The following is a 1072145-nucleotide window of genomic DNA, read 5'->3' on the forward strand; positions in this document are numbered from 1 at the left end:
TATATGGGAGACCTTATCTACATTGCCCAGAGTTCACTGAAGGGTGGGATATAAATGTGACAAATTAAAAGGGACCATCAAATCACTGGGGGAGAATACATTTCTTCCTTTGCCCCTCCTCTCCCCACACCCCTTCCCTCACTTTGTCATGTGTCTAAGCAGCAGGTAATTGAGAAACTGCTTTCTCCATGATCTATGCTTTGCACTTCTCAGTTCAGTTGATCTCCACTATGGAGCCTAATGGGGTACATCACTTGGGCTGAGATAAGAAATGCAGGAAACCATTAGTGCAGTCTAAACCTACCAAGCTGAGCAAATATGTTTGCACACCATAGGATTTCTTCAAAGGCAGGATTCTCTGAGGAATCCTGATGTGGGGCAGTGGCAATGGGTGGCTCAATCTCACTCCCCTATTGGGTGGCATGGGGTCATTAAGTTCCCTGTTACATGAAATTATGACAAAGTACTGCAAGAGTTTGTGATAAAGCTGCTGGGATTTATAACTAAACTGGACTTGCACCTTTATGAGTTTGGATAGTGGAACTATTACTGTATGTATTTTAATTTTTTTGTACAATTTGGCAACATACTTCTCTTGCATACTTTAACTGCTGCATAAAAAAAAAGAGTTTGAAAGTTACCCCTGAAGAACATTATATTTACCTGCAATAAATAAACACATTAACAAATATATATTTTTTAGAAAAGTCAAGGTGACCAAACTAAATAGCAACCATTTTGTCAAACAGCTAGCGAGACTGCTGTTCCCACTCTTCCTTGTCGCCGGTGAGAACAGAGAAAGAGATTAAAGTGGGTCAGAAATTGTCAAATTCTCCTTCAGTGGCTCAATACTCATTCTGGAGTGAGGATGACCTCATGCTGTTGCTGGCTGTGACCCTAACCTCAGCTGGTAGAGAAAGAGGACACAGAAACATGGTACTTCAAAAGTTGAAAACAAAAAAGCATATATGAAGGGAGAGAAAGCTTTGCGCCATCAAAAGGTTTGACAGTGTTTCTTTGCTTCCTCCTCAATTTCCCTTTGCCCGGTATATGAATGGTTGGACTTTTTCTCCCCTTGGGGCAAATCTAGCATTACAGATCTTGGTCAAAATTCCAAATATCATTCCATACTTAAAACTACAGTGTTTTCCTGTTCCCCATTTTTGTGTGAATTGTAAGACATTCAAGAGAGAGCCTTTTACAGAACAGAGCACACCAGGGACTTAATACTGCCTTCTGTCATAAGATTCTTATACATTTCAAATGTAAAGGATGCTCAGACAGAAACAATGAACAAACACAACAGACATTCCAAAGCAACATCAATTCAGTGCCTGGAATATCCTAAGAGCCATTTATGTCAACAAGAAACCTCTTCACTAAATGTTATTTATTCTTCTCATCCTTCCTCCATGAGCTAAGGGGAAGTTAGCCCATTTTACCACCACAACAACCATTTTAGGTAACGGGCTAAAAACAGAGTGGAATGTGGCCCCCCATGCTTTTAAACCAGGCCCTCAGGACCCTCCCCAGGCTACACCCCTCACTGGCCTTGCTCCACGCCCCACCCAAATGCTTCTTCCTGCCTGGAATGCATCCAAGGTGTAGAGGCTGGAATGCTGAACTAGAAGTACTGGACTAAGTCCTCTAGAGGTGGATGGGAATGGCACTTTGCAGAGTTTTCTCTGATTTACATCCAGAACATTGTGATGGTTGCTGTTGTTACGTGCAGCAGCAAAAATAAAAAAGCCGTAGGGGAAACTTAAGAACTTGTGCTACTGAACCTGTGCAAATGGTGAGCTCCACCCCAAGAAATTGCTGGAGAATTTACTCTCACTGGAGAAATTTGGCAAGATGGTCTCCTCCAATTCATCTGCTCACAATTACAGTGGAGAATTTTGAAAGGCCATTTGAAATCTCAAAACACATCGCTCTGATGCAAAGCAGCGAAGTAAAATAAGCGTTACAGTAAATGTATTTTGACAGTTCTGATTTTTCCCCTCTTTTTGGTGCAGCACCTTTTCTGAATATTGGGGGGAGGGGAAATCCCATCATCACCCTGCCACCCACTCAGAAGCTATTCAGGTTACTTTGCCTCCAGTGGTATAGCATGGGTTGCCAGTGCCCAGGGCTGTGTGGAGGGCTGGATGGGAGGGAAACGGATGGAGTACGCATGCACATTCAACTGCCTAACAGCATCTGCGTCACCCAGGAGATCACAGCCACAGACAAAAGAGTCGTTCTGTTGTCTGGAGAGGTCACCTCCTGGTTTGCATGGAAAAGCTGTTTTCAATAGAGCCCAGCGAAGGAAGCACACAGCTGTATTGAGGCAGATCTGGGTATTGAAATTTTGTGCCCCTAATCATTATGTGCATAGGGCAACCACCTCTGTGGGTCCCCCCACCTTTGCCACTCTTTACCTCTTCCTTATGTATATTGTCAATACCTACCAACCTATTTGCAACCAGTTTTCTGGCGTGGCAAGAAGGCTGAACAGCTGCCACTCGGTTGACACCATCTGCTTATCTAAGTACTGCAACCACCTCTCCTTTGTCTAGGGCTGGGTCCTGCATTTTGTGGGATGGCACGTTAAAAGTTATTTAGGTTTGCTCTCAAGATAAGCCCCTATGCGTTCTATTATAAACAACCCCTTATGGCTCCGAGTGTCAGTGCCTCCTTTCCTACATTCTGCCAAAGAGAGTCATTTCCTGTTGGAGCATTTCTAAAAGCAATTAAGCTCTCCGTGTTTGCTGTTCCAGAGAGATTTCCTCTAAAAGCCTGCTCCATCTTGCTGAAGTCGGTTCGCATCTTGGGCCACTTGCTGGCACTTTCTCACAGCTGCCTTTGCTCCACCACCTGGATCATTTCCATCATCCGCTTCTTCAACCCAAGGCTGCAACAAACTATGGTGCTGTGCCAGCTTCATCACTACTGCAGCATGCCATCTGGAGCAGGGGCAGCCTTTTCATAGCCCCTGTGGTCTTCCCCTGCCTTTGCCTCTTTCAGTATGGGACTGTGGCCATGCTGCTTGTGAGAGAGAAGGAAGAATGCCTAGAGCTAGGAGAATCAGAGGTCATCAGCTGAGCGTCCCTTACTTTTAGACTGCACAACATTTTGAATTAGCAAGACTGCAATTACTGTATTTTTTGCACTATAAGACTCACTTTTTCTCTCCCAAAAAGTAAGGGGAAATGTGTGTGTGTCTTATGGAGCGAATACAGGCTGCGCAGCTATCCCAGAAGCCAGAACAGCAAGAGGGATCGCTGCGCAGAGATCCCTCTTGCTGTTCTGGCTTCTGAGATTCAGAATATTATTTTTTCTTGTTTTCCTCCTCCAAAAACTAGGTGTGTCTTATGGTCTGGTGCGCCTTATAGATAGAGCGAAAAATACGGTACATCCCCATGGCAATTATTAGAATATGCTACCTTATTCAAAATTGCACATACAATTGGCACTTCCTCTTTATTTCAAACTAGGAAGTCTCTTCACTCTTCCAATATATACCGCACATACAGGAGAACAGGAAAACTGAGGTATTCCTACACTCAATCCTAATATATCTGTGCTTACATGTGGCTCACCATATAATGCATTTTTGCTATTAACACAGCAACCTCATGCAGGTATAACTCAAAACTGAGGCATAGCATTAGGAGCTTGGGCAAACCCAACTCAATGGTGTAACGTTGGAAAGTGTCAATCATTTCTCCTACTTGGGCAGTTATCTTTCCACAAGGGCCAACACTGATGCTGAAATCCAGCAATGCCTGAGCTCTGCAAGTGCAGCTTTCTTCCAACTGAAGTGCAGAGTGTTTGAGGACCAGGACATTCACAGGGAAACCAAAATGCTTGTTTACAAAGCTATTGTACTACCAACCTTACTACTGCTTGTGAAACATGGACCACTTATAAACGCCATCCCAAACTCCTCAAAAGATTCCATCAACGGTGTTTCAAAAAATAAAAAATAAAAAAATACATTGGGAAAACAGGCAAACTAATTCCAGTGTACTGGAAGAATCTGTAATCGTATAGTAGTTAGTACTCTGCGTTGTGGAAGAAGCAAATATTACCAGTGTTGAATCAATGATTTTTCAACGTCAACTTCAATGAACTGGTCATGTTGTTCAGATGCCTGATTATTTTCTTCCAAAGGAACTTAAAATGGAAAGCATAATGCTGATGGTCAACAAAAGAGGTTTAAAGACTCCCTCAAGACAAATCTTTAAAAATGTAGTATAAACACTGACAACTGGAAAACACTGGCCTGTGAGTGCTCCAATTGGAGAACAGCTTTTAGCAAAGGTGTCCTGGACTTTGAAGATGCTCAAACTCAGGACAAAAGGGAGAAAAGTGCTAAGAGGAAGGCACGTTTGGCAAGCCCTCACCGTAATCAGCTCCCACCTGGAAACCTACTGTGGAAGGACATGTGGATCCAGAATTGACCTCCACAGTCACTTATGGACTCACAGTTAAGACCGTGTTTATGGAAGACCATCTTACTTGGCTATGAGTGATCACCAAAGAAAAAGAAAATATGGTTTTTAAACAAGTGGTTGATACATTTTTCTTTTTCTAAAAGAATAAATAAAGGCTGTAATTCAGACTTCAGTCTGTAGATTTCCTTGAAAAAAACCACACCAAGCAAAGGAGGAAGCAGGGGGATGGAAGCAAACATTTTATATGCTCTATCACATCTGAGATAAAAAATTTAAAACCCTGAAGTCAACCATGAAATTAGTGACAAACAGCAATCTATGTTTGCTCATAAACAAAAACACCTGAGCTTCTTTAAAATCTCTGCTTAAAATCTCCATCTCACAAAAATCAATATCCCTACATGAAGATTCCTCCAGCTCCTCCAAGGATAGGCTCTTTTTATTTTAACTCTACAGATGATATTCTCATTAAAAAATAATATAAATAGAATGCAGTCAACAGAAAAGGCTTAAAGGCTCATCCAATTTCTTTTGGCTACTGGGATCTGGCTCTTTGCACATAAGTAAACAGATCAACCCCCCAGCCCAGCTTAGTGGTTTTATTTCAGCAGTGTTGCCATACGCTTGCATTGTGATTGTTTCTCAGCAAAATCGGGATGCTTGCTGCAAATTTATCCCGTATACCCAGGGCCGGCCCAAGACCTTTTTGGTGTCAGAGATGAGACCAATGCTTCCCCTTTCCTGAACCAGACCCATGACCTGGTGGAGTGGGAGATTCATGCCACCCAAGGCTAATCATCTCAGGTTGCCGCACTGGCATGCCAGCCATCCTGGGGCAGAAAGCTAGCTTAGGGGCTACAGGGCAAACCACATGCCACACCTTTCTGGCCACTTTCCACCCCTCAGAATTTGCCATCCGAGGCAGCTACCGCACTCTGCCTCAAGGTAGGACTGGCCTAGCATAAACCTTCCTGACTGAAGACCAGAACCAACTGGTCAAGCTTTTCTGAGGCTGTACAGGTTCAGGTATTCCTGAGGGGATGCTCTTTCGTGAAAATTTAGATAGATGGAAAGATGGCAGGGAGAAGGTGAGACTAGCCTTCTACATTCAGATATATTTTTCCCCCATGGAGGACTGTTCAACCACTAGATCAGTCCAGTAAAAGCTTTACCAGTGTACTGAACTTTTGTTCTTCAATTACCATAAAAAGAACATGCACTAAAATCCAAAGAACATCCTTCAGCTTCATCTCATTTTTAGGTGACAGATTTAACAGATCCGTATAAATACAGCACAGGAGGCTTAACCCAGACTCAGGGCGCCAGAATCTCGGTCCAAAATTCTGGTTAAAGAAAGCTGATCAAAGATGTAGACCACACTGGCCAACTAATGGTCAAGAGGGCACACCCAACCCCCCAGAGGGTTTATTGTGTCCCCCCACAAGCCTTCCCCATGTATATTTTTGCTTGTTTGCTGTAAAATAACTTTTTAATCATTATCTTTTCCCCACTGTCATATCTAACTGCTCTGCTGGTGGTGCCCAAATGCCCTACAGTCCTTTAAACCATTTATAAGTGGAATCAGCACTGGCACGTCCTTATTTCCAAGCACTCCTGCTGCCCTTGAAAGCTGTCATTAGTTGTGCTTACAGGAGCTTTCTGCTTTGTTTTCTCTCAGGAACCATCATGTCTCTTCATCAGGGATGGGAGCCAGACCGCCAGCCCCAGCCAAGGGCAAAACTGCCAGAAATAGGGGGTAAGTGTATTAGAGGTTTGAACTGAGCCAAGGAAAAGAAGGGAGGGCTGGAAAAGAAAGTGGACTGGAGGAGGAGCAGCAGAAAACACTCCCCTAGCAGAGTTGCCAGCAGAGAGAAGCAACTCCAATAGGGAGGACAGAATCATAACCCTAAATCTAGGCAGGGCATGTTGCAGGCATGTGAACACATGTGGGGAGAGGGGTGTGGAATAAAACAGAATGATGCAACGTGGGAGGTTGGTAAAAAGCTCTCAGCTCCTCGTGGATGGCAAGAGCAGGGAGACCACCTTGCCAAATATTCTCCAGGGAAATAGTTGAAGGGGGGGGGACCACATTCAAAAATTGTCAAAAAAATTCTCTTCTGATAAATACTGGATGAAATTTTTTCCCTCTCAACTCTGTAACCTTGAGCACTTCACCAGAAAGGGATCCAGCACAAAGGAAAAAGAGATTAAAAAGAGGGAGATAAAAATAGCTCTAATGCACCACACAAGCACATACGCAAAAGTCAGCTGCAAGAAGTGGAAAGTTCCTAACGCATTCAACTCTGTCTTTATTAAGAGGGGAAATATTCAGTTCAGTCTATCATGGAACCTGCACAATGAAAAGCTACAGACTGAGGAAATCTCAAAAATATATGTTTGAAATTACAGTAGTATGTATCTCCCCCCTCCTTTATTTTTATTTTTAAAAAGGAAGGAATAACATGAATAACTACCCTTGTCAAAGATGCTGTCAAAACACACTGGGAAAATTTTCCCTCAATTTCTGAATGGAACTGACAATCCATGCCCTAAGATGCCATTGCTGCATTATTCCACTACTTCAGCACATGAGATTATACTATGCAAATTAGCTGCCACAACACATTCCAAACATAGCTTCCTTGTGACAACTTCTTCAGGACAATTGTTGATCCTAAAAAGGACCCAAATTTGACAGCCATGCAGCAATATTACTGCCACACCACTAAAAATTATGTTGTTATTAATTAATTCCATGTACGATTATTTTTGTTTCTAAACCATGTTAGTTATGACAAAGCAAGTCATAGAGAAGTCACAAAAGAGAGGCTTTAGCATGCAATATCTCCAGGCAACAGAAGAAGCAGAGATGACAACTTACCATGTGATAACTTCCTAGAGACGAGGGCTTTTTTCCCCAGCCAGAACTTGTTGGAACTCAGTTCCGTCACCTCTCAGGTGGGCACCACTGCCATTCTAAGGGAATGAAGGAGGTGTTCATGGTGAGTTCCAGCACCTCTTTTTCAAGAAAAATCGCACTGCTAGAAGTCATTGCATATGGAACACACAAGCAATATGTCTGTGGACAGCTGGTAGGGTGTGCTCAAAGTGGGATACAAATGCAGCAAATAATGCAATAATAATAATCCACATGCATGGCATTGATACGTTGATGCCTTCAGTGAGCTGATCATCAGTAATGATCCTGTTTAGTGATGAAAAAATCTTACTGCACCTCTGCTTCCTTGGATTGGGACCAGATGCAGAACCATATTGCCTCACTTAGCAGGGCAATAATGGTGACTGACTAGATAGTCTGGTAAATTATGTCTTGGTACATGGCCATACAACCATCAACCTATCTCTGTGCAATGCCATTGGTTTCCATGGAGAAGCTACTCAAAGGCCTTTCATCTTGTTTGACTGAGCCATCTGTGTACCTCTCACTTCCCCTCACATTGCCAGTGAAAGTCTATTTAGTATTGATCCAGAGCAGATTCCAATGTATAGTTAGCAGAGTAAAAACTTAAACACGTTGCAAGATTCCCAAAAAATAGACTAGAGGCAATTATATTTCATCTAGCAGAGCTTTACTGCTACTGAAGGCAAGTGAGGATAATGGTCACAATTCTAATACATTCAGGACTGGCACTGTCCATAAGAAATCCAGTTGCAGCAGACTTAACTTAAAACTTACAATAACTTATAATACGTCAAAAACTTAACACTATAGCATACAGAACACCACACCAGACGAAAAAGAGATAGAAAGAGAAAGTGAGGAACTCATGCTCCTTCTGGCCCTACTATTATACTCAGCATGACCTTGACAGAAAGAGATTAACAGAACCAGTTTAAACCAGCTGTACTCAGCTTCTCTGAAGGAATAACCCAAACATCACAAACCTTCTGCTTGCTTCTTTCACACAGAGAAGTTTCCAGGAGCTTCTTGGACCCTCTTGAATTAAGTAGAATAGGAAAGATCTCTACACATCAGATCAATACTATCTGCACTAAGAAATGCATCAATGGTTCACCTTATATCATCAAGACCATTGGTCCATCCTAGTCTAATACTGTTCTCTGACTAGCAGCCGCTAAAGAAGATAGAGGTCTTTCCAAGACTTGCTACCCAAGATGTGCTATCTGGAGATGAACTAGGGACCTTTGGCATATTAAGTTCGACCATTAAGCTTTGGTGGTTCTTCTGACAAGAAATTACAAATCCAACATTACTGGTAATCAGAGTGAATGGAAAATATATATGATACTAGAGATACAATATTAGAGATACAGTTCATAGGTAGGTGATAGAAAGATATGGATACAGTGTACCCTCCAGTACTAAATCTCCACTGGATAATTTCACTGCTGTGAAAGAAGGAAAGCAAAATATGGGGAATTCACTTTGTGCTCTGCTTGTTTTAAACTGCAGGTCTGTTATTGTACCCTGGTGGCAAAAAATTCAATAACACAGGTTGAGGTAGTTACCAGGATACTGTAATGAGGTCTTTTTTTTATTTAATATCTTCCTAATAATTTACTACATTAATGAAATTTGTAGAGGATAATAAATTAGGAGGAGTTGTGCCCATCCATTCAGTAGGCAGAAACACAAAGAGAACCAAAAAATATTAATAGGCAGAAGACAGCAACATGAGATTCAATTTAAAGAGAGAGGGTGGAAGACACAAAAAGCCATCTAGGGAAATATAATCCAGAACACAAATAATGCAATGGGGGACAGTAGGGCAGAAACAGGAGAAAGAGACCTAAATGGGCAATAGTAGCACAACATCGAGCAGACTTAACAAGCATTATGCTTAAAAGAGATCCACCCACAACAAATAGATCATTAAATGTTTATTTACCCGAATGTCTTTTTCTTTTCGTTATCTGGTTTGTGGTGCTGACACAGTAACTTTCTGGGCCCCAGTTGCATCATATTGTGGCTCTGGCCAGTGAGGAGACTGGACCCTGCTGCAATAGAACAAATAAAACATACCTCAAGAAAACCTCTCACACATATCTTGACGAATCTTTAATGTCTGTATTTGACATCCTCTGCATGATGGGTTGCATGTGACAATATTTTGTATCTGAGAGCATTTGTTAGGTAACATGCTGCCGTTTTTGACAGATTATCCCTTATGTTGTTTGGGATTTGATGCATCCCAAAATCAAGAGCAGCAAGAGAAGAAGAGTTTGGATTTGATATCCCGCTTTATCACTACCTGAAGGAGTCTCAAAGAGGCTAACATTCTCCTTTCCCTTCCTCCCCCACAACAAACACTCTGTGAGGTGAGTGAGGCTGAGAGATTTCAGAGAAGTGTGACTGGCCCAAGGTCACCCAGCAGCTGCATGTGGAGGAGCAGAGACGCGAACCCGGTTCACCAGATTACAAGTCTACTGCTCTTAACCACTACACCACACTGGCTCTCAGAGAAGTCAAAAGCACTCACTTTGAACTCAGGAAAAAATCTTTTTCTTTTTTTGTGAGCTTTCAATATTTGCTTCACCTTATTTGGTACTTAAAACGTATTGAAGGATCTGTAGGGCCAACATAGTTATGCTTTGGAAGCACGTCAGAATTAGGGATGTCCTGAAATACAACAAGATATTCCTCAAGGCCTCACTGAGATAGCATATTGTAATCTTAACATCTGTATTTATAATAGTGTTTATTAAGGCACACTCCTTCATTGTCTTCCAAGACAGAAAGATGCCGACAATTCTGGATAGACCTTATATGATCAGTCAGCAATAATTTCCAATAAATGGCAGCCCTATTCTACCAAATGTTTCTTCTGCTCCAGGCACTTACTACCTCCTAAGCTGTAGAAGGCTGGACCTTACAAGTACAGTCATACCTCGGGCTAAAGTTGCTTCAGGTTGAGCGTTTTCAGGTTGCGCTCCACGGCAACCCGGAAGTAATGGAATGTGTTACTTCCAGGTTTTGCCACTCATGTATGCGCAAACGCTCAAAATGACGTCACGTGCATGCGCAGAAGCAGCAAATAGCGACCCACACACACACAGACGCAGGTTGTGTTCTCTTCAGGATGTGAACAGGGCTCCGGAACGGATCCCGTTCACATCCAGAGGTACCACTGTATTTAGAGCTGAGCATCTGAGCGACCAAGAATCAATGCAATGCAAATGTTCCACCAATAATGGTTAAAGTCAATGTGAAGAGAGAAGAGAGAGCACATTCCTAAGCCTTGATGCTGCTTTTCAGCCTGTACTTCGCAGGGAGACAGCAGTAAGCATTGTTATAAGAAAAAACTGCTCCTTTTTCCTTATGGGGTACCCAAGAGCCTGTACGTAGGTTCTCTATTGGTAGGAGAAAATAATAGAGGCCAACCAGAGAATATTGAGAAGCAAAACAGCTAGTAAGCATGATCTTTATTAAACTGTTGCAACAGGGTGCTCTCTCTCTCTCACACACACACACACACACCCCACGCAGAAGGGAGGAGGAACCCAGAACAGTGGTGTGCAAGCCCTTATATAGACTTTTGAAATTGCCACCCTGTAGCTCAAGACCACCCCTCAATACATCATACATACATCACAGAAGGGGCGGTCTACAGCAGAGGAGGCAGTCTGGCAGGAAACCTGTTGATAGGTTTACCTGGCTGTTAATGGGTTTACCTGGAGAGCCTAGCCATTCTTTTGTGATTATAAATACGTAATTCCAGGTCACAGGCTCACCCTATTCATAGACAAATGTGCCCTTAAGGCAGAATTTGTGAGCACAGAGACATTGGGGAGGCTTTTCCCATTTCCATCCAAACTGCAGAGGAATATTTGAGGTCACTGAAAGAGCTTTAGGACTGTTTTCCTGTACTGTTTTCAGACATGTGGTTTATATATTTATGTATGAGTTTGCCTGAACATTTATTTTATATCTTAGACCTTATAATTCTCAAAACAGCATGAATTAGGCCCCAGTAATAAAAAGCACAAACTAAGTATTACAACCAACTTCCCAGCAACTCTGTTGTAAAGTTCAGCTGGATCAATTTTCAGCCAAGTTTCAGTTTTTCAGGCCAAATGGTCACTCTGAACAAATGTACATCACACACACAGAGAGAGAGAGAGAGAGACATGCAAAACAGTCAAGAATTCCAAGGCTAAACACAATGCAAGACAGTCAAGCTATTATTGGCGCTAATTAGCGCTACTGCAAACCATATCATTCTTAAAATGTGCCGGCAGAGCTCTGAAAAAGGCATGGAATTATTTCCCAGCCCTGAAAACATGAAAGAAAGAAAGAAAATCAAAGCAGCCACTTTCAATCTGCTCCACACAACTAAATGAAATCCTTCATCAGTGCAAAAGGGCAAAAATGCATCAGCGGCAATTGAAAAGCGAGCTGTAATTCACAGATCCAAACACTCATTACAAAACTGATGAATGAAAAGCGTGTGTTTGAACAATACTAAGCAAGGAAAGAGAGAGACATTAAAGGGGGAGGGGTCAAAATCATGACACATGAGACGGCACATTCTCACAGTGTGGTTATCCAAGAGAACATTTGAAGTTCCTTCAGCTAATGAGGGAAGGTCTGCACATGGCCAGAACATGGAAGACATACATGAAATAAATTTCATGCCTTCGTTCACATACACTTTGGGCCATGTATACATTTCCTTGTTAAGAACAAACCCTGTGAATAAATGCCTATGTGCACAAATTTCATTTATTCAAACCATACATATCTTTTCACAGAAGTGTCACACAAGAGAGGCCTGTTCACACTGGAATCGTTTTACCGTATTTGTGGCATTTGTGCCTTCACAATACAGTAGTACCTCAGGTTACAGATGCTTCAGGTTGCATACGCTTCAGGTTACAGACTCCGCTAACCCAGAAATAGTACCTTGGGTTAAGAACTTTGCTTCAGGATGAGAACAGAAATCACACAGCAGCGGCACGGCAGCAGTGGGAGACCCCATTAGCTAAAGTGGTGCTTCAGGTCAATAACAGTTTCGGGTTAAGAACACACCTCCAGAACGAATTAAGTTCTTAACCCGAGGTACCACTGTACTAAATTACTGATACCACATGTTGAGTGACAAAGTCCTCTTAAGGCAGGTGGGAGCTGATGGCACAAGCTCCCTGGCCTGGGTCCCCTCACTTCTGTCTTTGCTCAGGTCACAAAGGTCAGAAGCAGCCCCAGGCAAGATGGTGGAGGGGCTGCCACAGAAGTTCTCTCAGGCTGTTAATGGTTCTGTCAGGAGCCAATGGCTTGGGCTCCCTATCCTTACAGGTCATGAGTGTAGAGCCAGTTTCTATGTGCCATGAGGGAGGGTGTACAGGTTCACTTTCTTGTCACATCATGCAGAGTGCAAACTCTTCCAGAGGCTACCAAAGTTGTTCTGTTCCAACAGGTCCATTTTTGTCATGCCAAAGTTTGCCCGGAATAGCAAGGAGTCATGTCATTCATTGGACACATGTGGTTTATTTCTGCTGATGTTACCAAAATAGCACAAGATGTTACATTTCTGAAGTGATTCCCACACCACTAGGAGTGGACAATTTTTGGTTTCTCTCCATTTCCTTTTTTTTAAATCTTAAATTCAATTCTGCACATTTCCATATCAGCGCTCTCTCTCTCTCTCTCTCTCTCTCTCTCTCTCTGTGTCTGTCTGTCTGTTTGCCTGTCTCTCTCCTCCTTGTTAGGACTTTATTGTGCATTTCTCCCAATATACACATTTTTCTATGCAATTTTACCTAATATATATACAGTATTCTTGCAAGCCATTTTCCCTAATATAATTCACTTTTGTATGCTGTTTTCACTTATCTATGTATTTTTTTATGTATGCTTTCCCCTAATATGTGCATCCTTGTACACATTTTTGGGTTGGAGAACTGCACCACAAAATTCAGACACCATGCAAATTTCAAAAGACAGCTGCATTTCAGTTTGTATATTGTTTCGGGAAGTGCGAATTACATGGGTTCACATTAAAAGGTGAACTGAACTGAATTTCTTCCCTGGCAATCTATGAATCATATGAGCAATATATGAAATTGCACAGATGTGTTCACAAGTCACTTGCATTACATCCCCTCTAAGTTTTGGATTACAGTAAGCTAACATGAAACTGCTGCTTTTGAATTATGGTGCTGGAGGAGACTCTTGAGAGTCCCATGGACTGCAAGAAGATCAAACCTTAAGGAAATCAGCCGAGAGTGCTCACTGGAAGGACAGATCGTGAAGCTGAGGCTCCAATACTTTGGCCACTTCATGAGAAGAAAAGACTCCCTGGAAAAGACCCTGATGTTGGGAAAGATTGAGTGCACAAGGAGAAGGGGACGACAGAGGACAAGATGGTTGGACAGTGTTCTCGAAGCTACCAGCATGAGTTTGACCAAACTGCGGGAGGCAGTGGAAGACAGGAATGCCTGGCGTGCTCTGGTCCATGGGGTCACGAAGAGTCGGACACAACCAAACGACTAAACAGCAATAAACATGAAACAGTCACCCTACACATTTCTCCATTAAATTACCCCTCGTCATTACATAGTGTTTTTTCACCAGTCATATCTCCCCAGTTGATATATTTCTTGAAATGATTAGTGCAAAGTCATGTTTTGGTTTATGGTTACATTCTACTGGATGTTGATTTGAAAATTCAATAATTTTTTTTAAAAAAAACCTACAGAATGCCGAATACATGGAGGTTATCTTTAGGGCTTCTTGCATTTCTGTTCTTCTGTACCTGAGCTGCAATGTAAGGCAACACTATCAGTGTGAGAGGAGATTGGAATTCTGAGCAGATATTCATAAGGAATGAATCAGGTAATCTGAAAGAAAATGTCACACTAAGATTTTGAAGTAAGTTGTTAATATTTGCAAAAGATTTCCTAAAGCTCCAGGGAGACTTAAAACCAATATCAAGGAAAAAAATCAACGTGTGCTGAAAATATCATCATAGAATCTCAATTTTTGCCTGTCCTAGCTGAGTCTATTTTTAAAGCCTTCATTATTCAAGGTTATTTTAACATATTTTTCACTTGAGAACTCTAACACATACTAATGGCATTAATTAGGAAAAAACACACCAAATCCTTATGCAAGCTGCAGCTGCAATACAACATTGCAGTCTGCATGTTTTTGTGTGTGTTGGATTTGGATGACTCAACAATCAGGGCTGGCAAAACACAGCTTGTTGTCCAAAGCAGCTGTGTTGAAGAATTCAAGAGCTCATTCCAGGAGTCCCTGCAATTGTTACAACTTTGTACCCGAATTCATGTGGGAGTACTGTCTTTTATAATGACCCCAGGCCAGAGCCAGTAGTGAGTAATTTCAAAATGGCGGTGTGGAGAAACAAGAAACAGCAGAGCGGTGGCAGCGCAAGAGGCAGTGCTGAAAGCACTTACCTTTTCCCTTTCAATTAAAACTAAATGAAAAGGCAAAAAGGTTTCTCCCTCTATTTTCTCCATATTGTATCTTATGGCAATTGCTATCACCAGAGATAAACAAGTTTAAATCTTGGTACAAGTAAGACTTGAAATGAAGGTAATTAAAAGAGTTTTAGTAATGACAGTCCTGTCGGCTTCCTGCTTCATTTGTAATCTTCATCCCCAACACTGTTCCCTGATAAAAGGAAAGATTCAGTGTGTGAATTTTCTCCTTGACACGCTGGACCCAACTCTATTAACAGATAAACACAGCCTTCAACACAGCTACTAAACCATTCCTCAGAATCCTCACTTTTGCAGATTAGAATCTCTTGCTTCTTTCAAAACAACTCATTAGCCATAAACTGGTTAAGAGATAAAAACCTTTCTCCTCAAAGCAGAAACCAAAGGTTTTATCAGTACTATCCAAGGCCCTGTTAACTGCTACCAATAATTATAAAAGAAGTCACTATTCAGTAGAAGTTTCCAACATGGTGCCCACCAAATGTTGTAGACCACAGGTTCCATCAGCCCTGGTCAGCAGGGACAATGGTCAGGGATTATGGGAGTTGCAGTCTAGCAACATCTGGTTGGCACCTCCTTGGTTACTGCTGATATGCACCTTTGTGTGTATCTTGCTCTAACAAGTTTCATTGTTCTGTTAGTTGCACAATAGCATTAATCACAGACTCTAAATATGGGGTTAGTTATATAAGAGAGCAAAACTATGAAGATCAGACTCTATGGGGCAAAATAAACAGGCTGCAACTTGAGATACAACTGTGAAGGGGCTAAACCTGCCCAGTCTTTTTCCTTCTACGGTGCCCAGAATGCACCTCTGTAAGAAGTAAATAGTGAGCATTCACATAACAGAGAAAGCAAAATTTTACACTTGGTGATACTCTCACAGAAAAGGTAAAATCTACCCTTCGCCCCAGATCCTATATATATAATTTTATTTGCCTTTCTGTTACATATTTCATGTTTACACAATAACCATCCAAACAACTCAATAGTCTCGACTTCCCTTCCCCTCCATCCATGGTTTCTTCAGTTTCCCCTCTACTCCACATATTCTAAATATTCCATATCTCCCCCCCTTCTTCTTTTTACCTCAGTTTACTGTATACTGCTGAATCTACTCTAAACTTGCTAACGTATTTACCTGTTTACATTGGCTTTTAAAATAATCTACAAATATTTTCCAATCTTCCTTATAAGCCTTCACCCCAGATCCTAATGATCACTACAGTGTACTCATAAGATCAGCCATCTCTCCATCCAACAGTGGGAGCTGCAGCAAAGATCTTACCTGACCTGTTGTACTCAAAGAGGTCATATGTCAGACAACTGAAGGAGTCAAAGCAGTAGCCCACTACCCAGAAAACATTTTCTGTTGCATATTCAATACAGATGTGAATCAGTGTAACAAAGTCTCTGTGTTCTCTTGAATAATGAAGGCACTATTTAAACATGGTGCCAGAAAGAAAGTGTCATTTTGAAGACAAAGGATCAAAGCAGCATCAATGGCAAGAGAAGCAAATAGTTTGCAATGGGAACCAGACAGATTCCATTTCTTAGGTCTCTGGCATACAATAAAGGGGACAATGGGAAATTTTAAAAATTGCCACAGAATTGAATGAAAAAGAACAAAAATAAGTAAGTACTGCAACACTGCTTCTGCCTGAGATACAAGAAATGGAAGATCCCTCCTAATTATTAGAAATAAAACAAAATGCATTTTGAACCAACAAAGAATGTGATGTATGAGCAAGCATGATAGAAGCAAGAATCTACAGAGACACCAAAAATTTTGTTGCCAAATGATCCAAAATGGCTGGTACTTTTGAACATGGCATTTTGAAAGAAGAACTGAACAGAGACAGGCGGTAAAAATAATAGATTCCAGGACAGAACACATCAAAATCCTGTATTAAATGCTGCAAGGAGCCATAGATATGCACAAAGTTCTTCAATAAGTTCAATGACAAATACAAATGAAAACCCATCAGAATGTAAGAATATGCATTGCATCCACAAAAATAAATGTAAGAAATAAGACAAATACCATTGCATAAGAACAGCAAGGAGACCAGCAGAATGTGAAAGCAAAGCTGAGATAACGACCCTGGCAATGTGCAGCTTTGGCACTGTATGAAGAAGTTATGAAAGAAAAATCATTGCAGTGGTACCTTGGGTTAAGAACTTAATTTGTTCTGGAGGTCCATTCTTAACCTGAAACTGTTCTTAACCTGAAGCACCACTTTAGCTAATGGGACCTCCCGCTGCCGCTGTGCGATTTCTGTTCTCATCTTGAAGCAAAGTTCTTAACCTGAGGTACTATTTCTGGGTTAGCGGAGTCTGTAACCTGAAGCGTCTATAACCTGAAGTGTCTGCAACCCGAGGTACCACTATATGCTGAGTTTCACAAATAATCTATAGCAAAGGAAATCCATATCAGAGTGAGATAAACATCAATGGCTTATGCAGAAGTCCAGACATATTCTTTGTAGCAAGGATGAGAAACCTGTAACTCTTCAACTGTTGTTGGAGGATGATGAAGAAGAGGATTAGAATTTATATACCATGTGGAGGAGTGGAGATGTGAACCCAGTTCCCCAGATTACGAGACTACCCCTCTTAACCACTACACCACACTGGCTCCCACAGTCGGATGTTTTGTGCAACATGACCCAGACTGAAGTGCCAAAGCAAATGTGTGAGAGGAGGGTGAGGAGGGAGCATGTAGGGCTGACATTCATTCCAGGCTTAAGGCTTTAATAAGCCAGGAACGCCAGGCTGGAACTGTCTCATTGTAACAAAACACATTTTCTTGAACAGGGTACTATTATAACCAGACATAAATCACACAGAGATGCACTACACATGCATGCGTGCATAAATGAAACACACACCCAGGCCCGTTTGCAATCTCCTGCCACAGACACACTCACTTGTTAGCACTGCATTTTGCTAGTAAGGAAAAAAAGAAAAGAAAAAAAGACCACAGATACAGATGGTTGTAGAAAACGGAATGACAAATCAGAAACAATAGAACATGTAATCACCAGCTTCTCTGTCCTATCCAATACAGAACATTTTGCCAAAGGCAATCAGTCTGCAAAAATGTTTCGCTAAGAGCTGGGAAGGCTGCATCAACTAATCATTTGAGAACTGCTGCCTTTCTACAAATCAAGTCAGTCCCTACCCAGTTCTTGGGAAGAGCAATTACAGCTTATGCTTGCGATAATTCTGCTGTAAACTGATAAAAACAATATGATACAATAGACCAGATGCAATACTATGGAATTAAGAGAACAAAACCGTTGTTAAAGATACCGAAATCTCTCGCAAATCTCTCTGAAGCAACTAATAATTTAATTTTTTTAAAAAATGAATGTAGCATGGGAGTAGAACGATCATAGAAAGATAAGAAAATGATCATATCCCCTTTCAGTAATCAGCTATGGGAGTTAACCTGAAATGAAGAATGGAACCTGAGAAAGTTACCATGGAAAAAAGTCACACCAGAAACACTTGAGGAATTTGTTCTTTGCATATTCTGGTCAAGGCTGATCTGACCTGCAACTCCTGGAGCAAAGTGCAGATTGGAAGGCAGAAGTTCATTAGATGTTCTGCTTCTCTAATTTTTTATTTTTTTCCCCAAGTGAATTTTTATTGTTTTTCTTACTTCTTCTCTAATTTTTGGGTTGCAGTTCTTGGCTAAAAAACCATACCAAACTTTGTATAAAAATATGTACTTTAGGACACATACATGAGGGGAACAGTAGAAATGCACATTTGAGGGAACATAATTTTAGAAATGAATGTTTTGTGAAAAAATACATGTTTAATATGATTTTTTTAAAAAAAATGGGGGGGGAGGGAATGGCGAATTAGTGTGGAAGCAGGATGAGACATGGGCCCATGTGAAACAAATATGGGTCAGAAAAACAACACAAAACAGCTGCCTTTCTTCCAACTTGTTATATCAGAAAATCCCTAAGTTACAGGAGATTTCATACAGAAAGACCCTTGGGGTGCAAATTCTCTACCTGAATGAGCACTCGCAGAACTATGACAAATTCCTTTAAGCAGTGCTTTTTTTCTAAAAAAGAAATGTTTTGGGGTGCTCTCATTTTCCTACTCATATTGAAATACTGCCCCTCAGTGAGGCCAAACTTAGATTCACAAACTGTTTAGGGGTATGTATACCCCTGCATCCCCCCCCCCGAAAAAGCACTGCCTTTGATAATTAGCAACAGGTTAATCTTAGAACATGGTAAATCATAAGCCCCTCCAGGAAAGATTATGCCCTATCAAATGTAAGCAACATGGCTGATGGTTTTTTTTTTAAAAAGGATACTAAAAGCAGCACCTTCACAATCACACATTTGTTATCAGGGGTTAATCAGAGGTGTTGCAGCAAGCTGATCAGTCAAGCATCTCATGCCCCAGTCTCCACCATCTCAAAATAGCCCTGCCATCACTAGTGCCAAAGGTAGGAGTCAGTTAAGTCTCCTGGCTTCTAGAATACTGCTGGTCCTGTTGCTATTGGTGATGCTGTCAACAGAGAGCTAAGCAGAAAGGTAACAGAACTTAATGCAGAGTCTGTTGGAAAGAAGAACAGGGTGTCCAGACGGAATGATGTTGTGGCTTGGTAGAGAAATAAAGATTGATGGAGATGGCAGTTGAAACAGGCTTTGGAAAATGGTACCATTTATCTAGGGATGCAGGTGGCGCTGTGGTCTAAACCACAGAGCCTAGGGCTTGCCAATCAGAAGGTCAGCAGTTCGAATCCCCACGACGGGGTGAGCTCCCGTTGCTCGGTCCCAGCTCCTGCCAACCTAGCAGTTCAAAAGCATGTAAAAGTGCAAGTAGATAAATAGGTACCGCTCTGGCAGGAAGGTAAATGGCGTTTCCGTGCACTGCGCTGGTTTGCCAGAAGTGGCTTGTTCAAGCTGGCCACATGACCCGGAAGCTGTACGCTGGCTCCCTCGGCCAGTAAAGCGAGATGAGCGACGCAACCCCAGAGTCTTCCACGACTGGACCTAACGGTCAGGGGCCCCTTTACCTTTACCCGTTTATCTAGTAGCCTATAGTGGGATATGGTGCGTAGGATAGCCTGAAGGACCCAGTATTCTCCTAGTCTTCCATCGTATGAGATTACCATACCTTCCAACATTTCTCCGATGAAAATAGGGATGTCCTGTTCCACAACAACAACAACAACTTCTTTATTATTTATACCCCGCCCATCAGACTGGGTTGCCCCAGTCACTCTGGACAACTTTCAACATATATAAAAACATAACAAAACATTAAACATTTTAAAAAAACCTTCCCTATACAGGGCTGACTTCAGATGTCTTCTAAAAGTTCTATAGTTACTTATTTCCTTGGCTTGGGGGTTTCATAACTCCATACCCTCCAACATTTCTTCACTGAACATAGGGATGTCCTACCATACCCTTCAACATTTCTCTGATGTCCTAAGAAAAACCGGGATGGCTTCTGTAAATCCAGGACTGTCCCTGGAAAATAGGGACACTTGGAAGGTCTGAATTGCTCTTTGTTCAGCTTGGCCACATAGAGCAGAAAAGGATATATAAATGAGATTACAGTACAGTACATTAAATAAAAACTAAAAAAAATCCCCACAATGCATGCATGAGGGAAATGAACCAAACAAAAACAACTACCAGACCTTTAGAAGACATCTGAAGGCAGCCCTGTTTAGGGAAGCATTTAATGTTTGACAGACTATTGTATTTTAATATTTTGTTGGAAGCCGCCCAGAGTGTCTGGGGAAACCCAGCCAGATGGACAGGGTATAAATAATAAATTATTATTATTATATTATAATTAAATTGACTGGAATTACCAGTGTGAGTTTGTAGGGCAGTTTCAAAGTACGGTAGTTTGGTCATTTCCTCAAGAAAAAAAAAAGAGTTTTACAGCTTGTCTAAGTGAGGGGTGGGGGACAGACAATGCAATTCCCGAATTGCAAACCTTCAAACCAGCCTTGCCTTTCAAATTCAGTGACAGCCATTCTAATGTGTCATATTTTATTGACAGAGCTATGTCACATTGCTGAAGGGGAATTACGATAATTCTGCATTTTGAGTAAGTTGCTTGAAATGTTATTGCTTTAATATTTAGTTTTCATACCAATGTACATAATAAAATGACCAGAGGGGGTAGCTGTGCTTGCTGCAACAGATGATTACTAAAACACATTATATAAGAAACAGCAAAAAAAACAAGTATTATAGCACCTTAAAATATCAACAAATTTATTATGGCACAAGCTTTCCTGAACTACGGTCCACTTCATAACCTTTCCATGCATCTGATGAAATAGACTGTAATTCATGAAAGCTTAAGTCATAATCAATTTCTTAGTCTTTCAGGTGCAACAAGACTTTTTGTGGTTTGTAATATAGTAAATTTCAGCCATCACCTTGTCATTAAAAACTCTAACTGCCCTGATTTTTCAGGCCTGCCGTGGAAAAAGTACAATCAAGCGCTGAATACAATTACACAAATATCCCCAGAACAGGTAACCTGAGGGGGCAATAGCAAACCTGTGACTCACCAGACTCCCACAATATCATGCCTATTCCTTGGCATTGACGGCTACAAAGAAAGGATACTTCTTCACTACCATTGCATCTTTAGAAGGTCCAGCCAGCAGAGCAGGGCTTATTCCAGCTGGGGCTGGCCAAAGGGGTGGTGGTGGTATGAGAGTTCTCAGAAGTATGCGGTGACGTGTTCTCAAGACATTCAGAGAATAAAACCAGTTTCGTCCACCTTGCCTTGGATGCTGCCAATTTTCAGTCAATGAGTGTGTCTGGAGCACCATCTGGTCCTGTCTTGCAGGACAAGTTTTGGGTATCACAGCTTGAATGTGTGGACAAAGCGCCTGGAGGGGAATGACCGATGGAATGTTTGCTCAGCCCTTCATGGCTGATAGCATCTAGCTCAGTGGGGTGGACCTTCTGGGAGCAAGGGTGATTGATGCCTCTTTGCCAGCTGCCTGGAAAGAGGTAGAAATGATGAGCCTGTATCTGGAAGTCAGCAATAGGCTGGATGAAGCCCAAGCAATAGCCTGCTTCTGATTTTCTCTTTGCCCAGGCAGGCACATTATGTGACTCACGAGAGCAGCAAAATAACCGGACTGTACAATGGCAATGGGATAAAATCAGGCCAAATCTTTATTGACAGCAGTGGGCAGGGCAAGGGTTGGCATGGCACTGGGTCCCAGGATCGGTTCATCATTCTACAAGCCCCATGTTGATGGAATGGATCTGCTGGGTTTGGATCGCTCCAAACCTGTATGATGGGAGTCAGCTAGTGTTGAACCTTGCAGTGATGCAAGCCAAGCAAGCAAGGTGTCACTGGGGGACCAGGGGGCAGATTCCAACGAGGAAGATACCAAACCCATGCTTAGGTTTTGCTGTGGTCAATGCTCCCCTCAGGCCCCTTATGCCCCCCCAATACTATGTTGATCCTGACCAGTGCCATTTCCACCCTCATACAAACAATGTTCTTCCACCTAACAAAGGAAAACCATAATTTCACTGAGGGAAAGGCTGGAGGGGGGGGGGCAACCCAACCAAGTGCTAGTCACGTAGAGAGAGAGAGAGAGAGAGAGAGAGAGAGAGAGAGAGAGAATCTTTTCCTACCCTGTCAACCAGTGACCCAAAATTGCTCAGTGAAGGCTCTAACCCAAGGGTGGGCAGGTGGGAAGCTCTCAAAGCAAAATGGCTGTGAGCTCCAGGAGAAGTAGCCTTATGCAGTGGTACCTTGAGTTACAAATGCCTTAGGTTACAAATGCTTTGGGTTACAAACTTCGCTAACCTGGAAGAGTTACCTCGAGTTGAGAATTGTGCGCCAGGATGAGAACGGAAATCGTGTGCCAGCGGCGCAGCAGCAGCAAGAGGCCCCATTAGCGAAAGCACGCCTCTAGTTTCAGGTTAAGAACGGAGCTCCGGAACGAATTAAGTTTGTAACTAGAGGTACCACTGTATAGGCTTTCCTTTCCCCTCTTCAGCAAGGGCTCATGAGAAAGTTTTTTACCATGAGCCCATCACACAGAGAAGATACTGGGCAAAACCATGCCCAGTATTTTGCTACAATCTATGGGCACAGTGCCACCGGGCAAAGGTGTCCTGTGCTTATTGGGCACAGAACGGGGCTTCCCTCACCAACCCTCTTTAGTGGCAGAATGTGCTTTAACATGTTAGGCTACAAGAGGAATCTCAAATGATGCTGCCTTGTGACATTACGGTGCTTGTGAAAAAGCTTATATTATGCTAAAGTTTTTGCCGCTGTTTTATGGAGTCTGCTTTATAAGTTTTAAATGGCTTTAAGTGTAAGGTATTGTTCTTTTGGCTGGTTTTGTTATGTGTCATACTCAAAGAATTTTGTATGTCACCTGGAGACTCCTTCTGTGGCAAGCGACTAAAAATTGGAAAAATAACAACACTTTCCACCTACCACCTTGAAAGCCTTCCCAATTAATACAAAGCAGAGCAAAAACCTATGTAAAAATATTTTTACATAGTGCATCCTTGTGCGCGCGCGCACACACACACACACACTCTCTTTAAAAATTATGAAACTGATATCACGATATGGACTTGAAACCGGTTGTGGACAATTTATTGCCCATCCCCAGCACACATCATTTGCAAAATATAGCCAGGTAAAAAATTATGAAACAGATAGCACAAAATGGACTGGAAACTAGTCCCAAATTAAAGACTTAAATGAAAAATTGCTGTTTATGGATACGGCAAGATTTTCATGAATACACTCATGACTGATAATCTTAATCAACCTGTCTCTACATTTATGCTTTACAGAAAACACTGCATTAAAAATGGAGCCCCACCCCTCTCTCTTTTTTTGCTAACAATTCTAGTATTTCATCCCATTTTATTTCTCGTCTCCTACATATATGTGCTGAATGTTTACATCTTCCACAACAGTGCACAAAACAGACATCTTAGGAAATTAGGTACAAGCGCATTTGCATCTCAAAACAGGTCAAGCTAAATCAATTCCACATAAATTATGTTTGTTAGACACAGGGATGCTACGGGCCTAGGGGCACAATCTGTGAAATTAGGCACGCTTCAACACCCTTCCAAAATGGCAAGGTAACTCTGCATGATTGCAGAGAGAGAAGAAAGTGCTGGTATGCAAACTTAAATCGTGCTCCATTCTTCTTAATGAAAAAAGCGCCAAATGTACTAATGCCCCAAAATACTATGTATAATACATTAACTCCTCATGTCTGAATATGTAAGGAATTGAAAGGGATGCTTTTTTAGATGGTCAGCCCCTCAAGACCAGGACTTTACAAATACTAATAGCTGTATCCTATGAAGTCATTGAACAAGAAGAGAAACATCCACTTACACAATGGAATTTAACCCCTCTTGTTCCCCACATAGCCCCCCCCCCCAGCTGTCTGGAGGTTCCTCCAACCCCCAGGGATCTGATGTGAGGTGAAGGGGGGCGCACAGAGGGAGCAGAGGCATGGGACATTCTATCTCGTGAGCAGAAGTTGTTCCACTTGTACAATGGCTGTCAGATTCAACCCCATGTGCCTACATGGTGATGTGACAGAAAGGAAGGAGGGCGGAAAGTCTCTCTTCTATTTCCCTCACACACTTTTGCTGCTGTTCATATCACCAATTTAAGGGAAGGAATGGGAATGGATAGTGTATGGGAGGGGCTGAGACTGGGAGGGTTGGCTGTCTTTTGAGAACTGGAGCAGAACTGGAAGCAGGCTACCCTGTTGATTTAAATCTGTACATTTGGGAGAGCTGCTCTTCACCCATCCTTGTGTTTCTTGAGAAGCCGCCCATGCTACATGACAAACAGCTTTTTAAAACTAATTTTAAAAGAAGTTTCTGACATAATAAACAGGTCTGCTGGTTTAAAGAATCAAAAGAGAAAAGCACTGGGCATGCCTAGAGCGGCTCGTTGAATAACCACCACAGTGGTTGTCATTTGACTTTAGCATCTGTAATTCTGTGGCAATAGTAGGACTGGCATTACTTAAGCAGCTGCACATGGGAGACTAAATGCCTACTTTGCCACACACATCTGCTCTTGGAGAAGGGAAGTGAGGATTACCTGGCAACACCGTTTCTCTTGGCAGGTTGGAAGACAGGACTCTTAACATCCCCTTGCTATCTCTGGGTTGGGGGAAGGTTGATGCACCTGAAAGAAACCACACAAGTGAAACATGCTGAATTGGCGTGCTTAATCTACATGCTTATGGTCTAAAATCTAGACTGTTGGATCTTGTGGGATGCTCTGCAAGGGGCTTCACAGGACCCAACCGTCAGCTATTGGGCAGATGTTGCAAAGCCCACTGGAAAGCACTTTACATAGTCAGTTGGCTGGTGGTGTCTGCAAACTCCATTTGAGCTGAGCCAGGTTTTCAGGCATGTGGGCATGGCTTAGCTGAAATGGCCTTGCAGGCCAAATGGCGATGCCTGGCCAGGCCCAGTATACCCGAAGGAGCGTCTCCACCCCCATCGTTCTACCCAGACACTGAGGTCCAGCACTGAGGGCCTTCTGGCGGTTCCCTCACTGCGAGAAGTCAAGTTACAGGGAACCAGGCAGAGGGCCTTCTCGGTAGTGGCACCCGCCCTGTGGAATGCCCTCCCACCAGATGTCAAAGAGAACAATAACTACCAGACTTTTAGAAGACATTTGAAGGCAGTCCTATTTAGGGAAGCTTTTAATGTTTGATGCATTACTGTATTTTAATATTTTGTTGGAAGCCACCCAGAGTGGCTGGGGAAGCCCAGCCAATAAATATTATTATTATTATTATTATTATTATTATTATTATTATTATTATTATTATTAAGGCCAACAGCCAGAAGTTCCCAACTCCAGACCTAAAAATTCATGGAATGAATATTTTCCAAATCTCTCTCTCTTGTGGCCTGATATATACCAAACACCCCCCTCCCAAGGTTCATATAAGTGACAATTAAATTAAGTCATATTACAGACATCAGGTCAGAAGACAGCAGAAAACAGCAACACTATTTTTAAAGAATCAATCTGTTCAAATATATACATATAAACAGCTTGATGAAAAACAGTCACCATCGAGTTGCTGAATAAAAATGGATCAATAATTTTGGAATGACTGACAAATCATATTAGAAAACTTGTCTTCAGAAATGACAAAAATATTTGCAGTGCAGAAGGGTAGGAGTCTCAATTTGTTGATGAAAAACTGAAGGATCCTCCAGGAGAGGCACGATAACGACACAAGCTGATAATGAAAGGGTCACCCATGCAAGTTGCTTAATTAACTCTTTTTATGAAATGAAATGCTTGCAGTCAACTGTGAATTCTATTCCCACAGCTGCGAAAAAGCTGTCAGAGCACATGATGTTTCTATCACCAAGGCAAAAAAAAAATATTTTTAAAAAAGTGGGTGGCGTAGAACTGCTAAGTGTAAACAGATACCATGATTTCTTACAGAGAAGTGAGTTTCACTTCTGGTGGATTGTCCACTGAAAACCAATGGAGCAAATTGTACAAAATGGTTGCCAGATAAACAACAATGATCATGCCACAAGATCCCAGATTCTGGACATGTAATGTCCCTTCAGTACTACAATAGCTAGATGGCCACATCCTTGCACTATATCCTCATCTATTTGTTACCTCCCTGGAAAAGACCCTGATGTTGGGAAAGATTGAGGCCACAAGGAGAAGGGGATGACAGAGGATGAGATGGTTGAACAGTGTTCTCAAAGCTACAAACATGAGTCTGACCAAACTGCGGGAGGCAGTGGAAGACAGGAGGGCCTGGCATGCTCTGGTCCATGGGGTCATGAAGAGTCGGACACGACCAAACGACTAAACAACAACAACAGGTATTAGTTCGCTTATCCCTGCCATAAAGAGGAGAGAACGAACTTCTGACTCCCCTTGTCTCCCTGTTTCTGTCTCTGTTTGTTTGTTTGTTTGTTTGTTCCATCCCTTCTCCCAATTCCTCACTCTTGTGTATGGCTGGTGCCATTTTGGGCTGACACACAACAGCACTCACAACCTCAACACTCAAAATAGAAGGAATAATGATGGGAATTCTGAAATAGGCGACTGTGTGTCAACCATATGAATTATCAACCAGGTATGAATTATCAACTATTTACATTTATATTCCCAGTCAAATATATTTGCAGTTATATAAACAAAACAAAAAAAGCTATTGAAGTGGCTTGCAAAACAAGAGTGGGGGAAAACCCCAAGAAATTACAATCAAATGCAAGCTGAAACAAGAACATCAACACAAAAGCAACATGGACAAGGACGAGTCACGTAGATCTTTTCTGTACAATGGGCGCCCTGCAAATTAAGCTATGAGCTGATTGGGGGAAGCCCCACATGATTAGTCCCATCCATGTGGGTACCATGTTCACACATAACTACAGGGCAGCCAAGTGAGACACCAACAGAAAGCAACTCTAATGCAGCACTCTCATTCGTGTGTGTGTGTGTCTGTGTGTGTGTGTGAGTGAGAGAGAGAGAGAGAGAGAGAGAGACAGACAGACAGACAGACAGACAGAACAAATGAATGAATGAACAAACGAATGATACACACAGCGGTATAGTAGAGCAGAAAGGGGGAGACAGAAACAAGATCACATCATCTGCTGGTGCATCACCAGCAATTACATCATCTGACATACCTCTGTGGTCCAACAAGTGAATGAGGTGAAAACAAGGCTTTCAAGTTTTACAATCATTTGTGACATATTAAAAAGTAGGGAGTTGCAGAAAATGAAATCAAGCAGCAGTTGGATAGTTATTTCCTTTGATGGGGTTCGGCTTCATGCTTGCAGCTTGAATAGCGACACATGTGTGCAAGATGGTTTGCATTTCTAATTAAAACCTAAACTTTGCATTTCAACAGAGTGCTAAAGCCCAATGTGATTTTACAGTTGAACCCATGCAGTCAGAAGCAAGCATTCCATGCAGTTTACTACCAGCCAGCTATCCATAAGACTGTAGTCTAGACTGCTCTGCCTGCTTTCTTTTAGCAAATGTTTTGTGCCACTGGGGAAGTGGCAATTCTGTATTGATTTGTTTTGGATGTTTGTATGTGATGCCAATAAAAGGTTTGATGATGATGATGGTGATTGTGGTCATGCCACACAGCTCATTAGAGACATGAACCTAGGTCCCTATAGCTAAATGCCAACACGTTAACCCCTACAACATCCTTTACCTGCATACCCTAATCAGCTGGGTATGACAGCTTCATTTTTTAGCTTTCCTTGGGGCAAGGGTGGCTGTCATTGTGAACTTCTGTGCTTCAAAATTTACCACCACTCCATTATGAGAGAGAAAGAGAAAGAGGCCTTAGGAGCACAAGACATTGAACTTGTTCTAACAACCCAGTTTGCAACACAATTTAAGTTATTCTGTAATGCAGCAGTACTACTGTCAAACTGAGCCCCCCTCCCTCAAGCAAAGACATAACAAATCACTGAAGCTTTCAGAAATCCTGTAGAGTCTCATCAGCTGGTTTTCTGATTAAATACTTCTTTCTTGATATTGTCAGACTGTTGCAGAACCGTTCGACAATTCTCTCGTGAGCCACAAGAAACAAGATGTTTTGAACAAAACCTGTGGATGTTTTCTTCCTGTGGTGCTTTTGAAAGCTCGTCTTTGACAGATTTTGCTCCCAAAAGATTGATGTCATAATGGAAGTTACACAAAAAGAGATGAGGAGAAAGAATACAATGGATATGCTATCCTTTTAAAAAAAACAACAGAAAATATTGTTATTTTACCCTGGAACCTCCCTCCTCCAAACACCATCTCTAATAGATAAATGAAGTTCAGCACACACAGGATAGTCTCTTAATTTGACTGATTTTCAGAGGAGATAATGCTATATCAATACACCCACTGAAGCAGTTTTGAAACCTGACTTCAATATTTAAAGCTATAGTAGTACCTCACATTACGAACTTAATTCGTTCTGGAGGCCCGTTCTTAACCTGAAACCAGTCTTAACCTGAGGTGCGCTTTTGCTAATGGAGTCTCCCACTGCCACCGTACTGCCAGCACACGATTTCCGTTCTCATCCTGGGGCAAAGTTTGCAACCTGAGGTAACTACTTCTGGGTTAGCAGAGTTTGTAACCCGAAGCATTTGTAACTCGAGGTACCACTGTACAATTATACACCCATACAGCTTTGTAACCCATGGGAAGACTGATACTGCTACCCAACTTGCTATTTTTTATTTCAAGGCAACTCATGAAAATGCATTATACACATCTATACATTCCTAGACCTTTGCTGAAAACCAGGTGAACTCTTCTTACCTGGTCATAAATCTATATTGAGAACCTTAATGCACCTGCATTTTTCTAATAATTGTTGAATTATGTTCACAATGCAACTCTCACGCTCTGCCTCGAGTGGGAATATTTATCCTAAGGATTCTTTATTTATTTAAAATAATCATCGTTCCCTCCTTCGCCTTAGCCCCAAGAGTTAATAAACTCTGGTTTATTTTTTGTAAGAGGAAAGGGAAGCTTGTACAGTGGTACCTTGTTTCTCACACTTAATCTGTTCTGGAAGTCTGTTCCAAAACCAAAGCGTTGCAAAATGGATTAATACGTTCCAGACCTTTAAAAACAACCTCTAAAACAGCAATTTAACATGAATTTTACTATCTAATGAGACCATCGATCCATAAAATGAAAGCAATAAACTGCAGTCACACAATCAAACAATCAGTAGCTCAACTGGGTTCCACACAGACACAAAAACAAAAAAAGGGAGCCACAAAAATGCAAAATAAATAGCAAAAACAGACAGACTTCAGCGTAACACTCCAAATGGAAGCATGGAAAACCAGAGTGTGGCACTCAAATCGGAAGTGTAACACTCCAGACAGAAGTGTGGCACTCAAATCGGAAGCGTAACACTCAAAATGGAGCTTGTTCGGCTTCTGAAAAAAAGTTTGCAAACTGGAACACTTACTTCCAGGTTTTCAGTGTTTGGGTTCCAAGCTGTTTGAGTACCAAGGTGTTTGAGAACCAAGGTACCACTATATTCAAAGTAAGGGCTTGTCCCATGCCTAGAAAGCATGAGTCTGATAGCTTTACTGTTTGACCCATATTTTCTAGGCACAGGGTTCGAGAGGTTTTCCATTTCCTCTGCCACTTTCCTCGGAAATATTTGCTCTTTGCCGCCAAATCAGAGCAAACATCAATCCGCAAAGAAAACTCCATTGACATTTGTTCCGATTGAGTGGTAAACAGTGAGTTTCCCCGAGGAGAAGCAACAGGACAAACAGACGTGTGGAAGAGAGGGGAAGGGGAGCATGTGAGTCTGATTCTTGCCATGCATAGCTAACATGTCCTGTTCTTGTTGGACGCCAACTCCCAACAGGCAGAATAGTGAGGAGGGAGGATGTAACCCAACAACATCCACAGATGCTAGGGAGTTTTTGGACCATCTCTTCCCAACAGATTCCGCAACATTACAGAACAGAGACTCTGTTTTTTTCTTCTACACCATTATCACAGTCTATGTAATTCTAATTCTCATTCTAACAAAAACAATCAGGGCTTTTTTTTCCCCAGCCAGAACTCTCTGGAACTCAGGTTCTGGCACCTCTCAGGTATGACCTTTTTGCCATTCTGAGAGAACAATGCAGGTGTTCATGGTGAGTTCTGGCACCTCTTTTTAAATAATAATAATAATAATAATAATAATAATAATAATGCAGTAATACAGTTCCATATTTAAGCATTGGGTTGATTAAATTCCTTAATGCTCACACGCATATGACAAACTGGAAAGAGTGAGTGCCATAGGCTAATTGGGACCATCTTCTAATCACAGGCCATTTCACAGAGTTAATAATACAAAAAGCATTCATTAATTGGTAATTAAATATCCAGGATGCACAGGCTGTCAAAACTGGAAAGCCAAAATCATCCTTCATACACTCTAGCCCTCACTTTCAGGGCACACAACATCACTGCTGTGCCAAGCGAGACAGCGGCTTTTTCCAAGCTGAAGGAAGCTGGCAAAAAGCCAGCAACCGATTTAGCTACTAGTGTCAGCTTAGTGGCACAATGATTAGATAGATAGATAGATAGATAGATAGATAGATAGATAGATAATCTTCTTTCAGAAGGTGTAGAAGACCAAAAGCAACTTTTCCATTTATGATTCATCAAATATTTCCAGGGAACACAAATTCATTTGGGTTGGCAATCTCCCATGAAAAACCAGTCTGGAAATCAATTCAGAAATCCACATCAGGGCAATGCCTTTATTTGACTGACCAAAATGTCACAAAAGGGGCAGAGCTGTGCAGGTTTGCTTACCAAAGAATTTGAATGTAGGATCTTTCATTTAGTCCCAACATTTTAATAAAGCCCCATGCTTGCTCAGAGCAGCACTGGGTTCTTTTCTGACCAGATTCCAGGCAGGCAGGGCTTCCTGAAGAAACCATGTGATCCTGAAACACTGCTGAAACCTTGTAAACTGTGAATGAGCACAGGCCTTTTCTAACATTTTAAGAACTAAAAAAAGATGCTCTTAAAGCAAGGGATGGGCAAATCTTATGTTCTCTCAGTTTCTCACTTCTTTCACTCTTAATAATAGTAATAATAATTTTATTATTTATACCCCACTCACATTTCCACTTTAGTTTGCTTTAAAAAAAAGGTGCACATGAAAATTCATCTGCATTTTAGTGTGACTTTCTCCTAATATACACATTTGTAAATTTGCAAATTTGCAAGACTCCATACACATTTCTGCAAAGCAATTTTTCCTAACCTAACGATTTTTGTGGATTTCTAAATTTCTAAAGAAGGTGGTGATACAGTGGATTGTGTCAGAGTGCGCAAATTAAGCAGGTTCAGCTTTAAATGTTGTCAGATTTCTGCCCCATTCCTACTTCAAACATTAGAAACAGCCCTCACTCCCTCACAGAGTCAGAGGGGCTCTTTGCCTGACAGTGCTCTCTTGACTTGTAATGCCACCACACAATGTTTCTGTGGGTCTACTTGTGTAGAAAGATATGACCCTTGATAAATACTCAGAGAATATCAGATACCATGGTCCACAAATATGGCTTCACCTCTATGGCTTGGGTCCAAAGATTGGCTTGTATAAATGGAAGGCATATCCCTTTGTGCATAATGGAGTCACTAATTTCCAACAATTCCTTCACCAACTCAAGCTGCACCTCCCTCCACATTGTATCACCCTACGTTTCTGGGCAAGGGGTCAGAGAGCATGAGGGGCTGCAGAGGAAACGGATCAGGAATTGTGCCTGGTAAACACTATCTGTTATTTTGGATCCAAGCCTGTATTTGGCAGCTGCAAGAATTAATGTTAACAATGGTTGCTAATCATTAGGTGACTCACGGGTCAAGCTGAATGCAATATACCAAAAGCAAGTTTACCTGCTTTCAACCGAGCTATTCCTATTTGTATTCTGGAACTGAAGCGCAAAGCCTTAATGCACACACCGTGCTTTTGCTGGCTTCCACAAGCGAAGAAAGATTAAGAGCTGCACATAATGCGTTTAGTGTTTCATTTACTAAAGTACATTTTATAATCCCATAAGAAAAGGATTTGATGGCACCCCTGACCTGCCAGGCAAACAGTGGAGGTGCGCACATTGTCCAAAGAACTTCTGCACGCAGCCCCTGTCACACAGCCCCTCAAATGCTGCTGACCTACATTCCTCAAGGGGAGTCGAGCCTGCCAATCACTCCAAATCAGGCAACATTAGTCGTCATGCAGAAGACTTCACACAACGTGTCAGGTTGACACTAACTCCCCGTCATTTGTCTCCAAACACAAGAGAAATGTCAACACAATTTTCCAGAACTACAAGCATAAAACCATTTTCCACTACATAAACACACACACACACACACACACACACACACACACACACATTTTCCCTTCTTCCCTCCCTTTGTGCATCTTGAGACATCTGTCAAGCTGCATAGGTGCGCTGCTTTCCTAGCATGTTGTTTGAACATAAATAAAGTGCCAGAAAAGTGCGGCCAGTTCCTTCCTTCGTTCTTGAGCCTGATTAATTCTGAAAAGAAAAGAAAAAGGAGTTGGCATCTATTATGGGTAGTGAAACCCCCGTTTGAGGGGCCTCATCTGGGGCCCCCAAGCAAATGTTTCTCTCCTCTACCCCTCCAGCTAGACCCCACTATTTTTGTCAGTGGCAGCAAAATGGCGGGTGGAATAATAACGCTGGAGTGGGCAGAGGCTAATTGGAGAGCCAATAATGGCTCTCCCATTTCACGAGCAGTTTCACTTTATAAGGATCATTTCAAAAGAATAACAATGTCAGATAAACTATTTATTCATTAGATTTCTTACCTGCCCTTCACCACAAGGTCCCAGGGCAAGATACAATGATAAAATACACACATAGATAATAGATAAAAGTCATAAGCATAAAGCAAATGTAAAAAACAACAACTGCAAACAGTTCAAAATATAAAACAGTTCCATATATAAAAACAATACCATTAGTGAAAAACAATTCCACGTATGAAAACAGTTAAAAGTTGTTCCACTACAGATGCAGACTGGGATACATATCTCCGCTTAAAGGCTTCTTGAAAGGGGAAGGTCTTCAGAAGGCACCAAAATGACAACAGAGATGACACCTATGCAATATGTAATGGAAGTGCTTCCAAAGGTAAGTGCCACCACACTAGAGGCCTGATTGCTGTATCGTGTGGAACAGACAATAGGACTGTTGTTGTTTAGTAGTTTAGTCATGTCCGACTCTTCATGACCCCATGGACCAGAACACGCCAGGCACTCCTGTCTTCCACTGCCTCCCACAGTTTGGTCAAACTCATGCTGCTAGCTTTCAGAACACTGTCCAACCATCTTGTCCTCTGTCGTCCCCTTCTCCTTGTGCCCTCCATCTTTCCCAACATCAGGGTCTTCCAGGGAGTCTTCTCTTCTCATGAAGTGGCCAAAGTATTGGAGCCTCAGCTTCACGATCTGTCCTTCCAGTGAGCACTCAGGGCTGATTTCCTTCAGAATGGATACAGTTGATCTTCTTGCAGTCCATGGGACTCTCAAGAGTCTCCTCCAGCACCATAATTCAAAAGCATCAATTCTTCGGCAACCAGCCTTCTTTATGGTCCAGTTCTCACTTCTATACATCACTAGACAATAGGATAGCATGCCCAAACTCCATTTTGGCAAAGTCCATTTTAATCTGGCCCACTGATCAATTTATTCCGGCCTCCGTGGCAGTATATGTTCTGGGGTAAAACCCTTAAAAAAGCTCAACAACTTCAATCCTAAAAAAAGTTCAGCTCAGCAACTTGTGGTTGGCCCTCACACATGTTCACTTCACTTCATCAAATCTGGCCCTCTTTGAAAGAAGTTTGGGAACCCCTAGGGCCCTACGCCAAACCTATGCATCTGCAATCAATGAAGTTGTGGCCTAATTATATATAGTCCAACATCTGTCTCCTTGTCTTCATTTGCCTCATGCACCCCTTCCCTCAGCTTCACCGCACCTGGGTCTGCAAATAATATTATTTGGCTTTACTTGGTTTTAATCTGTTTTACAGGCAAAATACTGCAGTAGGAAACGTTGATGATAAAGATTGCCATTAAGACGGCCACTCCTAATAAAAATGAGTGCTTGCTTCAGGCTGCAATTGTCTACCTACTTTGCTGACACTAAGCTCCAGTGAACACAGAAAAAAAAAAATCTTATGAAGTGATACGGGTAGAATTTCACGAGAAGTTTGTAAATTTTAATTTAATGGAATCTTTAGAAACATTTTTCTCCAAAGAGAAACTGGTTCCATTTAATTAATATAAAGTGATGTAAACATGATCAATCAATTAACAGCTAGTTGGTTATTTGGATGACAGGCCTTGCAGAAATAGGCTTGTAGCATTTTGATGCTGAATGGATAATTGGCCCAATGATAGATACCACTTTATCAGTGCTGCATCTCAGGATCAACACAGGAACAATAATCTACACTAAGGTATCTGTCAATTAAAGGCAAATCATTCTCCATTAATTATTGTTGATGTGTGGGTTATTTTTTGCATTGGAGTCAGACTTCACTAGAGGCTGGTATTTTGCAAAATACCAATAAATTACCTTGATAGATTTCAGAATCAGGCCACAGTGAAGTTTTTAAGCTGCCCCTTCTTCTTGATTATAAAGACATTTTTCATTTTCAAGTTGATATATTAATGTATCATTGATGCCAACATGAGTCGGCAATGCGGTGACAGCTCTTTCAACATGAGCAGCATTGTACTACAAAATAATCTACTGAATCTGTGGTTTTCCATGCAACATGAATCTCAATTACAGTCCCCTTAATTGCTGGAAAATGAAAGCAATTGATTATGTCCCACAAGCTTCATTTTCTTCACCACCAGAAAGGATCTACTAGGTATTCAGCTTTTTTTTTTATCCTGTAAAATAGCCAGCAGTTTGCATAAATAAAGAATATGCATTGTTTAGAATACTAGGCAGAAAACTGAACAAAAGCTGCTCCACACACCCAGACCCAAATTTGTGTGACATATTACTAGCCACAAAAGGCATTTGGTAACATCAGATATTTTTCTCATGTGCCAGTTCTAGGTTAAAAACAAAAGTTGGACTCCAAAGACTTATTTTGAGGTACAGCCAAGAACTAAGGCATGGCCGGTGGGGTTTCTGGTTATTTTCCTTTGAATGGCAGACACACACACAAATATTCCAAGGCATTTTACAGCTGCTTCTGCAAAACTCCAAAAGGGATTAGCCACATGGCGTTGAGCAAGGGAGTGCTGTTTATGCAGTGAAAGACCAGAGCTCCCTTGGGCACAGGGAGGTGGTTGTGCAGTTCTTTGGTTCCTGGCCAAGTTGAGAGACACAGAGAAAAAAAACCACAACAGTTTATTTAAAACACATATGCACCTCCTTTCATCAACATTTTCAAGGCACTTTGCAAACATTTAAGTAAAACAACAATGGACACATCTAAGAAATAGGAGCTAAAATGCAGCTGGAAGTCAAGAATTAGAACACTTAAGATGGCAGATGTATTTTAAAATGCCTCCTTCATGCCCTCCAAATGTCCCTATTTTCCAAAGGCAGTCCTGGAATTGCAAAAGCCATCCCAGCTTTTGATTTGATCCCGGAATGTCCCTATTTCCTCTGCAAGTGCCACCACTGCTGAGCTCCGTGAAGAGGAGCTGGCGCTTGTGCTGAGCAATGGCAATGGCCATTGTCACAACTGCAAGCATCCCACGGCCTCTCTTTGCCATTGCTGCCAGCTTCCTCCTCTGGCAGCTCCGTCAAGGCACAGGTTCTTAGAGGCAGGCAGAGGGCAGGGCCATCCTGGGTGGGAGGAAAGGGGGAGAGGAGATGAGCATAAGGAGTTTTGATTTTTTTGAATGCTTAAATAATTATTAATTATTATTATAAATAATAATTAATTATAATTATTTCTACCCTACCCATCTGGCTGGGTTTCCCCAGCCAATCTGGGCAGCTTTCAACAGAAGATTAAAAACAGAATAAAACTTCAAACATTAAAAACTCCCCTAAACAACCATGTGTATCCATGTCTGATCTTGCCCCTTTCTAAGATTTATTGATTGGTGCGTGTTTTTCTTTTTGTGAAATAAATAAAATAAAAATCAGGATTAAGGGGTTTCATCAGGACTGTTCAGGATTTTTGTGTTCTGTTCCGTTGGTGTAGTGGCGGCAGAAATGTTCTGCGGGGGGGGGGGGACACCAAAAATGGTGGGTCGAGGAGGGTCAGTGAAGAGGAGTAGGAAATGTCCCTATTTCCATCTGAGGAATGTTGGAGGGTAGTATGCTACTTATATTTTTTAAAAGTGTTTTTTGTCTGGTGTCTAAAAGTAAGCAAAGGTGGCACCAGGTATGCCTTGCTGAAGAGGACATTCTGTAGCTAAGGTACCACTACGGGGGGGGGAGTGTTACAACTAATCTCAGCTCTGAGCAATAAATCATCGGCTTACTACCGTAGTGTACAGATAAATTGGCATGGGAAATGGCACTCTTTCAAGTTTCCAAACCTTTTATGGCCTTAGAGGTGAACACCAGCCATTTGAATTAGGTCCAGAAGCAAAAAATGGAGCCCATAAAGTTTTTCTAAGACTGATGAGATATCACTGCCAGTCAGCACTCTGGTGGATACATTTTACAGCAGCCAAAGCTTCCAAACCATTTTCAGAGGTAACCCTATGTACAGCACATTGCAGAAATCCAGACAGGTTGTTAGTAGAGTATAGATAACCACGGACAGGTTACCTCTGTTCAGGAGAGGCTCCAGCTTGGGCAAAGAAGCCCTGTACTGTTTTAGCCTGTTAAGCCATGATTAGAGTAAAGAGCATAGCGACATTTTGAACCTGTTTCATCAGGCGGAGTGCAACTCCACCCAGAATTTGTTCAATACTCTCTATTCACAGGCTCTCCATCTTGTCAGGATGAACCTTCCATTTATTACTACTGTTATATCTGATATTTTGGAACCGAACAGAAGTGCTTTGGGGCCTACCCAAAGAATAGCTAGAAAACCCAACAGTTTTTTTGTGGTCCCCTCTGCAGGGGGCCGTACATTTATCAAGCAGTGTTGAATCCTACTCAGGGCACCATACATGGAATTTCCTTATTTTTATCCTCAAACCACCCTCTGAGGTAGATGATGCTAAGCAACACTGACTTGTCTGAGGCAACCCCGCCAGTTTCCTTGGAGCTCGGGAGATTTGAATTGAAGTGGTTTGTTCTTGTGAATGCCTGAAAGCCCCTCCCATCTGTGGCAATTTCAGATACTTGTTGCAAACCTCTCCCTGTTGCTTTGATGCAGCCTGGCACCTTTTTGTCCTCCTGGCTGCTTGTGGTTTGGCAGCCTACTTTGTTCCTCTGCTCCTTTGCCCTATGGCAACCCGGAGGAGTCTGCCAGCCACATCACAATGGCGCGTACGACGTGATGTCACACAGGCACTCATAAACAAAGCCAGCAAGGTTACTTTCACCCCTTCCCCACTCAGGAATTAATTCAGCTGCAAAATATGACCATTTCAAAGAAGATATCAAAACCAGTGAATATCCGGCACACAGCTCACTTGACTCCTGGTCTCTTTGACCCAAGACTCTTTCTACAATGCCACAGTGGCGCCATGGATTCGTCAAATGAACACCCAAGCCAGTCACAACCCAGGGAAACATCCTGTATTGCACCAGCAGCAGCTAAAACATATCTCAACAAGCAAACTGTTCAGAGAAGCTGTGATCTCAAAATAGTTCTTTGGGATGGCAATGCAAGATACAGGCAATTCTGTCCCTAAAGTTCTTTAAAAGCATCAATGCCTCATTATTGAAAAGAAACTTTTAAAACCATCCAACACAAGGCGGCAGGGAGACAGAGGCAATGCCGACTCAGATGGTATATTCCTATTTCAGTCTCTTTGCTCTCGCTTTCTCCCACACCCTCCTGCTTTTCTGCTTTCTCTTGCTGCCTGCGCGTATCCACCTAACACTCCCCCTGCAGTAAGCTGCAGAATGGGACACTCTTGTTCCAAAGCCAGCCGGCAGCTGTCACATAGCGGAGGCAGCAAGCAGCCTGAGCAAAGAGTGAACCTACTCTGTCATTTAGGATGACTCACAGGGAATTGGCATTAATCCCTCTCTTTCTTGTAGTGGACGGAGCACAGCCAAAAAGCTACACTGGACCAGATCAAGGTAAGGCTGAAAGATTGCTTCTCTCTTTCTAGATATATTAAAGCAATACACCTCTGAGGCTTTGATGGATGGCTGACACTGGTACTCTACACCTGGCATGGCATGTCACTAGTAATTCCTTCCTGGTCTTAGCCTCTGGGGTGCTGTTCTAGAGCTGTAGTCCTTGATCACAACAGACAGATTGAAGCCAGCCACATAGATTGCTTTTCTTTCTCAAGTGCAACTTTTCTTAATGAGGGCATTGCTCCCAAGCTCCGGCAAGATATAAAAAGATGCTCAACATTCCTAAACTCTCCTCTCAGGAGGTACCACAGGGATCGATTTTAGGGAAGACCAGGGGTCTGTTAGAAACGCAGCCTTGCAGCTTTCCTCACTTGCAAAATTGAGCTCAGGTTTCGTAGTTCAAAGAAGCACTTTGCTCTATCCACTGCCCACCCCACCCCCCAAGATATCCCTAGCAATTCAGAGCCTCCCAGGCACAAATACATCTCCTTAATTTATGCTGAGTGTTTTGAAAGCCACGGCACTCACTCAAGCCATCTGAAAAAAGCCCACCCAGGGACTATCAACTGTTCTGTTCTGTGCTGATACTGATAAAAAGCCTGGCACTACGTTTTGATAAACGAAACCCACAAACGTGCATGTGGGAGCACCCTGACATTTGTGTGGATAGCTAGCAACTCGTTGCTTTGAGCCATAGGGAACCATTTTATGTTCCTGGGTACAGTTTTCTTCTATTAGTTGTCTGAATCTGGTGTCTAGTCCTAATGCTACTGCTTGAATTTTATCTCTGATTTCTAATTGAAATATCCATCTTGCTTGTGTGCGCTCTCTGTCGAGCTAATGTTCTAGGAACCAGCCAGTTTATCTCGGAAGTGGTTCCATTAAATAAACCTTTCCTGAAGTGCCTTTAATACATGGAAGAGAAGCTGAGCAGGGACCTCAAACAAGCTTCATGAGTTGTGCTCCTTGATGTCTGTTTTGGACCAAAAGCACCAAATAACTTTCTCTAACTGTAATAATAATGCATGCAGCGCTCTTTTCTCCGCTGGGTTTAATTTTGTGTGCTGTAAATGGGAGTGTTTTATTGTTTGCCCTTTACATCGCGCTTGGTTCACCTGGATCCACTATGGATGGGAAATACTTTGTAATGAGTTGATGGCTTTTATGCAATTAAAGGGTCAGACAAGAGGCTGCTCATGCAATAACTAATGCTGTGGGGTTGTGTATAGAGATTGGCCACAGTTTATTATGCTGATTGTTTCCACTATTTCTGCATGAACTGGTACATGAAAAGCTGTGGTGCCTAAATGTGGTTATTGGTGTAGCAAGTAAACCTGCTGAGTGCCTTTCTGATCTAAACAGTTGCATCCTTCACTAGGGGTAAAGATGGCAGTAACACATCCCTTGTGCCCGCAGGCATAGCAACACACCCACACTTCTGAGTCCTAGAGAAGACTCATAAACACTGCGACTGAAACTCATCTGTAACGCATTATATTTAATTGCTTAAACTGTGCTTATTTTTTTAATGATCCAATGCTTTGTGTGTTCTTAGAAAATGATATTGCTATTCAAGAAGTTTAATTACACCTACCTCAAAATCTTTTAAAAGCGAAGCCCACCTTATTTCATAGTCTCATAGTGGCTAATAGTAGTTAAACCATCTGCACTGAAGCATGTATTGAAAATGTGCTATAATAGATCTCATGCTCGACTCTAACTTGCCTTGCTCCATCCACCCGAGCTAGCTTTCTTTTTCTTTGTTTTTAAGTTTTCTAAAACTTTCAAGAAAGTAGGTATTCCATGCTGGGATGACACCCCAAGGGAAGAAAATTCTACAATTTACAGAACAATCAAAAAGAAAGCTTGCATGCTAGCATGTTGTGCAGACTCTATTCCCAACAGTACATTCTCTGTTGACCACTGGCATTATAATGGGTTATTGGGGATGAGACAGTCTCTTCATATTATACCCAATATTCTTAGAGCTCTAGAAACGAATACTAGGCATTGAATTGTGCCTGCTAGGCTGCAGGAAGCCAGAGGAGAAGTTTGTGGTATTTTATTTAAAAAACAATGCAACCTTGTTAAAAGAGACACCATAGAACTTCAAAGTGGAAGAAGGATCTCCTGAAGTCCTTAAGAAGAAAAAACACATGGAGTATATTACAGTAGTCTATAGTTTCAAGGTTATAATAAATTCTTATAAAAAGAGGCATAATCTCCATAACTAGATTACATCAGGGAAATACTTGCTTGTCCCCTGCAGAAACCTGGGGTTCTAGGCAGAGTAATGCGTCCAGGAGAACCCCAAGGCTGGAGACCCGAGTGAGCAGGAACAGCTGAAACCAAACCAGCAGCATGTGGCCTTCCCTCTCCATCTCCTCCCAAGCACATTGCTTCAGTCTTGTCTAGTAGATTCAGTTCTAAGACAGAAGTACATGTTGCACTCCCACCCTATGGACTGCCCAAATTCCATGAATAATTAGACATGACATCTAGTGTTTGTGTCAAGGTCCAATGACAAGACTGACAATCCAACAAAGAGATCCCAAGAGTAGCAGATCCAGCAAAGGAGTAGCTGCCAAGGCAAACCATGGGTCCTCCTTAAATGCCTGGGGAGTGGCCCACAACCACCCCCTTTGTTCCCTTGTGATTGGCCAATTGAGTGAGTGGGCTGGATCCTCTTCCCAGGCAGCAAGCTTGGCCCAGGGGCCTCCTTTGCTGCTTGGAAAGCAGCTCAAGGGGCCTCCCCCATCTGATCGCAGAGGGAACAGTGGCTCACAACAGCACCCACCAAGAAGGGTGAATGGTCTTATGAGAAACATGGGCTGCAACAGAAAGCAGCATGCCTGCATCAAGTTCTCTCTACTGCCTTTGCTATGCAGGAAGCTTCATTCCATGTTGTGTTCTCATTACATTGTGTGTTCCCTTGCTGATACCCACAGCAGTCAGTGATGTGAAGTGGATTGCCAAGAAAAAACACAAAAAACATATGCATCCTAATTACATAGGGTAAGTGATCCTACATAAGGATCCTTCATCCTTCCAGATGAGACCAGACCTTAGGCCTTAAATGAACATGCAGACCCCGAGTCACAGAGGTTTAAAAATGGGCTTGCCAAGGTTTCAATTAATCCAGCATCTTGCTGCCCACAGTATCCAACAGGATATCTCAGAGAAGTCCAGAAATGGGATTTATAGGCAATACACACTACAGAAGAAGGACTTATGTAGTAACTGTAGATGTTTTAGAGAAAAGCAACTGTTTATTTCATATGTATATATCTCCTGCTGTCAGTTTAGGAAGCTCCCAACAGTTTTGACATGGCTCCCTGCAAGTCTCCTATTCAGGCACTGACCAGAAAGAGACCCACACAGCTGTAACAGCATTGCACTCAGATCATTCTCCAAATTTGAGTTTCCTGTTCTGTATTTTCCCCTCCCACAGTGAAAGTATTGGTTCATAACTGTGTTTTGTCATTTGGAGCATTCATCTGATAAATGTCACACCTCCAATTGCCATCACTATTTTCCATATTCAACAGGATCAATAAGAAATGTGTATGCAGAGGTTTGGTTTGACAAGGAAAATTACAGTTTGATGGTGCGTTGCTCTGAAGCACCTATTAATATCTAGGCTGGTTGGTTTTGTTTTATTTTTGTCCTTAGAAAAAAAGTGGGGAGCAAATTATAGCTTGCAAGAGTTCCATCAATTGCTTCAGTTCCATTTTGATGGTTTGAACAAGTCTTCAGTGTAAATGGCAGTGTCTGATCCTGTTTGCCAGTGAATACAATATGAAACCCATTCATAAATGAGTTTGATACTTATCGGTGTGCTATCAGCTGTTCTCCCCGTGCTTCTCTTTAGTTGGAAAAACAGGGTCTATTGAAATGTATGCGATTCAATGAGATAACAGTTCATTTGTAACTTGGCAACCAAGGGAAGAAATCATGTTCCAATAAGACATCACTCGTACAATCCTATGTTAGTGTTGCCCTGTTCCCAAGGAGATGAACCCTAGAAAAAAAAAAAGCTACCATGCTAAGGCACCAATCCTATTCAATTAACCTGCAGGCAAGTCCCATTGAACTCAATGGGAGTTAGTTCTGAGTAGACATGCATAGGGTTGTACTATTACATTCTGCGAGTGATAGATCTATAACAGAAAGAGACAATGCCAGCTATTACTACTAACTACAGATAACACAGCATCTAGCCTTAAGTGCTACCGAACTGGAGGATTTGTTTTCTCTTTGTCAAGATGGATAAACTGTTGTTGTCAAACCTTATTTGATATTATGCATCGAGAAACATTTTGAGAAGGGTATGTAAAAGAAGAAATTCTCTTTGCAAGAGGCTTGTGAAGGGCTCCATTCTCCCATACAACGGTCTGGGCCACTTCCCCATTTTTCTCCTCATTCACCTTGGTAAATAATGTAAAAGTAGTGGCTGGAAAGAGAGGTACTGTAGAACTAGAAAAACAGTGCAAGAAAGTTTGAAAGATAGAACCAGAAGCAACCTGTCTCTACAATACTCATTACTCCTGACGACAGAGGGGGGCTGTCCCATTCCAGCCAATCTGAGTGCTGCATGAGATCTGAGCAATTAGCCTCTCCCAGGCCCTGACTTTAAGAACAGCAGAAGCAGGGTTTTTTAAGAATAATAATAATAATCTTATAAGTTGTGTGTCTTTGTTTCTCAAATTGATCCTTTTACATGGCTTTGCATATATTGCAGTCTTTTATGCACTGAGACTTGCAGCTATTTTTATTGATCATAGTTTAGTAATTCTTTATTGCAATTGTTAAGAGAGAATTTCTCTTTATTATTTGCTGGTGTTTTGAGAGTTAACTTTTATTGTGTACTATTATATCCTAATAGATTCTTGAATATTACTTTATCCAATATAAGTCGTTCCATTTTATGACTTTTTGTATTGGATCAGATTATTGTAAGGTGCATGTCCTTTGTTGCATATTTTGTTGCTGTCAACCAACTTGTGTATAGTAGTATAGAAAGGCAGTATACAAATTAAAAGTGAAATGAAATGGGGAACACCACCCCTAGAGCAGCAGCAGACAGCAGCAGATGACAGAGAAGGTCACAGGCAGCTGGACACCACAAGATCTGGCCCAGCCCTCAGGAGTACATAAGAGCGTAGGAAGTTGCCTTAAACAGAGTCAGACCATGGGTCCATCTAACTCAGTATTGTCTACACTGACTGGCAGCAGCACTTTAGTCTCTCCCAACCCTACATGGAGATGCTTGGGATTGAACCCGGGACCTCCTGCTTCCAAGGCAGATGCTCTACCACTGAGCTAAAGCCCTTCCCCAAGTAGCACGAAGCTGATTTGTCAAAGTATGAAGCTTAGCCAGGTACTTAAATGCAGTAGTGGCCAGCAGGGTAGTACAGGTGGGGATGCATTGTTGACTTGGCTTCCCAGCTGGTGGCCGGGGGGGGGGGAGGTCAAGGCAGCAGAGAGGCAGTTGATTGTGCATGCGTACTGTGTCCGTTTCCCTTCCTCCCACCCACTCCTCTGCGCAGCCCCGGCCACTGGCAACTTGCGCTACACCACTGCTCTGCCTACCAGAAAAAGAGGTCTTTGGGTCACGATGGAAAATTCAGTAATAATGTCAGATATGTATCCTAAAGTAAAAAGGGGGAGTGGGGCTCACCTGTAGGATATAGTAGGAGAAAGGTTGGAAATAATGGCTTAATCTCAGCAAAGAAATCCGTGACGTGGCTACATTAGGAATGCAACTGAGTTTTGGTTGGTGCAGTTTAGAAACATCTTATAGAACTACAAATACAGAAACTGACAGCTAAAATAATTTTGGACTTGGTTTTTGGAGGATGTTCCCTACTAGAAAAGCCTAAAGAAACTCAAGCTACAGTTTACTTGGGGATAAACCCATTGAACCTGAATGGGGCTTACTTCTGAGTCGGCATGTATTGGATTGCACTGTTGGCTTTTAATCCCCATCCCTGCCAAGTCATAGTTTTAGAAGTATACATAAAATGTTTGTGTGTTCCGGTAAATAGCTGCGCAATTACTAATTATGTGATGTTAATGTGGTAATTAAAGAGCAAACAGTAAATCCACACATTTGTGGTAGCCCTTGCCTTCCCCTTGCTAAGGGGAAGGCAAAACCTGCAGAGCAGGGGGAAATCCTTCCCAGCCCCGAATATGGCAACCGTCACCAGACCAAAGCAAAGCCCTTCTAGCTGAAAAGAAAAAAAATGGTTAAAGCAGCAAGAAATTAAGAAATTAAAGTAGGGAGGGAAAGGGTGGTTGACGCTCCTGGCTGACTGGATGAGGAGTACCGTGTTGGCCAGGGTATATAGCAGGCGGGCAGACCTGAGTGAAGCCTGCCTGACTCAGGTCTGCACGCCCAGCCACGCCCCCCCCCAGGCTGCCACAGATTGGCCCAATTTGAAAACAGGTTTGGCAGGAACCCATGAGCTGGCAGCTGAGGGGGATGCGTACAGACCAAGTGGGGTGTCGCGTTTGGGCTGGTGGAGGAGGAGCTGCGTTGGGCAGCAACCACTGCTCACCGCATGGGAAGTAAGCAGCCATTTCAGACCCTTCCTTCCAATTTGTTAATATCCAGAACTATCAGTTCTGTATTCAGTATGCCTCCATTCCTTCCCCAAATTGGCCAATACTATTTAATTCAGTGAAAAAGGATTGTGTAATATTGGTTGTATATCCTTTCCATTTTCTCTAGTATTTGGTGCATAACCGTGAGCTGAGAAAATGAAGCAAACAGGAATAATCCAAAATTCAGAACAGTTGAAGCACCCCTTCTTTGTGCTCCCTTGTGACAAATCTCAGAAACATCACTGCATTCTAAAACATTGCATTTGTTCCCTTCTTAGAAGTTAAGCTAAATATGTTCAGAATTCTAAACCCCAGTTCTCTACATTCAGCTATTATCCAAGAAGGCACAGCTTAAAATTTTGAATAATTTACATAGGAAGATGAATAAATTCCAAAGTGTTTATAAGCTTCCCCATCAATGTGTCCTCCACTCTGACTGAAGATGCACCAAACAGTACAATTGTAATTGAATTAAGTCTGATCTTGGACAAGTACAGAGATTATGTTCATCAAGCAAATATGCAAATAGTATCTAGCATCCATCACACATTCCTTTTAATTATTAGCAAGGGTCTTTCTCAAGGGTGCTTTATTAATCAAGCATCTGTTGGGTAGCAAATATAGCATCCATCATCCAAGAAGTATCTAGGTGAAACAGAGGACAATTTTATGATCCAGAAAGAGAAATCCAACAGTATATAGAAATCATGTGGAAACCACCAGTTATGCAGTGAAAGAAAATGATGTCACAACTCTGTGTAAATCAGCTTTGGCTATGTGATGATATTGCTAAGGATGGCTGAAGGCAATTCAGAGTAAGGGAAGTGCTTCCTGAATTGGCAAATACTGCTCAGCCTTTCGTGTCAATCACTAAAGTCATCTTTTCAATGCTACCAGAAATGTTCTTCCCCACTTTGGCTCTGAATTCTAAAGTTAACTTTGACACCTCTGTATCTCCATTTCATGCCACTTCAGCTCCATTTGTCTCAGAAGAGCAGTGGACAATAAGTCAGCAATACGGCCTTGCCAGTCATATATATAAAGTGAGCCTAATTCACTCTGAGATTGTTTAACAAATATGGCATCATCCATGTGCCATTCAAAAGCCCACAGGATCCTGGCACAGATAAGAGGGTTTGACAGCTGCATATTCCCACATTGTAAGGGGTTGGACTAGGTCAGAGTTTCCCAAGCTTGGGTCTCCAGCTGTTGCTGGACTACAACTCCCATCATCCCTAGCTACAAGACCAGTGGTCAGGGATGGTGGGAATTGTAGTTCAAAAACTGTTGGAAACTCAAGTTTGGGAAACCCTGGACTACATGATCCTCGGGACTACATGATTTCAACTCTACAATTCTGTGATTGGTTGCCCACAGACCTTAGACATCTCAACATTTCAAAGTCCTTTCCAGGTAAGTCAATGTCAAACAGAAGGACGGTGACATAGTTAAGGGGCCAATGTGACATCAGAGGAGATACTCCATCATGAAAACACAACAGACCATAGCCTGATAGGTACATAACGCAGATGACAGAGCACACAGCATGGATCTCGCTCCCTCTCTGGCCTCATGTCAAATTCAATCAGAGTTCACAGGGGCTGATGGGAAATTATGGAGAATAGTCATTTTGCACACAAAGAAAGAACTTTGCACAAACAGCCTGTCTTGGGAAGACACAGGGGAACTTGAGCACATTGCTAAAACTTTTCTGCTTAGAACTCTGACAGGTATCTTGCCTCAGGACCCAGGGCACAACAACCCGAAACCCACTCCACCAACAGGCAACACCAGGACAGAGCACCATACAGAGGTAAACAATGGACAAAGGGGCATATTCTGTAATGTAGTTTACTGCTGCAGTTGGTTTATTTCCCACCTCCTTTGTTACATGTGAAAATCATGTTTTGTCTGAACTAGGGATGGAGGAGAAATTTGATTCAGTTTGTATTCAAAGGCAAACCTATCAATTTTGCGCTTTCCTGGGGGAAAATATGAGAACTGAAACAGGCATCTTTCCAAATTTGTCCATATCTGAATTTTGCAAAGGAGTTCTCCAACCAGTGTTTACAAAAATGCATACAGTACATGAAGTATGCATGGAAATAAATACATATTGGTGGAAGTTACATGAAAAGGAAAAAAAGCATGATAGGAGGAGAAGCTGCTTGCAAAAATGTGTGCCTGAGTCATAACTGAATACAAAGCTTGTTTAGGAGAAATCCACACTAAACTTGCTGATGGTTTGTTTGTTTTGCTATTGTTGTTTAAAGCACAACTTGCTGCAGAAATGTGGATAAGTGAATTGATGATTGGAAAAATGAGAACCTGAGGGAACCAAAACTTACAGATCCTTCAACCCCTAGTCTGCACTATATTGTGAAAGCACACTTTACCACCACTCCCAACAGTGTGCAGTAGTGTATGCCATACACAGGTGACATCTCTGTGGTTCTTTGTCGATAGTTGCTAGATACCTCATTCCAACCAGTGGTTGACCTTGGGGTCTCAAATTTCAGCAGTGCCCTGGGTGACACCAAAAATCAGTACCCTCCACCTCTCGTCTTCCATTCTATATCATAGTTGTGGCACCCTCTAGGCTCCGTGCCCAGTGCGACCGAACTGGTCGCCTCTGTTCCAACCTCTGCCACTGCTCGTCAAATAGTTATGAGCATGCAGAATCACAGTCTGGATGCATGCAGCAAAACAAGCTATTACCTAATGCACAGTATTTTGCTACATTCCCCAAATGGGGAGAACGTTCACAGTCAGTTCCCCTTCCCTCCAAGGGAGGCTGAGGTCTGAGAACTGACTAAAGCACTCATATGTCACAATTTCTTCTTCTAATATTTACTACCACTCGGGGTTTAATTTATATGGAAATGCTGCGTAAACTTAAAAAAAGCAAAAACTATTCAGGGACTATGTGCTCCAGGCTGCTGCTTGTTTCATACACTCTGTCTGTCCTTGCTCTTCATAGGTCAATTTCTCATAGGTACAGGATCCACCTCATGGCCTGTTCTATTCTAGTCAGGAGAGAGCCCTCTCCTACTACCAGCAGGAGTGACCAGGATGACCCCAGCTGTTCCTCCATGTGGTTGGTAACCTACTTGGCTCCAGGCCAGCTCCACCATCCTTGCAAACTTCATGACTGCTGTGCAACGGTTGAAGAGGTTCCCACCATGGAGATGGACCCATGAGCAACACTGCAACTGTTGCCTATCAAGACACGTGTCCAAGACATGGGAGGCCTGCCAGGATGATTGGCTGGCAATCCCACCCATGTGCTTCCTTTTCAGGAGCCACTCAAATCCTGGATGTTGATCATTAAAGCACCGGTGTTGTCATGTGTTGTTGTTCCTTTGTTGACCAGAAACGCTAGAACAAAACGGGTCTCTAACGCCCAAGTATCATCTGACCTCAAGACAGAACTCTGAGAAGGGCAGGCAAGGAACTTGATGGGCTCAGAGGTCATCACTCCCTCCTTTCTCTGCTCACTCAGGTACTCCAGACTGTGAGGAGGCATGTGTCTCAGGATGTTCAAGTGGGACACTTGCTTCCGCCAGGGTGTACGAGGAAGTCGGTTAGGGTTGAACTAATGAAAGAAGGTAACTGCACAGCTGTATAATGCGACAAATGAAATCCCAGAGTCAGGATTTGTCAAAAGCATGGCAAACTTCAAGATGCCCACCTTTTATTTACAAATTTTTGACCCCACATTTCCTCCCAGCAGAGGCAGATTGAGGGGAGCACAACCCAGTTTGGTCGCACTGGTTGCAGAGTCTCGGGGGCGCCACAGGGAACACAGCTACAATGATTTAGAATGGAGTGCAAGAGGTCGGAGGGGTATCAAATTTTGGCGTTGCACAGGGTGCCATTGAAATGTGAGACCCCAAGGTTCTCCACTGCTCCCAGTGAAGCCTAGGGCAAACAGCAAAGAAATACACTAGAGAAGAAGTGGCTTTCCCGTAACATTAGTCCTCTGGCAGCAGTGCATGCATGGGCAGAGCCGATCCAACACTCCTGCCAATGTATCTGCATAACTTCAACTTCTCCAACTGATGCCTTGCCCCTCCCACTCTTGGTAAGTGGCAGTCAGGCTGCTACTGCTGGGAGGTTAGAATTGTGGCTCTGCCACAGCTGGCAGGCTGCTTCTGCATCAGAACTTTTTGAGCAGAATTTGATGCAGAACTGCCGTCTCAGTTCCAGCTTCCATTTTTTAATAATTCTGCTAGCCAGTCAAGTGATGATCCTCATTTGTACAACACTTTCCAGGGGTGCTCAAATTGTTTCGCACCTTTGTGAAAATGCGTTCGTGACCACAGGGAGGTGTGTATCAGGCACTTCCCAGCTCTCAGCCAACGTAGCCACTATGCTTCTCCAACACTCGGCACCCCACCCCTCTTTCATTTTAGCCTGGCAGCATCCAGGTTTGCGGAATTTGCCTATTTGGATTCTGTAGAAACAATGACACGGCACACATTAAACAGTATCTTTAAAAATGGAAATAAAAAAAGCTCCCCCACTAGAACGACTGCAAATGTAAAACTAGCAAATTAACCAGAAAGAAGGGAAATCAATTCATTTAAAGAAAGTTAATTAAAAGGATTCATTCTACTTTGAAACTTCATCATAAGAGCATCACTTACCTTTCTCTGAACCATCTCCCACCCACTAACGTTATCCATGCCTTTGTGGGTTTTGTTCAGGTTTTCTACATTGTCTCACATTATCTTCTCCTACTATTACAATCACACTTTGCTTTTCATTACTTAATTGTCAATTATTTGTCTTCACTACTGTTCTATCCTTTTGAAATCTTGTGAAGTGTAGAATAAATGGATTTTTAAAGCTGATTAAGTTTGATATTCAAATGAACAAAAAATACTGATTTTTTTTAAGCACGATGCAATATATATATATATATATATTTGCTTTCGTAGATTTTCACGGGTACAGGAATGCAGGTTTTGGTGTCTTCGGGTGTCTTCCCGTGTAAGAGTCGGGGTGTCTGTGCGACGTTTCGACGAGGTCTCACTCGTCATCTTCAGGCTGGTGCTTTCGGCTTCTTGTTACTGGAACAGAGCAGAGTCTGGTGTTTGAGTTCCTATAAATACTGTTGAGGGGTGTGGTGTATAGCCTCCAACGTTCTGGGCAGAGAGGAAGTTCCTAGATTAGTGTGCCTTTTCTTCTTTTGTTCCTTAATTACTTGAGGGATATCTTGGGTGATTTCATGAGTGATATTCTGAATACCACTGGGTGGGTCATTAAGTGTAGATTAGTTGCTAAAGCTTTCGTGTCTTGACCTCTTGAGCTTGTGAAGAGTTTTTCTGAGAAGATGGCTGTGCTGCATTTAGTTGTGCTCTGGCTTGGCTTCGTGTATAGGGGCGAGCTGTGATTTTGTGCCTTGTGCCAGCCAGATCTGTGTAGGGATTGCAGGGGGGTGCAGCATCCGGAGGTGCCACTATAGTTTGGCTACTGGATGGAGTCTGTAATATGTCTGTGGAGAGGGTCTGGGTTTGGGTCTGGTGTGGTTGATTGGTGACGGCGTTCTGTGTGCCTCTGGTTCTGGTGTCGGTTTTTGTGGGGAGGGCTAATTTCCAGATGTCTGGCAGGCGGGACGTGTCGTCACGCTTGTTCATGTTGTGAGGGTGTTTCTCTATCTCGATGGCTTCCATGAACATCACCACAAGATGTTCGCGGCTCTCATTCCCTGCCCCTGCCAAAGCTCATCCAGCCAAGCCGCGCTCTCCTTCCTGCCTCGCTTTGCTGCCTCCTCCCCCCCCACCCCCAAAGCTTGGAGGTTCCCCAGCGCCGGCCCGCAGGTTTGACCCCCTTCTCACACCTGTTCGCGCTCCTTGCACGGAATGGGGCCGATGGGGAGGAACGGGGCTCGTCGCTGCCTCCGCTCGCCCTCCCCCCCTCCGCCGGCGGTCCTGCGATTCTTGGCTTTTTGGCGGTTGGCACAGAAGGAAGGCAAGGGGGAGGGAAAAAAATTGAAACTTACACTTTCGTGCGTCCCTCCCAGCGTGACGCTGCGCGCTGACGTCACGGGGCTGTGCCTCGAGATTTTTTTCATGAAACAAGTGTGCCTTTGCCCAAAAAAGGTTGGGAAACACTGCCTTAAGCTACAAATGAGATTCAAGCTTCCTTGCATTCCACAAGCCAATTCCAAGCAAATTCTTCCTGGATTTCCAGTGAAACTGAGTTAGAAGTCTTGTTTTACCAAATATTTGTACCACTAATTGTTCATACTCCCCTGGGAGCCAACAGTCCAGGTGGTGAGCCAGTTATTTTAAATATAACAAGTAGACTCTGTTTTGCTTTTCTTGGTAGCTGTGCGAAAACTAGTTGAAAATCATCACAGCTGCTCTTCTAAAACCAACTGTATGTAACACATTAATGTTAAATGTTGGATGTGTGCGATGCTGAATGAAGACTTCTGCCCAGTGTGTGTGTGAGAGAGGGGGGGGGATAATATGAGCTTTCACCAAAAATAATAGAAGTTATTGGTTATGTGACAGGATGACTTTTTCTTGGAGAGTCCAAGTGGTCAGATGACTTTACTAAACTCAAGGTGATAAGTTATTTGCATCACCTAGCTGAAGTAAACAATACTGAAATGCCCACAAATAAATTAATGGTTACATGGTGGAAACTGCTATGAAACAGAAAAATGGCACCAAAAGCAGATATTATTTGAAAATCTGGAATGTCACATAATTGATTAAACTGGTCAGGCTACATGAGGGTACAGCATCTGACAGTCCTTCCCCCCTTAAAATTTGACTTCTTTTCAAACTACTGAACCAGTTAAACTGTCAATCAAGATTTTTGAGGTGTTCTTTTTCTACATTATATTTGAGGTGAATTTTTTCTGTATTATATTTTTTTGCTGTATTTATCTATCTTCTATAGTGTAGTACTTTTTTAACAGTTATTTTTTTAAAAAATAAACAGAAGCAGCTTTAGAATAGCAAGCTCCTTTCCCAGCTCTGAGTCGTAAGTTTCAAAGAGAGGCAAAATATCAGTTACTACATTTTCAAGACACAACACAAAGTTACTCACAACTACTATACTAGGGGCAGAGAATAGTTTAGACACTGGAGGCATTAAGCTTGCCAGAATTAGGTCAACAGAGATGCAAGACTGATACAAAGTTCTGCTGATCAAGCCGAAAGAGGGAGGGAGAGAAGGGGAGGGCAGGTTCTACTAATCTAGAATTCTGCACTGTACTGATGTCCTTTGCTAAAATTGCTCATATGTAGGTCACGCATCTTGCCACATGAAACAAATGTTCTCAGTTGTCCACCTTAATCGCAGCTGGACAAATTAGTCACAGACAGCAACCAGGCGATTTCTGCGAGAAGGAAACATGTGGAATACGTAGGCTCGTTTTTTACAATTAAAATGGGAATATTTGTTGCATATGTGAATCATGTTCCCAAAAGTGCACTCTCATTCTAAGAAAGCTCCGATCAGGGGCAGACTGTCCCATTTCACCACCTGAGGCAAAACAAGAAGTTGCCACCTCCCCCCACTACCGCCAAAGCCAGGGTCTTGCCACTTCCAGGGGCGGAGGAAGGGGGTGGGATGGGGGGGTTGGTCCACCCCAGGTGTCATCACTGGGGGGGGGGGTGACATTCAGCACCCGTCCGCAACTCCCAAGCCTACCCCAAGCCGTCGGGGGAAGGGGCGGAGCTGCGCCGCCTTGCTGGGGGCTTTCCCCCTTCCCTCTTCGTTTTGACAGCTATGAGGAGGCTTGGGAGTAGCAGGTGGCGTGCTATTGCCCCCCCTGCTCCCAGGCTGCTCTCTGGGGGTGGGGGAAAGCCTCCCCCAAGCTGTCAAAACGAAGAGGGAAGGGAGGAAGTCTGCTGGCAAAGTGGCGCAGCTCTCCCCCCCCCAGGAAGAGGGGCCCCATGGGTGGTTCACCCCCTGAGATGCTCGCCCTGCCCCCGGGACGCTTGCCCTGCCCCATGGCCCCGCCCCCAGGTGCTGGAGCAGCTAGCTCCGCCTCTGGTCGCCTCATTCTCTCCTCTGGTGGCGGGGGTGGGGGCAGGAGGTGCCCACTGAATTCTGGAGTCACTGCAGGCACCTCCCTCCCGCCCCCACATCACTGGAGAAGTGAGGAAAAGCAGGAGTAGCAACGAGAGCTCTGCAGAGATGGCAGTGGGTGGGCTTGGCAGCAGCAATAACAAAGGTGGGATCTGCCACTTCTGGATGTCGGTGAGAGTCCGCCGCCTGAGGCAATCGCCTCGGTGTGCCTCACGGTAGCGCCAGCTCTGGGTCTGATTCAGTGCTGTTCATCATGTTGTACATCCTTTTGTAAAAATCCAATACTTGCCTTTTTCAGAGTACTTAGAAGTATCAGCAAAAAGGCAGATTCAAACAACTGCATGTTCGCACCCATATATATTTATTTAAGATCCCCCCAAAATATACTTAATGCCACTATCTATGTAGGAAACTTATACCTTAACAGCAAGTACGCACTTTTACAATACGATTAAAAAATTATGTATATGCATGGCATCCCTATTAAGGAGTTATCTCATATTTTACATGATTTGCAATGCTAATAAGCAAGGCCTTTTGCAGGACAGTTTAGACCAACTAGTCTTCACCTCTGGGCACTCAATATGATAGAAAGCCATTTGTTATATTCAGTTGCATTTGTTGTTGTTTAGTCGTTTAGTCGTGTCCGACTCTTCGTGACCCCATGGACCAGAGCACGCCAGGCACTTCTGTCCTCCACTGCCTCCCGCAGTTTGATCAAACTCATGCTAGTAGCTTCAAGAACACCATCCAACCATCTCATTCTCTGTCGTCCCCTTCTCCTTGTGCCCTCCATCTTTCCCAACATCAGGGTCTTTTCCAGGGAGTCCTCTCTTCTCATGAGGTGGCCAAAGTATTGGAGCCTCAGCTTCACGATCTGTCCTTCCAGTGAGCACTCAGGGCTGATTTCCTTCAGAATGGAGAGGTTTGATCTTCTTGCAGTCCATGGGACTCTCAAGAGTCTCCTCCAGCACCATAATTCAAAAGCATCAATTCTTCGGCGATCAGCCTTCTTTATGGTCCAGCTCTCACTTCCATACATCACTACTGGGAAAACCATGGCTTTTACTATACGGACCTTTGTTGGCATTAAGCAGTGCCTAATTTAATTACTTTCAATAAACGTCCAAGGCAGCTGCCAAGTGGAAAAAGCTAAATCTTATAGACATCTACTTCACAGCGTTAGAAATTAGCATTTGTAGAGATCATCTCAAAATTAGGAAGGAGAGGAGGAAGCCTTGCTTAAGTAGGAATTAATCTGTAAAGCATAACCAGAAAGACTAACGTACTCCATAACAAATCATAGAGAAAAATCAAGACACTTGTTTTATCATAATGTATTAAGAGTTAATAGCATTTGGAGAAGCCAAATGCTGTTTGCTTGGAGTTTGGCAGCAGGCCTTGACACAGACATTTGAAAATACTCAAGACCTAACATCGCTTGAACCCCTGGTTCAAATATCCCCCAGTAGAGGCTCTCGTATTGGGGCACAAACCTGCCAAGGAGAATGTCAAACATGGGGAAACAGCTCCAGAAAAGCTTAAAGCCACTATTGGGGGGGGGGGAGGTTTCCCCAGTAAAGCTCAACAACGTTGCAGGTGTCAGGAATTTAAATATTCGCAAAACAACAACAACAAACCTATGGTTACGTGGAACATACTCAATAAACACACAAAACGTAACCGGCTGTACTTTTGAATAAATAAGGTATAGTATTCATTGTATCAATTTGTAGATATCAACAGAAGTCTCATAAAGTTCAACGAAAAAAGCGGAAGACCCAGTGGATCAGTTCATTCTCTAGTCAGTTCATGCATAAGGTCCATACATGTATAAGTATCTATTCCACCTGTCTTGTTCAAAGAGTCCAATAATCCACATGAAGGGCTGTTACAGACTGCAACTATGACTATGCTATAAGATCCACTATCCTGTAATATTACATATGAGACTGTTCTACTGATGAAGCCTAGGATGGCAAAACAAGGCTAATAATCCAGAAAGCCTCGTCTTCGACTCTGTGAAAGGATTCTGTGGAACTGTAACAACCCTTCATGTGGATTATTGGACTCTTTGAACAAGACAGGTGGAATAGATACTTATACATGTACGGACCTTATGCATGAACTGACTAGATGATCCACTGGGTTCTCTGCTTTTTCCGTTGAACTTTATGAGACTTCTGTTGAAATCTACAAATTGATACAATGAATAGTGTACCTTATTTATTCAAAAGTACAGCCGGTTACATTTTGTGTGTTTATTGAGGAATTTAAATATGGCAACTCTCTCTTAGAGACATTTCTGTCAATCTCCTGTTCTCTGGCCAACCAGCTCTCTCTACCACTCAGACAGTTCCATTCTAAAAGTGTTACTAGGACTGTTTGCTAATTGTGCAGGTTCTCGCTCCCTCCTGTAGTCATGAGGTCAATCGAGATATAACAGTAGGTGGTCTACTGATGTGGCAGATTCACTAGCATCTGTTCTGAACATGCTCCGAGCTGTTTCCTTGAAGGCCACACCTCCTTACAACTCTTAGGATATTTCAGTAGTCAGGAAATGTTTCAGCAGCATTGGACTTTTCGCTTAGAGTTTTCTGGCTTTGCTAGAGAGAGTGGGAGTGGGAAGCAAGCAAGCGACATTGTGACTCTTTTTCTACAATGTATGTATATTTTTTACTTAATTATTTCATGTTTGTTTGTTTGTTTGTTTGGATTAGGGAAAGAAATGGTGGGTGGCTTGAATTAACTATTTTCCTGCATTCACTCACTAAAAACTGTAGCAGCTGCTGGGTGAGACAAGGCAGACTGATCTGAATCACAGTTCCAGAGTATTTTCCAGAAAATGTGCATGGATCTGCTTCCAACAAGATCCTCCCCAAGTTTAAATTCAAAATATGATGACTGCAGATGAATGGTGGGAATTGCTGCTGCTGCTGTTTTGTGAGTTTGTCAGTGAATTAAAAAAAATTCAGAAATGAAAAGTTTATGTTCCATGCATGTCTGGATGTGCATCATCCCCCAGACCTGACAAATATTCTCCTTAGTCTCAGGCATAAGAGGATGATTATGATTACTCACATGTACTCTGCACATGAACAGAGACTATTACTTCACATTTTCAGGACTGAACCATGCACTGCAAATATTATCTGCTCTGCTCTGCTCTACTTTTATAGTTGTTGGAAGCCACGCAGAGTAGCTGGGGAACCCAGTCAGTTGGGTAGGGTATAAATAAAATAATACATTATAATAATAGTAACAACAATTATTACTACTACTACTAGTAGTAGTACTAATACTATTACCAGCAGGTGGGAGGCAGGGGAGTAGAGTGAGAGACCTATTGCTACATGCATCCCTACTGGAGATAGAACTATCTCACAATACCATACAATAAACAGCTCTTGCTCAGGCAAAACATGTACAGGAATTTTGAGAGGTGGTACAATATATGAACTTCCCTAAGACCGATGTAATTTCTCATGGGCTTTCACACCATGTTAGTTGCCTGGGTTGGAGGTCAAAATTCGAAGTTACAAGAGTTTCGGCTGCTGTCAAGAACAGCAGCTCCAACTCTCCTCTCCCCGCCTATATTTGTTGGTGAAAGTGATGTTACATCACTCCTACTGAAAGCAATTTCAGGTTGGGCTGTGCTGATAGGTTGGGAGCCAAAACAGCACCACTGAGAAGCACAGAGGAGGCTAGCAGTGTGCTCAGAGGAACCCTGAGGTTCACAGAAGCATATTAAAAACTTAAGGAAGCAAAAGCACCCCAAACAGACCAATGGGGACTGAGCATGTTCAGTGGCCACAGACGATTGTATGTCAGTTGGAGAAGAAAAAATGGCAAGCAGGAAGGAAATGGGATATCCTGGATGAGGGCCTGGCTGGCTGGCTGGCTGGCTGGAACTCTAATCAAGAACATTCATATTGCTGCACAAGTCCTACTAGGACTTTGTGTGAATTCAAAACAGCATGCAACAAGTTTTCTCTCCCCAAATACTCTCTTTTTCATTGGCTGCTGCTTGGATGTGCAAACTTATTGTGAGGTAACATCCCACCAGCCATTAGAATCTACATATAAAACCTCATTATATGCCAAATAAATAAATTAACCTCAGTCATTTTTTATTTCTTGGTGTTACCAAGGAAGACAGGAAAAGGAGAGGCAGAGCTGCAGTTGTCAGTAGCAACGAGACGCAGCATCTCCCAAGATGGCTGGTTTCAGCTAGGGATGAAGGAGAATTTTGGTTCGGTTCACATCCGAATGCGAATCTCCCCATTTTGCACTCCCCAAAACAACAAGGAAACCAAAATACAGCTACCCTTCCAAATTCATACTTTACTGAATCGTGCGATGCAGTTCACCAAACAAAAAATGTGTACAAAAATGTATACATTAGGGGAAAGTGTTCATAAATATGCAAACATACAAATATGCATTATATTAGGGGAAGCTGCGTACTAATTATCTGCACTGGGAGAAGAATATATATAGGGAGAAATGCACACCACAATGCTATCAGTATTTTTGTGATGATTTAAACAAAACACACAAACCGCAGCAGAAACGTGGTGAACTGCACTGGAACAATGAGGAACAGAGAAGCCGAAATAGACAGATTTGTTCATGTCTAGTTCCAGCCTTACATGGTATTTATATTTCACAGTAGCTGAAGGCTGGGCTTCTTTTACAATATACCTCTCTTCAAAGCAGAATGGGAAGACTTTGTTCAAGTGTTTTCACATAAAAGCTGTGCAGTCTTGCCTGTTTAATTAAGCATCTCAGCAGGCGAGATCAAGTTATCAGCATAACGCAAAGTTCCCAGCTTTCTCTTGAATCCCCAAACACATGCATGGGCGCGATAAGCCAAGTAGATGTTTCCAGGAGGTTTAGATGTACCGGTATATATATTTGTGTGGTCAGTAAACATGTGGGGAGAGGAATAACATCAGTTCCCCATATGCTCAGCTTGCATGCTTTCAAAGAACTGTCCAGGTATAGGCTCCGACCGTGACTGCTTGAGCCCAGCTGGTAGCTTGGAATGTTTGGTTGCTCAGGAAGCAAAGACATTTGCAGTCCATTTTCTGTGAGGGAAGGGAGGGTTTTCAGTTTGGCTGGGATTAAAAGCTCACATTGATGCTTTTGAATTCTGGTGCTGGAGGAGACTCTTGAGAGTCCCATGGACTGCAAGAAGATCAAACCACTCCATTCTTAAGGAAATCAGCCCTGAGTGCTCACTGGAAGGACAGATCCTAAAGCTGAGGCTACAGTACTTTGGCCACCTCATGAGAAGAGAAGACTCCCTGGAAAAGACCCTGATGTTGGGAAAGATGGAGGGCACAAGGAGAAGGGGATGACAGAGGACGAGATGGTTGGATAGTGTTGTTGAAGCTACCAGCTTGAGTTTGACCAAACTGCGGGAGGCAGTGGAAGACAGGAGTGCCTGGCGTGCTCTGGTCCATGGGGTCACGAAGAGTCGGACACAACTAAACGACTAAACAACAACAACAAAAGCTCACATAGAGACAGGTGGGAAACAAGGAGATCCCAAGAGATAAGACAGCTCAAGCATCAGAGATGCACAGAGACAGGATGGCTGATGGAGGGATGGAACAGGCAATGAGCTGGAAAAGTGAAATCTGAAGGAGAGGTATGCGGAGAATGAGGTTTAAGGAAAAGATTGCTTTAGTGTACTGCTATCATTGTGCCTGGTTTGGAAGCTGCGGCACTGCAAAACACAGCTACTAGGTTGCTCAGTGAGACACCCAGCTTTGCACACATTACAGTGGTACCTCAGGTTAAGTACTTAATTCGTTCCGGAGCTCCATTCTTAACCTGAAACTGTTCTTAACCTGAAGCACAACTTTAGCTAATGGGGCCTCCCGCTGCCGCTGCGCAGTCGGAGCACGATTTCTGTTTTCATCCTGAAGCAAAGTTCTTAACCCGAGGTACTATTTCTGGGTTAGTGGAGTCTGTAACCTGAAGCGTATGTAACCTGAAGCGTATGTAACCCGAGGTACCACTGTACACTGCTGTTGAAAGATCTGAACCGGTATCAGTTACCGCACCAAATTCAAGGTTCTCTTGACACTGAAAGCCCTCAACAACTTGGGACCAGGATACCAAACAGACTACCTCTTCCAGTGCAGACCAAGCCCAGCCTTAAAGTCTTCTGAGGAAAACCCAGTGTATTTCACTGAGGAAAACAAGGAATCAGACTCTGTTGGTGGGAGCATCCACCATTTAGAACGGTTTTCCCACCCCAGGTAGTTTAAGAGGCAGAGGCAATAACCATCATTAAACACCTCTTAAAAACACTACATGTTTACCCAAGCTTTCCTGAACTCAGATTCCTAGTACATTAACTTTCTTAAACTGTGCAATGCCCATTTATACCTATGGTGTAGAGTTTTATACTGTTTTTATTTAGCCTTTAAAAAGTTTTATGAGAGTGTTGTTGCTGTATTCTTATATGAAGTTATATCAATTTTATTTTTTATGAAAACCACTTAAGAGATTTCTTTTTATTTTTGAATGGTATATAAAAATTGAATAAATAAGGGACAGCAGGGCTGATTTTGAGGATGAAAGTTGCCATTTCAGGGAGGGTGAAGCTCCCACTGAAATGCAAGATACCCCTCGTGAAATATTGCAGAGGAGACGGGGAATTGTACAGATCAGTGACAAGGTAGGGCCTTGTGGGGATTTCAAAGCACTTATGATAGGCGAGTTTGTATGTGTGGGGTACAGTGGGAGTGGAAAGCAGAGCAACACAACAGTGGTAAATATATATTATTTTATACATTTACATTTGTCTTTCTTTCTGAAGCCAAAGCTGGTGTATATGGTCTCCCCACATTTATCCCAAAAACTGCCCTGTAGTGTAGGTCAGGCTGACAGGTAGTGGCTGGCTCCATGTCACCAAGTACGGAATAGCAGAAGGTGGTGCAGGTTTGCTGGTCTGCCTCAGGCAGCAAAATGGCATGGGATAGCAATGGGTGAAGCTGACACTTGTGGTTCTCATGATTTAGTTGCCATAGCAACTCTATTAACAAACTGCAGCTCACGTCACTGGAAATAACACTGCTTGGGTTGCTGAAATATTCTAAGAGACCTTTTATTAGCAAAGTTCAGAGCTTCTGCCGCATTAGTTTAATGCATTTGTATACAGATGCTTCCACATAGAAATATAGAAATGCAGCAATTTATTTAATTTTTACTTTTAAATTTCATAGTTAATTTTAATTATTGGCAAGTCTTCCTAGAAGATGGTTTGTTTAGGGATTACTCTCCTTCCAATGTAGTGATCAGAGTTTGCATTTCAACCTGCACAAGAGAAGATACCATTGACCTGCTTTCATTTTAAAAAATCCTTTTTGTTTGATTTTAACAATACAGAGTTATAAAAAACCAAATCTATATCCATATACAGAGATTTCTCTGAATCTCAGGACTTCACCCTACCCCCTCTGTGGGGTCCCATTTTAAACATTTAAAACTGCATCTTCTTCCGACCTCTAACTTTTATATCAGTTCATATTGTCCATGATAATTGTTACGCTGTAAGTGAAATCAAAATCCTGCCAGTGCTTCCATCTGCTTACAGTGGTCTCTCAGATTACAAAAGAATGGGGGAAATTTATAAGTTAAGTTTTGGTACATGAGTTTTCCAGTCAGCTTTGCCATTTTGGCATAGTCCATCAGCTTGGTTTGCCATTCCTGTCTTGTAGGGACCTTGTCTTCTTTCCTTCTCTGGGCTAGTAGCATCTGGGCAGCAGTTGTTCCGTACATAAAAAGTCTTTTCTGGTCCTTTGGGACATTGACTTGCTTTCAAATGGGTCCCATTTAAAAGAGTTGCTCTGATTTGGATGGTGACCAAATTAATTCATCTAATTGTGTCATCAGCGCACAGTAAGGTCCTAGAGGCCTCTTACCACAAAACTATTTTATTCCCATGCCCCTTTCTGCTTCTTGGTTGCAGCAGCCCCAAAATGGACCTTGTTTTGGCTTTAGGGGCTGCTTTAGCCATGGCACACCATTGTCCAGTTTATCTGAAACCACAAGAACTGTTCCTTTGATCCTGGACACAACTGCACATTGCATATCTTCCAAGCACCCTGGGGGGAAAATGGGACATCTCATTTTTTCGTGTGAGATCTCGGCGGCCATTTTGGGTGGGCTGTGTCAGGAGTTTGGTGGTGTGGCACCATTGCACTATCTGAGCTGCTCCTGTTTTTATGGCAAACAGCAATGAAGTCATTAGATATCGCGATATAATTTTCATGCAATTGAGGAACAGGCTGGTCACAAAGGGTATCTTGGTCAAACAGAGCATGTTCATATGGAATGGCATCCAAGTCAAGAGGGTAAATGTGACTACTCTAGAAGAAAGGTAACAGTAGCCAGGGTGATTCTTGTTTTCTTCTTCACATGATCACATACATTCTCACATTTTAGCTACTAGCAATCTTAATAATGTGCTGAGGAAACCTGAACTTTCATTCATCTCCCTCCCTGCCCCACAAAATGTGCATGTGGTACCTTACACTGCCTTCAGTCTAAACAATCACACCAAGGTGAGAAACTAAATTAAACAAACAAGTTTTCTGATGTTCAGTCCCACCACGCATTCAAAAGAGAGACTCTTCATTCTTTCCTTAGGAGCCCTTCTCTCTCTTCCTAGATATTTAGACAGTGCTCACACAGTGAGAAAGTACAAGATCATCCCCTGGGGGGTGGTTTAGCTGCAGGCAGCTCCCGCCACACTGATTATACAGAGTCAGTCTCAATGTCACTATCACACTGAGTGTCTAAAACATTTGACAAGGCAATTGTGACAAGCTATTGTATCAGTCTTCCACAGGAAAGGGGTGTACAGCTGGGTGCCCCCTACAGAAAAGGGCTGTTGGGAGTTTAGGGAAGGCCATCGCTGCCACACAGCTGCAACAAACAGCAGCAACTGTGGCATACTAATACACATGCACTCCAAAAGCAACTACAGTGTTTGCCATAAGAATTTCCTTCCTGGGTTACAGTCTGGACTCAGCTAGATTGGTAAAGAAAAAGTGTTTCATATGTGTTGTGTATGTGATGTAACACTGACATCAGATGGCATTGTGGAGTCCCGTCTTTCCCTTCCGGATTTCCCTGTATGAGTCTGCAACGTGTTTAACTGAATTGCATCTTTGACGCGTCTAGATCCAACCCAAGGTCTATTTGGGGATGAGGAACCTTTTGGGTAAGGCTTTTTTCCCCAGCCGGAACTTACAGGTGGGCGCCATTGCCATTCTAAGAGAATTCCGGCACCTCTTTCTAGAAAAATAGTGCTACTTTGGGGGCTGAGGATCACATAAACCCAGTGGAAACTTCTTGGGGGCTGGATTCCCATAGCAGGTGGGGCCTGATCAGCACACAATCACATGCCCTAGTCTTCGCACACATAAAGTCTCTTTTAAACACACAGTAATAGGTATTTCCTATGGAAATAGAAGGGTGTATTTAATTCTCCACAAGTCAAGATTCACTTTTCATTTCTCCATAGACTTTTAATTTTTTTTTACAAAGTTTGTTTTTTAAAATCCCTCTAAAACCCTTTTTCTGTCTTGACTAAATATGTGGTTCTATATACTATATCTGTTCATTCATTGTTTGTTGACACTTCATTGGAACCTTGTCCGTAACAGTTTGAAGTTCTTTTCTTTGTGAATTGCTTCATTCTGGTTCACTATCATTCTGAATACTCATATATAGTTTAAAGCAGTGTTTCCCAAACTAGGGCCTCCAGCTGTTTTTGGACTACAACTCCCACCATCCCTACCTAGCAGGACCAGTGGTCAGAGATGATAGGAACTGTAGTCCAAAAACAGCTGGAGACCCAAGTTTGGGAAACACTGGTTTCAAGTATTCATGACATTTTAACTTGGCTTGTTCTAGGTATGCTGAACACATGTTCTTATGCCAGCATGTGGTTTTACCGTATACAACAGTTGTTCCAAAATGTTGTGTGGCCTCAAGCTCAGTGGAGGGACCAATTACCCAAATGAAATGAGAAATAACACACAGATTGTTTGTTCTTCCCATAAAATCACAGCTTGCAGTACCTTGCAGCCTAATCCAAAAACCATTTACTGAAAAACAAATGCCAGCAAGTGCAGAGGCATGTACAGCTCAGTTTTGTGCATGTTTATGAAGAACTAGGTCCCACATTTCTAGAAAACCTATTGTGAGGGGATGATTAGCTGCTTGTGCTTAAAATTGTGCCCCCTCAGAGTTTGTGCGGCTCCACAAACCTCTGTGTGTGAACAGAGCTCCTCAGACATGTCTGCTCTAGTCACTAGTAGAGTCTGACAGTGGCTGCCTGCGGAAGCGCTTCCAGCAAAGAAGCTCCTTAACGGAAACGCGTCTCCTGGACTCACGACGTGGCAGCTTCCGGCGAAGCATGGGTCTCCCTATGGTTGCTTCTGACACCTCCCCGTTGTTTTCGCTGGACGTGTCTCTCACCCCTCCCTCTCCCCTGCTAGTTCCTGCCTTGGCTGCTGCGTCTCTCTCAGCATTCCTGAGATCCTCCTCCAGAGACCCCTCGCTCCCCCTGCTGGTCCCTGCTTTAGCTGATGACTCCCTCCCAGCCTCTGGGAGCCCTACCACCTCCCTTTCCTCTGATGTCAGTTCCCTGACATCCACCTCCCCTCCAGGGCCCCCTTCCCCCCCGCCCCTACTCTCTCCTCTGGGCGGTGAGGAGCTAAAACCCCGAAAAGAATCCTCTTCATCTTCAGACGTCTCGAACATTTCCCTCCATCGGTCTTCGTTCCGGCTCGCTGAATCCTCCTCCGCCTCGGAATCAGAGAACCCCTCCAACTCTTCTTCTTCGTCGGTGGTGGCAAGGTATTCCCTCCGGAACCTCGCCACTGGCTGAGGTTTACGAGGGAATCTCTGATGAAAAGTTTCTATCAAAACCTCGTCATCTACATCCTCTGCCATGACCCAGGTGTTTTCCGACTCCGGATCCCCTTCCCACATTACCAAATACTCTACTTGATCTCCCTTCCACCTGGAATCGAGAATCTCCGCTACATGGTAGCTGTGTTCCTTTTCCTCCATAGCTGGTCCCCTATTGACCCTCCCTTCTCTGTCCCCTTTATACGGTGACAGCAACGACCTGTGGAACACTGGGTGCAGCTTCATGTGGTTCGGTAACCGGAGTCTGAAAGCCACTGGGTTGACCTGCTGCGTGACTTCAAATGGGCCCAGCCTTTTGGGTCTTAACTTCTTACAACCCCCTTTGAATGGTAACCCTTGGGTAGACAGCCACACCTGGTCCCCCACCCTAATGCTTTCACCTTCCCTTCTGTTTTTGTCTGCCTGCCTCTTATATTCCTCCTTAGCCCTGTTTAAGTTAAGTTGGAGCTGGCGATGGATCGCTTCCATTTCTTCAACGAACTGTTCTGCAGCTGGAACGCTCCAGTTCTCCCCTTCCCCCCCTGGGAAGGCTCGGGGATGGCACCCGTGATTAGCCAAAAAGGGGCTCATCCCCGTGGACACGTTCTCTGCATTGTTGTAGGCAAATTCTGCCAACGCCAGCTTCTCCACCCAATCATTCTCTCTGTCATTCACATAACACCTCAAATATTGCTGGAGGACACCATTAGCTCTTTCCGCCTGCCCGTTGGTTTCTGGATGACGGGCAGTTGAGAAATTAACCTCTACATGCAGTAAGCTCATGAGCTTCCTCCAGAACCTGGAAGTAAATTGTTTCCCTCAGTCAGAAACCACCCTCAAGGGGGCGCCATGCAGCCTAAACACATTTTCTACAAACAATTTAGCGGTTTCTTCTGCTGTGACCGCATGTGAGCAGGCTATAAAGTGGGCCATCTTGGTTAACAGGTCTACCACAACCATGATGGCTGTTTTCCCTCTGGACCTTGGCAGATCAGTCATGAAATCTATTGCCACTGCTTCCCATGGTCTTTCAGGCGTGGGTAGTGGTTCTAATAAACCTGCCGGTGCCCGCCTCTCCCCCTTGGCTCGTTGGCATTGGTCACACCCTCTCACATACTCCCGCACATCTTCCCTGACCTTGGGCCACCAGAATTCCCTGGTAACCAGCCACATGGTTTTGTGTTGCCCAAAATGCCCTGCTGTAGGGCTATCGTGCAGTTGCTTGAGTACCTTTTCCCTCAATTCCCCTTCAGGTATATATAACGCTCCCTTGTAGTACAACGCCCCGTTTCTCTCCTCAAAACCCCCGGGTTTGTCTCCCTCCCTCCTGATACCCCTGAGTTTGTCCTGGGCGTATTCATCCTGCACCGTTCCCTCTACCAGTTCCCTTTGCCCCACCAATGCCGCCCCACACACCCAGCGGTCCTCTGGAATGACATGGGTCTCTTCGGGTGCTCCCTCCCCCTCCAAATATTCAGGTTTGCGTGAGAGAGCGTCCGCCCTAACGTTCTCTGGGCCTGGCACGTAACAAATCTCAAAGTTAAATTTGGAGAACTCCTGGGCCCATCTCAACTGCCGTTGGTTGAGCACTCGCGCAGTTCTCCAATACTCTAGATTCTTATGGTCCGTGCACACTTGCACCTTATGTTGTGCACCAATTAGCAGGTGCCTCCATCTCCGGAAGGCCTCATGAATAGCAAGAAGTTCCCGGTCGTACACCGTGTAGTTCCTCTCGGATTTGTTCAGCTTTCGCGAAAAGAAGGCACACGGTCGCCACTCTGACTCCTCCTTCCCCGGCTGCAGAAGAAGCACCGCCCCTATGGCTCTGTCAGATGCGTCTGTTTCGACCCTCAGCTTTTTTTGTAAATCCACATGCAGAAGTTGTTCTTCAGAGGCGAAGGCCCTTTTCAGTTCCTCAAACGCTCGCTCCGCCTCCGCCGTCCAAACAAACTTCTTTTTACTGCTGAGACAGTCCGTGATGGGCGCCGTCAGGTGGGCGAAGTTTCGGATGAACTTACGATAAAAGTTTCCAAACCCTAGGAACCTCTGCACATCCTTCTTGGTTTTGGGTGTTTTCCATTCCAGCACTGCTTGAACCTTGCCAGGGTCCATGGCCAACCCCTTGTCTGACAGGCGGTACCCCAGGAATTCCACCTCCTTGGTATGAAATTGACACTTCTCCAGTTTCACCCACAGCCTGTTGGCTTGCAGCCTGCTCAACACTTCTCTGACGTCTCTCACATGTTGCTCCTCATTCTCCGAATACACCAACACATCGTCTAGGAAGGCCACGCAATTCTTGTAGAGCAAAGGCCCCAGTACGTGGTTCATGAACGATTGAAAACACGCGGAGCCTGTTTGTAATCCAAAAGGCATCACGAGATATTCAAATGCCCCCAAAGGGGTGAACATGGTGGTTTTCCATTCATCCCCTTTCCTTATACGTATCAGGTTGTACGCCCCCCTTAGGTCCAGCTTTGTAAAAATCTTTCCCTTCCGCACCCTGGTCAAAATATCATCAATCCTGGGCATAGGAAAAGCCGCCGGCTCTGTCACTGCATTTAACCGCCTGAAATCACATACAAGTCTCGGCTTGTCCGTGTGCTTTTTATCCACAAAAAACACTGGGCTACCCCCCCGCTGCCTTGGACTCTCTGATGAAGCCTCTCTTCAGGTTCTTGTCAATGAACTCTCGCAACTCCTGCATTTCCCTGTCTGACATGGCATACAACTTGCCTACCGGAAGCTGTGCCCCAGGGAGTAAATTGATCTGGCAATCAAAGGGCCTATGTGGGGGTAGTTGGTCAGCTTCCTTCTCGCTGAACACGTCGCTGAGATCTGCATACTGTGGTGGCACCTTCACCTTCTCCATTACTTCAGTCCCTGCTAGGGTGGCTTGGGCCCCTGCTGAACCCTTTCCCCCCCTGCAGTGTTCTAAGCAATGTGCTGAACCGAAGGAAACCACTCTTTGATGCCAGCCCACCAGCGGATCATGTAGGGCTAGCCAGCTCATTCCCAAAATGGGAGCGCCTCCCAAGGTGGCCACATTAAACGCTATCAGTTCTGTGTGCCTTGCCACCCTCATTATCATTGGGACGGTCTGCAAGCTGACTCCTCCTCCCAACAGTTCCCTGCCATCGATCGTGGTCACCTGCAGGGGGTTGCTTAAAGGGATCGTCTGTATCTGGTGTTCAGCAGCAAACTCCTTGCTCATAAAATTGCAGGAACTGCCTGAGTCCAACAGCGCCTTTATTTTTAGGGGGTGTCCATTTTGCAGCTCTAGCGACACTTCAATCACTAGAGCAGGTCGAGGAGCTTCTGGCACGGGCACTTTCACTGCTCTTTGGCCTGGCTGCAGTGCCCCGACTGTGGCAACCAGGCGTTGGCTTTTACCTGCTCCGTTTCTCCCTGCTCTCCCCCCTCAACAGCTCCCACCATCCCTTGCCATTCCTTCCTCTGGGGGCAGACTCTGGCAAAGTGGCCTGGCTGTTGGCAGAGATAGCATTTCCGGGCCCCTTTTCCCTCCTTCTTAGCCCCCTCACTGGGCTTTGAAACTGCGCGCGCGCGGGCTGTTCCGACTTCCATCGGCTCTGCCGGCGGGAAAGCTGGCTCAGGAATGTCTGGAATGCGGAACTCCTTCCAACGTCCCCCTCTCCCTTCCCGCCTCTCCAAGGCTCTTGCCTCCTGGCGCGCTCCAATGGTCAGCGCAGATTTGGTCAGCTGATCCATAGACACCGCCCTGGGGCTCCGGGACAGCTCGTCTTTCACAGCCGAAGAAAGACCTTCTTAAATAGCATCTGAATGGGTGCCGCCGATAAATCCCACCCCAATCTGTGAATCAGCATGGTAAATTCAGTCCAGTACTCACGGACAGATCGGCTTCCCTGCTTGCAAGCCATTAGCTGTCTGCGCACCACCCCTTCCTCAATATCGCTGGAAAACATGATATCCATTGCACGAAAGAACTTCATAGTGTCCTTTAGGATATCATTGTGCGTTGCCATCAGGGGTCGAACCCAGTCTCGCGCCCCCTTCTCAAGATGCCCAATTACGAAAGCAACTCGCGATTCCTCATCAGGGAACTCATCAAACTGCACGTTAAGGGCATATTGCATCTCTGTCCTAAAGGCATGGTAATCCTTGGGGTCCCCCCCAAACTTCTGCACCAATCCTGGTACCTTTCTGGGGAACTGAGTGGTTCTCCCCTTCTTGTCTGCATCCTGAGCCCTTCTCTCCTCGAGCCTCGCCGTCTGCAGCGCCAGTTGGACCTCCAAAGCTTGATACCTTTCTTCCAAGCTTGGACCAGCTCCAACCCCTGCCCCTCCGGTTCCGGCTGGGTTGCTCATGATGCTTTCTCCTGCACAGGCAGCGTACAAAGACTGTCAGACTGCTGTGAGGGGATGATTAGCTGCTTGTGCTTAAAATTGTGCCCCCTCAGAGTTTGTGCGGCTCCACAAACCTCTGTGTGTGACAGAGCTCCTCAGACATGTCTGCTCTAGTCACTAGTAGAGTCTGACAGTGGCTGCCTGCGGAAGCGCTTCCAGCAAAGAAGCTCCTTAACGGAAACGCGTCTCCTGGACTCACGACGTGGCAGCTTCCGGCGAAGCATGGGTCTCCCTATGGTTGCTTCTGACACCTCCCCGTTGTTTTCGCTGGACGTGTCTCTCACCCCTCCCTCTCCCCTGCTAGTTCCTGCCTTGGCTGCTGCGTCTCTCTCAGCATTCCTGAGATCCTCCTCCAGAGACCCCTCGCTCCCCCTGCTGGTCCCTGCTTTAGCTGATGACTCCCTCCCAGCCTCTGGGAGCCCTACCACCTCCCTTTCCTCTGATGTCAGTTCCCTGACACCTATGTCCATTTTGTTTATTATATAGGACTGTTGTGCAGAGAACTAATAAACTGACTACAGACAAGAGTTCCTGCTGAATACATACCCTCCAACATTTCTCCAATGAAAATAGGGATGTCCTATTCCACAATAATAATAATTTTATTCTTTATATCCCACCCATCTGACAGGGTTGCCCCAGCCACTCTGGGTGGCTTCCAACATATATTAAAAACATAATTAAACATTAAACATTTAAAAACTTCCCTATACGGGGCTGCTTTCAGATGTTTTCTGAAGGTTGTCTAAATCCTTATCTTCTTGGCTCCATAACGCCATACCCTCCAACATCTCTCAGATGAAAATAGAGACGTCCAGTGCTATTTTTATTTTTTTAAAAATCATGTTTAGGGGTACTCTCATTTTCCTACTCATATTGAAATACTGCCCCTCAATGAGGACAAACTTAGATTCACAAAATGTTTAGGGGTATGCATCCCCCTGCTTCCCTCCAGAAAAAAAAGCACTGGGGACGTCCTAAGGAAAAGCGGGACATTCCAAGATCGAATCAGAAACCAGGACTGTCCCTGAAAAATATGAACAACTGGAGAGTCTGTGAATAATCACCTGTCTTGAAACATGAGCTAATTCTTTCCAACACACATGGCACCACCTATGCAAGCATACAAAGTTGCCTCCTAAAGGCTCAAACCACTGGTCCATCTAGTCAAGTATTGCCTACGTAGGCCTCCCAGGGGTTCAGGAAAGTTCTTTGCTAGCCCTGATCTCTTAAATTGTATTAATAACTCCAGGCTGCTCAGGTTTGAGTCATGAATCATGATGTTGATGATTGTCACTAGGATCCTTCTTTAAAGCGGAAATGTAAAGAATGGAACCTCAGTCACTAAGCATGCAAATAATGTGATCTCCCACTGAGCTCCCGTCTTCTACCTGACCTACTAAACCAGTGTGCCAGCAACACAAGCCCTATTCAAATTAGTCTAGATGCTTAAAGGAACCATCATCTTTCATCCCTCTGTTTCAGCTGCACACACACACAAAAGCCATTCCCCTTTCTTGCTGTGGCTTTCCAAAAAAATCCTGTGCAAATTGCAGCCCATCTGTTTGTGTGCCTTTTCTCTAGCTTAGCCTTGTTCTAACATCTATACTGCAGTGGTACTGAAGCATTTTTTAAAATAAGATAACAGCAACACCTGGTGTGAGCTGCACAGTGAGAGTTGCCATCTAAAAACTAGGCTTTGAAAAGGAGTATTAAAATTTGGGTTTCCCCACCTGCTGGTGGCCCGTTGCTCAATTAAATAGGGTATTATCTTTGAATATTGTGAGCAGGTTTTGCTTTGTTCCTAGTTCATAATTCTTCCAAACTATGCCTAAAGGGTCAAACATTTGGTTCCTGGTGATTCTTTCTCCTTGGCAGGCCAAATACCAATTGTTGATGGTTCTTTTGCTGGGTCATGCTGTGCAGCTGAACAGAATGGTGCTGTCTCAGCAAGTAGTATTCTTGTTTTAATGGTTTAGCTTTTAAAAATGGTCCTTTGCTTCCGCAGGCGGGCATTCACTGTAGACATGTCAGATTCATAATGGACTGTTTCTGTTTGTTTAGAATATTTTACATACCACTTTGAACTGTTCCAAAAAATGGCTTACATATTAAAACGAATAGCCTAACAATTGAAAAAGCAATGAGATTTTTTAGACTTGCCTGTATTCTGAATGGTGATTACCCTCAAATATTAGTGAGATTAAGAAAAAGGTAGCTAAATTCCTCTCTTACCTGTATAAGGATTGGGTTACTTAGTTAAGGATGGAGAAGAAATTCATATGGTCCATATTCTAAACCTACCTAATTTGCTGGTTCTGGATTTATATGCAGATCAGAATACACCTGTCAATTGGATGACAGACATACAAATTCTGTGGTACAAGTACAGTTTTAAAATGCACAAAAATGTGCTGTTTTAGGGGGAAGCACACTGGGAAATATGCTAAAATGGGAACTATTTATATATGAAAGTTTCATGTGCTTTGAAAAATTCACAAAAACCAGGATAGATTGAGCATATGCAAAACTGATACAGAACAGGAATGAGCTGGTCCATCCATCCCTACATTTTGCACAGGGATCTGCAATAACTAGATTCCTCAAGTATCCCAAGGTGGGAAAACAATGGGCTGAGACATTTGACAATGCCACTTTCAAACTTTGCAGATCGCAGTTGCACATCACGTGTAGTGTTAGATTGTGCGTTGTGTTCCCTACTTAAAATCACATAGTTTCTAAGCAGCATAAAATAGGTCTCATTGTTGCCTGTGACATGTGCAATTGACTTAATTATATTTATTCCCAACAGACAACGTATTATGTTGGTTTGTTTTGGTCTTAGGTAGATACGACAAAAATAAATAAGGACATACTTTGTTAGAGAGAAAAGGGAATATATCTAGGTTTGCGTTAACCACTACCTCGCCGACCTGCTTCTCTTGCTATCTTGCTGTAAGTGAAAGCCTGATAAAGGACTTCTGCTTACATAATGGGGCTTTCTCCCCCTCTCCTTCCCTATGTGCCCCCCAAAATCAGCTTGGAGGGGGATGTCAGGAGAACCCTCAGAACAGCACATGGAGGTGATCATTCCATCTGGCAAGCAGGAATGCTTCCACAAATGGAGTGACTGGAAGGGTGCCATGTTGAATTCCACCCTGTACTTTTAAAGCTCATTTCCCACCTCAAAGAGTTCTGGCTGCTGTTGTTTACCCCTCAATAAGTTATAATTCCCAGCAAGTGCTGGATTTACGTATAAGCTAAACAAGCTATAGCTTAGGGCCCCACTCTCTTGGAGCCCCCAAAAAATTTAAAGGGAAAAAACCCTGGATGTGCATTTCCAAAATATAAGATAAAAAAATCAAGTAAAATAAACCTACATACAGCAACAGTGTTTTGTTTTGTTTTGTGTAGGTTCCTATGATGTAAGTAATGGGCCCTGCCCGCTAGCCTGCTCCCTAAAATATCACTGCTCATTTCTATATATAGGCTGCCTACAGTCTGCATAGACTGGTTGCATGGCAACATTGGCAATTGGCTTTAGATACCTATTAGGTCCATAAATTACAATATAGCATACAGTGGTACCTCTGGTTAAGAACTTAATTCGTTCCAGGGGTCCATTCTTAACCTGAAACTTTTCTTAACCTGAGGTACCACTTTAGCTAATGGGGCCTCCCGCTGCCGCCACGCCGTCGCCACCGCATGATTTCTGTTCTCATCCTGAGGTAAAGTTCTTAAGCCAAGGTACTGTTTCTGGGTTAGCGGAGTCTGTAAGCTGAAGCGTTTGTAATCCGAAGCATTTGTAACCCGAGGTACCACTGTATATGCAACACAAAAAACAGCGACAATTTGTTGTTGACAAAGGACAGCTGGACATATAAAGGGCCCCATCACCTTCAGTAGCTTAGGGCCTCGTCAAACCTAAATTCAGCCCTGTTCCCAGCAATCCTTAACAAAGTATGGTGTCCAGGACCTTTGAAGAGGGAAAGTGTGCTTTGAATGTGCTTTAAAGATATAGTGCAGCCAAAGGATGAGGGAATCCTTTGTTAAAATTCTTGTTTGGCAGTAAGACTCACTGGGTCAGTCACTATCCTCAAGATAATAACCATGAAGTGGGGAGGCATTGGGAGGGGGGGGAGGTAGTAAAACCTTGTGCACCATCCTCAGTCAGTAGAGCCTGAGACTCTTAATTTCAGGATCATGGGTTCATGCCACACATTGGGCAAAAGATGCCAGCAATGCTGGACCAAATGATCCTCACAGTCCCTTCCAACTCTGGGATTCTATGATTTCTAATCCTGAGCTCCATGGAGAAAAGGTAGCATAAATAAATAAAAGCGCTGGTACGATTAGGCAAATAGCTTCTACAGGAAAGTTGTTTTGCGAGAGAATGCCGTATTATATCTCAGATATAAATAAATAAATATTCAAGGCAATATTATTGTGCAAAGGAAGATGCTTGAATTGATATAGCTCTGGAGATTGACTTCTTTCACTGCAACTAGATTTATGTACAACATGGACAGAAGGAACACAATGCGCCTCCTATGCTCTGACTGCCAAATTCAATCTACATGGTAACACTGGGGTAAAGGGAAGAGCTGTTCAGTCCCCACACCCAATTCATTCCTTTCACAATGGGAGCTAGATTGTCAACACGAGCACCAACTGTGTGGCATGGACAGCTGCCCACTAGAAACCTGCCAAAAACCATCAAACCATTGAACACACAACATGCTAAACAGCTGTCAGGTGAAAACAAATTGCTTTTTCCAAGTAGAGGTAAAACAAAATTTTAAAAAATCCCTAAGTAATTGCTAACCTTATGAGCTATTCTGCCCCTTTTCATTATTTAAACAGAGAGCCGTGATCTAGCGGGGGGGGGGGGATGCCACTGGGATCCTGTGTGTTTGTGTGTGTGTGTTAAATCACACCTTCACTTTAAATCATAAATATGATAAGATTCAAAGATGTAGGCAAACAGAAATGCAAATCCTTTCCAGCAACTTTCATGAAAATATCTGCCTTTCTATACAGTGGTACCTTGGGTTAAGAACTTAATTCGTTCTGGAGGTCCGTTCTTAACCTGAAAATGTTTTTAACCTGAGGTACCACTTTAGCTAATGGGGCCTCCTGCTGTCGCTGCGCCGCTGGAGCACGATTTCTGTTCTCATCCTGAAGCAAAGTTCTTAACCCGAGGTACTATTTCTGGGTTAGCGGAGTCTGTAACCCGAAGTGTCTGTAACCCGAGGTACCACTGTACTGGCATCACATCTAGCACTTTTCATTGAAAGACAATGTAAAAATCATTACACATTATGCACACAGTTGGACAAATTGCACATCATGTTCCCTATTCAAAGAACAAATTCCCTATGGCTCGCAATCCTAGCGAGTTAAGACCCACAGTGAGACTTACTTCCAAGTCAAGATGGGTGATTTATTAATCTATTTCTTACCTGTGTTTCTTTTCCATCCATTCTGTCCCGTTTCTGTATTTATCTGCCAAAACCCCCCCCAGAAAACAATCATATTAAAATGTGCATTTTGTAAATATATTAGCACTCAAAACAGTATTTCTAAACAATTTCTAAACATATTTTTATATGTTTAAGCTGCTGAGGAAGTGTGAAAACTGTTGGATAATTAAGTTCTGATTTGCACATTAGTCCAAGAGGGGAAGATCAGGCCGGTTCGCACCAGAAATCGCCAGTATTGAATTCCTCACACATCCCTGAGTAAACATGCATACTGTAAACCATATAATACAATACTCAATCATTCTGTGGATCGCATGTTGAACCAGTTGCATCTTTCCCCCCCCCCCCACAGATCTAATAAGAGGCCTTATTCAATCACTTGTTGAGGTGCACATGGAGAATAAAATTAATGGTGGCATCACCAAAGCTTAATTATACCCAGTATAACGTTTATGGAGATAACCTTGGAAATAGTGAAACTGTTATGCAGCCAATGAGATTTTACCATGCAAAGGACAATTCCTTTGCTTTGCATTGAGAGTATCACACCTCATCCCTAAAACGGTGAGGACTTCTTTGAAGAGGAGCGGGATTGTATAGTTATAATCCAGTATAGTTATAATCTAGGATGCAAACGTAAGTGCATAGTGACAAAAGTAGCAAGCACTCAGATGCTCATGGGACATTTTGCCTCCCTAAGTACCCTATGGCATGGAACTTGTTCTCTACTGAATGGCCAGCAGCTAAGCCTCTCTTGTGTAAAAAAACACTATGTGAACATTTGTTGTAGTTATTTTTAAATCTCATAATAAAATCAGACACACAAGGCCACTGAGGAATAATCTCATGTAGACTCTCATCCTTCTGAAGCTGCATGCCTGCTTCTTGCAAAAAAATAAATTAAATAAAAAATCCCCTGTATCACCAAAAAGAAAAAAGTCAAGAACTAGAACTGGGGTGAGGGCAGTCATGGGGCAATCATTTTCCCTTTATCTAGAGACCATTAGCTATTTTCTGTTCTGTTTCATTTCTCTTGGTCTTGTGCAGACTGTTGGCTCAATGTGAACCATGGATGGCAGTCTTGTGACTCACCCCCAGTTTAAAAATATCTCCATTTGGCAAGTAATATTAATCACTTTCACCCTCGTGCTTTGTGATAGGAAAGCGCATCCTCTCTCCTCGCCACATCTCCTTTTCAAGTTTGTGTTGCTGGATTCTAAGTTTCCAGCCTTCTTCTCCAGTTCTCCAGTTCAGTATAGTTTATATATGCCTTTTCCACAGTACAGTGGTACCTCGGGTTACATACGCTTCAGGTTACATACGCTTCAGGTTACAGACTCCGCTAACCCAGAAATATTACTTCAAGTTAATAACTTTGCTTCAGGATGAGAACAGAAATCGTGCTCCAGCAGCGCAGCAGCAACAGGAGGCCCCATTAGCTAAAGCGGTGCTTCAGGTTAAGAACAGTTTCAGGTTAAGTACGGACCTCTGGAATGAATTAAGTACTTAACCCGAGGTACCACTGTAATGCTGTCCCCAAAGTGGTCCACAGGAAATGTTCAAAACATTGCATTTGAAAAGACAACTTGCTACAATTCAAATAAGCATAGTATAAATTCAGTAGTTCCAAGAAAATAATCTGAACTAACAAGTACAGAGTTACATCAAAACCAACAGACCAAAAATAAACACATAAAAATGCCAGGAAGCTGCATTCCTAGGTCTAGCCTTGCTGCACCCTAAGAGGCAATAGTCATCTAAATACAATTCAGTGGGGGAAGAGAGTCTTTTTCACTCTTATCTCTCCCATAGCAGAGTCTGGCACCAGCAAAAGGAAAGTGCTGGATTTAGGGTGGTGTGAGCAGTTCCCCCGAGCCAAAAGGCCACAAAATTGAGACAATCCGTAATTGAGAAGATCTATTTGGGGACACAAAGATTTGGGCTCACAGAGGGTGCCATATTATGAAAGATTACCAAAGTCTGCCTCTGGTGGAGGGCATCAGCAGCACGTCCTCTTTCCCTTACTTTTTGGCAGGGGGTTTGTTTTTTTTGCTTGGATTGAGAGGTTTGCCTGCTTTGTTTCTTTCCCGCTCCCCAACTACCGCTGCTCATCTGCATCCTAGCACAAGATGTCACACACAAGTCTCTGCCCTACCCTCCTAGACAGCATCACCTTTCAACTTTATGCCTCACTTCCAGGCCCTTGGTCTGGCCGCAATAGTCAACTACTGTGTACACAATTTCAGGTTTTCTTCAATAAAGCAAAGACTATGTAGGAACTGCAAAAGACCTATTCGCATTCTTTTAAATGTTAAAATATAAAACAGGCACCCCCAGCCTGCGGCCCTCCATATGTTTTGGCCTACAACTCCCATGATCCCTAGCTAACAGGACCAGTGGTCAAGGATGATGGGAATTGTAGTCCAAAACATCTGGAGGGCCGAAGGCTGGGGGTGTTTGATATAAAACATCAGTTCAGAATTTAGTAATCATAAGAGAGCACATGAGAGTTCAAGAATAGGAAACCCGTGCCTTCCTGATGAGCAAATATATTGAGGAATAAATTTACACTATTCCTGTCAAACCTTCACCATTCTTACTTGAAAGGCATGTTAGTATCAGAAGGCATCAGGAATGCTTTCATCTTTCAAAAGTAATATCTATAACGTCTCCGTTTACACCCTGTCTGGTGCTCTCCTGCTGCTTTGAACTACAACTTCCATAATTTCCTGGTCACCAGCTGTACTGGCTGAGGTGCATGGGAACTGTAGTCCAAAATATATTTGTGGGTGTGCCCCCCCCCAAGTTGATGGATATTGCCATTCAAACAGTGTGAATGTGTTGCATCACGTGACTAATTATGCAGGGTGGGGCTTACCTGCCCTTCCCCCAGTGGCGTAGCGTGGGTTGTCAGCACCCGGGGCAAGGCAAGTAATTTGCGCCCCCTAACCCGGGGCAAGGCAAGTAATTTGCGCCCCCTAACCCCTAACCTGCTGCGTCAGGTGATCTGAGGCGAGTTGCTGCTGGCGCTGCCGCCCAAACGACGCCGCTTGCCTGGAGGAGGAAGAGAGCAGAGAGGCGAGGAAAATGCAACATGGCCCAGCAGCTGCAGCAGCAGCAGTGGTGGCGGGGCTGTGAGGAGGGGCTGCCTGGCGCGCCCTCCGCGGCCCTGACGCGTGGGGACCGCGGCGAGCGCTGAGAGCCGCTGCCAGCTTGTCGGTTCCGCGAGATATGGGGCTCTGCTACAGCCTGTGCCCGAGGCTCTTTGGCGACTCTGGAGTTGGCAAGCGCGCCCCCCAGATGTTGCGCCCGGTGCAGCCGGCCCCCCTTGCACCCCCCACGCTACGCCACTGCCTTCCCCTAATATTTTATTCAGGTTGGCACCCCTGGAGCAGAACATCTGGACGGCACCAACCTTGAGAAACTTGGAGTCAAAGAAGTGTATTTACCTTTTCTTCTCCATGCACTAATCTAATTATTCTTTTTCTCATGAAAACATCTCCCTATAAATCACAGGCTGTGGAAACTGAATGGCATCACTTTATTGGCCAAGATGATAAATTACAGTCAGCTGCCACTATTAAAAAACAAGCCACCCATAACTGTTTTAAAATTTGCTTTCAAAAGTTCCCTCCACATTTTTTTTTTCATCTAAGCCTTTTCTCGGCTCTGTAAAAGCCCTCAAATATGGATTTGAGCCTCAACAGCAAAAAAAAAATGTGAAAATTATGGGTTGGACCCAAACTGAGAAAAACCTTTGACAAATTCAACTAATCATAGTACTGTCCTCACCTAGAGATGGAAATAAGTTTTCCATCTCGGTTTTGAACGTATTCATTTATGAGTCTGTTCTATCCTCTATCTGCAATCTACAACTTTTTAAAAACTGTACAAAATTCACTTCTTGTTTAAAATAGTCTAAAATGTGCATTTTTATGTGGGTGTTAGTATGTTTTTGAGCCAAGAACTGTATTGCAAAATGTAAAGATGATGCACAGTATCACAACTGAGAGGTCTGCCCAGTCTCTTTAGAACGTATCTAATTAAGTGAAAGATCTGTATTGTTATGAAGTAGTCCCATTTCCTATCCAAGTAGGTCAAGAACTAGCAGATTAGGCAGCCTTTGGATGCTTTGATCTACATCACCATTGATGGGACATCTCACATGTACGCTCATGTAATGATTCAGTTCATGTGCAGAGGCCCCATGTGCACAGCTTCTGGTGGACACAGACGTGAATATAATTGATGCTTGCACATTAATCCTGCCTTCTGGGGGAACACCAGATGCATTAACTGGGCAAATGACTCAGCACTTGACTTGTAGCCAAATGGGAGCCAAGTCCGTTGAAAAGCATTTTGTTTGCAGAGTTGTGAAGCCATATGAAAGTTCCATCTGTGGCATTAATTCAGTGATGGCTCCTTCACACATGCCCAATGAACAAGTATGCAAGTGTGTGCGAGAACCAGCCTTGCATCGCAATATCGGCAACATTACAAAAATGTACAAAAAAACTAGCAGCAGCTCCCACATTAGTGAAAAATGTAGAGCACAAGCTAAGTAAGTAATAGCTTGATTGCTTCCCAAAACAGCTTGGAAAGGAAGAAAGATGCTCAGGGTCAAGGTTTCCCATGCCCAGTGGCGTAGCATGGGTTGTCAGCACCCGGGGCAAGGCAAGTAATTTGCACCCCCTAACCCGTGGATTTGCGCCCCCTAACCTGTGGATTCGCGCCCCCTAACCCTAACTCCCAGATGTTGCGCCCGGTGCAGCCGGGCCCCCCTGCACCCCCCACACTACGCCACTGTCCATGCCTTAAAATGTTACTTATCAGTTATTTTAAGGCTGATTCTCTTACTCTCCATTACAGCTCTGCCTCTCATGTGTGCAACTACAGGACATATTAATCTCTGCATGATAAATATATATATATTTCTTTATAAGGTATTTAAATATAGGCAAAACTGGCTATTTCTGTGAGGGATGTGTGTGTGTCAGGGTGAGCAGGGGATAATTAAAAAAAATAGTATATTGGAATGGAAAACAAGGTTTTGAGAGCACTGGTTTGGCAATGTATGTGACCTGATAGTAGTAGCAAACAATACCCATTTAGCACATTCCAAGTATTTAAGGCACCTTACATACATTATCTCAGTAATCCAATAGAATACAGGACTTCAATACATTCGCTTCAAATATGCATTTAGTGATATTTTGCTCAGCAGGAGATCAGAAGAAAAAGTTCTATTTTCATTTGCTCCTTTTAAATAGGAGTTTATTAAAGTTTTTTTTCATAATGCAATAAGATAAAAGAAGCTAGTCTAAATAAAAACAAAGACAAAAGAAAACACACAATCGTCTCTTAAAGGCACGTCTGAGACAAACACCGGGCTCATCTTCCTTCACGAGCTCAGCACTGGCAGCACTGGCAAGGGAAATAGGGACATTCCAGGATCAAATCAAAAGCCAGGATGGCTTTCATAATTCCAGAACTGTCCCTGGAAAATCAGGACACTTGAAGGGTATGTAATCAATTCTTGTGGTTATTTCAATCCCAATAAACTGTCCTGAATTCATTTTTACCTACAACACATCTGCACCTGGTGAAGTTGGGGTACTGCCCCTGGGCCTGCAATTAGCACTAGTATCAGTTTATCAGTATGGGGGAATTTTGAACCACCCCTACTAAAACAAGGGTCCTATTTGCTTTCATTAATTTTTCTGTTTATTCAGTTTTTGATGGCAGACCGGGATTAGGATATTCAGGGAAATACACTGTGAACATGTTAGATCCTTCTCCAGACACAAATACATTAAAAGACTACAAAAACACACAAGTTGAACACATAATAATAATAATAATAACAACAACAACAACAACAACAACAACAACAACAACAACAACAACAACAACAATAATATTAAAAAACCAGGCCCACTCTATAAATCAGTTCCTCAGCAGCCATCTCAGATATATAAAGCAATAATGCTACAAAGTGAGGGGTTTAGGGACAGTGGAGGCTGTACTCTAACATAGTTTTTAAAAGGCCAGGACACTTACTGCTATTAGCTATTTTAGGTGGCTGAACAAAAAGTCTATGCTTTAGATTCATTAAGGATGCAACCCTGTGCTATTGCAAATTATCATTAAACACATTTATTGGCATTTTGCAAGACTGGCTAATTAAGAAGATGTTGGCGCATTACATGGTTAGTAAATTTAATAAATTGGTGGCTAATTATCTTTAGAAGCTGGGTATATTTCTTGAAAGACTATTAAAAAGGTTATTCGATTCGAAAACTAAGCTACAATTATTTACAGAGTGTGTGTATATGGAATCATTGCAGGAGCTGTTAAAACTCAAGGAGAATAGTTTTTAATCACTAGCAGATACTCATTAAATTGTACACAGTTCCTTCCATCCTTAGCAGTTGCCAGCAATTATCAGCAAGAATGTTGGAACTATCCCATATCATAAGTGTAGCACCTAGTTCATCTAGTAGTTCCCAAAATAGTATTTAGCTCTTTCTGCAGATTTCCCCATCAATCGGAGACAGAAGTAACAAATGGCTGGGAATTTTTTTATTTTCCTTTCAGGTGAGCCAACAGGCAATCTTTTTAACCCACCCTGATTACAGATTAAGAGCCCAGTACAATTTTGTTCAGCTCCACCCAGCTCACAAGCCACCAGTTGTCCATCGCAGATCTAGACAGCTACCCCATGTCTAGCTCAAACATTATGAACCAAAAGACTGCTAGATGTAACTGAACCATGATTTGTCATTCATTGCCTGTATCTGACAAATCAAACATTTAAACATGCACTTAATTTGGAATGGATCTTTTTTCTGGGACTTCACCCATCAAGGAAACTTATGCACAGAACGGTGCGCTCCTACAGAATCTCCCAAAAGAGTCCTCACTCCATCTAAGCCAGCCCCCAAGTCTTCATCAGATTACTAAAATGGTTCAGATTCTCTATGAAATACATTTAAACTAGCGTTCTTGCTCCTGCGTTGGTCGAGACAGAAGTGGGGACACACAGAGTATTTCTGCCCCCTAGCAGTCACATTAAGAGCCTGACTATTGTGATGGAGGCATCATGTTTATGTATACATGAAGGCTCCATCACTATAGATGGTGGTACTTTGTGTGAAGCCTATGGGCAGAGCTACTCAGTGCAGCCCTGCTTCTATGCTGACCAGCACAGAAGTCCGCTTACCTCCTATGTGGGAAGCGGTGGCGGCCGTGGCATGGCATGGCCCATGACTAAGCCGGGCAATTGCCAGATGGCCGGCAGGGGGTGTCATGGCTGCCTCTGCTGGTCAATGAGACTGATGGGAACCTGCCCATGGATCCAGCCAATCATGGGTGGGCCAGCGGATGGGTCTCAAGCAGAGGACTGGAGTGAGGACTTCCCCCTCCTGCCTTCACTTAGGTCCACTCCTTGGACATTTAAGAGGACTGTGCCCAGACCTGGCAGCTAAGCCTGAGCCAGATTTCCCACTCTTCCTCCCTGTGCAGAATGTGGAGCCCTGCCCAAAGGTAAGCGGGCGGGTCAGGGGTATAAGGTTGCTATGGAAATCCCAGCTGCCATTTTCGGGGCCAGGCAGGAATTTTCCCTCCAGACAAATTGGGCCTGTCTGGGGTTTTTTCACCTAACACATAGCAACTGCCACAACTTGGTGAATAAGGCATTGAGTTGGATCCTTAGTCAAGGTGGAGAGGGGCAGGCTTAAGTTACCCCCAGGAAAGTGGGTGCAGGGGGAGGTGCTCCAGTCCCCATAGTGCCAATACCTCTCTGATATACATCATAAGGTGATCCTTAACCCTGTGACCCTAACGTACAATCGATCAGCAGGCGGTTTAGATTATTCTGGATACATAGCCAATGCCTTTGTCAAAGCCTACTGACATCTGTAATTAACAAAAGTTGTGGCCTATTTCAATCCCAAGAGGTTGTCTTGTGTTATATCACTCTCTCCACCTTGGCCCCCACTCCTCCAACAAGCTCACTGTGCCTATGAACGCAAGGCAGAATGTCCAAAAGGGTTTTACTAATATAGCTGTTAGGCACATGTTGCCTTTTATGTGAGCAGATATTTTCTAAACACTATTTATAAACAAATATCACATTATTGAACTTCTTTTTCTTAACTTCTTTTTTTAAATAATCTGCAAAACAGCTTTTAAAAAATAAATAATAATGTTTCTTGCAACTGACACCCCCATAGCTCATTTCTGTTCAAGCTTTTACACCTCTATTTAGCGACAACTGGGCCAGGTTTTTTACACTTCAGATTTATGAAGAACGCATGACTCAGGAATTGCACACTTCACACTAAATACAGGATCTGGTTCTCCAATAGGGGACAAAGTTAACCTCAAAAGAGCCGCAGCTCAAAAATCACTTCTGTTCTAGCTGATCTTCTAAACCAAGTTTATTGCAAAAGTAGAGAAATACAGTGGTACCTCGGGTTAAGAACTTAATTCGTTCCGGAAGTCTGTTCTTAACCTGAAACTGTTCTTAACCTGAAGCACCACTTTAGCTAATGGGACCTCCCACTGCCGCTGCACCACTGGCACACAATTTCTGTTCTCATCCTGAAGTAAAGTTCTTAACCCGAGGTACTAGTTCTGGGTTAGCAGAGTCTGTAACCCAAAGTGTCTGTAACCTGAAGCGTCTGTAACCCGAGGTACCACTGTACCTGGTGTGTTCTCTCCCTGTACTAATCAACCCTGAAAAAAGTATTTATTATTGGAAATGCTTCTGTTTCTTTTTAATAGTTTCAAAGATGAGATTATTTATAGTACAGTGGTACTTCAGGTTACATACACTTCAGGTTACAGACTCCGCTAACCCAGAAATAGTACCTCGGGTTAAGAACTTTGCTTCAGGCTGAGAACAGAAATTGCACAGCGGTGGCAGCTGGAGGCCCCATTAGCTAAAGTGGTACCTCAGGTTAAGAACAGTTTCAGGTTAAGAACAGACCTCCAGAACGAATTAAGATAACCGCTGTGTATAGCCAGCAATTCTTCTGCTATACCTCACTCAATGCACTAGACACCACATATTATAAGTTGATCTTAGATGCTCCATACTCATAGGACTGGCTCACATGAGGTAAGGAAGTGTGCCTCAGATTCACAAATCCTCTCCCACCCTGCACATAAATGAGCTACCATTCTTATTGCAGACTATTTTCACAGCCCCCTTATTCCAAAGTCTCAGGATGTTCCCTACAGCTTGAGGGGGGCAGTTTGGAAACTTTTCTCTAGGACTACGACAAAGTTAGGAGGATTTTGGTGCCCTCAGCTGTTGTAGTCCAGTTTCTGAAGGCAACACACTAGAGTCCCCTGGAAAAAGTTTTGTCAGTATTATGAGGCCCAGGGAAATACCGGGGGGTGGGAAATGTGTGTCTTATTTTGTTTTGAGAGACAGACAGAGTGAGTTCTCTAAGAACATTTTGAGGTAATTCTAAATTGAGCAGAGAAGCACTTGTCCATCATTCCACTGAGCTCTTGGGATGGAAAATGGTCTTATTTCTAGCATCAGGGCAATGCAGACCTTTGTTTCCTTCACTCATACTGACAGATGCTGAATAGTTAACAAGGTTACCCTAAACATTTTTGCTTTCTGGTCACTACTGTGGCAGTCAAAAGAAGCTGAAATGGAGGGCAGGAGCCACACAGCCTTGAATGTGGCACAACTAAGCTGGTGGCAGGCTGCCGACCAACCCGCGAGCCTAGTTCTGGAATGTTCCAAAGCAAGGCTCTGTGCAAGCCCAGTATCCATGTTTGTAACTCCACAGAGAAAAAGAATATCAGTGGAAAGTGAGAGCTCTGCTCTTCACATAGAAAATTTCACTTGATCCCCTCTTTCATGAAAGACTGGCAGGCACTCAAACGCATCTTTAACCATTCCCATCTGTGATCTGATCCATAATACCAAAGTGACTGATATCATTATTCCATGTAATTTGCTATCAAGACCTTTGCTTAGAGACTTTGAAATCAAACCCATCAAAGCATATGGCTTCTCACAGCACTGGCCTGCGAATAGATGGCACTGCCATGTCTCTGTGTGGGGTAAAAATGTCTCACAAAGCAAAACTGGATGCAAAGAAATAGATTCCCATCTCACATGTGGTTTTGCAAACTGAGGGTGGTTAAACTAATAATCATAAAGTGATATTTATAAGTAGTTTGGAAATAAAACTTGCTTAAATGCAAAACATAGAAGAAGAAGAAACATTCAGAGCTTGTTCACAGATGGTCCAGGAAGGTTTAATTGGTATCAAGGATGCTCTTAGGGTAAATGTAATATGTGCAAAAGGGAATAAACAACCCAGAGACTATATTATATGATTTAGTTGCTTCAAAGTAAAAAGGAAAGTGTAGACTGAGGTGCAACCAAAAGAGAAGGATACAGAAACAGAAATTCTGGCAAACCTGTATCTAGAGATATTAAGGGGGGGGAAGAAAGATTTCAATTTTTTGACAATATGTTTGAGAGAAAGTGAGATCAAATATAACTGGGAGACTCCATTTTGTCTTAATGTTCCATTGGGAAAAGAATGGAATACGGTGCAAACTCTTGAAGATCAGCATGGAAATGATGATACGATGCCTTGGAAGCATGACCTTTAGAACAGCAGTTAGAGTTAACTCTTCCAACAGCCATACTCCTAGAAACAGCACATGCACATAAAACATGGAGAAGAATCTCAGTGGCACTAAACAATCAGCAGGACAGGAGCTGACAAAGAGATCTGATTTCGCCTGAGCCTGAGTACAGAATGTGTTTGCCGAGTACTGTAAAAACCAAGCCCGGAAAGCAACATTCCATGCAGAATTGGCACAGAAGATGGTGCTGTGGCTTCCGGGTTTGAAATTTAAGCCAGAACAACCCAAACCATACCAAGAATGCTAAACCACAACAAGAACAGTACCAGAACACACCATCATTTGGCTCAGAAAAGTCTTCCTTGAAAGAAAGAAAAAGTTCTTTAAAATCCACTGCTGTGCAAGAACCAACAGATCAATGTTCATCTTCAGTGTGGGCTTGATCAAAATGGAACAAATTGCATTCTCTACCTTCATAGGATGTTGGGAGATTTTGTTCATGCAGATTTCCTCCATAGATTATACCAACACACCTGGATGAGCCCAGGATCAGGGGGAACATAAGATATGGCAAATGGATCTGAATTGGAATTGCAGTCTAAACAAGCTGACTACATAGTTATATTCATTAGAAGTGTGTAGAAGAGGTATAAATAAGAGAAAAACTAGCAAAAAAGGAAAACCCAGCAATTAAACACTTTATAGTGGTGACAGGAGAAGCTCTGTATGGTCCTCTGCTGCTAGTTTTATTCAAGTTATATGGCAATATAAAAGGAGTTGGAATACCGTATTTTTTGCTCTATAAGATTCACTTTTTCCCTCCTAAAAAGTATGGGGAAATGTGTGTGCGTCTTATGGAGCGAATGCAGGCTGCGCAGGTATCCCAGAAGCCAGAACAGCAAGAGGCATTGCTGCTTTCTCTGCACAGCGATCCCTCTTGCTGTTCTGGCTTCTGAGATTCAGAATATTTTTTTCTTGTTTTCCTCCTCCAAAAACTAGGTGCGTATTGTGGTCTGGTGCATCTTATAGAGCGAAAAATACGGTACATTCAGGATCTCTCTGTTATCTGATCAGAATGTTTAACAGGCTTCAAAAGGAAGACAGAATTATTCCCTTTCAGCAGAGGCAGATAGTTTCATGTGTGTACTCAAGAATCAAGACTGCAAATCTTAATAAAAGAAAAACAAATCGTCTTGCTATTCCAAGCCATCCTTACTTCATAGCTCAGCCTCAAAACACAGGCCTACTAAATGGTGATTCAAGAGATATTTGCTCTCTTTTGTATAGTTAACTGCCTCCATATCTCACCATCATTCCATTACTTTTCTATATTGAGGAATATTTATACTGAACAACAAACTAAGCAGACACATCAAGTTTGTAGCCAGTCACAACCAATTTTTAAATGACAACTTAACACTTTTAAACAGGGCATGATCCCATCCCAAGCCCCAGTGAAGGATAGGCCTTTTTGCAAAGAGGATCACATATCTCAAATGTAAATGAGGCAAGTGAAGTGCTTAAAAGCTCTCTGTAGAAATTAAAGAAATCAGCCACAAATATGCTATGAAACATTGGTTATCACAAAGCCCAAGGCCAGTCTTCAAGAGGGTTTTCCCAGCAACAGAAGCATTCACTATTCTAATGTGGCTTAAAGTACATTATGACTGGGAGTATTTAGGTGGGTTTCCATTTTTTTATTGGAAATTGGCTCTTTTAAAAAGGGGGGGAGTCTACTGGGGGCAAAATTTATTTCAGGGTAAAAATTGAATTCCTCTTGTGCAGCAGTTCTGCAGTCTCTCAGAAAGCCCCAGAAACCAATCCCCAGGGAAATGCCCCAAGCCTGACCAGTTCAAAGATTATATACCTCCTTCATGGTGGAAAAGGGGGGACTGCCAGGGATGTGTAGCCTCAAACTTGAAGCAAATGTGGAGTTCCTTCCTTCTTCAGGTAATACAACAAATGACAGAACGGATTTGATAAAGCTAGAAAAAATTGGAGGGGGCAGGGATTCTTCTCTTCTGAGGATCATCCTCAGGCTTGGAACATTTAGATTAGCCAAAGGACTACATGAGTCCCTCAGGTCAAGACTGAGGAAGAAGCATCCCATCTGAAGGAGCGTCTCCACGCCCATCGTTCAGGCTGGAATCTGAGGTCCAGCGCCAAGGGCCTTCTGGCGATTCCCTCACTGCGAGAAGCCAAGTTACAGGGAACCAGGAAGAGGCCCTCTCAATAGTGGCACCCGCCCTGTGGAACACCCTCCCACCAGATATCAAAGAGAACAACAACAACTACCAGACTTTTAGAAGACATCTGAAGGCAGTCCTGTTTAGGAAAGCTTTTAATGTTTGAAGCATTACTGTATTTTAATATTTTGTTGGAAGCCGCCCAGAGTGGCTGGGGAAGCCCAGCCAGATGGGCGGGGTATAAATAATAATTAATAATAATAATAATAATAATAATAATAATAATAATTTCCCTTTAGGGCTGGTTCACAGAGATTCCTGTGAGAGATGCCAATGAAAATATACAAAGGTGTGGGTATCAAGTAAGGTGCTGGGGAAAGCTTTTAAATATACAGTATCTGAAAGCAATGTGTTAGTCATTGCTCTTCAACTCTGGCAAAAGCTCAGTAGGTTCTCCCAGGGGGAAATAGTGACTGCCTTTATTCAAGACGCTTCCCATACTGGCCAGCCAGGAACTTGAGGAACAACACATTTAATATATTGTAATATCCATCATAAAACACATCAGCTTGGTTTAAAAGCTAATGGGGAATGCAGTCTCAAGGATTGTTTGCTTTTTAAAAATGGACCACATGCACACACAAAAAATTCATTTATTTTCTGACCAGCTATGTTGGATACATTTGGCAAGGAATTATTTATTTTTAGTCTGCAGGCTTTTGACTCTTAGCACTTCATTAAACTCATTTGCATATCTGGCAACAGCACACAGAACCAAACTATGCAGAAAAATTCAAGATGTTAAATGTTGGGCAGTGGAGTCTGAGGCTGTCAAACGAGAGATTCAAAGGCGCAGAGCTGCCTAGGGCTCTGCACCTGCAAATCTTATGTGTGAAGATTTTTCAACAGATGTTATTTGTCTTGCCAAATCCAGGATCTCGCGCTGAGATCAGGGCTTACAGGGCATTTGGTGGACACATATTCAAATAGACAAAAAGCACCTTGGAAACAGTCTTCCAAAATGAGCTGGAGCTCAATAGTACATATTCTCTGATTTCCTAAACTACAATAAAGGCCAGGAGTTGGTCTGTACATGTTCTGAATGCCCTCCCCCAAAGCCAAGGAAATAGCAATGAATGTGGAATTCAACATCACCAGCTTTTATCTTTCTAGCTTTGATGACTGTGAAAACAGTCACTAAAGTACATGGGCAGTAATGACAAGGGAACGCTATTCAGAACTGTGTCGGCAATTACCGGTACCACCATCATCAGAAAACATCACAAGAGGAGCTTAGTTTCCTCCCTTCAATGTCTGAGCTGGCTTATTATCATAGCATCACAGAATGAGCTGGAAGGGACAACAAGGGTCATCAAGTCCAACATCCTGCCACACAGGAATCTTTTACCCAACATGGGGCACAAATCCACAACCCTGAGTTTAAGAGTCTTATGTTCTATTGACTGAGCTATCTAGTGTACCCACCTAAACATTTACAGGAAACAACTTGAGAAGGTTTACTCATAAATTATTCCCCAGACAAAAAAGTCTGCTTGAGACTGCATTTCACACCTATCAGCCAGAATTTCACCAAGTATTAAGGAAGTCTAAAATTCATGAACTTATGTTTGTGTGCTCATACCTGGTTTGGATGTATCTGGTCAGCTGAATGTGTTTGTTTAGAATCTGTTTTGATATGCCAAGCTAGAGAAGAACTCTTGGTGGAAGTGCCACTTGATTCATTATAGAGAAGAAGAACATTGCAGGGTAGACACACCAAGCAATTACAAACTTTGGCAACATCATTAGTGGGCGAGGTCCAGTAAAGTCTCTGAAATCAGGAGGAACTCCGTAGGGTTTGTGGTGGACAGGCCTTTTTGCTTCTGTTCAGGACTAGCAGAAAAATTAGGCTGCAATACTACGCACACTTACTTGTGTGCAAGTCCTATTGAACTCAATGAGATCTGAATACTTCATGCATAGGATAATACTGATTGTTACATAAACCAAGGGTTGTATGATGTTGTATCCAAATGTAGTGCTAAATAGTTTATTCCATCACCACAAGGATTTCTCCTTCCACAATGGAACTTTCCCCTCTCTCCTTCTGCTGAGTACCCCTTAAATTGGTCCTCCAGAGCAAATCTGGGTGCACACAGGAAGAGGAGGAGGGGATACTGTGCAAAGAATTATGGACTGCCCTTCTTTATGCCCCACACGGGTTTTGTTGGATGTGGAAACCTTCTTAGGAAATAGTCTCCCAGAGAATCCTTTACAAACTCAGATGCAGACAAAAATCCCTTCTCAGATTTCTTATCAAATGTCTTCCAGATAAAGCAAATTAAACTCTTGGGGCAATGGGGTAGGAAGACAGATATTTAACTGCATGGCAACCTGCCATAATTAAAAAAAAGGTATTCACCGAAGAATTTCCCCTCCTGTCCTTACAATAAAACAGGTAGAAAATCCCCAGTGCTTAAGAAAATGTCATTCCTATCGACTGCTGTATTTTCCCTGTTCTGATCATAAAATGGAAGCATCTCTTAAAAATTACTGAATTGATTTAATCACTGTGGTCTTGATGACAGGTTGGCAGCAGCTGCAATCTATAACACCTTCAAAGGGTTTTTGCATTATTAAGAAAAACCAAGCGTGCTCCTTTTCAAGACATGGACATGTACCACATTTCTCACATGTGATGGTTCTCAACATTTATAGATTATCACTCCCCCTCTAGTCGATGCACAGTAATGTCTGAATGGGGCTACTGTGAAGCTCCTTCAGAGGCCTCACTCCTTTTTTGTGGCTCCTCTCCTCTGCCCCCTTCCACTAACTGCCTCCTCCAACATTCTTCCTGCAGATCCCACTATTTCCATTTGTTGCCAAGCAGCCCAGCCTCCCAGCCTATGAGTTCCCTGTGACTAGAGCTCCACTCCCCGAATGCTCAGCTGACCTCTCTAAGAGTCCCATCAGGGGGAAAGGCACAAATAAATACAACAATAGGTTTTAATCACAGCCGAGTGGACACTTCTTCCTTCCCTTGCAGAAGCTAATCTGCAAACTGCTTCCTCCACCCCACCCCCAGCAGATATACATTCCAAGCCACCATGCCAGCAGTTCAGCCAAAATGAGCACAACAACACTGTACAGTCTTTTCCACTCAACCTGAAGAGACAGTCTGAACAAAATAGTTTTACATATTACGTACATGCACACACACACACACACACACACACACACACACAGGTTTTAATGTGTTGCACTGAGATTAATTCTTGAGTGAAGGTGGCAAACTGAGATCAATAGCAGATTACTACTGGTTAAGCAGGTGTTATAAAGATATATATTTTTTTAAAAAACTGCCTGTATGAATTCTGAGACATGAATGACTAAAACAACACTGGAATGAAAAACATTTTCTCCTCCCTGGCAGCAGTCTGATTCTCTCTCCACTCTGGTTTTCTCCCAGGCAGGAAAGACATGTCAAGTGCTTTGAACACAGTCATAACCACAGTTCAAACAGATGGGCACCCAACATACCAAACGCACAGGTGTCTAATGGCTATGATCTATGCTAGCAGATGGCCGTGATAAACAACAGAAATGTTTAACAGCAAGTTACTTATTGTGTAATCTTATTTTACTACAGACCTGGGTATAGTAACAAATTCATGGAGCTGCCTGCTGCCGTTAAGAGCTCATAGGTGTCTGTCACTTGGCATAAGCTCATTTCTCCCTCCCACGTATCAGCTACCCATATTTTTTTTTTATGTCATTACATTTAAATAGGACAGGTCTTGGCGATTCCATTTTTCTGGAACTTTTCCAATCTGGGTTCAGTTCTGAATCAGCACTGATTGCCCTGATGAATTTTCTTTATCAGGGGAAGGAGGGAAGGAGTAGGACTGTCCTGTTGCTTTTGCTTGATCTCCCAGTGGCTTCTAGTACTACTGACATGGTATCTTGCTGAACCAGCCACACTGCAGTGGGGGCTCTGGGAGCTGTTACGATTACAGAATTTATGGTTGCATTTCAATTTGTATTTACCGGTATCATAATGTGCATTTATTGGAATTAAATTTCATCTGTTGTGTTGTTTTAAGGCTACAAACTTCTCTGGGATTCGTTTGAAAGGTGGTATATAAATGTTTTAAATTTTATAAACATTCAACATCCTCTCCCCTCCCCCATTCACACACACACACACACACACACACACACACACCAGGCACTTATTTTTTTTAAATGATATTTATTAAAAGTTTAAGAATTACAGAAAAAAGAAAAAAAGAAAACAACAAAAAAATTGACAAAACATACATTACAATACCTAAAAGGAAAAGCATAAAAAACAATACAGCAATACAGGGGGGAAAAACACCATAACATTAAAACACACATCCAATGTTCCATAGCTTTATCTTTCATTTACTTGTTTCATCGACCTCCTCACATCTCCCTTTTTGTATTTTAATTTAATTAATTGTTTCAGCAAATTCTTTCCATCTTTCTCAATTTTTGTTATATAATTTATCTTCACGATCTAACCTTTTAATTAACTCAACAAATCCTTTCCATCTTTCACTATATTCTGTCATTCAATTTACCTTAATTTATTTAACCTTATCTTACCATAAAAAAACCTTAAAACTTAAAACTTAATACTTATTTGTACATAACTCCTTATATCATTTCTACTAAAGCCAAATAGTTTCATTCCAACATTTTTCCTAATACTCGTTAACTTTACACTAATTCTCAAAATATTTTTTTTAAAAAAACTTTCTTCCAATCTTCATCCAACGTCTCTTCTTCCTGGTCTCGGGTTTTGTCAGTCCTTCTTGTCCATTCCATCTAGTCCATCAACCTGGTGATCTTATGTCCGAGGCTCTAAAGTCTTTTCCATGTCCCTTCTGCAGATCTTCTTCTTGTTTATACCTGCACTTTACTTTGTCTTTTGTTGACCTTTTTCTTAATTTCTTTCCTTTCTCATTGGGGGGTAGGTCTCAGGAGGACTCCAATCCAAAAATATCTCCATCTCCCCTCAGCAGATCAGCCCATTCCCCACAGTCAACACTGTAATCCAGGAAGTATTTAAAAGCATGTTTCAAAGTCTTTCCAAAATTAAGAGCCCTCACAACTCCAGACCCCCCCCCCCGGTCCACTCCAGATTCAAAACTTAGGGAGAGGAAAGACTAGAAACATTACCCAGAGTGAGTAAAAATGAAGAATGCAGGTACAAAAAGAGAAATAACTACATTTCAAACAAGACATCCATATTTCCCCACAATTGTCATTTTCCTAAGACAAAAATACCCTAACAGCTTAAATATTTATTTATGAAACAAACCTGTGAATGGTTCTATCATGGGAATTGGGGTTGCTTGTGTGTAAACCTCCAGCCGTTCCCAACTGCTTGGGGTGGTTGCGTCTTTCCCCGGCTGAGCAGCCCTTTCGCGCGGCTGGCTCAGTCGCTGGTAGAATCCGTCAGTGGGTGTCTCCTAAATTTCCTCCAGCATAAGAATTCCTTAACGGACAACCTCCTCCTTGCCTCTCTGCGCGGAAGCCTTCTGCGCAGAGTGGGCGTGCCAAGCGGTGGTCCTCCACTCTCCTCACTGACTTCACTGGAAGAGTCTCGGAGCCTCCCCTCCAAAGTGCTCTCTGCCTCTCCCTTCTTCCTGGTGTCACCTGGACTTCTTTCCCCAGAGGACGTCCTCTCTCTTCCCTTACTCGTTCCCTCTCCTGCAGAATCTGGGAGCCTAGCCTCTCCACTCTGCTCCGATGTCAGTTCCCTGACAGGTTCTAATTGTCCTTTTCTTTCCATTTTCATCTAGTGTTTTCTTTTTAAAGATAACTTCACATATTTTAAGTGTATACATAAATATTTTTAGTTTGCCACACAAGTATGCTCTCTTGCTCTCTCTGGCTGTATACATACTATACCTAGGGTTGCCTCATTCATAAGGCAAGGTGAGGTGACTGCCTCAGGCGGTAAGATCCGCAGGGACAGCAGATCCCAGTGAAAATCTTTATTCTTCCCCCTTGTTGTTGATACAGATGTTCACCACTTCTACCCTGGTGGAGAGGGGGCGCCATTTTGTGGTTCGCCTCATGTGACAAAATATCTTGGGTCAACCCTGACTGTAACTTTAAAGAACATTTCCCCCCTCAAAGAATTCTGGCCACTGTAGCTTACCCCCACAAATAGCTAAGCTGGATTCACACAGTAGTTTATCTCTCTTTCCAAACATTTCCAAAATGGTCAATTTCCACAATACATTTGAGCTTTCGCATGATGTAAAATAATGGAAAATAGTGCATGTTTAGTGCTTTTTCCATTAGAAATCTCTTAACCTGGAAAATTGTGGCAGTAAAGTGATGAAATTTGGGGCAGCTTACTGGCATCCTTTCTTTCCTGGCATTTTCATGGGAGAATCATGAGGAAACATAAGGGTCGGGGCAGTAGTGACATTGCCAAATGACATTAGTTGTTGTGTCACACCACACCCACTGGTAGAATGAAATTTAGTATGACATACCGGTATGTCAGTCAAAAAGCCACAAGTTCCATAACAACCGGTATTGCAGTGAGAAAGGAACAGTGTTATTTTTCTAGAAAAAAAATGTGCCAGAACTCAACATGAGTTCTCTTAGAATGCCAATGGTGCCCACCTGAGAGGTGCCGAAACTGAGTTCCGGCAAGTTCTGGTTTTAAAAAAACACACCCAGAAAGGAACATTAGAAAATGGGACAGAAGTGCTTACATTATAATCAGGAAAACTAACAAAATATTCCCCATGTCTGAAAGCACCCTTACAATTCCCAGCACCACTTAAACTATAGTGCCCATAATTCTTTGAGGAGGAAAATGTGCTTTGAGTGTTCTCTCTCTCTCTCTCTCTCTCTGTGTGTGTGTGTCTCACACAGCAACTACTTGGTTCAGCATGCTCCTTCTTTTGTTCAGACATTGTTTCCAATTGGCTGCAGTAATTCTCATAAGCTTCATCCCTTAGCTTACAGAGAAATAAATTTGCCCAAACGTCCCCAACCATGACAGACAATTTAGCCCCAGTTTTCTTCCTTCCTGGTAATGGGCTTGCAAGAAGTGCAACAAGACTCTTCACTAAAATTGTTTTGTATGGATTTGTTTTTATAAATGATACTGGAAGCACTGTGACACAGGTGGCACTGCAAAAGTGCGAGACTGTTTCATTGACTAGATTATACTGTTCTATTTTGTTTTTATTGGCTTGTTCCTTCATAATCCATTGATCACCCATTGTGGGGGTTTTACATATTAGAAACCAATTTGCCCATAAGTCAAATTTATTTATTTTTTTAAAAAATTGTTGGATCTGAATTCAATTACTGGATCCTGGAAGAAATGCTAAATTTCCATCAAGCTATCATTACCAATTATACCTTCTCTAGTTGTAGTTAAGGCAGCTGGGCTGTTTCATATATTTACGGGATAAAGTGTCTAGGTGACAGTTGCTTCCTGTGCATAACCAGGTAACATGATGCAGGTATACACACAAGCATTTTTTTTCCATTACATTTTTCTATTCATTATATTTATATTCTGCATCATACAAACTTGAATCATAGCCATGTGAACAGTACATGAATAGTCATAGGTTCCAAGTCTTCCAATTTTGTTCTCTCTCATGCCCTGCCCCAGACACGCAAACACCCCACTCACCACTTGCAAATGAAATGTAGAGATCCCAGTTGCATCTTGAAATGGAAATTGAACCCATTAATGCTTCCTCCTCCCCTGCCACTTTCTGTCCTCAAGATATGCTCAATATCACTGCATATCCTTTGATCTATGAATTGCTAATCATTCCGGCGGGGGGGGGGGGGCAGAATAGAATTTAAAAGATCTAATAACAAAATCTAGACCTCAACAGGACATGCAATTTTAAAGAGTAGGCAGTTTGGAGATGGATGAGCTGAATATAAGCCCATAGCGATGACACCATCAGCATTGTTAGCATTGCACAAAGTGTTCGTCTGTTAGCTTTTCCGCACTGTAGTATCTACAGCCAAGGAATGGCATAACAATAGTGACAGTCCCAGAAAGGTCACTGTAATAAGCCAAGTACAGGATATCAAAGAAGCGGCAAGCTGCCAGCACGTAATTTCAAGTCTCATATGAATTCAGCTCCGGTCCTCTTTGCAGTGGCTACTTTTAAAAGCTCTCAGTAAAAATAGTCGTACAACTGAAACACTATCTATGTGTTTCCCTAGTCCATATTATTTCCAGAGCAGTTCTTCAGGATCTCAGGCAGTGAAGCCTCTCCTTGCTCTGGTAAAGGGGAATCTTTTAATGGGAAATGCAAGGAGTTCAAGCGGAATCTTTTGCCTACAAAGCCAGGTGTTCCTTAGCCTTAGCTATGTGAGCCTGTAGAAATATCTCCCTTCCTCAAAACATGTGCACAACCACTGCTGAGCTATGGCTCAAGCAGTTTCACTAATTTCTCTGAGCTGATAGATTCCCTCTACACATTAAGCCTTTAATCGCAACAACAGGGATGGGGAAACTGTGGCCTGCCAGGGATTGAATGACAACTCCCATCAGCCTTAGCCAGCGTAGCTAATGCCAGTTCTACATTGCAACTTTGTTTTCTGCACTATAACACTTTTAAAACAAAAAACCTTGGGGAAACAGCTCTCTCACTGTTCAAACCACAAATTCACAGCATATCCGTCACACAATTAATATAGGTATTTGTAAGGCAAATAAAGCAGATATTTGCCTTTTTGTCCCTTCACGGGGAACTCCTAAGTCAATGGAGTTCAGTGCAGGGGTGCTTAATCACAAGGGATTCTTCTGCTTTGCAGATGTGAATTGCTAAGATGTGACCACAAAGAGCTGTGGTCAAACATTCTAGGAGGAAGATGGAGAATTTGTTCCTTCATCCTCTGGACAGCACAAAGACATCCCATTGGGGAAACCACTAAAATTACCTAGGATGTAGGGAAAGCTAACACAAGCAGTTGGCCTTCTTCAAACATATTTACACTAATCTAGAAATTGTGTAAAAAAGCTTCAGAAAGATACATCGTTGAACAAATCCACCAAGAAACAAATAAGCCTGGTCACTGCTAAAGATCACTGTACAAAATCTGGCTATTTCCATGTTGTCACACAGGCACCAATCTCAGTTCCCATGATAATGCAAAAACTACTATAAATTAAAGCAGTGTTTCCCAACCTTTTTTGGGCAAAGGCACACTTGTTTCATGAAAAAAATCTCGAGGCACACCACCATGCCAGATGGGGAAAGGTCACTTTTTACTTATGTAAAAAAAAATAAAAAAATAGTAACAGCATAGAAGGTAATGGTTAGGCTAGCATCCCTCTTCCAAATATGCTAGGTTTTTATTTGCAGGGACTGTTCTACATGGGAAAGCATTCAGCACTGTCATTCTCCCATCTGCCATCTGAATTGGTACTATTCTGGGTCAACTTACTCTGCTGCATGTGTAGATGAAAATGGCACCAAGTGTGGGGGAGGGGGCAGAACAGGTTTCAGATACAGGATATTAAGCATACACGTACTTCAGATTGAACTGGTTGCTTGCTTTGCAAGTTTTCATTTCCCAAATGACTGCCTTGGCAAGCGCAATACCTACCAGGCTCAACGCCGGTCTCGCGCTGCCGCTTCCCGCGCTCTCAAGGACCCGGGAGGAGGAAGGCGTGAAGGGAATCCCGAAGGCGCGAAAACCTTGCACATGCGCAGGCCTTCCGCCTGCGACAGCCCAGTAGGCCGGCCGAAGCGAGCGGCGATGGGATGTGGGAGGGAGCTCGCTCGCCGCCCCGCATGTGCCTATGTGGGGCACGTTACAGTCCCGTGAGGTCAGCGCCACGCAGGCAGCCAGGCAGGCAGACGGCGAGAGCCCCGCGCTGGGCGGCCTCTCCTCGCCGCCGCTGCCCCGCCTCTCACCGCCCGACTCGCCCGCCTCCCTCCCACGGCACACCAGGCAACGTCTCGCGGCACACTAGTGTGCCACGGAACACCGGTTGGGAAACACTGAATTAAAGCATCAAGTCATTATCATTAGCAGAGGCCTCCTATTGATCCTCACATATTTTCACCTCATCCTTTAGCTGTCTTCATATATATGTAGGTAGGTAATATAATTGCTTGCCCACTTAATTACTTTCGCTAACAATTAATCTCTAGAACCAAAACATACAAAGGAGACAAGAGAGATTAATTAGATACCAAACAGTTGTGCATCAAATTTTAAGAACTTACTTAGTCCCTACTGACTTATAAGACAAAGTTGCTAACAAAAGAAATTCATTGCTTAGTTTTATTCCTTCCCCTATTCCTAATGCAACATGACAATAGTGTAGCAATAGGAGCATCTAAACTGGGTCCACCCTGGACTGAAATGCAAGGTCATCTCCAGACTGTAAGTATTTTGCAGGAGGAATCCAACATATACCAGAAATTTATGTTTGCACAGTTAAAGTGCATTAAAACTGTCATGCTAGCATAACAAATCCACTGTTGTTGTTTTATTAAAAAAGATTTTTTTTTTTTTTAGTTTAGGAAAGTGGCAAGGAAATGTACTGGAAAACTGTGGTGCACGATTAATGGAACGACATATAAAAACCCTACAAGCAAACAGAATAAATGCTCATTGTTATATAACCTCCCCACAAACAAACCAGATGGATCAATAAAGACCAGGCATAATCTTAACCTCCACATGAGCTTTCTGCAAGCAAATCAGGTTGAATTCTCAATGAACAGGTCATCTGGAGGAGTTCCTCCTTGGGCAAAGGTCATAGTATTAAATTGTGTATAGCTTTAAACATAGAATATAGTTAGATTGGTGGAGGAAAGCCAAATACCAGAATGCTCTAAGGCTTAGCAAGAGCACCAGGCTAGGCAGAGGTGTACCACTATCACACCTCCTTGGCTCTGTGTCTGTCACCTAACACAATAAAGCACATCCACCCATTTAATGCAACTGCTGTGGCAGAAAAAATTGGAGAGTGTGTTTGTGCTGGCAACCTGGCTCTCAAGACAACTGGGATTCTCTCATCATATCCTTGAAACTGTAGGAATAATGCTTGATTTCAGGGTACAAGAAACTGTCCTACACAGAGTAAGTCCATTTCTTCATTTAAGTTAACAGCAGTTCCTCAAGGAGAAGTTCTCAGCATCCCTATCTGAGATGTTTTAACTAGAGATGGCATCGATTCGAAATTATGTGTACAAAGCATGTGGTCTTCTACTGAGCTATATAGAGCTTCCTTTCCCATGCCAGCAAGCAAAGGAATTTCTTCTTGACCAAAACATGCTGGGATCTTGCCTGAACAAACCAACTGTCTAAGCAACAAGTTACCAGACTAATTGGTTGCACCCAACTATGCAAATGGTAAGCACCACAAGGCAATGTGTAAGATAGTTCAGGGGGTTCGGCGGGAGCCATGTGGATGTGTTATTTATTTATGGATGAAAGACAGAAGAGAGACTCATGCAATTCATATGAATTCCATGCATATGTAAAATTAAGTAACAAGGAATAAAAAAAGGTGTGTCAGCCAATATAAGATCAGTCCCAATCCTTTAATTAAGGGCAGAACTCGGTGCAAATTCAATACCTAAATCAGTCTAGAATTTATGTTCTACTGTTCAAACCTCCTCAGTGTATACAACCTGGGTTATTACCACTATGCATACCTAATGTGGCTTTTGGTAAGCAGTGACTGTGATAGATTTCATACTGTAGTATTTTTACTACTATCATAGCTGAGGTTTTATGCCAGCTTTCGATTCTCATCTTGACAGTGCATTTTGCAGCATACATTCATATTGTGACTTTATTTCTAGGTGATCTATTGCATGTAGCACAGAGTAAATTTTATAAAAGCAACTAGAGGTCAATCAGCACCAATCAACTTTAAGGAAATCAGAAAGCTAATACAACATAAAAGCTAGGATAAACAGGGTGTGGGTGGGTGGGTGGGTGTGCGCGCGCGCGCGCACACACACACACACACACACTATCTTTCTGCACTGCAAGTCTGTATTTACCTCAACAATTAGCCCTGTTGGTATGTAGATTTACTTTGAATAAAGTAAATCTCCCTTGCCAGTACCTTGTGAGATAAACTTAGTATTCTTTTAAGCTTGACAAGTTAAGCCTTGCACTTCATAGATGTACTTTGAATATTGATTATTTATTTAACTTGTTCATCACTTGTTACACAAAAACAGCATCCAACACATAATAAAAACACATGACATTCATAGAAAATCCACAAAACAACCCCCAATAACAATATTGATATGCTTGGTGGCAACATTTTTCATAAATCTACTTTCAGCATAGATAGATAAAACTTTATTTGCATTAGCCAATGGCCATAGCAACAATAAAACATATCAACATATGTTCTCCAGTACTTCAAAATCATTCCTACGCAAACTGATGGTTAGCATATTCATAGATTTACCAAAGTTGAGAAGAATGGATTGAACAAAGGAAAGAGAAAGATAACTTGAGGGCTTGATGTTGTGATGTCAATCTTCAATCCAAGCTTCCTATTATTTCTCAAATTTGTGTTCTGCCCTTCCTCCCAAAGGAGCCCAGGACAGAAAACAAATCATCAAGTTTCCTACTTTGTCCATAAAAAAATATGCTGTTCAGATAATCCTATAGCAAATGAGCTCACCACCTTGAAAGCCACAATCTTGGGGTTTGTTCTTTCATCAGTGGATATCTAAATTAAGGTCCGGTGGAGAGATTCTCTCCCCAAATAAAACCAAGACTCCCAATGGCAACTGTAACAAATCTATTCCTTAGAAAACAAAAGTGATATTGGGCTGGGTTCTTTCCAAAACATTAAAGCAAAGAGCACGAGAGAAATAAAAGAGCTTTGATTTCCCTTTCCACAACCATGGCTGTTATTTGCACAATAATCCAGAAATAAAACACGAAATAATGGGGCAGGGAGAGAATCAAGCAAGGCCATCTTCAATTCCAGGCAAGTGTGACGGCCATCACCTTGAACCCCCTTTAAAACTAGCAGGGATTCTGTGCTGCTAACAGCTGGCTAGCAGCCTATTTCCTGGCATGTTTACAGAAAGGTGGAGCTTTCCCCATCACTTCCATCACCTGCTCCATTCAGACAGTGGCTAAAGTCAGACGAGTCCCGCACAGAATAAAAGAAAACAAACACAATACCAGCTGAGCCATCTTTTATACGTTCTCTTTGCCTTCCAAAATGGAAAAGTTTAAGGATTCCCTCCTCCAAATCTGTATTAGGAGGGAAAAGAAACAAGTTTCCACCCACTTACATAACTAGGGTTTTTTTAAAAAAAAAATTCACTTGCTTCTGCTTTTGCTGCTTGAAATGAGACACGTGGGCTTAATATTGTGCTCTTACTGACATTAAGCCATGTATCTGTGTCAGTTACTCCAACCACTATTGATTTGTAACTAACATCTGAAGTTAAATTAGCTGCAAAGGCAAGTTGTGCTTAATCGGTATCTGGGAAACAAACCACCCTTCTCATTTACTTACTGAAAAGCCATCTTTCCGCTCCTTCTGAAAACTGGCAAGGTGATCCAAAGGTTGGCCTTTGCTTCCCATTTATCCCTCCTAATAAGACCCAGAGAAAGCTGTCAGACCTTTATCTTCCTGCTCTTTTCTCCCTATGGATCAGCTCATTCTGTTGATAGCAACAAAACCTTCAGTGTTCCAGAAGGCTTCCTCAGAAGATGCGTTCTTTAGCCTAGGTCTCTGGGTTGAACCACTCTAGCTGCACGTGGGGGACTCACTTAATCGAAGACTCCCCCATACAAAAGCCATCCTGTCATATTTGAAACTAACATGCCAGATTTCTCTGGGCAAGGAAGCTTTTTTCTTCTTCTTCTTCAAATGGAGGAGCATTCGGTTGTGTCAATCAACCTGCAGTCTGGTGAATCCAAGTGGTGCAATCCAGATGTACAGGTTTACCACTTCTGTGAAAACCAGGCCTTTGGTAGAAGTAGGGGCAGGACCATTACTCTACAGCAGCGTTTCCCAAACCTGGGTCTCCAGCTGTTTTGGACTACAATTCCCATCATCCCTGACCACTGGGTTCCTGCTAGCTAGGGATGATGGGAGTTGTAGTCCAAAAACAGCTGGCCACCCTACAGTAAACTGGGCACAAATGTACCTCAAATACATATCTTAACAGCCGTTTGGGGAGTTAGGGAATTTTTAAATGTCTGATGCTGTATTGTTTTTAATATTCAGTTGGAAGCCGCCCAGAGTGGCTGGGGAAACCCAGCCAGATGGGCGGGGTATAAATAAATTATTATTATTATTATTATTATTATTATTATTATTATTATTAGGCACCATCATTAATGATGGTTGCGCCCATTTTCTTTATGACTTCACTGATGATGCAAGCTAGAATTATCCAGTGGAATTAATGTTCTCTTGCATTGCTTGAGATCAACTGCTGTGAGCAAATTAGATCAACATTATGAAATAACAGTCTACAGTGGTACCTCGGGTTAAGTACTTAATTCGTTCCAGAGGTCCGTACTTAACCTGAAACTGTTCTTAACCTGAAGCACCACTTTAGCTAATGGTGCCTCCTGCTGTCACTGCGCCGCCGGAGCACGATTTCTGTTCTCATCCTGAAGCAAAGTTCTTAACCTGAAGCACTATTTCTGGGTTAGCAGAGTCTGTAACCTGAAGCATATGTAACCTGAAGCATAGGTAATCCGAGGTACCACTGTATTGTGTTTCTTTTTGGAGATACAAGCAAATGTCTTTGCACATGTGCCTAGTAGTTCTATGAACTACCTTGTAACCATGGACTTCAGAGCTACACTTTTAAAAAGGGAACTTGACATTAACCGAAACAAGATAAATTTAGTACAGTGTGCACTGCAAATTATAGCCTACATCAGAACATAACAAAAGACAAGCGCCACTGGATCAGAAAAAGGTCAGTCTAGTCCAGCATTCTGTTCACAGCAGACTACCAGATGCTTGTGGGAAGGTCACAAGCAGGACATAAGAACCACAGTACTCCTTAGTTATGATCCCCAGCAACGGGTATTCAAATACATACTGCCTCAGATACTGTAGGTAGTAAAACCAGTATTAGGAGATGAGGCATGCAGCATCTGGTATTTAAAAATGAAATGGAAATTTATTAAAGGACTGTTTGCAACCTGTGCATTGCCATTCTATGCAGTGGGAAGAAAATTCCATTGAAATCAGTTGGACTTAAATTCAAGTAGACATCCCTCAGTTCTTTTTAAGACTGCTCAAGATCACTTATTTTGTGGGTAGAGAATGGCTCAATTATTAAGGATCGTGGTGGCAGTGAGAAGCCTATAGCTTTATCTCAAAACAGTAAAATATTTATGCGACGTTTAAGGTAATAAATCATATTTAGGCACTAAAACCAAAAATTGAATTTGGAAGCTATATGTTTTTGACAGCCTAAGCGAAAATGTATGTACAAAGAGGGTAGCTAAGTCTTCACATCTTCCACTTTTATTCCCTCATTTAATTAAGTAATTAATTTTATAGATTGTTGATTATGAGTTTCACCAAACTGAGAATCCAGCCTTTGCTTTCCAGGCAGAATCAAAACTAACTATAAGTTAACTAGAAGAATGTTGCTGTGAATGTGGTAACTGAGGCCTGTGGGAACTGGAGTCTAACAAAGTCCAGATGGCACCAAATTGCAATATATGTGTCACATAACATTATGTTTTAAAGTGTGCCCTCGGTCTGTGTGAATAAGACAAACTCACAGGATGCTATCCAGCTAACCAGTTTACTAAAGCAAGGACTTTTAGCTGCACAATGAAGCCTTGCCACCCTTTTGCAGCATCCCCCATAAATCTGCTCCAGAAGGTTGGCAGAACCTCCAGAACATATTTTGGGATCGTGCAGGGAGAGGGTGGGGGAAATTCCATTATGCAGCTTAGCAGAATTGTGCTTTAGCAGAATTGTTTGTCTTAATAGCATCCATGGTTGGAAAAATGTATTATATAAGTACAGTCAGAGAGACAGAAGTGACTGCAACTCAAACCCAAACCTAGCTTTGTTGCCATGTTGTGTGTGGTTTGCGTGTCTTAATCGGCTTTTCCAAATTGGCATATTTAAGCAAATTTAGCATTCAAGGCTCTAGTTGCCTTGCTCCATGATCTTGGTGGCATTGGTCCATAAGAATTAACTGTGCTGCTATCCACAAAGCTGAATCCTGTGCTATTTCTAGGTTACCATAATATGTTAGGAGCTGGCTTTTATATAAACAGAAGATAGGAGAAAGAGTTCCCACACTGTTTGGATGAGGGAGTGAATCAGCAAAATAGGTCTGTGCGTAGCATCAGCAATAATATCCACATCCATTCCAAAGCACTTTAGAGTCCAAGTTATGTGGCCATTGGTAGGAAGCTATCAGCCATATTTTTGTATGTGCTCCAAAAGATAAAGCTTTTCAATATGAAAAGCATGTTTTATTTACATGGCAACATTAAAGAGGACTGCCTTTAACCATTTATTTTTAATAGCCATGTTATTATGAGACAGAAAGCTTTTTATTTTAAAGGATAGGCTTTTATTACATGCTAAATTTGAGCAATGGTTCACTGAACATGAGATCCAAATGAATTCTACTGTTTTTATCTAGAGAAGTTGGGAACTGTGTGCCAAATTCAAAATCTGGTCAAAGAAACCTCTACAGACTTGCTTGGAAAAGCATGCAAAGTTCCTGGCATTTTCCCATCAGGCAGGCGATGAAAAGCAAAGCCAAGGGCTGCCAATATTTATCTCTCAACATTAAGAAGTTGTGGTTTTTATCTGGGGAGGAGAGCAGCTGCAGAGGGAAAGTAAGAGAGACTTCAGAGCAGAGCAATCATTTGTAAAGTTGGGGCACATTTTTTTCTAATTCCACACCAAATTCTACACAGCTGATTATCAAGATTTCTACAAGGTTACGCAGCTGTTAGAGATACTGTGTTCACTTTTATTCTTTGAAAGTGTGACCTCGAGATACAAGTTACGGCCCTTGCACCACAGATTAGCTAAACTGCGTCAGACCAGCAAAAATGGAAAGCTGGGCAGAAGCAAAGCAGGCTTTCAATCTGAGATCAAGAGTGTGAAAGATCCCATATTAATTTATCTATTAGTCTTTTACAGGCCCCTCTGGCAATTTTCCTGCCTATCAATTCAGGTTAACACATGGATCATATTAGAATTCTGGGAGTCCTTTCAATTTAAATAAAATTTCTAGTCCTCACGTCTCAAAACAACTTGGAAGTGTAATTGAAAAAATTTAATAGCTAAAATTCCATATTCATTTGATGTTCATATCTCTTGGTTTCCCAGCCCATTTCATGCTTTGAGGAGGCTGATTCTTGACCTTAAACACCTAAAATTAATGCCAAGAGCTTTGGTAATTGCACTTGAGTGCAATTCTTTCCTGGGCCTGGTGTGGTTCAACATCTTCATAAGTGACTTAGATGGAGGAATTGAGAGGACGTTCATCAAATTTGCAGATGCCATGAAACTGGGTGTGGTAGCAGGATTCAAATGACCTTAACAGATTGGAGAACTGGACCAAACTGAATGAATTTCAACAGGGACAAATGTAAGGTTCTGCACTTAGGCAGCAATAATCAGGTGAACAGATATAGGATGGGGGACACCTGGCTTGACAGCAGTACATATGAAATAATCCTGGAGTCTTACTAGATCACAAGCTTAATGTGAGTCAACAGATTGATGCAGTAGCTGATACAATCCTAGGCTACATCAACAGAAGCATAGTATCTAGACCAAAGGAAATAATAGTACCACTCTATTCTGCCTTGGCCAGACCTCCACCGTGTGACAAAAAAGTTGATTTTGCTGGACAGGTTGGCTTAACACGTGTTTCTTTTCTTTCTTTTTTTCCCTGCCAGCAAATGGTTAACGAACAGCAGCCTCTGACTGGCCGTGGTTCCAGGAAGGAGAGTTTAAAAGGAGAGGATTTGAAGAGAGACAGGTAGTTGAGGAGGGATTGGAAAAGAGGTTGGGAGATAGGTAGGGAGACAGGTTGGGCTATAAAGAGTGAATGGGAGAAAGAGTTGGCTCTGGAAAAAACAACTTCCACTCTGAGCGTATTGTGAAGCGTATTGTGTCCTGTAGGAGGAAGAGACTGGAATTTTACTGGGAGGCAGAGGTTGAGCCAGGAGAAGTAGGAGTCTCAAGCCTACTTGGGACTCAAATCTAGTCTGGAGGGGAAATATTCTTCTAAGGAAAAGAAGAAACTCCCAGACCCAGGGAAGGGAGGGGGTGTGAAGAATCTTTGGTCTAAAGTACCTCAGGAGTAGGATTGTTAAAGGGGGTGGATAACTGAAAGAAAGTATACCAGAAAAAGGAACCAAACCAATAATGCAAAAACAACTGAGGACAAATTTAAAGTGAAATCGCACTGTATTCCTGAAGTAACCTATGTTGAATCCATCTGTGTTCTACACTATCTTGCCTTAAATAAATATTTATTGTTTATTTAAAGAAAACCTGTCTGAGACTACAACTTACTAAATATCACCTCATAAAGGTCCCCCGCAGGATAATCTGGGTTAGAATTTTAAGAGGAAAGGAAAAGAAACCTTCGGGTAAAGGGTTGTTCAGTGAGGTGGGGAGCAATTTATCTAAGTGAGAGCGGGCCCAACGGCATGAGAGGAAAAAGTGCCATTGTGCCCATCGCACACTGCAATTATTGTGTCCAGTTCTGGGCACCACAATTATGCAAGAATATTGACCAGCTCGAACATGTACAGCAGAAGATAACCAAAGTGATAACAGTTCTGGAAACCAAGCATTATGAGGACTGGTTGAAAGAGTGGGGTGTGTTTAGCCTGGAAAAGAGAAGACTGGGAGGTGAAGAGCTGTCACATGGAAGATGAAGGAAACTTGTTTTCTGCTGCTCCAGAGGGTAGAACCCAAACCAATTGCAAGAAAAGAGATTCCAACTAAGCACTGTGAAGAACTTTCTGATAGTAAGTTGCTTGACAGTGGAATGGACAGCCTCAAAAAGGGGTCGACTCTTTCATTTTAAACAGAGGTTGAATGGCCATCTGTCAGGGATTATTTAGCTGTGGGTCTTGCATTGCAAGATTAAATGCCCATTGGGATCCCTTCAACTCTACAATCTTATGATTCTATAGCAGTATTAGGCAACCTGAAATCTAGTAGCACCATGTGCACCAGCTCAGACCCATGAAATGCTGTTTCTGAGATTCTGAAACTCCATTTTAAATATTATTTTTCAACCCCACTGGCTTTATGTGGGGGTTTTTTAAAAAAATAAAATCTGGCATGGAATAAGCAGAGAAAGCTTATGTGCTTTGACACAAAAACCTCCACAGGATAATATCAAAAAGGTTGTGAATTCTAGATTGACTCAATAAGTTGTTGGTTTTGGGGTTTTTAAAAAGGTCTCATTTTTCATTTATGTCTGCAATTTTGGCAGGAAATCTCATGAGAATTTTTTTTTTTTATCTTGCCCTTATACTGAATGTTTTCTGTTTCCCTCTCATGCCAAATTCACCGAACATGGCCTCAAGTAATGCTGCAGATCTAGGGCTCTTACAGCCTACATAATAAAGATAGATACCAAGTGTGAGAAATGTCAGCGACACATTTCGAAGCCATCCAAAGATGATCAGAGGGTTATTTTCTTTTCTGAACTCACTTGTCCCTTCCTGTCTTGAAATTGAAAGATTGCTCCTATATATAAGAAGTGTGGCATCCTTAGTCTCAGGAGCACAAGACTAGACTTGTGTTTTTATGCTCCAAGGCATAAAGGTTAGGGGAAGAAGAGAGAAAGGGAAAAGTGCAGTGACTTCTAAAGAAAAGCAGTACAAAGGCCAGAATATATGCTGATCAGCAACAGCAGGTAAAAAAACCCATTCAGCCAGAACCTTCTTATACCTGGACTTCAAATCCTAGCCCAGGCTAGGAGTTTGGTAAGGAAATGAAAGAAGGCTGAGAGTTGGGATTAACATTCGGTTGCACCTGAATCCATCCTCTTTTCTTTTAGTTATCAATGAAATATTTTGTCGCTAAATAGAGTAAAGTTTCTATGAGTTATTCCTGGCATTTCAGTGAGTTCTTTCTGCTGGCATGTTTGTGGGCAGGGATATGGAACGAGTTCTGTGATGTTGTCATGAGATGCCCACCTTCACCCCATGATGACCAGTGTCTTCCATGCATGACTGGCATGGTGGTGGCAGTGAGCAACAGTTTGATTGGCAGGTGTTGATTAAGGCCAGCTTGGGTTTATTAAACATATACTGCATCTCACTTTAAAATTTCAGAAGTATTTACTGTACAACTAAGTAACAAAAAAACCATGATAACAATCACATATATTTGGGAAATAGATTTAACAATACAATGCTTTAATGGATGTCATTGCTATTGGCTTCATGTATTCCCTATAGCTGCTTTGGGGCTGCTAGGGGAGCGCAGGATCCCAGCTCACCTGACGTGGACAACACCCAGCCCAGATTCCACCCTGAATCAATTGGGGGCGGGGGTTGCTAATGTTTGATTGGGTTTTTCAAAACACCTACATGCAGCCAGGGGAAAAGAAAGAGAGCTGTGTTTTCTTTCCCTCCCTGACCAAGAGCAGGAGGGTTCAGTTCTGCTGGATGCTGCACTTGTGAAGGAGAACACTGCAGACCGCAGGATTGAATCTTCCACTAACCAGCTGGTGAACAGAGGATTCCATCCTGCAGGGCCCTGCTTTGCCATCACCTTTCCTGTGGGGGCCATGGAAAGGAGCGCCCTGTGGCCTGTAGAACTGAATCCCCCATTCACCAGCTGGTAAGGCTCTGTTTCCCCAGTCCTTGCCTTGACTCAGCCAAAGCCCAGGCCTCTTAAAACCAGCCTAGAATTCAGGCTTTTGGCCAAATCCAGTGCATAGTTCTACTACTATAGCTCAGTTGTTAAAGCATGAGATTCTTAATCTCTGAGTCATGGGTTCAAACCCCATGTCGGTCAAAAAGATTCTTGCATTGCAGGGAGTTGGACTCTATGATTCTAATTACATCTCAGCTGCCCCATGGCATTGTACTACCCAAGTATTAAAAGGCATGTCCATATTGAATACTCAAGGCTGCAGTCCTATACCAAATTTCCTAGGCAGCCTCACTGAATTCAATGATACTATTTTTGAATAGTGTAGAATTGTAGTGTAAACCACTTTCAAACCTGTCGAACTGCCATGACGCTGAGAATAGCAGTTGTAGAAATTTCCAGTCCCTACAGGTTGTTTGTCTGTTTTTAAGGAACCAGTGGCCACTTGATGAATTTCAAACAGTTTAAAATCTGTGTTATCACAATGGAGCCCTCAGTTATCACAGCAGATACCAACCTTCTGGAATTATACATAAAACAGTCATTATTCATATATTTTCTTAGGCAAATAAAGCATATCAGGAGTAAAAAACAACAACATCTCTATGACAGTGAGGGGAAAATGTATTAAAAGAAAGAAAGAAAATGGCTTTATCATTGTTTTGCCTCACACTGGAAGAAATTGTGGAAACCAAGCTTTATATATTCTATTCAGAGCATAAAGATTCTCTGAACAGTTTTCCTTTCTCCATGAGAGTCATGTGATCACCCAGTAATGTCCAAAAACTGCTTCATTCCCAGCGGGTTGTTGTCTTATCAGATCGTCACTCCCCAGCTAAAATTTGAAACTGTCAGCTCCTCAGCATAACAACAGTGTTACCTGCTTATAATTCATTTTCTCGCTACTGCCATTTTGACAAATACCTCAAAGCTGAAGGACGCAATGTATATATTATCTCCTCAGCAGGCATGCAAAGTTCCATTAGCTTCAGCAGAAGGGGAAATAAACACACTTATGGAAGGAAAATGTACACTGAATAAATATGGCTAGACTGGCCAGTAAATTCCACAAAAAGCAGAGTTTTGAGGTGGAGGTTCCTCCTCAGGCAAATTTTTGAGAGAATAAAAATTACCTTCAATAAGACTGACAAAATTTCTAAAATATCCTGTACTTGGAGAACCCACAAGAAATAAATAATATGGAAGCTTTACCATCGACTTCTCACCAGAACTTTCTATGTTTATCGGCAGCTGGTAAAGAAACTGCCAGCAAAAGGCCAAAGGTAGTTGGTCCTAGGCTCGAATTGCCACTGGGCTTTGTCTAACTCAAAATGTTCACAGATTCCTCTTTGGCAAAACCACCTGAGCAGTTTCAAGGGGCGAGAGAAGCATTTTGATGAAACTAACAACATTTCTCAGGAGGGCTCTGCAAATCTGCACAGTCTTTTTTACTAGAGGGGAGAAAGAGAGAGAGAGACCTAAATGATGAGGTTTAAATTACTTCATCAGCCTCCTTCCGTCCTAGGGTTGGGAAAGATAACATATGCTATTATATTTTGTCATTCATTAGTCTGCCTTAATGACTGCACAATCAGAAATCCCATTTTTTCTAACCGCTGGATACCTACTAACTTCTGACAAATGTTCTTAGCATGGATCATAAATTCTGGGGGTGTGGAAGGGGTTGTGCTCCCCCACCCTTCTTTCATATATTGAATTCTAAACATATTGTGTTTATTATGCATTAAGTCCATCCAGCTGGAGCATTAAATATCATATCATACACAATTTTACTTCGGGTGCTGGTATTATTTCTTCCAGAAGATTTGAACTGTTGTCATTTCAGACAATATTCTGATACTGACTGTAGACAATTATTTCTATGGAACAACAACAACAACAACTTCCCCCTTTCACTGGCATTAGCCTTGAGGCAGCATAGATCACTAGACACCTGTTCTAATATATTGAAGGAAGCAGGGAGAAGCCTCATTGCAGAGAGCAGGAGCGGAATTTGGTAATATGGCACCTTGAGTGAAGACAACCCCACCCTCTTATTTTCACATCAATTCATTTTGGTACAGTTGCCCTATTGTCAGCAGAGACTCTTGCCCAGTTACTGGGACCGCGCTGCATCTCAAAGTGATTTATAAAAGTACACATTTTGGTATGCTTGCTTGGTAATCCTTAACCAGGTTTCTTGCCAGCATTTTTGTAGGAAATCAGCTGTGCGTTTGAGTCACTTTGTCTGCTAGGAACAGAAATAAGGCGAAGCAATGCAAATCTGCACAGTCTTCAGTCACCAAATTTACAGCAAATTGCTTGTTGATAACTCATCACTATTCTGGAGGCAACAAATTGCAGAGCTTTAGAAGTCAAGGTTGCTGAAGAAAATGGTCTTAATAATAATCACAAATGGAAGCACAATCTGGGAGAGCATGAGATAATCAGCATTGTACTGGGTGATGCAGACAACTTGCATATATTTAATAGACATGCTTCAGTAGATTGGAAACAAGGAAATAAAACAAGCTGCTATAATCACTCCCAAGTCAGACTGAAAACCTAAATGTGATAGACCAAAACTGCATATATGAGAAAAGATAAGAGCTCCTGCCCAAAAGCTAATGATGCCTGTTTATTTTGCAACTCAAACCATGGTGCAGATCACAGAATCTAGTTCCAGGATTTAATTTGGCCAATCAGACTTCAGAAATCTTCATCTTTCATTGTAAAATGAGCAAATTTCTAGCCATAATGAATTCTAGCAGCTTCCAAAGCTCTGAAATGTCAGGAAACAGAATAGGGCTTCAAATCACTGGGAGGGGGGATATATATATATATTCACTCTACAAACCATAGTCTCAGTTCCTTCTTACCAACTGCAGGCCCTAATTCTATACCCTATTCTTCCATCCACGATTCCAAAAATAAAACAATGAGATGCCTTGTAGATTGCAGGAATGCAGCAGAGAACTATGCAGTACTGAAGGAACTGAACAGTTGACACACATGGAAGCATCAGAACGCCTCACAGATTATCTTGAACAGGTCAATGGAGGGGTGTCAGGCAGGATTTCTTCAAGTGACACCACACCACAACCAGAGATCTGGATAAATAAAGGGATCCACAGGGACACCTGCCTAGAACATGACTGGATCTAGACACATCTAAGAAGTGATTCAGCTAAACGCGTTGTAAACTTCATAATGGGAAATCCCATTGGTGAAAGATGAGACTTCGCAGTGCCATCTGGTGTCAGTGTTATAACTCATATAAAGCACTTTTTCTTTACTAATGTAACTGAGTCCCATGTCGCCTTCCTTGCACCAACAGGCAAGAGCCGATTATGTGATACTCTTGACCAGGCATAGGCAAACTCGGCCCTCCAGATGTTTTGAGACTACAGTTCCCATCATCCCTGACCACTGGTCCTGTTAGCTAGAGATGATGGGAGTTGTAGTCCCAAAACATCTGGAGGGCTAAGTTTGCCTATGTCTGCTCTTGACCCTTGACCTTCCAGATCAGGTTGGCTTGCTGAACTATACAATGCAGGGACACAATTTTACTAAGTATGGATGGTCTCTGCCACACCTGTACTGAAAACAGATCCAACAATAAGGGAGGGCTTTGCCAAAGCTTCTGCCAATGTTCATTCTTTTACATTCCCCCCCCCAATATTACATTTACCTTTCTGCCAACACACTTAAGGCACTAGTAGACCTGATACAAAAGGGGAAAATGGAGGAAAAAAGGAATATAATACAGAAGCTACTCTGCTACCAATTCATACATAAAGTGAGGCTAGCATAATATGAGAGTAAGGAAAACCTTAGTAACAGGAGTTTTGCTGAGAGATAAACACAAAGACACAGCAGGTCCTACCAAACATCACTTGCCTACCCCTACGGCAGTAACTAGCAGATTACCAGAGTACCCCAAAACAGCATCTGATGGGACTTCTTCATCTCCCTAAACAAAAGGATTTGCATTAGTAAAAACCGAAAAGAGGTAACCAGCCCAATTTAAGCCAGCAGCACCCTTGATTCACTTGCCAATCAGATTAAAGTGAAAAGTGCCTTGGAACGAGAAAGGCCAGCCTGCCACTAATAAGATAGAAAGTGCTAAGCCAATAATCCTCCCACTAGAAAGGCTAATCTCAAAAGTAGAAAAAGAAAAGAAAAGGAACAGCATGCCCCACTGTTCCTTGCATCACAGCCATCACTCCCTCCTGCTAATGATTCTCCATTAGTCCAAATGCAAACCTCAAAGGGACCGCCGTTAAACAACAATGAAAAGAGACTGTCCTAAATAGTTGTGCAGAAGGAAGAATTTTGGTGATGGTAAGAAAATCTATACCTGCTGAAATTCCCTCTTGCTACACAAGCTATTAATGATCTTGGAGAACTCAACTCCTTTACAGCTAGTCACTATAAACATACACAGAGATTGAGCTGACATTTAACAAAGACTGGTTTTATTTATACAGCACCTGTCAATAAGTATGAGTGTCTGAGTGGGTGCACTGCTACTCTTCAGAGATTTCATTTTTACTGTTTTTCAATAAATCAGGCCCGCACAACTTCTGACCCATCAGGCTTATTGCAGACCCTCCCCCAGCTATGCTTTGTGGCCTGCCAGGGTCTTGATCAAGCAGATTTTAATTAGAGATACTGAGGGTTGTATTTGGAACCTAACACACGAAAGGCACACCATCACGTCCCTGTGATGGGGGGCGGGGAGAGAGGGTGGGTGTCAAACACTTAGGAGTCCACAGGGAACAGGAAGTGGCCTACATTCAACTTACTGAGTCACAAATTCAGCAAGCCTGCAATGAATTGAGATGTCTGTAGAATTCTTTAGGTCTGTATCCAGTGGTACAGCTCCATGGGTGAAAGGACTTCTAGACGTGCAATGAAACTTCCTCTACATCTTCTGGCCCTTCCTGCACCCCCTGAGCCTCAGAATCAGCTCTGAAATGTTGGGGGCCATACAAAAATTTGGTCCTGCACGGATGGGGATAGGCAGAAAATGGAAGCCCTGTTGCTCCAGTGGAACCCTGCTGGCACTGCATCCGATACAACCCATGGACCAGAGATTGCCAAACTGGTACTTATGGGCACCAGGCTATTGGCACCTTGTGTGCTTGGGGTTGTTTTTTGGGTGTGTGTGGATTTTTAGAAACAGCAGACTCTTCGTTCACCCATGGAGGGCGTTTTCTGAATGTGTGTGTGTGTGTGTGTGTGTGTGTGTGTGTGTGTGAGAGAGAGAGAGAGAGAGAGAGAGAGAGAGACTCTTATGTTTTTTTCCTGGCACTGGGGATTGTTCCTTGTTATTAGACAGCAGCACCCTTGTTGCTGGAGGTATAATTCGTGAACACTATTAGGACCATCTGTGCATAGGTAACTTCTCAGAAGAAGCATGCGTTTTTTGGCATGGGGGGGAAGCAGGAATAACGACACTCTATTTTTATGTTATGCCATGCCCCCTGCCATGTCAACCCTCTTGTGCATGGCGCTGAGAGAACTTTCTCTTTTTTTTTTTTAATAGATTTTTAAATTTTTATTAAATTTTTATTAGAAAAAAGATTCACGTTACATGCCAAACTTCAGATACATATTTACATTTCATTAAAAAGTAAGAAAAAAAAGAAAAATAAACAAAGGAAGAAAATTACAAAAAAGAAAGCACTCCGAAAAAGATAAGAAAAAGAAAAAAAGAGAAGAAGAAAAAAAAACAAAAAAGAGAAAGAAAAAGAAGACCATTAAAAAAGACAGACTTCCGTTCAGCTTGGTCCAGGATTACCCAATCGTTAAATAATATTTGCAGTAGAACTTACAGTAGTATTTAACATCGACAGTATTAATTATCTTCTGCTGTTATATTACTAATACCCATATTGTTCTCAACATAAATTAAGAATTTCTTCCATTCATCTTTAAGTTTCGTAATATTATTTTGCCTTAATTTCTGTGTTAATCTCGCTAATTCTATATATTGATATAATTTCACCTGCCACTCTCCGGTCGTAGGCATGTCAGGGGATTTCCATTTTTGTGCAATTAGAATTCTCGCCGCAGCTGTCGCATATTGAAAAAAGGTTTGATCTGATTTTTTTATTTCCTCACCAATCATACCTAAAAGAAACAACTCAGGTATCTTGGGGAAATTATATTTTAAAATTTTTTTCAGTTCGTCATAGATCCTTCCCCAGAATTCCTTCACTACCTCGCAGGTCCACCAAATGTGGAAAAAGGTCCCAATCTTTTCTTTGCATCTCCAACAGCTATTATCGACAGTTTTATACATCTTTCCTAGCTTTGCTGGGGTCAAATACCAGCGGTACATCATTTTCTCTAGGTTTTCTCGGAGGGTTACACACGCTGTGAATTTTATACCCTTCCTCCAGAGTGTCTGCCATTTATTATAATCGATATTATATCCAAGATCTCTATCCCACTTCACCATCGCGCCCTTCACCAAATCCTCTCTTGTATCCCATTCCAATAGTTGTTTGTATAGTTTAGAGAGGTGTTTATCATTACTCTCTAAAATTTCTATCTGAAATCTTGATTTCTTATCGCTCATCCCCTGTTTCTTGTGCTCATTCCACAGTGCATTAATCTGATGGAAGTGAAGCCATTCTTTTATTTTATCTTTCACCTCATCATAGGGCTTCAGCTTCCAACCCTCTTCCGTCTTGGTTAAGAGATCCTCATAAGTCCATCTTTCTCCCATCATGTTCAGTTTTTTTATTTTAACAATATCCACTGGGGAGAGCCACCAAGGGGTCCCTTTTTCAATCAGTTTTTTATATCTATTCCACACCTCCAATAGTGAACCTCTGATTATGTGACTAGAGAACCCTCTGTGAATCTCACCTTTCCCCTGCCACAGGTAGGCGTGCCACCCGAACCTAATGTCAAAACCCTCTAAGTCCAATAGATCAGTGTTTCTAAGGGTGGCCCATTCCTTTAACCAGCTTAGACAGGCTGCCTCATAATATAACCTTATATTCGGCACCGCAAAACCGCCCCTCTCTCTTGCATCTGTCAGGTATTTAAACTTTATCCTGGCTCTCTTCCCCTGCCAAATGAACTTAGTCATGATTCTTTGCCAATTCTTAAAACGGGTGATGCCTTTGATTATCGGGATATTTTGGAACAGAAATAATAACCTTGGGAGGATGCACATTTTAATCGCCGCCATCCTCCCCGTCCATGAGAGCTTCAGCCTCTGCCAAATGTCCAAATCTTTTTTTATTTCCTGCCAAATTTTATCATAATTATCTTCCACCAAATTTATATTTTTTGGAGATAGCCAGATTCCCAAATATTTTACCTTATTCACAATTTTTATACCGGTCCTTTGTTCCAATTGGGTTTTGTCCCCAATAGCCAGATTCTTTGTTAAAATTTTTGTTTTTTTCCTGTTTAATCTAAATCCTGACAATCTGCCGAATTCCTCTAATAATTCTAACACCTTACATACACTGTCCACTGGTTCTTCCAAGGATAGGACTAGGTCGTCGGCATATGCCTTTAGCTTAAATTCTTTCTTTCCAATTCTTATCCCCTTCACACCCACTGCATCTCTTATTCTATTTGCAATGACTTCCAAAACCATTATAAAGAGGAGGGGGGATAAAGGGCAGCCCTGCCTTGTACCTTTCCCAATCTTGAATGATTTAGTTAGGCTGTTGTTTATAATCAGCATAGCCTGTTGTTCCGAGTAAATAGCTTTAATTCCTCTCAGGTAGGGGCCTTCTATACCTGCCTTCTCCAAACATAGTGATAAGAATTCCCAAGAGACATTATCGAAAGCCTTCTCGGCATCTATAAAGATTAGTGCGGCTGGGGTGTCTATCTTTATATCTAGATATTCAATGATGTTTAATATATGGCGCACATTATCTTTCTGATATCGATTAGGGAGGAATCCCGCTTGGTCTTTATGGATATATTTCATTAATAACTTCTTAAGTCTACTTGCCATTATATCGGCAAAGATCTTATAATCGTTATTAAGCAAAGAGATTGGCCTATAGTTTTTTATATCAGTTTTCTCCGTTTCTGATTTTGGAACTAAAGTTATAAATGCCTCCTTCCAGGAGCCGGGAATTTTCCCTCCCTGGAGGATGTTGTTGATGACATCTCTAAGCACAGGAGCAAGGAGTTCCTCTAGTGTTTTATAATATTTTGAGGGCAAACCATCCGGCCCAGGGGCCTTACCATTTTTCATCCTATTAATAGCTTCCTTCACTTCATTTACTGTGATTTCCTTATTTAAACATATTCTATCCTCATCCGATATATATTTTCCTCTATCCTGCCCCAAATATCTTTCAATTTCTGATCTATCTTCAGTTCCTCTTTCATATAACTTTTCAAAAAACTGAACGAACCTTTTTTCTATTTCATCTGGGGCTTCTATAATATTATCTTCCATTATTATTTTACTTATCACATTTTGCTTTTTCCTCTTTCTCAGCTGCCAAGCGAGTAACTTCCCCATTTTATTTGCCGATTCAAAAAACCTCTGCTTCATATATTTGATTCTCCAATCTATTTCTTGATTTAGTATAGCTGAGTATTGGGCCTGTAGCACCTTTAAGGCACGGGCGGCCTCAACATCTGCTGGATTTGTAGTCAGTTTCCTTTCATAATTTCTCAGTTGTGTGAGGATTTCTTCTTTCTTTTGTTCTCTTAGTTTCCTCCTAAGATTATTTTGTTGGATTAAGACCCCCCTCATAACCGACTTACTGGCATCCCATACAATATCTATAGTGGGTTCCCCCCTCAAATTCAGATCCAAGTATTCTTTTAAGGTACCTTTGACCTTTTCTTTCACATCATCATTATCCAGTAGATATTCCTGCATCCGCCATCTATATTGTCCCTTAAACCCACCATTAATTTCCATTACCAACGCACAGTGGTCAGAAAGTGTCCTAGGCAAAATTTCACATCTCTTCACCCTTAAAATTAGGTTTCTCGTCATCCAAATTTGGTCAATTCGACCCCAACTTTGATGTGGTTCTGAGTAGTGAGTGAACTGTTTGGAAGTAGGGTTTTTGTGTCTCCAGACATCAACTAAATCTAGATTATCCTCTAGGTCCTTAAAAGATTTCGGCAGTTTTCCTCTATTGGAGTTCCCTCTCTTTATGCTCCTGTCCAACTCCGGTACTGACACACCATTCATATCCCCGAGCAGAATTAGTTTATGCGTTTCTAATTCTAATAAGATTCCTTCAAGTTTCTCGAAAAATTCTGCTCTATTTTTATTCGGGGCGTAGACCGTCACTACATTAATTTTTTCCCCCCTAACATTTAGTTGGATCCCTAAAATTCTTCCTTCCTCGTCTTTACAGATTTGTACGGGGTCCCACTTCTCTTTTACATATATGACTACCCCTTTTTTTTTTTTTACCTCCGAATTGATAAACTCTACTCCTAATTTTTTATTCATCAGAATATGTTTATGTTTCTTCGCAATATGGGTTTCCTGAAAACAAATTACGTCATAGTTTTTATTTTTCAACACTCTCTCAATTTTATTCCTTTTAACTTTCTCATTCAACCCATTCACATTCCAGGATAAAAAGTTTAGTGTGTGTGTTATTGTTTCTCTTTAACTATTACGATTTCTCTGACCGAGGTCCCGAACTAAACTCTGCTGCCTCAGATACCTGAGAGCTCCCCCTCCTCTGCCGTCTCCGCTCCCACCACGGCTTCATCATCTTCCTCATCTGTTCCTTCCATCTCCGCTCCTCCTCCCGCCCCCCCCTCCCCTGTCTCCTCCTCAACCTTCTCCCTGCTCCCAGGCCTATGCTCTGGCCTTCCCAGATCTTTCTCGTACCTTCTCATAAACTTCTCAGCCTCCTGTGTGTCCAGCAATCTGAATTTCTTGTCCTTATAATGGAAGGTAATCCCTTCCGGGAACTCCCATCTAAATTGTATCCCCTTTCTCTTCAGAACAGCCACCACCTGTTTGTATCCCTCTCTTTTACGTAATAACCTGACCGGTATTTCTTTATAAATAATAATGGGTCTTCCATCAATTCTTAATCTATTGTGGTAGCTCTTCCTTAAGATTAGGTTTTTTATTTCCACTGAGTTGAAAATCACTAAGCAGTCTCCCAAGAATTTGTTAGTTCTAAAATGTTTAGGTCTTGACATCCTGAAAACATTCTCTATAGAGAGAACCAACTCTTCCTCCCTTATATCTAGCCATTTAGACAGTTCTCTAATCATTTTTCCTCTTATATCTTCATTTCTTTCCTCCACTACTCCCCTGAATTTCAAGTGTAACTGCTTTTGTCGCATATCCGCCATGGCTAGATTATCCCATATCCTATCTTGTGAGCTACTTAACTCTCTCAACTCCTCTTTCACCTTCATTGTCTCTCTCTTTTGCTCCCTTATCTCTTTCTGCAATTTCTTGTTAGATTCTTCAATCAGACTGGACTTAACAGAAAGGTCCTGGATTTTAGCCGAGAGTTCCCCAACTGCTCCCTCTATCCTCTTGTCAATTCTCTCTTGTACCTCTCCTAGCTTATGTTCCATACATAATGCATTTTGTTTAAATTCCTCCCTTATTCTCGCCCACAAATTGTCCAGATCTTTAATTTCTTCCTGTCGGGACCATTTCCTCTCACCCGGAGTCCCACCCCCCCTCTTCCCTTCCTTTCCATCCTTCCCCGCCATTCCCAAATTTCCCCGCCCAGTTTCTTTACCCTCCCTCCCCTACTTTCTCCTCCCCTTAGGTCCCTCCTTTAAATTTCAACAGATGTCAACAATTACAGGCGACGACAAAGAGGAAGCAGGACAGAAAAATAAAACATGGATGAGGCAGTTTTCACCTTCTAAAAATGTCCAGACTCTTCGGGGTTAAATCCAAACATAAATCTCCCCACACCTCCAAGACAGAGATCTATGTCAGCCTCCGCGCCAGCGTCTGTACCAAAAATCCGGATTTAAAGAGGAATACCAACAGGTGGCGTGGGCGGCACAGAGCGGGGTTATTCCGCTTTAAAGTCCCGGTGTTATCTTTCAGGTTCTTCTCACCAATCCACTTCCTCCACTAGTCCTAAGTCACGAGTCGGCAGAGTTTCTGTCCACAATCAAACCTTAAAGGTATATACTCCACTTTCCGACCCAAATCCAGATCCAGTTGCCAGTGGGTAGCCTCCAAACAGAGAGGCAGAAGGGGAAAAGAAAAAAAAAGAAAAAAGGAAAAGGAAGAGGAGAGGCAGCAGAGGCGCAAAGGGAGGGGGGGAGTGACGATACCTCTTGCCACCACCTCTCTCCTAAAATAGACCCGTCCGCTCCTCAAAGTTCTCGTGGCCGGTCTAAATGCCCTTCGGGGGCGGCCAAAAGCACCTCAAAACTTCCTTGTGTCCATTATAAAATAAAAGTAGAAAACAATTTGAGCAGTTTAAAATCCAACAGACGTAGGTACAACGTAAACGACACAGAGGGGCTGGCTATTGCTGTCCTCCTCGCTTAATCAAACTTTATAATCATTTAAGGCTTTAAGGCAGGTACACCGCGCTTTTGGATCCACAACTTAAAGTTCACTCACTCAGGCAGACTTTGCGTAAAGCCTCCTCAAACCGCCGACTTCCACCTGCGCCATCTTAGTTCCATCGCCGAGTGAACTCCCCTATAAACTTCTGGCGAAAAAAGAAAAAAAAAAGTCCCAGGCAACACGCAGCTCCACAAAAGAAAACGCGTTCTATATAAACGCTGCAACACACTGCGTATGCCTTCCTGCTCTTTAGGAGGTCCGTCGCCTCTCCTGGCTGGAGCTCGAGGCGTCGCGTTGCGGGGGCGGAATTTTCCCCAGTCGCGCTAGCGGTCTCCGTCTTCACACCCTATCAGGGCGGAGAGGTGAGCTGACCGCCTCCACGCTGCAGGGGGCCAGTCTCCCAAGGGTTCCCCCCTTAAGATTTTTTGGGTTCGCTGCGCCCTAGCGGCCTGAGAGAACTTTCTCAAAATCTGAAATGTACCCATTGGTCCAAACTGGTTGGTGACCACTGCTGTAGACTGTGTATTTTAATCTTTTCCAAAAGACATAACCAAATAATGGTTGTTGTCAAGCATAAGCAGATGTCGGCAACAGACAGAGCTGTGCACGCTTTGTGAAAAAACAAAAACAAAATAGGTATTCTGTGTCAAGATTATTCAAATTCTGCACCAAGAAAAGCTCGATTCTGTAACACATATTGTGCAAATTTGCATGTTTTCTCTTTAAAAAAATAATTTATGATGGCATTGCTAGTGAATGGAGCAAAGAAATGTGCAGCTGCTCAGATATTTTGTAAAACATTACCCTTACACTTCAGATCATATCTTAGAAGAAGCTGGATTCTGTGCTCAGCGCTGCATTCTGTGGATTGCTGTGCTCCTACAGAACTGTGGCAATACATTCACCTTGGCAATAGGCATATAAGTCAATGGATGTGATCACAGACATACAAACACTCTGAGGCTGATAAAGGTCAAGGAACACATCTCCATTGGGGGCCCCAATGTCACACCTCCAGATTCGTGTCTCTGTTGCAAGAGTTATAGCTTGTCTATAGACTTAGCTGTTATGTGCTACCTAAGCATCTTTTGCCTGGCAGGGGAAAAGGACAATTATTCATTTTCCTAGAAAAGGAAGGCTATAGAGACTTCACTGATAACTACTAGTTTAAAAGTTCCGTTCTTTGCTCTACATAAAGTTTTAGCACTGTGTTATATTGGCTCTTTTTATAAGCTGATAGCAAGATTTGCATGGCCTCCACTTGCTAGAAGGTGGAAATATGATCAGTGCCCAAAGATCTGCTCCTTCCACTTTGTACCACCTCTAAAAATCTATGTGATCATTATGTGCTAAAAGACTAAAGCCAAGAAATGTGAATTAATCGTCGATATTTCATACCTCTGAGTCATTCATTTCGCCAGCCTCTCAAGCAGCAGCAGACTTGCTCACTATTAGCTGTCAGCTGTGATCTGGAAACCCTTTTATTTACAGGTTATTGCAAAATGAATTTGTTTGCTCTTTATGTTCCCTGAGCAGATTTGAAAGTTAATTATAAAGGGGGAGAAGAAGAACCAAAGCAAGTGAAACAATAATTCAATGTATGTTGAACAAGGGAAGACCGCTTGACAAATGCCGGTTTCCCTGCAAACTATGGTGTATTAGCATAACAAGCACAGCAAAACCCAGGCAGCATCTGCCAGGGCTTATAAATCATGTTTATAATGGGAGATAATGCAGAAGAAGTTCCTTGGTTCACTTCAGAAAATGTACAATACTGAGTCTAAATCCTGCTTCCTAATTCTGGCTGTGTTTCTCCTAGTGCTTTCGCACACATTTATGCTGTCAGCTATAATGAGCCCATCATATGCAATGTGTTTAGTTACTTGTGAAACTTAAACCCCTCCCTTCCAATGCATATGTATTGCTCAGGGCAGGTTACAGCTATTACAAACTAAACAATCCCCTTAAAGAAATCAAACAGCAACATGAGAGCAGACACAAGCTCCAATGGAAACCTTCCAAAATGAATCAGCAATGATTTTGCCACAACAGGAAAGCTTTGGCCATTATTCAGAAACTTGCTATGAAGTGAACGCTCAACAGGGAGCAGTATCTAATCACAGCTCCCTGTGTGATACACATGTTTACCAGGTTTGAGTTTTTAGATCCCCAGGTTTGGTACTAGAATTGCACTTCAAGAATGCAATTCGCCGTTTGGGAGACTCAGGTCAAATAAGTGGGATAAAGATAATCTTACAGAGCTATCCTAAGAGGAGCCAGGGAGATGTGGCATGGCAGATTTCAGCTCCTTTTGGCCATGGCAGAAGGTGGGGGCAGTGGCCACAGTAGCAAGGCAAAAACGCCTGCAGTACAATGCAGAGGAAGTTGGAGGTGTGGCCTGTGGAAAGCAAGTGTGGCTTGAAGAGAATTTTGAAGGCCTGATACAGAAGCTCGGAGGACCACTTTTGACCCACAGGTCTCAGGTTCCCCATCCCTGCTCTTAAAAAAATTAAATGGTTGTCACAATCACACTTCACATTTTTAAGCAAACAGTAAAAACGCAGCAGGTATTTCACACATGTCATCTCTGCTCAGTTCTAGTCACAAGTGACTAGTCTCTTAATAATCAGAAGACCATTACAGTAGTACCTTGGGTTACATATGCTTCAGGTTACATATGCTTCAGGTTACACACTCCGCTAACCCAGAAATAGTGCTTCAGGTTAAGAACTTTGCTTCAGGACAAGAACAGAAATCGGGCTCCGGCGACACAGCGGCAGCGGGAGGCCCCATTAGCTAAAGTGGTGCTTCAGGTTAAGAACAGTTTCAGGTTAAGAATGGACTTCCGGAACGAATTAAGTACTTAACCCGAGGTACCACTGTATTACTTGTCCCCCTTTGACATGTGCGCCAATGGGAGGATGCTCACCGAGAGATCTACCAATCATTAGGACATTCAGCAAGCTCAGCACAGTCAAGCAAGTTGTAAGCAAGAAGAGCAGACGAATGGACACAGTCTCACCTGAGCACTGTGAGATATTTCTAGAAGTGAGCACTTCTAGAAGTGCAGATCAGAGTGGAAAAGAGGGTGGCAGGCAGAAGTGGCTGCCAAGACCTGCCCCAAACTTCCCCCAGTACTGTCTTAAACTCTCCAAAACAGCTGCTGCCATCACCACCACCCCACAGATCCCCTGGCATGCCTGCTTACACATGGTCCTGATTTGGGTATCATTTTTGCCGTTCCTGCAGATGCTGCTATCCTGTCACATGCAAAATTGGTAGGTGGTTTTGGGGGTAAAAAAAAAAAATAAAAAAAGCTTGGAGGACCAGAACTGGCCTATGGACCACTGCTTTGGCATCCCTACTTAAGCAGAAGTGCCTTCCTAGTGCCTCAGGTGTTGATGCCAAGAATTGAATTTGGGTTGTCTTAAATGCAGAGTGTGTGCTGTACCACTGAGCTATGGCCGCTTGCCTGTGTGTAGTTGATCTTCCAAGTTCAACCCTAAAGCTAGCTGGGAAGATGCAGAATTGAAACCCTGAAAGGCAGAATTCTGTCTGTGGCATGCCACATTTTTCAGGCCTGGGGTAAAATTTCCATACGTTTATTAGCTGAAAAGTGGTTGCAAATGGAGTTCATTACTGGAGACCAAAGCTAGGAGGTATGTAAAGGCTGGAGAGTATCAGTTGCCAATATTTTTCTAATGGAATGATGTTTGATTTTATTTTAGTAAAGACCACAGAAATATTGTGCATTTATATATGGGTTAAATGGAATTTCCTACACACAGGTTACATGCTCATGATCTTCAGCTTCCTAAGACGAGTGCCAAATTGAAACAACTTACTTTTTTTCTAAATATTTTCAGTGATGCTGAAAAATGCAATTGTTGGTCATAATTTCAGTACTCCTTGCAAAGATGTTTGCTTCTTCATTTGCACTGCCATCATTTTTTAACCTAAATGGCATCAACACATAGCTAAATCTGATTGGCTTTGCAGTTTAATAAGTGTTATAAATGTATTTTATGCACTACAACCCCAAAAAACTTTTGAACTCAACACCTCCCGGGAAAATGGGTTAGCATCTTTATTCTGAGTCTTAGCAGCGCAGAGCAAAACACTCAGGGACAAAAAAAAAAAAGCTCATATTGTGAAGGAGTAAGTAACTGTCATGCCTTGCCAGATGTGATCTTGCTCACTGTACCACAATTCCCAAATCAGCACTTGCTATTAATCAAATGTTATAACAAGCTGCCTGCAACAGCACTCTGCAACCATGATTAATTAGCCAAAAGCTTCTAAAGGGAGCAAAGTCACTTATTCACAAAGTGAAGTGAAGTCTCAAGGCTAGGAAATTACAGATTCCAAGTGTAGGGATGCAACATGGCTGTTGCTCACTTGCTTGCGCCTGGCCCCAGTTGAGGAGACGTGTCAGGCAAATTAAGCATAGCTCTTGTTCTGCACAGCGAGAAGGACTGTAGGGAGACAACATAGCATCAGATAAGCAATGAACCGTGTTATCACTAGGTTCCCTGAGGCAATTCTTCTTGCTGGCAGTGTTTAGGAGCAAGACTTAATGGTGTCATACTCCACTGTACTGGGCCAAATCTTTTGCTGACCCCAAACAGATTTCCTTATACCAACTAACTAGGGGGGAATGGGTGAAAATTGGTACAGTAATGGGCAAATGGATTATGGCCAAAGTTGCTCTTAAGAACCACAAACGAAAGGGTCAAAGATTTGCAAGGCATTCTGATAGAGTTTGCCACTCAAGCTCATTTGAAGCAAAACATTGTGATGCATTTGCAGCTTCCTGCTGGGGCAAGAAGGGATCTGAGGAATTCTGAGGGAAGCCAGAATTGATTTCAACAAGGCTAAGGAAACTTCCTCCAGGGCATTTTGCACATCTTTAGTTTGTCACTGAATGCTGCCTAAAACAAAGTTTGAGGTGAACCTGATGGCTCTTGCTCAGCAAAACAAGAGAGATTTTGAGGGATGCTCAAAAGAGCATCGCGGGTGGCGCTGTGGGTAAAACCTCAGTGCCTAGGACTTGCTGACCGTAAGGTCGGCGGTTCGAATCCCCGCAGCGGGGTGAGCTCCCGTTGTTCGGTTCCAGCTCCTGCCCACCTAGCAGTTCGAAAGCACCTCCAAGTGCAAGTAGATAAATAGGTACCGCTTTATAGCGGGAAGGTAAATGGCCATACAGGCAGGGGTACCTTTACCTTTACCAAAAGAGCATCAGCTCAAATTTATCATTTGGATTTCATGTAAAATGTAACAGTCTCCATATGAATTGTTGCCTCATTTGAAACAAACTCTTAAAATGCTCTCAAGTGCTGTTCTCACCAAGGACTGGGTTGCATAACCATGTTTTAAAATGGCAGATTCACCAATACAACTGCAGAGCAGTTTAAAGTTTAGACTGTGGAGAGAAGGTCAGGGCTGGCCTCCATGGGAAAATAGCTGTCTTCCTTGCTTCTGACTCCTCATCCTGAGATTTAATTCTTTCCCTGCAGAACATAGTCCTATGTAGGAATCCAATACAGTGGTACTTCTGGTTGCGAACGGGATCCGTTCCGGAGGCCTGTTCGCAACATGAAAAGAGTGCAACCTGAAGCGCCGTATCTGTGCAGGTGCATGGCGTGATTTGGCGCTTGTGCGCATGTGCAAAGCATGATTTAGCGCTTCTGCACATGCGTGAGCAGTGAAACCTGGAAGTAACCCTTTCCGGTACTTCTGGGTCGCTGTGGGACGTAACCTGAAAGAACGTAACATGAAGCAAACGTAACATGAGGTATGACTGTATGGGGAAAGCAGCTGCTTTCAAGCTTTTGTGAGCACTCAAACTGAATGCTTGCAAAACCCTTGTGCCTTTGCACAAACACGCAGTTGAACTGCACACAAAGGCTCAACTGCCTTCAGGCCAAGCAGCAGTGGGATGTTGCGGGCTGCTAGATCCTGCAAACCCTCTTGTCTTTTCAGTCCGAAGCAGTTCATAGAAACGTATTATCTACCGAGTCCCTGAAAGCCTGCACTCTCCATATTTCTACAAAAGTCGGATGCCACTCCCACTCTCTGCAAGACTCCAAGGGGTTCCAGGCACACCCCAGGGTCTGTGTTCCTTTGGAGAATTGAGATACAGTCATACTGGGTTACAGATGCTTCGGGTTGCGTTTTTTGGGTTACGAACCCGCCGAAACCTGGAAGTACCAGAACGGATTACTTCCGGGTTTCGGTGGTCGCGCATGCGCAGAAGCGCTAAATTGTGCTTTGCGCATGCGCAGAAGAGCCAAATCTCAACCTGTGCGTGCACAGACGCGCTGCTGAGAGTTGTGAATGCTGCGGGTTGCAAACGTGGATCATGTTCGCAACCTGAGCATCCACTGTACTGTCATAGCTTTAAGAAATATGGTTGATTCACCTATTTACACCTTCAGTCTCCATGGAGAGAGTCCAGATCTTACAGCAGGATCATTTCAAGAGGGGCTTGTATCCCACAGCAGTGCAGTCATGGAGTCCAAGGCATTTGTCCCAGCCATCCTGCCCAAGATGGATCTTAGTCTTCCCTTCTTCTACCCAGCACACTTTGCAAACAGACTCTCTTTTGCCGTCACCTCACACCCAATTACCCTGGCAACCTTCCAAATCTCCAGTTTCTGTTCACACCTCGGGGCAAGGGGGAAGGACAATTCTCTTGTATTGCCAATGGCTTTGTATTGTTTCATAATAGTCCTAAGCTTGAGCAGGTCATTTTGCGTATGCCAGCTCAGGAATTCCTCTGCAGTTTGTATTTCTCCCTTCACATCCCAGATAATCAAAATCCTTCCACTTATTAATTACTAGGGTTTAGGGAAACCCCACCCCAAAAAATAACACCATTTTGCAGCCTATCAGGACCTCAGTAAATACTGTTTTGGGGGGTTGCATTTGTTTGGTGGGTCACAATTTATTCAGATGTGCCATAATCTGAGAGGGTGGTTCTACACTGGTGCTTTCAGAAATGTGCTTGGCAGTTTTCTCCTACCACCCAGCTCAAGATGATAAGGAGACTGCTTAGGAAGACTGAGAAACAGAACAGCAGGGGAGTTGAAAATAAGGAATTTCACTGGCAGAGTCCGTCTGTGTATGCATGTGGGACGCTCTCTCCTAGCCAGCCAGCCAGCCTTCACAATTTGCTGTCATCTCCTCACCTGAATAGTTACCCAGAGGTAACATCCTCACTCCCCATGATAATCCAGTTGGCAATACACTAGCCCATTTTACATAGAGAGGGACTAATTAGCCAGGGATTCAGAATTCACTGCTCTGCTTACCACTTGAAAGGGAAACCAAAAAGACTATAATATGTTCAAATTCCAATTTCAATCTCACTTGCCTTCAGTTAGTTGCCAAGCAACTTGGGGCGGGGGGGGGGGAGAACCACGCTTTTCAATCAGGAATGAAATAATTCACATATAATAATAATAAATCTCTGCAAATTGTGAAAATGGGCCTCTTCCAAAATAAGTGTGTGGGGGGTTTCCCCCCCCCCTCCACAGCTTTCCCGGGGTTTGTGAAAGCTGCATAACAAGCTTGTTGCTAGGTGAGTCATGGCTTTAGGTAACAGGCACAAATACTTTTGATGAGGTATACAGTATGCCAGAGTAGTCGGCTTCTTGTCAAGTGGTCTCCCCGTTGCCTTGGTAAATGCTAATGTTAAAATAATATGGAGAAAGGCAACAATGAAGAGGGCTAAACCATGAAAATTCTCAAAGGCAATTTTCAGGGTTACACTCCAATCTCTGAAAAAATTAAAGAAACTTCCTGGAGGATTGATTACTCAGAGCTTTGCCCAGCCATGTGCAAATAGAACATAGGTTACCGCTATAATCTGGACACGGGCTGGACCATTCACAAGACCTTAGTATGCCTGAAAATGTTAACTTAGGCTGAACAACTGGGTTGCATAACTCCATCCTCAGTCAAAAGCAGTGGCGTAGCGTGGGTTGTCAGCACCCGGGGCAAGGCAAGTAATTAGCGCCCCCTAACCCGTGGATTTGCGCCCCCTAACCCGTGGATTTGCGCCCCCTAACCCGTGGATTTGCGCCCCCTAACCCTAACCCCCAGATGTTGTGCCTGGTGCGGCCGCCCCCCCTGCACCCCCCACGCTACGCCACTGGGCAAAAGCATTTATTTTTTAAAACAACAACAACAATGGCTGAACACAATGATAACTGGCTTCCACATTTTTATTTAAAAGATACTACCTCCCCAGTCCCACCCATGGAAGAATCTAGAGAGTAGAATGGAATCAGCCTCAACCAGAGAACAGGCCATGGATGCCAGGCAAAAGCTACCATTAGTGGTGTTTTGGACTCTACTACTGGTTCGTCTACAGGCTAGTACAATACTGGCTTACTGGCAACTCCGCAGGAGGAAGAGCTTGTATCTTAGGATTTGCACCCTGGACAGTCAGAAATGAGTGAGCCTCTGTTACCAGTGTAGAATATCAAACAAGGGGGCTTCTACTTCAAATGTGGTCTGCTAAGCCTGGCGTCACATCACAGTCCACTCTGGTTCCATCTCCTGTGTCACTGACAGCACATTCATTACTGGTATAACATGTGAATCATTCTGCTCTCCATTTTGAAAAGGCTACCAATAACTCGAGGGTGGGCACAGGTAGAACCAAATCAGGCAGAGCCAGGGCAGAAGCAGGTTCCATGGAGAGCCTGAAGGAGCCTGGAAGATTAATGGTAGGGGGAGAACCCAACAAATTATTGATGGGCCTGGATGAAACCTGACAAAATCTGGATTTTATTGGTTCTAGTGTTGCTTACCTGACAGAACAAGCTAAACCAAAAGATAGAAGAAGGTCAGTCTAATAAAATAAACAGCTGGCTGGAAAACTGAATTGACGGTGGTAAACAATGTCAAGATTAAGAAAAGTCTGGGGTGAGGATGGGAGACCAGATTTTTGTGCCTTATATTGCATTCACTGGCCATACTTGCTGATCTCTCTCTCTCTCTTTCTTGCAAATAAACCTAAAAATAAGGAGGCTCTGTACATAAATCCTAAGTAAAGGAGAAGAAAATATAAGAGACAATAAGCCATGGATGAAGGGTGGTATAGAAATTTAATTAATTAATTGATTGATTAATAATGACACTACCCTTCAAACCATTCAGCTGCCTACTACATTACAAGTTCAAATCCCTCGCCACACCCTGGGGCATAACGAAAGCTAAGAAAGAGCTGCCTAATGTAAAGAAGGCCGCTATTTTACGAGAGGCGAACCACTCCAATAAGTCCTGTAGAAACAGCTGAAGTTCTTGGTAAGAGAAAAATCAGAAGGAAAAAAAGAGTGGCCCCTTTGCTGGTGTTGAGTCAAACAAAACACAAACAGAGCCATACCACCTGTGACTGAAATTACTTGTTAAGCATATTGCAAATCTCAAATGCAGAGAAAGCTTGTCACCCTGTTTTGCTCACCTTCATATATTTTGCTCTATTTTATCCTTTTCATCATTCAGTACAGAAACAATAAGCAACTCAAATAGACCATAAAAATATTCTTTCATTGCCCCCACCAGCATTCTACTCCACCCCACCCCTTCTCAGCATGCTCCCCTCAGAGTGCTGTGGTTTTGATGTACTTTTGCCTTGTTCAATTCATCATCCCGGAAACTTAGTGCCTTTTACAGATCTCTAGGGATGCTGTTCTATCAAAGCTGTAATAGAAGAGAAGGTGGCAGTGAAAGAAACCTCTTGATGAATTCAAGATATTTACTTTTCAAAGTCACTCTGGAGCAGCAGTCAGTGCAACGGCTGATAGATGGGAGAGCTGCCACAATAGATTGCAGTCTATCTGGGATTCCTAGAATTCCCATGCAGTAAATCTCAAGGAAAACGTTAGGCATATTTTATGATGTGATGTGATGCAGTTATTTATAAATGTTCCTATAATGTGCGGACACATGTCTAGGTATCTTTAGAAAAGCCCCATGATAGGGGCAGATCTAGTATGATACTAATGAAGCCTAGATTTCAGGGCTCCTAATCCCAGAAGGGCTCCAGAATCTCATTTAGTCCGTATTGATTAAAAGCTTTGGGTCTAGTAGACCCACAATGCAAATTGATTACATTACTGTTGTATATATTTCAGCAATCCCAAAATTTGAGAGTCAGTAGCACAGATGTTGTAAAGTTAGAATGTTGCACTAATGTGAAAACTGTAAGGCATAGGAAATTTTTATTCACATTGATGACTTTGACACGTGCGATAATCTAGTGCAGCACTTTTAATCAAAATCTGAGATGTAGTAGTTATTGTTTTTTTAACAAGTGATCTGTCCTGGAACAACCTCCATTGAGAAAGAAAACAGTGGTTACCCAGACCTTGTTGCTGGTTGCTGAGGAGCCCCCATTACAGTTAAAGTTTCAGGGCCCAAAAATGTAGGTCCACCACTGGGGTAAGGCAAGAAACAGCTTGACAGATGGGTCCAGGGTTTGCCCATGACATTTAGCTGTTGGGGTGAAGGACATGATGGTGCATACATACATTCAACATACAGAAGCCAACTGGACTGACAGCTGAATTTTACTTCTATAGGGGCACATGAAAAAAAAAGACTAGTTACAGGGTGCATTACAGGTTGCATGGCACACACAGCCCTGTCCTCCAATAGAAAGGTACTGCAAGGGGGCTCGGGGAAAATATCCTACTGCCACTCAGCATTACTGCCTGAGGCAGTCGCCTCACTTTGCTTAATGATAGGGCCAGTCCTGAAAAGTCAACTTGAACAACAAATCAATTCAAGCAACTCTGCGCAGCAAAGCAACAATCAATAAGTGAGTTATCATCTGTTGATTTATGCTCTATGTTGTCTCAGTGTGGCCCTTTACTATCGGTGATTTCAGCCTATAGGACAAATAAATAAATTCTATTAAAAGAAAAAAAGCTTCACAAAAGATAAGGCAATTGATCCCAAGGCACCACAGCTCAGGGACAGAGCAGATACTTTGTAAGCAGAATCTCACATGTTCTATCCCTGCCAGCTGCAACAAAAAGGTCTCAGCAGAGCTATTGAGACCCCTTCTTGAGACCCTGAACAGGTATTTCCAGTTAGATGAGACTAGTCTGGTGCCATCCACATTTTTGGACTACAGCTCTGATCATCCCTGATCATTGGTCATGCTGGCTGGTGCTGAGGGAACTCTACAATAAGGTAGCTCCATTTCATAGAATCATAGAGCTGGAAGGGACCATAAGGGTCATCTAAGTCCAACGCCCTGCAATGCAGGAATCATTTGCCCAATATGGGGCTCAAACCCACAGCCCTGAGATTAAGAGTCTCATGCTCTTACCAACTGAGCTATCACAACATAGCTCTCTATGTGCATACCCAGTTTTCTTCCAAGCACACCTAGAGGGGGCAGTTCAAGCCCTGATCTTCTCACGAACTAGAAGCAGTTTATTCAGAGTCTACAAAATACACTTTCAAGCAGATCTGGAAAGCCACCACAAGAAGGGCAGGGAAAAATCATGCCATGGATGGCATGGTATCCTACCTACAACAGGAAGTGTTCCCAATGCCCTGAGGAGACACTGCAACTAAAAAACCACAAACACTCATCCAAAACATGAGTGCCAACAACTGTAGTTCAAACAGCCCCCACAGAGCACCAACAGACATCAAAGTGATAGTGCTATGTTTCACAGCAATTAGGACCTGGCAGCTGTCATTCATACTTCTGCCACCTCATTATTGAACTACAGCAATGTATTTGGGGTGAGGGGGCTGCCCTTGAAAGAGTTTTGGAAAGTTGATCTGGGGCAGAACATAGCAGATGGACTTCTTTTTTGTTTTGTGTCTTGTTTTTAATTTTCTGTTATTATACATATGATCTTTCTCCTTCTAAATTGATTTGGATAAAATTATTTTGAGAGAGAGAAATATATACCACATTGCTGGGACCGCAGCAGCTTACTGGAGATAGAGCTCAGCAAGCAAACAACGGGATAATATGAACCACAGAATATGAAGGTAGACTGGAATGCTGAGTAGCTTGCCCGCATATAAACAGGCTGCCAGAGAGCAACCCTTAAATGAATTAAGTTGAGTGCAAAACCTCTGGCTTAAGTGATTTGTGACACCCATCTTTCATCTACTCTCCCAATTGTAACAGGGTTTGGTTTTTTTACAGGGTTTTTTGTTTTGTTTTTTGTAAAGCAGAAGTAATTCAAACCTGATTAGTTTCTTCGTCGTTTTTGTAGGAAACTGTGATGTTGGAATATATTAGCAATCAAAGTTCAGGCTAATCACAGTTCTTCCCTTTTAGAGGTTATTTGTATTCAATCAAATTTGCACCTGGAAGCCTTTGCACAGAGTGCTCTTATGTGCTGGGTCTTACATGCTATCAAGGCAATAAATAGTAATATGGGGAGATGCATTGTTATATTGCATTTAGCCTGTAAAGAGACAGTGACTAACATACGGTATGTATAAAATGGGTTGGCTCACGGAATGTTGGAGATTTAACTTTTCTACTAATTTTGTTATAACTGGGGATATATCTATAAATGCTCAGCTAAGCCATAGCAAACTCAGCCCAATAAAACATGCTTTACTGGGCCAAGGGTGAGATTTCACTAGCATACTTCCTTCTGCTCAGTCCTTACCCCAGGTGCTGTAATGCAGAACTTCCAGGGTTTGTTGATTGGGAAACTATGGTTAAATCTCCACCCCAAACCATGATTTGATCCATTCAAATGGGGTGGAAGGAGCAGAGAGGGATGGGAAAGGACAATGGAAATTTACTTGTAATGTGTATCCTTTGAAGTTTTTTTCCTGTTGTTGCATGTTCAGACCCAGAGATCTCCCCGCTAAATAAAGACACATTTCACTCAAATTTTAGTTTTGGTTTTTGGCAGAATTTAGGCCACAACTTTATTGATTACAGAAAAGTGAGTGGTTGCATAGGCTCTGGTGTAATTAGCTCCCTGAACCCTTGCAGGCAGCGCTGACCCAGGGCACCAGCATAGGTCAGCCAAGGGTGAACACCTGGGTAGGAGAAAAGCTGGGAATAGACTATGTTCACCACCCAGATGCCCCCCTGGACTCAGGCATGGGCACAGCTCCCTCTCGGGGGTTGACCAAACCTGGATTCCTTTAACGGAATATCCTTCACATAGGGATGGCAAGACCATTCTCCCATCCCTATGACCTGAACCAGTGCCTATCCGCAACCTTACAAGCTGTGACGATTTGCTACGTGGCAGGTGAAACCCAAATGGCAACAGCCAATCAGCCAAGCGGGGAAATTCCTGCCGTGCCCCTGTCCCAACAACAGGCGACACATGATGGCATAGCAAGGTCAATCACAAAAAATGCCCTAAAAGTAAGGAGAGGTGGGTGGGTGTCCTGAATGCATGAGCCAAAAGAGGAAGCTCTGGGTCATATGCATGGGTATATATAGGTCCCTTGATCCATTTGGACTGTGCCCTATTGGCCAGATTAAACCCAGCATCGAGGGACCTACCAATCGGGCGTTGTGGCTATCCAATCTTACCCACCCACAACACGGGAGGTTGGTCTCCAGATCTCATTGTAACACATGCCCTCTTTTAGGGAGGACATGATGAAAAGAAAAGCAAGACCCATATACAGAATAGATGAGGCAAAGCCTAAGAGAGTGTGTTTGTGCATCAGCTAGTTAATTATTATGTTAAAATGTGTATAGCAAAGAGCCAGATTTTTAAAAGACCATATGTTTAGACTGTTAAAAAAAATAGAATATCCACAGGAGTTGGTTTTTAAGTTATTAAAAAGATGACATATAGCAGCTGAGTTAAATAACTCAATTAGCACTGAAGAACACCCAAGCGATAATCAGCCTTAGCATTCTCCCTTTGTCTTAAGTTTAGGGTGATAAATAATGCCCGACTAAGAAACATTTAAAAGAATTGTGCTTATAATGCATACTCCAAGGGGAATATGAGAACTTTTGCTATCATTCACCAAGTGTTTTTATATCCATATGCATATTAATGCCTTTTTAATTAATACACAGAAATAAACAACTCCTTAATGAAGATAAGAGTTGTCTAACGATAAAACCAAGAATACAAACAGAATACAAAAAACTAATTTACATTTAGAGAGACTATTTTTCATTTAAAAGTGAAGAACTCCCATCTACAAGAAATGTCCAGAAACTAGTGATAGAGGTTCCAATTTGTATTAAAGTCTCAAAGCCAACCAAGGGCAATGAACCCCTTTTTTTTGGTCTTAAGATTTTATTTATTTATTTTTTCATGATACATTATGGAAAAAAATATGTAAATAAACAAAAACAGCTACAAAATGCAAAACTAGAATATGGAGTCCTCTTTTAAAGGTTGTTCTTAACCCTTACAACCCACAGAAGATAACAGTCCCTCCCCGCTCTTATCTGGGATCTTTCCTTTCTCCTCCCAGCCCCCACCCTGGGAGACCAATGTTTCTCTGCCTTCTACCCCAGGCCCTCCATCAACCATCTACCACCCCCATGAATGTACAATCCCTGGACCTTAATAAAGGCCCCAAGTAGAGGACATCAATGAAGAAAGAAAGGGGGGAGGATAAAAGAAAAGGAACAGAGAAAGAGAAGCAAGAAGAAGAAAGAGAAAGGAAAAAAGGAAAGGAAAATAAACAATAAAGAACAAGGTCTTCCGATTTTCCATCTGCCAGTTGCACAAAACCAAGGTCAGTGAACAGCCTGGCCCTGGAAATACCACTGGCATCAGTGATAAAGAAGCTAGAACTGTCCCTGGTCCTGAAGTAAGGGTTACAACAAAAGAATAAAAACTTATCAAAACAGATAGGAGCAACCTTGGGGCAGTCTGAGCCAAGCAGAGGTCTCAGAGGTCAAACACATCCAAGGGACAATTCTGAGTTACTTCTTAGTCTTGTTCTCTCAACATTAAAGTGGGGGATGATGACAAGGGAGTTTTCTAGCCTCTGACCACTTTCTGGAACTGATGAGTGCTATTCCATACAAAATGAGTGGCCTGATCCACAAGAAAAAGCTTAACTCCCTGCCACTGCAGTGTATCTGGGGCTATAAAGAATGGCCATATGAAAAGCTAGTGCAATGGCCCACCAAGCCAAGTACTGTCAATCCAGAATGAACGAAGCACCATTGAATTTCCAGAGGCCTTTCTCCGCCTCTCTAACAGAAATCCTTCAACACATATCAACATCTAGCTAGGGACCTCATAAGTACAAGATGTTTCAACTCACCCAATGAGATACAGCTCAGCAATGTAAATGCCTCTTTGGAATGGAAAGGATGGCTCCATCTGGCTTCCAACAACCTGGAAATTAGTTCAGGTGTTTCAGGTCTTGGAAGTTGGAGGGAGCATTACAATGAACCTCCTGTACCAGCAGAACGGCAAAAAGAGCCTCTGTAGTTTATCACAGTGAGCAGGCTAGTATATATGGGATAAGGAGAGGTCTCATATGATCTGGCCCTGAGTTATTTAATTATATAATAGTAAGACCTTAAATGGGACGCGGGTGGCGCTGTGGGTAAAAGCCTCAGCGCCTAGGGCTTGCCGATCGAAAGGTCGGCGGTTCGAATCCCCGCGGCGGGGTGCGCTCCCGTTGTTCAGTCCCAGCGCCTGCCAACCTAGCAGTTCGAAAGCACCCTCGGGTGCAATTAGATAAATAGGGACCGCTTACTAGCGGGAAGGTAAACGGCGTTTCCGTGTGCGGCTCTGGCTCGCCAGAGCAGCGATGTCACGCTGGCCACGTGACCCGGAAGTGTCTCCGGACAGCGCTGGCCCCCGGCCTCTTGAGTGAGATGGGCGCACAACCCTAGAGTCTGTCAAGACTGGCCCGTACGGGCAGGGGTACCTTTAAGACCTTAAATAGGTACGCGGGTGGCGCTGTGGGTTAAACCACAGAGCCTAGGACTTGCTGATCAGAAGGTCGGCAGTTCAAATCCCCGCGACAGGGTGAGCTCCCGTTGCTTGGTCCCTGCTCCTGCCAACCAACAGTTCAAAAACACATCAAAGTGCAAGTAGATAAATAGATACCGCTCCGGTGATGAAGGTAAATGTCGTTTCTGTGCACTGCTCTAGTTCACCAGGAGCGGCTTAGTCATGCTAGCCACATGACCCGGAAGCTGTCTGCGGACAAATGCCGGCTCCCTCAGCCAATAAAGCGAGATGAGTGCTGCAACCCCAGAGTCGGTCACGACTGGACCTAATGGTCAGGGGTACCTTTACCTTTAAGACCTTAAATTTGGCTCAGTAGCATATTGGCAGCCGGCGCATTTCCCTCAGCGCTAGTGTTACATGCTGACGGATGGCAACCTTGGCCACAAGCTGTAAATAACCAAATAGATTCTCATAAATATATTAAAGACTAGACAGTATGCTGCAACACATTTTGACCAGGGATGTGCAAAACCCCTCTCAGAAATTGCATTGATTTTATCAAAACTCTAAAATTCCTCTGATGCTGCTCCTGAGGAGCAGCCAATAGGCTTACTTCTAATTTCACCTAAAGCACAACTGTGATGGTAATAATTATATGAATGCTATCAGCTCTTCATTACGGAAAGCCTTTGTTCAACAGTTTCCACTTAATTTCTCTGAGACATCTATATTCTGCAACATATTGTCTCTGCAAGCATCACATCTGCCCATTGATTCCTTTCTGCTTTTGAAGAACCTGTAAGAAACATTACGAAAGCCTCTTAAATAGGACAAATGTAAGAAAATATTTTCTTATTCAAACAATGTAGGTTATCTTACTTCAACCTGTTTAGAAGTCTAGTCACACAAAATGGCGGGTGTATTAGCAGAAGACAAAACATATTTATCAAGCATTGAAATCATACAGTACCAGTGAGAAGTTGCAAAGTGACCACACTAATTCTATGAAGATAAGCAAAGAATGTGAACAATTTGTCCTGAATACTTGTTAAGATATTTTTTAGAATTCCTCCTCACTTTTCACAAGCTTAGGATTTTCCTTTCTGTGAATATTTTATTGGAAATCAGCTATTAACAGATCTCTGGGAGGACACGTTCAAGCAAACAGTGAACCCAGTCAGTCTACTGGGAACTGACTACATGCAAACTGGACCCAGGCCCAATTCTGGCTGCTGAAAACCAGCCAGGAGAAGCTTGGTCTTTTGACACCTGGCGTTATCAACACCTTTACTCCAAAGGAAAGGGTGCTAGACAGCAGCTGCTCACACTCGAAACACGCACTAATCTTTCTTTCATGGAAAGATGATTGCATATCTGAAAACTGCAGGGGCCTGGATGAGGGCAACCAAATTAAAGCCAAATCCAGGTGTCAGGGGTTCAGGAGCAGAGACGCAGAGAAGGGAGGAAGCAGAGAGCGAGGGGGAGGAATCCGAAGGGAAAATGAGTGATGATGACGACCCGAGATCTCCAAGCCTAAGCAGTGAGTCAGAGGACTCCCAAAAGGGAGCCCCAGTGAGCAGAGCAAGGGGGGGATCCGGGGGGACACCCCAGGAGGAAGGGAACAGAGGAGATTCAGAGAGTAGCAGCTGGAAGTCGGGACCCACGCTCATAACTGAGGGCGGCAGCAGCTGGAAGTCGGGACCCACGCTCAAGACTGAGAGCAGCAGGGAGGAAGGTAGCCAGGCATCGGGTTCCGGAGGCTGTCAGCAGGAGGGAGGGCACGAGTCAGGGGTGGTCACGCCCTCCTCAGAGAGCGAGGCAACGGTTAAGAGGAAAGTAGAGAGTTGGGCGCGCGCGCCAAGTTCAAATGCAGCGGAAGCTGGAGCAGTAAGCAGCCCGGAGAGTGAGCCAGGTCCCAAAGCCCGCCGCAAGGAGGCAGAAGGATCAGGGGGGTCAGCGTCAGAGGAGAGTAGAAGGGAGGAGGCCCAGGGGGGCAGAAGGACCCAGAGACGTAGGGAGAGGCGAAGGAGGTGGAGCAAGGCTAGGGTATTAAGCTGGTGTGCAAGAGGCGGGGACTCAGACGGGTCTTCGCCGACCTAGGGCAGAAGGTGTAGAGCTGCACGCTGCAGTTCGGAAATGAAACCTGTAACTTAATAAAGACTCTTATAAAGTGAACGCTGGCGGACTTGGTCCTATGTGAGCTGGGACTGGGTGGCAGCTCTGACAGTAAGACCCGTCTCACAAAAGCTTCGGACACCTGATATCTCGCAGCGGAGAGAGAGGCAGCTGGAGGAGGGGATCGGTGTTTGGGAGCAAGCTCACGACGGTTAGCAGAGATGACGGAAGCAGAGACAGTTGCAGCGCTGCAACAGGCAGTTACCCAATTGAACGCGGAGGTACTGGCATCCAAGAAGAGGGAGGAGGATGCGGCAGCCGCCTACAGAGATCTCCACGCCAGGTTTGAAGCATGGGTTAAACACGGGCAGCCAGGACCCAGACCGGAGGGGGTTGGGTTGGCACGGAGAGCAGGAGGGCTTGTGGCTCACTTCGATGGGAATTTACAACAGTACCCCAATTTTCGAGCAGACGTAATGTGCGCACTGCAACTGCTGGCAAAAGACTTTAGAGATGAGGAAGAGAAAGTGGGGTTCATACTATCCCATTTGCATGGGGATGCTAAAGCGTGGCTACGCAATTTGTGGAGGGATAAAGATCCGGCGCTTCAGAATGCAGATGCCTTTATCAAAGCGATGGATGCGTGTTTTTTGTCTACTATTGATGTGGATCTTGCCCGACGGGAGATTCATGGACTAAAACAAGGGAGGGCAAGCGTCCGGCAGTACCACGCCCGCTTTTTTGCGCTGGTCAGTGCCTTAGAGTGGGACCGGGATTCACCCCCTGTCAGAGACCTGTTCTGGGAGGGTCTAAGCTCTGCGGTCAAGGATGAGATTGCAAGGGGGGAGAGGCCCCGAAGCACGCAGGAGGTGGTCCAAAGGGCGCTGACTGTGGGGGTGAGGCTGGAAGAACGTCCATGGTGCAGAGATGAAGGACGTGGAGGGCGCGAAGCAGCGAGAAGTTTCTCTTTCATTCCAAGAGAAGCAGCGCGTGCGCAATCCACACCTCCGCCTGGAGGGGGAGGGGAACCGATGGAGGTTGGAGGTGCAAGGGCTCAGTCAGCAGCCAGAGCCCAAGCACCGACAGCAGTGAAAGCGAAGCCTCCTAGAGGGAACAGGAAGTGTTACATCTGCGAGGATCCAGGCCATTTGGCGAAAGAGTGTCCCCGGAGGCTCCACAAGCACACTGCAGCCTCAGCAATGGTGACTGCAGCAACGCAGCAAGGAGAACCACAGCAGGGAAACGACGATGTCTGGCTGGAGACAGAGGCACTGGGGCCCAGCCAGACGCATCAGTGAAGCAGTCCCCAGCGATCTTGCAACCCACGGACCCCCTCCCACCCAAACCAGTAGTGCAGCTCACAGCATCTCTCCAGCTACCCGATGGCGTCACTATCGAAGTGCCGCTTTCTGTGGATTCTGGAAGCAATGCAGACTTTATAGCGCAGGATTTTGTGGAGCAGCACGCTATACAGCTACTGCCTGCCACTCTGCCCCTGCAAGTCGTCACAGTGGATGGCAGAGAGTTGCTAGGGGGGCAGGTGGTGAAGCAAACGCCACCGATGGTGATGCGCCTTGGCAACCACAGGGAAGTCATCAGTTTTAATGTCACCCAACTGTCGGACACGCCCATTGTGTTGGGCATGAGTTGGCTGGACAGGCACAGTCCGACACTGGCTTGGTACCAGAGACAGCTGATCTTCGGCTCCTCTTATTGCGCAGAACACTGCATCCTGCCCAGACAGGAGGGAGAGGAGGAGGAATCACAACTGCAGTTGGGAACGTTGCAAGCAGTCCCCCACAAATACGCAGACTTTCTGGAGGTCTTCTGCGAGAAAGAGGCTGACAAGCTACCACCGCACAGGCAATATGACTGCAAGATTGACCTCCTACCAGGGGCGACGCTGCCGAAAGGGAAGCTGTATTCCATGTCTGAGGACGAATTACAGGAACTCAAACAGTTCATAGATCACAATTTGCAGCGCGGTTTCATCCGGGAGTCCAGGGCAGTAGGGGGCAGTCCTGTTTTCTTCGTGAAGAAGAAAGACACGCCCCAAAAAAGACTGGTGGTGGATTTTCGCCTCTTAAACAAGATGACCAAGCCTTCTGATTTCCCCATGCCCAGGATTGACGACCTACTAGCGACGGTGCGCAAGGGACGCGTGTTCACCAAGTTGGACCTGCGAGGTGCGTACAATCTCATCCGCATGAGGGAGGGCGATGAGTGGAAGACAGCCATGTTCACGCCTCTGGGCACCTACGAATACAGAGTGATGCCGTTTGGATTGCAAAACGGTTCTCACTGTTTCCAAGCTTTCATGCATCATGTGTTGGCGGGACTCCTTTACAAGAAGTGCGTCTGCTTTCTGGATGACATCCTGATATTCTCCGAATCGCAGCAAGCCCATGACCAAGATGTTCGGGAGGTGCTGAAGAGGCTGCAGCAGCATAGACTGTACGCCAAACTGGAGAAGTGCCAGTTCGACACGACGGAGGTGGATTTCTTGGGTTACAAGTTGTCGGACAAGGGGCTAGCCATGGACAGCGCCAAGGTTCGTGCGGTGTTGGATTGGAAGAGCCCGCGCAACCGGAAGGAGGTCCAGCGGTTTGTCGGCTTCGCCAACTTCTATCGCAAGTTTATCAAGGGGTTCGCGATGCAGACGGCGGCCATTACGGACACGCTAAGCTCCAAGAAAAAGAAATTCATCTGGACGGAGCAGGCGGAGCAGTCCTTTCAAGCACTCAAGCGTCTCTTCGCGTCGGAAGAGCAACTGCTGCATATCGACCCCAGCAGACCGATGCGGGTAGAGACAGACGCGTCCGATAGAGCAGTGGGAGCTGTCCTGCTGCAAAGGGACCCACAGGGGGTCTGGAGGCCGGGAGCGTTCTACTCCAGAAAGCTCAACAAGTCGGAGCAGAACTACACCATCTGGGACAGGGAGTTGCTGGCCATTCATGCAGCTTTCAAGGCGTGGAGGCACTTCCTGATCGGCGCCAAGCACACGGTGCAGGTCTGCACGGATCACAAGAATCTGGAGCACTGGCGCACGGCTCAGTTCCTGAACCAGAGGCAGATACGTTGGGCGGAGTTCTTTGCTGACTTCAATTTCCGAATAGAGTACGTCCCAGGCGACACCAACGTCATGGCGGATGCACTGTCCCGCAAACCGCAATACCTCGAAGAGGCGACGCCAGCGGCAGCCATGCACATCTTCGCGCCAACAGCGTGGGCGTGCGCTTCAGCCACAGTAGACCTGGATGCGGTGCGGCGGGCGTTGCAGGACGACTCCTTCGCGCAGGCGAAGATGGCAGAGGTGCACAAGGGCACGGCGAAGGGCGACGAGTTCCAGATACGAGACGGCTTGCTCTTACGTAAAGGGGCCATCTACGTGCCGGGAGACGAACTTCGCGCCAGGGTACTGCAGCAGCTGCACGACGCACCCACGGCCGGGCACTTTGGCACGGAAAAAACGGTGGAATTAGTCGCAAGGGACTTTTGGTGGCCCAGACTGAGAGGGGAAGTCGCGGACTACGTTGCGAGGTGCGACACCTGCCAGAGGGCCAAACCGGTGCACAAACCACCGGCGGGACTGCTGGAACCGCTGCAAACGCCGTTTGAACCGTGGGAGAGGGTGGCCCTGGACTTTGTTACGGATCTACCCAGCTCGAGAGGCAAGACAGCTGTACTAGTGGTGGTGGACTTGTTCACCAAGATGGCACATTTCATTCCGTGTGCGAAGGTGGCCACGGCGGAACAAACCGCCAAACTGTTCATAGATCACGTGTTCAAAGTGCATGGTCTGCCGCGGTCTATCCTGTCCGACCGCGGGCGCCAGTTCGTCTCGAATTTCTGGCAGAAGCTGATGAGTTTTCTAAATGTCAAGGTCGATCTGGCATCAGCAAGACACCCGCAGACCAACGGGCAAGCAGAGAGGGTCAATGCCATCATGCAGCAGTACCTGAGATGCTATGCCAATCAACAACCTGCGACCTGGGTGGATTACCTGCCGCTCGCCGAGTTCGCTTACAACAACACGAAGCACGTGTCCACAGGGGTGACGCCGTTCTTCGCCAACAATGGGAGGAATCCCAGAACCTTCCCGGGACGGGAGAGAGTGGGGGACGGAGAACCACAGACGGCGGACGCGTTCGCGTCAGAGTTGCAGGCGGTACACGATCAACTCAGACGGCAGCTGGAGCTAGCTAAGCACGCCTACAAGGTGCAAGCTGACAAGCACAGGCGGGTTGGCGAAGAGATCCAAGTGGGAGACTGGGTCTGGTTGGCAGCCCACGCAGTGCCGACCAGGTCACTAGCCAAGAAGAAGTTGGGGCACAAGCAAATTGGTCCGTACCAAGTCGAAGCACAGATCAACCCGGTAGCCTTCCGACTGGTGCTGCCGGAGGGTTCCAGAATGCATCCGGTGTTCCACAGGTCGGTGCTCACTCCCTACAAGGCACCTCACAGATTCCAGGAGCCAGGGACGGCACCGAGTCCGTTCCGGGAGCGGACGGAGACGCGAGGGGTGACGCAGCAAGACCCCATCAACGAGGTCACGGAGATTTTGGACTCCAGATGGGGGGAAGAGGGAGTCGAATACCTCCTAGCCAGAGAGGGCACCCGGGCCAGCGCCAATAGCTGGGTGCCAGACTACGCTTTGGAGGAACCCCTGCTCAAGGACGAGTTTCATGCCCTTTTCCCACACAGACCCATGCCAGCGAGCTTCTTCGACGACTGGCTGTTCACGCCCACACTTTCTTCCAGCACGTTCCATGGATTCGACTCGGACGGGGAACCCGCACTGAGCACCCGTTCCCCAGAAGGATCGCCGGCGGGTTCGGCGTCAGACACCTCGTATTGGTGGGACGATCGACCGGAGGAGCAATGGCGCCGGAAGTGGCTGGAGATGCCAGGTCGAGCGACCGACGCAGAGACTGACATGGACGTGTTCGGGGAGGACCTTGGGTTCGAGCACGGCGGTACAGAGATGGAAGCGGAACAGGTCAACGTCGGCGACCGCGAGGAGGAAGACTCGGAGGTCTTCAGTTGGCGGCCAACCACGGGGAGCGAACTGTATCCGGCATTCCCTCCCGTGATGATGGAGCACCCAGCACCCACACCTGAAAGCGGGGAGGGGGGAAGGGGGGGCTTCGAGGGGGGGATGGATGTCAGGGGTTCAGGAGCAGAGACGCAGAGAAGGGAGGAAGCAGAGAGCGAGGGGGAGGAATCCGAAGGGAAAATGAGTGATGATGACGACCCGAGATCTCCAAGCCTAAGCAGTGAGTCAGAGGACTCCCAAAAGGGAGCCCCAGTGAGCAGAGCAAGGGGGGGATCCGGGGGGACACCCCAGGAGGAAGGGAACAGAGGAGATTCAGAGAGTAGCAGCTGGAAGTCGGGACCCACGCTCATAACTGAGGGCGGCAGCAGCTGGAAGTCGGGACCCACGCTCAAGACTGAGAGCAGCAGGGAGGAAGGTAGCCAGGCATCGGGTTCCGGAGGCTGTCAGCAGGAGGGAGGGCACGAGTCAGGGGTGGTCACGCCCTCCTCAGAGAGCGAGGCAACGGTTAAGAGGAAAGTAGAGAGTTGGGCGCGCGCGCCAAGTTCAAATGCAGCGGAAGCTGGAGCAGTAAGCAGCCCGGAGAGTGAGCCAGGTCCCAAAGCCCGCCGCAAGGAGGCAGAAGGATCAGGGGGGTCAGCGTCAGAGGAGAGTAGAAGGGAGGAGGCCCAGGGGGGCAGAAGGACCCAGAGACGTAGGGAGAGGCGAAGGAGGTGGAGCAAGGCTAGGGTATTAAGCTGGTGTGCAAGAGGCGGGGACTCAGACGGGTCTTCGCCGACCTAGGGCAGAAGGTGTAGAGCTGCACGCTGCAGTTCGGAAATGAAACCTGTAACTTAATAAAGACTCTTATAAAGTGAACGCTGGCGGACTTGGTCCTATGTGAGCTGGGACTGGGTGGCAGCTCTGACACCAGGTGAATTAATGAATTAATGAATTAATTAATTAATTTTAGGAGAATTGAAATAACCACCGTTGGCAAAGAGGTAGGATCAGAAAGCTTTTCCTCTTACCTCAACGTTGCATTTAGAATTGCAGGTTACAATGGTGGCCAGGAATGAGAAACAGGCAAACATAACCACTTTGAAGTTTTTTGTGTGTTTTTTACAATCCAGCAGTATATAAATTTTATGAAATAAATAAATGATGACTAAATAAATAATCCATAATCTCATGGATAAGTTTCCTGTGATACTATATTCATGACTAACTTCGAAGACGGTTTGGAGGCTACTGCACCTTTTGCAACACTAACTCCCTGAATTCTGACTTCCTAAGTGAATACACCTTGCTTGGGGTTTCGGGCACAATGCAAAGTTCTGGATTCAATAGACAAGGTCCTAAATGCTATTATAAGCCACTCCTTCCATGGAAACATATTAAACTGCCTTACGCTGAGTCAGACCAATGGGCCATCTAGTTTGGTCATGTCTACACTGACATGTAGACATGCTCTCCAACATTTCAGACACGAGTGCCAGCCCGCTCCTTTAAAATATTACCACCACTTGTAACTTCCTAGATGGATCGAGTTAATACCCTAAATAAAGAAATGAACAACACTAATAACGATGATAAGGTCACTCATGGGAGCATGTAAATAAACTGGCACAGGGACACTTCAAATGGTTTGTAGCTTCCCTGGAATTGCATGGGGGTTTTGGCAACCTGGTTTTCCCAGTAGTGATGTATGGAAGTGAGAGCTGGACCATAAAGAAGTCTGATCGCTGAAGAATTGATGCTTTTGAATTATGGTGCTGGAGGAGACTCTTGAGAGTCCCATGGACTGCAAAAAGATAAAACCTCTCCATTCTTAAGGAAATCAGCCCTGAGTGCTCACTAGAAGGACAGATCCTGAAGCTGAGGCTCCAATACTTTGGCCTCATGAGAAGAGAAGACTCCCTGGAAAAGACCCTGATGTTGGGAAAGATGGAGGGCACAAGGAGAAGGGGATGACAGAGGACGAGATGGCTGGACAGTGTTCTCGTAGCTACCCTCATGAGTTTTACCAAACTGCAGGAGGCAGTGGAAGACAGAAGTGCCTGGCGTGCTCTGGTCCATGGGGTCACGAAGAGTCAGACATGACTAAACGACTAAACAACAACAGCATTGGCAACCTTAAGACCAGGCTGAAATTGCGTGGAAGCATCAGATGTGTGAGCTAACACCTCCATGTCAAAGCCACATGCATGGCCAGCAAACAATAATAGCAGCCACACTTATACCTGACACCAGGTGGAGGCATCATTTGATATATCCAGTGTATCTCCAGCAGGGACAGCCCAGGCATTAGACAAGGTGAAGCCATCGCTTCGGGGAGCAGAGCTGACTTTGTACTAAATTGCACCACAGGAGAAATTTGGTGGGAGGGTCAAGCTGCAGAAATCTTTGGGGACAGGGCTTTTTTCCAGCTGGAACTTGCTAGAACTCAGCTCTGGCACCTCTCAGGTGGGCGCCATTGCCATTATAAGAGAACAAGGAAAGTGTTCGTGGTGAGTTCCGGCATCTCTTTTTCTGGAAAAATAGCACTGCTCAGGAACAATTTCAATTATCTCAAAGTTTCAGCTTCAAATGAAAATGACAGGTGCTTTGCCAAAACAGAACCTCCCAAATTCCCTGTGAATTTTGCTTTCGCTGAAATTAGGTAGCAACCTGAGAGGAGACTATTATTTCCCTATTGAACGTACACCCGGGGGTGGTGAGGGAGACGTGTGCCAACCCAGTAACAGCAGCACCAATTTGACCAGCTCTAGTTTGTCAGTTGATTCCGAAAAGCATTCTATTGACAAAGTGCTGTGCATAAATGAATGTTGATGTTAACAATAATAGCAGAAAAGCAATCATTATGCATTGTTCTCGTGCAGTGAACCGACTGACTTCTGCAGAGACATCTTTTGTGATGTATTTTACAGAGTTCAGAGGGGGGCAAGAACTTAATCACATCCACCAGAATGCACCTTTCCCCATCTTCCTTTTCCCAGAAACAAATGAAACCCACATCTTCGAACTTTTATTTTATTTTGCCTGCCACTGCTTTGCCATTTCCACCCCCCCCAACCAAAAAAACCACAAGTACCAATTGTCTATTAATGTTTACTAAGCAGTTTACAATGGATTGGTTCGGTCTTTGCCTACAAAAGCATACCACAAACTTATTTTAGAGGCCAAAAGCACCCAAATACCACTTTAGATGAATCTGAGTTTGGTTTAAGCAAAACATCTTCATGAACCATGGTTTGAAGTTGTCTTGTTTCAAACTACCCTTAGTTTCAGTAAAACTCAATTTGTTACAGCAGAAAATACAAAGATACATAGGAGGTTTCGCACAACGTTCTAAATAGGGCATTTCAGCAAACTACTTCCTTATGTTCTTCTCAACAACACATGAAGACTTTTTGTTCTTAAGAGCTTTCCCCAGCTATTGCTGTCAAGTTCCTTAGTTATTGGTTGTAATGGTGGTTTAACTTAAATATTTATGGTATGCACATTTCATTGTTGTTCTTAGCTTTTAATTTTTAATTTTCATTGCCAATTGCTTTGAGTATTTTTATAAACACAATGTGTTTTTCTAAATATGCATCAGTTTTCAAGAGGGAGAGCAACTACAAAACACAATGCATACATTTGAGACAAAAACATGTGGCTCAGTGTTGAACTGTACGCATGGCTGGGAAATAATGAGGGGATATTCAAGGTAACTGCAGGATGCAAACATTTGACAGCCAGATGAAAAGAGCAGCAATCATAGTTCCTGTTGGGGATGTATGGAAAATACGGCCATGCAAACAAAAGATACCCTAAGGTAGTTCTAGCTAGGCCACTAACCAGCATTGGCACAGCAGGGCAGACAGAAACCTTGGCAAGGCTTTTGAAAAAAAAAGTCCCCTAGTAGCGTTCCAATTCAAAAACTATGGCTTGTTGAATCACAGCTGTGTGTCTGTCTATGTGATTCAGAGGAGCTGCAGATTGCCTGCAAATGCCTATAACCCGCTGCCAAAAAAATCAACTGCAAAAGTCATAATGGGAAGAACTGAAACCAAAGTAGAGCCACAGAGATGTTTTTCTGAGATGATCAGCAGAATAAACATGCTGCTTTTCCATGTTCAGGAATCTTGGTTTGTGTGAGGGAGAATCATGTGAACCCATACCTGTTCTCTGAAGTGGTTACTATCAAGACATAGCTTTACCACCTCCGCAAGAACTAGATTTCTCGTTTTAAAGGCTTGTCCACATTTGAGCAGAATTTAGCTGTCGATTCACCTCCCCTCCCCATTTGAATTAAACCAGAGAAGTTTACATCCACACATATTTGGATTTACGATTAACAACGTTTGTCTTTTCCATTCATACCAGCAGGCATTCCCTTTTGCATTTCCCCCTGCCTTCTAATTTGGTGGTTTTATTATGTCCACAGGTGCTGAGTTGCACCTAACATTGGGGGGAGGGGCTGGCGACATGCACGCAGTGTGTGCATTGCGTGTGTGATGACTGTTGCATCGTCGTCCTCCCAATGCAACACTTGACCACCAGGCTGTGTTGGTCCGGGCAGCCTATCCTGATGGGAGACGCAGCGTGGCCAGGAGCAACATCCCACCAAACTGTGCAGCATCTCCCAATTAGTGAAATCCAGCTTTCCACCTCCCCACACCCTTGTGTTGTCATTAATAACACTTTGGAGACATCTGACTGACCTTTTCAGAGACTGGTTTGAGGTCTAGATATCGGCACCGAGCCTAATATGTATCTGGTGGGTCCACTGAGCCTGGTATGTAGCTGTTGTATCTGCTTTGATGTGATTCAGATTTGGTACAAATCTGTCCAATTTGATTCAGGATTTAGACATGGCCCTACTCTGGAGAAAGCCTGTTGTAATTAATATACTTTTATGAATTTTAATTGGTCTGATCCATTGCACAATGGTTACTCACTTATTTAAGGGCTTTACCACTCTTTGAAATGGTTTTATATGTTGCTCTTATAAACTGCAAAAGTTTTGAATGGGGTTTTTATTCATTTAAAATTATTCAGTTATTGGTGTTATTTCATTTTATTAAATGGAAGCTGCTATGGATGTAAATTGTTTACAAAAGGGGGGAAATATTAACTGATTAAACACACCAAATTAGGCTGGGCTGGTTAAATAACCAAAGCTGCAACGTGCAGTTTGATGCTGGTTGCTAATGTCAAATTCAGCCTATAGTAAGACATTAAATTGGTAGGTTTCTATTATTCCTCACCCTCCTCTCCTCCTCAAAAATAAATAAATGACCACACGTCTAACCTTCTCTGTCTTGGCATCTTACGTTGACAGACCTAGACTGACAGCTGGAGTCTTCTAAAGAATTGTTTCTAGAAATGTGCAGAGGGATTAGAAGGTTATCCCAGTGCTATTATTGGTGCTTTTGCCATAATGCTGGCTTTCTCAAGTCTGAGCTGTCAGTTAACAAGGGTACAAGCAGTTACTTAAGGGGGTTTCCTGTACGGCAATGCACTTTAGTACATTACTTGCTAAGCTTATCATAGGTTCAAAGCTGCCACCTCAGACGTGAACTGAGCAAACTCCTAATTAACAAACTGATGGTGAGGTTTCTTGCCTCCTCATTTTCTCAACGCAAGCACAACTCTCATGAAATTAGTGCATCATAATCGGTGCGCGAGCACAGAAAGAGGGAATTACTGAAAGCACTTGGCTGGCTCCTTCAACCTGATCCCAGGGCAGAGGTACTGAATTGCACCACAGATTGAGTGGACCTGGTGTCACGTCACGTGCCTGATGTTATGCGCACGCATCATCAGGAGGAGACCAAGCATGGAGCCCAGCATGGTGTGCCTTCAGTGGCTAGTGGTGGCTCCTCTCATGCTCAGGAGGAGCTGTGCTGCACTCTGCTCCATGCTCAGCCTCCTCCACCCCTTCAACACTGAGGGTCCGCAGCCCCTGCCAACAAATATTGAGGGGGTCAAACAAAGACACCTCAGCCCTATAGAGTTGACGTGCCTGTCCCAGGGTCATCTCAAGACATTTTGCTGCCTAACACTAAGGACAACACAATGGCCCTCCCACCCTGATACAGTGGTACCTCAGGTTACAGACGCTTCAGGTTACAGACTCCGCTAACCCAGAAATAGTACCTCGGGTTAAGAACTTTGCTTCAGGATGAGAACAGAAATTGCGCGGCAGCGGGAGGCCCCATGAGCTAAAGTGGTGCATCAGGTTAAGAACAGTATCAGGTTAAGAACAGACCTCCAGAACGAATTAAGTTCTTAAACCGAGGTACCACTGTACATATACAAAAGCCAATCACAGTGGTAACCAAATTATGCTATGATATTGTCAACAGCGGGGGGGGGGGGACAAACACTGTTCATCCCAAGGGGACAGCCCTGAGCACCAGTTAGAGTTTTGGAGGGCGGATCAGCAGTATAGCTTCTTCCACCACAGCTAAAGGCTAACCTAGGGGTGGGCAGCATCCAGACACACAAGCTGCCACCTGCATTCTGACATGGCATGGCTCAGCATAAGAAAAGCACATCCAGCAAGACTGTCGATCATGTGTTTCAGCTCTGTCTTAAGCGCACAGTTCTCGTCTAAACGGAACGTAAGGAAACATCAAGCCGCAACAATTTCTGCGAGAAAACTCATCAAGCAAAATGTTTAAGCTAAGCTGTGACAAATTTCTCTCTGACGAGCATTTTCCAGACCAATAAATTTAGCCTTCCAGGTTGAACCGTGCTCACGGAGTGCAACAAGACAAATGGGAAAGAAAAGCCACGGTGGCTATAAACATTTTAAAAAGAAGAAAAGAAAATAGACAAATGATGAAAACCGTCTTGAAGATTTCACGTCCTCTTATGATTTACTAAGAGCAGCTGTCGAAAAACATTTGCATAGATGACAGTAATGGGGACTTGTAATTTGAAGCTAGAAACCATTTGTAGCGTGTCACTTCTGATTTCACTGAATAGAGGCTATAGCCATGTATTTCTAGTGGCAAAGCCTTTGCAGTCCGTTCTACAATGCAAATTGGAAAGGGAATTCCTTATTATAAATCTGCCATCAGACTGAAGCAGTTTACTGCAATACAAGAACTAATGTGTGTTTCCTCAACCTGCATTAGCAGCTATCAATACCCACCAGGGCCAGCTTGACCATTACAGCACAGAATCATAGACTTGCAGAGTAGGAAGGGACCACAGGGGTCATCTAGTCCAACCCCCTGCAATGCAGGAATCTTTTGCCCAATGTGGGTCTCAAACTCACATCCTTGAGATTCAGAGTCTCATGCTCTACCAGCTGAGCTATCCACATCTTGGGCAATATGTTGCAGGGTGGCAAACATTGTGTTGGCAAACATGGGCTTCCAAACAGAGGTTTGCTGAGATAATGCGAATACTGGGGTCAGCTGGTGCTTGTAGAGAAGAAAGATGTGAAGGGGTTTTCCACCCTTCCTTGCAAGTGCCTTCCACCACAATTTTCCTTCAGCATGGCTTATTTCCTACTTCAGAGCTTGGCTCAGAACTCATGGGTTCTGAGGGGAAACCCAGTAATCTTACTGGGTTTCCCCTCAGAACCCATGAGTTCTGAGCCAAGCTCTGAAGTATAAATAATGAAATTTTTATTTATTATTATTATTATTATTATTATTATTAGGTGCAGGCAAAATTAAAAGTGTGTGTATGTGTGTGCGTGTGTGCGCGCCCCAAGGAGCTTACAATATTCTATGGACTGACAATCAGGCAAAAAAGGAGGTGAGAAGCAGGGTAAGGAGGAGGAATGCACAAGAGCAATTGCAGTAACACATACTTAGACTATCTTGAGGTTGGTGGCAATTACTGGCATTAAAGTAGCTTAAGAAGATTTTAGTTTTGTTATGCTCACAGGAAGGCAGGAAAGTAAGGTTCTGTAATATATGCCGCAGGTGAAGAACAACCCAATCTGTAAGACCAAGCTTGCTTTTTGCTCAAGTTTCCAGAGGCATCCCAGCCACCCTCGCTTTGGAGTGATACCTTCTAAATATTTATACTTTCAGGCCAACTCCAGGCAAGAGGGATTTGTCTTAAGTGGCACAAACCTTTAGGGAGAAGGAAGCGCCAATCCCTCCCTCCCCAGCACCACCAAGTTTATGTTTTCAGCACCTTCCCTCCTGTATTTGTGAGCCGCTTGTAAAAGCTATATGGCACCAACATATTACTCTGTCTAGCTGTCAATGTTGCCGTTTTAAAAAATATGGGGCTTGCTGCTTTTCCATTTAAGAAGCTTTAATACTAAAATGCTTCTGCAGTGGGAGTTGTAAACTATAGACTCTGAACTACGAGGCCGTAATTTGTTAGTCCATGTTGTGTAGTATCCAACATAAAACCTTTCAAATTGCATGCTATTAATGCAGGTTGCCTCCATACTCAGGGAGAGAGGGAGGAGAGAATCAGAATTCAACAGTGGATGTTGAGGTTCAGGGTTGGATTTACGGAAGCCCACAGCAGATTACAATCTGGATCCTTTCCGTCCTTTACATCCCCAGTTGCATTCATCAGCATATGAAGTCTTTTGTATCACCTCTGCAGAGTCATTTCCCAAGATTCATCAAGGATTGCACAATGTATGACAGCATCCAGGTGTTATACCAAGGCCTAGAGGCCTTTTGGTTGTCCTGGTGTAGCCAAGAACCCTTTTCCACTAGAATCAATCCACAAAGTTCCATGAAACAATTGGCTACAAAAATCCAGTGGGAAATTTTATTCTGTGGTAGTAGGTTTTCTGAACTCTGCTATTAATTAGGATGACCCTTACTAAAGAAGGGCTCCTGTGCCATTAGTGTCTATGTAGAAGGAGGATTTTTTTTCTGCCCTTGCAGAAATTCTAGGCTGCCCTCTCAGATCATGCAGAGGAATAGCAAAGCCCCATAGGCCTAAGGGCAACATACCATGTTGACAGTACACCCTATGATGTATTCCAAAACCTTTTGCAATGCCCAGGGGATCTGCAACAGATACACAAGTGTTCCACAGCATGTTGACGTAAAAATAGTTCCAAGTTAGGAAAATCATTGATTGGGGTAATGGCACTGAAGCGGCCATGTACAAACTGTCATTCTTTATTTGGGTAAAAGAAGGTAGGCAAAAGATAATACATTTATTGAAATGGGGATACTATTATAGTGGTACCTCGGGTTTCAGACACTTCAGGTTACAGACGCTTCAGGTTACAGATGTTTCAGGTTACAGACTCCGCTAACCCAGAAATAGTACCTCGGTTTAAGAACTTTGCTTCAGGATGAGAACAGAAGAATAAGAAGAAGAAGAAGAGTTTGGATTTGATATCCTGCCTTTCACTCCCTTTAAGGAGTCTCAAAGCGGCTAACATCCTCCTTTCCCTTCCTCCCCCACAACAAACACTCTGTGAGGTGAGTGGGGCTGAGAGACTTCAAAGAAGTGTGACTGGCCCAAGGTCACCCAGCAGCTGCATGTGGAGGAGCGGAGATGCGAATCCGGTTACCCAGATTACGTGACTACCGCTCTTAACCACTACACCACTACAATCACACTGTGGCAGCGCGCAGCAGCGGGAGGCCCCATTAGCTAAAGTGGTACCTCAGGTTAAGAACAGTTTCAGGTTAAGAATGGACCTCCAGAATGAATTAAGTTCTTAACCAGAGGTACCACTGTATTGGGATCCCACAGGAAGAATCCTTGCCAGCAGTATCAGGGATATTCCTCCTACATGGGGAAGGAGTATATAAACTGAATATGAATTGGGGTATACCCTTCAACATATCTCCATTGAAAATAAGGTTGTCCTATCCTATCATCATCCTGCCCATTTGACTGGCTTGCCCCAGCTACTCTGAGCAGCTTCCACCATATAAAAAAAACAACCAATGAAACATTTTAAAACTTCCCTATACATGGCTGCCTTCAGATATCTTCTTAAGGTTGCAGTGTTATTTATCTCCTTGGCTTGGGGCTTAACTCCATACCATCCATACCATCCAACATTTCTCTGTTGAAAATAGGGACCTCCTAATGAAAAGTGGGACATTCAGAGATGGTTTTGTAGATCCAGGACTGTCCCTAGAAAATAGGGGCATTTGGAGAATCTGATGGTACCTAATGTTCACTTTGTTATAACAAAGTGTTTTTCTAAGATGGCATGCAAAACCATTATGCTATTGGGGGGGGCAGAGTGGTGCCCCTTAAGCAAAAGATGATCCTAAGTATGTTTACTCAAAAGTAAGTCTCTAGTGGAAAGTCTGTAGCTTTGTGGTAAAGTTCCAGGTTCAATCTGGAGAACTTCTGCCATTATTCCTTGTAGGCAATGCTGCTCTAGACCTGAGGCAGCTTTCTACCCACACACACCCCCCCCACACACACACACCATGTTCAGTGGTGCTTATTCCCTAGTAAGCCTAAACTCAATTGATTTTATTGAATAAATGTAAATACATACTTAACCATTGAAACCAAATGAACTTTTGCTTCATTTTGTATGGATTTTGCCCACATATTATGCTTCGGTGCATAACATGCATAATTGGGAAAGGAAAAGTGTGATTGTATCAGCAAAATGAAACTGATGAAACAGAGCATAGAGAAGAGGAAATATTTAAGGGGCTCTGACTGGGTGCTTCAGAAAGGATAAAACTCTCCCTATAGAGAGCCTACATAAAGCGTATATTTAAAAGTCTGCCCATTTTTAATTACTTACTGAGGAAACTCTCTTAATTTCCCTAAGCTACTGTTTAATGATAGCCAGCAATATGAATGTCTGTTAATAAGCCATGATCAGAGAATGAAATTAACCCTGACAAATACTCCAGTTGTATAAAAGTATTCCATATGGTCTAAAAGGCGCATCTCCGCTACAGACATATCAGTTTTATTATGCCAAATCCCGATGAACACATTTACTTTCACAAACATGTGTTTTGAACCCTGCAGGGGGAAAGCCAGGGGGGGGCAATTTGGAGCAGGGAAACCACGGTCAGGGGTAGCTTTAAACACGGCTTCTAATTCCACTCTAAATTCCCTTCTCCCAACGCAGCTTTGCTTTACAGCGAGGAGGGGAAACATGTGTGGTGGAATCTTACACATGTTATTGCATAGCACAGAGGTACTCCCCAGGCCTCATTATGTATCACAGCATTTACTTAGTCATGCACTTCTTGTCTCTCCTCCTCTCCCCTTCATCATTTGCCCACTGTCAAGATTTAGACTGGAAGCTCCTTGGTGTGTAGGACCTGGTTTGGGGGGAGTTTGCCTGCAAAAATACATAATGTGCCCTGTGTTCTGTTGACTGTGCTTGAGAAACACAGTTGATTCGCAACTTCTGCAGGGGTTAGGTCAGGCTTCCTCAACCTCGGCCCTCCAGGTGTTTTGTTATCTGGTTATCTCTCGCTTGGACTACTGCAATGCGCTCTATTTGGGGCTACCTTTGAAGGTGACCCGGAAACTGTAATTAATCCAGAATGCGGCAGCTAGACTGATGACTGGGAGTGGCCACCGAGACCACATAACACCAGTCCTGAGAGATCCGCATTGGCTCCCAGTACGTTTCCGAGCACAATTCAAAGTGTTGGTGCTGACCTTTAAACCCCTAAATGGCCTCGGTCCTGCATACCTGAAGGAGGGTCTCCACCCCCATCGTTCTACCCGGACACTGAGGTCCAGCACCGAGGGCCTTCTGGCGGTTCCCTCATTGCAAGAAGTAAGGTTACAGGGAACCAGACAGAGGGCCTTCTCGGTAGTGGCGCCAGCCCTGTGGAATGCCCTCCCTTCAGATGTGAAGGAAATAAGCAGCTATCTTCTCTTTAAAATACATCTGAAGGCAGCCCTGTTTAGGGAAGTTTTTAATGCTTAATAGACTATTGTATTTTAGTGTTCTATTGGAAGCTGCCCAGAGTGGCTGGGGAAACTCAGCCAGATGGGTGGGGTGTAAATAATAAATTATTATTATTATTAGAGACTACAATTCCCATCACCCCTGACCACTGGTCCTGCTAGCTAGGGATCATGAGAGTTGTAGGGCAAAAACATCTGGAGGTTGAGGAAGCCTGGGTTAGGTTCTGAGGATTGCGCATAAAGCCATAATTGTGTATAGTCAGAACCAGCGGTTTTTTTCTAGGAAAAATGGTGCCGGTACTCACCATGAAGGCCAACCTTTCCTGCTGTGTGGAATGCAGTAGGGGAAGCCATAGACGAGTGTGTGGGCTTGGTGGGGAGGGGGTAGGGTGGGTGGGGAGAGGCCTCCACCTTCCACCAACTTCCTCCATGCCCTCCAACCAATCAGGAGGCTGCAGTGTCATTTCTCATCCAATCCGGAGGGGCAGCTTGGCATTCGCGGGGTGAAACACCTGGTTTCTGTGATGTAGCAGCTCAGGGGGCACAGCATCATTAAGTGAGAGGTGGCAGCTTGCCTTCAGTTCACAGTCACAGCACAACAGGCACAGAGATGGGCCAATTGACCCCACAGCCTGTCTTCCTCTGGCTACTCAGTGGCATCAGAATGTGCTTCCCTCTGTGGTTCTGCTGTCCCACTGGCAGTTGGAGCCGAGAGTTCTTTCTGGCAGGAAAGGAGGAAAGAAGTGAGTTCTCTGCAACTGTTCTTTCTTTGGCCAGGCTGAAGTTCTGAAGTACATGGCCTTGTTTACATGGAACTAACTGGATACACTATATTACACCTTTAAAAAAAAATTACAAATATCTACTGAGTGCTGTACAGAACTGCACACAGTTTGCAACAGTTTAATGCAATGATGACAATGAAAAAGCTATGGTTTTCCCAGTAGTGATGTATGGAAGTGAGAGCTGGACCATAAAGAAGGCTGATTGCCGAAGAATTGATGCTTTTGAATTATGGTGCTGGAGGAGACTCTTGAGAGTCCCATGGACTGCAAAAAATTTGAACGCATCCATTCTTAAGGAAATTAGCTCTAAGTGCTCACTGGAAGGACAGATCGTGAAGCTGAGGCTCCAGTACTTTGGCCACCTCATGAGAAGACAAGACTCCCTGGAAATTACCCTGATGTTGGGAAAGATTGAGGGCACAAGGAGAAAGGGACGCCAGAGGACGAGATGGTTGGACAGTGTTCTCAAAGCTACAAACATGAGTCTGACCGAACTGTGGGAGGCAGTGGAAGACAGGAGTGCCTGGCGTGCTCTGGTCCATGGGGTCACGAAGAGTCGGACACGACTAAACGACTAAACAACAACAACAAAGATGAAAAGCTCAAACTTGATGTGATTGAACATATGAATGTCTTAATATTGTTTCTTATCAGATTTTACCAATGTGCAGCTGTGCATCAGTAAAATACCACAGAAAAGCACCTTGATGCACTCAGTCGCATTACCATTTATCGTTTTTACAGTGATTTAACCAAGTTACACATGTGCATCTGTAGTGGAGCAGAGGGAAAGGTACAAATGAACTCAGGGAACCAAAAAGAAGTGTAGATACTTAGTTAAAATGGAATTCAGGATGCAGGGCAGAACAAATTGATGTCACATAAACCAGTAAGATGGAAAATCCTCACATTTCTACATGCCTGGAACCTTGCCCCATCCCAAGTACAGTCACACCTTGGTTCTCAAATGCCTTGCTACTTATATATTTTGGCTCTCGAATGCCGCAAACCTGGAAGCAAGCATTCTGGTTTGCTAACGTTTTTCGGAAGCCAAAGCTCCTGCAGCCAATTGGAAAGCCACACCTTGGTTTTCAAATGGTTTCAGGAGTCAAATAGACTCCCGAAACTGATTAAGTTTGAGAACCAAGGTACCAATGTACCATCATATTAGGAAGCAGCTAGGCAGAGGCTGTTCAGTCTGTAGGATTAGGGGGAGAGAGTTCTGCCAAGTTCTGCCTGCTAAGAAAAATTCCTTTCTAAATTTATCAAATTGCAGCAGATGGTGTTCACAAGATGGTGCTGCATCAAAGTGTCATGACTGCAGGCACTGGTGCCTATCAATGGAGATCTAGAAGTTATCACTCTCTTAGCTCTAACACCCTATAAAGGAAAGCTTGATGCTTAGATAAACCATCCAAGATAACAGAATCCCTCTCTCTCATTCTCAAATGCTTTCACCAAATCATCTGAATAAGCAAACACACTTGAGCTCTGCATGTGCTCCAGTTGTCCTGATTTACCAGAAGCAGTCCTGATTTTCTGACAACAGTCCTTGGAATGTCATGTCTCCATTTCACCTTCTAAGGAAACTTTGGAGCTGTTTCCATAAAAACCAATTTTAAAAGTAGCGTGCGAGTCCGCCCAGGGGCCCACAAATTGTGGCTGGGCTGAGCATCCTCTTTTCTTTTTTCATAATCAGTGTGACAAGGTTTCACGGAGACCAATGAAAAACATTTCTTTTGTACTGACTAACAGGCAAGCAGGGCAAAAGTCTAGCAGAACTCTTAGCGTTTGGTAACATGCTTGGGAAGAGATTTTTGATGTGAGAATTAGGGTAACACAAGGACACAAAACAATGCACAAATCAATCTTAATTCAGTTTGTGGTGATGTTTAAAGCGACCAACAGAAAGTGTGTTCCATTCTATTTTCACATACGTGGTATGGTGTTTTTTAAAAACGCACAAAATTTTATGTACACAAAAGTACGTACAAGTTTACAAAGTGTTCAGAGGCTTCCTTCATCCATTTCTTTTAAGGGAAATAGTTCCAAAGTCAAATATCAGCTACAGACGTTGAAAATGTATCAAAAAATGTCCCTGAAGGAAATAGTGCAGGGTGACATGCCAACTTAGCTACTGAGCAAGGTTCAAGGTACTGGCTTTGGTGTCTAAAATCCTATACAGTGGATGCTTGGGTTGCGAACGTGATCCATGCGGGAGGCACGTTCGCAACCCGCAGCGTTTGCAATCCGCAGTGCTGTGTCTGCGCAGGCGCCGGTTGCGATTTGGCGCTTTTGCACATGCGCAGCCACAGAAACCCAAAGTAACCCATTCCAGTACTTACGGGATTCGGCGTGTCCATAACCCCAAAAAAACGCAACCTGGAGTGTCTGTAACCCGAGGTATGACTGTACAGCCTGGGACCAGGAAATGTGAAATATCATTTCACCCCCTTATATAACTCAATCAACCACTACATGCTGTAGGTGAGGACCTCCTGCAGATACCATCTCATCAGGATATCCATTCCTTACAATGCAGGAATTGGCCTTTAGTGTTGTGGCACCTACCCTTTGGGATTCCTTCCTCTTACCCATGAGAGGCACCATCTCTGCTAATTCTGTTGCCTACTGAAGACCTTCCTCCTAACATAAGACCATAAGAATAGCCTGACCCATCTAGTCCAGGCCAACCAGATGCCTGTGGGAAACCAGCACACAGAACAAAAGCCCAAGAGCACTCTTCCTTCCCTGTGGTTTCCAGCAACTCGGAGCATTGCTTTCTCCAACTGTGGAGGTAGAACATAGTCATCATAGCCAGTAGCCATTGATAGCCCCCTCCTCCATGCATTTGTCTCATCCTCTTTTCAAAGCCATTCAAGTCCATGGCCATCATGGTCTCCCAGGGGGAGTGAATTCCATAGCTGGACCACGTGCAGCTCTTCCAACAAGACTTTTAAGTTGAGATCTCCCCTGGACTACATCTGCACTGGAACTGTTCTAAATATGTTTTTCATTGTTTTATCACTTGTCATTTGCTGCTCTGGGTTCCTTTGGGAGGGATGTTGGGATATACATTCAATAATAAATAAGAATAAATAATAAATCAATCAATTCAGGGAAATGACATGGCAAAAAAAGAAGATTTGTGTCCCCATGGGTCCACTTGCTGTGCTTTCCAGCTGCTCCAAGGAGCTAGAATTGCGAATGAAATTGCAAACCGTTTACCTTGTAGAATTCCAGAGCCTTACTTCAGAGAAGACTGTACATTAATCTGGAAGCCAAGTTCACACCAGAATGCAGACCGCCCCCACCCCATAAATTCTTCAAGAATCTCCACACAAAGATGTCTTTGTTTTTACCTCAGAAATCACAGAATCACAGACTTGTAGAGTTGGGATGGTTAAGTCCAGTCAAAGGTGATTGTGGGGTTGCGGCGCTTATCTTGCTTTCAGGCCGAGTGACCTAGTGTTTGTCCACAGACAGCTTTCTGGGTCATGTGGCCAACATGACTAAACCGCTTCTGGTGCAACGGAACACCGTGACAGAAGCCAGAGCGCACAGAAACACCGTTTACCTTCCCGCCACAGTGGTACCTATTTATCTACTTGCACTGGCATGCTTTCAAACTGCTAGGTTGGCAGGAGCTGGGACAGAGCAATGGCAGCTCACTCCATCATGGGGATTTGAACCGTTGACCTTCTGATCGGCAAGCCCAAAAGGCTTGGTGCTTTAGACCACAGCACCACCTGTGTTGTAGAGTTGGAAGGGACCCCATGGGTCATCTAGTCCAGCCCCTGCCCACAGCCATCCCTGGGTGGGCTCAAACCACCAACCTACTGGTTAACAGCCAGAGATACTGACCCATTGTGCTAAAAGTTGCAGGATATGGGAGTCCAAAATTTAGTGTGGAATTTTGTGCAACCTGGAACATCCCATTGTTTCTTCAATAACTATGTAGCCACAAACATGGTTTCCTACTGCAGGTCAGACTTTGGGGCTGCCCATAATGGTGTGTCCTACACTAGCTGGCTGACAGCGAGTCTTCCAAGATCTCAGGCAAAGATTCTCGTGAGGCCTGCTCCCTATAGTCCTTTCAGTGCTGTGGGTTGAATAGGGGACTTTCGGTATGCAAAACATGCGCTCAGTCACTGAACGATGGCCCCTCCCCCCCATGAGGATCCAATCTTACCAAGGTCCAGTGCTCTCACCCACATTCACACAGAGAGGGAGGAAATCAAATTACAGCTTCTGCTTTTCAGCTGTGCAACCAGTTCAATGGAATAAGACAAACCATTGTGAAAACATCACCCCAGCCTTTGAAAATGCCCACAAATGTTTTCATGAGTTATTAAGCACAGGGGCCTATTGAATGATGATTTTCACTTTATAAAAAAGGTGTTCTCCACAGGAATTTGTTTGAGCCATGTTTCTCTCTCACCATGGCAACCCGGAAGATACCCGAGCCTTTCAGACTAAGACAATGCCTCGCAGTTTATAAAATAATGTTTAGCGCACACTTCACTTCTTTCTGTGTTTTTCTCCCCCTGCTGTAAACTGAATGAAGCATTTTTAAAAGCTCTTTAGCAAAGCAGGATTGGGGAGGGGTGTTGAAATCTATGCAGCAACACAATCTGCTTTAACAGAAGGTGGGGGGAGGGAACACCACACAACCGACTCTTATAAGCAGACAGGACCAAAACCCTAAACAAATTTATTTTTAAAAACAGACAGAAACCTACAGGAAACAAACAAAAATTATTCCACTGCTGCATACACTCCAGTTGCCCCTATTTTCAGTCTCCCTACAGTGGTGCCTCGCAAGACAAAAATAATCCATTCCGCGAGTCTCTTTGTCTAGCGGTTTTTTTGTCTTGCGAAGCAACCCTATTAGCGGCTTAGCGGATTAGCGCTATTAGCAGTTTAGACGTTTAGCGGCTATTAAAGGCTTAGCGGCTAAAAGGCTATTAGCGGCTTAGCAGCTTAGAAAAAGGGGGGAAAGTGAAAAAAATCGCAAGACTCGCAAGACGTTTTCGTCTTGTGAAGCAAGCCCATAGGGAAATTCGTCTTGCAAAGTGCATCGAAAAACGGAAAACCCTTTCGTCTAGCGGGTTTTTCGTCTTGCGAGGCATTCGTCTTGCGGGGCACCACTGTATTTTGCTTTTGGGGGGAGATATCAGGGGTGTCTTAAAATGGTTCATTCCTTATAATTAAAACTCTGTTTTGGGGTAGTGACTGCTCTCCCCTTCCCCCTGTACACCACATTCATATAAATGCATGGATATAAATGATGAGAATGTCAAGTCCACAGATCTCCCTTCTGCTTTGACTGTTAGACAGTAGCTCTGACTGCATGGAGTCAGGAACATTATCTGCAAACTCCAGTTACACACTGAGCTAGATATTATCATGCCCTCGTCACCAAATGTAGATTTCTAAGGTTGAACACTTTCAGGAGGGTGCGTGGTAACCATAGTTATGTATGAATGTGTCAGAATTACATAGGTGTGTGCAGGCTGAAAAACTCAGCTTCCTGAGAATTGCATTTTTAAAAAATCTAACCCATAGAGTTAACCATAGATCATGGAGTTGCCTTTATGCCATAAATAATTTTCTGATGTTCTGTTTTCTGATGTTTTAATCTACATTTGATTTTTTCCATAGGCTGCATTGAGACATATAGTATACATTTCTTAAACAAATAAATGAAGGGATTCCCAGTTGTCAAGGCCCAGGCCTTCAGCTTTTGGAATGATTAGCAGAAGCAAACAACTTAAGCAAAGTGACAGAAATGGTATCAATCTGCTTCATTTGTATAAATGGTACTGGCTGCCCAGAAGTTAGCTTTCCTTCTGACTGGATTGTAGCATGTCACACCCATCATCCACACCCATCTCTCTCACACACTGTGTGGCTAAATTGAGAAGGCCTGCAAATTTTAAGGACTATGTCACGGAACCACCACACCATACCATCCAACTTTTTCAGACCTAAGACATCTTCCAGGAAGTGCTCCCAGGCAAGTCATGTGACCAACACTTCACTCTCGCCACAAAAAGCTCTTTTTCAGGGCAACATCTTGTATGCCACCTAAAAAGTACCTTGGGGTGTGTGTGTGTGTCAAGAGTGCAGTGCGAGAGATCACAGCACCCAAAATGGCCACCACAATCTGCCACAAAAAAAAACCCAGGACGTGCTGTTTCTTTCAAGGCACTTGTCAGGTTTGTCACACACCCATATTAACCACACCTAAGGGTCATTACATGTCCTGCACCCCTGGCCTACCTGGTGGCAAGTCAGTATGTTAAGTCCACAGTCCATGTTCAAAGTCCAAAAACAAAGCACAGTTGTGTGGAAGTCCAGGACCCTCCTGGTCAAGGTCCATCAACATGGGCAGTTGAGCAAACACAGCACCTCAGCTCTGCTGCCTTTTTATACTGCAGAATCTGGGCTTGATGAGGCATATGACCCTCACCTGTTCCAAGCCTACTCCACCTGAGGAATCACATACCTTCTCCCAGAGCTAGCAAGCCCCACCTGGCCAGCTAGGGAGCTGGGCTGTGGACTCTTTCCTGCCTCAGCCACCTAGAGCACCCTGTTCCCTACATCTCTGAGCCCAATGTGTTTGTGGAGACCTGGGCCCTTCAGGCTCTGGTGATGGGTCCTGCTGCTCTGGTGATTGGTCTTCCTCCTCTCCATTGTCCTGTCAGTTCATGACATCACAGTGGCCAACATCTACAGGCAACCACTTCTTCCCTTTAGTTAGTTAGTTATTATACACATGAGATACTTCATAAAACAAATCATCTATGTGTCATCCAAAAATACTGAGTGGGCCATTTTAAGCAGCTATCGTACTGTAAGTGGTTTCAGATTTCCACTTTAATTTACATTCTCAGAGGCAGTGGAGCATTACCCTGTGACTGAGGAACCACCTGCAAGCCTTGAGCTGTTCAGGCGCTAGAACAGGCTTCCTCAACCTCAGCCCTCCAGGTGTTTTTGGCCCACAACTCCCATGATCCCTAGCTAGCAGGACCAGTGGTCAGGAATGATGGGAATTGTAGTCTCAAAACATCTGGAGGGCCGAGGTTGAGGACGCCTGCGCTAGAAGAAGAAAAGGTAGAGGTAGTTCTGTGCCCAACACTTCTCCTGGGTTTTTACAAGTCCTCATCAATTAATGAGCAAAGAAAATACATTCAAAAATTATCAAATAGGAGAGAAACTTTTGCTGCAATTCTCAGGGCTGGGGTGCAGGGGGGCATTGTTGCATTTACCTTTGGAGATGGGCAGGGAGTTTGTCCTTTTATTCAACAAATCATCTATCCAGCTGTCGGCATTTTGCAGCCTCCCAGGGTGTCCATACTTTCTGAAAACACCATGACCGCCTTGGCTGCGCTTCCTTGTAAGTGTGGAAAACCAAGGAGACTTTCTACCACAATCCTGATAGCCGTTCACAGTTACAAAACATATATAGATCATAGGAGCCCACTCCAAGGGGCCAAGGACACTTCACCCCCCCAAAAATAGTTGAGGGGCCAGGGCCCCCCAAGTTGATAGGCATTGCCATTGAAATGTTGTGTGTACATCATGTCTTGTGGTCAATTATGTGGGGTGGGGCTTACCTGGGGCCCCCAATATTTTATTCAAGTTGGCACACATAATATAGCTAGATATATAGATATGAAGAATGCCTGAATCAAGTGGAGTTGATAGGAAAATTAGAACTGTTGACTGTTCTATGAGGCAGCAAGAAGGATTTGACCTTCTCACGGTATGAAGAAATCAGGCTGTGATGAAACTCTTTTGCAAACTCTTTCTTAATCACACTAGACAGTGACGGAATGTTGAGAACTGAATTTATTCTGTAAAGCAGAAAGTACATCAATATTAGCTTTGTGGCTATTTTTAAAAGCAAGGTGTTCATAATATGCCTGCAGAGCTTCCATCTTCTGAAGACTGCAAGGCAAGCAGGGTGTGATCCAGCCTTGCTATATTCAGGCAACACACACACACTCAGAGAGAAGATGGATTATGCTGTACGAATTTTGGTGACATCGAAAACCTATTCATCTTTGTGGAGATTATTCTCTTTCAGTTTCAGAATGCTGGGATTGCACTTCCGAGCTTTGCTGAAATCAACCTTCCAAAAGTGAAACTAACTTGTGGAATTCTGTAGCAGCACAGACTGCCACAAGAAGGAAAATGCATAGGAATTTATAGACCTATGTTTTCTGACTTTAGAAAGGCCACAGCCTCGTGTTCTACCAGAATGTGACCTTAACAGGAGAAGATGATCACAAGGGGAGAGCGGGTTACGCATGTTGCCTATACGTTGAAGTGAGTGTCACAAAAACACAATAAAGGCAAGGCTCTGTGAAATCTGCCGGTGAACACAGGAGGGAGTTAAAGAGGCCTTTGACTGTGCCTTGCAAGAGAAAGTTGCTGATGTGTAGGTAAAGGGGGTCTTTCGCATCAAAACCTTCATTTGGAGGGGGGGGCGTATGGGAAGCATCTAGGGCTAGTTTGACACACACACACACACTACCTGTTGTCTGTTTCTATGCTAGACTCATTAACACAGAACAGGTCAAAACAATTGCTTCAATGTAGATACATTTTGTATGCATTGATCCTACACCCCCACTGAATTCTTCTGTGTCAGCTTTTGTTAGATCCCACAGAATGTAAAATGTTCTGCATATTATTACTGCTAACTTAGCATACGGCAACTTTTTTAAATGATTCCTCTTGGCACAGCAAATCAGTTTCCAAGAACATCTGCTTTTACTCGGATTGTACATGTTTCCCTGCACAACTATAATATGTTTAACATATATAAAATGCATTCCCATTTCCCCCATACCCTGAATAGAATAAATTGGTTATATATATATATATGCAGGTTTTGGTGTCTTCGGGTGTCTTCCCGTGTAAGAGTCGGGGTGTCTGTGCGACGTTTCGACGAGATCTCACTCGTCATCTTCAGGCTGGTGCTTTCGGCTTCTTGTTACTGGAACAGAGCAGAATCTGGTGTTTGAGTTCCTATAAATACTGTTGAGGGGTGTGGTGTATAGCCTCCAACGTTCTGGGCAGAGAGGAAGTTCCTAGATTAGTGTGCCTTTTCTTCTTTTGTTCCTTAATTACTTGAGGGATATCTTGAGTGATTTCATGAGTGATATTCTGAATACCACTGGGTGGGTCATTAAGTGTAGATTAGTTGCTAAAGCTTTTGTGTCTTGACCTCTTGAGCTTGTGAAGAGTTTGTGAAGGCACACTAATCTAGGAACTTCCTCTCTGCCCAGAACGTTGGAGGCTATACACCACACCCCTCAACAGTATTTATAGGAACTCAAACACCAGATTCTGCTCTGTTCCAGTAACAAGAAGCCGAAAGCACCAGCCTGAAGATGACGAGTGAGATCTCGTCGAAACGTCGCACAGACACCCCGACTCTTACACGGGAAGACACCCGAAGACACCAAAACCTGCATTCCTGTACCCGTGAAAATCTACGAAAGCATATATATATATATATATATATATATATATATATATATATAGGCATATCAATAACATACTGAAAGGGAAACACAAGTCGGTAATTCACCATGGCAGCTTTGTTGATGTTTTCTGCTATTACAATTTATGACTTCAGCACTATCTCCTTATTTGAATTACTGCTTTTGTATGTGTTCATTTCTAGGCTATTTGTTATGCTTTATCACTGCCATATGGTTGTGAAATTTAATGAGTCAATGGGCAAGATTTCCAATCAAAGCATTTAAGAAGGGGGGGTTCAGTTATGGATGCTGTGGGTCTTTCTTTGCCCCTTCTATCTATATTGTATTGTGCTAAGATACTGTGGTATTGGTGGTCAAGCCACAGACAGTGATTGGTTGAACTGCCCTAAACATTATAGAAGGATGCAGCAGGGCAAAGGTCTTTCACCGCGCTGATGAGCTAATTAGATCCCAGAGAATATCAGAGCAGGCAGAAGGACCTTGGAAAGGAAGAAGAAAGCACCTCAAGAGGCAGCAGATCTGGAGAAGGAAAGCAGTCTAGAAAAGGTGGGTTGGCTGGAACAGGATGAGGTCCATGGGGTGAAGTGAGAGAGAGAAAACTGAAGGAAAGAGCCCGAGATAAGAACTGAAGCAGAAAGGCGAAAGGTGAACAGAGAATAACCGCTCACACAAGCTTCCGGGTGGGTGACATTTGCCACACAGCTCAGCCACAGTGGGTCCGGGGAGGCTGCTTTCTTCCAGCGCTGCAAGGAGATGAGATTGTCACCTGCCTCCACCCACCTCCAGCCGCAACAGCCTCTCAGGTGAGGGCAGGCAGGGCTGATCAGTGGCAGGGCTTGGGGGCTGTGCCCTGGCCTGGTGCAAACCATCTTCTTGGCGGTTCGTCATTGGATTTTCCACCCACTCATCCAGTCTGCTAGGGGCCCTTGGGGGGGGGCGGACAATTGACATATGGACCTTCCTATTGTTTACTTGGCCACTGTATTCAAAGCCAGGGAGGAATTTTCTCCTGCAAGTAAATTGGCCAGCTTACGGGTTTTCACTTTCCTCATAGTAACCATCACAACTTTGGTGGATAAGGCATTGAGTTGGATCATGATGGGGGAAGTATATTAATTTAAGTAATTATGAGCAATAGGAAATATGGAGATGCAACAAATATCCATGATTTCCATTTCCCCAAAGGAAAAAGCAGAGATTTGCAGTTCCAGGAAAGCATCCCAAATAGGAGTGTTAAGTAGGCACGGATTTCTGTTCCACCTTGTATTCGCTGCATGCAGTGATGTTCTGCTGCAGTTCGGCTTCTGACGAAAACAACATTATTCATCTTACATTATCACCACCCACACCAGACCCAATTATTTCGGCAAATATTTCTGCCTCAACACCTACTACCAAGAGTTTGGGACACGTATCTGCAAATGTGCAATTTTTGACAAGCTAACATATTTGGAGTTATCTTATAGCTTTGCTTGCCATGGTCTTCCCCCATTTTATATTCATAACAGCCCTGGGAGGTAGGTTAGGCTGAAGGAGAGTGGCTGGACAAAGCTTCATGGCTGAGTGGGGATTAGAACCTTATCTCCAGATCCTAAACCGATACTCTAACCACTATACCACACTGTGACCTGCCACTCACATTGAAGAAGTAGACTAGGCATGGCAGAAATTTGAAATTCTCTAAGAGCCACAGATACACACGTGCTTCTGGGTTTCTCTCCCCACCCCCAGTTTACATGCCTATGGATTCTGCACACATACAGAATCATATATTAAAAACATAAGGTGCTTGGAAATGCTTGGGGAAAAGATCCTTTCATCAACATCGCTCAGTCATGGCAAAGCGGAACACAGGGCCTTGAACCTTCCAAGCTGGTAATTTTCCAGCTGGTTAGCTACCCTTCACACATCCCAATAATAAGGATAATGCTTGTAGTTTGGCCGCCTCTCCTTTCGGTCTGTAAGTGAATTCCAGGGATTTGCAAAGGATCATTATTGCTGTAGCAGATTCACAAACATTGCAAAATTATGCATGCTGTAAATCCCTGACAGAAACCATTTTGCATTAAGCTTGTATTATTCCAAAATTCTCATTAAAATGTAAGTACATAGAAAATGTGTCATATAATGATCTTGCTACATGTTTAAATAAGGGCAGGGTATGTAAGGTTAATCTTGTGTTTTTGTGTGATGTCTGGATTTTTCAGAGATAATGAGAATATTTTTTTCTCTCCTGCTAAACTTTAAAGTGGATTTTTAATAGCTCCCTGAAATGCTAGAAATGACAGTGCTGGCTAATGAAGTCATCTGTTTATCTAAAAGACAGACAGCTAGACAGATCACTCTTCACACTTAACAGACTGGCATCTTCTACTCTTTGTTAAGAGAATTCACCTCTTTTGGATGGAAGAGCATCCATATCTTTGTTCATTCCAGCTCTCGTCACAGACACCACTCACTTGCATCTCATTTTATTTCTACAGCGGACATTTAATGCTAGCCAAAAAATGGAAAGCCACTTTCTAAACTACTCTTTGTTTAAAACATACTGTAATGGACTGAGGTGGAAGAAAGAACAGCTTCTAAGTACAATTCCAAACCATGTTTTTTATACCCAAAGATTAAAGGCAGTGTAGTGATGGCCAAGTTTCTTGACTGAACTGATGCCTACTGGCAGTTTATCTAAGGCTGCAATTCTGTACACATTTACCTGGGAGTAATCCCCATTGAACTTTGAATTGGCATGCATAGGATTGCACTGTTAATCCTACTGATTTTTGCAAACGTCAATAGGTTTAACAGTCCAACCCTTGCCTTCAGGGGAACATTGTGATAAAATAAGGGTTTGTACAGAACTTTGTACACAAAAAGTACTACAGGAAATTCAAGCGAAATGTAGTCCATTCCCTCCTCTCCTCCAAAGGTTTGTCCTGGACAGAGATGCCAAGTTACATCCAAAATTGAGGGTGTGTGGCCGTTGCTACAGTTCTGCATGTTACGCAGTTTTTAACACAGCTGGAATAGGACTAGGGGGGAAACACTGGTAACTCTTTAACAAGTTAGGAAATCAATTAGCCTCTTCAGTGTAAAACATTAATAGTGTAAGTGATCAAGAGCAAGAATGCTTAAAGATGGCTCAGTAAACCAACTGGATTATCCCACATTTCCATTAAATGAATTGGTGCAAATGGGTGCACCCAGGAGGAAAAACATAAAGGATTAACAGCTGAACGGAGCATTAGGACAGAATTGGAGAGATCAGTATTCATTATCTAGGTTTCCATATAACATTCAGATTGTACCAGATGTTGAAACAACGTAATCAGAGACAAACAAGCCTGAAGACACTGTTAAATGCTAGTGAGATGAGTTTTTAAAATATAATAAATCCAAAAATTTACAGTTGCTCATTCAAACCACACATTTAACAGGAAAATCCATTGCAACAGTTAGTTCTGGTACAAGCCCTTGAAATACAAGCAAACAGAATCCAGCAGGTTGGATCCCAATAGCATGGGAAGTTCAAGGTAAAAAGAATCATCTGAAGCCCAGGAAGGGGTGCAAATTTCTGTCCCAGTTTCAATTAGGGATAGAGGATAATTTTGTTCAGTCTGCCCCACAGACCTAATGTGCAGCTCCTGGACTTATGTGCCAATCAGAACAGAATTAACTATCAGACTGTGTACTCCAAATTTTGTGATCCACTTTCAGTTTAATAAAAATAAAGGTACAGAAATGCACATTTGGGGGTTACAAAAGTTTTGTGTAGAAATGATTAGAAAAGCATGCATTGTTGCTGATGAATGCTAGCACCCACTGCCAATTAATAACTACAGACTTCAGCTACTTCAGCACTGAAATTGGTTTTGCAAGCACTGGTCAAAGGTACCCAGAGTTAAGCTGTGGTGCAGATATAATGCTATATCAGGATAATGAATGAAAAAAGGGAGACTTAATTGCAAGGCAGAGGTGGAAGCCCCAAGGTGTAGGTCTCTAACCACAGCTAGAAGAGCAGAAAATATTATGTATCCACGAAACCCAAATCTTGCATTTAGTAGGGTATATAGTGAATTCTATAACAGAAATATGAGGTTGAGATCACAAAAGGATTCTGTGCTATGAAACACGTGTAACTTTGATCTCAACAAAAGATATTGTAGACATAATCAGTTTCACAGTGGCCCAACATCATCCTTAAAAATGGGGCTTCTGTATTCAAGTGATTGACCAATTGCAGGATGCTTCTTTTGGTTCATCTATGACTTGATTTTCAAAACTGATGTTATCAGTGCAAGCCCATGGCTTTAGCATCCCTCTGCCCAGCTATGCTCCTAAGCACATACTTAAACACTACTGTTAAATTAATCAATATTAAATCAGCAAACTCACTTCGTTCTCAAGTAGACATTATTGTAGCAATCTTGTTTTGCTTCAGGTTTCTTGTTCATCACACCAAGTTATTGTCATCATAAAAGCAACAACATTTACTCTGTATGATTGAGAATGGCTATTTCAGTGGAACAGAACTAACATGCTCATGATGAGCTAAATAAAAAGAGTATAGAACCTAATTAAAAGAAGCATTAAAATCCATTTATGTGGTAATCACTTTTACCTTCAGAGAACATCACTGCTACTCTGCACAGGGATTTTGATTTACATTTGATTTACCAAAAACGAATATGAATCCATAATCAGTATGAAAACAGACTAAAGTTCAGCTTTCTTTACTAGATACTTTCCATACAGCAAAGTGTGAGAAAGGGTCAGAACTGGCCAGTTATTTCTTGCTTCAAATATTTTTGTAATGAGCTATTGGTTTTCCATCAGTCTCAATCTATTGTCTTCCGTCATATATCAAATTTGTTAATTTAGAACCCAATGCGATGTAATTCTGTTTCTGTTGTTATTTGACCAAGGCACTGTTGGCATGTTACTGAAATAGTGTGTTACACACGGGCACACACACACATTCCCAAAGCCTAGTTGATAGACTCGAGATTATTCTGTCCACATTAGTGAAAGTGCTGCAACAGATGCTAAAAACCTGTTTGCTACCCATGCCAGGGCAAACTCTTGGTATTAAAAAAAATTAAGAAACCACACTGGCAACACACATCACCAAAACTTCCATGTGTTACCAAAACACAATTTTCAATCTAGTGGGTGGGTATTTTTCAGCAAAAAGCACAGCACTAACACTGCAGGTGATTAAATTGGTCCCAAGACTGAAGTCCTACTCTCCAGCAACATGTGATGACTATATTGACAGCAATCAGTTAAATTAGAATGAATCCTTAGAAAGAATCCTGAATTTCATTTCTTCACGAATTTTATTCCAGGTTGCCCAGCAATTACAGCCTTATTTGCGTGTTCAAATAAAAGCTGGGGGGAGAAATTATGGAAGGAAGACCACATGTTCCTGTCCCTACCAGCGCCATCCTTGATTTTCATACATTGAGAGAGGCCGTCTGAAGGGTGATGCTTTGAATGTTTGGCAGAACACAGAATCTCCCTAGAGGTCTACAGCCTCAATATGTGAAGGTTGGGGGTGGAGCAGGCAAGTTTGTGGGCAGGAGTGGTGCATACACCATGTGCCCCCTCTACACTTCATCCTCTCATGCATGCTTTGAACACCTGAATAAACCTACAATCACACTAGCATGTGTTTCATATTCAGAGCCAATGTGTCCGTTGGGTACCAGATGCTAGGAGATGAATCACAGGAAATGACCACTGACATTGGGTGAGCTTCCATCAGGGCTGCCAATCATTTGGGGCCTGAAAGCACATTTAAAACTGGAGAATCCCCCCTTACACTGGCCATGTGGCCATTCAACAAGGGGGCTGGGGATGCGGTAGTGAGGCCAGGGCCTAGAGATCCCCCGGCAACGGGCAGGATGGAACAGGGATCTGTGTTGAGGGGTGCTTGGCTCACCACCACCCCTAAAAATCGTGTGCCCGGGGCTATGGCTGTCCTGGCACACACAGACCCGGCTACAACCTGAGGGAATATAGGGTTGGCTTGTTGGTATTGATTTGCCGAGTGTATGCAATGAGCAGTGTTTCCTTCCCGCAGAACAAAACAAGGCTGCAGATTTCTGCCCTTCATCGTGCAGGAAATCAGGAAGCACAAAAACAGCCTAAGCTGGATTGGGCTATCCGTCTATTGAGCCCAGCACTTAGTCTGTGGCTAAACAGATGCCCCTGGGAATCTCACAAAATTGTACATGAAGGTGCATGTTGCTTCCTTCCTTCTCAGTAGCTGCTAAGCAGAGGTAAACATTTAGAGACAATCTCAAGATGGAGGTTCCACTTAGCCATTATAGCTAATGGCCATTGTGAGACCTATAGTACATCAATTTGTCTAGCCCTGTTTGGATTGTGTGTTTAAATAATAATACATAAGACAACAGTACAGAGAGTAGCACAAACATGTATCTAAATCTAGAATGTCCCACCTCCTCCTGAGGTCCAGCTATAGCAAATGAAGTATGTGCCTTTAGGCCTTACAGTTGGTTCAGGATTGCAATCGATGAGCAGGAGGCAGAATTTTGAGTGCACTGCAGTAAGGAACTCCAAACAACAGTTGGCAGCAGAAAAGCAGCAGCTGCAACTGGAGGCAATTCTAGCAGGTGGCAGCAGCGCCCAACCAATAGGAATTGCTAAGCCAGGCCTTACATAAACCTCAACCTTCGCTCTTAGGTGGCTTTCTGCAAGTAGTAATTCAACCCATAGGAATTCAGCCCATAAAGTTGAGCCATTCCCTATCTGAAGTAATCTACGGGATACTAATTCTGCTCTTCAGTGTTCTTACCCCTTCGCAAAGAGATACTCATTTCCATGCCAAATCTGTGCACACCAGAGACCTTTTAAGTTCAAGGTGAACCAGTTTCCAGCAGCATCCTTAATGAGGGTAGCTGGCTGATGAAGAAGGCACAAGTGGCAATGCAATGAAGCTGATGCTGAGCCTTTCTAATACCAAATCATTGCTTCTCCAGGAAGCTTCCACTTCCTTCTGTCTCAGAGCTGAATTGCATGATCAGCAGAGGTATGCGGTGAAGTTCCAGCACTACTATGCAACTGCACAGTGCGAAAATCATATGATTGAATACTCACCCTGCATACCCTCCAAGAGTACCCATATTTCACAAAAAGTAAGCATTATGAGGCCTCTGAATTCTTCTTCTTGCTGAAACAGGGCACTAATAATCAAAAGGAAAATAGGCAGTATAATGAACTTTCGGTGACCCTTTCTGTGACTCTATTTCCAATGCATTAACATGAATTATTAACAATTTGTTGGCCTTTCACTTTCTTCCAACAAATCAATGACCATTATGTGAACATTCTCCTTCAACTACAGCTCTCTGCTTCCTAAAAAATGGAACTGATGTGCTTGCAATACTGATATTAATATACATCTATCACACACACACACACTTCAAAAACATACCGTACCATAGGCACACCAAGTAGGGGGGGGCAGACCCAAAAAATAATAATTCAGTGAAGCAGCTGGGCCCTCTCAAAGTTTTGTGGTGGCCATGCACGCTTGCCACAGGGTGTGTTCACATCACACACACAGGTTGGGGGGCATTCACACGACATGTCAGCATGCCCCATGGCAAATGTGAGTGATGTCAGCACTCCCCACTGTGTGCACAAGTGATGGTGCAAGCATGCTGCAGGGCATGCTGACATCATGTTCACAGGCTTTATTGCATGCTGACACCATGCGCACACACCACAGGGCATGCGTGCATGAAGTATTGATGTTGCACGGCCATGGCCCCCTCAATTGTGGGGGCAAGGCAGTGCGCATGCCTTAACAATAGCTTTCCGTTATACCATGTTACCATAGCTACTTCACCAGAAGTTGGTTGAGAGGGCTTTTCCACCCCAGCATAACCTCCCACCTTATGCCTCATCAACCTAGACTGGCCATGGTCATGGCAATCTCTGGTGAGTACCAAGGTGGGATTGATAACAGGGCTCTGAGCCAACTAAACACCCACTGATGGAGCCTTCAAAAAAACAGTTCACTGGAAGGTATTGGTTTTTGCGTGTCGAGACTCTGAGGCCTCCCCCTGTGATGAATAAAGACACTAGTAAAGGTAAAGGGACCCCTGACCATTAGGTCCAGTCGTGACCGACTCTGGGGTTGCAGCGCTCATCTTGCTTTATTGGCTGAAGGAGCCGGCGTACAGCTTCCAGGTCATGTGGCCAGCATGACTAAGCCGCTTCTAGCAAACCAGAGCAGCACACGGAAACGCCGTTTACCTTCCCACCGGAGCGGTACCTATTTATCTACTTGCACTTTGACATGCTTTCGAACTGCTAGGTTGGCAGGAGCAGGGACCGAGCAACGGGAGCTCACTCCATCGCGGGGATTCGAACCACCGACCTTCTGATTGGCAAGTCCTAGGCTCTGTGGTTTAACCCACAGCACCACCCGCATCCCGTAAAGACACTAGGACACAGTATATTAGGTTAATGGGCAAAGTTGTTGAGCTTTTTAAGGGGGGGCAGCTTAGAGTTGTTGAGCTTTTTTGTGGGGCAACTCTCTCCCTGTGAGTGGAGGGAGGAGAGCAATCCCCACAGAGGCTTGGGAGGGAAGCTGCAGTATGCATGCACTGGGCGGGCCTCTCGACAGCCCGCCAATCCCAGGTGAACAGGAGGGTGGAGCCGGCTGGTTGCCACAGCGCCCACAGAAAATCCTGCGGTGCTCTGATAGGCTCTGCTCTGCTTGGCAGTGGCAGTTGGCTGGCCTGGCTCTTCACTCCCCAGACTCCAAATCTCGGCCCCGGACTCTCGGCCTGGCGCCCCTGAGAACCCGGCGCCTGGGTGCCCCACACCCCTAGCACCTATGGGTAAGCCGGCCCTGGATACACACTGAGTAAAATAGAAATGCATTCATTTAGACAATGACCCCGGAATGCTTCTCCTTCATAGAGTGCTACTAAATAATCTTCAGAAAGAAAGGTAGTAGTAATAATACAGAACAAACATGCAGCTGTTTCTTCTTTCTTTCTTTCTTGTTTTCTTTCTACGAAGCACTGGTAATATTAGCAATAAAATTGATAATTGTTGTCTGCCCATTACAGTCTAAATTGGATTTGACACAAAGTGACTCATACTTAGTTACTACCATCAGCAAATTCTAGCCAACAAAGGTTTACAGTCCTTTATCTTAATAATGTTACTGCAACCAATATAGCCAGAGGGGGGCTATTTATCATAATCTAAATCTCATAAGATAAAATGAAAGCCTATATGGGAATAGAAAAACTGTATCAGTGCAAAACAGGATGCTATTAATGAACACTGGTGAAGAATTGAGGGTTTCTGCCATCGCTCACACTGCAATCCATGGCAACAAATGCCCACTTGCACAGAGAAACTAATCTATAAAATCTCTTTGAAGCCATGAAATCTTAAAAACGGGCTTGCAGCACTGCTACACAGCTAGCACATTCCTAGCGATAAAATGCAGTGAGGTTTGGGAGCAGTATTCAACTGAGTTGTACTCGAAGTAGGCCCACTGAAATTAATGGACCTAACTTAGTCTACTCTGAGCAAAATTTGGTTGCATAATTCCCCTGTAGTGTAAAAAAACAACAACAACAACAGAGAAAGGAATAAGAAAACTGCTCATATTGCAATCGTAATTCTCTTTTTTATTCATTTATCAGTTTCCCCACACAATGCTTCCTCTTAGTATTAATGGCATCATCCCCTTAGGGCGGGGGTGGTGGGAGTAACCTAGTCTATTCTATGAGCTATCAGTAGGGCATCAAGTTTGACAGCCAGCCAGTTTGTGACTCCATAAACCACTAAAGGGAAGTCTGAGCACTCAAAAATAACAGCAAGAGATTTTCCCTAATTTCTTTTAAGCTTCTTGTTTTATAATGAGTGGGGCAGAGTTTAAGAAACCAGAAATCATTGGTGCACGATCATTTAACTTCCTTTTCATCATATCCGAGTTGTTACTTCATCAGAGAGTAGTTACCGTGCCTCACATTCCTCCAATGACCACATAGGTATTGGTACATTTCTTGACATTGAGTCGAGTCAGAACATTGAACAGAGTGACTTCACAATGTATGTGAACCCATTAACCCAACATTGAGCAAGAACCGGCACTAAAGCATTTTCATGTTGCGTGACTGAAGACAAGACACTCCGATTTCAGAAACAACCTAAGTATCTTGGGATAGATCAACAAATTACTTACTGAGACCAAAGCTCATAATAAGTAAATTAGAACTCAAGCCTGGAAAATGTACCTTGCTACACGGCAGTTATGTTCAGTTGAAAACATACAGTACACACGACAAGAGTGGTTTGTAAGCTAAAGTAGGTTATTATTAAACCAGCCACTTGGCTCAGATAGGAGACTTTGGAAATCATCAACCCATTCACAGAATTACCATGTCAAGATAATTTATACTTTATTGGGTCAAATCACACCTGTTTTCTCATTTGATTACATCAGTTCTTCTGATGCTTAAACTATAAAGATACCATTCCATTATTTATTCATTCATTTCCAGTTTTCAACCCTGTTCATGTTTCCACCCAATGGGATCACAAAATGGCTTTCAGCAAAAAAAGAAAGACCTTGGCAACATCCCCTTTCCTGTAGGCCTGACAAAATCAACAGGTCTTGATTTGTTTCCTTCAAGCAAGGAATTAGCATAATCCTAACTTGGTTTTGTGAGCCAAACGTGGTTCATTTCTATCTCCTAAACATCCTTTGTTCCAATCACATAGGTAAGAAGGAACCCACATAGCACAGAAACTGTGAGTGCATGGAAATGATGCTCTTTACACACACAAACACATTGGTATCTCTGTTAGGGTGCCACACTGTAGTGGTTGGGAGTTACTCGTGTGTAATCCTGCCCCGTTTGAGCATTGGATTGCCTGGTTAAACCCTCCGGACTGCACAGGCCATCTCAGCGTGGCTGCCCTTAGTCACTCATAGAATCTGTCTGTGGGCGTTTCTTAAAGCGTTGCCAACATAAGAGTTGTTTGACGCCCAATCGTCTCCGCCTCTCACTGCGCGGGAGTCTCCTGCGCAGGGTGGGCGTGGGAAGCGGGGTGCTTGGGCTCTCCTCACTCACTTCCAATGAAGAGTCCTGGAGCCCCTGCACCTCCCTGTCCCGTTGCTCTCCTGGATCCCTGGTGTTACACTCATTCTCTTCCCCTTCTTCCCAGCTGAGTCTCCCCCTAGCGCTGGGACCTTCTCCTGCAGAATCAGAGACCCTCTCCTTCTCCCGTGCCTCTGATGTCAGTTCCCTGACACACACAGAGAGACATGCACACACAAAGTAGGGTGTCAGGATGCACCCTATTGACCAAACTAAAGAGCACATTTTGTCCTGACATCAATTGTGCCCTTTTCCTCTATGAGTGAATGGTAGATGTTTACATAGATGGGAGAAAAGAAGGACTTTACTCTGAAACACAATTGACTTGTGGGTTCGCCCTACCTCTGTTGACCCTCAGAGTCTTGGGGGAAATCCGATTTGCCCTGTTCATATCTACTTTGCGACAACCACAGTGAATTCATTTTATCAGTCAGAACCTGTTCTTTTTAAAATCGATAGAATATCCAATACAGACTATAATAATGTGACCATTAATGGAAGATATTGAGAATTCAGACCACTTCTACGTGCATTCCCTAACCCCTTTGACCTGCAAAGCCCCTTCCTGGGACCCAGCTTATAATAATACTAGGCTAAGAAGAAGAAATGGGTTTATTTATTTTTGTCATGTGATTTTTGTCATGTGATTTCCTGAAAACATACAAGCATGTTCTTTTGTGTGCAGTGAAGAAAAAGCAGGGGCTTTGGGACTGTCAGATGATTTGTGGATCAATCCTTCTTCTGTGTTGTTTTGATTCTGTTCCATGTCCCTGGAAAGTTGTCTCTACGGCTATATGTTGGTGTTTTGGAATCTGTTATCTATGCTCAATTCAAACATACACCATCAGTGCACTGAAACCACGGCTTTAGCTAAAATCTAAAAATATGCATCTGAAGGCAAGCCTTAGTTAAGAAAACCCCCAGCTGCTCTCCTATGCTACCCATAGGTGTCACTAATCTTCATTGTTGAAAACAACAGCAAAGGAGCAGGCAATTCCAGACCAATGGCTTGCCTGTTTGCTTTCCCCAGTTTCCTTTGGCATCGTAGCCATAGGTCATCAGTTCAACAGCAATGTTAAGCTGCATCTGCCTTGTTAAAACAGAGGATCAGCAAGGTTCCCACAATAGCTCATGTTTCTGTGTTAACCGCTGGCAAAGAAGCTTCCCTTCCAAACAGCTTTGATTAATTAGGAGCAGGCTTTGCAAAGGCTCTTATTAGAAAGTTTCTTTTCAGCGCTGTGAAAAACTAAGAGGCACTTGAAGTGACTTGATAAACTTAGCACTGGGCTGTACAGAAGAATCTGCATTATAAAGAGGGCAATGGGACATACTTGCGAAGGATTGGTGAGAGGTCAGACAGACGATGCAGAGTGCAAGAGGGAATAATAGTTGTTCAACAACTCCTCATAAAATTGTCCTAGTAAATTAACTGTTCACGTTAGTAAAAGGCTAAAAGCCCATTTTCACACATGCAAAGCAGTCACTAATTTCCCCCCCTTGTGACCATTCCAAAGTTTGCAATTAAGAAATGCCAATGTAAATGGAGCTGTACCCCCACCAGACATCATTATTGGTCACTGTGGCCTGTAACTACATATATTTTATTTGTTTTTATTACATCTATATGCCACTTTTCCTCCAAGGAGCTCAAGGTGGTGTATATGGTTCTCCCACTATTCATTTTATTCTCACTGGGTCGGTTAGGCTGAGAGGCAGGAACTGGTCCAAGGTCGCTCAGTGATTTTCATGGCTGAGTGGGGGTTTCGACCCTGGTCTCCCAGGTCCTAGCCCAAGACTTTAGATACTACACCACACTGGCTTTCACAACCCAGTTCAGGTTAACTTTATCTATTTGATACCTTGTTCCAGAGACATTAACATGGAGAGAGAGAAAAGCAACTAGTTAATATTTGTGGGATAGATACAACATTCCTGGTTGCGTAACCTAAAATAACCTCAAAAGGAAGATGAGGAGTAGTTTTCCATACCCCTTCTGAGCTTCCCTTCCCATGAGATCATCTGCATGTAAAAGGTCTCAGGTGTAATCCTCAGTATCTTCAGGTAAGGCTGAGAAAGATTTCTGCCAATTACAGCAGACCTTAGTAAAGGTAAAGGGACCCCTGACTATTATGTCCAGTCGTGACCAACTCTGGGGTTGCAGCACTCATCTTGCTTTATTGGCCAAGGGAGCCAGCGTACAGCTTCCGGGTCATGTGGCCAGCATGACTAAGCCACTTCTGGTGAACCACAGCAGCGCCCGGAAATGCCATTTACCTTCCCGCCGGAGCAGTACCTATTTTTCTACTTGCACTTTGACGTTCTTTCGAACTGCTAGGTTGGCAGGAGCAGGGACCGAGCAACAGGAGCTCGCCCCGTCGCAGGGATTCGAACCGCTAACCTTCTAATCAGCAAGTCCTAGGCTCTGTGGTTTAACCCACAGCGCCACCTGCGTCCCAGCAGACCTTATCGAGAGCCAAATTCACCAACCAGAATTATGCTAGATATCTGCCATCCCAGATGTAGTAATGGTTTCTTAAATCTATTGACTATGGCAGTTGGTCAAGTGTCAGGATGTCCTGTCACCTGTGTGTGATCCACTTTCACCTCCTTCCCAGGCTCCTTCCCCCCCCCCTTCATTCTTTCATTTTCCATTTGAGAATCTTCTGCTTCCTCCTAGCAGCACAAATGCTCCATTCGTCCAATGGAAAAGCCAGTCCTCTGGAAGCAGAGGAAGCTTGTCAGTCACTGAAAAGCAAGTCATTGGCGGGGAGGGGGTGGAAATAGAGAAGCCAAATGTGGAAAGTCTTATTTAGAAGAATCCGTAACTTCGACAAACAAGCTCTCTGCAGCATTGCAGCAAATGTCACATGAGAAAGCCGGCATGAACACAGAGGGGAAGTTCTAAAGAGCACTTCACATTGTTACTGTTGCTAGGGAAACCACTCCCTTGGCATCCAAGTATTCACTAGATCTGACTCACTTCTCTCTATCTGAGCACAAGTCTCAGGGAGTGGGATTGAGCATACAACAACAACAACAAAAGAAATTGCCTGATATTGCGAATAAAATATTTGACATATATTTGACTGTCAAACCATATATTCTTTGGCCTTCCCTTGTACATCTAGGTGTCAGAGTGAGTATCACACAGTCATCATGGGAATGCCGCCGAAACGGCCTCCCCATAGAGGCATATCCTTCACAAATATAAAAAGCTATTGAGCATTGTATAGGGATTGGCCATCACAAATCGACTCCACATTTCTGGCTGCTGGCAAGTGCTTCTAAATGTTACAGACCAGGCAGGGATCGCTTGATATGGGAAGCTATTTTCAGCACCATTCCCATGGCAACTCTGAAGTGTACACCAGCATATTGCAAATATGAAGACAGATTTATATATTAAAAAAAAATACAAAAAACCCCAACCATGTGAATTGAAATTGCTAGGCAATACTGAGTGAAAACTGGAGTGCGTAGCTACTGACATGTAAAAAAAGAGATACAGTGAGGAACGAAGCACACATGGAAGAGTGTGGACTTTCTCTTCACATAGTTCAGACATTAAAGTTATTATATGGCAGGGCACAGGAACAAGCTAGGGATTGTACACCTGCCCACCCCCTGCAAGCATAACCTTTAATGCTAGCACATAAATACTTAGTAGCTCCTGCTCCCAACATCACATCAACCCCTTTTCACAGTAGATGGGCTTTCTTGTGTAGGCACTTGCACATGCAAAGATCATGTGTGACATGGGGCAGTGTGCAGATCTTCACTCCTGTATGCTGTTGCATGTGGAATCTTTGAGTTGATTGCATGTCCTGAAAAGTTCAGCTCTTTATCTTAAAGCAGGCAGAGGCAAACTTGGCCCTCCAGATGTTTTGGGACTACAACTCCCATCATCCCTAGCTAACAAGACCAGTGGTCAGGGATGATGGGAATTATAGTCTCCAAACATCTGGAGGGCCGAGTTTGCCTATGCCTGCCTTAAAGCTCTACCATATGTAGTTCCTCAGTATCAGAGAAGGGTTTTGGGATATGTGTTTATATATTTTCAAAACCATTAAATATCTACTCCCAACAGCACACGAGGCACATATAAGGCTGTATTGTGCATCATTAATTTTATGTTTGGACCAAGGCAGAGGCAACGCTGCTGTAATTACCTCTTTCAAGCTAATTATGCCTGTCAATGCACATCCCTACAAAAACCCAGATATGTATTGTGAAATCTTTTGATAGGAAAATACATATAAAGGGTCATTGTAAGGTTGCAGTTCATGCCTCCTGTGGTCGTCACAGATTGCCATTAACACCACATTGTGGCAGAGGTTATTATCATATGCTCATAAATATCTACTTTTTGGAGGAATGTGCTTGAAAAGCTACACACTTACTAGGCTCATGATCTGGGAAGTGGGCCCTAGGGGTGGGGTCACAAGCCCTGGGACTCTTCAAGTACCTGAACCTATAAAACTGCCTTACTTTAGGCTCATCAACTGCAGTTAAGGATGGGTGAGCAACCTGGTGCTCACCCAGGGAAATCAACCAGGCCCTTTGAGGACTCCTGTTCGCAAAACCTTCAAGAGGTTTACAAGTGACCAAAAAGAACATTCAGAGGGTCCAGTGGAAGCCTAAAAAGCATAGAGGAAAATTAGTGTGAATCAAACACAATTCTCAGTGGTAAAGTGTCATTTGTAGTTCAATCCCATGATAAGCGATAGCAAAGATGCTCAGTGTACCCTGAAGGAAGGGAACAGGGTGGCAGCTAGTGGAGAACTGGGTGTGCGAGCAAAATGGGCACAGTGGTGTGTTGTGGCTGCTGCTGGAAGGCACACAGTAACTGGATATCTCCCCTCTGTCTCCCCAAGATCCAGAGTGTGAATTGCTTGCAGCACCCGGAAGAAGGCTAAATAGATAAATCCGAAAAATTACTAGAGCAGCTACATACCCAGTTTCCAGGAAAGAAAATGAAACTTAAGTTTGGAGGGCTTTTTTATCTGTAAGCTGCATTTAGTCCCTATCAGGGAGCAGAGGATAGTGTGGGTGTTCAAAAGATCTGAAACCACAGACTAACTTGGAATCACAAAGTGAATGAAAGGTGTCAAAACCACCAGCAATTTATGCTCCTACTATAACTTCCCACTTATTCAAAATAAGCACCATTTCATTTTATTAGCTGCTATTTGTTCTGCTTCATAAAACACAAGGTTTCCCCCTCCCTGCTGAAAACGACAGTGGCCTGTTTTTGTCATTTGTACTATTGGAAAATAGTTCTCTTAAAGGGAGAAAATGGCTGCCTTTGAGTTTCCAGAGTTAGTCTTGTTGACATGTTTGTGTTGTCCTCCTAGTCTTGTTGATATGCTTGCTTTGAAAAACGGCATGCATTCTTGCAATATCACCATTCTTGCTACATTTTAGCACTCCTGCACCAAGTCTGCTACTCACCCATCTCAAGTAAAGGCATAATGGAACCAAACAACATCAGATAATACTTAGAGTAAATCACAGTTTAAGATGGCCAACCCATTTTACAATGAGACCTAAAGCAAAATACAAAAACATTGAGGGACTAACTGAAGTAGCCACCTGAGATTATTGCAGGGATGGCAGAGCCAAAATAACCCAATAGAAATACAGTGGTACCTCGGGTTACATACGCTTGAGGTTACAGACGCTTGAGGTTACAGACTCCCCTAACCCAGAAATAGTACCTCGGGTTAAGAACATTGCTTCAGGATAAGAACAGAAATCATGCTCCAGCGGCGTGATGGCAGTGGGAGGCCCCATTAGCTAAAGTGGTGCTTCAGGTTAAAAACAGTTTCAGGTTAAGAACAGACCTCCGGAATGAATTAAGTACTTAACCCGAGGTACCACTGTAGTCTCTGGGGTTTTCTGTGGAAATTTGCTGCTTGGGGATAAAGAAGAAGAAGATAGAATTCTAGCTATAAACTTCCCACATCAATAGTCACCACCCCTAAGGATGCCAGTTGACCTGTTTGCAACTCATGAGCACCCTATGTAATTGATTTTTTAAAAAAAATAAAAACAAAACAAAACTGTCCAAGAGATCTCTTACTTGGTCTGGGTTTGTGACATTCCATAATTTAAATATATAAATTTATTAAATCACCATGATCATCATCATCCACTGAGAGTTCTCAAAACTCATCCACCATGACAACAGTGTTTGAACAATGTAACATAGAACTTCAGCAACACAATAAAATGGCAGTTTCCAAAAACTGACTGGAAAATACTACAAGCATCTCTCTTCAAACAAAACTAAACAGAAGGCAGTATTTATCTAGGTTTGGAGAAACATGTCGGAAAAACCCAAACACTAATTTGGTACTCACCTTATTTTAAAGGAGAAGGTGGCAAGATCGATGACAAAAACTGCAGAGGGAAATAGCTCCAAATCCACCTCCTAGAAAGGTCTGGATGGCAGAACCACCGTGCAATGCTGCTGTAAAGAAATGTAAAGTAAGTTCTGTTTTCTGTTATCCATCTTATATTTATAGGTTTTGTTTTCAAGCATTTGGTTTTATTTCAAAATGGGTGCGTGGCCGGCAACTGTGGCTGATGCTAAAAGCAAAAACCACTCAGATTTGAAACTTCCCAACGTTCAAAGTTTTGCTCATCAACCGTGAATGGTTCGCGAATGTTTGAAGGGCCAGCTTTCCATTCAGTAAACACATAGGTAGCACTAACATTTGATAGTGTTGTGCATGTCATGACCCAGTCCCAGATATGTTGCACAGGGATTCAGAGGAACAAAAATCACAGATGTGGGACATTCACAGTCTACCTTAGGAGTGCCACCAACTCCAAAGTGACCCAGTGTCCAATCCAACAGTAGGCCACACAAAGAAGAGGACTAAGGCTGATTCGCCTCTCAAAACCAGGGGTACAGTCTCAAGGAGGGGAATTAGAATCCACAGCTGCACCACTTCACTTCCATAATCCAGCAAAGGACCTACCCCAAGGCCACCTATATTTTGGTAATCTTACATTTCCTTATGCAATAAACAAAAAAGTAGCATTTGTTCTTAGAAAGGCCATTCTGGGTATTATTATTTTTAATTCCTTCCCCTAATACATTAAAACTATTATAGCCTCGAAGTGACAAAGAAATATTTAATTTTCTGTACAACTAATTTAAAGTCATCCCCACCAATTAAAATAACCCCTATTGAATAACTCTCTGAAGTCTGAGTTGTGTCATCAAGCAATTAAACTGATTAAAACTTGCAGTCCTCCTTAGAAGCATTAAATATGTTTTCTGGAGGTGTCAATGCGGGACATATTGGTGGGGAGATGTCTGTTTAAAAAAAAGTTCAGTGATATTTAAAAGGTGGAAAAAACAGCAAAGGTTCTTGTGGAACCTTATAGACTAAGAGTGCACTTTATTGATTCATGGAGAGTTTCTAGACCTAGATCTGCTTTTCTGTAATAATGCCAGGGAATGAGCCCAAGAAACATTTGTTCAACCTCTTCTTCAAGGCAGCCTTTTAGACTCTTGAAAACTGCTATTATGGCTCCCCTTAAATTTCCTCTCTCTATATTAAACACACCCAGACACACCAAGCAATTTTTCTCATGAGTTCCAACCCTTTAATCATTGCTGTTGCATTGGTCAAATTTCTCTTCGATTTCTTGCTCTTCTTAAAACATAAATGGTCATGCAGCTTTATTTGCTCTAGCTTTGAAGCTTGTTTTTGTCTTTGTTTTTTAGACTGTTCCATGTGCACTTTTCTTTCCTGCTTCTCCTGCTTCCTTTGTTCTCTCTTCAGCCCCTCTTACTTTTTATTATTATTACTGAGATATTTAATTGCCTATATTTGATTTGCCCCATCTAGTAAACTTTAGTAACATTTCAGCACGTCACAGATAAAAATAGGGACCTTTTGGTTTACTGTACCGTCCTTATTCTCTGCCTGATCCTAGTAATAGGATATTTCTAGATAATACCGAAGCATTCCTGCATCATCATCACCATCACCATCATCATCATCATCATCATCATCACCATAATTTATTTATATGCCACCCATCTGACTGGATTGCCCCAGCCACTCTGCGAAACATCCAATAAACTAAAACACAGTTAAGACATCAAACATTAAAAACTTCCTGAAACAAGGCTGCCTTCAGATGTCTTCTAAATATCAGATAATTGTTTATCTGTTTAACATCTGCTGGGAGGGTGTTCCACAGGGCAGGCGCCACTACCGAGAAGGCCCTCTGCCTGGCTCCCTGTTACCTCACTTCACACAATGAGGGAACCACAGAAGGCCCTCGGAGCAGGATTTCAGTGTCTGGACTGAATGATCAGGCTTGTGGCTGGAGAGCAAAGCATTACCTTCTCCCCACACCTTTTTATCAATGTGTTTAGTGTCACATCCTGCTAAGGCTATCGTCCTGCACACTTACATAGAAATATGGAGGACAGCAAGGCGGTAATCCAGGTGTACATACCAGGAAATAAAAATGTAAGTGGAGTAAGATGCGGGTCATTCAATTTTATTGAACATGCATAAAAGAGATCTTTCCTGTATCAGGAAAAGGATATGATATTCATAAGGCTAGTCCTGTATCTGCTAAATCTTTATTGATAAACTAATCCTACCATATCATGTGGGCTGTGTTCTGGGAAGCTCTTGCTCAAAGTTTGATGTTAGTCTTCTCATAGATCCTAAGATATCTGAAATTTATCTTTATTGAGATAAAACCAGGTATATATTGATATAAATAGAATAGGATGCTTAATGTGTAGGGGATGAACTGTAAAAGTGGGTGGGTATTAGTACATTTACTGCTAAAAGCACCGTATTAGTCCCTGGTTTAAACAACAGTCAACAAAAACTAATAATAAAAAGGAGAAGATGGAGATCACATCTGTTCTGATCTTGAGAAACGGTATATATTCTGAACTAGCCACAATCCATACCTATCCTGTATCCACTGTGTAATGTCTTATGAAGCACTGGATTTTGATGCATTTGCCCCTTACTAGCTTTAATCTGAATTGAGAAAAAGAGTTGTATTTCAAGCCAATTAGGTGTGCACAGCCTAGATCTGGTCATTCTAGTGGTGTCATACATCCTGCAGAGCCTGTTATTTTTACTGCCTGATTGTCTTTTGTGCCTGGAGAAGGCTCTAAGGTTTGGAAAGAGAGAGAGAGAGAGAGAGAGAGAGAGAGAGAGAGAGAGAGAGAGCTGTTGTACGTTCCAACTAAGATGTTCCGGTTTCAAGTCCTAGAGTCCCCGACACGCCTACTTAGCCACAAAGGGAAAGGATTAGCACGCAAGTTTTGTTTCGCTTTGCAAGTCCAGAGCTCCTCCGGTTAACCACAAGTTGCAGCATGTGATCCCACGTAGTGGAAACCTGTGGGTGTCATGGTTTCCTCCCATGCATTGCCCATGCTGCAATACATTCTCAGCAGTATAAATAAACAAAACCATAACGATGGCACCTAAATGGTACTGTGGCCTAATAACAGCTAAAAGGAACAGACATGAAATTAAAAACACAAATGTCTCCTTTGAATTTATTAAGACACTTTCTGTGAGGTAGATACACATACTTATAAGTCCCAATTTAATTTGTACTTATATCCCTTTGAGGTATGTTGGTGAAGTTTAAACACAGAAAACATATTTGTGACTACAAATTTAAACTAGTTTCCAACGTGGTTGGTGCCCAACCAAGGTAACCTGGGAAATGTGGTACTATGAAGGGGCACAAAAGAAAAGGACTTCACCCCCAGCGCCAAAACTAGCATTGCTAGTTGCTGGGGGCAAACCATGCCAATTAAACCCATTTTAAAGCAGTATCAAAGTGGTTTAAATTTATGGTGCAAAAGACCCTAAACAGAAAAAAATGCTGCTGCTATTGTAACGCTATCCTTTCAATTATGTGCTTGATTAGTACATGATTGTAAACATTTTGGTGTGGGGCTTACCAATAACTGGAGACAAAATGTGTATACAAATCCAAAACACAAACCTGATTAAAAAAAATGGGAAAGCGTTTCAGATCTGTTTTTCATTTGGCTCCACAGGCCTGTTTTCAATTGGGCTCTGTTTATCAGCTGCTAGAGGCCAGACAAGAAGTTGGAGATCCATAATCTGATAGAGGAATTGTTTTTTCCTTGGGTTTTCTGTATGTTTGTTTACTTTAAAACAGACACCGAGTATCCCAAATTTGATTCTAGCAATGGCACTGTGGAAGGGTGTTTAACTCATTCCATCTCAAGTCATTTCCTCAGTGAAGAAAGCACTCCAACCTATTCCTCAAAACTGATGTTAGTCAATGAGGGGAGTATATGCACTTTTAAGATATGCTGTGTAGTAGATTCTACTATACAGAATCATATAGAAATGTAAGCAAACATAGAAACGTATGCAAACCTGAAAATTACACACAACTTTTATTATCGAACAGAATGAGAAGAAACAACAACCCAAATCGCAAATATGTGTAGAGCAAAGTTGGTTGCCAAAGCAAATATTTTAGTCAGTAAAGATAGCTGTGGGAATAGACAACCACTGATATAAAAATAGAAAAATATACACTGATTAGCAGGGGATTAGAGAATTTGCATTGAGACTGAGCAAAGAAGCCAAGCTCTCAGTTTAACCCGTTGTCCTTTGCCGTGACAAGGATATGCATTTTAACTCTGTCACGCCTTTTAGGTGCACTGAATACAAAGCCACTCATGAGTTTCAAGTTATCTAGTCTTCACCAATATGTTTACACTCTTTCCTTTTATTAATGATAACAAAGGAAGTGACTTTACCCCCCAAATTAAGGCAAGCAGCAAGTCCCCAGAGGTTGGGCAGGATTAACATGAAGCATACAAAAGCTTTGCTCTAGGGGAATCTTTGTGGAGAAAACCCCACCAATTAAAAAAACGATATTTAGAAGAAGCATATGAAAACTTCAAATTTTGCCAGCATCTTTAACAGAAAGCCAAGTGTTATTTTCTCATAGGAGCTTCTTTGTGGGCAGTAAGGGATTCACCCGAACCAACCATTTTGCACAACAGTCCAAGAGTGTGTGAGGGAGTTTCTGTTTCTCCCACAGCCTTTTCTGTCATGAAGTGACAGTGGCAATTGCACCTCCCATTGGAAATTGCCCCTCTCATATTTTACTCGTAGAGGTGTGGTGTGGTGGCACTCAAACAAGGTGCACAAAACCACTCTTATTCATCTGGCTGTAGATCAGGATTTCTATCATGACTCCTAGGGGCCAAGGCAGTTTTGGCTCCCTGAATATTTTTTGAGGGTGCTGGGCCGCCCTCAATATTCAGAGGATGTCACATGATGTCACACCAGGGGCCCCAATCCTCTGAAGAAGTTGGCGCCTCCGAATGCATAGGTGGGGAAACTGTTTTTGCAATCCCAGTTGTACAACAAAACATACACTCCGCTCCTATGGGTCTATGTACGTAAGAGTAGCCTGTTATAATGAAAAAGTAAATAATAGATATAATAAATTGGGGGGGGGGATAAGCTGAATAAAAAGGGATAGGCCATGGAAACCAGAAAAGGGCAGAGAGGGAAGTCAAGGCATTCTGAGAATCCTAAATGAAAAGGTGATTGATATGTTTAAATGGAAATGTGCTATGTAAAAATTCTTTTTTTAAAAAATAAATATATATATATTTTAAAAGTAGCCTGTTGGTTCAGGCAAGTGTGCCATCTAGTCATGACTCCAGTTCCCAGAAAGGTTCCGGCTCCCACCGAACACACAGAGACAAAGGCTCTTACTCAGAAGGAAGGAAGAAAATTTTGTGCAGGCAAGGAGTGATACAGGCTCAGCAACAGAGACATTGCTCAGGAGACACAATTCAGGAGTTCAAGGACTGGACAGAAGTGACAAAGGTGTCCCAACAGGTTCCCCCACCCTTCCCACTAAGCTTTTAAAAACAATGCATGGCGTCTTTCCACCTAGTGGGAATATCGGGGTGGCAAGTGCACACTCTGTCAGCGGTAATGGGTCTGCTCTGAATTTGCAGAGGTGGTGGCCTGGTTCTAGATGACAAGACTGTACCCTCCTGCTCAGACTCCTATTCGATCACTACCACCTTCTCTTCAACCTCCCCTCCCTCCAAGCCCTCCCCAGCCTCCACTGAGGATTGCCGCTCAGCCGGAAAGACAGAGGGGAGAGCTGACATCCCTTCTCCCCCTTACAAACTGACTCCAGCCAAGATTCACCCAATGAAGTCCTCCATTTCCTCCTCCTCCATCAGAGCCTGCCAACCCAATCCAAATCCTGACAGTGCTGCAGTGCTCATAATTCACAAAACATGGTACAATATAATGCAGAAATCAAATACAATTTCTATACACACTGGCTCTCAAGAAGGAATTTTTGTGGAAAGTGTTACGTCAGGATAGAAAAAAAAACCAACACATTGATTTTGCGAAAGAAAATCACTAATCATTTCGTGCAGTAAGGATTTGTGATGTCAGGGAAGCTGCTGGCAATGCTGACATCACAAAGGCTGAGTGACTGTGATGTCACAGTCGGGGTAGCTCAGGGAACAGAATAGGCAGCAGGATGGCAGGACCCTGAGGAAAGAGTGGAGTGGAAGGAAATCTGATAAGGAAAGGGAGAAAAGGAGGTGAGACTGAAGGAAGGATGGGACCTGGAAAAGGAAACAGTGGAATGTGGCTAAGAGAAGCTGGCAGATAGGAGAGGCTATGCAGAGGAGTTTGATAGTGGTGGTTGTGATTGATAAAGTACAGGGGCCACCTGAAACATCTGCTGTGGCTTATAGCACTTTTCCTGAGTATTCACATTTCACATACTTCAGTTGTCAGTGTGACAGCCCTCTATTACTATCTTCATATTGCAGAGGAAGAGGTGGCCTACAGCCATCTAGTGAGTTCTTAGCCAAGGTGGTAATTTGAAGCAGGGACTTCCCAAAACAGGCTTTGAGCAGCTGCATTACACCGGAACGCCTCAAGCTGCAGTTGGGAAGCACGTTGCTTAGAGATATTGACTGCAAAATCTACATGGTGGTTTTTTCCTCCCCCCACTTGAAACTTGCCGTGTCTATTTCTCCATGGAACCCATGCAGCCCTTTGAAAGAAAGGGCTTGGAAATTTGCCCGCAAGAGGGTGGTGCTGCCAACTGATTGTAACATGGGAAGCTGCCTGCCTTATACGGTGTCATATCATTTGTCTGTCCAGTTCAGGACTGTCTGCATGAGGTATGGGGAGCCTGCAGCCTTCCAGGTATACCGTATTTTTTGCTCCATAGGGCGCACCAGACCATAGGACGCACCTAGTTTTTAGGGGGGGAAATAAAGAAAAAAAATTCCGCTCACTGTCTTGGCTTTGTTTTTATCCACGGGGCTGGGGCGGGGGAAGCCAGAGCTTCCCCCGACCCCAGCCCCCAAAACAGGTCCAGGAGCGGCGGCAAGATTGCGCACAACCTCGCCGCTGCTCCCGGAGCTTGTGGGGCTGGGGGCAGGGGGAGCCTGAGCTTCCCCCGACCGCAGCCCCCAGAGCAGGCTGCTATCTGCAAGCCTTCGGAGCCCGGCGGGAACTCCCGCCGGGCTCCGAAAGCTTGCGGATAGCTGCCCGAAGCCCGGGGAGCACAGCAGATAGCTGCAGGCTTCCCCTGCACTCCTTTGGGCTGCAGTCTGCTATCCACTAGCCTTCAGAGCCCAGCGGGAACTCCCGCCATGCTCCGAAGGCTTGCGGATAGCTTCCTGAAGCCTGGAGAGCGAGAGGGGTCGGTGTGCACCAACCCCTCTCGCTCTCCAGGCTTCAGAGAAAGCCTGCATTCGCTCCATAGGACGCACACACATTTCCCCTTCATTTTCAGAGGGAGAAAGGTGCGTCCCATGGAGCAAAAAATACGGTAATCAACAACAGTGACCATCCCCTGACTGATGACCATACTGAATTTGCAAATCAATAACAAATTCTGACTGCCTGGTCCACCAGCATCCTCATTATACTGTGTTTGCACACAGAATATGCCCAGACCCACTTGCAGTCCAATGGAAATTCCGTGTCAGGTAATCAGCAGACAAACTGATGTGGAAAGGGTTTTCCAAGGTAGGAAAGCTTTAGAACAAGGGCACGTTTGACTGTTCATTTAACACGGTGGTTTTCACAGTTTAGAGAACTGAAATTCCCTCTACTTGTTTCCCCCGTCAAGCCAAAGTTCATTTCCCTCCCCCGTTTATCCCAGCCCCTACTTGGTAATGAGATGCAGCGAGTAGGCACAAGCTGTAACACAGAAGGAAGCGCTGGCAAAGTCTTCAAGAGTGTCAGCCTCCCCCTCCAGCTCCCACCTCACCCACCTCACCCACCCACACATCACAGCCACTCATCTGACATCACGAGAAGCTGGTGTGGGTTTTGTTCCTCTGTGTAATTTCCCCTTTCTTTTTTACTTGGCGGAGCACGGCAAAAAAAGAAAAAAGGAAAGAAATTGCTAAGCAGTTAGTATCTGCGCAGAGCAAACTGCAATGCATTTGCTATGCTCCGCGGCGCTGTCTGTGACGAGATAGCGTTCTAAGTGGCAACGTGGGAACCACAAGGCTCCAGTCCCCAGGTTTCTCTGCTTCGCACATCAAAGGCTAAAGAAACATGAAATGGAACAGCAATTCCATGTGTTCCTTCGTAGTTGCACAAAGCTAAACACGGTGTGATGCAGGCCCCCCTTCCTGCCTCTAACTCTCGGAAGGATGAGAAGTATGCAGCTAATGGTAGCGGGAGAAGAAGCAAAGGGTTGTTTATTTTGCCCCAGTACTTAATTTCTAACAAGAAAGTTACTGGAGCTCATCTGCCCTGGAAGAACCTGCCTTTAAGTCCTAAGCGAGTAGGGGCAGATGACAGTAAGTCAGTGGGGAAATGTATTCACTGTGCATTCAGAAATACCTACTTCACATTTTTCTCTAGACTTAGCCCTAGTTGTTGGCACCCTTGTGTCTTGTGATACGATGGAAGAGTGCAGCTTGCGAGGTGAATTCAAACTGTCGGGGAGTTACAGTGCCTGCTGTGGCTGTAGTGATTGATACAGGAGAAACATGTTTTGTTGAAGCTGGGGCAGATGAAGGTATTTGGTTGTGCTGCTGCAGATGCACCATGGCATTTCTTCCCTCTGCATTTCTACCAGCGGTTGTTCCTCCTCTGCTCACTGCTATGGATGCACTACCTGTCTGTCTGTCTGTCTGCAGGCACTGCAGTCAGCTGCAAGGGATTCCCATACAACAGAGTTGATGTTGCTAGCTTTTATGTCACATTTGCAGACATCTTCTACTGCAGAGTTGGTCTGTCGATGGGCCTGGTACTTGAAGCCAGCTCCGCATAGAGATCCTTAGAAATCCTGCCATCTTCCATTCTGTGAACATGACTGAGCCAGCCATAGACATTTTGCTGAAACAGGAGTGTGAACGTGCTGGAAATGTTGAGAGAGCACATCTTTGTTTGAGACTCTGTCCTGCCATGTGATGCCCAAAATCTTCTTGATGCAGCACATGTGACCAAAAGAACCCCCAATTCTTGGACTGGATCAATCCTGTGGGGTTCAACTGGCTGCGTCCACACAGGATCCAATTTGATCCTACTCTGTGTTGGTCGCAACTCTCCTTTTGTGCAGCCTTTTAGCTGAGTGGGAGGCTCTGATCCTGCACAATGTTGTGCACACACATTCACAGAACATTTGCAACGGCTTTTGAAAATTCTTAGCCCCATCCCTGAATTGTTTGGGGGGATGAATCTGGGATGGGTGGGACAACACAGGGCAAATGGCCCTGATCCGGGAGCCATAGACGGGTCTTCTTCTTCCTTGGTGATCATTCGTAGCTGATTAAGATTGTCTTCCAAAAACATGGTTTTAACAGTGAGTCCATAAGCGACTGTGGAGGCCAATTCTGGACCCACACATCCGTCCACCGTGGGGACATAGGTTTCCAGGCGGGAGTTGATAATGGTGAGGGTTTGTCAAGCATGCCTTCCTCTTAGCACATTTCTCCCTTTCGTCTTGAGTTTGAGCATCTTCAAAGCCCGTTAGAGTGGTACCACAGCGTGAATCAGGGGTCTATGCACATCCCTTCTTCACAATATAATCATCCAATGAAGAATGTCCAGTGAGGGCTTACGTTTGTGTATGACCCGTCACAGAAATAATATCAGAGAGAGGGAACTTTCAAATCACTGTGCAAAGCAGGCTTTTCGGTAGAGGCAAATCAAGCATTCAGATGCAATACTCAAATGCAGATGCATTACTGTATATGATATACGTATACATATATAATAACTAGTGCAAAGCCTTTACATCTTCCAGATGTAAATTTCCAGTATTTCTTATACATGCAGGTCCCACTTTATGTAGGTCCTCACTATGTGAAAATTCGTCCCTAAACCTTGCTATATACCGTAGGTATACATGGTTGGAAATGCATTAGAAAATTCCTCATAGGAATCAATAGAAATCATCAACTCGTGAAACAAACACTTGTCTGATAAAAGATTACCAGGAAGTGCACTGTGTTCATAAAGCGGGACAGGACGGGACCTGTGTGTGTTTGTAAAATTATATACATTTCTTGTGCCCCTTCCCCCAAATGGCTTGATTAACAATTTGGTAAGAAACATACCGTATTTTTTGCACCACAACACTCACTTTTTTCCTCCTAAAAAGTAAGGGGAAATGTCTGTGTGTGTTATGGAGGGAATGCCTACGGGTGGCATGCCTACGGATTTTCCTCCTCTAGAAACTACATGCTTGTTATGGTCGGGTGCATGTTATAGAGCGAAAAATATGGTAGTTCAAATAGCTTTGTATTCATGTAAGTATCCCTTGAAAAGAGATTTTATGAAATGATTTTTAAAAGTTTAATAAGTCTGTTTCATCTTGCACCGATTAAACCATCTTCTGAATCAGAAATATACTTTATGTGAAAGCAAGTTTTGTGACTATCACGGGGACTGACTTTCTTGTTTAGGCACAAGGTATAAATATCTTTGTGGCTGCCATCTATCTATCCATTCATCCAGCAGACAATAGCAGGCTATAGGATTGAAGCTTATAGGAATCTAAATCTTTAAGAGCCTTATCCAGGCCAGCGCTTGTATGTATCACTTGGACACAGAACTGGGAGACAGGACTGTCTTTCCCCGGAGGTGCAAGGGGTGCGGGGCACCCGGGCGCCAAATTCTGGGGAGTGCCAGGCACCCGCCGCTGAAGCCGCCTAAGCTCTTAACTATCTACCTGTTATGAAATAATAAATAATTTTGATCAACTAGAAAAACAAAATACATATATACCTAGGTGTTACCAAAATGTATACCTACTGTTTCACTAAAGGACTTTCGACTTTTTGCGCGTATTTACGAAAGACGTGCGGCGACAGCAGCGGCACTTGTCATTCACAACGGCGGTGCTTGTCAGACTCAATGACTGCGCTTGTCATTCTCAATGGTGCCGTGCACGCGAAATTAACTCTTACATCAAAGTATTATGTTACGTATTGTATTGAACTTCTGTGTGGCAGCTGGGTCAGCTGCACCTTTGAATACTTATAAGTATACTTATAAGTGTGGTGGTGTTAATTTGGGGGCTAAACTAAATTTGGGGGTGCTGGGCGGATCTTTGTACCCCAGAGGCGCATATGCTAAAGACAGCACTGCTGGGAGACACAGTCCAAGGACTTGTATATCATAGAATGATGGAGTTGGCAGGGATCCCGAGGGTCATCTAGTCCAACCCCTGCAATGTATGGATCTCCATTAAAACATCCATGGCGATGGCCATCCAAGCTCTGCTTCAAAACCTCCAAGGAAAAGACTTCCAGTCACAGCTGAGGCTTGTTATCTCAGGCTTGTAAGATCTGGCTCACTTGCGGGGAACGAAAATGGCCTTCAAGCAGGAAAGTGGGAAGCATTACAGATACGAAGTTCACAAGCTACAAGTGACTGGCATAGAATTGTGCCAGCTTATGGGTTCATAAAATAAAATAAAATGCTTTATCTTGCAAAAAGTTGATTCCCCTGGCCCAAACAAGAAATGTACTTATCTATCTATCTTATTTATAGTTCCCCCTTCATTGAAAGATCCCAGGGTAGAAATACACAGCAGGGATAAAACATTATATAATAAAACCCAATTTTACAATATTCCAACTTCAGCGAAACAGGCAATGGCAGCAGACTATGGAAACAGTCAATAAATCAGCAAGCCTGAGTGAATCAAAATCCAAAAGGCATTTATACGAACTTAGCATTTATATAGTGCATTTTCCCAACATCTTTTCTTTTTCTTAATTAAAAGCAAGCACAGGGAACCTCCAGCCCTCTTGCCAAATGTAGCCTTGAGCTAGCCCATGGGACTTTCCTGGGGCCACACTCTCTCATCCTTCACCAGCCCAGCTCCCTCCTCTAGATATTTTGTCTGGCTTGAATGTCTCTGTGCTCATGCCTCTTGCTTGCCTTTGTAGAGGATGGAGAGATGTGGGGGAGGGTGCAGAAACCTTATGACTTTTATGTGGCTGCGTTGTCTCCTTCTGGTACACCCCCATAGTCCATCTGTCTTCCCCCCACCCACCCAACCAAGGCAGAAGGGAACAATTTAAGTCAGGGAAACAGAGAGAAGCAGGACAGGTTTAGCCTTTCGTGTCGTGACTCCAATCTCAACTAGGAGCCCTGTTGGCTGCTTTTAACCAATGCAAAGATGTCGAGAGATCCAATTGCAAATCTCTCCCATGCCGCCTTGCCTTGTCCTCAGAATGATTCTGTAGACTGATCAGCATTCTGAGAGAGAATGGCCTGCCCAAGGCCACTAAGCAAATTTACGTCAAAGGCAAGACTTGAGTGATCACAGTTCTGCCACAACGTTATACCAGCTCTCAGTAAGCAACGCAGAAGCATAGAGTGATGTCACATTTTTGCTTTTACTTGAATTTTGCACAACTACGGCTACAGCCTGCAAACCCCAAAGAACTCTTTGGGAATTACTTCTGACTAGATATGGGTTGGGAAGTCAACCAATTGAGAAGGATAAATGGAGCACAAGTTTTTTTGGAAAGCAGAGGTCCTGTTTGTGGTGTTGTGCCCTGGTCTTTCCCCACTGCCCCCTTTCTTCCCGGTGACTGAGAGATTAAGAAGGTGAGAAAGGGAAAAGGCCAAGTCCCACGCTTTTAGGGGAGGCAGAAGGGAGAGTCTCTGGAGTATTTTTGAAAGCATCAGTGATGATTTGCAAGCCTGGTTTGGTTTCGGTTTGGTTTGGTTTGGCTCCCAGCTGTGGGTTAAACCACAGAGCCTAGGACTTCCCAATCAGAAGGTTGGCGGTTTGAATCCCTGCGATGGGGTGAGCTCCCATTGCTCGGTCCCTGCTCCTGCCAACCTAGCAGTTTGAAAGCACACCAAAGTGCAAGTAGATAAATAGGTACTGCTCTGGTGGGAAGGTAAAAGGCATTTCCGTGTGCTGCTCTGGTTCACCAGAAGCGGCTTAGTCATGCTGGCCACATGACCCGGAAGCTGTACACCGGCTCCCTCGGCCAATAAAGCGAGATGAGCACTGCAACCCCAGAGTTGGTCACAACTGGACCTAATGGTCAGGGGTCCCTTTACCTTTACATTTCCGATCAGGGATGCGGGTGCACTGTGATCTAAACCACAGACCCAAGGGCTTGCCGATCAGAAGGCTGGCGGTTTCAATCCCCACGACGGGGTGAGCTCCCGTTGTTCGGTCCTAGCTCCTGCCCACCTAGCAGTTTGAAAGCATGTCAAAGTGCAACAAGATAAATAGGTACCGCTCCAGCGGGAAGGTAAATGGCATTTCCATGTGCTGCTCTGGTTCGCCAGAAGCGGCTTAGTCATGCTTTCCACATGACCCAGAAGCTGTATGCAGACAAATGCCGGCTCCCTCGGTCTATAGAGCGAGAGGAATGCACAACCCCAGAGTCGTCTGCGACTGGACCTAATGGTCAGGGATACCTTTACCTTTATATTTCCAATCACAATTCAAAGTGTTGGTGCTGACCTTTAAAGTCCTAAATGACCTCGGCCTAGTATACCTGATGGAGCATCTCCACCCCCATCATTCAGCCCAGACACTGAGGTCCAGCTCCGAGGGCCCACTGGCAGGCTACCATTGACGGTGTTTCCTGGAGCTTGCAAAGCATGAATTAGACTTGGGAAGACCTTGGACAGTGTTTGTACCAGCTGGTAAAGAAAGCTGAGATGGCGGAGACCTGCAAATCCATCTACACATCTCTATCTGGCAGCCTGACTGACATTGAGGCCTCTGAATTTCCTCAGGAATGGAAAAGGAGAGAGAAACATCAGCTGTGGCTTATTGCCATCCCCCCTTCGTGTGTGTGTGTGTGTGTGTGTGTGTGTGTGTGTGTGTGTGTTTCTTTCCCCTCTGTGCTGTGGGTGGTGGTTGTTTTTTTTCCATGGATGCTTGTGGGCAACAATTCATATCACTCAGGGTGAGAGGCTGGATGGTGGGGCAAAAGGTGTTAAGTTACTCAGAAGCCACAGAGAGTCTGTAGGCACAGAGTAGATCCGCTTCGTGTGAAAGGCAGAGGAGGAGGGAATGGGCTGCCCTAAGTAAAAAAACCAGGGTGGGAACCGACGCACTGGAACCATTGGTTTTTCTCATCTGTTTAAATCTCTTTGGATGTCTCGTGTTTGCTTTTACCTAGACATTTTGTTAAATTGAAATTTTAAATTCTTGTTATTGTGGTTTTGCTAGTTTACCATGTGACAGAACTGTTAAATTTGTGTTTATTGAACCTCTTTATGTGAGTTTATAATTCTTGTGTGTTGTTTTTCTCTGTTTATTTTAACACTTTGTTCCCCACTTTGGGATTGAAAATATTCAATGAAGAATGGGCTATAAATACTGCAAGTAAATAAATAAATAAATAAATAAATAAATAAATAGGTAAAATACCCTCACACCCTTTCCTCTGCATGTGGCAGGACTATGGATGAGGTAGGATCATAGAATTTTGAGTTGGAAGAGACCAAGAGGGTCATCTAGTCCAACCCCCTGCAATGCAGGAATCTTTTGCCCACTGTGGAGCTCGAACCCACGACCCTGAGATTAAGGGCCTCAGGCTCTACCGATTGAGCATCTTCCGCTTCATCCAGCCCTACTGCTCCACAGCCAGGGACTAGGATTGCTCCCTTAGCTTTATAATTTGAGAATAACAAAATGTTTATCATTGTAGTGTGTGAGGGTGTCTTGGCTACTACAAGGACTCCAAAGGAGACAAGTACGGGGCATCCCTGAATCTCAGGAGGCAATTTGCAGCCCGCTCCGCCTTTCAGGCCACAAGAAAGGCAAGTTTAACCACTACTTCAGCATCCTCAAGGGCAACTCTTTCCTCCCAGAAGTCTCAGTGGCAATTATACACTTCTATAGGGGAAAGAGGAGCAACTGAAGATATTTTAGGAGTGACAACTAAGCCTCCTTTGCACTCAGGGTCACTCTTGCGATCCAAGCCTGCTCCTATCTACTTAACTCCATCTTGAGCTTTGCTTCTTGTTCACATGAGGTGGGGAGGGAGAAAAGGAGAAGCGTATGGATGTGGCAAATAAGCTTTTATTTCTAGTAAAAGGAATATAAAGTGAATCATCATAAGATGCAGAAACCAAATTGTCTGTGTGCAGATAATGCTTTCAAGTGGTACAGCCCAATCATGTCTTATTGCATATTTGTTAGGTTCTGCACTCAGGTTGTCAGCTTCTAGGGCTGGCCCTACCATTAGGCAGAGTGGAGAATATGCCTCCTGCAGCTGATTTGGGGTGTCATGAGAGGGAAGCAAATGGTGGGAGTAGGAGTAAAGTGGTACCTCGGGTTAAGAATTTAATTCATTCTGGAGGGCCATTCTTAACCTGAAACTGTTCTTAACCTGAGGTACCACTTTAGCTAATGGGGCCTCCCGCTGCTGCTGTGCCGCCGGCACACGATTTCTGTTCTCATCCTGAAGCAAAGTTCTTAACCCAAGGTACTATTTCTGGGTTAGCGGAGTCTGTAACCTGAAGCATCTGTAACCCGAGGTACCACTGTAGTCGCATTTGCAGGGAGTGAGAGGGGTACTTGTGTCCCAGATGCCAAAATAATTAGTCTTTGGTACTTTGTACCTTGGCTTGCAGGAAGATGGAGAGCGGGGTAATAACCATTTGTTGCTTCACCTCAGGCAGCAAGATGTATAAACTAATTGAAAGGATGGGCTCCCAATTCTTTTTAAAGCATTAACAATTATACATGCGCGCACACATCTTGAAAGGCACATTTGAGGTATGCTGTCTCATTTGTGAATGTTATCCTTGAAAATGCTTCTCTTTCATGTGTTGTTCCCATGACAGCGGGCTCTTTTTTTTTAGACACACTTAGCATCTCTGTTCTGCATTGTGCTTGCTGATTAATGCCCCAACCCTTCACCTTTGACCTGCGGAATAACAAACCATAAGGCAAATGCTCACAGCAATCACACTTCAAATTGGCCTTTCCTGTGCAGGCATATTAAGAGAAATTGGAGGTTGTGTGGGGTGGGAGGGAGGGAGGGATGATAGATGCTTCCCTTCTAACCCTGCCAGCTCAGATATGACCAAAAAGGACATGCTATGGATTCTTTCAGATGTCTCACCTGAGCAGTTCACTGACAAGGGGTGAAAGATGACAGATTGCCATGTGTGAATGGAGGATGTCCCCGCAGAACACCAGATAACAAAGTCCAGGAGCAATACACACTCACATCTTCCCTTCTAGCTCAGTCAGTAGAGCATGAGACTCTTAATCTTGGGGTTGTAGGTTTGAGCCCCGCCTTGGACGAAAGATTCTTGCATTGCTTGAGGTTGAACTAGATGACCCTCATGGTCCCTTCCAACTCTGCAATTCTATGATTTTCCCGGAGTTCTTGAAGATTAGAGCTCAAAGGACCAGGTATTATTAAGGAAAGTAGATCTCATCACTTTGATTTGAGGTGCTGGTGGGAGCAGTGTGGCAGTTATCATGGGCTGCCACGACCCATGGGAAATGTAGGAGACAAAAAGGGGGAGCTGGGGGAGACTTGAGGGGGAGGGGTAGCCAACTGGATTAGATTCATTCGGCATCAAAACAGACTCCAGCATTTGGTGGGGTAGACCCATGAAACCTGGTGACCAACCCTCACCACATCAGGGTGCACTGCGTTATTAATTAAAATGGTGGCCTTTGAGGGCTGAAAGGCAAGATATCAGAAAATTGAATCATAGAACTGTAGAGTTGGAAGGGACCTTGAGGGTCATCAAGTCCATATTTTTATTCTTTATAATAATATCATTGAGACTTCTTACTTCTGCTGGTTAGGGGATCAGGCTGTATTTCTCAGATGCAGCACGATTTTGAACCCCTGCTCACCTGCGAGACAGAAAAAAACCTCTCCTAAGGATTCATCCGTACTTCCGCTTGTTCCATGCCTAGAAAACATAAGTCTGAATGGTATTTTGCTTGTCCTAGAATCATAGAATCATAGAGTTGGAAGAGACCACAAGGGCCATCGAGTCCAACCCCCTGCCAAGCAGGAAACACTTTCTTTTCCTGTGCTTTCTGAGCATGGGTCCAAGTTGTTTTCTGTTTGCCCCACCACTTTCCCAGGGAAAAACCACCCTTTAGTGGAAATATTAGTCCGCAAAAAATCCCACTGACATTTGCTCCAATTCAGTAGTAAAATTGGGTTTTCCCAGGGGAATGAGTGGAAAACTGGATGAGCCCTTATAAACATGTAGGATCACATATGCTAAACAGAGATGCAAATAAAGTTGACTGCACTCCTGCAACCCACAGACTTGGCCAAAAAAACCAAACTTATCCTCCTGCTCTTGGAAAATGAAATCAGAAATGCGGGACTTAAATACATTTCCCCACTGCATCCACCTGCTGCACAGACCTGTTCAAGCATGCAGCTTGGCTCTGAAAGAGTACAGGGAGATTCTGTTTTGAATTCAGCGCAAACTCACTCATCCTCAGGGGCTTTTGATATGCCTCTTAGAGTTGCTCTTCACAGTGGGCTTAGCTGAGAAAGCTAAGGAGAAATAAAGCAGAAGCTTGAAAGTCAAGTTTCCTCAAGGGGAAGGAGACAAAATGTGTATGAAAGCAAGCTGGATAGATACCTACAAGTGCCCTTACTGGGGCAGCCAGGTGAAAAAGAGGAGAGGACTATGGCTCCACTCCAGGACCTGTGTATTTGCAGTGTGAACCTTATGTTCAGGGCAGGATTTGGTCAAGCAGGCTGCAAAGTGGAAGTCTGAGGCCAGAAAGCATAAAGCGTCCTTATGATCAGGGTATCAACCCCGTGGTTTTCAACTGAGATTACATAGGTAACTTTGTATCTAATTTGCTTACCTTAAGGTAACTTTTATATCTAATTTTGGGTTTCTCCAAAACATGTTGTGGAATACAAAGGGGAGAATTAGGTTACAGCATTGCGTGTTTGTGTGTGTGTGTGTGTGTGTGTGTGTGTGTGTGTGTGTAATTTAGAAAATGCAGGAGACTTTGGTCCTAGAAGCATTCCTCTTTCAATCTCAAACTAAACTAGATAAGCATGTAGGTGGGTACCCACAGGCTAAACTAACACACACAAACACATCACTCCAGATAACAAATACCTAGTTGGCATGCAATTCCCAGACTCCATGGGAATCAACTATTCTCAGTCAGCAGCACTATTTCATGCTGTTAGTCACCAGGCAGTCTAATCAGTCACCATAGAAACCACAGAAAACATTTCGCATCAGGCACCCTCCTGGACTAGCATTTATTGCTTTCTTTAATATCGTTGCCTATGCCGTGTTTATTTTATATTTATCACATTTGTATTGCACCTTTCCTCAAAGGAGTGGCCTGTTTGCATGCAACACACTCTTGTGAGGTAAGTTAGCCTGACAGACAGTGGCTTGGGCAAAGCCACCCAATGAGCTTTATGCAGACCAAGAGAATCAGAATCCAGCTCTCACCAGTTTCAGTAGCATACAGGCAAGGTAGTTTAGCACCTAAAGTTCATATTTCGCACTCAGCTATAAGCCACCTACTCTTAGCAGCCCACAGCATCATAGCTAGACACTGGAGGGAGCGCTTGCTCAGGAGTGAACATGGACCCTGGTACCAAACTGTATGGGAAACTGCCTTACTAGAAAAGCTAACCAACAAACAGAGACGAACACAGGGAGACATAGAAGAGGACGTCTTCACCCCTGTGTGGCTCCCCTTTGTTACACACACAGCCCAACAAGAAAACAACAATAAGCCACTGACAGCATATGAACTGATATGGCTAACTTCACCCAACGCCCATCTACCCACACACACACGCAAACAAAATTTAGTCAACTGAAGGCAAGCAACCATGCTCTGTGCCCCCCAGCCTCTCTCACTGCCAATGACAACTAATAAATGAATAGAAAGAGAACCTACCCACGTGACGCTGACACAAGAACTTTGCACATACACTATGTAAAACGATGAAAGTTTACTACCCCCTCTCCCCCGGTTTCTCTCCCTGCCTCTCTTCTCCCCAACTTCCTACTGCATACAACATTAATGTCTCACATTGAATATAACTGATCTGTAGAAAGGTCGTTATGATCTGAAAATAGAGACAATGTATGTACTTTTGTAACCCAGGAAAATCGTTCATAAAAACTATATTTTTAAAAAAACCTATGAAAGTGCCACCTGCGTTATGGAGGCGATACTGTCTTACCTAACAGGGTTCCCTCAATGTCAGGACCAGAGAATGTGACCTCCCAGGGCTCTCTGCGTGGCTGCCTTTGGGACTCTCCCTACACCAAGGCCCCCTCGGGCCACCCCTTTCTTCTCCAGTCCCTCCTCGAGTGCTCTTGCCTAGCTGGAATGTCTGCTTGCTCGCTTAGATGGAGGGCAGAGACATAAATGTGTGTGTCTGTAGAAACCTCTGGTTTGGGGTAGCTGAAACGTGCTTCAGCGATTGCACTGAAATGTGTGATTGCTTCAGCCGCTCTTGACTTTGGCCCCAGACACCAATGTCATGAAGTCCCTAGAAGGTTCCCCTCAAGGGCCTACAGGCCTCAGGCTGACAAACGTTCCCCACATCTGATGCACGCAGAGTGCTTTGATCAGTCCAAAAGCACAATGGTGCTCTGCAGATGTTTCGTATTACAATGCCCAGTGTCAGGAATAATGAGAGTTGTACTCTAAAACATCTGGGGAGCATCACATGGGGAAGCCTGAAGTAAACGCTAAGTATTGTCATTATTAAGTCCAGCACTGGCTTTGGATTATAGAATTCCCACCAAAATGATGTAGGTCTGAGCTGAGAATTGAAGTTCAGCCATAATAGCTTAATAGCAACTAAAATGTCACTTTCATTGGGGTTTTTTTGGGGGGGGGGATTTCCACCCACCCCTGTTAAAACGGTTCTTTAGAAAATGGGAGACCATATTGACAATTTTATTTAGTCTAATAACGTGGTATCAAATTCATATCCCCCCCTTTAAAAAATTACTTGCTAGTCTTCTTATCTATTATTTTAAATTTACAAAGAGACAGAGGAGGAGGTTACCAACTATGGTCTTTAGGAAGTTAATAGAATAAGACACTTCCTTAGTCAAGTACTCCACGGTAGGAGAAAATCCCTACACCCTGACTTCCATGTAGCTAGAATATAAGAGCTGGTATGATTCAGAAGAAGCAAAACTCTAGACACCAACATTTTCAGATGTGTACAAGGAAGGATAGACAGATCAGACAAGGTCCATATCATAGAGACTTTAAAACACTAAGGGTGATTAATTACCTGACAGCATCTTCAGCATATCTACAATCTTAGTTTGCGTTCATCTTGTCCTAGATGAGGTTTAGGAATTTGCCCAAATTTGTTAATGTAGGCGTCATAATTGAGCTGTTAGACTTGCATTTTATATTTTGGATTTTGAACTGGCAAGTTTGGATGCAGGAACTGCTGCTAGCAGCTCAGCACACAAAACAACCACCCCCAGCTGATGGTCTTGGACAGAGGCCTTAAGTCCACCAGGGAGATGTTACACACCGTATAATTAAAGCCACAGAATGCTATTGCTTTTCTTGGTTTAAGCTTCCAAAATTTTGTTTATTGGAGCAAAGCCAATTTAGCTTGTCAATTTACATATCGTGGCTGCAGAGGGCTTGGCAGATGGTCTAATTGCATGGCTTCTCGCTAGATTATTTTACTGGCTTTAGGGCAGTTACCGCAAAACTTGAATTTAAAAGGAGGATAATGTACACGTCCAAAAAGATTTGGCCCCCCTGGCAAATTCCAAAGTAAACATAGTACGCTGTGTTTATGTACCAACATGGGAGTGAAAGCTGTCTCACATTGCTAGCAATCTATTGAGCAATGTCTTCACCTACTTTAGCAGACCCTCCAAGTGTCCCTATTTTCCAGGGACAGTCCTGGATTTACAGAAGCCATCCCGGTTTCTGATTGGGTCCTGAAATGTCCCACTTTTCCTTAGGACATTCCTATTTTCATCAGATAAATGTTGGAAGGTATGGTGTTATCTGACCCCTAAGCTGTCTGAAGGCAGCCCTGTATAGGGAAATTTTATTAATGTTTAATGTTTTATTGTGTCTTTATATATGCTTAAAGCCACCCAGAGCAACCCAGTCAGATGGGCAGAGTATAAATAGGAAAAGTACTATAACAGCAGGAAGCCAACATGACACAATCTAGATGCTGCTGGACTCCAAATCAGTCCTAGTCAGCATGGCCAGTGGTGAGGGATGATGGGAGTCCAACAACCTCTAGGGTACCACATTGGCTACCCATGCAGTTTCACTACCCTATCATTCTGAATGTCCATAAAATGTTTTAGCTATATTTTTGAAAGATCACAGATGTTTTAGACTTTGACTCCCACCAGCTCCAGCCAAATGACTTCCCTTCCCTTGGCTCTGGTCAATACATAACAGAGTTTGATTTAAGGGCTTGTTGTATTAGAAATACGCTTAGTACTTTTATTAGCTCCTGTTATTACCTTGTTTTAATGGCATTTTTATTATGGGCTAAGACTAAAACAAAGAAATGGTTGCCTTCTGCTTTAGCCTTTTCACATTGTTTGTGTACATTCAACAAAAAAATAGTCCATGGTTCACTGAAGGATGTGATATTTCATTGAAAAGACATAGCTGTTGTCAGCTGTCTTTGGTTCCTAAAGAGCTACAGCTGCACTCGAAAACAACCCCTGGAACAGGCATGATAACTGCTTATTTGATATACAAACCTGGCATACTTTATATGTCATTAAGTGTAGATATGAAATGGGGCCCCAATCAATTAACAGCATTTCCCCCCAAAAGTCGAAATAAAAATTTAGATGCCAGGGAGAGCTGTTTAATCTCTGGATAGTCTCCTACATTAAACAAACAAAGTGGCCACACTCCAGATTGAATTGATCTAGACTGTGGGTCCATTGCATTCAAATTTTCAAGGACATTCTTCCACATAATAGAATGAGGGCCTTCACCAGAAACCATTGTTAATAAGCTGAAGATGTTGCTTAATTTTTACAGAAAGGGTGCAGAGACGCAAGGCAAAAGTGTCTGGCCGAAATTTCATCTCAGCATGTGTAAATGTGTTATTTTCTTAGCACTAAGTAAATGTTGTGGGAAGGACACAGTACTAGTTTTAGCAGTAAGAAAATGGCACATTATGCACAGTTAGAGATGACATTTTGAGCCTACTTGGAGCCATGGAAGAAAACAAACTCAGTTAATGCATGGTACCCCCACCAGAAAATGAAGCTGTTTCTTACATTCTTCCCATTGTGAAAACAAACTGACCACATAAACCTAGGGGGGAAATGTTATGAATTGTTAAATTGCTGAGTTAAGCAAGATGTAACTCAGGATATGTCTATACCACAATTCTCCAGGGCTCTGGGGAACAAATGTGCAGTACTGGGCACAGAATTCTGCTTCCTGACAGCTCACCTTTCATTAAAAGGGGATTTCTACAAGTATCAGGTATGCAATGACCTCAAGATTTGGTTCAGACTTGATGTGGCACTTTAGAAAACAGCATGCCTTGATCTGAAGGCTGCCTGATTTGGCTTGGGGTTTGAGGCCAAAACCAAGTCAAAAAACAAAACTTCCCATAACACATTGTTATTGGGAAATAAACATGGAAAGGAAACCTGACAAATTAGAAATAGGTCCAGAGGTTTTTAAGCTAGGCATCTTTAAAGTTGGTTTGCAGGGATGGGAAATAAGAACTAAAAAGGATCTAGTTTCCTCTCTTTGGTTTTGTTTGTTCTAAATTTTACATTGTAAATTATTGTGCACCTCAGAGCACCCCCAGTCTGTAAGGGTTGTAACAATGAGTTTGCCTTATTGAGCTCCAATAAAGTAAGCAGGTCAAACATTATGAAACCAATATCACAATATGGACTTCAATCCAGTTTGGGACAATATATTATCACCCATCCCTAGTATACACCCACCATTTTAGTCTAGAATCAAGAGAGATTGATTTTTGTCTGTCATCCACACACAATCTGTATATTTTTTGCTCCTGAAAATATATTGTTGAAAAACTGGTTTCATTCCAACAAATAAAAGTTCGTTGCAAATTGATTTTGTATTACCCCACATTTGAAAACAGATGGGGGGGTCGTCCCAACAATGTGGGGGAGGTCCACACCTGCCCAATGCTATTGTGTGTGGACCCACAGTAAAGTCACAATCACCTCTTCTTTCTTCATTCACCTGGGAGACGTGCAGGGAGGGGAAGGTGTGGATAATCTAATAAAGGCAGGGGTTTCAAATGTGCATCAAGTAACCACATCCACCCTTGTTAATGCCACCATCTGGAATCACTCTAGAACAAAAGCAGCATGCTTCATGAGGACAAGAATGAGTAAGCCCTAATTCAGAAAACAACAACACATTTTTGTGCTACAAATGGGTTGGTGTGTACACTAACTAGACAGTATTGTATATGAAACAGCCACACAAAATGACTCTTATAAAGTCATAATTGATAAGGCAGGCTATGGCTGATAAATGAAATAAGTAAAAATCCCTTGAGGCAAGCAAAACTCAAAACACAGACAACAAGAAGATTAAATCAAAAGAGAAATCAAAAGGTGTGGGGGAAGAAAAAAGTGGAATTTACTTCTGAATAAATGCGGTTAGGGGGCGTTATGTGCTTAAAAGGGGACAAGGATATTTCCCCTCGATGCTCATTACATGACTGGTTTCCTCACACCCAGTTCTAATTCACCGAAGCTGCCTTCTGTGCGTGTGGTATCATCCGCACGTGTGCAATGGTTGTCTGGACTGTACACACCTCAGCTTAACCACAGCTTCCATTTTCTAATCAGACACAAGCTGCTCTGAGAGAAAGCACATCAAACAAGAAGCTGCAAGAGACGGATTGATTGTGGCTAACATCGTGCGTATTTGGCTTCAAACACCACTGGTGGGAGCACGCCGGATTCGGAGTAAGCGAGACTGTGTAAGCCGAGGATTGCACTGCCTGGGAACTAACCCACACTCCTGAACCTTACATCAAACAGATTTCCCTCTTGAAGGATCAATGAGAAATTCTGACAGGGGGATCAATTTTTTAAAACTATCTGCTTGTATATTTATTACAGAAGTATATAGCTCGCCACCCAAAGGATATAGCTTGCCTACCTTTGATAGGCAGGTCTTACAAATTAGGAAATGGGGAGAAATGCTTCCAAATGGGGGAACCCCTGTTTACTTAGCCCTGTTTACTTATTACCTACTCAACAGGTTAACCACCAAAATCCCAAAATCTGTTCCCATGACGCTGTCTTCGCTCGCTACATTTGCATCATAAAAGCTGTTGCAGTAGCTTAACTTTGAGGGAATATCAGAAGCCCAAAGCACGAAGAAAATCTTAGAATGTGCCCTTTCCCCCCACGTAACCATGTTATACAAATACTCTTGCTCGAGGTTTTAGGCTGCAACCCCATACTCTCGAGAGTAAATCCTATGGAAATCCGTGGAAACTTACATCTGAGTAAACGTGCATAGGGTGGCACTGTAGAGCGTTATTTTCAGCCCCTTTTCCCCCTTTCCCAAGCTTCTCCCACAGTGCAAGACATTTTTCCTTCTTTGAGGGAGAAAAAAGTGGCAACAAAAGACAACGTTCCTGAATCAACAAGTGTAGTAAGCAAGGAAAATTGCCATTTCGTCGCGTTTGATTTGGCAGGGGCGGAGGAAAACTGTGCAAAATTACAGCGGGGGGAGAGAGAACCAGAGAGATTTGCAGATAGTGCGCCTGGGCAAGAAGCCTCGGGAGATTTCAGAAGGTGGACAGATTTCTCTCTCGTTAATGACTTCAGATCCACTGAACACATGCCAGCAGGAAAAGCCGTTCAGCTTGGCTTAAAGCCCGCTGCTTGCCTGCTCCTTTTTGCAAAACAAGAACCTGAAGTTGCTTAGCAGGTTGGCAGGAAGGATGGGCTGCAGAAAAACTTCGCCGGGTGGTCCCAGATAATCTGTAGGACAGATATTTGGCTGGAGGAGGTAGCCAGAAAGGTAAGCAGTTATTTGTCTCTGTTTTGAATGGTTGTTCTGTACGTAGTTTTGCTTGAGGCTAAAGAATCGGATGCAAGCAGACTAAATAGGAGCCTGTCTAGCTGTGCGCTCATGCCAGGTTTCTGGGGGGATTTCCAAGATTTAAACTCCCCCACCCTCTAGTTACTGCTCTAACTATGGCACACAGGGATTCCTCCGGACAAAAGCCAGGAAGACTCTTCCTTCTAGATTTGTGAATGTTATTCTCCCCCCGTAGCAACTAAAACAGTATCACTGTTAAAAGTAACGAGCATATTAATGCAAAGAGCTTTTATGATAGCTGGTGGCAGCAAAAGAAAGAAATTTTCGGGGGACACAGAAGTGTGGGAGTTGTGTCCTGCTACTGCATGTTAAGGGCTCTGGAAGAAAAATAGTAGTATATGTTAATGACAGGAGTCCAAAAATGGAGGAGGCAAGTGTGGGGAGCTCCTTTGGGGGGCGCTTGCCCTCCCACCCTCTGACATCACCCATGGCAATAGCTAAGAAGGAAGCCTTGGTAAACTGCACCTTGAAAATAATACTATTTAATGTTTTTGCGGCACATTTCAAGTGTTCAAAGTGTTTTAAGCTCATTACGCAATAATTTTTAAAACAGCCCACAAAAAATAGACTGGTGTTATTACAGTGGTACCTGGGGTTACATACGCTTCAGGTTACAGACTCCACTAACCCAGAAATATTACCTCGGGTTAGGAACTTTGCTTCAGGATGAGAACAGAAATCGTGCAGCAGCGGAAGGCCCCATTAGCTAAAGTGGTACCTCAGGTTATGAACAGTTTCAGATTAAGAACAGACCTCCGGAACGAATTAAGTTCTTAACCCGAGGTACCACTGTATTCCTGTATCAGTTGGGGCAGGTCTAAGGGCCACTTCAAACATAACTTTTTTTCCCAATTAGTATTGGCACTGGCTCAGGGTAACATGCATCAAAGCATAGCATTTCATTTAAAACAAAAAACAGTAGATGTGGATTGTAGTTAACATTGTGTGTACACAATTTCCAAATCAGTGGTGGAGCACACTGGGTGCAAAATAAACCAGAGTGAGTACACAGATTAATGTGTATTAACTGGCAAACCTCTGTTTGCTGGTATGTAATGCATGGAAGTCTGAGGGTACACTATATATGTGATTGGAATGCTTGCTGTATTTTTATTGTAGAGAAAGCAGCTGCAGGGGCTCCAGATTTGGATTGGGGCTACTGTGGGCAGGGAGTAGTGGACTCTAGGATCCCATACCACTGCCCCAATCCAAATGGGACCTTCCATTAGCCAAAGGGGAAATACAGGGTTAAGTCAGGGAACTGGTGCAGATTCCAGAGTTTGCAACTTAACAGGGAGAGGTTAAGGCAGGGGCAGACTTTGGCAATCTTTAACGCCCTGTGTGAAGCCAAAAGTGGATCTTCTCAATTATGGATCTTCTCAAGTTTGTGCCCCCTTGGCTCAGTGCCCTGAGCAGTGTGGGTGGGGGCACCTGCACTGCCTTAAAACTGGTGCTAAATTAAGGAGCAATACCCTTAAAAGTGCTTTAAGATCCGAATTGAGAGAGTGCTTTAAACACCAAAAATGCTACTTTCTGAACCCAGAAAGCATAATGGGTTTACTTGCATTATTTTAAATGTTTGATATTTTATTATGTTTGTGTGTGTGTTGGAAGCTGCCCAGAGTGGCTGGGGCAACCCAACCAGATGGGCAGCGTATAAATAATAAAATTATTGTTACTACTACTACTACTACTGCTACATGAGCACAGTGCTCACATCTCTCAACCCTCAGTGCCAAAGCTTGCATGCAATCCTGAAGGGTGTACGTACTACACAGACGGCAAGAAGCCTCACTTGGTTTTCCAAAAACCTCACAGGAGAAAGGAGAAGAGTAAAGGACAAGCTGCATTTATCTATATATAACTTGTTTATATAAAACCCACATTCTCTGAGTGCGCCAGTTTCAGATGGGCTGAGACATGAATAGTCCCTTGAGTAAGTGTTTATAGCCACTGCTCTGCATTTGCAAATCCATTGTAATACAACATCACATACCAGCCCCTTAAAGGGATGCAGAAGCACTGATGTCTACTATATTTTCTGTAATCTTGGCAATGAGCCTTCAAGAGAACAAACAATAGCCTAAATACTTATTTTAACAGGAGCATTGAAAAATGTTAGATTTTAGAGACATGCTCCAACTGGCATCCCATCCCCCCCACCCATCTTCTTTTTTCTTTTTTCTGGCATCTGGTGGTGGCAGAACTTCAAGGGAGATTTGAGAGAAAAGTGGTGATACATATAGAAATAGTTTTCCCCCCTCAGATAATTTCATCAGCAGAAATTACATAAACATTAGTTAAAAGTGGCTATATTTTCAGCAAAACTTAGTCATGCCTAAGTCCCATTTGTCTGAGTCCCACAGGGTGAGGGATTTGCTAGAATGGTGCTTCCCCAGAGGTTGATGAATCCAATAGGTCTTCAGTCTGTCCATGGAGACTGACTTTTCAGCAGACTTGGCAAGCTTTTCTGTTGAAGCTCTAGTCAATTTCTCAAACAGGAAGCTCACCACCTAGGCAGCTGACATTCTTAGATTAAGTCTAGTTAGCGAGAGAGGGGTTATCTAAGAATGTCAACAGCCTAGGTGGTCAGAATCCTGTTTGAGATTTCAATGTTTAATGTTTTTCCCTAGATCTGCTGGAAATGAAGTGTGTGTGGGAGTATGCATAGAGGTCAGGTAATAAAAGATTTGGGGGTCAACCTACCAAAAGCAGCTTAGAGCCCTATTCTGCAATAGTGTCGGCAAAGATGGATCAAACTATATTTTACATCAATGTGTAGTCTGGGCTTGCATGCTTAATTCCCCCTTCCCAAATGTATACTTAACTTATAGAATTCACTGCCACATGATGTGGCAATGAGTGCCGTCCTCAATGACATTTTAAAGGAGTAACCATGGAGAAAGGTCTATCAACTGTTTTTAGCTATGGATGCTTCAAAATTCAGAAGTGCTATACCTCTGTATTCCATATCGAGACAATCAACAGGGGAGGTACCAGACTAGCCGCTGTTGGAAACAGCAAGATGAACCAGTTGGTACAGAAAACCAGGTCCTAGGTTCCACATCACTCCAGTAATGTAGGAATGGATGAACCACAAAGAGATGCAGGATCACATGAGAAGAACCACACCAGCAACAAAGGCTGAGTTAAGAAGGTGATGCTGATGAGCTTTTAGCTGTATAAACATGCCCTTCATCCATTACAGGAGCAGGGTGGAAAGCAGCTATGGGGGGCAGTAATCACACCGCTTGCATAACTTAAGAACCAGACTACTGAGCAATAGTGCAGCTGCTTCTCTATTCAGAGGAAGTACTTAGTCCAATAGCAGAAACTGCCTAGTGTACCCCCATGAACTGTTGCATCCTATATTCTTCTCCTTTATTTTGATGAGACTTGTCAGCCTGGGAAAACAGCCCACTTAGGAGAAAGAAAACTGACCCTAAACCTCCACAGCCTTGAGGAACATCTTTGGGAGAAGAAAAGGCTAAGGAGCAAACCCTACCAAATCTGGAGTGGAGGCCCTAAGATGGATGGCACATTATACACCTCATTCCAGTGGCCATGCAGCCATGCTGGTGCCAAATGAATTGCTCTGCCAAGAGGGGGGTCTTGCCATCTGGGCAGCCCAGGACCTCCTTGCACACTTCCCAGGCTTGCACCCTGGGGAGGTCACTTTAGTCCTGTTAACACAGCAGTTTTGACTTCTCCCCCAGAAATGTACTCCATTGTGTCTCAAGATAGACAGGTGCCAACAACTTTGCTGCAATCAAGGATGCTTGCACCAGTGTAAAAACAGAGAAATGGTGCAATGCCAGCTCCAAATACCACACAATCATACAATGTGCACATTTAACATTAGCAGAAGAAAATCCAATAGAAGCAAAGTATTTCTTTTAGAGGAAGAGACTGAGCCTGGAAAATAGGAGAATGAGTTTTCTGTCTTTGTGACTTGTTCTAAGAAGTTTTCTTTATTTCTTCTCCTTTAAAAGTTGTCTGAAAAGGACCATGCACAGAAAGGCTATGTGTACCCATACAGAAATAGTGAATCAATAAAATTCTAATGGCTATCCCCTTTTCAGTTGTTTAACCAGAGAAACTAGAGAGAACAAGAGGTGAGAGAGGTGATTCTCTTTTGTAATAGCAGGAATTGAAGTTTTGAGTGGGCGACAGAGGCATTTGCCTTGTCTCTTGAAATAATATGTTCTTGGCGAAAGGTACCGTAATAGCCTTTTATTGTCAAATCTTAAGATTCCTGGAATGGCACATATGTGTGTATGGAGTTGGAAGGGGGAAGGGTGCAGCTTTGCTGGTATAGCTTGCGGGCATATGGTCTTGGTTGGTATGGATACCGTTGACTGAGCTGATTCTGAGTGAAGTGCTGTTGTGCAAGCCATCAACATACTTAGCTCGAGATGCAAATGATAGCCCACAACCAAAACAAAAAGGTCGTAGGGCAACAGCTTACAGGATCATGTGCTCAGGATCACTCCAGTTTTATAACCTTTTAGCACACTGCTAATCAGAGTGGATTCTGCTCTCTGTAGTTCTCACCTTGCTAGTCATTCCACCCTTTTGTCTACAGTGTGTATGTGCAGGATACAGAGAGCCAGCTTTGTGGGGTGAAGTGGTTTCCAAGCTGTATTATAGGGAACCCTGAGTTTTCTCAGTAGCTGATCAAGATCAGTAACGGTGAACAAACTTTACTGAAAGGCAGTTTCTCAAATACAGCAGGGATGGGGAAATGGTGGCCCTCCCAATGGTTTTGATTAAAACTTTCATCAGCATGGTCAGTGAGTAGGGTTGATAGGAAATGTGGTCCAACAAAATCTGGAGGGCCACAGGTTCCCATCCCTTGTGTTGCTTGCATTTATTAGCTCATGTACTTATCATGTAGCTCCAGTGAGTCCCAACACATTTGGCCAGCAATTGGCATTGACAGAATGCACAAAACACATAACCTCTTCCCCAAGAATTCTCTGTACCTCACACAGGTTGTGTAGCAGATGTGCAGGGTTTCCTTGGGAGGGATGAAGTCTGAACATCTCTGGTATAATAGATAGACCTGAGAGATGGTCAGCCATGAACCAATGTAGGTGGTTCCCCTTACTTCACTGGGCATAAAAGTGGGATAACCCCTGGATATGTTGCTCTATGCTCCCTGGAGAGAAAGGATGCACATAATAAAATAAACATGCATAACAATCCCGATCCACTTTATACCCTTGATCAAATAAGTAGTAGCCTACAAAAGCTTAGGCCCTTGGGTGCCATAACATCCGTTGTCTTTTTATAGCCTCCTGCACTGATCCAGTCATGATGCTGATGCAAATCCCATTAACGCCAATGAGATTATTTCCACCATCTTCACCGATTCAAATTCTGAATTTCGTTTGGTGACAGATGCAAGCCTAAATGCAACAATTCCATTATGGAAACCGTTTTTCAAAAAATTAGATTAGCTTCAGTACATGAAGCATAACAGCACTGACTAGATGATCCTTGATGTGTGAACATAAACAATGGAAGAGATTCCAATTATCTCTAATTCAGATTTTAGGCCAAAATCAGAGGTGTTGATGAATAATGGATTAGCTTTTTTGCAGAAACATCAGTGCCGAGCAGAACAAATATGAAAGAAAGTTTGGAAGGGGGGCTTCTGTATACGTGGGAGATGAGTAATTTGTTTAAACAGACATATGCCACATTTCTATCTCTTGATATCTCAACACTGCTTCAATTAACAAAACACATGTCAACAGGCAGCTTTGAAACAGGTAAAAAAATGGGTTCTAATTTATAGTTGGTGCATTTTGGGATAAGATTTGGTCTTGGACATTTTCTAGGAATCAGGGCTGGACCATGGGAAGGTGTCTGAAGACAGGAAAGGAAGGGCAATTGGGATCAGAGAGTGAGCTACCAGGCAGTACTGAAGGCAAGAGCTCAGGTAGACCCTTCTGATGAAGCATAGCACCAGTGACTTGACACAGGAAGCTTTCTTATACAACTTCCTGCCCAGAAGCAGCCAGCAGTCCAGTGAATAGGCCAGGTCCAGAACTTGGGATGTTCTTCACAGAAAGGATGCAATTGGGTCCTTTTTCACATGGGACAGTGGTCAGCAATTCCTGCTAGAGGGATAGTCTGCTACAAATATACATTACACCTTCAAAGGAGAACTCGCTTCCATTGCCTCTGGGTAGATAACAACAATAAATATGCCCACTTATTTGAGTCATGGGGCATCTCCATGGCAGAACTCATGTTTCTTACAGGGTGGTGATGTTGGCATCATTGAGACCTTATGAGAGGGCATTGTATATATTTACAGGTGCTATTAATTACATAGAAGATGTGGGGGACATTAATACCTGTGATGAGTATACTATGGAGGCCTGCCCTTGAAAGTAGCTCTACATATATTTGATGACCATTGTTGAACGCTGTGCAGAGGTATAATTTCATGTCTCCATGGTGGCAGAGGAGCAGTGAGCATTCTGGTAATGAGTGGGATTTCTATAAAGGTCTGACGATACACTCTTGGGTATATTCAAGATTAAATTGCAAAAATGCAATGCGCTCCATGTGGGGGAGGGGGATTTTCTTGTGATTATGTGGTGTGAAAAGTTGCCATCAGCAGTATATGTACTCCTGACTCTGAGGAATCATAATATGTGGTGTCAAACAAAGGCGGCTGGGTGAGAAATCCCCACTCTCCTCTCCCTCTAAATGAGATGTTTGATGTTCAGCAGAATAATAATTTTGTCTGCAGGTGTCCGTATTTCAAGACACATTTGGATAACATGTCTGTAGCTGTAGCTACATGTGAAAAGAACATTAGTCTCATGTATTATTTGGGTTGGAGGAACCGTGTATATTTTGTGAAAAGGGCTGGGACCGAGACAGGAAGGTGGTTCAGATTGATTGTAACCGTGAAAGGATGCATCTGGATAAGATTTCCTTCAACTTTTTATCTGAGCCCTGGCTCAAGAGCTGTGCTCAGTCATTATCCATCCCTTATGTCCACGGGTCATTATCACAGTGCGCCATGCAAAGGAAGGTTTCCTGCATAAGCCATCAAAGGCTGTTGAGAAATGTCACACAGATAATATCTATGGAAGTTTACTAGCAGCATCAGCCATTCAGATCTTGGAAAGGAAAAAAACTTTTCATCCACACAGCTCTCTTTTGTGTTACAGGAGAAGCTATTGGTCACTGATCAATGTTAGCCATGTTATAGATTTGGAAGAGGGACCTGTCCCCCCCCCCAAACCCCAAGAAATTAATAAATGGCAGGATTTTGATTATTTGGGAGGTGAAGGGAGAAGTACAAACTGCAGAGTAATTCCTGGGCAAGCTAGGGCCATTAAGAAACAATATAGGGCCACTGAGGGCTATTGGCAAGGCAAGAAAAATGTCCTCCCCCCCTGCCCAGAGACAGGGGTTTGGAAGGTTGCCAGGGTTACTGGGTATGAGGTGATAGGAAGAGTCTTTAGCAAGGGTTGCTTGGAAGAAGGAAAAGGAAGAAGGACTGGGATCCATGTTGGGCAGGTTGGCTGCAAGTAGGCTAGGAGAGATGCCTTGGACTCCATGGCTGCACTGCTGTGGGATACAAGTCCCTCTTGAAATGATCCTGCTGTAAGGTCTGGACTCCCTCTATGCAGACTGAAGGTGTAAATAGGTGAATCAACCATATTTCTTAAAACTATGACAGTCTCCGCCATGTCTCAATTCCCCAAAGGACCACAGACCCTGGGTGAGTGCCTGGAACTCCATGGCTCTTGCCACCATTGGGTAGAGAGAGGGGAAGGCACCCAACTTTTGTAGCAGCCATCAGCCACTATTTGCAAACTGGGTAGTCTTTGCTGTTTAATAGTCAAAATTAGTTGTATGAAGACTGTTTATGGCACTGTTATCCCATGGAAACATTGCAAGGTGCATCAAGCCACTGGTGGCAACTGTTGCTTGTACACTATTGCAAAGGGATGCTTGTATTGTATGCACTGGAATTGGACATGGGTAAGGAGTTTGATCAAACTGCGGGAGGCAGTGGAGGACAGAAGTGCCTGGCGTGCTCTGGTCCATGGGGTCACGAAGAGTCGGACACGACTAAACAACAACAACAACAACAAGGAGTTCTGGAAATAGACAAGAATACAATAATCAGGATGCTATAATCAGTTTATTGGATTACATCTTGTTTGGAAAGTCAGAGGTAGCCTTGTGTTTATTAGTGTATATGCCAAACTGGCAGGCTGCTCTGAAAACTTTTTAAAATAAACTGTTTGTAAAGATCACAAGACATTGCATCTAACTAAATGGGCAGCATACAGTAGAAGCAGTTGGAAAGGATGGCTGATTTGCATGTCTTTCAGGCGGGATACCTTAGAAGACATGGTGTAAGTATTTAGCACTATTGCCAAGAGAGCAGAGAAGCAAAAAGTTGTTGCTATTTTAAAAGCATTATTTGCTAGGATTTTAATACTGTATAGCGCTGGAACACATATCCAGAAAAGCCAAAGCTGTTTCCAGAACTTTGTGAATATGGCCAATCAAGCCAGGGATCCATTGGAAAATAATAGTTTGAATGAAAATGAAAATGTTTATTCGGCTTTACGCCCATCATAAAGCACAACACAACAAAACAAAACAAATAAAACAGTGGACTCATACAAGCCACCAGTAATATAACACAGTTCACAGCTCACAGGGACAGATATTAGCAATTCAAAATAAAAAATTAAGATTAAGATTTAGGCACTACGCTAAAATCAATATCTGATGTCATTGTAGAAAATTCTTATAACTATCAATAATCGGCTAACATTCCATTCCGTCTCTTGTACGAGAGGACGGCTGTTAGGAATTTAGCAACCTGTAGGGTAATATAAGGATCCACATCTTGAAGAACCCAGGCAAGCTGTGGGTCTACTGATTTGTCAGCCATAGGCTGGATTATTGAGTTTAGTATACTAGCACGAGCTGAACTGTACATAGGGCAGATAAACATGACATGCTGTAGAGATTCAGATGTTTTCATATCACAAGCACACATTGAAGGAACTTGGCCCTTAGTGAATCTATGTCTCAGGACATTTGTTGGAAAAACATTGAACCTAACTCTAATGAAGGCGTATCAGTGAGACGCGGCCATAAGCGATGTTAAGTAGGATGGAGCACGGTAGATAGGGATTATGCCGAAATTTAACAGCGAGCAGACTCCACCACCAGCTAAAAAAATTTGGTATAGCTCCGTATCATCCAGCCTTTGATTTAAACACCTTGTTGCCACATTTAGATCCAGTTTGAGCAATTCAGAGGGCGAGATCTCATAGGACAGCAATTTGGCATGGATTTTTCCTGACCACAAATTTGTGAAGTCATCCCGCCACATACATTGAATGAGATAGTGGTTCGGGAGTTTATGCCATAGGGATATCCAATAAATCAAAACTCTCCTCCATAGAACTAACTCCACTGAGGGGATCTTCATTTTTTAAAAATAATAGTTTTATAAATGCATTTGATCCTTTCAGAGCAAGATAATCTCACCTCTATGGGGATTTTCTGCAAATGGAGTTAAGCAATGACTCAGATCAGTGTTTTGGAAACTTTCATTGCTGAGGTTTGCTCTGAAATTGTTGTATTAGTAAACGTAAGGCTCATGTGCCTAAGTTTTATCAGTTTGTGCCTGTCTCATGGTCACTTTCACACATGGGATGCTTCAAAATTATACAAGAAAGCAACAGCTTAAATCTAACCTGGGAAAATAAAGAAAGTTGCTTTGCTGTTGCCTGCCAGAACTATTAAACTGACTTGCTAGCCTTGTTGTTTTTAGTTTTCTTTAACACATTGCTGCTTCTGATGTCTTGTGGCTTGAAAAGCTTTCAAAGGGAATGTTGATGTTAAATAAGAGGAAGCTTATAAACATCCCAAAATACCGATTTAAAGACTGACATCAGCAGACTTTTGTGTTGTCTCTGCCGATTTGCTGAAACATCCATGTGCTTGCATCTTGACATAAGGGGTTTTGCACATTCAGCTACGCTGGTACAATTTTAGTAGGAAAGTTGCAAGCATTTGAGGAGAGGCAAACACACACACACACCCCTCCACAAATGTTCACAAGAAGGAACAAGGGGAACATAGGATGGCTTGCAGCCTGATGCAAGCAGAACTGTGTTCAGTCTGCGAGCCATTGCCTCCCAAGCTCCCTGCCCCACCATGGAAAAAATGTAGGAAGTGAAGAAAAAGCAGAGGTTGCATTTGTCCCTGAAAACCATCTCTTCCTTTCCTCCTCCTCCTGCTCCCAGAACTGGGACTAGAATCATATCCCAGCATCCTTGGTGGAGAAGCGATGTTGCAGATACTATTCACAAAGCCTCCTCCCAAGCAGGAATGGGATAGCATCACTTTCCAACTAAGGATGCAGGGACTAATAATTCATACTCCAGTCCCATGTGGGGGGAAATGTGCTACTGGGAGCATCCACAGCCACCACTACCTGTACAGCATTTCCTGTCGCAAGAAGGGAGAGTGCCCCCCCCCACTACAGCAGTAGGACACAGCAGACTTCGTCCTGAGAAAACTCAATGATCCCAATTTTATTTTATTTTATTCTTTGGTAGATTTGCAAAAAAGAAAAACACACACCAATGAATAAATTTTAGAAAGGGGCAAGATTTGACATGGACGCACAAAGCATTTTCTTGTATATATAAAAAAATCAAGACTCCTTCTGCTCCCCCTTTCTTCCTGCTCAGGGCAACCCTGCCCTCTACCTGCCTCTCAGAGCCAGCACGTCACGTCAGTCGGGGGGGCCACAGCCTCTCCTCCTCCTCGCCCACTCTCCAGCTGCTCAAGGAAGGAGGCCAATCACAACACATAGGCTAATAGTTGATCAGCAGCTACACTATCTAGTGAGCACGGATCCTTAGCATGAATCTTACTTACATATTCTGTTGAAAAATATCGGCTGATGAAGACTATTATGAAACAGTAGTACAGTGGAACCTCGGGTTAGATACGCTTCAGGTTACAGACGCTTCAGGTTGCAGACTCCACTAACCCAGAAATAGTGCTTGAGGTTAAGAACTTTGCTTCAGGATGAGAACAGAAATCATGCCGCAGCGGTGCAGCGGCAGCGGGAGACCCCATTAGCTAAAGTGGTACTTCAGGTTAAGAACAGTTTCAGATTAAGAGCGGACCTCCGGAACGAATTAACTACGTAACCAGAGGTACCACTGTATCATTCCGGAGACACTGTCCTTTTGAGGCTTTTGAGACATCTTCCATTGAAACTTTTGAAAGGCTATTGAGAGACTGTCATTAGACATCTGTTTTGAACACACGGCTTGACGGTCCTTGCTACCACTCTGTTATATTGTACATATGAACTTTGATTGGCTTCTTCCTATAATTTGAATGATATTATTATTCTATTATATATTCTCTACTATTAGCCTATGTCTTGTGTTTGTATTGCTGTGATTGGTTCTTGTTGCAACACAGGGGTTTGTTTTTGGTTCAAGGGAGTAGGCCAGCAGCGGCAGCCATGGAGAGGCAACGGGGTGCTCCTTTGTGCTACTGTCGCCACTGCTACATCCAGGGACAAGCGCTGGCTCATCCTCCTCCCCTAGCTTGACAGCAGCACTGGCAGGGGAAATGGAGACATTCCAGGATCAAATCAGAAGCTGGGATGGTTTTTGTAATTTCAGGACTGTCCCTTGAAAATCGGGACACTTGGAGGGTATGGTAGTGGTTATGTTGCTCTGTCAAAGCTCTGCTGCTGCCAGCCAGGGAGTTGGATTACAGTCTTACGTGGCTCACAGTCCTGTTTACACTGCCTTGAGTGCATGCTCCAGTGAATACAGAACATTCACATACGTATATTCACTTCTGACTAGCCATTGATTGGCTCACACTGTAAGGGCATATCATCCTATACTATAAAAAAGCCCCAGTCAGTTTAACGATCAATGGCTTCCCCCGCAGAATCCTGGGAAATTGAGTTTAGTGAGGGTGTTGACAGTCTTTAAGAGATCTCCTCACAGAACTTCTGGTGCCAAGATCCCAAAGGGAGGAAGGAATGACTGTTAAACTGACTAAACTCTGTTGATATGACCACAGAACCCACAAACCTGATTTTCACTGATAGCATTTATATTCACAGCTGACTGAGAAGAGCTAAATAAAGTTACTGCCTCATTGAGACTATTACTGCATCTTATTATACTAAAGCTTAAAGTTCCACAATGAATTCTTTTCTTAAAAAAAAGATTTTTAAAAAAATCTACATATAATGTGCCTTTTACTAAATTAAAAACAGAATGTTTAAAGTAACAGAAGGGGAAATTTATTAATTTTTTTTAAAGGAACTGAGAGGTCAAATTTTTAAAATGAAGGCTTTTCCTTTAAAATAAAAGCATCCTTTGCACTGAAAATGTAAACTAACTTGGAACTAGTTATTATTGGTAATTAGGAGTAACCCTGAGCTGTTTCACAGAACTACAGTTCCCAGGATTCCCTGCTTGAGTTTCATGGCAGCTTTGAAAACCATCTTTCCATTTGTCAAGCGGATGTGCCCTTAATTCCTATTGTTAAAAGACACGTCCTTTATTCGCACTGTTTGTTTTGCACCGGCCAATTAAATGTATTTTTTACTTAGGAGGAAGCTCAAATTCAGTGGGAGTTTCCCCCTCACTGTTAAATATACATAGGACTGCATTATCATTATGCATAATTCAGACTCAAATACTAATAATGTCATGAAACTTTATAATATACAGAGGTATCTCCCCTAGGTGCCCTCTGAGGCTGCATACTTAGCTACCTGCTGCTAATTGCTCCTGGAGGGCATTTCCTGCACGTTCCATGCTGCCACCTCACCCTGCGTGCCTCTCTTGTTTGTGTCAGGCTTTGCCAACTCTAAAGAGCCCCGCCCTGCCAAAGCAACCCAGTAGCGAGAAACAAGAACACTAAGAACTGATACCCTAAACTTAATCCAGCCCAGTTTTGAATAAGCTTGTTTACCATTGCACTTGCACATGACAAGGTCACAAACCAGCACAGAGCTTGCAGCATTTAAACTCGTAATAGACTCAATAAAATTCACTCACATAAAAACATTCTCGTGAATTGCCACGTGCTCCGTATGAATGCATAAAAAAATGAATTTTTAAAAGATGTGTTTGCTGCATTAAATGGCTTTGTTACTTCGCTGCGTAGAGATAACAGGCAAACTGAACAACCACCCCGTTTTTCAAATTCCAAAACTTCTGCATCACCTCCCCATATAGTATCCTTGTTTGATGCGGTGCAGTATCAAATAAGAGCTGTGGATCTCACAATAAGCCAGTGCACAGTGTTTGAAGTGTAGCAGTACAACACTATGTTGTGCATACAACACTACGTATGTGGAAGCACTCAATGAGTATGGAAACTGGCCAGTGCCTAGATGGAAGATGACATATATCCCATGTAAACAACTCTGAGGTTTCTACAGAAAGGAAGCGTTTAGTATCATCAGTAAAATAGCAAGCATATGATTTACAATTGAGAGGATAGTTTGTAGCATGGTGTTTCGGTTACCATACTCAAAATTTATAATCAATTTTTTGAGGGTGCAATACCAACGTGTCAGAGGGGAGGCGTAAATTTGAAGGCAGTTCTACCACCTAATGCAAACCCCTTCTGGACTCAAGCCAGCAGAGTGGAAGTCTGCATACCTCAGTTGTTTCTGGGCCTTATAGTATTAATTTTGGGTGAGAGTCGGGATTGTCTGTTTCCATCCTGTTATTTCCAGCAGGAGGGGAAAGGGGCGGGGGAGAGGTTTAGAGATGCTCAGAGGTGTCTAAACCTTTCTCCAATTGTTGGATCCAGAATGTCCCTAGAATGTCCCTTTTCTGGCCCTACTGATGCCAGAAGCGTGATGTCAGTTGGGCCAGAACTTCAGTGGGATGCTGGTGATTTTGAAGAACTAGGCTCCAACACTGAAGTTTGGTCTTCAACATCCAAGGTGAAGATCCAGTCTGCCCTATGGCTACAAAGGATTCCACTCTTAAGTGATTATATGAACACCACAATATTAAAGAGCATTCTCTACCCAGATTAAAACATCAACAAAATTATTTTTCTCTTAGGAACAATGAAGTAAATTTGCTCCTTGCTTCTAGCATTCTGGTTAGTTATTGCAAAAGCACTGGGGAATAATGATCTATCCTTAGGAGGTTTCAAAGTTGTATTTTATTGACTTAAACTGGACTACATGTATTTGGGCTTTGTTATTTCTTATTAAAAAAAACACAATCCCCACTCCAATCTCACTCTTTCCAGGAAGACTCTCAACAATTAGCACTACGCTATCCCTATTACAAAATCTCTGGCTGTGGGCCTGATTTCAAACTGTACAATAAAACAAACTAGAAATTATTGTTATTATTATTATTATTTCCAGCTTAGTTTACAGCAAAATATGTAACATGAGAAAAATCTCAGTTTCCACATTAAATATATTTTAGTAAATTTATTGATGCTGGGCCCCTATTTTATACGGCTCCAATGATTTTCAAATTTTGTTGTAGAAACCCTTGGATCTTCAGGCACTTTTCAGGGGTTCCTCATGAGTAATGGCAAGCAAGCTTCCCTAAAAGTGAGATGGCATGCTCCTATTAGCCTTCCTTTGCAATTCCAGAGTAGCCTCTCAATTTGCACATTGTAGAATCCAGTTTCATAAACAAGACTCTTTCAATGCCCCACATAAACTGAGGGTGACATTAGAACTCAGCCCACAATGTTCTGCAGGGTTTCGGGTTTTCATGACAAACGAAACCGATGTGAAAGGCTCTCTGCAAGGAGGGAACTTGAAAACTATTGTAACTAGATCCAAAGATGCATCGGAAGCTATTGGCTGTAGCCTGACTGAAGATTCAGTAAACTGCTTTTAAGCACTTGTTGCAGAAGTTGCCTGCACCACAGTTGTGGCCAATCTGGTTTGCAATGGAGTATCTCATATGTTGAAATTAACTAAGGGTTTCTGCTTCACGCCTCTGTACCACACCTTCTAACTGGGAGGCCCGAGGTAATACTAAGCTCATAAAGCATGCTGAGTATGAACATTCCAAGAATACTTCCCTTTGTGTACAGGTTGTGCTGTTACATAAGAAAGAAAGGCAACCTAGCATGTCATCCCCTCCACTGGTTTACCACATCACTGCATTCCAATAAGGCACTTTCAGCAATGTTTCCAAGTGTTCCTCCTGCACAAATCTGAGGTGAAAGATCCTCTATGATAAGAAGACTGTTTTCTCCTTAGATGCTCCCCAGCCTTTTTGCTACTATACATGAGTGACTGAAATCACTATTAAGCTAGAAGTCTCATTATTTGCTATTTACAGAGTGAGAAAGATCAGGTCTTTTCCATGGCCCGCCCTCATTATTCCTCCCCCATTTCCTCACTCCTTCTGCACCAAACTTCTTTTTCAGAACAGCATTTCATTGCACATGTATTAGGGAAGGAAGAATCTCTATGTTTCTAGACCACATCACAAGCTTTCACCCATAATTTATTTCAATTTCCGTATTAATCTGCATTTTTTTTTAAAAAAAAAAACCAAACCCTTCTCAAAATCAGGAGTGGGGTCAAGGGTTGGCATGTGGTGTATTTTTCTCCAAGAATATGCATAAAAATGGGCATTTGCTCTCAAAATCCATATTTTGATACTTTCCAGAACAATGTCATTACGCTTGGAGAAATGTGAAATATGGTGGATAACTTCAGTTCCAATGCACACATTGGTCTGAGATGTGTTCATCAGGTCGTTTCATATAGGAATCCCAAAAAATGTGAATTCTTCAAATGGTTGTAGCATGCATGATGTTCTGCGAACTCTTCTTAAAGAGCAATGTACATGTAATGAACCTAAACATTACTGAAAGAACTTACTAAGAGGATGTAAATGGCATATGTCAAAACTACTTCCCTTGTAATTAACATGATTCAGAAGAATGTAAATTGGTGCCTTTGTAATTACTTGTTGCTGTCCTGTAGGAATCGGGTATGCAATTTATCCAAGTGTCTTTAAGTAAATCAGTTGCAGCGCACTGTAATCCAGTTCTTCGTTTGTTTTTGACTCTTTAAATTATCACGGTTCCCTTTGACCCCCGCCTTCACAATTTTATGTAAAAGTGCTTAGTCTAAAGAAAGAAGGAAGCCCCGCTCAGACTTGTTGAGTAGGATAAAATACTTTTGAACAGTTTCTCTTCCCAAAAATTTTATGTGTCAAACTGAGTGCTATTTATAGAGCTATGTGTACATAACACATAATGCAGTGCAAATGGAGTGCATTGGTCTTATGTCTGAGCTGTAATTCTTATGCCTGTTTACTCAGAAATAAGTACCACATCGTTCAGTGGGTCTTACTTCTAAGTAAGTGCATATAGGATTGTGCTTAAGACACATTAAACGAGACTTATTTTTTAATACAGTATGTCCACAATTTACATGCCTTTAACTTGTGCATGTTCATCTTTATGTGCTGGCTGGGGCAGGGAGAGAATTAAAAGGGGGTGGGCATCCAGGATAAAAGGCTTTGGTAATCCCACCCACCATTGAACCCTCTGTGTTTTGACTATATGTGATTTTAGCTTTGTGGATAAACATGGATAGGGTCACACTTTTTGGCCAGCTGTGATAAACTCTGTTGTTAGCGACTTTGAATGAATCAGTTTCAGTTTCACACCATAAAAATGACAAAACTGTCATTTCTGGAAGGGTTTGGAGTAGATAAAGGAAATAGGAACTGTAAAATATTCTCAGCAGTTGGAAGAATGCAACCTGAATGACAGCCTTTACCATAGTATAAACATCACCGTCTAACCTATAACTGAAATATTATTTGCATTTTACCAAGACAAAACAGAGAATGGCTTGCAAAGGAGAACAGCAGCAAAACCTTGGAAAACCCCAAGGTGCGCAGCTACAAACCAACTGGCCTGAGAGTAAAAACAACACAGATAACATCTGGCCAGGCCAGTTTCCTGCTGGTTGTTTGGCAAGCCTACCAGCCAGCCAGGTGCATAAAAACCTCCCTGCTTTGGCAGTTCAAGGCAAGCAGCAAAAGGAGAGATTTGTAATACTCCTCTCAAACCAAACTGAAGTCATGTTCTTTCCTGTAATTTCACTCAACTTTGAAATGTACCCCATCTTGGCTGGGGGGCAAACTGGTTTACGGTCAGCTGACGACTATAGCTTTTATTGTGTGCTTCCTTTACACATTTCCAGACACGTCTAAGTAAAGCCATGTAAAATCTAGGTATCTAAGGGGAGCTTTACCAACCTTGCACCCAAACCATGCTTGGTTATTTGTTTCCATTACACTTTTCTTTAAAATACAGAGGTTTGGGTCAAATATTTTATCAATCCACAATCTAAGCCCAAGTCAGACTTGTACTTCTTCTTGCAGACAAGACACACATACTAAATGCACTAAAGTTGTTGGACGACAATTCCCATCACCAGAGAGGTGTACGTAGGTGTTGGAGAAGCCGGCACTCTCCAGGGGCACTGGCCCTGGGGGAGCACAAAAACCACCCCAGAAATCTGCCTCCAGTTATCTGTGTCAGGTCATGAGTTTAGACCAGAGCTGGAAACTGAGCAGTAGGAGAAATGGTGAGGCGGTATGAAGGCAGACCACTGGAGACTATGGCATCTATGATGTATATGTGTTTAGCAACATGCCACTGCTGTTGCAGTAAGTTCAAACGCAGGAGATTCTTCCTGTCTTTCTTGCCCTTCCTCCTCACCCTCACTCCAGACACTTTGACTACTTGGGTCACATAAAACGTAGTGATTTCTAATGTGGCTACTATGGTATATTGATTTTTGAGGTGGGGGGAGCAATACAGATCCTTGCCAACTGCATAAGGGACCCTAGATACACCTCTGCCCATCACCCCTGACTTTGGCTGTGCTGACTGATGGGAGTTATTAGTCAACAACATCTGGAAGGTAACACTTTGACTACTTCTAGCCACACACAGAAAACACCAGGGAATAAGATACTGGAAATGTGCTTATGAGGGAAAAGCCCATTGTTTCCTCAACTACCTTGATAGTAACGTTCTTATCACCATGCAAGGAAAGCCTCAAATGTTGACAGAGGTTCTTGGGAGGGAGATGAACTGCCATGACCTTTGTAACAGAGTGTGGAAAGAGCAACACACAACCTTGTCCATAACCACCCATCAACATTCAAGATGAAAAGCTCGTAGAAATTAGTTCTTTCCAAGGTTTGTTTAGAAAAGGGCCCAAGCAGCAGGTTAGTCATTCTTATTAGGCATGTTCGCCATTGTTATTATACACAGCTGCTTTCAAGAGACACAAGGCAGGCACTAAGTGTGTAGCAGTGGAGGCCAAAATGTAAGTGTTTCTAAATACATTGAAATATATACATTCTTTCAAGCAAGGTGGGAAGTGATGGGTTGCTACAATCAGGTTACAAAATTGGAGTGATGTCCAGAGTAGCCCAGTTTTAGCAATGGGAATTACGACGGGGGAAAAAAATTGAAAAAAAGTCTTAGTCATACTTGTCTTTAAACCAAATACAGTGGTACCTCGGGTTAAGTACCGGTACTTAATTTGTTCCGGAGGTCCGTTCTTAACCTGAAACTGTTCTTAACCTGAAGAACCACTTTAGCTAATGGGGCCTCCTGCTGCCGCTGCGCCGCTGTTGCACAATTTCTGTTCTCATCCTGAAGCAGAGTTCTTAACCCAAGGTACTATTTCTGGGTTAGCAGAGTCTGGAACTTGAAGCATATGTAACCTGAAGTGTATGTAACCCAAGGTACCACTGTATAGCTAAATGATCGGTGTCTATTTCACAAATTTATATCCGTCCCCCGCAAAAAGAAATTCAAAGCTGCCAATAACAATAAAATATACACACATACCAAATTGACAAATAAACCACAAAAAAACATAATAAAAACCTTAATTTTTAAAAAACAAAAAATCAACAAAAACATCCATTCACAAAGCTCCCCAAACTGAGTGAAGCTATAAAGGAAAACAGTCTTTAAATATTAATAGGAATGAGAGGATGGAGGTTTCCCATCCTAAACCAGGCTTTGGCCCACAAAGTGTTCGGACTTGGCGAATCTAAGCCAAGAGGACTTTTCACAAGGTGCACGCCACAAAAAGGACTCTGCTCCATTTTGCTGCCCCCTAGGATTCAGGTGATTCCTCAGGTGATGAATGGAGCATGTGAAGAGGAACTTATGGAAGAAGGTGCTCTTTGAGGTATATGGGTCCCAAGCAATTTAGGTAATACCGTATTCTTTTCTCTTCTTTCATAATGCAATATAAATAGTACAATCATAATACTTAAGGGGGGGATTGCCAGAAATGCATACTTAATTCATTCTTGTTGACCCTCCAGAACAAGTAGATAAATAAATTATTGGAATTTCTCCAAAATTCTTCAGTGAGGTACTTCGTCGAAAGCTTTTTGAAAGTCCAAGTACAAGGCTGTATGAATTGTGTATTGCTTAGTTGGGTCTCTGGACTGTAATAAAGATTGTTGTTGTTGCTGTTGATATCAACTGGATCACCTCTATCTATATGCTTGTTGATACTCTCAAAGCACCCTAAGAGGTTAGTGAGACAGGGCTTACACTTGCAAAAGCCATGCTGGTTCTGCTTCAGCAAGACTTGTTCTTCATATGCTTTCCACCTGCTTTCCTGGAAGACACATGAAACTAACTGGCTGTTATTTCTTGGATTCCCCCAGATCGCTTTTTAAAAACTGGCAGCCGGATGGCCACTTTCCTGTATAGAGGCCGATCTTAGAGACACATTAAATCTTTTTGTTAAGAGTATCAGCAATTTCACCTTTGAGTTACTTAAGAACACTTGGGCAAATGCTATCTGAACCTGGTGATTTTCCGTTTTTATTTTGCCAGTAAGGCCTAGAGCACTTTCTCTTATCACCACAATTCTTCAGACTCTCCTTCCTGTGAAAGTTAGTTCAGGCACAGGGATCTGAACTATATTGTCCATTGTCAAAGTATTCACCCAGTTTCTCTGCAATCTTCTTTTCTTCCTTCAATATACCTTTGACCTACTTGTCGTCTAAAGGCTAAAGCACCTCCCTAGCTTATCTCCTGCTACTAATGTATATAGTGATTTTTTTTTTGTCTTTATGTTTGCTTGTTCATAACTATGTGCTCCTCACATTTCGTTCCCCCCATCTCATACTGTCTACTTGCACTTCTTTTGCCAAAGTTTGTTTCCTCATTTGGACTAGACTTTCTGAAGGTAGCCTTTTTAGCTTCTAACAGTTCCTTCACTCTGCTTGCAAACCACATCCCCTTGGCCCTGATGGTACCTTTCTTGATGGGTGGTAACCCTTCTAACTGAACTTCTAATATTGTAGTTTTCAATAACCCTGAAGCATTCTGGAGACATCTGACCCTTCTTAACTTTCTCTTTCAACTTCATTTTGGGGAAATTTCCTCTTTTGAAGTCAGATGTGACTGTGTTGCATTTAACAATTAACCATGTGAGTAATCTTGTGCATATTTCAACACAGCAATGAAGGGTCGGGGGGGTCATGGGGGTCATGGGGGCAGGGAGTGGTGCATCTAAGAACTGTTTTTGCAATCAGCTTTTAAATTGTCTTTTGCATTTCCTACACTCGAACACAAATAATGAAACCTAAATGAGCTAGAACATTCATTCGGTTTTTAAAATAAGCCTCTTCTATATTTGATATGTCTAAATACTGTAAAAAGAGGTAACAAATGAAGACCAAAAGGCATGGCTACTTGTGGAAAAAATCAGAGGGATACAGTACTGGCCCTTTAACCCATAAATTATTCCAGGACAGGACAGCAGTTAACCCTATTAGCTGGGCAAAACGTGTCGGACAATAAAGGGCTATTGTAAGCACACTAACATGATATACAGTAATCGTTTTATTATTATTTTAGTATTATTTACTAATTACGACCATTGTTATAAGAGTAGGAGTAGCAGCATGTTAGCAAGTGGGGAAGGGTGAGTCTCCACCCCAAGAAGCTCACATTCTAAATATACACAATGCGGAAGACAACAAAGGGAAGGAAGGGAGGCAAAGGAAACAGGATGAATGTAAGCAAAAGTTTGTTAGGTTTTAGCTGGGGATGAGAACACTGTTTTAATTATTAGGATCTGGGGAATTTTTCCACAGCTGCTAGCGTCATATTGAAGTAATGTGAAGTTGATGGCAATGTAGAGTGTGCTGTGTATCTGTTAATTCAATCTGTTTGGATTGCTGGATGATCATACTATTTGTTGCTTGTAAAACTTTGTAAGGAGCCATGTGCCCTGATAATGCTACATAAATGAATAAATAATAATAATAATAATCCAAATCACAAGTACACAATCCACGATTTGCCACTCATGCAAAGGGTCTGTTTGTCAGTGTTTACGGTTACTATCTGTCAGAATTCCCCTTCTGACAAGAAATAACTCAAAAAGCAGTTGTTCGAAACGAGGAACTATTTAGAGAAACAGAGTCGGTTCTGTGAAACTGGCTAGAAATACCCTGACTGCTCTACAAACGATCTTGGGTGTTTAATTTTTTCAAAATAAAAACTCCAAGCCATTCAGTAAGTTCCTCATCTTTGCTTCCCCACCCTTTCGCTCTCCGAGAAAGCAGAGCTGAAGGGTGAATGGGGAATAGTATTACCATGCGACCCAACCTGTTGGAAAGCTTTTCATAAAGGGAAGCAGAGGGTGGGCTTTTCCTTTCAAAGCTGGCACTCTCCGCGCACAAAAGGCAGCTGTAGTAGTAAACTCCGCTCCTTTTGAATCAGACAAGCTTCCTCTCAGCCAACGGCAAGCCAAGCCAGCTGCTGACGTCAGAGCTCGCCTGGGAAGCTTGCAGGCTTGCTGCTTTTGCTCAGATGAACTGGAGCTGTTTTTGAGACCGGAGCTGGCGGGAAGGGCAGCTGAAGCCAGAGCGCTTTCTCGTTTTCTCGTCTCAGGCTCGAACTGCGATGCTCGGCTAAGGGTTACTCTTTTAGAAAGCCACCGGGATCAACATAGCACTACAAGCTTATGTACATACTACAGAAAACAATGAGGGTAAGGAAAAACAATTCCCCATTCTTCCTTTATTTCTCTTTTACGGAATTTCCTGGGAATGTTTTGTTTTGTTGTTCTAATACTTCTTTCCCCCTCCTCCCGGAAGAGCAGTAAACGACATTCGGGACTCAGTCCCCCCCAGGTGAAACTTTGGCTTCTCTGCTAAACTGGAGTCGTGTCGCATGCACGACAGCCAAGGTTTAAAAGTAGTGCGTATGTGGATATTGTTAAATGGCTTTGCTGTGTTGTGGGGGAAAGAACGGCTCCCACGTTAAAAGAGCTGGAGGGGTGTCTCTTTTTCTCTTTATGGGATCCTGTCAAAGTGCATTTTTGCTTACAGATCCAAAATGCACATTGCGGTTTGGTTTCGCGTTTGGCTGCTGTTGTATAAATATAATCGGGCCAGCTTCAGAGCACTTGTGCTCCAGAGACTGCTGGCGAAAGTACAGTATGCGTTTTACATTGTTTTATCTAGAAATAAGGAATTCTTTGAGCTCTATTCCAGTGTTTACTGACAGAAATAACAAGAGTAGGTGACTTTTAGCCTCGGCATGGGCAAACATAAAGATCTTAAACATCCCAGCTCCGCATTCTTAACATGCCAAAGCAAATATATTATTTCCCCCTCTTTCTCCTCTCCCCTCCTTTCTTCTCTCTCTCTCTCTCTCTCTCTCTCTCTCTCTCAGTTAGCTTTTAACTTGTTTGGTTATTGCTCTCTTTTCTTGGAGTGGAACTAGATGTTGCTAGACACACTACTTTGTGTATATTTTGTACTCCTCATGGCAACCTATAGCATTCTACAATGCACAATGTGATGTCATCACCCGTTTCATTTTTCTGACACCACGATCAATGATAAGAGAGGGAACACACGGCAGAATGTTATGTTATTTTAGATTTTTGTGTTCCTTGGGGCACAGAGAGGATTTGCTTTTTGCTTATATTATTCTATAATATACCACATAAGGGAAACATGTCATGCAACTACAAGTCTCAAAACCATTGAATCCATTGTCTTGGTAGTCAATGTGGTACAGGGGGGTGGCATTTCCCTGGGCTTGGAAAATCCAGGTTCAAACATCTATTCAGTCATGTTTTTGGGGTAGCCTTCAGTAAGTCCCTGTTATGCCAACCTCAGAAGGTCATTGTGAAAAGAAAATGGGGTATTTTAAAGGAAATCCACAGGCAAGCCAAGCAACTTATTTGAGATAAGCCAGTCCTCTCTAGAGATGTGAAGGCGCTGTCAAAAAGACAAGAAAAGAATCAGGGAAAAACCCCAATTTCATTCTTTCCCTCCCCTTAAGACTTCTTCCTGGTTTTTCCAGTGGGGGAAATGGAAGTAGGTTTTGTTGCCACAGAATATCTAAGGGTGTAAAGAAATGGATCCTGGGTAGGTTTAGCTGAAATGCAATGTACAGTCACCATTTGTTTGCCTTGACCTCCCCCCCCAGGTGTGCATATGTTCCCTCTAGCTGTACATTATGGGGGTGGTGGGTGAGGAACAGGAGCAGAATGCCTGCTAGCATTGCTTCTTAAACTCTGCATGTTCAGGGTGAGTGTGAAAGTGGCCTCCTTGCCCAGAGCCAAATACACATGGGGCTCCTTCACAGAATTGGGAACACTGATTGCCCCACAAACCAAGCTGTACACATGTACAGCAGCTTGCACGCATTCTGCTTTTACACTCATTCTAAACATGTGGGTGCCAGGGAACATGGGTAGTGTGTGCACCAATACTAGCAAAGTTGCCAGCAGGTGAAAGCCTCTACCCAAGTTTATTCATCATGTGAGGAGGGGGTTGTTTAGTGTAGATGTGCTAACATGTCATTTCATGGATTTGGAATCTCGTCATGCGCGGCCAATGATTCTACTCTTCATATTCAAATCTAGGTGCCTAAGAACATAAAAGTAGTCCTTCTGGATCAGGCCAAAGGTTCGTTTTGTCCAGCATTTTGTTTACATCAACAGCTGGCCAGATGATGAGAAAGGGCATGAAGGCAACAGCCCTCCCATGTTGTCTGCCCTCCACATCTGGTGTTCAGAGGTCTACTGCCTCTTAACATGGTAACTTTCAACTATCACAGCTGAGAGTTGTTGATACACCTGTCTTCCTCAACTGATAAGAAATAAGAACTACACAACTTTTGTAAGACATCGGAAGGCAGCGCTGTATTGGGAAGTTTTTAATGTTTGACCTTTTATTATTATTTTTTATGTGTTGGAAGCTGTCCAGAGTGGTTGGTGTATAAATAATAACATTTTCATTATTATCAGGATTGTATTCTAAATGGGGCCACTGATGAACAAGAGGGAGGGAGCAGCAGGCTTGGAAGCAAACCCAAGGTTTGCAAAAGTACAAAAAGATTTCCCTAGGGGAAAATCTTAAAAGGAAAACCCCACCACTACCAAAACCGTCTAGTTAGTACTGTCCATAGTCAATGGCCTCAGGATGCTGAATGTCCATTGGTGGAATGGCAACTGGGAGGAGTATGGAATGGTGTTCCTGAAAGAGGGCTTGGCTGGCAGGCTCTAACCTTGAAAAGAAGTGCACTACATGACAACATTTTGGGACGCAGGTGGCGCTGTGGGTTAAACCACAGAGCCTAGGACTTGCCGAACAGAAGGTTGAGGGTTCGAATCCCCACAACGGGGTGAGCTCCCATTGCTCGGTCCCTGCTCCTGCCAACCTAGCAGTTCAAAGCATGTCAAAGTGCAAGTAGATAAATAGGTACCACTCTGGCGGGAAGGTAGACGGCATTTCCGTGCACCGTTCTGGTTCACCAGAAGCGGCTTAGTCATGCTGGCCACATGACCTGGAAGCTGTACGCCAACTCCCTCGGCCAATAAAGCGAGATGAGCGTTACAACCCCAGAGTCGGCCATGATTGGACCTAATGGTCAGGGGCCCCTTTACCTTTACCTTTACATGACAACATTTTGTTGCAGGCCCCACTGGTCTAAGCAGATCCCTGCATCTTGTTGCTTTGAATCTTATGTTAATTATTCACTTTGTGAAGGTATACCTCCTTTTGCCTGTGTTAATCCTGCCAATGAATCAATTTCATTGCCTGACCCTGCGTTTTAATACTATGAAAGAAGCATGTTCCCTCCTATTCCATAATCTGCAGTTTGGGCATGCATCTAGATGAAATAGCCTGACAGTGCACACTGTACATGAGTAGCTCATTAAAAACCACTGCCATATCCCTTAAAAGGAAGGAGTAAACTCACAGGCAACTCGCATAATAAACAGAGTCGAGCTGCCTTCCACGTCCCTCCCTCCCTCCCAAAGAAACATCCCATTTGTCAAGCTGTCATGTGAACCTACAAGGATGCCTTGTGACTAAATTTGTGAAATACCACAGAACATTACCAAGAAAGCACTTGTGCATAGAATTGCCGTGTCTCATTTCTCAATTATATGTCAATTAGATGCTGTACATTTTGTCTCTCGTCCCCATTCACATGAGTCACTTCAAACATTTAAATGACAAACACTGGCCTGAACTGTGGGAGGGATATGCTGCTGTTTACTATTAGGGACATTCTGCCTTCTAAGTCGTAAACAGCTGTGCAGGATTCTGTCCTAGCATATGAGCTGGCAGGAGTTTTCTTCTTTCTTGGTGTCAGGGTGATGTTGGAATTAACTTAGACAAGTCCCCAACTGGCTTGCTAAATATTGCTTTTTTGGGGGGGAGGGGGAAAGCTTCCTTAAAAGGGAACATAATGTTTGGCTGATGCTTTATATAGCAGAGCTGGCTCACACTGAATTAATGTCCCATATGAAATTTAATGTTGCTCCCCCAGCTCACATCATGTTGTGGTATTGCCTCCTCAAGGTTGTCCCAAAAGTAGTTCCATCCCCCTCTTTTTTATATAAGTAAATTGTGTGAAGGGAAGGACCTGAAATGGGAGCAGTTATGAGAGTTGCAATACCCTTGTTCTAGCCCCTATTGTCCCAAGAGGTGTGAGGCATTTGTGTTACACCATTCAGGGTTTGTTTTGGGTTTCACAGTAGCCCCCTAGATTTGGATAAGCCAGGCAGCTGCATGTCCTTCATATTGTGTTGAGCTGTCAGGAATGCGGGGAGTGGAAGAGGGTTAACAGTAGAAAGCAACAATTATTTTAGTGTTAGTATTAATGATGAAGTGAGGTTGACTCATCACCTTGGACCTTGCAATGAACATCCATGAATTTTCATCAGGTAGTGGGAGGTTCATGAACTGTTTGCTTGCATATGCATCAAAGGGCAATAAGGAGTCATGCATGCCCATTACAAAGTTTGCTGAAGCTCCATGGCTGGTGGAATTTTTCACGTGCCATATAGACATTACATATGCATGGTAGAATTCTGAGTGATGGCATACAGGAGCTCTAGCATTACTTAGCAGTGATGTGTTATAACTTAGTTAATGAATCCCCAAATATTGCAGGATATCTACATTTTAGTGCAATTAAGGGAGACTTTGTGGTTTATGATGTGCCTGGCAGTGACTGGTTTAGTTGCTCTAATGTCACAGAAAGCAGAAATGTCTCTGACTGCCATTGGCTCAGCAGCTCAGAGCTCAGAAACAAGCATGGCAGGCAGCAGGAAAGGCGATATGGAAGAAATGGGGGGTTTGGAAAGGAAAGGTCCTGAGAAAGCAGTGCCAATCCATCAAAGAAAGTAGGGTCCAGAGAATGGAGGGAAAGCAAAGGCTGGGGTGGTGGGGGAGAGACTGCAAAGAAAAGAAAACTGAGATGGCAAAATTGCTCATGACCAGGAAATGCAAAGGTGAAGAATTGCATATTAACTAGCAATAAAGAGCCCTATCTTTGGCTATAGACATCGAGTATTCCCATATTTCAGGAAACTAATTTTCTACTAGATCTCTTGCTCATGGCAATACTACAGTCTCATGGACATGATACCATACATACCAGCCATGAAATGTTTACAAAGCCATCCCAATATCCATGGCACGAAGGAAGCAGAGCAATGTCACCTGAGCCACTATTGAGGATTTCTCTTAGCAACTACTCCTGATATAGCTTAGCAACCTTGAAAATTCAGGCTAGTAAACACGAGATACTGAGAAAGCATATGGAGGGCTGATGCATAATCACTCTGACATTCACGTTTCATGATCTAAGCACACCATGGCAACTTGATTGTTTTCGCCTCCCATGCAAATTTGCTTTGCAGCCACACATATTTGTAGTTGTTGACTATCGCATACTTCAGTCTGATAGCTAGGAGAAGAGCTGGGTGGGGGGAGCTCTGATCTCTGCCAATAACCCAGGATAGCAGGTATACTATTTTTCCCTGAAGCAAGACAGAAACACAAGATGCTGTAAGGTTGTGTTTGCACTCACCAGTATGTTGTTAAGACAAGCAGACAGTCTGGCCCCATGTATTTCTGTCCCAGGATAAGACCTGGTTCCTGCCACCTCCCTCTGACCATGCTTAGAGAAAGCTGCCAGACTCAGAGACTCGGTTTAACCAACTGCTCGGTTTCCCAACTGTCCCTATAGCCCGCACACCTCTGAAAGCATCACCCCAGCAACGCATTCTTCAGTGTTCCAGAAGCCAACTGCCTCCCCAGATTACCTGCTCTTTGGCAGATGTTGTGTCAGCAGACACATCTTCAGACACTTCTAGAAGTGTCCATGTATGAGAGGGCAGGGCAAATGAGATGAACTGCTGTCAAGATCTAAACCAGATCAAGGAGAACAGCCATGCTTGAATTGGTTTTCTGCTAAGTAGCCATCTAAACAGGTCAGGCAGAATTGCTTTGTTCCACCTTGGGAAGCTCCTCATGTCATGTGGATATTTCCTGCCCTGTCAAGATCCGGTGAAGAGACTTCACTACACATGCCCTGTCCTTGGGATGCTTAAACATTGATGGCCTTGGAAGAGCAGTGTCATTTCTCTTGAGAATTCTCCCCCCAAGTGAGGTCCACTTTTTGAAGTCTTTACTTACAAAGTTTAAACCCAGGAGTGAGGAGCTTCCAGATTTGCTGGACGAAGAGCCCACCAACCATGACCACTGATCACTTGGGCTGAGGCTATTGAGGACTAAGCTGAACAACCCTTGGATGGAAGGGTACAGGTCCCCAACTCCTGTTGTAAGGCAACTCACTTCCACCATGTGTTTAATTTGTGGGTTTTTCATTGGAATATTTTAATTGTTAATCTTAAGCTTCTCTTTTAATAGTTACTTGTTTTTATAGGAATCCTTATGAACAATTTTTAAGACTGATTGTTTGGTTTACTCTTTGTAAGAATGTGTCCTCGAGGTTGTCTTCAAACACTCTTATTGTGAGACACAAATGTCATCCTGCTAGCCAGGGCACAATTAAATGCGTATTTAATTTAACAACAAAGCCAGACAAAAGGCTTCATGCACACTTGGGCATGTTGGGACTGCAAATTCCTCTTCCAAAGTTCATGCTATGTTATGTACAGTACAAAAAAGCAGTCTGACCCTATGAAGAGTTGGCCAGAGGTCCAAGCCAAATAATTGTAGTGGACTTAAGCATGCCTAATGTTGCACAGGATCAGGCTGATATTTATTCAAAACATGGGAAAGCACCAATGAGACATATGAAAAAGCCGCTGTATATGGCTCACATCGCTTCCATTTTCTCCCTCCACTTTTGCAGGAAACTATGCCCCAGACACCAATATTTTCCAGCATGCTTGGTTCCGGATGTAGTGGGCAGGTGCAGCCAGATACAGGAGAGAGGAGTGGAGATCCTGTTTATCAAGATGGGAGTCTCATCTCTGGATCACTAGAGGCCCTGATTGAGTGCCTAGTACCCACCACAGACTATTATCCAGATGTAAGTAAATGGTTGGAGTTTTCCTTATTTTTTGCCACTGTTTTCATGGCCTGGGAACTTGAGGGTATGCAGAGCTGCTGGAGGAGAACTCAATTCATCCTTGGTGTTTATAAGTTTATAACACTTTCCTAGGATTTTTAGTTAGCAATTGGTTGGTTGGTTGAGGCAGCTTTTCCCATGGAAACATGGTGAGCGTATTTGCACAATACAGTTAAATTTCTTAAAAAGTCATTTTCTCTCCTTAAGGAGCTTTGTGATCTGTAGTTTGGGGGGAGGGGGAGGGGGGAATCTCCTCCCCCTGACCAGAGGCTGTTCTCAGCATTATCCAGCTAAGGATCCTGGTGGAGAAAGCCATGTAAAAAAAAGAAGAACTTCTTGGATAAAATCAGTAGAACATTGCTGTGCAGATATGGCCTAGATACTTTTGTTTGGTTGTTGAACTGTCAGCTTTCTCACTTTGCTGGTCAGATCTTTGTTATTATACACTGCATTTTGAATTTTCAAGCTTTTATTATTTGGATTTGGACTGGGGAGACCTCGGCTCAAAGCTCACTTGGTAGCCTTAGGCTAGTCACTCTGTCTTTGTTAACCGGCTTCGTAGGGTTATTTTGAGGAGAAACTATACCAACCTGAGTTACTTGGATTAGAGGAAATTCATGAAAATAAATATAAATAGCAAAACAAATGCAGATTGCTGCATCCAGTGTTTTAAAAATGCACTTTCTGAGTATACACCTTCGTAAATTCCTTAAGACAGCGTACTGATTTCCAGACCTCAGGGAAATAATTTGATCGTGCCATTTCAACAATGAGGGGCTTATCTCCCACAAAAATTAAGTGAATAAATTTTCATCTGAGGTGTGTTAGAAAGTATCCACCCTTAAACTGGGATGACATTTGGCAGTGGCTTAAGCCTCTTGGTTTGCATACTGCTGTGATTGTTGAGTATTTAGGTACAGTCATAAATTGATTTCCAAATGCCTTGTGACTCGAACGTTTTGGCTCCCAAACACCGCAAACTCGGAAGTGAATGTTCCAGTATGTGAACTTTTTTTCGAAGCCAAATGTCCGCTGTGGCTTCTGTGGCTTTTGATTGAGTGCGAGAAGCTCCTGCAGCCAATCGGAAGCCGCACCTTGGGTTTTCAAAGGTTTTCGGAAGTTGAACAAACTTCCAGAACGGATTCCATTTGAGAACTCATGCTACTTGCCATTTCATTTTGTCCCACTCTTATCAAGCTTGATAAGAGTGGGACAAAATGAAATGGCAAGTAGCATGAGTATTGTTATATCTCAGAGGCCCCTCTGAGGAGGAGTCTAATCGGTATTTCTTTCAAAATAATAATTGGTTTCCCATCAATTACCAATTTTTTCTGGTAACTTTCTCTCAGAATCATATTTCTCATTTCTGTCGATTTAAAAATCACTAAGCAGTCACCTGGGGCTTTTTTCAGTCTGTTTTGTTTGGGTTTTATTTTTATTCTGAAAGCATTTTCTATTGTTTGTGCGACCTCTTCTTCTTTCAGTACGAGCCACGCCGCAAGTTCTTTAACAATTTTTCCTTTTATATCTTCCTCTCTTTCTTCCCCTATCCCTCTAAATTTTAAATTTAGCTGCTTTTGTTTCATCTCCATCAAGGCTAAATTATCTAAGACCTGATCTTGGGTTTTACTCAGTTCTCCAAAATTTTCTTTAGCTTTTTCAGCTTCTTTTCTCTGGTCTCTTAAATCTTTCTGTATTTTTTTGTTTATTTCTTCTAAAGACTTTGTTCTAACTGTAAGGTCTTTTATCTTATTTGAGAGTTCCCCTGTAACAACTTCAATCTTTTTATCAAACGATTCTTGCATCTCTCCTAACTTTTTTTCTATACGTGTTTCATTTTGCCTAAATTCCTCTTTTATTTTCAACCATAATGCATCTAGGTCTTTTATTTCCTCTTGCCTTGAGGTTCTTCTGTCCATTGGGGTCCCCACAGATTTCTTCCCGTCTTTCCCCGACATCTGTTCACCCTCCTCCTCTCCTCACCCCCTCCCTTCCACAATCAATTAATCTAGAGGTTTGTAGCTTTCCCGAAGCGAGACATACAATCTTGAATCTTATAACTGTCACAGGGTGGGTTATAACCTACCCCTTAATTCAATTAACACACTCTTTCTATATTCTCTAACTTATTTCTCTTCCCTGTTTAAATAGTATTTGTGTTATCCTTTGAGTCAACGTACAGTTGCCCCGTCTATTTCCACAAACCGTACACAATTTGTTCCCTTGCACCGTATTAGAAGCCTTCCCCTCTAATTTGGGGATCTTTACAGTTACCTAATAACCAAGATAGGGACGCAGGTGGCGCTGTGGGTAAAAGCCTCAGCGCCTAGGGCTTGCCGATCGAAAGGTCGGCGGTTCGAATCCCCGCGGCGGGGTGCGCTCCCGCTGCTCGGTCCCAGCGCCTGTCAACCTAGCAGTTCAAAAGCACCCCCGGGTGCAAGTAGATAAATAGGTACCGCTTACCAGCGGGAAGGTAAACGGCGTTCCGTGTGCTGCGCTGGCTCGCCAGATGCAGCTTTGTCACGCTGGCCACGTGACCCGGAAGTGTCTCCGGACAGCGCTGGCCCCCGGCCTCTTGAGTGAGATGGGCGCACAAACCCCAGAGTCTGTCAAGACTGGCCCGTTCGGGCAGGGGTACCTTTACCTTTACCTTTAATAACCAAGATAAATTTCAGTTAGGAGGATAATATGCAAGATACCAAAAATAAAAAGGGGGGAAGGGTTAGGAGGTACTGAAAGAGTAAAATAGAGGGAGAAAAACACAAAGGGGAGCAATAAAAGAATAGTGCAGTCCAAATAACACAAATAACACGGGGACTTCTCTTTAAATCTCCGCTACTTGTTTAACTTAGTCCGTTCCCTTGTATTGCAGGCTCCTGTCCTACCAAAGTTACCTTAAGTCCGAGATCAGGGAAGGTCAAGAACACCGATGATGCTGGGGAGATAGGGTGGGGTAAGAGAAGGGGGGGAGAGCAGACAGGGAGGGCAACCAGGTAAGTATGCGGGCGGAGGTCCAAACGGCTTTAAAACTGCTCAACAAAGTCTGGGTGAATTTCTCACGAGGAAGTAGGGAAATCAAATTTGAGGAGTAAAAGTCTCAGGTTCAAATTCGGAGAGTAAGGGTCTAAATTCCAGTTCCAGGAAGAAAAAAAAAATAAGGGTCCAAATCCCGTTCCAAAAAGAAAAGAGGTTGCAAGCGCCAAAAAAAAGGGGGGGCTGGCCCCACGATGCAAGGTCAGTCCAAGAGAAGAAAGGAGAAAGGAGACCGGAATGAGATGGAAAAGTCTTTCAAAGTCTCTGAATCCTTCAGGAAAAACCAGCTTCGGGCGCGTGCAATCACGCAACTGCTAACCGGACCTCTGCCCTCAAAGGCAAACTGTCTCGTCTCACACGTCCGAGCTTGTGCGCTATGTCCCTTTTATTGTTGAGGTAAAATGGCAATAGGCTGAAAAAAAAAAAAAGGACTGGAGAGCTAAAAAGGAAAATGGAAGAAAAAAAAAGACCTGGGAAGGTAAGTACGGAGAATCTGGGTCGCTCTTATCCCCCCGTCGCAGGGGCTGGGGGGGGGACTTTGCCTCGCCGTCTCCCTGAGCCGATTTACTCTCCCTTCCCCCTTCGTTCGTCTTCTCCACTTCCACTCGTTCCTCCCGATTCTCTCTTCAGCCTTTAACTTTCTATTCAAGCTCTCCGACAGTCCGCTTCTCGATACAAAGTCACAGATACAAAGTTTTTAAAGTTTCATTTCATTGTATATCTTTTTTTTCTAGTTACTTTGCCCCGCGGAGTCTCCAACGGGGGCTTCCCTCTCTTAGTTCTACAGCTGGTGAGTTTTAGTTACTTTGTCTCACTCTTCCAATTAACTCCCAGCGCCATCTTAACTCCGAGATACAGTCGGGCTCCTTAAAATTAGTCCGTTAAGTTCTGTTGCGTCTTGGAGTCCTTTCTTCTAATCTTATACTCCAACATTTATTTGGCAACTCCAGAAGCGACAGTTTTAAAAGGTTTCAGAAATTTGTCGCCTCTTTCCAGTGGGAGCTTGAGACATAGCTGCGCGGGGTCGCAGAGCTTACCAAATTGCGTCTTTCGGTCCCGTTGCTCCGGAGTCCTCCCAAAGGAGGGGAAAACTCCAAAAAGCTTCGAACCTTTCCGACGCTGCTGGAAGCGTTTCCCTCCAGGGGGCCCCCCTGGAGGTTTTGGGGTCGCAGTGCCTTTGCGTTGCCCCTCAAAATCCCCGTGCAGTTCGGAGAAGTCGTGCAGCAACTTCTCCGCGCTCCCGCACTGCTTGCGAGCCAAACCGGAAGTCCATAAATTGATTTCCAAATGCCTTGTGACTCGAACGTTTTGGCTCCCAAACACCGCAAACTCGGAAGTGAATGTTCCAGTATGTGAACTTTTTTTCGAAGCCAAATGTCCGCTGTGGCTTCTGTGGCTTTTGATTGAGTGCGAGAAGCTCCTGCAGCCAATCGGAAGCCGCACCTTGGGTTTTCAAAGGTTTTCGGAAGTTGAACAAACTTCCAGAACGGATTCCATTTGAGAACTCATGCTACTTGCCATTTCATTTTGTCCCACTCTTATCAAGCTTGATAAGAGTGGGACAAAATGAAATGGCAAGTAGCATGAGTATTGTTATATCTCAGAGGCCCCTGATTTCAGGGGCAAGCTGCATCATCACCTTTTAAAACAATCTGTTCACATTCCCCTCCTCCTGCTCCCACAGTCAAATCTGCCAATTCATGTACCTCTTGAAGGAGGAGAATGTCTGACATACTCAACTTTAGTCACACGATAAAAAGTTATTGAGTCCTGCCAGCCTATTAAACCAGTTATGCTGACCTGTAATTGCATTGCACCTAGTAGACAGGCAGTTCCCATGTACGTGTAAACCCTGGAAGGTTGCTTCTAAATAGCTTGCTCTATTCTTTCCTGACCTTTTAAATGCATACAGCACAACATGCATGTTTGATCTTTCCTTTATGATGCTTGGGGGGGCATATTTATCCTTCTATGTATCTATGAATTAGGGGCAAATTCTGAAGGTTGAAGGATTCCAAATACAAACACCAGCTTAAAAACAAACAAACCAAAAACTTGTCACATTTAAATTGGGACCAGCTTGAAACTGCATTTGTCTCCTGCTCCTGGCACTAGCCAGCCCTCCCCTGCTGGTTTCCCCTTTTTCCAAACAAAAAGTAATAGTTATTTTGGGGAAGAGAAGGGATAACCAGATGTGTGGTCTGTCCTTAGCTGGAAATTATGCCCTCCCACCCAAGTATATGTAGGAGTTTTCTATGCCTCCTGAATTGAATCAGGAGACAGAGAAAAGCATAATCACCGTGGTCTTTGGCTATCATTTTCTGCCAAGGACTGTGAGATTTGCAGTTTGGTCTTTCAAATCAATTCAAGAAGGGGGAATTGCACAATCTGCAACAAGAAAATACAATATTTCAATAGTGGCCCATATATTACATGATCCTTGCCTTTTGGTGCCATTATCCAGGTTATACCCAAGATTGGTGTGCCATTCTTGCCCCATTTCATAGAATCATGGAGTTAGAAATGACACTGAGGATCATCTAGTCCAGTCCCCTGCAATGCAAGAATAGGCAGCTGTCGCTTACGGGGATCGAACCTGCAACCTTGGCATTATTAGCACCACACTCTAACCAAGGGAGCTATCCAGCTGTCTCCTTACACTGCTGACATAATTAACAATGGAAACAAAAGTTGTTTTTATGCAGTCTTTGCGCAGATTAAATTCTGGGGCCATGTTAGCACACCGTTATAACGACCAGCTACTTCCTCACCATTCCCAAGCAGAAATTGTCCCACACCCATGTCTCCAACTGGATACAAATTCCAGAAAGGCACAAAAAGATCACTTGGAGCATAACAAGTTTCCCCCCCCCCATCTTCTTCTGGCCACGCTGGAGGGTAACAGGAAAACTACAAGGGTGGTTAGTGGGGGGGAAAGGAGAGAGAAGAGGTACACACAGTTCCATAGAGGATTCTGTGCATACAGGACTTCATTTGCCTAGTACCCAGGAAAATATGCGTACTCGCAAGACTTCAGCTTTCTGGAGGTTAGGAATGGAATGTCCTTAGCTGCAACCCTTGATGCCCATTGCAAGCAAACATTTCAGAAAAATATTCAGACAAAACATTCTGGATAGAACAGAATGAGCTGAAGGGGGAAAAATTCTTCTTCGTCTTCCTTAGAAGTTATCACTGCATTCTTGGTCCTTAAGTAACAGTTACTATTTTAGTCTTCCCTTTTACGTGTTCTTTTCCTGTTCTCCTCCACCCCTCCTTCAATTAAGCGTGTCTCTTAGCAACAAGTTTAGGAGCTATAGGAATCCACTTCGACCTTTTCAGTTTCAAGGCCCCAATCCTTCTTTTGTATCATCTTAAATTGGGCCAAGGGTTCATGGGGTTTTCCCCTTCTCCCAAATTCTCCCCAGCTGCTGGAAACTAAATGGGGTGTAATTTTCAACCCCAAAGATTCCACAGCCTCATTTTGTTTGCACAACCATGGTGGCACAGAAAAAATATCATGATAGTTGCATGTGGCCTCCATGCATGTTGGGGCTGCATCTGAATAGTCCCTTAGGGGAGTGGCTGGTGCTACCATCTAGCATTAACTGGGTCCTGTGTCTAAAAGTTGGAACATTTGTCCGGCATCTGCCCAGGATGATGTTTTGGTTGACACTGATAGTTGTCAGTGGTTGGTGAATGTTTGGAATGGTCTCATCTGTGTAAAACTCCACACACATAGAAAACAAGCCTTTTTGGTGGGGCAGGTTGGGGAAGTTGAGCTATCTCTCTGACTTTCAGCATTTCTGCATGCATGCATGGGTTTTTTGCTTTTCATACAAGACAACAATTCTGCCTTACAGCCTGGGACCTGCAACCTTTGTAAAGCCTCAACTAGTGTGCTTCAACACTGTTGCTATATTTGGGTGGGATTCAGGTTACACTATTAATGTTGACTTGGGGCTCCTATGCAACAAACCTCTGTCCCCACCCCACTCCAACGATTGGATTTTAATGATAAGGAAAGTGGCAAGAAGCACTGGAAAGTTGGAATAAGATTTGCTTTGCTTAACCTCTTCACAAACAAATCAGAATGAATGCTCCATAAACAGCCAACGTCTAACATGACTGCAAACCTTGTGCAAACAAATCAGGATGAATGCTCAATAATGAACAGGTCATCTGGATCCAACTTTTATTTCAGTCCTCCTCTTTCTAGAAGTCTATTAATCTATTTAAAAAGGAAACTGCTTCTTGAGGCAACATAAGCAGTTTTGAGCGGGGGCAGGGGGGACTTTCAGCTGTAAATTCACTTGCAAACTCGATCGCTTCCCTCATTTTTTCCCATCCTAAAAATCAAATCAGTGTAGGTTGTTTTTAGAAGAGAACCCAACTTGTTTTTCAGCTCTCACCCTTTCTAAGTTCATACATCATTACTCAAGAGCTGGCTTGAGTCTGTCCTTTTTAAGGAAAGCACACGCAGAGGAATGCAGTACGTTAAGTGTTCTCTTGCTGTAGTATGCATTTTGCAGTGTTTTAAAAAAATGACATTCAAATTACATTAATCACAGGCCACTAAAATAAGCTCATCAGCTGCTTCCCTCCAACTCACTGTGTGCAGACTTCCATCCAGAACAAATTGTTCACTCCTGAACCACTCTCACAAAAATGGAGTTGGCAGTAGGGCTGGGCACACACGCCTCCATTCTGAAATGGATCTGGTCCCCAAACCAATTGTGGGATGGGGGAGAAAGCCCTAATGTTTTGTTAAAGTTTTAAACCCTAACCAAAAGGGGGCAAGGGAGAAAGGAGGCCCTTTGTCTGCCCCCTCTCCCTCCAACCCCACTGCAGGCTGTTGGGATGTTGTTTGCCAGCACATTCCCTGCAGGGAACATACTGGTGAAGGAGACCCCCGCAGCCAGCAGGACTGAGCCCTCTGCCCACTGGGATTTAACCAAATCTGGTCACATTCCTAGTTTGCAGTGTCCACTCTAGGCTTGGCTGATGTATCAGTACATCACCCTGGACCATTATGAGGGCCAGAGCACGATGGCTGCTTCACCCGGTGGTATTTCGTGGGTGAAGCATCTGCCACTCTTGAGTACCTCTTCTCCTATAAACACATTTTAACAAGGGTGTGGGGGGAGGTCTTTGGGATCAGGGCTTCTGTTGGGTGCAGACTGGGGGATTCAGATGCTGGTTTGGGCTCCCAGTTGCCTAACCCCCCTGTAAAGGAATACTGGATTATCTAAGGGCAAAGTACCCTCCCACACCCTTATTACCCACACTTCCAGCATGTCTGCGTGCAGCATTGGCATAATAAGTGATAGTGTATTTGAGGCCACCTCACTGTAGACATTTAAAAGCCGTTACCGGGATTGCAAGTGGGCTGATTTTCTTATTTTACAGGGGTTTGGTACAGAACGTCTCAAATCACCTTCCCAGACACTGTTGCCTGCCTACACATGGCAGTATATGAGATTGGGGTCAGGTAGGCACAGGTTTGGACGCACTCCCACATGAATGCAATCAAAGATGTTGTGAAAGCTAGACCCACCCACCCCTCAGTGTCTTAAACGGTTTCCCTGGTTTCCTTTTAACATATGGAAACCTATTCAAAACGTTAGGGACACTGCGTGTGCCAACCTTTTCAGAGAAGTGTCTCTCTCCAGACTGTGTGTGGGAGGGCTCAGCTGTAAAGTATTCCCCGCATAAAAGCCTCTCTGCACATTGGAAGTTAACACATTAAGGAAAAGACATTGGATTTTGGGGTGCTTTCCAGGCATTGCTCCCTACCAAGCATTCTGAGCAGGCGCAACTTCAGGAACAGATTTCACCCAATTTATATTTGGTATAATTGACTTTCTTACAAAGGAGCTCAGTGCGGAATTTCTGATTCACAACAACAGTGCCAGGAAGGTTTCGCTAAGAGATATTGGACTTGCCCCTTCATAGCCAAATGGGAATTTGAACCTGAGTTTCTTGTATCTAACCCGACATTCTAGCTCATAAACTTGTGACTATTTGCATGGAGGCTGTTCCCGCCCCCCGCCCCCGCATAAGTGTTTAGTCCTGGTTTTCCCCAGGTATTTCCCCATCTTCTGAACACTGGGGAAATGCCACATAGGCCTCTGTAGCTTCTTGTTTTGCAAACCTTTTGTCCACGAGAAACAAAACACGTTGGTCTCAAATGCAGAACCACTCCCAGAGACAGTGAAACCTCTGGCCTACACAAACAGTAATTGAGGCTGAAAAATTGTTACTAGACTAGACTTGTGCTATTTTAGACTGCAGGTGATAATAAGGGACGGAGTATGTTTGAATGGTTTCTCCCACAACACACATACACAAACAAACACTGCACGTTAGACACTAACCTGTAAAAGCAAAGGTTAGGTTAGAATCATTCTCCCAGATGTGCAAGATCTCTTGCGGCATTATGAAGAAAACAGTGCAAACATATGGCAGGAGAGCAGCAGGTGGAAGTATATTAGAACAGCGTAAACGCTTTGACTATTTTTCTCACCTACCAACTTGTGGAAGGTAACTCTCTGCAAGATGGAGTCTTTTATATCAACGGAGGCCCCCTGCATTTCTGAGAATGGAATATTCCTTCCAAACCTAGTAATATGGGTTGTGTTTGTTTGGGATTTATGTCTTCTGAATGTACAGTGTAAAAAATAAATTAACCCCCCCACACACACAATTTGATCTTTCTCGGCAAACAAGATGGCTAATAATATAAACAAATTTTTTAAATGTAAAGGTATTAAAATATTTTCATGATTCCTTAGTGAACCTCGGAGTCTGATGCCTTAGACAACCTTCTTGATTGTGATAAATGGAGAAATTGGTGGCCCTGTCTGTATTGACAGCCTTTGTTATTCATGGCTCCCATCCCACAGCATTTGAAAAGCCAGCATTCGGACTGGAGTTATCTCAGCTTTAGACAGCAATTTCCTGCTTTATGCAGACTGTTCAGAATAGAGTCCCAAACTAGACTTAGTGCAGGGGACTGAATTATAACATGCTGTCCTCAGAAGAATGTGGCCTAGCTTGTTGGAAGAAGGGTCACTGACAGGGCAGAGCTGCTTACATGTCAGATTCTTTGCACTGACACATGTAGCAAAAACTTCTGCGTGACACATGCCAACACCACTGTTACCAGTTTTCTCCAGTAGAGTGAGGGGGGAATTTATTCAGTTTTCCAAGATAAACCTCTTTCAGTTCTTCCTAACTTCAAGAGTTGGCATGGAGGCAGCACAAAGCAGCAGGCAATTGGCACACTACCATGAAGGACTATAGCCACACCTGTCCATTTTCCCTTTCATTCCCTCCAACATTTGACAGATGGAAACGAGGAACAGTCTTGCAGCACCCTTATTTGCAGATCAAGGAAGAGCCTAAGGCTCTTTTCCCCCACTCAGATTTTGCCGAAGACTTTCCATCACAATGTTGCATCCATTAACTCCACAGCAGCCTGCCTGTCCTGCTCTGGCTTCAGAAGCAGGGTATAATAATAATATTTTATTGTTTATACCCCGCCCATCTGGCTGAGTTTCCCAGCCACTCTGTAGCTGACCAACTACAACAATTTCCTCTTAAAAACAAACAAACGTGAGAATGTTTAATCACTCAGCGAAACTGGTTGTGTTCATTGCATAATAGCAGCAAGAAGAAAGATGTTGATCTTTCAGTATCATAATATGTTGGTTTGGAGACAGGAGATGGGAGTGGAAATAACTGAGGCCCACGTACGTGTGGTTGCAAACATGTGCTCTAGAATCAAAATTCATCTGTCCAAGCTCTTCCCAGGGCCACCTCAGGGTTTCAAGGGCAAAACATGGGAGACATAAACAGCCTCCTGATCGTTTGTTGCTGTTTTTGGAGAAGCAGCCTTGGAAGCTGCAGTTGTGAGCTGAAGAGGGGGCAGCTTAACCTTTCCTGCTCAAAACCCACACCAAGTTGTTGTCTTGCTCCCAGGGGGAAATATATGGAGTCCCCACATCTTTTCCTCTGCAGAAAGTTAAACAGTCCAGGGAGGTTATTTCTAAGCAACCAGCAGCAGGAGGGGAAAGGATTAAGTACCCCCGCCCCAGCCTTTCCTCTGCTCACACAGCTGCTCTTCAGTTTTGCGTTAAAAGTCAGCAAACTGCTCACAATAGTCTTGTGAAATACTCAGTTTGGGTTTGAGTTGCAGGTGCCCAGGAGCAGGGTGGGAGACAGAGAGATGAAAGGCAAGGCACTCCAGTCAACATATATGTACGCGAGTAACAACGTTTTAAATAAGCACCCCCAGCATCTCCCTCAAAGGCAATTACGGACTATGGGTTGGTTCCAGACTGTTAGTTGAACCTAGGCCTCACTAGGACAGATTAGACAAGACGCGAGTCCCATTGGTTTCAGTGGGAACTAAGTTTGACCAACTTAGCGTGCGTTCCAACCCAATGTTTTACCAATGACAACCATAACACAGATACCATCTCTGATAAATGCTTGTTGGAATTCTGTGCCATCACAGAGAAAGTAAATCTACTCCATACAAGAGAAACAGGGAACCTCTGGCCCTCTTGTTGCTGGACTTTTAACTGCCTCCATCTCTGTCCACTCTGGCTGGGGTGATGGAGTCCAGCAACTTTGTTGCAGAGAAGATGGAACATGAACTCAACATGGGCGTGCTATCTTCAAGTTCATGTTCTGTAATGTTTGCTTCAATTTACATTGTGTCCTGACACCATTACAATGTGTGTGTTTTTGTCCCACCAAGCAGTTATATAAAGTGAGGTGGGGGGAAAGGCTCATTGTAATGTCAGGGTAGGTGTTCACTTGAACTGGAAGCTTGGGGGACACAATTCAAACTGCAGGGCCACCTTCTTTGTATATTACATCCAGTTCTGCACTTAGTACAGCTTGCTGGCAAAGGAAGGAGAACAGGGGAACAGGAAAATATGTGTAGCGTTTATCACTTGCAAACACACAACTGTACCCTCTTGTCGTGTCACTGTCAGCTGAGTCAATAATTTGTTACAGCAAGCTTGGCTATCTTTGTGTGAGCAGACAGATTGGAGAATGAGTCTTTTTTCCTGCTTTGGTCAAAGGTTTTTGACTTATCAGAACTTGAAACTGTGCGTTAAATAACAAGAATGAATTGATAGCCTTCCACCAAAGAAACAGATGTCAGCTGCTACCCGCCCCCCCCAAAAAAAGATACCAAACTTGCTTAACAAACTTAGCTCCATTTTACAGGTGGTTCTCAAATATCAGCAAAGGAAATCAATGACATTTCTTTATTATTATTTATATCATAAGATCTCCGGATGATTCACAGAATAAAACACAGGATAAAAACAAGTAAATAAGTGAAAACAAAACAGCAAGACAATAACTCCCCCTTCCCACAGACACATTTAAATGGCTGTAGAATATTAATCAGCCAAAGGCCTAGTTGAAGGGGAACATTTTTGCCTGGCACCTAAAATATATATAATGAAGGAGCCAGGCAAACTTCCCTGGGGAGAGCATTCCACAAATGGGGAGCCATTACAGAGAAGGCCCCGTGTTCATGTTGCCACCCTCCAGACTACACATGGAAGGGCCTCAGATGATGGAGGCAGAGTATTGCCATCCTGAGCCGTCATTTCAAACATAAAAGTAAGATTTCCAAATAGTATAGAAACATCCCCCCCCCACACACAAGTCAGCAACAAGCATCAGAAAACAGCAATGACTGACTGTAGCGAAGAACTTGAGATATAGATGTTACTAAGGAGCAATCACGTGAGCTGAAATACACATGAGACAGGCAACAGCCCACACTTACCCTCTCTAAATGGCAGAATCCCACACAGAAGTGGGAACATCTGCAGAGAACATTTAGAGAAGCAAGATGGTGTGATTATATGCCATACCACTTCTGCTTCCACTTGGGAACAGTTGTGGGTTCCTGGCCACATAGAAGCTGCAAGGGCATATATAAACCAGGCCTAAATCAAGGGGGTGGGGAACTACACCAGTCTGGTTTTTTTTAAGGTTAAAGTCATAACATAACTGGACATAGGTCGTTTGTCTCCCAAACTAAACAGGCATTCTGAACATCATGAACCCCAGTGCACATAGCCTTCTCCAACCTCATATTAATGTTCTATCAGTCATGCTTCCTTCATGCTCCACTCCCTTCTACTGTGATGAGTTCCAGACCTCTGAACATATGTTGCCCCAGCTATTGATAATTCATCTGTCCTCAAGCGAGTTTAAGATCTTAGTAATTCTTCCATAGATCATAAGTTCTGCATTAACATGATGGATTCACTCAACTAGGCATTAAAATGTAATGTATGATGGGGTTTTCTATAAAAATAAATGGTCATATATTTTGCAAATGTTAGCTGCTCATCTCTGGCAATAAGATGGAGAGAGGGGAAGAGAAGCGTTATATTCTGTTCTGCAGATTTAAGGAGATTCATCTACTTCTGTTCTAGTACTCAGCTGCTGCTAAAAGAGGTGGGAGAAAATACACTATGTGACTGGTACACAGCATGTGGGCTGATACATAAAATATGTAGGATTTTCAAAGGGAACATTTCAACATTACCTTAACTATCTTCAAAGGCTGTGGCCTAATCACAAATGCACACTTGTATGAATCATGGATCCTGCAGCCACTACCCAAATAGTTGGCTTGACCACCGTAGCCTTGAAGGGAAAAAAACAAAAAACCCTACAGGATTTATTTGCGTATTATCAGACCCATGCACATTGTCTCTAGTGATTTAATTGACAGGTAGGGCACTTCCAAATGGCTGCTGTTTTTAGGTGGTATTCATTAGCATACTGGCACATTCAAGTTGCACAGTTAAAGCTGGTATGGAGATTTTGTGTGACAAAATTGCTTTCCACAAGATTGGACTTTTTGCAATAAGGAGAATGATGGAGAAATAAATATTGGAAAGTGTGGGATAAAACTTGCTTGATGCAAAGTCATCTAACCTCTTCACAAACAAATCAGGATGAATTCTGAATAAGCAAGTCATCTGTAAGGGGTCTTAGATAAGGTTGCCATATTTAAAAAGGTGAAAATCCGGAGACAAAAGTTGTTGAGCTTTCAGCTACTTCACTGCCCGGATGTATGGCAACCCTACCTTAGATATTACCTCTCAAACAAGAAGACGAGGTGATGCTGAGGCAAGGCAGTTAGACATGATCTACTGCTTGCCACACTATGTATTTTCATGCATATTTTTCTTGGACAGCTAGGATTTTCCCACTGTAGTCCAAAGGCAAAAATATGAAAACAGAAACTTCTTGCATACAATAATTATATTAAAGTCTTTGCACAATAAATTCAGTTATCTTCTGCTTTCTGGCACTACAACAACTTTGAGAGAATGAATCACAGGCAGTAAAAATAAAATTTCCCTTGGTGGTCTTGTGGCTTTGACCATAGGACAAGCAGGGAGAGAGAGAAATCCTCATTCACTGACAGATGGAGAGTCAAGGGAAGCATAGAGGATGAGGGGTCTGGAGAATGGAGAGCATTTGACCTTGTCAAGCAATGGTACTGGTACACAGTGCTAGGCAATTTGGTAGAGATTGTTCACGAATTATACATGTCTACTGTACTGTTGGCAAGCTGTGCTATGTACCGGTATGTTGTCTGTACGATGAAATGTTCAGATTAAACTCAGAGTTGAGGGTGTATGCCAGATCCTTCCAGCCTAAGTCTGCAATTCTAAGCCCATTTATAAACCTCATTGAATTCAATTGGACTTCTGAGTAGACCAGGTTAAACTGCATTGGTATTAACTACATGGGAAGTTACTTGGGAGGGAAGGGATTACTCTGGGAATCCTATGCCTGCTTAGAATTAAGTTCCATTGATTCTTAACATTTTCACAAAGATCCCAGGAACAAAGATCCATATTCCTCTTAGAAGGAAGTCCATACTCCTTACTCTAACTCTGTGCAGACTAAGAGGGAACTGTAAACACATATTGTTACACAGAACAAAGACTGCAACTCTAAACTAGAAGTTTTGTCTTACTTACATCAAGCTTGGTTCACACATGCATGGTTACTATGTGATGGCTGACACATGTAAGGGCTTGCATGTGGAAGTGGAGTGATCTAACACTACAGACAGAAGCAGAAAATTATTTACATTTGCAGGCCTCCTCAGGCGTTAAAAATGTGTACAATGAAATGAAGGGGCCAATCATGCAAGAGGGTCTAATGAAACACACAGGTTATGGCAGTGCCACTACTATTGTGCAGTCATTGTACCTGCTTTGAACACCTTGTAGTTGTTATCATCATCATCATCATCATCATCATCATCATCATTTATTATATCACCTTTTGCCCAGACCAGGACTCAAATCTTACATGGCCTGCAAACCAAGAAAAATCATACCATCTGTAGAAAAATGTAGTTATCTGCGTATGTAAATACGTGATGTAGTCTATTTTGGCTGGTGGTTGTCAAAATGATACCAGTTATCTAATGATTAGATTCTAACCCTGAGAAGAAGACATTCACATTCCTTTTTTTATTCTTTTCCTTGTCTTCCCAACACAGAGGACATATATCTTTACCTTCCTACTGAGTTCCAGAGTCTTCATTCACCCCCATGAACTCCTAGCTAAAGTGGGGCAAATCTGCCTTAAACAGAAGCAGCAACTGGAGACTGGAGTCGACGCAGACAAGGTATGTGGAATTCAAAGCTTCTCACTGGTTTAGATGCAATGTATTTTTCTTCTTCTCTCCCTGAAATCTCTACATCCTCTTGTCAAACAGGTTCTTCCAACTAACAGATACAATCTCCTAGTCACCAGCTGTACCCTTTTGCTAACCTATTCATTTTTGCACGTGCTGTATATACTCAGTAATACGAACTTTACTGCCAGTTGTACTTACTGGAACTGGCACAGTGTTATTGCTGTGGGTAGGAGAACTGAATCTCATAGCTGTTTTCGTGCGCTGAGCAACCGCGTTGGCTGTTTTGCACAGCAATGCTGCCAGGGTAATTGCATTTACATCGTGATAAGCACGGCTGTGTGAGTCTTCCTTGAAACAAACACCTGTAAATTTCACCTTAGCAGCCATTACTGAACGTACCTAGCATCATCTGAGTCAAATGTTAAAACAAACAAAACATTATCTGTGTGAGACTTTACAGAGACAGCCTCATGTGCAAGGTGCCTACGACTGCAGCATTCTCAGGCAATAGATTCTGGGCGTGCTAATGCTACATGTGTAGGAAACACACTGCAACAGCCATTAATTTATCTTATGTCAGACTGTTGCTAAAGATCAGGAGTGGGACCTGTTAGAAAAATGGACAGGGGGTGGGAGAGTTGGATAGCTCAGTCAGTAGAGCATGAGACTCTTAATCTCAGGCTCGTGAGTTCGAGCCCCACATTGGGCAGAATATTCCCGTATTGCAGTGGATTAGACTACACGAACCTTCGTGGTCCCTTCCAACTCTACAATTCTCTGATTCTATGAACTAGCATTGATTCTACCTATTATAACTCCCGGTTCCACTTACCATTCACTGTCCTGCCTCGCCCCTCACCAAGCCCATTGGGCACCACTGTCCCTAAACAAATAAGTTGCTTTAACAAGCCCAGCATACATATACATTGGGACTGATCCTCATTAAACCATGTATAATGAATCAGTCCCTTGCTTTCTCCATGCTTCTGGGCATCCCCACCAGAAGAGAATGGCTGAGGATAGAAGAGTAACGCACTGGAGTCTAGACTCTAGGAGTCCTATCTCCTCTGTCCTTTCAAAAGCTTGCAAATATTTATTTTCAGGACAATATTTGAAGTCTTTCTTATGTCACACTGTCATATTCTAGAGACATTAACTCTTACATAGTAAGAGGAAATGGTTATGTATCAAGATTCTGGTTTCCTCTTCTCAAATGTTGGAGGAGACGGCATTGTTTATTGCGTCTGTTGAGCTTTCTTCAGCAGAACAGTTCTTGTTTTAATTTTGTCCGTGATCTGCTAAGGAATCGTGAGTTCTGAAAAGTCATAGTGCTGCCAGTCAAAGCTTACTACTGTGCAAAATAGATGAAACACACAGAGCTCTGATGCACTGTGATAAGGTACCTGTATAAACAAACTATTAAATCAAATACCAGTTGGGTGGCGTGTGAGCAGAAACCCTGGCAAGAAGCCAGGCTTTGTGGTTATGTGCTTATACTTATCATTCCTTTATTAATGACATCACCAGCCACTAGCAAAATCTCACAGAAAATGTTCCAAGACACAAGCTGACAGATTAAACACAAACTTTAGCCCTGCTCAGATCCACTTGGGAGGCTTTTGCTGCTTTATTTGACAAGGGAGAGGGTCTCGGTGTTTTAAAATACCACGTTTTCATAAATATGTCAGAGGGTTGTTAACCCTGCCAAAAAGTAGCAAGTTAACTTTATAAGGCTATATAATAGGGACAAGGGGGGAAATCAGATATTGCCCTCCTTAGGGAACTGCCAGAATGTAATTTGTAGCTAGAATCCAGAAAATTGCTGAAAAGGTAGAACTATTTAGGACCTGCATGCATGATAGCTATCAACACTGCCCCCCCCCCCACAGTAAATCAAAGGAGTGCTGTTTCATTTCTTTAAGTTTTCCACTGCCCAAATTTTCCACTGGATATGTGTCAAAAATGGTATTATTATTATTATTATTATTATTATTATTAAAACCCACTCTCTTCTCTTTGAACAGCTCAGTTTGATTTATTGCAGTGTTTCTCGAACTTGGGTCTCCAGCTGTTTATAAACCACAGTTCCCATCATCACTGATCACTGTGGTCCTGCTGGCTAGGGATGACAGGAGTTCTAGTCCAAAAACTAACAAGCATCTCAACTGGAGGTGGGGAGGACTGATACTTTCCCAGAAGAACTAATTGCCTAAAATGGGGGGAGGGGAGCCTGTGACCTTTTAGATCCCATCTACAGCTGCCATCACCCCTGGCCATTATGGGCCCTGCTGGTTGGAGATGATGGGAGATGAGAGTCCAGCAATGTCTGGAAGTCCACATGTTCCCCTACCCTAAACGCTTCACTGTATCTTGAATTTCTCCACCCTGTTTGTGGGGAGAGGAATTGGGGGGACCATTTTGCCAGATTTCTTTCAGGAGGAGTTCTCCAACTGTTCTTGCGGGTGTGGCTCATCATTAGCACAGCTTCTTTGTCTCTTCCCCCCTGAATATTTTTTGTTGCTGATGCTGCAGATGCTGCAACTGTGCTGGCAGCTTGGCCATCAATTTGCATCCCACCCAAAGCCCAGCGCAGCTCGAGGGCGGTTGGAGGGGGAAATGGTGGTCACCATGATAGATGGCAGAGAATTCTGCAAAATGGATTGGGGGGGGCAGAGAAAGATCTTGACCATCTTCTTAGAAAAAAATGTGTATTCTGAGAAATTTTGGCTCAGTTCTAGTTTTCGTTCAATCCTCAAGTGCACAGTAATCAAGCACAGTGAAATTAAAGGATATATATTCACATGTGAACCTGGTCTTTGGAATTTTAGAAGTTAGGCAGGGAGGGTGATTGGCCATTATCCTGCTACCAACCCTTCAGAGACTGCTGCTTAAGTCCTCTGTTTCTCCTTCCACACATCACTCTTTCCTTGTTAACCTTGGGGACAAATGTTAAAACACAGAGTCTAGCCCAGGAACTGCCAGTTTCCATTTTCTGCCCTAGACGCTGCATCTGCTGGGTGGTAGAACCGTTGTTCCTTGCAGTTCTTAAATGACCCTTTTCTAGAATTCCTATGTAATCTGTTTAGACATTAATATCGCAAGCAAGTGGCTGAGTCTCCAGCAGATTGTCTTTGGTGAGTTGTTAAGAATCAATAAAGAGCTGCTAGGTTATTTTTCTTAAAGAACAAAAAAAAAAAAAAAAACAAAGCCTGAAATACTGGAGCCTAAGGATCACTTTCTTTATGTTAAGCAATCGTAAGGCATTTTCTTCTTTCTCCGAAAAGGGAACCTGTCTGCTTGACATCCCCTAGAGCTCTGTAAATTCCCAGGCAAGGGTGGAAATCATGGAAGGAATAACCCTTCCCTTGCTTGCTTGAAGTGGCTGTGGGTGGGGAGAAACTTGAAGCAACTGGCTGGAATGACAAACAAAGGAAATGGTTGCTCCCCCAAACTTTGCTGAGAGCATTATTTCTGCTCCTTCTCACAGCAAAACTTAAATCATTTTCTCTCGCTGAGAACTTTAATTAAATGTCATTAGCTAATAAACCCAAGCACAGTGAAGAAAAGGTACAACAACAGAGCTATTAGGAGAAATGAATAAGATGACCTGTGACCAACGAGTATTTAGGAAGTCCCCACCCTCCAAAGCCTGGATGAAGCTCAAATGACTCAGTAATGAAGGAAATCTAAATTTCCATCTCCCTCCAAAAAAGGCTGCATTGGAATTTGCTGATACTAGACTCCAACCAATATGTAATGAAACTAGAAGAATGATCTTGCCTCGTGACACCTGATTACAACGTAGAAAGATGTACATGTTCCTTGTACAGTGGTACCTCAGGTTAAATACGCTTCAGGTTACATACGCTTCAGGTTACAGACTCCGCTAACCCAGAAATAGTGCTTCAGGTTAAGAACTTTGTTTCAGGATGAGAACAGAAATCGTGCTCCAGCGGTGTGGCAGCAGCAGGAGGCCCCATTAGCTAAAGTGGTGCTTCAGGTTAAGAACAGTTTCAGGTTAAGAACGGACCTCTGGAATGAATTAAGTACTTAATCCGAGGTACCACTGTATAGTAAATGCACTGGATTTTGGGAAGTGCTGGAAATGACACTTGGTCCAATTCAAGGTGCCCAATGGCCATTTGCTGCAGGAATCACCACCTATCTTAAATATTTACATTGGATTTAGGAAGGAGTTAGACCATTGATCTATGCGGCTCAGTAACTGGCAGCAGCACTCCAAGGTCTTAGGCAGAAGTCTTTCATAAGCCCTACCTGGAGATACCAGGTTGAACCCAAGATCTTTTACATGTCACGAATATGTCCTGCCACTGACCTAGGTGCCTTCCCACTTTGCAAGCTTGTTCAAAGGGCTGGCTTTGATTTTCAGAACCCCAAAAGCCCTGGGCCCTCAGTATCTGAAGGGGCACGTCAGCACTTTATTCCTTCATATTCATTATGATATTCAGAAGCAGCTCTGCTTAGGGCAATGTTTGCAAACCTGGAGTCCTTTCTCGTTGTAACTCTCCCTGAGAAACCCACCTGGCAAAACCTTCTTTTGTTTTTTGTTTTTTTTAAAATAAAAAAACAGCTTTTGAGCTGCCAGAGAAGACAGTGCCTTTCCTTCACCCTGCCTGCTTGTCTGTGTGTGTTTGTGGGGCGGTTTACTATGCATTTTAAATATCAGGCATCAAATTGGCATGAAACCACATTTATTTTTATGTTGATATTTTGTAAGCTGCTATGAGGACTTGCAGCGCTGCGGGACGCATAAATAAATGCCACAATCCAGTCACAGTTAAAAGCGCTTTCGCTTCCTGTTGTTTTTAACGAGGAAGCTAAGCATACGCTTAAATCAACGTGCTTAACTTTGACTGGCTAATGTCTAAAACAAAATAAACCCAAGGGATGCATTGTCTGTATGGAAGAAGCTGGAGACAGAGCTTTCTGACAAAATGTGCTTTAAAGCCGTAGAGCAAGCCGCTAAAACTTTGCATCAAAGGTATCCCTTAATTTTTCCTTTCTTTTATGGCTGTTGTGTATGCACTTGAGACAGCTGAAAGAACCAAACTGCACCCCCCCCCAACACACACCACACTGATGCAAAGCCTTGAGGATGCTGAGCTAAGCATTAGACACACCTGCTCTCTCCTTTTAATGCTCTCTATTGGAAGAAAGACAGAAAGGGATTTGTAAGACCAGCTGAGACTTTAGCCTAACACAACTTATTTTTCCTTTTGTTTTCATATGCCACTGTTAATGATTCAAAGATCTGGCACTTGGGGTGCCATCTGGTTACCCAGAAGTCACCGTCAAGGAAAGTCTCCTTGGCTCATTGATTAACCACTCTGCATTCTTTCCTAGGCAAAGCTTAAGTCCTTTGCTGCCAAGATCATTCAGCTCCTGAAAGAATGGACTGAAACATTCCCCTATGACTTCCAGGATGAGAAATCTATGAAAGAGCTGAAGGAAATTGCTCACAGGATCACACAGTGTGATGAGGTAAGGGGAGGAACACACACACATGCAGGTGGAACAGATACCACTACCACCCGTCCCAACCTATAATTTGTCTTGACAGGTTGCAAATATTTGCTAGATGCGTTGAGGCACCACAACTGCTGACCATGACTTGCCTAAATGGTATTAACAAGAGCAGAGGAGTTGGCCCTTTCTGCCTTTTCAGGGACCTCTTACTCCTCAAATTTTATGTACAGCTGACCACACCACCACTATTGAGTAACTCACGGTACTTGCTACCATTGCAACTCCCTTATGGGACCGGTCTTAATGTAATCCTAGCAATGAGAGAGCCCAAACCCCCATATATGTGTTTCACTTGCTCCCCCTAATCTCAAGTGGTGAAGGCAAGAGCCCAGAAAGGCCACTGGGATTGGGGGAGAGGGAGGTATCAATTGGTAGGGGGCATGGGGCGGTGGGGGCAGCCCGTCCCACATGTTATTCCAGGGGGGTAACAAAAAAAACCCAGTAGATCGTTGCCGCACCAATTGGCCCCCCGGGTGGATCACCGTCACGCCGATCAGCCCCCTGGGTGGATTGCCACCATGCCATTCGGCCCCCCTGGGCGAATCAACCCACCCCCGGTTGCACGGCATATGCGCCTCTCCGGGTGCCCGAGCGACTAGCTCCGCCACTGCTTAGGGAGGCCCTGAGGTTTGCAGAAGAGCAAAATGTTGTGTTTTTTTAAAGTAAAACAAAAACAGGTCTAAGTGGGTAGCCCTCTGCTACATCAGAAAATACAGCTAAATGAAAACTGAGTGCACTCAGTAGCCAGGGACACTAAGAATCAATTGGAATAGAAAAACAACAGTTGGAAGAGAGTGGAATGTCATGTCTAGAAGGAACGGCTGCCTAGAACCCTGGACAGAAGCACTCCTTCTAGGGAGGGAGGGTACACTGCAACATTTTCTTGCAGGCTCCATTTGTGTGGCATACTATTGGATAGTGCTTGGATGTTCGCCATATTCCTGTAAGGCAACTGGCCTATTATTTTTTCTTACTGCTGGTGTGATGTCAACATATTCCTTTAGAATTTCCATATCTCACTGTAAAATTGGAAGGGGCTTTTCAGGTAGGTTGGCGGCCATCTGTCACGGATGCTTTAGCTGAGTTTCCTGCCTTGCAGAGGGTTGGACTAGATGACCCTTGGGGTCCCTTCCAGCTCTACAGTTCTGATTCTATATGAATTGCCTGTGCATCAAGGCACAGCCTACCAAGTGGTGCCAAGGTACAAAATTCACACATGGCCTTGTGATTAAAAACTGCCTATTGTACCTTATTTTATGTTGATAAATCAAATACATTCTGAAAGCACACAGGTAGGAGGGGATAAAAGGCTCTAACTAGATCCTTACAGCATAATCCTAAAGTTGTTTACTCCAAAGTCTAGCTGAGTTCAGTGGTATTTGCTTCCTGAGTCTATGTCTGGTTAGGCATGTTGCCTAAGTACTATAAAGGGTAGAGCGAGAAGAATGCTGTCTTTTTGAAATGACTGTTCCAAATATATATTTGAGATTGGCCCCAGAGGTTTAAGAGTGACAGGCATGTGTCTGTTTAAAATGTTAATGGCCAAAAAGACTAGAGTGGTGCAACAGCTTTGGCAGCAATGCATGATGATTGGAGGTGATGCTTTGATATTAAAGGTGTTGTCAAGAGTAGCATGACAAGTTTCAGGATGTCAGCAATGTTGTTTACCTGCATTTTATTAAGCTGTCACAACCTGAAGTCAAGAGGAAATGATTAAGGCTATGTGCTGGGTTTTTAAACGGTGTGTGCACAAACACTCGTACAATCTTACACTAAAGGAAAACAATTATATTTGTTTTATGTTCAGTTTTCATTAACTGGGTCATTTTTAAAATTGGAGGAAACACTCCTGTCTCCTCCTTGTCTCCCATTCATCAGCGAGGCTATACCTGAATCAAGAATAATAAGTTGTAAAAATAATTCATCTTGGTAAAGGCCTATGCTTCTCAGGCTGTAAAACATGCCTACAAATATCCAACAAGATCAACAATAGCATGCGAGCCAATAAAATGGGGACAGGGAGAGTTGTGTATATGTGTTTGCATACCTATGCAAAAGAACAATAAACTGCTATAAGGCCACCTGCTTATGATGTACAATTTCTGTACATGTCTACTCAAAAGTAAGCCCCACTGCCTTCAGTGTGATTTACACTCACGTAAATGTACCTAAGGGACGCGGGTGGCGCTGTGGGTTAAACCACAGAGCCTAGGATTTGCCTGTTCAAATCCCCGCGACGGGGTGAGCTCCCTTTGCTCGGTCCCTGCTCCTGCCAACCTAGCAGTTCGAAAGCATGTCAAAGTGCAAGTAGATAAATAGGTACCACACTGGCGGGAAGGTAAACGGCATTTCCATGCACCGTTCTGGTTCGCCAGAAGCGGCTTAGTCATGCTGGCCACATGACCTGGAAGCTGTACGCCAGCTCCCTCGGCCAATAAAGCGAGATGAGCACCGCAACCCCAGAGTCGGCCACGACTGGGCCTAGTGGTCAGGGGTCCCTTTACCTTTACCTTTAAGTGTACCTAGGATATCAGCCTGATCTAGACATATGTCTTTTCAATTGAGAGCCATGTGCAATCCTTCACATTTAAGTGGTAATAATGTGGGAACATCAAATCACCATTTGAAAAATCAGATCTTGCTGATCTGAAGATTGCATACTCACTCTTGTCAATATGTCCCCAAAATGCAATATCTGAAGTATCTGTGGAAACAAAGGGGAGGTTGGTGCATGCCAGAGGCGCCAAGCTCTGCCCGACTTTGGGGAGGAGGCCCTTTGCGTGTGCATGACATCACACATGTGACACTCTGCCAGGAGGCCCAGTGAAATTAACCTCTGCTGTAGGTTTAGGCTAGCCAAGGTAACTCTCTCAGCCCATGTTTCTGATGTCTAGGGCATCCTAGGGACATGGTTCTACTTGTCAGACTTTTGTGCTTATATTCATATGCTGTGGTAACATAGCAGTCAGGTAACAGCCATAAAATAAACATGCTGACATTGGCAATGTCGCTTGCCGTGGAGACTCAAGGATGACACAGACAGGTTGCTTTTGCTGCCTGAGTAAGCAAAGATGCAAGACATACCAAGGATTTCAGACATGAGCAGGGCCCAAGTGTATTGCGTAGGCAGTTCTTTAAAGTCTCGGTGCAGTAAGGAATACTAAAGGAAGATCAAGCAGCCTACATGCCTATGCAAGCAGGATGACAACATTTATCAAGGTTCATGGCCATGTGCTTGAGGTCACAATTGAGCAACAAGCCAAATTAACACAGACGTCAGCAAGGAGAGTTTATGCAGACTCAGTCAGTTGTGGCAACATTGTCCTTGCTTATATATGTAACTAGAGCTTGTGTCTAAGGTGAGAGGTTATTGTTCCTCTTCCGCAGGACTCTAGCAAGGCTATACATTACACAGATAACATGGAAAGCAGCCTGAATATTCTTGACTAGATGCCTCTATCAAGGAAAGGTGGAGCATCTTAATATACTCACTTCCCCTCATTTTCTCCTGCATTCCTGATGTTGCAGCTGATGTTGAACTGTGCTTTGGGCTAAGAGTCACTGAGCTGGTTCTTTCCTTGATTGTTAGCTCCCATGTGATTTGAAACAAAACCGTCCAACTGTTAACTGAACTAGAATCATAGAGTTGTATAGTTAGAATCCTGAGGCTCATGTAGTCCAACTCCTTGCAGTGCAGGAATATGCAGCTCTCCCATGTAGGGATCAAACCTGCAACCTTGGCATTATCAGCACCACACTCTACCCAACTGAGCTATCCTAGGCTAACTAACTGCTGGCTGGCTGGCTGCCTAAGACAATAAACTGTAAGCTGTTCTAGTAGTTCTATATGACTAGAATGGATTGGCAGTTGTAGCTTCCATTCAGGGGCATTGTTGACTCAAGTCATTTAAATACTTAGCATCCTCCCTGTTTTGGCTGGTATCTCAAATCACCTGGCAATCCTACACAAATCAGAATGATGATGCAATTCATCTGCAAAAAGCTCTCCAATCCTCCTGAGGGCTTATTCAGCACATGAACTGACTTGATACTGAATTCTAGTATCCCAGTCAGAAATCTTTCCAGCGTAATTCTGATTAACAAAGAGGCAATCTAGAATTTCCTCAGCCAGGAATAATTAACAACAGTCTGTTTTATTGATTAGGAAAATGGAACTGTGAAGAAGATCATCAGCCAGATGACGCAGAATCTACTGATGACTCTTGCGGCACGCAATCAGTACCAGGAGATCAGAGAGAAGTTCCGCCAACCCGTGACTGACAAAGGCACAATCCTTAAAACAAAGCCTCAGTCGTCACAGAAGGACATACTGAGTGTTTGCTGTGACCCACTTGTCCTTGCGCAGCAACTCACACACATTGAGCTGGTGAGTTCCTTTATCTTCCATCTACTTGAAGGTTTAGCAGGGCCAGGGCAAGCTGTTCTCCAGCCGAGCTCTGAGTTACAGCTTGAAGGTTTGAGAAAAGTGGCTTCTAGATATAAGAGAGACCGAAGGAAGAAGGGAGCCTGGCAGTTACAGAGACAATGAACTCACTTGAGCTGGAGAGAGAAAAGACCACTTGCGACTGATCACTTTCTCACTCCTGCAACCTCTTTTAGGAGATTCATTGCATTATCAAACTCTTGTTCCTGACTTGGAATATCTCAAGGGGGAAAAGGGAGGGGGAAGAGGAGTCACAGTCAACGTCAGAAGCTCACTGTCTTCTAAATCATTCTAATGAGTACTTCAGCCATACATGCTACCAGGACTGGTTTCAAATGTCATCTCAGAGCAAGGCTAACACACCCAGAGACTAGGAGAGACAAATGAAAGCAGAAATCTTTCCCAAGGACCACCTCTCTTAAAGGTCCAACCACATATCTGCATTACTGTCCCCTGGTTCCCCGACCTGGAGTAAGGGATGCCAAATATTAACCTGGAAGCTCTGCTGCTGAATATGCAGCTGTGAAACCACCTGCCCCACTACATCAATGGTTATTTTGCCCACCCATCACTCCTCTCTGCTGTGCTGGGCGGCTAGAATCTGATCTGGCCCGACAGGGCTGTCTGGCTGTCACAGCTCTCTGTTCCTCATATGTGTGCTTGCAAAATTGACGGCCTTTGCTATCTTGCTGTATCTAGGAGAGGGTGAGCAACATTTACCCCGAGGACCTCATGCAAATAGTCAGCCACGTGGACTCCCTGGATAATCACAAGGTGTGTACAAAGTGTGAACACAGTGGCAGTTTGAAACAGGGCTACAGGTAACATTGTGTGCATGGCTTATACAGGTGTTTAAAATTAAAGGCAAACTTATCTTGTTTCTGTAACAGTTTAAGTGCTATAATTCCCCCCAAAGAATCTTGAGCATTTTAGCTTGGTAAGGGCATGGTATGGGTTAGGATTAAGATCCTTGGCCAGAAATCACTAGGCTACTATCTTCCACCCAGAACTACAGTTTCCAGGATTTCCTCAAGAAAGAGGATGACTGTTACACCAGACTAAATCCATAGCGCAGGCCACCCCTTGCCAAGCAGGAGCCCTCTAGATACTTTGGACCGCAACTCCCATCAATCACAGTCCTGTGGTGACTGGAGCTGATGGGAGTTTTGGTACACAACAACTGGTGTAGACATTCCATCAATAGCTGCCCAATCTGCCACATTTAAGCTGACACCCAGTTCCTATGGCACATACCAAGTTTTTGTACAACCCGTGAATCGAATGTAAAGAAATAGGAAAATTATCACCCGCAGTATTTAGCTAGTTTCTTGAACTGTCAAACAACCAAGCTGCACTTGGATATGGAAGAATCAAGAAAGGATAGCCAATGTGGTGCCATTCAGATGTTGCTGAACTCTCAACTCCCAGCAAGCTTGGTAAATATTCAGGGATTATGAGAGCTGAAGTCCAATATCATCTGTAAGGACCATATGGCTAGCTCTGCTCTAATAGGACAGCTCCTGTTAAATAAGCTGACTGCACTGATTTCTTCACTAGCTGAGGCTTTCAGTACATTTTAATATATTGTGCATACATATAGCATGAGGCCTTCTTTTCTGTTCATGCTTTATGAGGCTTAAGCATTGAGGATAAACAAACAAAAAAATATTGCTGGATAAGACAATAGCCCCTATCGCTGCCCCCATCCCCTTTGTCTCTTAGGTGCCCTGTGGATTTTATTCAGGTAGGAGGGAGAGAGATCCCTATTTGTGAGCTACCACCTACACAGCTGGGAGAACATGTAAAGAGCACCTTATGTAGCAGTTCTTTTCTGCAAGTTAGCAATTATGGAATTCAGAGGTCAAGGAAGTCTGCAGGGATATTGCACAAGACTGGGATCTGTCTAGACACAACAACAAGAAAAGATTAAATATCATAATTCACACCAGTACTTATTATTTTGAGCCTCTTTCCTTAAAGTCCCCAGGTAGAAAAGTGTCATATATTGTTTTGTTTTTTTTTCAACCTTCCTTCAAGGTTAAAAGCAATTTGAAGTTTCTCAGTTACATACAGTAAGTTGAGTACGCGCACCTTAGCTATTGTTCCCTACTAGCATATAATGTTACTGAACATGCAGTCATCTCTTAAATATGACAAAATGGGTTTGGACAGTGTGTATTTTCCCCCTGCTTGTCATTCCTAAACACTTATTGAAGACAACATGCAAATCCTTACTATTTTCGCAAACACCTCAGGAGGAAAAGCACGAGAAATATACACCCCTTTCTCTCTGAATGCTCTAAGTGGTTTCCCAGACAGCTGTCCAGACCAAAAATTCAGAATGATGTAAAAGAGAACCAAAATTCTTATTTCTAATGGTGCACTTATAGCCAAAACAATTGGCCATATTTGGGGAGTTCCCCTCCCACAATTATAATTGTGCAAGGGAGGAAACAACAGGGCCTCACCCCTTCCTTAGGGGGTGTTGTCAGTGCCCAGACTGTGCATCTCACACTTGTACAGTGTGGCTGCCCACTTGTGGAAGGTTCTCCCCAGGGAGTCTTGCCTGGCACCCTCATTACATATCCAACACTTACAGCAGTCCCATCCCCTGAAGAAGTTACCCTTGCAATATGTGAGAGGTGCACAGATCAGGTGACAAGGAAGTGACATAGGAGGCAGAGCCAGAGACTTCAGCCCTGCTCCCCGACCTCACATAGGCTGTAATCCTGTGAGGTGAGGGGCAATTGCCCATGTGGGGCACTTGATTGCTGGAAATGTCTCAAACGGGGAATACTTTTGCATCTGACAGAACTCAGGACATAACATTTCCCCAATAATAGAGGGCACTGATCTAGTAAGGAGGATACCACATGGGATGGGGGAGTTCATTTGCCCCATGTCGCCATTGAATCGCAACCTGGAGAGTGTGACTGTCTTTGAAGCATGCAAGCTGAAGTCACTTGTGTGGAGATGCATGGGTGTCACTGGAAACAACCATTTTTTTGCAAGCGCTTCATACAGGCATAATTTACAACCTTTCTTTTGTAGTGCCGAGGTGACGTTACTAAGACTTACACTCTGGAGGCGTACGACAACTGGTTTAATTGCCTCAGCATGTTGGTGGCGACGGAGATTTGTAAGGCAAGTACTGACAAGGGAAATGTGCCAGCTACTCTTCCTTCACTCTCGCAGTTTTTGGCCCAACTCATTCCAAACTGCCTTGGCTGAAACTCTGTATCTTAGCCACCTCCCACCAAGTAACATCTCCTCTGGCTCAGGATGCATACGAATGCACCTGCCCATGCAAAAATGCAATCCTTTACAGAATATTTGTTGGCACTTGAAGTCAGCTTCCCTTTGTATTTTTTGCACCCATTCCCATCCTATTCTGATTTGACTCACGCTGCGTAGCAAAAGCCCAATTCATACATTCCCCAAGTAGCATTACTGCTGCTTCACCTGGCTCCATCCCATGCGACGCTAATACTGTAGGCTGTAGTGATATCCCAGGAGGCTCCTTCAGCACTGTATTTCCTCTTGAGTTCTAGCAGATGTGGCACTGCAAAGTCCCCTGTGACTTTCGCCTCCAACACAATTCAGTGTGTCATATATTTCTGGAACTTTATGGGATGGGGGCTGGAAATGTATGAACTGGACCACAGCGAGGGAACAGGAATGGGTTTGGTCATATGAACACACATCATGCCTTGTCTAAACCACTGAGCCTCTTGGGCTTGCCAATCAGAAGGTTGGCGGTTCGAATCCCTGCGACGGAGTGACCTCCCGTTGCTCTGTCCCAGCTTCTGCCAACCTAGCAGTTTGAAAGCACACCAGTGCAAGTAGATAAATAGGTACCGCTGTGGGGGGGGAGGTAAATGGTGTTTCCGTGCACTCAGGCTTCTGTCACAGTGTTCCATTGTGCCAGAAGTTGTTTAGTCATGCTGGCCACATGACCCAGAAAGCTGTCTGTGGAAAAACGCTGGCTTCCTCAGCCTGAAAGCGAGATGAGCGCTGCAACCCCATAGACACCTTTGACTGGACTTAACCGTACAGGGGTCCTTTGCCTTTACCTTTTTACCTTTTACATCATGCCTTGTAACAAACAGTACATCTTCACTTTAGAATGAACGGTGTGTAGGTGTGGAGATGCAATAGTCTTTGTGGCTTCGCTTGATCTGCTTACAGTGCCAAACTAAAACATACAGCATGTGCCTCTTTCTCAAACTCCATATAATAAAAAGGAAGGGAGAATTGTGTGCCTGTGACATGAAAGTATCTAGTATCATGAAAGTGGCTGAGAGCTGAACAGCTTTCTTAGAGTTTTTGAAATCCAATATAGAGAATATGTAGGCTTACCTCAACAGAAGTGTCTTCTCTGTATGCAAACAGGTGGACACCAACCGCACATAGGATTCATAACATGTCAGAGTCTGACCGGAAGATGGAAATGTATCCCAAAACATCATCTTCCAGATGTACAAAATCAGTATGGTAGTGAAAAACTTACAGTGATAAATTTTGGAGTGCATTTTTCCAAAATTCTTAGAGTCATGTAGCAGAATCATGTGGTAGCATCCTTCCTGGGTTATATCACATTAGATTGCAGATAGACAATGACATTTTTGGATGCTCCACTATGTCAGTTAATTTTCTGCATGTAAAATCTTGCACGCTCGGAGAAAGGTTCTAGCATAGCCTCTCCCTACATGTGATTCTGCCTTTAAGAAAAACGTTTGTTAGCCCTCAGAAACAAAACTTGAAAAAATAATGCACAAAGCAAGCATTGATCCACTATCAACAAGGCTAGTGAACAGTGACTGATAATTGTACCAAACCCATTAATTCTCAGAAGCCAATTACAAACAGCATAGGCAAAAATGCAACTCAGCAACACGTCATGTGGGAAGCAAATGTGTTTTTAAAAAAACAACATGGGGCAGTCATTCAGACAAAGCTAAGAATTTTAAAACCCTTTGTTTTCAGTGGGAGAGATTTAAGTGCATGCCTAAGTCTCCCACTTTAAATGAAAAATGTAAAGATATTTTTCCCACTGTGGCAAACTGCAGTGGTGGCACCAGGACTCTCCTGGAAAAATGCCTCACTCGGGGGGGGGGGACCTAGGACCTTCCTTGCAGTGAAGAAGAATAAAGTGCATGGGGTGGCAGACATGTTCACTTTGCTAGGTAGTAGCATCAGGACTAGCAGCCAATAATGAGGTGAGCGGGGGTGAGGGGTTGGCAATTTTTCGCTACTTTGCCTGAGACTGTTTTCTTGCTCTGCCCTGCACAATTATTATTGTGCAAATGCTGTTGATTAGTCTCATTTCCCTGCAGATTTGAAGTGAGCTTGGTGCTTTACCTCAGGATAGCTTATCAACAGTAACGTTAAAAAAAGCTGGATTATAAATCCTCAGTGCTATAGTGAAGCAAACCCCCTGCTTCCACCCTACCAAAGCACACCTCCCCTGGATGGAATATTTCCTATTTTCTACATTTGAGGACAGAATGTTTTAAATGTATTTGGTATTCCAGTCACCAAAATCATTCTTTCTTTGCTTTACAAAATTTCCCCAACGCCTAGTTTCTTCCTTACATAAGGCTACAGGATTCCAGCATCCAAAGACATACAAAGTTTTCATGATTTTCCAAAGATAATGGCTCTTTAAACAAAACAGGGATCTTAGATCACTATCACAAAGGCTTACTCTAAAAAAGGGGGGAGGTGACTCAACTCAGGATAGAAACATCAACACCTTTTCCACTGAAATACTCTTCCTCAAAGCCTTTAAAAAACAAACAAATGTTGTTTGCTTGCGGGATTGCCATGCCTCCATTGAGTAAATGCGACCCCACTTCTCCCATTCAAGGTTTGCATTTTAAATTTCAGGTTGTGAAGAAAAAGCAGCGGACAAGAATAGTGGAATTTTTCATTGATGTGGCAAGAGAGTGCTTCAACATTGGAAACTTTAATTCCATGATGGCCATTATCTGTGAGTACTCTTCTGCAAGGCACCTGTGGGCAATGTGTGTGACAGCGTCAGTAGAATGATGGTGTTTGAGTAGATGCAGCATCCCGCTGAGAGTGCTGCACTCTGGATGACAAATGGGCATCAAAGATATTACCAAGTGAGACTCTCCAAATAATTAACTGGTAAGCGGTGGGAGATCAAAAGAAGAGACAGGGGAAAGACAGGTAAAAGTAGTCTGCGCTTGCCAAAGAGACGAGCCACACAAGACCTTTTCATGCATTGCAGAATGGCAAATCAGAGTTTGATGCTCAAAGCATATTTGACGGAGAGGGACAACCAATCCTGGCTCCCTGGAGAGTGAGTCAGTGCATGTTTGCAAAAGGCAAGTGTGCCTCTTCTTGTCTACATAATCTAGTGCACACTTAGAATATTTGAAGTCTATGCCTAATGTGTGAATTGTCCTGATTACATAAAAGGACTTTTGGGGGGGGGATAATCAGAGATTATCCAAATCCTGGAAATGCAAACTTCTCCCAGCTTCAAACCTTTGGCACAGTTGTAACAAAAGTGACCAAAAGTGGACACAGAATTGTTTTCCCAATAGCAAAATTTCCCTCCATCCTGCGTTAAAACATGTTTAAGGTACGCAACAGCCGTCTTCATTGGGATTAAGCTAAGAAGAATTCCTGTCCTAGACTCAAAACTGGCATTGTCACCTGAAGAGGAAACACACATAGATGAAGGCTGTGGGGGCACATGATCAGCCCCACCGGCTGGTGTCACATGACTGCTCCAGTCCCACCTTGCTTTAAAGTGCACTTTTGCAGCCAGCAGCCTTCTGTATTCCTGGATGTTCCCTGTGTGAGTTAAGCTCTTGGAAGATGAGGGTTTTCACCCACTGCAGAAGTGCACTTTAAACATGCAAATGGGCTGAAAGAGTTGTGCAGCCCCAGTTAAGAGAGCTGCAACCCCAACTTACAGATGTTCCCTCTTCAGGGAAGGGGGCTTAAGAATCCTGGTTAAGTGGGATGCCAGGTCAGTGCTGGTGCCAGTGCAGTGCTTAATAGAAAGGGTGGCTAAGGAGGGATGCAGTCTGGAAAGGAGAGGAACAAGTGAGAAGGAGCACGCGATCCCATGGCCTGTTTCTGATCTTCGTTACATCTGCACTACACTCCTTTGACACAACTGCCTGCAGAAGTAGTGATTTGCAGAACAGTACTGCTGAAAGCATCCTGACAGACATGCAGGGATGTTTTCAATAATTTGCTGAAAATTTTCCATTTGTTTTTTTCTTTCTCTTTTTAGCGGGTATGAACTTGAGTCCTGTTGCCCGGCTAAAGAAAACTTGGTCCAAAGTCAAAACAGCCAAATTTGATGTTTTAGAGGTAATTAAATCATCATCATCATCATCATTTATACGCTGCTTTTTCCACGTGTCCCAAGTGGTTCACAACACAACAGCAAAAATCCGCATCAATGCATTATTAGAATAGCCCAGAAAAATGGATTTTAAAGCATGATTGATATGAAAATCCAAACCATTCATTTTGATAATACTAACATTATAGCACCATAAATGGTTCATGCTTTGCCACATACTACCAGAAATGTGCCATGAATTTCTTCCTTTTAAAAAAAGTCTTTAAAACTGTGTTTAGTAATTGTTCTCTGCCCATAGCCAGATAGTATGAATGAAGCTCAAAAGGTACACTATAAGATGCTGAGTAAGAAACAGCTAAGATAGCCTGATCTCTCAAAAGCCATTGAATTTCTTCACAAACTTTAATTCAGTTTCAGTAGAAAATAATATTTAAAAGTTCCACAGTGCTCATCAGACATCTGCAGCTTTGCCCACATCAGGCTGGAACATTGCAGAGAAGGAATACATTGGTTCATCTTACTGAGCAATTGGGCAGAATAGTGCCTGTGCATCTTTAGTCCATAAGTAAAACATCCTTCTTAAAAACGGGAGCTGAACTTTCAGAGAAAGGACCTGGAATATCTCTAATTGTGGCCGGTGCCCCTTCCCCCACCTCAGTCCCTGTGGTATCAGCCCTGTTTAAACACAAGTGATTCTCCTTTTGCCTTCAGGATGTATATTCATCTCCAATTTAAGTCCGCCATCTGGTGGAGAGTGATGATCAACATTTAACCAGAGTAATTCCTGCCACAAACCTCTCGTTATTTTTAAATTATTTGAAAACAAGCACAAGTGGGGAAGAGAGAAAGCAAGGAGGGCGAAATGGTTTGGAATATTTGAAAGATATTGTTGGGGGGCTTGTCCTGAATCACTGGAAATTTCACTAATATTCTGCCACTCGGAACCTAAGTAGACCCTGGCAACAAAAACCAGTTGGTGAAAGAAGCATATCCCACTGTGAAACAATAAAATATCAAAGCAGGAACAAAAAATGAACAAGTGATGTTTCTCTCCAAAGGCAATATTTAGTAATGCATGATGACTTATATGTGTGCACCTAACCAATCATAGGCAATATCTTTCCCATCACTCCAGCACAAGGCTATTCAGTGGACAGAGTTCACATGTGCAGCTGTAGGTCATCAGGTGTCAGGTAATCAAGTGATGTACATGGATGTGTGAACCAACCCTGAAAATCTCTGGGTCACAACTCCCAGGTCAAATCCAAACCTGCCCATGCAGCGTATAGGCAAGCACCCATCTCATACAGAACTCTCCATACTCCTTTGGTTCCTCAGAATGCAACCTGTCTAAAGCAATGAAATAGCACTTCCTCCAGTCTCAAGAAGGTTCTGTGGGGAGGATGTTTGTAATTATCAGATTACCCCCATCCTGATCACTATAAAGCAAATTTTGTAAGCCTTTGTACTCAGAGGAATTCTAACAAATTCTCTGTTTGATCCGAACAGCATCACATGGACCCATCCAGCAACTTTTGCAATTACCGAACAGCCCTTCAAGGAGCAGCACAGAGATCGCAGACAGCACACAGCAGCAGGGAGAAAATAGTCATCCCCGTTTTCAACCTCTTCATTAAAGATATCTACTTTCTGCATAAAATACACACCAACCACTTGCCCAACGGACAGATAAACTTCAAGGTACAGCTTGTTTTGCAGGCCGTGAATGAAGCAGTTGCACAGTGAGTGCTGCAGGCAGACAAAACATCCAAGCAAAAGAACAGAATGCCATATGGAGTCAGTGAGGCTTGCCACTTGGCCATTTTTATACTGATCTGTTTGCATTCTGTTCCTTCAGAATAGGTTTGTCACAGCTTGCTCACAGCCTCACGTTCAAACTAGAGCAATTAACCAATCAGGGGCGGGGGGGGGGTGGTGGAATTGCATTTGAAGTGAGTGCATCTCAGCAACGAGAAAAATTTGGGTTACTTGCTATCACAACATTGAACACAGAACCTCTGACTCCTATGTCCCCATCTGTAGAAGATGGAAGTGCTGGCTGCATAATGGGCAGGGGATGAAACTATTTTACCTAGTGGTTAAAGTGCAAGAACAGGACCTGGGAGGCCTGGGTTCAAATCCCTGCTCGGCCCCAAAGCTGGTGATGCCAGGATTGCACAGAGGAACTGGTTGCATGATCGGGTACTTCTACATGGGAGGAGGGAGTGAGATGGCTGCTGCCATGTGCACGATTGCAGCAGCTTTGAAAAGGCCCATTGCAGATGTGCCAATGGAGGTGACTGCAAATCCGTAGGGATGTAGCCAGTACTGTTCTAGTGCTTGCGCAACAAAACTCCTTGGCTCTTCCTGCACATACCTCAAACCAGCTCTGGAGGGTTTGGGGGAGACTGGAGCACTTTCTGGAAGGAAGGGTGCATGGGGAAAGGAAGAGAAAGTTATGTTTTGTGCAGCACTGGATGCAGCCCATACAGTTGACAAGTCTTTGATGGCCCTGTTTCCCGGGGGGGGGGGCAGGCTGCACACTGTCATCTCTAACCGTTGAACTACAGGCTTAACCAAAGTTCAGAAGGTGGCATGAAATAAACAATAATGAAATGCTGATTTGAATAATTTTATCTCATACAGAAGTTCTGGGAAGTTTCAAGGCAAATCCACGACTTTATCACATGGAAGCAGGTGGAGTGTCCTTTTGAGAAGGACAAGAAAATCCAGAGCTACCTGCTCACAGCACCTATTTATAGTGAAGAAGGTAAGATTCTTCGGCAGCTCGCGCAAAATTTGCTCGTTTCCACAAACAACATGTGCAAGAGGCTCAACGGTGAAAGTGAAAATGGGCAAATTTGCTGTGGATGTTGTTGGTACTGAAGAGGAAGAGATATAAACTCTGCAACCGACAAGCATAAACCACATGGCAGTATTCTAAGAATCCAGAGGATTCCTTCTGTTGTTAGGGCTCCGTTCTCCTTTTATGTCTCCTAAAATGCTATCGTTTGACATCATTATGGCTATAAAAGGAGAAGGGCTGCAGCTCTGCTTGAGTTGCAGAAGGACCAGATAGGGGTGGGAATGTTCCCTGTCCCAAGTTGTGGAAAGACACTGCCAGTCAAAGCAGTACTGAGCTAGGTTGGGCAATGTTCTTACTACATATGAGAGCCAGTGTGGTGTAAAGGTTAAGAGCGGTAGACTCGTAATCTGGTGAACCGGGTTTGCTTCCCCGCTCCTCCACATGCAGCTGCTGGGTGACCTTGGGCTAGTCACACTTCTCTGAAGTCTCTCAGCCCCACTCACCTCACAGAGTGTTTGTTGTGGGGGAGGAAGGGAAAGGAGAATGTTAGCCGCTTTGAGACTCCTTCGGGTAGTGATAAAGCAGGATATCAAATCCAAACTCCTCCACTCCTCCTCCTCCACTTCCCTTTGTTCCTGTGTGATTCAAATCCTGTTACATGTTCTGACTGACTTCCCGTCTTTCTTTGCCCCACCCTCCCAACGCTCAGCTTTGTTTATTGCATCATTTGAAAGTGAAGGTCCAGAAAATCATATGGAGAAAGACAGCTGGAAGACACTCAGGTAATGAAACCAGTTCCTTGGTTCTTTCTCATACTGCGAAATGCAACCTGCGCTACTGGCCTTTTGAGCCTTCAGAAATTTGGCATGGGAGCTACACTTTAGGTAAAGAAGAGGGGCCGCCAAAGTTTGCCATGCTCATGGACACCATGATGCTTGCCTCAATTGAGAGGCAAGAATTAGAAGGCCATTAAGTCTTCTCTAGCTCAAATGAAAATCAAAGCCATACATAGAAGACTTCTTCGTCTATTTCTGCTTCAAAGGACTACACTAAAAGTCAAACACCCAGACCACCCAGGGGAACATGCAAGACACGATTGTACAGTATGGGGGGATGACATTGTACAATGCTCACCTTTGTTGAAAAATAGAAAGCCAACACAACCAGCAAAGGACTTCTCCCTGGTCTACTAGTTTCCTTCTTGCAGGATGTTTTGTGTGGGTTTTTAAAATTTAACATGGATAGTATTGAGAAGTGATATTTCCCACCTGTTGCCTGAGGCACTACAGCCCATCAACATTCCTGAACCTTATTTTCACTTCATTTTGCTGCAAATTTAAATCCAACACAGTAGAACAGCTCTGAATTACACAGCAATCAAGGCCTTGCTTGACAGGCTGGATCCAAATTCACTTTTTGGTTGTGAGATACGGTGTAGGTGTAGTAGCTAAACTTAAGTATTAGTCTAGATTTTTTTAATATAAAAAACAAACAAACCAGGGAACACCAGTTCCAATATCAAGGGCCAGAAACCTGATCTGTAGTCAGTTTTCAATACATGGTTGAGGACTGGCAAGTCATTATCAAATGATTGAGAATACTGGGGTAAACACAGGTAACAGAGAAAACTAGAAACCTAATCATCCAGCTAGGCAGTTGGAGATCTGAAGCCAAGCTTAATGGGGCAGCCAGGCACTAATAGCTGGGAACTTATACCAGCCAGTAATCTGAGCTGATCTCAAGTATATTCGCAGTTGCATCTGTTTCTCTTAATGTAACTTAAGGTGACAACATTTAAGACGATTTGCTGACGTTATCTTTTCATTTTTATCTCTTCATTTTTAGGACAACTCTGCTCAACAGAGCCTGAGATTTTGGACTTCTGCTCTGGATTCTAAAGCACACACTAAAAAAAAACATTGTTTTTAAATCCTCGAAGACGTGATTTGAAAAAGGAAGGCCTCACTGGTTGGGGTCTGTTTTGTAGATACAATGCCTTTTATGAATTACAGAAGAAAAAAATGTGCTAAATATTTCACATCAACCTTAAGGCACTTAAAAAAATGAAGGATTTTGTTTTTTAACTATAAAAAGAAGAAGAAAAATCAAGGGCCGGGCCCTGTTCTCAGAGATGAAATAGATTGTGGGGAGTGGTATCTATGGTGGTGTCTTATTGTGATGACATCCAGATCTTTATTTTCATGTTTGGTTTCTTCCACCTAACACACGCACAGTCTTAGACGGGCTCAACATTTTGCAGGTTTGGTTTCCGCTATGCCTTGATCCACCCAACACTTCCTGAAAATAAATGTTGTCATGTGGGGCTGATGCGTTTGAAATCAGCAAGGCTTCCACAGACCTAAAGAGGGACAAACGCATTTCCCAGAACAGGTGCAGATTGACTAAGGATGGTATAAGCACAGAGCCCTTGGTTGAACTATAACCCTCATTTTGGGCATCTGATATTTTTGAAGAGCTTGCTTCTCCTGCTGCATCACAGAAAACAGAAGGCAAAAAGCAGCTTCCAAGCCACACCTTGTTGCCCCCCCTTTCCATCTAGTGAAGTAGGACTTTGCCTATGAAAGCTCACACTGCAACAGATCTATGAGTTTCCAACGTGCCACACATTTCTTTGTTGCTTCTATTGCAATGGATTCTACACTGCTACACTTCTGGAATTTCTTCTCAATGTTATGGGTTTCCCCTTTTGTTTTTGTCTTTATGCTGCTTTCCTGGCCTCATTTACTTTGTGGAGCACTAGAAAATTGTGCTCTTGGGGCCAATTTATACAGTCAACAGAGCCAAGCAGTAAAGCTTTGCCTGGAGTGTGCCGCTATAGACAGGGGTGGTGTTGCTTGCATGTGTGAATGTTCAAATAAAAGAAACATACCTTGGAGAAGACTTTTCTACCCAATATGCTAGATTTCTACATACAGTGCCTTGGATCGTAAGATAAACTAATGTAAGGGAGTTCATGGAAGTCAAGTGTTCCTTCTCCTCCCCCTGCTTCTTTGAAGGATCAGGGCTCCCTCCTGAACAATGTGGGATGGGCTACTGCAGCCTCCCAAATTGGACTTGGAGTTTACTTAAGTTCATGGAATAAAAATTTCCTGTCTCATCCTCTCCCAACAGCTCCCTGCAACCCATCCCAAATAATTTAGGAGGGCTCCCAGTCATCCAGAGAAGTGTCTTTTGTTTTTAAGAGGCCAGGATTGCCGTGGGGCAGGGGGAACGGTGGGAAACTTTCTTTCCATGAACTTCCATAAGTAAACCTCTCTTAGGATCCAAGCCAATTCTTTTGTTTTTTTCTGGAGAGCACACAGAAGCCTATCCACCCCCACCTGTTGTGGTCCAGGTCCAGCTTCACCATTTAATTCTGGCAGTTTTGTAAAGTTTGGTATGATTGGCAGACAGGCCGGTAGTTCCGCCCACCTGTCAGAGTTGGCCAATGGAGGCGGGGGCAGGGCGGAGAAAGATCTGGCCCACGAGGCCGAAAAGGTTCCCCCCCACCCCTGGTGTAAATAGACCCTCGACTGCAAGGAAACAGTGTGGGAGCCTCTGCGGTTCAGCACAAAAGACTGTCTCCTTTAGTCTGGCCTTAAAAACCACTGTAGCAGCATGGCTGCTCCCCTCTTACATCAGAGAATAGTGCCTTACAAGGTACTGAAAATGTTTAGCGTACCTTCTTCTGCAACTCGGGTTGGAAGCAAGCAAAATAAAAATATGGATGTCTTTAATAATTTAAAAAAAACCAGCTACAGCTTTGTAAATAAACTGGAAGATATGGCACATGAACTAGAGTATACCTACAGTAATGGTGCAGCAGAACTTATTTTTGTTACAAGGTTTGACAAGGTAAAATAGGATAATTGCTAGATCCTCCTTCATCTTTCCTCCTCCCCTACCCCTCCTTTACTAGACCCAAGAAGTCTTTAGTTTACATTTGTGTGTTTCTTTGTCAGGGATTTTAAGAGAGTGAGAGTACAGTTGTCACAGTCTCAGCAAAAGATTAACTGCCAGTGATGTGTTGTCTTTTACAAACTAGCCTCTGACTAACAAATCCTTAAATTAGTCGGAGGAGGTCAACCAGAGTATTGCAACACAAGGTTCAAGGTGGACTTTATAAAAAGGCTTCACTAAGTTATGGTGAGCTCAAAGATCAGGTAAAATATTAAAGCCATTGGTAGCCAGTGTGGTATCCTCTGGAAGTTGATATATTGCACCTCCCAGCAGCATCAGCTGACAAAGCCAATGATCAGGGATAATGGGAGCAACTTTTAGAGGACCACATTGGTTGTTCCTGGGTTAAAACATCCTGCAGTGAATTTGAGAACAGTTTGCTGCTGCCATGCATTGCTCCTATTGGTAGGCCAATTGACTATCGATATTAGTTCATGTCCCCTGACCTTATGATAACATGTAAGAGCAATTTACCCGATTAAGTAACTTTTGTAGTTATAGCTGTTTATAATATATACAGTCATGCTCAGAGTAGGCCCACTGAAATCAATGGATATGATTAATTTGGCTCCATCCATTGCAGTGGGTCTACTCAGACTGATGCTGGAGACAACCCAATATATGTAACGTGAAGTCACCTTTTGATACCTAACTCCTCCTGGGATGATTGAGCTTGTTGTATAATTATTGGTGACAGCGGAACTTGTAAGAGGTTGTCTAGACAATCCACCACATTCTGGTGCAATCACAGCTGTGCAAGGCACAATTTCAAATTTATAAGCATTGCAATGCCTCCCTTCTTAATTTATTATATTGCTTTGAGGAAATGCTTCCTACTCATTATAAATCTCCTATCATGCTATTTTGATATTTTCCTTTCTCAGAGCTACACTATTTTCCCTGCTCCTTTGAAAGACTTCAAGCTGTCCTTACACACAAGCCACATCACTTGATTACTCAGGCAGCAGCTGAATGTGTGAACTGACTCCAATAGAAGAGTATTGCGTTTGAGGTGCTCACTTACATGCAAAATCATGATTTGATGTTTCACTTTTCAAGTGCCGAACATCCATATGCGAACCAGCCCATAAGAGCAAAACCACCCCATTTGGAACAAATCCCTACAGACCAAGTTTAGGAGCATATTCCAAAACCAATTAAGCTAGCCTAATTTATCTTAGTTTTAATTGTTCTTGAGTAGATGGCTAATTCACTGATAAGAATCATTAGGCTTCAGATTTCTCAGTTGCTTAAAAATCTTGTTACCATCCAGCTTTTTTCTAATTAATTTTTCAATTAGGAGACAAAAAACAAACACCAAGCGCTGGATTAAAAATACTTGTTTTAATTAAGTGATAATTATATATTATCATGTACCTACTACTTTGTCGAGAACAATTAAACTAAGAACCCATAGTGGGCCAATTAATATACCATATTTGCAACACCTAAAATCATAACTGTGTGAAAAGATCTTACTATTCCACCCTACCCCTGTTTTCAAGTTAATACATGTTTCTCTGGGAAGAAAACTCAGTTTTATTGAAAAAACAAATATGATTTGCCAAAGCATTTCACTGCCACCACAAAAATTGTTCAGCGAATAAGGCAAAACAAATTAACTAAACAGAAGCAATGGAACAGATTTATACACGTCAAAAGAGGAACCAGAATATTATGTATTAACAGAAAGATGGCCCCACAAAGACAGAGACAGAATTAGTGGCTTTGATTATTTGTGACCTGCTGCTATCCCCCCCACCCCCCAATGCTGAAGTATTGATCTTCAGCCCTAGAGGTAAGAGAATATTTATACTGTATTATTACAGTGGGTTTTTTGCACTTTTGGAGATGTCCTAGCTAGCAACATTGTCAAACACTATGAAAGGGATTGTATATCAGCTTTGTTAATGTATTTGAAATTTACAAAAGGATGCTTTAAATTTCAGAGATATATATTTGAAATGCAGTTCTGGGACACTTTGTGTATACATATTTAAGAAGACAGAAAAAGCTTTTACATGAATGTGCACTCCAGTGGTCAATTGGTTCTAGTATATATACTTGAAAAAGTGCCATTTCTATATGGCTTTCTATTATTATTATTATTATTATTATTATTATTATTATTATTATTATTATTTTCTTTTCCTTTGGTTTGATACATTCCTTCGCCATCCGTGTTTTTGTTATTCTGAGCTGAATTGCTACATATAAAGCTGTACCATAAAGCAGGATATTCTGTGTTTGACTAGATGTGCTTGCATTAATAAAATCAGAATTGCTTCAACCAGGCAGCATGGATGGTTGTCACTTTTTCTGCTCCCGAAAAGTAGGAATTCAGAGGTTCCCAGGCCATTTTTCAATGTGTAAAGGAGCAAGCTGATTGGATGAGGCGAATTAAGAGATTCTAGGGGAAACCCACAGGGTTGAACCAAAAGAGGACTGACAGCATCACAGCATCGTGAACAAAAGTGTTAGCTGAAGTTTCCAGTTCAAACATCAATCTGGGAAAGAGACAAGCCTCTTACCCTCAGTGCACATCCATTCCCAGTCTCTGACAAAGATAATACTGGCAAACCTTATAAGATTGTTGTAACGATTACTAACATCCATTCAGCCTTTAAGCACTTAAGTGTCTCCTTTATTTATTATTATTTTTTAAAGCTAGCCTAACAAAACAGTACTCTTACCCTGCTAACTATGTCGACAAACATCCTAGCTAAGGAGACATTTCAGTTTCTGTCCTGGTGTGATGGGGTCATGATATAATGCTAATGTTTTACCAATAGCCACTTCCATACCCTCCACTGCCCCACATGAAAATCAGGACACAACCTGGATGGGGACCTGTGACCCTCCAGATATTGTTGGACTACAACTCCCATAATTCCTGACCGCTGGCCATGCTGATTAGGGCTGGTGGTTATAGTTGTCAGTTCAACAATATCTGGAGTGACACAGGTCCCTCAAGCTCTGCCCTACACCATCCAAATCCCCTATATAGTAACTGTACACTAGGTATCAAAAATAAGTCCCAAGAAGCATTAGGAAAGCAAACTTTCCTTCCAACACAGTCAAACAAAGTTGGTTATAACCCAACATAGAAATCTATGGCTGCAGGCCAACAAAATTAAAGATTTAGAATTACCTTACAAGCTGGGGCCCATCTATCTATCTATCTATCTATCTATCTATCTATCTATCTATCTATCTATCTATTTATTTGGGCTTATTTCTAAACTGATTATTGTTGAAATAAGCAGGGAATGGTATAAATAGAAAATAGACTCTAAAAATCATCAGTATAAAACCTACCAAAATAAAAGAGCACCAGAAGATGGTAATACAAGGCTGCGGAGGCCAGGATTTCTGACAGAGAAGAGCCCAAGTGAAGTGTGAAGAGGCATTTATAATGAGCCACAAAATGTTGTCGCTTACACACAAATGGGCAACTCCTGTTGCCCCCAGCAACACAAATTAAAGGCAACAGAGTCCCCAAATGGACATTTTTTTAATTTAGGCACCTCATTTGCCCTACGATGTGGCCCAATGCAGGAAGACACTCCGACAAAAAGGCAGGAATGACTGCCGGGCAGGTTGCAATTTAACAGTCCCTGGGAGTGTCCCCATTGGCTGGTTGGGCCTGCTCCCAGGGGAACACCCAAACAAGGGCTGCTGGCATTGGCCAATAGCCATGTGATTAGGTCTGCCATTGGTCAGATCACTTGCACGATTCGGGGCCTGGCCGCATCACCCACCCAGGAAGGTGAGCGGACGTACCTAGGCTCTTCACAAAGGAAACTACAAGTATCCCTTTACTTTGTGAGGAGAAGATTGCTGTTGAAAGGCACCTGCCCTCTTGTGTCTTTGGCAGTTGGTTGCCTAGCAACACTGCTTCTATTCGACCCCCCAGGATTCCATAGTCAAGAGTCATAGAATCATACAGTTGGAAAAGACCAGAAGGATCATCTAGGCTAGTCAACCCCCTGCAAGCAGGAGCTAAGAAGCAGGAGGTGACTGAGTGCCAGGTGAGTTCTGCTATAGGACAAGTCCATGACAAGGGAAACCTCTCCCTTACAAGAGGGAGAATAGTTACAGATAGGTAGCCGTCTTGGTCTGCCATAGTCAAAATAAAAAAATTCCTTCCAGTAGCACCTTAAAGACCAACTAAGTTAGTTCTTGGTATGAGCTTTCGTGTGCATGCACACTTCTTCAGATACACTGAAACAGAAGTTGCCATTACCAAACTTAAAACCATGGAGAGACCTGGTCTGAACAGAGACATTGGATTCTTATCTCATTATACATGACTTAGCCATTTTTCACCTTCTCACCCCTTGCCTTTTCCTGTATGACCTATTACAGTCATTAAGAGTCGTCAACAGGCTCATCTCAGCTATCTGCCAATCTCCCATTCCCACCACCCTTCTGAGTAATACCCCTCCCCACCTTCTCTCTATATAGAAGGATCTGGCAACTTCTGTTTCAGTGTATCTGAAGAAGTGTGCATGCACACCAAAGCTCATACCAAGAACTAACTTAGTTGGTCTTTAAGGTGCTACTGGAAGGAATTTTTTTTATTTTTTTATTTTGAAGAGGGAGAATAGTTTGTATACAGCACAAAGGGAAGGGTGTCTTTTATATGCAAGGCAGATTGTGCAGCAATAAGTCAGAGCACATGTGCCAGCCTTCTTTGCACCTACTAGAATTTTGGGACGCCAACAGTCACTGGGGAAAGGATCCAGTCATTTCCAATAAGGAATTGACTGCTTGCCATAAGCTCAGGACACAAAAGTGTGCTTAGTCACAGAACCTCTTCGTGCGGAATGTGTTTAACCTTAGTTGTTGGCTTGTAAGTGTGCAACTAAAATATAGTGCAAATGCAATGAGCAGGTATTTGAGAACACCTGTGTCCTACTGGTGTATTCATTCAAGAGTCTGGATTAGCTATGAGTGGCTTCCTATTGAGCGTACAATTGGTGACAAATCCATTACATTACATTATGTGAGAAAGAGTTTCTTGTTACATTCGTAAAAAGCAAAATGGTACTCAAAAAAATCCCGTCATTGATTGTAGCGGGAACAAACTGGACTGAATCTACATCTCCAGAAAATGGATTTTAATTTCACAAGACAAGTTTTAAGCATCCAGTAGAATAAAATCCTACATAAAAAGCTGAAGATCTCACATGCCACCAGGTGGACACAAAAAGTAAACTGATCAAGGTATATAGAAGTTGTATGTCAATGAGTCTTAATATTTTAAGCTACGCCTATCACAGGAGGAAGATAAAAACCTGAGCCATAGACATATAGATTTCAGGGGCTAGAAGGCACCAAGCAATTAGTCTAGTCTATCACGCTGCACTGCTTCAGGACCCAGCAATCCTTGGTTATACTATTTAGCTATTAGTTGTATTGCCTAGGGGTGAGTCACAATGCACGATACACGTGAGATAGATGTAATTTATCTGTAAAACTTTAACATATTATTATTATACACTGAGGCATTCAGCTAGAGGCAGTTTAGCACCTGAACAAAACTGACAGAGCAATGATCTACCACATAGCAAGCTAAGAAAACTAGCCACAAACCTTGCAGGTGACTCCATCAAACGCAGAATCAGAGTTCTTCAGTGAACACACCTGCAGGGTAGAAATGTAGTATGCCAATAAATCACTAATTAATTAATCTACAAAAGAGACTAGCCCACAAAAAAGCAGTAGCTCGCCTGCCTACATATACAATAATATGAATACTTAAAGTAACTTTTGCAAAAGCATTTCTGCTTGGTCCCATGGAACATAATCTGAGCTGTATCTACTCAGAAGTCAGTCCTATTGAATTCAGTTGGGCTTACTCTCAGGCAAGTGGTCCCAGGACTGCAGCCTTATACACCAGTTAATTTTTCAAGTGTTCATTCTGGGGAATGGCCATGCAAACAGGGCCTTGGTCTGGTTGGCTCCTGTGATGGTACTTGTCTTATACCTCTGAATCCCTGAACTTTTAGATCAGGATAGGTAGCCTGTGACCCATGGCCTAATTTTGTGGGTGGCAAGGAGGGCGAAAGGCAGGGAGAAGGAGTGTTCCCTCACCAGAGAAAAGGTTGCCTACCTGTTTCAGACAATGGTGATTCAAGAGGCGGCATTTCTATAAGCGTAGTCTGATTGACTCTGGAAACCTGGCTTTGAGTGCTCTTTTTCTGTACTTCCGCATCTAGTGGTCTCTGCTGTCCAGAAAAGCCTTACTTCTGCTTAGGCCTTCACCAAACTTTTGTTTCTATAGGCTTCTGAGTAACCAGATAACTGAGTTCTGGTGAGAAAGGAAGCTCTTACTAATAAGGATGAAATCATGGATTGAGTGCACCTGTGTTCTTTAGTGATGGCTGTGAGCTCGAGGTCAGTTTGGCTGCCTGCTTGATTAACAGCAATTGTGGGACTGTGAGAATGCACTTACTGAAGTCCTGAGTTTCTGGTTGGTTGAGAAATTCTGATGCAGTTCTTAGGTCATTCTCTAGAACAGGGTTTCCCAAACTTGGGACTCCAGGTGTTTTAGGATAACAATTCCCATCATCCCTGACCACTGGGTCCTGCTAGCTAGGGATGATGGAAGTTGTAGTCCAGCAACAGCTAAAAACCCAAATTTGGGAATCCCTGCTCTAGAAGTATGAGTTATTTGCAGGGGCATCCAGTAAGGTCTGGGGAACTGCTAACCCAGGCTAGGGGGCAACAGGGAGTAGCGGCAGCTTTTTATTTTTGCAAGGTCTGGTTGGTGGTGGACTCAGGTTGGATTTTTGTTGCCGCTTAGTCCAAACAAGATTCCTTAGTTCCTGGGTTTGGGCAATCTTGGCATCTACCTCATAAAGTCTTTCCAAGGCTACAGAAAGTGTCCTGCTCTTTCGATTTAACCTGATGGTAAGCAGCTTTGTTGCCCCTCCCTGTGTTTCAGACAAAACTTAAGAAAGGAATGGTACAACTGTATCTCCTGCCAACTTCCACAGCTGCAACCCCCATCCTTCCCCCCTGCCAACATGTAGCCTCTTTCTGACTTGTCATAATATCACCTCTTACTTCCCTCTACAGCTCTCCTCTTTGGGACAGCCTACAGTAACCTAATCAAATTGCACCTTTCATTTTGCTTTTAAATGTTTCTTCCCTGGGAAAAAGAAGGAAACTCTGTTAGTTCCTTCCTTATGAAAGCACTCTGATAACTAGACCATGACTGCAAGTTGTGCTCTTGTGTATTTCAGCAAATTTGCTAGTTTCTAGACAGCTCCGCTGAACAGCTGCTTTTTTGTCTAGAATAGGAATCTGGTTCACTTCAGGAAAATCACCCTCAGTTATTCATGGTCCAGGAGGACTTATTCACAGAACAGTTTGCTCTAAGAAGTGGAGTGAAAATAAAAGGAGCAGATTCAATCTTGGCAACTAAATCTGTAGAATGACCTTATTTAGGATACTACAGCTTTGACCAACTCCTCTATACTGTCTTCTCTGGGAAGTCATTGTTTCCCACTTATAGAAAGAGATGTGAATATATGCTTTCAATTGTCTTATTAGGTACATCAGAACAAACCAGACAAGCTGTGTTGATGCTTCACAATTTGACAAAAAGAAAGGGGAATTTAAACACTGGGCATTTATTTGCTGATGAACAGTGACAGAAATAAGACAGTTTGATCCTTGCATACCATGCAATTTACTTTTGATTAACACTGAACAAACAGGGTCTTGTTCTATTTCTCAGTGAGTAGAGACAGGTCAAGACGCCTTCTCATAAAAGCTGTAATTAATCCCACAATAAAACACAGCATGGGTGATAAGAGTTCTTCCCTAGGAAAAGCTTTTTTTAAAGAGTGTTTGCTTGGAGTTGCATTTGTTAAAGGAAACTGAATTCGCTTAGGAATCCTAGTCTCTCTCATAGGAGATTAACAATTCACAACATATCCAGCTGTGAAACCAAAAGGACAGGTATGAGCAACACCAAAAACACACACAGCAAATACAAGGTCAAGCATTACAATTTTACTTCCATGGAAGCAGATTGTGGGCCTTTGGTAGCTGACACAAAAATCTCCCCACGATAATCAAGTTTGCTCTACACCTTCAGTGCTGGACTCTGAGAACTGCTGAACAGTCAGGCTCAAACTGATGTATTATGTAGGCTGCTATGTCCTCAACCCTATAATGAGCCTTTGTGAAGTTATTACTTAGACACCCTTCATTAAAACTATTCTGGGTGGTGTGCAAATGTGTAAATAAAATTCACCCCACCACAGTAATAACAGTTTTAAAGCAGATAACAAAAGGAAATCCCAAAAAACCCCTAAGTGGGATAAAATATTATTTAAAAAATACAATCTATTATTTAAATTTCCCTTACTTCGGTATAGTGAAGGGAACACCAGGTATCCCACAAGCAGAATAATAAGCTTCTGAATATGGCCAACTTCACAGGACCTACAAAGTGGCCTGGGACAGATATTCTGACTGTAGACAACTGGTTAAATCCAGATTAACTGCGGAATCAGTTTGGGTGCCCTGGGATATTTTACACTTGTTACTCTCAACTTCCCTCTTGCTAAATGCTGCACAGCAAAGGAAGGGAAGTTTCAAATGCAGTTTATGACACAGCATGAGGGTGGGGGGTCAGCCAAGCAAAAGTCAAATCCCACCAGGCTATTGCAAATCCCATAAAGGTAAAGGTAAAGGGACCCCTGACCACGAGGTCCAGTCATGACTGACTCTGGGGTTGCAGCGCTCATCTTGCTTTATTGGCCGAGGGAGCCAGCGTACAGCTTCTAGGTCATGTGGCCAGCATGACTAAGCCGCTTCTGGAGAACCAGAGCAGTGCACGGAAATGCCGTTTATCTTCCTGCTGGAGCGGTACCTATTTATCTACTAGCACTTTGATGTGCTTTCGAACTGCTAGGTTGACAGAAGCAAGGACCGAACAACGGGAGCTCACCCTGTCACGGGGATTCGAACCACCGACCTTCTGATCGGCAAGTCCTAGGCTCTGTGGTTTAACCCACAGTGCCACCCACATCCCTTACATGAGCAAATCCTATACATGAGCCTAAATATGGATCCTTGTCAAAGTGATCAAACAGCAAGTTATGTGGGAGTTCTGCATTTGGTTCTCCCAATGTTCTTCTTTTTTCCTTAAAAAAAGTTAGGTGCATACATTAGCCCCACATCAATTCATCAGGGCAAGAGACCCCTCCCCCATGGCTCCCAAACTATTAGCTGCAAGGAAGACATACAGAGACAATAACTGGGCCTGGATGTTTTCTGCGGCAGGAACCCCTGCCCCTATTTCAATTTGGGCTTGCTGCCCAAGATTCTCAGTGCAGTTCCTATGCTGAAAAGCCACATCCTCCATTATTTTACTAACATCATTTGTTCTGCAGCAAACATGTTATTGGTCTGATCCAGCTGGTCTCTTATGTCCTTAAAGCAGTTCATCTTCCGTCTTCTGTCTTGCTGGCAATTTTCCCAGATACTGAATCACAAGGCAGTTCTCTAACCGACTAAATAATCTGGTGTTGGGGAAATTCTTCTACGGATTGGCACTTGTGTAACTGAAAGTTCATTTGGTTGGGCATTTCTTATTCCACTACCAGAATGACACACTGAACATTACAAAATGCGAAATTAAAAGCAAAGAAATGGTATTGCTATTATGCTGATGAAAGGTTGTTGGAATGTGGGGGCATTCCTGGAAAACAAAACCAGGAACTCACAGCATTGATATAGCTCTTTACCTTTGTCCGAAAAGACAGATATGGTACCAGCCTGTGAAGGTACAGAAGAATGAAATCAGTTCAGCTATAGCAGGAGCAAGGTATAGATAGTTAACTAATAAGGGTGGCTTCAATCCATTATTCTTCTTTATTTGAAATGGGCAGGAAAAACAGCGCCAATATCAGGTGCCACTTTGATTTTAAAAACCAACAAACCCTTTTGTGACTGTTCTTTGCAGAATCCCATGTAACAGAAACTATGCACCTGATTTCTCATGCAATTGGATTTTGAAGCATCCGATTCCTCACAGAAGATATGCCATCATCTTCAATCTACAATCATAACTTGTATCTTTGGAAGTACACAACATTTGCTTTCTTTTTTTGCTGGCCACACTACACTATATGCATTCACAACGCACTTTAGGGTTGTAGCACATTGCTTCATGACCTCAAAACAAGAAACCAGTCCTATATTAAAACACAGTAGTATTCAATTTAATTATAAAGAGAAGACAACAGCAAGCCAACTTGCATTACATTCTCTCCACTTCAGACAAGTTACATTGTTCTTCACAATGTTATAAAGGCAAATTACATGTTTTTAAAAAAGATCAGTGTCCAGAACTATTTTCAAACAGTACATAGTCTTTCAGAGCTAAAAGCCGTATTATTTTCATTGCCCACAAATTCAATTGGCACAATGCTCCCAGTGTTCCTGTCGCAGACCCCATTCGAAACGGATAAGAGACTGCACAAAAGCACAGCTCTGCTTTTCTGCAACTCTTGTTCGTTTCAATGGGGCCTAAGCAGGAGACATTATTGTGCCCAGTGCCAAAAGTAAAATAAAACAGCCGCAAGTTAGCAAGCGATTGCCGTCTTTCCTCCTGTCCCCTCTCCCAAGTGACAGAGACTTCAACACTCACCTAAAGAACAAAGGATATCAGAAGTGTAATAATGAGGCAGTGAAATGAACTGCTCATGTTCAAGACAGCATTTCTTTCTACATCCCAAAACATGCAAAAAAAATAAAAATTATTTGGCCAGTAGCTAGGATAAGCAGACAGCATACAAGCTCAATTCATTTACAATCCAATAAAGAACAGCAATGCAATATTATTGTAAACTGTTCAACGTCCTTTCTTTTAAATACCTTAAATACATATTTTTGCAAGTTGATTTATGTACCTGATGGTTAATAAGGCGAATTCAGTGATTCTGGCTGCACAACATACCATGGTGGGGTTTTTTTGCATATAATTCTCCACGGGCTCTTGCCTCAGGGCTTTATTCTTCCCACGGAATGCGTACGTACTTATAGTGTCCCTTTCTAAAAAAACTACAGTGAAGCAAGCAGCACAGAATAATGATAGGCAGTGGAGAAGGCAGTTTTTCATTCAGTTGTGACTCTTATTCCCACATAATGCAAATCTGAAAAACGAAAATGTTAAAAGAAAAATCTAGATGCAGAAAAGTTAATATACTCTGTTCTTGTTCCCTTGCCCACAACCCCCCATGCAGTTAGACATGTTAAAAGCAAACTGAAATGCTTCCTTTCGCTCAAGTGCCTGATCTGGTGCAATGTGTAGGTAACAGCTGGCCAGAGAAAGATCTTTGAAATCATCTTCAGCAAGAGAGAGGCACTGCGTTGTTTTTTTTAGCTGAGTTATAATTAAGGCTTCGGAACGATGCTGGTTCATAGCAGCTCGAGAGTCTTAGGATTGCACTGAGGGTCATTTTAACCTATTGCTTCACTGTTAGTCCTGTACGCCTGCTTACGCAGGTGGGTCTCAATCTCCTCTCTGAACACCAGCATCCCAAGGTGAGAGTGAGAGGCCTCATTCATGGCTTTAGACTGGATACACATGCGATATTGCTCCGGAGTCAGTTCATCGGCACAATGCTTCTCATGCCAGAGATGAAAGAGGCCAGGGACTGGGGTCCTGGCCACAATTAGATCACCATGCAAGTACTTTCGATAAAGGTGGACATCTTCTCCACCCCAGCCTTTGACTTCCAAGTCAAAGCCCCCTGCAATAAATCAAAGACAGAAATCAGAAATGCCGTAATCAAATTACTTCACAAGCAGAGGTGTAGAGAAGATACATTCATTTTCAAGATCCTATATCTCCAAGCAAGATAAACCAGCAGGACTCACAAGGTTAAAAGATAATTCAAAGTAATAAAGGGCAAGTCCTTGTCTGAAGAGCTTCAGATTCTAATCACCTAGGAGTCAACAAAATTTTATTTATGTAATCACTAACAGAGAAGGGCAACCTGTTTAACACAGATGATCACATCTTATATTTTAGTTGGAATTATTCAACTGTTGTCCTCAGTTGTGAACAGCTTCCAGAACCTAGATCCATCAGAAATCATGAAAAATCTGCACAATGAGTGCAGCCATCTTGCTGCTAATTCTTTAGCAGTTAGTGGTACCTCGGGTTACATACAGTTCAGGTTACATACGCTTCAGGTTACAGACTCCGCTAACCCAGAAATAGTGCCTCAGGTTAAGAACTTTGCTTCAGGATGAGAACAGAAATCGTGCTCCGGCAGCGTGGCAGCAGCAGGAGGCCCCATTAGCTAAAGTGGTGCTTCAGGTTAAGAACTGTTTCAGGTTAAGAACGCACCTCCAGAACGAATTAAGTACTTAACCCGAGGTACCACTGTATTCGCCATTTTTAAAACATGAAGATGGCAAAAAATGAAGTCCAAGAACTCTTTTAACTGAAAGATAGGTGAAAGCCAAAAATGGGGAACCCATAACCCTCCAAAGTTTGTTCAACTCCAGTTCCCACCAACCTCAGCCAATGGTAAGGGATTAAAGGAATGGAGTCCAACAATCTCTTGAGGTCCACATATTCCTCATCCCTGATATAAGCTAACAATTGCCTATAAGCTCTGCAAGAAAGCTATAGCTACACACATGCTAGTACTCAGGTCCTGATGTCATATAAAATCTTATTCCTGAAAGGGAAGAATTAGTTTCCAGAGTCATTAAGGGAAGCTATGAACACGCACACACACATTTTTTACAAGAAAGCACTGCCATTTATACATACACTTTCCCATTCAACAATCCCCTCTACTTTCAACTGCAGTTAAAGCAAGCAATAAAGCAAAGAAATATTAGTCATTGCAATTTATCATTTATTTTATTTATTAAAAGCATTAAAAGAAAATTCAGTATTAAACACAAATCTAGAAGCTGGAGAAGTGACACATACTTAGGCCTGGGCTGCCCACAGACAAACAGGAAGTAAATAGTAATTTGCCTTAATTAAAAATATGAAGAGAGGCAAGACACACCAAAAAAAAATATTGGTGCAGTGCTACTGCATTTTTTAAAAGCAGCATTAATATTGTACAGTAACTAAAATAAGACATAAAGCTATTACACAATATCAAAACTCAGTTAAGCCACAAGGTGGTGCCAACATATATAGACAAAACTAAGCTGTGAGGCTTGTGTTAGCTTTTTAAATGCTCAAGTAAGAAACCGCATGGGTGAATAACTCACACATTTTTTTCCTACAAAGTTCAAGAACCATGACTTAATTAAGTATGCCCTGGGTGTCTTTAGACTGAAAGGCCGGACAGAAATAATGTAAAGTAATAGTTTCCTGGAAGAAATCATTTTTCTTCCTTAGTGAGAGCAAGAGTCACTGGAGCTGGGTATTTGTGCAGAATATCCAGCAAGAAGCAACATTCCCATGTCAATCAGTAAACAGAGGATATCTGACAAAATCCAAGACAAAAATCATAAAGCAAAGCATCTTACCAACAGCCAAGAAATCTGTTCGATACTGACAAGTCATTCCAAAACCAAAATCTCTCCAAAATCCAGAATCCTTTTTGTGCACCTACAATTATAAAAGTATGCATATTTAGGCATTTTGAAAAGAAGCAGGATCTGAAATTAATTATCCCAGTAAACAATTCACTCACCACCCACTAGAGATGGGGGAGGATTTCAATTCGATTTGCATTTAAAGGTACCTAATTGGCAGTTTCCAAAACAACCTGAGAACCGAAGTACAGCTGTCCTTCAAATTTTGCAGTTGTCTAGCCAATTAAGCATGTACAAAAATGCATACGTCGGGATACAGTGTCCATAAAAATGCATGCGTTAGTGAAATCATACAAAAATGTGCAGTGCCAAAAGGAAACAATGGCATCAAGGCAAAACTAGGCATAACAGGCAACACGAGTTTATTTCCAAAAATGGCATGTAGACTACCCGCTTCTCTATAACAACACACGGTCGTAATGTGCCCTGAATGTGTTTTCGCTGGGATTTCCATGTTCGTTGTCCCATCAAGTTCAAGCTGAAGTGAGACTAAGGAAGCAATCCTAACTCGCCCCCCCATAGCCTGGCTTCATGAAGAAGCAGTGGCAGAATGACTGCAACGCCAGCCTGGAGCCTGGCATCAGACCTGGTTGGGCCCAGGTCACACCTGATGCAGCAGCAGGGATAACACAGGATTTAATGGATCCAGGGTTGGCTCAGCCTCGCAAAGCTCAGTTTGAAGGCTTTATGCTTCTGGGATGCTGCTGGCGGCACTTCCATAGGCACATTTGGCAGGCAGAAGTAGGTGCAAAGTAATCAAATCAGCCTGTGTAAAGATACACACACCGCAATTCCTCTTCTTCTATCTCCTTGGCCTTCTATGAACTTCCTGTGTGATCCCCAGCTTTAGCAGCCTTCCTTGACCATATAGGCCTTCAGCTTTGGAAGCTCCCTACTTGACAGCTTGACATGCAGCATGAATAGGACCTTAGCCTAGCTCGTACTCCAGCCAGTGCGCTACACATTATACAGTAACAGATTTCCAGTTTTGCCCTCATCTAATGTTTCTCAGTTTTCTTCTTTAATGAAGCAAACACCATGTATCATTAGGAACATGCCATTTTCTTTTTCTGCAAATGGTGTGGTAGAATCCTTCACCTTTGACCACTGATTCTCTGATATATTTTTTTAAAAAAACTGAACACAAAATTCTGCAAGCTTTGCAAGATGTTTGTATGCATCATTTATAGATGCTGCTGAATTATTGTCATTTTTACGGAAGAGTGTGGGGTAAATTCTGGAGTAAAGGATCATGTTTAAGGTGCTGGTTTTAACCTTTAAAGCCCTATACGGCCTAGGACCCTCGTACCTACGGGACCGCCTCTCCTGGTATGTCCCACGGAGGACCTTACGGTCTTCAAATAAAAACATCTTGGAGATCCCGGGCCACAGGGAGGTTAGTTGGCCTTGACCAGAGCCAGGGCCTTTTTGGCCATGGCCCCAATCTGGTGGAACACTCTGCCACAAGAGACTAGGGCCCTGTGGGACTTGACATCTTTCTGCAAGGCCTGCAAGACAGAGCGGTTCCGCCAAGCCTTTGGCCAAGGCACAGTCTGGCTCCCTCTCTCTTTCTGTCATCCCCATAGAACTCTAGCCCAATGGTTGCCATTAATTTGATTCTAAATTGATTTTAAAATGTATTTTAATTAATTGACTGTGATTTTTTGTACACTGTGCTATTTTTACTTGTTAGGCACTATGAGCTTGGCTTTGGCCAGGGAGGGTGAGATACAAATAAAAATTTATGATGAAGATGATGGTGATGATGAAGAGGATAACTGGCATTAGCACCAGTCTATATGTGGATAAAGCTATAATCTTCCTTCTCCATATTTTATCTTTAGGTTAACAGGATGAATTGTTGGGAATTTAGGAAGCTTTTTGGACTATGTAACATTTAAGGAGTATGCAATTTAAGGCTTACTAGAATCTGTTTGGTTAATTATTTTTATTTCCAAATTCTTCTAAGTTGATTGTTCTTTAGTAAATTGCTGAAATCTTTATTCACTCTATTTATTTCACATTTGAATTTTCCCTACCTAGCATTTAATGATTTACATGCTCCATGGCATGTAAATGAATGTGCTCATTTACACATTTGTTTTATGTTTCAATGAGTGTTGAATTTATACGTTTTCATCATCCCATGCAGTGTTTTAAATATTTCAAATTTCTTCTTCTTTTGATCTGACTCTTGTCCTCTCTGCTTAATGGAGAAGGCTCAACAGAGCTAAATTTAAAGGACCTACTTTCCACGATAAACAGTTCTTCCATCAAACACTGCATTGAAGCTGCTATGGTTAATATGGAGAACAAGGTTTTTAAGCTTCTTTAAACTCCAGTCACTTACCAACTGCTGCTCCACAGGGGGTGGCACATCTTGATTAGCATAGACAATGGCAGGATTATAAAGGCTGAATACCACAGGATAGAAAACTTTCTTCCCTACAGAGACAGGAGAGATTTGTTACTCCTTATGGGACATCTTTGGGCAGAAAAAAAGCAGCTGCACGTTTCCTCTATTTTTTTTATTAAACAGTAATCCATCTAACAAGCAAAGAAAAAAGTCTGCCTCTTAAGACTTTTGCTCAAAAAACCCATGTTATGCATCAATCACAGCACAAAGGGGGAATGGAACCAAGCATGCACAGCCAAATATTATATTTGGGTCTGGAACGAGAGCATCAAATAACCCGAGGAGTTAAAAGCAACAGTGTTCAAAATTATTCCTGACTGGAGGGGATCGTTCTGATGAAGGTAACTATAAATAAAACTTTCAAAAAGGGTCAAGCACCAGTATGTGAAAGACACATGGCTCCTAACCTCAACATCCCTCTAAAATAAAAGGTATAGTCTTTGCCATTGCTGTAAATTTTGGCCCAATTCCAGATGTGGCTCTTGCCAAGGGTGTTGGATAGTGATTAGAGTGTCACATCTTGGGGAGACCAAGATTTAATTCTTTTATTACGTAGGATCTAATGAAGAGGTGCCTGTGCCAGTTTAAAGATGCACAGTGGGGTTGTCCCCTGCCTGTGGGGGTGCTGGGCAAGAGAAGATAGGAGACAGGAACATAGAAAACTGCTTAATCCAAGTGAGAACATTGGTCCATCTAGCTCATAACTGTTTACGTGAGTGGCAGCAGCTTTCTGGTTTCGGACAGGAGACATTCCAGTGCTAATGGAAGATGCTGTGAGTTGAACTTGGGGGTCTTCTGCATGCAGCGCTGAATGCTCTACCAGGTGGCCTATGCCACTCCACTATTTGAAGCTCAGTTCCCATCTTGGTTTTATACTCAAGTTTCCAGTCCCTAACAAATTATCTGCCCACACTTATCCCAGTGTTATGCTTTTCATGGTGGCCAGTGGGAACTATGCATGTGATGCATAGAGACAACATTCCTATTTGTCCCCAGGATCTGGTATGTGGAGGAATCCTGCCTCTGAGCCATTTCATTCCATTTAACTATCATGGATGATAGCAGACACTTCTATGCGAAGAGCACTGAGAAGCAGCATTGAGTAGAGCTGGTGGGACTTGCAACCCTCCCACTTTCCAGAAGCCTTGACGGCCTCTGCTGACTTTAGAAACCTAGTGTGAACATACCTGGCTCAGCATTCAAGCGGCAGCTATTTAAGAACTCGGCTGTGAAATAAATATCAACATCGCAGAAGAACATCAAGACCTCGCCTTTTTCCCAGGCTCTGGCACCCACATCTAGTCCCCGACCACGATTGAATTCCTCATTCAAAGAAACCAGGGTGTAATTATGAAAGTTAGCCTCTCTAAGGAAAAAAAAAGAGGGGTGGGGACATAGGAAAATAGTAGTGTTAAACTGTTCAGTTTATGACACATCAGCTTCAGCTTGGCAAACTATGTTTCGTATACAGCCTGGGCTCAATCTCTTTTATGGAAGAGGTTTTGAACTTATGGATGCTGCCAATTGGGATATGTTTCTGCTGGATTATGTCAGAAGCAATGGCAACTAGGTGACAAATTAAGAGTGTTATCTGTAGTGGCACTTGAACTCTAGAACTCTTGATGCCTTCTTTGCAAGTCAATACATTTTAATCTTTAGTTTCTATATTCTGCTCCAGATATTAAACAGAAATATATAGGATCAAGATGGTAGCAAGATTTCACTTCTACCACTAAATTAAATAGTTTCAAGAAAAACTTGAAAAACCTTGCCTGCAATAAGTATGCTGTAAATTACCACTCCCCCCCCCAAAAAAACCACCCCAGTTTGCCAATGTAGATGTATTTTGAACACAGAACCATAAACACATATGGAAGTCTCTGTGTGCTTATCAGCATCCTCTATTTTGTAATTTAAAATCTCCTACTGGCATAGGATATTTTTATGCCTTAGAAAAAATTGCCACATCTGCAAATCTTAGAGCTACCACAGATTTTTGTTCAAAAAAGCTATCTAATAGTTACATGAATTCAGCGAATATAGAGATGTCCCCAATACAGTCATTGTGAACTGTTTCCCCCAGAAATGCCAACCTGGCCTCAACACTACTAGAGGTGACATCTTTTTAGAAACTGCTTAGAGACTGCTCTGGTATTAAGCAGTATACAGCTATATGAAATAAAGAAACAGCTGTTTTGGGAAGCTTTTGGTAATGGCTGATTCTATTATTTCTGCTGCTGCTGAGTTTGGGGTCTTTTCCCCCTCTGGTTGTTGCTTTTTTAAACAAAGGCTGTTTATTCTTATGTGAGGTTTTTGCATTGATTTGTGTTTGTTGTGGTTTGTTGCAATGTGTTTTCTTGCAAAGGAACAGTAGAATATTGATTTTGCTAAAAAATAAATTCAGAAAAATAAAAACTTTGCTACTCACTAAAATGCAAAGTGATAACATTGCATGGGCTTCTCTGAATGTTTTCTACTAACCCCAGCCAGTCATCAAAACCCATTGCATTATCTGGGGGGAAGCATTATACCAGCACCTCATTAAGACAAATTTAAACAGCTAATTGCTGCTTTGTTTTTTACATAATGAAAAGTTTGAACTTTTTCAACTCACCTAGCAACTGATTCTAAGATGCTCTTGACGTCAGAAAGCCCCTCATGTCCAAAATATACAACTGTGAGGTGAATTCGCTTGTCCTGGTTAATGCACACTTCCCTGGAGAAGCAAAACAAGTATTTGGTATTGCAATAGCTTAACAAGGGGTTTTGTAATTTAAAATAGCATATATTGCATACTGGATTTGTTCTATTTGCAAATACATTTACCTATTGCATCCTAGAAATCAATCTGATCAAATAAATCACTAAGTCACTGCACTGTCGGGAATACCAGGCTTATAGGTGTGATGTCCATTATAAATGAATGACAAACGGGCACAGCTCATTCATCCTTTATGCCTTCTTCCCCTTACTGCTTCTTGAGATGTGGCTAATGTTTAATCCATTGTACATCAGGTACCAAATGCTCCAGCAATCTATGGTCACATTTTGCACACTAGCCTGCATATTTCAGAGGCAAAAAAGCATCTCAGATTTTAAATTGAGAAGATGCTTCTCCAAACTGGAACCACCAGTGTTCTACAATACCACTAAGCGTTATAGCTATTTGGAAGATTCACTGTATTTGCCTTCTACTGTAGAAAATGACTACATAGGATTGGTATAGGGCCTAGTTTCTGGAGCACTTACCTGAAGTTTTGCATGAATTGTGCAAAAACCTCCGTCCTTCCAGCAAGGGGAACAATGATGTTTATTATTGACCTGGAGATGTCAACAGTTTCACTCTTCACTTTCATTAGGGGCCCAAATGGACGAAACAGTGTGACATGCCTGTACTCCATATCATCTGCCTTCTTGTAGAACAGTTCATATTGTGTCCCTTTGTCTCTCTCAGTACGATAATAACCTTAGGAACAATTTACAGGAGGAACTGATTCAGTCACAGACTTTAAACTCAGTGACAAATTCCACTGCTTCAGGAATTACTATACATTGTGAGGAGAGTGTCAATATTCAGGATGGTGCTCAGCCAGGTACATTATTATGTAGAAAAACAAACAAACTCAGCTGTCAAGACTGAAAATGTGAAAGGAACTCCAGAGCACAATCTTCTCATATATAAACCCCAGATTCAACCCCTCGTAATTCCACTTAAAGTATTTCAAGTACCAAGATGAGGAAAAGACCTTAGCCAAATGCTAGACAAGCTGCTGCAGGTCACAGCAGATGGAACAATGATCTGATTCTACAAGGCAGTTCCTTAACTATTTCTGCAACAAAAGCACCATCCCAAGTGTGTCTCCTATTCTCAAAATGCTAGCCAAGTTATAAATTGCACACTTGCAGGGAGAGGGAGCAGAGAGAGAGAGAGAGAGAGACTGCAGTAACCAATGTTCAAAATGAAAATCAGACTCCTGCCGTCATTATCTATTGTAGAATTTTATTGACAGATTAAGATGCTTAGTAGGTCAAGTCCTACACTAAGAAGCAGATGACTTGGCTTGACTGTGTTAAGCTGCGACTGATCCTTCTTCAAGAAGATCAATACTTTAAAATCAGCTGGCTGACTTTCATAGAACAAATTTGTACTCATTTAAGTCTAACCTGCTTCTTGGCAACATCAGGCTCTCAAGAAAGCTTTCATTATAATTACTACCAAATATAGTTTTTATAAAAGTACCCGTTGGTAATCTTTGATTTAGCAGTTCAAACGACCATTCCCAATTTCTCTTTGAAAAAGAAAAAATATGCTACTTCTTTAGGCTTATCAAAGGCTAAGTGTACATAATTCATCCAGGGTTTTTTTTTTGGGGGGGGAGGGAGAAGCAGAAGGTGCAAAGGAACAAGTACTAGAAAGCATTATCACTTCCCCCCGCAACTAGTTCCCGTATCCTTAATGTAATCTGCCAGCATTTAGAAGTCCTGCACCAAAGGATGACAAATTTGGCAAACACTGACAATAAACTTGTATTGCCTCCAAAGAGCAAATATGCATTACAGAAACCAAATAGTATAGCAAACTATTTCCATAGCTGGCCTCAAAAAATGCCAGCTATGCATTACCATTGCAAGAGGTAAATAATTTTCTCTCCATCAATTTCCTTGATAGAAAATGAACTGTGGTAAACCGAATTAAAACAGACACTATTGTCATTTGCAGAAATTTTTATAAATGCTGCTCAAAGTGAAAATTGTGAGTTAAATATTTGCTTAACTGGAAAGGATCAAAAGGGTAAGTTTAAGGGAACAGTTTTTCATAGAGCTGTGCAAAAACAGCCTCTCTAAAATCTATATCATATTTATCAGCGGTGAAGCTAGGATGACAGTTTTGCCAAATATTTTCCAGGGAACTACTGGATGAAAAAGGGTTTTATTTTAGTTTATTTTTTTATTTATTGTATACCACCCTACATCCGCAGAGTTCAGTGCAGTTCACAAATTAAAAATACAAGAAAAAAACACAAAATACACAAAAAAAGCAAGAAGGGGGAAAAAACCTACCGGTAATAAGAATAATGCTAGGTCAGGCCAATGGCCCATTCAGTCCCCCATCCTGTTCTCACAGTGACCAACCAAATGCCTGTGGGAAACACGCAAGCAGTCAATATGCACACATTCTCCAAGGCCTGTTGAAGATTATGCATATTGACCAGGAAATGTGCACTATTCCTTCTTCACGGAAGCATTATATGCACATTCTCCATGAAGCCAAGTGAATGTGCGCAATGACTAGCTGTCATGCACATTAACTGTTTGACAGGGCTAGGAAAATTTGCTTTTGAAATATATCATAATATATCGCCAGCTAAAACTTGTGATATCCCGATATATTATGATATTGGAAAGGAGGCAGGGAAGTAGGAGGCAGTTGCCAGCCATGCAGATGATCAGCGTCACTGTGCATAGCTCCTGCTGCTTCCTGGCAACAAGGCCAGGCAGGTAGCGTTGTTCTGAGTGGAGCACTTCAGCCAGGGCACCGTGTGACACTGCAAACGCAAACAGGGGGATTCCTGCTCCAAAATTCTGGAATCGCTCTTGCGATCTTAACTTTAAACAGGTTTCCAGGCAATGTATCAATGTATCGCCCAGGCCTACTGCTCAACTTACATTCCACTTAACACCCCTCCACATACACACAATTTCTAGTTAATAGCAAACATATAACAATAATGTTGCCAACACTATACAGTGGTACCTCTGGATACGAACGGGATCCGTTCCGGATCCCCATTTGCATCCTGAAGCAAACACAATCCACGCATGCGCGTGACGTCATTTTGACCGTCTGCGCATGTGCAAGCGGCGAAACCCGGAAGTAACGCATTCCGTTACTTCCGGGTCGCCCCGGAAAGCGCTCAACCTGAAGCATATTTAACCCAAGGTATGCCTGTACAACATTAATGATTAAAAACCCCAAAGGAATAAGAATAAAGACAACACCTGTCTTTCTGTACTGGTAGTTTGAAAGTGTTAAGATACCTGAAGGCTGCAATACTATACAAGTATCCCCTGGACTAAGTCCCACAAAAGTCCAACACACAGCTGTCAAGTAAATATGCATAGCATAGGGTTGAAGATGGGGAGAAACACCCAGATTTTGCAGAGATTGTCAGAAGATTATAATTCTCTATGAGCAAACAGAGTTATCATGCATAGTTGCTAGAGAATTAATCACCAGTCCTAGGTGGATTTCTACAGATCCTGTCAAGACTACCGTATTTTTCGCCCCATAAGACGCACTTTTCCCCCTCCAAAAATGAAGGGGAAATGTGCCTGCGTCTTATGGGGCGAATGCAGGCTTTCGCTGAAGCCTGGAGAGCAAGGGGGGTCGGTGCGCACCGACCCCTCTCGCTCTCCAGGCTTCAGGAAGCTCTGCGCAACCCTCGGGAGACCGGCTCCGAGGGTTGCGCAGAGCTGCCTGCAGTCCCGGGATCAGCGCAGCTCTGCGCGGCCACCGGGAGCCGGGGGAGAAGCTCCGCCCCACTCCCGGTGGCCGCGCAGAGCTGCCTGCAGTCCTGGGACCAGCGCAGCTCTGCCCGGCCACCGGGAGCCGGGGGCGAAGCTCCACCCCGCTCCCGGTGGCCGCGCAGAGCTGCCTGCGGTCCTGGGACCAGCGCAGCTCTGCGCTGCCATCCGGAGCGGGGCGCTAAGCTCCGCCCCGCTCCCGGTGGCCAAGCAGAGCTGCCTGCGGTCCTGGGACCAGCGCAGCTCTGCCCGGCCACGGGAGCCAGGGGGAAGCTCCGCACCGCTCCCGGTGGCCGCGTAGAGCTGCCTGCGGTCCTGGGACCAGCGCAGCTCTGTGCCGCCATCCGGAGCGGGGCGCTAAGTCCCGCCCCGCTCCGGGTGGCGGCGCAGAGCTGCCTGCCATCCCGGGATCAGCACAGCTCTGCCCACCGCCAGCCCCACAAGCTCGGGGGACAGCGGGGAGGCAGAGCGTGCCTTCCCACTGTTCCCCGACCTGGTTCTTCCAGCCCCGCACCTGGGGGGGGGAAATAAAAATTTTTTTCTTTATTTCCCCCCAAAAAAACTAGGTGAGTCTTATGGGCCGGAGCGTCTTATGGGGCGCAAAATATGGTAATGATGTCAAAGCTCTGCTCAGCTACTCAGTCCACTAAGGACTAGGTCACCATGCCCCTACCAAAAATAATTTAAGAGTCTGAAAATAGGCTGCATTCAGACCTCTTAACAGACGTTTCTGAAAAAATAACTTCTGGATTTCTATCTCTTGCTTTTATGCTGAAATGGCATTTGTGAAGAAAAATCCAGAAACTGCTATGTGGCAAACTACCATTCAAAACTACATCCCATCTCCAATGTCTGAGCTTGCAGTTTGGCAAAGCTCATGATTTACTGACATCACCTGAACTGGGGTTCATCTTAACAGTCCGTTATGTGTTCCTTTCACTAACAGGCTCAAATCAGCTATTCTAACAGTATGAAGACTTTGTTTCTGCTCCTAATCTTTCTTAGAAACTTATCAGCCCGCCCCAAACACAAATAACCTGTGCAATTGCCAAGACCGCCTAATTAAAAATGGCCACAATTTACCTCCACAATGTAGGCTCGGTTCTGCTGCAATATACTATGCTAATTCTGACGTTTAAGGAATATTGATTTTTCTACATAATCTGAAGGGACAAATTTTAAATGTGTATATCCAGTTTCCTGTAGAATATGTACAATGCTATCAATGTGCATGTGCTTACGGTCGTAGGAAGGTGTCTGAAAGACGAGACGGGCGGGCATTGTGTGCATGTGTGGGAGAGCCATCTCGGGCAGCCTTTCATTGTGGGAGCACCCTTATTTCTAGAGGAGCTGGAAGGGCACTTGCAAGCGCGCATATACGAGTTTCACTCGGGGTCAGCGGCACCTTTGACATGACTGATCTCGCGCCGCCTGTCTGTCTGCCTGCTGCTGCCAGGCAGGCGGCGCGAGATCAGTCGTGTCAAAGGTGTCTCTGACCCTGCTGCCGCATAGCAGCTCAATACAATACACTTAGGTCCTATATACCTGAAGGAGCATCTCCACCCCCATCGTTCAGCCCGGACACTGAGATCCAGCACCGAGGGCCTTCTGGCGGTTCCCTCATTGCGAGAAGTGAGGTTACAGGGAACCAGACAGAGGGCCTTCTCGGTAGTGGTGCCCGCCCTGTGGAATGCCCTCCCTTCAGATGTGAAGGAAATAAGCAGTTATCTTCTTTTTAAAAGGCATCTGAAGGCAGCCCTGTTTAGGGAAGTTTTTAATATTTAATTCTGTATTGTTTTTAACACTTGATTGGAAGCTGCCCAGAGTTGCTGGGGAATCTCAGCCAGATGGGTGGGGTATAAATAATAAATTATTATTATTATTATTATTATTATTATTATTATTATTATTATATAGGCGGCTTCAGTGGTGGGAGCCTGGCACCCCCCAGAATTCAGCGCCCGAGGGCCCCACACCCCTTGCACCCCCGGGTAAAGACAGCCCTGCTCAAAACACATTGGAAATTTAAAAGCAGGCAAAAGACTACTGGTATGCATTGAAAACTATCAGCAGTCCATTTATTTCCATGTTTATTTCTCAAGGTTAACAACTGCAATATTTATATCAAACTCCTTGTACAGTAAACTTGTTATGACAGAATGGCTGAATCAGCAAATAAAATAAAACTGATACATTTTCTGGATGTAATGGTTTCCGGCTTCAACCAGGCAAGCTGCAAACTTATCAACTGGTATATCATTTTTGAACCCACACCAAGTATATGGTAGTCTTGGTAATCAAGAGTATTCATCAGGGGAAATGGCAATGCTAAATGGCTGTTAAAACTGAATGGGTCCAAGTGAGCAATGAACTCTTAAAATATTTTAAACCCAAGAGTTTATAAACAAATTTGCCAGAGAGATTGCAAACATTTCTGGAAAAAAACAAAAACCTCACCCAGTCTTTGCAACAGAGTGGTTCACTGACTAATCCCTAGGCTATTTTTCCATGAAGGATACAACTACACAGGGAAATGAGTTTTGGAAAAACCAACAGCTTCCCTATCTATGATTATTTCCATCATACATTGCACTCATTTTATCTGGTTTGGTAGCTAACAGGGAAAAGCACAAATACCTCATCCCAATGTTTGCTCGCCTGCTCAAGTGGCAGTCTATGTTTTGCCGCACATTCTGTCTGTACTACTGGAATTACTGAGGCCTTTCCACTGCTCAAATAATTCCTGTCGTCCTCCCCCTTGCTGATTATTCTCATTTCTTCAGTGTTTTGTTTTGCTTTTTTAAAAAAAATAAATGAGGCATTTTTGGATGGGCATAGAGTGAACTCTGCAATTTTCTGTCTTTATCGTATGACTTAAAGAATGCCACAAGCCATTATTGTGAAATGGCTGGGAATTTCAGGAGTTGTAATGGCCAAATTAGAAACAACTATTCTGTGGCTGAGTGAAACAAATTATTTGACAAGGCAACTAAAACCTGCTTATAAGTTCAAAAATCAGAAATACTGCATTCTGCTGGTGGTGATGGGGAAAATCCATAGCAATTAACTCTTGAATGGAGTCTGGGTGCATCTAGCCAAATTCTCGGAGGTGTTTTGTTTTTCTTGTTGAGTTGTTTGAGTGGACACAGGTTAGCCTACCTGCTGCTATTGTGCTATACATACTGGCATCACTGCATTTACAGTTACAACTCCCAAATAACTTCAAACCCAAATTCTGTTGAGATCTCATGGTTTAACCTGAATTCGGTTTCTCCATATCATTAGACAGAGTCACAGTTAAGGGATAATAATTTTAATTGTGCATGGGTATTTTAACAACTGCAACCGCCTGCTTACTGAAAATTTGAAAACCTAAATATTCTGATAAAGATGCCAATTTTGATTTTTTTTAAAAAATATGCTTTAGGTTACTGTTGCTTGCCGTTGTGATGTGTGTTTGTAATGTGCACAGTTCTTAAGAGTTAAACATTTGTGATTAACCCCTAAAAGTGCTTTTAAGTATAGAATCATAGAATTCTAGTTGTTCCAGTGCTGAACAACTCTTATTTAAAATTCATTTTTTTAAAAAAAGTAACAAGGCAAGAATATCAAGTGAAGCAGTTGAATTTGTCTGGAAAACTACTTCATTTGTTGATGCAAGCTAACCAGGCAACAATTTTTATGAAGTGAGCAGATATACAAGATACTGAAACCACCAAAGGGAACAAAATATTAAGAGGGGAAGATTTAGTCATTGGTTGCCATAGTTGCTCAGTTCTGACCAAAAAAAGTCTTCTGTTGGCTTGCCAGAAAAAGTTTAGTCAATGCTATTTCCTCATCTTATAAACTGCAGACTAACTGCCTTAAAAAAAGAGAAACATACCGAAAAGCGGCGATGCAGCATTACTGCGGCCAGCTACTAACCTACTCTAATGATTTACTGCCCAGAGTGATTTTCCTTTAAGTGTTGCAGAATGATTCAACATCAACTATAACCCAACAATGAAGACACGTGGCCATGAAGAGAACATGCTCACTTTGTTCTGAAGGCATTGCTCCTAAGGGAAATGCATATGTAAAAGTCTTGGTATTTACAGAGTGCTTTGTGGGTATTCAAAGCACTTCACATACATTATGTATAATTCAACAATATGCCAACATGGGCGCCTTCATGGAGCAAACAAATTATCAAGACCTGAAGATTGAAATAGCAATTCACAAAACTGCACAAGTACACATGATGACAGAGACAAAGCAGGTGCATAAAAAAAGAGCGGTACTTACCACTGTGGTGCAATTTCTTGAAAATGACAGTCTCAAGGCAATCTTAGACATGAACATTTTCAATAAGTCTTAGAAATCATTGCCATATTTTTGACCGCATTTTGGAAACAATGACACAGCATCCAAAAGAAAAAGAAAAACATTTTTTTCTGCCTAAAGAATTAGCAATGAAGTGAAACCATCATTGTTAAGTTTCTTAGAGCCTAAGAATAATGAACTGCAAAGATTCCTAAACAAGTGAATATATTCATGCGCCAGTCAAGGGTGGTCACAGCAGTTTTCTACGTTTTGGGGTACAGGGTGTACTGGTTTGAAAACTCAGCTGAGAAGTTTCAAGTACACCCAGTCTGGGATCGCTAATATGTGTTCCACCAGACTACTCTAAAAATGCTGAGTACTGCATGTAACTTATTACCCCCATTACAGGACTATACCGCAGCCTGAGACATACTGAAGTACTCCTGCCAACTTGTGATTTAAAAAATATGCCATCTGTTACTGGACTGGCGGAAAGTGGACAGGGGTTGGGAAAGAAGTCAAGAGTATGGAGCTGCTGTCTATGGGGGTGAGGGGGATATTTAACCCCCGTACAGTACTTCAATATTTACCTGGTTTTAGTTCTATGCTGATATCTGTCCTCCCAATTTCTCAAAGGTTTTCTTCCTCTGAGAAAAGACTTCTATTTTTTTTCTGCTTCATTCCCAGGGCACTTGATAATTCCTTTAGAAGTTTGCTATGGGCAGGGTTTTGAGTTTGTCTCATCGTTGCAAGGTGGCCAAGGACACTGTATGGGCTTTTTATTTGTGAGTGTCTTCCCTTTCATCCTACAGATCATTAGGTTGCCAAGAAGGGATTGTTTCCCCCTGGCTGAAAAAGGTCCCCCCACTTCTGGAGCACACAGTGCTAAGCTAGATGGATCAATGCTCTGACATGGTATGAAGTGGCCTCCTATAAATCAGATGCCAAAATACTGAATGAGTAAGCAATATATTATATACATATGCAATAATTGGCAGTCCTGCAACACCAGAGAAGATGCAACCCACCAGCTACCGAACAATTTCCCCTGTTTTTTAAACCATGGTAGGCAAGGGGAAAAACCCTCAGGTGGTTTACTGAGCTCCTGGTAGTCTAACACATATGACAGTGATACACCACAAGTTGTGCATGCAAAACAGAATGCTGAGACTTCAGGCCAGTCAGGTTTTTTTTTTGGGGGGGGGGTGGAACACACAGAAGTGTAAAGTCCAGAAATGTTTAAGCTTATGACATATTTTCATCAGGCAGGGGAGTGTGTCATTGATAGTCTCTCTCCTTTAAATAACGACAGCAATAGAGTTAAATTTGGAATTGTAAAAGTTGATCCAAAAATGAATAATGATTTAAGGTTTTTGTTTCATTTTTTAACCCTCAAATGGACTACTAAGCTGGCAGTTGTCAAATCTGCACCATTCAAACTGCTTCATGCAGATTTACACCATATAAATGATCTGGTTCTAACCGTTGTTCATTTTCTTGAGCAATAATATAATGCTTCTTCTCTACACACACATGGGCATAACATGAAACACATCATGTTTCACATCCAATTCACATGATTCACATCCAATGCCCTTTTAAAATGTGGGTTGGGATTTTTTTGGATGGGGTGTTATTGGGTTGCTTTTGTTTTTATTTTGATGTTTTTTATATTGTGATTTTATCCTGTGAACTGCCCTGTGACCTGAAGGTATATAGGATGGTATACAAATTTAATAAACAAGTAATTAAATAAATCACAAACAGTAGGCCAGTAACTATTTCCTGCTTTGATTGAGTATCTGGATTTCTGTTGTAGTTATCATTAATCCTTAAATTCGCAACAGAGTAAATATTATAAGAGAAGGACTGCAATGGGTGGGATTTGACTAGCAAGCCCTGTTAGTAGTGGAAGACCTGTTTCAAGTCTTCCACATGCACAACAGGGATTCCCCACCCCGCACCTCCCAAAATTGGCTCTGGAGGGGTAAAAACCCTGAGAACAGCACATGGGGGCAAGAGAACGGGGAACTTTCTGTGTGGCAAGCCAAAATGCTTGCACAGACAGAATGCTAATCAAAGCATGACGCTGAATTCCACCGGATATCATTGCAGTTACCAGTAAAGAAAAGTGCATCGTTCCTGGGATATCCATAAAACAAGGCTGGTTCAGTCTCAAGGGATGAATAGGGATTAAGGAGACAGGAGTGAGCCGCAGAAAAGTGCATGCCCTTACCTTGTACACACTTAGGCCCTCTATCTGGCTTGGTAATGATGCAAAGGCTACACAGGTTAAAGTAAACCGGGTATGCTTAGAAACTCACTTGGAGAATCAGTGTTGGAAGGTAGAAAGGATATAGGGAAATTCACACACAAGTCAAGGGCAGTGCTTGCAATTTCATGGTGCCATCCCCCAAACCTGTTATTTAATGACCTACTGCAACCTTCTACACCCTCCAGATGTTTCAGACTACAACTCCTGCCATCCCTGGTCATATGCAGCAAGGAATTGTAGTCCAAAGCATCTACAGACTACCTGGTTGGGGAAAGCCGGTCTTCAGTCTCAGAAATTCTGCCATTTGGTGTAGACTACCACATTATGAACTAGAATTCAAAAATGCATAAAGTACCTTCTATAAAATCATTTTCGTTGTAAAGCTGTCTCTCCCCTATTCCGTCATCTTCATCTTGACCATCTTCTTCATCTGGATTATTGATTACCTCGAGGCCAGCCTCAATTACTTCCACCAATTCATCTCGCTTATCTTTCCTGACAGGTTTCTCCTCTGGGTGTCGCGTTAGCCCCATTTCCAGCTGGAACACCTTCATGGAAGTAAAGCTTTCAAAAGGAACGACTCCATATTCACTAGGCAGCTTGGCCCCCATGCTCACTTCAGCTTTGTCTATTTGAGAATGCAGGTATTCCAGGAGATCGTTGGGTGCTTGTTCTTTGGTGCCTTGATAGCCCATGCTGTTGACTCTTGGGGTTTTCTTCTCCTGTAACAATTTTAACTTGTCACTCATTTCCTGAAGCTCCTGCTTTAACTGAGCAATTTGGCGCTTGAGGCTCATAGCTCTGGTTTGGTAATGTTCTTCTTGCTCCTGCAGGAGGGCTTGGTAGTGTTCCTTGCCAAAACTCTCCCCTACGATGCCAGGAAGTGATCCATTGCCATCCGTTTGTGGAGCACATTCAAGGAGGTACATAAACAGCAACAAACTCAACAGCAAGGCAAGACCGACCAACAGCCACCGAGTTCGGGCTTGAAATATTATGCCTCTTCTAGGCATTCTTACGGCACTTAAGTTGTATTCCAACTAAAACAGCTGATGTTTTTGGTCATGTCTTGCTAGTATTTTCTGAAAGGAGCAATTGTTTGTAAGCTGAACCAAAACTATTTCTACTGATACATCCATTTGTGTGAGGCAAATAAGGGGGGAAACTTGCAACTGTTGTCTTGCTCAAGCAATACTGCAGAGATCGCAAATCCCAGTATTGCTACAACTTCCATTATTGCAAACATTTACAGTCTAAACAGTTAGATACAGCCCCCATTACTTTCAGGGCAATTTGACTAAACATATGTTTTTGGAGGTGTAGTGAATTTGCTATGCTTCTGTATTCCAAAGACAACAAGTTGAAAACGTATCAAATTCTGATATAAAGCAAAAAAAATCTTGCAATTTATAGCCGTGGGGGAATTTAAAAAATATTTTTTCTCACTATCAGCGCACCCCCATAAGAGCCGTAAATATTTGAGCAATAGTAATTTTCATGGGCAGTCTGCAGGATATTTTCCTCCGGTGCTTATGCTTCTCTCTCCTCCGTCTTGGAAATCTGTAATCTGAGTCAGCAAAATTAAGGGAGGGCCTAGAATTAAATGAAAAGTACACTCAGTTAGAATTACAAAACAGGCAAACATCTGGAAAACACACGAAGGCAAGTTTTAATATCCTAAAAATGCAGACATGATGAATCACAAAATTTATTTTTCTGCGATGGCCCATGACAGAACCTTCAATTCTTTCTACTGGGTTACACACCAGTGATTTCCTTCTTGTGGAAATGTCTGAAACAAACTCATCCAACAGACTAGTAAAAAACAGCTTTTTTCCAGCTACATAAGTGGTTGTCAGAATTCTTTCCCCTGCTATTTTTGTCATTTCTGGAATGCATCATAACCAGTTTTTTATTTAAATGGCAATGTATTAAAAAGTTAGTGAATTTAACTAATACTTCCAATTATATTTTCTGTCACCATGCAGGAACATCTACCTTCTTCTGAAAAGGGTACACAGGAAACCTGTAGTTTTTTCAGGTAAAAAAATGGATAGTCAAATATGAGGTTTAGAATTCCAAAAATATTAGAATGTGCACTTGTATTTTGAGAGGGGCTTTATGGTTCTAAAACAACAAACTATGGGGGTTGCCTTCCAACTTGCATGACTTACATAACTGCAGGTAGGTAAAGACCAACCCTCCCACAATCCTAAAACAGTCTCAGCAGAACCTCTTAACAAAACTACCCCTATGCAAAGTGCTAAAAGCACTGTAGAGATGTACTAACAATAGCTCCTCCGCAATTGACAAACACCTATCTCTGAAGACCTGTCAGAGTATTAAGACCTTTCCACTAGGAAGAGTCTTTTGGGCATAGGGAAGAGTCAGATAAAATTATAAATTAATATCTACATGCATACTGAAGTAACTAACACCAGGTGTATCTTCAAGTCACTGACTAGAGTCCAGATGTGGTGAATCAAGATGTAAGAAACAAAACGCATCATATGTACCAAACTAGGAGATAAGTATGAGACAAAAAACCAACACCAAGCTTCCAATCTCTATGGGCTGTATCTAACTAATCAGTTCTGCTAATGCAAGGACTTTAAAAAGTATTTATTATAAAAAGTTTAAGGGGGGTGAAGGAAAACAGAGCAGATTTAGGGGTCGTGTAGAGAAATTCCAAATTTTGGGGGAGGGAATGCAGCAGCAGGGCTTAAACCCACTTTCAAATATTTAACAAAAATGTTTTCTGTTCAAAACATTCTTAGTCCACTCAAAATGCTGCAAAGGCATAAGTATTCATGACAATCAGATTTTGTTCTGGAATAGATTTTTTTAAGGCATGTAAGTCAGAAAATGTATGCATTACCATGTTAACTGAAGGCTGTAAAATATTCATATCTGAGTAGAATGAACAGGAACAAGAAAGCTCAGTCTATTTAAACCTCAAGCACAGACTAGGCTAACAATAGCAACATAGAAACAATCCATTGAGTTTCTGGGGAAACCATCGCAGCGTAAGTTTGCTTTCCTGACCATGAGAGAACATCCTTTTGACAACAGCATTCTGCTTATTGACATATAAGAACAGCGAAATAACACAGCATTGTTTAACCAGTCACTTCAACCTCCAAACACACTTCACAGTTGAGAAGCAAGTATCCCTTTCTTCAGAGAATAAGGCTGGCAGCCATCATCTAACAAACTGAATACTTTGGCAGATTACACAGATGCAATAGCACTGTAAACCAATATGCATTGTAAACCTAGCAGCTCAAGGGACAGATCCAGTACCCAAAGGATCTTTTATCAGGCTCTCAGTTGAGGCTGATTCTTCTATGAGACCTACTCTAGCTCTAGACACACAAAGACCCAGACAGCTCACCAGTTATGTACAAGACTCAGCTCTTTGATGTCCCAAGTTTTAAACCAGCATCCCCTGATGGCCTGTTATGGGCATTTTATTAGTACAATTCCCACAAAATGCAAGACAAAAAAATGGCAACTACGTATGACTAAGATAACCACTTTACTTCTTGCAAAAGAATCTCACATACTGTAAAGCAAAGGTAAGCCAAACAAAATTAATAATGGCTTCTGTTAGACAACCAAACACTTCTATCATAATAATGGTGTGATTGAATATATCCTTCTGATACATATGCAAACTTCATTTCCCAAAACTATCTTAAGGGTGTTTTTTTAGGCTACAAAATGGTCCTTTGGCTTCATTGTTCTGTGGTTATCTGACTCAGTTTAAGATCATCAGCAATTTTACCTCCAAGAGAAAAATGTTCCCAGATTTTGCCATTTGGAAAGTGACACATTTTTTCAAGCAAAATTCTTATTCTACTTCCAGGAAATGTTAGCTTTCATGAATCTTCATGGGACCTACTAGAAAAGCTTTCAGACTTCCTCCCCCAATCCGCTATGGGCTTGAGATCACTGGTTTATTCATCATATATTTTGCAAAGTCATCTGGTAAGGGTGAGTTGGTATTCGGAATCAGACTGCCTCCAACAATGGATGCAGAGCATAGAATTCATTATTTATGTTCTTTTAAAGGTAGCAAGTGTGTTTTATGAAGATAATGAACAGGCCACAGGTTAAACTGAGTCTGTCCTAATTTGAAATTAAGCTATATCACTTCATCCTTCCCTACCGCACTGACTGAACCTCCTTTCAAATGCCTTATCCTCTGCTACTATTCCAGCAACCCTCACTTTATTAACTAGGAATCTACAGTAAACTTTGTAAACAGTAAACATCTTTGCCAAGACCCACTAATAGTGGTCGTGACATGAGACTTAAAAATAAATTTAAGACTCAGCTGAACACAAAAAAATGTTTGCCTTCATAAATGGCTGTTTGCTGCTTTCACTGCTTCATTCACTGCTCTAGCCTTGTCCCCTTCTAATCAAACATTGCTAGGGGCCTGTAATTCTGTTATGTCTCTGCCATTGAGTGAAACTAAATAATTCACTCTTGATACAGAAGCACAGCAAAATAAGCCACCCCAATGAGGTGTCAGGAATGCACACAGAAGCACAGCGGGTGGGTGCCCCCAGACAGCATGGAGTTTGTACCATCACAGAATGATTTTTACTTGAGAAAATTAATGCCTCAGCTATCAGAAGTTTTTAAAAAGCTTCATCTTGCCTACTCCAACACTGGGCCCATTTTTACAATCAACTGAATCACCGCAGCAGAATGTAGGTGTTTGGGGGCTGGCAGCTACATGCTGAATTATCCCCAAGAACAAGCAAACATACACTCTCCACTCATAGAAAAGTAGTTTGTTAGTAGAGAGACCTCGGTGAAAGCCTTCCTGAACAAAAACGTCTTCAGTAGACACCTAAGCATCATCTTGCTAGGTGCCTTTCCAGTTTTGGCTGGTAAACAATACCAGAAGGCTGGAGCTACAGCACTGAAAATCCAGTTTCCAGGACAGGCTAAGTGCACCTCGGGGGCATATAGTTGTTCCCAGCAGTATCCCATCTGAGGAGCACAGCAAAAGGGCACTGAGTGTCAATCAGCCAAAGACCTGGTTAGGGAGGAAGACTTTTGCCTGGTGCCTAAAGGTGTATAATGAAGGCACCAGGTGAACCTCCCTGGGGAGAGCATTCCACAACAGAGAGCCACTACAACCAGTGTAATCTTTCCAGCAAAGCTGTTATTTGGTGCTGATAGGATCAACAAATTAGCTGTTGCATTCTATACCAGCTGAATCTTCTAGGTAAAGCCCAAGGGAAGCCCCACATAGAGCACATTGCAGTAGTCCAGTCTTGAAGTTACCAATGCCAAGCGCACAGTGGCCAACCCTACCTTATTCATGCCATAGCAAGACAGTACACACGCAGTCTGCAATGGGAGCAGGTATTGTATAAACAGTCAGACTGTATCACACTCCATAGTGCCATATAACTCTACGTGAAACACTAAATTTTATTATCTGACGCAAAACTTTGAAGACCATAAAACACTACTTTTCAATTCCAATAGAATTCAGCTATGATTAGCAGGGGTTAGCAAACTTTTTCAGCACTGTCCCTCAGACCTTGTGGGGAGCTGGACTATATTTTGGGAAAGAAAAGAAAAAGAACAAATTCCTATGCCCCACAAATAACCCAGAGATGCATTTTAAATAAAAGGACACATTCTACACATGCAACAACACGCTGATTCCCAGACCGTCTGCAGGCCAGATTTAGAAGTTGATTGGGCCGGATCCGGCCCCCGGGCCTTAGTTTGCCTACCCATGGATTAGTGCATCAGCTGCGACTCCCCACCCCCTGGGAAAGAGAAAACCTGTTGACCATTATCCATGGCCTAGCAACCTCTAGATGACTAGTTGACTAGATTGGTCAACTACATGGGCTACCTTTGAAGACTTCACAGAAGCTCCTGTTGATAGCCAGACAGCTGCATTTTGAACTGGCACTGCCCTTTACAAAGTTTCTCCCACGTAGTTAAACAGTGACATTTGTTGCCGGTCCATTTTCAGGCACAATTCAAAGCACAAGTTCTTACATACAAGAGGGGCTGACTTCAACCACATGTTCCTGTCTGACCATTAGTCATTGTCAGACGCTCAGTTACAATTACCTCTGTCATCAGAAGGGTGTTCCCAAATATGATTCCAACATCAGTGAAATACTTTATTTGTCCAGGCATTCCAGTATGGTAACCAGCTGATTTCACTGTTTCTCAGCCTTCTGCTGAGTTTTATCAGCTGCTCTTGGCCTGCTGCTTTCCAATTCCATTGTTTTAGTCTGTATTTTTACTGCATTTGTTCACATTGTATTTAGGTGTGTGCCTGCCTGAGAGCCTAGTGCTCATGCCTATTGCCTATATATTTGCCAAATAAATGAGGCATAATCTAGAGGGCATTGAACAGGGTAGAAGTGCCCCTCTGCTCACAGAGATGAGTTTTGGTAGCAAGACACACCTGAGAAAGGCCCTCACTAAGCCCACTGAAAGCTTGGTGAGCACAGGTGGGTTTGCTGGTGGGAGGACCTGAAATGGGGTGTTCTGGGGCCAGCCTTGGACTTGCTTGGTTTCAGCTGGAGGATACTGAAGACATAGATTCCACCTGTTCAAAAATGGAAAAACATCATCCTTTGGAAATGATGGGCAATCTGTCACTTTAATCTTCCCATCATGCAAATTTAGGACTATTCTGTCTATAAGCTAGGGGAGGAAAGAGTTTTCAGGGAGCCACCATTTTAAAACACCCTTCTTCTCATCCAGGGCAGTAGCATGTGGGGCAATAAGCTGCAACTACAAGGAAACCGAACATTTTTTCTCTTCTTCAATTGTAGTCACCCTCACTTCTTCATTAAGAGGGGGAAACCTGTGAGACAAGGAGCAGAATCAAATTGCAACAGAGCAGGTTTTAAAATCCTCTCTCAACCTCATGCCCATCACAGATGGGATGGTAGACTTTTTTCACTACCTGTGTCACAATTTTTTTTTTTTTTTGGTAGAGTTAAGGCTCAGATGCCCCAAGCCTATGTGCATAAGATGGAAATCGGTTTAGTTATGAAACATTTGAGGTCAGACTGTAGACCTCAGTTTTTCAACATATAAACTGACTGTAAAGACTTTTTCAGTATTATGTGCATATTGCTTCCAAAACAAGACATGTACGAGCGAAGGACATTTCTGCAGACATTGAGCACCAGCTGTCTCATTAAGCCCTTGCACAAATGGCTACTCCTACCACTCAGTTACATTAAATTAATTTCTTAAAAATAGCACCAAACACCAAGAATACTTCACCATCATCATTATCTGCACACAAAGTCATTACTTTATATACTACAATAGCATGATATTTGACATCTGTGCTGCGACATTACCCTGAAGCAGTCATCTCCAGAAACCTAACTCCTTCAGGGTTGGGACAGAAATACAAAATGCAATTAGAAGATCAGCAGACTTTAAAGTAGCAAAGAAAATAACAGCACTTCCAGGTTCTTTTACAGCAGTGCAGTTAAAAGCTACACTGAGATTAGGACACGTCAATGCAACAAAATTTCCACAGTCAAGAACTGTTGAATTACTCAACATTCAGCTAGTCAAATAGTTCCAACATTGTATCTAACTCATTCACATTGCAAGTGTCTAGCATTGCACAGAGTGTTGCAACAGAGACTTCAACAGTCCTACAATATGACATATTTATGGACTTCGTTAGAAAACAAAACGTGAGTTCTCCTAGTTGTCTTTTTAGATTCGCAGCCATAAAGCAGCCTTAATCTTTGTTGCAGCAAACTTTCTTGGCTTTTCTTTGAATATATCCATGATAACTAAACTAGGAAAAGTAGGAGTGTTTCTATTGTCAATACTGGATTAAAGGTAAAGCTAAAGGGACCCTTGACCATTAGGTCCAGTCGTGACCGACTCTGGGGTCGCAGCGCTCATCTCGCTTTATTGGCCGAGGGAGCCGGCGTATAGCTTCCGGGTCATGTGGCCAGCATGACTAAACCGCTTCTGGCGAACCAGAGCAGCGCACGGAAACGCCATTTACCTTCCCGCTGAAACGGTACCTATTTATCTACTTGCACTTTGACGTGCTTTCAAACTGCTAGGTTGACAGCAGCAGGGACCGAGTAACGGGAGCTCCCCCCCCCCTCGCAGGGATTCGAACCACTGACCTTCTGATCGGCAAGTCCTAGGCTCTGTGGTTTAACCCACAGCGCCACCTGCGTCCCCTCAGTATTGGATTACCCAAGAGCAATTAGAAAAACTAATAATATTTTAAGTTAAAATGTTTGCCATAATTACATGAAGATTCTTTGTGAAATTAACATACAGTAATAGACAGTGCATGCAGTTTCTATTAAGCAGCAATGTGTAATCCCACACATATATCTCCAGAAATTGTATATTTTAATCACCATGTCAGTAAAGTGAATTTTCTCACTTTTATGGGCAGCATAGGTAACTACTGACTACAATTTGCAAATGAATACTTGGAGCTGGCATAGGAACAACTTTCTTTAGCTTTTAACCAAGGTTGAGGGGTCAGAAGTGGGGCACAGAATGACAAATTTCCGTTCCTCTTACATGAAAGATGTTGTTAATCATGGTTTGGGACACACATGCATTGATGTGAACCATGGCTGAACATAGTTCAGTTCCTCGAGGCAAAATGTGACTGGCGCCCGGCTACTTCAAATGCTGGACAGCAATCAGGGCAAATTATTCCGTCTCAAGAAAGAAATTAAAAATAGCGGGGGGGGGGGTGTAAAAAACAGGACACCTAACCAACGAGAAATTTGATTACCTTAGTTACCAGAGCTCCCCTTTAACTCTGTGACACAATGAATCACTGTGTGTGGCTGTAAACCAGAAGTTGGTGGTTCAAGCCGACCCAGAACAAGATCCCTGCATTCCAGGGGGTTGGACTAGATGATCCTCGGGATCCCTTCCAGCTCTGTATTTCTATGATTCTATGGTCTTTAAAGGTGCTGATAGTTTACATGCATAGGCTGGAAGCCCACAATCCAGTCCCTTAAGCATAATCAAAAGACAAACACAAATACCTGATCACTCTAAGCACTTTCCTTCCCGTTCCATCAGTGCAACAGAGGCTTTATGCGAGAAAGAATGATAGCCAAGATTTTGACTCTCTTTACAAAGCAACAGTTTTCACGCCCACGTGATTTCAAGTGACCAGCTTTCAATTTTTCTATGCAACTTTTTTCTCCAACCAAAGCAAGGACAGATGGGAACAAATATTTAACCCACCCTAAGAGTAGACATCTGCCAGTTGTACTGATGATTTCATGAACATATTTTCCTTAACCAAATGAGATCACCAATATGTTTTCAAAGAAACAGGAAAGTTGTGACATGGTGCTTCATATGGTGTAGAACTGGGGTCCTCAAACTTTTTAAACAGGGGGCCAGTTCACTGTTCCTCAGACATTGCTGGGTGCCAGACTATACAGTGGTACCTCGGGTTAAGAACTTAATTCGTTTTGAAGGTCCGTTCTTAACTTGAAACTGTTCTTAACCTGAAGCACCACTTTAGCTAATGGGGCCTCCTGCTGCTGCCGCACCACCACTGTGTGATTTCTGTTCTCATCCTGAAGCAAAGTTCTTAACCCATGGTACTATTTCTGGGTTAGCCGAGTCTGTAACCTGAAGCGTATGTAACCTGAGGTACTACTGTAGTTTGAAAAAAAATATGAACAAATTCCTATGCACACTGCACATACAGTGGTACCTCTACTTACGCGCACCTGTGGTTATGTATCCTTTGGGATACACATGCGGCAAACCCAGAAGTAATTTTCTGGGTTTCACCGCACACGCATGCACAGAAGTGCTCTACCGCACCACGCGCATGCGCAGAACAAGCATCTCCGGTTGCGAAAACCTCAAGATCTGACCGGAGCTCCAAAACAGATCCCATCCACAACCAGAGGTACCACTGTATTTTATCTGTAGTGCAAAAACAGGAAAAACAATACAATATTTAAGAAGAAGAGGAGAAGAGATTAGATTTGATATCCCGTTTTATCACTACCCTTAGGAGTCTCAAAGCGGCTAACATTCTCCTTTCCCTTCCTCCCCCCACAACAAACACTCTGTGAAGTGAGTGGGGCTGAGAGACTTCAGAGAAGTGTGACTGGCCCAAGGTCACCCAGCAGCTGCATGTGGAGGAGCACGGAATCGAACCCGGTTCCCCAAATTACGAGTCTACCACTCTTAACCACTACACCACACTGGCTCTTAAAATGTTATGCTATGGGTTGTAGTCAATGCCAGTTTGCTAGATCACTCAGAGTAGATCTACTGAAAACAATGAACACGAGTCACTTGGGTCTATTAATTTCAATGGGTCTATGCAGAGTAACACTGAGTTTTTCCCACCTCCCAATTACTTGCAGCACTGTCCAAAACACCTTATTATTATTAAATTGGTCCTATACTTGTTGAGCTTGTCTCTTGGCCTGGACTTGGGGAGGGGAAAAGGTGGGGAGCTAAGAGAGGCAGAGAGAAAGGGAGCTTCGCCCACCGTTACATTGCCCTCCTGTGTTTGCAATGGAACTGTGACCGTCGGTGAGGGAGAGGCGATCAAGCAAGCAGCCACACCAACATATATTAAAAGGAGCACCTTCGGCTAGCCCTATCCTGCTTCCCCAGCAGCCCAGCGGTGTCGCAGGTCCCCCTCCAAACCCTCCTCAACTGGTGCAGGTAAGCCTTGGAACGTTGGGGGTGGGGAGGGGGAGGGGCCCTTTCAGAATGCCGGGAACGGAATTGTTGCTACTTTTCGCTGCTTCCCTTTTTGTGTGCACCAAGCGTTTGCTTAGAGCTCCCCGTTGGAAAAGAAAAATGGGGGGGGGGAGACGAGGCGGGTTCTGCAGTTGCTGGGCGGGCCAGGTTCAGGACTCTGGTGGACTGGATCTGGCCCACGGACCATAGTTTGAGGACCCCTGGTGTAGAATCTAGGTATGAATACTCTAAAGCACCAGAAATCTGCGTTACGTGATGATTCTGCATATTTTAAACTTTAAAAAGAAGAAGAAGAAAAAGAATGCAGCCTAAAGCCAAGAACCACAATTCATATCTGGTGTTCTCTTTTAGTTTGTGCCAGATAAGACCAGCAAGACTCATGCAGGGCTAATAGATGCCCTTGGTTTCATAACAACTTCCCACATATCCTATAGTTTAGTTCCATCTCAGATGAGATAGACATTACAAAAGAATGAATCAACATGCTTTGACTTTTTTCTGCCTAGAACCAAGAAAAGAAGAGATATGGGTCAGGGGAGCAATCGTAATCCAGACATAACAGTTACTATGGGATCATTACATTTAAACAGGGGCAATGGGACACCAGAACTGATTTGCCCCCACTCCAATGACATGTATCAGGATCTGGATGCACTCTTAAGTAGCTATGCTACATAAGGGTTTGGGGACGCCCAAGCCAATTCATCTATCTGGGAAAGCACCAAAGGGTTGAATCTCAAGTGAGTAACTTCACCTCACCATTCCTACTGCAAACTCCAATATAGTTTAATTCACCTGGTGCCAGATGATTTCTGCACTGTGTCACAACAATGCAAGTTGGCTTTGCTTAAGGCTACGGCAATCCATGCACTTCTCACCTCCCATGATATTGAAACATCCTGCCAATTTACTGTGTGCTTTCCTAGTACGACATGTTTAATGTTAAACTTGCAACCACCCTGTAAAATTAGGTCAGTACTATCACCGTATTCCAGAGGAAACTGGCTGTGACTTGCTTGAGGCTACCTAGAGAGTTCGTGGCAGAGGCAAAATACGAAACAGAGACTTACTGATTCATGGTTCAGCTTCATAGCCATGACCAGTTCTGTAACACAGTTTGGAATACCTCAGTTGGTTCTTCTCTCAAACTTGAAAGAGGAACATCCAACAAAATAAAATGATAGGAGTAATTTATCTGTTCGCTCCTCTGCACCAGGAATGGGGAACCCTTCGAAGATGTTGCTGGACTATACCTCCCATCCCTGACCATTGGCCATGCTGGCTGGGCTAATGAAAATTCAAGTCCAGCAACATGTAAAGGTCTACCAGTTCTGAATCCCTGTCCTATACCATTTTTAAAAAAGACAGGAAATATGAGTGATCTGATTGTTGCTAGTAAAAAAAAAAAAGCCCTCAGTTCTTCATTAACAAAGCACCCCATCTTGAGAGAAACACATGCTAAATACTGTGTAGCACACCATCCATTTACCACCCACAGCCTTCCAGTCTGCATGGGATAAACCACTGCTTACAAAACAGCTTACTCTGTAAGGGATCTGAAGAAATAATGAGTTTTCTCTCTTTCTGTATCTAAGTGAGAAGAGATATGTGAAGAAAAGAACAGGCACAAAATAGAGGGAACTAAGCTATAAATTTACGGGTGGAAGGAAGGAAGCGAACATACAGCACAATGCAACAGAGAGAAAATATAGAGGGTACACGGCCCAGAGTTATTGCATGTGGACTGCTCGTCTTGCGACACATTTTAACTATCCTTTTGCCTATGAAACTACTATGACAGAAACAGATGGCTTTCTATTCCTCCACTGCATGCTTTTGCGCACGGAGGAAAAAATCTGGTTGCAACTGAAGCAGCTATCGGACAACTTGCAAGAGTGGAGTGTGATTTTACGCAGTTGTTTGAAGAAAACAGGCTAGGAAAAGTGTGTCCGGGAAAGATAAGGCACAGATAAAAAATACAATTGTGATTAATAGGAATAAAGGTAACAACCAAAGAATCCTGCACAAAGAATCATAAAATTGGAAGGGACCCTGAGGGTCATCTAGTTCAACCCCCTGCAGTGCAGGAATATGCAGCTGCCCTGTACAGGGATCGAACCTGCAACCTTGGCAATATGAGCACCATGCTCTAAACCAACTGAGCCATCCAGGCTATCTTCTATCATTTCAACTTAGTCTAACCTATATCAATTTATTCGTAATAACCACCAGCTTTGATGGTATATACTGACAAACCAGCAATTCCTATGACAGAAACGCTATTCCCCAAGATATGTAAGCTCTGGAAAGGTGGAGTGGGGGGGGGGGAGGGATGTTGCCTTCCACCGCTCTGTAACCAGACTGCACGAATGAGGAGCACAAGGCGTCACCCGATTTGCATTCAGAGATCTTCAGCTTGGCGTCCTCAAGCCCGGAGAGGATTTTGAGGAAGGAAGGATAGAAGGTTCTTCTGTAATGGGGCGGCGGGAGGAAAGAAAGGGTTAAGATACGGCGAGGCGGAGGCTTTATTTAAGAAAAAGAAACACACGCAGGTGTGTGGGTAGGTATCCAAGAGTTCTTACCCATCCTGCACACACATACATTACCGGGGGTGGGCTAGTGGGCACAACAACGAGCCGAGGTGGGCGAGATGTTTTCGTTGCGTGCGCAAAGGACTTTGGACTGGACCTGCTCTGGAGAGCCTAGATTTGGGTGTCATGGTGGTGGGGGGTGGGTCGGTGGGCGGCAATCGTGGCACCGGGAGCGAAGAAAGGAGTGGGAGAACCTGCTTGGGGCAGATGCGCCAAAGCCACGGGGACGCTGAGATAGGGGGGGGAGGAAGGGGAGAACGGCGAACGTGGCCCGCGCGCCCCGCCAGACTCACCTCAAAACGGAGCCCCTCCTCCTGCTGCTGCTGCTGCTGCTGCTTCCTCGGCTCAACTAGCAGCTCTTGCTGCTGCTGCTGCTGTTGGACTGCAGGCTGCGCCGCGCAGCAGCGGCCCCACTTCCTGTGAGCGAGCGAGGAAATGAGGCGGAGGAGGCGGCATCGGCGCGCCTCAGCCACTACTCTCCTCCCGGCCGCGGCAGCCCCTTAAAGCGATAGGCACCGGCGGGAGGGGAGCGTGGCTGCTGCCGCCGCCGCTTCTTCGCTTTCCTCCTGTCCATGCTACCCGACCCGCCCTGCTGGGCAGAGGGGTGAGCCATCTGAGGGCGAGGCCAGGCGCCCTCCCGCGGCCACAGGGGCGGGCGCCCTAACCCCCGCCCCCTCCCCACGCGACGGGTCTCGCCTCCTCTCGACGCCACCCTACGGGGACCCCAGCGGCTGACGCGGACAAAACCCTCCCGGAGCTGCCTTTTCAACTCCCCGCGCGCGCCCGCATAAAGTCGCTTCGCCTCACAACGCAAAAATTACCTCACAATCCGCGCGCGTCCCTTTGCGCGGGGAGGCGTCGGCGCGCGCCCCTTTCGCCACCCCAGCCCACGCTGAAGCGGCGGCTCTCGCCTCGAGAGGAGCCCCGTCCCTTCTCCGCCTCATCTCTTCACGCCTCGCATTTCACAAAGTACTTCGCTTCTGCTGTTGCTCTTTGGCAATAGCGACAAGCGGCACTTCGCCGAGTGTTGGAAGCGTTCCACATAACGGCCGTTTATCCACGCAACGGGCCTTGCAAGGCGTGACTGACGCTCAGAAAATACGGTGGCTTTTCAGAGGCCATCTGGTAAGTTAAATGGCTGAGATAGGATTTGTAATTAAGGCAGCAACTGAATCGCAGCTCATACGTACTCTGGTAGCGTCCGCAGCGTGTGGCTTGCCCCAAAGCATCCTGGGAAGTGTTGCTTACACCCTCACAGAACTCACCCTTAACAAACTACTATTCCCAACAGGTGTGCCAACTTGAATAAAATATGGTGGGGACGCACATGTAAGCCCCACCCACATGATCAATCATGTGATGCAGCATGCACACACTATTTGAACGGCAATGTCAATCAACTTGGGGGGGGGACCCAGTTCCCTCAAATATTTTATTGCAGGGGCCAAATGGACCTTGGCCGCTAAGAGTTGGCTCCTGTGATTCCCAGGAATATTGGGGGGAAGCCATGTGGATGTCACCTCTAACTTGGCCACCATCCATGCTATACCATCTCTTCAAATAAGCAACTTTTTTAGTTGGGGAATAAACTACCCATTTTTCCTCTCTGCTTTGTCTTTCTCCAGCACATTTCCAATCCTGTGACGATTGGCTTTGGGCGTTCAGCAGGGGTCTGTCTAATTCAGTATCTGCACAAAACCACTGGCTAAGATTGCCCAGCTCTGAATTGATCTGATTGTAGGGAAGCTGTGGGAATTCTGAATCAGCATCTGAAAGCAATGAAAGGAATGGATATGGCCTAACAAACTGGAGCTTATGCCAGACAAAATGGAATAATGGATGACAGGAGGCAGGTATGACCTAGGAAGCTGTTTTTCGCCTGTTTTTGGGTGGGGCTGTACTCTTCCAAAAGAAGCAGGTATGTAGCCTGGGGATATTTATGGATCCTGTCTTCTGCCTGGATAAGCAGGTGATACCTAGGCCAATATGTGGTCTTTCTTGGAGGAAGCTGATCTTGCTATTGTTACATAGGCCAGGCATAGGCAATCTCAGCCCTCCAGATGTTTTTGTCCTACAACTCCTATGATCCCTAGCTAGCAGGACCAGTGGTTGGGAATGATGGGAATTGTAGTCCAAAACATCTGGAGGGCCAAGTTTGCCTAAGCCTGACATAGGCCCATGCCATGGTTGTAGCCAGGGGAGTGCAGGTGGGGCAGATGCCCCCATCAAGTAAATAAATATACTTAACTGATCAATTGAGTCGCAGATAGCTCGATACCCCCCCAAAAAAAACCACAACACTCCTGCCCTCCCAACATAAATCCTGGCTACGCACATGGCCTCTGCCAGAGTACTATGATACATTTTACATGGGGCTGCCTGTTATAGTGTGGTTTTAGGCTTTGTAATTATGTTATAAGATACTATCCTTTTAAAAAATACATTGTGAGCCACTATGGGAGGGCTAATCCTTGAAAGATGGCTTATGTAGATCAACATCAATAAAACAAAGGTGTTCACAAACTTTCGTTGATGGCACAAAATGTGGAAGAAAGACCTGTGACGGGAACATGGTCATTTGACCTTCTTATGCCTATATGTACTTTATTAGCTGCACTGGGTTCCATTTTATTTGGGGGTCTAATTCATGGTGCTGGTTCTTGGTTTATTTTTTTTTTATAAAATTTTTATTAGTTTTACAAAAGTTTTTATAACAAACAAACATAAAAGAAAGACAAACAAACAAACAAATATAATTTCAAAATGTCCTTTCATAGACTTCTTTCCTCGGACTTCCCCATACCTCCCCTTTCTGCATCCTCATGTCCAAATTTTTATAGCAACTTATAAGTGTTTTTTCCCATCCTAATTCATCATAGTCCTTTCTTAATCTGATCTTATATTACTGCAACCCTTTCTCTCTGTAAAATCTCGACATTCTAAACTTCATCAAGTTTATAATAGTTCTTAAGATAAATCTTAAATTTCTTCCAATCTTCTTCCGCAGTCTCCTTTCCCTGGTCACGAATTCTGCTTGTCATTTCCGCCAATGTCATATAGTCAATCACTTTCATCTGCCATGGTGCTGGTTCTTGGTTTAAATGGTTTAGGATCTGATATCAGGAGGAATGTCTCCTGTCACAGGAACTGACTGAGGGAAGATAGTGAACGGCTAACTGCATTGTCTAGACTCCAGTGGAAATATTCTTAATTACGTCTTCGGAACAAGACCATTTGTTTTCTGCATACTACCCAGAAGAAGTTTCTTTTGTCTTAGACAAAAGTTGCCATATTTGTTCTAACTGGACTTTAGTGAACTTTAGTGAACAACTGCCATTAGCTTACAGTTAAGAGTTTATGATGTTGTTCTCAGGTTACTAGGCAGGTTTCCTATAAAAGGGAATTTAAGAGGACTGTGGCTGATTTCTCCATATTCAACCTCCTTTGCAACGTCTTTAGGGCTGCTGGAGTTAAAGTTCATTTGAAACTGAGAAAACTACTCCAACGGCTTTGAAAAACCACTCTTGATGTAACACCAGTCTAGAGTAAGACTTCTGAAACACGTTGCTTAATTTTAGTGTTATACAGTTTATTGTTCTTTCGTTGTGACATCCTATAATTTCTTCTTAGTTAAATTGCTAAATATACATACTGCCTTGTATAACTTGCAACGCTAGTAGTACCCACAAACTTCTTGACTGTTAAAGGTGAAAGTTACCAGTAAGTGCTGAAATGGTGTGTATATATATATATATATATATATATATATATTTAGAAGTAAGTCTGGAAGAACTGGTACAGCAGATGACTAGATTCCTTCTCGTATAAGTTACTCCTGAATTCAGGATCCTACTGGCCTTGAGACAAAGTGAATAACTAGGCAATTGGTTCTAGATTCAGGTAGGCAGCCGTGTTGGTCTGACGCAGCCAAAATAAATAAATAAATAATTGTCCAGTGGCACCTTAGAGACCAACTAAATTTGTTTTGGGTATAAGCTTTCGTGTGCTACTAGACATTGATTGATTGATTGATTGATTGATTGCAATTGGTGGCAGCAGTGCTGAGACTTTGGCACTGTGGAAGACTCCCATTTCCCCTTTTGATCCTGTTTAAAGTAATAGTGTTGGAGGCCTCAAGTAAAGGAAGAACCAAGCTCCTTAGGGCAGCTGTGGTGCATCATAGTGAATTATGTAGATTTGTGCTAGCACAGCTGAAGCTTATAGGATGGCAATGAGAATCAGCTGTTATTTCCAGCCAGAACCTAGTAGTCTGACTAGGATGAAAGCTCACCTAACAATCCTTTCAGGACCCAACATCAGCTGACAATGGAGAGCAGGCAGCAAGTAGAGGGTAAGTCTAGGCATTGCAGGGAACTGGGAGAGCCCCCAGAAAAACCAACAACCCAGGTATTGTTTTGTCAGTGGTTGGAATGGAACATCATTTAACTCCTAAATGATGAAGCAGAGCTCTTAAGTGTCTGCCCTCTATCCCATCCCTCACCTGTAAGCTAGGCAGAGCCCTGGCTTGAAACTATGCACTGCAGAGATGCTGGGTGACCGCTGGCTGTGTATTTTCCCAGTCAGGAACTTTGGGGTGGTGGTGGGGGGCTTAGCAGTTAGTGAATTAGTGGAGGTACACCAGATTTTTTTGCTTTGGGAATTTAGGACCCTGGCCTTAGGGGCAGAGACAGACATGGTACCTTTTCTGTCTCTGCCCCTAAGGCCAGGGTCCTAAATTCCCAAAGCAAAGTTTGCTTATTGTTAATTCATTGTATTTTTATTGCTTTTATGAAAATATTTGCATAGTTTATTGTGTCAGCATTGTGAGGATGCGTTCTTTATCTGTTTGTTTGCTTTTGTTGGCAGTAGGAGAGGTTGGAGCACCCAGAGCATGCTTAGTTGCATTTAGTTGATTGCAGTGAGGGGTTTTTTTGTGTGTGTGTTTGTTGGGTCAGATTAGCCATAGCAATTTGTATGCTGTTGGGGTGGGAGTTATGTTATTGTGTTGTGGGGCTGTATATGTAATAAAGGGGAGCCATACTAGGGTGAGGGCATCCTTGTTTGTCCTTGTGTTCGTTTCAATCTGTTGGTTAGCTTTTCTAGTAGGACTGTTTCCCATGTACCAGTGATATTATTTTGTTTTATAATGTAGGATGGTAGCAATTATTTACCCTCAGGCAGGGCTGAAGGATAATGCAGTGTTTCAGGAGACACTTGCTATCACAGATCTCTACAGACCCTCTCTTCCTCACAGAAGTGGTCTGTAGTATCAAAGGATGGCAACATAACACTTGTCTTTATATCCACTTACATACCATGAAGCACATTTCTAATCATGCTACAGCTGCTGCTGCTAAATGTTTCTGTGATAGTGGGATCTGCCTCATGCTGTTACACCAAGGAAATGCAAAGTTTCCCGTGTAAGAACAATGCTACATTTTGTGATTTACACCCATGTTGTCTTCATTGAACCCCACCTTGATCTCCTATTTCCAAATGTAACCGCTTCCAGTATTGAGCCCTACCAATTAAGATCAACTGTTTTTTTAACTAAAAAATGGAAATGATTCCATCTCTTTGAATTGTTAGTGGAACTATGAAAAAGATATGTGTTCAGAATAGAGGTGCACTAGTTCAGTCTGTTGGCATTTTTGTTTTTATGATAGAGTGGAAAGGAGAAGATGATATATTACTAAAATAAAGGCTTTTTACATCCTAAAAGATAACAAATGGGAGAACAGTACAGTGGTACCTCAGGTTAAGAACTTAATTCATTCTGGAAGTCCGTTCTTAACCTGAAACTTTTCTTAACCTGAGGTACCACTTTCGCTAATGTGGCCTCCTGCTGCCTCTGCATGGCTGCTGCACGATTTCTGTTCTCATCTTGAAGCAAAGTTCTTAACCCGAGGTACTATTTCTGGGTTAGCGGAGTCTGTAACCTGAAGCGTCTGTAACCTGAGGTACCACTGTAAATGCAAAGTGGAGGTAGGAACAGATACCTGGTAGTAAACTGAAAAATAATTGAAGAAGAAGATTCAACTCTAAAAAAGCAGTGCTTTTAGTAAAGAAGTGTTTCCAAGGCAGCATAGATTGCGCTCTGCTTTTTGGGAGCTGTCAGAAAGTCATTAGCTTGATTTGCCAGAGGGGCCTTTTACAAAATTCCATGGTTCAGACCTTAATGGTAGAATAACTCCAGCAATGATCCCCATGTGATGCTGCTTTTATTGTTGTAAATTAGTCATGAGCAGCAAAGCCAAAATGTGCAAGTAATAATTTTGAAAATGTTCATGAAATCTGTTTCAATACACTTTACAATTCCTGAGCTGTTATGTCATAAATCCCCATCTGGAATTTGATGCTGCATGTTTAATTTTTTTTAAATACAAATATTGTTGAAGTCTAGTAAGTCGTGTAGAATTATAATGAAATAGGCTGCACAAGGCTTGCATCCTTCAGGATCAGAAGCGCCCCCCCCACCTGCACAGATCAAATAAGCCAGGTGGAGGTGCTAGTTCCCTCCACCCTTTCCCTGTAGTATGAGGCTTGGCATTGTTTTGCACTCCCCATTTCCCTGAGTAAGCTGGATGTCAATGGGCACTTTTTTACAAGCTCTGCTTCCTTGTGCTGAAGGTGTATTGGACAGTTGTGAAGTTTTATATACAAATATGAAAGCTGAGTACAAGGGAGCAGATAAGCACTCAGAGAGACGGGGCTAGTTTGTAAGTCATCTGTTGCAACATGCTTCCTCTAGAAAGCTATTCTGCTGCACTGTGCATGCTTTACTGCTGTCTAGATTGGGATGAAGATACCTGGGGGATTTCCTCCTCCACATCAACCTACCTGTGCATGCATATCGTTCTTAGTGCACTCCTATATGTGCCACTGCCATCTAAGATGAGGCAAGTGTCACTGGAGAGAAGGCCTGTTCAGTTGTGCCATCCAACTGACGGAAGATGTTTTTAGCTTTCCCATTACATAATACAGTAGTGCTACTTCCCTTAAAGGAGCCATTATTCTGAATAAAACATTTTCAGGCTGGTAGTACCTTGGGAAGAAGACATTTGTCAGCAGTGCAGCTCTGTTTTCACCGCACTCTCACTAGGGAGACTTGTCTGACACATTCACCTTTTTATTTGCCATACTTTCACTATTTTGTGTTCTTATGCTCCTTTGATTATTCTGCTTTCATCTTATCATTGGATTTCAATTCCACAATGTTCTGGAAATATTTGTATGGAAGGGGAGGTGTCTCCCTGCTTTGTATTTGGTAGTGCTACATCAAAGGGCTCTATTTATTTCCTCATCCTCTTTTGAATTGACTAGTCTCACATGTAAAGGGCGGGGGGAGCTTGCCTGGTTTTTTTATTTATAGTTATATTGCTGATGGTTAGGTACACCAACTCAGGGATCTCTTTCTCTCTTACACAGACAGAGTTTAGGATTTTGTTTTCCTTTCAAGCTGTAAAGTCTAGACCAGAGTTTCACAAACTTGGGTCTCTCCAGTTGTTTTTGGACTACAGTTCCCATCATTCCTGACCACTGGTCCTGCTAGCTAAGAATGATGGGAGTTGTTTCTGCATTCTGGTGCTCTAGTACTGTGTTTAAAATTTCAGATTAAAACTGCAGAGTGGAAGGAAAGGAGGACCTTTTTCTGCCACCCCACTTCCAGCTGCCTCAGCATGGAAGTTGAAGTCTCCCAGAACCAGCAGTCTGGGAGTCCTCAACGCCGCCTCTGAGACCAGCTCTTTCAGCTCAGGCAGGGAGACTGCTTGACAGCGAGATGGGCGGTAAACCAGCAGAATCCCTAATCTGTCCCAATTGCCCAGTTTAATAGAACTCACTCCCAAATAAATTCTCAGGGCTGAAGCTTCAATGCCCAAACTCTCTTCTTGTTGGTTGGTTTTCAAAGAGGAAAACAATACTATCTTGGCCCATTTCAGTTAGGGTTTAGGCTCAGTTTGGGCACAGAAACTGCTTTGATTGCTCTGTATGATGACCTCTGTCGAGAGACACACACAAGGGAAACATGTCCCTGCTAATTCTTCTTTTGATACCATTGACCATGGTATCCTGAAGGTAGGAGTCTATCAATTAATGAAGATGATCATCCAAATGTCATAGACCAAATGGAGCAAACAGCACGCGGACCTAGTGGTGGGAGGAAAAAATCCTTAAATAAGAGACACGGGGGAATGATTAATGGACTTCAATGTCTGTACAATAATGCGCAAAGCATGGGAAATAAACAAGATGAGCTTGAGCTCTTGGTACAGCAAACTAAATATGACATAATAGGCATCACTGAAACCTGGTGGGATAAGTCCCACGATTGGAATGTAATAATGGGGGGATACAATCTATTTCAGAGAAACAGACCAGACAAGAAAGGAGGAGGAGTGGCGTTATATGTCAGGGATGTGTATACCTGTGAAGAGATCCAAGATTTAGAACCTCAAAGCCAAAGTGAGAGCATTTGGGTCAAAATTAAGGGAGAGAAGAATAACAGAGACCTCATTGTGGGAGTTTACTATAGATCCCCAAGCCAAACGGAGGACATAGATGATGCCTTCCTGGAACAGATGGCCAAGCATGCAAAAGGAAGGGAGATAGTAGTAATGGGGGACTTCAATTACCCGGATATTTGTTGGACGTCAAACTCAGCCAAGAGCATAAGGTCAAACAGATTCCTCACTGGCCTTGCAGACAACTTCATTGTCCAGAAAGTGGGAGAAGCAACAAGAGGAACAGCCATTTTAGATCTGGTCCTAACCAATGTTGATGACCTGGTTAGTGGGGTAGATGTGGAAGGATCATTAGGCGCGAGTGATCATGCTCTTCTGAAGTTTACTATACAGCGGAAAGGAGCAGCCAAGCATACTAGGACTCAATTTCTTGACTTTAAGAAAGCCGACTTCATAAAACTTAGGGAAGTGCTGGGTGAGATCCCATGGACAGCAATACTTAAAGGAAAGGGAGTTCATGATGGCTGGGAGTTTGTTAAGAGGGAGATAGTAAAAGCACAACGACAGGCAATACCAATGAGACGGAAACATGGAAGGTGCCTAAAGAAGCCAGGGTGGCTATCTAAAGAACTTTTAACTGAATTAAGATTAAAAAAGGATGTGTACAAAAAATGGAAAAGGGGGGAAACCACCAAAGAGGAATTCAAACAAATAGCCAGCACGTGTAGACACAAAGTCAGAAAAGCTAAAGCACAGAATGAACTCAGGCTTGCTAGAGAGGTTAAAAGCAACAAAAAAGGCTTTTATGGGTATGTTCGTAGCAAAAGGAAGAACAAAGAAACTGTGGGGTCACTCAGAGGAGAAGATGGTGAAATGCAAACAGGGGACACAGAAAGGGCTGAACTACTCAATGCCTTCTTTGCCTCAGTCTTCTCCGATAAAGAAAACAATGCCCGACCTGAAGAATTTGGAGCAAATGATTCAGCAAAGGAAACACAGCCCAGAATAACTAAGGAGATAGTACAAGAATATTTGGCTAGTTTAGATGTATTCAAGTCTCCAGGGCCAGATGAACTGCATCCAAGAGTATTAAAAGAACTGGCAGATGTGATCTCAGAACCACTGGCAGTCATCTTTGAGAATTCCTGGAGAACAGGCGAAGTCCCGGCAGACTGGAGGAGGGCAAATGTTGTCCCTATTTTCAAAAAGGGGAAAAGAGAGGACCCAAATAATTACCGCCCAGTCAGTCTGACATCAATACCAGGGAAGATTCTGGAGCAGATCATTAAGCAAACAGTCTGTGAGCACCTAGAAAGGAATGCTGTGATCACCAATAGTCAGCATGGATTTCTGAAAAATAAGTCATGTCAGACTAACCTGATCTCGTTTTTTGACAGAATTACAAGCCTGGTAGATGAAGGGAACGCAGTGGATGTAGCCTACCTTGATTTCAGCAAGGCATTTGACAAGGTGCCCCATGATATTCTTGTAAAGAAGCTGGTAAAATGCGGTCTTGACTATGCTACCACTCAGTGGATTTGTAACTGGCTGACTGACCGAACCCAAAGGGTACTCATCAATGGTTCCTCTTCATCCTGGAGAAGAGTGACTAGTGGGGTGCCACAGGGTTCTGTCTTGGGCCCGGTCTTATTCAACATCTTTATCAACGACTTGGATGATGGACTCAAGGGCATCCTGATCAAATTTGCAGATGACACCAAACTGGGAGGGGTGGCTAACACCCCAGAGGACAGGATCACACTTCAAAACGACCTTGACAGATTAGAGAACTGGGCAAAAACAAACAAGATGAATTTTAACAGGGAGAAATGTAAAGTATTGCACTTGGGCAAAAAAAAATGAGAGGCACAAATACAAGATGGGTGACACCTGGCTTGAGAGCAGTACATGTGAAAAGGATCTAGGAGTCTTGGTTGACCACAAACTTGACATGAGCCAACAGTGTGACGCGGCAGCTAAAAAAGCCAATGCAATTCTGGGCTGCATCAATAGGAGTATAGCATCTAGATCAAGGGAAGTAATAGTGCCACTGTATTCTGCTCTGGTCAGACCTCACCTGGAGTACTGTGTCCAGTTCTGGGCACCACAATTCAAGAGGGACACTGACAAACTGGAACGTGTCCAGAGGAGGGCAACCAAAATGGTCAAAGGCCTGGAAACAATGCCTTATGAGGAACGGCTAAGGGAGCTGGGCATGTTTAGCCTGGAGAAGAGGAGGTTAAGGGGTGATATGATAGCCATGTTCAAATATATAAAAGGATGTCACATAGAGGAGGGAGAAAGGTTGTTTTCTGCTGCTCCAGAGAAGCGGACACGGAGCAATGGATCCAAACTACAAGAAAGAAGATTCCACCTAAACATTAGGAAGAACTTCCTGACAGTAAGAGCTGTTCGACAGTGGAATTTGCTGCCAAGGAGTGTGGTGGAGTCTCCTACTTTAGAGGTCTTTAAGCAGAGGCTTGACAACCATATGTCAGGAGTGCTCTGATGGTGTTTCCTGCTTGGCAGGGGGTTGGACTCGATGGCCCTTGTGGTCTCTTCCAACTCTATGATTCTATGATTCTATGATCCTTCTGGAGTGACTGTCTGAACTAAGGGTGGGTGGCACCGCTTTGCGGTGGTTCCAGTCCTACTTGGATGGTCATTCCCAAAGGGTATTGCTTGGGTAATGGTTTTCAGCCCGTGGAACCTTCAATGTGGAGTTCCACAGGGATCAATCCTAACCCCCACATTTTTTAACATCTATATGAAACCACTGGGGGTGTGATTATCCGGAGGTTCAGAGTATGTTGTCAGTAGTATGCTGATGATATTCAGCTCTATTTCTCCTTTACATCTTCAGGTGAGGCAGTGAAAGTGCTGGACCAGTGTCTTGCCTTGGTAACGGACTGGATGAGATCCAACAAACTGAATCTCAATCCAGATAGGACTTGAGGCACTGTTAGTGGGTGGTTCCCTAGAGCGGATGGGTGGGTGGGAGGTCGCCTGATATTGATGGGGTTACACTTCCTCTGAAGGAGCAGGTTCATAGCTTGGGGGTACTCCTGGATCCTTTGGTGTCGCTTGAGGCTCAGGTGGCCCAGAGTGCCTTCCATCAGCTTCGGCTTGTGGCCCAAGCTATGCCCCTAGTAGTTCGGGATAGCCTAACTACTGTTGTCTATGCTCTGGTAACCTCATGGTTAGATGACTGCAATGTGTTATATGTAGGGCTGCCTCTGGAGACTGTTCAGAAAATTCAGCTAGTATAGAATTCAGCAGTCAGGTTGCTCACTGGAGCAAGACGGTTTGAGCATATTACACAGATCCTGGTCCAACTGTACTGGCTACCAATTAGTTTCTGGGCCCAATTCAAAGTGCTGGTTTTTACCTTTAAAGCTTTAAACGGCTCAGGACCACAATGCTTCAAGGATCGCCTCTTTCCCTATGAACCTACCCAGACCCCTGAGATCAACTTCTGAGGGGCTTCTTCATGTGCCTACTCCTCTAGAGGTCCGGAGGGTGGCAACACAAGAATGGGACTTCTCTGCAGTGGCTCATCTGTGGAATGCTCTCCCCATGGAAGTTCGCCTGGCGCCTTCATAATACACCTTTAAGAGCCAAGGGAAAACATTCATTTTTAACCAGGCCTTTGGTTGATTTGACTGACATCCTATGCCCTTTTAAAGTGTGTGTGTGTGTGGGGGTTATTGGGTTGTTTTTATTTTGATTATATTTTTTGTGGTTTTATATTTTGATTTTGTCCTGTGAACCGCCCTGAAACCTCTGGGTATAGGGCAGTATATAAATTCAATAAATAATAATAATAATAATAATAATAATAATAATAATAATAATAATAATTAATAATAGAGTATAAAATTACAAAAATTAGCATAGGGCAGGTCCATGGATTTTTTTTTGTTAAAAAGCAGTCATACTTGTGAAGCACTGATGTAGGTAATTGCTGACTTACCCCAGTTTAAGTGCTTTTCTTCCACATGCCTAACTACTGAAAGCATGGGCCTATTTCTTTAGCCTGCAGTCTCTCGTTTTCTGCTGCTTCCCCCTTTTACCTCCACAGCATGGCTGTTTTTCTGGACCACACCCTTTCCACCTTTCAGCCAATCCCACAATCCCACTTCTATTGCCTTCTCTAGATTTTTTTTTTTTTTAGGTTCATATATACTTTGGTCCTTCCCATATGTCACCTGGCCAGGTGACAGCCATGACAGAGTAACATAAATGCGAATTAGGCTTTCCTATTGTCAAATACAGAACAGCGTATGTACATAGCTCTGGTTTCTAGAACTGACCATCCTAATTTCTGGATTACAGCCCATGTATGCAATATGACATCTTTTAATTTAACTGGCTCATTTGAAAAAGTTTAAGAAAAGAGGAGTCTGCAGAAATATTCTCAGCTCAGAAAGAATCCTTAGCTGCTTTACTGTGAATGGTTAATACATTCCCTGTTCTGAATCCACATCTATGTCCCCTTCTTCCATTCCTACAGTTAAATCTATTTTTGGCCCTAGATGTTAACAAAAACAACTAATATGCATGGCTATGAAACAGAATATGTGGAGTTGCCTGATTTTAAAATGAACGTGCAGAAAGAGTGCCATTATTATAAACATATTTTTGAGTGTCAGGCGGAAGTAACTAAAATAACACCATCAGTGTTTAAGCATTTCTTCAGCTATTGTGCTAGGAAATGCAAGGTTCCACAACAGTGATTTGTGCGCTTGAAAGAACTGCCGGATTTGTGACAAAATGAGGTCACTAAGTCATGCTTTAGCAAAGCACATATGAAAACTTAGCGAATCTGCAACAACACCCACAATTAGATTATGAGCTCATCATTGTATACAATCCTTGGTCAAGGTACTCCCCCAACAGAGCTGAAATTTGCTTCAGACGGAGTGCAAAGGACCTTGGTTATTTGGGGTGGGGTGTCTGAGAAAAGAGCATTTTCTGTAGTAGTTTGCTTATAAATGCTGTTTGCTACTTTTGGCCATTGCTGAAGCTAGCCAAAGTAGCTGCACATTCTTTCTCCTTCTACATGAATCCAGTTGCTGTGATTCATTTGAACTGCATGGAGGTAGCAAGGGTAGCTCTGCTTGTAATATGGAATATATACCTACCCTCATGGAGTTTGTCTTTGTTGGTTCTTCTGCAAAGAATTCATAGAATTGTAGAGTTGGAAGAAAGCTCAAGGGTCATCTTGTCCAACACCCTTCTATGCAGGAATCTCAGCAAAAGCATCCATGACAGCCAGCCATCCAACCTCTGCTTAAAAACCTCCAAGGAAAGACAGTCCAACCTCCTGAGACCATTCCACTGTTGAACAGCTGTCACAAAGTTCTTCCTGATGTTTAGCCAGAATGTCCTTTCTTGTAACTTGAAGCCATTTGTTTGAGTCCTCCTCTCCAGAGGAGGAGAAAACAAGCTTGCTCCACTCTTCCATGTGACAGCCCTTTAGTTATTTGAAGATGGCTATCGGATCTCCTCCCATTCCTCTTTTCCAGGCTAAACATACCCATCTCCTTCAATGGGGGAGGGATGGTGTCCCATCACCAGTAATGAAGAAAAATTTAATTGCCATGCTAATTTGCTTCTGTACATGGAGTGGAGGGGGGTGCATCTTTGTCTCGGGCAGCAAAATGTATTGGGGTGGTTAGTGGCTGCATAAGGACCAAAAAATGAATAGCAAATGATATGGAATACCTTCTGTCCTCTAAAAGATTAACTACTGACTATAAGATGTATCAGATTCAGTGCTTTGCTTACTTCAAGAGTATAGGACAGCCATTCATACCATAAAATAAAAAGGTAAAGGTACCCCTGCCCGAACGGGCCAGTCTTGACAGACTCTGGGGTTTGTGCGCCCATCTCACATCTATTGGCCGGGGGCCAGCGCTGTCCGCAGACACTTCCGGGTCACGTGGCCAGCGTGACAAAGCTGCTCTGGCGAGCCAGTGCAGCACACGGAACGCCGTTTACCTTCCCGCTGGTAAGCGGTACCTATTTATCTACTTGCACCCGGGGGTGCTTTCGAACTGCTAGGTGGGCAGGCGCTGGGACCGAGCAGCGGGAGCGCACCCCGCCGCGGGGATTCGAACCGCCGACCTTTCGATCGGCAAGCCCTAGGCGCTGAGGCTTTAGCCCACAGCGCCACCCGCGTCCCATAAAATACTGGAATAGAAAAACGGGGTATTATCCACATGCTGTAATTGTTGCAAAATGAGGATCAAGTATTCCGTTCGGAAGCTGCTATGCCTGGGAATACTCATCTCATGGGAAATCAGATAGTTGTGACTATTCCCAGGGAATATACTGTATTTACTCAAATCTAATGTGCGCCTTAATTATCACAACGTAATTTGGCCAAAAAAGGTGAGCATTAAAAGGAAAAGGTAAAGGATCCCTGACAGTTAAGTCCAGTCGCGAACGACTCTGGGGTTGCGGTACTCATCTCGCTTTACTGGCCGAGGGAGCCAACGTTTGTCCGCAGACAGTTTTTCTGGGTCATGTGGCCAGCATGACTAAGCCACTTCTGGCAAAACCAGAGCAGTGCACAGAAATGCCGCTTACCTTCCTACTGGAGCGGTACCTATTTACCTATTTGCACTTTGACGTGCTTTCGAACTGCTAGGTTGGCAGGAGCTGGGACCGAGCAACAGGAGCTCCTGTGGCAGGGATTCGAAATGCCGACCTTCCAATCAGCAAGCCCAAGAGGCACAGTGGTTTAGACCACAGCACCACCCATGTATATGATTTCTCCTTAATTCTAGTAAGAAAGGCAGATACAGATGGTACAGTTCAGATCCAGCTCTTTGGTATTCAAGAACAGGATGCAGCAAAAGCAGAGTAGGAGGAAAGCAAAGGTGATCTGTATTTAGCAGGAGGAAGTGCTCTCTTTGTTGGTCAGAAGTGTGGTCAAGCTTAGATCCAAAAGGTTTTTATAAAGCTCATATATTGGTTTGCTGTCTGTCCTTCCTTCCTTTGACTTGGGTTAGGTGTTGACACACACCAGCAATACCCACTGTGGGTTTGAGTCCTTACAAATAATTCCTCTCAACAACAATGAAGTAGCAAGCCTATGACATTTACATTTTTATTATTTGAGATGATTGCTTGTTACAGTATAATCAGGGCTGTTTCACATCTCTGTAGGCAGTTATCTTTTATTGTAAACACAGTGTCTAGCGTAGTAGTTAGCTTACAGAACAATAAGTTTAACCTGTCCCTTTGTCTGAGAACAGGCTTACTTTCAAACAATCTAATCCTGTTGAGGTGTTCAGACCTCTTGCATTAAAAGAGTGGTTACAGTTTTTGGCAATCTGACTCATTGATTTCTGGAATATGGGACATGTAAAAGAGACACACAGAACTACATAGCTGAAACCCAAGAGACAGAAGCAATACTTTGGTATAATTTTTTGATTATGCAAGAGTATCCAAAAAGGATAAACACATTGAGTTAACATTCCAGCATTCCCCTTCCTTAACATTGTAACTTCATAACAAAATACAGTAACATAATGCCGTGTGTATCAAACATTTTATCTAACCTCTGCAGGAGTCAGATTATCTTCCAGAACACCACACTAAAGTTAAAACATCACATCAATTATTAGCTTTACTCTCAAAAAAAACAAAACCCAAACCCTTAGACATATTAGCCATATGGACAGAAAAAAGAAAAAAGAAAGAAAAAGAGTAAAGACTACATTGAATAAAAAGTTTTGTCTGCACATGATTCACAAGAAAATAAGTGTGAAAATTAAAAGTTCTCCAGGGGTTAATGCAAGAGGAGGTCCCTATTACCTGTTGTTAAAAACAAGGAACTGGCCTTGGGAAGGTGTGCTTTCTTTTGCAGGCTGTTTCTCCTTCACCACAACCAGTTTGTCACCACCAACGTTAACTCTGGCTAACCAGGATTCCCATTTTTACCATGGTCTGAAAGACGTTTGAAGAGGGATTCGAATCCTGGGATATGGGGAACCCTGTTTAACATTAACCATGGTGAACATTGGTGATCCAAACCATGTAAATGCAATTAAGGGGGAGGGAGGCTGCACACAATTCTAAGCCTGACTCCCAGTGTATCAACCATTCTTAACAGGGAACCAGTGCTGTGTCTGCATTGTCCCATATGGTTGTGCAATTGGGTTGCAGAAAGTAAGAGTTTTGAGCCGAAAGGACAAAAACCCTCTGGGCATGACTGCTAACCAGGTTCCTTGGCTTCAGCTCATTTCAAAACATCCTGAGCAGATTTTGAGACATCAGTAAAATGGACGTAAAGAAAAAAGTTGTGTCGGGTGGGCACTCTGTAGGTCAAGTCTATTAAAGTATATCTGATATCAAAAACTTTCCATTGTGCTAAAGTTAAGAATAGTTTAACCCTGATTTTTCAACAAAAACCTCTTTTCCCATTAAGATGGAACAATATATTTCTATAGGGTTCCAAGACTTGAAAAGTTGAATCTCAGCACGGACTAGAATCGTTCAATGTCTTGGTCCCCAAACCCCATTAACTCAGGATTTGTTACTGCCAACAACATGGTAACACGTAACGCTACAGCAAACTCAGGAATTTTTTTAAAGAGAAAATTGTTCCCATCATGTAATTTGTGCTTCATGCTTGGATCAGTTTGCTTTTTCTTAGCAATGACCATAGAGATAGCAGTTTATATAGTGAAACAACAGTGGTCCTCCCCTGCCCCCACCCTCTTCATATCCATTCCAGAACTGGGTCTTTGCCCTGAACATTGTTAAGTAGGAAGGTCCTACTGCGTAAAAACACAGCTACCAAAATGGACTGCTTGGAGAATGGCAAAAACCAACGGAGGAATTGAAACTATCATGTGACCCAGTTTGATACAACTTTAAAAGGGGGCAGGGAGTCAATTATAGTATTCATCACACGAGAGAGAAGACACTTTAGGTACTACCCAAAAGTAAGAGGAACATTTCCCATTCTAGATGTTCCTGTAGCTTCAACCAGTTGTTACTATGCAAAGAATGAGCCAAAGGGAAGGCCGTTCTTTGGACATTTGCTCCCCTCCTGAGTCCATTACCTTTTTTTTTTTACCAAGAAACTGTTAACTATCAAACTTGTCCATAAATTTTGCCGCTGAGGGTGAAACCATCCAGTTAGCATATACACTATCATTTGCATATCTTGAAAACACAGACTTAGGGCCATCGCATCTTGTGAGTGGAACGGGGCTCTCCTCAGGCCAGTTCGGGTATGACATGCCTAAAAATGAAAACAGATAATTTTTTCTGCACTGAAGAACCAAAACTTCATGTGCAGACAGTAAGGCCCTTGGCAAAACTCCCTTAAACAATTGCAAGCCAAACTACAAAATATCCCCACCACCACAAAAAGAAGAAAAGAAAAGAAAACACAAGAAAACCAAACAGATAACTGTGTTTGAAAGGCACTGAAGCACAGGTTGCAGTGAAGGCCAAAACAATGAAAAATAAAGTGCTCTCCTGATATATATCCCCAGTACAAGCTCCTGATAGGTCTTTGGATCTCACAATGTTGTATCTTCATGGGAATACAGCAGATTGGTTATTGCAATGGAGTATTCCTGTGGTAAATAAAGTGCTCAAAGCAGTAGTAAGCCTACATAGTCTTCCATTCTGACAAGTTTAAATACTTAGCATGCATGTTTCACTCCTAAAAACATTCATCCCACTGAAGTCAATAGGATGTATGTACATAAGCATATATATTTTTAATGGGCCCTGGAACAGCTTCCACAGGCCAGTGAATGTCTCATGAATGTCAGATTTGATTCTCGCTCTTCTTCCTGAATCACCTAATTGTTTCTGTTTAGTTTGGGGGGTGGGGCAGGACTACTCCTTGCAAGGATGCCTTGAAGTCTAAGACACAAATAAATCTCCAAGTATTTCTTTTGGAACCTGAATATAACAACTATGGTCTACTCTAGACTATTCAAGGGGCATTCAATTAAATCATTGACTTCGTAAAGATTAGCCTGGTACATAAGCCATCTTAAAAACATGCCCATTAATTTAAGAGTCTAACTATGAATTGAAGAACGGGGGCTCCAATATTAGGCTCCAAATCAGTACCTCAATGCTGACAAATAAAAATATGGGCAAAGGGGGAAAGCCACATGGCTTGAATTATAGCAATTTGAAAGCATTAAATGGCATGTAGAGCATTTAATTACAAGACCAAAAAATGTAGGAGTTTTGGCAAGAACCATCTTTACTGTCCATCTCACCACCACAATATTAAAGCACATTCCTTTTAAGACACTTGCGACAACATTCAAAACATGGCTTAGATGTTGACATTTTCATGAGAAACCAAAAGCATGTGAAAACAGAAGAGGTTGCTTTCATGTGGTCCTCACCAATTCAGCTTCCAATGAAATACAGAGCTGTACTTGCTCTACTCTGACTTCTCTGCATTGTAAGCTGACTCTTTTAGACTTCCCTTCTCTGCCCCCACCCTAAATTCCACTACTTAGTAAGCAGCCATGGCTGACTGGGAACTTAAAATATACAGGCAACAGTTGAAATTCAGGAATCCATCAGAATAAAAACAAGAACTATTATGCAATGGACTCTTAACAGTGAAATGTGAGGGGAAGGGGGGAATAAAAATCTTCAAGTAGTAAAAAAAAAGTTACCTAAAATTAGAGATGCCATATTAAATGATGCACTTGAAGTGCTCTCAATTCCATGGATACCGAAAAAGTATAGTTTTAATTGAATATTTGCTAGCATTTTTCTAAACTTCCCCTGAGAGTACTTCCCTGATCTAGGAATTAGTTTTTTTCTTTATTATACAATATATATTTAGTAAAGTTGCACGTTTTCACATCCTTTTTCTTTAAAAAAAAATTTAAAAAATTAAACACAGCTGCAGAACCGGCTAAAGTAAGAACCTAATGCAGAGTTTTGACAGTGACAAATGAAAGGAAAAGAAAGACTTGCCAAGCAAATTTTGACTGATTTCATTCAGACAAATAACGCTCTAAAGGATATTACAGAGAGTGTGAGGACAATGCAGAAGAAAATCACTTTGGGTGTGTGTGTTGCTAGAATCTAGTAAATGCATGTGAAATTCTACCATAGAGTTTGTTTTCAATCCATGTGGAAGGGAGGGTTCGAGGGAGGGGAGCATTATTACAATCCACGAGGGGTGTCTCCTCTTCTGAGAGTCCATCATCATATAGCAAGGAGTCGGATGGGGTGGAAGCTGCAAGGTCTAAGTAGTCCTAAACAGATTTAAGAAAAGAGAGAGGAGGGATTAGGGTTGGTTGAGAGTGCAGCTCTTTGGCTATCATTTCTATCCACATTTCTCACCATTTAAACTGAGCACTAAAGGATCAGTATGGATGAGATCATCACCAACCTGCTTTCTGCAAGAATGGTATCCTTGGCAACACATTTGTTTGGAGTAACACTAGACATGCTTCTTTAGACATATGCTCAATTACAGCTCCCCATGAGCGATGTCCTTTGCCAGCAAGTTAACATAGTGAGTCTGGCAGGCAGACTTGGAAAATGTTGTGCCTCTTCCAGGATAGCAGAAGCGTTCCGAGTATGATTATCAGCATGGCACAGAAGCTCCTCTGAGCAATTGGGAACCATTTCAGAAGCAATGGATTTATTTGATGAATCTGGTACGTTGGGAAAGGGTTACTGCTGGAATCAGGAAGATTCCAGCCCCCTAGAAAGGGTAATGCCCCCTCTTTTCTGTGAAATTTCAGAAACAGCCACAGCTGGACATAAGATGCTAGGTGAGGTGGTGTAGTGATACAGTAAAGTTCTAATAGTAATTATTTAGAATAGGACCACAAAAGAAGATTGTTGCCTTCATTACATGCTTATAAGCTTCCAGGAGGAATCCGGTTAGCCACTGTTGAAATCAGACTTTTGGCCTGCTCCATCAGATCTCATGTTCATGAGACAAGGTCTACCTGACTACCATATTTGGGAAGAAGAATACTTTATCATCATCATCATATTTATAAAATTTGTATACTACCTTTCATCTGAGGATCACAGGGTGGTATACAATATAAAATCACAAATATATAACATTCTAACAAACAAAAACAATACCCCCCACCCCAGTTTCAAAGCTATAGTTTGTTGAATCAGCCAAAGGCCTGGGAGAAGAGGAATGCTTTTTTCCTGGCACCTAACAATACCTAACAAAGGAGCAAGGCAAGCATCCCTGGGGAGAGCATTCTACAAATGGGGAACCCCCGCAGAAAAGACCCATTCTCATGTTGCCACCCTCTGGACCTCTTGTGGAGGCATGCAAAGAAGGGCCTCTGGCGATAACTGCAGGGTCTGGGTCAGTTCATGCGGGGAGAGGTGGCCTTTGAAGTATTGAGGTCCTGAGCAGTTTAAGGCTTTATAGGTAAAATCAACACTTTGCATTGGCAGCCAGTGAGAAGTGGTTTTACCAGTGCCCCCTTCAAGCGGGCAGGGACCACTCCCTCTTGCAAGAAGGCCTTCATCATCTCCCTGGCCCAGTCAGCTGTCCCCTCCCTGCTAGCAAGGGGCAAGGGTCCACAGCACAAGTGGTTTTCCTGACTCATTGAAAAAATCACAAACATTACTTGTGAGTTGATTACTCTGGAATGGACTTCCTTGCATTGTGAAGCTTTGCTTTTTGAATCATTTGGATTTCTTAAAATCCCTTTATTCCTTATGAATATCTGGACTGTGCACTGTTAGGTCCAACTCCCTACTCACGGCATAGTATTGCCCTTCCTGGAAAACTGCGTCTTGGAGTAGTGTGTGTGTATTTATAACTATAAACTCTTCTGAGAGGCAGTTAATGAACACATTAACTACACTTACCAAGTATGCAAATAGCTATTTGTTGCTGCAGAGCGTGATGAACCAGATGTCCTGATAGTTAAGGTTTGGTCAGCCTGACATTCTAGTTTCTTAAAAAGCTTGAAAATCCAGTTTGGGAAATCAGCAGGGTCTATTTTATGGGTACCTCTGTCCATCATACACAGCAGCTTGCCGGACCTTTTCCTCTGGCCATGTATTTTTCCATGTAAATGCTAGTACCTATTTGCACAAGCTTACCTGAGCGATTTTTCTCAAGCCCAGCATCTTACCATCGTGCAGAATTTTGATTAGTTTACTCGTCAAGGAGTGGGGAGATACTTACACTTTGCCAGTCCTGTAGAGTTTGGATTTGGGGAGGGGAAGGTTCATTTAGCAAATACTTGGATAAAGCACCTATGGACTAGATGAAGCTACTCCAGGCTGGCAAGAGAGGTGTGTCCTCCCAAACCTGTTTTTCGATGCCATTTTGAATAAATTGCCATTTTGGAAATGACTTTAAAAGGACTCCTAGAAATCAAGTAACCGAGCCTGACTGTGCTTGGCCTTTTATATTAACCTTTTAAGAAGAAAGTTTGCGTTTTATCGAGACTTTTGTTTAAAACATGTTTTTCACAGAACAGTATTTTTGATTAATTTGGTGAGCCACTTTGGGGATTCCAGTAAAAAAAACAAAATACAAACCTAACAAAACCTACTTTTTCTCTGCTGCACTAATCGACCTCTGGATTTTGACATTTTGCATCTATCTACACTTAAATGATCTGTTGTTCTCTACTTAATGAGAAATAGGTATTTGGGTTTTACGTGAATGAATGACAGCCCAATTCCCTCAGCTAAGTGAAGCTAGGACTGCAGCAGGACACATCCCCAAATGCCTAGAGCCTTAAAGGAAAACTTTTGGGCAGTGATCAGCAATAACTAACATATATTTCATAAAAGTATATATCTAATCTGAGGGGGCAGTCAATGAGGTTGGTATAATTCAGCACAGGTTTCTCACATGCAAATGCAGTTTTCCACGTCTCCCCTTCAACTAGAAGGAAATGAGGTTGGGCAGGAATGTGCTCCTCTTCTTCCTTGGTCAAATTCCAAGCTTCTAATGGGGCTTCTGTGGCTTGAAAAACTCTTCTCCAGCAGCTGCTGCTCACAGTTAGCTCTGTTTGTCAAGGAGTACCAATGAGCCAAAGCCCACCCACATCAGCTCTTCTGATTGGGGGGCGAGGGCAGAGATCACAGGGCCTTGTAAAGAACTGGAGCTGGCTGTGAGCAGCAGCTGCCAGAAGAAACAGTTTTAAAGGCACCAAAGCTTTCAGAGGAACTGGGGGAAGGGTATCTTAACGCAGCCCATAAACTTCCAACACTTTGGTCAGATGAGGGTACATCACTTAGAAAACAAGGGACTTGAAACCTGAATGCAGGTATAAGCCAGTTACTTCTTTACAGGAGTTTGATCTTCAGCTACTCATTTATTTAGTTATTTAGCTTTTACAACTAGACAAAGAAAACTGTTGTAGAATTTTCCTTCCATGGCAATTTGTGAAACAGACTCAAGTCGCTTATGAGCAAATAACCTGGGCTTGCCCCATAAATGGCCATTTAAGAGGGGGGCACAGGTAATCTTGTCTCTGGTGAATGCAGCATGTGTTCTCAAAACACCTGTTTGTTGCAATCATATGTTGCTGCAAACAGGTAAATGAGTGGTGTCTAGGGTCAAAAGGAACATAAAAGTTTAATACCAAGTGAATATAAGTGCCTTTTTGCACATTAAGGTTTGTTGGTGTATATAAAAAATGTAATCAGCCACCAAAAAAAGCTTTTTGTGATATGCAATTGCATCCCTTCCTCTGAACCATCAACCTCCTCTCATTAGGTAGGGCTTCCCAATTTCAAATATCCCCCGTTTGGACTCTTATTTGATCTCATTCTTTTCAAAGATGAATCATTCTTTGAAAGATGAATTCTTTTCAAAGGTGAAAAATGGACAATGTCTTACCAATTACTGGTATGTAAATCCTTGCACTGGAAAATCTTTCCAACTTTCCTTCATGCACAGTGATAAAGCCTGAAAGGCACTTACCCTACTCTTTACCATCATTTTCTCTAATTCTTTGCTGATCTCAGCAAATGTCGGCCTCTTATCTGGTTCTTGTTTCCAGCAGCGAAGCATCAGATTGTACCTTCAGGAAGACACATATTGATTAATACAAATACTTTGTGGAGATGCTTCACATGCACAAATGGACCCAAACATTTAGCAGTGGCAACAGCGCCAGAGTAATCAAAGTGTCTACACCAAGGAGGGGAAACTCCACCCCATGGGCTGAATGCAACCTGTGGGGTCTCCCCTCCTTATCTGACCTCAATCCAGGAGTTAGGTTGGGTTTTTTAAATGTTACCACTGGTGACAATGGAAGTGTTTTTTAAAATTTTAACTGCCCTGCAGGGGGACGGTATCTTCATGGAGACCACAGCAATGGAGAGAAATATTAACTCTTCACTCCCTACTGACTGTGCTCACCATTAAGATCACACCCCCGCTAAGCAATTAAGCTTGAAAAACCCTCTAATACCTAATTGCTGTATGTGTGTAGACATGTGAGAATTTCAGGTGAGTTTCCACTACTGTGACATTGCCCACCCCTCAGAAGGTTAGCCACACAAGGGAATGTGACTCTCTGGCTCAAAAAAAAATAAAATGGTTTCTTATCCTCCTCCTCTACACAAAACCCTTGGCTAACTTGTATAAACAAGCTGCTTCTACTCAGATCACGTAGTGATCAACAAGGAAGTGGCAAGCAGGCAGAGACAGGGTGCTATTGGGACATCTAATTTCTAATTTATACAGACTGCAGAATTCAATTTTATCATTGTGTGATCTTCATTGTTTTTTGTTTTAAAAAAGTGAAGAATCCATGCAAAGCTGCCTACTGCCTTTCCCCAGGACTGAGGGAGAAGCAGGAGCCTGCACAGAGAGTTGGCTGTTTGGAACAGCCAGGAAGATAAGATACCGTAACAAGCAACCCATTTATGGTTAAATTGCTTTTGGATCCAATGTTTTTGGTGGTGGCTAAAAAAAAAAAAAAAAATCCGTTGTAAGATGCCTTTCAGCCTGCAAGTTAAAGCAGGTTTGTCTGAGCCAAAAACTAAGCCACTGTGTAAGCGAATGAAGAAACAAACTTACTCGCAGCCCTAAAAGCACTCATTGGTGTCCTTCAAATGCTCTATAGTGGCATGGGTGCTGCCTTTTCCGCAAGCAGCTCCTATGTGGCTGGTGTACCATTTGAACGACTCAGCCATCTCTTAACCATAGAATTACACCCTTGTATATAATTGGCTCCCCAAGGAAAAACGATGGTTGCATATGAATAGCCTATCCTGCCATGGGTGTGTTGATCTGAGGCAAGAATTTTTGGGTATGCTCAACTTCTGTTTTGAATTGTCTGATGGGTACATTATCCTGCCTCCCCCAAATGCATCAGTGAATATATTTTTCACCTAGCTCCAGCTCATATCTTTGGTCTATTTATATGTCAGTTTTATGTTCACTGCTTCACAATTCATTATGATGGCAAGGTGTGACACCTCCTCTTTGTTTTTCTAAACTCACTCAAGCTACATCTTCAAGACCTTCTGTCTGGAAAAGACCTAAATCAGAGCAGCTGATCATAATATTTTATTGGTATAATCAACTAATGGAATCTCTTTGATTAGCAATGCTGACAGCTTGATGCTACTTACATTTCTTCACTGCAGTTTTCTGGCTTCTCCATTCTATAGCCTGTTTTTAAGAGGTTAAATAGTCTCTCAGGCGCAATACCTGGATAAGGGTTACCTCCCAGAGTGACTATCTCCCACAGCAGAACTCCAAATGACCATCTGAGAACAAAAGAAAGGAATATTTACTGGAAGCATTAAGGTAATGGGCTTACACTGAAGTTTACTCCAGCCTCCACACTGCACATCAGTTGTGCACTGGTGAAACTAAATCTACATATCTGATGAAGCTGATTGTTTTCTAGAATTCGCTTTCACACTGAAAAATCTATGGGGTTGTATACAACTAAGTTTTACTCAGAATAGATAAAAGTTAGTCATTTGCATTAATTTCAATGGGTCTACTCTAAATATGACTAATGATGGATACAACCCAATGTTCTATTGCAACTTCGCTGAACTGCATGCTGCAATTGTGCATTTAACTTAAAAAAGGAAAAGCTTTATTTTAGCTCTCAAATAACTAGGATCAACAATCCTAGTCACAAAACACAATCCAGAGAAAGGGAGACACGGCTATTTCCCTTAAATCAGTGGCTCCAATCCTCTATTCAAAGGGCTGCCCTGCTTATGTCTAATTAAAAGATAACCATAAGAAAGGAGAGTGGGCACCTTGAAGTTGCCCCTCAACAGTTAGCACCTGGGCAGCAAACAGATCAGGCACACAGATCACTTGGCCACAGTATTCCCCACAATGGTGAGATGTACTGTACAGTGGAACCTCAGCTGTCAAATGTAATCCATTCCGGAAGACCGTTCAACTTCAGAAACGTTCGACAACGGAGGCTCAAAGGACAGTCTGTACAATCCATTGAGAAAATAGAGAAATGCGCCTCGGAAGCATTTGCTTCCAGGTTGTCAGCGTTTGAAAGCTAAAATGTTTGACTTCCGAAGTGTTTGACAACCAAGGTTCCACTGTAGTTCTATTTAAGGTATAGGCATTATTTATAAATGTGCAACTGTACATAGAGAAAGATGTATGTATCTATTAGCACATGCAAAATTTAGGCAAACTTGTACTCTCTCTCTTTCTTCTTCTTCTTTTGTAATGTGCAAGTGACTGCCCTGTAACCAAAGTGATTAACAGTGCATTTTTCTAATGAGCTGTATGAGATTGAATGTGTTCTAAGTGGCTGGGACTTTTTCAACACTTTTAAGCTTTGCAGTCACAAGCTGTATTAAACTAACTAGGATGGGATTCCTCCTGAAATTTTTGGCAACTGAAACCTTTTTCATTCTGCTTCATAAATTTTAAGAAATTACTTCGGTAAGGAACTGGTTTGCAAAAATGGTTGCATAACTGAACTGCTTGCCTCATTTGGTCATATGATTTTTTTACATTCTTTTCTTAACCAGACCATTATTATTAGCATGGAAAGAAACTTTCTGCAACTTCCTTGATGTTTGGTTTAATTAATTAAGTCAGATAACATTTCACAGAGTTTTTGAAGTCCATCTGTTCCCTTTATATGCCTTTTATTTGAATCTGTGCCTCTTCCACACAGTTTTATCATTCTCTCTATGATGATGCCAAACAGGGTTTACAGTAATTTGAATTTTATTTCTAAGGTTCTCCCTTGTTTGTGTAAAAACAGTTTGCCACAGAATTAGTTATAGCATTGGAGGAGTCCTTATGGGTCATGTTAGTTAGTTAGTTAGTTAGTATACTAACCTATACCTATTCCAAGCTCCTCAATTTATTTATTGCATTTTGTGTTGCTTTTCGTTGAAGATCTGCCACTCCCCATGTCCCTCACCATTTTATGCTGCTATCACCCAGGATCACCCAGTTGTCAATCATCTGACATCATAATGGCCTGCCCACCTATATTAAGTTAGCCAGGGGTGGGGGGTAGACATTGACCAAGCAGGATTGATGTGTAGCATTGATTCATTCTTGCTATCTTCTGGTTTCAGGTGCACATATAGCTGATCCAACCACATCTTTACCTTCCCAGCAACTGACTTCACATGGGACATCAGGTGTAGGACAGGTAGGTGTGGGTTTGGGGAAATGGTCTGGTGGACCAAATTGGAAGGCCTGGCGGGCCAAATCTGGCCCAAAGGCCAAAGGTTCCCCAGCCCTGTGTAACTTGTGATTTATCATGCTTTATGTTTGCCTTAGACCTGTTCACTGCTAAATAGCACATTTCAATCAGATAACTGAGACACAAGAGTTGTATTGTCATTATCTGACCAACATTGTTTCCCACAGTTGCCAGTTCACATGGAGGTGATGCTGCCCTTCCATGCTTCTGTAGTTGAAGGTTCCACAGAAGGGTCACAAACACGTTGATAAATTCAGGTGACTGATTTGCAGGGATGTTTAGCACTAAATGAATGTTGGCCACCTATAGTTCTAATTAACTGATCAGTGCACATTGCCAAAACACCGTTCCTTAGCATGATTCACGCTGAGAGACATGGACTTGAATGAACACTTGCACAAAGTAACGTCACCAGCAGAATACATGTTAAATAGTCAGATTGTATTTGTTAAGCTCCCCTCATTAGCTGGTGGAAAGTCTCCCCCCCCCCCACCCCCCGGTACAGTTCAAGGTGGCTATTTCCCAGCATTCTGTGGTTACTTCTGCTGGTCACTGGAATATGAGCAAAAAGCTTGCTAAGTACAAAAGAATTCTTCATGCCCAGAACCCAGCACAGTTCTTCAAACTGCATTCCGAGGGCCACACAAGTCCTGACACCTAACATCCTGGGAATGTGACCTCATACTAAAGAAACCACAATTTCTCAGGCGGAGTCTATTTCATTTCACAGATACAGAACATTACTGAGGCAAGGAGAGAGAAAACTGGAATGCCAGCAAAAGGAAAATGGACAAAAACCCTGTGATTTCTGAAGGGTAAATTCACCAGCTTGCATTCAAGAAAGCCTCTGTGCTTCATAATGGCACAAAAGAGAGAAAGTGGCGTGGCTCAAGCTTCTCCCACCAAGAGCTATGTATGTCCTCAGATCCTCCACTTTAGACAAACATTAAAGATAGAGGTTTACTGGTTGTGTATGAAATCTGATGAGCTGCAATTCTTTGCAGGGCAAAATAGCACATTGGGGAGCTGGGGGTCAGAGACAATGCACTACAATGGACAGTAGGTTCAAGGGTGGACCTATCATGTAATCTAAAGATTATGCGGTGGCATCAAGTGATTAAAGGTTCCCCCCTTCATCATTACAGCGTTGTGGCAAGAGTGACCTGTCCCTCTGCTAGCATCTCATTTGGTGGGGAAGGGGAAAGAAAACAGGGTGCTAGACAAAGAGAAAATGGGTGGCTATGCCCACTTTTGGCTCCATCCCTGCCTATTGTGGGCATGCAGCCTTGACAGATTGCCCTCAAGCATAGGATGGCTCAGTCAGTACAGAATGAGATTCTTAATCTCAGGGTCCTGGGTTTGAGCCCACATTAGACAAAAGATTCCTGCATTGCAGGGGAGTTGGACTAGATGACCCTGATGCTCCCTTCCAACTCTACAATTCTATGAATGCTGCCCTTGACAGAAAAAGGTTGCCCATCTCTGGGTTAGAGGGCTTCTGATTCTAGGGAAATTCAGCCTTGTCCAGATTACAGCAATCCATTTCACCTTATATTGCCCAGTGTTACAGCAAATGCGTTTGGAGGACTGCAGAAAGCTAGCGGAAAGTGAGGCTTCATGAATGCCTTGGCCAGTAAAAGCTTGTTAAACAAACCTTGAGGTACTGCTAGCTAAGGTTTAATCTCCTCCTTGCAGGAGATGCTGGGTATCTTGTGATTGAGAAGCTGACTATCCAGCCTGCTACAACTTACTCTGTTTTCTACAGTAGGGCTACAGAGCAGATGGCCTCTTCAGCCCGAGGTGTTCTGGCACAGCATGAGTACAAAGACAAAGTTGCATGACAGGGAACATAAATACATAGACTTACACATCACTTTGTGTTGTGTAGATGTGATCAAAGAGAGATTCAATTGCCATCCACTTCACAGGTATCCGACCCTGGCAGGAAAATAAAGAACTATTACTGCTTGCAAGTTCTGTTTAGCACTGCTTCTCATGTCACATTTGTTTTCATTTCACTTTTGTCACATTTAACATGCATGTTGTCAAGTAGTCTCATATGCCTTTTATCAGAAAATGTGCATTTCATTCATATGGATTACAGCAAAACATGGATGCACCGGGAAAACCCTTGGATTGAAAGTAAATAGCTTGCACAAGATCAAAAACAGAAGGTTACATACACAGGTTTTACACAACCTATATTAGCTGTTCCTCTTTACAATCTCAAGGCACACAAAAGTTTGTGCACTGATGAGTCCTGCTAGACATGTTTCAATGTGTGTGTCCAGAAGTTCTCTTACTAATGTGTATAGTTTCCTTATCAACTTATCAATCCCAGGCTGCCAGTGACTGTGTTTATACCTTGCTCCTCTTGACGTAAGAGTCCTCCTCATAAACATCTCGTGACAAACCGAAGTCAGAAATCTTCATCTTACGCCCTTCGGCTACTAAGACATTTCTGGCTGCTAAATCACGATGTACAAGCTTTGGGGAAAAGAAAGAAAGACGTTTAACTGTCATGTATGCTTACTTGGAAGGCCGCAAAGAGAGGGTGAGAATGAGGGACGCCGTACCTTCATTTCAGCAAGGTACTGCATTCCACGAGATATCTGCCATGCAAACGAGATCAGGTCACCCATGGTTAAGGCTCGCTCGTCCGGATTGTCCAGGTAGCTGGAATTCCTGTTGGCATCACTCCCCATATAGCTGGGCCCAACTTTCCGGCTTTCCCTCAGAAAACTCCTCAAGGAGCCATATTTAGCATATTCAACTATTAAGTACAAAGGCCCTGAGGCATAAAAAGATACATAACAATTATTGTTCTCAATAATTAGTAAAGCAGCATATCAGCAAGATTTATACACCTTGTACTTAAAAACAAACAAACACCTGCACCCCCAAAAACCCATTTAATTTTGTTACCTATTTTAACAGTCTAGTCCTAGGCATGCTTACTCAGACGTAAGTCCCACTAAGATCCATGGGTCTTACTCCCTTGCAGCACTACAGCCTAAATTATGCATATCAAGCAAATCTGAATATACAGTGGTACCTCGGGTTACATATGCTTCAGGTTGCAGACGCTTCAGGTTACAGACTCCGCTAACCCAGAAATAGTACCTCGGGTTAAGAACTTTGCTTCAGGATGAGAACAGAAATCAGGCTCCGGTGGCGCAGCGGCAGCAGGAGGCCCCATTAGCTAAAGTGGTGCTTCAGGTTAAGAACAGTTTCAGGTTAAGAACGGACCTCCGGAAAGAATTAAGTACTTAACCCGAGGTACCACTGTAAAGCTTATTTGCACACAATCCTAGGGGATTTAGTTTGGTCAGAATCAACTATACACTTAATACATTACTTCTGGCAAATGTACTACCATAGCTGCTGGGGGGCTGTGAAAATTTGTGTCCTAGGCTTTTTAGACTCATCTACCCCATGTACTATCTGAAACCAAAGGGGCACACTGGTTTCCAGATGTGATTTTCCCCCACCCTCCAGCTCTCCTACCCCACTAAAGGAACATTATACAGTGGTACCTCAGGTTACAGACTCTGCTAACCCAGAAATATTACCTTGGGTTAAGAACTTTGCTTCAGGATGAGAACAGAAATCGTGAAGCAGCGGCGCAGCAGCAGCAGGAGGCCCCATGAGCTAAAGTGGTGCTTCAGGTTAAGAACAGTTTCAGGTTAAGAACAGACCTCCAGAACGAATTAAGTTCTTAACCCGAGGTACCACTGTATAAACTTTTCTATGAAAAAGAGCACAACAAAACCCAGTGCTATAAGGTGAACTCTTATGTTCAGAAGTGTTCTCCCACCATGGAGACAGGCAATTTAAATGAAAAGTGCTTATTTCTGGGAACATGCCTTTGGGTATCCTGTCTAAGAAAAGCAATCAATTGTGTTACGCTGCATTTCTTCCAAAGTCGGACAGATAAATTGTGATGTTTCCTTGGTTTTATGGAATGTTTAAGGAAGATTTCTATGCAAATTGGTCTGTGCAGAGAAACCAATCAAAAGCACTCAGTTTAAGGTATGAACATTATTTTCTGCAGCCTGTGGTAATCCTCACAGTATCTTGTGCTCCCTGCACACTAATTACAGTGGTTTGTTAAAGCTCTCAAGTATAGATTCCTGCAGAAAGGATCCTGACATTTCAGTCCATTAGCAAGCTTTGCCTCATCACAGCCACCCACATGAATGCTTTCCCCCATGCTACAATATTGAACACAGGGGCCTGGAGGTTCAAAGCTCTCCTATCCCAGCTTTAACAGAATGTAGAGAATATAAGCATCCAAACCAGAAACAGCAGGATTCCTAGCATTCTCTCCTATTGTACCAGGCTAACAAAAGAGTGTGAAGCTTGTATCAATTTTACTCATTCACCTTAAAACCTAGCTCTGTATTTATCTTTGTTAGGCAGGGCTTTGTGTCTTCTCTGATTTAAAAATAACAACACCCTGAAATTCCAGGCCAAATGAATCCAAATTTTATATACACAAAAGCAGGATGCTGCAGCCTGTATACATTATTCGAATTAAATACATCTGCATAGACTTTGTGTAATTTATCTTGCTTGCGCTAGCCATAGGAGGGACAAGATGCTAAGCAGGGCACTAAAACTCTGACCCCAGGGACTCCTATAGAATCCTGCTCCCAGGGCTTTGGAGACGACAAAAACCTTCCCCACATGCTGTCAGCCACAAATGAAATTCTTATAAATTGTGCCATATGGAAACATATAATGAATGTGGCTGATTAGCAAGTTCAGAAACTGGGGGTGCTGCTGAATATACGGCTGCACAAATCAACCAACTTCAGTATGGCAGTATAACAAATCACATGCTAGTCCCTTAAGGCACAGTTCCCCTTCAAATGTGAGACTGTTGCTATGCAACAACAATTGCCATCAGATCTATTGAAATGAATGCCTAAGTTGTTGTTGTTGTTTAGTCGTTTAGTCGTGTCCGACTCTTCGTGACCCAATGGACCAGAGCACGCCAGGCACTTCTGTCCTCCACTGCCTCCCGCAGTTTGATCAAACTCAAGCTAGTAGCTTCAAGAACACCATCCAACCATCTCATTCTCTGTCGTCCCCTTCTCCTTGTGCCCTCCATCTTTCCCAACATCAGGGTCTTTTCCAGGGAGTCCTCTCTTCTCATGAGGTGGCCAAAGTATTGGAGCCTCAGTTTCACGATCTGTCCTTCCAGTGAGCACTCAGGGCTGATTTCCTTCAGAATGGAGAGGTTTGATCTTCTTGCAGTCCATGGGACTCTCAAGAGTCTTCTCCAGCACCATAATTCAAAAGCATCAATTCTTCGGCGATCAGCCTTCTTTATGGTCCAGCTCTCACTTCCATACATCACTACTGGGAAAACCATGGCTTTTACTATACGGACCTTTGTTGGCAAGGTGATGTCTCTGCTTTTTAAGATGTTGTCTAGGTTTGCCATCGCCTTTCTCCCAAGGAGCAGGCGTCTTTTAATTTCGTGACTGCTGTCACCATCTGCACTGATCATGGAGCCCAAGAAAGTAAAATCTCTCACTGCCTCCATTTCTTCCCCATCTATTTGCCAGGAGGTGATGGGCCCAGTGGCCAAGATCTTCGTTTTTTTGATGTTGAGCTTCAGACCATATTTTGCGCTCTCCTCTTTCACCCTCATTAAAAGGTTCTTTAATTCCTCTTCACTTTCTGCCATCAAGGTTGTGTCATCTGCATATCTGAGGTTGTTGATATTTCTTCCGGCAATCTTAATTCCGGCTTGGGATTCATCCAGCCCAGCCTTTCGCATGATGAATTCTGCATATAAGTTAAATAAGCAGGGAGACAATATACAGCCTTGCCGTACTCCTTTCCCAATTTGGAACCAATCAGTTGTTCCATATCCAGTTCTAACTGTAGCTTCTTGTCCCACATAGAGATTTCGCAGGAGACAGATGAGGTGGTCAGGCACTCCCATTTCTTTAAGAACTTGCCATAGTTTGCTGTGGTCAACACAGTCAAAGGCTTTTGCATAGTCAATGAAGCAGAAGTAGATGTCTTTCTGGAACTCTCTAGCTTTCTCCATTATCCAGCGCATGTTTGCAATTTGGTCTCTGGTTCCTCTGCCTCTTCTAAATCCAGCTTGCACTTCTGGGAGTTCTCGGTCCACATACTGCTTGAGCCTTCCTTGTAGAATTTTAAGCATAACCTTGCTAGCATGTGAAATGAGTGAAATTGTGCGGTAGTTGGAGCATTCTTTGGCACTGCCTTTCTTTGGGATTGGAATGTAGACTGATCTTCTCCAGTCCTCTGGCCACTGCTGAGTTTTCCAAACTTGCTGGCATATTGAGTGTAGCACCTTAACAGCATCATCTTTTAAAATTTTAAACAGTTCAGCTGGAATACCATCACTTCCACTGGCCTTGTTATTTGCAGTGCTTTCTAAGGCCCATTTGACTTCACTCTCCAGGATGTCTGGCTCAAGGTCAGCAACCACACTACCTGGGGTGTACGAGACATCCATATCTTTCTGGTATAATTCCTCTGTGTATTCTTGCCACCTCTTCTTGATGTCTTCTGCTTCAGTTAGATCTTTACCACTTTTGTCCTTTATTATGGTAATCTTTGTACGAAATGTTCCTTTCATATTTCCGATTTTCTTGAACAGATCTCTGGTTCTTCCCATTCTGTTGCTTTCCTCTATTTCTTTGCATTGCTCGTTTAAGAAGGCCTTCTTGTCTCTCCTTGCTGTTCTTTGGAAATCTGCATTCAATTTCCTGTATCTTTCACTATCTCCCTCGCATTTTGCTTGCCTTCTCTCCCCCGCTATTTGTAAGGCCTCGTTGGACAGCCACTTTGCTTTCTTGCATTTCTTTTTCATTGGGATGGTTTTAGTTGCTGCCTCCTGTATAATGTTGCGAGCCTCCATCCATAGTTCTTCAGGCACTCTGTCCAGCAAATCTAAATCCTTAAACCTGTTCCTCACTTCCACTGTGTATTCATAAGGGATTTGGTTTAGATTGTATCTTACCTGTCCAGTGGTTTTTCCTACTTTCTTCAGTTTAAGCTTGAATTTTGCTATAAGGAGCTGATGATCTGAGCCACAGTCAGCTCCAGGTCTTGTTTTTGCTGACTGTATAGAGCTTCTCCATCTTTGGCCTAAGTTACCAGACTAATAATTCCCCCTCCAGCTGTTTTATTGCACCGTCCTATGGAATATTATTTCTAAACTAAGCATCTGTCACTTACTGTATTGACCTGAATATAAGCCTCACTTTTCCCCCAAATTCCGACCTGAAAAGTTTAAGTGTGGCTTATATTCGCGACCTTATGGTATGCAGCCAGGAACGCAGCAAAGCAGCGCCCACCCCATGTGTAGTCCCCCGTCCTCTCCAAGGCCAGGAAGCGAGAGAGCGAGGAACAGGAAAGGCCTCCAGCAATGACAGTGCACCTCCCACCCACCCACCTAGCATGCAGCCAGGAGCAGCAAGGAAGGGAACAGCTTATATTCAGGGTTTTTCCCCCTTCCCCTCCCCCTCCAATTTTAAAGGTGCGGCTTATATTTGAGTGTGGCTTATATTCGGGCCAATACGGTAATTGACCAAATCCAAAAAGTTATCAGTAAGGTGCATGTGTGTTTCTTACTTGTTTTGCTGGATTGTACCTATCACTGTGAAAGTGTCCGTCATGTCCAAAGCAGGTGGCCGCAGATACTACCATTTTAGCTGACTAATACACATGTAATGGGAGTATTTCAATATCTAAGACGGCAGCACCTTTGTCCCATAAAGCCCGGTGATTCTGCAAGCCGCCTCCTTAGCCCAGATTTCTGTTGATCTTTTCACCAGAAAATCAATCGCATCCAATGCGAAGGTAGGGCCCAAAAACAGGCCCCCAGCGGAATATGTTTGGAAGTAGGAATGACCAGAGCAGTGAAAGTGCCACAGCAGAATTAAAAGGCAGCCTCCTCTGCTGATGGATACTTTGGGGCACAGGACTGAAAAACTGATTGATTGACTGTGCCAAGCTTGTATTTCTCTTGCGGCACTCTGGGGATTACATACCGTCTCTTATTTTATATACAGGCAACTCCCCATTTCCATGGGGCTTGCGCTCCAGGTCACAGCGCACATCGACAGAATGCGCATAAGCCCACCCTGCCCCTGTCCTACTGCATTCCTCCAGGTCCAAAAGGACCCGTGCGTCAGCAGTCATGCTAAATTGGACATGCCTAAAATGGTCCCCACTTGTATAACGTGTGACTCTCACTTACCATCTTGGCTGCAAGCTCCATAGAGTTTAATGACATGTGGATGGTTGACCTGTTTCAAAAGATTGAACTCTGAATGCAGATCTCTCAGCTCGCTTTGGGAAGCATTTTCTGCAGAACAGGGCAATGGAAGAAATACCATATATTAATTACAAACACTATTCCCATAATATTGAAATACTGACATACTACCTGGATCTCTGGCACTTACTGGTTGCAAATAAACATCTTAAACAAATTAGGGGCAAGGTGTTCCTTGTTTTAATTATTCATGTAAACCACTCTGGGAGCCTTTTTCAGCTGAAGAGCAGGTTTAAAATGCCTTAAATGAATAATGTATAGAAAGCCTGAAAGTGCTTCCTTGATTTCTACCCACGTGGAAGAAATTAGCCTCTTCCAAGCCAGAGAAGAGGGTACTGAGAGGCATGAAGTGAATCAGGCTTGTTTATTTTCATGAAAGAATCTTAAATTATCTTGAAAACACTTGCTCCACTAGATTCTCTAACTGACGCCCACCTTTAACAGTTGGGTTGCCATAACAACCCCTCATGTCTCAGCCCTAACCCTCTAATCTCTCTTTTGCAAAGGAAGCTGTAGCAGGTAGGCCAAACTGCTCCTGTATTCTTTGATGGCTTTGAGTATCTTGCCTGAAAAACTTGCTGCGATGTGGTGGCAAAGGGAAACAGTGAGAACCACTTGAGAACATTAAAGAAGAAATCTAACTGAAACTGCTCCTCTTATAGTAATATTTTGCAGATGATTCAGCACCAAAAAGTCAGGTCTGTTGCTAATATCCCCTTGTTCTTGGGGGGACGGGGGGACGGACACTGTTACTGCAGTGGAACCTGGAAGCAGATGCTGAGAATTAAGGTATCTGAAACTTCCTCTTTGCACTGTAGGCATGATGATAGCTAGCTCCTGCTTGGTCACAATATTAACTGGGTGATACAGGTTAATGTCCTGCTACCTTGCAGGACATCTTTGGGAGAAGGCAAGACTAAGGAGTAAACTCTACCCAAATTTGGAGTCCTTAAGATGGTTGGGTGGCGTCCAGGACACCACCTTCTAGCAACTCCGGCAGCCAAGCTGGTGCCCAATGCATTGCTGTGCTTTCCTTTGGACCACATCAACAAGGCTCTCATCTGGGCAGCCCAGGACCTCCATACACACTGCCCAGGCTTGCGCCCCTGAGAGGTCACTTTGGTGTTGCTAACGCAGCAAAAACAGCACACGAGGCAACAGTTATGAGTCACTGATCTCTGTAGCCCCAGCAGACACTGTGATTCTCCAGCAGTTTGACTTCACCTCGGAGGCACACCCCATTGTCTCTCGAGACAGATGGATGCCAACAAGAGGCTAATAATGCCTTAACTGAACTGCTCTTTGAGGTTTATAACATTCTGCCTGGTACAGATATCTCAACTAGATGATCTTCAGCTTTTTAATAGACCTACCATTTCATAACTTGAAATTGTTATTACTACTTTGCAGAGATGGGTAATACGACCTTTCATCTCCCTTGGTTCACCCATCACTGCTTCCCCTGATATACTGCAGCCCAATGCCAATGTGTTTGGGAAAGGGGAAGTGGCCCCACACCAGGCCAAATGCGTTCTCTCTTCACTCTGGACATATCTAAGCTAAGAGTTTCCTGACCATTCTACATGCAGGAAAAGGAAGGCAGATGAAGGAGAGCAAAAGGAACAATGGGCATACCCATGGGCAAGCTGGCCTTCTTCCCAAGCCACTGCTTTGCTTCTGTCACACTCTGCTGTGACAAACCAAATACTCTAGATCTGGCCATTGTATATCGATAGAGCAGCTATAGTTAGAGAGAAAGATCTGGTGAGCATGTTGCTCTTTCGCATCTTATGTGTGACAATAAGGTGCTATTTTTATACTGTACTCTAAAGTATCTGTAAGAAAGAGTTCAGCTAAAGCTGAAAAGCGCAGCATTTTTAGAATGCTCTTGAAACGCCTCTGTTGAGATGACAATTTAAGTGAGCTGCATTGGCCAAGCTAAGTCAAGTTGCCCTTGTGCCCCGTGGAAGTGACTGCCCTCATCAATGAAGCACAGGGGGAAATGTCAGAATATAAATAGAACGCTTTAGGACATCCGGCTGGAATGTATGTGGGATCCGGCAGCTTTTTGCTTCCAAGCTGGACCTCTGTCATAATTTACCAAATCATTTGCAGATATTTCCAGGCGCTTGCAGAGAAAAGTACCTTTTAGCATTTTGACTGCAACAGTAGTATAGCCAGCCTTCCCCTTAAGCCTGAAAGCAGTTGCCTTGACGACTTTCCCGAATTCTCCTTCTCCAAGCGTTTTGCCAAGCACCAGGTTCTTCCGAGGAAATTCCCACTTTGGATCTTCCTGCGTTAGAGGAAAAGTAAATCTCATGAGACAGAAGAGTAACAGCATATGGTGGGGGCACTTCCCTCTCCTTTCCACTGCAGGTCATCTGATACTGTTTCCAACCTGCCTTCTCTCTCTGCCAAATGGGGAAGAAAGGCCCCAGTACCTTTTTTAATCTGCCAATAGTTCTATTCCCTTGCAAAAGAAGTTTCTGCCTCATTAGCAGGTAATTTTAGATACTAATAATAAAAAATACAGTGGGTGTAAGGTTGAGCTTATCTTATGGTTGTTGCAAGTTAGCCAAGTGTGGTATGTGCGTTTTTCTTTCCATTAAACATTTCTCCAGCACTCTCCCCTTTCCTTGGCTGTTTGTGCTTCCTGATCTGAAAAAGCCCTAGGGGAGGAGATACCTGGGCTTTAATTGAAGCACAGGGACCTGGGGATGCTAAGCTACCTGGAGCCAGAGAGCAATGCACTCACTGATTTTGTTTTAAAGGAAGCCCTTCCTTTCACCTTAATCTGCCCGCCCCCCAATATCTTTAAAATGAGTCCACTGGGGCTGGGCGATATAAGCTTTTCAGCATCGCGGTATATCACCAGCCAAACATCGTGGCCTGCCGATATACCGCGCTGTTGAAAAAACAAGCTGCATTGCCGCCAGCCTGCCAGGCGCCTGGTGAAATCGCCACAGCTCTCATCATGGGAGCTGAGGTGGTTTCACCCCAGCCCCTAGCAGTCTGGGACAAGGCAGCTTGTTTGTACGCTTAGCTGGGGCACAAGAAGGCTCCCAATCCCCAGCAGAGCCATGCCCGGAGCTCTCCCCACTTGCGTGGGAGCCAGCGCTGGGCTGGGGGAGCCTTTAACTGCTCAGTTGAGGGGAGCGGTAACTGAACACTCCTCAGCCAAGCAGTTAAAAGATGCAGATTGCAGCCTTTTTGTCCCTCTGTGCAGTATGAGGGCAGAGTGGGATGGCGGTTTCACTCCGTGATATATCGCTGGTGAAGCCGTCACCACTCCCGAGTCCCTCTGCTAACAACACTCGCTGGAGAAAGTCGCTAGCAGAGGGACTCAGGAATGGTGGTGGTTTCACCAGTGATACACTGATGAGTGAAGCTGACATCACAGTCTGCTCCTTGTACTCCTCATATTGATATATTGCCCAGGGCTAGAGACAACCTTCACTTTCTTTTCTTATAAACTGATGGATAATGGTTGAAAAAACCACAGAGGATAACTTTTGGCAGAGCAATAATATATACCAGACCAAGCAAACCCAAATGGTTTTTTCCCCCTGCTTGCCAAACACAGTGGCTGAAGTGACACACTCCTTCTGCACTGAAGAAGATTCTGAGGCCTGATCAAACAACATCCATGGAAATTTATTGAACTAGTTCCCAGCCCTGAAGCTCCCAGGTGCGGTTGCCCTTTATAAAACTATGAAGCCAGTATATGCACATGATAGGTGGCAATTAGGGTGAAAACTATCTGCGCTCCTGCCATCAGTGTTGCCAGAAATGAGAAGTAAATGCTCTTGGGTAAAAATATTTCCCCACTTTATAAGCTTGAGGAAATGGAAGGGGAAGGGAGGCTTGTTTTAGAATTCAACCATTCATCTCAAACAATTGCCTTTCTGTTTCGGGAACCTATCAAGCTTGACAGTCACAGAACAGTGATGACTGTATAAACCAACAGAGAAACAAAAGCAAACAGCATACATGCCTCCATGAAAGTACCATCCCCTAACATCTAAATATAGCCTAGGGAGACAAATGAGATGCACAAAAAGACAGTGTTTCACTGGCAAAAGCTCCCCAAAATGCCTCCAACATTGATTCCCCGTTGTGCAGAGAAGGATTTTTAAGGCTATGACACTAGTAACCACATTGAACTTAATGTTCCTGGAACTGAGCCTTCACCCTCTGTCCTTTCATGTATATGCACCAGATTACCATTTAAACAGAATTCTGTTTTGCTTAGGCATTAAGTGAGCATTATTAATTTGGCTGCTTTTTCTGCATAGCTTATAATGGGACTTTTAAGGTTGGTAACCTGTGGCTCTGTGTCTGTGATCATTTCATAAACTAGATTCCATAAAATTATTTGGTGCAAATTAAGGTGGCATATGGGTCTGAAGAATATTTCCACTATTGATGTTACTCTTCATTTTTATGTGACCATTTATTTATTTATTACCTCATTCTACTCCAGTGGCCCAGGGCAAATGCCAGTGGCTATGGTGGCTCATTTACTAGAAGTAATGCATTTAACACCAACTCTGAAAGTGCATACTCAATTCTGACCAAACTAAGCCTCCTAGAGCAAAATATACATCAGTAGGCCTAGTTTGGTCAGAATTGAGTATACACTTCCAAAGTTAAAGCTAAATACATTACTTCTGGTGAATGAGCCACCATGGCTGCTAGAGGCCTGTAAAATTCTGTGTCCCGGGCTTTTTAGACTTGACAACCCATGTACTGTCTGAAACCAAAGGGGTGCCTTGGTTACCAGATGTGAAATATATTGTTATTACCGTATTGGCCTGAATATAAGCCTCACTTTTCCCCCAAATTCCAACCGTGAAACGTTATATATTCACGACCTTACGGTATGCAGCCAGGAGCAGCGAGGAATGGAGCAGCTTAGATTCAGGTATTTTTTCTTTTTCCCCTTCCAATTTTAAAGGTGCAGCTTATATTTGGGCCAATATGGTATTTTCAGCTCTCCTACCCCAGTATATTGGCTGCACCTACAGAGGTCTAGCCAGGTTCAAGAACCTGACTGGAAAGGGAGCCTGCAATGTGCAAGCAAGGCTGGAGAATGTCACGTGCCAAATCTTACCTCATCCTCCAGCTAGTAACACACAGGTCATCTCAGAGGCCTTTGCAGTGACACAGAGGCCTCAGGGGTGGCCTGTTACTGGTGCAAAACCAGAATGTGGTTCTCTTACAGGGTGCTCAGCCAAGTCAGTGCTGTCGGAAGTGAGCCCCCCCCCCCAAGTGATGAGAGGCCACTTTTTAGAAAATGGGAGAGGAGGAAGTAGAGCATGTGACACTCACAGCCCCTGCAATCCTTCCCTGTGTCAGCTTGTGTGTGTCAGGCTGTGTGCTGTAAGGCTCTCTGCAGTCACCCTTCTTCCCCATGGCAAACGAAAGGCTTGTCTGCCAAGTAGGAAGCAGCAGTGCATAGCAACTGAGACCCCCAATATGATGCAGGAAGGATAGCAAGGGGGCCGGGAAAACCCAAGTTTGGCCATTCCTGACCTAGTCAGTAGAACTTCGTATGCAAACATGTAGTCTCAAATCATAGTAAAACAAAAGCTCCGGTTAAATGCAGGTGGCCATGATGACCGCAAGCTATCTTTTTATTTTTAAAAAGACTGCTATTCGTTTGACTTTTTAAAAGCTGAAATTTTCTCAAGCAAGCAAACGGGTTTTAATATTGTACTAGTATGGCTGATACAGCTACAGTGAGGAGCAGCCAAACCAGGTTGCTAGGAAACGCTAAAATAATTAGTTGCAGACTTTTGGAGGGACTAGTTAACTGTAATCTAATTGTTCATTCCAGTAGAACAAGCGGTCATTTATGGTTCCATACCAAAGGACGTACAACTAACAAACAAGCTATTGTATTAGGTGGAACAACCACAGAATTGAATGGAACGTTTTCTATTCATATGGGTCTAATTTTCAGGCAGATAAACTTGCAGCAAGTTGTTTTCCAAGATCTCAAACGCCATATGAATATTGGCCATACGCGAAGAAAGGAAACTGAACGAATTACATTAATAAGTAGCGTTATGCATAGGATTCCCACCCCCTGCATTAAGGGATAAATTGTTGGTAGCTGCATGCCAGCTGTGGGTGGGGCCAGTGCCCCTTGTGGGTAGGGCCCCCCTTAACTCTTTCTGCCCCCCTTCTGTATATCTCTCTGCCCAAGACAGCTATCAACTATCAGAAAAGAGATTACTCCTGCCAGAGGTCTGAACTGATCTCTTGAAGAGGGGCCTTTCCTCTCTCTTCCTTCCATTCATTTCTGCTCCCCCTCTCTCCATGCTGCCAGTTTTTCCTCTTCCACGCTCCTCCTCTCCTTCACTTCTGTGTAAGTTTCCATATTTACAAGCAACTACCACTTAAAAGTAACAGTAGCGTTTATTAGAGCAAACCTAAATCTTCAAGAAACAGTAACAGGTTTAAGTATAGCAGACCCTCCAAGTTGTCCCTATTTTCTAAGGACGTCCCTGATTTAGACAAACCATCTTGGTTTTTTATTTGATCCTGGAATGTCCCACTTTTCTTTAGGATGTATAGGGAAGTTTTTTTTAAAATAATAATAATTAATGCTTTTATATATGTTGGGAGCTGCTCAGAGTGGCTGGGGCAACCCAGTAAGATGTGTGGGTTATAAACAGTAAAATTATTATTATGGAATGGGATGTCCCTATTTTCATGGAATAAATGTTGGAGGATGTGGTATAATATTTACCTTATTTTACCCTTTAAAGAACAACTTGTTGCTTTTATTTACTTATATTGTGAACCTGGCTTGTTTTATGCCAAACTGAAAGTACCACTGCTACTATGTAGATTTAAGGCTCTAGTAAACAGCAGACACAGTAAAGATACAAGGTGGCAGCTGTTAGAAGGATTTGAAAAATAAATACAATGGTGGGAGTAAACCAGGAACTCTTCCGCACACTTGGTAATTCAGCAGTAGTAAATAGAAGCTGATTCTCCATATGCCTTGAATGGTAAGTAGCTGAAAACTGGAAAAACTTACAGGTATTTTAAACGTGTCTACTGACATCTGGTTCTCAGAGTCCATTGACGGTCGACGGACATTTGTCGATGAGTAGCTTATGGGGTATGACTGGGCAGGGCGGCGGAAGGTCATCTCTGCAGAAGCAATAGGTGGCTTTGGAGAATTCTTGTGATAGCGATGGATGAAGTAGGAAGAAAGGAGTACCGAAATAATGAAGGATAGCAGGACTCCTCCTGCAATCACAGTTTTGCACATGTAATCACACAATGGCTCTGTGGATAAAGAATAATTTGGTCATGGCACTTGCCGCAATTTTTTTCTTTCCATGCCAATTAACAATCACATTTAAAGTACCTCTATTGAAAGCAAGTATTAGGAGAAAACAACTTGGGAAGTAGAGGAACACCTACATCAGCTACTTAACATACTCTCAGATGTTAAAGCAGCTTTTACTGTTGCCAAAAAGCTGCTATACTTGCTCCCTAAAATCAGCAGGCTGCATTGAACAGTGCTGCCAAATCAAGCCAACTGTGTAGCTTGAGATACACCTTCTGTCTTTAGTTCTTTTCAGTCCCATCTCACTCAATCTTTAATTTTCTTCAATCTCCCTTTTGATCAAGAGTTAATTAAAGGATAATGTCAGCCATTAAATGGGGGGGGGGGAGTCCTTGGAAAATTAAAAGTGCTTGCTCTTTCTTCATTTCCATCTCTATTTAAAAATGATAATCTAAACATCACAATAATTATCTCCATATTGTATTACTACTGCTATTACCATAGTGCAATCAGTGTACATGGCCACAGGGAATTTCCCATCCCCTGGAAGCTGATTTTATTAACAAATGAGTTGCAGCCAGCATCTTATGAGTGCCTGCCATTGACAAAGCTTTGGGGCAAGGAAGCTCACAACACAATTGCCCCCAACTCATGCAATGTGTGCTACTTTACAGTATAGTCAGGGAGATGCTTTTGGGTATTGTGGAGAGCACATATCCCAGCTGTAAGTCATCGGCATGTGGAATTCAGAATCCACAACCAGCGCACAGTGACCTGAGGGCAGTCTGTAAGGAGATGGTGACAGTTATATGTGGAAGTTTATTTCCATTAGCGAAGGCATGAGGATGATCACTCATTTCAATGTGCTCCTACATCAAAATCTCGTTGTGTACTGAATGTTTCCTTGGCAGGAAGAAATACACTATCCTTCAGTTTCCATCTGCGGTTGTGTCCTGTATGCACCCTTCCATCCCATGTACATGTGACAGAGAAAGAGGAAGAGCACACACATAGAAGTTTTTATCTATCAAAGATGGAAGCACAAGCGTAAAGTCAGTAAATAAACTTCAGACTTACCTCTGATATCATCTTTCTCGCAGTAACAGCTAGTTCCTGGAAAGCAGTGACAAACACCATGTCCTGCCTTGATTCCCAGTCCATTCAGGCCTTTCTGGTGGCCACCAACAATGTTGGTCCCTAAATGAAACACAAATGTGAGCATGCACCATTCCACAGCCAGGGCTCAAAATATCATGTCAGTATGTTCTGTGGGTTTATCCTGTTGAGCATTTGAAATTTCGTTTGTAAAAACATAAGAAACAAATCTGGGCGCAAAAACTGGCATCTGTCTTTGGAGCTTAGCTCTAAGAAGCAACCACATGAGACCTTGTTTTGTGTGGCTATTATGATAATTATCCATTGCTGCCACAAAACAGCCTGCCTTAAAATATGACAGTAGAGACAAACGTGAAACGGAATTCACAATGGTGTATAGATTTGCTGTACATGCAAAAGCAGCTGCACCACTGCTAGCTTTACTTTACTGGAAATAGTCTTCGAAGCTATAATCCTGCCCACTATGCCATGACTGAGTCCCAGCAAATCAATGACGCTTATCCATATGCAACTGTATGCATCAATCTATGCACACAATATGTTGCCAGACCCGGACTGAGGGTGTGTGTGTGTGTGAGAGAGAGAGAGAGAGAGAGAGAGAGAGGAGCTGCTGGTGTCCTGGGTAGCAAGGTGAGAGGGGTGGCAATCTGCACCCTACCCTGGTGACAACACAGCAGCAGGAACCACAATGAAAGGGACCCTCCAAGCACTGAGCACAGGGATGGCAATCTGCTCATTTCTCTCTTCCCCACCATTGATCAGCAGGGGAGAGACAAGGCTGGCATTTGCAAGTGGAGCGTCTCTGCTTTGCTGCTCTTGCTTGCAAAACATAGCTTTCTTTCTCCCCTCCCCACAAGCTGGTAGAACGGGAGAGACAGACAGCATTTGGAAATGGGCATCACTTCTCTTGCAGCAATAGGTGGAACGGACTTATTCCCCTAGTGCCATTGTGGTTGGGTGCTCAAGAACAGATTCAAATAAAATACAAGGCAGGTTGATGCTACAGCATAGCAAAGGAGGATGGGGAAACAGGCATGGGTAGGAGGAGGTGATTTGGAGGCAATGGAGAATGGCCAGTCTTCCTCAATAAGGGCAGCTTCCAGAATACAACTCCCATGAGCTCCAGCTAGTGTGGCTAACAGTCAGGGGGGGATGGAAGTTGTAGTCCAACACAACTGGAAGGGTTTGGGAAGACCACTGGGAGGTGTGAGGGATAGGGAAAGCAGGACATGACAATAATGGAAAAATTATTGGGTTGTATGAGTGTCAAGGAAAAGAATGGACTATCCATTAGCTTTTGCCTGCCTAACATCTGCATTTATTCCTCTAATGAGCTCTAAAGATGAATTGTTGCTTCCAAGGGAAAATGTAGGGTATACTTGCTTACTGGGGGTGGGGGTAAAAAGCAATGTTTTGCCAATGCATGCCTGCATGCGTGATGAGGAAGAAACAGTCTGGTTTTGAAATGTAGCAGTAAGTGGGACAAAGGTCTGAGTTTTGCAGCTGACAGGAAAAACTGGATGGGTGGTCCAAGTGGATGCTGTTTGCTTTGGGGGAAACTGATTGTATTTTATAATGAGCATTTTCTCTCTGTGCTTGTCTGCTGCCCCATGTTCAGTGTGTGTATACTTGTAAATAAACAGATGTCCCCCCAAAATGCCTCGTGTTTCCAGTGCTCTCTCCTCATAAGAAAATGAACCTTGCAGCAGTTTCCAGTGGAAGTTCCTACCGCAGAGGGATGTGGGGAACCATATGTTTAAACAGAAGATTTTTCATCAAGGCTCAGCAAACCAGTCAGTGCCAGCTGATGATGAGAATCCATTAAGAAGTGCACAGGCATTCCCGAATATAAGAGAAGCATAGTATTTTGCTTACAATACCGCAGTGCTGAGTCTGCTTCCTACTATCGCACAGTTCTGTGCAAGGGCAAGCTGCCCCTAGAACAACGAACCCCACTTTAATTTGTGGTCTGGGTATCAAGAGATAATGTATGATGTGATAGGTGTACCTGTTACACACATGAGTGCACCTGTGTCTTCCTGAGACTTAACATGCCAGGCCAGTATCTGAATGGGTGAATAGCCAGGAACCCTTACAGCCCATTGCCATTGCTTATTCAAAGTAAATCCCACTGGGTTTAACCAAGGGGGTCAAATAGAGGACTGCAGTACAAGAATGCTACCCTGAGCATACTTAGCTACAATACATAGGTAACTAAGAAATACACACACATTAAATTTGGACTTCAGCCCAGTATAGCGCACAGGGGGAGGATAATGGGAGAACCAGGAAAATAATATCCCTTTTCACTTCTTGGAAGAATCAGTTTAGCCTTTTTTCCTATTATATGTCCTCATCTTAAATGGCAATAAAGATACTTAACAACTTTTGCAGAGTGCTCAGAGACACTCTGGCTCAAGGCACTCAACAAAAGTGCTAAGTATAACTACATTATATAACCCTTTAACTGAACATTAAACTATCCAGGCAGGATGTATGCTATTACTGAATATAACCACTCAACCCAGTAACTATGGAACTAGAACTCATGGTACAGTTCTGCTGCAACATCAGAGCCTAAAGTGAGAATTATCACATTTAAATAAAATAGAAACCAGTACCTTCAAGACATAACCTTTCTTTAAAAAAATTATTTTGAATCTATGTTGTGTTTTTAATTCCAGTTAATTTTTTTGATATAGCCACCCTGAAACTCTGGGCATCTTCAGAAATAGCCACTAATGCAGAGTGGCTGTGGTTGGACCAAAATAAAACAACTAGCAGAGAAAAACCAAGTAGAAAATCTCTTGTTACCTTCCTAGAGTAGTTCTTTGGGTCATGGCTATTTTCAAAAAACAATAAAATAAAATACAGAATAAGCACATTCTAATATTTATACAGGCAGCCTGCATAAATCAGTCTGAATGCAAAAAGTAACACAGCTGTTATCTGCCTTAAAAGAAACTTGCACAACCTTGAAGACAGTTGTAAACGTTTTGGCCCTGGTTCACATTTAAGATAAAGCAACAGCTTGACCCAGAAGTAGGAAAGCAAAACTCAAGAGAAAAGAAAATTGAGAGGTGTCGATTCCATACTTGTGCAATCCTGAGGGCATATTTTTTTATCTCTGCTCTCAACAGCGTCACAGATAGCATCCGGGCAGGTCTTGATGCTTGGACTGCAGGTGGAATAGTTTGTTGTTATTCCTAAGAACAAGAAACAAAAGAAGGAACTTAGCATGTTGTGGCCTCAGCATCTTTACACTGCAAGATGAGCTACTGAAAAATTACCCTTTATGCTCCCTAAAGTGATGCTGCATGAAACCGTCAAAGGAAAGACTGTAATTATATTTATTTTTCAGTTCAGGTGACTTTCTGAATCTGAAAGCTCTTTCTACACCTCTTCAAATAAGTTGATTAGGACTTTGCTAAATTTTAGCAGCAAACATTTACGAGGCAAATTGGTTCCTTCAGGCCTTGGAACACCCCCTGAAGAAGCACATAGTAATTCTTCTGTGTGTGTGTGTGTGTGTGTGTGTGTGTTTATCACAGCCACTGTTCCAGCTGCTTGCTGTACACCTCCAAGACTGAATCAAACTGATCCTAATATAAGTTGTCTCCATGGCAATTTACTATATTGGTCTGAAGGAATTCACCTTAAAATACATATGCTGCCACTCCAAACAAAGCTATCTTATCAGTGACTCATTATGTAAAAGATGACATAGCGCTATTCTTCTTTCCTGCACAAAATCTCATACAAAAGTGTTTGTCTAACAGAAGGCTGAGAGGAATTGAGAGTGTATTTGACTTCTTATAGGTTGCAATAACAATATCTGATTTCCCAGTATCTTTAAGTATCACCTCTCAAACACACTCAAACACACACACACACACACAGCAGTAAAGGCTGCTCAAGGAATAAAATGATCAATTAATATTAATATGTTTGCAACTCAGGGTAACAAAGAATGCCCTGAATGTCCTCAATATCCGACTGAGGTTCCCAGTGACAGAATTGCCCATGCTCTTCAATGCCCTACTCTAGATTCCCATTCAATTGCTGAATGTCTGGACATACCTTTACCACTTCCCTGTCTCCACTGGCATTTTCCCATTAGCGCTCCAAGGCCACCACACTCTTCACATTCTGATCGGGTCTTGCTCATCGAACATGAGTCTGGGCAACCATCATCGGTATGTATAGCTACAAAGAAGAGGAGGAGAAGGGCTATACCACCACCAGAAAATTATGTAAGCGTCTACCCAATGCTTACAAAATGCAAAGAGCATATTCTTTCCTTTGAATTCAAAGGATTTCATCCAACAACACAGTTCTGTGTTGCTGTCCAGAGTGAGAGAAGGGAGGATGTTAACAGGCTCCCTGTGGCCTATATCTCACATTCAAGGGCTGCTGCATTAAAAGGCCTGAATAACCAAATATTTTGCATATTCAAGTATTGGAGGCTTTGCGTATTCAGAGCTCATATCACCACCAAGACCAAAGCCCAGAGACAACTTACGTGATCCATCAAGGACAATGGTAACATGGGTGAGCGCTTCCTTCCTGCTCTGCTCTTCTTTAGCTAGTACAGCATACTGGATTTCTTTACAGTCAGGTCTCTGTAGCACAGCAGAATCATTCACGTAGAGGGTCCCATACTGGTCTTCAGGGCCCTGAGCAATCTCCACAGCATAGCAGCTGACATTGGGGGTCTGTAAGCTATAGGTGACGTTGACGCCATAAAACCTCATGCAGTTGTCAATGCAGATTTTTCCTATCTGGGCTCAAAGAAAAAGGGAAATCATCATCAAAAATGCCACCAGCAACAAACATACCGAAGCAGCACTAATGGTGGCCTCATGCATGTTATCAACAGTTAATATCATAGAGAAGCAACAGTATATTCAGAGATGCTAATGCTCTGCAACTCTGGACACAATTTCACACATTGTGGGATCCAATGACAACTGGATTGGTAGAAATACTTGTTTGCAGGCGAAACAATAATTTTCTTGCTCATGTGGTTGGGGAAACCACATTTAAGTATGTGAAGAAGCATCTATAAAGGGCTCCCAAATTTAAAGCCATACTATCCACACTTGTATGTCAATAAATCCCTTGCATTCCGCAGAGCTTACTTCCAAGCAGATTTGCATAGGACTGGGCTGTAAGCATGGATTTCTATGGCCCTGCATTGCTTTCCTCCTCTCACACCCATCAAACCATGGTGGAATTGCTTTGTGGTGTGCTCTTTCACAAGTACGCGAGCACTGCAACCAAGCAGGTGGGGTCAACTGAAAGGGACTTTCCTGATTGGCAACATGACAGTAGCCAACATTCAACAACTCAAACACTAACAGATTTATTGTGGCATAAGCTTTCACGGACTAAGACACATTGAGTGATCTCCCTCGTAGATAGGTCACACACATGCACACACAGAGATGAGTGCAGAAGATAACACTGCAAACAGCAGATCCCAAAAGCCATGAATTTCGCACATTATAGAAGACATGTGACATTTCAATGCAAAGTTAACGGTAAATACTATTATGTACATTTGACCTTTGCACAGATGGGCTATGTACCTCTATATATAATGGCCTTTGGGGCACATTGTTTACAGATCCCATCTCTCTCTTTTCATATACACACATACACCCCAAGGGTAACTCTGCAAACATCTGATGAACCGAGCTCAATTAGTGCCCCAAGATGTTTTTGTTCTACAACCAGACAAGAAAACACAAATTTAAAAAGATACAGCATCTCATTTCATTTGTATGTATCTCTATCCTCAACTGCAATCCAAATGGAAAGTATGTGTACTGTGAGATTCACAGCAACTTTCCCTCCTTAAAAAAATCACACGTGATAATTTTGCCTGAGAACAAGTGGATAGAGCGTCCTTTTTGAAGCCATTGGGGGGTTAAATCCTATTTTTGATGTGGGACAGGCTGCTTCCAGGCCATGTTCATGATTCTTCATTCATTCACTTGACTGTCAAAATGGAGAAATGGCATCAGCCCAAAGGTTCATTGCTTCTTCATACTCTCATATTCTCCTCGGGGCAAAAGGCCATTTTGCCTTTGCGTTAGTTCATCCTGAACTTCCCCCTGTGCTAGCTAATCATTCCAGATTATGCTTAATACTTCAAGAATGTGGAGTGCCACCCTCTAAGGAGTGAGCTGCTTGAATCAAATTCCTTGCTGCAGATCTTAAATTGACACCCAAATCGAGAGGAAGGAGGGGAGATGCTATGCCCCAAATCATATGCACAAGCTTGCCTCCTTCCCTTCTGGGGCAAGAACCAAACAAACGGGGGCTGCACATGACTGGGCATTTGCATGGAGCACTTGGCTTAGGTGAGAAGATACCTGCACAGCAGAGAGAGCAAGCTTGCTAGCTATCTTCCCCCTTAGAAGGCAGTAACAATTATTACCTACAACTACCACCCTTCAAATTGAACGAGGAAGGGAGGGTGCTGATTTCCTGCGTCTGTAAACAGAGATTGAATGGCACTTCCTATGGAAGGGTAAGCTCAAGATCCCAAGTATTTTGATTATTTCCTCTCTTCCTGAAAATCTGCATTAGAAAGTTTCCACAGGACAAAACAGTAAATAAGTTGATGCCTGAACTCCACATGCTGATAAATGCAAGCCAGTCTGAAGAAAACCTGAAGCAAGCCTGAAGCACAAACATATGGAATGCATCTGTAATGTATATTCAATCTACAAGACTCGGGAGGAGGCATTCCAAGTCTATTTTTGTATGCTGTTCAAAAATGGGGGAGAAACAATGTTATGCTAATTATAGGGGTGAAGAGGAATGTTTAGTTTGGTTAATCCATTCAGTCTTACTTTTAAAACTTCATTTATTTAGTTATTTCATTCATTATTTTTTATATTATTTAGTTTTCATCTCCCATTGCCTTCAATAGGATACCCACAGTTTCTGTTTTGCTGCTTTTGCAACTTTTTTTGGGGGGGGGGGTTCTCGATCCAATTAACATTAAGTTTTCAGAAATTCTCATCCAAGGGATCCTATCTGAAATTTTAGACAGAAAAGAACAAGGGAACCGATTTTATAGACAATAAAAAGGCAAAGCCCAACAGTGATGTAAACTAACTGTAAATAGAACTAACTTTGCAAATTTAACTAAAGACACTCATTGGAGCAGCAAAAACACACCAGGTGCAATCAGAACTCCAAGTCTGCCGTGTTGGGTAGGTTAGGATACAACATACCTGAGACCTTCACGGTTGAGGGGAAAACAGACAAGTATAAAATACCCCTTTCAGCTGAAGTCACATAGGAAGTAATGGGCTGGGCCCAATCTGGGGAAATCAACCCCACACTAGGTACACTTTTTGCAGTAGGTGCCTAACAGGAGTAAAAGATTGCTAAGCCACTAGTCAACATGGCACCTGTGTCTATAAGCTAACTCTTGTATAACTTTTGTTTTGCAGATCACAAACCACACAGGTTGCAGAGGCGCCTGGCATCAACCATAGGAGGCACGCATGATACGTGCTCAGCCACTCCAGACATGCTCTGCTTCTTCCCCTGTGCTGCAGGGGGAGAATTATGCTCTGGTGCCATACCAGGGTCCTGGGTGGCCACCAGGGAGAGACTGGTGCTCCATTATCCAATGCTGAAGGCCATCAATCTAGCTATGGTTAGGATGTGAGCTGTGGTGTCATCACCAGTACTGATGTGCCTGCTCACCTCCACCTGCCACATCTGAGAGGGAGTGTCCCCTATGGGAGCAAGGGGTATTTGGTCTGCCTGTCATTACTGCATGCTGCTGTGACTGTGTGGGCTTCCATGGCTCCAATAGAGCTCTCCTTCGCATTGCTCTCTTTGTGTTGTCATGGTTTCTTGATTTGTGGGGGAGCACGCGGGGGCTGTGATTGCTGTGCATTTCAGGGGTGCCAGCGTGTGTACATGCATTTGTTTCCAGTGTTGCACCGGGGTGTGCTTGTTACGTGCATGTGTTGGTGGTTGTGTGTGTTTTGGGTGGCTGGTACGTCAGGATCTGGTGTCACTGGTGGAAATTGTATGTCTCCGCTGCCAGGTGTGGGTGTTTTCTGCTTGCCACAGCGTCTTTCAGCCACTGCCAAGTGGATTTTGGATGTAGCGGCTTTTGCGTTGACAAATTACCAGCAGCCATTAACCACTGTGGACCCATGAAGCTTAAATTGCTCTGCAACTATGCGGGTGCCACTTGCTCCCCCAGTCTCCCCCAGTTCATACACTTGCACAGGCTGTGGGTGCTATCCAACATTAATCTACTTAGAGTACGATTTACCGAGATTGCGTAACTTTTAATTAATGTATTTCTCTAAAATATAAACTGCAAATCACTTCATCGGGAGAGACTGGTCCCTTCTTCCTCTCCTGGTGCCCATTAAAAACCAACTGTCCTGTGAGCAGGAGTGGAAGCAGCACCAAATTGTCGTAAGTGCCACCTCTTTAAATAGCCTATTTTTACTGCCTTAATCATATGTTGCTGTTTTTATCAATCTAACGTACGCCACTCTAGGAGCCTTGTCAAGCGATGAGGGAGATGAAAATACTTTAAGTAAGTAAACACAAGGGAGTGGGGAGAGGTAGGAGTAATACAGTGCGAAGTGGATTGAAAATGTTTCAAGGAACTGCAAGGGGGTGACTGAGTGGGAACTGTTTTTGTGAAAGACAAAGAACAAACCAACCAAAAGACAGACCTGCGAATATTCATTAATGGAGGAGAAAATCTGCAGAGGCAAAAACCAAAACCCAAGCATTCTCTCTCTCTTTTATAGACTTTCACAATTCCCTCTCCTTAGCACTATGATTGGAAGGTTCAATGGGGGGGGGGGAAGACCAACCAGAATGTTGGACACTTTGGTTGCAATGTGTTTGAGCTGAAGACCGGGCAGACTCCTGACACCCTGCTCTCTCTGAAACCTCCATCTGACCTATTCTGACTCATAAGGGGTGGGGTGGGGGTGGGGATGAAAGCTAAAATAGTTTTGATTATCAGATTATTTATACGATGCTTGGAATCATTTTGGAACTCGTGCATTCGTTTCTTTAATAAAAACGAATGAAACAAAGGAGCCCTTCATTTCATCTTGCCCATTCATTTAAAAAAAAATGAATGTACACTCAGCTAGTATTCTAGATCTACTGAAAGACAAACAACATATAGCGGGGTAAATATGTAGGAAATGAGGGAGTAGTATGATCTAGCACAGGGTAGGCTGATGGGTGGTACATGCCCAGCAGTGGAAGTCAGCAGGGGGGGTTCCCTAGTGCTTAACCCAGCTGCCATCACTGCAAGACTCACATGAGGTGTGCTGAATTTTTTTAAAAAAGATCAAAATCCCTAATATGAACATTTTCATACCTTTTGAGTTGCCCTGAAATTGTCTACTATGATGTCACTTTTCAAGACTCCCTAGAACAACCCCACACAGCCAAGGTTTGACACACTACAATATTCAACCTAGAGGGACTGGTTTCTACAAGCCTAGAAGTGCAGCAGTCAACAGACTTTAACAAGGAAGAAACTCTACACCTTGCACCATCAGAGCTGAGAAGCTGTATGAGAAGAGGACCAGGGTAGCCACTGAGACATCTCCCTTCTGGAATGAAACTCCCCAGAATGAAACTCCCCAGAATGAAACTCCCCAGAATGAAACTCCCCAGAATGAAACTCCCCAGAAATGGCAGGGGACTCTGTGCTCTTTCCAACCTGAGAGGAAGCACTCCTTAGCAAAACACGCCCGCCCTTGGCACAAGAAATTGTACTATTTATTTTTATTTTTAAAAAGTTGGAAAGACAACAAAGGACATAATCAACCTCTGAAGGATATTCATTTATATAAATGTTTTCTGGCACTGTAAATTCCAAGTTGAATTTCCAAATGGAACAAAAGAGCACACAATCCTTACTTGTGAAAAGTTGGCAGCATTTCTGTTCACTGTGAACTGATATGTCACGTTTGAAAACTGGATGCTGATTGGAAGAATGGTGACATTGAAGTGGAGCATCAGGGATTTGTTAGGCCCCTGGTATTCTGTGTCGTTCACAATAACGTCCACCTGGTGGGAGCTGCTTTCAGTAACTGAAATGCTCTTGCCTAACACCAGTCCTGCAGAAACAGAAGACTGGACTCATTAAGTTCGCAATACATAAACACTTCAGGGATATTCTCTCGAGGAAAGAGAAAGGTGGTCAAGAGAGACATCCAGTGGACACAGAAAGCAGGGCAAAAATGGCTGGTTTGGCATGCAGGAGTGAAAAAGGCACCCTAAGAGCAGATTGTAGAATCAGAGTGTCATAGAACTGGAAGGGGCCACAAGGATCGTTTAGCCCAACCCCCTGCAATGCAGGAATCTTTTGCCCAAAGTGGGGCTCAAACCCACAACTTTGAGATTAAGAGTCTCAAACTCTACAATGTAGAGCTCGTGGCGAAAATTGGGCACAGGCATAACGGTGTGCAGAGCTCTGTTCTATAAGACAAATCAAAAACCCCACTAAGCATGTGCATCAGAGAGAAACAGAAGAAACAATCTTATTTGGAACAGTTACATGACCCAACATAGCTCTTCAGCCCTCTTTCAATCATACTTGTCACAGAGATGTGTCTGGCCCCTTCATTATGCAGTTTTCATCAGACATACTTCTTTACTCTGGCCTTGGACACTTCAGATATATATTTTAGGACCTACCGTATTTTCCTGATTGTAATTAGTGTAAGCTGCTTTTAATACAGCGGACCCCCGGGTTATGTTACTTTCAGGTTTCACCGCGCATGCATGTGCAGAAGCGCTCTTTCACGCCATGCACATGCACAGAAGCGGCACCTCTAGATGCGGACTTTTTGGGGTACGTACGGACCCCTTGAACAAATGAAGTTCATATCAGGAGGGTCCACTGTATTGTATTTTAAAATAACAACAACCTGCAGGAGAATGCAGGTGAAAGTCTCATTTTTGATCCGATAAACCATGGCTTGTTGGACCAAGACTGTTATTTCTGAACCAGAACAGTTATTATACTTTCATTTAAAGGAAACAGTATTACTATTCATTGTACAGACTGGAATATAATCTGACCATATGCCTTTGCACAACAGTTGCAATTAAAAGCTCTTGGTTTCTTGTCACCATATAAATATTGAAAAGGCCAGTTAATTTCATCTCCTAAAATTTGAAAATGCTCCAAACCATCTTGAACTTTAAAATTGTTAACTGGTTTATTTTAGGACACAAATCTTTATCTTTAGTCCACTAACGCAACTGGGAATTATGCCAACAAATGAACTGAACTGAAGGTACTGAACATGAACCGTTGAGCTGTGAGCACAATGATATTCCATTGTTGGTTAGGATTTTCAAGCATACCTGGCAAGTTCCCATGGTCTGCCATGAACTTGCGTTTGCATATTCTTGCCTTCCATAGTAAAGGCAGTTTATTGTAAGGGATTTAGTTAATACCTTGATTTCTTTGAACATCTGAAAACTGAAACACTTTTCCATGGCAAAATCCAACTGTTGCCCCAATTCCACAAGGGAGGGCCATGTCTGTTGCTGGTGTACATCTCAACATAAATAAATAATTACAGTGCAGTGCTCAAACAGGTCCTAGTTTGTTGCAAAGCATGGGAGATTATCCTTCCACCAATGGTGATTAGTCAGGTCTGTTATCTGTGAAAGGGATAATGTGGAACACTCCACATGTTCTGGACTATGACTCCCATAATTCCTGGCCATTGGCCATTCTGGCTGAATCTGATGGGACTTTTAGTTCAGAATGTCTGGAGCAGGGGTCTGCAACCCGCGGCTCCAGAGCCGCATGTGGCTCTTTTACACCTTTGCCACGGCTCCGGGGTGGATACTAGCGAGGGGAGGAGGCGCATTGTGCGCCCTGACACTCCCCACTGTGGCGTGCGCTGTACTGGCTGTGACGTCGCATGGGGGCGGTGCGTGCGTTAGTCACGCACCATCCCAACGTCACCTTCCCGCCCGCTGTCAGATCGGAGGGCAGCGGCGCGCATGCTTTAAATGTCACAATGGTTTTGCGGCTCCCAGTTGTTGTTTTTTCTTCGGAAACGGGTCCAAGTGGCTCCTTTTGTCTTAAAGGTTGCAGATCCCTGGTCTGGAGGTTACCAGGTTGTCTACCCTGATTTATGACTATTCTATACTGCCCCTACTGGCTGAGAGGATTATTGCTACAGCATCACAATTTTCTCTTTAGCACTGGCCGCTGGACCACAATGCATTATTATCTCATGACATTCCCTGCCTTCCTGGAAGTCTGATACTATTATTTATTATCTCACATCTCCAGCTTATGATTCAAAAGCTGGATAAGGCAGCAAAATGTGGAACTAGTTCTTTGTAAGCATACTCCTTTGGGAATAATAATCCACATAAACTTACTGTATTCGTGTCGTGTTCCCCGCACTTGGCTGCCATTTGGGTTGAACAAGATCTCATGGAAGTTGTGCTCCACTTGAAATGTCTCCTTGACCCATGGATCAGATGTACTTATGGTGCCAGTGTACTTCTTCCTGCTACTGTCTATAGGGAAAATAGGGGTGGTGTCTGCATCATAGACAGTTAATTCTGCAATGACGGTGCCCTTTAAAAGAGAATAGGTGGGAGGAAATTGCTTGCAGTCACAATATATTATTTCTGGCTTGGCATTTAAGCATTATCCTATGATGAAAAATATAATGTAAAGTGCTTCAGTACGCAACAGATTTACAAGGTCATGATAATTATACCATTAGAAAAGAGTACAGTAAAGGTGTCTGCTTGATCTCAATAAGCAGGAATCTGGATTACTGGTTTTAGATTCAAACATGCTTCCTCAAACCAGCATTGCATACATGATTAAGCTTGCTGGTGAATAGTTAGCATACAGGTTTTCATTCAGCATTCAGAGTATACAGTGGTCCTTCAATTTTAACTTTCCAGAGCCAGCTGAGGTGGATAAAATGGGGAAAAATGGTTCTGGCCTGTTGGTGGCAGCAAATATCCAAAAACGGTAAATTCCTCTTACGCAAAATCTAGCAGCCAAAGAAATAAGTTGCCCAGGAAAGAAACACGCCTATAAATTAAAACTTACATATTTCTCATGATAAATCTGTTAGAACTTTTAAACAAAAATATGAGATTGTATCAAAGGGAGCTCCAACACAATAGCACTCTGGAGTGTTTAAGAGTGAAATGGGGTGGGGTAGGAGAGGGGACACTCCTAAAATCTTCCCCCATTGTCTTATATAAAAGGGTCTCAGATTTCTTCATTTATTTAGGATTGGGGCAAGCTACTAGCTCTGACCCTGACTGCTTTATTTATTGAAGAAAGCCTATTGCCATAGCATCCTGAACACTCCAAATTTCATCTGACTGCTTTATTGCAATACAGCTGGGGTAGAGAGAGGAAATGTAGTGCAGGAAGGAGAGTCCTTAAAACTTATGATGTACATTCACTTGACTATAGACTGAGTGGGACTTAAGCAGGCTAGTTCCCTTCGTCTCCTTCCATTTTCCATTGATATTTCAGCTGACGCCTTCAATAGTCAATGGCTCAACTGCCCTCAAACACAGATTTAATTGAGAAGATTCACACACACTGCCCCGACTTCCAATTGCTTTAGACATATTTCCACAACCCCAGAGCAGACAATTATGCTGCTAAAAGAAAACAATGGAGAAATCCAGGATTTTAACAAAGCTGTAATTGGTGGCTGCATCTTCCTCCTCGACCACCAAACAATAGGCAGCAGGGAGGGAAAGATCTCCTGTAATTTGCATTCAATGTAATGTGACCCTGGAAGTTCCCTCTCCAGACAATGAGATGAGTTACTCTACTATTTTCTTATCTCAATGAGCTCAATGTTCCGTATGTCCTAGAAGCTCACAGGGTCCTTTAGAACATTTATTTTCTATTGGTTTACAACCTTATATGCTTCTGGGTGTTTTGGAGGCCCTCTAAGTGTGTAAACGACATTACATTGTGACTCATTGGTATCTGACAACCCAAAGTTTCTACTAGAGGGAATTAATGATTAGCACCATATTCTGGGAGAACGTTTTGTATTCATCGGTCACTTTTGGAAGTGCTCCCGTGAAACCCTCAAGAAGAAATGTTTCACTGAAAATTTAAACATGTAACTCTTGGGATGGACAAGCAAGATCCATGTTTCCTACCAGGTCCTACTACAGGAAAAATTTACATGGACCCCAACTCTACATTTCCACATGGATGTGCTCAAAAGAGCCCTTCAAAACATGCAAAAATCATGGGAGGAAGTGGGAAAGTTGCAAAGGACTCTTAAATCACCAACAAGTCACAGTAGCACATTGCACCATCATGGAGCGTTACCTTTTTCCTGCTGAACTCCACAACTGCATCTGCCGTGTTTGTGTCATTAGGCAAGAAGGGGGGCATGTCATCTTCATCAAAGACAGCTACAAGAAATGGCACCTCCTTAAAAGTTTCCCTGGAACCCTCTGTCACAGTACATTTGGCAATCAGCTCATACTTCTCTCGCTCCTCTCGATCCAGAGGCTGTGCCACGCTGATACTCGCCGTGTCCATGTTGTAAAGAAATGGCACACCTTTATCTAGAACACAGCAAGAATACCGTCTCATTCCATCACTAACAAAGCAGGAGCTCTCTGTGATACAACCTTGGGGGTAAAGGATCCTATGCCAGAAGTAGACAATTCACTATCAGCAACACCCAAACTGCAACTCAAATCCAGTCAATTTGCATGTATGTGTTATTTACACCATTCTTCAATCTTAGAACTCTTTATAGAGTTCTGGAAATCGTGCTGGATATAAAAGACTGCAATTAGGGGTTCAAAGGATTCCCCCTATTCTATACCTTTATTGTATCTCTGGTTTGCTCTGTTTGGCATTTTATTCCTCTTCATATCATTAGGGAAGACCCACTCACCCCCGGGTGTTAAAGACCCACCACACCTACTGTCTAGTGTGCCTTTGCCACACTAGCGAATGAACTATTAATGGATGAACTGTGGCTCATGACAAAGCTTTTTTCTGTTAAATTAAGGGATAGTTATTGTTTCTAATGCTTCATTGTTCTATTATATATATAATTAACCTTATGCTTATATATCTTTAATGATGGCGTAATGTTTTTAGCTATGATCTTGTTACCCACTTTGAATATTTTTCAGTGGAAAAGTAAGGGAAAGGGGACTACCTGCACCCTGTATCAAAGCAGGCATGTTAAATCTTGCAACAGAGTGAAATGAGGGAGATGAAACTTCAGGGAGCAAGAGAAAGCTGAAAGGAGATTTACAAGGCAGGCTCAGGTAGTTTTTGAGGCAGAGGACTGTTCCTTCCTCCTTAGTGGTGGTGCTGAAGGACAGCAGAGAACAGGTCAAAAATTCGCAGCCAAGGCAAGACACTTCTGTACTGCAGGAAGTGCCTTTGTCCTGTTGCTAAAAGTCACTGCTTTGAGACACCCCTGCTCCAGTCTTACAGGAAAGAAAATGTGGAAAGGTTCATTATTCTATTTATCTATTTAAAATGCTTCTTTACCTGCCTTTCCCAGATGCTCATGGCAGCTCAAAACGTAAGTTACATCATAATCAAGATGAAGGGGAAAACTAGCATTGGTTTGGCTTGGATTTTTAAAATCTGAATCACTGGAAACCCTTTCCAGAATCCCTTTAAACACTTCAGCAAATACCCAGCCACATAAATGTTCCAAGACTTTTGCCGCAATGGTGGGGATGTGAAAATTCTCTTTCAGGACCATTATAATGTATTAGCCAGAATTCCCATCGATAATTCTTCTTAATATGGAATTTCAACCATCACTGATACAGTGTTTACTTAATGCTTTTCTGAAAATAGTGAAATATTCCTAATTAATGAAGGCCATGAAATCTGTTGCTTAAGGTTTTTTTTTTAAAATTTATGGAATTTGCTGAACCACTGCACATATGGGGGGGGGAATGGTATAACTTCTATACCTAATCCAAGTTTCCAAATGTTTTGACCAAGTATTTTCATATGTGGCTTCTACCTATGCAAGTGCCTTCCAATGCAAACATTTTCTCAGCTTCCAATACCTCCTCCAGAGGCTCATGGGAACCATATCTGGAAGTATGTTCTAAAGCTGTGCAGAAAACCCAATGAAATAAGGATTTGCGAAGGCAAACAGGGTCCCCGCTGCCCACTGAACAAGCAGCTGCTTTACCTGCTATCACCTCATAGGAAATGCTTGCATTCTGGCACTGGTTTTGCAGAGGATATGACTGGAGCTGATGGAATATCCCTGGTGGTTTGTTCTCCTTGATGTGAAAAGAAAGGTCCATATTGGAAAAACACAATTGGCTTGGCATCCCATAACTGCAAGCTGGCATGGTGGAATTGATAACAGAAAGCTTCACCAATACTTTGATATAAGATTCATGGCACTCCTTCCCTTGGAAAGGTTGGGGTGAGACGAAAACTTGGAGGATCAGCTTTGATACCGAAATTCCTGGAACTATTAGGGAGGAGACAAGAGAAACAGGGAAGATTACAAAGAACCCTCATTTTAGCAATTCAGCATCATCTGTGGTTCTATACCCACCTAGACAAAGCACCCCAAACAGCTGCCCACCATGTAGCTCTGAAGTATTCCTGCTGAGATCACAGAATCACAGGATGGTAGAGCTGGAAGGGATCCTGAGGGCCATCTAATTCAACCCCCTGCAGCGCATAACTCTTTTGCCCAATGTGGGACTCGAACCCAGGACCCCGAGACTGAGAGTCTCATGCTCTACTGTTTGAGCTAGTTGGCCTCTCCTTCTCCCAAGTGCCACTGAATCACTTTGCCCTGATGGGAGGGAAGACCTTTCAAAGGGTTTTCATGGAACTCCCCCCCCCCCTTTGCAGTCTGTCTTTGCTCTTTTATTAGGGTTTTAATATTTCCATGTATAGTGCTTTCTGAGACTGGCCCGAAGAAAAAACCCAATCTTAAATAAAGAATTGTAATTTTCTGTTAACCGCAACAAATAACAATTAAGTCTCTGGTTTGTTCTTGTCCCTCTTTCTGTACAGTTCATTCAGAGCTAGGATTTTGGGTTTACAAGTAAGTTAAACATAACCTTAAGAGTGCAGAGAGTTGTTATTTCACTCATCTGTTACACGTTCCAAGAATCAATTAGAACAATTCGTCCAAGTGTTATCTCCTTTGAGTGAGTGGCTTGAACCAAAGTAGCAGAGAAGGACACATGAGAAGGTAAATGGCCAAGACACTCTGGGCAATATTCATATAATAAACTGCTACTTGCGAGCACCCTTTGAGGCCTAATTCTCTGTCTCCACACATTAACAAGTAAACAAAACAGAATCACATTATTTTTGATGCATCTCTTCTTGTGCCAATTATTAAAACTAATGTATTTGTGGTATGATATGTTTCTATAGGCAAGGGGCTGACTGGGTGGGGGAATAACGTGATGATTAATTTCTTGATCTCGGGGGTAACAACAGGATTGTTTGTTGTTCTTGCAGTTGACTGACATGGTTACCTGTCTTCTTATTGGTGTCTGTGCCAATATTTAGGAAGAGGTTCCAGAGTACCTTCCATTCAGTGAAGAGTTCTACTGATTTGGTAACAATTAGTATCTGGATAAATTCCACCAGATGCAAATGAAGGTAAACATGATACCACCCCCACCCCACCCCCACACTAGTGCAATGAGGACATCTGCTTCATCTGCATGACTTACACAGCATATCGAAGTCCTCCCTATCTAGACTCTTATTGAGGAAAAGAAGTCCAGTTTTCTCTTGGATTTGAAACCAGAGGTTGTCTTTACTTCCAGCTCGTGGGATGTGGAGTTGTGGGCACAGCCAAAAATATGTATTCTCCTCTTCCGAATCTTTCAAGGCATGGATCTGCAGCAAGGGGGTTCCGCTGGGTTGGTCAAGGTAGACGTTCTCATTATATTCCCTCCGGGGAAAGTAGAGGCCAAAGGCAACTGGAAAAGATACAGAAATGAAGGAATGCAATATGTACAATGACTAGGTGGACCTTTTTTTAAAAAAAGCACTTTGCAAAGGCAACACATTTCCTTTCTGTAACTTTCAAGAGATATATTTGTCCAGCTGGTTCTTTGGTTGATCCTGCTAGATTAACCACCTCTTCCTCAAATACCTGCCTCCATATTGAGATCTGCCTCATACGTTTTTACAGATCCCACCCCCATCTGGTAGGTGGTGACTGGACACGGGGACCTTCTATGGAGTCACATTCCAGGTTTGGAACTCGCTCCCTAGGAAACTTCAGCTGTGGCTGGGTTTACTGCTTTTTTTTGACACCAGGTCATCTGGACAACTTGCTTCGTAATGCTTGTTAATTTCAGCATCGTTGTATCACATTTTTGCACTGGGAGCTATTCTGGAAACATCCTGAAGGGCAGGGTATTAAAAGCCTAACAAAAATTAAAAAGCTGTACCAGCTGCCGTGTGGTTTAATCCATTGCTCAATAAAATGCAAAAGGAAAGCAATAGTGTAGAAACTGATCTGCTACACTGGTTTTGTAAAAAAGGGCAGTTTGGTATACATTTGCTTCATATGCTTAGATGGGCCTAATATTTAAAAAGTGGTGATATGTGAATATGAATATATTCTTATTCTTTAATTTTATAACCATAACTGGTTTTAAATATGTTATTATCTTGAACTGTGCAATAGTCAGATATCAGCAGTGCATGGGGACAACCCAAGAAATGTTGCAGCCTCAGGTAGAGGATGTTACCTCCATATTCCATGTAGCACACAGAATTTGGCTCTCCAGCAACTCATTGCATTCCCTTCTAGAGCTGATGCAATGCTTATGTTTGTGAATTGTGTTAAAAAGGTAAAGGTAAAGGTACCCCCTGACCGTTAGGTATAGCCGCAGATGACTCTGGGGTTGTGCACTCATCTGGCTCTTTAGGCCGAGGGAGCCGGCGTTTGTCCGCAGACAGCTTCCGGATCGTGTGGCCAGCATGACTAATCTGCTTCTGGCGAAACCAGAGCAGCGGACGGAAATGCCGTTTACCTTCCCGCCAGAGCGTTACCTATGTATCTACTTGCACTTGACATGCTTTCAAACTGCTAGGTTGGCAGGAGCTGGGACTGAACAATGGGAGCTCACCCTGTGGCGGGGATTCGAACCGCCAACCTTCTGATCGGCAAGCCCTAGGCTCTGTGGTTTAGACCACAGCACCACCCACGTCCCTTATTGTGTTAATCCTCTACAAATGTTTTTGTTAACTATGTTTATCTATATCACAATAAAGCAAGCATTGGTGGTCATATTGGTTCACTCTCTTTGCTAATTTAAGTTCCTGTACTGTATTGTTAAAATGGACATTTTAATAAAAATGTATGGGGGCGGAATTGCACATGCAATCTAATTGATAACATTTTAAAAACAGAAAGCAGGGGAGGAACAAATTAGCTAATCAATCTCAGCTGCCCATAACTGACCACTTGCCCTCTGGAGTCATTTATCCATCCCAAACACCTCCCTTATATTAAACCTTTCTTAATTTTCAAGCAATTTTCCTGTGAACACTCTTCTACCAGTGGCTAATGCATGAACCCACACTGTATCAAATCAACACTGACCTATTTGACATACCTACACTATAGACCTAAACTGATTTAACAGTAATTTCAAAATCATATGCAATAAAACTGCACAGAAAAGGTCAAAATGTTTTTTTAATCAAGTCTATGCTGAAAGCAACGGATCACTCTCAGTACCATTTTTTATTTCCCTTCCTGGTACTACTAAGCACTTTATTTAATTAGAGCTTAATCAGAACCCATTTCCTACAGTTTCATTCTCAGCAGGCAGCTCTGAAGTGTGGTTCTATATTTCCTTCCCTCAGACAGCTGCCTTTCCACATTGTTCACAAATCTGAACAGGTCTACAACTGTTAAAGAAGGAGCACTGATAAAGGCAGGTATGGAGCTGTAAAATATGCAGCAAAGGAGCCTTGCTTTATGCAGTTATTTCGTTTGGTCTGAATGAATCCAGGACCAGGAGTGTAGATGTCAAAAGCATTGATACCTGAACTCTCAGGTGCTTCTCTGCTTCATATAAAGGAAACAAACTGACAAATATGAAATAATACAATACGTTACAACTGTGGCACTGGAATCTAACTTGAGCCAACAACACTGTAATTTAAACCTATGGTTGGAAAGCAAGGCAGGGGCGTCCTGCAAGATTTGTTCTACTGCTAAAACAATATTCTCCACAAACATATTTTCTAAGAAATGCAGGTACTGGGATTCACCCCACCCATGGCAAGGAAAAGTCTTTATGGCCCCACATCAGAGACTCTTGTTAGTCCCATAGTCCCTGTCCTCATCAGTGCTCTTCACTAAACATTACCTGGGGGGGGGGATGCTACTGTGCTGATTCTGAGGTCTTTACACCATTTATTTTTATTTATTATTAACTTTATACAAGGCTTGAGCTTCTTCCAAGGAGCTCAACACATGGTTCTCTTGCCTCTCCATTTTATTTTCGCAACCATCATGTGAGGCAAGTTAGGCTGAGAGACTGCGACTGGCCCAAGGTCACCCAGTGGGCTTTATGACTGAGCAGGGATTTCAACCCTGATCTTCCAAGGTCCTAGTTCAACACTCTAACCAATGCACCACACTGGGATCACACCATACCGTTTACATCACACAACTTGCATCTGAACCCTCTTAACTAATCTTAAGTGCTTTCTCATTGAACTCGTGTTTTTTGCAACCTCTCTCCGTGGGTCCATAGGCTAATATGAACATTGTGCAGTATTTGTCTTCCCCCATAAATTCCCTTTCTCTTCAATGGACACAAAGCTAGATGCAAGGTGACCAGAGATGCCTGATTCTAAGAGTTTCTCCTAGTGAGCATCCTTAATTTCAAGATCCCACACTCCCTGAAAGTAGTGAGATCATCTATGACATTGTGGTATATGTCATGCATGGAGAACTTCAGGCCTCTCTAAATCTGACCCTATGAACTCTCCCCATCCATAACCACTCTTCCAAGCCTGCAACCTTCACTGACCCTGTTTGAGTGTTTTGCCTGGCTAGAACGCCTCTTCCTTGCCTGTGTGGAGGACAGAGAGGGGTGCAAGAGTGTGTTAAGAACTAGGCTACTGTTGAAAGCTAAGATTTGTGCTAGTTGTCCTGCTCACTTTTGTCTCTGGCCTCACCCAGCCCTAGCCTGTGCGCCCCACTCCCCCGTCCCCTGGAAAGGAATGAAGCTCTCTGGCTAAAAATAATAATTCCCTATCCCTAGTATACACGGAATTTTAACTATGGTGCCAAGAAAATTTTGAACATTGAAAAACATTGAAAACATCGAAAAGCCAGCAGCTTTTTTGCCTAATAGGCATCTCTTTCCAAAGCAGCTAACAAACAACCAGGCTAAAGTTTCTTTAGCCGCAGCATTCCCTACTGCTTCAGCTCTTGTCCACATACAAAGTACAGTGTATACCTACTTCCTTCTGAATAGACAAACACAGGACTGCACTTTTAGCTGTCTCTTATTGTTGGACTTGCTTAATCAAGACCTAACAGAATGCTGTGCATTGCAGGTACACATTTCTATTTGGAAACATTACATAATTCCTTTGAAATATGGTCATGATTCACAAGACCACTGCCACTAGCAATGAATCACTGCAGCACGATTTACGGCTGCCTTTGTGATTTGTTCTAATGTATCATACATTAAACTGATAATCTAGGACAGTAATAAAGGAGGTGAACATTTATTAATAATTTCTTGCTGAAGGGTCTGACAAGTTGCAAAATGAAAACTAACAGCTCTTAAGAGAATGCCCTTGTTGTTTTCCACCTTTCCGCAATAATTTATTACTGCCATTTTATTTTGCACCTCACTACTCTGTGGAGGTTTTGTCACGAATCAAACTTGAAAGGCACCCATTTTTTCATGTCTTTAATCAACTAGCAATAAAGGTAAAGGTAAATAAAGGGACCCCTGACCATTAGGTCCAGTCGTGGCTGACTCTGGGGTTGCGGCGCTCATCTCACTTTATTGGCCGGCATACAGCTGCCAGGTGATATGGCCAGCATGACTAAGCCACTTCTAGCGAACCAGAGCAGCACATGGAAATGCCATTTACATTCCTGCCAGAGAGGTACCTATTTATCTACTTACACTTTGATGTGCTTTTGAAATGCTAGGTTGGCAGGAGCAGGGACCGAGCGACGGGAGCTCACCCCGTCACAGGGATTCGAACCACTGACCTTCTGATCAGCAAGTCCTAGGCTCTGTGATTTAACCCACAGTGCCACCTGCGGCCCTTCCAACTATCAATAGTCAAATGCAAATTTACTTATCACAAGTACAGTGGTACCTCGGGTTAAGAACTTAATTCCTTCTGGAGGTCTGTTCTTAACCTGAAACTGTTCTTAACCTGAGGTACCACTTTAGGTAATGGGGCCTCATGCTGCCGCCATGCCACCACCACACAATTTCTGTTCTCATCCTGAAGCAAAGTTCTTAACCCGAGGTACTATTTCTGGGTTAGCAGAGTCTGTAAACTGATGCGTCTGTAACCCGAGGTACCACTGTATGGCTCTACCCATTTTCTCTTGCTACCCCCTACAGCATGGATCTCTCCTCAAAATCTACCTTTCTTGCAAGGGGCCTCTTCCCAGGTCATGCCTCTCATTGCCCTTCCTTCACACCCTCCTTGAGGGTCCTTGCACTCTGACGACGATGCTTGTGGTTTGAGTGTGTGTAGAGACTACCCTACTGTAAAAGGGTAAATTCATTGTTTCACTCACTTTTGACTCTGGCCCCCACCCACCACTGGCTTGTGGTGCCCCAAAGGGAATAAAGGTAAAAGGTAAAGGACCCCTGGATGGTTACGTCCAGCCAAAGGCGACTATGGGGTTGTGGCGCTCATCTCTCTTTCAGGCCAAGGGGGCCAGAGTTTGTCCACAGACAGCTTTCTGGGTCACGTGGCCAGCAGTACTAAACTGCTTCTGGTACAACGGAACACTGTGGTGGAAACCAGAGTGCATGGAGATGCCGTTTACCTTCCCGCCGCAGTAGTACCTATTTATCTACTTGCACTGGCCTGTTTTCAAACTGCTAGGTTGACAGGAGCTGGGACAGAGCAATGGGAGCTCATCCTGTCACAGAGATTCAAACTGCCAACCTTCTGATCAGCAAGCCCAAGAGGCTCAGTGGTTTAGACCAAAAGGGAATATACAGTCTCAGATTGGAAAAAAGTTCCCTATCCCAAGCTTAACCTCTTAATCATTATCCCAAACTGTAACCAAGTGACAAATGCATGCAGCTGCATTTGCCCACATTCATCCTTTGGCATCCTTGTCTCTCCCCCACCTCCTTCCTCGCCGGGTGTCCAAAAAGAGAGCAAAACACGACATAGATTTACATGCACTACTTTACATGTACAGGTGCAGATTTAGAAACCATTGCTGCAATTTAAATTTCACAGAAGGCAAGCAGATTAATTTCCATTCAGATCAGCACAAATCAATTGCAGTATTCAATTAATTCGCACCCCGCCCCAGATAACCCCAAATTAATAAGGACCTATCCAATTAAGTTACCCCCGATTAATTGCCCACCCAGATCCCGCTCCAAAATCATTTCCTCTTCAATTGCTTGCCCCAGTCATCAATCATCATTACCCAGCTCCATAAATTAAATTCCAAAGAAGTAATAAGATGCCTGGGTGCACAATTCTGTTTGGAGTGGGAGTCTTAACAAAAGACAAGGAGGGTGGGGTTTATGGCTTTAAAAAGCAATTAATACATTGGCCTGCTGTTGCTTTCCCCGCTGTGGCACATTGCAAGTAAGGTAATTCCATCCCCAAATCACCTCCTGACCAGCATCTTATGCTGTGTATACAGTCTGCAACCCCATATCAAGACCCACTTCTTTTCTGTGAAATAAGCATTCATAGAAATAGGGCATCATGAAGTCTCCACCCTCCTCCTAACAGCAGTCAGTAGGGTTGAAGCAGAAGGGCAAAGGGGGTGGGGCAACTGATGGTAATGGTTGTTGGGTTTTTTTGGTCACACTTTTTAATATCTAGATACGGGTCTTTACCATGAGTGTCCCTCTGCAAAAAGATGGATTCAAATCAGCTTACAAAAACAAACATTTAAAAAACAAGAGTAAACCAAGCCTGAGGGCTGGCTTGTGATATTTGTATTGATTTGTAAGCTGTGCATGAAGTTTTCCAGGCTGCAGAGTGGGGTACAAGCGCTCTGAAAAATTAATTACTCGGGGCAAACTAAATTATCGTACTTATGTACACAATTTATTTGCATCATTTGTCAATATGAAATATTATAAATAAACAAACACACACAGAGAGAGACGGGAGGTAATTAAATATGAAGCTGAAAGAAAACCTTCATTGGCTGAGTCTATCAGGGATCTCTTCAATCGTTTGTTTCTAAATGAACACTGAGTGAATATTGGCCCGAAATGACAACTTATTTTAGGAATGTTTATTGATTACGATTTGTTTCTGTTATTTCTAGTCTTTTATTTTTTTCTTCAGTTTTCATTTGATAATTTTTTTCCACCCAAAAAACTTGTCAAACTCACAAAACCAGCCTTAACTACGGTGGTTTCAGTTGCTGGGGGGGGGGGGCGGGGAGAGAATCTTGGTTACAAACTAGGAGGCAAAAGATTTTCCCCTAATTATATACTTTACACTGTGCAAAGAAGGCCTCTTTATGACACTTATTTAAACTACATTTGCTGTATTTTCAGAGAACAGCATTTCTATCACAGAATAAAAAGTCCCATTTCTTATCCCTAGGATTTCACCACATCTTATTGATACCAGGTCGTGTTATTAACTATAACTTATTTATTCTGATTGTGAAGCCGGGGCTCTCTCTCTTTTTAACATATAGAAAAGATAACGAGGTTACCAGACAAACCATGATGCTTGCTATTAATAACCCACTATTTGTGGTTAAGTATCATATTTCAGTAATCAATCAGAGCGGTGGTGGAAGCGAGAGTTCTTAAGATGGCTACAGTTATTAATGATGATTGACAGTTGTTCAATTGCAAATATTTAACTACTTGATGTTTCACTATCCTAGCATAAAATGATGGAAGTGGGAAGGCATGAGTTGTTGGCGGTCTCTGAAGGGAATTCCCCACAAAATTGATTTCCTTGAGCTTATGCAGAAAATGAGTAGCAGAGGGGGTTTTTTGTCTACAAAGCGATGTTCAATCTTCCAAAACACTGCTTTGCACATACATACAGAATATATATTTACTTTACTCTTGAATATGCTCCCAGTACTGAAATAATTAAACACATATAACTAAGGAGTCTCTTATGACCATACTACAAGTTGTTGGCATCCGTCTGTCTCGAGAGACAATGGAGTATGCCTCCAGGGGTGAAGTCAAAACCACTGTGTTAGCAGCACTGAAGTGACTTCCCCAAGGCACAAGCGTGGGCAGTGTGTATTGAGCTCCTGGGCTGCCCAAACAACAAGACCCTCCCCCCTTGGCCTTGTTGATGTGGTCCAAAGGAACGCAGAGCAATACTTGGCTGCAGGAGTTGCTGGAAGGAGGGGCAGAAGGTGCCATCCAACCGTCGTAGGGACTCCACTCTGGATTTGTGTAGGATTTATTCCTTAAAAAGGTAAAGGTACCCCTGCCCATACGGACCAGTCATGTCCGACTATAGGGTTGTGCACTCATCTCACTTAAGAGGCTGGGAGCCAGCGCTGTCCGGAGACACTTCCGGGTCACGTGGCCAGCGTGACGAAGCTGCTCTGGCGAGCCAGCACCAGCGCAGCACACGGAAACGCCATTTACCTTGCCACTATAAAGCGGTACCTATTTATCTACTTGCACTTAAGGGTGCTTTCGAACTGCTAGGTTGGCAGGAGCTGGGACCGAAAGACGGGAGCTCACCCCGCCGCGGGGATTCGAACCGCCGACCATGCGATCGGCAAGTCCTAGGTGCTGAGGTTTTACCCACAGCGCCACCCGCATCCTTACAAGTACTTAATTATGTTTCCCCCCCCCCCATTCACAGTGGGAAAGCAAGATTTCACCTGCCCCACTGGTCACCTTTAAGTGAGCAGAGCATGAGAGTACAACGTGCACATGTCCTGTTACCAAATCTCATGAGAGAACCTTAGGTGTAAAAATGATGGTCCAATCCAACAGGAGGGTGGAAAACTACTCACACAAAATGGTGGGTGGCTGTGAAGAAAAGAAGAAGAGTTTGGATTTGATATCCCGCTTTATCACTACTCAAAAGAGTCTCAAAGCGGCTAACATTCTGCTTTCCCTTCCTCCCCCACAACAAACACTCTGTGGGGTGAGTGGGGCTGAGATACTTCAGTGAAGTGTGACTAGCCCAAGGTCACCCAGCAGCTGCAGGTGGAGGAGCAGAGACGTGAACCCGGTTTCCCAGATTACGAATCTACCGCTCTTAACTACTACACCACACTGGCTCTTCTTGTGAATGCTCTTCTTGTGTGCAACTCTAATAATACTGTGTTCAATGCCACTTCAAGGGGAAAGAGTAAGAATACAGCGCTTGATTCAGAATGGAGGACTTGGTTCAAATCTCCCCCCAGTGATGATGACCAGTATTGAAAAAAGATTTGGGCAGACTGCTAGATTGGTCTTTGAGCCCACTCAAACATGAGCACAGCCCACCACCACCCTTTTCCACTGACATTTGCAACAGGGCATCCAAAGGAAGAATAAGTGCTCCCAGAAGATGACAATTTGGCATCCCAGAAATAGAAAAGTCAGTGTCTACTCCCTGCCACCGTAATTCACAGCTACCTTTTCTTTTCTTTTTCGTAGGGTACAGAAGTCTTCCATCTGTGTTGCTTGGTCTCTAATGGGCTCATTCACACAAAGAAAAGTCTCCAGTTGACTCTGCATTCAACAAATGATAATCACATAGTAACCGATCCATCACCTTCACACACTTCTCTCCAAGTTCACTGATGACATAGACAGCATTATTATGATGTCACAATTCCATGTAACTGCTAAGCCTCACCTTCATATATGGGGCAAGGCAAGGGAAGGGCACAGGGCTGGTTGGGATGAATTTCTCTGCTTCTGTATAGGTCCCTTGAAAGCATTACAACCATGTATGCACATCTGGTGAGACTTTGGATAACAAGAGGAGGAAGAGAGAGGGTGTGTGGAGAAGAAGGATCTGAGAAGCACTGTGTTGCGGTTCTCTTTCTACCATTTCAGCCCCGGTCTGAAGTGATTATTTGTACCTTCATGAATAAATACAGCAATACTATCTCCTCAGAGACTTCACATACCTTGCTAGGGAATCTCTCTTAAGTCTGTAACTGACGAGATAATATATGACACTGCAATTAGCGAAAAAGGAAACGGAAACACTCTCAAGCATTATCTGCCTCTCGTTCTTTAATATTAATGCTAACTGTCTGTGAAAGTTGTATTAACAGTAATTCACAGAGAATGACCTGTTGAGCTAAACCATGGGATGAAGCTGAATCACTTGGTAGCCAGATTGGAGTGTAGTGCTACTTATACTTATCCCCAAAGCTGCTCTTTCCTGTCCCTTTCTCTTAGTCAGCAGCAACAGACATCAAGTCATACAAATTAGCTGCTACTGTACTTTTCCTAAGTGCAACACAGTCACTTTGAAATATAAGCTGACCATAGGAATCAAACAAGGGGGTCCCTGCAAAAATATGATGTATGGGATCATGTTGTTCTAATAGGAGCAAGTCAGTGGTGAAACTGAGAAGGGGCTGTTAGGTATGTCGTACCAGCCCAAGATCTGAAGGCAGTTAGGGAGTTCTCTCAGCAAGCTACCGGTATAGGCTGTCATTTGTTAGTTTTACTAAAAAAAAACCACCTAGATTGGATTTGTTGTAAGGGAGATGGGGCACCCCTTCTTTAAACAAAAATCTAAATATGTTCAATAGACTGCAGGTACTCAACAAGAAAGGTACTCACTATATGAACAGAGGCTACTACTATTAATTATCAACTTTTATGTATTTTTTTTAAAAAAAGCATATCCAAAGTTGGTAGGGTATTTGTAATTGAGTTAAAGATTATGTGAAAGAGCTAAAAGAGCATAACAGGCTGCAGGTTCCCACCATCATACAGCCTGCTTAGGCCACGGGAACAAATATGGCGGTCCAGATATCCAACTATTTCAATTTCCAACCCTCCTTTAGGCCATTTTTAAAAAACGGGTCTATATACCAAAGATGGTTCCTACCTGAAGATGGTCTCTGGCATGTGCCCTATATCATAGGCTACACTCAAATGATAGTTCTTAGGGCCATGTCTCCCACATTACCTCAGAGCTGTGCCTCACCTCCCAGGAGTGATACTGGTTTCAGAACCATCTTTCTTCATTATAGCTACCTCCCATGTGAAACGAGGCACCAGGGGTCTCAGGCAGCCAGTTCCAGGAGGTCAGCCTTCAAAGGCCTTCAAAAGCTTCTTTTTTATATATAAGGTTCCAAGGAACTGTCTCTGGAGTGTAGTTATCTGACAGAACACAGCACAAGGAAACATCTGAGCTTAGAAACAAGAGAACTGTGCAGTCCATGAACTTGACTGACTGAACTCAGGGAACTTCTCTGACCCAAATGAGATAAATCTTAGGCAGAATTCCTAAATATAAGAAGTGGTTAACCTGTGGCTTCTCCAGATTTTGTTGGACTGCAGTTCCCCCCATCTCTGGCTATTAGTCATGTTGGCTTGATAGAGTGATAGGGTCCAACAACATCTGGAAGGCCACAGGTTAGACGCCCCTACTAAATATATTTTCTGGGTGAAACTCAGACTTCCAGGGAGTTTGAAGAGCGCTGTCGGAGCTGTGATTAATATTCAACACTTGGACAAAGCGTAGGAACACTTTTAAGCGTTGCACAATTTTTGTAACACTTCACCAAAAGCACTTCCTTTTCAAACACAAAAATCAAAACATGGAAATTCAGCTCAGCTCTAAGAGCGGAATAAAAAGTTTGCACCATCCCACTGCCTCACACAAAACTGGCAATACAGGAGGTACCTTTTTCAATATTTTCCTTATTTTCAAAACGTAGTTGGAACAGTATCATGTCGTTATTCTTTTATATATGAAAAAAAAAACAGTGAAAGCCTCTGCTGGCAGCTGAAAACTGCTAAAGAACTGAGCGGTAAACATAACTATGCACCTCTCACATGAAAGTGCTTTCATTATGAAGAACTGCTATTCCCTTTTCAAACATTCAATGGGGTTGTGAAGGCACAATTCTGTTTTTCAATCCACAATGTAAACTGATACAATCAGTTTCTGCCACAGGTCTAAAACTGGCATGAGACATCCAACTTTACATTTATCAACTGCAAACATATTCATGGTGGAAAGAACTCTGTAGAAAAAGGCACAAATTCCCCATGCCCATGAAGTTGCAGCCAGAATTGATACGCAGCCGGTCTTAAAAAACTAAGCTTCAACTTCAAAAACATTGGCTGAGGACCCTGGGTTATCACTTGTATACTTGCCAAAAAACAAACAAACAAAAACACCCTTTGTATAAAGTGCAACAAATTCTGTATTTTTTTCATTAATTTGCTCAGAAATATGATTTATGTGCATTGCTTACTGTTTAATTACTTTGTTTTCTAGAAGTTCCTTCCTGCTTGTTTGTAAGGAAATAGTCAATTAAGAATCTAATGAATCCTCTCCTGTGACAGAATTAATTTGGGAAGCTGTGACCTCATGTAAAGAGGCATCAAAGCTGGTTAATATGTAACACAGAGACACTCCGTGCAGACTGATGATCATTACATGAAGCATCTTTGATCTGCTGTAGTTTCCAGCAAAACAAGGGAAAACATGCGCTCTGCTCCAGCTCTGGCAAAAAAACACTGTACATCGGAAATGTACGGTAATGTTAAGAGCAGACGGTGTTACTAAGATATGGCAAAGATGATGGAATGTAATCCCCGAAGAGGAAAGTACTGCAATTTTCCACCTTTGATTTCAGACACATGGTAAGAACATCACTAGACCTCCAACAACTCAACTTGGAACAAATCAGACATAGCTCAGAGCCTCACATAAATGGAAGCTGAAATTTCAGTTGAATGTCTATGGATCAAGATGGGGTGTCTTTATGTAACTTATTTATACTTGAATTACCGTATTTTTCGCCCTATAGGACGCACTTTTTCCCCTCCAAAAATGAAGGGGAAATGTGTGTGCGTCCTATGGGGCGAATGCAGGCTTTCGCTGAAGCCTGGAGAGCGAGAGGGGTCGGTTCGCACCGACTCCTCTCGCTCTCCAGGCTTCAGGAGAGCCCCAGCGCCAGCCCCACAAGGTCGGGGGACAGAGGGAGGCGAAACGCCGCCATCCCGCTGTCTCCCAAAGTGGTTTGGAGGCTGACGGCGGGGAGACCCCGCCGCCAGCCCCGCAAGAACCGGGGACAGTGGGGAGGTGCAGCGCGTCTTCCCGCTGTCCCCGGACCAGATCTGAAGGCGGGCGGCGGGGAGAAGAGCGCTTCTCCCCGCTGTCCCCGGACCTGATCTGAAGGCGGGCGGCGGGGAGAAGAGCGCTTCTCCCCACTGCCTGCCCCGCAAGCTCCGGGGACAGCTGGGAGGCGCAGCGCGTCTCCCAGCTGTCCCCGGACCTGATCTGAAGGCGGGCGGCAGGGAGAAGAGTGCTTCTCCCCGCTGCTGGCCCACAAGCGCCTGGGGGGAAAAATAATTTTTCCCCCTTTATTTCCCCCCCCCCAAAAAAAAACTTGATGCGTCCAATGGGCCGGTGCGTCCTATGGGGCGAAAAATACGGTATGTTGTTGTTGTTTAGTCGTTCAGTCGTGTTCGACTCTTTGTGACCCCATGGACCAAAGCACGCCAGGCACTCCTGTCTTCCACTGCCTCCCACAGTTTGGTCAAATTCATGCTGGTAGCTTCGAGAACACTATCCAACCATTTTGTCCTCTGTCATCCCCTTCTCCTTGTGCCCTCCATCTTTCCCAGCATCAGGGTCTTTTCCAGGGAGTCTTCTCTTCTCATGAGGTGGCCAAAGTATTGGAGCCTCGGCTTCACAATCTGTCCTTCCAGTGAGCACTCAGGGCTGATTTCCTTAAGAATGGATCGGTTTGAAAACTTGGTGATTTGCGGGGAAATGAATCACTTGGCATGATTTGTAGACCCAGCAAATTCCATTTGAAATGGGATACCTAACAACCCCGCTGAATCCCCAGTTGCCACCGGGTTGCACAAGAGCCCTCTTTGCCTGTTACTCGTGTGAAAGGGCAACGCATTCAGCCTCAACCCTGGAGATGGTTTTACTCCTTGCAGCCCTCACAGGTTGATTTAGAGATGATTAAGAACCCTAAACCCTAAAGCATATTGGAGAGCCTATGTCAGACTTTCTCAACCTGTGGGTCCCCAGATGTTGTTGAACTACAACTCCCATCACCCCTAGCTAGCAAGGCCAGAACTCAGGGATGATGGGAGTTGTAGTCCAACAACATCTGGGGATGCACAGGTTGAGAACCGCTGGTCTATGTAGAGAAAAGGTTGTCTCCTTTGGTATGTTATCTCTCAAAAGACTAGGGGCTGGAATGGACTGTGCTACCTCAGGGTATTGGCCTAAAGATGTACAGTACTTGGATAGCTCAGTTGCTTAGAGCGGGTACTGATAACACCAAGGTTGCAGGTTCAATCCCTGTATGGGACACTTGCATATTCCTGCATTGCAGGGGGTTGGACAGATGACCCTCAGGATCCCTTCCAACTCTACAATTCTACAAAATTCCCTTCATAGTTCTGTTTATCTTTCTGAGTGAGAAGAGGGCATAGATCTCTAGGCCAACTAGGTCAAACACCAGGGCCTCTACAGAGACCAATGAGACTGCTATGGACTGCATAGTGCAAATAAAGCTCTCCCATGTACTGTGAGCCTCTGCCTCCCATACTTCAGAAGGTCCCATGCCCAGTGGGCCTGAAATCCACCACTGAATTCTGCATCCTTCCAGGATTTAGAACTGCCCTTGAGTGCATAAAGAAACTTAATGTGAATCACCAATGCCTTTACCAATGTCTTTGAAATATTCTGATCTACCAAAAAACAAACAAACAAACAAAGCAACCCTTTCTGTGGAGGACTAAATGCAAAACCACACCATACATTTGAAGCACACTGAAAGCACATGGCTTCTCCCACAGAATCTTGGGAACTGCAGTTTCCCACTCACGGAGCTATGATTCACAGTACCCTTCGCAAGCCACAGTTCCCAGGATTCTTTGGAGGGAAATTAGAAGGAAAATCAGATGTGCTCTTAAATATGAGGTGTGGATCTGTCCTAAGCTGACAGAGTAATCACTTGTACAATGCGCAGCAGTATTGACTCAAGTCTTGTTAATAACATTTACATGAGTTAATGATATACGATCTGTGAGCGCCTGATGCTGTAGCACTGTGAGCAGGTGTGACACAAATGCAAGAACAGGAAACTAACGACAGTATCCTGTTTTTATTTTGATTGTGTTCTGTTTTATATACTAGAAGCTGTTTTATATAGAGATTTTTAAAAAGTAATAGTTACAATTCAAGTATTTCCGTTTAAAAAAAAGGGGGCAAACTGATCCCCCAGACCAACCAGGAAGCATTTTTTGAAGAGAAGCAACAAACAGTGTTTACTATATGATAACTTTAACAGAGTCCCTTAGTTCTCCCACATGGATAATATATGTGGAAAACAAAAGTGGAAACTCAATTCCATCTGCTAATCATGTAGAGGGAAACTTAGTAAATCAGTGTTCAGCAGCCCTTGTTATGTCCACAAAATACTAGCACCTGTCCTGTCCCTTCATGCCCATTTCTCTCACCTCTTCCTTTTTTTATTTTGTACTTTCCTTTGAGCTAACTGTGAAGACACACTGCAGGACAAAGAACTCTGGCAACCATACCAACCAATAACTGAGCCTTCTGAACCACCAGTAAAACAGACGCGTTTCAAGATAGTGCTTCAAGCTTGGGGTTGCATTTCTTAGGGGGAAATCTTGCTTATCTGTGTTTGGCCTAAGCAAATCAGTATATTTTTGGTTGTTTTTGCATTTGCACACCTATAAATCTGTTCCATGCCATTTCTGCATTCAACTGAAATTGTTATTGAGTAAAGGAAATGTATCAAAATAGGTTTAAAATGCACTTAGAAATTATTCTTCTGAGTCAAAAATAGTTTTAAAACAGTATGCAAAGACAAGGTTCCCTGTGTCTTTTTTTTTATATAAAAAAAATCCAATATTTGGGAACACTGGCAGATAATTAAGTTCCAACCTGCACATTAGTCCAGGAAGCATGGATCAAGTCACTTTGCAATAGAATTCCCAAAGTTCATATTCCTAATCTGAATCTACCCTAAGTCCTAGCATGTATATATACTTGGGAAGGCATCGGGAAAGTATGATTTGTGACCCTCTCCATTTGTTATGTTGAGCACACATATATGTGGGCACCTCATCTGCATTGCATGTGTATAAATGTGTGTGTGTAACATGAAAATTCATCAGCATTTTAGTGTGACTTTCTCCTAATAAACATATTTTTGCATGTGGTTTTCTCTAATGTAATGCATGTTTCCACTAATATATACTTTTTTGTAAACGTTTGGTTCGAGAACTGCATCACAACGAGATTCAGAGGTGCACACATTTTGAAGGACAGCTGTGTTTTAGTTCTCCCACTGTCCTGAGCAGTGCAAATTACGTCGGTTCAATTTTTAATGCAAACTGAATTCAATCTCTCCCTCACCCCTAGCCCCAGTCGCATGTACAAACTCCTTATCCTTTCCAGCTGTTATACAGAACAAAATCTAACTGGTACAGGAGAGCACCCTGTTCTCAATGCTTGTCACAATGGGTCTTCCAAGGTCAAAACAGGGACTATCCAAGGTTTCCAAAGTGTAACACAAATATGCTACTTGTATCACAGTGATTGCTCCCCTTGGGGGAAAAGGAAGAGGTGAAGATCATCAAGCCCACATCCTGATCTACAGTAAAGGCTCATCCAAATATTTGCAACATTGTACTTTTGTCTCACAATATGTACTGCAAGTACCGAATAACTGCTTGCCAAACAGAACACAAGACACTAGAAAACTCCCTTTTTTGCCAAAACAGTTTTGTGCCTTCTCCGTTAGCAACTTTTCTGCTGCTTCCCTCAGTGTCTAAAATAAGGTGATATCTTGATATTAGGAATCTATGCGCCGAATGACGGGAAATCAGAATTTTACAAGAAACTGCATGAGACAATGTTGGACTATTTGGACTATTCTAACATTATTGTGATGGGAGATATGAATGGGGTGGTGTCAACAAACATGGACAAATCCCAAAATCAAAATTTAACAACAGACGGTAGACTACCTAAAACGTTTTTTGAAATGACAGACAATATGGACTTGATTGATATATGGAGGACAAAGAACCCCTTGGGTAAAGAAGGAACTTTCTTTTCTGAGGCCCATTTGTCATGGACACGAATCGACCAAATTTGGATATCTAGAGGGCTGGCACCTAAAACAAGAAAGGTGGAAATCTGCCCAAAAACCTGCTCCGACCATAATGCTTTGAAAATGGAACTGAGACTTACCCCAACCGGATCCTTCAGATGGAGAATGAATGACACCTTGTTAAGAGATCAAGAGATTGTTAAGAAGGCCCAAAAAACACTAAAGGACTATTTTGAAATAAATTTGAACACTACGGTCGAAAAAAGAATAATCTGGGACGCAAGCAAAGCAGTTATGAGAGGGTTTCTGATACAACAGAATACAATAAAGAGAAAATTTTGGAATGGAAAAAAGGAGAAGATCCTAGAGAAAATAAGCGAAGGAGAGAAAAAGCTGAGGATTAAACCAAAGTCAAAGGAGGTGCTGAGAGAAATTAAATTCCATCAGGCACAATATTCGAAATTGATCAACCAAGAGATAGAATGGAAAATTAAACAAATGAAGCAGAGATCGTTCGAATCAGCAAATAAATGTGGAAAGCTGCTAGCCTGGCAGCTGAAAAAAAGGCAAAAGCTAAATACGGTTACAAACTTAGAGATTCAAGTTCAGAAACCAGAAGAAATAAGGAAGTGCTTCCACAGATATTTTAAAGATCTTTATGCACAGGGGCCTCAGAAAGAGCTGGAAATAGACCAATTCTTAAAGACAAATGGATTACCTAAAATAAGTCAAGATAAAAGATCAACTCTAAACTGCAAAATAACTCAACAGGAAATTGAAGGTGCCATTCAGAACATGCAACTTGGCAAATCTCCAGGCCCAGACGGACTCACCTCCAAATATTATAGGACTTTGAAGGATTTTTTGATACAACCATTGTTGGAGGTTTGCAATCAGATTATGGAGGGGAAGAGAGCACCGGAAACGTGGAAGGAAGCATACATCACATTGATACCCAAGTCAGAACTGGAAAAGACTCAGCTTAAGAATTACCGCCCCATCTCACTCCTGAATGTGGATTACAAAATATTTGCAGATATCTTAGCAAGTAGACTCAAAAAAGTACTAAATGAAGTAATTCATAAGGACCAAGCAGGCTTTCTTCCTGGTAGACACATGTCTGATAACACTAGGAACATTATCGATATATTGGAACTTTTGCGGATTAGGAACACAAGGGCGGTGTTAATTTTTATTGATGCGGAGAAAGCATTTGACAACATTTCTTGGATGTTTATGAAGAAAAACCTGGAAGGGATGGGTGTGGGGCGTGGGTTTGAAAATGGAATAGAGGCAATCTATTCAGAACAAAAAGCTAAACTGATAGTGAACAATGTGGTGTCGGAGGAACTCAAAATTGAAAAAGGGACACGACAGGGGTGCCCTCTATCTCCTCTTTTATTCATTTCCGTCCTGGAGGTGTTGCTGAATATGATTAGGGAGGACCGGTTGGTGCAGGGTATAGTGGTCGGAGCGAAACAGTACAAACTGAAAGCATTTGCAGATGACCTAGTTTTAACATTACAGGAGCCAGAATCTAGCACAAAAAGAGTTCTTGAACTGATCTCGGAGTTTGGTCGGGTGGCGGGATTTAAGCTAAACAAACAAAAAACCAAGGTTTTGACTAAAAATTTAACACCTATAGAGACGGAGGGGTACCAGAAAGAAACAGAATTAAGTGTGGTTAAAAAAGTGAAGTACCTGGGGGTATTTTTGTCCACCAAAAACCTGAATTTATTTAAAGATAATTATGAAAAATGTTGGTTGGAAATTAAAAAGGACTTGGAAATTTGGTCAAGATTGAAACTTACCTTGTCAGGTCGAATTGCAGCTATAAAGATGTGTGTTTTGCCGAAGATGTTATTTCTGTTTCAAACCCTACAGGTCGTGGACAGAGTGGAATGCTTTGGAAGATGGCAGAAGGATATATCTAAGTTTGTCTGGCAGGGCAAAAAGCCCCGAATAAAATTTAAAATACTAACTGACTCAAAGGAAAGAGGGGGGTTTGCCCTGCCGGACTTAAGGCTATACTACGAAGCTGCAGCCTTCTGCTGGTTAAAAGATTGGTTCCTGTTGGAGAACACTGATGTCCTAGACCTGGAAGGGTTTGATAACGCTTTTGGTTGGCATGCATATTTGTGGTATGACAAGGCGAAAGTGCATAAATTGTTTAAAAACCATATTGTCAGAAAATCAATTTTTGCCGTCTGGATGAAGTACAAGGATTTATTAGAAAATAAGACCCCGAGGTGGCTATCACCGGTGGAGGCCAAGGTTCTCAAAAAAAGGCCCAATATGGAGGCCTACTGGCCAAAATATTGGGAATTAATTGAAAGATCTGGAGATAACTGGAAACTACAGAGCCAGGATAAACTAAAAAATAAGGTGCGAGATTGGCTACATTATGCTCAAATTCAAGAGGTCTTTAAAATGGATAAAAAAGTTGGTTTCCAGGTGGAGAAATCGAAACTGGAGACGGAGTTACTAGAACCAAAAACTAAGGTACTTTCGAGAATGTATAACTTGCTGCTTAAATGGAATACACAGGATGAGACAGTTAAATCTGCTATGATAAAATGGGCACAGGATGTAGGACATAACATAATGTCTGAGGACTGGGAAAGGTTATGGAACACCGGTATGAAATTTACGGCATGTAGTGCTTTGAAAGAAAACATTATGAAAATGGTATACCGGTGGTACATGACCCCAGTCAAGTTGGCTAAAATATACCACCTGTCTGATAACAAATGCGGGAAATGTAAGGAGGCAGAAGGGACATTCTTTCACCTCTGGTGGACCTGCCCGAAAGTAAAGGCCTTCTGGGAAATGATATATAATGAATTGAAAAAGGTATTTAAATATACCTTCCCCAAGAAACCGGAGGCTTTCCTTCTGGGCATGGTGGACCGGAAGGTTTCAAAGAAAGACAGAACTTTGTTTATGTATGCAACTACAGCAGCAAGAATACTTATTGCAAAGCACTGGAAGACACAAGATCTACCCACACTGGAGGACTGGCAGGCGCAGTTGATGGACTATGTGGAGTTGGCAGAAATGACCGGCAGAATCCGAGATCTGAGCGAAGAAACAATTGAGGAGGACTGGAAAAAATTTAAGGACTATTTGCAAAAATATTATAAGTTGTTTGAATGTTAAGATTGTGCACGATTAGGAAACGTTATGCTTTCGCAATTTGATTAGGTAAATGATAAAGTAAGTGATGACAAAAAAGGAGATAAATTCGAAACAAATATATTATGTTTATTATAAAAGTATTAAAATTAAATTACAAATTTTTGAAATTGGTAACATAATGAATCCAAAGGTATAATAAGTGGTGAAACAAGGTAATAAATTGCTGATATTGTTAGACTAAAGAATGCAATGATGGGAGGATGTGAGGAGGTCCAATGGAAAGTAACTCTTTGAAAGATGATTTGAAGTATATTTAATCTTTTCTTTTTTCTTTATTTTTCTTCATTTTTGAAAACTGTTTCTTGCTTGTTGTTATGTGACTGAACCTGTGAATCTATGAAAAGAAACGCAATAAAAATTTTTATTAAAAAATAAAATAAAATAAGGTGACACAGTCAGATGCAGAAACACCCAAAAGGGTGACATCCATAGTGCAGGCTCTCTAGGGAGCAACTTGAATGCTCTTGTATCAGCAGCAGTGGCACTTGAGCAACAGGGTGACTGCTCACAGAGTACAGTTTGCACAGAAAAGAAGCAGCATTCCAATTGCCCTCTAAGGGCCCACCCGAAATACTGTTTTTGTGCCTCACTGAAACACATAGCTCAGTTAGCAGTGCATGAGACTCTTAAGGTCATGGGTTCGAGCCTCACACTGGGCAAAAGATTCCTGCACTGCTACAGACTGGACTAGTTGACCCTCATGGTCCCTTCCAACTCTAGAAAGTCTATGATTCTTGAAAATTTCATATTATTAATGTTTCTTGTATGTCTGGGCACCAGTGTGAGGCTCGCCTCTTCCTTCCTCTTTTGCCACTACAGTCATACCTTGGGTTGCGAATGCTGTGGGTTGCATGTTTTCGGGTTACGGACCGCGCCAAACCCATAAGTACCGGAACGGGTTACTTCCAGGTTTCGGCGCTCGTGCATGCACAAAACTGCAAAATGACATCATGCACATGCGCAGAAGAGCCGAATCGCATCACGTGCATGCGCAGATGCAGCACTGCGCGTTGCAAATGTGCCTCCCGCACGGATCACGTTCGCAAACCAAGGTATGACTGTACCTGGGATATCTGGTTGATCCAAGGAGCCCCAAGGTGTATACAGTAACTTGAATGTTCTCTAGCATTAATGCCATTCAAAACATGGTTGAATTGTTTTAGCAGCGCGTGTTGAAGAATTACTGGAAAAGGGAGATTTTCTAATCTGTGCGAAAACAAAGTCAAATTAAAACATAGGCCATTTCAGCTTAGCCCTATTTGAAATTCCAACAGAAAAAGATACACAAACAGTATTTTCCCACAAATTTGTAACTGCTTTGCCTACTGACATACTGGAAGGAGTATGGGGAAGGTTCCTCTCTCCCTTGTACTGTAAAGAAATGCCAGCAAACTAGAAACACACATGCCAACTTTCAAGATTTGGGAGTGGAGAATTAACTTACATTTGTGGGGTGTGTGTGTGTGTGTGTGTGTGTGTGTATGAGAGAGAGAGAGAGAGAGAGAGAGAGAGAGAGAGAGAGAGAGAGAGAGAAGGGCAGTTGAGCTTCTAAACCCTGTTCCTATTAGCATTTAAGTGCTGGTTTTTGGAATTAAAGTTTCAATGAACATAAATGCAACCTTTGGCAAGCTTCCATATAAGCAGGGGCGGGGGAGGGACCTTGTCTGATTTCCCCTGCATCAAAGCTTTTGTCCTCAAAGTTTAAATTGAAGCCTTCCCCCCATTTTTTCTGCAATTATTTTGATGGTCTGCTGTTTGATATAGGGCATTTCAATTAGTTGCAGGATTTTGCAAAGAAATTGCCAAGTGTATAGATATAATTTACTGGTAACCTGAAGACCTTGAAAAGTGGGTAGGGACTCAAGCTTAGTCTAGGACACAGCCAACACTCACATGGAAGTTGGATGAATACCAACAGACTCTCAACTGTATTGGCACTTATAACAATTAAGAAAGTCTATCTCCTGTCAGGAAGGCATTCAAATGAAGTGGCTATCATATTGATCACTGTTCCAAGCTGCTGATCTAAAGCTTAGCACTTCTACAGCAATAGCACGATAAGGACAAACACTCAAGGGTTGCCCACATGGCTCCAAACTGGGGTTGCCACACTGCACCCGAAACCAGTGTTAGAAACTCAGATATATAAGCTAGGCACCAAGTGGCTCTTTAAACCAGGGTTACAGTCACCCAAACGGAATGCCTAGTTGCCATTTTTGGGCCAGACAGCTCAAAAGTAGCATTTTTCAAGACGACTTTTTGGTTCCTCAAATTCATTCTGATTGTGCTGATAAAATATAATGGATAGAATTGTACAGGATGTGTTGCTAGTACAGTGGTACCTCAGGTTACATACGCTTCAGGTTACAGACTCCGCTAACCCAGAAATAGTACCTCAGGTTAAGAACTTTGCTTCAGGATGAGAACAGAAATCGTGCTCCAGCGGCAGCAGTAGGAAGCACCATTAGCTAAAGTGGTGCTTCAGGTTAAGTTTCAGGTTAAGAACGGACCTCCGGAATGAATTAAGTACTTAACCTGAGGTACCACTGTATGTGAAATCAGGAATGATCCAAGGATCCCCAGGCATGCACGTCCAGGTGGCGGAGACGTCAGGCACCATCCTGGCGCCCGGGCATCTTAACTTGGTCTCAAGTGGCCGATAGCCAGGTGTAAACTGCACCTGGCGCCTGGAGAATTTCAAACACGGACCCAGACATGGGACACATATACAATGGTACCTCAGCTTACAGTCGCTTCAGGTTACAGATTCTGCTAACCCAGAAGTAGTACCTTAGGTTAAGAACTTCACCTCAGGATGAGAACTGAAATCACGGGCCAGTGGCATGGAGGCCCCAATAGCTAAAGTGGTACCTCAGGTTAAGAACAGTTTCAGGTTAAGAATGGACTTCCAGAACAAATTAAGTTCTTAACCCGAGGTACCACTGTATTTAAATCACCCTCTAATCCAACCATAGAAAAGGCAGGGCAGTGGGAGACAAGGCTTTCTCCACATATTTCCTGCCCAGTCCTATCATTCCTGATGATGTTATCAGAAGGCTAAAACATTATGGGGCCTAGAGATCTCTTTGTTACTAACCTCCAAGCCAGCCCTTCCTCTTTTATCCAAATTCACCTTACCAAGGCAATGAGCTGGCAAGACCGACTTGAGGCAATTGCCACACATACTTGTTGCAACATGAGTTGACATCACAAAGAGGTGGACAGTGGCACAAGCATTCCATGGAAACAGATAGTGGGAAATTCTCAAGGCATTGTACACTGCTTCCCCAGGTCAATGGATGCTGAAGCAAGCGCAAGTCAGCACATCCAGATCACAGTCCCAAGAAAATGTGGCTCCGATATAGGGCTGTGTGATAAATCGTTGAATGCCAGGTATTAAAACAACATCGTAGTGTTTCAACAAGGTAACGCAGTGGTACATTGGTTCTCAAACACCTTGGTTCCCAAACGCTGGAAACGTTCCGGTAAGTGTTCCAGTTTTCAAACTTTTTCAGGAGCCAAACGTCTGATGCAGCTGTCGGCTATTGTTTCCGGGGCGCCTGCGCCAATCAGAAGCTGTGCCTTGGTTTTCGAACATTTTGGAAGTCATACAGACTACCGGAACAGATTAAGTTTGGCACTTTTGTTTTTGCTGTTGATTTTGTGTTTCGGGGGCTTTTTCGGTTAATTTGTTTTTGTGACTGTGTGGAACCCAGTTCAGCTACTGATTGATTGATTGATTGATTGATTGAGTGTGACTGCAGAAATGGATAAAAGCCCTCCATCCAAACAATGACTATCATCAGTGTAGGTAAGGGGGGGGGGATTCTAAATCATCTACAATACTGTCTTATTTATTTTATAGTACAGTACATTCATTTTATGTATCAATGGTCTCATTGGATAGTAAAATTCATGTTAAATTGTTGTTTTAGGGGTTGTTTTTAAAAGTCTGGAACAGATTAATCTGTTTTTCATTACTTTCTATGGGAAAGCACACCTTGGTTTTGGAACGCCTTGATTTTGGAACGGATTTCCGCAACGGATTAAGTTTGGGAACCAAGGTACCACTGTATACAGTGGTGCCCCGCAAGACGAATGCCTCGCAAGACGAAAAACTCGCTAGACGAAAGGGTTTTGCGGTTTTTGAGCTGCTTCGCAAGACGAATTTCCCTATGGGCTTGCTTCGCAAGAAGAAAACGTCTTGCGTTTTTTGCAAGTTTGTTTCCTTTTTCTTAACACCGTTAATACAGTTGCAACTTGACTTCGAGGAGCAACTCATAGAACGTGGTGTGGTAGCCTTTTTGAGGTTTTTGGTGATTTTTGAAGCTTTTCCAAAACTTTTCTGATACCGTGCTTCGCAAGACGAAAAATTCGCTAGACGAAAAAACTCGCGGAACGAATTTATTTCGTCTTGCGAGGCACCACTGTACTCCCTCCTAGCCAATAAGAAGTAAGTATAAGCCCTCACACAAACCAGCAAACTCTTCTAGCTTCACCTGTATCTTTCCCCTTAGAACTCAGCTAATTATGCAGAGCCTGCTAACAATCCAGGAGGGACCCCCATGGCTAGACAATTAAAGATCCAGGGGCAAAGTAAACGGAGAATGTAAACAAAGAACTGGAAAACACTTCTTTCTTTCCTCACACTGACCCCCCCCCCCAAAAAAAAGAGAGTGGGAAGAGTTTTTATTTTATCTTCTGGTGGTTCTCCCTAAATAGTTTTTCCCCATATTAAAAATGAAGGTTTCTAAAATTTATTTAAAGCAGATTAAGTCTCTGCTTGCTTGCTTGCTTGCTTGCCCTCCTTCCCTCCCTTAAAAGGAAGAGAGATTTAAAAAGGGAAGAGATTGGTGGTATGGGGGCTTTTGCGGGGCGAGGGGGGCTTCTGTGGAGGACTGAATGGAGAGGAGAATGTTTAGCTGGCTGCCTTATGCTGAAATGGGAGGTTGGGTACTATGTGAGATTGATGGGGAGGGGATTTGTCGGTAAGCAGTGCAAGCAAATGCATGTCTACTCACAAGCAATCCCTACTGAAATCATCGAGACTTACTCCCAGGAAAGTAAAAGCAAGTTTAGTTGAACTCAGTGGGGCTTATACATGCATAGATTGAAGCTATAAGTGGGACCTCTGAGTGGGGAAGCAGATGCAAGTTGGCTAGTAAATCACTTAAACTACTCTTAAATTAGTTGAAAATACATTAAATATATTATATGGAAGTTTATATTTTTTATTAAATCCACTACTTCCTTATATTTTAAGGCCCTCCACCGCCGCAGGGAGCCTCGTCAAGGCCCTCCGCTGCTGTGGGCAGGTATGGTGGGCCCCTTGCCACTGCAGGGAGGCCCAGCAAGACCCTCCACCACTGCCAATATATGGTGATATATTGCTATATTTAGCTGGTGTACATTGTGGTGTTGAAAACCAGATAGCACCCAGCCCTGCTTCTATGTTTCCAACTGTCCAGTAGATGCTGTTGCTTATAGTTGTGGCAGCATCCAGAACTCAGTTCTGATGTTTGTACAGTGGTACCTCGGGTTAAGAACTTAATTTGTTCCGGAGCTCCGTTCTTAACCTGAAACTGTTCTTAACCTGAGGTACCACTTTAGCTAATAGGGCCTCCCACTGCCACCACCGCATGATGGGGAAGGAACAAAGTTCAGGTCATTATGGACTTGGATTGAAACAGGCTCAGGGGTTTTAGAACCATGAAATTCAATTTCCAATCTCCAATCCCCCATCACTAAATATTATTTTAGTATTTTCCCATGGCTTCCCTTCCAGTTCATTTATTTAGCTCATAAAACTTAAAAGACCACTTGATTGTAAAAAGAAAGCCTCAACAGAGGGGAGTTGGAGCCCAACAATGGATAGAGGATATCCCAGGCGACTCTCACTCATTTTTTAAAAAAGCTCAGTGGGAAAGGAGTTCCAAAAGGTAAACTGACTTTTAGAAGAAGGTCACAAGTCAAAAGAGTTTCTGAACTTACTGGCTTAAAGGAACTTTAGTTTAAAAATACCTTTATGGCCTTAGCTCTTGACCACAACGCTAAAATATAATGCTGACACAGTGGGGAGAAAAACGCTTCAGATATGTAGGAAGGATGTACAGTTTCTAATTATGGCGTCACCAGAGATGAAGAAGCTATATTCAGAGATAGAGAATGAATTTGCTGGACTTCCTTTTCTCCACAGAGGCTTCATTATTGGAGAAAATCCCAAAGTAAAATTGCTCAAAGCCTCCATCCTGAAAAAAAAATTTTTTTTACCTTGGACTATAAAAATAAATGCTTGCAGGCCAAGTAGTCATCACTTTAAAAGCTTAGCATATGGTAATTGTATCCACATGGCGAGATAGATGGCTGCCTGGAACCTCTAACCACATGGTAAAACTACCATTGTTACCAAGGCTCAATAATCTGGGAGAAATGGAGAAGTAACAGGATGGTAGGGAGAAATGACACACGGGAACCTTTTAAATGGCTATCTGGCAATTGCCAGTTATTTGTGACTACCCTGAAGGATTTCATTTCTAATTTAAGAGGTGTAGGAATTCAAGCATACCAATAAGACACATTCGCTGACTTGAAAGCCTTTCTCCTCCTCCTGGATGCCTATCGGCTGGTTTTGATTACTCAGTGCTGGGAAGCTAGTCAATGGGGACAAATGGGGCACTGCTCCAACAACTTCATTCTGCCCTCAGCCAGCTCCCTCCTGCCTGCATCCTTACTTGGGACACAGAAGGAAGCAGGGAGCTCGGTGCATGTGCAATGACAGAGCCAATCCAAAGCTCCTGGCATTGCGTCCTCACCAAACTCTCCGCTGCCTTATCCCCCCCTTTCTCAGTAATCGGAAGTGACAAATGGCACTAGGAAGAAAGGGGACCTGCCTGCATCACTGCATCCACCATGACTGTTACAACCATTCCAGGGGGTGGCCCTCTCTCTGTCAGCTTAGTTTAGTGTTGCCAACCAGCACTGGAAGGCACTCTGCCCATTCTCTGAAATATCCTCTTCTTATGAGACAACTGATCCTTCTCCCTGAATGCTGGCTTTGGGCTGAGCCCCAATGAGCCATGGCTCATATTACCCTGACATTGAGACATAGCACGCCAACTAAATATGGCTCCTGCTCTGTTTTCTTGTGAAACTGCAAGCAAGCTATGGGTGGGGTCTAAAGTGCCATGAATGATGATCTCCTTTCAGCACCCCCTTCCAACACCATCCTCTGCTGCCCCACAAAGCCACCCCCACCACAACGCTTCTGAAGCAACATCCTATGATGCCCAATGGACTCTCACCAGCAGGAAATAAAGCCCCTTCCACTTGAACGGAAACACTTTCCACTCAAAACACTGGAGAGAGTAGGTTGGATCCTGGCCATTGTTTAACTTATCCAGTCATCACTTTTACATTCTACAAAGCCAAATGCTTCAACTGTGAAAGAGGATTACAGTTCCTTGTTAAACATTAAGTATTACAACTAGTACAGCAAAGCTGAATTGATTTAAAGCTTTTGTTAATTATTGATAGGGGCAAATCCTAATTGATTGGATTGACAGTTAAGGGGGCTTTTTTTGGGGGGGTGAGGTTCTTTGCCTTCTGGAAGATAACTGTGCTAAGGAGCGGAAGAGAAAAAGAAAAAAGGTCTTTCCAACTAACAGGCATTCGTGCATGCATCCATTCATTCATTTCCCACTCCAATTTATTTCTTAAAAAGTTGCTTTTGCTGGAGGAGGATGCCTCCAAATCAAATGTGCAACTTTTGGTTCATAATGCCCGAGTAGAGGGAAAGACTGATAACTGGAGAAGGGAGGTGAAGCGGAAAGCTAATGAATCGGGACTTGGAAGAGACATTTGAAAAACTAGAGCCAGAGTTACATACTTATTTAACTGCTAAGAGCTTGTAAACACAAAATTATACTTTTCACTTAATGTGGGCAGCTTGTATGATCCTGGCATTGCTATTGTGTTGAGGATGGGAATGGTTCCCCATGCTCGCTATGACCACAAGGAGGTAGGGGTCCCTGGCCTGTGTCTATTAATAGACCTCAAGTCCAGTGTGGTATCTGTGACGTTGTACTGAAGGAAGTGGCAGGCCAGCATACCAGGTGGAATTGTAGAGTTGGAAGGGACCCTGAGGATCATCTAATCCAAGCCTCTGCAATGCAGGAAGATGCAGCTGTCCCATAGGGGGATCAAACCTGCAACCTTGGGGTTATCAGCAGCATGCTCTAACCAACTGAGCTATCATGTTGGCCTCAGAATCTTTTTCAGGCATAGAATGGAGGTGGGTGCCCAACATTAGTTCCTGCATTTGGCAAGCAGTAGGAAGCTTCTGGATTGACCAGGACTGAGAAAAATACTATTGGCCCAGTCTGAAGAGGAGTACCTTTTCTTCCTCATAGCAATGCAATAGGTGTATATATATATATATATATATGCTTTCGTAGATTTTCACGGGTACAGGAATGCAGGTTTTGGTGTCTTCGGGTGTCTTCCCGTGTAAGAGTCGGGGTGTCTGTGCGACGTTTCGACGAGGTCTCACTCGTCATCTTCAGGCTGGTGCTTTCGGCTTCTTGTTACTGGAACAGAGCAGAGTCTGGTGTTTGAGTTCCTATAAATACTGTTGAAGGGTGTGGTGTATAGCCTCCAACGTTCTGGGCAGAGAGGAAGTTCCTAGATTAGTGTGCCTTTTCTTCTTTTGTTCCTTAATTACTTGAGGGATATCTTGGGTGATTTCATGAGTGATATTCTGAATACCACTGGGTGGGTCATTAAGTGTAGATTAGTTGCTAAAGCTTTCGTGTCTTGACCTCTTGAGCTTGTGAAGAGTTTTTCTGAGAAGATGGCTGTGCTGCATTTAGTTGTGCTCTGGCTTGGCTTCGTGTATAGGGGCGAGCTGTGGTTTTGTGCCTTGTGCCAGCCAGATCTGTGTAGGGATTGCAGGGGGGTGCAGCATCCGGAGGTGCTACTATAGTTTGGCTACTGGATGGAGTCTGTAATATGTCTGTGGAGAGGGTCTGGGTTTGGGTCTGGTGTGGTTGATTGGTGACGGCGTTCTGTGTGCCTCTGGTTCTGGTGTCGGTTTTTGTGGGGAGGGCTAATTTCCAGATGTCTGGCAGGCGGGACGTGTCGTCACGCTTGTTCATGTTGTGAGGGTGTTTCTCTATCTCGATGGCTTCCATGATTATTCTCTTGTGGTGATGTTCCATGTTAAATAAACTCCGTAGCCAAGACTCTCATCTCCAGAACCAAACGCCTGGCTGACAAAGACCACTTGACAACTGAGTTACAGAATCTCTCAAATGTGTTAATCGCCAATGGATACCAGAAAAACAGGGTTACGAAGCTAATCCAAAAAGAAACACCCCCCAAAAACCAAGACACAGAAGAAAACAATGGCATGGCCCTCCTTCCTTATATCAAGGGCACTACAGACAAAATCAGCAAAATCCTCCATAAACACAATATCAAAACAGCCTTCTGCACCAACCAAAAAATAGCCAATATCCTCAGAAACCCAAAAGACAAAATCCAGCTGGAAAACCAAGGGGTCTATGAAATACCCTGCAAAGTCTGCCCAGCCACGTACATTGGACAAACAAACAGACGAATAAATGCACGTATCGCAGAACACAAGAATGCCGTCAAAAAAGAAGAAAAAACTTCCTCTCTTTTCCAACACATGAAAGAAACAGGACACGAAATTAATTTTGCAGATTCCAAATTGCTCTTTAACATGGAACATCACCACAAGAGAATAATCATGGAAGCCATCGAGATAGAGAAACACCTTCACAACATGAACAAGCGTGACGACACGTCCCGCCTGCCAGACATCTGGAAATTAGCCCTCCCCACAAAAACCGACACCAGAACCAGAGGCACACAGAACGCCGTCACCAATCAACCACACCAGACCCAAACCCAGACCCTCTCCACAGACATATTACAGACTCCATCCAGTAGCCAAACTATAGTAGCACCTCCGGATGCTGCACCCCCCTGCAATCCCTACACAGATCTGGCTGGCACAAGGCACAAAACCACAGCTCGCCCCTATACATGAAGCCAAGCCAGAGCACAACTAAATGCAGCACAGCCATCTTCTCAGAAAAACTCTTCACAAGCTCAAGAGGTCAAGACACGAAAGCTTTAGCAACTAATCTACACTTAATGACCCACCCAGTGGTATTCAGAATATCACTCATGAAATCACCCAAGATATCCCTCAAGTAATTAAGGAACAAAAGAAGAAAAGGCACACTAATCTAGGAACTTCCTCTCTGCCCAGAACGTTGGAGGCTATACACCACACCCTTCAACAGTATTTATAGGAACTCAAACACCAGACTCTGCTCTGTTCCAGTAACAAGAAGCCGAAAGCACCAGCCTGAAGATGACGAGTGAGACCTCGTCGAAACGTCGCACAGACACCCCGACTCTTACACGGGAAGACACCCGAAGACACCAAAACCTGCATATATATATATATATATATATATATATATATATATATATATATGGGGGGAGGAGTCCTATAATGCATCTATTATTATTATATTATTATTATTATTATCATTATTATTTTCATTATTATTATTATTATCATTATTATTTTCATTATTATTATTATTATTATTATTATTATTATTATTATTATTACATTTTAACCAAACACATATTGAGTCAGGCCCAGACCTTTTTAGAGAGAAGGCCAACTATGCCCTCTCCTCTATACATGCACATAAGTTCTGTCTCAATTCATGAGCATAGGATAAGAATCTCTCCACTGTTATCATCTCCAGACTTTGCAGAAAAGTCAAATGCTTATGTTGTGACTGAGAGGATTGCAGATACTAAATATTTGAAAGCTCACCTTCATTGTTCTTACATGATTTCCCTGCTACCATGTTCTGCTTCTCAAAGATTTTAATGGCTCCCTTTTTGCATTAAAAAGACAGAGGCTGTCATTTTTCTTTGGCAACATATAACAAGAAAAGCACAAAGATATAATCTAATACCGTATTATGTCATATTTAGACATATCATTGACTGTTGGCATCCAGCTTGGAACCAGGAAGATATTTATGCCGACTATAAGAGCTCTTCAAAAGGCTACGTCTGCTAAAATCACTTTAAGAGAATATTACACATGACATCACCCATCAGTGACTACACTGACTCAGGGCAATTACTGCTAATCAACTTAGACTATATCTGTGTAGTTATTTTTAGATGTTTTATTGATGTTGATCAAGAAAGCCTACTGTAGCACATCCCTTAACCTAGTTGTCATGATGGTCAATTATTTCAGAGGTATGGCAGCTTGTTCCTCTCCATGCTATGTTCTTTCATTCATGTTTGAATTTTCAGTACTATTATTTCAAGCTTATTGTTAACAAGACATATTAATCCATTGCTGAGCAAGATCTGCCCCTTTTGGGGGTTTTCTGTACATGGACTCACACTTAGCCAGTCTGAACAACTTCCAAGGAGTGTAGTGAGGCTATATTCATGCATCATAGATTTTACTATGATGCAAAAGTTTTGCCTACACAGTCACTTACGGACTCACTGTTAAGACCGTGCCCATAGAGGACAATCGTACTCGGCTACGAGTGATTGCCAAAGAAGAAAAAGCTAGGGATTGAACCTGGAATCTTCCGCATGCATAACAGATGATCTACCACTGAGCTATTGTCCTTCCCTATCTAATCAAAATGTGGCACATGGGCCTAATGTTGTAAACCTAGAAACAAAGAATTGTGGAGTTGGAGGGGACCTCATCTAGTCCCTCTGCCATGCAGGAACATGCAGCTATCCCATACATACAGGGATCAAACCTGAAACCTTGGCATTATCAGCACCACACTCAAACCAACTGAGCTATCCAGGCTGACTTAAGAATGAACCAAGCGAAAGAGAACTGCACAATCTTAACACACACACACACACACACACACACACACACACAAACTCAAAACCAATGGATAACTGAAAAAGATTAACAGACAAAATGCTGCTACTGCTTTTTTTTTTTTAATCCTCTTCTTAAAATGACTTGCTGGTGCTTAAGGTAAGTCTATGTGGTATTTGTAATATTCCCTCCCAAAGATGTAACTCAGAAATTAAAAGACACAACAGTGCAAAGTTTTGCCCTTGATTTGCCTAACCTGCTATTGCTATAAATAATCCTTTTCCAGCAGCAGCTGCCCCGATTATTATTTCTTAAAAGGCAAACAAAAGGCTATTTACCTCTCGCGCTGCTCCACCTGGCTCTCTTGCTTTAGTAGCCAGGCCCCATCTTAAATCTGTGATCTATTGTTCTTGCATGAGCACACTTCAAATGAAATACAGTCTGTGGTCTCCGTTCAGGGCGCAGCGGAAGCTGACACCAGGTAATGCAGTCAAGACCTTTCCTTATCACTGTATCAATTACCAACCGTACCCACTCACTGAAACAAAGCAGGTTCAAAGGGCTAAATCTCCGTGTCCTTCTGGCTTCTGAATGCTACACTGTACTTTAACCGTGTTGTTTACTCCCTAGTAATCAATGTCACCAAATTCAAGAGCTTCTACCTCCCCCAGGTAAGAGTTTAGTGAGGCAGAAGAAGAGCAAAGAGTTCTCTTTGCAAAAGTGATTCATTCATGAGAGCTTTAATGGACTGGGTGGGTTTTAGAGGTAGACAGTGGGAATCTGCTTTCAATTAACTGTGTCTTATTTATGCCTCTTCCCAAACTGTCGCCACACAAGGCAAGTTGCCCCTCTTAACTAAGTAACAGGATAATGTGCAACCTCCGGGAGAGGGGTTGGTAAAAAGTACACTCTCCGGGTAAAGCAAGTACACAATGCTCTAGGGAACACAGCAGATTTTAAACAAAACTGGGGTTTGATCATGTATAATGCTTGGAGCCTTTCCCCCTCCATACAGGAACACACAGAGTTTTATTCCTCAAACAACAGCAAGAGTCAGAGGAAAGCTTTTGAGCCATGCAAAGTTTAAAATGTTGGTTGTCAAGGCATGCGATTTTGAACTTTTCAAGCACCTTCCCCAAAGTTCCGCAGAATTTATACGTTTTTTAAAAAGGGCAGGATTTTCTGGGCCAGGTTCAGATGTAACAACAAACTATGGGTTGTTGTTACATGAACAAGCCAGCAAGAACCTTGGACTTGTGTGCTTCCCCGTTCTCTTTGCATGAAATGGAAGGAGATCTAAAAGCGTCCATTCTTCTTGTGTTAAAACCACCATTTGTGGAAAGCCAGTATACCAAAACATAACTGGAGCAAATCAGTAGTTTTACTCAATCTTGGGCAGCAGAGGGGGTTGCCTTCTGAAAACCACACAACATCACAATAGCTTTCCAACTGTGTTCTGGTGAATCCTGAGTTTCCTTAGAAGCTTACTGAGGTAGTGATGGTGGCAAATTTCCAGAAAAGAGTTTGCCCACTACTGATGACCTTTCCCGTGCAAATGAGCAGCTGTATGGGAGCATTATATTGCTAATAAGCCTAGCTAGCTCTCCTTGAGATTTACTGTTCAGTCTTGGAACGTGACCCAGGATCCACTACAACAGGGCTGGAAAATCTGTAGCCCTCCAGATTTATTTATTTATATGACTGATCTATTGCAGGGGGGGTAGTGTTGAAATGAAGCACATAGGAAAAGCCCATGAAAATAACACAAATCCCTGAATGACATATTAGTCGTTGGGTGCCAGTCAGCATAGTCAATGGGTCGGGGATGATGGGAGTTATACAATGCACAATATTTCCCAGCAGACAAGCCAATTTGGAATGGTCTCCATTAAGCTGCTAAACTTGAAAGTGTACAGGATGGAAGGCAGCTCAGGATACCAGATTTTGCTGCTTATAACTGCAAAATGCAATGACAGCTTTCCAAAAATCTGGGAGAGGTGGATAATGAAAAATATACCATGAGGCCTTTTGCATGACTTAGCACAGAACCATTAAACATGTAGTGATGAGTGTTCAAACTGAACTCACTCCAAAAATGCTTCTATCTGAAAGAGCATCACCAGACTCAACCAAAGACACTGCCAGATTCTCACCTTTCATTTCTTTCTTGCTTTCCCTCTTCCCCTGACTCCAGTATCTGGCAAACACTGAGGAACAGTCACTTCATCACCATTTTTCCTGTCAAATAAGCCACTGGGCGAGTTCCCTCAACAGTTAGGATTCCATAATAATGCAAAACGAACCTCATGATTAGCAATACTCAAGGAGGATTATGGTCTCTCTTCTGCTCGCCTAGTCCCTGCTGCCCATTCCCGACTTGTTTTCCGAACATATCTGGCAACTGGCTTATTAACTGCCGGTGTATCAGGTACTGTAATAGAACTATATTTGTATGTCCAGAAAAATTAAAATAAGACCCAAATGTGGATGCCACAGGGGATATAAAGATGACTTACAGCACAGGGCATTCATAAAGTTGGGCATTCAGAAGTATCAGATAGTCAGTGTATGGAAATGTTCAGAAGAACTATAAGGAACTAGGAAAACTGGAGTGAATATATGAACTGGAATGAAAAGCATTTTGTCTGGGTCCAGGTTAAGATAACCTCCTAAGCCAAACCTTGGCTTTGCTTAGCACAGCAGCAAAAAAGGAGCAAAGTTTCTGGGAGCTCTCCTTTGAGAATCTGCATGTTTGCACTAATCCAAGGTTGGGCTTGAGGCAGCCCATAGCTCAATGGTCCTAGATTGATCCCAAATTCTGGAAAGACACCACCAGTCAAAAAAGATCATACTGATCTGGAGGAACCAAAGGACTCTCTCAGTGTAAGGCAGCTTCCCATATTCTTACCGGGTCACTTCAACGCCATACATTTAAAGCACACTTACACCACCTGAACAGTTACAGCTTCCCCCAAAGAACCCTGGGTAACCTAGTTTGTTAAGGGTGCTGGGAACTGTGTGCAGGCTCCCCTAACAGTTCTCTGCGCCCTTAACAAACTACAGTTCCTGTGATTTTATGGCAGAGGCCATGACTGTTCAAGTGGCATGAGAGTGCTTCAAATAGGACCATTTTAGGTGCATCTCTGAAACCTCATGCCATGATGTCTTTAGGCCTATATGCTGAACCTCATGTATAATCCCCTGAGCAAAAGGCATTCCAGGAACTATTCAAGTCCTGTCCTACCATCACTGCCAACTTTTAGTTGACATGCTTTTATTCAGGTTTTAGGCATTGCAGGAAGGTAAGGCAGGGCTGGACTTTCTTTCCAATCTTTCACATCATTAAAAAAACAAAACCAATCCCCTCTTCTCCTGGTTTCTCAGGCTTTGTTAGGAAGGAATCAAGTGTCTCGCTTTAGAAAAACCTGAAATATTGGAAACCCAAGCATGCGACAAAGTGTACCATGTGCTTAAACAGTTTGCTTCTCAATATTTGTTCCACATGGTTACAGCTTTTTGTTGTTCTACTGCAGAACAATGAAGAGGTGACAGTGAAACCTTTCAGCTGCAAGTCAAAAAATAAATGAAGGTTTTAGGGAGTCTCCGGAAAGGAAGAATGGGGTACCTCCAATTCCTTCTCGGTATGGCTTATTTAATTTGGAGCATTCCCATCTTTCCTTTCTCTCCAGAGCCTCTGCTTCCACTTCCGCTGCCATCCGCTCTTCTCCCCAGGGCAAATAATTAGGAAGCATTGGGTGCCAGAAGGCTAGCTTTCTACTCATTGCAATGCAGTTCAAATTAAGTGCTTCCTTCTGGAATATCCTGGAATTAAAAGAGGAAGCTCTTTAATGGCGAAATGTATTAGACTGTGAAATAGACTCCTTGCTCCCCCAGGGCAGGGCCTGCTTAAGAAAGTTAAAGCTTGCTGGAAAAAAATGTGCTTTAGGGAGCTACACTGAAGGCACAAAAGGCAAAGTTCCAAATGATGGGAGTAATTATTTTTTTAAAAATCCACTGAGTTGGCTTGGAAATTCGATAGATAGACAGACAGACAGACAGATAGATAGGTAGATAGATATGCACATTCGATAACAGCCATCACATTGCAGTTTCACCGGTAGAAAGTTATGGGGCAGCTTTCTGCAATGAAGATTGCCAGCAGCAGCAACAACAAAAGCACAGAACCAAAGAAACTGCCTTATTCCAAATGGTACATTTAGTAGTGGCTTTTCAGGGTTTAAAACTTAAGATGTTACCAAGTCTACCCAGAGATACCAGGGGCTGAACCTGGGATCCTCTGCACGGCTAGTATGTGCTCTACCACTGACCCACAGCTATTTCCCATTGCCTGGTCTGGCCAAAATTTGGCTTAGGTACAGAATGCAAAAGACATAGATCACAAAACATGTAGATTGCCAGAAACAGTCCCCAAACTCTCGCAAAGACCTGCACACAATCTAGCTCTAGCTGCAGCACTGTGGAAATAAAAGGTGCACACTTCCCATGCGCAGTGTCCTCGGAGATGCCCGATAGGAACAGCCAGTTGTACCACCTTCCCAGATTGAAGAACTGGGCCAAAACCAAGAAAATGAAATTTCAATAGGGACCAATGTATGGTTCTACACTTAGGCAGGAAGAACCATCTGCCAGTAGTACCTGTGAAAAGGATCTAGAGGTCTTACCAGACCACAAGCTTAACATGAGTCAACAATGTAATGCCGCAGCAAACAAAGATCATGCTATTCTAGGCTGCATCAACAGAGGCATAGTCTCCAGGTCAAGGAAAGTCATAGTACTGCTCCATTCTGACTTAGTCAGACCACACTGGGAATACTGTGTCCAGTTCTGGACACCAAATTTGAAGAAGAATCTTCAAGCTGGAATGTGTACAAAGAAGGTGACCAAGATGATCAAGAGTCTGGAAACCAAGCCTTACGAGAAATGGTAGAGAGAGCTGGGTACATTCAGCCTGGAGAAGAGGTGACGGAGAAGAGATATGATAGCCATCTTCAAATACCACAGGGAAGATGGAGCAAACTTGTTTTTTCGTGTTCCAGAGGGTAGGACCAGAACCAATCGCTTCAAGTAACAAGAAAGGAGATTCCGACTAAACATCAGGAAGAACATTCTGATGGTAAGATCTGTGTGACAGTGGAATGGACCCCCTTAAAGGTGGTGGACTCTCCTTCATTGGGAGTTTTTAAGCAGAGGTTGGATGGACAACGACCATGGATGGTTTAGTTGAGATTCCTGCATAGCAGGGAGTTGGAGCTCAGAGTCGCTTCCAACTCTACAATTCAATGATTCTATGAAATCTGTTTTGATGGACTGGAAACCAAACCACCTACTTTCCTATTATTTCCTTTGTAAGTTTCTCCTTAATGTTGTTGTTTTTTAAAAGAAAATAAAAAATAAAAACAACCCATTAGAGTAACAGAAGCAACTTTTTAATATCTGCTAAATATAATGTTTAATTAGTTTTCTAAATGCATATGCCATTAGCTAACCATTAGGGATAATGTACCCATCTTCCTTTGCAGAATCAGAGAAACCACTGATTTAGTTAGACAGATTCTGAAAGGTAATTTGGCTGAATAAGTGTATTTGTATCATGATTAACTGAGCAAAGTTTTTTTTCAATAAAAAAACATTTCTGCTAGTGGCAAGGCGTCATTTATTCTGAAAGCTTTCTCCAATTCTGCTGGCTCATTCATGCCATTTCAGACTTTTTTAAAAAAAACAAGAACACGGTGTCTCTGAAATACAGACTCTTCTGAAACTTCATTTAAAACTCCCATTGTTGAGAAAATTCTTTGAGCAATATAAAGCAAATGCCCAGAAACATGTTTTGTAGGAACAAGGTGAGAAAGACACAGATCATGAGTATTTAGAGCAGTGGTACTCAAAGGGTGTGGCAGAAGAGAATGGCAAGTGTGGCGGAAAGATTCAAGGGCAATCAAATAAACATTTGAACATATCAGTGCAGTTATGGTATAGTGTAGTATTAGGCTAGGCTAGGGAGAAATTGATGAGATGAGTTTGCCTGTCTCAGATCCAACTTAATATAAATGAAATTACCCAGCAATAGCAAGCTCACACCTTCCATTGAGTTTCCATACATAGTTAAGGTAAACATGCAAGGGGCTTTTTAAAAATTATACTTTGGGAATGATTCCTGTAGCTGCACTATTTTATACTTTCTGGGTGTCCCGTGATCGTATTATAAAGTAATTGCGTGCAATGTTATAAATCAAGCACTGCTAGGAGTTGCTTCCTTTTGTTTTCCAATATATTTCTTATCATTAAAAAAAACACCTGCAGTGGCAGATTTTTATTATGAAAGTGTGGCGCAGAGAAAAAAGTCTGAGAACCACTGCTTTATAGAGTCTGGGGCGGATACCAACGTGCACCCCTACTAAACCCTTCCTCCAAAGTTCTGCAGGGTTCTGAAAGCACCACTGAGGCAAGAGGGAGAGACCAATTTCCTGATATTTCCCTAACCTCCTCCCACACTATCCCTCAAACTTGCCAGGCCTCTTAAGACAAACAGAAGGCATAAAATGCATTCTCTTCCCTCCTCCCCTCCTCCTGTCCTCCTCCTCAATCCTGGAATGACAAGCTTTTTTAAAATAAAAATTAAAGATGCCATAACAGTTTTAAGACTTCTAGGAGATAATAATGAGCTGGATCAAGACTAAGGACACAAAGCAAGAGTTCCTGGAAGGATGCCTTGAGACCTAAGGACATAGCAGATCTCCTCTCTGCCTGCAGAGGGATCCAGCCTCTCAAGGCTCCTCTCTACAGGGGTAGAAAACCCTGCTGCCCTTGCCCACTTCACTGCTGGCACTTCAATGGCAGTAACATCTACGTAGTGAAACCTCCCATTCCCCCCCCCCATCTGCCTGGAAGGGGGGAAGGGAGCAGACCAGCTCTGGAGCTGGCTTTGTTGTGCCACTGGAAGAAAATATAAAGGGAAAATAAATGTCTGAAGGGGAGGGCAGAGGAGTGAATTGGAGAGTGAGACCGAAAGACAACAAGAAATCTTCCCTGCCAGACTGAGCTTGGATTGGGCAGTTCTGCTTGGTCGAAACAAAATAAAAAAATTCCTTCCAGTAGCACTTTAGAGACCAACTAGGTTTGTTATTGGTATGAGGTTTCGTGTGCATGCACACTTCTTCTGCTTGGTTTTTCTCTTCACTGTGCCCAAGGATATTCTTAAATTAGTCTTCAGTTTGTCCTGTTGTTGGTTTCAATGAGACTAAAGCATGACTAGCTTAGACTCAATCCAGCCCAGTCTCTGATCACAGAATGGAATAGCTAGTGGCCTCTCTAGATTCTACCATGGCTTCTGCTTGAGCACCCAAAGTGCAGATGGATGCAACTTTCAGCATCAAAAGTGATTAATACCTCCAGCACATTGTTTGGAAGGGCTTTTTGTTGTTAAGCTGCATCCTGTAATGTTTGTACACAACAGATGCCATAATATCATTAGGAGATCATACGGTTGCAATCGCAACTACTAACTGCCTGAATTAATAACAGTTTCAAATTAATGAAGCTTGGGGCATCATTGCCATCCTTCATGAACATACATTATGAATCTCTAAAAGTAAATTCCCATCAGTGGATCATTAACAGGGAAATACCATTTTTGAACGAATCAATAACATGAATCAGCTTTTCAAAAGGCACTTGTGCAGGTTTTATTCAAAGAAATAGAATACCAGACAGAGCAGGTACCCTTATTAACCTCTTAATGCAGAACCATATCCAGGAAACTCTACCAGCCTTGCGTTCAAACAGCCAGTACAGGCATCTGGAGCCACAGTCCACACTTCCACCCCATGACTCAACCTGCACTCTCAGCAGCATCTCCTCCTCCAAGCAGCCCCAGGTTTTCCTAGATGGCAGCATCAAGGAAACCACTGCATGGGCTGTTTTCAGATTTTGCTTTGGCAGTGACTGCTCTTGCCTGTAGCTGGAAGAGATAACGGTAGGGAAAATCACAGATGAAGCCAGAGAGAGAGAGAGAGGAAAAGGAAAAGCAGCTCGTACAGCGAATGCCTTGTTTTCTCTGGCAAAGAAAAGCTGTGGTGGCTGCTAGGGTGAGTGGCTGGCAGCAGTGACAGGGAATCTCAACTTGCCAAAAGCACAAGGCTAGGAGGCGGCTCTCCAGCTGGAGAGCCTAGTCCTGGCAGAGCTGGAGACCAACCCAGGAGCAGAGAAGTTGCAGTGTGCTCAGTATCTGGCTGCCCTTATGGGGACTCTTAGCTGGTTGAGCCCTGTTGCAACATATTCTCTATAGCTGCCTATGCTCCCTGCTGGAACAAACAAACAACAGTCCAGAATAGAGATGGTCCTGTAGGGTGCTAAGGTACTCAAATGGATGAAGGAACTAATGTGCAAACAAGTAGAAGGTAACTAATGTGTAGACAAGCTTCAAATTGGCAAGTCAGCCAAAATAGTTTGCTTCTTCCTGACACTAATGTCCAAGCTCTGTACAGTATATGAATATTCAGATCACCCCATTGATTTTGGCATGTTATCTTTAAACGGTACTTAAGACTATGGTCTGGAATTTGAGACTCTTGGATTCACAAACTGAACCCATTCTTCTAGGAGTGCATACGGTACAGTGGTACCTCGGGTTACATACGCTTCAGGTTACATACACTTCAGGTTACAGACTCCACTAACCCAGAAATATTACCTCGGGTTAAGAACTTTGCTTCAGGATGAGAACAGAAATCGTGCTCCAGCGTCGTGGCAGCAGCGGGAGGCCCCATTAGCTAAAATGGTGCTTCAGGTTAAGAACAGTTTCAGGTTAAGAACGGACCTCCGGAACGAATCAAGTACTTAACCCGAGATACCACTGTATTTAAAATTACATACACACAGGCTGGGTAGCATGCAGGCTGTTTAGCCACAATTCAGTATTTCTCATGTCCATACCTTATTTATTTAAGTTTATACAAACATCAAAGAGACAGATTATCTGCTTTAACCTTTGGAGTTCAGCTCTCTTTACTCCTACATTCTAGATCACTAGATACTGATTGAAGTTTGAAGGTGGTATTTGTTTATGGATGAAAACAAATAGCAACTTGCTGAGAAATAAATGTGCTTGAGTGAAAAATTTACATAATATTGGGCATCTACATAATTTATTCTATTATGGACTTGGAAGAGTTTTGCTTTCTACAATGTGACATTCCAGGGTGTTTTTTTGGCTCATACAAAGTAAATCATATATCCAGTTAAAACCTACAGCCCTTCTTGCAGCAGAAACTGTACCCAACAATAGTAACCACAGGCTAGGTCAGTGTCCACTAGGTCTTCTAAGGGTTTGGTATACAAATACTAGTTTCCACTTATCCTACCATAACCTAGTATGTAGATACAAGACTAATGTGAACCATCAGTCCATGTGACAAACCTAATTTAATAAAGTGGTTTGCCCTATCGATCATGTCCCACTGAATTCAGTATTTCACATAAAAGTGTTGGCTTTTCAATCTTCATATTTCTTGCCATCCAAGGGATCTTTGGTCATAACAAAACTCATCAAGAGATACACCAAAATAGTTAAGCGATAAAGGATTGGGGGCCAGAATTCCGAGGAGGAAACAGAGCCCAAGAGCATTATTTTTTCCCACCACCACAACAAAACTTGAAAAATTGTTTAAAACAATTGAGCCCAATCAGATCATGAGACCACCCCCATTAAACTGGGAAGAGGGCCTTTTAAAAGTGAGGTGGTGGGACCCACCCGAGGCATGACAACCTGAGCATGAAACCAACATCTGATATTTTTATATTCTTTGGGTCTGTCCAGGTTTCTGCACTCTGTGCCCTACAGTGGGTTGGTTCTTCCTTGTCACAACCAGGGATCCACATATGCCTTTCCCCATAGAAGTTGTTTATGTCCTGGGAGAAGGGCCCTGTGTTCCTGTTGGCTAAAGATACTGCATCTGCGGTGAGGAGCAGGGTTTTCACTGCAAATTGCTCTGAGGATACGGAACAACCAACCTTGTATGGTTCGGAACTCTGCTGTGCTTTGAAGCTTTGCAGAAAGGATGCTAAGTCGGCCTCTTCCAAAGTGCCTATGGCTCTTGAACAAGCTTCTAGATCTTTACTGCCATATTGTTGTTGCTGGAAAAGAGTATCGCTTTTCTTTAACGGAACATTGTTCATGAGACTGTGATCTTAGATTTTGTGATATTATGACTGGTATTGGTTTACTGTTTAACTTTGTTAGAAGTTGCCTCCAGTCTTGGAGAAGCAAGAAACAAGTGCTTGAAACAAACATCCCTATCATTATCGATGCCATTTAAAGGAAGTCAACTTTGTGTCCAAAGTCTATTTTCTCTGCCTTTAAAGTGCAGGTCATAACCCAAGCGAAAATTCCAAAACAGTTTGCCACAAGGGAAATGCAAGTGTACTGAAACAGTGATTTTAATCACTTACAGATGATGCGACTTCAAGGCACCCAGCTACCCACAGAAGAGGCTGCCTGCTGCAACTCTGCACGAGACCAAGTTCTGGCCTTCTAAGAACAGTGACTCATGCAGAAACACTGGGGTTGGACTCATCCGAAGGCAGGTAATTCTTACTCCAACACATTTAAGCCGTTTAAAGGAGTAAAGGTCATGAAGCGTGCCTCCAATTTTAACCGAGGAATAAAAGTGGGCCACACAGCCAAAAGAAACCTGACAATGCCAGACCTGCATGTTAGAATCAAGCCTCCAACTAAAACCATAAAAAACAAGGGATGATTTAGAGCACACCGTGGGGAAGGGATGAGAGCCTTGTCCCTACCACCATGTAGGCTTTTGCTCAGCCATCATTTTGCCAACTGGAGCTCCAAGAACAGAAGAAGCCTTTGCCAGAGGAAAATGTGGCTACTTGGGGAAGAGAGAACACAGGTAAGCAAAGAGTTCAACTCTCAGTATCATTCACGCTGCATTTTTAACTGCCCTCTGTCCTGCCCTTGTTTTTAAGAATTCACTGCAAGTCCTATCAAGTCATGCCGTCACTGCAACTAGTTTGATCCTCAGCTTGCAGGAAAAGTGAAGTAATGATTGACTTACACCAAGACTGGGGAATCTGTGGCCTTCCAGATATCACAGGACTAAAATTCCAATCATCCCCAATGCTGGTGAGGGCTGATGGACACTGGAGGGTTCTCCACCTTAAACTCCAAAGGAAATCACACATTTCCATGAGCCTCCTCTTACCAAACCAGACTGACATCTCAAACAAAAAAACTCCCACCCTGTATCCACTTTTAACCTGGCCCTTGACTTTACCAGTGAACTGACTTTACTGTCTGCTCTCATTACCATTTCCCAGAAGTGGAGATTATAATATATGTTAGGCTCTTTCTTTCTTCCAGCATGGGGGGGGGGGGAGGGGAGACGACATTGAGAGAGACCATTTAAAAAGGGATTTGTTCAGCTAAAAGAAGCTAAGGACACACGGCACTCGTGCATTCAGCACTCTGTAATACGGTTTGAAAACATGCGTTGTCTAGGTTGTCACCCTGACTGACAAAACGGCTTTCTCCTCCATTAATATTCACAGGGGATGCTTCTTTTTAGCATCATGTGTAAAAACAGCCTGGCACTTTTCAAAATGGCCTGCAAATAAACCACTTGATGCCAAACTGCTGAATATAGATGTGGACCAGATCAGATCATGTAAGCCAAGATCATCAAGATCTAAGCAGATCTTGCACTACAAAAAAAATTCCCTTCATCCAGAGGAATTCCTTTCCTGTTAAAATTAAGAGAAACTTTGCATGCAACCCATAAATAACCAGAATCTCCTAGGATATTTAGCCATGGGGTGGAGCGGGGGAACAGTATCACCACATCAGTAATACAGTCCAATATTGAACAGAAGATATACTTACTAAATTAATCCATAGTAGTATAATGAATTAAAAGCATTCTGTAGCACAAAGCAAGCATAGCTGGTGACCACTGGCAACACATCGCCTTGTGGAATGACTGTGTAAGGAGAATTCCAGTTGCAAGTAAAGAACCAATATTTTACAGTACAGCAGAGATTTAACTACCGGTATATGTCACTGATATGTTTATGAAGTTATACATAGTTTAGTTTTCGTCATAAAAGCAAATAATTTTTTAAAAAAAAATTAAAGCATTCCACACAACGGCTATTTCTGTCTTCCAACTTTAACAAAGGAAGACCTATACAATGTGTGTTTTCTACGATCAATAGCTGTTATTATGAATCCCTACTGCAGAAAAAGTTTATTACTAAATCGAACATGTCTCCAGAATACTCAGTGGCTATAGGCCTTGTTTGTACCTAAAGCTATGAAGGGACAGCTTAGTCTGAACCTGAGCCCTATCTATAGTTCCTGCAGCCTGAAACAATACGCAAGCTGAAACACAGCTTTTCTTCAAAATTCACATATATGCTGTGCTGTTCACCAACCAAATAATATTTAGGAAAATGCCTAAAAGAGGGGAAGGGTGCACAAAATAAATATATTGGTTAAGTTAATACACAGGTGTGTATTAGTGGAAACTGCTTGCAAAACTGTGTAGTCAAAACTACATATAAAACTTGTGTGCTAAAATAAAGTCACTAAAATGCTAAAATGGGGATCTTTAAAAACAAGTAACAAATTGCAGCAAAATTCAGAGAACTGAATTTAAGATTGGCCATTATTCACTCAGGATTTAGCACGAGGCAATTAATAAGCAGTTTCGGTAGCTTCCCCCCCCCCAACTTGGTTTTGACCCAATGGTGGGCTGTTGACTTTAACACCAATGATTCCTGTTCCACCAACTGGTTAATTTAAATTAGGGGTGGGGAACCTCTAGCCTGGGGCTAAATTTGGCCCAATGTGGCCCTCAATAACTTCCTATGTGGCCCTTGGGACTCTTCCCAGGCCACGCCTCCTTCTGAGGCCACAGCCCTTCCCGGTACTATTCGACACACTCCTCAAATGCCTTGAACTGTGCCTGGTTGCCTGAATGGAGGGTGACGACGTGTGTAGGAACTTCTAGTTTTTGTGGTGCTGGAATGTACAAAGTACAAATGTAAGAGTCATATTTGTGTCTCCCACCCCATTTTTTTCACCTCTGGTCCTGCCCACCAATAGGATCTGGCTCCCCATAAGATTGCCCATAAAGTAACTGGGGCCCTCGGGCTGAAAAAGATCTCCCACCTCCGTTGGCGAAAAGCCTTATTCACAGTAGAACAATATCTGCCTATAGTAATTATTCTATAGGGGTGGGGAACCTCAAGGGAAACCTTCCTGGTGCAGAGGCCACATCCCAGAGGGAGGCAGGGCCAAAGGCAAAAGTAGACAACAAGTGTGACTCCCGCCATTGCAAAATAGGCTACATTCAGGCAACACAAAAGTCAGAAGTATCAACACACACCCATCCATCCTGTTAAGGCAAGGAAGCAGTACAGTGGTACATCGGGTTCAGAACTTAATTCATTCTGGAGGTCCGTTCTTAACCTGAAACTGTTCTTAACCTGAGGTACCACTTTAGCTAATGGGGCCTCCCACTGCCGCCGCCGCACGATTTCTGTTCTCACCCTGAAGCAAAGTTCTTAACCCAAGGTACTATTTCTGGGTTAGCGGAGTCCATAACCTGAAGCGTCTGTAACCCGAGGTACCGCTGTATCACCACAGCTTGCCTTCTCTGGGCAGGAATCTCTGGAAGGAGCAACAGTGAATCACGGGAGCCCAGAGAGCAGTCTATAGTGGTGCAGTCCAGGCAAGTGAAAAGCCGCCCTGAAATGCTAGCGACTTTGAATAAACCAAAGATGCATTACAATCCGAGCACAAGCCATATTTCTTTTCTCTAACCTTCAGTATGGATTAGAGATAAAGGCTTTTTGTCTTACTGGTAGCAGGCTAAGATTTCATTGTTCTATAAAAATAATAATGAGCTCATGACTAATACCTGACGGTCCATAAATTAAATAAATAAAAACATCCCAACAAAAAACAACATAAAAAGATCAGGCGTACATGTTCCTCATCATTTTTCCGCGTCAGCTATTAATTTTATTTATAAAGCATGGTGTGTGGAGAGGGCGGGGGGCGGGTGTGCAGTCCTGCAGTTGGCACTTGGCTGGCTTAGTCACCAAGTGGCATAAGCGCCATTGCCACTGGTGGAGAGGAAGGCCTACTGTCAGGGTACCACCCATGTCCTCTGCCAACAGTGTGGGCCAAAACAGGACATTCCTTGTGGCTGTCAGGGCAAGTTCCATGAATAATGCCAATGATTCTAAGCTGGCCCCACATGCTCCCAAATGGGCATCAAAGCTATGCCAGCCCTGGGACTGGCCTACTTATCGCCCTTTGTGAAAGAAACAGAAATGGGAACAGCAGCCACAACACCACCTCCTGCCCAGGGCAGGGCTAGTCAGCAGGACTTTGGGTGTGTTGGCTGCTGAGCCACACACAACAGAACTGCTCTTTGTTACATGCTTCTCTGCATATGATGAAAACATCCATCAAAGCCAAACGTTTTAAAACCTGTGTGGCCCAGGGCCTGCAGCAGCAAAATTCCCATTTAGAATCCGTCATCTCTGAAGTACTTCTCAAATAAAAAATGCTTTAACTTCCCAACAAAAAGGGTACACACAAAAAATCTGTCATACTTACGAGTTCCATAAGGAGGGCATCCCAAACTGTGAAACCATTGCCCTGTGCCCTCATTGTTCCAACGTCAGTCGAAGAGAGTATACGAAGTGGGGGGGGGCTGGCCAGCCCAAGACATGCTGGTGTCCGAGGCAGAACAGCAAATGAAACCCCCTGCCTCGTGCACCATCAAATCGGGGTGCATTAAGTATCAAGGCTGGCCAGGTTATTTTAGCACCCAAGACACAAAGCATTACAAGCAGCTCTCCCTGGGATTAAAAAATACAATACATTTAACGTCCATTTGTTGCCCGTTCACAATTCCCAAAATCAGCTGTCTGAAGGCAGCCACCTCACTCTATGTAAAAGGAGGGCTGGCTCTCTCAGCAGCTGATATATGGGGGAAATGCTCTGTAAAGCAGGGGTTTCCAAATTGTGGTTTGCGGTCCACCAGTGATCTGCATGCCTCATTCAGGTGGTCCATTGTTGTCTGCCTGTGAAGAACAGCAGGAGCAGTGGCTGGGAACAGTTGGCGCAGTGCATTAAATATTCACATTGATTTTAATTGTATTTTTTCTGCTCCTATTAGTTTTCATACGTGTATTTTATTATTTGCTGAATCCAAACTGCAACACAATAAAATACAATATAATAAATAAAAGAAACAAACAAAACAAACAAAAACACACACCCTAGCACAGCACATTACATTACAATTGCTACAGAAGGCAAAAAACAAACCAACCACCATTAAGGGGTCTATCAAGACCCCCAGAAATTCTCAAGCGGTCCATGGGGGGAGGGGAGTTGGGAATCACTGCCCTAAAGTACAGTACACATGTAATGTTCTAAGGAAGAAGCACTTTTTACTTTTTAGAGGTACATCTAAGTTCACCCAAATACGACAAGTCGGTGTTTTGAAAACACCTACATCACCCAGGCACACTCAGAGACAGGGATTGGGGGCATGCTCAGAGGCAAATGCAGATTGGCTACTGGGTAGCAGGGGAAATGGCCCTCCCTAATTGGTCAAAGATCAATAAATCTGGGTGGGCAGCCTTCAAAATTCATCCAGAAGTCTACAGTACTTTCCTGTTACCTATGTGGATATTTCAGCAACATAAATAGGAGCTGGTGTCACACCTCTTTCCGACTTCATTTCTCCCACACAATAGGCACCTTTTGTGCTAGACACCTGCATTCCTAATTAACATTGTCCTAATAAGCATCTGCAGCTATGTTGACTCAAAAATTTAAAATGGCATTAGTCATCTACTGAAGTCCACAAGCGGAAAATGTGCACCTAAGGAAGCTAACTTTGTTACTTTGCTGAGGAAGGGGGCACTTCCAGTGGCAAGTTTGTTTTCAAGCCTCATGAGGCAGGAGGCAAGAGTCTCACATGTGAGACAAGAGCAGCAATTGGACTTCAGCCCCACTTTAGAACGTTATCTCCTGACATTGACTCTTAACACTCATTCATGATGCTTTTGAATAGAATAAATATTTAGTCAATGCGATAAATAAAATGATTAGCAGACTTCAGTTCACATGAAGCTCAACTAAGATAACGAGGAGAAAAGACGGTTAGATAAAAAGACTCAGCTATGCCTCCTGTTGGACCCACAACCTGTATTTGGTATTTAAGATCAATCAGCTTTGGTGAGTAAGGAAGGAGGAAACTGAGCAGCATTTGCAAATGCTCACTAAAAGGAAGTTCAGAACTGGCAAGCATTCAAATATAAGTGTGCTGCATCTTGCAGTTCTCTAGAACAACCTCTGGTCCTATATAAACCAGTGTTGTGGGGAGTTCTCCTGTGCAATGCCGCCTCCCATATTTTGGGGTTTGTAGTTAATTAAGCTACTGAAATGAATGGGAGCTGCAAGCTCCTGCACATTTAGATACTGGTTAAACAGGAGAACTTTCCCTTGCATTGTTCCCTTATTGCAGTTTTCGCCATTGACCATTGGTATTTTTCGCCAGATCTCCTACACCTGCAATTCCAGCCCACACACAAGAAAATCTGTGTTCTTTTCCTTTCTATCTAGATCTGCATTCAGCATGGCACATGCTGCTAGACAGGTGTTAAGTTACATGGGGGCAGCATTACCCAGCACACAAATACAGCAATGAGTGGCACATCTGTAGCTGCTAAATTTCTGCTTCTCATACACACAAGCTCTGAAAGAGAAAAAAGTTCTGACATACACAAACACACCCCAATTCACAAGTGGCACAATCCGGACTCACAAGCATTCACAGCATTACTTCTGAAACAACCCTTCTAGCGGTTTTCTGTTTGCTAAAACCAATAACCCAATTCTGCGCACATTTGCCAAGAAGCAAGTTCCATTGAATTCAATGGGACTTAATCTCAGGTCAATTCCACAGTATTGTCATCTAAGAAGCTTTGATATTTAAAGTAGATGGGCTATTTTTGAAAATGTGTTTCTATTCTTCATCCAGTATGCAGATGCTAAGAACATAAAAGCATAAAGGTTACAAACATTAAAGAAGTAAAGAAGGCGGCAAATTAATGTTAAAGGGAGAAACATATTCAGTTTCTGGATTAGCATTTGCACTAAACCATATTCAGTTTAAAGGAGGAGGCCTAAAAGCAGCTTCCAAATTAATTTGTGATAAATATGATGAAGCATTTTACAGTGAAACATCAGTTTCCAAAACATGAACATGTGTATTCAAAAAATACAACACTGTACTGCTGGGGGGGGAAAGGATTTTGGGAGAATGATAATATACTATCCTTCCCTCTCCCCTCCTTCCATTTCCACCCATACCATCAATATTTAGATTGTAAGCTCCTATGGGCAGGGACCTGTCTATTTTGCCGCCGCTGGCATTATCTAGAGAATAATACAAAGAGGCATAGCCTAAGCAAAAATCTCTATTAAACACATTTCTGAAAACATTCAGTACACTTTTGAGTATAAAGAGAAAACGGGGCTTTAAAATGTTTGCATTCTATCGATTTTGACCTTGGTGTTATGGTTTCAAGCTACAAATACCAACTGAATAGGCACAGAAGTTTAGATTGAATGATGGACTTAAGGAAGATCTGAAATAGGGTAAGGGGCCCCGGGTATTCTTAAGAAATGTGTAAGGCAGAAGAAGAAAAGGCTTGGGTAAGTCAATCAGTGCGTCCAAGACTCAAACCAAAACCTCATTTTTTCACTGTTTTTAACTGATGGCTATTTAAAACCACTGTGAACTGGTTTAAAATTATTAACCACGACCCAGCATTCAGCAAACGATCCTCCTCTAGATCAGCCACTGATGTTTACCTGAAAAAAGGTATTCCTTTGTTTTGGCTTTTGTTATTTTGAATGATTTAAAGGGGACCCTCACCCCGGGAGAGTGCGAACAAGTTTCTTTACAACACACAAACTTTGATTTATTCACGTAAACATCAGAAACGCTTTGGCAAACACGGCCAGATGGAGGGGAGGAAGATAATGGCTTTTTCTGTTTGCCTTAGAAACTAAACAGCTGCGGGAAGCATCATCTGTGTGGCGAGCCAATAACTTTTCATCTTGTAGGCTCTTCCATTTATCAACCTGAAGCCAATTTAATTTGATGATGGTAGGGAGAGAGAAAGATTTTGTTTTAAAGATCTTTCATAAACTTTTAAAAAGTCATTCCCCCTTTTTGCATCTTGATTTGTTTGAAATCAGGGTTTATACACAAGTATGATGAGATTGTAAAAAGAAAAAGGAATAAAAGAGTAAATCAAGAGCTAAAGATCACAGGCATATTAAGGGGTGGGGTCGTTTCGGAGCACAGTCTGTCATCACCAGGAAGGGTGATCCGAGTAAAAGTTAGGCATTTTAAGACGGTAATCCGAAACACATTTCCTAAGACATAAGCCCCCTTCCCCAATACAGAGAGCCTTATTTCCAAATAAACACACACGAAGTCTGCAGTCCTATGCCTACTCAGTCAGGAGTAAGCCGCACTGAACTCCCTGGGACGCACAACTCAATCCTATGTTTCTTCGGAAGCAGCACTTAGTTCAATGGGGCTTACTCCCGAGCAAGTGAGCTTCTTAGATTGGCTTCCTTAAGACACGAGTAAACATGCGTAAAACGGGGCTGCAACACACCCACGGATCTCAGCAGAGTAAAACCGAGCAGGTGCTCAACGCTCTGCACAGAAATCCACGGAACGAGGAGGCAGCTGTACGTTTACAAGGAAACGCATCTCACTGAGAGTATATTCAATTACTGTAACGCGTTAACTTTGGCTGAATCGCGCCCTAAACCAGCGCGAAGAGGGTTTCCCCATCAGATCTACTTACCCTCGCATAGGACGGCGACACTTAACGCCCAACGGGCTAAAGGCATCTTTCCCCCTCGCAATAATCCCATCGCCTCTCCGAACTTCTTCGACGGCAGGGAAGAAGTCTTGGCAAGGCTCTCTGGAGTTCAAACGTGCACGAGATAAGATAGTTCTCCGCGCTCCCTCCAAAGCAGGCGCTTGGGTCTTGGGTGGGGAGACGACAGTCCGCTCCTCAGTCAGGTCGCCCCATCCTCCGAAGGGTCTCCAGATCCCCCTCGTCTCACTTGCGGCTGCCAAACGCCAACAAGACCAAGGGCTCGACTGGAAGGGGGGGTTCCCGTCTGCTCCTGCCGGCCTGGGTCGCGAAGAGCCGCGCTTGGGGCGCCTCCCAGGTCTCTACTCTCCCCAGAGATCGAAAGAGAGGTAGAGACCCAGAAGCGCGCACGGACGAGGCGGATTCAGCCCACCTGCCTAGGCAGCACTGGCTCAACTCCCGTTGGTCTTTAGCCGCCCATCGGAGTCTACGGGGCGCTTCTTCATTGAATCTGGAACAGAGGATGAGGGGGGAGAGAGATTTGAGCGGGTTCAGACCGTGGTGGGGGGAAAAAGTGGAAATTAAGATCTGCTCCGTTTGCTTCCAAGGCGGCTGGCGCTCTCAGGAACTGCACGGCTGCATTGATCTTCTCCAAGTGCACTTTGCAGCGCCCCCTCCCAGGCGAAGGGGGAAAGGATGCCGCTCCGACGCCTCCCTCCAGCCGGGAATGGAAGGAGTTCAGTCGCTCTGCTCCGCAAGATCTAAGAGCAGCTCGGCTTTTGTGCAGAGCGAGGGGCGGCGGTGCTGCTGGCTGCCGCCTGGGGTGGTCTGGCCAGCTGGGAACTTGCCTGGGTCCTTGCGGCGGAGCTGCCGTGCGCCTAATGAGGCTGCTGGCAGGCAGGCAGGCACAGAGCGAGCGAGCGAGCAGGGCTGTTCCCCCTCCTCGCGGTGGAGCTGCTGCGCGGATGGCTCGGTCCAGGCAGCAAATGGACAAGCCGCTCTCTTTCTCCCCCCCCACCCCAAGTTAATGAACAAATTGCAGCAGCGGGGGGGGGGGAGGAGTGTGAAACTGATCAGGGGGCAGGGCGCCTGGTTGCAGAGGCAGGAAGGGACCCACCGAAGGGGGCCGAAAAAGGAAAACGGGGGGAGGGATCAAATCTCGAGAAAGGAGGGCAGAGTCAAGGGGAAGCTCAGGACGGCTTTGCAACAGGTGCTGCTGCTGCTGCAAACTCCAGGTGTGTAGGAAGTTTGGGCGAGGGCGCCTAATGCAAGAGACCAGCATTTGGAAACGCAACTGGTCCTTGCATAATTTGCGCAACGTTTTAAAAACGAAAGCACCCAGCAGTTTGGAGATGGGGCTTGCATCCATACAGCTTCCAGGCGCAGAGGCCGGGGACGCCGTCATCTGCTCCCTTCGCCGGGCTTGGTTGCAAGATAGCAAAAGCAGAGTGGAAGGCTTGGCTCTTGAAAAATGGCCGGAGGGGTTGGGACAATCCCAGAGCTGGGTGCGGAAGGTTGGGCCTGCAAAATCGAGGCAAAAAGTAGGGATGGGGTTGAACCGGGAGGACACCCAAACAAACATGCAGAAAGGAGTTACCAAAAGATCTGGAGCAGGGTAGGGGGGCGGGGAAGAGAGGTGATAGGGCAACAGCAGCCTGTCCTCTGTAACTACATCTTAATACGAAGGTACCGATTTCAGAATAGTAACTTGCCCCGCCCTGGATACATTAAACATGCTGAATAATTAATTGCTGGGGAAACAGATATTTTTGTCTGATGGTGAGAGGATGCTTAAGGGTAGGCAAGCTACCTGGCAGATGCCCAAAGTAGCCTAGAATGTATGCCCGCAGCTGCTGCTTATTAGTGTAACACCACTTTTGAACCACAAATGAGGGGGGGGGCACTTTTCTCAACCTATTAGCTTTCCCAGCAAGCCATCAATACTCAGCTAAAAGCCCCAGCAAACGTTGCATGCATTGCGGAATGGAAGCACTTGAGTGCCTCAGCCACTTCTGTTGCATAATGCCAACACCATCTCTGTAGTTCCCTCTGTGTATAATTTCTTTTTCAGGGGAGAAAAGTTGGATGAACTTTCCACACTGGGACCTGTCCCTTTTTTTTGGAATCTGTTGCAAGAAGTTGACAGGGCTTACTCTCAAGTTAAGTGTACTGGGGATTTTCACAAGCCTTAAGAATAAAAATTTAAAAATTGGTGTTTGAAAACACCTACATCATACAGGCACACTCATCAGAGATGAGTGCATATGCAGCAGCAAACCCAGCTTAGCTGCTGGGTAGCAAGGGAAATGGCTCGACTCGCTTGGGTGAAGATCAATCCATAGGAATGCTTTTCGGCTTCTGGAAGTTTCAGATAACATTATGCATTGCTTGCCCAGGAAGCATTACTTAGATACTCTGCAAATGTTATGTTTATGTTCCCGAGAAACCCTAAGAACAGCTACTAAAACCACTCAGTATTATGGAGCCCTAAATGAATGCACACACCAGTAAGAATATGTTCATATCTGCAAGTATCCAGTCTAGGAATTCACAAAGTCTCTGTCATGAGAAATAAATATAAGGAACTATTGGGTCCAGAGTAGCTTGAAAGCTGCATCTCTGCAGGATTTACTGCTCTGAGGTCCCTTACCCCACTCCAAGAACCTGGAAGGTGGGTAACTGAGCCATATGCCTGCATCATGTTCAATTCCATAATTCCCCACCCTCAGATATGCCATAACTGCTCTTTCCCTTAAGGGAGTCTACAAGAGTCACCTCCCCTGAACTTGTCTCCTTCCAATCTGGAGTCATGAGAAGCACAGTGATTCATACAAAACTTACAAAGCGTGGGGAATTCTTACTCTTTCACACTGTATTTTTATGCTGTGTACCACCCTGAAATCTACTGATGAAGGGCAATATAAAGAAGAAGAAGAAGAAAGTATACTTGCCTTGTGGTGAGGAAGTATGACAAGTTTGGAAAATACTTCTCTGGCTGGCCTGACTGCTGATGCAAAACAAACCTAATGATGACATCAGTAACTTTACTGTCACTATTTGTCAGCAGCTCCTCTTGCTTTTGGATCACAAGTCTATCCAATTTTCAGAGCTATTGGAAACTGTTCTCGAGCGCTGCATTGGAATTGCACACAGGGTACACCATGTGCCAGATGAGCAATATCAGGTGATGCTGCTGTGCCTGAGTCAGTGATTACGAAATGTAGAACAGTCTTTTCTCATAACCAAGCAGCTATCTCTTCTTCCAATAAAACCAAGCTACCAGGAGTTATTGATTGCTTAAAAACAAATGGAACATTTGCTGTGCCTTGTTACACTGTGGGTTGTGATCACTCCCTTCTCTGTGTATGCCTTGGGATGTTTCCTTTTTGGTTTCACTTTCATTTTGCCATGGCTCCTGTGTTGTAGAGTGATTCCTTCACTTGCTGTGTTGGCCAAGTCTCTCTGCTTGGAATAAATGAAGGAGGTTGTGCTAGGTGTCTTTATGGCTGTAGGCAATTTGCTGCTTCTGTGATTCCTCATACAAGCACATGTCTGGGGAAAAGCAAATGGAGTAGATTTCTGATCAAAATCACCTCTCCTAAAGCTGATTTTATTTTTTCTTTAGAACAGCCATTGTGGCTTCCTTTGTATGCAACATATAGTCTGCCCCCAACCCCAACTCTCTGTTATGCTGTTTTCATCAGCCAAGCCGGTGGCAACTTTGCCCTCCTTGAAATATCTAAAGACTAGAATGACTTTCGCTTATTCAAGGAACACCTAGTGTACCTATTGATTGATCAGGGTTTATGAGCCTTTTGATTACTTTAGCACTACTTCCCTCCTTCCCACCCATGTGTGTTGTGTGTTTCACATTGCAAGTCTGAAGGCAAGAACTGTCTCTTTACAGGTTTTTGCAAGCTCTTTGGGAAAAGAGCAGGGTGAAAATGCTTTAAATAAACAACTGAAACACCCACCCACCACAAAATTAATAGAAAATGAGGACTTCATTCACGACACATTAAAAAACCAAATGGAGAATAACAGAAAATCTAATCACAGACTATCTGAATGCAGTGCAGACATTTTCTGCAATGATCACAGCCATGTACCTGCTAATATCATCCTCTAGGCCTTCAGTCTATCATGTTTATGTGCCATTTAATCAGATCCAAAGGCTCTCATGGTTGGTCAATTCTCAGCCTATTTCATCATGTAGTAATGCCTGCATTGCTTGAACAACTGAGGCATGGTAGGCGACTATACAGCTGCCCATGATATATTTGTCTGACCAGTTAAACCAAGCTCAAGCAGTTTGAAAAGCCAATAAACCTCAAAGCTGCCCTTACAAATAATGAAGTTTGTTATTGACTCCATTTCTGGATCTCCAGCCGACATCCACAGACTGTGCTAGGCTCTGCATTGATCCACCAAGTTCTCTTCTGGCTCTACATAGGACTGACAACTCATCCTGAACCACAACTCCATCCTGAGAGGCTAGCTGTTGTTTACCACAGAAGTTTGGGAAGGGTTGTAGCTCACTGGTATAGAGTGCCTGCTTTGCATTCAGAAGATCTCAGGCTTGTTCCCCAGCAATTGCAATTTCTGCTGCATTTCCCCATCCAGGTAATGCTGAAAATGTACCTTCATTTGCTAACCTTCACATCCACAACCCCATGCAAAGTAGCTAACCTGCGGCAAAGTCTCCCCTGCCATCCCTTTCATAAATAGCCCTAATCAATCAAGTCTGTTTCAGCTTCCTTCAATTTTATTTTAAAAAGCAACAACAAGCATCATTTCCATTAATAGAAAATATTAGTCCATCCTGCAGTGCTTACCTAAGTAGCAAAAACATTAAACTTTGGAAGCATAAAATATAAATGATCTATATTGAGCAGTGAGGTCACTGCTGAATCATAGTCCTAGTTAAACGTAGGTCATAATCAAAGTACTAAAAAGCCTGCAGGTCATCATCTGGTCAAAACCTCTGCTCTACACAGAGATGGGCACTAAGAGGCCCATTGACTTTCCCAACGTAGAGCATACCTCATCTGATCGGAGAGAATGGATAGCTGGTTTGTTGAGGGAGCACACCAGAAGGAAACGGAAGCTCCCTGTGGGTCACAGAAGCATTCCTGAATCCAGGATAAAGCTATACCGGTGGGAGGTGCAGTGCACAGAACCAGAAGAGACAGCCTTGCTTCCAGGAACTATAATGGAGTGACAAGGATTTGAGCCAATGTGACTGCAGTGTGGAGCGATGAATTTACATGCATTCGCATTTTGCACAAATGGCTTCCCGCAGTCTCCTTAAAAAAGAAAAGAAAAAAAACAGCCCAAAGTGAACTCAGCAACTCTGAGGGAGGACACAATATTATTAATTTATTCTACTACTGTGATCTTCGGATGAAAGGCGGTATACAAATTTAATTAATAATAAAAATAACATTGAATAACAATGTATTGGGGTGCCCAAAATACTTCACTTTATTTCATTCATAAATAAAACAACCAACTAGTAATATAGATCAGCAGTTGGAGGGTCAGGCTGAAGAACAAATATAGGGGCTCACATAAAAGGCCACTAAGTGGCTGTGTTTACATGTAATCATAATCCAAGAACAATGGCTTTGTAAACCAAGCCAGAACTGCTTGCTGGTCTAAAACCATTCTTGCTGGCTTATGCATCCTGGCTTATTAGGGCAAAGCAAACCACAACCTCAGGCTCAGATGTAATGCTAAGCTATCCTCTTCCTGCTTTATCTGCCTGCACCAAAAGAGAAGCAAAGTGAGGAGTTCATGCACAGTGCGGTTTGTTAAGCCAAACTTCTTGGCTTACTGTTACAGGCCAACATGGGTGGTGAGTTAATGGTTGAGCTGAGGCATACAGGCCTAGTCCTTATGGAGGTTATAAGCCTGAATTTCAGAACCTACCATGCCACAGTTCAGAACTTCAGAACTGTGGGTAGCAGCTCACATGATCGTATGCTCCTGCTTTCAAAAACATCTTCATAAATAAAACTAGCATGTTAAGTAGAAGGCCAGCACCTCTGTCTTGAAATCAGCTTTCCAGCTCTCTGGATTTGATGCTTTCCGAGAAATGTTCCCTCTTCTAATCAACGCTATCCCTACCATGTAGGATAACTGTTCCCGCTATCTACAAAACACTGTTGCTCACCATCCTCTGCTCACACCTAACTTCTAGAAAACAGAGCTCTCTCTATTTCTTTCCATCATGTTATATAGCAAAAAAATAAATAAATAAATCACACCCTCCAAATTACAAAGATAAAAGATATTGCAAATGATGGCTGCTAATTTTGCCCATTGGTTTGCATATTGGCAGATGACATAACCCACAAAGCCCACAGACTTCCTGTGCTGTGTTGGCTTCATATCCCAAGCAGCAATGAGAACAGCATGAAGGAACTTTCTCTACATTCCCAGTCCTGCTAAGCTGCCTTACTTGGAGGCCCCAGTCTGGCCCCACCACAAAGAAACATCCCTGCCTTCCCCAGGTTATGCCCTCTAATGTTTTCTGGATACACCATGCCATAGGGCCCAAATGCTCTAGGCTGCATTTCTATATTCTTTCATGAGACTTACTTCAGTGTTGACATAGGCTGCAGTCCTGTGCATAGATACTGAGAGTAAATCCCACTGAACTTAAGAAAACCACCCACACCTTTAACCTTGAAGGCTTTCGTTTAAGTTGTGCCCTTGGGTAAGGAAGCCCAGGGTCCTTACAAATTGCTGAAAGGGCTCATATAAAATAGGGGTTTTTTTGCATTCAAGAAAGATTTGCTTGCTTATTTTTGCATGCTGGGAATCTGTAGAGACAGTCTGAGAGCTGGAAATTAACAGAGCAGGAAAAGTAGAAACTAATGAATCTCTATCAGGATAATAATGTAGGAAAGACAACACGCAGGCAAAATATGCCTCAAATCAATGGTTTGCGTAGAAATGTTTTACCCTCAATTGATCTTGTTCTTGAATCATATTTTTTTGAAGAATGTCAACCCATAAATGAATCAATATGGGTGCCATCTAAAACTAAAGAACAATTGAATGAAACGAATGAAACTTCCGGGTTAGCGCCTCCGGCAATGGCGGATTTCCCCTGATCGGGAGGAATCCGCTTCGTGGAAATTAGGGTCTGGACCGCCACGGCGAGGCGGAGACCCATCAAGAACCACAGGCGGGAGAAGCCTGTGGATGTGGGATTCGGCTGGCACCTTTTGCGCCTCCCCTACTCACGGGGAAACCCGGTTTTGGGGATCCAGAGCGACGTGGGGTGAGCGGCGCGGTGCTTCGAATCGACTGCTCTTTTCACAGAGTGAAGCCGCATTGCTGTTGCCGGAGAGCACTGACTTTTTCCTGAGGACAATTGGATTTTAAACAACTACCTGTGAGTAGAACAGAAAATTGGACTATGAAACATCTTAATTTGGTACTGAAGCGGGAAGGTCTAAACAGGAAGTCCGCCTTCCGCTTTTGTAAATAGATTGAAGCAAAGACATTGCAAGCTAAAGTCTGGAAAGTCGTTTGTAAAGGACTAAATTTCCATCAGTTAAAAGTACCAAACCCCCCTTGGAAGCAGGATAAGAGGGGGAAAATCTTAGACTGTTTAAACCTGAAGGAGAGAGAGTAAAGAAAGATAAATTTCCACCATCTTGAACCTGGGAACGGGTGTCAGAGACAGATGCTTTGAGGAAGTTCATTGACTATGAATACGTTTCTTTTTGACAGATAGTTAAAAAAGAGAAACATATTGATTCCAATGTTTCCTTTTGCACTTAAAAGGAACAAAATATCTGAAAAATGAAAGGAATTTTGTTGCTGGATCTGCTTTTAAAAAGACGGATACAAACAGAAATTGTTTCCTTTAGAGGGAGATTGTGAAACTGTTGCCGGAGTCGATCTGGGGAATTCTACAGCTGTAGAGATTAAAGATCGTGGGAACCAGACATTGAACTTGAATAAGAATGTGCCCAGAAGAAGTTTTAGTGCTTGCTTTTTGCAAGACAAGCGCTTTACTGGAACAGCTACATGAGAAGATGGATTTGATGACTGTTGCAGTTAGCAATTTTGGACAAACAGTGAATATTCATATAGAAATCACTCAGGAACCAACCCAGGAATTTGTTTTGACAGGGCAAGTTGTGCAGGAGACAAAGGAGGAGGTTGTTGCTGAACCTCAAGTAATAGAAATGGAGCAAGTTGTGCAGAAGACAAAGGAGGAGGTTGTTGCTGAACCTCAAGTAATAGAAATGGAGAGAGTCGCGGCCCTGCAGGAACATAAGTTGTTGTTTTTGACGACTGAACCTGGAGAAAGTCAGATTGGGAGAGATGGAGTACTGTTTGGTTTGGAGATGGGAAGCTGGATGGATCCCCCTATGCAGGGATGTTTTGACTTTTGGGATTTGGTTTTGGGACAGGGGGAGTTTGGAGTTGTGGGGGCCCTTAACCTTGGAGGGACTTTGAAACATGCCTTCAAATATCTTTTGGATTTCAGTGCTGACTATGGAGAGTGGGCTGACCTGTCGAGAAGGGATAAAGATACTGTCAAGTTGGAGTCTCCCCGAGATCTACCCCTCAGTGAGAAAGGAAGGAAATTAAGAATAAGATCAGCAGAAGACAAAGTAAAGTGCAGGTATAAACATGAAGAAGACCTGCAGAAGGGACATGGAAAAGACTTAAGAGCCTCGGATAGAAGGTCACCAGGTTGATGGACTAGATGGAAGGGATAGAAAGGACTGACAAAACCCGAGACCAGGAAGAAGAGATGATGGATGAAGATTGGAAGAAAGTTTAAAAATTCATTTAGAGAATTATTGTAAAATTAATGAGTGTTAGAAAAAATGTTGGAATGAAACTATTTGGCTTTAGTAGAAATGCTTTAAGGAATTATGTATAAATAAGTTTTAAGTTTTAAGCTTTAGGGCTTTATATGGTAAGTTAAGGTAATGGATTGTTAATGGGCCAAAGTGTAAAATCTAAGGTCAGATTGGGTTAAGGTAATTTATAGAACAAAAATTGAGAAAGATGGAAAGGATTTGCTGAAATAGCTAAATTGAATTAGAATACAAAAAAGGGAGGTGTGAGGAGGTCGATGAAACAAGTAAATGAAAGACAAAGGCATGGAAATACTGGATGTGTTTTTAAATGTTTTTGGTTTTTAAATGTTTTTGTTTTGTTTGTTTGTTTTCTTTTTTATTGCTGTGCTGTATTGTTTTTTATTCTGCTTTTTTATGTATTGTAACTCATTATTGTCTTTTTCTCTCTCTTTTTTGTAATTGTTAAACTTTTAATAAATATCATTTAAAACAAAAAATGAATGAAACGAATGAAAAGGCTTTTTAAAGTCATGGGGACCAATACATTTGGGCTGAGGCAGGGTTGGCTCACCCATGAGGCAAGGTGAGGAGACCGCCTCAGGCAACAGGCTCTACCAAGGCAGCAGATCTAGCCACCAATGAATGCACTGCTGCTGCTGTAGTAGCAGCAATAGCTGCAGTGCACTCCTTGGTGATCAGACCTCTCCCTCCCCTCACAGTTCCACCTCTACAGTGGCCTCTTTGCCAATAGGAGGTACTGTGAGTCCCCTCCCACTCTTGTTCCCAATGTAGATCTTTATCCCCCCACCACTTGTTCCTGATGTAGCTATTCATTTACCCCTTCTTCCCTGGTGGGAGAGGGAGTGCCATTTTGTGGTTTGCCTCAGGTGCCAACAAGTCTTGAGCTCTAGACAAAGGTCCTAGAATTTTTCATCCCAAAACTTTTTAAACTACCATAATCAGGGCCAGCCCAAGACATTTTGCTGCCTGAAAACACAATTTAGCAAAATAGCATGCCAGAGATTATACTGAGCTGAAAAAGGCCTCAGGACTACTGTTTATTTCAAGTTTGGGTTGCCCCCAGAAGAAATTTAAATGATGTGCAAAGCAAACTTAAGTGGGCTGGTGAAGTAGCAGATGACCCAAAGCTCTGCTGTCTTACACCAACCATGGTGGATGGCTTGGGTGTTTTTTGCCCATACAGTGGTACCTTGGTAACTTAATTCGTTCTGGAGGTCCATTCTTAACCTGAGACTGTTCTTAACCTGAGGTACCACTTTAGCTAATGGGGCCTCCCACTGCCACCACGCCGTCACCGCATGATTTCTGTTCTCATCCTGAAGCAAAGTTCTTAACCCGAGGTACTATTTCTGGGTGAGCGGAATCTGTAACCTGAAGCGTCTGTAACCCGAGGTACCACTGTTTTTCAACTTTCTCTCACTGTTGAGAGAGAGGAAATGGGGAAGCATCTGTGCTAGCCTCAGGCTAGAGTCGGTAAGGAACCCAATACGGGGGCCCATTGGAGGAATGAAGAGGCTTTGGATCCAGCAAATCCAAGGCTGCGTCTGCTTCCAGAACACCCCATTCCCAAGCCAAACCTTGGCTAGCACCAGCAAAAACACCGCAAGATCTATGCCATTGTAGCTTTCCATAGATGCAATGGGTGGGAAACTTGCCACAACATGCATTTACGCCGCCACAAAAAAATCACATCATCAGTGAAGGGGATATCCACCCAATCCTCATGCCTAGCAGATCTGGGATTCATGGTTGTGCTCATGGTTATGTAGTTATTTCCCTACAATTTATACCTCAAGGCCACATTTTAAACAAGTCCCACAACAAAGCAACTTTCATGAGGCCAAGCAGTTTTGGATCTGGTCTCAGTACTTGCATGGAGGGACCAGTAAGGGCCCCCATCTACATTGCCCTGAGAGCCACGAAAGAAAGAAAACAGAATAAAAGTGTGCTTAAAAGGGGGGGGTGATTGCAGAAAATTCGGTGGAATTACTCAGGGAAACTAAACGGGATAGTTTTTAATGTTTCATTATTGGTTTGTCACAGGGGAGAGTTCCTCCCCCTACTCTGAGATATGAAGGCTGCGCTATCGATTAGGATTCATCATTGAATTTTGACAAACTCTTTGTCACACTGTAACTCGTTTTGTGATAAATAATATCTTGCTAAGGAAAGATGAGACAACAGTAATAGAACAGATGGGTTCAATCTTTTCAGCAGAGACTTGGAAAAAAGACAATGAAAGGAAATGTATTGTAGTAGAAGGGAAATCATTCTAGCGAGAAGAATTATTTTCATTCAAAATGTCCTTAGTAGTCAGGCTAACTGAGCATTTTAAAATAATTCTCGCTGTCAGTAAACAGACAGTTTTAAGTATGCATAGACTGAAATGATTCCATATGTGCAAATGAATAACTGCTATTTTCCACCCTTTAGGAGAGACAGCAAATATTTCGTGGGTCTCCGTCCACCTGGCTTGGCGCTACCAGCTCCACCATATTCCCCATGCAGCCAAGTTGCTCCTCTTCCCTCACTCCTACACCACAACACCTGCACAATTCGTTTGGTGTCTACTCACTGCAAGGAAACATTCAAAATCCATCCAATTTCCTTGAAAGCAGCCTATCCTTTTGACATTGCAAAGCCAAAGTCCCTCCTTGTCATCTCATCACAATCTTTGGAGTCTCTTCTTCACCCTCAGTAAATCAGAAGAACTTTAAGTGCTTCCAGACTGTTGCTATTCTGGGGTGGCGTTCAATCATATGCCAGCAAATTTGGGTTACGAATTTATGGTTTATTGTATGACTTTCCCAGAAGATGGGACTTTTTGCTTGAAGGAAAGTAATGAGGAAATTCAAGGAAAATAAAACCTGTTTTTCTGTGATGTCGTCTAGCCTCCTCAGATATAAACCAAGTGATTGCTCATTAAATAGCTGTCACCTTGTCTCTGCACAAACAAATCAGTATGAAATGTCATTAAACAGGCCATCTGGAGGTACCCTTTATGAGGTGATAGGGATTCCCAATTCTAACTTGTGTACATTGTTGAGAACCATAAGAGTATCATCTCATGTTGTCCTTAAAATGTTATACTCTTTGAACTGAAGCATTGTAAAGAAATATTTTTAAAATTAACACAATATTGTGAAATGGCAGCCCTCATTTATTTTATTTGTAAGAACAAAACCCATTGCTTAATTCTACAACAATGTAATGTGTCCCGTCCCCGTCCCCGCAAAAAAACCCAGGAATGAAATCTGATATTTTTCTGTAGGCTGCTTTCTATAACTAATCACACTTGTATTTCACCCTTCCTCCAAGGAGCTCAGATAGCTTGTATGGGTTTCTTCCCCATTCTCACAAAAAGACTGTGAAGTAAGCTGGGCTGTAAGATAGTGACTGGCCCAAGGTCTGCCTATGAGCTTCATGGATGAATAAGGATATGAAAATTCACATTAGTTCATTAAATGACTTGAGGACTCATTTATTTCTGCACTGTGAGTGCAGATCAATCAAATCATTGTACTTTTCTTTTTAAAAATTACACAAGTTGCCTTGTATGATGCTGTGTTTTAAACGCTGAAGCTGTTAATAGGTGCTTGCTAATTTTGATCACAGACTTTGCTGTGCAGCATGATAACTGCAGTGCAACATGCTGAGAAATTTCCTTACATTGCTGTAATGTACTCAGTTTTGTCTTAAATACCTTGCCAAAATAAATTTTCATTGGTTCATCCAATGCCAAAAATTTCCATTTATGAGCATTTGCTGTGGCTCATTAAAATGTTAATCCCTTTATTGTTATTGTATTGTCTCTAGGTTTTTGAGGCAGAACTAATAAACCTGACCTGAAACCTGTACAGTTAGATGTTTATGGAATAACAATCATATTTTGGCTCCCACAGCTTATGACCATAAGATACATGCGTTCATCCTGATCTAGCAAGAGGGATTGTCACTGTGTTCACCAGAACTCATGAAGACTAATTGCATAGGAAGCATTACTACCGCCAAACAGTTGCATGAGGTAGCTGTGAACAGAAAACACCACTAGCTCATTTAGGGATGAATACAGAGAGCATCCATATGATGAATCCTTGTGGGGATTCAAATGTGCATCCTTTGATAATCTAAAAAAACCAAACCCTAAGCATCACTTGGATTACATAAATGCACCACAAACTACCATTTTATAGACACACTCTGCTCATATACTTCATACTCACTACTAATAACTATTTGAAATACATACTTGTTACTTCTCCAACATCTACACCAAGTCACATATGCTCTTTAATTATCATTAAGGAATCTTCCTCCTCTTTAACTCAATGCACATTACATACTGCTATTTACAGTGCTCTTTTCCCACTTTAAATGTCACCATCCTTTTCTCCAGCCCATATAGATTCGGATACAATCCCACAAGTATCTTTTTTGGGTTCCCCCACACACTGCCAAGTTTGCCTGCTCTTTTAACAAGAGGTTTTTAAATGTTGTTTTTGTTGCTAAGCTTTATTGTTTGTGGTATTTTATTACTGTTATATTTCATGTTAAACCCACCCTGGGATTATGAATTGATAAAGAGTGCGACAGAAATGGAATAAGTAAACAAATGAAATTTCCTTTAGCATTCCTTCTCTTTAGCACTGACACCACTGTGCTCTTCAGTGAAATTGATGCTGTCAGGTGAAAAAGGAGAGACATCCGTACTGGTCAAACTGACTAGGTTTCCTCACCGCACTTCTGTATGGGGGAAGAAGTTAAGGTGTGGAAAAGCCACTCACAAATATATTTGGCTCTATGGAAAGAATAGTGGGATGAGGACTAAAAATGTGCCAAGTGGGGTAGAGGCTTAAAATGTCTTTAAGTGACGTGTTGTTGTTGTTGTTGTTGTTGTTGTTTCTTAAACCACTTAGGTAACGAGCTCATTTTAAAAAAAAACTTAGGGATTCCATGAGGTAATGTTACATGTAAATTTATGCCTCACCCAAGCAGTGCTGAGTACACTGTGACTGCTAAAAACAAATAACTCTGCAACCACAAGAGAGAAATCCCATTTTCTGCTTCTCTAGAGGCAGCGGCAGAGCAAGCTGATTGGGCACCTGGGGTGGTGCGCATGCCTTGTGCCCAGGGGCGGGGCCAGCTGCCCATGGGGGCAGGGCGAGCTGGGGCAGGGCACTCCGCGGAGCCTCTGAGGAGTCTGCCTGCCTCCTCCCAGTAAGCCACCCTACAGGTGAGGGGGGTGGACCGTTTGGGGCAGCATGGAGCCGCAGGGCGCCTAAGCCACTGCATCACTCCCAGGAGAGACATGTGGCTCAGGCACACTGCAGGCCCCTCAGTAAATGCCACCTGGCATTTTGTCACCCCCCCTCAGTGGTGACACCCGGGGCAACCCACCCTCACCGCACCCCCTTCCTCTGCCCCTGTCTAGGGTTACAGAATTAAGGGCAAGATGAACTTGGTATAAGGCATACCAGGTGAGATTTTGCCCTTGAGTCTTTACAGGCAGGTCCCATCTGCATTGTACATTTAAAGCAGTATCACACCACTCTTAAGAATCATGCCTTCCCCCAAAGAATCCAGTGAACCAAAGTTTGCTAAGAGTGCTGAGAGTTGTTGGGACGCTCCCATTCCCCCTCACAGAGCTACTATTTTCAGGGTTCTCTGTGAAGAATGAGGGATCATTAAGCCGCTCTGCAATTTGTAGCTCTGTGAGGGGAATGTGTGTATCATTACCAGGGCCAGTCCACCCACATGAGGCAAGGTGAGCCGACTGCCTCGGGCGGCAGGATCCATAGGGGCAGCAGATCCAGCCTCCAAGGAATACATACCATGGTATGAATTGGCCGTTTCCTCAGGAGGCCTGCTAATGCTAATGCTGCTGAGGCAAGGAAGAAGGGCTACCCCTATGCTATCCATATAATCAGTTATCAGTAATCAATATATTCAATATATATTCATATATGCTTACACATAATCAAGGCTTACAGTATTTTATAATCCATTTTGAATCAAAGGGAAGCTGTGCCTTAGCTAACTGCAAACTGCTTGGAACAGCAAAGTTAGGAGCCGACCTTTCCCCTACAAACATCCGTGTACCCTGGACAAGGGGAAGACGTGAATCAGAGATTCTGGTACAAAATCCCCTCAGATACAGGCTAAATTAATCCACAGAACAGGAAGAGCAAAACCACAAAATCTCCAAACTCCCTGTCCTGTCATAACTAGGGGAGAGGTTAGACAGAGCGCCACTGCAAGCATCGGAAAGCAGAACTAGAACTCTGTGCTTGACCAGTGCTTGACCAGGAGCTGCCTAATCCTTATTTAGCACCAAGCGAGTACCCGCTTACGTTCACGTGCTTCATTGCCTCTACAGTGGCCTTTGGGTGAATAGAAAACACTGCTGCTGTCCTCCCACCAAACACACCGGTTGAGGGGGACCAGGGCAGCGCGACTTCAGCATGTGTACATGATGTCAGGCTGCTGCAGAATTTGAAAAAAATATATTAATTTTTTTCGGGGGGGCCCTCGCCCCTCCCCAATGGCACGCCTGCCTCCCAACCTTGTTGCAATGTAGATCTTTTTCCTCCTTGTTCCTGATGTAGATCTTCGCTCTTGGCAGGAAGGGGGGGACACAACATTTTGTGTTTCTCCTCAGGTTCCAAAATGTCTTGGGCCAGCCCTGCTCCTTAAAACTCTCAGCACCCTTAACAAAAACTACTTAAGTTTGTGGACATCAGAGTTTGGAATTGGGAAGGAACCTGGGGAGCAGGAATCCACAAGGAACAGAACTGGGGAAGGGGAATTGAGACCAAAGAACTTGATGCTCATTTTCTGTTCCCTACAACTAATCAAACACTGGAGGTGTGGATGGAGCTCTGACTATGCTTTCTCTGCCATCCACCCCACTCATGTCAGCAGCACTAAATGAGCCCTCCCTTTCTGAAGTGATTGTTGGGGAGAAAATGGGTTGGCCGCAGGGAAAGTGTGCCAAAGTGTGCTTCTGGCCCCATGTTTGGCATCAGCAGTGTCCACACCACTGCCATCCAGAGACACTGGCAAGTGCAACTAAAGTAACTGTGCTAAACCCAAACTCTAGGAACCTTTTAAGAAGCTGGTAAACTTACATTGTTCTGCCAAGCCTATGACTGAGCAGACCACTATATATATTATTTTTACTGTAAAGGTTTTAAGGCCTTATTGCTGTTTTATTTTATTGATTTCCTAGTTTTTATTGGACTTAGTATTTATAGTCTTGACTGATATTTTAGGCATGTTTTTTATTGTTGTAAGCTGCCTTGAGAGTCTTAGCAGGCTAGTTAGTGGGGTAGATGTTCAAAACAATATATTTTAAATCCTAGTATAAACTAGAAGGTGTTTTGAGTGCAAACATATGAAGAGATTGCCTATACAGTGGTACCTTGGTTGTCAAACTTTACCTGTTCCAGGAATCCGTTCGACTCCTGGAACCATTGAAAAACCAAGTCGCAGCTTCCTGCACTCACTTGGAAGCCGTGGAAGCTGTGTCAGACATTCAGCTTCCAAAAAACATTCACAAACCAGAACACTTCCGGGTTTGCGGCTTTCGGGAGCCACGCCATTCAACAACCAAGGTACCACTGTAGAAGAAGACTTTGTTTGGACAAATATATTGATATCTGAAACAAGTTTATACAGCATATAGAAGGTTATTAGCAACTATGGATAATAATATGGCATATCTATTCATCAATCTATAGAAATTAAATTGATGTTACATAATGTAAAACAATTCTGTGAGGTAGGTTAGGCTAAGAGATGGTGACTGGCCCAAGGTCATCGAGTGAGCTTCATGACTGAGTGGGATTCAAACCCTCGCCTCCCAGGTCCTAGTCCAGTACTCTAACCGTTACACCACATTGGCTCTTACAGTGGTGCCCCGCAAGACGAATGCCTCGCAAGACGAAAAACCCACTAGATGAAAGGGTTTTCCGTTTTTCGATGCGCTTCGCAAGACGAATTTCCCTATGGGCTTGCTTCGCAAGACGAAAACGTCTTGCAAGTCTTGCGATTTTTTTCGCTTTCCCCCCTTTTTCTAAGCCGCTAAGCCGCTAATAGCCTTTTAGCCGCTAAGCCGCTAAGCCTTTAATAGCCGCTAATCCGCTAATAGCGCTAATCCGCAAATAGGGTTGCCTTGCAAGGCGAAAAAACCGCTAGATGAAGAGACCCGCGGAACGGATTATTTTCGTCTTGCAAGGCACCACTGTATATCCCCTGATGGCAGTTTAGATCTAGTCCTTTTCAGTTACAGTAGTTCACACACTGAAGGGTTGGATCCAGACTAAGTCAGCTGAACTTAGGCCACAAATTAGTCATGACCTAAGCGCTCAGTGATGTGGCCCACAATCCAGTTCAGTTAGCTTTCGTCAAGCCAACAATTCCAAAGAGCTCCAATTTTGTGTTGAATTGTGACCAATGCACAGAGCAATGAAGTGTGAAGAAATTAAGTGATGATTGCATATACAGTGGTACCTCTGGATGTGAATGGGATCCGTTCCAGAGCCCCGTTTGCATCCAGAAGCGAAAGCAACCCTCATCCGCACGTCTGTGCATGCCGCGATTCGCCACTTCCGCACATGCGCATGACGTCATTTTGACCATCTGCACATGCACAAGTGGCGAAACCCGGAAGTAACATGCTCCGTTACTTCCGGGTCACTGCAGCACGCAACCCGAAAATACTTATCCCAAAACTCCTTCAACCCGAGGTATGACTGTACAGGAAATGGCTGTGTTTTTTTCCCTTTACAGAAATAGGAATTCAGTCTAACTAATGGGTAAAATCCACGAGGAACAGAGCTAACATTAATATTATTTATGTCCACGAACATAAAGTTCATAAAGGAAAGATAACATCTTCTGGAATAAAATTTAATTTTGATACTATAGGAATTTGTATAAAAATATCAGACTGAGGACTTATAGGGGACTAACCTGTAAGTTAACACGCAGTGGTTTCTATTATTTCTTGAAGCTGATTTACATTCTTCACCATATGTTTCAAAAACTTAATCAATAAAAGATTAGACTGCCTTTAAAAAATCCACAGCCATGCTAAAAGGCACCTGTTAAAATATATGGTGCTCTGATGATTAAAAACAAAGAGAGAATACTTGTCTGCAACCAGGTCATATCTTAGTCTTAAGAGGAAAAGAAGAAGATGACTAGCAAGGCCTTATTTGTGTGGTTCTTTTTTTTTTGAAGATAACAGACCCAAATCCAAAACAGACCTACACTTCATTAAAGCCCATTGAAACAAATAGGTTTAAGTAAGCATAACTTTGTGTTGGATTTAGACAATAACATTCCTATATGTGTGTACACACACACCATAATCTCCAACTGCCCCCAACATGCTAGGACCATCACTAAAACCCTTAAGGCACCACGGCTTCTCACTACATTATACACAGTCCAGAATTCCGCAAGTGGTGAAAGGATGTGGGGAAGGGCAGGCTGTGAAGGAGAACCCGTAGGGAGGGGAGGGGCGCCAGCGGCTGCCGCTGTACTCCTGCACTCTGCCAGCCAGTACTGCTTAATGCATCCAACTACAGTGATTGCGGCAGCAGGAGCAGCCTAAGGGGGCGTGGCTTGCGCAGGAACACAGATGCCCTCCGCCAGTAATTGCTGCAGACCATAGAAACTATGATGCTTATTGCAGAAGTGCCAGCTTGAAAACATCCAGCACAGGTGCCTCTTCTGATGCCCAAGGTAGGCAGTGTCAGATATTTAGTCAAACCAACAATTCATGTTTTGCTAGATAAGGGGTCAGCAAACTTTTTCAGCAGGGGGCTGGTCCACTGTCCCTCAGACCTTGTGGGGAGCCGGACTATAGTTTGAAGAAGAAAAAAATGAACGAATTCCTATGCCCCACAAATAACCCAGAGATGCATTTTAAATAAAAGGACACATTCTACTCATGTAAAAACATGCTGATTCCTGGACCGTCCGTGGGCCAGACTTAGAAGGCCATTGGCCGGATCTGGCCCCCGGGCCTTAGTTTGCCTAGCCATGTGCTAGATAATCCCATGATTATCTATATATTCTCCTACTTCCCTGGGCACAACCTCTGCCTCTTTTTCGTCACTTTCCACCAAGCCAGAAATGTGAGAATATCTACTGAGTCTGAGGTAAATGCTCAGATTGCATTTTAAGCTAGACTTAAGTATGTCTTTATAACTGAATTACCATTTTAAGCCTGCCTGAACAAAGCTGCTGTGTTACTCTTCAACAAGTATTCTGAGTGAATAAATGTTATTTTTATCTTTTACAAGACTCTGTGATTATTGTTTTAAGGGGGCAAAAAGGGGAAAATACCAAGATAATTCAGCCTGCCTTAAAGCTTTTTTGATTAGGTAAAGGGAAAGGGACCCCTGACCATTAGGTCCGGTCGTGGCCGACTCTGGGGTTGCGACGCTCATGTCGCTTTACTGGCCGAGGGAGCCGGCGTACAGCTTCCGGGTCATGTGGCCAGCATGACTAAGCCGCTTCTGGCAAACCAGAGCAGCACACGGAACGGTACCTACTGGTATTTATCTACTTGCACTTTGACATGCTTTCGAACTGCTAGGTTGGCAGGAGCAGGGACCAAGCAACAGGAGGTCACCCCGTCGCGGGGATTCGAACCACCAACCTTCTGTTCGGCAAGCCCTAGGCTCTGTGGTTTAACCCACAGTGCCACCCGCGTCCTTAAAACTTTTTTGATTACTTAAACTAAAAGGCTAAGACTAGCCTATCTAAGCTTACCTTTTAAGCTGCAAAGGGATGGCACTCTGCTGAACTCACAAACGAGAGGAAGGAAGGAAGGATAGTGTCTAATAAATATACCCTCACCTAGCATCTATTCACATTCCAACAGGCTGAAGCAAGCCTCACAGTTTAACGTATATCATCTAAGGCTTCAGCATATAACCAAGACAATTGCCTGTATGGCATTGTTACATGCTCCTCTTGGTAACAGTTGTTGGGGCAGCTCAGCCAACCCTGCTCTTTTCCCATATTTTCCGCAGCAGTGTGCATATATATAAACTGATCTCTGCATGATATATCATGCAGATATATTAGCCATGTCCCTCTAGACATAAAAGCTGTGCCCTCCATAAATGGACTTCCTCCAAACCTGCCAACATTGTCACATGCTCATTGTGATGACACCACTAGTCATGCTTTGTGAGGCATCTCAGCAAGTTCTGGATGTTTTCAGACTCACTTGCTGTCTGCCAGGCATGTGGAAAATCTTCCAGTTTTGATGCTTCTGTGCTGTTAAAACTCTGTATTTGGTCAGGGACTGTCTGTATTGGGCTTACTCCTCAGCCCATTTCCACATCAGTTTGGGGCAGAGTTCTCATTGCCCATTTTCCCTCCCTTTCAGAGTCTTTATATGAAAACAATCCCTGCAGTTTGATAACACAGTATTTGGCTTGGGTGAAAAATTGCTTCAGCATAAAGCAGGCATTAGCCAGACCAAGAAATCAATTCAGCAGTGAGGATTTTTATTATTCAATCATGTAAGTAATTAAAACCATTGATTGATGGTATGGCAACACAGCTGACGCTCTCTCACTCATGCCCCAGCAAAATGGTTTGCACCCCCTATTCTCATCTGCGAAACAGCACACAGGTCCACTGATAATATTTCCCTAACTTATACTGTACACATTTGCAACTCTCAGCAAAAACATGAGACCCAATCACTCAAGAAGCCATCTTATCAGGGATATATACACCTGTAAATAAATGTACCACTGCTGTGGAACTGCCATCAAATCATTTGAAACTGGGGAATTGTACATACTACTTTGGAAAAATATTGTATAAAATGCTTTGGTGTAATATACACCAAGCTAACACACTACTGCATGTTGCAGACAAAAATAAGGAAATTTCCCCAATTCTACTGCCTTAACGTCATCCACCACCACCCCTATATTTTGCTGAAAGCTGCCTTGGTTTTTGCTCTGCCATAGCCCATCGTGGCTTGCTTTATAAGCAAAGAGCATGCCTTTCAGTCAAAGACAAACCAGCAAAACATAACAGTCCTACAACAGGGCATCAACAGTTAAGAAAAAACCTCAAGAGCTACAGCATATGAGCTCTCAGCTTATACCAGGATTGGGGATCCTCTGGCCCTTCAGATGCTATTAGAATTTCCACCACCTTGAACCATGCTAGCTAAGGCTGATAGTAGCTGGGAGTTCCCCATCCTTGGCGAGATCAGGGGAAGAGGCTAAAAACTGAAGACCAGAAACTCATGCCTACATCATTTTTGAAAAGCACCCCCCCCAAATGATGATAATAAATTGCCAGGGATACATCAGAATAATTAAGTGGGGCAGCTGAACCTTATGCTAGATCTATTAACTGTACCGTGGTACCTCGGGTTAAGTACTTAATTCGTTCCAGAGGTCTGTTCTTAACCTGAAACTTTTCTTAACCTGAAGCACCACTTTAGCTAATGGGGCCTCCTGCTGCCGTTGCGCCGCCGGAGCCCAATTTCTGTTCTCATCCTGAAGCAAAGTTCTTAACCTGAAGCACTATTTCTGGGTTAGCGGAGTCTGTAACCTGAAGCGTATGTAACCTGAAGCGTATGTAACCCAAGGTCCCTCTGTACTTATTGGTTTCATAAAATGTGTAGGTCCCTGCTCCCAAAAAAGGTTCTATTCTGCAAGCATAAATATTGCAAAATATTGAGAAAGCCCTAATATCATTCCATCTATTGATACTTGGCTACCAGAGTAGACCCAGGTAGAAATGAATAAAGCCAACAAAAAAAGTACTGGAAGGTTAATGTTTTGGTACTATAATTATCCCAATTGTTTAGTCAAGCTGCGCGTATTATCTATGGTGTAGCTGTCTCTTATTTCTTTCCCTAGACTGCAGCAATACAACCTTGCAGCATGGAAACAATTGCTGTGCTGTGAGCATCACTTCTGTATCTACCTTCTGTGTTTCTGTAGCACTGTACCAGTCAGTATGATAATACAACAAGTCAGACTTGGATCCGAAACAAGAGAATTCCCGTGAACAGATGCTGGGTATCAATGGAGTTTGGGTTGTGTCTTTTTACCTGAGTTGAAGCCAAGACGTATAAATCATCATTGCAGCTTTTTCGTTCCATTTCTTCTACTTCTTCCTGGCAATGCACTTAGACATGCAAAGTCTTAAAATGACGACATCTTCCTCTCCTGTGCGTTGACTTCAAGTAATTAAAGCTATAATAGGTCTCTCTGTGAGTTGTCAGCTTTTCAGGCAAGGCTTCCTCAAAAACTGGTGGTGGGGGTGGGGTCTGAGCATATATAAAGGGGGGCTGGGGAAGGGAAGAGAGAGGTTATATCAGGCCTGTTTTAATATAATGAAAGGGGGTGGCATATTTCCAGATATAGTAACTAAAACCAATACAGAAAGAGAGGTTTTAGTTTGTTCTCGGAGGACAGCATCAAGATAACATTTCTAATTTGAATGTTTCGCTCTGTTTTAGGCCCCTTCTGTTCTCCTCTTTCCCAACCTCAGAGCCAAACATATTTTTCCACATATGGAAATGTAGCAGACTCAGAGCCTCACTGGTCCCCATTATTGAAATACCCAATAGTCACTGAAAGTTGAGAAAGAGATTATAGATTTCGGGGTTTATGCTTTATTTGAACCTTTCATATGCAGCTGTAGAAAGCAGATCTAGCTGAGCCCAAGGGTGATGTGTTCTTCTGCAATGACTATTCCAAAATATCTGCTAAGGAATGCAAAATCATAATCCCAGCAAGCACTGGGACTGGGGGCTAGAGAGACTGGGGGCTAGAGCAAGCACTGGAACTGCTTCCTCTTCTGAGAAGATCCCATCCACCTTAGGCTTTGGGATCTGGCAGATCCTGGCACTGTGCTGGCATATGGCATGTTTCTGTACATATTTGGTGTGCTCCTGGGAGCATATGTAGGGAGAGACTACCAGGACTTCATTTGAGTAGCAGTTATCACAAGATGCCCATTGGTTTACTTGACCTTGCAAACATGGGACATAAAACCATATCCACTCTTCTTTGTGTGTGCTATGTTTCATGAAATACAATTTTTAAAAATAGCATCATATGATCCTCAGCATTGATGCAATGCATTGTGGGAATTATTTTGGGAAGCCTACTCAATTGAAACCAATTTACCTGCCAATGATTCTCCATCAAGAGGAATTTTCATATGAAACTATTATTCATCATGTTTGCCCAGGAGAACAGGCAGCCCTTATCCCAACTTTTCAAGATTATTTTTAGAAGTCTGTGTCCTGCTGGCTGTACTTCCACCACCCACCACCTAAACACACCAAAAAGAAAAACAAGAAATAGCTCCTCTTTTTGTCAAAAGAAAAGAAAAATGCTGTTTTCCTTCCCAGAAACTTTTCCCACAGCACAGACAGCCAGGCTGTCCAGTACCAGTGAATTCTCTCAATTTACAGTCTGTTTAAAAACCAACGGCTCCTATCACCTGAGAATAGAATCTATGCAAATCTGTACAGTCAAATCTTTGCAAATCTATACAGAGTGGAATCTTCAGTCAAAGACCCAATAATGCTCTAGGTTGTGAGTTTGACTAAAGTAAAAGGCAATGGTCACATTGCTGTGATTTTATTACTCCTCCTGTTCCTCACTAATGGCATCTGATTGGATTTGGGAAGAGGCAGTGGCAGCTACAGCTGCCAACTTTCTAAGAAGCACTGTAGCTGTCTCTTTGGCAGACATCAGGAGGTGTTAATGTTTATTTCCAAGCTGTGGAGCTTCACCTGCTGATTTCCTCCCATCAAAAAGCTGTTAAAGCCATAGAGCAGGCCAGGCAGCTGGAAGGAATAGGAAAATACCTCCACTGATGGATTCAGCTGGCTGGTGGGGGCAGGAAAGAGTCTATGCCCTACATCTTCAACTCAAAAGCAAAGAAACAAACAATTGTGTCACAATAAAACATTAGGTGCACTGTAGCTTGCCTTGCAGGTCTCAATTTGCCTCCTTCACTCAGCTTTTACAAGAAGAGAAATTACCTTTGAACGGGGGAATCACATTTGTGATTGTACAAACTTAGTAGCGCGTGGAAAAACAAACCACACGCTCCTGCTTCCTCCTGTTCTCAGCATAAAGTGTTGTAGATGGCATAAATACCCAAGCAGACAAAAAGACCCCTTGTTTTACAACACACATATGTGGATTTTTATCTGGCCTCCAACACATACACATCCCAGCAGGTTTACAAACCTCGGCCCCCTCCAATGCAATCAATAAAGAGAGATCAGCAGTATTAACACTAACAAAAGATTTAAAATACACAGAGATTAAAAAGAGCCTCAATTAAAAATTTATTCCATCAAGGATTAAAAAGAGTTAATTAAAAGGCCTGGGAGAATTAAATGGGGTTTGTCTAATAGAAAGGTACGGAAATCTTCCTGGGGAGAACATTCTGCAAGAGGGTTATCACCCCTAATAACCTCTTCTTGTGTTGCCCTTGCTCACCTCAAATGGTGAAGGATCCCAGATGGGGGCGTCCAAAGTTGATATGAATGTATAGGGAGAGCGAATTCATCATTTCTCCCCAGCATCTGAACTGTAATGTAATCAAGACAATTTCCCAGACTATTAAAACATTGCACAAAATAAGGACTTGAGAAATCAGCATGCATTGCTGTATCTACACACATTATTATATTATTATATTATATTATATTATATTATATTATATTATATTATATTATATTATATTATATTATATTATATTATATTATATTATATTCAGAGGACACACCACACCAGGAATGCAGCGCAACCCATTTTGACTTTCCCTTCATTTTATTGGCCCTGCACCTTTAACAGAAACCTAACAGAAGTTAAACAGGTCAAAGTGGGTTTGCTATTTCCTTGGCATGGAGATATGAGCGATGCTGAAAACTCCACGTGCTAAATTTAAAAACACAGAATCAGGATCACTGAATGAACATGGGGTGGAATCCTGACCCCTTTGGTGGGACCCAGTGGTCTGATGTAGAAAATTTCTCCACAAACAAAAAAAAAAGTGATAAAATTCTACCACTTTAATGGAGGGTAAGGTCTGCTACAGGACATGTCAGGTGAGATTTTACCCAAGGACTGCCTGGCTCACAGTTCAAACTTGGCCATTATGTTACACCAGCTTTCCCTTGATCATTTCCAGAAGGTTAAAGAATCCAGCTACACTGTCTCAGAAGATGTACAGCCACGCTTGACATCTGGCTGGCATCAAGGGCCCCAGGCCCACATAAAGATCATTAGGGGATTAAAATTTCTTCTTCTTCTTCTTCTTCCCTTTTGTAAAACACATGAATTGGGCAGGTTGATTTTCTTAATTAGGAATTATTTTAATGTCTTTTTTGCATTTTGTACAAGTTTGCAGTTAGGACTTTGAGCTTTGCAATATATCTGTTAAAGTTCAAAGCCTCTGTGCTAAAAGAACATTAATAAAACCGAGAAGTGGTGGCTCTTTCCTTCGACAGGTAATTTATTCAGATTCACTGACATTTGTGCTGCTTTTATATATATAAAAAACCCAGATTAACCTGCAGAAGGAGCATTATGTTTGCTCAGAAGATTATGTGGCCGGAAACCTATTGCACACCCACAAGTTGCTCTCAGTTAAGGGAGCATGGGTAATGTCAGCATACCATATCGCATAAAACTACCTTGGAAGGATTTGATCCAGTGTGTCAACATGACATTATCTTAAAAAGTCAAGGAAACTTCCTGGCACGACTAAAACCTGTGTTACAGGCATCCTCAGCCCACACTAGCAATGCTGCAAGATTGTTTAGATAGGTTCAAGGGTACATGTAAATATTAGCCATCTCCACAACCCAAACCCTGGTGGGGAGGGCTACTCACATACTTCAAATTTGCATGTAAAAATGTTGCAGTACATGTCTTACAATTTTATATTCGAGTTTTATATTGTAAGCAGCATAAATGTTCATCTTTCATGGACTGTATGCTCAACAGATGAAGTTTGGGTGAGAAGAGTAGGTCATCACACACACCCAAACAGGGATCTGCATGGGGATCGACGTCTTGCATTGGGAAAGAGGGTGGGGCTGAAGGGTGTTTGGGACATTGTGCACGGTGGGTGTGGGGAAGGTTTCCTCCCATGTGCAGCCGGCCACACAACTGAGGAATGGATTTTGCCCTTCCCCATGAAAGTAACCTTGTGAAACCAATACTTTTGATGAAATGACGGAAATTAAATCACTTCACAAAATCATTATTTCACTCACTGGTTTAATAAAATGGCTAAATTGTTCAGTCATTTGGGGGGAATGACTGACATCGTGAGCATATTAATACACTCTGTTTCACTGCATCAGCAGCTTCACCTGGAGTGGCAAGCCAGAGTTCTGGGCCCAAGCGTTGTCAGGGCAACGACAGACTGTTATTGAAAGAAGAGATCCAAACTGGTCAGTTGGTTCCAGGGAATCAGTGGGAAGGCCTGGTCTTAAGTTACCAGTGAGTTTCTGATGTTTATTTAAAGGGCTATTTGAAAACCAGTTATCAAATGACCAAGTACGACTGTGGAACTTGCAACCGTGGCCAACCAAAGGGACTGGATCAGCCAACATTAACAGAAAATGTTCCCCAATTCCTGTGTGAAGTATGAGGTATGAATCTATCTCAGTAGGATTTAAATCATATGTAATTGTGCCATTTTGTGACAGCAGTAGCCTTGGCCTGTTGTAGCAAAACACACATGCACTTCATTAATGTTTTCTTTTCATTCTCCATTATGCTAAAACAAAATTGGGGTAGTGTTGTTTTTAAATTCACCCTCACCACATACAACTGTCACCCATGGATGGATCTAACAATAAAACTGAAAAGAGCAGCCAGAGGTCCTCTAAAACCCTCCTCTGTCCTCTCTGGTTCTGCCTTGCTTTCTCTCTGAGGCATATGGCATCTGAACATGCCCTCCATCTGAATGAAGCAAAGCAGGAACCAATCCATCCATTACACAAACAGACAGTTTACAGAGGACATGATCTATACTGACAAACAAACAAAAAAAGTTCCGTGATTGATAAATGGACATGGGGGGAAGTGGAGGGGAATACAGGACAGAAAGAATAAGTTTTGCTCTAAGGACCATCAATTTTGTACTGTTATTATTCTGCTGGAAGTATACTCTCCCCCCCCCCCCAGCTCTCTGTTCAAGCCCAGTGGTTTTACCAGTCTGCTCCTGGCATTGCTGGGTACAGAGGAGAGTTCAACATTTACTGAAATGTAGAATGAAAGCAAAATGCTCACCTTTGGGAGCAAGTATACAAGCCTGCCCCTTGTGGCTCATTTGCACAACCGAGTTGTGCAGAGTTGTTAGGATAGCCTGATTCTGCTCACAGAGCTACAGTTCCCAGAGCTCCCCTGAATGAGGGGTGATTGTTAAATCACTCTGAGAATTGCGGGGGGGATAAGGGCCTCCTAACAAGTCCCGTGCCCCACTATAGGATCAATTGGGGGAGGGCCGTAGCTTAATGGCAGGGCATCTACTTTGTCTCCAGTTCAGTCCCCAGCATCTCGAAGGAAGGCTGGGAGAGAGTCCTGTCTGAAGATCTGGAAAGGCAATGCTGGCTAAATGGACCAATGACTCAGTATAAGGTAGCTTCCCATATTCCTACGAACTAGACCTTTAAGCAGGAAGATGAACAGCACAGCCTAAAAAGAGCTCATGGAAGAGACAAGGAAACCATAGACCTAAGTGCTTGACTAGATTCATTTCTGCCCACAAGCTACATCCAATTTATACTGATTGACCAACTGCAGTGACCTTTTTAAAATTCATGGTTAACATTTGCACTTTTATATACGAGGACAAGGAAAGCACACTTGGTTGCTTCCAACAAATGCTTCTGCATTATTTGAATTTGAAAGAAGCACATTAGGTAGAATAAACGATGCATGGTTTGAGGGTTCCTATATATTAACAGAAAACATATTCTGTTTCAACTGAATATACACAATGGAGTGAGAATTTGCACTTGGTTTTGACTGCAAAGATACTTTTTAAGATTTCACAAGACGGCATATGCTTTCATGTGAGATTTGAAGTTGGCATGGTCAGTTTAGCTAGGAGTACAATAAAAAAATATATACATGCAGCAGCATCCTATGCAACAGTAGGATGCAACCTGAGGGGTTCAGCACATGATCCTGCCTTTCCTGGGGAGGCCAAGTGGAATGGAAGTTTTGGACAGCACTTCCGGAAGGCAAGCTGCCCTCTACCCACCTTTCCCTCCGGAAGAAAAATAAGGTTCCCCACATCTGCTATTCATGATTACTTAGAAAATAAATCTGAGTTCAACAGGGCTTACACAGGGTTGCAGCCTTGGTATAGTTGTAACTGCAGTTTAAATCTTTATTTAAACTGTTCTCTTGTCAATCAATGACCAACCAGTCATAGAAACAGTAAAATATTTTCTCATCGGCTGGGGTAAAAACCATCTTGCTAAAGCTAAGCAGGTCTGGGACTGGTCTGGGAAACTCAGCGTATGCTCCCTTGAGTGCTATGATGGAAAGAAAGGCTGGATATTAATGTAATAAATATGGTAAAAGCTAGCAACTTAATTTCAAAGGTGCCCAAGGCAACTTTTAAGTACTGTAACTCTCCTATTGGTTTCTTTCCCTGATAATCTCCAAATAAATTCCATAAGGGCAACTTTGTTGGTCTTTTTTTCCTGAAAAATAATCTTCTGGTACCTTAAAGACTAACACACTCATCATGGCATAAGGAGGTGGGTGTCTAAGGGTCCAGTGAAAAGCAATTGCTCAGTTTAGCAGTCATTGCCTTCCTTTCGTTACGACAGTTTTGGAAGATACAAATCAGCTTCCTGCTGCTGAAGGCAGGAATTTGAAAGTATGCTTTTTGTTCTGCATCAATCAAGATGGGGCATCATCATAAAGGAATATATGCACTAAGCAACAATAGCGACCATTGAAACTCACCAACCATTAAGTCCATGGAAAGTTGGCCACAGTCCTCTTTCCACCTGGAGCCTCTCCTTCGCCAAATCCAAGGGATGCTGCCAGTTTTGTGCCTCAGCCCTCAACCTGTCTTTGCATCTCTCTCCTAGCCCACCTATGCAGAACATGGAAGAGTGAGGCCTTTGCATTTGTGCATTCAGTTTGGAAGCTCCCCACTGAAACTTGGCAAGACCGCCATTTTGACTGCTTAGAGTAGGCTCTGTTTATAGGAAGCTAAGTGCTTTGTTTATTCCTGTTCCAATACATGGGAATACAGGTGGGGAGCATCAGGTCTTGGGAGTCTCCCTAGGCTGTACCTTCTCTCTTGCCCAATTTCCATGCCAGCCCTGTTCCACAACCTTCCCTGAGTGTTTCTGTGTGGCTGAAATGTGTTACTGAACAGTGATGATGCCTCTTGCTTGTCTGTATGGAAAATGTAACTGGGCTTACAGAAACATATGCTTGGCTGGAATATATAACCTACCGTGGAATTATAGGAGTCATACCCATTGCCCTGGCCCCTTTCACCTCTGGCCCCACCCACCACAGGCCCCTGGTTGACCATGAGGAAATGTGGTTCTTGATTTAAGATCCAAGCCTTGTCTAGATGATGAGCAGGATACATGGAGGAGAGAGTTGTGTTCATGGTGACGGACCCTATTCCCAGCCTTTGTCCAGTCAGCCAAATATACCTATGTGGAACCTATGAATATGCAACTTGTACAGACCACTGTGGTGTAGTACTGAGCATGTCAGATGAGGACTGAGGACACAAATGCAGGAGTGTCAACTTGGCCCTGTGACTGTGGGTGGCCTACAGCGTGTATGACACTGAAATTTGCAGGTGTCCAGTCCCTTCATGAAGAATTTTGTGGGTGCTTGGGCACCCAGGGCACCAGGAAGTTGGCACCTATGCCCTAATATCTTGCCCTGCCATTGCTGACCTTTTTCATTGGTTTCTGAGGAACCCCAGTGTTGTCTGGAATGGAGCCTGAAATTCACCGTTAATCCACTGTGACACTACATTGAGAGCAATGAGGAGAGATGAAAATGTTGGCTCCCTCTTTTGCTTGCTAGTCACCAAACTTTCCTTTCAGCACTACTCCATATGCCCATACTACCACTGTCACCTGTCACCCTGTAAAGTCACCAGGCACTTTGTCCAGCCCCCAAATCTGGATCCGTCAGCAGCTGCCTTTCCTAAGAGAAGCCTCGCCCTCTGCCACCTCCCCACCCAGAATCATGAGCACCCTGAGAGTGTGATGGCAAGTGGCTTATGATTTCATTCCTGCCTTTGTCATTTGTATTTCTAATATTCTACTGTGTTTTTCTGGCCTCAGCTTGTAAAAGGGAGGTGGAATATCCTTTATGGTTTCCCCACCTCTAAACTGTGAACTGTTAAAATAAAACGACATTAAAAAAACACTGTAAAATGAGCAGGCAGCCAGCTCTGCAAATAGGACCAAAAGAGGTATAACATAATCTTCCAGTATTTGCATATTAATCCAACACCTACAGATACATCTGATACACCATTATATGGTCATATAATCAAGTTCATGGCAAGCTGCTCCAGGGGATGGAAAATTTCTGCTCTGCATTGACCTCAGCTGTGGGTCTACGGAGAAACAGACTCCAGAAAACACATTTAATGTCTTTTATCCAGCACAGCCATTTCCCACTTTAGAAGGCTAGTGGCAACCAGATAATATATCATTGGTCAAGCACACATACTTTTTATACAAGTCTATATTAGATTCCCCCAAGGTTGTGCAATTTAAAAACATTGTGTTGCCAAAAATCTGCTCTGATGCTTTGCAAAAATCTAATGAATTTTAATTTATTTTAAACTTTATTTCAACAAAGTATGAAGGGACCTGGGACTTTGAATCTCCTGTCTCACATATTGGCCCAGTGTTCAGGCAAAGATAATGACACAGAAAAATAAGAAGTAAATCACAAAAAGAAGTTTTTAAATGTCAGTTGCCAGCAAGTTCATGTCTATTCTGACTGCTGATGAAGTTAGCTGTGATAATAATTTTAAAAATTCTACAGGAAGCTGAGATGCAGTTTGAATTTTAATAACTTGCCTTCATCCTTTGTCCCCTGATTGATTGGTCTGTCTGCAATTCAAAACCACAACGTCCCTTTTTATCAATGGCTTGTCTGGCCAGCAAAGTGCAGGAACTGAACAACTCAATGGCCATTCACAGGCCAACAGTTGCAGAAAAAGCAGACCACTGCAGCAAGTTAATGGCAAATCAGGCAGAATATGCTATAAGTGCCAGTTTCGTGCTATGAATGATCAATGTTTAGTTTTCAGCCCTTGATTGCTTCTTCCCTGCAATTAAAAGGGAACATATCAGTTCAGATTAAAATCTGAATTGTATGAAGAATGATAAGGCTAAGTGAAAGTGGCATAATCTGTTACAGAGAGTGGGGATTGTGTACTACTGGTCTTTCATAAGTGGGTAACACAAGGGGCATCACAATATCAGTTGTTGTTTTCAAAAAGAAATATTACGTCAGTGGTGGGAACTCTGTGACACCCCTGATATGTTCTTAGATTCCAGTTCTGAATCACTGGCCATACTGGAGTTGGAATCCAGCAACCTCTGGTGTCCCACAGATTCCCCACCCCTGAGAGAGAAATTGCTAAAATTTTGCAGAGCAAGCCAACACATTAGGAATTGAAATACATTTGTAGTATCTGGCATACCTTCCTGCGCTGCTTGCGAGTTTTCAGAAGTATCTGGATCGCTGCTTTTGGACTAAGATGAATTTGGTGTACTTTTGCTGCAGTGGTCAAACACAATTATCACCCAAACATACAGAAAACAGCTTCTCTTTTCACAATTTAATTTCCCTGCCAAATTCTCTTCTGGCATCCCTACCCCACAAATAATGCCTTTCCAAGCCAGATCCTCAGAAATAATTTTCCCTTTCAGTATTAATTCTCCCCAATCAATATTTTACAATATTCCCTCAAAAAATAAGTTTCCCTTGATTATTTGACTGTTTTGATGTTAGGAAAAAAAGAAAAAAAATATGTTAGAAGTACAGGGAATCCTTATAGCATCAGCCAGCTGTTTTTGAAATATTTGTGCTCTCCATTCACTGTCCTTTGCTCTTACTGAGTTTTTTAAAAAATGAAAATAATATGATCCCAATTTTGTAAACCACTATGATCCCAATTTTGTAAACCACTTTGATGTTTTTGTCACAATTAAGTGGTATATAAATTTAAACAAACAAACAAAAACTTCCATACAGCAGCAACTGGAGGGTTTAGGAAACATTGTTGATATCCCACTTACTTAGAGTCAAGTCCAGCTGATTTCCTCTTCAGAGGCACTTATACACTTCTTCTCTAATATCGCCAACCAAATATTGCCTAGCTGTCATATTCACAGTATAGCCTCTTTCAGGCTGGGTTGCCAGAGAGTACTCTTCATATGACTTTGGAATACAAACAGAAATTGGCTACTTGCAGACTCTTGGGATTTGGAGCTAGGACTCTGAGTATTCCTTTACTCTGAGAACTCCAAATAAAAAAGAAACCTAGTATAAATCTGAATATAAAAGGTAAAGCCCTTATTTGAAAAACAACAAGAAGAAGTTTTCCATTAATTGAAAAAGTAATACTTGACATACAATTCCTTCTTTAGGATCCTGCTTAAGAAGTCTAGTGGGCAGATTAATCATGGGAGTTTTCCTCCATTGTGTGTTCATTCCAATGTACACGTAAGAGTCATCCATCCAGGGCCAAAGACTCTGCTGCAGCCTTCATTCCTGTAGATGATACTCTCCTAGTCATCCTCCAGTAAATAGCACAAGGGGCTAGGGGAGGATCCCATTCACAATGTTAAGGCCACAGCAGGATCAGGTACTTCCAAGTCCTTGTGCGTGGTAATGGCGCCAAGCTTGCTAAGAACTTCCACAAAAATGAGCTTCTGTACAGGTATAACCCAGTGGTCTTCCAACAGTGTTTTAGGGAATCCTGGTATTCCTTGGAAGCATATCAAGCAGTCTGAAGATCAGTAATGGCAGACATACAACTCACTTGTAACTCCTGATTTCCCCCCTGCAATGTGCAGCCATGAACAACGTTTGGCATAGGATACACTCTCAGAAGACACTAGCTTATTCTCTGTTCATGTTAGATGAGGCTCATCAGGGAAGGCCAAATACATGCTCCATAACACTCCCCCCCCCATACAATATACAGTGATATCCAGGGGGGTTTGAATAGAGAGGTTCGTATGAAAATATTCCTGGATAGCTTGAAAAACACTAGTATAAGCACATAAATTTCTTTTTAAAAAAATAACATTTAATTATCTTTTATTATTAATGCACACCCCAAGACAATATTAAGATATAACTTAACAAGTCTGCTGAGAGAAAGTTCCCTATTTTGAAATATATTAATATTACCCTGTAGTCTTAGTTAGTGGCGACATTCTGGAGGCCTCACAATGCTGAAACAAAGTGACTCACTATTTTCCCTAGCTCAGATTAAATATAAATGGTTGAAAATTTTAAAATTAAATAAATCCCATGGAGTGCCATAACCCTGCCCTATGCGAGGCACTTAAGATCCTGCAGTTTCAGCACTGATTGAAGGACAGCGCAATTAGGTTCTCACCAGTGCTGGAGGTCAATGTAGTGATGTGATGCTAGCCATGCTTAACTGAAGAGCAAAATAAAAACAAGGCCCTGCCTTCAACCATAGAAATAACTGTAGCACATCAAGTGATGGGAGAGGACCAGAGGGCGGCAACATGACAGCGGGGCCTTTTCTGCGGTGGCTCCCTGCATGTAGAATACTCTGCCCAGAAGGGCTTATCTGGTGCCTTTGTTACATATCTTTTGGTGCCAGACAAAAACATTCCTCTTCTCCAGGCCTTTGGCCAATTAAACAACCCATGGTCTTTTAAACTGTATGTGTGCGGGGAGGTGTATTGTTTTGGTTTGTTATTATAGTATGCAGTTTTGTGTTTTTATATTGTAAACAGCCCTATGATCATTGGAGAAAGGGTGGTATAGAAATTTAATTAATAATAATAATAATACTTATTTCTTGTCATGGGTGGAGAAAAATGGTGGCTTCCTGGGTAGGGGAATCATTTTTAGGCAGTGATAGATTTGGGTAACCAATGAATAAAACGTTTATTAGCTTCTGTTTTCTGGTCAGAGGAGTAGGCTGCTGACATAGGATTGTAGGAAGGAGAATAAAGATTTCTGCCTCGAGTAGCAGATACACTAGACTAGTAAATGTAACACCGCTAGAACACTTGTGGGGGATACTACAGCCCCAAGCTGTATTAATATAAAGTTATCAAAAGCATCACACCCTAAAGGTAGCAGATATCAGACGTCTGCGGTCTGGTTGATACTGCAACAACAACATAAAGGAAGAGTCCTCACTTTTAAGAAGAGTGAGGTGACAACATGCTGTCCTTACATTAACCCTGTTTCCTAGGGAAGTATGTCCTCAAGTTTCACATGACTTGAGATTTGCTAAACGCAAATGTGCAACTATAGGCTTTTAAAGTACATCAGTGAATGAGGGAAACGACATCTTGAATCAACTGTTTAAGCTGCTTGTTTATTTCTTTTGTACCTTTGAGACACACATTTGATAAAAGTGAACAAGTACACAAAGAATCAGTGAAACCAGCTAAACTTCAGTACCAACGTATTTGGTTCATGACAGAAGTTCATACCATTGTTGATATTTGGGGCCAGCTCCAATACAACATTTTGCATTGTGTGGGGAACATGTGGACTCTGGATGTTGATGAACTGCAGCTCCTATCATCCTTGACCTTTGGCCATGTTGGCTGGGACTGATGGGAGTTGGAATTTATCTAACACCTGCAGGGCCACAAGTTCCCTATCCCTGATCTTTGGAATGGATACATTGTCAATTCCAATGGGTGTCCATGAGAAACTGTTTTGGCAGAATACTTCCTTACCTGTCTTGCTGCTTGGTGCTGAGATTGGATTCCTGGGACTGATTTGGGAGTGAGCCAGATACTATATGAGACAAAGAGCTGCTGCTCTCTCTATATTCTGCCTCTTTGCCTTGTAATGTTTAAACAAAGTGAGATGTAATGGCATTGTGACTGAAGTCTCCCCACTCCAGCCTCATATTATTGTGATGCAAGGATGGTGCTGTTGCATCACACATTTTTATGTCACATGTTGCAAGAAGAGATGGAGAAGAGACATGGAGCGGCAGCACCACCATATCCTGTGTAGGATTCAGGTTTTGAGATTGTCAGTTATCATAATCATATTACAAGAGCTGGGGGCAGAGAGGAAATTACGTTCCTGAATCCCACACTGTCATATTTTTAAAAAGAACTTCTTCCTATAGAGGAGATAAGCAACTAATACCCAAAGTGAAGTGCCTAGTAGATTCTGAAACAAGGGTTCGGCGTGGGAGTTCGGAAACTTCATTTCCCAATTGAAAGGGAAGTATGTGCTCAGGAGGGAGCTTGCAACGTAGATGAGAATTGAATTCATCCCTGTAAATTCATAGAAAGAAACATAGTTTAGGATATACCATTATGAAGAAGAAAAAGAGTTTGGATTTGATATCCTGCTTTATCACTACCCGAAGGAGTCTCAAAGTGGCTAACATTCTCCTTTCCCTTCCTCCCCCCCCCACAAACACTCTGTGAGGTGAGTGGGGCTGAGAGACTTCAGAGAAGTGTGACTAGCCTAAGGTCACCCAGCAGCTGCATGTGGAGGAGCGGAGATGCGAACCCCGTTCACCAGATTACGAGTCTACTGCTCTTAACCATTACACCACAGTAGCTTGCATAACCTTTGTGTGACAATCCGTATATTAAAAATCACTGCACTGCAATTCTGAAGGATAGCTAGTTATTTTGCCCAAACATTTCCTTGTGGGGTGTGAATCATTACTGTAATTGGCCTTTTCGCCTTACCCAAAGTTTAAGGGTGAGGATAGTAGCGGTGATTCATTTTGCCACCTCCAACATGACCATGTGACAGAGCCACTTTATTCTTCCACTTCCACCAGCCACGTCAGATGATATTTTATTTTATGGGTCTTAAAATTTCTAAACCTGCCTTTTGACCTTATTGGGCCCTTTAGACAGCTTACAAGAAACAAAACCATTACAACCACAGTCAATAACAATTGCAAAAGGGGCAGATTTATTATTATTATTAATTATTATTATTATTATTATTATTATTATTATTATTATTATTATTATTAAAAATAACAGTTTTAAATTGAAGCATGGTCATTGTGACTACCAGCATTCACACTATATGAAGCAGCGGTGGATACGTACACTAACATGGGCTACACTTCAGATAAGCTGCACCTAACAGAGTAGGGCTTAAGCCCACTTCTGCAGCATTCTGATGTTGTGCACCTATAGAGGCAGAAAGGGGATGCTGCAGGGGATGCGGCAATATGATTTAGAATGGAGTGTGAGAGGTGGGGGAGCACCAAACTTTGGCATCACACAGGGCACCGCGGAAATCTGAGACGGAAATTCTGGTGTTGACAAGTCCTTAGGATCTAGTTTCTAGAGACGCTACTTGACAGAGGGCTGTAACCTGAAAGGTGGCAACTCTGACCATTCACATTAACGTTTTATGAAAGCATGCATGACATTGCCTCCAAAGGAAAGATGGAAATAAAACAGGGACACTGTTTCACAAAGGACAGCTGTCAGGGGCAACTGCAGCCTATACTCTAATGAGGGTATGTGCAGTGAGAAATTGACTGGGAGAACCTGAATCTAACTTGCATTGTCCAGCATGAGATCAGCAATGTATAGCTAAGCAGCATTAGAGGGACTGCTGAGAGCAAAAGTCTAGCTGCTTAGAGACTTGAGTTATGACCTATGATAGACATAAGCCATTTGGCATAACAGCTTCATAAATTACTAGTCTGTATTCCTGAACAAACACATAATTAAGTAGAGATTGCCAAGTGGCTCCAGAGGAAGTCTTAAGACTGAGCAAAATACAGAATGATTTATCCTTGGCTTCCACCAGGTATAGTCACTGCACTCTCAAAGTAGCATCACTTGTTAATGTCAATAAGCACTTAAATGAATCACAGAGCAGCCTTTTCATGTGTTTTGGAATTGACACTGTGCAATTCTCAGGCAAGGGTTTGCGGGGTGTCTATGTGTACCACCACCAAGCTTCATTAGTATTAATTCATTCATTAGTCATTTTTCTGCCCTTCTACAAAAAGCAGGCAAAGCAACTTTCAACAAGCTATTAAAATCTAATAGTTAAGAGCAAAAGCGAACCCACAACCACATAAAAAACAATCTATAAAATAGATTCTCAATAAAACGTTAAAATGCACAACAGCCACAATCAAAACAGAGACTACACTGCTGGGTCAAAAGCCAAAGCAACATAAGTAGCCAGGGAAGGCTCTGGAAAATAAGAGAAATAAAAAAGGAAAATATTTCACTTGCTGTCAAAAGCAGAGGAGGGAAGTAGGGTTTTGTCCTTTTGGCTACTCTAACTGAAAAAACGTTCATCAATAGTCCTGTGCTGATGTTTGATCTGAGCAGACCTGTATATATGCAAGGGAGTTGGGACTTGTAGAAACTCATAAGCTCTTTATGTGCAGATCTGTAACCTCCATTTTTACAAAGCACAGATTGCATGTCAGCAGTGTATGTGGACAGGTCCCTGTAGGGACAGACTCTTCCATGCATGGAGGCTATGGACAATGATGGGGCAGGACCAGCAGGTGTGACCCTGACCCCCTACCCCATGCCATTTTCAATGTAGATTGAATGTTTGAACAGGGCTACTTTTAGAAACTTACCTTGGTGTTACTGCCCCAATCAAATGTTATAATAAGCCACAGCTGCAATGTCTTACCTGGAAAAATGAAAGGTTGACCTCCCCACCAATTTTTCACATCGATAACATAGAACATGATTCCCAGCAGGACAAATGAGAAGCAGCTCAGGGTTGTGACAAAGGACAAAGACCTAGCAAACACAGAAAACAACCAGAAAGGCAGAACTTCACTGTGTGGGGCTATACAGTGGTACCTCGGGTTAAGTACTTAATTCGCTCCGGAGGTCCGTTCTTAACCTGAAACTGTTCTTAACCTGAAGACCACTTTAGCTAATGGGGCCTCCTGCTGCCACTGTGCTGCCTCTGCACGATTTCTGTTCCCATCCTGATGCAAAGTTCTTAACCCGAGGTACTATTCCTGGGTTAGCGGAGTCTGTAACCTGAAGCGTATGTAATCTGAAGCGTATGTAACCAGAGGTACCACTGTACTGGAGTATGAAACCCACCTAGCCATGTGCTATGGAACAGAGAAGACACAGGAAAAGGGATTTTCATGGTCCCATTTGAATTGCTCTTAATTTTATCTGTGTTATAGACTACTTTGGTTGAAAGGCAGCCTAGAAATTCATTCAGTTAGTCAATTAATGAAATAAAATTGCTCCCTTTCTCTAGCCATGGGCTAATGAGCCCGCTCTCATATAAATGGGAGAGAAATCCAAGAGCAACTGTGAGAGATAACACCATTGTTAGCAGGTCTATCTTAACCGGTCTTGTAGTTTTAACCACAAAATATCGAGGGACACTGAGTGTGGAATTCAATGTTGTGTTAATACAATTGTTCTATCAGTGCAAGCATTTTTGCTTGCCAGACGTCATGGTCTCACCACCCCAGTGTGCTGTTCTGGGGATTCTCCCAATCTCCCTGAGCTGATTTAGAGGGGTGCAGTGGGTGAGCAGCGGAGTGAAAACCCTGTTGCACTAGCGGGACTTGTAGCACTGGCTCCCCCTAGTGCAGCTATTTTGTTGAATCTACCCCAAACAATTTGCAATGCTCCTGTGCTGGAATACGTCAACACATGCAAAGGATGCATAACGGCCATCCTCACTCCCTGAGACAGATGCAACTAGGTTAGCCATGCCTGATTCTTAGTGGCCCTTACTCCCAAGCAAGCATACATGGGCTTTGTTTGTTAGTCACGAGGCTACATCGCTTTAACAAGAACAGTCCTTTGCCATTATCTACCCCAGGATATCTTCAGAAACTGAAAACTCTCATTCATCACATTAATATTTTTTTTATAGTTAGGTCACGTCATGTCAATTTCTGTGCAAGTTTCACCAAATCTCTTAATTTTGCTGCCATTTTAGTCAAAAAAACCAGCAAGTGGATGTAGCAGTTTCACTTCAGTAAAGCTATACGTTTACTTGCGGCAGCCTATTTTTCCTCTTGGCTCAAAAGTCCATTGTCCTACATGATATTTTTTTTTCCCATGCCCTTCCTTAGACCCAGCCAGCTAGGCTGTTCATTTGCATACTGCAAGGGCTGTAAGTAGCTATTGATTTTTCACTTTCCCTTTAAAACCGTCAAGTGCTTCATCCAAGTGTTTCATCCTCTCTGATAAGCACCATAAAAAGGGCTGGAGATAATGGCCAGACTCATTTGAACCCCTATAGGTGTTCAAAACTAGTTAACTCTCCATTAGGAGTCACTGCATATTCTCAGGCTTTCTAGAAAACATGAAAGACGGGCACCGTGTCTTTGCTACAATTCCCTGGTGCTTATTTAAAAGGAAAAGGGGAGGGGGAACCAAGGCATTTGAGAGCTACAGTATCAAGTCACACTACAGCATTGGTTTTTAAGATAAATATTATTATATGGATTTTCATTAGAGGATCGTCACTGTACCATAAATTTTCAGTCTAGCCCACTAGAAAAGAGAATGCTCTGATTCTACCATCTGAGGTCTAGGCCAGTTTCCTGAATTGCTGGCAGCAGAATGGTACTTGCCGCCAGCCTGTGTTTACTGGTAATGAGTGCAATGTCTGCCTACATTGTCAGGGTGGATAGTGTGAATATATAGCACATTTGTGATCCTATCATAGCTGTCAACTTTTCTCTTTTTTAAAGGGAAATTCCCTTATTCCGAATAGGATTCCTCGCAAGAAAAGGGAGACAGCTATGGATCCTAGCCCCACCTTCCCCATTGAGAACCAGCTCTAACCATGTATTATTACCAGTTGAATGGATGCCACAACCAGATGGCTATCAGTAAATATGAAAACAGTAGCTGATAGCAGAATTGCATGTTAACAAATGCCTGACACCCTTTGGGAGGGGGCTCTGTAGTGGAGAAGTGGCAGAAAGGGAAAAGGTTAAACAGACTGCCATGTACCACTGGTGTTGCTCTAAATACCCCCTTGGAGCAGCTTTTCTCCAGAGGAACAGCAGCTGTCAGACTTACAGAAAGCTGCCTTTATACTGTACCAAGTGAGGCTGGAAGGGACCACCAGGGTCATCTAGTCCACCTCCTGCAATTCAGGAATCTTTTGCCCTATACAGGGCTCAAACCCACAACTTTGGGTCAGACAAGATTTATTGCTGCTACTACTCTCTCTTGCAAGAGGACTCAGACTAGAATCTGCTCTTTCCTAGCTGTGGAGTCTGCATCATTAAGTAAAGTTTGTTTCTTTACTTTCTCATAAATGCCTCTGTTTTGGACATGAGCAAGGACAGACAGTAGCTTTCCATGGATGCAGATAGAAGCCCTTCCTGCACTGATGCCAGGGGTCCAGCTTGGGACCTTTGCATGCTATGACCCTTCCCTCCTTTGTTACATGCATTTGCAATGGGTGGTTAGACCACTCAGAGGGATGGCTCACACATGCATGCTCAGCAGCTGTTGCCTGTAGCAGCAAATGAAGCCTTGCATGTAGGAATGAGCCAATCAACCGCTAAAGCAATGCTTTCCAATGGAGCCAATCTTCAAGCAGTGAGTCATTGTTCAATGACAGGAGATCAGCTGATCAGCATTTGTAATACAGCCCACATCACACCAGGGGATAACGTAAACCACATCACACCAGGGGCAATACAATAGAAGCATCTTAATAGGGCAAACCGAGTGGTGTCTGGTATCTCACATCTTTCATCTTATTCTTGGCATGATGCAAACTATGAGCAAATTTTGCCGTGACTTGCATCAATCCAACTTATAAGGTAGACTTGAAAGCACTTACCAGAGATTTTTATTGATGGGGATGAATCCTTCATTTTGTGTACATTTGGTTAGGATGGCAGAGATAATCCCCTTAATAAGAAGGAAAAGAGAACAGGTCAATAGCAAGTGATAACATATCTAACTCAGGGAAAACAGAAAAGAGAGGGGAGGGGAGGCAAAGGAAGAGGTAGGAACAGATTGTGTGCCAAGTTCTAAGTGTTTCCATTGATTAACTAATCAAAAGATGCATTGCAGAGCAAAGAGAGAGGCACTGAACTGAATAGAAGACCTTGATTTGAAAGGGTGATTGTTTTTATTTTATTGTACGAGGTTTCCTAAAACAAAGCCCTTTCCAGAAATTGGATCAGCCTGAGTCAAAGAACCTCAAAGATGCCAGAGAGATTGAACACAGTAGTAACATTATTTTGTACTGTTTGGTGGGAGAAATTGGTCAAGGGTACTGACAAATGACAGCTTGACAGAAGACAATCTTAATATTTTTAAGCATCATCTTGGATGAGGCTGTTGTGTTATGACATCATACCTGCACTAAGTTCTTAGCATAAAACTTTGCTATAGTGGCCAGCAACTGCTGGACCCTGGGACAAATCTGCCTCCGGAAATAGATTCCAAGGCCTGGTTCACATGAATCCCTTACTGCAAGCTACTTAAATGAGCTGCCAGCCAGCATTACTTGCTCTTTCTTGGACCTTATTATTGAAGAAACAGTCTAGAATTAAGCCATGGCTCAAATGAAGCCCTTTACTGGCCTGTTCATGAGAAATGGAGACCTGGACGTCTTTATCCCAAAGGCTCCCTATAGTCTTATATCCTGAACAAGATGGTAAGGAAGCAAGCTAAGTCTCCACTCCAGTAGCTTTGCTGTCTCTAAGCCTCGGGAACATTTGGCCTGGTTGTCTTCTTTTTCGACACCAAGCTGTTGGTGTTTGCACCACAACCAAACAGCAAGGCCAGAAAGCTGCCTTCGGTATTTTGTCAAATAAATCCTGGCAGACAAAACTCAAATAAATCTATTGCTGAAGGAAATTGTTAATGCCACACTCTGTCACATACCCTCTGTGTGGTGTTAAAAACGCTAAATTAATTAAATAAATCAATTGATGAAATCACCCTATAAATGTGACAGTGCGTCATAATTCAAAGCGGCCGTAGGAGCAGCAAGTCAGATCCAGGGTGCAGGGAGAAAAATAAATGATTTGCTGCTCGGGTTTGGTTGGGTCTGGTTTGGTTCGCTTTGCTTTGCTTTGAAGTGAGAGGGAATTTAACATGTGGAAGTCCCCATTTTGTGGTGCCTCCCTGTCCCTCATACCAAGGGGGGGACATTACTCCTTTCTTTTTAAAAAATTAAAAAAAGCAGCAGAGAGAGAAGTACAGAATTTTATACTATACCGGTCAAGTTCCCCTCCACCCCCTGTATTGGAATTGAACATTTAAGCTGAGACTGCAGTGATACCACCAGAGAAGTCTTATACAATATGAGACCCACTAACCAAACTTTGCCCATCAGCCATGTGCAGCATTGTGGCCTAACAGCTGCATCTCTTTGAATCATATACTTTACTACAGGAACCTGGGACCCTCCATATGCTACAGCAGTCCCAGCCAGTATAATATAATATAATAATTTGAGTCCAGCAATATCCGGATGACTATAAGTTCTCATTCCTGCTTTAATCCTGCACGCATGGACACAGACTCAGTAAGTAGGCAGAAACATGAAATTTTCTTTTGTTAACCCTGGCTGTCAATAAATGACTCATCTAGCAGGTGTTTCTGTTAGTATTTGTATTATATTTGCATTGTAAATGTGTTTCACAAAGAATAAATGGTATTGGGGAAAGGAGGTGGCAGTTAGCAGTTGGCAGTTGGCTGGTTGCTCTGTTAGTTGATTCTTTGAGAGTGTGGAAGTGTGGTGACTTCAAGCAGACCCTGTCTGGAGGATTTTTGTGAGATTTAAGCAAGCTATGGATTAATAACTTATACACTGTTATGAAGGAGTTTTGAAAACAAAGACTAAACCCTCTGTTGGGCTCGAGAGAGAAAAGCACATTGTATTCATGTGAATAATACTCGTTGTTCAACTGTTGCCAACCTGACATGTAAAGATTTATCTTCAAGTCTTGGGTAAGGCATCTATTTTATCACAAATAGCTAACAGTTTCCCTATTGCATATTAGTATTATGGATAATACAGCTTAATGGATATAGTTCCAAACGTTTAATTTGTAGTGTGTGGGAAATTCAGGACTTTTACAAGCTGTATCAACTGCCTTAAAGTGTAATGGATTTGTGGTTAAATCAGCTTTGAGGTGGTTTAACGAATGCTTCAGGTTTCATGTTGTAACACAATAATGGAGATGCTTTGAAATCAAACATCAGGGCAGTGGGAGGCAGGAGGAGATGGAAATAAAGAGAGATTTTCTATGTAATTAGAAAATGATCATACACAACTGTTTTTGATAGTTTCCCCACCAGCCAATAATGAGCAGTCTACTTTCATGCATGGTTATAATCAGAAATGAAAATTAGTTTCTTTACAGAGCAGTCCTAACCCACTTTTTCTTCTACTCTGGCTGGCATAAATGACCAGACTTCAGATGTGACAATGGCTCTGATGCTCTGTTCGGTTCCACTGCTCTCAGCTGGGAGTTAGGGTTGGTCCACTACTTTTTATGGACTTTCCAAACAAAGGCTTGGTGCAGATATAATATTGTTATCCCTTGACCATGGGTTAAGCATTTGAATGTGCTCTGCAGGCTCACACACTGCTTCCTCCTCTTTTCCTTTTGCATGTGTGAACTCCCCTGTCCTTTCTCTTTGCAGAGAAAAATCTCTTGGTGATGAACTGTGCCAGCACCAATGTGAAAGACAACTACTGCTAGCTTCAAAACAGACATTGCAATGAGAGCCGGAAGCTTGCTTCCAAACCCTGATTAAAGGTAGCAAGTTTGTGTTAATATTGGTAATTCAAAAAAAAGCAAAAGGGAGAGATTTCACATATGATTTTGCCTCTGCTTATTTTCTGAATGCCTGATTCCTGTTGAAGGCACAGTGGTCAGTAAATGGAGGTGGCGAGGCAACTCTATTTTCAGGGAAATTGCATTTTACTAGCACTCAGATATCACGTGTGTGCTACCACTGAGCTACTGTCCTTGAAAATCTTTTGTGGGTTGTTTTTGTAACAAAAGGTTGGGAAGAATCTCAGGATTAGATATATTGCTGTGGTGTGTTCAAATGTACACAAGCCCACCTCAAACTCATTTAAAACTTAGTTAAAGATCACCAAAATCTATATTTGTTCAGTTTCTGTGCTTTAAAATCAGCAAAACAGAGCACTGCAATTTAGGTGGAAAGATGAGTGAGGAAATGGCATGTTACTAGCATGAAAAGAAAAGCAGTGTGTGTGTGTGTGTGTGTGTGTGTGTGTGTGTGTGTGTGCAGAATGAGTTAAAAATGTACTCATGTTGCAAATTTGGGTATGGGCTCTAAACATGATTGGATGCTGAAATATGTTTGAAATTCAGGAAGTTTGGGTGGGGAGGAATTGGCATTCCCAGATTATACCCCTCTCTGGTCTAGTTTACAAGGTCTTGCAGAAACTGCACAAATATGCAATGGCAAATTTCACTTCCCATCCCTCCTGCAGAGAAAAGTAGATTAAAAAATGCTGAAACATGATTTTATTTATTTATTGCAGAGCTGCTTTTCAACCTATGTGGTCCTTGAAAAGGCTTACAATGAGGAAAACAGAAAAGAGCCAAAAACATGCATAATAAAAGCCCTCATGCTGCAGTTAAAAGCACAAAATTTAAGGTGTAAATACACAACCACATTAAGATGTGTTGATTAGTGCTTACTGCAGCAACCATTGCTTGTGTCCAAGAAATAAAGAAAAATCATGTGTGCAACAAATAACACATGCAAAACTGGCTAATGTGCACTGAAGCACATGTTATCCAGTTTCACAAATGTTATTCACTGGTCAAAAGTGGCTTAGCTGGGACATGCTATTTTGTACTGCACATTGGCTGTCTTAAAAAAAGGGCAATATATTGAACTATCTCACAGTACTTTGAAGACTACATTGCAGCGGTCCCACTTAAATCACAGCTCTTCCATATGCATGCCTGACCTTGAGAGATCCTCTGTTTAGCTTATGGTATATTCAGGAACTGAATAACAGGATAATGTCAGGAAAAAAGAACCTGCCAATACCCCCGGTAAATGGCATGGAGTGTGTGTGTGTGGTTCCCTGAGACAGGTGCAGCCAACGTAGCCCCCTCCAAGGTTTTGGACTACAATTTCCATCATCCCTGACCATTGGCCATTATGACTGGGGCCGATGGGAGTTGTAGGTGAAAACATCTGGAAGGCACCACGTTATTTTTTTCCTGCTTGAAAAGCTCCAACACACCAAAGAGGACACATTTCAGCCAGGCAAAAGCACTTAAGGAGAGTGCAGAGCAGATCCAGGGAGATGAGTGGTCTGATGAAGCAAGACTGGCCTGGAGAGAAGGCAGAATGGCCATGTGCACAACTGAACACAGGAGAGTCCACTGTTTGAAGCAAGACTGGCCTGGAGAGAAGGCAGAATGGCCATGTGCACAGCTGAACACAGGAGAGTCCACTGTTTGAAGGGTTGTCCGGTCCAAGTGTAGTTTAAAAATAACGAATGATAAGAAGGGAGAGGAGGAGTTGGCCTGCACTGTAAGCAGCTCACCTGCCCACAGTCTTGTTCCCCATCCTGGCAAGATTTACTATATTCCTGTTTAAATTGCAGTATTATTTCTACATACGCATCTATATGTAAATTAGCATATGCAAATCTTACGCAAATGATAAATCTCTTTGGTCCTCTCTTTTTTGATGATGCATGTTCTCCGGGGGGGGGGCAATGTTCAACTGACCAGCCTAGGAGGGAAGGAGCAGTCCTGGAGATAGTCCTCAGGGCAGGATAGAGAGGCAAAGAGAAATTATGGGATGGAGGCTCCCCATCCTTGCCTTACATTCATCCTTTAAGTCTGCAATTGTTATATAGCACTAGCATAAGGAAATGTTTCTTCCTGCCTTGAGCCTTAGAAAAACGACAAGCTTCTTTTAATGCCTTTTAAAAAATGGGCTTATTTCACATAGGCTTGTACTGACAAGTGATGGCAACATTTCTTAACGTTACATGCAGCTATCCATCACTGCAGCGTGCACACACCAAACCACAATAGGATCATATTTACAGCAAAAGTCACAGCTGTCCCTCACAAAATGAAATTAGGTTTGATTTTGTGTCATGGCAATGTTCATTAGTGCCATCTAGTCTGCAAGGGCAAGATCAGATAGCTGATGGCAGACCCATAATTCATTGCAAAGGCACAATCTGACTGGCTGTGTGAGGAAGAGACAATACTAGCTCTGACCTCTTTGCAAATAAAGTGTTACCCAGCGCACATGAAGCTGAATTTCGTTTAGGTGCTCTAGAAAACCAGAGGCACCATTTCATATTTTGTTAAGGGGAGCAAAAATTTCAAGAACTGCATTTGGAAACATGCACGATTAAATTGTGAAACTCTGCCTATTTTAAGAGCATTGGTTATGGTTACTTTTTTATTAAAAAAAACAACCTCAAGAGCAATTTCAGCCATGTTTCCAACACTGACCAAATAGTCTATCCTGTTTTGCTAAGCAAAGGGATCTGCATGTTTATAACAACAGCCATTTGATGCGTGGAACCACTAATGAGTTGGGTGGAAATATAGGTGACTCTAAAGGATAATGACATGTGACATGAAACAAAGGGCAGTAATCCCCCTCGCTAAATGGAGTTCCCTCTGTGGAACTGTGTTACTAGTGGAATTAAACATTCACTTTGGTCTCCTAAATGCTGAGTAACAAGAATATCACAAAATAGGTGCCCAAGCTGAAAGGTTTGGCAAGGCTAACTGCACCACTGCTAACGTAAGTGACACCCAGAAAGAATCAGACCTGTTAAAAAAAGCCATGCTAGATTGTGCTGTGTATGAACACTAGGACATACTGCACATGCAAAGACAAATTCAAGGTGACATGAGTCATGTGCGCTGCCTTTGTCAAGCCTTTGAGATTGACAAGAACACTTGTCAATTGACAAGAACACTTGCCCCCAAGAACAAAGGGCAAGAACACAGGGGAGGAGATGTAAATAAGAAGAGCACTTCAGAGTTGGCCATTAAGAGTTAAATCTTGCATGGATATGGCCCATCTTCAATTTCTATCATTCCCTTCACCGGGCATAAGAAATAATACTGACATGAAATTTTAGTTCATGAACAAGGCAATGCCATGTTCAGCTATGATGGCCAGCTTTCAATTTCAAGAATACTGCCCCCCTTAGGAGTTTTAGGTTAAGCCAGGAAAGGTAGAGCCATAGCTGAAAATGGAGTCTATTGCGATACAACAGCTCATGAGCAGAGGGAAGGTGTGGAACCTGTCGGGTGAGGAGCAGAGTCAGGGAGAATCTTATGACTTTTTAGATCTTGATACTGACTACCTAACAAAACAGAGGGTTACTGGTAAGTAAAATGCTGCCTGCTGGTAACCCAATGCTCAACCTAATTATACTTTATTTTCTGCAAACCATAACACTTTCCAGTGTTGCAAAGATCAAGGCTAACAAGGACTGTAGGTGGAATCCAATGCAAAGCTAAGGAAACCGTTTTGCCAGTGCAATGATTTTCATGGCACATGCTCTAAATCTGTTCTAGGGGTTCCCCCAACCACCTGGAGCAGATTTGGGAAGGGTGTGGGAGTGTGCTTGGGTGTGGGAGAGGAGGAAAAGGCCCATTACAGAAGTGGAAACCCTTGTGCTGATGTGATGCCGTAGTTAGGATTGTGTCTCAACCTGTGTTGTGCCCCTTTGTTATGGCTGGAATGCAGGCCATATCTACCTACAAGGTAAAAAGCAAGTTCAGATGTTAGTTAGTGAAAAGGAAGTTTTAGATTTGGAGACGAACAGCCAAGAAGCAGTTTGAACATACTGCTGCTGCTTATGGAACTGGTGCTGCTTCAAGATGAATAACATCTATGTGTGCAGCTGCTTTCCTTCTTTCTCCCGCACAACTTGTCTGTTGTAAATGGATTATTACAGAAAGGCCTTACATTTCTACTCATAAGAAATTGACCCCATTAAGGACTGCATGGAAGATCCAATCGTGTAACTAGAGGAACTGCGAAACAACATATGAACCGATGAAGCAAACCTGTTTCCAAACACTGGTACTCGTCTTTAGAAATCAAGGCCCCCTGCTGAGCAAGGTCCAAGAGCAGATCCTCAAGGAGGCAGCTTTACAAAAGCCACTGCTAACTGCCTCTGACAAGCTGCAGTCTGGGTTTCCTGCATGGTGTGTGGAGCCTGGATCAATGGCTTGGAAATATTTCTGCTTGCTGCAGTCAATTGTGCCTTCCAGGCTTGTTATACCATGGCTGAGCAAACACATAATTTCCAACTTGTCACCTACAATGGTCTCTTTCTATTCCCTACCATTTTGTGCTGACAGCCAGAGAGAGAGAGAGAGAGAGAGAATGGCAGAAAGCAAGGAGCACCCATTCTGCACAGATTAAGACATAGTTTTTAAAAGAAAAATAACCCAGTTGACCCACCATTTCCAATTAAAAGGCTTTCTTGTGAGATGGTTTGAAAAGACAATTGCCTGTGACCCACAAGAACCTGTTCTAGTCACAGATGCCAACACTGGACAAAATGGACCCAATGGCTAGACTCAGTTTTGTAATTTAATATAACCATATACTGAACTCATCAAAATGACCACAGAGGCAAATTCACTACAGTTCATGGTAGCAGATAATTTTATCTGCTATTTCAATTACCTTTAATGGTCCCCAACAGGACTGGTCTAAGAGGTTTTGCTGTGAAGTGAAATGTCAAGATGTCCCTCAATTCCATGTTCAGAAGCCAAATGAACTAGCAGTTGAAGCTTACTTCGCTATTGGCGATTGGACAGCTATAAAGCACCAGGCAGCCAATGCAGCACACACAGTTCTGTCCTCCAAAATGTCAATGCTGCCCCCTGGCCTGCACCACCTGCCCCCCAAGACATCCACCTTGTTCTAATCTACCTAATGGTAGGGCCAGCCTTGGCACCTATGCGGTCAGGGTAGTTAAATTTTCCTCCTGCTGTGCAAGAGCTGCTCATCAATAAATTGCTCCCACATGCCTGGGAGAATATCTAAAAGGCATCTACAGTCAACTGCAATTTAACAGCAGCTACACACTTTATGTAGTAACATTGTGTGAAGAGGGAGTTTGCAGCAGGCATGCACCCTTAAACATATGTTTCAGCCTCCCACATCCATCAAGACTCTCTTATATATGTATAAGGGTAAAGGGACCCCTGACCGTTAGGTCCAGTCGCGGACAACTCTGGGGTTGTGGCGCTCATTTCACTTTACTGGCCGAGGGAGCCGGCGTACAGCTTCTGGGTCATGTGGCCAGCATGACTAAGCCACTTCTGTTGAACCAGAGCAGCACACGGAAATGCCATTTACCTTCCTGCCAGAGTGGTACCTATTTATCTACTTGAACTTTGACATGCTTTCAAACTGCTAGGTTGGCAGAAGCTGGGACTGAGCAATGGGAGCTCACCCCGTCGCGGGGATTCGAACCACTAACCTTCTGATCTGCAAGCCCTAGGCTCTGTGGTTTAGACCACAGCGCCACCCATATACCTGCTAAATGGATGACATTTGTTTAATTGATAGTCCACTCTTCCTCTGAGGAGTTTGGAGCAGATTACAGCCGATTCCCAAGTTTTCTCCCATCAAAGCAGTTTACAGAGCCAGGCCTGATTAGCTTAAGGCGGCCTATCAGCCTTCAGACCATTCACCAGGTCAAGTTCTGGTAGCCCAGGAGCAGTAATAAGCAATTCAAATCACATAACAACTACCACATGTGAAATATTCAACCCACTACTCCAAATAATTGAAATATTTTTGGTGAACAATGGGGAAAAAACCAGAATCCAAAAGGTATAGAAGGAGAAACTGTTTTAGTTCTTGATCAGCTTTTCCAGCATGTCTGATCCAAGTGCATTTCAGCACACTTGTTAGCTCATTTGCTGTCACTATTAATCAGGCATTTGCCTTTTATGTTGAGGCAAACAAGACTGCATTGAGAACTATGCTAACTGATTAATTTTTTGTAAATGAACATTCCATTGATTTTCTTAATTTGATGCATCAATCATCCAAGTCCTCATTCAAGTAAGTGACCAGGGAGGTACTCTTCCCACCTCGGAGTCAAGATTGGGGATCTTTGAGATTGGCATAATCAGTCTTGACAGACTTGAACCATCATCCTGTTCAGATGAACTGCAAGATCTGCCATTCAAAAAAGTGGGGAGTGGCAAAGATCTTTATCACTGTGCTTTGGAAAATGGAGAAATGCTTGCTGAATGGGCAGGATGTAATCGAAGGACGATTGTTGGTGGTTCTATCTCAGTCTTCACTACATGGTGAATGTGGCTTATTAGGATTTTCAGAGATATTTAAGGTCAAGTCACAAAACTATCAGTCCAGGGAAGCCTGAAGGGAATCAAATCTGTGTTATAGATGGCAACATGCTGAAGCAGTCATTTGATATAAACTTGTTGCATCTGAGCATGGAAACACAATTAGTGCCGCACAGTTTTCAACAGCAGTCAACCAGATGTCTTCGGCCGCTCATACAGAGGGCATGAAGCAATGTTCTTCTCTGCATCAGTGAGTAGAAGGTGACTAGCTGTTGGAGGCATTCAAGGTCCTTTAAGTCCATATTTGATAGCGCAGGTCTCTGGGGAATCATGTTGCAGCATTCTGCACCAACTGCAGATTCCAGAACAAGTGTGAGTGAAGTTCCACATAGAGTGCATTGTACTGCAGTAATCCAAACTTGAATTAACCAATGCAGGATCTACAGCAGCCAAACAAATGGTCATGGTTGTTGTAACCATTGCAGTTGGTAAAAGGTGCTTCTAGTCACAGAAGCTACCTGGGCTTCCAGTGACAAAGATGGATTCAGAAGCACCTCCATGCTGCAAATTTGTTCCTTCAGAGAGGGTGCAACCCCATCCAGGGTAGGCAGGTGACCCATTTCTTGGACATGGGAACCAATTTTGTGAATGGTTTTCTTAACGGAAAGATTTAAGTTGTGTGTTCATTATAGTAATCCAAGGCTAGATTACTGCAATGTGCTCTGTGTGGGTCTGCCCTTGAACCTGGTTTGGGAGCACCAGCTGGTGCAGAATGCAGCAGTCAGACTGGTGGTGGTGGTAAAGGGGCTTCTGGCTGAGAACATTGACTCCATTGTTACAAACATCTGCACTGGTGGCCTAACTACTACTGAGCCAGGTTCAAAGTGCCTGTATTAATTTACAAAGCCCTGAACAACTTAGTTCCTGCATACCACTGGGACCACCTGATCCCAGCTCAATCACTGCAGGAGCTTTGTTGGCAAGGCTCATCTGACAGCAACAAGAATCAGAGCCATTAATGTCATCGGCACAATATGATCTCTGCCAACAGAGATTCAGCACATCTTTGGTTTCAACTTGCCTGCTAACCACCACCACCCCACCAGACTTATGCAGGCAATTAAGAATACGTGTTCCCATAATAGTTGATTTCTAATTTTAACATTTCAATATGGGTTGTATTGCATAATGTTACATATAATTGTTACAAACCACTCAGATTTTTTTTACAATGAAAAGTGGTGTATAAATATTTTTTATAAATAAATAAATGTTTGCAGCTTTAAAATGCAAGGGAGAAGACTGAACTCCAAATGAGTTTTAGCTGAAATAAGTTGACAACGGAAAATTACCCAAATTATTAAGAGCTGACATCTATGGTATTGTTTTACTATCACAGATGTTCAGGAAGAATTGAGAAATTGTCCAGTAAATGCAAAGCCTAGCAGGAAATTTGGTGCACGAAGGGGATGATTCAAAGCTGTGGTTTTTGGACAGGACATGGAAAATTTTATTTTGAGTTACCAGATGGAGGTAGGGGGGTTAACAGGCACAGTAAGGCATGGAAACAGGAGATGCTAGCTAGTTTCAGAGCATCAGACTCCAGGAGGCATTCATGAAAGGAGGGCTTACATAACTTCATAAATAGGAATTATCCAGTCATGAAGTTTTAAAGGTTGGCATCATAGAAGCTGGGTCTAAATCAGTTTTGAAACTGTGAAAGACATGCCTTCAGTTCAGGAAGGTGTCTTCTCTTCTGACTGAAGAGTCCTACCCACAGACATGAAATATACAGTATATTGTTCTGAGTGTTTTGTCAGTTTTTCTTGCTAAATAATGAAATGTCTTAATCTGCACTTGTGTTCCAGTTGATATATCTGCTATTCCTCACACCTACAGACTGGGGAAGTTGCTGGTTGTTTGGGAGATGTAGCCCATTGGCAGCTCTTGAATTATCAGTAACTTTAACCCCCTAACACTTGGACGGATATCATCAGATGACTTTACTATGACCGTTTAGATTAGGTAAAAATCTAAGTGAAAGCAAACACACACGCACACAGTTCCTAAAACATCATTCATTCTTAAAAACATAGTATCAAAAGTGGATCACTAGCTTGTTGCAAGAGGTATTGGCTGTCACAGAGACTTTCCCGTGTTTCACGGTCAATGATGTTAAACATTTGGCATGCCTACAGCTCCTGAGAGGAGCACATAGAAACCTGTCTGCGTCTTGGCAAACCATGCCTTTGGACCCGAAGCAGGCCTCAAAAATTATGTGCATAAGTTAGAAGGTGAATGGAAGGGAAAGGACATGAAGGAGAGATTTTCAGCATTCTAGCTAAGTGCTTTAATGAAATATGGTGAGAACTGATATAATTTTTTTTAATAAAATGTTGCAATGGGCCCCAAGCCAGGCAAAAACAAAAATAGAAAGGGAAGGAACAGGAGGAGTACTGTGTGTTCTCTACCCTTCCTGGGCAGCGGCGTAGCGTGAATTGTCAGCACCCGGGGCAACGCAAGTAATTTGCGCCCCCTAACCCGGGGCAAGGCAAGTAATTTGCGCCCCCCGCTGCCGCCCAAACGACGCCGCTTGCCCGGAGGAGGAGGGGGGCAGAGAGGGGAGGAAAATGCAACGGGCCAGCAGCTGCAGCAGCACCGGCGGAGGCGGGGCTGTGAGGAGGGGCTGGCTGGCGCGTCCTCTGCTGAGAGCGCTGAGAGCCGCTGCCTGCCGGGCGCCTTCAGCCCGGACGCGCGCACAGCTCGTCGGTTCCGCGAGACATGCGGCTCCGCTACAGCCTGCGCCCGAGGCTCTTCGGCGACTCCGGAGGCAGCAAGCGCGCCCCCCAGATGTTGCGCCCAGTGCGGCCGGCACCCCTGGCACCCCCCACGCTACACCACTGTTCCTGGGTGAATACCTCAGTCTGGCCTTTGAATTCAGACAACAGAGTTTTCCTTTCCCCAATAAAGTGACTTAATACATTAACTTATAAAACTGTTATATGGAAAAGGACAATATTCTTATGAGTTTGGGAGTGCCAGACCCCTTTAAATTCCTGGATCCCATAAGTGTTAGAATTTAATCAAGTCTTGGTAGGTTAAACTGGGTGCAAGACACATAATTCCTGAACCCAGCAAGTGTTAAAAGCTAATCAAACCAGGCTAGCTTTCTATGTTCAGGTGATCACATTAAGAGATCACATTAATAATGGGCCATTAAGAGAATAAAAGAAAGGTGATGGGGCACTGTGAAAGCAAAGGAGAGGGAGCTCTGTGCCAGACAGCAAATGGGTAGGGCCCCCTCCCTCAACCCATGGATAGTGAGTTCAGAGCTGAAAGTGTGTGTGAGGAAAAAAGCAGCAAGCCGGAGAGAGGGTCAGAGAACAATATTGGAGGTCTGTTTGAATCCAAGGCTGTGACTATGGGAGAAGACCCTTTGGGGGCGTTAATGCTGTGAACCCCTCCATCATGCACCCAACTGACATGCGACCATACACGCGCACATCATGGCAATCCGACTATGGCCGGAAAAGGGGCAAAATGTAGTGTAGCAGTCTTCCGTGAACTTTGCAATCGCATGTGTTGACCCAGAATACAACACCCACACACATTGGGGGTTGCCTGGATATGTAAATAAACCCTATATCATAAAGACACCACAGTCTCCACTGTGCCTCATTCCCAAAAGGAAACACAAACCAGTTTTCTGACAGGGTTCCATGTGCACAGCTACAGAGGGTGGTGGGAATCCAGGCAACCCACCCACTTGTTTCCAGGGTTCCTCTGCTGAATGTGGCTCTTTGCTGAATCAAGGCATCTTTTCTTGAAATCCTGAAATCCTGAATCAAATCATGAATTCATGAAATCCTGAATTAAATCATGAATTCGTGAATTAAATCATGAAATCATGAATTCGTGAATTGAATCATGAATTCGTGAAAAATAATGAACCAAATCATAAATTCATGAAATCGTGAATTAAATCATGGAATAATGAAATCATGAATTTATGAAATCATTAAATCTTGAAATCATTTTTTAAGGTGGTGAACAGGGGTGGTCCTAGAAACGGCTAACATCATGTCAATAAGCCCTCTTCACTCTCTGGAAGCTACAGGGACATTAACAGCCCTGTGTCTTGTTTTTGGACTACGCTTGATATTCAGTAATTAATATTGATTCCATTAAAGCCAGCTAGCAGAATGATGATAAATAGGCTAATGGTAACTATTCAATCTCCAATGATGTGGGGGAAAATGGGAACTGAACTTTGAATTTTGAGGGGATTTTTAAAAAAATCCTGTCCGCTCGCACACCACTGCCCCTGCCAGAGAAGCAAGGAGAAGCGCCTGGGGCTTCTGGTTTCTGGAGAGATGTAACAAGCATCTTGCAAGACCTTGCCAGAAGTTGAAGTTGTGTGAACCCAGTAAGCAAGGCTTTGGCGTGAGGCATGAGGTATGAGGCACCTACCCATTTTGCCTTGGGTGGCAAAACAGGATGGACCGCCCCAACCCCACCAAGAAAGAGGGAAGAGCTGAACAAGGGTTATACCAGATTACTTCCAGTTTAGAATCATAGAATCATAGAATCATAGAGTTGGAAGAGACCACAAGGGCCATCGAGTCCAGCCCCCTGCCAAGCAGGAAACACCATCAGAGCACTCCTGACATATGGTTGTCAAGCCTCTGCTTAAAGACCTCCAAAGTAGGAGACTCCACCACACTCCTTGGCAGCAAATTCCACTGTCAAACAGCTCTTACTGTCAGGAAGTTCTTCCTAATGTTTAGGTGGAATCTTCTTTCTTGTAGTTTGGATCCATTGCTCCGTGTCCGCTTCTCCGGAGCAGCAGAAAACAACCTTTCTCCCTCCTCTATGTGACATCCTTTTATATATTTGAACATGGCTATCATATCACCCCTTAACCTCCTCTTCTCCAGGCTAAACATGCCCAGCTCCCTTAGCCGTTCCTCATAAGGCATCGTTTCCAGGCCTTTGACCATTTTAGTTGCCCTCCTCTGGACACGTTCCAGTTTGTCAGTGTCCTTCTTGAATTGTGGTGCCCAGAACTGGACACAGTACTCCAGGTGTGGTCTGACCAGAGCAGAATACAGTGGCACTATTACTTCCCTTGATCTAGATGCTATACTCCTATTGATGCAGCCCAGAATTGCATTGGCTTTTTTAGCTGCCGCGTCACACTGTTGGCTCATGTCAAGTTTGTGGTCAACCAAGACTCCTAGATCCTTTTCACATGTACTGCTCTCAAGCCAGGTGTCACCCATCTTGTATTTGTGCCTCTCATTCTTTTTGCCCAAGTGCAATACTTTACATTCTGATGCTTTGTCGCTCTCACAGAGTGGAGAGCGATGATGGAAAAGGACCTGGAAGGCAAGCAATTAGATGTAGATGTTTTGAAGAGCAGTTAGAGATAACAAGATGGCATGCTGCAATACTTTGGGGCCCTGGACCATTTCCCTTCTTGTTAGATTATCTGCATTTTGTGAGCAACTACTGTAATTAAAAATAACAAGGGCCTGGCAGCACCGCTAATGCTATTATCTTTAAAACATCAGGCTTCAACGACTCACCAGCAAAACAGCCCAGATGAGAAATCTCTTTAAAATGCTCAGTGGTTGCTGACGGTACATTAGGATAATCTTCCCCGCCTGCAAATCAGAAAAACATAATGAAAATACAAACAAAAAAATCAGGGAAGCAGTGACTATTTTCAGTAAGCTAATATGGTTTATTTTTCACCTCGTACTCAAAGAGGCAAGCTAACTCGCTAAAGTGGTGGCAAAGGGCAGCTTGAACACATATATTTTGCCACAGGCAGAAGCTGGCAGAGAGGAATGTAACTGGAACAAAGGCAGGGAAGTCTTCTAGATCAGACCGTCAGTTTTCTGTGCCTGAGACATGGCTCTCTGATGTTCCCACATTTTTCCCCAACCATCCCCCATCAATTACTGAGAGAAGAAACAGCATTCATAAATTATCAGAGGGAAGAGAAAATCACAATGAAATCCTCAAGACAGAGAGCAGGATTTTTCTTACGCTTGCCTTCCTTTTGAGGTAGGTCAAGATGTTTTGTGATTGCGCCTTCATTTCATTCTATAAATACTCACTGTGCTGTCTGGCATGGGAAGGCATCGTGATCTAACTCTTCCTATGGGGCCTTTTCAAAACAAGAAGGTGTGGAGAGTTGGGAGGGGGTGCAGTGTACTGGAGAGACATTCATGACATGAAAACCACACAGACCTGCCTCAGCCACCTCACAATGATAAGTTAAGTTGAAACTTGCACCCACCAGAATTATGAATAAATTCTAAAGCACCCTGAGAGTGAGAGAGAAGAATCATAGACCTGAGGAATTGTAGAGTTGGAAGGGGCCACAAGAGTCTTCGAGTCCAACCCCCTGCAATGCAGAAATCTTTCGCCCAACGTGGGACTTGAACCCACTACCCTGAGATTAAGAGTCTCATGCTGTACCGACTGATCTGTCCCATACACAGAAGTCCCATTATTCTTATTCTTTCCTTTCTATATTGCTTTATATTTTAAAGAAAAAAATCTCAAAACTCTGTACAACACAGAATAAAACTTACAAGGAATTGGGAGGGCAAGTTTCAGCACAGCACTAATGCTGACCCACTTCAGCTTTCAGCCCAGAGTTGGTGTGATGGCCTGGGATTTGGACTCGGAGGCTGAACCTGAGGCATCCCAGCCTGCACAGGAGTCCCCGCCTCCGGAACCAGCTGAGCCGGAGCTGGGGCTTGAGCCTGAAGGGTCCTCACCTGTGCTGGATCCTCAGGTGCAGGCACCAGCTGAGTCTGCTCTAGCCCCAGAGGTGATGGAGGACCCATTGCCTGCAGGTGCTCCACTCTCGGCCCCGTCAGGGGAAGCTGAGGTTGCCTCTGGGTCCGGTAACCCTCCAGCCTCTCCTGAGCGGCAGAGGCTCAGGACAGAGAGGCGGAAGGAACTAAGTTCCTGCAGGAGGAGTGCTCGCCTCCAGGCCAGGAGAGGCAGGTCACCTGTGGACCTGGATTGCCCTATGCCTTGGGGCAGATAAAAGCCAGCCAGCCCCAGTCCCAGGTTGTGGGAGCAACATTGTTAGTAGCCTGTTCCTGCCTGCACCGTGTCCTACTCTTCTGCCAGAGTTCCTGACCTCACCTGACTCCCTGCCTTGGACTCCGCTTCAGCTTTGATGGACAGCCTCCATACCGCTCCATACCATACTGGTAGAAGAGTAGGACACGGTGTAGGCAGGAACAGGACTCAGACCTCGCCGCACGGTTAACCCTTGCGACCAGCACAGTTGGAATGGGTAAAGTGGAGCAGTGTTTCCCAAGCGGTGTTCCGCGGCACACTAGTGTTCCGCGAGACGTTGCCTGGTGTGCCGTGGGAGGGAGGCGGGCGAGGCGGGCGCCGAGAGGCGGGGCGGCGGCGGCGAGGAGAGGCCGCCCAGCGCGGGGCTCTCGCCGTCTGCCTGCTTGGCTGCCTGCATGGCGCTGACGTCACGGGGCTGTAACGTGCCCCACATAGGCACACGCGGGGCGGCGAGCGAGCGAGCTCCCACATCCCATCGCCACTCGCTTCGGCCAGCCTACTGGGCTGTCGCAGGCGGAAGGCCTGCGCATGCGCGAGGTTTTCGCGCCTTCGGGATTCCCTTCACGCCTTCCTCCTCCCGGGTCCTTGAGAGCGCGGGAAGCGGCAGCGCGAGACCGGCGTTGAGCCTGGTAGGTATTGCGCTTGCCAAGGCAGTCATTTGGGAAATGAAAACTTGCAAAGCAAGCAACCAGTTCAATCTGAAGTACGTGTATGCTTAATATCCTGTATCTGAAACCTGTTCTGCCCCCTCCCCCACACTTGGTGCCATTTTCATCTACACATGCAGCAGAGTAAGTTGACCCAGAATAGTACCAATTCAGATGGCAGATGGGAGAATGACAGTGCTGAATGCTTTCCCATGTAGAACAGTCCCTGCAAATAAAAACCTAGCATATTTGGAAGAGGGATGCTAGCCTAACCATTACCTTCTATGCTTTTACTATTTTTTATTTTTTTTACATAAGTAAAAAGTGACCTTTCCCCATCTGGCATGGTGGTGTGCCTCGAGATTTTTTTCATGAAACAAGTGTGCCTTTGCCCAAAAAAGGTTGGGAAACACTGAAGTGGAGGATCAGGATCGAGAAGGGAAGCAGAACTGACAGAGGAATGAAAGGGGGAATGAGGAACGGAGAGAAACCAACTGGGTGTGGGCTTGATGAAAAGGAAAGCATGTCTCTGGCAGTAAAAGGTAATGGTAAAGGGACACCTGACCATTAGCTCCAGTCGTGTCTGACTCTGGGGTTGTGGTGCTCATCTCACTTTATTGGCCGAGGGAGCCAGCGTACAGCTTCCGGGTCATGTGGCCAGCATGACTAAGCCACTTCTGGCAAACCAGAGCAGTGCACGGAAATGCTGTTTACCTTCCCACCAGAGCGGTACCTATTTATCTACTTGCACTTTGACATGTTTTCAAACTGCTAGGTTGGCGGGAGCAGGGACCGAGCAACGGGAGCCACCCCATCACGGGGATTCGAACCACCGGCCTTCTGATTGGCAAGTCCTAGGATCTGATACCACAGCGCTACCCGCGTCCCTACGTCTCTGGCAGTAGCCATTACTAAACATAAACTCAGCCCGGTGCTGCTCCCTACAAACTTCTTCAGAAGAGCTGCTGAACATGGCTACTGCATATTAGTCAGACTACAAGTTATGATGGCTACATGCTTGTTCCAAGATGGCATACCAGCTGCTGGGGCGCAACAGTGGGAGGCTATTGCAATCATGTCCTGCTTGTGGCATTCTGTGGGCATCTGATTCCCTGGTTTAGGAAACAAGTGTGGTGGACTATGGAACTTTAGTCTGATCCAGCAGGGCTCTTCTTAAGGCTAAGTCAGGAATATTCACAATTCATATAATGCCTGCACTGCACCAGTTCTACCCTGGCTGCTGTCTCTTCCCTAGACCTTTAAACGCTTCCTCATGAGACCTGGGGAGGGAGCTCCAAACTCTGAAAGAGATGGTATTCAAATGTCAGGGAGTTTTTTTGCGGGGGGACAAACAACACCACCAGGGTGGGCATTTTAAGACAAAGTTAGGAAGCACATAGGTTGCCTTTGGCAACAAACAACACTTTAGCAACAAATAAAGAAGAAGCTGTATACCCCCCATGACTATGCAAATGATGCACATTGCAAAACAATTTATGTATCTATCTATGTATAAAGTGTGCATGCATTTAAAAAGTTAACTGTAGAGAACTAAGAAGAGCAGCTTTCCTGGCTAGAGTCCAATAGGTGTTGAATAGGTGGAAGAAGGAAATTTGCTTGATAGTCCATTTTCACAGATTCCTCCAATGTCCCTATGGCTCTCTCCTTGTCCAGACATATGTTTATTCTAAAGTGCAAATGCAGCAGGAATCTAAAAACTCTTGAACTTCTTCTCACTATAACCTCTTCCCAGGATCCTATTCCTGAATCAGGCGGTGTCTCCATCCATATGTCAAAATTGCACTGTCATCACCTAAGATTATGAGCGATTTTGTGATTCAGGGCTAAGTTGTGTGGTGAGAAGTCTGTTTGCAGAGGAAGATTATTTGTTTTAAGTGAAATCAAATTCTCAGGCAGAAAGAGTCTGTGGCATTTTTCCATAACGCATCTTGAGTAGGGAGCCATTCAGGAGGATAAGCAGAAATCTTTGCCAGCCCTGCTAAAAGTTTCCAACTGGGACCATTAGAACCAACAATACCTTAAGCCAATGTAGGCATCAATATCCATTATTTGTGAAGGAAACTTGTTTCTTTCTAGTAATTAATGGTATGAACGTCCTGATCCTGCAAAAGTAGTGATGAATGGAATATTTACCTCCCTGTAAGGCCAGACATGCAGAATGCCGCCATGTTCCAAAGGTAGGAAAAACACTTGCAAGATTCCAGAAATGAATGGAGGTAATAGGGACCTCTTTTAGTGGATACTTTTTTTATACACTTGCATGTTCCTACATTTAGAGCTGGTTTGTGTATGGATGTCAATTTTAATGTATGTAATATTATTTATTTATTCAGATATTTTTATAACATCTTCCAGAGCCAAACCAGCAGCTTTTCAAAGCAGTTCATAACATAAAACCATTATAAACCAGGTCAAAAATCAACTATGAATCTCATAATAATAAACATATGAAAACAATCTCTTTCCAGATAGCAGCAGTGCTTAAAATCACATCACTAAGAAGCAGTGGAGTGAAGCTGAGTGGAGTGAATGAAGTTCACTGAACTAGTTCAAAAAATGCTGAACAGCACCCGAAAGTCATTCCCATAACTACAGGACAAACTAAAGGTGAATTAAGTTGATTTTGGGGTAGAACTCTTGTTCATCTTCACACTCAGTTTCTGCTCTCCAGCCAGAAGCTTGGACTCTTAAGATGGTATCCAACTAGCGCATCCTGTCAGCACAAGGATTTATGCTTGAGCAATGGAATTGTCCTACTCTCCTGTCTTGGACTGGCTGGATTCAGAGCACTGCTATAAGGTACCAGCTGGGGAACCCCCGAGAGAAGAAGGTTCAGAGCCAAGGGATGGGTGGCAGGATGACTATGAGTGGTCAGAGGGAGAAGAGGGAGCAAACTGGGAAGAAGAGGCATTGGAAGCTGAAGAGGTAACAGGGCTTAATGAGCAGGAAGAGTCTGTGACAGACAGCAGTCCAGAATCAGTGACTGGAGGGGAGGAAGGGGCAAGAGGCAGAGATGAGTCAGGCTGCTGAAGAAGCCAGGGGGTCTCCCCCTCCTGCTGCAACCAGCTTCCCTCCCTCCTGGACTTCCAGAAGAGGTATGAAGAGGGCAGAGAAAAGACAGGCAAGGCAACAAAGTTTCAGATTCCTTGGGAAGAACCTGGGGGAGGAGGAAACTTAAGGAAAAGGTGGGTACCTTCAGTCCTCACAACTGCCTCATAGGGGCAAGATCTACCAGGAAGCATTGTTGAACTCACTAGGCCTGGCTTTATGAGCTGTCCTGTTTCTTTGATTAAAGAGTTAACTTCACTAATCCTGTGTGAGTTATTGCTGACCTGCTCCTGACACCTGCTTATGACATCTCTTCCCTGCCCCCCCACCACCATGTGGACTCTGTGTACCCCCAAATCTTCTCCGGAGGGTTGAGGAATCAGAACAGATTTAAGGGAGATGCAGAGGAGGAGAGGGGGCAGAGTTCTATGTACAAAGAGGCCATTGCAGCGTGACAAGGGAAATATCCTCATTGGACTTTGATGTCACAAGCACTATCCAATAGGAGCTCACAACACTTGGAATAGACAACATTCAGAATTGCTATGGGAGCAGTAGAAGGTGCAGGACAGAGATTGCATTGTCTTAAACTAAGGAAAAGATGAGGCCTGTGTGGTTTTGAGTCTCTGAGCCTCCTATCAAAACTCATTAAAACCAATGGCACTCCATAATCAGGCTTAAACATTTCATCCATAATTTTTACTTAACTTGTTAATGTACCATTACTAGAAACTGACAGATTTCTTCATGCTGAAATGTGCTCTTTGAGGCTCTGGAGCAAAATACTTGCAAGAGCCTTTAATGAGAAAAAGAATAGTATTGATTGTCAGGGTCCCATCAATCCAATATTTTAAGAAATAAGAAAAAGAGAGTCCTTTATTCAATATCTGGTCTTCTTTCGCACAAGCTAATATCATGCCTTGGTATTTGCGAGTAGCGTTCAGTCTGAAAGAAAATGTGGCTGTCACAGTGATTAATAACTGAACGCATGCCACGAAGGCTAACTTCTTTGTGCTCTCTTCCATTTTTTAAAAATACTGTTTTTCAAGTGCAGAGGGGGACTCTGCGGAGAACCAACTCAGAATTAAATGTCAGGGGTTGTAAATATAGTTCCAGAAAATTCAGGTTGTAAAGAATTCAGTTCTGTGAGAAACATTTGGTTGTATTCTTCAAAAAGGAAGGCCAAGACACTCTTCGAAAAGGAAGGGGTCAGAACAAAGCCTTGGCCCAAGCCCAGCTTATCATTCCGAGTTTAAATCTCACCCTAGCTATGAACTCAGTAAGTAGTCTTAAGCAAGCCACTGCCTGTCAGGTCCGGCTCCTGCTTTAACCTGGAGAGAATAACTAGATCTAGCCTCAGTATCCAGAGAAGGTCCACTATTTCACTGACGCCTCCCCTTGAGGGATGCTGAGGCTCGGAGCTTACCTAACTTCAGGCAGAATGGCATTCTATCACTGCCAGGCCACTTCTACAGAGGCCCTGTTCTGTGTGCCCACCAGCCTAATTGTGTTTGTTGGTGGGCACCTGGGCAGGTTTGATGGGGGTGCAGGTGATTTATCATTATCACTGGGGCCAGAAATACACCTGCAACCAGTGCAACTGGTACAGTATAGATGTAATGTACTCCAACTGCCTGATCCCCAACATGGTGGTGCAAGTGCCATCTGTGGCAGCGGCAGCAGTGTTGTAGCATTTCTTGCCTACACAATGGGAAAAGGAGGTCAGAAGGAGAAGAAAGGGCAGAGCAATAGGCAGCTACATGGAGAAGGAAAACTTAGCTGAAACAGAAACATGCTGAAACAGAAACCGAAGAAAGCAAGAAATGAGGAAGAATAAAGAACCAGTTCCATTTTCAGTTAAATGGTAAATAATCCCAAATTCCTACCACCTATTAATTTCTAGGGTTTAGTGGGGTCCTCCAACAAATCTATGAGAAATATTGTGTGTTATAGGGTAATTGAGGTAATGCTATTAGAATTCCTAAGGGAAAGTCAAGCTGGGATGGAGGGGGGAAGAGAAAGAGTGGAATTCTGGTGGAGGGAGAAGATTAGCAGAGGCTTGAAAAGGGAGTTTGAATGTTGGGGGGGAAGCAGTTGAGAGTCGGCTGAGAGCGGTGGTTTCTGGAGGGGGGCACTTAGTGGGGGACCTGAAGCTGGGTTGGGCAGCTCTTCAGTGTGGGATCAGTAATCCAGTGGCCATCGCCCTCGTTTGATGGTGGCCGAAAAGGAATGGAGATGCAGAGAGGGACTGTGTGTCTCCTGTGGAGGCCAGGGCATGTAGCAGCCCCATGCCCAGCAAAGAGGGGTTCTGCTAGCTGCCCAGGAAAATAATTCCCTCTGTTTAGGTGGGTCACGGAGCCAGGGCTTGGCTAGCCTTGCACCACCCCCTCCAAGCAGCTGGAAAGCAGCTTTACAGACCTGGGCTATGCCTGATTATCGTCTTCCCAAGCAACTTAAAAATGGAAAGCGTAATGCTGGTGGTCAACAAAAGAGGTTTAAAGACTCTCCTTCTGCTCTCATGCCAGAAGGATCTTCTCCCATTCTGTGTTTATGCTCAACTTGTAGGGTGTTCTCCCCGTCCCATGCAAATCTTTGCTTCCTCTTCCCTGTTCTTTTTACAAGGGCAGCTCTGGCAGCAGCCACAGCGGTGCATACAGGAGATCATGGAAGAAAGAGCGTATCCTTGAAGCATGGCAGAACTCTAGGCTATGGGCTGCTTCAAGGGAAGAATCTTTGCACATGTGAATGGGCTCTCACAGACCAAACGCCAGGGACAGAATGTCAACTCAGACACACATTCAGCTGTCACACACACACCATGGAATTAAAGCAGGGTGCTGGCTGGCTGTGCCGCGGTTAAATCACCCGCGGCCATAACCATACAGAGAACTGATTGGCTGGGGCTGTCCCACAAGGGTAGAACCCCAGCAACAACAATGTGGTGAGAGTGCATTGAAAAGATGTCTCATTCCATCTGTATCATTACGATGTGAAACAGGCTGCACTGCAAAATACAAAGGTATAAGGATTTTTTTCTACCAACTTTGAGAGTCTTTTTAAAGAAAAGATTTGTGCTTTGCTCTCCCCAGCTTCAGCAGCACGAGTGAACGTATCAACTCCAGGTCTTTCTAAAGGTTAGCCTTTTCTTTTAAAAACACAGTCTCGGTTGTTTGGCGAGGTTTTGTTGACTGTGAAGAAATCATCAACAGGAAACTGGAGCGGCCATGAGTCACTGTTAATCGGCTTCTTAATACAGTGGTGCTGAGAGACATATTTTAGCCACCTGCCCTTCTAAGAAATTTGAGGCAACACCTGGTAGGTGATGCTCGTACTGACACCAAAAGGACTTCGCAGCAATGTGATTACTTGTTCCCAGGGGGAGTACCATTTAGCACTTGGCTGCCATGCAAAATTGCAGGGCAGAGCAATTAAGAAAGACCCAGAAGTTTTGGGAAACAATAACAACTGAATGGCCAGTTCAAAGTCTGAGGCAGCATCCAGTTCACGCTTTCCTCCACTTCCATCCACACCCGCATACAAAGAGCAGAACATTTGACATGGAGTCCACATGCATAACTTGCCTGTTCTTAGGAACTGCCCATGCCATGCAACTTTACCCCACCTCCTTTTCCAAGTATGGACACAGGGAGGAGGAAAATTGCACAAATTTGGCTCAGTGGGTGGGGGTCAAAACCCCCAGAACTGCACAAAGGGAAAGGTGGGTTATTCTGTCTGGCAAGCTGATATGCTTGCACAGGTGGAACATTTATAATAGTGCAATGTTGAATTCTACCCATCATTTGGGCATGCACATTAATGCTGCACGTGTAAGCCTGTGCACACATAAGCACAATACTTGCTCCTACAGTAGAGTGTAAGGCATTGATGCATGGTCTGTGCATGTGCCAGCCATGATTTTTCCCATACTGTGGATTATGTTTTGTGCACGCATCCTTTGCATTTCTCTCCCCACCCCCAAGAGATCATAATGTAAGGTTGTAAAACATTGATCAATGATTCTGTGTCCTCCTCAGAATAACGTTGTTACTTTGTAACGTGTCTGATCATTTTTGAAGGAGATGCCATGCATATACTGTAGCTTTGGGGAGATGTCTAATTGGCGAATCGTTTTGTGGATCATTCCTATTCGCTTTCTTATAAATTGGGGAAATGATACTCAGTCTCTAACCAGAGGGCATTTGGCCCGTGTTGTTTATATTGTTAATGCATAAAGCTGTATTAACAGAGCTAAGGAACACCTGCAGTGACAGGAAAAAGATGGAAGCCTAAACAAGCGCGCAGCAAGAGCTCAACATCACAGAGATGCTAAGACTTAAATTACTGCTCTAGAGGTGTGCTGCTTCCAAACAAAGTACAGTGAAAGTTTGTCAGTTCTCCACAGCATCTTATTTGTCCTCAAGTTTAGAAACGAATTTAGAATCATAGAATCATAGAATCATAGAATCATAGAGTTGGAAGAGACCACAAGGGCCATCGAGTCCAACCCCCTGCCAAGCAGGAAACACCATCAGAGCACTCCTGACATATGGTTGTCAAGCCTCTGCTTAAAGACCTCCAAAGTAGGAGACTCCACCACACTCCTTGGCAGCAAATTCCACTGTCGAACAGCTCTTACTGTCAGGAAGTTCTTCCTAATGTTTAGGTGGAATCTTCTTTCTTGTAGTTTGGATCCATTGCTCCGTGTCCGCTTCTCCGGAGCAGCAGAAAACAACCTTTCTCCCTCCTCTATGTGACATCCTTTTATATATTTGAACATGGCTATCATATCACCCCTTAACCTCCTCTTCTCCAGGCTAAACATGCCCAGCTCCCTTAGCCGTTCCTCATAAGGCATCGTTTCCAGGCCTTTGACCATTTTGGTTGCCCTCCTCTGGACACGTTCCAGTTTGTCAGTGTCCTTCTTGAATTGTGGTGCCCAGAACTGGACACAGTACTCCAGGTGTGGTCTGACCAGAGCAGAATACAGTGGCACTATTACTTCCCTTGATCTAGATGCTATACTCCTATTGATGCATCCCAGAATTGCATTGGCTTTTTTAGCTGCCGCGTCACACTGTTGGCTCATGTCAAGTTTGTGGTCAACCAAGACTCCTAGATCCTTTTCACATGTACTGCTCTCAAGCCAGGTGTCCCCCATCTTGTATTTGTGCCTCTCATTTTTTTTGCCCAAGTGCAATACTTTACATTTCTCCCTGTTAAAATTCATCTTGTTTGTTTTTGCCCAGTTCTCTAATCTGTCAAGGTCGTTTTGAAGTGTGATCCTGTCCTCTGGGGTGTTAGCCACCCCTCCCAGTTTGGTGTCTTCTGCAAATTTGATCAGGATGCCCTTGAGTCCATCATCCAAGTCGTTGATAAAGATGTTGAATAAGACCGGGCCCAAGACAGAACCCTGTGGCACCCCACTAGTCACTCTTCTCCAGGATGAAGAGGAACCATTGATGAGCACCCTTTGGGTTCGGTCAGTCAGCCAGTTACAAATCCACTGAGTGGTAGCATAGTCAAGACCGCATTTTACCAGCTTCTTTACAAGAATATCATGGGGCACCTTGTCAAACGCCTTGCTGAAATCAAGGTAGGCTACATCCACTGCGTTCCCTTCATCTACCAGGCTTGTAATTCTGTCAAAAAATGCGATCAGGTTAGTCTGACATGACCTATTTTTCAGAAATCCATGCTGACTATTGGTGATCACAGCATTCCTTTCTAGGTGCTCACAGACTGTTTGCTTAATGATCTGCTCCAGAATCTTCCCTGGTATTGATGTCAGACTGACTGGGCGGTAATTATTTGGGTCCTCTCTTTTCCCCTTTTTGAAAATAGGGACAACATTTGCCCTCCTCCAGTCTGCCAGGACTTCGCCTGTTCTCCAGGAATTCTCAAAGATGACTGCCAGTGGTTCTGAGATCACATCTGCCAGTTCTTTTAATACTCTTGGATGCAGTTCATCTGGCCCTGGAGACTTGAATACATCTAAACTAGCCAAATATTCTTGTACTATCTCCTTAGTTATTCTGGGCTGTGTTTCCTTTGCTGAATCATTTGCTCCAAATTCTTCAGGTCGGGCATTGTTTTCTTTATCGGAGAAGACTGAGGCAAAGAAGGCATTGAGGAGTTCAGCCCTTTCTGTGTCCCCTGTTTGCATTTCACCATCTTCTCCTCTGAGTGACCCCACTGTTTCTTTGTTCTTCCTTTTGCTACAAACATACCCATAAAAGCCTTTTTTGTTGCTTTTAACCTCTCTAGCAAGCCTGCGTTCATTCTGTGCTTTAGCTTTTCTGACTTTGTGTCTACACGTGCTGGCTATTTGTTTGAATTCCTCTTTGGTGGTTTCCCCCCTTTTCCATTTTTTGTACACATCCTTTTTTAATATTAATTCAGTTAAAAGTTCTTTAGATAGCCACCCTGGCTTCTTTAGGCACCTTCCATGTTTCCGTCTCATTGGTATTGCCTGACGTTGTGCTTTTACTATCTCCCTCTTAACAAACTCCCAGCCATCATGAACTCCCTTTCCTTTTAGTATTGTTGTCTCTACACATTTTATCTCTATACATTTTGTTTCAGACAATCCTGACCTAATTCACAAACTAAGTGAAAGATGCACAACCCATCTACTTATCTAAACATATCCACAGGGGCCTGCAAACTACAGGAGGTCCTATTAGTTCAGTGAAAATTACATATATTACATTTGCTTGGGATTGCAGACTTGCAGTTCTAAGGTGCGGTTCTTACATATATGTTTGTCACTAGAGTTTTCATATTACTCAGAGTCAATTCAAAACACAATATTTTCCCATGGAGACATGGAGTTCGCATGTTCGACTGAAAAGTCCACTCCATGCTAAGTCACAAGTGATGAACATGCATGTGTGAACTGACCCTATAATGTCCCTTAGGCTGCCCAGAAGTGACTCAGTGGCCACAAAAGCTGGGCAGCTGAAGGTGAACCATTGCTTTGCTTTGCTTACTAAATAGTGCCTTTATGCTTGAATTAGAAAATCTAAACAACACCCTCATCAGTACTAACTAACATTCACTGGGAAGTTCTCCTGTACAAGTCAGACTGAAGTGAAGCTGTACAAGATAATAATAATAATAATAATAATAATAATAATAATAATAATTGTATTTATACCCTGCCCATCTGGTTGGCTTTCTCCAGCCACTCTGAGCGGCTCCCAACCGAATATTAAAAACACAATACAGCATAAACAGGGCTGCCTTCAAATGTCTTTTAAAAGTAAGATAGTTGCTTATTGCCTTGACATCTGATGGGAGGGCGTTCCACAGGGCAGGCGCCACTACCAATATGGTTCAAGAAATGACTAGGAACAGAGTAATGTTGCATAATTAAAATGATAGTCCTCAATCAGCTATTTTAAACCATAAGCACCTGGTGGAGAACCAAAGGAGGTTAACAATCTCTTTAAATACTTTTACTATGCATCTTAGTAAAATAGTACTATTTTATCATTTATCATTTTACTATAGGTTCATAGAATGGCAGAGGTTATTTATAAACCATTGGAACTGAAGATTTCAAGACAATGTACCGTTGTATGTTTTAATTGATTTGATTGTGGAGAGATATCAAAGGTGGTATTCAGTGAAGTCATCCTTTTTGTCAAGGGCTTCTGCTATGGAAGTTCCCCCACCTCTCCTTTCCTCTGGGCTGCCCAAGTCTGTTCTAGAGGTTCCCTGAAATCTCCAGAGCAGATGGGGGTGGGGCATGTGAAGAGATATAGGGGGAATTTCCATTCTATAACCAGGTTATTTTGTTGGGTACAACCCTAACATGATTATTGGAATTAATATTACAGTGGAATCTCAGTTGTCAAACGTAATCCGTTCTGGAAGACCGTTCAACTTCCAAAACGTTCATCAAACCAAGACGCAATGGGCGGTCAGCAATTTCAATGGAGAAAATAGAAAAACGCGCCTTGGAAGCCATTCAACTTCCGAGGCGTGTTCAAAAATGGAAGCATTCACTTCCCGGTTTTTGGCATTTGGATTCTGAATCATTCGGCTTCTGAGACACTCAAAAAACGAGGTTCCGCTATATAAACATTATTTCCAATTACATCCCACTCCAAACCAAACATGATGCAGAGAATGTACACACATACACACACACACACACACACACACACAATTTTCCCTCTCCCTCTTTTTTCCTCTTTTCTTTCTTATTATTTTGCCCCTTTCTGGCTCCTTCTCTTCTATCTTTCTAAATAAATACAATTTCCTTGTTTTCTACTTTGTATTGTAATTGATTGTCTGTCATGGCTACACTTGTTTAGCATTGTAAACATATGACACATTTTTCTAAATAAATGATGTTTCCAATGCATACTAACATATTCTTAAAACTAAAGTGGCATCTGCAAATATGGGTGAAAATGAGAACATCGATGCATTCTTGCCTGAACGAAAGAAAAGTAACTAAAGCCATGTGGGAATGTATCATAAAATGTGTCTGACTCCTGAATTAAGTTTGCTAAGTCCTAAGCATATTCACTTCTTGTCACTCTTTACCACTAAAAACTTCAGCAAGAGAGCACAGATTTATGGGAAAGTAACCCTTTGAGATTCAGTATCTAACTTCCATTTCTAAGTAATCATTCCCATTTGTGGCTTTGTCAGAATTCATCTCTCTGTCAAATCTGAAATCAAACTCATGAGAACAGATGCCTTTGTAAGAGTTCCAATATTTCTTTCTTCTGCTTGAGTCACCCTAGTGACATGTCATCACTTCTGCTTCTCAGTCTAATAAATGGATGGCTGCTACAGAAGAAATCCTACAGGACAATAAGTACTGGCAAGGATGGCTTCCAACTTTGTCGTGCCCTGGTTTGGAGGATGCTGCCCAATTCTTGCCCATAATTTTGTTGACCGGGAGAAAGGAGAATAATAATATGGCAGTTTTTCTAACTGGGCTGCTAGGTACGCACCGCAAAACTACAAAGGTAGGGTAAGGCTATACAAGAAATTCAATATCCATTTAAAGTCAAATCTATCAAATTTGAACTTTCTGCAACAATATGCAAACCAAAACATAACCTTTATTAAAAATCCACATCCGAATTCTGTGATACAGTTCTCCACCCAACCAATACGTACAAAAATGCATATATTAGTGGAAAGTGTGCATTGAAAAGGAAGATAGTAGTGAAAACAACATTAAAATGTATTTATATTTGGAAAACTGCTTGCAGAAATATGTACTTTGGTCAAAAGTGCACATAAAAATTCATTAGGAGAAATCCAGACAAAATTTCACGAGTTGCTTTTTTTAAAAGTGAATTGCTGCAAATTGGGAGAGCTGAATTAAAGATTGGGAAAATAAGAAACTGAAAGAACCGAAATTGACAAACCTGTGTCTGAGTGGCACCACTGCAGACTGCAGGTGATTGGGCTCACTTGATTTTGTGATCCTTCATACAAAAAAAATCCTGTACATAGAAAATAAGCACACCGTGGTGAAAGGCTAGCTTCTCCATTACATGCATTCAGTCACATAAGTCCTCCTCTGCAGTCTAAAGTTATTCAGAACTCAATATGCTGGAATTCAACAATTCTGATTCTAGCTCTTCTGAGTATCATTACACAATTGTTATGTATCAGGCACGTCCAACTCCCAAGAGGCTGCGATCTACTCACAGTATAAAAAGACCAGCTGTGATCTATGGGGGGGGATTGCCCAAAGTTGGAACACAAAGCTAATCGACCTAAGACACCACCCCAATCGACCGGTGGATCATGATGACCTGTTGGACATGCCTGTTATATATAAATTGTTGTCCAAACTCATAAAATGCCTTAATTATTTTTTTTAAAGACCAACACAATAATCTCCTAGGGCGCCTTAAAATACAAGTGGAGAACCTCAAGAAATCCCAATTGAATTTGCATGGTTTGTTATTATTAAGTAAATAGCTTATACTGCATCGTGGATTTTTATACCTGTCATTGTTAGGATAAATCCAGATGGAGGAAAATTAGAAACAAATGTAAAATATGGGTCATAAGTATTCAACTGAGACATAACTCAGTGTAAACATCCGAGAGGTTAAAAACGGGGGAGCAGAAAACACAATTTCTGATGGAAAAAGCAGAATGCTTTGAACACATAAATGCAGAATTAATATTTCATGTCATTTATACAATTAAATACATAAATAAGCCCAACCAACATGGAATGGGAAATAATTCCTTCCAACCAAGCTCTACATCATGTTCCTCATATTTTTTCAAACATTAATTTTTAAAATTAGTATTCTCATGGTGGAAGTAAAGTGGTCCAAGCAATCTGGTAGGCAGAGGAAGAATATCTTCACTGTCCAAGTACTGCTCCCAAATATTCTATCTTGGGACAACACATTCCTCTTTCTGCATTTTTTAAATCCTCAATTGCAGTCTGACACTATCCATATTTGCGGGACCGTCAGACACCCCTCCCTTGGCATATAAACCTAATTTGGAAATGACTTTCCTTAATTGCCCCTGAAGCAGAAATTGATCCTTGGGAGCCATACAGAAAATGGCTTAGTTCTCACTGTGCGGGGAGACCCGTGCCTGCTTCAAACAGCCACTGGGGGCTCTCTCTCTCTCTCTCTCTCTCTCACAAGGCTAAGCACACACACAATTTCCTGTAGACAGAAAACTAGGATGTCAGGGTATAGAACTGAAGCCTAGCCTTCTTGCTGGCATGCTAATTTTCTGTCTACATGAAAATTGTTTGTGGAGGAGCATTCTGTCATGTGAATCCCCAGGAAGGGGAAGACTCAGGTAGGAAACACTGCTTTCTGATTCAGAACTCCTTGAGATCCCTGTAAACAACCACCTGAACTGCCAAGAGATGCATCTGAAGTTTCCCAAGGGGCCAAAAGTGCAACTGATGAATGCTGTACTTAAATACCATAAACGTTATGAAGAATGTGCACAATGTTAACTTTTGCTTTGCTCTACATGTGCAAGTGTGCCGAGTTAGAAGAAAATAAAAACAAATAAATACATGTAATGCTCTTTGCCAGAGCATAAGCTCTATGAGTTCCTTTCCATTCCCAGCAAGGCCTGGGCCGTCATGAAGCCTGTGCCAGGATATAACAGCTCAGGTGAACTTAGCCCCTTATAGGAGCAATATCGCCACTATCTTGGCTCTGTCCCAGGTGCTGTTAATCCTGACCACTGTGATCACTTACTTCTTTGCAACCTGCTACCTTGTTTACGAATGCCAGCTATTCATTGCTACCATGTGCTACTACTGGGCACCTTTTCATTCCAGGTTGGTCCCCTTGCCTAGCTTGCCTCATGGGCTGCACCCCATTGGAACAAGTCAGGTCACTCAATAACTTGCCTATCAGAAATTTGAGTAAGAACAAGAACACGTGGTAATTATGTTTATAAAGGCAATGAATTCTAAAGCAATTTCCAAGGAAAGCTATTGGCTTTGCCAATATTCCTTCCTCATTGCAAAGAATATTCTTAGGACATGACCATGTCCTCTGATTTTCTGAGGACAAGCACGTGAGCATTCAGGCTCACAGCTGTCTGAATGTTCTTTCATAAAATTACATGCCTATCTTTCCGTCAGAGTGCATTTGAAAGGCATTTGAAAGAGGAGTAAAGTTACTTTCAAAGATGCCTGCCAGATTTTTTTTTCCCCTTCCTCCTGTTTTATCAGATATAGTCCTTCTGTAAAAGGAGTTAGTGGTTGATGTAATTTCCTGCCAATGAGAACTTCGAATGAATACAATTAAAGAGACCACAAGAAGCATAGCTTATCATCTTCACTTCCCAATTCATCAAGGCTTTATCTCAATTTAGGAAATGTATTTGTTTTATTGTTCTGCAAAAGAAAAGAAAAAAGGACTGATGTTGTCAGCCACTGCCTTTCAATAAACATATTTTTTTAAAAAAATCAAACCAATAATAATAATAATAATCTTTGTTTACTATGCATGTGTTTTAAAGATTATAACACATGAAATAAACACAAATACTGTTTTTTAAAGAAACAAACCTGAAAACCTATTGCCTCACAGTCGTTTCAGTCCACTCACATGAAAATTCTCCCTTATGCTTTAAGGGTGGGTCCTGTAGTTATTACATTTCCGATTTCCAGTTATAACAAAATGTCACCACTATGTGGAGGATCCTGCCACCACAAGCGGAGGATCCCGCTGCTGATGCAGCCATGAGCGGAGGATCCCACTGCAAGTGGAGGATCACACAAAGACTGCTGCAGCGGAAGGTTGCCCCGCCCCCTGTGTGGCGGATCGGCTCACCCTTGGGTGCACTTCATGGCCACAGCTCCAAGCGCCCATGCAGCTTACTCCGCCACTGTCCAGCCCAGTATGTTTCTCACTAGTAGAAACCTTTCCCCACAATTTATGACTTGCGGTAGTATTTGTAGAACTGAAAATCATCATTCAACTAGTTTAGGTATCAGAGGCAAAACTGATTAGATTGAGTATTTTGCCCTGAGTGAATGATGTGACCCAGGACTGGATTTGGACGGCCTTGCTGTTTTTATGAAGGCGGATTTCTGCTTACTGAAGAGCACAGCATATGGGACCAAACATTGCCCTGGCTGTAGCTGATGGGAATTTTATTTTACTGTTGGTGGGAAGACAATATTACAGTCATGGCAATTGGCAAAGCTGAAGTGGCAATGAGGCTGTGTTCTGTTAATCAGCAGTTTTCACTCAACAGCTATTCAGAAGTGTGGGAAAATTCTCCTTTCCAAAACTAATTTTCCATATGCATTGATAACAACCCCAATTTTTATGCTTGGGGAGTGTGAGTGAAAGTTTCTGCCTGCTTAGTTGTCGAAAAATTATACCACCATCTAAATAATATTGGCAGAACAAATGCCACTTGACTGCAGCTGATGGGGGTATACATTTTTTAAAATAATATTTCCTAGAGGAACAAATTCATCCAACTTCAATTCATTGTTCCAGAATTCATTATTTCCTAGTGACATCAGGACAGCTTCTCTGGAAAACAAATGGATTTGAAGGCTGCAGAATTACCGTATTTTTCGCCCTATAGGACGCACTTTCCCCCTTCAAAAATGAAGGGGAAATGTGTGTGTGTCCTATGGGGCGAATACAGGCTTTCGCTGAAGCCTGGAAAGCGAGAGGGGTCGGTGCGCACCGACCCCTCTTGCTCTTCAGGTTTCACGAAGCCCTGCGCAACCCTCGGGAGCCCGGCGCGAAGCAGCGCCGGGCTCCAGAGGGTTGCGCAGAGCTGCCTGCACTCCGAAGCCTGGGACGCGCTAAAGAGCGCTCCTGGGGTTCGCACCGCTCTCCGCAAGCCTGGGGAGACCAGCACGGTTCCCTAGGCTTGCGGATAGCAGGCTGTTCTGGGGGCTGGGGTCGGGGGAAGCTCGGGCTTCCCCCGCGCCAGCCCCATGCCTGGGGGGGAATATTTTTTTTTCTTTATTCCCCCCCCCAAAAAAAACTAGCTGTGTCCTATGGGGCGGTGCGTCCTATGGGGCGAAAAATATGGCAGCTAAAAAATGAGATGTCATCTCTCTAGAAACAACAAGGTATCAAATTAATACTAGCATGCTGTAGTGAACAGAAAGTTGCCTTGCATGATCACAATGCTGCTGAAGCCATAAGTACTTCCCTATCTGCCAGTGAGGTTTTTAAAGAAGGTGCACATGGGTGGCGCTGTGGCATAAACCACAGAGCCTAGGGCTTGCCGATTGAAAGGTCAGCAATTCGAATCCCCGTGATGGGGTGAGCTCCCATTGTTTGGTCTCAGCTCCTGCCCACCTAGCAGTTCGAAAGCTCATCAAAGTGCAAATAGATAAATAGGTACCGCTCTGGCAGGAAGGTAAATGGCATTTCTGTGCACTGCTCTGGTTCACCAGAAGTGGCTTTGTCATGCTGGCCACATGACCCAGAAGCTGTCTGTGGACAAACGCTGGCTCCCTCGGCCTATAGAGCTAGATGAGCGTGCAACCCCAGAGTCATCCGCGACTGCACCTAATGGTCAAGGGTACCTTTACCTTTCTGCTATTCATAGAGGTTGCTTGGGCCCCTGGTTGTCAAAGATGTATCAGGGAGCATCCCCAAGCAACAGACCTGCTCCTTCAGAGGGAGTGCAATTGGCTTATTTCCCAGACATAGGAACCACCACCACAGGGCCTCCATCTTTCCAGGATTCAAGCTCAATTTACTCACCCTCATCCAGCCCACCATGGCACCCAGATTCCAGCCCAGGGCTTGCACAGCCTCACCTGCCTCAAATGTAATGGAGATGGTAAAGGGTAAAGGGACCCCTGACCATTAGGTCCAGTCGTGACCGACTCTGGGGTTGCGGTGCTCATCTCGCTTTATTGGCCGAGGGAGATGGTATACAGCTTTCGGGTCATGTGGCCAGCATGAAGAAGAAGAAGAAGAAGAGTTTGGATTTGATATCCCGCCTTTCACTCCCTTTAAGGAGTCTCAAAGCGGCTAACATTCTCCTTTCCCTTCCTCCCCCACAACAAACACTCTGTGAGGTGAGTGGGGCTGAGAGACTTCAAAGAAGTGTGACTGGCCCAAGGTCACCCAGCAGCTGCATGTGGAGGAGCGGAGACACGAACCCGGTTCCCCAGATTACGTGACTACCGCTCTTAACCACTACACCACACTGGCTCACTAAGCCGCTTCTGGCGAACCAGAGCAGCACACAGATACGCTGTTTACCTTCCCACTGGAGTGGTACCTATTTATCTACTTGCACTTTGACATGCTTTCGAACTGCTGGGTGGGCAGGAGCAGGGACCGAGCAATGGGAGCTCATCCCATCGCGGGTATTCGAACTGCCGACCTTCTGATTGGCAAGTCCTAGGCTCTGTAGTTTAACCCACAGCGCCACCCGCGTCCCGTAATGGACATGGTACCCAGCTCTATATCTCCATTACATCTGAGGCAGGTGAGACTGAGGCAAGTGCCCCTGCAAGTGGCAATGGATATACCATAGAACAGCATCGCCAATACATGAATACTGTTGGGGTGGGGGCTAGTGGAACAGAATACTAACACCAACATACAAAGCACACATCTTGCCCCTCTAATGCAGAAGGGAAGCTGTTAAGAGAACCTTAACGTTACATCTGTGCCTGCCCACAGTCTTCTGCTGGAATAGAGAGCAAATAACTGTGCTGCACTAGTAATGATTATCACCAGGAGGTGGTCTCTGTCATTAACAGTGAGGTTTGCTGCCACAGTAGGTCAGGACAGGATCACCAACTGTGCAGCTGTTTCTTTAGGAATAAGAGGATTTAAGCAGTCAAAGTGAAGCTTATTTTACCTTACTGATTCCAGCAGGAGCTAAAACATTGGAAAGAAGGCATGACGTGTAGGAGAACAAAAATAAAACACCTAAACTGGGATGTTTAATGCACATGTTTTCACCATTAACACTTTACAATGCTTTATAGAAGCCCAGCCAAAGCACGAAAAATATAAGCGTTACTATGGAATACTGCCCAGATAACTTAAATGGCTAAATAAGGGAAATGTCCCACAGAGCCATCCCACAAGCATTGGCTGAGTGAGTGCTATCCATTAGAGAGTTTTCAACACATCTCACCATCTTTATCACTGAATAGGGATTGCAGAAATTTGCTGCACTACAAGATTTGCAAATATCAAGAGCACATTCTTAACAGTTCAGCCATAACAGTCGGAGAACTGAGTGCAGGCAGAATAAAAAGGGCCTAATTACCTTCAGAAAGAAGGAGAAATCAGTACAACCACCAAATGGAAAAAGTCTCACCATTATTAGATAAAAAATATTCCTCAGGAGCACTAAATAAGCATTTGCACTGTATCAGTCATGCAGGCCTAGAGACATCTATAGGGCGTGTGTTGTACAGAAGTAGGCAGATAAGGAGAAGCACGCAACCAGTTACATGTAAGGTTTCTTTCCTGAACCAGCTCTAATCAGAAAATTGGGGAGAGATCCAATTAGCTGTTTGGAAGTGGAGGCTTGGTTACTATCACTCTGCCCACTCCTTTCCTGAATTATTATTTTATTATTATTTATTCAATTTGTTAGTCATTTTATCTTGCCCTGGTCAAGCCACAGTGACTTACAACCCTGAATAGCTGATCAGCACCATAACAATGATCTGTGAGCTACAGGCACACAACCTATTGTACACAAGCATAGCAGGATCAGGGCAAAAGCTTGGCAGGCTCGGAATGACTCCACAGAATGATCTGCTTCAAACTCTGAAGAGGCACTACCAGTCAGAGTAGAAATTATGAAGAGCCAAAAACAGACAAATGGTCCCACATTGTGTATGCCACTATTTGTCATTCCTGCAGATCTCATATGTACCTTTCCCTCACTTGACTCATGGAAGCTGATCAGCTTTGAAAAGCTCTTCCTTTAACAGCAATAATTGGTTAAGACCGAAGTCTCAATACCCGGCTGGTTTCAAAAACCACTCTCAGCAAATTACACAGCAAACATCTGCAGGGAATTCTAGCCTGCACCATGATGTCAGGCAGCAGCTGTCCTGAAGGAGGACTCCGCTGAAAGGGTCCTGAGAGCCAGTGAGGAACATTGTGGGGGAGCGAACCTCTCAGATTTGTTTGGTAATCCTCCCTCTGCCTCTCCCAGCTGACAGACCTGACACCTCATACAAGCCTGAGAATTAACTGTGCTCATAAAATTAGGAAACAAGAGTCCCATAAAGTTGTAATGAGCTTTGGGTTTCAAAATTCTACGGGTAACTATCCTCTGACCAAGGGAGCCATAAAAGACGCCTTTAAAAAGCAGCTTTTCCATGTATTTACGAAACACCCAATTTTCTTAAACATCTCATACAAAAGAGGCCGTGCTTTTTACCCGGTTTACTTCATGTTCTCATGATGTGCAGCATCTGTTAAACAAATTAATATCTTTTTTAAAAATGCTAAAAAGGAAACAAGATTTCTTGCTCTCCTTTTTAAAAAAACAAAACAAAACAAAAGAACACCTCTCTGTTATTGATCCATTGTGGGCTTATACACAAAATGGCTGGGCCTCTTTTTTCTCATAAAGTCACTTCACAGGCAATATTAAGGGACAGGAGGGTCACAAAGTGAAAAGGTCCACACAAGCTGTTTCTGATGCAACTTGGTTTCTTACACAGAGAACTCTACATATAAAATATTTCTAGAGGGACTAGTTGTGTTAGCCCATCACAACAAAAGCAATCAAGAGTCTTGCAGCACCTTAGAGATGAACAAAGTGATTGTGGCATCTGATGAAATGGACTCTGGTCCAGGAAAGCTTATGCCACCATCAATTTGTCGGTCTTTACAGTTGCTTGGTTGCTTTTGCCATATGGAAAATGTTGCCCTGCAGTGAAAAAATCCACAAGGATTACACAGGAAAGACTCAAAAGCAGGATACTAAATAATTGCAGATTCCTGCCTACAGATCTTTCTTTCAACATCAACATTTCTGGACCCAAAGAATACCATGCGGTATTCCATTGTTGAAGTTCAACACCGCAAGTCTGAATCTGGCTACTAGTATACAGATGGGGGTCTACTAAGAAATTCCATGGGAGCTGCTCTCTCTTTGTTTGAGGAAAGATGGGACAGAAAAACAAAGAAACATATTTAGGGTACATTAAAAAACACCATTCCTATAGAGGAAAAGTGTTGCCATCCTATCAGAAGTCAAGGAGATAAAGAACTACAAGATTTACCCACCAGGGAAGAATGGCAGATGAAGTTGATGGACTACATGGAACTGGCGGAAATGACTGGCAGAATCCGAGACCAGGGAGAAGAGTTGGTGGAAGAAGACTGGAAAAAGTTTAAAGACTATTTACAGAAATATTGTAAAATTAAGGCATGCTAGAAGAATGTTGGAATGAAGTGATATGGCTTTAGTAGAAAGGTTATAAGGAATTAAGTACAAATAGATTAATAGAGTATTAAAAGAAAAATAAGGTTGAAATGTGTTAAGATAATTATAGGATAGTGTAATAGTTCTAGGGGTTGCTTGTGTGTAAATCAACGCCACTCTTGGCTGGTTGCCTGTATGAACCCTTTCTGTCTGGACAGCCATGCCCCCGTGACTGTCTCAATCGCTGGCAGAATCCGTTAGTGGGCGTTTCTTGAACTTCTTCCAGCAAAGAAGCTCTTTGACGCTTAGTCTCCTCCTAGTCTCCCTGTGCGGAAGCCTTCTGCGCAGGGAGGGTGTAAGCATCAGAGGACCCGGGCTCTCCCCACTGGTTCCCGGTGAAGAGTCTCGGAGCCACCTCGCCAATTCCCCCATCTGCCCCCCTTCTCCTCTGGTGTTACGCTGATTTCCTTCCCCAGAAGATGTGCTGCTTCTCTCCCTCCTGGCACGCTCTCCGGAATCCCTCTAGAGCCCTCCCTCTCCCTCTGGCTCCGATGGCAGTTCCCTGACAGATAGGAAACAGGGGAAGATGGAAAGGAATTGCTGAAATAATTAATAGAAGTGGAATACGAAAAGGGAGGTGTGAGGAGGTTGTGGAAATATGTGAAAGAAATATAAGACATTGAAATTTACTTATTTTTTTCTTTGTTGATGTGTTTTTAAATTGTTTTTGTTTTGTTTTGTTAGTTTAATGTTTTAGTGTAAGGCAGTGTCTTTGTATTGTAATGTATTGTTTTTTCTTTGTTTTGTTTTTTGTAGTGTTTAAATTGTTGTAAAAACAATAAATATTATTTTAAAAAAAAGAACTACAAAACTTTCAGAACACATCTGAAGGTATCTGTATCAGAAGGTTTTTAATGTTTGCTGTTTTTATATGCGTTGGAAGCCACCAAGAGCAACCCAGCTAGATGGATAGGGTATTACTATTATTACTACTACTACTACTACTACTACTACTACTACTATTTCATAACTGTCCCCCACATAAAGTTCTACTGATGTGCCTGAGGATGACAATTCATGGTTCCCCTTTCAGAACCATTTTCCTACATCAGACTAATAGATAAATCCCTTTGGCCTCTGTGGTCTGGTTCTGACACAACATTGAGACAGATTTCATTCCCAGGGAATGCAATAGCGAGTGTACCATCATCGCTTCACTGGGGGATATGCTTTTCAAGCGTCAAGCTACACATGATGCTCAGCCAAGTAAATGTTTTTTCCCAAAGGTTTTTTTTTTAAAATACCCGAAGCAGCTGTGGGAAGTACATGAGTGTGGAGGGCTAGCAGGATGGTGGCACTTGTTACTTTTCCCCATCTGAATTTCCTTTTGCTCCATGCGGGGAAGAGATGAGTATCCATCCAATGAGGGGGACAGACAGTTCAAGACAGGATAATTTTAATGAGATCAAACACCCACAGGTAACAGGTTAGCAGCCCCTTCCTCTCAGCATGAACATCTGGAACAGACTGCTGCTTTTTACTGTACCTAGGGGTCACATCCACCTGACTGCATATCCACCATGTGCCATTTGTCTCTGATGAACAATGTTGTTCCATGTACCTGCCCTTCCTCCATTGTTCCATAACCAGCTGTTGGCTTCAGATAGCTCAGCAAACTGGTCCTATTACTGTCCCTTGCCCATCACACACACCAACAAAGCCAAGGGAGGGATCAATTCTACAGTGTGCACCTTCTGATAACCCAGCTATCCATGGATGCTACTGTGTGAGATGAGGAAAATCTGGTCATGTGAATCCAAAAGAACCTCGTGTGTACAGTGCATTGACCACAGCACTTTTAACACATCAAATTACCTGAAGTCCAAAGAAAGCCATCAGAATGGAGTTGATTGTACCCAAAATGCCTTCGGGATCAAAAGGTTGAGTGGTTTTGTACAGCTCCTAACAGGAAAGAAAACATTGCTTTGGTTACTCAAAACTCCGAATATCTAAAACAGCAGGCAGCCTCTCAATTTACAATATTACAGGTCACAAAATAAATGTCGGCCACATAAGACAATGTGGCATACATCCAAATTGTCTCACTTCCTTAAATATGCATATCTATTCATTGCATCAAACACAGTCATTAATGCAAGAAGTTCAGAGGCAGCCGGCTCATTTGTTCATTTATCCTGTGCCAGAAAAATGTAACTCCCTTTTTAAAATAAATTACCATTTCTATACCAAAGACATCCAAACAGAGGCAGATTTAGGGAAGCGCAACCAGTTTGGTTGCACTGGGCCTGGACCCATGGGGGGCTGCAAGGGACACCACAACTATGATTTAAAATGGGGTATGAGATTTGGGGAGGGTGGATTTTGGTGTGGCACAGCGCACCCCTGAAATTTGAGACCCCAATGTTCGCTTCTGATCCAAATCTTTTCTCTGAAGCGATTATACAAATACAAATGTTATATAATTTTTTGCTTCATTTCATCCCCCCTCCCCCAGTTTATTTTGAAGCCATAACAAAAACAATAACATTAGGAATAGGCAGGCATCATATAAATCTGTAACACTGATAGCAGCTAATATAGCATTCTTATTAAGAACATAAAATATGAAACAGTATAGAAAATATGTGAGTAGTAGTAGTAATAATAATAATAATAATAAGAAGAAGAAGAAGAAGAAGAAGAAGAAGAATCACAGAAGCCTCAACAAGTTGCCCATTGAAATGGCAGTCTAGTTACAGTTTTGAGACATGAGGTGGTTACCAGTCAGCTTCTTTCACAAGGTGTTTTTAAACTCTTGGGAGGTTTACAGCAGCTATATGGGAAGCTGACAATCTGCAGCATCCATCCATCCATAATGAGGGAACACTCTACTATGCCAACTTCATTATAAATTTATTGGACACAGCAAAATTTGCCTTATGCCACTGCTGAACACTACAGATCACCAGCTTGTAGAGATGCCATGAATATTCAGAATTCAGTAAGATTTCAAACTAAGATCGCGTATCTAGTTTTGCAGAAGTTTTGACAATACCAGTTATGGGGGGGGTTTGGCGGGGAGAAGTGTCAACTAAAAGCAGGGAATGGGGAAAAAAGAGGCCCTCCTCAAGTCTTTCCAGCTTTACTGATCTCAAATCATTGCACACATGCAAGTAACATGTATAAAAACACATGTACGCCAGAAAAGTGTGCATAAGATACATGTATTAGTGAAAATAACGGGGGGGAGCACTATATTAGGGGAAATTGCTTTGCAAAAATCTGCATATTGGGCAAAATTGCAAAGAGAGAGAGAAAATTTCACTAAAATACTGTTTGATTCTCAAGAGCACATCCTTGCCTCATATAAGGTCCTTGGCCAATTCTGTGGCACTGGCAGTTAAAGGATATCAGACAGGGGGGGGATTTGGGGACCCATTGCTAGCCAGGATTAATAAATATTCGGAGCTAGATGGGCCACAGTTCTGATACAGGGTTGTGAAAAGTCAGCCCGCTCAGAGATTCAAGACCAACACACTTCCCAGAGCTTCCTATTGCTCCCTGATCCTTATACAGTGGTACCTCGGGTTAAGTACTTAATTCATTCCGGAGGTCCATACTTAACCTGAAACTGTTCTTAACCTGAAGCACCACTTTAGCTAATGGGGCCTCCTGCTGCTGCTGCGCCGCCGGAGCACGATTTCTGTACTCATCCTGAAGCAAAGTTCTTAACCTGAAGCACTATTTCTGGGTTAGCGGAGTCCGTAACCTGAAGCGTATGTAACCTGAGGCACCACTGTATACCTAGAATTTTACTGTACTTCACTGCCTTCTAGCACTGCCTTTTTGTGCATAGCCATCTAAATCATTCCACAGAGAAATTGAGCAAAAATGTATACAGAACTAATAATCTACAATTTCCTGACAGTAAGAACTGTTGCTGTCCGTGAGGCGAACCTAGCCTCTCTGACTTGTCAATCCAGAGGTTAAAAAGGAACATGGAGAGAGCAGCCAATGTAGTTTGTGAGACTTGCCAGCATAGCATTGCCACCGGGTTAGGCTCTTAGTCCCACGCTGCCACTCAGCCTCCTTTCACTGCCTGCTTTCTTCCCACAACTGTCGTTACTTCTGTTGGTCTGCCGCTCCTGTTCCTAGCATCACCACAGCAACAGTGTTCCTTCAGCAGTCCAGAAGCCAACTGCCTCATCAGGGCGGCAGATGAAGGGATGGGCTTATTGCAGCCACTTTATGGGAAAACTGGTAACTCATTATCCTGCGCCCTGACCCTCTTAAGAAAACTAACTGCTGTCTAGAGCCTCCAAAGTATCAGATAGAAAGCATTTTCTTGCCAGTGCCAGTAGTTCTGTTTGTAGACAAGGCACCCAATGACAGAAGATCTAAACACCACTGTGTTTGACAAGCTACTTTGCTTTCTTCTTCTTCTGTCTATTCAAAAATGGCCAGCTGGTAGCCTGCTAAGCCACATAAGCCACCAAGAGGATTTTAACAGGCCTCTAACAGTCCTCCTGGGGATGTGGGTGGCGCTGTGGGTTAAACCACAGAGCCTAGGACTTGCCGATCAGAAGGGCGGCAGTTCGAATCCCTGCAACGGAGTGAGCTCCCGTTGCTCAGTCCCTGCTCCTGCCAACCTAGCAGTTCAAAAGCACATCAAAGTGCAAGTAGATAAATAGGTACCGCTCTGGCAGGTAGGTAAACGGTGTTTCTGTGCGCTGCTCTGGTTCACCAGAAGCAGCTTAGTCATGCTGGCCACAGGACCCGGAAGCTGTATGCCGGCTCCCTCGGCCAATAAAGCCAGATGAGCGCCGCAACCCCAGAGTCGGCCACAACTGGACCTAATGGTCAGGGGTCCCTTTACCTTTACCTTTTAACAGTCCTTCTAAATTCTAAACAAGACATAGGAAACTGTCTTATACTGAGTTAGGCTATGGGTCCATCTAGCACACCATTACTTAAATTGAATGGCAGCAGCAATCCAGGGTTCAGACAGAGGGCATTCTCACCACCACCTGGAGATGCCGCGGATTCAATCGAGTACCTTCTGCATCCAAAGCAGATGTTCTATCACTGAAGGGGGGGAGCCAAAAGCTCACCCACAACTTCACTCTTCAGATAAAGATAAATATTTGCAAGGCAGGTGCTCCACTTTTCAATGTCCCAGCTCCCTTTTGGATTTTGTACGTCACGTGCAAATGTATATAAAATGCTGAACACTGGAAGGTGCTAGATGATGCCTGCTTCTTACTACGGAGCACAGAACTGCTGTTAAGTATGGTAAGTTGTTTCATGCAACAAAATACACTTTTAGGCACTGGGTGACTCTCTGAAGATCACAGTGGCCCTTCAAGGATACAGAAATTAGAAACGCCTGATCTATATACCCAGCAACTTGAAAATTATACAGTGGTACCTCGGGTTACAGACACTTCAGGTTACAGATGCTTAAGGTTACAGACTCCGCTAACCCAGAAATAGTACCTTGGGTTAAGAACTTTGCTTCAGGATGAGAACAGAAATCGCGAGGTGGTGGTGCGGCGGCAGCGGGAGGCCCCATTAGCTAAAGTGGTACCTCAGGTTAAGAACAGTTTCAGGTTAAGAACAGACCTCCAGAACGAATTAAGTTCTTAACGCGAGGTACCACTGTATTTAAAAGGAGATCAGTTTCTAGAGACCAGGAATTAATGCTCTGTCAAATGTTCTTAATACACAGAGGTATTAACACTTCCTGAAACATCTGGATTAGAGACAGGACAGACAGAGAGCATTTGTCCAGCTAAATTGTGGTGTTTCTTATACTATTATATGCAAAGGTAAATCCCAAAGAGCTGAGATTGCTTGTGAACTTGACTCTGAAACTCCTGGCTGTCAAACCTTAACACTGCTTTCTCACTAGATTTCTTCCATCCTCTGGGGGTGAGGGGAAAAAAATCAGTATGATAACGGTGCCACGATAAGTGTTCTTTTTGTTTGGCTGCACCTGGCTAATGTCTGACAGGAGAAGGAAGGGAATGGCTAAGCGATGTTATCATATAAAAGCCAAAGGCCAGATAAGCCCAGCACTTACAAACACTTCACCAAGCCAGCCCTGCAGATAATCAATTACCTTACATGTAGGGTAGCGATATATGTGGTCCTCTCCAAGCACCAACTTATCAATGTACCCCGCTGCACCGCCAGTACAGTTGGGGTATTTTCCATCATCTCCTATCCCCCCAGGGCCCAGGTAACCTCTGCAGAAAGAACACACAATATTAATTGCGGCTGTCAGTTTTCCAAGCACCGGAACTGATTTTATTTTTCGTCACAAGGCCAGTCTGATATGACAAGAATTTGAAAACGAATTAGTGAGCTTATTTTCAACTCCTGGATAGCATTTACTACACATGCACCATTAAGTGTAATGATCCTTTTGATCTCTGAAAGCCAAAAAGCTCTGTTAATTCTGGCAATCACGGTTTTTGTTGCCTCTCTGATCTTCCCCCAGAATGAGATATAATTTTTAAAATGCATTAGAATACGGCAATCTGAAAACATGCTTCCCTAATTGAGATGTACCATCTGCCGCAAAATATCTACAAAACACATCTCTACTAATTCAAATGTTTGATGTGCCTTTGCTTTTTCCGTCTCTGAAAACAGTGGAGGATGGTATCATGATTAGAATATAAAACCGGTTCTATTGTGTCAATATTTACTGTGCGGATTCATCCCCAACAAAGCTGCATTTTCTCACAAAACAAAATTTTAGCTTTTACTCACTGAAAGTATATACACTCAGAATGTAACCCTCAAATTTCAAATATTGCTTTCCAAGCAGAAAACAGGTATTGTTTACCTGTTGGCAGGGCTGCAACTGCACAATATAGCTGTGGGTGGCAATAGAGGTACAATAGCATTTTTAAAGACAAACTAAAATCCACATGGTAGTGAGCAGACATTTGTGTTCATCTCTGGGTTTGCCATATTTTGAAGAGCAAAAAAGAGGAGACATTTGCCAACTTCTACTTTTAACTATGGATCGTGATGATGACTCTGCCCATGATAAAGAGGATGTGTCCTGGAAGCAGAGGACATATGGCAACCCTAATGTGAACCCATCTTCTAGCTGGTTCTTATGCAAGAAATGGTTAAGAAAAATGTGTTGCTGGGCATTGGGGAAGCCTAGTCTGCTGCTTCTAACACTCTTAAAATGGAAAATGGGAGATTTTATGCTCACTTAACTAAATTAGACCCTGCCTGCAGCAAAACGATCTTGGGTTGCAGTAAGTAATACTAGAGCAAAGAGGCAATGGTTACTCACCCTTAGCAAACTGCAAACCAGCAGTTACTCAAATCTGTCTCCAGCATTACTTGGAAAATGCAGGGCCTTGCCTTCTGAGGCACACAGTAGACTTAGCAAAAATTGTAGTTCGCATGTTTGCATATTCAGCATGTTGTGTCTAAACTGCAGGTGCATTTCATAAAGTCATCAGGAGGATGAGCCACTCCTTAAGGCTCGCTCCAAAAAACCGCTAATGTGGTTCACCAACGCTTGTGAGAATGAACACCCTCCCTAGAATCCTACAAACTTAACAAATCAACTTAATTCCATTTGCCTATGACTGGCGCTATAGAAAAATTAATCTGAAAACATGGAGCTAGTTTTTCACACATCTCCCCAGCTGCAGTTTCTGCACAGCTTCTAAGAGCGTGTAGAATGCATATTCCATCACTCACTTTATGCTAAGCTGATTCCACGAATACAACTGCACATATGTGCATGAAATTGGTACCAGATTGTCAGTGCTTAGAGTGGAAAACATAGGAGTTCTGGGTATTGAAAATTCATTCAGCTAGGCTTCTCCTAATTTAACTTTTTAAAAGGTGGCAGGAACACCATTTCAACAAATGATGCAAAATGAAGAATGGGTCAGGATCATAGCCTTAAATGAAGAATGGGTCACAGCCAACGTGGCCATGTTAAACCTGGCTTCCACCTCTGTGCATGAAAGCATGCATTTCTTCTTAAATAGTTCAGGGTCGTGGTCCAATGTCCATTGGGGAAAAGAGTGTTTTATTCCTCGAGAAGTTGATGTGTGTGATTTATGGCCACATATTAGCTTCCACAGAGTGAAAGAGATTAAAGAATCACACTCTGTCATGAGCAATCTGAGATGGAGGAACAAGCTGCATCCATCTTTTTACACTTTCAAGAACACTTCTTTCTATCTATTGTATTTCTGTGGCATATCATTTCCTCCCAATCAACTAAAATCAAGGTGTCACAAGTCCCTTTTATTGCACTTCGGGTGCATCAGAAGAACCTGAACGCTAACTTCCTGTTGCAAGCAATTTTACAAAAATTCTCTCTACCATTAATAGACAACCAATCACCACCGGCTTTAAATCAATTCTGCAGCAGAAGTATGGCGTGTACAATGAAATGTATAAACAAATAACTATTGACTTTCTCTGTATCTCATATTAAAAATCTTTGCTAACTTGCAGGTGCAAGCAGTAGAGAAACTCTACAAAGTTTACCCAGTAGAAGAAGAAAAGTTTCGGAGAATCTAATGTGCTTCAAAATACTTCATTTTCTAATGGGGTAACTAATGGGGTTGAGTAGAGAAAGATGAACGTTATCATTCCATTGACTTGTGTGGTACTAAGAAATAGGGAAACAACCCAAAGTTCCTTCAACCTCCCCTTAGTGCAAGACTTGTAAGATTCCGGTGCAAAATCTAGGTTACTGTCATAGTACCAGTAATGGGGTAGGGGACGTTATTGTTTCCCATAAATAACTCTTCCTACACAGTTTTTTTCTCTCTCTTCACATGCCACGAAAGAGAAGATTGGCTTCTTTTTCACTTCTGTTGTTTTAAGATAACAGCAACATTTATCTGCAAGGGGGAAAAAATATTCTGCTTCGTTTTAAGTAACGGGGGGGGGGGGGAATTGTTAAGAGGTAGCAATATAGCTTTGCCTTATTCACTAAGACATGCAAATGATCCCATACTAAAACACAAACTGATACATCTATTTCACACAGCTCTTCTGCAATCCCTTGCATGCACCTCAAGCTGTGTCTGCTGATGGCTAGATCATTATTTTAAATGATAAAACAGCAGGACACATAGCATATGACAGCCTTGCCTTGCCAGTGCCTTTTTGAAGGATGCATGTCCTGGGGTACATGAAAGAGCTTGAGAAACACAGCCAAAAACACCCAACAGCGTATATTACTAGGTATGTATCAGTGACAGCAAGCCAGCCCTGTTCCCTCTTCTACAATTCCCAAAGAATAGGGTTTTAAGGGGGGTAAATTCACTCATTTCCAAAATTGGGATTTGAAATTTAACACCACCGACACTGCCCGTCAATTTTTTGTCCAAAGAAATGAGAAATGACAGCACAACCCTAAGGACAGGGAGAGGTGAGATTCTGCCTTGAATCTGGGACAGACGAGCTCTCAAATGTTTTTTAACTGGACTTGGGGAAAGGGCTCAGTGTAGTGGGGAATAATACACTTGGGCATTAAAAATGACTGCCTGGCAGGTGTCACTTAGAATGGGAGTGGAGGGTTCTTTAGGATCCAATTATTTCCAACACAGATTGTAAATGGAAGCAAGTCTAATGCATAATAATAATAATAATAATAATAATAATAATAATAATAATTTATTATTTATACCCCACCCATCTGGCTGGGCCTCCCCAGCCACTCTGGGCGGCTTCCATAAAAACCAAAAATACAGTGAAATATCACACGTTAAAAACTTCCCTGAACAGGGCTGCCTTAAGATGTCTCCTGAATGTCAGGTAGTTGTTTATCGCACTGACATCTGCTGGAAGGGCGTTCCACAGGGCGGGTGCCACTACCGAGAAGGCCCTCTGCCTGGTTCCCTGTAGCTTTGCTTCTCGCAACGAGGGAACCGCCAGAAGGCCCTCGGCGCTGGACCTCAGCATCCGGGCAGAATGATGGGGGTGGAGACGCTCCTTCAGGTATACTGGACCGAGGCCGTTTAGGTATGTTTCTACCAGGTCTGGCTGTCTGAACTCAAGTAGATATTGACTGAACAATCAAGCTGGAAAGCAAATGGGCTTGGAAAGAGGAACATGGATAGTCAGGGGGCGGACACTCAGGGAGCAGTTTGCACTGAATCTGAGCAGCCCACTCAGAATTAAAAGCTTTTGAGCACCAGTTGCAACTCCATTGGCCCCCTTCTGTCACCTGACCAGTGGTCAGGGCTTGCTAACCAGCTGATATTTTCTCAATTGGAGATAATAACTGGAATATATTTCCTTAACGGAAAATCTACCTGACAAGTGATGTTTGTGTGTGGCAGAAAATATAGCAGTTGCCATTTAAACTGAGACAGACGGAAAGATGGGAGTTTTTTGGCTGGCGTTGGCAGAAGTAGGATGCAAATGTCACACTTTGGGATTCAGGATTGGCACTTGCTGCCCGCTCTCTGAATCTGCTTGTTTTCAATAAGCTATAATTGTGTGCTTGCAAATTAACAGATGTTACAAAGATGCTATGAGCCTCCAGTGCTTTCTCTCTCACTGCAAAGAAAAAGATCCTGTTGCGAGGGGGGGGAGAGTACACAGAGAATATTCTTTCACTTGGAAAATGGGTAAAACTATTGGCCTCTTTTTGGAGTTATGTAGCCTTCATACAATAGGTTGTTTAGGAAATGACCTTTCATGATAGTGAATAAGACCTTTATGAATACACTTATAGAATGCCCTTTTTTCCATTACGAAAATTCTACTCTACTGTGCATTCAGACTTGCTTACCTGGGACATCCAGGGACAGGTAGCAGGAATGTGAGGCACAGCCAAAGGGTCTCCAGGATCACCATGATTACCCACTCTGGCCAGTAGAGAACGATATCCCTTAGTGGAGCCCACCGGTTACCAAACTTCAAAGAGAAGGAAATTCACAAGATCAGAGATACGGTCAAGAAAATAAATATGGCCACTTCCAGAAGAATGTGTGTCAGAACCACTCTTTAACCCCCAAAAGTTATCTTCCCCCACCTTCATACACATCAATAGGAAATTGCTCTCTTAACTACATGAAAGTGAAAGCAGCAATTAGAATGTTAGCCACTTCCTGTCTCCGTCACTTGATTCACATGCAAAAAACCCTGAAGACAATCCATCAAATCAAATCCTAGGCATGCCTACGGAGGGAGGGTGAATGAGCATGCTGAGTGCTCATAAAAAGCCATAAGGTCATATTTATCAAGCAGTTGCCCAGCTACTAGGTCAGTGATTTTGCATGTGTTCAGGCTGTGTGCAATATGCCTTCAAAAAAAGAGAGAACTTTATTCATCTCATCTCCCATGTGCTAACCAGGGGAAAGTTTGTTGTGAAGACTATAGACAATGCAATCTACTATGCTCTCAATGTGTGTCATGGACTGGCTGGATGCAAACGAGTGGTGGGAAGCACCAGCAGGAGAACCCCCAGAGGAACTCCCAGAGGATGAAGGCTCAGAGCCAGGGCAGTGATAGGGGGCATGAGGGTGAGCGGTCAGAGGGAGTAGAGGGAGTAGAGCGGGAGGAGGAGGTGTTGGAAGATGAAGAGGCAATAGGGTTGAGTGAGCAGGAAGAGGCTGTGGCAGAGAGCAGCTCAGAAACAGAAGCAGAGTGGAGGCAGGCTGCTGAAGAAGCCATAGGGTCTCCCTCTCCTGCTGTGACCAGTTCCCTTGCCCGCTGGTCTCCCAGAACACAGAGAGGAATGAAGAGGGCAAAGCAATGAGAGACAATACAAAGATACCTTAGGCTGATAGAGAAGCAACCAGCGGAGGAGCCTTAGAGAGTGGTGGGAAATTGGGGACCTTCAGTCCTCACAACTGCCTCACAGAAGCAAGAAAGACCGATTGGGTAGAGTTGCTGGGATCACTAGGTCTGCACTGTTTTGGTTTATTTGAATAAAGAGTTGGCTTTACTGACGCCAGGTGTTTTATATATATATATATGCAGGAGAGCTGCTAGGATTACTGAAGTGTTCCCTTGATGCTCACTTTCAAGGAGCCCTTTCCCCTGCTAAATGCTGAGAGATGTCTGGTCTGTGCATGAAATGGGACTGGAAGGCATCTTTTCAAACATGAATGTGCAAGAGAACAGCCATCTTTAAATGTGTGCCTTTGGTGCCAGGTTACAAAGGTGGCTCTCGTGCAAGCGTCTGATCCAAGAAGCATCAAATAAAACAGGAAGGATAAAATCTGCCCCACATTAATGCACACATCATTTTAATTTGGGGCCTGTGCCACAACACCCATTGCCATCTCTAATGCAAACATATATGTAGGCTGTTATTAAAAGACAGTTATCCAGCAGCTTGTAAAAGCTCTATTGAGTGACTGCAGCCTGTTGTGTAATTACATACTTAGCTCATCAGCAAAGTATTTATCATTATTAGCTGATCATTATCACTAGGAGAAGACACTAGAGTCTGGTCTATAAATACGCATTTAAACCAAATTTAAAACAGGATTGTCCAAGTCAGAGATAAAAGGAAATGTAGGGAGGGAGGGAGGGAGGAATGAGGTCACTCAGTTCACTTGCTTGCCAATGAAGAAATATTATTTGTAACATTCCCTCTAATTTATGTCTTGATCTTCTCAGACTGGAAGCCACTGGAAGCATCCCCTTTTTTCAGAGGGTGAAGACAGAAACAAAACACTCATCACAAATGGCCCTGCATCCCCAGTGCAATTCCAGATTTCTGATTTGCCTTACATACACATAAGCACAATACCAGAAAGTCAAATACTGGTTTAGCTCCTCCCCTCAGTCTCCGGGCAAGCTATCCATTTTAAATATATATATTTAAAATTGAATGCATTTCATATGTTCATTATTCATCTTTATTGAACGGGATTTGCATAAACAGCTATTGGATTGGGCTGTGTGAGTTGGTGATGGAGAAGGTGCTAGCCAATACATTCCTTCCATTTTCTCCTAGTAATTCTTCACATTGAACTGCATTGAAAATATGCAGAGCTCATCCCGGAAAAGAAAATGTCTGTTTCTACTGAACATAGTGAGGGTGCTTTCAAAGTGGCCTCACTTGTCTCAACATGTTACTTCTGTCTTCAACCTTTGAAGCCCAAGCATGTACACAAGAAAACCTTGATAGAAGGTGCATGTAATAAAATCTCGATGTGTTTTTCCTACGGAAAACAGCTTCAGTAGGGTGGGTGGGTGACATATACAAGAGAACAAGCCGAATAACAACAACAACAACAACAACAACAACAATTATTATTTCCACTATTATGATCATGGTATTTAACAAAATCAAGCTGCATAAAGGAATATCTAAGTTATGTAAAGGGTGGGTTGCCTTTATCATCTGTAAATGTTGACCTCAGCAGCTTTATCTTTTTGCTTGTATAAGGAAGATCAAATAAAATTGCATGTGAGTTCTTCATTATTAACAACAGGGAGAAAAGATATTCAGTACAGTCATATAGTAAATAATACCTAGTTATCTAACTTGTAAAACTTGTGTGGAGATTCAGTTTGTGAAACCTTTGAGCATAATATACCTCACTACCAAGAGGAGAGTAAGCAAGGGCATTGGTTACAGTGTAGCCAAGGTAAAGGGACAATCGAGATTATTTCTGATTGAAATTTAGTGGTGCCAGAGAGTGAGATTATAGGTAAGAAAGTCAGCAGTCCTGGAAACTGGTAAAATAGAAGACATTAATAATATGAGGCTAGCTGGATGCCACACACATTGCTGGGTACTCAAAAGTGAGCAAGGGTATGTTTTTCCAAGCTCAGTCCCATTGCATCTCACCTGATATCTGCCAAGGTCTTTTAAGCAAAAGAAGGTCTCCATCAAAGCCAAAATGAAGTAAGTAAATCCAAGACGCTGCAGAACACCAGGAATCCTTGCCCAGCTCCATGACACTGTAGGTACAAAGCTGAATGTTACATATAAGACCCAATTTGAGGGGGGAAATCCAGTACATGATTTGCAATCATGCATATCAACGACTTGGATGATGGACTCAAGGGCATCCTGATCAAATTTGCAGATGACACCAAACTGGGAGGAGTGGCTAACACCCCAGAGGACAGGATCACACTTCAAAACGACCTTGACAGATTAGAGAACTGGGCAAAAATAAACAAGATGAATTTTAACAGGGAGAAATGTAAAGTATTGCACTTGGGCAAAAAAAATGAGAGGCACAAATACAAGATGGGTGACACCTGGCTTGAGAACAGTACATGTGAAAAGGATCTAGGAGTCTTGGTTGACCACAAACTTGACATGAGCCAACAGTGTGACGCAGCAGCTAAAAAAGCCAATGCAATTCTGGGCTGCATCAATAGGAGTATAGCATCTAGATCAAGGGAAGTAATAGTGCCACTGTATTCTGCTCTGGTCAGACCACACCTGGAGTACTGTGTCCAGTTCTGGGCACCACAATTCAAGAAGGACACTGACAAACTGGAACGTGTCCAGAGGAGGGCAACCAAAATGGTCAAAGGCCTGGAAACGATGCCTTATGAGGAACGGCTAAGGGAGCTGGGCATGTTTAGCCTGGAGAAGAGGAGGTTAAGGGGTGATATGATAGCCATGTTCAAATATATAAAAGGATGTCACATAGAGGAGGGAGAAAGGTTGTTTTCTGCTGCTCCGGAGAAGCGGACACGGAGCAATGGATCCAAACTACAAGAAAGAAGATTCCACCTAAACATTAGGAAGAACTTCCTGACAGTAAGAGCTGTTCGACAGTGGAATTTGCTGCCAAGGAGTGTGGTGGAGTCTCCTACTTTGGAGGTCTTTAAGCAGAGGCTTGACAACCATATGTCAGGAGTGCTCTGATGGTGTTTCCTGCTTGGCAGGGGGTTGGACTCGATGGCCCTTGTGGTCTCTTCCAACTCTATGATTCTATGATTCTATGATTCTATGTAACATATTTTTCTATTTGGCCCAAAATTACTGAGTTATCAGATGCATCAAGGATTTGGTTCCAATACCAAGAAACTTATGGGCTAAGGCTTGGAGTCCAGTGATTGTGTGCATCCAGGTCCCAGAAGCCTCTTCAGGCATAGTAGGGAATACATGGGTGCAAGAATAGCCTTTGCAGTTGACAGGCAGTATGAGACTTCTAGATCAGTATGCGCCATCCTGGTGCCCTCTCAGATGTTTTGGACTACAACTCGCATCAGTCCCAGCCAGCACAGTCATAGAATCATAGAACTGTGGGGTTGGACAGGACAGCGAGGGTCATCTAGTCCAACCCCTTGCAATGCAGGAATCTTTTGCGCAACGTGGGCTTGAACCCACAACCCTGATATTAAGAGTCTCATGCTCCACCAACTGAGCTATCGTGTTGACTGAGGCTAGTGGGAGTGGCATTTTAAAATTTCTGGAGGGCACTAGGATGGTGAAGGCTATTCTAGATTCACCATAGATCCTAGGAGCTGACCTTTTGCCTTTGATTGGCCAACTCTTTGAAGTAGCACTCTGAGCCTATTGCACATCAGGCTTCAGCTCAACTTCCCAGTGTCACCTCCAGCCAAGAGCAGCAGAACCCCTGGATTGCAAAAAACCAAACGCTTTCAGGTCTGGAATTGGGTATAGCTGTCCACATCAACAGCCTCCCTCTGACAATGCGCTCAATGAACTACAGAACATTTGGAGAAAGTTCCTCTATGCGCCCTGTGCGCATCAATGTCTTTGCCTCCCTGTCAGCCCACCACTACCAAGAGATGAAAGTTAGCTAGTCTCCTTGGAGGTGCCCAGACATTTTGACAATTTCTGACAGTTTCAGATATGTCTCAACTTTCTCCCAATCAAGCTGCCTGTTCTCTATTCTAAAATACTGTCCTTTCCACAAAGCCACCCAGCAACTTAAAGTGCTTACATTTACAATAGTGAATCTGAGGATTAATCAGCAGGTTTCATACTTTTAAAGCTCTGGGCTCCATCCAGCTTGTGCTGTCCACTTAAAGGGGAAGTATTCCCATCAGTCCATTACTGCCATTTATTCTTAATGTACTGCTCTTTTGTTGTGCAAGCACAAAGGGGACAAAGACAGAAGAGGAGGCTGCTGAAGAGTGCTTGGCTTTCTCATTTGCTCTCATGGAGGCGGAACTTGGCCATTCTGAATAAAAGGACAATGAACTAAAGTCAAATTTTATGGGAATGTCATTTGTCTAAGGCAATCATTTTGTTTTATGCTCTCCATTTCAAGCTGTAGGATATTTTTGAGTAGGGGGCAGTATTTTACAGTCCATTTTCCTTGTGGTGAGTAAGCACTGGAGACTTATCTGATTATTTACATCAGGGGTTGCCAATGTGGTGACTTCCATATGTTGCTGGACTGCTGCACCCATCATCACTTAACACTAGTCGGGATGATGGGCCTGGCTGGGGATGATGGGAACTATAGTCTAACAACTTCTGGAGGGCTTTACATTGGCTGCCCCCAATGGGGCTGGAAAAAAATATCTGAGCCTGAAACTCTGAAGAGATGCTGCCACTCAGGATAGACCATACTGGGACTGACAGACCAATAGGCTAGCTCACTATAAGATACTAGCAAATCTTGGCATTCTGTAAATTTAGCGAAATATTGCTAGCAGCTCCTCCTAGCCCTGCAGCTAAGCCTCACTCAATTGTGAAAAGATAACAGAGTCCCCACAGTCCTGACATTTTGTCCTGGATGTAGCTTGGCTTGCTAGTGCTGGAATGAGGAGATTTATAATTTTGACCTTTTGATATGAAGACGTCCCTCCTTCAAAGGCTACTAGCTATGACACGGCTATTGATGAACGCTAGCCACAGGGACTATGCTCTGCTGCCACAGCTGGAGGTAGCAACAGTTCTGAATACCAGTTGCTGGAAACCACAGAAGAGAAGAGGTCTCTAGTGCTCCCACCCTGCTTGCTGGTTTCCCACAGCCTTCTAGTTGGCCACTGTGAGAACAGGATGTTGGACCAGATGGGCGATCGGCCTGATCCAGCACATTTTTCTCATGTTCTTATGTTCATGCAATGCCAGCTAGGTTGCAGACATGCCATTTTTTTCCTAACTTTTATGCTCTCACAGGTATTTGTGTGGAATCATTTCAGAGAGGACTGAAATTGCATTGATATATATATATATATATATATATATATATATGGATGAAATCACTGTGTTGCCAAATACTGTATATAATCCTGTCTTGCCTTTCAAACACACAAATGTTGGCATGAACGGGGGTGGGCAACCAAAGACCCTTTGACTAATGGGATGAGTGTAAAAAATACTAGAATTGAAACGTTGCTGAGAAAGTCCATTCCGATTCAGATAAATGGAAAAGTGTGGTATAATATTACCCGCTTTCCATCACATTACGAAAAAATGTTAGATTGTACTGGGGTGTGATTGGGTTAGTATTAGGTTTTTGGATCATATGATACATGGTAGAAACCCTTCACATTACTCTTGGGAAACTACAAAGCCAGCTGGCAGATACGGAAAACTCAAGTCAAATTCACAACATATCATCTAGCTCATTTTCAATCACATTTAGTTATTTATTAAATTATTGTATTTTCAGAACCCTGAAAGAGTCAGGTATGATAAAATTTGCATCATGCCAATCAGCCAGGCATAGACTAAGGTACTGGTATTAAATATAATCTTTTATTGCATTTCCTCTCTTCATTTCATATTTGAATATGAGACACAATCAGCCATATGAATTGGTTCAATTATTTCCAAGATTTCTTTTGGAGTCTCGGTACAAAACACATCTGAGCACAAAAGCCAATGAAGAAGGGTGGTAGTGGATCAGGAAGATAATAAAATATAATCTGGAGGCTTAAAATTCATAATTCTAGACCTGTAGGGCTCAGACGCAAAGCTGTCCAAAAGAGAAACTTCCTACACTTAAGATTATTTTCCTGTTGCTCACGCTTAAAATTCTGAATTTGGCTCAGGTGAAGGCCTCTCCCCAAATTATGTTACTGCAGGGGTGGCTGCCTTGTTGTCTAGTATAAATAGCAATATCTGGAACATATAATAAAGCTTATCCTACAAATTCTTAACTGTTAAATGTTTTTCTTTACTAATGTTTTCGCTGCTTTCAAATTCTTTTAAGTACTATACCATACCCTCCAACATTCCTCAGATGAAAATAGGGACATTTCTCACTCCCCTCCAACTGGCCTTCATCAACCGCCCCCCCCCCCCGCCCCAATTTTTTGGTCATTGTCTCCCACAGAGCATTTTCTATCAGAAGAACGGGCAAAATTAGATGCAGAAGCACAAAGCTTTTTTTAAAAAAAATAAATAAATCAAGACTCCTTGCGCTGTGCTCCATTTCCTCTTTCTTCCCACCTGGGGCAGCCCTGCCCTCTGCCTGCACCTCAGAACCAACGTGTCACGCGGAGCTGGGCTTCAGTCACAGCAGCCTTTTCTCCTTGACTGCTCCCCAGCAATTGCTGCAAACTGCCCAAGGGAGAAGGCTAGTTAGTGGTGGCCACAGAGAGGAAATGGGATACACCCTAGCAGACGCCACTGCCATCATCACCGTTTCTTGGGACAAGGGCCAGCTCATCCTCCTCCTCAACCTCAGCAGTAGCAGCAGTGGCAGGGGAAATAGGGACATTCCAGGATCAAATCAGAAGCCAGGCTTTCATGATTCCGGGACTGTGCCTGAACAATCGGGGCACTGGGAGGATATGCTGTACAATCCATTATCCCTTTGAGGTAAGTCACTATGACATCAATTTTACAGGTAAGGAACTGAGATGTGGATACATCAAACCCTAGGCCCTATTCAGATGGAATAAGGCCTAGGGTCTGATGGAGACAATCCCACACCCTGTTTCTGTGGCGACACAAATCATAAGGCAAGGTATTCATCCAAACACCCTTTTAAATGCTGTCTCAAACCCATTAGTGTCCTCTGCTAAAACTGCAAGCTGACAAAACTTTCCCAGGCCGAAGTATCTTTCTCAAACACTGAATTCATTGTTAGCTGAATTCTTTTTAACACTGGGACCTGCTAGTATACCCAAATACTTTTACATTTCAAAAATGCAGTCCATTTATACTCTACTTAAGGTGATGTTCAACGTTGTTTGTTCTGCCAGAAATTATTCACGTCCCTTTCCTAATCTTATTCACTAGACTAAAGCTTCTTTCAGGTTTAGGACTGTCAGCTGTTGATAACCTTATTGAGGTAGGGTGCATTTAGAGCAATGGGAGTGACTTTCTTTATAGTCTTCTGCACACCTTTGGGAAACCTAGTCCTCTAAACACAGTAGTACTTCTAAGCAAACAGGCCTGAGATTGCTCTGTAAATCCTGTAAAAGGAACGCAAGGATGATGATGATGAAGAAGAAGAAGCAGGAGGAGGAGTGTTAGCATTGCTATGGAGGAAATGTCTATGCTAGAAGCGGAAGGAAAATATATTTAATTGAATATTTTGAGTTGGATTGGGGGTTTTAAGACTGCCATTGTCTCTTACATCCTGCCCTGCTATAGCACAGAGGCGCACTCCTCCCAAGACAGATGGATGCCAACACTCTGAAGAAAACCTATCTGAATACCACCCACCCACAGTGCCTTCCTCTACAGAGGAAACCATACATCTATCCTGGTTCCAGCCTCTGAATCCTGCAGATACAGAACTTTATTAAGGCTTCCATTATTAAGCTCTTCCTTTAAAGAAAGCAGAAACTCGTGGTTAGGAAGAAATATGTGCAGCCCCAACTGCACTGTACTGTGGATTTAAAAGGGCAACTGTCAAGAACATAATGCATTTTGGGGGTGGAGATTGGGATTTGAAAGCCGACACCGCAATGGCTCCATAAGTACTCAGCACTTGGAACTGGCTATCCTGCAGTACTGAAGTGCAGAGATTTGCAAAAAAATAAAAATAAAAAAGTCACAAACATATCTAATCTAAGTGCCAAGTTCTTAGTTCCTTCACATTTCTCTCTCTTCCCTTGGGCTGCATAAAAAGAGCTGTCTTTGGTTTCTGCTGGAAAATGGATGCTGCATGTAACAGCCAAAAGAGAGAGAGAGGGAGGAGAAAGAATTCTGATAAATAAATGATCCACAGAGGGTGTTATGCCACCATGACGGTTGCTGCCTTTCCCAAATACTTCCAGTGCTTACAGGATTTGCCATTGGGGGCAGCAGAAATGAGACACCTCCGGTCTGGTAATTGTTGTTTCTAAAAGTCTCCAGATCAGATTATTGTCACTAAAAGTACCTCTCTGTTTTGCCAAACTAAATTAGCAAGCCATTTTTGCTGAAAGCAGAAAAGTGTTAACAGTTGACATGCCCAGCACCAGCTGCTGGGACTTTAATAGGCAATAACTAGATATGTTCTGCTGGTGAATGCAAAGTTGTAATTTGCTGTTGCAGACTGTTGTGTATTTAGCAAAACAAGCAAATAAAACTGTAGCAACTATTGCTCAAAAGGCCCAAAAAATAAAAAGAAATCACCAGGGACTTCTTTTTAGAAAGCATAGTAGGGTCCCACATTCAATAAATGGTTTTAACCATTCATTATTTTTAAAGCCTAGATCTTCTATCTGCAGATGGAGATAATAATGCACCATTGGGGAAAATAATAGTCCTATTCATGAATTCAAAAGGCCACATGGAGGCTCTTCACTTTCCCCTTCTGAGCAGGACGATCTGAAGTGGGTTGCAAACATGTTACAAGTCTCCTTGCTATCAGGAACTCGGTCATATGTGCTCACAAGGCCCCATAGACCTTCTCTCTAAACACAAGAAGATCGGGGAGGGAGCAGGCATCATAGGATTGTAGAGGTCATTTAGTCCACACACACCCACCCCCCCGAAATGCAGGAATCTCAACTAAATCATCCATGACCATCCAACCTCCGCTTAAAAACATCCAATGAAACAGAGTCTCCCAAACTTCCTGAGGGAGTCCGTTCCACTGTAAAACATCACCTATTGTCAGAAAGGTCTTCCTGGTGTTTAGTTGGAATCTTCTTTCTTGTAACTTGAAGCCATTGGTTAGGGTCCCACCCTCCGGAGCAGCAGAAATCAAGCATGTACCATCCTCCATGCATCAGTCCTTCAGATATTTGAAGATGGATATCTCCTCTCAGTCTCCTCTTTTCCAGGCTAAACATACCCAGTTCCCTCAACCATTCCTTATAAGGTTTCCAGACTCTTATCATCTTGGTCGCTCTCCTCTGCACATGTTGCAGCTTGTCAATATCCTTCTTAAATTGCAGCAACCAGAACTGGACAGAGTATCCCAGAACTGCACAGAGACACTGGGGGCAGGGCCAGCAATGCCCCACAGCAAAAAAAAGGGGGGAGCAAGGGGCACTTGGCCATAGAGATTTAAAGTACAAGCCATGCCTGGAAAGCACGGAGGAAAGATAAGTGTGGATATTGTACGTGATTGTATGATAAAAACACTAACGACCGAAAGGCAATTATACTTACATGGACCATCTCTTGGTCCATAGTTAAGGAAGCAGAGTCCCATCAAGAGTAAGATCACAGTCCTCCAGGTCAATTTACGCAAGAGCTGGATACGGTTCACGCCTCTTTTCAGCATTGCATGGAAAGCCAGTGCTACTGATGTGCCAATGATGAAAACAAACCTATAAACATCAAGGATTTGTCAACAACCCAACTCCAACCATACATTCATTGATTTTCCTTTCGATTCAAATCTATTGGACTCCATTCGCCTAAGTAAAATCTCCATTGACAAGGAAGGTAAGGATGAATGGGCATTTGTTTGGGGATATATTTTCATCTCACACTTCCAAAATGGGTGTTCCAGAAGTAAATAAAATTATTTTCTAGAAAGGAAATCACCATTCCTAGTAGATGAGACAAACTACTCAGATTCAAAAGCAGCTTGCCTTGTTGGCTAAGAGGGCTGTGGTAGAGGAAATGGCCCTTGTGGAAATGCCCTTGGATTGTCTCCTAGAGCTTGGGAGCTATAGTAACATGCTAGCAGCCTCCTGCTCTTTATGCAAGAGAAAGTCAGTATTAGGGCAAATGATTCAGTGAAAGAACTGTTCCAACTAGTCTTTTTTGGGTATATCCATTTCAGCAACCAGTAACCCAACATTCATCAGTTGGAGAGTCATTCTTTTAAATTTACTTTTAATATCAGAAATGGCAAAGGGCCAAATCAGAAATGATGGCAAAAGACTAGGTCTAAACCAATCATGTATAAAGAGAAGAAGTCTGTTTTTGAGAGCTGTGGAGTGAATAGATGAGAGCAGCTGATGTGTCCAGAATAATGGGACAGGTTTTGGTGCATGGTAATAGTTTTATTGTAAAATAGTTATAAAACCAATACAAGTTTGCACCTACAAAGAACAAAGGTTGCATTTAGTTCTAATGAATGGTAACTTTGCCATATTGATTTATGCTAGCTTTGTGTTTATTTTTACATTGTTGGTTACGTACTATTGTTTTTCATTGCTTTTAAATTTATTTTGCTTGCATTTTTTTTTATATAATTTTTATTAGAGTTTCAAAAAAAAAAAGAAAATATCATATACAGGAAAAAAAAAGAGAAAATAACAATAAAAATAGAACCATATGTACAACAAATCATTTTCCTTTTGGACTTCCATCAGCGTTGCTGACATCGTTCATTGTTAACCTTTTAATACACATTCCATCTTTTTTGTTCCTATTGCCAGTTAATCCATCCTTCCTCATAATCTCTACTAAACAATATTTATTGATATTTTACAAAGCCTCTTTAAATCCCACTAGCGTTATTTTTGCCCCATAATTATTTTCCAAATAACACACAAATTTCTCCCAGTCCTTTATAAATTTCTGGTCCTTAGTATATCTGATTTTCCCTGTCAATTTATCCAATTCAGCATATTCTATCAGTTTTGTTCTCCACTCTTCCACCGTTGGAACTCCTTCCTGCTTCCACTTCTGGGCTAACACAATTCTGGCAGCTGTCACCGCGTACTGGAAAAGTCTACAGTCCTTTCTTTTGACATCCTTCCCTACGATACCTAATAGAAATGCTTCTGGTTTTTTCACGAAAGTATATTTTAGCATCTTTTTCATCTCATTATATATCTCTTCCCAAAAGCTTTTAACTTTCTTACACTCCCACCACTGATGGAAGAAAGTCCCTTCTTTATGTCTACATTTCCAGCACTTGTTGTCCACCTTATAGATCTTTGCCAATTTGGCAGGTGACAGGTACCATCTGTAGAGCATTTTCATCATATTTTCCCTCAGTGAAATGCAAGCCGTAAATTTAATGTTCTCTTTCCACAACCTTTCCCAATCCTCTAGTTGGATGTTATAGCCTAGGTCCCTTGCCCATTGTACCATCACCGCTTTCACTTCCTCATCCTTCATATGCCACTCCAGTAGTATTTTATACATTTTTGACAGGATTTTATGTTCGTTATCTATTATCTCTTTTTGGTAAGTTGACTCTTTTTCTACGTAATTTCTTTCCTTCAACTCCTTTTTAAACATTTCGTTTATCTGAAAGTAATGCAGCCAATCGTATGTTAACTCCTTAACTTGATCATAGGGTTTTAATTTCCACTTCCCTCCTTCCTTGGTAACCATTTCTCCATAGTTTCCCCATTTCCCTCTCATATTAACTTTTTTTACAGACATCATTTCTAACGGGGATAGCCAGTGCGGGATTTTTGGTTCCAGTATGTTTTTGTATCTGTTCCATACCTCTATTAGAGCACCTCTAAAAATATGATTCATAAATCCTTTATCTGCCTTCTTTTTGTCACTCCACAAATACATATGCCACCCGGCTTTGTTGTTGAACCCTTCAAGATCTAATAATTCCTTGTTCTCCAACTTTACCCATTCTTTAATCCAGCACAGACATGCTGCCTCATAGTAAAGTTTCATGTCTGGTAGGGCGAAGCCACCTCTTTCTTTTGTGTCTGTTAGTAATTTAAATTTAATCCTGGGCTTCTTCCCTTCCCATACATATCTTGAAATCGCCTTTTGCCACTCTTTAAATATTTTTGTGTCTTTAATTATGGGTATAGTTTGGAATAGAAATAGCAACTTAGGAAGAACCATCATTTTTACCATCGATATTCTTCCCCAGAATGATAATTTCATTCTGGCCCAACTCTCTAAATCTCTTTTTATGCCTTTCCATACTGGGATATAGTTAAGTTGATATAAATCTATGTTCCTATCGGAAAGCCATATTCCTAAGTATTTAATCTTTTTCACAACCTCAATTTCCGTTCTTTGTTGTAATAATTTGATCTTATCGCCGTCCATATTTTTTACTATCATTTTAGTCTTTTTCTTATTCAGCCTAAATCCTGCCATTTTTCCGAATTGTTCCATCTCCTCTAATATCTCTTTTATACTTTCTATAGGTTCTTCCACCGTCAAAACCACGTCATCCGCGAAGGCCTTGATTTTGTATTCATTTACTCCTAATGTCACCCCTTTAATTTGGCTATTTTGTCTAATTGCATTTAGAAGGACTTCCAAAACTACAATGAATAGTAGAGGCGAAAGTGGGCAACCCTGCCTTGTACCTTTACATATCTTTATTTCTTCTGTGATAGAGTTATTTACTATCAATCTTGCTTTCTGGTCCGTATATATTGCTTCAATGCCATTAAAAAAGTCTTGACCCACCTCCATAAGCTCCAAGTTCTTCAACATAAATTCCCAAACCACATTATCGAAGGCTTTCTCCGCATCTACGAATATTAGGCTTGCTGGTTTGTCGCATCTATCAGATAGATATTCAATAACGTTCACTATGCTTCTTATATTATTTCTTATTTGTCTGCCGGGTAGAAAGCCTTCTTGATCTTTATGTATAATTTTTACTAGTATCTTTTTTAATCTCTTAGCTAAAATTCCTGCGAAAATCTTATAGTCTATATTTAATAACGAGATGGGTCTATAGTTCTTGACTTGTGTGAGGTCCGAATCTTGTTTTGGTATTATTGTAATAAATGCGTCTTTCCATGTTCCAGGGATATCTTTTTCTTTTAAGATGTTGTTCATTACTTTAATCAACGGAACCATTAATATGTCTTTCATTTCTTTGTAGTAGCTGCAAGTGAATCCGTCCGGTCCTGGTGCTTTCCCTCTTTTTAACTCTTTTATAACTTCTTCTACCTCTTCCTTGCATATTGGTGCATTCAGCTGTTCTTTTTGATCTACCGGGATCTTCCTTACCATTTTTTCTTTCAAGTATCTTTCTATTTTTCTTTTGTTATTTCTATCTTTATTTCTGTATAGTTGCTTGTAAAAGTCCGTAAACGCTCTCCTAATTTCCTTCGGTTCTGATGTTTCTTCTCCGTTCAACTCAATTTTATGAATTGTGTTTTGTTCTTTTTTTTTCTTAACCTGCCAGGCGAGCCATTTTCCTGATTTATTGGCGAACTCGAAGTTTATCTGTCTTAATCTTTTCACGTTCCATTCAACCTCTTTATTAACTAACATTGCAAATTGGGTTTGGAGAATCTTTATTTCCTGTTTTATCTTCACGTTGTTGGGTTTTTTAATCAACTTTTGTTCATTGTTCATAATCTGTTCCAGAATCTCTTTTGTCGCTCTTTCTTTGTTGTTCCTTTTCCATACATTCTGTTGGATGCAGAGGCCCCTCATCACTGCCTTACTCGCGTCCCACACCACACTCGTTTTTGTCCCTTTATCCATATTATTCATGAAGAATTCAATTAGATTTCTTTGTACTTTTTCAACAAACTTTTGGTCATTCCATAAATTGTCGTTTAGTCTCCACCTAAAAGATCGTTCTTCCAAACTTTTTAACTCCATTACTATTGGATTGTGATCGGAGATCACCCTCGCTTGTATTTCAATTCTTTGTATTCTTGGGGTTAACTCGCTCGAGACCCATATTTGATCTATTCTTGAGAAAGATTGATTTGGTTCTGAGTGATGGGTAAACTGCTTCTCCAATGGGTGTCTGAGCCTCCACATATCTACCAGGTTACAGTTCTTCGTCATCGTAAAGAAAGTTTTGGGTAGTTTCCCTTCTTTATTCATCGTTTTTCTTAATCTGTCCATTTCTATTGAAGTCACCCCGTTCATATCTCCCATTAGTATAATTTTTTGGTCCATATACTCAAATAATTTCTCTTCGAGCGATCTAAAGAATTCTGTCTTGTTCCCATTTGGTGCGTAGATCCCAACAATTATTAATTTTTCCCCTTGCCAATTAATTTGGACCGCAATGATTCTCCCTTCTTCATCTTTAAATAATTGGTGTGATTCAATTTTGTTTTGAATATATAGAACAACGCCTCTTTTTTTCACTTTATCCGAGGATATAAATTCGTTCCCTAATCTTTTATTGATCAGAATTTTCCTATGCTTTCTTGCCACGTGCGTTTCTTGCAAGCATATGATGTCCAACTTTTTCTTTTTCAAGATATGTTCAATTCCGTTCCGTTTCTTCTTATCGTTCATTCCATTGATGTTCCAGTTCCATAGTTTTAGCGTCATTCTTTTAGCTGTTTGGATTTGAGTTTACTTTAAAGTTTTTCTGTCCTTTCTCCTTCTTCCTCTTCCTCCTCTTCTTCTGATTCTCTCCCGGTCAATTCTTCTTCTCCTTCTGATGTAGAGTCTTCCTTCCTTCTTGCTCCTCCTTCTGCTCCTTTTACCTCTTCTTCTCCTTGTTGTAGTTCTTTATATCTTCTTGTAAATTTTCCTATTTCCTCCGGACTTACTAGTCTTCTTTTTACACCTTTATAGAAGAACGAAATTCCTTCAGGGAATTCCCATCTAAAGTCGATCTTGTTTTTCTTAAGTAATTGCACCAGCGGTTTGTAAGCTTCTCTTCGTTTCAACAGTCTTATCGGTATATCTTTGAATAAAATTATGTAATTCCCGTCTATGTATAATCTTCTCTCTCTATTCCTTTGGAGTACCAAATTTCTCATTTCTCTATCTTTAAAGATTATTAAACAATCACCCGGGAATTTCTTTAACTTATTTGTTTTGATTTTCATTCTAAATGCATTTTGTATTCTCTTTGCAACTTCTTCCTCCGGTAAGTCCATCCACTGCGCAATTTCCTTTGTCAATCTTTCTTTTATATTTTCGTTTTGTATTTCCGGTATGTGTCTCAATCTTAAATTCACTTCTCTCTGTTTTAGTTCATTCATTGCAATAGAGTCTTTCATTTCTTCCTGTGTTTTAATTAAGTCTGCAATCTCATTTTTCATCTTCTCTTCTTCCCGTTTCAACTCTTTCATTTCCTGCTTTGATTTCTTAAATCCTTCATCCACTCTCTTTGAAACCTCTTTGATCTGTCCCTTCAGTTCACTAACTGTCTCCTCAATCTTTTTGTCCATCTTCCCGATTTTATTATCTACCTGTTCTAATTTCGTCTCTAAATTTTTCTCGCTTTGTTTTATTTCTGCAAACATCTTCAATATTTCTGTTCTAAATTCTGTTTCTTGCTTTGAGGGTCTCCTTTCTGTTGGAGTCCCCCCCTCGCCTCCTCCTTTTTTTTGTATATGTGACATTTTCTTAGATATTGAGATATCAAGTATTCACACCACTTGCTTGCTATACCTTTGCCACCCAATTCTAATTAATTATTAATGAAATACCAACCAGAAGCCAACAGTAAAACAGATTCAACCTAAAGAAGAAGAAGAAAAATCAATATAACAGATACAATTTCTGCTTCTTTAACTTATCACACCCAGAAACTTTCCATTAAGTATTTCTACCCCCCCCCCCCCGGGGAAGGGGAGATAGAGCAAAAAAGAAGTTAAAAAAAAATTGTTAATCTATCGCCTCTGTCTGTATCTTTCTGTTTTCTTCTTGCCCCTAGTTGGGCTAATCCATCCGTGGCATTGGTTGATCAATACACTGGTTTGTCAGACCAAAGTCTAATTTCTAAAGTCAGGTAAGATTCAGATGTAGTTCAGTTATAATCCAGAGGAGGGCGTCGAAGTAGAGAAAGAAGTTCAAACCAGGTTCTAATTTATAAGCTCCAAAATCTAATCAATATACTTTATACTGAGCAGTTCATAAAGTGTGAGCTGTTAGGAGAAGGAGTTTCTCTAAAGCAATTTCTAATCAGCTGAGTTCACAAACTTTATACGGTTTCCATTAGAGGTTTCAGCATTGGAGTGTAGTAATTAGTTCAAGCCACAAGATGGGGCCAGAGAGCCAAGTTTAGAGGGAAAGTTTTAAATAGTTATTTCCCCTATTCTTCCAGCTCTGCCCCTTAATTTTGATAGTCTTATTCAAAGGGGAGAAGTGAACCCTCAAAAGACGGCCAAAAGAAACATCTAAGTACTCTTATCTTCTCAGCCACACTGTCTTTTAAGTCTCTTAGTCTAGCGTCAGAGTCGGAGATTCTTCTTAGCCCCGGGTTAATATGGCGCCGGAGCTTCCTCCTTGTGAAATAGTTAATTGCAGATACAGCAACAGGTGGTCCCTCTATATTCAATTTACAATAACTCAGTGTTCACTGAGATTTCAATTCTGTCCCAAAGTTTCGCTACTCCCCTTCTCACTCCTTTAGAAGGAAACTTAATGTCAAAAATTACAGGGGAGGCGGCAACTGTAACCGCTAGCGGCAACTTACTTTCGCTTTCAGCTCTGCTGGTAACGCTGCGTCTTTCTTTTGTGATACCAGACAGCCGCTGAGCTCGAATTCTTCTCTTTGTTTTCGGAGACTTCCTTGCTGTTTTAAAGCCTCAGGTCTTACAAACTTATTGTTGGAATCCGAATTTCTTTGTGTTGAGAGCAGAGCGCTATTCCCTGCAGGCTCGGGGCTTCGCTATTTGGCCGCTGCAATGGCTGCCCGATTGCCCGCTGCGCGTTCCGTCACACTCTTCACCTAGGGCTACCTGGCGACCGAACGATCAGCTTTAGGCTCCGCCGGGAACTTGGACCTCCAGACCCCCTCCGGAAGGTCAACGGGGGGTTTTCCGCCCTCAAACCCCCTTTTTACGACCAAAAATAGCTAGGGCTTTCTCTCCCGAAAAAACCCTCGCCTGCCTCGGGTCCGCGCTCTACCGGAAGTCCACCGCATTTTTTATTTTATTACTGAGTTTTGTAAACTGCCCAGAGGACAGAGGAAATGTTGTAAATAATCTATAAATTGATTTACATCTAATCAATTAATTCAGTCAAAACACAGATTAATCAACTAAAAGTTCTTTTTTAAATAGTTGGCAGTTTAATAGGCACAAAATTCCTAATAAACCAGCTGGTAGAATTCAGTACTACAAGATGTGGAGATAACTACCGGCTTACATAGCTTTAAAAGTTGATTAGGCAAATTATTGGAGAATTTATTTGAGTTTAAACTAAAACCTCAATATAGAGATTGAAACATGGTTGAAAGCATAATTAAATACACTATTAAATTAAATACACCATTACTTTGAAGTGAACATGAAATGAAAATAATTAATGAAGTAATTGGTAACTATTTTCAATATAATGAAAAAGGGAAGTCAGAGAGGGAATAGGATTGTATATAATTTGGGGAGCAAGGGGGCTATTTTAAGAGAACATTTTAACAAATACGGCATTATCTAAACAAAAGTAAAGACACAGTTCAACTGAAAGGGGAAATAAAGAGCAAGAAGATGAACATAAGCAAAATGGCTCAAAGAGGATATATATTTTTAAAATGTGACTAACAACTTTGCCTTATAAAATAAGTGTTCTGAGCAATCAGCTAATGCTTGAACAGCATGAAAACCAGAGACGGATGTAAAGATGCTAATTCAGGATGTGGAGAGGAAAACAGTCTTCAGGGAAAGGACATTTTTTTAAAAAATGCCAAATGTGCAAATCTGTCATTCTTTGCCTTAATGGGCACTTATAAATGTGCAACTTGCCAAAGATCTTCCTCCACAATATGATTGTGGTTATAAAACGAACAGCATGGTCAATAACATGATCTAATCTGATTGAAGGGGCCAGTAAGAAAATTATTACCCACTTTACAACCCATTAACATCAACCTTACATTACAGGAATGCACACGATAGATTTAAAACTTGCTTACTTAAAGCAAGGGGGTCTAAATAAACTCCATTACATTTGTTGGGGTTTGGTTGTTTTTTTTTATTGCTGAAGCAAAAATGAATACCCCCCTGGTGACTGGACCAAAATGGGGAAGGGGATATGCTGCTGATAGGATGCTTGCTGAGTTAGGGTATTTTGACAGTCATATATAGATGTTGGAGAGAATGACTGTTTAGATAGCTTTTGCCTTGACAAACTGATACAGATGGGGAAAATGTGGCACAGAGGAAGCTCAAATATCTCGAATATCGTTACTAGGATTTAGGACACAGAGACTCTGACTTGGAACAGAATGCATCGCTTGGAATTTTTAATTGCATCTGTGTTGCCGAGAAAGCTCTATATGCACCCATCTTGGAACAAAGACTAACATTATATGTTATTATTAATCACAGAATTCAGAAGTATTAAGAATTTGCCCATCATATATCACTGGCTGTAATAGAAAGCAAAATTATGTAAGGTTACATTGACCTTTAACCTAAGAAACATGACCAAGATACCGTCATTCTATTCAGCGTTAAGTTTGAAGGCTGATTTGAACAGGAAAAAATAGTTTGAAAAGGAACTTTCATGTTAGAAAAAGGCTACTAGTCTGAGTGGGTTATTGATCAAGAAAATGGCTGTTATGAGGAAGTTAAGGGATTCTGTTCCATCACTTGTCAGGCCTATGCAGATTATAAGTGTCAAATTATAGTTTTGCCAATACAGTAAGTCCGTAATTTATGCACATTTAAGTTGTGCGCATTCAGTTTTATTTTTGTGTGGCAATATTATTATTTTAAGAAGTGGAAAGAGGGCAGGGTTCCATGAAAAATGACTGGCAATCCCACCTGTCACTGAACCCAATGGGCTTTGTTGTACATGGTTTTGGCTTTAGGCACGATCCCTGGATCATACTGGGTAAATTATGGGCTTACTGTTCAGTTTGGCAAAGTCCTAAGTGTGAGACTAAAGCAAATAGCAAAGCGAAATCCCTTAAGGTGACCAGGAAGGTAAGAAAGTTGGCCTTTTCACATAACCATTTAAATCCATTCATATATTTAACTACAAGGCATTAAGGTTAAAATAACCAAGTGATATCCATGCATGTGTGAACAAGTTCAAAGAATTTTTCAGAGCAGAAAGAAATGATATTGCTGAGCAGTTTTTGATAGCTTACCAGGGCATGACCAGATCGGCAACTGTCAGTCCTATGGATGAAAACACAACAATGATTTTAAAATGCTGATTGTTTAACAATACAGTTTACCAATTCATGTGGTAGATAAGAACAACAAAATGGATCTGAAGTCTGACACAGCATCTTGCTACTCCTCATGGCCCTATGAATACATTTGGAAGCATACTAGAATTGTTTGCAAATACTACAGCATTTGTAAGTTTACACATCCTCCAGTCATTATGATTGCCTCCTGCTACCACAATAACCCTTGCAAAAATATTCTGACTCTTACACAAATTATTTTTGGTTTCTGAATAAGGCAAATATGCCACACCTTTTATGCAGAGTAAGCATATTTTTGTAAGTTTTCTTTACTTCTTTCATTTGTTCTGAGTTCCGAATTTGAATTTTCTTCAAAGGGCAAGGGGATTTTTCACAGCAGAGTTGTTGCTGAGTTGGCTCATATAACCCAGATTCAGATATGGCAAAGCACTGAAAACCAAGATCAATGCCCAGATAAAAGCAGCATAATTTTCTTGCTGGGTCACACCCCAGTCATGGCTAGCCCTGCCATCTGCCATGATGAAGACCTGTTTCAAGAGGCACTATGAGGGGGTGGACAGATAGAGAAATAAGATTAAATGGTACAGAAATTGGTTGTTGTTTTTAAAGGTCTCCAATTCAGGTAGCAAAAAGTTTTGGGCTTTCACTGACCAGAGTTCATCTACTCCATTATTTTACGTATTTAGTACTTTTGACTCAACATTTTGTTTCTAATAGAATTGTAGAGTTGGGAGGGACCCAAGGGCCATCTTGTCCACCCCCCTGCAATGCAGAAATATCAACTAAAGCATCCATGACAGATAGTCATCCAACCTCTACTTAAAAACCTCCAAGGAAGGAGAGTCCACAACCTGGTAAGGGAGACCATTCCACTAGTAGATATGAGTCAGAACCTCACAATCAGAGGTCAAATGTGATTCCCACCCTCTTATTGTTCCCAGAATGTGATATTGAGAGATTTATTGCCGCTATAGAAGGAGGTACTATTCACCAGGCAGAGCTAATAAAACAGGTTGCTTATTTTTAAGTGTATGTCTTCAGGTTCTGTACCCGCACATAGTAACTTCCTCCTTTGCTCCTCATATCTTTAATTTGCCTAATCATTTTTCAAAATAATGAGCAAAGAAACATTTCTGTGAAGGTCAATGCCTCACAACAGCACCGGATTTAGGGAAGTGCAGTTCTCCTAACAACTGTCAGTAGGCTTAACAACCCAAGAGTCTTTGGGGGAATCTTGTGATTGTTCAAAGTGATATAATCCTGTTTTAAATGTATAGTGCAGATGGGTCCCATGTCTTAAAACACAGACCCTGTCCAGGTTATGGCACACCAAGTCAAACACAGCCCACTAGCAATGTATGGCAAGCAATCCAGAGCCCTATAACTCTAATTTTGCTGCCTGGACCTCAAAAACAGAAAAGTTGTCAAGGACTTGGCAAGCCACTATGAATGACTGGTAGATTGTGCCTGGCTTGGAAGCTCCAGCTGGTCAGACTTTATGTACCATGTGAATGGCCATGCAAGTGTATACAGTGGTACCTCGGATTAAGAACTTAATTCGTTCTGGAGGTCCGTTCACAACCTGAAACTTTTCTTAACCTGAAGCACCACTTTAGCTAATGGGGCCTCCTGCTGCCCCTGCGCCGCTGCTGCACAATTTCTATTCTCATCCTGAAGCAAAGTTCTTAACCCAAGGTAATATTTCTGGGTTAGCGGAGTCTGTAACCTGAAGCGTATGTAACCTGAAGCGTATGTAACCCGAGGTACCACTGTATAACAGTCCACATACACTTTAGTAAGTGAGGACAACATAATATGAAATGAATGACCCTTCATTTCTAGTATGCTCTTTTCCCTGTTCAGTAACTTCACAACACAAAAGTGATGAAGATATATCTAACTTTGTTTCACAGAGTCAGTGGGCCAGTGCCAATTGGCAGGGACAGAGGAATATTTCAAGAAACATTTGTTGAGCGTTGACAAGTTGAAATATACTCAGAGTCGCAAAGTGATTTCATGCTCTTTATTCAGCTCATAGTGGTGAGGAGGAATGAATGGATGTCCCCTCACAGTATCTGCTTTATATACATTATTTACACAATGGGCTGCACATGATTGGCTAATTCTGGAATTCTACTGTAAGCCAATCAGGTTGTGGATTCACTTCAATCTGGAGCAGGATTGGGTGGTTCCTGCCAACCAATCATACTGCTGCATTGTTCTAGGACCAATCAGACTGCTGCATTCTGAATCCTATTGTTCTAGGACCAATCAGACTGCTGCATTCTGAATCCTATTGTTCTAGGACTAATCAGACTGCTGCAATTTGGATCCTATTGTTCTCAGTACATAACACCCCTCCCCTCTAAGTTCCAGTCCTGCCCGGGAGGTCGCATTCATAGTCCTCAAGGTATGCCGGCGGCCTACGTGTGCGTTGCGGCCTGTGGTGTTCCCTGGTCTGGGGTTCAGGTTCTGGCTCGTGTTCCAAGGATGCTGGCTGTGATGGGCCTGTTTGGTCTGGCGCAACCGGCTCGCTCATTCGTGGTTCTGGTTCCGGTGTCCTTTCGGCCTCACGGGTCCTCTCTGTATTTACTGATTCTGCCTCTCCTGCTGGCCCCTCCTGCTCTATGGGCCTCACTGCCCCGCTGTTCCCTTGGGACTCCTCTGACCTGTCCTCCTCCTGGGTTTCTCCCGGGAATCGTCGCCGTATCTGGTCGCAGTGGCGGCGCCAGCATTGCCCCCCATCCGTTAGCACCTCATACGACACTGGGCCAGTGACCCTGGTGACTGTGGCGGGTACCCATGCTGGGCCTGCCCCAAAATTCTTTGCGTACACTGGGTCCTGGGCTTCGAAGGTCCGGGGGTTCCTGCCTTCCCCCACCACTACCTCATCCTGAGCTCTATCGGGGTGAAGGCGGTCCAATCTGATTGCAAGGCGCCGACCCATTAGTAGTTCAGCGGGGCTCCGGCCAGTCGTTGAGCTGGGGGTGCTGTGCTGTGCTAGAAGGAATGTGGCAAGGCGGTACTCCCAGTCCCCTTGCGTCATGCGGCGAAGGGTGTCCTTGGTGGTCCGCACCATGCGTTCTGCTTGGCCATTGGTGGCAGGGTGGAACGGCGCCGAACGGATGTGGCGGATGGCGTTCTGTGCTGTGAAGGTTTAGAATTCTCCTGACGTAAATGCGGTCCCGTTGTCTGAGACGAGAGTGTCAGGGAGCCCGTGGGTTGCAAACAGCCTGCGTAGTACCCGGATGGCTGCGGACGTGGAAGTGGACGGTACCAGTGCGACTTCCAGCCATTTGGTGTAGGAGTCCACCACTATGAAGAATGTTTTCCCCTGAAATGGGCCAGCGAAATCCACATGCAGGCGTGACCATGGTGCTCGGGCGGACTCCCAGGACTGGACTGGGGCCCTTGGGGGATCTGGGCGGGATTCTTGGCAGGCCTGGCAGTGTTTGACCCAGGCCTCTATCTCTCCATCAATCCCCGGCCACCACACATAACTCCTGGCAAGGGCCTTCATTCTTACTACCCCTGGATGTGTCTCGTGTAGGGCTGTGAGGACCCTTTTGCGGAGGGGCTGGGGAACAACGACTCTGCTTCCCCATAACAGGCACCCCTTGTGGGCCGACAGTTCATGTTTGCGGGTTGTGTAGCCGGCGAATTCTGGCCCGGGGCTGCTGCTGGGCCATCCCCTCCACACCCAGTCCAGGACCCGGGAGATGACCCTATCTTTCTTGGAATGGTGTGCAACTTCTTGTGCCTGAATGGGGCGGTCGGGAAGCAGCTCCAGGCTCATAACCTCTTGTGCAGGTGCTGGGTCAGGGCCTGTTTCCGGTAGTGGTAGCCTGCTGAGGGCGTCCGCATGGCCCATCGCCTTCCCAGGTCGGTGAACCAGTGCATACTGGTAGCTGGCAAGGAAAATTGACCACCTGAGGACGCGAGGAGACAGCACTTGGGGGGTCTGCCTTTCGGGGGCAAACAAGCCAAGCAACGGCTTGTGGTCAGTCACCACGGTGAAGGGCCGCCCGTACAAGAAATCATGGAATTTTTTTACTCCCTTCACGATTGCCAGACCCTCCTTGTCAATTTGCGAGTAGTTCCGCTCAGTTGCGTTGAGTGTCTGGGAAAAGTACGCCACCGGTACCTCTCTTCCATCCGGGAGTTGGTGCCCCAGGACAGCGCCAATGCCATAGGGTGAGGCATCGCATGCTAGCACCACTGGCAGCCTCTCGTCGAAGTGTGCCAAGACAGAGTTTGAGACAAGCAAGTCCTTGACTGCCTGGAATGCGGCCTCCTGGCGCTGGCCCCACACCCAAGGGGCCCGCTTGTCCAGGAGTCTGTGTAGGGGCTCCGCTACCGCCGCCTTGTGGGGAAGGAAGGAATGGTAAAAGTTCAATAGTCCCAAGAAGGCCTGAAGTTCAGTCTTGCTCTTGGGCGCTGGGGCATCACAAATAGCCCGTACCTTGTCCCCAGTCGGGTGGACCCCTTCTGCATCCACCATAAATCCCAGAAAGTCCACCTGAGGCACTCCTAGTAGACATTTTTCCCGCTTCACCTTGAGACCCGCCGTCTGGAAACGGTGCAGAACGGTGCGGAGGCGGTCCTCAAACTCCTCTGGTGTGGGCCCAGCAATCAACACATCATCAAAGAAGGGGGTGACACCAGGAATCCCTTTAAGGAGAGAGTCCATTAGATTCTGGAATATGCCTGGTGCCACGCTGACCCCGAATTGCAGCCGCTTTACCCTGAACGCTCCTCTGTGCGTCACAATCGTCTGTGCCTCTGCTGTGGCCTCATCTACTGGCAGCTGTTGATATGCTTGGGCCAAGTCCAGCTTCCCAAAAATTTTCGACCCAGCCAGGGTGGCAAGGACATGGCTGACCACTGGCACTGGGTATGCGTGGGCCGTGAGGGCCTTGTTTATGGTACATTTGTAGTCTGCGCAGATGCGGACCGAACCATTAGGCTTGACGGGTGTGACGATTGGGGTTTCCCAGGGGGCATTAGGCACCGGCTCCAGCACTCCTTGCTCCACGAGCCGGTCCAATTCCTCGTCTATACGGGGTTTCAGGGCGAACGGGACCCGGCGGGCCTTGAGCCTGACCGGTCGTACTGCGGGGTCAAGCTGTAGAGCAATGGGGGGGCCCGTATACTGTCCCAATTTCCCGTCGAAAACCCCTGGAAATTCCTTCCATATGGCGTCCACGTCCACTTGTAAGCTAGTGTGGTTCACCCCGGTGACAGCTAGCCCCAGTGGTCCAAACCATGCCAATCCCAGTAAGCTAATGTAGGGGCCCTTGACCACAAGCAAGTCCAGTTGCCGCGTCCGCCCTCGGTATTGCACCCTGAAGGTCCCCACCCCCATTGTGGGGACCTTACGTTTCTGGAAGTCCCGTAGAGTGAATGGGGCCGGCTTGAGTTTGGGACCCCCAGTAGGACACAGTTTCCTTAAGGTCTTTGCCGAGATTATGGATAGAGTTGAACCCGTGTCAAGCTCCATGCGGCATGGGGCCCCCTCTATCTGTACCTTTACATAAATTTTCTCTACGTTGGGGTGGGGCAACTGGTATACCTGGCAGTCCGTGAGCTCCGTCGAGTTGCCTTGGTGCGTTGGGCCCCGGGACCTGGGGCTCTTGGGTTGATCATCTGATGCCTGGTGTCGGGTGGGCCGAGCCCGACACACCCGGGCGATGTGTCCCGATTTTCTGCACTGCCTGCACTCTGCGTTGCGGAAACGGCAGGTCCTCCTCTCGTGACTCTCCCCGCAGCTTGCGCAGTTTCCTCCTTCTCGTCGAGGCAGCTGTGGTCTGTGCGCTGCTTGAGTGCGCTGCTGTACTCGGTGCACCTCCTCTCTGTCGGATCCTGAGTCGTTGGTGAGGTCTTCGTGGTGGACCCTCGGTTGGGATGGCTGGCTCGGCCGTGCCTCTTGCGTCGACCTCTCGGCAGCTTCCGTTGCCAGGGCCTCCTCCAGAGCGACCTGGAACGTTAGGTCCTTCTTAGCGTAGAGGCGTCGTTGCAGCTTCTCATCCTTCAGGCCACCGACGAGGCGGTCACGAAGCATGTTCTCCAGCTCTGAGAAGTTGCAGAACCGGGCGGCTTGGCGGAGAGAGGTCACAAACCCAGTTATGGTTTCCCCAGGGGCTTGTTGCTTTGCGTAGAAGGCATTTCGACGAGTCACCACTGAGGGCTGCGGCGAGAAGTGCCCCTTCAACTGTTCCATTATTGTTTTGTATGGAACAGTAGCGACGTCTTCAGGCGCAAGGAGAGCCCGGGCGATTTCAAACGTCTCCTCTCCGCAGACGCTGAAGAATATCGCCCTCTTCTTGGCGTCTTCTTCGTCGGTGACCCCTTTGGCTTCTAGGAGGAAGGTGAAACGGGAGGCGTATGCTTCCCAGTCTCCAGATGCTGGGTTGAATGGCGAGAAGCTGCTGTCGGTTGCCATTCTGAGTTCCTTGTGTCCCGGAGCTGAAGCCTGGATACACGGTGCGAGGCAGCGGTGCGGCAGGTGGCGGTGCTGCGGTGCTGTGTGTGGCAGTCAGCTCAGCGGGATCCCACCTTCGTCGCCAGTGAAATATACTCAGAGTCGCAAAGTGATTTCATGCTCTTTATTCAGCTCATAGTGGTGAGGAGGAATGAATGGATGTCCCCTCACAGTATCTGCTTTATATACATTATTTACACAATGGGCTGCACATGATTGGCTAATTCTGGAATTCTACTGTAAGCCAATCAGGTTGTGGATTCACTTCAATCTGGAGCAGGATTGGATGGTTCCTGCCAACCAATCATACTGCTGCATTGTTCTAGGACCAATCAGACTGCTGCATTCTGAATCCTATTGTTCTAGGACCAATCAGACTGCTGCATTCTGAATCCTATTGTTCTAGGACTAATCAGACTGCTGCAATTTGGATCCTATTGTTCTCAGTACATAACACAAGTTGTAAGAGGAGATCCACCAAACCAATACTCTCGTGACTGAAGCAGGACTGGAAAAGACGTGTGGTTTTCCCAGATTAAACTGTGCATGTAATTAAAGCCTGTGTTATGAAGATGGCAGTTCAGAAGTACCGCCAATTGATTTCTGAGCTAAAATACAGAGCGAGGCAATTATTGTACTTGGCATCATGCTAATCCATTTAACCGAGAGCCCAATAACAGGAAACCATTGTTACACAATATGTAACTCAGATTGGGGCGACTGTAACATGATCTTAAAAGCTTCTCTAGCTCTCAGAAGTCAATATACTGCTTGCAAAAAAGGAAGGGTCAGCAAAACGGAGCTGTTACAGACCTTGCTTAAACCTAAAGAAAATGGCCTCATAGACAATGCACTGAGACAATAAAATTAAAGGATGAACTCCAGCTAAATAAAGTAATGGTCCTCCAGTGGAAAGGCAAAATACAATTAGCATTCACATGCTTATTTTAAGATCAATATTTTTTCCTGCTGATTTGCTGAAGAGGCTTTTATGAAGTTTAAGCAGAGTTCATTGTTAAATACTCTTTACCTACAGAGGATATGGTAGGCCATATTAATTCCTGTTTCTTTTGGAGATCAATAATGAGTTTGCTGATTTGTATAAAGTGCTTAGGGATGCAGCAAATGCAATGGGAAGTTGTCCCCTACCATTCCACGCAGCGTGCTCAAAGAACCAGTAGCCTCCGCCCCCACAGTTCAGAAAAACCATGATGGTGAGAGAAAATCTGAAAGGGGAAAAGAGTTAATGGGTCAGGAAACCAGGTGAAAAATTGCTGGTTTTGGGCAGTGACACTGTCGTACCTAAAGTTTGGAAATCAGACTAAAAATCAGATTGACTAAACAACTTAGAATGATAACATTCTTCTCTGCAAATGGGTAAGTTTGTGTTAAATAATTTGAACATAAGCTTACATTACATTAAAGACTCTTAGCATGCATTAAAAGAAAACAACAACAGGTAATCTATATATATTTTTACCACAGCAAGACAAAGGAATCTTAGCATGCTGTTTTTCTATGTGCAGAAAGGGTTGCTTCTCCCACCTATATCTCTGTTGGAAGCACATTCATATGTCCAGCCCTAAAAATGCAGTCTGAAATGGTATAGCCTGGGAAAGATTTTGCCATTTGACAGGAGGTTACCACCTTACTGAATCTAGGCAGGTCTGTACTGTAGGTCTGGTCAGTGCTTGGATGGGTGAGTGCGTAGGAACCACATGTATGTTGCCTGAGGTTCGCTGGGATATAAATAAACCCACTGCATATGTAGATTGCCTTAGAAATATGTGTATACCTCACTACCCAACTGCAACCAAGCAATGGACCATTTGCCCACCTTAAAATTCTATTTAAACCAAGCAAATCAGGAAGAATACTCAACAAACAGGACACCTGGAGCAGCTCTTAAAAATACTTCTGTCCACACCTTAACCACAAGTTGCTGAGACTAAAATGTCAGGGCAGAATCAGTAGCTTTATTAGACCAGGTGGAATGCAATTGACCCCAGATCCCTGCTGAATTGTAGTATCACCCTTTGGCCATCCACAGTGGAGGTGCATAATGAGGCCGGTAGCTCCCTCTTCCAGAAAACTACCATGTAGCGGTTAGGAGCCATATGTTTGGGTCTTGTTGACCAACTTCCGGGGCCGAGTCTGCTTGTGCCTTCCAGGCTTTCTAGAGAGACACCTATGTCAAGTTTGTGAAATTGCACGTCCATTATTACTCTCATGAAGGTGCTGCACTAGGTTGCATGGCCAGCTTCAGGTTCTTGAACCTTCAAAAAGACACAGATCATACAGCAACCAAGGGCTGTTGTAACAAAATATTCGTATAAACAAAACATTCAGGTCATAATGAGCAGCAGCTTCCTCTGGTCCTAGATAAGGAGAGTTACGGAAATTGATAATTTGGCTCATTTTGTTTTGTAGGGAGCCATCAGCAGCTGCTGTTTTAGCCTAACCATACAAAAATATATTGCTTTTGGCATCATTTTTTTAAAAAAGGAGACAGAGGAGATTAATTAGTTTCAGTTTAATGAATACTTTTCATGCTTGCCCTTGGGATGACAATGCACTTAGGTGCTAATAGAGAGAGCATTTTATGAAGGAGAAGGAGAAGGAGAAGGAGAAGGAGAAGGAGAAGGAGAAGAAGAAGAAGAAGAAGAAGAAGAAGAAGAAGAAGAAGAAGAAGGTGGTAGAGAGGGACACTGTTTTTGGTGTTGGTTTTGAACAATGGGAAAAATACTATTCAAACAGCTGGTTATTAAATATTCCACATTTTTCTCAATTTGAAATTGTAACCGAAAATATGACAGTGCATCATTTCAACCGTGCAAGTTGCTGATGCTCTTTCTAGTCTTCCCATGTGCTGCCACCCCCAGCACTGTGCAGGTGTTATGGTGGTTCAGGAGCACAACCATTATGCATTTTCTTTTACTTAACAGCTCTTGCAGGAAATGGAAGGTTATATTACAGATCAATGAGTGGGAAAACGGAATATGACAACCTGAGGTCAGAAGCAGAAGAATAGATGGCATTAATTAATTCTTGCACTTGCTAGAAAAGCTATGAGAGATGCCTCATGCAGCCACCACAGCTGACTCCTGAAGGCTAGACTATTCTATCCATTTCTATACTCTTATTTTTCTGCAAAATTTTGCAAAATTTTGAAAAACAGAGCGCCTCTTAAATTGCTTTTTTAGTTATTTGAAAATATGACAGACCATGTTTTTACACAAATATCCAGCAAATCAGTTTTTAGTGTTAGATACATTTGGAATTTTATTCTTATTTTTGCCTAACAAAGGAGACCCAATATGGCAGTTTATTAATCATATATGAATTTTAAAAGAAATATCTGCATCAACACATGCCTTTATGCATATTTGTATTTGTTGTTAAAAAGAACTCTGCCACATTGCCCTCAGGGCAGCTTGCCCTATCAGAAGTATACTATAATAATAAAACCTCCTTTAATAAAATGAAGAACAATAACAGCTAAAATCATCAACTTCAGCCATCCTCTTAAATTTTCAATACAGATGTAGCTGTATTTAAAGAGAAGATGAAATGCTTAATACCTAGCAATGAATTTGGACATCTACACAAAACTGTTTTCCCATTGGTAAGATTTCATGTGAAAACATTGCTGCTTCATATTATTAAAAGAAAGTAACCCTGCAAGACTTCTGTAAAGTTTAAATTTGTCCAACACTTCGTAACAGTTTGTCCTGTCCCATTTGCAATGGGTCTATAAATCTTATTATTAAAATATTATTCAAAGTCTTTACTAAAACCTAGTGGGAAGCAAAATAAAGGAAAGTGGTGGTCATACTAGATATTTATTTTTTAGTAATACATTCATTTTGTATTCAGTAGTGCGTACATATACAGTACGACATATGGTAATACATATATCTTTCAGTTATACAGAGATCTTGTAGATCTCATGTGTACATCTGTTACTAGGTTCATTTTATTCATTTCTTTTTTCCTTTTGGATGGCAGGCCAACTATGGAGTGAAGTAGCCATCCAATTAAAATTCAGGAACCGTTTTCCTGATTGTCTGGTCCCATTTAACCTTGAAACCCTTAAGCAACAAATATTGAGAACTGGAATTAAGCCAAAACTTGGTCTTCTCGTAACCAGCTGCTTCTTATAACATGGTGTTCATTTTCCAGACTATTCTGAGTCTGAATTACTTAATGATAGGCCCTTTCTTTGGGTGCTTTGCAGGCAGTATTGGGTTCTTTGTGGTATTTTACCTACCCTTTGCGTAGGGGGTGGCTTGTAAGTTGTGGCAGTAAAGGATGGCTGTCATTTAACCCAGTAAGAAAAGTCCTGGAGCAACAGGTGTGCTTTAGCTCCATGAAATAGCATCAGCAGTTGCTATGATGCAGATAGCAGAATGCACCACTGACTCAAGCTTGTTTAAACCTTCCCATGAAATCTTCATTGGACAGATTAATATAAATTAAATTTGGTGCATCTTTTTTTGAAAACTGAAAATGTCAAGGATACCAGCAAGAAGAAATTAAGATGAACATTCATTCAAGTTGTTGCAGAAACATTTAGTATTATTTATATTGTACCTTCAGTGTATATATGGTGCTTTACTAAGCAACGAAAACTAAAGACAGATCCCTGTCTTTAGGCACTTACCATTTTAAGTGGTATCTTTCACTTCCACAGATTCTCGGGTACAATGTTCCTCAAACTGTGGTCCACAGAACAGTAGGGATTTGCACCCGATTTATTTCCTCTGCCAATGAAGATCAAGTCTGTTTTGACTGGGCTGGGGTTATCTAACAGAATAACACAGTGCTTCTGCAATCTACTATCTATTCCCTAAAAATGAATCAGTTAAAGGAACCTGCCTTAGTAGCCTAGGGACCATGATACTCATAACATTTTTGATAATGATGCTGGCAGTGAAAAAAATTAATTTATTAAGTGGTCCATCATCACTTACAGAAGTCCACGGGTGTGGGGCCAGTTAAGAACCATTGTTACCCATTCATCTGCTTGCCTCCTACATTTGTCCTCTTTCCTCTGTTACAGTGGGTTAAGTACTTAATTCGTTCTGGAGGTCCGTTCTTAACCTGAAACTGTTCTTAACCTGAAGCACCACTTTAGCTAATGGGGCCTCCCACTGCCTCCGCGCCACTGAAGCACGATTTCTGTTCTCATCCTGAAGCAAAGTTCTTAACCCGAGGTACTATTTCTGGGTTAGTGGAGTCTGTAACCTGAAGCGTATGTAACCTGAAGTGTCTGTAACCCAAGGTACCACTGTATATCCTACCTACCCCACTTCCTCATAATAAAGCTATTCTGTTTTTAGCCTTTTGACAGGCCATGGGCCTGCTACTGCTCATCTCATTTACCACAGTGGCCTGGTACGTGGCTACTGTCCGTTTACTCCAATAGCAAAGCGCACAACCGTTAAGAAGAGCCCAGCTGCATCAAAGACGCACCTAGTCAAATCCTTCAAACTGGACACGTGTGCAGTATTCCTTTCTAGCTCATGATCTGCAGCAATTGGTATTCAGACGCACATTGCCTCTGATAATAGAAGCATTACATGGCCATCATGACTAGAAACCACTGGCAGCCTGATCTGCCATGAAGCTGTCTGGCTCCCCTCTAAAGCTGTCCAAGTTAGCAGCCATCACTGTCCACTGGGTGAAAAGGAACTTCTGTCTGTCCTGAATCCAACACCATTCAGCTTCAGTGGATGACCCCAAGTGCTAGCATTATGAGAGAGGGAGAAAAAAATCTCTCCCCAACTACTGTCTCTAGGTAAAGGTAAAGGCCATACGGGCCAGTCTTGACAGACTCTAGGGTTGTGCGCTCATCTCACTCTAGAGGCTGGGAGCCAGCGCTGTCCGCAGACACTTCCGGGTCACGTGGCCACTGTGACAAGCTGCATCTGGCGAGCCAGCGCAGCACACGGAACGCCATTTACCTTCCTGCTAGTAAGCGGTCCCTATTTATCTACTTGCACCTGGGGGTGCTTTTGAACTGCTAGGTTGGCAGGCGCTGGGACCGAGCGACAGGAGCGCACCCCGCCGCGGAGATTCGAACCGCCAACCTTTCGATCGGCAAGTCCTAGGCGCTGAGGCTTTTACCCACAGCGCCACCCGCGTCCCAACTACTGTCTCTACATTGTGCTTTATTTTATACATCTCTGTTTAGGGAAGCTTTTAATATTTGATGAATTATTGTATTTTAATATTTTGTTGGAAGCCGCCCAGAATGGCTGGGGAAACCCAGCCAGTATCATCATCATCATCATCATCATCATCATCTCCCTCTCGTTCATTTCCCCCTAAACTAAAATGTAGCCTTTCCTTATAAAGGAGTTGCTCCAGCCCCATGATCATTTTCTTAAGCATTTCTTAACCATTTTCTTAACTATTTTCAGCCCTCTAATACCCTTTTCGAGGGGTAGCAACCAGAACTGTACACTGTGCTCCAAGAGCAATGCCACCATATATATATTTTTAATGGCTTTATGATATGATTCTTACATGATTTAAAGCAAGAAACCATACTAGCAACAACCCAACACACCAAACATATTGCCTACCAATGGCAAACATAGAAAACCATTCATTTCCTCTTTTATTCATTTGTACTGACCGTATCTGTGGGTGCTTTGACACACTTTGTAATATTACTTTTCCTACATTCTAATTTTTCACATTGTTTCCTCTCTCTCTCTCTTGTGGGTTTTGCTTCAGCTTGCTCTGCAAACAAATTAGCACTTTTGTCTCATTTTCTAAGCCGTTACATGCTTTTTATTATTCTTATTATAAAGGACTATTTTTGTGCTAGCCTGCTATCTCGTATGATCCACTGCTATCAGCTGTATTTCTAGGGAGCGTGTCTTTGCTAGCCCAGAAAACATAAGAATATTTGTACCACTTATCTTTCCACGCTAATGCCCAGGTACAAGAAGTGATTTATTAACCATTCGGATACAAGTATTTCTCAGGCTAGGTAACAGAAAGAAGAGACACTGATATTTTCCTTATCTGAATCCTGAAGGAAGCAGCAAAATATAGTGAGGGAAAAGTCTGCAGAAAAACTTCAAAGCTACTAGCCAGCACTAGCACTCATAAATAAGCATTGCAAAATAAGGATTCCATCAAAAAGATAGCACTAGTCATCATTAATAGATCTGTTCACACATCACACTGGACTCAGGTACAAATATTTCTCCACAAATATACAAGTGTTTGGTCAGTAATCCTAGGATCCCCAAATGAAACACACAAACATGTCCTGGTACTGCTATCAAGTGACAAACACAGCTAGTTTAATGTTGGGGTGGAAATGGGTAGGAAGAAACACTTTAGGAAGAAACACTTTTCCTTAAGCGTTATTTAAGAGTAGTCAACATTTCAGATTTTGGCATGACTGGGACTGGATCCTGAGATCTCTGAACAGACCAAAAACCTTTTTTTGAGATCTTCTTTCTCTTTTTACCGTTATATCTTTTCAAGAAATCCAACACAGCTTCATTGATTTCAGGTCAGTTAAATATCTTGAAACATAATGAACAGAGAGTCAAAGAAGGCATGCTTGTCGTGGACCCTGTCTAAAAATTCGATAGAGTTATATGGTATGATCTAATTCTTAACTCTTTTGTGGGTCAATATGAATCCATGTGAAAATGCCATTAGAGACATTATTTTTAATCCCAGGAGAATGCGTTGCAATTTTCAGATTATATTGCAGGTTATTAAGCATTGCATTGGTGTGTTAAATGAACCTGTGTTTTTATAGGAACTTTTCATGGAGTATTTATAATCTTGAGATACAGGATCAACAATTTGAGGGGGAAATGCAAGTTTGGGAGTTAAAATATGAAGTGATGAGGGAATACAATTTGGTCATATAGCATTTCAGTCCATTAATTTCATCATTATACCATAACACTTCAGAAATTCTTCAGCTCCTCTACTCATTCACACCCTGTGTCTCTTTAACATAGATTTTTCCAATTATGTCCATTAGTTGTCCTAGCAACAGAGGCAGAGGTTAAGTCATTTTCGAAAAGCGGTACAGCCCAAATAATGGTATTATACCAAATTCTTGCTGGTTTTTTGCCACCTTCCTTTCCATTCTGGTAGCAGCAGAGAAAGTAAACAGAGATGGTCAAATTTACAATATTTAAATCAGTCCCCTCCTCAGAGATGCACACAGTAGCTTAATTGTTGCAGGTCACTTCTGATAGAAAAGGGAAAGATTAAATTTTAATACTGATATGGTTCAATGCACAGTGAACTAAGAGTTCTCCAATGAGGAGAGAAAACAATTGGGTAATTTCACAATAAGGTCATAAGCAATTCAGTTGTCTCCTAATTATTCACTTTATTCTAATGTCAAGGTATCAGTTAATGCCATGTGCCAATTAATACACTTTCAAGGTAGCCTCCGACAAAGAGGATTTTAATTGCTACCAAGTCCCAGTTTCAACCTGGAATCTCAGTTTAAAATTGTTTCAAAACTACTGATGTGTTTTCTGTGAAAGTATGCAAGAGCTTATGCTTCCAAATGACAAATATTTCACACCATTTTCAGAAAGGATCAGTTGGATTTCATTTTCACCAATTAGCAAGTTGAAGGCAGAAAACGATAATGCTTGCTGTTCTCGCCTCCTTTGCTCCATCAGCGTAACTTCTGACACCAGAGGTACCCAATGTGGCGCAGTCAGTGACTGCTGTACCTCAGATAACCATCATGGATTGACTCCTGTTCTGTTTCCAGCCCATCTGACTGGAAGAAGACAGAAGAGGGACCAAGGGCAGGAAATAAAAGTTGATTCCCATTCCCGATTCCTTTCACAGAAGAGCAGGAAGTCACACATTTTATCTGCATCAGGGATAGAGATATCATGGGATGGCTCTGAGTGTAGGGCTATTACTGTGTTGATGATATTTTACAACATGACGAACTGAGAAGAGGATTGGATTAAAATATAAAGAAAACATCCGCTAAAGAAAAGCTTTCATGCCTCAGCTAACTGCAAACGATAATCACCGGAATATTTAATGTAAGTGAAAGTGTCAAAGTATGTCCATTTCATAAGTTACTGTACATATTACAAGCAAGGGGGTGGGGAATTAAGAGGAACTACAAAGCTTTTCTGAGTCTCAGAGCAAAACATCAACAGTATTTGCAAGCCATTTGGATATTTGAAATTTAAAAAGGGATATAATTAGGGGAATACCATACAATCTGTTCACAAAAGTAGTGTGTTTATCTATTAAATATAATGCTACTTCTGATCCTGATTATTTGCTTGACTGAATCACTTGCATTTTAGATTCTATCAACATTCAACTCAATATACAATTGCCTCATTTTATAATGGATCGAATCTGCTTATGTCTTTTTAAACTTATGGAATAGATTATTTTTAAATTGTATATTAGCTATGCACATAGGGTGAGCTGGATCATTCCTGTTTCCTCCCCCCCCCCCAAGAAGTTGTCTCAATTCCATGACATTGTCTAAACTATCATAACATTTTAAACCTCTTAATTCTAAAATTTCCATTACAGCTCCATTTACACTCTTTTGAAAGGCTTGCAAGTCTCATTGAGCAGATGGAATCAGCAGATTCTGGCTTCTGAACCGCTTGCTGCAGGAGACTGCTGGAAGCACTGAGGGAACAGTAAGGAAATACAGTCCTCTTCCTCAGACTATTGCTTCTGTTGCTGCCTCCCCAAGCTCACAGTAGCCACAGGAGAACAGTGTCCCTCAACCCTTTACTGGAAGTGTATTACTACCAAACATCAGGTATGCGAAACACAATATATTAGTGTCCAAAGAGAGCAAATGTTTCTCTTCACTTGGGCAAGTGGCAACAATGGCAAATCTTAGCAACAAACTCACCAACAGTGCAATCAAATGGATATGGATAATATCTGAGAAGTCATCTCTCCCCCTGCATCCCTACCTGGTCACTGAGTTCTGTGGATGAAGATCTGTTGATGGTGCCATATGTTTCTCTGGGAAAGCACTGTGGTACCAGTTCTCTGCAGACCCAACATGGGTGTTTTTTTGGTTGAAGACTGTTATTTGCTCCCAAGCCCTTCCAAATCAGTCTATTTTATTTCTGCAGTTTTAAATTCTTGTTGGTTCTCAGAATGTAGAAGTTTCCATTGTATGAAATAAATAAATGGGTACTCAGAAGTAAGTCCCATTTAATTCAGTAAGAAATACCCCAATAAAGCAAGTATAAGTTTGTAGTTTAAATGGCTTTAGGCAAGCCATTCTCTCTGTCTCTGTCTCTGTCTGTCTCTCTCACACATCTGCAAACACAAAATAACCCCTAATGTAGTGATAATTGTACCAGTCTTAATTACATCGTAGTTGTAGGGATCGTGTATGTGAGGCTCTTTGAGTACTTAACAAATAATGCTATCTATTAAGAAAGACAGGGCCATCATATTTGAAACCATTAAAAAGTTCATAATGCATTCTGTCTTCCATTTTGCTTAGTTATTCCTGTTTGCTTAGTTATTCCTGTACTGTGTTGAGTATTTTAACCCCCATTTATTTAACCCAATAAAAACAAAACTGACAAGAGATGAAGTTGTACAGTGCTTTTGATTAGGCACAACTTGAATTACATCTTGACACCTAGTGTGCTTGTATTGCTTGGAATATATAATATTGCAGTATTCTTGAACAACCACCCAGACACATGTGCTCTGATCAAAGAGCCGGTGTTTTACTGGCTCATAATTCACCAGAGAACATGATTTTAAAGAAGCACAAATGAAAAAGCCAATGAAATTGGCCACATCGAAGCTCCTAATGAGAAAAGCAATATGCTGCTATGAGATGAGACACAACAAACTATCAGTGCTATAAAAGGCAGGAAGGTGATGCCCTATGTACCAAAATTTACTAACATTTCAGTAGCAGAAGGATTAATAGCTCCCTAGGGAATTTTATATCATCAATGAGTCAAAGTAACAACAAAAGGCATAGTGGAGTGAATAATGCCTACTTCTTTGAATCAAGAGCACTTCTAATGGACTGTAGACATTTCCCCAAGACAAATGGGGTGTTCTAAAATTGAACTTCATCTTACACAAGCACTGTTAAATCAGTCCAATGGCACAACCTCAGGTGCTAAATAAGTCAGCCAGCCATACCTCCCAGTATAGCACTAGTACAGTGGCATATGGCAATGTGACCACACCAGCAAAACCTGGCATATGTAATATACACACATTTACAAAACAGCAGAGTAAAGGGCAGGGGTAGACCCTTAAAGAAGAAAACACAGGGCATAAGGCAGTGAAAGATGCAAAAAAAAATTATCATTTTTGAGCATTACTTTTGAGCATGCTCACAATTTAGTTAGTTATCCAGCCAGTTATTTCAGACCTCAGACAAAGAAGATGACTTTTGTCTCATCAGCATTTCAGATTTGCCATGAAGCTAGTAAATATACTTGGTTTTCAAATTGAAATTTATCCCCAGTTTGACAAAAGGTAAACTGGTGCAGCAAAGGATGTTTTTGATTATCTTCTATCCTGCACAAAACACTATCTTTGTTCTCCAAAAGGCAGGCACCCACCCCCCTCTGTTTTCATTGTATGCCTGCTGCTCATTTCATGCAATTGCTCCTTTGGGAGGATAGGCCTGTTAATTGAAATGGGCCCCCCATGCTACAGTCAGCAGCTGGGTCTGATTGCTCTGTTCCAATAAATAACATGGCCATATTAATTCAGACAGAACAATTAACACCAGGCCAGACACTTTTGACTGTATATAGAAATTCCACGCTGAAATACTGGCTGTCATTGAAGATGAAATAAATTCAGCTAGAGCGTGATCCCTTCAAAATAATAACCTGTCCTTATTTCATACTGTCCTTTAACTCATTCACATAGGTGTCTTTTGTTGCAAATAGGCTTCATCACAATCTAAGTTGCAGCCATATCCGCTGATCATGTTGTGATTAAGAAATAATAAATTACATAATAAATTATCCACTCTTGTTCAACCATCAAACTCACAAAACCAAAAACACAAACCAAAAGTGCCTGAACTATTCATCCGAATAGACTGGGAGCTTTTGATTTGTGTTTAACTCCAATGAGTAAGTCTTAAAAGCATTTTTAATAATTAACTCTTTGGAATACAAAGTTATATCTCATTGACTTCTTATCAAGTAAAACATAGGCCAAGAAACTTTTGTTACACTAGGAAAAGAGAAGGAAGAAGTCCGTGAAAAGGGAGGTCTGAAGAACGCAATGGAACCTAGAAAAGGAGGGTTGGAAGAAAAAGTGGCGCAGATGAATGACAGAAAGGAGAAAATGCCAGAAGTTAGACTCTGATAGGGGGAGGAAAACTGGCAGAGAGAATGGTTGGAGAGGAGAGGTTCTCACACACAGCTAGAAGCTGCAGTGATGAGGAAGGCTGGAGTTCACATATTGATCTGAAACAACCAGCCAAATCTTCAGCTTCAGACCATTACGAATGATCAGCTCTATAATCACCATCTCATTACATCTCTGCTGCAGCACAATTACTTAAAATAGTCTACGTCTGGAGCCTTTCCTTGATTGGTCCTTGCTCTCTCCTTGCAGAATTATTAACCTTTTGATTGGCACACAGTGTTTCTAGAGCACAATTACGTAAGACCTAGGAACAGCGATTGCTTGGAAGGCATGTGATAGGAATACCAAATGATAACAAACTATAAATAGAATTTGGTTATCTTAAATAGAATTGGGGGGCGGGGTTCCCCCTTAAATGACATTTTATAATGTATAGTTTTTGTACCAAGATCAACTGGACCATAATAAGGGCTTATCTCCAGTAATAAGCAGTGTGGACATGACTTTTAAGAATCTGTGCACCGGAAAGACTTGGTGCATAGAAGGAATAATCAAAGGGATAACCTGAGAGATCACAGGGACTGAAGGAAAGAAAACTGAAGCTTTTAGGGGAGCAGCACCATAATCTTAGGCATCTATATTGTGCTACACTTGCAGCAGTGAAGCCTTTGACAATGATCAGCAGACAAAAGTACAGTACAGAATGTTGCTTGCCAGGAGAACTGCTCCTTGCTCCTGCCAGGGAAAAGCCAAAATGACCAGCAAAAAAATAAAATGAAACCAGACAACAGCAACTCCATACCACGCTACAGGGCACCTTTCAGGATTCACACACCCTTCAGCTAATGAACACATCCCAAATCCCCAGTTGCCCATAAAACGGCCTGTATATGTAATACAATGTTTGTGGCTGCTTTTGTATGACCTCCAAAACCCTCTTTCTTCCCTCAAACACAAATATTGGGGGGGAAACTGACTGGGTTGATTGCTTGTGCAGATGCACAAGTTTGCGTCCATTGAATATATATGCTCTTGACCCTGAGCAGCTGTCACGACTCTGACACAGAGGAGGAGGAACCCAGCCTGGTCAGGACTGGCTGAGATGTGCCAGAGGATTACACCTTCAAGACTCTCCAGGAAAAGGATGAAGTTTCTGTGGGATAGCTTGGACTGATAGAAATAAAAGGCCTCAGTTGAGCTCTAGACCAAGCAAATTATCTGTTTAGAGCTGTCCAGGGTCCTGCAGCTCCTTCCTGAATGTGCCACCCTCAGACATCCATCCAGATCCTGTGGACTCCCACTTGTGTCTATATCTAGCCTGTCATGCCCACGTCTGCTCAAAATACACTTTGTATTTATTTTAGACCAAGCTTCCGAAACACGAGTGATCCACAAAGGTATAATCGGGCAGCAGCCTTAGCTCTGCTATTAAAGCTATAATATAGAAATGGGAGATATTAATGATTATATTCTTCAGGGATTCAATATAAATTACATGTTTTCCTCTCATTAACAATGAGTGATTCCTATATCAATAAGCTGCAAAGCAGTTGCACAGAAAATTGTCAAACAAAAGGCCTAGCCATTCAGGATAGGAAATTACTACTTCTGCTTCATTTATAGAATTGCTCGTCTCTGTATATATGTCACTAATTGCACAGTGACCCATTTCCTGATTGCTATAAATGATGATTGTAGAAGGCGTACCACAGGGGCATCATTAAATTAATAGGCCTAGTTATATCACTCCAAATATTTAACCGCTCTCAAGAACTAAATTTAACCACAATAAGGTGCCAGTTATAACACCAGACCATTTATGTTAGTGTTTGGGTAAATGCTGTCAATTGTGCTATGACAACACACAAATGGCTTTTATGGAGACACTTTACCCAATCAACATTTAGATCCAAATCTATGCATTATTCAGAATGAGGTGGTAGACTGTGATAGCAGAATCCTAGACTGTATGACTTAAAGATGCAGAAAGCAGGGGAGTTCATATTTTGCTCCCCCACATAAAAAGCTCCATGATGAAGAACACTGGCAAACTGGGGGAAACGCTACAGTAAACCTCTCTCTCTCCCTGTCATGTGGTAGTATTTTTGACATGCAGGGATTTTGTTTCATTTCCCCCCCAAAAATGGGGCAAGTTCACAGGGAGAGATGCACCCACTGATGTTTACACGTTCCATTATCTTGGGGTGAGAAGAGGTGAGCATCCTCTGACTTTGTCAGAGATGTATGAGTTCTTGCTTCAGATGTTACACTGGAAGCACACACACAACCATCAAACCCAGTCCTCTGACTAATCTAATACATGCCTGCCTCAAAAAAAAAATTCTTTATAGCTTTTTTCATCTACCAGGACCAGAACTTTACAAAAGGAAAATTGAGTTGCCCAGGCACACCTCTACCTGAAGCTAACCTTGGTAAACTGAAAAGGGTAAGTGGTTAGAGCAGCCCCCTACATCTTACATATCTAAGAAGTGCCTATTGGATCAGGCCAATGCGCCATCTAGTCCAGTACCCTGTTCTTAAAAATTGGCCAAATGGATGCCTTTGGGAATCCTGCAAGCAGGACTTGAATACAGGAGCATTCAGGAGCAGAAGCATGTTCCATGGTGTACTCCACCAGGGGTAAAGCATATTAAAGGAAGACGGAGTTCAAGACTGAAGCTGTTGCAGAGAGAGATAACTAGAGACGTTAGTTAGTTAGTTAGTTATGTGTCACCCATCTGACTGAATTGCTCCAGCCACTCTGGGTGGCTTCCAACAAATTATAAAAATACAGCAAAAGACCAAACATTAAAAATCTCCTTATATGGAGCTGTCTTCAGAAATCTTCTAAATGTCAGATAGTTTTTTCTTTCCTTGACATCTGACAGGAAGGCATTCCACAGGGCAGGCGTGAAGGCCCACTGCCTGGTTCTCTGTAACCTCACTTCTTGCAATGAGGGACTGCCAGAAGGCCCTCAGAGCTGGACCTCAGTGTCCAGGCTGAATGATGGGGGTGAAGATGCTCCTTCAGGTATACAGGACCAAAGCCTTTAAACTGGAGGCTTGGAATGAAAAGCTGGAAGTGCAGATAGAGCAACCTGAATATTGCCAGGTTGATGGCATGTTTACATATGCACCCCACCATCACTTTTGCATCAGTGTTTAGGCACACAACAAAAGCAAAAAAAAAAAAAATCAGTCACAGGCAGATTCATGCATCTCCTGGTGGGACAGTATATGTTACATTTAGCTTGGTGAATTCCACATTTTGCTGGCCTGTCTTAGCCATCACAAATCTGAGCAGCAACAGATTTCCAGGGGAGAAGAGATTTCTAAAAGTCTCATGTTCTGATATAGGGAGGAGCAGGTTATATTCAGTTATGGTCTTGAGTCTTTGGCGCTTTACTCCCAGATTAGATCACCAAATTAAAGTGTGTGTGCATATCACAGTTTGGGTGCATCCACTGTGTTAATATTTGACAAACTAGCCCCTGTCACAGGTCTACTACAGTTGATCTTGTTTGCTTTCCTGTGATTGTCTCTTTTCTCCAGACCCTACCAAAACTTTTTCAAACTTTCTCTAGCTTGCAACAACCAAACCCATGTCAAAAAATACCACAGCCAACAGCACCATCACACTCTTGAGTTGTACTGCAAAGAAAATGCATGCTATAAATGATGGTTTAAAAGAAGTAAATAGAACCCATGAGCCACAGTTTGATGTGTAATCTACTCTGACAGGCAGTAGGCTGGCTTTGCTGGCCTATTAACCCTACCCACAGGCAAAGTGTGCCTCTTTGCCACAGCTAATTTTTCCAGTACTTCCCTGTCACTGGCGAAGTCCATTTCAAAACAGCTGAAAAGGTCAGCTGAACATCCCCTCCACTTTGAATGCACTCAGTTCACATCCTGGCATGAAAATTCACAGTAATTTGATATAGAAATCTTCTAGGCTTTCCTCCCTCCTCTCTTCCTGGCTTATTACAGCTTTTCCCCTTGTTATATTCATGTATGATACTGATTATGGATGTCGGTTTTGCTTCGTTTAGAACTGCAGTTTGTGCAATCCATGTAAGACCAAGCTTAATTCCTATCCAAAATGGCATATGGATTCACTTTAAAACGGTGTCAAGAGAGAATCTTGGGAAAGGTCTGCAGCTCTGTAACAGAGCATATTCTTCGCATGCATAAGGTTTTAGTTTCAATCCCCATCACCTCCGGTAAAAGAACTTTGGATAGCAGGCCTGGAAAGACCTATGCTTGAGACCTTGGAGAGCTCCCCTTGGAGAGCTAGGTAGGCCAACATTCTGACCCAGTGCAAGGCAGGATCATATGTTCAGCCTTGACAGATGGTCAAGGAAAAGCAGATGGGATGGAAGGAACAAGGACCGCTGATAAAGAAAATGGATAGAAACGAGTTGCAAAAAGTGATGCCTGATTGCTGCTGCTGCTGCTGCTGTAAGAAAGAGGAAGTATTTATATTAATTAGAATCATGGGAAGCAGGGAACAAAACAGGACATTCATTCACTTCTGTACATGGAGAGAGAGGAAATGGTAATTCATAGCAGGCTACTGTTGTAGCGCAGTAAGGAGGCTAAGGAGGAAGCTGTTCCTAGAGCATCCCTCAATACTGTTCTCAGATCAGGCTCAATAGCACCCAACACAAGCACAAACCTACGGTAATACCAATGCAGACATAGCACTAAGGTAAACTGAGTCTTTTAGACTGGCACCAAATGACTTTAAATAAATAAATACAATAAAATACAGTGTGTATGTAGGTTATTATTTTTGTTTGATTCTATGTTATGTATTTTTATGTTTTTAATACAGGCAACCCCTGATTTGCACAGCGGTTAAATTATGCCCCTGCCATGCTCCCACTCCCAGTCTGCCCCCTTTTCTGGCCACTTCCAGATCACTGCTATGCATGCATGTGCAGTCGCGCACAAAACTAATGCACATAAATCAGTCGTTACCTGTATTCTAAACTGCCCTGTGATCTTCGAGTGAAGGGTGGTATAGAAAGTGAATAAATAAATGAAGTAATATCAGTTAATCCTTCTGCAGTAATGGGAAGAATGAGCTGCAGAAATACTATTTTGGACTACTGGTATTCATGATTTTATGCAGCACTATCCATTAGCATGATGCATAAGTGTGGCCCCAAGGACTGACAGTGTAAAGTTTGATAATGAGGAGGAACAAAGGCAACAAGGTATGAATGGGAGCAAATAGTCTACTGATTTCTTTTAAGCAGTTTCCTCTACAGAAAAATGTTCATTTCCTTTTCAACAGCACGTCTCTTGGGTTTTAGCTATAAATGCTGCAATTATTCCAAGGGGGGATATGATTCAAAATTACAGCACAGCATTCCAAAAGTTCTTTGGTTCTCACCTCAAAGGGCAAAATGCAACAAAGCAGTGATACAGAGCAGGCCAACCAACCTGAGATAAATGTACTTTTCCCCAGAGCTGTGAAATAAAATTAACTCTTGAAAGGGAGTTCACTAACTGTGACCCAGTGCTAACAATTTATGGGTCAGATATTTAACTCCTGCAAAATTACAAACGCTCCTCTAAAGTGAGCACTTGATCCTTTTAGGGAAATCAAAACTTCTCGCTATGCAAACTCTAAGGATCCCATTTTAATAAAACAACTCTACCAGTTCAGAAAGTAATTTGATCCAGTGGGTGCCTCATCCCATTGTCCCTCCTTTCCTTTGGAAGACAGCAGGCAGGTGGAAACAGGCCAAAATATTCTGATTCTTCGTATGGCTATAGCACCAAAAACTAATTTCCAGAATCCCTTGCCAAGTCATGAAGTAGGATTGGAGAAACTATGGTTCACCAGATGCTGGACTCAAATGCCCATCAACTCCAGCCAGCATTGCAAATAGTCAGGATGATGGGAGTTGTAATCTGGAGGGCCTCAGGTTCCCCATCCCTGTCATAAAGGATGACGGGGATTAACCCTTGGACCACACACACTTGCATACATCTGGGAAGTGTCACCCCATCAGCCTCTATGATGTCACACTTTGAAACCAACTGGCCTGCTTTCTCTTGACTACTGGAGACTAGTGCAGGGTCCAGACCCTCCCCATATTATGTGCTGGGAGACTGAAAGCATTGAATTATGGCATGTGAGTATGGAAATTAGAGATTGGGCAGTTATTGGCTCTTGGCTCCCTATTGTTTTCTGGACAAAATTAAAGATGCTCGTGATTATCTAAGGTAAAAGGTAAAGGTACCCCTGCCTGTATGGGCCAGTCGTGTCCGACTCTAGGGTTGTGCGCCCATCTCACTTAAGAGGCCGGGGACCAACGCTGTCCGGAGACACTTCCGGGTCACGTGGCCAGCGTGACGAAACTGCTCTGGCGAGCCAGCACCAGCGCAGTACACGGAAACGCCATTTACCTTCCCGCTATAAAGCAGTACCAATTTATCTACTTGCACTTAGGAGTGCTTTCGAACTGCTAGGTGGGCAGGAGCTGGGACTGAAAGACGGGAGCTCACCCCACCGCGGGGATTCGAACCGCCGACCATATGATCAGCAAGTCCTAGGCACTGAGGTTTTACCCACAGTGCCACACGCGTCCTAATTTAAGATTTAAATTTAAGCTTTAAATCAAAATTTAAGATGCTCGTGATTATCTATAAAACACTAAATGGCTCGAGTCCAGCATACCTAAAGCATCAACTCCTCCCCATTGTCCCACCACAATACATAAGACTGGCCTAGACCATGGGTGAGGTAATCTGTAAGGGACTGCATGCCGGTGGAGGTGGAGGTAAAAGTGGGCAGGGCCAGAGCTCAAATGGGTGGAGCCAGCCTCTTTTCTCTTTCTGCACACCCACTTCCCCCCATTACTTCATGTAAGATCTTTTTGTTCAAAATGCCTTTAAGTGGCTAGGGAATGGGCAAGAAAATGTTTAAATCAATGCAATTTGGAGATTTTTTTTTATTAACATATTAACAGTGCCAATATTACTATTCAGTTACCCAGTCCACACTACGTATATCATAATCCTGTGCAAATATGAGCGCAGAGGGAACCACTTCTACTCTGCACATCCTAATACAACTCTGTCTCTCTCTCTCCCTTGTTTCAGAGAGTTGATTCCTGAAGAGTTAACAGACTCCAGCCATCATTCAGTCTGCTGGTGAGTGCCTCTGTTTGGTTCGGCAAATGAAATTTATTAAAACCATTACATGCACAACAATGCCACAAATACCCAGGCCAAAGTTACTGTATCTAAAACGTGCTTTCATTTAATCAGCAGACAGCGAGGAGATGTAATGAGCTGAAGCAGAACCTTGCTTTCTATGACTTGTCCGACAGTGCCTACATCCTTTAACTCAGACCGCATCTACCTATTACCTAAGATTTGTTCTTGAAAAAGCAATCACTGAAGAATAATATTCCATTTAATACACCCAAGCTTTTGCTTCTTACAAGCCTGACAGGCATCACATTTTTCCTGTCTCCAGCTACTTCTCCTCAGCCATTTAAAAACAATGTGTAGTTCTATCTCCGCATCCATCTTGTCTACCCATACAATGGAGATCCTGTAGCTGAATTCCAGAAAACTTATCCTCTGCAATGGGGCTGCATTAATCCCAAGATTCATTTCCTAGAAGGAATTCTCCCCCTCTCTTTTGCAAAGATCACAGGCATCAGACTAGATAACAGTAAGAGATCTGTCAAGCACGTTTCCATCAGCAGCTTTCAAAAAAGAAGAAGAAAACAATACACAAATCGCAGAGAAATCTAAACAGTCCTGAAGAAGGATGAGGAGAGTTAAGCGAGTTTTGATCTCAACAGATGGTGCAACATGTCGTAATTATTATCAAGACACCTGGGGATTCGTTCATCCAAGGAAGATTAAAATTCACTGGTGTATTGGATGCAGTGGTCCAGCAGAGGGAGAGAAAAATATATAATGTACATTGTTCCGCAAAGGCTTTCACCACAACAGAATTCCAAGGTTCAGAGAAACATTTTTCAATAACCTCTAGGTAATTTCTAAAATTTTATATGTCTTAGCTTGGTCTGATACAGTACAATTAGAAATACTCACATTCTCTTCTATGACTGGAGAAAGAAACCACACAAACAAGGGATTTGCTGCAAACCACTGCACGTGGAAAACATTCAGTGGTTCATAAAAGAAGACAGGGAAGCCTTCTGAACACGTGAAGTTTTGTGGAAACACTGGAGCATCTGCCTGAATGTTCTCACCACTGAAATGGGCCTCATGTTTTTTGCTTCTTTCTTCATCTTAGGTAATGTGTTATATAACCTAACCTCTAGGAAAGGGTGAAATACAAACTCAAATAAAATAAGAATAGACTATTGTACAGATTATATAGTGGAAAGGACCTAACAGAAGCAGAAGACATCTAGAAGAGGTGGCAAGAATACACAGAGGAACTATACCAGAAAGAAATGGATGTCTCGTATACCCCAGGTAGTGTGGTTGCTGACCTTGAGCCAGACATCCTGGAGAGTGAAGTCAAATGGGCCTTAGAAAGCACTGCAAATAACAAGGCCAGTGGAAGTGATGGTATTCCAGCTGAACTATTTTAAATTTTAAACGATGATGCTCTTAAGGTGCTACACTCAATGTGCCAGCAAATTTGGAAAACTCAGCAATGGCCAGAGGATTGGAGAAGATTAGTCTACATCCCAATCCCAAAGAAGGGCAGTGCCAAAGAATGCTCAAACTACCGCACAATTGCACTCATTTCACACGCTAGCAAGGTTATGCTTAAAATTCTACAAGGCAGGCTTAAGCAGTATGTGGACTGAAAACTCCCAGAAGTGCAAGCTGGATTTAGAAGAGGCAGAGGAACCAGAGACCGAATTGCAAACATGCGCTGGATTACGGAGAAAGCTAGAGAGTTCCAGAAAGACATCTACTTCTGCTTCATTGACTATGCAAAAGCCTTTGACTGTGTCGACCACAGCAAACTATGGCAAGTTCTTAAAGAAATGGGAGTGCCTGATCACCTCATCTGTCTCCTGAGAAATCTCTATGTGGGACAAGAAGCTACAGTTAGAACTGGATATGGAACAACTGATTTGTTGAAAATTGGGAAAGGAGTACGGCAAGGCTGTATATTGTCTCCCTGCTTATTTAACTTATATGCAGAATTCATCATGCGAAAGGCTGGACTGGATGAATCCCAAGCTGGAATTAAGATCGCTGGAAGAAATATCAACAATCTCAGATATGCAGATGACACAACCTTGATGGCAGAAAGTGAGGAGGAATTAAAGAACCTTTTAATGAGGGTGAAAGAGGAGAGCGCAAAATATGGTCTGAAGCTCAACATCAAAAAAACGAAGATCATGGCCACTGGGCCCATCACCTCCTGGCAAATAGAAGGGGAAGAAATGGAGGCAGTGAGAGATTTTACTTTCTTGGGCTCCATGATCACTGCAGATGGTGACAGCAGTCACGAAATTAAAAGACGCCTGCTCCTTGGGAGAAAGGCGATGGCAAACCTAGACAACATCTTAAAAAGCAGAGACATCACCTTGCCAACAAAGGTCCGTATAGTAAAAGCCATGGTTTTCCCAGTAGTGTTGTATGGAAGTGAGAGCTGGACCATAAAGAAGGCTGATCGCCGAAGAATTGATGCTTTTGAATTATGGTGCTGGAGGAGACTCTTGAGAGTCCCATGGACTGCAAGAAGATCAAACCTCTCCATTCTGAAGGAAATCAGCCCTGAGTGCTCACTGGAAGGACAGATTGTGAAGCTGAGGCTCCAATACTTTGGCCACCTCATGAGAAGAGAAGACTCCCTGGAAAAGACCCTGATGTTGGGAAAGATTGAGGGCACAAGGAGAAGGTGATGACAGAGGACAAGATGGTTGGACACTGGTCTCGAAGCTACAAACATGAGTCTGACCAAACTGCGGGAGGCAGTGGAAGACAGGAGTGCCTGGTGTGCTCTGGTCCATGGGGTCATGAAGAGTCGGACATGACTAAACGACTAAACAACAACAACATTGTACAGATTAAACCGAGACTGATGAAATGGGGTGTAGAGCCGTAGCAAACCTTTTCTGCTCATGTCTCCTGTGCTGCAGCCTTCTTCAACACAGCCTAATTGACATTGTTTATTTACTAACTGTATTTTCACCCTACTTTAAGGCAATTGTTCCCTCCCAAAGCAGCTCACATAAAAAAAAAGAGAGGTAACCTGCCATCAGGCTTACAAAGTAAAAAGGCAAGTGGCAGAAGGGAAGGGGAGTGGAAGGAAAGAGGCAGAGGAGGGAGATCAGTTCTTCAAGGTCAAAACAAAGTGGTCCGCTACAAGTGGGTGTTTATATTCCACTGCAGTGAGGCTGATCTTCCCTTGCTACATTCTTCCTTGAAGAGCAGTTGGAGGTTCTTATTCAGTTGGCATGTGGGTGGGGCCAGAGTCTCCCCCCCCTCCGCCTTTGCTCCTGCTTTTTCAAGGGAACTAGCAGTTGGAGCTGAACTCCTTCTTGGCTGATGGATGAGGCCTGGTTGGTCTCCCACTTGCCTTATTGTCATTTGTGGACAGCAGGGGATATACAGCCTCCCAGTTGTCCTGGGTCCTCCTCATATTTCCTCCTCCATTCTCAAATCAGGTATCTCAAATTACCCTAGCTGTGCAGTGATGACTTCCCTATGGCTTCACAATATGCCACTCTTGCAATATCTCTGGCTGCTCCTGCAGCCATTTTAAAGCTGGGGTCATTCCCTCCGAGACCTACTGTGGCCCATGGATTCAGCAGCAGAGTGGCAGTTGGTACAAATCCGCTCCACTTCCCAGTGGGGAGGAGTTATGGTGGACAGCGTGGCCACCCACTCCCCACAGGGGGCGGGGAACTTTGTCCCCTGTTGCCTGGGGGATCCCGGCCACGTCAGAGCCCAGCCAGCCAATCTGCTGGCTGGGGGGGGGGGGCATGGCCAGGGCTGTTTAAACTGAGGAGCGAGCCAGAAGACTTCCTCTTTGGCTCGCTTCCTCAATCACCTTCCCTATTTTGCAGGTTAGGCAATGGCCTTGCTATGGACTTCGGTTGGTCGCCTTGGTTGTCAGAGGGGCCTGGTAGGAATTTTTCCACTTGGCAAATTGGCACTGGCCACTTGGTTTTCGCCTACCTCGTAGCAATCATCACAACTTTGTTAGGGTTGCAGTTCAGCATTGTTTGACCTTGTGGGGGGGGAGGGGAGGTGTGGCCATCACCTCCCCCTCCATGCTTAAGGGTATTCTGTTAAAGGAATCCGGGGGTGTTGATCTAGTCTGAAGCCCAGCTGGGGGCTAGGGCCTTGACATGACCTCGACGGGAACACCAGGGGGAGCTTGAGTTGGTTCGCATCGACAGGGCTCCCCCTACCGGTGGCTTACCCTTACTGGACTTCCTGCACAATGGGCAGGAGTCAGATATAGTCGGGTCCAATCAATGCCTAAGCCAATACCGCTCACATTCTGTAATTTCAATAAAGTTGTGGCCAAAATTTGCCCAATAACATAAACCTAGTATCTCTGTCCTTGTGTGAGTTAATTCCAACGAGGGAGTGGCTGTTGGGTCTCGAATGCAAGTAAGGATTGTGGGGGAGTGGGGGAGGCTTATAAACTCTTTTGATCCTCCCTGTAACTCTTTTTTATTGTACTTTGAAACATACCACAAACCACCTCAAGTACAAGTTGGGAATACCAGTGAGGTCCAGTAGGTGCCTTCTGGAAGGTGGTGGCACCCTAACTCTGGAATGCCCTCTCCAAGGAGGCCCACCTGGCACCCAAGCTTTTGATCTTACAGTGGGGTTTTTTCTAGAAAAAGAGGTGCCAGAACTCACCATGAACACCTGCCTTGTTCTCTTATAATAGGAATGGCACACACCTGAGAGTTGCCAGAACAGAGTTCGAGTGAGTCCGACTGGGGGAAAAGCCCTGCTTTACAATATTTTAATGAGTTTCAGATCTTTGAGGTATTCCTTGCATTTTAAGATCTATGATATTTGAGTGCTGCTATGAGCTTCATTGTTTTGGTTTCTATTGCTGGTTTTCTGATGTCAGATTTTATACTGCAGTTATGTATTAATTATCACTTTTTATACATATTTGTCTTACTTTTTATTAGAAGCTGTCCAAAGGACTTACGTTATTGGGTGGCATATAAATGTTGTAAATTAATTAAATAAATAAATGCTTGAGATAAATACAGTGGACGCTCGGGTTGCGAACATGATCTGTGCGGGATGCACGTTCGCAACCCGCGTCTGCGCACACGTGGGTTGCGATTCGGTGCTTCTGCGCATGCACAAAGCGCGATTTAGCACTTCTGCGCATGCGTGACTGCCAAAACCTGGAAGTAACCCGTTCCGGTACTTTTGGGTTTCGGCGGTCCGCAACCTGAAAAGACGCAACCTGAAGCGGCTGTAACCCGAGGTATGACTGTAATCAAATGCACAGACTAGCAAAATCGTGTAGGGCATTGCCACCCAGTACAATTCCCTTGGTGGTGTGGGCAGCACCACTGGGCATGACAACGCAGTTCATCTACTTTATATGTTGCCGGATCATACCGCCTGAAGTGAGTCACTTCAGCCACAAATCTGACACCTGCTGATTCCGCGTTTCAGTTCTCGGTGGCTGTAAAACCTGCTAACATGAAAACCTCCTTGTTTGCCCTTGTCAAAGGCAACTGGTCTGAAACTCTTAAGAGGACTAATACACAAATACTGCATACCCTTAAGAAAATTACTGGGTTGTGCCCAAAGCACTTGGCAGCTCGCCGACTGCAGTCTGTAAGCCATCAGGCATGCTACAAGCTTTGCTAAAACTCAAGTTAATAAATAGGGAAAGGGGGGAGTTTATAAACAGGAAAAGATAATCCAGCACCATTCTGTGATACTATTTCTATTTGTGAAGTGGCATCAGTATTCATAGAACTTACTGAGTAACAACAACAGAGGACAGGCCCCTGCCCTGAGCAGCTTACAATCTAAACTGAGGTGTGTGGGAGGAGAGGGAAGCATATCAAATCACAGAGAAAGAGGAAACAGAAAAGCAAAAACAAACAGGAAATTAAGTTTGATCAGACGGATACTCAGCTTTGTTTCAAGAGGAAGAGAAAGGGTGCACTGCACAGGTATTCTGGAAGGAAGTTACAAGTGGCAGAGCAGGACAAAATCCCATCAGGCAGCTTTGTGCTGTAGTGATGGAGGAATGAAGGTCAATGTCAAGGTGGGATATGCATTGCGGTCTCCGAGTCATGCTTTTAAAGATAATACAATTAAGAAGCCAGTCCTTTCTTGTTGGATTTCACATTCACAAGGTGCACTTTGGCTACTGCTCTTTAGCTTTCACTTGTGCAGACTGCTTTCTTCACTTAGTGGCTGAAGCTCACAGAGAAGAATGAACATGGACAACGAGGAGCAGTAAATGCAAAACAAATAGCCCTACATACTTCAAAGCCTCACTGTACAGATGACAGCTTGTTTTTTGTGGCTCCTATGAGACTCATTCTTTTTCTTCCAGGACCATAACGCTATAAAGCGTCAGGTTCTTTTTCACTCTTAGGGAAGCATTATTGGTTGTTTAAACTGGGAAAGATGGCTGCATACCCGTGTTTTTGCTGGGAACCGCAAGTTTTTCATTCGGCAACTTCACAAACTATTGTGCAGGAGCTGAAGGTTGCTTGAATTTATTTCAAAGTCTTACATGGAACATATTTGGCACACATTTCCCACTAATGCATATGGCTTTTGCAAATACAATAAGTCAAAGTATTTCACATAGTACCCTGTAATCTCTGCAGAGCAATGAATAGGTAATAAATTAGAGCAGAGGCCAAATGACCCAAATAGCACGTAACACGCAGTGCCAGGTTGGAGGGCATGGAAGGTATTAACAATGTGAGTTCTCATATCCACCAACAATGATGCCTCCGATACCCACTTTATAAAGGAACCCCACATTCTATTTTTCCTCTCTGCTGGGCTATGGACAGCCAGCTGTGCACACAGTGATGAAAGTATCAATGCTAGCAGGTCTGGAAGAGGAAGTGGGGCAGAATGCTGGAGCAGGAGAAAAAAGAGTCACAAAGCAAGGGGAGGAAATCTGGAGGCAAAAACCAACACAGGCCAGGGTGTAACCCAGGCATGGTGAACCTGTGGCTCTCTAGATGTTGCCAAACCACAGATCCCTAAACACTGGTCCTGATGGAGCTGGTGGGAGTATGAGTCCAACAGCAACAACTGGACAGCCACATGTTCTCCATCCCTGGTCTAAGCTACTGAGGACTGTGGCCAGAAGAGGCTGGAACAGGATACAAGCACTCAGCAAGAACAAAGGCAGTCAAGGGAACAAAGGGAACGGGAGCCTGGGAGTGAAATCAGGGGGAAAGGAGAGGCAAAGCTCAAAACAGTTCTCTAAAATAGTGACTTATTAATACCTATGACTTGCCTAGGGACGCAGGTGGCAGTGTGGTCTAAACCACTGAGCCTCTTGGGCTTGCCGATCAGAAGGTTGGTGGTTCGAATCCCCACAATGGGGTGAGCTCCCGTTGCTTGGTCCCAGCTCCTGCCAACCTAGCAGTTCGAAAGCACACCAAAAAGTGCAAGTACCTTCCTCTGGCGGGAAGGTAAACGGCATTTCCATGCGCTGCTCTGCTTTCAGTGTTCCATTGCATCAGAAGCGGCTTAGGCATGCTGGCCACATGACCCGGAAAAACTGTCTGCAGAGTGGACAAACACCGGCTCCCTTAGCCGCAACCCCCAAAGTCATTCACAACTGGACTTAATTGTTAGGGGTCCTTTGCCTTTTTTTTTAATCACTTGCCTAATGCATTTTGATTTAAAAAAAAAAAATCTTCAGGGGCATGTATAGCTGAATAATGTAAATCTATTCACTCCCCAATTCCAAATGGCAAGAAGTTCCAAAGCAGATGCTACAGAGTTTGTTTCCTTTGGATGAGAGAGAGCTCTACAGACCTATAGTACCTTCATAATATCTGCTTTGTTTAGAAAGAGACAATCAAAAATGTTCCGAGAAGTTTCTTCTCAGATGCAAGAAGAGTCCATAGGGCTATGATGCACCTGACCTATATTCACCACAATTTCCAATGTTTGCCCAGCTTGTCATAATAGCTTCCATTATGAAAAGGGCAAAGCTCCAGGGTGGAGATGGTGGGGAAGAGTCAGCAACTCATGTCTGTTTCAGTTATTGGATAGAATCCTTTGTCTGTGATGTAGACTACTGAAGCCTGTATCCCCACCCCACCCCTTTCCATCTACTTTCAATTTGGGCAACCTGGACTGCTCTAGAGAATTTCTGAAACACCTGTTCCGTGTCCCCCACAGAGATGTCAGGGTGACATTCTATCCTTTCGTTGACTCTCTGGGTCAGCTCTCAATCAGCATGTTACACATCAGACGTTATCCAGCTGTAGTACATGAGGTTTACCTAGGTTTTTCTTCCAGGCCAGATTTGTCCAGAGGTGATAATGTGAGATCAGTTGAAACCAGGGTGGGGAACCTGTGAAACGCCCCCCCCCCTTCAATGTTTCTGGACTTCAACTCCCATCAGCCCCAGTCAGCAAAGTCAATGATTGGGGATGAAGACAGCTGTAGTCCAGTAACAATTTGAAGGTTGTAGTTTCCACCAGACCTGGTTAAAGCTTTGCAGCCTGGCTATCAAAAAACATTTCTCTAGCAGCCTCTCCTCTCACTTGTAAAATAATGGCTAGATTACATCAACAGGGTGGGTGGATAACCTTTGTGCAATTGTGAAGCATTTTAAGTATTAAGAAGGAGGTGGGCTCATAATCAGGTGGGGAAGGGGAACTCTCTCTTCGCATTTACTCTCCCAATACCTTCTTAAAAGAAACATGCTGTGCTGGAGCTGTTCCAGGGAACATTCAGCCAAATCCATTTGGAAATGGCTTAAGGCAAAGGATGGAACCTGGACGTTTTGAGGCCCTGCTTAGTAATTCTATCCTAGCCACATAATGAAGAAGGGCACTCCACCTAAGTAATCTTGTATTTTGCTGTCTTGAGCTGTCTTTTGCCTGTTTCCTCTTTGTGTCACAGTTTTATCAGTCTGGGCCCAGGATTTATGAAATATCCTGCTTTGATTGTTTGGTTACACGCTTCTTTGAAAGAACTTAATGCCCTGATTAGAGAAGAGGGATTCAGAAATTATGGCTGGAACAGACAGATGAATCTCAGACCTTAAAGCTGTTCCTCCCTACAGCTTGAGTTTACGTTGGACATCCAAGCTGACCTGGATAAATTTGGTGGTGGCAGTTATAAAATATTAGCAGTTGCCAATAAGTTAAAATACATATGGGCTAAGAGTGAATGATTTCCTTCCTGTGCAACCACAGGTTTGAAAGCAGTAAAAAGGAGGGTAGGAAACCTCCAATGTTGTGTATACGTTGAATGTAGTAGATGTCATGCTCCCATTGGTAGGCTTCTTATATATGGAAGTTACGGTCCTGAAGCATCTTTCTTTCTTAAGACATTCAGAAAGGCTATGTGACTAACGATATCATATGTACAAGTGGAGCCTGCAAGAAATGTTGCTGTATATCCTCACCCCCTAACACAGAAGCAGGGAATGTCAGTCCTCCTTTGGGTCAAATGCAGCCCTACAGACCTCTACATCTGGTTGTCAAGACTCTGTACAAGCTATACCCCTCACTGACCCTGCTGTATGCTTTTGTCTACCAATTTTACCTGGCTGGAATGTCTTCTTGACCTGTGATAATACCCTTCCCTATCTGAATGGAGGATGGAGAGTGGTATAAGTCTGACCACACCGCAGAAGAGTCCTCACAAAGGGATGTGACCCTTAGAGCATGGGTGGGGAATCTTTTTCAGCCTAACAGGAATGTTCCAGCCAGCCAACCAACCAGCTGTGTCTTCCTCCAGCTCAAGGATACTATATAACCTGTTAAGGTGCAAGGAAATCAATTCACTCTTCCCCTCTTTGGGTTTCCATTTTCCTTTCCCAGTTAAATATTTTGATGCTCAACCTGAAACCCTTTGAAAGGATCTAACCTTCACATAGCAAAGTGCTTGAAGGCAGGCACCAAAAATCACTAGCTAGTATTACAGTGTTAAGACTTGAAAAAAGCCAGCCTTTGATCCGAGCACATACTTAACTCTCAACATCTGAGGAATCCCACTGGAGTTAAAAGTTTAAACACATATGCGGTGGTTAATTGCTTTAAAAGGTCAAGACCTTATTGTTTCACAGCAGGAGTACATCTCAGCCAACACACGGGTGTATTTCACACAGTGACATAAGCACAATACTCAACTTGCACGCTAGTCATAAAAATTGATCATTTTAAGCCTCCCCTCCCCATTCTACCCCTCAGTTAAACAAGTCTTATATCAACCAAGCCAGCTGTCATTGATATCCACTATCCAGTCCCAGTGGGAGCCTTTGAACATGAACCAAAGCAGCTGCCTTCTAGACAAAACTAGGTGATACTGTAAGTGCCTGTACCAGAATGAGGTTCTAGCCTTAGTTCCATTGTCAGTTCACACATTTGTGAGTTTTTATATCTGAACTTAGGATTTTGGAAAAGTGTGCCTACTTTGAATGAGTCAAACGCAAACATGTATCAAGTGGCCACACCCTCTCAAGATTTTGCGGTGTGACTCAATTGTTTATCAAAACTTTAGGTTTGTGCATTTAAAGTGGATTAAAGCCCTCAGTTGCCCTAGCACAACAAATCTACTTTATTAAAACAAAAAACCAGATTTTTTGCAGTTTGGAAAGTGACAAGGAAATGTACTGAACAAATGACAAACAGGAAGAACACCCCACAAGCAAATCGGGATGAATGCTCGTTGTTGCACAACCACCCCACAAACATCAGAACAAATGCTCAATAAATAAGTTAGAATTAGCTACAGCTCCCTTCCCTGTCAGCTAAACAGCTGGTTATAAACCTAGTTTTTTGGCATGTACGTAGTTTGTGAAGAGGTCTTGCACCCATTGTTTCTGAAACCTCAGTTGTTACATTGGTTAGCAACAATCCTCAGACTAGCACAAAAGAGCAACCGTGGCGACTGTAAAGTCTCCTGATTGGTCCTTTCTACCTCGCCACTTCTCAAGTTCCCTTACCACATCCTTAGACTGGAGTCTTAATGCTCAAGCTGCAATGAACCTCAGATCTTCTTTTCTGCCAGATCTCTTGTTACTTTCGGCTGTGCTAACACTTCCAGTTCCCCAACATTTGCTGCTGGATTAAACTGTCCCAGTTTGCAGCAGCAAAGTGGTGGAGTTCAGTCTGCTTCCCTCCCTGTTCAATTCAATGGGAATGCATGGAACGCTCAGAAGACTTAACCTGATGGCCAAGCTCCATCAGTGTCCATGGAGGCTTCCACCATCAGCTTCCGAGAGGGGAATTTTTGTCACAACCATGTTAGGGAGGGGGATATGGTTAACCCCCCCCCCATGAGTTTGGGGGAAAGTAGGCTGTACGCTGAGACCTTTCTAATCCAGCAAGTGTTAAAATTTAATCAAGGATTCAAATTCCTGGAATAGCCATCAAGAGAACAAAGGAAAGGGGCTCTGTGCAAGGCAGAAAATGGGTGAGGTCCCCTCCTTCAATTTGTGGGCAGTTAGAAAGACAAAGGCAGAGCTGAGAGTTGAATGATGTGAGCTAGAAGCCAGCAGCAAAGCTGAGAGTCAGAGAGACGGAGCAATGCTCGATTTCTATTTGAATCCAAGGCCATGACCATGGGAGAAACAAGAGCCTTTGGGGATGTTAATGCTGTGAACCCCTTCATCACTGGCTCAGGTTGCAGATATGTGTAAATAAACCATATATCATATAGACACCACAATCTCCGCTGTGATCTCGTGCCAAAGGAAATATGAACCCTGAGTAAGAGCCCAGAGGTGGTTATTCCGCTGTTTTAGTAGCGTTTTAGCATTTTGCAGTTTGAGTTGATTTTTTTGTTAATTGCAAACCACTCTTGATTTTCTTGGAACTGAAAAATAGAGTATCTGATTCCTCAAATCAATGCCAATATTGCTGACATATATAAAGCTGCTTATGTATATTTATATGTATTTTCCTAATTTTAATAGGTCCCATTCAAAAAGTAAATTAAAGGTAGAATGGCTGTTAGCCTCCAATTTTAGCAGCTGAACATTCTCACCTCACTGCATAACAGGGGTTTTTAATGGAATTACAGGAGAGTAGCAGAAGAGTGCTGCTTGGTCTCAGACCTCTATAGCTGCTTCTTTTGACACAGCTGAGTACGTTTCCATACCTCCTCCTGCACTTGGTCTCCCCCAATGGGAATAAAATAGATTGACTCTAATAGGTTTTAATGTACAATGATTAGCTCATTTATAAAAGATTTCTACCAAAGCCTCAATTATTTAGATGCAGATCAAGATCAAAAGAGATCAAAGCATATCCTGAACCTGTAGGAAAAATCAAGATGTTAATTAAATGAGGAGAAGATCAATGGACTCTAACCTCATCTATATGATGCAGGAGGAGGAATGTATTAAAATTCAGGACAGCCAGGACACTAGCACACAGGAGAATACCACGCTGGCTGCGCAGTGCTGCTTTTTGCTATATGAAAAGGCATTACATCAAGTCCTGGACCTTGATTCATGATTCATTACCCGCCACAAACAGATGACATCTGACCCACAAAGAAAGATTAATACAACTATTTCAGCCGCATGTTTGTAAGTGCATCCTATGCTGAAAAAGTCAAAGTAGTAATGAATTATGACACATATGTCACATGACATGTCAACAACCCAAGATTCATATACTGGGAAGCTTAAATAACATCGGTGCAATCTAGTCCTTAGGGTCATTCAAGCCCAGTGCTGGAAGTCAGTTTATCACTACCTGCCTCTTTCCAGCAGCACCATTTGCTATGGCTGAATAGACGCAGCGCACTGCAGGGTTTTGTTTTCTTTCACCACTGGGGTTCATGTTGATGAAATCACCCCCAATTGTAAGTACATTGGAAGTCAGCCCCTAAATCAGAGCTGAGTGGCAAGGAGTTGCACAGGTTACCCTTTTCAGCCTGAATTTGTTACACAGATGGCACAAATCTGGCTGAAACTGCCTAGTCAGCATACAGGTTGCCAACTCCCTAAGTCAGTGAGAAGGCTGATTATACTGCTTTGAGCTTTTTCCCTACAATTTATCAGTGTGTGCATTTTATGAGATAAATAAGCACAGCACTAGCAAAACAGCAGCCAATGCACATGGAAAGGGAAGGCTTGTTTAGTGCAGGGACTGGGGTTGGGGGTGCAGTGTGTACAGTTCTCTTTGCAAAGACACCTGAGCCTTGGACTTGTCATCACTTGGACTTCTGGCAAGTGATGGGCTGCACCTCACAACGGTTGGGAGAAATGTTTTTGCCAAAAATCTCAGAAACCTCATCAGGAGGGCTTTAAACTGACTAATGTGGGGGAGGGAGACAGTGCTCCTGAAGGTAGGAGTCTATCAATTAATGAAGATGATCATCCAAATGTCATAGACCAGGGGTCTGCAACCTTTAAGACAAAAAGAGCTACTTGGACCCGTTTCCGAAAAAACAACAACAACTGGGAGCCGCAAAAACATTGCAACATTTAAAACAAATATAACACTGCATATATTGTTTCTGGCCTTAATGCTATATATACAGGATCGTGCAGTCAGCTGTCAATCTCAAGAAAAAAGGACAAATTAATAGCTAATTAAAATATTTAATTTACAACCAGGTAACCAGGTTAATGGGACTTTTGCTCCTGAACCTCAGTGCTCAGTGTCTGCACATCAGGGCTGTAAGACGTCACCTTCATTTTCACACAGGCTTGCAAGCTGTCATCTGTGAGGCGTGATCGGTGTTTGTTTTTAATATAGTTCATGTTGGAGAAGACCTGCTCACATACATATGTGAAAGAGACCACAAGGGCCATCGAGTCCAACCCCCTGCCAAGCAGGAAACACCATCAGAACACTCCTGAGATATGGTTGTCAAGCCTCTGCTTAAAGACCTCCAAAGAAGGAGACTCCACCACACTCCTTGGCAGCAATTCACCAAACTTTCACCAAACTTTCCCCTGCTTAAGTTTAAAAAGGGGCTTCAAGCAACTAAAAAGGGGCTTCAGGCAACTAACTCCACGTGGAATTCCACGTGACCGCGACTGCATAATCAATGCCACAAAATGCCAAAGAAAATTAACCAGGGCCCCAGTGAACCATAAATCATAATCAGTGCCTGATGTAAATAATAATTAATAATGAGGGCCCAATGTCATCCTCGTCATTATAAAAATAATCCCTCTCTTCGTGCCGCCCAGCCTCCCAAGAAAAAAACCCCACTTCAAACGGTCACAAAGCACAAATTCCACGCGACCGCAACTTGCTATGCCCAATAATCAATGCCCCAAAATGCCATAGAAAATTAATCAGGGCCCCAGTGTACCATAAATCATAAACAGTGCCTGATGTAAATAATAATTAATAATGAGTCATTCGTCATTATAAAAATACTGTATTTTTCGCCCCATGGGACGCTCCGTCCCATAGGACGCACCTAGGTTTTTTGGGGGGAAATAAAGGGAAAAAAATTTCCCTTTATTTCCCCCCCAACAGCAGGTCGGGGAAACCGAACCAGGTCGGGGAACAGCGGGATGGCGGCGCTGCGCCTCCCTGCTGTCCCCCGAGCTTGTGGGGCTGGCCGATGTCTGCCCCGCGCGAGGGGCGCTCTGCATCAGGGCGCCCCCCCTGCGGGGCGGCAGGCTGCTATCCGCAGCGTGGGGAGCCTTGCCGGGAAGTCCGGCAAGGCTCCCCACGCTGCGGATGTCTGCCTGGCGAGGGGGGCGCTCTGGCCGGGCGGCAGGCTGCTCACCTCCGCCCCTCGCCTCCTCCCCTCGCCTCCTCCCCTCGCCTCCTCCCCTCGCCACCGCCCCGGAGCCGCAGCAAAGGCTTTAAAGAGCCGCATGCGGCTCTGGAGCCGCAGGTTGCCGACCCCCGTCATAGACCAAATGGAGCAAACAGCACGCGGACCTAGTGGTGGGAGGAAAAAATCCTTAAATAAGAGACACGGGGGAATGATTAATGGACTTCAATGTCTGTACACTAATGCGCAAAGCATGGGAAATAAACAAGATGAGCTTGAGCTCTTAGTACAGCAAACTAAATATGACATAATAGGCATCACTGAAACCTGGTGGGATAAGTCCCACGATTGGAATGTAATAATGGGGGGATACAATCTATTTCAGAGAAACAGACCAGACAAGAAAGGAGGAGGAGTGGCGTTATATGTCAGGGATGTGTATACCTGTGAAGAGATCCAAGATTTAGATCCTCAAAGCCAAAGTGAGAGCATTTGGGTCAAAATTAAGGGAGAGAAGAATAACAGAGACCTCATTGTGGGAGTTTACTATAGATCCCCAACCCAAACGGAGGACATAGATGATGCCTTCCTGGAACAGATGGCCAAGCATGCAAAAGGAAGGGAGGTAGTAGTAATGGGGGACTTCAATTACCCGGATATTTGTTGGATGTCAAACTCAGCCAAGAGCATAAGGTCAAACAGATTCCTCACTGAATGTCGAGGTTTTGAGAAAGAAAGGGTTACAGTGACTTAAGATTAGATTAAAGGAAAGATTAAGAGGACAGAGGTTTGACAGAAACAACTAGAAGTTGCTAAAAACTTTGGACATTGGGATGCAGAAAGGGGAGGTATGGGGGAGTCTGAGAAAAGAGGTTTATGGAAAAAATGTTATGAAACTATACGTGTTTGTATGTCTTTCTATATGTTTGTTTGTCTCAAAAAACTTTGTAAAACCAATAAAAAATTTTATTAAAAAAAACAGATTCCTCACTGGCCTTGCAGACAACTTCATTGTCCAGAAAGTGGGAGAAGCAACAAGAGGAACAGCCATTTTAGATCTGGTCCTAACCAATGTTGATGACCTGGTTAGTGGGGTAGAAGTGGAAGGATCATTAGGCGCGAGTGATCATGCTCTTCTGAAGTTTACTATACAGCGGAAAGGAGCAGCCAAGCATACTAGGACTCAATTTCTTGACTTTAAGAAAGCCGACTTCATAAAACTTAGGGAAGTGCTGGGTGAGATCCCATGGACAACAATACTAAAAGGAAAGGGAGTTCATGATGGCTGGGAGTTTGTTAAGAGGGAGATAGTAAAAGCACAACGTCAGGCAATACCAATGAGACGGAAACATGGAAGGTGCCTAAAGAAGCCAGGGTGGCTATCTAAAGAACTTTTAACTGAATTAAGATTAAAAAAGGATGTGTACAAAAAATGGAAAAGGGGGGAAACCACCAAAGAGGAATTCAAACAAATAGCCAGCACGTGTAGACACAAAGTCAGAAAAGCTAAAGCACAGAATGAACTCAGGCTTGCTAGAGAGGTTAAAAGCAACAAAAAAGGCTTTTATGGGTATGTCCGTAGCAAAAGGAAGAACAAAGAAACAGTGGGGTCACTCAGAGGAAAAGATGGTGAAATGCAAACAGGGGACACAGAAAGGGCTGAACTCCTCAATGCCTTCTTTGCCTCAGTCTTCTCCGATAAAGAAAACAATGCCCGACCTGAAGAATTTGGAGCAAATGATTCAGCAAAGGAAACACAGCCCAGAATAACTAAGGAGATAGTACAAGAATATTTGGCTAGTTTAGATGTATTCAAGTCTCCAGGGCCAGATGAACTGCATCCAAGAGTATTAAAAGAACTGGCAGATGTGATCTCAGAACCACTGGCAGTCATCTTTGAGAATTCCTGGAGAACAGGCGAAGTCCCGGCAGACTGGAGGAGGGCAAATGTTGTCCCTATTTTCAAAAAGGGGGAAAGAGAGGACCCAAATAATTACCGCCCAGTCAGTCTGACATCAATACCAGGGAAGATTCTGGAGCAGATCATTAAGAAAACAGTCTGTGAGCACCTAGAAAGGAATGCTGTGATCACCAATAGTCAGCATGGATTTCTGAAAAATAAGTCATGTCAGACTAACCTGATCTCATTTTTTGACAGAATTACAAGCCTGGTAGATGAAGGGAACGCAGTGGATGTAGCCTACCTTGATTTCAGCAAGGCATTTGACAAGGTGCCCCATGATATTCTTGTAAAGAAGCTGGTAAAATGCGGTCTTGACTATGCTACCACTCAGTGGATTTGTAACTGGCTGACTGACCGAACCCAAAGGGTGCTCATCAATGGTTCCTCTTCATCCTGGAGAAGAGTGACTAGTGGGGTGCCACAGGGTTCTGTCTTGGGCCCGGTCTTATTCAACATCTTTATCAACGACTTGGATGATGGACTCAAGGGCATCCTGATCAAATTTGCAGATGACACCAAACTGGGAGGGGTGGCTAACACCCCAGAGGACAGGATCACACTTCAAAACGACCTTGACAGATTAGAGAACTGGGCAAAAACAAACAAGATGAATTTTAACAGGGAGAAATGTAAAGTATTGCACTTGGGCAAAAAAAATGAGAGGCACAAATACAAGATGGGTGACACCTGGCTTGAGAGCAGTACATGTGAAAAGGATCTAGGAGTCTTGGTTGACCACAAACTTGACATGAGCCAACAGTGTGACGCGGCAGCTAAAAAAGCCAATGCAATTCTGGGCCGCATCAATAGGAGTATAGCATCTAGATCAAGGGAAGTAATAGTGCCACTGTATTCTGCTCTGGTCAGACCACACCTGGAGTACTGTGTCCAGTTCTGGGCACCACAATTCAAGAAGGACACTGACAAACTGGAACGTGTCCAGAGGAGGGCAACCAAAATGGTCAAAGGCCTGGAAACGATGCCTTATGAGGAACTGCTAAGGGAGCTGGGCATGTTTAGCCTGGAGAAGAGGAGGTTAAGGGGTGATATGATAGCCATGTTCAAATATATAAAAGGATGTCACATAGAGGAGGGAGAAAGGTTGTTTTCTGCTGCTCCAGAGAAGCGGACACGGAGCAATGGATCCAAACTACAAGAAAGAAGATTCCACCTAAACATTAGGAAGAACTTCCTGACAGTAAGAGCTGTTTGACAGTGGAATTTGCTGCCAAGGAGTGTGGTGGAGTCTCCTACTTTGGAGGTCTTTAAGCAGAGGCTTGACAACCATATGTCAGGAGTGCTCTGATGGTGTTTCCTGCTTGGCAGGGGGTTGGACTCGATGGCCCTTGTGGTCTCTTCCAACTCTATGATTCTATGATTCTATGATTCTATGATTCTATGATTCTATGATTCTATGATTCTATGATTCTATGATTCTATGATTCTATGATTCTATGATTCTCTTTCTCCCACGGAAGCCGCACCAGCAGGAGTCAGCCCATCAAGACTGCTTTGACCACTCTGAGGAAACACTGTTTGACATTTACCATCTAGCTCAGGGCTGGGGACCCTTTTTCTGCCCAAAAGCTGCATTCCTTGCCAGGCAGTCTTCTAGGGGTCACATGCCAAAGATGACCAGGGTCAGAGGCAAAAGTAGACATAGTAATAAATGCAAATTTTACCTTTGCACAGTAGGCTGATTTCTGCAGATGCTCACAAACCCCTCCCTAACCTCCATCTATGGGGCATTATCAGAGCTCAAGGACACATTCCAGTGTGGCTCAAGAATGTCCCCAGGGCTAGACACTGTTTGGCCCCCAGGCCCAAGGTTCCCCCATCCCTGAGCTACAACATCTGGATTGAGCTGGAAAGCTCAGTTGGTTAGAGTGTCTGTCTTGAACCATAGGGTACACCCATCATCAGGATCCTCTTCTGCCTCCCTATTGCCCTGCCAGTTTATGACAACGTGGTGCTCATAATGCCAAGGTTTAGGTTCAATCCCAGTAAGGGACAGCTGCATGGTTTTGCATTGCAGGGGGTTGGACTAGATGATCCTCAGGGTCCCTTCCAACTCATTATTCAAAATGGAGGACAGACTGAGGAGTTTGTGGCAACATTTGAGGGAGTTGAGATGCAGAAATTTTGCCCGCCTTCCATGCCTGCCTTTCAACGCTGCTATGTTCATTTCTAATGTCTGATGATCCTACAGCAATTTATATTCTTAGCATCCACAGTCACTGTTAGGAACTAAAGCATCAGTGCCAGGCTCAAATATCACAACCTATCCTTTAGGTCTCCATTAGGTCCTTAGATAGTTCCCTACCCTAAGCCATCTGAGATGGTTTCGGATGCTGCAACATTTCTAAGGTAGGAACCTTCACTCTTGCAGAGGTCCAGTGGCTTGGTTTAGTCTGAACTTTATTACCCCAGAAGCACACAAAAGGCAAGGTGGGGAGATCAGGGGAAAGCTCACATTTCTACTGGACAGTGTTTGCAGCTCAGTAAGAAAGCCAACATCACAGAGTGTGCAGCATGCCACTTACTGGCATTTTAGCAAAGCAAGCCAAAGAACTGATGGCAGTTACACAAATCTTGGAACCATAAAAAGGGCAACAGATAAAGGGAGGGGAAATGATTTGTTGAGAAGTAGAGAGAGGTTCCAGAGGGAAAGAAGGCCTCGGGGAGAAAATGAAAGATCTAATTATTTGGTGAAGCAAGGAATATTAACACATCACTCATGTTTAGCATTAGCAATCATGAGAGTTCCACATCACTGCATTGTACAGCACGAAGCCGGAACCTGTTGAGAATGATAGATATATTTGGTCCTAGACAATGACAGTGTAGAAAACAGATTTTCATTAAGCAAGTGGGAATATCTGTAGATTGCCAGCTATACATCTGTCTCATCAACATAATGCATAGAGTGGAGTGGGAGACTCTAGTTGATCAATATGCTCAACTAGGTCAGTTGCCCTAAGAAGATCTTTATGGATCACATTTAAAGCATTTTAAATATATGTTTGTAAGTGTTTTATAAGAAGAACCAGGCTAGTACAATCCATAGTCTTGTATGACTGATAAAGTTGCCCACTAATTAAATAATTTTAGTTGATTAATCATCTGCCTTGTAACCAAGCAACAGAGGAATTGATTCAACATTGACTCGTTGTACCTATAAGGCTATTCAAATGCAGCTACATTGAGCATCAAATATTTTCCTGAAGAAAGGCTGAATAGCCCCAAATATTTTTGGATTTGGGTTATTATAGAAAAGTATGTATTGTGCCTACTTTTTTTGGTTGTGTTTACATGAGGTTTTGGTGATACTGCTCTATTTTATGGGTTGGGATCAGGTCAAGTCTGCCATTTGTAACATTAAAATCCAAATGGCAGCTAGACCTGGATATTATTATATGAAATGCCCTATAGGCTTCAGATTTGACCAAAGGCATTTTTGAGTATTTGGCAGCCTGATATACCAAGGGGGGGGGGGGGGAGTTATGCAGCAAACGTTTATAGAACATTCAGTTTTTGCATCATTTTAAATCAGGGCCTGCTCAATATATTTTGATACCAAAAGGGAAAATTCAAATGACCTCCCTAATGCTAACTGAAATGGAGCAGAATCTACTGGAAAGGAAGGACAAGACAAAGAGGTTGATAAAATTATGCTTTGTGAAGAAAATGGGTAGAGATAAATATTTCCCCTTGCTCATCTAAAATGACAAAATGGCAGGGGCTTCAGAACAGGCAATGTGAACTCTTACATTCTGTAGCTTTAGATTGGAATATCCTACCCTGGGATGTGATGATGGCTGCCAACTTGGATGGTTTTAAAAGGAGATTAGACATATTCGCACAATGGCAGTATATGACCACCACGATCAGAGGTACCATGCCTCTGAATACCAGTTACTGGGGGAGCAATAGCAGAAAGAGTCTAATGCCTCCTTACCCTGCTTGTAATCTTTCAAAAGGCAGCTGGCTGGCCACTTTGGGTAACAGGATGCTAAACTAGAGAGGAATCACCAAATCATAGAACTGTAGAGTTGGAAGGGTCCCTGCAATGCAGGAATCTCAACAGTCTGATCCATTCACAGGGCTCTTAAGTTCTCCAGAAGTTCTTCTAGCTCAAGGCTCATTGATATGCAACTGCTATGTTTTTGTTCATTTCAGTGGCGCCTGAGCAAGAGACCTTGGTGACTCACACAACATGGCAAGATCTGTCTTCTACTCTGCTGCCCTTACCCAAAATCCACCACCAGAGGAAGTTGCTTCACTTTGCCTGAAGAAGAATATGACCACCTTTGCTTTACATACTGTTATGCCTTATTAAGAACTGCCATGGACATGGCAAGGGAGAAGGTTAATTCCATCCAGACCCCACCTGGAAGGCATCGAACTGCCATCAACGTAGTTCTATCAAGTCTGATGGAATAATGCAGACATTATCACCAGTTCCGCTCCTGCAGCTGATCTGGGAGAAAGACTGCTTCTGGGGTGAGACTCCTTTTTATCAATGGCAAGGCAGCCAGAACCACCACTGACATTGACAGGGAGTTGTTGCTCTTGTAGAGACAGAATCTGCATAAGCAAAACTATCTATATAACTGCATTATAAGAACTGTAACTTTTTTAAAAAAAAACTTAGCTTGCTTTTCCTTTCTCCCTCCCATTCCTTTTACCTCATGTGCCATGTCTAGATTGTGAGCTGGAGGGCAAGGACCATCTTAGCACAGAGTTCTGTAAGCTGCTCTGAGAGCCTTTTTGGCTAAAGGGCAGGATATAAATGCCATAAATTAATAAGACCCTTTTGCTATCCCTTTGGGAAACATATGTCCTAAAGCCTCATTTCTTTCCTGAGTACATGTTTGCTTAAATCTTGTTTTCCAAATGGCATAACATTATCTCTCACCTTAATTACAATACATGGTGGTGACAGCATTAGCTTTGCACCATCTCCTCCCTGGAAGAGCATGCCGCATCAGATGCCATGAAATGCAATTAAGTGTCGCTCAGGCAGCCAGACTGGGCTATATTGGCTTGCTTTTCCTGCAGAATCCACAAGCAGCTCATTGTAGTAGCTACTCAGCCAGAGCAGGCTGATATCTTTGGTGACCTGGCAGGCATGCGGGAAGGGAACCAAATTGCCTCCTAACCAGTTCATGACCTCTGTGCCTTTTCATTATATAGGATCCCAGTTAGCAGCTACTTAGTAGGAAACCACCTAGGAGAAACTGTACATTTGCTTGCATGCATGCAGACTAAACAGAAGCAAAACAAGCATGTCACATCACTGCTAGTAAAGGTAAAAGGTCAATGACCCCTGGACGATTAAGTCCTGTCAAAGACGACTATGGGGTGTGGCGCTCATCTCGCTTCAGGCCGAGGGAGCCAACGTTTTTCCGCAGACATCTTTCCGGGTCAGCATCTAGCATAACTGAACTGTTTCTGGTGCAACAGAACACCGTGACGGAAGCCAGAGCACACGGAAATGCTGTTTACCTTCCCGCCGCAGCAGTATCTATTTATCTACTTGCATGGTGTGCTTTCGAACTGCTAGGTTGGCAAGAGCTGGGACAGAGCAATGGGAGCTCCCCCTCCTCATGTGCACAGATTCAAATGGCCAACCTTCCAATCACCAAACTCAAGAGGCTCAGTGGTGTAGATCACAGCCTCACCTGTGTCCCCATCACTGCTAGTACTGAGGTAGGGTAGCATGGCGTTGAAGAGAGTGGACTGTGAGCCTGAAGTCCTTGGTTCAAATCTTGCCTCGCTATGAACTCCCTTGATTGCCTTAGACAAACAGCAGTCTCACCCTACCATGTATTTAAAGCACTCTTTTACCACGCTTCAACAGTCATGGCTTCCCCAAAGGAATCCTGGGAACTGGCTCGTTCAATATATGCTTGATCACACAAGCATGCATTGTGCCAAACCTGGAAGTAACCTGAAAACGTCACAAAAATATCACAAAAGGGCTTTTCCAATGGTGTTTCAAATATACGTGATTTCACTGACACACACAATGCCTCAGAATATAATCCCTCCATGTAAAGGGGGGTGTTGCCTGTACCCAATGTACCTCTAATGAATTCTGCACCTTCTTAACAGCATAACTAGCTAAGTAGTTAATGTACTCACAAGCTCCCTCTGCCAGCTACTAGACGTTAACTCTGTCCTTTAAAAATGGCAGTGAAGAATAGACACAATGGAAAATATCACTGTATCTAAAATGCCAATGGTTTGATTCTTGGCTTGGCTCCATTTCCTATTGTTGTTTACATATTGCCTATAACAGTAATGTCTCGCTCTGAATGTAACTGACCTGTATGAAGGACTCTGTGATTTGAAAACAGAATCATATGTACCTTTGCTACCTAAGAAAAATCTTTTAATAAAGGAGAGAGAGAGAGACTTACTAGCTCATCAGGCAGTAGGGTAGGGGAAAATCCACTGCAGTAACAATGTTAACCTTTTACTCCCAGTGGGATTGTAACAACTACAGTAATAAGAAAATGAAGTTGCAGAAGCACATGGAAAAGATCTGGTCAACTGCTTATCTCTCATGTCTTTAGGAATCCAAGTAATCCACCATTTTTCTCAAAATGGCATTAACATTACTGCTCCCTTACTATTTATATTATAGTAGTATCTAGGGTATTGCTCTGAAAACTGTTTTCCTCATTTAGTTACATGAACACAAACAAAACAACTTGCTGTATGAAAAACACCACAGCCTTTAGCCAAGGGCTGAGTAAATGCCCTTCTCTACTAAAGAGAATGTGTCTTCTTCTCTATTAAAAGGAAAGTACAGGAGTGGGGAATGGGTCTAGAATTCAAAACCAGCCAACAACTCTTTTGTTTTTGTTTTTTAAAACCAAGTTTCTAGACCATATGATTAAGTGAATGAGTCTGAAGTTGTGTGAGCAGTTTCTGCTTAAATCCCAAAATGAACATCTCAGTAGCATTTGCAGCCATCAGAAAAGGTGGGGCTTAAGAATCCTGCATAACCCATTGCACCCCCCATTCCTCAGTAAGAAGGCACGATATAAACACTGCTCCAAGTTTAAATGATAAACTGTATAAATTCATCTACAGTGGTACCTCTGGTTACAAAGTTAATTCATTCTGGAGTTCCGTTCTTAACCTGAAATTGTTCTCAACCTGAGGAACCACTTTAGCTAATGGGGCCTCCCACTGCTGCCACGTGATTTCTGTTCTCATCCTGGGGCAAAGTTCTTAACCTGAGGTACTACTTCTGGGTTAGTGGAGTCTGTAACCCGAAATGTTTGTAACCCAAGGTGTTTGTAACCCGAGGTACCACTGTATTGTAAAAATTAATTTTAAAGACTATGGCAAATCAACATGGTGCAGGACTTTACCCTCTAAATGTGTCCAGGGAAAGGAGTCTTCGGCGTTTGGGTTTCTCCTCCACCGGTCTTGGGCTCTCTGCAGAATTAAGTTCCTAAAAGGGAAAGTGGAGAAAAGAGTGATGTACCTTTGTTGACAGTCAAGTTCTCCATTCAAGGAGGGTCAGAGCATGGCAAAGAATGAAAAAGCTGGAAGTCAGCATTGATGTAAGATTAGAGTTTTGCTAATTACTTAGAGCAAAGTGGCCCAACATGAGTCCCTCAAGGCCTTTTTTGGCAACCCCCAGGAATATTTGACCTCCATCACAGTCCTCCAACTGCCTTCCCAAAGCCAGGTAAACAAAGTGTTGGGCTTTGAGAAGGAGGCATGAGGACTCTGACAGGTTCCTAGAGGCTTCCCACTTCCTTCCCAAAGTCTAGAAAGCACTTTCCCAGCTTTGAGAAGAAGGCGTGGAGGGCTCTAGGACCCTGTCAGAGCTTCGTGCCTCCTTCCCAAAGCCCAGTGCTTTGCTTAAGCAGTTTTGGGAAAACAGCACAAGGGCTGCAGGGGGGCATCATATGTTGGCCTCTTTTTGAACTGTTAGAAAAGACGGTTCCCATTCAAGCTGGTCATTATAATAATTTTGCCACATTAAGAATTTGGAGGATGTGTCAAAGCTGGTGCAGAATGGGCCAGAATTACCCCCTTACACATAAAACTGCTGTCAAAAACTGCAATGTGTTAGAGACACTTAAGAACACACACACACACACACACACACACACACACACACACACACTTATTAACTTCTTCATTGCCAGAACCCATCTGGAACACAACTGAAAGGCCTAGAATGGAGACTTCCAAGCTAGCAAAGTTAGCCAAATTCGTCAGAATGAGTAAACCACAAAATGTCCACAGAAGCCACACTCCAATACCGGTTCTGGGCCATAAATGGTATTCCCCACCATAAAATGGCCTAAAATGCCAACTTCTGTGCTAACTGAGTTAACCAAATCCATCAGTCACACAAGTCTAGAAAGGAATCCTGAAGAAAACTTCCACAAAAATCATGGTCAAATATCCATTCCAAGCATTAAAAGCATTTTGGATTGATGCAACGAGCCACGGTTCATCCACAGAAACCATGCCCCAATACTCATTCCAAGCATCAAGCGCTACTCCAAAAAATGGAATGTCATGTTCTGAGCCAGCCGAGCCAGCCAAATTAATGTCGCATTGGACCCAATGGCACGATGAAGTCAGCCACAAAACCTCCACAGATACCATATTTCAATATGCATTGCAGGACAAAAACCATTTTCTGTGTAAACAGCCCAGAATGCCTCCTTCTGAGCCAGTCAAACTAACTAAATTCACCAGTGACATGTGACTGGTATGGGCTGTAACATCAATTTGCAAGCCAGGCAAAGCACTCCAATTCACACATTAGAACATAAGACGAGTCTTGTTGCAGCGGACCAAAGGTCCATCTAGTATAGCACCCGATTCTCACAGTGGCAAACCAGATGCCTAGGGGAAGCTCAGAAGCAGGCGGGACCCAAGTACAATAGTAGTCACTCCACTTGGTATTCCCTGCTAATGGTATCCAGTGCCATACAGCCAGTGGCGTAGCGTGGGGGGTGCAGGGGGGGCCGGCCACACCGGGCGCAACATCTGGGGGTTAGGGTTAGGGGGCGCAAATCCACAGGTTAGGGGGCGCAAATTACTTGCCTTGCCCCGGGTGCTGACAACCCACGCTACGCCACTGCATACAGCCTCTCACTGTGGAAGTAAAACAGAGCCATCAGATCTTGGAAGCCTTAACCTCTATGAACTCATTTAACCTTTTTTTTTAAGTCATTCCAGTCGGTAGCAATCACTCATCTTGTGAGAGCAAATTCCATACTTTAATTATGTGTTGTGCGAAGACGTAGTTTCTGTGGTTTGTCCTTATCCAAATCATGTAACATTCAGCTTCATTCATTGGATGCCCCAGGTTCTGGCATTGTGATGCGAATGGTGGGGAAACTTCTCATTTCACTAACTGTACAAAGGACTGAAACTGTGGTTGCACCATAGATTTATATAATGGTGTTATGATATTGGCAGTTTTATTTTCGGCACTGCCTAATGATCCCTAACATGGAATTCTCTTTTTTTCCCACAGCTGCCGCACACTCGGTCAAAATCTTTATTGAGCTAGCCCCTATGACTTCCCAAGGTCACACTCCTCATCTGGCACTCATCCTAGTAGAGGCAGATTCTGTGTAAAAGAGGTGAGATTCAGCCTCGGGGATTTTGAAGGTGCAAACTGAAGTTTTATGTCTCCGGTGCCTTACTCCATTACTGTTAAATGGACAATTGAAGCAGTTTGTTAGCAGTTATTATTACTACTCAGAAATTTGGTTGGTTTGTCTAGCTCACAAGTTGCCATTTCAGGTACTTTTTTCCAGAATACCATTTATGGTCCAAAGCAAGAACCCAAATGTGGTTTCTCTGGGTGTTTTACAATTTACATCATTCCAATCTGTTTCTCTGTGAATTGTGAATATGCCTCTTTTGTATTGCTCAGAGGGTGGAGTTCCAAGCAAGATTTTCCCCACCTTATATATCCACACTTCTGAGGTATCATGAGGTTGTCTCTGCATTTTCCATCCAATCTTTGCAGCCATATGGTCTAGTCATTGGCATTTTCCTAACTTATTTTAATAGAAAGCTGAGTTTGATGGTATACTGAATTCTACATTTCTGGGATGCACTATGTTGGGAACGCATTATGTTGGGAAGCATCGTAGCAACACATTCCTTTCAAACAGATGATTAAAAAAACACACCATTAATTTTAAAATGGTTTCTGGAACCTTGCCTTATGCACAGCTTCTCACGGATAGAGATTTATGTGCCACTCTTTTACAATCACATTTTTGCCCACTTTAAGATCTGGATGTCAGTGTGGCACTGCCCATATTTCTCAGAACAGGAAATAATGCCTCAAAACCTAAGTGTGCAAACATACATCTTTTCAAAGGATCCAGAAGTCAACAACTGGTATTTCACAGTGTGTTTTTACCACTGAACTATTGCCCAATATAGATTGTCTCCAAAATACCTTGATAAATTCTGCTTGACATGTACAGTATGCCCATCTCCATTTAAAAATAGAGGAAGCTTACATGCTAATGCTTGTGGGATGCAAAAGGCGAGCCGTGCTTCATTAGATTTGAAGGGACGATTCTCTCCTGGTTAGGCCTCTGGCTTGGCCATATTGAATTACAACGCTAAACAGAACAGGAAGGATCTGCCTGCCTAATTCTGTTTGATAGATCGCTTTGTCATTTTCAGATGCCAGATTGGAGATAGCCGCCGCCTCCTTGGCAAAGAATGGTGCTTTAGAGCTCTAGGCTATCAGGAGCAAGCGCTAATGTAACCCAGCATATGCACAGAGACTGCTAGCTTGCTGTAAAATAATTGCTGCAGTTTCTCCAAAAATTGTGGCAACCCATTTTCTAGCAAGTTGCTTCTAGGATTAACTAAACTGGACAAGCTAGATCAGCAGCAACAGCTTTGGGTGCTAATGTGACATCCCATTCTCAATACATACCTACAGATGTTCCATGTAGGTTATAAACAGGTTAGGTTTTTATGAACTGAAGGGAATGCATTGGTGCCACCATGCCCTTAACAAAAATGACCCTAATTTCTTCCTTAACTAGTGCCTCTGATCACACAGGTTTTTCAGGTTTGTTTGGCCTGAGAAAACAATTGGAGAAATAGATATAAATGCCACACACAACAATGTTTTGGAGTATAGAAAGTTGCCCGATACCAAGTCATACCATTGGTCTACCTAGCTCAGTGACAAACTGATGTGCTGGAATGTGGGGCAGAGGTTCAAGAACAGAGCTTCTCCATGCCCCCCCAACATGTAACAAATTAGCATGGATTAGTAATTAGTAAGGGGAGAGGACACACAGCTGAAAGATACATTTCCGTATGGCAGGATATATTCCTGGGAAAGCAGGGGGGACAGGTTGGCTAAGGGAGAAACAGATGATGATGTCCAAATCCTTTAATAGTTCATTCAAGCTCTGCACAGATTTAATATTGAAGTGAGGGAGATTATGAGCAAGGAAAACTCTGGGCTTAACTTCATTTACCTTTCCTCTGCTCTTTCCAAAACTTGGTGTAGAAAGAAAAAGAATTTGCTTCTTAGGTACAATATGGATAATTCCATACTTAATGGCCTGTGCCCAAACAAACCTGCAAGAGATTTAAGATCCATGGCAGAGATTCTACTCCTTTGCCTGCCACAGAGAAGGTTTATGCTACTGGGCATGAAAGATAGTGGCTCTATGTGGGTGGTCCCACGAATGTGAAACTCCCTCTCCTGAGAGATACAATCAGCCGCCTCTTTGTTCTCATTTAAATGGGCTCTAAAAACATTTTAATTTTTGATTCTATTTAACTTTTTCATGTCATTTGTTGTGTTAGATCCATCCCCGCATTTTATGGTGTGATGACTTACGGCTCTGGTATTTATCCCCCACCCCACCTCATTTTATTCTATGTTGTAATGACCTAGAGTGAAGAAATACATTTGAACCCTGAAAAATATTTGTATTCATGACTGGCTTACTAAGGGTTCTTTTCTTTTCTTTTTTATGAGGCTGGCAGAATTGGATTAGTGTAAAGTGTTTCATCACTGCAATTATTATTGGTGCACTGTTTTATTTTTATATGTCTTTTGTTTTTATATGTTGCAAGCTACTGTAAGAAGACAATATATATTGAATGGCAGCATTAAATGAGTGAATGAATTCATTAAGCGAAGAAGAAGAAGAAGAAGAAGAAGAAGAAGAAGAAGAAGAAGAAGGAGAAGAAGAAGAAATTGGATAACATTTAAAAAAACAAACCCCAACTTGTGAATTCCAAAAGTTCTGCTAAAACTGGCCTCTCAAAGTCATTTTTCACCTTTGGACATGGAGAATTTGCTCTTCTGTTACTGCAAACTATAATGGGTCTGTCACAACTGTGGATATTAATGGGCACCTGACCTTTCCAGTGCCTTACACTGGGGTCACTTCAAAATGGTTTTATGTCTTTGGTTGGAAGAAGTGTTCTTAAGAGAGAACTTCATTTAGTCTCATCTATTTTTAGTTAATCCAACTCTTCAGACAGCAAGCAAGGTCAGCAAATCTTCACCAGAAGGTCACAAACCCACGATGCAGAACTATGTAAGTTGCCAGGCCATTAATTATTCCACAGAACAAACTCTACTCTACTTCTTTGGTTAGACTGGTTACCATCTGTAGTTAAAGTAGAAGTAGAGATACTGAAAGCTGAATACATGATATCTTTATTTTCTGGCTGGCAGAAAGAAGCAAGTGCTTGGGCCTCATTGTTAGAAATCTTTGTGTGAACAGATCTGTATGGGACTGGGCTGCTTGTTTGCAGACTAGGACATCTGTTTCTGTTTGGTGTGCATGGAACACATAGAAATGTCTTCTCCACTGAGCCGGCCCACTTTGACATGGAGTGAAGCAGTGGAAACAGAAGAGGCGGCACTCCTAAAAGTGTTCCACCCGGACACTGCCGAGGAAGCAACCCAGGTAAGGTAAGGGAGGCTATGGGGGCAGTGAAGCAGCACAGAACTCCACTGGCCCAGCTGCTTTATTTCTTCCCTGCTTCTAGGGACAGAGAGGGACCACTGGGCAAAGCTCTGCAGAATGCCTCACTATCAGGAGTACGTGCAGGAGCCAGGCCCTGTGACCAGTAGGGCTTCGCAGGACTGGGGCTTTCCAAAGTTTGTTCTGAAGAGGCAAGACGCGGCCGCACAGGTGAGGTCAATTGGTAACTCACAGCACCTGGTGGCAATAGCCGGGAAGGGATATAAGACCAGCATTTCCCTTCGGCTCTTTGTCACAGTAACACGCTTCCTGCCTCACTGCGCTTGGATTCTTGACTCCTTGCTTCCTGATCCTCAGACCCTTGGCTTCTTGACTCCTTGTTTCCTGCTCCTCAAACCCTTGACTCCTCGACTCCTGGTTTCCTGAGCCTCGGACCCTTGGCTTCCGGACTTCTGGCTTCCGGACTCCTGTTCCTGCTCCCACCCCACCATCTTGCCCCAGGTCGCAATGTCCTCCACCAGGACTTCGTAAACCAGACCGTGACATTCACCTCTCAACCAGTTGGCGAGAGGGGAGGAGTTCACTCACCCCGCTTTGCTGCCAGCTGGGAAGGAGCTTTGGAAAGAGGAACGGATTTGGTCTTCTTGATGACCCAATGGCCTGATCTAGCGTACATTAGACAACCCAGCCATATTTCAGCCCAGGATGTTCTGCCCCACTTGGAAAATGGATGCTTGATTAGAGATGTAGGAGGACTCATAAATTAAAACAACATAACTAGCTTTGCTTGGAATATAAAACTCTGGCTCTGGGTCTGCACCTCTCTCATTGCAAGCAGGACCTGCAAGAAAATGTTGCCATATGGAGTGCTTCTACTCAGGGTTCCAGCCAGCTGTGTGCATTCCAGAATATGACATTCCACTCTCCCTCTTCATTTTTCTGGTTTCTATTTTTTGTCTTCCAGATGTCAGCCAGTAAGTTAGTATTCCATGCTCACTAAGCATGCTCAGTTTGCACTGGTTTGTTTTTGAGGGTTTCCCCTTAGGCTTTTTTTCTCTAAAGTTTTTTTTGTACTTCAGCAAACGGTGAGATTTCTCCAAGCCTGCCTCTTCCATGTGAATGGTGTCATTTTGGCTAGATAAGGATCATAAGGATCCACAGTTGGACAAAAATTCATTATATATCCTCAGTGAAGTTGATACTTTACCGAGCAACATATGCAAAAAAAAGAGACGTCCCTGCGGGATTAATTTCATTTCTAAATCTTCTTGAAAAGTACTACTAAATAAAATAGTGTTACAAACTCTAAAACATTGTTCTTAAAGACAGAGGTCCTTTTATTGTTCAGGAAATTATTCATTATGCTAACTACTTTGCACCACAGTTGAGAGGCCAAGAAAGAGAATCATCATTTATCACAGAAAGTCTTGAGCGGAAAGAAGCCTGAATGCTAATTTTTACTGTGCATTGATTGTTTAGACTAGAGTTAGAAAAAACAAAGGGGTAGTCTATTGGTTACGGAATTGTTTTCATATCCAGACAAATGTCACAGCAGGTTTAGAAGGTTGTTTTGTTGGTGCTCTGTATGGGGAATCCTGTTTCTTGCGACACTTTACAAATGAAAGAACTATAGTGTTTGTCAGTCGCTTACAGTATTTTATTTATCTTCCTCCAGTGGCTTTATCTTGTTTAACAGCCCTCTCTTGCAGGTTGTATACAGGGTTGTTGTGAGATAAACATAACTTCTGAGTCTCATTTATTTATTAAAAAATATTTATCACTATTTATGAAAATATCAGAGCGGTTTACAACAAAACATTTTTATGTGTTTATTTAATCAACTTTTAATAAAATATCAAAAAGAAGAGTTATTCCCCTCCTTCCTGAAGGAAAATGGGCAATGCCCTTTGTAACATGGTGTTGCCAACTGCAATTTTCATAATTACTTGCATCAAAAAATTATTTAAAGGAAATTGCTACCTAATTAACTGATGTCTTTTTACATTGATTTTAAAAACTTCTGATAAACTAATCAGTTATGGCTACAATCCACTTGCCTAGGAGTGATGGGTAAATTGCACTGTTGCATGTTGCAGCCCTAAAACATCAGCATCTTTAAATTAAGTCAACACTTCATTTACACCTTAAGGTATATTTGAGCTGACACTTTTCCCTGCTACTGCTATTCACATGAAGAGAGCAGCAAAAGCATAATTCAGACATTCATCCTATATGCGTGTATGCATATTTGTTCACCATCAAACTAACTCATGCTTAGATTAGACCCACTGAAAACAATAAACAGAAGTTACTTAGACCCATTTATTTCATACTACTCTAAATATGACTAACAATGGATCTCACCCAGTGTCTGTAGGACTTTACACACAAAGGCTTTGATTGCACATTCAGGGAACCTTTGACTTTGGTAACATTGTGCCCTGAAGGGAGCCAACATTTGGCACCCCCAAGAATTTATTATTTTCACAATAATTCATGTTGGTACAGTTGCTTTTTAATGGCTCTTTTCAATAGGTTCCCAAATAAGGTGGTATTATTATTATTATTATTATTATTATTATTATTATTATTATTATTATTATTATTATTTTGCACCCCTCAGCTCAGTGCCCTATACAAGGGAACTGCCCACACCACCCTAAATCCAAAGCTGCCTTTGACTAGGCATGGTTTCTAGTTGTGCAGATGACACCTACAAAGTTTGTATGAACCTAGATTTTTGCCAGATATTATGCATGTACATGTTAGCCAGTTTGGATAGATGTCTCAAGCTGTTGGCCTTCCTGGCCATAGCCCTACCCTTGCTCCTTCAGTGTCAGATTCTTTTCTTTTTTTTAACCTGCATGTATTGTATGAACAGAAAAATTATTATACTTTCTGCTCCCAAAGTTGAAAGTATCAGGACAGAATCCTCGCTGCCTCTAAGATGCACACTATTTTCTTTCTGTCCCAGTATTGCACCTGTTTAAACAGGTTTTAAAAACTTTTATTTTGCTTCAAAAACCTGCAAAACCTTTTTGACCAGAGACTACAGTGGGACAAAAGAAAATATGAGTGCTTATGCCACACACAATAGTTTTATCACACTTTCAATACTGGAAAAATCCTGTTCTGTCTTATCTTCCTGGACACCTTATTGATTTGTTTCTGCTAAATAATTTTATCAGAAGCTAAACTGGACTAATTGACCATCCACTTTCAAAGTGTCCCTCTTTTCTAGGGAACTGCATAAATATATTTGTGCTAGAATAGTGAAAAACAAACTGAAATGAAAGTGGCAGTGCAGAGCAGACTTTTAACAGACACTGACTTGGAGATCACACTGGAGATGTTAGGAGCCTCTTCCAAGCCAAGGATGTCAAGCAAATCGATAATCAACTCAGCATTTCCCAGAAAATTAAATTGGAGTCGGTGCTCTCCTATTTTGAGAAGGGATTGCAATTGCATTTGGGAGATTCCTAGACTCCAAAGAAGCAATGCCAAACGCTTCTGATATTCCAAACATAACAAGTTGAAAGTACAGTATCTAAACAAAACATAAAATATTATGGAGCCAAGCCAGATATTGTCTCATCGGTGGGGCTCCCACTTCAATAGCAGTAATACAGTCACGGAACACTAAAGAGCATATGCTAAGCAAGATTTCCAAAAGAACTGTAGCGTTTTGCTATGTCAGTGCTTCCCTCCCAAGGAACTTAGCAATCCCTCTCACATGAGCACAGAATGGAAGATGTCAGGATCCCCAAGGATGTGCTCTGCGGGAAGCTGGCTTCAGGCACCAGGCCCATCGGCAGACCAACTCTGCGATACAAAGATGTCTGCAGGCGTGACATGAAGTCTGGGAACGCCAACCCCACCGTGTAGGAATCCCTTGAAGATAATCACAGTGCCTGGAGACAGGTTGCACATCCATAGCAGTGACCAGAGGAGGAATGACTAAGAGAGTTTGTGTCCTGGTCCAGTAAACGCTTCCGCTGCGCCACCAGCAACAGCTCTCTTTGCAGAGTATTAATTAAGTCCAGTGCAGAGATTCTTGTTGCAGTACAAGCTTCAGAGTCTCAGCAGCAAAGAAATAACAACACAGGGAAGCCCTGTCTTTCCAAAGACAGGTTTATTGCAGACAGATAACAGAAACACCTCCGGAGCTTTCAGACATTTTTGCTTCACGCCCCCCACACACAGAGAAACAAACACTCTTTATATACTGAGCAACTTAACAACTTAACGAGCTTGGCTACTTAAAGTTACATGACATTGCTAACTTGCCAGCGTCTTAGGTTTCAAACCCTAACACCCCCTCTCGCTGGCAATACAAAAAACAAAATTACTTCAGACCCATTTCTTCACAAAAGTTTTCATGCCGCTGAAACCCAAGCGGTTTTGTAAAACCATCAGCTTGATTTTCATGACTGGGACAGTAATTTAATTTAACAATTCCTGCTTTTACCGTTTGACAAACATTTTGAAAGCGGATATCCAAATGTTTTGTACGACCTTTAAACTGCCCATTTTGTGCTAACTTAAGACACGGTTGATTATCACCCCATACAGTGATTGGAGTGATGGCCTTTTCATACATCTCTTGTGCCAAGCATTTGTAAAATTCTAGATCTCTACATAACTCAGACAAGGCACAGAACTCAGCTTCTGTTGACGACAAAGCAATCAGGTTCTGTTTCTTGGATCTCCACCCAATCAGAGAGTTACCAAATTTTATTACACAGCCAGACACTGATTTTCTATCCTTTAAATTTGCCCAATCACTATCTGCCCAACAAGTAATCTGTGCTTGTCCTTCCGAAGATAATTCAAGGCAAAAATCTTTGGTGTATTGTAAATATCTTAACACTCTTTGAATTCCTTTCCATGCATTTAAACTAGGCTTCGAAGCTTCTCTGCTGAGTAAGTTAACAGCGTAAGCAATATCTGGTCTACTCCATTGCGAAAGATGAAGTAAGCTTCCCAGTGCTGACTGAAAGATTTCAGCACGCTTGAATTCAGCACTATCCTTGAACTCATTGTCTTTTACAAAACCCATTTCCATTGGTGTTCTAACACCTGCACACTCCGTCATGTTAAACTTTTTCAACATTTGTAATATCTTGCCTTTTTGATTCAGTAGAAAACTGCCATTTTTGGTCCTATCTATCTGAATACCAAGATAGACCTTCACATCACCAAGATTCTTAACTTTGAAGTGTTTATTTAACTCTTTGGCTAGTTTTTTTACTTGTTCTTGTGTCTTTGAAGTATAAATCAGGTCATCTACATAAACAAGCAAAGATTCTTGAGCATCTCCTGAACTTCTGAAATATAAGCAATTGTCAGCCTTGCTCCTGCTAAAACCAATGCCTACCAAAACGTCATTCAAACACTCATTCCAATTATGAGCGGATTGCTTGAGTCCATAAATAGATTTGTGTAGTTTCCATACCTGATTTGATTTACCAACTTTCAATCCTGGCGGTAGCTCCATATAGAGCTCTTCAGCCAAGTCTGAATGAAGATAAGCTGTAGAGACATCAAATTGATTCACTTTGAACCCTTTCTGAGCAGCAACTGCTAATAGTGCCCGTAGGGTTTCACTCCTTGAAGTGGGTGCATAGACTTCGGAATAATGTAACCCCTTTCTTTGCGTAAAACCTCGAGCTACAAGCCTTGCTTTGTACTCTGGTTTCCCCATCGCTGTTGTCTTTATCCTGTACACCCACCTACAACTTACTGCCTTGGTACCTTCTGGCAGTTTGGTGATGGAAAACACACCCAGTTCTTTCATAGAATTCAACTCCTTTTGCATGGCCTCACGCCACCTACTGGCCTCCTCCTGGGGTAATTGCTCAACCTCCTCAAAACTTTCAGGTTCGCAATTTGCCAAACCAGCCCAAACACTAATAGCTTGGTACCTTTCAGGAGGTTTACCTTTGTTGGTACGCTTAGAATGCCTTAACAGTTCCTGCGATGTTCCTTCAGTTTCCCCCTCTGACCCAGAATCACTAGTCGTCACCTGTTTGTCACTAGTAGTTGAAGAACTTTCTGATTCTGACTTTACACGTCTCTCTTGCTGTACAGGTGAACTTTTACAGCTAGAAGATTCTGACTTTACAGATTTGGGTGAACTAGACGATTTCTCACCCTTGTCCTCAGATTCAAATTTCTCAGTCTGTTCTGGAACTAATACCTGCCCTGGGGCCTGAGTTTCATTGCTACTGTTCACCACATCAAATAGTATGTCAGGATTTCCATGAATTTTATTCCAACCATCCTGTTCACAAAATTCCGCACTTCTGCTGATTGTGATTTTCGTTTGATTTCCTTCTACATTCACAAATCTCCAACCTTTTGTGTTTGCTTGATAACCACAGAAAAACATTTCTTTAGACCTAGGATCACCTTTCCTACGTTGTGCCCTAGGCACCAGCACATAAGCACGACATCCAAAAACTCTCAGATTATCTATTTTTGGTTTTTTCCCAAATAGCATGAAGTAAGGAGTGTTGCCTACTGTGCTATTGTACACTCTGTTAAAAGTATAATTCGCATACAGTGCAGCCTCAGCCCAAAAACGCTGTGGAAGTCCAGAATCAAACAGCAAAGCAGCAATGGCTTCCTGTAATGTTCGAAATTTTCTTTCGGCAACTGCATTCTCCTGTGGTGAATAGGGATTGGTAAGTCTATGAACTATACCTTTCCTTTTTAACCACGTCTCCAGCGTGTGGTTCACATATTCCCCACCACGATCTGATTGTATTTTACGTACCCTGGTGTCAAATTTACATTCAACTTCTTCAATCCAATCCATCAGGATGGAAGCTGCTTGTGATTTTTCTTTCAGAAAGAAAACCCAACTAGCCCTTGAAAAGTCATCCACCAAAATTTGCATAAATCTCGCACCTCCAAGCGATTTGACTGGCATAGGGCCACACACGTCTGTGTGCATAAGTTCAAAGGGTTTCTTGCTTACTCTATCAGATCTAGGATAGTTACATGTCTTAACCTTAGCATGTTTACAAGCACAACAATCCAGAAAATTTGGACAGGGTTTAATGTTACACTCCTCAGCTAAATCTGGCATCTTGCTTACATACTTAAAGCATATATGAGCTAACCTTCTGTGTAGTAGATGTGCACAACCTGTATGAGGAGCCTTATTTACAAACTTAGCTTGCGCTTCACCTGTTGAACATCTACCTGCTGCTAACTGCTCTTCATCCAAAACAAAAAGCCCATCCTCACAGGGAATTTTAACTAGCTCCTTCCCCTGTTTCGAAATGGTGCACACATCATTTTCAAACTCAACCTTAAAACCACTTTTTACCAGGCATGACACACTCAAAAGTCCATTCTTCATTCCTGGAAGAACAAAAACAGGAAGGTTAGTTTGCAAACAGTTAACATAAATTGTGCCTTTAAGGTTCATTTCTCGTTTACTATTGTCTGCTATAGTCACGGTTTTTGCAACTGGCAATGTCTTGCAGTTCATCAAGCGGCCACTAGATGTCTCTGGAACTAAACTGTGACTTGCTCCACTGTCAATTATCCACTTCAAGGTTTGTTGGCTCCTTTTAGGACTCTGTTGTGCTGCCATTGCAGATAGTCCCTTATCAGCACCTGCTCCCCCTCTGGATCGTTGATTCTTGTAGTTCTCACGTCGTCTTCCCCTGTAACTCCGGAAACTGGCCCTGGACTGTTGCAATTCCTGTTGCTTTTCTGGACACTTTGCTATCAAATGAAACCTGCTGCCACATCGAAAACATGACTTGCTGGCCATAGCAGACACTTGTGAGGCTTCCTTACAGCTCTGCCTGCTAGTTTCCCCACGCTGGGAATTATCTGAACATCCAGCCCTTGGGGTATTTGAATTATCAATACGTTTTCGATGATGTTGATATTCTTGCTCACACAATCTACCAGTCACATAATTCATATTCAGCTGGTCCTCTGGCAAAACTTGTAAAGTTAGTACTAAGTTTTCAAACCCTGCATGCAGGCTGCTAAGCAGAGTATAAACTTTAATATTTTCAGGAAAATTCACACCTAAAGACGACAGTCGGTTGAAATACTCAGTCATCTGTGATGTGTGTTCAACCACACTTTCCTCTGGCTTCAGTTTCAACTCATACAAAGCACGTATAATGTTCACCTTCTCTCCGGGCGTGGCTCTATGGTGAATTCGCCTAAGAGCTTCCCAAATTTCAAATGCAGACCTTAAATTTTCCACATGAGGTAATTGGGAATCGTCTATCGATACCAACAACATGCATCTAGCTTTAGTGTCCATTTTATCATGTTCCCTGTTCTGAGCATGTGCAGCAGCCTGTTGCTCTGCTGTGGCATCTGCTGCAACAGCCACAAACGGCTTTCGCCTCTGGACATAGTCAGCCCACACTTCTTTGGCTTCCAACCAGACTTGAGCCCTCTTAGACCACTGCACGTAATTAGCAGAGTTCAACTTTGTAAAGGGAACCTGGAAATTTTCTGCTGCCATTCTTGAGGTCTGCTGCTACTCCCTCTGTGTGCCCTTGCTTCTCTTTCCCCTTGGGATTTGTTTTACTCACTTTTCAGATGCCTCCAGCCTCCTCTGAAGCCTTTTAAACTCTTTCTTTCATCTCTTCACTAGCAACCTACCACCGTCCTCTGGTTTTATTAACAAAACACAAACACAACGGGAGGTCAAGCTAGCCTTTTGCAGCTAATGAAGCTGTAAATCTTCACTTACGCAGCTCTCTCAATTTTCTGCAGCCTCTCAGTTCCTTTAAGAGCTGGATTTACGACCAAGCCGGTCTTCTCTCATCCGAAAGCTGCTTTCACTTTCTCTGCACACAATACAGCTGTAGAAACGTAGAAGGAGTCCATAACCTAAGAGAGTTTGTGTCCTGGTCCAGTAAACGCTTCCGCTGCGCCACCAGCAACAGCTCTCTTTGCAGAGTATTAATTAAGTCCAGTGCAGAGATTCTTGTTGCAGTACAAGCTTCAGAGTCTCAGCAGCAAAGAAATAACAACACAGGGAAGCCCTGTCTTTCCAAAGACAGGTTTATTGCAGACAGATAACAGAAACACCTCCGGAGCTTTCAGACATTTTTGCTTCACGCCCCCCACACACAGAGAAACAAACACTCTTTATATACTGAGCAACTTAACAACTTAACGAGCTTGGCTACTTAAAGTTACATGACATTGCTAACTTGCCAGCGTCTTAGGTTTCAAACCCTAACAATGACCGCTAGGAGGAACACAGAGAGAGGAAACACCATGGTGCAGCTGCACCAGCACAAGTGGACACCTTCATCTGTCTCACCTGCAGCAAAACATCTCTCTCCCGTATCAGTCTCTACAGCCACAGCAGGCACTGTAACCATCCAACAGTTTGACTTCACCCCCAAAGGCACACTCCTCCCTTGCCTCCCAAGACAGAAAGATGCCAACAGGCATCCCACCCTTCCTCTAAGGCAGTGGTGGGGATGCATTTTCAGACTGATGGCTACATTCTCTTCTGAGCCACATGCCAGCTAGTTTCTACACTCCTCTCTGTCCTCCATCAAGGCAAGCAAGAGGCATTCTCAAAGCTTGTGGGCACATTCTAGTCAGGCAAAAACTTTCAGGTGTGAAGCAGAGCCAGTGAGGGGTGTGGCTTAAGGAGTGGAGGTGTGGCCTGGACAGAGTTCTGTGCATCAGATAAAGAGGCCTGCATTTGGACTCTGGGCCTGAGGTTCCTCAACCCTGGTTCAAACCCTCCAAGTGTCCCTATTTTCCAGGGACAGTCCCAGATTTACAGAAGCCGTCCCCATTTCTGATCTGAACCTGGAATGGCCCACTTTTCCTTAGGGCATCCCTATTTTCATCAGATAAATGTTGGAGGGTATGGACCCCTGAGTCAAGGAGATAAGTAACTATACAACCATTAGAAGCCATTTGAAAGCAGCCCTGTATAGGGAAGTTTCAAATGTTTGATGTTTTATTGTGTTTTTACATATGTTGGAAGCCACCCAGAGTGGCTGGGGCCAAACCAATCAGATGGGCGGGGTATAAATAATAAAATTATTATTATTATGGAATAGGACATCCCTATTTCCACTGGAGAAATGTTGGGAGGGTATGCTGTTTTAAGGAGACCACTGTGGGGTAAAACATGAGTTATTTGAAATCCAAGTCCAACCCTGTGCGTAGAATCCAGTGTTTTTGTTCTGTAAATGGAAGAAGTGTTGTTCTCTCATTCTTTGAATGGAAACTCCTTCTTTTCACAAAGTAAAAAGGTTGGGTACTAACCTATATCTACTATTTCCATACTGGCTGTGCAAAACACTGGGAAGGCATCTTCCCCAAATTAGAATGCTTAGAAGCCTAGGTGGATCTTTTGTCTTTTCTCTACAGCTGTTACCCATTCTGGGCCTTTGGGATAGGTCAGATCAAATTCTAAACTAACACACACACAAATAAGGAGCAAAGGGGTAGAGGTAATATAGACAGCCAAGCAAAAACCATGGAAAAGTACAGGTTCCTCTGAGACATTTTGACTTATGATTTTGTGCCCAAAGACTTGGCATTCCTGCCTTTCTCATCTAATAAAGAGAGATGATTCACTGATAATGGAAATGGTTCCTTAAGTAAATTGCTGCCTCATCTAGGCTTTTGTATTTGTAAGCAATAACTGGAAGCTACGGCACATTTTTACTCTCTTGTCTGGAAAGTATATTGACCTCAACTTTTGGCTCATACCTGTGTTCTGATATATAAAACCAGCAGCATCATGTGTTTAAAAAAATGTTCCAGGATTAAACCACCTCTAACTGTACATGGGAGACACGGGTGGCACTGTGGGTTAAACCACAGAGCCTAGTACTTGCCTATCAGAAGGTCAGCAGTTCGATTCCCCCCGCAACGGGGTGAGCTCCCATTGTTCAGTCCCTGCTCCTGCCAACCTAGCAGTTTGAAAGCATGTCAAAGTGCAAGTAGATAAATAGGTACCACTCTGGCAGGAAGGTAAAGGGCGTTTCCGTGCACTGCTCTGGTTCACCAGAAGCAGCTTAGTCATGCTGGCCACATGACCTGGAATTTGTACGCCGGCTCCCTCGGCCAATAAAGCGAGATGAGTGCTGCAACCCCAGAGTCGGCTACGACTGGACCTAATGGTCAGGGGTCCCTTTACCTTTTTAACTGTACGTGGAGGGAATCACATCACTGAATACCACTGCTTACAAAAACCCTGTTGAAAGCTAGTATGTCCTGGAGAAATTTTATACGTTCAGAAAGAAAGGAAAAAGCTGGAACCCTTCTCCTCACATTCAGCTTTCCACAAGAAGAGTTATTGATATGGGAGAGAAGTCTGTCATGTGATTTCCTCATCTGCTGTGACGTAGTCCAAGAACCCCCTTGCCATGTGATTATTTGTTTCCTTATCACAGAGAGGCTTCTAAATGCAGATGCAGGAAAGTTGGGGAGGCATGAATGGGAACTGCACACACTCTTAAATGTACTATTCCCACACTGTTTGGGACAACAGTTCTATATAACAGGACATTTTCTAGGATTTCATCATGGTTAAGATTTTCCAGGGAATCAACAGGTAAACCATGTGGTGACGTCAATCAGTCCTCAGGTTTGGTTTGGCTTTTTAAAATGATCTCCAAGAGAGAAGTTGTCAAATTGTGTGTTTGGGCCCCAATATACGTCTTATTCATATGGATTCCTCCTGGTCTTAGCTCAGGAAGCAGAGAACACAGTGCAGAGTTGTTTTCCGTTCACTACATCTCAGAAGCAGATGTCTTTCTGGATGCAATGCTTGGGCCCACCATTCCTAAAAATCTACCTCCTCCCCTTTCTATGAGCCAATTCACATATAATTATCTTAATTAAAGGGTGCAATGTAACAAAGCCACCCTGTGCCTGTATTCGCTTCTGAAAGAAGGCAGCAGGCAATTTTCCACCAATGGCTGCTGAAGCAGCTGGAGAATACTTCCAAGCATGCTCATCCTTCTGTTATTCTGTACAGTGCAACTGCAAGTTCTTTCAGGCACTGCCAGTACAGCTCAATTAAATCCACAACAGGCAGTCTGCTCTCCAAATATACCTCATTCTGGTGATGGAGGCCTTCCCCTAAGCCAGTGGTTTTCAACCAGTGTGCCGTGGCACCCTGGGGTGCCTTGAATTATGGTTAGGGGTGCCACGGGCAACACTGGCCTGTGTCCCTCTTTCTCTCCCTCCGCCCTCCGATGCCATCTTATGTCTCTGCCTCCCAAAGGCTTGAAGAGTTGTTTGTTGCAACAGCCCTGACTACAAGCTCCTCAGGTGAATGGTGCCTCTGGGGCTGGCCAGGGGGTGCCTCCCAGGCCCTTGTGGGGCAGTATGAGGAGGCACCTCTCTTTGGGGCAGGGGGGGCAGCTCAGAAACCAGGGATGGCAGCTGTAACAGCTCAAACGACTCCCAAGGAGAGGGGAGAGGAGGCTGAGGGAACACTCAAGGGAAGGTGTTTGAAAAGGGGTGAGAGGCTGCCATCTCTGCAGGCAAGGGGTGACATAACTGGACTCCTGAGCCCCACAGGGGTGCCGCAGAAAGAATGTAGTTGGTCATGGAAGCTGTGGACCCAAAAAGCTTGAAAAACTCCGACCTAAGCAAATAGGAGAGCAAGACTTTCCTCTTCCTGACAGCTTGTGGCAAGCTGTTGGTGAGGATAAATGTGATGGGTTGTGGGGGGTGGGGGGAAGCAGCCACCACCAGATTGGGGAAGAATATGAGCCAGTGCATGATAAGTGAAGAACAGCTGGGTAGCTCTTCTTGCCAGGAGCCCCAGGTGAAGGGGTGTGCAAACATGTTTTAAAGTATTCTCCAGCTGTTGTGCCTGTAGTAGGTGCCAAGGCAAGGGACTTCCCTTTCTCTACTAAAGGCAAGTTTTTACATTCAACATGCTTGTGTAGAGTAGTTAAATAAACCACTCACAGTGCTTCCTTTCCATTTAGTGCATATTGTTGGAAAGAGAGGTTTGTTCCAAGCTGCCCCAGGACCTTAGGGTGAAGGGCAGATTGAAAATAACAATAATGTAGTAGCATTGGGGAAGTATTACAGAACAAATTAAGGCAGAATAAATCTAGCACTCATGTGCAGGTGTGCTCTTCCATTGCCTCCCAAGACAGATAGATGTCAACACAAACAAACACGTGCGTATGTCTCTCTCTCTCTCTCTCTCTCTCTCTCTCTCTCACACACACACACACACACACACACATACACACACACACGTGTCAAGAACGTGTTACAGAATGCACTAGTCTGGAGGGTCCCCTCAAACAAACAGCAGGTGAACAGATGCCAAGACTGATTCTTTTTCTTATATGTTATAAGTACATACGAAGAAGCTGCCAAATCAAGCCAATGGTCCGTTAAGTCCAGCATCTTGTTTTTACAGTGTCCAGCCAGATGCCTGTGGAAAACCTGCAAGCAAGGCGCAAGTACAAGCGCACTCTCATCTTCTGCAGTTTCCAGCAAGTGGCATTCAGAAGACTACCACCACAGCTAGTAGCTGAGCAACAATCTGTTCAACAAATTAGAGTATCTAAGGAACAGCTAGACATTTCTTTGCTAGGTATGTTCCAGCTACTTCTGCCTGGAGTAGGGTGGACACAGCATTAACTTTGAAGAGGCTGAATTTTAACACTGGCAATATTTTAGCTGTTTTAATTTAATTTTAATTTTACTATTTTTATAAAAATATTTATATACTACTGTATCATAAAAAATATATCACATCAGTTTACAGCAATATAAGAACGTAAAACCAAACAATGAAATCATAAAAAGTTTAAAGCAACTTAAAAGCAAAAATAAGTGAAAAGCAAACATCTGCAGATCATTGTGTGGGATGTATCCTTAATTCATTTTTATATTTGTTTAAAAAATATTTGGGCACAGCATTTGTTTTAAATTAATTAATAGGCTGTCCTTAAAAGTCTAACATCAAGCCAAAATCTAGACATCTGGGAATTTTAGATTCTGGAATCGTATGTTCCAGTCATTGGTGTGTGCGTGCTTCTTTTTCTCTTTAAAAATGTTAATTTCCTAAAACCTGCTGTGAAGTATTATTAGCAATCACATCATGTTAAAAAATGCCCTTCAAGATTAAAAGCCTGAGCTAGAGGCCAGATTGCATCTCTCCAAACTCAATTTTTCCTTGCTTGATATATGGCATCACCTACTTTATTTCCGTTTTATATCATTATATCCACCTAGCCAACTGAGGCCCATTCCGAACCAACTCATAATTGCGATCCATTTTTCTTTTAGAAGGATGAGAAATACTTTATGAACTACACACAAGCTGTACCACCTAAAAAAGAAACCAGCAGAACATTCTTATCCCTGCTGGTCTCATACTCAGTATTTTCTGAGTATATATGATAGATTACAAGTTGCTCTAGGGTACAAACATTTGCCTATTTCCTGCAAACAAATTTACTGCTAATGCCAGTGGACAAGCAATCAGTATTAAATCAGGAAGTCTCATTCTGTTTGTACAAGTTTTTTCAAACTCTAAAAGGGCATTGTATGAGGGCTAACAACTTCTGGGAGAGATGCCTTGGCAGAAGTGGGGAATAGCATTACTGTAAGCCCAGAGGAAAGGAGCATTATATCAGCCACTGTGATGGGTGAACAGAATGAGGCCTCTGGGTATTTGTACTAGTTGCCTGGCCTCTTGACTTTGCCTGGTCAACAATGAAGGTGTCAGCTCCAGCCCTAGCTGAAGCTCTGGCCCCAGCCCCTGACTACACGGATCTTGAGTTTTGACAAACACATTCCAGAACTTGTTCCTCATATGGTCACAGCCCACTAACAAAGCACAGTGCCCGTTCGTAGCCTGAATATCTCAAGCAGAGGCTAGCAAAAAACCTGCTTAAAACCACCTGCTGTAGAAGAATACACCCTGAGGTTCTTCTACAAACCTGCCACGTATATTTTTAAACACCTCCATCTATTCTGACTGCTCTTGACAGCAGTTCAAATCTGTCTCCAGCAGTGGCATTCTCTCATTACTGTCAAGTTAGCTGCCACATTAAGCAAAGAAAAGTACATCACCCAGCATCTTGTCTGACAGCAAGCACTATTGAGCAAGACAGGGACACAAACAAGAGCCCCACAGCATTTTATCTGCTTAGTAGGGTTGCTATCAGAGAAGAACAGACAGTCTTCTAAGGGTGCTTCCAGGCTATCGCTGTTTTGGGGTGGTATCACAGATGGGCAAATTCAATCACATGCTGGAAAATTCAAGTTGCGCAATTAGATTTGATGCAGAGCTCTGGCGCAACAAACCTCCTTCTCCCCAAAATCAGACATTTTGAGATAAGGAAAGTGATGTGGAAATGTAAAGTGTAAAAACAACACTGGTTGGTGTAATCAATAGGAGTATAGCATCAATAGGAGTATAGCATCTAGATCAAGGGAAGTAATAGTGCCACTGTATTCTGCTCTGGTCAGACCACACCTGGAGTACTGTGTCCAGTTCTGGGCACCACAATTCAAGAAGGACACTGACAAACTGGAACGTGTCCAGAGGAGGGCAACCAAAATGGTCAAAGGCCTGGAAACGATGCCTTATGAGGAACGGCTAAGGGAGCTGGGCATGTTTAGCCTGGAGAAGAGGAGGTTAAGGGGTGATATGATAGCCATGTTCAAATATATTAAAGGATGTCACATAGAGGAGGGAGAAAGGTTGTTTTCTGCTGCTCCAGAGAAGCGGACACGGAGCAATGGATCCAAACTACAAGAAAGAAGATTCCACCTAAACATTAGGAAGAACTTCCTGACAGTAAGAGCTGTTCGACAGTGGAATTTGCTGCCAAGGAGTGTGGTGGAGTCTCCTACTTTGGAGGTCTTTAAGCAGAGGCTTGACAACCATATGTCAGGAGTGCTCTGATGGTGTTTCCTGCTTGGCAGGGGGTTGGACTCGATGGCCCTTGTGGTCTCTTCCAACTCTATGATTCTATGATTCTATGATTCTATGATAATGCTGTTTGAACTTGCAAAGAGATCAGAATGAATGCTGAGTAAAGAGCTGGTGTCATCTAGCATGCCTGCAAACTTGGTAAACACAAATCATGATGAATGCTCAATAATCAGGTGGTCTGGAAGCAGCCTAAAAAGGCCAGAAGGAAGGAACTTTCCTCAGCGGCGTAGCGTGGGTTGTCAGCACCGGGGCACGGCAAGTAATTTGCGCCCCCTAACCCCTAACCTGCCGCCGCTGCCAGCTTCTTCTTGCTGCTGCCTGGTCTGGTCTGGTGTGGTTCTCTCCCGCGCTCAGCGCTGTGCTGGGCAGCCGCTGCACTGTCCCTCCCCCAGATAGTCCCTCGCTCTCTCTCCGCACCGCACGCCTGGCACCCACCCCTTCCACAGCGGGCGGCGACCCAGCGGCTCGGATCGGATTCGCACAGCCAGCACTGCAGTGAGAGAGAGTGAGTGAGCCAGGTAGGGGCAGAGAGCTGCGAGTGTGAGCGCGCCCCCCCCCCAGATGTTGCGGCCGCTGCGGCCGCCCCCCCCTGCACCCCCCACGCTACGCCACTGACTTTCCTCTAAGCAGCATACTTAGGGGCAAACTACACTGCAAAAAGAACATCAACGCGTATACTAGGATCAGAGGGGTGAAGAATTTCCCCCTTTAAACCCTGGAAGCATCACCAGATTGTGAGAGGTGGTTTTGCAGTGGCAACCAGGAACATATTAGTGTGGAAAAGTGCAAGCTGTGTTCGCAAGTGCTTGGACACAACTCACTTTCTCCCCGGGGGGGGGGGCATCAAAATGGTAAAAGATCCTTCCACATCAAATAGAAAGCTGAAACGTAGTACATTACACAGGTCAAGGCACTCTGTTTAATAAAAAGGAGGGTGCTTTTATGCCTAACACTCAAAACTCAGGAATAAGCACTCTTAATTACTAAATCCACCACTGCAGCAGGGATTGCACTTTAAAACATGACCAGGTTGGGAAAGGAGGTATTTGCAGAAATTTATGCGCATTAGAAACATATACAGTGGTACATCGGTTTACGAACTTAATCCGTTCCAGAAGTCCGTTCTTAAACCGAAACTGTTCTTAAACTGAGGTGCGCTTTCCCTAATGAGGCCTCCCGCCACCGGTGCCCTTCCACTATTCGGGTTCTGTTCTTACACCAAGGTAAAGTTCACAAACCGGGACACTACTTCCGGTTTTGGGGATTTGTAAACCAAATAGTTCGTAAGCAGGGCTGTTCTTAAACTAAGGTACCACTGTATGAGACATGCATATTTCACAATTAAGGGTGGTTCAATTAAGTTTTAGTCAGAGTAGACCTATTTAAATTAATTGGCCTTGTTTAGTCAAGAGTTATTCATTTCAATGGATCTACTGTAAGTAAAACTTAGTTGAATACTCCCATAAATGTTTAAAGAATGTGTAGCAGTACATATACTTACAATGGAAGTAGGTTTGTGTTGAAGGCAATGGCAGTGTACCCGGGTACATTGAAGTCTGCAAGAATTCAAAAAGTAACTTGTCTATAAATCTAGGACTTGAATGTTACCTAGAATTAGAAAACCTGAATATAAGTAACAGTTTAAAGAGGAGTTTGTCTCCTGTAACTTAATAGATTTACAAAATTCCTTAAAAACACCAAAGGAATTTAAGGTGCAGAAGGTTACCCACTAACTTTCAAAAGATGGTGTGAGTTCCTAAATTCCCTATGTACAATGAAGAAGCTCACAATAATTTAAGTTTATTCAAATTTGTAGGAAATAAAGAAGAGGGAGGCCAATGCCATGATCCAACAAAGCACTCCGCACACAACGAGAAGAACCACACATGTTGCCTGAGGTTTCTTTGTCGTTGCACTGTGGCTTCTTGTTCTGTTAAAGAAGCAAGCCACATTTTGCACTGAAATGGCTACAACAGTGGCTGCAGAGAAAACTGCCAACACTGGTGGTGCATATGTGCATCTAGTTTTACTGAATTAAAAATATCAAGAGTAATCACACAATAGATTAAAAGTGTTAGAAATTGGCCATTTGATGCCTGTATGATGATCTCACAGAGATATAGGCCAAAATCCAATTCTAGGCATGGGCATACTTGCCATGAGCAACAATTGGTGGTCCTGGATGGATGAAGCTCCTTGTAGATATCTTTAAAAATACATTCAAGAACCAGGTCAACAGGGCAAGCTGAACTTTGTGACTGGCAATATACCTCCATAATTGTGCTTTCACCAGCCACATACATGGAAAATGGCCACTCCTGTCACCCAGTTAAAGGCCCACACCCATAAAAACGGACTAAAACTATTACTGTTTATTCTAATTCTTTATGTGTCTATACTTTAAAATAAATAAATGCAGAAATAAATAATTCAACGATAATTTGCAGATTTAAAACATAGCACAAAAACATATAGATCCACATATCACTTACACAGACTTACTTGGAGACATAAAGTCCAAGAAAATACAGGAGGGCCACGGCAATCATGCAGGCAAAAGCAACCAACAAAGCTGAAGAGAAAAATAGCAATTTAGCTACTTGTGGTTGAGTTGCGTGCTGAGGTCCCCCAAAACCCCTACCCCAATAACTCACACATCACACATAATTTTTGTTTAAGGTTTTTGGCATACTTTTGGCCACAACTTTATTTTCATACAAATTGAGAGTGGTTGCTTAGGCATTGGTTATGACTATCTGTCCCCCCCGCCTTGGGGACAGCGCTGACTCCCGTGAGTCAGCGTGTGGAGGAACAAGACCAGGGTCAGCTGGGACTGCGACACAGACCCTCAGCTATTCCCTGCTTGTTCCTTGGGAACTTACACGGCCCGCACCCTGCTCCAAGGGTTTGGACGAAGGGATGGTAAGCCCCAGAATTCCTTTAACGGAATTCCCAGCAGCAGCAGCATTGGAGGGGCAGGCACAGCCAATCCATACCCCTCCACCAACCAATTTAACCAATGCCTAACCGCCAACCTTACAAGTTGTGACGATTTGCTAAGCAGTAGGCAAAACCCAAAAGGCACACACTAATCAGCCAATTGGAAAAATTCCTACTGGGCCCCCGCACCAAGGCGAACGACCCCATGACAGGCAGAGCAAGGTCAAGGCGCAAGCCCAAGCAAGGGAGGGCGGGCGGGAGATCCGATGTCCACAGCGAAAGAGAAAGAGAAAGCTGTGGACCTTGCTTAAATAACCACTGATCCCACCCCTAAATTGGCAACATCAAATTTACCCCAGTAACACCATCCTCCAATCTGCTCCAGGCCCCTTGAATCTAATACTGCCTGGCAACCAAGTGGAGTTTTGTTCGGCCCCATCCGCAACACGTGCTCTCTTTTAGTGAGAACACGCTTTGCGTGCTGAGGTCCCCCAAAACCCCTACCCCAATAACTCACACATCACACATAATTTTTGTTTAAGGTTTTTGGCATACTTTTGGCCACAACTTTATTTTCATACAAATTGAGAGTGGTTGCTTAGGCATTGGTTATGACTATCTGTCCCCCCCGCCTTGGGGACAGCGCTGACTCCCGTGAGTCAGCGTGTGGAGGAACAAGACCAGGGTCAGCTGGGACTGCGACACAGACCCTCAGCTATTCCCTGCTTGTTCCTTGGGAACTTACACGGCCCGCACCCTGCTCCAAGGGTTTGGACGAAGGGATGGTAAGCCCCAGAATTCCTTTAACGGAATTCCCAGCAGCAGCAGCATTGGAGGGGCAGGCACAGCCAATCCATACCCCTCCACCAACCAATTTAACCAATGCCTAACCGCCACAGAGCCTTAGCTCACCGCCAAACCACTCACAAATGCAACCCTTCCTTCAATCCCAAAGCAACCATAGCCAACCAGGTGTCGTTCCCTATAGGGGAAATATTCACCCTAAAGCTGGCAGCAGCCTTGAAGGTAATCACAGGGTGCAAAATCATGGAACCACCTGAAGCAAAGCCTATTTTACTTTATTATTTTAATTATTATTTTATTTTATTTTATTTTATTTTACACTTCCTTATTAACATGCTTCCCGGCCTCTTTGGTGGTAGTTTGTCTAGGCACTGGTTCCTGACTAGCTGCACCTGACCTCAGCAGGGCAGCACTGACGACTGGGCCCCACCATATCGTCAGTACCAGCAACATTGTGGGGGAGCAATGAATCCCAAGGCAATCGCATCCCGCCAGGTGTCGTTCCCCATAGGGGAAAGATGCACCCCCCATCTGCCCCAAAGAGGGGAACAGTCTTGAAGAAAATAGCAGGGTGCAATATCACAGAACCACCTAAAGCAAGGACCTATTTTATTTTATTTGTTATTTTATTTTATATGTTATTTTATTTTATTTGATTTACTTTATTTTATTTTCCACCGCCATATTAACATGCTTTCTGGCCTGCTCGGTGGTAGTTTGTCTAGGCATTGGTTCCCGACTAGCTGCACCTGACCTCAGCAGGGCAGCACTGACGACTGGGCCCCACCATATCGTCAGTACAAGTAAACAGCGTGGGGGAGCAATGAACCAGGATCAGACTCAAGCTCACCCCAAATGCTCCCAGGGACTCTTGCGTGGCCCTACCCCTCGAAAGGGGTTGACAAAGCATGGCAAATCCTTGGTTTCCTTTAATGGAATATCTTTGCGCATTGGAGGGGACAGGTGCTCCAACCCCCCCTCCAGACCACCTTGAACCAAATGCCTTAAATTATTTTGAGTCCAGGGAGAGCTGCCATCAACTCAATCCAAGCCCTCTTGCATGCAGGAATGCAAACTTATGCTGGAGGAAGACAGCAAATCATTCTCGCCCAGCTGTACCACCAGCCCTGCGGGAGGACCTGCACAGGTCACACTCGACCGCACCAAAGGAAGGACCTCCTCCCAAAGCATTCCCCATCTGGACATCCAGTATATGTCCACATGGGCAGGAAGACTGAGATGGCGCCCCAGTCCAGACTTGTCAGCGCGCTTGCCAGCCCAGTGTACAATGCTGTGGCCCAAATGTGCACCACTGCTCCTATGAGAAAAGGAAATAACAGACAAGCATCAGCACAGACATCATTGTGACACTTCCTGATATAACCCTTGTCAGCGTCAGACTTCCAATGACCCGTATTCACAATCCTGTCTACTGACAGGCCCCCAGTGTGCAGCCTTTGCAGCAGCCCTATTCGGAAGGAATGAGGCGTGTCCAGTGGTAGGCAAGCCGCAGGCCGTAATAACTGGTGCACGGCGTAAGCACATTAATGCCTGGCTAACGGGAACCCATTTTCATGCACTAGGAGTGGGCCAGCCCCCAGGGGAATGAAAAGCCAATTTTTTCTGGTATCCATAACCGTGCAAGGGCCCTCCTCATCTGTAATGGGAAGCCTGATTGTGGCACTCCTGCCCACTAAATCTGTTTTAGAGTTCCCAACTCTAATGACAAGCTCCAAAGCAGATAAGGAAAAGTCCTGAAGCAATAAGCCTCCAGACTCTCAGCCCTGTGCTGGCTCCAACAACCATTTCCCCAACCCTCAGTGCCCAAAATGCAATGGAATACTGAAAGGAGTCTCGCCTTGATCTTTTACCAGCAGACAAGTTTTAACTTGTTGCAGATCCTGCCTAGGTAAAATTGACCGACTTCCTGCCCACTGTCCTATGAGGTTGGAGCCTATTCCAACCTTCCAAGGCCCTGCACATTACAAACTTTATGCAAGGGTCTCTGAAAAATAAAGCTTCAGTATAACAGACATTGCAGCGGACTGAATTCTTATAGTTATAACAGGACGCCCAATCTGCGGCAGGTGGACCAAATACTGCAGGATCTGCTCAGAGGATGGGGGCCAGTTCATCTGAATGGCCGAGGACTGCCAGCTTAAGGCTAAGAAATCCATCCAGGCCTTCCCATAAGAGCTAAAAGCAGAAGGGGAAATGGAAGCTGCTGCTCTCTGTAATTACTAATTGTTGTCAAAATGCCACAGGTGGTCTGGAAAAGTCTGGCAATAGCTGAGTCTGGAGCCCAGGATCTGAAGCGCTCCATCTGAAAATGGGATAGAGTGTCAGAGACATCATTAGAGGATCCCGTAATCAGGAGAGCAGAAAGCACAATAGTAAACCTTAAGCGGTGCAGCTCAAAAGCATGAGCGGAGGGGCGGAGACTCTGCTGGAGCGTGAGAACTGTTTAGCCAAGACGCTCACCACTACCTGGTTATCAGACCAAAAGCAGATCCGATGGTCACTGAACTCCTCGGGCCACATGTGAACTGCTACTACAATGGGGAAAACTCAAAAGTTAGGTCACATGATTGCCTCACCATACCGGGCTTGAGGCCATGGCTTTGCACACCAGCAGCCCCTGAAATAAAAAACCAAAGGGCAAAGATCCAGCAGCATCAGCATGAACCTGAAAAATCCCTGTGCAAGTATCCTGCCATGGCCAACTACTATTGCATACATATAGGAATTGCAACCATTGCATGAGATCCCATTGCATGAGAAAGGTAAGGGGACCTCAGGCCGCAGGCAGCCTGGCCTAGTGGGAAGGGAAGGGGCGGCCTGGGGCAACCACTCTGCATGCAAGATTAATTAAGTGACCCAGCAAGATCGGATCTGATGAAGCATCACTTGCTACAAAGGAAGTATTACAAAATAACTTCCTTCAAGGCAGACAGCTTCTCCATAGGCAAGTGGTATGTTTTAGCAACGATATCCAACTGGATCCCTAAATAAAATGGGAATATGGGCAAAAAGTATTGAGGTATTGCTTGCCAGCTTCCAGCCCTGCTTGGGCAGGGGGCATCTTGTGCTGCCATCATAATACGTAAATTTACAGGGCCGACGCTGGCCAGAACCGCTAAAAAAGTCCCGACAAAACTGCCGCCGTGCCAGCTTCCTTTTCAGACACACACTGTGCAATGCAAAAACACACTCCGTGCGGTGCTCACACAATCCATGCAATGCAACTATACTCCGTGCGATGCAGCTACACACTCCGTTCAATGCAACTACACACTCAGTGCAAAAAAAACACTCCGTGCAATGCAAAAACGCACTCCATGCAATGCAACTACCCTCCATGCAATGCAACTACCCACTCTGTGCAATGCAACTACACACTCCATGCAATGCAACTACACACTTCATGCAATGCAACTACACACTCCGTTCAATGCAACTACACACTCCGTGCAATGCAAAAACGCACTCCGTGCAATGCAAAAACGCACTCCATGCAATGCAACTACCCTCCATGCAATGCAACTACCCACTCTGTGCAATGCAACTACCCTCCATGCAATGCAACTACACACTCCGTGCACTGCACACACCCTCTGTTCAATGCAACTACACACTCCGTGCAATGCACTCTCTGTGCAATGCAAAAAAAAACCCAAACCACACACACTCTGTGCAAATGCCACTACACCCTCCGTGCAATGCACACACACTCTGTGCAATGCACACACACCCTCTGTGCAATGCACTCACACCCTCTGTGCAATGCGCACAACCTCTGTGCGATGCAAATGCAAATCTCTCACGCAATGCAATGCAAATGCAGCCCGTGCAGCGCTGTGCCCTGTAACGCACAGAGCAAACTGCAGTGCGGGCACACAAAGGTGCTTTCTCCCGCTTGCATATTGCAAACGTGGCGCCTGTTACATCCCTCGCAGTGAGGGAACCACCAAAAGGCCCTCGACACTGGACCTAAGTGTCCAGGTAGAGCAATGGGGGAGCATGCAGCTGTCCCATATAGGGACCAATCCTGCAACCTAGGCATTACCGGCACTATGCGCTGACCAGCTGAGTTATCCAGGATGATCCCTAAAGACCCGGGACAGCCTCACCCTGACCCCTGTAGAGGTCCAAGGTGATGTCTGAATCATGATCCCTGCTCCTCTTTGCCCTCCTCCTGGATTGCAGCCTTCGAAGATGCTTTCTTCTGGAAGAAGACACCTGGGGCGTCCACAAGTCATCCCCTGCAGGAGAGGCAAGCTCTTGAGGCATTTGCAAAAGCCCAGTCATAGTCCGCAAAAACTAAACAATGTAAGGAACTGGTGAAACCAATGCTTCATGGACCACATGGGGACACTATTCAGGCCGGAAACGCTTCCAGGCCATCGAATTCTAGGGCAAAGCCCTAGGATCACCTGCCAGGCCAGGCATAAATGTTTCCAGTGAAATAGCAGAGTTGAAGCAGCCCACAGCTTGTCCAGGTACCCCTGCTTGCCCTTTTAGAGGGAAGCACCCCTTCAAGAAACCCAAAGTTCTTTTATGGACCGAACTACCCAGCAACAGAATAGCCCAAAAGGAGCAGTTTGTTTTGTTTTGTTATAACAATGGCTAAGAGGGGGATATGAACCCTGTCTCCCAGGTCCTAGTCCTACACTTTAGCCACTAAACCACAATGGCTCGCCTCTAAAATGGCAGTCGCCACTATCAGGGCAAAACAAACTTAAAGAAAATAAACTTGTTCAGAAACAGCATAGTTCAAGAGCATATACAGAGTGCTCATAGTCATTGGAGGCACAGAGAGCCTCTGCCGCCCTCTGATATACATTAGCAGCAACTGAGCCTGCAAGCAGGTACATTCTTATAGAGAGGTCAGAGACTTAACAATTAACTGCTACCTGTAGCAGACTTAGGCTCGGAAGTTATGCCCAGGCCGAATAGGGCTCCATGCCTCTGCTCTTGAGAATCTTAGTCTCATAGCAATATTAAAGGAACTCAAAATAGTGCTCCCGCCCAAGGCTAGATTAAAATTTGGCCAACAGCGCTGCACACACCCAAATAAAGCCAACCTTCGGGGGTGCTGTAAACGAAAGTGATTCCAGCTAAGCTGGGAACAGCCCTGACTAGCCCCACAATTTACAACAGGAGAAATGGGGGAAACCTTTTTGCGAAAGAAAGGCAAGCCACAGATACAGGGAGAATCTTCCCACAGGGCAGGGTAAGGGGTGGGGTGGGAAATTGAACAGGAAAAAGGGGAATTAAATTATTTAAGGGACTAAAGAGGATTAAAAGAAGGGGGAAATAAAGAAATGTAACCAGACAATGAGAAGTTTGCATCACTGTCCTCCAGACAGTCCAAGTGCTCCATGTGATCCGATGTCCACAGCGAAAGAGAAAGAGAAAGCTGTGGACCTTGCTTAAATAACCACTGATCCCACCCCTAAATTGGCAACATCAAATTTACCCCAGTAACACCATCCTCCAATCTGCTCCAGGCCCCTTGAATCTAATACTGCCTGGCAACCAAGTGGAGTTTTGTTCGGCCCCATCCGCAACACGTGCTCTCTTTTAGTGAGAACACGCTTTACAAGATTGTCTTTTTCCCCGCCACTCCACCCCACAGCCTTTCACTACATACCATTAGCAAATGCCACGCTAAATATTTTATCTATAATTTCACAATTTCATTCTGCCCCCCCCAAAAAAAGCACCCCATTAAGAAAAATGACTACCTCCAGCTGCAGATAAGAAAGCATTGTGATGGGGTGATCAGTCATGGATTCTTTTAATAAAGAAAATAATGCAGACTACTTTTCTTGACACTGGAATACAGGCAAAGAAATGTTTCTGACAAATCCGTTCATATATCATATATGTGGCCCACTTTCTAGCCTCCACACCTGCCCTTGGGTCTTCATACTGTGTCACCCAATTGCACCCAATTGTCTCCTCACACTTGCAAGTGTCAGAAATATGCTGCCGTCAGGACAATATTCTGGGGCAGATGTATATCCAAAGAATGAGCAGGAGGAGTCCCCCAAACACAGCAGGGCTAGCGTACTACTTTCTGAGGTAAGTGAACATACCGGTAATACCTCCAACATTCACCTGAAAACAGGGACATTCTGTTCTACGCCAGTATTACTGCTTGAACATTTCCTCCTGGTCAAGTGTACAAAAGTTATTAGAGGAAACACACAAAACTGGGGCACTTTAAAGCACAGAAAACTGGGAATTTATGTATTGCATTTAGGGAAGCTCTGAGGGGGGAAAGAAAACCCCAAATCAATAAATACTACTAACTAGCATTGAAATTGATGTAGAATAGAATGTCCCTATTTTTGAGGACTGCTGGAGAGTAATAGCGGGGGGGGGGGGATTTAAGACCAGTAAGTCGAGGGGGCACACAAGCCTCCTGTAGAAGTGTGCACGCACATGAAAGCTCATACCAATAACAAACTTAGTTGGTCTCTAAGGTGCTACTGGAAGGAATTTTTTATTTTGTTTAGGCCTCCTGTAAGTCCATTACATCCCCCAAGTGCACGACTGCCCTTGAATGGCACTCTGTGTCCTTGAAGGAGCTACACAGTGGTACCTCGGGTTAAGAACTTAATTTGTTCTGGAGGTCCATTCTTAACCTGAAACTGTTCTTAACTTTAGCTAATGGGGCCTCCCGCTGCCGCCGCACAATTTCTGTTCTCATCCTGAAGCAAATTTCTTAACCCGAGGTACTATTTATGGGTTAGTGGAGTCTGTAACCTGAAGCGTCTGTAACCTGAGGTGCCACTGTAATTGGAAGGAGAAATCGCAGTACCTACGGTGTATGACCGGAAACAATTAGGGCAGATCCACAGAGATCTTTGTGCCCTAGGGCAAAGTTGCACAAGATGAATTGTTTTGATTTGTTTGTTTGTTTCAGTTGGGGCTCCACTTTCTCACCTCTAGGGTCCAAGCACCTATATTTCCCACAAAAGCACAGTCTCTAGCTTGGCACTGTGATTGTCTTGGTTTTCACTTAAGGTGCAAAAGCTCGTTTAAAGCCCACCATGGGTAAATCAAGGTGGCATTTACTAAGCAAGGAGCCCCCTCACACAAATAGTTTCTATCCTGAGGAATGCTGCCCCCACCCCGCCCCCGCCTGTGGACTTCCTGGGAAGCATTGTTCTCATTGTAAATGAGCTTCATTTGCCCCTAATTATGTCATCCAGTACCTAAATTTGCTATGTGATAATCTCTGGTTACTTGAAGAGGAATAAAATGGATGGATGTTCAGTATGGGAGCAAAGAGGAAATGGATGTGAACAATTATAAATAAATAAAATATATCAATATACAGTGGTACCTCATGTTACAGACACTTCAGGTTACAAGACACTTCAGGTTATAGACTCTGCTAACCCAGAAATAGTACCTCGGGTTAAGAACTTTGCTTTAGGATGAGAACAGAAATCGTGCAGCAGCAGCGTGGTGGCAGCGGAAGGCCCCATTGGCTAAAGTGGTGCTTCAGGTTTATTCAGGTTAAGATCAGACCTCCAGAACAAATTAAGTTCTTAACCCGAGGTACCACTGTATACCGGTAGCTAGAATTAACGGGAGACGGGAAGCTTTTGGCCCGCTCAAAGATCACTACAGTACTTTTGAACATATTAACTGGATCTGTGGGAAAAATTGTAAAATTGGACTGTACCACTTTAGACTGCGAATTGGGGTGTGTGTGTCAGATATTGTAAACTGCCCCGTGAGCCTTGAGTGAAGAGCTATATAAAAATTTAATAAATAGTTGAATAAATAATTGAATACTCTACTGAGAAACAAAATCCCAGCATGCAGAAATGGAATAAACTTGTCAGAACAGGCTATACTTGTCCTCTCTGATTTCTAGGTTTCTAGTGCAGAGAGGTTGTTCTATGGAGAGGTGCTCTCTCCATCTCACCCCCCAGAGTCTCAAGTAATGGAGTCAAGGAACATTTTTACTACATGACAAATTTAGCCTCAGTTTGTGGATGCCACAGACTTCGCTCATTTTTAACTGGAAGGTTCTATTTTTCCCCACTGCCTTATAAAACCATATGTAACTTATTTCCTGTAACTGCAAACTGATGACAAATCTGACTGGATTTATAATCCTGCCAGCAAGCAATATCTATTCATCAAGCGTACAATGGAAGATACAAGCCCAATCAAATAAAATGCTACTGGACTATTTCCAGCAGAGCTAATAATACAAATCGAATACTTCGTTAGCCAGTGTGTCTAAGGCTAAGACGCCTCATCCCAGAATTATTTTCCATGGATTTAGTTTCTTAAATATTCATCCATCCAACAGCTAGAGTGAATTTTCATACGTATTTCTCAGACAGGGGAATTATAACACTTCAATAACTATATCTGGCTGCACTATGCATCGTAATGACATCAAACCAATGCCCAAGAACTGTCTCTCAGAATTAATTAGTAACATGGGTCACCCTCCCCATAGCCCCTTAAAATATCCCATTTTTAAAAAAAAATCAGAGCATTGATTGAGGTACCTTCAATTCTTTTGTTTCCTCTATTTAAGCCCTCTGTCTTTCTGGCTGCCTGATACAAGTGTGTCAATACGTATTTATGGCCAGGCGTGGCAATATAACACATATAAATCAGCCTCATATAACCAACATGTTTAACTCTAATTACTGTACTTTTCCATGTATAAGACTAGGTTTTTTTACTTTAAAATAAAGTTAAAAATCTGGGGGCGTCTTATACATGGATAGTGCATATGTTCATTTTCTAAATTTGGGGTCCCCAAAAGTAGTGGGTGTCTTATACATGGAGGCGTCTTATACACGGGAAAATAAGGTAATACGTGGAGGTGTTAAGTCCATGCTTAGGCCACTCCCCCTCACCTTGGAAGGAAGGGCTACCAAACTCTTTCCACCACCCTTTTCTTTCCACCATGTAAACCACCCAGTTAAGAATGGCTGGGCCGGTTGCTCCAAGCCCAGACCCAAGGCAGGTGGAAGGTGCTGCTGAAACTTACTTTTGACTTTCCTTGCATGCTCAGAGACAGCGGGCAAACACAGGCAGCACCAAAAGTCTCCAGAGAATGTCAGTGAGTCCGCTGCAGGGATGTTTGCCTTGGCAGGAGCCCAGTGATACTAAGGCTAGACAGGGGTAGCCTAGTTGCTTTGACTCCTGTACTGGTTACCTCACAACTGGGCTGTTGTGATGCGCTCTGTGTACAGCTGCTCTTGAGGGATGGGTTTAGAGGCTGCAGTTGGTGCAAAATGTGGGAGCAAGGCTGTTGGCTGGTGGAGCTCCTTCAAACCACATTACATTACAGCTAGTTGCACTAGCTGTGACTTCCTAACCAGGGTTGGAGAAGCCAGGCTTTGCCTCCTTTCCCTGGCAGCCCTCTCCTCCCCAGTGATCCCCTCCTTCTGTTGATATTGTCACCCCAGCAACGATGACTTCTAGAAGCCAAGCGCCTTCATTCTGGCAGTTGGTCCAAGCCAGCCTCAAAAAGTCTGCTGCACATAACAAAATATTTGAATACTCAGAGAAAACAGATTGAATTCATCGCTTTAAAAAAAAGAGCGAGAGAGCATGGTTTTCAGGCCCAAATAATGGTTTTCAAAATTCACCAATGAAATATGGAAGTTTCTGTACTAGGGCATGTGGGGTTTTTTTTTGGGGGGGGGAGTTGCTGTGATAGAGAGCTGTAGGCTTTTTAAAAAGTTCATCAACTGCTCTCTATCTGCAGACCAAGAAGCACCATCAACAGCTACAGCAAATTGTGAAAAAATGCCAAATCCCCATGTTACTTGACACCTACAGTTACAATCACTCTCCTCACAGAATTCTTGTTCATTTTATCTCAAATAACTGAGATCACAGACCATACAAATTAATTCTAGTCAGTAAAATGCAAAAAAAGTAAATGTACACCAAAAGCCTCTGAAAGCAGAACATTGATTAAGAAGTCAGACTACATGACAAAAGAGGTGTGTCTGCATGCACGTGTAGAAACACAGGAAGCTGCCTTATATCAAGTCCAACCATTAATCTACCTAACTCAATAGTGCGTACACTGACTGGCAGCAGCTCTTTGTGGTTTCAGCTAGAGAGCCTTTACAGCCCTGCCAACAGAAGCCAGGTATTGAAGCAATGACTTTCCACACACAAAGCATGAGCTCTACCATTCAGCTATGGTCCATTCACATCTAGCAAGAAAGGATGGATAGCTGCTCATCACTTCTGGTCCACAGCGTCAAGATGAGAAATGCTACCTCTTAATTTTCTGGAAAGTTTTAATTAGTGTACTCCAAAGGCAAGCTAGCTGTGCAGCCCAACACAATGCATATTACTTGGGCACGAGTCCCCCTGATTTCATTGCAATTTATTGCCCAGCAAGCATGCTGAGAATCATAACCTTTGAGCATGAAAGTTAGTCACAACTTGAACCGCAAGAGAAATAACAACAAGGAGAAAAGTGACAGTGAGGAAGGTAAGAAGGTAAAATAACACAGTCCGAAATTAGCAGTTTCACTAGAAACAAGACATTACTGTTAGTGCCCTTTTGTTCTATATATTTGTAAAGTAGCACCTCCAAGTGGTAAAACTCATTATTGCCAGCTGCTTCCACATCATTCAATAAACAGTGAAAAAGAGGGAAGAGAGTTAAGTCATTTGGCCAAGACTACAAGAGAGGCAAGGGAGAATGAGGCATGGTTCTAACTTGACACAAGAAGGTAGATTTCTCCTTCCTTTCACTGCTCACACAGGTAAGTGAAAGTGTACTGTGGTTCCCCAGACCAACACTCCAGCAAACCATGATTTCTTGCATGAATTCAGGTTACTGGATTGCTTAACAGATGATATTTATGATATTTTCTGAAACTCATAAAACTTTAATTTCTAAAATCTTGCCTATAGTTCATATCATGTGCATTGTACTTTCTAGATGGTTCCAGACAAAGTTCTGTTTTACGAAGAACACATTGGCCATAATCGAAAATGGCTGGACATGGGGAAAGGGAAGGGCAAGAAACTCAGAACACATGATGTCCATGAAGAAAGCCCCCAGGTTCAATCCATGCTGTCCTTAGGGTTAATAATAATAAAATAATAAAATTTTATTTATATCCCGCCCTCCCCAGCCGAAGCCAGACTCAAACTGCTTTGTGATCTTTTCTGTCTATAAATACTTGAAATAAATAATATACTCAGGTAAAGGTAAAAGTAAAGGTAAAGGACCACTGGACGGTTAGGTCCAGTCAACTATGGGGTGAGGTGCTCATCTCCGCTTTCAGGCCGAGGGAGCCAACGTTTGTTTGCAGACAGCTTTCCAGGTCATGTGACTAGCATGACTAAACCACTGGCGCAACGGGACACTGTGAAGGAAGCCAGAGCGCACGAAAATGCCATTTACCTTCCCACAGCAGCGGTACCTATTTATCTACTCGTGCTGGTATGCTTTCAAACTGCAAGGTTAGCAGGAGCTGGGACAAAGCAACAGGATCTCACCCTGTTACACAGATTTGAACTGCTGACCTTATGATCCGCAAGCCCAAGAGGCTCAGAGGTTTAGACCACAGCGCCACCTGCACTAGGTACACAGATTTCAGTAGGTGTGACTGTGAGGCATGACTAAGGTTGTGTGGCATTGACTAAGGTCCTCTTTCTTGGTAAGCAACTCTTTGTTGCCTAAAATACATCTGGGCACAAAATAACCCTGCAGTTAAAAGAGTCTGCAATCTTTTGGTTAGTTTTTTGGGGGCGGGGGGGGGATACATTTTCTGCCGCTAAACATCTTGGAATGGTTTTGCTTGATAAGAAAAAAGTCCAGTGTGATGCTAACCTCCCAGTTTGCCCCAGCTTAAGCAGGAATCCTGAACCCAGTAGTTTGCAGTAATCCCTTGAAACCAGCCAGTTTCCAAGCCACATTTTGAATACATAGTTTTTGGACGATAGCCTGTTAAGAATAGTCAGTTCCTCACCACATGAGAGCAATTGTTCATCGGTTCTGGAAGAGCCATAGCCTCACTCACAGTCACGGTTCATTTAAGACGCTAGAATTCATGGTCCATATGAAACAATTAACCATGCCTTTGCTTCTCAGGCAATAATAAGGCGAACAAGTCAATGGCTAGAATGGGGATGAAGCCAGTGAAATGTGGGCTGTTATGTATCACTGCTGATGGAATTGCTAGTAGACCTCCCAGATACCAAGCTGGCCTCTGAAGTCATGCAGAAGCAATTTCTCAAAACAGGAAACCGATGTAACTCTGGGGAATACTTCCGCAGGTTAGCACAATCAGTAACAGATTGGCCCACCAAGAAAGCTCTTGAATCTGGTGTTATGGCGTGCTGAAACCGAAAGCAAGATGCCAATTTGGCAATGGTCGAGTGGGTAGGTTTGCTTGTTGAACAAACAGCCTGGCTTTCTGATGCAACGCAGCTGGAACTAATTTTGAAAGGCGTGAATATAACTTAGTGTAATGCTGATGATGAAGTGGACTTTAGTCCATGAACCCTTTATGCCAAAATAATTTTGCTGGTGTTTAAGGTGTCACAAGACATTTTGCTGTTGTTAATATAATGGGAATGTGTACTACTTTTAGCCTACTTGATGGACTGCATTCAGTATTGGCCACATTCCAGTAGTGCAAGTTTGTACCAGACAGTTGCTTTTTTGGCAGATGGAAGCGCGTGTTCTGCAACGGAGACTAACATGAACACTGGCTTATACCGAATCAGTCCATTGGTCGATCCAGCTCAGTATTGTCTGCCCTGACTGGTAGTGACTTTCCAGGATTATAAACTAAGGTCTCTCTCAGCTTTACCTGGAAATGCCAGAATCTGAATATGGAATCTTCTGCACACAAACCAGATATTCTATCCTTGTGCTATGCCCATTGAGGGCTTTTCTGAGAGGGTAGAGCGATGCATCACGACTAGTTATTTTTTAAAAAATGAAATATGCCTGTGCACAGAAAAGAACGAACGAATTCTGGAACTGAAATTCATTTCCCCCCAAAGGTTCTCCTCAGATTTTGCTGCCAAATACATATTGGATATTATTTGAATATTTGAGTATTAGGATGCTCAGCATTACCCCCTAGTTGATAATGGATAGCATTTGATTGTTCGCTTGTATTTCATATCATTTGAAAGTGACGAACAATCAATATTGGTCTCTTCCCATCAAAACAACCAAGAGAAGGCACCAACAAAATCAACGCACTTTTCCAGATGAAGGAAAAGCAGGTAGGGCCCCAGGCGCGGGCTGTTTCAATGGCCAGGGCGTGGACCCAAGGGAAGCCTTCCTGCTCCGTTGGCTCCGCTCCTGGCCCAGCCCATGTCCAAGCCTGCACCCCCATTTACCAATCCCAGGTGCAGGCTAGGATCCAGCCCCTGAAAGGTGGCACAGGTTTACGCCCACACCACCTATCCAGAGGGGACGCCGATGCTGTGATTCCCTTGTCAGGGCCTTAGGAGAGCCCTCGCTGTCCCACGACGACGCCCCACCAAGAGGGCGAGCAAATCCTTGTGCTGCAAATCCTGAGGTAAATTTTTACTTTAGAATTTGAATTGAAAAGTTTAAATTATTCCATTCAACATCTGAATAATTCTGAGATATCGCCAAAAAAAGAGAATTATCTCATCTCTAATTCATACCTGACTAGATTCTACGCTTCTTTGGAGATAATAAGAATGGCCTCATTGCTACAATCATCAGTTGTTATTTTTCTTTCTTTTCTGTACAACTCCTAAGCTCTGTAGTTCTCACTTGAAATTAATACTTGAAATTAAAAAGAAAAACATTAAAAAAGAAATCAAGCATTGGTTTGCTGGATCAGACCAAGGGTTCATCTAGCCTAGCGTTCTGATTTCAGCAGCTGCCTGCTAGATCCTTCTGGGAAGCTCACAAGCAAAGCATGAAGGCAATGACTCTCTTCTGCTGCTTGTTCCCAACACCTGATACTCAGGAATTATGCTGCCTCTGAAACAGAGGTTTCATTTTAGCCATCCAAGCTACTTGGTCCAGCATGAAGGAGATCTGGGCAGAGACATGCAGCCCTTCAGAATGTCCATTTCCTCAGTCTGCTTTAAGCTCTCTCTCTGTCTCTTGTCTGCTGCATGCTAAAATATCCTTCTTGTCCTTATGATGCTAAAGGAAAGGTTAAAAATGGAACTTGAGACCAATTAGCATACACATTACAATTTAGCGGTGTGATTTACGAGCTTGGCCACATTTTGTACTCTTTTGGAGAGCTTGAGTTCAGACCTTTTATTCCTCTGTCAAGTTAAATTTGTCTCCTTGGAAAGTTACTGGCGGGGGGGGGGAGAATGACTCAATGCTAATTTCAATTAGAGGCAGATGAAAGCCCATTCATAAATATTGCCTTGGACAGGCTCACTTTTGCCTCTCGGTGCTGCTGACCTTGAATAACCACCACACCCGCCCCCGCCCCCCAATGGTTCAAAAAGAAACAGAATTAAGGTTTTGCAAGCTCATGTTCATATCAAGTATAGCTGCCACTGCTCTAATGTGTTAAAAATTGCTGGACACATATAATACAAAAAGTGTAAAATTAGGTTTCATTCTCTTAAAACCATTTCCAACAAACAAAGCAATTGCTTTCAAATTCCTGCAAATAAGCATTTTTACCATAAGTGCATCAGATTTTGAAGGATGTCACTGCTGATTGTGTTTCCTTTTCTGAACACAGCTGGACCATTTCCCCCAGTTTGTTTCCATAAAAGCAGATGGAATTGCATATTCCACCAGTTCTAGCAATATACATCCTAAGCAAAAGGAGCTTGCTATTTAATACCAAAGGTGACATTAGTGGGTTAAATGTTATAGTCCTGGTCACCTGCTAAATGATTCCATAATCCTAACTCCAGTTTGTTATAAGTAAGGTAAGCACTGTGTCAACAAGGAAATGCAAAGAGCTTCAACCACACTGAGAGAAGTTATGCACAAGTTCACCAAAGCGCATAGACAAACCACATGCGAAAGCAGGATCACACCCTGCTAGCCACTGGCCGCTGCTTCCACATGCTTGTCATACCATACAAACTATGGGTCACACCCTGGCACAGGAAGTGATTATGGTAGAATACACCTCAAATTTTACAAATTAGTCAGGAACAGTTGGCATTTGCAAACTAGCAAGTTATTATTAAGACAAATTAGACTCCAGGATAGCTCTGTAAGTAGAGCATGAGACTCTTATATCACAGGGTTGTGGGTTCAAGCCCTACATTGGGCAAAAAATCCTGCGTCACAGGGGGTTGGACTAGATGACCCTCATGTTTCCTCTCGCACTCTACAATTCTGTGATTCTATAAGCAACTTGTCATTCATTTATTGGTTCTGTTCAAACCAGTTGTTCCCAGATTGGAAGGAATGTAATTAATCTGTGTCACCAAGAATGCAGGTGGCAGATTTGCCTGAGAATACCTGATCCTCAGTCGGACCATGTCTTCAGCTGACCTTTGCCTCCTAATACCTGCGCAGTTTGACTTCTCTCACCAGAAAGCAAGTCAGCAGACATCAGTTGTAATGGGAAATGTGTAACTACTACAAGAGCACTGCTCTACTGCTGATAGGAAAAGAAATGGCACTGAAATAACATCTCACATAAGTACAGCCATTGCCCCAGTTTGAAACAGACCCCTGCCTTCCAACTCAAGCTGGCCTAACTGTCAAATTCTCCTTTTTTCTGTTTTGTTTTGCTTTGCTCCACTTTGCTGAGAAAACAAAATCAATAAAGGGCTGGGAATTCGCCCAGAATTCAACTCTGATCATCACAATTCTGCACATGGACATTATCATCTAAAATCCCCCTTTCTTTCCAAATAATGATTGGCTTGGATCCAAAGAATCACAGAGTGTTCTGCGTAAGTTCCTCCAAGGGTAAGAGGAAGTTAAAATGGATGCACAAGGACGTGGGGGCAGAAACAGAAGAGGGACATTGGCAGTATCAGAAAATCCTCACTGTCTCACACAGGGGACACTGGATCCAAGCAATTGTTTCAGATGACCTTATGCAAACCACTTTTCAGTTTCTGCCCACCATCCGCAACATGGTAGTAACAGTCCCCTGTTGGGATAGAGATTAAAGCACTCAATATACTAAGTTTGTCTCCTGCACCTGTTAGATTCCTCACCCCTTTTCTGGTTTTTGGTGCTGCCCTTTCAGCATGTCTTAATCATAATATTGGCTTCCATTGCAGAGATAATGTTTGGCCCTGTAAAGCTGAACACTAAGAACTGAAAAATCAGTGTTTGAAGTGATTCCCAGTAAGGACCACGGAGACAGTGGCCAAGTTTGGACACAGCACTAAACACTACATGAATTTGCCTAGCCTCCACCCCAGCTCACACACACTCTCCCTTCCTGTACAGCCAGGAGGATTTTGAAAGCTTTTCCTCTTATTTTTAGCTATCCATAGCTTCCTGTTTCATCTGAACTCGGTACTGCGTTTTAGCACTGACCGTAGTTCGTTTCAAAAGAAGCCAGCTGCAAACTGCAGTTTATTAAGCTAGTTTGTTTTGAACCTCACCATAGTTAGTGGTAACCACAAATCTCAGTTCAGATGATGCAAGAAGGCATGGCTGACTTAAAACTAAGCAATTCTGCATTCATTCTTCAAGCAGTGCAGAATAAAGAGAGGGGAAGAGGAGCCCAGAAAGAGGTTTTGGCAGAAAGAGGAAGGAGGGCACAGCAGTACTAAGCTGTGGTTCAGTGTTATGTCCAAACATGGTCAATGTGCATGAAACACTTGATGAAATACTATATAACAAAGAAGCAACCACCCTTCCCAATCTTTCAGCAACCTGGAGGAATATTTTAAGCCAATGTGAATGAACATTCTGCCTACCACAGTGTTCTGAGGAACAAAGAGTGCTTTAATTTGGCAATTCATTTTAAAACTCTAGAAGAAATAGCCACTGCCCTCCCCCTGCCCACTCTGGGAGGGGGGAAGGCGTTGGGTCATTTCCAGTAATGAAATGGATGGTTCTGCTTCATTGCTCCTTCAGGAAAAAAATAAAAAGGAAACCTTCCACATACAGTCATTTGGTTAGCACCAGTTTCTATTAGGTATGAGAAAGTTTCCAGTTGCCTCTTTTCAACGTGTCTATGAAGTTAACAGCATTTATTTCTTGTTATCCCAGAATTTAGGTTCATGGAGAGGAGGGGATGAGCTCTCCACATCTTACCAAAGAGACATTTCGCAGATGTTAGGCAATTGATTAACAATGAAGCTGCAGTGTAATAGCAGTGCACATGAGTTTGGGGAATTGTAACTTCCAGCTATTTGGCTGTCTGACACCTTTTATTGATTACAAAAACAGACTCCTGCTCTTGATATCCTAACACGGTATTTTAATTACTGCTTTATCCAGTGTCTGACTTTCAGTATATCGGCAGAATCTTAAATCCACACAGACAGAGCAAAAAAAACTCAGGCATGCCCACAGTACATAGCCTGCCTATGCCCAGCTAATTTTTGTGCACAGATTCTCCTATTCTTTGAGATTGTTTTTTACTGCTCAGTTATCCAGTTTCATATAGGAAAGCACCTTGCCCTTTCTGTTGGGCAACAGCGTGCAGTGAAAAATTCCAAAACATGACCCAATTGGGTGCATGCACTTCCCCTGCTTAGTCTATGGTCATTTAGAATTGCAGCCCAACAACAGAGAAAAATGCATTATTTGAAAGCTGTGTATGCTTGTTGGGGGAAAAAACCATGCACACATCACATGGTGCATGTAGATCTATTTATAAAACACACACATACATCATATGTGAAGTAGCCTTTAGTCATGCAAACGGGGGGGGGGCAGACATTAATAGGCATATCAAAATCAATACCATTATTACTACATTCATTTTATCTCACCCTTTCTCTAAAGGAGCTAAGGAATGGATAGTGTATGCAATGTTCCCCTCTCCTTTCCTTTATCCCTTACAACAACCCTGTGAATTAGAGAGAGGGAGCGGTCCAAGCTCACTCAGCAAGTAAGATATGTGAGGATTTAAACGTGAACTTCCCCAGACTCTAGTTGCTACACCATCCTGGCTCTCAAAATAAACTTTTACAATGTGTTCTGCCCCCAAATGGGTATTGTGTTGTTTGTTATGTTGCCCCCTAGTGTGTGTGTTTAGAACTGTTTTCGATTTTCCTTCTGCAACCCCATCAGCATCTGATCAATCCTTAGTATCTAGTATCTTCAATTGGTTGCTCTTGTGTAGGTTTATCTAATCCTGTTTAGGCCTGGTTAATACTGATCGCCTCTGGCCTTCTCTGCCACACTGAGTTGCAGCCTGGTCATCTGCATTTGTAAATTATTTGCTGTTAAAATTGATTTCAAGCCATTAATAAAGCTGACGGTGGGTTTAAGTGGAAGTGTGGATTAGATGTGAGGTTAGCTGGCTAGAGTGTGTTGATGAGGCCACAACATTACCCACATAAAAGCTGACAAGTAGTTTTCTAGTAGAAACCTAAAACGAAGTAAATCAAGGGTGAAAAACTGGCGGTCCACGTGCTGGATTTGGGCCCTTTAAAACACACCAGGTGTCCACAGATAGCCTTGCCCATGAGTGTGTTGATCACCAAACTAGAGCAAATGGTTGCAATTCTAGGTAACCATAGATTGGGCAGTGGGAACGGGAATGTGGTGTGACAGAGAAACAAAGCAGCAAACTAGAAAGCCAAAAAGGCAGAGTACTGGTTGGTTTCCATTTGAATCCAAGGCTCAAGCTATGGGAGAAACAAGACCATTTTGGGGTGCTAATGCTTTGAACCCCTCCATCGTAGGCTCAGGTTGTATATATGCATAAATAAACCATATATCATGAAGACACCATGGCCACCACTGTGCCTCATTGCCAAAAGAAAACACAGACACTGTAAGCACCTGGAACTCCTGGAATCACACACCGCTCAGAGATTGGGTTGTTGTTCAGCACCCACCTTTCTCCCCCACACAGTTCTAGGGCTTGACAGGCTCTGTCTTACAATGTTGGATCAAGGTGTTCTGGGGTGCAAATCACTCCACACACTGGAAACGTCACCAACATATTATAGCGTTATTACATTAGAGGATGTGTAATAATGCTATATTTATTTTTAGAAATCATTGACTGGTTTGCCATGTATTCTGGCTGCTCTTGACTCCTGTTAGCTTAATTAACGTGCACTGCCTTAAACAAGCCAAGTAAATTTTATGTGCCATGCATTATTTAATCTTGATGAGCTTTCTTCAAAAGAAATAAAATTTGACTACACTCCAAGTACTTTCAGTGCTGGATATTTTACAAAGCAGCAACAGGGTCGCCACATTCAGTATGAAAGGAAACTGGCGATGAAGGAAGTCCAAATGGGACTATCTCCTCTTCAAACCGGGGACTGGTCCATGCCTACATGCTTGCCACTTGAGGATGGCAATATTAAGCGATGGCTTCCATGTCTGAACTGAATTGCACATCTCAGATAAAATACCCCAAAGCACAATCAACTCCATATATACGAGATTTCACTATAATCTAATGAGTTATAGGGGTGTGCAAATGATTGCACACTCTTGTACCAACAAAATTGGTGAGTTAAGGGCAGCTAAACTAAATATATGCAATTGTTGAACAACAATTCCTCAGAGGTGAGTAGTGCCCGGAACACCAACCCATATATTTTTAAGAGTTATTCAATACTTACACTTTCAAAATATTAAGTTGCAAAATACTCTACAAGGTTTGGGACTAACACTGATCTATCCAAGCTTCTGGGAACTCATTATCTAATGGAAAGGTGGATAGTTTATTGGTTGTATTATCTGTGACAGCCTTCCCCAACCTGTTGTTGTTGTTTAGTCGTTTAGTCGTGTCCGACTCTTCGTGACCCCATGGACCAGAGCACGCCAGGCACTTCTGTCCTCCACTGCCTCCTGCAGTTTGATCAAACTCATGCTAGTAGCTTCAAGAACACCATCCAACCATCTCATTCTGTGTCGTCCCCTTCTCCTTGTGCCCTCCATCTTTCCCAACATCAGGGTCTTTTCCAGGGAGTCTTCTCTTCTCATGAGGTGGCCAAAGTATTGGAGCCTCAGCTTCACGATCTGTCCTTCCAGTGAGCACTCAGGGCTGATTTCCTTCAGAATGGAGAGGTTTGATCTTCTTGCAGTCCATGGGACTCTCAAGAGTCTCCTCCAGCACCATAATTCAAAAGCATCAATTCTTCAGCGATCAGCCTTCTTTATGGTCCAGCTCTCACTTCCATACATCACTACTGGGAAAACCATGGCTTTTACTATACGGACCTTTGTTGGCAAGGTGATGTCTCTGCTTTTTAAGTGATGTCTCTCACTTTCCCCAACCTAGTACCCTTCAAATGGCTCCTGGAAAATGCAGCTTGCTAAGGGTGCTGAGATACCCTAAGCCTCCCTCAGAAATGCACTTTCTAAACACAACTTGTTCTCAAGTTGCTGTATATGGTGGTGTTCTCCGCCCCCTATTTTATATTTAAGATAGCCCTACAAGATGGGTTAGGCTGAGAGTTGGTAACTGGTCTATGCTAATCCGGTGTTCTTTAAGGAGTCATGATGATAGAGGAGGTTTTAAACTCAGGTCTTCCTGGTTTAAGTCCAACACACTGTTCACTACAACACACTACAGTTCCACAGGTTTTACATAAGAAAAGAAATTACTATTAAACCAAAGCAGATGTGCCCAGAGAGATAACAAGTTTGTGTAATTGTCCATGTCATATTGGCATATATGATCCTACAACACACAAAAGTCAATGAATAGGTATGAAGAAACGCCATTATTTTACCCACTGCCCATTAGTTCACTCATATTGTTGAAATGAAGGATGGGCTATTATTAACTCTGTTTTTTTGTTTTTTTAAAAATCCCCTTGTCCTCCCAAGTCTATAAACTAAGCACTTGCCAATTTTTCACAGAACATCCCTCCAACGGAACAGCACAGAGATGATACCATTCAATTGTGTTCAGAATTAATGTAGCCTGAAAGCACTGCCTCACAGAGAAGACTGCATGAAATTGAACAGAAGGATTGCTTCATGTTTTATCTTCTTATACAGCATGTTATGCCTTGTGTTTCCTTCCATACAGTAGTTTATGTGGGGCAAGGAGAAAAAAAGTTTTTTTAAAAAAAATGGCTGCTGGTGCATGCATTTCAAATAGGTACGTAATTGCAGTCATGTGGTTCTCAAAGAAATGTGATTAAAAAACAAGAAGTTTTAACTGGTGTAATACAGTGTCTAAGAGTTTGAGGTATAAGCAGGAATTCCCAGGTTCCAATCTTACTTCAGCCATGAGCAAGCTAGGCAAACTACAACCAGTCAGCCTCACAGCCCTGCCTAATATGATAACATCACTGACTAATACTATAGGGAGTACTAAGAAATAAGGAACTCTAATCCAAAAGTAAAGAGTAACAAAAATTTTGGTAGAACCTTAGGTGCTCCCTCCCAGTTAGAGGGACCTTTCCCCCCTCTTATTTTGCTATGCAGGCAGATACACATACCCTTCAACATTTCTTCGATGAAAATAGGGACGTCCTATTTCATCACCATCATAATTTTATTATTTATACCCCACCCATCTGACTGGCTTGGCTTCCAACATATATAGAAACATAATAAAACGTTAAACATTTTTTTAAAAAACCTCTATACAAGACTACCATCGAATGTCTTCTAAAGATTGTATTGTTAGTTATCTCCTTAGCTCGGGGTCACCTTCCAACATTTCTCCAATGAAAATAGGGACGTCCTAAGGAAAAGTGGGACATTCTGGGATCAAATCAGAAACCGGGATGGCTTCTGTAAATCTGGGACTGTCCCTGGAAAATAGGGACACTTGGAGGGTCTGGATACATGGGGCAGTCATATCATCACATTCCAGATAGGCCCACTAACTGAGAAAGAAAGACATTTACCCAGCAACAGTATATGGCAGTTTGAGTGCATCTTGATGGAAGATGCATTGATCCTAAGCAACAAATAAGCAATGATGCACATGTTTGTGAAGTTGTGAGTGTCCTTTACCTCATGTCCTTGGCACCAGAAAAAGAACGCTTTTAAAAGAGTCTCATATACCATTTGAGAGATTGATATAGTTTGTTCTTGGCTATAAACTAGCAATGAACATGGAATGGATTTTCAGAGCTAAATCTGTCATTAGCATAAAAAGTGAGCACTCAAACGGCCTCCTGAGTGCCAACTTGCATACAAAGTCATGTAGAAAAGTTTACTGGCATGGCTCCCTCCGGAGTTAAAATGAAGATGGGCTGAATTTACATGATTCCTGTTTCTAATGTACAGTATTAAAGACTGTGACTGGATGGCTGGTGTACCTGATCAGTTTGTTGTCCAGGTACTAACTGTTGATAGGCAACTTCACCTTTGCAAAGCAGGGCATATGGCCACTCTACTCACCAGCCCAGGAACAGTATAAACTCTGGCCCTCATTCCTCTTGCTGAAAATGGAAAGGAAATCAAGATTCACAACTTTATGAGGACCATGCAGCTATTCAAAATGAATACACATTACAACGTTGCTGAAGCCAAACGGATGCATTAGCAGCACTGAAGTGATCTCCTCAGGATGCAAACCTGGGCAGCATGTATGGAGGACCTGGGCTGCCCAGACAACAAGACCCCCCCTCCCCCGCTTTCTCTAATGTGGTCCAAAGGAAAGCAGAGCAATACATTTGGCACCAACTTGGCTGCAGGAGTTGCCAGAAGGAGGCATGCAAGGCGCCATCCAACCACCTTAGGCATTCCACTCCAGATTTGTGTAGGGTTTACTCCTTAGCCTTTTTGTTCCCCTGAAGATATCCCACAAGGCAGAAGAGATTTAGGATCAGAATTTTCCTTCTTTTAGATTGGCTACCTTTCTAGATTGACAAGCCCCATCAGTAGGAAGACACATGCAAGAGAGGAGTTGTGCTTCGTGCCTCCAGCGATGTCTCAGGCAAATATTCTTTTGCAGCAGTTTAATGACAGCACATGCATTCACCCTTATTTTCCCAATATAGGCATCACCATATGAAGTATTCTTTATTCCCCCACCCTCCCCCCAGCCAGATTGAATATATATTGCAGCATAGGATCATTTTGTGCAACTCTGCCAAAAGCTAAATTAACAGCTCCAAGCGGTGCTTTCTATTAAACAGAGCCATTTATTTTCACCGCATCACAGAGCATGCAGATTTTGCTCTGCTCTTAAGGGAAAGGACCCTGCTTTACAAACGCCTTTAGAAAAGGTCACAGGAAAGACTGTGGTGTGTTTTACGTAGGATATAGGAAGCTGTCCTTCAGAATACATAAAGCGCCTCTGCAAAAGTAAACAGACACGCACGTAATGGGAAAAGGGGATTAATAACGGAGTGGAGAGAACACAGTGAACTTGGATGATCTGATTCTTCACAGCTTATGAAGAAATCTTTAATACCCTGCTGCAAATCTTGCCACAAATGACCGGAATCTGTGGGCTTAAGTGCAGGGATTTGTCTGCTTTGAGTTTGCTTACTGAGATTACATGATAAAAGAAGATAGCAAAGGTCCCAGAGACACTGCTCCCTATAAATACACCCTTAAATATGTACACAAGTTGTTGGCTTTTTGTTTCTTAAGGATATTCTTGCATTAAAAAATAAATACCTACACTTAGCACCAGAGATGTTATCTTACATTTACCCAGTCATGAATGAGAATCACCTTTTATTCCTTTAGCCAGCTTGTATGTTTATCAACTGTTGATCCTGTGGTGCCTCTGTTATGTTTACATGTTTTATTACAAATTTTAAAAAAATTAAAAAGATGATAAAGCCCATAAAACTGCAACTCATACTGTTATAGCAGACATACAAGTTCCAAAAAGTTACACATCATACATATTCAGTAAGTATAACTTCCCTTAACCACATGGATAGTAAATATTGTATTTTAGGACAGCATCAAAACAGCCTTAAATGCATTTGTGCCCATTCTTTAAAAGTTAGCTCATATAGGAGGCAAATGAGACCAAAGGCTTTCAAAAGGCTTTAAAAAATTATTTGCCAGCAGAACGAAGCATTAAGGCCAAGCATGAAACCATTTGTTCACAGTTGCCATTTGAAAGCCATGAAAATAGCAAGGTGTACTCCAAATCAAAATGTTCAGCACGGACTGCATTTTGTTCCTGTAACGAAACACAACTTAGATATTTTCACATGACCATCTGTGCCTGCTGGTCTATGTCAATACTTCTGGGATTTCCTTCATCTCCATCAGTTGCACAGGAGCCAACTCCTAGGGGCCAAGGTCCATTCAGGCTCCCCAATAAAATATTTGAGGGGACTGCCCCCCAAGTTGATGGGCATTGCCACTCAAATGGTGTGGGTGCACCCTGTCATGTGACTGATTATGCGAGGAGGGGCTTACCTGCCCGTCCCCCCAATATTTTATTCAACTTGACGCCCCCTGATCAGTTGTATTAGTAAACCCCAAGAATTTAGTAAATCCTCAGGAAGGTGCCATTGAGGATGGGAATCCATACTGCACAGGGTCTCCCCAGTGCGGCAAGCATACTGATGGATGCATTCAACATTATGCTTGGGTTTAAAATACACACTTCTGCCTCTCCTTTGGCACAAAGTTTGAAAATCACTAAACAGTTGCATCTGTCTTCTTTCATACCACAGGAAAATCTACTAAGGAGGGGGGAGAGAGGTAGAGTAGAACAATAGTGTGAATAGGAAAATGTGTGATTGGGGGAAAGTGAGAGTTGTCACTGGGGGGGGGTGACAGTTTGGGGTTGCCCCTCCTTTCTTAATTATTGCCCTGCATTTCCGGTCCTTTCTCTTGATCTAAAACAGCTCCAGCACCGGCTTTCAATTAATTCAATACTTCCTGGAAGGCTGGAACTAGACCTCCTCAATCCTCACACTTCAATTAGCTCTTTAGAGGAGATACAGCTATGTCATTATTACTATTATCATTATTAATTGCATGTATTTGCTTGGAGCTGCTTAGTACTTCCCATTGGAATACATGCATAGTCCAGAGGTTTTCAATCTTTTTGAGTCCACAACTCCCTTGACCAACTACATTCTTTCTGTGGCACCCCTGTGGGGCTCAGGAGCCCAGTTATGTCATCCCTTGCCTGCAAAGGTAGCAGCCTCTCACCCTTTTTCAAACACACACATACCCTTGTGGGGTGTTCCCTCGGCCTCCTCTCCTCTCCCCTCTCCTTGGGAGTCCTGTGGGCAGCTACTGCTGCACCCGCTGCCCCAAAGAGAGGTGTCTCCTCACACTGCCCCACAGGAACCTGGGACTGTCCATTCCCAACAGCAAGGGCTGGTGGACTAGCTGGATGGGCTCCCTCACCCACTTGCTTGCTTACTCCAAGGATGCCTCAGCTCCTGGCAACCAGCACCCCCTGACCAGCTCCAGAGGCACCTTTCACCAGCGGCTGCTGCAACAAACAGCTGTGCAAGCCTTTGAGAGGCAGAGGCAACAGAGGGCATCAGAGGGAGGGAGGGAGGGAAGGAGAAAGGGATGGAGACCAGTGTTGCCTGTAGCACCACTGACCACCCTTCAAGGCACCCCAGAGTGCCACAGCACACTGGCTGAAAACCACTGGCATAGTCCATAGGTCACATCCACATTGCGCTGGGAATTGTAGCTCTGTGGGGGGTAAACTACAGCGCCCAAGATTCTTTGAGGGGGAGCAATCTGACTGAGGCAAAAGGAGAACTACAAGAGGAGGCCCTCACCAACAAACTACCCCCATTAAAGCAGTGGTCTCCAGAGTTTTGGCGGCTGAGTGCACATTCAGAAATCTGAGAAAAAGCATTGCAGGCAGCACGAAATATCCATTTCACACAAGAAGAATGCAGGATGCTCAGAAGTACTCTCCCCCCAGGCCCCACTCCCACCCCCGAACAAGGCAACCCCCTCCCAAACAAACAAAAAGCCAAACGCTCATATCTGCTATAACTTTTTTTAATCAAACAGGGAGGGTGCAGGGAGGAGAGGTTTATCTGTTTCCTCCCCATCCTACACCAGACGGCAGATTGGGCCGTCTGCACAGTGGGCAGTTCCCCTCCACACACACAAAGGTCATATCTCTGTGTGGGTGGGTCTGGGTGATATCTGTGTTCTGAGGAAGGCTGTGGAGGAGAACTAAGCCTCCTTCTCCCTGATTCCTCATGCTTGTAATGAATAAGAAAAAAAATAGAGATACAGCTCATCAATCAGGCAGTATTCATTAGCTAAGCTGAGAAGCCTGAGGCGTAAAAGAGGTCTCCATGCTTTGCTTACTACTTCATCCCAAAGGAAAGGAAAGGGGGGAGTCCTCTCTTCAGATGTTTTGTGGCAAGATCCTGAGTTTCTGAGCAGATCTCTCCTTAGTCTGCAACATGAAGTTTACCTCAGAGTGGTATGCGTGCAGGCCTGCATGTCTGCGAGACTTTTGTTCCCACACATTTTTTATTTCATTTTTTTTGCAGTTGCACCATAGTGCAACTAATCATTAATAAAAAAATAAAAAATAGGAAGCTCCCAGGAGCAGTTTTGAGAAGTCTTGACATCTTGGCCAGGGAGAGGGTGAAGTGTTGCCAAAAGCATTAATCACCAAGGTTTATTGCTCTATACACGCATACGCACAGAGAGAAAGAGAGAGATGGACCCTGAGCTGCAGATTTCACACTATTAGCCCTGCCCCACAGGCCTGTCCCTAGGTGCAGAGCCCAAGGTGGGCAGCTAGTGGGCTCCCATGGCCCCTATCTACTTCCTTGACTGGCGTAGTTGAGGCGTTTAAGTGTCCACAACACCACCAGGGAGGACAGAGCAGGGACACACATAGCATCCTCAAGACGTGGTGGAGTTGGAACCAGGTTTTAGGGGGCCTTGGCCAATGTGCACTTTGAGGTCCTTACCACACCACTCCCAGCCCCCATTCACCATCCAGCCCCCATTCACCATCCTGGAAAGGAGGTGGAGAGAATGAGTCTCTTTCCGCCACCCCATTCCCACAACCATCTGAAATAAAAAAAGGAATGGTGGTGGGAACCGCCAAGGGAAGAAGACTCAGAACCCGGGGAGTGGTGGTGGGAAGATGAGTGGTAAAAAGGAGCAGAGGGAAAGGACTAGGGGTGGGGAGGTGTCGGAAGCTGAAGGGGCAACAGGGCTTAGTTAGCAGGCAGTGTCTGTAGCAGAGAGAAGTCCAGAATCAGAAGCAGGAGAGGAGGCCAAGAGGCAGAGATGTCTGGCTGGTGAAGAGCCATGGGTGTCTCCCCCTTCTGCTGCAACAAACTCGGCTCCTCACAGGTCTCCCAGAACCAGGAGAGGCATGAAGAGGGGGGGAGGAGAAGTTAGCTTCATGCAGGCACAGTCTCAGTATGCTTAGGAAAAGCCCCGGAGAGGAGGGAACTTAGGCAGCTGTGGGGAGGCAAGGACCTTCAGTCTCATGGGGAAGATGAGTTGCTGTGCTCATTAGGCCTGTGCAGATCCTGTTTTTGCTAATAAAGAGGTAACCTCAACTTGTGAGGTTGTGATTTACTGCCAGCTCATTCCTGTCATCAACCAAGTGGGAGAGGCAGCTCAAGGAGGTCAAAGAGGCTGGCAGGAAGCACCATAGCTGGAGATGGAGCTAAGTTCTCCGTCAGGATTGCCTACTTAAGTCCTGTTGCCAGAATGGGAGAATGAGGAAGGAGAAGTGCCACCAAGGGCCTTATCCATGAAACTCACCTTGGGCCACTCACAGTCTCTCAGTCTAACCGGCCTCACAGGGCTGTTGTGAGGATAACACTGAGAGGGGGAGAATTATGTACCCCACCTTGAACTCCCCAGCAAAACTCTCAGGGAAAGGAGGCGAGCAATTCTACATGGTTGCTCCCTCTTGCTTTGTGCTGAAGAAGGCCTGAAGTGCCTGGGACATCCCTTTCCAGCCCCTTAACTACTGAGCCATCGGGGTTTGAGCTGCCCTCACTCCATTTTCTTCAAAATGTCGCTGTGTGTGGAAACACAGAAGCAGGGAAAGGGTGAAGACAACACTGCCCACATGATTACGTCACATGCATTGTGTGAGAGAGAACATAGCAAGAGGCACACGCTTAAAAACTGCTGTGTCCCACCTGGCCCAAGTGTGGCTGGTAAATTACAATTCTGCTTATAGCAAAATATCATTGATTAGCAGCCCTGAGTCATCCACTCTTTACATACAAGATACAACCCCCACACACTCGGTTCTTCAAAAATGAGTCATTGACAGCCCTATGTTTCCATTTGTATGGTCTTGACACTTGAATAACCAAACAATGGGCCATTTTTGACGAGGAATATTTCAAAGCCTATTCAAAGCTTATGAACAGGTTTATTCCAAGCCTTGATTTCCCCACTTTGGAGCTTGGAGGTGCTGGAAAATAAACAAACATTTAAGCTGTGTGCTACTTGCCTGCAACTTCTTCCTGTATGGTTTGAGCTTCAGATTTTCCCACTAGCAGATAGCAATCAAGCTTTCTTTTGCCATTGTGCCAGTAGTAGCACTGACGATGCCATTTTTGTTTGCTTTAACTGATTCTGTTTAAAATGAAGTGTTTTCAAATTTGATCGAAAGCAAACCAATCCAAAAATTGTAGACACAGGCTGCACACACAATACCTTTAAAGCATATTGGAAACACATTTCCATACATACACCCCCCCCCAAAGAATTCTGGATACTGGAGTTTCTTAAGGGTTGCTGGGAGTTGTATCTCTGTGAGAGGTAAACTACAGCACCCACAATTATGTGAAGGAAAGAATATGCTTAAAAGGTAAAGGTAAAGGTAAAGGGACCCCTGACCATTAGGTCCAGTCGTGGCTGACTCTGGGGTTGCAGTGCTCATCTCGCTTTATTGGCCGAGGGAGCCAGCATACAGCTTCCGGGTCATGTGGCCAGCATGACAAAGCCACTTCTGGCGAACCAGAGCAGCACATAGAAACGCCGTTTTCCTTCCCGCCAGAGCAGTACATATTTATCTACTTGCACTTTGATGTGCCTTCGAACTGCTAGGTTGGCAGGAGCAGGGACCGAGCAACAGGAGCTCACCCCGTCACGGGGATTCGAATTGCCCACCTTCTGATCGGCAAGTCCTAGGCTCTGTGGTTTAACCCACAGCACCACACGCGTCCCTATGCTTAAAAGGTACACGTTACATTTTCAGAACAATTTCCGCCCAAAACGCTTTGATTGCTCTAGCCCTACACTCAACCTCAAAACCATATAACAAGAACATGATAATGAAATACCCTCCAACATTTCTTCAATCAAAGTAGGAAGGTCCTGTTCCATAATTATAATTTAATTATTTATACGCTGCCCATCTGACTGGGTTGCCCCAGCCATTCTGGGCAGCTTCCAACATACAGTGGTACCTCTGGTTACGTACTTAATTCATTCCGGAGGTCCGTTCTTGACCTGAAACTGTTCTTAACCTGAAGCACCACTTTAGCTAATGGGGCCTCCTGCTGCTGCACCGCCGCCACCGCCACGTGATTTCTGTTCTCATCCTGAAGCAAAGTTCTTAACCCGAGGTATTATTTCTGGGTTAGCGGAGTCTGTAACCTGAAGCGTATGTAACCTGAAGCGTATATAACCCGAGGTATCACTGTATATAAAAACATAATAAAAAGTTAAATGTTAAGTTGTGGGTTGACATAGCAGACGACACAGCGATTTCTCCAAAGCAGCTCTTTATTTTGTAAGCTGGAACAGAACTAAGCTGAGGAGCTCAGTCAGCCTGCTTATATAGAACTACAGAACAATTGTAACTGTTGCAATGTTCTAAAACTATCCAGTCACTGAACGTCACTTTTCGATCCTTCATTTGCATACAAAACTATCCAATCACTGAACGTCACTTTTCGATCCTTCATTTGCATAACTATCTACAGTATCCCCCTGCTGGCCCAGGGTGAGATCTTCAGTACATAACCTTAAACATTTAAAAACTTCCATATACAGGAATGCCTTCAGATGACTCAGGGGTTGGATAACTCCATACCCTCCAACATTTCTCCGATGAAAATAGGGACGTCCTAAGGAAAAGCAGGACATTCCAGGGTCAAATCAGAAACCAGAATGGCTTCTGTAAATCTGGGACTGTCCCTGGAAAATAGGGACACTTGGAAGGTCTGTAATGAAGGTTATCGCCAAACTTCTCCCTCATTCCCAAGTATAAAGCCCTTTTGAGTTCCTAAGCTGAAAAATATGTTACATTACACACTTATTGTAAAAGATGCAAATGGACATTGTCTGGTGCGGAGGGAAGCAGCCTATCCTGCTTAACTTTATCCTAAAGTCTGCTGTTACAAATTATTGTTTCCAACTTAGCACAATGTAGTTCATTCTGGAGCACTGTGGGGAAATTAATGGCGGCTAGACCAGGCTGCCTACCATTGCTCAGAGTATTTGTACCCACCATCACCACTTGATAAGCCCCCTAACAGAGGAGAGAGGCCCCCCCCAAGTGCACTGTCAAAGCTGGAGACCTTCCTAAACAGTTGCCAGAGACTGGCCTCTGTTCTCTGGGTCAAACTACTCCATGTCCTGCTTATGACCTTCACGTCCTGCTTATGATCTGGCACTCATCTAGCTAGGCTGCCAATGAAAAAAGAAAGCCACTTTTGGACTCGGCAAGAGAGGCTATTCATATATTTTTGCTGGAGGATTAAGCATGCATGTATTCATTAATCATGAAAGCTGAGAATAGGATTTCCATAGAGAGATGCACTGTATTTCTAAACAACAGGTGGTAGGGATAAAAACCACAGGGGAAAAGCATCATCCACAGGCCCTTCCTGCACGTTTCCAGAAGCACCTGGCCACAGGCTACTGTTGCTCTAATCCAGCACAGAATCACAGAATTGTAGAGCTGGGAGGCACCCCAAGGGTCATCTAGTCCAACCCCCTGCAATAGCATGAATGACATGGCACATTCATGTATCACCACCTGCATTATTCCCCCCTTTTAAATAGCAGACATGAAGCAATGGCAACTACTGAAAAGGGGCATGAGCTATCGCAAATGAAAATACACTGAGGGTGCCCAGGGTTGGCATGGTAGTGAAAAGAGAATATCCCAAAGACAAACTCATATGGATACACATGGGGATAGGGAATGGTACAAGGCTTAACTTGAGCCACAACTTGGTTCCAGAGCCTAGTTTGAAATCTAGAAAGATATTGTTCAGCACTTCTCATTCACTCCCCTCACAAGTACAGGACAAGGTTTTTCTATCTGTCCAACACACACAAACACAAACACGTATATTCTGGGGCAGTTCTGCAACTGTTTTAAAAAATATTTATCATATTTTTGTAAGGCAAAGGAAGAGCAGAGAGCAAGATAAATGCACTAGACCTGTTATGTGCCTAAGCTGGCTGACACTTAAGGAAAAGGATAGGACTCACTTGCCAAGCCAATTTTTGATTTCCTGGTGTGCAGTGTGAACCTGGCTTTGCAGATGAAAGACCTCATGCAATTGCTCAAAATGCTGCAACTGGTACCTTCAACATTAAATTTGGGTGGGTGGGGAATCCCCAGATTGTTGTCTTTTGATTCTTATGGAGAGTCAGCTGGTACGTACGTTTTGCTTAGTTTCAAATACTCCCTTTATTATTTTCTCTCTGACTTTTACTCTGTCTGAGATGGCATTACATATGCCACACTGTTGGTAACAGGTGGTTACTAGACATTTTTTATTGCAGTATGACCTTAAAGTTGGCTTATCTTTCAAGTCAACCAGCTGAACAAATATTCAAGAAAAAAACAAATGGGGTTTTAAGCAGTTAATCCTTTGGCAGCCCTGTTGCCTTTTGTCTCTTTTTGCTACTTGCCTGCAAGGACCACATTTGTCATCAGGCTTGTCAGCGAGCTTTGCCTACTGCGCTAAATTAGATATTGACCGGATGTGCCAGCTTAATAGTATAAACTTGTTGTGAGAACAAAATGAACTCCTCTGCAAAGCAAGGCCATGAACTCGTCTTACCCCAGTTGCCTCACATGGGCCAAGTATAATTAAATAAATGGACATCCCCTCCCCCTCCCCCTTGCAGACTCCTAAGTTAACCTACACGGATAAGGGTTAAAGTGTTCTTATAAAGGGAGGAGGGCTCAGCTAACCAGTAAATGTGATAAGCAGGGCACTGGGTCAAAGAGGTCTCTTCTACGGCATCAGAGTTCATAGTTTAAAAGGATTTTCATGGAGAGAAAAGATGTCTCCTGCTTTCTTACCTAGGTGCCTTTAATACTTCTGTGCAGCTCAGAGCAGTGTCTGTTTGTATTGTTGCAGGGAAAGAGAGCAGTGGCTATAATCCTGGCAGTCTCTTGACTTGAGGAACAGATTGGCCTGATCATTGCACAAATAATATTGGAGTTAATCGCAAACCCTCCAAATGTCCCTATTTTCCAGGGACAGTCCAATATTTACAGAAGCTGTCCCCGTTTCTGATTTGATCCCAGAAAGTCCTGCTTCTCCTTAGGATGTCCCTATTTTTATTGGGGGGGGGTAAGGAGTTATGGGGCCCCCAAGCCAAGGAGATAAGTAACTATACAACCTTTACAAGGCATCTGAAGGCAGCCCTGTATAGGGAAGTCTTTTAATGTTTAATGTTTCATTATGCTTTTATATATGTTGGCAGCTGCCCAGAGTGGCTGGGGCAACCCAGTAAGATGGACAGGGTATAAATAATTACATTATAATTATAATTATTGTTGTTGTTGTTGTCGTCGTCATCATCAAAGAAATGTTAGAGGGTATGTAATAATTTAGGATGCAGAACAAGAGTAGGCTGATTCCAACCAATGGCAGCTACCCTGAATAAAACAGCAAACACCTTGTCCCTGCACTCATTTCTCTCAGCCTAACAGTTATGTGGTTTTAATATTGGGAGAACTGTTTACACCCACAAGCAGGCAAGCAGCTCCACCTTCAGTTAAAACCTGGACATGTTGGCTCCTAACATCAGGACCAGTTCCAGAGGGTGGCAGGCTGGGCAAGACCAGCCAAGGGCCCACTTCTCAGCTGTTCTCTGTTTATACTGTACACATCAGGGGTGGGGAACCAATGGCCCTCCAGATGTTTTTGAATTCCATCTCCCATCAGCCCAGCAAGCCCAGCTAATGGTCAGGTGTAGTCTGAGGTGTAGTCCTTCCACCTCTGGAGGGCCACAGGCTCCCCATCTCTATTTTACATGGAACCTGAAGCCTAACCCAAGCGGTTCTGAGCCAAATTAAGAGAGTTCGCATGTACATGTTGCCTTTTCTAGGTTAGCAACTGCCTGGAGACTCATATGGTCAGCCTGCCCTCTGCAGGAAAAGGCTGCTCTGACTAGGAAGGAGGCAACTCAACCAGAACAGAGTGAAGCATGATACTATGAATAATCATCTAAATAAATCTTATATTGAATGTCAAATATGTCATTGATCACCGATTTAATGGATTTTAACCAATACATGGATTCATTAAATTGGTTCTTGCATTGGCAAAATGCCCAACACAATGTAATAAACAAAAGCTGCCACTCACTATTAGACTACCATCTTTAATACTTTTATCACTCCCTATTACAGTAACAGACCAGAACCAAAATAACTTCAAAACGAACATGCTGCTAACTTTTAACCCTGCTGATTAAAATGTGCACTCGCCAGTCAGTCAACTAAAGCTTTAGTTGACTAATACAATATATTCCTGGTTCAACAGTGATTATCCATGATTTTTAAGTACCTATCCATAGTAATGTACTCCACACAAAATTTTGTCTTTCTATTGCCTTTAGGACAGAAGCTGTTTTTTTTAATTAAAACTAAAAACACTAGTGAGAGTTTTTACACTTGACATTCTTCATATTTCAGTCCCAGAGTCTGTAATTTAAAATCTGAAGGGGTTATGCATCTTGACAATAGACATGCACATTAACAAGAAATATGTACTATTTGCTTTTTCTATTCTATTTTCTCATAACTGCATATCAGTATATGAAATGCTGCCAAATTACAGCATGTGATTTTAAGCTTACAATGTTCTTTTTTAAAAATTGGCCTCTTTTATCCCCCAGCAACTTGATTTACTTAGATTGTGAGGCCCTTTTGCACAGAACAATTTACATTTAGGAAAGAAAACTGCTATAACCTACTTTGAGCCCATGGGATAGAGTCAGAAATAAATCAAATTGCATCAAATTGTGAAATTAAAATTTCCTTGGCGCTATGGACAGTATATTGAGCCCATAGGGCTGAACAACACACAACAGAAGAGATCTTGGGCAGATCTTATGACTTCTTCAACCAGAAGTATCTACAGAGAGAGAGAGAGAGAGAGAGAGAGAGAGAGATTTGGATTGAGGCTGTGGCACTGTTAAATCTTTCACTTCCACCATTTTCGGAGGTAAAAAGACTGCTACAATATGGAATCCTTTCTCTGTCCTCTCCTCGCATCTTTTGCCCCAGTAGCTAGTACCAGTTCGGAGAGAAGGAGATTTACAGTTAGGAAAATATTGGGCAGGGGATGGGGGAGGAATTAGAATCCTTCAACCAATGCTGTAACCTCAATCCAAACTAGAAACTGGAGTTGTAGCTGCTTCTGAGTGACAAATCTCCCTTGTCATGGCTAGTTTGGCTCTCAGAAACCAGCGCAGGATAGACCATTGCAGAACAGGCGAAGAAGAGGGTTCAAGCCACATTTCTTGGAGAGAGAACATGGGTGTTACACAAGAGAGAAACCATGTTTTCATCTGAAATGCTGGACTGCATGTTATGATCTACTGTACTGATTAAATTTACAACCCTAATTTTCAGAAAGAATAGATGAACCGACAATCTGTAGCTTGATTCCAACATGAAATTAAGACTGCTCTAAACCCTGAAGCAGCTTTGTTGCCCCACAGTGTGTCGGGTGACATACTACTGTCAAAGCACAGAAAACGGCTTTATTTCTTTGCAGGGACAATTTCACTTGCCCATAAAATTCACCCGCCTTTTATCAGTGCCATCCGCAAAGATATTGTGGCATCTGTAAGATATCCCCATCTCCAATGTGCATCGTCTTGCCGTCTCCAGAGCCAACAAACTGTCAAATTAGAACCGGCTCCTGACAGCTTTATGACACATAATCTTGTTCACAAAGAAAATGGCCCGAGACCTCTTGCCTGTTACAGCTGCCAGAATGGAAATGTTTTTCATGTCTCTGTGATAAGTTTACATCTCCACAAAGGAGACAATACATCTGCCGTTGCCTTGAACCAATCACAATGCAAAAATTTGATATCAAATACAGTATAAACCAGCTTTCCTCCTTTGTAAGATACCTATTTTATGAGACCAGCAACTAATGACTATTTCACAGAATCACCTGGTTTATTGGAATCCACTGAAAGATCTCTGGTGATCTGCAGGAAATCAGCAAGGGCTTCTGAAGCCCAGTTGTTGAAACAATACAAAACAGCTTTCTTTTGACTTAAACAAGGCTGTTAAAATCAAGAAAGCCAACCAGCAATGGAGTTACATGTGAAAGGACTAATAAACGACCATACTTTTCCATGTATAAGACAAGGTTTTTTTTACTACAAAATAATGTTAAAAAGCGGGGGGGGGGGGGCGGATAGTGCCTAGGAGGGGACTGGTGATTGGTTGTAGCTGTGCGAATGCTGACTACTGTTGGTGAGAGGACAGGCGCTTGTTGGCTTCTGTGACGTGAGCGATTGTCAGCGTCTGTCATTATGGTTAGTGAATTTCTGCATCCCCCTCCCCCCAAAAAAGCTCACCAAACAGCCTTAGACAATTCCCCCCCCAAAAAAAACACACACACAAGCTCAACAACTTTTGGAAATCCTCCCCACAAAAAAGCTCTGGGACATGTTGCCCCATTTTTTTGAGTCCCCCCAAAATAGGGGGCTCTTATACACAGGGGCGTCTTATACAGGGGGAAATACGGTATGTTCAGTACTGGTCCAGGCAGGGGGGGTGGAATCCTAGACTCAGAATATGCTCAAGGATACTTCATTACAGTGGTGCCTCGCAAGACAAAATTAATCCGTTCCGCGAGTCTCTTCGTCTAGCGGTTTTTTCGTCTTGCGAAGCAACCCTATTAGCGTCTTAGCGGATTAGCGCTATTAGCGGTTTAGCGGCTATTAAAGGCTTAGCGGATTAGCGGATAAATGGCTATTAGTGGCTTAGCGGCTTAGAAAAAGGGGGGGAGCGGAAAAAAATCGGAACACTCGCAAGACGTTTTCATCTTGCAAAGCAAGCCCATAGGGAAAATCGTCTTGCAAAGCAGCTCAAAAACGGAAAACCCTTTCGTCTAGCGGGTTTTCCGTCTTGCGAGGCATTCGTCTTGCGGGGCACCACTGTAATTCTACCTGTAGGTCTTTTGCACCTGAAGTTGGTAGATCTTTAGGTTCTAGCAAATCTGACAAGCCTGAAACGCCTGCTTTTAAACATTCTGAAGCATTACAGTATATAAATTAATACTTTTTTACTCCATAATTCATTCTCTCTCCTATTCTTCACCCAAATTGTAAAAGCATGCTAGGAAGAATGTCATTTTAACTCCCCCAGTTCTGCTTTTAGCAGCGTGGGGCACCCAAAGGACAACAGCTGAGGACAGATACTTTTCCCAGAGCTGCATGTTGTTTTTTGGAGGTGTGTGGCTCCCTCTACTGGGCGGCATAGGTAGCAAGAAGTAAACTTGAAAGAATTTGAGGGCTAATTTGGAAGTTCATTTCTTAAATAGCTATCAATGGGAATGTTCTTTATAAAGAAAGAAAGGAAGTTATTGTACCCATACATTTTTCAGGAAGTCACTTTATCAGTACCCAAATGTTTAAAACAACACACTGCTGTTTAATTTTTTGTAATATGTCCAGGGGAGTTAATTGATGAATAGGCACAAAACCCTATATTTACTTACTAAATTAAAATAAGTGGGGGATGTCCTTGTGACTGTCTAAATCAGGGTTTCCAAAACGTGGGTCTCCAGCTATTTTTGGACTACAATTCCCATCATCCCTGACCACTGGTCCAGCTAGCTAGGGATGCTGAGAGTTGTAGTCACTCCAAAAACAGCTAGAGACCTAAGTTTGGGAAACACTGATCTAAATAATATAAATCATGTGTGGGGAACCTTTGGCCCTCCAGATGTTGCTAAACAACAACTCTCATGATTGCTGGGGCTGATGGCAACATCTGGAGGGCCAAAGGTTCCTGACACATGATATAAAAAAATATAAAATTCATTTAACAGCGAACTAAATTCTCGAAGGGTAAAAGGGTAAAGGTAAAAGGACCCCTGACCATTAGGTCCAGTCGTGGCTGACTCTGGGGTTGTGACGCTCATCTCACTTTACTGGCCAAGGGAGCTGGCGTACAGCTTCCGGGTCATGTGGCCAGCATGACTAAGCCGCTTCTGACAAGCCAGAGCAGTGCACAGAAATGCCGTTTACCTTCCCACTGGAGCAGTACCTATTTATCTACTTGCACTTTGACGTGCTTTTGAACTGGAAGGTTGGCAGGAGCAGGGACCGAGCAACGGGAGCTCAACCCGTCATGGGGATATGAACCACCAACCTTCTGATCGGCAAGTCCTAGGCTCTGTGGTTTAACCCACAGCACCACCCGCATCTCAAAGGGTACTGGACTTTATATAGCAAAACAATACTAGGCTTGGGATAATCAGAGTAGCACAAAACAAATGGGGAGGGGAAATCCTAAGGGAAGAACAAAACAACAACAGCAGAAGAATGAGAATTTAACATGCTCAGTGGGCAAATAATGCTGACTGACAGTTCAGGAAAATGAAGAGAAAAGCAAAAAAAAAAGCAGGACACATTTACAGTAAATTCAGACATTTTCACTGCTAAGCAATTGTAACCAGTGCTTTTGTCAAGGGGGTACTCAACGTACATACTACCGGCACCTCTTTTTTGTTGTTGTTAAAAAGTGTGGCACTTACTGTAACAACTTCACAGTGAGTACGAACCTACCGGTATTTCTGTAGGAAAAAAGCACTGACCCTAACCCTATTCCATACTCCTTTTTTCAGACCTCAAGTGTAGCGATTTCCCCTCTCTTAAATCACTATTGCCACCCAGCCCATGGGTATTGGGCCTTTAATTAGAAGCCGCCTCCTTCTATTTAAAATGGCCATAACAATATGGATAAATTGCCCCTCAATTTGCCTTTAATTAGTTCCTGTTCTCAGTTTTCACAGGTGCAAATTGGCAATTTAGTATCATACATTAACACAACCACTGCATATTTCCATTGCATACCTAAAGTTTAAAGCCAGTTTAATCTGCCATGGTTTATCTGTCCCGCTGCCCACTAAGATATCCCTTGAATTGCAGATCTGTATTATTCTCTGCATGTTCCTTTTATTTTTCCTGCTTGTACTTTTCCATGTTTTTTGAAAATCAGTAAAATATATTTTAAAAGGAGGAAATTCTACTGACTTCACTGGGACTTATTTTCAGGTAAGTGGGGTTAGGATTGCAGTCTATGTTGTGACCCTAATTAAAAGCATAAGGGATTACATATTTTAAGAAACAGCATCATTATTAGTTGCTCCTGCTGTCAACAAGGATACATTCAATCCACCACCCCTGTGGTTATTTCGCCACCAATAACTCTTGACTTTAGCCCATCAGAATGGCACCATGAAACATTTCTGCAGGTATAACCTTGCCCTTAAATTAAGGACTTAAGTTTTCTTTTTATGCAATCAAATCAACTACGCTGAACTTTGCATTAGTATGTTTAAATGGTTTTGCAAATTTTCCTGTATGCTGCTTCCAATCACAAATCACCATATTTTGGCTTAACAGAATTTAGAGAGGTTTTTCAACCAGTGATGAGTCACTACCTGGACACACACTGAAGCCTTCTCAAGGCTGGTTTGTTACTCCCAAATCTCTTAGGAAAGATACATTATCTTACTTCCTCAATGGGGGTGGAATCACCTGGTTTTAGTTCTTACGTTTCTAATCCTGTGAATGATAGGAACATTGGTAACTTTCTGCAATCACTTCCAAAATTATGGGTTTGGAAAGAAAGATTGTCCTGCAGCGGGAAAATGACAACTGCATCTGTCAGTGACAAAATTCTGGAAACGGATTGCCTTGTGGTACTTTAGTGTATCTTGCCTTGCATTACAAGAACTCTCCGATGAGGAGAGAGAGTGCCAGATGAAGAACGAGCAAGGGGTGGCAAAGTCAGGGCAACATCCAGCACTGACATTATGTTCCTCTTCAGTAAATCTAGTTTGACGGACAGAACCCAGGAGATGCTAACAAGGGCCAACTGTAGCAAAGGCAATGGTGCCTCACCTGCTCTGAGCCATGCTTGGCTGACAATCAGCAAAGCACAAGAGAGGTGTGGACTCATGCCCTGTACTGTTAGGTTGTTGTGTTTGATGTCCCTAAAAGTGATCTCAGCTACAGCTGATCAACCTGCAATGCAGAGGGTTTGGCTCACAATCTGCCATTAAGCACCAACAAAACACTCTATAAATTCTAATGCAACCCAAAGTCAGCATGCCAAGATAATGGAACAGAAATCTAACCAAAAATAACTGCCTTTGATAATTCATTTGAAATTGTTAGCTGCCTTAGACTCATAATGAAACACAGGACATGAATTTATTACAGGACATGAATAAAACAACTTGAAACAAGCTCTTGGAAGCTCAATAGGCCCAGATGAACTTTTCACTGAAATACACTTCAATTTAAACTCTTATCGGTAAACATATTTGTAACACATCAGTCCCTTCCCTATGTAAAGGGATTTAACAATGTTTTGGATACTTACGGATGTAACCATTCTCAGGGTCTTTCTCCACACTTAACGTACAAGAGACTTCAGTTGTATTCTTGATGGGCTTGACAGTTAGCAAGTACCGGCCTTGTTCTCCATATAAAGCTCTCCAACTGAACGAAAATGCATAAGAACAAATCAGAAAGAATAAATGGGGAGCAACTGTTATTCAGAGGCATACACTGCCTTTAATGGTGGAGGTTGAACATAGCCATGATGGCTAGAGGCCATGGATGGATAGCCTTTTTCCTAAACTAAAAAGGCCCAAATCTTGAAGCACTTCCATAAAGGAGAGTTGCTCCAGCACCTTTTTTTTGGTTGCCCCCTTCTGCACCTTTTCCAGCTTTACAATAACCTTTGTGAGGTGTAGGCCTCAACAGTTGATATCCCAGATAATATCTGGGAAATACAATTTGATGAGGGCCCACTGTAACACACCTTATTGAAACTGTATTCCCAAAGGGACAAATTGTAGCCTTAAAACATATACATATATACAATTTAAAATATTTTGAAACCAATGACATTTCAGTGATACATCTGCTGGCTCTTTTACTTCTTACATATTTCTCCTGAAAAACCAGAAACACAATACTGTGGAAACAGGACACACAAATGTATATTTTCTTATCTTAAACTATTTTTGCAGGCTTAACTTCAAGCATCAAAGAGCTCCATCAGATGTACCCCAAGTACATTTCTGTTGGCTTAAAAAAAAAATTAAATGCATGTATAAAGAGAGAGAAAATTCAAATCTACCTTACAGATTAGTGAAAATAGAATGGTGTGCAGCAAAGAGAGAAGAAAGCCAAAGACAAATGGATCAAAATTAATATAATTCACTAAAATATGAGAATAGCAGAAAGGACAGGAAATGCATTTTCTTGCTTATCAAGGGGGAAGTCAAGTACATGAAAGGACAAACTTGAGGGAACATAAAAAATCTGACGGCGACGCAAATTTGGAGCTGATGTCAGGCAGCACATTTTAAATTAGGAACCATCTGCCAGCCGCTACACTCACAGCACTGAAGTTCAACCAAAGAACAGCCAAAGGGTACGGGGAGGGCAGTGGTTTTCAGATGAGGGTGAGGGAGATTCAGCTTCTCCCTCGGTACTACTGTCCCATTTTAAGACAGCATCAGTAAATCATCCCAGTTCATTCAAGCAAGGGGGGGGAGGAAGAAGGTGGAGGGATAAAAGTCCTATTATGCAATGCCAGAGGTCACGATACCAGTATCAATCTTCATTTTTCACACTAGGGTCAGCTTCCATTTTTCATTCCATCCTTTGACACTGGACTGACCCCCTGATACTGCTGACTATAGTACTGATTATAGAAGACCATGATAGTTATTGGGACTCTGCCATATTCAAGCAGAAAGGGGCAACCAGACTGAATCCCAAATCCTATGGCTTTAGCCCCAGAATTTATTCTTCAGATTGTAGCCAAAGTTGGTTCCATTCACAGTAGGCCCAGTGAAAGGAGGAGTTGGGAAAGGAGGCTGCAACTAAATCCTGTCAATCCCTATTCACAGCTTTTGCTTAGCTCTAAGGAGTACCAAGTCCTTGATGCTGCAAAATCTTCCAGAGAGATAGCTATGTTAGTTTTGTAGCACTTTTAAAAGGCTAACCAATTTATTATTTGTTACTGCAAAAGTATTATACTGCAGACACTCTACCCTAGTTGTCTTTCATTTCTCAATCTAAATTTGGCACGACTGATTACTATGAAAAGATATACCGTATTTTTCCATGTTTAAGACACCCCCATGTATAAGACGGCCTCAAATGTATTTTTTGAGCCCCAAATTAAGAAATAATTAATTGCAACATTCCGTGTATAAGACAACCCTCAATTTTCAACTTTTAAAAAAAAATATTGGGGGGGGGAATATAGTCTTATACACGGAAAAATACAGTATATGGTAATGCGATCAGTTCTGACAGGACTTTTGCTTTAAAATTGTTCCCTGGGCTGAGGAAAGGATTTTACCATTGATTTTGGAGATGATATGTTGCTCTTAAATTCACGTGATCCCTGGAAAGAATAAGCTAATGCTTCTACAGACCATTTCAAAATTACCTTCTTGAGCAAGGTTTTGAACCATGAAGCCCAAATTCACTCTCTTGAACAGAGAGTAAACTCCAAGACATCAACACACTTGTTTTGGAACTTTGGCACTGAGTCTTGCAAATGTTTTAGCCTTTGTATTTCTGTTTGTCTATATTGTGTATAAGCAGATTTCTGATCTCTCTCTCTCTCTCTCTCTCTCTCTCTCTCTCTCTCTGATATATTAATTACCATATTTTTCGCACCATAGGGCGCACCGGACCATAGGGCGCACCCAGTTTTTAGGGGGGGAAATCCAGAAAAAAATCTTTCCCCCCCCCCAGCCCCAAAGAGCAGCGTACAGGGTGCGCACAACCTCTCCCTGCCGGAGGGGTTGCGCGCAGCTATGGAGCAAGCCAAGTTTTGGCTTCCCCTTTAGCCCCATGCAGCCTCTCCTTGCCGGGAGACGCTGCGCAGGGCTAAAGAAGCCATAGCCCCGTGCAGCCTCTCCTTGCGGAGGGGCTGCGCGCAGCTATGGAAGAAGGCAAGGCAGCGAGCGGGATGGATCCCGCTCGCTGTTTTGCCTTCCCCTTTAGCCCCGCGCAGCGTCTCCGCAAGGAGAGGCTGCACGGGGCTATGGGAGAAGGCAAGGCAGCGAGCGGGATGGATCCCGCTCGCTGTTCTGCCTTCCCCTTTAGCCCCGCGCAGCGTCTCCGCAAGGAGAGGCTGCACGGGGCTATGGGAGAAGGCAAGGCAGCGAGCGGGATGGATCCCGCTCGCTGTTTTGCCTTCCCCTTTAGCCCCGCGCAGCGTCTCCTTGCGGAGAGGCTGCACGGGGCTATGGGAGAAGGCAAGGCAGCGAGCGGGATGGATCCTGCTCGCTGTTCTGCCTTCCCCTTTAGCCCCGCGCAGCGTCTCCTTGCGGAGAGGCTGCACGGGGCTATGGGAGAAGGCAAGGCAGCGAGCGGGATGGATCCCGCTCGCTGTTCTGCCTTCCCCTTTAGCCCCGCACAGCGTCTCCGCAAGGAGAGGCTGCACGGGGCTATGGGAGAAGGCAAGGCAGCGAGCGGGATGGATCCCGCTCGCTGTTCTGCCTTCCCCTTTAGCCCCGCGCAGCGTCTCTGCAAGGAGAGGCTGCACGGGGCTATGGGAGAAGGCAAGGCAGCGAGCGGGATGGATCCTGCTCGCTGTTTTGCCTTCCCCTTTAGCCCCGCGCAGCGTCTCCTTGCGGAGGGGCTGCGCGCAGCTATGGGAGAAGGCAAGGCAGCGAGCGGGATGGATCCCGCTCGCTGTTTTGCCTTCCCCTTTAGCCCCGCGCAGTGTCTCCTTGCCGGGAGACGCTGCGCAGGGCTTTCCTGGCTTTTCTGGGAAGTGGGGGAATTCCCCCACCTCCCGCAAAACCGGCAGAAGCCGCGCACACTTTAAAAGGGCTGCACGGCTTCTCCTGGCTTTCCTGGGAGGGGGGAGAAGGGACTGATGCGGCCAGTCAGTCCCTTCTCCCTCCTGTGGAAAAGCCCGCAAGAGCGCACGGAGCTTGTGTGCGGCTCTTGGGGGCTTTTCCCGTCTGCGTCCCCCCCTGCATTCGCTCCATAGGACGCACACACATTTTCCCTTGCTTTTTAGGAGGGAAAAAGTGCGTCCTATGGTGCGAAAAATACGGTAAAACACTAGCATGTCAGGAGTGGTGTTAGTTGTATAAGTGTTAGAGGTTAGAGGTTGCAAGTAGGAAAATAAAGGTAATGTACTGTTAAAGATTTCTTTTTGTTGGGGGTCTGTCTGGATGAGTTCCTTCCAGGCCTGTGATTCTGCATCCAGTGGAATTTAGCATCTAGCAGATGATGCCATCTAAACCAATCAGCCAGTTTATTTGTAGGGTTAAAGCCTTATCTGGCCAGTTAAGTACTGTTGACCTCCTGCTGCCATAAAGACAAATGGGTGAGCCTTTTCTCACCTCATCTGGCTGGATGCCGCATTATCCTAGAATGGAGAACAATAGGCCAAGGAGGATTGGGAGGATGTGAGAGACTTTTGCAATGCAAAAAGGCCAAGTTCATGCAACCAACTGCTTATCTCTAAGTCACAGACAAAAAAACTAAGAGAAACTACAAGAATCTGAAGGGAGTGTCCAATCACCTCTGGTTTGTAGATATGGCCACTAAACACCCAATCTGTTTCCAAGTTGTACTCCCAGTAGAATTTGATTTCCAGACTTTGGATAAGCAAATTTCAAAAGTTCTCCCAGACCTCTGGCCTGCCTTAGGAACAAATAAAACACCCTTCTCTGTATACTCAGCAGCAGAGAGTATACTGTATTTTTCTGTGTATAAGATGCCCCCTATTTTTAGGGACTCCAATTTAAGAAATCCCCACCATTCACTAGCCATGTATAAGACAACTCCTAGTTTTTCACATAATTTTTAAGTAAAAAAAACCCTAGTCATATACAGGGGAAAGTACAGTAATCCTCTCAGGAAGACTCACAGAAGCCCATAAACAACTTCTCCCCAATATGCTATATCATTCTGGGTGTAAGGTTTTTGCCATGAAGTATCATTTTGAGTAACAATGAAATTATACAGTACAGGAAAGTTTTTGCCTCATGATTCCCCTGTGTGTGAAGCGGAAAATAAAGGTAAAGTACTGTTAAAGATTTTGGGGTTGTTTTTTTTTGGGGGGGGGTCCGTCTGAATGAGTTCCTTCCAGGCCTGTGATTCTGCATCCAGTTGAATTTAGAATCTAGCAGAAGATGCCCCCTGAATCAATCAACCAGTTTATTTGTAGGGTAATACGGTGGTACCTCGGGATGCGAACGGGATCCATTCCGGAGCCCCATTCGTATCCGGAACAGAGCGTAAGACGCGGCAGCGCATCTGTGCATGCGCGGGTCACGTTTTGCCGCTTCTGTGTATGCACGTGATGTCATTTTGACCGTCTATGCTTCACGAGCAGTGAAACCCAGAAGTAACGCGCTCCATTACTTCCGGGTCGCCGCAGAGCGCAACCCGAATGCGTTCAACCTGAAGCATATTTATCCCGAGGTATGACTGTAGCCTTATCTGGCCAGTTAAAGATAGGTAGCCGTGTTGGTCTGCCATAGTCAAAATTAAAAAATTCCTCCCAGTAGCACCTTAAAGACCAACTAAGTTAGTTCTTGGTATGAGCTTTCGTGTGCATGCACACTTCTGTGCATGCACACGAAAGCTCATACCAAGAACTAACTTGGTTGGTCTTTAAGGTGCTACTGGGAGGAATTTTTTTATTCTGGCCAGTTAAGTACTGTTCACCTCCTGTTGCCATAAAGACAAATAGGTGAGCCTTTTATCACCTCATCTGGCTGGATGCCACATTATCCTAGAATGGGGAACAATAGGCCAAAGGGGATTGGGGGTATGTGAGAGACTTTTGCAATGCAAAAAGGCCCAGTTCATGCAACCAACTGCTTATCTCTAAGTCACAGACAAAAAAAGAGGCCTGCAACTCAGACAAACTACAAGAATCTGAAGGGAGTGTCCAATCACCTCTGGATTGTAGATATGACAACTAAACACCCAATCTGTTTCCAAGTTGTACCCCCAGTAGAATTTGATTTCCAGACTTTGGATAAGCAAATTTCAAAAACTGTCTCAGACCTCTGGCCTGCCTTAGGAACAAATAAAACACCCTTCTCTGTATACTCAGCAGCAGAGAATATGCTATATTTTTCCATGTATAAGATGCCCCCTATTTTTAGGGACTCCAATTTAAGGGACACCATTCACTATCCATGAATAAGACAACCCCCAGTTTTTCACATAATTTTAAAAATTTTTTTTAAAAAACCTAGTCATATACAAGGAAAAGTACAGTAATCCTCTCAGGGAGACTCACAGAAGCCCATAAACAACTTCTCCCTGATATTATATCATTCTGGGTGTAAGGTTTTTTGCCATGAAGTATCATTTTGAGTAACACTGAAATTATACAGTACAGGAAAGGTTTCGCCTCATGATTCCCCTGAGTGTGTGAAGCGGCCTTTAGTTCCCACCATTTTCTCTCAGGACCGCTCCCCTGAAATGCATCTGTGCACGATTTACCTGCAAACAGGGGCAACTGCATCTGTTTCTGCAAACATTGTGACTGTGAGAGCAAAGCGGGAACTAACCGCCACGCTTGTGTTTGAAGGAGCTCCCATGGAAGCCGGTGAAACCGTGAGGAGAGGCTGAGGCAGACACTAAAGAAACAAGGGAATAAACAGACACGTCTTTTATGATTTAAGACCCCGATGGGGATAGTAATCTAGCTGAGGGGAAGCAGGCTGTGCTGATGGGATATTAATCTGAATGCCAGCAAACTATCTAGAATAGAGTGGATCTGAGGAACTCTATTTTATTATCAAAACAAGGAGGCCAACTGTTGCAATGTATCCACAGGCCTAATAGGTGTTCAGGGCTCCAGCTAGCTTGGCACAATAAGATAGACACATTTGTCTTTCCCAACATTCCTGAAACAGAGAGAGAGAGAGAGAGAGAGAGAGACAGAGAGAGAGAGAGAATATAAACGGAAGGGCTTTATTTCAGGGATGTCAGCCAGGCCTAAACTGCATAACTTAATTGCAACCAGTTCTGGGTGAGAAAAAGAAAAATGTGGTCTCCTTCCTCTCTCCTAAGGTCTTCCTGCCTAAAACAGGGAGATTTTTGTGGCTGTTTAACCTTTTTAACCCTAATATCCTCCTCCTTCCAGTAGACTAATTTCCTCTCTCTCCTCCATTTTTCTATTGAAAAAAGGGTGCTGGAACTCCCTTGTTCTCTTATAATGGCAATGGAGTCCACCTGAGCTGTGCCAGAAGTGAGTTCCAGAAAGTTCACAGCTGAAAAATAAGCCCTGCTACTATCATTTTTATTAATTTATGAATTGCCTTTTATATATGTTTATTCAAGTTTCAAGGCAATTTGCGAGCAGACGTGTGTGAATCTGATCTTATGCTATGGTTTATCTCTGTAGATCATTGGCATAACTTTAAAATGATATGAGATTTTCCAGCATGATAAATCTTGCATGACTTTAGTATAAGCCTGATACTGGCCTCATCTCAGATTCAGACTGTGTAAAGGTCAACACATGCAAATCCAGTTTCTAGTAGTCTATTCAAACTGCTGAATGGATGGCTTCAAGCTATTGCTGGTACAGGAGGCAGACAAAAAGATTGCCAGGTTCAGTTAACCCACATTAGAAGTGGAAAGAGGAGGGAGGAAAATATATCCGTTTGTCCTTAATGCGTAGCAGAAGTGTGCTGACTTTTGGGGAGCGCTGGGTAAATTCTGGAGCTAGAACAACTAACTGCCTACTGGGAATCTGTTGTTTTTTTAAATAAAAAATATTATTTCTTGTAAGGAAGGGAGAGGCTTTGGAATGAACAAGTCCTGCCCCTTTCTCACTTTTCCCACCCTCCTGAGACATTGGCTAAATCACTAAATGTTAGCTTATCACCTTGCATGTGTTTTGCTTAACAAAAGAGTGAAAAATGGTATGCTAATGAGCTATTAACTGAATCCAGGAAGGTCTTTATTATGTTCTTATACTATCTGGTGAGGAGTTGAGAAATCCCATATTGATTTGAAATAACTAGCCTGATCTGTGGGCTGCAAGCCTGTGGTTATTTGTAGTGCTTCACAGAAACACTAGATGCTCTGTGATCAAGCAGATAACAAATTCTGCAATACCACAAACCCTCACCCCCCCCTAAACTCAGCTGATTCCCCACACATTATTACAGATAGCACAGCCCTTATTTTCTCAGCGATGCCCTTTTTTTACTTACTTTGTAGCAGGCTTCAGAGACATAGAAAGCAGCAATTCGTTCAGGAAGGTAATTGTTGACAGAGAGCAGGGCCTGGTCAAGCTTCAGTTCATTATCTAATTGCACACAAGGAAAATGTTTTCTGAGCAACACATGCCATGCTAGAAACCACCAGTAAAATATTGCTTTCTGCCACAGTATTGCAGCTGTCAACTAGCAGAAAAATACAAAAAGAGCTTTGCATTTGACAATGCACTATTATGTAGCATCTCCTATGCTCTTGGACATTTGCACACACATTTAGTATTGTGTACAAAATTTGGCATCATTTCTGCCGAAGTGCAGGTTCAATTTTCTCTATATGTAAGCCCTCCCCTCACCAGCTTATGCTTGAATGTCATAAATATTGTTGAAATAAATGCTCCATTAATAATGAGGGCCAATTCCCTGCCTTAACTGATTCATTTAAAAAAAAAAAAAAAACTTGCTAAGAGACTCCATGCAAAACTCCCTGACATACAGAACTGAACAGCAGGTGAATTATCTAGCAATCATGCTGTTATGATTTTAATACATTTTAACATATATTTGCAACACAGGCAGGAATGTTTGGATTGTAATGTTTGCCCATTGTAAACAGAACCAATTACAATCCATAAAACCAAACAGCCCAAAAAAAATGTAAGCTACCTATTTGAAAAACACTAGGCTTCCATGTTCTCTTACCTGAATTGCTGTTTTGCACAAAGCTCATTCCTAAGAAAAGCAAAAAGACAGTCTTTGCATTTGTCGTCATTTTCTTAAGCAAACCTGTTTACCAGCGAACCTGTATGTGCTTCATTGCATAAGGATCAGAGGTCACAAGGATCAGAGGTCCTTAATTGCTTAATTACTTTCATATGTGTATATGAGATAAACAACAAAGGAATTTGAAGTCTAGGTCTCAGCTGGTAACTCAGCAGATGCAAATTACACATATGGAGTCTGCTCCCATATTTATTTATTTATTATATTGTTAGAGAAGTAGGACATACTATGCCTAACAGGTCACCACAAACTCTGCCACTTCTGTAACATACTGTACACACAACTCACCCTCAAATGGCTGCCATTGATAGGGAAACATCATAGTGACATCAAGAAACTATCAGTGTGACATCAAGAAACTAAGGTAGCTGTACTACATATGTGGTGGGGAGAAAACCTGGTTCAACGGTTGTCCATTCTGAATAGTTGCTGTTAGCATCCGTCTGTCTCAAGAGACCACAGAGTTCGCCTCTGGAAGTGAAGTCAAACCACTGGAGAATCACAGTGCCTGCCTGTGGCTGCAGAGACTGGTAACTCAGGGGTCAGCAAACTTTTTCAGCAGGGGGCCGGTCCACTGTCCCTCAGACCTTGTGGGAGGCCGGACTATTTTTTGGAAGGGTGTGTGTGGAATGAACGAATTCCTATGCCCCACAAATAACCCAGAGATGAATTTTAAATAAAAGGACACATTCTAATCGAGTAAAAACATGCTGCTTCCCAGACCGTCTGTGGGCAGGATTTAGAAGATGATTGGGCCGGCTCCGGGCCTCGGGCCTTAGTTTGCCTACCCATGCTCTAACTACTGCCTCCTGCATTGTTTTTGCTGCGTTAGCAGCACCTAAGTGAATTCTCCAGGGCACAAGCCTGGGCAGCATGTATGGAGGTCCTGGCTGCCTCTCAGCCTCACTAATGTGGCCCAAAGGAAAGCAGAGCAATACGTTTGGCAACAACTTGGCTGCAGTTGCCGGAAGGAGGTATACAAGGCATCATCAAACTACCTTAGGAACTCCATTCAGATTTGTGTAGCCTTTTTTCTCTCCCAATGATGTCCTGCAAGGCAGTGGGTAACTCACGAATAGACTCATTGAATTAATGACCATGACTAACTTAAATTCATTCATTTTAAAGGGTCTCTTCCAAACAGGGCTTGGGTGCCGCTGTGGTCAAAACCACATAGCCTAGGGCTTGCCAATCAGAAGGTCGGTGGTTTGAATCCCCGCGATGGGGTGAGCTCCTGTTGCTCGGTCCCTGCTCCTGCCCACCTAGCAGTTCAAAAGCACGTCAAGTGCAAGTAGATAAATAGGTACCGTTCTGGCGGGAAGGTAAACGGCATTTGCATGCGCTGCTCTGGTTTGCCAGAAGCGGCAACATGACCCGGAGGCTGTCTGCGGACAAAATGCCGGCTCCCTCAGCCTATAGAGCGAGATGAGCACTGCAACCCCAGAGTCGTCCGCGACCGGACCTAAAAGTCAGGGGTACCTTTACCTTTAAATACAACCCTTGACACTGAGCTAGCATTTTTGGTGGCAGTCCTGTGTCGATGACTGTTTGATATATCCCACCCATATTTTTTGTATTTGATAAGTTGTATTTGTGAATGTGATTTTTATGTATGTAAGCTGCCTTGAGTAAGGTACAAGCCTCAGAAAGAAAGGATAACAATTTTATAAATAAAACACAACACATAGTTTCACCCTCAGAAATGAGATCAGTGTAGGATTTGTCAAGATTCAAGCAGGTCAAATGATGCCCCATCAGTTATCAATTATTCTGTTTTGGCAATGATCAAGTAATTGCATAAATAAGAAGCAGTCTACTCTCCACAGATGAAATGTAGTCAGAAGGTGCACTACAAATTTTGCTGGATCTAAGTTCAGCTACTTGGCAGAAAGATTTGCTTTCACGTTTCTTAGGAAGCATGACTTTTCCTAGAGAAATGCACAATATTTCAATGTATAAGAAATAACTCATGAACAGATTCAACTTGGGCTGCCAATTTTTTTTATCTCATTCAAACATTAGTATTAAAACCATGTACAACTGCATGATCCATTTTTTTTACTAACAGCAAACAACATTTGCTGTAAATGTTTGTAAACATTGTTAGTAAAACATTTTTTACTAACAGCAAACATGAATCCCATCCAAATAATCACATGTAAAATACTTCAATGAATGATCAGAGACCACAAAGTGTGTGACACCTTCACTTCTTCCTGAAGCTTACTGCGGGGTAAACACCATAAACCATAATTTACATCTGATGCTGTTGTTTTCAAATGACATTGTCATTGTTTTTTCTCCTCCAAGGCAAGTTCATTGGAGTCCAGAACCTTATTAACAGTATTTTTGGGTCTTGCTCTTAACTGGGCACTCCAGGGTAAAATGTCTTCTCGCTTCCTTCAGGTGGCTGCTGAAAACTCACTTCTCCCTTTCAGCAGATCCTCTCAGGCTTGATTTCTGCCGCTTTTTCTCCCTTTGTCCAATAATGCGAAAGAGCTTCTTCTTTGCTTCTTTCTGCCTCTTTATTTTCTCTTCCTCCTCTTTCTGCCTCCCTTTGAGACGTTCTTTAAGCTGCTGCCGATGTTTCACCTTGGCTTTCTTCAGCTTGTAGCTGTGTACCGTACCCAAAGCAGAGAGAAGTGCTGCAATCTTAACGAAAACAATGAACAACGTGTGTTATGTACATATTGAACTTCAGGCAGGGCTGACAAGTGGGAGCAAGAACTGGCAAATTACAGGGCTGATTTCCCAGGATTTAATTGCTGTTAGAAAGGGAGATCCAACACTAAAACGCTACTCTGCAGCTACACTGAGCTGCAGCCATGCAAATCAGCACATGCACTTCTGGAAGGAAGATCAAAATCTTAGCAATGACATAAGCAGGAACTTCCCCCTCTCCTATCAAACAGATTCTTATATCAAACAGATCTGTTGGTTGTGTTCCATTTATCACACCCATCTCCCTCTAGGATAATTAACACAATTTGTATCTTGATAACTGTATCCACTGTTTCTTGGATCAAACACACTACACCAGTGGTTCTCAAAGGGCGTGGCAGGAGAGGATGGCAAGTTCGGTGGGAAGATTCCAGGACAGCCAATATTATATTGTGGGAATGATTCATGTTCTCATGTAGCTCTAGCTGCACTGTTTTGTACTTTGTGGATGTCCCATGATCAGCTTAGAAAATTAGCTGTGTTCTGTTATAAATCAAGGAATTGTTTCATTTTGTTTCTCAGTGTATTTCCTATCAATAACAAAAATTGGTGTGGTGCGAGCCGCAAATTTTTATTCTGGAAGTGTGGCCCAGAGAAAAAAGTTTGAGAACCACTGTGCTACATAAAGCAGGCCTTTAAGATTCATTGCAGTCATATACCAGTTGGTACATTTTTTTTTTTTTGTTTACTATCCTAAAAGCTACAAGTCAAGTTGCCTTACATTGGAGGACTACAACAAACTGGAAGTCCCTTTACTCCCTTGGCCATAGAAATGGATGCAAGACAACCACAGCTGCCCGTCTGCCTGAGAAATTTTGGATGGATGGATTTTTCTTAAAAGACAACTTACATGGCCATCCCACCTGTTCCATTTTATCCTGAGGTACAGTGGTGCCCAGCAAGACGAATGCCTCGAAAGACGGAAAACCCGCTAGACAAAAGGGTTTTCCGTTTTGGAGGTGCTTCGCAAAATGAATTTCCTATGGGCTTGCTTCGCAAGACGAAAATGTCTTGCGAGTTCCTGCGGGGTTTTTTTCCTTTTTCCCAAGCCGCTAAGCCGCTTATCAGCTAAGCCGCTTAACAGTTGACCCGCTAAGCCGCTTATCAGCTGATCCGCTAAACCGCTAATCAGCTGATCCGCTAAGCCACTAATAGCGCTAATCCACTAAGCCGCTAATGGGCTTGCTTCGCAAGACGAAAAAAACGCAAGACGAAGAGACTCGCGGAACGGATTCTTTTCGTCTTGCGAGGCACCACTGTAGGTTAGGATGAGGGACAGGACAAAGTCATTTAGCGAGCTACATGGCTGAGTGTGGAGTTGAAATCTGGTCTCCCAGATCCTAGTCCAGTATTTCTCAAACTTAGGTCTCCAGCTGTTGTTGCACTACAACTCCTATCATCCCAAGCTAGCAGGATCAGTGGTCAGGCATGATGGGAGTTCTAGTCCAACAACAGCTGCGAACCCAAATTTGAGAAACACTGTCCTAGTCCAAGTTTAAGCTGCAATCCACATCTCAGGGAAATTCCTGACAAATCTGTTGATTTTTATGGGAAGGAATCATTGACGTAGAAATCTGTGTTGCAGGTTGTGAATAACTTGTAATCCTTGTAAATTACAGCAAAAATAACGAGGACTAAAAACACCAATATTGGTCAGCGATCAGAAAGAACTCCTAACTTGCTATTTTTAAGTGGTTCTTGCACCCAATAAAGGATTATTACAAAACCTGAAACAACTTACCTTCTTTTCATGAGGTTCCCTGATAACAGCTGGTCTCCACTTGTCCTTTGTGACTTTTCCTTTTCCTTCCTGAAGCTTAGGTTTGCTTTTAAATGGCAAAGCCTTCTGAAGCGCTTTTGGAATATGCAGTTTATTGAAATGTTTCTTTTCTCGCATTATAGGCTAAAATAAAAAAGAGTGAATGTAAATTGAACAGCAACATTCATTTTGCTTTCTAACTTGCCCATTACACTCTGTATTATAATGAGGAAAATAGGCAAATAAAATCTCTTGGCTTATGTTCATAGCTCCTTCCCAAGCGAAATGTAATATCTGAATCCTTGGCTATGTAGGAGGAGTTCATGTTGTCATTTTTGCCTGTGATGACATTTAGCTTATACTGACAAGAGCAAGAGTCACTGGGTGAGCTCTATTTATGTTATCTGAGCAACGCAGGAGGGAACTGCCTTGCAGTGGCTCCCTTAGCATAAATGTAATTCAAAAACAGGGTCTCATGAACAGACTTCATCATCATTTTACAGATCAAATGATGTCACAACTGTTGCGGACAGACAGAATCCTGTTCCATGTACTGCCGCATATCTAGCAAGGGGGCTGAAAGCAATTTTATAATTTTAAAGCCGGAATACTTTACTAATCGGGAGTGGGAAAATTGTGCCTTCCACTTCAACATGTTGGGACTCCAGCTCTCACCAGACCCAGCCAGCAGGGCTAATGGCTGGGGCTGATGAGAGTTGTAGTTCAACCTCATCTGGAATAAGGGGCACATGTTGCCCAACCCGCTTTACATAGGCCTGTGAAATCACAGAAGGTCCTCCCCCAGGGTTATCCTGAATCTCAGGTACAAAATCACCAGGTGGATAACTCAGCTGGTTAGAGCATGGTGCTGAGAATGCCAAGGTTGCAGGTGCGATCCCCATAAGGGACAGCTGCATTGCAGGGGCTGGACTAATGACCCTCAGGGTCCCTTTCACACTCAGAGCCTCCAGTATTTCACTAATAGTGCCGCTATTGAGTGTTGCTGATCAAAGGCAATTCAAGATAAAATCTGTGCATATTTTGACACAAAACAACATACACCCCCTACCTTGTAGAGAGAATCTTTGTTTTGTTTTAGTCTGATGCCCTTCTCATGCCTTAGCTGGCCTGTTGTCTTCATTCCTGCCCAGGAGTCTTTTTCACCCACAGCCTTTAGCAAGGAAGTCACTGGGTTATAGAAGGCTGGGGTGGAGACAGGATACCAAGTCCGCAAGAAAACAATATCTAGAAAGGGAAGAAACTGGTTAAGCTTTTAAAACTGTTTTAAGGAGGCAAGCTTTACAGAGCTGCAGGTGAACCCTCATGCCCACATATCTGGATGACAGCTTTGCATCTTAAGGGGTTCCCCTCCTAGACCTGCAAGCAGAGTGAGGCAACGGAGCCCTGAGACGAGAAGAGTGGCAGGAGAATGTCATTTCTGAATCTCCCTTATGTGAAAGTAGAACACAATACAAATCCAGCACATCAGGTTCTGGCTCAACCTTTGCCCTGTACTAGTTTTCCCAGCAGAAGGTGGCATTGCCCGTTCTACCACCTCACTCTGCTGTTATGTGCAAGACCCCGGTCCTGCTGTCACACAGTAAAATACAAAACTATAGCCCTGTACAGAAGCTGAACACGCCAACTGCCACCACAGGAATCTGAGACGGTCATAAAGACGACAGCAATCCAGAGCACAAAGCAGAAACCTAACTTTGTTGAGTTTGCCTCTTACTATAAATGTAAAAATCAGAACGGTATTGCTACAACTATAGGAACACATGTAGCATCTCTGAAACTAACCCCTTGCTACCAATACTTTTTTATAGGGGTGGGGGGGAGGGATGCACTGAAACTATGATCAGAAATACCAGCCTGGTGTGACAACTTCACTGATCACCACTAGAGGGCAGAGCTTTTTTACATTAAAGGAGGCATAGCAGAGTTTGAGAAACCTGCCCTCTCAGAAAGACTGTGCAATTCATTCCACAGATATGACAGGGGTGCAACCTCACCTTTGGCAATTCCTGAAAAAACCATCCTGCAAAGCAACTGGAAGGTGCCACTTACCGCTCATTAGCAACTTATCTTCAAAGGTGGCTCGGAAGGCGCCCTCGGGTGTCCGCAGGGCTTTTTTAATCTGACCTCGGATGCCGCTCACAGTACGAATGGCTGCGCCTTCAAACTTGGCCACTTCCAGCACAGAGTTAAACATCCCCTAGGTTGACGTGAAACAAAGTAGGAATGAAAAACTTCATACTGAGCTTGATATTGCAATATCACCAAAAGCACCCTTCTATACCAAAGCTGTGTAGGCTTCTGTGAGGCCTTGGGGAACAGAGGAGGCCAGCCAGGTGACTGCCCTGTATGCTTTACTGATTTATTAATACAATTATTCTTATGCCACCATATCATATTGGGGCAGTGTGCAACATTAAAACGTGAAGCACCATTCAGAACAGAACTTTCCAAACTGTGTGTCGTGACATGTTAGTGTGTCAGCTGCAGTGTCAATACTTCCCATGCTCCTTCTGGGGCTGGAAAGGGGTTAGTTTAACCTCTGGTTTAATAGTAAGACTGAATTACCGTGTCATGAAATGATGCACGTCTAAAGTGTGTCAGTAACATGAAAAGTTTGCAAAGCTTTGATTTAGAACCATACAATCATTAGTGACTGGCTTATCACAAAAAATCAACAGCTGCAAAGGCCTGCTTGAAAGAGACGCTTGAAAATCAAAAGTGAGGATGCCTGCCAAATCTGCTGGGACAGTACCCTACTCCACATAGGACAAGCCGTGAGCTCTTTAACACAGCAAGGCCTCTGTAAGACAAGCCACAACTTACAGCGCTCACCCAGTGACTGAGCAGAGATAAAAGGGCTCGCACAGGCCTTAAGAGATCCTGCACCCAAGTTGTCCACAGCTTTGTATACTGACACAAGAGCCTTGGACCTGGTCTGGGAGCAAGTGGGCAGCCAATGCAGATGGTTAAACAGAGGTACAGTATGTTGCCCCCATCATCTGCTGCGTTCTGTGCCAGCTGGAGCTTCTGCATGAGGAGCAGCCCTACGAAGAGTGCACTGCAGTAATCCAACCTTGATGTTACAAAGGCATGGGCTACAGTGCCCAAGTTATCCCAGTCCAGACATGGTCATAGCTGGCACACCAGACAAAGCTTGTAAAAGCCTGCAGGGGAAGTACTTTACCTGCAGGAGTTCCTGGGTTCAATCCTCAACAACAGCCCAGATAGGGCTGGGAGAAACTCCATGTCTAAAACTCCAGAGAGCTGCTGCCAATCATTGTGGACCATACTGAACAATGTGGGCCAATGGACGTGGTATAAGGCAGCTTCCTATGTCCCAAAGAAACTCCTAGCCACATATGTCATTTGGGCCTCTAACGACAAATACTCCAGGCATCCCCAACCTTCGGCCCTCCAGATGTTTTAGACTACAATTCCCATCATCCCCGATCACTGATCCTGTTAGCTAGGGATCGTGGGAGTTGCAGGCCAAAGCATCTGGAGGGTCGCAGGTTGGGAATGCCTGATCTACTCCTTTGGAGGGCATGCAACCCTGTCCAGAACAGGCTGCTGGCCTATCCTCTTGACGCAGGAGCAGTGCTCAAAATTAGCCAGGCGCCAGGTGTGTTTTGCAACTGGTGCGGGTCCAATTGCAATCACATGGAGATCTCTGGACACCAGGTTGGTAACTGGGGGGAACAAAATGTCACTTAGAGGAGGATCTGAAATATTTCCTTTGAAAGCTGAATTAGTTTTATTCTGGTTTGTTTAAATGTGTTGTAAACTGCTTTGGGATTTCTTCTTCAAAATATAAAACTATATAGTAATGGAATGGGTAATAATACTAATAAAATCCCATCAGGGTGGGTGGGGGATGGCACCTAGACATTCCATTGTGGCAACCATAGTCTAGGTTTAAGAAGCCATTTGGTGATTAGATTATATATCTGAGTTTCTAACACTCTGCAGGAGCCACTTACCTACGGAGGCTCCATTTCATCAGAGTTCAAACCCAGTTTATTGGCCCTAACTGATTTTGAAGCTCACACGGGAGGGTCATTCCATATCAAAACACTAAGAAAATTGGAAGACGTGGTGTAAAAAAAGGGGGATTACTTGATGTGGAAGGACTACCTGCACTGCAAAACAACCACACTAGACTTCTTGTCCGTCTTCAAAAAACATACTGAAAAGAGACGCTTGCATCACAAAAGGGAGCTAGGTGAAGACTTTGAATTTCAAAAAGGAAAGATACTGTCTTTGTGGGAGGTGCCTGTTCCAAACTGTCTCCTAAGAGAGATAACAGCAAAGAATGGAGCCACTGAGTGAGTCATAGCACCCAGTTACACCCAGCTGACTTCCAAGATAGGGTCTGAAGTTCAAAATGGAGCATGACAGATAAAAAAGCTCCTTCCCAAAGGAGTTTAAAACACAAAGAAGTTTTTAAAAGGTGTGGGGTGGGGGAGCAACTTCAAAATGGTCCTGGAAAATGACCAACACATTTCAATAAGGTCCTTATCGGAGGCACAAGAGATGTTGACTTAATAGGAAAATTGCGTAAGGCTTTTAGAAACATGCATTGGGCGTTTAAAATATCCATTATGCATCCAAGATCATAGGGTGTCACCCAACACATGACGCTTTTGCTATTCTTTCAATGGAGTTGAGGACTGTAGGGAAAGGTTAGGGACAAAGATTCAGGATCCTGGCTACCATTTTTGGTAGGTACAGCTTTGCTGGATCAGGCCAAGGATCCATAACACCCTGTGCACAACAGAAGCCAGCCAGATGTTTTAGGGGCAGCTGAAACAGGGCCATAGTTCATCACCATTGCTGGCAGCCTAGGTAATAATAAGAATAATTTATTATTCATACCCTGCCCATCTGGCTGAGTTTCCCCAGCCATTCTGGGCGGCTCCCAATCAAGTATTAAAAACAATACAGCGTTAAATATTAAAAACTTCCCTGAGCAGGCATTAAGAGGTATGCTGCCTCTGGAAATAATAACAACAGCAGTAATTAAATGTACTCTCCACCCTTCACTAGCAACTCCCAGGGTGGGTTATAATTAAATATTTAAAAACAGCTACAACAAATGAAAGCTGCAGGAATAGGGCAAGTCCTGAGAACACGCACCTCAGGTGTCAACAAGCAAAGGTCGACATCTTCTGCATTTGCCAAAAGCTGCATATTAGTCGTGCCAGATGCACTTCTATAGGTAGGGAATTCCACAACTCAAGGGCTGCCACAGAAAATGCTGCTTTTTGGTGGTGGTGGTGGGACCCACACACACCAAAATTCTGAAGGCGGCAGAACTACTATTCTGCTGACCCCCAAGAGGGTCCTCAACATTCCTCCTGCTCAAACACATACCTTGATAAATGCTGTATTCTTGAAAATTTTGAATGGGAAACCGGTCAACTTTAATTTCTTCACAACTCTTATAGACTTATCTAAGTCAAGCACAACTCCAGTGGCAGCGATCCGAAAATCAGGCTGAAATATAAAGCACAGAAACTTGCTTGTATTTGTTATAAGATATCCAGGTGCCCGCATGTACGAACACACATGCAGGCAGACAGGGTGGGGCGTGCACATGCATTGGAAAGGGCAGGTTTCAGGGTGCTTTTCTCCATTTCTCATTTATTTTGCTCATGGGTCTATACATTTTGGTCTGGCTTACTGTATGTGTATGCATACCAGAGAAGCTGGGGGAGAGAAGGGCCTCCCACATCGCACTTGGCTTCACACGACATACAGAAATAGTGAGACTCTCACATTGCTTCTGCTTGGTCCAAAACTCAGCAATGCAACAGGAGAAACTCCTCCCTTCTTCCCCCTCCCTTGACTAATGGAAACATTTCACCAAGGAACTTGCCCTAGCAAGCAGAAGCCGAGTACTGTATTTTATTTCCTACATTACTTATCTATCCATATGGCCGCCCTGCACACTTCACAAATAAATCCACCAACAGAATCATAGAATTGGACGGGATCCTGAGGGTCATCTAGTCCAACCCCCTGCAATGTACCCTAGGCCAACTATAAACCGTCCATGGTAAATACTTACTGTTGCTCCGCTCACTGACTGGATTGCCAGACATCCTGCTCCTTGTGGCGTGATAGGACCTAACAAACAAGATTGACCCAAACCTTCAGTGTATGGTTCAAAGGCGAATATCCTCACTTAAAAACGTAGTGAGAAAAGTTAAACCCAGGGCAAACGAGGGAGTTAAAAGCAAATACAAAATGCTTCCTTTCAAAACTGAGGTAATGTTCTTAATACAGTCATACCTCGGGTTACAGCCGTGTTTTTTCAGGTTGCAGACCGCCAAAACCCGAAGTACCAGAACGGGTTACTTCTGGGTTTCGGCGGTTGCGCATGCACAGAAGCGCTAAATCGCACTTTGCACATGCACAGAAGCACTGAATTGCAACCTGCACGTGCGCAGACACGGGTTGCGAACGTGCATCCCGCACAGATCACGTTCGCGACCCGAGCGTCCACTGTATATCCACCCCCTGGCACAAGTAATAATCAAGGGAGCATGGTTTAAGGTAAAGAAATACGAAGCTTTCTTGGACCTGGCTCTTAACACGGTGGCCAGGTTCACATGTATCACTAAACCAGCCTTCCTCAACTTTGGGTTTGCATATAATGTTGGAATCCTGGCTCCCATCAGCCCAGATCATTGGCCATGCTGGCTGCAGATTATGTGAATTACAACCCAACAATACATAGGGATCCAGGACAGGAAAAAACCATGCTAAGCCACGGCTTAGCCTTATTATTATGAACTAAATTTGTTTCTGGCTCAAAGCTTGACTCACACGCTCCCCCTTCCTCCCCCAGCATGGCTGCCAGTATCTACTTATCTCAGTTTTTATCAAGTTTCCCTTATCTTGGCTTACCATTGTGTGAACCAGGGATGATTTCTTATCATACACCCTTGCTAGGTAAACAAGACATAATCCATGCCTTGAAATAGCAAACCCTTTTTCTTGACTGTGGCTCAGTCAATCTCCTTCCAGCCCTGTAAATTTGATAAACGAGGCAGAGGTGCAGGTTTTGCATTTCCCCCTCTAATTCCACCACTGCTTCAAACAATTCCTCATCATCATTAGGTGGCTTTACCAGTGCTGTTCCTGAGGCTGGGAAGTTGCAGAGTTTGCTTTAGAGAGTTTGCTCTTACCCCAAAAAGTTGTGCCACAGTGCATATGCTGTGGTGTATACTTGAGTAGCCTGTGACGGCCATTATGGTCTTCGATGTAGTACATAGGGATCGTCTGAAACCTCCTCCAGCCCAATGAGAAAATGAGAGGATCGCGAGTCTTAAGTATTTTCTTATACCAACGATGCTTCTTCAAGCGCATCTGAGGAAAACCAAGGATGTTTCATCAAAAGCAAACTCCTACATTTATGCCAGTAATTATTTCAGCAGTCCCTTATCCTGTCTTAGTACTGAGGCCATATTGCACTATATAAAATGCAGTGAGTGGTTCGGTGCCTGATGTTTTGAGAAGTTGGAAACAGAAAATGATAACAGGGATCAAGGAAACACATAGAATATTTTACAACTTTCATCCTCAAAGAGACTGATACAAAGGACCATCGAATGGAAGGAAAGTTCTGCGAAGTCTTGCCTAAGAACTAGCTGTGAGCTGAGTATAATCTCTCATGAATATCTTTATCATGAGGTGTAAGATAGCCCTTCTGTGAGCAGAAAAGACATTCCACACAAGGGCTGGCAGCCTTGGCAGTACAATTATGTTCTAGAACCAGCTTTGACAAGGGTCTGCAGAAAGGAGATGCAGGCAAGGAATGTGGAGGCACACTGAAAGCCATCTAGGATGGCAAAAAACGAAGGATTTTTATGTAGCAGCAAATTGGAATGCCATTCATGTGAAGAAACAGCTAGATATGATTCCATGGAGGTAAAAAGAGCGGCACTGCTCAAAGAATCTCCTTATGAGAGCTTCTTCCACACTCAGTGCAATTGTTCTGGCACTGAATAAGCAAGTAAGAAAAGATCAGCCCAGCCCCAAATGGGAATAAATGCTTTGTTCTAGACCTGATGGATGACTCTCCCTCCTCTACCTTCCCTCCACCCACTTTCCCTTGCAAATGTTGCCTTTTTAGTTGGTAAGCCTGATGCCATGGCATCCCTCTCTCCTTGAGGAAAGCTGCATTGCGGGACAATAATTATCTGAAAAGTGGGATAAGCAAGTGCTGCAACCCTAACCCAGAAATATAGGAGTGGGAAAATGTGGTTACACAGGAGGTGATAAACTGAGACACAAAAGAATTCTGCACCATAAAGGAGAACGTAGTGTTGCGACTGCATACCTGCACATATCCCACATTTCCTTCGGTGTTTCCCAGGCCACCCAGGATAATTGGATAGTGTGGGTCAAAATGCAGCACCAGCTCACACGGGACGTTCTCCAGTTCTATCCGTACATACATTCCGGGCCGGAATCCCTCATACTGAACTCTGGTCTCGTCGTCTTGATCTTCAAATTCAGTCCGGTTAAGCTGTGCGACAGAAGCAGTTCGGAGATCCGTTAAACTGACAGAAAAAATACTTGTAAACCAATAGCGATAATAATGAACATTTGCATTATAAGCCTCCTGGTACAGGTTAATGAACTAGAAGGAAAATGTACACATTCTTTTCAAATTATAAAACATTGCCATCAAGCTGTATAATACTTAGTGCCTTACAGCTGGAGAGTGCATGTTAGAGAGTTCAAACCATTACACATACATTGTGTTATTTTTCTTATGATAAATAAGGGTTGAAGCTGACACGAAGGGGTTACCTAGAATTGTGGAAAAAGAGGGAAATTCAAACCAGAGATATCCCGAACCATATTTCAACCTTTTAACCATGCCTACTCAGAAGTAAGTCCGATCTAATTCAGTCTTGCAGTTCTGGCCACTAAGCTACAGAAGCTCCCGATCAGGTATGAAATTTATACCTCTGCCTGTTTCTGCATCTCCCCTTTTAGGTCATCAAAGTAGGTGGCATCTCCTTCGTCGTACACAGCATCAAACATCCTCTTCAGCTTGCGTTTCTTATCCATGCGCTGCTTCTTTTCCTCTTCCTCTTCACCAGATTTGTCATCTTTCCCATTATTATTCTCTTTCTCTTCTTCGCTTGATGCCTAATGGGGAAGGCAGGGGGAAGAGAGCTTTATTCTGTATGTTTTGTCCTCAGGGAACAAAATTACAAGTCATTTTAATACTGCAGCCTTTTGTTTTCAACTTAGACCTAAGGCCTAAGAAAGATCAAAATTTATGGCTTGCCCATTCAAGTAATTAACTAGTGATCATCATTAACAAGGAGTCAAAACGGCAAAAAAATGTTCAAACTCAATCTGTGCATCATTAACAGATAAACATTATTGGGTTTATAGTGTCTGTGAAATCTTTACAAAATTGCCACTGTAATCCACTTGACAAGTGTCTTATGTGAGAATTTAAGCAGTTCTGACAAGAGCTTAAGATGAGCTACATGCTGCTGCACAGCACTCTAGTAAATGGCTGCTGATATCCTACAAAGTAAGGAAAACGTTGTAGGGAAAAAGTTGTGGGCTCTGAACAGTTCAAAGGTAATTATGAGTCCCACACAGAAGAGATGCAATGACACTCAAAAACTGCAAACAAAGAACAAATACACATCTGCTAACACCGAGAAAAAAATATGCTGAATATTTTCAAATTCCCATGATCTGTATCATATATTTGCTGAAGAATTTGGGTCTCTCTTGACAAGAGAATCTGTAACTTCCTAGCTTTGAACACCTATTCAACAAATGAATCACAGTTAATTCTCTCAAACCTACTTCATCTCCTTGATCAGCTGCTTTGCCTTTGTGTACAATTCCTGTCTCAAGGTCTTCAAAATCGCCATATAATTCTTCTATAAAAAGTAAACATCAGCAAAATCATTAATATTTTCTGCATTAGTTTCTCCTATACAGTAAATCTTTCAGCTTGTCATCGATAAATTTTACGCATGCATCTGAATGTGTTTTCATTCAAACACACACACACACACACCAAGCCCCCATGGTCCCTTCATTTGTGATATTTTCATAAGACATGAAAAATTGGCAGGTGGGAGGTGGTATATATGTGTGGACTTTTTTGTACTCTGTCTTCTGTGTGCATACATTCAGTGGCTATACGAAGTCTTCCACTAAAACAAGGTGAGTGTAATGGCACTCAGATCTTCCAATAAAGGAAATCAGCCATTTCCAGAGCCCATTCCTGCTCCACAGATCTCCCAAACGATCTCCCAGATACTGTTTTTCTACAAACAAACAAAAAAATGTGTCCCTCCCAAACCCTCCTTACAGTTTTCAGCATTGTCTCCACATGCAGAACTCTCCCCCCACTGCTGAAACCCATATTTTCATCAGCCCTTATCCACTAAAGCTGGCCCTGAAGCAGGTCCACCCATAGCTGCTCAGACCTTTCCTTCCAACTATTAAGAGAACAATAGGAAAAGGCTCCAACTTACCATCCTCCTTCAACAGTTTTGCAGCATCTTTATCAGCTTCCCAGTTTCCAGTCACAAAACAGTCTCTGATACTGTCCATAACCTGCAGGCAGAGTAGCAAACTTGTTTTCTGCTGCAAACACACGCTAATTCTAAAACTGACCCACTGTAGCGGCAATTATTTTACCAGTTGCGACAATCTGAGCCGCCCATACAAAAACTTTCGTTAATATTTCTAATCTATTGTTTTTTCTGAACACGGTCAACGCACACATTTGTCAAGGAAGCCATGAAAGTAAGATCTGGACACTGTGTTTTCAAAAATGAAGGACTATCAGGTACAGTAAACTGGATACACAACATGTAAGTGAGGAATCAAATAATCTACAGCAGCTAACAGGACCAGTGGTCAGGGATGATGGGAATTGTAGTCCCAAAACACCTGGAAGGCAGAGTTTGCCTATACCTGATCTGCAGTATCATGCCTCAAAGTGGCTTTCTTAGTCTATGCACCCTTCCACACAGAAAAGACTACCTGCCCTAAAAATTATCCTTCCATTTGACCAGCATAGACAAACATAAACAAACAAAAAAATGCATGCACAATTCAAATACTGCCACTCCTTCCTTAACCATCCTTCCCAAACATTGCCAGTTTAGTTCCCTACTAATCTCCACCCTATTGATTGTTGCTTCTTTTACTTTCCAAACTCCAGCTCCTCTCTTTTTGCAAGTCTAATCCACGAATTCTCAAAGATCCTCAAATTTGTGGGAGTGGTAAATTATATTTCTACCATCATCACCACTTCTACTCCTCCCAACTTCCATTGATACCAGCAAGTGAGCATATACCGTATGCACTGTCTTATTATGAATACAGTATCTGGGATATAAAGGTAGCAAATAAGTGCTCCCAGTGCATCTGCCACCTAGAAGCTGTTTCTCTTAATTCTCCCTCTATTAAATTTCTTGAACAGCTCGGACTGTGTGAAGGGCACACCAACCAACCATCCCTCCAGCATACTGCTCTAAGAATACAGTAAGAATACAGAATCTACAGTAAGCACCTCGTCTAAGTCCCAATCTTGTGGGGTTTCCACAGGGAATTTGGAGCAGTCGAGGGCATCGGCTTTTCGCTTTGATTCTTCGTTGGGACGGCTGATGCGGAACAACCCTCCAAGCTCATTGTTTTCTTTATCTTCCTCCCCCTCATCCTCAGCCACTGAATAAAAACAGAAGTGCTTCACAGTTATACTTTGAAAGGAAGCCCTGGGAATGTTGCATCTTCTAATATTTCATTACTAGGGTGCAAGCTTAAGGAGTCGGGAGCAAGCACCCGCAAATCCATTCCCCAGGACTGAATGGGTTTTGTCTTCTGGTGAGAAGAATGCTCACTGACATACATTCCCTCCCTCCATCCACTCACTTGTCCAGTGGTTTAGGATGCATAGTGAAAATGTCTGCACAACTGAGAAACAGCCCCATCGCTCTTCCAGTCCTCTGCATATGCCAGAGAGCTTGAGAGAAAGGCATTTTGTTTTTGTGCAGTGAAAAATAAAGACAGTGGTACCTCAGGTTAAGTACTTAATTCGTTCCGGAGGTCCGTTCTTAACCTGAAGCACCACTTTAGCTAATGGGGCCTCCTGCCGCTGCCGCACCTCCAGAGCATGATTTCTGTTCTCATCCTGAAACAAAGTTCTTAATCCAAGGTACTATTTCTGGGTTAGCAGAGTCTGTAACCTGAAGCGTATGTAACCCGGGGTACCACTGTATCCTCTATTACAAAATGTATGACAAAGATCTTGACTCTTATTCTTTGAATTCCAAGTCTCTTCTCCTCTAAACATAGCAATATTATATCATAATCAACACTTAATAATGTCATCTTAGTTGCTCTTCTTGCTTTTGTTATTAAGTTGATCCACCTAAATTGATCCACCTCACTGGAATATCTTCTGTCTTTTCCAACTATAGCTTGCCAAGCTTCATAATTTCAATCTGTGTTACTGTTTGCTGAAGAAGTAACCTGCCCTTAATCATCAGCATGGTCGATAGGCTACAAAATAACCAATAACCTCTTAAGAACTTGAAATTTGATTCCAACAATCTGATTTTGGGCTGAGCCACCTGCTGGGAAGCTGGTCAACTGTGCTGAAGGACACAGATTAGAACCCAGAAAGCCTATCAGGGACCACACTTGGTTGCAAATAAATATTCTGGGACCAACCAGAGCAGCTTTCATAAAATGGGAAAGAGTTGGACCTTTTCTTCTTTCATGCAGCCAATGTACCACAAATGATTAACATGTTATTTTTTTCTCTCCTTCCACAACCCAGTCTGTTAGTCCCTTTTCTTAAACTGTTTAAGGGAAAGCAGTGAATTTATTATACCTGTTCCATAAATAAGTTTGCGAAGATTGGGAGCCGATTGTTGTTGCCTCAGAAATGCTTCAGCTGCCTTTTGAGTAATGCCTTCTTTCCACTTAAGCGCACCTGGGGGGGGGGGGACAACATGGTTTCTTTAACTGAGCAGATTCAATGCTCGCTCAGATTCGCAACTGTCCATTCTACCACTAATATAAATGGTCCCTGCTGCTATTAATCTCCAAAATATATGAGTTCACTTTTTCTTAATCCCCTCTCATATGCATGGGGCTGGATCCAAACTGAGACTTCAGTCCTAACTACACTTAGCAGGGAAACAGCCTTGTTGAATTCAACAGGACTAAGTAGGTATGCAAATTAGTTGCCCACAGTTCACATTGTGATCATTGAGACTAACAGCACAAACCCAACCATGTCTACTCAGAAGAAAGACCTACTTAATTCAATGGGACTTGCTCCCAAGTAAATGGGATTCGGATTGCAGCCTAAATTAAGTCATGACTAACTTTTCAAATTGATTTCAATAGGACCTAAGGGCAAGTAACTTGGTCTGGATCCAACCCATGGTTCACAAGGTAATCTTATACATATCTATTCAGCTCAGTGGGACTTATTCTCGGGCACACAGACCTACAGTTTTATCCTCTTCCACTAGAAATATGAAAACAAAAATACAAAAGAGCAATTAAACTGAACTACATTTATGCTACAGAAATGATTGGCAGACCATCATAATTCCTAAGTAGCACAGCTCCTTTTACTAGCAAATGAACAACACTAAAGAAGGTGGGCAATCTCAATTGAATGTCATGCCAAACATGCCAAGAGAGCAGTGTGTACATACCAACTGTATCTAGAGAAAAGTCAGATGCTTCTTTATACTCCTCTTCCTCTTTCAACAGACCCTCAACATCATCCTCGCTTTTGTCAAACTTTGATTCCTGTGTTTTAACTCCAGCACACTGCGGCTGGGAATCTTCCCCCTCAGATTCTTCCGTATCAGAATCTTCCATTGATTCTCCTTTGTCCTCCGCAGATGATTCCTCCATCTCAGATGCTGATGCTTCTTCTGCTGTCCCATTTCCAGAATCTGTAGCGGCAGCCACCTTTTTATGCAGATTTCTACTATTTCTCTCCTCTTTGTCCATTCCACCACATGCAGACCTAGTCAATAAATCTGTGTTTCCGGCTGTAGATTCAGAATCAGCAACTCTCTCCTCCTCGCTTTCTTGTCCATCTCCTTCTCCATCTTCCCCGTCCACATCAAGGCCCATTTCTTCTTCCTCACCTGAACTTATCTCAAGATTGTCATCGCTATCAGCAAATGCTGGAAGTTCTGTTAGGGTTCCTTGTTTGGGTTCTTTTTTAAAACGCTTGGAAGATCTCAGGGCCAGCTCCGGATCTGGGAAATCTTCATCGCTTTGTTGCCCATCCTCATCATCGCCATCACTACCACTCTCAGACATTTCTGCATCTTCCTCCTCATCACTTCCACCATCTTCTTTTTCCTCGTCTTCAAATAGTGCCTTCCGACGTACCCTCCCAGTATGTGGGTCAGTTTCCTTCTCTTCTTTAGGCATCTCAAACAGACTTCCAAAAGAAGCAAAAATGAAGCAAAAATGAACCATTCGAAAACAAAGATACTGCAGAGAATATTTGGGGAGCTTCCAGGCCATAGGTCAAATTTGGTTTGTGAGGCTGTTTTTGGAAAGCCACACTCACCCGCTCTGTCGGGGGTGGCACAGGTAAAGATTGTTCAAAGGAACAATTGGGAGCTTAACATAAATTCCTGATTGTTTCTCTGCTGGAGCCCCAATCACCCATCAGCTGGTGGGCAGTAAAAATGTGGCTTGCACAAGGAAGGGAAACCCTTTCTTCCTCCCAATGCTGCTCTTTGAAAACTCCCCAAATGACATTTCTCCACCTCCAACATTGGGGTGGAAAGGAGAAATAGGGGGAGACTTCCAAAACAAAGGGCTGTCAATACCCTTGTGCTGCAGTTCTTAAGCATGGGGACCCCATGCAAAGGATTTTGATATTGATTCCGGAGCCATAAACGGTCTCCGCCTCCCCAAAAAAACTTTTTGGGACACATCAAAATCTGCTTGCTAGGCTGACTAAAACTGCAAACATTAAAAAGTAAAATATTCTCTCAACTGCCCCCTTGGTAATCAAGGGTTATCAACTTACCCTTGGTTGTCAATGTCAGTCTCTAGCGGTTGGGAATCCATGAAGAGAGACACTTTGCTTGACGCCATTTTGGCATCAATAGTGGAGTGCGTAGAGATGAGGCTCTGGACTAGTTCATGGTTTGGTCTTGTTTCCTCCTGACAAACCAAAATTCTGTTAGCAACTATTTTCTAAATATACTTATTTTGCTGTTTGCGTAAATTAGCTGAGACCATAGTGGTACTTATGCCAAGAGATTACATCTCAATAAGCAGGCTGGGGAGAGAAGTCTGTCAGGGGTACATACAGCTGGCTTCAGTACTGTACAAGAATTAACACTACATTACCAACTGCTAAAGAATTAACCCTCACCTCTTCTTCTTTATGTGTGTGACTTCCTCCAAGGTCGATATAAACTGCATCTTTATCATAAACTAAGCCCCCAACACCTGACAGTGGTGCATAAATAAGCTTCTCCTTCTCATTTAAGGAACGCTTCTTCTGGTGTTCAGGGAGCGCACAGGGATCTGGCAGGAAACTGACATCACTCACTGTGAAATCCCCAACGCCTGGATGAGAAGAAGCACAGAAAATCAAAACAGGGTCCAAGTAAGAATTGCTAAAAATTAGCCACGCATGCAGCAAAATGACCACAGTGATTTCACTGTGTTAGTGATCTTATGCCAATGAAGTACTGTATGGATGAGACCTCCTACCACATTTTTTTATTTCTTGTTAAGGTACAGGAATCTCATGAAGAGAGACTGGCAAAATGAGCCCAGCTGGCAAAATGCCTATATGAACAAACCCCAAGTTTTAATTATATATCTCCCATATTTGTTTTTTACTTTTCTGTATTTTCTATATTTACTTAAATAGCAGGTTACAATACAACTTTAAAAGCGATATAGAATATTAATTAAAGTAACAGGCTACTCAGTAAAAAAATTAAACAACTGCATAGGCCTGTAAGCATAAAAAAAGTCTCAAGAAACACCTAAAAGTCAAAAGCAAGGGTGGCTGCCAAATCTCTTCTGGAGAAGAGTTTCACAGCAATGGACTGGCAAAACTAAACACCTGACTTCCGGTTCAACAGGTATTCCCAGCAAAGTGTGCATAGGATTACAGCCTCAGCCTTCCAATCTGCAATATGGGGGCAATGCTTAAACCCTAAAATATTGCTGATTGGAAGACAGCTGTTTGCAGGAACATAGTCTTTTAAAAAGGGCTCCATGTACACGTCATTGGAACAATGTATGTGGAAATTGTATTTTTCTTAATACAAGGCTGTCCTTTGTTAACAAGACACAGTGCTGCAAGAAATAAAAAATAAGAAATAAGTGGTGGCATCCAACCTGGCATATGTATTTGACTTTTGTTTTTCAAGTGCGTTCCTCTTAAGTAACCATAAAGTGAAACCTTCCTGTCACACTTTGGATTAACTCTGATATCTTCAGGGTTTGTCAAGTCTTCCATCCTACAGAATATAAGGAAAGATTCACAGTACTTTCACATAAATAAAAAAAAAGTCATCTAACAACATTGCAGAGTGCTGGGAGGGAAACAGGGGAAATGAGAGGTGTGTGGTATGGAATTACCTGTCTGCTAGTACGTAAGGATGAGACGTCTGCCACGTAAGGGGACGGAATTTCATTACGGAAATAAAGCGCCCCAGGTTGTGGATTTCCTGTTTTTGATATTCTCCATGTACCATCCCAGAGAGATAGAACAATTTGGCACCCTAAATTGACAAATTAAGAGAATAATTCACAGAACAACTGAAGCGAGACACTACACTTTACTGTTTCTCTAGCATAAGCGTGATTTCCTCTGAAAATAAACACGGAGTTGTGTACATGATGCAGTTTTGCACAATAAGAAGAAAAAGCACCTCAAGTATATTGACGGGGGAATTCAGCTTCCTGAGAATTTCAGGGAGAGCTATGTATTGGCCACAGTTTGTCATGCCAGATGACCAAATGAACAATGGCTAACTAAAGCAAAAAAATGCACCTCTGAAGTCCCCCCAGGAGGAGAAAGAGAAGCCCAACTGCATATCAAGCATGTTATGCTAACCTATGGCCATTATAACCAGCAGGATTGCCACCAGGACTGCATCCCCAAGTTGAATTACAATCTCCTTCCCCCTAATGTTTCTGGATATCACATTGTGTGTTTCCCCACCTGTGATCCATACACTTGGCCTGCACTCTCTGGAAAGCACAATTTATACAAACTGCAGCAAACGTTATCTTGCCATGTTTTTCAGTGCACTGCAGTCCTGCATCAAGATTACTGGTAAGACTAAAATGCTATACAAAGAGTGCACCTACAGCAAAGTCATACAAGTACCAAAATCTGTACTGGGTTTGAAAACTCATTTGAACTGTGGAAAGTTCATTACACAAAACTGTAGATAATTATCTTCCAGATTAAAATCCAAATCCAAATTTGTGACTTTAACCATGAATGGATATGGAACTATATAAAGGACAAATTTTCAGGAAGGATCCAAAGGAAATTGTAACAGAAACACACTGAAGAGTTACAATGCAGCCTTCTAGCTTCACTGGTTACAACTCTAAATGTTTTACATTCAACTCACAGGGTGAGCCACTGATGCAATATCATACCTGATAAACCTCTGTCCAGAATCTGTGCTTCAATCTCTTTTTAGTCTTCTTGAGCTGTTTGTTATTCTTGAAGGTATCCAAGTGTGTAAGAACACCCATAATTTTGGGGAAGCCGTGTACCTGGCAAATGTTTAAAAATTCAAATGTTTCCATTTCAAATCCGAAGCTGGCATCAATGAGCATTAAAACCTGAGAAATGGAAAGAAAACTGTCAGGGGGGAAACATGCAGATCAACAATGAGCTGGAAAAAGTTAATGCTCAGTATAAATTAAATTCTCAATTTACTTTTTTCAGAACATTACTAGCATATATTGAGAATTTAATAAAGAAAAGAATTTGTATAATGATCCAACTATCAACAATGGGTCACCTGAATCAAATAAAGTGCATGTTGCATAGTAAACAACATTTTCCTTCTTTCAAAGAAAATATGCTTAATCCAGTATATCAGTCCAATTTATTCACTGAATAGGTCTTTTTTCTAAGCACACACATAGAATTGCAGTGTATAACTACTACTTATAGAGCTCAACTCTAGAGAAATATACAGTTTGACTTGTATCCATCTTGTAATTAGTGTATGATGTTTTCCCAAGTTTATAATTAGCATATGTTGTTTTATAGCAAGAAAAGCTCGTCATATACTGATACAACTCACCAGATCGGCAACTTTAGCTAGATCAATCATTGTATTAATATCACATCCACATTCAATTATGGTAAGCCTACGCTTTTTACCTGTAAACAAAGGTGAAGAGCAAAACATGACAGATTTTAGTACTACCATTAAAAGTGTGACAATACTTTTCAGCTCATTGATTGAGAACATCAGATCACACTACCCTGTGATAATTGGTTTCCTGTCAAAATCAGATAGGCCAGCAGGGAAATTAAAGTGATTTTGGCTGATTTTAGTTTATTCAAATTTTCTTATAGCACATATGATTATGTACAGCACACTTCACTCCTCTAATTATGTTCTTGATTTTCAGACAAATATGGACCACCTGTCTATTCATGATCATTGGATGCCCTGGCTCCAAGTACTTTTTCCCATCCAAAATGCAGCAGGAGGCAAAGGGCCAATGGACCTTCTCTGTGGTGGCACCCCATTTGTGGACACTCCCCAAGAACACTCAACTAGTCTAACTTTCAGGCACTAGATAAAAGCTGTACCATTCTCCCAAGCTTTTAAGTATAGATTTTTTTATGTAGGGCATGGTCCAGTCAAAGTAATGTACTTTAAAGCCACAATTATTTCAAAACAGCAGAACTCAGTAAGCACTTCCATTTTCTTCCATGAAAATCAACAGTACTTAAAAACATCCAACTGTTAGTAGGTCTGAAGTGAGGACTGTTTTAAACATAAACCAAACACACACATGTACATAAGCTTTTGTTTATGTGGGTCAGTTCTTACCTGACACAATTGTTACAGGACCCCGGATTTCAACTAACTTCTGCCTGGTGAAATTCTTAATAAGACATTTTATCAAGGTGCTCTTTCCAACTTTCGGAGGGCCAACCACAACCACAACGACAGGAGGAGGATCTAATGGAGTGCGGTCAACCACTGGAATGTGATGTTTTTTCGTCTTCAAATCCTGGGTCCTGTTTTTAAGAGTAACGTTTACTGTAAGCTACAAAGTAGACAGAACAAGTGCCCTGCCACACAGAAAAACAAGAATAACACCAGTTGTTCAGACCAAAGATTCACCTATCCTCAAATTCCTCCCCCCACCCTGCATGTACCACAACAGCCTAGAATCCAAAGAAATTATCTCATGCCATTTAGTTACATCCATTCACATCAGGATTGCATTGAGTCCCATAAAATTACATGGAAATGATTTGGGAGTCCTATACAGCACCATGAGAACTAAAAGATCAGCTGCAACTCATGGACCTAGATGTGGACAGTCATCGGCTAGTTACTCAGTGTAATCATTCTCATAAGATTATTGTGAGGCTAAAAAGCTGGTTTCCCTAAAGAATAGGATATAGATTAAGAAAAAACACATCATACCAAAATGGAGAGAGATCTATCATGTGAATATATATGAAGACAGCTCAGAGTGCTATACAGTTACAAATTCTAAGCTGAAGAACACAACCTGCAGCTGAAAACGCTAAATGTAAGAATAAAGCATTCTAACAGGGAGGAGCAAACCAGTATGCTAACGAAGTTTAGCAGTTCCACACCTGTGGAAAGTTCTGGCCATCTTGACTGCAGATTGGACCGCAAAGGCCTTTGGGTTTCTTTTCCGGGCATCCTCCTCATCTTCAAGCCCTAAATCTTTCAAATGACGCTTCCTTTTCTTGCCAGCCTTTGGCCCACTATGTCTCTTGCGGTGATGTTTCTTATCGTTTTCCTCCATCGCTTTTCTTGGTGTTCTATCACTCAGGGCAAAATACCTGTTTTTACCAATGTAATGTTAAGATAAACAAATGTACTATGTATAATATGCATCATTCATTGGGTGAGAAGTGAAGGTGCTTCAACAACTGTCTAAAACAAAGATGATAAAATAAAATGACCTAATTCCCAACTTTCAGTAGGTGGCAACTGACTGTTTTCCCTTTGTATATCCACTTGGGTGGAATAAAAGTGGAGGAGAATGTTTGCTCACTTTAGCTAGTAAAATACTAGCTTCCACACAAAGTGTGGTCTGAACACACACACCCATGTTTACATGGAATTAAATCCTACTGCACTCATCAGGGGAGGTTAGCTCCAAACCCATGTTCAAGGTCTTGCTATTGCCATATAAAACCCTAAATAACTTGAAACAAGTAGTCTGCTTCCCCTTATATTGCCTCCCCTTCTGTGCTTCCAACCAATCATTAAGTTCTTCAGGAGACAGCATTGCTAGCTGTACAGTGGTACCTTGGTTTAAGAACTTAATTTGTTCTGGAGGTCCATTGTTAACCTGAAACTGTTCTTAACCTGAGGTACCACTTTAGCTAATGGGGCCTGCCGCTACCGCACGATTTCTGCTCTCATCCTGAAGCAAAGTTCTTAACCCGAGGTACTATTTCTGGGTTGGCGGAGTCTGTAACCTGAAGCGTCTGTAACCCAAGGTACCACTGTACTACAATCAATGGACTGCCACTTTATAATATCTAGGAAGCCTTCTGGGTGAGGGTAGCCTCCCTCTGGAACACCTTCCCAAATCCAATTAGGGAGTAGAAAACAGGACTTAAGACACCTCTGGAAACCGTACCTTTTTATGCAAGGGTCTCCAAGATTATCAAGTTTTACTACAATGTTTTGTTTTTATTTTATTTTTTTAAAAAATGGAATAGTACTTGTATCTTGGTTAAAGCATCTCATGTTATCCAGGGATTGTGTGTATTAAATAGCATAATAAATAATCGCAGGTAAACAGAACCCTAGGTGCTCAAGCAGCATTCCCCACTAACAGCTATTCTTTTGCCAGCTGGAAGGCGGAGATGAAACCTGAAGAATGGCAAACCGAGTAGCACCACGCAGGTCCGATTTCTAGCCAGCATCGATTCAGCACCTCTTCCCGGAAGACAAAATAGGGGCAGCACTTTATTAATGAACCGTGCGGGGAAGCGAGAGGCCAGAAACTCGCAAGCCTTGGAAGAGGTGCTTCGTTCGGGAGCAGCATTGATTTTCTTAGCCTTCCACGTGGATGAGCGCTTTGCTCGCCATCCCGGATATGACCCGCGTTTTTAAATACTACTCTGCCTTAGTATTTCTCCTACCATTCCTAGAAGCGCTTTTCTTACGGCTTGTGGTTCGGAGAAATCGCTTCTACCGGGATTTCTCGGACGACAGCAATAATTCCCGGGACAGAAACCACCGAGCTCGGCTTACCAGACGACTCCTTCCTCCTCATGGGCCGCCCAGACGGAAGAAGCGTGTGGTTGCCGATGCTCACTTCTCCTGGCTCCTCCCGGAAACAACGGCGCGCGAACATTTGTTCCGGGGGGGGACCGGGAGCTGAGGGAGAGAGGAAAGGAAGGCAATGCCTGAGGCACCGGAGGGGGGCGGAAACCATAGCAGCCGGGATATTTGAAACGGGTCGGCGGTTGGCGCCCAGGTTACCCCGAGGAGGGTTTTGCACAGGGGATTTTTTGGGTGTTATGAGTCCAAACCAGCCTCAGCCCTTCCTTCCCTGAGCAATAGAAAGCATTTCAGACGCAGCTATAGGATGGGTCAGTGCCGGATTTACGTTTAAGCTAAACAAGCTATAGCTTAGGGCTCCACTCTCTTTCGGGCCCCCCCAAAAAAATAAAGGGGGAAAAACGGGTTGTACATTTCCAAAATATAAGATAAAAAAACAGATAAAATAAAAAATAAACTTACATACAGCAACAGTGTTTTGTGTTGTGTAAGTAATGGGCCCCGCCTGCTAGCCTGCTCCCTAAAATATCACTGGTTTGCTCATTTATATATATAGGGTCCTATATATATATATATATATATAGTCATATATATATATATATATATATATATGACAAACCTAGACAGCATCTTAAAAAGCAGAGACATCGCCTTGCCCCAAAGGTCCATATAGTAAAAGCTATGGTTTTCCCAGTAGTGATGTATGGAAGTGAGAGCTGGACCATAAAGAAGGCTGATCACCGAAGAATTGATGCTTTTGAATTATGGTGCTGGAGGAGACTCTTGAGAGTCCCATGGACTGTGAAAAGACCAAACCTATCCATTCTGAAGGAAATCAGCCCGGAGTGCTCACTGGAAGGACAGATCCTGAAGCTGAGACTCCAGTTCTCTGGCCACCTCATGAGAAGAGAAGACTCCCTGGAAAAGACCCTGATGCTGGGAAAGCACAAGGAGAAGGGGACGACAGAGGACGAGATGGTTGGACAGTGTTCTCAAAGCCACAAACATGAGTTTGACCAATATGTGGGAGGCAGCGGAAGACAGGAGTGCCTGGCGTGCTTTGGTCCATGGGGTCACGAAGAGTCGGACACGACTAAACAACAACAGCAATATGTAGGATGCCTACATTCTGCATATTTTGTTATGTTCAAATGGCTTTAGATTCCTATTAGGTCCATAAATTACCATATAGCATATATTCAACACAAAAAACAGCAACAGTTTGTCATTGACAAAGGACAGCTGGACATATAAAGGGCCCTGTTACCTTCAGTAGCTTAGGGCCTCATCAACCTAAATCCGGCCCTGAGGGTGACACCCCTTCCAGCACCCCTTTCCCCTGTCAGAACAGGGACAAAAGACTATATTGTTGTTGTTATTCATCACTTATTAATTTTGTCAGCCCAAAGCCATTACAAAAGATAAAACGCAGAAGAGAAAATCAAGGCGGAATAAAATACATTGCAAGGATAAAAGAATCATTGAAACCAGACGTTCTGTCAGACGGAGAGTTTGCTTCCCTGGAGAATGTAACTTGCCGTCTCGTCTCCACAGTCATTTCTCCTCAAAGTTGCTGCTCTTTGGCAAAACAGGCCAATTTTTCAGAGGTGTTCAGGAGGGCTGTCCCGTAATAAAAAGTTAACGGAATACCCAATCGATCTCCCCGCTGGGAGTTTTAAATAATTGAATAAGGCTGCTGGAGTCCTTGAATAGATTGGGCAAACTGGCAAGGAGTGGGGCGGGGCCAGCCCAAGACATTTTGGCACCTGAAGCGGACCCCAAAATGGCACCTCCCCCTCGGGAAGATTTACATCAGGAATAGGGCGGTGGATCCTGTCGCCCGGCAGTCACCTCACCTCATGGGTGAGCCGGCATTGTAGAGGGATAAACCCTCAGACACACCACATCCCCATGAGCAAGCTCTCTGCTCGTAGGGGATCCTGCAACAGCGTCCTTCAACTATGGCAAAGTGTATGGACTGGAGCCGCAGGGCGGTGAAGCCTTAAAAACTAGGAACTGACACTTGTGGGAATATAAATGCAATAAATAATAATAGTAATTTCAAAGAGTAGAGGGTAAAGGAGCGCTCTGCCACCCTGTACTCCTGTGCACTCCAAAGACCACTATGTGGTTCCTAATTAAGGCTCACTGGAGCCCTGAACAGGAACACCACAACTTTCTGTTGGCAGTCACTACTCGTCTCAGGCTTTCCCAAGCTGGTGCCCTCTAGATGTTTTGGACTGGAGCTCACATCAGCCGCAGCCAGCAAACCAGTTGTAGTCCAACTGAAGGGCACCAGCTTGGGAGACGGCCAACTTCTACTGTTGCAATTATAAGAAGTTGGTTTTTGTTTTAAAATCTGGTGTACAAGCTTTTCTCAAATGTAAAGTTATCACTTTTTAACCTTGACAAGTTGTGGGCACGCCAAGGAGTCACATCAGGAGGCTGATTACGATCAGGTTATGATTATGAAGATTCTAATTTAATGCATTTGAGCAAAAATACCTTTCTGCAATCCTTAAACAACCCTCTAAGATAGATCAGCATTATCTCAGCTGCAAAGGTCAGGGGGGCAGGGGGTCTTGCTCAAGGCCACCTACAGCTTACATCCCAGACTTATCTTTGGCTGTGTACACATTACCATTTACTGTGGCTCCAGAGCATTCCCACCGCGTGTAGGCATGACACTTCCCACAATCCATATCTATTCCAAAGTTTATTGAGAAATGCGGCTGTTTCATACATTTGCCCTGAAACCAGTTTCCCACCATGTCAAAAACATAATCCACATTCACTTTTCAGTTAAGCTGAGGTGTGTGCATTTCAGACAGTTGTTGCACTTGAGCAGATGACAGCTTTGTGGATAGGAGTTGCAGGCAAGGGGAAACCAAACAGGTAATTCACATCAGATGAAGACATCAGACCTAAACCCTTTATCTGGTATGTACAGCAATGTGCTAAAATGATGTGAAACACAGCAGGGGGGCATGACCTCAATGTGTTTTAATCCACTAATGTCTACATAGCCTGTGTCTTATGGGGTTTACTCTGAGAGCAGTGTGTGCATTGGATTGTGACATTAGTGAGCTTTTAGCAGACATTAGAATTGAACCATGGACTTCCTGAGTCATAGCTGTTTTAAATAAGAACTTGGAAACAAAGGTAATCATTGATTAATGGTCATAACACCACGATATTCTTCACAGCAATTTTCTTTTTTCAAAGTAGGTCTGCCAAAATAATGCCGGTATTATAGAATTGTAGAAGTTTGAAGGTACCATGAGGGTCATCTCTTCCAAGCCCCTACAATGCTAGAATCCTATTGTTTTTCTACAAGCAACAAATGGGTAGTTTAAAAAGACCCTACCATCAGAAACCATTTCCTCCAATCTATGAAAACACACTCATTGAAGACTGTTGGGACGCAACAAGAATGATAAACCAAACAAACAACGAACTCTGTAATATTATTTCCTTGTGGTCTCAAAATATGAGCAGCCCATAAAAATCATGAACAGGTGACAACCCTATCATTAAAATTTACAGTGTAATCATTATTATGATTATTAACTATTGAACAATCAATACTAACCTACATAAGAGCACACAACAATAAAATATTTAAATCACACACTACATCCTTACAATCTACAACTACTTTTCAAAGAAAGAGGAAAAAGGAAATTAAAGAAAAAGGTAAAGATAAAAAATTAAAGTAATTAAAATATAATTCCGATTATTCTCATTGTACTATTTCTCATTTTGTTATTTATCACACAGTACCTTATTGTTGTTCTGTTTTCCAAAATCTTATCAAAGTTCTATTGTTTTTCACCTTTATATTACAAGAGTCACTCAAGATCTGCCAGGAAGTTTTTGTTATCACAATAGTTTTTTAAATATTCTTTAAATACTATCCATTCCTTATTGATATTCTGCAGCGGGTATCCTCTAACTCTCCCTGTCATCCTTGCCAATTATAAGTATTGTATCATTTTAACCTGCCATTCGGTTTTTGTGAGGGGTCTTTTCACTTTGCCACCAGAATCATGGCTGCTGTTGTTGCGTACATGAAGAGTGGTCTGCTATTTTTTAAAATTTCTGTTGACATTATTCCTAAAAAGAAGGCTTCTGGTCTGGCCTCTTTGTAAATGGGAATTTTAGTATCTTTTTTAATTCATTACTGTATAATTCCCACCACATATGCATATACGAACCTTTACCCTTTTTGCATCTCCAGCACACTTCTGATCTATTTTAATACAACTTGATCGGCGTAAGGTGCCATCTGTACTTGATTTTCATGATGTTTTCTCTAAGATTATAGCACACTGTAAACTTCATGTCCACCTTCCATAATTTCTCCCACTGGTTCATGGGGTTGGACTCGATCGCCCTTGTGGTCTCTTCCAACTCTATGATTCTATGAGTCTATGTGAATATTATATCCAAGTTCTTGGGCCCAAGACACCATCACCCCTTTCTTTTACCTGTTCTTTTACCTCCCACTCAAGATATAGATTGTACATTTTTGAAATATATTTTCCTTTGGATTGGATTAGTTCTTTTTCCAAATCTGAAGTCTTATTTTCAAATCCTTTTTTAAATCTATACTTAATCTTTCATTTAATTGAAAATATTGTAACTAATCCATCAGGTACAACTTAATTTCTTCAAACTTCTTCAGCGTCAATTTGTTATTGTTTTCTTCTAATATTCTATACATTGGCAGTCTCCTTTCATATTTTTCTTTTTTACTGCCATGGCTTCTGTCGGTGAGGTCTTAGGTTCTAGTATTTCTTTATATATTCTCCCATATTTTATAAGGGGATTTTCTCACTATATGGTTTTAAAAAACCCTGTGTACCGTCACCTTCTTATAGACTAAATATGTGTGCGACAGAAATAAAATCCACTGAATTAAATGGGACTTACTCCATAGTGTGTTTAGGATTGTAATCTTAATTTTAAAAATGAAATAAAAAATAAGGTTCCCTTGCAGTTGTGGCTGTGAATGCCTATTTTATTCAGTTGTATTTTATCCTTTTCAGATACTCTCCAAACAGCTCTGAGACTTTGGTAATCATCCAGTTTTGGTTAACCTGTTCAGAGGAGAGGATTGATCACATCAGGTCAATTACCTACTTAGTTCAATCTGTTATAAAACAAGAGTGACCTCAGAACTGAAAGCCTCTCTTCTATCTGAGATGCATTGGTGACACTTTCCTATCACAGGCCTTGGGTGACAGCCCATTAACCTAAAAACACCTCTTTATGAGTAACAGGCCATATAACAGGATTGTGAACAAGAGGGACCAGACGCTGTGGCAGAGCCAGATACCAACTCTATTCCCATATCTAGTTTAACATAATTATTACAGGAGCTAATAATGGGGCTAATTCACCTGCTCATCTTCCAAAGTAATATATGCCATCAGTTGCCTTCTAGCTGGTCTATGAAAAAGAATGAATGAGCACAAATCTGAAATGGCAGTATAGAAAAGCCAATGAGGGAACATTTCAGCTTCTCAGGATGCTCTGTCACTGACCTTAAGGTGTTCATTATTGAATGAAGTGGCCTCAAACCATGAGACCACTGAATTACAACGCACCAGTGCTATTATTTGCAGATGGAATCAATACAATATCAGTAGGGCTGCATCAATAGGAGTATAGCATCTAGATCAAGGGAAGTAATAGTGCCACTGTATTCTGCTCTGGTCAGACCTCACCTGGAGTACTGTGTCCAGTTCTGGGCACCACAATTCAAGAAGGACACTGACAAACTGGAACGTGTCCAGAGGAGGGCAACCAAAATGGTCAAAGGCCTGGAAACGATGCCTTATGAGGAACGGCTAAGGGAGCTGGGCATGTTTAGCCTGGAGAAGAGGAGGTTAAGGGGTGATATGATAGCCATGTTCAAATATATAAAAGGATGTCACATAGAGGAGGGAGAAAGGTTGTTTTCTGCTGCTCCAGAGAAGCGGACACGGAGCAATGGATGCAAACTACAAGAAAGAAGATTCCACCTAAACATTAGGAAGAACTTCCTGACAGTAAGAGCTGTTCGACAGTGGAATTTGCTGCCAAGGAGTGTGGTGGAGTCTCCTGCTTTGGAGGTCTTTAAGCAGAGGCTTGACAACCATATGTCAGGAGTGCTCTGATGGTGTTTCCTGCTTGGCAGGGGGTTGGACTCAATGGCCCTTGTGGTCTCTTCCAACTCTATGATTCTATGATTCTAATAGGGGCTGGGTTTACGTTTTTTAAAACCACACTGGATGTGCTAAAAACTGGCTTACCAGTGCAAGGAGGTCTGTGTTATCAACTACTGTTTTTGGTGCATCATTGCAGTTTAAAAGGTCATTATCCTCAACTGTATAGTTCAGCATTTAGTTTCCCTCTGATATCTTTTTACAAGCTCCCCACCAATTGTGTCCCTGCAACTCAGGATAATACTTTATGCATCCAATGAAGTGAATTATATTGTGTGTGTCATAATAAATTTGTTAATCTTTCAGGTGCTACAAGACTCTTCTGTTGGTTTTGCAGAATTGAAAAGATTCCCCCTGCACCAATTTTACAATGAATGCTTACCGATTGAAATGGTAATCTGAAAAAGCCATTGTGAAATGGGTGCTAACTTTTGTGCTAGATTCTACTGCCTCAAATGAATGGCATCTCAGTCTGTTGTCTTTATCTTGCAGGTCATGATTACAACATCTTTTTGTGCTTAAATAAGAAAGAAACTCTGATCTCCCTCACCCCCTGCTTTGTGAAACACATTACCCTACTGTGGATTGTGGAGTTGTTGTTGTTGTTTTCTAATGGGCCAGCATAGCTACTTTTGCTGTTAATTGAGCTTATTTACAATGGATAGAGTACTCGTCATCTCCAAGAGAGAAAGCAGCTTTTTTTTTTTAGGGATGAGGGACATACAGAGTCAGTATAGACTGAGTGCATCTTCTGAAGGCAAGGATATGGTTGGTTGGTTTTTTAACTGCATGCATTAAATGCTTGTTTTTATTTCTTTAACTGCAAATGATTCAGGAAGAAGATCTGGTCAGTTGGCAACTAAGAACTACTTGTAGCTATTTTATTCATAGATCTCTTCTATTACATCTAATTTGTGCATATGTGACCACCTTTCTGTATATGAGGTCTGTTTAGGAGAATGCCAGGTTTTCCAAGCATTCTGCTCTACACTGTAGCCAACCATATCACTATGCAATCCCAAAAGCAGGACACAGGTCAGGTGAGTACCCTTTCGCCCTGTTCTTTCCCAGCAATTGATATGCCTCTGATAGCATATATCCATAATGATTAGTAGCCACTGATAGTCTTAGCATTCATGAATTTGCCTAATCTCTTGAAAAAGCCATCTAGGTTGGCAGCCATAATCACATCTTGAGAAATTCCAGGGCTGTGCTTATACACACACACACACACACACACACACACACATTAAGATGTGGACCCAGATCAGCCCTATCCCAACCTAGGTCACACCCAACCCAGATCTGGTCCTATATCAGGGTAGGACTAAAGGGGCCGGGCCGGGTAGGACAAATCCACTAGATTCAGTATGATCTGCCCAATCTAGCGCCCAGCCCCATTAAATTCCATAGTGGAGTGTTGAGAAATATAGTGGACTGGGCAGGTGAGGTTTTATGATATGGATTTGTAATATATTCCAAGCCCAAAGCCTATACCTCAGTGAATGGAGTAAATTCAGACTCATGCAGATTGTGTAGAGGTACTCAACAGAGATGTCCTCTATCTCCACTGCTGTTCGCACTTTCCACTGAAGAAGTATCTGAAGAAGTGTGCATGCACACGAAAGCTCACACCAAGAACTAACTTAGTTGGTCTTTAAGGTGCTACTGGAAGGAATTTTTTTATTTACACTTTCCACTGTTAGCAGAACTTGACCCATTAGCAGAACCATTTAGATCTGAATATATAATCAAATGAACAGGGAACATAATGATATGCCAATAATGTAGCATTATTTGTGAAAAAACCATTTGGAGATGTCTTAGGCTTTGATAGATTTATACTCTTAGGCTCAGTTGTTTCAGGGTTTTTGCTGGGCGGCAGGCAGGGAGCATGTTGCAGCTGTGTTGATTTGGTTGTGTATTAGTAAGTTCAGTGGGACTACTTCTAAATTAGTTGTCCTAAGAGGGTCCAATTAAGAATCTAAAATTAACTGACTTATTTTATTATGACTAAACCTGGCTAAATCAAGGCTGTATGTCAAAGACGGCAAACTGTATTGGACACAATCTAGTTCACAGGCAACCCTCCTATAAAGCTTCATTGAAGGCAGTAGAGCACAAACCTTGGTGGGGGGGGAATAAGGGCAAGAAAATGAAATAAAGTGTTCAAAATATCCCCTCACAAAGTTTTTAATAGATATAAATGCCCATGTTGCAGGCTAAGGCACATACAAGTTAAACTTAGATGTCTTTAAAGCTTTGGAGAGCAACTTAACACACTCATGGTAGAAAAATCAATTAAACCTTATATCCCCATCTCAAACTTCAGTTTTTTTAAAAAATGGAAGACTCATGAATGGAAACCAAACTTTTTAACACAGAAGTGCTACTAAATCTACTTATAGCAGGATCTGCAAATATTCTTTTGCATACAAAGAAAATACAGCAACTTCCCTCCACATTTATTGCCACCTACTCTAGCCTCAGATACAGAGACTTAAAAAGAAAAGGAAAGCGACAGAAAGCCCATTGGTGCATTAAAATGTGTCTCAGGAATATCCAGCCATTAGAAGACGTAACCTTTTATCTCTAGAACCATATGTACCGCGCAACTGACTTTTTTCTATGGAAAAAATAAGCTTGCACACAGGAAAGTGAATGTTTCAGTAAATGGAAAGTTAAAAGACGACTCCAGACAAGCTATTAAAAGAACAAACTTTATTCAAAACATCGAAGTCATACATTAAAAGAGGGAGCTTGTAAAATATGTACAGGATAGCAAGGAAGGAGTTGGGATGCTAATCTGGAACCTGACTTAAAGAGAAAAACTGAGAGCCCGAAGCACTTCCATCAACGTTCTGCATTTGTACAGGATTTGTAGCTGAATAATTCCCTGTTGCAGACCAGGGAGTATAAGTGCTTGATGCCATGAAGAAGTTCCCAGCTGATGGTGGAGGCTGCCTCACCATCTCCGCACCATAATATGGACCTGGGCAGTTGCTCGCCTGGGAAGTCTCATAAAGCCCAGTTCCACAAAAAGCAGCCTGCTGGTAATAAGCAGTGTTCAATTCCAGGGAGCTCTGCTGTTGCGGGGAATACTCTCCTGGTTGTGTGTTGTTGAGAGGTGGCTGCCACAATCCTGTTCCTCTGAAGCTTTCAGCATAATGCAAGTTCTGTGGCTGATAATATTGCTCCATATGAATATTTTGGCTGCTTCCTGGACTGCTTCTTGGGCTGCTGTCCAGGCTGCTTCTTAAACTGGTTCTCTCACCGCGGCTATAAGGAGCTGCAGAATGGTTCCCGATCCTTATCCTGGAACCTATCCTCTTTGGTGTTCTGGCCCTTCTGTTTTGAAACCAGACCTGAAAGGAAGAAAGGAGAGAACCAGTATAGAAGACATTGCTACCATGAATTTGTCTTCTTGATCCAACAGAGAGAAATACATTTAATAAATTATGCTTATTTCTCTGGGGTTTCTCTTTAGTTCTCTGCAGCATTTTTCTACTCTCTTCAGCTCCACATTCATATATCCCATGTGCATAATCTCTAGTTACTGTTAAATATAAAGCTTCTAAGTTGGAATGACTAAATACTGCTATTTGGCTGTCTTTTCTTCTGCAGTATCAGAAAAAGCCACCTTTAAAAGCTGCACAAGTGTACAGTTCCACAAGACTTGCTTTATTGAAGTATAACCTGTGGATGTGAGCTTCACATGTAAGAAATTGTCAAGCGTTTGTTAATGTCAAGTGGATGGCTGCATACAAGACTTAACATCTCTGTGTGCATTTGTGCTGGAAGGCAACACTTTATGCCTGGCAATTGTTTTAAAGATTCAATAAACTTAGTAATTTTAAATGGTTCACTCAGAAGCCCTACCCATTTGTTGTGCCCTGTTTGGGGTCTCAGCCTCCCAAGTGTCCTGGGGGTAATGGACTAGGCAGGGAAGTGTATTTATATATATTTCAAAATGCCAATTTCTCTGTAGGAGAGAACTAAGTACTTGCTCAACTTTTGCCAGAAAAAGCAATGCAGCTTAACTCGTTTTAGTCTCCCCAGTGCAAGCTGCTTATGGCGGCAGTCCTCTGCACATTACCTTGGGAGTTAGTGTTACCTGGATCAGGCTGCTAAGGCAGCCTATAAAACCAGATTTAATGTACTTTTAGCACTAAGCCCATCCATTGCAGAAATTAGATTTCTAAGCTGGGTCTCTAAAGATTTTTTTTAATATGATCTAAACCCAGAACCCACGATACCCCCCCCAAAAAAAACACACCAAGAAAGAGGAAGTTAGCTTATCGCGAAAGGCGCCTTGTTCAAGAGCTGAGGGGTACACGGCTGAACTAAGACCTTCGACTGCGCAAGGATTATACGGAGCGTTTCAAATTGTTCCAGTATGTGCGGTTTAGGGAAGTCTTGGGAGCCCCCACCATCCCGATTCTTACGTGCACACGATCTTCCTCGACTCCGATGCACCTCGCCAGCGCCTCCCTGGTCTCATATCCGGGGTACTGGTTCTCTTCAAAGGACTTTTTTAGGAGCTCGACATGAGATGGGCTAAAAACAGTCCTTTTTCGCCTTTCTCCTCCGACTTTGGGGTGACTTCCTCCTGGGAAAAGACAAAGAGGCAAATTTGAAGGGAGCGCTCGGCTGAAGCTTGCAGATCTTCCTCCCTGAATTGGTTTTGCCTTAACAATGGACACTAATTTTAAATAAACCTCCGGTTGCTCTGAACAAGTCTTGCATGAAAACAAACCAAAGAATTTTAAATAAGAAGTTTACGCTTATTTCTATGCCTGCCATCGTTTTCCGTAGCCGATCCTAACCACCATTATTGGGAAATTTAATCCCGTTTATGTGAAAGGAATTTAACAATCAGAAAATGTGTGTGTAAATGCTTCATGCGGTAAAATGCAGCAAATGCTTCATGCTTATAAGTAAAGATGTGCAAACCAATCTTGCGAAATGTTTCCATCCGAAGACATTTGAGCCCCTGTGTAATCCCTCCCCGGCTACCACAAATGGGTCTTTGAAAGCCTTCCCTACATCCTGACACAGAAACACCCTTCATTTTAAAAACTGTCGCTTATGAAACTCTGAATTTATATCAATCAATTGAGCAATTTTTTAAAGACAAGTGAACTAAAAATCGTTTTAACAATCCTCTCTTCTTACCTCGGCCGGTAGTTTTCATCTTGCAAAAGCGCTGCCTCGCTCTCTTCCAACAAAGCTGCTTTTCGCTTCCAAAATTGCCCTTGCTCCTCAAGGCCCGCTCCAGGTTTCTGGAGTTCGGCGCCTTTATAGCCCCTCCTGGCTGCCAATTGGCCGGCGCGTTTTCCTTGGAGAGAAGCGCTCCAGTGGAGAGGCGGCTTTTGGGGAGGAGCGAGTTTCAAGTTCACTATTCAAGCGCTGCTTGACCAATCTAGATGGGCTGGAGCGCACCCTTCCCTTAGCATCACCCCTCAGCAAAACTGGAAAATAGCCCCATGGGCTTGGAGTTTAGTATGCACAGTTGAAGAGAAGGGGATTGAGAGGATGGGTTGGGGAGCGAGAGAGCCAGACACAACTGTGGTTTATTTTTAAAAAATATTATTATGAACCTTTCATTGTACAGACAGAGATGCGCCAAGACTTAGGCATGTTGAAAGGCTTTGCCCAAGAAGCCTAGATGCAGCAAGTACACTCTGAAACCCCCTGCCTTTTGAGATGAAGAAGGCGCCTTCACCGCACCCTTTTCGGCGCCTGCTATAAACTTTGTTTCCTTTCCTTTTCCTTTACCTTTACCTGCAAAAAGTTGCTATGCCTTTTAATCGGTGGTTTTAGCTTCACTGTAATTGCATTTTGCATGTTTTTCACTTTGACTTTTATCGATCATGTTCCTGCTTTCGTAAGCCGCTTAGAGGTTTTCGTTAAGGTTAGGCGGTGCAAAAACTTTAAGGGAAGAATGTGAGTAACACCATTGCAAATAAAGGGAAGGCAAACTCCTCTTGCCAAGAAGTCAGTAGGTCTTTCAAGCCCAAGCGGCTGATGTTAGATGCTCGGAGTATTCAGCCCCGGACAGACGTCGCAACTAAATCCTGAATCTACACAGTCTCAAGGCACTATCGCTTGTAACTGCAAGGGGGTTGCATTCTCTTTCTTTCTTCTTCTTCTTCTTTTATTAAAGATTTTCTTGTTTCACAGAAGTATGTGTAATGTCTCTCGTATTTTTTACATGTAACATTTTTACAAATCCGTTTCATTTGTTGAGACATTAGGGGGAGAAAAAAAGGGATGGAGGGTGGGTGTAGGTGTGGGGGGCGATGTTTCTATTATGCTTAATTTATGTTGGGTTTGGTGTCAGCGTTGCTTGTGCTGCTCACTTCTGTTCCTAACGGGGTTGCATTTTGAGTGAAAGCGAGCTTTCCGTTTCCTGGGCTTGCTTCAAACGTTGCTGGTGCTTCCTTTCTTTTCACTTCCACTATTTCTTTTTCTGTCTTTCTATCCCCACAACTTTCACGTGGCATATTCCTCTGCATTTCAGGGATTAGCTGCATCCAAATAGCCTGCCGCTCCACCCTACACCCGGGGCAAGATAGTTGCCTCCGATCCTCAAAGGAACTGAAAACGTTCTGAAATCTTCCAGCTCATACAATGAATGTTCCCAGTCCCTGGCAGTTTGTTAATCACTAATGATTCCCCGTTGGTACATTCTTTGTTATTTTTGCATAAGAAAATTAACACAAGGGACCCTCCCTAAGTGTACCTATAAACCCTAATCATAGGTATGCTGACTCAGAATCGGCAAAGAAACTTTTTTTCGAGTAAGAACTACATTTTTTACTACTGAAAAAAAGCTTCCGTGAAGGTTGGGGGTGTTATAGAAAGATGTGGAAACCTCAGCAACCATATCAGTACTGTCTCGGGAAAGATTATCCCTGAACAAAAGAGGGCTCACATTGGGGGTGGGAGAGACACGATTAAATGTCTCTAATTTCTGCCATCATCATCGCTTAGAAGCTCGGTATATTTCTGCAGAAGGCAATTGATTTAAATATGTGTTCCTGTAAGGTACTTACAGTAGGGACTAGCAGAATTTCCTGGAAAACATTTATTTGTATCCTTTGGGATTCAATACGTTGCAATTTATCTCAATATATTCTTCATTATAGCGGTGGAACATCTACCTAGAATATAAGGGGATTCTTGCTTGCTTGCTTGATTTAGATTCCACCCTTCATCACAATATCTCAGGACAGTTCACAAGACTGATAGATAAAACTTTATTCGCATTAGTGGAGTCTATAACCTGAAGCGCCTGTAACATTAAAATCTGGGGATTGCGGCATGTATTAGCTGTGAAGTAGCCTTTTATTTTTGATTCATCAACCTTGGAATCCAAGTATGTCTGTTTATGGTGGTATGTGTCCGGGGCTGAATACTCTGAGCATCTAACATCAACCGCTTGGGCTTGAAAGACCTACTGACTTCTTGAAAGACCTACTGACCTCCATTTATTTGCAATGGTGTTACTCACATTCTTCCCTTCAAGTTTTTGCACCGCCTAACGTTAACGAAAACCTCTAAGCGGCTTACGAAAGCAGGAACATTATCGATAAAAGTCAAAGTGAAAAACATGCAAAATGCAATTACAGTGAAGCTAAAACCACCGATTAAAAGGCATAGCAACTTTTTGCAGGTAAAGGTAAAGGAAAGGAAACAAAGTTTATAGCAGGCGCCGAAAAGGGTGCAGTGAAGGCGCCTGCTTCGTCTCAAAAGGCAGGGGGTTTCAGAGTGTACTTGCTGCATCTAGGCTTCTTGGCACATCTCTGTCTGTAAAATGAAAGCTTCATAATAATATTTTTTTAAAATAAACCACAGTTCTGTCTGGCTCTCTCGCTCCTCAACCCATCCTCTCAATTCCCTTCAACTGTGCGCATTAATTCTCCAAGCCTATGGGGCTATTTTCCAGTTTTGCTAAGGGGTGATGCTAAGGGAAGGGTGCGCTCCAGCCCATCTAGATTGGTCAAGCAGCGCTTGAAAAGTGAATTTGAAACTCGCTCCTCCCCAAAAGCCGCCTCCCCATTGGAGTGCTTCTCTCCAAGGAAAACGCGCCGGCCAATTGGCAGCCAGGAGGGGCGATAAAGGCGCCGAACTCCAGAAACCTGGAGCGGGGCTCGAGGAGAAAGGACACTTTGCAAGCGAAAACCAGCTTTGTTGGAAGAGAACGAGGCAGCGCTTTTGCAAGATGAAAACTACCGGCCGAGGTAAGAATAGAGGATTGTTAAAACGATTTTTAGTTCACTTGTCTTTAAAAAATTGCTCAAATGATTGATATAAATTCAGGGTTTCATAAACGAGGGTTTTTATAAAGGAAGGTTGTTTCTGTTTCTGGGTCAGGATGTAGGGAAGGCTTTCAAAGACCCATTTGTGGTAGCCGGGGAGGGATTACACAGGGGCTCAAATGTCTTCGGTTGGAAACATTTCGCAAGATTGGTTTGCACATATTTTACTTGTAAACATGAAGCATTTGCTGCATTTTACTGCATGAAGCATTTACACACACACTTTATGACTGTTAAATCCCTTTCACATAAACGGGATTAAATTTCCCAATAAACGTGGTTACGATCGGCTGCGGAAAACGATGGCAGGCATAGAAATAAGAGCGTAAACGTATTACCTAAAATTCTTTGGTTTGTTTTCATGCAAGCCTTGTTCAGAGCAAGCGGAGGTTTATTTAAAGGCCACAAAGTGCGTGGATTTCAATGTCAGGTACAAAAGCCTTCCTGTAAAAAGCGAAGGCTCTGCCCTTCTGCGCTCTGCCGGGTGGGTGGTCAGCGGGGCGCTTGAAAGAATTGCCACTGAAACGTTCTCTACCGGGGGTCGTTTTACGCAGTGTAACCCCAGGCAGCGCCCGATTCTGGGGGGAAAGTGCAGGCGATGCAGCCCTGAGCTTTCCATGTCAGGAGGAAGATCGGCAAGCGTCGCTTCAGTTGAAGCCGAGCGCTTCCTTCAAATTTGCCTCTTTGTCTTTTCCCAGGAGGAAGCTACCCCAAAGTGGGAGGAGATAGGAGAAAAAGGACCGTTTTCACTCCTGCCCAAATCGAGCTCCTAAAAAAGTCATTTGAAGAGAACCAGTACCCCGGATACGAGACCAGGGAGGCGCTGGCGAGGTGCATCGGAATGGAAGAAGATCGTGTGCACGTAAGAATCGGGATGGTGGGGGCTCCCAAGACTTACCTAATCCGCACATACTGGAACAATCTGAAACGCTCAGAATAATCCTGGCGTAGTCGAAGGCCTTAGTTCACCCGGGTGCCTCTCAGCTTATCGCGAAAGGCGCCTTGTTCAAGAGCTAACTTCCTCTTTCTTGGTGTGTTTTTTTTGGGGGGAGTGTATCGTGGATATAAAGGCTTTTGAACATAACGCCTATATGCCTTTTGCACAACACAAAACAAGTTAACGTAGGTTCTCCCTCTGTAATACACTAATCTTTGTTTGGTTGTTGTACCTGAAAGTGAAATTATTACCTTCCTGTTTGGAAATAATGGGCATTTGTTTTTCTCCTTTCTTCTGTTCAGATATGGTTTCAAAACCGACGAGCCAGAACACCAAAGAGGATAGGTTCCAGGATAAGGATCGGGAACCATTCTGCAGCTCCTTATAGCCGCGGTGAGAGAACCAGTTTAAGAAGCAGCCTGGACAGCAGCCCGAGAAGCAGTCCAGGGAACAGCCAAAATATTCAAACGCAACAAAATTACCAGCCACAGAACTTTCATTATGTTGAAAGCTATGGAGGAGCAGGGTTGTGGCAGCCACCTCTCCACAGCACGCAACCAGGAGATCATCTCTCTGCCCCGCAACAGCAGAGCTCCCCGGAATTGAACCCTGCTTGTTACCAGCAAGCTGTTTTTTGTGGAACTGGGCTTTGTGAGACTTCTCAGGCGAGCAACTGCCCAGTTCCATATTACGGTGCGGAGATGGTGAGGCAGCCTCCACCATCATCTGATAACTTCTTCATGGCATCAAGCACTTACACTCCCTGGTCTGCAACGGGGAATTATTCAGCTACAAATCCTGTACAAATGCAGAATGTTGATGGAAGTTCTTCGGACTCTCAGTTTTTCTCTTTAAGTCAGGTTCCAGATTAGCATCCCAACTCCTTCCTTGCTATCCTGTACATATTTTACAAGCTCCCTCTTTTAATGTCTTTTAATGTATGACTTCAATGTTTTGAATAAAGTTTGTTCTTTTAATAGCTTGTCTGGAGTCGTCTTTTAACTTTCCATTTACTGAAACATTCACTTTCCTGTGTGCAAGCTTAATTTTTCCATAGAAAAAAGTCAGTTGTGCGGTACATGTGGTTCTAGAGATAAAAGGTCAGGTCTTCTAATGGCTGGATATTCCTGGGACACATTTTAATGCACCAATGGCTTTCTGTCCCTTTCCTTTTCTTTTTAAGTCTCTGTATCTGAGGCTAGAGTAGGTGGCAATAAATGTGGAGGGAAATTGCTGTATTTTCTTTGTATGCAAAAGAATATTTGTAGATCCTGCTGTAAGTAGATTTGTTAATAAGTTTGGTTTTCATTAATGAGTCTTCCATTTTTTAAAACACAGAAGTTTGAGATGGGGATATAAGGTTTAATTGATTTTTCTACCATGAGTGTGTTAAGTTGCTCTCCAAAGCTTTAAAGACATATAAGTGTAACTTGTATGTGCCTTAGACTGCAACATGGGCATTTATCTCTATTAAAAACTTTGTGGGGGGATATTTTGAACACTTTATTTCATTTTCTTGCCCTTATTCCCCCCCCCCCAAGGTTTGTGCTCTGCTGCCTTCAATGAAGCTTTATGGGAGGGTTGCCTGTGAACTAGAGGTACCACTGTATATGCCTGAGGGAAGATAGCCGCGCCCTGTGGTGGCGCCTGGGGACCGGCTACCAGATAACTCTCGGCATTGTCTTCCCTTATTACTTTCCCGCAGCATCAGAGCTATAACGAACGTTTTGCTGGGGCAAAGGGGGAGGGGGAGGGGGTGTCCTTCACGCTCCTTTTCAAATAAATGGCGATTTAATTTCCCAATAAACATGGTTAGGATCGGCTGCGGAAAACGATGACAGGCATAGAAATAAGAGGGTAAACTTCTTACTGAAAATTCTTTGGTTTGTTTTCTTCCAAGCCTTGTTCAGAGCAACAGGAGGTTTATTTAAAATTAGTGTCCATTGTTAAGGCAAACGACGTCAGCTAGTCTTGGAATCAACAGCAGTATAAAGTTGGAACCACAGCTTAAAACCAAGGGCTAAGGACGAAATCACAGGCTAAGTAGGTGAAAGTCAATTGGTTATTACTGGCGGCCGAAGAGTCAACTGCCAAAGGGGTGGACAGGGAGGGAGGGAGGGGATTGACTCAGTTTACCAAAACGACGGAAGAAAAGGTGATTCCCTCTTATCGGCTGAGAAGTAAGGGTGGGGTTCCCCCACCGGAGATAAAAGCCCAGACCGAACCCCCAGCAGAATAGCAGAGTGAACCTGAGGGATCTTAGTGGCCATTTTTAAGGCAAAACCAATTTAGGAGAGAGCGAGAAAGAGTTTTTTCATGATGGCAACCAACAACGAAGGTAACAGAAACTTAAAAAAAATGTTTATTAATTCACTGTCTATAAAAAACAACAACAACATTGCTCTAATGATTTATAGGAGAATGAGTAGGAAGGAAGATGATTTCTGTTTCATCTGGCTCAGGATCCCGGCGTAGGGAAGACTTTCAAAGTCCCATTTGTGGTAGCCGGGGAGAGATTAAGCATGTCTCACTATTTCCTGGGAAGAAGCCCAGGCAAGACTGCTTTGCACACCTTTATTTGTAAACACCAAGCATTTAGTGCGTGGAAAGTGCGATCCTATACAGTACACACTTTCATGAACGTTAAATCCTTTTCAAATAAACGGCGATTTAATTTCCCAATATACGTGGTTAGGATCGGCTGCGGAAAACGATGGCAGGTATAAAAATAAGAGCGTAAACTTCTTACTGAAAATTATTTGGTTTGTTTTCATGCAAGCCTTGTTCAGAGCAACCGGAGGTTTATTTAAAGGCCACAAAGTGCGTGGATTTGAATGTCAGATACAAAAGCCTTCCTGTAAAAAGCGAAGGCTTTGCCCTTCTGCGCTCTGCCGGGTGGGTGGTCAGCGGGGCGGTTGAAAGAATTGCCACTGAAGCGTTCTCTACCGGGGGTCGTTTTACGCAGTGTAACCTCAGGCAGCGCCCGATTCTGGGGGACTTGCTCCCGGGCAAGTGCAGGCGATGCAGCCCCGAGCTTTCCATGTCGGGAGGAAGATCTGCAAGCGTCGCTTCTGTTTAAGCCGAGCGCTTCCTTCAGATTTGCCTTTTTGTCTTTTCCCAGGAGGAAGCTACCCCAAAGTCGGAGGAGATAGGAGAAAAAGGACCGTTTTTACTCCTGCCCAAATCGAGCTTTTAAAGAAGGAGTTTGCAGAGAACCAGTACCCCGGATACCACACTAGGGAGTCGCTGGCGAGGAGCATCGGAGTCGAAGAAGATCGTGTGCACGTAAGAAGAGGGATAGTGGGGGTTCCTAGGACTTCCTTAAACAGCAAATACTGGATAAATTTAAATCGCTCAGAATAATTCTTTCGTTGTCATTCGAATGCGTTAGATCTTCCTGATGCCTCCGAGCTTAACGCGAAAGGTGCCGTATTCAAGAGCCAACTTCCTCTTTCCTGGGTTTTTGTGCGGTTTTATGGGGGGGGCCTGTTGTACCGTGGATGGAAAGGCTTTTTGTAAGGGGCGGGTGCGTTGTGTCCCCTCCTTTTCAACTGCAGGAAGAAATTGTGCCCATACTTGTTCAGAAATCCTGGTTCCTGATTGAAGCTTCCTTTTCCTTCCCACTCAAATTATTGGAGGCACATACTTTCAAATATCAAAGGTTCTGGGTTTGAACAGTAAAAACTCTTAAGAGACCTGGTTTCAACCTAATTTGAGGATAAAACCATCTGGTTTTCTAGGCTGCCTTTATAACCTGACTCACCTGACCGAACTCCCAAGGGAGTGTGCATAGGATATTCCTATTAGGAGGGCAGCTTTCAGCACCTTGCATTGAGAGACCAAATGTGCATCATTCAGATGGAACCACAGTTAAGCAACACTGCTTTTCTAGCCAATGTCCCGCAAATCCCTAGTTCTCCCACACTGAAAAAATTACACCACATGAGGCACGAATATTCGGTGGTCCTCTGAGCTAGAAAGTGAAATTATTACCTATCCATTTGGAAATAATGGGCATTTTGTTCTCTCCTTTCTTTTGTTCAGACCTGGTTTCAGAACAGAAGAGCGAGAACAAAGGTGACTGGTTCCAAAACAATGATCAGGAACCGAGCTACAGCTCCTTATAGCCGCTCTGACAGAAGAAGTCCAAGCACTCCGAGGAGCAGTGCAAGAAGTCCGACGCAGCAACATTACCAGCCACGCAGCTTCCATTATCCCGAAAGCTATGAAGGAGCAGGGTTCTGGCAGCCACCTCTCAGCACCACGCAACCAGCAGAGCCCGTCTATGCCACACAGCAGCAGAACTCCCAGGAATTGAACCCGGTTCATTACCAGCCAGCTGCTGTTGGTGGAACAGCGCTTTGTGAGTCTTCCAAGGCAAGCAACTGCCCAGTTCCATATTATGATGCAGAGATGATGAGGCAGCCTCCACTATCGAATGGTAAAACTTCTGTACTCCATCAAGCAGGAAAACTCCCTGGTCTGCAATGGGGAACACTTATGCAACGGGGAATTATCCAGCTGCAAATCCTGTGCAAATGTTGCTTGAAGATTACCGAAATGGGCAGCAAAGCAATATCTTCCCTTCTCCCGACGCCTTCTAGGGTTACTCATCCATATAAATACATTTTACAGTTTTTCAATAAAGTTTGTTATTTTAATGCCTTTGTTTGGGATCATCATCTGGCTTTCCCTTTACTGAAGCATTCTCTTCCCATTGCCCAAGCAAGCTAAGACCACTTGTATACTGAAATCAAAAATAAAAGCTGAACAATTTGCCACTTGTTCAAATAAGGACCAAAGTCAAAATCTGGGGTTGGAACAATTGGGGAAATGTTTCAAAATGTTCCAATTTTGCTTTTGCTTTTGTTGGGTTGATGTGGGTTACATGTTTAGTTGGGGTTGGCGGTTACTTTAATTTGGGTATAAGTATAAACTGTTCATTATTGCTATTATTATTATTATTATTATTATTATTTATTACTATTGGTTTCTTGGTTTGCTATTTATTTGTTTTGTTGTTAAATGTTTGTTGCATTGTGTTGTAAGCACAATGTATTTTGTACTTTTTGCAGAAAACAATAAAGCATATATGGATATAGATATATATGTGTGGTTTTGTGCATGTGCTTCTATGGGGATGGATTTTTCTGAGCCCTGCCTGCCTGCCATGCTACATAATGCACTCCCTTTTTGAAATGTTGCCTGAATACAGAAAGGGGTTGGTTTTGCTGGATCCCCTCTCTGCTTTTGCGTGCAACTTCCACGAAGGAAGAGTTCACCCAAACCAAAATCCTCAGTAGCTTAATGATGCGACTCAGACTTTGGGCTAAATCAGGGGATTCAAAGTGTTAAATGAGGATGCTATTGGAGAGTATTGGGAATGCCTTACAAGTTTCCAGTCTGTTTATAATGCTACACATTATCACGTCATCATTCAGTATTTCCTCTTGTCCCTAATCTTAAACCAAGCTAGTCCTTGCTGAGCTACTGACAACCAGACAAGGGACCAATTCTGCTTATGCGGTTCAGGGTTTGCTTTCCAGCCAAATGGTTCTGAAACCGGGTTTCACTTCCACGAGCTTATTTCTCTATTTATATCCCACCCAGGGGCGCCCACTTGGATAGAAGATGGGGGGGGGGGGAGGCCAGGTAAGCTCTGCCCTGCTCGATTTGGGGGGGGCAAGGGACCTGGGCCCAAGAGTTGGCTCCTAGGACCCCACCTTCTCCCCCCTGGGACCTTGAGGCGGCCCACCTCCTTCTTCCCTCTCAGCCCCCGACACCCCCGCGAGGGAGACCAGCCGGAGAGGCGGCGACTGGCGCCAAGGCACCCGAGGGAGCTTCGGGGCTGGTAGTAGGGGGTGTGTGGAGGGGGGTGTATAGGGATTGTGGTGTGTGCGTGCGTGCAGGGATTGTGGTGTGTGGTTGTGTGTGTGTGTGTTTGTGTGTGCAGGGTTGGGGGGGGGTTGCAGGGATATAAACCCTGCCTGGCCTCAGGCCGACACGCTAATACGCCGCCAAATATATATATGCCAGAGGGAACATAGAATCCAGGGTGGCGCCGCGCTCCGTTTCCCGTCCAAACTGCCCCCGCGAGTGCGCCCCCGCCTGTCTTGCCTTGGCGCCCTTTGGCCACGGCTTCCCCAGAGCCTCACACCAGCCGCCCTCCTTCTCCCTGGTCTCCCGCTTCTCCCCCCCCTCCCCTCGGTCTCCTCTTTGCTCCCTCTTCACACAATGACACCCCCACCCCACCCCGCAGGGGGGACCCACCCGTGAGGCGAGATAAGCGCATTAGCATGTCTGGCCTCTGAGGAAGGCTGCCCCCTCTCGCCTCCCATTCTGCTCCTTTCATTCCTTCATCCTTCTGCTCCCCTCTGGCCCCTCCAGGCTCAGCCCGGGTTGGGGGGACCGGCTGGGCTGCCCTAAATCCGCCTCTGCTTGGAAGCTCACTTTGGTTTTTGGTTGATTATGATTTTTAATTATTAAAACACAGATCCATTTATTCAGAAATACGTCCCTCTCAATCCCTACCGTTTGATTTACTTATGTACTGCTTTTGAAATGAACCTCACAAAGTGGTTTACATCAATATATCAAAACAATAAGCAATGATTAAAAATGTAATAAAACTGCAAAGGCAAAGTGCAAGGGGGAAAAGTTCAATGCTTTTAGGATTGTAGCTTTTAAAAGTGTAGTTTAGTGGGAGGTTGGATCTTATTGTTTTTTTGTTAAATGTGAACCTCATTTTTGTTCCAAATTGATGCTCTCTAGACCAGTTTCTATTCACCCAGACCAAATGATTCTGCCACCCTGACCAGTTAATACTTAAACTCTTGAGTATTGCTTCATCAATGTGATTACACTATTGACAGAGAACTCTGATCACCATGTTAACATCTATGATGTCATGAATAGCTCTATCTGAATTGAAATTTACATGGATTTGCTGAACATTCAGATGTCTATCTAAATAGTGTGTGAAGCAATCCTAAGAGAATGATAACTTGGGAAACTACTCTGCTTGGCTGTCCTACAATTGCATTCAGGATAAGAAGAAGACTACAGTGAGGGCAGGCATATCTCTGAAGCACCAGGTGTGTATGCATTCTCCTCAAACTACTTGCCAGCTCAAACACTGCACAGAATTTTCCCCACCGATTGAGCTACATTGGATTATTCCTGTCTGATTTAAGGATGCAGGAAGAGCTGCTGATTTGTTCTATTTGTCTAGTTTTAAGAGGGTTTTAAAAACAATTAATTAATTAAAAACATTTAAAGATATGAGAGAGAGACATTGCACATACTTTTGTAAACGAAGAAAATCTTTAGTAAAGATACATGAAAAAGAAACATTTAAAGACCACTTGATTGTAATAGAATCTCTGTAAACAAAACATTAAAATTACCAATGACTGACAGTTAAAAACAAGTATTTAAAAAATTTGGAATACAATTTAAATCAGCAGTAAGCTAAAAAGATATTAAAACACATTCCATTTCTACATGCCTAGATAGGCTAGCCTAAGCAAAAACACCTTTAGCAGGTGCTGAATATAGTACTTTTTGTTGTAATTTTTTTCTTTTCTAGTGCTTGCCAGTTTTTGTAGGTCAATGCCAATAAAGATTCGAATAAAAATAACTATTTTGAGAATCATTTCTGAAAATGGCCTCTCTTCATAGTTTTTTTTTTAAAAAACCAAAAAACCGACAACAACAATTAGCTTGTGTCTACTTCAGTTTCATACTTTCCAAATTTCTCAGTTAAAAGAGGGTTTCCTATTCAGTAAGACAATAGTTACTTTAGTGTGAGTGAATATATATGTACAAGTAACCACACACACACACTTTTATGGGGCCTGGATACATTCATGTCCTGTTAACATAGCATGGAAACTTTCCTTTCATTCATGTTGCCTTTTGTTTCATTCATGTTGCCTTATCTAGCTATGAACTCAAGAGATGGCCCTAGACAAGTTCTGTCTCTCAACCCTAGCCCCGTGGAATGCATACAAGTTAATGATAAGGTTGGGCTTGATTGTGTCCATAATGAAGATAATTATTTAGAGAGACAGAGTCATCTCAGGCTGATTTGGTGTTGATGGTCCAACTTCCTTGGCCTGAGCACAAATTATCTATTCAGTTAACTGTGAGAGAATTCCTCATCTGAAAATTAAGATTACAGGATTTCTTTGTATTACAGCCTTATTCCTGGCATGATAAACCATAATTGATCCTGAGACTGATCACTGCCATTGTGTGAGTATGTTTTAACACGCAGCCTGAAAAGAAGAGGAGTTCTGAAGCATGTGGACTACCGCTACTCATTGGCAGAGTTTGCTTGGAAATATTTTGCTTTGCTGGTGGCAGTAAGCCCTTGTGACTCAGCAACCTGCCTAGCATATCAGTTTAAAGTGCCATTGTCCAAAACTTGCTATGTTGTCAATGAAGTGCTGCATAAAATTCAAACTGCTCTCAAGATACAACTGCTCTCACTGTGCTTTTAATGATTCTACAATGCTTTGAATCAAGATTTAACTGATTATCTGCCTGAAGCCTCAGTTGTAACCATGGTTTATTAACTATGGTTAATGTTAATAAGGGGTTAGTGTTACGTACAACCAGGCCAATGACATGTTCTAAGATCTGATCAGTAGCTTCAGTAAGAATTTATAAACTAGTTTGTGAAGAGTTTCCTTCTGGTGGTGTTTTTTAATTTCTAATGGTAAGATGCCTAAAAGAAAGATCTCTGGGGTTTTTTTTAAAGGTGAGTTTGAATAGTTTCTTAAATTCATTATAGATGTTATCCCAGAATTCCCCAATGACCACTTATGGTAAAATAACCCCACATCTGTTTTACATCTCCAACAAATCGGTGATCCTCAGTTCACACAGTTGTGGCAGTTTGACTCCTCCCACCAATGTGAACAAAGGCTTGCTAGACAGCTGATATCATTCTAGGTTCAATGTCTGGAGATCAGTGATAAAGCATCACATGTTTGCAGCTGAGGGGGTGGGTGTAGTCAGAAAGAGCTTGAAAGGGGATTTTTAACCCTTTCTGCTTTGTTTTCCCCCACCAATCTGAATGGCTTCCCAAGCTTCTATTTTCTTCACATGGCAGGGATGGCCCGAAGGTAGATGAGCTCTAGGTGATTTTAAGTAGATCAGAGAGGATTTCTGACTTCCCCATGTTTATCAATAACAGCAACAAAGTAACCCCCTACAACAGATTACCAAAGAAGAGAAAGAGCTATTAGATCAGATGATTACAGAAGATGAGATAAAGAAGGCAATAAAAAAGATGAAAATAGGGAAAGCGGATGGGTTACCAGCTAAATATTATAAAATACTAAATGAACAATTATGTCCAATTTTACGTGAAGTGATGAATAATATCTTAAAAGATGGAAGATTTCCGAATACCTGGAAGGAAGCATATATTACTTTAATACCTAAAAAAGATGTGGACGCCTTAGAGGTGAAGAACTATAGGCCAATTTCGTTATTAAATAACGATTATAAACTGTTTGCGGATATAATGGCAGAAAGATTAAAAAGGGTATTAAAAAATAGAATCCATAAAGACCAAACGGGCTTCCTACCAGGAAGACAACTAAAAGACAATGTAAGAAATGTGATAGACATCATTGAATATCTGGAAACTAGAATAGACAAACAGGCAGCCTTGGTATTCATTGATGCGGAGAAGGCATTTGACAATGTCTCTTGGCGCTTTATGATGGAAAACCTGAAGAGGATGGGGATGCGAGAAAGATTTAGAAAGGGCATAGAGGCCATTTACTATGAGCAAAAGGCAAAACTTATAATAAATAATTCTACATCAGAATTTTTGGATATTTCGAAAGGGACTAGACAAGGTTGTCCCTTGTCTCCGCTACTTTTTATTTTAGTATTGGAAGTACTTACTAAGAGGTTGAGGGAAACAGCAGAGGTTAAAGGAGTCAGGGTAGGAATAAAGGAATATAAAATCAAAGCCTTTGCGGACGACATTGTTTTAACATTAGAAAATCCAATACATAGCGTAAAAGAAGCCTTACAAAAAATTGAAGAGTTTGGAGCGGTAGCAGGATTCAAGGTTAATAAGAATAAGACTAAAATACTGACTAAAAATTTATCTAAGGAAGATATAGCAGACTTAGAACAAAAGACCGGAATTATGACAGCAAAGAAGGTGAAATACCTTGGAGTTTGGATTACGGCTAAGAACATTAATCTATACAAAGATAATTATGAGGTCACCTGGAATAATATTAAGAAAGATTTAGAAATTTGGGAAAGAATGAGACTATCTTTTTTGGGAGGATTGCGGTTATTAAAATGAATGTTCTGCCCAGAATGCTATTTCTATTTCAAACCATCCCGGTACTCAAAGGCCTAAGGCAATGTAAAGCATGGCAAAAAGCCTTAGCAAGATTTATCTGGCAGGAAAAAAGACCGCGAATAAAAATGAAAATATTGGTAGACAGAAAAGAAAGAGGGGGTTTCTCTCTTCCGGATTCAAGTCTATACTATGAGGCGGCATGTTTAACGTGGTTGAAAGACTGGATAACACTAGAAAATAGAGATATGTTAGATCTTGAAGGCTTTGACAACAGGTACGGATGGCATGCGTACCTGTGGTACGAAAAGGTGAAAGTACACTGTGTCTTTCGGAATCATATCTTTAGAGGATCATTACTCCAAGTATGGGAAAGAAATAAAAACCTATTGGAAAGGAAGACACCCTGGTGGATTTCACCAATAGAGGTGTTAACGGTCAAAAAAGTTAATATGGAAGGGAAGAATCCCACCTATGAAGATCTTACAAGAAAAACATATCAAGGTATAAAACTTAAACCATATGAAGAGATTAAAAACTCGTTTACTGGGTGGTTGCAATACCATCAAGTAAATGATTTGCTAAAAGAAGATAAAAAGAAAATAGGATTCGAGGACAAAAAAATCTAAATTCAATGTGGAAGTGGTTGAAGGAAAGACCAAAGTACTGTCCAGAACATATGATATATTATTGGAGTGGTATACAAAAGACGAAGAGGTCAAGGAGGCCATGATTAAGTGGGTAATAGATTTCGGCTACAATATTGATTTTGAGAGATGGCTAGAATTATGGAATACTAACATGAAATTTACGGCATGTATGGCACTAAGGGAAAATATATGGAAGATGATATATAGGTGGTACCTTACACCAGTGAAATTGGCTAAGATATATAGGTTAAAAAACAAAAGATGTTGGAAATGTGGAGAGGCAGATGGTGACTTCTACCACATGTGGTGGTCATGCAGCAAAGTAAAAGGTTTTTGGGAATCAATCTATAATGAGCTTAATTTTTTTTTCAAGTATACGTTTCCCAAAAAACCCGAAGCTCTCCTGCTAGGAATGACAGGCAAAGAAATTAAAAAGGAAGATAAGGTACTATTTCAATATGCCACAACAGCCGCAAGAATCATGTTAGCACAAAATTGGAAAATGGATGTCATACCCAATATATACGATTGGCAGATTAAATTAACAAATTATGCCGAGCTTGCTAGAATAACTGTGAGAATAAGAGATCAAGATGAACAGAAACTCCAAGATAACTGGGTTAAGTATTGGACGTACACTGGAACCAAATTTTAAATGACACTAGCGGGATTGGTAACAACTCTAACAGTAAATGGCTATTATGTGAAAGAAATAAAATACATGAATATTAAGTCTATTTGATACTTACCAAAGCAGTAGAAGGAAGTCCAAGGCTTGGCAGAGCCTAAAATCAATGTATTTACGACTTAAGGAATGACTATATTTTGTGCAATCTAAATATTGGATTTTGTATAAGTTTATTTGTATATATGTATAATGTCAATAAAAATTTATCTGCAAAAAAAAAAAGAAAGGAATGTCTGGAGATCAGTGATAAGGCATCACATGTTTGCAGCTGAGGGGGTGGGTGGAGTCAGAAAGAGCTTGAAAGGGGATTTTTAACCCTTTCTGCTTTGTCCCCCCCCCCACCAATCTGAATGGCTTCCCAAGCTTCTATTTTCTTCACATGGCAGGGATGGTCCGAAGGTAGATGAGCTCTGGGTGATTTTAAGTAGATCAGAAAGGATATCTGACTTCCCCATGTTTATCAATAACAGCAACAAAGTAATCCCCCTCCCCTAAATTCAGAATTTTTGGTTCGGTACAGTAAAAAAATAAAATATAATGGGGGGGGGGAGGACAAATTTGCTGCATGGTGCCTGCAACCTCCACCCTTCCTGTTGGGCAAATACTAGCTCTGAGGGGGCAACTTGGGTGAAATGGCATGGTGTTTTAAACCCATTCCTTAGCACCGCAAACAGATCTGAATCCATAACTACCACCTGTGCCCCCCCCATGTTGTGTTTGCCATTTCTAAAATTAACAAGAGATGAGTTTATTACAGATGAACTTACAAAATTAGGTCTGGCTTGGTTCCACGTCACTTTCTGTGTAACACAGACAAACAATTTTTAGTGCAGGAAGTAGATTTCACATAGTGCATGGAGTAAATGTATGGAGGTGTGGGCTTTAGAATTTGCAAATGGATGATAGATTTGAATGACTCCCAATACATGGATTGAGTTCCCAGGCCATTAGTTGTTTATCTCTACTCAGTAAAGAAGTAAGGAGTTTAGTTTACGTAGTTTAGTTTTTAAAAGAAGCATGGTAAGAATCAGAATGTATTGTAAATCTATTACATTCTTTTTTATTCATTTTTGCTTTTAACAATTATCATCTCACATAAATCATAGTCATTCTACACATAGGATTCTCTGAATCCCGAGACTTCCCTCCACCTTTCCATGGTTTCCCAAGATCTTCTTTTCCAACTGCAGCATATAATATTCTCCATGTTTTCTTAAAACTCAGTTTTTACCATAGTTCCCACTACATTGCAAGAGCTGTTTGGAATCCTGCCAATGTTTTTAATTGTTTGCAGTGTTCTTTTAAGTAACTTATAAAGTTTTCCCAATCTTTATTAAATTTATTGTCCCCTTGATCTCTAATTTTCCCAGTCATTTTTGCCATTTCAGCATAGTCCATCATCTTTATCAACCATTCTTCTTTTGTAGGTACTTTGTCCTCTTTCCATCTTTGGGCAAATAGCAGTTGTTGTAGCATACATAAATTGTCTATTCTGATCCTTAGATATTTCTGGATCTAAAATTCTTAGTAAGAAAGCTTCAGGTTTTCCCCCAAAAGTAATTTTAAACATCTTTTTCAGCTCATTATAAATCATTTCCCAATATCCTTTTGTCTTCTTGCACGTCCATCACGTGTGGTCAAATGTGCCTTCTTTCTCTTTCTGTAACTGTTCTATACATTTTTGCTAACTTGGTAGCAGTTCAGTACCAGCGATACATCACTTTCATATAATTCTCTTTCAACATACAGCATGTTGTAAATTTTAAATCTTCCCTCCATAATTTTTCCCATGATGCCAATTGTATATTATGTCTAATTTCCCTTGCCCGTAAATCTATCACATTCTGATTCTTGCGGTGCATTTTAAAAGAATCTCCTTTTGAAATATGTATGATCAACAATCCCATTTCTGCATTGATCGTGAAGACCTTCACTGCTGCAAGAATTTGACTATGCACTTTGGAAAGTATGATGGTTGCATTGAAAATGAGTGCCTTGTCTTGCCAGCCACAGAATTTTAATAAGGCCAGCAAGTTGCTAACCAATCAGAGAATCAGGAAAGCATCTTAAAATGCCTACAAAATGGAAAAGGTTTTGTCAAGTGTCTGAAGTTCAAAAGGCAGGAGAGCTGTCTAAACTCAGTCAGGACTGGGTCCATAATATTGAATGCCTAGAATCTGTAAATTACAAGCTGTTCATCTGAACCATGGGGGACCACCACCAACGTCTTCCCTGAAAACCTCAGTCATCAAACTGTGATATAAGGGATCAGATGGGCTGTATCCTCCAGAAACTCCTGTAACAGCTCCTCCACCTCTCTCTTCACCATGTTGCCCAAGAAGGGGGTATTTGCAAGCAGATGGTGGTTGTCGTAAAGCACAACAAAAGGTGCAAGAGGAGGTTGCAACAGGCACAAGGACACATTTTCCTCTCATGCCTTTGGGCCGGCTCTCGTAGGTTAATTGCCCCCACCTCACTGAATAACCCTTTACCTGAAGGTTTCTTTCCCCTTTCCCTTAAAATTTCTAGCCCCAGAGTATGCTGCAAAGGACCTTTGTGAAGGGGTAACTGGTAAGTTGGAGTCTCGGACAGGTTTTCTTTAAATAAACAATAAAGATTTATTTAAGGCAAGATAGTATATAACACAAATGGATTCAACTTAGGTTAGTTCAGAAATACAGTGCAATTTCACTTTAAATTTGTCCTCACTTGTTTTTGCATTATTGATTTGGTTCCTTGATACTTTCTTTCAGTTATCCACCCCCTTTAGCAATCCTGCTTCTGAGGTATTTTAAGTAATTGACCACAGGGCTCTCCACACACCCTCCCTTCACTGGGTCTGGGAGTTTCTTCTTTTCCTTAGAAGAATCTCTCCCCTCCAGACTAGGTTTCAGTCCCAAGTAGGCTGTTCCTTTCCAGCTCCTACTTCTCCTGGCTCAACCTCTGCCTCCCAGTAAAATTCCGGTCTATTCCTCCTACAGGACACAATACGCTCAGAGTGGAAATTGTTTTTTCCAGAGCCAACTCTTTCTCCCATTCACTCTTTGTACCTCAGCCTGTCTCCTAACCTGTCTCCCTACCTATCTCCCACCCTCTCCAACCACAATTCCAACCTACTTCAACCAACCCTCTCAAACTAACTGTCTCTCCAAAACCTCTCCTTTTAAACTCTCCCTCCTGGAACCCTGGCCAATCAGAGGCTGCCATTCATTAACAATTTGCAGGCAGGAAAAAAAAGAAAGGAGCACTTGTTGATCCAACCTGCCCAGCAACTTTTTCGTCACAGAGGTTTCTTCAGGGATTTATGTACTACTGCTTGACCAAAGGGAGCAGGCCCCTGGATACACTTGTCAGCTTTAGCAGCCTGGATGGACAGAGATCAAGAGAACAAGAAGCTGCTTGCAACATTGCAAGGGTCCTGTTCACATCGGCAGACCACAGAAACAGAAATCTATCCCACAAAATGTGGGAAGATGCTGCACTTCCCAGAATAGTTTCCTTTTACTTCTCTTGTGGCTCAGTTGTATTTACAAGTGTTCAATTAGCAGAAATGTCACCAGTGAACTGTTTCCCATCACTGTGTCTTCATGGCAGTAAGACAGGGAACTAAAGGCATGAAGAGGTACCAGAAAAATTAGCAAGCAATATTAGAGAGATATAATATATCACAGTAGTTTACATTTGCAAAATAATTAAAAACAAACACCAGCAGACCATTGTGGGTGATGTGCTTTAAATTGCCTGCAAAGGCTTGGTGGGACAGAAAAGTTTTCTGCTCATTCATGAGTTCCAAGCATGGATACAAGCATAAGCAAAGAGATGGAAGCTGGAAATGAGCTGATGCAAGAGCCAACACATCCGGTGCAGATTGCTGGCCATTGGGAAAACTTTATTGCAGTGATGGGAAACACTGTAACTTAGTGGTAAGAACATGTTGTTTGCATGCAGAAGGTCCCCGGTCCAGCTCCTGGTGTCTCCCAGGTAGTAGGGCTTGATGAGACTCCCACCTGAAACCCTAGAGAGCTGCTCCACAGTGCAGAAGCAGAACCATCAAATGGTGAAGTTGGCAGGGACCCTGAGGGTCATCTCTTCCAAGCAATGCTATTACAATGCCCTACAAATGCCCTACAATGCTAGAATCCTATTGTTTTTCTACAAACAACAAATGGGTAGTTTAAAAAGACCCTACCATCAGAAACCATTTCGTCCATTAAATGCAGAGTTTGGAAACTGAAAACACACTCATTGAAGACTGTAGGGATGCAAGAAGAAAAATAAACCAAACAAACAACAAACTCTATAATATTATTTCCTTGTGGTCTCAAAATATGAGCAACCCATAAAAATCATGAACAGGAGACAACCCTATCATTAAAATTTGCAGTGTAATCTTTATGATTATGATTAACTATTAAACAATCAACATTAACTTAAATAACAGCACACAACAATACAATATTTACATCACACACTACATCCTTACAATCTACAACTACTTTTCAAAGAAAGAGGAAAAAGGAAAATAAAGAAAAAGGTAAAGATAAAAAAATAAGTAATTAAAATATAATTCTGATTATTCTCATTGTACTGTTTCTCATTTTGTTATTTATCACACAGTGCCTTATTGTTGTTCTCTTTTCCAAAATCTTATCAAAGAAGTTCTATTGTTTACACCGTTATATTACAAGAGTCACTCAAGATCTGCCAGGAGGTTTTTGTTATCACAATAGTTTTTTAAATATTCTTTAAATACTATCCATTCCTTATTGATCTTCTGCATCGGGTATCCTCTAACTCTCCCTGTCATCCTTGCCAATTGTAAGTATTCTATCATTTTAACCTGCCATTCGGTTTTTGTGGGGGGTCTTTTCACTTTTCCAATTCCTCACCACCAGGATCCTGGCTGCTGTTGTTTCGTGGTCTGCTATTTTTTAATTTTTTTTTAATTTCTTGAAGAGTGGTCTGCTATTTTTTAAAATTTCTGTTGACATTATTCCTAAAAAGAAGGCTTTTGGTATCTTTGTAAATGGGAATTTTAATATCTTTTAAAATTCATTACGGTATATATATTATGCTCTTACATTCCCACCACATATGCATATACGAACCTTTACCCTTTTTGCATCTCCAGCACACTTCTGATCTATTTTTATACAACTTGGTCGGGGTAAGGTGTCATCTGTACATCATTTTCATGATGTTCTCTCTAAGATTATAGCACGCTGTAAACTTCATGTCCACCTTCCATTATTTCTCCCACTGGTTCATGTGAATATTATATCCAAGTTCTTGGGCCCAAGACACCATCACCCCTTACTTTTACCTGTTCTTTTACCTCCCACTCAAGATGTAGATTGTACATTTTTGAAATATATTTTCCTTTGGATTGGATTAGTTCTTTTTCTTATTTTCAAATCCTTTTTTAAATTTATACTTAATATTTCATTTAATTGAAAATATGGTATGTAACCAATCCGTCAGGTACAACCTAATTTCTTCAAACTTCTTCAGCATCAATTTGTTATTGTTTTCTTCTAATATCATTCTATACATTGGCAGTCTCCTTTCATATTTTTCTTTTTTACTGCCATGGCTTGTGTCAGTGAGGTCCACCAGGGGGTCTTAGGCTCTAGTATTTATTTATATTTTCTTCCATATTTTATAAGGGGATTTTCTCACTATATGGTTTAAAAAAAACCCTGCGTACCGTCACCTTCTCATAGACTAAATACGTGTGCCACAGAAATAAAATCCACTGAATTAAATGGGACTTACTCCATGGTGTGTTTAGGATCATAGTCTTAATTTAAAAAATGAAATAAAAAATAAGCTTTCCTTGCAGTTGTGGCTGTGAATGCCTATTTTATTCAGTTGTATTTTATCCTTTTCTGATACTCTCCAAACAGCTCTGAGACTTTGATAATCATCCAGTTTTGGTTAACCTGTTCAGAGGAGAAGATTAATCACATCAGGTCAATTACCTACTTAGTTCAATCTGTTATAAAACAAGAGTGACTACAGAACTGAAAGTCTCTCTTCTATCTGACATGCATTGGTGACACTTTCTTCTCACAGGCCTTGGGTGACAGCCCATTAACCTAAAAACACCTCTTTATGAGTAACAGGCCATATAACAGGATTGTGAAAAAGAGGGACCGGACGCTGTGGCAGAGCCAGATACCAACTCTATTTCCATATCTAGTTTAACATAATTATTACAGGAGCTAAGAATGTCAATAGAACCTGAGGGGCTAATTCACCTGCTCATCTTCCAAAGTAATATATGCCACCAGTTGCCTTCTAGCTGGTCTATGCAATGACCTTCTAGCTGGTCTATGCAAAAGAATGAATGAGCACAAATCTGAAATGGCAGTATAGAAAAGCCAGTGAGGGAACATTTCAGCTTCTCAGGATGCTCTGTCACTGACCTTAAGGTGTTCATTATTGAATGAAGTGACCTCAAACCATGAGACCATTGTATTACAATGCACCAGTGCTATTATTTGCAGATGGAATCAATACAATAGGTGCTGGGTTTACGTTTTTTAAAACCACACTGGATATGCTAAAAACTGGCTTACCAGTGCAAGGATGTCTGTGTTATCAACTACTGTTTTTGGTGCATCATTGCAGTTTAAAATGTCACAATCCTCAACTGTATAATTCAGCATTTAGTTTCCCTCTGGTATCTTTTTACAAGCTCCCCACCAATTCTGTCCCTGCAACTCAGGATAATACTTTATGCATCCAATGAAGTGAATTATATTGTGTGTGTCATAATAATTTTTTTTAATCTTTCAGGTGCTACAAGACTCTTCTGTTGGTTTTGCAGAATTGAAAAGATTCGTTCTGCACCAATTTTACAATGATTGCTTACCGATTGAAATGGTGATCTGAAGGACTTCCGGTTCCGGTCGCAACCAGCGAGGAAGCGCGGAAAACCTGCTCTCGGTTTTTCGGGTCCTGCAGAGGCTTGGGGGAGACGCTAGGGCGCAGCGCACCCCAAAAACTCCAAGGGGGGGCACCCCTGGAGGATAGGCACCCGGCAGCGCGATAGCGGTCGTACCGTTCTCCGGAGCGTCTACGAGGAGAAGCGAAGGACCGCGAGCGCGAATTGGGGAGGCAACGACTTTGCAGGGCAACGCCTCGAGCTTCAGCCGGTTTGAGCGACGGGCTTCCTTAAGAAAAGAATGGAGCACCCAGCGTTTTTTTAGTGGGTTTTTTTTTCTCTCCCTTTTAATTGAGCAAGGCGTAAAGCCAGTCATAGAGCTGGGAGGCTCCTGGAAAGCTTTGGATTGTGTTTGGGAGTTCGCTCGGTGGAGGAAATAAGATGGCGCAGACGGAAAGTCGACGATTTGAAGAAGTTTAGGAGAGTCTGTCTGAGTAAGAACTTTACGTTATGAGGATTTAAAACTGTTATAAACGGATACCTAGGACTATATGGTCCCTGGTGAGTGCTACAACTTGTTTGTGGGGTTGCTTTCCCTTTTTACTACTACTACTACCACTTTCTCTACGGCGTTAAGCAAGGGCAAGTGGTCGCTAGCGTTTGCAGCCTACAATTCTACAACCAGGACTTGGAGATAGCAGGCATAAGGTATAAAGTGAGAGGATTTAAAAGGGAGAAAACTTAAAAACCTTTGTGCCTGCAGCTACACTTTGTTCTCGCTGCTTCCTCCTTTCTCCCTTTGTGTTTGCCTTGCCCTCCCTGTGCTTGGAGGATTTGCGTTGATGGCTGGAGTTGAATAGGAAGATCTACTAATTAACCCCACGTGGTTTAAGGAGGTGCTTTTCTGTTTTCTTCTGTATTTGACACGGATCTTAATTGGAAGTTTCTGAAATCTGAACTGTCTGACTTATACAACCGTGATTAACCCGGACTAGACACTGTTAAAACTGGATTGTGGACCTTCTTAGCACGGACGGGCTAAGCGGACCGGTCAGGGGTAAAAAGTGAGAACGCCAGGAGGTGTGGGTGTTATCTCCCCATCCTCTTGTATTGGATTGACTATAGGACATTACTGTTTGGACATTATTAAATCCTGAGGGGCGTGTTTAACACCGCCTGGATATTGGGCCCTTTTTGGGTCTACTTTGGGTCTACTTTGCCTGGGTTTACCTTTACCTTTTGAGTTAACTCTGTTGGGTTATTGTTGACAACTCCTGCCGGCGACTGTGGTTAACGGGGGGATTGAAAAGGGAAGGAAGCAAAGGTAGGGGGGAGCCGGCCGAGTGAAACTGAAGGAGGACGGAGATTTGGAGATGACGGGAAGGGACGGAAAAGAGTGGAAGAGAGGGGGAGGGACCCCGGGAGAAAGAAAGATGTCACGGCAGGAGGAAATTAAAGATTTAGATAATTTGTGGGTCAAAATAAAGGAGGAGTTCAAGCAAAATGTACTATACATGGAAAATAAACTAGGAGAGGTCCAGGAGATGATAGACAAAAAGATAGAGGGAGCAGTGGGTGAACTCTCAGCCAAAATCCAAGACCTCTCTGTAAAGTCCAAAATGATCGAGGAATCTAACAAAAAGCTGCAGAAAGAGATGAGGGAACAAAAAAAGGAGACAGTGAAAGTAAAAGAAGAACTGGGAGAGCTAAGCATCTCTCAAGAGAGGATTTGGGACAACCTAGCCATGGCTGATATGCAGTTAAAACAGCTCCATCTTAAATTTAGGGGAGTAGCAGAGGAAAGAAATGAAGACATTAGAGGAAAAATGATAAAAGAACTCTCCAAATGGTTAAACTTAAGGGAAGAAGAGGTGGCAGCTACTGTAGATAATGTATATAGAATGACTAGGCCCAATCATATGAGAGTGAGCAAATTCTTGGGGGACTGCCTGGTGATCTTCAATTCTTTGGAAATGAAAAATTTAATTTTGAGAAAAAGCTACAACAATAGGTTAAGAATTGATGGAAGGCCTATTATTATTTATAAAGAAATACCGGTCAGGCTACTTCGTAAAAGAGAAGGATATAAACAAGTGGCAGCAGCTCTGAAGAGAAACGAGATTCCATTTCGATGGGAATTTCCGGAAGGGATTAGCTTTTTCTATAAAGAGAAAAAATTTAGATTGCTTGACAGACAGGAGGCAGACAAGTTTCTGAGAAGATATGAAAAAGAGTTGGGGAAGACAGAGAATAGATTAAGGAATAGATCGGAAAAAGAGGATGGAGAGACAAGGAATAGATATGAGGAAGAGAGAGGTGTAGAGGAGGAGGCACTGGAATCAGATGAAGATGGTGAGGAGGCCGCAGTGGGAGCGGATGCGGCAGAAGAGGGGGAGCTCTCAGGAAACAAAGGAGAGAGATTATAGTTTGCGAATACGGTTAAAGGTTGGGAAGTAGATAAAGGTAAATCATAGCACACTCATTGAAATTTTTATCTTGGAATGTAAACGGATTGAACGAGAAAGTTAAAAGGAATAAAATTGAGAAAGTTTTGAAAAATAAGAGGTACGATGTAATCTGCTTTCAGGAAACCCATATTGCTAAAAAGCACAAACATATTCTGGTGAATAAAAAATTAGGGGTAGACTTTATTAATTCTGATGTTAGGAAAAAAAGAGGAGTAGTAATATACGTTAGAGAGAAATGGGAACCGACTTTGATATGCAAGGATGAGGAGGGAAGAATTCTAGGGATTCAATTAAACTTTAGAGGGGAAAAAATTAATGTTGTGACGGTATACGCTCCGAATTCAAATAGAGCAGAGTTCTTTGTAAAACTTGAAGGTATGCTATTAGAACTGGACACCCACAAATTAATTTTGCTTGGGGATATGAATGGCGTCCCAGCGCCGAACTTAGATAGGAGTACAGAGAAGGGAAAAGGGAACAGAGGAAAACTGCCGAAATCCTTTAGTGACATGGAAGAAAATTTAGACCTAATTGACATCTGGAGATACCAAAACCCGACCTCTAAACAGTTTACTCATTATTCCGAACCCCATCAGAGCTGGGGTAGAATAGATCAGATCTGGGTGACGAGAACACTCTCCATGAGAGTTAAGAAATGTGAGATTTATCCCAGGACATTATCAGATCATTGTGCTTTAAATATGGAAATAAAAAATGAAGCGAAGGGACAATACAGATGGAGGATGTGTGAGAATCTATTTGATAGGGAAGAGGTGAGGGAAAAAATTAAAGGCACTTTAAAAGAATACTTAGATCTAAACCTGAATAAAGAAACCCCTATAGATGTAGTCTGGGACGCCAGTAAGGCGGTTCTGAGAGGTCTCTTAATACAACAAAATAATTACAGGAGAAAGATAAGGGAGCGTAAGAAAGAGGAGATCCTCTCCCAACTGAGAAGTTATGAGAAAAAATTAATTAATAACCCAGCAGACGAAGCGGCTAATCGCGCCGCCAAGGTGCTACAATCCCAATATTCAGCGGTATTAAATCAGGAGATAGAGTGGAAAATTAAATTTGCAAAACAAAACTATTTCGAGTCGGCAAATAAAATGGGGAAGTTACTTGCCTGGCAGCTAAGAAAAAGAAAGAAACAAAATGTGATAAATAAAATAATATTGGAGGATAATATCATAGAAGACCCAGAGGAAATAGAAAACAGGTTTACCCAATTTTTTGAAAAGTTATATGAAAAAGGAAGGGAAAACAGTGACGAGATTAAAAACTATCTGGAGCAAAATGAAAGGAAATATATTTCAGAAGAGGATAGAATACAACTGAATAAGGAGATCACAGTAAATGAGGTTAAGGAGGCCATTAGCAGAATGAAGATCGGGAAAGCCCCAGGGCCGGACGGTCTTTTCGCAAAATACTATAAAACATTAGAAGAACACCTAGCCCCGGTCTTAAAAGACGTGATCAATAACATCTTTCAGGGGGGGAAGATCCCGGCTTCGTGGAAGGAGGCTTATATAACTTTGATTCCAAAAACAGAGAAAGAAAAAACAGATATAAAAAACTACAGGCCAATCTCTTTGCTTAATAACGACTACAAGATCTTTGCCGACATTATGGCTGGCAGACTTAAGAAGCTTTTAATGAAATATATTCATAAAGATCAAGTGGGCTTCCTCCCAAACAGGCACCAAAAAGAAAATGTCCGCCACGTACTAAATATTATTGAATACCTAGATATGAGAATAGACGTCCCTGCAGCATTAATCTTTATAGATGCCGAAAAGGCTTTCGACAACGTCTCTTGGGAGTTCTTAATACAGTGCTTGGGCAAGGCAGGTATTGAAGGTCCTTATATGAAAGGTATCAGGGCAATATACTCAGAACAACAGGCTAGGTTGATTATAAATGACAATCTCACGAAACCGTTTAAGATCAAGAAGGGCACAAGGCAGGGGTGTCCACTGTCCCCCCTGCTATTTATAATGGTTTTAGAAGTAATTGCAAATAGAATAAGGGAGGCAGTGAATGTGAGGGGGATAAAAATTGGGAAGAAAGAATTTAAGCTAAAGGCCTATGCTGACGACCTGGTTCTGTCTGTGGAGAACCCACTGGATAGTGCAAGTAGAGTAGTGGAACTCCTGGAGGATTTTGGCAGGCTGTCAGGTTTCAGATTAAACAGAAAGAAAACAAAAATCCTAACAAAGAATATGACTGAACAGGAGAAAATTCAATTGGAGGAAAAGATTGGCATTAAAATTGTGAATAAAGTAAAATATCTGGGAATCTGGCTCTCACCTAAAAATATAAACCTGGCTGAGGATAATTATAATAAGGTGTGGCAGGATATCAAAAAAGACCTAGATACCTGGCATAGATTAAAACTCTCATGGACAGGGAGGATGTCGGCTATCAAGATGTGCATCCTCCCGAGATTGTTATTCCTCTTTCAAAGTATCCCGATAATTAAAGGCATCTCCCTCCTTAAGAACTGGCAAAAAACCCTGACTAAGTTTATTTGGCAGGGGAAGAGGGCCAGAGTAAAGTTGAAATATCTAACAGACTCAAGAGAAAGGTGCGGATTCGCAGTCCCGAATATTAGGCTGTACTATGAAGCAGCCTGTATTTGCTGGATAAAGGAGTGGGTCACCCTTAGAAATACAGACCTCTTAGATCTGGAGGGTTTTAATATTGGATTCGGGTGGCATGTCTACCTATGGCAAGAGAAAGGGGAAGCCCACAGAGGATTTTCTAATCATATAATTAGAGGCCCATTATTGGAAGTGTGGAGGAGGTATAAAAAACTGATTGAGAAAGGTGTCCCCTGGTGGCTCTCCCCAACCAATATCATTAAAATAAAAAAAATAAATATGGCGGACGAAAGATGCACGTATGAGGATCTTTTGGAAAAGACAGAAACAGGATGGAGGGTGAAGCCTTATGAGGAATTGAAAGATAAAATAAAAGAATGGCTCCTCTATCATCAGATTAACGCTTTATGGGGTGAGCACAAGAAATTGGGTATGAATGGGAAAAAATCGAGGTTTCAGGTTGAAATTATAGAAAGTAATGATAAACTCCTCTCCAAAATGTATAAACAACTACTGGAATGGGATACCGAGGAAGATCAGGTAAAGGGGGCTATGGTAAAATGGGAGAAAGACCTCGGCCACAACATAGATTATAATAAATGGCGAACACTTTGGACGAAAGGTATAAAATTTACAGCTTGTGTAACCCTGCGGGAAAATTTAGAGAAAATGGTGTACCGCTGGTACCTGACCCCAGCAAAGCTAGGAAAAATGTATAAATCTGTTGATAACACCTGCTGGAGATGTAGAGACAAGGTTGGGACCTTTTTTCATATATGGTGGACCTGTGATGTAATAAAAGAATTCTGGAAGCAAATCCATGACGAAATGAAAAAAATTCTGAAGTATAACCTCCCCAAAACTCCAGAGTTGTTTCTCTTAGGGCTGATTGGTAAAGAAATAAAGAAAATAGACCAAACTTTTTTCCAATATGCCCTGGCTGCGGCGAGGATCCAAATAGCACAAAAATGGAAAACCTCTGATTTACCTACGGTGGGAGAGTGGCAATTGAAGTTATATCAATATATTGAACTAGCGAGATTAACACAAAAAATAAGACAAAATAACGCAAGCAAGTATAAAGACGAATGGAATAAGTTTTTAACTTATTTTGAAAATACCCAGGGAATAAATAATTTATCAGTAGACGATAGTTAGAATCATCGATGTATAATTGCTTTATTAGTGCTGCAGAAGTAATATAAGATCTGGTAACTCCAAGACCGAGTTGAACGGAAGTTCTGTTATTTGTAATTTTGTCTTTTGTCTTTTGTCTTTTTTCTTTGTTTCTTGTTTTTCTTTTTTGTGCTATTCTGTTATTCTTTGACTTCTTGACGGATTTTTTGGTATGAATATATTTGTAATGTAAATTTTGTATTTTTAACTAATAAAATTCTATTATTAAAAAAAAAAAAAGAAAAAAAAAAGAAATGGTGATCTGAAAAAGCCATTGTGAAATGGGTGCTAACTTTTGTGCTAGATTCTACTGCCTCAAATGAATGGCATCTCAGCCTGTTGTCTTTATCTTGCAGGTCATGATTACAACATCTTTTTGTGCTTAAATAAGAAAGAAACTGTGATCTCCTTCACCCCCTGCTTTGTGAAACACATTACCCTACTGTGGATTGTGGAGTTGTTGTTGTTGTTTTCTAGTGGGCCAGCATGGCTACTTTTGCTGTTAATTGAGCTTATTTACAATGGATAGAGTACTCGTCATCTCCAAGAGAGAAAGCAGCTCTTTTTCTTTTTTCTTAGGGATGAGGGACATACAGAGTCAGTATAGACTGAGTGCATCTTCTGAAGGCAAGGATATGGTTGGTTGGTTTTTTAACTGCATGCATTAAATGCTTGTTTTTATTTCTTTAACTGCAAATGATTCAGGAAGAAGATCTGGTCAGTTGGCAACTAAGAACTACTTGTAGCTATTTTATTCATAGATCTCTTCTATTACATCTAATTTGTGCATATGTGACCACCTTTCTGTATATGAGGTCTGTTTAGGAGAATGCCAGGTTTTCCAAGCATTCTGCTCTACACTGTAGCCAACCATATCACTATGCAATCCCAAAAGCAGGACACAGGTCAGGTGAGTACCCTTTCGCCCTGTTCTTTCCCAGCAATTGATATGCCTCTGATAGCATATATCCATAACGATTAGTAGCCATTGATAGTCTTAGCATTCATGAATTTGTCTAATCTCTTGAGAAAGCCATCTAGGTTGGCAGCCATAATCACATCTTGAGAAATTCCAGGGCTGTGCTTACACACACACACATTAAGATGTGGACCCAGATCAGCCCTATCCCAACCTAGGTCACACCCAACCCAGATCTGGTCCTATATCAGGGTAGGACTAAAGGGGCCAGGCCGGGTAGGACAAATCCACTAGATTCAGTATGATCTGCCCAATCTAGCACCCAGCCCCATTAAATTCCATAGTGGAATGTTGAGAAATATAGTGGACTGGGCAGGTGAGGTTTTATGATATGGATTTGTAATATATTCCAAGCCCAAAGCCTATATTTCAGTGAATGGAGTAAATTCAGACTCACGCAGATTATGTAGAGGTACTCAACAGAGATGTCCTCTATCTCCACTGCTGTTCACACTTTCCACTGAAGAAGTATCTGAAGAAGTGTGCATGCACACGAAAGCTCATACCAAGAACTAACTTAGTTGGTCTTTAAGGTGCTACTGGAAGGAATTTTTTTATTTACACTTTCCACTGTTAGCAGAACTTGACCCATTAGCAGAACCATTTAGATCTGAATATATAATCAAATGAACAGGGAACATAATGATATGCCAATAATGTAGCATTATTTGTGAAAAAACCATTTGGAGATGTCTTAGGCTTTGATAGCTTTATACTCTTAGGCTCAGTTGTTTCAGGGTTTTTGCTGGGCGGCAGGCAGGGAGCATGTTGCAGCTGTGTTGATTTGGTTGTGTATTAGTAAGTTCAGTGGGACTACTTCTAAATTAGTTGTCCTAAGAGGGTCCAATTAAGAATCTAAAATTAACTGACTTATTTTATTATGACTAAACCTGGCTAAATCAAGGCTGTATGTCAAAGACGGCAAACTGTATTGGACACAATCTAGTTCACAGGCAACCCTCCTATAAAGCTTCATTGAAGGCAGTAGAGCACAAACCTTGGTGGGGGGGGAATAAGGGCAAGAAAATGAAATAAAGTGTTCAAAATATCCCCTCACAAAGTTTTTAATAGATATAAATGCCCATGTTGCAGGATAAGGCACATACAAGTTAAACTTAGATGTCTTTAAAGCTTTGGAGAGCAACTTAACACACTCATGGTAGAAAAATCAATTAAACCTTATATCCCCATCTCAAACTTCAGTTTTTTTAAAAAAATGGAAGACTCATGAATGGAAACCAAACTTTTTAACACAGAAGTGTTACTAAATCTACTTATAGCAGGATCTGCAAATATTCTTTTGCATACAAAGAAAATACAGCAACTTCCCACCACATTTATTGCCACCTACTGTAGCCTCAGATACAGAGACTTAAAAAGAAAAGGAAAGCGACAGAAAGCCCATTGGTGCATTAAAATGTGTCTCAGGAATATCCAGCCATTAGAAGACGTGACCTTTTATCTCTAGAACCACATGTACCACGCAACTGACTTTTTTCTATGGAAAAAATAAGCTTGCACACAGGAAAGTGAATGTTTCAGTAAATGGAAAGTTAAAATACGACTCCAGACAAGCTATTAAAAGAACAAACTTTATTCAAAACATCGAAGTCATACATTAAAAGAGGGAGCTTGTAAAATATGTACAGGACAGCAAGGAAGGAGTTGGGATGCTAATCTGGAACCTGACTTAAAGAGAAAAACTGAGAGCCCGAAGCACTTCCATCAACGTTCTGCATTTGTACAGGATTTGTAGCTGAATAATTCCCCGTTGCAGACCAGGGAGTAGAAGTGCTTGATGCCATGAAGAAGTTCCCAGCTGATGGTGGAGGCTGCCTCAACATCTCTGCACCATAATATGGACCTGGGCAGTTGCTCGCCTGGGAAGTCTCATAAAGCCCAGTTCCACAAAAAGCAGCCTGCTGGTAATAAGCAGTGTTCAATTCCAGGGAGCTCTGCTGTTGCGGGGAATACTCTCCTGGTTGTGTGTTGTTGAGAGGTGGCTGCCACAACCCTGTTCCTCTGAAGCTTTCAGCATAATGCAAGTTCTGTGGCTGACAATATTGCTCCATATGAATATTTTGGCTGCTTCCTGGACTGCTTCTTGGGCTGCTGTCCAGGCTGCTTCTTGGACGGATTCTTTCACTCCGGCTAAAAGGAGCTGTAGCATGGTTCCCGATCCTTATCCTGGAACCAATGCTCTTTGGTGTTCTTGCCCTTCTGTTTTGAAACCAGACCTGAAAGGAAGAAAGGAGAGAACCAGTATAGAAGACATTGCTACCATGAAATTGTCTTCTTGATCCAACAGAGAGAAATACATTTAATAAATTATGCTTATTCCTCTGGGGTTTCTCTTTAGTTCTCTGCAGCATTTTTCTACTCTCTTCAGCTCCACATTCATATATCCCATGTGCATAATCTCTAGTTACTGTTAAATATAAAGCTTCTAAGTTGGAATGACTAAATACTGCTATTTGGCTGTCTTTTCTTCTGCAGTATCAGAAAAAGCCACCTTTAAAAGCTGCACAAGTGTACAGTTCCACAAGACTCGCTTTATTTAAGTATAACGTGTGGATGTGAGCTTCACATGTAAGAAATTGTCAAGCGTCTGTTAATGTCAAGTGGATGGCTGCATACAAGACTTAACATCTCTGTGTGCATTTGTGCTGGAAGGCAACACTTTATGCATAGCAATTGTTTTAAAGATTCAATAAACTTAGTAATTTTAAATGGCTCACTCAGAAGACCTACCCGTCTGTTGTGCCCTGTTTGGGGTCTTCTGCCTCAGCCTTTCAAGTGTCCTGGGGGTAATGGACTAGGCAGGGAAGTGTATTTATATATATTTCTAAATGCCAATTTCTCTGTAGGAGAGAACTAAGTACTTGCTCAACTTTTGCCAGAAAAAGCAATGCAGCTTAACTCGTTTTAGTCTCCCAAGTGCAAGCTGCTTATGGCTGCAGTCCTCTGCACATTACCTTGGGAGTTGGTGTTAACTGGATCAGGCTGCAAAGGCAGCCTATAAAACCAGATTTAATGTACTTTTAGCACTAAGCCCATCCATTGCAGAAATTAGATTTCTAAGCTGGGTCTCTAAAGATTTTTTTTAATATGATATAAACCCAGAACCCACGATACGCCCCCCCCCAAAAAAACACACACCAAGAAACAGGAAGTTAGCTTTTGAACAAGGCGCCTTTCGCGATAAGCTGAGAGGTACACGGCGGATTAAGCCCTTCGACTGCGCAAGGATTATGCGGAGCGTTTCAAATTGTTCCAGTATGTGCGGTTTAGGGAAGTCTTGGGAGCCCCCACCATCCCGATTCTTACGTGCACACGATCTTCCTCGACTCCGATGCACCTCGCCAGCGCCTCCCTGGTCTCGTATCCGGGGTACTGGTTCTCTTCAAAGGACTTTTTTAGGAGCTCGACATGAGATGGGCTAAAAACAGTCCTTTTTCGCCTTCCTCCTCCGACTTTGGGGTGGCTTCCTCCTGGGAAAAGACAAAGAGGCAAATTTGAAGGGAGCGCTCGGCTTAAGCTTGCAGATCTTCCTCCCTGAATTGGTTTTGCCTTAACAATGGACACTAATATTAAATAAACCTCCGGTTGCTCTGAACAAGTTTTGCATGAAAACAAACCCAAGAATTTTAGGTAATACGTTTACGCTCTTATTTCTATGCCTGCCATCGTTTTCCGCAGCCGATCCTAACCACGTTTATTGGGAAATTTAATCCCGTTTATGTGAAAGGGATTTAACATTCCGAAAGTGTGCGTGTAAATGCTTCATGCAGTAAAATGCAGCAAATGCTTCATGTTTACAAGTAAAATATGTGCAAACCAATCTTGCGAAATGTTTCCAACCGAAGACATTTGAGCCCCTGTGTAATCCCTCCCTGGCTACCACAAATGGGTCTTTGAAAGCCTTCCCTACATCCTGACCCAGAAACAGAAACAACCTTCCTTTATAAAAAACCATCGTTTATGAAACCCTGAATTTATATCAATCATTTGAGCAATTTTTTTAAAGACAAGTGAACTAAAAATCGTTTTAACAATCCTCTCTTCTTACCTCGGCTGGTGGTTTTCATCTTACAAAAGCACTGCCTCGCTCTCTTCCAACAAACTTGGTTTTCGCTTGCAAAGTGTCCTTGCTCCTCAAGGCCCGCTCCAGGTTTCTGGAGTTCGGCGCCTTTATAGCCCCTCCTGGCTGCCAATTGGCCGGCGCGTTTTCCTTGGAGAGAAGCGCTCCAATGGGGAGGCGGCTTTTGGGGAGGAGCGAGTTTCAAATTCACTTTTCAAGCGCTGCTTGACCAATCTAGATGGGATGGAGCGCACCCTTCCCTTAGCATCACCCCTCAGCAAAACTGGAAAATAGCCCCATAGGCTTGGAGATTTGGGCGCACAGTTGAATGGAATTGAGAGGATGGGTTGAGGAGTGAGAGAGCCAGACAGAACTGTGGTTTATTTAAAAAAAATATTATTATGAAGCTTTCATTTTACAGACAGAGATGTGCCAAGAAGCCTAGATGCAGCAATTACACTCTGAAACCCCCTGCGTTTTGAGATGAAGCAGGCGCCTTCACTGCACCCTTTTCGGCGCCTGCTATAAACTTTGTTTCCTTTCCTTTACCTTTACCTGCAAAAAGTTGCTATGCCTTTTAATCGGTGGATTTAGCTTCACTGTAATTGCATTTTGCATGTTTTTCACTTTGACTTTTATCGATAATGTTCCTGCTTTCGTAAGCCGCTTAGAGGTTTTCGTTAACGTTAGGCGGTGCAAAAACTTGAAGGGAAGAATGTGAGTAACACCATTGCAAATAAATGGAGGTCAGTAGGTCTTTCAAGAAGTCAGTAGGTCTTTCAAGCCCAAGCGGTTGATGTTAGATGCTCAGAGTATTCAGCCCCGGACACATACCACCATAAACAGACATACTTGGATTCCAAGGTTGATGAATCAAAAATAAAAGGCTACTTCACAGCTAATACATGCCGCAATCCCCAGATTTTAATGTTACAGGCGCTTCAGGTTATAGACTCCACTAATGCGAATAAAGTTTTATCTATCAGTCTTGTGAACTGTCCTGAGATATTGTGATGAAGGGTGGAATCTAAATCAAGCAAGCAAGAATCCCCTTATATTCTAGGTAGATGTTCCACCGCTATAATGAAGAATATATTGAGATAAATTGCAACGTATTGAATCCCAAAGGATACAATTAAATGTTTTCCAGGAAATTCTGCTAGTCCCTACTGTAAGTACCTTACAGGAACACATATTTAAATCAATTGCCTTCTGCAGAAATATACCGAGCTTCTAAGCGATGATGATGGCAGAAATTAGAGACATTTAATCGTGTCTCTCCCACCCCCAACGTGAGCCCTCTTTTGTTCAGGGATAATCTTTCCCGAGACAGTACTGATATGGTTGCTGAGGTTTCCACATCTTTCTATAACACCCCCAACCTTCACGGAAGCTTTTTTTCAGTAGTAAAAAATGTAGTTCTTACTCGAAAAAAAGTTTCTTTGCCGATTCTGAGTCAGCATATTTAGGATTAGGGTTTATAGGTACTCTTAGGGAGGGTCCCTTGTGTTAATTTTCTTATGCAAAAATAACAAAGAATGTACCAACGGGGAATCATTAGTGATTAACAAACTGCCAGGGACTGGGAACATTCATTGTATGAGCTGGAAGATTTCAGAACGTTTCTAGGGTTACTCATCCATATAAATACATTTTAAAGTTTTTCAATAAAATTTGTTATTTTAATCCTTTGTCTGGGATCATCATCTGGCTTTCCCTTTACTGAAGCATTCTCTTCCCTTTGCCCAAGCAAGCTAAGACCACTTGTATACTGAAATCAAAAATAAAAGCTGAACAATTGGCCACTTGTTCAAATAAGGACCAAAGTCAAAATCTGGGGTTGGAACAATTGGGTAAATGTTTCAAAATGTTCCAATTTTGCTTTTGCTTTTGTTGGGTTGATGTGGGTTACATGTTTAGTTGGGGTTGGCGGTTACTTTAATTTGGGTATAAGTATAAACTGTTCATTATTGCTATTATTATTATTTATTATTACTATTGGTTTCTTGGTTTGCTATTTATTTGTTTTGTTGTTAAATGTTTGTTGCATTGTGTTGTAAGCACAATGTATTTTGTACTTTTTGCAGAAAACAATAAAGCATATATGGATATAGATATATATGTGTGGTTTTGTGCATGTGCTTCTATGGGGATGGATTTTTCTGAGCCCTGCCTGTCTGCCATGCTACATAATGCACTCCCTTTTTGAAATGTTGCCTGAATACAGAAAGGGGTTGGTTTTGCCGGATCCCCTCTCTGCTTTTGCGTGCAACTTCCACGAAGGAAGAGTTCACCCAAACCAAAATGCTCAGTAGCTTAATGATGCGACTCAGACATTGGGTTAAATCAGGGGATTCAAAGTGTTAAATGAAGATGCTATTGGAGAGTATTGGGAATGCCTTACAAGTTTCCAATCTGTTTATAATGCTACACATTATCACTTCATCATTCAGTATTTCCTCTTGTCCCTGATCTTAAACCAAGCTAGTCCTTGCTGAGTTTCTGACAACCAGACAAGGGACCAATTCTGCTTATGCGGTTCAGGATTTGCTTTCCAGCCAAATGGTTCTGAAACCGGGTTTCACTTCCACGAGCTTATTTCTCTATTTTTATCCCACCCAGGGGCGCCCACTTGAATAGAAGATGGGGGGGGGAGGCCAGGTAAGCTCTGCCCTGCTCGATTTGGGGGGGGCAAGGGACCTGGGCCCAAGAGTTGGCTCCTAGGACCCCACCTTCTTCCCCCCCCTGGGACCTTGAGGCGGCCCACCTCCTTCTTCCCTCTCAGCCCCCGACACCCCCGCGAGGGAGACCAGCCGGAGAGGCGGCGACTGGCGCAAAGGCACCCGAGTGAGCTTCGGGGCTGGTAGTAGGGCGTGTGTGTGCAGGGATTGTGGTGTGTGGTTGTGTGTGTGTGTGTTTGTGTGTGCAGGGTTGGGGGGGGGGTTGCAGGGATTTAAACCCTGCCTGGCCTCAGGCCAACACGCTAATACGCCGCCAAATATATATATGCCAGAGGGAACATAGAATCCAGGTTGGCGCCGCGCGCCGTTTCCCGTCCAAACCGCCCCCGCGCATGCGCTCCCGCCTCTCCTGCCTTGGCTCCCTTTGGCGGCCGCCCTCCTCCTCCGTCTCCCCGCTTCTCTCCCCCTCCCCGTCCCCTCGATCTCCTCTTCGCTCCCTCTTAACACAATGACCCCCCACCCCACCCCGCAGGGGGGACCCACCCGTGAGGCGAGATAAGCGCATTAGCATGCCTGGCCTCTGAGGAAGGCTGCCCCCTCTCGCCTTCCCTTCTGCTCCTTTCATTCCTCCATCCTTCTGCTCCCCTCTGGCCCCTCCAGGCTCAGCGCGGGGGGGACGACCGGCTGTGCTGCCCTAAATCCACCTCTGCTTGGAAGCTCACTTTGTTCACTTTTGTTTTTGGTCGATTATGATTTTTAATTATTAAAACACAGTTCCATTTATTCAGAAATACGTCCCTCTCAATCCCTACCATTTCATTTACTTATGTACTGCTTTTGAAATGAACCTCACAAAGTGGTTTACATCAATATATCAAAACAATAAGCACTGATTAAAAATGTAATAAAACTGCAAAGGCAAATTGCAAGGGGGAAAAGTTCGATGATTTTAGGATTGTAGCTTTTAAAAGTGTAGTTTAGTGGGAGGTTAGAGCTTACTATTTTTTTGTTAAAGGTGAACCTCATTTTTGTTCCAAATTGTTGCTCTCCAGACCAGTTTCTATTCACCCAGACCAAATGATTCTGCCACCCTGACCAGTTAATACTTAAACTCTTGAGTATTGCTTCATCAATGTGATTACACTATTGACAGAGAACTTTGATCACCACGTTAACATCTATGATGTCATGAATAGCTCTATCTGAATTGAAATTTACATGGATTTGCTGAACATTCAGATATCTATCTAAATAGTGTGTGAAGCAATCCTAAGAGAATGATAACTTGGGAAACTGCTCTGCTTGGCTGTCCTCCAATTGAATTCAGGATAAGAAAAAGACTACAGTCAGGGCATGCAGATCTCTGAAGCACCAGGTGTGTATCCATTCTCCTCAAACTACTTGCCAGCTCAAACAGTGCACAGAATTTTCCCCACCAATTGGGGATTATTCCTGTCTGATTTTGGGATGCAGTAAGCGCTGCTGATTTGTTCTATTTGTCTAGTTTTAGGAGGGTTTTAAAAACAATTAATTAATTAAAAACATTTAAAGATGAGAGAGAGAGAGATTGCACATACTTTTGTAAACCAAGAAAATCTTTAGTAAAGATACATGAAAAAGAAACATTTAAAGACCACTTGATTGTAATAGATCTCTGTAAATAACACATTAAAATTACCGTACCAATGACTGACAGTTAAAAACAAGTATTTTAAAAATTTGGAATATAATTTAAATCAGCAGTAAGCTAAAAAGATATTAAAACACATTCCATTTCTACATGCCAAGATAGGCTAGCCTAAGCAAAAACACCTTTAGCAGGTGCCGAATATAGTACTTTTAGTTGTTATTTTTATTTTCTAGTGCTTGCCAGTTTTTGTAGGTCAATGCCAATAAAGATTTGAATAAAAATAACTATTTTGAGAATCATTTCTGAAAATAGCCTCTCTTCATAGTTTTTTTTTAAAAAAACCAAACAAACAAACCAACAACAACAAATAGCTTGTGTCTACTTCAGTTTCATACTTTCCAAATTTCTCAGTTAAAAGAGGGTTTCCTATTCAGTAAGACAATAGTTACTTTAGTGTGAGTGAATATATATGTATAAGTAAACACACACACACACACACACACACACACACACACTTTTATGGGGCCTGGATACATTCACGTCCTGTTAGCATAGCATGGAAACATTCCTTTCATTCATGTTGCCTTTTGTTTCATTCATGTTGCCTTATCCAGCTATGAACTCAAGAGATGGTCCAAGACAAGTTCTGTCTCTCAACCCTAGCCCCTTGGAATGATAAGGTTGGGCTTGATTGTGTCCATAAAAAAGATAATTATTTAGAGAGTCAACTTCCTTGGCCTGAGCACAAATTATCTATTCAGTTAACTGTGAGAGAATTCCTCATCTGAAAATTAAGATTACAGGATTTCTTTGTGTTACACCCTTATTCCTGGCATGATGAACCATAATTGATCCTGAGATTGATCACTGCCATTGTGTGAGTATGTTTTAACATGCAGCCTGAAAAGAAGAGGAGTTCTGAAGCATGTGGACTACCGCTACTCATTGGCAGAGTTTGCTTGGAAATCTTCTGCTTTGCTGATGGCAGAAAGCCCTTGTGACTTCCAGCAAACTGCCTAGCATATCAGTTTGTATAGAATGCTAAACCATGGCTTACTAAACTATGGTTTATTAAACCATGGTTTAGCTGCATGATGTGTGAGCCCAGCCCATAACTATGGTTTATTTACTATGTTTAAATGTTCTAGCTAGTTTAAAAATCTTAGCTAATGTTGACCATAGCTTAGTGTTACGTGTGAACCTGGATACCCTCCTTAGCTATGGTTAAAGTGCCATCACCCAAAACTTGCAATGATGTCAATTAAGTGCTGCAAAAAATTCAAACTGCTCTCAAGATACAACTGCTCTCATTGTGCTTTTAGTGATTCTACAATGCATTGAATCAAGATTTAACTGATTATCTGCCTGATGCCTCAGTTGTAACCATGGTTTATTAACTATGGTTAATGTTACTAAGGGGTTAGTGTTACGTACAATCAGGCCAATGGCATGTTCTAAGATCTGATCAGTAGCTTCAGCAAGAATTTATAAACTAGTTTGTGAAGGTTTTCCTTCTGGTGGTGTTTTTTTAATTTCTAATGGTAAGATGCCTAAAAGAAAGATCTCTGGGGTTTTTTTAAAAGGTGGGTTTGAATAGTTTCTTAAATTCATTATAGATGTTATCCCAGAATTCCCAAATGACCACATATGGTAAAATAATCCCACATCTGTTTTACATCTCCAAGAAATCGGTGATCCTCCTTTATACATTTTTGCTAGTTTCAAGGGGGTATGATGCCATCTATATAGCATCTTGGGAAGCGGGTGGCACTGTGGGTTAAACCACAGAGCCTAGGACTTGCCGATCAGAAGGTCAGAGGTTCGAATCCCCATGATGGGGTGAGCTCCCGTTGCTTGGTCCCTGCTCCTGCCAACCTAGCAGTTCGAAAGCACATCAAAGATCAAGTAGATAAATAGGTACCGCTCTGGTGGAAAGGTAAACAGCGTTTCCGTGCGCTACTCTGGTTTGCTAGAAGCGGCTTAGTCATGCTGGCCACATGACCCGGAAGCTGTATGCCGGCTCCCTCGGCCAATAAAGTGAGATGAGCACCGCAACCCCAGAGTCGGTCCCAACTGGACCTAATGGTCAGGGGTCCCTTTACCCTTTACTTTATATAGCATCTTCATGGTGTTTTCCCTAGAGGAACCACATTCTAACATGCAACACATTGTGAAGACTGAGCCTGATTTCTGAGTTCACGTAATGTGTATAGATATCCATTCTACTGTACATTCTGTTACCATTGCCACTGCCATTTCTAGAGTGCTGAGAGACTAGAGTTCTCCAGTTTTCTCAGGGACAACATTTTGTTTTTCTTCACAATGCTAACAAAGCCTTTTGACTCTTGGCAGTTTTTTGTTTTTTTCATTAGAATGCCTTTGCTTTATTTGAATTTATGACATTTGACAATTTTGTGCAAAACAAACCAGACATTTTAACACAGAAGGCATTTGCAATCAGTTCCTGACAGTACTGAGTAATCAGTATTTAAGCAATCTTTATTATTATCGCTTAACAACACAGTTGTGGCAGTTTGATTCCTCCCACCAATGTGAACAAAGGCTTGCTAGACAGCTGATATCAATGTCTGGAGATCAGTGATAAGGCATCACATATTTGCTGCTGAGGGGTGGGGTGGGTGGAGTCAGAAAGAGCTTGAAAGGGGATTTTTAACCCTTTCTGCTTTGTTTCCCCCCAGCAATCTGAATGGCTTCCCAAGCTTCTATTTTCTTCACATGGCAGGGGTGACCAGAAGGTAGATGAGCTCTATGTGATTTTAAGTAGATCAGAAAGGATATCTGACTTCCCCATGTTTATCAATAACAGCAACAAAGTAATCCCCCTCCCCTAAATTCAGAATTGTAGGTTCTGTACAGTAAAAAATAAAATAAAATGGGGCGGGGGAAAAACAAATTTGTTGCATGGTGCCTGCAACCTCCACCCTTCCTGTTGGGCAAATACTAGCTCTGAGGGGGCAACTTGGGTGAAATGGCATGGTGTTTTATACCCATTCCTTAGCACCACAAACAGATCTGAATCCATAACTACCACCTGACCCCACCCCCCATGTTGTGTTTGCCATTTCTAAAATTAACAAGAAATGAGTTTATTACAGATAAACTTACAAAATTATGTCTGGCTTGGTTCCAAGTCACTTTCTGAGTAACACAGACAAACAATTTTTAGTGTAGGAAGTAGATTTCACATAGTGCATGGAGTAAATGTATGGAGGTGTGGGCTTTAGAATTTGCAAACGGATGATAGATTTGAATGACTCCCAATACATGGATTGAGGTCCCAGGCCATTAGTTGTTTATCTCTACTCAGTAAAGAAGTAAGGAGTTTAGTTTACGTAGTTTAGTTTTTAAAAGAAGCATGGTAAGAATCAGAATGTATTGTAAATCTATTACATTCTTTTTTATTCATTTTTGCTTTTAACAATTATCATCTCACATAAATCATAGTCATTCTACACACAGGATTCTCTGAATCCCGAGACTTCTCTCCACCTTTCCATGATTTCCCAAGATCTTCTTTTCCAACTGCAGCATATAATATTCTCCATGTTTTCTTAAAACTCAGTTTTTACCATAGTTCCCACTACATTGCAAGAGCTGTTTGGAATCCTGCCAATGTTTTTAATTGTTTGCAGTGTTCTTTTAAGTAACTTATAAAGTTCCCCCAATCTTTATTAAATTTATTGTCCCCTTGATCTCTGATTTTCCCAGTCATTTTTGCCATTTCAGCATAGTCCATCATCTTTATCAACCATTCTTCTTTTGTAGGTACTTTGTCCTCTTTCCATCTTTGGGCAAATAGCAGTTGTTGTAGCATACATAAATTGTCTATTCTGATCCTTAGGTATTTCTGGATCTAAAATTCTTAGTAAGAAAGCTTCAGGTTTTTCCCCAAAAGTAATTTTAAACATCTTTTTCAACTCATTATAAATCATTTCCCAATATCCTTTTGTCTTCTTGCACGTCCATCATGTGTGGTCAAATGTGCCTTCTTTCTCTTTACACTTCCAACATATATCTGTAGCTGTTCTATACATTTTTGCTAACTTGGTAGGAGTTCAGTAACAGCGATACATCACTTTCATATAATTCTCTTTCAACATACAGCATGTTGTAAATTTTAAATCTTCCCTCCATAATTTCCCCCATGATGCCAATTGTATATTATGTCTAATATCCCTTGCCCGTAAATCTATCACATTCTGATTCTTGCAGTGCATTTTAAAAGAATCTCCTTTTGAAATATGTATGATCAACAATCCCATTTCTGCATTGATCGTGAAGACCTTCACTGCTGCAAGAATTTGACTATGCACTTTGGAAAGTATGATGGTTGAATTGAAAATGAGTTCCTTGTCTTGCCAGCCACAGAATTTTAACAAGGCCAGCAAGTTGCTATCCAATAAGAGAATCAGGAAAGCATCTTAAAATGCCTACAAAGTAGAAAAGGTTTTGTCAAGTGTCTGAAGTTCAAAAGGCAGGAGAGCTGTCTAAACTCAGTCAGGACTGGGTCCATAATATTGAATGCCTAGAATCTGTAAATTACAAGCTGTTCATCTGAACCATGGGGGACCACCACCAACGTCTTCCCTGAAAACCTCAGTCATCAAACTGTGATATAAGGGATCAGATGGGCTGTATCCTCCAGAAACTCCTGTAACAGCTCCTCCACCTCTCTCTTCACCATGTTGCCCAAGAAGGGGGTATTTGCAAGCAGATGGTGGTTGCGGTAAAGCACAAAAAAAAGGTGCAAGAGGAGGTTGCAACCGGCACAATGACACTTTTTTCTCTCATGCCTTTGGGCCCGCTCTCACTTAGATTAATTGCCCCACCTCACTGAACAACCCTTTACCCGAAGGTTTCTATCCCTTTTCCATTAAAAATTCTAGTCCCAGAGTATCCTGCAGTGGACCTTTGTGAAGGGGTAACTGGTAAGTTGGAGTCTCAGGTTTTCTTTAAATAAACAATAAAGATTTATTTAAGGCAAGATAGTATATAACACAAATGGATTCAACTTAGGTTAGTTCAGAAATAAAGTGCAATTTCACTCTAAATTTGTCCTCAGTTGTTTTTGCATTATTGGTTTGGTTCCTTGATACTTTCTTTCAGTTATCCACCCCCTTTAGCAATCCTGCTCCTGAGGTACTTTAAATAAATGACCACAGGCCTCTCCACACCCCCTCCCTTCGCTGGGACTGGGAGTTTCTTCCTTTTCCTTAGAAGAATCTCTCCCCTCCAGACTAGATTTGAGTCCCAAGTAGGCTGTTCCTTTCCAGCTCCTACTTCTCCTGGCTCAACCTCTGCCTCCCAGTCTATTCCTCCTATAGGACACCACACTCTGTCCTTCACAATACGCTCAGAGAGGAAGTTGTTTTTTCCAATACTAACTCTTTCTCCCATTCACCCTTTATACGTCAGTCTGTCTCCTAACCTGTCTCCCTACCTATCTCCCACCCTCTCCAACCACAATTCCAACCCTCTCAAACTAACTGTCTCTTCAAAACCTCTCCTTTTAAGCTCTCCCTCCTGGAACCACGGCCAATCAGAGGCTGCCGTTCATTAACAATTTGCAGGCAGGGGAAAAAAAAGAAAGAAACAACCTGTCCAGCAAAACCAACTGTTTCATCACAGAGGTTTCTTCAGGGATTTATGTACTACTGCTTGACCAAAGGGAGCAGGCCCCTGGATACACTTGTCAGCTTTAGCAGCCTGGATGGACAGAGATCAAGAGAACAAGAAGCTGCTTGCAACATTGCAAGGGTCCTGTTCACATCAGGAGACCACGGAAACAGACGTTTATCCCACAAAATGTGGGAAGGTGCTGCACTTCCCAGAATAGCTTCCTTTTACTTCTCTTGTGGCTCAGTTGTATTTACAAGTGTTCAATTAGCAGAAATGTCACCAGTGAACTGTTTCCCATCACTGCGTCTTCATGGCAGTAAGAAAGGGAACTAAAGGCATGAAGAGATACCAGAAAAATTAGCAAGCAATATTAGAGAGATATAATATATCACAGTAGTTTACCTTTGCAAAATAATTAAAAACAAACACCAGCAGACCATTGTGGGTGATGTGCTTTAAATTGCCTGCAAAGGCTTGGTGGGACAGAAAAGTTTTCTGCCCATTCATGAGTTCCAAGCATGGATAGAAGCATAAGCAAAGAGATGGAAGCTGGAAATGAGCTGATGCAAGAGCCAACAGGTCCACTACAGATTGCTGGCCACTGGGAAAACCTTATTGCAGTGACGGGAAACATTGTAACTTAGTGGTAGAAGGTGTTGTTTGCATGCAGAAGGTCCTAGGTCCAGCTCCTGGTGTCTCCCAGGTAGTAGGGCTTGATCAGACTCCCACCTGAAACCCTAGAGAGCTGCTCCGCAGTGCAGAAGCAGAACCATCAAATGGTGAAGTTGGCAGGGACCCTGAGGGTCATCTCTTCCAAGCAATGCTACTACAATGCCCTACAATGCTACAATGCCCTACAAATGCCATACAATGCTAGAATCCTATTGTTTTTCTACAAACAACAAATGGGTAGTTTAAAAAGACCCTACCATCAGAAACCATTTCGTCCATTAAATGCATAGTTTCGAAACTGAAAACACACTCATTGAAGACTGTTTGGATGTAAGAAGAAAACTAAACCAAACAAACAACGAACTCTATAATATTCTTTCCTTGTGATCTCAAAATATGAGCAACCCATAAAAATCATGAACAGGAGACAACCCTATCATTAAAATTTGCAGTGTAATCTTTATGACAGTGTTTCCCAACCACTGTTCCGTGGCACACTAGTGTGCCGCGAGATGTTGCCTGGTGTGCCGCGGGAAAAATTAAAAAATTCGAAAGATTTTTTTTTTAAGTCAAATTTTCGATTGGGGCGCCGTCACTAGATGACCCCTGGGGTTCCCTCCTTCCCTCCCGCTCTGCGCCTCCCTCCTCCTCCTCCTCCTCCTCCGGGGAGGCCCTTCCTGGCTCTCGGCCAAGGCTTGGCGGCTGCCACTCACTCACTCGCTCGCCCACCCGACCCTCCATCCCTGCACCCGGCCTCTCCCCCTCCGTCCCCGGCGCAGGGGCTGCCAGGATCCGTAGTCCCCTCGCCCTTGGGCTCCGCGCCCGCGCGGGGTGCACAAACTACGTTTACCAGGGTGGCCTGGCGGGCCGGGCGTTTTGTTTGAAGCGCTCTTCTCCCGGCTATGGAATGAGCGCGGCGGCAGCGGCCGGGCGGGCAGGGGCTCTTCCGCGCAGACCCCGCGCAGCCTGCCTGCGCCCCCGCGGAGATTGGGCGGCAGGATGGAACCCGGGGATCCCTGCGGAGGCGGAGCGGCGGAGGCGGAGGCTGCCCCCCAGGTAGGGCTGCGTCGGGGGGGGGGGTTATTTTTGCAATGCTGTATCCGCGCCGGAGGGGACGCATCGGACCGCGGGGAGACCCCTTGGCGGGCGTGCAAGGCAAAGCATGCGTGCAGGCGTTGCATGGAGTGCAGTGCAATGCAATGGCAACGCGGCGCCCTGCATGCATGCATGCAACTTCCACCGGTGCTCCGGACTTGGCAGGTGAGGGGGGTCCCCAGTGGGCGGCAGAGAGAGCCGGGAGGGCGAAGGGGAGCCGGGGGGGAGCAGCGCTGCTCCCCGAGCCGAGCCCGGGGGGAAACTTCGGCGTCGTTGCGCCGGGTGTTGGAAGCGGAGGCTGGTGGGGGCCCCTCACCTGCAAAACCTGGTTGCCTCTCATATATTTCGTGCATTGCATTCATCGCCCGCTTTCTCCTCCAAGGAGCTCCCGGGGGCGCGCGTGGTTCTCCCCGTGTTATCCTCGCAACAACAGCCCTGCGAGGTGGGTCAGGCAAGTGGCCCAAGGGAGCACCCAAGGATTGTCCTGGCCAGGTGGGGTGATTTGAACCCTGCTCTCTGCCCGGTCTTCGTCCTCATTTAGCCCCCACATGTGCATGACTGTGCATGACTGAGGTTTCCCCCCTCGTATTGGCTATGGTGTGAGTCTGTGCTGCTAATTAATGGGGTTCTGCCTTCGGAGAAGATGAGCCAGCCCTCAAGGAGGTGATTATGTAATTTGCTAGCAATTCATGTCACTCCCGGCGTGACACTGCGCGCTGACGTCACGGGGCTGTAATGGTGGTGTGCCTCGAGATTTTTTTCATGAAACAAGTGTGCCTTTGCCCAAAAAAGGTTGGGAAACACTGCCTTATGATTATGATTAACTATTAAACAATCAACATTAACTTACGTAATAGCACACAACAATACAATATTTACACCATACACTACATCCTTACAAACTACAACTACTTTTCAAAGAAAGAGGAAAAAGGAAAATAAAGGAAAAGGTAAAGATAAAAAATTAAAGTAATTAAAATATAATTCTGATTATTCTCATTGTACTATTTCTCATTTTGTTATTTATCACACAGTGCCTTATGGTTGTTCTCTTTTCTAAAATCTTATCAAAGACGTTCTATTGTTTACACCTTTATATTAAAAGAGTCACTCAAGATCTGCCAGGAGGTTTTTGTTATCACAATAGTTTTTTAAATATTCTTTAAATACTATCCATTCCTTATTGATCTTCTGCATCGGGTATCCTCTTACTTTCCCGATCATCCTTGGCAACTGTAAGTATTCTATCATTTTAACCCGTCATTCGGTTTTTGTGGGGGATCTTTTCACTTTTCCAATTCTTCGCCACCAGGATCCTGGCTGTTGTTGTTGCGTGGTCTGCTATTTTTTTAAAAAAAATTAAATTCATTACTGTATATATGATGTCCCAAAACTCTCTTATGCTCTTACATTCCCACCACATATGCATATACGAACCTTTACCATTTTTGCATCTCCAGCACACTTCTGATCTATTTTAATACAACTTGGTCGGGGTAAGGTGTCATCTGTACATCATTTTCATGATGTTTTCTCTAAGATGATAGCATGCTGTAAACTTCATGTCCACCTTCCATAATTTCTCCCACTGGTTCATGTGAATATTATATCCATGTTCTTGGGCCCAACGCACCATCACCTCTTACTTTTACCTGTTATTTTACCTCCCACTCAAGATGTAGATTGTACATTTTTGAAATATATTTTCCGTTGGATTGGATTAGTTATTTTTCCAAATCTGATGTCTTATTTTCAAATCCTTTTTTTAATCTATACTTAATCTTTCATTTAATTGAAAATATGTAACCAATCCATCAGGTACAACCTAATTTCTTCAGACTTCTTCAGCGTCAATTTGTTATTGTTTTCTTCTAATATCATTCTATACGTTGGGGATTTTCTCACTATATGGTTTAAAAAAACCCTGTGTACCGTCACCTTCTCATAGACTAAATACGTGTGCCACAGAAATAAAATCCACCGAATTAAATGGGACTTTCTCCATGGTGTGTTTAGGATCGTAGGCTTAATTTAAAAAAATGAAATAAAAAATAAGCTTTCCTTACAGTTGTGGCTGTGAATGCCTATCTATTTTATTCAGTTGTATTTCATCCTTTTCTGATCCTCTCCAAACAGCTCTGAGACTTTGGTAATCATTGAGTTTTGGTTAACCTGTTCAAAGGAGAGGATTGATCACATCAGGTCAATTACCTACTTAGTTCAATCTGTTATAAAACAAGAGTGACTACAGAACTGAAAGCCTCTCTTCTATCTGAGATGCATTGGTGACACTTTCCTATCACAGGCCTTGGGTGACAGCCCATTAACCTAAAAACACCTCTTCATGAGTAACAGGCCATATAACAGGATTGTGAACAAGAGGGAGCAGACGCTGTGCCAGAGCCAGGTACCAACTCTATTCCCATATCTAGTTTAACATAATTATTACAGGAGCTAAGAATGGGGCGAATTCACCTGCTCATCTTCCAAAGTAATATATGCCATCAGTTGCCTTCTAGCTGATCTATGCAATGACCTTCTAGCTGGTCTGCAAAAGAATGAATGAGCACAAATCTGAAATGGCAGTATAGAAAAGCCAATGAAGGAACATTTCAGCTTCTCAGGATGCTCTGTCACTGACCTTCATTATTGAATGAAGTGACCTCAAACCATGAGACCATTGTATTACAATGCACCAGTGCTATTATTTGCAGATGGAATCAATACAATAGGTGCTGGGTTTACGTTTTTTAAAACCACACTGGATGTGCTAAAAACTGGCTTACCAGTGCAAGGATGTCTGTGTTATCAACTACTGTTTTTGGTGCATCATTGCAATTTAAAAGGTCATTATCCTCAACTGTATAATTCAGCACTTAGTTTCCCTCTGGTATCTTTTTACAAGCTCCCCACCAATTGTGTCCCTGCAACTCAGGATAATACTTTATGCATCCAATGAAGTGAATTATATTGTGTGTGTCATAATAATTTTTTTAATCTTTCAGGTGCTACAAGACTCTTCTGTTGGTTTTGCAGGATTGAAAAGATTCCGCCTGCACATAGGCTCCGACTCCATGGGGCTTGAGGGGGCCCGAGCCCCCTCAAAAATTCATTTGGGGGGGCTCTGCCCCCAATAATCTCCAGCGCCCCTCCAGCAGAGCGCCATCGCCGCCCCTCCCCCAGCCCAAAATGCACAGGGTCGGGCTGCATGCCTCCTGCCCTCCCTCCCAAGCAAAAGCTCCACCCAATTTCCTTCGGAGCTGATTAATAGGCGCAGCACGCTCTCCCCTATTCGCTCACGAGGAGGCGGCGCCACTTTCTTTGCATACTCATGAGCTTATTTATTATTCATGAGCTTTCCTGGGGCCCCCCAATATTTTTTATAAGTCCGCGTCCCTGCGCCTGCACCAATTTTACAATGATTGTTTAAGGATTGAAATGGTAATCTAAAAAGCCATTGTGAAATGGGTACTAACTTTTGTGCTAGATTCTACTGCATATGTGACCACCTTTCTGTATATGAGGTCTATGTAGGAGAATGCCAGGTTTTCCAAGCATTCTGCTCCACACAGTAGCCAACCATATCACTATGCAATTCCAAAAGCAGGACACAGGTCAGGTGAGTACCCTTTCGCCCTGTTCTTTCCCAGCAATTGATATGCCTCTGATAGCATATATCCATAATGATTAGTAGCCACTGATAGTCTTAGCATTCATGAATTTGCCTAATCCCTTGAGAAAGCCATCTAGGTTGGCAGCCATAATCACATCTTGAGTAATTCCAGGGCTGTCCTTACACACACATACACACACACACACACACACAGAGAGAGAGAGAGAGAGAGAGAGAGAGAGAGAGAGAGAGAGAGATGTGGACCCAGATCAGCCCTATCCCAACCTAGGTCACACCCAACCCAGATCTGGTCCTATATCAGGGTAGGACTAAAGGGGCAGGGCAGGGTAGGACAAATCCACTAGATTCAGTTTGATCTGCCCAATCTAGCGCCCAGCCCCATTAAATTCCATAGTGCAGTGTTGAGAAATATAGTGGACTGGGCAGGTGAGGTTTTATGATATGGATTTGTAATATATTCCAAGCCCAAAGCCTATACCTCAGTGAATGGAGTAAATTCAGACTCACGCAGATTATGTAGAGGTACTCAACAGAGATGTCCTCTATCTCCACTGCTGTTCGCACTTTCCACTGTTAGCAGAACTTGACCCATTAGCAGAACCATTTAGATCTGAATATATAATTGAATGAACAGGGAACATTAAGATATGCCAATAATGTAGCATTATTTGTGAAAAGCCCTGAAAAAACCATTTGGAGGTGTCTTAGGTTTGATAGCTTCATACTCTTAGGCTCAGTTGTTTCAGGGTTTTTGCTGGGTGGCGGGCGGGGAGCATGTTGCAGATGTTCTTGATTTGGTTGTGTATTAGTAAGTTGAGTGGGACTACTTCTAAATTAGTTGTCCTAAGAGGGTCCAATTAAGAATCTAAAATTAAGTGACTTATTTTATTATGACTAAACCTGGCTAAATCAAGGCTGAACGGGACAGAAGGCAAACTGTATTGGGCACAATCTAGTTCACAGGCAACCCTCCTATAAAGCTTCATTGAAGGCAGTAGAGCACAAACCTTATATCCCCATCTCAAACTTCTGTTTTTTTAAAAATGGAAGACTCATGAATGGAAACCAAACTTATTAACACAAAAAAGTGTTACCAAATCTACTTATAGCAGGATCTACAAATATTATTTTGCATACAAAAAAAATACAGCAACATCCCACCACATTTATTGCCACCTACTCTAGCCTCAGATACAGAGACTTAAAAAGAAAAGGAAAGGGACAGAAAGCCATTGGTGCATTAAAATGTGTCTCAGGAATATTCAGCCATTAGTATACCTGACCTTTTATCTCTAGAACCACATGTACCGCACCGAAACTATGTACAGGATAGCAAGGAAGGAGTTGGGATGCTAATCTGGAACCTGACTTAAAGAGAAACTGGGCAGTTGCTTGCCTGGGAAGTCTCAGATAGCCCAGTTCCACAATAAAGCAAGTCTTGTGGAACTGTAAACTTGTGCAGCTTTAAAGGTGGCTTTTTCTGATACTGCAGAACAAAATGCAGCCAAATAGCAGTATTTAGTTATTCCAACTTAGAAGCTTTATATTTAACAGTAACTGGAGATTATGTACATGGGATATTTGAATGTGGAGCTGAAGAGCGTAGAAAAATGCTGCAGAGAACTAAAGAGAAACCCCAGAGGAATAAGCATAATTTATTAAATGTAATTCTCTCTGTTGGATCAAAAAGACATATTCATGGTAACAATGTCTTCTATATTTACAGAACATAATGCCTAAATTATGACCTACCTGTTTGGAAATAATGGGCATTTGTTTTTCTCCTTTCTTCTGTTCAGATCTGGTTTCAAAATAGACGAGCCAGAACACCAAAGAGGATAGGTTCCAGGATAAGGATCGGGAACCATGCTGCAGCTCCTTATAGCCACAGTGAGAGAACCCGTCCAAAAAGCAGCCTGGACAACAGGCCAAGAAGCACTCCAGGAAACAGCCAAAATATTCACACGGAACAATATTACCAGCCAGACAACTTGCATTATGCTGAAAGCTATGGAGGAGCAGAGTTGTGGCAGCCACCTCTCAACAACACGCAACCAGGAGAGTGTGCCCCGCAACAGCAGAGCTCCCTGGAATCGAACCCTGCTTATTACCAGCAAGCTGGTTTTTGTGGAACTGGGCTTTATGAGACTTCCCAGGCGAGCAACTGCCCAGTTCCATATTATGGTGCGGAGATGGTGAGGCAGCCTCCACCATCAGCTGGGAACTTCTTCATGGCATCAGGCACTTCTACTCCCTGGTCTGCAACGGGGAATTATTCAGATACAAATCCTGTACAGATGCAGAATGTTGATGGAATTGTTTCGGACTCTCAGCTTTTCTCTTTAAGTCAGGTTCACCTGCACCTGGAAATTCGGCTGGTGTTTCTCTCCCTCCTCCATAAGGAAATCCCTGAGGGCCCTCACACTAGCATTCCCTCGGCGGTTGCCAAATGCTGAGGGGTGAGCACTCTGCACATGCCTAGGAGTAAACCATCTACCAGCGTCTGTTAGATTCCCTTAGGTGAGAGAAAGGGTTTCTAGAGTGATAGACTAGTAGGTGCCTCCCAGAACTCACTGGAGGAAGACTAAATGGTGACCACCACAGCCCTGTCGAAAACGAGGACACAGATATCATTCAATGGGTCTGTGCTAATGTAGGTAATATTCATCCTTACGTTTGGATGTATGGTTGATTCCCTACCCCATCAATTTTATTATTTTATCTGTTAGTAAACCACGTTGCAGTTTTTTGTTTTACAATCAAGTGGTGTATACATTTAATGAAATAAATAAACAAATGGCCAAAGGCAACTTAAAAACAATTACTGTAATTTAAATAGAAATATAATACTTCTCACCGTATTTAGGTGACCTGAATGCCTGCTTAGTCTGCTGTCCAAATGCTGACTGTTGGCGGGCATTTGTTTGAAAACTGCATCTAGACCATAAAGCCCTTCAAAGAATGGTGTGTCTGCTATGTCTCTCTTCCAGCACTCTTTACTTTAATCAAATTTCCACTATACTTTTGTTCAACAAGGCTACACTTTCTGAAAAACAACCTATTCACAATGGGCTTCAGAAACCACAAAGTTACTGTCTAACAAGCTGCAGATTAACACACTCACACATATTGATTGATTGATTGATTGATTACAGATCGTTCCAAAGAGCACCCACATTGAAGTATGATTTCTGGTAAAATAACTTATGGGGAAAAAAATATTTAGGCAATCTTAATGCATGGAAGCGTTATGGGTATTTAAAGAGCTTAGATGGTTATTTGAAGCTTGCTCTTTTTAAATATACATTGAGCTTTTGAAGGAAATGTCAAGACACAACTCCAGTTTTTCTGATATCTGCAGGCATAACACATTGCCCACAGTCAGATTGGACTTATTTGAGTAATATAATAATTTTAATACTTGAAACGGAAATGAGATGAAGTGGGTGTCGATCAGGGAGAGAGGGCTTCATTGGCAGTAGCACCCCAGCTATAGAACAGCCGCCTCAGTGAGTCTTTCCTTTCCAGTGAGTCTTTATCTTGTCTAAATCATCTAGTGAAGACCTTTTGGTTCACCCACATGGTTTAATTCTTTATTGAAGCTTGGGTGTTTTATACTCTCTGTGATGCTATCCATATAAGTTGCAAAAGATGTTTTTGGTTCTCTTTTATCTTTGGTTGATCATGATTTCTATTATTATAAATCAAGACAGATCCTGCAATGCAAGTCTGTCGCAGCTCAGAGGTTGGGGGTTAGCTTGCTCTCGGTTTCCTACCAAAAATCCCTAATAGAAACACCCCTCGAGTTACAGCAAAGGTCAGCCTGTTGAAACTGCCCCCTTAGGCGTCCTCCCAGTGTTAATTCAACACTTCAACACGTATTTCCGAACAGAAACTTGACCTCCTGGTCCGTGCGTTTCAGTAGCCATGAAGTTTAAATCTTCATTCAAACAACAATCAGCACAGCGCTAATATCAAATTGGCATTGCTACTGTTCATATTAGGAAGTTACTTTGTGGTACATTCTGCTTTGAAATTTGTCAAATTATAATTTATGCGGTGAAACATTGTGATCTTTGAATCTTGGAGGAGAAAGGGACATAATGTATAAACGAACTCGTAATAGGTTGAAACGCAGCTATGTATTTGACACCTCAACTATGCTTGCTTGTTTTCCTTTCCTCGTCCTCCTACAAATAAACCCAATTCTATGTTCTTATGGTTTTTATTTACGGAATTTATACGCCGCCCTTCGGAGCCCACATCGGCAAACAGAAACAGTACACACTTTAAAAACAGAAACAAAGCAAAAACATTCTAAAACATTTCGAACATTAAAAAAATAACAATTGCAAACACGTAAAAGCAATTTCAGTTTGGAAGAATCCTAAAAGTAATTATAGGAGGTTTGTTGGTTTGTTTTTTCAACTATTCTTCTGTCCGCTGATCTCGGGGTTGTCAGGAACATTATTCTGCAGCCACCAAATGCCTTAGCAAACGGGAATATTTTCAAATTCCTAATGAAACGCAATAATGATGAAGACTAGAGAGAGCATTCCGCAACCGAGGAACCTCTTTAAATGGGCTGGCCGTCCAGACTGAATTAAAGCAAATTAAACCAACTACAACGGCACTGTCGTCTTATTTATTTATTTAGGTTTTTAAAAGATTAACATACGAATCCTAACTTGCAGGTACCAGCTTGGAAAAGGCATTCTTGGTGCAAGGAACTCCTCTTCTAAGATGGCGGGTGCCCTTGAATATCCAATGCACCGTTTTGAAAAGAACGTAAGCTGTTTCCTAAGTCTTCAAAACTAGCGAAAAATGAATGCAAATTTAATCATATGTTAATAAAATATACATTGCTTACATAGCTTAGATTTCTTTCTTCGGTTGCCGCCGCTCTTATGTATGCCGTATTATTCGCATTTGATACGATTGCTGGCAGTTGCCAGAGCCTCCATCCAAGGCGATGTACTAATTTATTTAGACGGCAGAGGCTGAAATGAGGGGTATGGGAATTAAGTTGTTCCAAGCTTCTTTGTCGATATGAAATAATTTACACTTGCTTCTTTTTAGAACAACAACAAAACCTTTTTAAAAATGAGAGTACCCGTTTAAGATACGAAGTGTGTGCTAAAGTGTGTGTGTGTGGGGGGGTTCTTTGGTTGGACATCGCAAGTGTGATTTTTGTACAATGCGGGTGTGGCTTGGCAAAGAAAATGTGTAGTAGGCGCCCGAAAGATATCTCTCTCCCTCTCTCTCTCTCTCTCTCTCTCTCTCTCTCTCTCTCTCCTCTTCCATTCTGATGAAGAGTCAATTGCCAAAGGGGTGTCGACGAGGGAGGGGTTTGAGCCAGTTTGGCAAAGCAACTGATTTTTTGAAAGAGAATGTAACTGTTTCTATTGGTTGAGAAGCAAGGGTGAAACGCAAAAATGATGAAGACGGGGCAGCTGACTGGGAGGGCATTCCGCAACCGGGAAACCTCGTATTGGTAGAGAAGTAAGGGTGGGGTGACTCCCTCGTATTGGCTGAGAAGTAAGGGTGGGGTCGCCCAACGGAGATAAATGCCCAGACCGAATCCCCTGCAGAGTGAACGAAACTGAGGGAGTTTTTTTTTCATGATGGCAACCAACAAGGAAGGTAAGAGAAACTTTTTAAAAAATGATTATTAAGCCCTGAGCTTTCCATGTCGGGAGGAACTTCGGCAAGCGTCCCTTCAGTTTAAGCTTGCCCAGCGCTTCCTTCAGATTTGCCTCTTTGTCTTTTCCCAGGACGAAGCTACCCCAAAGTCGGAGGAGATAGGAGAAAAAGGACCGTTTTCACCCCTGCCCAAATCGAACTTTTAAAGAAGGCGTTTGAAGAGAACCAGTACCCCGGATACGAGGCTAGGGAGGCGCTGGCGAGGTGCATCGGAGTCGAGGAAGATCGTGTGCACGTAAGAATCGGGATGGTGGGGGCTCCCAAGACTTCCCTAAACCGCACATACTGGAACAATTTGAACCGCTCCGCATAATCCTTGCGCAGTCGAAGGCCATAGTTCACCCGGGTGCCTCTCAGCTTATCGCGAAAGGCGCCTTGTTCAAGAGCTAACTCCCTCTTTCTTGGTTCTTTTTTTTTGGGGGGGGTGTATCGTGGATATAAAGGCTTTTGAACATAACGCCAATATGCCTTTCGCACAACACAAAACAAGTTAACGTAGGTTCTCCCACTGTCATACACTAATCTTTGCTTGGTTTTGTACCTGAAAGTGAAATTATGACCTTCCTGTTTGGAAATAATGGGCATTTGGTTCTCTCCTTTCTTCTGTTCAGATCTGGTTTCAAAACCGACGAGCCAGAACACCAAAGAGGATAAGGATCGGGAACCATGCTGCAGCTCCTTATAGCCGCGGTGAGAGAGCCACTCCAAGAAGCTGCCTGGACAGCAGCCCAAGAAGCAGTCCAGCAAGCAGCCAAAATATTCAAAATATTCACACGCAACAAAATTACCAGCCACACAACTTTCATTATGCTGAAAGCTATAGAGGAGCAGAGTTGTGGCAGCCACCACACAACAACACGCAACCAGGAGAGTATTCCCCGCAACAGCAGAGCTCCCCCGAATTGAACCCTGATTATTACCAGCAAGCTGCTTTTTGTGGAACTGGGCTTTGTGAGACTTCCCAGGCGAGCAACTGCCCAGTTCCATATTACGGTGCGGAGATGGTGAGGCAGCCTCCACCATCATCTGATAACTTCTTCATGGCATCAAGGACTTACACTCCCTGGTCTGCACCGGGGAATTATTCAGCTACACATCCTGTACAAATGCTGAATGTTGATGGAAGTGCTTCGGACTCTCAGTTTTTCTCTTTAAGTCAGGTTCCAGATTAGCATCCCAACTACTTCCTTGCTATCCTGTACATATTTTCCAAGCTCCCTCTTTTAATGTCTTTTAATGTATGACTTCAATGTTTTGAATAAAGTTTGTTCTTTTAATAGCTTGTCTGGACTCCTCATTTAACTTTCCATTTACTGAAACATTCACTCTCCTGTGTGCAAGCATATAAACATGGGCTTAATTTTCCCATAGAAAAATAGTCAGTTGCGCGGTACATGTGGTTCTAGAGATAAAAGACTGCAACATGGGCATTTATCTCTATTAAAAACTTTGTGGGGGACATTTTGAACACTTTTCTTGCTCTTAATCCCCCCAAAGTTTGTGCTCTACTGCCTTCAATGAAGCTTTATGGGAGGGTTGCCTGTGAACTAGAGGTACCACTGTATATGCCTGAGGGAAGATAGCCGCGCCCTGTGGTGGCGCCTGGGGACCGGCTACCAGATAACTCTCGGCATTGTCTTCCCTTATTACTTTCCCGCAGCATCAGAGCTATAACGAACGTCTTGCTGGGGCTCCTTTTCAAATAAATGGCGATTTAATTTCCCAATAAACATGGTTAGAATCGGCTGCGGAAAACGATGGCAGGCATAGAAATAAGAGCGTAAACTTCTTACTGAGAATTCTTTGGTTTGTTTTCATGCAAGCCTTGTTCAGAGCAACCGGAGGTTTATTTAAAGGCCACAAAGTGCGTGGATTTCAATGTCAGGTACAAAAGCCTTCCTGTAAAAAGCGAAGGCTTTGCCCTTCTGCGCTCGGCCGGATGGGTGGTCAGCGGGGCGCTTGAAAGAATTGCCACTGAAGCGTTCTCTACCGGGGGTCGTTTTACGCAGTGTAACCCCAGGCAGCGCCCGATTCTGGGGGAAAGTGCAGGCGATGCAGTCCCGAGCTTTCCATGTCGGGAGGAAGATCTGCAAGCGTCGCTTCAGTTGAAGCCGAGCGCTTCCTTCAGATTTGCCTCTTTGTCTTTTCCCAGGAGGAAGCTACCCCAAAGTCGGAGGAGATAGGAGTAAAAGGACCGTTTTCACTCCTGCCCAAATCGAGCTTTTAAAGAAGGAGTTTGAAGAGAACCGGTATCCCGGATACGAGACTAGGGAGGCGCTGGCGAGGTGCATCGGAATCGAAGAAGATCGTGTGCACGTAAGAAGAGGGATAGTGGAGGTTCCTGGGACTTCCTTAAACCGCAAATACTGGATAAATTTAAATCGCTCAGAATAATTCTTTCGTTGTCATTCGAATGCCTTAGCTCTCCCTGATGCCTCCGAGCTTAACCTGAAAGCTGCCGTATTCAAGAGCCAACTTCCTCTTTCCTGGGTTTTTGTGGAGTTTTATTGGGGGGGGGGGGGCTGTTGTACCGTGAATGGAAAGGCTTTTTGTAAGGGGCGGGTGCATTGTGTCCCCTCCTTTTCAACTGTAGGAAGAAATTGTGCCCATACTTGTTCAGAAATCCTGGTTCCTGATTAAGGCTTCCTTTTCCTTCCCACTCAAATTATTGGAGGCACATACTTTCAAATATCAAAGGTTCTGGGTTTGAACAGTAAAAACTCTTAACAGACCTGGTTTCAACCTAATTTGAGGATAAAACCATCTGGTTTTCTAGGCTGCCTTTATAACCTGACTCACCTGACCGAACTCCCAAGGGAGTGTGCATAGGATATTCCTATTAGGATGGCAGCTTTCAGCACCTTGCATTGAGAGACCAAATGTGCAGCATTCAGCTGGAACCACAGTTAAGCAACATTGCTTTTCTAGCCAATGTCCCGCAAGTCCCTAGTTCTCCCCCACTGAAAAAATTACACTACACGAGGCACGAATATTCGGTGGTCCTCTGAGCTAGAAAGTGAAATTATGACCTATCCATTTGGAAATAATGGGCATTTTGTTTTCTCCTTTCTTTTGTTCAGACCTGGTTTCAGAACAGAAGAGCGAGAACAAAGGTGACTGGTTCCAAAATCATGATCAGGACCCGAGCTACAGCTCCTTATAGCCGCTGTGACAGAAGAAGAAGTCCATCAAACAGAAGAAGAAGAAGAGTTTGGATTTGATATCCCGCCTTTCACTCCCCTTCAGGAGTCTCAAAGCGGCTAACAATCTCCTTTCCCTTCCTCCCCCACAACAAACACTCTGTGAGGTGAGTGGGGCTGAGAGACTTCACAGAAGTGTGACTGGCCCAAGGTCACCCAGCAGCTGCATGTGGAGGAGCGGAGACGCGAACCCGGTTACCCAGATTACGTGACTACCGCTCTTAACCACTACACCACACTGGCTCCAGGGGATAAACAGCCAGGGGAGCAGCCCAAAAAGCAGCCATGCAGCTTCCATTATCCCGAAAGCTTTTGTTCAGACCTGGTTTCAGAACTGAAGAGCGAGAACAAAGATGACTAGGTCCAAAACAATGATCAGGAACCAAGCTACAACTCCTTATAGCCGCTCTGACAGAAGAAGTCCAAGCACTCCGAGAAGCAGTGCAAGAAGTCCGACGCAGCAACATTACCAGCCACGCAGCTTCCATTATCCCGAAAGCTATGAAGGAGCAGGGTTCTGGCAGCCACTTCTCAGCACCACGCAACCAGGAGAGCCCGTCTATGCCGCACAGCAGCAGAACTCCCAGGAATTGAACCCTGTTCATTACCAGCCAGCTGCTGTTGGTGGAACAGGGCTTTGTGAGTCTTCCAAGGCAAGCAACTGCCCAGTTCCATATTATGATGCAGAGATGATGAGGCAGCCTCCACTATCAAATGGTAACTTCTGTACTCCATCAAGCAGGGAAACTCCCTGGTCTGCAATGGGGAACAGTCATGCAATGGGGAACACTTATGCAACGGGGAATTATCCAGCTGCAAATCCTGTGGAAATGTTGCCTGAAGATTACCAAAATTGGCAGCAAAGCAATATCTTCCCTTCTCCCGACGCCTTCTAGGGTTACTCGTCCAAATAAATACATTTTGAAGTTTTTCAATAAAGTTTGTTATTTTAATGCCTTTGTCTGGGATCATCATCTGGCTTTCTTTTTACTGAAGCATTCTCTTCCCATTGCCCAAGCAAGCTAAGACCACTTCTATATTGAAATCAAAAATAAAAGCTGAACAATTGGCCACTACTGTAGTTCAAATAAGGGCCACAGTCAAAATCTGGGGTTAGAACAATTGGGAAAATGTTTCAAAATGTTCCAATTTTGCTTTTGCTTTTTTCGGGTTGATGTGAGTTAAATGTTTAGTTGGGGTTGGCAGTTACTGTAATTTGGGTACAGTATAAGTATAAACTGTTGATTATTATTATTATTATTAGTTCCTTGGTTTGCTATTTATTTGTTTTGTTTTTTAATGTTTGATGCATTGTGTTGTAAGCACAATGTATTTTTGTACTCTTTGCAGAAAACAATAAAGCATATATGGATATAGATATATACGTGCGTTTTTGTGCATGTGATTCTATGGGGATGGATTTTTCTGAGTCCTGCCTGCCTGCCATGCTAAATAATGCACTCCCTTTTTGAAATGTTGCCTGAATACAGAAAGGGGTTGTTTCTGCTGAATCCCCTCTCTGCTTTTGCGTGCAACTTCCACGAAGGAAGAGTTCACCCAAACCAAAATCCACAGTAGCTTGATGATGTGACTCAGACATTGGGTTAAATCCTGGAATTCAAAGTGTTAAATGAGGATGCTATTGGAGAGTATTGGGAATGCCTTACAAGATTCCAACCTGTTTATAATGCTACACAATTATCACGTCATCATTCAGTATTTCCTCTTGTCCCTGATCTTAAACCAAGCTAATCCTTGCTGAGTTTCTGACAACCAGACAAGGGACCAATTCTGCTTATGCGGTTCAGGGTTTGCTTTCCAACCAAATGGTTCTGAAACCGGGTTTCAGTTCCACGAGCTTATTTCTCTATTTATATCCCTCCCAGGGGCGCCCACTTGAATAGAATTTTTTTTTTTTGGGGGGGGGACCTGGGCCCAAGAGTTGGCTCCTAGGACCCCACCTTCTCCCCCCTGGGACCTTGAGGCGGCCCACCTCCTTCTTCCCTCTCAGCCCCCGACACCCCCGCGAGGGAGACCAGCCGGAGAGGCGGCGACTGGCGCCAAGGCACCCGAGGGAGCTTCGGGGCTGGTAGTAGGGCGTGTGTGTGCAGGGATTGTGGGGTGTGGTTGTGTATGTATGTATGTATGTGTGTTTGTGTGTGTGTGTGCAGGGTGGGGGGGGTTGCAGGGATTTGAACCCTGCCTGGCCTCAGGCCAACACGCTAATACGCCGCCAAATATATATATGCCAGAGGGAACATAGAATCCAGGTTGACGCCGCGCTCCGTTTCCCGTCCAAACCGCCCCCGCGCATGCGCCCCCGCCTGTCTTGCCTTGGCGCCCTTTGGCCACGCCTTCCCCAGAGCCTCACACCAGCCGCCCTCCTTCTCCCTGGTCTCCCGCTTCTCCCCCCCCTCCCCTCGGTCTCCTCTTTGCTCCCTCTTCACACAATGACACCCCCACCCCACCCCGCAGGGGGGACCCACCCGTGAGGCGAGATAAGGGCATTAGCATGTCTGGCCTCTGAGGAAGGCTGCCCCCTCTCGCCTTCCCTTCTGCTCCTTTCATTCCTTCATCCTTCTGCTCCCCTCTGGCCCCTCCAGGCTCAGCGCCCCAGGGCGGCGGGGGGGGGGGGGAACGGACCGGCTGGGCTGCCCTAAATCCGCCTCTGCTTGGAAGCTCACTTTGGTTTTTGGTTGATTATGATTTTTAATTATTAAAACACAGATCCATTTATTCAGAAATACGTCCCTCTCAATCCCTACCATTTGATTTACTTATGTACTGCTTTTGAAATGAACCTCACAAAGTGGTTTACATCAATATTATCAAAACAATAAGCATCCATTAAAAATGTAATAAAACAGCTAAGGCAAACTGCAAGGGGGAAAAGTTCGATGATTTTAGGATTGTAGCTTTTAAAAGTGTAGTTTAGTGGGAGGTTGGATCTTACTGTTTTTTGTTAAAGGTGAACCTCATTTTTGTTCCAAATTGCTGCTCTCCAGACCAGTTTCTATTCATCCAGACCAAATGATTCTGCCACCCTGACCAGTTAATACTTAAACTCTTGGGTATTGCTTCATCAGTGTGATTACACTATTGACAGAGAACTTTGATCACCACGTTAACATCTATGATGTCATGAATAGCTCTATCTGAATTGAAATTTACATGGATTTGCTGAACATTCAGATGTCTATCTAAATAGTGTGTGAAGCAATCCTAAGAGAATGATAACTTGGGAAACTGCTCTGCTTGGCTGTCCTCCAATTGCATTCAGGATAAGAAGAAGACTACAGTGAGGGCAGGCAGATCTCTGAAGCACCAGGTGTGTATCCTTTCTCCTCAAACTACTTGCCAGCTCAAACACTGCACAGAATTTCCTCCACTGATTGATCTACATTGGATTATTCCTGTCTGATTTAGGATGCAGGAAGAGCTGCTGATTTGTTCTATTTGTCTAGTTTTAGGAGGGTTTTAAAAACAATTAATCAATTAAAAACATTTAAAGATGAGAGAGAGAGAGAGAGAGAGAGACATTGCACATACTTTTGTAAACCACGAAAATCTTTAGTAAAGATACATTAAAAAGAAACATTTGAAGACCACTTGATTGTAATAGAATCTCTGTAAACAAAACATTAAAATTAGCCTAAGCAAAAACACCTTTAGCAGGTGCTGAATATAGTACTTTTTTGTTGTTATTTTTATTTTCCAGTGCTTGCCAGTTTTTGTAGGTCAATGCCAATATAGATTTGAATAAAAATAACTATTTTGAGAATCATTTCTGAAAATGGCCTCTCTTCATGGTTGTTTCTCCAAAAAACAAAAAACAAAAAACAACAACAAATAGCTTGTGTCTACTTCAGTTTCATACTTTCCAAATTTCTCAGTTAAAAGAGGGTTTCCTATTCAGTAAGACAATAGTTACTTTAGTGTGAGTGAATATATATGTACAAGCAAACACACACACACACACACACACACACACACACACACACACACTTTTATGGGTCCTGGATACATTCATGTCCTGTTAACATAGCATGGAAACATTCCTTTCATTCATGTTGCCTTTTGTTTCATTCATGTTGCCTTATCTAGCTATGAACTCAAGAGATGGCCCTAGACAAGCTCTGTCTCTCAACCCTAGCCCCTTGGAATGCATACAAGTTAATGATAAGGTTGGGCTTGATTGTGTCCATAAAGAAGATAATTATTTAGAGAGACAGAGTCATCTCAGGCTGATTTGGTGTTGATGGTCCAACGTCCTTGGCCTGAGCACAAATTATCTATTCAGTTAACTGTGAGAGAATTCCTCATCTGAAAATTAAGATTACAGGATTTCTTTGTATTACAGCCTTATTCCTGGCATGATGAACCATAATTGATCCTGAGATTGATCACTGCCATTGTGTGAGTATGTTTTAACACGCAGCCTGAAAAGAAGAGGAGTTCTGAAGCATGTGGACTACCGCTACTCATTGGCAGAGTTTGCTTGGAAATGTTTTGCTTTGCTGGTGGCAGTAAGCCCTTGTGACTTTCAGCAACCTGCCTAGCATATCAGTTTAAAGTGCCATTGCCCAAAACTTGCAATGATGTCAATTAAGTGCTGCATAAAATTCAAACTGCTCTCAAGATACAACTGCTCTCACTGTGCTTTTAATGATTCTACAATGCTTTGAATCAAGATTTAACTGATTATCTGCCTGAAGCCTCAGTTGTAACCATGGTTTATTAACTATGGTTAATGTTAATAAGGGGTTAGTGTTACGTACAACCAGGCCAATGACATGTTCTAAGATCTGATCAGTAGCTTCAGTAAGAATTTATAAACTAGTTTGTGAAGAGTTTCCTTCTGGTGGTGTTCTTTAATTTCTAATGGTAAGATGCCTAAAAGAAAGATGTCTGGGGTTTTTTTAAAGGTGAGTTTGAATAGTTTCTTAAATTCATTATAGATGTTATCCCAGAATTCCCCAATGACCACATATGGTAAAATAACCCCACATCTGTTTTACATCTCCAACAAATCGGTGATCCTCAGTTTACACAGTTGTGGCAGTTTGACTCCTCCCACCAGTGTGAACAAAGGCTTGCTAGACAGCTGATATCAATCTAGGTTCAATGTCTGGAGATCAGTGATAAGGCATCACATATTTGCTGCTGAGGGGTGGGGTGGGTGGAGTCAGAAAGAGCTTGAAAGGGGATTTTTAACCCTTTCTGCTTTGTTTCCCCCCACCAATCTGAATGTCTTCCCAAGCTTCTATTTTCTTCACATGGCAGGGATGGTCAGAAGGTAGATGAGCTCTGGGTGATTTTAAGTAGATCAGAAAGGATTTCTGACTTCCCCATGTTTATCAATAACAGCAACAAAGTAACCCCCCTCCCCTAAATTCAGAATTGTAGGTTCTATACAGTAAAAAATAAAATATAATTGGGGGGGGGGGAGGACAAATTTGCTGCATGGTGCCTGCAACCTCCACCCTTCCTGTTGGGCAAATACTAGCTCTGAGGGGGCAACTTGGGTGAAATGGCATGGGGTTTTATACCCATTCCTTAGCACCGCAAACAGATCTGAATCCGTAACTACCACCTGTGCCCCCCATGTTGTCTTTGCCATTTCTAAAATTAGCAAGAGATGAGTTTATTACAGATGAACTTACAAAATCAGGTCTGGCTTGGTTCCAAGTCACTTTCTGAGTAACACAGACAAACAATTTTTAGTGTAGGAAGTAGATTTCACATAGTGCATGGAGTAAATGTATGGAGGTGCGGGCTTTAGAATTTGCAAACGGATGATAGATTTGAATGACTCCCAATACATGGATTGAGTTCCCAGGCCATTAGTTGTTTATCTCTACTCAGTAAAGAAGTAAGGAGTTTAGTTTACGTAGTTTAGTTTTTAAAAGAAGCATGGTAAGAATCAGAATGTATTGTAAATCTATTACATTCTTTTTTATCCATTTTTGCTTTTAACCATTATCATCTCACATAAATCATAGTCATTCTACACATAGGATTCTCTGAATCCCGAGACTTCCCTCCACCTTTCCATGGTTTCCCAAGATCTTCTTTTCCAACTGCAGCATATAATATACTCCATGTTTTCTTAAAACTCAGTTTTTACCATAGTTCCCACTACATTGCAAGAGCTGTTTGGAATCCTGCCAATGTTTTTAATTGTTTGCAGTGTTCTTTTAAGTAACTTATAAAGTTTCCCCAATCTTTATTAAATTTATTGTCCCCTTGATCTCTGATTTTCCCAGTCATTTTTGCCATTTCGGCATAGTCCATCATCTTTATCAACCATTCTTCTTTTGTAGGTACTTTGTCCTCTTTCCATCTTTGGGCAAATAGCAGTTGTTGTAGCATACATAAATTGTCTATTCTGATCCTTAGGTATTTCTGGATCTAAAATTCTTAGTAAGAAAGCTTCAGGTTTTTCCCCAAAAGTAATTTTAAACATCTTTTTCAACTCATTATAAATCATTTCCCAATATCCTTTTGTCTTCTTGCACGTCCATCACGTGTGGTCAAATGTGCCTTCTTTCTCTTTACACTTCCAACATATATCTGTAGCTGTTCTACACATTTTTGCTAACTTGGTAGGAGTTCAGTACCAGCGATACATCACTTTCATATAATTCTCTTTCAACATACAGCATGTTGTAAATTTTAAATCTTCCCTCCATAATTTCCCCCATGATGCCAATTGTATATTATGTCTAATATCCCTTGCCCGTAAATCTATCACATTCTGATTCTTGCAGTGCATTTTAAAAGAATCTCCTTTTGAAATATGTATGATCAACAATCCCATTTCTGCATTGATCGTGAAGACCTTCACTGCTGCAAGAATTTGACTATGCACTTTGGAAAGTATGATGGTTGAATTGAAAATGAGTTCCTTGTCTTGCCAGCCACAGAATTTTAACAAGGCCAGCAAGTTGCTATCCAATAATAGAATCAGGAAAGCATCTTAAAATGCCTACAAAGTAGAAAAGGTTTTGTCAAGTGTCTGAAGTTCAAAAGGCAGGAGAGCTGTCTAAACTCAGTCAGGACTGGGTCCATAATATTGAATGCCTAGAATCTGTAAATTACAAGCTGTTCATCTGAACCATGGGGGACTACCACCTATGTTTTCCCTGAAAACCTCAGTCATCAAACTGTGATATAAGGGATCAGATGGGCTGTATCCTCCAGAAACTCCTGTAACAGCTCCTCCACCTCTCTCTTCACCATGTTGCCCAAGAAGGGGGTATTTGCAAGCAGATGGTGGTTGTCGTAAAGCACAACAAAAGGTGCAAGAGGAGGTTGCAACAGGCACAAGGACACATTTTCCTCTCATGCCTTTGGGCCGGCTCTCGTAGGTTAATTGCCCCCACCTCACTGAATAACCCTTTACCTGAAGGTTTCTTTCCCTTTTCCCTTAAAATTTCTAGCCCCAGAGTATGCTGCAAAGGATCTTTGTGAAGGGGTAACTGGTAAGTTGGAGTCTCGGACAGGTTTTCTTTAAATAAACAATAAAGATTTATTTAAGGCAAGATAGTATATAATACAAAAAGGGACGCGGGTGGCGCTGTGGGCTAAAGCCTCAACGCCTAGGGCTTGCCGATCGAAAGGTCGGCGGTTCGAATCCCCGCGGCGGGGTGCGCTCCCGCTGCTCGGTCCCAGCGCCTGCCCACCTAGCAGTTCGAAAGCACCCCCGGGGGCAAGTAGATAAATAGGTACCGCTTACCAGCGGGAAGGTAAACGGCGTTCCGTGTGCGGCTCTGGCTCGCCAGAGCAGCGTTGTCACGCTGGCCACGTGACCCGGAAGTGTCTTCGGACAGCGCTGGCCCCCGGCCTATAGATGTGAGATGGGCGCACAAACCCCAGAGTCTGTCAAGACTGGCCCGTTCGGGCAGGGGTACCTTTACCTTTACCTTTAGTATATAATACAAATGGATTCAACTTAGGTTAGTTCAGAAATACAGTGCGATTTCACTTTAAATTTGTCCTCACTTGTTTTTGCATTATTGTTTTTGTTCCTTGATACTTTCTTTCAGTTATCCACCCCCTTTAGCAATCCTGCTTCTGAGGTACTTTAAGTAATTGACCACAGGGCTCTCCACACACCCTCCCTTCACTGGGTCTGGGAGTTTCTTCTTTTCCTTAGAAGAATCTCTCCCCTCCAGACTAGGTTTCAGTCCCAAGTAGGCTGTTCCTTTCCAGCTCCTACTTCTCCTGGCTCAACCTCTGCCTCCCAGTAAAATTCCGGTCTATTCCTCCTACAGGACACAATACGCTTCACAATACGCTCAGAGTGGAAATTGTTTTTTCCAGAGCCAACTCTTTCTCCCATTCACTCTTTGTACCTCAGCCTGTCTCCTAACCTGTCTCCCTACCTATCTCCCACCCTCTCCAACCACAATTCCAACCTACTTCAACCAACCCTCTCAAACTAACTGTCTCTCCAAAACCTCTCCTTTTAAACTCTCCCTCCTGGAACCACGGCCAATCAGAGGCTGCCATTCATTAACAATTTGCAGGCAGGAAAAAAAAGAAAGAAGCACTTGTTGATCCAACCTGCCCAGCAACTTTTTCGTCACAGAGGTTTCTTCAGGGATTTATGTACTACTGCTTGACCAAAGGGAGCAGGCCCCTGGATACACTTGTCAGCTTTAGCAGCCTGGATGGACAGAGATCAAGAGAACAAGAAGCTGCTTGCAACATTGCAAGGGTCCTGTTCACATCGGCAGACCACAGAAACAGACATTTATCCCACAAAATGTGGGAAGGTGCTGCACTTCCCATAATAGTTTCCTTTTACTTCTCTTGTGGCTCAGTTGTATTTACAAGTGTTCAATTAGCAGAAATGTCACCAGTGAACTGTTTCCCATCACTGCGTCTTCATGGCAGCAAGACAGGGAACTAAAGGCATGAAGCAGTACCAGAAAAATTAGCAAACAATATTAGAGAGATATAATATATCACAGGAGTTTACCTTTGCAAAATAATTAAAAACAAACACCAGCAGACCATTGTGGGTGATGTGCTTTAAATTGCCTGCAAAGGCTTGGTGGGACAGAAAAGTTTTCTGCCCATTCATGAGTTCCAAGCATGGATACAAGCATAAGCAAAGAGATGGAAGCTGGAAATGAGCTGATGCAAGAGCCAACAGGTCCACTACAGATTGCTGGCCACTGGGAAAACCTTATTGCAGTGACGGGAAACATTGTAACTTAGTGGTAGAAGGTGTTGTTTGCATGCAGAAGGTCCCAGGTCCAGCTCCTGGTGTCTCCCAGGTAGTAGGGCTTGATCAGACTCCCACCTGAAACCCTAGAGAGCTGCTCCACAGTTGGTGAAGTTGGCAGGGACCCTGAGGGTCATCTCTTCCAAGCCCCTACAATGCTAGAATCCTATTGTTTTTCTACAAACAAATGGGTAGTTTAAAAAGACCCTACTATCGGAAACAATTTCCTCCATTAAATGCATAGTTTGGAAACTGAAAACACACTCATTGAAGACTGTTGGGATGCAACAAGAATAATAAACCAACCAAACAACAAACTCTATAATATTATTTCCTTGTGGTCTCAAAATATGAGCAACCCATAAAAATAATGAACAGGTGACAACCCTAACATTAAAATTTGCAGTGTAATCCTTATGATTATGATTAACTATTAAACAATCAACATTAACTTACATAATAGCACACAACAATACAATATTTACATCACACACTACATCCTTACAATCTACAACTACTTTTCAAAGAAAGAGGTAAAGGGAAAATAAAGAAAAAGGTAAAGATAAAAAATTAAAGTAATTAAAATATAATTCCAATTATTCTCATTGTACTGTTTCTCATTTTGTTATTTATCACACAGTGACTTATTGTTGTTCTCTTTTCCAAAATCTTATCAAAGAAGTTCTATTGTTTACACCTTTATATTACAAGAGTCACTCAAGATCTGCCAGGAGGTTTTTGTTATCACAATAGTTTTTAAATATTCTTTAAATATTGTCCATTCCTTATTGATCTTCTGCATCGGGTCTCCTCTTACTTTCCCTGTCATCCTTGCCAATTGTAAGTATTCTATCATTTTAACCTGCCATTCGGTTTTTGTGGGGGGTCTTTTCACTTTTCCAATTCTTCGCCACCAGGATCCTGGCTGTTGTTGCGTGGTCTACTATTTTTTTAAAAAATTTAAATTGCTTGAAGAGTGGTCTGCTATTTTTTAAAATTTCTGTTGACATTATTCCTAAAAAGAAGGCTTTTGGTCTCTTTGTAAATGGGAATTTTAATATTTTTTTTAATTCATTACTGTACATATGATGTCCCAAAACTCTCTTATGCTCTTACATTCCCACCACATATGCATATACGAACCTTTACCATTTTTGCATCTCCAGCACACTTCTGATCTATTTTAATACAACTTGGTCGGGGTAAGGTGTCATCTGTACATCATTTTCATGATGTTTTCTCTAAGATGATAGCATACTGTAAACTTCATGTCCACCTTCCATAATTTCTCCCACTGGTTCATGTGAATATTATATCCAAGTTCTTGGGCCCAAGACACCATCACCCCTTACTTTTACCTGTTCTTTTACCTCCCACTCAAGATGTAGATTGAACATTTTTGAAATATATTTTCCTTTGGATTGGATTAGTTATTTTTCCAAATCTGATGTCTTATTTTCAAATCCTTTTTTTAATCTATACTTAATCTTTCATTTAATTGAAAATATGTAACCAATCCGTCAGGTACAACCTAATTTCTTCAGACTTCTTCAGCGTCAATTTGTTATTGTTTTCTTCTAATATCATTCTATACATTGGCAGTCTCCTTTCATATTTTTCTTTTTTACTGCCATGGCTTCTGTCGGTGAGGTTCACCAGCGGGTCTTAGGCTCTAGTATTTATTTATATTTTCTCCCATATTTTATAAGGGGATTTTCTCACTATATGGTTTAAAAAAACCCTGTGTACCGTCACCTTCTCATAGACTAAATACGTGTGCCACAGAAATAAAATCCACTGAATTAAATGGGACTTTCTCCATGGTGTGTTTAGGATCGTAGGCTTAATTTAAAAAATGAAATAAAAAATAAGCTTTCCTTACAGTTGTGGCGCGAATGCCTATCTATTTTATTCAGTTGTATTTTATCCTTTTCTGATACTCTCCAAACAGCTCTGAGACTTTGGTAATCATCCAGTTTTGGTTAACCTGTTCAGAGGAGAGGATTGATCACATCAGGTCAATTACCTACTTAGTTCAATCTGTTATAAAACCAGAGTGACCTCAGAACTGAAAGCCTCTCTTCTATCTGAGATGCATTGGTGACACTTGTCACGGCTAAAATGGCCGCTGTTTCTTTAATGCGAATAAAGCTGGGTCAGCATGACTCAGCGGTCTGCACCAAGTTGTATATATAAGTGAGAAATGTTAGTTTGGGCTGAGGCTGGTGTTTGGGTTGGTTAGTGCTGGTGTGTATAGTTATTCAGTCGTGTTTTGCACAAGGACTTTTAAGAATAAAACTCTGCAAGGTTATTCTCGTGGACTCTTTTTGTGCCGACAAGGAGACTGAGGAGACAAAGGGAGGTCAGAACCCTTTCCTTCTTTTTTTTTTGCTTTTTTACAAACACTGACAGGTTATGGGCCCAGTGTTTCTGAGCATGTGCAGAGTGCAAAACGACTAACAGCATTTCAGCAAGGAGCTGGTGAGTCCTGGTGGTGCCTTGAGCCAGCGGCTGTGCGTTGGAGCAGTTGGTGGCAAGCTGTAACTGTCTGCAGCGACGCTGGAGCGGCTAGGATCTGAGGATCAGGAAAGCACTCAGCGTCGGCTACTGGAACAGTTTGAACTGCTAGAGGACCACAGCAGGCGACTCACAGAGCGGCTACACCAGTTGCAGAGCCAGGCGGGACCTGAGGGTCAACAGAGGCAGCAGCTAGAAGCCGGTGAGTGCCAGCCAGGACCATCTAGTTGGACTCTAAAGAGAGAGTCGGGAGAGATTGCTGGAGGCCCCACAGAAGGGGCTCAGCAAGCACCAGCAGAGATGGCAGATTTCCAGTCTTCCCAAGTTGTAAATATTGGGGGAGGCATCCTTTTTGAACTTCTCTCAGAGAGCAACTGGCTGAGTTGGTCAATTAAAATGCAGCAGTTGTTAAGGAGAGATGGACTATGGGACTGTGTTGAAACTGAGGTTTTGAGAACTGACTCTGCTGAGAAAAAACGGCTGGATGAAAGGGCCCGTGCCCAAATTATGCTGTGTTTGAGCAACTCTCAGTTATTGCATGTAGCAAATGCCAGCACAGCGTTTGAGTGCTGGAATTTATTAAGGGCAATGCATGTCAGAGAAACTGCTGGAACTATCATTTCTCTGACCAGAAGGCTGTTCAGGACTGTTATGAAAGAAGGTGAGAGTTTGGCAACTCATCTTCAAACGCTGAAATCTCTGTTTCTTCAACTACAACAGAGAGGTAAGCGTTATGATGAGACTGACCAAACCTACATTATCCTTTCAAGTTTGCCTGAAAGCTGGTTGCCTGTGATTAACATCATGGAGAGTATGCGTCCCCGAGATCTGACCCTTGAGTATGTGGTTGGAAGATTGACCGAAGAAGCAGAAAGAAGGTCAGATAGACAGGCTGAACTCCAAGAACGGAGGAGTTACAGTCGAGGGGGGCAGCAGCAGAATCTGCTCATGGAGCAACGCCAAGGTTTGGACTTGGCCATGGCGGTGAGGAGATGCTATAGATGCAACCAACCCGGGCATCTCCAACGTCATTGCAGGGCAAGACTTCCAGGAGACGACATGGAGCAGAGACAGCAATTGACGCAGAAACGTAAGCAGAAGGGGTCCTCTTCAGGGAAGAAGAACATGCGTTCTGCTCAGTTTGTGTCTGCGTTTTCTCGAGAGGAGAGGAAGATACCTCGAGGAACATGGTTGCTGGACTCTGGGAGCAGCAGGATTATCTGCAACCGTCAGGAGGACTTTAAGACCCTGGAGAAGCCAGCTGATGGAAAAGACTCAATTTATCTTGCTGATGGTCGTAGAAGCAAGATTGATGGCCAGGGAACATGTTTCCTGCAGTGCTTGAACACTACTCTACCAGAGACCCTGTTTGTCAGCAGTTTGGACTATTGTTTGCTGTCTGTAAGCTGTTTGATTAATGCAGGGTATAGTGTTAAGTTCACGCAGGATGGCTGTCTGATAAAGAATGGAACTCAGGTATGTGGCCATGCAAAGATGGAAAATGGGTTATATGTAATGCAGGACAAGCCTGTTAAAGCAGCCCAGGTGGTTCAGGATAATTTGCCAGTTCATAAGGGGTGTGTACATCAACTGCACAGAAAACTGGGTCACGCCAATTTCCGTGTGCTTTCAGAGATGCAAAAGGTGTGCAAGAACCTAAAAGTAAATAGCTGTAACTGTTTCCTAGATTGCAATGTATGTAAAATGGCCAAATCTAAGAGGAAGCCTGTGGCTTCTAAAAGTGACAGAGTATCTAAAGAGGTTTTAGAACTTGTCCATTGTGACGTGATAGGCCCTTTTCCACAGAAGACTGAAGGGGGCGCCAGATATGCTTTTCTGGTAATAGATGACAAATCACGTTTTAGTTGGCTGTTTTTGTTAAAGCAGAAATCTGAGTGTTTCCCCACATTCAGAGAATGGGTTGCCCAAGCTGAAAAGCTCTTCGCTCGGCCTGTTGTGCAGCTGCAAACAGATAGGGGCGGAGAATTTCTGAACAAACAATTTGGGGCATGGTTGCGACGTAAGGGGATCACTCACCGCTTGACTAACCCTTATAGCCCTGCTGAAAATGGTCTGTGTGAAAGACGTGGGGCTGTGATACAGTCAGTAAAGGACTGCCTGCTAGTGGGTGCAGGATTGGGCCACAACCATAGGCTGTGGGGCGAGGCTTTTCTGACCGCGAACTTTTTGATTAATAGAACCTGGTCTAGCTCTATAAAAGATATTCCATATCGTGTGTTGTTTGGGAAAGAACCAGAGTGGACAATGCTCCATAATTGGGGTTCTTGGGCACATGTAAACATTCCCAAAGCTCAGCGCCAGAAAGGGGGCGCTAGAGCGCAGAAACTGCGGTTTGTGGGATATCAGTCCTATGGCAAAGGGTGGCGTTTCAATTTATGCCCAGGACGCGTGGTTCTGTCACGAAGTGCAGACTTCGCTGACCAGGACAGATGGACTGCGATCCATGCCAACCCTGATTGCCTACTGCCCCTGCAAGTAAGGGAAGAGGCTCCTTCTCAGCCATTGGCAACACAGGAGCAGAATGAGGAGGAGGCACAGATTTCCCCAAAAGATGTGGCAATAGATAATACTTCGCCAGAGGAAGAGGAAGAAGAGCCAGAGATAAGGGGGGAATGGAAGGTGTTGGAACCAGTGTTTAAATGAAGCCCTTGTAAAACTTGGTTTTAAAAGGAGTGTGGCTGATCCATGCTTGTACACCAAGGGGACAGGCGACAAATATCTAATGCTCTTAGTCTTTGTTGATGATTTGCTTGTGGCAGGGAGTTCCACAGATGAGATCCAGAAGCTCACAAGTCAACTGGAAAAGAGGTTTAAGCTTAAAACCTTAGGGCCCGTAAGCAATTACTTGGGAGTAGAAGTAAGGCAGGAAGCTGATGGAAGCTTCCTATTGAGCCAGAAAGAGAAAATTCTTCATTTAATAGAGCAGTTTGGCATGGAAAACTGCAAGCCAGTTCAGACTCCCATGACACCAGATTTCCCAAAGACAGTGTGTGATGATGAATTTGATCAGCCTGAGTTGTATCACTCAAAAATAGGATCACTGTTGTATTTAAGCCAGTGGTCAAGGCCAGACATTGCATGTGCTACAAATGTTCTGAGCCAACGTGTATCTAAACCCAGTACTGCCGATTGGTGTGCTTTGAAAAGGCTTATCAGATATCTAAAGGGGACATTAAATGTATGTTTAAAGATATCTAGTACACAAGATGAAAAACTAGAAGTATTTGTTGATGCGGACTGGGGAAGCTGTGTAGCTACTAGAAAATCTACAAGTGGAATGGTTATGATGTTTGCCAATTCCATAATTGGATGGAGGTCAAAGAAACAAGGATATGTTGTGACCTCATCCTGTGAGGCGGAATATGGGAGCCTATCGCTAGCATGCAATGAAATCATGTGGTTTATACAGATACTAAAAGATCTAGATTGTAAAGTAGATTTGCCTATCCAAGTGTATGAAGATAGCCAATCGTGCATTGCATTAGCGGGCTCGGAAATAATGAAATCCTCATCAAAACATATTGCTATCCGTCATGCGAATGTGAGAGATTGTGTACAGAATGGGGTAATCAAACTGGAGTATTGTCAATCTCAAGATAATATTGCTGATTTGTTTACCAAGCCTTTGCCAGCAACATGCCATAATGAATTGATGACAAAACTGGGTTTATGTATATAATGTATTGTTGTATTGTTGTAATGTTATAATGTATTGTTGTATTGTTGTAATGTTGTAATCACAGGCCTTGGGTTAACCTAAAAACACCTCTTGATGAGTAACAGGCCATATAACAGGATTGTGAACAAGAGGGACCAGACGCTGTGCCAGAGCCAGGTACCAACTTTATTCCCATATCTAGTTTAACATAATTATTACAGGAGCTAATAATGGGGCTAATTCACCTGCTCATCTTCCAAAGTAATATATGCCATCAGTTGCCTTCTAGCTGATCTATGCAATGACCTTCTAGCTGGTCTGCAAAAGAATGAATGAGCACAAATCTGAAATGGCAGTATAGAAAAGCCAATGAGGGAACATTTCAGCTTCTCTGGATGCTCTGTCACTGACCTTAAGGTGTTCATTATTGAATGAAGTGACCTCAAACCATGAGACCATTGTATTACAACACACACCAGTGCTATTATTTGCAGATGGAATCAATACAATAGGTGCTGGGTTTATGTTTTTTAAAACCACACTGGATGTGGTAAAAACTGGCTTACCAGTGCAAGGATGTCTGTGTTATCAACTACTGTTTTTGGTGCATCATTGCAATTTAAAAGGTCATTATCCTCAACTGTATAATTCAGCACTTAGTTTCCCTCTGGTATCTTTTTACAAGCTCCCCACCAATTGTGTCCCTGCAACTCAGGATAATACTTTATGCATCCAATGAAGTGAATTATATTGTGTGTGTCATAATAATTTTTTTTAATCTTTCAGGTGCTACAAGACTCTTCTGTTGGTTTGGCAGGATTGAAAAGATTCCGCCTGCACCAATTTTACAATGATTGCTTAAGGATTGAAATGGTAATCTAAAAAGCCATTGTGAAATGGGTACTAACTTTTGTGCTAGATTCTACTGCATATGTGACCACCTTTCTGTATATGAGGTCTCTTTAGGAGAATGCCAGGTTTTCCAAGCATTCTGCTCCACACATTAGCCAACCATATCACTATGCAATTCCAAAAGCAGGACACAGGTCAGGTGAGTACCCTTTCGCCCTGTTCTTTCCCAGCAATTGATATGCCTCTGATAGCATATATCCATAATGATTAGTAGCCACTGATAGTCTTAGCATTCATGAATTTGCCTAATCCCTTGAGAAAGCCATCTAGGTTGGCAGCCATAATCACATCTTGAGTAATTCCAGGGCTGTGCTTACACACACACACACACACACACACACACACACACACACACACACACAAAGATGTGGACCCAGATCAGCCCTATCCCAACCTAGGTCACACCCAACCCAGATCTGGTCCTATATCAGGGTAGGACTAAAGGGGCAGGGTAGGACAAATCCACTAGATTCAGTTTGATCTGCCCAATCTAGCGCCCAGCCCCATTAAATTGCATAGTGCAGTGTTGAGAAATATAGTGGACTGGGCAGGTGAGGTTTTATGATATGGATTTGTCATATATTCCAAGCCCAAAGCCTATACCTCAGTGCATGGAGTAAATTCAGACTCACGCAGATTATGTAGAGGTACTCAACAGAGATGTCCTCTATCTCCACTGCTGTTCGCACTTTCCACTGTTAGCAGAACTTGACCCATTAGCAGAACCATTTAGATCTGAATATATAATTGAATGAACAGGGAACATAATGATATGCCAATAATGTAGCATTATTTGTGAAAAGCCCTGAAAAAACCATTTGGAGGTGTCTTAGGTTTGATAGCTTCATACTCTTAGGCTCAGTTGTTTCAGGGTTTTTGCTGGGCGGCGGGCGGGGAGCATGTTGCAGCTGTTCTTGATTTGGTTGTGTATTAGTAAGTTGAGTGGGACTACTTCTAAATTAGTTGTCCTAAGAGGGTCCAATTTAGAATCTAAAATTAAGTGACTTATTTTATTATGACTAAACCTGGCTAAATCAAGGCTGAACGGCACAGAAGGCAAACTGTATTGGGCACAATCTAGTTCACAGGCAACCCTCCTATAAAGCTTCATTGAAGGCAGTAGAGCACAAACCTTATATCCCCTCTCAAACTTCTGTTTTTTAAAAAATGGAAGACTCATGAATGGAAACCATACTTATTAACACAAAAAAGTGTTACCAAATCTACTTATAGCAGGATCTACAAATATTATTTTGCATACAAAAAAAATACAGCAACTTCCCACCACATTTATTGCCACCTACTCTAGCCTCAGATACAGAGACTTAAAAAGAAAAGGAAAGGGACAGAAAGCCCATTGGTGCATTAAAATGTGTCTCAGGAATATTCAGCCATTAGAAGACGTGACCTTTTATCTCTAGAACCACATGTACCGCACCACTGACTTTTTTCTATGGAAAAATTAAGCCCATGTTTATATGCTTGCACAAAGGAAAGTGAATGTTGCAGTAAATGGAAAATTAAATGAAGACTCCAGACAAGCTATTAAAAGAACAAACTTTATTCAAAACATAGAGTAATACATTAAAAGGCATTAAAAGAGGGAGCTTGTAAAATATGTACAGGATAGCAAGGAAGGAGTTGGGATGCTAATCTGGAACCTGACTTAAAGAGAAAAACTGAGAGCCCGAAGCACTTCCATCAACGTTCTGCATTTGTACAGGATTTGTAGCTGAATAATTCCCTGTTGCAGACCAGGGAGTAGAAGTGCTTGATGCCATGAAGAAGTTCCCAGCTGATGGTGGAGGCTGCCTCACCATCTCCGCACCATAATATGGAACTGGGAAGTTGCTCGCCTGGGAAGTCTCAGATAGCCCAGTTCCACAAAAAGCAGCTTGCTGGTAATAAGCAGGGTTCAATTCCAGGGAGCTCTGCTGTTGCGGGGCAGAGAGATGCTCTCCTGGTTGCGTGCTGTGGAGAGGTGGCTGCCACAACCCTGCTCCTCCATAGCTTTCAGCATAATGCATGTTGTCTGGCTGGTAATATTGTTCCATATGAATATTTTGGCTGCTTCCTGGACTGCTTCTTGGGCTGCTGTCCAGGGTGCTTCTTGGACTGTGGCTATAGGGAGTTGTAGCATGGTTCCCGATCCTTATCCTGGAGCCGATCCTCTTTGGTGTTCTGGCCCTTCTGTTTTGAAACCAGACCTGAACAGAAGAAAGGAGAGAACCAGTATAGAGGACATTGTTACCATGAATATGTCTTTTTGATCCAACAGAGAGAGAATTACATTTAATAAATTATGCTTATTCCTCTGGGGTTTCTCTTTAGTTCTCTGCAGCATTTTTCTACTCTCTTCAGCTCCACATTCAAATATCCCATGTACATAATCTCCAGTTACTGTTAAATATAAAGCTTCTAAGTTGGAATGACTAAATACTGCTATTTTGCTGTCTTTTGTTCTGCAGTATCAGAAAAAGGCACCTTTAAAAGCTGCACAAGTGTACAGTTCCACAAGACTTTCTTTATTGAAGAATAACCTGTGGGTGTGAGCTTCACATGTAAGAAATTGTCAAGCATTTATTAATGCCAAGTGGATGGCTGCATACAAGACAAGACTTAACATCTCTGTGTGCATTTGTGCTGGAAGGCAACACTTTATGCCTGGCAATTGTTTTAAACATTCAATAAACTTAGTAACACTAATTTTAAATGGCTCACTCAGAAGACCTGCCCTGTTTGGGGTCTTCTGCCTCAGCCTCCCAAGTGTCCTGAGAGTAATGGAGTAGGCAGGAAAGTGTTTATATATATATTTCTAAATGCCAATTTCTCTGTAGGAGACAACTAAATACTTGCTCAACTTTTGCCAGAAAAAGCAATGCAGCTTAACTCGTTTTAGTCTCCCCAGTGCAAGCTGCTTATGGTTGCAGTCCTCTGCACATTACCTTGGGAGTTAGTGTTACCTGGATCAGGCTGCAAAGGCAGCCTATAAAACCAGTTTTAATGTACTTTTAGCACTAAGCAGAAATTAGATTTCTAAGCACCAAGCAGAAATTAGATTTCTAAGCTGGGTCTCTAAAGATTTTTTTTAATATGATTTAAACCCAGAACCCACGATACGCCCGCCCCAAAAAAACACACCAAAAAGGAGGAAGTTAGCTTTTGAACAAGGCGCCTTTCGCGATAAGCTGAGGGGTACACGGCGGACTAAGCCCTTCGACTGCGCAAGGATTATTCGAGCGTTTCAAATTGTTCCAGTATGTGCGGTTTAGGGAAGTCTTGGGAGCCCCCACCATCCCGATTCTTACGTGCACACGATCTTCCTCGACTCCGATGCACCTCGCCAGCGCCTCCCTGGTCTCGTATCCGGGGTACTGGTTCTCTGCAAAGGACTTTTTTAGGAGCTCGACGTGAGATGGGCTGAAAACAGTCCTTTTTCTCCTTCCTCCTCCGACTTTGGGGTGGCTTCCTCCTGGGAAAAGACAAAGGGGCAAATCTGAAGGAAGCGCTGGGCAAGCTTAAACTGAAGCTGCATCGCCTGCACTTGCCCGGGAGCAAGTCCCCCTGAATCGGGCGCTGCCTGAGGTTACACTGCGTAAAACGACCCCCGGTAGAGAACGCTTCAGTGGCAATTCTTTCAACCGCCCCGCTGACCACCCACCCGGCCGAGCGCAGAAGGGCAAAGCCTTCGCTTTTTACAGGAAGGCTTTTGTACCTGACATTGAAATCCACGCACTTTGTGGCCTTTAAATAAACCTCCGGTTGCTCGGAACAAGGCTTGAATGAAAAGCCAAAGCGTACGAATGTAACTCTTATTTCTACGCTTGCCTTCCTTTGTCGCAACTGATCCCAACCACGTTTATTAGGAAATTTAATCCCGTTTATGTGAAAGGGATTTAACAATCAGAAAATGTGTGTGTAAATGCTTCATGCAGTAAAATGCCGCAAATGCCTCATGCTTATAAGTAAAGATGTGCAAACCAATCTTGCGAAATGTTTCCATCCGAAGACATTTGAGCCCCTGTGTAATCCCTCCCCGGCTACCACAAATGGGTCTTTCCTATACCCTGATCCTGACCCAGAAACAGAAACACCCTTCATTTATAAAAACCGTTGTTTATGAAAGCCTGAATTTATATCAATCATTTGAGCAATTTTTTATAGACAAGTGAACTAAAAATCTTCTTAACCATCCTCTATTCTTACCTCGGCCGGTAGTTTTCATCTTGCAAAAGCGCTGCCTCGCTCTCTTCCAACAAAGCTGCTTTTCGCTTCCAAAATTGCCCTTGCTCCTCGAGGCCCGCTCCAGGTTTCTGGAGTTCGGCGCCTTTATAGCCCCTCCTGGCTGCCATTTGGCCGGCGCGTTTTCCTTGGAGAGAAGCGCTCCAGTGGGGAGGCGGCTTTTGGGGAGGAGCGAGTTTCAAGTTCACTTTTCAAGCGCTGCTTGACCAATCTAGATGGGCTGGAGCGCATCCTTCCCTTAGCATCACCCCTTAGCAAAACTGGAAAATAGCCCCATAGACTGGGAGAATTAGTGCGCACAGTTGAAGAGAAGGAAATTGAGAAGACGGGTTGGGGAGCGAGAGAGCCAGACAGAACTGTGGTTTATTTTTTAAAAATATTATTATGAAGCTTTCATTGTACAGACAGAGATGCGCCAAGACTGAGATGAAGCAGGCGCCTTCACAGCACCCTTTTCGGCGCCTGCTATAAACTTTGTTTCCTTTCCTTTACCTGCAAAAAGTTGCTATGCCTTTTAATCGGTGGTTTTAGCTTGACTGTAATTGCATTTTGCATGTTTTTCACTTTGACTTTTATCGATCATGTTCATGCTTTCGTAAGCCGCTTAGAGGTTTTCGTTAAGGTTAGGCGGGGCAAAAACCTGAAGGGAAGAATGTGAGTAACACCATTGCAAATAAAGGGAAGGCAAACGCCTCTTGCCAAGAAGACAGTAGGTCTTTCAAGCCCAAGCGGTTGATGTTAGATGCTCAGAGTATCCAGCCCCGGACAGACGTCGCAACCAAATCCTGAGTCTACACAGTCTCAATGCACTATCGCTTGTAACTGCAAGGGGGTTGCATTCTCTTTCTTCTTCTTCTTTTATTAAAGATTTTCTTGTTTTACAGAAGTATTTGTAATGTCTCTCGTATTTTTTACATGTAACATTTTTAGAAATCCGTTTCATTTGTTGAGACATTAGGGGGAGAAAAGAAGTGGTGGAGGGTCGGGAATATGAGTGGGGGTGGGTGGCGATGTTTCTTTTATGCTTAATTTATGTAGGGTTTGGTGTCAGCGTAGCTTGTGCTGTTCACTTGTATTCCTAATGGGGTTGCATTCTGAGTGAAAGCGAGCTTTCCGTTTCCTAGGCTTGCTTCAAACGTTGCTGGTACTTCCTTTCTTTTTCACTTCCACTATTTCCCAGTCCCTGGCAGTTTGTTAATCAAGAATGGTTCTCTGTTGGTACATTCTTTGTTATTTTTGCATAAGATAATTAACACAAGGGACCCTCCCTAAGAGTACCTATAAACCCTAATCATAGGTATGCTGACTCAGAATCGGCAAGGGAACTTTTTTTCGAGTAAGAACTACATTTTTTACGACTGAAAAAAAAAAAAAGCTTCCGTGAAGGTTGGGGGCGTTACAGAAAGATGTGGAAACCTCAGCAAACATATCAGTACTTTCTCGGGAAAGATTACCCCTGAACAAAAGAGGGCTCACATTGGGGGTGGGAGAGACACGATGAAATGTCTCTAATTTCTGCCATCATCATCGCTTAGAAGCTCGGTATATTTCTGCAGAAGGCAATTGATTTAAATATGTGTTCCTGTAAGGTACTTACAGTAGGGACTAGCAGAATTTCCTGGAAAATATTTCCTTGTATCCTTTGGGATACAATACGTTGCAATATGCAAAATTTTACAAATTTCTGTTATGCCACCTCTTACTCAATTTTTTTCTAAACCAAAAAGTTCCCAATGCTCCAACCTTTCCTCATTGTTCCATCCACTTGATCACTCTGCCGGCCCTTTTCTGAATTATCTGAACTGGAGATCTGTGATAACGCATCACCTGCTTGTATGCATAGGGTGGGATGGGGGGAGCAATTAATCCCTTTCCCCCTCCCCCATTCCAGTCCTAATTGCTTTCTAAATTGCTGTTTCCTTTGCATGGCAGTGGTGGGGAGAAGGTGGGAAGAACGCGGCGTATTTTGCAGTAGATCACAAAGGATTCCTGACCTCACCTCCCCGTTTTTTATAAATACAGTAACCGCAAAATAATCCCCTCCCCCTCTACATTATACTGCTGAGATGAAAAATACTTGAGTTTACCAGGAAGGGATTTACGTGTGGAAAGCCTGTGAGCTCGCGTTAATTCTGATTCTCAAAACAAGTTCCTGGGCTCATAATTCTTCTATTCTAAGTGTATGGCTTTTGTACTAAGCTCTTTATTGCTGGATCCTAGGTTCTAGTTAAAGGGAGGGAAGCAAATCTTTTGCTGCATGGTGCCTGTGACTTCCAATCCCCTTCTTCGGCCAATATTAGTTCTGAATGGGCAACTTGGATGGGTAAAAGAGCATGGTATTTACACCTCTTCCCCAGCACCAAAAATAGTTCTGAATCTCTACTCCCCTCCCCTCGTTTGCTGTTTTCAAACCCAACAGCAGATGACTATTCCAGTTCTCCCAACATCTGCCCCAAGCAGTGACAGAACTACATTTTGGGGCCCTTCACAACTAGCAATCAGTTCTGGGTAACAACTGTTGTCTTCTTCAGTGGGGTTGTTCCCTGATAGATTACCACATTTTAAAAAAAGAATTTCTGTTCTGGGTTATCACATCTGTCAAAGTCACTGGTGGGAATAAAAATGTTTCTGCTTGTGAACTAAATTCAGGTCTGGGGCCCCTCTGGGATTTGGCGCCCAGAATCTTAAGATTCATTGGTTTCGTAGGAGATCTGCCCCTGATTCCAAGCTACTCTGTGTATAACATAGGCAAAATGCCAGAATCTAGATGCTAGAACAGCTCTGGAGAGATAGATAAATGCAATACAATAGATAAGAGGCAAGATTAAAACAACACCCAATTGAGATTAAAAAAGCTAAGACTGGAGGATAAAACCTGCAATAAAAACAAGATACAAACCTGAACTAAATCTAAATGTCTTCACTTGACACATACAAAAACATCAAAGTGATGCCAGGCGAGGGGGGCGACACCCATTATCAGGGGTGCCAACTTGAATAAAATAGTGGGGGTCCCAGGAAGGCCCCACCCCACATATTTTGTCACATGGCATGGCACATACACACCATTGAATGGCAATGTGCATCAGTTCTTCCAACATCAGTCCCAAGCAGTGACAGACCTACCTACATTTTAGGGGCCTGTAGCTTGAGCTGTTCTGGGGTCCCCTTCACAACTAGCAATGAGTTCTGGGTAACCACTGTTGTCTTCTTCAACAGATCACCACATTTAAAAAATCAGATTTTGATTAGAATATCTGTTCTGGGTTGTTTCACGTGTCAAAGACATTGCTGTGAATTCAAATGTTTACGCATGTGGACTAAATCCCTCTGAGATTAGGTGCCCAGAATCTTAAGATTCATTGGTTTCCAACGAGATCTGCCCGTGATTCCAAGCTGCTCTCTGTATAATATAGGCAAAATGCCAGAATCTAGATGCTAGAACAGCTTTAGAGAGATAGCTAAATGTAATACAATAGATAAAAGGCAAGATTAAAACAACACCCAACTGAGATCAAAAAGCTAAGGTTGGAGGATAAAACCTGCAATAAGGACAACTAGCTGCAAGTAGATCTAAATGTCTTCACCTGACACATACAAAAACATCAAAGTGATGCCAGGCAAGCCTTTCTGGGAGTGGAAGGTGCGGGATTTATTTCCCCACATCCACCTCTCTGAATGAGGGAAAGAGTTGAGTGGTGGAGAACAGAGGGCATCATTACGCAGGAGAGACTGCTAAATCTTAGTGAAAGGAGAGGTACTAGGTGGTGTGTCATCTGGTGTGGATGAGGAAAGACTGCAGCGTTATCGGCTGCCCTGGGTGGAATCTACACATAAAAAACACTCTGCAACTGCTTTTTTTTATTAAAAAAAACATTTTGAAAAATATATTGAATTTCCTATAGCTCACCACAAAAAATGTAGTTCTTACTCGAAAAAAAGTTTCCTTGCCGATTCTGAGTCAGCATACTTAGGATTAGGGTTCATAGGTACACTTAGGGAGGGTCCCTTGTGTTAATTATCTTATGCAAAAATAACAAAGAATGTACCAACAGGGAACCATTCTTGATTAACAAACTGCCAGGGACTGGGAACATTCATTGTATGAGCTGGAAGGTTTCAGAACGTTTTCAGTTCCTTTGAGGATCGGAGGCAACTATCTTGCCTCGGGTACAGGGTGGAGCGGCAGGCTATTTGGATGCCGCAAGTCCCTGAAAGGCAGAGGAATATGCCACGTGAAAGTTGTGGGGATAGAAAGACAGAAAGAGAAATAGTTGAAGTGAACAAGAAAGGAAGCACCAGCAATGTCTGAAGCAAGCCTAGGAAACGGAAAGCTCGCTTTCCCTCAGAATGCAACCCTGTTGCAGTTACAAGCGATAGTGCATTTCGACTGTGTAGATTCAGGATTTGGTTGCGACGTCTGTCCGGGGCTGAATACTCTCAAAAGGCAGGGGGTTTCAGAGTGTACTTGCTGCATCTAGGCTTCTTGGGCAAAGCCTTTCAACATGCCTAAGTTTTGGCGCATCTCTGTCTGTACAATGAAAGCCTCATTATAATATATTTTTTAAATAAACCACAGTTCTGTCTGGCTCTCTCGCTCCTCAACCCATCCTCTCAATTCCCTTCTCTTCAACTGTGTACACTAAACTCCAAGCCTATGGGGCTATTTTCCAGTTTTGCTAAGGGGTGATGCTAAGGGAAGGGTGCGCTCCAGCCCATCTAGATTGGTCAAGCAGCGCTTGAAAAGTGAACTTGAAACTCGCTCCTCCCCAAAAGCCGCCTCCCCATTGGAGCGCTTCTCTCCAAGGAAAACGCGTCGGCCAATTGGCAGCCAGGAGGGGCTATAAAGGCGCCGAACTCCAGAAACCTGGAGCGGGCCTTGAGGAGAAAGGACACTTTGCAAGCGAAAACCAGCTTTGTTGGAAGAGAACGAGGCAGCGCTTTTGCAAGATGAAAACCACCAGCCGAGGTAAGAAGAGAGGATTGTTAAAACGATTTTTAGTTCACTTGTCTTTAAAAAAATTGCTCAAATGATTGATATAAATTCAGGGTTTCTTAAACGATGGTTTTTTATAAAGGAAGGTTGTTTCTGTTTCTGGGTCAGGATGTAGGGAAGGCTTTCAAAGACCCATTTGTGGTAGCCAGGGAGGGATTACACAGGGGCTCAAATGTCTTCGGTTGGAAACATTTCGCAATATTGGTTTGCACATATTTTACTTGTAAGCATGAAGCATTTAGTGCATTTTACTGCATGAAGCATTTACACGCACACTTTATGACTGTTAAATCCCTTTCACATAAACGGGATTAAATTTCCTAATAAACGTGGTTAGGATCAGCTGCGGAAAACGATGGCAGGCATATAAATAAGAACGTTAACATATTACCTAAAATTCTTTGGTTTGTTTTCATGCAAGCCTTGTTCGGAGCAACCGGAGGTTTATTTAAAGGCCACAAAGTGCGTGGAAATCAATGTCCGGTACAAAAGCCTTCCTGTAAAAAGCGAAGGCTTTGCCCTTCTGCGCTCTGCCGGGTGGTTGGTCAGCGGGGCGCTTGAAAGAATTGCCACTGAAGCGTTCTCTACCGGGGGTCGTTTTACGCAGTGTAACCTCAGGCAGCGCCCGATTCTGGGGGAAAGTGCAGGCGATGCAGCCCCGAGCTTTCCATGTCGGAAGGAAGATCTGCAAGCGTCGCATCTGTTTAAGCCGAGCGCTTCCTTCAGATTTTCCTCTTTGTCTTTTCCCAGGAGGAAGCTACCCCAAAGTCGGAGAAGATAGGAGAAAAAGGACCGTTTTTACTCCTGCCCAAATCGAGCTTCTAAAAAAGTCCTTTGAAGAGAACCAGTACCCCGGATACCAGACTAGGGAGGCGCTGGCGAACTGCATCGGGGTCGCAGAAGATCGTGTGCACGTAAGAATCCGGATGGTGGGGGCTCCCAAGACTTCCCTAAACCGCACATAATTTGAAACAGAATAATCCTTGCGTAGTCGAAGGCCTTAGTTCAGCCTGGTGCCTCTCACCTTATCGCGAAAGGCGCCTTGTTCAAGAGCTAACTTCCTTTTTCTTGGTTTTTTATTGGGGGGGAGGGTGTATCGTAGATGTAAAAGCTTTATAATTAACAGTAACTGGAGATTATGTACATGGGATATATGAATGTGGAGCTGAAGATAGTAGAAAAATGCTGCAGAGAAATAAAGAGAAACCCCAGAGGAATAAGCATAATTTATTAAATGTAATTCTCTCTGTTGCATCAAAAAGACATATTCATGGTAACAATGTCTTCTATATTCACAGAACATAATGCCTATATGCCTTTCGCACAATACAAAACAAGTTAACGTAGGTTCTCCCACTGTCATACACTAATCTTTGCTTGGTTGTTGTACCTGAAAGTGAAATTATGACCTACCTGTTTGGAAATAATGGGCATTTGGTTCTCTCCTTTCTTCTGTTTAGATCTGGTTTCAAAACAGAAGGGCCAGAACACCAAAGAGGATAAGGATCGGGAACCATGCTGCAGCTCCTTATAGCCGCGGTGAGAGAACCAGTTTAAGAAGCAGCCTGGACAGCAGCCCAATAAGCACTCCAGGAAACAGCCAAAATATTCACACGGAACAATATTGTCAGCCACAGAACTTTCATTATGCTGAAAGCTATGGAGGAGCAGGGTTGTGGCAGCCACCTCTCCACAGCACGCAACCAGGAGAGCATCTCTCTGCCCCGCAAAAGCAGGATTCCCTGGAATTGAACCCTGCTTATTACCAGCAAGCTGCCTTTTGTGGAACTGGGCTTTATGAGACTTCCCAGGCAAGCAACTGCCCAGTTCCATATTATGGTGCGGAGATGGTGAGGCAGCCTCCACCATCAGCTGGGAACTTCTTCATGGCATCAAGCACTTCTACTCCCTGGTCTGCAACGGGGAATTATTCAGCTACAAATCCTGGACAAATGCAGAATGTTGATGGAAGTGCTTCGGACACTCAGTTTTTCTCTTTAAGTCAGGTTCCAGATTAGCATCCCAACTCCTTCCTTGCTATCCTGTACATATTTTACAAGCTCCCTCTTTTAATGCCTTTTAATGTATTACTCTATGTTTTGAATAAAGTTTGTTCTTTTAATAGCTTGTCTGGAGTCTTCATTTAATTTTCCATTTACTGCAACATTCACTTTCCTTTGTGCAAGCATATAAACATGGGCTTAATTTTTCCATAGAAAAAAGTCAGTGGTGCGGTACATGTGGTTCTAGAGGTAAAAGGTCACGTCTTCTAATGGCTGAATATTCCTGAGACACATTTTAATGCACCAATGGCTTTCTGTCCCTTTCCTTTTCTTTTTAAGTCTCTGTATCTGAGGCTAGAGTAGGTGGCAATAAATGTGGGGGGAAGTTGGTATATTTTCTTTCTATGCAAAAGTATATCTGTAGGTCCTGCTATAAGTAGATTTAGTAACACCTTTCTGTGTTAATATGTTTGGTTTCCATTCATGAGTTTTCCATTTTTGCTGGGGCAACGGGGGCGGCGGTGTCCTTCCCGCTCCTCTTTCTGGTCCCAACGGCCGCCCATCCCCCACTCCCTCTCACTTCGCCGCGTAGAATCCAGGTTGGCGCCGCGCGCCTTTTCACGCCCAAACCGCCCCCGCCTGTCCTGCCTTCGCGCCCTTTGGCCACGCCTTCCCCTGAGGCGTCACACCGGCCGCCCTCCTCCTCCTCCTCCCTGTTCTCCCCGCTTCTCCCCACCCCCTCCCCTCGGTCTCCTCTTCGCTCCCTCTTAACATAATGACCCTCACCCCGCCCCACCCCGCAGGGGGGACCCACCCAGGAGGCGAGATAAGGGCATTAGCATGTCTGGCCTCTGAGGAAGGCTGCCCCCTCTCGCCTCCCATGCTGCTCCTTTCATTCCGTCGTCCTTCTGCTCCCCTCTGGCCCCTCCAGGCTCAGTGGGGGGGGGGGAGGCCGGCTGTGCTGCCCTAAATCCGCCTCTGCTTGGGAGCTGGATCTTCCTCACTTCCACTTCTACCCCACTCCAAATCTGCCTCTACAGCAGCCTCGGGGCAAAGAGGAGGCGCCACTGGTCTCTTCCCGCCGTTCTTCGCCATTTGATCTTGATCCCCCAACAATCTCCATTCTTCCCTGGGGGGGGGGCAGTTTTGGGACTCGTCTCAGGGGACCAAATAACTCCCTGCAGGAGTAAGTCTGGCCAAGGGGGCTGGGACGTCAGCTCAGGCAAATGCAACCCAGGGAGGATTTCACCCTGAAGCCTGTGCTCACTTTTTCATCTTTGCCTCCTTTTCTGAACCTGCCCCTGGGAATTCTCCCTCCTCCATAAGGAAATCCCTGAGGGCCCTCACAATAGCATTCCCTGGGCGGTTGCCAAATGCTGAGGGGTGAGCACTCTGCACATGCCTGGGAGTAAACCATCTACCAGCGTCTGTTAGATTCCCTTAGGTGAGAGAAAGGGTTTCTAGAGTGATAGCCTAGTAGGTGCCTCCCAGAACTCATTGGAGGAAGACTAAATGGTGACCACCACAGCACTGTCGAAAAGGAGGACACAGATATCATTCAATGGCTCTGTGCTAATGTAGGTAATGTTCATCTGTATGTTTTGAAGTATGGTTGATTCCCACCCCCTCAATTTTATTATTTTATCTGTTAGTAAACCACGTTGCAGTTTTTTGTTTTACAATCAAGTGGTGTATACATTTAATGAAATAAACAAATGGCCAAAGGCAACTTAAAAACAATTACTGTAATTTAAATAGAAATATAATGCTTCTCACCGTACTTAGGTGACCTGAATGCCTGCTTAGTCTGCTGTCCAAATGCTGACTGTTGGAGGGCATTTGTTTGAAAACTGCAGCTAGACCATAAAGCCCTTCAAAGAATGCTGTGTCTTCTATGTCTCTGTTCCAGCACTCTTTTGTTTCATCAAATTTCCACTATACTTTTCTTCAACAAGGCTACACTTTCTGAAAAACAACCTACTCACAATGGGCTTCAGAAAACACAAAGTTACTGTCTAACAACCTGCAGATTAACACACTCTCACATATTAAATAATTGGATTGATTGATTGATTACAGATCGTTCCAAAGAGCACCCACATTGAAGTATGATTTCTGGTAAAATAACTTATGGTGAAAAGAATCTTTAGGCAATCTTAATGCATGGAAGCGTTATGGGTATTTAAAGAGCTTAGATGGTTATTTGAAGATTGCTCTTTTTAAATATACATTGAGCTTTTGAAGGAAATGTCAAGACACAGCTCCACTTTTTCTGATATCTGCAGGCATAACACATTGCCCACAGTCAAATTGGACTTATTTGAGTAATATAATAATTTTAATACTTGAAACGGAAATGAGATGAAGTGGGTATCGATCAGGGAGAGAGAGCTTCATTGGCAGTAGCACCCCAGCTATGGAACAGCCTCCTCAGTGAGTCTTTCCTGTTGCCTTCTTTATCTTCTCTAAATCATCGAGTGAAGACCTTTTGGTTCACCCACATGGTTTAATTCTTTATTGAAGCTTGGGTGTTTTATACTCCCTGTGATGCCATTCATATAAGTTGCAAAAGATGTTTTTGGTTCTCTTTTATCTTTGGTTGATCATGATTTTTAATTATTATAAATCAAGACAGATCCATATAGTCAGGAATACGTCCCTCTCAATCCCTACCATTTCATTTACTTATGTTCTGGGATTTGGCGCCCAGAATCTTAAAATTCATTGGTTTCGTAGGAGATCTGCCCCTGATTCCAAGCTACTCTGTGTATAACATAGGCAAAACGACAGAATCTTGATGCTAGAACAGCTTTAGAGAGATAGGTAAATGTAATAAAATAGATAAAAGGCAAGACAACTCCCAATTGAGATCAAAAAGCTAAGGTTGGAGGATAAAACCTGCAATAAGAACAAGATCCAAAGCTGAAACTAAATCTAAATGTCTTCACCTGACACATACAAAAGCATCAAAGTGATGTCTCTGTGAGTGGAAGGTGCGGGATTTATTTCCCCACATCCATCTCTCTGAAAGAGGGAAAGAGTTGAGTGGTGGTGAACAGAGGGCATCATTACGCAGCAGAGACTTTTAAATAAGAGGGAGTCACCTTTTCTTTCAGTTGTTTTGCTAAACTGAGTCAATCCCCTCCCTCCCTCCCTGGTCACCCCTTTGGCCATTGACTCTTCGGCCGCTAGTAATAACCAATTGACTTTGACCTACTTTAGTCTGTGATTTCGTCCTTAGCCCTTGATTTTAAGCAGTGGTTCCAACCTGAAACTGCCAAGCCAGTGCACGTAACTACGCCACAACTGAATAAAGTGGCGTGTCCCACACCTGCATCGTACATAAATCACACTTGCGGTCCAACCAAAGAACACGCGCCCCCTTTACAAGGTTGCACACACTTCGTATCTGAAACGGAATGCAATCCCAATGCAAATCCTTCTCCGTGGGTTTGAGGGACTGACACAACAGCCCTGCAATGCAAGTCTGTCGCAGCTCAGAGGTTGGGGGTTAGCTTGCTCTCGGTTTCCTACCCAAAATCCCTAATAGAAAACACCCCTCGAGTTACAGCAAAGGTCAGCCTGTTGAAACTTCCCCCTTAGGCGTCCTCCCAGTGTTAATTCAACACTTCAACACGTATTTCCGAACAGAAACTTGACCTCCTGGTCCGTGCGTTTCAGTAGCCATGAAGTTTAAATGTTCATTAAAACAACCACCAGCACAGCGCTAATATCAAATTGGCATTGCTACTGTTCATATTAGGAAGTTACTTTGTGGTACATTCTGCTTTGAAATTTGTCAAATTATAATTTATGCGGTGAAACATTGTGATCTTTGAATCTTGGAGGAGAAAGGGACATAATGTATAAACGAACTCGTAATAGGTTGAAACGCAGCTATGTATTTGATACCTCAGCTGTGCTTGCTTGTTTTCCTTTCCTTGTCCTCCTACAAATAAACCCAATTCTATGTTCTTATGGCTTTTATTTACTGAATTTATACGCCGACCTTCGGAGCCCACATCGGCAAACAGAAACAGTACACAATTTAAAAACAAAAACAAAGCAAAAACATTCTAAAACATTTCGAACATTAAAAAAATAACAATTGCAAACACCTAAAAGCAATTTCAGTTAGGAAGAATCCTAAAAGTAATTATAGGAAGTTTGTTGGTTTGCTTTTTCAACTATTCTTCTGTCCGCTGATCTCGGGGTTATCAGGAAAATTATTCTGCAGCCACCAAATGCCTGAACAAACAGGAATATTTTCAAATTCCTTTTTTTAAAAATAATTTTTATTAACTGGCCAATCACATCAAATTAAATCACATCATATAAATTCCAAATTACAAAGCCAAATTTTTAAATTTTGTTGGGGGAACCCATACTTCAAGATCCAAAGGGGGATTCAGATCATCTTCTTATTACTGTGTTAATGTCCAAATCAGTCCAAACAAAGTTCATAATTCTATCCAGTCTTATCTTGGTGTTTCCACATCATATCTTATTCATATAATTTCTCTTTTTCCTTTACGATCTCTTCTGTTGGTCTCCTTAAGCCGATAGCAAGTATAATAATCCTGTGTGGATTTCCCGTTCCTCCATTAAGTCGAGACGGTTTCCATATAACTCCTTTGTAGATAACATCGCTCTTTCCATCGTAAATTTTGGCATTTGTCGCTCTTAAGTCCCACCGAGGAGTTGATCCACGATATGTAAACAACTCTATTTCTCTCTTCTCCTCCCAGACCCAAGAGCTCTAACAATGCCTCCCAAAATGGCGACGGCATTTTTAACTGCGTCATTTGAAAATTCTTAGCTTTCCAGCTTCGTCTTGAAACATTGCTTTGGATCGAAAGTTTATCTCCACACAGCCTTAAATCCACAGCTTAAGTCCTTAGTTTCTGACTCATTAGGGGAGGGGATTCTTGTTAAATCACATAAAAAAAAGGAAGGCAGGTTTTCTCCTCCCTCCCCCATTTGTCATACCATATATTGACGTATCTTCTCATATTTTATTCTTGTCTTGTTATCAGAGATCTCTTCTGTCAGCAGTCTTTACTCCCCTTTTTCCTTGAAGCATGTGCAATTAATCTCGTCCAAATAGTTTCTTTTAAAGATCATTGCAACCAGCAGCGGGAATCAGGGACAGTGTCCAGGAGAGCCGGAAATCCCACAGGAGGGCTTTGTGCCTAGTGCCCCCACCCCCACAAATTTGGGGGTGGTATAGGGCACAGCAGGCAAGGGCCGTCCCCCCCCCACAATCCTGGGGGGGGGTTAGGGAGGCTAATGACCCCCATCATAGCCTCCAAATTACCTCGTGTGGGTCGGAGAGATGTTATTGTCAGCCATCTTCCGATGCGCCACCTAGTGGCCCCTGGAATATTTTCAAACTCCTAAGGAAACGCAATAGTGATGAAGACGGGGCAGCTCACTAGAGAGAGCATTCCGCAACCGGGGAACCTCTTTAAATGGGCTGGCCGTCCAGATTGAATTAAAGCAAATTAAACCAACTACAACGGCACTGTCGTCTTATTTATTTGTTTGGATTTATAAAAGATTAACATACGAATCCTAACTTGCAGGTACCAGCTTGGAAAAGGCATTCTTGGTGCAAGGAACTCCTCTTCTAAGATGGCGGGTGACCTTGAATATCCAATGCATCGTTTTTAAAAGAACGTAAGCTGTTTCCTAAGTCTTCAAAACCAGCGAAAAATTGCTTACATAGCTTAGATTTCTTTCTTCGGTTGCCGCCGCTCTTGTGTATACCGTATTATTCGCATTTGATACGATTGCTGGCAGTTGCCAGAGCCTCCATCCAAGGCGATGTACTAATTTATTTAGACGGCAGAGGCTGGAATGAGGGGTATTGGAATTAAGTTGTTCCAAGCTTCTTTGTCGATATGAAATAATTTACACTTGCTTCTTTCTAGAACAACAACAAAACCTTTTTAAAAAGGAGAGTAGCCGTTTAAGATACGAAGTGTGTGTGTGTGGGGGGGTGTTCTTTGGTTGGACCTCGCAAGTGTCATTTTTGTACAATGCGGGTGTGGCTTGGCAAAGAAAAGGTGTAGCAGGCGCCCGAAAGATATATATCTCTCCCCCCCCCTCCTCTCTTCCATTCAGATGAAGAGTCAATTGCCAAAGGGGTGTCGACGGAGGGAGGGGTTTGAGCCAGTTTGGCAAAGCAACTGATTTTTTGAAAGAGAATGTAACTGTTTCTATGGTTGAGAAGCAAGGGTGAAACGCAAAAATGATGAAGACGGGGCAGCTGACTGGGAGGGCATTCCGCAACCGGGAAACCTCGTATTGGTAGAGAAGTAAGGGTGGGGTGACTCCCTCGTATTGGTTGAGAAGTAAGGGTGGGGTCGCCCAAGGGAGATAAATGCCCAGACCGAATCCCCTGCAGAGTGAACGAACCTGAGGGAGTTTTTTTCATGATGGCAACCAACAAGGAAGGTAAGAGAAACTTTTTTAAAAAATTATTATTAAGCCCTGAGCTTTCCATGTCGGGAGGAACTTCGGCAAGCGTCGCTTCAGTTTAAGCTTGCCCAGCGCTTCCTTCAGATTTGCCTCTTTGTCTTTTCCCAGGACGAAGCTACCCCAAAGTCGGAGGAGATAGGAGAAAAAGGACCGTTTTCACCCCTGCCCAAATCGAACTTTTAAAGAAGGCGTTTGAAGAGAACCAGTACCCCGGATACGAGGCTAGGGAGGCGCTGGCGAGGTGCATCGGAGTCGAAGAAGATCGTGTGCACGTAAGAATCGGGATGGTGGGGGCTCCCAAGACTTCCCTAAACCGCACATACTGGAACAATTTGAAACGCTCAGAATAATCCTTGCGTAGTCGAAGGCCTTAGTTCACCTGGGTGCCTCTCAGCTTATCGCGAAAGGCGCCTTGTTCAAGAGCTAACTCCCTCTTTCTTGGTTCTTTTTTTTTGGGGGGGGTGTATCGTGGATATAAAGGCTTTTGAACATAACGCCAATATGCCTTTCGCACAACACAAAACAAGTAGGTTCTCCCACTGTCATACACTAATCTTTGCTTGGTTGTTGTACCTGAAAGTGAAATTATGACCTCCCTGTTTGGAAATAATGGGCATTTGGTTCTCTCCTTTCTTCTGTTCAGATCTGGTTTCAAAACCGACGAGCCAGAACACCAAAGAGGATAAGGATCGGGAACCATGCTGCAGCTCCTTATAGCCGCGGTGAGAGAGCCACTCCAAGAAGCTGCCTGGACAGCAGCCCAAGAAGCAGTCCAGCAAGCAGCCAAAATATTCAAAATATTCACACGCAACATAATTACCAGCCACACAACTTTCATTATGCTGAAAGCTATAGAGGAGCAGAGTTGTGGCAGCCACCACACAACAACACGCAACCAGGAGAGTATTCCCCGCAACAGCAGAGCTCCCTGGAATTGAACCCTGATTATTACCAGCAAGCTGCTTTTTGTGGAACTGGGCTTTGTGAGACTTCCCAGGCGAGCAACTGCCCAGTTCCATATTACGGTGCGGAGATGGTGAGGCAGCCTCCACCATCATCTGGTAACTTCTTCATGGCATCAAGGACTTACACTCCCTGGTCTGCAACGGGGAATTATTCAGCTACACATCCTGTACAAATGCTGAATGTTGATGGAAGTGCTTCGGACTCTCAGTTTTTCTCTTTAAGTCAGGTTCCAGATTAGCATCCCAACTCCTTCCTTGCTATCCTGTACATATTTTACAAGCTGCCTCTTTTAATGTATGACTTCAATGTTTTGAATAAAGTTTGTTCTTTTAATAGCTTGTCTGGATTCTTCATTTAACTTTCCATTTACTGAAACATTCACTTTCCTGTGTGCAAGCATATAAACATGGGCTTAATTTTCCCATAGAAAAAAAGTCAGTTGCGCGGTACATGTGGTTCTAGAGATAAAAGACTGCAACATGGGCATTTATCTCTATTAAAAACTTTGTGGGGGATATTTTGAACACTTTTCTTGCTCTTAATCCCCCCCCCAAGGTTTGTGCTCTACTGCCTTCAATGAAGCTTTATGGGAGGGTTGCCTGTGAACTAGAGGTACCACTGTATATGCCTGAGGGAAGATAGCCGCGCCCTGTGGTGGCGCCTGGGGACCGGCTACCAGATAACTCTCGGCATTGTCTTCCCTTATTACTTTCCCGCAGCATCAGAGCTATAACGAACGTCTTGCTGGGGCAACGGAGGAGGGGGCGGGGGTGTCCTTCCCGCTCCTTTTCAAATAAATGGCGATTTAATTTCCCAATAAACATGGTTAGGATCGGCTGCGGAAAACGATGGCAGGCATAGAAATAAGAGCGTAAACTTCTTGCTGAGAATTCTTTGGTTTGTTTTCATGCAAGCCTTGTTCAGAGCAACAGGAGGTTTATTTAAAGGCCACAAAGTGCGTGGATTTCAATGTCAGGTACAAAAGCCTTCCTGTAAAAAGCGAAGGCTTTGCCCCTCTGCGCTCGGACGGGTGGGTGGTCAGCGGGGCGCTTGAAAGAATTGCCACTGAAGCGTTCTCTACCGGGGGTCGTTTTACGCAGTGTAACCCCAGGCAGCGCCCGATTCTGGGGGAAAGTGCAGGCGATGCAGCCCCGAGCTTTCCATGTCGGGAGGAAGATCTGCAAGCATCGCTTCAGTTGAAGCCGAGCGCTTCCTTCAGATTTGCCTCTTTGTCTTTTCCCAGGAGGAAGCTACCCCAAAGTCGGAGGAGATAGGAGTAAAAGGACCGTTTTCACTCCTGCCCAAATCGAGCTTTTAAAGAAGGAGTTTGAAGAGAACCGGTACCCCGGATACCAGACTAGGGAGGCGCTGGCGAGGTGCATCGGAATCGAAGAAGATCGTGTGCACGTAAGAAGAGGGATAGTGGAGGTTCCTGGGACTTCCTTAAACCGCAAATACTGGATAAATTTAAATCGCTCAGAATAATTCTTTCGATGTCATCCGAATGCGTTAGATCTTCCTGATGTCTCCGAGCTTAACGTGAAAGCTGCCTTATTCAAGAGCCAACTTCCTCTTTCCTGGGTTTTTGTGGAGTTTTATGGGGGGGGCTGTTGTACCGTGGATGTAAAGGCTTTTTGTAAGGGGCGGGTGCGTTGTGTCCCCTCCTTTTCAACTGCAGGAAGAAATTGTGCCCATACTTGTTCAGAAATCCTGGTTCCTGATTAAGGCTTCCTTTTCCTTCCCACTCAAATTATTGGAAGCACATTCTTTCAAATATCAAAGATTCTGGGTCTGTTAAAAACTCTTAAGAGACCTGGTTTCAACCTAATTTGAGGATAAAACCATCTGGTTTTCTAGGCTGCCTTTATAACCTGACTCACCTGACCGAACTCCCAAGGGAGTGTGCATAGGATATTCCTATTAGGATGGCAGCTTTCAGCACCTTGCATTGAGAGACCAAATGTGCAGCATTCAGCTGCAACCACAGTTAAGCAACGTTGCTTTTCTAGCCAATGTCCCGCAAATCCCTAGTTCTCCCACACTGAAAAAATTACACCACACGAGGCACCAATATTCGGTGGTCCTCTGAGCTAGAAAGTGAAATTATGACCTATCCATTTGGAAATAATGGGCATTTTGTTTTCTCCTTTCTTTTGTTCAGACCTGGTTTCAGAACAGAAGAGCGAGAACAAAGGTGACTGGTTCCAAAATAATGATCAGGACCCGAGCTACAGCTCCTTATAGCCGCTGTGACAGAAGAAGAAGTCCATTCAACAGCCAGGGGAGCAGCCCAAAAAGCAGCCATGCAGCTTCCATTATCCCGAAAGCTTTTGTTCAGACCTGGTTTCAGAACTGAAGAGCGAGAACAAAGATGACTGGGTCCAAAACAATGATCAGGAACCAAGCTACAACTCCTTATAGCCGCTCTGACAGAAGAGGTCCAAGCACTCCGAGAAGCAGTGCAAGAAGTCCGACGCAGCAACTTTACCAGCCACGCAGCTTCCATTATCCCGAAAGATATGAAGGAGCAGGGTTCTGGCAGCCACCTCTCAGCACCACGCAACCAGCAGAGCCCATCTATGCCACACAGCAGCAGAACTCCCAGGAATTGAACCCTGTTCATTACCAGCCAGCTGCTGTTGGTGGAACTGGGCTTTGTGAGACTTCCCAGGAAAGGAACTGCCCAGTTCCATATTATGGTGCAGAGATGATGAGGCAGCCTCCACTATCAAATAGTAACTTCTGTACTCCATCAAGCAGGGAAACTCCCTGGTCTGCAATGGGGAACAGTCATGCAACGGGGAATTATCCAGCTGCAAATCCTGTGCAAATGTTGCTTGAAGATTACCAAAATTGGCAGCAAAGCAATATCTTCCCTTCTCCCGACGCCTTCTAGGGTTACTCATCCATATAAATACATTTTAAAGTTTTTCAATAAAATTTGTTATTTTAATCCTTTGTCTGGGATCATCATCTGGCTTTCCTTTTACTGAAGCATTCTCTTCCCTTTGCCCAAGCAAGCTAAGACCACTTGTATACTGAAATCAAAAATAAAAGCTGAACAATTGGCCACTTGTTCAAATAAGGGCCACACTCAAAATCTGGGGTTAGAACAATTGGGTAAATGTTTCAAAATGTTCCAATTTTGCTTTTGCTTTTCTCGGGTTGATGTGAGTTAAATGTTTAGTTGGGGTTGGCAGTTACTGTAATTTGGGTACATATAAGTATAAACTGTTGATGATGATTATTATTATTATTAGTTTCTTGGTTTGCTATTTATTTGTTTTGTTTTTTAATGTTTGATGCATTGTGTTGTAAGCACAATGTATTTTTGTACTCTTTACAGAAAACAATAAAGCATATATGGATATAGATATACACGTGCGTTTTTGTGCATGCGATTCTATGGGGATGGATCTTTCTGAGCCCTGCCTGCCTGCTATGCTACATAATGCACTCCCTTTTTTAAATGTTGCCTGAATACAGAAAGGGGTTGTTTCTGCTGAATCCCCTCTCTGCTTTTGCGTGCAACTTCCACGAAGGAAGAGTTCACCCAAACCAAAATCCACAGTAGCTTGATGATGTGACTCAGACATTGGGTTAAATCAGGGGATTCAAAAGGTTAAATGAGGATGCTATTGGAGAGTATTGGGAATGCCTTACAAGATTCCAACCTGTTTATAATGCTACACAATTATCACTTCATCATTCAGTATTTCCTCTTGTCCCTAATCTTAAACCAAGCTAATCCTTGCTGAGTTTCTGACAACCAGACAAGGGACCAATTCTGCTTATGCGGTTCAGGATTTGCTTTCCAGCCAAATGGTTCTGAAACCGGGTTTCACTTCCACGAGCTTATTTCTCTATTTATATCCCTCCCAGGGGCGCCCACTTGGATAGAAGATGGGGGGGGGAGGCCAGGTAAGCTCTGCCCTGCTCGATTTGGGGGGGGGGGCAAGGGACCTGGGCCCAAGAGTTGGCTCCTAGGACCCCACCTTCTCCCCCCTGGGACCTTGAGGCGGCCCACCTCCTTCTTCCCTCTCAGCCCCCGACACCCCCGCGAGGGAGACCAGCCGGAGAGGCGGCGACTGGCGCCAAGGCACCCGAGGGAGCTTCGGGGCTGGTAGGAGGGGGGGTGTTTGTGTGTGCAGGGTGGGGGGGGGTTGCAGGGATTTAAACCCTGCCTGGCCTCAGGCCAACACGCTAATACGCCGCCAAATATATATATGTCTGAGGGAACATAGAATCCAGGTTGGCGCCGCGCGCCGTTTCCCGCCCAAACCGCCCCCGCGCATGCGCTCCCGCCTCTCCTGCCTTCGCGCCTTTTGGCCACGCCTTCCCCTGCTGCGTCACACCAGCCGCCCTCCTCCTCCTCCTCCTCCTCCTCCTCCTCCTCCTCCTTCTCCCTGGTCTCCCGCTTCTCCCCCCGCCCTGTCCCCTCGGTCTCCTCTTCGCTCCCTCTTCACACAATGACCCCCCCCCCACCCCGCAGGGGTGACCCACCCAGGAGGCGAGATAAGCGCATTAGCATGCCTGGCCTCTGAGGAAGGCTGCCCCCTCTCGCCTCCCATTCTGCTCCTTTCATTCCTCCATCCTTCTGCTCCTCTCTGGCCCCTCCAGGCGGGGGGCGGGGGCTGGGCTGCCCTAAATCCGCCTCTGCTTGGAAGCTCACTTTGGTTTTTGGTTGATTATGATTTTTAATTATTAAAACACAGATCCATTTATTCAGAAATACGTCCCTCTCAATCCCTACCGTTTGATTTACTTATGTACTGCTTTTGAAATGAACCTCACAAAGTGGTTTACATCAATATTACCAAAACAATAAGCATCCATTAAAAATGTAATAAAACAGCAAAGGCAAACTGCAAGGGGGGAAAGTTCGATGATTTTAGGATTGTAGCTTTTAAAAGTGTAGTTTAGTGGGAGGTTGGATCTTACTATTTTTTGTTAAAGGTGAACCTCATTTTTGTTCCAAATTGCTGCTCTCCAGACCAGTTTCTATTCATCCAGACCAAATGATTCTGCCACCCTGACCAGTTAATACTTAAACTCTTGAGTATTGCTTCATCAGTGTGATTACACTATTGACAGAGAACTTTGATCACCACGTTAACATCTATGATGTCATGAATAGCTCTATCTGAATTGAAATTTACATGGATTTGCTGAACATTCGGATGTCTATCTAAATAGTGTGTGAAGCAATCCTAAGAGAATGATAACTTGGGAAACTGCTCTGCTTGGCTGTCCTCCAATTGCATTCAGGATAAGAAAAAGACTACAGTCAGGGCATGCAGATCTCTGAAGCACCAGGTGTGTATCCTTTCTCCTCAAACTACTTGCCAGCTCAAACACTGCACAGAATTTCCTCCACTGATTGATCTACATTGGATTATTCCTGTCTGATTTAGGATGCAGGAAGAGCTGCTGATTTGTTCTATTTGTCTAATTTTAGGAGGGTTTTAAAAACAATTAATCAATTAAAAACATTTAAAGATGAGAGAGAGAGAGAGAGAGAGACATTGCACATACTTTTGTAAACCAAGAAAATCTTTAGTAAAGATACATTAAAAAGAAACATTTGAAGACCACTTGATTGTAATAGAATCTCTGTAAACAAAACATTAAAATTAGCCTAAGCAAAAACACCTTTAACAGGTGCTGAATATAGTACTTTTTTGTTGTTATTTTTATTTTCCAGTGCTTGCCAGTTTTTGTAGGTCAATGCCAATATAGATTTGAATAAAAATAACTATTTTGAGAATCATTTCTGAAAATGGCCTCTCTTCATGGTTGTTTCTCCAAAAAACAAAAAAACAAAAAACAACAACAAATAGCTTGTGTCTACTTCAGTTTCATACTTTCCAAATTTCTCAGTTAAAAGAGGGTTTCCTATTCAGTAAGACAATAGTTACTTTAGTGTGAGTGAATATATATGTATAAGTAAACACACACACACACTTTAATGGGGCCTGGATACATTCACGTCCTGTTAGCATAGCATGGAAACTTTCCTTTCATTCATGTTGCCTTTTGTTTCATTCATGTTGCCTTATCTAGCTATGAACTCAAGAGATGGCCCTAGACAAGTTCTGTCTCTCAACCCTAGCCCCTTGGAATGCATACAAGTTAATGATAAGGTTGGGCTTGATTGTGTCCATAAAGAAGATAATTATTTAGAGAGACAGAGTCATCTCAGGCTGATTTGGTGTTGATGGTCCAACTTCCTTGGCCTGTGCACAAATTATCTATTCAGTTAACTGTGAGAGAATTCCTCATCTGAAAATTAAGATTACAGAATTTCTTTGTATTACAGCCTTATTCCTGGCATGGTAAACCATAATTGATCCTGAGACTGATCACTGCCATTGTGTGAGTATACAATGTTTTAACATGCAGCCTGAAAAGGAGTTCTGAAGCATGTGGACTACCGCTACTCATTGGCAGAGTTTGCTTGGAAATGTTTTGCTTTGCTGGTGGCAGTAAGCCCTTGTGACTTTCAGCAACCTGCCTAGCATATCAGTTTAAAGTGCCATTGCCCAAAACTTGCAATGATGTCAATTAAGTGCTGCATAAAATTCAAACTGCTCTCAAGATACAACTGCTCTCACTGTGCTTTTAATGATTCTACAATGCTTTGAATCAAGATTTAACTGATTATCTGCCTGAAGCCTCAGTTGTAACCATGGTTTATTAACTATGGTTAATGTTAATAAGGGGTTAGTGTTACGTACAACCAGGCCAATGACATGTTCTAAGATCTGATCAGTAGCTTCAGTAAGAATTTATAAACTAGTTTGTGAAGAGTTTCCTTCTGGTGGTGTTCTTTAATTTCTAATGGTAAGATGCCTAAAAGAAAGATCTCTGGGGGTTTTTTAAAGGTGAGTTTGAATAGTTTCTTAAATTCATTATAGATGTTATCCCAGAATTCCCCAATGACCACATATGGTAAAATAACCCCACATCTGTTTTACATCTCCAACAAATCGGTGATCCTCAGTTCACACAGTTGTGGCAGTTTGATTCCTCCCACCAATGTGAACAAAGGCTTGCTAGACAGCTGATATCAATGTCTGGAGATCAGTGATAAGGCATCACATATTTGCTGCTGAGGGGTGGGGTGGGTGGAGTCAGAAAGAGCTTGAAAGGGGATTTTTAACCCTTTCTGCTTTGTTTCCCCCCACCAATCTGAATGTCTTCCCAAGCTTCTATTTTCTTCACATGGCAGGGATGGTCAGAAGGTAGATGAGCTCTGGGTGATTTTAAGTAGATCAGAAAGGATTTCTGACTTCCCCATGTTTATCAATAACAGCAACAAAGTAACCCCCCTCCCCTAAATTCAGAATTGTAGGTTCTATACAGTAAAAAATAAAATATAATTGGGGGGGGGGGAGGACAAATTTGCTGCATGGTGCCTGCAACCTCCACCCTTCCTGTTGGGCAAATACTAGCTCTGAGGGGGCAACTTGGGTGAAATGGCATGGGGTTTTATACCCATTCCTTAGCACCGCAAACAGATCTGAATCCGTAACTACCACCTGTGCCCCCCATGTTGTCTTTGCCATTTCTAAAATTAGCAAGAGATGAGTTTATTACAGATGAACTTACAAAATCAGGTCTGGCTTGGTTCCAAGTCACTTTCTGAGTAACACAGACAAACATTTTTTAGTGCAGGAAGTAGATTTCACATAGTGCATGGAGTAAATGTATGGAGGTGCGGGCTTTAGAATTTGCAAACGGATGATAGATTTGAATGACTCCCAATACATGGATTGAGTTCCCAGGCCATTAGTTGTTTATCTCTACTCAGTAAAGAAGTAAGGAGTTTAGTTTACGTAGTTTAGTTTTTAAAAGAAGCATGGTAAGAATCAGAATGTATTGTAAATCTATTACATTCTTTTTTATCCATTTTTGCTTTTAACCATTATCATCTCACATAAATCATAGTCATTCTACACATAGGATTCTCTGAATCCCGAGACTTCCCTCCACCTTTCCATGGTTTCCCAAGATCTTCTTTTCCAACTGCAGCATATAATATACTCCATGTTTTCTTAAAACTCAGTTTTTACCATAGTTCCCACTACATTGCAAGAGCTGTTTGGAATCCTGCCAATGTTTTTAATTGTTTGCAGTGTTCTTTTAAGTAACTTATAAAGTTTCCCCAATCTTTATTAAATTTATTGTCCCCTTGATCTCTGATTTTCCCAGTCATTTTTGCCATTTCGGCATAGTCCATCATCTTTATCAACCATTCTTCTTTTGTAGGTACTTTGTCCTCTTTCCATCTTTGGGCAAATAGCAGTTGTTGTAGCATACATAAATTGTCTATTCTGATCCTTAGGTATTTCTGGATCTAAAATTCTTAGTAAGAAAGCTTCAGGTTTTTTCCCAAAAGTAATTTTAAACATCTTTTTCAACTCATTATAAATCATTTCCCAATATCCTTTTGTCTTCTTGCACGTCCATCACGTGTGGTCAAATGTGCCTTCTTTCTCTTTACACTTCCAACATATATCTGTAGCTGTTCTACACATTTTTGCTAACTTGGTAGGAGTTCAGTACCAGCGATACATCACTTTCATATAATTCTCTTTCAACATACAGCATGTTGTAAATTTTAAATCTTCCCTCCATAATTTCCCCCATGATGCCAATTGTATATTATGTCTAATATCCCTTGCCCGTAAATCTATCACATTCTGATTCTTGCAGTGCATTTTAAAAGAATCTCCTTTTGAAATATGTATGATCAACAATCCCATTTCTGCATTGATCGTTAAGACCTTCACTGCTGCAAGAATTTGACTATGCACTTTGGAAAGTATGATGGTTGAATTGAAAATGAGTTCCTTGTCTTGCCAGCCACAGAATTTTAACAAGGCCAGCAAGTTGCTATCCAATAATAGAATCAGGAAAGCATCTTAAAATGCCTACAAAGTAGAAAAGGTTTTGTCAAGTGTCTGAAGTTCAAAAGGCAGGAGAGCTGTCTAAACTCAGTCAGGACTGGGTCCATAATATTGAATGCCTAGAATCTGTAAATTACAAGCTGTTCATCTGAACCATGGGGGACTACCACCTATGTTTTCCCTGAAAACCTCAGTCATCAAACTGTGATATAAGGGATCAGATGGGCTGTATCCTCCAGAAACTCCTGTAACAGCTCCTCCACCTCTCTCTTCACCATGTTGCCCAAGAAGGGGGTATTTGCAAGCAGATGGTGGTTGCGGTAAAGCACAAAAAAAAAGGTGCAAGAGGAGGTTGCAACCGGCACAATGACACTTTTTTCTCTCATGCCTTTGGGCCCGCTCTCACTTAGATTAATTGCCCCACCTCACTGAACAACCCTTTACCCGAAGGTTTCTATCCCTTTTCCATTAAAAATTCTAGTCCCAGAGTATCCTGCAGTGGACCTTTGTGAAGGGGTAACTGGTAAGTTGGAGTCTCAGGTTTTCTTTAAATAAACAATAAAGATTTATTTAAGGCAAGATAGTATATAACACAAAAAGGGACGCGGGTGGCGCTGTGGGCTAAAGCCTCAACGCCTAGGGCTTGCCGATCGAAAGGTCGGCGGTTCGAATCCCCGCGGCGGGGTGCGCTCCCGCTGCTCGGTCCCAGCGCCTGCCCACCTAGCAGTTCGAAAGCACCCCCGGGGGCAAGTAGATAAATAGGTACCGCTTACCAGTGGGAAGGTAAACGGCATTCCGTGTGCGGCTCTGGCTCGCCAGAGCAGCGTTGTCACGCTGGCCACGTGACCCGGAAGTGTCCCCGGACAGCGCTGGCCCCCGGCCAATAAATGTGAGATGGGCGCACAAACCCCAGAGTCTGTCAAGACTGGCCCGTTCGGGCAGGGGTACCTTTACCTTTACCTTTAGTATATAATACAAATGGATTCAACTTAGGTTAGTTCAGAAATACAGTGCGATTTCACTTTAAATTTGTCCTCACTTGTTTTTGCATTATTGTTTTTGTTCCTTGATACTTTCTTTCAGTTATCCACCCCCTTTAACAATCCTGCTCCTGAGGTACTTTAAGTAATTGACCACAGGGCTTTCCACACTCCCTCCCTTCGCTGGGACTGGGAGTTTCTTCCTTTTCCTTAGAAGAATCTCTCCCCTCCAGACTAGATTTGAGTCCCAAGTAGGCTGTTCCTTTCCAGCTCCTACTTCTCCTGGCTCAACCTCTGCCTCCCAGTAAAATTCCGGTCTATTCCTCCTACAGGACACAATACGCTTCACAATACGCTCAGAGTGGAAATTGTTTTTTCCAGAGCCAACTCTTTCTCCCATTCACTCTTTGTACCTCAGCCTGTCTCCTAACCTGTCTCCCTACCTATCTCCCACCCTCTCCAACCACAATTCCAACCTACTTCAACCAACCCTCTCAAACTAACTGTCTCTCCAAAACCTCTCCTTTTAAACTCTCCCTCCTGGAACCCTGGCCAATCAGAGGCTGCCATTCATTAACAATTTGCAGGCAGGAAAAAAAAGAAAGGAGCACTTGTTGATCCAACCTGCCCAGCAACTTTTTCGTCACAGAGGTTTCTTCAGGGATTTATGTACTACTGCTTGACCAAAGGGAGCAGGCCCCTGGATACACTTGTCAGCTTTAGCAGCCTGGATGGACAGAGATCAAGAGAACAAGAAGCTGCTTGCAACATTGCAAGGGTCCTGTTCACATCGGCAGACCACAGAAACAGACATTTATCCCACAAAATGTGGGAAGGTGCTGCACTTCCCATAATAGTTTCCTTTTACTTCTCTTGTGGCTCAGTTGTATTTACAAGTGTTCAATTAGCAGAAATGTCACCAGTGAACTGTTTCCCATCACTGCGTCTTCATGGCAGCAAGACAGGGAACTAAAGGCATGAAGCAGTACCAGAAAAATTAGCAAACAATATTAGAGAGATATAATATATCACAGGAGTTTACCTTTGCAAAATAATTAAAAACAAACACCAGCAGACCATTGTGGGTGATGTGCTTTAAATTGCCTGCAAAGGCTTGGTGGGACAGAAAAGTTTTCTGCCCATTCATGAGTTCCAAGCATGGATACAAGCATAAGCAAAGAGATGGAAGCTGGAAATGAGCTGATGCAAGAGCCAACAGGTCCACTACAGATTGCTGGCCACTGGGAAAACCTTATTGCAGTGACGGGAAACATTGTAACTTAGTGGTAGAAGGTGTTGTTTGCATGCAGAAGGTCCTAGGTCCAGCTCCTGGTGTCTCCCAGGTAGTAGGGCTTGATCAGACTCCCACCTGAAACCCTAGAGAGCTGCTCCGCAGTGCAGAAGCAGAACCATCAAATGGTGAAGTTGGCAGGGACCCTGAGGGTCATCTCTTCCAAGCAATGCTACTACAATGCACTACAATGCCCTACAAATGCCCTACAATGCTAGAATCCTATTGTTTTTCTACAAACAACAAATGGGTAGTTTAAAAAGACCCTACTATCAGAAACCATTTCATCCATTAAATGCATAGTTTGGAAACTGAAAACACACTCATTGAAGACTGTTTGGATGCAAGAAGAAAACTAAACCAAACAAACAACAAACTCTATAATATTATTTCCTTGTGGTCTCAAAATATGAGCAACCCATAAAAATCATGAACAGGTGACAACCCTATCATTAGGGTTGCCATTAGAGAGCCAGTGTGGTGTAGTGGTTAAGAGCGGTAGTCACGTAATCTGGGTAACCGGGTTCGCGTCTCCGCTCCTCCACATGCAGCTGCTGGGTGACCTTGGGCCAGTCACACTTCCTGAAGTCTCTCAGCCCCACTCACCTCACAGAGTGTTTGTTGTGGGGGAGGAAGGGAAAGGAGATTGTTAGCCGCTTTGAGACTCCTTAAAGGGAGTGAAAGGCGGGATATCAAATCCAAACTCTTCTTCTTCTTCTTCATTAAAAGTTACAGTGTAATCCTTATGATTATGATTAACTATTAAACAAGCAACATTAACTTACGTAATAGCACACAACAATACAATATTTACACCATACACTACATCCATACAATCTACAACTACTTTTCAAAGAAAGAGGAAAAAGGAAAATAAAGGAAAAGGTAAAGATAAAAAATTAAAGTAATTAAAATATAATTCCGATTATTCTCATTGTACTATTTCTCATTTTGTTATTTATCACACAGTGCCTTATGGTTGTTCTCTTTTCCAAAATCTTATCAAAGACGTTCTATTGTTTACACCTTTATATTAAAAGAGTCACTCAAGATCTGCCAGGAGGTTTTTGTTATCACAATAGTTTTTTTTAAATATTCTTTAAATACTATCCATTCCTTATTGATCTTCTGCATCGGGTATCCTCTTACTTTCCCTGTCATCCTTGCCAATTGTAAGTATTCTATCATTTTAACCCGCCATTCGGTTTTTGTGGGGGGTCTTTTCACTTTTCCAATTCTTCGCCACCAGGATCCTGGCTGTTGTTGTTGCGTGGTCTGCTATTTTTTAAAAAAAATTAAATTCATTACTGTATATATGATGTCCCAAAACTCTCTTATGCTCTTACATTCCCACCACATATGCATATACGAACCTTTACCATTTTTGCATCTCCAGCACACTTCTGATCTATTTTAATACAACTTGGTCGGGGTAAGGTGTCATCTGTACATCATTTTCATGATGTTCTCTCTAAGATGATAGCATGCTGTAAACTTCATGTCCACCTTCCATAATTTCTCCCACTGGTTCATGTGAATATTATATCCAAGTTCTTGGGCCCAACGCACCATCACCCCTTACTTTTACCTGTTCTTTTACCTCCCACTCAAGATGTAGATTGAACATTTTTGAAATATATTTTCCGTTGGATTGGATTAGTTATTTTTCCAAATCTGATGTCTTATTTTCAAATCCTTTTTTTAATCTATACTTAATCTTTCATTTAATTGAAAATATGTAACCAATCCGTCAGGTACAACCTAATTTCTTCAGACTTCTTCAGCGTCAATTTGTTATTGTTTTCTTCTAATATCATTCTATACATTGGCAGTCTCCTTTCATATTTTTCTTTTTTACTGCCATGGCTTCTGTCGGTGAGGTTCACCAGCGGGTCTTAGGCTCTAGTATTTATTTATATTTTCTCCCATATTTTATAAGGGGATTTTCTCACTATATGGTTTAAAAAAACCCTGTGTACCGTCACCTTCTCATAGACTAAATACGTGTGCCACAGAAATAAAATCCACTGAATTAAATGGGACTTTCTCCATGGTGTGTTTAGGATCGTAGGCTTAATTTAAAAAATGAAATAAAAAATAAGCTTTCCTTACAGTTGTGGCGCGAATGCCTATCTATTTTATTCAGTTGTATTTTATCCTTTTCTGATACTCTCCAAACAGCTCTGAGACTTTGGTAATCATCCAGTTTTGGTTAACCTGTTCAGAGGAGAGGATTGATCACATCAGGTCAATTACCTACTTAGTTCAATCTGTTATAAAACCAGAGTGACCTCAGAACTGAAAGCCTCTCTTCTATCTGAGATGCATTGGTGACACTTGTCACGGCTAAAATGGCCGCTGTTTCTTTAATGCGAATAAAGCTGGGTCAGCATGACTCAGCGGTCTGCACCAAGTTGTATATATAAGTGAGAAATGTTAGTTTGGGCTGAGGCTGGTGTTTGGGTTGGTTAGTGCTGGTGTGTATAGTTATTCAGTCGTGTTTTGCACAAGGACTTTTAAGAATAAAACTCTGCAAGGTTATTCTCGTGGACTCTTTTTGTGCCGACAAGGAGACTGAGGAGACAAAGGGAGGTCAGAACCCTTTCCTTCTTTTTTTTTTGCTTTTTTACAAACACTGACAGGTTATGGGCCCAGTGTTTCTGAGCATGTGCAGAGTGCAAAACGACTAACAGCATTTCAGCAAGGAGCTGGTGAGTCCTGGTGGTGCCTTGAGCCAGCGGCTGTGCGTTGGAGCAGTTGGTGGCAAGCTGTAACTGTCTGCAGCGACGCTGGAGCGGCTAGGATCTGAGGATCAGGAAAGCACTCAGCGTCGGCTACTGGAACAGTTTGAACTGCTAGAGGACCACAGCAGGCGACTCACAGAGCGGCTACACCAGTTGCAGAGCCAGGCGGGACCTGAGGGTCAACAGAGGCAGCAGCTAGAAGCCGGTGAGTGCCAGCCAGGACCATCTAGTTGGACTCTAAAGAGAGAGTCGGGAGAGATTGCTGGAGGCCCCACAGAAGGGGCTCAGCAAGCACCAGCAGAGATGGCAGATTTCCAGTCTTCCCAAGTTGTAAATATTGGGGGAGGCATCCTTTTTGAACTTCTCTCAGAGAGCAACTGGCTGAGTTGGTCAATTAAAATGCAGCAGTTGTTAAGGAGAGATGGACTATGGGACTGTGTTGAAACTGAGGTTTTGAGAACTGACTCTGCTGAGAAAAAACGGCTGGATGAAAGGGCCCATGCCCAAATTATGCTGTGTTTGAGCAACTCTCAGTTATTGCATGTAGCAAATGCCAGCACAGCGTTTGAGTGCTGGAATTTATTAAGGGCAATGCATGTCAGAGAAACTGCTGGAACTATCATTTCTCTGACCAGAAGGCTGTTCAGGACTGTTATGAAAGAAGGTGAGAGTTTGGCAACTCATCTTCAAACGCTGAAATCTCTGTTTCTTCAACTACAACAGAGAGGTAAGCGTTATGATGAGACTGACCAAACCTACATTATCCTTTCAAGTTTGCCTGAAAGCTGGTTGCCTGTGATTAACATCATGGAGAGTATGCGTCCCCGAGATCTGACCCTTGAGTATGTGGTTGGAAGATTGACCGAAGAAGCAGAAAGAAGGTCAGATAGACAGGCTGAACTCCAAGAACGGAGGAGTTACAGTCGAGGGGGGCAGCAGCAGAATCTGCTCATGGAGCAACGCCAAGGTTTGGACTTGGCCATGGCGGTGAGGAGATGCTATAGATGCAACCAACCCGGGCATCTCCAACGTCATTGCAGGGCAAGACTTCCAGGAGACGACATGGAGCAGAGACAGCAATTGACGCAGAAACGTAAGCAGAAGGGGTCCTCTTCAGGGAAGAAGAACATGCGTTCTGCTCAGTTTGTGTCTGCGTTTTCTCGAGAGGAGAGGAAGATACCTCGAGGAACATGGTTGCTGGACTCTGGGAGCAGCAGGATTATCTGCAACCGTCAGGAGGACTTTAAGACCCTGGAGAAGCCAACTGATGGAAAAGACTCAATTTATCTTGCTGATGGTCGTAGAAGCAAGATTGATGGCCAGGGAACATGTTTCCTGCAGTGCTTGAACACTACTCTACCAGAGACCCTGTTTGTCAGCAGTTTGGACTATTGTTTGCTGTCTGTAAGCTGTTTGATTAATGCAGGGTATAGTGTTAAGTTCACGCAGGATGGCTGTCTGATAAAGAATGGAACTCAGGTATGTGGCCATGCAAAGATGGAAAATGGGTTATATGTAATGCAGGACAAGCCTGTTAAAGCAGCCCAGGTGGTTCAGGATAATTTGCCAGTTCATAAGGGGTGTGTACATCAACTGCACAGAAAACTGGGTCACGCCAATTTCCGTGTGCTTTCAGAGATGCAAAAGGTGTGCAAGAACCTAAAAGTAAATAGCTGTAACTGTTTCCTAGATTGCAATGTATGTAAAATGGCCAAATCTAAGAGGAAGCCTGTGGCTTCTAAAAGTGACAGAGTATCTAAAGAGGTTTTAGAACTTGTCCATTGTGACGTGATAGGCCCTTTTCCACAGAAGACTGAAGGGGGCGCCAGATATGCTTTTCTGGTAATAGATGACAAATCACGTTTTAGTTGGCTGTTTTTGTTAAAGCAGAAATCTGAGTGTTTCCCCACATTCAGAGAATGGGTTGCCCAAGCTGAAAAGCTCTTCGCTCGGCCTGTTGTGCAGCTGCAAACAGATGGGGCGGAGAATTTCTGAACAAACAATTTGGGGCATGGTTGCGACGTAAGGGGATCACTCACCGCTTGACTAACCCTTATAGCCCTGCTGAAAATGGTCTGTGTGAAAGACGTGGGGCTGTGATACAGTCAGTAAAGGACTGCCTGCTAGTGGATGCAGGATTGGGCCACAACCATAGGCTGTGGGGCGAGGCTTTTCTGACCGCGAACTTTTTGATTAATAGAACCTGGTCTAGCTCTATAAAAGATATTCCATATCGTGTGTTGTTTGGGAAAGAACCAGAGTGGACAATGCTCCATAATTGGGGTTCTTGGGCACATGTAAACATTCCCAAAGCTCAGCGCCAGAAAGGGGGCGCTAGAGCGCAGAAACTGCGGTTTGTGGGATATCAGTCCTATGGCAAAGGGTGGCGTTTCAATTTATGCCCAGGACGCGTGGTTCTGTCACGAAGTGCAGACTTCGCTGACCAGGACAGATGGACTGCGATCCATGCCAACCCTGATTGCCTACTGCCCCTGCAAGTAAGGGAAGAGGCTCCTTCTCAGCCATTGGCAACACAGGAGCAGAATGAGGAGGAGGCACAGATTTCCCCAAAAGATGTGGCAATAGATAATACTTCGCCAGAGGAAGAGGAAGAAGAGCCAGAGATAAGGGGGGAATGGAAGGTGTTGGAACCAGTGTTTAAATGAAGCCCTTGTAAAACTTGGTTTTAAAAGGAGTGTGGCTGATCCATGCTTGTACACCAAGGGGACAGGCGACAAATATCTAATGCTCTTAGTCTTTGTTGATGATTTGCTTGTGGCAGGGAGTTCCACAGATGAGATCCAGAAGCTCACAAGTCAACTGGAAAAGAGGTTTAAGCTTAAAACCTTAGGGCCCGTAAGCAATTACTTGGGAGTAGAAGTAAGGCAGGAAGCTGATGGAAGCTTCCTATTGAGCCAGAAAGAGAAAATTCTTCATTTAATAGAGCAGTTTGGCATGGAAAACTGCAAGCCAGTTCAGACTCCCATGACACCAGATTTCCCAAAGACAGTGTGTGATGATGAATTTGATCAGCCTGAGTTGTATCACTCAAAAATAGGATCACTGTTGTATTTAAGCCAGTGGTCAAGGCCAGACATTGCATGTGCTACAAATGTTCTGAGCCAACGTGTATCTAAACCCAGTACTGCCGATTGGTGTGCTTTGAAAAGGCTTATCAGATATCTAAAGGGGACATTAAATGTATGTTTAAAGATATCTAGTACACAAGATGAAAAACTAGAAGTATTTGTTGATGCGGACTGGGGAAGCTGTGTAGCTACTAGAAAATCTACAAGTGGAATGGTTATGATGTTTGCCAATTCCATAATTGGATGGAGGTCAAAGAAACAAGGATATGTTGTGACCTCATCCTGTGAGGCGGAATATGGGAGCCTATCGCTAGCATGCAATGAAATCATGTGGTTTATACAGATACTAAAAGATCTAGATTGTAAAGTAGATTTGCCTATCCAAGTGTATGAAGATAGCCAATCGTGCATTGCATTAGCGGGCTCGGAAATAATGAAATCCTCATCAAAACATATTGCTATCCGTCATGCGAATGTGAGAGATTGTGTACAGAATGGGGTAATCAAACTGGAGTATTGTCAATCTCAAGATAATATTGCTGATTTGTTTACCAAGCCTTTGCCAGCAACATGCCATAATGAATTGATGACAAAACTGGGTTTATGTATATAATGTATTGTTGTATTGTTGTAATGTTATAATGTATTGTTGTATTGTTGTAATGTTGTAATCACAGGCCTTGGGTTAACCTAAAAACACCTCTTGATGAGTAACAGGCCATATAACAGGATTGTGAACAAGAGGGACCAGACGCTGTGCCAGAGCCAGGTACCAACTTTATTCCCATATCTAGTTTAACATAATTATTACAGGAGCTAATAATGGGGCTAATTCACCTGCTCATCTTCCAAAGTAATATATGCCATCAGTTGCCTTCTAGCTGATCTATGCAATGACCTTCTAGCTGGTCTGCAAAAGAATGAATGAGCACAAATCTGAAATGGCAGTATAGAAAAGCCAATGAGGGAACATTTCAGCTTCTCTGGATGCTCTGTCACTGACCTTAAGGTGTTCATTATTGAATGAAGTGACCTCAAACCATGAGACCATTGTATTACAACACACACCAGTGCTATTATTTGCAGATGGAATCAATACAATAGGTGCTGGGTTTATGTTTTTTAAAACCACACTGGATGTGGTAAAAACTGGCTTACCAGTGCAAGGATGTCTGTGTTATCAACTACTGTTTTTGGTGCATCATTGCAATTTAAAAGGTCATTATCCTCAACTGTATAATTCAGCACTTAGTTTCCCTCTGGTATCTTTTTACAAGCTCCCCACCAATTGTGTCCCTGCAACTCAGGATAATACTTTATGCATCCAATGAAGTGAATTATATTGTGTGTGTCATAATAATTTTTTTTAATCTTTCAGGTGCTACAAGACTCTTCTGTTGGTTTGGCAGGATTGAAAAGATTCCGCCTGCACCAATTTTACAATGATTGCTTAAGGATTGAAATGGTAATCTAAAAAGCCATTGTGAAATGGGTACTAACTTTTGTGCTAGATTCTACTGCATATGTGACCACCTTTCTGTATATGAGGTCTCTTTAGGAGAATGCCAGGTTTTCCAAGCATTCTGCTCCACACATTAGCCAACCATATCACTATGCAATTCCAAAAGCAGGACACAGGTCAGGTGAGTACCCTTTCGCCCTGTTCTTTCCCAGCAATTGATATGCCTCTGATAGCATATATCCATAATGATTAGTAGCCACTGATAGTCTTAGCATTCATGAATTTGCCTAATCCCTTGAGAAAGCCATCTAGGTTGGCAGCCATAATCACATCTTGAGTAATTCCAGGGCTGTGCTTACACACACAAACACACACACACACACACACACACACACACACACACACACACACACACACACAAAGATGTGGACCCAGATCAGCCCTATCCCAACCTAGGTCACACCCAACCCAGATCTGGTCCTATATCAGGGTAGGACTAAAGGGGCAGGGTAGGACAAATCCACTAGATTCAGTTTGATCTGCCCAATCTAGCGCCCAGCCCCATTAAATTGCATAGTGCAGTGTTGAGAAATATAGTGGACTGGGCAGGTGAGGTTTTATGATATGGATTTGTCATATATTCCAAGCCCAAAGCCTATACCTCAGTGCATGGAGTAAATTCAGACTCACGCAGATTATGTAGAGGTACTCAACAGAGATGTCCTCTATCTCCACTGCTGTTCGCACTTTCCACTGTTAGCAGAACTTGACCCATTAGCAGAACCATTTAGATCTGAATATATAATTGAATGAACAGGGAACATAATGATATGCCAATAATGTAGCATTATTTGTGAAAAGCCCTGAAAAAACCATTTGGAGGTGTCTTAGGTTTGATAGCTTCATACTCTTAGGCTCAGTTGTTTCAGGGTTTTTGCTGGGCGGCGGGCGGGGAGCATGTTGCAGCTGTTCTTGATTTGGTTGTGTATTAGTAAGTTGAGTGGGACTACTTCTAAATTAGTTGTCCTAAGAGGGTCCAATTTAGAATCTAAAATTAAGTGACTTATTTTATTATGACTAAACCTGGCTAAATCAAGGCTGAACGGCACAGAAGGCAAACTGTATTGGGCACAATCTAGTTCACAGGCAACCCTCCTATAAAGCTTCATTGAAGGCAGTAGAGCACAAACCTTATATCCCCTCTCAAACTTCTGTTTTTTAAAAAATGGAAGACTCATGAATGGAAACCAAACTTATTAACACAAAAAAGTGTTACCAAATCTACTTATAGCAGGATCTACAAATATTATTTTGCATACAAAAAAAATACAGCAACTTCCCACCACATTTATTGCCACCTACTCTAGCCTCAGATACAGAGACTTAAAAAGAAAAGGAAAGGGACAGAAAGCCCATTGGTGCATTAAAATGTGTCTCAGGAATATTCAGCCATTAGAAGACGTGACCTTTTATCTCTAGAACCACATGTACCGCACCACTGACTTTTTTCTATGGAAAAATTAAGCCCATGTTTATATGCTTGCACAAAGGAAAGTGAATGTTGCAGTAAATGGAAAATTAAATGAAGACTCCAGACAAGCTATTAAAAGAACAAACTTTATTCAAAACATAGAGTAATACATTAAAAGGCATTAAAAGAGGGAGCTTGTAAAATATGTACAGGATAGCAAGGAAGGAGTTGGGATGCTAATCTGGAACCTGACTTAAAGAGAAAAACTGAGAGCCCGAAGCACTTCCATCAACGTTCTGCATTTGTACAGGATTTGTAGCTGAATAATTCCCTGTTGCAGACCAGGGAGTAGAAGTGCTTGATGCCATGAAGAAGTTCCCAGCTGATGGTGGAGGCTGCCTCACCATCTCCGCACCATAATATGGAACTGGGAAGTTGCTCGCCTGGGAAGTCTCAGATAGCCCAGTTCCACAAAAAGCAGCTTGCTGGTAATAAGCAGGGTTCAATTCCAGGGAGCTCTGCTGTTGCGGGGCAGAGAGATGCTCTCCTGGTTGCGTGCTGTGGAGAGGTGGCTGCCACAACCCTGCTCCTCCATAGCTTTCAGCATAATGCATGTTGTCTGGCTGGTAATATTGTTCCATATGAATATTTTGGCTGCTTCCTGGACTGCTTCTTGGGCTGCTGTCCAGGGTGCTTCTTGGACTGTGGCTATAGGGAGTTGTAGCATGGTTCCCGATCCTTATCCTGGAGCCGATCCTCTTTGGTGTTCTGGCCCTTCTGTTTTGAAACCAGACCTGAACAGAAGAAAGGAGAGAACCAGTATAGAGGACATTGTTACCATGAATATGTCTTTTTGATCCAACAGAGAGAGAATTACATTTAATAAATTATGCTTATTCCTCTGGGGTTTCTCTTTAGTTCTCTGCAGCATTTTTCTACTCTCTTCAGCTCCACATTCAAATATCCCATGTACATAATCTCCAGTTACTGTTAAATATAAAGCTTCTAAGTTGGAATGACTAAATACTGCTATTTTGCTGTCTTTTGTTCTGCAGTATCAGAAAAAGGCACCTTTAAAAGCTGCACAAGTGTACAGTTCCACAAGACTTTCTTTATTGAAGAATAACCTGTGGGTGTGAGCTTCACATGTAAGAAATTGTCAAGCATTTATTAATGCCAAGTGGATGGCTGCATACAAGACAAGACTTAACATCTCTGTGTGCATTTGTGCTGGAAGGCAACACTTTATGCCTGGCAATTGTTTTAAACATTCAATAAACTTAGTAACACTAATTTTAAATGGCTCACTCAGAAGACCTGCCCTGTTTGGGGTCTTCTGCCTCAGCCTCCCAAGTGTCCTGAGAGTAATGGAGTAGGCAGGAAAGTGTTTATATATATATTTCTAAATGCCAATTTCTCTGTAGGAGACAACTAAGTACTTGCTCAACTTTTGCCAGAAAAAGCAATGCAGCTTAACTCGTTTTAGTCTCCCCAGTGCAAGCTGCTTATGGTTGCAGTCCTCTGCACATTACCTTGGGAGTTAGTGTTACCTGGATCAGGCTGCAAAGGCAGCCTATAAAACCAGTTTTAATGTACTTTTAGCACTAAGCAGAAATTAGATTTCTAAGCACCAAGCAGAAATTAGATTTCTAAGCTGGGTCTCTAAAGATATTTTTAAATATGATTTAAACCCAGAACCCACGATACGCCCGCCCCAAAAAAACACACCAAAAAAGAGGAAGTTAGCTTTTGAACAAGGCGCCTTTCGCGATAAGCTGAGAGGTACACGGCGGACTAAGCCCTTCGACTGCGCAAGGATTATTCGAGCGTTTCAAATTGTTCCAGTATGTGCGGTTTAGGGAAGTCTTGGGAGCCCCCACCATCCCGATTCTTACGTGCACACGATCTTCCTCGACTCCGATGCACCTCGCCAGCGCCTCCCTGGTCTCGTATCCGGGGTACTGGTTCTCTGCAAAGGACTTTTTTAGGAGCTCGACGTGAGATGGGCTGAAAACAGTCCTTTTTCTCCTTCCTCCTCCGACTTTGGGGTGGCTTCCTCCTGGGAAAAGACAAAGGGGCAAATCTGAAGGAAGCGCTGGGCAAGCTTAAACTGAAGCTGCATCGCCTGCACTTGCCCGGGAGCAAGTCCCCCTGAATCGGGCGCTGCCTGGGGTTACACTGCGTAAAACGACCCCCGGTAGAGAACGCTTCAGTGGCAATTCTTTCAACCGCCCCGCTGACCACCCACCCGGCCGAGCGCAGAAGGGCAAAGCCTTCGCTTTTTACAGGAAGGCTTTTGTACCTGACATTGAAATCCACGCACTTTGTGGCCTTTAAATAAACCTCCGGTTGCTCGGAACAAGGCTTGAATGAAAAGCCAAAGCGTACGAATGTAACTCTTATTTCTACGCTTGCCTTCCTTTGTCGCAACTGATCCCAACCACGTTTATTAGGAAATTTAATCCCGTTTATGTGAAAGGGATTTAACAATCAGAAAATGTGTGTGTAAATGCTTCATGCAGTAAAATGCCGCAAATGCCTCATGCTTATAAGTAAAGATGTGCAAACCAATCTTGCGAAATGTTTCCACCCGAAGACATTTGAGCCCCTGTGTAATCCCTCCCCGGCTACCACAAATGGGTCTTTCCTATACCCTGATCCTGACCCAGAAACAGAAACACCCTTCATTTATAAAAACCGTTGTTTATGAAAGCCTGAATTTATATCAATCATTTGAGCAATTTTTTATAGACAAGTGAACTAAAAATCTTCTTAACCATCCTCTATTCTTACCTCGGCCGGTAGTTTTCATCTTGCAAAAGCGCTGCCTCGCTCTCTTCCAACAAAGCTGCTTTTCGCTTCCAAAATTGCCCTTGCTCCTCGAGGCCCGCTCCAGGTTTCTGGAGTTCGGCGCCTTTATAGCCCCTCCTGGCTGCCATTTGGCCGGCGCGTTTTCCTTGGAGAGAAGCGCTCCAGTGGGGAGGCGGCTTTTGGGGAGGAGCGAGTTTCAAGTTCACTTTTCAAGCGCTGCTTGACCAATCTAGATGGGCTGGAGCGCATCCTTCCCTTAGCATCACCCCTTAGCAAAACTGGAAAATAGCCCCATAGACTGGGAGAATTAGTGCGCACAGTTGAAGAGAAGGAAATTGAGAAGACGGGTTGGGGAGCGAGAGAGCCAGACAGAACTGTGGTTTATTTTTTAAAAATATTATTATGAAGCTTTCATTGTACAGACAGAGATGCGCCAAGACTGAGATGAAGCAGGCGCCTTCACAGCACCCTTTTCGGCGCCTGCTATAAACTTTGTTTCCTTTCCTTTACCTGCAAAAAGTTGCTATGCCTTTTAATCGGTGGTTTTAGCTTGACTGTAATTGCATTTTGCATGTTTTTCACTTTGACTTTTATCGATCATGTTCATGCTTTCGTAAGCCGCTTAGAGGTTTTCGTTAAGGTTAGGCGGGGCAAAAACCTGAAGGGAAGAATGTGAGTAACACCATTGCAAATAAAGGGAAGGCAAACGCCTCTTGCCAAGAAGACAGTAGGTCTTTCAAGCCCAAGCGGTTGATGTTAGATGCTCAGAGTATCCAGCCCCGGACAGACGTCGCAACCAAATCCTGAGTCTACACAGTCTCAATGCACTATCGCTTGTAACTGCAAGGGGGTTGCATTCTCTTTCTTCTTCTTCTTTTATTAAAGATTTTCTTGTTTTACAGAAGTATTTGTAATGTCTCTCGTATTTTTTACATGTAACATTTTTAGAAATCCGTTTCATTTGTTGAGACATTAGGGGGAGAAAAGAAGTGGTGGAGGGTCGGGAATATGAGTGGGGGTGGGTGGCGATGTTTCTTTTATGCTTAATTTATGTAGGGTTTGGTGTCAGCGTAGCTTGTGCTGTTCACTTGTATTCCTAATGGGGTTGCATTCTGAGTGAAAGCGAGCTTTCCGTTTCCTAGGCTTGCTTCAAACGTTGCTGGTACTTCCTTTCTTTTTCACTTCCACTATTTCCCAGTCCCTGGCAGTTTGTTAATCAAGAATGGTTCTCTGTTGGTACATTCTTTGTTATTTTTGCATAAGATAATTAACACAAGGGACCCTCCCTAAGAGTACCTATAAACCCTAATCATAGGTATGCTGACTCAGAATCGGCAAGGGAACTTTTTTTCGAGTAAGAACTACATTTTTTACGACTGAAAAAAAAAAAAGCTTCCGTGAAGGTTGGGGGCGTTATAGAAAGATGTGGAAACCTCAGCAAACATATCAGTACTTTCTCGGGAAAGATTACCCCTGAACAAAAGAGGGCTCACATTGGGGGTGGGAGAGACACGATGAAATGTCTCTAATTTCTGCCATCATCATCGCTTAGAAGCTCGGTATATTTCTGCAGAAGGCAATTGATTTAAATATGTGTTCCTGTAAGGTACTTACAGTAGGGACTAGCAGAATTTCCTGGAAAATATTTCCTTGTATCCTTTGGGATACAATACGTTGCAATATGCAAAATTTTACAAATTTCTGTTATGCCACCTCTTACTCAATTTTTTTCTAAACCAAAAAGTTCCCAATGCTCCAACCTTTCCTCATTGTTCCATCCACTTGATCACTCTGCCGGCCCTTTTCTGAATTATCTGAACTGGAGATCTGTGATAACGCATCACCTGCTTGTATGCATAGGGTGGGATGGGGGGAGCAATTAATCCCTTTCCCCCTCCCCCATTCCAGTCCTAATTGCTTTCTAAATTGCTGTTTCCTTTGCATGGCAGTGGTGGGGAGAAGGTGGGAAGAACGCGGCGTATTTTGCAGTAGATCACAAAGGATTCCTGACCTCACCTCCCCGTTTTTTATAAATACAGTAACCGCAAAATAATCCCCTCCCCCTCTACATTATACTGCTGAGATGAAAAATACTTGAGTTTACCAGGAAGGGATTTACGTGTGGAAAGCCTGTGAGCTCGCGTTAATTCTGATTCTCAAAACAAGTTCCTGGGCTCATAATTCTTCTATTCTAAGTGTATGGCTTTTGTACTAAGCTCTTTATTGCTGGATCCTAGGTTCTAGTTAAAGGGAGGGAAGCAAATCTTTTGCTGCATGGTGCCTGTGACTTCCAATCCCCTTCTTCGGCCAATATTAGTTCTGAATGGGCAACTTGGATGGGTAAAAGAGCATGGTATTTACACCTCTTCCCCAGCACCAAAAATAGTTCTGAATCTCTACTCCCCTCCCCTCGTTTGCTGTTTTCAAACCCAACAGCAGATGACTATTCCAGTTCTCCCAACATCTGCCCCAAGCAGTGACAGAACTACATTTTGGGGCCCTTCACAACTAGCAATCAGTTCTGGGTAACAACTGTTGTCTTCTTCAGTGGGGTTGTTCCCTGATAGATTACCACATTTTAAAAAAAGAATTTCTGTTCTGGGTTATCACATCTGTCAAAGTCACTGGTGGGAATAAAAATGTTTCTGCTTGTGAACTAAATTCAGGTCTGGGGCCCCTCTGGGATTTGGCGCCCAGAATCTTAAGATTCATTGGTTTCGTAGGAGATCTGCCCCTGATTCCAAGCTACTCTGTGTATAACATAGGCAAAATGCCAGAATCTAGATGCTAGAACAGCTCTGGAGAGATAGATAAATGCAATACAATAGATAAGAGGCAAGATTAAAACAACACCCAATTGAGATTAAAAAAGCTAAGACTGGAGGATAAAACCTGCAATAAAAACAAGATACAAACCTGAACTAAATCTAAATGTCTTCACTTGACACATACAAAAACATCAAAGTGATGCCAGGCGAGGGGGGCGACACCCATTATCAGGGGTGCCAACTTGAATAAAATAGTGGGGGTCCCAGGAAGGCCCCACCCCACATATTTTGTCACATGGCATGGCACATACACACCATTGAATGGCAATGTGCATCAGTTCTTCCAACATCAGTCCCAAGCAGTGACAGACCTACCTACATTTTAGGGGCCCTGTAGCTTGAGCTGTTCTGGGGTCCCCTTCACAACTAGCAATGAGTTCTGGGTAACCACTGTTGTCTTCTTCAACAGATCACCACATTTAAAAAATCAGATTTTGATTAGAATATCTGTTCTGGGTTGTTTCACGTGTCAAAGACATTGCTGTGAATTCAAATGTTTACGCATGTGGACTAAATCCCTCTGAGATTAGGTGCCCAGAATCTTAAGATTCATTGGTTTCCAACGAGATCTGCCCGTGATTCCAAGCTGCTCTCTGTATAATATAGGCAAAATGCCAGAATCTAGATGCTAGAACAGCTTTAGAGAGATAGCTAAATGTAATACAATAGATAAAAGGCAAGATTAAAACAACACCCAACTGAGATCAAAAAGCTAAGGTTGGAGGATAAAACCTGCAATAAGGACAACTAGCTGCAAGTAGATCTAAATGTCTTCACCTGACACATACAAAAACATCAAAGTGATGCCAGGCAAGCCTTTCTGGGAGTGGAAGGTGCGGGATTTATTTCCCCACATCCACCTCTCTGAATGAGGGAAAGAGTTGAGTGGTGGAGAACAGAGGGCATCATTACGCAGGAGAGACTGCTAAATCTTAGTGAAAGGAGAGGTACTAGGTGGTGTGTCATCTGGTGTGGATGAGGAAAGACTGCAGCGTTATCGGCTGCCCTGGGTGGAATCTACACATAAAAAACACTCTGCAACTGCTTTTTTTTATTAAAAAAAACATTTTGAAAAATATATTGAATTTCCTATAGCTCACCACAAAAAATGTAGTTCTTACTCGAAAAAAAGTTTCCTTGCCGATTCTGAGTCAGCATACTTAGGATTAGGGTTCATAGGTACACTTAGGGAGGGTCCCTTGTGTTAATTATCTTATGCAAAAATAACAAAGAATGTACCAACAGGGAACCATTCTTGATTAACAAACTGCCAGGGACTGGGAACATTCATTGTATGAGCTGGAAGGTTTCAGAACGTTTTCAGTTCCTTTGAGGATCGGAGGCAACTATCTTGCCTCGGGTACAGGGTGGAGCGGCAGGCTATTTGGATGCCGCAAGTCCCTGAAAGGCAGAGGAATATGCCACGTGAAAGTTGTGGGGATAGAAAGACAGAAAGAGAAATAGTTGAAGTGAACAAGAAAGGAAGCACCAGCAATGTCTGAAGCAAGCCTAGGAAACGGAAAGCTCGCTTTCCCTCAGAATGCAACCCTGTTGTAGTTACAAGCGATAGTGCATTTCGACTGTGTAGATTCAGGATTTGGTTGCGACGTCTGTCCGGGGCTGAATACTCTCAAAAGGCAGGGGGTTTCAGAGTGTACTTGCTGCATCTAGGCTTCTTGGGCAAAGCCTTTCAACATGCCTAAGTTTTGGCGCATCTCTGTCTGTACAATGAAAGCCTCATTATAATATATTTTTTAAATAAACCACAGTTCTGTCTGGCTCTCTCGCTCCTCAACCCATCCTCTCAATTCCCTTCTCTTCAACTGTGTACACTAAACTCCAAGCCTATGGGGCTATTTTCCAGTTTTGCTAAGGGGTGATGCTAAGGGAAGGGTGCGCTCCAGCCCATCTAGATTGGTCAAGCAGCGCTTGAAAAGTGAACTTGAAACTCGCTCCTCCCCAAAAGCCGCCTCCCCATTGGAGCGCTTCTCTCCAAGGAAAACGCGTCGGCCAATTGGCAGCCAGGAGGGGCTATAAAGGCGCCGAACTCCAGAAACCTGGAGCGGGCCTTGAGGAGAAAGGACACTTTGCAAGCGAAAACCAGCTTTGTTGGAAGAGAACGAGGCAGCGCTTTTGCAAGATGAAAACCACCAGCCGAGGTAAGAAGAGAGGATTTTTAGTTCATTTGTCTTTAAAAAAATTGCTCAAATGATTGATATAAATTCAGGGTTTCTTAAACGATGGTTTTTTATAAAGGAAGGTTGTTTCTGTTTCTGGGTCAGGATGTAGGGAAGGCTTTCAAAGACCCATTTGTGGTAGCCAGGGAGGGATTACACAGGGGCTCAAATGTCTTCGGTTGGAAACATTTCGCAATATTGGTTTGCACATATTTTACTTGTAAGCATGAAGCATTTAGTGCATTTTACTGCATGAAGCATTTACACGCACACTTTATGACTGTTAAATCCCTTTCACATAAACGGGATTAAATTTCCTAATAAACGTGGTTAGGATCAGCTGCGGAAAACGATGGCAGGCATATAAATAAGAACGTTAACATATTACCTAAAATTCTTTGGTTTGTTTTCATGCAAGCCTTGTTCGGAGCAACCGGAGGTTTATTTAAAGGCCACAAAGTGCGTGGAAATCAATGTCCGGTACAAAAGCCTTCCTGTAAAAAGCGAAGGCTTTGCCCTTCTGCGCTCTGCCGGGTGGTTGGTCAGCGGGGCGCTTGAAAGAATTGCCACTGAAGCGTTCTCTACCGGGGGTCGTTTTACGCAGTGTAACCTCAGGCAGCGCCCGATTCTGGGGGAAAGTGCAGGCGATGCAGCCCCGAGCTTTCCATGTCGGAAGGAAGATCTGCAAGCGTCGCATCTGTTTAAGCCGAGCGCTTCCTTCAGATTTTCCTCTTTGTCTTTTCCCAGGAGGAAGCTACCCCAAAGTCGGAGGAGATAGGAGAAAAAGGACCGTTTTTACTCCTGCCCAAATCGAGCTTCTAAAAAAGTCCTTTGAAGAGAACCAGTACCCCGGATACCAGACTAGGGAGGCGCTGGCGAACTGCATCGGGGTCGCAGAAGATCGTGTGCACGTAAGAATCCGGATGGTGGGGGCTCCCAAGACTTCCCTAAACCGCACATAATTTGAAACAGAATAATCCTTGCGTAGTCGAAGGCCTTAGTTCAGCCTGGTGCCTCTCACCTTATCGCGAAAGGCGCCTTGTTCAAGAGCTAACTTCCTTTTTCTTGGTTTTTTATTGGGGGGGAGGGTGTATCGTGGATGTAAAAGCTTTATAATTAACAGTAACTGGAGATTATGTACATGGGATATATGAATGTGGAGCTGAAGATAGTAGAAAAATGCTGCAGAGAAATAAAGAGAAACCCCAGAGGAATAAGCATAATTTATTAAATGTAATTCTCTCTGTTGCATCAAAAAGACATATTCATGGTAACAATGTCTTCTATATTCACAGAACATAATGCCTATATGCCTTTCGCACAATACAAAACAAGTTAACGTAGGTTCTCCCACTGTCATACACTAATCTTTGCTTGGTTGTTGTACCTGAAAGTGAAATTATGACCTACCTGTTTGGAAATAATGGGCATTTGGTTCTCTCCTTTCTTCTGTTTAGATCTGGTTTCAAAACAGAAGGGCCAGAACACCAAAGAGGGTAAGGATCGGGAACCATGCTGCAGCTCCTTATAGCCGCGGTGAGAGAACCAGTTTAAGAAGCAGCCTGGACAGCAGCCCAATAAGCACTCCAGGAAACAGCCAAAATATTCACACGGAACAATATTGTCAGCCACAGAACTTTCATTATGCTGAAAGCTATGGAGGAGCAGGGTTGTGGCAGCCACTTCTCCACAGCACGCAACCAGGAGAGCATCTCTCTGCCCCGCAACAGCAGGATTCCCTGGAATTGAACCCTGCTTATTACCAGCAAGCTGCCTTTTGTGGAACTGGGCTTTATGAGACTTCCCAGGCAAGCAACTGCCCAGTTCCATATTATGGTGCGGAGATGGTGAGGCAGCCTCCACCATCAGCTGGGAACTTCTTCATGGCATCAAGCACTTCTACTCCCTGGTCTGCAACGGGGAATTATTCAGCTACAAATCCTGGACAAATGCAGAATGTTGATGGAAGTGCTTCGGACACTCAGTTTTTCTCTTTAAGTCAGGTTCCAGATTAGCATCCCAACTCCTTCCTTGCTATCCTGTACATATTTTACAAGCTCCCTCTTTTAATGCCTTTTAATGTATTACTCTATGTTTTGAATAAAGTTTGTTCTTTTAATAGCTTGTCTGGAGTCTTCATTTAATTTTCCATTTACTGCAACATTCACTTTCCTTTGTGCAAGCATATAAACATGGGCTTAATTTTTCCATAGAAAAAAGTCAGTGGTGCGGTACATGTGGTTCTAGAGGTAAAAGGTCACGTCTTCTAATGGCTGAATATTCCTGAGACACATTTTAATGCACCAATGGCTTTCTGTCCCTTTCCTTTTCTTTTTAAGTCTCTGTATCTGAGGCTAGAGTAGGTGGCAATAAATGTGGGGGGAAGTTGGTATATTTTCTTTGTATGCAAAAGTATATCTGTAGGTCCTGCTATAAGTAGATTTAGTAACACCTTTCTGTGTTAATATGTTTGGTTTCCATTCATGAGTTTTCCATTTTTGCTGGGGCAACGGGGGCGGGGGTGTCCTTCCCGCTCCTCTTTCTGGTCCCAACGGCCGCCCATCCCCCACTCCCTCTCACTTCGCCGCGTAGAATCCAGGTTGGCGCCGCGCGCCTTTTCACGCCCAAACCGCCCCCGCCTGTCCTGCCTTCGCGCCCTTTGGCCACGCCTTCCCCTGAGGCGTCACACCGGCCGTCCTCCTCCTCCTCCTCCCTGTTCTCCCCGCTTCTCCCCACCCCCTCCCCTCGGTCTCCTCTTCGCTCCCTCTTAACATAATGACCCTCACCCCGCCCCACCCCGCAGGGGGGACCCACCCAGGAGGCGAGATAAGGGCATTAGCATGTCTGGCCTCTGAGGAAGGCTGCCCCCTCTCGCCTCCCATGCTGCTCCTTTCATTCCGTCGTCCTTCTGCTCCCCTCTGGCCCCTCCAGGCTCAGTGGGGGGGGGGGGAGGCCGGCTGTGCTGCCCTAAATCCGCCTCTGCTTGGGAGCTGGATCTTCCTCACTTCCACTTCTACCCCACTCCAAATCTGCCTCTACAGCAGCCTCGGGGCAAAGAGGAGGCGCCACTGGTCTCTTCCCGCCGTTCTTCGCCATTTGATCTTGATCCCCCAACAATCTCCATTCTTCCCTGGGGGGGGGCAGTTTTGGGACTCGTCTCAGGGGACCAAATAACTCCCTGCAGGAGTAAGTCTGGCCAAGGGGGCTGGGACGTCAGCTCAGGCAAATGCAACCCAGGGAGGATTTCACCCTGAAGCCTGTGCTCACTTTTTCATCTTTGCCTCCTTTTCTGAACCTGCCCCTGGGAATTCTCCCTCCTCCATAAGGAAATCCCTGAGGGCCCTCACAATAGCATTCCCTGGGCGGTTGCCAAATGCTGAGGGGTGAGCACTCTGCACATGCCTGGGAGTAAACCATCTACCAGCGTCTGTTAGATTCCCTTAGGTGAGAGAAAGGGTTTCTAGAGTGATAGCCTAGTAGGTGCCTCCCAGAACTCACTGGAGGAAGACTAAATGGTGACCACCACAGCACTGTCGAAAAGGAGGACACAGATATCATTCAATGGCTCTGTGCTAATGTAGGTAATGTTCATCTGTATGTTTTGAAGTATGGTTGATTCCCACCCCCTCAATTTTATTATTTTATCTGTTAGTAAACCACGTTGCAGTTTTTTGTTTTACAATCAAGTGGTGTATACATTTAATGAAATAAACAAATGGCCAAAGGCAACTTAAAAACAATTACTGTAATTTAAATAGAAATATAATGCTTCTCACCGTACTTAGGTGACCTGAATGCCTGCTTAGTCTGCTGTCCAAATGCTGACTGTTGGAGGGCATTTGTTTGAAAACTGCAGCTAGACCATAAAGGTAAAGGTAAAGGTACCCCTGCCCGAACGGGCCAGTCTTGACAGACTGTGGGGTTTGTGCGCCCATCTCACATTTATTAGCCGGGGGCCAGCGCTGTCCGAGGACACTTCCGGGTCACGTGGCCAGCGTGACATCGCTGCTCTGGCGAGCCAGAGCCGCACACGGAACGCCGTTTACCTTCCCGCTGGTAAGCGGTACCTATTTATCTACTTGCCCCCGGGGGTGCTTTCGAACTGCTAGGTGGGCAGGCGCTGGGACCGAACAGCGGGAGCGCACCCCGCCGCGGGGATTCGAACCGCCGACCTTTCAATCGGCAAGCCCTAGGCGTTGAGGCTTTAGCCCACAGCGCCACCCGCGTCCCTCAGCTAGACCATAAAGCCCTTCAAATAATGCTGTGTCTGCTATGTCTCTGTTCCAGCACTCTTTTGTTTCATCAAATTTCCAGTATACTTTTCTTCAACAAGGCTACACTTTCTGAAAAACAACCTACTCACAATGGGCTTCAGAAAACACAAAGTTGCTGTCTAACAACCTGCAGATTAACACACTCTCACATATTAAATAATTGGATTGATTGATTGATTACAGATCGTTCCAAAGAGCACCCACATTGAAGTATGATTTCTGGTAAAATAACTTATGGTGAAAAGAATCTTTAGGCAATCTTAATGCATGGAAGCGTTATGGGTATTTAAAGAGCTTAGATGGTTATTTGAAGCTTGCTCTTTTTAAATATACATTGAGCTTTTGAAGGAAATGTCAAGACACAGCTCCACTTTTTCTGATATCTGCAGGCATAACACATTGCCCACAGTCAAATTGGACTTATTTGAGTAATATAATAATTTTAATACTTGAAACGGAAATGAGATGAAGTGGGTGTCGATCAGGGAGAGAGAGATTCATTGGCAGTAGTACCCCAGCTATGGAACAGCCTCCTCAGTGAGTCTTTCCTGTTGCCTTCTTTATCTTCTCTAAATCATCGAGTGAAGACCTTTTGGTTCACCCACATGGTTTAATTCTTTATTGAAGCTTGGGTGTTTTATACTCCCTGTGATGCCATTCATATAAGTTGCAAAAGATGTTTTTGGTTCTCTTTTATCTTTGGTTGATCATGATTTTTAATTATTATAAATCAAGACAGATCCATATAGTCAGGAATACGTCCCTCTCAATCCCTACCATTTCATTTACTTATGTTCTGGGATTTGGCGCCCAGAATCTTAAAATTCATTGGTTTCGTAGGAGATCTGCCCCTGATTCCAAGCTACTCTGTGTATAACATAGGCAAAACGACAGAATCTTGATGCTAGAACAGCTTTAGAGAGATAGGTAAATGTAATAAAATAGATAAAAGGCAAGACAACTCCCAATTGAGATCAAAAAGCTAAGGTTGGAGGATAAAACCTGCAATAAGAACAAGATCCAAAGCTGAAACTAAATCTAAATGTCTTCACCTGACACATACAAAAGCATCAAAGTGATGTCTCTGTGAGTGGAAGGTGCGGGATTTATTTCCCCACATCCATCTCTCTGAAAGAGGGAAAGAGTTGAGTGGTGGTGAACAGAGGGCATCATTACGCAGCAGAGACTTTTAAATAAGAGGGAGTCACCTTTTCTTTCAGTTGTTTTGCTAAACTGAGTCAATCCCCTCCCTCCCTCCCTGGTCACCCCTTTGGCCATTGACTCTTCGGCCGCTAGTAATAACCAATTGACTTTGACCTACTTTAGTCTGTGATTTCGTCCTTAGCCCTTGGTTTTAAGCAGTGGTTCCAACCTGAAACTGCCAAGCCAGTGCACGTAACTACGCCACAACTGAATAAAGTGGCGTGTCCCACACCTGCATCGTACATAAATCACACTTGCGGTCCAACCAAAGAACACGCGCCCCCTTTACAAGGTTGCACACACTTCGTATCTGAAACGGAATGCAATCCCAATGCAAATCCTTCTCCGTGGGTTTGAGGGACTGACACAACAGCCCTGCAATGCAAGTCTGTCGCAGCTCAGAGGTTGGGGGTTAGCTTGCTCTCGGTTTCCTACCCAAAATCCCTAATAGAAAACACCCCTCGAGTTACAGCAAAGGTCAGCCTGTTGAAACTTCCCCCTTAGGCGTCCTCCCAGTGTTAATTCAACACTTCAACACGTATTTCCGAACAGAAACTTGACCTCCTGGTCCGTGCGTTTCAGTAGCCATGAAGTTTAAATGTTCATTAAAACAACCACCAGCACAGCGCTAATATCAAATTGGCATTGCTACTGTTCATATTAGGAAGTTACTTTGTGGTACATTCTGCTTTGAAATTTGTCAAATTATAATTTATGCGGTGAAACATTGTGATCTTTGAATCTTGGAGGAGAAAGGGACATAATGTATAAACGAACTACTAATAGGATGAAACGTAGCTATGTATTTGATACCTCAGCTGTGCTTGCTTGTTTTCCTTTCCTTGTCCTCCTACAAATAAACCCAATTCTATGTTCTTATGGCTTTTATTTACTGAATTTATACGCCGACCTTCGGAGCCCACATCGGCAAACAGAAACAGTACACAATTTAAAAACAAAAACAAAGCAAAAACATTCTAAAACATTTCGAACATTAAAAAAATAACAATTGCAAACACCTAAAAGCAATTTCAGTTAGGAAGAATCCTAAAAGTAATTATAGGAAGTTTGTTGGTTTGCTTTTTCAACTATTCTTCTGTCCGCTGATCTCGGGGTTATCAGGAAAATTATTCTGCAGCCACCAAATGCCTGAACAAACAGGAATATTTTCAAATTCCTTTTTTTAAAAATAATTTTTATTAACTGGCCAATCACATCAAATTAAATCACATCATATAAATTCCAAATTACAAAGCCAAATTTTTAAATTTTGTTGGGGGAACCCATACTTCAAGATCCAAAGGGGGATTCAGATCATCTTCTTATTACTGTGTTAATGTCCAAATCAGTCCAAACAAAGTTCATAATTCTATCCAGTCTTATCTTGGTGTTTCCACATCATATCTTATTCATATAATTTCTCTTTTTCCTTTACGATCTCTTCTGTTGGTCTCCTTAAGCCGATAGCAAGTATAATAATCCTGTGTGGATTTCCCGTTCCTCCATTAAGTCGAGACGGTTTCCATATAACTCCTTTGTAGATAACATCGCTCTTTCCATCGTAAATTTTGGCATTTGTCGCTCTTAAGTCCCACCGAGGAGTTGATCCACGATATGTAAACAACTCTATTTCTCTCTTCTCCTCCCAGACCCAAGAGCTCTAACAATGCCTCCCAAAATGGCGACGGCATTTTTAACTGCGTCATTTGAAAATTCTTAGCTTTCCAGCTTCGTCTTGAAACATTGCTTTGGATCGAAAGTTTATCTCCACACAGCCTTAAATCCACAGCTTAAGTCCTTAGTTTCTGACTCATTAGGGGAGGGGATTCTTGTTAAATCACATAAAAAAAAGGAAGGCAGGTTTTCTCCTCCCTCCCCCATTTGTCATACCATATATTGACGTATCTTCTCATATTTTATTCTTGTCTTGTTATCAGAGATCTCTTCTGTCAGCAGTCTTTACTCCCCTTTTTCCTTGAAGCATGTGCAATTAATCTCGTCCAAATAGTTTCTTTTAAAGATCATTGCAACCAGCAGCGGGAATCAGGGACGGTGTCCAGGAGAGCCGGAAATCCCACAGGAGGGCTTTGTGCCTAGTGCCCCCACCCCCACAAATTTGGGGGTGGTATAGGGCACAGCAGGCAAGGGCCGTCCCCCCCCACAATCCTGGGGGGGGTTAGGGAGGCTAATGACCCCCATCATAGCCTCCAAATTACCTCGTGTGGGTCGGAGAGATGTTATTGTCAGCCATCTTCCGATGCGCCACCTAGTGGCCCCTGGAATATTTTCAAACTCCTAAGGAAACGCAATAGTGATGAAGACGGGGCAGCTCACTAGAGAGAGCATTCCGCAACCGGGGAACCTCTTTAAATGGGCTGGCCGTCCAGATTGAATTAAAGCAAATTAAACCAACTACAACGGCACTGTCGTCTTATTTATTTGTTTGGATTTATAAAAGATTAACATACGAATCCTAACTTGCAGGTACCAGCTTGGAAAAGGCATTCTTGGTGCAAGGAACTCCTCTTCTAAGATGGCGGGTGACCTTGAATATCCAATGCATCGTTTTTAAAAGAACGTAAGCTGTTTCCTAAGTCTTCAAAACCAGCGAAAAATTGCTTACATAGCTTAGATTTCTTTCTTCGGTTGCCGCCGCTCTTGTGTATACCGTATTATTCGCATTTGATACGATTGCTGGCAGTTGCCAGAGCCTCCATCCAAGGCGATGTACTAATTTATTTAGACGGCAGAGGCTGGAATGAGGGGTATTGGAATTAAGTTGTTCCAAGCTTCTTTGTCGATATGAAATAATTTACACTTGCTTCTTTCTACAACAACAACAAAACCTTTTTAAAAAGGAGAGTAGCCGTTTAAGATACGAAGTGTGTGTGTGTGGGGGGGTGTTCTTTGGTTGGACCTCGCAAGTGTCATTTTTGTACAATGCGGGTGTGGCTTGGCAAAAAAAAGGTGTAGCAGGCGCCCGAAAGATATATATCTCTCCCCCCCCTCCTCTCTTCCATTCAGATGAAGAGTCAATTGCCAAAGGGGTGTCGACGGAGGGAGGGGTTTGAGCCAGTTTGGCAAAGCAACTGATTTTTTGAAAGAGAATGTAACTGTTTCTATGGTTGAGAAGCAAGGGTGAAACGCAAAAATGATGAAGACGGGGCAGCTGACTGGGAGGGCATTCCGCAACCGGGAAACCTCGTATTGGTAGAGAAGTAAGGGTGGGGTGACTCCCTCGTATTGGTTGAGAAGTAAGGGTGGGGTCGCCCAACGGAGATAAATACCCAGACCGAATCCCCTGCAGAGTGAACGAACCAGAGGGAGTTTTTTTCATGATGGCAACCAACAAGGAAGGTAAGAGAAACTTTTTAAAAAAATGATTATTAAGCCCTGAGCTTTCCATGTCGGGAGGAACTTCGGCAAGCGTCGCTTCAGTTTAAGCTTGCCCAGCGCTTCCTTCAGATTTGCCTCTTTGTCTTTTCCCAGGACGAAGCTACCCCAAAGTCGGAGGAGATAGGAGAAAAAGGACCGTTTTCACCCCTGCCCAAATCGAGCTTTTAAAGAAGGCGTTTGAAGAGAACCAGTACCCCGGATACGAGGCTAGGGAGGCGCTGGCGAGGTGCATCGGAGTCGAAGAAGATCGTGTGCACGTAAGAATCGGGATGGTGGGGGCTCCCAAGACTTCCCTAAACCGCACATACTGGAACAATTTGAAACGCTCAGAATAATCCTTGCGTAGTCGAAGGCCTTAGTTCACCTGGGTGCCTCTCAGCTTATCGCGAAAGGCGCCTTGTTCAAGAGCTAACTCCCTCTTTCTTGGTTCTTTTTTTTTTGGGGGGGGGGTGTATCGTGGATATAAAGGCTTTTGAACATAACGCCAATATGCCTTTCGCACAACACAAAACAAGTAGGTTCTCCCACTGTCATACACTAATCTTTGCTTGGTTGTTGTACCTGAAAGTGAAATTATGACCTCCCTGTTTGGAAATAATGGGCATTTGGTTCTCTCCTTTCTTCTGTTCAGATCTGGTTTCAAAACCGACGAGCCAGAACACCAAAGAGGATAAGGATCGGGAACCATGCTGCAGCTCCTTATAGCCGCGGTGAGAGAGCCACTCCAAGAAGCTGCCTGGACAGCAGCCCAAGAAGCAGTCCAGCAAGCAGCCAAAATATTCAAAATATTCACACGCAACATAATTACCAGCCACACAACTTTCATTATGCTGAAAGCTATAGAGGAGCAGAGTTGTGGCAGCCACCACACAACAACACGCAACCAGGAGAGTATTCCCCGCAACAGCAGAGCTCCCCCGAATCGAACCCTGATTATTACCAGCAAGCTGCTTTTTGTGGAACTGGGCTTTCTGAGACTTCCCAGGCGAGCAACTGCCCAGTTCCATATTACGGTGCGGAGATGGTGAGGCAGCCTCCACCATCATCTGGTAACTTCTTCATGGCATCAAGGACTTACACTCCCTGGTCTGCAACGGGGAATTATTCAGCTACACATCCTGTACAAATGCAGAATGTTGATGGAAGTGCTTCGGACTCTCAGTTTTTCTCTTTAAGTCAGGTTCCAGATTAGCATCCCAACTCCTTCCTTGCTATCCTGTACATATTTTACAAGCTGCCTCTTTTAATGTATGACTTCAATGTTTTGAATAAAGTTTGTTCTTTTAATAGCTTGTCTGGATTCTTCATTTAACTTTCCATTTACTGAAACATTCACTTTCCTGTGTGCAAGCATATAAACATGGGCTTAATTTTCCCATAGAAAAAAAGTCAGTTGCGCGGTACATGTGGTTCTAGAGATAAAAGACTGCAACATGGGCATTTATCTCTATTAAAAACTTTGTGGGGGATATTTTGAACACTTTTCTTGCTCTTAATCCCCCCCCCCAAGGTTTGTGCTCTACTGCCTTCAATTAAGCTTTATGGGAGGGTTGCCTGTGAACTAGAGGTACCACTGTATATGCCTGAGGGAAGATAGCCGCGCCCTGTGGTGGCGCCTGGGGACCGGCTACCAGATAACTCTCGGCATTGTCTTCCCTTATTACTTTCCCGCAGCATCAGAGCTATAACGAACGTCTTGCTGGGGCAACGGAGGAGGGGGCGGGGGTGTCCTTCCCGCTCCTTTTCAAATAAATGGCGATTTAATTTCCCAATAAACATGGTTAGGATCGGCTGCGGAAAACGATGGCAGGCATAGAAATAAGAGCGTAAACTTCTTGCTGAGAATTCTTTGGTTTGTTTTCATGCAAGCCTTGTTCAGAGCAACAGGAGGTTTATTTAAAGGCCACAAAGTGCGTGGATTTCAATGTCAGGTACAAAAGCCTTCCTGTAAAAAGCGAAGGCTTTGCCCCTCTGCGCTCGGACGGGTGGGTGGTCAGCGGGGCGCTTGAAAGAATTGCCACTGAAGCGTTCTCTACCGGGGGTCGTTTTACGCAGTGTAACCCCAGGCAGCGCCCGATTCTGGGGGAAAGTGCAGGCGATGCAGCCCCGAGCTTTCCATGTCGGGAGGAAGATCTGCAAGCATCGCTTCAGTTGAAGCCGAGCGCTTCCTTCAGATTTGCCTCCTTGTCTTTTCCCAGGAGGAAGCTACCCCAAAGTCGGAGGAGATAGGAGTAAAAGGACCGTTTTCACTCCTGCCCAAATCGAGCTTTTAAAGAAGGAGTTTGAAGAGAACCGGTACCCCGGATACCAGACTAGGGAGGCGCTGGCGAGGTGCATCGGAATCGAAGAAGATCGTGTGCACGTAAGAAGAGGGATAGTGGAGGTTCCTGGGACTTCCTTAAACCGCAAATACTGGATAAATTTAAATCGCTCAGAATAATTCTTTCGATGTCATCCGAATGCGTTAGATCTTCCTGATGTCTCCGAGCTTAACGTGAAAGCTGCCTTATTCAAGAGCCAACTTCCTCTTTCCTGGGTTTTTGTGGAGTTTTATGGGGGGGGCTGTTGTACCGTGGATGTAAAGGCTTTTTGTAAGGGGCGGGTGCGTTGTGTCCCCTCCTTTTCAACTGCAGGAAGAAATTGTGCCCATACTTGTTCAGAAATCCTGGTTCCTGATTAAGGCTTCCTTTTCCTTCCCACTCAAATTATTGGAAGCACATACTTTCAAATATCAAAGATTCTGGGTCTGTTAAAAACTCTTAAGAGACCTGGTTTCAACCTAATTTGAGGATAAAACCATCTGGTTTTCTAGGCTGCCTTTATAACCTGACTCACCTGACCGAACTCCCAAGGGAGTGTGCATAGGATATTCCTATTAGGATGGCAGCTTTCAGCACCTTGCATTGAGAGACCAAATGTGCAGCATTCAGCTGCAACCACAGTTAAGCAACGTTGCTTTTCTAGCCAATGTCCCGCAAATCCCTAGTTCTCCCACACTGAAAAAATTACACCACACGAGGCACGAATATTCGGTGGTCCTCTGAGCTAGAAAGTGAAATTATGACCTATCCATTTGGAAATAATGGGCATTTTGTTCTCTCCTTTCTTTTGTTCAGACCTGGTTTCAGAACAGAAGAGCGAGAACAAAGGTGACTGGTTCCAAAATAATGATCAGGACCCGAGCTACAGCTCCTTATAGCCGCTGTGACAGAAGAAGAAGTCCATTCAACAGCCAGGGGAGCAGCCCAAAAAGCAGCCATGCAGCTTCCATTATCCCGAAAGCTTTTGTTCAGACCTGGTTTCAGAACTGAAGAGCGAGAACAAAGATGACTAGGTCCAAAACAATGATCAGGAACCAAGCTACAACTCCTTATAGCCGCTCTGACAGAAGAGGTCCAAGCACTCCGAGAAGCAGTGCAAGAAGTCCGACGCAGCAACATTACCAGCCACGCAGCTTCCATTATCCCGAAAGATATGAAGGAGCAGGGTTCTGGCAGCCACCTCTCAGCACCACGCAACCAGCAGAGCCCATCTATGCCACACAGCAGCAGAACTCCCAGGAATTGAACCCTGTTCATTACCAGCCAGCTGCTGTTGGTGGAACTGGGCTTTGTGAGACTTCCCAGGAAAGGAACTGCCCAGTTCCATATTATGGTGCAGAGATGATGAGGCAGCCTCCACTATCAAATGGTAACTTCTGTACTCCATCAAGCAGGGAAACTCCCTGGTCTGCAATGGGGAACAGTCATGCAATGGGGAACACTTATGCAACGGGGAATTATCCAGCTGCAAATCCTGTGGAAATGTTGCCTGAAGATTACCAAAATTGGCAGCAAAGCAATATCTTCCCTTCTCCCGACGCCTTCTAGGGTTACTCGTCCAAATAAATACATTTTGAAGTTTTTCAATAAAGTTTGTTATTTTAATGCCTTTGTCTGGGATCATCATCTGGCTTTCTTTTTACTGAAGCATTCTCTTCCCATTGCCCAAGCAAGCTAAGACCACTTCTATATTGAAATCAAAAATAAAAGCTGAACAATTGGCCACTTGTTCAAATAAGGGCCACAGTCAAAATCTGGGGTTAGAACAATTGGGTAAATGTTTCAAAATGTTCCAATTTTGCTTTTGCTTTTCTCGGGTTGATGTGAGTTAAATGTTTAGTTGGGGTTGGCAGTTACTGTAATTTGGGTACATATAAGTATAAACTGTTGATGATGATTATTATTATTATTAGTTTCTTGGTTTGCTATTTATTTGTTTTGTTTTTTAATGTTTGATGCATTGTGTTGTAAGCACAATGTATTTTTGTACTCTTTACAGAAAACAATAAAGCATATATGGATATAGATATATACGTGCGTTTTTGTGCATGCGATTCTATGGGGATGGATCTTTCTGAGCCCTGCCTGCCTGCCATGCTACATAATGCACTCCCTTTTTTAAATGTTGCCTGAATACAGAAAGGGGTTGTTTCTGCTGAATCCCCTCTCTGCTTTTGCGTGCAACTTCCACGAAGGAAGAGTTCACCCAAACCAAAATCCACAGTAGCTTGATGATGTGACTCAGACATTGGGTTAAATCCTGGAATTCAAAGTGTTAAATGAGGATGCTATTGGAGAGTATTGGGAATGCCTTACAAGATTCCAACCTGTTTATAATGCTACACATTATCACTTCATCATTCAGTATTTCCTCTTGTCCCTAATCTTAAACCAAGCTAATCCTTGCTGAGCTTCTGACAACCAGACAAGGGACCAATTCTGCTTATGCAGTTCAGGGTTTGCTTTCCAGCCAAATGGTTCTGAAACCGGGTTTCACTTCCACGAGCTTATTTCTCTATTTATATCCCACCCAGGGGCGCCCACTTGGATAGAAGATGGGGGGGGGAGGCCAGGTAAGCTCTGCCCTGCTCGATTTGGGGGGGGGGGAAGGGACCTGGGCCCAAGAGTTGGCTCCTAGGACCCCACCTTCCCCCCCCTGGGACCTTGAGGCGGCCCACCTCCTTCTTCCCTCTCAGCCCCCGACACCCCCGCGAGGGAGACCAGCCGGAGAGGCGGCGACTGGCGCAAAGGCACCCGAGTGAGCTTCGGGGCTGGTAGGAGGGGGTGTGTGTGCAGGGATTGTGGGGTGTGGTTGTGTATGTATGTATGTGTGTTTGTGTGTGTGTGTGTGCAGGGTGGGGGGGGGGTTGCAGGGATATAAACCCTGCCTGGCCTCAGGCCAACACGCTAATACGCCGCCAAATATATATATGCCTGAGGGAACATAGAATCCAGGTTGGCGCCGCGCTCCGTTTCCCGTCCAAACCGCCCCCGCGCATGCGCCCCCGCCTGTCTTGCCTTGGCGCCCTTTGGCCACGGCTTCCCCAGAGCCTCACACCAGCCGCCCTCCTTCTCCCTGGTCTCCCGCTTCTCCCCCCCCCCTCCCCTCGGTCTCCTCTTTGCTCCCTCTTCACACAATGACACCCCCACCCCACCCCGCAGGGGGGACCCACCCGTGAGGCGAGATAAGGGCATTAGCATCTCTGGCCTCTGAGGAAGGCTGCCCCCTCTCGCCTTCCCTTCTGCTCCTTTCATTCCTTCATCCTTCTGCTCCCCTCTGGCCCCTCCAGGCTCAGCGCCCCAGGGCGGCGGGGGGGGGGGAACGGACCGGCTGGGCTGTCCTAAATCCGCCTCTGCTTGGAAGCTCACTTTGGTTTTTGGTTGATTATGATTTTTAATTATTAAAACACAGATCCATTTATTCAGAAATACGTCCCTCTCAATCCCTACCATTTGATTTACTTATGTACTGCTTTTGAAATGAACCTCACAAAGTGGTTTACATCAATATTACCAAAACAATAAGCATCCATTACAAATGTAATAAAACAGCTAAGGCAAACTGCAAGGGGGAAAAGTTCGATGCTTTTAGGATTGTAGCTTTTAAAAGTGTAGTTTAGTGGGAGGTTGGATCTTACTATTTTTTGTTAAAGGTGAACCTCATTTTTGTTCCAAATTGCTGCTCTCCAGACCAGTTTCTATTCATCCAGACCAAATGATTCTGCCACCCTGACCAGTTAATACTTAAACTCTTGGGTATTGCTTCATCAGTGTGATTACACTATTGACAGAGAACTTTGATCACCACGTTAACATCTATGATGTCATGAATAGCTCTATCTGAATTGAAATTTACATGGATTTGCTGAACATTCGGATGTCTATCTAAATAGTGTGTGAAGCAATCCTAAGAGAATGATAACTTGGGAAACTGCTCTGCTTGGCTGTCCTCCAATTGCATTCAGGATAAGAAAAAGACTACAGTCAGGGCATGCAGATCTCTGAAGCACCAGGTGTGTATCCTTTCTCCTCAAACTACTTGCCAGCTCAAACACTGCACAGAATTTCCTCCACTGATTGATCTACATTGGATTATTCCTGTCTGATTTAGGATGCAGGAAGAGCTGCTGATTTGTTCTATTTGTCTAGTTTTAGGAGGGTTTTAAAAACAATTAATCAATTAAAAACATTTAAAGATGAGAGAGAGAGAGAGAGAGAGAGACATTGCACATACTTTTGTAAACCACGAAAATCTTTAGTAAAGATACATTAAAAAGAAACATTTGAAGACCACTTGATTGTAATAGAATCTCTGTAAACAAAACATTAAAATTAGCCTAAGCAAAAACACCTTTAGCAGGTGCTGAATATAGTACTTTTTTGTTGTTATTTTTATTTTCCAGTGCTTGCCAGTTTTTGTAGGTCAATGCCAATATAGATTTGAATAAAAATAACTATTTTGAGAATCATTTCTGAAAATGGCCTCTCTTCATGGTTGTTTCTCCAAAAAACAAAAAACAAAAAACAACAACAAATAGCTTGTGTCTACTTCAGTTTCATACTTTCCAAATTTCTCAGTTAAAAGAGGGTTTCCTATTCAGTAAGACAATAGTTACTTTAGTGTGAGTGAATATATATGTACAAGCAAACACACACACACACACACACACACACACACACACACACACACTTTTATGGGGCCTGGATACATTCATGTCCTGTTAACATAGCACGGAAACATTCCTTTCATTCATGTTGCCTTTTGTTTCATTCATGTGGCCTTATCTAGCTATGAACTCAAGAGATGGCCCTAGACAAGTTCTGTCTCTCAACCCTAGCCCCTTGGAATGCATACAAGTTAATGATAAGGTTGGGCTTGATTGTGTCCATAAAGAAGATAATTATTTAGAGAGACAGAGTCATCTCAGGCTGATTTGGTGTTGATGGTCCAACTTCCTTGGCCTGTGCACAAATTATCTATTCAGTTAACTGTGAGAGAATTCCTCATCTGAAAATTAAGATTACAGAATTTCTTTGTATTACAGCCTTATTCCTGGCATGGTAAACCATAATTGATCCTGAGACTGATCACTGCCATTGTGTGAGTATACAATGTTTTAACATGCAGCCTGAAAAGGAGTTCTGAAGCATGTGGACTACCGCTACTCATTGGCAGAGTTTGCTTGGAAATGTTTTGCTTTGCTGGTGGCAGTAAGCCCTTGTGACTTTCAGCAACCTGCCTAGCATATCAGTTTAAAGTGCCATTGCCCAAAACTTGCAATGATGTCAATTAAGTGCTGCATAAAATTCAAACTGCTCTCAAGATACAACTGCTCTCACTGTGCTTTTAATGATTCTACAATGCTTTGAATCAAGATTTAACTGATTATCTGCCTGAAGCCTCAGTTGTAACCATGGTTTATTAACTATGGTTAATGTTAATAAGGGGTTAGTGTTACGTACAACCAGGCCAATGACATGTTCTAAGATCTGATCAGTAGCTTCAGTAAGAATTTATAAACTAGTTTGTGAAGAGTTTCCTTCTGGTGGTGTTCTTTAATTTCTAATGGTAAGATGCCTAAAAGAAAGATCTCTGGGGGTTTTTTAAAGGTGAGTTTGAATAGTTTCTTAAATTCATTATAGATGTTATCCCAGAATTCCCCAATGACCACATATGGTAAAATAACCCCACATCTGTTTTACATCTCCAACAAATCGGTGATCCTCAGTTCACACAGTTGTGGCAGTTTGACTCCTCCCACCAATGTGAACAAAGGCTTGCTAGACAGCTGATATCAATGTCTGGAGATCAGTGATAAGGCATCACATATTTGCTGCTGAGGGGTGGGGTGGGTGGAGTCAGAAAGAGCTTGAAAGGGGATTTTAACCCTTTCTGCTTTGTCTCCCCCCAGCAATCTGAATGGCTTCCCAAGCTTCTATTTTCTTCACATGGCAGGGATGGTCAGAAGGTAGATGAGCTCTGGGTGATTTTAAGTAGATCAGAAAGGATTTCTGACTTCCCCATGTTTATCAATAACAGCAACAAAGTAATCCCCCTCCCCTAAATTCAGAATTGTAGGTTCGGTACAGTAAAAAATAAAATATAATTGGGGGGGGGGGAGGACAAATTTGCTGCATGGTGCCTGCAACCTCCACCCTTCCTGTTGGGCAAATACTAGCTCTGAGGGGGCAACTTGGGTGAAATGGCATGGGGTTTTAAACCCATTCCTTAGCACCGCAAACAGATCTGAATCCGTAACTACCACCTGTGCCCCCCATGTTGTGTTTGCCATTTCTAAAATTAACAAGAGATGAGTTTATTACAGATGAACTTACAAAATTAGGTCTGGCTTGGTTCCAAGTCACTTTCTGAGTAACACAGACAAACAATTTTTAGTGCAGGAAGTAGATTTCACATAGTGCATGGAGTAAATGTATGGAGGTGCGGGCTTTAGAATTTGCAAACGGATGATAGATTTGAATGACTCCCAATACATGGATTGAGTTCCCAGGCCATTAGTTGTTTATCTCTACTCAGTAAAGAAGTAAGGAGTTTAGTTTACGTAGTTTAGTTTTTAAAAGAAGCATGGTAAGAATCAGAATGTATTGTAAATCTATTACATTCTTTTTTATTCATTTTTGCTTTTAACCATTATCATCTCACATAAATCATAGTCATTCTACACATAGGATTCTCTGAATCCCGAGACTTCCCTCCACCTTTCCATGGTTTCCCAAGATCTTCTTTTCCAACTGCAGCATATAATATTCTCCATGTTTTCTTAAAACTCAGTTTTTACCATAGTTCCCACTACATTGCAAGAGCTGTTTGGAATCCTGCCAATGTTTTTAATTGTTTGCAGTGTTCTTTTAAGTAACTTATAAAGTTTCCCCAATCTTTATTAAATTTATTGTCCCCTTGATCTCTGATTTTCCCAGTCATTTTTGCCATTTCGGCATAGTCCATCATCTTCATCAACCATTCTTCTTTTGTAGGTACTTTGTCCTCTTTCCATCTTTGGGCAAATAGCAGTTGTTGTAGCATACATAAATTGTCTATTCTGATCCTTAGGTATTTCTGGATCTAAAATTCTTAGTAAGAAAGCTTCAGGTTTTTTCACAAAAGTAATTTTAAACATCTTTTTCAACTCATTATAAATCATTTCCCAATATCCTTTTGTCTTCTTGCACGTCCATCATGTGTGGTCAAATGTGCCTTCTTTCTCTTTACACTTCCAACATATATCTGTAGCTGTTCTATACATTTTTGCTAACTTGGTAGGAGTTCAGTACCAGCGATACATCACTTTCATATAATTCTCTTTCAACATACAGCATCTTGTAAATTTTAAATCTTCCCTCCATAATTTTCCCCATGATGCCAATTGTATATTATGTCTAATATCCCTTGCCCGTAAATCTATCACATTCTGATTCTTGCAGTGCATTTTAAAAGAATCTCCTTTTGAAATATGTATGATCAACAATCCCATTTCTGCATTGATCGTGAAGACCTTCACTGCTGCAAGAATTTGACTATGCACTTTGGAAAGTATGATGGTTGCATTGAAAATGAGTGCCTTGTCTTGCCAGCCACAGAATTTTAACAAGGCCAGCAAGTTGCTATCCAATAAGAGAATCAGGAAAGCATCTTAAAATGCCTACAAAATAGAAAAGGCTTTGTGAAGTGTCTGAAGTTCAAAAGGCAGGAGAGCTGTCTAAACTCAGTCAGGACTGGGTCCATAATATTGAATGCCTAGAATCTGTAAATTACAAGCTGTTCATCTGAACCATGGGGGACCACCACCAATGTCTTCCCTGAAAACCTCAGTCATCAAACTGTGATATAAGGGATCAGATGGGCTGTATCCTCCAGAAACTCCTGTAACAGCTCCTCCACCTCTCTCTTCACCATGTTGCCCAAGAAGGGGGTATTTGCAAGCAGATGGTGGTTGTCGTAAAGCACAACAAAAGGTGCAAGAGGAGGTTGCAACCGGCACAAGGACACTTTTTCCTCTCATGCCTTTGGGCCCGCTCTCACTTAGATAAATTGCCCCCACCTCACTGAACAACCCTTTACCTGAAGGTTTCTTTCCCTTTTCCCTTAAAAATTCTAGCCCCAGAGTATGCTGCGAAGGACCTTTGTGAAGGGGTAACTAGTAAGTTGGAGTCTCAGACAGGTTTTCTTTAAATAAACAATAAACAATAAAGATTGTTTAAGGCAAGACAGTATATAATACAAATGGATTCAACTTAGGTTAGTTCAGAAATACAGTGCGATTTCACTTTAAATTTGTCCTCACTTGTTTTTGCATTATTGATTTGGTTCCTTGATACTTTCTTTCAGTTATCCACCCCCTTTAGCAATCCTGCTTCTGAGGTATTTTAAGTAATTGACCACAGGGCTCTCCACACACCCTCCCTTCACTGGGTCTGGGAGTTTCTTCTTTTCCTTAGAAGAATCTCTCCCCTCCAGACTAGGTTTCAGTCCCAAGTAGGCTGTTCCTTTCCAGCTCCTACTTCTCCTGCCTCAACCTCTGCTTCCCAGTAAAATTCCGGTCTATTCCTCCTACAGGACACCACAGTCTGTCCTTCACAATACGCTCAGAATGGAAGTAGTTTTTTCCAGAGCCAACTCTTTCTCCCATTCACTCTTTGTACCTCAGTCTGTCTCCTAACCTGTCTCCCTACCTATCTCCCACCCTCTCCAACCACAATTCCAACCCACTTCAACCAACCCTCTCATCAAACTAACTGTCTCTCCAAAGCCTCTCCTTTTGAACTCTCCCTCCTGGAACCACGGCCAATCAGAGGCTGCCATTCATTAACAATTTGCAGGCAGGAAAAAAAAGAAAGAAGCACTTGTTGATCCAACCTGCCCAGCGAAACCAACTTTTTCATCACAGAGGTTTCTCCACGGATTTATGTACTACTGCTTGACCAAAGAGAGCAGGCCCCTGGATACACTTGTCAGCTTTAGCAGCCTGGATGGACAGAGATCAAGAGAACAAGAAGCTGCTTGCAACATTGCAAGGGCCCTGTTCACATTGGCAGACCACGGAAACAGACGTTTATCCCACAAAATGTGGGAAGGTGCTGCACTTCCCAGAATAGTTTCCTTTTACTTCTCTTGTGGCTCAGTTGTATTTACAATTGTTCAATTAGCAGAAATGTCACCAGTGAACTGTTTCCCATCACTGCGTCTTCATGGCAGCAAGACAGGGAACTAAAGGCATGAAGCAGTACCAGAAAAATTAGCTAACAATATCAGAGAGATATAATATATCACAGTAGTTTACCTTTGCAAAATAATTAAAAACAAACACCAGCAGACCATTGTGGGCGATGTGCTTTAAATTGCCTGCATAGCCTTGGTGGGACAGAAAGGTTTTCTGCCCATTCATGAGTTCCAAGCATGGATACAAGCATAAGCAAAGAGATGGATGCTGGAAATGAGCTGATGCAAGAGCCAACAGATCCACTGCAGATTGCTGGCCACTGGGAAAACCTTACTGCAGTGATGGGAAACACTGTAACTTAGTGGTAAGAACGTGTTGTTTTCATGCAGAAGGTCCTAGGTCCAGCTCCTGGTGTCTCCCAGGTAGTAGGGCTTGATCAGACTCCCACCTGAAACCCTAGAGAGCTGCTCCACATGGCAGAAGCAGAACCATCAAATGGTGAAGTTGGCAGGGACCCTGAGGGTCATCTCTTCCAAGCCCCTACAATGCTAGAATCCTATTGTTTTTCTACAAACAAATGGGTAGTTTAAAAAGACCCTACCATCGGAAACCATTTCCTCCATTAAATGCATAGTTTGGAAACTGAAAACACACTCATTGAAGACTGTTGGGATGCAACAAGAATAATAAACCAACCAAACAACGAACTCTATAATATTATTTCCTTGTGGTCTCAAAATATGAGCAACCCATAAAAATCATGAACAGGAAACAACCCTATCATTAAAATTTGCAGTGTAATCCTTATGATTATGATTGTTATTAACTATTAAACAATCAACATTAACTTACATAACAGCACACAACAATACAATATTTACACCACACACTATATCCTTACAATCCAGAACTACTTTTCAAAGAAAGAGGGAAAAGGAAAATAAAGAAAAAGGTAAAGATAAAAAATTAAAGTAATTAAAATAGAATTCCGATTATTCTCATTGTACTATTTCTCATTTTGTTATTTATCACACAGTGCCTTATTGTTGTTCTGTTTTCCAAAATCTTATCAAAGAAGTTCGATTGTATTTGTTATCACAATAATTTTTCAAATATTCTTTAAATACTATCCATTCCTTATTGATCTTCTGCATTGGGTATCCTGTAACTCTCCCTGTCATCCTTGCCAATTGTAAGTATTCTATCATTTTAACCTGTCATTCGGTTTTTGTGAGGGGTCTTTTCACTTTTCCAATTCTTCGCCACCAGGATGCTGGCTGCTGTTGTTGCGTATATGAAGAGTGGTCTGCTATTTTTTAAAAAATTATGTCAACATTATTCCTAAAAGGAAGACTTCTGGTCTCTTTGTACATGGGAATTTTAGTATCTTTTTAAATTCATTACTGTATATATGATGTCCCAAAATTGTCTTATGCTCTTACATTCCCACCACATATGCATATACGAACCTTTACCTTTTTGCATCTCCAGCACACATCTGATCTATTTTTATACAACTTGGTCAGGGTAAGGTACCATTTGTACATCATTGTCATGATGTTTTCTCTAAGATGATAGCATGCTGTAAACTTCATGTCCACCTTCCATAATTTCTCCCACTGGTTCATGTGAATATTATATCCAGGTTCTTGGGCCCAACACACTATCACCCCTTTCTTTTACCTTTTCTTTTACCTCCCACTCAATATGTAGATTGTACATTTTTGAAATATATTTTCCTTTGGATTGGATTAGTTCTTTTCCCAAATCTGATGTCTCATTTTCAAATCATTTTTTTTAAAATCTATACTTAATTTTTCATTTAATTGAAAATATTGTAACCAATCCGTCAGGTACAACCTAATTTCTTCAAACTTCTTCAGCGTCAATTTGTTATTGTTTTCTTCTAATATCATTCTATACGTTGGCCAGTCTCCTTTCATATTTTTCTTTTTTACTGCCATGGCTTCTGTCAGTGAGGTCTTAGGTTCTAGTATTTCTTTATATTTTCTCCCATATTCTATATGGGGATTTTCTCACTATATGGTTTTTTTAAAAAAAACTGTGTACTGTCAGCTTCTCATAGACTAAATACGTGTGCCACAGAAATAAAATCCACTGAATTAAATGGGACTTACTCCATAGCGTGTTTAGGATTGTAGTCTAAATTTTAAACTGAAATAAAAATAAGCTTTCCTTGCAGTTGTGGCTGTGAATGCCTATTTTATTCAGTTGTATTTTATCCTTTTCTGATACTCTCTAAACAGCTCTGAGACTTTGGTAATCATCCAGTTTTGGTTAACCTGTTCAGAGGGGAGGGGGGTTGATCACATCAGGTCAATTACCTACTTAGTTCAATCTGTTATAAAACAAGAGATGCATTGGTGACACTTTCCTATCACAGGCCTTGGGTGGCAGGCTGTACTTTATTTCATGAGTAACAGGCCATATAGCAGATATGTGGACAAGAGGGACCGGACGCTGTGGCAGAGCCAGATACCAACTCTATTCCCATATCTAGTTTAACATAATTATTACAGGAGCTAAGAATGTCAATATAACCTGAGGGGCTAATTCACCTGCTCATCTTCCAAAGTAATATATGCCCCCAGTTGCCTTCTAGCTGGTCTATGCAAAAGAATGAATGAGCACAAATCTGAAATGGCAGTATAGAAAAGCCAGTGAGGGAACATTTCAGCTTCTCAGGATGCTCTGTCACTGACCTTAAGGTGTTCATTATTGAATGAAGTGGCCTCAAACCATGAGACCATTGTATTACAATGCACCAGTGCTATTATTTGAAGGTGGAATCAATACAATAGGTGCTGGGTTTACGTTTTTTAAAACCACACTGGATGTTCTAAAAACTGGCTTACCAGTGCAAGGATTTCTGTGTTATCAACTACTGTTTTTGGTGCATCATTGCAATTTAAAAGGTCATTATCCTCAACTGTATAATTCAGCATTTAGTTTCCCTCTGATCTCTTTTTACAAGCTCCCCACCAATTGTGTCCCTGCAACTCAGGATAATACTTTATGCATCCAATGAAGTGAATTATATTATGTGTGTCATAATAATTTTGTTAATCTTTCAGGTGCTACAAGACTCTTCTGTTGGTTTTGCAGAATTGAAAAGATTCGCCCAGCACCAATTTTACAATGATTACTTACCGAATGAAATGGTAATCTGAAAAAGCCGTTGTGAAATGGGTGCTAAATTTTGTGCTAGATTCTACTGCCTCAAATGAATGGCATCTCAGCCTGTTGTCTTTATCTTGCAGGTCATGATTACAACATGATTTTGTGCTTAATTAAGAAAGAAACTCTGATCTCCCTCACCCCCTGCTTTGTGAAACACATTATCCTACTGTGGATTGTGGAGTTGTTGTTGTTGTTTTCTAATGGGCCAGCATGGCTACTTTTGCTGTTAATTGAGCTTATTTACAATGGATAGAGTACTCGTCATCTCCAACAGAGAAAGCAGCTTTTTTTTTTTTTTTTTTTTAGGGATGAGGGACATACAGAGTCAGTATAGACTGAGTGCATCTTCTGAAGTCAAGGATATGGTTGGTTGGTTTTTTAATTGCATGCTTGTTTTTATTTCTTTAACTGCAAATGATTCTGGAAGAAGATCTGGTCAGTTGACAACTAAAGAACTACTTGTAGCTATTTTATTCATAGATCTCTTGTATCACATCTAATTTGTGCATATGTGACCACCTTTCTGTATATGAGGTCTCTTTAGGAGAATGCCAGGTTTTCCAAGCATTCTGCTCTACACTGTAGCCAACCATATCACTATGCAATACCAAAAGCAGGACACAGGTCAGGTGGGTACCCTTTTGCCCTGTTCTTTCCCAGCAATTGATATGCCTCTGATAGCATATATCGATAACGATTAGTAGCCACTGATAGTCTTAGAATTCATGAATTTGCCTAATCTCTTGAGAAAGCCATCTAGGTTGGCAGCCATAATCACATCTTGAGTCATTCCAGGGCTGTGCTTACACACACACACACACACACACACACACACACACACACACAGATGTGGACCCAGATCAGCCCTATCCCAACCTAGGTCACACCCAACCCAGATCTGGTCCTATATCAGGGTAGGACTAAAGGGGCAGGGCAGGGTAGGACAAATCCACTAAATTCAGTATGATCTGCCCAATCTAGTGCCCAGCCCCATTAAATTCCATAGTGCAGTGTTGAGAAATATAGTGGACTGGGCAGGTGAGGTTTTATGATATGGATTTGTCATATATTCCAAGCCCAAAGCCTATATTTCAGTGAATGGAGTAAATTCAGACTCATGCAGATTATGTAGAGGTACTCAACAGACATGTCCTCTATCTCCACTGCTGTTCACACTTTCCACTGTTAGCAGAACTTGACCCATTAGCAGAACCATTTAGATCTGAATACGGTATATAATCAAATGAACAGGGAACATAATGATATGCCAATAATGTAGCATTATTTATGAAAAGCCCTGAAAAAAACATTTGGAGATGTCTTAAGCTTTGATAGATTTATACTCTTAGGCTCAGTTGTTTCAGGGTTTTTGCTGGGCAGTGGGCGGGTAGCATGTTGCTGCTGTTGTTCGTTGTGTATTAGTAAGTTCAGTGGGACTTACTTCTAAATTAGTTGTCCTAAGAGGGTCCAATTTAGAATCTAAAATTAACTGACTTATTTTATTATGACTAAACCTGGTTAAATCAAGGCTGAAAGGCACAGAAGGCAAACTGTATTGGGCACAATATAGTTCACAGGCAACCCTCCTATAAACCTTATATCCCCATCTCAAACTTCTGTTTTTTTAAAAATGGAAGACATTAATGGAAACCAAACTTATTAACACAGAAAAGTGCTACCAAATCTACTTATAGCAGGATCTACAAATATTATTTTGCATACAAAGAAAATACAGCAACTTCCCACCACATTTATTGCCACTCGTGTGCTGCGCTGGCTCGCCAGATGCAGCTTGTCACGCTGGCCACGTGACCCGGAAGTGTCTGCGGACAGCGCTGGCCCCCGGCCTATAGATGTGAGATGGGCGCACAAACCCCAGAGTCTGTCAAGACTGGCCCGTTCGGGCAGGGGTACCTTTACCTTTACCTTTACTCTAGCCTCAGATACAGAGACTTAAAAAGAAAAGGAAAGGGACAGAAACCCATTGGTGCATTAAAATGTGTCTCAGGAATATTCAGCCATTAGAAGATGTGACCTTTTATCTCTAGAACCACATGTACCGCACAACTGACTTTTTTCTATGGAAAAATTAAGCCCATGTTTATATGCTTGCACAAAGGAAAGTGAATGTTGCAGTAAATGGAAAATTAAATGAAGACTCCAGACAAGCTATTAAAAGAACAAACTTTATTCAAAACATCGAAGTCATTCATAAAAAGAGGCAGCTTGTAAAATATGTACAGGATAGCAAGGAAGGAGTTGGGATGCTAATCTGGAACCTGACTTAAAGAGAAAAACTGAGAGTCTGAAGCACTTCCATCAACATTCAGCATTTGTACAGGATTTGTAGCTGAATCATTCCCCGTTGCAGACCAGGGAGTGTAAGTGCTTGATGCCATGAAGAAGTTACTAGATGATGGTGGAGGCTGCCTCACCATATCCGCACCGTAATATGGAACTGGGCAGTTGCTCGCCTGGGAAGTCTCACAAAGCCCAGTTCCACAAAAAGCAGCTTGCTGGTAATAAGCAGGGTTCAATTCCAGGGAGCTCTGCTGTTGCGGGACATACTCTCCTGGTTGCGTGTTGTTGAGAGGTGGCTGCCACAACCCTGCTCCTCTATAGCTTTCAGCATAATGCAAGTTGCGTGGCTGATAATCTTGTTCCATATGAATATTTTGGCTGTTTCATGGACTGCTTCTCGGGCTGCTGTCCAGGCTGCTTCTTGGATGGGTTCTCTCACTGTGGCTATAAGGAGCTGCAGCATGGTTCCCGATCCTTATCCTGGAATCAATCCTCTTTGGTGTTCTGGCCCTTCTGTTTCGAAACCAGATCTGAACAGAAGAAAGAAGAGAACCAGTATAGAAGACATTGTTTCCATGAATATGTCTTTTTGATCCAACAGAGAGAAATTACATTTAATAAATTATGCTTATTCCTCTCTCTGTTTGCGCTGTTAATTCAACTAGTATTTCCGAGCAGAAACTTGACCTCCTGCTCCGTGTGTTTCAGTAGCCATGAAGTTTAACTGTTCATTAAAACAACCACCAGCACAGTGCTAATCTCACATTGCTACTGTTCATATTAGCAAGTTACTTTCTGGTACATTGTGCTTGGAAAGTTGCCAATTACAAGTTACGCGGTGGAACATTGTGATCTTTGAACCTTGGAGGAGAAAGGGACATAATGTATAAACGAACTACGTAGTAATAGTTTCAAACTGAGCTATGTATTTGATACCTAAACTTTGCCTGCTGGTTTTCCTTTCCTCGTCCTCCTACAAATAAACCCAATTCAATGTTCCGGGTTGCTATGCTCTCATGCTTTTAATTTACTGAATTTATACTAGATTTACTGAATTTATACTAGCCTAGATCAGCAGTACACACTGTGTGTGTGTGTGTGTGTGTGTGTGTGCAGGGATTTGCACCCTGCCTGCCTCAGGCCAACACGCAGATACGCCGCCAAACATATATATGCCTGAGAGAAGAAGGCTCCTCCGCCGCCGCGCCCTGTGGTGCTCTACTGCCTTCAAAGAAGCTTTATGGGAGGGTTGCCTGTGAACTAGAGGTACCACTGTATATGCCTGAGGGAAGAGGGTGGCGCCCTATGGGGAGCGGCTACCAGATAACTCTGAAGGGCTTCCCTCTCGACACTGTCTTCCCTTATTACGTTCCCGCAGCATCAGCGCCATAACCAACGTCTTGCTGGGGCAACGGGGGGGGGGGGCCTTGTCCTTCCCGCTCCTCTTTCTGGTCCCAACGGCCGCCCCTCCCCCACTCCCTCTCGCCTCGCCTCATAGAATCCAGGTTGGCGCCGCGCGCCGTTTCCCGCCCAAACCGCCCCCGCGCATGCGCTCCCGCCTCTCCTGCCTTGGCGCCCTTTGGCCACGCCTTCCCCTGCGGCGTCACATCGGCCGCCCTCCTCCTTCTCCCTGGTCTCCCGCTTCTCTCCCCCCCCCCCCCGCCTCGGTCTCCTCTTCGCTCCCTCTTAACACAATGACCCCCCCGCCCCACCCCACCCCGCAGGGGGGACCCACCCAGGAGGCGAGATAAGCGCATTAGCATGTCTGGCCTCTGAGGAAGGCTGCCTCCTCTCGCCTCCCAGTCTGCTCCTTTCATTCCTTCGTCCTTCTGCTCCTCTCTGGCCCCTCCAGGCTAGCAGGGGGGGGGGGACCGGCTGGGCTGCCCTAAATCCGCCTCTGCTTGGAGGTTTTTTCTCTCTCTTTTATTTTTGGTTGATCATGATTTTTAATTATTATGAATCAAGACAGAGCCATCTATTTTTTTTTTTATAATAATTTTTATTGCATTTTTTTTCCAGATTGCAGATAAAACAGAAAAGAGAAAGAACATAGAGAATAGAAAGAAAGAAAAGACAAAAAATCACAACCATTTCAACAGCTTATTTCAAATTTCTATCGGACTTCCCCACATCTCCCACATAATGCATTCTTGACAATAAAGTTATCAGCAAATTATAACCTTGTTTCATGTGTTTCTTTGTACTTTCAATTGCAGTTTAAGTTTAAATCTCTTATTTTCCACTTACTCTAAAAATATAACACATTATCATTTTTACCCATTTAAACTTTGATTTTTTCATAAATATTATCCAATTTCATATATACTCCACTTTCGTTGCTGGGGCTAACATTCCAAGTCATGCGGCATCTTAAGATTCATATAACTTATAATACTTTTGCAGATAGTCCTTAAATTTTTTCCAATCCTCCTCCATTACTTCTTCTCCCAAATCTCGGATCCTTGCAGTCATCTCGGCTAGTTCCATGTAGTTCATCAATTGCGTCTGCCAGTCCTCCAGTGTGGGCAAATCTTGAGTCTTCCAATACTTAGCAATAAGAATTCTTGCTGCTGTAGTAGCATACATGAAAAAAGTTCTATCCTTCTTTAACACCTTCTGACCGACAATGCCCAGAAGGAAGGCCTCCGGTTTCTTGGGGAAGGTGTACTTAAACACCTTTTTTAACTCGTTATAGATCATTTCCCAGAAGGCCTTCAATCTTGGACAAGTCCACCAAAGGTGAAAGAATGTCCCCTCAGCTTCCTTACATTTCCAACATTTATTATCGGACAAATGGTATATCTTAGCCAGCTTGACCGGGGTCATGTACCACCTGTATACCATTTTCATAATATTTTCTTTCAGAGCATTGCATGCAGTAAACTTCATACCGGTGGTCCATAACCTCTCCCAGTCTTCAGACATGATATTATAACCAATGTCCTGAGCCCATTTTATCATAGCTGATTTAACTGTCTCATCCTGAGTGTTCCATTTAAGCAGCAAGTTATACATTCTCGACAATAACTTGGTCTTTGGTTCTAACAACTCTGTCTCAAGTTTCGATTTTTCCACCTGGAATCCTGTTTTTTTGTCTAGCTTAAAGACCTCATTAATTTGGGCATAGTGTAACCAATTTTGCACCTTATCTTTTAGTTTTTCAAAGCTCTGCAACCTCCAATTACCTCCAATGTTTTCTATTATTTCCCAATATTTCGGCCAGCAGGCCTCCATATTGGGTTTTTTCCGAGCCTTGGCCTCTATTGGTGATATCCACCTCGGAGTTTTGCTTTCCAATAAGTCTTTGTATTTTTTCCAGACCATATATATTGCTTTTCTGACAATATGGTTTTTAAACATTCCGTGTGTTTTTCCCTTGTCATACCACAAATACGCATGCCAACCTAGCGAATTATTAAAGCCTTCCAGATCTAGGACATCAGTGTTTTCTAACAGAATCCAATCTTTCATCCAGCAGAAGGCCGCAGCTTCATAATATAACCTTAAGTCTGGCAGGGCAAACCCCCCTCTCTCCTTTGCATCAGTTAGTATTTTAAACTTTATTCGGGGCTTTTTGCCCTGCCAGACAAACTTAGAGATGTCCTTCTGCCACTTTCCAAAACATTCCACTCTGTCCACAATCTGCAAGGCTTGAAACAAAAACAACATTTTTGGCAAAACGTTCATTTTTATAGCTGCAATTCGGCCTAACAAGGATAGTTTCAATCTTGACCAGATTTCTAGGTCTTTTTTAACTTCTGACCAACATTTCTCATAGTTGTCTTTAAATAAATTCAAGTTCTTAGAAGACAGATTGACCCCCAGGTATTTCACTTTTTTGACAATGTTTAGTTCTGTTTCCTTCTGAAACCCCTCTGTTTCAATAACTGTCAAATTTTTCCCTAACACCTTAGTTTTTTGTTTGTTCAGCTTAAAACCCGCCACCCGACCAAATTTCTGAATCAATTCAAAAACTCTTTTTGTACTAGATTCTGGCTCCTGTAATGTTAAAACCAAGTCATCTGCAAATGCTTTCAGTTTATATTGTTTCGCTCCGACCCGTATTCCTTGTACCTGCCGATCCTTCCTTATCATGTTCAGCAAAACCTCCAGGACTGAAATAAACAATAAAGGGGAAAGGGGGCACCCCTGACGTGTTCCTTTTTCAATATGAAGTTCTTCTGTCACCACATTGTTCACTATCAACTTAGCTTTTTGTTCTGAATAGATTGCTTCTATTCCATTCTCAAACCCCCTTCCCACTCCCATCCCTTCCAAGTTTTTCTTCATGAATTTCCAAGAAATATTGTCAAAGGCCTTCTCCGCATCAATAAAAATTAACACTGCTTTAGTGTTAATATTTGTTTGTAAAAGTTCCAGAATGTCAATAATATTCCTAGTGTTATCAAACAAATGTTTACCTGGGAGAAAGCCGGCTTGGTCCTTATGAATTACTTCATTTAATATTTTTTTAAATCTATTAGCCAAAATATCTGCAAATATTTTGTAATCCACGTTTAGGAGTGAGATGGGACGGTAGTTCTTAAGTTGAGTCTTTTCAGTTTCCACTTCAGTTTCCAGGTTCGAGTCTCCGCTCCTCCACATGCAGCTGCTGGGTGACCTTGGGCCAGTCACACTTCTCTGAAGTCTCTCAGCCCCACTCACCTCACAGAGTGTTTGTTGTGGGGGAGGAAGGGAAAGGAGAATGTTAGCCGCTTTGAGACTCCTTAAAGGGAGTGAAAGGCGGGATATCAAATCCAAACTCTTCTTCTTCTTCACTTTAGGTATCAGTGTGATGAATGCTTCTTTCCACGTATCTGGTGCCCTCCCTCCCCCCATAATCTGGTTGCAAACCTCCATTAATGGTTGTATCAAGTAGTCTTTTAACATCCTGTAGTACTTGGAGGTAAGTCCATCAGGGCCTGGAGATTTGCCTAGTTGCATATTCTGAATGGCATCCTCGATTTCCTGTTGTGTTATTTTACAGTTCAAGATTGATCTCTTCTCTTGAGATAGTTCTGGTAGGCCATTGTCTTTCAAGAATTGTTCTATCTCAGTTGCTTCCTCGGACCCTTGTGTATACAGTTTTTTAAAGTATTTCTGGAAACACTTTCTAATTTCTCCCGGTTTCTGAATATTTTTCCCTTCAACTTCTAGGTTGGTAACATAATTTAATTTTTGTCTCTTTTTCAACTGCCAAGCTAGCAGTTTCCCACATTTATTCGCAGATTCAAAAGATCTTTGTTTCATTTGTTTGATTTTCCATTCCACTTCTTGGTTGATCAATTTCGTATATTGTGACTGGTGGAATTTGATTTCTCTTAAAGTCTCTTTTGATTTTGGATTCAATCTTAATTTTTTCTCTCCATCTCTTATCTTCTCTAGTATCTTATCCTTTTTCCCATTCCAGAATTTTTTCTTAATCGTATTCTGTTGTATCAGAAACACTCTCATAACAGCTTTGCTTGCGTCCCAGATTATTCTTTTTTCCACCGAGGTATTCAAGTTGATTTCAAAATAGTCCTTTAAAGCTTTTTGGGCCTTCTTTACAATCTCTTGATCTCTCAGCAGGTTGTCATTCATTTTCCATCTGAAGGAATCGGCAGTAGTAAATCTCATTTCCATTTTCAGAGCGTTGTGGTCGGAGCAAGTCTTTGGGCAGATTTCTACTCTTGTAGTCTTAGGTGCCAGCCCTCTAGTTGTCCAAATTTGGTCGATTCTTGTCCATGACAGGTGGGCCTCAGAAAAGAAAGTTCCTTCTTTACCTAGGGGGTTTCTTGTCCTCCATAAATCAATCAAATCCATATTGTCAGTTAGTTCGAAGAAAGTTTTTGGTAGTCTTCCATCCTTGGTCAGGTTCTGGTTCTGTGACTTATCCATATAGGTAGAGACGACCCCATTCATGTCTCCCATCATGATGATGTTAGAGTAGTCCAGATAGTCCAGTAGTGTCTCATGTAGCTTCTTGTAAAATTCTGATTTCCCCTCATTTGGTGCGTAGATTCCTAGTATCAAAACTTTTTCTCCTTGGATTTGTATTTCAATTGCCAGGGTTCTTCCTTGTTCATCTTTAAACAAAAATTTTGGTGATAAATTCTCCTTTGCGTAGATCACCACGCCTCTCTTTTTAACTCTGTCTGATGAAATAAATTCTTGGCCTAATCTTTTGTTTATTAACACTTTCCTATGGGACCTGGTCACGTGGGTTTCTTGCAGACAGATTATGTCCAGATGTTCTTTCTTCAAAATATGGAAAATCCTTTTGCGTTTTTCCGGGGAATTTGCACCATTAATATTCCAACTATACAGCTGTAGAGACATCCTGTATCAATCTGTTGTTGCTCTTTATGGGGCGTCTTCTTTTTTATCCGAATCCGAGGGTACTGGCTCTTTTCCAGACTCTGGTGGAGGCCAAAGGGCTGCTACTCCCTTCTGCAGGTCTTCTCCGTGATTGTGTAGAAACTTCTGGCTATCCTCTTTCGTTTTGATTTTAATCTTCTTTCCTTTGTAGTTGAATGATAGGCCTTGTGGAAACTCCCACCTGTAAGGTATTCCACTACTTCTCAGAAGTCCAGCTAGGTCAGTGTAGTTAGATCTGAGATCCAGTAGTTGTTTAGGGATATCCTTGTAGATTTGTGCTCTTCTGTCCTGGATCTCAAGTGCTTTATTAAAATGTAGGTCAAGTAGTTTGTCTCTCTCCTGCTTGGTCCTTAAGATAATCAAGCAATCTCTAGGCCTGTCTATCCTGGCGACTCTTCCCAGTCTGAATGCAGTTGTTATTTTAAAATCTGTATCTTCCTTTATACCCCAGAATTTAGAGAATTCTGCTGTCAAAAAGCCAGTCAAATCCTCTTTCTCAATCTCTGGGATAGAGCGTAATCTTAAATTATTTTCCCTGTTTCTCAGTTCCACCATAGACAGGTAGGCCTGCTGGTCGCTGATATGTTTGTGTAGCGGCCTTACCTCTCCTTTCAATTCATCCACTTTCTGGATTGCTTGACCTGCTTTTTCATTCGCAGCCTCGGCCAATTTCCGATTTTCAGATGTAACGTCTTTTAAATTCCCAATGTCTTGTGAATGCTTAGCCACCTGTTCAGAGAGTTTAGTAATTGAAGATGTGGCTAAGTCAATTTTTGCTGTTTGGTCATCAACCTTTTTGTTCAAAATTGCAAATTGTTGTAGCATTTCCTCTAAAAGAGTGCCAGATCCCCCTGCTGCCATATCCTCAGTTGTTGGCTGTTCAGCTTCCTTAGATGGAGCTGTTGTTGAGGGTACAGCTCCCTGTAAAACAGCAGGGACTGAAGATCTGCGAGCCTGAGAGATCAGAGTTGTTTGTACAAATTGGCCTTTCCCTGCTTTCGACGCAGCTCTTGTTTTTGGTGGGCCACTCATTCCACACCTGTCTTTGGATTCAAGGTCAAGCTGTCAAATATTCCATGGGAAAGACAGGCCTCAAAGTAGATAACCAAACCACAGAGAGTCAAAACAAAGTTGGTTCTCAGGAATTTGTAAATCCCAAACTCCACTAGAGGGAGTATTGTTGCAGTTCAGGAAAGAAGGAACAAAGTTTCAGTCGCCATTAAAGTTCCTGCAGTTAAATAAATTAACAATAGTCCTTAAAGAAGACTTTTTTCCACTGGCAGAGCCCTTTCAATGTTGCCACAATAGTCTATCTGAAGGTGCAAGATACAGTTATTTAATTGTATCCTCTAATGATGCCTCTATGTATCCATTTCGACTTTGTATATGTATCCGCAAAACAGCCCTTTTCCCCTGCAAGCCCGGGACTGGGGTTTTTAAAGTTTTTAAAGTCCACAAAAGGAGAAGGTCTCCAAATAAAATCAACACAATAGCAGAGAAAAAAAAGAAGGCTTGCCTTTCCCTTCAGTTGCTAGCTCCACCAGACGCATGATACTTCCCGTTTTAAAATCCCTTTCTATTGCTTCCAGCTTGTCAGTTCCTTTGCCTTTGATCACTAAGCACTACCGGGAGACGGACTTCCTTTTTCTTGTCTCCCGCTTTCAGCCAAATTTTCAATTTACAGTCCCGAATTTAATACTCTTCTTACTCACGAGTAGATGGTTTAGAGTCCAATACTTAAGGAAGAAAGGTCGGCGCTCATCAGCAACAACCGCGCGGCTTCACTCCCGCAGAAAGAGCGATGAATCCACAGCACCGCTTCCCCTCCGCGCTTCCGGAGCCCCTTACGGGGTCCCTTCTTCGTTTTGGGGGTCGCTCTGGGTGCCCGCCGGATCCCACGGCCACAAGCTCGCTCTGCTCGTGGTTTATCTTAATGGGTTGTCGCTTTGCCGCAGCGAACGACCCTTTCCTGCGGAGCCCCTCTTCGCAGCGCAAAGAGGACCGCCATTACTTGTTTCGCGCCGCCTCTCGCCTCCCAGTCTGCTCCTTTCATTCCTTCGTCCTTCTGCTCCTCTCTGGCCCCTCCAGGCTAGCAGGGGGGGGGGGACCGGCTGGGCTGCCCTAAATCCGCCTCTGCTTGGAAGTTTTTTCTCTCTCTTTTATTTTTGGTTGATCATGATTTTTAATTATTATGAATCAAGACAGAGCCATCTAGTCAGAAATACCTCCCTCTGAATCCCCACCATTTACTTATGTACTGCTTTTGAAATGAACCTCACAAAGTGGTTTACATCAATATATCAAAACAATAAGCATCCATTAAAAATGTAATAAAACAGCAAAGGCAAACTGCAATCTTTCAAAATATACATCGAGCTGTTGAAGCAAATGTCGACACAGCTCCACTTTTTCTGATATCTACAGGCATAACACATTGCCCGCAGTCAGATTGGACGTATTTGGGCAATATAATAATTTTAATATTTCAAACGTAAAGGAGATGAAGTGGGTGTCGATCAGGGAGAGAGAGCTTTATTGGCAGTAGTACCCCAGCTATGGAACAGCCTCCTCAGTGAGTCTTTCCTGGTGCCTTTTTTATCTTCTCTAAATCATCTAGTGAAGACCTTTTGGTTCACCCACATGGTTTAATTCTTTATTGAAGCTTGGCTGTTTTATGCTCTCTGTGATGCCATCCATATAAGTTTTTTGTTCTCTTTATTTTTGGTTGATCATGATTTTTAAATATTATAAATCAAGACAGATCCATTTATTCAGAAATACGTCCCTCTCAATCCCTCCCATTTCATTTACTTATGTACTGCTTTTGAAATGAGCCTCACAAAGTGGTTTACATCAATATAGCAAAACAATAAGCATCCATTAAAAATGTAAGAGAACAGCAAAGGCAAACTGCAAGGGAGAAAAGTTCAATGAATTTAGGATTGTAGCTTTTAAAAGTGTAGTTTAGTGGGAGAGATTTTTCTCTATCCACTTTCTCCATGCAATGCAAAATTTTATAAATTTCTGTCATGCCACCTCTTATCCAACTTTTCTCTAAACCAACAAGTCCCCAATGCTCCAACCTTTCCTCATTGTTCCATCCACTTGATCACTCTGCTTGCCCGTTTCTGAATTATCTGAACTGGAGATCTGTGATAACGCATCACATGCTTGTATGCATAGGGTGGGAAGGGGAGAGCAATTAATCCCTTTCCCGCTCCCCCCCCCCCCGTCCTAATTGCTCTCTAAATCGCTGTTTCCTTTGCATGGCAGTGGTGGGAAGAACGCTGGGTGTTTTGCAGTAGATCACAAAGGATTCCTGACCTCACCTCCCCGTGTTTATAAATACAGTAACCGCAAAATAACCCCCTCCCCCTCTACATTATACTGCTGAGATGAATAATACTTGAGTAAACCGGGAACGGATTTACGTGTGGAAAGCCTGTGAGCTCCCATTAATTCTGATTCTCAAAACAAGTTCCTGGGCTCATAATTCTTGTATTCTAAGTCTATGGCTTTTGTACTAAGCTCTTTATTGCTGGATCCTAGGTTGTAGTTAAAGTGAGGGAAGCAAATCTCTTGCTGCAGGGTGCCTGCGACTTGCAACCCCCTTATTGGGCAAATATTAGTTCTGATGGGTAAAATAGCATGGTATTTAGACCTCTTCCCCAGTGCCACAAATAGTTCTGAATCTCTACTCCCCTCCCCTCGTTTGCTGTTTTCAAATCCAACAACAGATGACTATTACAGTTCTCCCAACATCAGTCCCAAGCAGTGGCAGACCTACATTTTGGGGGTCCTGAACTTAAGCTGTTCTGGGGGGCCCTTCACAACGGACACATACAGAAACATTAAAGTGATACCAGGCAAGGGGGGTACATTCATTATCAGGGGTGCCAGCTTGAATAAAATAGGGGGGTCCCAGGAAAGCCCCATCCCACATAATTTGTCACATGGAACGGCACATACACACCATTTGAATGACAAAGCCCTTTCCGCCCCTGCAGCGGAGAGGGTGTTGCGGGCAGGATCCTCCTCCCACTTCCGCGGGGGCTTCCCTTGCCCCCGCGAGACTTGGGGGAATCCCCGGGCGTGTCTGCCACCCAGCCCGCCAATCGGCGGGCGGGGGAGGCGTGGCCCGGGCTATTTAGGGCCAGGTACGCCCGGGGACCGCCCTCTTTTCCCCCCTTGCCCCAGCTGCAGAGCGGTTTTTGTCGAAGGTTTTTTCTTCTTTTTTCGGAGGTTTTTTCCTGAGGTTTTGTCGGAGGTTTTTCGTGAGAGATTTTTTCGGCGCAGCGCGTTTTACACCCTGAACTGGAAGCGTTTGCGTCACGGAGAGTTTTGTTGGAGGTTTTCTCGGCGGGAGGTTCGTCGCGGCTTTTAACAGCCAGGACCGGGAACTGAGTTAGCTGCAACTAGCGGCGGCCGGAGGGTGCACTCGGGACAGGAATGGTAAAGTATACGCAGCGCGGCACCCCGGTGAGCCGCCTCTGCCTTCCCGCTGCCTTTCCCCCTCCCCGTCCTTTCTGAATCTTTAGTCTGCGTGGTTTCCCACCATCCCCTGGCTTACTGTTTCGCTGCGCTGGGATAACCGCTGGTGGCTTCCCTCTGTTTTAAGTTTCTGCTGCTGCGGCAGTTCCCCCCCCCTTTAGTTTTGCGATCTCCGCTGGTTTTGCCGGTATCTCGCCAGTGGGCTGCAGACTTCAGCCTTTTTTGGGAGTCCTCCTTCGGTGGCCGGCCACTAGCTCTCCCTGGTTTACCCCTATTTGCTTTTCTTTGTGCTTGCGCTGCCGGTATTGCTGCTGTGGGCAGCAGACGTCAGCTTTGGGGGAGGGCGTTTGAGCTGCGGCCGCCATTATCATTTTGGGACACTGTAGAGTAGAGCGCAGCGCCATCTTTGTGGGCAATTGGGGCAGGGCTGTGGGCCGCCATTGCATTAGATTGTGAGGGGGGTAGGTTTTTGAGCGGCGCCATCTTGGGAAGGACCACGTGGAGCTGCTGGCGGCCATTTTAAGTGGGTCATCTTAAGCCTCATTGCATAGGATAGTGAGGGAGGTTGGTTGCTAGCTGCCGCCATTTTGGTAAGGACCACGAGGTGCTGTCGCGGCGGCCATTTTAAGTGTGTCATCTGAAGTAAATCTCTGCTTTAGGTCTCCAATTGTTTGTTTTCCCTGCATTTCATCGCTCTGTGCTTCAAGCTGAGATTTGCGTAGGCGTCACACCTTTTCCGGTGAGGCTTGTCAGGCTCCTGCGTGCCTGGCCCCTGCTCATTATTCAGTCAACAGCATAATTATTAGTGGGCACTGATACTGGCCTTGTAGCTTTTGCTTTTACGGTGGAACAACAATCTTGGGCCGTAGTTACTTGTAGTAATTTAATTGGCTTCGCATTTGTTTGGCTTGTTTCTTGCTTTATTGTGGGACTGCGATCTTTCTTCAAGCTCTGGTGCTTGTAGCTGCTTTACTGTCCTTGGCTGAGGGTTCTGCAAACCCCCAGTGAACACTGCCACCTAGCGACAGGATTTATATTGCAGGATTACTACTACTAATAATACATTAGACATTTATTTGGCACATTGGGCAAATCTCACTAGCTAGAAGAGGAGCAATTACGAAATAGTGAATGAGAGGAGCAGTGATTGTATAATAATATTATAATAATAATAACAATAGTAACAATAATAAATAATAAATAATACATTACAAAATTTATATATATATATAAATAAAACTAATAAAAATAATAAATAAATAAATAAATAAGTACATAACTTTATAAATACATTAAAAAAAAATTATTTTACTTTATTTTAACTTTTGGTTCTTACTGGTTTTCGGGGATGGCTTCAAACGGCGACCAGCAGCCATCCACCTCTGGCACCCAGCCAGCATCCAATACCGCTGGAAACGCGCGGTTACCGGCCATGCCATTCGACCCTCAGGACTTTGCTCAATTCTTTATGGCTTTCGAAACATTTTACAATAAATGCAAGTCCAGGGGAGCGCCGGCGCTCCCTGCTCCCGAGCCATCTCAGGACATGATACCTGACACTCCCCCTAATAACCTGGGACAGCTAGGGTCTGAGCCGAACGATGTGGTTGACGCGCTTCCCGGGCCTTCAGTTACAACCTGCCCCAATACGCGTGCCCAGACGGTTATCTCTAAGAAGGTAAGCCTTAGCTTAGGAAAGGGGAAGGCACCAGCTAAGGGTCCCAGTAAGGGGAAGGCGCCTTCCAAGGCCTCCGGAGGTAATACTCGCTCACAGGCCGCAGACATTCCTAGTGTTTTTCAGGACCAGCAGTCGCAACACAGCTCAACAGAGGACAACGCGAGTTCCGGTTCGGAGGGCGAGCAGCCGGACCCTCCAAGCGCTCAGCCGGTGGCCAGCAGTGGCTCGCCCACAGCTGAGGCACAAGGGGGTAAGAGGAAAGCTAAGAAGAAGCATACGTCGGCCAAGAAGAAGCGGAGCAAGCAATCGGAGACAGAGGATGATTCAGGTACGTCCTCTTCAGGGTCTGATTCCGAAGATCAGTTGGAGGGGTACTGGTGCTTGGGTGAGAGCAATCACGGGATTCCCTTGTGGGCGCATGAAAGGAGGGCCAACTCCCACCGTAAGACTTTCAAGGGAGTTCTAGACTGGAAAGATGGTGCGTTGGTCGAAGACGTTAAAGTATCCACCAACCAACCAACTGATTTCATAGTGGGGAACCATTTGTCCCAAAAGATGAGGAATAAGATCCTCAATGGGGACTACGTCGACATCTTTACCCTTCTCCCCCCAGCCAAACTAATGGGTAAGGGTGAAAAGAGGCGCTCACACGGTAAAAAGAGATACAGAACGCCTAGGGCGGAGCGCACTTTTGAAAATTGGTTAGATGGGTATCAAGTCTTCATGGGAGTTGTTTGTGCCACTTATCCACGGAGATCTATGGACTTAGTAGCCTATCTGACGCACGTGAGAACTGCGTACTCTCTCGCCGGAGAGAACGCAGCCTTAACGTATGATGAGAACTTTCGCAGGAATGCATCTCTCCTGCCGTCCACCCGGTGGGACCTGACCGATCCTAATTACTGGGGCCTGGACGTCAATCCCTACATAGAAAAGAAAGGTCTGGACACGTCCAAGAATGGTAAGACTGAAGCAAAAAGGCGCCGCCAGTGTTGGGAGTTCAATCGGGGTGTCTGTTCACGCCCCTATTGTAAGTATTCTCACGAGTGTGAGCGGTGTTGGGGTAGCCACCCCGCCACCGCGTGCTTTAAGAACAAACAGCAGCCCTTTCGAGGGGGCAGGGGGTACTTCCACAACAACGCTAGAGGTGCCCCCGCTCCCTCTCATCAAGGACCCAGTAGCCGCCAGTAACCACATACTTCCGATGGCCTATACCTCTGGGAGGGTTTCTCTAAGGGCTTCAGAATCCCCGTGCAAGTTCCCCTTACCCCCAGGGAGCCGGAAAACCAGAAGTCGGTTAGGGAGAGGCCTGATATAGCCAGGAAAAAGATAGAAAAAGAAATTAAAGCGGGTAGGGTGGCTGGCCCCTTCTCCGCGCCTCCATTTGAAGGGCTTCACTTGTCCCCGCTGGGCATCGTTCCGAAAAAGACCCCGGGAGAATTTCGGATGATCCATAACCTATCCTACCCGAAAGGGGGCTCTGTCAACGATGCTATTCCCCAGGAGTTATGCACAGTCAAGTATGCTTCTTTTGACCAAGCAGTTAAGATGATTCGGCAATTCGGGAGGGGTGCGCTGCTAGCCAAATGCGACATCGAGTCTGCTTTTCGACTCCTCCCGGTCCATCCAGCTGACTTCCGCTGGTTGGGCTTTAAATTTCTAGGGGAGTATTTCGTCGACAAAGCGATGCCTATGGGCTGCTCGGTAGCCTGCGCGGCATTCGAGTCATTTAGTACTTTCCTTGAATGGGCCCTCCGCTTCAGATCAAGGTCAGTGGGCGTGTCCCATTACCTCGATGATTTTATCCTGGTGTCAGACAGTCTGCAGGGCTGCTCCGCCCTCCTGGGTGCCTTCACAGCCCTGTCAGAGGAACTTGGGGTTCCCCTGGCAGCAGAAAAAACGGAAGGTCCAACCACTTCTTTGGTTTATTTAGGCATCGAATTGGACACAGTAGCTCAGACTTCGCGGCTACCCGTGGAGAAGCTGTCTGCCCTTAAAGTGCTGATTCAGCAGCTTCTGCCCCTAAAGAAAATCACCCTGAGACAAATTCAGTCCTTGCTGGGTCACCTGAACTTTGCTTGTAGGGTGGTGGCGCCTGGGCGCCCCTTCTGCAGCCGTCTGGCTAGATTGGCCGCAGGACTCAGGGCTCCTCAACATAGTCCGGCTTTCCAAAGAAGTGAAGGCGGATATGGACATGTGGTTGCAATTCCTCGACGGGTACAACGGCATATCGCTATGGCAAGATTCCATGTCCCTAACGGCCGACTTTCAAGTACAGTCAGACGCCGCTGGTTCGCTGGGCTTTGGGGTGTATTTCCGGGGTCAGTGGTGCGCCAAAAGGTGGCCCCCAGTATGGCAGGGCCAGCCCGTCACCCGGGATCTCACATTCTTGGAATTCTTCCCTATCGTGGTAGCAGTACATCTTTGGGTGGATCAGTTCCGCAATCACAGGGTTTGCTTCAATACAGATAATCAGGCAGTAGTAGCGGTTCTTTCCAAGCAGTCAGCGCGTTCATCCAGGGTGGGGAACCTCCTACGGTCTTTTGTCCTTTTCTGTTTAGAGCACAACATATACTTTTCCGCCAAATTCGTACCAGGCATTAACAACGACATCGCGGATGCTTTGTCTCGCTTTCAGATGGAGCGCGTCCGCTTGTTAGCGCCGGATGCCGAGCAATCATCGATGCCTTTCCCGGAGCATCTCTGGAGCATTGGGAGCAAGAAGTGATGAAAGGTTTAATCGGTGCCGTGGCCCCGTCCACAATGAGATCTTACCAGAAGGCCTGGGCCGACTTCTTAAAATTTAGCAGCAGCAGGCCCCGCTCAGGGCCTTATTCCATTCCCTCAACGAGGGAGGTTCTCCGCTATTTGGCTCACCTTAGGGAGTTGGGAAGGGCCCCTAAAACTCTTAATATTCAGTCCGCAGGAATCTCATACTTTTGTAAGGCCCTTTTTGCCGCTGACCCATGTTCAGCTTTTATCGTCCGTAAGACTCTTGAGGGATGGCGTCGGCAGCACCCTCCCAGCTTAGACAGGAGGAGGCCCATAACATTTGACACCTTGACCCAGATTCACAAGAAGTTACGCTCTATTTGCTGGTCAAAATTTGAGGCGCGCTTGTTCTCTGCCGCCTATTCCATTGCATTCTTTGGTGCCCTGCGCATTGGAGAGCTAGTCTGTGAGGGTGGGTTGGCCCAGTCGCAGAGAGGCTTACTATTAAGTGATCTGTCCCTGTCCGAGTCCGAGCTGATTGTCCAGGTGCGGAGTTCTAAGACAGACCAGCTCGGTAAGGGCGCTCTTCTGCGACTTTCTGCCGTGCAGGGTAGTGGCCCCTGTCCCGTAAGAGACACACGGCGCATTCTGTTTTTGAGACCCAGTGGCCCTGGCCCATTTCTTGTACATGCAGATGGGTCATGCTTGTCTAGACACCAGTTCACGCGTGTGCTGCGGGCTGCACTTGCAGCCTGTGGTTTCCCAGCTGAGGAATTTTCAGCCCACTCCTTCCGTATCGGGGCCGCCACCACCGCAGTGCATTTAGGGCTCTCCACAGAGAGGATCAAGGATTTGGGGAGGTGGAAATCGAATGCATACAAAACTTATGTGAGAAAGAACCTATGACTTGCCGTGGTAGTCCTGACCTTGCCTTTTCCGTCTATTTTCCCTGCAGAAAACAAGAAAGTGCGCATCTGGTTGGTGGGCCACAGTATAGTCTACTGGGCCAAGAACCGTGCTGTGAGTTCCGGTCTGGGGCAAAATTTGAGCCTGCCTTCAAACGTTGAGCTGACTTGGATTGCACGTAGAGGGATGCGTTGGAGCGAATTTGAACCGGCGGTGTTTACGAGGGCTGCCACTGAGGGGCCTCCCGACGCTTTGTTAATTCAATTAGGGGAGAATGACTTGGCATACCGCAAGGCGATCGATTTGAGATGGCACATTTTCGATGATTTGGCGCATTTAAAGGCAGTTTACCCAAATATTACCATCTTATGGTCCTCGCTGCTTGAGAGGAGGATTTGGAGGGATTGTGTGAGCCCCGCGGGAATCAATAAGGCTAGAAAGGTCTTGGAGCGGGCTGTGGAGCGTAGAGTGGCGGATCTGGGTGGGTGTGTCATAGGTCACCCGGGCATCCAGTTCAACAATGAGGCCCTCTACAGATGGGATGGCGTGCATCTGTCAGATGCAGGAAACGATATGTGGTTGGGGGACATCAGTGCAGGGATTAGGGATTGGTTGCGAGTTTGAAGGTATTGGCGGCGAGCTTTGCTCGGGTGGCGGTTAGGCATTGGCATGGGGCAATGGTTAGACAAATGGAGGGGGGAAGGGAGCGCCATCACCTTCCCCCAATGTGAATGGGTAGTCCGGTAGAGGACTCCGGGGGGCGTGGCCTTGTCCAAAGCCTTGCGAGGTTGGGCCCCCGGCACGCCCCCGAGCGGTGACACCCGTGGGATCCTAGTTGCCGTACTTCAACAGGACTCCCACGGTTCTTGTTCAACCCTTCCCGGTCACCATGCCGGGTAGTCGTTAGGAGCCAATGCCTAAGGCCAATACCTTCAATTTTCGTAATCAATAAAGTTGTGGCCATTTACGCCCATTAACCTTACATCATTGTGTCCGTGTCTTCATTTCAATGGGGGAGGTGACTTGCCACGCAAAGCCCTTTCCGCCCCTGCAGCGGAGAGGGTGTTGCGGGCAGGATCCTCCTCCCACTTCCGCGGGGGCTTCCCTTGCCCCCGCGAGACTTGGGGGAATCCCCGGGCGTGTCTGCCACCCAGCCCGCCAATCGGCGGGCGGGGGAGGCGTGGCCCGGGCTATTTAGGGCCAGGTACGCCCGGGGACCGCCCTCTTTTCCCCCCTTGCCCCAGCTGCAGAGCGGTTTTCCCATCCCTCCCACCCTTAGTTTAGCTAGACTTGGCCTTGCTATGGACTCCGGTTGGTCGCCGCATGGGGCCTGGTAGGAATTTTTCCAAGTTGGCGCAATTTCTTGCCTTTTGGTTTTTTCGCCTACCTCGTAGCAATCGTCACAACTTTCTCGGTATTGGCGGTTAGGCATTGGCATGGGGCAATGGTTAGACAAATGGAGGGGGGAAGGGAGCGCCATCACCTTCCCCCAATGTGAATGGGTAGTCCGGTAGAGGACTCCGGGGGGCGTGGCCTTGTCCGAAGCCTTGCGAGGTTGGGCCCCCGGCACGCCCCCGAGCGGTGACACCCGTGGGATCCTAGTTGCCGTACTTCAACAGGACTCCCACGGTTCTTGTTCAACCCTTCCCGGTCACCATGCCGGGTAGTCGTTAGGAGCCAATGCCTAAGGCCAATACCTTCAATTTTCGTAATCAATAAAGTTGTGGCCATTTACGCCCATTAACCTTACATCATTGTGTCCGTGTCTTCATTTCAATGGGGGAGGTGACTTGCCACGCAATGCACATCAGTTCTCCCAACATCACTTACAGTTATCCCAACATCAGTCCCAAGCAGTGACAGACCTACATTTTAGGGGCCCTGTAGCTTGAGCTGTTCTGGGGTCCCCTTCACAACTAGCAATGAGTTCTGGGTAACCACTGTTGTCTTCTTCAACAGATCACCACATTTAAAAAATCAGATTTTGATTAGAATTTCTGTTCTGGGTTGTCTCACGTGTCAAAGACACTGCTGTGAATAAAAATGTTTACGCATGTGGACTCTGAGATTAGGCGCCCAGAATCTAAAGATTCATTGGTTTCCAAGGAGATCTGCCCCTGATTCCAAGATGGGAATCTGTATAATATAGGCAAAGTACCGCAATCTAGATGCTAGAACAGCTCTAGAGAGAGATAAATGTAATACAATAGATAAAAGGCAAGATTAAAACAACACCCATTTGAGATCAAAAAGCTAAGGTTGGAGGATAAAACCTGCAATAAGGACAAGATACAAAGCTGCAAGTAGATCTAAATGTCTTCACCTGACACATACAAAAACATCAAAGTGATGCCAGGCAAGCCTCTCTGGGAGTGGAAGGTGCGGGATTTATTCCCCCACATCCATCTCTCTGAATGAGGGAAAGAGTTGAGTGGTGGAGAACAGAGGGCATCATTACGCAGGAGAGACTGCTAAATCTTAGTGAAAGGAAAGGTACTAGGTGGTGTGTCATCTGGTGTGGATGAGGAAAGACTGCAGCGTTATCGGCTGCCCTGGGTGGCATCTACACATAAAAAACACTCTGCAAATACTTTTTTTTTTAAAAAAAAAAAAACATTTTGAAAAATATATTGAATTTCCCATAGCTCACCACAAAAAATGTAGTTCTTCCTCGAAAAAAAGTTTCCTTTCCGATTCTGCGTCAGCATCCCTATGATTAGGGTTTATAGTGTGTATCTGAAGAAGTGTGCATGCACACGAAAGCTCATACCAAGAACTAACTTAGTTGGTCTTTAAGGTGCTACTGGAAGGATTTTTTTTATTTTGACTATGGCAGACCAACACGGCTACCTATCTGTAACTAGGGTTTATACCTATATATAGGGAGGGTCCCTTGTGTTAATTTTCTTAGGCAAAAATAACAAAGAATGTACCAACAGGGAACCTAATCTTTGGCCTATTTTTCTTAGGCAAAAATAACAAAGAATGTACCAACAGGGAACCATTATTGATTAACAAACTGCCAGGGACTGGGAACATTCACTGCATGAGCTGGAAGGTTTCAGAACGTTTTCAGTTCCTTTGAGGATTGGAGGCAACTATCTTGCCCCGGGTGTAGGGTGGAGCGGCAGGCTATTTGGATGCCGCAAGTCCCTGAAAGGCAGAGGAATATGGCCACGTGAAAGTTGTGGGGATAGAAAGACAGAAAATGAAATAGTTGAAGTGAAAAAGAAAAGAAGCACCAGCAACGTCTGAAACAAGCCTAAGAAACGGAAAGTTCTCTTTCCCTCAGAATGCAACCCCCTTGCAGTTACAAGCGATAGTGCCTTGAGACTGTGTACATTCAGGATTTGGTTGCGACGTCTGTCCGGGGCTGAATACTCTGAGCATCTAACATCAACCGCTTGGGCTTGAAAGACCTACTGACTTCTTGGCAAGAGGAGTTTGCCTTCCCTTTATTTGCAGTGGTGTTACTCACATTCTTCCCTTAAAGTTTCTGCACCGCCTAACCTTAACGAAAACCTCTAAGCGGCTTACGAAAGCAGGAACATGATCGATAAAAGTCAAAGTGAAAAACATGCAAAATGCAATTACAGTCAAGCTAAAACCACCGATTAAAAGGCATAGCAACTTTCTGCAGGTAAAGGAAAGGAAACAAAGTGTATAGCAGGCGCCGAAAAGGGTGCGGTGAAGGCGCCTTCTTCATCTCAAAAGGCAGGGGGTTTCAGAGTGTACTTGCTGCATGTAGGCTTCTTGGGCAAAGCCTTTCAACATGCCTAAGTCTTGGCGCATCTCTGTCTGTACAATGAAAGCCTCATTACAATATTTTTAAAAAATAAACCACAGTTCTATCTGGCTCTCTCGCTCCCCAACCCGTCTTCTCAATTCCCTTCTCTTCAACTGTGCGCACTAATTCTCCAAGCCTATTGGGCTATTTTCCAGTTTTGCTAAGGGGTGATGCCAAGGGAAGGGTGCGCTCCAGCCCATCTAGATTGGTCAAGCAGCGCTTGAAAAGTGAACTTGAAACTCGCTCATCCCCAAAAGCAGCCTCCCCATTGGAGTGCTTCTCTCCAAGGAAAACGCGCCGGCCAATTGGAAGCCAGGAGGGGCTATAAAGGCGCCGAACTCCAGAAACCTGGAGCGGGCCTTGAGGAGCAAGGGCAATTTTGGAAGCGAAAAGCAGCTTTGTTGGAAGAGAGCGAGGCAGCTTTTTTACAAGATGAAAACTACCGGCCGAGGTAAGAAGAGAGGATTGTTAAAACGATTTTTAGTTCACTTGTCTATAAAAAATTGCTCAAATTATTGATATAAATTCAGGGTTTCATAAACGAGGGTTTTTATAAAGGAAGGTTGTTTCTGTTTCTGGGTCAGGATCAGGGTATAGTAAAGACCCATTTGTGGTAGCCGGGGAGGGATTACACAGGGGCTCAAATGTCTTCGGTTGGAAACATTTCGCAATATTGGTTTGCACATATTTTACTTGTAAACATGAAGCATTTGCTGCATTTTACTGCATGAAGCATTTACAAACACACTTTATGACTGTTAAATCCCTTTCACATAAACGGGATTAAATTTCCCAATAAACGTGGTTAGGATCGGCTGCGGAAAACGATGGCAGGCATAGAAGAAAGAGCGTAAACGTATTACCTAAAATTCTTTGGTTTGTTTTCATGCAAGCCTTGTTCAGAGCAAGCGGAGGTTTATTTAAAGGCCACAAAGTGCGTGGATTTCAATGTCAGGTACAAAAGCCTTTCTGTAAAAAGCGAAGGCTTTGCCCTTCTGCGCTCTGCCGGGTGGGTGGTCAGCGGGGCGGTTGAAAGAATTGCCACTGAAGCGCTCTCTACCGGGGGTCGTTTTACGCTGTGCAACCTCAGGCAGCGCCCGATTCTGGGGGCAAGTGCAGGCGATGCAGCCCCGAGCTTTCCATGTCGGGAGGAAGATCTGCAAGCGTCGCTTCTGTTTAAGCCGAGCGCTTCCTTCAGATTTGCCTCTTTGTCTTTTCCCAGGAGGAAGCTACCCCAAAGTCGGAGGAGATAGGAGAAAAAGGACCGTTTTCACCCCTGCCCAAATCGAGCTCCTAAAAAAGTCCTTTGAAGAGAACCAGTACCCCGGATACGAGAACAGGGAGGCGCTGGCGAGGTGCATCGGAATGGAAGAAGATCGTGTGCACGTAAGAATCGGGATGGTGGGGGCTCCCAAGACTTCCCTAAACCGCACATACTGGAACAATTTGAAACGCTCAGAATAATTCTTGCGTAGTCGAAGGCCTTAGTTCACCCGGGTGCCTCTCAGCTTATCGCGAAAGGCGCCTTGTTCAAGAGCTAACTTCCTCTTTCTTGGGATTTTTTTTTGGGGGGGAGGGTGTATCGTGGATATAAAGACTTTTGAACATAACGCCTATATGCCTTTTGCACAACACAAAACAAGTTAACGTAGGTTCTCCCACTGTCATACACTAATCTTTGTTTGGTTGTTGTACCTGAAAGTGAAATTATGACCTACCCGTTTGGAAATAATGGGCATTTGTTTTTCTCCTTTCTTCTGTTCAGATCTGGTTTCAAAACCGACGAGCCAGAACACCAAAGAGGATAGGTTCCAGGATAAGGATCGGGAACCAAGCTGCAGCTCCTTATAGCCACAGTGAGAGAGCCACTCCAAGAAGCAGCCTGGACAGCAGCCAAAATATTCAAAAGATTCACACGCAAGAAAATTACCAGCCACACAACTTTCATTATGCTGAAAGCTATAGAGGAGCAGAGTTGTGGCAGCCACCTCTCAACAACACACAACCAGGAGAGTATTCCCCGCAACAGCAGAGCTCCCTGGAATTGAACCCTGGTTATTACCAGCAAGCTGCTTTTTGTGGAACTGGGCTTTATGAGACTTCTCAGGCGAGCAACTGCCCAGTTCCATATTACGGTGCGGAGATGGTGAGGCAGCCTCCACCATCAGCTGGGAACTTCTTCATGGCATCAAGCACTTACACTCCCTGGTCTGCAACGGGGAATTATTCAGCTACACATCCTGTACAAATGCAGAACGTTGATGGAAGTGCTTCGGACTCTCAGTTTTTCTCTTTAAGTCAGGTTCCAGATTAGCATCCCAACTCCTTCCTTGCTATCCTGTACATAGTTTACAAGCTCCCTCTTTTAATGCCTTTTATTGTATTGCTTTGATATTTTGAATAAAGTTTGTTCCTTTACTAGCTTGTCTGGAGTCTTCATTTAATTTTCCATTTACTGAAACATTCACTTTTCTGTGTGCAAGCATATAAACATGGGCTTAATTTGCCCATAGAAAAATGTCAGTTGTGCGGTACATGTGGTTCTAGAGATAAAAGGTCACGTCTTCTAATAGCTGAAATATTCTTGAGATACATTTTAATGCACCAATGGCTTTCTGTTCCTTTTCTTTTTAAGTCTCTGTATCTGAGGCTAGAGTAGGTGGCAATAAATGTGGAGGGAAGTTGCTGTATTTTCTTTGTATGCAAAAGAATATTTGTAGATCCTGCTATAAGTAGATTTGTTAATAAGTTTGGTTTTCATTAATGGGTCTTCCATTTTTTAAAACACAGAGGTTTGAGATGGGGGTATAAGGTTTAATTGATTTTTCTACCATGAGTGTGTTAAGTTGCTCTCCAAAGCTTTAAAGACATATAAGTGTAACTTGTATGTGCCTTAGACTGCAACATGGACATTTATCTCTATTAAAAACTTTGTGGGGGATATTTTGAACACTTTATTTCATTTTCTTGCCCTTATTTTCCCCCCCCCCCAAGGTTTGTGCTCTACTGCCTTCAATGAAGCTTTATGGGAGGGTTGCCTGCGAACTAGAGGTACCACTGTATATACCTGAGGGAAGATAGCCGCGCCCTGTGGTGGCGCCTGGGGACCGGCTACCAGATAACTCTCGGCATTGTCTTCCCTTATTACTTTCCCGCAGCATCAGAGCTATAACGAACGTCTTGCTGGGGCAACGGGGGGGGGGGGCGGGGGTGTCCTTCCCGCTCCTTTTCAAATAAATGGCGATTTAATTTCCCAATAAACATGGTTAGGATCGGCTGCGGAAAACGATGGCAGGCATAGAAATAAGAGGGTAAACTTCTTACTGGAAATTCTTTGGTTTGTTTTCTTCCAAGCCTTGTTCAGAGCAACAGGAGGTTTATTTAAAATTAGTGTCCATTGTTAAGGCAAACGACGTCAGCTAGTCTTGGAATCAACAGCAGTTTAAAGTTGGAACCACAGCTTAAAACCAAGGGCTAAGGACGAAATCACAGGCTAAGTAGGTGAAAGTCAATTGGTTATTACTGGCGGCCGAAGACTCAACTGCCAAAGGGGTGGCCAGGGAGGGAGGGAGGGGATTGACTCAGTTTACCAAAACGACGGAAGAAAAGGTGACTCCCTCTTATCGGCTGAGAAGTAAGGGTGGGGTTCCCCCACCGGAGATAAAAGCCCAGACCCCCAGCAGAATAGCAGAGTGAACCTGAGGGATCTTAGTGTCCATTTTTAAGGCAAAACCAATTCAGGAGAGAGCGAGAAAGAGTTTTTTCATGATGGCAACCAACAACGAAGGTAACAGAAACTTTAAAAAATTGTTTATTAATTCACTGTCTTTAAAAAAAACAACAACATTGCTCTAATGATTTATAGGAGAATGAGTAGGAAGGAAGATGATTTCTGTTTCATCTGGGTCAGGATCCCGGCGTAGGGAAGACTTTGAAAGTCCCATTTGTGGTAGCCGGGGAGAGATTGAGTATGTCTCACTATTTCCTGGGAAGAAGCCCAGGCAAGACTGCTTTGCACAACTTTATTTGTAAACACCAAGCATTTAGTGCGTGGAAAGTGCGATCCTATACAGTACACACTTTCATGAACGTTAAATCCTTTTCAAATAAACGGCGATTTAATTTCCCAGTAAACGTGGTTAGGATCGGCTGCGTAAAAGATGGCAGGCATAGAAATAAGAACGTAAACTTCTTACTGAAAATTCTTTGGTTTGTTTTCATGAAAGCCTTGTTCAGAGCAACCGGAGGTTTATTTAAACGCCACAAAGTGCGTGGATTTCAATGTCAGGTAAAAGCCTTCCTGTAAAAAGCGAAGGCTTTGCCCTTCTGCGCTCGGCCGGATGGGTGGCCAGCGGGGCGGTTGACAGAATTGCCACTGAAGCGTTCTCTACCAGGGGTCGTTTCACGCGATGTAACCTCAGGCAGCGCCCGATTCTGGGGGAAAGTGCAGGGGATGCAGCCCCGAGCTTTCCATGTCGGGAGGAAGATTTGCAAGCGTCGCTTCAGTTGAAGCCGAGCGCTTCCTTCAGATTTGCCTCTTTGTCTTTTCCCAGGAGGAAGCTACCCCAAAGTCGGAGGAGATAGGAGTAAAAAGACCGTTTTCACTCCTGCCCAAATCGAGCTTTTAAAGAAGGAGTTTGAAGAGAACCGGTACCCCGAATACGAGACTAGGGAGGCGCTGGCGAGGTGCATCGGAGTCGAAGAAGATCGTGTGCACGTAAGAAGAGGGAAAGTGGAGGTTCCTGGGACTTCCTTAAACCGCAAATACTGGATAAATTTAAATCGCTCAGAATAATTCTTTCGTTGTCATTCGATTTCGTTAGATCTTCCTGATGCCTCCGAGCTTAACGCGAAAGGTGCCGTATTCAAGAGCCAACTTCCTCTTTCCTGGGTTTTTTGTGCGGTTTTATGGGGGGGGGGCTGTTGTACCGTGGATGGAAAGGCTTTTTGTAAGGGGCGGGTGCGTTGTGTCCCCTCCTTTTCAACTGCAGGAAGAAATTGTGCCCATACTTGTTCAGAAATCCTGGTTCCTGATTAAAGCTTCCTTTTCCTTCCCACTCAAATTATTGGAGGCACATACTTTCAAATATCAAAGGTTCTGGGTTTGAACAGTAAAAACTCTTAAGAGACCTGGTTTCAACCTAATTTGAGGATAAAACCATCTGGTTTCCTGGGCCGCCTTTATAGCCTGATTCACCTGACCGAACTCCCAAAGGAGTGTGCATAGGATATTCTTATTAGGAGGGCAGCTTTCAGCACCTTGCATTGAGAGACCAAATGTGCAGCATTCAGATGGAACCACAGTTAAGCAACATTGCTTTTCTAGCCAATGTCCCGCAAATCCCTAGTTCTCCCACACTTAAAAAAATACACCACACGAGGCACAAATATTCGGTGGTCCTCTGAGCTAGAAAGTGAAATTATGACCTATCCATTTGGAAATAATGGGCATTTTGTTCTCTCCTTTCTTTTGTTCAGACCTGGTTTCAGAACAGAAGAGCGAGAGCAAAGATGACTGGGTCCAAAACAATGATCAGGAACCGAGCTACAACTCCTTATAGCCGCTCTGACAGAAGAAGTCCAAGCACTCCGAGGAGCAGTGCAAGAAGTCCGACGCAGCAACATTACCAGCCACGCAGCTTCCATTATCCCGAAAGCTATGAAGGAGCAGGGTTCTGGCAGCCACCTCTCAGCACCACGCAACCAGCAGAGCCCATCTATGCCACACAGCAGCAGAACTCCCAGGAATTGCACCCGGTTCATTACCAGCCAGCTGCTGTTGGTGGAACAGGGCTTTGTGAGACTTCCAAGGCAAGCAATTGCCCAGTTCCATATTATGATGCAGAGATGATGAGGCAGCCTCCACTATCGAATGGTAAAACTTCTGTACTCCATCAAGCAGGAAAACTCCCTGGTCTGCAATGGGGAACAGTCATGCAATGGGGAACACTTATGCAACGGGGAATTATCCAGCTGCAAATCCTGTGCAAATGTTGCTTGAAGATTACCGAAATGGGCAGCAAAGCAATATCTTCCCTTCTCCCGACGCCTTCTAGGGTTACTCATCCATATAAATACATTTTAAAGTTTTTCAATAAAGTTTGTTATTTTAATGCCTTTGTTTGGGATCATCATCTGGCTTTCCTTTTACTTAAGCATTCGCTTCCCTTTGCCCAAGCAAGCTAAGACCACTTGTATACTGAAATCAAAAATAAAAGCTGAGCAATTTGCTACTTGTTCAAATAAGGACCAAAGTAAAAATCTGGGGTTAAAACAATTGGGTAAATGTTTCAAAATGTTCCAATTTTGCTTTTGCTTTTGTTGGGTTGATGTGGGTTACATGTTTAGTTGGGGTTGGCGGTTACTTTAATTTGGGTATAAGTATAAACTGTTCATTATTGCTATTATTATTATTTATTATTACTATTGGTTTCTTGGTTTGCTATTTATTTGTTTTGTTGTTAAATGTTTGTTGCATTGTGTTGTAAGCACAATGTATTTTGTACTTTTTGCAGAAAACAATAAAGCATATATGGATATAGATATATATGTGTGGTTTTGTGCATGTGCTTCTATGGGGATGGATTTTTCTGAGCCCTGCCTGCCTGCCATGCTACATAATGCACTCCCTTTTTGAAATGTTGCCTGAATACAGAAAGGGGTTGGTTTTGCTGGATCCCCTCTCTGCTTTTACGTGCAACTTCCACGAAGGAAGAGTTCACCCAAACCAAAATCCACAGTAGCTTGATGATGCGACTCAGACATTGGGTTAAATCATGGAATTCAAAAGGTTAAATGAGGATGCTAATTGAGAGTATTGGGAATGCCTTACATGATTCCAATCTGTTTATAATGCTACACAATTATCACTTCATCATTCAGTATTTCCTCTTGTCCCTAATCTTAAACCAAGCTAATCCTTGCTGAGCTACTGACAACCAGAGAAGGGACCAATTCTGCTTATGCGGTTCAGGATTTGCTTTCCAGCCAAATGGTTCTGAAACCGGGTTTCAATTCCACGAGCTTATTTCTCTATTTATATCCCACCCAGGGGCGCCCACTTGGAAAGAAGATGGGGGGGGGTCAGGTAAGCCCTGCCCTGGTCGATTGCCATTAGAGCAATGTGGGGGGGGGGCGGCAAGGGACCTGGGCCCAAGAGTTGGCTCCTAGGACCCCACCTTTTCCCCCCTGGGACCTTGAGGCGGCCCACCTCCTTCTTCCCCCTCCGCCCTCTCAGCCCCCGACACCCCCGCGAGGGAGACCAGCCTGAGAGGCGGCGACTGGCGCAAAGGCACCCGAGTGAGCTTCGGGGCTGGTAGGAGGGGGTGTGTGTGTATGCGGGGATTGTGGTGTGTGGTTGTGTGTGTGTGTGTTTGTGTGTGCAGGGTTGGGGGGGGGGTTGCAGGGATATAAACCCTGCCTGGCCTCAGGCCAACACGCTAATACGCCGCCAAATATATATATGCCAGAGGGAACATAGAATCCAGGGTGGCGCCGCGCTCCGTTTCCCGTCCAAACCGCCCCCGCGCATGCGCCCCCGCCTGTCTTGCCTTGGCGCCCTTTGGCCACGGCTTCCCCAGAGCCTCACACCAGCCGCCCTCCTTCTCCCTGGTCTCCCGCTTCTCCCCCTCCCCTCCCCTCGGTCTCCTCTTTGCTCCCTCTTCACACAATGACACCCCCACCCCACCCCGCAGGGGGGACCCACCCGTGAGGCGAGATAAGCGCATTAGCATGTCTGGCCTCTGAGGAAGGCTGCCCCCTCTCGCCTTCCATGCTGCTCCTTTCATTCCTTCGTCCTTCTGCTCCCCTCTGGCCCCTCCAGGCTCAGCGGGGGGGGGGGACCGGCTGGGCTGCCCTAAATCCGCCTCTGCTTGGAAGCTCACTTTGGTTTTTGGTTGATTATGATTTTTAATTATTAAAACACAGATCCCTTTATTCAGAAATACGTCCCTCTCAATCCCTACCATTTCATTTACTTATGTACTGCTTTTGAAATGAACCTCACAAAGTGGTTTACATCAATATATCAAAACAATAAGCAATGATTAAAAATGTAATAAAACTGCAAAGGCAAAGTGCAAGGGGGAAAAGTTCAATGCTTTTAGGATTGTAGCTTTTAAAAGTGTAGTTTAGTGGGAGGTTGGATCTTATTATTTTTTTGTTAAATGTGAACCTCATTTTTGTTCCAAATTGATGCTCTCTAGACCAGTTTCTATTCACCCAGACCAAATGATTCTGCCACCCTGACCAGTTAATACTTAAACTCTTGAGTATTGCTTCATCAATGTGATTACACTATTGACAGAGAACTCTGATCACCATGTTAACATCTATGATGTCATGAAGAGCTCTATCTGAATTGAAATTTACATGGATTTGCTGAACATTCAGATGTCTATCTAAATAGTGTGTGAAGCAATCCTAAGAGAATGATAACTTGGGAAACTACTCTGCTTGGCTGTCCTACAATTGCATTCAGGATAAGAAGAAGACTACAGTGAGGGCAGGCATATCTCTGAAGCACCAGGTGTGTATGCATTCTCCTCAAACTACTTGCCAGCTCAAACACTGCACAGAATTTTCCCCACCGATTGAGCTACATTGGATTATTCCTGTCTGATTTAAGGATGCAGGAAGAGCTGCTGATTTGTTCTATTTGTCTAGTTTTAAGAGGGTTTTAAAAACAATTAATTAATTAAAAACATTTAAAGATATGAGAGAGAGAGATTGCACATACTTTTGTAAACGAAGAAAATCTTTCGTAAAGATACATTAAAAAGAAACATTTAAAGACCACTTGATTGTAATAGAATCTCTGTAAACAAAACATTAAAATTACCAATGACTGACAGTTAAAAACAAGTATTTTAAAAATTTGGAATACAATTTAAATCAGCAGTAAGCTAAAAAGATATTAAAACACATTCCATTTCTACATGCCTAGATAGGCTAGCCTAAGCAAAAACACCTTTAGCAGGTGCTGAATATAGTACTTTTTTGTTGTTATTTTTTTCTTTTCTAGTGCTTGCCAGTTTTTGTAGGTCAATGCCAATAAAGATTTGAATAAAAATAACTATTTTGAGAATCATTTCTGAAAATGGCCTCTCTTCATAGTTTTTTTTTAAAAAACCAAAAAACCGACAACAACAATTAGCTTGTGTCTACTTCAGTTTCATACTTTCCAAATTTCTCAGTAAAAAGAGGGTTTCCTATTCAGTAAGACAATAGTTACTTTAGTGTGAGTGAATATATATGTACAAGTAACCACACACACACACTTTTATGGGGCCTGGATACATTCATGTCCTGTTAACATAGCATGGAAACTTTCCTTTCATTCATGTTGCCTTTTGTTTAATTCATGTTGCCTTATCTAGCTATGAACTCAAGAGATGGCCCTAGACAAGTTCTGTCTCTCAACCCTAGCCCCGTGGAATGCATACAAGTTAATGATAAGGTTGGGCTTGATTGTGTCCATAATGAAGATAATTATTTAGAGAGACAGAGTCATCTCAGGCTGATTTGGTGTTGATGGTCCAACTTCCTTGGCCTGAGCACAAATTATCTATTCAGTTAACTGTGAGAGAATTCCTCATCTGAAAATTAAGATTACAGGATTTCTTTGTATTACAGCCTTATTCCTGGCATGATAAACCATAATTGATCCTGAGACTGATCACTGCCATTGTGTGAGTATGTTTTAACACGCAGCCTGAAAAGAAGAGGAGTTCTGAAGCATGTGGACTACCGCTACTCATTGGCAGAGTTTGCTTGGAAATATTTTGCTTTGCTGGTGGCAGTAAGCCCTTGTGACTTTCAGCAACCTGCCTAGCATATCAGTTTAAAGTGCCATTGTCCAAAACTTGCTATGTTGTCAATGAAGTGCTGCATAAAATTCAAACTGCTCTCAAGATACAACTGCTCTCACTGTGCTTTTAATGATTCTACAATGCTTTGAATCAAGATTTAACTGATTATCTGCCTGAAGCCTCAGTTGTAACCATGGTTTATTAACTATGGTTAATGTTAATAAGAGGTTAGTGTTACGTACAACCAGGCCAATGACATGTTCTAAGATCTGATCAGTAGCTTCAGTAAGAATTTATAAACTAGTTTGTGAAGAGTTTCCTTCTGGTGGTGTTTTTTAATTTCTAATGGTAAGATGCCTAAAAGAAAGATCTCTGGGGTTTTTTTAAAGGTGAGTTTGAATAGTTTCTTAAATTCATTATAGATGTTATCCCAGAATTCCCCAATGACCACTTATGGTAAAATAACCCCACATCTGTTTTACATCTCCAACAAATCGGTGATCCTCAGTTCACACAGTTGTGGCAGTCTGACTCCTCCCACCAATGTGAACAAAGGCTTGCTAGACAGCTGATATCAATCTAGGTTCAATGTCTGGAGATCAGTGATAAAGCATCACATGTTTGCAGCTGAGGGGGTGGGTGTAGTCAGAAAGAGCTTGAAAGGGGATTTTTAACCCTTTCTGCTTTGTTTTCCCCCACCAATCTGAATGGCTTCCCAAGCTTCTATTTTCTTCACATGGCAGGGATGGCCCGAAGGTAGATGAGCTCTAGGTGATTTTAAGTAGATCAGAGAGGATTTCTGACTTCCCCATGTTTATCAATAACAGCAACAAAGTAACCCCCCTACAACAGATTACCAAAGAAGAGAAAGAGCTATTAGATCAGATGATTACAGAAGATGAGATAAAGAAGGCAATAAAAAAGATGAAAATAGGGAAAGCGGATGGGTTACCAGCTAAATATTATAAAATACTAAATGAACAATTATGTCCAATTTTACGTGAAGTGATGAATAATATCTTAAAAGATGGAAGATTTCCGAATACCTGGAAGGAAGCATATATTACTTTAATACCTAAAAAAGATGTGGACGCCTTAGAGGTGAAGAACTATAGGCCAATTTCGTTATTAAATAACGATTATAAACTGTTTGCGGATATAATGGCAGAAAGATTAAAAAGGGTATTAAAAAATAGAATCCATAAAGACCAAACGGGCTTCCTACCAGGAAGACAACTAAAAGACAATGTAAGAAATGTGATAGACATCATTGAATATCTGGAAACTAGAATAGACAAACAGGCAGCCTTGGTATTCATTGATGCGGAGAAGGCATTTGACAATGTCTCTTGGCGCTTTATGATGGAAAACCTGAAGAGGATGGGGATGCGAGAAAGATTTAGAAAGGGCATAGAGGCCATTTACTATGAGCAAAAGGCAAAACTTATAATAAATAATTCTACATCAGAATTTTTGGATATTTCGAAAGGGACTAGACAAGGTTGTCCCTTGTCTCCGCTACTTTTTATTTTAGTATTGGAAGTACTTACTAAGAGGTTGAGGGAAACAGCAGAGGTTAAAGGAGTCAGGGTAGGAATAAAGGAATATAAAATCAAAGCCTTTGCGGACGACATTGTTTTAACATTAGAAAATCCAATACATAGCGTAAAAGAAGCCTTACAAAAAATTGAAGAGTTTGGAGCGGTAGCAGGATTCAAGGTTAATAAGAATAAGACTAAAATACTGACTAAAAATTTATCTAAGGAAGATATAGCAGACTTAGAACAAAAGACCGGAATTATGACAGCAAAGAAGGTGAAATACCTTGGAGTTTGGATTACGGCTAAGAACATTAATCTATACAAAGATAATTATGAGGTCACCTGGAAGAATATTAAGAAAGATTTAGAAATTTGGGAAAGAATGAGACTATCTTTTTTGGGAGGATTGCGGTTATTAAAATGAATGTTCTGCCCAGAATGCTATTTCTATTTCAAACCATCCCGGTACTCAAAGGCCTAAGGCAATGTAAAGCATGGCAAAAAGCCTTAGCGAGATTTATCTGGCAGGAAAAAAGACCGCGAATAAAAATGAAAATATTGGTAGACAGAAAAGAAAGAGGGGGTTTCTCTCTTCCGGATTCATGTCTATACTATGAGGCGGCATGTTTAACGTGGTTGAAAGACTGGATAACACTAGAAAATAGAGATATGTTAGATCTTGAAGGCTTTGACAACAGGTACGGATGGCATGCGTACCTGTGGTACGAAAAGGTGAAAGTACACTGTGTCTTTCGGAATCATATCTTTAGAGGATCATTACTCCAAGTATGGGAAAGAAATAAAAACCTATTGGAAAGGAAGACACCCTGGTGGATTTCACCAATAGAGGTGTTAACGGTCAAAAAAGTTAATATGGAAGGGAAGAATCCCACCTATGAAGATCTTACAAGAAAAACATATCAAGGTATAAAACTTAAACCATATGAAGAGATTAAAAACTCGTTTACTGGGTGGTTGCAATACCATCAAGTAAATGATTTGCTAAAAGAAGATAAAAAGAAAATAGGATTCGAGGACAAAAAAATCTAAATTCAATGTGGAAGTGGTTGAAGGAAAGACCAAAGTACTGTCCAGAACATATGATATATTATTGGAGTGGTATACAAAAGACGAAGAGGTCAAGGAGGCCATGATTAAGTGGGTAATAGATTTCGGCTACAATATTGATTTTGAGAGATGGCTAGAATTATGGAATACTAACATGAAATTTACGGCATGTATGGCACTAAGGGAAAATATATGGAAGATGATATATAGGTGGTACCTTACACCAGTGAAATTGGCTAAGATATATAGGTTAAAAAACAAAAGATGTTGGAAATGTGGAGAGGCAGATGGTGACTTCTACCACATGTGGTGGTCATGCAGCAAAGTAAAAGGTTTTTGGGAATCAATCTATAATGAGCTTAAATTTTTTTTCAAGTATACGTTTCCCAAAAAACCCGAAGCTCTCCTGCTAGGAATGACAGGCAAAGAAATTAAAAAGGAAGATAAGGTACTATTTCAATATGCCACAACAGCCGCAAGAATCATGTTAGCACAAAATTGGTAAATGGATGTCATACCCAATATATACGATTGGCAGATTAAATTAACAAATTATGCCGAGCTTGCTAGAATAACTGTGAGAATAAGAGATCAAGATGAACAGAAACTCCAAGATAACTGGGTTAAGTATTGGACGTACACTGGAACCAAATTTTAAATGACACTAGCGGGATTGGTAACAACTCTAACAGTAAATGGCTATTATGTGAAAGAAATAAAATACGTGAATATTAAGTCTATTTGATACTTACCAAAGCAGTAGAAGGAAGTCCAAGACTTGGCAGAGCCTAAAATGAATGTATTTACGACTTATGGAATGACTATATTTTGTGCAATCTAAATATTGGATTTTGTATAAGTTTATTTGTATATATGTATAATATCAATAAAAATTTATCTGCAAAAAAAAAGAAAGGAATGTCTGGAGATCAGTGATAAGGCATCACATGTTTGCAGCTGAGGGGGTGGGTGGAGTCAGAAAGAGCTTGAAAGGGGATTTTTAACCCTTTCTGCTTTGTCCCCCCCCCCAATCTGAATGGCTTCCCAAGCTTCTATTTTCTTCACATGGCAGGGATGGTCCGAAGGTAGATGAGCTCTGGGTGATTTTAAGTAGATCAGAAAGGATATCTGACTTCCCCATGTTTATCAATAACAGCAACAAAGTAATCCCCCTCCCCTAAATTCAGAATTTTTGGTTCGGTACAGTAAAAAAATAAAATATAATGGGGGGGGGGAGGACAAATTTGCTGCATGGTGCCTGCAACCTCCACCCTTCCTGTTGGGCAAATACTAGCTCTGAGGGAGCAGCTTGGGTGAAATGGCATGGTGTTTTAAACCCATTCCTTAGCACCGCAAACAGATCTGAATCCATAACTACAACCTGTGCCCCCCCCCCATGTTGTGTTTGCCATTTCTAAAATTAACAAGAAATGAGTTTATTACAGATAAACTTACAAAATTAGGTCTGGCTTGGTTCCACGTCACTTTCTGAGTAACACAGACAAACATTTTTTAGTGCAGGAAGTAGATTTCACATAGTGCATGGAGTAAATGTATGGAGGTGTGGGCTTTAGAATTTGCAAACGGATGATAGATTTGAATGACTCCCAATACATGGATTGAGTTCCCAGGCCATTAGTTGTTTATCTCTACTCAGTAAAGAAGTAAGGAGTTTAGTTTACGTAGTTTAGTTTTTAAAAGAAGCATGGTAAGAATCAGAATGTATTGTAAATCTATTACATTCTTTTTTATTCATTTTTGCTTTTAACAATTATCATCTCACATAAATCATAGTCATTCTACACATAGGATTCTCTGAATCCCGAGACTTCCCTCCACCTTTCCATGGTTTCCCAAGATCTTCTTTTCCAACTGCAGCATATAATATTCTCCATGTTTTCTTAAAACTCAGTTTTTACCATAGTTCCCACTACATTGCAAGAGCTGTTTGGAATCCTGCCAATGTTTTTAATTGTTTGCAGTGTTCTTTTAAGTAACTTATAAAGTTTTCCCAATCTTTATTAAATTTATTGTCCCCTTGATCTCTAATTTTCCCAGTCATTTTTGCCATTTCAGCATAGTCCATCATCTTTATCAACCATTCTTCTTTTGTAGGTACTTTGTCCTCTTTCCATCTTTGGGCAAATAGCAGTTGTTGTAGCATACATAAATTGTCTATTCTGATCCTTAGATATTTCTGGATCTAAAATTCTTAGTAAGAAAGCTTCAGGTTTTCCCCCAAAAGTAATTTTAAACATCTTTTTCAGCTCATTATAAATCATTTCCCAATATCCTTTTGTCTTCTTGCACGTCCATCACGTGTGGTCAAATGTGCCTTCTTTCTCTTTCTGTAACTGTTCTATACATTTTTGCTAACTTGGTAGCAGTTCAGTACCAGCGATACATCACTTTCATATAATTCTCTTTCAACATACAGCATGTTGTAAATTTTAAATCTTCCCTCCATAATTTTTCCCATGATGCCAATTGTATATTATGTCTAATTTCCCTTGCCCGTAAATCTATCACATTCTGATTCTTGCGGTGCATTTTAAAAGAATCTCCTTTTGAAATATGTATGATCAACAATCCCATTTCTGCATTGATCGTGAAGACCTTCACTGCTGCAAGAATTTGACTATGCACTTTGGAAAGTATGATGGTTGCATTGAAAATGAGTGCCTTGTCTTGCCAGCCACAGAATTTTAATAAGGCCAGCAAGTTGCTAACCAATCAGAGAATCAGGAAAGCATCTTAAAATGCCTACAAAATGGAAAAGGTTTTGTCAAGTGTCTGAAGTTCAAAAGGCAGGAGAGCTGTCTAAACTCAGTCAGGACTGGGTCCATAATACTGAATGCCTAGAATCTGTAAATTACAAGCTGTTCATCTGAACCATGGGGGACCACCACCAACGTCTTCCCTGAAAACCTCAGTCATCAAACTGTGATATAAGGGATCAGATGGGCTGTATCCTCCAGAAACTCCTGTAACAGCTCCTCCACCTCTCTCTTCACCATGTTGCCCAAGAAGGGGGTATTTGCAAGCAGATGGTGGTTGTCGTAAAGCACAACAAAAGGTGCAAGAGGAGGTTGCAACAGGCACAAGGACACATTTTCCTCTCATGCCTTTGGGCCGGCTCTCGTAGGTTAATTGCCCCCACCTCACTGAATAACCCTTTACCTGAAGGTTTCTTTCCCTTTTCCCTTAAAATTTCTAGCCCCAGAGTATGCTGCAAAGGACCTTTGTGAAGGGGTAACTGGTAAGTTGGAGTCTCGGACAGGTTTTCTTTAAATAAACAATAAAGATTTATTTAAGGCAAGATAGTATATAATACAAATGGATTCAACTTAGGTTAGTTCAGAAATACAGTGCAATTTCACTTTAAATTTGTCCTCACTTGTTTTTGCATTATTGTTTTTGTTCCTTGATACTTTCTTTCAGTTATCCACCCCCTTTAACAATCCTGCTCCTGAGGTACTTTAAGTAATTGACCACAGGGCTCTCCACACACCCTCCCTTCACTGGGTCTGGGAGTTTCTTCTTTTCCTTAGAAGAATCTCTCCCCTCCAGACTAGGTTTCAGTCCCAAGTAGGCTGTTCCTTTCCAGCTCCTACTTCTCCTGGCTCAACCTCTGCCTCCCAGTAAAATTCCGGTCTATTCCTCCTACAGGACACAATACGCTTCACAATACGCTCAGAGTGGAAATTGTTTTTTCCAGAGCCAACTCTTTCTCCCATTCACTCTTTGTACCTCAGCCTGTCTCCTAACCTGTCTCCCTACCTATCTCCCACCCTCTCCAACCACAATTCCAACCTACTTCAACCAACCCTCTCAAACTAACTGTCTCTCCAAAACCTCTCCTTTTAAACTCTCCCTCCTGGAACCCTGGCCAATCAGAGGCTGCCATTCATTAACAATTTGCAGGCAGGAAAAAAAAGAAAGGAGCACTTGTTGATCCAACCTGCCCAGCAACTTTTTCGTCACAGAGGTTTCTTCAGGGATTTATGTACTACTGCTTGACCAAAGGGAGCAGGCCCCTGGATACACTTGTCAGCTTTAGCAGCCTGGATGGACAGAGATCAAGAGAACAAGAAGCTGCTTGCAACATTGCAAGGGTCCTGTTCACATCGGCAGACCACAGAAACAGAAATCTATCCCACAAAATGTGGGAAGGTGCTGCACTTCCCAGAATAGTTTCCTTTTACTTCTCTTGTGGCTCAGTTGTATTTACAAGTGTTCAATTAGCAGAAATGTCACCAGTGAACTGTTTCCCATCACTGTGTCTTCATGGCAGTAAGACAGGGAACTAAAGGCATGAAGAGGTACCAGAAAAATTAGCAAGCAATATTAGAGAGATATAATATATCACAGTAGTTTACATTTGCAAAATAATTAAAAACAAACACCAGCAGACCATTGTGGGTAATGTGCTTTAAATTGCCTGCAAAGGCTTGGTGGGACAGAAAAGTTTTCTGCTCATTCATGAGTTCCAAGCATGGATACAAGCATAAGCAAAGAGATGGAAGCTGGAAATGAGCTGATGCAAGAGCCAACACATCCGGTGCAGATTGCTGGCCATTGGGAAAACTTTATTGCAGTGATGGGAAACACTGTAACTTAGTGGTAAGAACATGTTGTTTGCATGCAGAAGGTCCCCGGTCCAGCTCCTGGTGTGTCCCAGGTAGTAGGGCTTGATGAGACTCCCACCTGAAACCCTAGAGAGCTGCTCCACAGTGCAGAAGCAGAACCATCAAATGGTGAAGTTGGCAGGGACCCTGAGGGTCATCTCTTCCAAGCAATGCTATTACAATGCCCTACAAATGCCCTACAATGCTAGAATCCTATTGTTTTTCTACAAACAACAAATGGGTAGTTTAAAAAGACCCTACCATCAGAAACCATTTCGTCCATTAAATGCAGAGTTTGGAAACTGAAAACACACTCATTGAAGACTGTAGGGATGCAAGAAGAAAAATAAACCAAACAAACAACAAACTCTATAATATTATTTCCTTGTGGTCTCAAAATATGAGCAACCCATAAAAATCATGAACAGGAGACAACCCTATCATTAAAATTTGCTGTGTAATCTTTATGATTATGATTAACTATTAAACAATCAACATTAACTTAAATAACAGCACACAACAATACAATATTTACATCACACACTACATCCTTACAATCTACAACTACTTTTCAAAGAAAGAGGAAAAAGGAAAATAAAGAAAAAGGTAAAGATAAAAAAATAAGTAATTAAAATATAATTCTGATTATTCTCATTGTACTGTTTCTCATTTTGTTATTTATCACACAGTGCCTTATTGTTGTTCTCTTTTCCAAAATCTTATCAAAGAAGTTCTATTGTTTACACCGTTATATTACAAGAGTCACTCAAGATCTGCCAGGAGGTTTTTGTTATCACAATAGTTTTTTAAATATTCTTTAAATACTATCCATTCCTTATTGATCTTCTGCATCGGGTATCCTCTAACTCTCCCTGTCATCCTTGCCAATTGTAAGTATTCTATCATTTTAACCTGCCATTCGGTTTTTGTGGGGGGTCTTTTCACTTTTCCAATTCCTCACCACCAGGATCCTGGCTGCTGTTGTTTCGTGGTCTGCTATTTTTAATTTTTTTTTAATTTCTTGAAGAGTGGTCTGCTATTTTTTAAAATTTCTGTTGACATTATTCCTAAAAAGAAGGCTTTTGGTATCTTTGTAAATGGGAATTTTAATATCTTTTAAAATTCATTACGGTATATATATTATGCTCTTACATTCCCACCACATATGCATATACGAACCTTTACCCTTTTTGCATTTCCAGCACACTTCTGATCTATTTTTATACAATTTGGTCGGGGTAAGGTGTCATCTGTACATCATTTTCATGATGTTCTCTCTAAGATTATAGCACGCTGTAAACTTCATGTCCACCTTCCATTATTTCTCCCACTGGTTCATGTGAATATTATATCCAGGTTCTTGGGCCCGACGCACCATCACCCCTTACTTTTACCTGTTCTTTTACCTCCCACTCAAGATGTAGATTGTACATTTTTGAAATATATTTTCCTTTGGATTGGATTAGTTCTTTTTCTTATTTTCAAATCCTTTTTTTAAATTTATACTTAATATTTCATTTAATTGAAAATATGGTATGTAACCAATCCGTCAGGTACAACCTAATTTCTTCAAACTTCTTCAGCATCAATTTGTTATTGTTTTCTTCTAATATCATTCTATACATTGGCAGTCTCCTTTCATATTTTTCTTTTTTACTGCCATGGCTTGTGTCAGTGAGGTCCACCAGGGGGTCTTAGGCTCTAGTATTTATTTATATTTTCTTCCATATTTTATAAGGGGATTTTCTCACTATATGGTTTTAAAAAAACCCTGCGTACCGTCACCTTCTCATAGACTAAATACGTGTGCCACAGAAATAAAATCCACTGAATTAAATGGGACTTACTCCATGGTGTGTTTAGGATCATAGTCTTAATTTAAAAAATGAAATAAAAAATAAGCTTTCCTTGCAGTTGTGGCTGTGAATGCCTATTTTATTCAGTTGTATTTTATCCTTTTCTGATACTCTCCAAACAGCTCTGAGACTTTGATAATCATCCAGTTTTGGTTAACCTGTTCAGAGGAGAAGATTAATCACATCAGGTCAATTACCTACTTAGTTCAATCTGTTATAAAACAAGAGTGACTACAGAACTGAAAGTCTCTCTTCTATCTGACATGCATTGGTGACACTTTCTTCTCACAGGCCTTGGGTGACAGCCCATTAACCTAAAAACACCTCTTTATGAGTAACAGGCCATATAACAGGATTGTGAAAAAGAGGGACCGGACGCTGTGGCAGAGCCAGATACCAACTCTATTTCCATATCTAGTTTAACATAATTATTACAGGAGCTAAGAATGTCAATAGAACCTGAGGGGCTAATTCACCTGCTCATCTTCCAAAGTAATATATGCCACCAGTTGCCTTCTAGCTGGTCTATGCAATGACCTTCTAGCTGGTCTATGCAAAAGAATGAATGAGCACAAATCTGAAATGGCAGTATAGAAAAGCCAGTGAGGGAACATTTCAGCTTCTCAGGATGCTCTGTCACTGACCTTAAGGTGTTCATTATTGAATGAAGTGACCTCAAACCATGAGACCATTGTATTACAATGCACCAGTGCTATTATTTGCAGATGGAATCAATACAATAGGTGCTGGGTTTACGTTTTTTAAAACCACACTGGATATGCTAAAAACTGGCTTACCAGTGCAAGGATGTCTGTGTTATCAACTACTGTTTTTGGTGCATCATTGCAGTTTAAAATGTCACAATCCTCAACTGTATAATTCAGCATTTAGTTTCCCTCTGGTATCTTTTTACAAGCTCCCCACCAATTCTGTCCCTGCAACTCAGGATAATACTTTATGCATCCAATGAAGTGAATTATATTGTGTGTGTCATAATAATTTTTTTAATCTTTCAGGTGCTACAAGACTCTTCTGTTGGTTTTGCAGAATTGAAAAGATTCGTTCTGCACCAATTTTACAATGATTGCTTACCGATTGAAATGGTGATCTGAAAAAGCCATTGTGAAATGGGTGCTAACTTTTGTGCTAGATTCTACTGCCTCAAATGAATGGCATCTCAGCCTGTGGTCTTTATCTTGCAGGTCATGATTACAACATCTTTTTGTGCTTAAATAAGAAAGAAACTCTGATCTCCTTCACCCCCTACTTTGTGAAACACATTACCCTACTGTGGATTGTGGAGTTGTTGTTGTTGTTTTCTAGTGGGCCAGCATAGCTACTTTTGCTGTTAATTGAGCTTATTTACAATGGATAGAGTACTCCTCATCTCCAAGAGAGAAAGCAGCTCTTTTTCTTTTTTCTTAGGGATGAGGGGCATACAGAGTCAGTATAGACTGAGTGCATCTTCTGAAGGCAAGGATATGGTTGGTTGGTTTTTTAACTGCATGCATTAAATGCTTGTTTTTATTTCTTTAACTGCAAATGATTCAGGAAGAAGATCTGGTCAGTTGGCAACTAAGAACTACTTGTAGCTATTTTATTCATAGATCTCTTCTATTACATCTAATTTGGGCATATGTGACCACCTTTCTGTATATGAGGTCTGTTTAGGAGAATGCCAGGTTTTCCAAGCATTCTGCTCTACACTGTAGCCAACCATATCACTATGCAATCCCAAAAGCAAGACACAAGTCAGGTGAGGACCCTTTCGCCCTGTTCTTTCCCAGCAATTGATATGCCTCTGATAGCATATATCCATAACGATTAGTAGCCATTGATAGTCTTAGCATTCATGAATTTGTCTAATCTCTTGAGAAAGCCATCTAGGTTGGCAGCCATAATCACATCTTGAGAAATTCCAGGGCTGTGCTTACACACACACACATTAAGATGTGGACCCAGATCAGCCCTATCCCAACCTAGGTCACACCCAACCCAGATCTGGTCCTATATCAGGGTAGGACTAAAGGGGCCAGGCCGGGTAGGACAAATCCACTAGATTCAGTATGATCTGCCCAATCTAGCGCCCAGCCCCATTAAATTCCATAGTGGAGTGTTGAGAAATATAGTGGACTGGGCAGGTGAGGTTTTATGATATGGATTTGTAATATATTCCAAGCCCAAAGCCTATATTTCAGTGAATGGAGTAAATTCAGACTCACGCAGATTATGTAGAGGTACTCAACAGACATGTCCTCTATCTCCACTGCTGTTCACACTTTCCACTGAAGAAGTATCTGAAGAAGTGTGCATGCACACGAAAGCTCATACCAAGAACTAACTTAGTTGGTCTTTAAGGTGCTACTGGAAGGAATTTTTTTATTTACACTTTCCACTGTTAGCAGAACTTGACCCATTAGCGGAACCATTTAGATCTGAATATATAATCAAATGAACAGGGAACATAATATGCCAATAATGTAGCATTATTTGTGAAAAAACCATTTGGAGATGTCTTAGGCTTTGATAGCTTTATACTCTTAGGCTCAGTTGTTTCAGGGTTTTTGCTGGGCGGCAGGCAGGGAGCATGTTGCAGCTGTGTTGATTTGGTTGTGTATTAGTAAGTTCAGTGGGACTACTTCTAAATTAGTTGTCCTAAGAGGGTCCAATTAAGAATCTAAAATTAACTGACTTATTTTATTATGATTAAACCTGGCTAAATCAAGGCTGTATGTCAAAGACGGCAAACTGTATTGGACACAATCTAGTTCACAGGCAACCCTCCTATAAAGCTTCATTGAAGGCTGTAGAGCACAAACCTTGGGGGGGGGGGAATAAGGGCAAGAAAATGAAATAAAGTGTTCAAAATATCCCCTCACAAAGTTTTTAATAGATATAAATGCCCATGTTGCAGGATAAGGCACATACAAGTTAAACTTAGATGTCTTTAAAGCTTTGGAGAGCAACTTAACACACTCATGGTAGAAAAATCAATTAAACCTTATATCCCCATCTCAAACTTCAGTTTTTTTAAAAAAATGGAAGACTCATGAATGGAAACCAAACTTTTTAACACAGAAGTGTTACTAAATCTACTTATAGCAGGATCTGCAAATATTCTTTTTCATACAAAGAAAATACAGCAACTTCCCACCACATTTATTGCCACCTACTGTAGCCTCAGATACAGAGACTTAAAAAGAAAAGGAAAGCGACAGAAAGCCCATTGGTGCATTAAAATGTGTCTCAGGAATATCCAGCCATTAGAAGACGTGACCTTTTATCTCTAGAACCACATGTACCACGCAACTGACTTTTTTCTATGGAAAAAATAAGCTTGCACACAGGAAAGTGAATGTTTCAGTAAATGGAAAGTTAAAATACGACTCCAGACAAGCTATTAAAAGAACAAACTTTATTCAAAACATCGAAGTCATACATTAAAAGAGGGAGCTTGTAAAATATGTACAGGACAGCAAGGAAGGAGTTGGGATGCTAATCTGGAACCTGACTTAAAGAGAAAAACTGAGAGCCCGAAGCACTTCCATCAACGTTCTGCATTTGTACAGGATTTGTAGCTGAATAATTCCCAGACCAGGGAGTAGAAGTGCTTGATGCCATGAAGAAGTTCCCAGCTGATGGTGGAGGCTGCCTCACCATCTCCGCACCATAATATGGACCTGGGCAGTTGCTCGCCTGGGAAGTCTCATAAAGCCCAGTTCCACAAAAAGCAGCCTGCTGGTAATAAGCAGTGTTCAATTCCAGGGAGCTCTGCTGTTGCGGGGCACACTCTCCTGGTTGTGTGTTGTTGAGAGGTGGCTGCCACAACCCTGTTCCTCTGAAGCTTTCAGCATAATGCAAGTTCTGTGGCTGACAATATTGCTCCATATGAATATTTTGGCTGCTTCCTGGACTGCTTCTTGGGCTGCTGTCCAGGCTGCTTCTTGGACGGATTCTTTCACTCCGGCTAAAAGGAGCTGTAGCATGGTTCCCGATCCTTATCCTGGAACCAATGCTCTTTGGTGTTCTTGCCCTTCTGTTTTGAAACCAGACCTGAAAGGAAGAAAGGAGAGAACCAGTATAGAAGACATTGCTACCATGAAATTGTCTTCTTGATCCAACAGAGAGAAATACATTTAATAAATTATGCTTATTTCTCTGGGGTTTCTCTTTAGTTCTCTGCAGCATTTTTCTACTCTCTTCAGCTCCACATTCATATATCCCATGTGCATAATCTCTAGTTACTGTTAAATATAAAGCTTCTAAGTTGGAATGACTAAATACTGCTATTTGGCTGTCTTTTCTTCTGCAGTATCAGAAAAAGCCACCTTTAAAAGCTGCACAAGTGTACAGTTCCACAAGACTCGCTTTATTTAAGTATAACGTGTGGATGTGAGCTTCACATGTAAGAAATTGTCAAGCGTTTGTTAATGTCAAGTGGATGGCTGCATACAAGACTTAACATCTCTGTGTGCATTTGTGCTGGAAGGCAACACTTTATGCATAGCAATTGTTTTAAAGATTCAATAAACTTAGTAATTTTAAATGGCTCACTCAGAAGACCTACCCGTCTGTTGTGCCCTGTTTGGGGTCTTCTGCCTCAGCCTCCCAAGTGTCCTGGGGGTAATGGACTAGGCAGGGAAGTGTATTTATATATATTTCAAAATGCCAATTTCTCTGTAGGAGAGAACTAAGTACTTGCTCAACTTTTGCCAGAAAAAGCAATGCAGCTTAACTCGTTTTAGTCTCCCAAGTGCAAGCTGCTTATGGCTGCAGTCCTCTGCACATTACCTTGGGAGTTGGTGTTAACTGGATCAGGCTGCAAAGGCAGCCTATAAAACCAGATTTAATGTACTTTTAGCACTAAGCCCATCCATTGCAGAAATTAGATTTCTAAGCTGGGTCTCTAAAGATTTTTTTTAATATGATATAAACCCAGAACCCACGATACGCCCCCCCAAAAAAACACACACCAAGAAACAGGAAGTTAGCTTTTGAACAAGGCGCCTTTCGCGATAAGCTGAGAGGTACACGGCGGATTAAGCCCTTCGACTGCGCAAGGATTATGCGGAGCGTTTCAAATTGTTCCAGTATGTGCGGTTTAGGGAAGTCTTGGGAGCCCCCACCATCCCGATTCTTACGTGCACACGATCTTCCTCGACTCCGATGCACCTCGCCAGCGCCTCCCTGGTCTCGTATCCGGGGTACTGGTTCTCTTCAAAGGACTTTTTTAGGAGCTCGACATGAGATGGGCTAAAAACAGTCCTTTTTCGCCTTCCTCCTCCGACTTTGGGGTGGCTTCCTCCTGGGAAAAGACAAAGAGGCAAATTTGAAGAGAGCGCTCGGCTTAAGCTTGCAGATCTTCCTCCCTGAATTGGTTTTGCCTTAACAATGGACACTAATATTAAATAAACCTCCGGTTGCTCTGAACAAGTTTTGCATGAAAACAAACCAAAGAATTTTAAATAAGAAGTTTACGCTTATTTCTATGCTTGCCATCGTTTTCCGTAGCCGATCCTAACCACGTTTATTGGGAAATTTAATCCCGTTTATGTGAAAGGGATTTAACAATCAGAAAATGTGTGTGTAAATGCTTCATGCAGTAAAATGCGGCAAATGCTTCATGCTTATAAATAAAATATGTGCAAACCATCCATCCGAAGACATTTGAGCCCCTGTGTAATCCCTCCCCGGCTACCACAAATGGGTCTTTGAAAGCCTTCCCTACACCCTGATCCTGACCCAGAAACAGAAACACCCTTCATTTATAAAAACAGTCGTTTATGAAAGCCTGAATTTATATCAATCATTTAAGCAATTTTTTATAGACAAGTGAACTAAAAATCGTTTAAACAATTCTCTCTTCTTACCTCGGCTGGTGGTTTTCATCTTGCAAAAGCGCTGCCTCGCTCTCTTCCAACAAAGCTGCTTTTCGCTTCCAAAATTGCCCTTGCTCCTCAAGGCCCGCTCCAGGTTTCTGGAGTTCGGCGCCTTTATAGCCCCTCCTGGCTGCCAATTGGCCGGCGCGTTTTCCTTGGAGAGAAGCGCTCCAATGGGGAGGCGGCTTTTGGGGAGGAGCGAGTTTCAAATTCACTTTTCAAGCGCTGCTTGACCAATCTAGATGGGATGGAGCGCACCCTTCCCTTAGCATCACCCCTCAGCAAAACTGGAAAATAGCCCCATGGGCTTGGAGTTTAGTGTGCACAGTTGAAGAGAAGGGAATTGAGAAGACGGGTTGGGCAGCGAGAGAGCCAGACAGAACTGTGGTTTATTTTTTAAAAATATTATTATGAGGCTTTCATTTTGCAGACAGAGATGCGCCAAGACTTAGGCATGTTGAAAGGCTTTGCCCAAGAAGCCTAGATGCAGCAAGTACACCCTGAAACCCCCTGCGTTTTGAGATGAAGCAGGCGCCTTCACTGCACCCTTTTCGGCGCCTGCTATAAACTTTGTTTCCTTTCCTTTACCTTTACCTGCAAAAAGTTGCTATGCCTTTTAATCGGTGGTTTTAGCTTCATTGTAATTGCATTTTGCATGTTTTTCACTTTGACTTTTATCGATCATGTTCCTGCTTTCGTAAGCCGCTTAGAGGTTTTCGTTAAGGTTAGGCGGTGCAAAAACTTGAAGGGAAGAATGTGAGTAACACCATTGCAAATAAAGGGAAGGCAAACTCCTCCTGCCAAGAAGTCAGTAGGTCTTTCAAGCCCAAGCGGTTGATGTTAGATGCTCAGAGTATTCAGCCCCGGACAGACGTCGCAACCAAATCCTGAATCTACACAGTCTCAAGGCACTATCGCTTGTAACTCCAAGGGGGTTGCATTCTCTTTCTTTCTTTCTTTCTTCCTTCTTCTTCTTCTATTAAAGATTTTCTTGTTTCACAGAACTATGTGTAATGTCTCTCGTATTTTTTACATGTAACATTTTTACAAATCCGTTTCATTTGTTGAGACATTAGGGGGAGAAAAAAAGGGATGGAGGGTGGGTGTAGGTGTGGGGGGCGATGTTTCTATTATGCTTAATTTATATAGGGTTTGGTGTCAGCGTTGCTTGTGCTGTTCACTTCTGTTCCTAACGGGGTTGCATTCTGAGTGAAAGCCAACTTTCCGTTTCCTGGGCTTGCTTCAAACGTTGCTGGTGCTTCCTTTCTTTTCACTTCAACTATTTCTCTTTCTGTCTTTCTATACGCACAACTTTCACGTGGCATATTCCTCTGCATTTCAGGGATTAGCTGCATCCAAATAGCCTCCCGCTCCACCCTACACCCGGGGCAAGATAGTTGCCTCCGATCCTCAAAGGAACTGAAAACGTTCTGAAATCTTCCAGCTCATACAATGAATGTTCCCAGTCCCTGGCAGTTTGTTAATCACTAATGATTCCCCGTTGGAACTACATTTTTTACTACTGAAAAAAAGCTTCCGTGAAGGTTGGGGGTGTTATAGAAAGATGTGGAAACCTCAGCAACCATATCAGTACTGTCTCGGGAAAGATTATCCCTGAACAAAAGAGGGCTCACGTTGGGGGTGGGAGAGACACGATTAAATGTCTCTAATTTCTGCCATCATCATCGCTTAGAAGCTCGGTATATTTCTGCAGAAGGCAATTGATTTAAATATGTGTTCCTGTAAGGTACTTACAGTAGGGACTAGCAGAATTTCCTGGAAAACATTTAATTGTATCCTTTGGGATTCAATACGTTGCAATTTATCTCAATATATTCTTCATTATAGCGGTGGAACATCTACCTAGAATATAAGGGGATTCTTGCTTGCTTGATTTAGATTCCACCCTTCATCACAATATCTCAGGACAGTTCACAAGACTGATAGATAAAACTTTATTCGCATTAGTGGAGTCTATAACCTGAAGCGCCTGTAACATTAAAATCTGGGGATTGCGGCATGTATTAGCTGTGAAGTAGCCTTTTATTTTTGATTCATCAACCTTGGAATCCAAGTATGTCTGTTTATGGTGGTATGTGTCCGGGGCTGAATACTCTGAGCATCTAACATCAACCGCTTGGGCTTGAAAGACCTACTGACTTCTTGAAAGACCTACTGACCTCCATTTATTTGCAATGGTGTTACTCACATTCTTCCCTTCAAGTTTTTGCACCGCCTAACGTTAACGAAAACCTCTAAGCGGCTTACGAAAGCAGGAACATGATCGATAAAAGTCAAAGTGAAAAACATGCAAAATGCAATTACAGTGAAGCTAAATCCACCGATTAAAAGGCATAGCAACTTTTTGCAGGTAAAGGTAAAGGAAAGGAAACAAAGTTTATAGCAGGCGCCGAAAAGGGTGCAGTGAAGGCGCCTGCTTCATCTCAAAACGCAGGGGGTTTCAGAGTGTACTTGCTGCATCTAGGCTTCTTGGCACATCTCTGTCTGTAAAATGAAAGCTTCATGATAATATTTTTTTTTAAATAAACCACAGTTCTGTCTGGCTCTCTCACTCCTCAACCCATCCTCTCAATTCCATTCAACTGTGCGCCCAAATCTCCAAGCCTATGGGGCTATCTTCCAGTTTTGCTGAGGGGTGATGCTAAGGGAAGGGTGCGCTCCATCCCATCTAGATTGGTCAAGCAGCGCTTGAAAAGTGAATTTGAAACTCGCTCCTCCCCAAAAGCCGCCTCCCCATTGGAGCGCTTCTCTCCAAGGAAAACGCGCCGGCCAATTGGCAGCCAGGAGGGGCGATAAAGGCGCCGAACTCCAGAAACCTGGAGCGGCCTTGAGGAGAAAGGACACTTTGCAAGCGAAAACCAGCTTTGTTGGAAGAGAACGAGGCAGCGCTTTTGCAAGATGAAAACTACCGGCCGAGGTAAGAAGAGAGGATTGTTAAAACGATTTTTAGTTCACTTGTCTTTAAAAAATTGCTCAAATGATTGATATAAATTCAGGGTTTCATAAACGAGGGTTTTTATAAAGGAAGGTTGTTTCTGTTTCTGGGTCAGGATGTAGGGAAGGCTTTCAAAGACCCATTTGTGGTAGCCGGGGAGGGATTACACAGGGGCTCAAATGTCTTCGGTTGGAAACATTTCGCAAGATTGGTTTGCACATATTTTACTTGTAAACATGAAGCATTTGCTGCATTTTACTGCATGAAGCATTTACACGCACACTTTCGGAATGTTAAATCCCTTTCACATAAACGGGATTAAATTTCCCAATAAACGTGGTTAGGATCGGCTGCGGAAAACGATGGCAGGCATAGAAATAAGAGCGTAAACGTATTACCTAAAATTCTTTGGTTTGTTTTCATGCAAGCCTTGTTCAGAGCAACCGGAGGTTTATTTAAAGGCCACAAAGTGCGTGGATTTCAATGTCAGGCACAAAAGCCTTCCTGTAAAAAGCGAAGGCTTTGCCCTTCTGCGCTCGGCCGGGTGGGTGGTCAGCGGGGCGGTTGAAAGAATTGCCACTGAAGCCGGGGGTCGTTTTACGCAGTGTAACCTCAGGCAGCGCCCGATTCTGGGGGAAAGTGCAGGCGATGCAGTCCCGAGCTTTCCATGTCGGGAGGAACATCGGCAAGCGTCACTTCAATTTAACCCGAGCGCTTCCTTCAGATTTGCCTCTTTGTCTTTTCCCAGGAGGAAGCTACCCCAAAGTGGGAGGAGATAGGAGAAAAAGGACCGTTTTCACCCCTGCCCAAATCGAGCTCCTAAAAAAGTCCTTTGAAGAGAACCAGTACCCCGGGTACGAGACCAGGGAGGCGCTGGCGAGGTGCATCGGAATAGAAGAAGATCGTGTGCACGTAAGAATCGGGATGGTGGGGGCTCCCAAGACTTCGCTAAACCGCACATACTGGAACAATCTGAAACGCTCAGAATAATCCTTGCGTAGTCGCAGGCCTTAGTTCACCCGGGTGCCACTCAGCTTATCGCGAAAGGCGCCTTGTTCAAGAGCTAACTTCCTCTTTCTTGGGATTTTTTTTTGGGGGGGGGTGTATCGTGGATATAAAGGCTTTTGAACATAACGCCTATATGCCTTTTGCACAACACAAAACAAGTTAGCGTAGGTTCTCCCAGTGTCATACACTAATCTTTGTTTGGTTGTTGTACCTGAAAGTGAAATTATGACCTACCTGTTTGGAAATAATGGGCATTTGGTTCTCTCTTTTCTTCTGTTCAGATCTGGTTTCAAAACAGAAGGGCCAGAACACCAAAGAGGATAGGTTCCAGGATAAGGATCGGGAACCATGCTGCAGCTCCTTATAGCCGCAGTGAGAGAGCCACTCCAAGAAGCAGCCTGGACAGCAGCCCGAGAAGCAGTCCAGGAAACAGCCAAAATATTCACACACAACAATATGACCAGCCACACAACTTTCATTATGCTGAAAGCTATGGAGGAGCAGGGTTGTGGCAACCACCTCTCAACAACACGCAACCAGGAGAGCATCTCTCTGCCCCACAACAGCAGAGCTCCCTGGAATCGAACCCTGCTTATTACCAGCAAGCTGCTTTTTGTGGAACTGGGCTTTCTGAGACTTCCCAGGCGAGCAACTGCCCAGTTCCATATTACGGTGCGGAGATGGTGAGGCAGCCTCCACCATCAGCTGGGAACTTCTTCATGGCATCAAGCACTTACACTCCCTGGTCTGCAACGGGGAATTATTCAGCTACAAATCCTGGACAAATGCAGAACGTTGATGGAAGTGCTTCGGGCTCTCAGTTTTTCTCTTTAAGTCAGGTTCCAGATTAGCATCCCAACTCCTTCCTTGCTATCCTGTACATATTTTCCAAGCTCCCTCTTTTAATGCCTTTTATTGTATTTGATATTTTGAATAAAGTTTGTTCCTTTACTAGCTTTTCTGGAGTCTTGATTTAATTTTCCATTTACTGAAACATTCACTTCCCTGTGTGCAAGCATATAAACATGGGCTTAATTTTCCCATAGAAAAAGAGTCAGTTGTGCGGTACATGTGGTTATAGAGATAAAAGGTCACGTCTTCTAATGGCTGGATATTCCTGAGACACATTTTAATGCACCAATGGGCTTTCTGTCGCTTTCCTTTTCTTTTTAAGTCTCTGTATCTGAGGCTAGAGTAGGTGGCAATAAATGTGGTGGGAAGTTGCTGTATTTTCTTTGTATGCAAAAGAATATTTGTAGATCCTGCTATAAGTAGATTTGTTAATAAGTTTGGTTTTCATTAATGGGTCTTCCATTTTTTAAAACACAGAGGTTTGAGATGGGGGTATAAGGTTTAATTGATTTTTCTACCATGAGTGTGTTAAGTTGCTCTCCAAAGCTTTAAAGACATATAAGTGTAACTTGTATGTGCCTTAGACTGCAACATGGGCATTTATCTCTATTAAAAACTTTGTGGGGGATATTTTGAACACTTTATTTCATTTTCTTGCCCTTATTCCCCCCCCCCCAAGGTTTGTGCTCTACTGCCTTCAATGAAGCTTTATGGGAGGGTTGCCTGTGAACTAGAGGTACCACTGTATATACCTGAGGGAAGATAGCCGCGCCCTGTGGTGGCGCCTGGGGACCGGCTACCAGATAACTCTCGGCATTGTCTTCCCTTATTACTTTCCCGCAGCATCAGAGCTATAACGAACGTCTTGCTGGGGCAACGGGGGGGGGGCGGGGGTGTCCTTCCCGCTCCTTTTCAAATAAATGGCGATTTAATTTCCCAATAAACATGGTTAGGATCGGCTGCGGAAAACGATGGCAGGCATAGAAATAAGAGGGTAAACTTCTTACTGGAAATTCTTTGGTTTGTTTTCTTCCAAGCCTTGTTCAGAGCAACAGGAGGTTTATTGAAAATTAGTGTCTGTTGTTAAGGCAAACGACGTCAGCTAGTCTTGGAATCAACAGCAGTTTAAAGTTGGAACCACAGCTTAAAACCAAGGGCTAAGGACGAAATCACAGGCTAAGTAGGTGAAAGTCAATTGGTTATTACTGGCGGCCGAAGACTCAACTGCCAAAGGGGTGGCCAGGGAGGGAGGGAGGGGATTGACTCAGTTTACCAAAACGACGGAAGAAAAGGTGACTCCCTCTTATCGGCTGAGAAGTAAGGGTGGGGTTCCCCCACCGGAGATAAAAGCCCAGACCCCCAGCAGAATAGCAGAGTGAACCTGAGGGATCTTAGTGTCCATTTTTAAGGCAAAACCAATTCAGGAGAGAGCGAGAAAGAGTTTTTTCATGATGGCAACCAACAACGAAGGTAACAGAAACTTAAAAAAATTGTTTATTAATTCACTGTCTTTAAAAAAAACAACAACATTGCTCTAATGATTTATAGGAGAATGAGTAGGAAGGAAGATGATTTCTGTTTCATCTGGGTCAGGATCCCGGCGTAGGGAAGACTTTCAAAGTCCCATTTGTGGTAGCCGGGGAGAGATTGAGTATGTCTCACTATTTCCTGGGAAGAAGCCCAGGCAAGACTGCTTTGCACAACTTTATTTGTAAACACCAAGCATTTAGTGCGTGGAAAGTGCGATCCTATACAGTACACACTTTCATGAACGTTAAATCCTTTTCAAATAAACGGCGATTTAATTTCCCAGTAAACGTGGTTAGGATCGGCTGCGTAAAAGATGGCAGGCATAGAAATAAGAACGTAAACTTCTTACTGAAAATTCTTTGGTTTGTTTTCATGAAAGCCTTGTTCAGAGCAACCGGAGGTTTATTTAAACGCCACAAAGTGCGTGGATTTCAATGTCAGGTAAAAGCCTTCCTGTAAAAAGCGAAGGCTTTGCCCTTCTGCGCTCGGCCGGATGGGTGGCCAGCGGGGCGGTTGACAGAATTGCCACTGAAGTGTTCTCTACCAGGGGTCGTTTCACGCGATGTAACCTCAGGCAGCGCCCGATTCTGGGGGAAAGTGCAGGGGATGCAGCCCCGAGCTTTCCATGTCGGGAGGAAGATTTGCAAGCGTCGCTTCAGTTGAAGCCGAGCGCTTCCTTCAGATTTGCCTCTTTGTCTTTTCCCAGGAGGAAGCTACCCCAAAGTCGGAGGAGATAGGAGTAAAAAGACCGTTTTCACTCCTGCCCAAATCGAGCTTTTAAAGAAGGAGTTTGAAGAGAACCGGTACCCCGGATACGAGACTAGGGAGGCGCTGGCGAGGTGCATCGGAATCGAAGAAGATCGTGTGCACGTAAGAAGAGGAAAAGTGGGGGTTCCTAGGACTTCCTTAAACAGCAAATACTGGATAAATTTAAATCGCTCAGAATAATTCTTTCGTTGTCATTCGATTTCGTTAGATCTTCCTGATGCCTCCGAGCTTAACGCGAAAGGTGCCGTATTCAAGAGCCAACTTCCTCTTTCCTGGGTTTTTGTGCGGTTTTATGGGGGGGGCTGTTGTACCGTGGATGGAAAGGCTTTTTGTAAGGGGCGGGTGCGTTGTGTCCCCTCCTTTTCAACTGCAGGAAGAAATTGTGCCCATACTTGTTCAGAAATCCTGGTTCCTGATTAAAGCTTCCTTTTCCTTCCCACTCAAATTATTGGAGGCACATACTTTCAAATATCAAAGGTTCTGGGTTTGAACAGTAAAAACTCTTAAGAGACCTGGCTTCAACCTAATTTGAGGATAAAACCATCTGGTTTCCTGGGCCGCCTTTATAGCCTGATTCACCTGACCGAACTCCCAAAGGAGTGTGCATAGGATATTCTTATTAGGAGGGCAGCTTTCAGCACCTTGCATTGAGAGACCAAATGTGCAGCATTCAGATGGAACCACAGTTAAGCAACATTGCTTTTCTAGCCAATGTCCCGCAAATCCCTAGTTCTCCCACACTTAAAAAATTACACCACACGAGGCACAAATATTCGGTGGTCCTCTGAGCTAGAAAGTGAAATTATGACCTATCCATTTGGAAATAATGGGCATTTTGTTCTCTCCTTTCTTTTGTTCAGACCTGGTTTCAGAACAGAAGAGCGAGAGCAAAGATGACTGGGTCCAAAACAATGATCAGGAACCGAGCTACAACTCCTTATAGCCGCTGTGACAGAAGAAGTCCAAGCACTCCGAGGAGCAGTGCAAGAAGTCTGACGCAGCAACATTACCAGCCACGCAGCTTCCATTATCCCGAAAGCTATGGAGGAGCAGGGTTCTGGCAGCCACCTCTCAGCACCACGCAACCAGCAGAGCCCATCTATGCCACACAGCAGCAGAACTCCCAGGAATTGAACCCGGTTCATTACCAGCCAGCTGCTGTTGGTGGAACTGGGCTTTGTGAGTCTTCCAAGGCAAGCAACTGCCCAGTTCCATATAATGATGCAGAGATGATGAGGCAGCCTCCACTATCGAATGGTAAAACTTCTGTACTCCATCAAGCAGGGAAACTCCCTGGTCTGCAATGGGGAACAGTCATGCAATGGGGAACACTTATGCAACGGGGAATTATCCAGCTGCAAATCCTGTGCAAATGTTGCTTGAAGATTACCGAAATGGGCAGCAAAGCAATATCTTCCCTTCTCCCGACGCCTTCTAGGGTTACTCATCCATATAAATACATTTTAAAGTTTTTCAATAAAGTTTGTTATTTTAATGCCTTTGTTTGGGATCATCATCTGGCTTTCCTTTTACTTAAGCATTCGCTTCCCTTTGCCCAAGCAAGCTAAGACCACTTGTATACTGAAATCAAAAATAAAAGCTGAGCAATTTGCCACTTGTTCAAATAAGGACCAAAGTAAAAATCTGGGGTTAAAACAATTGGGTAAATGTTTCAAAATGTTCCAATTTTGCTTTTGCTTTTGTTGGGTTGATGTGGGTTACATGTTTAGTTGGGGTTGGCGGTTACTTTAATTTGGGTATAAGTATAAACTGTTCATTATTGCTATTATTATTATTATTTATTATTACTATTGGTTTCTTGGTTTGCTATTTATTTGTTTTGTTGTTAAATGTTTGTTGCATTGTGTTGTAAGCACAATGTATTTTGTACTTTTTGCAGAAAACAATAAAGCATATATGGATATAGATATATATGTGTGGTTTTGTGCATGTGATTCTATGGGGATGGATTTTTCTGAGCCCTGCCTGCCTGCTATGCTACATGATGCACTCCCTTTTTGAAATGTTGCCTGAATACAGAAAGGGGTTGTTTCTGCCGGATCCCCTCTCTGCTTTTACGTGTAACTTCCACGAAGGAAGAGTTCACCCAAACCAAAATCCACAGTAGCTTGATGATGTGACTCAGACATTGGGTTAAATCATGGAATTCAAAGTGTTAAATGAGGATGCTAATTGAGAGTATTTGGAATGCCTTACAAGATTCTGTTTATAATGCTACACATTATCACGTCATCATTCAGTATTTCCTCTTGTCCCTAATCTTAAACCAAGCTAATCCTTGCTGAGCTTCTGACAACCAGACAAGGGACCAATTCTGCTTATGCGGTTCAGGGTTTGCTTTCCACCCAAATGGTTCTGAAACCGGGTTTCACTTCCACGAGCTTATTTCTCTATTTATATCCCACCCAGGGGCGCCCACTTGGATAGAAGATGGGGGGGGGGGAGGCCAGGTAAGCTCTGCCCTGCTCGATTTGGGGGGGGGGGAAGGGACCTGGGCCCAAGAGTTGGCTCCTAGGACCCCACCTTCTCCCCCCTGGGACCTTGAGGCGGCCCACCTCCTTCTTCCCTCTCAGCCCCCGACACCCCCGCGAGGGAGACCAGCCGGAGAGGCGGCGACTGGCGCAAAGGCACCCGAGGGAGCCTCGGGGCTGGTAGTAGGGCGTGTGTGGAGGGGGGTGTATAGGGATTGTGGTGTGTGTGTCTGTAGGGATTGTGGTGTGTGTGTGTGTGTTTATGCAGGGATTTGAACCCTGCCTGCCTCAGACCAACACGCTAATACGCTGCCAAATACGGTATATACACGCCTGAGAAAAGATGGCGCCGCCGCGCCCTGTGGTGGCGCCTGGGGAGCTGTCCTGCCTTGGCGCCTTTTGGCCACGCCTTCCCCTGCGGCGTCATATCGGCCGCCCTCCTCCTCCTCCTCCCTGGTCTCCCGCTTCTCCCCCCGCCCTGTCCCCTCGGTCTCCTCTTCGCTCCCTCTTAACACAATGACCCCCCCAACCCACCCCGCAGGGTGGACCCACCCGTGAGGCGAGATAAGGGCATTAGCATCTCTGGCCTCTGAGGAAGGCTGCCCCCTCTCGCCTTCCATGCTGCTCCTTTCATTCCTCCATCCTTCTGCTCCCCTCTGGCCCCTCCAGGCGGGGGGCGGGGGCTGGGCTGCCCTAAATCCGCCTCTGCTTGGAACTTCTTTGTTCTCTTTTGTTTTTTGTTGATCATGATTTTTAATTATTATAAATCAAGACAGATCCATTTAGTCAAAAATACGTCCCTCTCAATCCCTACCATTTCATTTACTTATGTACTGCTTTTGAAATGAACCTCACAAAGTGGTTTACATCAATATATCAAAACAATAAGCATTCATTAAAAATGTAATAAAACAGCAAAGGCAAACTGCAAGGGGAAAAGTTCAATGAATTTAGGATTGTAGCTTTTAAAAGTGTAGTTTAGTGGGAGGTTGGATCTTACTATTTTTTTTGTTAAAGGTGAACCTCATTTTTGTTCCAAATTGTTGCTCTCTAGACCAGTTTCTAATCATCCACGCAAAATGATTCTGCCACCCTGACCAGTTAATATTTAAACTCTTCTGTATTGCTTCATCAGTGTGATTACACTATTGACAGAGAACTTTGATCACCATGTTAACATCTATGATGTCATGAATAGCTCTATCTGAACTGAAATTTACATGGATTTGCTGAACATTCAGATGTCTATCTAAATAGTGTGTGAAGTAATCGTAAGAGAATGATAACTTGGGAAACTGCTCTGCTTGGCTGTCCTACAATTGCATTCAGGATAAGAAGAAGACTACAGTGAGGGCAGGCAGATCTCTGAAGCACCAGGTGTGTATCCTTTCTCCTCAAACTACTTGCCTGCTCAAACACTGCACAGAATTTCCCCCACCGATTGATCTACATTGGATTATTCCTGTCTGATTTAGGGATGCTGATTTGTTCTATTTGTCTAGTTTTAGGAGGGTTTTAAAAACAATTAATTAATTAAAAACATTTAAAGACGAGAGAGAGATTGCACATACTTTTGTAAACCAAGAAAATCTTTCGTAAAGATACATTAAAAAGAAACATTTAAAGACCACTTGATTGTAATAGAATCTCTGTAAACAAAACATTAAAATTACCAATGACTGACAGTTAAAAACCAGTATTTTAAAAATTTGGAATATAATTTAAATCAGCAGTAAGCTAAAAAGATATTAAAACACATTCCATTTCTACATGCCTAGATAGGCTAGCCTAAGCAAAAACACCTTTAGCAGGTGCCGAATATAGTACTTTTTGTTGTGATTTTTATTTTCTAGTGCTTGCCAGTTTTTGTAGGTCAATGCCAATAAAGATTTGAATAAAAATAACTATTCTGAGAATCATTTCTGAAAATGGCCTCTCTTCATAGTTGCTTTTTTAAACAACAACAACAACAACAACAACTAGCTTCTGTCTACTTCAGTTTCATACTTTCCAAATTTCTCAGTTAAAAGAAGGTTTCCTATTCAGTAAGACAATAGTTACTTTAGTGTGAGTGAATATATATGTACATGCATACACAAACCCACACTTTTATGGGGCCTGGATACATTCATGTCCTGTTAACATAGCATGGAAACTTTCCTTTCATTCATGTTGCCTTTTGTTTCATTCATGTTGCCTTATCTAGCTATGAACTCAAGAGATGGCCCTAGACAAGCTCTGTCTCTCAACCCTAGCCCCTTGGAATATATAGCATAAAGAAGATAATTATTTAGAGAGACAGAGTCACCTCAGGCTGATTTGGAGTTGATGGCCCAACTTCCTTGGCCTGAGCACAAATTATCTATTCAGTTAACTGTGAGAGAATTCCTCATCTGAAAATTAAGATTACAGGATTTCTTTGTATTACAGCCTTATTCCTGTTACAGATAGGTAGCCGTGTTGGTCTGCCATAGTCAAAATAAAAAAATCCCTTCCAGTAGCACCTTAAAGACCAACTAAGTTAGTTCTTGATATGAGCTTTCGTGTGCATGCACACTTCTTCAGATGAATGGTATGAGCTTTTGTGTGCATGCACACTTTTTCATACCAAGAACTAACTTAGTTGGTCTTTAAGGTGTTACTGGAAGGAATTTTTTTATTTAGCCTTATTCCTGGCATGATGAACCATAATTGATCCTGAGATTGATCACTGCCATTGTGTAAGTATGTTTTAGCATGCAGCCTGAAAAGAAGAGCTGCATGGTGAACCCAGCCCATAACTATGGTTTATTTACTATGGTTAAATGTTCTAAGGGCACGGGTGGCACTGTGGGTAAATCCTCAGTGCCTAGGACTTGCCCATCGTATGGTCGGTGGTTCGAATCCCTGCGGCGGGGTGAGCTCCCGTCGTTCGGTCCCAGCTCCTGCCCACCTAGCAGTTCAAAAGCACCCCTAAGTGCAAGTAGATAAATAGGTACCGCTTTATAGCGGGAAGGTAACGGCGTTTCCGTGCGCTGTGCTGGTGCTGGCTTGCCAGAGCAGCTTCGTCACGCTGGCCACGTGACCCGGAAGTGTCTTCAGACAGCGCTGGCTCCTGGCCTCTTAAGCGAGATGAGCAACCCCAGAGTCGGACACGACTGGCTCGTATGGGCAGGGGTACCTTTACCTTAAATGTTCTAGCTAGTTTAGAAATCTTAGCTAATGTTAACCATAGCTTAGTGTTACAGTGCTGTGACCTGTTCCTGTGAGAAAGGAGGTCTCTGGCGGTGCTACCCAGCTCGCCTAGCCCAGTCGGGGTTGAGGTGCATGAGTCCAGTTGGTGCACTGGCTCTAGGGCGATGCTGACAAGTGTTACGTGTGAACCTGGATACCCTCCTTAGCTGTGGTTAAAGTGCCATCGCCCAAAAGTTGCAATGTTGTCAATGAAGTGCTGCAAAAAATTCAAACTGCTCTCAATGTGCTTTTAATGATTCTACAATGCATTGAATCAAGATTTAACTGATTATCTGCCTGATGCCTCAGTTGTAACCATGGTTTATTAACTATGGTTAATGTTAATAAGGGGTTAGTGTTATGTACAACGAGGCCAATGACATGTTCTAAGATCTGATCAGTAGCTTCAGCAAGAATTTATAAACTAGTTTGTGAAGGTTTTAATTTCTAATGGTAAGATGCCTAAAAGAAAGATCTCTGGGGTTTTTTTTAAAGGTGAGTTTGAATATTTTCTTAAATTCATTATAGATGTTATCCCAGAATTCCCCAATGACCACATATGGTAAAATACCCCACATCTGTTTTACATCTCCAACAAATCGGTGATCCTCCTTTATACATTTTCGCTAGTTTCAAGGGGGTATGATGCCATCTATATAGCATCTTGGGATGTGGGTGGCGCTGTGGGTTAAACCACAGAGTGTAGAACTTGCCGAACAGAAGGTCGGCGGTTCGAATCCCTGTGATGGGGTGAGCTCCCGTTGCTCGGTCCTTGCTCCTGCCAACCTAGCAGTTCGAAAGCACATCAAAGTGCAAGTAGATAAATAGGTACCGCTCTGGTGGGAAGGTAAACAGCGTTTCCGTGCGCTACTCTGGTTCGCCAGAAGCGGCTTAGTCATGCTGGCCACATGTATGCCGGCTCCCTCAGCCAATAAAGCGAGATGAGCACCGCAACCCCAGAGTCGGTCACAACTGGACCTAATGGTCAGGGGTCCCTTTACCCTTTACTTTATATAACATCTTCATGGTGTTTTCCCTAGAGGAACCACATTCTAACCTGCAGAACATTGTGAAGACTGGGCCTGATTTCTGAGTTCACGTAATGTGTATAGATATCCATTCCACTGTACATTCTATTACCATTGCCACTGCCATTTCTAGAGTGCTGAGAGACTAGAGTGCTCCAGTTTTCTCAGGGTCAACATTTTGTGTTCTTCACAATACAGTGGTACCTTGCAAGACGGAAAACTCGCAATACAAAAGGGTTTTTGGTTTTTTGAGTTGCTTCGCAAGACAATTTTCCCTATGGGCTTGCTTCGCAAGATGGAAACATCTTGCAAGTTTGTTTCCTTTTTCTTAAAACCGTTAATACAGTTACGACTTGACAGGAACAACTCATAGCACACGGTGTGGTAGCCTTTTTTGAGGTTTTTGAAGACTTTGGTGATTTTTGAAGCTTTTCCAAAACTTTCCCGACACCGTGCTTCGCAAGACGAAAAAACCGCAAGACAAAAAAACTCACGGAACGAATTAATTTCGTCTTGCGAGGCACAACTGTACTAACAAAGCCTTTTGACTCTTGGCAGTATTTTTTTTCTTCCTTAGAATGCCTTTGCTTTATTTTAATTCATGACATTTGACAATTTTGTGCAAAACAAACCAGACATTTTAACACACAAGGCATTTGCGATCAGTTCTTGACAGTACTGAGTAATCAGTAGTGAAGCAATCTTTATTATTATCCATTAACACAGTTGTGGCAGTTTGACTCCTCCCACCAATGTGAACAAAGGCTTGCTAGACAGCTGATATCAATCTAGACTCAATGTCTGGAGATCAGTGATAAGGCATCACATGTTTGCAGCTGAGGGGTGGGGTGGGTGGAATCAGAAAGAGCTTGAAAGGGGATTTTTAACCCTTTCTGCTTTGTTTCCCGCCACCAATCTGAGTAAATGTATGGAGGTGTGGGCTTTAGAATTTGCAAACGGATGATAGATTTGAATGACTCCCAATACATGGATTGAGTTCCCAGGCTATTAGTTGTTTATCTCTACTCAGTAAAGAAGTAAGGAGTTTTGTTTTGTTTAGTTTTTAAAAGAAGCATGGTAAGAATCAGAATGTATTGTAAATCTATTACATTCTTTTTTATTCATTTTTGCTTTTAACAATTATCATCTCACATAAATCATAGTCATTCTCCACACAGGATTCTCTGAATCCCGAGACTTCCCTCCACCTTTCCATGGTTTCCCAAGATCTTCTTTTCCAACTGCAGCATATAATATTCTCCATGTTTTCTTAAAACTCAATTTTTACCATAGTTCCCACTACATTGCAAGAGCTGTTTGGAATCCTACCAATGTTTTTAATTGTTTGCAGTGTTCTTTTAAGTAACTTATAAAGTTTCCCCAATCTTTATTAAATTTATTGTCCCCTTGATCTCTGATTTTCCCATTCATTTTTGCCATTTCGGCATAGTCCATCATCTTTCTCAACCATTCATCTTTTGTAGGTACTTTGTCCTCTTTCCATCTTTGGGCAAATAGCAGTTGTTGTAGCATACATAAATTGTCTATTCTGATCCTTAGGTATTTCTGGATCTAAAATTCTTAGTAAGAAAGCTTCAGGTTTTTTCACAAAAGTAATTTTAAACATCTTTTTCAACTCATTATAAATCATTTCCCAATATCCTTTTGTCTTCTTGCACGTACATCACATGTGCCTTCTTTCTCTTTACACTTCCAACATATATCTGTAGCTAACTTGGTAGCAGTCCAACATTTTTGCTAACTTGGTAGCAGTTCAGTACCATCGATACATCACTTTCATATAATTCTCTTTCAACATACAGCATGTTGTAAATTTTAAATCTTCCCTCCATAATTTTTCCCATGATGCCAATTGTATATTATGTTTAATATCCCTTGCCCGTAAATCTATCACATTCTGATTCTTGTAGTGCATTTTAAAAGAACCTCCTTTTGAAATTTGTATGATCAACAATCCCATTTCTGCATTGATCGTGAAGACCTTCACTGCTGCAAGAATTTGACTATGCACTTTGGAAAGTATGATGGTTGCATTGAAAATGAGTGCCTTGTCTTGCCAGCCACAGAATTTTAATAAGGCCAGCAAGTTGCTAACCAGTCAGAGAATCAGGAAACCATCTTAAAATGCCTACAAAATAGAAAAGGTTTTGTCAAGTGTCTGAAGTTCAAAAGGCAGGAGAGCTGTCTAAACTCAGTCAGGACTGGGTCCATAATATTGAATGCCTAGAATCTGTAAATTACAAGGTGTTCATCTGAACCATGGGGGACTACCACCTATGTTTTCCCTGAAAACCCCAGTCATCAAACTGTGATATAAGGGATCAGATGGGCTGTATCCTCCAGAAACTCCTGTAACAGCTCCTCCACGTCTCTCTTCACTATGTTGCCCAAGAAGGGGGTATTTGCAAGCAGATGGTGGTTGTCGTAAAGCACAACAAAAGGTGAAAGAGGAGGTTGCAACGGGCACAAGGACACTTTTTCCACTCATGCCTTTGGGCCGGCTCTCACGTAGGTAAATTGCCCCCACCTCACTGAACAACCCTTTACCCGAAGGTTTCTTTCCCTTTTCCCTTAAAAATTCTAGCCGCAGAGTATGCTGCGAAGGACCTTTGTGAAGGGGTAACTTGTAAGTTGGAGTCTCAGGTTTCCTTTAAATAAACAATAAAGATTTATTTAAGGCAAGATAGTATATAACACAAATGGATTCAACTTAGGTTTGTTCAGAAAAAAAGTGCAATTTCACTCTAAATTTGTCCTCAGTTTGTTTTTGCATTATTGGTTTGGTTCCTTGATACTTTCTTTCAGTTATCCACCCCCTTTAACAATCCTGCTCCTGAGGTACTTTAAATAATTGACCACAGGCCTCTCCACACCCCCTCCCTTCGCTGGGTCTGGGAGTTTCTTCCTTTTCCTTAGAAGAATCTCTCCCCTCCAGACTAGATTTGAGTCCCAAGTAGGCTGTTCCTTTCCAGCTCCTACTTCTCCTGGCTCAACCTCTCCGTCCCAGTAAAATTCCCGTCTATTCCTCCTACAGGACACCACACTCTGTCCTTCACAATACGCTCAGAGTGGAAGTTGTTTTTTCCAGAGCCAACTCTTTCTTCCATTCACTCTTTATACCTCAGCCTGTCTCCCTACCTGTCTCCCACCCTCTCCAACCACAATTCCAACCCACTTCAACCAACTCTCTCATCAAACTAACTGTCTCTCCAGAACCTCTCCTTTTGAACTCTCCCTCCTGGAACCACGGCCAATCAGAGGCTGCCATTCATTAACAATCTGCAGGCAGGAAAAAAAGAAAGAAAGAAGCACTTGTTGATCCAACCTGCCCAGCAAAACCAACTTTTTCATCACAGAGGTTTCTCCAGGGATTTATGTACTACTGCTTGACCAAAGGGAGCAGGCCCCTGGATACACTTGTCAGCTTTAGCAGCCTGGATGGACAGAGATCAAGAGAACAAGAAGCTGCTTGCAACATTGCAAGGGTCCTGTTCACATTGACAGACCACAGAAACAGAAATCTATCCAACAAAATGTGGGAAGGTGCTGCACTTCCCATAATAGTTTCCTTTTACTTCTCTTGTGGCTCAGTTGTATTTACAAGTGTTCAATTAGCAGAAATGTCACCAGTGAACTGTTTCCCATCACTGCGTCTTCATGGCAGCAAGACAGGGAACTAAAGGCATGAAGAGGTACCAGAAAAATTAGCAAGCAATATTAGAGAGATATAATATATCACAGTAGTTTACATTTGCAAAATAATTAAAAACAAACACCAGCAGACCATTGTGGGTGATGTGCTTTAAATTGCCTGCAAAGGCTTGGTGGGACAGAAAAGTTTTCTGTCCATTCATGAGTTCCAAGCATGGATAGAAGCATAAGCAAAGAGATGGAAGCTGGAAATGAGCTGATGCAAGAGCCAACAGGTCCACTACAGATTGCTGGCCACTGGGAAAACCTTATTGCAGTGACGGGAAACATTGTAACTTAGTGGTAGAAGGTGTTGTTTGCATGCAGAAGGTCCTAGGTCCAGCTCCTGGTGTCTCCCAGGTAGTAGGGCTTGATCAGACTCCCACCTGAAACCCTAGAGAGCTGCTCCGCAGTGCTGAAGCAGAACCATCAAATGGTGAAGTTGGCAGGGACCCTGAGGGTCATCTCTTCCAAGCAATGCTACTACAATGCCCTACAATGCTACAATGCCCTACAAATGCCCTACAATGCTAGAATCCTATTGTTTTTCTACAAACAACAAATGGGTAGTTTAAAAAGACCCTACCATCAGAAACCATTTCATCCATTAAATGCATAGTTTGGAAACTGAAAACACACTCATTGAAGACTGTTTGGATGCAAGAAGAAAACTAAACCAAACAAACAACAAACTCTATAATATTATTTCCTTGTGGTCTCAAAATATGAGCAACCCATAAAAATCATGAACAGGTGACAACCCTATCATTAAAAGTTACAGTGTAATCCTTATGATTATGATTAACTATTAAACAATCAACATTAACTTACGTAATAGCACACAACAATACAATATTTACACCACACACTACATCCATACAATCTACAACTACTTTTCAAAGAAAGAGGAAAAAGGAAAATAAAGGAAAAGGTAAAGATAAAAAATTAAAGTAATTAAAATATAATTCCGATTATTCCCATTGTACTATTTCTCATTTTGTTATTTATCACACAGTGCCTTATGGTTGTTCTCTTTTCCAAAATCTTATCAAAGAAGTTCTATTGTTTACACCTTTATATTAAAAGAGTCACTCAAGAGCTGCCAGGAGGTTTTTGTTATCACAATAGTTTTTTAAATATTCTTTAAATACTATCCATTCCTTATTGATCTTCTGCATCGGGTATCCTCTTACTTTCCCTGTCATCCTTGCCAATTGTAAGTATTCTATCATTTTAACCTGCCATTCGGTTTTTGTGGGGGGTCTTTTCACTTTTCCAATTCTTCGCCACCAGGATCCTGGCTGTTGTTGTTGCGTGGTCTGCTATTTTATAAAAAAATTTAAATTCATTACTGTATATATGATGTCCCAAAACTCTCTTATGCTCTTACATTCCCACCACATATGCATATACGAACCTTTACCATTTTTGCATCTCCAGCACACTTCTGATCTATTTTAATACAACTTGGTCGGGGTAAGGTGTCATCTGTACATCATTTTCATGATGTTTTCTCTAAGATGATAGCATGCTGTAAACTTCATGTCCACCTTCCATAATTTCTCCCACTGGTTCATGCGAATATTATATCCAAGTTCTTGGGCCCAACGCACCATCACCTCTTACTTTTACCTGTTATTTTACCTCCCACTCAAGATGTAGATTGTACATTTTTGAAATATATTTTCCGTTGGATTGGATTAGTTATTTTTCCAATTCTGATGTCTTATTTTCAGATCCTTTTTTTAATCTATACTTAATCTTTCATTTAATTGAAAATATGTAACCAGTCCGTCAGGTACAACCTAATTTCTTCAGACTTCTTCAGCGTCAATTTGTTATTGTTTTCTTCTAATATCATTCTATACATTGGCAGTCTCCTTTCATGTTTTTCTTTTTTACTGCCATGGCTTCTGTCGGTGAGGTTCACCAGCGGGTCTTAGGCTCTAGTATTTATTTATATTTTCTCCCATATTTTATAAGGGGATTTTCTCACTATATGGTTTAAAAAAACCCTGTGTACCGTCACCTTCTCATAGACTAAATTCGTGTGACACAGAAATAAAATCCACTGAATTAAATGGGACTTTCTCCATGGTGTGTTTAGGATCGTAGGCTTAATTTAAAAAATGAAATAAAAAATAAGCTTTCCTTGCAGTTGTGGCATGAATGCCTATCTATTTTATTCAGTTGTATTTCATCCTTTTCTGATACTCTCCAAACAGCTCTGAGACTTTGGTAATCATCGAGTTTTGGTTAACCTGTTCAAAGGAGAGGATTGATCACATCAGGTCAATTACCTACTTAGTTCAATCTGTTATAAAACAAGAGTGACCTCAGAACTGAAAGCCTCTCTTCTATCTGAGATGCATTGGTGACACTTTCCTATCACAGGCCTTGGGTGACAGCCCATTAACCTAAAAACACCTCTTCATGAGTAACAGGCCATATAACAGGATTGTGGACAAGAGGGACCAGACGCTGTGGCAGAGCCAGGTACCAACTTTATTCCCATATCTAGTTTAACATAATTATTACAGGAGCTAATAATGGGGCTAATTCACCTGCTCATCTTCCAAAGTAATATATGCCATCAGTTGCCTTCTAGCTGATCTATGCAATGATCTTCTAGTTGGTCTGCAAAAGAATGAATGAGCACAAATCTGAAATGGCAGCATAGAAAAGCCAATGAGGGAACATTTCAGCTTCTCAGGATGCTCTGTCACTGACCTTCATTATTGAATGAAGTGACCCAGTGGCGTAGCGTGGGTTGTCAGCACCCGGGGCAAGGCAGGTAATTTGCGCCCCCAACCCGTGGATTTTAGCACTGGAGTGCGAGCGCGCGCCCCAGATGTTGCGCCCGGCCCCCCTGCACCCCCCACGCTACGCCACTGGGGCTGGGGGCAAGTGAAGGAGCCAAGGACCCCCCCCCAAGGCTCAGCAGAAATTTATTAAATTTATTATTTGCGGAGCCCCCGCGGGCCGAGGCAGCCGAAGCCCCCTCCCCTCGGGCGACTCCCCGCCCCCTCCTCTCCTTGGGCTGTAGGTGGAGCTCCAGATCCGGGCTTGGCGAGCGCCTCTCCTCCTCCCGGCCGGGTCCAGGGGCTTCCAGCCGTGCTCCGTCCTCGTCCCCCCCCCCCACAGCTGAGACTTGCGCTGAGAGCCGGAACCTGTGGCGCCCCCTTCTGCCGGGAGACCCTTGCCCGCCCGCCGGCTTCCTCTCGGAGGGCGCGGCGAGGCCCCTCGGAGCTCTCCTCCCTCCCAGTCGGCAGAAGCAGCTGGGCCAAGGGGATGGCGGCGGGGCCGGGGTGCGGAGGCTGCCCGTGCCCGGCCAGGTGTCGGTGGCGGCGTCGGCGCTGCTGCAGCGGTTGCTCCTCCTGCGAGCAGTGAGTGGAGCACAGCCGCAGCAGTGGAGGGGGGCGCGCGCTAGGGCGCAAGGCTGGCGGTGGCGGCGGGGAGCCCGGCGGAGGAACTTGTCCCTTCCCTCTGGACTCGCGCCCCCCCCCAGATGTTGCGCCCGGTGCGGCTGGCACCCCTGGCACCCCCCACGCTACGCCACTGAAGTGACCTCAAACCATGAGACCATTGTATTACAATGCACCAGTGCTATTATTTGCAGATGGAATCAATACAATAGGTGCTGGGTTTATGTTTTTTAAAACCACACTGGATGTGCTAAAAACTGACTTACCAGTGCAAGGATGTCTGTGTTATCAACTACTGTTTTTGGTGCATCATTGCAGTTTAGAAGGTCATTATCCTCAACTGTATAATTCAGCATTTAGTTTCCCTCTGGCATCTTCTGAAGTCAAGGATATGGCTTGTTTGTTTTTTAATTGCATGCATGTTTTTATTTCTTTAACTGCAAATGATTCTGGAAGAAGATCTGGTCAGTTGGCAACTAAAGAACTACTTGTAGCTATTTTATTCATAGATCTCTTGTATCACATCTGATTTGTGCATATGTGACCACCTTTCTGTATATGAGGTCTGTTTAGGAGAATGCTTGGTTTTCCAAGCAATCTGCTCTACACTGTAGCCAACCATATCACTATGCAATCCCAAAAGCAGGACACAGGTCAGGTGAGTACCCTTTTGCCCTGTTCTTTCCCAGCAATTGATATGCCTCTGATAGCATATATCCATAACGATTAGTAGCCACTGATAGTCTTAGCATTCATGAATTTGTCTAATCCCTTGAAAAAGCCATCTAGGTTGGCAGCCATAATCACATGTTGAGAAATTCCAGGGCTGTGCTTACACACACACACACACTCTCTCTCTCACACCCACACACAAAGATGTGGACCCAGATCAGCCCTATCCCAACCTAGGTCACACCCAAGCCAGATCTGGTCCTATATCAGGGTAGGACTAAAGGGGCAGGGCAGGGTAGGACAAATCCACTAGATTCAGTTTGATCTGCCCAATCTAGTGCCCAGCCCCATTAAATTTCATAGTACAGTGTTGAGAAATATAGTGGACTGGGCAGGTGAGGTTTTATGATATGGATTTGTCATATATTCCAAGCTCAAAGCCTATACCTCAGTGCATGGAGTAAATTCAGACTCACACAGATTATGTAGAGGTACTCAACAGAGATGTCCTCTATCTCCACTGCTGTTCGCACTTTCCACTGTTAGCAGAACTTGACCCATTAGCAGAACCATTTAGATCTGAATATATAATCAAATGAACAGGGAACATAATGATATGCCAATAATGTAGCATTATTTGTGAAAAGCCCTGAAAAAACCATTTGGAGATGTCTTAGGCTTTGATAGCTTTATATGCTTAGGCTCAGTTGTTTCAGGGTTTTTGCTGGGCGTCGGGCGGGGAGCATGTTGCATCTGTTGTTGGTTGTGTATTAGTAAGTTCAGTGGGACTTACTTCTAATTTAGTTGTCCTTTAGAATCAAAAATTAACTGACTTATTTTATTATGACTAAACCTACACTACTACACTTGATCTTAGCCAAAAGGCCGAGAAGCGAAACCTGGTTAAATCAAGGCTGAACTCCACAGAAGGCAAACTGTATTGGGCACAATCTAGTTCACAGGCAACCCTCCTATAAAGCTTCATTGAAAGCAGTAGAGCACAAACCTGGGGGGGGGGGGATAAGGGCAAGAAAATGAAATAAAGTGTTCAAAACATCCCCCCAAGAAGTTTTTAATAGATGTATGTGCCTTAGCCTGCAACATGGGCATTTATAAGTTAAACTTATACGTATTTAAAGCTTTGAAGAGCAACTTTACACACTCATGGTAGGAAAATCAATTAAACCTTATATCCCCATCTCAAACTTCTGTTTTTTAAAAAATGGAAGACTCATGAATGGAAACCAAACTTATTAACACAAAAAGTGTTACCAAATCTACTTATAGCAGGATCTGCAAATATACTTTTGCATACAAAAAAAATACAGCAACTTCCCCCCACATTTATTGCCACCTACTCTAGCCTCAGATACAAAGACTTAAAAAGAAAAGGAAAGGGACAGAAAGCCATTGGTGCATTAAAATGTATCTCAGGAATATTCAGACATTAGTAGACGTGACCTTTTATCTCTAGAACCAAATGTACCGCACAACTGACATTTTTCTATGGGAAAATTAAGCTTGCACACAGGAAAGCCCAGTTCCACAAAAAGCAGCTTGCTGGTAATAAGCAGGGTTCAATTCCAGGGAGCTCTGCTGTTGCGGGGCACACTCTCCTGGTTGCGTGTTGTTGAGAGGTGGCTGCCACAACCCTGCTCCTCCATAGCTTTCAGCATAATGAAAGTTGTGTGGCTGATAAAATTGTTCTATATGAATATTCTGGCTGCTTCCTGGACTGCTGTCCAGGGTTCTTCTTGGACGGGTTCTCTCACTGTGGCTATAAGGAGCTGTAGCATGGTTCCCGATCCTTATCCTGGAACCTATCCTCTTTGGTGTTCTGGCCCTCCTGTTTTGAAACCAGACCTGAACAGAAGAAAGGAGAGAACCAGTAGAGAAGACATTGTTACCATGAATATGTCTTTTTGATCCAACAGAGAGAATTACATTTAATAAATTATGCTTATTCCTCGGGGGTTTCTCTTTAGTTCTCTGCAGCATTTTTCTACTCTCTTCAGCTCCACATTCATATATCCCATGTGCATAATCTCCAGTTACTGTTAATCATAAAGCTTCTAAGTTGGAATGACTAAATACTGCAATTGGCTGTTCTGCAGTATCAGAAAAAGCCACCTTTAAAAGCTGCACAAGGGTACAAGACTCGCTTTATTGAAGTATAACCTGTGGATGTGAGCTTCACATGTAAGAAATTGTCAAGCGTTTGTTAATGTCAAGTGGATGGCTGCATACAAGACTTAACATCTCTGTGTGCATTTGTGCTGGAAGGCAACACTTTATGCCTGGCAATTGTTTTAAAGATTCAATAAACTTAGTAACAGTAATTTTAAATGGTTCACTCAGAAGATCTACCCGTTTGTTGTGCCCTGTTTGGGGTCTTCTCCCTCAGCCTCCCAAGTGTCCTGGGGGGGGGGGACTAGGCAGGGAAGTGTATTTATATATATATTTCTAAATGCCAATTTCTCCGTAGGAAAGAACTAAGTACTTGCTCAACTTTTGCCAGAAAAAGCAATGCAGCTTAACTCGTTTTAGTCTCCCCAGTGCAAGCTGCTTATGGCTGCAGTCCTCTGCACATTACCTTGGGAGTTAGTATTAACTGGATCAGGCTGCAAAGGCAGCCTATAAAACCAGATTTAATGTACTTTTAGCACTAAGCCCATCCATTGCAGAAATTAGATTTCTAAGCTGGGTCTCTGAAGATTTTTTTAAAATGAATTAAACCCAGAACCCACGATACGCCCCCGTGCAGTTACAAGCGATAGTGCCATGAGACTGTGTAGATTCAGGATTTGGTTGCGACGTCTGTCCGGGGCTGAATACTACGAGCATCTAACATCAACTGCTTGGGCTTGAAAGACCTACTGACTTCTTGGCAAGAGGAGTTTGCCTTCCCTTTATTTGCAGTGGTGTTACTCACATTCTTCCCTTCAAGTTTCTGCACCGCCTAACCTTAACGAAAATCTCTAAGCGGCTTACGAAAGCATGAACATTATCTATACAAGTCAAAGTGAAAAACATGCAAAATGCAATTATAGTCAAGCTAAAACCACCGATTAAAAGGCATAGCAACTTTTTGCAGGTAAGGGAAAGGAAACAAAGTTTATAGCAGGCGCCGAAAAGGGTGCAGTGAAGGCGCCTTCTTCATCTCAAAAGGCAGGGGGTTTCAGAGTGTACTTGCTGCATCTAGGCTTCTTGGGCAAAGCCTTTCAACATGCCTAAGTCTTGGCGCATCTCTGTCTGTAAAATGAAAGCCTCATAATAATACTTTTTAAAAAATAAACCACAGTTCTGTCTGGCTCTCTCGCTCCCCAACCCGTCTTCTCAATCCCCTTCTCTTCAACTGTGCGCACTAATTCTCCCAGTCTATGGGGCTATTTTCCAGTTTTGCTAAGGGGTGATGCTAAGGGAAGGGTGCGCTCCAGCCCATCTAGATTGGTCAAGCAGCACTTGAAAAATGAACTTGTGACTTCCGGAGGCGGCGCGAAACGAGTAATGGCGGTCCTCTTTGCGCAGCGAAGAGGGGCTCCGCAGAAAAGGGTCGTTCGCTACGGCAAAGCGACGACCCATTAAGTTAAACCACGAGCAGAGTGAGCTCGTGGCCGTGGGATCCGGCGGGCACCCAGAGCGACCCCCAAAACAAAGAAGGGACCCCGTAAGGGGCTCCGGAAGCGCGGAGGGGAAGCGGTGCTGTGGATTCATCGCTCTTTCTGCGGGAGTGAAGCCGCGCGGCTGTTACAGATGAGCGCCGACCTTTCTTCCTTTACATTGGATTACAAATTAACTACTCGTGAGTAAGATTTATTCGAGATTGGATTACAAATTCGTGAATTCGGCTGAAAGCGGGAGACGAGAAAAAGGAAGTCCGTCTCCCGGTGGTGCTTAGTGATCAAAGGCAAAGGAACTGACAAGCTGGAAGCAGTACAAAAGGGTTTTTAAATGAGAGACAGCATACGTCTGGAGAAGTTGGAAACTGAAGGGAAAGGCAAGTTATCTTTTTTTTTTCCTGCTAGTGTGTTTACTCTGTTTGGGGTTTTTCTCCTCCGCTAGACTTTTAAAAACTTTAAAGACTTGAAAACCCCTAGTCCCGGACTTGCAGTGGGCAAAAGGTTGTTTTGTGGATACACTTACAAAGCTGAAACAGATACTTAGAGGCATTACCGGTGGATACAATTAAGCAACTGTATTTTGCACCTTTTAAGAAACTATTGTGGCAAAATTGAGAGGGCTCTGCCAGAGGGAAAAGGTCTTCTCTAAAGACATTGGTTAATTTACTTAACTGTAGGAACTTTAATGGCGACTGAAACTTTGTTTCTTCTTTCATGAACTGAACAATACTCCCTCTAGTGGAGTTTGGGATTTACAATTTCCTGAGAACTGACTTTGTTTTGTCTCTCTGTGGTCTGGTTACTCACTCTGAGGCCTGTCTTTCCCATGGAACTTTTGACAGCTTGACCTTGAATCCAAAGACAGGTGTGGAATGAGTGTGGAATGAGTGGTAAACCAAAAACAAGAGCTGCGTCGAAAGCAGGGAAAGGCAAATTGGTACAAACAACTTTGGTTTCCCAGGCTCGCAGATTTTCAGTCCCTGCGGTTCTACAGGCTGTACCATCACCAACAACCCCAGCTGAAGAACCTGAACAATTAACAAGTGAAGATATGGCAGCTGGGGGATCTAACATTCTCCTAGAGGAAATGTTACAACAATTTGCAATTCTGAACAAAAAAGTGGATGATCAAACTGCAAAAATTGACTTAGCCACATCTTCAATTACCAAACTCTCTGAACAGGTGGCTAAGCATTCACAAGATATTGGAAATCTAAAGGACGTTGTATCTGAAAATCGAAAATTGGCCGAGGCTGCGAATGAAAAAGCAGAAGCAGCAACTAAAGAAGTGGAGGAATTGAAAGGAGAGGTAAGGCCGCTCCATAAACATATTACTGACCAGCAGGCCTATCTGTCTTTGGTGGAACTGCGAAACAGGGAAAATAATTTGAGATTACGCTCTATCCCAGAGATTGAGAAAGAGGACTTGATTGGCTTTTTAACAGCAGAATTTTCTAAATTCTGGGGTATAAACGAAGATACAGACTTTAAAATAACAACTGCATTCAGATTGGGAAGGGCTGCTGGGAAGGACAGACCTAGAGACTGTTTGATTATCTTAAGGACTAAGCAGGAGAGAGACAAGCTACTCGACCTACATTTTAACAAAGCACTTGAGATCCAGGACAGAAGAGCACAAATCTACAAGGATATTCCCAAACAATTACTGGATCTCAGATCTAACTACACTGACCTAGCTGGACTTTTGAGAGGTAACGGAATACCATACAGGTGGGAGTTCCCACAAGGCCTCTCATTCAAATACAAAGGAAAGAAGACAAAAATCAAAACGAAAGAGGACAGCCAGAAGTTCCTACACGACCACGGAGAAGACTTGCAGAAAGGAGTGGCAGCTATTTGGCCACCACCAGAGTCTGGAAAAGAGTTACCACCCTCGGATTTGGACAAAAAAGAAGACGCCCAACAAGAGTAACAACAGATTGATACAGGATGTCTCTGCAGCTGTATAGTTGGAACATTAATGGCGCGAATTCCCCAGAAAAACGCAAAAGGATCTTCCATATTCTAAAGAAAGAGAATTTGGACATAATTTGCTTGCAAGAAACTCATGTGACCAGGTCACACAGGAAGGTGTTAATAAATAAAAGATTAGGCCAAGAATTTATCTCATCAGATAGAGTCAAGAAGAGAGGCGTGGTGATCTACGCCAAGGAGAATCTATCACCAAAATTTTTGTTTAAAGATGAACAAGGAAGAATCCTGGCTATTGAAATTTCGACTCAAGGAGAGAAAGTTTTGATATTAGGAATCTATGCACCAAATGAGGGGAAATCAGAATTTTATAAGAAGCTGCATGAGACACTACTGGACTATCTGGACTATTCCAACATCATTATGATGGGAGATATGAATGGGGTCGTCTCTACTTTTATGGATAAGTCACAGAATCAGAATCTGACTAAAGATGGAAGACTACCAAAAACTTTCTTTGAACTAACTGACAATATGGACCTAATTGATTTATGGAGGACGAGAAACCCCCTAGGTAAAGAAGGAACTTTCTTTTCTGAGGCCCACCTGTCATGGACAAGAATCGACCAAATCTGGGCAACTAGAGGGCTGGCACCTAAGACTACAAAAATAGAAATCTGCCCAAAGACTTGCTCCGACCATAACGCTTTGAAAATGGAAATGAGATTTACTACTGCCGACTCCTTCAGATGGAAAATGAATGACAACCTGCTAAGAGATCAAGAGATTGTAAAGAAGGCCCAAAAAGCTTTAAAGGATTATTTTGAAATTAACTTGAATACCTCGGTGGAAAAAAGAATAATCTGGGACGCAAGCAAAGCTGTTATGAGAGGGTTTCTGATACAACAGAATACGATCAAGAAAAAACTTTGGAATAGTAAAAAAGATAAGATATTGGAGAAGATAAGAGATGGAGAGAAAAAATTAAGAGTGAATCCAAAATCAAAAGAGACTTTAAGAGAAATCAAATTTCACCAGTCACAATATGCGAAATTGATTAACCAAGAAGTGGAATGGAAAATCAAACAAATGAAACAAAGATCTTTTGAATCTGCGAACAAATGTGGGAAACTGCTTGCTTGGCAGTTGAAAAAGAGACAAAAATTAAATTATGTCACCAACTTAGAAGTTGAAGGGAAAAACATTCAGAAACCGGGAGAAATTAGAAAGTGTTTCCAGAAATATTTTAAAAAACTGTACACACAAGAATCCGAGGAAGCAACTGAGATAGAACAATTCTTGAAAGACAACGGCCTACCAAAATTATCTCAAGAGAAGAGATCAATCTTGAATTGTAAAATAACACAACAGGAAATCGAGGATGCCATTCAGAATATGCAACTAGGCAAATCTCCAGGCCCTGATGGACTCACCTCCAAGTACTACAGGATGTTAAAAGACTATTTGATACAACCATTAATGGAGGTTTGCAACCAGATTATGGGGGGAGGGAGGGCACCAGATACGTGGAAAGAAGCATTCATCACACTGATACCTAAAGTGGAAATTGAAAAGACTCAACTTAAGAACTACCGCCCCATCTCACTCCTAAACGTGGATTACAAAATATTTGCGGATGTTTTGGCTAACAGATTTAAAAAAGTACTAAATGAAGTAATCCATAAGGACCAAGCAGGCTTTCTCCCAGGTAGACATTTGTTTGATAATACCAGGAATATTATCGACATTCTGGAACTTTTACAAACAAATATTAACACTAAAGCAGTGTTAATTTTTATTGATGCGGAGAAGGCCTTTGACAACATTTCTTGGAAATTTATGAAGAAAAACTTGGAAGGGATGGGAGTGGGAAGGGGGTTTGAGAATGGAATAGAGGCAATCTATTCAGAACAAAAAGCTAAGTTGATAGTGAACAATGTGGTGACAGAAGAACTTCATATTGAAAAAGGAACACGCCAGGGGTGCCCCCTATCCCCTCTGTTGTTTATTTCAGTCCTGGAGGTTTTGCTGAATATGATAAGGGAGGATCGGCAGGTACAAGGAATACGGGTCGGAGCGAAACAATATAAACTGAAAGCATTTGCAGATGACTTGGTTTTAACATTACAGGAGCCAGAACCTAGTACAAAAAGAGTTTTGGAATTGATTCAGAAATTTGGTCGGGTGGCGGGTTTTAAGCTGAACAAACAAAAAACTAAGGTGTTAGGGAAAAACTTGACGGTTACTGAAACAGAGGGGTTTCAGAAGGAAACAGAACTAAACATTGTTAAAAAAGTGAAATATCTGGGGGTCAATCTGTCTTCTAAGAATTTGAATCTATTTAAAGATAACTATGAAAAATGTTGGTCAGAAGTCAAAAAAGATCTAGAAATTTGGTCAAGATTGAAATTATCCTTGTTAGGCCGAATTGCAGCTATAAAAATGAACGTTTTGCCAAAAATGTTGTTTTTGTTTCAAGCCTTGCAGGTCGTGGACAGAGTGGAATGTTTTGGAAAGTGGCAGAGGGATATTTCTAGGTTTGTCTGGCAGGGCAAAAAGCCCCGAATAAAGTTTAAAATACTAACTGATGCAAAGGAGAGAGGGGGGTTTGCCCTGCCAGACTTAAGGTTATATTATGAAGCTGCGGCCTTCTGCTGGATGAAAGATTGGATCTTATTGGAAAACACTGATGTCCTAGATCTGGAAGGCTTTAACAATTCGTTAGGTTGGCATGCGTATTTGTGGTATGACAAGGGGAAAACACATGGAATGTTCAAAAACCATATTGTCAGAAAAGCAATATATATGGTCTGGAAAAAATACAAAGACTTATTGGAAAGTAAAACTCCGAGGTGGATTTCACCAATAGAGGCCAAAGCTCGGAAAACATCCAATATGGAGGCATATTGGCCGAAATATTGGGAAATAATAGAAAACATTGGAGGTAATTGGAGGTTGCAGAGCTTTGAAAAATTAAAGGACAAGGTGCAAAATTGGCTACACTATGCCCAAATTAATGAGGTTTTTAAGCTAGATAAAAAAATAGGATTCCAGGTGGAAAAATCGAAACTTGAGACAGAGTTGTTAGAACCAAAGACCAAGGTATTATCGAGAATGTACAACTTGCTGCTTAAATGGAATACTCAGGATGAGACAGTTAAGTCAGCCATGATAAAATGGGCTCAAGACATTGGTTACAACATTATGTCTGAGGACTGGGAAAGGTTATGGACCACCGGTATGAAATTTACGGCATGTAATGCCTTGAAAGAAAACATTATGAAAATGGTATACAGGTGGTGCATGACCCCTGTCAAGCTCGCTAAGATATACCATTTGTCTGACAATAAATGTTGGAAATGCAAGGAGGCTGAAGGGACATTCTTTCACCTCTGGTGGACTTGTCCAAGATTGAAGGCCTTTTGGGAAATGATCTATAACGAGTTAAAAAAGGTGTTTAAGTACACCTTCCCCAAGAAACCAGAGGCCTTCCTTCTGGGCATTGTCGGCCAGAAGGTGTTAAAAAAGGATAGAACTTTTTTTATGTATGCTACAACAGCAGCAAGAATCCTTATCGCTAAGCATTGGAAGACCCAAGATCTGCCCACACTGGAGGATTGGCAGACGCAATTGATGAACTACATGGAACTGGCCGAGATGACTGCAAGGATCCGAGACTTGGGAGAAGAGGCAATGGAGGAGGACTGGAAAAAATTTAAAGACTATTTGCAAAAGTATTATAAGTTGTATGAAACATAAGACGCCGTATGATTTGGAACGTTAGCCCCAGCAATGAAATTTAATTATTTATGAAATTGATAACATTTATGAAAGAATCAAAGTTTAAATGGGTAAAAATGTTATATCTTTAGAGTAAATGGAGAATAAGAGATTTAAACTTAAATTGCAACTGAAAATATAAAGAAACACACGAAATAAGGGTATAATTTGCTGATAATTTTATTATCAAGAATGCATTATGTGGGAGATGTGGGGAAGTCCAATGGAAATTTGAAATAAGTTGTTGAAATGGTGGTGATTTTCTGTTCTTTTTTCCTTTTTTTCTTCTATTCTGCTTTTCCTTTTGTTCTTTCTGTAATTTGGAAAAAATGCAATAAAAATTATTATAAAAAAAAGAAAAATGAACTTGAAACCCGCTCCTCCCCAAAAGCCGCCTCCCCGTTGGAGCGCTTCTCTCCAAGGAAAACGCGCCGGCCAATTGGCAGCCAGGAGGGGCTATAAAGGTGCCGAACTCCAGAAACCTGGAGCGGGCCTTGAGGAGCAAGGGCATTTTTGGAAGCGAAAACCAGCTTTGTTGGAAGTTAGCGAGGCAGCTTTTTTACAAGATGAAAACTACCGGCCGAGGTAAGAAGAGAGGATTGTTAAGAAGATTTTTAGTTCACTTGTCTTTAAAAAATTGCTCAAATGATTGATATAAATTCAGGCTTTCATAAACGACGGTTTTTATAAATGAAGGGTGTTTCTGTTTCTGGGTCAGGATCAGGGTATAGGAAAGACCCATTTGTGGTAGCCGGGGAGGGATTACACAGGGGCTCAAATGTCTTCGGATGGAAACATTTCGCAGGATTGGTTTGCACATCTTTACTTGTAAGCATGAAGCATTTACTGCATTTTACTGCATGAAGCATTTACACACACACATTTCCGAATGTTAAATCCCTTTCACTTAAACGGGATTAAACTTCCCAATAAACGTGGTTGGGATCAGTTGAGACAAAGGATGGCAGGCGTAGAAATAAGAGTTAAATTCGTACGCTTCGGCTTTTCATCAAGCCTTGTTCCGAGCAACCGGAGGTTTATTTAAAGGCCACAAAGTGCGTGGAAATAAATGTCCTGTAAAAAGCGAAGGCTTTGCCCTTCTGCGCTCGGCCGGGTGGGTGGTCAGCGGGGCGGTTGAAAGAATTGCCACTGAAGGCGGGGGTCGTTTTACGCAGTGTAACCTCAGGCAGCGCCCGATTCTGGGGGCAAGTGCAGGCGATGCAGCCCCGAGCTTTCCATGTCGGGAGGAAGATCTGCAAGCGTCGCTTCTGTTTAAGCCGAGCGCTTCCTTCAGATCTGCCTCTTTGTCTTTTTCCAGGAGGAAGCCACCCCAAAGTCGGAGGAGATAGGAGAAAAAGGACCGTTTTCACTCCTGCCCAAATCGAGCTCCTAAAAAAGTCCTTTGAAGAGAACCAGTACCCCGGATACGAGACCAGGGAGGCGCTGGCGAGGTGCATCGGAATGGAAGAAGATCGTGTGCACGTAAGAATCGGGATGGTGGGGGCTCCCAAGACTTCCCTAAACCGCACATACTGGAACAATCTGAAACGCTCAGAATAATCCTTGCGTAGTCGAAGGCCTTAGTTCACCCGGGTGCCTCTCAGCTTATCGGGAAAGGAGCCTTGTTCAAGAGCTAACTTCCTCTTTCTTGGGATTTTTTTTTTGGGGGGGGAGGGTGTATCGTGGATGTAAAAGCTTTATAATTAACAGTAACTGGAGATTATGAACATGGGATATATGAATGTGGAGCTGAAGATAGTAGAAAAATGCTGCAGAGAACTAAAGAGAAACCCCCGAGGAATAAGCATAGTTTATTAAATGTAATTCTCTCTGTTGGATCAAAAAGACATATTCATGGTAACAATGTCTTCTATATTCACAGAACATAATGCCTATATGCCTTTCACACAACACAAAACAAGATAACGTAGGTTCTCCCACTGTCATACACTAATCTTTGCTTAGTTGTTGTACCTGAAAGTACATGAAAGTGAAATTATGACCTACCTGTTTGGAAATAATGGGCATTTGGTTCTCTCCTTTCTTCTGTTCAGATCTGGTTTCAAAACAGAAGGGCCAGAACACCAAAGAGGATTGGTTCCAGGGTAAGGATCGGGAACCATGCTGCAGCTCCTTATAGCCACAGTGAGAGAACCTGTCCAAGAAGCACCCTGGACAGCAGCCCAAGAAGCATTCCAGGAAGCAGCCAAAATATTCATATAGAACAGTTTTATCAGCCACACAACTATGGAGGAGCAGGGTTGTGGCAGCCACCTCTCCACAGCACGCAACCAGGAGAGCATCTCTCTGCCCCGCAAAAGCAGAGCTCCCCGGAATCGAACCCTGCTTATTACCAGCAAGCTGCTTTTTGTGGAACTGGGCTTTCTGAGACTTCCCAGGCGAGCAACTGCCCAGTTCCATATTACGGTGCGGAGATGGTGAGGCAGCCTCCACCATCAGCTGGGAACTTCTTCATGGCATCAAGCACTTACACTCCCTGGTCTGCAACGGGGAATTATTCAGATACAAATCCTGGACAAATGCAGAACGTTGATGGAAGTGCTTCGGGCTCTCAGTTTTTCTCTTTAAGTCAGGTTCCAGATTAGCATCCCAACTCCTTCCTTGCTATCCTGTACATATTTTCCAAGCTCCTTCTTTTAATGCATTTTAATGTATGACTTGGATGTTTTGAATAAAGTTTGTTCTTTTAATAGTTTGTCTGGAGTCTTGATTTAATTTTCCATTTACTGAAACATTCACTTTCCTGTCTGCAAGCATATAAACATGGGCTTAATTTTCCTATAGAAAAATGTCAGTTGTGCGGTACATGTGGTTCTAGAGATAAAAGGTCAGGTCTCCCCCCCCCCCGTTAATTCTCCCCACCCCAAGTTTTGTGCTCTACTGCCTTCGATGAAGCTTTATAGGAGGGTTGCCTGTGAACTAGAGGTAACACTGTATATGCCTGAGGGAAGATAGCCGCGCCCTGTGGTGGCGTCTGGGGAGCGGCTACGAGATAACTCTTAAGGCTTCCCTCCCGCCATTGTCTTCCCTTATTACGTTCCCGCAGCATCAGCGCTATAACGAACGTCTTGATGGGGCAACGGGGGGGGGTGTCCTTCCCGCTCCTCTTTCTGGTCCCAACGGCTGCCCCTCCCCACGCCTTCCCCTGCGGCGTCACACCGGCCGCCCTCCTCCTCCTTCTCCCTGCTCCTCCCCGCTTCTCCCCCCTCCCCTCGGTCTCCTTTTCGCTCCCTCTTCACACAATGACCCCCCACCCCACCCCGCAGGGGAGACCCACCCGTGAGGCGAGATAAGCGCATTAGCATGTCTGGCCTTTAAGGAAGGCTGCCCCCTCTCGCCTTCCATGCTGCTCCTTTCATTCCTTCATCCTTCTACTCCCCTGTGGCCCCTCCAGGCTCAGCGCGGGGGGGGGGCGGGCGGGGCGGCTGGGCTGCCCTAAATCCGCCTCTGCTTGGGAGCTGGATCTTCCTCCGCTTCCACTTCTACCCCACTCCAAATCTGCCTCTACAGCAGCCTCGGGGCAAAGAGGAGGCGCCACCGGTCTCTTCTCGCCTTTCTTCGCCATTTGATCCCCCAACAATCTCCATTCTTCCCGGGGGGGGGACAGTTTTGGGACTCGTCTCAGGGGACCAAATGACCCCCCTGCAGGAGTAAGTCTGGCCAAGGGGGCTGGGACGTCAGCTCAGGCAAATGCAACCCAGGGAGGATTTCACCCTGAAGCCTGTGCCCCCTTTTCATCTTTGCCTCCTTCTGAACCTGCCCTTGGGAATTCGGCTGGTGTTTCTCTCCCTCCTCCATAAGGAAATCCCTGAGGGCCCTCACACTTGCATTCCCTGGGCGGTTGCCAAATGCTGAGGGGTGAGCCCTCTGCACATGCCTGGGAGTAAACCATCTACCAGCGTCTCTTAGATTCCCTTAGGTGAGAGAAAGGGTTTCTAGAGTGATAGACTAGTAGGTGCCTCCCAGAACTCACTGGAGGAAGAGTAAATGGTGACCACCACAGCCCTGTCGAAAAGGAGGACACAGATATCATTCAATGGGTCTGTGATAATTTAAGGTAATATTGATCCTTACATTTGGAAGTATGGTTGATTCCCACCGCCCTCAATTTATTATTTTATCTGTTAGTAAACCACGTTGCAGTTTTTTGTTTTACAATCAAGTGGTGTATACATTTAATGAAATAAACAAATGGCCAAAGGCAACTTAAAAACAATTACTGTAATTTAAATAGAAATATAATACTTCTCACCGTATTTAGGTGACCTGAATGCCTGCTTAGTCTGCTGTCCAAATGCTGACTGTTGGTGGGTATTTGTTTGAAAACTGCAGCTAGACCATAAAGCCCTTCAAAGAATGCTGTGTCTGCTATGTCTCTGTTCCAGCACTCTTTTGTTTAATCAAATTTCCACTATACTTTTCTTCAACAAGGCTACACTTTCCGAAAAACAACCTACTCACAATGGGCTTCAAAACCACAAAGTTGCTGTCTAACAACCTGCAGATTGACACACTCACACATATTAATTAATTACAGATTCTTCTAAAGAGCACCCACATTGAAGTATGATTTCTGGTAAAATAACCTATGGTGAAAAAAATCTTTAGGCAATCTTAATGCATGGAAGCGCTATGGGTATTTAAAGATGGTTATTTGAAGCTTGCTCTTTTAAAATATACATTGAGCTTTTGAAGGAAATGTCAAGACACAACTCCAGTTTTTCTGATATCTGCAGGCATAACACATTGCCCACAGTCAAATTGGACTTATTTGAGTAATATAATAATTTTAATACTTGAAACGGAAATGAGATGAAGTGGGTGTCGATCAGGGAGAGAGAGCTTCATTGGCAGTAGCACCCCAGCTATGGAACAGCCTCCTCAGTGAGTCTTTCCTGGTGCCTTCTTTATCTTCTCTAAATCATCTAGTGAAGACCTTTTGGTTCACCCACATGGTTTAATTCTTTATTGAAGCTTGGGTGTTTTATACTCTCTGTGATGCCATCCATATAAGTTGCAAAAGATGTTTTTGGTTCTCTTTTATCTTTGGTTGATCATGATTTTTAATTATTATAAATCAAGACAGATCCATATAGTCAGGAATACGTCCCTCTCAATCCCTACCATTTCATTTACTTATGTTCTGGGATTTGGCGCCCAGAATCTTAAAATTCATTAGGAGATCTGCCCTTGATTCCAAGCTACTCTGTGTATAACATAGGCAAAATGACAGAATCTACATGCTAGAACAACTTTCGAGAGATAGGTAAATGTAATACAATAGATTATAGGCAAGATTAAAACAACTCCCAATTGGGCACCACCATCTTCCCACTCTGAGGGAAGATGGTGGTGCCCTATGGGGACCGGCTACGAGATAACTCTGAAGGGCTTCCCTCTCGGCATTGTCTTCCCCTATTACATTCCTGCAGCATCAGCGCTATAACCAACGTCTTACTGAGGTAACGGGGGTGTCCTTCCCGCTCCTCTTTCTCGTCCCAACGGCCGCCCATCCCCAACCCCTTCACATAATGACCCCCCACCCCGCAGGGGGGACCCACCCGTGAGGCGAGATAAGCGCATTAGCATGCCTGGCCTCTGAGGAAGGCTGCCCCCTCTCGCCTTCCCTTCTGCTCCTTACATTCCTTCATCCTACTCCCTTCTGGCCCCTCCAGGTTCAGCAGGGGGGGGGGAACGGCTGTGTTGCCCTAAATCCTCCTCTGCTTGGAAGTTTTCTCTCTCTTTTATATTTGGTTGATCATGATTTTTAATTATTATAAATCAAGACAGATCCATTTATTCAGAAATACGTCCCTCTCAATCCCTCCCATTTCATTTACTTATGTCCTGCTTTTCAAATGAACCTCACAAAGTGGTTTACATCAATATATCAAAACAATAAGCATACATGTAAAATGTAAGAAAACAGCAATGGCAAACTGCAAGGGGGGAAAGTTCAATGATTTTAGGATTGTAGCTTTTAAAAGTGTAGTTTAGTGGGAGAGATTTTTCTCTATCCCCTTTCTCCGTGCAATGCAAAATTTTATAAATTTCTTTCATGCCACGTCTTATCCAACTTTTCTCTAAACCAAAAAGTCCCCAATGCTCCAAGCTTTCCTCATTCTTCCATCCACTTGATCACTCTGCTTGCCCTTTTCTGAATTATCTGAACTGGAGATCTGCGATAACGCATCACCTGCTTGTATGCATAGGGTGGGATGGGGGTTGCAACTAATCCCTGTCCGGCTCCCCCCCCCCGTCCTAATTGCTTTCTAAATTGCTGTTTCCTTTGCATGGCAGTGGTGGGAAGAACGCTGGGGTTTTTTGCAGTAGATCACAAAGGATTGCTGACCTCACCTCCCCGTGCTTATAAATACAGTAACTGCAAAATAATCCCCCTCGCCATTATACTGCTGAGATGAAGAATTCTTGAGTTAACCAGGAACGGATTTACGTGTGGAAAGCCTGTGAGCTCCCATTAATTCTGATTCTCCATACAAGTTCCTGGGCTCATAATTCTTGTATTCTAAGTCTATGGCTTTTGTACTAAGCTCTTCCTTGCTGGATCCTAGGTTCTAGTTAAAGTGAGGGAAGCAAATCTCTTGCTGCATGGTGCCTGTGACTTCCAAACCCCTTATTGGGCAAATATTAGGTCTGATGGGTCAAAATAGCATGGTATTTACACCTCTTCCCCAGTGCCACAAATAGTTCTGAATCTCTACTCCCCTCCCCTCGTTTGCTGTTTTCAAACCCAACAACAGTTGACTATTACAGTTCTCCCAACATCAGTCCCAAGCAGTGACAGACCTACATTTTGGGGGTCCTGAACTTGAGCTGTTCTGGGGGCCCCTTCACAACTAAGCAATGAGTTCTGGGTAACAACTATTGTCTTCTTCAATAGGGTTGTTCCCTGACAGATTACCACATTAAAAAAAAAAAAGAATTTCTGCTCTGGGTTGTCACATGTGTCAAAGTCTCTGGTGTGAATATAAATGTTTAAGAATGTGGACTAAATTCAGGTCTGGCGCCCCTCTGGGATTTGGCGCCCAGAATCTTAAGATTCATTGGTTTCGTAGGAGATCTGCCCCTGATTCCAAGCTGCTCTCTGTTTAACATAGGCAAAATGCCAGAATCTAGATGCTAAAACAGCTCTGGAGAGATAGGTAAATGTAATACAATAGATAAAAGGCAAGATAAGAACAACTCCCAATTGAGATAAAAAAAAGCTAAGCTTGGAGGATAAAAGCTGCAATAAGAACAAGATCCAAAGCTGAAACTATATCTAAATGTCTTCACCAGACACATACAAAAACATTAAAGTGATGCCAGGCAAGGGGGGGGTACATTCATTATCAGGGGTGCCAGCTTGAATAAAATAGGGGGGTCCCAGGAAAGCCCCATCCCACATAATTTGTCACATGGAACGGCACATACACACCATTTGAATGACAATGCACATCAGTTCTCCCAACATCAGTTACAGTTATCCCAACATCAGTCCCAAGCAGTGACAGACCTACATTTTAGGGGCCCTATAGCTTGAGCTGTTCTGGGGGCCCCTTCACAACTAGCAATGAGTTCTGGGTAACCACTGCTGTCTTCTTCAACAGATCACCACATTTAAAAAATCAGATTTTGATTAGAATTTCTGTTCTGGGTTGTCTCACGTGTCAAAGACACTGCTGTGAATAAAAATGGTTATTCTTGTGAACTAAATCCCTCTGAGATTAGGTCCCAGAATCTTAAGATTCATTGGTTTCCAACGAGATCTGCCCCTGATTCCAAGCTGCTCTCTGTATAACATAGGCAAAATACCGGAATCTAGATGCTAGAACAGCTCTGGAGAGAGAGATAAATGTAATACAATAGATAAAAGGCAAGATTAAAACAACACCCATTTGAGATCAAAAAGCTAAGGTTGGAGGATAAAACATGCAATAAGGACAACTAGCTGCAACTAGATCTAAAAGTCTTCACCTGACACATACAAAACCATCAAAGTGATGCCAGGCACGCCTCTCTGGGAGTGGAAGGTGCGGGATTTATTTCCCCACATCCATCTCTCTGAATGAGGGAAAGAGTTGAGTGGTGGAGAACAGAGGGCATCATTACGCAGGAGAGACTGCTAAATCTTAGTGAAAGGAAAGGTACTAGGTGGTGTGTCATCTGGTGTGGATGAGGAAAGACTGCAGCGTTATCGGCTGCCCTGGGTGGAATCTACAAATAAAAAATACTCTGCAACTGCTTTTTTTATAAAAAAAAACATTTTGAAAAATATATTGAATTTCCCATAGCTCACCACAAAAAAAGAAGTGTGCATGCACACGAAAGCTCATACCAAGAACTAACTTAGTTGGTCTTAAAGGTGCTACTGGAAGGAATTTTTTTATTTTGACTATGGCAGACCAACACGGCTACCTATCTGTCACAAAAAATGTAGTTCTTACTCGAAAAAAAGTTTCCTTGCCGATTCTGAGTCGGCATACCTATGATTAGGGTTTATAGGTACACCTAGGGAGGGTCCCTTGTGTTAATTTTTGTTAGGCAAAAATAACAAAGAATGTACCAACAGGGAACCATTCTTGATTAACAAACTGCCAGGGACTGGGAACATTCATTGTATGAGCTGGAAGGTTTCAGAACGTTTTCAGTTCCTTTGAGGATCGGAGGCAACTATCTTGCCCCGGGTGTAGGGTGGAGCGGCAGGCTATTTGGGTGCCGCAAGTCCCTGAAAGGCAGAGGAATATGGCCACGTGAAAGTTGTGGGGATAGAAAGACAGAAAGAGAAATAGTTGAAGTGAAAAGAAAGGAAGCACCAGCAACGTATGAAGCAAGCCTAGGAAACGGAAAGTTCTCTTTCACTCAGAATGCAACCCAGTTGCAGTTACAAGGGATAGTGCCTTGAGACTGTGTAGATTCAGGATTTGGTTGCGACGTCTGTCCGGGGCTGAATACTCTGAGCATCTAACATCAACCGCTTGGGCTTGAAAGACCTACTGACTTCTTGGCAAGAGGAGTTTGCCTTCCCTTTATTTGCAGTGGTGTTACTCACATTCTTCCCTTAAAGTTTCTGCACCGCCTAACCTTAACGAAAACCTCTAAGCGGCTTACGAAAGCATGAACATTATCTATACAAGTCAAAGTGAAAAACATGCAAAATGCAATTATAGTCAAGCTAAAACCACCGATTAAAAGACATAGCAACTTTTTGCAGGTAAAGGAAAGGAAACAAAGTTTATAGCAGGCGCCGAAAAGGGTGCAGTGAAGGCGCCTTCTTCATCTCAAAAGGCAGGGGGTTTCAGAGTGTACTTGCTGCATGTAGGCTTCTTGGGCAAAGCCTTTCAACATGCCTAAGTCTTGGCGCATCTCTGTCTGTAAAATGAAAGCCTCATAATAATACTTTTTAAAAAATAAACCACAGTTCTATCTGGCTCTCTCGCTCCCCAACCCGTATTCTCAATTCCCTTCTCTTCAACTGTGGGCGCTAATTCTCCCCGCCTATAGGGCTATTTTCCAGTTTTGCTAAGGGGTGATGCCAAGGAAAGGGTGCGCTCCAGCCCATCTAGATTGGTCAAGCAGCGCTTGAAAAGTGAACTTGAAACTCGCTCCTCCCCAAAAGCCGCCTCCCCATTGGAGCGCTTCTCTCCAAGGAAAACGCGCCGGCCAATTGGCAGCCAGGAGGGGCTATAAAGGTGCCGAACTCCAGAAACCTGGAGCGAGCCTTGAGGAGAAAGGACACTTTGCAAGCGAAAAGCAGCTTTGTTGGAAGAGAGCGAGGCAGCGCTTTTGCAAGATGAAAACCACCAGCCGAGGTAAGAATAGAGGATTGTTAAGAAGATTTTTAGTTCACTTGTCTTTAAAAAAATTGCTCAAATGATTGATATAAATTCAGGGTTTCATAAACGACGGTTTTTATAAATGAAGGGTGTTTCTGTTTCTGGGTCAGGATCAGAATCAGGGTTTAGGGAAGGCTTTGAAAGACCCATTTGTGGTAGCCGGGGAGGGATTATACAGGGGCTCAAATGTCTTCGGTTGGAAACAGTTCGCAAGATTGGTTTGCACATCTTTACTTGTAAGCATGAAACATTTACTGCATTTTACTGCATGAAGCATTTACACACACACTTTCTGACTGTGAAATCCCTTTCGCTTAAACGGGATTAAATTTCCCAATAAACGTGGTTGGGATCAGTTGATACAAAGGATGGCAGGCATAGAAATAAGAGTTAAATTCTTACGCTTCGGCTTTTCATACAAGCCTTGTTCCGAGCAACCGGAGGTTTATTTAAAGGCCACAAAGTGCGTGGATTTCAATGTCAGGTACAAAAGCCTTTCTGTAAAAAGCGAAGGCTTTGCCCTTCTGCGCTCGGCCGGGTGGGTGGTCAGCGGGGCGGTTGAAAGAATTGCCACTGAAGGCGGGGGTCGTTTTACGCAGTGTAACCTCAGGCAGCGCCCGATTCTGGGGGCAAGTGCAGGCGATGCAGCCCGGAGCTTTCCATGTCGGGAGGAAGATCTGCAAGCGTCGCTTCTGTTTAAGCCGAGCGCTTCCTTCAGATCTGCCTCTTTGTCTTTTTCCAGGAGGAAGCCACCCCAAAGTCGGAGGAGATAGGAGAAAAAGGACCGTTTTCACTCCTGCCCAAATCGAGCTCCTAAAAAAGTCCTTTGAAGAGAACCAGTACCCCGGATACGAGACCAGGGAGGCGCTGGCGAGGTGCATCGGAATGGAAGAAGATCGTGTGCACGTAAGAATCGGGATGGTGGGGGCTCCCAAGACTTCCCTAAACCGCACATACTGGAACAATCTGAAACGCTCAGAATAATCCTGGCGTAGTCGAAGGCCTTAGTTCACCCGGGTGTCTCTCAGCTTATCGCGAAAGGCGCCTTGTTCAAGAGCTAACTTCCTCTTACTTGGGTTTTTTTTTTTGGGGGGGAGGGTGTATCGTGGATGTAAAAGCTTTATGATTAACAGTAACTGGAGATTATGAACATGGGATATATGAATGTGGAGCTGAAGAGAGTAGAAAAATGCTGCAGAGAACTAAAGAGAAACCCCCGAGGAATAAGCATAGTTTATTAAATGAAATTCTCTCTGTTGGATCAAAAAGACATATTCATGGTAACAATGTCTTCTATATTCACAGAACATAACGCCGATATGCCTTTCACACAACACAAAACAAGTTAACGTAGGTTCTCCCACTGTCATACACTAATCTTTGCTTAGTTGTTATACCTGAAAGTGAAATTATGACCTACCTGTTTGGAAATAATGGACATTTGGTTCTCTCCTTTCTTCTGTTCAGATCTGGTTTCAAAACAGAAGGGCCAGAACACCAAAGAGGATTGGTTCCAGGATAAGGATCGGGAACCAAGCTGCAGCTCCTTATAGCCGGAGTGAGAGAACCAGTTTAAGAAGCAGCCTGGACAGCAGCCCGAGAAGCAGTCCAGGAAACAGCCAAAATATTCACACGGAACAATATTATCAGCCACACAACTTTCATTATGCTGAAAGCTATGGAGGAGCAGGGTTGTGGCAGCCACCTCTCAACAACACGCAACCAGGAGAGTGTGCCCCGCAACAGCAGAGCTCCCTGGAATTGAACCCTGCTTATTACCAGCAAGCTGCTTTTTGTGGAACTGGGCTTTCTGAGACTTCCCAGGCGAGCAACTGCCCAGTTCCGTATTACGGTGCGGAGATGGTGAGGCAGCCTCCACCATCATCTGGGAACTTCTTCATGGCATCAAGCACTTCTACTCCCTGGTCTGCAACGGGGAATTATTCAGCTACAAATCCTGGACAAATGCAGAATGTTGATGGAAGTGCTTTGGACTCTCAATTTTTCTCTTTAAGTCAGGTTCCACATTAGCATCCCAACTCCTTCCTTGCTATCCTGTACATATTTTACAAGCGCTCTCTTTTAATGCCTTTTAATGTATGACTTTGATATTTTGAATAAAGTTTGTTCTTTTAATAGCTTGTCTGGAGTCTTCATTTAACTTTCCATTTACTGAAACATTCACTTTCCTGTGTGCAAGCTTAATTTTCCCATAGAAAAAAGTCAGTTGTGCGGTACATGTGGTTCTAGGGATAAAAGGTCAGGTCTACTAATGGCTGAATACTCCTGAGACACATTTTAATGCACCAATGGGCATTCTGTCCCTTTCCTTTCCTTTTTAAGTCTCTGTATCTGAGGCTAGGTAGGTGGCAATAAATGTGGGGGGAAGTTGGTATATTTTCTTTGTATGCAAAAGTATCTTTGTAGATCCTGCTATAAGTAGATTTAGTAACACTTTTCTGTGTTAATAAGTTTGGTTTCCATTCATGAGTCTTCCATTTTTTAAAAAACAGAACTTTGAGATGGGGATATAAGATTTAATTTATTTTCCTACCATGAGTGTGTAAAGTTGCTCTTCAAAGCTTTAAATACGTATAAGTTTAACTTATAAATGCCCATGTTGCAGGCTAAGGCACATACATCTATTAAAAACTTCTTGGGGGGATGTTTTGAACACTTTATTTCATTTTCTTGCTCTTAATCCCCCCCCCCCAGGTTTGTGCTCTACTGCCTTCAATGAAGCTTTATAAGAGGATTGCCTGTGAACTAGAGGTACCACTGTATATGCCTGAGGGACGATAACCGCGCCCTGTGGGGACCGGCTACGAGATAACTCTTAAGGGCTTCCCTCTCGGCATTGTCTTCCCCTTTTACATTCCCGCAGCATCAGCGCTATAACGAACGTCTTACTGGGGGTAACGGGGGTGTCCTTCCCCAACGGCCGCCCATCCCCCACTCCTTCACATAATGACCCCCCACCCCGCAGGGGGGACCCACCCGTGAGGCGAGATAAGCGCATTAGCATGCCTGGCCTCTGAGGAAGGCTGCCCCCTCTCGCCTTCCCTTCTGCTCCTTACATTCCTTCATCCTTCTGCTCCCCTGTGGCCCCTCCAGGCTCAGCGCGGGGGGGGGGGCGGGGGCTGTGTTGCCCTAAATCCTCCTCTGCTTGGAAGTTTTCTCTCTCTTTTATATTTGGTTGATCATGATTTTTAATTATTATAAATCAAGACAGATCCATTTATTCAGAAATACGTCCCTCTCAATCCCTCCCATTTCATTTACTTATGTACTGCTTTTGAAATGAGCCTCACAAAGTGGTTTACATCAATATATCAAAACAATAAGCATACATGTAAAATGTAAGAAAACAGCAAAGGCAAACTGCAAGGGGGAAAAGATCAATGATTTTAGGATTGTAGCTTTTAAAAGTGTAGTTTAGTGGGAGAGATTTTTCTCTATCCCCTTTCTCCGTGCAATGCAAAATTTTATAAATTTCTTTCATGCCACGTCTTATCCAACATTTCTCTAAACCAAAAAGTCCCCAATGCTCCAACCTTTCCTCATTGTTCCATCCCCTTGATCACTCTGCTTGCCCGTTTCTGAATTATCTGAACTGGAGATCTGCGATAACGCATCACCTGCTTGTATGCATAGGGTGGGATGGGGGGTGCAATTAATCCCTTTCCCGCTCCCCCCCCCGGTCCTAATTGCTCTCTAAATCGCTGTTTCCTTTGCATGGCAGTGGTGGGAAGAACGCTGGGTGTTTTGCAGTAGATCACAAAGGACTGCTGACCTCACCTCCCCGTGTTCATAAATACAGTAACCGCAAAATAATCCCCTCCCCCCTCTCCATTATACTGCTGAGATGAATAATACTTGAGTAAACCGGGAACGGATTTACGTGTGGAAAGCCTGTGAGCTCCCATTAATTCTGATTCTCAAAACAAGTTCCTGGGCTCATAATTCTTGTATTCTAAGTGTATGGCTTTCGTACTAAGCTCTTTATTGCTGGATCCTAGGTTCCAGTTAAAGGGAGGGAAGCAAATCTCTTGCTGCATGGTGCCTGCGACTTCCAAACCCCTTATTGGGCAAATATTAGTTCTGATGGGTAAAATAGCATGGGATTTACACCTCTTCCCCAGTGCCACAAATAGTTCTGAATCTCTACTCCCCTCCCATCCCCAAGTTTTCAAACCCAACAAGAGTTGACTATTACAGTTCTCCCAACACCAGTCCCAAGCAGTGACAGACCTACATTTTGGGGGTGCTGAACTTGAGCTGTTCTGGGGTCCCCTTCACAACTAGCAATGAGTTCTGGGTAACCACTGTTGTCGTCTTCAATGGGGTTGTTCCCTGACAGATCACCACATTTAAAAAATACGATTTAGATTAGAATTTCTGCTCTGGGTTGTCACATGTGTCAAAGTCTCTGGTGTGAATATAAATGTTTAAGAATGTGGACTAAATTCAGGTCTGGCGCCCCTCTGGGATTTGGCGCCCAGAATCTTAAGATTCATTGGTTTCGTAGGAGATCTGCCCCTGATTCCAAGCTGCTCTCTGTTTAACATAGGCAAAATGCCAGAATCTAGATGCTAGAACAGCTCTAGAGAGATAGGTAAATGTAATACAATAGATAAAAGGCAAGATAAGAACAACTCCCAATTGAAATTTAAAAAAAGCTAAGCTTGGAGGATAAAACCTGCAATAAGAACAAGATCCAAAGCTGAAACTATATCTAAATGTCTTCACCAGACACATACAAAAACATTAAAGTGATGCCAGGCAAGGGGGGGTACATTCATTATCAGGGGTGCCAGCTTGAATAAAATAGGGGGGGTCCCAGGAAAGCCCCATCCCACATAATTTGTCACATGGAACGGCACATACACACTATTTGAATGGCAATGCACATCAGTTCTCCCAACATCTGTTACAGTTATCCCAACATCAGTCCCAAGCAGTGACAGACCTACATTTTAGGGGCCCTGTAGCTTGAGCTGTTCTGGGGGCCCCTTCACAACTAGCAATGAGTTCTGGGTAACCACTGTTGTCTTCTTCAACAGATCACCAAATTTAAAAAAAAACAGATTTTGATTCGAATTTCTGTTCTGGGTTGTCTCACGTGTCAAAGACACTGCTGTGAATAAAAATGTTTATGCATGTGGACTAAATCCCTCTGAGATTAGGTCCCAGAATCTTAAGATTCATTGGTTTCCAAGGAGATCTGCCCCTGATTCAAAGCTGCTCTCTGTATAACATAGGCAAAATGCCGGAATCTAGATGCTAGAACAGCTCTGGAGAGAGAGATAAATGTAATACAATAGATAAAAGGCAAGATTAAAACAACACCCATTTGAGATCAAAAAGCTAAGGTTGGAGGATAAAACATACAATAAGGACAAGATACAAAACTGAAACTAAATCTAAAAGTCTTCTCCTGACACATAAAAAAACATCAAAGTGATGCCAGGCACGCCTCTCTGGGAGTGGAAGGTGCGGGATTTATTTCCCCACATCCACCTCTCTGAATGAGGGAAAGAGTTGAGTGGTGGAGAGCAGAGGGCATCATTACGCAGGAGAGACTGCTAAATCTTAGTGAAAGGAAACGTACTAGGTGGTGTGTCATCTGGTGTGGATGAGGAAAGACTGCAGCGTTATCGCCTGCCCTGGGTGGCATCTACACATAAAAAGCACTTTGCAAATCCTTTTTCTTTTTTTAAAAAAAACCATTTTAAAAATATATAGAATTTCCCATAGCTCACCACAAAAAATGTAGTTCTTACTCGAAAAAAAGTTTCTTTGCCGATTCTGAGTCAGCATACCTATGATTAGGGTTTATAGGTACACTTAGGGAGGGTCCCTTGTGTTAATTTTCTGAGGCAAAAATAACAAAGAATGTACCAACAGAGAACCATTCTTGATTAACAAACTGCCAGGGACTGGGAACATTCATTGCATGAGCTGGAAGGTTTCAGTACGTTTTCAGTTCCTTTGAGGATCGGAGGCAACTATCTTGCCCCGGGTGCAGGGTGGAGCGGCAGGCTATCTGGATGCCGCAAGTCCCTGAAAGGCAGAGGAATATGGCCACGTGAAAGTTGTGGGGATAGAAAGACAGAAAGAGAAATAGTGGAAGTGAAAAAGAAAAGAAGCACCAGCAACGTCTGAAGGAAGCCTAGGAAACGGAAAGTTCTCTTTCCCTCAGAATGCAACCCAGTTGCAGTTACAAGCGATAGTGCCTTGAGACTGTGTAGATTCAGGATTTGGTTGCGACGTCTGTCCGGGGCTGAATACTCTGAGCATCTAACATCAACCGCTTGGGCTTGAAAGACCTACTGACTTCTTGCCAAGAGGAGTTTGCCTTCCCTTTATTTGCAGTGGTGTTACTCACATTCTTCCCTTCATGTTTCTGCACCGCCTAACCTTAACGAAAACCTCTAAGCGGCTTACGAAAGCATGAACATTTTCTATACAAGTCAAAGTGAAAAACATGCAAAATACAATTACAGTCAAGCTAAAACCACCGATTAAAAGACATAGCAACTTTCTGCAGGTAAAGGAAAGGAAACAAAGTTTATAGCAGGCGCCGAAAAGGGTGCAGTGAAGGCGCCTTCTTCATCTCAAAAGGCAGGGGGTTTCAGAGTGTACTTGCTGCATCTAGGCTTCTTGGGCAAAGCCTTTCAACATGCCTAAGTCTTGGCGCATCTCTGTCTGTAAAATGAAAGCCTCATTACAATATTTTTTAAAAATAAACCACAGTTCTGTCTGGCTCTCTCGCTCCCCAACCCGTCTTCTCAATTCCCTTCTCTTCAACTGTGCGCACTAATTCTCCCCGCCTATAGGGCTATTTTCCAGTTTTGCTAAGGGGTGATGCCAAGGAAAGGGTGCGCTCCAGCCCATCTAGATTGGTCAAGCAGCGCTTGAAAAGTGAACTTGAAACTCGCTCCTCCCCAAAAGCCGCCTCCCCATTGGAGCGCTTCTCTCCAAGGAAAACGCGCCGGCCAATTGGCAGCCAGGAGGGGCTATAAAGGCGCCGAACTCCAGAAACCTGGAGCGGGCCTTGAGGAGAAAGGACACTCTGCAAGCGAAAACCAGCTTTGTTGGAAGAGAGCGAGGCAGCGCTTTTGCAAGATGAAAACTACCGGCCGAGGTAAGAAGAGAGGATTGTTAAGAAGATTTTTAGTTCACTTGTCTTTAAAAAATTGCTCAAATGATTGATATAAATTCAGGCTTTCATAAACGACTGTTTTTATAAATGAAGGGTGTTTCTGTTTCTGGGTCAGGATCGGGGTGTAGGGAAGGCTTTCAAAAACCTATTTGTGGTAGCCGGGGAGGGATTACACAGGGGCTCAAATGTCTTCGGTTGGAAACATTTCGCAAGATTGGTTTGTACATCTTTACTTGTAAGCATGAAGCATTTACTGCATTTTACTGCATGAAGCATTTACACACACACTTTCTGAATGTTAAATCCCTTTCACTTAAACGGGATTAAACTTCCCAATAAACGTGGTTGGGATCAGTTGATACAAAGGATGGCAGGCGTAGAAATAAGAGTTAAATTCGTACGCTTTGGCTTTTCATACAAGCCTTGTTCCGAGCAACCGGAGGTTTATTTAAAGGCCACAAAGTGCATGGATTTCAATGTCAGGTACAAAAGCCTTCAATGTCAGGTACAAAAGTTTAAAATACTAACTGATGCAAAGGAGAGAGGGGGGTTTGCCCTGCCAGACTTAAGGTTATATTATGAAGCTGCGGCCTTCTGCTGGATGAAAGATTGGATCTTATTGGAAAACACTGATGTCCTAGATCTGGAAGGCTTTAACAATTCGTTAGGTTGGCATGCGTATTTGTGGTATGACAAGGGGAAAACACATGGAATGTTCAAAAACCATATTGTCAGAAAAGCAATATATATGGTCTGGAAAAAATACAAAGACTTATTGGAAAGTAAAACTCCGAGGTGGATTTCACCAATAGAGGCCAAAGCTCGGAAAACATCCAATATGGAGGCATATTGGCCGAAATATTGGGAAATAATAGAAAACATTGGAGGTAATTGGAGGTTGCAGAGCTTTGAAAAATTAAAGGACAAGGTGCAAAATTGGCTACACTATGCCCAAATTAATGAGGTTTTTAAGCTAGATAAAAAAATAGGATTCCAGGTGGAAAAATCGAAACTTGAGACAGAGTTGTTAGAACCAAAGACCAAGGTATTATCGAGAATGTACAACTTGCTGCTTAAATGGAATACTCAGGATGAGACAGTTAAGTCAGCCATGATAAAATGGGCTCAAGACATTGGTTACAACATTATGTCTGAGGACTGGGAAAGGTTATGGACCACCGGTATGAAATTTACGGCATGTAATGCCTTGAAAGAAAACATTATGAAAATGGTATACAGGTGGTGCATGACCCCTGTCAAGCTCGCTAAGATATACCATTTGTCTGACAATAAATGTTGGAAATGCAAGGAGGCTGAAGGGACATTCTTTCACCTCTGGTGGACTTGTCCAAGATTGAAGGCCTTTTGGGAAATGATCTATAACGAGTTAAAAAAGGTGTTTAAGTACACCTTCCCCAAGAAACCAGAGGCCTTCCTTCTGGGCATTGTCGGCCAGAAGGTGTTAAAAAAGGATAGAACTTTTTTTATGTATGCTACAACAGCAGCAAGAATCCTTATCGCTAAGCATTGGAAGACCCAAGATCTGCCCACACTGGAGGATTGGCAGACGCAATTGATGAACTACATGGAACTGGCCGAGATGACTGCAAGGATCCGAGACTTGGGAGAAGAGGCAATGGAGGAGGACTGGAAAAAATTTAAAGACTATTTGCAAAAGTATTATAAGTTGTATGAAACATAAGACGCCGTATGATTTGGAACGTTAGCCCCAGCAATGAAATTTAATTATTTATGAAATTGATAACATTTATGAAAGAATCAAAGTTTAAATGGGTAAAAATGTTATATCTTTAGAGTAAATGGAGAATAAGAGATTTAAACTTAAATTGCAACTGAAAATATAAAGAAACACACGAAATAAGGGTATAATTTGCTGATAATTTTATTATCAAGAATGCATTATGTGGGAGATGTGGGGAAGTCCAATGGAAATTTGAAATAAGTTGTTGAAATGGTGGTGATTTTCTGTTCTTTTTTCCTTTTTTTCTTCTATTCTGCTTTTCCTTTTGTTCTTTCTGTAATTTGGAAAAAATGCAATAAAAATTATTATAAAAAAAAGAAAAATGAACTTGAAACCCGCTCCTCCCCAAAAGCCGCCTCCCCGTTGGAGCGCTTCTCTCCAAGGAAAACGCGCCGGCCAATTGGCAGCCAGGAGGGGCTATAAAGGTGCCGAACTCCAGAAACCTGGAGCGGGCCTTGAGGAGCAAGGGCATTTTTGGAAGCGAAAACCAGCTTTGTTGGAAGTTAGCGAGGCAGCTTTTTTACAAGATGAAAACTACCGGCCGAGGTAAGTAGAGAGGATTGTTAAGAAGATTTTTAGTTCACTTGTCTTTAAAAAATTGCTCAAATGATTGATATAAATTCAGGCTTTCATAAACGACGGTTTTTATAAATGAAGGGTGTTTCTGTTTCTGGGTCAGGATCAGGGTATAGGAAAGACCCATTTGTGGTAGCCGGGGAGGGATTACACAGGGGCTCAAATGTCTTCGGATGGAAACATTTCGCAGGATTGGTTTGCACATCTTTACTTGTAAGCATGAAGCATTTACTGCATTTTACTGCATGAAGCATTTACACACACACTTTCCGAATGTTAAATCCCTTTCACTTAAACGGGATTAAACTTCCCAATAAACGTGGTTGGGATCAGTTGAGACAAAGGATGGCAGGCGTAGAAATAAGAGTTAAATTCGTACGCTTCGGCTTTTCATCAAGCCTTGTTCCGAGCAACCGGAGGTTTATTTAAAGGCCACAAAGTGCGTGGAAATAAATGTCCTGTAAAAAGCGAAGGCTTTGCCCTTCTGCGCTCGGCCGGGTGGGTGGTCAGCGGGGCGGTTGAAAGAATTGCCACTGAAGGCGGGGGTCGTTTTACGCAGTGTAACCTCAGGCAGCGCCCGATTCTGGGGGCAAGTGCAGGCGATGCAGCCCCGAGCTTTCCATGTCGGGAGGAAGATCTGCAAGCGTCGCTTCTGTTTAAGCCGAGCGCTTCCTTCAGATCTGCCTCTTTGTCTTTTTCCAGGAGGAAGCCACCCCAAAGTCGGAGGAGATAGGAGAAAAAGGACCGTTTTCACTCCTGCCCAAATCGAGCTCCTAAAAAAGTCCTTTGAAGAGAACCAGTACCCCGGATACGAGACCAGGGAGGCGCTGGCGAGGTGCATCGGAATGGAAGAAGATCGTGTGCACGTAAGAATCGGGATGGTGGGGGCTCCCAAGACTTCCCTAAACCGCACATACTGGAACAATCTGAAACGCTCAGAATAATCCTGGCGTAGTCGAAGGCCTTAGTTCACCCGGGTGCCTCTCAGCTTATCGCGAAAGGCGCCTTGTTCAAGAGCTAACTTCCTCTTTCTTGGGATTTTTTTTTTGGGGGGGAGGGTGTATCGTGGATGTAAAAGCTTTATAATTAACAGTAACTGGAGATTATGAACATGGGATATATGAATGTGGAGCTGAAGAGAGTAGAAAAATGCTGCAGAGAACTAAAGAGAAACCCCCGAGGAATAAGCATAGTTCTTTAAATGAAATTCTCTCTGTTGGATCAAAAAGACATATTCATGGTAACAATGTCTTCTATATTCACAGAACATAATGCCTATATGCCTTTCACACAACACAAAACAAGTTAACGTAGGTTCTCCCACTGTCATACACTAATCTTTGCTTGGTTGTTGTACCTGAAATTGAAATTATGACCTACCTGTTTGGAAATAATGGGCATTTGTTTCTCTCCTTTCTTCTGTTCAGATCTGGTTTCAAAATAGACGAGCCAGAACACCAAAGAGGATAGGTTCCAGGATAAGGACCGGGAACCATGCTGCAGCTCCTTATAGCCACGGTGAGAGAGCCACTCCAAGAAGCAGCCTGGACAGCAGCCCAAGAAGCAGTCCAGCAAGCAGCCAAAATATTCAAAAGATTCACACGCAACAAAATAACCAGCGACACAACTTTCATTATGCTGAAAGCTATGGAGGAGCAGGGTTGTGGCAGCCACCTCTCAACAACACGCAACCAGGAGAGTGTGCCCCGCAACAGCAGAGCTCCCTGGAATTGAACCCTGCTTATTACCAGCAAGCTGCTTTTTGTGGAACTGGGCTTTCTGAGACTTCCCAGGCGAGCAACTGCCCAGTTCCATATTATGGTGCGGAGATGGTGAGGCAGCCTCCACCATCAGCTGGGAACTTCTTCATGGCATCAAGCACTTCTACTCCCTGGTCTGCAATGGGGAATTATTCAGATACAAATCCTGGACAAATGCAGAATGTTGATGGAAGTGCTTCGGACTCTCAGTTTTTCTCTTTAAGTCAGGTTCCAGATTAGCATCCCAACTCCTTCCTTGCTATCCTGTACATATTTTCCAAGCTCCCTTTTTTAATGCATTTTAATGTATGACTTGGATGTTTTGAATAAAGTTTGTTCTTTTAATAGTTTGTCTGGAGTCTTGATTTAATTTTCCATTTACTGAAACATTCACTTTCCTGTGTGCAAGCATATAAACATGGGCTTAATTTGCCCATAGAAAAATGTCAGTTGTGTGGTACATGTGGTTCTAGAGATAAAAAGTCAGGTCTACTAATGGCTGAATACTCCTGAGACACATTTTAATGCACCAATGAGCTTTCTGTCCCTTTCCTTTCCTTTTTAAGTCTCTGTATCTGAGGCTAGGTAGGTGGCAATAAATGTGGGGGGAAGTTGGTATATTTTCTTTGTATGCAAAAGTATCTTTGTAGATCCTGCTATAAGTAGATTTAGTAACACTTTTCTGTGTTAATAAGTTTGGTTTCCATTCATGAGTCTTCCATTTTTAAAAAAAACAGAAGTTTGAGATGGGGATATGAGGTTTAATTGATTTTCCTACCACGAGTGCGTAAAGTTGCTCTCCAAAGCTTTAAAGACGTATAAGTTTAACTTATAAATGCCCATGTTGCAGGCTAAGGCACATGCATCTATTAAAAACTTTGTGGGGGGATATTTTGAACACTTTATTTCATTTTCTTGCTCTTAATTCCCCCCCCCCCAGGTTTGTGCTCTACTGCCTTCAATGAATCATTATGGGAGGATTGCCTGTGAACTAGAGGTACCACTGTATATGTCTGAGGGAAGATGGTGGCGCCTGGGGACCGGCTGCGAGATAACTCTGAAGGGCTTCCCTCTCGACACTGTCTTCCCTTATTACGTTCCCGCAGCATCAGCGCTTTAACGAACGTCTTCCTGGGGCAACGGGGGGCGTGTCCTTCCCGCTCCTCTTTCTCGTCCCAACGGCCGCCCATCCAGGGGCGCCGACTTATAAAAAATATTGGGGGGGCCCATACCGGGGTCCTGCCGCTGGTTCGCTCGGGTAGCTGGGAGAACGCAGTTCGAGGTGGCGGTGTTGGGGAGAGACGCTCGCTCAGGGCGCCACTAGACTTGGCGGCCGGCGGCCTATCTGGGGGGTTTTGGAGCGTATTTCGGCGGAGCGATTGGGGAGGAGGGGGCTTGTTGCCGGATTCTTCAGCTGAGCCGGAGATCCGCTGCTGGGGGTCCCTGGGCCGAGTTGTGAGCACGGCCTGCTGAAGGGAGATCCAGCCGATTGCGCGACGGGGACGGCCGGGGCTCTCCGGCTAGGGCGCGCGGCTGGCTGGCTGGCGAGGGAGCAGGTGGGGAGGAGGCGGGGGTCCTCACTCTCTTAGGAAACGCACCCGCGCGCCCGATTGCCACGAAGTCCAAAGGGTGCGTGTGTGGAATTAAAAAGCTAAAACGAGATACAGGCAGGGCAGGCAAAGAGTTTTCTGCAAGAGGATGGAGGGCAGGTTGAAGAGAAAATCACTCAGGATGAGATAGTCAAATCAGCCATGATAAAATGGGCTCAGGATATTGGGTATAACATCATGTTTGAGGACTGGGAAAGGTTATGGACCACCGGAATGAAATTCACGGCATGTAATGCCTTGAAGGAAAATATTATGAAAATGATTTATAGGTGGTACATGACCCCAGTCAAGCTTGCAAAAATATATCACCTGTCTGATAATAAATGTTGGAAATGTAAGGAGGCTGAAGGGACATTCTTTCACCTCTGGTGGACTTTTCCAAAAGTGAAGGCCTTCTGGGAAATGATCTATAATGAGTTAAAAAAGGTATTTAAGTATACCTTTCCCAAGAAACCAGAGGCCTTCCTCTTGGGCATTGTTGGCCAGAAAGTGTTAAAGAAGGATAGAACTTTCTTTATGTATGCAACTACAGCAGCAAGAATACTTATCGCAAAATATTGGAAGACACAAGATTTGCCCACACTGGAAGAGTGGCAGACGCAATTGATGGACTACATGGAACTGGCTGAAATGACTGGCAGAATCCGAGATTTGGGAGAAGAAACAACGGAAGAGGACTGGAAAAAAATTTAAGGACTATTTACAAAAACAATATAAGTTGTATGAAAAATTTACACGATTCGGAAACTATAGCTTCAGCAATTAGATTTGGGAAACAGGAAATTATATTTTAAGTAAGAAAAGGTCAAAATCTAAGGTAATACTATGTTTAATTTAAGATATAAGTAACTGATGAAAAGTATGTTAAATTTAGAGGTATAGTATTTGAAAAGTACAAAATAAGAAGAAGAAGAAGAAGAAGAAGAAGAAGAAGAAGAAGAAGAAGAAGAAGAGTTTGGATTTGATATCCCTCTTTATCACTCCCCTTCTGGAGTCTCAAAGCGGCTAACATTCTCCTTTCCCTTCCTCCCCCACAACAAACACTCTGTGAGGTGAGTGGGGCTGAGAGACTTCACAGAAGTGTGACTGGCCCAAGGTCACCCAGCAGCTGCATGTGGAGGAGCGGAGACACGAACCCGGTTTCCCAGATTACGTGACTACTGCTCTTAACCACTACACCACACTGGTACGAAACAAGGTAATAATTTGCTGATATCTTTATTATAAAGAATGCAGGGTAAGGGAGATGCGAGGAAGTCCAGTTAGTTATATAAAAAATGTGTTGAATGGTTGGTTTTCTTTTCTTCTTTTTCTTTTTTTCTTTTACTTTTTTCTTCAGTGTATGTTTCTAACTTTGTATTTGAAAACTTAATAAAATATTTATATATATAAAAAAAGAGAAAATCCTTTCGCTTTTCTGGGGCTCAGGGAAGTCTCAGAGCCGGAGGTTGGGGAAGGGACCCCCTTTGCTCTGCCCTCTTCTCCCGTCTTAGATTCGCATGGGGGTCCCCGCCTGAGCTTGCCTGGCCACCGGGCCACACAAGGGCCGCGCTCTACGCGGCGCACCTTGCTAGCCGCGCAGCTGTCCTCCGCGGCTGCGGAGCGGCCCTGCGCCGGTGCCCAGCCCCTCTGGGGGCCGCTGCGGTGCCAATGACAAGCGGGCGACGTCGCGGGCGGGGAAGGCGTCGCTTTCTTTCCCGATCCTTCATCCTCCGAGTCTTCCAGCCCTTTTTTGGGTTGGAAGCTCGTCTCGTTCGCCCTTCTCCTTTCTTCACCCTGCGCGCAATTTTCCTCCCTCGTCTCCCTCCCCATTTCTCCTTCCTGACTGACTGACTGACTGACGGGCTTGGGCTCGGGCTCAGGCTCCGGGTCGGGCTCGGGCTCAGGCTCGGGCTCGGGCTCCGGGTCGGGCTCAGGCTCAGGCTCGGGCTCGGGCAGCCACAGCGTCGGCGGTGTTGGCGATCGGCGGCGCGGGGGGATGGCCCTCCCGGGGGAGCCGGCGCTGCTCAATGGGGTTGCCAAGGAGACAGGCCGGCCGCCCTCCTCCCCCGGCCCGGCGCCCGTTATCGAGCTGGTGCGCGCCGGGCGCCCTATAAAAGCCGCGGACGCGCCCACCGCCGCCCGAGATTATTGGGGGGGCTGAGCCCCCCCAAACGAATTTTTGAGGGGGCTCGGGCCCCCTCAAGCCCCATGGAGTCGGCGCCTATGCGCCCATCCCCCATTCCCTCTCGCTTCGCCTCCCCTCTCCTCGTTTGCTATTTTAAAACCCAACAGCAGATGACTATTACAGTTCTCCCAACATCAGTCCCAAGCAGTGACAGACCCACATTTTGGGGGCCCTGAAGTTGAGCTGTTCTGGGGGGCCCTTCACAACTAGCAATGAGTTCTGGGTAACCACTGTTGTCATCTTCAATGGGGTTGTTCCCTGACAGGTCACCACATTTAAAAAATCAGATTTTGATTAGAATTTCTGTTCTGGGTTGTTCCAAGCATCTTTGTCGATATGAAATAATTTACACTTTTTAGAACAACAATTCTTTTTTTAAAAAAGGAGAGTGTCCGTTTAAGATAGGAAGTGTGTGCTACCTGGTAAAGGGGGGGCGTGTTCTCTGGTTGGCCCGCAAGTGTGATTTTTGTACGATGCAGGTGTGGGACACGCCACTTTAGTCAGTTCTGGGGCAGTTACTTGCACTGGCTTGGCAAAGAAAATGTGTAGCAGTCGCCGGAAAGTTCTCTCTCTCTCTCTCCCCCCTCACTTCTGAATTCTCTTCTCTTCAGTTGCCTGCACTGGATAATGCTCCAAGTCAAAACGTGCCAACAGCGAAATATTAAGCAGATCAACGCCGGTTTTTAAAATGTATTTTATTGCTTTTTCACATGCAATGAATAAAATTTAAAATGCAATAAACGACGTAACCTAGTCTGTCGTTTCTTGGAATCAACAGCAGTATAAAGTTGGAACTGCTGCTTAAAACCAAGGGCTAAGGAGGAAATCACAGACTAAAGTAGGTCAAAGTCAATTGGTTATTACTGGCGGCCGAAGAGTCAACTGCCAAAGGGGTGGCCAGGGAGGGAGGGAGGGGATTGACGGAAGAAAACGACGGAAGAAAAGGTGACTCCCTCTTATCGGCTGAGAAGTAAGGGTGGGGTTCGCCCACCGGAGATAAATGCCCAGACCGAACCCCCAGCAGAATAGCAGAGTGAACCTGAGGGATCTTAGTGTCCATTTTTAAGGCAAAACCAATTCAGGAGAGAGCGAAAAAGTGTTGTTTTTTTTCATGATGGCAACCAACAGCGAAGGTAAAAGAAACTTTAAAAAAAATGATTATTAATTCACTGTCTATAAAGAAAACAACAACATTGCTCTAATTATTTATAGGGGAATGAGGAGGAAGGAAGATGTTTTCTGTTTCATCTGGGTCAGGATCCTGGCGTAAGGAAGGTTTTCAAAGTCCCATATGTGGTAGCCGGGGAGAGATTAAACATGTCTCACTATTTCCTGGGAAGAAGCCCAGGCAAGACTGCTTTGCACACCTTTATTCGTAAACACCAAGCATTTAGTGCAATCCTATACAGTACACACTTTCCAGAACGTTAAATATTTTCACATAAACTTTATTTAATTTCCCAATAAACGTGGTTAGGATCGGCTGTGGAAAACGAAGGCAGGCATAGAAATAAGAGCGTAAACTTCTTACTGAAAATTATTTGGTTTGTTTTCATGAAAGCCTTGTTCAGAGCAAACGGAGGTTTATTTAAACGCCACAAAGTGCGTGGATTTCAATGTCAGGTACAAAAGCCTTCCTGTAAAAAGCGAAGGCTTTGCCCTTCTGCGCTCTGCCGAGTGGGTGGTCAGCGGGGCGCTTGAAAGAATTCCCACTGAAGCGTTCTCTACCGGGGGTCGTTTTACGCAGTGTAACCTCAGGCAGCGCCCGATTCTGGGGGAAAGTGCAGGCGGCGCAGCCCCGAGCTTTCCATGTCCGGAGGAAGATCTGCAAGCGTCGCTTCTGTTTAAGCCGAGCGCTCCCTTCAGATTTGCCTCTTTGTCTTTTCCCAGGAGGAAGCTACCCCAAGGTCGGAGGAGATAGGAGAAAAAGGACCGTTTTCACTCCTGCCCAAATCGAGCTTTTAAAGAAGGAGTTTGAAGAGAACCAGTACCCCGGATACCAGACTAGGGAGGCGCTGGCCAAGTGCATCGGAGTCGAAGAAGATCGTGTGCACGTAAGAAGAGGGAAAGTGGAGGTTCCTGGGACTTCCTTAAACCGCAAATACTGGATAAATTTAAATCGCTCAGAGTAATTCTTTCGTTGTCATTCGAATGCGTTAGATCTTCCTGATGCCTCCGAGCTTAACGTGAAAGGTGCCGTATTCAAGAGCCAACTTCCTCTTTCCTGGTTTTTTGTGGGGTTTTATTTGGGGGGGGGGCGTATTGTACCGTGGATGTAAAGGCTTTTTGTAAGGGGTGGGTGCGTTGTGTCCCCTCTTTTTCAACTGCAGGAAGAAATTGTGCCCATACTTGTTCAGAAATCCTGGTTCCTGATTAAGGCTTCCTTTTCCTTCCCACTCAAATTATTGGAGGCACATACTTTCAAATAACAAAGGTTCTGGGTTTGAACAGTAAAAACTCTTAAGAGACCTGGTTTCAACCTAATTTGAGGATAAAACCATCTGGTTTTCTAGGCTGCCTTTATAACCTGACCCACCTGACCGAACTCCCAAGGGAGTGTGTGCATAGGATATTAGGAGGGCAGCTTTCAGCACCTTGCATTGAGAGACCAAATGTGCAGCATTCAGATGGAACCACAGTTAAGCAACACTGCTTTTCTAGCCAATGTCCCGCAAATCCCTAGTTCTCCCACACTGAAAAAATTACACCACATGAGGCACAAATATTCGGTTGTCCTCTGAGCTAGAAAGTGAAATTATGACCTATCCATTTGGAAATAATGGGCATTTTGTTCTCTCCTTTCTTTTGTTCAGACCTGGTTTCAGAACAGAAGAGCGAGAACAAAGGTGACTGGTTCCAAAATAATGATCAGGACACGAGCTACAGCTCCTTATAGCCGCTGTGACAGAAGAAGAAGTCCATTCAACAGCCTGGGGAGCAGCCCAAAAAGCAGCCATGCAGCTTCCATTATCCCGAAAGCTTTTGTTCAGACCTGGTTTCAGAACTGAAGAGCGAGAGCAAAGATGACTGGGTCCAAAACAATGATCAGGAACCGAGCTACAACTCCTTATAGCCGCTGTGACAGAAGAAGTCCAAGCACTCCGAGGAGCAGTGCAAGAAGTCCGACGCAGCAACATTACCAGCCACGCAGCTTCCATTATCCCGAAAGCTATGAAGGAGCAGGGTTCTGGCAGCCACCTCTCAGCACCACGCAACCAGCAGAGCCCGTCTTTGCCGCACAGCAGCAGAACTCCCAGGAATTGCACCCGGTTCATTACCAGCCAGCTGCTGTTGGTGGAACAGGGCTTTGTGAGACTTCCCAGGCAAGCAACTGCCCAGTTCCATATTATGATGCAGAGATGATGAGGCAGCCTCCACTATCGAATGGTAAAACTTCTGTACTCCATCAAGCAGGAAAACTCCCTGGTCTGCAATGGGGAACAGTCATGCAATGGGGAACACTTATGCAACGGGGAGTTATCCAGCTGCAAATCCTGTGCAAATGTTGCTTGAAGATTACCAAAATGGGCAGCAAAGCAATATCTTCCCTTCTCCCAACGCCTTCTAGGGTTACTCATCCATATAAATACATTTTACAGTTTTTCAATAAAGTTTGTTATTTAATGCCTTTGTCTGGGATCATCATCTGGCTTTCCCTTTACTGAAGCATTCTCTTCCCTTTGCCCAAGCAAGCTAAAAGCACTTGTATACTGAAATCAAAAATAAAAGCTGAACAATTTGCCACTTGTTCAAATAAGGACCAAAGTCAAAATCTGGGGTTAGAACAATTGGGTAAATATTTCAAAATGTTCCAATTTTGCTTTTGCTTTTGTTGGGTTGATGTGGGTTACATGTTTAGTTGGGGTTGGCGGTTACTTTAATTTGGGTATAAGTATAAACTGTTCATTATTGCTATTATTATTATTTATTATTACTATTGGTTTCTTGGTTTGCTATTTATTTGTTTATTTATTTGTTTGTTTTCTTGTTAAATGTTTGTTGCATTGTGTTGTAAGCACAATGTATTTTGTACTTTTTGCAGAAAACAACAAAGCATATATGGATATAGATATACACGTGTGTTTTTGTGCATGTGATTCTATGGGGATGGATTTTTCTGAGCCCTGCCTGCCTGCCATGCTACATAATGCACTCCCTTTTTGAAATGTTGCCTGAATACAGAAAGGGGTTGTTTCTGCCGGATCCCCTCTCTGCTTTTGCGTGCAACTTCCGCGATGGAAGAGTTCACCCAAACCAAAATCCACAGTAGCTTGATGATGTGACTCAGACATTGGGTTAAATCCTGAAATTCAAAAGGTTAAATGAGGATGCTAATGGAGAGTATTGGGAATGCCTTACATGATTCCAATCTGTTTACAATGCTACACATTATCACGTCATCATTCAGTATTTCCTCTTGTCCCTAATCTTAAACCAAGCTAATCCTTGCTGAGTTTCTGACAACCAGACAAGGGACCAATTCTGCTTATGCGGTTCAGGGTTTGCTTTCCAGCCAAATGGTTCTGAAACCGGGTTTCACTTCCACGAGCTTATTTCTCTATTTATATCCCTCCCAGGGGCGCCCACTTGGATAGAAGATGGGGGGGGGAGGCCAGGTAAGCTCTGCCCTGCTCGATTTGGGGGGGGCAAGGGACCTGGGCCCAAGAGTTGGCTCCTAGGACCCCACCTTCTCCCCCCCCCCTGGGACCTTGAGGCGGCCCACCTCCTTCTTCCCCCTCAGCCCCCGACACCCCCGCGAGGGAGACCAGCCGGAGAGGCGGCGACTGGCGCAAAGGCACCCGAGGGAGCTTCGGGGCTGGTAGGAGGGGGGGGGTGTGGGTGTGCAGGGATTTGCATCCTGCCTGGCATCAGGCCAACACGCTAATACGCCGCTATATATATATATATACATACACACACACACATGCCTGAGGGAAGATGGCGCCGCCGCCGCGCCCTCTAGCGGCGCCTGGGGACCGGCTGCGAGATAACTCTGACGGGCTTCCCTCTCGACACTGTCTTCCCTTATTACGTTCCCGCAGCATCAGCGCTTTAACGAACGTCTTGCTGGGGCAACGGGGGGGGCGTGTCCTTCCCGCTCCTCTTTCTGGTCCCAACGGCCGCCCCTCCCCCACTCCCTCTCGCTTCGCCTCATAGAATCAAGGTTGACGCCGCGCGCCATTTCCCGCCCAAACCGCCCCCGCGCATGCGCTCCCGCCTCTCCTGCCTTCGCGCCTTTTGGCCACGCCTTCCCCTGCTGCGTCACACCAGCCGCCCTCCTCCTCCTCCTCCTCCTCCTTCTCCCTGCTCTCCCCGCTTCTCCCCCCGCCCTGTCCCCTCGGTCTCCTCTTTGCTCCCTCTTCACATAATGACACCCCCACCCCACCCCGCAGGGGGGACCCACCCATGAGGCGAGATAAGCGCATTAGCATCTCTGGCCTCTGAGGAAGGCTGCCCCCTCTCGCCTCCCATGCTGCTCCTTTCATTCCTTCATCCTTCTGCTCCCCAGGGCCTTCTCGGCTGTGGCTCCAATCTGGTGGAAGGCTCTGTCACAAGAGACTAGGGCCCTGCAGGGCCTGCCATCTTTCCGCAGGGCCTGCAAGACAGAGCTGTTCCACCAGGCCTTTGGTCAGGGCGCAGCCTGACTCCCTCCTCTGGCAATCTGCACAGAATTTTGCTTAACAGTTGCCATCAATTTGATTTTAATTAATTTTATAATGGAATGTTTATAGAATGTGGGATTATTTTATTGTTGTTAGCCGCCCTGAGCCCGGCTTCGGCTGGGGAGGGCGGGATATAAATAAAATTTATTATTATTATTATTATTATTATTATTATTATTATTATCCACAGAGCTGCAGCCTGGGAGCAACAGGTCTCTAGAAACAAGCAGTTTTGTGTCTGTGTAGCCCAGAAGCCCAAATTCTGAACATAATTATCGGCATGATATTTGAGAGAAGAGGGTGGGGGATAAGCAGTTCCCCACATGGCTTGTCTTCCCTCAGGAGCGCTGACTCCTAGGGGCTGGACCCCTTTGAGCCCCCCACAATATTTGTTAGTGAGGTGTTGGGCCCCCTCAATGTTTGGACGCTCCTCACAGCTCCCAGTCCATAGCATTCCTCAAGTGAGGCAGGTGAAAGACAAGGTAGAGGAGCAAATGGATGGGAACAGTTGCAAATGCCCTGTCTTATACTGTATTGAGAAATGACAACATCTCCTGCCTAGCGGGCAAAGTGAGAGGGAACATTCCTACAGGTGAGTCCCTTCAGCTCATTCACCATCATGTAGAAGCCTTTGGGGAGAAATTGGCAGCCCAGGAGATGTGTTCCATGTTCTCCCTTCAGAAAGGATACATGTTCCCCCCAGTTCTCATCCCAAGCCTTCCTTCCCTGGTCTGAATAGTACACTGGAAGCTCTGCAGGACTTAGATCTGGGTGTTTTATTAGTAAAGAGGCATGCACATTGACAGCAGAATGCAGATAATGAATTTATATTTTTTTAAAGGAAGGATGGATGCATACCAGCAAGGAAAGAACAGCCTAGCTCAACCTGGATTTAAACAGCTCATTCTCTTATTCAGGGATGCTTCAGCTGCTCTTCCTCATGTATCATTCCCCCCTTACTCCGACTTGAGAACTAGTCTTTTGCAGGACTGCGTCTTCAATTGCACTTATGTATAAAGGTAAAGGGACCCCTGACCATTAGGTCCAGTCGTGGCTGACTCTGGGGTTGGCAGGAGCAGGGACTGAACAACAGGAGCTCACCCTGTTGTGGGGATTTGAACCACTGACCTTCTGATTGGCAAGTCCTGGGCTCTGTGGTTTAACCCACAGCGCCACCTGTGTCCCGCACTTATGTATAAGTATACTTAAGAACAACAACAAACAGTCAAGGAGGAAATGTTTCTCATTTGTGCGTGTTGCAGTGCATCAACAGCATGTCCCATTGAATCAACAGCTAAAGACATTTTAATCTTTTCGCTCTGGTGAATGTAAACAAAACAAAAAAAAATTCTCTAAGAATCAGGCCACTGCATGTAGCAACTTGCATGCTCGTGCCAAGTTGTAATCCCTCTCAAAATTACACCTTCATATTCTGATGCAATGATAATCCTATTATTTGATTTCTTCATCCTTTCATTTCCTCTTAGTTAAATGCAGATCTTCTGGGAACAAATTCAGACAGCTCCAGCAGATTGCTCCTCTCTGCAACATGCTGCTCAGGTAACGAAAATGCCCACACAGATGCAACTTTGCAACAGGCAGCTCTTGCAAAACTTCAAGACCCACTATTGGTCTCGTCTGCTCAAACAGCTGGAGACTATCTCCACCTGCAAGGGAAGTCCCTAACTCACCAAGGGCTTGAGACCCATCAGCTACCCTCCCCTGGTTTAGCTAGCCAGTCAAAGCCATTCCCAGGGTGTTGCTGCTGTCGCATGCTGACGGCTTCTAGGAGCCACAGGTGAGAGCTGAGTGCAGGGTGGGGACCAAAGGTGGGCAATCTATCCCAGAAGGAGCATGATGTGTCCTCCACCAGAGGTCCTAGCCTCCTCCAACACGAGTAAATAACCACTGAATATGTTGATTCCAAAATTTCATTGTAGGTCATTAATTCCTGTAGGCAGGTGAAATAGATTTAGTAATCATTAATATTAAGTAAGTAATCAACCAAGTCACATCAGGCTAAAGCACAGAGCCTTATTTTTTTTTTTACAAAAGGCTGCATGTTTCCCTCTGCTACCACTACAGCATAGAATGAAGTTGAGGTTGGTTGGGCTCAGCAACAGCAAGCCTTCTCATAGAAAGTCAAGTAGCAACTAATTACTATGCATGTCCTCCCAGGGAATATGTAATTTACATTCATGTACACACATTCTGAAAATATACGCATGGGGAAACAGTTGGGAGTAATTTATTTAAATTGAAACTTCCCCTGTGCTTTAAATTGCAGTAATAGCAATATATTTAAAATGTGCGAAGCATCGCGTAACTTTATGAGAAACAAATCCAGATGGCCCAAGCATGCAAGCCCCATCCACCTACACTTCTGGACTGCAGACACACCATACATTTAATGGTCCTTTAAAACAATCCTGGGACCCATAAGGGGGCCAGGAATTGTAGCTCCGTGAGGGGATAAATGGCTGTTTCTAGCATTCTTTGGCAGAGACAATGTGCTTACCCCTGCTTTTCAGAGGGAGGCAGCTGCCAGATCAGCAGAGCCTGGCACTTGTGATATTCTGGCACCAGGTCCCTCCCACTCCTCTCCATCACGGCAGCCCTTTTTCTGGCTTCTCTGGAAAATGTGACATGCAGGAAGCCAGCACTTTTGACTCCTTTCGTGTGCTAGAAATGCTGAGGACAAAATGTGACGGACGCGACGGCACTTTTTCCTCTCATGCCGTTGGGCCCGCTCTCACTTAGATAAATTGCCCCCACCTCACTGAACAACCCTTTACCTGAAGGTTTCTTTCCCTTTTCCCTTAAAAATTCTAGCCCCAGAGTATGCTGCGAAGGAGCTTTGTGAAGGGGTAATTAGTAAGTTGGGGTCTCAGACAGGTTTTCTTTAAATAAACAAAGATTTCTTTAAGGCAAGATAGTATATAACACAAATGGATTCAACTTAGGTTAGTTCAGAAATACAGTGCAATTTCACTTTAAATTTGTCCTCAGTTTTTGCATTATTGGTTTGGTTCTTTTTCTGGTGATACTTTCTTTCAGTTACCCAACCCCTTTAACAATCCTGCTCCTGAGGTACTTTAAGTAATACAGTGGTACCTCTGGTTACAAACTTAACTCGTTCAGAGGTCCATTCTAATAATAATAATAATAATAATTTATTATTTATATTCTGCCCATCTGGCTGGGCTTCCCCAGCCATTCTGGGTGGCTTCCAAAAAAATATTAAAATACTGTAATACATCAAACATTAAAAGCTTCCCTAAACAAGGCTGCCTTCAGATGTAGACCACAGGGCTCTCCACACCCCCTCCCTTCACTGGGTCTGGGAGTTTCTTCTTTTCCTTAGAAAAATCTCTCCCCTCCAGACTAGATTTGAGTCCCAAGTAGGCTGTTCCTTTCCAGCTCCTACTTCTCCTGGCTCAGCCTCTGCCTCCCAGTAAAATTCCAGTCTATTCCTCCTACAGGACACCACAGTCTGTCCTTCACAATACGCTCAGAGTGGAAGTTGTTTTTTCCAGAGCCAACTCTTTCTCCCATTCACTCTTTATACCTCAGACTGTCTCCCTACCTGTCTCCCACCCTCTCCAACCACAATTCCAACCCACTTCAACCAACCCTCTCATCAAACTAACTGTCTCTCCAAAACCACTCCTTTTAAACTCTCCCTCCTGGAACCATGGCCAATCAGAGGCTGCCATTCATTAACAATTTGCAGGCAGGAAAATAAAAAGAAAAAAACCAACCGTTTTGACACACAAAACCTGGCCCATTTTTTGTTTCATAAAAGAAGAGAAGGAAGGCAAACCAGAAGCAAGTGTTGAATGGTTTCTTTAAATATAAGGCTCATTATTGTTTCACAAGATGTGCATGTCTTTAAGGGCCAGAGCAAATAACATGACCTAGTTTTACAGCTGTGAAGCAGTTTAGCAGGTGCTGTTAATGTTTATTAAGCTGTTATGTTAAGCTGTTATGTTAATTAAGCACGTAGCTCTCTCAATACCCTGATGGATGGGTCATGCATATTGATATATTGTAATTTAGTGTAAGTTTTTGTTTTGTTATTAAAACCTACCAAAGGTTACTTTTGCGTTTCTTGAAATGTGTGGTCTCCCCAGCACGCCTTCTGCAGCGCAACTAATCTGCAGAATAGCCAACAGCAAGAGGGGTCAAGCACTGGGCACTGGAAAAGGCAAGAAGAGCAGACAATAAGCACATTAGGGATGGGGACTCAGTGAGTGTGCAAAATCCAGAAAGGCGAATGAGTGGTGGTGATTTTGTGTGAATGAGGTGCGCATGACACTATTGCACCACCACGGGCAGGTCAGCTGGTAGCGCATGGGACTCTTAATCTGAGGGTCGTGGGTCCGAGCCCCACGCTGGGCAAAAGATCCCTGCTCTGCAGGTGGGGGGGGCTAGATGATCATCAGGGTCCCTTCCAACTGTACGATTCTACGATCCCCCCTCTTGTCTCGCTTGTCACTGTGCTGAATTGTGGCACAATGGATCAGTACCATGTTAACCAGAAGTCGAGCCCACGCAGGGACGGCTTTCGGCGGGATTCCTGCACTGCAGGCGGGGTTGGACTAGATGACCCTTGGGGACCTCTTCCAACTCTCCAATTGTGCGAATTGCCGCCAGCAGTTTGCCACAAAGACTCGTACTCGCGGTTGCCCGAGAGGAAGAAAGCAGCAGGCGGCAGCGCGGAGCCCGCGGCAGTGAGCCCCGCGTACCCCTCCTAATCCAACCCTCCTCCTCCCCAAATGCAAATACGGCGCCGTCGCCACGCCCCGCCGGAGCGCTTGCTTGGGGCTGCTCGCAAGAGGCGGCGGGAGCAGATCCGATCGCAGAAGAGATGAGGAGGGTGGCGGGCTCGATGGACTCCCAGGCCGATTACTTCCGACGCTCCAACCTGTTCGTAATGGTGGCGATCTTGGTCGGCCTGAGCTACCACGGGGTGAGCGCAGCCTCCCTGGAGGCTCCCGGGGCACCTGGTGCTCCAAAAGGCACGGGGGGGGGGACGCGTGCGGGGATCATAGTCATAGCTGCCAACTTTTCCCTTTTCTCGCGAGGAATCCGATTAGGAATAAGGGAATTTCCTTTTAAAAAAGGGAAACGTTGACAGCTAGGATCATAGTACAGCCCGGAACATTTCGCCCGACGAGACTCGAACGCGCGACCTGGAGGTTAAAGTCTTCGTCCTCCACGGGCTGAGCTCTGTCTCTCTTGCCGTGGGAGCCAGAGATGGGAAGGCTTGGAGGGGATCCCTATGTACCGCACTTGGCTTTGAAGATGTTAGGGATGAGTCCGACTCCGCCCAAATCAAGCGTGGTTTTTTTTAAAGTCATATTTATTTCATGGGGAGAATTTACAGTATTCAGAAGGGCGCCCCACTGAGTTCAGTGGGCAACTCCACTGTAACTGGGCACAGGGTAGAAGCCTCAAGCAGGTGTTTAAACTCTTCCACTGAAATGAATGGGTTGGAAAAAAACAAAACAAACCCCGGAATCTTGAGTTATTTTCTGCTGCTCTGAAATAGAGGCCATTTTTCTTGTTTCTGTCTCTCCCCCCCCCCCAAAGGTTTTTGGGAGCTGAATCCCTGATTGGAGTCCAGTATAAATATGTTTTCCGCCGTAGTTCACTTTTAGTGCATTTCATGAAGACAGCCGGCTTTAATGCATAGCACACACTGTACTGGTGAGGTTTATTCTGGAAGTACATTATATGATAATTGTGATTTATTTTTTTAGGGGGATCTAGCCCGAGATCTCATCAGCTGTGGGGTTTCTTGCCTAAGTCCAGTGTTTCAGGGTCCTCCACACCCGGCATTTCAGCCGTGGGCCAGTCCACTGTCCCTCAGACCATGTGGTGGGCTGGACTATTTTTTTTGGAGGGGGGAATGAACAAATTCCTATTCCCCACAAATAACCCAGAGATGCATGTTAAATAAAAGCACACATTCTACTCAGGTAAAAGCACCAGACAGGCCCCACAAATAACCCAGAGATGTATTTTAAATAAAAGGACACATTCTACTCATGTAAAAACACACTGATTCCTGGACCGTCTGTGGGCCAGATTGAGAAGGCGATTGGGCTGGATCTGGCCCACGGGCCTTCGGTTGCCTACCCCTGGTCAAATGGCTGCTAATTTCTGGATTGTGCCACATTGTATTGATGTCCCCGAATTTCATATATTATGTATGGATACTGGGGGATAAACACAGAAGTTGTGAATTCTGATGTTGCAGGATGATGGGTTATGTTGACACGTATATACAGTGGTACCTCGGGTTACATATGCTTACTTAAATGTATCTCTCTTTCTCCCCTCCCCCTTCTCACACCTCAGTGGGCAGTCTTTTCACCCTCAACAATCCCCTATGACCTTCTGGGACCATTAGGCACCGTCACTAAATATTTGGTGGAAAACCATAAAACTCTTCTCGATATCGGGTAAGCTGAATTCTCATCTTCTACCTGTTCACATTCCTTCTGCTCACCCAACAGTGGGGATTTTGGGGGTGGGTGGGAAGGTGAGTAATATAATATGCAGCCAAATGTATGTTTCTCCTTGCATTTTGTGAGGGACAAGTGAAATGTAAGAGCAAGCTACAGTCAAGCAATGTATTTGAGATTATAGAGTCATAGAATTGTAGAGTTTCTAACAATGGACCCAGGGCCTCATTCTTTTCTCTTCCTTCCTTTTTAACGGTAAAAACCAGTCTGACACACATGTGAAGGGTGGATCGGGACAGGCTGTCTAGCCTTTGTTGCTCTTCCTCTGGTAGTTTTCCAGCCCATAATTATCTCCCCTGAGCACTTTTGTCACCTGGGTTAAAGCATAGCTGTCAACTTACAGATTTGGGGACCAGCAGCCTCAAATAAAGGGATCAGCAGCCATAATAAGGGATTTTGGCTTAGCTTATACAGAAATCCCACACTCATGGAGCCATGCTGCTTTGGCTGCGACTGACTGTGTTTTGCAGGAGGTTGGACTAGATGATCCTAAGGGTCTACAACTCCCACCAAAGAAGAGTGGCAGACAAAACTGATGAACGACGTCGAGATGGCAAAGCTTACAGGCAGAATTAGAAATCAGAAAGAGGACCTCTTTAATAAAGAATGGGGAAAGTTTACAATTTATTTGGAAAGCTATTGTAAAGAGTTACATACATTGGTAAGATTGACAGAAAACTTGTAAAAATTTGAACTATGGATGGACAAATGATTTATAAAAATAGAGTTATGAAAGGGATGCAAAGGGGGAAATCACTGCACTGGTTGGAGGGTATGCGAAGCAGCACGTTGGGGCTGCCGTCGTCCTGGGGCGAGGAGTTCCATCGGCCCTTCCCCGCCTGAGAGAGAGGGAGGGAGGGAGAGAGACTCTCGCCCATGCCGCCCGTGACCCCGGCATGAGGCGGTTGCGGCGCGGCTGCTGAAGTGCCGCCCTTTTGTGTCCCTCCCCATCCCCTCATCTTCCTCCTCCCTCAGGCTCCTCCTCAGCCACTGCCACCGCTGCCGCCTCCGGCTTCCCCTGGCAGCGCAGCAGAAGTCTTGCAAGAGGGGCTGCCTGCCCGCCCGCCGCCACCCGTCTCCTCACAATGTGCCCCTGAGGGGGGAAAGGGAGAGACAAAGACACGGCAGCTCGTGCGCTCTCTCTCTCGAGGCGGAGGACCCCGAGCCGCTGCTTCCCTCCTGAGCCGGGCGAGCATGAAACCTGGGAAATTTAAGGGTCATCATCAATCCGGGACAGCAGCGGGACACAGCGCTGGGATAAGGGAGTTTCCCGCCAAATAAGGGACGGTTGACAGCTATGGGTTAAAGAGCAGCTCCATACATGCCTTACTCCACTCGGACTGTGTAGTGTTTCTGGTCCGGTTTAGGCTATGCATAACTTGTTATTAGAAATATGCACATTAATGTAAAGGGCAGGGCAGAATGATTGCCTGCTTTTTGAAAACCCCATTCCTGCACCTGAACTTTATTCAGCATGCAAGTAGTACGGAGGGAGCCATACAATAAGACAAGCTGATCTTTGGTACCCTTCAGAGGCAGTGGCATGAGAGGCAGATAGAGCCTATGGCAGAGCCTGTTGTGTGTTTCTCTTGCACAAGCCATGGTTACTGAAATGAACAGGCATCGCACAAAGCATATTTGTGTTGCTTCAGTGAACTCCTGTCCATTTCACAAGGGCTTGCATGAGAAAAAACAGGGTTGTGTCCCCTGTTAATTAGCTGATGTTTGGTTTTCCCCTGGAAATACCTAAATGTTTTGGGCTAACACTTATCTTGCTTTAATTTACGCCAGTTACAAATGGTGTTATTTTCCTTCCTTTCAGATATTTAATTACCTGGTTAATCCACATCGGGGAAGCATTATATGCCCTCAAGCTATGCAAGTAAGCTATTTTTATTTTATTTTGGGTCTCTCTTCTACCTCCACCTCCCTCTGCCCAGCTGTGTCTGGGCTTGTGAGCTGATTTTCTGGGTACGGATATGGGGTGTTGTGCATGAGAATTCCCTCTCGCTGCCTAAAGTGGTATGGAAGTGACACACAGGTGTTAATAATCTTCACAACCTATCTGCATGAACTGGGTCTAAAGTAAATTCTGTCAAGGACGGTCAAGGAGCTGTCATTGAATTTGCTTTTTAAAAAGCAACCAGTGCTTTCCAACATTGAACCAATGAGGTGTGCTGTGTGCATTGGAACCCAACCCAGCTGTGGCAGGTGAACTTACCCTGATCCTTTTGTCAGGTTTCTTAAAAAATAATAATAAAGGCGCTGGCACTAGTTTACAAAGCCTTATAAATCTGAGGACCAGGATACCTAAAAGGCTGTCTTGCACCTTATATATACAACTTATGGTTGCATTCTGCAGGAGAGGGCCTCTTGCAGATACCATCTCATCAGGAGATCTGCTCCGTATAATGCGGGAACTGGACCTTAAATTTTGGTGGCACCTACCCCTGAGAACTCTGTCTATTGTCTTTTAGGCACCTCTTAAAGACCTTCCTCTTCTAAGAATCCTTTTAATCAGAATTTTATCCTGGCCTTTATCTGCATTGTGTTTATATATGCTGTTATTGTTGATGATTTTGTATTGTTAATTGCTTTGGGATGTATAAATGAAGTAAGCAAAATAAAAGAACATAAAAGAAGCACAAGAAGGAGCCAGTGACTGTGTAAGTAGGCTGGTCTGTGTGAGTGCCAGTAGAAGAGTAACAATATGATGGTTCTAAATCCCAGATATATGCACTTGGATTCAAAACCCTGTTTGGAGGTTATCTGGAAATAGTGACTGCATTGCTGATATCTTTCCTTCACTGGTGTATCATATGCCACCCTGGAAAGTTCCCTGAAGGCTTCTGGTGAGGGAGCAGGGGTGTGGATAACAGCCCAACTTCAGTTTCCGCCCATCCTCCAAGCAGCTGAGGACAAAAATAGACATCTATCTACTTAACTTGGATTTTAAGTAATACATGCAGAAATGTCAGGCTTTATCTGTCTGTCTCTTCACTGCAGGATGAAAGGCATCACAGACCCTTCAACTCAGCGTTTGTGGTTGGTTCAAACATTTTTCTTTGGAATGGGATCTCTCTTCTTTTTGTTGACCTACAACCCCCGGAAGAAAAGCTGGTGAAGGATTCAGCCAGAAGAGAAGGTTCCAACACATTCTGGCTTTGGGGTATATTTTTCAGGGAGAGGGATGGGTGTATTCCTAAATATTTTTCTGTGCGTTCAAAAGTGTGGCAATCTTCTCTTTCACTTGGAAAGAGAAATTTCTTTCAGACGTCTTCTCTGCAGGTTTTGCAGCTGTGGGCAAAGCGAGGAAACTAGCTTGTGACAATGGGGGTTGGAGCCTTTCTTTTTAGATTAAGGAAATAAAGCTAGTTCTTAATGGTCAGGAAAAAAATGCCAACACTCACAAGATATCTGCATAGGACCAATTTAAAATAGGGGTGACAAGCAGAGCAAGCACAGAGCAACCTATAGCCTCTACTTCTCAGGTCTAACAGTAGCCTTATTCATAAACTGAGCTGTATAGAAGTGTGGTGAGGCATCTTCCTTTGGGCCCAACTTGCACCTGTCTGTTGCTCCCCTGGTTTTGCCTGCATCCATGGCTGGATTGTCCTCTTTAAGTGATTGTATGGATAGTCCCCTTCATTTATGAGCCTCTTTCTCCCCTCCCCCGCCACCCTTTTTACAGGTAAGGATTGCAGATTAAGCAGGTCTGTGAGCACTGATCTCTACATGCAGCCACACTGTGTCCAGAGTGCAGCTGTGACTGGGAGGCAAGGTGGCATTTTCATTCGCACCATAGACCAAGAGGGCTAATGCTACTCCATTAGTACTTTTAGCTGTGCTTAATAATAATAATAATAATAATAATAATAATAATAATAATAATAATAACAACAACTATTAAAAATAATGTGCAACAGTGCAGATTATCCTTGTTGGGCTTCCAGTTTTAGCAGGTGGCTTGGTTAACTTTTCTTCCCCTTTCTTGAGAAATAAACCTCTTCTATTTCTCACCCACCTTCCCACCCAGAGTTTAAAGGGGTTTATCTGGAAGTAGATGTGGTCAGCATCGCATCCTGAACATATTGCAATCTTTCTCCACAAACTCTGATTTATAATGGTCTACCAGCAGGTTTTGCTCTTATGTTTTCTTGGTGCTCTCTTAACAACCTGCATGCATTGCCAAGCACTTTAGTTAATAACCGTGGCACTAAATTCTTGGGCATGGCGCAAGCTTTTCTTGAAGTGCAAAAGGCTGTGAGAGAGAAAGCTGTGACCACATAAGAATTGCAGTCAACACCAAAAAACCCCACTGGGGCAGTTTTATTTCTCAGAGATCCAACGTGCTGTTAAAAGGTAGTTTTATATTACATGCCTTAAATTCTTTAGGGGAGATCCCCCCCCCCAAGAAATACTTCAAAGCAGATCTACTAGTTTCAATCTGAGAGAAAGCTTTGATAGAGCTTTCATTAAGCTTTCCTCATCCAAGCTGTGTCGTGATAGACAGAGCTGTCTGTGAGGAAGGTTTAGAAACAGCACATTAGTTGGATTTGGAGGAAGTAATTAACAGTGCCTGTCAGATGAGTGGGTGTCTTTGTCATAGATGTGTTGGCCAATGTGTTTAGTATCTGTTTAGTATGTACATGTTTAGTACCTACATGTTATGCAGTGCCACCACCCAGATCTGAAAAAGGAAAATTACTGGTACAGTTTTCCCCTGGCATGGCATTGCTTGGCAGGGTGAAGTGGTTTACAAGATTTTACCCTCTCTAGAGAGACTTTTCACTAGTATAAGCTCAGGGGCAGAACGAAGGTGAGAAGCAAAGGGCACCAGTATGGAGCTTGAATAAACCCCTCCACCCCACCAACTTTTTAGCATTTTGTATTAGTGCAGTGCATTTTTACTGTAGTGCATGCCATTGTTATGTTGGTGCAGGAGACAGGTCCGCTGATTTGCCTGTGCAAATATATAAAGGTTGGGACTCTCTGCCACATTAGACCATAGTTCTTGCCTTTGGTTTGGACTTTTAATTCTCTTGATGATTTCTGCTGAAATGCCCTATAATGTCTTTCAAACTCTGTGTCTCATTTGGATATATTTTTAGGCAGCTCTTAAGAACACTGCTGCTCATAGTTTTAGCATTTTGCCTTTGTGCTTGAACACCCTGCATATTCCATCATGCTTGTTGTATTGAGAATCACCTCTTTAGCACATTACTTTTTACCTGGCTATTGTCTGGATGATTAAAGGTAGCTTTTGCTGTTCTTTATACTGTTAATACTTGAAGGGAAACATGGTGAGCTGTTTGACTGTTGCATCTTGTGATAAAAATGTGTCCTAAGACAGGGTGCTTAATTGGTATAATGCTGCATTTTGAGCTGATAATTTCCGAGAGCTGTCTCACTGCTGGCCTTGAATAAAGCTAATAATTCTCTCTAAAATATAACGCGTGCCCTGAAATTGTTACAAAGGATGGGGTGGTGGTTTCACATCCTTAAAGCAGGGGTGCCAAATCACAAAGTATAGGGCCCCCTGAGGATTCCTAATGCAGCCTGGGTTTTCCCAACCACCTTCTAGGAAATTTTGAACAATAACCAGGCCTTAATAGGATGAAGGGGTTGACTCAACAATACCTGCTTTTGTGTGTCATCGTATCGGGTTCTTTCCTCAGTTCCCTTTGTTTGCAGCAGGAATGCTAAGGAGTTGGTGAGGAAATGCACTTGGGCATCCCAGGAACACGGCCAGATAATTTGTACAAGTGTGCATGTGTATACATACACAAACATGTTGTTTTTGCATTCACACTACAGATATGTTAAGAGCAAATGGCTTGCCCTAGAAGGCGCAACCATTTTGGATTACTCTCATTGTAGTGTCTGACTTTAGGCAGAATTTAACCCTTGCCCATTTGCCAAATTGGGAATTAGACATTCTCATCCCTGCCCTATAGAGTGGGTATAGACAGGTCTGCCCTGATCTCTCAAGCAAATCTCTCCCTTCACCTAAGACTGCATTGATTTTTGACTAGGAAGGGGGGGAAGCTGTTTGTGTGAGTGCATGTGTGACAGTGTAGGGTGGTCGCATCCACTTTTGTCCATACCCACCACTGGCATATTGCCCCCAGAGGGTTGGCAAAGGGTGATGTGACAAAACTTTGCATTGCCCTTGCTGGAGAATATGCAGGAATCTGTCTTTGCTTGCAACTGGCCTGAGAACATATTGTCCACTTTGGAATGCCCAGTCAGTTTATATATGGAATTCCACAGTAGCCCTGTAAAGGACAATCTCTCCTCAAGCCAACATTAAGCGTCAAAAAGAAAAGAAAAGGTTAACAATACAACACACCAGGCATTAAAAATAGCAGTAAAGTTGTTTGGAAACCAGACTAAAGTAATATTTGAAAATCCTCTGAAAAAATGTGGCTTGACTTGCCTGTGAAAAAGTGGGAGGGAAGAGGTCAAGATAGATAAACCTCTGGGAACAGAATGTCATAGTCTCTCAGCACCAGCACAGGAAAGTTATCGCCACCTTTTTCAGCTGCCTGCAGGAATTCATTTCATACATTTTGCAATATGCATATTAAAAGGTTTAATGTTATATGCAGGATGATACTTGGGTAGATAGCAGGAACAGCGCAAGCCATTTTGTTAGCTGAGGCAAAGCACATGTTTCCGCATTTCCCCATTATTTGCACGAAATCTGATTAGGCTGGTCACTGAACTTTCATGGAACTCCTCATCAGCTCCTGGCATGCCAGTTTCTTCCCCCAGTTTCTTCCCCGTGATAGTGGGCTGAAGGGACTCGCCTGTGGAGGTTTCCCCTCTCACTTTGCCCACTAGGAAATAGATCTTGTCATTTCTCCATACTGTAGAAGACAAGGCATTGGCAGCTGTTCCCATCCACGTGCTCCTCTATCTTTCACCATGACCCACCCCCAGGAACTGCTTGTCACACCAGTTGAGGAGGCAGGTGACAGGAGAACTTCCTGCTTTACCTGTTCGAATTGGCACAAAATTTCCATGTAGACATGGATACACATTAAGCTGAAAATTGTAGAGGCCAAGTGCCCGTAGGGCCTTTTCAGTCTCCTCCCTCCAACGGCCTGGCGTTCTCACGTGGAAGGCCCTGGGGAAAGAAACTGGCATCCCAGGAGCTGCTGAGGAGTTCCATGTTCTCCCTCCAGAAAGGACGCCCATTATAAATAACTTATAAATACCCATGTTGCAGGCTAAGGCACATACATCTATTAAAAACTTTGTGGGGGGATATTTTGAACACTTTATTTCATTTTCTTACTCTTAATCCCCCACCCCAAGGTTTGTGCTCTACTGCCTTCAATGAAGCTTTATAGGAGGGTTGCCTGCGAACTAGAGGTACCACTGTATATGCCTGAGGGAAGATAGCTGCGCCCTTTGGTGGCGCCAGGGGACCGGCTACGAGATAACTCTTAAGGGCTTCCCTCTCGACATTGTCTTCCCTTATTACGTCCCCACAGCATTAGCGCTATAACGAACGTCTTGCTGGGGCAACGGGGGGGCGTGTCCTTCCCGCTCCTTTCTGGTCCCAACGGCCGCCCATCCCCCACTCCCTCTCGCTTCGCCTCATAGAATCAAGGTTGGCGCAGCGAGCTGTTTCCCACCCAAACAGCCCCCGCGCATGCGCCCCAGCCTGTCCTTCCTTGGCGCCCTTTGGCCAAGCCTTCCCCTGCGGCGTCACACCAGGCGCCCTCCTCCTCCTCCTCCTCCTCCTCCCTGGTCTCCCCGCTTCTCTCTCCGTCCCCTCGGTCTCCTCTTCGCTCCCTCTTAAAACAATCACCCCCCGCCCCACCCCGCAGGGGAGACCCACCCGTGAGGCGAGATAAGGACATTAGCATGTCTGGCCTCTGAGGAAGGCTGCCCCCTCTCGCCTCCCATTCTGCTCCTTTCATTCCTTCGTCCTTCTGCTCCCCTCTGGCCCCTCCAAGCTCAGCAGGGGGGCGGGGAGGGGCGGCTGGGCTGCCCTAAATCCGCCTCTACTTGGGAGCTGGATCTTCCTCACTTCCACTTCTACCCCACTCCAAATCTGCCCCTACAGCAGCTTCGGGGCGAAGAGGAGGCGCCACTGGTCTCTTCCCGCCTTTCTTCGCCATTTGATCTTGATCCCCCAACAATCTCCATTCTTCCCTGGGGGGGACAGTTTTGGGACTCGTCTCAGGTGACCAAATGACTCCCCTGCAGGAGTAAGTCTGGCCAAGGTGGCTGGGACGTCAGCTCAGGCAAATGCTCACTTTTTCATCTTTGCCTCTTTTTCTGAACCTGCCCCTGGGAATTCGGCTGGTGTTTCTCTCCCTCCTCCATAAGGAAATCCCTGAGGGCCCTCACACTTGCATTCCCTGGGCGGTTGCCAAATGCTGAGGGGTGAGCACTCTGCACATGCCTGGGAGTAAACCATCTACCAGCGTCTCTTAGATTCCCTTAGGTGAGAGAAAGGGTTTCTAGAGTGATAGACTAGTAGGTGCCTCCCATAACTCACTGGAGGAAGACTAAATGGTGACCACCACAGCCCTGTCGAAAACGAGGACACAGATATCATTCAATGGGTCTGTGATAATTTAAGGTAATATTAATTTGTGTGTTTTGAAGTATGGTTGATCCCCCCCCCAATTTTATTATTTTATCTGTTTGTAAAACAAAAAACTGCAAAGTGGTTTTCTATCAAGTGGGGTATACATTTAATGAAATAAATAAACAAATGGCCAAAGGCAACTTAAAAACAATTACTGTAATTTAAATAGAAATATAATACTTCTCACCGTATTTAGGTGACCGGAATGCCTGCTTCGTCTGCTGTCCAAATGCTGACTGTTGGCGGGCATTTGTTTGAAAACTGCAGCTAGACTATAAAGCCCTTCAAAGAATGGTGTGTCTGCTATGTCTCTGTTCCAGCACTCTTTTCTTTAATCAAATTACCACTATACTTTTCTTCAACAAGGCTACACTTTCCAAAAAACAACCTATACACAATGGGCTTCAGAAACCACAAAGTTACTGTCTAACAACCTACAGATTAACACACTAACACACATTAATTAATTACAGATCGTTCCAAAGAGCACCCACATTGAAGTATGATTTCTGGTAAAATAACTTATGGTGAAAAGAATTTTTAGGCAAACTTACGGTAATGAATGGAAGCATTATGGGTATTTAAAGAGCTTAGATGGTTATTTAAAGATTTCTCTTTCAAAATATACATTGAGCTTTTGAAGCAAATGTCGACACAGCTCCACTTTTTCTGATATCTGCAGGCATAACACATTGCCCACAGTCAAACTGGACATTTGAGTAATATAATAATTTTAATATTTGAAACGGAAATGAGATGAAGTGGGTGTCGATCAGGGAGAGAGAGCTTTATTGGCAGTATTTTTTAAATACTGAATTATACTTTTCCATTTTTTAAAAAACCGAAGTTTGAGATGGGGATATAAGGTTTAATTGATTTTTCTACCATAGGCTTTATTTCATTTTCTTGCTCTTAATCCCCCCCCCCAAGGTTTGTGCTCTACTGCGTTCAATGAAGCTTTATAGGAGGGTTGCCTCTGAACTAGAGGTACCACAGCATTGGTGCTGTTCATATTAGGAAGTTACTTTGTGGTACATTCTGCTTTGAAATTTGTCAAGTTACAATTTACGCGGTGAAACATTGTGATCCTTGAACCTAGGAGGAAGAAAGGGACATAATGTATAAACGAACTAGTAATAGGTTGAAACACAGCTATGTATTTGATACCTCAACTTTGCTTGCTTGTTTTCCTTTTTTCGTCCTCCTACAAATAAAACCTATTCAATGTTCTTATGGTTTTTATTTACTGAATTTATACGCCACCCTTCGGAGCCCATATCGGCAAGCAGAAACAGTACACACTTTAAAAACAAAAACAAAGCAAACAAATTCTAAAACATTTTGAACATTAAAAAAATAACAATTTTAAACACCTAAAAGCAATTTCAGTTTGGAAGAATCGTAAAAGTAATTATAGGAGGTTTGTTGGTTTGTTTTTTAAATCATTCATCTGCCCGCTGATCTCGGGGTTGTCAGGAACATTATTCAGCAGCCACCAAATGCCTGAGTAAATGGGAATATTTTCAAATTCCTAAGGAAACGCAATAATGATGAAGACGGGGCAGCCCATTAGAGAGAGCATTCCGCAACCGGGGAACCTCTTTAAATGGGCTGACCATCCAGATTAAATTAAAGCAATTTAAACCAACTACAACAGCACTGTCATTTTATTTATTTATTTAGGTTTTTAAAAGATTAACATATGAATCCTAACTTGCAGGTACCAGCTTGGAAAAGACATTCTTAGTGCAAGGAATTCCTCTTCTAAGATGGCGGGTGCCCTTGCATATCCAATGCACCGTTTTGAAAAGAACGTAAGCTGTTTCCTACGTCTTCAAAACCAGCAAAAAATGAATGCAAATTTAATCATATGTTAATAAAATATAGCTTGCTTACATAGCTTAGATTTCTTTCTTCGGTTGCTGCCGCTATATACGGTATTATTCGCGTTTGATGCGATTGCTGGCAGTTACCATCCAAGGCAATGTACATGTACAATGTACAATGTACCATCCAAGGCAATGTACTAATTTATTTAGACGGCAGAGGCTGGAATGAGGGGTATTGGAATTAAGTTGTTCCAAGCTTTTTTGTCGATATGAAATAATTTACACTTGCTTCTTTTTAGAACAACAAAAACCTTTTAAAAAAGAGAGTACCCGTTTAAGACACAAAGTGTGTGTGTGGGGGTGTTCTTTGGTTGGACCTCACACGTGTGTTTTTTGTACAATGCGGGTGTGCTTTGACAAAGAAAAGGTGTAGCAGGCGCCCGAAAGATCTCTCTCTCTCTCTCTCTCTCTCTCTCTCTCTCTCTCTCTCTCCCTCTCTCTCTCTCTCTCTTCTCTTCCATTCAGTTGAAGAGTCAATTGCCAAAGGGGTGTCGACGGAGAGAGGGGTTAGACCCAGTTTGGCAAAGCAACCGATTTTTTGAAAGAGAATGTAACTCTATTGGTTGAGAAGTAACGGTGAAACGCAAAAATGATGAAGACCGGGCTGCTCACTGGGAGGGCATTCCGCAACTGGGGAACCTCGTATTGGTTGAGAAGTAAGGATGGGATTGCCCACCGGAGATAAATGCCCAGACTGAACCCCCAGCAGAATAGCAGAGTGAACCTGAGGGATCTTAATGTCCATTTTTAAGGCAAAACCAATTCAGGAGAGTGCGAGAAAGAGTTTTTTCATGATGGCAACCAACAGGCTTTTTGTAAGGGGCGGGTGCGTTGTGTCCGCTCCTTTTCAAATTTAGGAAGAAATTGTGCCCATACTTGTTCAGAAATCCTGGTTCCTGATTAAGGCTTCCTTTTCCTTCCCACTCAAATTATTGGTGGCACATACTTTCAAATATCAAAGGTTCCAGGTTTGAACAGTAAAAACTCTTAACAGACGTGGTTTCAACTCTAATTTGAGGCTAAAACCATCCAATTTTCTGGGCTGCCTTTATAGCCTGATCCACCTGACTGAACTCCCAAGGGAGTGTGCATAGGATACTCCTATTAGGATTGCAGCATTCAGCACCTTGCATTGGGAGACCAAATGTGCAGCATTCAGTTCGTACCACACTTAAGCAACATTGCTTTTCTAGCCAATGCCCCGCAAGTCCCTAGTTCTCCCATACTGAAAAAATTACACTACACGAGGCACAAATATTTGGCGGTCCTCTGAGCTAGAAAGTGAAATTATGACCTATCCATTTGGAAATAATGGGCATTTTGTTCTCTCCTTTCTTTTGTTCAGACCTGGTTTCAGAACAGAAGAATGAGAACAAAGTTTCCAAAATAATGATCAGGAACTGAGCTACAGCTCCTTATAGCCGCTGTGACAGAAGAAGAAGTCCATTGAAAGCCTGGGGAGCAGCCCAAAAAGCTGCACAATAACTCCAATGCAGCAATATTACCAGCCATGCAGCTTCCATTATCCCGAAAGCTTTTGTTCAGACCTGGTTTCAGAACTGAAGAGCGAGAACAAAGATGACTAGGTCCGAAACAATGATCAGGAACTGAGCTACAGCTCCTTATAACTGCTGTGACAGAAGGAGAAGTCCAAGCATTCCAAGAAGCAGCGCAAGAAGTCCGACGCAGTAACATTACCAGCCACGCAACTTTCATTATCCCAAAAGCTATGGAGGAGCAGGGTTCTGGCAGCCGCCTCTCAGCACCACGCAACCAGGAGAGCCCGTCTATGCCGCACAGCAGCAGAACTCCCAGGAATTGAACCCTGTTCATTACCAGCCAGCTGCTGTTGGTGGAACTGGGCTTTGTGAGTCTTCCAAGGCAAGCAACTGCCCAGTTCCATATTATGATGCAGAGATGATGAGGCAGCCTCCACTATCAAATGGTAACTTCTGTACTCCATCAAGCAGGGAAACTCCCTGGTCTGCAATGGGGAACAGTCATGCAATGGGGAACACTTATGCAACGGGGATTTATCCAGCTGCATATCCCGTGCAAATGTTGCCTGAAGATTGGCAGCAAGATTGGCAGCAAAATTGGCAGCAAAGCAATATTTCCCTTCTCCCGACGCCTTCAAGGGTTACCCATGCATATAAATCCCCCCCAACTTTTAATTTTTGTATATTTTAAAGTTTTTCAATAAAGTTTGTTATTTTAATGCCTTTGTCTGAGATAATCATTTGGCTTTCCTTTTACTGAAGCATTCTCTTCCCTTTGCCCAAGCAAGCTAAAAGCACTTGTATATAGAAATCAAAAATAAAAGCTGAACAATTGGCCGCTTGTTCAAATAAGGGCCACAGTCAAAATCTGGGGTTGGAACAATTGGGGAAATGTTTCAAAAGTTTCCAATTTTGCTTTTGTTTTTGTCGGGTTGATACGGGTTTAATGTTTAGTTGGGGTTGGCGGTTATTTTAATTTGGGTATAAGTATAAACTGTTCATTCTTGCTATTATTATTAGTTATTATTACTATTGGTTTCTTGGTTTGCTATTTATTTGTTTTGTTTTTTAATGTTTGATGCATTGTTTTGTAAGCATAATGTATTTTTGTTCTTTTTGCATTAAACAAAGCATATATGGATATAGATATACACGTGTGTTTTTGTGCATGTGATTCTATGGGGATGGATTTTTCTGAGCCCTGCCTGTCTGCCATGCTACATAATGCACTCCCTTTTTGAAATGTTGCCTGAATACAGAAAGGGGTTGTTTCTGCCGGATCCCCTCTCTGCTTTTACGTGCAACTTCCGCGATGGAAGAGTTCACCCAAACCAAAATCCACAGTAGCTTGATGATGTGACTCAGACATTGGGTTAAATCCTGAAATTCAAAAGGTTAAATGAGGATGCTAATGGAGAGTATTGGGAATGCCTTACATGATTCTGTTTATAATGCTACACATTATCACTTCATCATTCAGTATTTCCTCTTGTCCCTGATCTTAAACCAAGCTAATCCTTGCTGAGTTTCTGACAACCAGAGAAGGGACCAATTCTGCTTATGCGGTTCAGGATTTGCTTTCCACCCAAATGGTTCTGAAACCGGGTTTCAATTCCAGGAGCTTATTTCTCTATTTACATCCCACCCAGGGGCGCCCACTTGGATAGAAGATGGGTGGACAAGGGACCTGGGCCCAAGAGTTGGCTCCTAGGACCCCACCTTCTCCCCCCTGGGACCTTGAGGCGGCCCACCTCCTTCTTCCCTCTCAGCCCCCGACACCCCCGCGAGGGAGACCAGCCGGAGAGGCGGCGACTGGCGCAAAGGCACCCGAGGGAGCTTCGGGGCTGGTAGGAGGGGGGGTGTGGGTGTCTGCAGGGATTGTGGATTGTGTGTGTGTGTGTGTGCGCGCGCGCGCGCGTTTATGCAGGGATTTAAACCCTGCCTGGCCTCAGACCAACACGCTAATACGCCGCCAAATCCGGTATATACAGGCCTGAGGGAAGAGGGTGGCGCCCTATGGGGAACGGCTACGAGATAACTCTGAAGGGCTTCCCTCTCGACACTGTCTTCCCTTATTACGTTCCCGCAGCATCAGCGCCATAACCAACGTCTTGCTGGGGCAACGGGGGGCCTTGTCCTTCCCGCTCCTCTTTCTGGTCCCAACGGCCGCCCCTCCCCCACTCCCTCTCGCTTCGCCTCCGAGATTCAAGGTTGGCGCCGCGAGCTGTTTCCCGCCCAAACAGCCCCCGCGCATTCGCTCCCGCCTGTCCTGCCTTCGCGCCCTTTGGCCACGGCTTCCCCTGCGGCGTCACATCGGCCGCCCTCCTCCTCCTCCTTCTCCCTGTTCTCCCCGCTTCTCACCCCCTCCCCTCGGTCTCCTCTTCGCTCCCTCTTCACACAATGACCCCCACCCCACCCCACCCCGCAGGGGAGACCCACCCGTGAGGCGAGATAAGGGCATTAGCATGCCTGGCCTCTGAGGAAGGCTGCCCCCTCTCGCCTCCCATTCTGCTCCTGTCATTCCTCCATCCTTCTGCTCCCCTCTGGCCCCTCCAGGCGGGGGGCGGGGGCTGGGCTGCCCTAAATCCGCCTCTGCTTGGAAGTTCTTTGTTCTCTTTTGTTTTTTGTTGATCATGATTTTTAATTATTATAAATCAAGACAGATCCATTTAGTCAGAAATAAGTCCCTCTCAATCCCTACAATTTCATTTACTTATGTACTGCTTTTGAAATGAACCTCACAAAGTGGTTTACATCAATATATCAAAACAATAAGCATACATGTAAAATGTAATAAAACAGTAAAGGCAAACTGCAAGGGGGAAAAGTTCGATGCTTTTAGGATTGTAGCTTTTAAAAGTGTAGTTTAGTGGGAGGTTGGATCTTACTATTTTTTTGTTAAAGGTGAACCTCATTTTTGTTCCAAACTGTTGCTCTCCAGACCAGTTTCTATTCACCCAGACCAAATGATTCTGCCACCCTGACCAGTTAATACTTAAACTCTTGAGTATTGCTTCATCATTGTGATTACACTATTGACAGAGAACTTTGATCACCATGTTAACATCTATGATGTCATGAATAGCTCTATCTGAATTGAAATTTACATGGATTTGCTGAACATTCAGATGTCTATCTAAATAGTGTGTGAAGTAATCGTAAGAGAATGATCACTTGGGAAACTGCTCTGCTTGGCTGTCCTACAATTGCATTCAGGATAAGAAGAAGACTACAGTGAGGGCAGGCAGATCTCTGAAGCACCAGGTGTGTATCCTTTCTCCTCAAACTACTTGCCAGATCAAACACTGCACAGAATTTCCCCCACCGATTGATCTACATTGGATTATTCCTGTCTGATTTAGGGATGCTGATTTGTTCTATTTGTCTAGTTTTAGGAGGGTTTTAAAAACAATTAATTAATTAAAAACATTTAAAGACAAGAGAGAGAGAGAGAGAGATTGCACATACTTTTGTAAACCAAGAAAATCTTTAGTAAAAATACATTAAAAAGAAACATTTAAAGACCACTTGATTGTAATAGAATCTCTGTAAACAAAACATTAAATTTACCAATGACTGACTGTTAAAAACCAGTATTTTAAAAATTTGGAATATAATTTAAATCAGCAGTAAGCTAAAATGATATTAAAACACATTCCATTTCTACATGCCTAGATAGGCCAGCCTAAGCAAAAACACCTTTAGCAGGTGCCGAATATAGTACTTTTTGTTGTTATTTTTATTTTCTAGTGCTTGCCAGTTTTTGTAGGTCAATGCCAATAAAGATTTGAATAAAAATAACTATTCTGAGAATCATTTCTGAAAATGGCCTCTCTTCATGGTTGTTTCTCCAAAAAACAAAAAAACAAAAAACAACAACAAATAGCTTGTGTCTACTTCAGTTTCATACTTTCCAAATTTCTCAGTTAAAAGAGGGTTTCCTATTCAGTAAGACAATAGTTACTTTAGTGTAAGTGAATATATATGTACAAGCAAACACCCACCCACACTTTTATGGGGCCTGGATACATTCATGTCCTGTTAACATAGCATGGAAACTTTCCTTTCATTCATGTTGCCTTTTGTTTCATTCATGTTGCCTTATCTAGCTATGACCTGAAGAGATGGCCCTAGACAACCTCTGTCTCTCAACCCTAGCCCCTTGGAATGCATACAAGTTAATGATAAGGTTGGGCTTGATTGTGTCCATAAAGAAGATAATTATTTAGAGAGACAGAGTCATCTCAGGCTGATTTGGTGTTGATGGTCCAACTTCCTTGGCCTGAGCACAAATTATCTATTCAGTTAACTGTGAGAGAATTCCTCATCTGAAAATTAAGATTACAGGATTTCTTTGTATTACAGCCTTATTCCTTACTTAGTTGGTCTTTAAGGTGCTACTGGAAGGAATTTTTTTATTTTGACTATGGCAGACCAACATGGCTACCTATCTGTAGCCTTATTCCTGTTACAGATAGGTAGCCGTGTTGGTCTGCCATAGTCAAAATAAAAAAAATTCCTTCCACTAGCACCTTAAAGACCAACTAAGTTAGTTCTTGGTATGAGCTTTCGTGCGCATGCACACTTCTTCAGGTGAATGGTATGAGCTTTCGTGTGCACTTCTTCATACACGCTGGCCACGTGACCCGGAAGTGTCTTCAGACAGCGCTGGCTCCTGGCCTCTTAAGCGAGATGAGCAACCCCAGAGTCGGACACGACTGGCTCGTATGGGCAGGGGTACCTTTACCTTAAATGTTCTAGCTAGTTTAGAAATCTTAGCTAATGTTAACCATAGCTTAGTGTTACAGTGCTGTGACCTGTTCCTGTGAGAAAGGAGGTCTCTGGCGGTGCTACCCAGCTCGCCTAGCCCAGTCGGGGTTGAGGTGCATGAGTCCAGTTGGTGCACTGGCTCTAGGGCGATGCTGACAAGTGTTACGTGTGAACCTGGATACCCTCCTTAGCTGTGGTTAAAGTGCCATCGCCCAAAAGTTGCAATGTTGTCAATGAAGTGCTGCAAAAAATTCAAACTGCTCTCACTGTGCTTTTAATGATTCTACAATGCATTGAATCAAGATTTTAACTGATTATCTGCCTGATGCCTCAGTTATAACCATGGTTTATTAACTATGGTTAATGTTAATAAGGGGTTAGTGTTATGTACAAAAAGGCCAATGACATGTTCTAAGATCTGATCAGTAGCTTCAGCAAGAATTTATAAACTAGTTTGTGAAGGTTTTAATTTCTAATGGTAAGATGCCTAAAAGAAAGATCTCTGGGGTTTTTTTTAAAGGTGAGTTTGAATATTTTCTTAAATTCATTATAGATGTTATCCCAGAATTCCCCAATGACCACATATGGTAAAATAACCCCACATCTGTTTTACATCTCCAACAAATCGGTGATCCTCCTTTATACATTTTCGCTAGTTTCAAGGGGGTATGATGCCATCTATATAGCATCTTGGGATGTGGGTGGCGCTGTGGGTTAAACCACAGAGCGTAGGACTTGCCGAACAGAAGGTCGGCGGTTCGAATCCCTGTGATGGGGTGAGCTCCCGTTGCTCGGTCCTTGCTCCTGCCAACCTAGCAGTTCGAAAGCACATCAAAGTGCAAGTAGATAAATAGGTACCGCTCTGGTGGGAAGGTAAACAGCGTTTCCGTGCGCTACTCTGGTTCGCCAGAAGCGGCTTAGTCATGCTGGCCACATGACCCGGAAGCTGTATGCCGGCTCTCTCAGCCAATAAAGCGAGATGAGCACCGCAACCCCAGAGTCGGTCACAACTGGACCTAATGGTCAGGGGTCCCTTTACCCTTTACTTTATATAACATCTTCATGGTGTTTTCCCTAGAGGAACCACATTCTAACCTGCAGAACATTGTGAAGACTGGGCCTGATTTCTGAGTTCACGTAATGTGTATAGATATCCATTCCACTGTACATTCTATTACCATTGCCACTGCCATTTCTAGAGTGCTGAGAGACTAGAGTGCTCCAGTTTTCTCAGGGTCAACATTTTGTGTTCTTCACAATACAGTGGTACCTCGCAAGACGAATGCCTCGCAAGACGGAAAACTCGCAATACGAAAGGGTTTTTGGTTTTTTGAGTAATCAGTAGTGAAGCAATCTTTATTATTATCCCTTAACAACACAGCTGTGGCAGTTTGACTCCTCCCACCAATGTGAACAAAGGCTTGCTAGACAGCTGATATCAATCTAGACTCAATGTCTGGAGATCAGTGATAAGGCATCACATGTTTGCAGCTGAGGGGTGGGGTGGGTGGAGTCAGAAAGAGCTTGAAATGTCACCAGTGAACTGTTTCCCATCACTGCATCTTCATGGCAGCAAGACAGGGAACTAAAGGCATGAAGAGGTACCAGAAAAATTAGCAAACAATATTAGAGAGATATAATATATCACAGTAGTTTACATTTGCAAAATAATTAAAAACAAACACCAGCAGACCATTGTGGGTGATGTGCTTTAAATTGCCTGCAAAGGCTTGGTGGGACAGAAAAGTTTTCTGCCCATTCATGAGTTCCAAGCATGGATAGAAGCATAAGCAAAGAGATGGAAGCTGGAAATGAGCTGATGCAAGAGCCAACAGGTCCACTACAGATTGCTGGCCACTGGGAAAACCTTATTGCAGTGACGGGAAACATTGTAACTTAGTGGTAGAAGGTGTTGTTTGCATGCAGAAGGTCCCCGGTCCAGCTCCTGGTGTCTCCCAGGTAGTAGGGCTTGATCAGACTCCCACCTGAAACCCTAGAGAGCTGCTCCGCAGTGCAGAAGCAGAACCATCAAATGGTGAAGTTGGCAGGGACCCTGAGGGTCATCTCTTCCAAGCAATGCTACTACAATGCCCTACAATGCTACAATGCCCTACAAATGCCATACAATGCTAGAATCCTATTGTTTTTCTACAAACAACAAATGGGTAGTTTAAAAAGACCCTACCATCAGAAACCATTTCGTCCATTAAATGCATAGTTTCGAAACTGAAAACACACTCATTGAAGACTGTTTGGATGTAAGAAGAAAACTAAACCAAACAAACAACGAACTCTATAATATTCTTTCCTTGTGATCTCAAAATATGAGCAACCCATAAAAATCATGAACAGGAGACAACCCTGTCATTAAAAGTTTCCCAACCACTGTTCCGTGGCACACTAGTGTGCCGCGAGATGTTGCCTGGTGTGCCGCGGGAAAAATTAAAAAATTCGAAAGATTTTTTTTTTTTAAGTCAAATTTTCGATTGGGGCGCCGTCACTAGATGACCCCTGGGGTTCCCTCCTTCCCTCCCGCTCTGCGCCTCCCTCCTCCTCCTCCTCCTCCGGGGAGGCCCTTCCTGGCTCTCGGCCAAGGCTTGGCGGCTGCCACTCACTCACTCGCTCGCCCACCCGACCCTCCATCCCTGCACCCGGCCTCTCCCCCTCCGTCCCCGGCGCAGGGGCTGCCAGGATCCGTAGTCCCCTCGCCCTTGGGCTCCGCGCCCGCGCGGGGTGCACAAACTACGTTTACCAGGGTGGCCTGGCGGGCCGGGCGTTTTGTTTGAAGCGCTCTTCTCCCGGCTATGGAATGAGCGCGGCGGCAGCGGCCGGGCGGGCAGGGGCTCTTCCGCGCAGACCCCGCGCAGCCTGCCTGCGCCCCCGCGGAGATTGGGCGGCAGGATGGAACCCGGGGATCCCTGCGGAGGCGGAGCGGCGGAGGCGGAGGCTGCCCCCCAGGTAGGGCTGCGTCGGGGGGGGGTTATTTTTGCAATGCTGTATCCGCGCCGGAGGGGACGCATCGGACCGCGGGGAGACCCCTTGGCGGGCGTGCAAGGCAAAGCATGCGTGCAGGCGTTGCATGGAGTGCAGTGCAATGCAATGGCAACGCGGCGCCCTGCATGCATGCATGCAACTTCCACCGGCGCTCCGGACTTGGCAGGTGAGGGGGGTCCCCAGTGGGCGGCAGAGAGAGCCGGGAGGGCGAAGGGGAGCCGGGGGGGAGCAGCGCTGCTCCCCGAGCCGAGCCCGGGGGGAAACTTCGGCGTCGTTGCGCCGGGTGTTGGAAGCGGAGGCTGGTGGGGGCCCCTCACCTGCAAAACCTGGTTGCCTCTCATATATTTCGTGCATTGCATTCATCGCCCGCTTTCTCCTCCAAGGAGCTCCCGGGGGCGCGCGTGGTTCTCCCCGTGTTATCCTCGCAACAACAGCCCTGCGAGGTGGGTCAGGCGAGTGGCCCAAGGGAGCACCCAAGGATTGTCCTGGCCAGGTGGGGTGATTTGAACCCTGCTCTCTGCCCGGTCTTCGTCCTCATTTAGCCCCCACATGTGCATGACTGTGCATGACTGAGGTTTCCCCCCTCGTCTTGGCTATGGTGTGAGTCTGTGCTGCTAATTAATGGGGTTCTGCCTTCGGAGAAGATGAGCCAGCCCTCAAGGAGGTGATTATGTAATTTGCTAGCAATTCATGTCACTCCCGGCGTGACACTGCGCGCTGACGTCACGGGGCTGTAATGGTGGTGTGCCTCGAGATTTTTTTCATGAAACAAGTGTGCCTTTGCCCAAAAAAGGTTGGGAAACACTGCCTTATGATTATGATTAACTATTAAACAATCAACATTAACTTACGTAATAGCACACAACAATACAATATTTACACCATACACTACATCCTTACAAACTACAACTACTTTTCAAAGAAAGAGGAAAAAGGAAAATAAAGGAAAAGGTAAAGATAAAAAATTAAAGTAATTAAAATATAATTCTGATTATTCTCATTGTACTATTTCTCATTTTGTTATTTATCACACAGTGCCTTATGGTTGTTCTCTTTTCTAAAATCTTATCAAAGACGTTCTATTGTTTACACCTTTATATTAAAAGAGTCACTCAAGATCTGCCAGGAGGTTTTTGTTATCACAATAGTTTTTTAAATATTCTTTAAATACTATCCATTCCTTATTGATCTTCTGCATCGGGTATCCTCTTACTTTCCCGATCATCCTTGGCAACTGTAAGTATTCTATCATTTTAACCCATCATTCGGTTTTTGTGGGGGATCTTTTCACTTTTCCAATTCTTCGCCACCAGGATCCTGGCTGTTGTTGTTGCGTGGTCTAATATTTTTTTTAAAAAAATTAAATTCATTACTGTATATATGATGTCCCAAAACTCTCTTATGCTCTTACATTCCCACCACATATGCATATACGAACCTTTACCATTTTTGCATCTCCAGCACACTTCTGATCTATTTTAATACAACTTGGTCGGGGTAAGGTGTCATCTGTACATCATTTTCATGATGTTTTCTCTAAGATGATAGCATGCTGTAAACTTCATGTCCACCTTCCATAATTTCTCCCACTGGTTCATGTGAATATTATATCCATGTTCTTGGGCCCAACGCACCATCACCTCTTACTTTTACCTGTTATTTTACCTCCCACTCAAGATGTAGATTGTACATTTTTGAAATATATTTTCCGTTGGATTGGATTAGTTATTTTTCCAAATCTGATGTCTTATTTTCAAATCCTTTTTTTAATCTATACTTAATCTTTCATTTAATTGAAAATATGTAACCAATCCATCAGGTACAACCTAATTTCTTCAGACTTCTTCAGCGTCAATTTGTTATTGTTTTCTTCTAATATCATTCTATACGTTGGGGATTTTCTCACTATATGGTTTAAAAAAACCCTGTGTACCGTCACCTTCTCATAGACTAAATACGTGTGCCACAGAAATAAAATCCACCGAATTAAATGGGACTTTCTCCATGGTGTGTTTAGGATCGTAGGCTTAATTTAAAAAAATGAAATAAAAAATAAGCTTTCCTTACAGTTGTGGCTGTGAATGCCTATCTATTTTATTCAGTTGTATTTCATCCTTTTCTGATCCTCTCCAAACAGCTCTGAGACTTTGGTAATCATTGAGTTTTGGTTAACCTGTTCAAAGGAGAGGATTGATCACATCAGGTCAATTACCTACTTAGTTCAATCTGTTATAAAACAAGAGTGACTACAGAACTGAAAGCCTCTCTTCTATCTGAGATGCATTGGTGACACTTTCCTATCACAGGCCTTGGGTGACAGCCCATTAACCTAAAAACACCTCTTCATGAGTAACAGGCCATATAACAGGATTGTGAACAAGAGGGAGCAGACGCTGTGCCAGAGCCAGGTACCAACTCTATTCCCATATCTAGTTTAACATAATTATTACAGGAGCTAAGAATGGGGCGAATTCACCTGCTCATCTTCCAAAGTAATATATGCCATCAGTTGCCTTCTAGCTGATCTATGCAATGACCTTCTAGCTGGTCTGCAAAAGAATGAATGAGCACAAATCTGAAATGGCAGTATAGAAAAGCCAATGAGGGAACATTTCAGCTTCTCACGATGCTCTGTCACTGACCTTCATTATTGAATGAAGTGACCTCAAACCATGAGACCATTGTATTACAATGCACCAGTGCTATTATTTGCAGATGGAATCAATACAATAGGTGCTGGGTTTACGTTTTTTAAAACCACACTGGATGTGCTAAAAACTGGCTTACCAGTGCAAGGATGTCTGTGTTATCAACTACTGTTTTTGGTGCATCATTGCAATTTAAAAGGTCATTATCCTCAACTGTATAATTCAGCACTTAGTTTCCCTCTGGTATCTTTTTACAAGCTCCCCACCAATTGTGTCCCTGCAACTCAGGATAATACTTTATGCATCCAATGAAGTGAATTATATTGTGTGTGTCATAATAATTTTTTTAATCTTTCAGGTGCTACAAGACTCTTCTGTTGGTTTTGCAGGATTGAAAAGATTCCGCCTGCACATAGGCTCCGACTCCATGGGGCTTGAGGGGGCCCGAGCCCCTTCAAAAATTCGTTTGGGGGGGCTCTGCCCCCAATAATCTCCAGCGCCCCTCCAGCAGAGCGCCATCGCCGCCCCTCCCCCAGCCCAAAATGCACAGGGTCGGGCTGCATGCCTCCTGCCCTCCCTCCCAAGCAAAAGCTCCACCCAATTTCCTTCGGAGCTGATTAATAGGCGCAGCACGCTCTCCCCTATTCGCTCACGAGGAGGCGGCGCCACTTTCTTTGCATACTCATGAGCTTATTTATTATTCATGAGCTTTCCTGGGGCCCCCCAATATTTTTTATAAGTCCGCGTCCCTGCGCCTGCACCAATTTTACAATGATTGTTTAAGGATTGAAATGGTAATCTAAAAAGCCATTGTGAAATGGGTACTAACTTTTGTGCTAGATTCTACTGCATATGTGACCACCTTTCTGTATATGAGGTCTATGTAGGAGAATGCCAGGTTTTCCAAGCATTCTGCTCCACACAGTAGCCAACCATATCACTATGCAATTCCAAAAGCAGGACACAGGTCAGGTGAGTACCCTTTCGCCCTGTTCTTTCCCAGCAATTGATATGCCTCTGATAGCATATATCCATAATGATTAGTAGCCACTGATAGTCTTAGCATTCATGAATTTGCCTAATCCCTTGAGAAAGCCATCTAGGTTGGCAGCCATAATCACATCTTGAGTAATTCCAGGGCTGTCCTTACACACACACACACAGAGAGAGAGAGAGAGAGAGAGAGAGAGAGAGAGAGAGAGAGAGAGATGTGGACCCAGATCAGCCCTATCCCAACCTAGGTCACACCCAACCCAGATCTGGTCCTATATCAGGGTAGGACTAAAGGGGCAGGGCAGGGTAGGACAAATCCACTAGATTCAGTTTGATCTGCCCAATCTAGCGCCCAGCCCCATTAAATTGCATAGTGCAGTGTTGAGAAATATAGTGGACTGGGCAGGTGAGGTTTTATGATATGGATTTGTAATATATTCCAAGCCCAAAGCCTATACCTCAGTGAATGGAGTAAATTCAGACTCACGCAGATTATGTAGAGGTACTCAACAGAGATGTCCTCTATCTCCACTGCTGTTCGCACTTTCCACTGTTAGCAGAACTTGACCCATTAGCAGAACCATTTAGATCTGAATATATAATTGAATGAACAGGGAACATTAAGATATGCCAATAATGTAGCATTATTTGTGAAAAGCCCTGAAAAAACCATTTGGAGGTGTCTTAGGTTTGATAGCTTCATACTCTTAGGCTCAGTTGTTTCAGGGTTTTTGCTGGGTGGCGGGCGGGGAGCATGTTGCAGATGTTCTTGATTTGGTTGTGTATTAGTAAGTTGAGTGGGACTACTTCTAAATTAGTTGTCCTAAGAGGGTCCAATTAAGAATCTAAAATTAAGTGACTTATTTTATTATGACTAAACCTGGCTAAATCAAGGCTGAACGGGACAGAAGGCAAACTGTATTGGGCACAATCTAGTTCACAGGCAACCCTCCTATAAAGCTTCATTGAAGGCAGTAGAGCACAAACCTTATATCCCCATCTCAAACTTCTGTTTTTTTAAAAATGGAAGACTCATGAATGGAAACCAAACTTATTAACACAAAAAAGTGTTACCAAATCTACTTATAGCAGGATCTACAAATATTATTTTGCATACAAAAAAAATACAGCAACATCCCACCACATTTATTGCCACCTACTCTAGCCTCAGATACAGAGACTTAAAAAGAAAAGGAAAGGGACAGAAAGCCATTGGTGCATTAAAATGTGTCTCAGGAATATTCAGCCATTAGTATACCTGACCTTTTATCTCTAGAACCACATGTACCGCACCGAAACTATGTACAGGATAGCAAGGAAGGAGTTGGGATGCTAATCTGGAACCTGACTTAAAGAGAAACTGGGCAGTTGCTTGCCTGGGAAGTCTCAGATAGCCCAGTTCCACAATAAAGCAAGTCTTGTGGAACTGTAAACTTGTGCAGCTTTAAAGGTGGCTTTTTCTGATACTGCAGAACAAAATGCAGCCAAATAGCAGTATTTAGTTATTCCAACTTAGAAGCTTTATATTTAACAGTAACTGGAGATTATGTACATGGGATATTTGAATGTGGAGCTGAAGAGCGTAGAAAAATGCTGCAGAGAACTAAAGAGAAACCCCAGAGGAATAAGCATAATTTATTAAATGTAATTCTCTCTGTTGGATCAAAAAGACATATTCATGGTAACAATGTCTTCTATATTTACAGAACATAATGCCTAAATTATGACCTACCTGTTTGGAAATAATGGGCATTTGTTTTTCTCCTTTCTTCTGTTCAGATCTGGTTTCAAAATAGACGAGCCAGAACACCAAAGAGGATAGGTTCCAGGATAAGGATCGGGAACCATGCTGCAGCTCCTTATAGCCACAGTGAGAGAACCCGTCCAAAAAGCAGCCTGGACAACAGGCCAAGAAGCACTCCAGGAAACAGCCAAAATATTCACACGGAACAATATTACCAGCCAGACAACTTGCATTATGCTGAAAGCTATGGAGGAGCAGAGTTGTGGCAGCCACCTCTCAACAACACGCAACCAGGAGAGTGTGCCCCGCAACAGCAGAGCTTCCTGGAATCGAACCCTGCTTATTACCAGCAAGCTGGTTTTTGTGGAACTGGGCTTTATGAGACTTCCCAGGCGAGCAACTGCCCAGTTCCATATTATGGTGCGGAGATGGTGAGGCAGCCTCCACCATCAGCTGGGAACTTCTTCATGGCATCAGGCACTTCTACTCCCTGGTCTGCAACGGGGAATTATTCAGATACAAATCCTGTACAAATGCAGAATGTTGATGGAATTGTTTCGGACTCTCAGCTTTTCTCTTTAAGTCAGGTTCACCTGCACCTGGAAATTCGGCTGGTGTTTCTCTCCCTCCTCCATAAGGAAATCCCTGAGGGCCCTCACACTAGCATTCCCTCGGCGGTTGCCAAATGCTGAGGGGTGAGCACTCTGCACATGCCTAGGAGTAAACCATCTACCAGCGTCTGTTAGATTCCCTTAGGTGAGAGAAAGGGTTTCTAGAGTGATAGACTAGTAGGTGCCTCCCAGAACTCACTGGAGGAAGACTAAATGGTGACCACCACAGCCCTGTCGAAAACGAGGACACAGATATCATTCAATGGGTCTGTGCTAATGTAGGTAATATTCATCCTTACGTTTGGATGTATGGTTGATTCCCTACCCCCATCAATTTTATTATTTTATCTGTTAGTAAACCACGTTGCAGTTTTTTGTTTTACAATCAAGTGGTGTATACATTTAATGAAATAAATAAACAAATGGCCAAAGGCAACTTAAAAACAATTACTGTAATTTAAATAGAAATATAATACTTCTCACCGTATTTAGGTGACCTGAATGCCTGCTTAGTCTGCTGTCCAAATGCTGACTGTTGGCGGGCATTTGTTTGAAAACTGCATCTAGACCATAAAGCCCTTCAAAGAATGGTGTGTCTGCTATGTCTCTCTTCCAGCACTCTTTACTTTAATCAAATTTCCACTATACTTTTGTTCAACAAGGCTACACTTTCTGAAAAACAACCTATTCACAATGGGCTTCAGAAACCACAAAGTTACTGTCTAACAAGCTGCAGATTAACACACTCACACATATTGATTGATTGATTGATTGATTGATTGATTGATTGATTACAGATCGTTCCAAAGAGCACCCACATTGAAGTATGAATTCTGGTAAAATAACTTATGGGGAAAAAAATATTTAGGCAATCTTAATGCATGAAAGCGTTATGGGTATTTAAAGAGCTTAGATGGTTATTTGAAGCTTGCTCTTTTAAAATATACATTGAGCTTTTGAAGGAAATGTCAAGACACAACTCCAGTTTTTCTGATATCTGCAGGCATAAAACATTGCCCACAGTCAGATTGGACTTATTTGAGTAATATAATAATTTTAATACTTGAAACGGAAATGAGATGAAGTGGGTGTCGATCAGGGAGAGAGGGCTTCATTGGCAGTAGCACCCCAGCTATGGAACAGCCGCCTCAGTGAGTCTTTCCTTTCCAGTGAGTCTTTATCTTGTCTAAATCATCTAGTGAAGACCTTTTGGTTCACCCACATGGTTTAATTCTTTATTGAAGCTTGGGTGTTTTATACTCTCTGTGATGCTATCCATATAAGTTGCAAAAGATGTTTTTGGTTCTCTTTTATCTTTGGTTGATCATGATTTTTATTATTATAAATCAAGACAGATCCTGCAATGCAAGTCTGTCGCAGCTCAGAGGTTGGGGGTTAGCTTGCTCTCGGTTTCCTACCAAAAATCCCTAATAGAAACACCCCTCGAGTTACAGCAAAGGTCAGCCTGTTGAAACTGCCCCCTTAGGCGTCCTCCCAGTGTTAATTCAACACTTCAACACGTATTTCCGAACAGAAACTTGACCTCCTGGTCCGTGCGTTTCAGTAGCCATGAAGTTTAAATCTTCATTCAAACAACAATCAGCACAGCGCTAATATCAAATTGGCATTGCTACTGTTCATATTAGGAAGTTACTTTGTGGTACATTCTGCTTTGAAATTTGTCAAATTATAATTTATGCGGTGAAACATTGTGATCTTTGAATCTTGGAGGAGAAAGGGACATAATGTATAAACGAACTCGTAATAGGTTGAAACGCAGCTATGTATTTGACACCTCAACTATGCTTGCTTGTTTTCCTTTCCTCGTCCTCCTACAAATAAACCCAATTCTATGTTCTTATGGTTTTTATTTACGGAATTTATACGCCGCCCTTCGGAGCCCACATCGGCAAACAGAAACAGTACACACTTTAAAAACAGAAACAAAGCAAAAACATTCTAAAACATTTCGAACATTAAAAAAATAACAATTGCAAACACCTAAAAGCAATTTCAGTTTGGAAGAATCCTAAAAGTAATTATAGGAGGTTTGTTGGTTTGTTTTTTCAACTATTCTTCTGTCCGCTGATCTCGGGGTTGTCAGGAACATTATTCTGCAGCCACCAAATGCCTTAGCAAACGGGAATATTTTCAAATTCCTAATGAAACGCAATAATGATGAAGACTAGAGAGAGCATTCCGCAACCGAGGAACCTCTTTAAATGGGCTGGCCGTCCAGACTGAATTAAAGCAAATTAAACCAACTACAACGGCACTGTCGTCTTATTTATTTATTTAGGTTTTTAAAAGATTAACATACGAATCCTAACTTGCAGGTACCAGCTTGGAAAAGGCATTCTTGGTGCAAGGAACTCCTCTTCTAAGATGGCGGGTGCCCTTGAATATCCAATGCACCGTTTTGAAAAGAACGTAAGCTGTTTCCTAAGTCTTCAAAACTAGCGAAAAATGAATGCAAATTTAATCATATGTTAATAAAATATACATTGCTTACATAGCTTAGATTTCTTTCTTCGGTTGCCGCCGCTCTTATGTATGCCGTATTATTCGCATTTGATACGATTGCTGGCAGTTGCCAGAGCCTCCATCCAAGGCGATGTACTAATTTATTTAGACGGCAGAGGCTGAAATGAGGGGTATGGGAATTAAGTTGTTCCAAGCTTCTTTGTCGATATGAAATAATTTACACTTGCTTCTTTTTAGAACAACAACAAAACCTTTTTAAAAATGAGAGTACCCGTTTAAGATACGAAGTGTGTGCTAAAGTGTGTGTGGGGGGGGTTCTTTGGTTGGACATCGCAAGTGTGATTTTTGTACAATGCGGGTGTGGCTTGGCAAAGAAAATGTGTAGTAGGCGCCCGAAAGATCTCTCTCTCTCTCTCTCTCTCTCTCTCTCTCTCTCTCTCTCTCCTCTTCCATTCTGATGAAGAGTCAATTGCCAAAGGGGTTTGAGCCAGTTTGGCAAAGCAACTGATTTTTTGAAAGAGAATGTAACTGTTTCTATTGGTTGAGAAGCAAGGGTGAAACGCAAAAATGATGAAGACGGGGCAGCTGACTGGGAGGGCATTCCGCAACCGGGAAACCTCGTATTGGTAGAGAAGTAAGGGTGGGGTGACTCCCTCGTATTGGCTGAGAAGTAAGGGTGGGGTCGCCCAACGGAGATAAATGCCCAGACCGAATCCCCTGCAGAGTGAACGAAACTGAGGGAGTTTTTTTTCATGATGGCAACCAACAAGGAAGGTAAGAGAAACTTTTTAAAAAATGATTATTAAGCCCTGAGCTTTCCATGTCGGGAGGAACTTCGGCAAGCGTCCCTTCAGTTTAAGCTTGCCCAGCGCTTCCTTCAGATTTGCCTCTTTGTCTTTTCCCAGGACGAAGCTACCCCAAAGTCGGAGGAGATAGGAGAAAAAGGACCGTTTTCACCCCTGCCCAAATCGAGCTTTTAAAGAAGGCGTTTGAAGAGAACCAGTACCCCGGATACGAGGCTAGGGAGGCGCTGGCGAGGTGCATCGGAGTCGAAGAAGATCGTGTGCACGTAAGAATCGGGATGGTGGGGGCTCCCAAGACTTCCCTAAACCGCACATACTGGAACAATTTGAACCGCTCCGCATAATCCTTGCGCAGTCGAAGGCCATAGTTCACCCGGGTGCCTCTCAGCTTATCGCGAAAGGCGCCTTGTTCAAGAGCTAACTCCCTCTTTCTTGGTTCTTTTTTTTTGGGGGGGGTGTATCGTGGATATAAAGGCTTTTGAACATAACGCCAATATGCCTTTCGCACAACACAAAACAAGTTAACGTAGGTTCTCCCACTGTCATACACTAATCTTTGCTTGGTTTTGTACCTGAAAGTGAAATTATGACCTTCCTGTTTGGAAATAATGGGCATTTGGTTCTCTCCTTTCTTCTGTTCAGATCTGGTTTCAAAACCGACGAGCCAGAACACCAAAGAGGATAAGGATCGGGAACCATGCTGCAGCTCCTTATAGCCGCGGTGAGAGAGCCACTCCAAGAAGCTGCCTGGACAGCAGCCCAAGAAGCAGTCCAGCAAGCAGCCAAAATATTCAAAATATTCACACGCAACAAAATTACCAGCCACACAACTTTCATTATGCTGAAAGCTATAGAGGAGCAGAGTTGTGGCAGCCACCACACAACAACACGCAACCAGGAGAGTATTCCCCGCAACAGCAGAGCTCCCCCGAATTGAACCCTGATTATTACCAGCAAGCTGCTTTTTGTGGAACTGGGCTTTGTGAGACTTCCCAGGCGAGCAACTGCCCAGTTCCATATTACGGTGCGGAGATGGTGAGGCAGCCTCCACCATCATCTGATAACTTCTTCATGGCATCAAGGACTTACACTCCCTGGTCTGCACCGGGGAATTATTCAGCTACACATCCTGTACAAATGCTGAATGTTGATGGAAGTGCTTCGGACTCTCAGTTTTTCTCTTTAAGTCAGGTTCCAGATTAGCATCCCAACTACTTCCTTGCTATCCTGTACATATTTTCCAAGCTCCCTCTTTTAATGTCTTTTAATGTATGACTTCAATGTTTTGAATAAAGTTTGTTCTTTTAATAGCTTGTCTGGACTCCTCATTTAACTTTCCATTTACTGAAACATTCACTCTCCTGTGTGCAAGCATATAAACATGGGCTTAATTTTCCCATAGAAAAATAGTCAGTTGCGCGGTACATGTGGTTCTAGAGATAAAAGACTGCAACATGGGCATTTATCTCTATTAAAAACTTTGTGGGGGACATTTTGAACACTGTTCTTGCTCTTAATCCCCCCAAAGTTTGTGCTCTACTGCCTTCAATGAAGCTTTATGGGAGGGTTGCCTGTGAACTAGAGGTACCACTGTATATGCCTGAGGGAAGATAGCCGCGCCCTGTGGTGGCGCCTGGGGACCGGCTACCAGATAACTCTCGGCATTGTCTTCCCTTATTACTTTCCCGCAGCATCAGAGCTATAACGAACGTCTTGCTGGGGCAACGGAGGAGGGGGCGGGGGTGTCCTTCCCGCTCCTTTTCAAATAAATGGCGATTTAATTTCCCAATAAACATGGTTAGAATCGGCTGCGGAAAACGATGGCAGGCATAGAAATAAGAGCGTAAACTTCTTACTGAGAATTCTTTGGTTTGTTTTCATGCAAGCCTTGTTCAGAGCAACCGGAGGTTTATTTAAAGGCCACAAAGTGCGTGGATTTCAATGTCAGGTACAAAAGCCTTCCTGTAAAAAGCGAAGGCTTTGCCCTTCTGCGCTCGGCCGGATGGGTGGTCAGCGGGGCGCTTGAAAGAATTGCCACTGAAGCGTTCTCTACCGGGGGTCGTTTTACGCAGTGTAACCCCAGGCAGCGCCCGATTCTGGGGGAAAGTGCAGGCGATGCAGTCCCGAGCTTTCCATGTCGGGAGGAAGATCTGCAAGCGTCGCTTCAGTTGAAGCCGAGCGCTTCCTTCAGATTTGCCTCTTTGTCTTTTCCCAGGAGGAAGCTACCCCAAAGTCGGAGGAGATAGGAGTAAAAGGACCGTTTTCACTCCTGCCCAAATCGAGCTTTTAAAGAAGGAGTTTGAAGAGAACCGGTATCCCGGATACGAGACTAGGGAGGCGCTGGCGAGGTGCATCGGAATCGAAGAAGATCGTGTGCACGTAAGAAGAGGGATAGTGGAGGTTCCTGGGACTTCCTTAAACCGCAAATACTGGATAAATTTAAATCGCTCAGAATAATTCTTTCGTTGTCATTCGAATGCCTTAGCTCTCCCTGATGCCTCCGAGCTTAACCTGAAAGCTGCCGTATTCAAGAGCCAACTTCCTCTTTCCTGGGTTTTTGTGGAGTTTTATTGGGGGGGGGGGCTGTTGTACCGTGAATGGAAAGGCTTTTTGTAAGGGGCGGGTGCATTGTGTCCCCTCCTTTTCAACTGTAGGAAGAAATTGTGCCCATACTTGTTCAGAAATCCTGGTTCCTGATTAAGGCTTCCTTTTCCTTCCCACTCAAATTATTGGAGGCACATACTTTCAAATATCAAAGGTTCTGGGTTTGAACAGTAAAAACTCTTAACAGACCTGGTTTCAACCTAATTTGAGGATAAAACCATCTGGTTTTCTAGGCTGCCTTTATAACCTGACTCACCTGACCGAACTCCCAAGGGAGTGTGCATAGGATATTCCTATTAGGATGGCAGCTTTCAGCACCTTGCATTGAGAGACCAAATGTGCAGCATTCAGCTGGAACCACAGTTAAGCAACATTGCTTTTCTAGCCAATGTCCCGCAAGTCCCTAGTTCTCCCCCACTGAAAAAATTACACTACACGAGGCACGAATATTCGGTGGTCCTCTGAGCTAGAAAGTGAAATTATGACCTATCCATTTGGAAATAATGGGCATTTTGTTTTCTCCTTTCTTTTGTTCAGACCTGGTTTCAGAACAGAAGAGCGAGAACAAAGGTGACTGGTTCCAAAATAATGATCAGGACCCGAGCTACAGCTCCTTATAGCCGCTGTGACAGAAGAAGAAGTCCATCAAACAGAAGAAGAAGAAGAGTTTGGATTTGATATCCCGCCTTTCACTCCCCTTCAGGAGTCTCAAAGCGGCTAACAATCTCCTTTCCCTTCCTCCCCCACAACAAACACTCTGTGAGGTGAGTGGGGCTGAGAGACTTCACAGAAGTGTGACTGGCCCAAGGTCACCCAGCAGCTGCATGTGGAGGAGCGGAGACGCGAACCCGGTTACCCAGATTACGTGACTACCGCTCTTAACCACTACACCACACTGGCTCCAGGGGATAAACAGCCAGGGGAGCAGCCCAAAAAGCAGCCATGCAGCTTCCATTATCCCGAAAGCTTTTGTTCAGACCTGGTTTCAGAACTGAAGAGCGAGAACAAAGATGACTAGGTCCAAAACAATGATCAGGAACCAAGCTACAACTCCTTATAGCCGCTCTGACAGAAGAAGTCCAAGCACTCCGAGAAGCAGTGCAAGAAGTCCGACGCAGCAACATTACCAGCCACGCAGCTTCCATTATCCCGAAAGCTATGAAGGAGCAGGGTTCTGGCTGCCACCTCTCAGCACCACGCAACCAGCAGAGCCCGTCTATGCCACACAGCAGCAGAACTCCCAGGAATTGAACCCTGTTCATTACCAGCCAGCTGCTGTTGGTGGAACTGGGCTTTGTGAGTCTTCCAAGGCAAGCAACTGCCCAGTTCCATATTATGATGCAGAGATGATGAGGCAGCCTCCACTATCAAATGGTAACTTCTGTACTCCATCAAGCAGGGAAACTCCCTGGTCTGCAATGGGGAACAGTCATGCAATGGGGAACACTTATGCAACGGGGAATTATCCAGCTGCAAATCCTGTGGAAATGTTGCCTGAAGATTACCAAAATTGGCAGCAAAGCAATATCTTCCCTTCTCCCGACGCCTTCTAGGGTTACTCGTCCAAATAAATACATTTTGAAGTTTTTCAATAAAGTTTGTTATTTTAATGCCTTTGTCTGGGATCATCATCTGGCTTTCTTTTTACTGAAGCATTCTCTTCCCATTGCCCAAGCAAGCTAAGACCACTTCTATATTGAAATCAAAAATAAAAGCTGAACAATTGGCCACTACTGTAGTTCAAATAAGGGCCACAGTCAAAATCTGGGGTTAGAACAATTGGGAAAATGTTTCAAAATGTTCCAATTTTGCTTTTGCTTTTTTCGGGTTGATGTGAGTTAAATGTTTAGTTGGGGTTGGCAGTTACTGTAATTTGGGTACAGTATAAGTATAAACTGTTGATTATTATTATTATTATTATTAGTTCCTTGGTTTGCTATTTATTTGTTTTGTTTTTTAATGTTTGATGCATTGTGTTGTAAGCACAATGTATTTTTGTACTCTTTGCAGAAAACAATAAAGCATATATGGATATAGATATATACGTGCGTTTTTGTGCATGTGATTCTATGGGGATGGATTTTTCTGAGTCCTGCCTGCCTGCCATGCTACATAATGCACTCCCTTTTTGAAATGTTGCCTGAATACAGAAAGGGGTTGTTTCTGCTGAATCCCCTCTCTGCTTTTGCGTGCAACTTCCACGAAGGAAGAGTTCACCCAAACCAAAATCCACAGTAGCTTGATGATGTGACTCAGACATTGGGTTAAATCATGGAATTCAAAAGGTTAAATGAGGATGCTAATTGAGAGTATTGGGAATGCCTTACAAGATTCCAACCTGTTTATAATGCTACACAATTATCACGTCATCATTCAGTATTTCCTCTTGTCCCTGATCTTAAACCAAGCTAATCCTTGCTGAGTTTCTGACAACCAGACAAGGGACCAATTCTGCTTATGCGGTTCAGGGTTTGCTTTCCAACCAAATGGTTCTGAAACCGGGTTTCAGTTCCACGAGCTTATTTCTCTATTTATATCCCTCCCAGGGGCGCCCACTTGAATAGAATTTTTTTTTTTGGGGGGGGGACCTGGGCCCAAGAGTTGGCTCCTAGGACCCCACCTTCTCCCCCCTGGGACCTTGAGGCGGCCCACCTCCTTCTTCCCTCTCAGCCCCCGACACCCCCGCGAGGGAGACCAGCCGGAGAGGCGGCGACTGGCGCAAAGGCACCCGAGTGAGCTTCGGGGCTGGTAGTAGGGCGTGTGTGTGCAGGGATTGTGGGGTGTGGTTGTGTATGTATGTATGTGTGTTTGTGTGTGTGTGTGCAGGGTGGGGGGGGGGGTTGCAGGGATTTGAACCCTGCCTGGCCTCAGGCCAACACGCTAATACGCCGCCAAATATATATATGCCAGAGGGAACATAGAATCCAGGTTGACGCCGCGCTCCGTTTCCCGTCCAAACCGCCCCCGCGCATGCGCCCCCGCCTGTCTTGCCTTGGCGCCCTTTGGCCACGGCTTCCCCAGAGCCTCACACCAGCCGCCCTCCTTCTCCCTGGTCTCCCGCTTCTCCCCCCCCTCCCCTCGGTCTCCTCTTTGCTCCCTCTTCACACAATGACACCCCCACCCCACCCCGCAGGGGGACCCACCCGTGAGGCGAGATAAGCGCATTAGCATCTCTGGCCTCTGAGGAAGGCTGCCCCCTCTCGCCTTCCCTTCTGCTCCTTTCATTCCTTCATCCTTCTGCTCCCCTCTGGCCCCTCCAGGCTCAGCGCCCCAGGGCGGCGGGGGGGGGGGGAACGGACCGGCTGGGCTGCCCTAAATCCGCCTCTGCTTGGAAGCTCACTTTGGTTTTTGGTTGATTATGATTTTTAATTATTAAAACACAGATCCATTTATTCAGAAATACGTCCCTCTCAATCCCTACCATTTGATTTACTTATGTACTGCTTTTGAAATGAACCTCACAAAGTGGTTTACATCAATATTATCAAAACAATAAGCATCCATTAAAAATGTAATAAAACAGCTAAGGCAAACTGCAAGGGGGAAAAGTTCGATGATTTTAGGATTGTAGCTTTTAAAAGTGTAGTTTAGTGGGAGGTTGGATCTTACTATTTTTTGTTAAAGGTGAACCTCATTTTTGTTCCAAATTGCTGCTCTCCAGACCAGTTTCTATTCATCCAGACCAAATGATTCTGCCACCCTGACCAGTTAATACTTAAACTCTTGGGTATTGCTTCATCAGTGTGATTACACTATTGACAGAGAACTTTGATCACCACGTTAACATCTATGATGTCATGAATAGCTCTATCTGAATTGAAATTTACATGGATTTGCTGAACATTCAGATGTCTATCTAAATAGTGTGTGAAGCAATCCTAAGAGAATGATAACTTGGGAAACTGCTCTGCTTGGCTGTCCTCCAATTGCATTCAGGATAAGAAGAAGACTACAGTGAGGGCAGGCAGATCTCTGAAGCACCAGGTGTGTATCCTTTCTCCTCAAACTACTTGCCAGCTCAAACACTGCACAGAATTTCCTCCACTGATTGATCTACATTGGATTATTCCTGTCTGATTTAGGATGCAGGAAGAGCTGCTGATTTGTTCTATTTGTCTAGTTTTAGGAGGGTTTTAAAAACAATTAATCAATTAAAAACATTTAAAGATGAGAGAGAGAGAGAGAGAGAGAGAGAGACATTGCACATACTTTTGTAAACCACGAAAATCTTTAGTAAAGATACATTAAAAAGAAACATTTGAAGACCACTTGATTGTAATAGAATCTCTGTAAACAAAACATTAAAATTAGCCTAAGCAAAAACACCTTTAGCAGGTGCTGAATATAGTACTTTTTTGTTGTTATTTTTATTTTCCAGTGCTTACCAGTTTTTGTAGGTCAATGCCAATATAGATTTGAATAAAAATAACTATTTTGAGAATCATTTCTGAAAATGGCCTCTCTTCATGGTTGTTTCTCCAAAAAACAAAAAACAAAAAACAACAACAAATAGCTTGTGTCTACTTCAGTTTCATACTTTCCAAATTTCTCAGTTAAAAGAGGGTTTCCTATTCAGTAAGACAATAGTTACTTTAGTGTGAGTGAATATATATGTACAAGCAAACACACACACACACACACACACTTTTATGGGTCCTGGATACATTCATGTCCTGTTAACATAGCACGGAAACATTCCTTTCATTCATGTTGCCTTTTGTTTCATTCATGTGGCCTTATCTAGCTATGAACTCAAGAGATGGCCCTAGACAAGCTCTGTCTCTCAACCCTAGCCCCTTGGAATGCATACAAGTTAATGATAAGGTTGGGCTTGATTGTGTCCATAAAGAAGATAATTATTTAGAGAGACAGAGTCATCTCAGGCTGATTTGGTGTTGATGGTCCAACGTCCTTGGCCTGAGCACAAATTATCTATTCAGTTAACTGTGAGAGAATTCCTCATCTGAAAATTAAGATTACAGGATTTCTTTGTATTACAGCCTTATTCCTGGCATGATGAACCATAATTGATCCTGAGATTGATCACTGCCATTGTGTGAGTATGTTTTAACACGCAGCCTGAAAAGAAGAGGAGTTCTGAAGCATGTGGACTACCGCTACTCATTGGCAGAGTTTGCTTGGAAATGTTTTGCTTTGCTGGTGGCAGTAAGCCCTTGTGACTTTCAGCAACCTGCCTAGCATATCAGTTTAAAGTGCCATTGCCCAAAACTTGCAATGATGTCAATTAAGTGCTGCATAAAATTCAAACTGCTCTCAAGATACAACTGCTCTCACTGTGCTTTTAATGATTCTACAATGCTTTGAATCAAGATTTAACTGATTATCTGCCTGAAGCCTCAGTTGTAACCATGGTTTATTAACTATGGTTAATGTTAATAAGGGGTTAGTGTTACGTACAACCAGGCCAATGACATGTTCTAAGATCTGATCAGTAGCTTCAGTAAGAATTTATAAACTAGTTTGTGAAGAGTTTCCTTCTGGTGGTGTTCTTTAATTTCTAATGGTAAGATGCCTAAAAGAAAGATGTCTGGGGTTTTTTTAAAGGTGAGTTTGAATAGTTTCTTAAATTCATTATAGATGTTATCCCAGAATTCCCCAATGACCACATATGGTAAAATAACCCCACATCTGTTTTACATCTCCAACAAATCGGTGATCCTCAGTTTACACAGTTGTGGCAGTTTGACTCCTCCCACCAGTGTGAACAAAGGCTTGCTAGACAGCTGATATCAATCTAGGTTCAATGTCTGGAGATCAGTGATAAGGCATCACATATTTGCTGCTGAGGGGTGGGGTGGGTGGAGTCAGAAAGAGCTTGAAAGGGGATTTTTAACCCTTTCTGCTTTGTTTCCCCCCACCAATCTGAATGTCTTCCCAAGCTTCTATTTTCTTCACATGGCAGGGATGGTCAGAAGGTAGATGAGCTCTGGGTGATTTTAAGTAGATCAGAAAGGATTTCTGACTTCCCCATGTTTATCAATAACAGCAACAAAGTAACCCCCCTCCCCTAAATTCAGAATTGTAGGTTCTATACAGTAAAAAATAAAATATAATTGGGGGGGGGAGGACAAATTTGCTGCATGGTGCCTGCAACCTCCACCCTTCCTGTTGGGCAAATACTAGCTCTGAGGGGGCAACTTGGGTGAAATGGCATGGGGTTTTATACCCATTCCTTAGCACCGCAAACAGATCTGAATCCGTAACTACCACCTGTGCCCCCCATGTTGTCTTTGCCATTTCTAAAATTAGCAAGAGATGAGTTTATTACAGATGAACTTACAAAATTAGGTCTGGCTTGGTTCCAAGTCACTTTCTGAGTAACACAGACAAACATTTTTTAGTGCAGGAAGTAGATTTCACATAGTGCATGGAGTAAATGTATGGAGGTGCGGGCTTTAGAATTTGCAAACGGATGATAGATTTGAATGACTCCCAATACATGGATTGAGTTCCCAGGCCATTAGTTGTTTATCTCTACTCAGTAAAGAAGTAAGGAGTTTAGTTTACGTAGTTTAGTTTTTAAAAGAAGCATGGTAAGAATCAGAATGTATTGTAAATCTATTACATTCTTTTTTATCCATTTTTGCTTTTAACCATTATCATCTCACATAAATCATAGTCATTCTACACATAGGATTCTCTGAATCCCGAGACTTCCCTCCACCTTTCCATGGTTTCCCAAGATCTTCTTTTCCAACTGCAGCATATAATATACTCCATGTTTTCTTAAAACTCAGTTTTTACCATAGTTCCCACTACATTGCAAGAGCTGTTTGGAATCCTGCCAATGTTTTTAATTGTTTGCAGTGTTCTTTTAAGTAACTTATAAAGTTTCCCCAATCTTTATTAAATTTATTGTCCCCTTGATCTCTGATTTTCCCAGTCATTTTTGCCATTTCGGCATAGTCCATCATCTTTATCAACCATTCTTCTTTTGTAGGTACTTTGTCCTCTTTCCATCTTTGGGCAAATAGCAGTTGTTGTAGCATACATAAATTGTCTATTCTGATCCTTAGGTATTTCTGGATCTAAAATTCTTAGTAAGAAAGCTTCAGGTTTTTTCCCAAAAGTAATTTTAAACATCTTTTTCAACTCATTATAAATCATTTCCCAATATCCTTTTGTCTTCTTGCACGTACATCACATGTGCCTTCTTTCTCTTTACACTTCCAACATATATCTGTAGCTAACTTGGTAGCAGTCCAACATTTTTGCTAACTTGGTAGCAGTTCAGTACCATCGATACATCACTTTCATATAATTCTCTTTCAACATACAGCATGTTGTAAATTTTAAATCTTCCCTCCATAATTTTTCCCATGATGCCAATTGTATATTATGTTTAATTTCCCTTGCCCGTAAATCTATCACATTCTGATTCTTGCGGTGCATTTTAAAAGAATCTCCTTTTGAAATATGTATGATCAACAATCCCATTTCTGCATTGATCGTGAAGACCTTCACTGCTGCAAGAATTTGACTATGCACTTTGGAAAGTATGATGGTTGCATTGAAAATGAGTGCCTTGTCTTGCCAGCCACAGAATTTTAATAAGGCCAGCAAGTTGCTAACCAATCAGAGAATCAGGAAAGCATCTTAAAATGCCTACAAAATGGAAAAGGTTTTGTCAAGTGTCTGAAGTTCAAAAGGCAGGAGAGCTGTCTAAACTCAGTCAGGACTGGGTCCATAATATTGAATGCCTAGAATCTGTAAATTACAAGGTGTTCATCTGAACCATGGGGGACCACCACCTATGTTTTCCCTGAAAACCTCAGTCATCAAACTGTGATATAAGGGATCAGATGGGCTGTATCCTCCAGAAACTCCTGTAACAGCTCCTCCACCTCTCTCTTCACCATGTTGCCCAAGAAGGGGGTATTTGCAAGCAGATGGTGGTTGTCGTAAAGCACAACAAAAGGTGCAAGAGGAGGTTGCAACAGGCACAAGGACACATTTTCCTCTCATGCCTTTGGGCCGGCTCTCGTAGGTTAATTGCCCCCACCTCACTGAATAACCCTTTACCTGAAGGTTTCTTTCCCTTTTCCCTTAAAATTTCTAGCCCCAGAGTATGCTGCAAAGGACCTTTGTGAAGGGGTAACTGGTAAGTTGGAGTCTCGGACAGGTTTTCTTTAAATAAACAATAAAGATTTATTTAAGGCAAGATAGTATATAATACAAAAAGGGACGCGGGTGGCGCTGTGGGCTAAAGCCTCAACGCCTAGGGCTTGCCGATCGAAAGGTCGGCGGTTCGAATCCCCGCGGCGGGGTGCGCTCCCGCTGCTCGGTCCCAGCGCCTGCCCACCTAGCAGTTCGAAAGCACCCCCGGGGGCAAGTAGATAAATAGGTACCGCTTACCAGCGGGAAGGTAAACGGCGTTCCGTGTGCGGCTCTGGCTCGCCAGAGCAGCGTTGTCACGCTGGCCACGTGACCCGGAAGTGTCCCCGGACAGCGCTGGCCCCCGGCCAATAAATGTGAGATGGGCGCACAAACCCCAGAGTCTGTCAAGACTGGCCCGTTCGGGCAGGGGTACCTTTACCTTTACCTTTAGTATATAATACAAATGGATTCAACTTAGGTTAGTTCAGAAATACAGTGCGATTTCACTTTAAATTTGTCCTCACTTGTTTTTGCATTATTGTTTTTGTTCCTTGATACTTTCTTTCAGTTATCCACCCCCTTTAACAATCCTGCTCCTGAGGTACTTTAAGTAATTGACCACAGGGCTTTCCACACACCCTCCCTTCACTGGGTCTGGGAGTTTCTTCTTTTCCTTAGAAGAATCTCTCCCCTCCAGACTAGGTTTCAGTCCCAAGTAGGCTGTTCCTTTCCAGCTCCTACTTCTCCTGGCTCAACCTCTGCCTCCCAGTAAAATTCCGGTCTATTCCTCCTACAGGACACAATACGCTTCACAATACGCTCAGAGTGGAAATTGTTTTTTCCAGAGCCAACTCTTTCTCCCATTCACTCTTTGTACCTCAGCCTGTCTCCTAACCTGTCTCCCTACCTATCTCCCACCCTCTCCAACCACAATTCCAACCTACTTCAACCAACCCTCTCAAACTAACTGTCTCTCCAAAACCTCTCCTTTTAAACTCTCCCTCCTGGAACCCTGGCCAATCAGAGGCTGCCATTCATTAACAATTTGCAGGCAGGAAAAAAAAGAAAGGAGCACTTGTTGATCCAACCTGCCCAGCAACTTTTTCGTCACAGAGGTTTCTTCAGGGATTTATGTACTACTGCTTGACCAAAGGGAGCAGGCCCCTGGATACACTTGTCAGCTTTAGCAGCCTGGATGGACAGAGATCAAGAGAACAAGAAGCTGCTTGCAACATTGCAAGGGTCCTGTTCACATCGGCAGACCACAGAAACAGACATTTATCCCACAAAATGTGGGAAGGTGCTGCACTTCCCATAATAGTTTCCTTTTACTTCTCTTGTGGCTCAGTTGTATTTACAAGTGTTCAATTAGCAGAAATGTCACCAGTGAACTGTTTCCCATCACTGCATCTTCATGGCAGCAAGACAGGGAACTAAAGGCATGAAGCAGTACCAGAAAAATTAGCAAACAATATTAGAGAGATATAATATATCACAGGAGTTTACCTTTGCAAAATAATTAAAAACAAACACCAGCAGACCATTGTGGGTGATGTGCTTTAAATTGCCTGCAAAGGCTTGGTGGGACAGAAAAGTTTTCTGCCCATTCATGAGTTCCAAGCATGGATACAAGCATAAGCAAAGAGATGGAAGCTGGAAATGAGCTGATGCAAGAGCCAACAGGTCCACTACAGATTGCTGGCCACTGGGAAAACCTTATTGCAGTGACGGGAAACATTGTAACTTAGTGGTAGAAGGTGTTGTTTGCATGCAGAAGGTCCTAGGTCCAGCTCCTGGTGTCTCCCAGGTAGTAGGGCTTGATCAGACTCCCACCTGAAACCCTAGAGAGCTGCTCCGCAGTGCAGAAGCAGAACCATCAAATGGTGAAGTTGGCAGGGACCCTGAGGGTCATCTCTTCCAAGCAATGCTACTACAATGCACTACAATGCCCTACAAATGCCCTACAATGCTAGAATCCTATTGTTTTTCTACAAACAACAAATGGGTAGTTTAAAAAGACCCTACTATCAGAAACCATTTCATCCATTAAATGCATAGTTTGGAAACTGAAAACACACTCATTGAAGACTGTTTGGATGCAAGAAGAAAACTAAACCAAACAAACAACAAACTCTATAATATTATTTCCTTGTGGTCTCAAAATATGAGCAACCCATAAAAATCATGAACAGGTGACAACCCTATCATTAGGGTTGCCATTAGAGAGCCAGTGTGGTGTAGTGGTTAAGAGCGGTAGTCACGTAATCTGGGTAACCGGGTTCGCGTCTCCGCTCCTCCACATGCAGCTGCTGGGTGACCTTGGGCCAGTCACACTTCCTGAAGTCTCTCAGCCCCACTCACCTCACAGAGTGTTTGTTGTGGGGGAGGAAGGGAAAGGAGATTGTTAGCCGCTTTGAGACTCCTTAAAGGGAGTGAAAGGCGGGATATCAAATCCAAACTCTTCTTCTTCTTCTTCATTAAAAGTTACAGTGTAATCCTTATGATTATGATTAACTATTAAACAAGCAACATTAACTTACGTAATAGCACACAACAATACAATATTTACACCATACACTACATCCATACAATCTACAACTACTTTTCAAAGAAAGAGGAAAAAGGAAAATAAAGGAAAAGGTAAAGATAAAAAATTAAAGTAATTAAAATATAATTCCGATTATTCTCATTGTACTATTTCTCATTTTGTTATTTATCACACAGTGCCTTATGGTTGTTCTCTTTTCCAAAATCTTATCAAAGACGTTCTATTGTTTACACCTTTATATTAAAAGAGTCACTCAAGATCTGCCAGGAGGTTTTTGTTATCACAATAGTTTTTTTTAAATATTCTTTAAATACTATCCATTCCTTATTGATCTTCTGCATCGGGTATCCTCTTACTTTCCCTGTCATCCTTGCCAATTGTAAGTATTCTATCATTTTAACCCGCCATTCGGTTTTTGTGGGGGGTCTTTTCACTTTTCCAATTCTTCGCCACCAGGATCCTGGCTGTTGTTGTTGCGTGGTCTGCTATTTTTTAAAAAAAATTAAATTCATTACTGTATATATGATGTCCCAAAACTCTCTTATGCTCTTACATTCCCACCACATATGCATATACGAACCTTTACCATTTTTGCATCTCCAGCACACTTCTGATCTATTTTAATACAACTTGGTCGGGGTAAGGTGTCATCTGTACATCATTTTCATGATGTTCTCTCTAAGATGATAGCATGCTGTAAACTTCATGTCCACCTTCCATAATTTCTCCCACTGGTTCATGTGAATATTATATCCAAGTTCTTGGGCCCAACGCACCATCACCCCTTACTTTTACCTGTTCTTTTACCTCCCACTCAAGATGTAGATTGAACATTTTTGAAATATATTTTCCGTTGGATTGGATTAGTTATTTTTCCAAATCTGATGTCTTATTTTCAAATCCTTTTTTTAATCTATACTTAATCTTTCATTTAATTGAAAATATGTAACCAATCCGTCAGGTACAACCTAATTTCTTCAGACTTCTTCAGCGTCAATTTGTTATTGTTTTCTTCTAATATCATTCTATACATTGGCAGTCTCCTTTCATATTTTTCTTTTTTACTGCCATGGCTTCTGTCGGTGAGGTTCACCAGCGGGTCTTAGGCTCTAGTATTTATTTATATTTTCTCCCATATTTTATAAGGGGATTTTCTCACTATATGGTTTAAAAAAACCCTGTGTACCGTCACCTTCTCATAGACTAAATACGTGTGCCACAGAAATAAAATCCACTGAATTAAATGGGACTTTCTCCATGGTGTGTTTAGGATCGTAGGCTTAATTTAAAAAATGAAATAAAAAATAAGCTTTCCTTACAGTTGTGGCGCGAATGCCTATCTATTTTATTCAGTTGTATTTTATCCTTTTCTGATACTCTCCAAACAGCTCTGAGACTTTGGTAATCATCCAGTTTTGGTTAACCTGTTCAGAGGAGAGGATTGATCACATCAGGTCAATTACCTACTTAGTTCAATCTGTTATAAAACCAGAGTGACCTCAGAACTGAAAGCCTCTCTTCTATCTGAGATGCATTGGTGACACTTGTCACGGCTAAAATGGCCGCTGTTTCTTTAATGCGAATAAAGCTGGGTCAGCATGACTCAGCGGTCTGCACCAAGTTGTATATATAAGTGAGAAATGTTAGTTTGGGCTGAGGCTGGTGTTTGGGTTGGTTAGTGCTGGTGTGTATAGTTATTCAGTCGTGTTTTGCACAAGGACTTTTAAGAATAAAACTCTGCAAGGTTATTCTCGTGGACTCTTTTTGTGCCGACAAGGAGACTGAGGAGACAAAGGGAGGTCAGAACCCTTTCCTTCTTTTTTTTTTTTGCTTTTTTACAAACACTGACAGCTTATGGGCCCAGTGTTTCTGAGCATGTGCAGAGTGCAAAACGACTAACAGCATTTCAGCAAGGAGCTGGTGAGTCCTGGTGGTGCCTTGAGCCAGCGGCTGTGCGTTGGAGCAGTTGGTGGCAAGCTGTAACTGTCTGCAGCGACGCTGGAGCGGCTAGGATCTGAGGATCAGGAAAGCACTCAGCGTCGGCTACTGGAACAGTTTGAACTGCTAGAGGACCACAGCAGGCGACTCACAGAGCGGCTACACCAGTTGCAGAGCCAGGCGGGACCTGAGGGTCAACAGAGGCAGCAGCTAGAAGCCGGTGAGTGCCAGCCAGGACCATCTAGTTGGACTCTAAAGAGAGAGTCGGGAGAGATTGCTGGAGGCCCCACAGAAGGGGCTCAGCAAGCACCAGCAGAGATGGCAGATTTCCAGTCTTCCCAAGTTGTAAATATTGGGGGAGGCATCCTTTTTGAACTTCTCTCAGAGAGCAACTGGCTGAGTTGGTCAATTAAAATGCAGCAGTTGTTAAGGAGAGATGGACTATGGGACTGTGTTGAAACTGAGGTTTTGAGAACTGACTCTGCTGAGAAAAAACGGCTGGATGAAAGGGCCCGTGCCCAAATTATGCTGTGTTTGAGCAACTCTCAGTTATTGCATGTAGCAAATGCCAGCACAGCGTTTGAGTGCTGGAATTTATTAAGGGCAATGCATGTCAGAGAAACTGCTGGAACTATCATTTCTCTGACCAGAAGGCTGTTCAGGACTGTTATGAAAGAAGGTGAGAGTTTGGCAACTCATCTTCAAACGTTGAAATCTCTGTTTCTTCAACTACAACAGAGAGGTAAGCGTTATGATGAGACTGACCAAACCTACATTATCCTTTCAAGTTTGCCTGAAAGCTGGTTGCCTGTGATTAACATCATGGAGAGTATGCGTCCCCGAGATCTGACCCTTGAGTATGTGGTTGGAAGATTGACCGAAGAAGCAGAAAGAAGGTCAGATAGACAGGCTGAACTCCAAGAACGGAGGAGTTACAGTCGAGGGGGGCAGCAGCAGAATCTGCTCATGGAGCAACGCCAAGGTTTGGACTTGGCCATGGCGGTGAGGAGATGCTATAGATGCAACCAACCCGGGCATCTCCAACGTCATTGCAGGGCAAGACTTCCAGGAGACGACATGGAGCAGAGACAGCAATTGATGCAGAAACGTAAGCAGAAGGGGTCCTCTTCAGGGAAGAAGAACATGCGTTCTGCTCAGTTTGTGTCTGCGTTTTCTCGAGAGGAGAGGAAGATACCTCGAGGAACATGGTTGCTGGACTCTGGGAGCAGCAGGATTATCTGCAACCGTCAGGAGGACTTTAAGACCCTGGAGAAGCCAGCTGATGGAAAAGACTCAATTTATCTTGCTGATGGTCGTAGAAGCAAGATTGATGGCCAGGGAACATGTTTCCTGCAGTGCTTGAACACTACTCTACCAGAGACCCTGTTTGTCAGCAGTTTGGACTATTGTTTGCTGTCTGTAAGCTGTTTGATTAATGCAGGGTATAGTGTTAAGTTCACGCAGGATGGCTGTCTGATAAAGAATGGAACTCAGGTATGTGGCCATGCAAAGATGGAAAATGGGTTATATGTAATGCAGGACAAGCCTGTTAAAGCAGCCCAGGTGGTTCAGGATAATTTGCCAGTTCATAAGGGGTGTGTACATCAACTGCACAGAAAACTGGGTCACGCCAATTTCCGTGTGCTTTCAGAGATGCAAAAGGTGTGCAAGAACCTAAAAGTAAATAGCTGTAACTGTTTCCTAGATTGCAATGTATGTAAAATGGCCAAATCTAAGAGGAAGCCTGTGGCTTCTAAAAGTGACAGAGTATCTAAAGAGGTTTTAGAACTTGTCCATTGTGACGTGATAGGCCCTTTTCCACAGAAGACTGAAGGGGGCGCCAGATATGCTTTTCTGGTAATAGATGACAAATCACGTTTTAGTTGGCTGTTTTTGTTAAAGCAGAAATCTGAGTGTTTCCCCACATTCAGAGAATGGGTTGCCCAAGCTGAAAAGCTCTTCGCTCGGCCTGTTGTGCAGCTGCAAACAGATAGGGGCGGAGAATTTCTGAACAAACAATTTGGGGCATGGTTGCGACGTAAGGGGATCACTCACCGCTTGACTAACCCTTATAGCCCTGCTGAAAATGGTCTGTGTGAAAGACGTGGGGCTGTGATACAGTCAGTAAAGGACTGCCTGCTAGTGGATGCAGGATTGGGCCACAACCATAGGCTGTGGGGCGAGGCTTTTCTGACCGCGAACTTTTTGATTAATAGAACCTGGTCTAGCTCTATAAAAGATATTCCATATCGTGTGTTGTTTGGGAAAGAACCAGAGTGGACAATGCTCCATAATTGGGGTTCTTGGGCACATGTAAACATTCCCAAAGCTCAGTGCCAGAAAGGGGGCGCTAGAGCGCAGAAACTGCGGTTTGTGGGATATCAGTCCTATGGCAAAGGGTGGCGTTTCAATTTATGCCCAGGACGCGTGGTTCTGTCACGAAGTGCAGACTTCGCTGACCAGGACAGATGGACTGCGATCCATGCCAACCCTGATTGCCTACTGCCCCTGCAAGTAAGGGAAGAGGCTCCTTCTCAGCCATTGGCAACACAGGAGCAGAATGAGGAGGAGGCACAGATTTCCCCAAAAGATGTGGCAATAGATAATACTTCGCCAGAGGAAGAGGAAGAAGAGCCAGAGATAAGGGGGGAATGGAAGGTGTTGGAACCAGTGTTTAAATGAAGCCCTTGTAAAACTTGGTTTTAAAAGGAGTGTGGCTGATCCATGCTTGTACACCAAGGGGACAGGCGACAAATATCTAATGCTCTTAGTCTTTGTTGATGATTTGCTTGTGGCAGGGAGTTCCACAGATGAGATCCAGAAGCTCACAAGTCAACTGGAAAAGAGGTTTAAGCTTAAAACCTTAGGGCCCGTAAGCAATTACTTGGGAGTAGAAGTAAGGCAGGAAGCTGATGGAAGCTTCCTATTGAGCCAGAAAGAGAAAATTCTTCATTTAATAGAGCAGTTTGGCATGGAAAACTGCAAGCCAGTTCAGACTCCCATGACACCAGATTTCCCAAAGACAGTGTGTGATGATGAATTTGATCAGCCTGAGTTGTATCACTCAAAAATAGGATCACTGTTGTATTTAAGCCAGTGGTCAAGGCCAGACATTGCATGTGCTACAAATGTTCTGAGCCAACGTGTATCTAAACCCAGTACTGCCGATTGGTGTGCTTTGAAAAGGCTTATCAGATATCTAAAGGGGACATTAAATGTATGTTTAAAGATATCTAGTACACAAGATGAAAAACTAGAAGTATTTGTTGATGCGGACTGGGGAAGCTGTGTAGCTACTAGAAAATCTACAAGTGGAATGGTTATGATGTTTGCCAATTCCATAATTGGATGGAGGTCAAAGAAACAAGGATATGTTGTGACCTCATCCTGTGAGGCGGAATATGGGAGCCTATCGCTAGCATGCAATGAAATCATGTGGTTTATACAGATACTAAAAGATCTAGATTGTAAAGTAGATTTGCCTATCCAAGTGTATGAAGATAGCCAATCGTGCATTGCATTAGCGGGCTCGGAAATAATGAAATCCTCATCAAAACATATTGCTATCCGTCATGCGAATGTGAGAGATTGTGTACAGAATGGGGTAATCAAACTGGAGTATTGTCAATCTCAAGATAATATTGCTGATTTGTTTACCAAGCCTTTGCCAGCAACATGCCATAATGAATTGATGACAAAACTGGGTTTATGTATATAATGTATTGTTGTATTGTTGTAATGTTATAATGTATTGTTGTATTGTTGTAATGTTGTAATCACAGGCCTTGGGTGACAGCCCATTAACCTAAAAACACCTCTTGATGAGTAACAGGCCATATAACAGGATTGTGAACAAGAGGGACCAGTCGCTGTGCCAGAGCCAGGTACCAACTTTATTCCCATATCTAGTTTAACATAATTATTACAGGAGCTAATAATGGGGCTAATTCACCTGCTCATCTTCCAAAGTAATATATGCCATCAGTTGCCTTCTAGCTGATCTATGCAATGACCTTCTAGCTGGTCTGCAAAAGAATGAATGAGCACAAATCTGAAATGGCAGTATAGAAAAGCCAATGAGGGAACCTTTCAGCTTCTCAGGATGCTCTGTCACTGACCTTCATTATTGAATGAAGTGGCCTCAAACCATGAGACCATTGTATTACAATGCACCAGTGCTATTATTTGAAGGTGGAATCAATACAACCCTATCATTAAAAGTTACAGTGTAATCCTTATGATTATGATTAACTATTAAACAATCAACATTAATTTACATAACAGCACACAACAATACAATATTTACACCATACACTACATCCTTACAATCTACAACTACTTTATAGCCCCTCCTGACTGCCAATTGGCCGGCGCGTTTTCCTTGGAGAGAAGCGCTCCAATGGGGAGGCGGCTTTTGGGGAGGAGCGAGTTTCAAGTTCACTTTTCAAGCGCTGCTTGACCAATCTAGATGGGCTGGAGCGCACCCTTCCCTTAGCATCACCCCTTAGCAAAACTGGAAAATAGCCCCATAGACTGGGAGAATTAGTGCGCACAGTTGAAGAGAAGGAAATTGAGAAGACGGGTTGGGGAGCGAGAGAGCCAGACAGAACTGTGGTTTATTTTTTAAAAATATTATTATGAAGCTTTCATTGTACAGACAGAGATGCGCCAAGACTGAGATGAAGCAGGCGCCTTCACAGCACCCTTTTCGGCGCCTGCTATACACTTTGTTTCCTTTCCTTTACCTGCAAAAAGTTGCTATGCCTTTTAATCGGTGGTTTTAGCTTGACTGTAATTGCATTTTGCATGTTTTTCACTTTGACTTTTATCGATCATGTTCATGCTTTCGTAAGCCGCTTAGAGGTTTTCGTTAAGGTTAGGCGGGGCAAAAACCTGAAGGGAAGAATGTGAGTAACACCATTGCAAATAAAGGGAAGGCAAACGCCTCTTGCCAAGAAGACAGTAGGTCTTTCAAGCCCAAGCGGTTGATGTTAGATGCTCAGAGTATCCAGCCCCGGACAGACGTCGCAACCAAATCCTGAGTCTACACAGTCTCAATGCACTATCGCTTGTAACTGCAAGGGGGTTGCATTCTCTTTCTTCTTCTTCTTTTATTAAAGATTTTCTTGTTTTACAGAAGTATTTGTAATGTCTCTCGTATTTTTTACATGTAACATTTTTAGAAATCCGTTTCATTTGTTGAGACATTAGGGGGAGAAAAAAAGTGGTGGAGGGTCGGGAATATGAGTGGGGGTGGGTGGCGATGTTTCTTTTATGCTTAATTTATGTAGGGTTTGGTGTCAGCGTAGCTTGTGCTGTTCACTTGTATTCCTAATGGGGTTGCATTCTGAGTGAAAGCGAGCTTTCCGTTTCCTAGGCTTGCTTCAAACGTTGCTGGTGCTTCCTTTCTTTTTCACTTCCACTATTTCCCAGTCCCTGGCAGTTTGTTAATCAAGAATGGTTCTCTGTTGGTACATTCTTTGTTATTTTTGCATAAGATAATTAACACAAGGGACCCTCCCTAAGAGTACCTATAAACCCTAATCATAGGTATGCTGACTCAGAATCGGCAAGGGAACTTTTTTTCGAGTAAGAACTACATTTTTTACGACTGAAAAAAAAAAAGCTTCCGTGAAGGTTGGGGGCGTTACAGAAAGATGTGGAAACCTCAGCAAACATATCAGTACTTTCTCGGGAAAGATTACCCCTGAACAAAAGAGGGCTCACATTGGGGGTGGGAGAGACACGATGAAATGTCTCTAATTTCTGCCATCATCATCGCTTAGAAGCTCGGTATATTTCTGCAGAAGGCAATTGATTTAAATATGTGTTCCTGTAAGGTACTTACAGTAGGGACTAGCAGAATTTCCTAGAAAATATTTCCTTGTATCCTTTGGGATACAATACGTTGCAATATGGAAAATTTTACAAATTTCTGTTATGCCACCTCTTACTCAATTTTTTTCTAAACCAAAAAGTTCCCAATGCTCCAACCTTTCCTCATTGTTCCATCCACTTTTTCACTCTGCCGGCCGTTTTCTGAATTATCTGGAGATCTGTGATAACGCATCACCTGCTTGTATGCATAGGGTGGGATGGGGGGAGCAATTAATCCCTTTCCCCCTCCCCCATTCCAGTCCTAATTGCTTTCTAAATTGCTGTTTCCTTTGCATGGCAGTGGTGGGGAGAAGGTGGGAAGAACGCGGCGTATTTTGCAGTAGATCACAAAGGATTCCTGACCTCACCTCCCCGTTTTTTATAAATACAGTAACCGCAAAATAATCCCCTCCCCCTCTACATTATACTGCTGAGATGAAAAATACTTGAGTTTACCAGGAAGGGATTTACGTGTGGAAAGCCTGTGAGCTCCCATTAATTCTGATTCTCAAAACAAGTTCCTGGGCTCGTAATTCTTCTATTCTAAGTGTATGGCTTTTGTACTAAGCTCTTTATTGCTGGATCTTAGGTTCTAGTTAAAGGGAGGGAAGCAAATCCCTTCCTGCATGGTGCCTGTGACTTCCAACCCCCTTCTTGGGCCAATATTATTTCTGAGTGAGCAACTTGGATGGGTAAAATAGCATGGCATTTACACCTCTTCCCCAGCACCAAAAATAGTTCTGAATCTCTACTCCTCTCCCCTCGTTTGCTGTTTTCAAACCCAACAGCAGATGACTATTCCAGTTCTCCCAACATCTGCCCCAAGCAGTGACAGACCTACATTTTGGGGGCCCTTCACAACTAGCAATCAGTTCTGGGTAACAACTGTTGTCTTCTTCAATGGGGTTGTTCCCTGATAGATTACCACATTTTTAAAAAAGAATTTCTGTTCTGGGTTGTCACATCTGTCAAAGTCACTGGTGGGAATAAAAATGTTTCTGCTTGTGAACTAAATTCAGGTCTGGGGCCCCTCTGGGGTTTGGCTCCCAGAATCTTAAGATTCAGTGGTTTCCAAGGAGATCTGCCCTTGATTCCAAGCTGTTCTCTGTATAACATAGGCAAAATGCCAGAATCTAGATGCTAGAACAGCTCTGGAGAGATAGATAAATGCAATACAATAGATAAGAGGCAAGATTAAAACAACTCCCAGTTGAGATCAAAAAGCTAAGACTGGAGGATAAAACCTGCAATAAAAACAAGATACAAACCTGAACTAAATCTAAATGTCTTCACTTGACACATACAAAAACATCAAAGTGATGCCAGGCGAGGGGGGGCGACACCCATTATCAGGGGTGCCAACTTGAATAAAATAGTGGGGGTCCCAGGAAAGCCCCACCCCACGTATTTTGTCACATGGCATGGCACATACACACAATTGAATGGCAATGTGCATCAGTTCTTCCAACATCAGTCCCAAGCAGTGACAGACCTACATTTTAGGGGCCCTGTAGCTTGAGCTGTTCTGGGGTCCCCTTCACAACTAGCAATGAGTTCTGGGTAACCACTGTTGTCTTCTTCAACAGATCACCACATTAAAAAAATCAGATTTTGATTAGAATATCTGTTCTGGGTTGTTTCACGTGTCAAAGACATTGCTGTGAATAAAAATGTTTACGCATGTGGACTAAATCCCTCTGAGATTAGGCGCCCAGAATCTTAAGATTCATTGGTTTCCAAGGAGATCTGCCCCTGATTCCAAGCTGCTTTCTGTATAATATAGGCAAAGTACCGGAATCTAGATGCTAGAACAGCTCTGGAGAGAGAAAATGTAATACAATAGATAAAAGGCAAGATTAAAACAACACCCAATTGAGAACAAAAAGCTAAGGTTGGAGGATAAAACCTACAGTAAGGACAACTAGCTGCAAGTAGATCTAAATGTCTTCACCTGACACATACAAAACCATCAAAGTGATGCTAGGCACGCCTCTCTGGGAGTGGAAGGTGCGGGATTTATTTCCCCACATCCATCTCTCTGAATGAGGGAAAGAGTTGAGTGGTGGAGAACAGAGGGCATCATTACGCAGGAGAGACTGCTAAATCTTAGTGAAAGGAAAGGTACTAGGTGGTGTGTCATCTGGTGTGGATGAGGAAAGACTGCAGCGTTATCGGCTGCCTTGGGTGGAATCTACACATAAAAAACACTCTACAACTGCTTTAAAAAAAACATTTTGAAAAAGATATTGAATTTCCTATAGCTCACCACAAAAAATGTAGTTCTTACTCGAAAAAAAAGCTTCCTTGCCGATTCTGAGTCAGCATACTTAGGATTAGGGTTCATAGGTACACTTAGGGAGGGTCCCTTGTGTTAATTATCTTATGCAAAAATAACAAAGAATGTACCAACAGGGAACTATTCTTGATTAACAATCTGCCAGGGACTGGGAACATTCATTGTATGAGCTGGAAGGTTTCGGAACGTTTTCAGTTCCTTTGAGGATCGGAGGCAACTATCTTGCCTCGGGTGTAGGGTGGAGCGACAGGCTATTTGGATGCCGCAAGTCCCTGAAAGGCAGAGGAATATGCCACGTGAAAGTTGTAGGGATAGAAAGACAGAAAGAGAAATAGTTGAAGTGAACAAGAAAGGAAGCACCAGCAACGTCTGAAGCAAGCCTAGGAAACGGAAAGCTCGCTTTCCCTCAGAATGCAACCCCGTTGCAGTTACAAGCGATAGTGCATTGCGACTGTGTAGATTCAGGATTTGGTTGCGACGTCTGTCCGGGGCTGGATACTCCGAGCATCTAACATCAACTGCTTGGGCTTGAAAGACCTACTGACTTCTTGGCAAGAGGAGTTTGCCTTCCCTTTATTTGCAATGGTGTTACTCACATTCTTCCCTTCAAGTTTTTGCACCGCCTAACCTTAACGAAAACCTCTAAGCGGCTTACGAAAGCAGGAACATGATCGATAAAAGTCAAAGTGAAAAACACGCAAAATGCAATAACAGTTAAGCAAAAACCACCGATTAAAGGGCATAGCAACTTTTTGCAGGTAAAATAAAGGAAACAAAGTGTATAGCAGGCGCCGAAAAGGGTGCTGTGAAGGCGCCCGCTTCGTCTCAAAAGGCAGGGGGTTTCAGAGTGTACTTGCTGCATCTAGGCTTCTTGGGCAAAGCCTTTCAACATACCTAAGTTTTGGCGCATCTCTTTCTGTACAATGAAAGCCTCATTATAATATATTTTTAAAAAATAAACCACAGTTCTGTCTGGCTCTCTCGTTCCTCAACCCATCCTCTCAATTCCCTTCTCTTCAACTGTGCACACTAATCTCCAAGCCTATGGGGCTATTTTCCAGTTTTGCTGAGGGGTGATGCTAAGGCAAGGGTGCGCTCCAGCCCATCTAGATTGGTCAAGCAGCGCTTGAAAAGTGAACTTGAAACTCGCTCCTCCCCAAAAGCCGCCTCCCCATTGGAGCGCTTCTCTCCAAGGAAAACGCGCCGGCCAATTGGCAGCCAGGAGGGGCTATAAAGGCGCCGAACTCCAGAAACCTGGAGCGGGCCTTGAGGAGCAAGGGCAATTTTGGAAGCGAAAAGCAGCTTTGTTGGAAGAGAGCGAGGCAGCGCTTTTGAAAGATGAAAAGCACCAGCCGAGGTAAGAATAGAGGATTGTTAAAACGATTTTTAGTTCACTTGTCTTTAAAAAAATTGCTCAGATGATTGATATAAATTCAGGGTTTCATAAACGATGGTTTTTTATAAAGGAAGGTTGTTTCTGTTTCTGGGTCAGGATCAGGGTATTGGGAAGACCCATTTGTGGTAGCCAGGGAGGGATTACACAGGGGCTCAAATGTCTTCGGTTGGAAACATTTCGCAAGATTGGTTTGCACATATTTTACTTGTAAGCATGAAGCATTTAGTGCATTTTACTGCATGAAGCATTTACACACACACTTTATGACTGTTAAATCCCTTTCACATAAACGGGATTAAATTTCCTAATAAACGTGGTTAGGATCAGCTGCGGAAAACGATGGCAGGCATATAAATAAGAACGTTAACGTATTACCTAAAATTCTATGGTTTGTTTTCATGCAAGCCTTGTTCAGAGCAACCGGAGGTTTATTTAAAGGCCACAAAGTGCGTGGAAATCAATGTCCGGTACAAAAGCCTTCCTTTAAAAAGCGAAGGCTTTGCCCTTCTGCGCTCGGCCGCGTGGGTGGTCAGCGGGGCGGTTGAAAGAATTGCCACTGAAGCCGGGGGTCGTTTTACGCAGTGTAACCCCAGGCAGCGCCCGATTCTGGGGGAAAGTGCAGGCGATGCAGCCCCGAGCTTTCCATGTCGGGAGGAAGATCTGCAAGCGTCGCATCTGTTTAAGCCGAGCGCTTCCTTCAGATTTGCCTCTTTGTCTTTTCCCAGGAGGAAGCTACCCCAAAGTCGGAGGAGATAGGAGAAAAAGGACCGTTTTTACTCCTGCCCAAATCGAGCTTCTAAAAAAGTCGTTTGAAGAGGACCCGTACCCCGGATACGAGGCTAGGGAGGCGCTGGCGAGGTGCATCGGAATCGAAGAAGATCGTGTGCACGTAAGAATCGGGATGGTGGGGGCTCCCAAGACTTCCCTAAACCGCACATAATTTGAAACAGAATAATCCTTGCGTAGTCGAAGGCCTTAGTTCAGCCTGGTGCCTCTCATCTTATCGCGAAAGGCGCCTTGTTCAAGAGCTAACTTCCTTTTTCTTGGTTTTTTTTTTTTGGGGGGGGAAGGGTGTATCGTAAAAGTTTTATAATTAACAGTAACTGGAGATCATGTACATGGGATATATGAATGTGGAGCTGAAGATAGTAGAAAATTGCTGCAGAGAACTAAAGAGAAACCCCAGAGGAATAAGCATAATTTATTAAATGTAATTCTCTCTGTTGGATCAAAAAGACATATTCATGGTAACAATGTCTTCTATATTCACAGAACATAATGCCTATATGCCTTTCACACAACACAAAACAAGTTAACAAGTTCTCCCACTGTCATACACTAATCCTTGCTTGGTTGTTGTACCTGAAAGTGAAATTATGACCTACCTGATTGGAAATAATGGGCATTTGGTTCTCTCCTTTCTTCTGTTCAGATCTGGTTTCAAAACAGAAGGGCCAGAACACCAAAGAGGATAAGGATCGGGAACCATGCTGCAGCTCCTTATAGTCACAGTGAGAGAACCAGTTTAAGAAGCAGCCTGGACAGCAGCCCAAGAAGCAGTCCAGCAAGCAGCCAAAATATTCACACGGAACAATATGACCGGCCACAGAACTTTCATTATGCCGAAAGCTATGGAGGAGCAGAGTTGTGGCAGCCACCTCTCAACAACACGCAACCAGGAGAGTGTGCCCCGGAACAGCAGAGCTCCCCCGAATTGAACCCTGCTGATTACCAGCAAGCTGTTTTTTGTGGAACTGGGCTTTACGAGACTTCCCAGGCGAGCAACTGCCCAGTTCCATATTACGGGGCGGAGATGGCGAGGCAGCCTCCACCATCAGCTGGGAACTTCTTCATGGCACCAAGCACTTACACTCCCTGGTCTGCAACGGGGAATTATTCAGATACACATCCTGTACAAATGCAGAATGTTGATGGAAGTGCTTCGGGCTCTCAGTTTTTCTCTTTAAGTCGGGTTCCAGATTAGCATCCCAACTCCTTCCTTGCTATCCTGTACATATTTTCCAAGCTCCCTCTTTTAATGCCTTTTATTGTATGACTTTGATGTTTTGAATAAAGTTTGTTCCTTTACTAGCTTGTCTGGAGTCTTGATTTAATTTTCCATTTACTGAAACATTCACTTTCCTGTATGCAAGCATTTAAACATGGGCTTAATTTTTCCATAGAAAAAAGGCAGTTGTGAGGTACATGTGGGTCTAGAGATAAAAGGTCAGCTCTCCCCCCCCAGGTTAATTCCCCCCCCCAAGGTTTGTGGTCTACTGCCTTCGATGAAGCTTTATGGGAGGGTTGCCTGTGAACTAGAGGTACCACTGTATATGCCGGAGGGAAGATAGCCGCGCCCTGTGGTGGCGCCTGGGGACCGGCTACGAGATAACTCTCGGCATTGTCTTCCCTTATTACTTTCCCGCAGCATCAGCGCTATAACGAACGTCTTGCTGGGGCAACGGGTGTGTGTGTGTGTGTGTGTGTGTGTGTGTGTGTGTGTGTGTGTCCTTCCCGCTCCTCTTTCTGGTCCCAACGGCCGCCCATCCCCCACTACCTCTCGCCTCGCCGCGTAGAATCGAGGTTGGCTCCGGGCGCCATTTCCCGCCCCAACCGCCCCCGCCTCTCCTGCCTTCGCGCCTTTTGGCCAGGGCTTCCCCTGCGGCGTCACAGCGGCCGCCCTCCTCCTCCTTCTCCCTGGTCTCCCCGCTTCTCCCCCCCTCGTTCTCCTCTTCGCTCCCTCTTAACACAATGACCCCCCACCCCACCCCGCAGGGGAGACCCACCCAGGAGGCGAGATAAGCGCATTAGCATGTCTGGCCTCTGAGGAAGGCTGCCCCCTCTCGCCTTCCCTTCTGCTCCTTTCATTCCTTCGTCCTTCTGCTCCCCTCTGGCCCCTCCAGGCTCAGCGGGGGGCGGGGGCTGTGCTGCCCTAAATCCGCCTCTGCTTGGGAGCTGGATCTTCCTCACTTCCACTTCTACCCCACTCCAAATCTGCCCCTACAGCAGCTTAGGGGCAAAGAGGAGGCGCCACTGGTCTCTTCTCGCCTTTCTTCACCATTTGATCTTCATCCCCCAACAATCTCCATTCTTCCCTGGGGGGGGGCACAGTTTTGGGACTCGTCTCAGGGGACCAAATGTCTTGGGCCGGCCCTGCTGACCCCCCTGCAGGAGTAAGTCTGGCCAAGGGGGCTGGGACGTCAGCTCAGGCAAATGCAACCCAGGGAGGATTTCACCCTGAAGCCTGTGCTCCCTTTTTCATCTTTGCCTCCTTTTCTGAACCTGCCCCTGGGAATTCTCCCTCCTCCATAGGGAAAGCCCTGAGGGGCCTCAAACTAGCATTCCCTGGGCGGTTGCCAAATGCTGAGGGGTGAGCACTCTGCACATGCCTGGGAGTAAACCATCTACCAGCGTCTGTTAGATTCCCTTAGGTGAGAGAAAGGGTTTCTAGAGTGAAAGCCCAGTAGGTGCCTCCCATAACTCACTGGAGGAAGACTAAATGGTGACCACCACAGCCCTGTCGAAAACGAGGACACAGATATCATTCAATGGCTCTGTGCTAATGTAGGTAATATTCATCTGTATGTTTTGAAGTATGGTTGATTCCCACCGCCCTCAATTTTATTATTTTATCTGTTAGTAAACCACGTTGCAGTTTTTTGTTTTACAATCAAGTGGTGTATACATTTAATGAAATAAACAAATGGCCAAGGCAACTTAAAAACAATTACTGTAATTTAAATAGAAATATAATACTTCTCACCGTATTTAGTTGACCTGAATGCCTGCTTCGTCTGCTGTCCAAATGCTGACTGTTGGCGGGCATTTGTTTGAAAACTGCAGCTAGACTATAAAGCCCTTCAAAGAATGCTCTGTCTGCTATGTCTCTGTTCCAGCACTCTTTTGTTTAATCAAATTTCCACTATACTTTTCTTCAACAAGGCTACACTTTCTGAAAAACAACCTACTCACAATGGGCTTCAGAAAACACAAAGTTGCTGTCTAACAACCTGCAGATTAACACACTCACACATATTAATTGATTGATTGACTGATTGATTGATTGATTGATTACAGATCGTTCCAAAGAGCACCCACATTGAAGTATGATTTCTGGTAAAATAACTTATGGTGAAAAAAGTCTTTAGGCAATCTTAATGCATGGAAGCGTTATGGGTATTTAAAGAGCTTAGATGGTTATTTGAAGCTTGCTTTTTTTAAATATACATTGAGCTTTTGAAGGAAATGTCAAGACACAACTCCAGTTTTTCTGATATCTGCAGGCATAACACATTGCCCACAGTCAAATTGGACTTATTTGAGTAATATAATAATTTTAATACTTGAAACGGAAATGAGATGAAGTGGGTGTCGATCAGGGAGAGAGAGCTTCATTGGCAGTAGCACCCCAGCTATGGAACAGCCTCCTCAGTGAGTCTTTCCTGGTGCCTTCATTACCTTCTCTAAATCATCTAGTGAAGACCTTTTGGTTCACCCACATGGTTTAATTCTTTATTGAAGCTTGAGTGTTTTATACTCCCTGTGATGCCATCCATATAAGTTGCAAAAGATGTTTTTGGTTCTCTTTTATCTTTGGTTGATCATGATTTTTAATTATTATAAATCAAGACAGATCCATATAGTCAGGAATACGTCCCTCTCAATCCCTACCATTTCATTTACTTATGTTCTGGGATTTGGCGCCCAGAATCTTAAAATTCATTGGTTTCGTAGGAGATCTGCCCCTGATTCCAAGCTACTCTGTGTATAACATAGGCAAAATGACAGAATCTACATGCTAGAACAGCTTTAGAGAGATAGGTAAATGTAATACAATAGATAAAAGGCAAGATTAAAACAACTCCCAATTGAGATCAAAAAGCTAAGGTTGGAGGATAAAACCTGCAATAAGAACAAGATCCAAAGCTGAAACTAAATCTAAATGTATTCACCTGACACATACAAAAGCATCAAAGTGATGTCTCTGTGAGTGGAAGGTGCGGGATTTATTTCCCCACATCCATCTCTCTGAAAGAGGGAAAGAGTTGAGTAGTGGTGAACAGAGGGCATCATTACGCAGCAGAGACTGCTAAATAAGAGGGAGTCACCTTTTCTTTCAGTTGTTTTGCTAAACTGAGTCAATCCCCTCCCTCCCTCCCTGGCCACCCCTTTGGCCGTTGACTCTTCGGCCTCCAGTAATAACCAATTGACTTTGACCTACTTTAGTCTGTGATTTCGCCCTTAGCCCTTGGTTTAAAGCAGTGGTTCCAACCTTAAACTGCCAAGTCAGTGCAAGTAACTACGCCACAACTGAATAAAGTGGCGTGTCCTACACTTGCATCGTACATAAATCACACTTGCGGTCCAACCAAAGAACACGCGCCCCCCCTTTACAAGGTTGCACACACTTCGTATCTGAAACGGAATGCAATCCCAATGCAACCCCTTCTCCGTGGGTTTGAGGGACTGACACAACAGCTCTGCAATGCAAGTCTGTCGCAGATCAGAGGTTGGGGGTTAGCTTGCTCTCGGTTTCCTACCCAAAATCCCTAATAGAAACACCCCTCGAGTTACAGCAAAGGTCAGCCTTATTGAAACTGCCCCCTTAGGCGTCCTCCCAGTGTTAATTCAACACTTCAACACGTATTTCCGAGCAGAAACTTGACCTCCTGGTCCGTGTGTTTCAGTAGCCATGAAGTTTAAATCTTCATTAAAACAACCAACAGCACAGCGCTAATATCAAATTGGCATTGCTACTGTTCATATTAGGAAGTTACTTTGTGGTACATTCTGCTTTGAAATTTGCCGAATTATAATTTATGCGGTGAAACATTGTGATCTTTGAATCTTGGAGGAGAAAGGGACATAATGTATAAACGAACTCGTAATAGGTTGAAACGCAGCTATGTATTTGAGACCTCAACTATGCTTGCTTGTTTTCCTTTCCTCGTCCTCCTACAAATAAACCCAATTCTATGTTCTTATGGTTTTTATTTACTGAATTTATACGCCGCCCTTCGGAGCCCACATCGACAAACAGAAACAGTACACACTTTAAAAACAAAAACAAAGCAAAAACATTCTAAAACATTTCGAACATTAAAAAAATAACAATTGCAAACACCTAAAAGCAATTTCAGTTAGGAAGAATCCTAAAAGTAATTATAGGAGGTTTGTTGGTTTGTTTTTTCAACTATTCCTCTGCCCGCCGATCTCGGGGTTGTCAGGAGCATTATTCTGCAGCCACCAAATGCCTGAACAAACAGGAATATTTTCAAATTCCTAATGAAACGCAATAATGATGAAGACGGGGCAGCTCACTAGAGAGAGCATTCCGCAACCGGGGAACCTCTTTAAATGGGCTGGCCGTCCAGATAGAATTAAAGCAAATTAAACCAACTACAACGGCACTGTCGTCTTATTTATTTATTTGGGTTTATAAAAGATTAACATACGAATCCTAACTTGCAGGTACCAGCTTGGAAAAGGCATTCTTGGTGCAAGGAACTCCTCTTCTAAGATGGCGCGTGACCTTGCATATCCAATGCACAGTTTTGAAAAGAACGTAAGCTGTTTCCTAAGTCTTCAAAACCAGCGAAAAATGAATGCAAATTTAATCATATTGTCAGAGCTGCCTTCAGATCCCAGCTCACAGAGGATCACGCTAGCCAGCGGTCACGTTATAAAAGTCTTTATTGAGTTACAGATTCCATTTCCAAACTGCAGCGTGCAGCTCTACGTCTTATAAGCTAGACCAACGAAGCTCCGTCTGATTCCCCGCCTCCTGTACACCAACTTAATACCCTAGCCTTGCTCCACCTCTTACGTCTTTCCTTCCTCCTCTGGGTCCCTCTGCCCCCCGGGGTCTCTTCCTTCCTAGACTCTTCCAACGCTGACCCCCGACCCTTCTGTCTCCTTGCGGCGGGCTTTAGGACCTGGCTCCCTTTCCGGGCTGCTTACTGTGCCGCCTTCCTGTGCATTTGAACTTGGCGTGCGCGCCCAACCTTCCACTTTCCGCTTGACCATTTCTTCGCTCCCCGATGGAGGTGTGGCCACTCCTGACTCATGCCCTCCCTTCTGCGGCGAGCCGCCGGACCCCGATGCCTGGCGCCCTTCCTCCCCACTGCGCCCTGTTGGGGACGCTGGCCCCGATTTGCAACTGCTGCTCTCTGAACCCCCTCTGGTCCCTTCTTCCTGGGGTGTCCCCCTAGGCTTCCCCCTTGCTCTGGCCACTGGCGCTCCTTTCTGTGAATCTTCCGATTCACTGGAAAGACTCGGAGATCTCGGGTCGTCGTCATCACTCATCTTTCCTTCGGACTCCTCCCCCTCGCTCTCTGTTTCCTCCCTTTCCCGCGCCTCTACTCCTGAACCCCTGACACATATGTTAATAAAATATAGATTGCTTACATAGCTTAGATTTCTTTCTTCAGTTGCCGCCGCTCTTATGTATACCGTATTATTCGCATATGATACGATTGTTGGCAGTTGCCAGAGCCTCCATCCAAGGCGATGTACAGTACTAATTTATTTAGACGGCAGAGGCTGAAATGAGGGGTATTGGAATTAAGTTGTTCCAAGCTTCTTTGTCGATATGAAATAATTTATACTTGGTTCTTTTTAGAACAACAACAAAACCTTTTTAAAAAGGAGACTACCCGTTAAAGAAACGAAGTGTGTGTGTGTTGGGGGGTGTTCTTTGGTTGGACCTCGCAAGTGTGATTTTTGTACAATGCGGGTGTGGCTTGGCAAAGAAAAGGTGTAGCAGGCGCCCGAAAGATATCTCTCTCTCTCTCTCTCTCTCTCTCTCTCTCTCCTCTTCCATTCAGATGAAGAGTCAATTACCAAAGGGGTGTCGACGGAGGGAGGGGTTTGAGCAGTGGCGTAGCGTGGGTTGTCAGCACCCGGGGCGAGGCAAGTAATTTGCGCCCCCTAACCCGTGGATTTGCGCCCCCTAACCCTAACCCCCAGATGTTGCGCCCGGCCCCCCTGCACCCCCCACGCTACACCACTGCTAAGGGGACAAGGAACACGTGTGGGGTGGGTGAAGAAGGATGTGGCTAATAATGCAGGAGAGGGGTCTAAGGGGACAAGGAACACGCGTGGGGTGGGTGGAGAAGGATGTGGCTAATAAGGGGAAAAGGAGCTCGCATGGGGTGGGTGGAGAAGGAGCTTTTCGGAGAGCTGAGCGGGGAGGGGGGAGGGAAAGAGCACTGTTGCTTTAAAGGAGCCAACCGGACAGCAGCCACTTACAGCAGTGTAAGCAGCTCCTTTCCTCTCCCGCTTTCCTCCTTCTCTCCCTCTTTGCTGCTTTACGCAGCTAATGGCAAATCCCCTGCAACCCAAGTCCTGCTCAGCGGATCAGCTGAGACGCTGGGAGAATTGTAATTTCCCCCTCTCCCTCATCCCGTGCCCTCCTGTCCCCAGCAGCCTTTTAAAAAACTTTTTTACTGGTTTTCACTGCGCTCGTGGCTCAGAGCCCTCCTGTGCCCTGCCGTCCCTCTGCAGCCTCATTGCTCCGTTTAGAGAGCGCACGGACCTTTGCTAGTTGAGGCTGCAGCAGCTGTTGCTGGCTACGCAGCGCTTTTCCCGGCTCGCTATGGCTCCCGTCTGTCCCTCCTCGCCTGTAAGCGGCTGCTGCCCGCTTTGCTGGCATGGCTCTCCTTCCCTCCCTCCTCCTCAGCTCCACCCCCTCCTCCTGGCTGTAAAGCAAGCATGAGTGCATTCGCTCTGTAACACGCACAGGCATTTCCCCTTCCTTTCTAGGAGCAAAAAAGTGTGTGTTTTGGAGCGAAAATTACGGTAATTCCCAGCAAGCAATTAGCAGGCTCGCTCCACCTCCTCCTCCTCCCGGCTTTGCTGCTGCTGCTGCTGCGCGGCTCTTTTCCTCCACCGACGGCGCGCTGCGCCTTGGAGAGGTTCCCGCTTCCTCGAGGGGGGCCGGCCAAACGCGCCCCCAAAATGTTGCGCCCGGTGCGGCCGGCACCCCTGGCACCCCCCACGCTACGCCACTGGGTTTGAGCCAGTTTGGCAAAGCAACTGATTTTTTGAAAGAGAATGTAACTGTTTCTATTGGTTGAGAAGCAAGGGTGAAACGCAAAAATGATGAAGACGGGGCAGCTGACTGGGAGGGCATTCCGCAACCGGGAGACCTCGTATTGGTAGAGAAGTAAGGGTGGGGTGACTCCCTCGTATTGGCTGAGAAGTAAGGGTGGGGTCGCCCAACGGAGATAAATGCCCAGACCGAATCCCCTGCAGAGTGAATGAACCTGAGGTAGTTTTTTTCATGATGGCAACCAACAAGGAAGGTAAGAGAAACTTTTAAAAAATGATTATTAAGCCCTGAGCTTTCCATGTCGGGAGGAACTTCGGCAAGCGTCGCTTCAGTTTAAGCTTGCCCAGCGCTTCCTTCAGATTTGCCTCTTTGTCTTTTCCCAGGACGAAGCTACCCCAAAGTCGGAGGAGATAGGAGAAAAAGGACCGTTTTCACCCCTGCCCAAATCGAGCTTTTAAAGAAGGCGTTTGAAGAGAACCAGTACCCCGGATACGAGACTAGGGAGGCGCTGGCGAGGTGCATCGGAGTCGAAGAAGATCGTGTGCACGTAAGAATCGGGATGGTGGGGGCTCCCAAGACTTCCCTAAACCGCACATACTGTAACAATTTGAATCGCTCAGAATAATCCTTGCGTAGTCGAAGGCCTTAGTTCACCCTGGTGCCTCTCAGCTTATCGCGAAAGGCGCCTTGTTCAAGAGCTAACTTCCTCTTTCTTGGTTCTTTTTTTTGGCTGGGGGGGTGTATCGTGGATATAAAGGCTTTTGAACATAACGCCTATATGCCTTTCGCACAACACAAAACAAGTTAACGTAGGTTCTCCCACTGTCATACACTAATCTTTGCTTAGTTGTTGTACCTGAAAGTGAAATTATGACCTTCCTGTTTGGAAATAATGGGCATTTGGTTCTCTCCTTTCTTCTGTTCAGACCTGGTTTCAAAACCGACGAGCCAGAACACCAAAGAGGACAGGTTCCAGGATAAGGATCGGGAACCATGCTGCAGCTCCTTATAGCCGCAGTGAGAGAGCCACTCCAAGAAGCAGCCTGGACAGCAGCCCAAGAAGCAGTCCAGCAAGCAGCCAAAATATTCAAAATATTCACACGCAACAAAATTACCATCCACACAACTTTCATTATGCTGAAAGCTATAGAGGAGCAGAGTTGTGGCAGCCACCTCTCAACAACACGCAACCAGGAGAGTATTCCCCGCAACAGCAGAGCTCCCTGGAATTGAACCCTGCTTATTACCAGCAAGCTGCTTTTTGTGGAACTGGGCTTTGTGAGACTTCCCAGGCGAGCAACTGCCCAGTTCCATATTACGGGGCGGAGATGGCGAGGCAGCCTCCACCATCAGCTGGGAACTTCTTCATAGCATCAAGCACTTACACTCCCTGGTCTGCAACGGGGAATTATTCAGCTACAAATCCTGTACAAATGCAGAACGTTGATGGAAGTGCTTCGGACTCTCAGTTTTTCTCTTTAAGTCAGGTTCCAGATTAGCATCCCAACTCCCCAACTCCTTCCTTGCTATCCTGTACATATTTTCCAAGCTCCCTCTTTTAATGTCTTTTTATGTATGACTTCAATGTTTTAAATAAAGTTTGTTCTTTTAATAGCTTGTCTGGACTCTTCATTTAACTTTCCGTTTACTGAAACATTCACTTTCCTGTGTGCAAGCATATAAACATGGGCTTAATTTTCCCATAGAAAAAAAGTCAGTTGCGCGGTACATGTGGTTCTAGAGATAAAAGGTCAGGTATACTAATTGCTGAATATTCCTGAGACACATTTTAATGCACCAATGGCTTTCTGTCCCTTTTCCTTTTCTTTTTAAGTCTCTGTATCTGAGGCTAGAGTAGGTGGCAATAGATGTGGAGGGAAGTAGCTGTATTTTCTTTGTATGCAAAAGAATATTTGTAGATCCTGCTATAAGTAGATTTGTTAACAAGTTTGGTTATCATTAATGAGTCTTCCATTTTTTAAAACACAGAAGTTTGAGATGGGGATATAAGGTTTAATTGATTATTCTACCATGAGTGTGTTAAGTTGCTCTCCAAAGCTTTAAAGACATATAAGTGTAACTTGTATGTGCCTTAGACTGCAACATGGGCATTTATCTCTATTAAAAACTTTGTGGGGGGATATTTTGAACACTTTATTTCATTTTCTTGCTCTTAATCCCCCCAAGGTTTGTGCTCTACTGCCTTTAATGAAGCTTTATGGGAGGGTTGCCTGTGAACTAGAGGTACCACTGTATATGCCTGAGGGAAGATAGCCGCGCCCTGTGGTGGCGCCTGGGGACCGGCTACCAGATAACTCTCGGCATTGTCTTCCCTTATTACTTTCTCGCAGCATCAGAGCTATAACGAACGTCTTGCTGGGGCAACGGGGGAAGGGGCGGGGGTGTCCTTCCCGCTCCTTTTCAAATAAATGGCGATTTAATTTCCCAATAAACATGGTTAGGATCGGCTGCGGAAAACGATGGCAGGCATAGAAATAAGAGCGTAAACTTCTTACTGAAAATTCTTTGGTTTGTTTTCATGCAAGCCTTGTTCAGAGCAACAGGAGGTTTATTTAAAGGCCACAAAGTGCGTGGATTTCAATGTCAGGTACAAAAGCCTTCCTGTAAAAAGCGAAGGATTTGCCCTTCTGCGCTCTGCCTGGTGGGTGGTCAGCGGGGCACTTGAAAGAATTGCCACTGAAGCGCTCTCTACCGGGGGTCGTTTTACGCAGTGTAACCCCAGGCAGCGCCCGATTCTGGGGGAAAGTGCAGGCGATGCAGCCCCGAGCTTTCCACGTCGGGAGGAAGATCTGCAAGCGTCTCATCTGTTTAAGCCGAGCGCTTCCTTCAGATTTGCCTCTTTGTCTTTTCCCAGGAGGAAGCTACCCCAAAGTCGGAGGAGATAGGAGTAAAAGGACCGTTTTCACCCCTGCCCAAAACGAGCTTTTAAAGAAGGAGTTTGAAGAGAATCGGTACCCCGGATACGAGACTAGGGAGGCGCTGGCGAGGAGCATCGGAATCGAAGAAGATCGTGTGCACGTAAGAAGAGGGATAGTGGGGGTTCCTAGGACTTCCTTAAACCGCAAATACTGGATAAATTTAAATCGCTCAAAATAATTCTTTCGTTGTCATTCGAATGCGTTAGATCTTCCTGATGCCTCCGAGCTTAACTTGAAAGGTGCCGTATTCAAGAGCCAACTTCCTCTTTCCTGGGTTTTTGTGGGGTTTTATTGGGGGGGGGGTGTACCGTGGATGGAAAGGCTTTTTGTAAGGGGCGGGTGCATTGTGTCCCCTCCTTTTCAACTGCAGGAAGAAATTGTGCCCATACTTGTTCAGAAATCCTGGTTCCTGATTAAGGCTTCCTTTTCCTTCCCACTCAAATTATTGGAGGCACATACTTTCAAATATCAAAGGTTCTGGGTTTGAACAGTAAAAACTCTTAACAAACCTGGTTTCAACCTAATTTGAGGATAAAACCATCTGGTTTTCTAGGCTGCTTTTATAACCTGACCCTCCTGACCGAACTCCCAAGGGAGTGTGCATAGGATATTCCTATTAGGATGGCAGCTTTCAGCACCTTGCATTGAGAGACCAAATGTGCAGCATTCAGCTGGAACCACAGTTAAGCAACATTGCTTTTCTAGCCAATGTCCCGCAAGTCCCTAGTTCTCCCACACTGAAAAAATTACACCACACGAGGCACGAATATTCGGTGGTCCTCTGAGCTAGAAAGTGAAATTATGACCTATTCACTTGGAAATAATGGGCATTTTGTTCTCTCCTTTCTTTTGTTCAGACCTGGTTTCAGAACTGAAGAGCGAGAACAAAGGTGACTGGTTCCAAAATAATGATCAGGACCCGAGCTACAACTCCTTATAGCCGCTCTGACAGAAGAAGTCCAAGCACTCCGAGGAGCAGTGCAAGAAGTCCGACGCAGCAACATTACCAGCCACGCAGCTTCCATTATCCCGAAAGCTATGAAGGAGCAGGGTTCTGGCTGCCACCTCTCAGCACCACGCAACCAGCAGAGCCCGTCTATGCCACACAGCAGCAGAACTCCCAGGAATTGAACCCTGTTCATTACCAGCCAGCTGCTGTTGGTGGAACAGGGCATTGTGAGACTTCCCAGGCAAGCAACTGCCCAGTTCCATATTATGATGCAGAGATGATGAGGCAGCCTCCACCATCGGCTGGTAACTTCTGTACTCCATCAAGCAGTAAAACTCCCTAGTCTGCAATGGGGAACAGTCATGCAATGCGGAACACTTATGCAACGAGGAATTATCCAGCTGCAAATACTGTGCAAATGTTGCCTGAAGATTACCAAAATTGGCAGTTTTAGAACTGATACATGAGTTTGGACGGGTGGCGGGTTTTAAACTAAACAAGCAAAAGACTATTTACAAAAACACTACAAATTGTATGAATGCTAGGAGAATGCACGTTTGAATGTAACAGGGACATGTAAAATTTGGGACATAATATTTGAGCAAAGTTAAGAATTGAAACAAGGTAATAAATTGCTGTCTATAACTATTTGATTGAGAACGCAGAGAAGGGAGACGCGAGGAAGTCTTAAGATTAGGAAGATATGATTGTTTAACAACTGTATTTTATACCTATTTTTCTTTTATTCTTTGCTTATCTTTCTTAATCCTATCCTGACATTTCTGTGGTGATGGTATGTTATATGTTTGGTGGTTCGTTTGTTGTTTAAAGAAAATTGCAATAAATATCTTATAAAAAAAATGAAATCAAAAATAAAAGCTGAACAATTGGCCACTAGTTCAAATAAGGGCCACAGTCAAAATCTGGGGTTAGAACAACAGGGGAAATGTTTCAAAATGTTCCAATTTTGCTTTTGCTTTTTTCGGGTTGATGTGAATTAAATGTTTAGTTGGGGTTGGCGGTTACTTTAATTTGGGTATAAGTATAAACTGTTTATTATTATTATTATTATTATTATTATTATTATTATTATTATTATTTACTATTGGTTTCTTGGTTTGCTATATATTTGTTTTGTTTTTTAATGTTTGATGCATTGTGTTGTAAGCACAATGTATTTTTGTACTTTTTGCAGAAAACAATAAACCATATATTGATATCGATATATACGTGCGTTTTTGTGCATGTGATTCTATGGGGATGGATCTTTCTGAGCCCTGCCTGCCTGCCATGCTACATAATGCACTCCCTTTTTGAAATGTTGCCTGAATACAGAAAGGGGTTGTTTCTGCCGAATCCCCTCTCTGCTTTTGCGTGCAACTTCCACGAAGGAAGAGTTCACCCAAACCAAAATCCTCAGTAGCTTGATGATGTGACTCAGACATTGGGTTAAATCAGGGGATTCAAAGTGTTAAATGAGGATGCTATTTGAGAGTATTGGGAATGCCTTACAAGTTTCCAATCTGTTTATAATGCTACACATTATCACGTCATCATTCAGTATTTCCTCTTGTCCCTAATCTTAAACCAAGCTAATCCTTGCTGAGCTTCTGACAACCAGACAAGGGACCAATTCTGTTTATGCGGTTCAGGGTTTGCTTTCCAGCCAAATGGTTCTGAAACCGGGTTTCAGTTCCACGAGCTTATTTCTCTATTTTTATCCCTCCCAGGGGCGCCCACTTGGATAGAAGATGGGGGGGGGCAAGGGAGCAGGGCCCAAGAGTTGGCTCCTAGGACCCCACCTTCTCCCCCCTGGGACCTTGAGGCGGCCCACCTCCTGCTTCCCCCTCCGCCCTCTCAGCCCCCGACACCCCCGCGAGGGAGACCAGCCGGAGAGGCGGCGACTGAGTGAGCTTCGGGGCTGGTAGTAGTGTGTGTGTGTGTGTGTGTGCAGGGCTGGGGGGGGGGGTTGCAGGGATTTAAACCCTGCCTGGCCTCAGGCCAACACGCTAATACGTCGCCAAATATATATATATGCCTGAGGGAACATAGAATCCAGGTTGACGCCGCGCGCCGTTTCCCGTCCAAACCGCCCCCGCGCATTCGCTCCCGCCTCTCCTGCCTTGGCTCCCTTTGGCCACGGCTTCCCCTGCGGCGTCACAGCGGCCGCCCTCCTCCTCCTCCTCTCTGGTCTCCCCGCTTCTCCCCCCCCGTCCCCTCAGTCTCTTCTTCGCTCCCTCTTCACACAATGACCCCCCCCCACACACCACCCCGCAGGGTGGACCCACCCGTGAGGCGAGATAAGGGCATTAGCATCTCTGGCCTCTGAGGAAGGCTGCCCCCTCTCGCCTCCCATTCTGCTCCTTTCATTCCTCCATCCTTCTGCTCCCCTCTGGCCCCTCCAGGCTCAGCGGGGGGGGGGGGCGGCGGCTGTGCTGCCCTAAATCCGCCTCTGCTTGGAAGTTCTTTGTTCTCTTTTGTTTTTTGTTTATCATGATTTTTAATTATTATAAATCAAGACAGATCCATTTAGTCAAAAATACCTCCCTCTCAATCCCTACCATTTCATTTACTTATGTACTGCTTTTGAAATGAACCTCACAAAGTGGTTTACATCAATATATCAAAACAATAAGCATACATGTAAAATGTAATAAAACTGCAAAGGCAAAGTGCAAGGGGGGAAAAGTTCGATGATTTTAGGATTGTAGCTTTTAAAAGTGTAGTTTAGTGGGAGGTTGGATCTTACTGTTTTTTGTTAAAGGTGAACCTCATTTTTGTTCCAAATTGCTGCTCTCTAGACCAGTTTCTATTTATCCAGACCAAATGATTCTGCCACCCTGACCTGTTAATACTTTAAACTCTTCTGTATTGCTTCATCAGTGTGATTACACTATTCACAGAGAACTTTGATCACCATGTTAACATCTATGATGTCATGAATAGCTCTATCTGAATTGAAATTTACATGGATTTGCTGAACATTCAGATGTCTATCTAAATAGTGTGTGAAGCAATCCTAAGAGAATGATAACTTGGGAAACTGCTCTGCTTGGCTGTCCTCCAATTGCATTCAGGATACGAATAAGACTACAGTGAGGGCAGGCAGATATCTGAAGCACCAGGTGTGTATCCTTTCTCCTCAAGCTACTTGCCAGCTCAAACACTGCACAGAATTTCCCCCACCGATTGAGCTACATTGGATTATTCCTGTCTGATTTAGGGATGCAGGAAGAGCTGCTGATTTGTTCTATTTGTCTAGTTTTAAGAGGGTTTTAAAAACAATTAATTAATTAAAAACATTTAAAGATGAGAGAGAGAGATTGCACATACTTTTGTAAACCAATAAAATCTTTAATAAAGATACATTAAAAAGAAACATTTAAAGATCACTTGATTGTAATAGAATCTCTGCAAATAAAACATTAAAATTACCAATGACTGACAGTTAAAAACAAGTATTTTTAAAATTTGGAATATAATTTAAATCAGCAGTAAGCTAAAAATATATTAAAACACATTCCATTTCTACATGCCTAGATAGGCTAGCCTAAGGAAAAACACCTTTAGCAGGTGCTGAATATAGTACTTTTTTGTTGTTATTTTTATTTTCCAGTGCTTGCCAGTTTTTGTAGGTTAATGCCAATAAAGATTTGAATAAAAATAACTATTTTGAGAATCATTTCTGAAAATGGCCCCTCTTCATAGTTGTTTTTTAAAAAAACCCACCACCAGCAAACAGCTTGTGTCTACTTCAGTTTCATAAAGGTAAAGGTAAAGGTAAAGGTACCCCTGCCCGAACGGGCCAGTCTTGACAGACTCTGGGGTTTGTGCGCCCATCTCACATCTATTGGCCGGGGGCCAGCGCTGTCCGCAGACACTTCCGGGTCACGTGGCCAGCGTGACAACGCTGCTCTGGCGAGCCAGAGCCGCACACGGAACGCCATTTACCTTCCCGCTGGTAAGCGGTACCTATTTATCTACTTGCCCCCGGGGGTGCTTTCGAACTGCTAGGTGGGCAGGCGCTGGGACCGAGCAGCGGGAGCGCACCCCGCCGCGGGGATTCGAACCGCCGACCTTTCGATCGGCAAGCCCTAGGCGCTGAGGCTTTAGCCCACAGCGCCACCCGCGTCCCCTCTTCAGTTTCATACTTTCCAAATTTCTCAGTTAAAAGAGGGTTTCCTATTCAGTAAGACAATAGTTACTTTAGTGTGAGTGAATATATATGTACAAGTAACCACACACACCCACACTTTTATGGGGCCTGGATACATTCATGTCCTGTTAACATAGCACAGAAACATTCCTTTCATTCATGTTGCCTTTTGTTTCATTCATGTGGCCTTATCTAGCTATGAACTCAAGAGATGGCCCTAGACAAGTTTTGTCTCTCAACCCTAGCCCCTTGGAATGCATACAAGTTAATGATAAGGTTGGGCTTGATAGTTTCCATAAAGAAGATAATTATTTAGAGAGAGACAGAGTCATCTCAGGCTGATTTGGTGTTGATGGTCCAACTTCCTTGGCCTGAGCACAAATTATCTATTCAGTTAACTGTGAGAGAATTCCTCATCTGAAAATTAAGATTACAGGATTTCTTTGTATTACAGCCTTATTCCTGGCATGATAAACCATAATTGATCCTGAGACTGATCACTCCCATTGTGTGAGTATGTTTTAACACGCAGCCTGAAAAGAAGAGGAGTTCTGAAGCATGTGGACTACCGCTACTCATTGGCAGAGTTTGCTTGGAAATGTTTTGCTTTGCTGGTGGCAGTAAGCCCTTGTGACTTCCAGCAGCCTGCCTAGCATATCAGTTTGTATAGAATGATAAACCATGGCTTACTAAACTATGGTTTATTAAACCATGGTTTAGCTGCATGATGTGTGAGCCCAGCCCATAACTATGGTTTATTTACTATGGTTAAATGTTCTAGCTAGTTTAGAAATCTTAGCTAATGTTAACCATAGCTTAGTGTTACGTGTGAACCTGGATACCCTCCTTAGCTATGGTTAAAGTGCCATCGCCCAAAAGTTGCAATGTTGTCAAAGAAGTGCTGCAAAAAATTCAAACTGCTCTCAAGATACAACTGCTCTCATTGAGCTTTTTGTGATTCTACAATGCATTGGATCAAGATTTAACTGATTATCTGCCTGATGCCTCAGTTGTAACCATGGTTTATTAACTATGGTTAATGTTAATAAGGGGTTAGTGTTATGTACAACCAGGCCAATGACATGTTCTAAGATCTGATCAGTAGCTTCAGTAAGAATTTATAAAGTAGTTTGTGAAGGTTTTCCTTCTGGTGGTGTTTTTTAATTTCTAATGATAAGATGCCTAAAAGAAAGCTCTCTGGGTGTTTTTTTAAAAGGTGGGTTTGAATAGTTTCTTAAATTCATTATAGATGTTATCCCAGAATTCCCAAATGACCACATATGGTAAAATAATCCCACATATGTTTTACATCTCCAAGAAATCGGTGATCCTCCTTTATACATTTTTGCTAGTTTCAAGGGGGTATGATGCCATCTATATAGCATCTTGGGAAGTGGGTGGCACTGTGGGTTAAACCACACAGCCTAGGACTTGCTGATCAGAAGGTCAGAGGTTCGAATCCCCATGATGGGGTGAGCTCCCATTGCTTGGTCCCTGCTCCTGCCAACCTAGCAGTTTGAAAGCACGTCAAAGATCAAGTAGATAAATACAGTAGGTACCGCTCTGGTGGAAAGGTAAACAGCGTTTCCGTGCGCTACTCTGGTTTGCTAGAAGCGGCTTAGTCATGCTGGCCACATGACCCGGAAGCTGTATGCCGGCTCCCTCGGCCAATAAAGTGAGATGAGCACCGCAACCCCAGAGTCGGTCCCAAGTGGACCTAATGGTCAGGGGTCCCTTTACCCTTTACTTTATATAGCATCTTCATGGTGTTTTCCCTAGAGGAACCACATTCTAACATGCAACACATTGTGAAGACTGAGCCTGATTTCTGAGTTCACGTAATGTGTATAGATATCCATTCTACTGTACATTCTGTTACCATTGCTACTGCCATTTCTAGAGTGCTGAGAGACTAGAGTTCTCCAGTTTTCTCAGGGACAACATTTTGTTTTTCTTCACAATGCTAACAAAGCCTTTTGACTCTTGGCAGTTTTTTGTTTTTTTCATTAGAATGCCTTTGCTTTATTTGAATTTATGACATTTGACAATTTTGTGCAAAACAAACCAGACATTTTAACACACAAGGCATTTGCAATCAGTTCCTGACACTACTGAGTAATCAGTATTTAAGCAATCTTTATTATTATCGCTTAACAACACAGTTGTGGCAGTTTGATTCCTCCCACCAATGTGAACAAAGGCTTGCTAGACAGCTGATATCAATGTCTGGAGATCAGTGATAAGGCATCACATATTTGCTGCTGAGGGGTGGGGTGGGTGGAGTCAGAAAGAGCTTGAAAGGGGATTTTTAACCCTTTCTGCTTTGTTTCCCCCCACCAATCTGAATGGCTTCCCAAGCTTCTATTTTCTTCACATGACAGGGGTGACCAGAAGGTAGATGAGCTCTGGGTGATTTTAAGTAGATCAGAAAGGATATCTGACTTCCCCATGTTTATCAATAACAGCAACAAAGTAATCCCCCTCCCCTAAATTCAGAATTGTAGGTTCTATACAGTAAAAAATAAAATAAAGTGGGGCAGGGGAAAACAAATTTGCTGCATGGTGCCTGCAACCTCCACCCTTCCTGTTGGGCAAATACTACCTCTGAGGGGGCAACTTGGGTGAAATGGCATGGTGTTTTAAACCCATTCCTTAGCACCGCAAACAGATCTGAATCCGTAACTACCACCTGTGCCCCCCACCTTTCCATGGTTTCCCAAGATCTTCTTTTCCAACTGCAGCATATAATATACTCCATGTTTTCTTAAAACTCAGTTTTTACCATAGTTCCCACTACATTGCAAGAGCTGTTTGGAATCCTGCCAATGTTTTTAATTGTTTGCAGTGTTCTTTTAAGTAACTTATAAAGTTTCCCCAATCTTTATTAAATTTATTGTCCCCTTGATCTCTGATTTTCCCAGTCATTTTTGCCATTTCGGCATAGTCCATCATCTTTATCAACCATTCTTCTTTTGTAGGTACTTTGTCCTCTTTCCATCTTTGGGCAAATAGCTTTTGTACTAAGCTCTTCCTTGCTGGATCCTAGGTTCTAGTTAAAGGGAGGGAAGCAAATCTCTTGCTGCATGGTGCCTGCGACTTGCAACCCCCTTATTGGGCCAATATTAGTTCTGAATGGGCAACTTGGATGGATAAAAGAGCATGGTATTTACACCTCTTCCCCAGTGCCACAAATAGTTCTGAAACTCTACTCCCCTCCCCTCGTTTGCTGTTTTCAAACCCAACAACAGATGACTATTACAGTTCTCCCAACATCAGTCCCAAGCAGTGACAGACCTACATTTTGGGGGTCCTGAACTTGAGCTGTTCTGAGGGCCCCTTCACAACTAGCAATGAGTTCTGGGTAACCACTGTTGTCGTCTTCAATGGGGTTTTTCCCTGACAGATCACCACATTTAAAAAATGAGATTTTGATTAGAATTTCTGCTCTGGGTTGTCACATGTGTCAAAGTTTCTGGTGTGAATATAAATGTTTAAGAATGTGGACTAAATTCAGGTCTGGGGCCCCTCTGGGATTTGGCGCCCAGAATCTTAAAATTCATTGCTTTCGTAGGAGATCTGCCCCCGATTCCAAGCTGCTCTCTGTATAACATAGGCAAAATGCCAGAATCTAGATGCTAGAACAGCGCTAGAGAGACAGGTAAATGTAATACAATAGATAAAAGGCAAGATTAAAACTCCCAATTGAGATAAAACAGCTAACCTTGGAGGATAAAACCTGCAATAAGAACAAGATCCAAAGCTTAAACTAAATCTAAACGTCTTCACCTGACACATACAAAAACATTAAAGTGAGGCCAGGCAAGGGGGGGACACCCATTATCTGGGCTGCCAACTTGAATAAAATAGTGGGGGTCCCAGGAAAGCCCCATCCCACATAATTTGTCACATGGAACGGCACATGCACACCATTGAATGGCAATGTGCATCAGTTCTCCCAACATCAGTTACAGTTATCCCAACATCAGTCCCAAGCAGTGACAGACCTACATTTTAGGGGCCCTGTAGCTTGAGCTGTTCTGGGGTCCCCTTCACAACTAGCTATGAGTTCTGGATAACCACTGTTGTCTTCTTCAACAGATCACCACATTTAAAAAATCAGATTTTGATTAGAATTTCTGTTCTGGGTTGTCTCAGGTGTCAAAGACTCTGCTGTGAATACAAATCTTTACGCATGTGGACTAAATCCCTCTGAGATTAGGTGCCCAGAATCTAAAGATTCATTGGTTTCATAGAAGATCTGCCCCTGATTCCAAGCTGCTCTCTGTTTAACATAGGCAAAATACTGGAATCTAGATGCTAGAACAGCTCTGGAGAGAGAGATAAATGTAATACAATAAATAAAAGGCAAGATTAAAACAACACCCAACTGAGATCAAAAAGCTAAGGTTGGAGGATAAAACCTGCAATAAGGACAACTAGCTGCAACTAGATCTAAATGTCTTCACCTGACACATACAAAACCATCAAAGTGATGCCAGGCACGCCTCTCTGGGAGTGGAAGGTGCGGGATTTATTTCCCCACATCCACCTCTCTGAATGAGGGAAAGAGTTGAGTGGTGGTGAACAGAGGGCATCATTACGCAGGAGAGACTGCTAAATCTTAGTGAAAGGAGAGGTACTAGGTGGTGTGTCATCTGGTGTGGATGAGGAAAGACTGCAGCGTTATTGGCTGCCCTGGGTGGAATCTACACATAAAAAACACTCTGCAAATGCATTTTTTTTAAAAAAAAAACATTTCGAAAAATATATTGAATTTCCCATAGCTCACCAAAAAAATGTAGTTCTTACTCGAAAAATTTTCTTTGCCGTTTCTGAGTCAGCATACCTATGATTAGGGTTTATAGGTACTCTTAGGGAGGGTCCCTTGTGTTAATTATCTTATGCAAAAATAACAAAGAATGTACCAACAGAGAACCATTCTTGATTAACAAACTGCCAGGGACTGGGAACATTCATTGTATGAGCTGGAAGGTTTCAGAAAGTTTTCAGTTCCTTTGAGGATCGGAGGCAGCTATCTTGCCTCGGGTGTAGGGTGGAGCGGCAGGCTATTTGGATGCCGCAAATCCCTGAAAGGCAGAGGAATATGGCCACGTGAAAGTTGTGCGTATAGAAAGACAGAAAGAGAAATAGTTGAAGTGAAAAGAAAGGAAGCACCAGCAACGTTTGAAGCAAGCCCAGGAAACGGAAAGTTGGCTTTCACTCAGAATGCAACCCCGTTAGGAACAGAAGTGAACAGCACAAGCAACGCTGACACCAAACCCAACATAAATTAAGCATAATAGAAACATCGCCACCCACCCCCACCCTCCACCCCTTTTTCTCTCCCACTAATGTCTCAACAAATGAAACGGATTTGTAAAAATGTTACATGTAAAAAATACGAGAGACATTACACATACTTCTGTAAAACAAGAAATTCTTTAATAAAAGAAGAAGAAAAAAGAAAGAGAATGCAACCCCCTTGCAGTTACAAGCGATAGTGCCTTGAGAGTGTGTAGATTCAGGATTTGGTTGCGACGTCTGTCCGGGGCTGGATACTCCGAGCATCTAACATCAACCGCTTGGGCTTGAAAGACCTACTGACTTCTTGGCAAGAGGAGTTTGCCTTCCCTTTATTTGCAATGGTGTTACTCACATTCTTCCCTTCAGGTTTTTGCACCGCCTAACCTTAACAAAAACCTCTAAGCGCCTTACGAAAGCAGGAACATTATCGATAAAAGTCAAAGTGAAAAACACGCAAAATGCAATTACAGTTAAGCAAAAACCACCGATTAAAAGGCATAGCAACTTTTTGCAGGTAAAGGAAAGGAAGCAAAGTTTATAGCAGGCACCGAAAGGGTGCAGTGAAGGCGCCTGTTTCATCTCAAAAGGCAGGGGGTTTCAGAGTGTACTTGCTGCATCTAGGCTTCTTGGGCAAAGCCTTTCAACATGCCTAAGTTTTGGCGCATCTCTGTCTGTACAATGAAAGCCTCATTATAATATTTTTTTTTAAATGAACCACAGTTGTGTCTGGTTCTCTCGCTCCTCAACCCATCCTCTCAATTCCCTTCAACTGTGCGCATTAATTCTCCAAGCCTATGGGGTTATTTTCCAGTTTTGCTGAGGGGTGATGCCAAGGGAAGGGTGCGCTCCAGCCAATCTAGATTGGTCAAGCAGCGCTTGAAAAGTGAACTTGAAACTCGCTCCTCCCCAAAAGCCGCCTCCCCATTGGAGCGCTTCTCTCCAAGGAAAACGCGCCGGCCAATTGGCAGCCAGGAGGGGCTATAAAGGCGCCGAACTCCAGAAACCTGGAGCGGGCCTTGAGGAGCAAGGGCAATTTTGGAAGCGAAAAGCAGCTTTGTTGGAAGAGAGCGAGGCAGCGCTTTTGCAAGATGAAAACTACCAACAGCCAAGGTAAGAATAGAGGGTTGTTAAGAAGATTTTTAGTTCACTTGTCTTTAAAAAATTGCTCAAATGAATGATATAAATTCAGGGTTATAAATTCAACGGTTTTTATAAATGCAGGGTGTTTCTGTTTCTGGGTCAGGATGTAGGGAAGACTTTCAAAGACCCATTTGTGGTAGCCGGGGAGGGATTACACAGGGGCTCAAATGTCTTCGGTTGGAAACATTTCGCAAGATTGGTTTGCACATCTTTACTTATAAGCATGAAGCATTTACTGCATTTTCCTGCATGAAGCATTTACACGCACACTTTCTGAATGTTAAATCCCTTTCACATAAACGGGATTAAATTTCCCAATAAACGTGGTTGGGATCAGTTGAGACAAAAGATGGCAGGCATAGAAATAAGAGTTAAATTCGTACGCTATGGCTTTTCATTCAAGCCTTGTTCCGAGCAACCGGAGGTTTATTTAAAGGCCACAAAGTGCGTGGAAATCAATATCCTGTAAAAAGCTTTGCCCTTCTGCGCTCTGCCGGGTGGGTGGTCAGCGGGGCGCTTGAAAGAATTGCCACTGAAGCCGGTGGTCGTTTTACGTAGTGTAACCTCAGGCAGCGCCCGTTTCTGGGGGACTTGCTCCCGGACAATTGCAGGCGATGCAGCTTCAGTTTAAACTTGCCCAGCGCTCCCTTCAGATTTGCCTCTTTGTCTTTTCCCAGGAGGAAGCCACCCCAAAGTCGCAGGAGGAAGGCGAAAAAGGACTGTTTTCAGCCCATCTCACGTCGAGCTCCTAAAAAAGTCCTTTGCAGAGAACCAGTACCCCGGATACGAGACCAGGGAGGCGCTGGCGAGGTGCATCGGAGTCGAGGAAGATCGTGTGCACGTAAGAATCGGGATGGTGGGGGCTCCCAAGACTTCCCTAAACCGCACATACTGGAACAATTTGAAACGCTCCGCATAATCCTTGCGTAGTTGGTTCACCCGTGTGCCTCTCAGCTTATCGCGAAAGGCGCCTTGTTCAAGAGCTAACTTCCTCTTTCTTGGTTCTTTTTTTTTGGGGGGGTATCGTGGGTTCTGGGTTTAAATCATTTTTAAAAAATCTTTAGAGACCCAGCTTAGAAATCTAATTTCTGCAATGGATAGGCTTAGTGCTAAAAGTACATTAAATCTGGTTTTATAGGCTGCCTTAGCCGCCTGATCCAGGTAACACTAACTCCCAAGGTAATGTGCAGAGGACTGCAGCCATAAGCAGCTTGCACTGGGGAGACTAAAACGAGTTAAGCTGCGTTGCTTTTTCTGGCAAAAGTTGAGCAAGTACTTAGTTCTCTCCTACAGAGAAATTGGCATTTAGAAATATATATATAAACACTTCCCTGCCTAGTCCATTACCCCCAGGACACTTGGGAGGCTGAGGCAGAAGACCCCAAACAGGGCAGGTCTTCTGAGTGAGCCATTTAAAATTAGTGTTACTAAGTTTATTGAATGTTTAAAACAATTGCCAGGCATAAAGTGTTGCCTTCCAGCACAAATGCACACAGAGCTGTTAAGTCTTGTATGCAGCCATCCACTTGGCATTAACAAACGCTTGACAATTTCCTACAGATGAAGCTCACATCCACAATTTATACTTCAATAAAGAAAGTCTTGTGGAACTGTACACTTGTGCAGCTTTTAAAGGTGGCTTTTTCTGATACTGCAGAACAAAATACAGCCAAATAGCAGTATTTAGTCATTCCAACTTAGAAGGTTATATTTAACAGTAACTGGAGATTATGTACATGAGATATATGAATGTGGAGCTGAAGAGAGTAGAAAAATGCTGCGGAGAACTAAAGAGAAACCCCAGAGGAATAAGCATAATTTATTCAATGTAATTCTCTCTGTTGGATCAAAAAGACATATTCATGGTAACAATGTCTTCTATATTCACAGAACATAATGCCTAAATTATGACCTACCCGTTTGGAAATAATGGGCATTTGTTTTTCTCCTTTCTTCTGTTCAGATCTGGTTTCAAAATAGACGAGCCAGAACACCAAAGCGGATAAAGATCGGGAACCATGCTGCAGCTCCTTATAGCCACAGTGAGAGAACCCGTCCAAAAAGCAGCCTGGACAGCAGCCCAAGAAGCACTCCAGGAAACAGCCAAAATATTCACACGGAACAATATTACCAGCCAGACAATATGCATTATGCTGAAAGCTATGGAGGAGCAGGGTTGTGGCAGCCACCTCTGAACAACACGCAACCAGGAGAGCACCTCTCTGCCCCGCAACAGCAGAGCTCCCTGGAATTGAACCCTGCTTATCACCAGCAAGCTGCTTTTTGTGGAACTGGGCTTTACGAGACTTCCCAGGCGAGCAACTGCCCAGTTCCATATTACGGGGCGGAGATGGCGAGGCAGCCTCCACCATCAGCTGGGAACTTCTTCATGGCATCAGGCACTTCTACTCCCTGGTCTGCAACGGGGAATTATTCAGATACAAATCCAGTACGAATGCAGAACGTTGATGGAATTGTTTCGGACTCTCAGTTTTTCTCTTTAAGTCAGGTTCCAAATTAGCATCCCAACTCCTTCCTTGCTATCCTGTACATATTTTACAAGCTCCCTCTTTTAATGCCTTTTAATGTACGACTTCGATGTTTTGAATAAAGTTTGTTCCTTTACTAGCTTGTCTCGAGTATTCCTTTAACTTTCCATTTACTGAAACATTCACTTTCCTGTGTGCAAGCATATCAACATGGGCTTAATTTTTCCATAGAAAACAGTCAGTTGTGCGGTACATGTGGTTCTAGAGATAAAAGGTCACGTCTTCTAATGGCTGAAATATTCCTGAGACACATTTTAATGCACCAATCGCTTTCTGTTCCTTTTCTTTTTAGGTCTCTCTATCTGAGGCTAGAGTAGGTGGCAATAAATGTGGGGGGAAGTTGCTATATTTTCTTTGTATGGAAAATATATTTGTAGATCCTGCTATAAGTCGATTTAATAACACTTTTCTGTGGTAATAAGTTTGGTTTCCATTCATGAGTCTTCCATTTTTTAAAAAACAGAAGTTTGAGATGGGGATTTAAGGTTTAATTGATTTTCCTACCATGAGTGTGTAAAGTTGCTCTCCAAAGATTTAAAGACATATAAGTTTAACTTATAAATGCCCATGTTGCAGGCTAAGGCACCTACATCTAGTAAAAACTTTGCGGGGGCATATTTTGAACACTTTATTTCATTTTCTTGCTCTTAATTCCCCCTCCCCCCAGGTTTGTGCTCTACTGCCTTCAATGAAGCTTTATGGGAGGGTTGCCTGTGAACTAGAGGTACCACTGTATATGCCGGAGGGAAGATAGCCGCGCCCTGTGGTGGCGCCTGGGGACCGGCTACGAGATAACTCTGAAGGGCTTCCCTCTCGACACTGTCTTCCCTTATTACGACCCCGCAGCATCAACCCCATAGCCAACGTCTTGCTGGGGCAACGGGGGGGGGTGTCCTTCCCGCTCCTCTTTCTGGTCCCAACGGCCGCCCCTCCCCCACTCCCTCTGGTTTCCTCTTCGCTCCCTCTTCACACAATGACCCCCCACCCCACCCCGCAGGGGGGACCCACCCAGGAGGCGAGATAAGCGCATTAGCATGTCTGGCCTCTGAGGAAGGCTGCCCCCTCTCGCCTCCCATGCTGCTCCTTTCATTCCTTCGTCCTTCTGCTCCCCTGTGGCCCCTCCTGGCAAAGCGCGGGGGGCGGCGGCTGTGCTGCCCTAAATCCACCTCTGCTTGGGAGCTGGATCTTCCTCACTTCCACTTCTACCCCACTCCAAATCTGCTCCTACAGCAGCCTCGGGGCGAAGAGGAGGCGCCACTGGTCTCTTCCCGCCTTTCTTCGCCATTTGATCTTGATCCCCCAATAATCTCCATTCTTCCCTGGGGGGGGGCAGTTTTGGGACTCGTCTCAGGGGACCAAATGTCTTGGGCCGGCCCTGCTGACCCCCGTGCAGGAGTAAGTCTGGCCAAGGGGGCTGGGACGTCAGCTCAGGCAAATGCAACCCAGGGAGGATTTCACCCTGAAGCCTGTGCTCACTTTTTCATCTTTGCCTCTTTTTCTGAACCTGCCCCTGGGAATTCGGCTGGTGTTTCTCTCGATCCTCCATAAGGAAAGCCCTGAGGGGCCTCACACTAGCATTCCCTGGGCGGTTGCCAGATGCTGAGGGGTGAGCACTCTGCACATGCCTAGGAGTAAACCATCTACCAGCGTCTGTTAGATTCCCTTAGGTGAGAGAAAGGGTTTCTAGAGTGATAGCCTAGTAGGTGCCTCCCAGAACTCACTGGAGGAAGACTAAATGGTGACCACCACAGCCCTGCCGAAAAGGAGGACACAGGTATCATTCAAAGGCTCTGTGCTAATGTAGGTAATATTGATCCTTACATTTGGAAGTATGGTTGATTTCCACCCCCTCAATTTTATTATTTTATCTTTTTGTAAAACAAAAAACTGCAAAGTGGTTTACTATCAAGTGGGGTATACATTTAATGAAATAAACAAATGGCCAAAGGCAACTTAAAAACTATTACTGTAATTTAAATAGAAATATAATACTTCTCACCGTACTTAGGTGACCCGAATGCCTGCCTAGTCTGCTGTCCAAATGCTGACTGTTGGCGGGCATTTGTTTGAAAACTGCAGCTAGACTATAAAGCCCTTCCAAGAATGCTGTGTCTGCTATGTCTCTGTTCCAGCACTCTTTTGTTTAATCAAATTTCCACTATACTTTTCTTCAGCAAGGCTACACTTTCTGAAAAACAACCTATTCTCAATGGGCAACTTAAAAACAATTACTGTAATTTAAATAGAAATATAATACTTCTCACCGTACTTAGGTGACCTGAATGCCTGCTTAGTCTGCTGTCCAAATGCTGACTTTTGGTGGGCATTTGTTTGAAAACTGCAGCTAGACCATAAAGCCCTTCAAAGAATGCTGTGTCTGCCATGTCTCTGTTCCAGCACTCTTTTCTTTAATCAAATTTCCACTATACTTTTCTTCAACAAGGCTACACTTTCTGAAAAACAACCTATTCACAATGGGCTTCAGAAACCACAAAGTTACTGTCTAACAACCTGCAGATTATCATACTCATACACATTAATTAATTAATTACAGATCGTTCCAAAGAGCACCCACATTAAAGTATGATTCCTGGTAAAATAACTTAAGGTGAAAAGAATTTTTAGGCAAACTTAATGAATGGAAGAGTTATGGGTATTTAAAGAGCTTTGGTGGTTATTTATAGATTGCTCTTTCAAAATATACATTGACCTTTTGAAGGAAATGTCTAGACACAACTCCAGTTTTTCTGATATCTGCAGTCATAACACATTGCTCACAGTCAAACTGGACTTATTTGAGTAATATAATTTTAATACTTGAAACGGAAATGAGATGAAGTGGGTGTCGATCAGGGAAATAGAGCTTTTTTGGCAGTAGTATCCCAGCGATGGAACAGCCTCCTCAGGGAGTCTTTCTTGGTGCCTTCTTTACCTTCTCTAAATCATCTAGTAAAGACCTTTTGGTTCACCCACATGGTTTAATTCTTTATTGAAGCTTGGGTGTTTTATGCTCTCTATGATGCCATACATAGAAGTTGCAAAGAAGTTTTTTGTTATCTTTTATTTCTGGTTGATCATGATTTTTAATTATTATAAATCAAGACAGACCCATTTAGTCAGAAATACCTCCCTCTCAATCCCCATTTACTTATGTACTGCTTTTGAAATGAACCACACAAAGTGGTTTATATCAATATATCAAAACAATGAGCATCCATTTAAAATGTAATAAAACAGCAAAGGCAACCTGCAAGGGGGAAAAGTTCAATGCTTTTAGGATTGTAGCTTTTAAAAGTGTAGTTTAGTGGGAGAGAATTTTTTCTCTATCCACTTTCTCCATGCAATGCAAAATTTTATAAATTTCTGTCATGCCACCTCTTATCCAAATTTTCTCTAAATCAACAAGTCCCCAATGCTCCAACAGTTCCTCATTCTTCCATCCACTTGATCACTCTGCCGGCCCTTTTCTGAGTTATCTGAACTGGAGATCTGTGATAACGCATCACATGCTTGTATACATAGGGTGGGATGGGGGAAGCAATTAATCCCTTTCCTCCTCCAGTCCTAATTGCTTTCTAAATTGCTGTTTCCTTTGCATGGCAGTGGTGGGAAGAAGGTGGGAAGAGCGCTGGGTGTTTTGCGGTAGATCACAAAGGATTGCTGACCTCACCTCCCCGTGTTTATAAATACAGTAACCGCAAAATAATCCCCCCCTCTACATTATACTGCTGAGATGAAGAATACTTAAATTAACCAGGAACGGATTTACGTGTGGAAAGCCTGTGAGCTCCCATTAATTCTGATTCTCAAATCAAGTTCCTGGGCTAATACTTGACAACCTGCAATAAGGACAACTAGCTGCAAGTAGATCTAAATGTCTTCGCCTGACACATACAAAAGCATCAAAGTGATGCTAGGCAAGCCTCTCTGGGAGTGGAAGGTGCGGGATTTATTTCCCCAAATCCATCTCTCTGAATGAGGGAAAGAGTTGAGTGGTGGACAAGTCTGTCGCAGCTCAGAGTTTGGGGGTTACGTTGCTATCGGTTTTCTGCCCAAAATCCCTAATAGAAAACACCCCTCGAGTTACAGCAAAGGTCAGTCTATTGAAACTGCCCCCTTAGGCGTCCTCCCAGTGTTAATTCAACACGTATTTCCGAGCAGAAACTTGACCTCCTGGTCTCTGTGTTTCAGTAGACATGAAGTTTAAATGTTCACTAAAACAACCACCAGCACAGCGCTAATCTCAAATTGGCATGGCTACTGTTCATATTACGAAGTTACTTTGTGGTACATTCTGCGTTGAAATTTGTCAAATTACAATTTATGCGGTGAAACATTGTGATCTTTGAACCTTGGAGGAGAAAGGGACATAATGTATAAACGAACTAGTAATAGGTTGAAACGCAACTATGTATTTGATCCCTCAACTTTGCTTGCTTGTTTTCCTTTTTTCGTCCTCCTACAAATAAAACCTATTCAATGTTCCGGGTTGCTATGTTCTTATGGTTTTTATTTACTGAATTTATACGCCGCCCTTCGGAGCCCAGATCGGCAAACAGAAACAGTACACACTTTAGAAACAAAAACAAAGCAAAAACATTTCGAACATTAAAAAAATAACAATTTTAAACACCTAAAAGCAATTTCAGTTAGGAAGAATCTTAAAAGTAATTATAGGAGCTTTGTTGGTTCGTTTTTTCAACTATTCTTCTGTCCGCTGATCTCGGGGTTGTCAGGAACATTATTCAGCAGCCACCAAATGCCTGAGCAAACGGGAATATTTTCAAATTCCTAATGAAACGCAATAATGATGAAGACGGGGCAGCTCACTAGAGAGAGCATTCCGCAACCGGGGAACCTCTTTAAATGGGCTAACTGTCCAAATTGAATTAAAGCAATTTAAACCAACTACAAGGGCACCGTCATTTTATTTATTTATTTATTTAGGTTTTTAAAAGATTAACATACGAATCCTAACTTGCAGGTACCAGCTTGGAAAAGACATTTTTAGTGCAAGGAATTCCTCTTCTTAGATGGCGGGTGACCTTGCATATCCAATGCACCGTTTTGAAAAGAACGTAAGCTGTTTCCTAAGTATTCAAAACCAGCGAAAAGTGAGTGCAAATTTAATCATATGTTAATAAAATATAGCTTGCTTACATAGCTTAGATTTCTTTCTTCGGTTGCCTCCGCTCTTATGTATACCGTATTATTCGCATTTGATATGATTGCTGGCAGTTGCCAGAGCCTCCATCCAAGGCGATGTACTAATTTATTTAGACGGCAGAGGCTGAAATGAGGGGTATTGGAATTAAGTTGTTCCAAGCTTCTTTGTCGATATGAAATAATTTATACTTGGTTCTTTTTACAACAACAACAAAACCTTTTTAAAAAGGAGAGTACCCGTTTAAGATACGAAGTGTGTGCTAAAGTGTGGGGGGGTGGTGTTCTTTGGTTGGACCTCGCAAGTGTCATTTTTGTACAATGCGGGTGTGGCTTGGCAAAGAAAAGGTGTAGTAGGCGCCCGAAATCTCTCTCTCTCTCTCTCTCTCTCCCCCCCCCTCTCTCTCCTCTTCCATTCAGATGAAGAGTCAATTGCCAAAGGGGTGTCGACGGAGGGAGGGGTTTGAGCCAGTTTGGCAAAGCAACTGATTTTTTGAAAGAGAATGTAACTGTTTCTATTGGTTGAGAAGCAAGGGTGAAACGCAAAAATGATGGAGACGGGGCAGCTGACTGGGAGGGCATTCCGCAACCGGGAAACCTCGTATTGGTAGAGAAGTAAGGGTGGGGTGACTCCCTCGTATTGGTAGAGAATTGGGTGGGGTCGCCCAACGGAGATAAATGCCCAGACCGAATCCCCTGCAGAGTGAACGAACCAGAGGGAGTTTTTTTCATGATGGCAACCAACAAGGAAGGTAAGAGAAACTTTTTAAAAAATGATTATTAAGCCCTGAGCTTTCCATGTCGGGAGGAACATCGGCAAGCGTGGCTTCAGTTTAAGCTTGCCCAGCGCTTCCTTCAGATTTGCCTCTTTGTCTTTTCCCAGGACGAAGCTACCCCAAAGTCGGAGGAGATAGGAGAAAAAGGACCGTTTTCACCCCTGCCCAAATCGAGCTTTTAAAGAAGGCGTTTGAAGAGAACCAGTACCCCGGATACGAGACTAGGGAGGCGCTGGCGAGGTGCATCGGAGTCGAAGAAGATCGTGTGCACGTAAGAATCGGGATGGTGGGGGCTCCCAAGACTTCCCTAAACCGCACATACTGGAACAATTTGAAACGCTCAGATTAATCCTTGCGTAGTCGCAGGCCTTAGTTTTCCCGGGTGCCACTCAGCTTTTTTTGGGGGGGGGATGTATCGTGGATGTAAAGGCTTTTTGTAAAGGGTGGGTGAGTTGTGCTCCCTCCTTTTCAAATTTAGGAAGAAATTGTGCCCATACTTGTTCAGAAATCATGGTTCCTGATTAAGGCTTCCTTTTCCTTCCCAGTAAATTTATGCACAGCACACATTCATTTAATGCAGATTCTGAGTTTTCTGAGATTCTGACCCCAAACAGGGCGGAACAAATGTGTAGGTCTTCTGAGTGAGGTATTTAAAATTACTATTACTATATTTATGGAATTTTTAAAACAATTGCCTTCCAGCACAAATGCACACAGAGATGTGAAGTCTTGTATGCAGGTATCCACTTGGCATTAACAAATGCTTGACAATTTCCTACAGATGAAGCTCACATCCACAATTTATACTTCAAAATTTATACTTCAATAAAGAAAGTCTTGTGGAACTGTACACTTGTGCAGCTTTTAAAGGTGGCTTTTTCTGATACTGCTGAACAAAATACAGTAAAATAGCAGTATTTAGTCATTCCAACTTAGAAGGTTTATATTTAACAGTAACTGGAGATTATGTACATGAGATATATGAATGTGGAGCTGAAGAGAGTAGAAAAATGCTGCAGAGAACTAAAGAGAAACCCCAGAGGAATAAGCATAATTTATTAAATGTAATTCTCTCTGTTGGATCAAAAAGACATATTCATGGTAACAATGTCTTCTATATTCACAGAACATAATGCCTAAATTATGACCTACCTTTTTGGAAATAATGGGCATTTGTTTTTCTCCTTTCTTCTGTTCAGATCTGGTTTCAAAATAGACGAGCCAGAACACCAAAGAGGATAGGTTCCACGATAAGGATCGGGAACTATGCTGCAGCTCCTTATAGCCGCAGTGAGAGAGCCACTCTAAGAAGCAGCCTGGACAGCAGCCGAAGAAGCAGACCAGGAAACATCCAAAATATTCAAACGCAACAATATGACCAGCCACAGAACTTTCATTATGCTGAAAGCTATGGGGGAGCAGGGTTGTGGCAGCCACCTCTCAACAACACGCAACCAGGAGAGCATCTCTCTGCCCCGCAAAAGCAGGATTCCCTGGAATTGAACCCTGCTTATTACCAGCAAGCTGGTTTTTGTGGAACTGGGCTTTATGAGACTTCTCAGGCGAGCAACTGCCCAGTTCCATATTACGGTGCGGAGATGGTGAGGCAGCCTCCACCATCAGCTGGGAACTTCTTCATGGCATCAGGCACTTCTACTCCCTGGTCTGCAACGGGGAATTATTCAGATACAAATCCTGTAGAAATGCAGAACATTGATGGAAGTGCTTCGGACTCTCAGTTTTTCTCTTTAAGTCAGGTTCCAGATTAGCATCCCAACTCCCCAACTCCTTCCTTGCTATCCTCTACATATTTTCCAAGCTCCCTCTTTTAATGCCTTTTAATGTACGACTTCAATGTTTTGAATAAAGTTTGTTCCTTTACTAGCTTGTCTCGAGTATTCCTTTAACTTTCCATTTACTGAAACATTCACTTTCCTGTGTGCAAGCATATCAATATGGGCTTAATTTTTCCATAGAAAACAGTCAGTTGTGTGGTACATGTGGTTCTAGAGATAAAAGGTCATGTCTTCTATTGGCTGAAATATTCTTGAGACACATTTTAATGCACCAATCGCTTTCTGTTCCTTTTCTTTTTAGGTCTCTCTATCTGAGGCTAGAGTAGGTGGCAATAAATGTGCTGGGAAGTTGCTATATTTTCTTTGTATGGAAAAGTATATTTGTAGATCCTGCTATAAGTCGATTTAATAACACTTTTCTGTGGTAATAAGTTTGGTTTCCATTCATGAGTCTTCCATTTTTTAAAAAACAGAACTTTGAGATGGGGATATAAGGTTTAATTGATTTTCCTACCATGAGTGTGTTAATTTGCTCTCCAAAGCTTTAAAGACATATAAGTTTAACTTATAAATGCCCATGTTGCAGGCTAAGGCACATGCATCTATTAAAAACTTCGCGGGGGCATATTTTGAACACTTTATTTCATTTTCTTGCTCTTATTCCCCCCTCCCCCCGTTTTGTGCTCTACTGCCTTCAATGAAGCTTTATGGGAGGGTTGCCTGTGAACTAGAGGGACCACTGTATATGCCGGAGGGAAGAGGGTGGCGCCCTATGGGGACCGGCTACCAGATAACTCTTAAGGGCTTCCCTCTCGACACTGTCTTCCCTTATTACATTCCCGCAGCATCAGCGCCATAACCAACGTCTTGCTGGGGCAACGGGGGGGGCGAGGGTGTCCTTCCCGCTCCTCTTTCTGGTCCCAAAGGCCGCCCCTCCCCCACTCCCTCTCGCTTCGCCTCATAGAATCAAGGTTGACGCCGCGCGCCGTTTCCCGCCCAAACCGCCCCCGCGCATTCGCTCCCGCCTCTCCTGCCTTGGCGTCCTTTGGCCACGGCTTCCCCTGCGGCATGTATTAGCTGTAATACATGCCTTCTCCCTGGTCTCCCGCTTCTCCCCCCCTCCCCTTGCCTCGGTCTCCTCTTCGCTCCCTCTTCACACAATGACCCCCCGCCCCACCCCGCAGGGGGGACCCACCCAGGAGGCGAGATAAGCGCATTAGCATGTCTGGCCTCTGAGGAAGGCTGCCCCCTCTCGCCTCCCATGCTGCTCCTTTCATTCCGTCGTCCTTCTGCTCCCCTCTGGCCCCTCCAGGCTCAGTGGGGGGGGGGGGGACCGGCTGGGCTGCCCTAAATCCGCCTCTGCTTGGGAGCTGGATCTTCCTCACTTCCACTTCTACCCCACTCCAAATCTGCCTCTACAGCAGCCTCGGGGCAAAGAGGAGGCGCCACTGGTCTCTTCCCGCCTTTCTTCGCCATTTGATCTTGATCCCCCAACAATCTCCATTCTCCCCTTCTTCGGGGGGGGGGCACAGTTTTGGGACTCGTCTCAGGGGACCAAATGACCCCCCCTGCAGGAGTAAGTCTGGCCAAGGGGGCTGGGACGTCGGCTCAGGCAAATGCAACCCAGGGAGGATTTCACCCTGAAGCCTGTGCTCACTTTTTCATCTTTGCCTCCTTTTCTGAACCTGCCCCTGGGAATTCTCCCTCCTCCATAAGGAAATCCCTGAGGGCCCTCACAATAGCATTCCCTGGGCGGTTGCCAAATGATGAGGGGTGAGCACTCTGCACATGCCTGGGAGAAAACCATCTACCAGCTCCCGTTAGATTCCCTTAGGTGAGAGAAAGGGTTTCTAGAGTGATAGACTAGTAGGTGCCTTCCAGAACAGTAATATCTCAGCTATGAAACAGCCGCCTCAGTGAGTCTTTCCTTTCCAGTGAGTCTTTATCTTGTCTAAATCATCTAGTAAAGACCTTTTGGTTCACCCACATGGTTTAATTCTTTATTGAAGCTTGGGTGTTTTATGCTCTCTGTGATGCCATCCACATAAGTTGCAAAAGAAGTTTTTGGTTCTCTTTTATTTTTGGCGAAGGCAAACTGCAAGGGGGAAAAGTTCAATGATTTTAAGATTGTAGCTTTCAAAAGTGTAGATTAGTGGGAGAGAAATTTTTCTCTATCCACTTTCTCCATGCAATGCAAAAATTTTTAAATTTCTGTCCTGCCACCTCTTATCCAGCTTTTCTCTAAACTAAATAATCCCTAATGCTCCAACCTTTCCTCATTGTTCCATCCACTTTTTCACTCTGCCGGCCCTTTTCTGAATTATCTGAACTGGAGATCTGTGATAACGCATCACATGCTTGTATGCATAGGGTGGGATGGGGGGAGCAATTAATCCCTTTTCCCCTCCCCCATTCCAGTCCTAATGGATTTCTAAATTGCTGTTTCCTTAGCATGGCAGTGGTGGGAAGAAGGTGGGAAGAACGCTGGTTGTTTTGCAGTAGATCAGAAAGGATTCCTGACTCCACCTCCCCGTGTTTATAAATACAGTAACTGCAAAATAATCCCCCTCTCCATTATACTGCTGCGATGAAGAATACTTGAGTTAACCAGGAACGGATTTATGTGTGGAAAGCCTGTGAGCTCCCATTGATTCTGATTCTCAAAACAAGTTCCTGGGCTCATAATTCTTGTATTCTAAGTGTATGGCTTTTGTACTAAGCTCTTCCTTGCTGGATCCTAGTTTCTAGTTAAAGGGAGGGAAGCAAATCTCTTCCTGCATGGTGCATGCGACTTCCAACCCCCTTATTGGGCCAATATTAGTTCTGAATGGGCAACTTGCATGGGTAAAAGAGCATGGTATTTACACCTCTTCCTCAGCACCACAAACAGTTCTGAATCTCTACTCCCCTCCCCTCGTTTGCTGTTTTCAAACCCAACAGCAGATGTCTATTACACTTCTATTACACTACATTACACTTCTCCCAACATCAGTACCAAGCAGTGACAGACCTAAGCGAAAAATGAGTGCAAATTTAATCATGTTAATAAAATATAGCTTGCTTACACAGCTTAGATTTCTTTCTTCGGTTGCCGCCGCTCTTATATTTACCGTCTTATTCGCATTTGATGCGAATCCTGGCCGTGGCCACTGCCTCCATCCAAGGCGATGTACAAACTTATTTAGACGAGAGAGGATGCTATGAGGGGTATTGGAATTAAGTTGTTCCATGCTTCTTTGTCGATATGAAATAATTTACACTTGCTTCTTTTTAGAACAACAACATTTTTTTTTTTAAAAGGAGAGTATCCGTTTAAGATAGGAAGTGTGTGCTACCTGGTAAAGGGGGGGGGGCGTGTTCTTTGGTTGGCCCGCAAGTGTGATTTTTGTACGATGCAGGTGTGGGACACCCCACTTTATTCAGTTCTGGGGCAGTTACTTGCACTGGCTTGGCAAAGAAAATGTGTAGCAGTCGCCGGAAAGTTCTCTCTCTCTCTCTCTCTCTCTCTCTCTCTCTCTCTCTCACCTCTGAATTCTCTTCTCTTCAGTTGCCTGCACTGGATAATGCTCGAAGTCGAAACGTGCCAACAGCGAAATATTAAGCAGATCAACGCCGGTTTTTAAAATGTATTTTATTGCTTTTTCACATGCAATGAACACAATTTAAAATGCAATAAACGACATCTGCTAGTCTGTCGTTTCTTGGAATCAACAGCAGTTTAAAGTTGGAGCCACTGCTAAAAACCAAGGGCTAAGGACGAAATCACAGGCTAAGTAGGTGAAAATCAATTGGCGGCCGAAGAGTCAACTGCCAAACGGGTGGCGAGGGAGGGAGGGAGGGGATTGACTCAGTTTAGCAAAACGACGGAAGAAAAGGTGACTCCCCCTTATCAGCTGAGAAGTAAGGGTGGGGTTCGCCCACCGGAGATAAATGCCCAGACCGGACCCCCAGCAGAATAGCAGAGTGAACCTGAAAGAGTTAGTATCCATTTTTAAGGCAAAACCAATTCAGGAGAGAGCGAGAAAGTGTTTTTTCATGATGGCAACCAACAACGAAGGTGACAGAAACTTAAAAAAAAAAAAAATGATTATTGATTCACTGTCTTTAAAAAACAACAACAACATTACTCTAATGATTTCTAGGGGAATGAGTAGGAAGGAAGATGATTTCTGTTTCATCTGGGTCAGGATCCAGGCGTAGGGCAGGCTTTCAAAGGCCCATTTGTGGTAGCCGGGGAGAGATTAAACATGTCTCACTTTTTCCTGGGAAGAAGCCCAGGCAAGACTGCTTTGCACACCTTTATTCGTAAACACCAAGCATTTAGTGCGTGGAAAGTGCAATCCTATACAGGACACACTTTCCTGAACGTTAAATCTTTTTCAAATAAACGGCGATTTAATTTCCCAATAAACGTGGTTAGGATCGGCTGCGGAAAACGAAGGCAGGCATAGAAATAAGAGCGTAAACTTCTTACTGAAAATTATTTGGTTTGTTTTCATTCAAGCCTTGTTCAGAGCAACCGGAGGTTTATTTAAAGGCCACAAAGTGCGTGGATTTCAATGTCAGGTACAAAAGCCTTCCTGTAAAAAGCGAAGGCTTTGCCCTTCTGCGCTCGGACGGGTGGGTGGTCAGCGGGGCGCTTGAAAGAATTGCCACTGAAGCCGGGGGTCGTTTTACGCAGTGTAACCTCAGGCAGCGCCCGTTTCTGGGGGAAAGTGCAGGCGATGCAGCCCCGAGCTTTCCATGTCGGGAGGAAGATCTACAAGCGTCGCTTCAGTTGAAGCCGAGCGTTTCCTTCAGATTTGCCTCTTTGTCTCTTCCCAGGAGGAAGCTACCCCAAAACCGGAGGAGATAGGAGAAAAAAGAACCGTTTTTAGCACATCTCACGTCGAGCTTCTAAAAAAGTCGTTTGAAGAGAACCCGTACCCCGAATACGAGACTAGGGAGGCGCTGGCGAAGAGCATCGGAATCGAAGAAGATCGTGTGCACTTAAGAAAAGGGATAGTGGAGGTTCCTAGGACTTCCTTAAACTGCAAATACTGGATAAATTTAAATCGCTCAGAATAATTCTTTCGTTGTCATTCGATTTCGTTAGATCTTCCTGATGCCTCCGAGCTTAACGTGAAAGGTGCCGTATTCAAGAACCAACTTCCTCTTTCCTGGGTTTTTGTGGGGTTTTATGGGGGGGGGGGCTGTTGTACCGTGGATGTAAAGGCTTTTTGTAAGGGGCGGGTGCGTTGTGTCCCCTCCTTTTCAACTGCAGGAAGAAATTGTGCCCATACTTGTTCAGAAATCCTGGTTCCTGATTAAGGCTTCCTTTTCCTTCCCACTCAAATTATTGGAGGCACATACTTTCAAATATCAAAGGTTCTGGGTTTGAACAGTAAAAACTCTTAACGGACCTGGTTTCAACCTAATTTGAGGATAAAACCATCTGGTTTCCTGGGCCGCCTTTATAGCCTGATTCACCTGACCGAACTCCCAAGGGAGTGTGCATAGGATATTCCTATTAGGATGGCAGCTTTCAGCACCTTGCATTGAGAGACCAAATGTGCATCATTCAGATGGAACCACAGTTAAGCAACATTGCTTTTCTACCCAATGTCCCGCAAATCCCTAGTTCTCCCACACTGAAAAAATTGTACCACACGAGACACAATTATTTGGCGGTCCTTTGAGCTAGAAAGTGAAATTATGACCTATGCATTTGGAAATAATGGGCATTTTGTTCTCTCCTTTCTTTTGTTCAGACCTGGTTTCAGAACAGAAGAGCGAGAATAAAGCTGACAACAAAACAATGATCAGGAACCAAGCTACAACTCCTTATAGCCGCTCTGACAGAAGAAGTCCAAGCACTCCGAGGAGCAGTGCAAGAAGTCCGACACAGCAACATTACCAGCCACGCAGCTTCCATTATCCCGAAAGCTATGGAGGAGCAGGGTTCTGGCAGCCACCTCTCAGCACCACGCAACCAGCAGAGCCCATCTATGCCACACAGCAGCAGAACTCCCAGGAATTGAACCCGGTTCATTACCAGCCAGCTGCTGTTGGTGGAACAGGGCTTTGTGAGACTTCCCAGGCAAGCAACTGCCCAGTTCCATATTATGATGCAGAGATGATGAGGCAGCCTCCACTATCGAATGGTAACTTCTGTACTCCATCAAGCAGGAAAACTCCCTGGTCTGCAATGGGGAACAGTCATGCAATGGGGAACACTTATGCAATGGGGAATTATCCAGCTGCAAATCCTGTGCAAATGTTGCCTGAAGATTACCAAAATGGGCAGCAAAGCAATATCTTCCCTTCTCTCGATATATACTCTCAATATCTCCCGATATATACTCATCCATATGAATACATTTTACAGTTTTTCAATAAAGTTTGTTATTTTAATGCCTTTGTCTGGGATCATCATCTGGCTTTCCCTTTACTGAAGCATTCTCTTCCCTTTGCCCAAGCAAGCTAAGAGCACTTGTATATTGAAATCAAAAATAAAAGCTGAACAATTGACCACTTGTTCAAATAAGGGCCACAGTCAAAATCTGGGGTTGGAACAATTGGGGAAATGTTTCAAAATGTTACAATTTTGCTTTTGCTTTTTTCGGGTTGATGTGGGTTAAATGTTTAGTTGGGGTTGGCGGTTATTTTAATTTGGGTATAAGTATAAACTGTTCATTATTGTTATTATTTTATTATAATTATTTATTATTACTATTGGTTTCTTGGTTTGCTATTTATTTGTTTTGTTGTTAAATGTTTGATGCATTGTGTTGTAAGCACAATGTATTTTTGTACTTTTTGCAGAAAACAATAAACCATATATGGATATAGATATATATGTGTGTGTTTGTGCATGTGATTCTATGGGGATGGATTTTTCTGAGCCCTGCCTGCCATGCTACATAATGCACTCCCTTTTTGAAATGTTGCATGAATACAGAAAGGGGTTGGTTCTGCTGGATCCCCTCTCTGCATTTGCGTGCAACTTCCACGAAGGAAGAGTTCACCCAAATCAAAATGCTCAGTAGCTTGATGATGCGACTCAGACATTGGGTTAAATCATGGAATTCAAAAGGTTAAATGAGGATGCTATTTGAGAGTATTGGGAATGCCTTACAAGATTCCAGTCTGTTTATAATGCTACACATTATCACGTCATCATTCAGTATTTCCTCTTGTCCCTGATCTTAAACCAAGCTAATCCTTGCTGAGTTTCTGACAACCAGACAAGGGACCAATTCTGCTTATGCAGTTCAGGATTTGCTTTCCAGCCAAATGGTTCTGAAACCGGGTTTCACTTCCACGAGCTTATTTCTCTATTTTTATCCCACCCAGGGGCGCCCACTTGAATAGAAGATGGGGGGGGGCAAGGGACTGGGCCCAAGAGTTGGCTCCTAGGACCCCACCTTCTCCCCCCTGGGACCTTGAGGCGGCCCACCTCCTTCTTCCCTCTCAGCCCCCGACACCCCCGCGAGGGAGACCAGCCGGAGAGGCGGCGACTGGCGCCAAGGCACCCGAGGGAGCTTCGGGGCTGGTAGGAGGGGGTGTGGGTGTGGGGGGGTGTATAGGGATTGTGGTGTGCGTGCGTGCAGGGATTGTGGTGTGTGTGTATGTGTTTATGCAGGGATTTGAATCCTGCCTGGCCTCAGACCAACACGCTAATACGCCGCCAAATACGGTATATACACGCCTGAGAAAAGATGGCGCCGCCGCGCCCTGTGGTGGCGCCTGGGGAGCTGTCTTGCCTTGGCGCCCTTTGGCCACGCCTTCCCCTGCGGCGTCACACCAGGCGCCCTCCTCCTTCTCCTCCTTCTCCCTGGTCTCCCCGCTTCTCCCCCCGCCCCCTCCCCTCGGTCTCCTCTTCGCTCCCTCTTCACACAATGACCCCCCCACCCCACCCCGCAGGGGGGACCCACCCAGGAGGCGAGATAAGGGCATTAGCATCTCTGGCCTCTGAGGAAGGCTGCCCCCTCTCGCCTCCCATTCTGCTCCTTTCATTCCTCCATCCTTCTGCTCCCCTCTGGCCCCTCCAGGCTCAGCGGGGGGGGGGCGGGGGCTGCGCTACCCGAAATCCGCCTCTGCGTGGAAGTTCTTTGTTCTCTTTTGTTTTTTGTTAATCATGATTTTTAATTATTATAAATCAAGACAGATCCATTTAGTCAGAAATACCTCCCTCTCAATCCCTACCATTTCATTTACTTATGTACTGCTTCTGAAATGAACCTCACAAAGTGGTTTACATCAATATATCAAAACAATAAGCATACATTAAAAATGTAATAAAACAGCAAAGGCAAACTGCAAGGGGGGAAAGTTCGATGATTTTAGGATTGTAGCTTTTAAAAGTGTAGTTTAGTGGGAGGTTGGAGCTTATTATTTATTTGTTAAATGTGAACCTCATTTTTGTTCCAAAATGTTGCTCTCTAGAGAAGTTTCTATTTATCCAGACAAAATTATTGTGCCACCCTGACCAGTTAATACTTAAACTCTTGAGTATTGCTTCATCAATGTGATTACACTATTGACAGAGAACTTTGATCACCATGTTAACATCTATGATGTCATGAATAGCTCTATCTGAATTGAAATTTACATGGATTTGCTGATCATTCAGATATCTATCGAAATAGTGTGTGAAGCAATCCTAAGAGAATGATAACTTGGGAAACTGCTCTGCTTGGCTGTCCTACAATTGCATTCAGGATAAGAATAAGACTACAGTGAGGGCAGGCATATCTCTGAAGCACCAGGTGTGTATCCTTTCTCCTCAAACTACTTGCCAGCTCAAACACTGCACAGAATTCCCCCCCCCCCAATTGATCTATCTATCTCTCCCCTCCAGACTAGATTTGAGTCCCAAGTAGGCTGTTCCTTTCCAGCTCCTATTCTCCTGGCTCAGCCTCTGCTTCCCAGTAAAATTCCGGTCTATTCCTCCTACAGGACACCACACTCTGTCCTTCACAATACGCTCAGAGTGGAAGTTGTTTTTCCCAGAGCCAACTCTTTCTCCCATTCACTCTTTATACCTCAGCCTGTCTCCTAACCTGTCTCCCTACCTATCTCCCACCCTCTCCAACCACAATTCCAACCCTCTCAAACTAACTGTCTCTCCAGAACCTCTCCTTTTGAACTCTCCCTCCTGGAACCACGGCCAATCAGAGGCTGCCGTTCATTAACAATTTGCAGGCAGGAAAAAAAGAAAGAAACACTTGTTGATCCAACCTGTCCAGCAAAACCAACTTTTTCGTCACATAGGTTTCTTCAGGGATGTATGTACCTGTACTGCTTGACCAAAGGGAGCAGGCCGCTGGATACACTTGTCAGCTTTAGCAGCCTGGATGGACAGAGATCAGGAGAACAAGAAGCTGCTGGCAACATTGCAAGGGTCCTGTTCATATCGGCAGACCACGGAAACAGACGTTTATCCCACAAAATGTGGGAAGGTGCTGCACTTCCCAGAATAGCTTCCTTTTACTTCTCTTGTGGCTCAGCTGTATTTACAATTGTTCAGTTAGCAGAAATGTCACCAGTGAACTGTTTCCCATCACTGCGTCTTCATGGCAGCAAGACAGGGAACTAAAGGCATGAAGAGGTACCAGCAAGCAATATTAGATAGATATAATATATCACAGTGGTTTGCATTTGCATATATATATATATATATATATATAATCAAAAATTAAAAGCAAAAGTAATTAGAGACAAACACCAGCAGACCATTGTGGGTGATGTGCTTTAAATTGCCTGCATATGCTTGGTAGGACAGAAAAGTTTTCTGCCCATTCCTGAGTTCCATATAGATACAAGCATAAGCAAAGAGATGGAAGCTGGAAATGAGCTGGTGCAAGAGCCAACAGATCCACTGCAGATTGCTGGCCACTGGGAAAACCTTATTGCAGTGATGGGAAACACTGTAACTTAGTGCCAGAACATGTTGTTTGCATGCAGAAGGTCCCCGGTCCAGCTCCTGGTGTCTCCCAAGTAGTAGGGCTTGATGAGACTCCCACCTGAAACCCTAGAGAGCTGCTCCACAGTGCTGAAGCAGAACCATCAAATGGTGAAGTTGGCAGGGACCCTGAGGGTCATCTAGTCCAACCCTCTCCAATGCAGGATTTGAGGGTGACGAGGGTACTGGAGACAGCCTCGGTATTTTTGCTCGCAAATATAAGGGGGAAGGCACCACAAGACAGAAGCGTTAAAAGCCCCAAAGCTGAGAACTAAAGATGGAAAAGGGAGCAGAAACCCTAGAGGCCCACCGAGATAAGGGACAAGCATGAAACCTTGCTTGTAAAACAACCCTCCCCACCTTTCGAAGGTGGGAAACTGGAAGATAAACATAATCCATCTTGTGATTGAGCCAAGTGAAGCCAAAAAAACCAGGACTAAGATTCCAGCAAACTGCTCCCAATTACCTTTTTCCACGCTCAACATGGTCCTTACAAGAAAGAACTATATGGTCCTGGGAATTGCACCAATATCACCTCAGGGGGAGTGGGAGCCCCGAAGGAAGCAAAGTAAAATCACCAATTACTTCCCCCATAAAGAAGGGAATAAGAATCTACAGCACGAGAGCACTCCAAAAGAAATTGCCCCTACTGTGCTGGATTGGTCAATACAACGCAAAGACTTACAAACTGAGCATGAAAGACCAAATTATTCCATGAGCTGGGCGCAGGAACTGGACCTAGTTGAGAACGCCTTGTTGACCAATTCCCCCAACCCCAATGACCTCGAGTACCAAAAATCAATTCAGAATCTCAGGGAAAACCAGCAAGACCCTCAGCCCACAGCGAATGCCAACAGTATAGAAGAGAGGGGTGACTAGTTACATGATCAAATAGATCAGATACGCACAGACATCTACAATATAAAAAACTTCCTAGCAGTAACAAATGGCCTACTCCTGACGCTTGTGGAGAATTTCAAACAAGCAAAAAGAGCCACAGATCATTCCCTGGACTCAGATGCTAGAATCCACATACCACCCAAAAAGAACTCACGCAAAAGTAAACCGGAACCCAAGATGAGGAAAACTAAAAACATTAAAAATTTTAAGCCGTCTAGAAAAACCCAACACATCAGTTAAAAACAGTGGCAGAAACTCTTCAACTTATTATCATCACCTCCTATATCCACACAAAAAATCAAAGCTCAAGGCACCAAAGAGATCGACAAGGGAGACTCGCCAAAGACCAAACCCCTCCCCATATGTGAAAATAATTCCCCAAGTACATTCAAAGAAATAAGCCCCCCCCCCACAGCTGTTCTCCCCGTGTTCGCCCAGCCTGACAAAAGCAACCAAACTACAGCTGGATGCTCCTGTCTTGAATCCACCTTGGACCCCTGTAGCAACTGCAAACAGAAGTAAGTCGGGGATCTCCAACATAGACGGGAACCCGCGGGAACTCCAAGCCCCCTGTAGAAAGAAAGAATGGATCCTGGTCCTAAGCCTGGAAAAGATGGTATTAATGAACTATCCAAAACCACTGGGTCCACACACAGGGACTGACTGCGTGAGGCACTTGCTGACTATTATAAACAACATTCTACCTGGGGCAGTTAAAGCAACCGACAGACAGTATAGACTGTTCAGTTTCTGTTAATTGATTCTCATGAAAACTTACACATTCTGGCTTCACACAATTAACTCAAGGCAGTGTCAATTTACTCTTGGCAGAAAGCCAAGGTCTGCTTGACCTAGAAACTATTTACACTGATTGGTTAACGACCAGCACTCAACTCTGTTATCTAGGAATGCTAGCACAGTTTGGTGTGTTAGGTGTGTTGAAGGAGTAGGAGTGCTGTGTATGGTTAAGAGAGAGAGAGAGAAAGGTTTTATTTGCTCTGCTGGTTTCCCCCCCCCCCTTTTAATAAATCCTGTAAATACTTATTCTGAGTCTAGCTGACTAGTCATTTCCACCTCAACTAGCTTCTTCGCTGTGCAGGAAAACTCTGCTGCGTTTGGGCTAAAGCCATTAGGGCTATGCCTGACACTTCAAAGTTCCATGATAGACTACCTATATCAAGATGGACATTCAGTCACTTTCACAGATCATAATCTGGTCAACTTCATCTTTAGAACAAGAAATCTATTTTTAAAGAAAGGAATAGATTTATTAAGATTATTTGAAAACAGAGCCCCGCTAACCTCCCTACTGGTGGCCAAGAAGGAAGGGAGACCAGGAACAGAGGAACAAAACGATAGAGTGCACATGCAACAAAACCAGCAAAACCAGAGCTTAGTGCACCAGCAGGAAAACATAGCCCCTACTGAGACTCAACTTCATTTGAACGACAGAGAGGACTCTTTCTACATAGAAGAACTTGCCCTAATAAATCGGTTCTGGTCACTGCAGATGCCAGCCCAAAAGGAAATCTTGGTCAGACTGGACACCTTGAGAAGCAGATTGACCAAAAAGGAGGCCCATGTTGAGACTACGGAAGGCTCACACACACGGCCTATATCCCCCAAGTGCCTAGTGGACAAGAGGTCAGCAGGAGGCGCCTTTAAATGTGTAGATTCGGAAGACCAATTGCAGCCCCCGCTGGTGTATGGTAAGGGCGAACAATCAATTTCAGCGCTCCTCTATGCGGACGACGCGGTTCTCTTATCACGAACTAAAGTAGGCCTCAAAAGGCTACTAAGAGAATTTTCAGCCTACTGCAGGAGAGATCAACTGGTGGTTAAGCACCAAAAAAACAAAGTCATGGTCTTCGCTAGGAGACACAGACATCACAGATGGGAGATGGACAATCAGGTCTAAATTTTCAAATACCTCGGAGTAGTTTGAGTCAACAGGGGCCTAGGAGGCCCATCATAAATATGCTAGGGAAAAAGCATCTCAAAGCGCCAAAATACTGTCTCGCTTTTACTTTACAAAGGGGGGCAGACATATTCCAGCAGCTCTGGAGGTCTTTCAAGCAAAACCCTTGGCGCAATTACTCTACGGGGCCCAAATCTGGACGGGAAATCATTGCCGCACACTTGAAACGGTCCAGTCTAAATTCTTAAGACAGATTCTAGCCGTTCCACCATGCCCACCAAATGCGGCCCTACAGCTGGAGACTGCCCTCCTCTCCGTCGAAACTCGAACCTGGTTAAGAACATTCAACTATTGGCTTCGCTTAAATTTAAACCCATCCGGACTACTACCTCTAGTAGCACAAGATGCTCATAGAAGTAGGTGGTCCAAAGTAGTGCATCAAAAACTACTTACATGTGGCCTCCAAGCACAGCATCTCCTGAAAATTGGTCTCCCCAAGGCAAAAACCATTACTGACCAGCACATGAAGGATATTGAGCAGCAGAATAATCTGGCCTATATTAAGAAATTTAGTGCTTGGTACGCTTATCTGCCCCCCCCTCCCACTTTGATTCTCGGGCACCTTATTTGTCTACCTTAACCATTCCAAAACTCAGGTGGATCTTTACACTGGCCAGACAAAATATGTTACCCTCAGCTGTTCTTGAAGGTAAATATCAAAAAAATTCATTCGAGAACCGGCTCTGCCCCCGTGGAGCTGGATACGTGGAGACTGTGTCACACATGTTCTTTTATCTTGCTCCCTATATAAAGATCTCAGGGACGAGACCATCACGCCCCTCCTATCTGCCATCCCGGGTCGCTCTTGTGAAGCCAAATTGTTCTCACTCCTAGCCGACCAGAACAGCTCGACAACAGAGAAGGTTGCCAAATTTATCGAGGGAGCAATGAGACTGAGAGCTGCTATCTGAATGACATCAGTGTCATCACCCGGATTCCTCACCTAGGATCTTATTATCATTATGTTTTATTATTATTATTTTATTACCTCTGCCAAGTTTAAAGTACTGAGATTATTAATTTATCTGCATCTGGTTATTATTATCTTTCTCCCTGTCCTGACCATCCCTCCGAGGTTATATTTATATGTGTTTGTCCTTTGATGCTATGGCAAATAAAGTCTCTGTTCTAACCAATCATGCCGGTTCTGCACCTCCTAACAAAAGTCCTGCCCCCCCCAAACAAAAATCCAGGCTATGCCCATGATGCTGCCTGCAACAATGCTTCATTTTTAGAAAAGAGAGGTCATGTTTGCTTGGGGACCATGACACCTGACCTCTTCACTCTTAAATAAATATGGATAGGTTGCAACTGCTTGAGGGTAAAAGGACAATCTGCACATGCACAGAAAAACTCTTTGTAGTTATCACCTATGACAGAACAGTGTGTAGTGGTTAGAATGCATGGAGACATGGGTTCAAGCGCTAATTGAGCCACGAAGATCACTGGGTAGACTTAAGCCACTTATAGCTCAGCCTAACCTACCTCAGAAAATTGTTGTGAAGATAAATGGGAATGAGGGACAGACAGACATAGATAGATAGATAGATAGATAGATAGATAGATAGATAGATAGATAGATGTAACCTGGCATTGGTCTGTTAAAAAATTGGAAAACTAATAAATATTATTTGGCAGATAAATAAACGTTCTGGAAACCCAGATTCTGGAGCTGCAGATATTAAGACAATCTCTTCCAACATAAAAAGTTAAGGAAACTGTATCAGTTTGTAAGAAGAGCAATCTGTCTTGCAGAAGTTGCCATTGATTCCGAGTCTCATATTGCTGTTATGAGCAGTGTCTTGATAGCAGAGCCTCATGACACGGCAAATTGCTGTCTGTCAATTAGCATTTCCACAGTGCATCTACACAGTTGTGTGCTGGCTGCAATGTATTGCTGAGTTAGCCCAGTCTGATGCTGTGAAAACTCATTGGACCACATCAGTGAGGCCAAGAGGGGGCTACTAAATTTGGACTAAATTTGCCTTGGCCGTCCTGTTAGATGAGCTCTGTTAGGAGAGTGATGAGGTGCAACACCGCTGCTTCAGCAGTCTCTCACATTGGCTTTTGATACCATCAGCCATGGCATCCTCCTGGTCTGTCTACAGAAGATGGGTCCCTGGAGCATAAATCTGCACTGGTTCCAGTCTTGAGATAATGGGCAATTCCAGAAGACAGAATTGGATGAGTGTTTCTCAACCCTCTGTCTCTTCAGTTGTGGGGTGCTACAGGGCACGATATATCTCCAGTGTTGTTTAAAATCCATATGAAACTATTGGGACAAGAGAATTATGTGAAAGGCTATGCATTAATTGATAAAATAATAGTGTACATTCAATACCCGGTCTTGAAAGCTTTTTCTGGGGCTCACTTTAAACCGTGCCAACCTATAGCTGATTATCCTGAACACCATGTTATATAAGTAAATAATTGTTTTTATAATGTACATTTTGATTAGATTATATCTATGGAGTAAAAAGAATCATAGAATTGCAAAGTTGGAAGGGACCCTAAGTGTCATCTAGGCCAATCCCCTGCAATTCAAGAATCTCAACTAAAGCATCCAATTCCTGCAATAAATGTAATCTCTTTAGCAAAAAACCCCCACAATCCTCTCTCACTTCTCAGAGAAGCTTCTATAGAGATAAAACCCTTTCCCTTCCGAGCTCTTAACTGTTCTTATCAATCCAAAATTAGTGCATAGCTGTGCAGCAAAAAATATGGTGAATTAGAGTAATTAATTTTTGCTGTGCCATCAAATGAGGGAGGCCTTGCCAGTTTTGTGGATAAGGCAGCGGTCATTTTGAATGCCCACTTCTCTTCTCACCTGCACCCCTAGTCACACTTGTGGATGTGGCAACATGTGGATTCCAAATCATGTGTGGGGAACATATTCAAGAATGTGGAAGTCGTAACCAAGGACATAATTTCTTTATCGGAAACTCAACATACAATTCCATTGTTTCCTCTTTCTGTCAGCTTTTTGACATCCAATAGACTTGATTTGAGCAGAAAGAAGAGTTTGCATTTGATATCCCACTTTATCACTAACCTGAAGGCGTCTCAAAGCAGCTAACATTCTCCTTTCCCTTCCTCCCCCATAACAATCACTCTGTGAGGTGAGTGGGGCTGAGAGACTTCAGAGAAGTGTGACTGGCCCAAGCTGCATGTGGAGGAGCGGAGACTCGAACCCAGTTCCCTAGATTACGAGTCTACCGCTCTTAACCTCTACACCACACTGACTTGGGATGTTTTAAAATTATTTCTTCCTATCCTAAAATTCATAGGAGACTCTTTGTGTATCCATTTCCATACCGCGACACCACCCTTAATCTTGCCTCTGGGTGAATGCCAAGCAGATGGGGATCCAAACAAGTCCAGAATAATGCTAAAAGCGGAAGTGGGGAGGAAGGGAAGTGGGAAGGATTACCCACATTTGGCAGCAGCTCCTCACGCATCATGGAATGCAAGTCCAGAAGATTCTCTGACTTTCCTGAATAGCCTGTGGGCTGATTTGCCACTGAAGGGAGGAGACTGAAAAGCCCCTACTAGGACATGGTGTCTGTGACAGAAAAGTTGGTTCCACAAGTATTTCTTTTTACTTTTATCTCCTGCCAGCAAATGGTTAAAGAACAGCAGCCTCTGATTGGCTCCAGGAGGGAGATAGTTAGTAAGGTTGGTATAGAATTGTGGTTGTGGAGGGGGATGGAATTGGGGTTGGAAAGGTTGGGAGTTAGGTTAGGAGACAGGTTGAAATATACAGAGTACTGAGGAGGGAGAGTAGTTGGTTCAGGAGAAAACATCCACTCCGAGTGTACAGAGAAAGACCGAGTGTAATGTCTTGCAGGAGTAAGAGGACTGGATCTTGCTGGGAGACTGAGGGAGAGACAGGAGAAGTAGCTGAAAAAGGATCAATTTACTTAGGTCTCTAGACTCCCAAAACCCAGTTAAGGAAGTGGGGTTGTGAGCCCTTAAGACTATTACTGAAAGTTACCTCAGGAGTTGGATTTGTTAAAGGGGTGGGTACCAGAAGGAAAGGGACGTGGGTGGCGCTGTGGGTTAAACCACAAAGCCTAGGATTTGCCGATCAGAAGGTCGGCGGTTCGAATCCCTGTGACGGGGTGAGCTCCCGTTGCTCGGTCCTTGCTCCTGCCAACCTAGCAGTTTGAAAGCATGTCAAAGTGCAAGTAGATAAATAGGTACCACTCTGGCGGGAAGGTAAACGGCGTTTCCGTGCACTGCTCTGGTTCGCCAGAAGCAGCTTAGTCATGCTGGCCACATGACCCGGAAGCTGTACGCTGGCTCCCTTGGCCAATAAAGCGAGATGAGCGCCGCAACCCCAGAGTCGGCCACGACTGGACCTAATGGTCAGGGGTCCCTTTACCTTTACCTTTTTACCGGATGGAAAGTGCCGCTCAGAAAGGAACCAAACTAAAAAGCCGAAACCTCTGTGAAACAAATTCAGAAAACTAGCTTATTAATTCTGAAGTAACCTAAGTTTCTCCACTTGTATTATAATACCTTGTTTTAAAATAAATCTTCATTGTTGTTTTAAAAACATCTGCTTGAGACTCCAGCTTATTGGTTATCCCCCACACCAAGGTCCCCCACAGGATACTCTGGGATAGTTAGCATTTGTTTTAAGGGTTGTTCAGGGAAATATATGTAAGAGAGAGCAGGCAAGTCAGCGCGAGTGGTAACTGAGGCACCGAGCTTGTCGCAGTGTCCTCCATTTCAGGCTTAATACAGTGGTTCTCAAAAGGTGTGGCACGCCACACTGCTGTTGCAGGAGGGGGTGGCAAGAGCAGCAGGAAAATTCAAGGACAATCAAAGAAACATTTAGGTAAATATTTCAGTATAGTATAGTATCAAAATACCAGTACTTGACTGGAGAAACCACCACTCGTTTATTTCCTTTTTTACTCCTTGCTCCCCCTCCTCATCCTGCCCCCCCAAGGAGAAGCCAACCAGGGCAAGGCTTTCATAATGTGCTTTAGTTCCCTGCAGCTTTGGATGGGTTAAGGTCATCCGCAGAGCTGCAGCCTGGGAGCACCAGGCCCCATCCTTCCGAGAGCAACAGGTTTCTAGAAACAAGCAGTTTTGTGTCTGTGTAGCCCAGAAGCCCAAATTCTGAACATAATTATCGGCATGATATTTGAGAGAAGAGGGTGGGGGATAAGCAGTTCCCCACATGGCTTGTCTTCCCTCAGGAGCGCTGACTCCTAGGGGCTGGACCCCTTTGAGCCCCCCACAATATTTGTTAGTGAGGTGTTGGGCCCCCTCAATGTTTGGACGCTCCTCACAGCTCCCAGTCCATAGCATTCCTCAAGTGAGGCAGGTGAAAGACAAGGTAGAGGAGCAAATGGATGGGAACAGTTGCAAATGCCCTGTCTTATACTGTATTGAGAAATGTTTGAGAAATGATAACATCTCCTGCCTAGCAGGCAAAGTGAGAGGGAACATTCCTACAGGTGAGTCCCTTCAGCTCACTCATCATCATGTAGAAGGCTTTGGGGAGAAATTGGCAGCCCAGGAGATGTGTTCCATGTTCTCCCTCCAGAAAGGATACATGTTCCCTCCAGTTCTCATCCCAAGCCTTCCTTCCCTGGGCTGAATAGTACACTGGAAGCTCAGCAGGACTTAGATCTGGCTGTTTTATTAGTAAAGAGGCATGCACATTGACAGCAGAATGCAGATAATGAATTTTTATTTTTTTTAAAGGAAGGATGGATGCATACCAGCAGGGAAAGAACAGCCTAGCTCAACCTGGATTTAAACAGCTCATTCTCCCATTCAGGGATGCTTCAGCTGCTCTCCCTCATATCATTCCCCTCTTACTCTGACTAGAGAACTAGTCTTTTGCTGGACTGTGTCTTCAATTGCACTTAAGTATACTTAAAAACAACAATAAACAGTCAAGGAGGAAATGTTTCTCATTTGTGGGTGTTGCACTGCATCAACAGCATGTCCCATTGCATCAACAGCTGAAGACATTTTAATCTTTTCGCTCTGATGAATGTAAAAAAAAAAAAAATTCTCTAAGAATCAGGCCACTGCATGTAGCAACTTGCATGCTCGTGCCAAGTTGTAATCCCTCTCAAAATTACACCTTCATATTCTGATGCAATGATAATCCTATTATCTGATTTCTTCATCCTTTCATTTCCTCTTAGTTAAATGCAGATCTTCTGGGAACAAATTCAGACAGCTCCAGCAGATTGCTCCTCTCTGCAACATGCTGCTCAGGTAACGAAAATGCCCACACAGATGCAACTTTGCAACAGGCAGCTCTTGCAAAACTTCAAGACCCACTATTGGTCTCGTCTGCTCAAACAGCTGGAGACTATCTCCACATGCAAGGGAAGTCCCTAACTCACCAAGGGCTTGAGACCTATCAGCTACCCTCCCCTGGTTTAGCTAGCCAGTCAAAGCCATTCCCAGGGTGTTGCTGCTGTCGCATGCTGACGGCTTCTAGGAGCCACAGGTGAGAGCTGAGTGCAGGGTGGGGACCAAAGGTGAGAAACCTATCCCAGAAGGAGCATGATGTGTCCTCCACCAGAGGTCCTACCCTCTTCCAACACGAGTAAATAACCACTTAATATGTTTATTCCAAAATTTCATTGTAGGTCATTAATTCCTGTAGGCAGGTGAAATAGATTTAGTAATCATTAGTATTAAGTAAGTAATCAACCAAGTCACATCAGGCTAAAGCACAGAGCCTTATTTTTTTTTACAAAAGGCTGCATGTTTCCCTCTGCTACCACTACAGCATAGAATGAAGTTAAGGTTGGTTGGGCTCAGCAACAGCAAGCCTTCTCATAGAAAGTCAAGTAGCAACTAATTACTATGCATGTCCTCCCAGGGAATATGTAATTTACATTCATCTACATACGTTCTGAAAATATACGCATGGGGAAACAGTTGGGAGTAATTTATTTAAATTGAAACTTCCCCTGTGCTTTAAATTGCAGTAATAGCAATATACTTAAAATGTGCAAAGCATCGCATAACATTATGAGAAACAAATCCAGATGGCCCAAGCATGCAAGCCCCATCCACCTACACTTCTGGACTGCAGGCACACCATACATTTAATGGTCCTTTAAAACAATCCTGGGACCCATAAAGGTGCCAGGAATTGTAGCTCCGTGAGGGGATAAATGGCTGCTTCTAGTATTCTTTGGCAGAGACAATGTGCTTACCCCTGCTTTTCAGAGGGAGGCAGCTGCGAGATCAGCAGAGCCTGGCACTTGTGATATTCTGGCACCAGGTCCCTCCCACTCCTCTCCATCACGGCAGCCCTTTTTCTGGCTTCTCTGGAAAATGTGACATGCAGGAAGCCAGCACTTTTGACTCCTTTCGTGTGCTAGAAATGCTGAGGACAAAATGTGACGGACGCGACGGCACTTTTTCCTCTCATGCCGTTGGGCCCGCTCTCACTTAGATAAATTGCCCCCACCTCACTGAACAACCCTTTAGCTGAAGGTTTCTTTCCCTTTTCCCTTAAAAATTCTAGCCCCAGAGTATCCTGTGGAGGACCTTTGTGAAGGGGTAACTAGTAAGTTGGAGTCTCAGATAGGTTTTCTTTAAATAAACAATAAAGATTTATTTAAGGCAAGATAGTATATAACACAAATGGATTCAACTTAGGTTAGTTCAGAAATACAGTGCGATTTCACTTTAAATTTGTCCTCAGTTGTTTTTGCATTATTGGTTTGGTTCAGTTTGGTTCTTTTTTCTGGTGATACTTTATTTCAGTTATCCACCCCCTTTAACAATCCTGCTCCTGAGGTACTTTAAATAATACAGTGGCACCTCTGGTTACAAACTTAACTCGTTCTGGAGGTCCATTCTAAAAATTAATAAAATAAAATAAAATAAAATAAATAATTATTTATACTCTGCCCATCTGGCTGGGCTTCCCCAGCCACTCTGGGTGGCTTCCAAAAAAATATTAAAATACTGTAATACTTCAAACATTAAAAGCTTCCCTAAACAGGGCTGCCTTCAGATGTAGACCACAGGGCTCTCCACACTCCCTCCCTTCACTGGGTCTGGGAGTTTCATCCCTTTCCTTAGAAGAGTCTATCTCTCTGCTATAGACTAGGTTTGATTCCCAAGTAGGCTGTTCCTTTCCAGCTCCTACTTCTCCTGGCTCAACCTCTGCCTCCCAGTAAAATTCCGGTCTATTCCTCCTACAGGACACCACAGTCTGTCCTTCACAATACGCTCAGAGTGGAAGTTGTTTTTTCCAGAGCCAACTCTTTCTCCCATTCATTCTTTATACCTCAGCCTGTCTCCTAGCCTGTCTCCCTACCTATCTCCCACCCTCTCCAACCACAATTCCAACCCACTTCAACCAACCCTCTCAAACTAACTGTCTCTCCAAAACCTCTCCTTTTAAACTCTCCCTCCTGGAACCATAGCCAATCAGAGGCTGCCATTCATTAACAATTTGCAGGCAGGGAAATAAAAAGAGAAAAAAAACACTTGTTGATCCAACTTCTCCAGCAAAAGCAACCTTTTTGACACACAAAACCTGGCCCATTTTTTGTTTTATAAAAGAAGAGAAGGAAGGCAAACCAGAAGCAAGTGTTGAATGGTTTCTTTAAATATAAGGCTCATTATTGTTTCACAGGATGTGTATGGCTTTGAGGGCCAGAGCAAATAACATGACCTAGTTTTACAGCTGTGAAGCAGTTTAGCAGGTGCTGTTAATGTTTATTAAGCTGTTATGTTAAGCTGTTATGTTAATTAAGCATGTAGCTCTCTCAATACCCTGATGGATGGGTCATGCATATTGATATACTGCAATTTAGTGTAAAAGGAGTTTTTGTTTTGTTATTTAAACCTACCAAAGGTTACTTTTGCGTTTCTTGAAATGTGTGGTCTCCCCAGCACGCCTTCTGCAGCGCAACTAATCTGCAGAATAGCCAACATCAAGAGGGGTCAAGCACTGGGCACTGGAA

At 43.3% G+C, this 1072145-nt stretch overlaps 14 protein-coding genes, 14 long non-coding RNA genes and 1 pseudogene across 60 annotated transcripts; 19 read left to right on the forward strand and 10 right to left on the reverse strand.

Moving 5' to 3' along the window:
* Nucleotides 1-749: 749 nt before the first annotated feature.
* Nucleotides 750-100625, reverse strand: LOC309532292 (uncharacterized protein). Of its 4 annotated transcripts, none has more exons than XR_014219692.1 (5): nt 100506-100625; nt 25008-25094; nt 9311-9419; nt 7321-7415; nt 750-3057 (listed from the first exon to the last, which is right to left on the reverse strand). XR_014219692.1 is itself a non-coding variant. In XM_082222528.1 (5 exons), the coding sequence occupies exons 1-5, from the start codon at nt 100572-100574 to the stop codon at nt 7394-7396; spliced, it is 330 nt and encodes a 109-aa protein (XP_082078654.1). In that variant the 5' UTR covers nt 100575-100610; the 3' UTR covers nt 7358-7393. The 4 variants fall into 4 exon arrangements, 1 of the variants encoding a protein (XP_082078654.1); XR_014219693.1 differs by lacking the exon at nt 100506-100625 and adding an exon at nt 37768-37855; XR_014219694.1 differs by lacking the exon at nt 100506-100625 and adding an exon at nt 37647-37855.
* RASGEF1A (RasGEF domain family member 1A) lies at nt 38497-278515 on the forward strand. Of its 4 annotated transcripts, none has more exons than XM_082222470.1 (13): nt 38497-38665; nt 236149-236328; nt 251972-252100; nt 257477-257614; nt 261825-262046; nt 262803-262877; nt 265155-265247; nt 267993-268095; nt 269380-269459; nt 270964-271155; nt 272101-272224; nt 272970-273042; nt 274106-278515. In XM_082222470.1, the coding sequence occupies exons 2-13, from the start codon at nt 236155-236157 to the stop codon at nt 274128-274130; spliced, it is 1428 nt and encodes a 475-aa protein (XP_082078596.1). In that variant the 5' UTR covers nt 38497-38665; nt 236149-236154; the 3' UTR covers nt 274131-278515. The 4 variants fall into 4 exon arrangements, with proteins under 4 accessions (XP_082078596.1, XP_082078593.1, XP_082078595.1 ...); XM_082222467.1 differs by lacking the exon at nt 38497-38665 and adding an exon at nt 182124-182232; XM_082222469.1 differs by lacking the exon at nt 38497-38665 and adding an exon at nt 207043-207297.
* Nucleotides 278516-279935: 1420 nt separating this feature from the next.
* On the forward strand, nt 279936-284537 carry LOC309532362. Its single transcript, XR_014219814.1, has 2 exons — nt 279936-280251; nt 284148-284537. It is a non-coding gene; the product is annotated as an uncharacterized lncRNA (long non-coding RNA).
* A 1908-nt stretch (nt 284538-286445) lies between these two features.
* Nucleotides 286446-319768, reverse strand: CSGALNACT2 (chondroitin sulfate N-acetylgalactosaminyltransferase 2). 2 transcript variants are annotated; one of them, XM_082222451.1, is made up of 8 exons: nt 319511-319768; nt 305696-306933; nt 295488-295704; nt 294853-294954; nt 293426-293604; nt 292173-292267; nt 289754-289835; nt 286446-288000 (listed from the first exon to the last, which is right to left on the reverse strand). In XM_082222451.1, exons 2-8 carry the CDS (start codon nt 306351-306353, stop codon nt 287708-287710), a joined length of 1626 nt encoding a protein of 541 aa, XP_082078577.1. In that variant the 5' UTR covers nt 306354-306933; nt 319511-319768; the 3' UTR covers nt 286446-287707. The 2 variants fall into 2 exon arrangements, with proteins under 2 accessions (XP_082078577.1, XP_082078576.1); XM_082222450.1 differs by lacking the exon at nt 319511-319768 and adding an exon at nt 318983-319445.
* On the forward strand, nt 319768-346822 carry LOC309532300. Its single transcript, XR_014219716.1, has 4 exons — nt 319768-319814; nt 320431-320542; nt 345713-345789; nt 346574-346822. It is a non-coding gene; the product is annotated as an uncharacterized lncRNA (long non-coding RNA).
* RET (ret proto-oncogene) lies at nt 334255-460249 on the reverse strand. 8 transcript variants are annotated; one of them, XM_082222315.1, is made up of 26 exons: nt 460117-460249; nt 455617-455707; nt 453201-453440; nt 436284-436546; nt 434192-434705; nt 431226-431751; nt 415900-416096; nt 380364-380615; nt 378842-379132; nt 376987-377228; nt 375036-375237; nt 372543-372742; nt 367123-367381; nt 366681-366806; nt 365696-365806; nt 362562-362681; nt 361227-361480; nt 356321-356468; nt 354098-354205; nt 348420-348634; nt 348208-348330; nt 347711-347781; nt 343760-343897; nt 342099-342198; nt 338274-338421; nt 334255-336416 (listed from the first exon to the last, which is right to left on the reverse strand). In XM_082222315.1, the coding sequence occupies exons 6-26, from the start codon at nt 431231-431233 to the stop codon at nt 336259-336261; spliced, it is 3471 nt and encodes a 1156-aa protein (XP_082078441.1). In that variant the 5' UTR covers nt 431234-431751; nt 434192-434705; nt 436284-436546; nt 453201-453440; nt 455617-455707; nt 460117-460249; the 3' UTR covers nt 334255-336258. The 8 variants fall into 8 exon arrangements, with proteins under 8 accessions (XP_082078441.1, XP_082078442.1, XP_082078445.1 ...); XM_082222316.1 differs by lacking the exons at nt 455617-455707; nt 460117-460249 and adding an exon at nt 454285-454527; XM_082222319.1 differs by lacking the exons at nt 415900-416096; nt 455617-455707; nt 460117-460249 and adding an exon at nt 454285-454432.
* On the forward strand, nt 403621-443320 carry LOC309532321. 5 transcript variants are annotated; one of them, XR_014219748.1, is made up of 4 exons: nt 403621-403744; nt 422744-422876; nt 423858-423973; nt 425974-426105. It is a non-coding gene; the product is annotated as an uncharacterized lncRNA (long non-coding RNA). The 5 variants fall into 5 exon arrangements; XR_014219747.1 differs by lacking the exons at nt 423858-423973; nt 425974-426105 and adding an exon at nt 442529-443320; XR_014219749.1 differs by lacking the exon at nt 423858-423973 and having other exon boundaries at nt 425956-426105.
* A 5477-nt stretch (nt 460250-465726) lies between the features above and the next one.
* On the reverse strand, nt 465727-667626 carry LOC309532253 (heparan-alpha-glucosaminide N-acetyltransferase-like). Of its 4 annotated transcripts, XM_082222431.1 has the most exons (18): nt 665489-667626; nt 664784-664878; nt 663060-663196; nt 656929-657047; nt 615812-615881; nt 614811-614865; nt 591763-591845; nt 549313-549389; nt 541617-541647; nt 531863-532023; nt 524210-524322; nt 521192-521316; nt 516515-516641; nt 512269-512355; nt 487285-487362; nt 472198-472268; nt 469039-469151; nt 465727-466670 (listed from the first exon to the last, which is right to left on the reverse strand). In XM_082222431.1, exons 1-18 carry the CDS (start codon nt 665556-665558, stop codon nt 466489-466491), a joined length of 1794 nt encoding a protein of 597 aa, XP_082078557.1. In that variant the 5' UTR covers nt 665559-667626; the 3' UTR covers nt 465727-466488. The 4 variants fall into 4 exon arrangements, with proteins under 4 accessions (XP_082078557.1, XP_082078558.1, XP_082078559.1 ...); XM_082222432.1 differs by lacking the exon at nt 663060-663196; XM_082222433.1 differs by lacking the exons at nt 663060-663196; nt 665489-667626 and having other exon boundaries at nt 664784-665111.
* Nucleotides 473906-492777, forward strand: LOC309532311. Of its 2 annotated transcripts, XR_014219732.1 has the most exons (4): nt 473906-474323; nt 475023-475138; nt 475897-476012; nt 491940-492777. It is a non-coding gene; the product is annotated as an uncharacterized lncRNA (long non-coding RNA). The 2 variants fall into 2 exon arrangements; XR_014219733.1 differs by lacking the exon at nt 491940-492777 and having other exon boundaries at nt 475897-476031.
* LOC309532350 lies at nt 566596-611101 on the forward strand. 2 transcript variants are annotated; one of them, XR_014219795.1, is made up of 5 exons: nt 566596-566685; nt 567652-567702; nt 588554-588877; nt 593901-594009; nt 610778-611101. It is a non-coding gene; the product is annotated as an uncharacterized lncRNA (long non-coding RNA). The 2 variants fall into 2 exon arrangements; XR_014219796.1 differs by lacking the exons at nt 593901-594009; nt 610778-611101 and having other exon boundaries at nt 588554-589502.
* Nucleotides 667627-667852: 226 nt separating the features above from the next.
* BMS1 (BMS1 ribosome biogenesis factor) lies at nt 667853-691736 on the reverse strand. Of its 2 annotated transcripts, none has more exons than XM_082222308.1 (23): nt 691610-691736; nt 689968-690180; nt 689186-689376; nt 688424-688503; nt 687765-687953; nt 686730-686872; nt 686487-686608; nt 685504-685700; nt 685153-685289; nt 683807-684552; nt 682969-683070; nt 681646-681800; nt 680600-680681; nt 679920-679996; nt 679053-679238; nt 678418-678606; nt 677264-677444; nt 676141-676199; nt 675444-675566; nt 672120-672267; nt 671119-671294; nt 670032-670193; nt 667853-668221 (listed from the first exon to the last, which is right to left on the reverse strand). In XM_082222308.1, the coding sequence occupies exons 2-23, from the start codon at nt 690141-690143 to the stop codon at nt 667991-667993; spliced, it is 3852 nt and encodes a 1283-aa protein (XP_082078434.1). In that variant the 5' UTR covers nt 690144-690180; nt 691610-691736; the 3' UTR covers nt 667853-667990. The 2 variants fall into 2 exon arrangements, with proteins under 2 accessions (XP_082078434.1, XP_082078433.1); XM_082222307.1 differs by having other exon boundaries at nt 691498-691620.
* LOC309532325 lies at nt 683080-688979 on the forward strand. Its single transcript, XR_014219755.1, has 2 exons — nt 683080-683537; nt 688758-688979. It is a non-coding gene; the product is annotated as an uncharacterized lncRNA (long non-coding RNA).
* A 4933-nt stretch (nt 691737-696669) lies between the features above and the next one.
* Nucleotides 696670-699928, reverse strand: LOC309532372. The gene is made up of 3 exons (XR_014219824.1): nt 699564-699928; nt 698165-699440; nt 696670-696983 (listed from the first exon to the last, which is right to left on the reverse strand). It is a non-coding gene; the product is annotated as an uncharacterized lncRNA (long non-coding RNA).
* A 629-nt stretch (nt 699929-700557) lies between these two features.
* Nucleotides 700558-703195, reverse strand: LOC309532283 (uncharacterized protein). Its single transcript, XM_082222507.1, has 3 exons — nt 703027-703195; nt 702297-702460; nt 700558-701216 (listed from the first exon to the last, which is right to left on the reverse strand). The coding sequence occupies exons 1-3, from the start codon at nt 703043-703045 to the stop codon at nt 700653-700655; spliced, it is 747 nt and encodes a 248-aa protein (XP_082078633.1). The 5' UTR covers nt 703046-703195; the 3' UTR covers nt 700558-700652.
* Nucleotides 703196-709175: 5980 nt separating this feature from the next.
* Nucleotides 709176-754790, forward strand: LOC309532949 (uncharacterized protein; the record flags this gene model as incomplete). The annotated part of the gene is made up of 3 exons (XM_082223735.1): nt 709176-709450; nt 710234-710397; nt 754134-754790. Exons 1-3 carry the CDS (start codon nt 709429-709431, stop codon nt 754788-754790), a joined length of 843 nt encoding a protein of 280 aa, XP_082079861.1. The 5' UTR covers nt 709176-709428.
* On the forward strand, nt 713721-751764 carry LOC309532320. Of its 3 annotated transcripts, XR_014219746.1 has the most exons (5): nt 713795-714206; nt 715313-715368; nt 732279-732560; nt 732738-732832; nt 733848-733873. It is a non-coding gene; the product is annotated as an uncharacterized lncRNA (long non-coding RNA). The 3 variants fall into 3 exon arrangements; XR_014219744.1 differs by lacking the exons at nt 732279-732560; nt 732738-732832; nt 733848-733873 and adding exons at nt 751006-751107; nt 751706-751764 and having other exon boundaries at nt 713721-714206; XR_014219745.1 differs by lacking the exons at nt 732279-732560; nt 732738-732832; nt 733848-733873 and adding an exon at nt 724862-725529 and having other exon boundaries at nt 713732-714206.
* Nucleotides 734384-736989, reverse strand: LOC309532950 (uncharacterized protein; the record flags this gene model as incomplete). Its single annotated transcript, XM_082223736.1, has 3 exons — nt 734384-735138; nt 736229-736512; nt 736971-736989. The coding sequence occupies 3 exons, from the start codon at nt 736987-736989 to the stop codon at nt 734575-734577; spliced, it is 867 nt and encodes a 288-aa protein (XP_082079862.1). The 3' UTR covers nt 734384-734574.
* Nucleotides 754791-764248: 9458 nt separating the features above from the next.
* LOC309532342 lies at nt 764249-850946 on the forward strand. Of its 2 annotated transcripts, XR_014219783.1 has the most exons (4): nt 764249-764565; nt 765598-765653; nt 847690-848238; nt 849729-850946. It is a non-coding gene; the product is annotated as an uncharacterized lncRNA (long non-coding RNA). The 2 variants fall into 2 exon arrangements; XR_014219784.1 differs by lacking the exon at nt 849729-850946 and having other exon boundaries at nt 847690-848788.
* Nucleotides 779702-782242, reverse strand: LOC309532951 (uncharacterized protein; the record flags this gene model as incomplete). The annotated part of the gene is made up of 3 exons (XM_082223737.1): nt 781787-782242; nt 780889-781052; nt 779702-779787 (listed from the first exon to the last, which is right to left on the reverse strand). Exons 1-3 carry the CDS (start codon nt 781930-781932, stop codon nt 779702-779704), a joined length of 396 nt encoding a protein of 131 aa, XP_082079863.1. The 5' UTR covers nt 781933-782242.
* LOC309532364 lies at nt 790137-795768 on the forward strand. The gene is made up of 3 exons (XR_014219816.1): nt 790137-790398; nt 794407-794500; nt 795413-795768. It is a non-coding gene; the product is annotated as an uncharacterized lncRNA (long non-coding RNA).
* A 26888-nt stretch (nt 850947-877834) lies between the features above and the next one.
* On the forward strand, nt 877835-985528 carry LOC309532317. Of its 2 annotated transcripts, XR_014219740.1 has the most exons (4): nt 877835-878371; nt 879478-879533; nt 914578-914679; nt 985475-985528. It is a non-coding gene; the product is annotated as an uncharacterized lncRNA (long non-coding RNA). The 2 variants fall into 2 exon arrangements; XR_014219741.1 differs by lacking the exons at nt 914578-914679; nt 985475-985528 and adding an exon at nt 889038-890345 and having other exon boundaries at nt 877836-878371.
* LOC309532952 (uncharacterized protein) lies at nt 897479-903177 on the forward strand (the record flags this gene model as incomplete). Its single annotated transcript, XM_082223738.1, has 4 exons — nt 897479-897563; nt 901678-901841; nt 902600-902996; nt 903125-903177. The coding sequence occupies exons 1-4, from the start codon at nt 897545-897547 to the stop codon at nt 903175-903177; spliced, it is 633 nt and encodes a 210-aa protein (XP_082079864.1). The 5' UTR covers nt 897479-897544.
* On the forward strand, nt 906933-937825 carry LOC309532297 (uncharacterized protein). Its single transcript, XM_082222535.1, has 4 exons — nt 906933-906951; nt 935253-935445; nt 936212-936375; nt 936937-937825. Exons 2-4 carry the CDS (start codon nt 935427-935429, stop codon nt 937498-937500), a joined length of 747 nt encoding a protein of 248 aa, XP_082078661.1. The 5' UTR covers nt 906933-906951; nt 935253-935426; the 3' UTR covers nt 937501-937825.
* Nucleotides 929362-975427, forward strand: LOC309532282 (uncharacterized protein). 4 transcript variants are annotated; one of them, XR_014219673.1, is made up of 4 exons: nt 929362-929690; nt 952400-952563; nt 953323-953355; nt 974584-975427. XR_014219673.1 is itself a non-coding variant. In XM_082222506.1 (3 exons), the coding sequence occupies exons 1-3, from the start codon at nt 942598-942600 to the stop codon at nt 946970-946972; spliced, it is 756 nt and encodes a 251-aa protein (XP_082078632.1). In that variant the 5' UTR covers nt 941951-942597; the 3' UTR covers nt 946973-947077. The 4 variants fall into 4 exon arrangements, 1 of the variants encoding a protein (XP_082078632.1); XM_082222506.1 differs by lacking the exons at nt 929362-929690; nt 952400-952563; nt 953323-953355; nt 974584-975427 and adding exons at nt 941951-942616; nt 945675-945838; nt 946400-947077; XR_014219674.1 differs by lacking the exons at nt 952400-952563; nt 953323-953355; nt 974584-975427 and adding an exon at nt 973037-974006.
* On the forward strand, nt 961001-968158 carry LOC309532293 (transmembrane protein 254-like). The gene is made up of 4 exons (XM_082222529.1): nt 961001-961144; nt 962539-962642; nt 964528-964587; nt 965712-968158. The coding sequence occupies exons 1-4, from the start codon at nt 961043-961045 to the stop codon at nt 965827-965829; spliced, it is 384 nt and encodes a 127-aa protein (XP_082078655.1). The 5' UTR covers nt 961001-961042; the 3' UTR covers nt 965830-968158.
* LOC309532302 lies at nt 965934-969907 on the reverse strand. Its single transcript, XR_014219718.1, has 2 exons — nt 969241-969907; nt 965934-969186 (listed from the first exon to the last, which is right to left on the reverse strand). It is a non-coding gene; the product is annotated as an uncharacterized lncRNA (long non-coding RNA).
* A 12319-nt stretch (nt 985529-997847) lies between the features above and the next one.
* On the forward strand, nt 997848-1010829 carry LOC309532313. Its single transcript, XR_014219735.1, has 3 exons — nt 997848-998339; nt 999356-999411; nt 1010742-1010829. It is a non-coding gene; the product is annotated as an uncharacterized lncRNA (long non-coding RNA).
* Nucleotides 1010830-1016099: 5270 nt separating this feature from the next.
* On the forward strand, nt 1016100-1056153 carry LOC309532953 (homeobox expressed in ES cells 1 pseudogene; annotated as a pseudogene). Its single transcript, XR_014224716.1, has 4 exons — nt 1016100-1016192; nt 1039740-1040038; nt 1040746-1040909; nt 1056103-1056153. The product of XR_014224716.1 is annotated as a homeobox expressed in ES cells 1 pseudogene (transcript).
* A 3447-nt stretch (nt 1056154-1059600) lies between these two features.
* On the forward strand, nt 1059601-1070956 carry LOC309532351. Its single transcript, XR_014219797.1, has 3 exons — nt 1059601-1059944; nt 1069350-1069422; nt 1069916-1070956. It is a non-coding gene; the product is annotated as an uncharacterized lncRNA (long non-coding RNA).
* The last annotated feature ends 1189 nt before the right edge of the window (nt 1070957-1072145 follow it).

Source organism: Podarcis vaucheri (genome assembly GCF_965113315.1).
Source record: "Podarcis vaucheri genome assembly, chromosome: 5".
NCBI lineage: Eukaryota > Metazoa > Chordata > Lepidosauria > Squamata > Lacertidae > Podarcis > Podarcis vaucheri.

Coding starts and splice junctions, on each gene's coding strand:
- LOC309532292 (XM_082222528.1), bottom strand. CDS start 100,574: ATGGGAAGCAAAGGCCAACCTTTGGATCACCTTGCCAGTTTTCAGAAG. Junction 25,095..74,117: donor TGGATGGAAAAGAAACACAG/GTAAGAAATAGA, acceptor GGTTTCTTTCAG/GTGCATCAACCTTCCCCCAA. Junction 7,416..9,310: donor GAAAAGAAAAAGACATTCGG/GTAAATAAACAT, acceptor TCATTCCCTTAG/AATGGCAGTGGTGCCCACCT.
- CSGALNACT2 (XM_082222451.1), bottom strand. CDS start 306,353: ATGCCTAGAAGAGGCATAATATTTCAAGCCCGAACTCGGTGGCTGTTG. Junction 295,705..305,695: donor CGAAAATGATTTTATAGAAG/GTACTTTATGCA, acceptor ATTGTTCCTAAG/GTTATTATCGTACTGAGAGA. Junction 293,605..294,852: donor ATCTTAGAATCAGTTGCTAG/GTGAGTTGAAAA, acceptor TTTTTTCCTTAG/AGAGGCTAACTTTCATAATT.
- LOC309532293 (XM_082222529.1), top strand. CDS start 961,043: ATGAGGAGGGTGGCGGGCTCGATGGACTCCCAGGCCGATTACTTCCGA. Junction 961,145..962,538: donor TCGGCCTGAGCTACCACGGG/GTGAGCGCAGCC, acceptor CTCACACCTCAG/TGGGCAGTCTTTTCACCCTC. Junction 964,588..965,711: donor TATGCCCTCAAGCTATGCAA/GTAAGCTATTTT, acceptor TCTTCACTGCAG/GATGAAAGGCATCACAGACC.
- RASGEF1A (XM_082222467.1), top strand. CDS start 182,191: ATGGCAGAACCACCGTGCAATGCTGCTGTAAAGAAATGTAAA. Junction 252,101..257,476: donor CTGGAGTCGACGCAGACAAG/GTATGTGGAATT, acceptor ATTCTTTCCTAG/GCAAAGCTTAAGTCCTTTGC. Junction 257,615..261,824: donor GGATCACACAGTGTGATGAG/GTAAGGGGAGGA, acceptor TTTATTGATTAG/GAAAATGGAACTGTGAAGAA.
- LOC309532282 (XM_082222506.1), top strand. Junction 945,839..946,399: donor TGGAAGAAGATCGTGTGCAC/GTAAGAATCGGG, acceptor TCTTCTGTTCAG/ATCTGGTTTCAAAATAGACG.
- LOC309532297 (XM_082222535.1), top strand. Junction 936,376..936,936: donor TGGAAGAAGATCGTGTGCAC/GTAAGAATCGGG, acceptor TCTTCTGTTCAG/ATCTGGTTTCAAAACAGAAG.
- BMS1 (XM_082222308.1), bottom strand. CDS start 690,143: ATGGAGGAAAACGATAAGAAACATCACCGCAAGAGACATAGTGGGCCA. Junction 686,609..686,729: donor CCTTACGTACTAGCAGACAG/GTAATTCCATAC, acceptor TATATTCTGTAG/GATGGAAGACTTGACAAACC. Junction 681,801..682,968: donor CAAACTTATTTATGGAACAG/GTATAATAAATT, acceptor GTTTTTATTCAG/TGGCTGAGGATGAGGGGGAG.
- LOC309532283 (XM_082222507.1), bottom strand. Junction 701,217..702,296: donor TCGAGGAAGATCGTGTGCAC/GTAAGAATCGGG, acceptor TCTTCCTTTCAG/GTCTGGTTTCAAAACAGAAG.
- RET (XM_082222315.1), bottom strand. Junction 362,682..365,695: donor ATGCCCTCAGGATTGCACAA/GTATGGAATCGA, acceptor TGTTTCATTTAG/GGACCAACATTGTTGGTGGC. Junction 348,635..354,097: donor TGGAGCTTGCAGCCAAGATG/GTAAGTGAGAGT, acceptor TTTATGCCTCAG/GGCCTTTGTACTTAATAGTT.
- LOC309532253 (XM_082222431.1), bottom strand. CDS start 665,558: ATGACGACAAATGCAAAGACTGTCTTTTTGCTTTTCTTAGGAATGAGC. Junction 657,048..663,059: donor GCAGTTGCCCCTGTTTGCAG/GTAAATCGTGCA, acceptor ATTTTCGTTCAG/TTGGAGAGCTTTATATGGAG. Junction 532,024..541,616: donor GCCGATCTGGTCATGCCCTG/GTAAGCTATCAA, acceptor TGATGTTTATAG/GTTTGTTTTCATCATTGGCA.